This window comes from Mesoplodon mirus (assembly GCF_964341445.2).
Source record: "Mesoplodon mirus genome assembly, chromosome: 9".
NCBI classification, from domain to species: domain Eukaryota; kingdom Metazoa; phylum Chordata; class Mammalia; order Artiodactyla; family Ziphiidae; genus Mesoplodon; species Mesoplodon mirus.
The window spans coordinates 43481657-44635089 of NC_138985.1; the positions used below are offsets into that span (position 1 = coordinate 43481657).

At 36.8% G+C, this 1153433-nt stretch overlaps 3 protein-coding genes across 12 annotated transcripts; 2 read left to right on the top strand and 1 right to left on the bottom strand.

The window, feature by feature from the left end:
- Positions 1–117891: 117891 nt before the first annotated feature.
- Positions 117892–118383, top strand: FERD3L (Fer3 like bHLH transcription factor; the record flags this gene model as incomplete). Its single annotated transcript, XM_082632390.1, has 1 exon — positions 117892–118383. The coding sequence occupies one exon, from the start codon at positions 117892–117894 to the stop codon at positions 118381–118383; it is 492 nt and encodes a 163-aa protein (XP_082488516.1).
- A 35639-nt stretch (positions 118384–154022) lies between these two features.
- On the top strand, positions 154023–155645 carry TWIST1 (twist family bHLH transcription factor 1). Its single transcript, XM_082633133.1, has 2 exons — positions 154023–154781; positions 155313–155645. Exon 1 carries the CDS (start codon positions 154125–154127, stop codon positions 154737–154739), a length of 615 nt encoding a protein of 204 aa, XP_082489259.1. The 5' UTR covers positions 154023–154124; the 3' UTR covers positions 154740–154781; positions 155313–155645.
- Positions 155646–254607: 98962 nt separating this feature from the next.
- HDAC9 (histone deacetylase 9) lies at positions 254608–823150 on the bottom strand. 10 transcript variants are annotated; one of them, XM_082632918.1, is made up of 26 exons: positions 822762–822781; positions 822468–822530; positions 728980–729221; positions 723974–724124; positions 722845–722971; positions 720456–720577; positions 673351–673482; positions 668052–668167; positions 658070–658192; positions 655049–655259; positions 654399–654616; positions 637120–637383; positions 573911–574088; positions 559333–559466; positions 547592–547712; positions 542545–542594; positions 504850–504957; positions 459880–459935; positions 459548–459635; positions 453172–453291; positions 452763–452860; positions 398614–398732; positions 330562–330695; positions 306420–306504; positions 281643–281790; positions 254608–254745 (listed from the first exon to the last, which is right to left on the bottom strand). In XM_082632918.1, the coding sequence occupies exons 2-26, from the start codon at positions 822487–822489 to the stop codon at positions 254706–254708; spliced, it is 3207 nt and encodes a 1068-aa protein (XP_082489044.1). In that variant the 5' UTR covers positions 822490–822530; positions 822762–822781; the 3' UTR covers positions 254608–254705. The 10 variants fall into 10 exon arrangements, with proteins under 10 accessions (XP_082489044.1, XP_082489045.1, XP_082489043.1 ...); XM_082632919.1 differs by lacking the exons at positions 254608–254745; positions 281643–281790; positions 306420–306504; ... (9 more) ...; positions 559333–559466; positions 573911–574088 and adding an exon at positions 643163–643243 and having other exon boundaries at positions 634758–637383; positions 723974–724115; positions 822762–823150; XM_082632917.1 differs by lacking the exons at positions 254608–254745; positions 281643–281790; positions 306420–306504; ... (9 more) ...; positions 559333–559466; positions 573911–574088 and adding an exon at positions 643163–643243 and having other exon boundaries at positions 634758–637383; positions 722851–722971; positions 822762–823150.
- Positions 823151–1153433: the final 330283 nt, after the last annotated feature.

Genomic DNA, 1153433 nt, shown 5'->3' on the forward strand with positions numbered 1-1153433 from the left:
TGATAAACCATAATGGAAAAGAATATAAAAAAGAATATATAGGGCTTCCCTGGTGAAAAAAAAAAAGTAGAAAGGTGAGACTAACATAAATTTAAAATGCTGAGTCTTTTTACTTTCATTTTACTAGTATTCAACACATATTTCACAATTACCATATGATTCACAGGTGACATGTTTGGAGGGGGAAATCCATGCTTAACAGATGAAAAACTTCTATATATATATAATATTACAAAATCTACTTATATATAACATTACTCTTCAAAGTGGCAAGTGTAGTCAAAGTCATCTAAGTCATCAAAACTTCATAGAAGGAAAAGAAAAATAAAAAGAGGAAAGAAGGGAATGATAGTTTTGTTGTAAGGATAAGCCTATGAAATTTTAGTGATTTATCATAATGGAAAGGCAGTAAGTAAAGAGAGGAAAATGAGAGCTTTAGCAGAAAGTACTCAACATAAAACTTCAAAGAAACTTTCCATAATGTCTGTTATCCTACTTATAAAGAAAAAAGAACAGAAAATATCCATCCACTTAAATCTAAAACAAATGGTCATTTATATGGCATAGGTACCCTTCATCCAGGCAGGAGGGTCAAACCTCACAAAAGAAAGAGGATAACAATTTCCTCTTTAGGACGCAAGGAAAACTAGATTTCATGGTTACATTTTCTAATGTTAAAAATATAATATCTGGGCTTCACTATGCTAAATTCTCTGAATTCTCAGTTTTGAGAACTGAACAAGCCAAATCTATACACATCCTTATGATTTACATTTATACATTTGTTTCTATTCCCAACCATAATGTATCGTTGTTTCTTAAAACAATGGGAGGTAGTAAGAAAGGACAATTGTGTTTTCCCTCAATATCTTGATGGGTTTATGACCATGAAAAGCGACCTGTGATGATTTATAAGGAGTTGAATACTATTTTTTAAGAGACACTCACTTTAAAATGTTTACTTGTTATTTATTGTTAGTATATATCTTGATTGAGGTGATGGTTACAAGAGAGTGAATATTTTTTGAAGATCATCAAATCTGTATTTTCACTTTCAGATATGGTAGAATAACATGTTTGTTCATTTGCCCTAAACACTCAATAATTCAGGTAAAATATAAGAAACATAATTTCCAGACTTGGACCAAATGTAGCATAAATTAATGATTACTGAGAAGACAAAATAAATAAGCACAGGAACGCAAATAGAGCCTGGCAGCCTCCCTAAATTGGTAATATACAATTTAAAATTTGAGGTAGCCAAGGCATCTATAATTCATAGGGCAGAGTACTGAAGAGAAGTAAGCTACATAAAGACAGAGATCTGGGGCTTCCCTGATGGCACAGTGGTTAAGAATCTGCCTGCCAGTGCAGGGGACATGGGTTCGAGCCCTGGCCCAGGAAGATCCCACATGCCGCGGAGCAACTAAGCCCGTGCGCCACAACTACTGAGCCTGAGCTCTAGAGCCCACAAGCCACAACTACTGAGCCCAAGTGCCACAACTACTGAAGCTTGCGCGCCTAGAACCCATGCTCCACAACAAGAGAAGCCATGACAATGAGAAGCCCGCGCACCGCAATGAAGAGTAGCCCCTGCTCCCGCTACTAGAGAAAGTCCATGTGCAGCAACGAAGACCCAACACAGCCAATAAATATATTAAAAAAAAAAAGATAGAGATCTGGAAATCCACAGAGCATTTCCCTTGAGTCTTCACCTGTACAGGGATCAATGATGGACACAGGGTAACCATCCAATGTCAGGAAAAGAAGCACAAAACAAAGAGCAGCAGTAAAATCAATAGGGACACCACAGGGCCAACTATAATTTATGTTCTCATTAGCCAGAGTGGAAATACCTTCTCAACATATGGAGTAACAAGTAGAGTGCTTTAAAAGGAACAGCCTCAAAAATGGGGCCACATATATGTGTTGGCATACAGTATTTGTTTTTCTCTTTCTAACTTACTTCCCTCTGTATGACAGACTCTAGGTCCTTCCACCTCACTGCAAATAACTCAATTTCATTTCTTTTTATGGCTGAGTAATATTCCATTGCATCTATGTGCCACAACGTCTTTATCCATTCATCTGTCGATGGACACTTGGGGTGCTTCCATGTCCTGGGTATTGTAAATAGTGCTGCAATGAACTCTGTGGTACACGTCTCTTTTTCAATTATGGTTTTCTCAGGGTAAATGCCCAGTAGTGGGATTGCTGGGTCATATGGTAGTTCTATTTTTAGTTTTTTAAGGAAACTCCATACTGTTCTCCATAGTGGGCAGGACAGGAATAAAGATGCAGATGTAGGGATGGACTTGAGGACACGGGGAGGGGGAAGGGTAAGCTGGGACGAAGTAAGAGAGTGGCATGGACATATATACACCACAAATGGAAAACAGATAGCTAGTGGAAAGCAGCTGCATAGCACAGGGAGATCAGCTCAGTGCTCTGTGACCACCTAAAGGGTGAGGTAGGGAGGGTGGGAGGAAGATGCAAGAGGGAGGGGATATAGGGATATATGTATACATATATCTGATTATAGCTGTACAGCTGATGTATACATATAGCTTTGTTATACAGCAGAAACTAACACAACATTGTAAAGCAATTATACTCCAAAAAAGATGTTAAAAGAAAATAATTAAGCATACCCTTATCATATGACTCAGCCATCCCCCTACTAGATATTTTTACTCAAGGGACATGAAAATATATGTGTATTCTAAACTTGTACACAGATATTTACAGCAGTTTTATTCATAATCATTAAACACTGGAAACAACCCAGATGTCCTTCAACTGGTGAATGTATAAACTGTGGTATATTCATGCAATGGAATACAACTCAGCAATAAAAAGGAACAAACTACTGATGCACATGTTGACCTGAGTGAAAAAAGCCAAATTCAAGAAGCTACATATTATATGGACCATTAATAAGATATTTCAGAAAAGGCAAAACTACAGGACAGAAAACAGAGCAGTAGTTGCCAATGGTTAAGGGTGGGGAGAGGGTTGCCTACAATGCGGTACGAGGGAACTTTCTGGGAGGTAGAAATGTTCTATATCTTGATTGTGGTGGGGGTTACATGACTGTATGTGTTTGTCACGACACAGACCTGTATACTTCAGTGAATGTTAATGTATGTAAATTATATGTCAATAAACCTGACTTTTATATTTAGAAAAATAAAAGGGGCCAAATTCACTATAGAGTAAAGGCTGCTCTGGTCCTGCCTAACAATTCTTAAACTCAATCCTTTGGAATATCAAATTGTTTCTAAGTTCCTTAAATGAATCCCAGAACCAAGCCCATACATATTTAAAGAAATATTAAAAAAACAAAATTAGGCTCCAATATAAAAGTATCAAAAATATAATGACTAGCATCCAATCAAAAATTTCTAAGCATTCTGATAAGCAGAAAAATATGACCAACAATAAGGAGAAAACCGGTCAATAGTGGTAGATCAAGAAATGACAGGGCCTCCCTGGTGGCGCAGTGGTTGAGAGTCCGCCTGCCGATGCAGGGGATACGGGTTTGTGCCCCGGTCTGGGAGGATCCCATATGCCGCGGAGCGGCTGGGCCCGTGAGCCATGGCAGCTGGGCCTGCGCATCCGGAGCCTGTGCTCCGCAACGGGAGAGGCCACAACAGTGAGAGGCCCGCATACCGCAAAAAGAAAAAAAAAAAAAAAAAGAAATGACAGAGATGATGGAATTAGCAGATAAGGATATTAAAACAGATGTTACAAATACATTCCATATATTTAAGAAATTATAGTAGAGGAAAGCAAGAGCCTGATAAGGAAAGGTATGGACAATATAAAAATACCCAAATCAAACGTCTAGAGATAAAAATACAATGCCTCAGAAGAAAAATACACTGGATGGCATTAATAAAAGATTAAGGGCTTCCCTGGTGGCGCAGTGGTTGAGAGTCTGCCTGCCGATGAAGGGGACACGGGTTCGTGCCCTGGTCCGGGAGGATCCCACATGCTGCGGAGCAGCTAGGCCCGTGAGTCATGGCCACTGAGCCTGTGTGTCCAGAGCCTGTGCTCTGCAACGGGAGAGGCCACAACAGTGAGAGGCCCGCATACCACAAAAAAATAAAAAAATAAAAAATAAAAGATTAAGTACTGTGCAAGAAAATGATAGTAAACTTGGAATTACAGTAAAAATACTAGAATCTATCAAGATACATTTTATCTTATTTACTTCTCTTTGTGGGGAGGAATAAATTAGGAATTTGGGATTAATAAATACATACTACTATATATAAAACAGAAAAACAACAAGGACGTACTATAGAACAGGGAACTATACTCAATATCTTGTAATAACCTATAATGGAAAAGAACCTAAAAAAGAATATATATACATACACACACACACACACACACACACATATATATGCATGTATAATTGAATCATTTTGCTGCACAGCTGAAACACTGTAAATCAACTATACTTCAATAAAAATTAAAAAAAGAATTGAATATTATTTTAAATGTGAATTGGGCATTTTATGCATTACTATTGCACCTTATTTTGCCAAAGCATATTATGCATATCAGCTCATTTGATCATCTTGACAATGCAGTGATGTGTTTTGTTATATTACAAATAAAAGCACAATGACAAAAACATTAAATAACTGACCTAAGAACCCAAACATGTCAGAGACAGAGCCTCTTCAATCCTACTGAAGGTCTTCTGTTATTTTAAATCTTTTTTAAGAAATTAACTATGCTGGTTTATGGAAGCTTAAGCTTTTGGAATCAGTAGACCCAAAAGTGTATGGCCATGTGGAAGCCAGAATCTGAGCATCCCCACTTGCCACATTTTGAAAAGGCAATAAAGTGTCTCCCATTACCATCAGGGAGAATTCAGATGAATTCATTCAGACTTTCATTACTAACACAGGAGACTTGCCTTGGGAGGTCACCTCTATCTTCATCTTGTGATTCAGTGTCATGTAACATCCAGGTCAACCTCTTAGTATTTGTGTTCTCCCTCATGCTAGCATCAGATGATCACACAACTACATAAATTATGCAGACAGTACATACTGACTATGGAAAGATGAAAATCAAAATAGATCAATCATGATGCTTAGAATATACAGCTGACCTTTGAACAACATGGGGGTTAGGGGCACTGACCCTCCACACTGTTGAAAAACCGAGTATAACTTTACAATCAGTCCCAACCTTAGATCCTGTCGTCCTGTAATACTGTGGTACGTATCTAATGAAAAAATCCATGTATTAAGTGGACTAGCCAGTTCAGACCTGTGTTGTTCAAGGATCAACTGTACCTTGAAAACTTCACCATAAGCAATGTGGTATAATGTGCAAGTATTACTTAAGCCAACTTCCAAGTGCCCACCAAGAAAGCATTTGTGAAAAGTGGTCAACCGACATGCTAATCAAGAATACCCAGTCAAACTATAAAACTCCTAGAGGAAAACACAGGCAGAACAGTCTATAACATCTATCACAGCAAGATCTTTTTGGACCCACTTACTAGAGAAATGGAAGTAAAAACAATAAACACATGGGACCTAATGAAACTTAAAAGCTTTTGCACAGCAAAGGAAACCATAAACAAGACAAAAAGACAACCCTCAGAATGGGAGAAAATATTTGCAAATGAAGCTACTGACAAAGGATTAATCTCCAAAATATACAAGCAGCTCATGCAGCTCAATATCAAAAAAACAAACAACCCAATCCAAAAATGGGCAGAAGACCTAAATAGACATCTCTCCAAAGAAGATATACAGATTGCCAACAAACACATGAAAGTATGCTCACCATCACTAATCATTACAGAAACGCAAATCAAAACTACAATGAGAGGGCTTCCCTGGTGCTGCAGTGGTAGTGAGTCCCCCTGCCGATGCAGGGGACACGGGTTCATGCCCCGGTCTGGGAAGATCCCACATGCCGTCGAGTGGCTAGGCCCGTGAGCCATGGCCTCTGAGTCAGTGCATCTGGAGCCTGTGCTCTGCAATGGGAGAAGCCCCAACAGTGAGAGGCCCGCGTACGGAAAAAAAAAAAAAAAACAACCTACAATGAGGTATCACCTCACACCAGTCAGAATGGCCATCATCAAAATATCTACAAATAATAAATGCTGGAGAGGGTGTGGAGAAAAGGGAACCCTCTTGCACTGTTGGTGGGAATGTAAATTGGTACAGCTACTATGGAGAACAGTATGGAGGTTCCTTAAAAAACTAAAAATGTAACTACCATACGACCCAGCAATCCCACTACTGGGCATATACCCTGAGAAAACCATAATTCAAAAAGAGTCATGCATCACAATGTTCACTGCAGCTCTATTAACAATAGCCAGGACATGGAAGCAACCTAACTGTCCATCAACAGATGAATGGATAAAGAAGATGTGGCACATATATACAGTGGAATATTACTCAGCCATAAAAAGAAATGAAATTGAGTTATTTGTAGTGAGGTGGATGGACCTAGAGTCTGTCATACAGAGTGAAGTAAGTCAGAAAGAGAAAAACAAATACTGTATTCTAACACATATATATATGGAATCTTAAAAAAAAAATGGTTCTGAAGAACCTAGGGGCAGGACAGGAATAAAGACGCAGACATAGAGAATGGACTTGAGGACACGGTGGGGGGAAGGGTAAGCTGGGACAAAGTGAGAGAGTGGCATGGACATATATACACTACCAAATGTAAAACAGATAGCTAGTGGGAAGCAGCCGCATAGCACAGGGAGATCAGCTCTGTGCTTTGTGACCACCTAGAGGGGTGGGATAGGGAGGGTGGGAGGGAGACGCAAGAGGGGGGGGATATGGGGACATATGTATAGCTGATTCACTTTGTTATAAGGCAGAAACAAATACACCATTGTAAAGCAATTATATTCCAATAAAGATGTTAAAAAAAAAAAAAAGAATACCCAGTCTAAATGCCTCAAAGATGCAGCATACTATCAGAATGGGCTAAACTTGAGAGGTGGCTACACAGCCTTCCTACAATTTCTGTCTCTGATCAATAGCCACCATTTCACTAATTAGGTTACTGGATATTGAAAATGGGGTTTTTTTGTTTTGTTTGTTTGGTTTTTTGCGGTACGCGTGCTTCCCACTGTTGTGGCCTCTCCCGTTGTGGAGCACAGGCTCCGGACGCGCAGGCTCAGCAGCCATGGCTCACGGGCCCAGCCGCTCCGCGGCACGTGGGATCTTCCCAGACCGGGGCACGAACCTGTGTCCCCTGCATCGGCAGGTGTACTCTCAACCACTGCGCCACCAGGGAAGCCCTGAAAATGGGGTTTTATTGTTGAAACTAGTGACATAGCTTATTAATTTGATAAAATGAGCACTCACTGCTAAAATCAGGGGTAATCAAGGTGTGTGAAGGTAAAAAAAAGATGTATGGATACCGTAAAATAATTTACACCTTTGAGTAGCAAAGGTGTAAATTATTTTAGGGTCCAGCAACATCAACATCACCCAGAGGCTTATCAAAAATGTAAAATCAAGAGAGTGGTATGGACATATATACACTACCAAACGTAACATAGATAGCTAGTGGGAAGCAGCCGCATAGCACAGGGAGATCAGCTCGGTGCTTTGTGACCACCTAGCAGGGTGGGATAGGGAGGGTGGGAGGGAGGGAGACCCAAGAGGGAAGAGATATGGGAACATATGTATATGTATAACTGATTCACTTTGTTATAAAGCAGAAACTAACACACCATTGTAAAGCAATTTTACTCCAATAAAGATGTAAAAAAAAAAAAAAAAGTAAAATCTCAGGCTCCACTCCAGGCCTGCCATATCAGAATCTGCATTTTAACAAGATCTTCAGGTGATTCCCATGCACTACTTTAAAAGCATTCCCCACCCTTTATGATCAAGTTAAAAAGAACTCTAGCAAGGCCTGTAATTTATACCTTTAGGAATACTGTCTCAGGCTCAACTCTGTGGGTTCTGTCCAATCACAACTTTGGACTCTGTTGGCCAAAAGAATAACATAACGCTGCTCTGGAATTTTGCCTTTGCCTTAAGTAAATCTTTCATTCAAAATGCTGAACAGAGTATATAACAGGGCAAAAAGTTTTGATTATCCATCCAGGGCAGCCTTACTTTATGTCTACTGTCCCAGTGTAGTTACTAATAATGCACCACTTCACTCTCAAAGGTGATAACTTATATGGTCACTCTAAGAACAGGTCATGTGAATTTTCACTTTTGTGCTTGCTTGCTTGCTAATAATAAACTTCCACATTGATAGTTTTTATAAGGATAAGAGATGGGGAACTTTTCCTTTTGGGAACCTCTAACATCTATGATGTCTCAAGGTTACCAGCTTATTCTGTCATCTTGATATTTCATCCTATCTAAAATAATTATCGAAAACGGTGAAAACAGTATTTGTGGATTAAGAGATACAGGAGAAATCAAATGACTTTCAAACTTACAGTCTGCTACCCATTACTCTTTAAGTCAGTTCCTCTACAAAATGTTTTGTAATTTAAAAAATAAGGTACGACAGAAGATACTCCAGTTCTAAACAAAGTATTGTTGATGTGGAAATAAATCAATATTAAATTTTAGAATGCCTTAATCCAAAAACTTAATCCAAAAAATCTTAATCCCCCAGAATCCAAAACACCTCATCTTTATCCAGTCACATCTATGCAAGTATTAAATCAAACACCAGAATCATATACATTTTAGCCAATATTAAATCTTAATGTTTTGAATCCCATCACAATTTTTTACACAATGAAAGTTAAAATGAGGGAATTTTAATGCTTTCTAAGTGCCAAAAATTGAACCGTATCATCTAAACCAAAATACATTTGTAACAACACAATTCAAGGCCATCATTCAGTTCTAACTTACTGTTTTCTAAAAGTAAATAAAACGGTTTGGAGCTCTCATTTAAATAGCTTCTAGATCTGTGGTACAGTTTTGGCAATGATGAGTTTTCTTGGTACATCAATGTTACTACCGTAATAGTTATGGAACTGATGAACATAGCATTTGTGGTAACCAGTTTACAATTGAGAATTGAAAGATGCATTTTCAGGATCATAAATAAAGCTAAATACCCTCTTATTCAAGAGAAGGAATATCCAAACCTGACCAATTGTACAAGGATTCCAATTAACTAAGACATTTCTTACTAGTGTGCAGGCCAGTGTGTGATTACCCTACAATTATGGAAGAGGGTCACTGTGGACTTACTGTCTTAGACAATACCCTTTAAATCACAGGGAGTTTCAACTATTCGTGCTTTAAACGTGGCAAATCACTTGAACAGTAAGAAATAACACATAAATTTACTTATCAGGCAAGTCCAAGAACAAAATGTTAAACTGATTGAACTATTGGATTGACTGATCACAGAAGTTTATCAAAAAGATGGTAGTTTCTGAGAGGCTAAGTAATTATATTTTTCAATTCTTTATTGTCCATATTCCTTTCTTCCTACATTTTGGTATGACTTCTGAGTTGCTTAGATGGGTTATTTTTGCATTGTTTCATGGCCAAAAGTTTCTTTGCCTTCCCAGGAATTAAAGCACAGTTTAAGAGTTTAAAAATGCAATTATACTCCAATAAAGATGTTAAAAAAAAGAATGACAATTTAATTCTCACCATTCCCATCATAACAGCCATATCAAATATGTTGAAGATTAAGTTGCTAGGTAGGAGTGCCTTCCAAATCCCAAATCTGTGAAGTGCAAATGCTTTTTCTTTCCATTTAGCAAAATGAAAGTAATGGATATCAATAACCTATATGTGGTATCCACAATAAGTTAATACCCTGTAAAGAGCACTGAATCAGGAGTTAGGAGACATCATAGGAGTCTCATCTCTATTTAACTATTCTTGTTTTATTCTTAACCAGTGAGAGCCCAGGATCTGAATATGTTCATATCCTAATTCAGCCACTTACTGGTCATGGTGAACTTGGGCAAGTTACTCACCCTTCCCTCTCCCACAGACTGCTCATCAGTTATATGGACATAACTTGTAATAGTTTTATTTTGAATATTAGGCATGTTCATTCATTCAAAGAGATTTAAAACAGTGTCTGGCACAGAAAGTATCCCATAAATACTTCAAGTGATTTTTTACAAAGATATTAAGGCAAGTGCTTTTATAACAAGTTCTAGACTAAGTTTTCCCTTTCCCCTACATCCTCACTTGAATAGATTTGATGATTTCTAGGGTCCTTAGACTTCTAAGAATGTGTACATTCTCCAAACTTCTAAAAAATATGAATAACATGGCAGTCATCTTCAAACTTTTTATCTTAATATTGCATTGCTCAAGCAATCAAAAAGTACTCTTATCTAAACTTGTATTTTTCAAACAGGATATGTATCTATAAGGAAATACCAAGGGAATATATAAAGCCACAAAATAGCTGTCACACATCTATCTAAAAGTATAATCATAGAAAAAATTGAGGAGAAATGGAAAACCAAATGAATAATTAAACAATTTGAACAGAGTTATGAAGTAGAAAGCAGAAGTCACTACATTTTATTTTTTCAACCTCTTTTTAAAAAATTTTTATTGGAGTATAGTTGCTTTACAATGTTTTTGTTAGTTTCTGCTGTACAGTAAAGTGAATCAGCTATATATATACATACATCCCCTCCTTTTTGGATTTCCTTCCCATTTAGGTCACCACAGAGTATTTAGTAGAGTTCCCTGTGCTATACAGTAGGTTCTCATCAGTTATCTATTTTATACATAGTAGTGTATATATGTCAGTCCCAGTCTCCCAATTCATCACACACACTTCACCGCTTGGTGTCCATACATTTGTTCTCTACATCTGTGTCTCCATTTCTGCTTTGCAAATAGGTTCATCTGTACCATTTTTCTAGATTCTACATATATGTGTTAATATGCTATATTTGTTTTTCTCTTTCTGGCTTAACTTCACTCTGTATGACAGACTCAAGGGTCCATCCACATCTCTGCGAGTGGCACAATTTTGTTCCTTCTTATGGCTGAGTAATATTCCACTGTGTATATATACCACATCTTCTTTATCCATGCATCTGTAGATGGACATTTAGGTTGTTTCCATGTCCTGGCTATTGCAAATAGTGCTGACACTGGGGTGCATGTGTCTTTTTGAATTATGGTTTTCTCAGGGTATATGCCCAGGAGTGGGATTGCTGGGTCATATGGTAGTTCTATTTTTAGTTTTTTAAGGAACCCCCATACTGTTCTCCATAGTGGCTGTATCAATTTACATTCCCACCAACAATGTAAGGGGTTCCCTTTTCTCCACACCCTCTCCAGCATTTATTGTTCATAGATTTTTTGATGATGGCCATTCTGACCAGTGTGAGGTGATACCTCATTGTAGTTTTGATTTGCATTTCTCTAATAATTAGTGATGTTGAGCTTGGCCATCTGTACGTCTTCTTTGGAGAAATGTCTATTTAGGTCTTCCCATTTTTTGACTGGGCTGTTTGGTTTTTTGATACTGAGCTGCATGAGCTGTTTGTATATTTTGGAGATTAACCCCTTGTCAGCTGCCTTGTTTGCAAATATTTTCTCCCATTCTGAGGGTTGTCACTACATTTTAAAGTAAAGCATGAGAGAGATACTTCTGTAGAATAATTTGAGAATCTCTGCTCAAAATGATAAAGAAGTGTGCCTTTTTAAACATTTATATCTCTATAATTTGTGCAAATAAACTTAGACTATGGATTCTACCACTGACATGGCTGTTGACTTGATTTCAGCAACTCTGCCACTGGAGGCTGAGAAATTCCAGCTGTCATTCTTGACAAACTGCTTCTTTTGTTGACAGGTTCTTCTTTAAGGTTGCCTTTAGATACTGAAGACATACCAATTTATTATGACCAAAGACTCAAGCACACAGGTTTCTATAAAGCCATCTGAAAGCTGCATTTATAAGCTTTATTTTTGTGAAAAAATTACTACTAAAACTATGTATTTTTATAAGTGCAGGGTGGTTCAAGGGAAAACACTGTTTTTGTCACCACACTGAAAGCAAAAGTACCTTTAAAAAAACTTGAAACAAAAAGTCATCCATCAAATTCACCTCACTTATACAGAAACCAGAGATAGTTGTCTGGCAGGGTGAAAGCCTGAACACAGATGAGCTTTTCTCATGCTATAACACATAAGAATTTTGTATAAAATATAATCATATTAAAACAAACACATGGTGGGCCTTTAAAAAATAAAGGGAAGGGCTTCCCTGGTGGCGCAGTGGTTGAGAGTCCGCCTGCCGATGCAGGGGACACGGGTTCGTGCCCCAATCCCGGAAGATCCCACGTGCCGCGGAGCGGCTGGGCCCGCGAGCCATGGCCGCGGAGCCTGTGTGTCCGGAGCCTGTGCTCCGCAACGGGAGAGGCCACAGCAGTGAGAGGCCCGCGTACAGCAAAAAAAAAAAAAAAAAAAAAAAAAAGGGAAATCCTGGTTTCCAGAATTATAGCGATAAATCAAACCTAGAGTGGTAAGCAGAAGAGAGAGCTCATGGGAGTTTCAACCCATGTGTAGGTTCAAGGGTGTGATGCTTGGGATCCTACTGCTTATATGGATACAGGAGATGAGAAACATGGCAAGCAGAGCATCTTTAATGGAGTCTGAAAATGTACTTTCTCCTTGAAAAGGAAACACAGTCATTGACCCACAGCTAGGGAGGGATTCTAAAAACTAAACTAAACTAAAATAAAAAACAGGGAAATCAAAATTCCAGGAAGGAGTCGAACAATTATAAAAGAATAGCAAATAACAGGGACAAATACTAAGCCACTTCAAAAGCAAAGACTCTGGAACATGCAGGAGAACAGTTCCACATAAATCAAAAAGAACACTAAAGTCAAGTTAATTTGTTATTTTCTACAAGGTTATTAAGATGACACAAAGCAGACAAAACTTTTCAGCATGATAAATCACTCACGTGATTTTGTTAACAATAAAAGCAAAAAATCCCCCATATATATATATATATATATATACACACATATATATATTTACTTACTTACATTTATGTACACGCATTTGAGTCAGAGTTGGTTTGTTTTAATCACCCTTGTAAACTCAGAGCAGATATGTCTATCATTTGCCTATATGTATTCATAAATATTTGCTGAATGAAAAAATAAATACTTGCTATAACTTTTAAAAATAAGTAAATATAAGGGGGAACTAATATACTTGACAAAAATAATGGGAAAAATAAGATTGAGGAAAGCGAAGTTAAAGCATTCTTGAGTTATTTTACAGTTCCAGAGAAGGATCAAAAGGGTAATTAAATTTAGGCTTCTTAATTCAAATACAAATGCTTAACTCCCATACCACTAGAGAGAAATTAAAGGCAGGAAGACATGATAAGAGGGGCAGGAAAATAGAGACTGCAAAATAAAATGGTTGAAACTATTCCAAATACATCAGTAATTAAAATAAGTATTAAAAAATCAATACATAGTTTCAGCCTGGATTTCAAAAAAAAGTAAAATCCACACATATCATGTTGAACAGAGTATTCCAAAAATGAATAGGAAACACTCATAATTAAATTAGGGCAACGAAATTAAATAGAAACTATAAGAAAATGGAAAAGAGAAAACTATATTGTTACTTTGCATAGAAAATAATTTTCTGAATAAATAATGCATAGCTATCTACACAAAAGAGCAAAGTTAACCAAGAAAGGCAAAAATAGCCAAGAAAAGTTTAAAGAAGTAAAATAAGAGTGACTTGCCCTATCAAGTATCAAATCTCATCGCTAAGAAAAGTAAAATTTAAAAGCATGGTAATAATTCATGTTTTCAACAAACAGGTCAGAACAGGGAATGCAGAAGGATACATATACATTCATAAGAACTTGTTATATCACAGAGGTAGCATTATAAATCAGCCAGGAAATGACAGGATAGAAAATAAATAACAGTGGGGAAGTTAACTAACTATAGGGAAAAAAGCTGGATCCCTACTGCATACCATCCATAAAAGTAAACTCCAGAGGATCTAAATACAAATGTAAATATGAAACATAGAACATTATTTTTAAGAAAATGTAAGAGAATACATTTATTACCTCAGTATGGGAAGTATTTAATGCCACAAAAACTAAAATTCATAAAGAAATATTTTGAAAATTATAACATCTAATATATAGTGGGCACCTTCTCCATACTACTATACCAAAACCTTTGAAGTAGGTGTTATTGTTATCCCCACTGTACAAATGAGGCCCAGGGAGGCTAACTGAGTTGCCCAAGGTCTTAGAACTTACATGTAACCAGGACTTGATCCAAAGCCTATGTTCTTGACAATCATTTTATTTTCCTCATTCAACTCCATAAAATGAACATCTTCAGTGTGTACCACAAACTGAATCTAAACACAAGCCAGAAACTGAGAAAATACTGTCAGCCCCAACCCACGTATGATTATTTTTGAAAAACACTAAAAATCAATTGAAAAAAAAACTCCTGTAAAGGTAGTAAGATAACAGCAACAGTAAACAAAGACACGAGAATTAAAGCTATAACGATATACCCATTTACATCCACTGGATTGGCAAAAATTTTAAAGTATGCAAACCTAAGCATTTGTGAAGAAGTAAAGAAACAGACACTTTTAAAATTCCATTTTCAATGTGTGACTGTGGAATAATGATTTTATCCTTCTCTGAAATAACCTATATGCCTAAATTATTTCATACTTAATTTAGTTTTTTGTTTCTGGGGTGTTTTCAACTTCTTCTTTTATACTGGAGTATAGTTGATTAACAATGTTGTGTGGGGACTTCCCTGGTGGCACAGTGGTTGGGAATCCGCCTGTCGATGCAGGGGACAGAGGTTCGAGCAAAAAAACAAAAACAATGTTGTGTTAGTTTCAGGTGTACAGCAAGTGATTCAGTTATATATATACATGTATCTATTCTTTTTCAAATTCTTTTCCCATTTAGGTTGTTACGTCATATTGAGCAGAGTTCCCAGTGCTATCCAGCAGATCCTTGTTGGTTACCCATTTTAAATATAGCAGTGTGTACATGTCAATCCCAAACTCCCAATTTAGTTTTAAAAGGAAAAGTCAGAAAGAAAAAGAGAAAACAGTAAGCTCCAGTAAGAGGGAATAAAATTGAAGCAACTCTTCTGAAGTAATGTGGCGTGTAGTAACAGTGAAGATCCAGCTATTTACAGCCTTCAGAAATTTAGGGTATTTCTTACTCAAGGAGATGTATACAAGGATTTTTATTAGATCACTAACAATATCAAAAATTTTGTGAGTTAAAAGTCCATCAACACAAGAAAAGATTAAAAAGTTGGTTTATTACACAATGGAATGCTATATACATGACAGTTTAAAAAAATGCATAGGGGCCTCCCAGGTGGCTCAGTGGTTGAGAGTCCGCCTGCCGATGCAGGGGACGCGGGTTTGTGCCCCAGTCCAGGAAGATCCCACATGCCGCGGAGCGGCTAGGCCCATGAGCCATGGCCGCTAAGCCTGCACGTCCGGAGCCTGTGCTCTGCAACGGGAGAGGCCACAACAGTGAGAGGCCCACGTACAGCAAAAAAAAAAAAAAAAAAAAAAAGAATGCATAACTTGTCAACATAAGTTCATCTAGAGCATATAATGTTGAGTGAAAAGACTGCAGGAAAAGAAGTACAGTATATCTGCATTAGTTTTTTGTAAAAATTAAAATACACTAAATATACTCCATATTTGTAAATACACACCTTTACGATAAAAAATATAAAAACTAAAGACACGGTTGGGAGAAAGACAAGCAACTTCAGGATGGTCATTACATCTGGGAGGATAGGGCAAGACATGGGTCCAGGACTCCTACTTTATCTCTGATGCTTCATCCTTTAAGCACAAAAGGTCTGAAGCAAATATGACCCACAATGTTAGCATTTAAGAAATGTCTAGTAGTGGAATAATGATCTTGTCATTCTCTGAAATGTCTAAACTATTTCACAATTAATTAAACTTAGTTTTCAAAAAAAAGAGGTACAGAAGGGAAAAGAGAAAATAGTAAGCTCCAATAAGAGCGCTGTATGAAATGATTTTTAAAAGTCACAAGAGGGCTTCCCTGGTGGCGCAGTGGTTGAGAGTCCGCCTGCCGATGCAGGGGACAGGGGTTCGTGCCCCGGTCCGGGAAGATCCCACATGCCGTGGAGCGGTTAGGCCCGTGAGCCATGGCCGCTGAGCCTGTGCGTCCGGAGCCTGTGCCCCGCAATGGGAGAGGCCACAACAGTGAGAGGCCCGCGTACCGCACAAAATAAAAGACCAAAAACAACAGTCACAAGAAAGAGACATTTAAACCACCTAGGAAGTTAGTAAAGGAGAATGAACAAATGGCATGTCCTTCAGGTAATTCTCCATAAATGTAAGTTTTATTTTTCTTGAAAGGGAGCTTTTGATTAATATTAGACATCAGGAATCCCAAAGTTTTACTTTCTGACAAATAAGTATAGATGTTGCCAGTTAAAGGGAGATTCCTAATCTTTAAAGGAGATCAAGTTGATATTCTCTCATAAAATAAAGACTAAAAGTTATATAGCCTTCCATCCTCATCAAAGATAACACTCTCGGAAAATAATCTGAAGTTAATTTTAAGCCATGGAACAATGGAGAATAAAGTATCCAATGTTTTATCCCACAAAATATAGATACATTAATTTTAGCATATATAATTCCATAACTCCATAGAAATCAATGTTATCAAACTATCATTGTAGCCATTCTTTTAAATTAGCAGTCTTAATAAAATTTCATTAAAGAAATCTGAAAGTAATAATTACTTTAAAATATTTTTAAATATGGGAACAGAATTAGTATTTTATTCTAGAATATCTGCCTTTAAACAATTTTAAGTCCTCAGATACTCCTTCACACAAATTAACTGTAAAAATATGTTCTTAGATATAAAAAATATCTAGTGAGTCTATTAGATAGTAGCCAATTAATTTTTTAAGGATATATACTATGATGGTTTAGGTTTAGGTTTTAGAAAAGCTGATCTTAAGGTATCATTAAAGTAATTTATTTTTTAAGTTACTCCAGGTTCATGTTAATAAATACTTGTTATCACTGAATATTAGGAAAAGTCCCTCTTGGCTTCTAAACAGTGGAAAAGGAAGAGAGGAGGAAAGCTTGCATTCAGTTCAACTCCAAGCTGGAGCAAGTCACTTAGGCAAAAGAGAAGTGCAACTACAACACAGACATGTTTTATCCCACTGGAAAATACTGCCTTGTTCATCAAAGGACCGTTCCAATCTATATTGCCAATCACTGCAGCAGGATGGTGCAGGTTATTTTAAGAATCACTAACCATTGTCTGTAAAGCTCAGAAAGTCTAGCTTAGTGTTTCTCAAAGTGTCCTAGGACCACGAGCACCAGAAAGATCTGGGGAGCTTGTCAAAAATGCTGATTCTTTGGCATAACACCAAATCTATTGAATAAGAATCTCTACAGACCTTGGGGGAATCTGCACTTTTAATATGCCTTTCAAATGAGTGTTATGGGAAAAAAGTCACACCAGAATTTACAAAATTATTCTAATCTGTAATCAGTATCTTTTTTTTTTTTAGCAATTCTATGTTTTATTCTTGTAATTTTTTTTATTAGTCTCTGCTTTACAACAAAGTGAATCAGTCATACATATACATCTGTTCCCACATCCCCTCCCTCCTGCGTCTCCCTCCCTCCCACCCTCCCCATCCCACCCCTCCAGGCGGCCACAAAGCACCGAGCGGATCCCCCCGCTCCACGCGGCCACCCCCCACCAACCATCCACCCCACGCCCGGCAGTGTATACACGTCCATGCCTCTCCCCCGCCCCCTCACAGCCCCCCCTCCCCATATCCCCAAGCCCACCCCCAGTAGGTCTGTGTCTCTATTCCTGTTTTACCCCTAAGTTCTTCATGACATTTTTTTTTCTTAAATTCCATATATATGTGTTAGCTTACGGTATTTGTCTTTCTCTTTCTGACTTACTTCACTCTGTATGAGAGACTCTAGGTCTATCCACCTCATTACAAATAGCTCAGTTTCGTTTCTTTTTATGGTTGAGTAATATTCCATTGTATATATGTGCCACAATAAATGCTGGAGAGGGTGTGGAGAAAAGGGAACACTCTTGCACTGCTGGTGGGAATGTGAATTGGTACAGCCACTATGGAAAACAATATGGAGGTTCCTTAAAAAACTAAAAATCAGTATCTTTTAAAATTCGACATTCACTACATTAATCAAAGTCTTCAAAGTAAAGTAAGACAGAGTCTGTTAGGAGGACAGAGATTTTTCCATTTAAGAAACACTTAATTTATTAAAGTACTGTTGCTTTTGTCTGAGCAATAAAGGTATTTTTCTATGTGTAAATATAAGCATATTTAAAAAAACAAAATTCTTTATATTTGAAACTATGAAACCATTCCTCTAGGGTCCTATAAGATGACTATTTTGTAATTGTGAAGAGTATTTTCTCTAACCACTTCTGTAATAATACAAGATAATTATTTTTACATTATGTGCCCTGACATAATTTATATATTAGCATCACAGGCTTCTAAGAGAAGAAAGAAGTTATTAAGGTCTAGGCCAGTTATCTAAATCAGATTAGTAAAAGCAAAAGAAAAATGAAAGACAAAATTGCAGATCTGGACCCCTAAATTTGACCTGTGTCTTGAAAATACACTTCCCTGGTTGAAAAGTGATTTGGAAGAAGCCTGAATGGCTCAATATAAATACCAAGAAGTAAACTCAAACTGCACACTAGGCTAAAAGAATAATGTAAGTATTAAAATTCAGTCAGCCTAGGAAAGAAAGTTTTCAGAAACAGGACAGAACTTTTTATCAAAATGAGCTAAAAATCATTAGCCTTTAAGATGTGAAGCTGTAGCACATGGAATTGCACATGATCAGAGTGGTATAAAAGTAACGACATTTATTTTCTAAACAAACATTTATTTTCAAAACAAACATTTATTTTCAAACAACAAAACAAACCCTGCATATGTTTTTTGAACTTACTGAAATAATTCAACTACTATTCACAATGCTATTCTTCATATTTTGCATTTAGCAAACAATGGAATTTCATTCAAAGGCAAAGTACCTTCAGATATAGGCAGAAAATAGAAACAGGAAGAGATACTTTTATTAAAAGAAAAAATTTCATGGAACATCTCCCAACCTCATTATAAGAAAAGGGGACAAACATAAAGATGGGAAATATGGAAGGAAATATGTATCCACAGAAAACAGAACAAAGAAAAGAGTAATACATCAAAGTAATGAGTAATAAAAAATTAGTAAATAGGAGGTTATAAAGACACAGCATATCTTCTATCACTTTATATTTAAGGAAGTTTCTCTGGGAAAAGCATATAGTTGTGTCTTGCTATATTATCCAATTTGGCAATCTCTGTCTTAAATGTAGTACTTAGAATATTTACATTTAGTGCGTTTATGGCTTTGTTTGGAATACTACTATTTGTTTTATATTTGTCCCACCAACTCTTTGTTCTTCTTTTCCTTCTTTTCCTGTATTCTTCTGGATTAACTGAAATTTTTAGGTGTGATTCCATTTTATCATCACCATTTGTTTACTATCTAAATTATTTTGTTTTTTTATTGGTTGCTTTAATGATTACATCATGCACATTTAACTTGTCAAAGTCTTTCATTAAAAAATATAACACTTCACAACATTAAAAGAACCTTAAAACAATATACTTCATTTACTTCCTCCCATTCTTTGTGCTATTACTGCTATATATTTCACTTTTACATGTTATAATTTTTAAAATATATTATTACTAGTTTTGCTTTAAGGAGTTATATTTTAAAGACTTTTTCAAATATGTAGCCAAAATCTTTTATATTTAATGACTCATTTATCATTTCCAGTGATCCTTAGTCCTATATGATGATCCAAATTTCAATGTGTTATCATATTTTGTCTGAAGAACTGCCTTAAACATCTCGTATAGTGCAGGACTGCCGACAATGACTTCCCTCTTTTTTTATTTGACTGAGTTTTTATTTTTTCTTATTTTTTGGAAGATATTTTGCTGCATATACAATTCTAAGATAACAGAGGTTTTTTCTTCATTCAATGCCTTGAGATGTTGCTCTACTGTCTTCTCAATTGCATAGTTCATGACAAGAAGTCCGCTGTCATATTGATATATATATATATATTTAACAACTTTATTGGAGTATAATTGCTTTACAATGGTTAGTTTCTGCTTTATAACAAAGTGAATCAGCTATACATATACATATATCCCCATATCTTTTCCCTCTTGCATTTCCCTCCCAAACCCCCTATCCCATGCCTCTAGGGAGTCACAAAGCACCGAGCTGATCTCCCTGTGCTATGCAGCTGCTTCCCACTAGCTATCTATTTGACATTTGGCAGTGTATATATGTCCATGCCGCTCTCTCACTTCATCCCAGCTTACCCTTCTCCCTCCCTGTGTCCTCAAGTCCATTCTCTATGTCTGCATCTTTATTCCTGTCCTGCCCCTAGGTTCTTCAGAACCTTTTTTTTTTTTTAGATTCCATATATATGTGTTAGCATGCGGTATTTGTTTTCTCTTTCTGACTTACTTCACTCTGTATGACAGACTCCAGGTCCATCCACCTCACTACAAATAACTCAATTTTGTTTCTTTTTATGGCTGAGTAATATTCCATTGCATGTATGTGCCACATCATCTTTATCCATTCATCTGTCAATGGACAGGTTGCCTCCATGTCCTGGCTATTTTAAACAGAGCTGCAATGAACATTGTGGTACATGACTCATTTTGAATCCTGGTTTTCTCAGGGTATATGACCAGTAGTAGGATTGCTGGGTTGTATGGCAGTTCTATTTTTAGTTTTTTAAGGAAACTCCATACTGTTCTCCATAGTGGCTGTATCAATTTACATTCCCACCAACACTGCAAGAGGGTTCCCTTTTCTCAACACCCTCTCCAGCATTTACTGTTTGTAGATTTTTTGATGATGGCCATTCTGACCGGTGTGAGATGATATCTCATTGTAGTTTTGATTTGCATTTCTCTAATGATTAGTGATGTTGAGCATCCTTTCATGTGTTTGTTGGCAATCTGTATATCTTCTTTGAAGAAATGTCTATTTACGTCTTCTGCCCATTTTTGGATTGGGTTGTTTGTTAGTTTGATATTGAGCTGCGTGAGCTGCTTGTAAATTCTGGAGATTAATCCTTTATCCATTGATTCATTTGCAAATATTTTCTCCCATTCTGAGGGTTGCCTTTTCGTCTTGTTTATGGTTTCCTTTGCTGTGCAAAAGCTTTTAAGTTTCATTAGGTCCCATGTGTTTATTTTTATTTCCATTTCTCTAGCAGGTGGGTCAAAAAGGATCTTGCTGTGATTTATGTCACAGAGTGTTCTACCTATGTTTTCCTCTAAGAGTTTTATAGTGTCTGACCTTACATTTAAGTCTTTAATCCACTTTGAGTTTATGTTTGTGAATGGTGTTAGGCAGTGTTCTACTTTCATTCTTTTACATGTAGCTGTCCAGTTTTCCCAGCACCACTTACTGAGGAAGCTGTCTTTTCTCCATTGTATATTCTTGCTTCCTTTATCAAAAATAAGGTGACCATATGTGCGTGAGTTTATCTCTGGGCTTTCTATGTGTTCCATTGATCTATATTTCTGTTTTTGCGCCAGTACCATACTGTCTTGATTACTGTAGCTTTGTAGTACAGTCTGAAATCAGGGAGCCTGATTCCTCCAGCTCCGTTTTTCTTTCTCAAGATTGCTTTGGCTATTCGGGGTCTTTTGTGTTTCCATACAAAAATTGTGGAATATTTTCTAGTTCTGTGAAAAATGCCATTGGTAGTTTGATAGGGATTGCATTGAATCTGTAGATTGCTTTGGGTAGTAGAGTCATTTTCACAATGTTGATTCTTCCAATCCAAGAACATGGTATATCTCTCCATCTGTTTCATTCATCTTTAATTTCTTTCATCAATGTCTTACAGTTTTCAGCATACAGGTTTTTGTCTCCTTAGGTAGATTTATTCCTAGGTATTTTATTGTTTTTGTTGCAATGGTAAATGGGAGTGTTTCCTTAACTTCTCTTTCAGAATTTTCATCTTTAGTTTATAGGAATGCAAGAGATTTCTGTGCATTAATTTTGTATCCTGCTACTTTACCAAATTCATTGATTAGCTCTAGTAGTTTGCTGGTAGTATCTTTAGGATTCTCTATCTATAGTATCATGTCATCCGCAAACAGTGACAGCTTTACTTCTTCTTTTCCGATTTGGATTGCTTTTATTTCTTTTTCTTCTCTGATTGCTGTTGCTAAAAGTTCCAATACTTTGTTGAACAACAGTGGTGAGAATGGACCACCTTGTCTTGTTCCTGATTTTAGAGGATATGCTTTCAGTTTTTCACCATTGAGAACGATGCTGGCTGTGGGTTTGTCATATATGGCCTTTATTTTGTTGAGGGAAGTTCCCTCTCTGCCTACTTTCTGGAGTGTTTTTATCATAAATGGGTGTTGAATATTGTCGAAAACTTTTTCTGCATCTATTCAGATGATCATATGGTTTTTCTCCTTCAATTTGTTAATATGGTTTATCACATTGATTTGCATATATTGAAGAATCTTTGCATTCCTGGGATAAACCCCACTTGATCATGCTGTATGAACCTTTTAATGTGCTGTTGGATTCTGTTTGCTACTATTTTGTTGAGGATTTTTGCATCTATGTTCATCAGTGATACTGGCCTGTAGTTTTCTTTCTTTGTGACATCTTCATCTGGTTTTGGTATATGGGTGATGGTAGCCTTGTAGAATGAGTTTGGGAGTGTTCCTCCCTCTGCTATATTTTGGAAGAAGGTGAGAAGGATAGGTGTTAGCACTCCTCTAAATGTTTGACAGGATTTGCCTGTGAAGCCATCTGGTCCTGGGCTTTTGTTTGTTGGAAGATTTTTAATCACAGTCTCAATTTCAGTGCTTGTGATTGGTCTGTGTATATCTTCTATTTATTCCTGGTTCAGTCTCGGAAGGTTGTGCTTTTCTAAGAATTTGTCCATTTCTTCCAACTTGTCCATTTAAATATTGGCATAAAGTTGCTTGTAGTAATCTCTCATAATCCTTTGTATTTCTGCAGTGTCAGTTGTTACTTCTCCCTTTCATTTCTAATTCTATTGATTTGAGTCTTCTCCCCTTTTTTCTTGATGAGTCTGGCTAATGGTTTATCAATTTTGTTTACCTTCTCAAAGAACCAGTTTTTAGTTTTATTGATCTTTGCTATCATTTCCTTCATTTCTTTTTATTTCTGATCTGATCATGATTTCTATCCTTCTGCTAACTTTGGGAGTTTTTTGCTCTTCATTCTCTAATTGCTTTAGGTGTTAGGTTAGGTTGTTTGAGATGTTTCTTGTTTCTTGAGGTAGGCTTGTATTGCTATAAACTTCCCTCTTAGAACTGCTTTTGCTGCATCCCATAGGTTTTGAGTTGTCGTGTTTTCATTGTCATTTGTTTCTAGGTAATTTTTGATTTCCTCTTTGATTTCTTCAGTGATCTCTTGGTTATTAAGTAGTGTATTGTTTAGCCTCCATGTGTTTGTATTTTTTACAGATTTCTTCCTGTAATTGATATCTACTCTCATAGGGCTGTGGTTGGAAAAGATACTTGATATGATTCCAATTTTCTTAAATTTGCCAAGGCTTGATTTGTGACCCAAGATATGATCTATCCTGCAGAATGTTCCATGAGCACTTGAGAATAAAGTGTATTCTTTTGTTTTTGGATGGAATGTCCTATAAATATCAATTAAGTCCATCTTGTTTAATGTATCATTTAAAGCTTGTGTTTCCTTATTTATTTTCATTTTGGATGATCTGTCCATTGGTGAAAGTGGGGTGTTAAAGTCCCCTACTATGATTGTGTTACTATCGATTTTCCCTTTTATGGCTGCTAGCATTTCCCTTATGTACTGAGGTGCTCCTATGTTGGGTATATAAATATTTACAATTATTATATCTTCTTCTTGGATTGATCCCTTGATCATTATGTAGTGTCCTTCTTTATCTCTTGTAATAGTCTTTATTTTAAAGTCTATTTTGTCTAATATGAGAATTGCTACTCCAGCTTTCCTTTGATTTCCATTTGCATGGAATATCTTTTTCCATCCCCTCACTTTCAGTCTGTATGTGTCTCTAGGTCTGAAGTGGGTCTCTTGTAGACAGCATATATACGGGTCTTGTTTCTGTATCCATTCAGCCAGTCTATGTCTTTTGGTGGGAGCATTTAATCCATTTCTATTTAAGGTAATTATTGATATGTATGTTCCTATTACCATTTTCTTAATTGTTTTGGGTTTATTTTTGTAGGTCTTTTCCTTCTCTTGTGTTTCCAACCAGCGAAGTTCCTTTAGCATGTGTTGTAAAGCTGGTTTGGTGGTGCTGAATTCTCTTAGCTTTTGCTTGTCTGTAAAGGTTTTAATTTCTCTGTCGAACCTGAATGAGATCCTTGCTGGGTAGAGTAGTCTTAGTTGTAGGTTTTTCCCTTTCATCACTTTAAATATGTCTTGCCACTCCCTTCTTGCTTGCAGAGTTTCCGCTGAAAGATCAGCTATTAACCTTATGGGGATTCCCTTGTATGTTATTTTTTGTTTTTCCCTTGCAGCTTTTAATATTTTTTGTTTTTAATTTTTGATAGTTTGATTAATATGTGTCTTGATGTGTTTCTCCTTGGATTTATCCTGTATGGGACTCTCTGTGCTTCCTGGACTTGATTAACTATTTCCTTTCCCATATTAGGGAATTTTTCAACTATAATCACTTCAAATATTTTCTCAGTCCCTTTCTTCTCCTCTTCTTCTGGGACTCCTATAATTCGAATGTTAGTGCATTTAATATTGTCCCAGAGGTCTCTAAGACTGTCCTCAATTCTTTTCATTTTTTTTCTTTATTCTGCTCTGCAGTAGTTATTTCCACTATTTTATCTTCCAGTCACTTAACCATTCCTCTGCCACAGTTATTCTGCTACTGATTCCTTCTAGAGAATTTTTAATTTCACTTATTGTGTGGTTCATCATTGTTTGTTTGCTCTTTAGTTCTTCTAGGTCCTTGTTAAAAGTTTCTTGTATTTTCTCCATTCTATTTCCAAGATTTTGGATCATCTTTACTATCATTACTCTGAATTCTTTTTTAGGTAGACTACTTATTTCCTCTTCATTTGTTTGGTGTGGTGGGTCTTTACCTTGTTCCTTCATCTGCTGTGCTTCTCTGTCATCTCATTTTGCTTAACTTACTGTGTTTGGGGTCTCCTTTTCACAGCCTGCAGGTTCATAGTTCCCGTTCTTTTTGGTGTCTGCCCCCAGTGGCTAAGGTTGGTTCAGTGGGTTGCGTAGGCTTCCTGGTGGAGGGGACTCGTGCCTGTGTTCTGGTGGATGAGGCTGGATCTTGTCTTTCTGGTGGGCAGGACCGCGTCTGGTGGTGTGTTTTGGGCTGTCTGTGGCCTTATTATGATTTTAGGCAGGCTCTCTGCTAATGGGTGGGGTTGTGTTCCTGTCTTGCTAGTTGTTTGGTATTGTTTTCCCAGCACTGTAGCTTGCTGGTTGTTGAGTGGAGCTGGGTCTTAGCGTTGAGTTGGAAATCTCTGGGAGAGCTTTCACCATTTGATGTTACATGGAGCCAGGAGGCCTCTGGTGGACCAATGTCCTGAACTCGGCTCTCCCACCTCAGAGGCACAGGCCTGACACCCAGCTGGAGCACCAATACCCTGTCAGCCACACGGCTGTTATATCAAAGGCAACATGGGAGTGCCTCAGAGTCCGATATTTTTTCCGTAAGCTTCTTTGCCATGCCATATTTATATTTGTTTCATGTGTATAACACCTTTTTTTCTTCTGCCTATTCATAAATTTTTATCACTGCTTTTTAGATATGTTTATAATATGATTTGGTGTGATTTTCTTCATATGTTTTCTTCTTGGAGTTCATTGAGCTTTTTGGATCTATGGTTTTATAGTTTTCAACAAGTTTGGAAAATTTTGGGCCATTATTTATTCCATTATCATTTATGTTCCCCTACTACTTCTTTCTGGGCCTTTAATAACACATGTATTAGAACACTTTAATACTACCCCCCAAGTCAATTTGTACTATTTTTTTCAGGTTTTTTCTTCTTGTAATTTATTTTATGTATTTTCCATTCCTATATCTTCAATTTGAAAGGACTTTTCTGCAATGTTGAACCAGTTATTCATTAAGGCATTTGAGGGTATTTTTTTTCAAATATAGTCTTCATCTCTAGAAATTCATTTCAGTCTTTTTCATTTCTTTGCTTCTTAATGTTTATTTTTCCTTCATCTTCTTGAATGTATGGAATATATAATAGCTCTTTTTACATCCTTTTCTGCAATTTCTGTCACCTGGGTCATTTCTGGGTCTATTTCTATTGATCAGCTCTTCTAATTCTTATGGACCATATTTCCCAGTTTATTTGCATACCTATTTTTTATTGGGTTCCAGGAATTATGGATTTTATTTATTGGGAATTTGTTGTATTTCTTTAAATATTATGTGGCTTTATTTGGGGATGCAGCTAACTTCAATAGAATTCTATCTTTTGAGGCTTGCTTTTCATCTTTTTTTAGGAACAAGTACAGTAAAGCCTTTTATTGAGTATAATTTTGTTCTACCACTAAGGCAATATACTTTTGAGGATTCTACTCAATGTCCTATACATTAGATGTTTCCACTTTGGCTGGTGCCAATGTGGATTATACCTAGCCTCATGTGAGCTCCAGAAATTGCTCTACCTACTCTTTTCTGTTGGTTCATTTCTTAGTTTCATATACTTTTCTTATATGTATGTACAGAGCAGTACTCACCTAGGGCCTCAAGTGGATTCCTTGCAGATATTTAGAGCTCCATGTCCGTGCTGTGCCCTCATATCCGGAATTTTGCTCTCAAATCTAGGTGACTTGGTCTCCTCAAACTCTGTCTTCTCAACTTCACAAGGCCTCTGAGCATTGCTGAGGTTTCTCTTAACTACACCACCTCTTGGAAACTCCAGGCCACGAGCTGGGGCAGTTGTAAGAATCACATACTTTGTTTTCCTTCTCTCATGGATAAATGCTCTGTGTTACCTTTTGGCCATTGCCTGAAATCTGGTGTTTCACAAATATCTTGTCTGGTTTTCTAGTTGTTTAATGTGAGACAGTAAATCTGGTTTCACTATTTTTCCATCATAGTGAAAAAAGGAAGTCTACACTGTTTCTTTTTCTATGAAGGTTACTAAAAGTTTGTCAAAAGTTTAACCTTACATTTTAATTACTTTAATTCTATTTTAAGTTCCTTTAATATACAATGAATTTTCAAATAAAATTTGCTAGAAAAATAAGTGTATTTTGAAGGTTGTTGTCATTGTATATTTTCATCTTGTCTTAATATGTAATCAAATTGCTACATAAAATTAGTTTTCTTTTGGAGTCAAAAGTGTTAAGTTCAATCGCATTTTTCATTTCCAATGAAAACGGAAAATTCCAAAGATATTTTCAATAACTTTCTTTTCGTAAAAAGCAAGTAGAATTGGATATCATGCAGACTTTTACAAAAGGACTCCTCCATGTAGAATTACATTTTAAAAATTCCATAACTACTGGGGACTCTTCAAAGGTTTCATATTTGTTATTTCATTAATTATAGGACTTAAATAAACATGCAATGACTCTATGTTGTGTCTCTCTGCTGTTGGTTCTTCATAAATAAGGGATAAAATAGTTTTCCACTCATCTCAGGGCTTGGGAGAAATACAAGTTGAATGCCATGAAACGCAAGCCATAGCTTCAAAGGAGATGCTTTTGTGAAAACAGGTTTATTTCCAAATAAAACTATACATCTGTTTGGGACTTCTCTGTCAATAACCAGTGAGACTAAAGAGACAGCAACAGAATTTCCAATTTCTTTCAACAGAATATAAAATCAAAGCTACTTGTGGTATCCTATTCAAAAGAGGATCATCTAATCATGCTTGCTTATTTCATTTTTTTTGTTTGTTTTCATTTTGGGTTGTTTTTTTTTTTAACAATCATGAAAGATTTTCTTTGTCCAGAAAACTGGAATGAATCCACTGAGTCATCCAAAAAAGAACTGAACTGAGGTAGACCCAAGATGATTGATCCCTGGATTTTAAATCCCCACAGCTCAATCTAGGTCAGCTAAGCCTTAATCTTTCATTTACAGAGTAAGTGCTTTTGAAACACATGTACTAAGAAAAGATTCTCTGGCAAAGAATGGCGTGTTCAGTGGTTGGGTAATATGCTATAATGACATTCTGATTGTGTGCTACACAAAACTGTTATGTCATTATGAAAACACTAAGTAACATTTGTCAAATCTAAGAGAAGCAGAAATTTCAAAGTTGCACCTATAATTAGTGTAGCGTGAATTTTAAAATACTTTCATTTTTACTACCAGAACCAGATTTTAGAAGTGGACAGAGTGTCTCTTCCAAGGTTTTGAATGAAATTACAGGGCACAAACATTTTTTTTCTTCCTCTTTAAATGAGAGAAAAGGGAACAACTTCTCAATTAGGACAGACCTTAGATATCAACTATTGACAACAGCTCCAAAACTGTTATTTATTACTCTCAGTGATTATCAAATCCCTTGATATGGGTCTTAACTAAAATTACAGTATGCTCATGGCATTTGAGTAATTGACATTTTCAATTTAAACTATTACTAAGAAATCTTAAAAACAATTCCTAAAATTCTATGTAACTAAAGTATATTTTTCTGAGTTACAAATTTGAATCATGTGGATTTAGAGGTTGGTATAATAGAGACTTGCTGTCCACCCAAAGTATCCATAGCTCACTTCAATGTGCTAACTTCAAAGTTTTGTTTGTCTCCTTCCCCCAATATTTTAAATAAGTCTTGGGAAGTGAATAAAACATTGTCCCTGTGGAAAATCCCAAAGAATGCCAAGAGCTAGCCTTGTTGATAGAAATGAAAAGAAAATGAAACAGTTTTAAAAAGCAACAGTTCCTCAGTCAGAAAATAAAAGTTATAGATAAATTAGAGCACATAAATCAAATGTGATGGTTGTATAAATGAGTTCATTGTATAAATGAGTTCACCATACATTATGTACAAAAATAAGAAAATTTAATTAAGGAAACTACTTAGGCAATTACTTCTAGTACAAGAAGTGATTATTAAATTAGATAAAATGTTAAAACTCATGGTGTGAGGTTACACATAGGCCACACATAATTCTAAATGTAAATGTAATTGAGGAAAAAGCCAGAAGCCCATATAAGCACCCTATATAATAACAGGTGCCACAGGCACTTCTATATTTCAGAGATAAAGAATTGAAGCCTGTTCAGTAAAGTCAAGATTAGCTGATGTAGAAATAAAATGTCTTTGCCACATGAATCTCTCCAGTGCTTCATCCATGAACCATCAACACCATTCAGAGTTACTGTCTAATTATGCACATTCAGGTACATTCATGGTTAATGTTTCATCATAAATGATGCAGTATGGGGTCTATTTTACTGACATTTATTATAAAAGCATTTATAAATAACTTCAGTACTTTATTTATAGAATCTTTATGCATGTGAGGAGGATCCTTATATTTTTCAGCTTTATTTTGCTACTTTTTATGGAGGCAGTTATATACTAGAGTGATACTTTCAGATTTTTATTTCCTAAGGATGATGGGATAAGTTTTGTAGAAATAGCTGTCTTATGGCACACTTTTCTTAAAGCTTAAAAGTAATTTTTAAATAAAACTGGCAAATAAGATTTGAATATTTACAGCTATGACATACATCATGTATTCAAGTACTAAACTTTATATGGAGAGTAAGAAAAAATAATGTATATCAAGATTTCATTTTTATGATTAAATAAGAAACAGTTTTGAAGAAATATAGTAACAATCAAAATAAAGACAATTCCATTCAAATATGATCAGTTTTACAGAAAGTTGGGGGGAAAATGCTACCTCAGTCTAAATAACCAGGATGCATTAACACCTAGACAGCCATTCACAGTAATGTTAAATAATAGCTTGCTTGTTGATGAGCATCAGTTGTGTAACACATATAGGCCAGATGTCAACGGGCATCCACTTACATCTTAAGATCTCAACTACATTATCTGAACACTCACTCATTCCATGTCCTCTAGATGAGTAATACCTTCCCAAACCTCTGGCCTATCTGAGTAGCTGCTTCCACTAAATGAACTCAGTTTGGCATTATCGAACATTGAGTTCTCTGTCCCTGTCTACACTGCATCAACCCAGATGGGGTATTAGAACATTCTGTAATTTCTAACAAATCAAAACAAAAATGACTCATTAAAAATAACCACTCATGTACTATAGATTTTCCTGAAGACAGTGAAGGAGTTGCCTCAGAGGAGGTAAAAGTTTCTATTACAACCACACAAATAACTTCAAATAGAAGATTAGACACAACTATTTTTCAGATGGCCTATTTCTCAGAAACCATCCCATCAAATGCCTCTCTTCTAAACCATGGGAGATCTTGAAATTTAGAAATGTGGAAAGCGTTCAGCAGAGTGATTCTGACGTGGGCTGTGGTTTCAATCACATAGTAAATAGAATTGCAACAGGTGGGGACTAGCCATACATTTATGTGTCTTCATGTATTCTCAAGAGTTTCTCCATGGGGTCTGTCCACATAGGCTAATTTGGACTTCCTCATAGCACAGCAGCCTCTGGGAAATAGAGCTGCTTACACAGTAGCTCAGGGTTTCTTTGTGAATGTTTGAGGCTGTACCTTTTAGGACTAGCCTCAGAAGTCACAGAGTGTTGCTTCAGTGTAGTCACAAGTCAAGGTAGGTTCAAGGTGAAGGAATATAGACTCACTTCTCAAAATCATAGTGTAAAGCTAGAATATGGAAAGGGAGATGTCATGGCGATCTTTGGAAAATACAATCTGCCACATATGTTTATCATATTTTTACCCAATTTTTCTTAACATAAACATCAGAAAGTAATAGATATAAATGCATTAATTTCACATTTTACTACTATTATGAATACAGTTTTTTAGTCACTAATGGAATGTATAAAGATCTGTAAATCAAACACAGAAATGTATGTGTTTTACAAAATTAATAGCATCATTAACCTGTCTACCAAGTAAAATTCATACAGCTGCTGCAGCTTTAGTTAAAGACATGTCAATGCCACTGAGGGTATAGAATCTAGAAGGGGATCTACTGGAAGAAGATGATGACCTGAGTTCTATTGTGAGCACTGTGTCCTAAGAAAGACATTTAAACCTTCTGGGCCTTTTGGTTTGATCCTCCATAAAATGTCTTTTTTTAATCTTATAATGTTATAACGTTTTCTTTTCCTTTGACTGCATGGTAGGTAGCATTACCTCTTTTATGGATGAGACAATAAAACTCAAAGAGATAAAGTATACATCCAAAGACTAAAATCGGTGTCAAGGTTAAGAACAAAACTCAGCTCCAAGTTCACTACTCTCCACCACAAAAACTATTTTGTCAATACAACAAAATACCAACAGGTGAATGCATTATTTTACCTAGAATACAATAAGAGTGGCTACAAAACTGAATGCAAATTTCCATCTGCTTTATTGATAATCACTGATTACTACATTTCAACCATAAAGAAGATATAATCAATCCAAGGCCTATCCTGCTCACCTGAGTTTGCCAGGACTGTCTGAAGAATACCAGAGGGCCCCTCTAGAAAGTTACATCTGTCTCTGGTTTACACAGCATATGCCAAACTAGACTGACACAGTCCGCCCTATTGTATATTTGGCACACTCCAGTAGGTGTTCTCCCTGCACATTTAATCTGTTCCCCATCACCCTGAAAATAAATGTACATATGGTTAGAGAGTATACTAACTGCACAGTTATTATGCTAACATATTTGGATGATAATATGCCAACAGGGACCTACCTCAATTATTATTGGCATTGTTTGTTAATTTTTTTTTATGGATTTTATGTTGTGTACATTTTACCACAAAGTTTTAAAAGTTGTAAGGATTCCAAAGGATTGTCCACAAACACTGGTCTCCTGATGCTGAAAGGTACTTCCCACCAAACCCAGGGGTTTATCATCTGCATCTTGTGAATGAGGATGTGTTTCAGAGACTATATGCAAAATCACGTATCATTTTTCTGAGAAAGCTTCCATCAGGCTGTCAGAGGGTCTGTGACCCACACGAGTTCAAGACCCATTCTGAGGGCCCCTCCCCTCTGCAGGTGTCACCTCCCCACTTTCCTCCCCTCCCTCTACCCACCCCCAGGACACTTTTCTCTTTCATTCACTCAGATTGTTTAAACATGATGCAGTGTATATTCTTAAATCTTTCTTGAACTCACTAGACAACGTTTAATTTTTTTTAAGACAAGAGAGGCTCTGAAATCAACCAAACTTCAGTGTTTTTTCTATTACCCTTTTTCTCCTGCCTGACAATATTAAACAGGTCCACCTCTGGCTTGGGATGTGGAACAGCAAATTTGCAAACCCATGTGGATGCTTAATCCTCCAAACCGTGTTCTGTGACCTTAAATAATTTCCAGCTAAATTTTCTTGCTGTTTTTTGTTTGTTTGTTTGTTTTGCGGTACGCGGGCCTCTCACTGTTGTGGCCTCTCCGGTTGCGGAGCACAGGCTCCGGACGCGCAGGCTCAGCGGCCATGGCTCACGGGCCCAGCCGCTCCGCAGCATGTGGGATCTTCCCAGACTGGGGCACGAACCCTTGTCCCCTGCATTAGCAGGCGGACTCTCAACCACTGCGCCACCAGGGAAGCCCCCAAACAAAAGTTTTAATGGAACTCTGTTACTCAAGCTCATACTGCTCGCCACAGGACAGGCCAATAATCAAGAGACGAGTTGCTGGGCAAAGAATAACGACTTCCTTCAGAGAGCCCCCAAACCCAGAAGATGGTGGACTCGTGCCCCCAAAGAACCATCTTTCCTGAGTCAGAATTCGGGCTCCTTTTATACTAAAAGGGGCGGGACTAAAGCCAAGCACTTCCTGGTTCCCCTCAGGCTCCGGAGGGGAGGTGTTAATTTCTCCCTCCTGCAGTCATTCACAGGTGGGCCTGCTCAGGAGGTTTCCTGGGAGCTAAACACAGGTATTTTAGCTGAATGCTCATTACCCGAGAGGCCGGGGTCCCAGAGATGGGCTGTTATGGAGAATTTAAGCTTCTAGGAAGCCTCGCTTTAGTGATTAACTAGTAACAGGATACAGAGGTTCTTCCCCATTACCATAACCCACTGTCAACGTCCAGCCCACAATCTTGTGGGAAAAGGGACAAAGACTGCCCTGGCTATTTCCTACTGAACGGGGGCGATGAATATTCTTTAGAATCTTTAGCTGGTGGTAAACATTCCCCATTTTTGCAGACAGAAATTCAAGATAAAACACAAACAGCGCATACAAGTGCTAGCCTTCAGAGAAGCAAACGAACCAGTTCACAAATCGGGTAAAAAGTCCAACAACTCTTTCCTCTCTCCAACAGGGCACACCCCACTCCAATACGAAACAAACTGGCTTATTACAGAGAAAAAGCCCCAAACGGAGAGGAATCAATTTCCCAGCTGTACACACCGGAGCCACTTACCCTACCATACGGAGGCCGTCGGCTCCCAAACGTGGATTCCTTCCTTCCACTGCCAAGCGCTGGGGCGGCCGGTGCTGCTTCAGAGAACTCTGAAGGGCAGACCCTCAGGACACGGGGTCCCGGCAGCTGCTAGGGTCTTACCCCAGAATTCCCCAACCAGGGCTGGCAGGCCACGAGCAGCAAGGCTCCTGGGTGGCTTCTTCAAAATTTGTTACCAAGTCCAAGCTTGTACTGCTCGCCACACGACAGGCTAATAAATTGAGAGGCGAGCTGCTGGGGCAAAGAAGAGTGACTTTATCTGGGAAGCCAGCAGAGCAAGATGGCGGGCTGGACGTCTTGCTGAGTCAGAATTCACGCTCCTTTTACACTAAAAGGGGAGGGCGTAAAACCAAGCACTTCCCGTCAGCCTCCAGAGGGGAGGTGTTAATTTCTCCCTCATGCAGTCACTCACAGGTGGGCCTGCTCAGGAGGTTTCCTGGGAGCTAAACACAGGTATTTTAGCTGAATGCTCATTTACCTTAATCTCTCGGAGGCAGGGGTCCGAGATGGGCCGTTTTGTGCAATTTAAGCTTATAGGCAACATCCCTTTAGTGATTAACTTGTAAGAGAATACAAAATATTCTTCCCTATTACAACCCTATGTTATATTAAAATGTAAAGTAGTACAACTGATGTGGAAAACATGTGTGGTGATTCCTCGAAAAATTAAACAGTTACCATATGATCTAATAATTCCACTTCTGGGTATATCTACAAAAGAATTGAATGTGGGGACATGAAGAGATGTTTACAGACCCACTGAACTATACATCTAAAAATGCTTAAAGTGATGGATTTTATGTTGTGTATATTTTACCACAAAGTTTTAAAAGTTGTAAGGATTCCAAAGGATTGTCCACAAACACTGGTCTCCTGATGCTGGAAGGTACTTCCCACCAAACCCATGTGGATGCTTAATCCTCCAAACCGTGTTCTGTGACCTTAAATAATTTCCAGCTAAATTTTCTTGCTGTTTTTTGTTTGTTTGTTTGTTTTGCGGTACGTGGGCCTCTCACTGTTGTGGCCTCTCCCGTTGTGGAGCACAGGCTCCGGACGCGCAGGCTCAGCGGCCATGGCTCACGGGCCCAGCCGCTCCGCAGCATGTGGGATCTTCCCGGACCGGGACACAAACCCAAATGTACATATGGTTAGAGAGTATACTAACTGCACAGTTATTATGCTAACATATTTGGATGATAATATGCCAACAGGGACCTACCTCAATTATTACTGGCATTGTTTATTTTTTTTTAAAAAATCAAGTTGCAATAACTTGTAATGTAAAACTGTGCTCAAATGCCAAAAAGGTAACAAGGTTTGCACGCAGTTGGCAATTCTTGCATACATTAACCTTCTTAAATCAAGAATTAAAAGGGAAATCCTTTGGCACATGATTTAACAATTGCATACTATTTCCTTTCTTCTCACCTAAAAAGAGAACTTTTGAGATTCATCTGTCACCTACGCACTTCACTCTAAGGGCAGAGCTATCTATTGAATACAGTATCATGGCTCCTTCTTGAAACAGAAATTCAGAAGGACAATTCAATGTAATTACATAATTCTCAATTATATTGAGAATATTGTAGGAGAAAAAAAGCAGTTATCAACATTAACCACCCCAAAAGCATTAGGAAACTTGAATAGGCCATTAACCATGGGGGAGGTTACAAACATAGTTAATTATTTTCACAAAAGACTCCAAAGACAGAGTTTTACCAGTGACCACTTTAGAACAGCAAAAATCATTTGTTCTGTTATAAAACTCTCTTGTTTTCTCAGTATATAACCATACCTTCAAATAATAAACTGGCTTTCCTTTTTTAAAGAAGGTAGTCTAAATGATCATTACAGTAATGATTACTGGAGTCAGATTGACCTGTTTTTGCATGTTAGTTCCACCATTCATGAGATATGTAACCTTGGTCAAGTAATCTGATCTCTCTAAGCTGCAGTTTCTTCTTCAGCAGCAAAATCAGAAAAACAATAACAGTGGATAATTCACACAAATTTCTAATAGCACTTGACACATGGTGTCAGTCAATATCAGTTTTTATTCTTGCTCATAACAACACTCATTAACATAATAATTGCTTTATTGGACATTCTGACTAATACTATAAGACATAAAGTGGAAATAAAAGGTATAATTAGAAGGAAAAAGATTAAATGACTATTATTATTAACAAGTACATAATTAATGTAACTCTAATTCTAAGAAAACTGCAAATTTCTTAGAATACCATAGATTAGAAAAGTGGCCAGGTATAAGACAAAAGAATAAAAATAATAGCTTTCTTTAAGAAGTTAGAATAGTTACTATAAAAATATTTCATTCCCATATGCAACAAAATTTTCCTGGAAAAATAAACGGAAGAATGCATGTATAACAAATTTGAAAAGAAAAAGAAGAAAGGGAAATTTATCTTACCATAAAGAATTGAAACAAAAATTGTTGTAAGAACTGACAAAGAGACCAACATATCAGAAAATCTTACTCCAGAAACATGAACATTCATGCACACATGAGTTTAATACATGACAAAGCAAACATTATAAATCAATAATGAGGCACAGGGCACCAATATTTGTTGTTAGAAAAGCTATTTGGGAAATAATCAAGTTAGGCCTTTATCTCTATAATGACCACTTGCCCTACTGTTCGTCTCCCCAGCTCAAAATATTTCCCCTTCCCTGGTAACTACCCTTCCCCTGATTCTTTGATATGGAATCTGATCCACAGAGAATGGACTCCTAGAAGCCAGAGTTCATCCAACGTGACCTTGTTTCAGGGCAACATGAAGCACCGTATCCAAATTAGAAAAACAGGGTCACTTTCCTGGGAATGTGGGTTGGGAGTGACAGCCAGACTTAGTCTTTCTCTGGATGGTTAGAGGGTTCCCACTGGGACAAGGAAGTAGGGAAAACAAATGAAAAGGATGAGGAAATGCACTGAGAGCAAAGGTGAGAGAAGAAAAACAGAGACACAGAATCCCAATGGCATGCCCACCATAGTTCCCTGTCTCTCCCTGAAGCATGGCAGCATCCTGAATGTCCCACATTTCTTACCCACATTCAGAGTAAGAAACAGCCTACCTTTTAAGAGCTCCAGAATTCTTGTGACTAGCATTCAGAAAATTCCTAAATAAAATTACTTTATCTACCAAAATAAATTTCAAAAAAAGTACATGCTAAATTTTAAAATGAGGTAAAATGCAACTATTAAAATATTCATCTTGGGAAGGTAAAGAACATCCTAAAAGTAAAATCTCTATGACAAAAAAAGAAAACTACATACTTAGCATTTCATACATATGTAGCATTAGTACCTTTCATAAACAAATAACAGAAAATATCCACAACAAATATGACACAAATATACGAAAGTTACTTGTATTTTTAATGCAAAAATGGCTCTAAAAATATGGAGAAATATGCTAACATCCCAAAGTACAGTAAAAGCAGGCAAATCACAGAAGAACAGACAAATCTGAAAAGAAATACATAAGGTCATTAAACGTGTAAAAAATAGTCTAGAAATGTAAAGGAATTTTTCAAATTTAAAATATTGATACATAGTACCTGTCCCAATATTGGTACATAGAAATAGGTACTAAATGGTTGGCAGCACTGTCAGAAATTAATTTTGCAACACATATAAAGACCTTCGTATGTGGCCATACCTTTTTGAGCTACTGTACTAAATCAGCACTTCTGCTTACAAGTGCAGAAACCCAATTCAAAATGCTGTAATGAGAAAAGGAATGGATTGGCTCAGAGAGGTGAAAATTCCAGCTGTGTTCATGTTGGATCCCAGTGCTCTAACTTGCACTTATGTATCTCTCTTTCTCCATATCAGGTCTGCTTTCAACTGTGATGGCTTTTTTTTCCCCTCAGGCAAGCTCTCCCTCAAGGTGCATTTTAGGTTTCTGTTCTACCAACTTTACGAGCCAGCAGAATGACTAATAAGGACCTACTGTATAGCACAGGAAACTCTACTCAATACTCTGTAATGACCTATATGGGAAAAGAATCTAAAAAAGAGTGGATATATGTACATGTATAACTGATTCACTTTGCTGTACAGCAGAAACTAACACAACACTGTAAATCAACTATACTCTAATAAAAATTTTAAAAAGAGGACCTCAAATTCCCAATGGCTTTTCTAAAACCTCAGGATAACACCTCATTGTATCTTACTGGCATGACTTGGGTCACACTTGCTCCTCTCTGAAGCAATCACTATGGTCAAGGAATAGGTTCAGCTTCCTGCGATAGAAACGAGGTGTGGGGTTCATCATGCCTGAATCAGAGCTTAAATCATAGGGATGGAGTTTAGGGTAAGTAGTTAACAAGAAAAAATCCAGGTGCTATTTCCAGAGGAAGGGAAATGGATGTTGTGCACTTAAAGATAACAGATGTCCATCACACCCCTAGACCTAGTAATTTAATTTCTAGGAATCTGGTCTAAAAAAACAATTAGAAGAAAAGAAAAGATTATGGTAAACATTTAAAAACTGTATTTCTCAGAGTACAAAAATGAAAACAATAGTAGGGAAATGACTAAATAAACTATAAATTTATTATCGTAACACTAGACACTGTTATGTATATATTTATATATATAAATAAAATGTGACTATGTGGGTAAACACAATAGTATGTGAAAAAGTAGGATAAACATATAAAGTATAATCCCACTTTTGTACATATTTGTATTTGCCTAGAAAAATAAACTGAAAAAAAAACCAGACCACAATGATAATCTAATGTGGTGGACTTTGGAGAGTTTTCTATAGGCATATGTATTAGTTTTTATCAGGTAAAAACTCTGTTTAAAAGTTACAAGAAGCAGAAATCTGGTAGATGATTATTACAGTGCTCAACACCTACTGTGCCCAGGCAGCCTGAAGTCAGGAAACACCTCCATGCTGGCCGATGCCTTTACTCCATAAACCTGAACATCACTTGAAATCTCTGAACTTTAGTATATACATCAGTAAAGTGGGAATAATAATGTCTGCTCTGCACACCACACATAATTATTCTGAAAATCAAATAGCATAAGTAAAAACACTATTTAAATTATAAAGTGCTATAAAAGCTGATAGCATCTTGAAATAAAGACACCAAAGCAATCCTGTGCACCCTTCCCCACTAGCATATTAAAGACCCAAACATGAGTAACATAATATCACACTAATGCCTCAGTTTCTTAGCTTCCTTTGGGCTTCACTTTTTAAGTTTATAAATGGAGGTAATAATACCTATTTGTTTGGTCCTACGTGAGGTAAATCTTGTTTATATGAGGTGACACTGAATACCTACAAGTGCCTGGCACATAGAAGGCACTTAACAAAGGTAGATTATCTGCTCACTTTTCTTATACCCTACCTATTCCTTCATCTGTAACATATGCATGGTATAAATGCTCAGGGCTGAGGAGAAGCAGGTAGCTGATGTCCAAAAATCCTTCCCACTTTTAAGCTGGATTTTTCAATGAAAGCCGAATCTCTTTCACAGAGCAGGGTATTGAATTATGCAGTACAAATAGCCAAACCAGTAGCCTCACAGATTCAACAGCATCTCTACCTGGAGCCTGCTGGGCAGGTGTGAGAGCACACAGTGCTGCTCCACCTGTGTGTTCAGGGGTAGTTATTTTTACATAAAGGACCAATGTAATTTTAGAGCCTCCAACATACCTCTGCCCAGCTTCCTCCTCTAAGAAAACTCGGAAACTTAAACATACATGGATTTCCTATGGAGTCACAGTGAGGGTATAAGTATCTGCTGCACTCACCCAGTTTGCCCAATATCCAAGTTTAACTCAAAAAAAGAGCGACTCAAGCAATGATAAAGGAAACTACTTGAGAAAGGCATAGGACCTTCTAAATTTAAGAACTGTGACTTTCCCTCTTCTCTCATAAAATTCAGACTAGCCCTACAACCCTGTCCCACTCCTCACCACCTGAACTCTGCCCCCTCCCTTCTCCTGCAGCCCCCAGGGAAAAGTGTGCAGAATGCAAGTTCACCAGTGCCCACACTTCCCTTGCTCTGGCCTTGACCCTTTGGCAATTCTTCAAGACTCAAGACAAGAGCCGGTTTCTTTACCCAAATTACTAGAGCCTGCTTAAAATCTGGGGCAGCTGAGAATGCAGCCTGTCCCCACAGGGTAGGAATGTATTAACCACCCTATAAAAGTTATTTTTAAAGTTTTATTTAAGGAACAGCAGCTGGAGAATAAAGGAAAGAAAGGCAAAACACAATTCTTTTATACCCACGCTGCAATCCCCCTCATACCAATCTCCCATGACTCACTGTGGGAATTGCATCCATGTAAATGTTTTAAGTCTGACCTACAAAGCTGGAAACTGAAATACACAAATAAACAGGAAATACAAAACAACCTTGTTCAATCAGACCCTTCTAGTTGCCTTGCTCAGTTATATTAGGGAAGTTTGACAACAGACTTGGAATTCATTCATTGGATTTTTTTTTTTTGAGGGAATTACTAAAAAAAATTAAAGAGACATTAAAATACCATCACATATAATGAGCTCACTGCCATTTGGAACTTGTTTCCAATCAGCACACTGTAAATGTTAGCAATGGAAGGTTTTCCAGCAGTCCCTATCCTTTGGATGGGAGAGTAATCAGAAAAGAAATTCAGTAAACTACAAAGCCATGACATACATAAATATTAATGTAGTCTACATGTTACTAATCTCTAAGTTATAATGAAAATTAGTTCTGTGTTTCATTGTTATCTTAGTAATACCACATTTGAAATATATGATTGCTATATTTGTTCATTTGTTTTTTTTTTTTTTAAAAAGGCACTGCTCACTTGGAATTCACCTCAATTCAACAAGATTTATTGAGAGCACCTACTGCGTGTGAAAGACAGTTATCTACCTCAAGGAGCTTATACTGTTGTATGAAGAAAACAGATATGTGCACGCAGAAAACTGACTACATGAGATGCAATGTGCTATGAGGCTGGGAAAGGAGAACACATCACATCAGTCAAGGAGTTTCAGGAACGGTCCACCAGAGATCACCTTGAGGAATGTGTAGAATTCTGACAGAACAGGAGGGAACATCATATGCATGGCAGCAAGTGGGAAAGCAGTGTGCATGTTCAGAAAACAGTCAGTAATCTCTCAGCAGCATGAGAAAGTGTGAAAAGATTTCAGAGGATAAGAAGCTCCAAACCTGGATCTATACTTTCTAGCTGTTTGACCTTTGGCAAGTTGCACAACTTCTCTAAGCCTCTCTTTCCTCCTGTTTAAAACTGAGCTACTAACAAGTGTGCAGTGAGAGTATGACCATGCATGTGAAGTACCTATCATGGTGACTAGCATATAGTGAATGCTCAGTGAATGTTTAAAACAAAAGAGAAAAGAAGACAGGGAAGGAGGAAGAGCAGAAAGAAAGGAGGGAGGGAGGGAGAGAAGAATGGAAGGAAAGAGATGGGAAGGGAGGGAGGGAAGTTGGGGGTTTTGACAGGTTTGGGCTTAAGATATATATTTTGGAGCCATTTGCATATAAGCCCAAGACATTGAGGACAAACATCACAAACTAAACAAGGCAGAGGACACAACTTCAGGGACACCAATACTTTGTGAGTGGGAAGAGGAAAAGGCATATGAGGTCACCATACAATGGAATAAAGACAGGACACGGGTTCAGATTTGGGTTCCACCAAAGTCGGTGTGATTTTGAAAAAATTTCTAGAACTTCTTTAGTGGAAAAAATATCTTCCTCACAGAATTATTCTGAAAAGTAAAAGGGATGAGATATATAAAATCACATAACACCACGCCTTGTATATAGGTAACCATCAATAGCTATTAGGCCCCTCCTCACTTTCTTGCTTGTCTCCCTTAGAGAAAGGAAAAGGAGCAGTGAATGTAAAGAAGGGAAAAAAATACCTGATATAAGCACGTGACAGTAGCTATAACAGAATAGAAGAAGATAGAGAATAAGACAGAAATTCTGTGAGGGTTGTTGTTTAGAGTTATCATTCATCTTTTTTTTTTTTTTTTTGCGGTATGCAGGCCTCTCACTGTTGTGGCCTCTCCCGTTGCAGAGCACAGGCTCCGGACGCGCAGGCTCAGCAGCCATAGCTCACGGGCCTAGCCGCTCCGTGGCATGTGGGATCTTCCTGGACCAGGGCACGAACCCGCGTCCCCTGCATCGGCAGGCAGACTCTCAACCACTGCGCCACCAGGGAAGCCCTCATTCATCTTTAAGATTCAGTTTCAGTAGAAGGTTTGGTGGGAAAAGCCATATTATAAATTGAAAATATTGAACGAGTAGTGAGGTTCTGGAGCAACCATTTAGTGTGTTCCTACCTGATATCTGGGCACGAAGCAAAGAATTAAGAAAAAATAGTAATATTCATGGATGGTGTTAAAAAAGGGACAACAGGCCTCAAGTGGAGTCACTTGTGCTAAGTCCATGTCATCAGCCCAAGGCTTAATACCTAACCTAATCACCTACAACCTCCCTCAGGAATGTAGTTTAAACCAGTCAGTCGGGATTTTTTTGGTCAGCACCAATGAGGGAATCTGCCACATAGGTAGGCCCTTTCCATCCCCCAAAGGAAGATGTGGTAATCCTCTCTCTGCCTATAAAAGCCTTCCATTGGGCCTCCCTGGTGGCGCAGTGGTTGAGAGTCCGCCTGCCGATGCAGGGGATACGGGTTCGTGCCCCGGTCTGGGAGGATCCCATATGCCGCGGAGCAGCTGGGCCCGTGAGCCATGGCCGTTGGGCCTGCGCGTCCGGAGCCTGTGCTCCGCAACGGGGGAGGCCACAACAGTGAGAGGCCCGCATACCGCAAAAAAAAAAAAAAAAAAAAAAAAAGCCTTCCATTTTGTACAGTTCCTTGGAGTTCCTTTCTGTTTGCTAGATGGGATGCTGCCCACTTCATGAATCGTTTAATAAAGCCAATTAGATCTTCAAACTTTCTCAGTTAAACTTTTGTTATTCAACAGTGTTAGGGTTAAGTGAGTTTTATTTAAGTTATTTAGGTTATTTATTTTCAGGGCATGGATAACATGAAACGAAAAAGAAAACAAAAGGAAAGAAGAGATTAAGGATGAAGGCAAAAGAAAGGGCATGTCTTGGTAGAGATAAATTGAATCTAGAACCTGGGTAAACTTTAGTAAACAAAGAGATATAACTCCTTTTGAGTCAAAGGTATTTGTGGTTGGTAGAGATACCTAAATATCTTGAGAGGGAGAAGATAATGGCTGAGAGAGGTCATGCCAGAAAGCATCTACCTTCTGAGCAGGGTTCCATAAGCGATTCCTGCTAGTGGGAGTGTTGCCAATAGCTAAGGATTCCCAAGTACTAGTGAAAGCCCTGTGAAAATGGCTGATCATGTCATCTCAACAAAGCACATGGAGACAAAACAAGGGTGATGGACCAGGAGAATTTTAAGTATGTGGAATAAAGCCTTGAAAGATCCATGACTTTAACAGATAAGAACAAACCTGACTCCATATTGGATCTATTCCTTTAACTCTAACCTTTGTGCTCTGTATAGGTAGACTGGCAAGTCAATGGGTCTAGAAAGTAAAAGATCCCACAAGAATACTACTAAAAAACAAGGTTGATGAGTTCTAATCCAATGGCAGAGATCATTTCCCTCTTGATCTGTTTTATCTTGTCATATAACAAGGTGGTGATGTAGCCACAAAGATACCAGAATACACAGGCAAAACCTGGCTCCGATTTGGACATATTTCCAAGTAATATGAAGATATTCCCAGGCACCAACAGAATTCCAATATTCAAATCAGTAGGAGGTCTCTTTTCGGGCCTCTTTCAACTTTAGGGGCACCACTCTCTATATTTCTTCACACTAGTCTGACCTACTTTTCAAATTCTCCTTCCCTGGTTCTTCTACTTTCGGCTCCAATTATACTGATAACCCCTATGTCTTGTCCATATTTTCTCTTTTTATTCATTCAACACATTTATTAAGCTGCCATTATGTGACAGAAATTGGTGAAGGCACAAACATGAACAAAACATATTTAAGCGCTGTTGTCACTGACTTGACATTCTAATGGGGGAAGACTAAAAATTAACCAATAAATAAATTCATACTAAGTTAATGCAGTGGGTCAATACGTGTCCCCAACTCCACAGAAGAAAAAAAGAAAAAAGATATGTCCAAGTCCTAATCCCCAGTATCTATGAATGTGACCTTATTTGAAAAAAAGAAAAAGCCTTTGCAGATATACTTAAGAATATCGAGATGAGGTCATCACAGATTGTAAGGGAAGCTCTCAATCCAGTGACAGGTGTCTTTATAAAAGGGGAAGATACAGAGACACAGAAAGAAGGCCATGTAAAGAGGGAGGCAGAGATCAGAGTTATACAGCCCTAAACCAAGGAATGCCGACAGCTTGGAGGGAGGCTAGGAGAAGCTAGCCACCAAAAGCTAGGAGAGAGGCATGAAACAGATCCTCCCTCAGGGCCTCCAGAGGGAACTAATTCTGGCAATACCTTGATTTTGGACTTACGGCTTTCAGATTTGTGAAAAAATAATTTTCTGTTGTTTCTAGGCATCAAATTTGTGGTAATTTGTTATGGCAGCCTAGAAAACTAATACAGTCAAAAGATGCTGAGAAGTACTACTGGAAGAAGTTAGAGATGTAAGGCTATGTTAAGAGATCACAAATTTAGACATGTGAGTGAGTATATGACATTTGGTCAAAGATCTGAAAGAAGTAGAAATCCATGTAGAAATCTAGGGGAAGACATTTTCAAATACAAAGAACAAGGGTACAGAACATGACTATGCATTAAAGGAGCAGCAAAGACAGTGTGGGCAAGCTAGTACAACTGAGGAAAGACAGAAGAAAATAGGTCAGGAATATAGCCTGAGGCTGCTTCATAGGGTCTCTTGTAGGTAATGTTATATACAATGAAATGTAAGTTATTGGAAGGTTATGTGCAAAGAAGTGATGTGTTATGACTTAGGTGCTGTGTTTTGAATATTCTAGTTTGAAAGGGGGGGCGGTAAATACAGTAGTAGGGAAAATAGTTAAAAGGCTATTACAATCACCTAATGAGAATAATGGTGCCTTGGGACAGAGTGATAGGACCAGGATAGTAGCAGTGGAGGTGATAAGAGGGGTCAATTCTAAGATGTATTTATTGTATTCAGTATTATTAAGGTGTATTTGATAAACAAAGTTGTGATATAAAGCAACGGTCCCCAAACTTTTTGGCACCAGGGACCAGTTTTGTGGAAGACAATTTTTCCACAGACAGGGCCGGGGGGAGATGGTTCAGGCTGTAATGCGAGCGATGGGGAGTGGCAGATGAAGCTTTGCTCGCTCACCTGCCGCTCACCTCCTGCTGTGCAGCCCAGTTCCTAACAGGCCGCAGACCAGTACTGGTCTGTGGACCGGGGGTTGGGGACCCCTGATATAAAGTGTACAACATGATGATTTGATAAACAAATACATTCTGAAAGAATTCCTACAATCAAGTTAATTAAATCCATCACCTCACATATTCACCTATTGTTTTTTCTTTTTGGTGAGAACATTTAAGTTTTACTCTCTTAGCAAATTTCAATTATACAATACAGTGTTATCAACTATAGTCACCATGCTATATACATTAGATCCTAAGACCTATTCACCTTATAAGTGAACGTTTGTATCCTTTTACCAGCCTCTCCCTATTTCCCCCAACCCCTGCCACCGCCATTCTACTCTGTTTCTAGGTCCTCAATTTTTTTTTAGGTTCCACATATAAATGATACCATGTAGTATTTGGTCTTTCTCTGTCTGGCTTATTTCACTTAGCATAATGCCCTCCAGACTCATCTGATTGCTTTTTAAACTGTCCTCATCTCTCTTCATTTTTGATCACTCAAATTGCATATTACAAAAAGTGGCTCTTGACAGACATATATATTTGTTAGGTCGAACGTAATATTTACTAAAATCAATTCTGAGAGCAGAAATTTCAATCCACAATTCTGGTGTACACAAAATGAAATTATTTTATTTCTCTATAATTTTATCATCTATTTTAAGCCCAATTCTGCTTTAAAATATAATTTTGCTCAGTTCCAGATAATCTCAGGTATTTCAAGTTCTTCCATCTCCCTTGCCACCTTCTACAAGGTTTTATATAAATATCAGAGATCTTTAAATACCTGGAGCTGGAGAAGCTTTCTAGTGTAGCACACAGACAATGATGTGACAGCAACCTCGTTAGATCAGTGAGTGAGCTGCCCACTGTCTACCTTCTGTCCAAAGTTGTACTGTGCCTTATCTGGTCTTTACTCTTACGCATCTATCACAAGTTCTCTTCAGGTCCTGATTTCCATCAGATACTTCTGAATCTCTCTTAGGCAAATTAAAAATATTTTTCTCTTCCCATTGTGTATTAGTTTGCTAGGGCTGCCTTAATAAAGTACCACAAACTGGGAGGCTTGAACAATAGAAATTGATTGTCTCAGTTCTGGAGGCTAGACGTCCAAGATCAAGCTGTCAGCAGGGTTGGTCCTTCTGAAGGCTATAAGGAAAAATCTGTTCCATGCATCTCCCCTAGCTTCTGGTGGTTTCTTGGCAATTTTTGGTGTTCTTTGGCTTGTAGACACATCACCCTGATCTCTGTCTTACTGTTCATATGGCATTCTCCCTGTGGGTATGTTTGTTGCCAAATTTCCTCCTCATATAAGGACAGGAGTCATATTGGATTCGGGCCCATCCTAATGACCTCATTTTAACTTGATATCTCTGTAATAACTCTATTTCCAAAGAAAGCAAATTACCCTGCCTGAGTAAGACGCTCAGGTACTTGGCGATTAGGACTTTAACATATGAATTTGGGGAGAAGGATGCACAATTCAACTCATAATACTTTGCCATATTGTACACAGAAAATTAGGAGGTCATTTCATGACCACATACCTAGAAATCCACCCATAACCATATTTACTCTTCCACACCCACCTCATTGCTGGATGTGAGGCTTACTACAGGGCTTGGTTACTCCCTATTGTCACCCGAGCAATTCCTGCTACTTTCAAATCCCAAAATGCTTCTGGAGTTTATATCTCCCAATAGCACTCAATCAGGAAGCAGGTCCCCTTCTCACAGACATACACTGCATCAAATCATTTTGCCCTCCAGGTAAGGAATCTTTATATACTCAGAGGAGGAAAAATTGACTCTTAACAGCAATGTCCAGCCTTTCCAGCCTGCTAGTCATAGTATAAATTAGAAACACTGATGTTTTCAGGACTAAGCACTGCCAACTTAAAAGCTTTAACTTCTAAAACTGAAAAATCTTTGTCTTCATTTTTGACATTATCATCTCTCCCTGGTGGCAATGAATAACTAGTTCAAATACAGGCAAATCCCTGGAATAAAAAGAACTACCAGGAATGAAATACACACCATTTAACATACGAAAATATCATCCAACTGCATCAACATTCCCCAAAGTGTGTTTCTCAAACACTTGATTCTCAGGGTCAATATCAGGTTATCAGAAATTGAAAAAAAAAAAAGAAAAGGAAAAGTTTCATAGTCAAATAAATTTTGGAAATGCTGACTTAAACAAAAAAATAGATGTCTAGAAACATGGAAATGTAGATAGGAAAGGGACTTGAGGTTCAGTTTAATTCAATTTTTGATAGATGAAGAATCTAGTCCCATAGGAGAGAAATAACTTATCCACGACTGCACAGCTACTAATCTCACTCAGTACTTTTTTTTTTTTGCGGTACGCGGGCCTCTCACTGTTGTGGCCTCTCCCATGGCAGAGCACAGGCTCCGGACGCGCAGGCCCAGTGGCCACAGCTCACGGGCCCAGCCGCTCTGCGGCATGTGGGATCTTTCCAGACCGGGGCACGAACCCGTGTCCCCTGCATCGGCAGGCGGACTCTCAACCACTGCGCCACCAGGGAAGCCCTAACTCAGTATTTTGACAACTCAATGAAAAGTGTTTTTCATCTTTCTGTACTAAATTACCTATTTTATACAAGGAGGGTGGGGGAGAGAGAGGAGAAGACAGAAAAGAGGTAATAGAAAAATAATATCGTAAGTAATCCAATTTAATTCCACTAACAACCTTGGGCACCTACCATGTACTGGTAATATCGTACAATAATAGCAAGGAAAAAAACATGATCATTGTCTTTAAGAAACTCAACAAGTGGATGTAGTTTAACCCTACATCCCATTTGGGTGACAACAGTAACTTCTGCATGTTAAAAGAAGGACACAGCTATGTTACAGGATAGAAAGCATTTTCCATTCTCTACACAATATCTATTATGATGAATCGCAACTCAAAACACATAAGTGTATTTAATTTATACACTCTATAATGTGAAAGGAACATAATTCTGGTCAGTGGAAATTATACTTGATTAATCTACTAATGAATTTATAAAAATTCTCAGAAAAGATGTCAATCCAAATGACATTTATAAGAAACTTCGTTCTCACTGATATGGAATTGTTTTAAAAAAGAGGAAAAAAGGTCAGAATAAATAGGCATTTCTCTAGATAAATACATAGAAATAATTTTTCAGACAACTTACAATTCCAATTTTGAGGAAACCATACACTTTCAGGGCTGGATGGCATCTTAGGCATTAACTAGTCCACCCAACTCTTTTATTGAGGATAAAAAGAAGGTGAGAGGAATTAAACTACTTACACATGTTTATAATTTTACTGAGAGCAAGAGTAAATAGTAAGTAGCAAGAGTAAATCTCCAAGTCTGCAGATAAAACTGTATAGTAAAACAGAATAGCAGGAGGATGAGGAATAAACTCAAGGAAGGATTTAGTGATGCTGCAAGTAAGGCGAAGAGTAACAAACGTATTTCAATGTGATCACATTAGTGCATTTAAGACCATTAACCCAAACTATTACTGTAAAGTGTTTGATTCTAAAATACTGCTTGTGACTTGAAATAAAATCTAGAAGACATTCTAGTCTCTTCTTTACAGAAGTTAACAACACATACCATTGTAGAAGAAAAGGCCTATTAAAGCCAATCAACAAGATGGGTGAAAAACAAAAGTTTATCATTCTTACATAATCTTTTATCAACCCATATCAGACATCTTCACCTATATATTGTTTTATGCAATTCTGGGTGAAATTCAAGACAACTCAAAAAAAGATAAAAATCAACCCCAAAATTACATATGAAAAATAGAAGAAAAATCAAGAAAGGAAAAAACTGATAACAAATATCATGTAAGAGTATTTTTTCATTTGTATAATGGATTAGCATGTGTTGACCTGTTTAAATGGTGACATGATGAAAACAAAGAAACTCTGTAACTTGAACAATGTAATTATGAGATAAATAAAAGAAAGTTCTCTGTTCAGCAACTAGCAATATATGAGGTCAATTATTATAAGGTACAATCAATATGATGATGCTCAGACTGACTCAGTAGATTCTTTAGGGGGGAGAGTTAAAACATGATATTTTATGACATGACTATTAAAAAATGTTGACACCTAAATATTTACCACTGTGTCATGGCACTTAAAGCTTTTACCACAAACATGCAGTCCATGAGTAAGACATAGTAAAAAAAAAATCTCATGCTACTTTATAAGATTTCAAAAAAATCTATCATACATAATTCAAAGGTCTAGAATACATGGATCTCTGAAAAGATAATAAAAGGACAAAATTCCAAAAACCTTGTTTTCCCTCATATGTACTAAATGAAGGGGCCAAGGCCTGAAATGGTGGGGCAATCAAGACCACCACAGGATTGGTCTGAAGGCAACTTCTGCCACCATGAAAAGAGGAGGAATGACTTACCCTCTGTGCTGTGGTCTGCTTGGGCACACATCTAGATGTGGTAATAAGAGTCACTATTTCCAGGAACAACAGTCTTTAAAGTTACACCAGAGGTTCTGGTAAATTCATAGTATAGCTAGATTTGTGGACACCATTTCTTTGTAACTGACTGAAAAACAGTGAGAGATTCTCATTTTAAAAATCCGTCTCCTCAGCCAAAATGAAATGAAAATTACATTGATGATATGGAATTAGGCCACAGTCAGATGCCATTATTTTTTAACTGAATAAGAGAAAATGAATATTAAAGAGAAACGAATATAAATCAGAGATACTACTGCCACAAAATCTCACCTTTGGCTCTAAAGCCACTGGCACAGAGTCCAAGACTTTAGAACTTCATCTTTCAGTTTGAGTGCTCTAGTTTATGTCTTCAAGACTTCTATAGCTGAATTTAGTTTTACTCTCAATCTCAAATGTTATTTTAAGAACCGCTGAAATTAAAAATAGTGGAAAGCTGATGGAAACTCTCCATGGATAAAACATGTAGTTTTATTAAGCTACTTTACTCCTGGCAACTGTTTTCGTGGTACGGTGGTGGTAGCATTCTTTAAATGCCAACATTCCACTGGTGCTTAAAGTTGGCACTTTTTGCAAATAACTGAGACCTCTGAAGATTAATCCATGTGAATTTCCCACCTCATGCCTGATAGATGCATAACATCAGGGTAAACTGAATAAAATGATAGGACTTCATAATGAATATTCAGATTTAGACGTAGATTATCCATTTTTAACAAGTTCCAAGGATGACTCTTACACACATCTGTGACTGGGACACTCTAAGATTTGGTTTCTCACAAAAGGCTATGGACATTTTCCCTTTTCTGGAAAATTTGCAAAAGCTGGAACTCTACCAATCTATGCTGATCGAATTTTTGGTAGCTTGCTTGTCAGAGATTAGAGAAAAGAGATATATATTTTGGATTCTAAATAGTAATTGAAAGAACATTAAAAGGCAAAACTAATTATGTCTAAAAATCCCTGATTCATTGTGCCTTGGCATGCAGCAAATCTCAGTTATCACTAATGAGTCATCACCTATGTAATTATATTTCACTAATTATGAAGACTCTCCTTGAAGTTATTGATAATTTAAGACTTTATGAACATAAAATTTATCAAATTCATATACTGACTGGCAAATAAAAGTATCTACTTGCATGCTTGCAGGTAACAGAAGGCTTTAGCAACTTTACCTTAATTTTTGACATACCTGCCTGCACTCACAACTAACTTACACATTTTTTGTCCTTATTCTTCACGCTTCCTCTACCATCATTTTTCAGTATACTAAGCTCTAGTTTAATTATTTACTTTTGACGTGAAAAGCCACCCATCAGCGTGTCTCCCCAGAATTTAGTTGTAATTAGTAATTTAGTGGTAAAAGAAATATTTATTCCTTACTATTTACATTTCCCTAAGGTGAGATTTCCCCCTTCTTTTTTTTTTTTTTTTTTTTTTTTTGAGGTACGCAGGCCTCTCACTGTTGTGGCCTCTCCCATTGCGGAGCACAGGCTCCGGACGCGCAGGCTCAGCGGCCATGGCTCACGGGCCCAGCCGCTCTGCAGCATGTGGGATCCTCCCGGACCGGGGCACAAACCCGTGTCCCCTGCATCGGCAGGCGGACTCTCAACCACTGCGCCACCAGGGAAGCCCTCCCCTGGACACTTCTGATTGACAAGATGTGGAACAAGAAACTGATAGTTCAGTTTACTGAAACATAGTTCAGTTTACTAACTTTTCCTCCTTTTGAGAATCTACTTGCCTGCAGCGAGTACGCACTTTGGTTTGCTCCTCCAAGCTATACATTTTACAAGAACTCCCATGTGGGAACATCTGTGACCATTTAAAGTTGTAATTTGGTGGGTAAGCATAATTCTGAGGTTCAGTACTACGTAACTTATCATTGCCACATCCTGTAATACATCATTTACCTGCATTAATCTTATACTTTGCTATCTATCCACTTGAGTGCTTTTTTTTCCCTCTAAACTGGTTTCAAACTCAGAAGGAAAAGAAGAGCAACATTTACTGTACTCCTTCAAACCCCAAACCCATTATATAAGTTAAGTAAATATATGTCTAATACGTAACATATGGCCACTCTCCTTGGATTTTCTTCATACTCCTCTTTATCAACCTTCAAAGTACACTCTGTGTTTATATTTAAGAAGAGCAACGAGGGGTCTGCAAATAGTACCCAAAATATTCCAGAATAAAAGGAATATAACAAATTGGAAGGTTAAATGAACAACAAGATAAGATTTTTTTTTAATCTTAGTGTAGTATTATTGGTAATAATCGTTAGGAGAGAATTCCCATTCCCCAGTCCTTCTGTTTCTCTGTGAAGGACTTTCCACTAGAGTAAAATCCCTTCCTCTGTCTAGAGGATGGTGCTGTGAGGGGGAACCTGAGACTACATGGCCCAGCCTTCTGAATCCTCTCTTTGGGACATTCCTACCTCAGAGAACATATGTACTGGTGGTTCCCTGATAAGAAGCAGTTTGGGGTGGTTGCCTGTGCCTTTCAAGAACTTCTTGTGCCCATACAAATAATTCGGCTTAAGGTTAAGTACAGTGATATAAAGTCCATCATTTCCACCAAACTGAGCCATATTCTCCAACAGGTTTTGTCGGTAACTTAGGACACATTTTAACCTCGAGTTTTCTTGACTCCTGTGCCTTTCAGTTGTTTTCAAATCAATTAGGGTTGAAGGGGGTGTTATTTATTAAGTGCCCTCAGACCTCAACAATAATATACTTCCCATTTGATGAGGGACTTTATTTTTTTCATTCCTATAGCATCAGCACCTAGAATATTGCTTATTGCATACTGGACACAATAAATACTTGCTGAATTTGTTGAAAGAATTGGAAGTTTATCATTTTCATGCTTTACCTAAGGTAGTAACAGTGATATATGGCTTCAGTTTTTCAGGGAAAGACTCAGAAAATATGAGGAACTGAAATTCTGCTTTAGATATTTATATAACCCCTGCAACTTAAAGCCTTTTGAGGTTCCTTCCATCTCCAAAATCCTGTAAAACATAATGAACACCTATAAGAATGCCTGAAATAAAAATATAATAACCACACTACCACACTAAATGCTAGTGAGGATGCAGAGAAACAAGATTATTCATATATTGCTGGTAAGAATGTAAAATAGTGCAACCTATCTGGAAAATGGCAGTTAAAAAAAAAAAACAGGCAACTAACATACAACCCAAAATTGGACTCCTGGGCATTTATCAGAGAAAAATGAAAATTTGCGTTCACACAGAAACTTACACATGAATGTACACAGATGCTTTACTCACACAGGCATGAACTGGAAACAACCCAGGAGTCCTTCAGTGAGTGAATGGTTAAAAAACTGGCAATATCCATACCATGGAATACGACTCAACAATATAAAGGAAAGAACTATTGACACAATAGACAACTGTGATGAATCTCAAGGGACTAATACTGAGTAAAAAAGGCCAGTCCCAAAAGGTTGCATAATGTGTTATTCCATTTAAACATTCTTAAAATGACAAAACTGCAGAAATAACTGACAGAATATTAGTTGCCATGGATTAGAGGCAAGGTGGAGGAAGAAGGTAGATGTAGATATAAAAGAAGGATCCTTGTGGTGCTGGAACTGTTCTGTATCTTGACTGCATTGGTGGCTACATAAACCTTCATAAGTGATAAAACTGCTTACAGCTAAATATATCCACTCACACAGGAGTACATGTTAAGCTGGGAACTCTGAATAAGATCTGTGGTCTTAATATCTTGGTATAATACTGTACTATAGTTTTTTGTAAGATGTTATCAATGGAAGAAACGGGGTAAAGAGTTCACAGAATTTCTGAATTATTTCTTACAACTGCATGTGGATCTGTATTTATCTCAATTAAAAACTTAATTTAAAAAGTCTAATTCTTGGGCTTCCCTGGTGGCACAGTGGTTGAGAGTCTGCCTGCCGATGCAGGGGACACGGGTTTGTGCCCTGGTCCGGGAGGATACCACATGCCGCGGAGCGGCTGGGCCCGTGAGCCATGGCCGCTGGGCCCGCGCGTCTGGAGTCTGTGCTCCGCAATGGGAGGGGCCACGGCAGTGAGAGGCCCTCGTACCGCAAAAAAAAAAAAAAGTCTAATTCTTGGGGAGGGGTAGTTAACAGCAACAATCAGATAATAATCATTTTTTTCCTAAAATAAGTGATCTACACTAACTTCTTTATCTTTTCTTTACATTTTTTCAAGTTTTTTTCTAATTACACAATCATGCACATACAAGTCAATAAAGAAGTGTGTAAAGACTATGTTTATAATCTCTTTCTCCCTCTCTCCCATCTCACTGTCTGTGAAGTAACAGATGTTAACACTTTTACATATATCCTTCAACACAATATTCTATGCTCATACAAGCATGGATACACATATGTATGTATATGTAGCTTTTTATGTACAGATTATGTTATATAACACTTCATAATAGAACTATATCATATTTTAATCAATCAGTAATAGAAATTCAAGTTTTTCCCATTTTCATGTGGGTTTTGGTATCAAAAATAAGCTGTAATAAATATCGTTTTATATTTATCTTTACATCCTAGATTGTTCAGTCAATATACACACTTTATTTTGATGGATACTGTCCATATTTTGAAAAGCTAGTTACTCAACACTGAACATTACTTAAGGGGATTTACCTCTTCTACTTGAGGTCTTTATAACTATCTAAAGAATTATGAGATGACCAACTACAGACTAGTAACTGTATGTGTAATTTTTCTCCACACAGAGGAAAACAACCAGAATTTCAGCATTTTAACTAGATATTTCTTTAAAAATACTTACACTTACTTTTTATTCTTTGCAAGGTTGCACTTTTTTAAATTACTGGTTTTCTTTACATCTTATATTTCAGGCTTCAATTTTTCTTATGAAAACTTACAAATTTAATATTTTGATAAAATTTAATTTTAAATTATAAGTGCTCCAATAATCTAAGAAATTTGTACATGGTACACTATTTCCATTATTATTATGTTTTCAAATATTATTAACTTGAAATGTCAACCTAAAATATCCTTACTGATAATATCCAGCACTTGTTAAACTGCAAGAAAATTCACTGCTTCATAAATCCTTCTGGAAAATAATTATTAAACATTAACAAATAGCTTACAAATATTCATATACTTTGAGCACCTGCACTTCTGAAAATTTTGATAAGCAAATAATCACAATGTAAAAATAAATTTTCAGAAATAATATTTAATAAGATGGGAAAATGTCAATAATATATTGCTAAATAAAACAGCAGTTTGTAGAAATAATATACTAATTAAGGGTTTTTTTGATATTAAAAAAAAATGGAACACACCTTAGGTCAATTATGCAAAAAAGAAAATGCACCATGAAGACCAAAGACAGGAATTTAGCGAAACCTTGGAAATACACTAATCATGGCCTTCACGGTAATTAGGACCCTCTTTCCGCTTCTGGATTCTGCTCCTTTCTGTTGGCCTGTCTTATTCTCTTATCCTGGTGCCACCTGACTTCCTCTGCCTTCTGGTCTATATGTCAGAAAACATTTGGTTTTCCTCTATTCAATAGACTAAGAAGTATGAGGATGGAATCTGTTCATACCAATTCCAGATCCCTTATAGAAAGATTTTGTTGGCCCTGATTGGGCCATTTACCCACCCTAGTCCAATCAGCTGTGTGATGCTGTTGGTAGTGGAAAGGAGAGGAACAGAGAAAAGTCATGTTATATGAATACAGATGCAGGTAGTCCTGCCTCAAGATTCACGTGAATAGGAAAAATATATGTATATATTTGTATAGTTAGATGTCTAGCAATTTCATATCCGTAATACATATAGACGAAAAGATATATATAAAGCCATGTATATTAATAAGATTACCCTATTTATGAATATATGTAAAACACATCTAAATTCTAACCAAATATTATGTGGTAATTAAAGTGATAAATGATTTTTATTTATTCTTTATTCTTCTATACATTTTTTCATTTTATCAATAAATATTAACTACTTTTATAATAAAGGCAGATATATTAAAATAAATGTGTCAGATAAAATTGAATTAAAAAATCATAGAATATTTGCAATGCTAACCTTCACTTATTGTTTCATCAGTAGATCTTCTTAAGATGTGCATGCAAATTTTAAACTAAACCAATTCAAAATATAGAAGAATTTTTGGAGAAAATATTTGCAAACAAAGTGACCAACAAGAGATTAATCTCCAAAATATACAAACAGCTCATGTAGCTCTACGTCAAAAAAACAAACAACCCAATTAAAAATGGGTGGAAGATCTAAATAGACATTTGTCCAAAGAAGACATACAGATGGCCAAGAGGAACATGAAAAGATGCTCAACATTGCTAATTATTAGGGAAATGCAATTCAAAACTACAGTTGAGGTATCACCTCACACCAGTCAGAATGGCCATCATCAAAAAGTCTACGAACAACAAATGCTGGAGAGGGTGTGGAGAGAAGGGGACCCTCCTACACTGTTGGTGGGAATGTAAATTGGTACAGCCACTCTGGAGAACAGTATGGAGCTGCCTTAAAAAACTGAAAATAGAATGAACATATGATCCAGCAATCCCACTCCTGGGCATATATCCAGAGAAAACCATAATTCGAAAGGATACATGCATCCCAATGTTCACTGCAGCCTGATTTACAATAGCCAAGACAGAGAAGCAACCTAAATGTCCATCGACAGAGGAATGGATAAAGAAGATGTGGTACATATATACAATGGAATATTATTCCACCATAAAAAAGGAATGAAATAATGCCATTTACATGGGTGGACCTAGAGATTATCATACCAAGTGAAGTAAGTTAGACAGAGAAAGACAAATATCATATGATGTCACTGTATGTGGAATCGAAAAATAATTATACAAATGAACTTATTTACAAAACAGAAACAGACTCACAGACTTTGAAAACAAACCTATGGTTACCAAAGGGGAAACGTGGTGGGGAGGGATAAATTAGGAGGTTGCGATTAACATATACACACTACTATATATAAAACAGATAATCAATGGGGATCTACTGTATAGCACAGGGAACTCTACTCAATATTCTGTAATGACCTATATGGGAAGGGAAATCTGATGGAGAATGGATATGTGTATATGTATGACTGAATCACTCTGCTGTACACCTGAAACTAACACAACACTGTATCAACTATACTCCAAAATAAAATAACAACTAAATTAAAAAATATATAGGAGAATTTTTGCAAAGTGAGTGCAAATTCAGTGAAATATTAAGTTTGGTACATATAAAGGATTGATACATATTGCAGAACTAGAATGTTAACATTCACTTTGCTACCTTGTGGTGATAAGACAGAGTTTTAATACTGAGAATAATTACTAAATCATGCTGAAAAAGAAACTTAGTGAATAAAGCATTTTACAGACATAAGTGCTAAATATTTTTCTAGAATTGTAATAATTATAATGTCTAGAAAATTAATGGGATAATCATTTTTAGGCTTATTTTTATCAACATTTTTTAAACAAATCATAATATTGCCTTTAAAATCATTGAAAAGGCCTTAAAAGTCAGTAAACGTAAATATAGACAATTATCTAAAAAATTTGTGCATGGCACTCTGGCTAGTTTTGTGCATTTTTAATGAATCTCCTTTAAGCTTGAACTAAACGTTCTGTGACTGAATATTACTACACAGAATTGAGGCCAGAAGTCTGCTAAAATAAGAAGTCTGATTCCCAGAATGGGAAACTAGTCAGGCTCTTTAGCTCCAGATAATTTCAGCTGTTTAACATTACTTTAATAATCTTTATTGATTTCAATATAAAACATTATTTCATATATCCATACCAACACATTGCAACAAGAAGTATAAATGTAAATTTGATTTCTTCATAGATAGAATCATAATCGAATTACATGCAGTGAATTTGCCATCTTGATACTAGTTATTGTGGCTTCCCTGTCGATAAAATGGAGATTCTACCTCTTGGTCATCCATGTAATTTTAACAATAAGTTGCTCCTAGAGCCTGTGATTGCATCCAGAACCTGTGCCAAGCAGGTTTGATAAGGCTCCCACTATAAAGGGATAGATTATGTTTTGCCAGGTATAACCTGCATCCCAGAGTAAAGAACTGCACAATTAAGTCTTGGAGTCAGCAGGGATCATACAAATGTTTGAACAGTTTTGAGATCATCTAAGGACTGTGATCGTCTCAGAAAAGCACTTCAGTTGTTTTGACTAAAGTAAATCCAATAAAATTTCTCCTGGGATACTTGAAGTTAATGGCAGACTCTGAAAATACAACTCCCCCAATGGAATACCATGTAGAGAATACAGAGAATTCCCCACTCCACCCTCCAGTCCCCATCACAGTGTGTACCCACTCTAGCATTCAAATATAACATCCCAAAGAAATGTGATAGAGCCTGGAGCTGGATAAAATCAGCTATGTACACTATGAAATATATGTCATGGTTCTATTTGTTATGTCTGTGCTATGTTGTTTGGTTTTCTTCAAATTAGAAACCAAAACAAATTACGATCTCTAGCTCATGGAAAGACATACTATTACCACATTCAATTGTTTTTCCAAACTCTACTGCAACCATTTTTTTATGCTATACTATGTCTCTCCCCCAGAGACTTCTTTATTTCTGTAAACTAAAGAGCTGGAGAGCAGGGATGAGATGTGTGATGGTCCTTACACCTTTACACCTCACTAGTGGAGGGACCTAGAAGTGCCAAAAGCTGTCACTTTGAGATGTGAATGACAAGAAAAGCTGGAAAGTTATAGAGGGACATGTGAAGCTAGAGGAAGGGATTACATAGATGTTGAATTCAGATTTTTATTCCCTACTCCAAAAGACAGACTGATGGAAGAGGCCCAGGAATCACTGGCCTTGAGCCCAGAGCTGAGCTTAGTTAAAGGGTCCATCAGTGACCTTGAACACAAATCTAAAATCATGTGGGCTTGGGACTGGGAAAACAAGGAAATCTCCTCACCAAGGCCTTATTTTTTTCACAAACTCCTAATAGTTTCAGTTTCTCTTCCTGTCAGCTGCAAATTTCAGGCAGATGTGATTGTTAGACAATTTCTTTCAAGGAGTCTATCAAAGAAATAACATTATTTTATATGTCAATTTTGGAAAGAGAATAAATATATGCCATTACCCAACATCAGTTTAAAAATTAAAAATAACTCAGTAAGATGGAAATGCTAGAAATATAAAACCCTTCTATGAAGTTTTATGCCTGCCATGTTTAAAATTACACATTAATCCAATTTGCAGAGTTGGTAATCTGATAAAAATAAACAAAGTTCATATTTAGATATGAACTAAACTCCCCTATCTGCCAGAAAGCAACTACCATTTAAGCTGCTTTTTCATTGAAATGTGTCTATTTCAGGTCTTGTAACCACTAATGTGCTTGAATCATAAAATGAAAAAGCTTAACATTTCATGTAAGATAACCTTTCCTCAACATTCAAAATACTTTGCAATGTGATCCTCTTCTTAGTTTAAAAATTAAAATTTGGTCTACATAAAAAGCAGTATGAATAATGAAATTGCTGTATGGTAAGCTTGGAAACAGGTCAGAATAGAAGTGGGGGAAGTGGATGGAGGGGTGCCCTAACTAGACTGCTTCAATCTTCTTTCCCCGAGTTGAGCCTCACTAGTCTTATTATAGTCCAGTGCACCAAGACCACAGAAGGCATCCTTCCCTCCCCGACTCCTGATCTTTACTTCTATCTTTTTCACCCAGATGCGGTAAAAATAACTAAAAATCACTTAGTGATTGTTTCATGCTAATGGTTATGTTAAATACTAATCAACTAATTTGATTTTCACAAAAAACTCATGAGGTAGGTGCAATATCTGGACTTTAAAGATCAGAAAACTGACAGAGCCAGGTTTCCAACAGCATTACTCACAATAGCCAAAAGGTAGAAGCAACCAGAGTCCACTGACAGATGAAATGGATAAACAAAATGTGGTATACACATACAACAGAGTATTATTCAGCTTAAAAAGGAAAGAAATTCTGACACGTGGTACAATGTATATGAGTCTTTAGAATACTCTGGGGAGTGAAATAAGCCAGTCACAAAAGATAAATACTGTATGATTCCACTTATATGAGGTGCCTAAAAGAGTCAAGTTCAAATAGACAGAAAGTAGAATGGTTGTCAGGAACTGGGGAAAGGGGGAGAGGCAGAGTTGTTGTTCAGGGGTATACAGTTTTAGTTTGGCAAGATGAAAAGAGTTCTGGAGATTGGCTGCACAACAACATGAAGGCACTCAACATTATTCAACTGTACACTTAAAATGGTTATGATGGTACGTTTTGTGTGACGTTTATTTTCCCATGATTTTTTAAACATTTTTAAAAGACAAGCAAACTGAGACACAGAGAGGTCAAATATACTCAGAAGTTTTGTTTCTGCAACTGCCATACTAAAATAATTTTAATATTTTAAAACGTTAATTTTTTTTTAAATGTAAAGGAAATATGTTTGAACAAAGAATCACTCCTGCAGGATATATACCCTTCCATTCAGATACCCAAGCCATAATCTGGGTATAATGTCACACATTATTCCCTCTCCTTCTTGTCCAACATCCAGTCAGTCACTAAATCTTACCGATTCAACCAATAAAATATCCCTTATTTCTATCTCTTCCTACCTTATCACGACTGCCACTGCTTTATTCAAGGCTGTCATTACAGGGACCTTGCAATCACTTCCTGCCTTATATCCTTGTATCCAAGAAGACTGTTCATTCTGGACTGATCATTGGTGCCTAGACTAAAATCCTTCAAAACCAAACCCTTCAAAGCTTAAAGTCTTTCACATGACATACATGGTCCTGCCAAGCATTGCTTTGATCTCCTATCTCTGATCCATAAGCTCCAGACATAACCACCGCTTTGGAGGTCCCTAATATGCCAGGTCACTATTAAACTCCTCTGCTCTTAAATATTTTGTTAGCTCTACCTGCAATTCCCTCCTTTCCTTCTCACTGAAAAACATTCCCATTCATCCATGAAGAATTATTTCACAAGTATCTAGTCTGGGAAGGCATTCTTGATACCCAAGGCTGCAAAGGACTCCCTCAAAATGATTTATTAGTATTTAAAGAATGTCATAATTATTAGTTTATGTATTTGTCTCTTGAAATCAGGGCCTCTCTTCACAGTGGTCAAAATATCTTTCTGTCATGACTGCCACCTTCTAGCACAGTGACTGCCTTATTGAAATATTCAGCGAATGTCTGAATGCATGAGTGAATAAGTGATGAATGAATTAGTAAATCAGTGCTTGTTAAGCATGAGTCCCAGCAATACAGCTGCCAAGAGAACCACATCTTGCTGCTTGAAGATGGGTCCCTAATCATGTAGGCTGGTCTATGCATTGCAGAGGAAAGTAGGTGAATTTGAAAAATGCTTTTATGTAATCCATCTCATTAAGGAGACTGAAGACTTGCTAAACAGCACAGAAGAATTACCTAGACAAAAAACATTAAAGAAACAGATTCTAGAAAGAGATAATTCAAAGCCAGTCTCAAGAATTAGTCAACAGAGAAAATAATAGCTTGACACAGACTGGAAAAAGACAAACACTTCTATCCTGTACTGTTGCAGCAGCACAACACATCTGAGACTCTTTCCACAGAAGCTACACTTAGATTTTTTGCAATAGGACAAATGACACCCCATTTTCCAAGAAATGATTAAAAAATGCTGAGCCCTTGAAAACTCTGCGGACCATTATCAGTCTCAAAAAGTAGAGATGTACATTAGCAATTGACAGTTTCCTGCTGAAAAACACAAGGTCAGCATAATGAAGAACTGCTATGGCTAATCAGATATGTTTCTAGACCATGTATACGAGATGTGAATAAAAGTCGATCTTTAGTTAATCAAACCTACCAACTGCTATCAATTGCTGTTGATGCCTGACCCACATAGGAAGGCTGAGCACAAAAGAAATGGGAGACGCATTTCTAATGATTTTAAAGTCCTTGTTTAAAAAACTGGAGCACTTGAGGGCATAAGTGGCATCTTCTTATCTTTCAGTTGAAGGTCATGAATTTAGACAGAAAATAATAATGAGGTTGAGAAGTAGCTTGAGTCAGATCACAGAGCAAAGAATTCTGACAGATTTGGAATATACCCAATAAGCAATTAGGACCCATTGAAGTTCTTTGCAGAGGGAAGTAAATTTACATTCTAACTCATAAGTTAGACTCATGTAAATTGAATTTATGGAATCAATTAAGTGTGACATAAATGCCTCTAGAATATACTAAAACTAAAACATTTTATAAGGCTTGAAAGACAGTACTAAATCTTAAGTGGCAATAACCCTACTAAGCTTTATCAGGCCTTGAAATCACTGGCCAAATATTCTTCAGTCCCCTATACCTAACCTCTTTATTTTTTCAATCTGAAATGTCTAAACGTACTTTTGAACAGTGTACATCAAATTACTTGTGTCTTGCAAGAGTGTGAGAATGGTGCCCACCCCCCATCTATAGAGCTACATCCAAACGTCCAGTCCATTGTTCCTGGCTTCCAGTGCCCATTGAAGCCAAGGAACCAGAGGCCCAGGATTGTGGTATTAAATTAACTGTTTGGGGGACTTCCCTGGTGGTCCAGTGGTTAAGAATCCACCTTACAATGCAGGGGACACGGGTTCGATCCCTTGTTGGGGAACTAAGATTCCACATGCCGTGGGGCAACGAAGCCCGTGTGCCACAACTAGAGAGAAGACTGTGCACCACAACGAAAAACCCTGCATGCCGCAACAAAGATCCCGCATGCCTCAACTAAGACCCCATGCAGCTAAATAAATAAATAAATATTTTTAAAAATAAATGAAAACATTATTAAAATAAACAAACTGTTTGAAAGCAGAAATATTACTGGCCCAACTTTCATCATAATACCTTCTCAAACATATATAGCACTTGCTGTATGCCAGATACTATTCTAATATATATATATATATATATATATATATATATATAAAGAGACAGAGAGAAATAGACATATATTCACTTCATCTCCATTTACAGCAAACACACTCTTCATAACATCCTGTAAACTAGGTACTCATTATCCACGTTTTACAGAAAAGGAAACAGAGATATTAAATAACATAGCCAACATTGCTCAAGGAGGAAATGGCAAAATTGAGATTTAATCCTAGGAAGACTGGCTCCAGAGTCCATTCTCGACCACCAAGCTTTCATACTGTTTCTATAAAGTTTTGATTGCATTTTACCCTCTTCTGTGCTTGTGTAGCACCCTATACATGCCTCTGTCGTGGTGCTTCTCAAATTATGCTAAAACAGTATTTTATTATTTATACATTAATTATTATTATATAATATTTTATACAGAGAGAAATGTTTTATTTATATATTACTATACATAGTAATACTATATTATTATTAATACATAGGAATATATTATATTATTATTACTATATCATTTATAGTAATATAATCCAAAATCCTCTGTGATCCTAGCTTGGGCAGGAAGGAAAATTATTCTATGGTAAACACAATAAATATGTGCTGATGAAAACCCACCAAACACTGTGGCTGCTCACCACTCTTGGATACCCCTGCCTGCTCAACTGGCATTTGTATTGTCTTTATGACAGCTGACTTTCACCTTCAACTTTTGAACCTTGACCCCCGAACTCCTTTCAGATCACTACCCCTAGAACAAAACCAGTAACAATATAAAATCTGCCACTACAAAAACAACAATGATAATAAGAACCACAATAAAGACAGGAGTTAGTATTTATTGAGCATCAGCTAAGATTTTAGTCTTTGTTACCCTGGGCTGTCATAGTGGCTGGGCTCTATGCAATACAGAAAGAATTTTGCACTAAGACTGCTCTGCATGGACCATGCAATTGTCCAAAGAGCACTCTAAAATGGAATACCTATTCAGTAAAAAAAAAAAAAAAAACTAATCAAGAAACATCTGAGGAAAAACTGTAGTTCTTTGCTCTGTGAGGAAACCTACATCAACAACTTTTTTTTTTTAATGAAGCCACAAGTTTTTCTTCTGCATCACAGACTATCAGCTCTAGCCAGAGAATTTATTAAATCACATGCAAAATTCTACTGCTTAGAATTTTAGCTAACGTTTCAACCTACCTTAGGAATGCAATTAGAGGCTGTAACAATGAGTCACAATTTATCTCAGTACAATTTCTGGCTCTTACATAAAATTTTAAAAACTACCAGAGAATGAGAGCAAGAGCCTTCTTCTTCACAATTAATATTTACTAAGTCTCCAGGGCCGCTGGAGATTTGGCCGAAATTACCTCAGTCTTTTTCTTCAAGTCTACAATCACAGCTGCAGTTTTTTTCCCATTACTATAGCAACCACAGGAATGCAAGCATTGTGTTTCCTTCTCTGTCCAAAACATATAAAAGAGGCAAAGTAGCAACAACCACCAGGAGACAGATAAATACCCTAAAAATGGTCATAATTAAGAATTTACATTTATGGGAGTATTTTGAAAGCACATCTGACTTCAGAGTACTTAGATCATTCAACTATGACAAAATACATATTCATTCAAGTTTATTGAATCAAGATTCATTAGTTTCATTTACAGAGACTTTCCACAAAGAAATCCTAAATTTACCAGTTGTCTTTTTGTCTAAACAAATGACAGAAAAAAAAATCTCCCCCATTAAGGTTATAGAGAACTCTGCAAACTACATAAAAACAATGTCTTATTTATACCCAAAAGGGAGCTAGAAAAGGACCAAAATGTAACAATTTAATGGTTTGATCCCCAGTTTTGTTGTTTATACTTCAAAATCATAGTAATAGTAAGGACATTCCTTCATGCCGACAGTTGTATCTTTAATCTAAGTTCATTATAAAGTAACACAAGCATAGTATTTTAAAGAGAACTCAGCGGAACTTTCAAACATCTGACTCCTATTCTGTGTATCTATGGTTAGGTGACTTTAGAAGTCCTCAGCCCAATTTTGCTATAATAGAATGAATTTTAAGGTGAAAGATCTGTGGCATAAATAACAGCATTCTTCATTGTAAATACAGTGACTTAGGTCTTATACACAGACACATCTTCAAGGCTGGCTGATACATACTTATTCGTTGGGGGAAAAGTAGGAGGAAAAAGATTTGAAGTATCTTCATCATCTATTCTGGCCTCTTTTTTCAGAAGAAAGAACTGATATAGAGATAAAATGATGTTAGACAGATAGATAGGCCTCCCAGTTCTCACACAAAAAAGGTTCCTAACACTTAGTAATTTTTCTCTTTTACATTTACAAGGAAGATATGTATCTTAATAATTTTCTAAAGAAATACATATTAAATACTTGCACTAGCCCTGTCAGATTATGTAGAGCTCTTCCTGGGAAGTTGGACTCCTATGCCAATACGTATAATTTGCAGAAATAAGTGCGATAATAGATGCATTTACAAAGCATAATGGAAACTCACAGGATGGGTCCTACTTTTCTTGGAGCAGCTTCACAGAGGTAGGATCATTTTCTGTTGGGTGCTAAACACACTGCACATTCACCAGATGATGGCACGATTTTAGGCACAGGGAGCAACGTAGAGGAAGTGTGCTGGAGGATGGAAGCAGAAGTGAGCACGAGGCCGTTTTGCAAAGGGTCTTGGATGCCATCACAAAGAGTCTAGACTTGATCTTGTGGGGAACAGGAGAACTAGCTTTAAGAAAGTCAATGACAATGGAAAAAGAATAACTGGGGAGATGGGCTACAGTGAGGAGAGACTAAAACAAGAAAGCTGTGCCAGGAAACTAAGGAAGAAGTTAAATAGACATGTTATGGTGAAATAGAGGAGACTGATTAGAAAGAGATTTAGAAGGGAGACTCCACATAACTTAATAACCTTGGATAAATCTAGGAGTCAGTAGAATAGACTAGCTGAAGATAATCATAACTTTTTTATTGAGAAATAACTGATGTATAACATTTTATTAAGTTCAGGTATACAACATAATGATTAGATATTTGTACATACAAGTATACCTCAAAGATATTGCAGGTTCAATTCCCAGCTACTACACTAAAGCAAATATCACAATAAAGTGAGTCACACAAATTTTTTGGTTTTATGTTTACAAAATACTATAGTCTATTCCGTGTGTAGTAGCATTATATCCCCCAAAAGTACTTTAATTGAAAATACTTTATTGCTAAAAAAATGCTAACCATCATCCGAGCCTTCAGAGTCACACTTTTTTGCTGGTAGAGGGTCTTGTTTCAATACTGATGGCTGCTGACTGATCAGCATGGTGGTTGCTGAAGGCTGGGGTGGTTTTGGCAATTTCTTAAAATAAAACAACAATGAAGTTTGCTGCATCGATGGACTCTTCCTTTCACGAATGATTCTCTGTAGCATGCAATGCTGTTTGATAGCATTTTACTCACAGAACTTCTTTCAAAATTGGAGTCAATCCTCTCAAACCCTGCCACTGCTTTATCAACTAAGTTTATGCAATATTCTAAGTACTCTGTTGTCATTTCAACAATCTTCATAGCATGTTCACCAGGAGTAGATTCCACCTCAGGAAACCACATTTTTTACTCAGCCATAAGAAGCAATTCCTCATCTGTTAAAGTTTTATCATGAGATTGCAGGAATTCAGTCACATCTTCAGGCTCCATTTCTAATTCTAGTGCTTCTGCTATTTCTACTACATCTGCAGTTGCTTCTTCCACTGAAATGTAAACCTCTCAAAGTCATCTATGAGGGTTAGAATCAACTTCTTCCAAATTCCTATTAATGTTGATATTCAGCTCTTTCCATGAATCATGAATGTTCTCATTGGCATCTAGAATGTAAATCCTTTTCAGAAGGATTTACTTTCAATTACTTTGCCCAGATCCATCAGAGGAATTACTATGGCAGCAAAAGCCTTACGAAATGTATTTCTTAAACAGTAAGACTTAAAAGTCTAAACTTACTCCTTGATCCATGGGTTGCAGATTGTATGCTGTGTTAGCAGGCATGAAAACACCATTAATCTCACTGTACATCTCCATCAGAGCTCTTGGGTAACCAGGCGCATTGTCAATGAACAGTAATATTCGGAAAGAAATTTTTTTCTCTGAGCTGTAGGTGGGCTCAACATATTCAGTAAACCATTTTGTAAACAGATGTGCTGTCATCCAGGTTTTATTATTCCTTTTATAGAGCACAGGCAGAGCAGATTTAGCATAATTCTTAAGGGCCCTAGGATTTTCAGAATGGTAAATGAGAAGTGGCTTCAACTTAGTCACCAGCTGCACTAGCATCTAACAAGAGAGTCAGCCTTGTCCTTTGAAGCCAGGCATTGACTTCTCTTCTCTAGCTATGAAAGTCACAGATAGCATTTTCTTCCACTACAAAGCTGTTTCGTCTACACTGAAATTCTGTTGTTTAGTGTAGCCACCTTTATTAGTTATCTGAGCTAGATCTTCTAGATAACTTGCTGCAGCTTCTGCATCAGCATTTGCTGCTTCCCCTTGCAATTTTTATATTATGGAGATGGCTTATTTCAATAAATCTCATGAACCAAACTGCTAGCTTCAAACTCTTCTTCTGCAGCTTCCTCAACTCTCTCAGCCTTCACAGAATTGAAGAGAGTTAGGGCCTTGTTCTGGATTAGGCTTTGGCTTAAGAGGATGTCGTAGCTGGTTTGATCTTCTATCCAGACCACTAAAATTTTCTCTGTATCAGCAATAAGGCTGTTTCACTTTCTTATCATTTCTGTGTTCACTGGAGTAGCACTTTTAATTTCCTTCAAGAACTTTTCCTTTGCAGTCACAACTGGCTAATCAGTGCAAGAGGCCTAGCTTTTGATTTGTCTTGGCTTTCAACGGGTCTTCCTCACTAAGCTTAATCATTTCTAGCTTTTGATTTAAAGTGAGACACACGTAACTCTTCCTTCCACTTGAATGCTTAGAGGCCATTATAGGGTTATTAATTGTCCTAATTTCAATACTACTGTTTCTCAGGGAGTAGAGAGGCCCAAGGACAGGCAAAGAGATAAGGGAACAGCCAGTTGGTGAAGCTGTCAGAACACACACATTTATTGATTAACTTTGATTAAGTCTTACATGGCTGTGGTTCATGGTGCCCCAAAATGATTACAATAGAAAATAATACTTTGTTTTATTTTTATTAATTATTAATAAATTTATTATTAAATTAAATAAATAGGGCTTCCCTGGTGGTGCAGTGGTTGAGAGTCCGCCTGCCGATGCAGGGGACACGGGTTCGTGCCCTGGTCCGGGAAGATCCCACATGCCGCAGAGCGGCTGGGCCTGTGAGCCATGGCCACTGAGCCTGCGTGTCCAGAGCCTGTGCTCCGCAACGGGAGAGGCCACAACAGTGAGAGGCCCGCTTACCGCAAAAAAACAAAAAAAAACAAAAAAAATTAAATAAATAATTTATTTAAATAAATTTATTAATAATTTATTTAAATTAGATAAATTATTTATTTGTTTATTAATTGATATTATTTGTTAATAATTATTATTATTTGTTTTATTATTTTAATATGCAGAAAATAATAATAATGGAAATTTTTGAAATATTGTGAGAATTACAAAAAATGTGACACTAAGACACAAAGTGAGCAGATGTTGTTGGGAAAATGATGCCAACAGACTTGCTTGACACAGGGTGCCCTAAACCTTCAATTTGTAAAAAACACATTATCTTCGAAGTGCAATAAAGTGAAGCATAATAAAACAAGGTATGCCTATATTGCAAAATAATCTCCACAGTAAGTCTAGTTAACATCTGTCACCACACATAAATGTATCTTTTTTTTTTTTGGTGAGGAGAACTTTTAAGATATATTCTCTTAGCAACTCTCACATATACAATACAGTATTATTATAGTTGCCATGTTGTTTAGCACATCCCCAGGGCTTATTTATTTATAACTGGACATTTATACCTTATGACCGTGTTCACCTATGATAACTTCCAACTGGAGAAACGTGAAGGGCAGAAACAGTGAATCATATATAAACTTCTAGATTTGTCAACAAAATTAAATGTCAGCTTCTCTGCTTTGCCATCTCCTCTACTCTCTAGGCTCTATCTTTGCCACCCAGTTTACCATTATAATAGTTAAAAACAGTTTAACACCTTCTCTAAATGACATTTTAACAGAAAGTGGAAAACATTTACCAAAGTAATCCATGTAAAAATACCATGAAAAAGAAAAGAATCGATCTCATGGTTTCTTAAATAAATCAAGAAGTTAAAATATTTTATAATTATTTTTCCTTAATGCTTTGCCCTCGATATCTCCTCAGAGAGAAGGAAAATGCTTTAAAAATGTAGCAATCCAACAAATATAGTTTTAACTATTAAGAACGGCTTTTCACAGTCATATACTGTAGGGGGGAAATCTATCTTATTTTCTTTTAATAAACTTATTTTAATATCTAGCTCTTCAAGAAACAACTATAGCTTTGGAACACGTCACATAACAATGTAACACTACTACAGGAGCTTCCACTTTGCTAGCAGGATAATATAAAACTGTAATCATATTACCTCACTGCCATTAAGCATGAGAAAGAAAAGGGCGTATTAGAAAGTGTTAGTATATATTGCATTCTATTTCTTACTTTTTTACTCAATATATGTTTTCATGATTTATTTATGTTGTTGTATGTCATTCAGTCCCTTTGCTTCTAACCGCTGCATTGTAATAATCTGCATACATCCCATTTTTTTTATTTTTTTATTTAACAAATTTAATCAGTTATACATATACATATGTTCCCATATCCCCTCCCTTTTGCGTCTCCCTCCCACCCTCCCTATCCCACCCCTCCAGGCGGTCACAAAGCACCGAGTTGATCTCCCTGTGCTATGCGGCTGCTTCCCACTAGCTATCTACCTTACGTTTGGTAGTGTATATCTGTCCATGCCTCTCTTTCGCTTTGTCACAGCTTACCCTTCCCCCTCCCCGTATCCTCAAGTCCATTCTCTAGTAGATCTGTGTCTTTATTCCTGTCTTACCCCTATGTTCTTCATGACATTTTTTTTTCTTAAATTCCATATATATGTGTCAGCATACAGTATTTGTCTTTCTCTTTCTGACTTACTTCACTCTGTATGACAGACTCTAGGTCCATCCACCTCATTACAAATAGCTCAATTTCATTTCTTTTTATGGTTGAGTAATATTCCATTGTATATATGTGCCACATCTTCTTTATCCATTCATCCGATGATGGACACTTAGGTTGTTTCCAGCTCCGGGCTATTGTAAATAGGGCTGCTATGAACATTTTGGTACATGACTCTTTTTGAATTATGGTTTTCTCAGGGTATATGCCTAGTAGTGGGATTGCTGGGTCATATGGTAGTTCTATTTGTAGTTTTTTAAGGAACCTCCATACCGTTCTCCATAGTGGCTGTACCAATTCACATTCCCACCAGCAGTGCAAGAGTGTTCCCTTTTTTCCACACCCTCTCCAGTATTTATTGTTTCTAGATTTTTTGATGATGGCCATTCTGACTGGTGTGAGATGATATCTCATTGTAGTTTTGATTTGCATTTCTCTAATGAGTAAAGATGTTGAGCATCCTTTCATGTGTTTGTTGGCAGTCTGTATATCTTCTGTGGAGAAATGTCTATTTAGGTCTTCTGACCATTTTTGGATTGGGTTGTTTATTTTTTTGTTATTGAGCTGCATGAGCTGCTTATAAATTTTGGAGATTCATCCTTTGTCAGTTGCTTCATTCGCAAATATTTTCTCCCATTCTGAGGGTTGTCTTTTGGTCTTGTTTATGGTTTCCTTTGCTGTGCAAAAGCTTTTAAGTTTCATTAGGTCCCATGTGTTTATTTTTGTCTTTATTTCCATTACTCTAGGAGGTGGGTCAAAAAGGATCTTGCTGTGATTTATGTCATAGAGTGTTCTGCCTATGTTTTCCTCTAAGAGTTTGATAGTGTCTGGCCTTACATTTAGGTCTTTAATCCATTTTGAGCTTATTTTTGTGTATAGTGTTAGGGAGTGATCTAATCTCATACTTTTACATGTCCCTGTCCAGTTTTCCCAGCACCACTTATTGAAGAGACTGTCCTTTCTCCACTGTACATTCCTGCCTCCTTTATCAAAGATAAGGTGACCATATGTCCGTGGGTTTATCTCTGGGCTTTCTATCCTGTTCCATTGATCTATCTTTCTGTTTTTGTGCCAGTACCACACTGTCTTCATTACTGTAGCTTTGTAGTATAGTCTGAAGTCAGGGAGCCTGATTCGTCCAGCTCCATTTTTCGTTCTCAAGATTGCTTTGGCTATTCAGGGTTTTTTGTGTTTCCATACAAATTGTGAAATTTTTTGTTCTAGTTCTGTGAAAAATGCCAGTGGTAGTTTGAGAGGGATTGCATTGAATCTGTAGATTGCTTTGGGTAGTAGAGTCATTTTCACAATGTTGATTCTTCCAATCCAAGAACATGGTACATCTCTCCATTTGTATCATCTTTAATTTCTTTCATCAGTGTCTTATAATTTTCTGCATACAGGTCTTTTGTCTCCTTCGGTAGGTTTATTCCTAGATATTTTATTCTTTTTGTTGCAATGGTAAATGGGAGTGTTTCCTTGATTTCACTTTCAGATTTTTCATCATTAGTATATAGGAATGCCAGAGATTTCTGTGCATTAATTTTGTATCCTGCAACTTTACCAAATTCATTGATTAGCTCTAGTAGTTTTCTGGTAGCATCTTTAGGATTCTCTATGTATAGTATCATGTCATCTGCAAACAGTGACAGCTTTACTTCTTCTTTTCCGATTTGGATTCCTTTTATTTCCTTTTCTTCTCTGATTGCTGTGGCTAAAACTTCCAAAACTAGGTTGAATAAGAGTGGTGAGAGTGGGCAACCTTGTCTTGTTCCTGATCTTAGTGGAAATGGTTTCAGTTTTTCACCATTGAGGACAATGCTGGCTGTGGGTTTGTCATATATGGCCTTTATTATGTTGAGGAAAGTTCCCTCTATGCCTACTTTCTGCAGGGTTTTTATCATAAGTGGGTGTTGAATTTTGTCCAAAGCTTTCTCTGCATCTATTGAGATTATCATATGGTTTTTCTCCTTCAATTTGTTAATATGGTGTATCACGTTGATTGATTTGCGTATATTGAAGAATCCTTGCATTCCTAGAATAAACCCCACTTGATCATGGTGTATGATCCTTTTAATAAGCTGTTGGATTCTGTTTGCTAGTATTTTGTTGAGAATTTTTGCATCTATGTTCATCAGTGATATTGGCCTGTAGTTTTCTTTCTTTCATCCCATTTCTTATATAGTTTGCTTGCATTAGACATCTAGGCTTCCTTCGCCTCCCTGGTACCACAAATAATACTGTAAGAAGTAGACTTAATTTTACTAAGTACTGTAAGATTTCTTTCCAGAATGACCGCTTTGGTCTACACTTGGACTAGCAGTGCACAAAAATTATGCCCTCCCACGTTTGCCAATAATTAATAATACTCTATTTCTATAGCAGAGGGAACTCTGCTCAGTATTATGTAACAACCTAAATGGGAAAAGAATTTGAAAAAGAATAGATACATGTATACGTATACCTGAATCACTCTGCTGTACACCTGAAGCTATCACAGCACTGTTAATCAACTATACTCCAAAATAAAATAAAAAGTTAAAAAAATACCCTCTTCCTTAATTTTTGCCATTCTGATTGAAGTGAATGATGATTACTGATATAATAATTTGCATCTCTTACTAGTGAGTTTGAGCATTTCTTCACACACTTGAAAGCCACTCATAGTTCCCCTTCTGTGAATTGCCCAGTCATGCTAGTTACCCATTTTGCTATTTTGCTTCCTGTTTTATATACTCATTATATAAATTAAAATCACATATGCACATAAATTTCACGTTTTACATGGATAACTAAGCATTTTAAGTATCTGACTATGTATGTGTGTATACAAAGAACCTGCCTGAAAAATAGGCTTATAAAAGTATTTTTTTCTTTCTAATTTAACCTAACAATTGTAAAGCATTATTTATCAGAAACTCTATTTTTAAATATTCATATTGCCTGAGAATTTACCCTAAGTGAAAAATTCAACTGAAATGAGAATCTATATGTAGAATGATTGGTAATCTCCAAAATTTCCACAATAGGAGAATAGTAAAGCAAATTCTAGCGGAAGAATATGGTAGAATATAATGTTGCCCATGAAATTATAGTTAAAAAGGTTGTATAATAATTCATTCCAGAAACATTTATTGAGTGCTTATGGAGTACCAAGGACCCCATTAGGTGCAAGGAATATAGGCATTACGTTTCAGGCTCCACACAAAGAGCTCATCATCTAGTTAGGAAAAAAACACATGCAAACAATTATTACAGATTACTTGCGTACTGTATAGATATGCTTACAAGCAATGTGCTGTGAGAGCTCAAATAACAGGAAACCTCTGCCAGGTGAAAGGGAAGTGCTTTGAAGAGGAGTCTAATGTTAAGCTGCACAGTAAGGGATAAACATTTGACAAATACCTCAGTGGAGGAGGGAGACTGCCTTCTAGGAAGACAAGGAGAGCATACTCAAAGGCACTGAGGTGTGAAAAAGCATTGGCCATTTGGGAAATACCCCATTGTTCTTTACTACTGCACTCCTGGATATGTGTCCAAGTCTTTCTAGAGTGAGTTTGGAGGCTGGAGAGATATGCAAGAGGCATGTGATAATAGTTTTTTATGCCCTTCTTTGGAGGCCTCCAGATGCTTGATATACAACTACCAAAGGCACAGATATCAGGCACTGGCCTGGGGGTTGGGGATGTGAGGATGAACAAGACAGACAAGCCCCTGTTGAAGGGTGTGAAGTGAAGAACTGACAACCCTATCTTATGTTTTCAGTGGCTTAGTCTAGATGCAGTGTGGAATAAAGAGCAGGAATCGAGGCACATAGAGACTAGTCACCTTGCTATTACAATAACACAGACCTGAACTAAAGCAAAAAGTATTTATGGTATAGTCATGAGAAGTAAAACACAAAGATACAAAGTTATGATAATTAGCATAATCATATTTTGAAGAATACTTCACAGTATAAAAACTTCCAAGAGCTGGTCTAATGAACTCTTTTGGTAGTCTCTAAGAATAATATCACTGCCTCCATTTTATAGATGGATACTCAGTATCATGCCAAAGGAAAACAGTCAGGGAATGGAAGAAATAGGGATACTATCACGGTTCACTTGATTCGAAAGTCATTCGTTTACTCACATTTAATGATTAACTTATATGTACCAGACATCATTCTATGAGCTGGGAGTAAAAATTCCAACAAAATAAAGCCTTCTTCCTGCAAGAGTTTGCAGGCTAGAATGAGAGACCAATAAGCAAATAGCCAATTACAACGCAGTGCAACTGGTATTCTAATAAGGGCTAAGCCAGAACTGCCTGTCCACTCGTTAAGGGTACGAAGTACAATGAAGACAAAAAGTTAAACCAGAAAAAAAGTCCATTGTATGAAGGGTGGAAGGATGGAAATTTATGTGTTTTCTTAGAAGTCAGTTAATGTTATCATGGCACTTTTATAATTTAAAAGGCTAAAGGCAGATAAAGAAAAGAGAATTAGGGTCAAACACAGAGCACACATGACTTCATGGCAGCCATTTCACTTCTTTCTATTAACATAACTCTTTAAACAACATACGTGTTAATTCACAGGCAAATGTTTGAAAGGTATGAGATAGCTAAACAGAATCTCCCCCAATTTAAAGAGCTCAAGTGTTTAATAGTCAATGCCAGCAAACAGAATGAAGAGGTGAAGCCCAGTAAAATATCAAGAACTAAGGAAACTGGATCAGATAACATTGCTTGCACTGAATGATAAACATTGACTCAAATTAGACTTAATTACCAGTGATGCTTACAGTTTTGCCAGCTGTATTATAATTCAAATCACTCCTCCACTTCTTTGCCCAAATGTGTTTGAGAATTTGCTTTGTTACATATGAGAACATCATGTAAAAAAGTACCAATTCTAGACTGAGTTAAAAATAAAAGCCACAAATTCATAATGCATGAGCAAATAAAAATGTTCAAGTAAATTAAGAAGCGTGTTTGCCTATTAAAGATAAATAGAAAGTTTGGGGTTGGGGAAGTGGAGGTAGAGGTGGTTTGGGAAGACTGTCTGGAGATCAAATCATTATTTTATCATTAACTTCACTATGTAGGTTTTGTGTTAGTATAATACATGTTGATCATAAGGCTCATCAGACAGAAGTCTAAGGGATAATGTCTTTTTGTCTTTGATGAAGCTGTGGTGGATTTTGGAAAGGGCACTGGATTTGAAGCTGGAATATTCTGATGTACCTCTTACCAGCTGTGTGTCCTTGGGCAAGACACTTAATCACTCTGAAATCCAAATTCCTCAAGAAATTTCACACAAAGTTTTTGTGATGTTTAAGTGCGATAACACGTGCTAGAATTTGCAAAATAATAAAATGCCACATAAATATCAGTTATGTATGACTCTAGGTATAATTTTAAAGGACATTATTAAACTCTAACCAAAACCAAAACAGAGTTAATGTTAAAAAAATTCTTGACTAGAAGGCTTTATCTGCTTTTATTACCTTGTCACCTCATAATATTCATTTTGAAGTTTTTTTTTTTTTAAGATGTGGCATCATAATTGATGGGGTCCACTAGAACACAATCCAGAACTTTGGAAAACAAGGAAAAGATTAATATTTTTTCAAATACTATAGGGGAAAAAATAAAGAATACATTTTCTGAGAATCTTGACACTCAAAATCCTTATATATCAACATTCCTCTGTCCCTTCTTGGCTTGGTTTAGTAATAGTATCCTCTTCTTTAGGGAGAAGAAACAAAGGTTAAGTGACTGATACAAAGCTCAAGCTAGTAGCAATCCTCAGATCTTCAGACTCTGAATCCAGGCCTGTGTTAGCTGTGTCACTAATAAACCTTTCAAGTTGCCACTGACTCAAATAAAACCTTCACACCATTGTTCCTTTATCTGTTGTACCTACTTGAAATATTACCTTCCTTTATAAAGCAGGCGCATATTCCTTACATTACCATTTCTGTACTTTGAGAGGTACAATACACATCTAAAAAGCCTCAATGAGAAAACTTCCTGTGAAGAAAAATGACAAAGTACTTCTAATCATCATATAGAAGAAAAAATTTAGGTGAAAGTTTTTTTTATAATTATATAGTCTTATAAATAGCAAGTGGAAGTTTTGGCAGTGGAAACACCAATTGCTTCCTTGAGATCTTCTATGACAAGCCTATGGAACTTGGAACTACATCAGTAGTTCCACTATAGCTTCAAAGAGATTAAAAAGAGCAACAGTGATAATACCTGACAATTACACAGCACTTCCTGTGTATCACAGACTGTTCTATGAACTTTATATATTAACTCATTGTCCCTACATATTCCCAAAACTATTTCCAGGGGACAAAAATGTAGCCAATATTTATCCCACTGTTACCCTTTAGGTAACAACAATAATCTTTAGGAAATTCTGAAGCAGTCTGTAATAAACAGCTTCCTGACAGAGATACTCACAAGTCCCACCCTCCTAGCAAAACCGCTGCCTGGAAAGCAAGTGAACAGTTTTAATCCCCTCTGCTGCAGCTTGATGGATTTGGTAACAAGAGGTAGGAAACATTCCAAGAAACGAAAATTTGCAAGGAATATAAGAAAAAAAATTGTCATCCAGGTAACATGCAAGTTAGAACCAAACTTTTCTCTACCTAAATTGAGGGAGGTCAACAAAGTCCCACTTACCCCAAGTGCAGAAGCCCCCTTTTTTTTTTTTTTTTTGAAGAACTGGAGTTATTTATTTATTTATGGCTGCACTGTGTCTTCGTTGATGGCGTGCAGGCTTTCTCTACTTGTGTCGAGCGGGGGCTACTCTTCGTTGCGGTGTACGGGCTTCTCATTGCAGTGGTTTCTCTTGTTGCAGACCACGGGATCTAGGCGCACGGGCTTCAGTAGTTGTGGCACATGGGCTCAGTAGTTGTGACTCGTGGGCTCTAGAGCGCAGGCTCAGTAGTTGTGGTGCATGGGCTTAGTTGCTCCGCGGCATGTGGGATCTTCCCGGACCAGGGATCGAACCCGGGTCCCCTGCACTGGCAGGCGGATTCTTAACCACTCTGCCACCAGGGAAGTCTCAGAAGGCCTTTTGTAGCAAGTAAATTTTTGCTAAGTGTGAGCAAAATCATTCACAATGAAAAAACATCTGTTTCCCAAAAGTTACACATAGAAATAGGAAGAGAAATAACTGGAGCCAGCAGAAATACAGGCACAACAGCTCGATGCTTCACAGATGGCATTTGAGCCAACTGCAGACATAAACAAAGCACTCTGAAATGAGGATATGGGCTGGGGTTCAAGGAAGTGATCAGTAGGATACAGGTCTGTGAGCTGTGTGGGCCAGTACAGATGGTGGAAGTGAAGACCCAAAACCAGGCTGGTGACTGGAGGAGGGTGTGGGACCATGTGTGCCACAAATATTCCAGTGAGGGAGCAGGTAGTCAACACCAGACTATTTGCTGTTTTGTTTGAATACAATTCATCTTAAACTAGTCTTTTTGTTCAATTTATAAAATCTACTATTGAATGTTGCCTTCATGTCTTGTTAGGGAGAAGAATTCCTCAGCCTGTTGTAACCAACCAAAATTGTGGCTGCTATCTTGAGACGCCCACATGGATGGGGCAGAGCAGGCAGCAGCCCTTTTGAAAAAATGCTTTCCTTGAATCAGCACACACCCTGCTTGTTTATATCCTGAGCACAGAGCATGAAGAGAGAGAGGGAAGGATTACTTATACTAACCCCACAACCCTTTACTGAGTAAGCAGCAGAAATTACTGCACAAAAACAAATGCACAATAGCTTGACCTAATTCTGAAGCAGTTTTAATTTTTAAAGTACTTATAAACTAAACTTGAAATAGCACCCAACCTTAACAGAATTATAGCTCAATGCTTTTTTATTCCACAACACTGTGTTAAATCTAGAAATAAAAGGATAGAGGCACAGTTTCTTTTGACTGGCTAAATACTGCTGATAAGAGAGTAAAATCATTCCAAAATAGTAATGATAAGTCTTTTGTAATTATTAAAGGCTATATCAGAGCACAAAAGCCCCAGCTACTTAATCCTATTAAATATTTACTTCATAACGATAAATGCAGGTGAAGCACATTACTGTTGCTGGAAAAAATAAGATGAAATGTTAAGCTCTTTAGAGAATATAAGACAGTGGAGCCAGATTTTCATACTTACAACTCAGTGTAACTATTTCTATAGAATAAGAATCTGGCTTAAGTTGTGTAATCATTTAAGAGGTCCCAAAGTCTCTGGCTCTCTTCTCACCTCTCAAATGTCAAAAACACATTTCCTGACACAGCTGAGATGCGTGCCAGCTCCCTGTCAATGAAAAGTAAGAACGAGAACTTTGACACAATGGCCATCAACAACTCTCCTCGGACCGCCACTGTTTGGAACCTGTATCTCTCTCTGGTGATGAAACATCTTCTTGGTCCAGCACCTCTACTCTCAGTTCTACATTATTTTCAAGGAATAGTTTCTTTGTGGGACTTTTCAAGACTCCAAATAATCCATGCTATTGGTCTCCACTCTTGGCCAAACTTGGCTTTGGAACACAAAATCATTTCTTAAGATGATCAGGCACCAAAATAATCAAACCCTTAATTGTCTAGCATTCCTGTAATTCTCCAGTGACTAGAAACTTAAAAGAAAATACATACCCAAGAAAACAATCCAATGTGTAAATGTTAAGCTTAATGGAAGTTTAGAAATACAATGAAAAATAATGGAAAAGTGTATTAGGAAAAAAATAATGTCAGAGATAAGTAGGGCTGTACCATTTTGCCTTGTCATTTTAGTTCGTGAACTCAACATTTATTTATGTATGATAACTAGCATATACGTATTCAATAAATACTTGCTGTTAGCCTTTATGATAATGCTTGGGGGGGTTGTGTATCTATAAACAAGAGTGAAAACAGAAGCAAAGAAAGGGAAAATATATAATATTAACTTAAATAATGAGGGCAGAATAATAGTTATTCCCAGGAGATATTCCTAAAAAAAAAAATACAGTGTCAATGGAGAACACCATTCTCTTGGAGAACACCATTCTCCAAGAGAATGCCATGGAGAACAGACTCTGCCTTCTTCTTCTCTGCTTAAGTCTGAATAAATGGGAACACTGCTTGCCATACTGAAGACACTAAAAAATATTTCTTGAATGAATGAATGAATGAATGCAATCACTCATACTATAACTCCTTTGTGGGAAACCACAACACACATGAACTAACCAAGGGCCCTGAGAAATCCTGAGGTAAAAGAAACCTACTTACTTTCTTTTTTAACCTAGGATTTTTTAAACTAAAGTTTTTAAAGGGTTTTTAAGTTTAGTCCCAGTTAGTATAGATCCCCACTCAAAAAAGGACAAAAAGCTGGTTAATTATTTTGTGTTTCTTTGCTCATGTTATACACAATATTGTTCCAAAAAATAATTCAGGAAAGCTTACAAAAACACATATTCTCCATCATGAATAGCTGTTCAGAGGTAAAGCTGAGATTAATAGTCGGAGGCATTCTAACTGCCAAGGACTCTTCTCATGCTTATAAAAAGATGTAGCATGTCCAAATCATATGCAATCTCTGAAAGTGTTACTCCATCTTTTTTTTTTAATATCAGTTTTGAAAACCCTAATGGAACAGCATCTCACTCTATAAAAAGGAATCAGGGCTTAGACTTGGCTAGAGGTGTGAAGCCGAATTCTGGGCCTAGAAGAAGTAAACACATGAATGGGTAATAATGAAAAATGCCAATTATGAAGCCCATACAGCTTACAAAATACATCCTGTGTATTACCTCATATTGTCCTCAAAAAGTCCCCTACAAAATAGAAGAAAACTAACATTTGTTCATCTAATAAGCACCTATATTCTAGATGGAATGCTTGAACCTGTACATCCATGATATCATGTAGTCGCCCAACAATATTTAGAAGTCCATATGATATCTTTATTAAAAATATAATCATTGGATGCCTGGAGAACAGGGTGACCATTTCTGAATATCCTCCTCACTCTTCCAAAACAATAAAATCAACAAGAATAAGAATAAACCCACACAGGACCTATGGCTTCAGCATTAGATAGACAAGACTCCAAACTCAAATTATCCATAAGTAGAAGAAAGAAAAAAACATTCCAACAGAGCTTCCACCACTTGTCTACTCAGGCAACCAGCCTGCAGATACAAAGAGCAGTGGAGGGGGAACTGAAAAGGCTCTCTGAAAGAACACAGGGTATACAGTCTAGGGGAAATACAAGCAAAACATTCCCAGAAAAAGAAAGTGAAACAATAAATGCAAAAGTGAGGTCAACAGGTCTGGACTTGGTAGTTCATAGCCCTGGCAATGGGAAAGGAGGCTGGAAAATGTGGGGGACCAGAAGTGGTGAAATTGTTATATAGTGACATTTCTGATAGTCTTTAGGTGGGAGACAAGGATGATATCGAAGGATGCCGAGTTTGAGCTTTGTTGAACTGAATGACATAATTTGTTTCATGAGACCATCATGTAGTTTCTCACCTCTGGCCCCAATCAGGAGAAAGAGAACATTCTGACTCTGGACTCTTTCCAATGACCAGAGGTGTTAAGCAGAGAACACTGATGCTCTGGTTAGAAAGTTGACCTATGGTGCTGAACAAACCGAGCAAAGTAAATGCTGGAGTAATCAATGACTTGGGATATTCTGCAGGATTTTCTGAGGGGAGAACAAAAAAACTTCCATAGTAATGGTATTAATCAATATTTAGAGATCTTAGAGCAATTACAGGGTCGATGAAACAAACAAAAAATACAACCAGGTGTACAAGAACAGAAGATAAGCAAGGTGGGAACACACAGAAAAAGATCATAAATACCTGTGAAAGAGCCAAACTGAACAATTAATTCTTTTATCCATAGTTTCTCTTAGTCATACCCATTTTAACCAGTTACTGAATAAAAGGACATGAGATCTGCAGCATTTCCTCTGTAACTTGTTATATAATAATATTTAGGTTAACTGAATAGAAATCTGTATCACTTATACGTATAATGACAAATGGTCATTCTCACCAATTAAGCATACCACCTTCATCAGTTCTGGATTAAAAAATACTTCCAAGTATTTATGTTCAGATGTCTGGGGTTGTATGAATTCTACCTAATTACTATAATCATACTTTGGAGCCCAAGGTAAGCAAAACCAGTTAATTCACACCCTTTAAAAATATACTTTAGCCACATTTATTAGTTTCCATATGCTACATGTGACACCTTAACTTGTTAAGAATTTTAACTGAAATGGAGAGCAGCTAGTTTTGCAGAAGAACGAGTAATGATGTGAACAAATTCATTTCCCTGTATTTGTTATGTATCCAATTACAGACACCTATATGAAGTTCATGAGATAAAGATATTCCTTTGTTTTCATCCAATAAAGTTTCATGCCAGGGACTGAATGAAGGGTCTCTTTCCAGGAGACTGTTTTTGCCATTGAAAACTCTGTCTTCTTCAGGCATTTGCTGAATGATGCATTAGCAGGAGCTACAAGGATCACATTGTTTCACACCAAATAGCCTCTACACTTTGATTCATATATCACACATGTTCCGTTTCTTACATTTCTGTTTTCTCACCCACTACCTAAGTGTAAAGGGATTTGAAGACAAGTACCACAGTTTTCTAACTTTCAGCTGCTTTGGTTGTATTGATGGAGGAAGTTATGGAACATGTAGAAAACAGAATCAAAATTAAGGAGATCATATTTCTGTTTTACGCCGTTTTACAGTGAAGTTCACTAAGTAACAATTACTCAAAACGTTGATTTCAGATCACTTAGCTTCACTGAAAATCCCTTAAATTGGCTAATACAATTTTAAAAGATTATTTAGTGTAGAGAAGAGAGAGCCAGAAGTGTGAATTCATAGAATGTGAAGAAGGCTATCAATAATAATAAATCGTTGTTATATAAAAGAAATTGACATATAACTCTTCTTATCTTTTGAGAAATTCAAAAAACAAGTGAGTTTAAATGACTCCAAGAAAGTTTGTTTCTTGTAGATACTTAGATATAACAATGAGAATAATTTCATACTTTTCTCAATGGTGTTTAAAAACACATACATTCTATTAATGAGTCCTGGAATTTTCAGTAGTCATATTGCATGGCAATTCCAGGATTCTTAAAAATTAATTAAACAGATATCCTTAGGGAGTCCTGTCTGATAAATCAATTTACAAAATGTGAATTAATAGTAAGTTCCTAATCCACCAAATAATTACATTAGTGGTAGATGTTCAACTCCCTAAGGTTGTCTTCTAAAATAATAGAATAAATTTTACAATGGAAGGGACCTTACTGACCATTTAACTAAACCTTTACATTTTTTTAATGTATTTATTATTATTTTTTTTGGCTGTGTCAGTCTTCGTTGCGGCACGTGGGCTCTTTCGTTGCGGCGCACGGGCTTAGTTGCCCCACAGCATGTGGGATCTTAGTTCCCGGACCAGGGATCGAATAGTCATCCCCTGCATTGCAAGACCAATTCTTCACCACTGGACCGCCAGGGACATCCCAACCTTTACATTTTATAGAGGATGGAAGTGAGGCTAGAAAATATTACAAACTTTTTCAATACCACACAGTGGTAACAAGCAATTCTATACATCTCAGGAATCCCGCTTTCCAAGTCAATGTTTTTGCCATTATATCTCACTGTCACTTTATCTGAAACTCTGCACATTTATTATATAGACATACTTCTATTCCTCAGATCTACCTTCTAGACAACTTTCCTAACCTCCAGATTACCTGAAAAGAGACTTAAGTACCTGTTCTCCCACCACCGCACAAAGTTTCTGCATAATTTCTTAATGACCACTATGGAGCAGGTTGAGTAAAACAACAAAAGCAGTACCATGTCAAAGTTAACAAAATGAGAATGAGGAGAATCGAACAAACGAATCAAGTGCATGAAGGAAGAAGTGAGACAGTGATTGTTGCTGACCAGAGAGCACCATGCCTAAAATATAGGAAGCTATTTTAAATAAATTAAGAGAGAGATACAGAGGTATCCATAAAGGATAGAAGATTCTGTTTTCGTTTCCCCTCCTTAGAAGAAATACTCATGTAATACAGCTTAGCACTATTATCCTTATCTAATTGCATTCGATTTTTCAACTTTATCAAAAGCCTAAAGAACTTCTTAGAAGCACTGTCTAGTAGACCCTAAGACAGTTAAGGTGTCTAATGGAAAAATGTCTTCAAATCATACTTACTACAATGTAGAAAAACATTTACACACACACACACACACACATCTAGCCAAGCAAAGGAGATGGAGAATAAATATAATATTATTTTGCACATAATACCACTTAACATATTTTAACATGTATTAACATAAAACAAAAATTCTAATTTTTCCAAGCAAGGATTTAATTAATATAGAAATTTAGTTTTCAAAAGTCACTAGCAGTATACACCAGGTATTTTGAAGGCTGGAACATATTTCCTTTAAAGAAGTAGAAAGTCTACACAGAAACCTCAGTTTGTCAAAGATCCCACTGTCACGATTCATGAACTCCTCAAAGCTTTTACTAGACTTTACAGGTACAGATACCCCTGGTGCTCTCCTCAAGTAATCACTGACCACTAAGCCACTTGAAAAAGGAGGAAGACAATCACTCTTAAAAAGTAAAAGACCTGGTTGCAAAGGGAAGGCAACTGAGAGCTCCAAAAGAAGGGAAAAGACTTGACATTAGCAAGGCTATGTCTAGAAGGCAACTCCATCAATGTGGACCTGCCTAAGATAATCTGATTCAAATGAGTTACATTGTTGGCACCCTTCTTTAGCCTCTTATATATTATTAAAACAAAATTCTGAAATTGAATTTTAATGTTGTTCAGAAAAACAGAGCACAGAGCAGTGGTCTTTGGCACCTCCCCACAAACAAACTCAGGGTCCAGACCAGCCTCTGCAGTTGTCCAACACAAGAGTCGAACCTAGACATCAGCAACTACCTACAAAGAAAGGGTCTTCAATGTTAGGTCATCTTGGGTAACACATATCTTTGGAGAGAATGAATATACCAATATCTGTATCTTCTCTTGTGAATAGTGACTGAGGAGTCTAAGCAAATCTTAAGTTGTCTAGACTCTTTAGATTTATTTATTTTAATTAAGGAGAGATTTATTGGCTTCTGAGTCATTTGTATTAATTCATATATACCTCTATATATTTATGTTTAACCAAAAAGGCACATAGGTACAAAGAAAATTCATTCCTGTCACTTGAAAAACCTAAAACCATTTGGTTAGGGCCATAAATTTACTTTATATGGGGCTCTATTCAAAATTAACATTTGATGAAGACTTATAAGGAGACATTTAGTCTGAAAGGTAACTTTGCTGTGGTCTTTCCACATTTCATATGTCACCATCATTTTTCCTTATCATAAAATTCTTGTATTGATTTGGGAAAAAATGGTCCAATTCTCATTGAAAAAAAAAAAGCAGTCCAACCTAAAACAATGTAGAGATTCCTTATATTAGAAGCTGTGTGATTCATTAGGTCCAAGTAAATTCCAACAAATACACATACCAGCTGAATATCTGATAGACAACATTACCTAGGCTCTTTATCAAGGGGCTCCTAACTGATTTTTAAAAGGTATGTTCCCAAACCATCTCACAGGTAATCTCCTGCAAAACAGACACAGAAAATCTTGCTAAATCCTACCTTTAAATCAAATATTTGCATTTGGCACACATGTTCTTGTCAATGAATGTTTGGTTCTAAGAAACATAATCTAAATGGCATTCAGACACCTGACGACATATGCTTATGAGGAAACCTGTGTAAATTCAGAGGACTTATAGCAAAGCCTTAGAAACCACCTTAATGTAATCACTGGAATTAATATCTTTTTGCTTTAATAACATATATGAGATTTTTTAAAAATCAGACAGTGGAAGACAATTCATGTACAAGATGTATTCTAATGTCCCTCAGTTGTGTGTGACAGCCAATCCTCAAGAGAGTTGACAAATGAGAAGAACTGACAGAATCAAGAAAATATGAGGTCTTATTTCTTTCACTCTGGAATCTAGGATCTTATTTGGTTCCACATCCTCCAAAGGATGGATTTTCAAAAAAAAAAAAAAGAGGAATATGTATGTTGTCTCTATATCCAGGCAGAAAATTATGATGTTACCATGTGATTTAATTAGGTTTGCCCTTGATTTGAAGATATCTGGAATAAACTGCATAATACTAAAAACGTATATATGCTTTTGAATTTTCTACTGTATTTTTTAATAACAAGAAACTAACATTTTTGTTTTCTTATTCACACGTGAGGAGTTAGCTACAGCTACACAGACCTCACAGTCCCTCATAGCAGCAAACAGTTGAGGCACAAGCTGCACCTTTTAGAAAGAACAAGTGCCTCCTTAATCCAAGATTTCAAAAATCTTGCTTAAAAATATGTAATTACAAATAGGACATGTTTATCCTTTCCTCTTGGTCTGCATTAGTGTGTGAACTCAACAGAGAGGAAAATGAATTTTTTAATAAAATAAAGTAATCTAGATTCTAGCAGATACATAAGAAACTGGTGGGAGGATTGTGACCTAAAGGCAAGAGGGTAACATTTTATCATTGATGAACTCCCTGAAGCCACATCCATTTGTATACGCCTGCTTCTTCTCTACCCACCCTTATTCTATTATCATAATTTTAATACCTTTAGGGAAAGCATATGGCATAGCTCCAACCTTAGCTCAGTAGCCACCTCTCTTTTATTGGGTCTTTTAACCCCATTTTGTATCTCTATCCTGCTTTCTAATCTATTTGTGCTTTCATTCCCTACCTGCTCCCTCTTTACCAGCTTTCATTTATCTTTAAAGTGAATAAAAAGAATTACTCTAGAAAGAATGTGAAAAGTGATACTGATGTAATGTTCATCCCTACTGCAATTTTGAATGTGCTGTTATGGTTTCCTTTATTTTAGCCATTTCACACACAAAGAAATTATAAGTAACTACATGGAAGGATGCAAGGGAAAAAATGAACCCCAAAATATGACACAGAGCAATTTACACAAGAGTTTATGCTAAAGCAAACAGAGAGTTATGTTCTCAACCCTTAAAAAAAATAAAGAGTAATCAGATTCTGATGGAATACATATCTGAATGTGAAGTGCAAATAAAATAAACTGGGAGAATCAACACATGTTGGGAACAGTATAAAATGCAGCTTGAACTAATAAAGGTTTGGATCTATTTAGTTATGCCAAATTGAAATATATCTACAAAGTGAACTCTGGTTTCCTAAGACTATGGTTTACATGCACTGAATTTTAAGCAGATCTCACACTTTAATCACTTTAAATCATGCTTTTGTGGATTAAGGGTACTGATGCTCTTGTGCACATGCACAAAACACTGAAGTTAGGAATAATACATATACATTTAAATTTTAAATCAGTTTAAACTTGTGAGGAGTGATTTTTCTGTTAATTTTTCCTGTAATTGTCTCTCTTTTTCTGTTGTTGTTAGTCTCTCTCTCTCTCTAAATCATGTAAACTTCAGTGCATTTTGTTTGTACAATTCATTGCCAACTTAAGGCATAGAAGCAAACCTGATTATCAGACCAATAGTGTAGACTGAGGTCACCGAAATATTGTTTATAAATATGTATTATCCTAAGAGTGACTGAGTTTGCTTTTGTGCACATCACAACCTGTAACATGCTCACCTTTCTGGAGGCAAGTGTTTGGGGTGGAAAGTCTTAACAGGTTATTTCCCCGAACAATCACTTATATTTTAGTTTAGTTAAGAGCACTAACATTTGTTTTACAGACCTTTACCAGCTCAACTTCAAGCTGAATGTTTTTCTTTTAGAAAATGCTAAATTTCCTCAGAGAGACCCAGTGGTTACATATGAGGTTGTTCCTGCAGCCAGAATGATGCGTGGTGTGATTCTCTCGCATGCCACGTCACAGAACTACACAAGCAACCAGCACTCACTGTTGTCCCTAGAAAACCACAGTACTTGGAAGAACTGCCTTCGTGGCTGTGCCAGAATGAGTTCCTGTTATTGGTTCCTGCCTCAGATATTCATTCATGAGCCGTAGCTTCACTCCTTGAATATAAGCTTCCTTGTAGTGTGATGACTACAAAGAAGAAAGTAAGTGTCCCCAAATAAATGTCATCCTGAGCTTACATACAAACATTTCTCCAGTTATCAGAGCTTGTTATTCACACTGGGATAACTTCTCTTACCCCTAACATTTCACAAGCACTCGCTGAAAGGTTGATAAACTGAAAAGATGGCATCTCCTTCTCTGTGTAGTCCTTTGCCAGCCTCCCCAGAATTGCCATGCTATATTATATAATACTTCCTTAGCCAGATTCCAAGAATTCTATAGGCTGTAATTTAATCCTAGGAAAACCAGAGGATATTAAATGATCTAAACTGTCTTAGCCAGTAATCTCTGATTTGGCTGCCCTTTGAAGTTATATCTGAAACTTTTTGATGTCTTAATATTGTTTTAGAAATTAGGGGGGAGAGTTGACTTTGTAAATCATTTTAGGATTGCAAAAATGACATTATGATGATGAATGGCACAAGGCTTTAAAAAAATGTTTCTCTGAATATTAAATTAATCACAAACCAAGGCTGTCTAACATTAGCTCCTGATAACTTAGAGATCCTGTAGCATTCCAGATGCTCTATGAAACAGAAATATTGTCTTTATTATAAGCACCTTTCCACATCTGCAATTTTGTTATACAATAAAGTCTTGTTCTTTTGTTGCAAGATTGCCCTGGTTCATTTTTTTATTATTAATTTAAACCATGTGGGCAAAGGGTAATCCAGTAAGCCATAGGATTTCAGATCAGAGCTTTCATACAATCACATGTAACATCAAACATCTGGATATGTAGATGAATAGGGATAGGAGGAAAGTTAACAAGACCTAAAGCATTACCTGAATTAATAGATTTTAATTGTATATAATATTATTCACTTTGAATATAATATTTTCTTAACATACCTTCTTTAAACAATGGCCAGGTTAGAATAGAAATAAAAATTCATAACCCAATTGCATCAGTCACATGTAAATGCATAATAACCAAACAGCTTTCAGTAAAAAAGACCTTAAAGTTATTACTATAAATTGCTTGAGTAACCTACAATCGCTCTTATTATATATAAGTTTAACAATCCACTTAAAGAGAACATGATCTGCAAGTTTTCCTGAAGCACTGTCACAATGTTGTCTGTTTAACATAAAATGTGAACCAGAAACATTCTGCCTCTAAGGCACATTACTCAATTATACACAACAATTAATATTTGCCTTCCTCTGTTTTTTGCCAGCCCCTGCACTTTTCTAACCCTACTTCCATTAAACTTCTGGGAGAAAAAAAGTCATAATCGTATACAGTTGGGGAAAAAATCTGTTGGCTTGTTTCAAATTTTTACATTTTTCCAAGGTACCTAAAACTTGCAGACAATAAATAAGGGGAATGTTTAAGTATCTTGCTAATGAATGGTTCTCTCTTGAGTTTTACAAATCTGTTTAAAGCAGAAATGGTACACAGAAACTTAGGCAAAACTCATCATTCTTACTAAATATGCTAGATTAGTATTGTTTAGTACTAAAATGATATTGAGAAGAGTAAAAGATCCTATTCAATACCAAGAAGGGAGACATAATAGGTCCATCCAAAAAAAATGTAAGTTGACCCCCAAATCATATAAAGTGCCTATTGCAGTCCAAATCAATTTATTTCTAATGTGTGAGGCAGATACCAAAGCATATATTCTTAAAGGTTTGCCTGAATGGATGTTATTTGCATTCTGTAATCCAGATGCTGTGTATTTTACTGCAGATGCCAGGTGTGGATATTCAAAAGTAAAAACCTAAAGATCAAAGAAACAAAGGTTGATCCTGTTGAAATATTTAGCCACAAGTCATTCACATGACTGGAGACTTTTTGTTTCATGAGGTGTTTACATCCTTTGTTGTTAAAGCTATTTATTACCTTTGAAAACAGTTCACCTTCCTTTTTGGAATACTATAGAGTGTGACATGGTCTTAATGTGTGTTAAGGGAACATCCATGTTTGAAATGGAAATCACCACCACTATTACTGCAAAAATAAATTCAATCATTTGAAAATATACGAATAGGCTGTGTTAAAATTTTACATATTCTGATAACATACACACAGTCCCAAATAGAGAAAGGAATAAAAATTAATCTCACAAAATAAAAACTTTACAAATCTATAGAGTCCCACAGAGAAATGCTGAATGTTCCCTGTAGGGTGATGACAGAATTTCTGGGAAATATACTCTTTAACATTACAAGAATTAAGTCATTTTCAGGCTTATCAAATTTATCTGCAATTGCAAACACATTTGTCACTTTTTCTTTCTGGTTTTCTTTGATCAATAGATCACTGCAATAATAAGTTTCAAGCTTTGTCCAGTCCTTACACTGAGAAACTACTCATTATCTCCTGCTACTTGTCCTAGTTATCATAGATACAAATATTTTAGTAAAAAGAGCACACATGACCCCACTGACACATTTCATTTTCACACAATTGCCATAACATCCCATAAGCCTGAGCAACAATTTGGAGATCAAGTGTTCCTGTTGTCTAATTCTGCATACCTATCACCTCAAAAATCTAATGGCCTAAAACAGTTATTTATTTTACATTGTTCTGTGTGGGTTGACTGAGCTCAGCTGAAGTCGTTCTTGTTTGGGGTCTCTCACTGGATTACAAAGAGCATCTGAAGGCTTCTTCACCCACGTGTGTGATGCCTGTGCTAAGGTAGCTGGAACAACTAGGGGCAAACTAAACATTCACTGGGCTCTCCATGTGGTCACCTGGGCTTCTTCTAAGCATGGTTCATGAAGCTCAATTAGTCTTCTTACATGGAAGCTGGCTGCCCTCAGAATGAGCATTTCAAGAAATTATAATTGGAAACTGCCAGTTGCTTAAAAGCTAGGCTTGGAAACAGACACAAGGTCACACTGTCACATTCTATTAATCAAAGAAATCACAGAAGTGCAGAAGAGACCTTACATCTCAGTGGGAGAAAGGTCAAGTAATCCACGACCACCTTTAGTCTATAATACTAAGCTCCCGGCTGGAAATAAATCCTTAATCTCTAATTTTATTTTGAAAACAAAAATCTATTTCCCAAATTTCTTAAAAAAGTTAAAAAGCAGTGAAATTCAATATGCTTAATCATGTCCATAGTTAGAAATTATTTTCCATTAGAAATTTAAGTTTTAATTAGCCGATAACTAGAGTACATAATGTTGACCAGTGTTCCAAGTGTACTTATTTATGTTAGCCTCTAGTACGAAAATCTAATGGATGGTGTTATTTATAGATCATAAATTCAACTCAGCCCAGATGAATTGGCAAAGGTGCCCAGATTCAAGATTATAGGGGGAAAAATGGCAATTCTTTCACAGTACTTAAAATTATTTTTTTTTTTTTTTTTTTTTTCTTTTTGCAGTATGCGGGCCTCTCACTGTTGTGGCCTCTCCCGTTGCGGAGCACAGGCTCCGGATGCGCAGGCCCAGCGGCCATGGCTCACGGGCCCAGCCGCTCCGCGGCATATGGGATCCTCCCAGACCGGGGCACGAACCCGTATCCCCTGCATCGGCAGGCGGACTCTCAACCACTGCGCCACCAGGGAGGCCCTTAAAATTATTTTTTAAAGTAAGAAACTATGATAGACTGCATAGCAAAAATATGCTCCTTTCAAATGACTTTATAATGATAAACAATTTTCATACACTTTCATGGGAGAATTTTTCTTTCCATAAGTATTTTTTAATGACTATTTAAACACTACTCAATATTCACACAGAAGTTAGACCACACCATAATAGTTTGATTCACTTCATTAGTAAGTCTGTGGGGAAATCAGTGGCCCCTTAATTTGGGATTAAAAGGTTTCTTCCTATGGCCTGTAATTTAAATTCCCAAGGAGAAGCATAGGATATGAGTCTTTAAAGATACATATATGAATGTAGGCTATCTCAAATGTAGCATTAACAGTGCTGTTTTATGCTGAATAAAATTTATGACCCCATAAGGGAAGTACATGAGGATTGCTTGTGATAAGAAATAGGAGATCTCTGGGTCTGCCACTGGGAAATAAGACAGATAGTGTGTAAATGCATACTATAAACTACTGTGCGGCAACAGGGAAAATACTGAATAGATATAAAAGGAGTAACAGATCTTTTTTTAAGTGCTGAATAGAGAAAAACAAGAAACAAAATTAGATCCATATAACAGTACAATTTATGTAAACTAACAATCCACACAACAATATAGTTTTTAATAAGAATAAATACAAACAGAAGGATACACCTCAAACACGCTCTACGGTTGCCCATAAGGGTGAGGATATAAGAGGGAAACTGCAGGTAAAATGGAATAATTTTTAACAGACAAATAAACAGAGAAACTTTTCACAGACCAATGGCAATAATTTGTCATAAACTGGGTAGTTATGTTTGACTTGGCCCTCTTCACGAAATCTAGAGATTGATAAATACAACAGGTTATTGGTTAAATGACATATTGGACAAATAAAACTATTAGAACATCATTGTACATAAAAATTAATTATATTAGAATAATAATTTTTAGGAGGGAATCAAAAGCGCCTGCTAGCCTTCCATGATTTATTCACCTTTCCAGCTCAAGTTAATGGATTCTTTAAAACATATTTTAAATGTTGGCCTATGTCCAAACAATCACTTCAAGAGACTGATCAAAAAGTCATATTAAGTTGGAGAGGATTCTGAGAAGATGGTGGGGTAGGAAGGCCAAGAAATCTGTTTCCCTATCTAGACAATTGTGTTAGTAGATTCTGTCTGACATAACTACTCTGGCACTCCAGTCTATTGAGGGTTTGTAACTCCTAGGAGTTGGAGAGTAAATCGCAGTTAATTTTGATCAGTTTCAGCTCTTAGCACAATAACAGCTACCCAATCCAACTCCCAGCTCCACAGCAGGCAGCCATGCAGACTTTCCAGGAGCAGCTTGGGCACAATTTGCAGGACCCACAGTGGGTTAAAAGGACCTTTTCCTCCAAATGTTGGGGATCTGTGCTCTGACCACTGGTTACTACTTCTAATCAAAGAGGTGCAAAGAGGTGGGTAGTCATTTTTTTTTCTCCCTTTTTTTTTTATTAGTTTCTGCTTTATAACAAAGTGAATCAGTCATACATATACATCTGTTCCCACATCCCTTCCCTCATGCATCTCCCTCCCTCCCACCCTCCCCATCCCCCCCCCAGGCGGTCACAAAGCACCGAGCTGATCTCCCTGTGGAGGTGGGTAGTCATTTTTATAGTATCTTTGCTCATTATTGCAAGCCCCAGATCTACAAAACTCTTAGAAGAAAACATAGGGCAAGCTTCATGGCACTGGATTTGGCAATAATTTCTTGGATTTGACACCAAAGGCACAGACAACAAAAGAAAAAACAGACAAACTGGACTTCATGAAAATGTTTAAATGGTGTACATCAAAAGAAACTATCATCAGACTAAAAGGGAAATTCACAGAATAGGATAAATTTGCAAATCACATATCTGATAATTTATTAACATCCAGAATATACAGAAAACTCCTAAAACTCAAAAAATACACGCCAATTTGAAAATAGGCAAAGGACTTGAATAGACATTTCACTGAAGAAGATATGCAAATGGTGAATAAACACATAAAAAGATGCTCAACATCACTAATCATTAGGGAAATACAAATCAAAACTACAATGATATACGACCTCATATATGTTAGGATGGCTACATCATAAAAAGAAAAGATAACAAGTATTGGTAAGGATGCAGGGAAATTGGAACCTTTTGTACCGTCAGTGGGAATATAAAATAATATAGCTGCTGTGGGAAACCATATGGTGGTTCCTCAAAAAAACTGAAAATTGAATTACCATTTGATCCAGCAATTCCACTTCTGCATATATACCCAAAAGAACTGAAACCAAGGTCTTGAGGAGATATCCATACACACATGTTCATAGCAGCATTGTTCGCAATAGCTTAAACGAGTATTCATTGGTGGATGAATGGATAAATAAAATGTGGTATATACATACAATGGAATATTATTCAGCCTTAAACGGGAAGGAAATTCTGACATATGCTAAAACATGAATGAACCTTGATTTGAGAACATTAAGTGAAGTGAAATAAGCCAGTCACTAAAGATAAATGCTGTACGATTCCACTTAAATGAAGTACTTAGAGTAGTCAAAATCAAAGAGACACAAAGTAAAATGGTGGTTACCACAGCTTGGGAGAGGAAGGCAATGGGGAATTATTGTTTAACGGGTACAGAGTTTCAGTTTTGCAAGATGGAAAGAGTTCTGGAGATGTTGGTGATGGTTGCACAACAATGTGAACACATTTAATACCATTGAACTGTATATTTAAAATGGTTAAGATGGTAATTTTTATGTTATGTGTTTTTTACCACAGTAAAAAAAAAAATTGAGGAAAAAAAGGGAGGAAAGGTAAAGGAAGGCTCATATCAATCACAGATCTATTACAATTCTGAAATACAGCTAAATGCATATTTCCAATTCCTTGATTAAATCCAGACCAGTTGCCTAAGAGTGATTTACCATGACCACTGGCCCTGCTTTCTGGCTTGAGTTTAGAGCTGAAGAACTTCCTCTGTCTGATTCATGTCTGTAGAAGGTTGAAGACCCAGAGACCTCCTTTCATTATAAAATGACTCTGTTCCTTAAATTCAAGTTAGTATAGGTTCTTTAAAAGCCTAGTGGGTTTCTTGCTTATCAAATTATAATCCATATCACATTGCATATGAATGAATGAGAGCTGAATCACCAAGTAAAGGAAAAGCTTATTTATGACATAACTAGACAGGTATGAGAATTTATGTTTTAAAATTGAAACTGCATAATACAATCACTAATAACGCTTTTATACATTTTTCTATACACAGATTTTAATTGTTTTTGACAGCATTATGTAAATTGGCTGCAAACCTATTAAAATTTTGAAGAAAACTTTGCTCATAGTGATAAAATTCAGTTAATTTTCAATTCCGTAATACCCTTTTGAATTCATATTGATACTGAGTTAACACAACAATTAGCGAACTTACTTAACTTAGACACAGGTTTGAAACTGATATGTGTTCACATCAATTCCTCTAAAACAGATGAGTTTCACAAATGTGAATGTTAAAGGAAAATGATTGGGGTTCTCAACTAAGTTTTTTTGAAAACTTTTAAGTACATCTGGAACAATTTGGTTATATGAATTTTCTTTTTAAGCTGTAAATTTTATGAAATTTAAATATGGATCAAGTTCATCCGATGAAAATTGTGTCCAAACTGAGATGTCCTGTAAGTGCAAAATATACATTTGATTTTGAATACTTAGTACTAAGATAATGTAAAAATCTCATTAATAATTTTTATATTGATTAACTGTTGAAATGGTAATATTTTGATATATCATATTCAATACATTATTAAAATTAATTTCACCTGCTTCTTTTTATATGTGGCGATGTGTCAGTTATCAACTTATTGCCTCTGAGCTCCAAATACACTCTCAGTACTTGCTCCGTGATAACGGACTGCATTCCTAAAGCATTTTGCCTTTACTGTCCACATACTTTTAAGTTGAGGGTGCTAGAGGAACACTGCAAGATGAAGCGGACTCCCCTTGATTCTGACTGCTGAGTTTTTGTCTTTTATCTTGCTCTCGCTGAACAGCCATCAGCAGTGTGGATGTTTGAGGACACCTGGTGACACTCTGCTCTAGATAGATATTCAGAGTGCACAGTCCCTCAGCAACCTCACAGCCCCACCCCAGACCCAGTGATCACCTTCCCTTCAGATAGAGACACTGCATGTTCCATTTCTCACACCCATAAGAGTGCCTCAACTCTTTCTGAGCACCTGCCTACCAACCGTGGCTCCGTAATACTTCCAAGGATTGTTTCTTGCTGCTCAAAGACAATGGACCACCTCTGGCCCAGGAAACCCAGGAAACTTCTTGGCCATCCAGTGAGCTGAAACCACACTTTCTCCAAGGGAGTCTGAAACTCAGCCTTGGAGTAGCACCCCCCCACCGCCAAGGTTATCCTTCCTTGAGTACTCTCCCTCAGCTCTAGAGTACCTTGTAGAGTTCTCTTTATACCTTCATATTTACTCTCCTTTCTTAGCTTAACAATTCTTTATATTAAACATCCCCTGTTTAAATCACTATGTGATGTATGTCTCCCGACTGGACTCAAACTGCTATAGGGTATAGGTATATATGTGCCTTGCGTTATGTTGATTTTATATGCTCTAGAGCATATATCTAGCAAAAACAAGGAGAGAGCAAGTAGTAAAAAAATCTTGAAAACAATAATTAAAATTTTTTAATATTTAAACAAAATTAAGAATTAAAAATCATTTCAAGCTACAGGAGACAGAGTGCTTAAATTGGAAATTCAGAATGATAGTGAAATATGATTTACCTACTGAATGGTAGTGAAATATGATTTACCTACTAAGATTCAAAGATTTTTGTTGGAAAATTCTGGAAAGTCTTACCTGATTGGTTAGAGTTTTTATTCCACTGAAAGATGGTTTACCTACCACACCTGAACTAAAGAGAAGAATAGACATAAAGAGGTAGATATGACCCCCCCAAAAATTGAGAGTAAAACTGGCAAGCTAGTCTTCATACAAAATAAATACGTTTTTAAAGGCCAGTGTGATATTGAAAATGATACCAATTAGTACAAGTAAGCAGTCATGCTCAAAATATGAATATCTGGAGGGAAAAATGGTTTATTTGTTTACTCCTTACAAACTGCTAGCCCAGGATTCAAGTAGCATAAATGAGCACAAGTGAAACCATAAGATAAAATGGTATTTTAACTTTGTAATGTGAATTCAGGTAAGTAACAAATATTCAGATATAAACAATCTCCTGCTTAGAAGTCTATTATACTCCTTAGAAAAAGGATTAATCATTATAGCCTATTAAGAATGGCCCCACCAGGGATGGGATAGGGAGGGTGGGAGGGAGACGCAAGAGGGAGGGGTTATGGGGATATATGTATACATATAGCTGATTCACTTTGTCATACAGCAGAAACTAACATAACACTGTAAAGCAATTATACTCCAATGAAGATGTTAAATTAACAAAATTAAAAAAAAAGAATGGCCCCACCAAATTATTAAAAGTTAGAATCTCATTATTGTTAAGAAGACAACACCTAATACTGCCTATATGAGCAATGTTATAATAATATTGATTTCATGTTTGATGGGAAACATATCTAATACTATTTCTGTCAAAAATACTAATTTATTTTGTTCTATGTGCCTGAAAATACAATTATTTGCATTTTTCAATATAAATAATAATCTTCCTAACATGAAGCAGATTAAAGACCATCATATTAATCATCAACAATACTCATTGAACAGAAAAGGAAGGGACTTTCACAGCAATGTAAATTTCAATGATCTCCAACTATAAATTCAATCATGTAAGGACCAGAATATTAAACCATCAAAAAATAATCCATGAGAAAACTGCTGATTCCATGCTTTGGGGACTGAATATAGCCTGAAAAATATGTTTCAGAAAGTTTATTTAGTATTATATAACTACTTCGGTTATGTGGTTTTCATATTTTTTAGTCTACTTACTAAAACCACTGGTGCTACACTTAATTGCTTTCCACATAGAGAGGCTTTACAAGCTTTAAAAATAATAAAATCAACATTAAATTTCATCAAAGTTTAGGATAAGAATTGCATTAGGTTATATACTGAATATAAATGTAACCAAGACATTTCTAAAAGCATGCTCGGTATGTGTGATCCACTAAAACAGTGATTTAAAATTATGATATGGGGCTTCCCTGGTGGCGCAGTGGTTGAGAGTCCGCCTGCCGATGCAGGGGACACGGGTTCGTGCTCCGGTCTGGGAAGATCCCACATGCCGCGGAGCGGCTGGGCCCGTGAGTCATGGCCGCTGAGCCTGCGCGTCCGGAGCCTGTGCTCCGCAACGGGAGAGGCCACAACAGTGAGAGGCCCGCGTACCGCAAAAATAAATAAATAAATAAATAAATAAATAAATAAATAAATAAATAAATAAATAAATAAAATTATGATATGAAGGCCTTTTCCAGAGTTACTGAAAACAATTAAGGTCATTACAAATTGGATTCCACAACACTCTATCTGCATTAAGTGCTATATATATATATAATCTAAACAACAGGTATAATCTAAACAACAGGGTACAAAGCCATCTCACTGAATCACCAGTGGCACAAAGCAAGGAGACTGAATTCAAAAACTGCCTAACCGGATCATGGACCAGAATTCTAACCTGATAACTTTTAAGGTTTTGAGAATTCCCATATCTGTACCTCAAGAACTCAGATCTACCCTCAAGCCACTAGAAGCCACACTCTTCCAATTCCCTGGTTTGTGATTCTCACTTTTGGCTGTGCACCACAGTCTTCTAAGCAATCACACCTCTCACCAACTCAGGAAAGCTAGAAAAATACCTCAAGGAAAGTTTTGCCTATTAGGAGTACTCTTTTTTTTTTTTTTTGGTAAAGCAGCTTTATTGATGTGTAACTGACATTTAATAAGCTGTACCTATTTAAATACAATTTGGTAACTTTTGACATACGTATACATCTGTAAAAACCATCATGACGATCAAAATAATGAGTATACCCAGCACCATCAAGTTTCTAAATGTCCTTTTGTAATTCCTCCCTCCCAACTACATATTCTCATTCACTGGCAACCAGTTATTTTAGATTAGTTTGCATTTTCTAGAACTGTATATAAATGGAATCATAAAATATGTACTTGCTTTTGCTTGGTCTCCTTTAACCCAGCATAATTATTTTAAGATCCACCTATGTTGTAGCATGTATCAATAGTCCATTCTATTTTATTACTGACTAGTAGTCCATTGTTTGGATATACCACTGTTTATTCTTCTGACGATGCACATTTGGATAGTTTCAGTCTGGGGCTATTAAAGTAAAGGTGCTATGAACATTTATGTGCAATACACATATTTTCATTTCTCTTGGGTAAATACCTAAGAATGAATGGCTAGATCATATGGTAAGTGTTATGTTTAAATTTCTAAGAAGCTGCTAAATTGTTTTCCAAAGTAGACATACCATTTTACATTCCAACTAGCAGAGCATAAGAGTTCTAGTTTCTCCACATATTCACCAAAACTTAGTACTGTCAGTCTTTTTAATTTATCCATTCTGATAGGTATGTAGTACTATCTTTTGGTTTTAATTTGTATCTCCATACTGACTAATGATGTTGAGTTTCTTTTCATGTACTTACTGTCAAGAATACCTTTTCTTTGTTAAAGAGTCCAAGAATTTGCCCAGCTTTTTATTTTTGTTTTCTTATAACTGAGTTTTGAAAGTATTTTTAATATATTCTAAATACATTTCCCATGTATTCAGATATGCAATTTGCAAATATTTTCTCCTAGTCTGCGGCTTCTCTTTTCTTTCTCTTAACAGTATCTTTTGAAATAAAAGTTTTAATTTTGCTGAAGTCCAGCTTATCAATTTAGTAATTTTATGGATCATATCTTTGGAGTCATACCTAAGAAATCTTTGCATAACTCAAGATCACAAAGATTTTCTCTTACGTTTTTATACAGAAATCTTATAGTTTCAGGCTTTATGTTTAAGCCTAAGATCCATTTTGAGTAGCATTTAATTCTGTCTCAATATACATAAAATTAAACTTACTGAAGTGGTATCACTGAAGAAATGCATGGTGGTTAGTTAGGTGGCCAAAGTTACAATCACAGGTTGTATGATACAGAAAGACTTTGAGGATTGTTTTAAAATCCTATCTTTTTCTAGGAGCATTAGCTACACAATCTGTATTTACTTCCTACCTGGAGAACTGGGGAAAAAACCCAGAAGGTGGTATACCACTAGGCGTGCAGAGAATGTCCCATGTCAGAAGGCCTGGAGAGTAGCTGTGGCCTATCCCAGGAATTTTAAAAGCCCAAGCATGTCTAGAACAAGGGAAAAGGTGAGAGATGAAACTGGATAGGTTGACAGAGATCAGATTACTGAAGACCTCATATATCATATCACAGATTTCTAATTCCAGCCTAAGAATGGAATCAGAATGAAATGCAAGGTGTTACAGTGGGTTAAGACATTCAGAGACCAGTTAGGAAATGTGAAACATTTCAGGCAGATGCATGAGATAATGTAAGTCACAGGTGGAGGATGCGAGTTATACCATGACCAAAGGCAAATAATCAGGAATGAGAAAGTATATTCTTGACATGGTTAAGAGAGAGCATGTGAGATTTAACGGTCAGTTAGAAGACAGAGAAAGTTGGGAAGGTTTTTGATGGTAATCAAAGGATTTCACATCATATGAATAACAGAACTAAATATTGAGCAAATTTAAGGTTTTGTGTGCAGAAATATCAGAGAAGTTATTTAGTTTGATAGTAACATGGTCCATGGATTAAAAGAGATGAAGATGAGTTTCAAGAACATTTGGAGATAATTGCTGATACTGAGTCAAAGCAATACAAGACTGTGATAGATTTGTGAAAATGGGAATTGAAATCACAACAAAAATCTCCTTATCTGGTTTTAAAGCTTCAAAATTTATTCACAGGCACTCATTAAACTACCTAATTTCTCAATTCTGCCTTATTTATAGATGATTGTCTCTTATGAGCCTAAAATATTATTTAGCCCTCAGTATGTTTTATATATTTTAAGTACTCTTTGTATAGCATTCTGTAATATTTTCTGTATTATGCAAATAATTTCTGACTACATTTAGCATTATTTCAGCCATATAATTTTGATTAAGCTTAGCATTTTAACTATAAAAACCATATCCAGCCATTGATTTATACACCAGCCTGTTTAAGCATTTAATAGATTAATGGCAATAAAAAGATTAATAGTCAAATTTAACAAATTAACATCTTCATGGTTATCATTATTTATCAATGAAGACAGAATGATAAGACTGATGCATGTACATTTCCCCTTCCCTTTATGGAAAAGATTCTTAGAAAATTGAGCCCTGTGATGAAGAAAATATATTCTATGTGCTATAATTTCAGATTTGGTTTTGGCCACTTGATCCAAAAGTTGTATTATAGAAATTACTATCGATTTTTCCCTCTAAATTATCTAAATTGTCTAAATTATCATTTCTATTGTTTTCAAAACCAAAGGCTAGGGACTTCCCTGGTGGTGCAGTGGTTAAGAATCCGCCTGCCAATGCAGGGGACATGGGTTCGATCCCTGGTCTGGGAAGAAGATCTCACATGCCGCGGAGCAGCTAAGCCGGGGTGCCACAACCACTAGGCCTGTGCTCTAGAGCCCATGGGCCACAACTAATGAAGCCCGCGCGACTAGAGCCCGTGCTCCGCAACAAGAGAAGCCACGCAATGAGAGGCCCACACGCTGCAGCGAAGAGTAGCCCCTACTCACCGCAAGTAGAGAAAGCCGGTGGGCAGCAATGAAGACCCAACGCTGCCAAAATTAATTAATTAATTAATTTTTTAAGGCTACAACACATCAGTGAAATGAATACTCAGGTTCAATGAAATCATCATCACCATAGACTTAAAATTCATAAATGACAGTTCGGTAACTATAATAGATAAATATACATTTTTCAGCACACTGTGTGTGGGAGCGTGTGCATGTGTGTGCATGTGCATATATGCATGTGAGATGACTGAAGCTAGAATCCATTAAGAAATGATGTGGCATACCTAAGAACCCCAGGAAGTCATTTAGGAGATCACCTGATACACAAACTTATTCAATAGAACATTGATCTGAGCACTGATTATGTCCTGGCAATATAAGAGTGATAAGAAAACACCCAACATCAGCTGCAGTAACCAGGACTTTATGCAGCAGATTTCCATCACTGACCACAATATGGATTTCCACAATATGGATAAGATGGCTGGAAAAGATTTTTCTTTTCAACTTAAGTGATACTTTAATCACTTTCTTTCAAAGCTCAGGGGGCAATCTTTGGTGAAATATGTCTAAAAACCTATTCCGTTTTTTAGCATAAAATTTATCTAACTTGACTTTAATATGATTGTATTTTTATTTTTACAAGTTATATAAAACAAAGTTTCACAGGCTAGTAGAGCAACACAAATATTCTAGTTGTGTTATTATTGATTCTAAATGCAGTTCATCTTTCTTCCTGGAAGTGTTTACTGAACTGATTCTTTGGAATGTAAGTTTGATTAAACCATATACCATAAGGTCAGAAAGAAAGGAAAATCAAAGTAAAGACTTCACTATTTAGGCAATACCGCTCTCCTAATCAATAAATTTCAACTGTAATTGCATACTAGAGTCACTTGGGGAATTCAATTTAAATGCTGATTTAGTTTTTCCATAATATTACCCCACTAGCAATACTTTTCAATTCACAGGTGATTCTAATACACAGCCATGATTGAGAACTACTGTTAGACTTTAAGCCATGAATCAAAGTCTTTAACATACACAACAATGTCCCAGATAGGTCAACCTCAGTGTATCCTCAGATATTCTGATTCCATAACTCTAGGATAAGTCCAGGAATCTACCTTTTAGCTAGCAGGTCATTCTGAGATAGGTGGTCTACACGTCAAATGAGAATTGTTGTCCTAAGTTCAAAACCAAACTTTCTATTTTTCCAATTTCAGTTTATTAAGGTCTGTCTAGAGTACACCCCCCACCCCCCAGTACCAGAGGGGAAAAAGGACCCAGAGAGTCAGGAAGGAGAGCAAGATCAGAGGGCAGTTGACATGTGAGGGCTCCAGCACTCTCATAACTTTCATATAACCTAATGAAGAGAAATAAGAGAAGAAAACACTCAGGTGAGCAGAAGTTCCACCTGTGCAAGTTTTACCCACTAGGCCTGTGTCCAATAAAACGTCCTAGAACCTGCACCAGAAATTACTTCTCCTAGGGAATGAAGTAAGGGGAAGACTAAAGAGAGGCCCTGTGCTCTTCCCAAAAGCCAGTGTAATTACTGTTACTACAAAAAATTTCAGTTGATTTGTTCAGGACTGTAGTAGCACATTATCAACTTTAATTCTTCATAACTTTAAATAAATTAAAACCCTAAAGGTGGCATATTTTAGGTTGTAAAATGTAAAACTTCATCCTGTAATGATTATGACATTCATCAAAATCAACCCACTCTCCTTAGAGAACCTTGAAATAGAACATTCCAGGCCAATATTTTACTGAGGTAATAAAAGTAATCCACTGCTTTACTCAGGTATTAACCATAGCCACATCCTATGGGAAAAAAAGAATTGCTCCCTCTGGGTATTCATGATGAAAAGCAAAACTGATTATTTCAATGCAAGAAAATGCCTTGGTCTGGGCCGAGACATACTAAAGGAAATACCTGGTCTGAAATAGATGCCTATAAGGAAAAGAGCGAAGAAGTCAACAGTACTGTATCCCACAGTAACCACGCCTTCCCTGCCCACGGCGGGGGGCTCTCACACTCCGCGGAAGTGGACAGTCCTTCTCCACCTCCTTCCCGCAAGTGCTGCCGCCACCTCCCACGGCCCCACAGAGGCCGAGCTGCACCTCCCTCCGCGCGGCCGACGCGCACGACGCACGACGTAGACCTGTGCCTGGCGCAGCACCTGCGTCCCTCAGCAGCTCCAAAGACAACACTGCCAGGTCCCAGGAGCCGGCCGGTGCTCCGGGGGCCCAGAAGACGACGCCCACGTCCGTCAGCAAGTCCCTACCACCCTGTGCGACTCAGACCCCGGCCGCCTGCCGCCCCCGGCACCGTGGACCCAACCGAAGACGTGGAGGGCTTCGTGGTCCCTCGCCGCGACCCGCTGACAACCCCCTCAAGTCCCACCCGGCGCTCCCGCTGCCATCCCCACCGGGCATGTGCGCGGTTAACACCGATATGTTGCCAGTCCCACCGCCCAACCAGCAGGCCGGGCTAACAGAAGGCCTCGGCCGTACGCGGAAGTCCCAGGCCCACCTCAACCCCGGCGACGCCGCCCCCCAAAGCCACTCCGGAGACTGCGGCCAAAACCAAGGGACTCACCGGTGGGGGGTGAGTCAGCCACTCAGCGCCCTGAGCCAGCCCGGTGACGAGGGACGTCGGGCGCCCCCGTTCTGAAACTCCTCAATCCCGAGACGGCCACTCGAGGCCCATCCTGGTTAGCCTGTAGCGGGCCAGGTGGGTCGGCATCCTGCCCGGCTCCCGCCCGCACCTGCAGCGACCTGGCCTACCTGTTCCGCCGGAGCAGCGCACTCCTGGTGGACGAGGCGCTCTTCCCGTGGGTGCGTGCCTGCGCACGCACTTCTCTCATCTCGGGCCGAGACAAGCGCAAGGAAGTGGGCATGCGCAGGCGCGCGGAACGAGCTTCCGGCCCTCAAGCAGCCGCGGGGCTGTAACCTCCAGGTGACCCTTTTTAAGCTTCGTATTATAGTACCAGTTAGGTTACAGTGCATGTCCTAATGAAAGGGAGCTTATTATGAGATCTGAGGGTCAATGAATAAAACATGCAAGAAGAGGAGAGCAAAATGAGTGAGAAAAAAGGCCCAGTGTGGAACTCCAGAAGAGTCTTAAGGCACCGGAGGCCCACTCTATTCTAATACTGTATGTGTTCGGGATGTTTATTCTAAGATGAGAGAAAGCAAATTGACAATGGCGAACAACATTATGGTATTGCTTTCAATGTGGTTTACTTTATTAATAACAAGGGCAGCACTGAGCCAGCTCATACTTTCCCTACATAGTTTTTCGTTTCCATAGCATGCCAAGTCCAAACCTGATATCCAAACAAGGTCAGAGTCACCAGACTGTGAGCTAGTGTTAGGACAAAACAAATCTTGCAAGTCTTGTTTTACCTATAAAGTACAAATAAATTCACAGTAAATTTAATTTAATGATAAATTCAGAATAGTAAAGACAGAAACTAAAAAACCACTTGACCATTCTTCTTCTCCAGAATCTTAAAAGTATAGTATAGTATAGTATAGTATAGTATCTAATCATTTCTGTATAGTATAATATAATCATTTCTTAATGTATAGTATAGTATCTAATCATTTCTGCTATCTTCAATGCATCTACCATATTGTAACTCCACCTTGTAATGAACTGAAAGAAATTTATCATGTTCTTCCTAGTGGATTCTGACTGAAGATAACCAATCTGGAGGTAATGGTCCCAAGAGCCACTTCAAAGGACCATGGAGAGGAATAACAGATCATATCCACAGAACATAATCATAAATCCAGGTAGGAGTAACAGAGACTACATTTTGAAGCCTGGAGAGATAGAGAAATAAAATGAGACTGCATACGTTTGTGGGAGAAGATGTAAGCAGACTTGAAAATAGTTCTATTGATGTGGCCACTGGTGGGTGTGGCAACTTAGTTTTAAACATCCTTTAAGTTAATGAGTGTGGGTGAGCCAATGTGGCTCTAAAGGACGGAAGCAGGACAGGCTCAAATTTGGATCTGAGAACTATGTGATATCCTGAGGAAATATAGTGAAAGAGGTCTAAGAAGAGAGTAAACAAAAGTGTGTAACAAACCACTTTGCCAAATAAGATGACAGATATGACATAATTGCCACTTGGATGGGGTGAGGGGACGTGTTTGAAAATTAGAATTTTCTCGTGGCATAGAGCGACACTTGTGAGAATGCTCTGGAGGGTCATCATCTTTCAGGACCCACAGAGATAATGACAGTAATGGCTTCCACCAAGATGATGGTTTTCTCCATTCATGATACTAACCAGTATGGAGAGTCCATAATCCTCAAATGATAGCCATAAGCAGCCACAAAAAGGCTAAAGACAGTGGTAGGATAACCAGCAAAGCCTGCCCAAGGAAGGTTGGTGAGTCAAGAAGCAGGAAAATGGTTAGGGAGCCTTTCACTTCAAAGTTGTTAGTTCTGATACAGCCAGCATTTTTAAGCTTAAGTAAATCACTTAAATTTAGAAGAGATAATATAGGACAGAAATAAATCTAAATGATACCCTTGGTATCCTTATTTTAAGAAAGTTATTTAATGAAAATATCTAGTGAGCTCAATACACTATTCTTCATTGAAGAAAAAGGTGACAAAAAGCTTCCAAACAAAATGCAAATAAAATTGAAGGTGTAAATTTCATAGACTCTGAAAATTGTTGAGGAAATATTAAGTTAGACTCTGTGCTAGGTGCTGATATCAGAAAGGTTGCAACATGAGTTAGTGGGAAATACTGTGACTGGATAATCAAACCCCTGGGCTCTGACCTATGTTTGATCTTGATGTGAGCAGTCACACATTTGTGATCACAACCATTTTAAGACTCATTTTGAAAATGGAATAATGAGAGAATCTTCTGCATAAGGTTGTGGTATTAAATGAAATAATGCATGCATAGCACTTCACACATAGTAAGTATTCAACAACATTTATTATTATTATTATTATTATTATTATGGTCTTGAAGAAGCCCACAGTCTAATGAAAAGGGAGATAATTATCATGTGTAATTCAGATTACAACTTTCAAAACCCTGTTTATTTAATGCCTACAACTTGGAAGATACTAGTCAAGGCACTGGGGATTCAGCAAAGAATCAAAAAGATAAAATCCCGTCCTCATGGAATAAGTCAGTTTGGATCCTTCAGGAGCAGATGCTGAGGCCCAATTAAGAATGGAAAGGCTAATGTGTGTGTGTGTGTGAGGATAGGGGGAGTGTGGTGTGATGCCTGTGAAATATTAATATAAAGAGAGAGGAAGCAGAACTGGCAAGAAAGCTTTCAGATTGTGGTAGAGATAGACACTCATGAAAGGAAAGAGGTGAGGAAGCAGAACTGAGTAGAGGGAACATTAGACTGTGATGCCGATGTGACAGTGTCTCAGTCCATAGAGTGGGGAGTTACAGTGCAACGGGAAACTGTCAGCTAACTGCACTCCTCAGAGTTGAATATGTTCTTTCTAGAAGGGAAATCTGAGCACTGCATCTCCATGGATACCACAGTTCACTCTGTGCCACATGGATTCACCTCTCCATACATGTGTTGAGTGGTGGCTCCTCCAGGGTGTCAGTTGAACTCTTTTTGATCAGAAATTTGGAAGAGAGAGATTAATAGAACCAACTATAACCCCATTACTGCAGTTCTTCTTGTGGTTGCAACTGGTACTCCTTTTCTTCCTTTTCCACTCTCCATTCTAAATTCCTCCCACCCTCAGCTACCATCTCTGCTAGTCTTAGAGGCTTATCTAATGATGTAACTCAGACTCTCCTTCCAGGAGTCTGAGTCTGGTAATCTCCTCCTCACTCAAAATTAGATAAGGGATTGCTAAGAGGTACTGTAGTGGATCACCTGAGTTCCATATATTTTCCTCCTGTTCATCAGAGGACAGTGACTGCGCTTCATATCTGCTGATCCCTGAGCACTCCAAAGGTCCACATGGCACCAAAGCTTGTAATTCAGCAAGACCTTTGCTGTCTTTGAAGCTCAACAACTCTAAGAATTGAGTCCTGAATTTGGTTTCCAAATTTTTCTGCTCTCCCACTGATGGAGATAAGAACTTCTTGCCTTCACACTTCATTTTAAGTATCTGTAAGCTGATTGAAATTTTTAATATCCTTTTTTCACTATGATATCATTGTAGCTTATTAACAGCCAGTCAATTTCATTGTCCTTCGATGCATTGCATCCTTCATACTTTTCAAAAGTCTGCATCATTACACTACCCAGGGTAATCCCTTCCACTAGAATATCCTTCCTAGTCTCTACCAGTGAAACTTTTAGCAAATGGACCACCACTTGGTACAGGAACTGTGTCTCATATACCACTCAGGATGGCAAGTGATGCACTCCCCAAGTTCCAACCCCACTTACCACTTGTTCAGAACACTCTTAGTAGCAACCGTCAGTTTAGATCCTCTAGAAAGGAGATACTGAGATTGAGTTTGAAGTGCAAGAGAGTGGTGGTGGTGGTGGTGGTGGTAGTGGTTGGGTTTTGGGGCAGGAGGGTGGTAACTCCTGGGAAAGATAAAGCGGGGAAAACAGAATTATGCTGAGAAAAGCTTGAGACCATAATACTGATCTGACAGCTATGAAAAAAAAATAAGAGGAATGAGGACTGCACAAGAAGAACCTCAAACTATGATGTGGAGCTGACAAAAGTTCAGCAAACACAGTAGGGAGTTCTAGAGCAAATATTCCCTATTGAAGAAGTCCCCCACTGGGCAGAAATGTCCAGGCCCTAGTATGCCTTATCTGCTGAGGCTGGCCAGAAAGAGTATGGCCTCACCTTGTATGCTGCCGTGGATCCCTAAGGCATTGCTTTTGGATAATATTGGCTAATTGCAATCCCTACAGTTAAAAGAGAAATCCAAGCAGTTAATTGCCATGGTTACCACTTGGAGTTCATGTTCTAATGAGGGAAACTGAAAGTAAAACAAGTGAAAAAGTAGATATATACTGTGTCAGGTACTTTTTGTGCAATGGAGAAAGATAAAGCAAGGTGAGAAGGTTAGGGAGTGCAAGGCAGAGGACGGGGAGTACTAGTTTATACAGGGTGATCAGGGAGTGCTTCTCTGATAAGCTGGCCTTATCCAAGGACCAGAGGGAAGAGATGGGGTGAGCTATGTGGATGTCTGAGAGAAGAGCATTGCAGTCAGAGGCAACAGAAATACAAAGGCACTGAGGCAGGTAATGTGCCTGCATGTTTGAGGAGCAGCAAAGAGACCAGCATAGCTAACGCAGTGTGAGGGAGGAGGGAAAATAACAAGAGACGAGTTCTCACAGGTGTTGGGGTGAGACAATAGTGTATCATGTAAAATAGTGCCTTTTAAGACACAGTGATGACTTTTACCCTGAGAGAGGTAGAAAGTTACTCAGTGTCTCCACTTGACTGTCTAATAAATACATTAAATTTAAGATGTTCAAAGCTGATTTCCTGATCTTCACCCTCCCCCAGATCTGCTCTTGCTGGAGTCTTTCTCATTTCAGTTGTCACAGCACTTTCCAATTGCTCAGGCTAAAACCTTGGGATCACCCTGGACTCTCTTCTCTCCTTCATACTCCATGTACAGTTCATCAGCAAATCTTGTTGAATTTTCTTCAGCATATATCCTGAATATAACCACTGCTCATTACAGAGACCACTATTAACCTGGGCTACTGTAAGAATCTCTGGTCAGATCTCCCTGTCTCCCTCTTGTTCCCTGTAGAATTTATCCTCAACACATTATCCAAAGGGGTTCTTTTAAATAGTAAGTAAATCTTCGAAAGGCTCCAGCGGATACCCATCTTACTCAAAGTAGAAACCAAGGTCCTTAAATAGTAGAAGCTAAGGGTCCTTAAACCCTGCCTCATACTACCACACTGACCTCATCTCCTAATTTTCTTCCTTCCCTCAATTCTGTCTAATGGCCTCTGTGATGTTCCTCCAATATCCCAGGCATTCTTCTACTGTATCTTCTCTGAAATGTCAGTTCTCTCACTTGATGTACACTTAACTAGCTCCCTAGTACCTTCAAGTATTTATTCAAATATCACCTTCCAATCAGACTTTTACATGATAACCGTGTTTAAAAGAGCAACCTGTCCCCAACTTTCAGCACTCATGATCCCACTTACACTAAGCAGTTTGTTTCCATAGCACTTACCACCCTCAACGCAATAAAGAATATTTTGTGTTTCCTATCTTGTTCACTGATGTATTCCAAACCCTTAGATCAGTGCTGCAAGGATCAGGCACATCATAGGCATTCAATAAGAATTTGTTGAAAAACATTGTATATAAATTTAGTGTGCATTTGGGACTTCCCTGGTGGTCCATTGGTTAAGAATCCACCTGCCAGTGCAGGGGACACGGGTTTGATCCCTGGCCCAGAAAGATCCCACATGCCGCAGGGCAACTAAGCCCCTAGTCCACAACTACTGAAGCCCACATACGCTGGGGCCCGTGTGCCACAACTACTGAGCCTGCGTGCTGCCACTACTGAAGCCCTCATGCCTAGAGCCCCTGCTCCACAACAAGAGAAGCCACCACAATGACAAGCCCGCGCACCACAACAAAGAATAGCCCTCACTCGCTGGAACTAGAGAAAGCCCGCGTGAAGCAACAAAGACCCAGCATGGCCAAATAAATAAATTAATTAATTTAATTAATTTAGTGTGCAATAAAGTTTAGTATGCAATAGAATAGCAGATTATAATTTGTTTGTATTGATGTGATTAGTACATTCATTATATTAATATATTTAATTTCATTTTCATATTAAGTAGGAGGTCTGAATATATTACATGGAACCAACTTAAATTGCTCACTTTTTTATTTTATTTTATTTTATTTTTGTGTGGTACATGGGCCTCTCACTGTTGTGGCCTCTCCCGTTGCGGAGCACAGGCTCTGGACGCTCAGGCTCAGTGGCCATGGCTCACAGGCCCAGCCGCTCCGCGGCATGTGGGATCTTCCCGGACCAGGGCACGAACCTGTGTCCCCTGCATCGGCAGGCGGACTCCCAACCACTGCGCCACCAGGGAAGCCCTGCTCACTTTTTTAGGTTAAAAATTGTTTGATTTTTGGCAGCTACATATGTTTCAATTTAATACTAATATTTTCCCCATATCATAAATGAATAGTATAATGGCAAAAGCTGAAAAATTACTAAATTGCAAAACTACACATATAGTATTAATCTCCAAACATACAGAGAACTTATGGACTTAAGGATAAGTGTCAAACTCCTAACATTTATTACAAAGGAAAGTTACTATTAAAAATAACATGCAGGGCTTCCCTGGTGGCATAGTGGTTGAGAGTCCGCCTGCCGATGCAGGGGACACGGGTTCGTGCCCCGGTCCGGGAAGATCCCACATGCCGCGGAGCGGCTGGGCCCGTGAGCCATGGCCGCTGAGCCTGCGCATCTGGAGCCTGTGCTCCGCAACGGGAGAGGCCACGGCAGTGAGAGGCCCGCGTACTGCAAAAAAATAAAAATAAATAATAATAATAATAATAACATGCAAAAATATAGTATAGAAAATGAGGAAAGAAAGGAAGTTATTTAGGGGTAGTATTTTATAACATACTGAGGGATATTTTTGCCTTCACACCTCTCTAATTTTCCACGTTTTTCAAAAAGAAGTGAAGAATTTGGAGAGCGTTCAAATGACAACTAATTTAAGAACTAATATATTCAAAAATCTGGAAAATACATTTATTCCAATGGCTAACTGAAATGGAATTATTTCCTATGAAGAGGAAAAACCTGGGGCAAAAAACTAATAACCAATTTTAAGCATTTTTTATGTATATACTTTAAAAATAGATATAAAGTAACATATCTGTCTAATCTTTCAAATCATGGTCTAGTTTTTTAGGTGCCAGCAGAAAACACCACTATAAAAAAGAGATCTGAGATACACTGAAAATATATTTTTTTCTCACATGTTAATCTGTATTTGAGAGGTTCAGCTCTGCTTCATTGAATCATTTCAAGTCCCAGTTTCCTGTTGCTTTGCCATCCTCTAGGGCAGGAGTCAGTGAACTACAGCCTGAGAATCAAATTCTGCCTGGCACCTACTTTTGTAAATAAAATTCTACTGGAATTCAGCTACACCCATTCATTTGTGTATTATCTATGGTTGTTTTCACACTGTAATGGTGGAGTTGAGTAGTTGTGACAGATCAGCAAAACCTAAAATATGTACTATCTGGCCTTCTGCAGAAAAAGTTTTCCAACCCCTGCGATAGGGTGATGTCCTTGTCTATATGGTCAATGCTAGCTCACCACCAAAGCACCCACATTCTAGGCTGTGGGAAAAAGGCAAAGGACAAAGTAGAATGCAAAGGTTTCAAGAGACCAACTTGAACTTGCATATATCACTTCTCATTTAACCCATTGGCATAATTTTAGTGGGGCTCAGCTAAAATATGTGTGGGTGGGTCTATTACTAAAAGGAAAATGGTTAAGTAGATACTGGAGAACAATGAGCAGTTTCTGCCACAAGTTATCTATGGCAAAAAGAGGGTGTATAGGTGGAAATAAGGATGGAAAGGTTAAGCCTCTTGAAACAGCTGCCCTCTTCATTGAATGAATGAACTTTGACAATGAGAAGTGATTCACAAAGTAGAAGCCTGCTCTGTCCAGGAACTTTATCTCTTCCTTACTCATTCCTAGTTAAATGTATTTCACCCAGGGCCTAGCAATACTAATATTTTAAAGAGCAGATCATCAGCAGAGCACTTGTTTTCAGTGACTAGAGATAAGTCATTAATCTCTGCAGTGGTAACTTTAACCTGGTATGTATGCTTCCCATCCAGCCTCTTCTTGTTACTCTATAGCACCTCAGTATAATTTCAAAGACACTAGTTACAGATTCAATTGCTTCAGGAGCATTTTTACACTCCCTGACACACACATATACACACGTAAACAAGATACATGCTCACCAATTTTATATTCACTTATATTTCTGAGTGCCTTATCTTAGCAAGTCTCCATATTAGGAGTCACAGGGAATGTGGAGATAGGCTCATTAACCAGAGTGAGGATCGGCAAACTAAAGTCCGAGGGCTAAATCCAGCCCACTGCCAAATATTGTAAACAAAGTTTTAGAGAACACAACCATTCTTATTCATTTGCGTATTGTCTCTGACTACTTTTATACTAGAAAGGCAAAGTTGACTAGTTCAACAGAGACTGTATGACCTATAAAAAGCCTAAATTGTTTATTATTTTTTCCATTAACAAGAAAGTTTGACAATTTCTGAACTATGGCATTCTGGGGAGCCCTTGCTTTCATTTGAACTCAGGATTTTAATTAGAATGTTAATTAGAGGTGTTAATTTGAATGTTAGTAAGAATTTCTTAACTCTAAATGTATTCAAATCATAGAATTGATTTTCTTTTACATTTCTTGAATTTTTTCCTAGAGCTTCTAAAGACAGCTTCTAAAGACAGGATATATTTTCATATAATGAATAAGTTTAATGTGGAAAGGATGGGCTTTCCAATAACGTTGCTGTGTTAATTGGATATCCAATTGAAAACCAAATAAATCTTGGCCACCACGTCTGTTACTCATACCATAGAAAAATCACTTCTAGGTTGATTAAAGTTCTAAATGTGAGAGGAAAAAAAACAAAGCTTTTAGATGAAAACAAAAAAGAATGTCTCCATCACTTTGGAATAGGTTAAGATTTCTTAAACATGACATAAAGAGTACTATGAAGGAAAAAAATGATAATTTGGACTATATTCAAGCTAAAAACTTCCGACCAAAATCCAGAATACTGACAACACCAAATGCTGGTGAGGATATGGAGCAAAAGGAACTTTCTCATTCATTGCTTTTGGGAATGCAAAATGGTACAGCCACTTAGGAAGACTGTTTAGTAGTTTCTTATAAAACTAAATGTACTTTTAGCATACAGTCCAATAGTCATGCTCCTTGTCATTTATCCAAAGAAGATGAAAACTTAGCTCCACACAAAAACCTGCACATGCATGTTTGTAGCAGCTATATTCATAATTGCCAAGACTTGGAGGCAACCAAGATGTCCTTCAGTAGGTGAATGGATAAATAAATACCCAGACGAGGGAATATTACTCAGTGCAAAAAAGAAATGAGCTATAAAGCCTGAAAGACATGGAGAAAACAAATACATATTACTAAGTGAAAGAAGCCAATATGAAAAAGCTATATACTGTGTGATGCCAACTATATAACATTCTGGAAAAGACAAAACTATGGAGATAATAAAAAGATCAGTGATTGCTGGGGGGTAATGGGGGATAAATGGGCAGAACACAGAGAATTTCTAGGGCAGTGAAAATACTCTGTGTTATAATGTTTGATATATGTTATTATACATTTATCCAAACCCATAAAATGTATAGCATCAAAAGTGAATCCTAAGATAGAAGTATGGACTTTGCTCTAAAAAATTGTCATAATAAAAATAAATAAAAATTTATTTCCATCAAAAGACAATCATTAAGAGTGAAAAAAAAGGCCACAGAGTAGGGAGAATATATTTGTAATACATATATATGACATAGGACTCATAGCTGAATAGATATATAAATAAATAAATAATTATAAAAATTAGCAAAACAGTTGAGCAGACACTTTACTAAGGAGCCAGTACCCAATTAGCCAATAAGAAATGGTTTTCAATTTCACTTGTCATGAGGGAAATGCAAGTCAAACCCACAATGTGATACACATGAACATCTTCAGAATAGCTTGAAAATGCCAGCTGTTGAAAAGGATGTGAAGAAACTGGAATTCTAGTACATCACTGGTGACAGTATAAATTGTTACAACCATTTTGGAAAGTAATTTATCAATAACTACTAAAGCTGAACATATACATAACCTATTCTACTTTAGGTGTATACAAAAACAGGAATGCATAAATGTTCTCACCTAAGTTATGTACAAAAATAACCATAGCACTGCTATTTGTAATAGATAAAAACTGGAAACTACCCAAATGCCCATAAGCAGTAGAAGATATATTCACACAATGAAATACTATTCAGCAATGAGAATAATATACATGAATCCCATTTTAAAATGTTGAGTGAAAGACATGAAAGAGTACACATAGTTTATTTTTATATAATGCTCAAAAATTGGTAAAATTAATCTTGGAAGTCAAGAATAATACTTTGGAGAGTGTTCTGTGACATGATATAGGTACAATGTTGTGGGAGAGGTTGAAATAGTCTCAAGCCATATACTTAATATTTACCTGTTTTTACATAATCTCTAACTTCAATGGTTCATTCTACTCCTCAGTTTGGGCAGAGGTTTCATGAGTATGCTTACTTTATGAAAATTCATTAAGCTGCACATATATGACTGGTGAATTTTTAAGTATATGTATTAAACTTAAAAAAATAGTTTACCTAAAATAGAAAAATAAAAGAGATGCATATACATTCTCCTAACTCTAAAATCAGCCAAGGCCATAAACCATGCATAATTTGAAATGAATTAAGAAGAGAATGCAGGCCCCTTCTCTATGTCAGCTAAGGGAGTGTTTCTTAGCCTTTTCTCCCTGCAATCATGACAAACATTTACCTTTGTTTTATTTTATCGTTTTCCCAAAATTTGCTTAATTATCTGTAAGAATAAGAGAAGGGGCATGAAGAAGGGAAGGAAGGGAAGAGTTTTAATAAATTTGGGAGAGTTAGGTATTTGCTTTACTCGCTGGATACTTTTTTATCTACTTTTCTCTCCTTCCTTAACACTCTTAATCCCATGCTCCAGCCCCCTTAGCAGTTATTGCTCAGGTTATTCCTGGTCATTTGTTTTTTTCCGCTTTGATTCTGAATACAAGATAATAGTACAGCTCTTCTTCAACTTATGATGGGCCTACATCCAGATAAACCCATCATAAATTGAAAATATTGGAAGTCAAAGTGTGTTCAATACACCTAACCTACTGAACATCATAGTTTAGCCTAGCCTACCTTAAACATCCTCAGAATACTTACCTTAGCCTACAGTTGAGTAAAATCATCTAACATGAAGCTCACTTTATAATTAAGTATTGGATATCTCATGTAATTTATTGAATACTGTACTGAAAGTGAAAAACAGAATGGCTGTATGAGTACGGAGTGGTTTTAAGTGTATGGGTTGTATACCCTCGCCATAGCATGGCTGACTTGGGGCTGTGGCTTGCATCCACTGCCCAGCATTGCAAGAGCCATATCATACTGTGTATCACTAGCCAGAGAAAAGATCAAAATTCAAAATTTGAAGTACAGTTCCTACTGAATGTGTATTGCTTTTGCACCATAGTAGTCAAAAAAATCATTTAAGTTGAACCACGGTAAATCAGGGACCATCTGTATACACAGAATGTTTAATGTTTAACTGGGATGGCCAACAAAGATAAAGCAGGTAATAAACTAAGCAAAACTGTCATTTTGTAATCATTTCCTGAAACATCTTGATCAAAATTTGTTGAGGGCTTATCAAACTCTTTCCAAAAGCCTCCATGTAGGTCACTGAATAATTATAAAACATCTATAGGCCTGGAACCCAAAAGAATCAAGTTTGAATTTAATGTCCTTTAATCCTCAGTTGGGTTTTTAAAAAATGTTTCTCTCTTCTTTCAAATCTAGAAATGAAAATAATAGTTCCTTCCAGTGAAATGAACTGTTTTAAACCATATAGTACTTTACAAGTTTACTGCATTTACTATTTATATTTGCTGTGGAACCAAATATCCACAAAAACCTTTTTTAAAATAATGTGGATGTTTCAAAATAAGCAGAGAAAACAATTTCACTTATTTCTGTTCTATAATTAATTATATTTATGAACAAAAAGTAGATTCAATCATGATAACTTAGATTTTAACATTTTTCTCTGATTATGTCACCATGATTAGAACCTTGTAAGATAAACAAATTATTGTGGTACAAACAGAAATGTTTATCTTGGGATTTTATGATAAAATTGAAGAGAAAGTATTTTTAAATAGTTGCTATATGCATGCCTATTAAACATTTTAATAAATTCTCTAATATTTTAATAGAGAATTTCAACCCAATTTCAACCCAATCCTGTGTATTGGTTCCTTTAATTTTTCTACAGTTTCTTTTGTGATGTGATTGTTGAAAAATTCATTCCCTTAGATAAAATCATAAAGAATTTTAGTCCAAGAAAAGTGTCTCTTAGAGTCTCATGATAGCTTCTGACATTTATTTTATTAAATTTTAAATTTAAATTTCTACCATATTTCCCTTCATTAAATGTCCTAATGTATGTTTGATGTAGAACTAGATTCTCACTAGGTGAGGTATTTATTCCGCTTATGTATGCATTTAAAAGGAAAAAATAAGTCATGAGAAACATTCAACAACTGCAAATCAACTATAAAATTTATCCAAACGCTTAACAATGCATTAAGTTAAACAAGAGTTAGAAAGAATGTTACTGCTTGTCAAAACAAAAATTAATCCTCCCATTTACTTTTTCCTTAGCCACTGTTGAAATTCCAATTCTTTTTTTATTTTTCAGTCTTCTCTTTGACAGAAGTTTAGTAAAAACCAAATAGGTAATCATAATCAAAGATCTCATTCTCATTACATCTTTCAGGAACATTAATTTTGATTCTTTTCTGCCTGAGTTATCACAATGCAAATTGGAGAGCGAAGAGTAAACACAAGCAAGAGAAAAGAAAACTAATTAAAGGACAAACGAGCAAGGGGGAACCTAGACACAAATGGGTTAAAAAAAAAGAAGAAGAAGAAGAAGAAGAAAGCAAAAAGAAGACTACAAGATGGTATTGCTTTAATAGTATCTGGGAGTACTCACCGGAAGGCTACGAAAAAGAAAAGGAATTGTGCTTACCTGTTAGAAATAAGAGGTTTCTGGGAGCTGTCCAATGTACTAACTTAACCATCATAGTCACAACTTACCTTGTTAATAGGAATTGATGTCCTAGGTATTTCTCCCTTGAACCAAGGCATCTCTGTACTCATCTTTTTAGGCTATCTCTTTTAACACATCTTTAAAATGATTTTCTACTATGTTGTTCTGCCCCACCGTGTCTTCTTAAAAATCCCTACACAGAATAATTAAATAAATATAGCTACTGGCAAAAAAAAAAAAAAGAAGGAAAAGTAAACCCTTCTTTGTTAGATATATATATATATAATCTGAAATCAGTAAAATTTTATTTTCGCTATCCAAATTTTAAGTCTTTTTTCATCTCAAAAAAAAGATAACCAAAATCTCTCTTAAATAAAATGCAATATAGTTTCCGCTCTTAAATCCTGTAGGCTGGTAATGAGGAAAACAAACCAGATAGAAGTGTCAGGATTTTTCTTTGTTCACAAATACTGATCAGGAATTTAAAATTTGAAAGACTTCTCAACAGAGGGTGAGCTGATCAACCAATTGGTTTATCAAAGGGTGAATCCCAGTTTTGAAAAGAGACTGAAGTTGTTTTGTTTGGGGGGGAGAGTTTGCTTTGCCTCCCATGCTGGGATTATACAGTAAAGCACACTGGGTGGAAATATTCTGAGCTTCCCTTTTTCGTTTTATTGCCATCATAACTTTTTCCCTCTAAGTAAAATCATTTACCTGGGTGGGAGATAGGGTTAGGAAAGGAAAGTCAAGTACCTCAAATGTTAGACTGATTACAGCAAAACAGATTTTAGAAGTCCAGGTTGGTAAAGCGAAAAGAGAGCTGTTTACGACCCAGTGGAAAGAGAAAGCCGGTTCCAACAGCGACTCTGGGGAATGCGCTCTCGGCCCCCCTACCGTGCTTACTTAAGCTAATGGAAGATCTTGCCTTTCAGTAGCCGCTGCACTGGGATACCAGACAAACAGCTCCCCTCGACCCCTGGCAGACAGGGCCCCTCTTCAGGACATCATTAAAAGCACATGCAGTTGTTTCACACCCACTGGCAGCCTAGGGTGGCAAGATTCAGAACTCCTACTCTGAAGCCAAGGAGAAGCCAGAGCGGTGGAAAACATCCTTGCTTTGAAAATCCAAAGCTAAATTAAAGAGCTACATGAGATAAGGAGCCTGAAGAATATTAGTTGACTGCGGGGGTGTGGAGAGACACAAAAAGCACAGCAGGTAAGGGCTGGGAGTTGTTGCCAAGAAGGAACTGTCCCAGGTGGCACAGGAAAAAAGATCGCAGAATTGGAGGCCTGTCCCTTTGAGTCTTCCATGCGTGCTCAAGCTTGTCTTCTCCCATCAGTTTCGAGAGGAGCGACGTTGTCAGAGCCTTCCCTGTCGGTGAAACTAATCCTGTTATCAGCTTGGTTATAAATATTAATGTCCCCTGGTCCTTCGGTGATGGTGACCCATCAGATTCAGGGCTATTAGGAAGCCCATCACCAGCCTCGCCCCTCCCTTCGAGAAACCGATGAGACGCAGGGCCAAGCCGACGCGATGGCAGCCTATCCCGAGAGCTGCGTGGACGCCACCGTGCTGGACTTCGTCGCAGACCTGTCCCTAGCCTCCCCGGGGCACCCTCTTCTCTGCGACTTCGCAGCCGGGGTCCCCTATGGAGACCACCAGGACCTTGTGCTCCGAGAGGAAGGACCCAGGAGTCTGGCGCGTTTTGAGGACGATCCAGAAGAAGAGGAGGGTGAAGTAGAAGAGGGGGGAAACGAGGAGGAAGAGGAGCACGGGAGAGGCGCCTCCCTGCTGGGCCGCCCCAAGAGGAAAAGAGTGATCACGTACGCCCAGCGCCAAGCCGCCAACATCCGAGAGAGGAAGCGGATGTTCAACCTCAACGAGGCCTTCGACCAGCTGCGGAGGAAGGTACCCACTTTTGCTTACGAGAAGAGGCTGTCTCGGATCGAGACCCTACGCCTGGCCATCGTCTACATTTCCTTCATGACCGAGCTCTTGGAGAGCTTCGAGAAGGAAACCGGCTGAGCCAGTGTGGGATGAAAGTGTCTGCCCCCTCCTCGCCTGGGCGCGCGCGGGTTGGGGTGTTTCAGGACCCGGCAGTGGGTGTGGCTGAAAGGCCAGGAGGGACGCTCCAAGACAGAACGTCTGGCCTTCGGGAGCTTGGTTCTGGATTATAAAATTCCCACAGCCCTTGAGAAGCATGGAAGCCGTAGAGTTAATATATACGCGATCGCTCTCAGCGGAGTGTGGGGCAGGAGCGGGCGGGGCACGTTAGGACTGGTTAAGAAGGAGTTGGGGCAGTCGAGGCCCACGCCCCAAAGCAGCTTTTGTCAGGCGGGTGGGAATCTAATCCTTTCCGAAAAGGCAGACTTCGGGGGCTTCTATGGAGTCCCATATCTCCCTCCTTCTTACGTGTGTGTGTGTGTGTGTGTGTGTGTGTGTGTGTGTGTGTGTGTTTTAATGTAAATATAAAAGAGGCATTCCTACTTTTCTTTTCTTTTTTTTTTTTTTTTTTTAAGCCTCAAGAATCGGTGCTCAGCCATCCCAGGCAGGCACTCCGCTCCGGACGTGCTCTTAGGGAGGCCTTGGACCAGAAACCCGCGAGGAGTGCGGTACTGGGTCTTCTGAGAGGCCAAGGGGCTCCGGATCTCTCCTCCGGTCCTCTTAGGCTTGTCGACAGGCAGAATGAAGGAGATGAGAAAGGAAGGGGAGTCGAAGGGACGGGCGACCTCTAAAAAGGAACATTACCCCCCCGCTTCCTTCCCTCCCCCTCCCTTTCCCTCCCCTTAGGCTCAGAACAGCAACCCTGTTATGGACGCTTGAACCCAGAGGTGACTGCTCCGGCCCACGAGCTGGGGATGCACCTGGGTTTACAGGGTGTCTTGGGCGCCCCGAGCCTTACCGCCCGCGGGTGCTTTCCCCTGTCGCCTACAGGGGGGAAAAGGGCTGGGTCCTCCCAGGGGCAGCGACACCTGAGTGCGCACTTTCACATTTTTAGCTGAAGGTAGGGAAAGATAGTTTTTATTCTATTCGCATCTAGGGACAGGAGAGACAAAACGTCAGAGGAGGCGATGCATTCTTCCACTTTGCCAAAATGTGTGCGATGGAGATGAGGTTGAAGTAGGACCATGCTGAGGGGCTCCCTCGAGTTTGGACGGTCTGCCATTCCACAGTTCTTCCTTCTGGGCAACCTGCTAACACCTGAACTGGGGTTCTTCAGACAGGAGTAGGTAAGTGAGGAGAGGAAGCGGAATGAATAATGCCCATCTAACTGTAAAGTCCGTAATCCTAAAAATAAATCCTGTTATTCCAACACTTTATTTTGCTCTCACTTCTCACATCCTTGCGCGGAGGCACACAGACACACACAAGTCTCCCTATCACACTTTTAGAAATATAATTCATTTTATTAAGAAGTAATATATACTCATCCCAAAAAGTTTGGAAAATAAAAGTTTAAAAAAGAAATAAAATTTAAATCACTCCTCATTACCTCACAGTTAGCATTTTTATCTATTTCCTTCTAGTCTTTTTTATACAGAAATAAATTCAATGTGTTTAACAAATTTGGGATAGTTTTAGAATTTATCTTTTTCCACTCAGCCTTATAGAATGAGCACTTTTCCCTTGACTTTAAATATTATTCAACCGTAATTCTAATCATTGTATTTTATTGTTATATCCGTGTATCACAACCTAACTCCAATCCTTTACAAGTGGATAGCTAAGATATTTTTTAAAAAAAATAAACGATGATGCAAGAGCATTCTTATAAATGTCTTCTCTACCTTTGATAATTTCCTGATATTAGGTAACTAGAAGTGAAATTTCTGCATCAAGTGAACATTTAAGTGTGTGGCTACAAATGGCCAGATTGCCTTCCAAGCAGATCTGCCAGTTCACACTCCCTCCCACCAGAATTAACAGCGATTTTCTTGTCTCTCATACACCTTCATTTAAAACTTTTCCTAGTTCTCCTATCTATAGGAACTGAATTAACTCTGAAATGACTACCCTCGCAAAGATGATTTCTTATTTTGAGTATCTTTTCACCAGGATTGTTTCCACCTCTACCATAAGAACATCAGGATAAACAGGTAAAAGGAAAAAAGGTAACCAACTAAACCAAACAACAACAAAACCAGGGAGTGTCTTTTTTTTTTTTTTAATTCTCTAGCACCTTTACTAAAATAAACTGAAGTTTGGACAATGACCTCTGTATCAGTTTTATAAAATAAAATTACTCATTTTCTCCTCTTTTTCTAGACAACTTTTTGACTGCTCAGACTAGCATATGTGTATTTTTAAAGACACATTTAAAATTACTCATTTCAATGTGTCAAAGAAAAATAACTATTTCTCAACTCATCATCAAACAGTATTCTGCTCCCCAACTTCTTCTGTAGTGCAAGTGGCTTCAGTAATCCCTCATGTTTATCCAGTTATTTATTCATTCAATTAAAAAGGTGTGTTGACGTTTTACATATAGGGTGAATGGGTTCAAAATTGAAAGAGCTTATAGAAGCTCCCTTCCTCCTCCCACTTAAAGTTCTCCTGAGAATTAAACATCATTTTTTTAAATCTGCAAGTGATGAATAAGTTTTTCTAAAAAGATTCAACTTTAGGAATCATTAATATTTTGTTGAAAGAACCAATTTTGAAAATAAGAAATTTTTAAAAACTGCATAGACAAAGGACTTCAAAATCATCGGGTCCTGAAGAGTAAATACAACCATCCATCATCCTTAATGCTCTCCCTCATATTCTGAACCATTCTGTTATATTCTTAGTAATCTCATGATATCCTACAGTGAATACTTCTTATTCAGTATAGTAAATAATACCCAAAGAAGCTCTAAATAAAAAGGTTTTTCCCATTATTATTAGAATTATGTCCACGATTCTTAAAACTGTTACGGTTCTTAAATGCTTCATTCTTTGTCTTTTTATATGCTTAGAAGCTGCTCTAAAATGTAAAGTCTCTTAAGATTTCTTCTTAATCATTGTACTAACTGAGTAATTTGAAGCCAAATAAGGATCAGAAATACTGAGAAATGAGGACTTCCCTGGCAGTCCAGTGGTTAAAACTCCACACTCCCAGTGCAGGGGGCATGGGTTCGATCCCTGGTCGGGGAACTAAGATCCCGCATGCTGCACGGAGTGGCCAAAAAAAAAGAAAAAAAAAAAAGAAATACAGAAAAAAATGGATTGACTTATTCCTTATACCAAATCATCCGTAGAGATAAAGCAAAATTATCTGCATTTCGAACATGAATCCACACACCTCGATGTCTTGACACTCAACTTTTCTAAGCAACGTGATAATTTGTTTTCCCATGTTAGATCCATAAATTCAGTGCACTCTTTAATACAAGTGATTTTAGTATTTAACACATCCTCTGTTAAAATTGTCTTATTCTTTATTACCTCCTAAACCAACACTGATAGAAATATCAGCAGACATAGTTTTTTCAATACCTTCCAACAGTTAAAAAAAATCCTAAGGGTATCAATTACTTCTGGAAAATTGTAATAATTGGTTTCTGAAATCTTAAAGTAATTTGGACATTTGGAATGTAAATACCATTTTAGACATTGCTTGGAGGCGATTTATTTATACACTCTTTACTGACTGAAAACTGCCTTTTGGTCTCAAACTAAGTTCCGCATAACTATCAGGTTACTATTAGTATTCAGATATGTAAACCAAAAAAAAGATCTAAATGAAATCATATTTGAAAGATAATCAGGCTTTCCAAGGAAAGTAAAAATAATCAAAAGCCTTTGCCATCAACAGGCAGCCATTCAGGCTGATCATCTTTTACAGTTACCCAATGTGAAAACAGATTTTGGCAAAATTAGCACTGGAAACTGAACCAAATTTTATGCTATTATGCATAATTCCTGCATGAACATAAATTAAGACCCTGGGATTCGTGTTTATTATTGCATTTGTCAGCATTTCCATTATAAAAACACTATTGTGGAAGGTTTATAACAGCTTCAAAAATTTGAAATGAAACTTGATAAAGCACAGTTTAGCATAACTTTTTTTGTAATTATAAATCTTCAAAGAAAATTTCAAAGTTAATGAAGACACTTAGGTATACTTCACGTGTGAGGTTCCCAAATGTAGTGCAACTTTAAAAACCAAAAGATTCTATTTAATACAAAATATAAATTAGATTATTTTTATTTCGATTTATTTTTATCAAAAATAGCTGGCAGATTAATATTGAACTTTAAGTACTAACTCTACTTATTGGGTGATATTACTTGATTAAATTATAGTTTAAATGTGTTAGAAAAGTGTTGGTATATATCTATATCTTGGCCCAAGTTCAGTCAAAGGTTCCTGAACTTTCCCAACATTTTGGGTGAAGTTAGTCCCAGTTTCTGGTCAGTGCCCTCTCTTCCTGTGAATGCCTGACTAAAAAAGTTTACAAAACAAGAGTCAGCAGTTCTGACCATTTTGTTTTGACTTTGGGGTTTCTTTGAATCCAAAGCTCAAAACCAAACCTGGCGAAGGAAGAGAAGGAAAGGAAAGAAGCAATGCAAACTGACAGGAATAAAATACCAGAAAGATGGAAAAACTTCTTCAAGTGTCGATAAACCAAAGCCTATAAATTTCCACAACTTTCTCTGTGATACCAAATTTTAGTTCTGTGCCGAAAACACATTCCGTAAAGAAGTGTAAGGAAATGCAAAGAATAGTATGAATGTATTTTTAAACATTCTTTACAGCTAATACTTGGTAGAATTCCACTCAGTTTTGCAGAAGGCAAAGAACTTTTAATATTCAGTGAAGTCAAGAGTTTGACAAATATGCTGGGAATTATCATAATAAAATGTCATAATTATCATAATAAAATGTTTACTTAGCACATTATTGTTTTCAAAGCACCCTTCACATACTTTCTTTCATTTGATCCTCTGAATGGATTTCAACAAGATCTAGAGTCTCTCAAGTAAATTGAGTCATCAATTTACCATTTAAAAAATTCATTCACCTATGGAAATCAGCATGATACTGAGATTCCTATAAAGGACCAATGGTCACATGTAAACAACACATTTCTTTGAAAGATATTGCCTTCAAGATCAAAAGCACCTTAACACACTCTGTGGATGATAAATTATACAAAAGGCTGGTACAGTCTGGCTCCCTCAAAGGCCAAATTTTACAACCTTCTATTTAAGGCTCTGTGAAGGAGATTTCTACCTGCAGCCAGCAAATGTAGATGATCTCAAAGCAGCTGTTATGGACAGCTTTTTATGATTTCCAGTCTTCAAAAAGGAGGAAAATATCTATGAGAATATGGAAATAGAGCAAACAGTTGGTGAACAATAGAAGACAACAATGTCATGTAAACATATTTGAATGAATGAATGATGAATGTGATTACACAATTATTTTACTGCAGATAATTTTGTAACTTCTTCAAAACTTCACAGGCTGTATTTGTTACTGGTCAGATCTTAAACTGATTGACTGTATTTAGTCCTAGAGTTTAGTAAAATGTTGGCTACATTTAATCCCATAGTTTAGTGAAATGTTGGAGAAACTAGAAATGGTCTAAAGGAGAACAGGAGAATAATTGGATTATTAGGTCTGGATGAAGTAATAATATCTATAATAATTAGTAATGTCTATAATTATCTACTGTATTGCTTACTTACATGACAGCACATGTTGATAACTATTAAAGTTCTCACAATAATTTTAGGCTATAGACATTATTATTACTCTGTTAGTAATGAAAACACTGTGGAATAAAGAAGTTAAATAACTTTCCCAAAGTTAATCAGCTAATAAATAGTGAAGCCACGATTTACACACAGTCAAGGATTTCAGAGACCAAACTCTCAGGGTCTGAGTTTATTTGTGAACTATTATATGATGGTTGTATTTAAGTAGAAATAGTGTGGTAAAAATGAGTAAATGTTCTTCATCTTTACTGATGATCAGAAATGTAGGCATGGGCATATCATGCGGAGGGATTTAGTCGCTGCAGTGGAATGGGGAAGGTGGACTACTGGTGGAATTTTTTTTTTTTACCAGATATTCATTTTTAATTAATTAATTATTTATTTATTTTTGTCTGTGTTGGGTCTCCGTTTCTGTGTGAGGGCTTTCTCCAGTTGTGGCAAGTGGGGGCCACTCTTCATCACGGTGCGCGGGCCTCTCACTATCGCGGCCTCTCTTGTTGCGGAGCACAGGCTCCAGACGCGCAGGCTCAGTAGTTGTGGCTCACGGGCCTAGTTGCTCCGCGGCATGTGGGATCTTCCCAAACCAGGGCTCGAACCCGTGTCCCCTGCATTGGCAGGCAGATTCTTAACCACTGCTCCACCATGGAAGCCCAGGTGGAATTTTTTGAAGTCTCTGAACTAATCTTCTATGGATATTTTAAAGCCACGACTTTCCTCAGGTGGCTTCAGTGCAATCCTGCCAGAAGAGAAGAGAAAAAACTCTTTTGATGAACATAAGCACAAGCTTTGTAATGTGACAGAGGTGGGTTTGAATCACAAGTACATAGCATAATGCTGTGAAAGCCAGTACAACTTACTTAACCTTGTTGACCCTCGGTTTCTTCATCTTTAAAGTAAAGATAATAACATTCGTCTCATAGGGCTTTTATGAGAGTTGACTGAAATATGTATACAGACTAAATGGTGCAGAGTAAGCACTCAGTAAATGGTAACTACTATTAAAATACACGTCATCATCACTATAATTATTATTATATCCCTTCCAATTCTATGGCAATGAAAACTCAAAGAATAAGACATTAACTTCACCACCAATGGTAATACATGAAAGCATAAAATATATAAAGAGCAGCGCTCATTATATAATGCTTTAAAATAAGATGAAAAAAATGAAATGAATTTTTTTATCATCCCAAATTTCTTATTCCCGGAATATTTGTGTCAGCATTTAGTCCTAGTCTATGCATCCTTCTAAGTGGAGCAGTAAACCCCCAATATACCCCCAAAACTTCCAAATTTAATCTGCTCCTGTAATAGAACACATATTAAAAAGGAAGTGACTTTAAATCTGAAAAAAATGAACTAAGTTCATTCAAAGGAGTTCTATTTTGTCAGCAGCCCAGACATTATATTAAATATATGCTTTCCAAATCAGTGTGGATTTATTCAAATCAGCTGATTCCTGATGGAATAGTTCTGTATCTTAATTGCAATGGTGGTTACACTAATACACATGTGATAGAATGACATAGAACTGTATAATTTCATACCAATGTCAATTTCCTGGTTTTGGTATTTTACTGTAGTTATATACGATCTAACTAATGGAGGAAACTGAGTGAAGGGTACACAGAACCTCTGTGCACCATCTTTGTAATGGCCTGTGAGTCTATAAGTACATATTTCAAAATAAAAAGTGAAAAAATGGATAATTATTTTGACATTACTTTGAACCTATAAAGCACCTTATAAATGTAAATTATCATTAATTTCAGGGAGACATTCACATACACTTGATTCACATCATGTTCTACAATTTTTCTTTAAGTATTCCATAAAGTGAAACCAAGTTTGTGCATGGTACTGTGTGGGTCCTGGAATAAAAATCAGTACTGTACCCGTAAAGGTCATAGTCAAGAACTGAGTATCTGATTCTATGTCCCTTGGTCCATGTTGACATTCTTGGCCAGATTACATTCTCAGGTATGGATTTATAGTAGTGAGGAGCTTCACATCCTAATTGTGCTACTTACTTAGATAACTCACTTAAAATTCCTGGGCTTTAATACTTTGATTTGTAAAGTGGAAATAATTAACACAGAGTTATTAAAAGTATCATAAGAGATCATGTAAAGTGCTTAGTACAGTGCCTCATGCAAAATAAATATTTAGCCAATATTGTAATTGTTGTTTATGCCCTTTCAATGTTGAATGTGTATGCAGAGCAAAATGACAATTCAGCCTTTTAAGAAGGACTCATGAGAACACATATAAAAGCAATATTAAATAGTTGTCCTGTCTCTCCTAAATGAATCAAAGTCTTTTAGACTTAGTCTTTTAGCCTGGCATTTTGTGCCCAATTTAAGTTGTTGCCCTAATAAAGTATTTTTGTTTTGTTTTAAAAACATAAAAATTTAAGGGTAAGGCTTCTGGTCCATGACATACATAATTATAATCTTTGGTCTGCCAGGAAGGTCACTGTAAATCCTACATTCCTAAAATAATCTCTGAATTTTGCATAAAAAGCTTTCATATGAAAAAGCGATAGCTCAATTGGTAAATCCTCTAGTAATTTTTTTTCTGAGCAAATTCATCTTGAAAGCTGCTGTATTTGTGAAAGTAATTTAGAAGTAGGACTGCCTCACATACTAAGCATTTATTCATGCCTGATGATGGCTGATGTGAAATCCAAAAACCTGGGACTCACTCAGCCTAGTCAACCGGAATGAGATAGCATGGCCATGCTTTGTGTTAGGTTTTCTGAGGGACATAGGAGTCCTTGTGCACCCAGGAAGGTTAAGTGGCTGCCACCTGCAACAGAGAGGAATCAGGAAGAAAAGAGAAAAGACTCCTCTTTGGAGCAGCAGAGGGGGACGTTGGGTTCCAAAATGCATCCTTGGACATTCTGTGTTACTTCTGCCATTTACAGTCTTTGAAAATTTAGCACCTGGACTTATCTTCTTTATTCGCACGGGTTCCTTTTCACTCTGACACTAGATTTACTTGCAATTTAAACATCAGTTTTTGAAAAGATAAAGTTGGCCTTAACTTGCACATAATTTCTCAACATTTAAAAATAGGTAACTTTTTTCATATCTACTATTTTATATGAAAAATTTGCCTCCTTGCATAGAAAGTTAAAAGTATAATTATTAAATATCTTGTTCCTTTTAAATGCTTTGATTCAACTTCAAGAGTCTTATTTGAAGGGCCCTCTGAACTTTACTAAAACTTTTCTGACTTGGGAGACATACCCAGTTTCAAATATTCTCACCATGGGTTCATATTTTTGACCAGAAAAAATGTGGTGACTGTAGTTAACAAGCATTTGACAAGTAGTGGTTTTGTTAATTGTAGATCTTATTGAACATGCCACACCATTTCTTTCATCACTGTTCATTTGCCTAATCTCACTGAAGCCCATTAAAATCAGAGCAGATGAGCTCAGTTAAAATATATATATTGGGGGCCACTTTGTTTCAAGATGACACGACTACAAATTAAACTTTAGTGTACTATATTTCATCAAATTCAATCAACTACTTCTAAAGTTAACATGAAGCAGGCTGAAAAATGCCCAGAACTCAAAGCATTACACAACAAAACGCAACAAAAATCTTCACAAATTACATCCACATGAAAATATACACCATACTTCAGGGACCTTACCCCGGACAGCCTCAAAGTTTCTACTTCTGTACCTATAACCCCTCTCTCCATTGTATGATTCACATACGTACGAACATGCATACATACAAAATTACTTCCATCAGAATACCTTCACGTGTATATTAGAATGGATGGTACATAAGTAAAAATTTTTTGCTCCCAGATCAAACCTCTAAAAGGTTTTATTTTTCTTTCTTTTCCTCCATATGCTGGTAGCTTTGCTCTTTTTTTACTAACTGGCATCTCTTTCTTGAATACTTCATATGTTATAATATTAATGATTGTTTAATGTTTCCATCACTTGTCACTAAGACAGGTATTTAAGTGAGTATCAATGTCTTTGCATATATTGAAAACAAGCCCAAGAATTACTCCAGGTTTTGACTGAGCATTGGCCCCACATAAGAATATCAGGCCTGAATATAATTACCAAGACCAGCTACCAGCCAATTGTAGAAAACAAAGTGTCTGGAATTGCCATTCAGGAAACCTACTGAACATTCATTGATTAGATGAGGGTCATTGACTCAATGAGAAAAACAGAATTTTCCCTGGAAGCAGAGCTACTTCATCTTGGAGTGATTCAAGAGTATCTGAAGTTCAGGTAATTTACCATATCAAGAAAGGAGTTAGAAAGGATTCAAGAATGCTCTCTGAAACTTGGCTCTGGTTAGGAAGATCTAAGCCATATTTTACAACATTAGGACATTTTGTGGATTCTTATGGCTTGCTTACAGAAATTTCATTGGTAGGAATTTAGCCTAAGGAAATAATCAAAATTATGTACAAAGATTAGACTACCAAGTATGCATCTCAGTATTGTTTTTGATATCAAAATATAGAAAACAGCCTAGATGTCTAAAAATGTGAGTACTTATTTTAAATTGTTGCAGTCATTGAAAGGATGATGTACAAAATAGTTTGTGCCATGGAAAGATTATTAACATAAATAAGTAAAACATTATTTTATAAAGAAAGCAATATGCGAGTCATGATTTCATTTCTGTTTCATATGGGAATGTGTGTAAATATATAAGTTGTATATAGGTATACTTTTATCTATAAATATAAATGTTCTTTTTATACATGCTATAAAAGAACTGGTCATTTTTGTACTTGTTTGTATTTTTCCAGTTTTCTATCATCCTTTTGTAGACAGAAAACAGAAAAACAACAAAATTATTTTAAAACAAGTATGAATACATAAAACTAAAAAGCTTCTGTACAGCAAAAGAAACAATCAACAAAATGAAAAGGCAATCCATGGAATGGGAGAAAATATTTGCAAACTATCTGTCTGAAAAGGGTTAACATCCAAAATATATAAGGAACTCATACAACTCATTAGCAAAAACACAAATAATCCAATTTAAAAATGGGCAAAAGACCTGAATAGATATTTTTCCAAGAAGACACACGGATGGCCAACAGGTACATGAAAAGGTGCTTAACATCACTAATCATCAGAGAAATGCAAATCAAAACTATAATGAGTTATCACCTCCCACCTGTTAAATGGCAAGTGTTGGCAAGGATGTGGAGAAAAGGGAACCCTCATGCACTATTGGTAGAAATGTAAATTGGTGTGACCACTATGGAAGACAGTATGAAGTTTCCTCCAAAAAATCAAAATCAAACTACAATATGATCCAGTAATCCCACTTCTGGGTATATATCTGAAGGAAACGAAATCATTATCTGGAACGGATATTTGCATCCCCCATGTTCGTTGCAGCATTATTCACAATAGCCAAGACATGGAAACAAACAAATTTCCATCAACAGATGAATGGTTGAAGAAGGTGTGAATGGAATGTTATTCAGCCATAAAAAAGAAGGAAATCCTACCTTTTGCAACAAGATGGATGGACTTTGAGGGCATCATGCTAAGTGAAATAAGTCAGACAGAGAAAGGCAAATGTATGTTCTCACTTATACGTGGAATTTTTAAAAAGCCAATCTCATAGAAATAGGGTGGAATGGTGGTTGCCAGGGTTTGTGGGGTGGAGGAAATGGGGGAATGTTGGTCAAAGGGTACAAATTTCCATTTATAAGATGAGTAAGTTCTGAGGATCGAATATGTAGCATGGTGACTATAGTTTAAAATACTGTATTATATATTAGAAACGTTGCTAAGAGAGTAAATCTTAACGGTTATCACCACAAAGAATGAAAAAAGAGAAAAATAATAAAATTATCTTGAATTAAAAATAGCCACACAACAATACAATTTGTAAGTTTTACTCTTAGTTGAAGGGCAGGATGCTGTTACTTATGTAAGAACGCTTGCCTTTCTAACCTTAAAACATTTAGACTAGGTATTTTACATGCTTAGGAGTGATATTCTGTAATACTTTTCTTCAGATACTAGAGAACAAAACATTACTAGCATATTAGAGGTCCCCTCTCATGATTCCTTCCAGTATTGCCCTTCTCTTCCTACAGGAATACCCAGATCCTGATTTCAAACAACCTCAATTTGCTTCCCCATTTTTGTTTTCTTTTATATAAATGAAATCATTGGGTTTGGAGAAATGATTTTCATTTATAAGTCTTTCTTCAATAAAACAAGTATTCCCAGAGTTGCCCCAAAAGAGAAGTTGAAGTTAATTAAATACAAAGTTAAAAGTTAAAAGTACTTAGCAAATATGACTTTAATTTCATTGACACTGAAATGGGAAATTCATTTAAAATGCTGAGGTGTTCCTTTTTTTAAACAGTTGAATTCACCTGTAATTACACACACACACACACAAAGAGACACATCCAACTAAAATAGCTACGGTAAACTATATTAATGATAAGACATTATTGATTAGTCAGGAATACACTTCAAATATGAAATTGCTGGCTTTTAAACAATTAGCATCATAGCTTTGCTCCTATTTAGCCCATGGGAACACAATGTGTGTACGTTTGTATGCATGAATGTGCATGTGATTGTGTGAGTAAAGGAATATGGAGATTGTGTAATATTTAATATTTACTTTATTTTTTTAAAGTGTACATTATCGGGGCTTCCCTGGTGGTGCAGTGGTTGAGAGTCCGCCTGCCGATGCAGGGGACACGGGTTCGTGCCCCGGTCCGGGAAGATCCTACATGCAGCAGAGCGGCTGGGCCCGTGAGCCATGGCCGCTGAGCCTGCGCGTCCGGAGCCTGTGCTCTGCAACGGGAGAGGCCACAACAGTGAGAGGCCCACATACCGAAAAAAAAAAAAAGTGTACATTATAACCTGATAAATGTGATCCATAAAAGCTTTATATGATTATATTTGCATGTTCATACACATATTCATTTTCACATACTTTTAATCCTCATTGTTTGAAATCTCTACCATACATCTAAAGAAAAAAATTATACTTCTAACATAAATAATTTCAAAATATTTAAAACCTGCACTGCTTTTAATAACTTTTATTGTTTTTAACATGTGACATTTTATCCCCATTAGCAATAACAGATGTCTAATGCATTAAAAAGGAAAATCCTGCACGCATGTTGAAATAGAGGACTTTACTGAAAGGAAGGCATGTGCTTTGATTTATATTAGTCAAAATTTAGATACTGTACTTGGTGCTATTTCAGGAAATGAAAAGGTGAGGTAACAGTTATATACCAGTAAACCAGAGAAAAAGTCTCCATAGAAACCAAAACAGTTTTGGTGGGAGCCACTTAAGCTAAATTAATACCTAGAATATGACCGTATTAGCCCCTAGAGAGCTAATTCGAACAAAACAAAACCCTAAACGTTGATTCATGCATGTTACATAGTATTTACAATTTTTCTTTGTTCTCATTTAATTGTCAAAAATTAATCAGTCATCGAGACTGAAAATCTGGGTGAATTCTAAAGAGAAAAGACCACCCAAAACAACAGTGTTTACTTACTCTTTTCCAACTCCATTATCTTCATTACTAGTCAAAAGGAACACAAAGAGCAAATTGAAAAATAATGAGTAATCCAATTTGATTTGTTTGGCTGGTTCTTGGCCTCACCTTTCATAGGCACCTTCTTTCCTGTGGACTGTTCAGCTGAGTTATTGAACGCACTCCCAGGGCTAAGTGAGGAACCGCACACAAAGCCAGCTGAGACAGGAGTGAGTTAATTGAACAACTACTATGCACTAGCTGTTTACATAAGCTATGTCATCCAATCCTTAGAAAATACTACAATGAATATTTATATATCCACTTTACGAATAAAGAAACAATTTAGTTAAAAATATCTTGTCCAAGCTTACACTTAACAATGGAGCCAAATATTGACCCAGTTGCCTCCTTCTCTAGAGGTAACAGTGACAAATGTTGCTATAATGTAGCTCCATGCCCATGTCACTTAGTGGGAGGCTTGCATATTCTCCTTGCAAAGGCAGCCCAGCATTGTTTGGGTAGGCAGCTCAGTAAGGCACTTTTTAAAGCATAAACTGAAGGGCTCCTTTAAGAGTTTCTGTTAGTTCCTATGGTTTCAATTTATACCATCTTTAAAATAAAATAGCTGTTGCTACTGGGATGATTTCTATTTCATGCCATCTGTATATGTTCCTCTAGTGTCATTTTCTGTGTTATTATTGCTTTATGTTCATAGTGTGTGAAAGAAATAATTCCTTGCATCTGAATTGGGCTATTTTTCTAAATGCTTCAGAAATACACATGTGTGTGTGCCTGTGTGTGTGTGTGTGTGAGTGTGTGACATACATATATAGCTTCCTACTGCCTGATACTATAATGAAAAGGCTACCACCTCAAGACTGCATAATCTTTGGTATTTCCTTCAGGTGCTGCATTTCATTAGAGTCTCTGTTTCATAATTAATCATAATGTATTCTGTCAGCTAAAGACCCTATATATGATATTTATCATATTTATGGTGCTTGGAGTGGCAAAAAAAAGTGGGAAGGCAAGAAAAATATATGACTATTAGATAAATCTATCCTGTGTTTTGGCCAGGTCCATCCCACTAGTCAAATTGGATATAACTATCCTTGTGCTACTGGTTAGAATTGCTTTCAGGGTTTTTTCTCCTTTTATTCACTTCATTTTCCTGCTCTTTGACAAAATTAGAATTAAATTGAGATGAACTTCTAAATGTGAAACTTTAACATTAAAGCAGGGCCTCCCTGGTGGCGCAGTGGTTGAGAGTCCGCCTGCCGATGCAGGGGATACGGGTTCGTGCCCCGGTCTGGGAGGATCCCATATGCCGCGGAGCGGCTGGGCCCGTGAGCCATGGCCGCTGGGCCTGCGCGTCCGGAGCCTGTGCTCCGCAATGGGAGAGGCCACAACAGTGAGAGGCCCGCGTACCGCAAAAAAAAAAAAAAAAAAAAAAAACAAAAAAAAACATTAAAGCAGAGAAAAATTGTTTCTAAAGATGTTTATTTCATCATCTCAACAAAAGACAAAACACAACTTCTGGATTGAAAACTAAGGCTGGTTCTTGTCTACATGCAATGCTAGTATAAAAAATAATTTGCTAAAGTTATAATGTCACAGCCACGGAACCCAAAACAACATCAAAAGCAGCATCGAGGTCAGAGATTCTGAGTCTGAGCTTCAAAAGGACAGTGTAGACAAACTCCGAGGAAACATCTTTTAAGAGGAAAGAGTACTACTCACACTAACCTTAAGTATGAATCTGAGGGTAGCTGGAAACTTTTCATGGATGCTTACCATAAATTTATTACCAAACGGATCAAGTGACAAAAATGAACACAATTCTCAGATTTATGGCATTTAATTCAGAAATAGAGGTTCTCTAGAAATAAAATTCCAACCATTGGGAGAATTTCCAAGTCAGAAGATATGATTTATAACATTTTCTTCATCAGCTTAAAGTATAATGCCATTATTATGTCTCTAATTTTGCGGATGTTCTTTAGAGTACGCTTCACTCTTTCATAAATCTAATGTTTTTCCTTCATACTCTGATTTTATACGATTTAGTTATAGTTGCTTTTTAATGCTCCTATATCATTAGTAATTGGCTTTCAATGTATTGTACTGTACTACAGTTGTACTAGTTGCTCATTTATCATTCATGTTGCAAGGATAAGTGGCTTCATATAACAAAATAATAATAATAATCTAAAATCATTACAGATCTCTCCTGCTTCCCTTCTCCTCTCTTTCTTTCCCCCCACACAGTCTTTTTTTCCTTTTGTGCTGTTACTGTCTGTTGGATTTACTGACTGTATTTTATATGCTAGCATATAAAATAAAAGTTTATTTTCTTTTTAAGATTCTTCTGTAAAAATGCATGCAAATTATATGCTTTCTACAGAAATTATAGAGAAAGAAAACATGAATATATATTTTATTACAATTTAGTGAAGTTACTGGGCTGCATAAATATCTCCTTTGGGAGAAAGGGGTTGACAAAGTGATCAAGAAGGTGAACAGTTTCCTGACTCCCCTTCCCCAAGTCAAATGTTCATGGTCATTCTTATGTGTAGCCCTAAACTAAACAAGCACATAAATGGCATAGTGAGGAGAGGGTGAAAAGTAGTGATAATGTAGGCTCAGTTTACATTTAAATTGGGTTGGATCCAATTGAGTTTTCTTTCTCTGATCAGCATCCAGTTCTTGTGCTAACTTTCATTACCAATTCAACAAAAATCTATCAAATATTTATTGGATGCTTACTATGGACTTGGCTCTGTTCTCAACACAATTTTATAGTTTGGTTAAGATATCTTGCCTAATAAAGAGCTCATCGTAGAATGAGGGACATGCACTCAACCAACTTGTGCAGATATTGGATGTGGGAGCATTTGAAATAATAGCTATTGGGATGGAATGGAAGAAATATAGTTAATATATTGCAAGTTCTGTGTTATTTTGTACTTAAATGGCCCTAAGTTGAGGCTGCTGGGAAAAACAGCATTGGCAGGCTGGGTAAAATAGCTGTATACCTAGCGTGCAGACTATGACTACGTCTAGGTCTAAAGGAGGAAATTCTAAGCTCAGAGCCAGGTTGAAGCCAAGGATCATGACTGTTTGGGTCACTACTTCATAAAGGACCTAGTTATCTAACAATATCCATTCTCCCCTTCTTCCTTTAACAGTAGAACCCATGAAGACCTGGCTATCCAGCTAATGACTACATTTCAGTTTCACTTGTAGTTAGTTGTGGCTATGTGACTAAGATCTAGGAATGGAATATGAGCAGAAGTCACACATAATTTCTAGATAGGTCCCTTAAAAGAGGGACATGTCTTCCCCTTGCTTTTCTTCTTTTCCACTGGCTGGAATGCAAAATGGAAGTGAGACCTGGAGTAGCCATTTGGCCCATGAAATGGAAGGTCACATTTTGAGAATAGTAAAGTAAGAAGTTAAATCTCCAATTTGGCTGAGCCACTGAACCGCACCTGTAACATCTAACCAAAATTTTCATGAAACAAACTGCCTTGTTTAATCCACTATATCTTTATTATAGTGCCATATCCCATTTAATATATCTCTTCCTCCCAGGTGCGTTGGGACAGTTCCTGACACATAATAAGGTCTCATTAATATTGTGGACCACAAAGGGACAGAATGACCTCAGATTACACAAAATGTTTTTAAGCCTAAGTCCAGAGTAGATAGGCAGGGGCCAAGTTGAAATTGTTCTGAGCATGTTAGCCTGATATGAGTGCTACACACTATGCCTTCTCCGCACTCCAGTTTAAAACATACCTCAATTCCACATACTCTAGCCTCATCTCACAAGGTACAATTCCAATGTTTCAGAGGGTAAAAACAGTCTAACTATACAAAATGAAAGAGAAAGTGAAATGTGATAGAATAAAAATCAGCTGTCTACATTATGAAACACAGCTCAAAGTTATTTTCATTCTATGACAGTATAAACAGTATAAATTTGAATGCAATAAAAGTTTTCAAAAAACATAGGTCAAATATATCTAATCTAAAATCAAATTTTTAAATTATAAGAAATTTAGCATATTTTTAGTCCATCTGCTGCTGTGACTTTCTCTTTGACAATATAGGGCTAATAGTACTAACATACAAAAGCTGGTAATTATTAATTGCTATACCCTTGCCTCCAACTAGGGATAACAAAGCTTTCAAGTTAAGCAAAAGTCTTCCACTTAGGATTTTACTGGGCTCAATGGTTTTCTCAAGAAAATATCACTTCACTGGTAAACTGTATTACCACATTTTACTACCAAATTTCAGGGAGCACAACCTCAAAATCACTTCTCAATAACTTTCAATATCTCAGCTAAGACAGACAGTATTTACTGAAGTATATGTATTATTCAAGATCTCAAATATCTGTAAGAAGATTAAACCACACAATCAGAAAAACATAAGCCTTTGCAAAAAATTACTTTTAGTAATTGACTTTTGCCACCATAATATCATAAAACCTATATGAAATGACATTTTTTTAAAAAGAACAGCTCTATGAAATTTATTGGGTTTAATGTACAGATGTTGTCAAGGATATTGTCCTTTATGATACCCAATGCTTCCTTCTCCAATGAACTTAAATGGAAGAAACTTTTTTCAGGTCACAGTACCAGGAATAGTTGGACTTCTCCTGGACCGTCTGTGTGTGTATGTGTGTGTGTGTGTGTGTGTGTTTCCTCATGGACCCTGTGGATCTACAATCGTTTGTGATACCTGTTTACATTGTATACTAGTCTTCTTAGAGCCAAGTGTCTAATCCTCCATTAAAAAATACATAGGACAGAAAGATAACTAGCTTCCTAGAGTCCCAGGACTCTTAAATATAAGCTATAAATCCTAAAAAAAAAATACATAGGACAGATATACATTCTTCTGCTAACTTAACTAAGTTTTACTTTATATACCCTGTGTTTTTATTCTTTTTGATTAATTTATCTTACTTATTTTTAATATATGTCTTCTTGCTGGCTTTTTAAAATTTATGTCATCTACCTCAAATATTTTTCTAGAATTAAGTGTATATTTATAAATACATAATATTTTTATATGATGTTTTCCTTTAAAATTTTTTTTGTTTAGTTTGCACTCACTCTTGTTGCCTTTTTTATAACAACTGATTAGGCTTAAATTGCTGTGTTTCCTTATATCATTGTTCACCACAGTTCTTGTGTCATTCTCAGTAAGCTAAGAATATACTTGACCTTTTGTTGTTGTTAAGAAGACAAAATGGTATTTTCTGAGTGCTTCCATCCTTGTTCTTATGTGTAAATGTGACTTTGGCTGGGTATATGAACTTCTTGGACTACAACATACTTTTGGCATGTGTTCTTATGGAGAAGATCTAAGTAGTCCAATTTTCACTCCTTTATAAGTAATCCATGTTCTCTATCTGGATGCCTATAGGATGGTTTCTGTATCTTCAATATTCAAAAATTTTCTAAGAATATTAATGGGTATTAATCTGTTTTTATTCACTTTGCCTGGAATACAATTTTCCATTCCAGTCTATGAACTCTGTTAATTTGTTTTCCTACTCTGGAGAATTATTTTCTTTATGTTTTTTATTATTGATTATTGTGTCTTCTCAATTTGTCCTGGTATCTTCTTAGGAGAATGAATTATCTCTAATTTCACAAATATTACACCCTTCCCATCAATCCCTAAACCCCTTCTCTGATTTATTTTTTCTCCAACACAGTGATCACCATCTTTTTTTCCCCCTTTGGTTTTAGTCCTCATCTCTTCCTCTCACACTGTTACTCCCATAGCGACCTCCTTCAGTTACATACCTTAAAAGGCTGTCTATATGCTGATATATTCCAAATTTTATCTCCATCACAGACCTCTCTCACAAACTCCAGACTTGCATGTCCAACTGCCTACCCAACAGTTCCACTTGGATGTCTAACAAACATCTCAAATTCAACATGTCTGAAATTGAACTCTATATCCTCCCTGAAATGTGCTCCACCACGACCTTCTCCATCTCAGGGGTTGCCAACTCCCCCTTTATCTTTCTCAAATAAAAAGCCTTAGAGTCATTCTTGATTTCTTTTCTACACACCTTATATCTTATCTTTAGTGAATCCTCTTGGCTCTACCTACAAAATATATCTAGAATATAACCGCTCATTGTCCACTTTAAATTCCACTGCCACCACCCCAGGTTAGGTCACAGTCAGCTCTCACCTAGATTACTATAGTAGTCTCCTTACTAGTCTCTCTTTCCCCAAAGAAAAGTCCATATGCCACTGACCTTGGCACATTACTGGGTCAGCACTATTCCTGCTACACAGAGATGTCGTCAAGTGAATACTTTTGAGTTCTGACACTTGTGGTGGAGTGATATCTTCATATGATAACCAGAATGGACCATTCCTTAAATGGTTGTGCCATCCTATGGGATCAAGAAAAGGACAGGGTTGACGTTTCAGCAAAGAACTCACAACCCTTCCTATTCTAATTGCCACAGCCTCAGATTGGGCACTGTCCTTAGTACTTTCTCCCAACTATTTTATTACACATACCTCTGGCTCTTTGAAATTACATAGCTGTAAGGCATTCCTTCTTTTCCAGCTCAGGGTCAACTGCTTCAGCTTCTTAAAGAAAATAAAATGAGAATTTACAGATAATTTTTGCTTTATTATAGTCTTTTCCCCTCCTCACCAATATTTGTGCATGTCCCTCTCGTGCTCCTATACAAAATAAAATGTTGTCCTAACTATTAGCTACAGAATTTGGGTGAGGAAGACCAGATATGTTTACTGAGTAATTTCAGAATCAAGTTAGTAGTAATACTTGATTGAATATTTGTGGGAGGAAACAGTCTCCAAATTAATATTTTCAACATAACTGTTTTAAATCTCTGATCTTTGAGTAATAGATATTACTCCATTTCACTGTCGTTTGAGTTTATTGACTAAAATATACATTCAGGGTAACGTTGAAGTAAATTGAGGAATATTTGACCTATGATAGTACTTGTAATTTTTCTACTTTTTTAAAATAATAACAATCAATAAACAATTATTTATGGAGTACTCATTTTGTACGTTAAGGAGCCCATCAGGAATATGAGGAGAGCTTAGTTTCTTATGGAAATTAGGCTACTTGGGAAGAAAACACTAATACAAATGAAACACACTCCGATTGAGCCACTCAACACCAAACTGTGGTACAGGTAGTCTCAATGCTATGGACTCTGGAAATGCCATCTCTGTTGGAGTTCTGAATGCACCACACCCAAACCAACTTCCTACTATTGCCTGAATACCCAGTCTGTCAGTCTTGGCGGGAGACTGTACTCCTCATGATCACCTGGGTGGAGGAGAGGGTGGGCTGAGGGAAACAGAGGGATTAATGATGGTTCCTAGATTTTTAGGCTAAACAATTAGATAAATTACTGAAATGTACCGATTTGCAGGGGCGTAAGGAATAAGTTATTTGAAAGTGACGAATCAGTTTAACATGTCTGTGAGAAGCCCACATTGTAGCATCAAGTGGAGAATTGAATATGAGAGTCTCTAGCTCAGGCAAGATGCCACCCAATACTGAAACCGAAGGGGTCATACACCTCCTCGTAGCATTTCTTGGCAGCTGGTGCATAGATGAATTATTGAACCTCCTCCAATTAGTGTCCCTGCCCTGACCTTTGAGTCTTTAGGAGTGAGACAAGAATAAAGGAACAGTTGCTCTTCAGACAGAACTGGATCATCAATTCATTTCTTCATTTACCCTTTAAACCATTCCTTTTGTACTTAGAATTGAGTGCAAATGCTTCATCTCAGTCTGCAAGGTACTGCATAACTTAGTCCTCATTTAAAATAATAATATAAAACACATATCAAGTGCCAGGCACCATTTAAAACTGTTAGGAGTGATGGCTTTATCTTATCATCACAACATCAGCCTAATGATGTGCATCTCCCTTTCACGGGAAACGAAGAGGGGTAAGTAACATATCTAAAGTATACAGGTGGTGAGAAGTTGAGCCATATTTGAGCCTAGGCGACTGGCTCCAGAATCTGGGCCATCATTCACTACATTGTTCTCTTTGGCCATGCTATCTTGCCAGAAAAGGAAGAAGTGCTCTGGACTTATAAAACTTCTTTTAGCCCTAGTAGTCTGTGATTTTATTCAAGTGATTGAAGCCATTTCTCCAGTTCAGTAATTGTTATGTTTTAAGAATTTTATAATATTAAATTAAAGTAAAATCATCAACTAATTTAATTTAATCTAGGGAAATTACCTAGATTCCTATTTTTATTCTGCTTTCATTCTATATTACTCGATTATTTCTAATAATATGATCCTCTGCCATACCTATTAACTCACAGAAACGACAAAAACTAAAGCATACTTGTGATTTCAGCTTCCGTCATTGATGTATTCACATATAAAATCCAGTAGTCATTCTGTTTTACCAAAATTTGCCATGAAATTCTCTCTCTACCATTTAAAATGTGTTTAACAATGTACTGTAATGTAAAATATTTTAATAAATTTCTGTAAAATATCTGAATCACTCTAATGAAAATAATTTTCATATAAGAATCAATATAATGAAAATATAGTGAGTAAATGTTACATAAATCTAGAAGTACAGTTTATTTTTCCTAATAATTATATCAGACTGTAGCCTATTTTGGAGAAAGATCCAGTTAGAAAATAAATAGAATTAATTTGCTCTTCAGATAGTCCAAGCCTGCTGATATCTTCAGTATTAACATCTTTGTCTTTCTCTTTAGTGTATTTTTAACAATGTTTCTCCTCAGTCCAAACACTAGTCTGTGAAATTAAAATTGCCATTAAGGGTGCTTATGACGATTACTGGATAATTTGTTTTCTCAGTCACTACGTATACTTCATATTCCCTGGAAATGTTTCTACTCTTGAGCACAACTACATCTAAATAGGGCAATTATATGTAGTTAAAACAAATAGATCATGGTTTATTGTTTGCTCTTAACACATATCTGATAGTGAAATAGAAGAGTTCAAGGCCCTAAGACCTTTGATAGACACATTTCAAGGTTCTAAGAACTTGACAGAAATTGAGATGATGAGTCAAGGCCATTGGGCTCTGGTTTCCTCATTATCTCATTGTGCTCCATCTATCTAGAGTTGAATCCGAAAGACAGAACTGGATAGCTTCAGCCACACTGAATAACAGCCATGGAATGCTCGGACAAGCCCATGGTGTCAGGCCAAGGCCTACACTTGGAAAAATCGCAAAGGCCCTATTACCATAACTTGCCTTTTTTCACAATTTCCCCTGCCTTTCAGTCCATCCTCTTTAATATGTCCCACTGTCCTTCTGCTACCCTGAGCCACTCCCTTCATGAGAAAAACATCATACAATATAATTCACTCGAAAGTGTTAGTGACCTAATGTGTTACCTCACTTTGGGGACTTTGCCATCTAAAAGAGGAGCCTGGAGAGGACAATGCCAGGCCCCAACTTAATGAGTAACCAGCGATCAATTTAAAGCATGACTATGGGAAGTAGAAGGTGGTGTTTGGAGGCAGCCCCTTCTGACCTCCCTGAACCACTTCACCGCCTCTTTTACTCATTTTTGGCACAACAGTTTAGGACCACAGCTGGCCACAAGTGGTTTCCAGAACTAGAAGGAAACTCATTCTCATCACGTTGGAAAATGCTTTCAGGTTCCAGATACTTAGAGTTATAAGCAGTCATAGAGAAAACTTCATCTATAAAACTGACTAGTCAGACAAGATCATTTATAAAATCCTTTCTACATGTTTCAACTTTTTCAAATTATCTATCCAATTACTTAATTTTACAGATGAGGAAACTGATGCCTCCAAATCTCCCTAAATCCAGTCATTTTCTCTCAGCTTTATATTAGCCTGTCCATATCCCCATAGATACTACAATGGTGTAAGTTCTCATAAGTAAAACAATGCTATTTATATTGTGTACATGGTAGGTTATTGCAAGGACTTCCTAAATCTAATCACATTCCCTGCACTGTCTGTCCACAGACCAAAATACACATCTAAAATATACATCTGATCATGTCCTTTCCCTGCTTAACATTCTTCAGTTTTGGTTGCATTTAGCATAACACCCAAATTCCTTAGCATAGCACACAGTGTTACTGTGAGCTAAACTTTGTATCATTTCTGGCTGCTTCCACACCCATTCTACCTCCAACCATACAAAACTCTTTACAGGTCCCTGAAAAGGCCATGCATGCTCATGCCTCCGTGTTTTGCCCATGCCCCTGCCAGTGTCTCTCTTTCCTCCTACCCTTTCTACTCTCCTGGTTCACCCGTAGTTATCCTTCAAGACTAAAGCTGAGATAAAATGCATTTCAGGAAAACTGCAATTTATGCTTGCTGCGTTACTTATGAATACCCAATTCTGCTAAACAGAGTAAGACCAACAAGGAGAATTGATAATATTAACTATCAAAATAAATAACCTGAGAGACTTCTCAGACATCACTAAAGTAAGTAGGAAGGGACAGAAAGACTATGTAAGCATGAAGCTCTTAGGGAACCCCATATTCATGAGGCACCCATATCTATGAGGTCTTAAATAGGCTCCGTTTGGTGACATCCAATATGGTCCTGTTTTATTTCTCATTAGAATGTGACATCCTTGATGTTAGAGACTAAATCTTCTAATTCAGGGCACCTAAAATAATTAGAGAATTTGATGCATTTTGGTTCATTTACAAGAGAATCAATAAATGTGTTGCAAGTAACTAGGGCCATTTGAAACCAGAATTCAGGTCTCCTGAATGGATCATTAGGCAGAACCAGAACCTTATAATTTCTCAAGGTCTTGAGCAGTGGTGAGTGAAAATAAGACTCATCACTTACTGCTATATCTTTCCCTGAGGTATCTGAGGTGGGGAGAGCAAAGGCATTGATCCTAGATAACTACAGGGAAAAACACCCAGTTTGATATTCATCGTGGAGGTCAAATGGAAAACAAACAATGAGCTAGGAGCCTTAGCAACCACATAAGATTTCTGAAATCCAATATTTTTCATGGAATAACAGCATCAATATTCCCCCAAACATCTTCCTGCTGCCACCTTGAGATCCAGTGATCACAATATGTTACTATCTTGACTGTAATTCTAAATAACTATTAGATAAAGATCAACTTTAATTAAAAGTTTCCTGGCCCTCCACCTTGTTCCTTACATTTTGTTATGATTGGGTGAAAATGACAGGGATTTTTTAAAACTAAATGCCTATACAGAGCAACACCCAGCTCTACCCACCACCAGTCCCTCCCAACAGGAAGCTTGCACAAGCCTCTTAGATAGCCTCATATACCAGAGGGCAGACAGGAGAAGCAAGAAGATGTACAATCCTGCAGCCTGTGGAACGAAAACCACATTCACAGAAAGATAGACAAAATAAAGAGGCAGAAGACTGTGTACCAGATGAAGGAAGAAGATAAAACCCCAGAAAAACAACTAAATGAAGTGGAGAGAGGCAACTTTCCAGAAAAAGAATTCAGAGTAATGATAATGAAGATGATCCAGGACCTCAGAAAAAGAATGGAGGCAAAGATTGAGAAGATGCCCAAAATGTTTAACAAAGACCTAGAAGAATTAAAGAACAAACAGAGATGAACAATACAATAACTGAAATGAAAAATACACTAGAAGGAATCAATAGCAGAATAACTGAGGCAGAAGAACGGATAAGTGACCTGGAAGACAGAATAGTGGAAATCACTGCCATGGAACAGAATAAAGAAAAAAGAATGAGAAGAAATGAAGACAGCCTAAGAGACCTCTGGGACAACATTAAACGCACCAACATTCGCATTATAGGGGTCCCAGAAGAAAAGAGAGAGAAAAGACCCAAGAAAATATTTGAAGAGATTATAGTCGAAAACTGCCCTAACATGGGAAAGGAAATAGCCACCCAAGTCCAGGAAGCGCAGAGAGTCCCAGACAGGATAAACCCAAGGAGAAACATGCTGAGACACATAGTAATCAAACTGACAAAAAATAAGACAAAGAAAAATTATTAAAAGCAACAAGGGAAAAACAACAAATAACATACAAGGGAACTCACAAAAGGTTAACAGCTGATTTCTCAGCAGAAACTCTACAAGCCAGAAGGGAGTGGCATAACATATTTAAAGTGATGAAAGGGAAGAACCTACAACCAAGATTACTCTACCCAGCAAGGATCTCATTCAGATTCGATGGAGAAATCAAAAGCTTTACAGAAAAGCAAAAGCTAAGAGAATTCAGCACCACCAAACCAGCTCTACAACAAATGCTAAAGGAACTTCTCTAAGTGGGAAACACAAGAGAAGAAAAGGACCTACAAAAACAAACCCAAAAGAATTAAGAAAATGGTAATAGGAACATACATATCAATAATTACCTTAAACGTGAATGGATTAAATGCTCCAACCAAAAGACACAGGCTCGCTGAATGGATACAAAAACAAGACCCATCTATATGCTGTCTACAAGAGACCCACTTCAGACCTAGGGACACATACAGACTGAAAGTGAGGGGATGGAAAAAGATATTCCATGCAACTGGAAATCAAAAGAAAGGTGGAGTAGCAATACTCATATCAGATAAAATAGACTTTAAAGTAAACAATGTTACAAGATACAAGGAAGGACACTACATAGTGATGAAGGGATCCATCCAAGAAGAAGAGGTAACAATTATAAATATATATGCACCCAACATAGGAGCACCTCAATACCTAGGGCAAATGCTAACTGCTATAAAAGAGGAAATCAACAGTAATATAATAATAGTGGGGGACTTTAACACCTCACTTACACCAATGGACAGATCATCCAGACAGAAAATTAATAAGGAAAAAAAAGCTTTAAATGAAACAATAGACCAAATAGATTTAATTGATATTTATAGAACATTCCATCTGAAAACAGCAGATTACACTTTCTTCTCAAGAACACATGGAACATTCTCCAGGATAGATCACACCTCGGGTCACAAATCAAGCCTCAGTAAATTTAAGAAAACTGAAATCATATCAAGCGTCTTTTCCACCCACCACGCTATGAGACTAGAAATATATTACAGGGGGAAGAAAACGTAAAAAACACAAACACATGGAGGCTAAACAATACGTTAGTAAATAACCAAGAGATCACTGAAGAAATCAAAGAGGAAATCAAAAAATACCTGGAGACAAATGACAATGAAATATGATGACCCAAAACCTATGGGATGCAGCAAAAGCAGTTCTAAGAGGGAAGTTTATAGCAATACAATCCTACCTCAAGAAACAAGAAAAATCTCAAATAAACAATCTAACTTACACCTAAAGAAACTAAAGAAAGAAGAACAAGCAAAACCCAAAGTTAGTACAAGGAAAGAAATCGTAAAGCTCAGAGCAGAAATAAATGAAATAGAAACAAAGAAAACAATAGCAAAGATCAATAAAACTAAAAGCTGGTTCTTTGAGAAGATAAACAAAATTGATAAACCTTTAGCCAGACTCATCCAGAAAAAGAGGGAGCGGACTCAATAAAATTAGAAATGAAAAAGGAAAAGTTACAATGAGCACCGCAGAAATACAAAGCATCCTAAGAGACTACTACAAGCAACTCTGTGCCAATAAAATGGACAACCTGGAAGAAATGGACAAATTCTTAGAAAGGTATAGGCTTCCAAGACTGAACCAGGAAGAAATAGAAAATATGAACAGACCAATCACAAGTAATGAAATTGAAACTGTGATTAAAAATCTTCCAACAAACAAATGTCCAGGACCAGATGGCTTCACAGGTGAATTCTATCAAACATTTAGAGAAGAGCTAATATCCATATTTGTCAAACTCTTCCAAAAAATTGCAGAGGAAGGAACACTCCCAAACTCATTCAACGAGGCTACCATCACCCTGATACCAAAACCAGACAAAGATACTACAAAAAAGAAAAGTACAGATCAATGTCACTGATGAATATAGATGCAAAAATCCTCAACAAAATACTAGCATACAGAATCCAACAACACATTAAAAGGATCATACACCATGATCAAGTGGGATTTATCCCAAGGATGCAAGTATTCTTCAATATATGCAAATCAATCAATATGATACACCATATTAACAAACTGAAGAAGAAAAAACATATGATCATCTCAGTAGGTGCAGAAAAAGCATCTGACAAAATTCAACACCCATCATACATGGAACCTACCTCAACATAAAGAAGGCCATATACAACAAAGCCACAGCAAACATCATTCTCAATGGTGAAAAACTGAAAGCATTTCCTCTAAGATCAGGAACAAGACAAGGATGTCCACTCTCACCACTATTATTCAACATAGTTCTGGAAGTCCTAGCCATGGCACTCAGAGAAGAAAAAGAAATAAAAGAAATACAAGTTGGAAAAGAAGAAGTAAAACTGTCACTGTTTGCAGATGACATGATACTATATATAGAGAATCCTAAAGAAAGCTACTAGAGCTAATCAATGAATTTGGTAAAGTTGCAGGATAAAAAATTAATGCACAGAAATCTTTTGCATTCCTATACACTAATAACGAAAGTTCAGAAAGAGAAATTAGGGAAAAAATCCCATTCACCGTTGCAGCAAAAAGAATAAAATACTTAGGAATAAACCTACCTAAGGAGGTAAAAGACCTGTACTCAGAAAACTGTAAGACACTGTTGAAAGAAATCGAAGATGACACAAACAGATGGAGAGATACACCATGTTCTTGGATTGGAAGAATCAATATTGTGAAAATGACTATACTACCCAAAGCAAACTACAGACTCAGTGCAATCCCTATCAAATTACCAATGGCATTTTTTACAGAACAAGAACAAAAAATCTTAAAATTTGTATGTAGACACAAAAGACCCCAAATAGCCAAAGCAATCTTGAGGGAAAAAAAGGGAGCTAGAGGAATCAGGCTCCCTGACTTCAGACTATACTACAAAGCTACAGTAATCAAGACAATATGGTACTGGCACAAAAACAGAGATAAAGATCAATGGTACAGTATAGAAAGCCCAGAGATAAACCCATGCACCTATGATCAACTAATCTATGACAAAGGAGGCAAGGATATACAATGGAGAAAAGACAGTCTGTTCAATAAGTGGTGGTGGGAAAACTGGACAGCTACATGTCAAAGAATGAAATTAGAACACTCCCTAACACCATACACAAAAATAAACTCAAAATGGATTAGAGACCTTAATGTAAGACCAGACACTATAACTCTTAGAGGAAAACATAGGAAGAACACTCTTTGACATAAATCACATCAAGATCTTTTTTGATCTACCTGCTAGAGAAATGGAAATAAAAACAAAAATAAACAAATGGGATCTAATGAAACTTAAAATCTTCTGCAAAGCAAAGGAAACTACAAACAAGACGAAAAGACACCCCTCACAATGGGAGAAAATATTTGCAAATGAATCAACGGACAAGGGATTAATCTCCAAAATATATAAACAGCTCATGCAGCTCAATATTAAAAAAACAAACAACCCAATCCAAAAATGGGCAGAAGACCTAAATAGACATTTCTCCAAAGAAGACATACCGATGGGCAAGAAGCACGTGAAAAGCTGCTCAACATCCCTAATTATTAGAGAAATGCAAATCAAAACTACAATGAGGTATCACCTCACACCAGTTAGAATGGGCATCATCAGAAAATCTACAAACAACAAATGCTGGAGAGGGTGTGGAGAAAAGGGAACCCTCTTGCATTGTTGGTGGGAATGTAAATTGATATAGCCACTATGGAGAACAGTATGGAAGTTCCTTAGAAAACTAAAAATAAAATTACCATATGACCCAGCAATCCCACTACTGGGCATATACCCAGAGAAAACCATAATTTAAAAAGACACATGCATCCCAATGTTCATTGCAACACTATTTACAATAGCCAGGTCATGGAAGCAACCTAAATGCCCATCGACAGACGAATGGATAAAGAAGATGAGGTATATTTATACAATGGAATATTACTCAGCCATAAAAAGGAATGAAATTGGGTCATTTGTAGAGACGTGAATGGACCTAGAGACTGTCATACAGAGTGAAGTAAGTCAGAAAGAGAAAAACAAATATGGTATATTAACACATATATGTGGAATCTAGAAAAATAGTACAGATGAACTGGTTTGCAAGGCAGAAATAGAGACACAGATGTAGAGAACAAACGTATGGACACCAAGGGGGGAAACCTGCTGGTGGGGGTGGGGGTGGGATGAATTGGGAGATTGGGATTGACATATATACACTAATATGTATAAAATAGATAACTAATAAGAACCTGCTGTATAAAGAAAAAAAAAAACCTAAATGCCTATACCAAGGGACAGGCAACCACTTGCAATGGTCTCTTTGAGCAGAAACTGAGGCCAATAATCCCAGTGCTTTTCTATTTCCCACTAAGTGCATTAACTTCTTTCTTTCTCTTGTCATTTAAGCCTTTTATTCCCCCTACCTTCTAAGCCTCATTCTCTCTTTTTCCATATCAGTCTTCCTCACTTGGTCCAGCTACCTCTTTCACCTCTCTCCACACTCTGCTCTTTCTCTCTTGATCTCCTTATTTTTACTGTTCCTTCTCTCTTGTTTTTTCTTCTTCTTTTTCCAGGTCTTTTGGCCCATTCCTCAGTCCCTCCAGCAGGGTCTCAGAGAATGTGATTAGAAATGTATCTGCAAAGAGACACAAATGCAAAGCAAAAGCATTGAGTTCTAACTGAAGCAGGGATTTCCCAGCCTGGTTGTCATGGCACCCCACCAGAACTAAAAAATTCTTCCAGATAAATATCAAAACATAATTTACTTTAATTTACAAAGTAATCAAATACTCTGAAAACTTTTTTTGAGAAAAAGTAGTAAGAAAGAGGAAGGTGATCTTAAATCAAACATCGTATATCATAATTCTGGGGAAGTGTTAAGAGTCAATACGTTAAAAATATCCTATTTTGCCATATCTTGGAAAAAATAATTTTAGTTCTTATATAATTGACAGACCATAAAATGATTTCCATGTAATTTTTCATGTAAAGACATCCCAAGTGCCCAGGCAGAAAACTCAAACTTTCAAAGGCATTTTGGAATAGCAGTATATTTTTAAAATTGTTTTTCATTGTCAAACATGGCTCTAAAATTTAAATAGTAGAATTCCAGGTCACTGAGAGTTTTGTACAGAATTTGCTAATATAAAAAGAATTTTTTTTCCTTTGAACAAAATGCTGTTTTGTAAAAAAAATTTGTTAATGTAAAATAAATATTTTCTGTTAAAATGGTATTTTCTTAAATGTATGCTTTTCATGTATGCTCTACAATAAAGAAAAAAGATAAAGTCTTCCAAAAAATCTGAAGCCTGAATGCCAATTCATTTTTATGTTTTTAAAAATTAATAAAAGTAACATAAATCAAATAGACATTCCCCAAACGACATTCATTCATTGTGTAGTATTTTTGCTATTTTGTTAGTTTTCCTCTTCTGTGTCTTTTTCAACAAAGTTCTCTGGGAAATTGTGTCCTCTTGTGGTCACTGGCAAAAACAACATGTTTTTGCAGGAAGAATCAATCCAAACAATGGAAATAGGATTTAAGGCTTCAGGAAAAGCCACTTGTGAAAAAAGGAAATCCCTTGAAGTGAAGAGAGATGAAAGCTGTGAGTAATCAGAAAGGGAACTTTAGCTGGAAAAACACAGAATGTAAATCATTCAACTTATATTTAAATTGCTTGATCATCAGATGATTAAAAAGAAGAGAAAAAATGATTACTATGTAGGAAAATTGTGGCCATGATAAAAAGCCTCTATGAATAACTGTGTATTTCTTACATTATTTCTCCAGTCATTCCGGTAACTCTGATATAAGTGAGAGCATATTTCAACAAGGTTAAGTGGCAGCAAAGCTGGGACACAAACTTTCTAGCATGCATACCCAATAAGGTAATAAAGGGGGTGGGGGGGAGACTCTTGAAGACTTTATACTTTTCCACACTCTGATTCTTCTCTCCCTACAAGTTTGGCATATTATGTCTCCTAATCCCATCCTAATTTTTACTGCAGAATGCCAGATACTTTAAAGATTAATATTTATTTGCAAATTCGATTTGCTCATTTGAGGTGCTCTTGGCAACTCAAGTTCTTGTGCTTTATACTTTTCATTTTATTTCTGGATTGAAAGCTTCAAATTTCATAAGTTTAGATCCCTATTCTTAAAGAAATTCAAAAAGAGAAAGGTAGAATCAGTTAAATTCATGAATTAAACTATCATTAAAAGAGAAGGAGAATGACCTCTTTAGGGCAAGGTGCACAAACATCCTTAAAGCTACCTGTGTCACTGAAAAAGAATCTGCTTTCATATAGAGTTATCCAAGTCACTCCTGCTGACAAAAATTTTATATTCCACTTTGATAAAATTCTCTCATTTAAATATCAAATTAAGCAATCCCTGTGAAGTGTTCAAAACAAGATGAAATCTAACATGTACAATCTCAACTGAGATGCACTCAAATGCAGCCTTTTCCAATCTGCGCCCCCTTCTGTGTGAATGTTCCTGTGCTTCATTCATGCAATCCAGAGAAATTATTTCGCAGAACTCTAAGCCAATAAACAGGTGGTAAGTCATCCAAAAACTGAGGAGAAACAGTAGGAACAGATTCAAGTGCTCGCCTTTTGTGCAAATCCCAACTCCAAAATGTACCAGCTTGCTAACATTCTATAGTGTATGTGTTTCTTTTCCTTCTCTAAAAGTATTTATAAATGTTGCTAGGAGAATGCCAGTGCCTATTCATACTGTAGGAATACAGATATGTACATACTTTTTGCATATGCTGAGTATGAGATTCCTAACTCTGTTATTTCTAACAGTATTCTTTTTTTCATATTTTAACACAGCACACATTCCTCAGGAAGGACTGTGAACATGCCAAGTTTGCAGTTTGAAAACAAAGCTCGTTTTGAATTATCCAAGTGCAAAAGAAAGCTGTTTTGTTTTCAGTTAATTTTTTAGGGCATTTATTTTAGAAGTAGATGAAATGATTTAATTCCAATGAATCCAGTATTCCCAAAGAAGGTAGTCTTCCACTGACGTCCTTTAAGTCAGGCTGAGGTCAGCCCCAAAGGAAAATTCCTAAGACCCCTTTTAAAGAGCCTGAAATTAGGATTTTAGAACTAAGTAAGCTTTCATATGTTAAACCAAATATTGTGGAAGGTGCCATTATCATTGCATATACAAAATATCAAGAATTATACTTGGCTCTTCAGCACATTAAAAAGAGAGTTTGCCTTTATTCTTGCCCCAGCAAGTGTGGATAAGAAATTTGTTACATAAAATGTTAGGTAGAATACAGATGGGATAATCAGGCCAGGAAATGTTGAAGTTTGCAAAGTAGGGAGCATCAAGCCTCAGATGTTTTGAGAGGTAATTCATTTGGCAAGCTACAACCTTCTGCTTCAATACTGACTTTTAAATACTCAAAACCCCTCATCCTCATTTTCCACTCCTTCGAAGAGTACAAGAGACATTTTTTTTCCCTCAGAACTAAAGTCATTCATTGTGACTCCATCAAGAAGTTTCCGTGCCCGGGGTAGTTCTGCTTAGTTCATTTAAAACCCTGTTTTAAGCATTCTTGCATCCATAGCATCGCCTCACTCCTGGGGATCCCTGTATTCAGTGACCGGGAGCTCTTTATCCCCTAGAAGTTGAGTGCCCAGAGAAGGGCTGGGCTCACTTTAAACAGAACTAGTCTTAGAGATTGATGACTTTGCAAGTCGGGCTAACTAATGGCTGCTGCGCTGTTGTGGACTCGGTTTCTCCTCCAGCGTCTCCGTCCCGATTTCCATCCTCGAACCCCCGCCCCCAACTCCAATTCCCCTTGGGCAGGTAAGGTTTCCTTTACACTTTGCCCACACTTTCCTGTCTTGCTTACCCATAGCCACAAAGGAAAGAGTCCAATTATTTGATCTCTTTATTTTTGAGTATTCAGCTGAAGGGAAAAAAAACAAAACAAAATAAAGATTTGAGATTGATCTTTAAAAAAAAAAACCCACAGACATAGGTAAAAGGATGACATTTTTCAAGAATCCTGCAGCGACGTGCAAATAAGAATTGTGGAATACTCTGCGATTCAGATTTACAAAAGATAAAAAGATGATTTCTGCCTATTCTCTAACTGCTTCCAAGAGATCAAATCCTATAGGCAGAAGATGCAATCACAGGAGTGAATTATCAGAGGGCGCTTTAAGAAGACCTGACTGTAAAAGATTAAGTGGAGGTCAAGTAGAATCTGATTTTCAGACAGGCATTCATTTTAAAATATGGCAGCGACTCAAAAAGCAGGCAAGTTGGCACGCTGTGGTCATTGTCTATGAATATTTGTAAGAATAGTGATAGACAAACCCTGCAGGTCGCCCCTTCCATGAAAGCTTAGCCTTGTTCGCCCCCCGCGGAAGGGATTCTGCTTGCTGTCACTTCCCCTGGAAGGCTGAGCCCTTCAACCGGCCCCAGGCGCTGCAGACCCCGGGGTTTCCGGGACCGGGACCGAAGCTGCGAGCCTCAGTGGGGCACAGCCACGTGGCCTGCCCGCGCGTCGCCTGAGCTCCCGCCTCCTCCTCTGGACACCGTGGGCCTCGACCCACGGTCGGGCCCAGAAAGGGAAGCTTAGCTAAGTTAATTCCCGGCTTAGAGTCCAAACCGTGGAGAGCGGACCTCGGCCTGAGCAGGGTACCCGAGCACAGGGCACGCAACTTCCGCACCCCCAAATTTGCCCCGAAAACTAACTACTGTGTTTGACCTCTGGTTTGCTTTGCAACTTAAAGAATGAACATGAAACGGTTATTCTCTGCCAACTCGTTCCAAAAAGGGGGGGAAAAAAAGTCTAGCATTGCAAAGATGGGGTTCTCGTCCACGGCAGCGTCCCTTCCTTTCCAGCTCGCCAACTTTTCTTGCTTCCGACTTGACAGAATCTGCATTAACACCCTCTTCGGGGCTCTTCATTGTGACTTATTAGATAGAAACGCTTAAAATGTCAGTGTCCAAACGATTGGAATGCGTTTGGGGCGCGCGGAACAGGCTCACTGGACCTCTTAGGAGTGGGGAGTGGGGTGGGGAAGGGGACTCTCGCAACCATCAGCCCCGTGTGTCCAGGCAATGCTGAGCCCCCGTCTCACTCTCTCAGAGCCGACCTTTAGAGGTCACAATGCAGGGCCTTATCTGGGAGTGGGGTGAGGATGAAACGGCCACAGGGACTCCACCTTGGGCGAGCAGCACAGGCAATCAGGGCCGCGGCGAAGACCCCGCGTTGCCCCACTCCGGCCCTGCTGCCTTCTCCAAGGACAGGACTGCCTTCCGCGGGAGAATGAACGTCTGCCTCTTTCTAGCACCTTCGGAAGTGTAGTCCTTTGGGTGTTGGGAAACGTCAGATCGAGACACTGTGGAGGGAACAGAAAGGCCCAGATGCTTCTCGAGGAAGGGTGAGAGAATAGGCCGGGGCGCAGTTCTGCAGTCCCCTGCGCGGCCACGTCTTCAGAAACGCCCACGACCTCAGGACCAGCCACGGTGGTTTGGCCCTTGGGACTCGAGGGGCCCGTCTACCTGACCATCGGGTGGGCTCCGCCGTTGCCGGTATTCTTGCCAGTCCCCCCCGCCCCAGCAGTCCCAAATCGTGCCACGGACCTAGAGGGTACTGAGGCGAGATGAGACTTCACCCACTGCGTAGAAGCTGTTGCCGCCGCTGCTGTCACAGCCACTCCGGGAGGGGCCGACAAGGCGGCGGGAATGGTACCCTCCGGCCGCTTCCCCGGGCTGCGCTCGGGTGCGGGGGCGCGGCCCGCTCGCTCCGGCGCGGAAGGAAATTGCCCCGCGCCCGCGGGAAGAGGGTAGCGGGGAGGGAAGGGGGAGGGCAGCAAGGAGGCGGGCAGAGGGGCCGGCCGCCTGGGCCAGGTCGTTTTTGAATGGTTTGGGAGGACGAATTGTTAGACCCCGAGGAACGGGGGTGGGGACGGAGAAGGGGGGCTGGAAAGCGGAAACTTTCCTATAAAACTTCGAAAAGTCCCTCCTCCCCACGTCAGGCCAATGACACTGCTGCCCCCAAACTTTCCGCCTGCACGGAGGTATAAGAGCCTCCAAGTCTGCAGCTTTCGCCCAACTCCCAGACACCTCGCGGGCTCGCCGGCACCGGCAGCGTTTCCAGGAGGCCGAGCCGGGTGTGCGTGCGGCCGTTGGGCGCCTTCTTTTTGGACCTCGGGGCCATCCACACCGTCCCCTCCCCCTCCCGCCTCCCTCCCCGCCTCCCCCGCGCGCCCTCCCCGCGGAGATCCTCCCTGTCCCTCCTCCCGCTCCCTCCTCCGCGGTCCGCACCGCCCGGGCCGGCGCCGCGCGCGAGGGAAGCTGGCGGGCTGAGGCGCCAGGCTCTCCTCCTCTTCCCCGGGCCGCCCTTCTGCCCCGGGCCTGCGAGGCCGCGCGTTGCCGCCCAAGAGATGATGCAGGACGTGTCCAGCTCGCCAGTCTCGCCGGCCGACGACAGCCTGAGCAACAGCGAGGAGGAGCCGGACCGGCAGCAGCCGCCGAGCGGCAAGCGCGGGGGGCGCAAGCGGCGCAGCAGCCGGCGCAGCGCTGGGGGCGGCGCGGGGCCCGGTGGGGCCGCGGGCGGGGGCGTCGGAGGCGGCGAGGAGCCTGGCAGCCCAGCCCAAGGCAAGCGCGGCAAGAAGTCTGCGGGCTGCGGCGGCGGCGGCGGCGGCGCCGCTGGCGGCGGCGGCGGCAGCAGCAGCGGCGGCGGGAGTCCGCAATCTTACGAGGAGCTTCAGACGCAGCGGGTCATGGCTAATGTGCGGGAGCGCCAGCGCACTCAGTCGCTGAACGAGGCGTTCGCCGCGCTGCGGAAGATCATCCCCACGCTGCCTTCGGACAAGCTGAGCAAGATCCAGACCCTCAAGTTGGCGGCCAGGTATATCGACTTCCTCTACCAGGTCCTACAGAGCGACGAGCTGGACTCCAAGATGGCAAGCTGCAGCTATGTGGCCCACGAGCGGCTCAGTTACGCCTTCTCGGTCTGGAGGATGGAGGGGGCCTGGTCCATGTCCGCGTCCCACTAGCAGGCGGAGCTCCCCACCCCCTCGGCAGGGCCGGAGACCTAGGTAAGGACCCGGCGCCTCTGCGCCCCTTCGCCGCTCAGGTGGCAGACCGACTGACGGCCGGGCCGCGGCTCCCTGTCCGCCTCGCCTTCCTCCCCGTCTCCTACTCCCCTCTCAGCCTTCCCACCCAACCTGGCACCGCCACCCCATCTCCCGAGCGTCCCTGGAAGGCAGCTTAGTCCCTGCTAGGGAGAGAGGGATGCGCCCTTGTGAGGGGTGTGCGTGTGCGTGAGTGCGCGTGACAGACAGGAGGGAAGACTGAGAAAGAGTCGAGGGTCATGGATAAGGACAGTCTTGCCAGCGCCTCCCTTTCTTTTGGCTTTAAGTTTTCGTTCTCCTTAAAACAAATGTTTCCAAATTCCACCTCCTCCTCCATTCCGCCCACCCACTTCCTCTTGCCCTTGGGCTGAAATCCTTCCAGGTTGTTCAGCGTAATTTCTCCGTGGTGGTGATAAGAACAGTGCTCACTAGACTTAGAAAACAGCCACAGGGACCTAAACAATAACCAACTTTCCCCCCTCTGGGTTTTTGCAGATGTCATTGCTTCCAGAGAAGGAGAAAATGGACAGTCTAGAGACTCTGGAGCTGGATAATTAAAAATAAATATATATGCCAAAGGTTTTCTTGGAAATTAGAAGAGCAGAATCCAAATTCAAAGAAACAGGGCGTGGGGCGCACTTTTAAAAGAGAAAGCGAGACAGGCCCGTGGACAGTGATTCCCGGACGGGCAGCGGCACCATCCTCACACCTCTACATTCTGATAGAAGTCTGAACAGTTTGTTTGTGTTCCTTTTTTTTTTTTTTGACGAAGAATGTTTTTATTTTTATTTTTTCATGCATGCATTCTCAAGAGGTCGTGCCAATCAGCCACTGAAAGGAAAGGCTTCATTATGGACTTTCTCCATTTTAAAATGGTAACAATCAGAGGAATTTTAAGAACACCTTTAGAAATAAAAATACTGGGATCAAACTGACTTGCAAAATCACAGTCAGTTAATTCCTTTTTTCATTCTTCCTCTGAGGGAAAAAAAAACTTAAAATACAAAAACAACATTCTATTTATTTATTGATGACCCATGGTAAAATGCAAATAGATCCGGTGTCTAAATGCATTCATATTTTTATGATTGTTTTGTAAATATCTTTGTATATTATTTTTCTGCAATAAATAAATATGGTTGAAAATTGTCAGAACCTTAAAGTTTGGTCTATATTTTTAAAGGATTAAGTTGGAGGTAAAAACCTGCTTGTTTAACTCTGGAGACACCCAGGAGGGTGAGGGAGCACTAATATAAACAAAGCAGTGAAAAACTCAAAACTAGTTACTGACAGGTACAGGCATGTTATTTAGAAAGACAGCTTTATCGTTATTCCTGTTGGGTGTTCAGTGGACTTAGCATCTCCCCTTCATCTCTTATCAGGTCCCCAGACAGCAAAAACTTAAGAGTTATTCACCTCTCTTCCTTATATTTTGAGAAGGCAGCTGTAAAACAGTTAAATGCAAATAAGCACTATGAATTCAGCACTATTTTCTCTTTGTTTTTGTCATGATTTCTACTCTTTATGAGGATTTTTAAATAATAGGTTTATTTCAGTGAAGGGATGCATAAAGTGTTATCAAAATTACCTATCTATACACACATAAATGAATACAAATATATAGAAAATAAAGTTTAATTTGGCATGACAGAATTCCATTTATAAAGTGATTCGCTTAACTCTTCTTTCATGAATGAGAATGACATTTAATGTCAAGTTTGCTGAGAAGACAAGCCAAAGTTAAGAATATTTTCCCATGTTGATGTTGTCTATTTGGGAAGCATGCTCCTTCTTTATATGTAAAGTACATACAGCTATGCAGGAGAACACAATAAAGAACCTGAACTTTCAGTATCTTCGGTAACTATTGGAACAGTTACAATTTTAAATGCTATAGCTATTCATTTTCTAGTCAGTTCATTAGCAAATATATTTTATCCAAAATTACACAGAATTTTTCCCTGGTTACTTACATGTATACAAAATCTGATTTAGTTAAGTAAAGGAATAACAGGGACAAATGTTGCTTGATTTTTAATTTCATTCTGCTCATTTCTGGGCCAAAAAAAATACTGGCTTTTACAATGAATAACATTAGAAATAATGACCTTGTATCCCTAAGTTCTTAAGTTTTGAATCCAGTTTATTGCCTTCAAGTATAATTAGGGATGCTTTCAAACTGGCAAATAATTTTGCTGCCTAATTCAAATAATGACTGTGGCAAATAAGTGTATGAATCCAAACAGATAGTGTTTGCTCAGCTCAGGTTGAGGTTATTATATTGCCTGAAGGTTTTTTTACCCTTCTCCACACATCATAGAATGCTGACATAACAATATTGTAAATTTATTATTGTGAGTATTTTAGACCATGTTTTACAATAAGGAGCCTGTAGAATTTACTTATATTAAAAGATTAGTGAAAGCTTAGGGAAATAATTTTTTAGATTTTGATAGTCCTCTACAAAATAACAAGACGGAAACTGATTATTTGTGGAGTGTGTGTGTGTGTGTGTGTGTGTGTGTGTGTAGAGCAGAAATGTAAAGAGGGTGCCCTAGAAGGATGAGGGAGATCATCAAGATGGTAATTCTCTCTTTTGTGTGTGTCATTGAACCACCTCCATTTTCTAAGTTGTTCATGGAGGGATCTTGTTACTAGCTTGGCCTGACTATTTGATATTTCAGATTTCTTGATGTACATCAGACTGGAGCTGACCATCCTTGCTGAGAAGGTAATTTCTATCTTAACCTCTGATGATGTAGACACTAGAAGTTTCAAAAAAGGTAGCCTTCCATTTGCCTTTTTTTTTCTTTGTGTGTGTGTGCATGTGTGTGTGTGTGTGTTGTTCTCTCCACTTTTCACATAAGAGAAAAGACTTGGAAGAAAATCAAATGCCACATTTATGTTGAGTAATACTAAATACTAAACTGAAGGTAATATTTTCCCCGAGATTTTCAGATAAATAAATGAATGAAAGAAAGGTGGTGAATAGTTTTACTTTGAATGAGAAGGATTCATGGTGGAAAATATTAACTATTAGAATACAATTTTCAGCTTGCCAGACTATATCTGTATTCCCAACCTTCCCCACCCCATACACACCACAGTGCTGATTCTTTTTTAGACTAGAAATGAAACACCTGTGTTTCTATCAATATTTCCTATTTTCATTTTATTTCATGTTATTTTTACTACCTATTCTTATTTAAAGGACATTTAGGATGAACTACCTCTGTTTCAGAAGTGAGGATTTAATACGATTTCTGGACCCGGGAGTCTTTACCGTTTAGCCAGAGTGTATTCACTGAAGGGAAAGTATTGTATTAAATTGTCTTGGGTGAATTCTAAACAATTGAATGTTTCCTTTACTGTGCACATAATTTTTTAATCTTGCTTTTAATTTTGTTGGATTGACAGCCTTCAGTCATAAGAAAGCAGTAAATTTTTGTTCCCGTTACACACATTTCCCCTCTTTGTGCACACACTTGGTAACAAGCGCATGCACAGATGATAATTCATGCACAGTTGCAGGTACCCTCCCCAAAGTGGAACATATTAATAAAATAACGTCAAAGAGCAGAAACTCACACAACGTGTGTACTTTTCCCCCACACTCAGCAACCGACACAAGCTTCTTGCTCCTTCGGTCCTCAGGCTCATATTCATAATGGAGCTTTTTAAGGGACATTTGGCCTCTTGCAAAAAAGTAGAGCATTTTGCACATTCCACGGTTTGGCAGACTCAGAGCTGGTTATTTTCTCTAGACCGGTATCAAGTTCTTCTCAGGCATATGATTTCACTTGAAGTCCTGCCCAGGAATCCTTCAAAGTGAGCGTTTGTCCCGCTCTCATGATGTCAGGCGGTTTTCCCTGCATCTGTAATTTGAAGAAAAACAAACCAACCTGCGGGGAACAAACGCCACGGAAACCCAAACAGAACTCCGTGGGGAGCGGGAGTCTCACCTGCGGCGAGCGCGGGAGGGGGCGCGGGCCCGGACTCCCCTGCGTGGGTGGCGGGCGGCCGCACGGTGGGCAGAGTGACCGTGTCCGTGGCCTCCTGGGACAGCGCGGACGGCCCCAGCCCCGGGCCCAGCGTCAGGCCGCTGCGCGGAGGAGGCAACTCCAACTGTCAGCGGTAGCAAGGGCAGCAGCAGCAAGAGAGTCAGGCAAAGGCCCAACCTCATATTTCCAGAGACAGGACCGCATTAGCGACAAACAGGGGTCGGGAGAGGGATCCACGCGGGCCACTTTTCCAGAATTTTCTACCGGCGTGTCGTAAAGCGTGTCCCACCCCCAGCACCGGCGACTGTGGAAGGGAAGTGTACCGGCAAAGTGGAAGGAGAAATAGGTTTCCTCATAATTTCTGAAAGCGGATCACCCCACTATTTGCCAGGCACCTCGAAAATGCAAACAGGATTATGAATGATCCTTACTTACTGAAAAGCAAAAGATAGACCTAGTAAACAGGGCATGGGATACATTTTTCCATTCGCTTTTGTCCCAAGGCCCCAGGATGTGAGCCCACTTAATATTCTTAGCAAATCAAAGCACGTGTCCTTTGAAGAAGGTGTGTAATTGGAGTTTAAGGCATGTATGGAATTCCCAGATGTCCATAAAGTAAGAAGGAGCATGTGGCAGGTCACTGGAAGCTGGGGCAGGTTAAAATCACTGGCACAAAATTCCGCCTTTTATATTCTCTTTTATAAGGGCCACGGAGATAAGCCTTGGGGAAAGGATGGGACGGGATCATAATGAATATCCAGCTTCTCGTATCAGAGTCACAGTAACCATGGTAAAAAGCACATGGTCAGAAAACCTCAAAGAAAACACTCAATTATAGCCGGGATTTCGTGGGCGCCCTGCAATGAGATCGTTTGGGGTTTGCTGCAGCGAGGGCCTCCAACTGCCTGCCGTCTTTCTTGTTTACGTGGACTATTTTCTTTTCCTTCTGTTTTTTTTCCCCTCTCAAGTTTGTGGATGTGTCTTCGTACTTATGCGTGCGATTTAGGCTGAAGCCAGAGGAACAAAATTCCAGATTAGGAAATGAAAAAGCAATTCTAAAAACATTCATCCTAGAAGGCAGCCTTCTTGGGGGAGGGGAGATTGCGAGCAAGTGAAATTAGGTTTCTGTAAAAAACATGCCGTTTAAACATCTACCAGAGAGAGCGAAAAGACAATCATCAAAATCAGCTGTTCCCTATTACTCATTCCACTGAGGTATATATGGATGTGTATGAGACGGTCGAATCTAAGCGCGAGTTTGCCTGCTGCTTATTAGGCAGGTTTCTTTTGTTTGTTTGTTTGTTTTGTTTTGTTTGTTTTTGGTCTAAAGCCAGAATCGAAGGAAATAGGAGTTTTCTCCTTGGGTTCAAGATGGTGCCCTCTCTCACCTGCACAGTGGAACCAGAGGCGGGAGACGCAAGGATCGGGGGTTTGCGGAAGAGACTGGCCCTGGCAAAGGTTGGCGCTGGGAAGCGGGCGATGTGGGACCATCTGGGGATGGGGGTCCCAGCGAAAGGGGCTGGAACAAAGCGTGCCACAGACCCCACCAGTGAGGCAGGCGGGGAGGGGGGAAAGGGACGCGCCTGGGGTGACGTGAGTGCAACAAGTGAAAAGTTAAGCAGGTACCTGAAGGAAGTTTATCTCGCCCAGATGTTAGGGCTTTTATGAAATGTCACGTGAAGAGAACAGATGTACAACTTGCAAATGGGGACACGCCTGTAAATACAAGGGAGGCAAATGCTTGGAGGGAAAATCCAGGCATAAATCATCAACCTCCTTCTCTAGATATCTATTTTCTCCTTTAAATATTTGCTTCCGGAAAGGGAAGACACATCCTAAGTGCGTCTTCCAGAAGTCACGATCCAATCTTCTGGGCAGCACTTCCCCCATCCCTCCCCCGCCCCCCGTCCTCTAGGTGTCTTGGGTGTGGATGGTTTGGATGGAGGGCAAATTTCTTTCCTGCTCCTGTTTTCTTTCTTCACATTCCCCATCCCCCACGTTACTCTCTTGGCTTCTCAAAGACGTTTGATCCTGAGAAACATATCGGATCTCGGTTTGGAAAAGCTGAAACTAATCAATTGCCTTTTTGAAGGGGTAGAGAGTGATAAGAAGAGCGAAGGAATGCCAGGCCTGACAGACCCTAAACCTCCAAGATGCTTGGATGGGCTGAAAGATGAGCGGGTGATCCCTCCCTCCTGGGGCGGGATCCAGAGCTCTGGGGATCCCTGCTGCCGACAGGGTAGGGATTTCACCAAGTTAAATTATTGGTTTGGTTGAAAGGATTTTTTTTTTTAATGACTTGTACAGATAGGGTTTTTTTTTTTTACCCTACATGCAAGAAGGAAGTTCAGTTTATAAACAAAATTAAAATGAATTAGCAGTTGCCCAGTGGTGGAACAGTCTAATTCCTTTCTCTGTATTTAAGAGAGATGTTCATAGATATTATTGTGAATATTACCATGTGGCACAGGCTTGGGTCTCTGCCCACGTTAAGGTTTTAAATATTTGTCGACAATAACTTTAAGGTTGTACATTAAATGAACTGTGCTGTGGCTCTTCATTTAAATGCAACACTATTCCTAAGTCTTTGTTAAATTGACATTGCACCTGGCTTACAGTTATTATATAGCCACCCATTCAGCTTTCTTCTTTAAACAAAATTTAAAAGTTGGAGTATTTTTCCACAATATTAAATCTAAATTTACTGTCAGAATTTATCTTATTCCTTTTTGGATTTCCAAAGGTGTGGTCAGAATTGAAATAGATTCAAAGTGATCACATTAGCTTTAAGGGTTGACAGTTTTTAAAACGCACAAGACCAGATAAACAGACATATCTTTTCTCTCTATAGCATTTAATCTAAATACCCATCTAGCCATCCCTGGAGGAACTTAACCTTGACTTACCACCTTTGGGTGCATAACATATCTGGTGATAGCCCCCAAAGTGCCCCGGACAAAGATCTCAGATCCTGACCCTCTGGATTTGCCCAGCCTAGATGAATGTTGGGTTGGACCCCAACTTGCTGACTCTGCTATGTAAAGCTTTCCTCTGAGGCTTCCAGAACTCCATTTCTAAACATAGTACTGGACAAAACAGTCCACATTTCTTTTCCTCTTTTGTTGCTGAAACTTTACACCAATCAAAGAATTGTTACTATTGTTGAAAGCCAACATGCAGCAAACACAGACCTTCTCAGTCCTGCAAGCTTAGCAATGACAATGAATCCTTCAGAGAGGTCTGCTGATGCACCCCTAAATCAGTGTTGCATTCCTGGGGCAGAACCCTACCTTCCAGAGCAGCATTCTTTACAATGTTCTTAAAGCCCTTTTTCACATCATGGAAGAAGGAAATTTCAGTTAGCCTCTTGCTAAGGTTGCCTCTGGCCTCATGCCTCCCTGAGTCCTCTTGCTACCCACCCCATCAACACACACCTTTTAAAACGTCTAACTTTGTAATGTATAAAAGAGACTTGGAGCAGAGAATCCTTCTTCCTCTTCCTTTTCTCCAGGCCCCGACTGAGTGAAACTTAAAACACATCTCACAGATCAGTTTTCCTTCTCTGAAGGCAAGTCCACGACCCGGATTTTCAAATGGCCCAGGCTGGAGTCTGCAATATTTAATCCAGTCAGCTATTAAATGTCCTCCGGCTAAATCAAGAGTATAAGGATCCTTACCGGGATAATGATACCAAGAGCAGTTTGGTGAAGGAAAGGGGGGCTGGGTGGGGGCAGAAGACTCCAGGGATCCTTTGATTTGGAAAATCCTGTTTTTAGAACTCCTGTCAGAGTAATAACAAAGAAACATGAAAGAACAACTCTTTGTTCCAGGATATGGTTTTAATGAAATACTACTACCACGCATGCACACACACACACACACACACACAAATCTACTACTAATAACCGCTTCTGAGACTCCGCTTTTCCTTTACCTATTAGGAAGCAGGAGGCTCTGTAACGTGATACCCTCTCCCCCTTCTCCCGCTGCCTCCTTTCCTCCCCAATTAAGCCAAAGTGGTTGCTCTGGTGAGTCCCGGCCCCCGCAGATAACCGTGGACTGCTGCCCTCTGCATGCCGACTCTGGTCCCTTCTCTTAGCAAAGCCAGGCCCCCGGGGACTTAACTACGAGGGCTTCGCCTTCTCCCTTCTGAAAGCGGGCCGCCGCACTTTGGGAGCAAGTTCTCCTGGTCCCTGGCTGGAAGCCTTGTTAGGACCCCAACACTTGTGGCACCAAGGGGACGGCGTGCCCCAAATCTGCCTGCCTTGGCTCCCAGCTGACCCTGCCCGGAGTTTTTTTGTTGATTTAAAACACCCGGAGGGACTGCAACTAATAGAGCAAATGGGGCTGGGGGTAGGGGAGGGGAGCGAAGAGGCAGGGGGTGAGGAATCGCCAGGGAAAAAGAAACAGCATTTGGGAAGTGGGGGGGGGGCAAACTTTTAGGCAGCTGGGACGAGGCATTTTAGCAGCCGCGTCTGTCGTAAGTAGTGGACAGATAAAACCGAGCCTGATCAAAGTGTTTCGTTCGTAAATCACGCGTAAGAAATGGATTGTGAGGAGTGAAAGACACGTGTCGAATAATCTCAACCCCGGTGTCCGCTCGCAGCCCGCGGGGTTCATGACGCCCCCTCTCGCAGAATCCGCGCGCCCAGCGCGTCTCCCACCAGGGAATGTATGTGGGGGGAGGTCTCTCCTGCCTGGTCCTCCCCACCCCCATCTCCACCCCACCCCCTAGCTTCCGCCGTAGACGCCGGGCCCGGCCATCCGTGCTCCATCCAGACTTGAGATTTCAGTACAATCGGTAGATTTTGGATTGACTAAGGAATTCGTGGGAAAAAGCTGGGGTCTTTTCATTTCCGAGGAGAGAAAATTGCTCTCTCCGAATCGAAGACATCTCCCTTCCAGGTCCCCTCTTTGTGTTCTCGTCCCTCTGACGATCCCTCTTGCGAGATCTCGGAAATTTGCAAAGTGTTAGGTGCGAATGTAACGCAATCCAGGGAGTTCAGCGAGAGCAGAAATTTCCTGGGCGGGTGTTTTCTGTTCGGAGTTTTGTTACGTTTCGAACAACTAGGTTTGCAGCGCTAGAGTTGTATGTAGCGAATGGTTGCTGTCCTCTAAACGAGCACCAAGCGGATTTTTTTTTCCGCCTCCCACGTCCCAAACCCCGGACTCTCCCGCACCTGCTCCTGCTGATTGAAAAAACAAGCGAAAGTGAATGTCCAGTCCCGCGTGCAGAACGCTCCCGCCAGCTGTTCCGAGTACTCCAGAAACGCGTATTGGGCGAGTTTAGAAGCGCTGTGGTTGGCTGTCTCCAAGAAAGCAGTTGACAATGTTAAGAAAAGATAGGTTTGTGAATTTCGTGTGGGGGATTTACAGCGGCAATGTCCCTTACCCCTTTTTGTTTCCCCGGTTTTAGCATCCTCCAGATAAGCAGGATTTTGATTATAATAGGTGTTTATGGTTCCAGGAATTTCACTTTGATCTGGGATTTTGGGGGTGGAGTGTCTAAGGGGTCTCTAGACGCTTGTGTGATTTGAATGCTTTTCAGGATGATTTATGGCGAAAGGCTCCTTTCTGACACTTCCAGATGCCAGAGCTCTTACCTTCCAGGCAGGGGTGAGGGAAACCTGCCTTCAAGAGCCGCGCGGACCGGGAGCCAGCGCGCCTACCGCGCCCGCCTGCCGGCCACGCTAAACTGACAGTGTGCACCAGCCTTCTTCTGGAGCAGCTGATAACCTTTCCCCGCCTTCCAACTAAGGAGGAGGGAGGGCCCTTCTTTTTATGATGACAAAGCTACGGAGGGAAACCAAGTCACCCGCCTGTAAAGTTAGTTTCTTGCAGTTAACTATTTTATGCAATTAACCACCTGCTCCCGCCCCGTTGGTGGTTTGGTGTTAATACGATTTGACCCCAAATGTGAAGCGGGGCGGGAATAAGCCCTCCGTTGGGACCCCTGGTGGTTTCACCCTCCGGCCTCAGCCTCTGGCCGCGGCCGCGAGAATCGCTGTTCTGGTTCCCGCGGGGCGGAGGCCCGGGCGGCGCTCAGAAGCTGCCGGGGCGTCAGGGGGTAGGAGGCGATGTCTTCTCGAAAGCTCCCTGCCGTCTCTGGACGGCGAAGCGAGGCCAGGAAAAATAACCCTCCCGACTCAATTACTGTGAGCTCCACCAGGAAGCTGAAAAGCTGAAATGTGCGCCGCTGCAGGGGGGCAGGTCAGACAGGGCGGACGCTAGCGCGATTTTAGGGGACCCCCTAAGGCCGGCAGAACTGAGAACGCGCTAAAGACATTTGTCAACCTGAAGCTAAAGGTGGGCCCGACCCACAGTAGCCTCCAGCGGACGCTTTTCCCAGAGGAAACGAGAGAGGTTTTCCAGCCATTTCTTCTTTCGAAGTGTAACAGATTGGGGATTGCGGAGGAGAAGCTTTGTTTTCTTTCTTCTTTCCCAAGGTGAAGGCAAATTACGGAAGGAATTAGCCGCGCAGGCTTGAAGACCAGCGGTGAGGAGGGTCGAGGCCAGGGCACCGCTAGCAAATGTCTGCTTACAGAGGAAGGTTTGGGCCTGAGTGATAGTCTGGTTATTTGCTTAGAATCCCACAAGGCTGGGAATCTGTATATTTGGGGAACAGTGTCTGACCATTTCAGTATTTTTTTGATGAACTTTTACCCCCCTTCCTCCCATGTCCCTTCGACGTTAGTAACTTGAAGGTCAGAGGTTTGTTTTCCCAAAGGAAAAGAAGGCTGATTTCCTGGGTGAAAGAGAATGGGTTAACTTGAGAGCCTTTTTAAAAACTTTGTTTCCCAATGCATAAGCTTTCTTCGTTCTTCATTACCGTTACCAAACAAGGAACCAGATCAGTTTATTGGCTTATGTAGAACCGATCCTGATTTGATAAGCTTAATCATATGACAGAAGGTATACTGATTATCCCCTCCTCTCTCTCAAAGGGCAGCTTGAGAGTTTTGGAAAGTCACTGCTTTTTCCTTGAGTTCCCATCACCACATCAAAAGACTCAGGTCACCTCTTGTCTTTTCTGTATGTATATATTCAAGAGCATAAAAATATTAAATAAAAAACTTTCCCAACTTCAATCTTATCAAATGGTTAACAGCTGAAGGATATTCATCTTTAGGAGGCAGGCCAAAATGTCAATAAAATTTTAATTATTTCTGAAACATATGGGAGCAGTTACAAGACCCAAAATGCGATACTAAGTATTGATATTGAGAGGAAACCAAACAATATATTTTCATATTTGCTGGTCAGGACCTTATACCCCCCCCAAAAAAGTTTCACAAGCCACAGAAATTTTTATTTTTTCTGACCAGGTTTCTAAAACTAGCATGAAAGACAGGTTGGTGGTCAAAGGGGTCATGTGCATTCTGTGTAAGGAGAAATTAGTGTTGAACTCCTGTGTGTTTGGCATTTATTTTCTGTAGAAGACTGCCATGTCTACCATAGCAAATGTTATTTCATTGGGGGGAGGAGGGAAGGTGTACACTGGTGTGGCCATTTTAAATTTTTAATAGCTAACACAAATTGCCTTCTGAGATGTTTCATCCAAATATTCTTTCAACCTATAATTCTGCCGTGTTGAGAGATGGCTCTTTACACTGGAAGGTGACATAGGTGGTGTCGGCTCTGTGGTGACATAGGTTGGTTCTGTAGTTGGCTGTGATGAGCAAGACCCACGTGAGACTTGGAATAATCTCTTTTTCCACTTATGAGCTGCAGCTTCTTTTCCACTTATAGCTTACATAGGACTTTTGAGTTCTAAGAAAGGACAGCAAACTTTAACTGCTGAATTGTAGGTTAACCTGCTGGTTGGTTACTGCTTTTAGGCCAATCCTTTGATAAATCCTGATATTGGTACTTGTTTTGACTTCATTGTCATTATTTCCAGTTTTCCCTGTGGTTCATTTCACAGTGTCTTCAAGAGTTGCTTTGGGTACCTGGTTATCTGCTTCCCTAGACAACAGGTTCCCAGGGTCAATTTTAGCCTGATGGTGATTTGCATATCTTCCTTGATTGGTTACCAGTGGGCTCTCGACCATGGCTATGAAGTCTCCATTTCTCTCAAGGTTTAGATTCATTTAATTCAACCGTTTAATTTATGGCAAAGGACTCTGAAGTCCAGAGTGTTTAAGATATTTGTCCAAGACTAATTGGGCCTAGTCCAGTGCTTTTTTTCTCTACTTGGGGGCGTGATTTTAAGATTTTAAGCAGGTTAGTAAACTCCAGAATTGGCCTGTGTACTAGAACTACCCATTACTTCCAGCTGAGCAACTATCCTCCAAGGCTCACTATCTTTCTCTTTTACTACAAAGTCTTGCATAAACAAAGTAGACAAGACCACGACTGATAAATGAGGCTGGACACTACTCTGCATAGACGTAACACCTGGTAAATTGTAAAGGCCAGGATCCTATTTAGCTGTTTTATCTTTTCCTTTCCTAAGAATGAAAATGAGTATGACTTTATCTATACTAAAAATTCCAATAGTAGTATTATGAATATGTGTACCTTTCAGAGTACTTTTTATTTTATTTTGATTTTTACAATTACTGATACAAAGCCTTGTTTGTGGAAAAATGCCCCAAGACCATTATTTTTGCCTTTTATAAGGATAATTACCACTAAGAATACTCTTATGAATTCAAGACTGTTGGAAAAAGAAAGATAATTTAACTAGAATGTGCAGAAACTGTTTGTTGGGTAGAAAAACCAGGAGTACAGTTTGCCCCATGGAGTGATTATGGAATGAGGCAAAACCAAAGGAGAGTGATCATAAGTGGGTTTTCTTACTCTGTACAAATGTTCCCAGAGGCCTTTTGAATCTGTGATCTGCAATGCTATTCTCATGTCTGACATGCTTTCCTGGTGGGCTTTGTTTTCCTGAGTTACTGATGCAAAGAACAACTTGAAATCAGATTATAGGTAGCACAATTCAGAAAAATAACAACCTAGGTAAAGAGTGTGTGAACTTATTCGAATATATGACCACAAGTGACTCTCACTTACTCCTAGAACATATCTACCCAGTTGTCTGATTTTACAGCTAGAGTTAAACATCGGTAGATCTGCAGAAGCAATTTTGAAATGTTCACTCTTTCCCAAGCACTTTTCCCCAAGTGACAGGCTGTGTGGGTGGCCACTATGATACTGCCTTAAACAGATGCATGATTATTCAGTCAACAAACATTTCTTGAAGTTCTCTCTAATGTCTGAAGCTTATGTGGAAGTGACTGTGTCATGCCTATCATAAACAAAGGCGCCTCTAATCACAGAAGGCTGGTCTCACCTGTGGCTATTTGCTGCGTGTGCAGAGGCCCTTACAGTAGTTACTTCACCCCCAGTTTTGTTTGCTATTCTGAAGCGGTGCAGAAAATTAGGACTTCTCCTAAGTGTGGAAGAATAGGAGTGGAGAGGCAAACATGGTCCCTCTCCATCTAGCATTCTAAAATTGGAAACTTGACAAAGAGAGTAGAGTGAGTCCAAGAACACTTTTTTTTTTTGCCTTTGCTATTTTTATTTCTTTTCAATGCCCATTCATCAATCTGTAGCAAAATCCTATAGATTAATAGTTGCTTATTAGACTTTATACTTTTTGTAGACAGGTGCCTATCCAGCTCACTATTATAATCCCAGCACCTTGCTTAGCACCTGTCACATGGCATTTTTGTTGATTTGAACTAACATCACCATTATACTAATAGGGAAACTGAGGGAGAGAAGCAGAATCCACATGTAAAAGAACCAAAAAAATGACAGTATAACAGTCCCATACTCTTATAGCGGAGGAATTCATATACTTGTCTCTCAGGTTTATGTTTAGAATGAAAACCCAAGTAAGCACAAAATAAGACATTTATTAAAACACTGGTATTCAGACATTTATTTCAACTCAATTTTTTGTTTTAGAGTGTCTTTTGTTTTAGAGTGTCTTTCTGTTTGGAGCCCACAGCTGCCATTGTCCTATGTGATTTCTTTGTGTGAATAAGTAAAGGGAAGCTTTTATTTTTTTCCCCTGCGGCATATGGCTTGCCTGTAAAAGCAGTCAGAGTAGGGCTGATTTCAGGCCCCATTTCCCCATGGACAAGTGCCTTTGTTCAATGAACATCCCTCACAACCATATGTAGCAGTCTTGGCACCCCAAAAGCAATCATTGTCAAATTTAATAAGGAATCTGCCTAGCTTATTATCAGTGCATTTTCATGTGTCTGAAATTGATTCCACTTGATTTCTATGAAAGATCCAAACTCAGACTCTCCACATGTGCTTCTTAACCAAACTGGGGCAGTCTACCCAGAAGGGTATCTTCTCCTACTCCAGCCAATTGGGGTTCCAGTTTCCTATATTCCTGTGCCATAAACAGCTCTACATTGCCCTGTTACCTCCTAAAACAGCATAATCACTGATAACTAAATAATACATGTCAATCAGTATCTACTGAAAAACTGAAACTCCAAGTTACTTACTTATTGCATGTATGCACACATATTCCAAACCCAAGAGTGGCAGTTTAGAGATTGAAGTATAATTCATTGTGAATTGAAAAGGGGCATTTGAAAAATATTTAAAATTTCGTATGATTAGTATGAATGGAGAAAGCTGCTTCTCCACCCCCATTTTTCTCCTGCCTTCCCCCCTTCACTCCAGGGATGCGGTGAATTTGTGTAATTTAAGGCAGGTGGTCCACATAGTAGGCTGACCACAGAGGATGAGAGAGTGTGCATTTGATACCCTGACTGCTGCTCTTTAATAGACTTTAAATATACTTTGACTATTATTTGGCTTTTGGCTATTACATTTATTTTCACTTTCTTTCAAAGGCTTCTCTCTTTCATTTCGTCATTTTCCACATACTGAAATGTAACCCAGGTCCAATGGCACCAAATAGAGGATTTATCTATATTGTCATCAAACTAAATGCGAAGGAAATATCAAAGGGGAGCAAAGGGCACCGCTATATTTTGGCTTTTGAACACTGACAGAAAAACGCATGCATTTTTCTTTGCCTAGGTAATAACAATACTTTATTTTTATATAAAGCCTTTCATCTGAGAATCTCAAAGGCCTTCAAGATGTCATTTGGGTCTGGCATTCTTCAATTGGCTGCCCTTTGTCTCTTTCAGTAAGGAAACTTTCCTGTTGGATGTAGTTTCATAACTGAGCTTGCACTTGGGTATGCACATTCAGAGGTCCAAGGGCATTGAGTGTTTCTTAAATAGATCAAACAAATGACCAGTTATGACATTCTCAAAACAACCCTGAGAGGAAGATGGGTGGCAAAGGTGATCATCTAATTTGCAGGTGGAGCAGTTGTGACACCGCAGGTTAAGTGACCTACCTGAGGGCACACAGTGGAGTCTTTGTTACTGCTGGAAATAGTCATAACATCTACCAGACCATTAGCATGGCTGTCTTTGTTTGACATCCCACCTATCTGCTTCTTCTCCTTTCAGAATGAACACCTCTAAGAAATGGCACCCTTGTGCATATTAGACAAGATTCCAGTGCAAGGGAGGAGAGTAGAGTAGCAACTTTGGAAATGTTGAACATGAAGAAGCGTGTGGGTCTTACTTCTCCAGGAAAATCACACAATGTCTAGTCAAATTAGTGAGTCAAAAAAAAAAAAAGGAATATCCCTCGCACATAGAAAGTGGAAGCGTGATCTTTAAGTTCCATTCCTTCTAAATAAGAGAGCATGTGTTGATCTCAGCCAGGAAGCATAGGTATGATGTTTTATGTATTATATATAAATATATATGAATGAATATATATATTCTTTAAGCCATGTGCACATTTTAAAACTTAAAAGCATTTTTCATTTATATCTTATTTATGACTATCTTTTTTCTTTCCTGGAATTTTGTTTTGCCTCATTGTCTCCAAACATAGTCATTTGCTTCAGCATCATAGTTCTTAGTCTGAAGAGCCCTGAAGTCTGGATTATTCCTCTTTGGCCTCACTATGTGATTTACTGTTAACTCAGTGTTTGACAGTTCCGACTGTGATATTCTACTTAACATTAATGTTTTAATATCCTCTTGGGACACCATATCGTAATTTACTTTTAGTTTAAAAACTCATTGTCATGTTTGGAGCAGGGATCCCAACTCTGCTTTTGCAAGTAAAGTAACTTCTGTATTTTATTCCATTAAGAAGAGCTAATAGAAGGAATATGTAAGTATCTTGATAGAGAGGACTTCATAATAAATGAGACTGTAGTTTTCATCTGAGAATAATTATACATCTGAAACAAAATTATTTGTCAAAAAATTATTTGTTTTGTTTTTCTTTTCTTTATTTACTATTCAATTTCAGTTTCTAAAGTGAAACCTATCTTTCATAAAGGTTTATCACAGAGTCAGAGCAACATTCTAGAACAATTCTGATATCATATATCCTAAAGCTGTCATTGGTCCATCTTACTGGTAGCCATATATATATATATATATATATATATATATATATGTAAATTATGGGTGTGTGTCTTCCTATTTTTCTAGGTTTAGAAATTCTCAGATCCAAAATATGTAATTTAGACAGTTTGGAAAAAGCTGTTCTGTATATAACATTGGTTTTACCATATCAGGGGTAAAAATCTCTAAGTGATATGCCCATTTTCTTTATCTGTACATACCATCTAGGTTCTCAGCTTAGTTTTGATCTGGTCCAGAAGAAATATGCAGAAAAAAGCAGGAGCAATGATGGAAAAAAGTAAAAAACTTGATTATGTTACTTTGCCTGAGTTTGAGAGTCTAGAATCTGAACTGCATTTTGTCATTATTGGTCTCTCTCTCCCACAAAATCTCTATTGCTTAGTGCTCTCTCTATGAATGAGGCCAAATTTGAGAAAGAAGGTGAAGGTTTAGCAATATGAAACAAGGAAAGGTGCTCAAAAAATCTTGCTGTTTTATCATGTAATCTAAGCATGCTTTTTTCTCTCCTCTTTCTTGTATAGAATAATGAAACCCCTTATGCTGTTCTTTTCGTTCACTTATGTATCTTTGTTTTGAACTTATAACATCCTCTTGCATTATTAATTTTGCCCCAAATAAAAGTTACACTTGTTAAGTTAGTTTAGAATGTAAATGAAAAAAAGAGCAAGTCTAATCTAAGCTCCGCCACTTATTAGCTGTGTTGTTTGCCAATTAACTGAATTTATCTGAGCATACAGTTCTCTAAAATTGGGGAGCATGGTAAATTATATCACAAGCATTATCATTCTGTCATTCTATGATCTAATATCTCTAACAATGCTTCAATAAATACAGTTTTAAATTACCATTGTTAATTAGCTTGTCAAGAAATTTTCTCCGTCAGTTGCCAAACTTTAAATCTACAAGATCAATTAAAATATATTTTCTAAAAGTATCACTTAAAAATTGTGAAGTGGAAGCATTATTTTAAAAGCCAGAAACTCTTTCTGAACTTCAAATTATTATAATTAAAAACAAAAATAATAATGAGGTCTGGGAGCAAGTACAAAAGCAGTGATAAATCAGTAACATCTCATTGCTTTAAAAACTCATTTGCTACTAGTTTTACTTTCTTGTTAAAAAAACTATTTGTTATAAATCCCTTAAATTGAAGATTGAGTCTATCTTAAATCATAAGATATCTTTACTAGTCAATATTAGTCATGTTCAGCAGCTCATGGCTATGCTATATGCCTATGAGAGACAATGAGTTTGTGTGTTTACCTAACAATTAGCATGCTTATTATTGGTAATGAAAATGATAGACATAGGAATGTATATTAGCTTCAAGCCTTCTTTAACATAGTAGTTCACAATTCTTTATCAAAATTTCCTTTTTCACGTATGACATCAAAGTAAGAGTTTAAAACTTGAAACTTTTCTTAGGATTCGTGCTCTGAAGTATTTCTGTTTCTTGTTTTGTTTTGTGGTCACTAACCACAGAGAAATTTGTCTTTTTTACGTACACTGGAAATAATTTACTGCTTTTAGAAATATTAAACCACAAAAAACCCCAATGTTAAAGAGACATTATGAGTCTGCTGAAGCCCTGAAAGAGCCAGGAAATTGAGAGTTAATGTGGAAGCTCTGATATGGCTCTATGTCCAAGGGACTCTAGGACCTCTGAAGAATGACAGGTAGTGCCTAGTCCACATACATGTAAGAATTTTAAAAAGAAAGTATTGACAGGACTCCCCTGGTGGTGCAGTGGTTAAGACTCTGCACTCCCAATGCAGGGGGCCCGGGTTCGATCCCTGGTCAAGGAACTAGATCCCACATGCATGCCGCAACTAAGACCTGGCAGAGCCAAAAAAAAAAAAAAAAAGAGAGAGAATAAATAAATATTTTAAAAAATAATAAAATAAGAAAGTATTGGCAAGATGGTATGGTAGAGGGTACATATGGTTAGTACAATTCTCAGACACTAATCACATTTCCTTAATATGAAATAAGTTTTTGTAAACATCAATTCTTATCTAACCTTAATACGTAGACAAAAGTCACAAATTCTAAAATGGCAATGTACATTCTGATCTGTAGTGTAGATGTATTCAACCATATGAACTTGACAAAAATGATATTCTCTAATGAGATTTTAGAAGTAATATTCACTTGCACAATCTTTGCTTATAATGCATGGGGGAAGCAATACTTTCAAGTCCTTCTATCTTACTGATCTCACTTCAGAGGCCAGAGATTCAGGCTATTCACACAGATTAGGTCTCAGGAAAAAAGTCTCCTTTATGTACATAACACAGAAGGCAAAAGTTCAATGGTTGTAGTGACATATTTTTATAGTTTTTTTCAAACATTATGTTACATATAATCATCTAAAAACTGAAATTCATAAATCAGTCAAGAGAGCAATTTTTTATTGATGAAAACATTTCATCTGGTTTGTTATGCTATTGTATTAAATTGCATAACATGTTTCCTCAAATGCTTGTTTGCATTTTAAAATTTAATTATCATTTAGTTCAGAAAACATATTTTGAATTTTTAGTAATATCAGTATCAAGAATATCAATATCAATAACTTATTAAATACACAATTTATTATCACAATTAAGCTTAATTTACAGCAAAATATCTTATTGGATTAAGTACAATGCTTTAAGTTTTTAAAAACTACAAATATAGAAAGACTGACAGTTCTTGAATTATAGGTATACCCTTGATGGCATTATCTAAGTGCATCATCATATAATGGTAATAGTGCACTTTTAAAAGTATTTCTGTTGAGTTAGAGCTTTGTCAAAAGAATTAAACAATGATAATTGATTAATATATTGCTTCTTATACAGGCATATTATTTGCCTTCTTTGTAAATGAAAAAGAAAGATGGTGAAAACCAACTGTTATCAGTTCTTTAAAGTAAGCCCATTTGGAATCAAAAAAATAAAGATGAATTTACATAAATTAGAAATCATAGATTACTTCCAATTTTACTTAAGAAAAATAATTTTTACTTTTTGATATAAATATTACCTCCCCCAATACAATTTTTATTTTAGAGATCTGTGCTAAAAGCAAACTGACTGTAAGAATGAGACATAATCAATGATATATTTAAGAAATACTGATTTCTTAGTAAACAATTCAATTCATTGAAAACTGCTAATTTGCCTCCCTATACTAGTGATTTCAGAAAATACTGGTAAAATAGCAAATATTTAGTGAGAAATATTTAACAGCCTACTAAACTAGGAATTAAATTATTTTTATACTTTGGGAAGAATTGTTGCATCCTAAAAATACTTTCTATGTTGATTAAATCTTTATATATTAGTTTAGATCTAAAATCTTATTTTCTCTATTTGAATATGGAAATATTTAAAACACATTATTGAATTAAGATTATACAATAAAATATTTCCAGATTCAGGAGCATAATTATAATTTTTCATATTACATATTCCAAATCATAGGTTTGATTGGGTTGCAGTTCATGTGTAAATAAATGAAATTATTCAACCTGCTTTTTAACATAATTTCCCTCATAAACACAGGAAGCACATCACTAGGGAGAAAAAAGAGTACCTGAACAAAAGTTGTCATAATGCACTTCTAAAAATTAAACTTTGTAGGCTTAAAAAAATCACAGCTTTGCAAGTAAGAGGCATTTTGCTTTTCTAGGTTTAAAGGAGGACATTTGACACATTTACATGGCAAACTTAGTCAATGTTTGGAAATGCTTTGTAGTGGCCAAAAGCTGTGCATTTCCTTCTGTTGACCTGATTTTTTTTTCTTCCAATAAAGTTAATTAATAGAAGATGCATCAAACAGGATTATTGCAGATGTGCACATACTGCAATGCTAATTGCTCTTATTTTTTACAATCCAGTCCTGCACATGCTTTAATTTATATTTGCCTGACTTAGCTTTTTAGTGAATTAGCGGCACTCTGCCACACACTGAATAGTAATGTGCTTGCATCACTCGATTATCTCAGATGCATTATTGTCTAGAATCCATGCTCCTAATTTCCTTACCACCCACACCCATCTCTTTCCTCTGTTTGGAAGGCTGATTTGTGTTAAGAAGGGACCACCAAGCTATTAACTCTAGGACATAACTAGCATTGTTCATAGAGAGTGGGTCTTATGATCATGTCACATTTTAACTCTTCCACCAGCATTATCCTTGTTTCCCCAATGCTTTCAAGAGGCAATAACTCGAAACGCCTCGCATGGAAATGATAAACTGCCTGTTGTGCCTTTTCTTTGAAGGAGTTCTCCTGCAGAGTATCATATTTAAATAAATTGCCATTGAGTTTAGCAAGCAGCACAATCATGCCCATTGAGGTGGAGTCTTTTGATCATATTTTGTAATGCAATCAAGGATCACATGAGGATTCTGGAACAGGCCAGCCTTGCTGTGTGCTAAATAGGCAACAGGAGAAAGAAAACATTAATTGCCCTGAATCCCCCTCACATAACAAAGCACACCTGTGTCCCAGATACTACAGACCCCCCCCCCCAAAGGCAATGGTTTTACATCTACAACCACAGTAACTCTTTTCACTTGATTGATCAGTAATTTCAATCAAACTACCAGATTAAAAAATATTGCTGATATATTCACATTGTCTAAAAAGGTCAAATGTATGCACATAAGCACAGCTCTTATGTACTTTTACATGGTTGAATGCACTAGATGGGGAACAGTATACCTGGGTTCTAGGTGCACCTATTTGTTTATTGAGTCAGTTGACATCTCTGCCATTAGTCTACCCCTCTCTCACACCCTCTTAGAAGTCAGCAAGACCTGGACAATAACTGCCTACTTACTGAAACAGTTGTCTTGAGGATGATATGAGTGAATGGTTAAGAAGTTAGATATATAAAGCACTTTACAAATGTACTACTCTGATAACTATGTATATGTGTGGCACAGACTGTATATGATTAGTGTTCCATTCTCATTACCTCTTTGCAAACATTTTGACAGTATTAATCTTTTTGGCAAAAAGGATTTGCAGGTCTTTCATCTACCAAAAATATGAGGTCACTGGCAGGGAACTGCTAACTGACAGATGAATTGGAGGAAACTTGGGGATACTGTTGAACTTCAGTCAGTGGATTTATTTATTTATTTGTTTTTATTGGAGTATAGTTGCTTTACAATGTTGTGTTAGTTTCTGCTGTACAACAAAGTGAATCAGTTTTTACGTATACATATATCCCCTCTTTTTTTAGATTTCCTTCCCATTTAGGTCACTACAGAGCATTGAGTAGAGTTCCCTGTGCTCAACAGTAGGTTCTCATTAGTTATCTATTTTATACATAGTAGTGTATATATGTCAATCCCAATCTCCGAATTCGTCCCACCCCCTCTTCCTCCCTTGGTAACCATAAGTTTGTTCTCTACAGTCAATGGATTTAAAAAGAGGCAGCACATGTGGAAGTGGGGGCTTGTAAGGAATTTCCTGCTCTGCTGGTCCAGCATTCTCAACTTTCTGTTAAACTCTGAGGTATCCATGAAAAAGTACTAGCCGATACCATCCCAAATCATCACCTGCAGACAGATATTGTTTAGTATCCTGTTACCCTTGTTGCCTGTTTGGTTCGTTTGTTTTTGTGGATAGTACAGGAGAGAGAAATGAAAATTAAGGAATAATTACTGGACAAAGTTTTTTTTCAATCTCCACTAGGATAGTTTTGCAGTTCAGATTTATCTCTTCCTCTGCAAAATAGAATGTAATTTTTATATTGCATTCCAGTAAGACCTCGAAAATCAAAATAGAAATGTCTTTTTTTTCTGAATGATTTTCCTCTTTTATAAAGAAGAAATGTAGAGGCCTAGTCCTAGTCTAATACCTTACCTTTCTGACAAATGGGGAAAAAAAAAAGCAAGGGAGTTGGAGTAGGAAAGCACATCTTTGGTCCTGGAGGGTGAAGACTGAGGCTTTTCATAAATTTTAAACAACACTTATAATTCTGTGTCTTTATTATGAGCTGAAGTCAGATAACCTGAAAAGTAAATGAGTAGGCAAATGAGCTAAATGGCTTTCATATTACTTTGAAACTTGTATTAGTTAGCTAGGGCTTCCATAACAGGGACCACAGACTGAGATTAAACAACAGACATTTTTTTCTCACAAATCTGGAGGCTAAAAGTACAAGATTCACTTGGGGTAGAGTTGGTTTCTTTTGAGGACTCTCTCCTCACCTTATAGATGGCCATCCTCTCCCTGTGTCTTCACATGGTCTCTCTTCTGTGTATTTCTATGTATTTCACTTATATTTGAGGTATAATTGACATATTAGTTTCAGGTACACAACATTATGCTTCGATGTTTGTATACATTGCAAAATGATCACCACGCCATTTCTTGTTAACATCCTTCACCTTACATAGTTATGTTTTTTTGTGTGTGTGATGAGAACTTTTAAGATCTGTTTGCAGCAACTTTCAAATATGCCATACAGTTTTATTAACAATAATCACCATACTGTACATTTATCTCATTGACATTTATTTTGTAACTGGAAGTTTATACCTTTTGACCCCCTTCACCCATTTCTCCCACCCTCCATCCCATGTCGGGCAACGACCAGTCTGTTCTCTGTATCTATGAGCTTGTCTTTTTTTTTTTTTTTTTAAGATTCCACATATAAGTGGAATATATATTTTCTTTCTCTGTCTGACTTATTTCACTTAGCATAATGGCTTTGGGGTCCATCCCTGTTGTTGCAAATGGCAAAATTTCATTCTTTTTTATGGCTGAGTAATTTTCTAATATCTATCTATCTACCTTCCTATCAATCTATATCTATATCTATATCTACCACATTTCCTTTATCCATTTATCCATTGATGGACACTTAGGTCGTTGCTACTCTTCACTTCTTATAAGGACACTAGTTGTATTGGATTAAGCTTCACCCTAGTGACTTCATTTAATTTTACCTCTTTAAAAACCCTGTCTCCAAATAGAGTCACATTCTGAGGTACTGGAGGTTAGGACTTCAGCATATGAATTTTGGGATGACACAACTCAGCCCATCACAGAGCCCTTTTTTTCCCCTAAAGTCTATTGAAAAATTCTGCCTCAAATACCTTGAAGAAGAAATCTCTTCCCTGAACTCCAGCTGGCATTGCAGAAAAGTTAAAATGTATTCAATTTACAATCCTGACAATTACAGATGGGATTCCTAGGGGATATCTTGACAAGACTTTTGGATTAAACAAACTAAGCAAACACTGAAGTAAAATCAGAAGTGGACACCAAAGATGATAAAATGTAAATAACCTAAAAAACATTTTTTTTCATTGTATAAGGGGAGAGTTACTTCAAACATCTGTTCTTTCTTAGATCAAGCCACACAAATAATCCACAACCTCATCTATAACTTTGCCTTATATTTCCCTCTAGCCTTTGTTTCTTGCATCTCCAACCTGCTAGCTCTGACCCTCTCATCCCTATCCATTCCCCATATGTAAATTTTTTTTTTTTTTTTTTTTTTTTTTTTTCGGTACGCGGGCCTCTCACTGTTGTGGCCTCTTCCATTGCGGAGCACAGGCTCCGGACGTGCAGGCTCAGCGGCCATGGCTCACGGACCCAGCCACTCCATGGCATGTGGGATCCTCCCGGACCGGGGCACGAACCCGCGTCCCCTGCCTTGGCAGGCGGACTCTCAACCACTGCGCCACCAGGGAAGCTCCCCCATATGTAAATTTTATGGGGGTAGAGCATTGTCTGCTTTGGTCACCTGTGTAATCCTAGTGTTAGCCATAGAATGAAAGCTAAGTAAATATTTCATGAATAAGTGGCAAGGTTGTTGTTAGACATTAGAGGCTAGAAATTTAGAGCTCTAAGTTACTCTCTATTTCATCATGTATTCCGTGTACTGTAGGAGCAACAAAAAATATCTGGGTCTCTCATAAGTCCATTGTTTAGCTAAAGCAGTTCATGATAAAAAAAACTTAAAACTGATAGCAGCCTCAGTCAGATCAAAGATCATCTTGACTAGCAGACATACCTGTGAGCCAATCAGTTCATCAGATAAATGATCAGTTGTTAATATAAGTTAGAGCATATACTAGGCATATATACATTAATTCTTAAAGTAACTCGCAGTGTGATGTATATAATCCACATTTTACAAATAAGGTAATGTAGTTCCGAGAGATTGAGTAAACTTACCCAGGGTTTCACAGCCATTAACTGACCGAGCCAGGATTTCAATTTAAGTTGGACAGGTTCAAAGCTCCATGACCTCACCTCCACCCAACTTTGTCTCTAGTCTAAATGGCGTTCTATTGGGGTTGAGGACACATGGCTAATTATAACCAAATTATATTTTTAAATATCTTGCTTTTTTGAAAAGGATAAAAAATTTGTCAAAATTCTACTTTCCTTCTCAGTAAAGTCAAACAAAATATTGGCTTGTTGTTGTAAATACAGCATTTGTAATTAAAAGCTGGGTGGTATTTTCTGAAAAGAAAGAGAAATCATCCACCTTTTCTCAACTGATTTTCGCAAAACTTTACTTCAGCTAACCTTATTAATCAGAACAATGAAGAAAAAATTCACAAGGTGCATGAGTCAGCCCATTTCAGATTCTCAGTGTTAGCATATGGCCTCAAAGCCCAAACGCAGTATTTTCACAGGGTGTATCTTTGACTATTTATTACAGGGGAGGTAGGAGAAGAGGAAAACAGTCTGTTTTGTTATCCATCCAAAATCGCAGTTAAGTGTCCTTACCCCCAAAGGCAACTTGGCAGTTTGGGAGTTGGTACCCACATTATGAAAGCTGCATTGTTCTCAAGTCTCTAGAAGGGTTTTTAAATATTTTAAATGTTCCTGTTTCTTCATGTCCCCTTCCCATTCTCTAGAGGAATTGTTTAAATCATATGATTGACCTCATTTTGGGCAGCGATTCTGCTATGACGGTTCTTCAGCAGGAAGACTTGTTTTCTTTTAATTTTGTATAGGACCTGTTAATCATTTTAATGTAATTTCTATCAATCTGCAATTTCAGTCTCATCTGTTTTTTTTAAATGCTTTATAAACTAAATATTGTGTATATGACTGGAAGCCGTTCTTCCCAGCCCAAAGCATAATAAGATCTAAAAGTAAATCAAATAAATTTTTTGCTCTCCATATTTAATTTTAGTGACTGGATTTTATTTAATTATTTTTATTTATTTATTTGTTTATTTGTTTATTTATTTATTTATGGCTGCGTTGGGTCTTCGTTGCTGCCCTTGGGCTTTCTCTAGTTGCCGCGAGCAGGGACTACTCTTTGTTGTGGTGCACGGTCTTCTCATTGCGGTGGCTTCTCTTGTTGCGGAGCGCGGGCTCAAGGCGCGCAGGCTTCAGTAGTTGCAGCACAGGAACTCAGTAGTTGTGGCTCATGGGCTCTAGAGCGCAGGCTCAGTAGTTGTGGCACACTGGCTTAGTTGCTCCACGGCATGTGGGATCTTCTCGGACCAGGGATTGAACCCATGTCTCCTACATTGGCAGGCAGATTCTTAACCACTGCGCCACCAGGGAACTCCCTGACTGGATTTTAATATGGGGTAGAACAAACATATATTCAGGGTTACATGTATGTAATATTGTATAGAGGAGGCTTTCAGTAAGTGGTTGCTGATTTGAACTACTCTGTGGCCATCCATATGTCTTGTTCACTTGCCCCAGATCCCCCTTTCACTGTCACGTACTGGTGAGACCCTTAGCCTCCAAAGTCTGTTCCTTCGATTCAGATCTCCCTTGTGGCTGCTCAGCAAGATGATGTTTTACAAGGCACTCAGTCTCTACATTCAGTTTGTTAAGTGGGCAATAATGGTATGTGTCTCAGGAGGTATTCAAATTAAGTAGGAATATCCATGTAAAGGACTTAAACCAGTGTCTGTCCCATCAAACTGCCTAATCACTATTCCATCTTGTTATTATTGTGGTTATTATTATCATCACAGAAGACATGAAAAAAATACTCTTAGCTTTTGAGGAAAGGAAGAAAAGCCCTATCTTTGAACTTTTCTTCTCTCAGTTCTACACATGTTTGAAGCTGAGACTCTCTCGGCTTTCTAATGACAACATGGATGCAGCACAGTTAACAGTACAAACTTGCTACCCCAAGTCTGAATTCACTATTAGCCTTTCCCACACTTTAAATCCTTTCCCAGCCACACTCACAGATTCAAAAGTGTAAGTGTGTATGTGTATAGTGAGGGTAGGAGGTTGGACCTCCACTCCTAAATAATACTAGGTCACTGGGATGAATGGTTCTCCCCTGTACCTCTTCCCTTTCCCTTGGTAAATCTGATTCACTTGCAGTCCCTCGGGAGCAGGTGAGGTAAGGATGGCTAATCCTCAGCAATGAGAAGGCTTGTAAAACTGTTTCTGACTTAATAATTAACAGGAAGGTTTCTTTCTGTTGGGTCAGAGGGGGAGCTAGGCAAGGTCACCTATCTGACATCTAGGACCAAGCATTATCCTACAACTCTTTTATGTGATTCCTTATTTTCAAATATTTAAAACAAAACAAAAAACAAAAACCACCTTACTGACTACTTAAGATTTTAGGGCTAACAAAATAAAGCCCCTATTTTCTTGGTTACTGACCACACAGTCACTAACAAGTTAGTTTCTAGTTTGATTTAGAAATGAAACTCCTTGGCAAGTTTTTGCAAAGAGTTTTGAAATTGTTGGCATTGGGTATAGACATAGGGGAACAGAAAAATAGGAGGATATGAAATATATCTTGTATACCACTCTTTGCAAGCTGTACTACTTCTTTTGACAATACTCCTGCCTCTTATACACATTCAAACACAATCAACAGGAAAAACCTAGTAAACTTTTCAGGTTGAGGGCAACTAGTACATCATTTTATGTCTTGAGGATAATACCATGCTTGCTACTCCAAGAAATGTTTGGAGGAGTGTGGAACGCTGGGGGATCTGAGGCCACTGGTGGCTCCTAAATACCCCTGAGTCAGTGTCTCTGCTTCACTTCATTTCTACAATTAAACATGAGATTTATAACATCACATTTTTTCTCTTCCCCACTGAGCACCAAAATCACTGTCTCTTCTCCATAGTGCATTTTATTTTTATTACTCTCCCACAGACATAACTCATATAAAGGGGCCAGCGGAGAGTCACTGAGTGAGACTAAGCTAACAGAAGCACACACTATGCCTGTCCCTCTTGCCTTTTCTAGAAAGTACCCATGTGGCATCCCTTCTCACCCCCCACCACTGCCCCAGCTACAGGAAAGAGAACTAGTGCAAAGCATGTTTTGGGTGCTATGTATTACTTTACATATGGCTCAAAACTCCAGGCATTTGAACTTGCTATCTTACTCATCAGTGTCACATGTAATCTTGCTTCATCATTCAAACCAAAGGAAATAACATGTTCCGCATTTTTACCAAATGTAGGACTCCCTTGCAATTCCTGAGATCTGAGTTTGGAACTGGAAGTGAACCTTTCCAGAACTAAGTTAAAACTAATGTCGTCAAGCACAACATCATGGTTCAGAGGGAAAAAAGAAAAGCATCCAACCAAGGTTCACCAAATTAAAAGCTCATCAGTCCCCTTAGACATCAAATGCCTCCTTAGAAACCATGTTGATGAATTACATGTAAATGAGTCAGAACAGAGATATTATTAACTCAAGACTTCAAGGGGAAAAATATTTGGCCATAGATTCTTTCAAATTTTCTAACTATTGTTCAGTTCTACAACTGGTATGTTGAAAAGTAGAATTTTTTTACAGCTTTATTGAGCTATAGTTCACATACCATACAGTTCACCATTTAAAGTGCATACATCAAAGATTTTTAGTATATTCATAAATATATGCAAGGACTACAACAGTCAATTTTAGAATATTTTCATCATTTCAAAAGTAAACCATCTATTATTTAACTACCATCTCCCTATACCCCTATATTCCCCAGCCCTAAGCAACTACCAATCTACTTTGTCTTTATTGATTTGCCTACTCTGGACATTTCATGTAAATGGAATAATGTCATATGTAGTTTTCTGTGACTGGCTTCTTTCATTTAACATAATGTTTTTGGGGTTCATCAATGTCATCAGTGTTCATCAATGTAGCACATAACAGTATTTCACTCTTTTTATGGTCAAATGATATCCCATTGTATGGAAATGCCAGCTTGTGTTTATCAACTTATCACTGATGGAAATCTGGTTTTTTTCCACATTTTAGCTATTATAAGTGACGCTGCTATAGAGATTCATGTACAAGTCTCAGTTTGTAAATATATATGTCTGTGTGTGTGTGTGTGTGTGTGTGTTCACTTCTCTTGGGCAAATTGCTAGGAGTGGGATTGCTGAGTCATATAAAAACTCTGTTTAATCATTTGAAGAACTGCATTTGTTTTCCAAAGTGGCCTCATCATTTTACATTCCCATCTGCAGTGCATGAGGGTTCCAATTTTTCCACATTCTTGCCAATACTTTTTATAATTATGACTTTATGATTCTAGCCATTCTAGTGGGTATGAAGTGGAATCTCATGTGGTCTTGATTTGCATATCCCTGATGGCTAATGATAAGCATCTTTTCGTGTGCTTACTGGCCATTGTAGTATATCTTCTTTGGAGAGCTGTGTATTCAGATCCTTTGCCCATTTTAAAATTAGGTGATTTGTCTTTCTGTTATTGAGTTGTATGAGTTCTTTGTATGTTGTAGATACAAGTCCCTTACCACGTATATGATTTGCAGATATTTTCTTCCATTCTGTGGGATATCTTTTCCTTTCTTGATACTGTCCTCGAGGCACAAGAATTTTGAATTTTGATGAAGTCCAATTTATCTCTTTTTTTTCTTTTGTTGCTCAAGTTTTTACTGTCATATATAAGAAGTCATTGCCAAATTCCAGGTCATGAAGATTTATTCCTGTGTTTTCTTCTAAGAGTTTTATATTTTTAGCTTTTACATGTAGGTCTTTGATCTATTTTGAGTTAATTTTTATATATGTTATGAGTTAAGGGCCCAACTTCATTCTTTTACCTGTGGCTATCAAGTTGTCCTAGTACCGTCTGTCAAAACAACTATTATTTCCCCTCTGAATGATCTTAGAACCCTTGCTGAAAATCAGTTGACCGTAGACACATAGGTTTATTTCTGGACTCTCAGTTCTATTCATTTGATCTGTATGTCTATCCTATGACAGCACCACACTGCCTTGATTAATGTTACTTTGTACTAAGTTTTGAAATTGAGAGATGTGAATCCACCTACTTTGATCTTTTTTTCAAGATTGTTTTACCTATTCTGAATCCCTTGAATTTCCATATGAATTTTAGAATCAGCTTGTCAATTTCTGCAAAGAAGTTAGCTGGGATTCTATTTATTTATTTATTTGGCTGCGTTGGGTCTTCGTTGCTGTGCGTGGGCTTTCTCTAGTTGTGGCGAGAGGGGGCTACTCTTCGTTGTGGTGCGTGGGCTGCTCGCTGAGGTGTCTTCTCTCTCGCGGAGCACGGGCTCTAGGTGTGCAGCCTCAGTAGTTGTGGCACACGGGCTTAGCTGTTCTGCGGCATCTTCCCAGACCAGGGATCAAACCCGTGTCCCCTGCACTGGCAGGCAGATTCTTAACCACTGCGCCACCAGGGAAGTCCCTGGGATTCTGATAGGGAGGGCATAGAATCTATGTATCAATTCGGGGAGTATTGCCACGTTAACTATTAAGTCTTCCAATACCTGAATGTGGACCTCCCCCTTCCCCATTTATGTAGATATTTTAAATTTCTTTCAACAGTGTTTTGTAGTTTTCAGAATAAGTTTTGGACTTTTGTTAAATTTATTCCTAACTGTTTTATTATTTTTGATGCTACTGTAAATTGAATTTTCCTTCATTCCACTTTCAGATTGTTCATTGCAAGTGTATGGAAACACTACTGAATTTTGTGTATTGATCCTGCAGTTTTGCTGAACTCATGTATTAGTTGTATTAGTTTTTTGTCTGTATGTTTATTGTTCTAAATTCCTTAGAATTTTCTACAGACAAGAGCTGGATGCCTTTTATTTCCTTATAGTTCATAGTTTTCCTGGAGCCTCTGCTATAGTTTTAAATAGAAGTGGTGAGAGTAGACATCTTTGTCTTGTCCCTGATCTTAGGGGGGAAAGCATCGTCTTTCAGCATTAAGCATTCCGTTAGCCATGGATTTTTTTGTAGATGCCCTTTATCAGGTTCACAATATTCCCTCCTATTCCTACTTTGTTGAGTGTTTTTATCATGAAAAGGTGTTGGATTTTGTCAGATGCTTTTTCTGAGCCTATTGAGACGATAATGTGGTTTTTGTTTTTTATTCTGTTGACATGGTATATTACATTAATTGATTTTCACATACTAAACCAACCTTGTATTTCTGGGATAAATCCCATATTGTCATGGTGTATAATTCTTTTACATGTTGCTAGATGACTAGTATTTTGTTGATGAGTTTATGTCCATATTCATAAGAGATATTGGTGTACAGTTTTCTTCTGATTGTCTGGTTTTGGTATCAGGATAAAAATAGCCTCACAGACTGAGTTGGGAAGTGTTCTCTCTATTTTTTGGAAGAGTTTGTGAAAATTAATACTAATTCTCCTTTAAATGTTTGGTAGAATTCAGCAGTGAAGACATCTGAGCCTGGACTTTTCATTGTGGGTAAGTTTTTTTTTTTTTTTTTTTTCTTCAGTACACGGGCCTCTCACTGTTGTGGCCTCTCCCGTTGCGTAGCACAGGCTCTGGACACGCAGGCCCAGCGGCCATGGCTCACGGGCCCAGACGCTCCATGGCATGTGGGATCCTCCTGGACCGGGGCACGAAGCCGTGTCCCCTGCATCGGCAGGCGGACTCTCAACCACTGCGCCACCAGGGAAGCCCCATGTGGGTAAGTTTTTGATTACTAATTAAATCTCTTCTTTTTGTTCTATTCAGATTGTGTATTCTGGAGTCAATTTTGGTAGTCTGTGTTTCTTTTAGGAATTTGTCCATTTCATCTATGTTATCTAATATATTTGCATACACCTGTTCATAGTATTCCTTTATAATTATTTTTTTCTTTCTGTAAATTTAGTAGGGATGTCCCTTCTGTCATTTCTGATTTTATAAATTTGAGCCCTCAACATTTTTCTTGGTCAATATGGCTAAAGGTTTGTCAATCTTGTTGATCTTTTCAAAGAACTGGCTTTTGATTTCATTGATTATTTCTTCTCTATCTCACTAATTTCCACTGTAATCTTTATTACTTCCTTTCTTCTTCTTACTTTACATTTAGTTCACTCTTCTTTATCCAGCGTTTTAAAGTGGGAGTTTAGATTGTTAATTTCTTATCTTCCTTCTTTTTTAATACAAGAATTTACAGATATAAATTTCCCTATAGGTACTGCTTTAGATTCAGCCCATAAGTTTTGATATGTGTGTCTTCATTTGCATTCATCTCAGTGTTTTTTAATTTCCCTTTTGATTTTTTCTTTGACCCATTGGTTAATTAAGAGTGTGCTGTTTAATTTTCACATATTTTTGAGTTTTCTAAATTTCTCTCTATAATTGACCTCTGTTTTCTTCCACTGTGGTCAGAACACACATACATATTATTTCTATCTTGTCAAATTTATTGAGGTATGTTCTGTGACCTAACATATAACATATAGTCTATCCTGAAGAATATTTCATATGAACTTGAAAAGAAGGAATATTCTGCTGTTTTTGGGTGGAAGGTTTTATAGATTTCTGTTAGGTCTACAGTGGTCCCTCTGTATCCTCAGGGGACTGGTTCCAGAACCCCCTGAGGATATTGAAATCCGAGGATGCTCAAGTCCCATATATAAAATGGCATCATATTTTCATATAACCTATGCATATCCTCCTGTATACTTTAAATCATCTCTAGATTACTTATAATACCTAATACAACGTGAACATTATGTAAATAGTTGTAATTACAATGTAAATACTATGTAATAAGTTGCCAGTGCATGACAAATCTAAGTTTTACATTTTGGAACTTTATGGAATTAAAAAAAAATATTTTCGATCCATAGTTGGTCTAATCCACGAATCAAAACCCAAGGATATGTAGGTCCAGTGGTGATTGGGTTATAGTTTTGCTCAAGTCTTTTATTTCCTTGTTCTGCCTAGTTGTTCTATCCGTTATTGAAAATGGGGTATTGAAGTCTCTATTATTGTTGAGTTTTCTATTTCTCCCTTCATTTCTGTCAAGTCTTATGTATTTTGCTACAATCTCACTAGGTGCATATATGTTTATAATTATTTCACCTTCCTGGTGATTTTGCCCTCTTGTGATTAAAATTTTTCTCTCATTATCTCTAGTAACATTTTTTGTCTTAATGTATATTTTGCTTGATGTTCTAGCCACTCCGGTTCTCTTGTGGTTGCTGTTGGATGATATACCCTTTTCCATTCTTTTACTTTCCATTTATTTGTATCTTTGAACCTAATGTGTGTATCCTGTAGACACTATGTATTTGGGTTGGGAATTTTTAACAATCTAGTCTGACAATTTCTGCCTTTTGGTTGAGTTGCTTAATCCATTCATATGTAATGTTATTAATGTAGTTGGATTTATATCTGCTGATTTACTTTTTGTTTCTATTATATCTCTTTTCTCTTTTGTTGTACTATTCTTCCTTCACTGCTTTGTTTTACATTGAATATTTTCTAATGTAACATTTTAATTACTTTAAATTTCTTTCCATTATAGTTTTTTTTTTTTTTTTTCTTTTTGCGGTACGCGGGCCTCTCACTGTTGTGGCCTCTCCCGTTGCGGAGCACAGGCTCCGGATGCGCAGGCCCAGCGGCCATGGCTCACGGGCCCAGCCGCTCCGCGGCATATGGGATCCTCCCAGACCGGGGCACGAACCCGCATCCCCTGCATCGGCAGGCGGACTCTCAACCACTGCGCCACCAGGGAGGCCCTCCATTATAGTTTTAATAATTATTTTCTGAGTGGTTGCTTAAGGCTTACCTTATACATCTTAACTCCTCAAAATCAGACTTATACTAACTTAATTTTGGTGAGATATTGAAACATTACTCCTATAGAGCTCTAGTCTCTTTCCCCTTCTTGTGATATTATCATTATAGATATTACATGTATAAATGTTACAAACTGAACAATATATTGTTATAAGTACTGCTTTATATAATTTTATGACTCTAAAGAAGGCTAAGAATGTGATGCTGTGATAATAAGGGTTTTAAAGCCTCTTTAGAGATGACTCTGTCTTCCTTTGATGATGAACTGATTTTCAGGCTGCCATTTTATCCTTTGAGTGGCACTACTATGGTTGCCTCAATGTTGTTACCATGTAATTGCTTCATATCTCATATTGTGTGGCTTCCAATAGCAAAGACTTAGATGCCAAGAAGGACTTAAGCTATTTAAAAGCATCCTCATAACGATGGGTTCAGATCCCTAGTGAACCTAATCATGAAGATTAACTCAGTCACTCAACCAGTTAATTTTTGTGGATAAAAAAATATAATAGAAATTGAAATGTTAGAAGAAGCCTTGGATTTTTATTTATTTTTTACTTTGGATGGAAGGGAATATCATGCAAAGTATGAAATCTACCTTGTGCCTTTATGAAGTAGTGTAAGAAGGTAACTGCATGTTCTGTTTTCTGATTTTACATTTTTCCCACTTAATTACCTATACAATTTATGACACTTTCCAAATATTATTGTCTTGATCTTTCCTAATCTTGAGGGGTTATATCTTGTTTATTTTGGTTCCTCCAGAACCTAATAATCACTAGCACATAGTAGATGCTCAGAAATCGTGTTGAATATTATAAATATTTTAGATATTGATCTTAAAGATGTGGATCTGTTTCCCCTTAACAAGTTTTGTGCACTCCCTAATTTAATGCCAAGGATGGTCTTATTTGAGAAAGTGCAAATACAATGCTTTTATTTCACAGCTTCTAGTAATCTCACTCATATGATGATTATAATCATAAAGAAGCCAATTGTGCCTCCACAAAATTGATTCTGTTTATATTTGGTGTCTACATAAGCATATGGAACTGTCTGCTCAGGTATGAGTTTAGGATACATGATTTAATCAGTACGTAGCATGTGTTTTGAAGACACAGGAGCATAAAGGAATATTTTACATTATAGATATCACAAAATTTTGCTTTTTATATTTCTGATGCTTAATGAAATGATCTTGTTCCATAGTCAGTTTTTTTGGAAGGAGAATGAAAATCGACATTTAGATGCTTCTTCTAGATATGTTTATTAACATATTTAACTCAACAAGCAGAAGGGACTAGTAGTTTAGGTATTTTTATGTCCATTTTACAGGTGAGGAAAAGGAAGTTCAACAAACTTAAATCAAGTGGTCAAAGTCACCTAGCTAGGCAGTAGTAAAATTGGGATTTACACCACTCTGTTACACTGTAGTTGACAGAAAATAGGAAATTCGGGGACTTTAGCTTTTACCATGAAAAAGTAATCAGGCCCAGTTGTGCTTTACTTCTAGAATATAAACAACTACAAAACTGGACAAAATATATGAAACCATAATGTTCAGACGTTGGAGAGCAGACAGTACAGGACTGTGATCTTTAAGAGTAGGGAAACAAAATGAACCTTAGACTGTACCATGTTTCTACCTGAAGAAATTTTCTGGAAGGGAGGAGGAACCCAGGGAAAGTCTTGCTGGGTAGAGGAAAAAGTTCAGAGTTCTAGGACACTGAGGCAACTGAAAGTACAAAATACCAGAGAGGAGGCGGCTAAATAGAAAAGGAGCATAAGAGTCTGCATTGGGGTGTCTGGAGTCTGTGACTGATTACTAAACCATGCATGTATATGATGAAACTTCATGAGGTCAGACTCAAAACTACTGGGAGCTCTAAGCTGAGCAGTTCCTAGAACTCACATGGGAATGGGAGATATTTGAGTTCCAACTAGCCAGAGACCTTGTTGAACACCTGGGACATTACTAGGTATTAAAATACACTGACTTAATAGTAAAACTAAGCTAGATGCAGAGTAAAGGATACACTAGACCTGCCCTAATATAACTTAAGACTAAGCTTTGAGATAATCAAGCTGATCTACAAATAATTTAACTCCCAAACAAAACGAAGTTCAATACTCTTTAAAGGAAGGCAACAAAACTCAGTCAACAACATAATATTTACAATGGGAGGGGATAGTAGAAGCATAAGGCTGTAAAGCTTTTACTTTTTACATGATGTGGTATAATATCATTTGATGGTAGATTGAAATATGTTAAAGATGCATGTTGTAAACTCTTGAGCAACCATTAAAAAAATCAAAACAAAACAAAAACCTTGGCACCAAATTTAAGCAAAAAAACAAAACAAAACAAAACCCTAAACAAAAAATGAAAATAAAAGAAGTATAGCTATTGAGCCAAATGTACAGATTATTTTGAAAACTATAAGATATCACTTAATTTAAAACTAGGTAAGGAAAGAGAAAAAAGTGAATAAATGAAAGATAGGAAAAATAGAAAAGATGGTACACTTAAAATCATATTAGAAAGCACATTAATTGGAAACAGTCTAACCATTCCAATCAGCTTTTGCTTGTCTGTAAAGCTTTTGATCTCTCCATCAAATCTGAACAAGAGCCTTGCTGGGTAGAGGATTCTTGGTTGTAGGCTTTTCCCTTTCATCACTTTAAATATCTTGCCACTCCCTTCCGGCCTGCAGAGTTTCTGCTGAAAAAATCAGCTGATAGCCTTATGGGAGTTACCTTGTATGTTACTTGTGGCTTTTTCTTTGCTGCTTTTAATTTCTCTCTTTATCTTTAATTTTTGTCATTTTAATTACAGTGTGTCTTGGTGCATTCCTCTTTGGGTTCATCCTGTGTGGGACTCTGTGCTTCCTGGACTTGGGTGACTGTTTCCTTTCTCAGGTTAGGGAATTTTTCAGCTATTATGTTTTCAAATATGTTCTCAGCCCCTTTTTCTCTCCCAGTCCCTCTGGGACTCCTATAATGGGAATATTACTGTGCTTGATGCTGTCCCAGAAGTCTCTTAAACTGTCCTCATTTCTTTTCATTCGTTTTTCTATTCAGCAGCAGTGATTTCCACTACTCTATCTTCTAGCTCACTGATCTGTTCCTCTGTATCATTTAGTGAACTGTTGATTCCTTCTAGTATATTTTTCATTTCAGTTATTGCATTCTGCATCTCTGGTTGTTCTTTGTATTTTCTAGCTCTTTGTTAAAAAATTTCTAACTTTTTGCACTGTGCATCCGTTTTTCTCCTGAGTTCTTTCATCATCTTTATGATCATTACTCTGAACTCCTTCTCGGGTAGATTGCCTATCTCCACTTCACTTAGTTCTTCTGGGGTTTTGTCTTGTTCCTTCATCTGAAACATGTTCCTTTGCCTCATTCTGTCTAAGTTGCTGTGTATATTTTTACGAATGTTGTAGGTTAGTTACATTTCTCGACCTTGGAGACGTGGCCTCTGTAGGAGATGTCCTATGAGTACCTGTAGTGTGCTCACCCAAGCAACATGCTTTAGGGGTTCCCCCTAAGAGGGCTGCATGGGTCCTTCTGTTGTAGCAGGCTGAGTATGTGGGTGGTCTGGTAGGCTTGGTTGGCCCCAAGCCCAGTTGGTTGTCAGGCCTTGCCTTGTACAGATGCTGCTGGTGCTGGTTAGCAGGCCCTGGTCATGAGGTGGCTGATGCAGAACCCCAGGGGGCCCCAGGGCTAGCGCTGGCTCACTGGTGGGCGGAGTCAGGGTCCAGAAGACACTGGGGCTTTTAGCCCCGCACTGGTGGGTGAAGCCAGGTTTTGGGGTTAGAGCTGGATTACTGGCAGGCAGAGCTGGGCCCTGGCTGCCAGGCCCAGGGATCCCAGAGCTGGTGTCAGATCACTAGCTGGAGGGGATGGGGGGGCAGTTCCTGACACAGTTGGGTATGGGGTCCGGGGTATCCTGAAGCTTGTGTTGGCCTGCTAGTGGGCAGGGCTGGGGCCCAGCTGGTCTCAGGGTAGGGTCTGGCCAGCTGGTGTGCAGGCTGGGTTCTCAGCGGGCAGGATTGTGGTTTTCTTGGGTCTGGTGTCTGCCCTCTGGTGGATGGAGGCTGGTCTAGAGGCTAGTGCAGCCTTCCTGGAGAGCAGGGCTGTTGTCTGCCCACTGGTGGGTGGAGCTAGTTGGGCCTGTGGTGGGCAGGGCCCTGTGAAGAGGCAGCTATGAGCTCAGGAAGACCTTAGGCAGCCTGCCTTCTGATGGGTGGGGCTCTGTTCCCACCCCGTTAGTTGGCCTCAGGTGTCCCAGCACCAGTGCCTACAGGCTGTTGGGCGGGGCCAGGTCTCGGTCCAATGAGCGAGAGGGAGGGTCTGCTGGTGCAGCCAGCACGGCTTCCCACTTCCACACGCGTGTAGAACAAGCTCCCAAATATGGCTGCTCCCAGCGTCTGCGTCCTCAGCCGCCCACCACAGCCTCTCTGGGAGACTCTCCAACACCAGCAGGTAGGTCTGTCCTAGGTTCCTATCAAATTACTGCTTTTTGCCTTGGGTCCCGGTGCGCGTGAGATTTTGTGTGAGGAAGTCTCTCTTGCCCACAGACTTGTGGGGCTCCTGAAATTAAGCCCCGCCAGACTTCAAAGCCAAATGCTCTGAGGGCTCGTCTTCCCGGTGCAGGACGGCCGGCTGGGGAGCCTGACGTGGGGCTCAGAATTCTCACTCCTGTGGGAGAACCAATGCACCATGATTATTCTCCAGTTTGTGATTTGCCCACCTGAGGGTGTGGGAGTTAAATATATCACGAGTTTGCCTCTCCTGGCTGTCTCGTTGTGGTTTCTCCTCTGTGTTTTTAGTGGTGGAAGATCTTTTCTGGTAGGTTTCGGTCTTTTTCATAGATGGTTGTTCTGCAGAAAGTTGTGATTTTGGTGAGCTCATGAGAGGAAGTGAGCTCAGGTTCTTTTTACTCCACCATCTTGGGCAATCTCCTAACCATTCCAATTACAAGGCAGAGATTATAAGAATGAATTAAGTGCATAAACCCAACTATATTGCAGTCTATAAGAGATGTCTTATAATATGTGAAAATAAAATATATGTATTATTGTAGGTACTATACATTGGATGTTAAAAGTAAACGGATGGAAAAAGAATGCAAACACTAAGAACTGTAGTGATTATATATATCTAACAAAGTAGATTTAATGCCAAGTAATATCAGGGATAAAGAGGGGCTAAAAGAAAAAAAGAGGGGCTAAAGAAAAACGGTCTAAAATCCATGATCCAAGCATTCACCTAAAGAAGACAAGAAAAAGAAGAGCAAATTAACTCCAAATTAAGCAGAAGCAGCTAGGGAAGAACAGGTGTCAACAATATGGAGAAGATCAGTGAACCAAAAAGCATGGTGTTTTTGATTTCTAGTATTTTCTTTTATTCTTTATTAAATGTTCTGTTTGATAATTCAAAATCCATGTCATATCTGATTTGGGTTCTGATGCTTGCTTTGTCGCTTCAGATTATGGATTTTTAGCCTTTTAGCATGCCCTGTGATTTTTTTATTGTTGAAACCTGGGTATAACATATCCAGTAATAGGAACTAAGGTAAATAGGCCTTTAGTGTGAGGTTTTATGTTAACATTAAACAATAAACACATCCCAACTAGGGGTTGGCCTTTTTTTCTTTTCTTCCCTGTTGACTTTGGGCGTCCTGAAGTATTCCTCCTTAGAGAGGCTGTCTTGCAGCTTGTTCAGCTGTAATCTACTTTTATACTGGAGCCCTGTTTTATGGTGGCAAGGTGTAGATGGGAGGAAAGTGTTCTATAATTGTTTGATTAAATCCATCTGTTAGTGGGCCTGTGACCATAAGCTTTGATCTTCACAAGTGTTTCTTAGCTGTTCCCCTCTCCCTTAGGTTAGACAAGAAGTCTAGAGGGGGCTGGAGTGGGAGAAATGCCTTTTCCTCAGGTGAGATCTGGCTCTGCTAAAGTCTTTTCCCCTGGAGAGTATGGACAGCAAATCTTCTTATGGAGAACACTGAGAGGATATTTCACAATGATTATCTTTCACCTTCCCTGCCAGAGCCACAAAGGGATCTTTCTCTGCTCTTCATGAGGATTTAGTGGGGTTCCTGGAGGTAAGCCCATAAAAGTGTGAGAGACCCTCCCTGCCAAGACTGTAGCCCCCAAAGGTTTCTCACTCTCACACTAGTCCTCATTCAGCCTCCAACAATTCATTAAAATTGTCAGTCAGTGTTACCACTAGTTTATGGCTCCACCTGCTTCTGCTTCAGGTAAGTAGATCTTAGCTGTAATGTTCTGGGTTCATCTGATTCTCATCGGATTCAGTATGGTGATTTGCTCTTAGAACTCGTTTCTCTAATAGGTCCAAGAAAACGTATTGATTTTTGATTTGATTAGTTTATTTTTTCCTGGTTTAATGATGGGAGTGATGACTTTCAAATTCATTACATTTTGGACATGAAACCAAATCCATCCATTGAGTTTTTTTTTTTTTTACTTTGGTTATTGTCATTTTTATTTCTAAAATTTCCATTTGCTTCTTTATATATTCTGCTTCTTTTGAGACTTTCTGTATTTCATTTATTTCAAGTGTGTTTGTAATTGCTCATGAAATATTTTAATGGCGGCTGCTTGAAAATTCCTGTCAGATAATTCCAATATTTGTGTCATCTGGTGTTGGCATCTGTTGAATTGTCTTTGCTCGTTCAGTTTGAGATATTCCTGATTCTTTGCATGACTTGAGTTTTGATTAAAATCTGGACAGTTTGGGTACTGTGGTACAAGACACTGTTCCATTTTGTTTAAATCTGGCGTTTTAGCAAGGTTTCTCTGATACCGTTCCATTGAGTGATGAAGGTGCCACATCATTACTGCCAGATGGCAGTGGGAGTCCAGATTCTTCACTTGGCTTCCACTGACCCCAATGATAGGGGTAGGTGCATGCCCACTAGGCCTCCACTTACACCACTCTGGCCATTCCCTGGGTCCTGATGTCACTAGTTGGTGTGCCTTCTCTCCACCTTCTTATGTTTGTTTTATATATAACACCCAGAGTTTTAAATTGTACTTGGTGTGAGGAAAAGTGCATTTATTACATTTTCCTGAAAACAAATGTCTCTAAGTTTTTTATGAGGCCAGTAATATCTTAATACCAGGAACACACAAAGGTATTTTAGGAAAAGATATTTTAGGAAATATTCCTTCTGAACATAGATGGAAAAAGCTTTTAAAAAAATCCTAATCAATTAAGGAAATTGATTCCAGCAATATATAGAAAGTACAATATATACCATGACAGAGGGATGCACAGTTGGTTTACCATTTGAAAAATTAATCAATGTAACTCACTATATTACATATATAACTACAAAAGAAAAAAGATCATCTCAAAATATGCAAAAATAAAAATCCTGGAAAAAATCCTTGAAATCCTTGAAAATCCTTGAAAAAATTCAACACCATTGAAGGTAAAAAGAAAAACTTCAGCAAACTAGAAATGGTCAGGAGCTTCCTCATTCTAATAAAGGGCATCTATTACAAAGTTATAGCTAATATCATACTTGCTGTTCAGTGACTGAATACTATCCCCCTTAAGATCAGGAACTAGAGAAGGATTTCTGTTCTCACCAAGTCTGTTCAGTATTATACTGGATGTCTTAAATATTTACACAAAGCAAGAGAAAGAAATAAAAGACATACCAATTAGAATAAAGAAACACCACCAAGAAAATTAAAAAGCAAGTCACAGACTGAGAGAGAACATTCACTTTATGTATATCTTACAAACCACTTATATTTAGCATATGTTAAAAACTTACACAAATCAATAATAATAAGAAAAGTCAACCTGAAAAAATGGACAAAAGACGTTAAATAAATACTTCAAGAAAGAGTTACCAGTGATAAACAAGTACATGAAAAAGATGCTGAACTTCACAAGTTATCAAGGAAATGCAAATTAAAACCCCAATAAGACACCCTATTTACTCACTAGAATGGCTAAATTTTAAAAGACTGACAGTACAAAGTGCTGGTAAAAATGTGGAGCAACTGCAAGTCTCAAATACTGTAATTGAGAATACAACTGATATAATTACTTTAGGAAATAGTTTGGTAGTTTCTTTCAGAGTTCATTGTTCTCCTGCTATATGACTCATCAATTTTATTCCTAGTTTTTTTTTTCCCCTGAGAGAATGTAAAAGCATATATAAACCCAAAGTTTTAAATGTAAATTTTTATAGCAGCTTTATTCAAAATACTACCCCCACACCCACAAAGAAACAACTTATTTTGGGCATTCCCATCAACAAGGTGGATCTCTCATACAAAATTGGGTTCAGTTGTTGAGACTGCTGATACCACACACACAAAGAAGTTAGAAAAGGTTTATTATTCACATAATGAGGCTTTTTGGGGCACATGAGGCAGGTGCTCCCTGAAAATGATATGTAAACACAGGAAAAATGTTTAGCCTTGCAAATTATAATAGCATTTGATATATATATATAATATATATAGAGAGATAAAACTTAGAAAAAGAGTATGGCTCAAAGTGCTTGGATTTAAATCCTGATGATCACTTTCTAGTTAGATTAAATTGGGCAAATTACTTTATCTCTCTGTACCTCTTTTTCTATTTCAGCAAATGGGTCAAATAACAATCAGTGCCTCAAGAGTTATTGTGAGAACTAAGTGTATGAATATACTACAATACTTAGAACAGTTCCTGGGAAGAAATAAGCCATTGTTAAATATTAGCTTTATTTTTTTTTTTTACAAGAATGTAGGGAGTTACTTTCATGCACAGTTTCTAGAAATATGAATTATTACATTCTTTTTGAGACCACTACATATAAAATGCCTTTAAAGTATGCACAAATTTGGTCAACAATTCCATCTCTGGGAATGCATATGCAAAATTAATTAGGTGTATGTGCAATGAATTCCCTCCAAGAATATATTATCACATCATTGTTTATACAGAAAGAAAAAAATGAAATAACACAAATACCCAAATTTCCAATTATAAGGGATTAAATTATGGGACAATCATATATTATTTCCTTAAATTTCCATGACAACATGTAACAACGTGCAACAAAGCACACTTTAAACAGAATTCTGAGAAAAGGGGGTGGGCAAAAGGATGGCATTAAAATATACCATGAAGCTACAATTATTAAAGCAGTGTGAATTCAGGGAAAAAAATAGATAAGTAGAATGGAAAATTATAACAAACATACGTTTATCTACTCATATTGGTCTTGATATATATATGGACATAAGAGTTTAATATAAAAAGGTAAAATTAAAAACCAATGATGGATTTATTACTAATCATATAATATCAGAAAAAATGAATAGATATTTGAAAAAAAATAGTTCTTTACCTCATACCATAGCTGAAAATTTTTTTCAAGGATTAAGGAAAGAATTAAATGATAAAAAGAAAAGGAATATGAATATCTGATCTCTACCGACTTTCTTAACTCAAAGGAATGGAAGTAATTACAAAAGAAAATATCAACAAACACAAGTATATGTGTTTGATATACAGAAATCAAAAGTAATGCATGTCTGATATACAGAAATGCATGTCTAATATACAGAAATCAAAAGTAAAATTAGGAAACAATTTGGGAAATACCTTTAGCAAATATGACATAAGCTTGAGGGTCTTACTGTGTGTAAATTTTTGCCTTAAAAATGATTCTTTTATAACTCTTCAAGCTGTCTTTATAACACTTTATTCTTTCTTAAACATTTGTAGATTAAAAAAAATAAAATTGTTTGTTTATTTTATGTATTTATTTTTGGCTGCGTTGGGTCTTTGTTGCTGTGTGCAGGCTTTTTCTACTTGCGGAGCATGGGTTCTAGGCATGTAGGCTTCAGTAGTTGTGGCTTGCGGGCTCTAGAGTGCAGGCTCAGTAGTCGTAGCACACGGGCTTAGTTGCTCCACGGCATGTGGGATCTTCCCAGACCAGGGATCTATCACGTGCCCCCTGCATTGACAGGCGGATTCTTAACCACTGTACCACCAGGGAAGTCCCAAACATTTGTAGATTTTGTAACTTTATAAGAACAAATAAATTAATGAACAATTAATAACAAGATTTAGCCTTAGAAACAAGGTGATTTGGGAGAGGTGAAGAAAATCTAAACATATTCTTGACTTGAATAGCAGAACTTCTAAGTAGAGAATCACACATATAGATTGTTCTAAGTTTCTTACTCTGTGTATATAAGTATTTTTAAATTGAGATCAATTGAAAGGAAAAGGGAATCAAGGTCATAAGCAATGAATTGTTGATAAAATAAATACAACTGATAGTGAAAAAAATTCAACCCCACTTGTAATCAAGGGAATGTAAATTTTAAAAAGTTCCAACTCTCATGTCTTAGATTAGCAAAGCTATCCTGATTGTTAAACAGTACTGAAGGGCATGTCAGCGATCTTCACTCTTTCCCTTTTGGGCCAGTAATGATAGTTACGAGACTTTTTTCAGAAAATGTGAATAAGAATTTACACATAACAGTATTTGGTATATAATTAATTATAATATCAAGAATAGAATTATCTTTAATATTCTGTAGTAGAAAATGTTAACATCCAGTCATATGTTGAAATGTTATGTAACAATTAAATTATTTTTTGAAAGAATTTTTAATGACATTGAAAGTGGTTATAATAAGTGAAAAAAGCAGGATGCAAAATTTTTATTATATGTAATCTTAACTATGAATTTTTAAAGTATTCATACAAAAAAGGCTAAAATATATGGGTATGATTATGGGTATTTTTTTTGATAATTTGTTTTTTCCAGCTATCTTACTTTGCATTGCAGTAAAAGTCATTTTTATAGCAATGCAAAATATGCTCTATATAAAATTATTTTCTATGACCATGAAATTTTGAATTAGTATTTTATAAAAATATTTTAGATTTGTATAAATTGTTCTGTTTGAGGCTTATAAAAGGATGAATTTCATGAATATATTAAATACCTGGTTAGTTGAAGAATTCCAATAATTTTTCATGCTACTTTAAAAATTTTTGGTTTGTATTTAGATGTACTTAACATTAAAAAACAAATTCCTGTTTGTCTCTTTTCTCCTACACTAAAAAAAACAAAGTCCTACAAAGTGGAGGAGACAGGAAACTCTGGAATTATCTTCTCAAGATGACAGAATTTGTTGTTTAAAAAAAATTTTTTTTTTAATAAAACATTTTATTGGGTGGATACTGTTTAAATGCTAACACCTTGACAACTGTCAATTTTTGACACTGTTTCTTGTCTTTTTTTATTTGTTTGTTTTATCATTGTACAGTCAGTTTGGATAGCACTTTCTGTTTAGTTTTTCTGTCATAACACGGATTTGCAGCATATTGGGAGCGTTTCCTAAAATGCCCTTAACATGAGTGATTTTAAATAATATTAAATTTTCTAGTTGCTGAAAACATTTAGAACAACTGATAAGAAGGACTTAAAGCATTAGTCTCATAACATCATCTTTAGTTATTATTATAAAAGAAACACAAATTAAAACTAAAGATAATGGTGGGTCCTCTTTCCTTTGAGCCACTCCCATGTCAGAGGCCCATAAATATTATCATCCATATATAAAACATTTAAAAAGCTAATTATCAATTTGCATACCTTTTCATATTCACTAGGGTGGGTACTTAAATCACTCTATGGGATACCTATTACATTCCTCAATATTTTTCTCTACCTAGGTTTCTTCCCCCATTTTATGCTTAATTGGATTTTAGTTCCATGTTCCATGTATTTACCCAAACAGGACAAATACTACCATAATCCTCTTCCTACGGAACAGGGCAGTTTCCAGTGAAAGAGTGAAAGATGCAAAACTAGAAATTAGTAAACAAGAAATCTAGACCAGTAATAATGTATTTATTTAGCATTTATCACTTGCTTGTCACTGTTAACTGATTTATATGCATTCATTTATTTAATCTCAAATCAATTCCATGAAATAGAAAGTTGAAGAAACTGATGACCCACAGAGGTTATGAAATCAGTACAAAGTCATGTGGCCAGTAAATGGAATATCTGAGCCTGGAGTCTGACTCTGCTTGGCCTCAGAGCCCAAACTCTTAATCACTAAACTAAATATGTTAAGAGATTGGGAAGTAAGCTAAAAGCCTAGAAACTGCCCAGTGCTTTGATCTTCTTTTTGTCAGAGGTTGGACTTATCACAGACAGAATCACTTGTTCATTTGATAAGTATACTAGTATCACATTCCAACTGGTAAACAGGATCCCTATAGTGAGGTCTTAGAACACACCCAGTTCCCATGCAGAAGAGGAAGTATTCATCATGTAGAAAACTCCTGAAATTAGCCTGTCTCACTGGCTGTTGAATAGTGTAATTAAGTGGTATCTATCACAAATAACATGTGCAGCAAAATCATATTAAGGACATGTGGACGTGTACAGGTTATATCAGTCAGTGTGGTTGGTGGAATGAGATGGTAGAAAGATAATGGGCTGTGGAGTACAAATCACAGTTGTTCTTTAAAACTCACATTGTTTGACAAGGTACTCTCAACAATCCTTAGTTTTTCATTGTATCGATAACATGGCCTCATAATGCCTGTTGGAGGAGTTATTATGAGGAATAGTGACACTAGTTTGAAAGCACTCATCTGACACAATAAATTTTGGCTAGTATTATTGTGTATACTATGAGTAATAGGTATAATTTACAGAATGAAAAGGGCCTTTGTTCTGTGCGGAGTTCTAGCATTAAGAAAAGATGTTATGCATTATATGAGGCAAAGATGCACAAATGCAAATGCAGATCTAAGCATAAAATGGGAAGCTATGCATCTTGCAATTAAAGGACAGTTTTCTCAGTATGGAAGTGTGTGCTGATAATGTGTATGTGAAAAATGACAGCATTGATTTCATCACTCATTCAACAAATAGTCATCCAGAGCCTAGTCTATTCTATGTGGTAGAGATACATTCAGTCTCTTTACACATAGGACCTACACGTCAGAGTGTCTGAAGAAAAGTAATGTGGGCATATACCCCAATCAGGCCATTTGTAGTTGGCTTGTTCCCATTGCAAAGTGGCAGGCGAGTCCTGCTTGAGAAAATTGAAAACCTTACTTGAGGTCTTAAAAACAGTAAAGTAAAATGTGATATTCACAAATAAGAAAATGTTTAAAATTTAAACTTAATTTACTAAACCCTGACTTTTTTGAAAATGAGATAATCATTAAAAAATAGACAATTGTGGATTATTTCTGATTGAAAATCTTAACATCTAAACATTGCTGTATTATGCACTCCAGTAGTTGAAGCTATTCTAGTTGTTATAATAGATAATCTGCTCAATTTTAGCGATTTAACATAGTAGTAATTTTTATTTTGCACATATAAAGTTCAACATAAGTGTTTATGTGGGTTATTTAAGGAATCTAGGCTCTTTGCCTAACTACATCAACTACATGGCTTCCAAAGTCACTGGATAATGGAGGGAACATGGGAGATTTATGTCTGCAGCCCTGGAAATGATGGACCTTTTCTCCAACCACGATGCAGTGGTTAGAAGTCACTGCGAGGGAGACTATAGTCTAGGTCAGTGGTATTCGATTTGTGGTCCATGTACTGGCTGCCCATCTATAAACTATTCGTTACTGATCTTTGATAAGATCAGAAACGTGTTCTGGATGTGAATTAACTATTTATGTCACTAAAGACACTGCTGAGTACAGTTACAACTTTCTTGGTGAAGTTTGTTGACGTACCTTCTGGTACAAGCTTTTAGTAGTGGACCAGCACTTTGAGTAGCACTGGCTTAGCTGTGTGCTCAGGAGAAAGAGGAAACAGATTTGATGACCAATTAGCCAGTCTTTGCTACATCCAACAGGATAGTTCAGATAGATACACATGTGGGAGTGATAACTGAGTCTGGGTTTTAAGTATCTTTAAGGTCTTTTAATATTAAAATATATTACTTAAATGAAAAATTATTTGCAAGAGATTAGTTTTTATAATGTTCTTTGAAAATATGAAAGCATGGGCAAATTAAGAATGATTTAAGATAAACAATAAGTTAATTGTACTTGTCCTTACTGTAAATTTTCAGAAACAAATCTTACTGTAATTTTAACATGTAGCAGTTATGTTACACACATTCATATAACTTTTGTTAACTGAGATAACTCAGCTAATTCAAATGTAAAGAAGCGTGAATTTTGACACAAAAAGATGCTACAAAAAGCATTACAGATTTGGAATGAGGAGTTTTGCATTCCAGACTTTGTTGTGTAGCTAACCAACTGTGTGTTATCAGATAAGGAGTGAGCATCATTGGGAAAAGCATCATTGACTAGATCAGGAGTGTAAAATCGATTTGAATTCTTGTGTTAGTCCAACACAGCTGTCTGGGAGTTGTGTGTTGAGAAGAATTCTGAAGCAGAATGTAGGCCCATTGGTTAAGAGTACTGTGATCAATAAGACTACTGTGATCATTGGATAAGTACTAAGGGTGAAGGATGAGAAAATAGCTATATTTGAAGTAAATATTTGCTGATATCTTAGCTATGTAATTTATCAAATTCTTCATATTTCTAAAATAAGGATCCTGTTGAATATTTTAGATATAACTATCATAAAGTATAACAAAGGGAGGATATGTGATAGGGTACGGATAATTAAACACCAAAAACAAGAAAAAGGAAAACATTTAGAGAGTGACTTCATTTGTTTGAAGAGAACTTTCAAAAAACAATTATGTCCATATTTAATGTTAGCACAGGGCACATTACAAATTTAAATGTCTTTTGGATTAGTCACCATTTTGAATTATCCACACCCTGTTTCTTTCTTTTATTGTGTAGAATCAAGTGTTTTCTGGATTGCATGTTGTACCATTATTGTGACTTATTAATTGGGGCATGGAAGTGGACTAGCATTATAATACTTGAGAGAGTACTGCCACATCATAAACATGGGTGTATGCAATACATTTAAGGGGAAAAAAAGTGACTTACACTATATAGGAAAAAGCAAAAGTGGCTGCAGATGGAATTAATGAAATAAGATTTAGGCTGCCCATGTAGATGATGTTTGACATTCCTCTCTAAAATATCTCATATGGAAAACCCGGTCTCTTCTGATTAATATAGCTTTGACATACCCAGTGAATTCAAATCTAGATTGCAGAACATTTACATTGCTCAAAGCTATTTGGATGATTTAGGATGAAATGAATCTCTTGGTCTCTTTGGGATAATATTTTTTTTTTTTTTTTTTTTTTTTTTGCGGTATGCGGGCCTCTCACTGTTGTGGCCTCTCCCGCCGCGGAGCACAGGCTCCGGACGCGCAGGCCCAGCAGCCATGGCCCACGGGCCCAGCCGCTCCGCGGCATATGGGATCCTCCCAGACCGGGGCACGAACCCGTATCCCCTGCATCGGCAGGCGGACTCTCAACCACTGCGCCACCAGGGAGGCCCTGGGATAATATTTTAAGGTGTAGTTTTTCTTTATATTCACACAAACTGCAGATTCAAGAGTGAGAAAACCTGGGTTTTAGTCTAACTCTGCTATGATGTAGAAAAGTTATTTCACCGCTCAAGATTTTGGTTTCTTCATCTGTTAAAAAAAAAAAAAAAGTTAAGCAGATGCTCTTTGATATTCATGCTATCCTATGTTTTAATCACAGAACACCAAGGACTTCTTGGTTTGTGATTTATAGGTAGAAATCTTGAGAATCACATGAAGGCAGAGCTTAATGGTAATGTTATAGGGGTTTTTGGGTATCAATAATTCTTATACAATACACTCAGATATTAAGCCAGAAATCTCAGAGCCATCCTTTATATTCCTTCAAATGGAATTTATTTCCTCCTTTGAGTTCACGCCACTCCTAGCTTCAGTTTTATTATCAGGGTTTATTGAGGCTTCACCTGGAACAATAAGACCTCTTATTCCCTTTCCTTCAGGCCTCCCTCCTCTTTTCTATCTCCCACTATTAGTGCTTGCTCTTACTCTATCTCATCAATGCATAATATAATTGCTTGGCTTTTCTCCCTGAAACAACACAAAAGTAGCAAGTTCATCTTCAGCCCCCTCTGCCTCTGAAACATTGGGATCAAAAATAACTCTGACAGAGTTTTAACAACCAGAGAGACAACTATCTCATGAATGGTCCATGTTGACTTCTATCCTTTCTTCTTTTTTATGGTCTTTCTTGGATAGTCAGAATCTCTCTTGAAAACTAGAGTTCTCAAACTCTTAGTCTCAGGAACCCTTTACAATCTTAGAAATTATTGAACTCCCCAAAGAGTTTTTACTTATCTGGGTTATATGTATTAATGTTTACTTTATTAGATAGGAAAACTTAGAACATAGTTTCCTAAAGAATAACTGTATTTTCTAAGAGTAAGAAACGTAGTGAAAAAAGTGACATGGTATGACAAGTTTTGCAAATCTCTTGATATCTGATTTAAGAAAAGACAGCTAAAGTCTGCTTCTACATTCAGTTTGTTGCAATGTGTTGTTTTGATTGGCATATGTGGTAAAAATCTGGCTTCACAAAGAAATGTAGTTGGGCAAAGGAGGAGTATTTTACTAGCCTTTTTAGATAATTGGCAACATTCTTCTTTGGTACTATACCAAAACTGAACAATAGTCATATCTTAAAGATTAGTTTCAGTGTGGAATTTGAAACCACATCAATGTACTTTTCCTTCTCTGTTACTGTACATTAAAATCTATTAGTCTATCTTGTACTTTGAATAGATCTTTTACCAATGTATGATTTTTTAACATTATGCATTGATCATTTGAAAAATATTGGTTCAAGTTATGCAGAACTTCCAAATGTTGACACATTTCATTATACAAAATAAAAAACTCACATTCATTAATATCACCAATCTCATCCAGAAAGTCTGAAGTATTGGAAAGCTATCAAACTCAGAGTGGTTAGTGCAAGTTTTCTAGAATTCAGAATTTTTTTTTGAAAGATTGAATTTTACCATTGGCAAAAAACATTTTCAATTGTTTTGGAGTGACAAGGCCATTTTGGTAAATTTTGGGGAAAATGTCTGCTAAATATCCATGGCCGATGAGCCAGTTTGTCTGGCAGTCGTTCTTTCAAGTAAAAAAAATGGCGCCAACTCACCCTTCCTATTTCCTCTTTTGCCCAGGACACTCATCAGCAAGAGTGTTCTTACACCCATTATCTCACACAGAGGTTGGCACAAAAGGAATGTTGACTATATGGTTTTTAATAAATACTGCATAATGTTGTGATAGCATTGATATACCAGATCAAGTTAGTCAGTTGTCCTTTTGCCTAATGCTAAAGTATCCAATTCGGAAAGTAACCTACCCTCTATTTTAATGTACCTAAATGGATATAGGTGCTTCTGTTTTGTGTACATATTATTGTTTTTAGGCAACATTTATTTAAGAGAGTTAAATTACTCAGAAAAATGTATTTCCTGTAAGAACCTGTATTTGCTCAAGTTCTAAATATATCTCAAGTTTGCTAAGAGATGAAAGCTTAATTATCCCAACCACTAAAAAAAAAGGTAATTACGTGATACAATATAGCTGTGAAATATCATGACAACAGCAATCATATTACAGTATACAAATATATCAAATTAACATATTGTCCACCTCAAATTTACACAATGTTATATGCCAAATATAGTCAATAAAAGAATAAATCCAGGAAAGACCAAGAGGAAACTAATTAAAAATTCTAGTGCCTTCTATTTAAATGTTTTCTAATTTTGGATAAAGAGATTTAACATTGTAATATGACTTTAATGATAATTTGTACTATATTAAAAACTATCATTATAAAAATAAATATATAAATAAGCCTCAAGCATGACCCTGACATAGATATTTATGTTCAGCGTTACAGAAGTTTGCTTCCTAATATTTAAGTCCCATAACTCTAGCAAAATCTTAGGGTTTATTTCATATTTTTTTAATCAGAAAAGAAAAATCAGAAGAAATGATCACTTGGATAATGAGAAACTAAACTAGTCCATTACTTATGAGTTGGGATAATGGATAAATATAATAATTGGAGCCAATTTTTGTCCTTTCTTTGATTTAATTTACAGAAAACTACACTGACTTAGTTTCAAAAAATTTGTAGACGTATAATTACTATTATTGGCTTTATTCTAGATATGTCTGTACAGGTAAAGCAAAATGTAGAACTAAGCACTTAACAAGGGAATTTTATCAATGCAGACAGGCAAACTGAGTTTTGTTTTCCTAAACAGAAGATTTGGAGGTCCAACTTGGAAAATTGCCTCCACTCTTTTTACTTAATTCTGATAAATGGACAAATCATGAATGTCTAATAACAGCTATTTCTTTGGGATAACAGAGTGTGGAGTGGTGTGTGTGTGTGTGTGTGTGTGTGTGTGTGTAATTTCTCTGGAAGCCAACATAAAGACCTCCATTAGCATGGAAGATTTGTAGGTACAACCTAGTGTATTATTTCTTGTGTTCAGAAAGCTAGGCTGGGAGAAAGATTGCTGGCCTCAGTAAAACCTAAAAATACAGTCCAGGTTAGGACTGTGCCTTCAGATCTTAGGTAAATAATATTTTTTACTCTACCCCATCTTTCTTAGAAAATACACTTTTAGTGGCGGCAGCACTATAATTCTCAACCTAATTGTCATATTCTTCCATTTTCACTTTCACCGACCAGAACTGAGTTGAATGTGAGAAAATGTGAACTGTGTCTACAAATAAATGAATCATTAAATAGACTTTGAACTGACAAGAGTGTAGGAATAGCATACAACTTGTTATTCTTCTTTATTCATCATGGGTGTTCAAAAATTATGGATCCTAGATAATACCATATTAACCTTTGTTAAAACCCTAAGAACCCATATGTACAAGGAAGAATCAAATAGATTGAGGCTTGCAGTTCACTAGGACTTTTCTTTTTTTAGTGTGTGTGTGCTATGTAGTCTCAAGCCAGTTAAGTTCTTTGAGCTTCAGATTCTCCTTTTTTTTTTTTTTTTTTTTTGCGGTACGCGGGCCTCTCACTGTTGTGACCTCTCCCGTTGCGGAGCACAGGCTCCGGACGCGCAGGCTCAGCGGCCATGCCTCACGGGCCCAGCCTCTCCGTGGCATGTGGGATCTTCCTGGACCAGGGCACGAACCCGCGTCCCCTGCATCGGCAGGCGGACTCTCAACCACTGCGCCACCAGGGAAGCCCAGAGATTCTCCATTTTAAAAACATGAGTAATAATATCTTGTGAATATCAAAGGAGATATTATATGTTTAAATACTTAATATGGCCCCTGACACAACATAGATATTTGGTCATTTTCATCTTCTTCTCTTATATTTTCCAAGATAATATTCCAAGTAAAAAATGTCTTAATTAAATTGATCGTCCCCTATTCACTGGCATTTCAGAATAGCAGTGGTGCTAAAATACTAGTACCTCAATATCACAGGAATTGAGAGTTTAGAAAAGTAAAAATAATATTCCTGAGCTGATAGGAAATTTATCTTTTTAATGGGAAAGCAAAATCCTTCAATGGTTTGGTTACTTTCAGATGTAGCAGAATCACTCTCCTAATTAAATGGCAGTTACTGCCATTATACATCATTATGTTTAAATGGAGTATCTGGAAGATGTCTCAATTAGACAGTCCTCCCAATTAAGTGTCCTATAGGTTAATAGGAATTACTTCCTCTCCCTCGGATAGGGTGGTTTGGGAAAAATACCTAAGGCCCAGTCTTTAAGAGGTCAAAATTACGTTTCTTAGTTAACACTCCATAAAGTGGAACTGGGAGAATTTGCCATGACTGTCGTGGTTTTTGTCAGTCTGGCTGCAAATCAGTCAAGACAACTACATTCTGAGTTACAGTATGATATACACTTTGAGGTAAAATAATGCATAGAGAAAGATCAACAATACTCTTTAAAAGAGCCAAAATCTGTCAGTTGTTAGAATATTCACCATATTATTATTATTTTTCAGGTTTGGTACAATTTAAAAAATAACTTGTGGTTTTAAAAAATTAGACAAGGTAGAGCACAGAGAACAAATGCTGAGGCTATGAATTCTAGAGACAAGAAAGAACACTTTACAGAAGAATGGTGAGCTCACAAAAAATCACACTATGTGCAGCAGAAAGTATTTTGCCCTGTGGCATCTAGACACTGGAAAATATAATTTGGCCATGGCATAGAAGATACTGAACACTCCTTGACTGCTACTGTGCCACTAACTTCTGCACATACTGGTGACTCTTAAGTCACAGGAATCCTGGGATTTGGTTTACAAAATTTATAGATTACAAATGTCTAAGCTAAACATTTTCGATGAATCTAACACTTGGTATTTCATTCCACTTATCCTATCTCAAGCTATTTATAGTCTGGGAAGAAGTCACAGAAGGCAAACACGTCTTGCTTTTCAGGGCACACACACACAACAAGAAAATATAAAGGGAGAACATTTCCCAGGAACATTTATTAATGTAATCTTGCCATAGTCTAGAAATCATATGATATTTGCATCTTTGAAATATCAGCACACAGCAAGGAGTGGAAAATAGTGCAGAAATTTTAAAAAATATTCATTTATTAGATACTCATAAAACTAGGTTTTACATTATTAAAAGGAATGTACTCAAATTACATGTGACAGTGGCATTCTTAACAATCCTCCTTACTTACCTCTCACAAGCTCAGTCTACTCCTTGGCCTTGTTTATATGCATCCTTAGAATGCTTGTGATAAAACTTCATGTATTTTATGTAATTTTCTTCTCTCAAAAAGCAGGTGTCATTTTTCAGAGTTAAGGAATGTGAGAAAGTCTTTGTTTCCTCATTTGGCAATTTAACCTTTTCTAATTGACTATGTGATGGTGATTCTTTATTTGGCAATTTAACCTTTTCTAATTGACTAGGTGATGGTGATCCTTTATTGGCATTTACTTTCTTTGGCAGAATATACACATGTGTACACTTGATAAGGAGAACCTAAATCATGAATAACACTGCAAAATTTGTCAGTAAGATAGGACCAATTTCCAGGAAACTGGGGATTTCAGTCTCTAGATCAGGGTGAATCTTGGCAATCAAGGTGAATCATTGTAGTGGAAGCTTCAGGGATATTAAAAATTGAACCAAAACTTATGTGCCCATCTTCTTAGACTGACATTCTAAAAAGCATGCCCAAGGGCACCTTTCATGGAGCCTAACATGATGTCAGGAATAAAGATGGAGTGCTGTGGTGGACAAGGACATGTGGGCCCAGACATCATTTCATGAGAGGACATATAACCTGTCTGTCAGCAGGCAAACTTCCACTGTCAGCCCCTTCGGGGTTTTCCTCAGCTACAGAGGATTGTCTGGGCCCTAGTCGCACTTTGCCAGAGGCAACCCACATCTAGTGACTGGTCACGGTGTGACATAAAAGCTTTACCATTTCAGCTCGGTGCTGGATAACTCTGAAGGGCTCTTCTAATTCCAGACCTTGTTATGGAGTTGGCTGAGGCTTTGTAGGAGCTGCATGCCCAGTCTGACTTCCCCTCTGGCCCTTGCTGCTTCCTTCCTCTCCCTTCCACTGGTATTAATTCCCAAAAACTTCATCTCAGCCTGTGCTCTCAGAGAACTTAACCTGCAGTAAGCACAATACAAATTTGTTGCATTTCTGGGTTTCCATATCTCTGTTTGCTCCTTTGTTTGTTTGTTTTGTGTCTAATGGCTTCTGTTAGATAATATCTTAATTCTCAGGGACTGTTTTGCCTGAAGATATCTGTCCTTCCCTTTGAATCGTGTAGCAAATCCTGTGTTCTAAGGCCAGACATTCTTTGGTTCTACAGAGTTATTATCAAAACTGCATGCAGTAGGATCTGTATGTATTTGCACTGATAAAAAAGTTATCCACAGAGTTACTTAACTCACTTTTTAAAGAGAGGGACTTAACTTTAAGGGGTAAATTTTTATGTACCAAAGAGAGCCAAAAATTAATGAGTTAAGCGTTCGGCTAGATAACCCAAGGAAATCACAGAAAACTCCCAAAGAAAGTATAAATAATTAAATAAGAGCAGAAATTAATGAAATAGAACAAAGGTCGGCAAACTGTAACCTGTAGGCCAGTTCGCTGTTTTTGTAAATAAAGTTTTATTGGAACACAGCCACATCAGTTCATTTAGTATTGACCATGCTGCTTTCACGCCACAATGTCAGGGTTGAGTAGCTGTTAGAGAGGCCATATGGTCTCCATAACACACAGTTGAAAATATTTACTATACAGCCATTACAGAAATAGAAAACAACTCTGATTCAGGGAAATAAAAAACATAAAAGTTTAATCTCATAAAAGACTCATAAATGGACAGACTTTTGAAGAGACTAAGAAAATGAAAGAAGGCATAAATAATCATTATTAAAATAATAAAAGGGATGTAAATATCATATAGTAAGAGAAAATTATGAAGAAATGTATATCATTAAATTTGAAAACTTAACAGCAGTGGTCAAATTCCTAGGAAGGTGTAACTAACTAAAAGTAATACTAAAATATATATGAATGGTCTTGATAACCATATAAAAGAAACTAAATTAGTAGTTAAATGTTTTCCCAAATAGAAAACATTAGGTCTAAATGGTTTTCACAGGCAAGTTCTTACAACACTCAAGAAACAAAAAAGCTGAGATTATACAAATTACTCCAGAGAAGAGAGAAATAGAAAACACTCCCTATTCATCATAAGTGGCTTAAATAACTATATTTTCAAATGTAGATAAGGATACAAGAAAGGAAATAATAGGTAAATCTCACTTAGATAAATGCAAAAATGTGATAAAATACAAGTCAAAAAACTGTTGAGTCATGTGTATAAAAATAATTCATGAAGTAGGATTTATCATTAGAAAATCAATTACAGGTCTTCGTACTAACACATGAAAAGAGAAAGTCATGGGGTCATCTCAGTAGATGAATGTGATGGTTAATTTTACATGTTAACTGGGCCATGGGGTGTTCAGATATTTGGTCAAACATTATTCTGGGTATTTCTGTATGGGTATTTTTGGATTAACCAAAATTAACATTAACATTTAAATTGGTAGACTGAATAAAGCAGATTGCCCTTCATAATTTCAGTGGGCTTCATCTAATCTGTTGAAGGCCTGAATAAAACAAAAGGCTGGCCTTACCCTGAATAAGAGAGAATTCTCTGCCTGATCACCTTCAAACTGAGACATAGACTTTTCCTGGTTCTACAGCAATCTGTCAACCTTCAGACTCAGACTTGAAGTGGGACATTGACTGCAGATTTTAGACTTGCCAGCCCCCATAAGTGAGTGAGCCAATTCTTATTTCCAACTAATTTAGTTTCCTCTCAATTATAATCCAAATTTCAACAAAATTTTTGTAGAACTTGACAAGTAGATACTAAAATTTACATGAAAAAACAAATGGCCAAGAAATGCTAAGATAAAACTGAAGGACAAATTGGTACAACTTGCTTCCTAAGATACTGAAAGTTATCATAATGTTATAGTAATTAAGATAGTGTGATATTTGTGCAGGGCTAGAAAGAGACCAATGGAGCAGATATATAGCCAACAGGAGAGATGTACAAAAATGTTCATAACAATATTTTTCACACTAGCAAAATCTGGCAACAGTGCAAGGGTCCATCAATTCAGTAATGGATGAATGGATACAGCAGTCAAAATAAATAACTACTCAAACATAAAACAATGTATATGAAACTCAGCAATATGATAATGAAAAAGCCTCAAAATAGTATACATTTTATCCTTTTTATAAATTAAAGAGAACTAAAATAAAATAAGATATACTTTCAAAGGAATCCTTACATAGGCACTAAATCTATAAAAAAGTAATGCATGGGAAGGATGATAAACCTAAAATTCAAGAGGATGTTTATTTTGGGGAGAAGGGCCAAAAGAATGGAATGGTAGGCAAGCAATATTGTTAGATCAGGTAATTTTCGAGGTCCTAACTTTTGTTTTGGGTGCTGAATTTTAGGTGGGGGCTTATGGGTGATAAATACAAATATATAAATAGCTATATAAATAAAAGCAGACCATGCAGTGCTAAAAGTTTGTTATGAACTAAGGATTATGATTAGTTCAATTTTGTGTGCCCCCAAACATAAAAAAAATGAAAATAAAATTCTGATTTAATAGTGGAATTCCTAATAAAAGATTTCAGATTCTTTTTGGAACTAAACGCAAATCAAGTTAAAATTGCTAAAATAGATGCTATTTCTTGATCATTGTTATAGTAAGTGGGTATTATCTCCAACTAAACATAATTTAATTAGAATATCCTATACGTTTAAATCCTAGATGCCACATACTTTGGGTGAGCAAAAAAGTCATTCTGAAAAAAATGCACCTCAATAAGAAAAGATATTGAATCCGTATTTGATACATTTTCTTCACATAGATTCTAGGACACTACCCTCCCTTAATTTTTGTCCACTTTGTTACTCCTTTTCATTTTCCCTTTATGATCCCTTCTGTTCTCTCCAACCTGAGAGAACTCAAAGGCAAGCAGTAAAAACAGAACTTCTGATCTTTCCCCTGGAGTTTCCTCCACCCTGGGCCTTCTCCATCTAATTCAGGGGCAACGCCATCTTTCTAGTTCTCAGCTCCCAAACTTTGGAGTCATCCTTGACTCTTCTCTTTCTCCAGCACCATACGTGCAATCCATTAGTAAAGTCCGTTAGTTCTACTTTCAAAAGATAACATCACCATCTGGATCAATGGCTTAGCTGCCAAACTGGTCTCCCTCCTTCCAAGTTGTTCTCCTAAAATCTATTCTCAATAAAGCAGCCAAACTGATCCTTTGAAAATGTGATGATGTCACTCTTCTACTCAGCACTCTGCAGTGGATTCTCTTTTCGCACAGGGTGAAAATCAAAGTCCTTGGAAAGCTTACAAGGCCCTACAGAACCTGACCTCTCTCCCTTGTTACTTCTTTCCTGTGCTCCATCATCCAGACCTACTTGATGTTCCTCAAGTCCTCTAGATTCTGCCTTGCTCTAGCTGCTCTCCCGGATGCAAGCTTGGCTCCTTCCCCAGATGTAAGCGAGCACCTTCAATTTCTTCAAGTCTTTGCTCAAATTTTCTTCTAGAGCCAGCTTTTACCAGTTCATAAGTGTGAATAATTAAATATGAAGGAATTTTACAAGCCAGTTTCAAACCTTTGGTAGCTTGAAATTGACCATAGTGGGAGTATTTACACCATGGAAATAAGCCCTCCCTTGATCACCCTATTTAAAATTGCAGTTTTCATATTCTTCTTTGTTAACTCCTGATTCTCCTTGTCCTACTGTACTTTTTCTTTTCCCCATAGTACAGGCCACATAAGATCTTACTGTTTAATGTATATGTATACACACAGACATATGTGTATGTACACCCACTGAAATAATTACATTTATCTAGCTACAAATGGTAAAATGATAAACATATCAAGTTCATGCTCTTTCTTTGTGTTGACACTATGGTGTCTTCTTCAAAGTCAGAAAAACAAATGACATTTTGGCAATATTAAGCATTATATTTGTATATTTTATTTTGGTAAATTATAGTTTATATAAACTAGAAGTTTTACACAAAAATATGTCAAACCAAATGGGAAGAAATTCTTTTAAAAAGACAAATCTCTGTAAATGTACCTTACCCTTGTTTCCAGGCACTTTGAAATTCAATTAAATACCTAACATGCCTTTCAAGAATTTTGAACATGTTTCTCAGAAATTGTTTTATTTTTTAACTTTTCTAAATATAGAGAAGCTCCCCAAATTCTTCTTTATTTGGCTTATTACAATGTCTGTGGGGAAATATTACAGATTAATAAAGTAAACCCTGGTGTGGGAAGGGATTCATGCAAATCAGATTGCGTATCAGAAATAAAACTGAAAATGTTTTGTCATGAAGATACTAAAGTGGTGAACCCTCCCATAAATCTAACATTAAAAAATTTATAATCAGTAAGGGACCTGTCTTCAGTAAGTCTCATGCTTACAGAATTCTACCATTCTAAGTTATTTTTCAGATTTCTCATAGTCATTTCTGCCAACATTAATATGAACTCTTTTCAAAATTCTAGGTATGTATTGTTCTAAACTGTATCATAAAATCTTAAAGCAACCTGCTAGCCTAAAGTCTATGATATTTCATGACTTAAACGAATAACCCAGTGTTGCTAAACGTCATTTCTGCAGCCTCTCTTTCCTCTGAATCCAAAGGCACAGAGTCTAGCTCAGGATGAGAAAGAGCTTGCTGGTACCCAGGGTTAGGATCAGCAAAAGTTTGGGGTCTTGTGATTTTTAGTTTGATAAATATAGCAACAAAGATTGCCTTCCAGTTACATGTTGTAAGGGTCATTTTTTTTTTTTTTTTTTTTTTTTGCGGCACGCGGGCCTCTCACCGCTGTGGCCTCTCCCATTGCGGAGCACAGGCTCCGGACACACAGGCTCAGCGGCCATGGCTCACGGGCCCAGCTGCTCCGCGGCATGTGGGATCTTCCCGGACCGGGGCACGAACCCGTGTCTCCTGCATCGGCAGGCAGACTCCCAACCACTGCGCCACCAGGGAAGCCCGCAAGGGTCATGTTTTGAGACCTTTTATCAGTTCGCAATATATTCTGCTCCAGATAAATGAAAATCTACCTATGACAGCTTAAAAAATTATGGGTGTTTTTTTTCCCTTCTTATAACATGAATGTCAATGTTAAGCTGCTTAAGGCTGATGCAGACACTCAACGATAATTATCAGGAATCTAGGTCTTTCTGCATCCTTTGTGCATTGCTGTGCTTAGCATGTTGTCTTCATTCTCATGTTTGTCATTTCTTGGTCACAACACAACCTACATACCAACAAGCATGTCCACAGTCCAGGCAAGAAGAAAGGAAAAGGAGCAAAGATCTATGCCAGCCATGTCTGTTCCTTTTTTACTGAGAAAGAAAAAAGCCTTTCTAGAAGCTCAGTGCAGTAGACTTCCTCTTATATCTTATTGGCTAGAAGGAAGTCACATGACTACTTCCAGACTAATAATTGACCAAAGGAAATCAGATAACTACAATGGTTTCAGGCAATGGAGATTTACTCCCTGAGCTATGGTAAGAATCAAAATCTCTGAGGTCAAGGCACCACAGGCACCATCTGAACAATCTAAGAGCTCTGTCAGTAGGGAAAGGTTATTGACTCTTGTGTAGACAGTGGACAGATGCTTTCATATCTACAGTGTGCCTCATTCCTCTTCAAATTAAATCATTAGTATTAGTAAATAGCACATAAAGCTAAAGTATAAAGTAGAGCAGTAGTTGGTTGAGAGCATGTTTTGGCCTCCACCTTCATTTGCAACCTAGGTTTTAGGTATGAAGTGTTCTAAATGACATTCAGACTTATTAATAACTTGATTTGTAAGTATACTTCAGTTCCATAGTATAAATGAAGTATAATACTGAAGACTTTGGTTTAGATTCTAGATTCTGGTATTTACTAGCTGTGGGACTCTTCGAGGTATGTTAACTAAACCTCAGTGTTCTCATTTGTAAAACAGGAATATTATCATTTGTCTTGGGGACCTATGCCATAGTGTGGTTGTAAGGGTTAAATACTTGCTTAACACGGAGCATGGCATTTTGTAAGCTCACTATAAATGTTTGCAGTTGAGATTGCTCAGTTATTACTATTCCGATGTCCATGATTTATTGAATGATTAAAGTGACCTCAACTTACTATTCACAGAGTAGTATAAAAGGTGGGAGGAGGGGGAAGAAGCAATAATATGTCCAGTTCAGAAATTCTAACCTCATTTTAGTTAGTAACTAAACTTATTTATGCTTACCTATCATGTAACTACAAAATTTAGGATTAAATAAACACTTCTTCCCAACAAATTGGGGACCTCATAGGAATCAGTGCTGTTCGAGGAGTTTTTGGAAGACTAGAGAGAAGTGGGATTTTCTTGGATACTCCATAAAGGCAATTACAAAGTAACTGCATTTTAAAATTTAATGTAGGGGCTTCCCTGGTGGTGCAGTGGTTAAGAATCTGCCTGCCAATGCAGGGGACACGGGTTCAAGCCCTGGTCTGGGAAGATCCCACATGCCGTGGAGCATCTAGGCCCGTGTGCCACAACTGCTGAGCCTGCGCTCTCGAGCCTGTGAGCCACAACTACTGAGCACACGTGCTGCAGCTACTGAAGCCCACGTGCCTAGAGCCCATGCTCCGCAACAAGAGAAGCCACTGCCATGAGAAGCCCACGCGCTGCAACGAAGAGTAGCCCCCACTCACCGCAACTAGAGAAAGCCGGCATGCAGCAATGAAGACACAATGCAGCCAAAAATAAACTAATAAAATTTAATGTAAAACCAAACTTCTATAAATAAATTACTAATTCTGAGCTATTGTCTATAAAGACAGATTTTTTTAAATTGAAGTATAGTTGATTTGCAATATTGTGTTAGTTTTAGGTATACAGCAGAGTGGTTCAGTTATACATATATATATATTGTTTTCTGATTCTTTTCCATTATAGGTTATTATAAGATATTGAATATAGTTCCCTGTGCTATACAGCAAATCCTTGTTACTTATCTATTTTATATAGAGTGGTGTATAACTGTTAATCCCATACTCCTAATTTATCCCTACCCCCTCTCTTTCTTCTTTGGTAACCATAAGTTTGTTTTCTATGTCTGTGAGTCTGTTTCTGTTTTGTAAATAAGTTCATTTGTATTATTTTTTAGATTCCACATATAAGAGATATCATATAATATTTGTCTTTGTCTGGCTTACTTGACTCAATATGATAATCTCTAGGTCCATCCATGTTGCTACAAACGGCAATATTTCATTCTTTTTTATGACCAAGTAGTATTCCATTGTGTATATATATACCACATCTTCTTTATTTATTAATCTGTTGATGGACACTTAGGTCACCTTCATGTCTTGGCTATTATAAATAATGCTTCTGTGAAAATTGGGGTGCATGTATCTTTTCAAATTAGAGTTTTAATCTTTTCTGGATATATGCCCAGGAGTGGGATTGCTGGGTCATATGGTAACTCTATTTTTAGTTTTTTAAGGAACCTCCATACTGTTTTCCATAGTGGCTGCACCAAGACAGATTCCATTTTTTTTTTTTTTTTTTGGCGGTACGTGGGCCTCTCACTGTTGTGGCCTCTCCTGTTGCGGAGCACAGGCTCTGGACGCGCAGACTCAGCGACCATGGCTCACGGGCCTAACTGCTCCGCGGCATGTGGGATCTTCCCAGACCAGGGACCGAACCCGTGTCCCCTGCATCAGCAGGCGGACTCTCAACCACTACGCCACCAGGGAAGCCCCAGATTCCATTTTTAATGATATTTTAAAGGCAGTCCTGTTAAACGTAGAGCAGACCCCACCCTTGGCCCATTAAAATAAGTCACCTGATAGCTTCATTTCTAAATTTAACACTGCAGAAATTAGGACTGTTCATCCTTCATAAAATCAAATCACATAAACTGACATGTATAAGATAAAAAGAAAAATAAAATTCTTCAAAGAGCAAAAAGACATATGAAGCACAGAGATTCAGAGAGACTTGTAGTGATTTAAAGTGAGTGACCTGGGGTGGTACAAGCATACTCATGGCTCTGTCAGTTTCTCTTAGCCTGATTTTATGTTAAAATAACCCTCCCAACTAAACATGCCATGCCACGCCACAGGGATTTCACTCCATACCACTGAAAGGTCATTAAGTGGAGAGCCTAGGACAACCAAGAGACCATTCATCCAATAAACTTTTTCCAACATCTATTATATATAAGACACTACGCAAATGTTGTGGAGGGTAACTTTTACTTTTGGTCTTTTTTTTTTAAGTTAGTGCTGTAAACTTCTAAGTTATTACCTTCTATTTTTGATGCTAAGATGTAAAATCTGTTATAGTTTTATACAAATTTTCCAAGGGATTAAATCAGGAAAACATTTGAAGCCACAGAACATTCCAAAGCGTGGAAGACAGCTTGCTGGGATTTTCTCTAGAACTTGAAAAATCTAATTACTACATTGGGTAAAGATATGTAGGAATATGACAAGGCCTCGCTACGTCCATTACTTAGACAAAATTTCATATAAAATTTGTTCATTTCATTGTTTTCCCTAAGGTTCATATAACTTCTATGTCCCCAGTCTGAAAATCTTGCAACTTGTCTCCATCATTCTGAATGAGAGTTCTCCAGTTCAGAATCCAGTTCTTTGTATAGTTTTACTAGTGTTTATTATGTCAAGAAAATTTATTACCACTTTATTTTCTGTGATATTGTCCTTCTTCCAACTTGGCCTCTCTAAACCCACAGCTTGCGAATCTTTTTGGGGTAAAGAGTGCCAACAATTTGGGCTTATTCTAGTCAAAAGTTGGTCTTATAAACCCTTCCATATCCAATGGTTATTGCCTTCCCCACACAGCACCCTGAGTAACCAACTAATTCTGGCCACCCATGCCTGTCTACCATCCTGCTTTCTTACCTTCTTATTCTATCATCGTACCACAATATCAATTTTTTTTTTCCTGATCAGTATTAACAACCAAGACCTCAAAAAAAAAAAAAAAATCTCGGGCTTCCCTGGTGGCGCAGTGGTTGAGAGTCCGCCTGCCGACGCAGGGGACACGGGTTCATGCCCTGGTCCGGGAAGATCCCACATGCCGTGGAGCAGCTGGGCCTGTGAGCCATGGCCACCAAGCCTGCGCATCCGGAGCCTGTGCTCCGCAACGGGAGAGGCCACAACGGTGAGAGGCCCATGTACGGCAAAAAAAAAAAAAAATCTGTCTTTTATGCTAATACCCAAGAGCTCTGAGAACCTGAAGGTCTAATGGGGACATATTGGAGAAGGCTTCCCATAGCAGTATAGGCTTTTTCCTCTGAGGTAACACAAAGGATATTTACAGTGGTTGTATAGAGACCTTGTCTCTGCCTTTGTCATCTAACCTGGGGAATAATTCCATATTAGGAAGTACTTAAACCCTATTAAGTAGTACATAATTTGATGAGTTCTTATTGACATATTCATGAACTATAGCTTATTTTTTGTTTTCCATATATGTGGTTTTATATAATTTGTTTTCATTTTCCTTTTATTGATTGGCCATAGCTTAAACATGAATTATCTATGTTCTGGATGCTTAGGAAGACATTCAGTTTTGCAATGGCAGTAGGATAAGTGGTACCCTGTGGCCAAAAGTTATAATCCCACCTCGAAAACCTCTAAAAGAACAGCAAAATCAGCATGCAAGAAAGATGTGAATTATTTAGCTGTTTCCTACTCATATTCTAATTATTTTCAGATACTGTTTTTTGCATTGACATGCATTTAATAAAGGTGTTTTATAACATCAATTCTCACAACTAGGGCTAGACTGACATTGTGGGTGTCCTAGACTAATTTTTTTTAATTAATTTATTTATTTTTGGCTGTGTTGGGTCTTTGTTGCTGCACACGGGCTTTCTCTAGTTGCGGCAAGCGGAGGCTACTCTTCGATGTGGTGTGCGGGCTTCTCATTGTGGTGGCTTCTCTTGTTGCGGAGTACGGGCTCTAGGCACGTGGACTTCAGTAGTTGTGGTGCATGGGCTCAGTAGTTGTGGCTCATGGGCTCTAGAGCACAGGCTCAGTTGTTGTGGTGCACAGGCTTAGTTGCTCCGCGGCATGTGGGAACTTCCCCGACCAGGACTCGAACCCGTGTCCCCTGCATTGGCAGGCGGATTCTTAACCACTGCGCCACCAGGGAAGCCCTAGACTAATTGTTGAGGGCTACTTCAAAATGATTTAAAATATTTCAATATTTTATTCAATTTAATATTTTATGATTTGCTTAATTTTGTATCTTACTTTTAATATTTTTATTTAAATATTTTAAAACATTTCTTTATTAGAGTTAGAGGTAAACAAATTTTCTATTAATACATTTTATCATCGTAATTAGACATTTATTACTTGGACAGAATATGACATATCATTTCAAATTATTTGGGATTATTTTTGTTCCACAAATTTTCCATTACTCATTATCATACAGCGTCAGTCACTCATCATACTCACTAAAGTTAGAGAGAATATTTAAATTTTCTTTCCCACTACCTGCTCTACTTCCAGCTTCCACACAGGCAAGGTATTTCTGATTTTTTTCTTCTTTGCTTTTCTTTTATGATTTTCTGAACTAAATTTATTCTTTGGAGACAAATTAAATGGTTTCCATTTTTAAATGAAAATATAAATCACCTGTCCCTGGTAACCTGCCCTGAGGCTGCCAACTGCTGGAAATTGTGGCTTTGTTGGTCCTGGGAATTAAGCCCTATAGTATCACCGCATAACCTACACATGTCTGTGGCAAAAATGCTCAATAGAGACAGGCTAGTGAGGGTGATGAGTGTATGTTATTTCCACTCTGGGATGCTATCTGTTTCAGGGAAATCAGGGCCAATTGACCTCTTGCCAGTTATGTTAGAAGTCCCATGTGGAAATCTGCATTAGCTGGCATCATATTACTATTTTTTTCCAGTGATATTTTAGTACATTTTATAGTTGGCTTCCAAGGCAGCTGCCCAGTCAGACTACCCCTTGATATGATTTGGCTCACAACAATCATAGTTATTGAATTAACATTCCGGACAGTGCTTCCTTCTAAATGCAGGAAAACCCCACTGTATCAACTGCCAAGGAGAGAAGGTCTTTGTAGAGAAATCCCCAGCTAATATGCAGTGGTGTTGTATCTATCATATATTAATCTGCACAGGCTTCACAACTTCTTAGAGCCTTGAAAAGTAAGACTGCTTCTCTTCAGTGTAGTTGGCTTCAAATGAAATCATTCAATAGACCATAGACATTTTTTCTTTTTTTTCTCTGTGATTAGATGGATATAAGGAAATTTTTTTCTACTAAAAATTCTTGATTCAGTACAGATGAACAGGAAGGAAAGAGATTCCATTTTTTACTAGAAGAAAAATTATTAATCATAGCAAAGGGTACTATGTAGCTCATTTCAAAGATTTTTCTACAGTGATGGTATAAAGCAGAAGTTTATTCTTAGTTCTTTCAGTTTTCTAAAACTGCTGCTCTCCTGTTGCTTTTGCTTCAGATATTTTTAGGTATTTCTACCTTCTAAGTTCTACTTGCACATACTACCCTATAGATAAATGAGTTTAAATTTAATACATGGCTTTCTGTAAGGGTATTTGTACTGTTCCTTATGAAGTTAATAACTTTCCTCAGGTTAAATACATGTCTGCTATATGATTGGGAAGGTGATAATTTGGGGCAGAGGGCTGAATGGCTCTGATGATATAATTTAGGAATTGCTTTGGCACAGAGTCCTATGTAATAGTCTATCAGACTTGCCGAGTAGATTCTCACAATAGCCTCTAATGTAGAAATTGGGTCCAGAGAAATAATGAAGCAAAACAAAAAAATTTTAAATATGGTGATATATTTGAGAATAGAAAACAAATCTTTTAGTCCTTCCTACCAGATATGCAAATGACTTTGAAAAGGATTTTTGTGTGGGTCCTAGACTATGGATAGAGATGCTTTCAGCTAGGAATGCCTGGGACACTACCTCTGGCCACTGTTACTTGTAGCAGGCCCCCAAAGACATTTCTCCTAATGTGTGGCTGAAGGGGCCCTTGTCTTCTTACTATGATCGCAGGATGTACTTAAGCAAAAACCATCAGGGAGGTTTGAGGAACAAGATTTATTACTCACAAGTCCTGGAGGGTACACAGCATGCCAGAGGGCACACAGCAAAGTTGTGAGTAGAATACACAGACCTGGGGCTCTGCCTTTATGAGGGTCTGAGGTTGGGGTGTCTGGGGTTTTACGAGTTCATTCTTTATTGGCTAATTTAAAGCATAAGAGCAGGAATTAGGGTGCAGGAAGGGAGAAGCAGGGTCACTCAAGTAGTCTAGGTGATGCAGGGTTTTCTGAAAGAGGGAACTTTATGGGTGGGGTGGCCTAATTCTTTATCTGGTTGTTTTGTTTGTAGCTGTGTCATACAGCTGGCAATAAGTTTATTCAAGACAGATATCTTTTGAAATGGATGCCTCAGCAATCAAAAGCTCAATGTCAGGCACTTTTTACAACCAAGAAGTTTAATGTCAGGTATTTACTCTACAAGGATATTTGTTGTATTAATTCTCATGCATTATTTATAAAGGCCTTTGTAATGTTTATATATATTGTTTGCAAAATAACAGTGCAATAAACAATAATATTAAAAGTATCTTGTGAATATTGGAAATAAAATATTTGCACTATCACCTTCAGAATGTTTAGTCCAGCATCTTACATTTATTTGGACATTACATTCACTTGGGAGAGTGAAGTCAGAAGTTAACTGAGTGTTATATCAATGAGCTGCTGCCAGCATTCTTTCCAATCTGCCCACCTACAGTTTCTCATTCACCTTGAGTACTCTAACTCTGAACATTTTCCAAAAGTTTTAGGAAAAATTGAGAACTTTTAAAAATTGTGGTAAAATATAGACAATATAAAATTTACCACTTTAACAATTAAGTGTACAGTTCTGTGGCATTAACTATATTCAGATTGTTATGCAACCATCACTACTGTCCATCTGCAAGTGAAACTGTACCCATTAAATGATAACTTCCCACTCCCTCCAGCCCCTGGCAATTACCATTCTACTTTCTGTCTCTAAGAATTTGATTGCTCTAGGAACCTCATATACATGGGATCATGCATTTGTCTTTTTGTGACCGGCTTATTTCACTTAGCATAATGTCTACAAATTTCATCCATATTGTAGCATGTGTCAAAATTTCATTTATTGTTTTTTAAATAAATTTATTTATTTATTTATATTTTTGGCTGCGTTGGGTCTTTGTTGCTGCGCGCGGGCTTTCTCTAGTTGCAGTGAACAGGGGCTACTTTTTGTTGTGGTGCACAGGCTTCTCATTGTGGCGGCTTCTCTTGTTGTGGAACTTGGGCTCTAGGTGTGCAAGCTTCAGTAGTTGTGGCATGTGGGCTCAGTAGTTATGGCACGTGGGCTCAGTAGTTGTGGCTCATGGGCTCTAGAGCGCAGGCTCAGTAGTTGTGGCACCCAGGCTTAGTTGCTTCACAGCAGCTAAGGGCTAGGGCTTAGGGCTAGCGACTAGGGCTTGAACCCGTGTCCCCTGCATTGGCAGGTGGATTCTTAATGACTGCGCCACCAGGGAAGTCCTAAAATTTCATTTATTTTAAAGGCTGAATTATAGTCTATTGTATGTCTACACAACATTTTGCTGATCCATTCATCTGTCAGTGGGTTTCTTCCACCTTTTGGCTATTATGAATAATGCTGCTATGAACATGGGTGTACCGATATCTCTTCAAGACCCTGCTTTCATCATGAAGAACCTAGGGGCAAGACAGGAATAAAGATGCCGACCTACTAGAGAATGGACTTGAGGACACGGGTAGGGGGAAGCATAAGCTGAGAAAAAGTGAGAGAGTGGCATGGATATATATACACTACCAAATGTAAAATAGATAGCCAGTGGGAAGCAGCCACATAACACAGGGAGATCAGCTCAGTGCTTTGTGACCACCTAGACGGGTGGGATAGGGAGGGTGGGAGGGAGGGAGATGCATGAGGGAAGAGATATGGGGATATATGTATATGTATAACTGATTCACTTTGTTATAAAGCGGAAACTAACACACTATTGTAAAGCAATTATACTCCAATAAAGATGTTAAAAAAAAAAAGACCCTGCTTTCAGTCCTTTTGGGTATATATCCAGAAGTGGAATTATTGGATCATACGGTAATTGTATTTTTAATTCTTTGAGGAATCATCATACTCTTTTCCACAGTGGCTGCACCTTTATATTCCCACCAGCAATGCACAAGAGTTCCAGTTTTTTCTCATCCTTGCCAGCACTTGTTATTTTCTGTTTTTTTTGTTTTGTTTTTAATAATAGCCATACTAATGGGTATGAAGTGGTATCTCATTGTAGTTTTGATTTGCATTTCTCTGATGACTAGTGATGTTGAACATCTTTCCATGTGCTTATTGGCCATTTGTATATCTTTGGAGAAATATCTATTCAGGTCTTTTGCCCATTACTAAATTAGTTTCTTTTGGGGACTTCCCTGGCAGTCCAGTGGTTAAAACTCCATGCTTCCAATGCAGGGGGCGCAGGTTTGATCCCTTGTTGGGGAACTTAGATCCTACATGCTGTGCAGCGTGGCCAAAAAAAAAAAAAAAAGGAAAAAAAAAGAGGTACTTTTGTTATTGAGTTGTAAGATTCTTTATATATTCTGAGTATCAGTTCCATTTCAGATATATGATTTGCAAATATTTTCTCTCATTCCATTATTTGTGTTTTCACTCTGTTGGTAGTGCCCTTCAATGCACAAAAGTTTTTAATTTTGATGAAATCTAACTTACCTATTTTTTCTTTTGTTGACTGTGCTTTAAGTACCATGTCCAAGACATCATTGACAAATTCAGTGTCATGGAGTTTTTTCCCGTGTGTTTTCTTGTAAGACTTTTGTAGTTTTAGCTCTTAAGTTTAGGTCTTTATCCATTTTTAGTTCATTTTCACATATGGTGTAAATTAAGGGTACAACTTCAATTTTTTAATTTTTATTTTCTGCATGTGGATATCCAATTTTCCTAACACGATATGTTGGAAAAATTGTCCTTTCCCCATTGAATGGTTTCATACCCTTGTAGAAAATCACTCATCCAAATATGTGAGGATTTATTTCTGGGCTGTCTATTCTTTTCCATTGGTCTCTATGTCTGTACTATGCCTGTACCACACTGTTTTGGTTACCTTAGCTTTGCAGTAAGTTTTGAAATCAGGAAGTGTGAGATCTCTAACTGTTTTCTTTTTTAAGGTTATTTTTGGCTAGTCAGGATCCCTTGAAATTGCATAAGAATTTTAGAATGGCTTTTTCTTTTCTGGAAAAACAAAAAAAATCACTGGGATTTAGATAGAAATTGCATTGAATCTGTAAATTGCTTTGGGTATTATTGACTTCTTAACAATATTAAGTTTTCCAATCCACTGGGTGTTTTTCCTTTTCTGTGTGTGTTCATTACTTTCTTTCAGAAAGTGCAGTTTTCAGTGTACAAGGCTTTCATTTCCTTGGTTAAGTTTATTTCTATTTATTTTTTTCTTTTTGATGCTCCCGTAAGTGAAATTGTTTTAATTTCCTCTTGCATTATTCAGTGTTACTATACAGAACACAACTAATCTTTGTGTATTAATTTGTATCCTGCAGCTGTGCTGAATTCATTCAATTAGGTCTAACAGATTTTGTGGAATCTTTAGTTTTCGGCATATAAGAAAGATCATGTCATCAGTAACCAGAGATAATTTTATGTCTTCCTTTCCAATTTGGATCTCTTTTGTTTCTTTCTTTTGCCTAATCACTCTGGCTAGGTCTTTCAGTACTATGTTGAATCGAAGTGATGAAAGTGGACAGCCTTTTTCCTGATTTTAGAGTAAAAGCTTTCTGACTTTAACCATTGAGTATTGTGATTATTCCTTTTATGTGTCAACTTGACTGGGCCATGGGATGCCCAAACATTGGGTCAGTCATTCTGGGTGTGTTTGTGGGGGTGTTTCTGGACAAGATTACACACAAGTCAGTAGACTGAGGAAAGCAGATTGCCTTCTCTAATGTTGGTGGATATCATCAAATCAGCTGAAGGTGTGAAGAGAACAAAAAGGCTGACCCACCCATGAGCAAGGGGCATTTCTTCTGCCTGAGTGCCTTCAAGTGGGGATATAAGTTTTTTTCCCCCGCCATCAGACTTGAGCTGAAACACTGGCCTTTTCTGGGTCTTGAGCCTACCACCCTTCAGGCTGGAACTACACTATCATCTTTCCTAGAACTCCAGCTTACCAACTACAGATCTTGAGGCTTGTCATCTTCCATAATCATGTCAATTGATAATAATAATAATAATAACAATAAAAATAATACACAAATGTATGTACATATATCTCCAATTGGGTCTGTTTTCTCTGGAGAACCCTGAATAATGCAAGTATGATGTTGGCTGTGGATTTTCATATATGGCCTTATTATGTTGAGGTATTTTCCTTCTGTTCCTAGTTTGTTAAATTTTTGTCATAAGGGTATTGGATTTTGTAAACTGCTTTTTCTGTATTAATGGAGATCATGTAGGTTTTTTCTGTTATTGTGTTAATGTCATACATTACATTGATTCATTTTTGTATGTTGATCCATCCTTGTTTTCTAGGAATAAATCCTGTTTGGTCATGGTGTATAACCCTTTTAATGTTCTGTTGAATTCTGTTTGCTAATATTTTGCTGAAATTTTTTACACCAGTATTCAGAGAGGATTTTTGTCTATAATTTTCTTTCCTTTTAGTGTCTTTGGTTTTGATAGTAGGTTAATGCTGGTCTCATAGAATGAGTTAGGAAGTGCTCCCACCCCTTCAGTTTTTCAGAAGACATGGAGAAGGGTTCTTTAAATATTTGGTTGAATTCATCAGTGTAGCCATTTGTTCTTGGGTAGAAAACCTTTTTGTTAAAAGGTCTTTGATTATTTACTCTCCTTACTAATTATAGGCCTGTTCAGATTTTCTGTTTCTTCATGATTCAGTCTTGGTACCATTTATGTGTTTTTATTTATTTTTTTTTTATTTTTTTAATTTTTAAAAAATTTTTTTATTTTTTGCGGTATGCGGGCCTCTCACTGTTGTGGCCTCTCCCGTTGCGGAGCACAGGCTCCGGACGCGCAGGCTCAGCGGCCATGGCTCACGGGCCCAGCCGCTCCACGGCATGTGGCATCCTCCCGGACCGGGGCACGAACCTGTGTCCCCTGCATCGGCAGGCGGACTCTCAACCACTGCGCCACCAGGGAAGCCCCATTTATGTGTTTTTAAAAGCTCATCCATTACATCCAGGTTATCCAATTTGTTGGAGTATAGTTGTTCACAGTATTATAATCCTTTTTATTTCTATAAAATTTGTAGTAATAGCCCCTCTTTTCATTTCTGATTTTAGTTATTTTGGTCTTCTCTCTTTTTTTCCTTAGTCAGTCTCTCTAAAGGTTCATTAATTTCGTTGACCTTTTCAGAGAACCAACTCTTGGTTATGTTGATTTTCTCTATTTCTTTTCTACTCCCTGTTTTATTTATCTCTCCTCTAATCTTCATTATTTCCTTCCTTCTGGTAGCTTTGGATTTAATGTTCTTTTATTTTTTGTTTCTCAAGATGTAGTTAGATTATTGATTTTAATGAAAGTATTTAAGCTATACATTTCCCTCTTGGCACTGCTTTCACTGTATCCTGTAGTTTTCATATGTTTTGTTGCTTTATATATTTAGGTGCTCTGATGTTCCATGCATGTATATTTATAACTGCTATAACTTCCAGGTGAATTGATCATTTTATCATTATATAGTGTCCTTCTTTGTCTTGTGACAGTTTTTTTTTTTTTTTTTTTTTTTGCGGTACGCGGGCCTCTCACTGTTGTGGCTTCTCCCGTTGTGGAGCACAGGCTCCGGACGCGCAAGCTCAGCGGCCATGGCTCACACGCCCAGGGCTCACACGCCCAGGGCTCACACGCCCAGCCGCTCCGCAGCATGTGGGATCTTCCCGGACCGGGGCACGAACCCGTGTCCCCTGCATCGGCAGGCGGACTCTCAACCACTGCGCCACGAGGGAAGCCCTGTCTTGTGACAGTTTTTGACTTAAAATGTATTTTGTGTGATGTAGGTATAGCCATCTCTGCTCTCTTTAGGTTGCTGTTTGCATGAGATATCTTCCTCTATCATTGCACTTTCAACCTACGAGTGTCCTCAGATCTAAAATATGTCTCATATAGATAGCTCGTAGTTGGATCCTGTTTTTTTTTTTAAACCCATTTTATCAGTCTACATCTTTTGATTGGGGAGTTTAATCCATTTACATTTAAAGTAATTACTAATACGGCAGCACTTTCTTTTGCCATTTCATTTGTTTTCTGTATGTTTTAAAGCTTTTTGTCACTTAATCTATTATTGACTTTATATGGTTGATTTTTTTTAATGACACCTTTTGATTCCTTTCTTACCTCCTTTTATGTATATTCTATAGATATTTTCCTTGTGATTACGATGGGGTTTTCATATAATATCCTAAAATAATGACCATCTGTCATAAATTGTTGGCAACTGAACTTCAAATGCATACAAAACTCTGTTTATAGTAACCCCCAGTTATGTTATTGATGTCACAAATTACATCTATATATTTTGTGTACCCATTAATATAGATTTATCATTTTTTATGCATTTTTCTTTTAAATCCTGCAGGAAACAAAAAGTAGAGTTACAAATCAAATTATAAATACTATTTTTTAATATTTGTACATTTATTTACCTTTACTGGAGAACTTCTTATTTTCATATGATTTCAAGTTACTAATTTCTTTTCATTTCAACTTGAACAAGTCCTTAGCATTTCTTGTAGGTTTAGTGGTAATGAGCTCCTTCAAATTTTCTTCATCTGGGAATGTCTTAGTTTCTCCCTCATTTTTGAAGGATAGTTTTGCCAGACTCTTGGTTGAAAGTTTTTTTTTTTTTCTTTTAGCAATTAACATATATCATTCCACTGCCCTCTGGGTCTATTTGAGTTTATTCTGCTTGGAGTTTATTCTGCTTTTTGGATTAGTGTATTTATGTCTTTCCTCAATTTTGGGATGTTTTCAGCCTTTCTTTCCTGCTTTCTTTCTTTCTTTCAAAATTGAAGTATAATTTACAATGCTGTGTTAGTTTCTGGTGTACAGCAAAGTGATTCAGTTATACATATATATATACATATTCTTTTTTGTATTTTTTTCCATTATAGTTTATTACAGGATAGTGAATATACTTCTCTATGCTATACAGTAGGACCTTGTTGTTTATTTTATATATAGAAGTTTGTATCTGCTAATCCCAAACTCCTTATTTATCCCTCCCCCACCCCCTTTCCCCTTTGGTAACCATACATTTGTTTTCAATGTCTGTAAGTCTGTTACTCTTTCGTAAATAAGTTCATTTGTGTCAGATTTTAGATTCCACATAAAGTGATGTCATATGATAGTCATTATTTCTTCAAATAATCTCTCTGTCCTTTTCTCTCTCTCTTTCCCTTCTGGTACTCCCATAATGCATATATGGGTCCAGTTGATAATGTTCTATAAGTCCTTTAGGCTCTGTTCACTTTTTTTCATTCTTTTTTCTTTTTGTTCCTCAGAACTGATAATTTCAAATGACCTGTTTTCAAGTTTCCTGTTTCTTTTTCTCCCTCTCTGAGTCTGCTGTTGAATCCCTCTAGTGAATTTTTCAATTCATTTTTTTTGTATTTTTCAGCTCCAGAATTTCTTTTTGAATCTTTTATAATTTCTTTCTCTTTATTGATATTCTCATTTTGTTCTAATATCATTTTCCTAATTTCTTTTAGTTCTTTGTTCATGTTTTCGTTTAGCTCTTTGGGCATATTTAAGACATTGTTTTAAAGTCTTTGTCTAGTAACCCTGATGCATGTGTTTCTTCAGAGACTGTTTCTGGAGGTTTATTTTGTACCTTTACATTAGCCATGTTTTCCTCTATGTGCCTTGTAACCATTTAAAAAATTCGGGCATTTGAAAGAATTGCAGTCTCTCTCAGTCTTTGTAGACTGATGTGGAAGACCTTTACTAATTAGAGAACTCCTCACTCTTGAGATTAGCCTGTAGTGAAGGCTTAAGGTCTTCTCAAATCTTTTCTGGACATCTGTTCTGTCTGGGCCTGGGTATATGCTTTTCTCTCCCCTCTCACCACCCTTTATTTCCTGGTTGATTTATTTATTTTATTTTATTTTATTTTTTACAAGTTACAATCTAGTTTTTTATTTTACTTATTTATTTAAACATTTTTTATTTTATATTGGAGCATAGTTGATTAACAATGTTGTTAGTTTCAGGTGTATAGCAAAGTGATTGTTATACATATACATGTATCTATTCTTTTTCAAAATCTTTTCCCATTTAGGTTATTACAGAATATTGAGCAGAGTTTGCTGTGGTATACAGTAGGTCCTTGTTTGTTATGTATTTTATCTATTTTAAATATAGCAGGGTATACATGTCAATCTCAAACTCCCAATCTATCCCCCCCCACCTTTCCCCCTGGTGCCCATAAGTTTGTAGTCTAAGTCTGTGAGTCTGTTTCTGTTTTGTAAATAAGTTCATGTGTTCATTTTTTTTCAGATTGTGCATATAAGTGATATCATATGATATTTGTCTTTCTCTGTCTGACTTACTTCACTTAGTATGATAATCTCCAGGTCCATCCCTGTTGCTGCAAATGGCATGATTTCATTCATTTTAATGGCTGAATAATATTCCATTGTATATATGTACCACATCTTCTTTATCCATTCATCTGCCAATGGACACTTAGGTTCCTTCCATGTCTTGGCTACTGTAAATAGCACTGCAGTCAACATTGGGGTGATGTATCCTTTTGAACCATGTTTTTCTGTGGATATATTACAAAGAGTGGGATTGCTGGGTCTATTTATAGTAGCTCTATTTTTAATTTCTTAAAGAACCTTCATACCGTTCTCTAGAGTGGCTGCACCAGTTTACAATCCCACCAGTAATACAGCAGGATTCCTTTTTCTCCATACACTCTCCAGCATTTGTTTGTACATTCTTTTTATGATGGCCATTCTGACCTGTGTGAGGTGATATCTCATTGTAGTTTTGATTTTCATTTTTCTAATAATTAGTGACTGAGCATTTTTCATGGGCCTCTTGGCCATCTGTATGTGTTCTTTGGAGAAATGTCTATTTATGTCTTCTGCCCATTTTTTGATTGGGTTTTTTTTTTTGATATTGAGTGCATGGGCTGTTTGTAAATTTTGGAGACTAATCCCTTGTTGGTCACATTGTTTGCAAGTATTTTCTCCCATTCTGAGAGGTATCTTCGTTTTGTTTGTGGTTACCTTTGCTGTGCAAAACCTGTTAAGATTAATTAGGTCCCATTTGTTTATTTTTTCTTTTTATTTCCATTACTCTAGGAGACAGCTCAGAAAAGATAATTGATGCCATTTATGTCAAAGAGTGTTCTGCCTATGTTTTCCTCTAAGAGTTTTATAGTATCCTGTCTTCCATTTAGATCTTTAATCCATTTTCAGTTTATTTTTGTGTATGGTGTTAAAGAATGTTCTAATTTCATTTTTTTACATGTAGCTGTCCAGTTTTCCCAGCATCATTTATTGAAGAGACTGTCTTTCCTCCATTGTATATTCTTGCCTTCTTTGTTGTAGATTAATTGACCATAGATGCATGGGTTTATTTCTGAGCTTTCTATCCTGTTCCATTCATCTATATTTCTGTTTTTGTGCCAGAACCATAGTGTTTTTATTTGTTTGTTTGTGTTTTTTGGTTTTTATTCCATGTCTAAAAGAGTGTTTATTTTCTCTTCATTTTTTTTTTTTTTTTGCGGTACGCGGGCCTCTCACTGTTGTGGCCTCTCCCGTTGTGGAGTACAGGCTCCGACGCGCAGGCTCAGTGGCCATGGCTCACAGGCCTAGCCGCTCTGCGGCATGTGGGATCTTCCCAGACTGGGGCATGAACCTGTGTCCCCTGCATCGGCAGGTGGACTCTCAACCACTGCACCACCAGGGAAGCCCTCTCTTCATTTAAAAAAATTTTTTTTCTTGGAGTATAGTTGATTTACAATGTTGTGTTAGTTTCAGATGTACAGCAAAGAGAATCAATTATATATATATACATATATCCACTCGTTTTTAGATTCTTTTCCCATATAGGCCATTACAGAGTATAGAGTTCCCTGTGCTATACAGTAGGTCCTTATTAGTTATCTTTTTTTTTTTTTTTTTTTTGCGGTATGCAGGCCTGTCACTGTTGTGGCCTCTCCCACTGTGGAGCACAGGTTCCAGATGCTCAGGCTCAGCAGCCATGGCTCATGGGCCTAGCTGCTCCACGGCATGTGGGACCTTCCCAGACCGGGGCACGAACCTGTGTCCCCTGCATCGGCAGGTGGACTCTCAACCACTGTGCCACCAGGGAAGCCCTAGTTATCTATTTTATATATAGTAGTGTGTATATGTCAATCCCAATCTCCCAGTTTATCGCTTTCTGCCCCACCCCCTACCCACCTGGTAATCATAAGTTTGTTTTCTACATTTGTAACCCTGTTTCTGTTTTGTAGGCAAGTTCATTCTTTCCCTTATTTAGATTCTACATATAAGTGATATCATATGATATTTGTCTTTCTCTGACTTAACTTTACTCAGTATGACCATCTCTAGGTCCATCCATGTTGCTGCAAATGGCATTATTTCATTCTTTTTTATGGCTGAGTAATATTCCATTGTATATATGTACCACATCTGCTTTATCCATTCCTCTGTTGATGGGCATTTAGTTTGCTTCTATGTCCTGGCTATTGTAAATAGTGCTGCAATAAACACTGGGGTGCATGTATCTTTTCGAATTATAGTTTTCTTCAGATATATGCCCAGGAGTGGGATTGCTGGATCATATGGTAGCTCTATTTTTAGTTTTTTAAGGAACCTCCATACTGTTCTCCAGAGTGACTGTACCAATTTACATTCCCACCAACAGTGTAGGAGGGCTTCCTTTCTCCACACCATCTCCAGCATTTATTGTTTGTAGATTTTTTTGGTGATGGCCATTCTGACTGTGAGGTGATACCTCATTGTAGTTTTGATTTGCATTTCTCTAGTAATTAGTGATGTTCAGTATCTTTTCATGTGCTTTTTAGCCATCTGTATGTCTCCTTTGGAGAAATGTCTGTTTAGATCTTCCACCCATTTTTTGATTTGATTGTTTTTTTTTTTTTTGATATTGAGCTGCATGAGCTCTTTTTATATTTTGGAGACTAATCCCTTGTCATTTGCTTCGTTTGCAAATATTTTCTCCCATTCTGAGGGTTGTCTTTTCATCTTGTTTATGGTTTCCTTGTGAAAAGCCTTTAAGCTTAATTAGGTCCCACTGTTTTATTTTTGTTTTTATTTTCGTTACTCTAGGAGGTGGGTTGAAAAAGATCTTGCTGCAATTTATATCAAAGAGTGTTCTGCTTATGTTTTCCTCTAAGGGTTTTATAGTATCCTGTCTTACATTTAGATCTTTAACCCATTTTGAGTTTATTTTTGTGTATGGTGTCAGGGAGTGTTCTAATTTCATTCTTTTACATGTAGCTGTCCAGTTTTCCCAGCACCACTTATTGAAGAGACTGTCTTTTCTCCATTATATATTCTTGCCTCCTTTGTCATGGATTAGATGACCATAGGTGCATGGATTTATCTCTGGGCTTTCTATCCTGTACCATTGATCTATATTTCTGTTTTTGTGTGAGTGCCATATTGTTTTGATGTCTGTAGCTTTGTATTATAGTCTGAAGTCAGGGAACCTGATTCCTCCAATCTTTCTTTCTCAAGATGGCTTTGGCTCTTCGGGGTCTTTTGTGTTTCCATACAAATTTTACAAATTTTTTGTACTAATTCTGTGAAAAATGCCATTGGTAATTTGATAGGGATTGCACTGAATCTGTAGATTGCTTTGGGTAATATAGTCATTTTCACAATATTGATTCTTCCAATCCAAGAACATGGTATATCTCTCTATGTATTTATGTCGTCTTTCATCAGTATCTTATAGTTTCCTAAGTACAGGTCTTTTGCCTCCTTAGGTAGGTTTATTCCTAGGTATTATTTTTTTGATGCGATGGTAAATGGGGTTGTTTCCTTGATTTCTCTTTCTGATCTTTTCTTCTTAGTGTATAGGAATGCAAGAGATTTCTGTACATTAATTTTGCAGCCTGCAAGTTTATGAAATTCATTGATGAGCTCTAGTAGTTTTCTTGTAGCATCTTCACGATCTTCTATGTATAGTATCATGTCATCTACAAACAGTGACAGTTTTACTTCTTTTTCAATTTGGATTCCTTTTATTTCTATTTTCTTCTCTGATTGCTGTGGCTAGGACTTCTGAAACTATGTTGAATAATAGTGGTGAGAGTGGACATCCTTGTGTTGTTCCTGATCTTAGAGGAAATGCTTTCAGTTTTTCACCATTGAGATGTTTGCTGTGGGTTTGTCATGTATGGCCTTTATTATGTTGAGGTAGCTTCCCTCCATGCCCACTTTCTGGAGAGTTTTTATCATAAATGGATTTTGAATTTTGTCAAAAACCTTTTCTGCATCGATTAAGAGGATAATATGATTTCTGTCTGTTATTTCATTAATGTAGTGTATCACACTGATTGATTTGCAGATATTGAAGAATCCTTGCATCCTTGGGATAAATCCCACTTGATCATGGTGTATGATCCTTTTAACATACTGTTGGATTCGTACTGCTAGTATTATGTTGAGGATTTTTGTGTCTATGTTCATCAGTGATATTGTCTGAATTTGATATCAGGGTGATGGTGGCCTCGTAAAATGACTTTGGGAGTATTCCTTTCTCTGCAATTTTTTGGAATAGTTTCAGAAGAATAGGTGTTAACTCCTCTGTAAATGTTTGATAGAATTCACTTGTGAAGCCATCAGGTCCTGGACTTTTGTTTGTTGGGTGTTTTTTTCATTGTTGTTGTTTTTGTTTTTGGCCATGTGGCACAGCATGCAGGATCGTGGTTCCCCAACCAGGGATTGAACCCCTTCCCCCCTGCAGTGAAAGTGCAGAGTCTTAACCACTGGACTGCCAGGAAAATCCTTGTTGGGAGTTTTTAAATCACAGTTTCAATTTCAGTACTTGTGATGGGTCTGTTCATATTTTCTGTTACTTTTTGGTTCAGTCTTGGAAGATTGTACCTTTCCAAGAATTTGTCCATTTCTTCTAGGTTTTCCATTTTATTGGCCTATAGTTTCTTGTAGTAGTCTGTTATGATCCTTTGTAATTTTGTGGTGCACGTTGTAACTTCTCCTTTTTCATTTCTAATTTTATTGATTTGAGCTGTCTCCCCTTTTTTCCTGATCAGTGTGGCTAAAATTTTATCAATTTTGTTTACTTTTTCAAAGAACCAGTTTTTAGTTTCATTAATCTTTTTTATTTTTTTCTTTGTTTCTATTTCATTTATTTCTGCCCTGATCTTTATGATTTATTTCCTTCTGCTAACTTTGGGTTTTGTTTGTTCTTTCTCTAGTTGCTTTAGGTATTAGATTAGGTTGTTTGAGATTTTTCTTGTTTCCTGAGGTAAGATTGTATTGCTATAAACTTCCCTCTTTTAGAACTGCTTTTGCTGTGTCCCATAGGTTTCGGATCATTGTGCTTTTGTTTTCATTTGTCTTTAGGTATTTTTTGATTTGCTCTTTAATTTCTTTAGTGATCCATTGGTTGTTTAGTAGGATATTGTTTAGCCTGCATGTATTTGTGTTTTTTACATTTTTTTCTTGTAATTTATTTCTAATGTTATAGCATTGTGATCGGAAAAGTTGCTTGATATGATTTCAATTTTCTTAAATTTACTGAGGGTTGCTTTGTGGCCCAGCACATGATTGATCCTGGAGAATGTTACCTGTGCACTTGAGAAGAATGTGTATTCTGTTCCTTTTGGATGGAATGCTCTATAAATAGCAATTAAGTCTATCTGGTCTAATGTGTCATTTAAGGCCTATATTTCCTTATTGATCTTCTGTCTGGATGATCTGTCCACTGATGAAATTTGGGTGTCAACTCATTATTGACCAGGGGATTTTTGCAGAAACTAATGCCTGTGGCCTGCGATTTTTATTTTGGCTGGCCAAAAAATTAATTCTGTTATTTCACTAACACTCTGTGGGTTATTACATTCAATATTCACACCTGACACACCTGTAAAGTCTAATTTTTGTGAAATGTTGTCTTCAATCCACTCTTCTGTAGAAGCAAAGGAGCATTCTCCAGCACCATGAGTTTCATTTTCACTTTCCATATCAGAATCAATCACTAAAGTTTTTTGTCTTTTTATTGGTCTAATATTCACATCATCTGAATCAGCACTATATTCTGAAGAACTATCATCTTCTGAGACCCTAGTATGTATGTTGCTTGGACAATCAGAGCAAGTATCTGCATAAAATTCACCAAAAAATTCTTTTTTACTCAAAATTTTGCAATGCATCGTTTTTGAAAATTTTACATTTATAATATACACAGGCTTGGAACAAAAACGTAATGGAGCAAAATGTGAATGATAATGACTATCATAAGTTGTATAATGAACCCTTCATCAATTTTAAGCTCTAAGAACTTCACAGTGATGTTAATTGTATCGCACTCTAAAAATGTATTGATACGTCTCTGGCCAATAACATTTGGGTAACAAAAGATTTATTAATACGTCTCTGGTCAGTAATGTGTTAAAGTTCCCAGCTACTGTTGTGGTACTGTCTGTTTCTCCTTTTATGGCTATTAGTATTTGCCTTATATATTGGGATGCTTCTATGTTGTTGGGTGCATATATATTTATAATTGTTATATATTCTTCTTGGATTGATCCCTTGATCATTATGTAGTGTCTTTCTTTGTCTCCTGTAAGAGTCTTTATTTTAAAGTCTATTTCATCTGATATGAATATTGCTACTCCAGCTTACTTTTGATTTTCATTTGCATGGAATACCTTTTTCTGTCTCCTCACTTTCAGTCTGTGTGTGTGTTCCTTGGTCTGAAGTGAATCTCTTTTAGACAGCATATACATGGGTTTGTTTTTTTTTCATATCCATTCAGGCGGTCTGTATCTTTTGGTTGGAACATTTAATCTGTTTACATTTAAGGTAATTATCAATTTGTATGTTCTTATTGACATTTTATTTTTTTTAAAGATTTTTTTTTGATGTGGACAATCTTTAACGTCATTATTGAATTTGTTACAATATTGCTTCTGTTTATGTTTTGATTTTTTGGCTGCGAGACATGTGGGATCCCAGCTCCCTGACCAGGGATCAAACCTGTACCCCCTGCATTGGAAGGCAAAGTCTTAACCACTGGACCACCAGGGAAGTCCCCCTATTGTCATTTTCTTAATTGTTTTGGATTTGTTTTTGTAGGTCTCTTTTTCTTCCATTCCTCTTTTGTTCTCTTGTGATTTGATGACTAAAGGAACATCTATAAAAGAAAATTTTGTTTAGTGTTGTGTTTGGATTCCTTTTACTTTTTTGTATGTGTATCTATTGTAGATTTTCAGTTTGTGGTTACCATGAGGTTTTGATATAACAGTCTATATATAAACAAGATTGTTTAAATTGCTGGTCTTTTAATTTCAAATGCATTTCCAATATCCTGCATTTGTGCTGTCCTCTTCTCACAGTTGCTGGCTTGGATATCATATTTGTGTGCAGATGATTTCCCACCTTTATTTTATGTTTGCCTTTACTGGTGAGCTTTTCCATTCATAATTTTCTTATTTCTAGTAGTGGCCTTTTCTTTTCTGCTTAGAGATGTTCCTTTAGCATTTGTTACAAAGCTGGTCAGGTGGAACTTAATTCTTTTATCATCTGCTTGTCTGTAAAACTTTTGATCTCTCTGTAAAATCTGAATGAGAGCTTTGATGGGTAGAGTATTCTTGGTTGTAGTTTTTTCCCTTTCATCATTTTAAATATGTCGTGCCACTCCCTTCTGGCCTATAGAGTTTCTGCTGGGAAATCAGCTGATAACCTTATGGGAGTTCCCTTGTATGTTATTTGTTGCTTTTCTCTTGTTGTTTTTAATATTTTTCCTTTGTCTTTAATTTTTGTCAATTTGATTACTGTGTTTTGGTGTGTTCCTCCTTGGGTTTATCCTGCCTGGGAGACTCTGTGCTTCCTGGACTTGGGTGACTGTTTCCTTTCCCATATTAGGGAAGTTTTCAGCTATTATCTCTTCAAATATTTTCTCAGGCCCTTCCTCTCTCTTTTCGCCCCCTAGGACCCCTAGGGTGGTCCTAGGTAATGTGAATATTGGTGAGTTTAATGTTGTCTGAGAGGTCTCTTAGACTGTCTTCATTTACTTTCATTCTTTTTTCCGTTCCAGGGCAATAATTTCCACCCTTCTGTCTTTTAACTCACTTATCCATTCTTCTGCCTCAGTTACTCTGCTATTGATTCCTTCTAGTGTATTTTTCATTTCAGTTATTGTATTGTTCATCTCTCTTTGTTCTTTAGTTCTTCTCGGTCTTTGTTAAACATCTTTTGTATCTTCTCAATCTGTGCCTCCATTCTTTTTCTGAGATCTTTGATCATCTTCACTATCATTACTCTGAATTCTTTTTCTGGTAGATTGCTTATCTCCACTTCACTTAGTTGTTCTTCTGGGGTTTTATCTTGTTCCTTCATCTGGGATGTATTCCCCTGCTGTCTCATTTTGTCTAACTTTCTGTGATTGCAGTTTCTGTTCTGCAGGCTGCAGGATTTTAATTTTTCTTGCTTCTGCTCTCTGCTCCCTGGTGGATGAGGCTGTCTAAGAGGCTGTGCAGGCTTTCTGGTGGGATGGTCTGGTTCCTGCCCCCTGGTGGATGGAGCTGGGTCTTGTCCCTCTGGTGGGCAGAGCTGTGCTCAGGAAGACATTAAGCAGCCTGTGTGTTGATAGGTGGGGATGTGGTTCCACCCTGTTGGTTATTTAGCCTGAGGCACCCATCACTGGAGCCTACAGGCTGTTAGGTGGGGCTAGGTCTTGGGGAGGAAACTGTGGCCTCCAAGAGGGCTTATACCAATGAGTATTCACCAGAACTGCCGCTGCCAGTGTCTTTGTCCCTGCAGTGAGCCACAGCTGCCCCCACAGGAGACCCTCCAATTCTAGCAGGTAGGTCTGGCCTAGTCTCTTATGAGGTCACTGCTTTTTCCCCCTGGATCCTGGTGTGCACAGGACCTTGTTTGTACCTTCCAAGAGCTGAGTTTCTGTTTCCCCCTGTCCTGTGGAATTCTTGCAATCAAACCCCACTGGCCTTCAAAGCCTTATGCTCTGTAGGCTCCTCCTTCCATTGCCATACCCCCAGGCTGGGAAGCCTAAGGTGGGGCTCATGACTTTCACTCCTGTGGGTGAACTTCTGTGGTATAATTATGTTCAAGTTTGTGGGTCACCCACCCGAAGGGTATGGGATTAGATTTTATCATGATTGAGCCCATTTTACCATCTTCTTGTGGCTTCTTCTCTGTCTTTGGATATAGGGTATCTTTCTTGATAGATTCTAGAGTTATTTTTGTCAGTCGTTGTCCTAGAGTTCTCTTAGACTGTCTTCCTTTTCATTCTCTTTTCTTTACTCTTTTCCAGCAGTTAGTTGTGTTTTTGTAGGAAGGTGTGAGCTCACATCCTTCTACTCCATCTTGATGGCCAGTCACCCCTGGTTGTTTTTAAATGGCTTAGTTTCCCAGTCACACATCAATTTCTTCTTGGGGCCTTAGATATTCTATTGTATTCCTCTACCCATGATCAATCTCTTGTCTGTAGGAATCCACAAGTCTGCAGTCCACCTGCAGTTTTTACACACCATGGTGCCCACCACTGACTTCTGTGGCTTCCAGTCTGATGTCCAAGCTATGCCACCATTTCCTGACTAAGGTTCAAGTCAGGCAAGATAGATTCCAGTTCCTTGGGAATCCCACAGACAGGCCTGAACTTTGCAAGCAAATTTCACTCTGTTCTTTCCAGCCCGAGAGAGGGAACTGGGAATTGGGCCATGCCGTGGACTGAATGTTTATTCCCTCCCACCCAGTTCAAATGTTGAAACCCTAACCCCCTACTGTGATGGTATTAGGAGGTAGGGCCCTTGGAAGGTAATTAGGTTTAGATGATGTCATATTGTGAGTGCCCACAACACGAAAAGTGCCATTATAAGAAGAGGAAGAGACACGAGAGCTTCCTCTATCCACCATGTGAGGATACAGCAGCCACCTTCAAGTCAGGAAGAGGGCCCTCATCAAAGTCCAACCATGCTGACAATCTGATATCAGAGTTCCCAGCCTCCAAAATTATGAGAAATAAATGTCTGTTTTTTTTTTTTTTTTTTTTTTGCTGTACGCGGGCCTCTCACTGTTGTGGCCTCTCCCGTTGCGGAGCACAGGGTCCGGACGCACAGGCTTAGCGGCCATGGCTCACGGGCCCAGCCGCTCCGCGGCATATGGGATCCTCCCAGACCGGGGCACGAACCCGTATCCCCTGCATCGGCAGGCGGACTCTCAACCACTGCGCCACCAGGGAGGCCCTAAATGTCTGTTTTTTGAGTCAACCAGTCCATGGTATATTTTTTTAAATTACTATTTATTTTATTTATTTATTTTTGGCTGTGTTGGGTCTTCGTTGCTACACACGGGCTTTCTCTAGTTGGTGGCAAGTGGGGGCTACTCTTTGTTGTGGTGTGCGTGCTTCTTACTGCGGTGGCTTCTCTTGTTGTGTGGAGCATGGGCTCTAGGCGTGCAGCCTTCAATAGTTGTGGCACGAGGGCTCAGTAGTTGTGGCTCGTGGGCTCTAGAGTGCAGGCTCCGTAGTTGTGTTGCTAGGGCTTAGTTGCTCCGTGGCGTGTGGGATCTTCCCGGAGCAGGGATCGAACCCATGTCCCCTGCATTGGCAGGCGGATTCTTAACCACTGCACCACCAGGGAAGTCCCCATGGTATTTTTTTTTATGGATGCTTGAGCAAACAAAGACAGCCCACTTCCTTCTGTCCTTGCTCCAAGGACGTAGAGGGGATGGGGCAAAGGTGAGTAAAAGCCCCGGGAAATTTCGTATCATCTTGCTTGAATGTGGCTTTTTCTTGATTGGGCATTTTCTTGGCTGCTATAGATTTTTAGCTAGTTCCCAAAGCTCCTATGAAGTTATCTTAATCAGTGTATGGTTGTTTATTTGATAATTCTGTAGGGAAATGAGTGCCTGGAGCTTCCTAGTTTACCATCTTGCTGTCATCAACCGTCCTTCTCATAATTTAGAATGTTTATTTTGGAAAGTAAGGGATAACATATAGTGAATCTAAGTATGATACATTAAAGTGAGTATATTGGTTTACCTGGGTGTTTTGAAAGTTGATATATTTAATGAATATTTAATGAATATTTTAATATCATAATTTTATAAAAATGCTAAATCTCTAGTAATTCACGTATTTGATTCCATAGTTCACTATGTTCACTGTCAAATATCCTGAAGTGTACACGATAAACAGCCAACTTTCATGCCTAAGTATATATACTATACATATATACAGAGACAATCCTGAGCAGTTACAAAATATGGTTTTGTAACAAGCACAGTGTTTTTTCATATATAACATGCATTATTTCCTTGTGCGTGAAATGCAAATTTGCAAATTGCATCCAGGAACTCATCAAATCTGCTAGATGAATTATGTAATTCAATTTGGCAAAATTTTTGCTCACAGCACAAATAGTTTTCTTTGGTTTTCTTGGATTCTGTTCTAAGAAGGAGGTAGCTGGAAAAAAGTGAAAAATTACAGGATATGATTCATAAAAATCCCACATCTTTTTTGTGTGCTTGTACATTCTTTTTTGAGGGAAAATGTTTTTGTCCCACAGCAATGATTCCTCTTCCTTCTCAGTAAGTACTTTTTAGTTGGACAGATACCCACGGACGGTATATCCAAGGTATTCAAAGAATGGTAGCCAAAATGAGAGGAAGATGCATGTCATTTAGCATCTAGAAGAACATGTAGCATACTCATTAAATCCCTTTTTCACCAGAAAGGAATGTGAAGGCTGAACTTTAACATGGCCACAGTATGTACTAGAGAGCAAAGAAATGAAACCTCAGCTATGCATGCTCCTGCCAAGCATTAGCCCAAATCTTTCACTCTCTGACATGTGATGGGTATCTGTTTCCCTGTCATGTTTTGAGAGAAAAGAAAATATTGCCCATGTAACCCTATCCTCATTTCTAAGGTTCAGGCAAGTGGTACTCACTACTATTTCTTCCTCTTTTCACTTGCAGCCAACAGTGAGATTAAGCATACACACCAAAGAAAGGACTACCAGCACTGCATTGTCAGAGGCAGTTTAATAATTAAGAGTAGTCACATCTCTGCTGATGGCCTATGTGCTTCTAACTTTCTTTCTCTCTTGAAGCAGCTGGCAAACCCTTTCATCATTTTAGTTTGTGAAAAACTCTTATGGTAGTAGCTACTCATTGCTCAGAGTGAGGAGTTCTCTTAAGCAATGGAATGACCAGCAGTTTCAGAAACTAAAGTATAAATTTCATGCATATAAATAATTCACACCGTATCAGAGCTAATGGGGACCACACAGATTAGATATCTGATGCTCTCATTTCATAGAAAGAGTCTTGAGACCACTTCTAATGCTGTCAATGTGAAGGACCAGTTAAGCTGCAAGACTTCTGTCATAAAGATCAAGAAATGCTAAATGAAATTTTCTTTTAAATGTATGGATAAGTTCACCAAAACTAAGAAAACCTCCAAGTACCAGGATGAGGAAGGCACAGAAAATAAGAGTGGCAGGTGGGAGAGCTAATGCTGCCATTGGCTTGGGATGGGGTTGTGGGGAGTTGCCAGTACAAGTAACCCAAAGGCTTATGCTTTAATACCTATATAGAGATAGGAGTTGAGTATTTGGAACTTCCTGAGGTAGAGAATTGGAACTGTGAAACCTATTCCTGTACACACATGTTCACAATTAACCTAGGATCCTTGAAAGGCTGCCCCCTAAGTGGTAGGGTAGACTTAAAAAAAAAAAAAAGCCTACTGACAACAGAATGACAAGAAGGAAGCTGGTAGTTTTTTGTGGATACTTGGGAGGAAAGAAAGTTCCTGCTGAGAAGTGGTAAGCCTGCACATAGATTTATTATTTATATTCTTGTTACTCATATGGTCAAAGAACCCATAAGTAGAAAAATAAGCAGAAAAATTGTCCTAAGTGGTAAAAATGCCTGGGATCCCTGCCAGAAGCAAATATAATAATGCTGAAGAGGGATATGTCCTTAATTCAGATAATATGGAATTCCCACAGGTAAAAGCCTACTGAAGATGAATTCACAACAAAATTTTTTCAGAAGAGTAAATAAACTAATATGAGCAATGTCTAAGTACTTGAGGCCATAGAGAACTCTGATAGATACTATAAACTAAATGTGTAGAAGATGATTGAAACGTAAAACAGGAAGTATAAGTAATAAGAAAATAAGACACCAGAATAGTGGAATATTGAAAAAGAAGTGCATACATCTTTTTAAAATGAATAATGCAGTCTTTGAAAGTTAAAATTCATAGTATAGAAATGCATAAAATTAGGCCTGAAAAGATTTGAGGAAATTATGCAGAGGGAAGTATAAGAAGACAATGCAATGGAAAATGTAAAAGGCAAGTTTATGGAGAAAAAGTACAGAGTGAGGCCTATCAATATATGTCTAATAAGAGTTGTATTAAATACTAGAGAAGAAGGGAATAGAAGATAGGGGGAGCTATTACCAATCATAAATAACCTAGAATACCCGGAATAGAGGAAAGAATTTCATTTTCAGATTTAGAAAACTCATTAAGTCCGTTGCAGGATAAACACAAAGATCATACCTGCTCACAGAGAAGATCTTAAAAGATCTAGACAGAAAAAATAGATTACTTTCAAAGGAATGATAATTAGGCAATTGCAGACATCTTGATAGTGAAAGTAGAGTTAGGAGTACAGTAAAATGATGCTATCACAGTGCAACCTACAATTCTATACCCAGCCAACATATCATTTAAGAGTAAGGCCCCCAAAAATACATTTTAGACAGGGAAAATGGAAGCTGATCATCATTCCAAGCCTGAAAGAAGAAAGAAAATGGGTGCAAGCAAAATTGTTGTGCAAAGAAGTTGGCAAACGTGATGAAACAATAATTATTGACTTACTGTTGTTGTTGTAAATGGAAAAATATTAATCACTGATATATAACTATTGTTTTAAATAAATTTAAGGTTTCAAACAAGGTGAAAGTAAATACTAGACAATAATGAGACATAAGATAAAACAGGGTATATAGGAATCAATGTAATTTAAGGCTCTTGTATTCTGAAAAGGGAAAGTAGAGATGTATGACTAAGGTAATTGACTTTAAGTCAATAATATGAGTAATCACTAAAATAATAGAAACATCATGTATAACTTTCCTAAAAGAACAGAAGTAGAATGTTTAACTTTGAAAGCATTAAAGGATGAAAAAATGAAGGAATTAAGACCATGAGAAATTTACCCATTGTCACAAGCTAGTTCTTTGCAGAAGTGGGTCTGGAAGCCAAAAGTGTGTATTTCCAGTTCTGCATTATCTTCTTTGGGAATACTCTGGAAATACATCAACCAAATTTGAATTTTTGTAGAGTAAATAAGATTTATGTATTTGCCTGCTTTTAAAGGTTTGTTTCTTAAAGCTCTAAACGCTTGACTCAACTTGCTCTCAACATAGAGGACAATGATTTTGTAACACAGATTATAGTATAGGGCTCCATATACTTTCCCATTCACTTTCCATTGAGCTTAAAAGGAGTAGTGACAAGAAGGAACTATTTCATAGCATCTAACAGTCCTTTCATAAATATTCAGCAACTGCAAATCTGTGTTTATGGCTGTGTGGGATTGCTGGGTTGAACCTAATAGTCTCTTGCAAGAGATGGACATATATGTAACCATAGAAAGAAGTTAGAATGCATTTAGTTAAGTATGGGCCGAATTTTAAACTGGGGAAACTATAACTTCAAAATGGCAGAATAGTTTTAATGGCACAGAGACTCCTTATAAATACATTCTGTCTGATGAGGGTGTTATAGTCTATCAGGGTTTGGGTTCTGATGAAAGAACTGAAAGTACTGCTTATTAAGGTTAGTGCTTTGAAAAGTAAAAGAGGTTGAAAATTACGTTTCATTAAAGGGCAAATGAAATAAACCAGAAGTGGTTATTGAAGAACTTGATTATCTGGGGCTTGATGTACCAAAAATTATAATTAACTGATTAAAAAAAAAAAGAAATACCGAGAGAAATGCAAATGACTGCAATTTAGAAAGCAATTTCTAAGGGGATTTTTAGGGTGTCTACAAATCTAATCTCCTATCTTTCTAATTCTCAACATTAGATACTTTTAATTTGAATGTTGACATTAAGGATGGTAGACATTAGGGATGAAAGGGACATTAACAAACACCCTAAATTGTATCTACTCTCTTAATAGATCTTTGCCCAAATCTTCCTGTGAATATGATACATAATTTAGACAACAAATATTTCTTGAATGTATTCTATGTCTGCCTCTATGTTATAATTCTATGGAGAAAAAAAACAGGTCACAACTTTTTTTAAAGCCTTAGTATCGTACTATTCTAAACTCAAATCTCTGATTAAATTTCTTTTGCAGTTATAGAAGGGGGAGCTTTAATGAATTTTTCATTTCTTTTATATAGTTATATTACCCATTTTCTTGCTATTCTCCATGCTGTTACAAGAATAATACTGAATACATGTGACATAGTAGGCATTCAGTGAATGTTGACTACATTGGATAAAATATTTTGGGTAGCAGTAAAGTAGATGGGCTTTTTTTTTCCTGGTATTTAAGCCTCAATTTCCTCATCTATTAATTTACTCACCTCACAAGAGTATTTTGAGATTTAAATGGGAACACAGGGTAAGTGTTTAATAAATATTAATTTTTTTTAGAATAAATAAAACAACTAAAACAAACGTTAAGCAAAGAGAAAAATTAAAAATAATGTACTAAAAGTATACATTTTTAAAAGAAACAACTGCATTTAACATGGACATTAAAGTCTTCACATCCAATTAAGAAAAAATAATCATAAATATATAATTTATTATTATAATTATTTTTACGGACTTCCCTTGTGGTGCAGTGGTTAAAAATCTGCCTGCCAATGCAGGGGACATGGGTTCGAGCCCTGGTCCGGGAAGATCCCACATGCCGTGAAGCAACTAAGCCCGTGTGCCACAACTACTGAGCCTACACTCTAGAGCCCGCGAGCCACAACTACTGAGCCCATGTGCCACAACTACTGAAGCCCATGCGCCTAGAACCTGTGCTCTGCAACGAGAAGCCACCACAATGAGAAGCCCGTGCACCGCAACAAAGAGTAGCCCCCACTCGCCACAACTAGAGAAAGCCCATGTGCAACAACGACCCAATGCAGCCAAAAATAAATAACTAAATAAATTTATAAAAAAATTATTTTTACTACATCATTAAATTGATTTACTTTATCACATTTTAAGTCTTAAAATCATTTTTGGGAAAAATTCTTTTGAGGGAAAAGCAAAATATATATGTGGGACTATGTAAAAATTTAAATGTATTGTATAAGCTTTCAATACAGAATTAATAGTGGCTTTTATTTTTATTTTTGGCTGTGTTGGGTCTTCATTGCTGTGCACAGGCTTTCTCTAGTTGCGGCGAGTGGGGGCTACTCTTCGTTGTGGTGTGTGGGCTTCTCATTGCGGTGGCATCTCTTGTTGTGGAGCACGGGCTCTAAGCACGCAGGCTTCAGTAATTGCAGCATGCAGGCTCAGTAGTTGTGGCACGCAGGCCCTAAAGCGTGCAGGCTTCTGAAATTGCGGTGCATGGGCTCTAGGGTGCGTGGGCTTCAGTAGTTGTGGCACGTGGGCTCTAGAGCGCAGGCTCAGTAGTTGTGGCACGTGGGCTTAGTTGCTCTGGGGCACGTGGGATCTTCCCAGACCAGGGATTGAACCCGTGTCCCCTGCATTGGCAGGCGGATTCTTAACCACTGCACCACCAGGGAAGTCCCATATAGTGGCTTTTCTAGATACACTAAGAACTTTAAATTTTACTTGATCTAAGGTAAATGCAATCTTTCTTCTATTTATCTCCAGTTTTTAAAAGATTTTAAAAAGGGAATTCATTCATCTCTTTCCCTGAATCTTGTTTCCTGTTCTTATGACATTTGAAAGAAGAGCAGTTTTTTCCAAAGTACTTATTAGGATATGTGGGGAATTATCCATTTGTGGTCAACTGGGAGAATCACAGCAATTGATATTGATGTTAATATTACAAAGCTGAGAAGTAATTATAATATTTGGAAGTATTTTGACCTAACTCTAAAATTGTTAGGTAGAGGAAGAAATTCTTTATAGACTTCTATTTTTGTTTACAAATCACTTAAAAAAAACCCTACAACATTCATTCTTATTTTTGCTTATACTCCACTTTTGCAATTGCTATCATTTCACCACTAAAACTTAAAAGAAACAAAGAACCATGAAGTAACATTTGCCATTTGACAAATCTGATTAAACCAAAGGTGTTTACCATTGAAACCGACTCTGCTCACCCACTCCATCTCAAGTTTACTTTCTGTTAGACAAAATATTACTGTCTTTTCCCAGAAGGAACCCAAACCATTGTCCATTGGAAACAGTTATGTTTTAGACTGTTAAACATTGCAGGGGGTTATAAAATACAAAAATAAGTATTGGTCATTGGAATAGATTTCAAAAGTGTTTGGAATATGTATTCCAAAGACATCTTAGAGTTCTTGGCTAGATTAAAGAAAGATGTTGAAATAGGGAGAAAAAAAAACGTGTTTTGTAACTTGTACTTAGTGTACAAACCTAGCCACAATTACCAGATCCATTTAAAATGATAATTTAATAAAATCATGAGGTTAGCAGAGAATGAGCACACAGTTTATTCTGAAGGTTAGTCATAGTTTTAAAAAGAATGCTTTTAGTATGCCATCTTTGACATGCCATGTTTGCCATTTGCAGAGAGGAAAGACTGTAGAGCTAAATAGACACAGATAGGGATTTAATCCTCTTACTGTCTGTAACAATGGGCAAGTAAAGGAGTTAGCCTCTTCCTTGCTCCATGCCGTCATCTGTAAATGGGAATAATAATACATGATGTAGAAGTCATGTGATGGATAATATAATTTTGGTACAGTGCTCAGTGGAGTAACAGGCACATAGTTGGTGCTTAATCAGTGTTAGGTCTTATTATTATTTATCCTGACCAGAAACTTACATTCAAAAAGCAACTTGTTGTTTTTTTGTTTTTTTGTCTTGGCCACAACATGCGGCATGCAGCACTTTCCTGACCAGGGATCGAACCCGCACCCCCTGCAGTGTAAGTGCAGAGTCTTAACCACTGGACCACCAGGAAGTCCAAAAAAGCAACTGTTTTACTTTTTCTTCTTTTGTGAATTCTCACATCACCATAAAGGGAGTTTACTTGCAAGTAACCTTTTAATTTTTTGAAAGTGGAACAGTGTCACAGTAATTTATAATTAGTAATATTTATTCAACAAATTTTGTCAAATAACTAGTATTCAGAGTCTAATGGTAGGCACCAAAGAGGTAGAAAAATAAGAACACTTTTATTTCAAATAGCTTTTATTCACACTAGGACTAGAGGAAAGTCTAATTCAGTAGAAAACACAAGACAAAAGGAGATCTTTCACACTCTTAAGGAGAATCATGACATTAACAACATCAGCAATAATTTGGAACACGCCATTGAATTTTCCATTCAGTATTTTCAAATACAAAAAAAGGAATCAGATAGAAGGTGAACAGTCCATGAGCATGTTCAACAATGGTATTGTTATTAGGTATTAATCCTTTATTAGATAATTATTTTTCACATCTGGGAAAACATCACTGGCAGCACAATTTTAAGAAGTTTGGCAACACGTATTTTTCTCAGCAGCTCTGGATGATAGATTTTGGTGAATGCTAGCCAAAAAAATTAAGGGCAAAACCACTGGTGCACAGAGGACAACAAACTGATCTTATTACAGAAACAGATATCAGACCACAATATAAAAAACATTTTAATTTTACACTAAGACAGAAACTCCAGATTATTGGCATACACATCAACAAAGCCAGGTCTAGAGTGTTTAATCACAAGAGTGATAAATATTGGTTTTCTGCCTGCTCTGCCCACCTTACTTAAAAATATCAGTATATTTGCTTTCAAAGTGATACAGACTGCCAAGGCTATAATCTACAAAATGATCACTCACTTTTAACAACATGCCTGTTATACCCAGTCACCACTGAAAGGACAGTTTCATAGAACCCAGCTCTGCTTACCCAGAAAGAGTTTAAGAATCTTACAATTTAGAAAGAGCATATGCAGATTTTTTACCTAAAAACAAATCTTTGCATACATAAGGAAGTGACATTCCTCCTCAGATTTTAGAATTCTTAATTCTTATGTTTTAAAAAATTGTTCCATTTCTACTCAATTTTAAGTTAGTAAAAGCAATAGCCAGATGTTGTTGCAAGATCTCTATCAAATGTCATAAAATGCCAACTCCAAGAAAGGGCACCACAATGAAGCCTAAAGGGCATAGCCACAATGTCCCACAACACATTTGACCCTCCTTATTTTATTTGATGTTGCAACATTTGGCTCTAATGTACCTAAGGCCCAAACAGAAAAATAAAAGCACTTCAATTTTCTTTGAATCGTCTGGAAATATCTTACTTCCAAATTATATTGAATTTAAAATTTCTCTTTTGTCATTTTTTTTATGCTTAGAATTTATGCTTGTGGGTTTGACTCATAAAACATCATCCAGAGGGCAAGAAAAGTCTATATACAATCTTCTATGTGATAACTAGCACAAGACAATTAAGTAGTACCAAGAACGGAGGAAAACTATATTTTAGACAAAAAAAAAATCTGTATTAATGAAACAAATGCCAGGTCTAAAACTGTAGACCAAAACGCATTAACCTGATTTATCTTTTAAGATAAGAATAGCAAAAAGTCAAGTGGTTCTTGAAAGAAAGAGGTAAAAAAGAAGATAAAAAGTATCTACTAGAGTGTTTATATAAAATTGCACAAAGAAAGCATACCTAGTGATGTCTCAGAAAATAAGCTGCCAAGGTTGCTTCAACTTAGGAAACATAGAGATTTAAGAAAGTATTCTGATAGTTTAGATACGGCAATTTTGTATTGGCAGTTGGATAAGGGAAGGAGAGAGGGGTGGAAAGGAAATTATTGGTTAGAAAGATTGGCACTGTACGGTGAATTCACCACATATTTACTAAGTGTTCCAGTTTGAGAATTAAGATGGTTTGAGAAATTGTTTCAACCCTGTTACAACCCTATTACCCTATCATTGAGGTCAAGTCGAAGCAGCCCCAGATCAAGAGTCTAAGGTTCAACTGTCTGACCCAACTATTTCCAGGATATTAATAACTGACTCAGGTGTTGCATAAACTATTACATAAAACCTGCCAGGTGTATCATACAAAAAACAACAAACTGCAGTTGATTTGGAAAAATCAAGTTCTACAGCCCTGTGTGAGTATACCATGTTCATCTAAAAAATTTATACTCTGGTCACATGACAGTCATGCCGTGCTTCATGAAGCATTGATGGAGTAAAAGCAAGTTGGTAGGAGGCAAGGGCTATGATTTTCAATGTAAATATGACCAGGAAAGAAGCCACACATAGGCACTTACATATTTTTTTAGTGAGGGTCTTGATGAAGATGATGTAATACTTACGATACTTCATTAAAAAGGCAGTGAATACTACAAAATACTGCTGGAGACCAAAATATACTTGTGTCCTTTGTGAACACAAGACACATTTGATGATGGTCATGACCATGCTGATGATCAGTTTTGAAGACAACAATAAAATGCCTTCATTTCTTTTGGAGGTGAAAATGCCCTCTTTATGGAATGGTTGAACAGGTGTGTTGTTTCCTACATCTTCTTTTCTTTTTTTTTCTTCTCTTTTCTCAGTAAGTCAAGTGATTTCATTCCTGAAGCAGGAAAAGAATGTTAAGATAGATGCTGCTAGAAGTGACGATGTCCAACTCTTGACAGAGTGATTATTTCAAGCTCAGAATGAATCACTTTTAAGACAGAAAACTTTGGCTTGTTTGTTTTTGTGGTTATTAGGCATTTAATACTTCCACTGAGACAAACTGAGAGTAAACTTTCTAAAGATCAACAGTAAAAAATATTTAAATAAATTGTCTTAAACATAAATGCTAGGATAAAAAATAAGTATAAAAGTGCTGATTGGAGAGAAATTTTCTCCCAGGAGAACTTCCACTGATCATTTTATTTTACTTCCATATGGAATCTGTAAAGAAACCTAGTAAATCCACAAAGCTTTGAGAATGACCTTTGGAAATAGGACAGTACTGAATTGTTGGGCAAGACCAGCCCTATAGTTTCTGAAATGTTCCTGTGAGGAGATGTTGTCCTGCTTTTAAATCTACCATGTTGCCAGTGAGAGGTGTGGGAGAATTTTTGCAAAGGGTTATAGTCAAAACTGAAGGCAAGATTTCAGTTCCTACAATTGATAATGGAAATGCGATTTACAATAGTTTTTCATAAATATCTGTTTTCTCCAAAAGCTGACTTCTATCTCCACTATTGATGTTGTAAATTCGTTAAAATATTAAAAAATGTTTCATCTCAAAAGTGTTCTCATTTACTAAGCAATGATTAAATAGCCTCTATTACCATTTGAGGTCCATTTTACTTATTATTTAATAAAACTGTCTGGTTTTCAATTTAATATAGAACCCCAGATTGTACTATATAATTGAGAAAATTTTCTTACGTTTTCTTTTTGGACTTATTATCAAGTCTTATTAAAGTCCTGGCATTGTTTAGTAATAGATTTCTCAAAAACCTTTATTTTTATTCATCATATGAGTTATAAGATCGTGAGAAAGCCTATGTGATTATCCTTCAAAGCATGGATCAGAAAGAGATATATTATTGGTAATGCTTAAAGAGGAGTTTTTCGAACAGACTCTTACTGGGAACTATTGTGAGCAATAAAAATTAAATGTATAAGTGAAGAAAACTATACCAAGTGAAACTACCCTTTTAAAAAGTACTGTTCTATTTCAAAAGAAGTGTTGATATTCTCCAAAAGCCTCCATTCTGTCCCTGAGGGCTACATTACATCTTGTAACGATATAATCAAAAAGCGCTGGCATTCTGTTCTTACAACTACATTCAGCTGTGATTAATCCTCTCCATAGTTTATCTGTCTCTCTATGTATCCTCAAGACTCTAACTGCAACCAATTGGGTACCATATCACTTGGAAGAATGTGTGATTAACTCATTAATGTGTCATATTTTAAATCTAAATAACCTTGGAGATGTCCTACTGATTTGGCTTTATCAGATTGATGGCTATGCCTAAGTATGTGGTAAAATAACTGCAGGAAACTTCAGTAAATTAGTATGTTTGCATTATACTGTTTCATTTTCTTATTCAAAATCTAAAAACTATCTGGGAGGACTGAGAGGAATAATAGAGATTTGTAATTATGAAGTTGATTTTAAAAAGTCACAATTATGTTTCCACTTACCCTATGTTATAGCTTTCCTTTTTAAAGGGTGGGGGTTGTCTTCTTTTTTTAAGGCTTTGGTTTCTTTAAGTAAAATCTCCTCAAGTAATTACAGCAAAAACAGCAAGAGCTAGCAAATATGATTGGCATGAATTTCTCTAAAAATATCATGGAAAAAATTCATTACTACTGTGAATCTAGATTGACCTTACCCTTATGCAATGAAAGTAATTTTTAACTAATACTGAGTTACATTCCATTTCAGATTTCCTATTTCAAAGGGTGTCTCAAATTTCTAAGATGTTAAACCAAGTATTGAGCCATTTTTGTATATGTAATAAAAGTCTTTAAAATTAAAATGGTAATCCTAAAAAAACCAAATGCATGAAAAATATGGTCTGACTGTATAACAAAAGGGAGTTATATAATTCTACTTGAGTGAAATCTTTCATCTTTGATTTACAGGTTGGAGTCCTCTTTAACTAAAACCATATTGTCCCATATCTTTCATATCATGGCCTTCCCTAAAACCTTGTTTTAATTAAGGTTTCTTTCAGATTTTTGAATAAAAGCATGACAATCTTCACTTATGGCTTTAATATATCCTTTGAGTTAGGAAAATATATAAAAAGAAACATCAACTCTTTTGAAAGCGTTGTCAGATATTAAATACTGCGAGGTATTCTACATCAGTGTCTTTAGGTGTGTGAGTTATACAGTGAAATAGAATTTGGGGAGGTAGGGGGATAACCTACTTATATTTAGTAAGTTGCTTTTAATCTCAGAAATAAATGTCCTATATTTTTAGCCTTTAACACTAAGGCAACATGTGTAAAGGTTAAGTTCGTGTTGTTTTTTTCACATGAAGGCACAACTTCAAGGATAACTCAATTCAAGGTGACTTCAAATAAGCAATGCCTTCATTAACACATTTCAAAGATCTAGAAAATTCAGTAACATTGCTTAAGTCCTCAATGGTTTTACAGCTAAAAAGAACACATCAGACCAAGCAGCTGTGTTAACCTGGGAAGCAAGAAAATAAACTGAGTCCTCAAAGCTCCTGAGTAATTGGGGAGATTATGGGTAATCCTCGTCTTTTTTTATAGGAAGGAAGGATGAAAGGCAAAAAGAAAGGAAGTGATGGAAAGCAGAAAAATAAAAGTGAGAGAATAAGTTCTTGATAGATTTGGAACAAATTAAGATGGCCTTTGAGAAGTTATGCACTTTTCAAAGACACTGAAAATCCTCCATGGAACATATGCTCAGAGCTATGTCACCAGAGCAAGGGATGTATGAGGGAGGAAGGAGGCTTCATCCTAAATCAACTGCAAATCTCCTGTGTGTGAGAACACAGAGAGGGATGTTAGGGAAACAGGGTAATTTTTCTCAAAAAATGTGATATAAAATATTGCACCATTACATAAAATGTGTGAGGTTGCTTTGGCATTGGACTTTGAGATACAGTGTGGTTTATTCCACTGAAAAAAGCCTCATCCTGGTTCCTCCATCTTGGACTCTTCCTAGCAAGAGTTGAACCATATGTTAAAACAAAGGCCAAAAACAAACAAACAAAACAAAACAAAAAAAACCCGTGATCTGTCGGGAATTGCTGTCCTTTCATAGCTGAAAGCAAATCCTGTAAACAATTTAAGACTGTTTGACGAAAAAGTTCCCAATAAAAAACTGATCAGAATGTCAGGAATGAGATTTCTCAGGTTTTGCCCAAAATTTTGTTGGCTGTCATACCATCTGTAATTAACAGTATCTAACGCTGTACTGGATGTTTCTAGTTCATACTTTGGGCCTGGGAGTGGGTCACCCAGTATATTAAAAGCACTCTGGAAGCAGTTTCTTCCAATCGTGGTTTACTGTAACTTTAGAATCATAGCGGTTACTTTTAAGGAATCTTTAATGCCCTTTCAAGTCCATCCAAAGAACAAGTGAAGCTGCTGTTCAGAATTTTGTGCCCAGTGTTTATGTTCCATGGAATCTGTGCCACCCAGGCAGCAGACAAGACATGTCTGAGGGTGCTGGGGTGGCGGGGGGATATGCAATGATGTCACACACAGGAAATATCGGGGGTGGGGAAGGCTGGGGAGGACTTGGCGCTTCACAAGGCTGGCTCCTCTTCCATAGGCTCGCCAGCAGTTCTGTAAAAATAAACAGGCAATCAGAATACAGCATAAGAGTACACAATGACATTGTAGATTTTCATGCATAATCAAAGCTGATTTTTCAGCTCTCTCTGATGTTTATTTGTGTTATTCCGTTATCCATAAATAGAGTTTCTTTCCTAGGAAGTATAAACAAATGTCAAGTGGAAAAACATTTTCGATCCAAGCAATCATTGGAAATGTTCCTGTTTATATTAAAACATGTCAGAATATTTTATAACTCTAGATTCCAAAATGTACATGTTTTGTGTCTAGTACAGTCCAATAATTTATTGAAAAAATTAACTATGATATTTTATTTTAGGAGCAATTACAGTGATTTCCTATGGAACCAGTTTGCTAACGAGAGCAAAGGACCCAGCTAGCTTCTGGAGGAGACTCACCAGGGCTCTGGTTTTTTTGCTTCTGTTCTTTCATAACTGGATTGGCTGCCTGCCGGAGGCATTTCAAATCAAATTCTGAATCTGATTAGCAAATCACTGCTACAGACCCAACGTTTTTACAAGAAACGCACTATGGTAGTGTGTAAATAGTTTTTATTCGGCGTCATCTGAGGGGTGTTCTGCTCTGGCAAAACCAAAACTAATTGCTTGAAAATTTATACTTGAGATTTAGCCTTAATTTAGTAACACTCTGAGGGTGTTTTAAGGCAAACTTTTAGAATGATTTTTAATTTAGTCAAAAGGACAAATTGTAGCAGGAATCCAAATGCATGAGGTAGCTGGATTGCTGAGGGAAGAACGCTGGGGTTTGAGATGCCGGGAGAATTGAGTATGAGTCTGGGCTCTGCGATTTGCTAATGTTGCAACTGCGAATGTTGTAACTATACTTCTGTGAAGCTGCGGTTTCATGTTTAAAACCCGTGAGGAAAAAAGATGTTCCTTACAGAATTAGTGAAGGTTAAAAAAAATAAAGGAGATAAAATGGACTTCTAAACAATACACACTATGAGGCAGTAGTTATTTAACTCTGGATTTGTCCCCTCATCATCTAACATATGTATAAAACTGTGTTGAATGGTACACAGATACAGAGTTATGCCTGTGCTACCATAAGGAAATGCAATATTGGGAAGATAGTCCTCTCTGGGTGGTGGAATAATAGGTAGGTGGTTTAAATTTTCTTTTTCATACTGTTTTTCTACTTGCCAGTATTCTATAATGAATTACTTTTCTATTAGAACAGATTGCTATATTTAGAACACTTCTGAATGAAGAAAAATGAACAATTTAGCCATGTTATTTTATAGATATATAAAGAAAAAACCAAGATTTCTATGTATCTACAAATAAGGTAGTTGCCATTTTAATTTAGCTTTTATTTATTTTTTGGGGGGCGGGTTTCTCTGGTGGCGCAGTGGTTGAGAGTCCGCCTGCCGATGCAGGGGACACGGGTTCGTGCCCCGGTCCGGGAGGATCCCACATGCTGCGGAGCGGCTGGGCCCGTGAGCCATGGCCGCTAAGCCTGCGCGTCTGGAGCCTGTGCTCCGCAATGGGAGAGGTCACAACAGTGAGAGGCCCGCGTACCGCAAAAAAAAAAAAAAAAAAAAAAAAAATTTAGCATTTGTATAATAAATTTAAAACACTGAAAGATTTTATCCATGGAATAGTAATAAAAAAGATTTTAATGCATCCTCTAAAGAATGAGAAATATTAGGTATTCATTATTTAACATTACTAAAAGGAGAGAGTTCCAAATGAGTCCATGTGGAATACTTAAAAAAAAAAAATTCTTAGGAAGTTATGGCCTGTCCAACAGTATACTGGATAAGGAGGTTGTGAGAAAGTGTTTACAGCTGCTATATAAGATAAAAGCTATTTAAATGAGTCATACTCTATTAAAATCTTTTCAAACTAAAATTATCAGCATTCCCACAAGAAAAATTTTAAATTAAGGAAAACATGTAAGTAACTAAACTGATTTATACGTAAACATGCAAACTTATTTACATTTGAGACTACGTGGATTATACAGGTATAGAATCCTCAAACTAGATACTCCAATGGAGACTGAATTCTCCTATTTACTTTTTCCAAACTTTATTGAGATACAATCGGCATATAACATTGTATAGGTTTAAGGCAATGTGATGATATGATACACATATATATTGTGAAATGTTTACCACAATAATATATCCTTCACCTCCCATAACTATCATTTTTGTTGTTATGATGAGAACATTTAAGATTTACTCTCATAGCAAATTTTGAGTATACAATACAGTATTGTTAGCTGTAGTAATCATGCTGTATATCAGATCCCCAGAACTTATTCATCCTATAACTGGAAGCTTGTACCTTTTGACCAACATCGTTCCATCTCCTCTATCTCCCAGCCCCTGTTAACCATCAATCTACTGTTTCTATGAGTTCAACAATTTTTTTTCCAGTTTTATTGTAAATAATTGACAAACCTCACTGTATCAGTTTAAGGTGTACAGCATGATAGTATGACTTACATATATTGTGAAATGATTACAATAGGTTTAGTTAACATCCGTCATCTCATATAGAGAGTTCAATGTTTTTAGATTTCACATATGTGAGATCATATAGTATTTATCTTTCTCTGTTTTAGCATAATGCTCTCAAGTTTCACCCACGTTGAACCTTCTTTTTTATGGCTGAATAATGTTCTGTTGTATGTATATACCACATTTTCTTTGTCGATTCATCTATCACTGGACACTTAGGTTGTTTCCTTGTCTTGGCTATTGTAAATGGTGCTGCAATGAACATGAGAGTGCAGATACCTCTTCAAGATAGTGATTTTGTTTCCTTTGAATATATACCCAGAAGTGGGATTACTGGATCACATGGTAGTTCTGCTTTTACTTTCTTGAGGAACCTCCATACTGTTTTCCATAGCAGCTACACCAATTTACATTCCCATCAACAGTGCAAATAGATCACTTTCTCCATATCCTCACTAATTTGTTATCTCTTTTTGATGCAAGCTGTTTTAGCACATGTGAAGTGATATCTCCGTGTGGTTTTGCTTTGCATTTCCCTGATAATTAGTGATGTTGAGAACCTTCCCATGTACCTGTTGGCTATTTGTATGTCTTCTTTAGAAAAATATCTATTCTGGTCCTTTTCCTATTTTTAAATTGAGTTAATTTATTCACTTATTTATTGCTATCGAATTGTATGAGCTCCATATATATTTTGGATATTAACCCCTTATCAGATATATAGTTTGCAAATATTTTCTTGTATTTCATAGGTTGCCTTTTCACTTTGTTGATTCCTTGGCTGTGCAAAAGTTTTTAGTTTGATGTCATTGCACCTGCTTATATTTTTTAGTAAAGTTATTTATTTATTATTATTTTAAATTTTTGGCCGCGTTGGGTCTTCGTTGCTGCACGCGGGCCTTCTCCAGTTGCGGCGAGCAGGGGCTACTCTCTGCTGCAGTGCACAGGCCTCGTGGTGGCCTCCCCTGTTGTGGAGAGTGGGCTCCAGGCACGCGGGCCTCAGCAGCTGTGGCTCACAGGCTCCAGAGCGCAGGCTCAGCAGTTGTGGCGCACGGGCCCAGTTGCTCCGCGGCATGTGGGATCACCCCGGACCAGGGCTTGAACCTGTGTCCCCTGCATTGGCAGGCGGATTCTTAACCACTGTGCCACCAGGGAAGCCCCTGCACTTGCTTATTTTTGCTTTTGTTGCTTTTTCTTTTGTTGTCATATCCAAAAAATTAATTGTAAAGACCAAAGTCAAGGAGCTTTTTTTCTTTGTTTTCTTCTAAGAGTTGTATAGTTTCAATTCTTACATTTAAGTTTTTAATACATTTTCAGTTAATTTTTGTGAGTGGTATAAGGTAGGGGTCCAGTTTCTTTCTTTTGCATATGAATAAATGTCCAGTTTTCCCAAAAACCATTTATCAAAGAGATTACTGTTAGCCCATGGAGTATTCTTGACTCCCTTGTCAAATATTACTTGACAATATATGTGAGGGGTTATTTCTGGGCTCTCAATTCTGTTCCATTGGTCTATGTGTCTGTTTTTATGCCAATGCCATACTCTTGATTACTACAGCTTTGTAATATTTGAACTCAGGATGTGTGAAGCCTCCAGCTTTGTTCTTGCTCAAGATTGCTATGGCTATTCAGGGTCTTTGGTAATCCCACTGAATTTTAGGATTTTTTTTCTATTTCTGTGAAAAATGCCATTGGAATTCTGAGAGGGATTGCATTGAATATATCAGTGACTTTGAATAGTGTGGATGTTTTAACAATATTAACTCTTCTGATACATGAACGTGGAATATCTTTCCATTTATTTGTGTCTTCTTCAATTTGTTTCATCAGATCTTACTGTTTCTGGTATATAGATCTTAGTTTTTATCCTGAAAGTTTACTGAATTCATTTATTATTACTAACCATTTTTTTTTTGGTGGAGTCTAGGATTTTTTACATACAAGTACAGGATCATGTTAAGAAACCCTTGTCTTGTTTCTGATCTTAGAGGGAAATCTTTCAGCTTTTTACTGTTGAGTATGAATGATGTTAGCTGTGGGTTTGTCATATATGGCTTCTATTATGTTGAAGTATGTTCCTTCTATACCCAATTTGGTTGAGAGTTTTTGTTATGAAAGAATGTTGAATTTTGTCTGCTGCTTTTTATGCATCTATTGAAAAGACAATGATTTTTATCTTTTATTTCATTAATGTGGTGTATCACATGCATTGATTTGCATATGTTGAACCACCCTTGCTCCCAGGGATAAATCCCACTTGCTCATGTTGTATGATCCTTCTAATGTGCTGTTGAAATTGGTTTGCTAGTATTTTGCTGAGGATTATTGTATCTATGTTCATCAGGGATATTGGCCTATAGTTTTCTTGCAGTATCCTTATCTACCTTTGGTATCAGGGTAGTGGCTGCATAAAATGAATTTAGGAGTGATAGTTTCCCTAAATCAGTAAATCAGATATTCAGATACAAATGACGAATCCCTGGTCAGGGAACTAAGATCCCACATACTGCGGGACAACTAAGCCCACGCGCCGCAAGCGCCGCAACTACTGAGCCTTCACGCCACACCTAGAGAGCCCGTGTGCCACAAACTTCAGAGCCCAAGCGCTCTGGAACCCACGTGCCACAACTAGAGAGAAGCCCATGTACTACAACTAGAGAAAAGCCTGCACATCTCAACGAAGAGCCCACATGCCACAACTAAGACCTGACGCAGCCCCAAAAAAAAAAAGAAACAGATGACCAGAAAGGGGGATTGTCACCTACCCCAGGTCCCATGGTGAGTCTGGGAGGTGGGACCTTGTGAAAGGCAGCTGTGACAGGTAATGTCTGTCAGACACCAGTTTTTGGGTGGGGAGGGAGGGCAGGCTTTCAATTTTTTGGATGAGTTTGAGAACTGGTGTTAATTCTTCTTTAAATGTTTGGAAGAATTCACCAGTGAAACCATCTGGGATTGGGCTTTTCTTTTTGGAGAGGTTTTGGTTTACTGATCCAATCTCCTTACTCATTATTGGTATGTTCAGATTTTCTATTTTTTTTCATGATTTAGTCTTGGTAGGTTGTATGCTTCTAGGAACTTACTCATTTCTTATAGGTTGTCCAATTTGTTGGCATATAATTGTTCATAGTAGTCTCTAGTGATGGTTTGTATTCGTGTGGTATCAGCTATAATGTCTCCTCTTTCAGTTATAATTTTATTTATTTGAGTCCTCTTTTTTTCTTGGTAAGTCTAAAGGTTTGTCAATTTTTAAAATCTTAAAAAAAACAACTTAGTTTTGCTGATCTTTTCTATTGCTTTTCTATTATCTATTTCATTTATTTCTGATCTGATTTTTGTTATCCTAACTTTGGGGTTAGTTTGTTGTTCATTTTCTAGTTCCTTAAGCTGTAAAGTTAGGTTGTTTATTTGAGGGTTTTTTTTAATGTATGTATTTATTGCTGTAAATTTGCCTCAGCACTGCTTTTGCTGCATCCCATAAGTTTTGTTATGCTGTGTGTTCATTTTTGTTTGTTTCAAGATAACTTTTGATTTTCTTGGATTTCCTCTTTGATCCATTAGTTATACAGGAATGTGTTGTTTAATTTCCACACATTTGTGAATTTTCCAATTTTCCTTCTCTTACGGATTTCTAGTTTCACACCACTGTGGTCATAAAAGATACTTAGTATGATTTCACTCTTAAAATTTGCTAAGACTTGTCTGTGACCTAACATATGACCTATCCTAGAGAATGTTCTATGTGCACTTGAGAGGAATAGGTATTTTCCTGCTGTTGCATGGAATGTTCTGTATATGTCTGTTAGGTCCATTTGATATAAAGTATAGATCCAGTCCAATGTTTCCTTATTGATTTTCTGCCTGGATAATCTATCCATTGTAGAAAGTGTGGCATTGAATTTCCCATTATTATTGTACTATTGTCTATATTATTCCCTTCAGATCTGTTAGTATTTGCTTAATGTATTTAGATGCTCGCATGTTGGGTGTATATGTATTTAAAATTATCGTATCCTCTTAATGAATTGATCCCTTTATCACCATATAATGACCTTCTTTGTTTCTTGTTACAGTTTAGACTTAAAGTCTATTTTTTTTCCAGATATAAGTATAGCTACTCCTGCTCTATTTTGTTTTCTATTTGCATGGAATATCCGTTTCCATACCTTCACTTTGAGCCATTTACATTTAAAATAATTATTGATAGTTAGAAACTTACTATTGCCATTTTGTTAATTGTTTTCTTGCTGTTTTGTACTTACTTTGTTCATTTCTTCCTCTCTTAATGTCTTCCTTTTAAATTGATGACTTTCCATAGTGGTATGCTTTAATTCCCTTCTCTTTATCTTTACCTATCTACCATAGGTTCTTTTTTAAAAAAAATAAATTTATTTATTTATTTTTGGCTGCACTGGGTCTTTGTTGCTGCGCGTGGGCTTTCTCCAGTTGCAGCGAGTGGGGGCTACTCTCTGTTGCGGGTGCACGGGCTTCTCATCACAGTGGCTTCTCTTGTTGCAGAGCACAGTCTCTAGGCTCACGGGCTTCAGCAGTTGTAGCACGTGGGCTCAGTAGTTGTGGCTTGTGGTCTCTAGAGCCCAGGCTCAGTAGCTGTGGTGCACAGGCTTAGTTGCTCTGCAGCATGTGGGATCTTCCCAGACCAGGGCTTGAACCCGTGTCCCCTGCATTGGCAGGTGGATTCTTAACCACTGTGCCACCAGGGAAGCCCTACCATAGGTTTTTGCTTTGTGGTTACCCCGAGGCTTACTTGAAACATCTAATAGATATAACAGTCTAATTTTAAGCTGACAACAACTTAGCTTTAATCGCATACAAAACTCTACCCTTTTACTCCTCCTGTCTATAGTATTTTTTTTAAACATCTATATTGGAGTATAATTGCTTTACAATGGTGTGTTATAGTTTGTTTTTTTAAAATTTTAATTTATTTATTTATTTTTGGCTGTGTTGGGTCTTCGTTTCTGTGCGTGGGCTTTCTCTAGTTGCGGCAAGCGGGGGCCACTCTTCATCGCGGTGCACAGGCCTCTCACTGTCACGGCCTCTCGTTGCGGAGCACAAGCTCCAGACATGCAGGCTCAGTAGTTGTGGCTCATGGGCCTAGTTGCTCTGCGGCATGTGGGATCTTTCCAGACCAGGGCTCGAACCCGTGTCCCCTGCATTGGTAGGCAGATTCTCAACCACTGTGCTACCAGGGAAGCCCTATAGTTTGTTTCTGATATTTTTTTAAATATTGTGTATCCATGAGCAAATTACTGTAGCTATAGCTATTTAAAATACTTTTGTCCTTTAACCTTTATCCTAAAGTGTTTAACACATCACTATATTATAGTATTAGAGTATTCTGAATCTGACTATATACTTACCTTTACCAGTGTGTTGTACATTTTCATATGTTTTCATGTTAGTAGTTATCGTACTTTCTTTTCAGCTTGAAGGACTCCTTTCATCACTTCTTGTAAGGAAAGTCTTGTGGTGATGAACTACTTCAACTTTTTTTTTTGTTGTTTGGGAAAGTCTTTTTAATCTCACCTTAATTTCTAAAGGAAAACTTTGCCAGGTAAAGTAGTCAGTTGGCAGTTTTTTCCTTTCAGCACTTTGAATATATCATCCTACTCTCTCCTGGCCTGCAAGGTTTCTGCTGAGAAATCCACTAATAGGCTTATGAAAGTTCACTTGTATGAGAGAAAAATTTTCTCTTGTTGCTTTTAAAATTCTCTTTGTCTCTGATTTTTGAGTTTTATTATGAGCCTTGGAGAAGATCATTCTGGATTGAACTTTGGAGCTAACCTATTAGCTTTATGAACTTGTATGTTCACATCTGTCCTCAGGTTTGGGAAGTTCTGAGCCCTGATTTCTTTAAATAAGCTTTCTTTTCCTTTTTTCCTCTCTTCCCCTCTTGGGACTCTAATAATTCATAGGTTGTTTGTCTTAATGGTGTCTCATAAGTCCCACAGGCTTTCTACATCCCCTTTCTTGTTTTTTTTGTTTGTTTGTTTTTGTTTTTCATTTTGCTCCTCTGACTGGATAATTTCAAATCATCTCTTTTCAAGTTCATTGACTCTTCTGCTTGGTTCGGTCTGATGTTTAACTCTATTGAATTCTTTAATTTAGTTATTGTATTCTACAGATCCAAACTTTCTGTTTTGGTACTTGTTTGTTTTCTATCTCTTTCTTGAACTTCTCATTTTGTTCTGGTATTACTTTCCTGATTTTTGTTAAATTGTTTGTTGGTGTTCTCTTGTAATTCAACTCTCTGAGCATCTTTAGAAAAATTATTTCTAATCCTTTTTCAGGCGATTCATATATTTCCATTTCTTTGGGGTCAGTTAGTAGAAGTTTACTGTGATCCTTTGGTGTTGTTATGTTTCCCTGCCTCTTCGTGATCCCTGTGGCTCTGGGTCTGGGGCAGGGGGGCATGATATCTTGTTGGCTCAGGCCTTTCAGGTCCACGACAATGACAACTATGTGGCCCTTGGTGAGTACTATGGTGGGGGGTGGGTCTGGACTAAGGGTTTTGGGGGTCTTCAGCATCTTCTTCAGATACAGCAGCTAGGGACCAGGGCAGGTGCTGTAGTGGCTGGAACCAGTGGTTCACACACTTGACTGCAGGGCCAGCTTCAGGTGCCTGTGTAGTGTCAGGGGCCAGTTTCAGACACACATGCAAGGGCCAGGGCCACCCGCAGGTACAGTATCAGCTGTGGGGGCACTGGCTCTGGGCATGCACTCCTGTGATTGCAGGGTCTTTCCATGGGGCCATGGTAATGGAGTCTGGTGTTGGAACTCAGGCTGGCAGGGTGCAAGCACATAGCTGGAGGAGCTAACTGACATTAAGCCCAGCATTGCAGGCCAGTGACAGGAGTCAGGGCCAGATGTGGGCCCATAGCAGTTTTGGAGGCCTTGTCTGTAGGGGTGCACTGCCATGGAGGAAGGGTCTCACCACAGATGTGAGCATGGTAGTAGAGGTTTGTGATGTGAGTTGGGCCAAGGGGGGTGCAGGCACACAGCTGGAGGAGCTAGCTGAAGTTGAGGTTCAGGCTGGTAATGGGAGAAAGGACTGAATCCTGGCCCACAGGCATTTGTGGGGGCCTTGGCTGTCAGCATGGACTTCCATGATTGCAGCTCTTGCCACAGGAGGGCACAGAGCAGTGGAGGCTGGTGATGGGAGTCAGGCTGGCAGCGTGGAGGTACATAGCTTGGTTTAGGTGGGCATCTTGCACTTGTGCAGCCACAGAGGCTGGGGCTGATCACCAGTATGGGTCCCAAGCTGTGTGTGTGTGGCAGGCAGGGAATGAGGAGGGACTCAGACAGTTGGTGACCATGAACGTGAAAACCAGTGAGGTACAAACTTCAATGGTGAAATCTGCAGGGGGTCAAACGTGGCTGTACTGGCCACTGGTTTCTTCAGTGGTGAAAGCTGCTGGGGTCCTTGAAGAGCAGGTCACTGGAACTATGGTTGCCCCCATGCCCTTCTTCCCTGTTCCTAGCCATCTCTATACATCTCAGCTTTCCTGCTCTCTGGGTGAGGTGAAACTGAAGTGGGTCTTTTCCTGCAGTGTCCCAAAAGGCTGGGGAAGCTGGTTGTTTACCACTGTTCTCCCTTTCCCAGTGAGGGAAACTCCTTCTACCTGGGGAGTTCCCTCTTGGTGCTGAGCAGTGCCAACTTGGAGGATGGGATGACATAGGCAAAATGAAGCTGTTCTTCCTTTTTTGTCCAGTTAGTCTCAGGTTTTTTGTTCCAGTGTGTTGCTGGTGTTTCTAAGGTGGACATCTGAGCTCTCCCAGGGCTGTTTCTGTTCATGGATAGCTGTGTAATTATTGATCTTTGTGTGGGGACAGAGGCTCAGTTCTCCTGTTCTACCGTCTTGGTGATGATACTCCCCTCCATCTGAATTTTCCTACTTCCAACCTAAAGCCACAGCAAGATGATCTTTCCCCCACATCCAGGACTCAATTGTGGCTGGAATTTCAGAGACAGTGGTAAGTGTCTGTGCATTCTCCAGACATCCAGCGTAGGCTTTGAGGAGGTAAGCAAAGTGTCTTCAGCACAAACCATTCACTGCAAGAATGGAACTTCTTCTCTTCAAATATGGGGACTTTCAGGTACAATATAAAGCTTTCCATCAGATGCTTCTCTTCACTTTCCTCCCCTCAAAGTCATTTCATATTAACCACTTTTTTGGAAAATAGTTAATTAACTGCTGCCACATTCTAATGAAACAAATACACATAACCAGCCAAATCTCTCAGTGTCTTGCAACACAGAAGTTTTATTACTAGTATAGCAAGTTGGAAAATATCCTGGATTATTTCAAGGTAGATTTCATAAGGTAGTTGTATTTAGGTCCCAGCTCTGCCATTTTCTAAAATTTAACTTTGAGCAAGGCATCGTCCCTAGATTCTCAGTTTTCTCTTTAAAACTGAAATAATAATCCCTGACCTGCTCTCTGGGTGTTCTCATATCCATAGCTCTCAGTGGATTTAGTATTATCTTTACTTAATCCCTGTCCCTAGGTAACTGTTAACTGTCTACATATATTTTTAAGTTAATTTAAGAAGTCATCTTCATGAAACATTTAGAAAGCGAACTGGTCAGGGATGACCCTTTAATGGCTGTTTTTGGTGACAGAGTGAGAAGCAGTACTCTTGAAATGTGGGGGGCTCCCCACTTCAATCATTTATAGACAGATACCAAGGTTATCTTGATTAACAAAAACACAGTTGTGGAAAGGGCTGGGTGAAGGGGAGAGATAATCTTCAATATTTGGATTTAATTCCTTTTGCAATTAGGTGAGGTAGAGACATAGGAAGGTCAGGAATAAGTGTAAAATAAAACATTCAAAGGTAAATTTTAGTACAATAGTTCAGCTGATTGAAAGACACAAACTTCTACTATAGCAAGTAGAAGTGAACACAGATGGTCCTTTATTGATGAAGGGCAAAGATTTCATACATTAAGGGAAGGATCAGTTAGGTCCAGCAGTCATAGTAGTTTAGATAATTTGCAAAAATAAAAAGCAGAAAGAAAGAATTTGAGATAAGATATAGCATAAAATTATATTCTTGTATTTTCCCTTAAAGGGGTATTTCATTTCCTATGATTTTTAAAGCAGTATTTGTTAATTTATATTAATAATGTTATTTTTAAAGACACATTTCCTCTTGGTTTATTGATTTAATTTACTCCCTATACCTTCCTCTTCCTTCTCCAAGGCAAGCAATCTAATTCCTCTTTTGTTTTGTTTTTTTCAGTTAAAACATTTTAATTTTTACTACTGATTATTTTCTAGTTTCATAGGTTCACAGACAGAGGGGAATTTTTTTTGAATTTTATTTTTTGTATACAGCAGGTTCTTATTAGTTATCCATTTTATACATATTAGGGTATATATGTCAATCCCAATCTCCCAATTCATCCCACCACCACCTCACACCCCCACCACTTCCCACCCTGGTGTCCATACGTTTGTCCTCTACATCTGTGTCTCAATTTCTGGTCTGCAAACCAGTTCATCTGTACCATTTTTCTAGGTTACACATATATACATTAATACACGATATTTGTTTTTCACTTTCTTACTTACTCACTCTGTATGACACTCTCTCAATTCATCCATACCTCTACAAATGACCCAATTTCATTCCTTTTTATGGCTGAGTAATATTCCACTGTATATATGTACCACATCTTCTTTATCCATTCATCTGTCGATGGGCATTTAGGTTGCTTCCATGACCTGGCTATTGTAAATAGTGCTGCAATGAATATTGGGGTGCATGTGTCTTTTTAAATTATGGTTTTCTCTGGATATATGCCCAGGGCTGGGATTGCTGGGCCATATGGTAATTCTATTTTTAATTTTTTAAGGAACCTCCATACTGTTCTCCACAGTGGCTGTATCAATTTACATTCCCACCAACAGTGCAAGAGGGTTCCCTTTTCTCCACACCCTCTCCAGCATTTGTTGTATTAGATTTTCTGATGGTGCCCATTCTAACTGGTGTGAGGTGATACCTCATTGTAGTTTTGATTTACATTTCTCTAATAATTAGTGATGTTGAGCAGCTTTTCATGTGCTTCTTGGCCATCTGTATGTCTTCTTTGGAGAAATGTCTATTTAGGTCCTCTGCCCATTTTTGGATTGGCTTGTTTGTTTTTTTAATATTGAGCTGCATGGTCTATTTATATATTTTGGAGATTAATCCTTTGTCCGTTGATTTGTTTGCAAATATTTTCTCCCATTGTGAGGGTTGTCTTTTTGTTTAGTTTGTAGTTTCCTTTGCTTTGCAAAAGCTTTTAAGTTTCATTAGGTCCCATTTGTTTATTTTTGTGTTTATTTCCATTATTCTAGGATGTGGATCAAAAAAGATCTTGCTGGGATTTATGTCAAAGAGTGTTCTTCCTATGTTTTCCTCTAAGAGTTTTATAGTGTTCTGTCTTACATTTAGGTCTCTAATCCATTTTGAGTTTATTTTTCTGTATGGTGTTGGGGAGTGTTCTAATTTCATTCTTTTACACATAGCTGTCCAGTTTTCCCAGCACCACTTATTGAAGAGCCTGTCTTTTCTCCATTGTATATCCTTGCCTCCTTTGTCATAGATTAATTGACCATAGGTGCGTGGGTTTATCTCTGGGCGTTCTATCCTGTTCCATTGATCTATATTTCTGTTTTTGTGCCAGTACCATATTGTCTTGATTACTGTAGCTTTGTAGTATAGTCTGAAGTCAGGGAGCCTGATTCCTCCAGGTCCGTTGTTTTCCCTCAAGACTGCTTTGGCTATTCGGGGTCTTTTGTGTCTCCATACAAATTTTAAGATTTTTTTGTTCTAGTTCTGTAAAAAATGCCATTGGTAATTTGATAGGGGTTGCATTGAATCTGTAGATTGCTTTGGGTAGTATAGTCATTTTCACAATATTGATTCTTCCAATCTAAGAATATGGTATATCTCTCCATCTGTTCATATCATCTTTAATTTCTTTCATCAGTGTATCACAATCTTCTGCATACAGGTCTTTTGTCTCCCTAGGTTGGTTTATTCCTAGGTATTTTATTTTTGTTGCAGTGGCAAATGGGAGTGTTTCCTTAATTTCTCTTTTAGATTTTTCATCATTAGTGTATAGGAATGCAAGAGATTGCTGTGCATTAATTTTGTATCCTGCAACTTTACCAAATTCATTGATTGGTTCTAGTAGTTTTCTGCTGCCATCTTTAGTATTCTCTATATATAGTATCATGTCATCTGCAAACAGTGACAATTTTGCTTCTTCTTTTCCAGTTTGTATTCCTTTTATTTCTTTTCCTTCTCTGACTGCCGTGGCTAGGACTTCCAAAACTATGTTGAATAATAGTGGTGAGAGTGGACATCCTTGTCTTGTTCCTGATCTTACAGGAAATGTTTTGTTTTTCACCATTGAGAATGATGTTTGCTGTGGTTTTGTTGTATATGGCCTTTATTATGTTGAGGTAGGTTCCCTCTATGGCCACTTTCTGGAGAGTTTTTATCATAAGTGGGTGTTGAATTTTGTCAACAGCTTTTTCTGCATCTATTGAGATGATCATATGGTTTTTCTCCTTCAATTTGTTAATATGGTGTATCACATTGATTTGCATATATTGAATAATCCTTGCATCCCTGGGATAAATCCCACTTGATCATGGTGTATGATCCTTTTAATGTGTTGTTGGATTCTGTTCGCTAGTATTTTGTTGAGGGTTTTTGCGTCTATATTCATCAGTGATACTGGTCTGTAATTTTCTTTTTTTGTAGTATATTTGTCTGGTTTTGGTATCAGGGTGATGGTGGCCTCATAGAATGAGTTTGGGAGTATTTCTTCCTCCACAATTTTTTGGAAGAGTTTGAGAAGGATAGGTGTTAGCTCGTCTCTAAATGTTTGATAGAATTCACCTGTGAAGCCATCTGGTCCTAGACTTTTGTTTGCTGGAAGATTTTTACTCAGTTTCAATTTCATTACTTGTGATTGGTCTGTTCATATTTTCTATTTCCTCCTGGTTCAATCTTGGAAGGTTATACCTTTCTAAGAATTTGTCCATTTCTTCCAGGTTGTCCATTTTATTGGCATAGAGTTGGTTGCAGTAGTCTCTTAGGATGTATTTCTGAGGTGTCTGTTGTAACTTCTTTTTCATTTCTAATTTCATTGATTTGAGTCCTCTCCCTCTTTTTCTTTATGAGTCTGGCTAATGGTTTATCAATTCTGTTTATCTTCTCAAAGAAACAGCTTTTAGTTTTAATGATCTTTGCCATTGTTTTCTTTGTTTCTATTTCATGTATTTCTACTCTGATCTTTATTTCTTTCCTTCCGCTAACATTGGGTTTTGTCTGTTCTTCTTTCTCTAGTTCCTTTAGGTGTAAGGTTAGATTGTTTATTTGAGATTTTTCTTGTTTCTTGAGGTAGGCTTGTATTGCTGTAAACTTCCCACTTAGAACTGCTTTTGCTGCATCCCATAGGTTTTGGACTGTTGTGTTTTTATTGTTATTTGGCTCTAGGTATTTTTTGATTTCCTCTTTGAATTCCTCAGTGATCTCTTGGTTATTTAGTAACGTATTGTTTAGCCTCCATATGTTTGTGTTTTTTACGGTTTTTTTCCTGTGACTGATTTCTAATCTCATAGTGTTGTGGTCAGAAAAGATGCTTGATATGATTTCAATTTTCTTAAATTTACTGAGGCTTGATTTGTGACCCAAGATGTGATCTATCCCAGAGAATGTTCTGTGCGCACTTGAGAAGAAAGTGTAATCTGCTGTTTTTGGATGGAATGTCCTATAAATGTTAATTAAATCTAGCTGACCTATTGTGTCATTTAAAGCTTGTGTTTCCTTACTAATTTTCTGTTTGGATGATCTGTCCATTGGTGTAAGTGAGGTGTTAAAATCCCCCACTATTACTGTGTTACTGTCGATTTCCTCTTTTATCGCTGTTAGCAGTTGCCTTATGGATTTAGGTGCTTCTATGTTGGGTGCATATATATTTATAATTGTTATATCTTCTTCTTGGATTGATCCCTTGATCATTATATAGTGTCCTTCCTTGTCTTTTGTAACATTCTTTATTTTAAAATCTATTTTATCTGATATGAGTATTGCTACTCCAGCTTTCTTTTCATTTCCATTTGCCTAGAATATCTTCTTCTATTCCCTCACTTTGTTTGTATGTGTCCCTAGGTCTGAAGTGGGTCTCTTGTAGACAGCATATATATGGGTCTTGTTTTTGTATCCATTCAGCGAGCCTGTGTCTTTTGATTGGAGCATTTAATCCATTCATGTTTAAGGTAATTATTGATATGTATGTTTGTATGACCATTTTCTTAATTGTTTTGGGTTTGCTTGTGTAGGTCGTTTTCTTCTCTTGTGTTTCCCACTTAGAGAAGTTCCTTTAGCATTTGTTGTAGAGCTGTTTTGGTGGTGCTGAATTCTCTTAGCTTTTGCTTGTCTGTAAAGCTTTTGATTTCTCCATTGAATCTGAATGAGCTCCTTGCCGGGTAGAGTAATCTCGGTTGTAGGTTCTTCCCTTTCATCACTTTAAATATGTCATGCCACTCCCTTCTGGCTTGTAGAGTTTCTGCTGAGAAATCAGCTGTTAACCTTATGGGATTTCCCTTTTATGTTATTGTTTTTCCCTTGCTGCTTTCAGTAATTTTTCCTTGCCTTTGATTTTTGTCAATTTGATTACTGTGTGTCTCAGTGTGTTTCTCCTTGGGTTTATCCTGTATGGGAATCTCTGTGCCTTCTGGACTTGGGTGGCTATTTCCTTTCCCATGTTAGGGAAGTTTTCCAATATAATCTCTTCAAATATTTTCTCAGGTCCTTTCTCTCTCTCTTCTCCTTCTGTGATCTCTATAATGCGAATGTTGTTGCATTTAATGTGGTCCCAGAGGTCTCTTAGCCTTTCTTCATTTCTTTTCATTCTTTTTTCTTTATTCTGTTCCACAGCAGTGAATTCCACCATTCTGTCTTCCAGGTCACTTATCCGTTCTTCTGCCTCAGTTATTCTGCTGTTGATTCCTTGTAGTGTATTTTTCATTTCAGTTATTGTATTCATTTCTGTTTGTTTGTTCTTTAATTCTTCTAGGTCTTCATTAAACACTTCTTGCATCTTTTCGATCTTTGCATCCATTATTTTTCCAAGGTCCTGGATCATCTTCACTATCATTATTCTGAATTTTTTTTCTGGAAGGTTGCCTATCTCCACTTCATTTAGTTGTTTTTCTGGGGTTTTATCTTGTTCCTTCATCTGGTACATAGCCCTCTGCCTTTTCATCTTGTCTATCTTTCTGTGAATGTGGTTTTTGTTCCACAGGCTGCAGGATTATAGTTCTTCTTGCTTCTCCTGTCTGCCCTCTGGTGGATAAGACTATTTAAGAGGCTTGTGCAAGTTTCCTGATGGGAGGGACTGGTGGTGGGTAGAGCTGGCTGTTGCTCTGGTGGGCAGAGCTCAGTAAAACTTTAATCTGCTTGTCTGCTGATGGGTGGAGCTGGGTTCCTTCCCTGTTGGTTGGTTGCCCTGAGGTGACCTAACAGTGGAGCCCACCCGGGCTCCTTGGTGGGGCTTATGGTGGACTCTGGGAGGGCTCATGCCAAGGAGTACTTCCCAGAACTTCTGCTGCCAGTGTCCTTTTCCTCACGGTGAGAGACAGCCACCCCCGGCCTCTGCAGGAGACCTTCCAACTCTAGCAGGTATGTCTGGTTCAGTCTCCTATGAGGTCACTGCTCCTTCCCCTGGGTCCTGATGCACACACTACTTTGTGCCCTCCAAGAGTGTAGTCTCAGTTTCCCCCAGTCCCATTGAAGTGTTGCAGTCAAATCCCACTAGTCTTCAAGGTCTGATTCTCTAGGAATTCCTCCTCCTGTTGCTGGACCCCTAGGTTGGAAAGCCTAACACGTGGGGCTCAGAACCTTCACTCCAGTGGGTGGACTTCTGTGGTACAAGTGATCTCCAGTTTGTGAGTCACCCACCCACCAGTTATGGATTTGATTTTATTGTGATTGTGCCCCTCCTACTGTCTCATTGTGGCTTCTCCTTTGTCTTTGGATGTGGGGTATCTTTTTTGGTGAGTTCCAGTGTATTCCTGTTGATGATTGTTCAGCAGTTAGTTGTGATTCCTGTGCTCTCGCAAGAGGGAGGCGACAGAGAGCTAATTCCTGTTACGTACGTTATCTGTTCATAGGGTGTTCTGTAAAGCTATATGTTATTGTTTTATGAGCGTATATTTTTATTTTATCTTTATACACACATGTATCATTTCTGTTGCTTACTTCTCTCACCCAGTAGTGTAGTTAGTTATTACATAAACATCACTGTAAGCAGTTATGTTTATCTAGTCTGTAGTGGCCAAGTGCTACATGTCATCTCCTCCATGGTGTACCTTCACCACATTTTAACTATTTGTTCTTCCAATAATGCACACTGGGTTTGACTCCTCCTCTCTACCCACCACAAAGAAGAAGCTTAGTGAACTTCTTAGTACATGTCTTCTAATTACCCTAGATGAGAATGTCTTCAATATACATTCCCGGGAGTAAGATTACCAGGTTATGTTTTGTGTATACTAAAAACGGTAGTAAAGTGCTTTTCAGAATGCTGCCATAGTTTACCTTCCCACAGTTATGAGAGCTCCAGGGCCCCACATCTCCACCAATGCTGGCATTCCCCGGATTACTGAAGTTTTCATTGATTGAAGAAATAATTACTTAGTGTCTATGATGCACCCTGGCTGTGTTCTAGGTACTGGAAGTATAGGGAGATGTAATACAGTATAACAGATGGACCTGATCTAATTTTGGGACTGAGGGTCAGTGAAAATTGTCCAAGAAGAGGAAGTGATATTTGATATGAGATCTACAGGGTAAGTTGGAAGACAATGGGAAGGCCAGTGAAGGGTCAGTGAGAAGAGAAGGAAGACAAGCTAAGTATTCCAAACAGAAGGAAGGGAGGTTATGTTCCGAGAAGACCTGATATGGACATAATTTTGGAGAAAATTTGGAAGCACAATGGACTATCACTACATACCCACTAGAAAGGCTAAAACTATAAGGACCAATTATACAAAGTGCAGGTGAGGATACAAAACAGTTGGAACTGTCATTCATTGATGGTGGGAATGAAAACTGGTACGGCCATTTTGGAAAGCAGTTTGGAAGTTTTTTTTTTATAAAGTAAGACATATGACTTTCCTATAATTTGGCAACTCCACTCCTCGGTGTACATTAAAGAAAACTGAGTGCTTGTGTTCACAAAGTAAAAACGTGTATAAAAGAGTTAGGTTCCTCCAAAAATTAAAAATAGAATTACCATATGATCCAGAAATTCCACTTCTGGGTATATATGCAAAATAACTCAAAATAGGATCTTGAAGAGATAATTTCACATTTATAGTCATTGAAGCATCAATAGCCAAGAGGTGGAGGCAACCTAAATGTCCATTGTCAGATGAATGGATAAAGAAAATGCGGTATACACATACAATGAAATATTAGCCATAAAAAAGATAGAAATTTTGTCATATGCTACAACAGGGATAAGCCTTTAGAAAAAACGTTATGCCAAGTGAAGTAAGCCAGTCACAAAAAGGCAAATACTGCATGATTCCACTTATTTGATGTATCTAAAGTAGTCAAATTCTTAGAAAGTAGAATGGTGGTTGCCAGGAGCTGGGGGAAGGGGAAAATGGAAGTTGTTTAATAGCCTTTCAGTTTTGCAAGACAAAGAAGTCCTAGAAATATGTTGCACGACAATGGGCATATAGTTAACACTGCTGTACTGTACACTTAAAAATGGTTCAGATGGTAAATGTTATGTTTTTTTTCCGCAATAACAAAACTTCATAGCAGCTTTATTCGCAATAGCCCTTAATGGCAGAAGATCTGAATAGATAGACATTTTTCTAAAGCAGACATATAGATGACCAAAAGGTACATGGAAAGATGCTCAACATCACTAATCATCAGGGAAATGCAAGTCAGAACTATGTACCTGTGTTCAATTAATCTACAACAAAGGAGGCAAGACTATATAATTAAGGAAAGACAGTCTCTTCAATAAATGGTGCTGGGAAAAGTGCAAAAAAATGAAATTAGAACATTCTTTAACACCATACACAAAAATAAACTGATTAAATGGATTAAAGACCTAAATGTAAGGCCAGACACTATAAAACTCTTACAGGAAAACACAGGCAGAACACTCTGACATAAATCGCAGCAAGATCTTTTTTGATCCACCTACTAGAGTAATGGAAATGAAAACAAAAATAAACAAATGGGACCTAATGAAACTCAAAATCTTTTGCACAGCAAAGGAAACCATAAACAAAATGAAAAGACAACCCAAAGAATGGGAGAAAATATTTTCAAACAATGTGACTGACAAGGGATTAGTCTCCAAAATTTACAAACAGCTCATGAGGCTCAATATCAAAAAAAACCCAAACAACCCAATCAAAAAATGGGCAGAAGACCTAAATAGACACTTCTCCAAAGAATACATACAGATGGCCAAGAGGCCCATGAAAAGATGCTCAACATCACAAATTATTAGAGAAATACAAATCAAAACTACAATAAGATATCACCTCACACCAGTCAGAATGGCAATTATCAAAAAGTCTACAAGGAATAAATGCTGGAGAGGGTGTGGAGAAAAGGGAACCTTCCTACACTGCTGGTGGAAATGTAAATTGGTGCAGCCACTAGGGAGAACAGTATGGAGGTTCCTTAAGAAACCAAAAATAGAGCTACCATGTGATCCAGCAATCCCACTCCTGGGGATGTATCTGGAGAAAACCATACTTCGAAAAGATACATGCACCCCAGTGTTCACTGCAGCACTATTTACAATAGCCAAGACATGGAAGCAACCTAATGTCCATCAACAGAAGAATGTATAAAGCAGATGTGGTACATATATACAATGAAATGTTACTCAGCCATAAAAAAGAATGAAATAGCGCCATTTGCAGCAACATGGATGGACCTGGAGATTATCATAGTAAGTGAAGTAAGTCAGACAGAAAGACAAATATCATATGATATCACTTATAGCAGAATCTAAAAAATGATACAAATGAACTAATTTACAATACAGAAACAGACTCACATACTTCAGGAACGAACTTTTGGTTACTGGGGGGAAGCAGGGGCGGAGGGAGGGATAGACTGGGAATGACATGTACACACTGCTATATTTAAAATAAATAACCAACAAGGGCCTACTGTGTAGCACAGGGAACTCTACTCAATATTCTGTAATCACCTAAATGGGAAAAGAGCTTGAAAAGCAATAGATACATGTATATGTATAACTGAATCACTCTGCTGTGCATCTAAAACTAACACAATATTGTTAATCAACTATACTCCAATATAAAATAAAAATTAAAACAGATCGTTTGCTCAAGCTATTTTTTGTATCTTGGATGCCTTTGTTCTTATTTACTAGTTGAAATCCTCCATTTTTCTACCCTGGGTCAGTGATTTGTTCCCCAGTTCTTGGCCTGTGTTAGGTCTTCTTTTATTCTGGAGCTCGGTCTATCAAATGACCTATCATTTACAATAGTTGGTCGTTCATGTCTGATCCTGTGGTAGGAAGAATGATAGCCCCCAAAGATGTCCATGTCCTAATTCCTGGAAGTTTTGAATGTTACATTGTGTAGCCAAACTGACTTTGTATTTATGATTAAGGTTAAGGACCTTGAGATAGAGAAATGATCCTGGTGAGTCCAATCTAATCATATGAGTCCTTACAAGCAGAGAAACTTTCCTGGTTTTAAGCCAGTTTTCCCAGCTTTTTTCTTTCAGTCAGAGAGAGATGTGATGACTGAAGAAAGGTCAGAGAGATGTAAAGTTGCTGGCTTTAAAGACAGAGGAAGTGGGTCATCAACCAAGGAATGCAGGCAGCCTCTAGAAACTGGGAAAGGCAAGGAAACAGTTTCTTCCCTAGAGCCTCCAGAAAGGAAAAGATCTTGCCAACCTCTATATTTTAGCCCAGAGACTTGTCACCCTTCTGACCTTTTTGTCATTTTGAGCCATGAAGTAATTTTTTGGTTAAGATAGCAATAGAAAACTAATACAATCTCAAAGTATGTGGATATTTTGGAGACTCCACGGAAGCTTTGTGACCTTGACTCCCAACACTTTGTCTGGCACATAAAAACTAAACAGAAAATGTTTAAAGAATAAATGAACCGGATTTTCTCCCTCCTCATTCTGCAAGTCACAGAATAATCCTGTAATCTGTCAGCATCACTCCCATAGCCCCTCCACCTCACCCAAGACAATTCCTTTCTCCATTTAGACACTTCGCTTTCCCTTCCCACCTTTATCATGTCTCCTCAGTCAATCGATCTTTATGATATGAGTACTATGGATTCTGGTTAGCCAACATATCTGAAAATGGACACTGTCAATTAGTACTATGGAAGAAAAAATGTAAAATACACATTTTGAAAACTCTTGTGAAAGATAAAAACACTGATTCCCTCAGAAAAATAGTACATAGAGACGAGGAGACAAAGAAGTTTCAGGTATCATTACAAATTGTTCTGTTAACATTTTAACAATGTCTTGTTGTCTGTCTTGGACTCATTCATTCAATGAGTATTTGTTTATTACCTACAATGTATTAGGCATTGTGAAAGTTCTTTAAGTCAGCTAACCACGGCTTAGTTAACTGAATCAATTTATTGCTTTGCTTAGCGATTATTTATCAATCTCTTATTTTTAATGACTATAGTATTGATTTAACCTATGAACAGTTAAACATATAGATGCTCAGGTACAGCCTCTCTATTTCTAATATTATAGATCCCTGGATGATGAACAATGTATTAATGGAGGGAAAGAACAGAGCAAACTGAGGAAGTGGGAAAAAGATAGAAAAAAAATAACAAAAGCCAACCTTAATATTGAGTACTTACCCTGTGTCAAGTGTTGTGTTAAGTTCTTAAGATGTATTGTCTCATTGCCTCCTCAAAACCCTCTGAAATTTTCCCTTCATTTTAAAGACAAAGAAAGTAATGCCCAGAGAGGTAAGTAACTTGCCACTGATCAACAGTTATTAAGATGGAGATGGGATCTGAACCTCGGCAAGCTGATACCAGAGTCACAACCTACTCTTCCTCTGCAGTGGTAAGAAGACAGGACTGAAAGATGAGGATGATGGGAAGCTAAAGTTATGGTGCATCTCATTTTACTTATGCTTCTAGTCCATTGTGTTTCTTTTTTCAAATTAAACACTTGTTTGTAAACAGTTTAGAAGGGAACCCTGAAATACATCGGGCACTGGTTTTAATCCCTAACATACTAAGAGTTCACACATGCCCCAAGACCACATGTTAGGCACTGAACACAGGGATAAAATGATGGTCCCAGGAGGAAGAGGAAAAGAAGATAAAGGAGCTCCTTTCTTTTACCAGGAGCTTCCAAATCTCAGTCCACTTTTCAACTAAGGTATTGTTGACACTGGATGAAAATTAAGAATAAAATTTATATTGGAATGTTTGCCTGTTTAGATAAACAGGTGCTCACAATAACGGTATCAGAGAGAAAAATCAGAGACCTGAATAATCATTGCAATATTTAGCTTCCAGAAGCCTTGGAGAGACAATCCTAAAGCATGGAAAACAAAGCTGTATTTCTGTTAGACACGAATGTGTATTTAAGACTGGTCTATATTTCTATATAAATCTCCAGACACAGGAAAATGGGGTTATCAATGTCCTTGGCACTACTGATAGACCATTCAAAGTTAAGGCAGATGATACTTGGGATTTTCTAGCTTATTACACTTTTAAAAAATATTCATGAATAAGACAGTTATTCAAAAAACAAGATAGCCAATGGGAATATACTGTACAGCACAAGGAACTCTACCTGATGCACTGTGGTAACCTAAATGGGAGGGCAGTTCAAAAGGAAGGGGATAGCTACATGTGTATGGCTGATTCATTTTGCTGTGCAGTGGAGGCTAACACAACATTGTAAAGCAACCACACTCCAATAAAAATTAATTAAAATATAGCCAGATTCAGAATCATATATTTTTCTCATGCTTTTGTGTCATATAATGACTGAAACCATCTCATTCATGAGAAAAGTTGACAAAAGTTGAAGATGAAATGATTCAGAAATGACCAGATCCTCTTGTATTAAAGAAAATCTAATGTGACTCACACTGTAATCAATAAACTGACATTTGAAAACCTAACTTTCAGTTTTTGTTTTGATTAAAAAATGAGAGAGTCAGAAATTCTAGAGTGTAAATATGCTCCCAGTAACTTAAGAGTCGATCATTCTGAAGTCTTGATTGCCAGAGAAAACTTTTTCTTGATTTTCAGCAGAGCCCGAACTGGTATCCAAGAATAAACCTCAATATTGAACTGACCTTTTCAAAGTAGAAGCATTTGAAATAGATACCTGAACAATGCAAACTATAATCTTTTAAAGGTATAGTCTCCTGACAATCAAGAAAGAAACTAAGATCACAGTTCTGTCTTCTAAACAATATGCTATATGTGACTAGTCCTATCTACTTTTTTTTGAACATATAACTTGATCCCACTTAGTTTTCTGCCCTTTGTTTTTGTTTCGTTTTTTTTACTGACCCACCAGTCATTTTGTTCCTGCTCAAGTCCTCTGCCACCTGAAAATTATGTTTTGAAAACTGTACTTCAATCATCCCCAAAATGAATCCCAAGCCTTTTTCTAATAATTTATTCTTCATGGTCCATCAGTGAGTTATAAAAATGAAATGACTGTTTGCACTGTGTTGTCATCTCCCTCACCCACCCCCCCCGAAAAATGAACAAAAAATACTTACAATGGTTCTTAGCCAGGAGCATTTTATCCCTTATTCACTAGTGGTAAATGAGTCAGATATGAGTTGGCCAGGAAAAGAGCTGCTTTACCCAAAATCTTAGTACAAAATGAGTCATCTCACTCCAAACACCAATATATTCTCCAAAATAACTGGCAAGAATTTCCTATAAAAAGAATCTTGCCTTCACCCTTTTCCATCCATTTAGTTCTCTGATTTTTCTAATTTTTCAATTTCCTGTGTACTTATAACACTACATTCATAACAAAGGCCTAAGAACATTTCTACCTCTTTACCTCATTGTGAAAGCCATCTTTCCTATACTGAGTAGGGGGACAATTCTGATAGCATTCCCCTGAAAAGAATAAATGCTCTATGGCTTTTAAGGGTTCTCCCTGTCTGACTCTCTGTGATGAAATTCATGCATGGTTCAATAGAAATGCAAAAGCCAGTTCTAGAAGAATTTTTCTTTTCCTCTGCTGAAAAAGTGAGTTCAAAGCCACAGAAAATATTTCAAGCAAAACCATTTTCCTTCCCATAAGAAAAATCAATCAAAATAGATACAATCTGTCTAAAACTGATAAAGAAACATGAATCCAGGCCACAAGCTTCAACTCTGTTTCCCTGTACATCAAAACATTCCCATTCCTATTCTTTCTCTGCCGTCAAATGAAGCTTAAAAATCACTGTGAACTGAAGCCAGGGTCAAGTCCCTATAGATTATCAGGAGTCAAGCACACTATGTACCTGAGGATAAACAAGCATGCTTATAGAGCCAACTCCTGCCAAAGTGCTGAGAGTTTTATGTTATGTGGGGCTCACAACAGGACTTATTATTCTTTATTATTCTAAGCCCTGCAATTTAATGGGAAAAATTACTTACAATTCATTTCACTCGGGCTGGAATTTAGCTTCATTTCTCTATACTAAATAATTCTAAAGAATAGCTACGCTCCTTTTATATCCAACACTAACAGATGCTAGTTTCCTTAGTTTTACAGCCCTCATATGACAGACAACTAACTGTATTTGGCCTTGGGAACAACTGCAACACCTTTGGATTATGAACTTGGTTTGGTTCTTAGCTGGGAACAGCAGGGGGTTAGTTCATATTATCAAAGATGTAAAATAAGTTTACCCTTATGCTCCAGATGCCCATATGAAGATGTCTTTTAATACAATATTGTACAACTTTTTTTTTCCTACTGGTAATCTTCTTTTTAAGTGGTTATAGTAAGAAAAAACAATTGCATAAAAATGAAATCTCTTATTCAATGTATCTCCTGGTCTTGACCAAAGCAAGATGTTAAATCCATTAAACTCTGAATACCCAGTAAAAGCAAGAAAAACTAAAACTGTTCAAATTTGTGCATTCTTGGGAAAATTGCCAACCTATGTACTAGTAGCAGGATCTGTGTAATTAATGGTGATGTTATTGACAGAGGGAGTTCGATTTCATTCTCAGAAGCAATTTAAAAGTGCAAGCTGGCAGAGCTTTAGCGAAAGCTCACCTATTCATTTTTAAATTGAAGAAATGTGACTTTGAAGTCATCCACAGAGAGCACCAATGTTACTGTCTGTACATTTGGGGTGGTTTTGGTCATAGTAAACTTAAAAGAAATCCTGTATGTAGCACTGTCTGTTGAACACCAAAATGTACAAACTGACAAACATTTCTTAAAAGGAGAAGAAGCAAACTCAATCTTAGGTTATCTTTATGTTTGTTTTTTTTTTTCCTGAAAGCGATTCATATGAAGACTAATTAAAATCAACTCCTTCTTATCATAAAGTAAAATAAAATCAGACCCAGGTCCACACATTCCTTTATACACACTCCTATCTCCTTGGAAGGTAACTTTCATCTTTATCCAGTAGTTGTACCTCACGGACAGTCATATAAGGCTACCCAACTGACAAGCCATACCTCCAGCTTCTGCTCTCCTTTTCCCCCTTTGTTATATCAGTAACTTCGAAATGATGAGAGAAAGAAAAAGAACATCTTTTTTTTTTTTTTTTTTTTTTTTCGTACGCGGGCCTCTCACTGCTGTGGCCCCTCCCGCTGCGGAGCACAGGCTCCGGACGCGCAGGCTCAGCGGCCATGGCTCACGGGCCCAGCCGCTCCGCGGCATATGGGATCCTCCCAGACCGGGGCACGAACCCGCATCCCCTGCATCGGCAGGCGGACTCTCAACCACTGCGCCACCAGGGAGGCCCGAAAAAGAACATCTTGAAAACTAGAGATAACTAAGGAAAGAAGTTAAGCCCATAAGAAGCTTTCTCCATAATGATCTGTACTAAATTATCCAGCGAGGACCATCTATCTCATCACTCTGTTTCTCTGTGAACTGTAAGAACATGCTCCACCTCTGTGTTTCTCATGAAGAATGAAACACATGAATTCCTGACAGCCGACAGCATGTGCTGTGGCATCTGTGGCTTAGGAGAAGTGGAAGTGGAGGAGACTGGAGAAGGAGAGCCTAGAGAGAGGCTCACAAATGCTAATGATGAGCCTGGATGTTACTGACCCTGATGATTCCCCCCATGTTGCATTCATACCTGTTGTCTTCTCGAGCAAAGGGCTGTTCCACATCCACCGTCAGGGAGGCCAGGGCAGAAACGGTCTCCGTCTCCTCTTGCAACTGCGCCCCAGCCAGAGCGCAGCCCCTCGGCACACTCACCGTCCTTACCGACTTCCAGTACTTGCCTAAAAAACACAAAGACCCATGCATCATATGTTATAGGAATTTTAGTTCAACAGTGTTAATCAGAAACTTGTATAGGTCCAACTCAGTTGTTAGGTTAAAATTCACAATGTTATACACAGTTGTAATTTAATTTCTTAACTGTTATGATTAAGTGTTTTTCTCAATCTGGAATGCCAAGTTGTGAAGTGCTCATATTCCCAAGCCTGAGTCTCTCCCTTGCTCAGAAGTTAATAAAGTGAGGAATAATCCACAGTCTAATGAACTCACTATCAGACTGACAGCTGTCTCTGCAACCAGGTAAGCAAACTCTGGGCATCATGCCCTCTGGGTAATCCTCAAGAGACTGGGAGATAGAAGTCTTATGGAGAAACTGAATGAACCAGTAATGTTAAAAATTGCTACTTGAGCCATTAACTTTTTTTTTTTTAATGAGGTTGGAATATTAAAGGAAAAGAAAAGCCCAGAAATGCCAGCATGAATCGAATGTCAGCTTTGCCAGAACAATCAGGTTTGTTAGTCCTGGATGTTCTTTCTTTCTCAACCCTAGGGTGTGTACTAGAACAATAATTGATTTAAAACTTTAATATATGCATTGGCTGATGTTGGAGCCCTTCCATAAGTTATACGGATCCAATTATACGGATGTTTCTTTTCTTGAGGCAGGGGAGGAGAATGAGAGGAAAATAGGAGGTAATTTCATGAGAACATGCCAGTGGGATAAATAAGAAAGAGCAGAGTCAACAGCCTTTTTGCAGCCCGTAAGCTATTTTTTTGTGAAGCGTTGAATAGCCCCATATCAAAGCAGGAGAGTCTCCCTAGGTGCTGACATGACTCACCAGGTAAGCAGTATCTCGGCAGCCTGACCAGTTAAGAGGGAAGCTGGCATGCAAAGTAGCTTACTTCCACCCCACCCCACCCCAAAATTAAAATAAAATAAAGTTATGCTAGAGTAGAAAAGACAAATGGGTGAATACTGGATTGGGGAGTAAGATAACTCAGTTCTAGACCCAGCTCTGCCACTAACCATCCTATGCTGGCAGGGCTCTTTGGCACTTTATTTCTGCTTCTCAAAAACAGTGGGATGGCCTCAAATTCCTTCCAGCTATAACTAACATTTCGTGATTGGCCTCTCCTTATGTTACTGCTTCACAAAGGAATGGATGTCATGTCATGTTAGGGGAGGAGACCCAGTCTCCCATCCACTCACTGTGTCAACAGAACCTTCTGGCATAGTTATCTATTACTACTACTTTACTTGCTGTGATCACCTAGTCTGACCAAAGTCAGAATCATAAAGCTCTTAATTTGGACCAAATGATACCAGTTCTAACTGAATGAACCCACAAAATAACATTTTTTGAAAGCCAAGGCTGTGCCAGATGTTGAGGACACAAAGATGCTTCCCTGACACCAAGAAATTCATGGTCTAGTTGAGAAAGCCCTTGTAGTTAACAAACAATGACAATTCTGTATGGAAAAGGCCCATGTGATCCTAAGAGGAAATAAGAAGAACATATAGTTTTGATGCCAAGAAGGCAAGAGAACACTTGCCAGCAAAAATAACACCTGACCAAGTATTTGAAAGACCATCAGAAGTTAGTCAAGCTGAAACAGAGGAAGATGGTGGTGACGAGGTATCCCTAGAAGAGGAAATAATGCACACAAATGTGCAGATACTCAAGTCTCTGTTGTTCACTGGGATACAAAGTCCACTGCTAGGCACAAGTGGAATGTAGGCAGTATGGAATGTAATGCAAGAGACTGCTATGGTGTAGGCATGGGCTAATTAACACACAATCTTGAATAACATGCCAGTGATCTTGGCCTTCAACCTGTGGGTGATGAGGGGTCATTTTAAACAGAAGAGGCAGAGAATCAGATTTAAATTTTTCAAGGATCCTTCTGGAGAGATCATGGGTGATGGATTAGCAGGCGGTGAGAGTGGTGGCAGGAAAAGCAATTTCACCTCCTGGCAAAAAATCCAGGCAGGAAGTGATGATGTCTAAACTAAAAGTAAGTGACAGAATAGAAATGAAGAGATGGACTAAAGAGAGGTTTAGGAGGTGAGCAATGGAAATGCGTCTTGTCTTATCCTTTAATGGCCCCCTACCTCTCTCAACTTCGAAAGATAAATCTGGATTGACAGTTCCATTCCAAACCCTCATTTCTCTATATCACAATGTCATTATCATCTTACCCAAGTTGGAAATGTCATATTCTATCTGTAAGTGCCTTCAGATGTAATGAGTTTCACAAAGTATTGTTATTAATTGTTATTTTAGCACATGCTATTCACAAAGCAGGTGATTCTAGAAGTCATCATTTCCTTTTTCTCTAGAGTGACTAATATCAGGCCTCTGACAAATAAACAACAGGTGGTTTTGTGGGTTAAATTATGTTACAAATTACAGGAAAGAGAAACTTGTGTTACTGAGCTCCCAATATGTGCCAAGGACTGTGCTAGGTATTTTCACATTTATAATTTTATTTACTCCTCATGACAACTATGTAGGCAGTGTTAGGTAATTTTTCTCTAAGGTCACATGGCTAAAAAGCAGAGGAGCTGAAATCCTCACCCAGGACTGCTTGACTCCCAAAATGTTTCTTCCTCTGTAATTGTCTGTCCTCCTTTATTTAGTCCCTCTCTACCACCTCCCACTACCCCTAAAAATACAAAAATAGACTCAATATAGGAAAATCGCAACTTAAAAGAATTATGCACATGGCAAAACAATTATATATATATATATATATATATTTTTTTTTTTTTTTTCTTCCCTTTACCAAAGAAATCGTCTTTGGTAACAACAAATTACCTTTGCTCCTTAGATATGAGACTCAGCTGATCTACCTTTTACTGACTTTATGGCATGGGTTTATTGCACCTAGTGAGACAACCATGTTGAGACTAGTTGTTTCTACTCTTCACTTCTCATTACCTTCATTTCTCATAGTCTATTGCAAGTACCTCATTGCTTCACTGATGAAGCTATCATGAAACTGGAGACGAGTGCTCATTGAAGAGTATCCCTTTTTAAAGTGATGTGTTTCTCACCACCTAGCTAAAGGCACCATTAGGCACAGTGCTCTTTGAACCTGTGGAGCCTACCCCAAGTTTCTGAAGCCTGTAGGGTTGTCCATCACAGACTTGTATCGCTAGAGGTCCTATAGCCCACATGGATCGCTTTCTTTAAACCAGGTACCTAACTGAGAAGAGAATCAGAGGCCCGTTTCACACAATTACAGCCAAGAGTTGCCCAGAGTCACCAGAATATCTTTTGACCAAGCTACCCATGCAAAATTTTTCTCTTGAGTATTTTGGGCTCTAAAGGGAGACTGAGAGTCAAGATTTATAAATTGGGACCCCATACTAGTCCCAGAGAAATCATTTGGATCACTCTGGAGCACAGTGTCCACATTTATAAAATGATAGTGGTGGGATTGATGATAAGGAAAGGTCTCTTCCTGCTCTAATTCTCAATGATTGTGATTCTTCTGATGTCGTATATCACTCTTGGATATTAGAATAAATTTGTTATGGCAGAAAATCTTAGTTTTCTGTGAGCCTGTGAACCCTTGAAGAGGTCAGCGGACAACTTACTTTTAGATAATATGGCACATCTAGAATACCAAGAGCTTCAATTTTCAAGAATTGTACTTCTTCCTCAAGAACACAGAGGAACACAGAGGAACACAATCAGGACAGAAGGACAGTCATTAATAAGAACCATTCAGCAGAATGACTGACAATGATTCTTCAAAGTTTAGCCTTTATGCATGTGAGTAGTGAGATGGATTTTAAACAGCTGAGACCTTTTCAATAAAATTTAATGTGTATAAAATATCCTGCTAAGTTAAAGTTAAATGTTACAAGTTGGCTTTTATCCAAATATATGAGGTTCTTCACTCAGAAATAACCCAAAACTTTAAATTCAACATGGCTTTTAGCAAAGCCTATAAAAACAAGGGAAATATTCTACATTAATAATGCATTTATAGGCCACTATCTCTATTTGTAAAGAATAATAATTAAAATGGAAGTAGGTATAGCAAGACTGCAATATGCAGCCAATTCAAACCCTACAATTTATGGGTTACATTTTCATGTGATGGGTATTTTTTTTCCCCCTACAGAAACATTTGTGCAAGAAAAATCCTATCTGTTGGCATGAGAATAATAGCCCCATTAGCAAGTTAGACAAATGAAGTAAGGTGTACTGCCAGAGTTTTCAGGAGCTGCTATTCATAAAGTAGAATACTAGTAACCAGCCACCACTGTGTTGCTCTCCTAAGGCAATAAAACTGGCAGAAGAGAGGGGTTTTCCATTAAAACTGGACACACACACTCCCTCTTTGATTGTATCCTCTATCTTTATTCACTTTTCCCATTGCATAAATCTTCCCACTTCTCAGCACTTTTGGGGGGGAATTATTTGGCTTTCATAGTTCTGCATTTGTGTTTTATCTTGTAGAAGTAAAGCAAAGAATGAATCTAAAATAAAGGTAAAAACTAGATAACGGAATGCAGACAGTCAAGAGTTAGAAGTGGGGGGACACAGATGGAGTGTCGCTGGGTCAGATAGGAGCCATGAGAGGACATGTTGCAGGTACTGTGTAATCAGACTTCAGCATAAACCAGGTTTTTCTTGATAATGATCAATTTAGAAAAAGAGGTACTTGTTGACACATGAAAGTCTGTGTTAGAAATAACCTATCCACCAAACGTTTTCCCAACCAAAGCCCTTTGAGACTCTGAAAACTTCCTGACCCCACAACCTCCCCCTTCCATCATCATTGGGAGCCTTGGAGTCACTTCTCAAGTTTGTTCTTGCCGCTTGAATGATGTCCTCTTTTGTCATTAGGTACCATGTTCCCATAGGAAAAGAAGCTGGTGCTGACCGAAACTTCTTCCTATCCCTTCAACCTTAGAGATTATTAACACCTGTGGGACGTACAAGGGGCCTAGGTTCATGGATTCTCCAGATCTCAGAGCTTGTTAGCTCTTTTTAAAGAGAAATTCTTTTCTGCATTCTTCCTGTCTATTCTCATGCAATCTATCACCCACATTGCTGTAAGAGTCCTTCTAAAACACAGGTCTGGTAATTTTGCTCCCATTTCAGGATACTAAATCCTCAGAGAAGAGTAAATGCTCCCACTGGCAGCCCAGGAGTTCTACAGTGTGGTCTCTGTCTTTCAGGTTCATTAAGATATATTTCTGGAGCTTCCCTGGTGGCACAGTGGTTAAGAATCCGCCTGCCAATGCAGGGGACACGGGTTCGAGCCCTGGCCCCAGAAGATCCCACATGCCGTGGAGCAACTAAGCCCGTGTGCCCCAACTACTGAGCCTGCGCCGTAGAGCCTGTGAGCCACAACTACTGAGCCTGCGAGCCACAACTACTGACGCCCGCGCGCCTAGAGCCTGTGCTCTGCAACAAGAAAAGCCACCACAATGAGAAGCCCACGCACTGCAACAAAGAGTAGCTCCTGCTCGCTGCAACTAGAGAAAGCCCACGTGCAGCAATGAAGACCCAACGCAGCCAAAACTAAATAAATAAACAAACAAATAAATAAATATATTAAAAAAAGAATGTATTTCTTAGCTAAATGGAGAACTTTCTTGGGATCCTAAGCACTGTATATATGCAAAAATAAAGATATATTGGAAACTGGTGTATAAATAGAGTGATCAGGTATATTTTTCATTCATGTTGGGGCAATTTTGAGGCTAAAATGGGGTTAAAAATAAAAATTATATGTTATAGAACTATTTACTTAGTCGACAAATTATATCAGTGGGCCTATAAAATAGTACTATTCAAAAAATGTCACAACTAATTATTAGTTATTCATTCTGAAATATAGAAATAGCACAATTCATGTATGCCAAAGCATAGTAACCAACTTTCAAAATATTATCTAAATATTAGAAAATGACAAACAGTAGTATGATTTTTGGTAAATGTTCACATGTTAATCAGTTTTGTGGTCATATATCTCACTGACAGAGTATCACTGGTATTTTTTGTTTCAACATGGTCTGAATATTTTAGACTGTTTCATAAAATTGCCTGAAATCTTCTTCAAAGCGGAATTTTAGAGTTAATAAATTTTAAATTGTGGCATCTTTAATTTGCTCTTCTTGAGAGACTATAATATTTTTGGTTGACAAATACTGTCTCTACAAGTGCAGTGCTATCTGGTAAGCTCAGAGCAATATCCGCTAAATGTCAAGGATTTTCACTTCCAATTTTCAAAATATTGAAATGAGTATTTCACACCAAATATTTTCATGACTACTGTCTTGTTCCTCCTTTCAGAGTACCCTTGGCAAATATTTTATGTAAGCTGAACTTATCAAAAAAGTTTTCTCCGTTTATAACTTCAAATTTTATTTACCAAATTTAGATGCTGCAAAATCATACGACTTCTTAAATTTCATTGTATTCCAAAACAGAATATAAATTTATCCAGCTAAGAACAGTTTTATCAATGATTCTATCAACAAATATATATCTTTGACAGCCTAGTTACAGATTTTCAAAATCAAATCTTGTACATGGTTTGAGTTCTTATCCTTCAGTTTGTTCATTTATTCCTTTGCTTTTGTAGGGATCAATTTACATGTTTTCCTTTTTGCAAATACTATTTCCTGTAATTGCAATCCTTTAAAAGTTCCAAAGGTTATATTTTTGCTTCATTTCATGACTATTTTTTTAACAGCTTCATTGAGGTATAGTGTATACGGTTAATAAAATTTACCAACTTTAAGGGCAGGTTATGATAACCACTACAACAATCAAAATATGTAATACTTTCTTCAACCCAAAAAGTTACTTTTGGCCCTTTGGAGTTAATTTCTTACCCTCCTTCTTAGCCCCTGACAACCACTAAAATTCTGACACAGTACAACTTTTGCCTTTTCTAGAATTTCATAGAAATGGAACCATATACTATGTAGTCTTTAATATCTTTCACTCAACATAATACTTTTGAGATTCAAAACATTTCTTTATTGGAATTCCCTGGTGGTCCCGTGGTTAGGACTCCACACTTCCACTGCAGGGGGCACAGGTTTGATCCCTGGTCACGGAACTAAGATACTGTGCTGTGCGGCCAAAACAATAAATTTCTTATCATTTTTTTATCTTATCATCTCTATCTTTGTTTCTTTGAATGTAATATGCTTTTTCTTTTGTCTGGTTTCTCTGATGTTCCTCAGTGTGAGTTTATTCATATTTATTCTGCTGGTGAATGGATTTCTTGGATCTGTGGATCTGTAGTTTTCAGCAAATTTATGAAACATTTTCCCATTATTTCTTCAAATATTCCCCCCTTTTGTGAGACTCCATTTATACATATGTCGAACTGACTGATGTTGTCCAATATATAACTAATATACTTTTTTAAAGTATTTTTCTCTCTATTCTTCTCTTTGGATAGTTTCTGTTCTTCAGCTTCACTGTTTTTTTGTTTTTTTTCTTTTGTCTTCTGTAGTTTATAATCTGCCATTAATCCTTTTAGGTTGCAGAATTTTTTAATATCAAATATTTTATTTCTATCTCTAAAACTTCCATTTACATGTTCTGTTTTTCATTTTTTTCTGCAGTATGTTTGCACTTTCCTGTTTACATTGGAAGTAACATTCTCATCTGTTAATTTCATCATACCTTGCATTACTGAGTCAGTTTCTGTTAACTGACTTGTCTTCTGGTTCTAGGTCATAGTTTCCTACTTCCTTGTATGCCTGGTAATTTTCATTTGGATGCTCGACATTGTTAATTTGAACATTTTTGGTTGTTGAATTTTGCTGTGTTCTTTTAAAGCATTGGACTTTGGGCATGCAGTTAAATTGCTTGCACTCAGTATGAACTTTTTGAGGATGCTTGTATTCTTTGTTAGACTAACTTCAGAGCAGGCTTTAGTATAAAGTTACTTTAGCCCTATAACTAAGATGAAACCATTTCAATATCTCTACATGATGCCTTGTATATTACAAGGTCTTTCCACTCTGGCTAGTAGGAATGCAAACTATTCCCAGTTCTGTTTGAACTCCTTGAATCGTTTAACCTACTGTTTTCCACTGGTTAGTTCCCTAGCCTTGTGGAGTTTCACCTCATGTATGGAAAGGTAAGTAAGACAGTGGTTTAAGGAAACTCTTGTACAGATACCCAGAACTCTTTCTTTGTGCAGCAACTTTATTCCAAGTATTCTGCCTCACAAATTCTAGACACTTCAACCCCCCCCAAACTCTGATCACTTCATTTTCTACTCAGAAAAACCACTACACTCTTTGAATTCTCTCTCCCTATGCTGCAGCCTGGAACTTGCCTCTTATCAGTAAGCTCCAGCAATTGTAGGAATCATTTTGTTTCTCTTTCCTTGTTTGTTTGCTGCTAGGATCACAGGCCTTCAATGCCTGCTGTCCAGTGTCCAAAAACAGAGTTCCACACTCCTACATTGTTGGTGGGAATGTAAACTGGTGCAGCCACTATGGAAAACAGTATGAAGGTTCCTCAAAAAACCAGAGTTGCCATATGATCCAGCAATCCCACTCCTGGGCATACATCCCAACAAAGCTATAATTAAAAAAGAAATATGCACCCCTATGTTCATAGCAGCACTATTCACAATAGCCAAGACATGAAAACAACCTAAATGTCCATCAACAAATGAATGGATAAAGAAGATGTGGTACATATATATAATGGAATACTAATCAACCATAAAAAAGAATGAAATAATGCCATTTGCAGCAACATGGATGGATCTAGAGATTATTATACTAACTGAAGTTAAGTCAGAAAGAGAAAGACAAATCCCATATGATATCACTTATATGTGGAATCTAAAATATGACACAAATGAACTTATCTATGAAACAGAAACAGACTCATAAGAAGAGACTTATGGTTGCCAAGGGTGGTGGGGGGAGGAATGGATTGGGAGTTTGGGATTAGCAGATGCAAGCTATTATACATAGGATGGATAAACTACAAGGTCCTACTCTATAGCACAGGGAACTATATTCAATAGCCTGTGATAAACCACAATAGAAAGGAATATGAAAAATAATGTCTATATGTATATAACTGAATCACTTTGCTGTAGAGCAGAAATTAACACAACACTGTAAATCAACTATACATCAATAAAGTAAATGTTTAAAAGTTTCATATGTGTGCTTTTCCTAGTTTACTTTTATTTCTGATCAACAGGCAATTCTTATAGTAGTTATTCCTTCATATGTGAGCTCAGAGGGCCATTTATTGAATATTTTGATTAGTGAATTCTAACTGATTAGAAAGATGTAATCAAAGTTCAGAAAACTCACTTACAAAATAGTTCAATATTATTGCAGAATAGTCATTTCAAACATTTCTAAAGTATGGTTGATAATGGGCAGCAAAGAGAGAAATTTTGTACTGCCCTGCTGAACGTGTTTCTTTGTCATCAGTATCAGTTGTATTTTAAGAACTTTGTATTTCATTTAATTGTATTTTACCCCGTGTTTATAAAAAATTATTTTAAATTTTGAGAGCAATACCATAAACTTTCATTGATAGAATATCAAGCTTACTGGGTTTTGTTTTTAGGGATTTAAAAATACATTTTTATTAAACTTATAATTATACTTTATTATTTATAAAAAGTTAAGGAATTTGATACTATGTAATCAATGCCAAATGCATTTCTGTTCTTTAAGATTAAGCTATGCTCCAGCAAAATTTAAATTTTCATATGAATATGAAATCAAAAGATTGTATTGTCAGTGTTAGATTTTCACTGTAATTTATAACAGCTTTCATAGTAATGCCCTAAGTTTTATTTTTGGCAGATTTATTTCCAAAAACTTTAATTCCATGAATTGAATGAAAAATATCACACCATTATTTGAATTAACTGATTTTTCTGTTTGTAGCATCCTAAGGACACTGCATCTTTAACCAAGATATTCTTCTAGCGGAGTCAACAAATAACAACTATTACCTCACTTTGGAGCTGGAAAAAAAAAATGCTTGAAATTGAAAACTCATTAAAAAATTAAAATGAAAACTAAATGCATAGTCATTTTATCTAAATAAAAATCCATGCTTCATAAGTAATACCTAAATGCACCTTCTGCAACTGCGCTCGTTAAATTGTCCCCGTGGCCTTAGTTTTTATTTTTGTTTTGTTTTTAATAATGACTACATTTTAAAGTAGATACTACTACTGATTCAACATCACTGTGTCTTCAGTGTTCTTGTCACTCATGATATCACTATAACCCCATGACGAAAGATCAGTACTGATAAACATTTTGTGCAAAGTTACATGTTCATTATCAGCTTTCTTGGGAAACAATTGAGCACTAAATTCTGCTCCCTCTCTATTTCTTGAACACATTTTATCCATTCCTAACCTCTGATTCCCCATGTTCCTCCCAACCCCACCTTCTGACAGCTTGGTGGCTTCATGCATGTCACAGGCTGTGGCTACAGCATGCCTGTTTAGTGCATCAGGTGGCAGAAATGTTGAATATTTCTCTCTCCATCTCCCAGGCCAGAAATTTAGGTGTCCTTTACAATTGGTTTTTTGGTTGATGTCTGGTATTTTAATATCCCATCCAGATACCACTTGTTTCAGATTTTTCCTTTTTCAGAATCCAAATTGGTCCCACACCCTTTTTTTTTTAACAAGTATAATTGCTTTACAATGGTGTGTTAGTTTCTGCTTTATAACAAAGTGAATCAGTTATACATATACATATGTTCCCATATCTCTTCCCTCTTGTGTCTCCCTCCCTCCCACCCTCCCTATCCCACCCCTCTAGGTGGTCACAAACCACAGAGCTGATCTCCCTGTGCTATGCGGCTGCTTCCCACTAGCTATTTTACGTTTGGTAGTGTATATATGTCCATGCCACTCTCTCACTTTGTCACAGCTTACCCTTCCCACTCCCCATATCCTCAAGTCCACATATATTATGGAATCTAAGAAAAAACAAAACCAAGAAAGGTCATGAAGAACTTAGGGTTAAGATGGGAATAAAGACACAGACCCACACCGTTTTTTTGTAAATACAGTTTCAGTGAAAACAGCCATGTTCATTACACACTGGCTATGGCCGCTTCCTTGCTACAATGGAAGAGTTAGGCAGCTGAAACACAAAGCCTCATATAATTACTGTCTAGTATTGTACAGAAAAAAATTTGCTGACCTCTGGTTCAAAGCAAGGAGGTAGAGAGACGAATATGCCTTATTTTGTAAAAGATCACTCTGGCATCATGTTAGAGAAACAAAAATGGAGAAACCAAAATTGGATGTCGGAGACCACTTTGTAGGATATAGAAATGGTACGATAGAAAGATGATGGAAACCTGATTTGGGACAGTGGCCATGGGAAGAGAAATAATTGGTTGGATAAATGAAATGTTTAAGGAGTACAACAAACAGGAAGGGGTAATGGATTGGATGTAGACAGAAATGGAAAGAACAACAAGAAGGATAACTCCTAGATTCCTCTCCAGCAAAACTGGAAGGATAGTGGTGCCGTTTACTTGGACCAATAAACGTGGAAGAGGTTGAGGTTTGGGGCAAAAATAATGACTGGCTTTGGGCATGTTGACTAGACGTGCCTTTGTGACATCTAGGGGAAGATGCTGAGCTAGAAGTTTAGGAAACATCTGGAACTCAGGTCTGTGGTCTGAGCTGAAGATAGAAATTTTGGAGTTATTCACATAGAGGTGACTATGAAGCTATGGTCTGGGATGAAAACAATGATAAGTAAAATGATAAGAAATATTTATTAATTGCCTATGAAAATGTGCTCTATATGTAATTTCATATAATTTCAAAACCACCTTGTAAGATAATCTCATTTTCTTTATTTTACAGTTGATAAAACTGAAGTAAAGAGGGTTGAAATAACTTATCCATATAATATACTTAAGAAAAGAATATGTAGGGTGAAAAGCATTTACGTAGAGGATGATGGGCCCACTAAACAGAGATACTTGCATTTAATGCTGCAGCTAGAAGAGTTAAGAAGGGTTCTAACTTCATTTGTTTGGTTGGCTAAAACATGGACCAAAAGGTGGCCCACAGGAAGTGATTTAGAAACGTCAGACCTACCTTGGTTTAATGAAGAGGAAGGGATTCAAAGACTTTGGGAGATTGGAATGTTAAGACTGTATTTGCCTGAAGCCAAGTCAAAAGGACATAGGAGCCATCCTGAAAGAGCTCTGAATAATCAGAGCTTGAACAATTTCAACAACAAAATAAATAATGATAGTATTGGATTATAACCTATAGAATAGATATACATGAGTCCATACTGATATAAATATTATAATGAATAAGTTAGTAAATGGAAGAGAAAGGACAGTTCCTCCTTACATATAACTTCCAAGTAAGAAATGTAGACAGAGTAAAGAAAATAGAAAATAGGCATTGGAACACCAGAGTAATAATTTTTGCAGGCAAGATCTACTGATGGGTGCTAAAATTAATGGGCAAAAATTTGAGGAGAAACAGTATATTTGCATAATCTCAAAGTATCTTCCCAACATATTTATTAATTCCAAAGGGAAATATTCTAACTTTATACTGAAGATCACCTTAATCAAGTGATCCAGGCTAGGGCTAACCTTACCAATAATAAAACATATTGACATTATGTGCTGCAGATCTGATGCACTAAGAATGATACTGAATCACTGCTGTGGTAATCCTGCCAAAAATGCATATCCTCAATCTAATTATGAGGAAACATTAGAGAAACCCAAGCTGAGAGACATTTTTCAAAATAACTGACCAGTACTCTTCAAAAGTGTCAAGGTCATAAAAGGCACAGAAAGACTGAAGAACTGTTGTAGTTGAGAGGAGACTGAGACATGACAACTAAATGCAATGTGTTGATTATAGACTGAATTCTGGAACAGAATAAGGAAATTAGTGAAAAAACTGGTAGAATCCAATGAAAGTCTATAGTTAACAGTACTGTATGACTATTAATTTCTTAGTTCCTGTAATTGTGCTATGGTTTTGCAAGATGTCAACTTAAGGGAAGCCAGAGGAAGGTTATATGAGAATTCTATAGTGTATTGTATTTGCAAGTTTTCTCTAAACTTAAAGTTATTTCAAAATAAAGTTTAATAAAATCACTTTTTAAATCTGGCAGTAGAAATGCCACTGGTGACCACAGTGAGATTGCAACCAGAATAGAGTGGTTCCAATAGGGATTTCTAGCTGTGAAAATGGAGATAACTAGATAGAAACCTTTTTCAGGAATTTGTTCCTGGAGGGTTTGAGAGAAATAGGATAGTAAACTGGGGAAGGAGTGGGTTGTTGGAGTTTGTTTTTTAAGATGAGAGATTTTAGGTTGTTTAATTGTTGATGAGAATGAACAATTCAAAGAAAGCAGTTTGGTAGCTGCAATTTACTCTAAGAAAAGTTTATTGCTGAGATTGCCAGCAAAGGTGAGACAGATGGAGGTTTGAGGACAGTGAAATTTGAAAAAGTAGTTTGAGAGAGGCAGTGAAAATTGACCTGAGAAACACAGCAGGATTATAATGGGCCCACTTGAGTTTGGTGTTCATAAATTTACAGGAAATCAAATTGCTATGATTCATGACAATCTCAAGCAGACCTGTTTATTTACGTCCAGTGTTAGAGAAAGTTCCTTGTAGACTATATTCAGGGTTGAGATTTCATTAGATTGGTAAAGTAAAAGGGCAAGATTTTTAAGGCAGATTAAAGGTAGAAGGGCAAATGGATTTAAGTGTTACTGTTTTTAAGCTGGACATAGAAGTGAAGAAAGGGATAATGAATTAGAAAAAATGACAAATTAAAATAAATGAAATAAAATACAAAGTCTTAGGTGTGTGGGTCAACAATTCTATATGCATCTGATGTATCCTTCTCTGGCAGAGATATGCCTGCTAGTACTGGCTTATAATTCATTTTTTTCGGGTCTGCTAAGACAATAACAGATGGTCATCTGCTCTCCAGGTTCCTATTATTTCCTTTTGCATTCTTCATCCCTATGAGTGTCTGTCTTAAAAACAAAACAACAAAAAAAGATCCTCTTAATTTTTAGTGGAGTTTTATGGAGGAGTGAAAGTAAAATGAATATTTTAAATCTATTATCATTACTTGAAATTATGCCCCTCCACCATTTTAACCCCACAAATAAGGTTAATTATTCTCTGTTTCTCTTTTCTGCTGACTTTCCCTAGTCGCTTGTGTCCTCGTGCATTTTATTTTATTCATTTATTTAAATATGTATGTATTTATTTACTTGAGCTCATATTTTGTTGAATGTGATCTCTGCATATACTAGGGTCTAAATTAGGGATACTTCCCCCAGAAAGGAATTGTATTTGCTTCCTCCAGAACTGAGAAGGAAGACAAAACCTCTTTAGTATCTATCAAATTCATATCCCTAACTTTGATGCAGACTTTAGGCTTTTTTGTGCAGTTATAGCACTGATGTCATCATTTGCCCCAGGGATACTCTCCCATCTTGTGTTACTTATTGATTACTGCTCACTCCCTATTAAATTTCAGCTTATGTTTTCTTTTTCCCTCATATTCCCTTATGTTCTAGGAAGCCCACTAATGGATTAAAAGAGTCTGTTTTAACGTATGCAGAAGCTATTTAGGAGAGGTCTATTCTAGTGTCTATCCTGGGATACTTGGGAACAGGAAGTCTGGTGGAACTCTGTTCTTATCTGTGAAATGAAGTGGGAACAGGAAGGTCATATGCTTTAACAGAAGGAAAGTGGGCTTTGAAAGCACAGCCAGACCAGGGTTCAAATGTTGGTTTTAGTACTATTAGTTGACAGACATCCAACGAGTGACCTAAACTTGTTAAGCCTCAATTTATTAATGAACAAGATGAGGAAACTAATTATGCATTGCAGAATTATGTGAGGACTAGAGATTATATATACATATATACTTTATATATACATACGCATATATATAATCTATGTTTGTGCATGTGTGTATATAATGTATATATAAATACCTAACAAATGATCTTCCCCAAACTTGACCTTCAAGCACACCGTAATGGTATTGCATGTGTGAAGTGCATCTGGGTGCTAACAGCTGAGTATACTCAGAAAGCATTTCTGTCCTTAAAGAGTTTTCAGTCCTAGAAAGATGCATGGTTTTATTTAGACTCTTGGTTTGATTAGTTCTGCCTTAGTAGAAACATGAGTGAAAGAAAACTCATAATTACAGATGTAGTTGGAATTAAAAAAAAATTCCAGACAAGTTAAGTCTCTAAGCAGATGGCAGGTTTTCCTTTTAATTCTGGTATATTCTAGTATTAGTGCTCCACCAAACAATAATCAGAGTCTCAACATTTCAAGAGAATGGTTAATTAGAAGTTCAAAATCAACTTTCAAAAAGCCATGTGTACAAGGTTGACCTGGCTCTGATACAAGCAAGGGTTGGCGGGGTTAATAGTGGGAAAATGTCTTACGCTGCTTTTCTTCAATGAAGGTCGGCCTGGCCCAGGGCTGCAACGTCAAGGCCTCTGTCTAAAGCCAAAAAATCTATGACAAATAGCAGCTCACACCTGACAACAGTCAGGGTTTTAAACTCAGCAGGGCAGGGATTTGAAATTCTGCCAATCCTTGCATTTTTTTGTGATTAGATGTATTTTGCAAGTTTACAAGGGACTCCAGAGTGGATTCATAGCTCCATGACTCCCTGCAATTTGGCACTGCACTTCTAGAAGTGACTGTGGCTAAACCTCAATTAACCAGAATGTCCAAAACTCCAAATCTTCAGTTTAACTGATTTCCCCCCTAAACCTGTCACTTTTGGATGAAATAGAAAAAAATGCATACAAAAAATTGCAAAAGGAATGAATTTCTTTGTGAGCTAGAATAACATAATGGCAAACACCACAGACTCCGGAGCTAGAATGCCTGGTTTATGAGCTTGCTTTTGTCCATTTAGTAATTATGTGTCCTTGCAAAGTATTTAACCTAGATGTGCCTCAGTTTACTTGATTGTAAAAGGGGAATGAAAATGGTACCAACGTCATAGGGTTGTTAAGTAGATTAAATAATTTAACCTATATTAATAAGAGTGCTTAGAACAGTGCCTGGCACACTGAAAACACTCAGTAATTGTTATTTTATTATTTGCTAACAGCTTACAGGGTTTGCATTGTGTAAATAATTTCATCCAATATGCCTCCATAACTTTACTGTGGAGAAAACTTATATTTAAGATTGGGTTCCCCAAATTTTAAGCCTTTCAATCAGCAGTTTCTTTTTCTTAAGTCTAATATTCATCTTTCCTTGCAAACCTTTTCTTCCTCTACTGTTCCCCATCACAGGAGGTGACATCACTACCTACTCTGTTGTCCAAGCCTGAAACTTAGAAACCATTAATCCTCTCCATGCCTATTAATTACATACCAAGCCAACTCTACTTCTGAATTAAACTGCTCACATTTGACAGTAAGTTCTGCTAAATCTCCTGTCCTTACTGCAGGCATAGTGATCTTCTGAAATGCAGGTTTGATCATGTTCCTTCCCTGCTTGAAATAAATCATTAAATCCTTATGAGTTACAAGCCCATTTTCAACATGGTGCATATCTCTTGTTCTTCTCCCCTGGGTCTCAAGAGGATGGAGATGGAGGAGAGAGGGAAAGACAGAGAGATAAGGAGAAAAGGTAGAAAATCAAAACAAGAAGGGACAAAAAGAGAAGAAAAACTGAGTGTGGGTTAGCATTTGGGTGTGGAGTCAAGAAGCTAGAGAGTTAGTGAAATGATTTATGCAGTGCTTGTTGCCATCTGGGGAAACAACCCTTTAATCTATGTGCATAGCCCCATGAGATCAAAATCTTGGACAGTTTCCTCACAACAAGAAATGTACACAAATTCCTTTCAGATTAGAAACAATCTGATTTTCTCCTGGATCGGCTGATGTAAATGCCCTTTCTCCTTGGGAAGGGGGTATGTAGAGGGTATTAAAGTAATGGAAGGAGATGGCTGAGAATGATATTTCACATAAAAGAAGAAAATGAGCAAGTTTTATCTTACTTTAATAGCTTTTCTTCATTAATTACTATCCAGATCTCTTAATCACCAAGAGAACTGGATAGCACCTTCTCTGATTATCCACTCTAATACAACATCAACAGTGTCTGTATTTTATTTTTACCAGCAGTATCTCCATTGGAAATAGAGTGGAAATGAAATCAACAAAATTAACATTCCTTTGTTTGTTTCCAACATCAGCTGTTACTTCTAAGGGTAGTTTCTGGAACAGAGGATGTATAGTAATAATAAGAGAAGCAGATTAAGGAAGAGGGGGAGAAGGAAAAGAATAACAACAAAAAGGAAGAGGAAGAGGAAGTCATTCACTCAATAACACATATAAAAATATAAGTTAAGCAGAATTCTGACAAGGAGTTGGTGTCAACTATACTTGCCTCGGATCTCCCAGAGAAAATTTGATTTCATTTTTTTTTTTTCTCTAGAATGGGTGAAAGGTGTGTTCTGCCCATTGTTGCTGCCTGAACCATGTGGATAACTGTCTGCCTCATAGTCAATTACATAGTTACATGGTATATTCTCCTGCAATGAGATAATCATATCCCTTTTCATATTGGTCTCAAAAGTTGGATAAATTCAGAAGACCATAAATGCAATTCTCATTGCCCTAAATAATAATGTGTGTCCTGTGTGTGGGCGAGTTTTAAAAAATACAGATAAATTTAGCCATAGTGACAAATTTTATATGCAGGAGGCATGGATGTTGTTCCTCCATTGATATACAACAAGTCTGACAAAAACATACGGTGACATTGCAATTACTGTCTCTTCCTCATTCTGGCCTATGTCACCAGTTTTCTGTGGTTGGCATAATAAGGAATTCTAAGAAGACCTCAATCTACTAAAGGGAAGAATTCCTAGAGTGGGAAAAAGATGAAAGTAGGGGTAAAGGGAAAAACTGCCTGCTGTTCTTTTATGACTCTGCTTCTGATCTGCCATCTTGTTGCCACAGTGGCACCACCTTAGAAAATCAGTGTGGTGATATGTCATGTCATTCCTCTGGAAATTCCTTAGGAAAGTTAAGTGGCTAGCTCATCGTCACATGGCTGGTGAGGATTATACTGAAATTCGTATCATTTTAAAACACTCCACACTAGTGTTTTTCAACTTATTAGCTGCAAACCACTGGAGGGTTGCAGCAAAATTTTAAAAGAATACTCAAATCCTTGTGTACACATATATTTTCTTGATCCACAATTCAAAAGATACTATGATTATCGTTATTATCATGCAGGAGGTCTACAAAATTGGTTGACACTTAAAAGGAGTACTCTTCTTACTAAAAAATTTAAATAAATAAAAGGAAACCATGACTATATACTTGTGGTTTTCATATTTTGAGGTTTCATAGATCAATATCAACATCATTCATTATATGTTTTTCAAACTTAAAATTATAGTCTTTCAAACTAAATAAATTTAGTTTTGTGGAAAACTCACTTCATGGTTCTTCCCTTCAAAATCAGTGAAAATGTTATCATGGGCCAGGACTAGTGTAAAACATGACATTTGGGAATCTTGCTTCTCACCATACTATGTAGAAAAAGGTAACAGTTCAACGGACTGTGAGTTGTTAGGACGGGTTTCAGGAAAGCCTATATACATATGAAGGTCCTTTATCCTACTCTGGGCTGACTTTTGCCTGGCATTGCTTGTTGGTGATTACATCTGGCCAGTCAACTCTTAGAACTGCCATCTCCAAGCTTAGTGATGGAAATGGTAGCTCACAAGCAGTTCATGTTCTTTCTAACTTAGAAATGATTCATCATTGTGGGTTGTGAAAGAGAGTGAAGAAATGGGCTCTCATATAGATTTTGCCTGCACTTCTTAATCTCTTGTTCTGTATGAGCTAACCAAGGAGTACAACCTTAGTTAAAAAGTCAGTCTAGGCTAAGGAAAAAGGAGTGTGGCAAATACTGACATACTGGCTGATTCATTCATTCAACAAACATTTGCAGAGCACCTACAACGTTCCAGAACTGTGCAGAGGACACAGCGATTAAAAACAATGAACATCAGCAAAAATAATCTCTGCCATGAAAGCACCCAGGAAATGTACCTAATCTAGAATAGGGATTTATGGGGATTCATAGATGGCTTCCCAAAAGAGATAAGATCTGAGCTAAGTCTTGAAAACTTAATAGGGATGAGGCAGAAGACTTTGTTAGCAGAGTGAACAGCGTGTGCAAACATGAAATTTCTTGTCCATACCTCCCTTTTGTTATTTCAGAGATGGTTGATCTTTGTATACACCCACCATCTGAAGATGAAACCAGACCCTGACCTGTCGGGGGGTGGGGGGGGTGGTCTTTACCTGTCAGGAGAAGTAGGTGCCCTGCTGTTGCCTTGTAAGGCCTTTTCTTCTCAGCTAAATAAGTAATATAAACAAGAACAGGACAACAGGGATGATCCTGCTGCAAAATACTCACATACATGTGGCCAGGCAAAGGGCCAATGCTAATCACAGCCTCCAGCACCTGCATACCCTCAGCTGTGGGGCTCAGTTCTCAAAGAAATTCACATAAGGCCTGTCAGCACCTTGCTGTCTGCCTTGGGACAAGGATATCTAGGAACCTGCCTGAACGTTTCCCACATGCTACAAGGCCTGTTTTTCAACATTTACATACTTTTCTGATACAGTAGTTCCAAACCCTGGCACAAAAGAATCCTTCCGAACCTGGGCTGGGGGGTGAGCTGAAATTCGAACACCTCCTTAAGTTGAAAGGAGGCACCTGGTTGACACTCAGAGACATGTGAAGAGAAGGTTCCTCTGTTAAACAAAGGTGACCTTCAAGGCAGGCTTCATAAACAGGCAACCTGTGCAGTTGCAAAGGACCCCATGTTCAGAAGGGCTCTCAGGCTTGGTTCAATGCTTGGCTGGCATCTTCTTGAAATTATCAATAATTTTTAACAAGGAAGCACTGGGATCCACAAAGTTTTAGTGAGTCCTGACTGCCTTCCCCACCAAAGGCAAAATGGGGAGCCTAATCAAGGGCCTGGAGTTCTACACGAGCATGTGAAATGGAAGTGTGTTATAAAACAGAGAAAAATAAGATTGAGAGTACAATTTTATAGTTTTTAAGGAAATATAGCATTGTTTGTTAAGTCAGGTACCCACAATTTTGATTTTCCAAGCCATCATGAAGTTTGTTACTCTGAAATACCACTTTCTTTTATTGCTTTATAGACTTTATAAAACCCCTTTCTGTTTCTTTAACCTGGAAGAGTAGCCCCAACTAAAAATAGAATCACCATATGACTCAGCAATCCCACTACTGGGCATATACCCTGAGAAAACCATAATTCAAAAACAGTCATGTACCACAATGTCCACTGCAGCTCTATTTACAATAGCCAGGACATGGAAGCAACCTAAATATCCACTGACAGATGCATGGATAAAGAAGATATGGAACATATATACAATGGAATAATACTCAGCCATAAAGAGAAACAAAAGTGAGTTATTTGCAGTGAGGTGGATGGACCTGGAGTCTGTCATACAGCATGAAGTCAGTCAGAAAGAGAAAAACAAATTCCTTATGCTAACACATATATATATATGGAGTATATACAAAACAAAAAAATGGTTCTTAAGACGCTAGGGGCAGGACAGGAATAAAGACGCAGACGTAGAGAATGGACTTGAGTACACGGGGAGGGGGAGGGGGAAGGGTAAGCTGGGACGAAGTGAGAGAGTGGCACTGACATATATACACTACCAAATGTAAAATCGATAGCTAGTGGGAAGCAGCCACTTAGCAAACAGGGAGATCAGCTCCGTGTTTTGTGACCACCTAGAGGGGTGGGATAAGGAGGGTGGGAGGGAGGAGATATGGGGATGTATGTATATATGTATGGCTGATTCACTTTGTTATGAAGCAGAAACTAACACATCATTGTAGAGCAATTATACTCCAATAAAGATGTTAAAAAAAAAAAGAGTAGCCCCAAAGACACACAATTCAGAGAAACACATAAAAATGTACCACACAGTGGTCAAAGCCACAGTACTGAAGCAGTTTCTCTGTACAAATTTTCACTCTATGTCCCAACTGGTGAGAGATCACTGTTATCTTGTGTTTATCTTTCCTTTTACAATCTCAACCCATCATTCAGTTCCTTCTCAACCACAACTTGAGTTCTCCTTGTGTTGATGCTACCCTCAGTGTTTTTTGGTAAATATTTTTTTGCATCACCAGCACCTTGATTTTCATCAGGACTGGCTTCATAATTAGCAAGGCTCAGTGCAAAATGAAATGTGGGCTCCCTGTCACAAAATACAAATTAGTGAGAATTTTAAGGCAGCAAGAGTAAGAGCATTAAACCATGTGTAGGGCCCTTCTAAGTGTGGGGCCTGTGTGACTACACTGGTTGAAAGCCCACAAAGCCAGCCCTGCTTCTCCCTGGCCAGAATTGGGTCAAGTGCCGGCTCCTTAACTAATCACTGGTAAGTGGGTTGACAAGTTTAGCCTTGGACTAAGAACAGCTCCTTTGGAGCTGGGCCTAAGTTCATCTTCCCCTGATCTGTACTGCATCTGGTGGCAAGGATTCATGTGTGAAACCAGGCTTCTTTTAAGTAGATGAGGTACACATAGTCACTGAGTAGCCAACAACAGTACCCACTATACCATATACTGTATCCATGACTCCGAAGGAGGCATTCTTCTTCAGAAGCTCTCTTTGATGCAAGTTTTGGTTCCCTAGGGCCTTGAAGAGTTATTCGAATCAATCCTGCTCAAATCTTCCAACTCTCAATTTCCAGGTTTCCATGCACTTCAAACCTCGTCCCTGGTACCAACCCTGCCTGCAGGTACAAGTGGGGGTGAGAAGACACGGTTCCATCCTCTTGATGATTATCATATAATTAAGGAACCATGACCGAAAGACCATAAAACATACAAAAACTCAAATAATGGAAAAATTTTAAATAAAAATACCACTTAAAATCTACATGTTAGTGCAGAGACTTTACAGAAGTACTGGATTAATAAGCTCTGGGTGGAATCTTCAATATCAGTTTAGGAGGAAATAGATTTTTAAAAAAATTTATTTATTTTATCTTTGGCTGCATTGGGTCTTCGCTGCTGCACGCAGGCTTTCTCTAGTTGCGGCGAGCGGGGGCTACTCTTTGTTGTGGTGTGCGGGCTTCTCATTGCGGTGGCTTCTCTTGTTGCAAGCATAGGCTCTAGGTGTGAGGGCTCCAGTAGTTGTGGCACACAGGCTTCAATAGTTGTGGTGCGCAGGCTCTAGAGTAGTTGTGACACACGGGCTTAGTTGCTTCATGGCATGTGGGATCTTCCCAGACCAGGGCTCGAACCCATGTCCCCTGCCTTGGCAGGTGGATTGTTAACCACTGCACCACCAGAAATAGATTTTTAAATGGGGGAAATGGTCAGTGTTGGGTGTTTGAAATGCACTTTGGAGCAAAAGACAGAGATTCACAATCCACAGGGGCAGAATTCTTATACAGCAAACTTTGATAGTTCAGTGAATCTTTTTCAAGAGTCAAACAGGTTTGTTTGGCTAAAGTAGACTGTACAAGTCACTCAAAAATGTCAGTGGTGAAAGGAAAACCATCATGCAGTGGAAAGTCATTACTGGCAAGTTAGATCCAATGCAACAGACAACAGCATGGTTTCTAAAGACATATATAAACCATGAATTTTTACACCTATGTGAAAATTGAGTCTTTTGCTTCTGTTATTTCCTTCAAAACATTCACTCTTTCTTCATCTGGCCAAAATCCTGTTCAAACTGAGACAAGCTGGGACCTGGGACCCTTTGCTGCACTGCTGTAATGCTTGCACCTGGACACACCTCTCTTCAAGCAACAAAATACAAAGAAACTATACGGAACTAAAAATAACTGCGTGCATGCCCAGTTGGGGCAATTCTGGACAAAAGATACAAAGGGACCAAAAAACCCAAGAGCCACTTTTGAAGAGCCTGGAGCAAAAGCAGGGGGTCAGCAGCAAAAGCAGGGTACTGCGCATGCCCCCTGCACACAACACCACCTAAGGGGTGGGCAAAACACCTAAGCCACCCCTCTGGCCCGACCCCTGGACACACCCCTACCCTCAATCTCATATAAAGAGCAAGCTTATCCCCCCTCCTCAGCGAGCAAGCAAACAAAGGAATCTGTTGTTTGTTCTTGCTCCCGGCTGCTGCAGCAGGGGCCCCAATAAAGCCTAGCCTGAATTCCTTGTCTGGCCTCTGATCAATTTCTATTGATTAAGGAGGCCAAGAACCCTGGTCGGTAACAAGACCTTAAGACCAAGGTCAGGCCCTATCACCGCCAAGGAGCCTTCCTCAAACCTTCCGTGAACCTTCCTCACTTTGCAGTACTTCTCCTTCTGGCTGCAAGGGACTTAAGAAAATGACTGTTTCTTGTCCATGATCTCAGTGCATGTTATGACTTCTAATGAAATGATCTATTTTAGTGCCTCTCACTCACTGGACTGTAAACTCCCTAATGCTAGAAACTGCCTTATTCCTCTTCTGTGCCTTGCCTTGATGAGTGCTCAAGTTATCATGTATCAACATGTAATAAGTATTTAAGAATGCTTATTGAAAGTAATGGGATCATAATATACATAGGAACAATAATTTTAATAGTCTGTGTGTATAATGGAAAAACAATACTCAGAAAAAAAAAGAATTGTATGTGTAAAAAGTAGATATTTTTTATGCTGCTGGTGACCTTAATGAAGTATTAGATTAGACTGCATAAGCACCAGATGAACGGATAACATAGAACCCCAGTCACGACCGTATCTCCAAATTACTACTGAGCAAGCAAAGACAAGGACTCAGAGAGAGATGGAAGGTGGCTTCTCCAGCGGTGTTAAAAAATGCTTCTACAAAAGAGTAGCAAAGCTAAGGGTTTTCTGATCCTCCTTCACACTTAATTTTGCCATTTGCTTTTCCCATTCATGCTGGCTTTCATGTCAATTTGTGCTTGCTTTCAGTATGTCTGTCTGCGTGTGTGTGCGCATGCGCACACTCATGCATGTTATCATCTAAAAAAGAATAATTCCTGAGAAAGTAACAGTGATGTGAAAGGAACTGGGATAGTAAAAAAAGTCTCTGACTTTTCCTTTTTGTTCAGTTAGACTTTCTAGTAGGCTTTCTCGTGAACTTTTTCCTCTATTGACAAACTTAAAACGAGTAAATGGTGAATTCCAATATCACTAGGAGATAACTTACCTCAGTTAAGACTGGACAATATAATCACAATTTCTATGTTAATTTCATAGCTCTGAGTAGATACTTAGTGGCAGTAATGGAAAAAAATCCAAACACTTTTGGAAAACATGAGAAAAACAAGGTTGTAAATCTAGAGTCTCTGAATTTCGTTATCAGTGTGAGATAAGATTGCCACACTAACAGCAAGGCAACAAGACATTTAGGTATGAATACATAATATGTGGAAATTATAATTACTTTAAATATATTCCTTATATTTGAGAAGTTCAACTATATTTTTCATGTGCTCTAATTCTCAATATAAGCTTAATTAGTACCTTATTAGAAATATTAAAAAAATTTAAAGACATACTTTGAATTTCAATGATCTTCTGTAAAGAAGTAACAGCATTCATATTCGGAGTTTGTTGGAGAATATCTTCTGCAAGTGGCTCCAGCTGCAAGAATGGTAAATAATGATATGAGCAGAACATTATGACTTTATAGTAAGTTTCACAGAAGCAAACCAAATTGAAACAACCTAAAAAAAAAGCCTGCTCCAAGAACTACTTAAGATTTTGCTGATACCAGTTCCAAAAGTGTAGCCAGTTTTATTTTCTGTTTTGCAGCAATGTAATTGAATTCCAAGGGGATTTTCTACTGGTCACAAAATTAATCTATGAAGTCCCTGAAGCAGGTGCATGTCTGTGTATTATTCATTAAAAATCCGAGTTATTTGTGTAATTTTTGTGGATTCCTGACAAACCAAATTCCATCATGTCTGTATATGCAGCTGGGCCCTGCAAATGAAACCTCAGGGAAGCTGAAGTAGACAGAAGGTGGGAAGTCTATTATCCATACTTTTGTGGTGTTTTTACACCTAACTACGTTACACTTTTGGACACTTCACAGCAGAACGCCACGAGACATAGCTGCTCTTATTCAACTGCTATTGAATAAGTAGTAGAGAAAATGCTCAAATAAAACCAAAAGTAAAATAACTGTACATTTTCATTTAACTTCCACTGTATTCACATCTATGCAGATAGCCATGTGGAAGCACAGGACAAATTCCTGTCTTGCAAATCTATCCTGATCTTCTGGAATTACACTGATTTTTCATGGGGAAGCTCAGAAAACATTGTTTTGCAAGAAATGAAGAAGAGCTTTAAATAATTTATGGAGTGTTCTGGCAGAACTAAATCTGATGATGCATCCCTGGGAATACCTTGGTGATGTGGCTTGGTGTGGAGCAGGACAAACTGCATAGCAGAGCACTTGCAAACAAAATAGCTGCCCAGCTATGGTGACCCAGAAAGCAAGGAAAGTAATAGTAAAAAGGGATTAACAACAACAAAAAAGTTTTCTTAGAAAATTTAAAGTTAGTAGTCTCAACAGGCCAAACTATTACATGGCAAGAATGGGAAACGATGTCACTAGACACTGTGCCAAAACATGAACCCATCTATGTCTCTTCATCTGTAGAAAAAAAGTAAAAAACTCAGGGATTCCAAGTTTCCACAGCATGTGTGAGTGAATCTTCCCCCCAGGGTCTCTCTGAATTGATTATTCTATACTTTAATCATGGAATCTAAAACAATAGCACCTTTCTTCCAGATGCCATAGGATAACAGACTAGCTCAGGGATATTTATACATGGGTAAATTCACTAAATATAACTTTCCAGAGTGTTTTTCTTAGCTGCCAAAGAAAAACATTTAAAACATCAAAAGGTTTACTTGCAGTACAGTTTGGCGAGAGGAAAAAAAAAAACCCACAGTGTCAGTGAAAGGTTCTGCAATCTTAAACTCTTAAAATTTGTTAAAAATCATTTTTTAAAAATCTGGTATTTCAGACAGTATCTTCAAAAATATGTTATCCTAGTAACACCCTCTTAACTCAGAGGAATTGCTGAATCATAAATGGAAGGTTACTTGGAAAACTCTTATTCAAGAATTAGACAGAGCTGAGCTACCTTGCTCATAAATAATCTTTCCTTTCACTTCTCTCTCAGGGCTTAGAGAAAAATTTTAATAGAAATCAGGTAGACTTTATTAATAAAATGTTCTGAAATATCACTCTATGTTCGAATACTTAAGAATAAAAGCACAACGTAGTATGAGCATATTTAGTTCTTAAGCTTTCCTGCGACTTCAGGGTAAAATGCTGACAAACGGAAAGGTGCTAGCTACTGGAAAGAAAGCTACAGGCAGATCATTAATGTAAAAACCTCACTTCTGGAACGCTCTCACATTAGGTCTGTGGGCTATTTTTAGGACCTGGGTTATGTAGAAAGTAAACTTGATGCAGGGTGTTGAGAGTAAAAATACAAACAACCCTAAACCTCCAATTTGGAATTGTCAGTTAGATACGATAAAGTTGTGTCTACTTATGAAAGCAACCTAGAGAATTAAGGCAATTACATTGATAATTTAAGCCTCCCAAACCATTTCCCTGCATATTTTAGGTGAATGTCATTTGGAGGATTTAACCTTCAGTAAATTGCCCCAATTTGTTTCATTTTGAGTGTATACACACAGACAGAGCTGAATTCAGAAAGTTCTCAATGTAGGTTCTTTATTTTTTCTCTAGTAGCTCTGCTGAGAAGGTAATGGGTAATACTCGCAGTTGGCAAGAAGGCAAGCAGCATTTAGAGTCTGTTTTCATAATATTAAAACCTTGTATAGAGGGACCACAGAATTGAGTTGTCTTTTCTAAACGAGTTTGTTGATTTAATAATTCACAGTTATAAGCACTAAAAACATCTGACTGAAGCATCTATTTAATAAATATTTATGAGTAATGGTCATTATTAATAAAATCTAATAACTAACTGTAATAAAATAATATTAAACAAATAGTCATATTTTATAATTTTGGAGCAAAAAATAAGAATATACAGTAAAGCTGTGTTATATACCTAGTTTGGCCGATAAGATGTTGCAAAAACACTGGCAATGAGGCTAATCAATGTTAGTAAGAGTTATTAAAAGATAAATAAGGAAGTAATTTATGCAAACCAGAGAACTTCTGCATGCAAAAGGTATACTAAGATCAAACAGATGCAGATGTAGGAAATATCACACACCCATCACACTGTCTTTGTTGCACAATTCCATCAAGTAATAACAGAGTTATAAGATACACTAGATGATTTTAACACAACTTCTTGGCATTTGAAGCTCTCATCTAGGTTTCCTATATCTAAAGCTTAAATGCAATCATTACTTACTGCAATTCTTTATATAAATTTTCAGACTCAGTATAGGGATATTTATTTTTCTACATCTTTTACAGAAAGTTGCAATACTCTATTGATACAATTCAGATGTTTGTTAAATTGCACATACCATGTAATTGCTAAGTACTACAGCTATTTTAAAACACCATAAAAGTTGGGGCCATTATCATGTTGTGAATAAATAATTTTCAGATTCTTTAGAATCAGATCATTTAAATCATCAAAAATCACTTTAGTTGGCTAAGATGCACTTATGGAAAAAGGCAAGAAGGGTATCCTTGGAGAAGCTCGAGTAGAAGTTTTAAAACTCACTTTGTACTTATGAGACATGAAAATCATCTCTATTATTTTCATGATTCAGAAAAGAACAGAAAAAAAAAAAGCTAAACAGATTTTGCAAAATATAACAGATACAAGAGGACAGATGCACACATCAACCAAGCAAAGGATCTACTAAGTACTCTTAGCTTTTATATTATGTTTCCCAAATATGCCAAGTATTTTCATACTCTTATACCTTTATTTATTCTCTGAATTTTATTTTCCCTATCCTTCTTTGAATTGGTGAAACCATACTAAATCATTCAAGGACTAACACAAACACTGCCTGCTCTGAAATCTTTTCTAAAATCCTCTGATAGAGCAAACTGCTTCCACTCTTTGTCTCCTTTCCACAAAAATTCTCGTTTACTCTACACATTATATGATAGTCAGCCATGTGTGTCATTCTCTATTTTGTTGTGAGCAATTTAAAGGCAAAGATAGAGCCTGGTATATAATAGGCATTAAAAAAATGTTGAATGAATGGAGGAATGATTAATTGAAAGAAAACATGGGGAGATAGGCTTTATTTGGCTCTCCATAGCTAACAGACCTACATGGAATATGTTCTTTCACTTGGTTGTCTGCCATAGTCAGGGCATGTTTTTAGACTAAAAGAATAGGGAAAACAACAGAGATAATTCATTTTTAAATCAAAATAATTGATTTTTAATTGATGTTTTAATTGATTTTTAAATTAACCATCCATTTTGTGACACTAATTTATTAATTCCAATGATGTATAAACGTAATTTTATATAGACTTTATACAATCATATCTTCTGTGAATAACGAGAGATTTATTTATTCCACCCCAATCTTTATATTTTTAAATTTCTTTTTCTTACCCTATTGCACTGTCTAGGACCACCAGTGTAATGTTAAAATGAAGCACTAAGAGTGAATATCTTTGTCATGTTTTTTATTTCAAAGAAAAATTCTCATGTTTCACTTTTAAATCTGATGCATACTATAAGATGTTTGTAGATATCCTTTATCAAGCTAGTAAATTATTCCCAGTTTATCAAAAGTAGTTCATAATTGAGTGTCTAATTTATCAACAAATTTTTAAACATCTATTGAAATGGTTATATTTCTTCTTCATTCTCTTAACGTGGTGAATTATAACAACTTATTTTGTAATGTTAATATCCTACATTCTTGGCCTAAACACAATTATATTATGGGTTTTTAAGATAATGATGAACTGCTAATATTTTGTTTAGGGTTTTAACTGCTATGCTTATGAGCAGGATTTTCCTGTAATATTCTTTTCTTATAATGTTCTTTTGAGCTTGGGTGTCAATAGTATACTAGCCTCAAAAATCAGTTATGAAGTGTTCTCTTCCCATCTTCCCCTTTACTCTAAAACAGTATAAATTATTAGCAGAATTCACTGCTGAAGCTATATGGGCCTGGTGTTTTCTGTTGGTATATCTGGTATTGAAGATTCAATTTTGTTAATTATGGTAGCATTCATATTTTCTGTCTTTTTGATTCAGTTTATTTTTACAAGAATTTTTCCATTTCAAATAAAATTTCAATTTTCTTTTACACGAAGTTTTTTTTTTAATATTCTCTTGTAATCATTTTAATACATTAAGATCTGTGGTAAAGTCCTTTTTGTTCATTCAGAGTGCTGGTAATGTATGACTTTTCTTTCAATCAGTCTTTCTAGAGTGCTATCAATTTTGTTAATTATTTCAAAGAACTAAAATTTGACATTTTAATTCTTATATATTGTATGCTTATTTTTATTTCATTGTTTCTTTATATTTAAGTCACTCACTTCATGTTTAATTTGTTGCTTTGATCTCCTAATTTCTTGAGTCGTGTGTTCCTATCTGTAATTTTAAACTTTCTTCTATTCTAGTATATACATTTAAAGCTTTACATGTGTTTCTAAATTCAGCTTATACATATTACACTTTTGATATTTCATATTTTCATAATTATTCAGCTCAAAATACAAAATTTACTGTGATTTCTTTGACACATAAGAGATTGTATTTTGAAATCTCCAAATATATGAGATTTTCCAATTATCTTTTTATTTCAAATTATACAAACACTTTTTAAAAGTTTTGTTTTATACTTCATCTTTTTATTTTACATCACTGGTATTTTGTTTTATTTTTAAATTTAACTTTATTGTAGTAAGAACACTGAACATGAGATCTAACTACTTAAACAGATTTTTTAAGTGTATAGTACACTATTAATGACTATAGGTACAATGTTATAGAGCAGTTCTCTAGAGCTTATTCATCTTGCTTGATTGAAACACTATGTCCATTGATTAGTAACTCCCCAATTCTCCCTCTCCTCATCTGCTGACAACGACCATTCCACTCTTTGATTCTATGAATTTGATTATTTTATATAGCTTGTATAAGTGGAATCATACAGTATTTGTCTTTCTGCAACTGGATTATTTCACTTAGCATAATGTCTTCAAGGTTTACCCAAGTTGTTGCATATTGCAGAATTTCCTTCCTTTTAAAGACTGAATACTATTCCATTGTATGTATATATCATTTTCTTAACCATTCATCTGTCAATGAACATTTAGCTGGTGTGCACATCTTGGCTATGGTGAATAGGGCTGCAGTATTCATAGTGCTATTATCTCTTTGAGATCCTGATTTTGATTCTTTTGGATAAATACCCAAAAGTGGGACTGCTGGATCACATGGTAGTTCTATATTTAATTTTCTGAGAGCCCTCTATACTGTTTTCCATAGCAGTTGCACCATTTTGTATCTCCACCAACAGAATGCAAGCATTCTAATTTCTCCATGTCCTTGCCAACACTTGTTGTCTTTGGGTTTTTTGTTTTTTTTAAATAATCGTCATCCTGATATTCTGACAGATGTGAAGTGATATCTCATTGTGGTTTTGATTTACATTTCCCTGATGATTAGTGATGCTAAGCATTTCTCATAGACCTGTTGGCCATTTGTATGTCTTCTTTGGAGAAATGTCTATTTAAGTCCTTAGCCCATTTTAAAATCAGGTTTACTATATTTTACTACTGAGCTGTTAAGAATTCCTTATATATTTTGGAGATGAACACCTTATCAGATATATGGTTTGGACATATTATCTCCCATTCCATAGATTGCCTTTTCACTCTGTTGAATGTCTTGTTGTTCAGAAGCTTATCAGTTTGATGTCGTCCCACTAGTTTATTCTGTTTTGTTGCCAATGCTTTTGGTGTCATATCCATGAAATCAATGCCAAGATCAAAGTCATAAAAGTTTACCCTTATTTTTTTTAAGGATTTTTATAGTTTGAGGTCTTACGTTAAAGTATTTAACTCCTTACCCATTTATTTTTGTGCGTGGTATAAGATAAGGGTCCAGTTTCATTCTTTTACAAGTGGATATCTAGTTTACCTGATACTATTTGTTCAAGACATTATCCCTTCTCTATTTTGTATTCTTAGCACTCTTTTGAAAATCAGTTGACCATATATGTGTGTATTTATTTCTGTACTTTCTATTCTGTTCCCTTGGTCTGTATGTCTGTTTTTATGGCAGTACCCTACTGTTTTGGTTACTGTAGCTCTGTAATATATTTTGAAATCAGGACATATGATGCTTCCAATTTTGTTCTTCTTTCTCAATATTGCTTTTTTATTTGCGGTCCTTTGTGGTTCCATATGAATTTTAGAATTTTTTTTCTATTTCTGTAAAAAATGCTACAGTATTGGGATTTTGATAGGAATTGTAATTGAATCTCTTGATTATTTTGGGTAGTAAAGGCATTTTTACAATATTAAGTCTTCCAATCCATGAACATGGGATATCTTTCCATTTGTTATATAATATAGATTCTAGTTTAGTTTCATTATGATGAGAGATACTCTGTTTGAAATCCTTTAGCTGAAATTTACTGCAACTTGCTTTATACCCCCAAATATGGTCTATTTTTGAAAACGTTACATGTGTCCTTGAAAAGAATGATATTCTGCAGTTACTGGGTAAAGCCTATTATTTATTTCAATTAGGGCAGGTTTATTAAGGTGTTTAAGTCTTATACATCCCCCCCTTTTTTACTGTCTTCTTTCTCTATCAGCTGCTGAAAGAGGTATCTTAAAGTCTGTCACTATGATTGTGGTATTAACTATTTTTTCCATTTGTTTCATTCAACTTTTGCTTGATATGTTTTGAAGCTGTGTTATTAAAACACAATTTTAAGTTGTTTTATCCTACCAGTTAATAGAATATTTTATCTCTATGAAGCATCTCTAACTCTAGTTATTTTTTTGTCTTAACATCCACTTAAGTGATACTGATAGAGCCATGTAAGCTTTCATTCAGTAAGTTAATGTAGTTTAATTTTTTCTTCATTAAAAAGTTTTTTAAATTAATTAATTAATTAATTAATTATTTATTTTATCTTTGGCTGCATTGGGTCATCGTTGCTGTGCATGGGCTTTCTCTAGTTGCAGCAAGCAGGGGCTACTCTTCATTGTGATGCGTGGGCTTCTCACTGCAGGCGCTTCTCTTGTTGTGGAGCATCAGCTCTAGGCACGTGGGCTTCAGTAGTTGTGGCGCACGGGCTTCAGTAGTTGTGGCACAAGGGCTTAGCTGCTCCGTGGCATGTGGTATCCACCCAGGTCATGTGGGATCCTCCCGGACCAGGGATCGAACTTGTGTCCCCTGAACTGGCAGGCGGATTCTTAAGCACTGTGCCACCACGGAAGTCCCTTTTCATTTTTTATATTCAAACTTTATCACTATATAACAGAAAGTGTCCCTTTAAACAGCACTTTTTATTACTATGTGATAATCTTTGCTTTTATTGGTGAACTAAATCCATTTATATGTGTCTTGTGAAATTGCACAAGGTGATTCTAAAATTGTATATGAAAACACAAAGGGGACAAATGTAACCAAGACTGTCTTGAAGAAAAACAAACTGGGAGGTTTGTTTTACTAGATATCAAGATTGCTTATAACACTATGTAAGTGAAGACAATCTGATAATGTCTCAAGGACAGATAATGAGACCTGCAGAAAAGACTAGAGTCTCCATGTATATATGGATAAAGGTACCACTGCTGAGCCATAAGGAATGAATGGCCTTTCAATAAATGGTACTTGATCAACTATATATCCACATTAAAAAAAACTTGACTTCTACATTATGCCATATACATATGCAATTCCTGAAGAACTGCACATCTGAATGTTTAAGTCAAAAATCTTTAAGAATAGAATAGAGAAAATACTTTCATGATTTTGGGTATACAGAAAGAATATTTAAACAGAATACAAAAAGAACTAATCCCAAAGGAAATGACTGATAAATTGTACTACATTGAAAATTATTTTTATTTACCAAAGGACACGATTAAGAGGGTAAAAAGACAGACAAGGTATTTCAACATATGAAACCAACAAGAGGATCTATAAAGAACTGCTCAGGGCTTCCCTGGTGGCGCAGTGGTTAAGAATCCGTTTGCCAATGCAGGGGACAAGGGTTCAAGCCCTGGTCTGGGAAGATCCCACATGCCACAGAGCAACTAAGCCCGTGCGCCACAACTACTGAGCCTGCGCTCTGGAGCCCATGAGCCACAACTACTGAGCCCACGTGCCACAACTACTGAAGCTCGTGTGCCTACAGCACATGCTCTGCAACAAGAGAAGTCACTGCAATAAGAAGACCGGGCACCGCAACGAAGAGTAGCCCCTACACTCCACAACTAAAGAAAGACCGTGCAGCTACGAAGACCCAGCACAGCCAAAAATAAATAAACAAAATAAATAAATTTATTTTAAAAAAAGAACTGCTCAAGTAAGTAAGAAAATGTCCATCTGAAAGTAAACAAAAACTTGAATAGGTGCTTCAAAAATGGTATGTACAAATAATAAATAGATGAAGAGCTGTTTTAGTTAATTAGTATTCTGGAAGAGCAAAGCCATGATGATATACTACTACACACACAACAAAAATGTCTAAAATTTTAAAAGACTGCTAATACCAAGTTTTGGAAGGACATAGAACAATGGAAATAGTCATATGCTGCTGATAAGAGTATGAATTGTGACAATCCCTATGGAAAGCAGTTTGGTATTATCTACAAAGATTAAATGCATGCATACCCCATGACCCAGCAATACTACTTTTAGATATATACTCAACAGAAATGTGTGTACAAATGTACCAAAAAACATTTATAAAATGTCTATCACAGTACTGTTCACAACAGCCCCCAAACTAGAAAAATACCCTCTACTCATTAAAAGTAGAATAGATAAATAAACCATGACATTGTCCTGGAAAGTCTTTTTATGGAATCTAATACTATATAATGATGAAAATGAATAAACTATAGCTTATTGCACAAGTATGGATAAATCTCACAATGTTGAGCAAAAGAAGTTATATATATATATAATCATATATATGTGTGTATATATATATATATATATATATATATGATTTCATGTATACAAAGCTCAAAAACAGGTAAACTAAAATCTTATGTTAGAAACCAGAAAATAGGTTACTTTCAGAAAAGAGAAAGGAAGTGCTGATTGGGAAAGTGTGTATGTGATCTACTGAGGTGCGGACATTATTCTGTTTATTGACCTGGTTGATAGTTATATATGTGCTCTATTTGTGATATTTCATTGCATTGTACATTCATGTCTAATGCAGTGTTCTGGATGAATATTGTATCTTATCATTAAAAGCAGTTTAAAAAGAGAATATGTTTTATGACATAAGGGAATAGGGAAACTAAGTCTGGTTCTTGAGTCCATGCTTTTTCTACTATATTATGGTGCATCTAAGAAAAAAAGTGAGATTATAGGTTTTGCAGCAAGAACAAGTTACATTCTTAGATACAGGCCACAAATTCACTTAATAAAGGGAACTGAAAGTCCCCTGTAACATGCAAAGCAACTCAGAAAAAAAAATGCAGAAAAGGTTCAGTTGTCAGGATCAAAGATCTTGTGGAACATTGGAAGAATATGATGATCAAGACCAAGAGGATAAGGGAAGCAGAGTGCCGTGAAGACCTGACTCTCCACGCTGATGAACTATTCTGGATTCCCTAGTGAGGAGGGATTGGTGGTTAAAACTCAGCTCTCATTGAAATAATTATCTTAGAGATGCCTGCAATTAGTTGTATATGTTTAATTTGATTGCTTAAGTAAACCTGGATATAATTTTATCCATATTGTGATTCATGAGTCATTCTCAAAATAACCCCTTTTACTCATTTGGAGTCATTAAAATTCTTGACCAAATAGATGGGAAACAAAAGTAAATCAGAATAGATTCTACTGATAATCAAGTTATTATACTGACACACTATTGCGATTGTTCAGACTGAGTCTGCCTGCAACCTACCTTCATATAGACAATGGTGATATCACACAGCAATAAAGATACATCTCTGGCCAAGAGAAGTGATATAAACCTAGCAAGTCTTATGAGACTAACAGGAGGACCAAGAGGCAAAGGGTACAGTCATGGCCATTCAGCTCACAGGAGATACTGAAGGAATTCCCTTAATAAAATATGAGGGACAGTGGGGCTAGACTCTGAGATTATTACATGGTTATTATTCTATTAGTTGAGATTTATCCAAACCTACCCCAGCTTAGATAAATGTAGGTTATACAATATATTGGCCAATGAATGGAAGGAGGAAGACTATGAGGAAGTGCCTCTATCCACTATCATATCCAAATAGCATACCACAGTTTCCATGATACTTAACTATGGAAAGTTTGGACATAATGGCATATTTAAGCATCTACGGCAATAACTAGCTAAATAATTAAAAATGAACTTAAAGGTAAAAAGAGGAGGCATAGTGGTCTATTAGAAAGAGGATAATGAATACAATTAGTTGGATAATTCACACTATCAATATTTTGTTTAAACATTGAGGTAAGAGTGTAAATATGCAATATAATGAGAAAATATTCCAAATCACACAGTTGAGTTAGGAAAATACTATATATATTAAAAGGTGCATGTTAAACTGAAGTTTCAATAACATTTAAGAGATGTGCGGTCAGTGCTTTATGTGTAGTTTCCTAATGTAATGTCCATAGTCTAGATATCAATTGTTATAAAAAAAGGCTTAATTCATCCTATAAGCAAATAAGTCGCTGTTTTACAAATAAGTTTAAATCTGATAATTATACTTTGTAACTCCTCATGTTTCACTGTCTTTTATTCTTGTTTGTCTTACCCTCATTTGCTTTTTTGTTTTCTCTATTTCAATCTGCTGATATGCATGTTTTAAACTGTTTTTCCTTAATTTTTTTGTTACGTAAAGAGATTTTTACTATACTGTGTTTGAAATATTGACTTTTCTGCTAAGACCTGTTTCATATCATGCAGGAGTGGTACAGTGGTAAATGTTTAACAGCTGACTGTCAAAAAAAATAGTTGTAATTTGTAGCATTTGCTGATTTCCATAGTGTAAATACTCCCACCATAGCCTATTTCAAGCTAACAATGTTATATCACTGAACTCAGATTTGAGCAGAGATACACACACTTAGCACTCACAAGCCATTAAGAGACAGCTCTAACATATCACTAATAGGCTATTATTTTTTTGTTGATAATCTGGGGGAAATTGTTCCTAACAATTATTTCCTTAATAAACTTTTGTTTTCTTGCATGAGATTGCCTTATTCAAAACGCATACACTATTTTGTTGTTATTTTACCACAAAGGATGGGACTCATTTGTTCAAGTCTTCCATATTGTCCACAGGAATTCTAATTCCTTACAGTATTCCATTCCACTGATCCAATCTCATTATTCACTTTTATTCCACTCAAAGTATCCTCTCCTCTGCCACAAACAAACAAGCCCAAAAAAGAGTCATCCACAATTCCAAGAAGTCTTAATGTCTTTATCTATGTATCTCCACTGCAAGAGAGAAATTCTTTGCTTTGATTTCAGCTTGTCAAATTATCATTTTTATTCAAGATCAAAGTTAAAAGTTACTTGCTCTATTAAAATATTCCTCCATCCTTATAGTTAAAAATAATGGGTCCTACATTACACTCCCAAAGTACTTTGTTTATATTTCTTTTACTTTTACTTGTATCAGAACTTACGGGTATAAAATTGATGTCCAATAAAAGACTACTGAATGAACAGACAGACAAATGAATATCATAACATGTTTACTTCACCACTGAAAAGAAATGCTTTCTCTCTTTTATTGGTAACCAGAACCCTATGAAGTGTCCAGGTTCCCAGCCCACATTCCTTTTAACACCTTCTAAAAACCCTAAAGACAATCAGTACAGATCTGCATGATGGAGTTTTGAGTTATCCAGATAACTTCTAGTTTATTTGGCATTTGCTAAAACAGATAAACAGAAAACTCCACAATCACTTTGGCTCTGCTTCTCATAAGCTTTTAAGAAATGCAAATTCACAGGCTATATCTATCAATACAACAGAGAATATCTTCAAATAATATTTTCCAAAACATCTTAACTCTTTAGATTATCCATACACTTTTTCAGAGTGCGGATATGTTTCAAAGTCTAAGAAAAGACCATGAAAAACATTATTCTGGATTATCACACATTTTCCCTGTAGTCACTTCTCCCTTTCTCAACTCATGACTTGCAACTATTTAGGAGCTTGTAAGCTTTCCCAGATTCACACCAATTCCCCGATGGAGTCAGCCATACATCATCTAAAGGATGAAAAAGATGGTAAAGTGGCTCATCCATTCAAAATCTAATGCAAACAAACCCCTGATGAGCAACTCAGACAACAACATCTCAACAGTTCACCTCAGCGGTGGTTGTCAACACTTAAGTCAATTCAAGAGATTTTTCAGCACCTTTAGAGCAAAAAGTCATCTTGGAAAGATTATAAACATACACAATCACTAAGTGTAGCCACTGTTGCTGAAATCAAGTCAAATAAAAGCAGCTGAACCTAATCAACAGGAGATAGCAGTTATTACAAAAAGAGGAGAAATGAGAGAGAGGAAGGCAAGTAGTGAAAGAAAGAGAGAGACAGAAAGGAGGGAAGGAAGAAAGGCCTAGAAGCCAAACCTTAATAAGAGTGAGGGAGATCAAGAAAAGACATGCTATAGACTCAAATGTTAAGTGCAGAACCTTCAGTACCAGAGGCTGTATCATCATCTCAACAGTTTCCATGTCTATGGCAATTTTTTTTTCTCTAACAAGCTTAAAACAGTCATTTATTCTGTTTTGACAGGTGGTCTTTTAATGGCCATGTTCTCAACTCACTACTCAAGGCTCTTAGTGCTATATGTACTCTCCTTTCTTTTACCTATCTTAAGTTTTTCAATGTTTTTATTTTAAATTCCATAGGAATGCCAACTGCTTAAGCTTTTCTCACCTCCTAAGAAAATTTCTTTCAGAGGAAGCAACCCAGGGTGCTGCTAATTGGCTTTGCATAACAGTAGGCAAATGTGGCCTTAAAGCAACTGTGACATTGTTTGCCAGCAAACGCAAATGCAGATTACCAAAATCAGTGTCTCTGAGAACCTCACAGATGTTTCTATTACTATAACTAACAAACGATGTGACTATTCACATAGGTATCTTTGATGCTAGTCCAAGCAACCTGATTCTTCACATTTAGATAGTCACTTTAATTTCTTACAATCCTCAAGCTGGAGTTTCTAGTGCTTCATTAAAGAAGTTCAAAAATATTCATCATACAGTGATTGGACTGATAAATCTAAGTCCTGAACTTTGCCAACAAAAAGGAAAAAAATGGACTTCTGGTATGTCTTCAAAATCAGTTGCCTCAAGGCATTTCCTGTATCATGCTCAAATTAGTTTTAATCCAATAGTATATTATTTTGACTGACCTTGTGCATATTTCTTAAAAGAATAGTTAAGAGATGTTTTGCTAACTAGATCACTCTCATGATAAAAAAATATTTAAAAAGAAGAAATGCCTATTTTGGGTGTAACACTCAGACAACTTAATTTTTTTTAAAAAATCAAGTTTGTGGTACCCATCTATGTATCTACATTGAGATGCAGAGCCAAGAGTTCCTGCTGATTTTACAATCCCTTTGGGTTATGTAATACATATTATTCTGCTGATAATAAGCCATATGAAGCAGCATTCTGCTGTATTGACATGGCCTGGCCAAGAACAACAAGGAAAAGAAATAGCATTCAAAAAACTGGCAAAATGTTTATGAACTCTAAATCCTCTGCACATGAATAAATACATCTGACAAAGTGCAGAGTCTCTCAAAAAAGCCCTTCTTGACCTTCCTAATTTGAGTTCAATTGCATGTTCAGTGTTGAGAAGCCAGTGTATGTTCTGCCAATGTTTTAAGCTCAAGCTTTACTACACTTTGTTATTTGTAAAAGTGAAATCCCAGATAATAAGTTATAATTGCCCTATTAATCACTTGAAAAGGGAGTTTGGAGGGAAAATGGGATTTGAAATTGCAATAATTGGTATCCTGAAAGACATCCTTTTTTATTTTCTTACCTAGAGCCTACCACATACTACTATGAAAACGACATGTATGCACTTTTTTTCAATGGTGAGGTACAAGCACTATGCCTTATATATTAGTTTTTCTAAGGGAATGAAACTTAAAACTTCAGTGTAGTGATGCTGTTAGTCATGATGACCTTTGAACTGGAAAAAAATACAGAAACCCAGGCCATGGATTATAAATTATATTGTCAATGAAAGAGAGGAGAACTTTTTGTTTCATAAGTTGTTTCAAGTATTACATTTTCATTTCCTTTTTTCAAATGAATTATAATGTACAACACATAGGTATTTTTCTTCCATTTTTCATTTAAAAAATCATTCTTTCTCTTTGCTTCGTTTCTCTGTGTATTGATAGACCTGACACACCAAAATTTACCTTTCAAAGTTCAATATACCAAATCCATCTGTTACCCTTAAAGTATTTTGTGAAAAATCTATATTTTTGCTTATATCCCTAAGATATCTCAATTAAAAAAGAAAGACATAGATTACTTAAATCTCTCTTGTTTAGTTCATAATGAACAAATCTTAGATCGTGCTTGTGTAATTGAAGACAGCCAATGAAAAGGAACAGGTAGTATTTAGGGTATTATAATAACTAAATCAAATTTACTATAAGATATCCAGATAATTGAAGTTGATTAAATAGTCAATGTAGCCAAAAAAAATCATTTAGTTTATCACTTACTGGGATTTTTAGCATTTATACACACACGTGGGCATGTTTAAGATTGGCCAATGGTACTTTTATCCCTTCCTCTATTTCAAGCCTGGTCTTTCTAAAAACAGAGAGAAAAGGCAAAGGTCTCAAACTTTAAATTAGGTGACATCCCTCTAATGTCAGTAACTGTTCTATGAAAACAGTGTCTTTGATCTCTAGATATAGCTGATATAATAAAATGATCAAAGACATCCTAGTCAAATGAGCATACAAGGGAAGGAAGGTACAAAACACATCCATTTTGCTTTTTTAGTAAATTCAGATAAATTAAGAAAAACATGTAACTCCATACAACTGACTTGCATCTGTTCTGAAATACAATCATCTTTTAAAGAAAGAGACCACAGGACAAATTATTCCATCTTCATTGGAAATCCTCCCTTGGAAGAAGGGAGTGGGCCAAGTGCAGAGATTACAAGAGCACAGAGATTGAATGTCATTTGAATGAGTGTGTTCAAATAGAGCCAGTGAAATCCATAATTTCTTTTCACATAGTTGGAAAAGTGGTTGGCTTTTGCAACTGGGTAACATTTCTTTCTGGGCAGGTCAATCATCCATGGAGCCACAATCCACACCATACTGTGATTTTCTGCACATCTGGTGTAAGCCTTTGCATGCAAATATTAAAACCAGTCTACTTCCTTAAAATGTTTCTATATTTAAAATGAAATAAGTAATTTGAGAATATAGGTGAATATGCAAAATACGTTATCTGGTAGGCAAATAGAACAGCCCAACATTAACTGATAAGGTAGAAGTAGTATTCATTTTTTGCACTCCCTTATTTCAATGAAAAACAAAAAAAAAACAAAAAATAAAACCTCAACATTCTGTTTGATGTTATTTGTTCATAGGAATCTCAGAAATATTCTAATATTTAGAAAATCTTAAGACACCATGACCTATGTGTGATATGAATTAGCAGTCCACTAATAACATTAATCACCAGATAGTTACATCCTTTGAGTTACTGTGCTAATATTACACAACAGAGTAAAGACTTGAGCAGTGCTCAAGTCTTCTGTCTCATATTTTCCTTCAAATTAAAAATGTACATATTTACTTAAATAAACATAGCACAATAATCATATTGAAGCATCATAGGTTTGTAAGATAATGACAATAAAACTTATGTGTTCAGTGTGCAGAAGAAAATATACTTTTTCCCCTTCATAAATACTGTAGGTGAAAACATGAGTTACTTTTAAAGAACAGTATGAATTATAGATTTTTTAAATGATTTTGTGTATGTTTATTTTATAAGCAAAGTAATACTTTGAGTTTGTGAAAAAAGGCAAAATATATAAAGTAGCTGTAACATTCTGTACATTCACTATAAAAGTAAATGAATTGATATGATAATATTAATGAATGCATATGAACTTTGAAATATTTGTGAATTGCTATTAATTTGTCCAAAAGCTTTCCATGGTCTGGAAGTGAACCTAATGGTAATTTGATCTGAAGTCTTCTCCAGAGTAGTCAGAAAAATATGTTGCAATTTAGTTATGTGATGTGAAAGAAAAAAGAATGACCTTTGGCAATGTAAATTCAAGTTCAGGTCTTGGATCTATTGCATTCTGGCTGCATGACTTTGAATGGATTTCTCAAACCTCTTTGAGTCTCACTATCACCATCTGTAACATGGAAATAGTATGTATCTCTCAGCCTAAAGAATTTATAAATGGTGACCGAAAAAAAGAGTTTATAAATATTTTTAAGACTCCAGACCAAGATGGTGACACAGGAGGCTCTTGAATTTTCTTCCTCCCATGGATGCACTGAATGTATAGCTACAAACAGAGCAATTCCCTTGAAAGAAACTAGCTGAGTGACTACTACACATTGAGCAAATGAGAAAATACCCATATCAAAATGGGTGGGAAATTCTTAGATACACTTTTGCCATGAACACTCATTCCCCAGCTTCTCCCTGAGGAGTGAAGGGTTTGGACTATACATCTAGCACCCCAACTTTTAGGCTCCCACCAGAAGAATGGGCTCCCAAAACACTTAGCTCTGAAAGCCAACAGGGCTTGGTTTCTTGAGTCCCATAGGACCAGAGCAAACAAAAAAGCAGTTCTTAAGTATGTGAGCACTTACTATCAATACTATAGCTATCCTCCCAAGGATCAGTGCAGAGGGAGCAGGCAAACATGCTCATCTCCCAGTCTTTCTCTGCAAGGGATCTGACTACATACTTTACAAGCTGCTGCCTGAGGGGTCTGGCTTCTAATTAGTTCACATCAAGATGCTGACTGTGATTCTCCCCAGAGCATTCAATAGCTGGTGGGCACTTCTCCTGCCTTCTTCTTCTGCTTCCCTCCAACAATAAAACCAGGTCACCAAGTGTCTCCATGGAAGGAGCTTGTTCACATATCTAGCACCACAAGTTTTATGGTTGCGACCTGAAGGATGGGACCCCAAATCACCTAGCTCTGATAGCTAATAGAGCATGTGTTTATTAGTCCCATAGGATTGTAGCAAACAAAGAAGTAAGTTTTAAATGGGCACAGGAGTACCCCTCATGTCAACACACGTGAGCTCAGTGTAGAAGGAAAGGCAAAAATTCCCATCTCACAGTTTCTCTTTGGGAGGGGTTTGACTGCATACTTTCCACCCAGCTTCTAATCAGCCTACTTCTAGGTGCTGACTGTGATTCTTGCCTTATGGACACTTATAGGTCTGGGCACACCCTCAACTACTGGGAGCCACTAACAACGAAGACTGTGGCTTGGACAATCACAAAGGTTTGAGAGGTAACCAGGAGCTTGGGCTGGGCTGATAGACAAAGTTCATCTCCTAATGAGACCAGCCTATCAAGACTGGGAGAGGTGGGTGTTTTTATAATGTGCAGAAACCAACAAAGAAAGTCAAGGAAAGTGAAGAAACAGGGGAATATATTCCAAACAAAAGAAGATAAATCTCCAGAAACTAATCTTAGTGAAATGGAGATAAGTGATTTACCCCACAGAGTATTCAAAATAACAGTCCTAAATATGGTCACCAAGGTCAGGGAGCAATGCATGAACAAAGTGAGAATTTCAACAAAGGGAAAGAAAATATTAAAAAATACCAAGCAGAAATCACAGAAGTGAAGAATACAATAAATGAACTGAAAGATTCAATAAAGGAGTTTAACAGCAGACCAGATCAAGTAAAAGAAAAGATCAGGTAACTCAGACAAGGTAGTGAAACTCATCAAATCAAAGCAGCAAAAGAAAAAAGAATGAAAAACAATGAAGATAGCTTAAAGGACTTAATGAACACCATTAAGCAGACCACCATACACATTTTAGGTTTCCCAGAAGGAGAAGAGAGAGAAAGGGCCAGAAAGTGTATTTGAAGAAATAGTGGCTAAAAACTATCCTAACCTGGGGAAAGAAACAGACATCCAGATCCAGGAAGCCCAAAGAATACCAAATAAGATGGATCTAAAGAGACACACACCAAGGTATATTATAATTAAATTGTCAAAGTTAAAGACAAAGAGAGAATCTCAAAAGCATCAAGAGAAAATATGGGAATCTCATTAAGATTATGAGTGGATTTTTCAACAGAAAACTTGCAGACCATAAGCAAATGGGATAATATATTCAAAGTGTAGTAAGAAAAAACTGCCAACCAAGAATACTTCACCCAGCAAAGCTGTCCTTAAGAATTCAAGGAGAGATAAAGTTTTGAAGACAAACAAAAGCTAAAGGGTTCATCACCAGTAGATTTGCCTTATAAGATATGTTAAAGGGAGTTCTTCAAGCTGAACTAAAGGATGCTAACTAGTAACATGAGAACATAAAAGCATATAAAACTCACTGGTAAAGTATATATATATATATATATATATATATATATAATATATCTATATATACATACACACATACATGTATGTATATACATACACGTATATATACATACATACATATATATATTTTTTTATACTTAAATTCAGAATACTCATATTGTAATGGTGGTGGGTAAATCACTTATAACTCTAGTGTAAAGGTTAAAAGACTGAAGTATTAAAAATAATCCATAACTACAATAATTTTTAATGATTACACAATATAAAAAATGTATATTTTGACATCAAAAGGATAAATTGTGGGAGGAAAGTATAAAAATGTAGCGCTTTTCTAAGCATTAAAAATTAAAATGTTATTGGCCTAAAATATTATACACTATTAAAACTATAGGAGTTATATGTAAGCCTAATGGTAACCACAAAGCAAAAACCTATAGTAGATATGCAAAAGATAAAGAGAAGGGAATCAAAACATACCACTACACAAAATCATCAACTCACAAATGGAAGACAGCAAGAGAGGAAAAACAGAACTACAAAACAGCCAGGAAACAAAAAGATGGCAACAGTAAGCCCATATGTATCAATAACTTCTTTAAATTTAATGGACTAAATTCTCCAGTCAAAAGATATAGAGTTGCTGAATGATTTAAAAAACAAGGCTGAACTACATGCTGTCTACAAGAGAATCACTTCAGGTTTAAGGACACACAGGCTGAAAGTGAAGGGATGGAATATGCCATGCCAATGGAAACAAAAAGCAGGGCAGATATACTTATATCAGAAAAAATAAACTTTAACCCCCAAACCGTAATATAAGACAAAGAAGATCATTATAAAATGATAAAGGGGTCAATTCACCAAGAGGATATAACACAATGGATAGCTTAGATAGAAAATCAATAACTAAACACTGGACTTAAACTACATTAGATGGCATAGACCTAACAGACATATACAGATCATTCCATCCAACAGCAGCAGAATATACATTCTTCTTAAGCACACATGGAACATTCTCCTGGAGAGATAATACAGTAGGCCACAAAACCAGTCTTAGCAAATTTTAAAAAACTGAAATCATCCCAATTATTTTTTCTGACCACAATAGCATGAAACTAGAAATCAATTACAAGAAAACACTGGAAAATTCACAAATAGATAGTAATTTAACAACATGCTACTGAACAATCAATATGTCAATGAAGAAATCAAAAGAAATAAAATAAATCTTGAGACAAATGAAAATGGAAACACAAAATACCAAAACGTATGGCATGCAGCAAAAGCCATTCTAAGAAGAGTTTATAGTGATAAATGCTTACATTAAGAAAAAAGAAAGATCTCAACCAAACAACCTAACTTTAAACCTCAAGAAACTAAAAAGTGAAGAATAAACTAAGGCCAAATTAGTAGAAAGAAGGAAACAACAAAGATCGGAGTGGAAATAAATAAAATAGAGATTAAAAAGACAATAGAAAAAATCAATAAAACTAAGCTTGTTTTATGAAAAGATAAACAAAATTGATAAACTTTTACCTAGACTAAGAAAAAATGAGAAAGGCCTCAATTAATAATGCATGAGGAGACATTACAATTCATAACAGAAATACAAGGGAACATAAGAAACTACTATGAACAATTACATGCCAACAAATTAAATAACTTAGAAGAAATGGATAAACTTCTAGAAACAAAAAACGCATCAAGATTGAATAATGAAGAAATAGAAAATCTGAACAAACAAATTACTAGTAAGGAGATTGAATTAATAATTAAAAACCTCCCAACCAAGGAAAGTCCAGAATCAGATGGCTTCACTGATGAATTCCATCAAAAATTAAAGAAGAAGTAATACCAATCTTTCTCAAACTCATCCAAAAAATTGAAGAGGAGGTAAGATGCCCAAACTCATTTTTGGAGGTCAGCATTTCCTTGATACCAAAGCCAGTAAAGAACACTACAAGGAGAGAAATTACAGGCCAATATCCCTGATGAACAGAGATCAAATATCCTCAACAAAATACTAGCAAACTGAATTCAACAGTACATTAAAAGGATCATATGCCATGATTAAGTGGGGTTTATTCCTGGGATGCAAGCGTAGTTCATCATCTGTAAATAAATAAATGCAATAAGCTACATCAACAAAATGAAGGATAAAGATTATATATAATCATCTTAATAGATGCAGACAAAGCATTTGACAAAATTCAACATCCTTTCATGAAAAAAACTCTCAATAAATTTGGTATAGAAGGAAGGTACCTCAACATAATAAGTCCCGTATATGAGAAACTCACAGCTAACATCATACTCAATGTTGAAAAGCTGAAAACTTTTCCTCTAAGATTAGAAACAAGATAAGGATACCCACTCCTGTCACTGTTATTCAATATAGTACTGTAAGTAAATAGTATCTAAAGCAATCAGGCAAGAAAAAGAAATAAAAGACATCCAAATCAGAAAACAAGAAGTAAAACTGTTACTATTACAGATGACATGATACATGTAGAAAACCCTAAAGATGCCACCAAAAAGCTGTTAAAACTAAATGAATTCAGCAAAGTTGCAGGATAAAAAAATCAACACAGAAAAATCAGTCGTGATTCTGTACACTAAAAATTAACTATCTGAAAAAGAAATAAAGAAAACAAAATCTCATTTACAATGGCACCAAAAACAAACTACTCAGGAATAAATTTATCTAAGGAAGTGAGAGATCTATACACAAAAATCTTTAAGACACTGATAAAGGAAATTGAAGACATAAATAAATGGAAAGATATCCTAAGTTCATGGAACAGGAAGGTTAATATAATTAAAATGTCCATAATACCCAAGGTGAGCTATAAATTCAATGCAATACTTACCAAAAGGCATTTTTCACAGCAATAGAAAAAAAATCCTAAAACTCATATGAAACCATAGAAGAACCACAAATAGCCAATGCAATCTTGAGAAGGAAGAATAATGCTGGAGTTATCACATTTCCTGATTTCAAACTATATTAAAATTAATCAACACAGTATGATATTGTCATTAAAAACAGACATATAGATTAATAGAACAGAAGAGAGATCCCAGCCATTAATTAATCTTCAGGAAAGGAACCAGGAATATACAATGGGGAAAGAATAGTCTCTTCAATAAATGTTGTTGGTAAAACTGGATAGCCATATGCAAAAAATGAAACTGGATCCCTATCTTATACACAAAAATCAATTCAAAATTGATTAAAGATGTAAATGTAAGACTTGAAATCCTAAAACTCTTAGAAGAAAACATAGGGGGTAAGCTCCTTGACATAGCTGTTGGCAATGGTTATTTGGATTTGAGAACAAAAGAAAAGACAACAAAAGCAAAAATAAACAAGTGGGACTACCTCAAACTAAAAATCTTCTGCACAGCAATGGTAATCACAATAAAATGAAAAGGCAACCCATGGAATGGGAAAAAGTATTTACCACATATCCAATAAGTAGTTAGTATCCAAAATATACAAGGAATTCATACAACTCAATAGCAAAACAAACAAACAAACAAAACCAAATACCATAATTCAAAATGGGCAAAGGACCTGGATATGTGTTTTTCCAAAGAAGACATACAAATGGCCAATATGTACACGAAAAGATATTCAACATCATTAATGACCAGGAAAATGCAAATCAAACCATAATGAGATACTTCCTCACATATTGTTAGGATATGTATTATCAAAAAGGGAAGAGATAAATGCTGGTAAGGATGTTGGGAAAAGGGAACCCTTGTGCATTCTTGGTAGTATAGTCACTATGGAAAACAGTAGGAGGTCCCTCAAGAAATTAAAAATAGAACTACCATATGACCCAGGGATCTCACTTCTAGGTAAATATCCAAAGGAAATGAAATCACTATTTGGACATCATTGGACACATTGGAAACAATGTAGGTGTCCATCCACAGATGAATGGATAAAGAAAATGTAATACACACACATCCACATACACAGACACAATGGAATATTTTGCAATCTTAAAAAAAAAGAATGAAATTCTGACTTTTGTGACAACATGGATGAACATGGAAGGTATTATGCCAAGTGAAATAAGCCAGACAGAGAAAAAAAAAACTACATGGTATCACTTATGTAGAACCAAAAACAAACAAACAAAATAGTTGAACTCATAGAAACAGAGGGTAGAATGAATGGTGGTTGCCAGGAGCTGAGTGGTGGGGGGAATAAGGAGAGGTTGGTAAAAGTTTTTAAACTTTCACTTATAAGATGAATAAGGCTTGAGGATGTAATGTATAACATGGTGAATATAACTGATAATACTGTCTTGTATAATTAAATTTTCTAAGAGAGTAGAACTTAAGTATTTTCATCAAAAAAAATGTAACTGTGAGGTGATGAATGTGTTAAATGAACTCAATGGAGGGAATCATTTTACAATGTATATGCATATCAAATCATAACTGTATATGTTAGATATATGTATTATAATTTTATTTGCCAATTATACCTTAATAAAGCTGAAAAAATATTTTTCAAAAGCTTTTTTCCCCCCGAACTGACATAATCCTACAGAAAATATTAAGAGAACTTTTCTTTGAGTTATTTCTCTTTCAATGTTTCATTGCTCATTAGCCGGATCAATATACAAACCATTTCCTCCCAAGGGTTATCTTTACTTATTTATTGAGGTCTGCCAATAACCTGATCGAGGGGAGTACTATATGGATTTCATAACTGGGCAAAAGTTATAGCATATACCATGAGAACATGTAAACTTTTCTTATCTAAGGCTTGCCTTCTTCCTTAAAATTGTAAGAGCTCCATTGTGTTTTCTGAGTTCATGTGATTTTAAAAAAGACAAAAAATATGCATGCATACATTCCTGGTCCTTTACCCCTACTCTTTTGTACTTTTAGTTTTTTACCTCATTTCCTAGAAGGGCATTAACACAGGCTTCTGATGCATCGCAGATGGCTGTGAGATCATGTCCTCCTTCTAGAGCCAACACCACATGTCCATCAGCCAGTGTCATCAATTGCTTCGTCAAATGACCAAAGCCTAACATAATGCAAACAGAACATTTCAAAGTATAAATTAAAAGTTAACTGACCACTAGAATCTAATATTGATTGAGCATTTATTCTGCATATGTCCTTTCTCGGCACTTCCCATGTGCTAACTTGTTTAATACTCACAATAACTTGATAAATTAGGTCCTATTAGTATCTCTATTTAACAAATGAGGGCACCAAAACCCAAGATCCCACAGCTAAGAAGTATCACAACTAAGATTTGCAACAGTCATTTTGGTTCTTCACCAGTGCACATTACTGCCTTTCACAACACACTCTATGTGTACCTGGATGAAAAACTTGAATAGTGTTTGTTTGACAATAAGGTAAACAATTCCGTTTGCTTAATATTTCTTTCCTGTTTCCATCATCTGCCTTCATTATAAAAGGAGGTTTTCTATATGACAGCTCAAAGTACTTAACTATCACATTAGATTTTACAGACATTCTTTTACTATAACATAGTTGCTAAATGCAAAAAATAATATCTATTTATGTTATAAAGTATAATATGACAAACACCTGGTCACTCACCTTCCAATTTAAGGAAAATACTTTTGAAGCCCCCTGTATGCTTCTCTCTAATAACATAATTCCTCCTCACTATGGGAAATCAGGATCCTGAGTTTATGTTTATAACTCCTTTGCTTTCCATTGTTAATTTGCTTATTTTGGAACTTTATAAAAATGGTTTTATACTTTTGCACCTTGCTCTTTTCACACATTTTGTTAGCTCATCTCTGTTGACACATGTAGCTACAGTTCTATGCTGTCTAGTAGGCCATTTAACGAGTACAGAAGAATTTATTTACCCATTCTCCTGTTGACAAATATTTAGGTTTTGTGTTATTACAAAAATTGCCCCTATGGGACTTCCCTCGAGGCCCAGTGGTTAGGACTCTGCACTTTCACTGCCGTGGGCCCGGGGTTCCATCCCTGGTCAGGGGAACTAAGATCCCACAAGCCATGTAGTGCAGCCAAAAAAAAAAAAAAGCCCCATGAACATTCTTATACTAGTCTTCTGGTGTACATGTGCAAGAGCGGAGTGAAATTGTCATGACTTAAAACCTGCTAAATAATACCAGATCATTTCCAAAGGACTATTATCAATCCCCACTCTGAGAAGCAGTACATATTAGAATCCCAGTTTAGTCACATCCTTGCCACCATTTGGTATGATTTGCCAACTGGGTGGATGAATGATAGCATCTTACTGTGGTTTCATTCAGTATAAGGAGGAACCTTTCTATTTCTACTCCAAATTAGAGTTTTCATTATAAACAGATGTTGAATTTAATTATTTTACTATACCAAATGAGACGGTTTTTCTCCTATAATTTCATAGTGTTGTGAGTTACATTAATATTTCAAATATTTAGCCATCATTGAATTTATGAAATAAGTTTGGTTGTGATATATTATCTTTTTTATACAAAGCTGGATTTGTTTCACTAATGTTTTGTTTAGAATTTTTTTTCACCTATGTTTATGAAAGGGGTTAATCTATGAATTTCCATTCTTTTATTGAGCATGTTGAACATGTTGAATTTTATTATGGTCAGACCCTCTTTTTCTATTATTTGACCCTAGAATGTTGGGTAGAAATCTTCTGTAAAACCATTTGGCTCTTGTGTTGTCTTTGAGGAAGATTTTTTTTTTTTTTTTTTTTTTTTTTGCGGGGGAGGTACGCGGGCCTCCCACTGTTGCAACCTCTCCTGTTGTGGAGCACAGGCTCCAGACGCGCAGGCTCAGCGGCCACGGCTCACGGGCCCAGCCGCTCCGCGGCATGTGGGATCTTCCCAGACCGGGGCACGAACCCGTATCCCCTGCATCGGCAGGCGGACTCTCAACCACTGCGCCACCAGGGAAGCCCCTGAGGAAGATTTTTATCTATTGAGAATTTCTTTAGGGATTAGAGGACTATTTGTGTTTTCAATATCTTCCTAAGTTATATTTTTCTAGAAGTTTCTATCTTTTGTGTTCAAACTTATTCATTAAAGTTATTTATTACCTTTATTATCATATGATGGAACTCAATTAGATGTAGTCATTGTTACTGTATCCTCAACATCTCTGAAGTTTTCTTTCATATTTTCTTTCTGTCCTGCATTATGTGTACTTTTATTTCGTATCTATCTTCCAGACTTTCTCTCTCCAGATGTATCTAATCTGCTATTTATACTTCTACAGATATTTTCATTTCAGTGATTACATTGTTCAATTCCAGATGTTCTATTTGGTTATATTTCATAACTTCCTAGTCATTTTTATATTTTCTTACTTTTGGTTTATGTTTTTATTTCTTTCTTTTATTTCTTTAGGCATAATTATTTTATTTTTTGTATCTGCTATTTGAAGTCTTTGTGGCTTAGTTTTACTATATTTTGTTTCTGATGATTCAGCCTCATGATGTCTTAATTCTCCTTTGTTTTTTGAATTTTTTTGAGCTCATATTAAGCAGAACTTTATATGTGAGAAAGCTTGGAAGCCTGAGTTGAATGTGATATTTATCTTTGAAACCTGAGTTGAGTGTGATTTTGTTTGCTTCTGCTGGATGGCTGAAACATTACCAACCAAGATCAATTTTAAATTCTTAGACTCAAGGGTTTTTTTTTTTTTAATGCACAGATAATGTAAATATAGACCCCAAAACGATTACAAATTGACATAGAAAAAAATATAGTTTTTTTTTTCCCTTTCCATTCCCTTTAAAATTCCCTCTACTGATAGCCATAGCTAAGATCAATTTGTTGTTTTATTCAGCTGTATTTCCTTTTCTCCTATTTATCCTTTTCTTTAGAGTTGGCCCTTTGACATTCCCTTTTCTATTCTGGTCTCCAATCAAAACCCTTCCCTTCACAGACCCAAAGCTTTGACTCCCCTTTCTAGTATGCAGTAGTCTATTAATGTTCAAACTTTCGCCAACTGAACACTTTGGGATAGCCCAGGGTGGCCAACAGCTATAGTATTTGCTCACTTTTCTTCATCTTTTTGGAAGTCATCCATAAATTTAAAAGAGCAGTCTTGATATTTTCATGTAGGAGTATTTCAGGATATGCAGTCATTCATATTGCCAAATGTAAATGTCTCTCAATATTTAAAAAATTTTAACATTTCATAAACCTGCTCAATTTCAGGCACTACTGAAAAAAAAAGGATAAATGAAAATATATAAAACCATGTGTTCGGGCTTCCCTGGTGGCGCAGTGGTTGAGAATCTGCCTGCCAATGCTGGAGACACGGGTTCGAGCCCTGGTCTGGGAAAATCCCACATGCCGCGGAGCAACTAGGCCCGTGAGCCACAACTACTGAGCCTGTGCGTCTGGAGCCTGTGCTCCGCAACAAGAGAGGCCGCGACAGTGAGAGGCCCGCGCACCGCGATGAAGAGTGGCCCCCGCTCGCCGCAACTAGAGAAAGCCCTCACACAGAAATGAAGATCCAACACAGCCAAAAATAAATACATAAACTAATTAATTAATTATTTTTAAAAAACCAACCATGTGTTCAATATGGCATTTCATTTTTTAAATAGGCTTTAAGAACATGCAGGACATAAACATTTAATTTTTAAAACAATTATATTTTTAAAGCAGTTAACAGATGTGTTGCTACAGCATAACACACCTGGACTAGGCTCCCAGATCCTCAGATGCTCAGCGGCCCACAAGTTCCTGAATCGACTTGTTGAAAACAAGTGGCCAAGATTGCGGAGTAGGAAGACCCTGAGCTCACCTTCTCCCATGGGCACACAGAAATTACAACTATTTACAGAGCACCTATTGAGGAGAAAGACTAGAAGGATATCAGAAAAGATCTACAACTAAAGATATAAAGAAGGAACCACAATGAGATGGGTAGGAAGGGCAAAGATGTAGTATAGTCAAGAGCCATATTCCTAGGTGGGCACCCACAGACAGGAGGATAATTACAATTACAGAGGTTCTCCCCAAGGAGCGAGGGGTCCAAGCCCCACATCGAGCTCTCCAGCCTGGGGGTCCTGCACTGGGAAGCCAAGATCCCAGAAAGTTCAGCTCTGAAGGACAGTGGGGCTTACTTTGGGGAGAGCCAGAGGGCTGTGGGAAATAGACTCCACTCTTTTAAATTAATTAATTAATTAATTAATTTATCTATTTTAGGCTGCATTGGGTCTTCATTGCTGCACGTGGGCTTTCTCTAGTTGTGGCGAGTGGGGGCTACTCTTTGTTGCAGTGCATGGGCTTCTCACTGCGGTGGCTTCTTTTGTGGAGCATGGGCTCTAGGCACACAGGCTTCAGTAGTTGTGGCTCACGGGCTTAGCTGCTCCTCGGCACGTGGGATCTTCCCGGACCAGGGCTCGAACCCATGTCCCCTGCATTGGCAGGCGGATTCTTATCCACTGAGCCACCAGGGAAGTCCCTAGACTCCACTCTTAAAGGCACACACAAAATCTTACACTCTCCAGGACCCAGGGCAGAAACAGTAATTTGAAAGGAGCCTGAGTCAGACACACCTGCTGATCCTGGAGTAATAAAAGGGAGAAACCTACAAACAAGAATACTTTACCCAGCAAGGCTTTCATTCAGATTTGATGGAGAGATCAAAAGTTTTATAGACACGAAGCTAAAAGAGTTCAGCACCACCAAACCAGCTTTACAAGAAATGTTAAAAGGACTTCTCTATGTGAAAAAGAAAGGGCCATAACTAGAAATATGAAAATTATGAAAAGAAAAGTTTCATTGGTAAAGGCAAATATATAGAAAAGGTAGTAAATTAGCCACGTATAAAGCTAGTAGGAAAGTTTAAAGACCAAAGAAGTAAAATCATCTATATCCACAATAAGTACTTAAGGGATGCACAAAACAAAAAGATGTAAAATATTATGTCAAAAACAGTAAACATGGAAAGGGGAGTTAAAATTCAGGGTTGTTAAAATGTGTTTGGACTTAAGAGAGCAGCAACTTAAAATAATCATATTTATATTTAGATTGCTATATATAAACCTCATGGTAACCACAAACCAAAAATCTACAATAGATACGCACACAAAAAAGAGAAAGGAATTCAAACATAATTCTAAAGATAGTCTTTTGGCTTTAAAAGACACATGCGACCCAATGCACTCAACAGATTTATAGAGAAAAAGATATCAGGCTTGTGGTTATCAGAGGTGGGGTTTAGGGGGAGGGGGAATTGCATGAAGGCAGTCAAAAGGTACATATTTCCAGTTATAAGATAAATAAGTACTACGGATGTAATGTACAGCATGACAAATCTAATTAACACTGCTGTGTGGCATATATGAAAATTGTTAAGAGAGTAAATCCTAAAAGTTCTCATTGCAAGGAAAATATTTTTTTCTATCTCTTTAATTTTATATCTACATATATGGGATGATGGATGTTCACTAAACTTACTGTGATAATCATTTCATGATTTATATAAGTCAATTTATTATGCTATACACTTAAACTTATACAATACTTGTATATCAATTATATCTCAAAAAAACTGGAAGGAAAAAAACCAAAACATTAACAAAATTAATAGACTTTTTAAGAGCAGTTTTGGGTTTATCGAAAATTTAAGCAGAAAGCACAGAGAGTTCCAATATACTACCCTACCCCCTTGCTGACTCCTATTAATAATATCTTGCATTAGTGTAGTACATTTGTTACAGTTGATGAACCAGTATTGATACATTATTGTTAACAAACGTCTATGACCAGGATTTACTCTTTGTGTTGTATAGTTCTATGGGCTTTGCCAAAGACATAAAGTCATGTATCCACCATTATAGCATCATACAGATTAGTTTCAAGGTCCTAAAATTCCCTGTGCTCCACCTATTCATCCCTCCTCTCTGCCCCCCAATCGCTACAAACCAATGATCTTTTTTGTCTCTGTAGTTTTGTTACACATTTTTTCAGTGTTTACATTAATTCAAATTTTTAGCTTCTTGTATTAACCATTCTAAGTACAAAACTATTTCATTCTCCCTCATTTATATAATACTTATAATATTTATAATACTTCTATATCCATGAAAACTTGAAAGAATTATCACAAATGTGGAAATGCATGGTCTGCAAGCCTACCTAGGCTGCTCTCAAGCCTGACCTTGTTCTTCTCTTAGGTATTGTGGGTTTTTGTTTGAAAAGAAAGTAAATTTTCAGGATAAGGTTGGTAGAAGTAATGCAAGTCCATAAAATTGTCAAGCAGTGAGACCCCAAAACCACACTAAGTTGCTTCCATTTTAGAACAATGAAATAGTATCATCTTAATCCCTGGAATGCATTGAGATATCCACTCAATAAACCAGAGCTGTCCAGAATTTCAGCTCTGGTCTAGCACTTGAGGTTAACTACGAACAAGGTGAGTTCATTTCCCCATTACCGTGCAGCACTTCAATGTTGATTCTATCCACTTAGCTACTATTTTGATGGAAGTCAAAATATTCACTTTATAATTACCCTATGTTTCTAAATACTTGGCAAAAACTATTCTAAAAAAGATTTTAAAATTAGGTGAAAACTGTTTTTAAGCATTATTGTGTTTTTCACTTCTATGGACCTCATGATGATACCAATAAGATCTTTTCCACAGGCCATTTAGGAATGAGGCTGAACACATTAAGCTCCACCTTCTTACCTGACTGCTATAAAAAGAACGGTAAGCTTACAGAAAATGTATAATGCAGAGTTCTGATCCTAATGCTTAGAAACGTTCTTGGCCTAAGTCAGGGTTAATAGCACATAGTAAGTAATTCCATTCTAGAAGATAAATGAGCAAGAAATACTCATAATATTCATAGACAGATATTTCTGCTAATCATATTGTTAAATATTCTGAACAGCTTTTCCTGTAACCTAAACCATGGCTACAGTGATAACTTAAAAAGAGATAATAATAAATCAAGCCTGTATGCCACATCTTTCATAATGAAGGTTCCTAGCAATTGAGAATTCAATTATCTAAAGTTACTACTGAGCGGATCAAATCACATGGATTAAAAAAAAGGAGGTGGGGGGAGGGATAAAGTCTCAAATCTGATTTAAGTTCACTCTTTCCTTTGGGAATAAAAAAAAAAAGTCCCGTAAAATACCAAATTTAGATGGGATAGTAAAAAGTGGAAGGAAAGAATGGAATGAAGCTAATCTTTGATCTCTATCCAAATTCCTCTTTCTTTTACCTACAAGGTTTATTTCCATTCACATGTTACCCATGTGATCTCTGGAGCCACAGATTGAGGCAGCTGAACTCTGAGTTATCCTTGCACAAAACATTCAAGTGAAGTAAAGAAATAAAATTTCTACGAGGCCTAAGCTCTCTCTTCCCATCAAAGTAAGAAATTTAAGAACAACGTTTTACTTCTATTAACCTGAGTTCTACTGTGTCCATTACTGCTGTACATATATAAGAGGGATTAGAAAAGCTAAGTGTGGCTACCAATGTCAAGGTATTATTTTTCTGGACATGAGAAAAAGAAGATTCAGTGGTGTGTGCGTGCGTGCGTGTATGTGTGTTCATTTGAGAGGTTTTGTAACATAATTTTAATGGGCATAATTACAAGTTTCATTTAATAGCTTTCACTTCCAGCTTCACAAAAGCACAAAAGCTCATCCTACTTGTCACAACAAACCGAACCTGTACAGCTGAAAAATTATAGCAGAGAGCATAGCGCCAGCAAGGTTTTCCTCAAGGAGGTTCGAGTGTCTGCAGTGTGAGGGTTGATGGGAAAGAAGCGATCAAGTGAGACAGTAAGTCTGCATAACACAGTGCATGTTGAGCTCAAGCAATTACAGATATGAAATGGGGTGGAACTGGGTTCTTAAGGTCCACATATACCTTTTGTTTCTGAATTTTTTTTAGAGGGTGGGGTACTTAGGGAGGAGCCTCGTTGCCTGGGGCAGCAAGATGGGCAGGATCAGGTTAGTGACTGGAAATGATACATATTCAGTGAAAATCAGCCTCAGAAGTTGTCCCTACCATGTGCATTGGCTGTGACAGAATACTCTAAGAAATATTTTTCAAAGTGAAAGTTGGCACCTTCAGCTCTTCTGAGAAAATCTTCTAGAGTGAGGCGTTAACAAAATACTGCCACTACTACTTACTGTACTACTGCTACTGCCACTACGCTAAAGAATACTATATATAACCTGGTTGTTTCAAAAAGCATTACGTTAATTTAATTAAATCAGCATTATTATAAGCATAAGAAGGAAGGTACACTGTAACAAATCTTTTTTTTTTTTTTTTGATGACCAAACATACTGAACTGGTAACTACCAAGACTGAGACACCACTGAGGAAGAGAATTGCAAGGGCATCTTTAGCTAGAAATCCTCTGATTCACTGGAAGCAAACTTAATTTTGTTGCTTCTGAAAAGAATATTAAATAAGCAGTAAATATGGTAGTGCTTCAAATGACCAATTTCACTGTGATTTCCCAAAATTCTATGAGGGTTCATTTCTGCTAAAGAAGTCATATCGTGTCAGCATTTTTATTAAGTTTGGAGAAATTGTTTGAAATGAAAAGTTGCTCTAGGAAGCCTCAAAGATTAAACTTCGGATATATATTTCATAACTAAGCCATAGGACACAAAAGGATTCACCCTTCCAAATGTCATGTCTCATATGCTTCTCCCTAATGTTTCCCAAATAGTTCCCAGAATATTGGTAGTGCAAGGAAACAACCCTAATTTTATTTTAATTTCCATCTGAAAACAACTATTTTCAAAACAAAAATTAACACATGTTTATTGTGGAAAATGTGGAAATAGAAAATAGAAAAAAAAGGCAAATAAAATTATGTAATATATAACAAATGTGATATATGTTGTTATACATTATATATTTTTAAATAAATAATAAATATTAATAAAATAATTATAATTTATATAGTTATAAATCCAGTCCTACCGACCAGAAATAGCCAGTCCCACTTTTGTGGTATTTCATTCTTATAGTTTTTGTGTATTTTGAAAATAAAACAGGATCATATTGTAATTTTTAAATTTACATTTACAAATACAAATATAGTAGAAAACATGTTTCATATACTCTGCAATATCATTTTAAATGTATTAATATACCAACTAATTCCCTGTTTTTAGATATTAAATTATTACTAGTTTTCAGCTTTATATATAAGGTTGCAAATAATATCCTCCTGTATGGTTGAAGCACTTATCTGATTCTAGTGTTATTACGTATTATTATAGGATGAAAAGAGGCTTGCTTTTTTTTACTGCTAACTTTTATTTTTTACCAGAGTATGAGATAGAACATAAATAGTAAAGCACATGATGGCAAGACGGGAATGAAGTTCCTAAACTTTATAAACTTCATTCATGTGCATTCAGCAATGCCTGTTGTGGATAACTGAAACATTCTTATAGAAGCTTAGAGAAATGAGATACTCTTAGAAAGTCTGTTTTCATTATGAAATTGAAAATATGTAGTATATCAGAACTCTCTAGGGAGGCCAACACTGAGGGACTTCTGCTGTAGGTTGAAGAGGGACTTCTCTCCAACTTAGAGTGTAGTTAACCATTGCTATTTTGCCATCCTATAAAAATCACACCCTAGAATCAGCAGCCAACCCCCAAGAAAGGTAGGTACTTGGGTCATGATTCACTTGATTAATAAAGAAATAGTGACACAAAATGACTGATTAGAAATCATTTCACTTCTACTTGTAAATCTCCTAACTTTTCTGATATCAGTCTCCCATTCACTACAGTGCTTCTTCACTATTATTTCCTATGTCTGCCTAGGAAAGCTTCAAGTAAACAAAGCAAGAATGATAGAGGCAATCCCCCACCCCATGGTGCCATTTAGCAGAGGCAGTGGAGTGAGAGTCAGCAGCAATGACAGTCTCTTTAGAAATATTGACACCTAATACGTTACTGATTTATGTAATTTTTGTAACTCTTTCTGATATGGTAAAAAAGCCTCAATAACAGTTTTACTCATTTTTTAACAGGTTAGTTTCATTTGGTCCTAAAATATTTGTGAAGACTTCATTGCAAATTCAATATAGTAGGGATCAATGGAGTCAGACACTTTTGTCCTGTTTTCATTTGCAATTTAATTTTGCACATCCACTGGCAAAATGTCCGTAATTATGTCCAGGAAAGATCAACTGAAGAATGAACATACGGTAAAGTGTAATTACAAAAATTGTAGTCATTTTCCTCTCTAAACCCCTTAGTCATTAAGTTACCATGTTGTTCTTTAGGAAAATGCAGTCAAACTCAAGTTGAGAGAGAAGTTTGGGTAGCATGTGGCTGGCTCATGTACTGTGAGGCTCCCTAGCAGGACTTCAAAGCAGAAGCTGATTGTTGCAGATGGGAAGAATGGTCTCCACAGAAATACCTTTTTAAGAATTATGATGCTGTAATTCATATGGTAGGCACTTGTGATTCGTTCCTGATGATGTTGGGATCATTTAACTCACAAAACCATTGTCGCTACCATAAAATCCTTTCATCTGTAGCCAAAAAAGGTTTATTTCATGCAAATGAAAATTTTTCATTAAAGCATCACCTTAATAATGGGAAAGGTATATATTTTCTGGTCATGTTTAAAATGTAAATTTATGAATATATTTTGAAGATTCATTTCACATTAAGATCTTTATTTATTTGATGTTCTAGGACTCTTTTCAAGTTCATTGAAACTGGAAATCAATTTTAGAAGAACTAAGGAGATTATTATCATTAAATCTTTCAGTTGGCTTATTCCAAGCAGCCCTATAAATACTGCATATGTTTTAAAGAAGGCACTTTCAAGTACAGTAAAAATCCTTTTACTGTTCCAGTCAGTGATGCTCCAGGAAGTAATTTTATATTCTCAGCACCTTTTGAAAACAAATGAATAGTTGGTTTGTATCCTAAACAAAATCTGAGACAAGAGAATACTTCAATGCGAGTATTTTGGAAAAATGAAATTAAAAAATATTTATCCTCAGGAATTCCTGAGAATAAAATGGCAAGAAAGGTTGACTGGCATTTTGACCATCCATCCATCCATCCGTCTGTCCATCCATGATCCATCTATCTAGAAATCAACAGTTTATTTACTAAATGCCTACTATGTGCCACAGTTTTATATATAAATCTTATACTTCAAATACATGAACCTCAGTTTTCTCATCTGTAAATACAACTACGGATTATTTATTCTACCTCACAGATTTGAAAGAAGTATCTAATCATAAAAAGCCACCTCAATATATATATAAATACAGTACATTGAACAGAACCTGGCACATAGCAGGTATTCAGTTTTTATATTTTTGAATACAAGAGTTTAACCGTAGAGCTTAAGATCTAGAAATGAATTTTAAGATTAAATACTCCAATCCTTTCGTTTTAAGGTTGAGGAAACTAAGACTCAAAGGTCAATTATCAAGGCAAATAGTTAACTACAGAGTTGGGGTGAGAATCCAAAGCATTTCCCACTATTCAGCCAACCCAATAGATATTAAGACTGCCCATTTTTTTTAGACATGATTTCCAGTTCAAAAGGAACTTTAAAAAGAGTTCCTAGACACCAAATGGCTTTTACAAATCATTGCTTTGGTGTGTTAAGTGTAAATGATCCAGAAACATGTGAATTAAATTTCCCTTAAAATACACAAATATAAAACCAGTGAGGAGATAAAAATCCCTAGAAAATGCTTTTGGATATCATAGGACCATTCCTTCCCACCCCTCAACAAAATTGTTTTTGCCAAACCCCAACTGCAATTTGATTTGCCAATCACTAGCTTTTACTGCTGTTTTCAATAATGCATTAAACACATGGGATCTATTCTCTCATCGATGCTCATGCAAAACTGGCCAAGTGGGATGGAACAAGAGCAGGACAGACTCATGCTAAGCAATGATGATCCCATTACAGTACTTTGCACTACTCAAATTCAACCAGTATTTACTGAGTACACACTCTAACAATAACTAGGGAAATACGTGGATGAATAAGATATAGTTCCTGCTTCCAGAGAAATTACATATAAGGGGCACATACACGGATAAATAAAATTTGACATAGAGAAAGATAATTGTTATAAAATAAACACATTTTTTATAAAGCTTAATAGATGGAAGATATACATCTGTTTAGAAGAAACTCAGAAGATAATAGAGGACATATTCAAACATTTGCAGTGCTATGCATTTGTATATCTTTGCCTCAGCTTCCCACTTCTGATACAGGAACAGTCATGTTGGTTAGTTTCAGTAAAATATATGTAAAATGCACCCACCCAGCACTTCACACATAGGCAATATCAATAACTATTACTTCCTCACCAGCCCATCAGCCCTCTTCGTGATTCAAAAGCTCTCTTAGGTAAACAGGCAAAGTATTCTAAATGGTATCATTTTTTTCATTCATTTGGTTTTTCTACTAGTAAACTTAGTTGTAGAATTACTCCGTTATGCTCACATAGGACCACATATATTACAGTTCCAGACAGCAAAATGGGGAATGGAAAAATAAGTTTGGAGAACAGGAACCCATATTTCCAGATAATCCTACTCTTTAAAATTTTTTCTAAAAAATAAATTGTCAGAATTAATACGTTCAAATCTAGCACCTAGCTTGGTACATAGTAGATGCTCAGTACATGCTACTGAAAGAATGAATGAATATGGAATGAATGTATTCTATTTAAGTTTACTTAATTCCATTTCAATTAGATAGTATGGTAGGCAGAAATCTCAGAATGACCCCCAATAACTTTTGCTCTTGTATAATACAGTCTCCCTCTGAGTGTGGATGAAATCTGTGCATATAATGTATACTCCTGTGGTATGGCAAAAAGGTGTTTCAGTTGACTTTGAGTAACTCAAAGGGAAGATTTCAGGCACTGTCGGAGGGAACTGGAGGGGGTTGGCTAAGATAATCTAATTGCATGAGCCCTTCAATTTTTTTTTTAATTAAAAAAAATGTCTTTTGGGGCTTCCCTGGTGGCGCAGTGGTGGAGAGTCTGCCTGCCGATGCAGGGGACACGGGTTCATGCCCCGGTCCGGAAAGATCCCACATGCCGCGGGGTGGCTGGGCCCGTGAGCCATGGCCGCTGAGCCTGCACGTCCGGAGCCTGTGCTCCGCAACAGGAGAGGCCACAACAGTGAGAGGCCCGCGTACCGCAAAAAAAAAAAAAAAAAAAAAATGTTTTTTGGCCATGCCACGCAGCATGTAGGATCCTAGTTCCCAGATCAGGGATCAAACCCACATCCCCTCCAGTGGAAGCGCAGAGTCTCAACCACTGGACCACCAGGGAAGTCCCGCATGAGCCCTTTAAAAGCAGAGTTTTTCTCTAGTTGGTATTATAAGAAAAGTTAGGGAGATTTGAAGCATGAGAAGGACTTGATGCACCACTGATGGTTTGAAAATGTAAGGGACCATGTGAGGAGGAATGTTGGTAGCTTCTAGCCAACAAGGAAATGGGGACCTCAGTTCTACAACTGCAAGGGACTAAAGAAACTCAGAAGAGGATTGTTCCTTACAACCTCTAGCATAAGGAGCCAGCCTGGCTGATATTTTGATATCAACCGTGTAAGACCAGAAGCAGAGAACCCAGTTCTTGTGATCTAACAGAACCGTGAGGAAATAAATGGATGGTGGGGCTTCCCTGGTGGAACAGTGGTTAAGAATCCACCTGCCAATGCAGAAGACACTGGTTCGAGCCCTGGCCTGGGAAGATACCACATGCCGCGGAGCAACTAAGTCCATGAGCCACAACTACTGAGCCTGCACTCTAGAGCCCACGAGACACAACTACTGAAACCTGTGTACCCAGAGCCTAAGATCCGCAACAAGACAAGCTACCACAATGAGAAGCTCGTGCATCACAACAAAGAGTAGCCCCCGCTCACTGCAACTAGAGAAAGCCTGCAGGCAGCAACGAAGACCCAACACAGCCAAATAAATAAATAAATAAATAAATAAATAAATAAATAAATAAATAAAATTTTAAAAAAGGATGGTGTTTTGAGTTAATAAATTTTCACATATCCCTGAATATGCTATAGGCGTAAGATAAATCGATAGCAGAATAACAGTTCATGAGGTAAAATTGAAAGTGTAAGGAAAGCTGGAATAGTAATGGTAACTACAACAATGAACAATTCTAAAATATTTATCCTGTGCTAGGTCCTGGGGTTCATACAGATGTTTCACTCAGTCCTCACACCAACATTATGAGGTAGCTACAGACAGTATCCAACTTTCTAGAGGGGCAAACAAAGAGAAGTTGAGTAACTTTCCCAAGGTCACACAACTAGAATATAGTAATGTCAGGACTCAGGCTCTAGACTCTGAGGCCTTAACCACTGACCCTACTGCCTGTTTAAAATAAGTGAGAAGAGCCCCAAATAATTTTTTTAAAAACCCACACACATAAAGCATGTTTACTTTTCACTTAGAATAACATGAAGTAACCAATGCATGTCACCATGTGCCCAAAGGGTTCATCTGTCCTCGCTATTCTCCACCCATTTCCCCCACTAAGTGCCAACTGCCAGTATGCTGAGGAATAAGACATATACCTTGACAATGCCTGAACAAAGTGTCTGCTGGATCTGGAAGAAGTGGGTTGTTAGAAGAAAATAAGGTTATGATGAATTTTCAGTCATGATGAGATACTTCAAATAGAGTCAGTGCTGCTAACTTCTCTGTTACGCTGAACCAAAGCCAAAATCTGTGGGTCACTTTGTTTAAAAGAACAGGAGAATCCCAGTCCTGGATGAACCCAGGTTTATGTAAATTAGGTGACCTTTTCCAGGCAGAGAGATTTCAAGAACTGTGAACTCTTCTGAAGAACCAAGGGCTCTGTATGATCACTAGCCATGTCAAATTGGACACTGCAAGCCTTTTCTAACTAACGCATCTTGTGCTCAAGGAACTATGGGAGGGCTTATACAGCTGAAAGAGTGTACAAGTTAGGAGAAGACCCTGGGCCTGGAGATGGGCAAGCATCCCAGCAGAAAACTCTAGGCTCACTTTCAGAGAGCAGTGACCTCCATACACCAGCCACCCAACCACTTGTCGTTGGCTTCTCACATTTTTCAGGATTAAATTCAAAGCCTTCAAGACATGGTCTCTCTCTCCAGCCCCATCTTCTGTCATGTCCCCACATTTACTCTTCCCTTGACGTAACTAGTTATACAATTTGATGAACACAGCAACCAAACAATGCCCACAGTTCTGAGCTTCCACTGATGAAATGTCCTGTCCACATCCAGCTAACTCCTACTCACCTGTTAAATTTAGTGTAAGCAACATCCTGAGCCCCCTGGGCAATGCAGAATTGTTCCTATGTGCCCCCTTCACACTGATTTCTCTCTATAGTCCTTAATTTGTGAGTTCACCCTATGAGGTTATAAACTTCTAGACAACAGGGACCACATCTTGCCTGGCTTTGTATATCCAATGCCTAGTACAGTGCTTGGCATTCTCAGTATGTTAATTAAATGACTGATGTATAAGTAGTAGAGAGACCTGAAGCTGACTTTATAGACTTGGATGAATGTGTGTTAATAGCTAAAGTGTATGTGGAACTTATTGCAGGGTAGGCTCTTTACAACTTATTTAATGTTCAACACAGCTAACACACACACACACACACACACACAGAGGTATGAAAGAGGTATTACCATTATTCTCAATTTAGAGATGGGAAGTAAACACAGAGAGGTTAAAGCACATTGTCCAAGGTAAAACAGCTCTGGAGTCCACACTCTTAAATTACAATACCCAACTTTCTGGATTCAGGGCCCATGGTGATACTGGAGAGCAATTTTTGAAGAAAAGTAAAGAAAAGCAAAGCCCTGAAAAATGTCATGCTCTTGGGGCTTCCCTGGTGGTGCAGTGGTTGAGAGTCCACCTGCCGATGCAGGGGACACGGGTTTGTGCCCCGGTCCGGGAAGATCCCACATGCCGCGGAGCGGCTGGGCCCATGAGCCATGGCCACTGAGACTGCACGTCCGGAGCCTGTGCTCCGCAATGGGAGAGGCCACAACAGTGACAGGCCCGAGTACTGCAAAAAAAACAAAACAAAACAAAAATGTCATGCTCTTACACCTACTACAGAATAACTATTTTCCTTTCTTAATGTTTTTAAAAAAATACTGTGGCCAGTACACGTAAAAAATCTTTCTCAAAGATTGGCTGGGGGAGCAGCCAGGGAAAAAGTTTAGGCCCAAAGAAATACAACAAGCCACAAAGAAAACTCAAGTCCCTGTCACAGACTGTTTCTTACACAGTTCTATGAAACTTGTAAAGAATTTCATTAATTTAGTTTTACAGAGTGAAAGAATACAGGAACTGTGCTGGCCAATGAGGATATAGTTTTGAGCGTAACAAAGACAGTCCCTTTCCTTACATCACTTAGAAACTAATGTTAGTGAGAGCTACCATCACCAGGTACCATGCTATGTGTTTGAAACATTATCTTATTTAATCATCACAACTGCCCAAGTGGGAGAATGAGTTAAAAAGAAATTAACTTGCCCAAGCAACACAGATAATGGCAAAGCTGTAATAAGGAAGTGGCTTGTTGATTCCAGCACGCGTCCTTCAAACCTCTCAGCTGTGTTTGAATCCACATACTGAAGTACTAGTTCAATGTATTAATGCTACAGTCACGGCACCAACTGTGCCTGAATAACACTCCTCAAATGTTAATGACTGTTACCCATTCTTCTTAATCAAGCTTTAACTTACATTCATAAAAACTGATTTTCAGGAAAAAAAAATCTACTTTGATTTTCTGATATTATCACTTCGAAAAGGAATATATTACTTGCCCCCCTGCTAAAACCCCTAATTTCTTTTCGAATTAACCCTTGGAACTAAGCTTGCTTTTCAACGTTGGTATAGCATTAATTCATGACGGCACTCCCCAAATCCAGCTCAGATAATGATGGTCATGGCAATTCTTGTAGTGACCACTGCCAAAAAGTTTATCTACTATATTTGTCCTTGTGGTTACTTCATGACTAATTGCTTTTTTAAAAAAAATAAATTTATTTATTTGTTTATTGGCTGTGTTGGGTCTTCCTTGCTGCGCGCAGGCTTTTCTCTAGCTGTGGCGAGCGGGGGCTTCATTGCGGTGCGTGGGCTTCTCATTGAGGTGGCTTCTTTTGTTGCAGAGCACAGACTCTAGGCACACAGGCTTCAGAGGTTGCAGTACACAGGCTCAGTAGTTGTGGTGCACGGGCTTAGTTGCTCCATGGCATGGGGGATCTTCCCGGACCAGGGCTTAAACCCATGTCTCAATGGACATAAGTCTCATTGCCAAAAACATTTCCTTGGAATTCCATTTCCCAAATGACCCGGGTTTTTAATTTCAAGACAAAAATACCTGATTTTAAAAGAAAAGTTTCTACCCTCAGGGCAAAACTGATGATTTCTTATTTTTCTTGCCATAAAAGGAGGTTCAGGAAGCCTCTGAATTATAGGTTTCAAGCAACCATTTAATTTAGATTAAATTAGACAGCAATTGTATGTTAAACAAATATGAAATGGCTCTGAATGTATTTGTCAAAGATTAAGCATTCTGTAATACCTGGCTTCTATTACACATTTGTTATTGCTGATTTTTAAAATAAATCACCATTTAATTGAAATATTTAAAGAACATTTACAAAGGAAAGTATAGTATTTAGCAAAACCCATGAGAATCTAGTAAGACCAGTAAGGTAGCTCTTTTAAAAAAAAGTAGCCTATTCTCCAACATTGTGGTAGAAAATCTGTAGTGCAATTGTGGCCAGAATCCTATACAATCTTTACAAATGCCATGATTCAAATTGCCAACGTGCCAACATGAAACCAAAAAGTGTTTATTTTAAATATTTATTATCAAAGTAGTTTTGGTCTGTTATAGGCTCTTCCCACCTGCTATTAAAAAAAAATCATTAACTGAATTAAAGGTAGATGAAAATAGAAACTTCCTCACATATCCATCAGTATATGAGTATAACTATCATTTTGGGGCGGGGGGGGGGAGGAATGAAATATTCCAGAGTACACTGCATCGTGATTTTTATCCTGTACTTTTTTCCTGCTTTCCCGAGCTGGAGATGTGGAACATGAAAAAGGAGTCTTCCCTAGATCATGCTAGAGGTCTTGCATCTTAAGGTACAACGAGGCCCAATATCCAAGATACTCTAAAATGTGGCAAAAACAGAGCATTTCAGGGAGCGTGGTGGCTTTTTAGGTGAAATACTTCAAGGCACTTAAGAGATCTGAAAGATGACAAGAGTGTAGCATTGAATGTTGACAGAGTGAACTAAGCAGAGGCCAGTGTCAGAATGGGTAGATCAAAGATAAAGAAGAGTTTTCAGGACTTTGGGGACTAGCTGGGAGTCCAGCTAGTCCAAAGTCTGGACTACGTATCAGAATAAATGAAGGAGCATAATCTGCTGGTAATTCCAGAATCATTAGAACTGGGAGGTCATGGATGTCTTTCAATAAGAGTCTGTAATGAGGGACTTCCCTGGTGGTCCAGTGGTAAAGAATCTGCCTCACAGTGCAGGGGATGCGGGTTCGATCTCTGGTTGGGGAACTAAGATCCCATGTGCCGCGGGGCGACTAAGCCCGCACCCCATAACTACTGAGCTCATCCACCTCAACTAGAGAGCCTGTGTTCCTCAAACTGCAGAGCCCACAGGTCCTGGGGCTTGCACGCCGCAACTAGAGAGAAAAAACCCACATGCCACAACTAGAGAGAAACCCGAGTGTGTCACAATGAAGAGCCTGTGCACCGCATCAAAGACCTCGCAAGCTGCAACCAAGACCCGATGCAGCCAAAAATAAATAAAATAAATAATAAATTTAAAAAAAAAGAGTCTGTAATGAAATTAGGCAACCGATTTTCAAACTAAAGACCATTACAGATACACTAGGCTGGGAGTCAAGCTGGAATACACTTCAGATATGCACCTGTCTAGTCTATTGCTCCTCCCTTAAAGTGTCAGTATAGATTTACCAAAAATAGTTAAAATTGCAGAATCTGGATATTAACAGACTGATCCATAACTGAAAAATGTGGGAATTTTATTAAGGTATGACCACTGGCATTCTTCTTATCCCAATGAAAAGCGTCATAGCTTCAAGAAAAAAAAGAACTGAGTGACCAAAATTACCTAACTAATACCAGATGACAAAAGAAATTTAAAATGACTGTTAAAGGAATGTGCCTTTTATCATAACTATTATGTCTCAAAGGAGTTGTGTAACTCATCATAAAAACTTTCAACCTCAAGTTCATTAAGGAAAAATGACTTCTCTTGAGAGACACCCAGATGTTCTCTGCCAGCTCCTTAAATCCACCGAAGACATCTGTTGAGTCTTACTGCCTAAGGAATGTTAGTTTCTAGAAAAGATTATCTAGTCTATCTTGTGAAACATCAGTGACAGAGCCAGTGTGGCACTACTGATTCTGAGTTTGGGTAACATTAATCAACAGTAAAAACTAATGTTATCGGGGCTTCCCTGGTGGTGCAGTGGATAAGAATCTGCCTGCCACCGCAGGGGATACAGGTTCGATCCCTGGTCCAGGAAGATCCCACATGCCGCAGAGCAACTAAGCCCGTGAGCCACAATTACTGAGCCTGCGAGCCACAACTACTGAAGCCCATGTGCCTAGAGCCCGTGCTCTGCAACAAGAGAAGCCACTGCAATGAGAAGCCCACATACCGCAACGAAGAGTAGCCCCCGCTTCCCGCAACTAGAGAAAAGCCCGCGTGCATCAACAAAGACCCAACGCAGCCAAAAAAAAAAAAAAGAACATTACCAACTAAATTCCAGTTCTGCTGGATAAAGCTAATTCTCATCTCTAGGTTTTAATTTCTCTATGGGTCAATTAAAGGGGTTGGATTAAGTATTTCTTAAAGTGAGGTTAACCTCTGGCTAATCTGAATCATGTAGGTGTTTATTAAAATGCAGATTCCTGAGACTCATTCCTGAACAAGTTAAAATCCAAATCTCTGGGGTGAGACCCAGACTCTGCATTTAAATTTATTTATTTATTTATTTTTGACTGTGTTGCGTCTTCGTTGCTGTGTGTGGGCTTTCTCTAGTTGCAGCGAGCGGGGGCTACTCTTCATTGCGGTGAGTGGGCTTTTCATTGCAGTGTCTTCTCTTGTGGAGCAGGGGCTCTAGGCACGTGGGCTTCAGTAGTTGTGGCACTCGGGCTCAGCAGTTGTGGCTCGCGGGCTCTACAGTGCAGGCTCAGTAGCTGTGGCACACGGGCTTAGTTGCCCCGTGGCATGTGGGATCCTCTCGGACCAGGGATTGAGCCCATGTCCCCTGCACTGGCAGGAGGATTCTTAACCACTGCACCACCAGGGAAATCCCCCAGACTCTGCATTTAAAATAAGGCCCTCGAATTACGTTTCAGAGCCATGTGACTACAAGATCATGAAGGGTCCTTCCAGCTCTGCCATTTGGGTTGATCCTTTGATATCTGTAGTAGTCAACAATATAAGCATACCAAGAAACAAGCAAAATAGATCCAGTTTTATTTTGCTTGTCAACAAGACAGACATCGAAATAAAGATAATAGACTTCATTGTTACTCCAGGTTTGGGCTGTCATGAGATGGTATACAAAGTAGAATTTCAACCTGGTATTTTCACCCTTTCCCTGCCCTGTGTTGTATCCCAGTCTCCCTTTTAAGTGCAATTCTCCTCTTCCTTCTGGTCTCCATGAAATATACTTTTAAGAAGGGTTCTTACATGGTGAATTTATGTCAGTGGGTTATCTTTATCAGGAAAGTTTAGGCATGGGAGCCTCATCTCAATAATTAAATGTTAACTTTTACAAAATTCATAAAAAGGTGACCCATTATAATAAGAGTTATATAACTTGTTAATTCTGGAATGATAAACGCCTTTTTCTTCTATTAGGAAGCCTTCTCAAGTGAAACTGTGTCCTGGCTCTCCCCCAAAATATAGTCTTAAAGGAAATTATTAACTCACATTTAAGACCAAACCTTGTTACCATCATTTTGGTTACTCTTACAATAAATTATAAAGTGTGAAATGCCAACATGAGGAAGACATTCCACTAATGATAAATAAATAGTTTAGGTTATAATAATAATAGGCAGCTCTTTGGAAACAATAATTTGCAAAACAACACATTAGTGCGCTTTTGATTTCATATTTCTAAAGATAATAAAATTTTCCTTAAGCACACTGAATTTTCTGTTGATTAGGCCTTTAAGTTAATCATGACTATTTATTACCTCAAGTATTTATTGAGGAAAGTTTTCTATGTTGTACTTGTCTCTTTATTACCTACTACTTCAAAGTGCAAGGCTTGATTTGAATAGAGGATCTGAGACATGCAATACTATTAAACAAAAAGACTTGGCCTATGTTCAACCAACCAGACAACTACATTTGAGGAGCCATGATTCTTAATGGAAAACAATTTTTCAGGCCCATAAATTAAATTAAGTTAAAACTAAGTTTATTAACAAGAGAACTCTGGTGAATCCCAACTGCCATCATTGAGCATAAAAGGAAAAGCAGGTTCTTAGGATATTTCATCATTTCAATTGGTTGATTCAGTCAAATAATTGGATCTAGTGAAGTTTTGTTTCTGGTTGAAACAACTGAGGTTGCAGCATTTGTAGGACTATATGGTCAAACTGACTGTGTGTGAATCTATCACCCAAGGATATACTAAGTTTTTAGTGAGGAGAGACAGACAATAAACAAGGAAAGGTAATAAAAGCATGGTTATTTTGGTGGCTTAATGTAGGGTCAATTTTTAATGATCACCCGAAGAAGGCCTGGAATTCTTACATCTATTCTTAGCATAAATAAGTGGGGAAAATTGTAAATCATTTATATAAATATCTCATTTAATTACATTAGTCCACAGAATGTGTCTTTTTTTTTTTTTTTTTTTGCCGTACGCGGGCCTCTCACTGTTGTGGCCTCTTCCGTTGCAGAACACAGGCTCCGGACGCGCAGGCTCAGTGGCCATGGCTCACGGGCCCAGCCGCTCCGCGGCATGTGGGATCTTCCCAGACCGGGGCACGAACCCGTGTCCCCTGCATCGGCAGGCGGACTCTCAACCACTGCGCCACCAGGGAAGCCCTACAGAATGTCTCTTGAACAATACTGACTTTCTGTATCAACATTTTCTCTCCCCTGCTTTATGAAACACTCTTCTCAACTGGCCTTACGGATCATACTCTCAGGTTTCCCTCCTTCCTTTCCTGTTCCGAGTCTAGCTGCTGGCTCCTCTACCGCCTTCCTCCTGAGAAGTGTGGGTACTCCCAGAGTTCTGCCCTCAGTACTCCACTCCTCCTCTGCAAACGGTGTCTAATCAGTGAATCCTTTCACTGCTACATCATTTACATCCATAATCACTAAGTCAAAGACTGAAATCTCCATCTCTCCTTACCCTCCTTTTCTAGATTTAATTCTCATTCACAAATTGCCCAGTAGGGCATTTCTTTATACATCCACACTTGACTCTAACTGACCATGTCTAAATATTATCCATGATCCATCTTCCACAGCTTCTCCTCCTAAAATCCCCTTAACATCTGCCAATGACAATGCTCAAACTACCTGGTTTGGTAATCCAGGCCCCAATATGCCATATTGTTAAACTGACGATCCTAAAGATGCTTTCTTTCTGGAGATTGCTTTGGGTAAGAGCCACCAGTGACATCTCAGGCATGTTCTTTAATTTTCCTGGGTCTCTATTTCTTCTTCTGTGAATTCGGCGTAAATAACACTTGAGATTATGGTGAATACATGGAAGACTGCACATTTCTGCTTAAGCACAATGTGAGGACACAGCAAAGTGCAACAAATGGTTGCCGGAGAGAGCAAATGTGATGTGTTTACTTATATCTTTCTTTCCATCTGCTTTCCCTTCTCCTCTTATTTATACTTAATTCATCATCCAAGAGCCAGCTCTGCTTCCCCCTGTCACTACTCTTAGAGAAATTTCCCTGATCACTATACATTTTCCCTGCAGAATTCACTTAACCAGGTACTGTCTTTTCTTGCATGTCTTTTTTATTTTCAGCTTAATTGTGAAATTCTGAAAGAGTTGTTCAACACCCCAATTTTTGACATGTCATCCAAACCAAAACAGTAGTATTTACTGAATAAATTAAAAGCCAGTGTTCCTCATTCTCATGTCCAAAGGGACATTTAGATTGAGCAGTGCCTATGCTTGGATCTGAGTTCTCAGTCCTGACTGACTGCAAACATTGTGACAGTCGAGCCAGGGAGATCAGTGCTTTGGCATTCTCTGTACTTTTCCCCAAGGAATGTAGGAAGATTTCATATTTGTGAACTTTGAAAGCATTTCAGCTCACCTTTACTGGCTCTTTTCTTTCCATCACGTGTGCTTGCAGAACTTGAAATGTAATGTGAATACTGAAGTGGATCGTCTCCTTCCTCTGGAGATGTAACTTAACATGAACAAAATGTGGACTCTACCCGAGCAATGCTCAGGAAAGCCTCTCAGGTCCGGAAATAAACATTCTGGGATACTCTGCAGGCCAGATGTGCAGACTGTGAGATGGCATGTGAGAGTTGAGAGAAAGAACCCAAGCGCATTAAATCTAGCATATTCCCAGGGTGGCTTGCTTTTCTTTGCAAAGATGTGGCAGGGAAGCCCTTTGCTCCTGGCTGCTGTTTGCCCACATTTCCTGGCTGTTTGCTGATATCTATTAAAAGGTAGGTTTGAGAATAATGGTTCTCATAGGGAGGTAGGAAGCACCACCTAAACCCAAAATGTTTATGTGCCCCTTTCTCTCTAAAGCCCAAGAGCCACCTCATTAGACATATGATATAGAATTCACCAAAATTCGACAGCAGTTTACTGTGTTACCTTGAGCAAATCATGTTGCCACACTGAGATGCAGCTTCGTCACTTTCTCATTTGTAAAGGAAGTAAAACCTAGTTCCTTTACATCTATGATTCTTCCCGAGTAAAAGATTCATCTTTACCCCCATGCAGCAGAGCTCTCCAGGTCAAACTCTAATTACTCTCTTCGGAACTCCAAGAAATGGCTGCCAAATCTCTGGCTGCTGACTGACGTTTCATATCCACGCTAGTGCACTTTCAAACACAAACCATCCTGAGCCTGTCTTTGTTCTTTGGGATGTCTGTTTCCGTCATCCCAAGAAAATGTAAGAACAGTCAAACACAGGTGTTTGGGCATGGCCTAACAACTACGGTTCTTTGTCTTTTTTTTTTTTTTTTTTGAGGAGGGAATCTGTTTTAACGTATAGAAAAAGTCACAAAGGCTGATCCCAAAGTCTTGACATCCCCTCTGGTTGTCTGAAAATTCCCTCTGAAGTCCATGAGAATGCTGCACTCCATGGACCCAGGCCCGTAATTGACAAATGAGGACATATCTGAGGGGACAGAATTTTAAAGTTAGCAAAGAAAAAAAAAAACTCAGTACAGAAAAGGTGATTTTGTTGTTGTTGTTGTTGGAAAAAATGGGAGTTTAAACAGCACATTTATTTCCTTTTAATTTCTGGGCTGTCAGACATCAGCTCTGAAGCCCTGATTCGGAACACATGCAGAGTCCCTTTGAAGTTCTGGCTGCTTTTTTTTTTTAACAATGGCAGAAAGATATAAAGAAATTAAACTGCAACATAATCATGAAACAGAACTTCGGGACTCCTGATTTACAAATTGTCATTCTTTCATTTTTTTAGGGCTCTGTTTTCAAAGCTTCATTGTAGCACATAGTTTTTTGTAATTTTTTTCCCTTTAAGCTCGATCTTCAGTTATTCTTTTCTCCTCCAAGATGAAGCTTTCTACTTTTATTTTAATCAACTAAAAAATAGTTTATTGTGGTTTTCTGAAGACAAGAAAGGAACTAGAAAATCCAGGGTAATACATTAACGGAAACTTTTTGATAAAAGCCATAGCAATATAGGGTTTAGCTCTTAAAGTACCCAATTCTCTTGGCAGAAAGACAAAATTGTACCTTAAATTTTCAGGCAGTCTAGAGAAAATGTCTACTTCGTTTTCATGCTCTAATTGCAAAAGATCATTACTAAAGGTTTCAAGGACTCTTAATAAAAACTGCATTTCAAATTTTGTCTGGTAGATGCCAAATTTGAAAACACACACACACACACACACACACTCACATACACATACACACACACCACACACAAACTGATTTAATGTTGTCATTCAGAGGTCATACATATTTACTTGAACAAGGTGCACATGAATTGTGTAATCCAACAGCCCCTTTAAAATCTACATGCAAATATGAATAGGCTAAAAGATTCTTGGTACCCCCAATCATTTTTCTCCTTCTATATTTTTTCTGTAAATCTTGTATTGGTTTTATCATATAAAGTATTGTAATATTTATACTCTTTCTTAATACTGCTATAGTTTATTCTACCTCTTTCCATTGTTAGAGTGAAATTTCTCCTGCAGGGTTTCTCCTCTGCTATATTTTTAATGGTCAAAATTTCAAAAACGATGATTTCATCCAAAGTACTGACCTTCAGTGACTACTCATCATTTTTTATGTCAAGTTCCAACTCCATAGAGCAAAGTAATGTGGGAAGTTGGAAGAACTATCCCCATCACTAGTCAGCTTATACTCACTTCTGAGAACTGGTGGCTAAATTTTCAGAGACGCTGCAAGCACAGCCATTATTAAATATTATATAAACTTACAATTTAAAACTTATATTAAAAACAAAGGTATTAAATACTCAAAACTCATCATTTCCTAATTTTTCAGCACAGTTGCTACTGTATATGTGCCTAGGGTTATTTGTATCTATTGTATTCCTCTGGTGGAAATACTATGTTAATAGTTTGCTACTGCATATCTCTTCTCAACTTGTGTTAGTGACTTCACTTTAGCTGAAATTGGCCACGTGGGAGTATTACACCACAGGCCTGTTTGTTTGTCTGTTTTAGAGAGCTACCTTTCAAACATTTACCTGCACCACTAATTGACCTCTGTACCTAAATTATTCAAAATACCTAATTTACAACTTACAGTGATCACTTTATATTTTATCTTGGGTTAATTCAAGTAAGAATTGGAAGCTGGAATTTATTTTTGTCAGACTTCCTTTTGGGGGGAGCACTGAAGGGGAGAATGAGAATACGTGTAATTATTTCTACTATTTCCACTTGCCTACAGACTGAAACTCCTCAAACCTCCTTAACTGCATGCTATTTTTCAATCCCTTCACTGTTATTCAACATACTGACTTTCCTTTTACGTTCCCAGCTTCCAGGGTTTTAACTTCTTTTCTGCCTAGAATAAAACTGCATTTTCACATCTACTGAACCACCTCTCAAGGCTTTAATGAAAATTTACATACTCTGTGATGTCAGTAGTAATTAGGAAGGTTGGTATAAGATTCCTCTTATTTTCTGGCACAGGATCAGGCACACGTGGTCCAAATGAAACAGAAAGAAAACTGTTCATAATTTCTTTTTTTTAAAGGAGAGGGGAGTAAAGTGTCTATTGCTATGTCATTACCTTAGAATCCTGGACTGTTAAGTGTCTGGAAGGGGGGTACCAAGTATGTCAAGTAGCCTAATCCCTTAAGTATTAAATAATCATCAGATGGGCTGCCAAACTTCCTCTCATTCTACTTTGACAGCAGCCTCCATCTACAAATGAAAAACATTTCTCTGTCAAGTAGTTTAAATTCTATTATTCTGATATGAATGACTGTCTTGAATACAAACAGATTTTAGACAGAAAATTAAGATCTCTTTCTCCAGAAGGGATGTGGAAGAGATTTGGATAAGAACTGGAGAAAGTCTGACCATGGAAATTAGCCATGTGTTGAAAAGACTGCATTATTTATATACACTTACATAGCCTTTGGTCTAGTTCTCAAGAATGCTAGATTCCCCTCAATGCCCAAAAGAGGAATAGAAAATTTCTAAGCAGAGAAAATTTCATTTGTATGTGCTACAACTAAATAGAACTTTTTCACTGAAAATTCCTCTTTAGGTAGTTTTCTAATATTTAAGACTAGTATTATTTGTAGTACAGGGATGAGAACATCAGTATAAACACACCGCCTAAGCTCTTGTGTAACATCATTTTTAGAGAGCATGAGCACGCCCTTAGTGAAACTGAAATACCTAAATCTCAGGCCTACCTAGGTTCAGCACAAATCTGTCTTATCCCAAATTCTAGCAAGGAGATTATTCTAATTTTTATTAGAATCATTACAATTAATGACACATACAAGTTTTTTATAATTAAAAATTAGACCAATATTTCTCAGCCTCCACACTACTGATATTTTGGATCAGATAATACTTTGTTGCACGGAACTGTCCTGTGCCTTACAGGATCTTTAGCAACATCCCTGGGCTCTCCCCACTAGATGCTAGTAGCACCATCTAGTTGTATCAGCTGCAATGTTTCCAGACACTGCCAAACATCCTCTGGAGTACAAAATCACCTCTGGTTGAGAATCATTGAATTAGACTGATTTCCAGTGAAAATGTTAACTTGACACATAACACACTTTTAGAGGTTTCTTACCTACTGATGAAGAAGAAAACCGCATCATAACAATAATACTTTTGCCCACTTTTAAGATACTTTCGTAGTTTTTAAAAAGCTTTAAAACAGGGCTTCCCTGGTGGTGCAGTGGTTGAGAGTCCACCTGCCGATGCAGGGGACACGGGTTCATGCCCCGGTCCGGGAAGATCCCATATGCCGCGGAGTGGCTGGGCCCGTGAGCCATGGCCGCTGGGCCTGCGCGTCCGGAGCCTGTGCTCCGCAACGGGAGGGGCCGCGGTGGTGAGAGGCCCGCGTACCGCAAAAAAAAAAAAAAAAAAAGCTTTAAAACATTATCTCATTTAATTCTCATAACCTAAACATGTGGGTTTTTACGACAATTTTCATAGATGAGGAAACTGAAAACAGAAAAGGAAATACCTTCCCAAAGATCACTCAGCTATTGTGCTAGATCCAAATATATTCTAACGTTCATATCTATATAGTCAATGAAAAATTACCAAGCACTGACTATATAAAAACAGTGTAACTGGTGTGGCTCTTAGCTTTTATATTATGCTTACTTCTAGAATATTAATCTTTTTAAAAAATATACATACGTTTGTGAAGTACCAATAATTCCATGCAACATTTAAAAATGGGCTCCATATGAGGATATTTGTCTTCCATATGTTAAGAGACAGTGTAAGACAGTATGTCTTTTCCTTTAGAATAAAATAAACTATCATGGAAAATATTGTAAAAATATCTAAAATATATTAGATATGTATACCACATATAAAAAGTAAAATATACTGTGACTATGGCATACATTATAGGTACAAATTTGATCAGAACCAATTCTATGAAAGTCACCTTTAACCTTCATTTTCAAGGTTATTCTGTATCTGGATGATGCTGAAAATGACCTTAAATACTTATACCTATTCTCAGGATATCACTATTCTACCAATAGTTACTACACTACCAAGAGTAAAGTAAACTCTAAATGCCTCATATACCATGCATGTTGCCCTTTGGTGCATTTTGTTTTCTTTCCAGGATTATCTGGTTTCACATCACGGGGGTGCATGACAGAGGATCACTGGTCTACTCTTCTCCAAGGAATAAACTAGCTATGGCTCCAAAGATCTATGGCCTTTCTCTTAACGATGGACCACAATGACATCATTGCTGGATTCTACTTTGCTCCTCGAGGTTGCAGTATGACCCACCTGTAATCAAATTTGGCTGTCATATAATATGACACCACAACATCTGTGGGGAATTCTTACACTAGCAGCATGACTCAACTGGGAATAACATGAGTGATGTACTCTTGATATGCATCATAGCATCTTATGATGTGTCACTCTTTAAAAATCTTCTTAAACAAAACTTCATCACTTGCAAATTAACTAATATTAAATTCCTATTATTCCTCACCTAGTGACAAACGTTTTTAATAGACAGTTAATCTGTGAATTGTCTATTTTACCTGGGAAACATTTAACGAATCAGAGTGTTCTAGTGATGTGTGGGAGAACCTCCTTGCTTCTCTACCTTTTCCATCTGCTGAATAGAACTACATCCTGCAGGATGGATTCTACACCCTTGGGATCATTTGGTTTTTTTATTGGAGCTTGTTTTCATAGCATCTGCCTGCAGTTTCTAAGTCTTTGGATGCACATGGAGTTGGTTTCTTCTTTCCTGTGAGGATGATCCTGATGTGAAGATGAAAGAGAGATCTTTCTTTCATCCCACATTCTCTCATTCCCCAGGTTTATACCTAAACTCTCCCATCTCTAGGGCAAGAGTTCTGGTATTCACTGATCCAAATGAGAGCTTTCCAGAGCTTAAAACCTTTAAGACATCCGTGAAACTATAAATATCCCACTATCCTCACCAGCACAAACCTAGATACTTCATAATCTTGGGGAGAGAAATGGGCTTTCCAAATTCTATGGAAAGGAGCTTTGAATACATCTTATCTATCTTTTAAGAGTCAAGGTATTCTTGGTGTACATTTACCTACTCTAAGATGCTGTATTAGATTCCCAAGTGCTTTTAGGCCAATAGAGAGACATAAGGCAAGGTCATGGACTACAACAAGAAAAGATAAGGGGATGAACAAGAGAAGAGATGCCAACAGTATCATGAGCAGTTAACAAGAGCAAGTTCTTCCAGCTGGGAAATAAGGAGGCTCTTCAAGGAGGTGAGGACATTTCTGCTGAAGCTCAAGGATCAGATGATTTGGCCAAAGTGGGAGGAAGGGCAGAGAATCCACTGAGCACGTTACAGAGAAAGGAAAGGCTGAGGATTTGAGGTCGTTCTGCTAAACAAAAAGGAGAACTTTATGTAGAAGAGGGCAAACACCACTGTAAGGCAAGTCTATGACAACCCATGGAGTCTCTGGAATGTCATTTCTTCATAAAACCTGTCCTATTCCTGACCATCTTGACTTGAAGTGATCTTCTGAAAGCCTAGAGCACTTATTTTTGTTGCTCACTTATCACACAAAAACCATAAATTCATAGAATTTTAGCACTGGAATAAATCCAAATATATATGATAAAGCAAGAGTTAGTAAGGTTTAGTTATCCTGTCTACTATTAGTTTAAATTTTCTTGCAGATGTATATGGAAAAACAATCTATTAAGATGTTAATTAGTGAGTGCCTTTTCTTCCTTTTGGGAAAACGACAGTATTTGCTTTCCAGCACCTGCCCCCCATCTCCCACCCCTGCTCCACACACACACATACACGCAGCCCACTTCTATTCACAGAGAAGTCCCAGGCCTTTGGGTTCTGAGTGCTATAGGTTCTTTGGTTTTCAGAGGCTATTGATGGCTTTTATGGTTCAGAGGAAATGAGAAGCTGCCAGATACCAGAAGACAAACTCCGCCAGATTTTTGTTTAGAAGTCCAGCCTTACAAGATAATTTAATATAGACCATCATGAGAGGGAGGGAATTAGGGATTGGAGCCTGAGTTGACAGGAGAGAAACTGGCCCAATTCCAGGCATGGTTTCTTAGACATGAAAGGGAGAATCCTAAACCTAAGGTAGCCATCGTGTCACTCTGTCATGTCGCCTGATTTTATTTTTCATTTAGCACTTAATGCTACTAATACTATCCACGTTTAACTTTTTGTTTGCTAATTGACTCCCACACCCTCACCACTCCCAGGAAGTAAGTTCCATGAGGACAGTGAATTTATCTTTCTCATTCTCACCACTGCATCCTCAGGAAGCAGATGGCACCTCAAAGGGTGTGAGAACAGAGTTTAAAACAAAGGGACGGGGCTTCCCTGGTGGCGCAGTGGTTGAGAGTCTGCCTGCCGATGCAGGGGACGCGGGTTCGTGCCCCGGTCTGGGAAGATCCCACATGCCGCGGAGCGGCTGGGCCCGTGAGCCATGGCCGCTGAGCCTGCGCATCCAGAGCCTGTGCTCTGCAACAGGAGAGGCCACAACAGTGAGAGGCCCGCGTACCGCAAAAAGAAAAACAAAAAAAAAACAAAAAAAAAACAAAAAAAACCAAAGGGACGTTTTACTGAGGCTAGAGTGATACTTGCACGAGTGGGAAGCCATTGCAACGTTTAGGCCTGGGGGGCAAGGAGACAGAGTGAGACAATCTGGAGCTGTGGGGAAAAGGCCCCCTGAGAGAAGCTGAGATCTGAGGCAGAAGAACGTTGCGCTTGCCCAAGGCCGGGTGGGTAGGAGGAGCTGTCAGGGAATAGACACTCCAGTCTCTCTCTCCTCTTGCCGTCTGAGCTCCTGCCAGTACCGGCATGGGCTCCATGCATCTAGCATCAAGGGGCCCTGAGGCTGAGGACTGTAAAGGTTGATCTCCGTGGGCACAGAGCAGGTTGGAGAGGTGAAGTAGGGAGCAAACAGAGAATAATGCACGCATTTAAAATTCCCTAAATGAGGGACTTCCCTGGTGGTGCAGTGGTTAAGAATCTGCCTGCCAGTGCAGGGGACACGGGTTCGAGCCCTGTTCCGGGAAGATCCCACATGCCGCAGAGCAACTAAGCCCATGCACCACGACTACTGAGCCTGTGCTTTACAGCCTGTGAGCCACAACTACTGAGCCCACATGCCACAACTACTGAAGCCCGTGGGCCTAGAGCCCATGTTCCACAACAAGAGAAGCCAACGCAATGAGAAGCCCGCGCACCACAACAAAGAATAGCCCCCGCTCGCCACAACTAGAGAAAGCCCGCGTGCAGCAACAAAGACCCAACACAGCCAAAAATAAACGAATTAATTAATTAAAAAAATAAAATAAAATTCCCTAAATGAAAGACTAGGTTCTTGAAATGATAGGGAATTTTACCTTCCCATGACAGTTTTTCTGGAAGTGGCAGGAGTGCTGATGGGGCAGCATACGCATATTGACAGCAACAGAACACTCCAAGAGCTTGTGAAATTAGGAGCCAAAGGAAAACAAAAAACATCCCTGTGCCCTAGCTTGGCACAGAGTGAGTGAAAATACATGCCTTCAAATGGATCACATCAGCCTGGACAGTGGACAACAGCAACCGTGATGGACTGAAGGCTACAGCCCCCTGTGAAACTCTTTAACTACAGAAGCCCCCTTTACCCTCTCACTCAGGTCTCAGCATGACTTTGGGGATGGTTAGAGGGATCCCCATTGACCTTTGTTGAGGATCTAGCAAATGGGAAACTCAAAGCCAGATCAAATTTGATTTAGAACAATAAATCAGCGCAATATTTTATGAATCCAAGGGTGTACAACAAATTCATCCCTGCTATATACTGCTTATTCTTCCAAATAGACATTAATCTCCATGAGGATATTATGGGCTGAACTGTGTCCCCCATCAAATTCATATGTTGAAGTCCCAATCCCAGTACCTCAAAATGTAACCATTTTTGGAGATAATATCCTTAAAAGGTGATTAAGTTGAAATGATGCCATTAGGTGGGGACTTAATAATATGAATGGTGTCCTTATAAGAAAGAGAAACATCTGCAAGCCAAGGAGAGAGGCTCGTTCTCCTTTTGTAATATATTGGGAGTGTGAAGAACAGTGTGTCTTTCATAATTATCTTCTACTTACATGGTAGGCACATATGAAGTAGAAAACAAACCTGACCATTTCAGTCAAGTTCTACTTCTTACTACATTAGAAAATAACTTTCATCTATTTTAAAAAATAGGGAAAATAATATTTTTTATTCAAGGAATTTTTTTTTTATTTTAATTGGTAGGATTCTTTTCTTCATCTTCTTTTTTACTGAAGTATAGTTGATTTACAAATTATTCAAGGTATTTTAAAGCTTGTACATGTTCCAATTGTTGGGTGTTTTTGGAAAGACAGGAATCATGCTTATTGTAATTATGAGTATTTCAGTCTCGGACATTCAGCAGAATCTCTGTTCCCAGTCGTAGCCAGTACTATACTGATTCTAGATCCTTTGCCAGTTGTGTAAAGGTCATGTGGAGGTGAGCAGAATATGAGGTATCTGGCTCCAATTCCACTTGAAACATTAAAGTGACTCCAGATTGATAAAATAGAGAGAGGAACAGCGTGCTGGACTACAAAGATTGCAAACCAGAGTGAGTCAACTGGTACATTCTTGACTAATGGTGACTGACAATGAAAGGGAGAAGAGACCTTAGGAAGGAATAAAAGCTCCATTTTAGTTTAAGGTGTAGGTAAGATGTACGAGAGTATTTCATAGAAAGATGACTGAAGACATGAGAGTGAACGGCTGGCAAGGACAAGAAAACAATGTTTCCTGCAAGGATATGAAAAATCACCCTTTTCATGGTCAAATACTGGCACTCAGTGAGATAAGGATAAAAAAGGAAATTAAGAAAGTTCAAAACAGAAACTCTATGCCTATCTTCAGAAAGTGGAAGAGAGGAAATTCTACTGGAGATCTGTTTGTAAGACTGGCAAGAGGAAGACCATGGAGTAAAGAAGTTAAGAAAAATGAAAATGGATTAAAGCTCGAGAGGAGCATTATCGATTCAGTAATTCTGGTCTAACTTACCACTGCTTAGGGGCCCTATGCAAGTGTTTTACACGAACTATGAGTATAGTGTTATTTCTGTTTAGTAAATGAGGAAACTGAAGTTTAGAGAGGTTAACAACTAGCCTAAAGTCATGTAGCTTAGACAAAGCTGAGTCAGGACACAAATCCAGGTTTGCCTAGTTTCACAGACCTTGCTGTAATTAACCCCCAGGCTGAAAGTCCATTAATTCTCAAAGTGTTCCCTTTCTCCTACTGTGATCAATAAACTTATTCTCTGGCCTAAACATGTAAATTGTTTGCAAATGCTCATGCAAGCAAACTGCCGAGTATATTTGCTCCTTTCCCCCTGAATAACTCTGTATCACGCTTTATTATGTCAGACTGACCTTTCCTACAAGCAGGGGTTATCTGTGCACAACTTGTTTTGTTCATCCCTTGCACAATACCATAGGTAAATAAGTGCCCTCACTGTAGATGATTATTCTCGCTAGAGAACACTCCAAGGAACGAGATCAGTGAGACTCCTGAATTTAGAACGCTAACACATTTAGGGTAGAGAAGTGCTTCACTGACAGTGTGAAATTTCTTTCTCCCAACCTTTCCTATTCCTCGGGTACTAAAATCAACTGTTCTTTTGTTATGTGCTAATTTGATTACTCAGCAAAATTATTACATTCTAGGAAATCCAACAAGATGTCTAACTGAGGTAAGTATATTTTTATTTATTTCGGCGATGTAATTTATTCAATAAATATCTTCCCCTGCCCTTGTTTCAGCTGCTCACAGGCAATTCTATTAGGAATGAAATATTATTAGAGGGGGTTCTCAAAAAGTGCTTTATCTTCATTATATTGAAAATTCTATTCCAAACGAATCTTTGGGGAAATCTTTTTTACTGACATACTTTCTTTCATAGTTTTGTTTCAAACATGAGGAGCTTTTCCTGCCAAAGCCTCATTTTTCTCCTTTTTGGCTAAAAGCTGTTTTCTGGAGACTGTTCCTCTCCCCCATCCCTTGGTGGCTCTCCCCATGATGACTCTCCGCAAGACACATTAGAGCGCTTTGCCCTAATCCATATTTTACTAAATAGCCCCAGAAGTGAGAAGGACCTCCACGAGGATTTGATTAAACAAATTCTTAAAACTAATAAAACGTTTTCAAGTTGTAAGAGAAAGCAGCATAGTGCACATGCCCAAGGAGAGCAGATGTCTCACTTTTCAGTCATCCTTAAGGAATATGGTTTGGGATGGAGTATATTCTCTTTGAGATCAGTTCCAGAGGCTTCAGCCTCAAGGGGCAGTCTCTCATGAAGGTAGCTTTATTGAACAGTGCAACACAGTTGTGACTTAAGCTATTTCTATACTTTTCAGAGCAATTTTATGTTTTTATTGAAAAGGTAGAAGAAAATAAATAGGTAAGAGCAGGCAAAGCTTCTGATTAAGCTGAGTCTGACGTAAAATCATATGACTTACCCCTGGGAGAAATGGAAAAGAAAGCTACTTGTTAAATACAATAGATCAGAAATGTATACATGTAGGTCTGAGGATGAAAAAGATTAGATTAAGCATATTAGACTGATACATGGAGCCTATTTTTATAATTAAATAAGCTTGGTTATGAAAACAATCCTATTGAATGTTCAGGAAATGGTTAAAATGAACCAAGTTGGTTGAAACATAGGTAATGGTCATATTTATATATGCTAAAATACCTACATTATCCAGTGGGGAGAAGTCTAGCAACTAAGTGGTTAATTTGGTCCCTATCCATAGTCACAGAGATTCATTTATTTAAGGGGAAAGGAAAATCCTGTATAGGCATAGGATTCTCCCAGCTGACTGATAATAACAAACAGGCTCACCAGAAACAAATGGTTCTAAAATCTCCACTATATTATGTGTTCAATAGACATAGTTTAAATATCAAGTCTAGCTTTTCTTTTTCCTAATGTCAGCAATGCAGACAAATAACAGGCCTTTAGAGAAGAATTTTTAAACTTTGAGATATTTTAATTCTGCCCCAGCAGAGAAACAAAGAACCACAGAAAAAAAAATATTATTCACATGCACACACACATACACATATGTAATAATGAGCGTCTGATCTGTTGCAGTATGGGAGCCCTGGGAATAAAACATCTTGTTGAGAATCACTGTAGTATTTTATTAGACAATCATGATTAATGTCACAGAATTTAAGCAATCTTTGAAAAGAAGTCAAAATGTGCCACAAAAATTCACTTGATTGTGCCAGTGGGAATATTTCCTAACATCGTCCCAAACTTCAAAAATAGTATAAAGCATGCAAATGGAGAAAGGGGCAGGGTCCATCTATTTCTTCCCAAGTATATTTAATTTATTTAACAGAAAAATGTTGGGAAAACTGTGGCTCTCATTAGCATGAGAAAAGAGCATCCAGTGGTATCTATACACTGGGCTGTTTGCATTTTGTTTTTCCCAGGGCAAGGGAGGTATTTGAATTTCTTATTGCTTTATGTCACCAGTCTGTAACCCAGACTGTAACTTTAAGATGTTATCTCCTGGCTGCTCAGATAAACAGCCCATTATGTTTTTATGGTGGGCAGTTCCGAATCCTCAGGGGATTAGAAGATATTGGCTGGAGTTTGTGGTTCCCTGCTAGATTATCAAGGGGTCCATGGGATCTTGTTCAGACTATATCTTTAAGCAAACACCTCTCTCATAATGGTGTCTCACGCTGCCTTCTTGGCCATGGACTTCAAAAGCTGATTGCAGGGAGGGCCAAGAAGGCAATAACCCCTAATATAACAGAACCAGCCTAGAAGGGACAGACAGGGCAAAGGTAAGGCGTCTCGGAGGTTGGCATTTGTGTGTTTAGCCACATGGGGTGAATAGGGGCCATCTGTTCTTGAATCAGCTAACTCATCGTTTTCACACCATCCCAGGATCAAGTACATTTCATGGCTACAGCTGTCACCAATAAGAGCTTTCCCAATCCTAATGATACATATTTTACATAGTTTATTTACCTTAATGCTCTAAATAATGATAGTATGTATAGACGTGAGAGAGAGAGAGAGAGAGAGAGAGAGAGAGAGAGAGAGTGTGTGTGTGTGTGTGTGTGTGTTGGGGGATTTGAGTTGTTCTTTGTAGATTTAAAAGTAAGACTATCACAATTAAAACAAAACTCAAGTATGTATTCATAAAACTCATACAGCCTTTTGGCAAGGGAAACACCCTGGAACGCTGTGCTGCTGGAATTCTTTGCTTTCTTTTGAGTGTATTGTGTGAATTTTTTTTTTTTTTAATTAGAGAAACTCCCTGTTTGAGATCTATATGCAAAGAAATCCCTCCTCTGTCATCTTTCAAGTAGTTATGTATGCTATGAACATTTCAAAGAATGCTTCATTTCAGAAAACACACGAAACAGTCTCAATTTTAGAGATCTGGAAATAAGAAACAAACTTGAATTTTTTGTTAATATTTCAAACTCAATAAAAAATTGTTTATTACATGGGTGTGTAGCTTATTAAATATTAAATGTTATTAATGTGGATATGTGTCTTTATCCACACAACTTGGTAGGTGACAAATTACATTGAATAATTCAAGGCTTATACAATGATTTTAAATATTTTTAACCCATTGTATTCATATTCATTATTTTGTAAGTTAAGTTAGCCACCGCATCTTCTAAAGTATATATTAAAATGCTACCAATTTTAAGCTTGGACCAAAACAATTAAAATTTGTATCTTCCGGGGCCTATAAAATTTTAAAACTATGATTTATTTAATCAATACAAGGTCAGTTGAAATTTGCTACTAGTGGATGACAGTCTCCCTTTATTAATATCTTTAACACAACTAGCCTATGCTGTCAGATTCTTCATGAATCTCAGTAAAGATAACAAAAAAGAAGAAATCAAGTTCATATTCAGGTATAGAAGAGTGAGTTACTTTCAGGATAAGTGATGCCAGTGGTAACACCAGGACTTTGAGTGAACTCAATCATACTGGTTGCTGTTTACCAGAGTTCAGTTCAAATCTAAACACAACAAAGAAAGTGCCCTCTATTGATAGGACAATGAATTAGAATTTTGATTCTGGGAAAGAACAGTCTAGATAGCTCATCCAAAAGTTATGTTTTCAATCAGTGAAACCATAGCAAATACATCCTAAGATTAAAACATGATTTCTCATTAATAACAGTTTGCTTGGTGGAGATTCCAAAACCTAAGTCCATACTTTGGAAACTTTCCCCATGCAATAACTTTCTAACTCAGCAATCTTTATACTTTTTGGTAGCATAATCTTAACAGAATTTTAAAATCTCTATACTCTCTTACATATTTTAAGAGCATGTCTAATATTTTTAAGAGCTAGTAATTTTTAAAGGATGTATTTTCAACATATTGTATAAGCAGTTTAAAAATATTTCTTCAAAATATTAGACCTCTTGATCCAGCTTATTCAATTTTTGGAAAATGTCCACCATACAATAGAATTGGCAATACCAGTCCTATTTGTCACACCAATTAACTAAATCAGAGTCACTTTTTTTTTTCCAGGAAAAAGTATTATTCCATTTTTCAATTCAAATATTGTATAAGTGAATTCCAACACAGGTAGAATGATGACAGATGGATGGACGAATGGATGAATAGATAAGATAGGTAGGTACATACATACATATGTACATACATACACATATATATAGAGTCACAGAGTCTTTTTGTGAGTTTGTAACCTAAATAAAATAAGATACTGTTTCCCTCAATATTGCTTACCAAAACTCACTTTGTTTTGTGATCACAAAGAAAAATCCCTCAGAGATAATGCATTTTCTTAATCATTCTTGTTCACATACTCCAAACATTATCTATATGAGGCCACTCATTATTTTCATGAAAATATTAGAATTTTTTTTCATTTATGTGAAATTTCCTTAGCTGTCTGCCATTTGGCCAAGTACCACTCAACATTTCATGCCATACTTAAGTTACCTTGTCAGCAAGATCTTTCTTTCCTCAAACAGGTAAACTGATCTACTACTTCATCTGTTTTCCCATAGGTTATTGTAAGTATTTATTTTACATCTATATTACCATAGTTGTATACATATCTCTCTTAATATCGTTACTTTTTGTATTTAAAGACTTACTAAATGGTTTTAAACGAAACAAAAGAATCAACAAATGATTCAATAATTAAGAAATAGTTCCCTGGTGGCACAGTGGATAAGACTCTGTGCTCCCAATGCAGGGGGCCCAGGTTTGATCCCTGGTCAGGGAACTAGATCCCACATGCATGCCACAAGTAAGAGTTCACATGCCACAACTAAGGAGCTGGTGAGCCGCAACTAAGGAGCCTGCCTGCTGTAACTAAGAAGCCCGCCTGCCACAACTAAGGAGCCGGTGAGCCACAACTAAGGAGCCCGCCTGCCACAACTAAGACCCGGTGCAACCAAATAAATAAAATATATTTTTTTAAAAAGTAGTAGCTCCACCAAGAAATGTCTGAAACAGTGCTTCATAAGGACAGTAGTCACGTCTAAGTTCATGCTCCAGAAGAGGTGATTTCTCTAAATGCATAAAATATGCTTTGCTAATTTCTACACATACAAAAATTTACATGGTATTATCATTCTTCTTTATTCCTAAAGAGATTAATTCAGAGGAGACATTTCGAGAATGACAGTAAAAAGCAGCAATCTAGGAAGACCATACGTGGACATGGCCTTTTAATATTTAGCTTTAGGTCCATGCCATTGTTCACTGGTGGCAAAGACTTATTAGCTGGAATGGGGGGACAATGTTTTGTTAAAAAAATTTTTTTAAAGGATATTTGAGTGGGGAAAAATGACATTTGTCTTATCATTTCTAAAATTTAATTATATCGATTTAACATATGTAACAAATTGCAAATACAATTTTAAATGGAAAATAATTCAAAAAATATTATATGGAGAATTATAGCCCATTATTCATTCTTTTTGGTTGCTCAATCAAGACCTTCTCCAGTAGAACATGGTCAAATTGCATGTGACCTACAACTTTGATCATTTGATATTCTGCAAGTGAAGGTAGCAGAAGGTAGCAGAAGCCCTCACACAGCATCCTTTAAACAACTTGTGGAAAACTGTAACACTGGATTTTAGGAGTCATGTGATATTATCTATTCTCTTATAGATATATCCTAAGAAAACAAACAGAAAATGTGTAAAGTCCCAGAGTTTTGATAAACCATGAATTCTCCCAAGTCTGAACACTGTTTAGGTTTCAGAAATTACTCAATAAGTGATCAGTTAAGAAATATTATTAATTTCTCTCCAAATGGCAGCCAAGTTTCAATAGACATCTAACATATAACAGGACTTATATTTTCATATTTATTTATCACCCTCTGTTATAAATATGTAGAAAAATATCACTAAAACCATTTCTGAAAAATTCAGTCAGACCAGATTTTGTTCAGCCAGCACTTTTTTCCATGATTTAAATTTTAAAAATAGGAAATGTTAATGAAAACAAGCTTTGAGACATTCAATGAAGTCACAGGTCATGATTTTATACTAGAAAAAAATGAGCATCTGAATTTTGTGCATTGAATGAACATATGTTGCTAAATCTTTTAGAATGTCACTGAATGTAGAGGTAGTTTAAATCACTTTATTTTTCTTTGTTCATGTTTATGGTCTCAGGAACTGAGAATGAATTTCTTCGTTGGACACATTAGAGCTTAATTCACCTACCTTCATTGTTTCTCAATAGGCATCCTGTGTACTGAAAATTTCAATAATAGAATTTGCACTTTGAATGTACTGGGTCAGAACTGGTAACTCTGAAGCAATGTTCTTTCTTCTCTAACAAGCCACAGGTCCTCAGGAGTGGTATGTGACCTGTTTTCACCATCACTAACAAAAAGTCATTTTACACAAAAGGAAAAACCTTTATAACTAAAAATAAAATCTTGTGACGCATTGTGAAAATTATTTGGTCTGACATTGGGTTTTATTATGCTTTGTGTTATTCGTGAGGAACAAAGAAGATCATGCTCAAGATTGAAAAAGAAAACACTTAAGGAGGTCTGGGCAGTTTTAACAGCATGAGTGAAATACAACACCAAACAGGATGTCTCTATTCCCTTTGAACTTGAGGCATCCCATGGACCCTAAGCTACTGAATTCTCTGGTTAGTTATGTGGTGCCAGACATTCAGTGGCACTTAATGAAGATAAGTTTCTACCTCGTACTTTTCAAGGTAATGGTGGATGAATCCTGCCTGACCAAATTGAGTGTTTTATCAAAGTCTTTGTGAAGTTGGAGAAAATGTACACATTTTTCTTAGGTCTTAAAGCAACTGTCCACTTTCTATTTTTTTTCACTGACTGCCAACAAATCTTCAAATCAATAGGCAGAAATATGTCCACATTTATGTCTCAAGAATAAATGTATTTGCTTGTTCATTTATTTTATTTATTTTAAGATTTTTTTTAATGTGGACCATTTTTTTTTAAGTCTTTATTGAATTTGTTACAATATTTCTTCTGTTTTCTGTTTTGGTTTTCTGCCCACAAGGCATGTGTGATCTCAGCTCCCCAAACAGGGATTGAACCCACACCCGCTGCATTGGAAAGTGAAGTCTTTAACCACTGGACCACCAGGAAAGTCCCTGTTCATTTATTTTAAAATGTAAATAAGACTCTAATGGAAAATAAAATTTAAATTTAAGCATCAACTGATTGTATCTCATTATATTTTCCTTTTTTTTATAAATAACACTTAGAACTTCCTACATATTAGGAAAAGTGTCTTCTTGATTTTTCCCTTTTGCATTAATGAAACAGGTACCTGGTTCTTTTTTGAGGTTTCCCTGATTACACAAATAGATCCATAGTTTCTTTATAGTTGTACAGTCAAGGAGTACAGAATCCACACTAGGACACTGCCATTCCTCTCTTTTAGAAACTTACTCATAAAGAAAGTAGCTAAGAATAATTAAATTATGCTTATTATTACTTGGCTTGTATTTGAAGTTTCTGTTCTGAAAACTCTTGGAAATTGAGTGGAACAAGAAGCTTATTCTGATCAAATGCAAACCCCAACATTGCACTGTCTTGCTTCACAACAGAACAGGCCAGAGACCCATCTGATGCTACCTAAGGGGAACATGCCACCCTATTATTTTTTATTTTTATTTTTTTATTTTTTATTTTTTATTTTTTTATTTTTTTGCGGTATGCGGGCCTCTCACTGCTGTGGCCTCTCCCGTTGCGGAGCACAGGCTCCGGATGCGCAGGCCCAGCGGCCATGGCTCACGGGCCCAGCCGCTCCGCGGCACATGGGATCCTCCCAGACCGGGGCACGAACCCGTATCCCCTGCATCGGCAGGCGGACTCTCAACCACTGCGCCACCAGGGAGGCCCTATTTTTGATTTTTAAACGTAAGCATCAACTGACTACATCTTATCAAAATTTTCTTCTTTCATAAAGAGATTAACATTCTAATTTAGACAAAGTGTGCACTGAACTAATAAAAATTTAAAGTAACTCTCTACGTGAACTGATCTTTAGAACAGGATTTAGTGAAATCACTCAGGATCATGCCTGGACCCTCTTATTCAGCAATAATTAGAAGCCTTCCATAATATCAGTTCTAAGCACTCTCGTCTCTCACCATCACTGCCCATCTTTTCAGTCTACTCCTACTACTACAGCAACTGCCATAATTCTGAGATCGGCAATTCATTGATCCTATCTATTTTTCATTCGTCTTATACTCATTTCCCTCCTTTAACCGGTTTAGAATTCATAGTACATAAGATAGTCACTGCCTTGCCTCTTTCACTCTAACTCAGCCTTTGTTAAACTCTATTGCTCAACAGGGCTGGTGAAAGTGACACAGCTATGCTGAACTGTCTCACTTTGAAGCAATGCCCATGAAAATTATGTGGGCCCTCAAAGTTGCTCTATGTCACCTACTGCTAGTAGATGCCTTTTTACTCTCCTAGCTACTTCCGTCATTATCTTCTCTTCAGTTTTCAAACCTCCAAAATTTCCTCCCTGCTCTCATTCTCACTGATGACCTTGGTTCCTATTTCACTGAGGAAGAAGTCAATCAGAAGCACACTTCATCAATCTCCTACCACTACATTCAAGCACCTGCCAACATCTGGACCCATGTGCTCTGCTTTTCCTACTGTTACCATGGACAAGCTGTCCATGTATCTAAGATCTCATTCCCTTCTTAAATTCAAGGAAATTTCCCCAGAAATTAATTCTTTCCTCTCGCTATAACACTATCAATTTTTCACCTTGTACTAGATCATCCCCAGCATCACATAAATATACTGTTATTTTACTAATATTATGTTTTTAAGTGCTCATTTATTTCCTCTCTCCACCTACTGCTCCATTATTCTGATCCCCTTTAGAGCAAAATTCCTCAAAAGATGAGAAATCTATACATGCAGTCTTCAATCTCTCCTCCAATTCTTTCCGATCAGGATCTAACTCATCAAACCCCTTGGTGACAAGGTCAGCAGTGTCCTCCCTGTTACTGAGTTTAGTGACCAGTTCTCATCTTACTTGCCCCATCAACAACACTTCACAGGGCTGATAATGCTTTCCTCTTTGAACCGCTTGCTTCAGTTGGGTTCCAGGACACTAGCTAGTGAAAATCAACCAATCCTCACCTGGCTCCTCCTAACGACTCTGATGTTATAATGCTGGAGCATTCTAGGTCTCAGTCTTTAGATATCTTCTCTACCTACCTATACTGGCCCCCGAGGTGATCTCATCTGGGCTCATGGCTTTAAATACCATCTACATGCTGATAACAACTACATTTATATCTTTAGCTGACTTCTACCCTGAACTCACAGCACATACATCCAACTGCCTTGTAGACAGCTCCACTCAGATGTCTAGGAGACTCTTACAAGTCTGTGTGCAGAGCTGAACACCTGATCATCAGCTCTAGCCTGCTTCCATGACCTTTCCCATTTCACTTACCATCAATTCCTTTCTATCTGGTGTCCACACCCAAGACCTTGGAGCTATGCTTCCTCCCCTACCCTCACCCACTCTGTCCAGAGCCAGTCTGTCAGCAAGTCCCGTTCACTTACCTTTACAATAAATCAGAGCATAACCACTCCTCATCACTTCTACCTTCCTCTCTCTTGATCACTCTACCTCAGTCCCCCTTGCTTCTTCGCTCTTTGAGAACTCCAGTGAACCTCTGCCTCCGGGCCTTTGCCCTGTCTATTCGCAGGACTAGAATGCTCTCACAGCTTGCTTCCTCATTACCTTTGGGTTTTCATGCAAACATCATTTATGAGCGAGGCCATCTCTGACCATCCTTTTTAAAATCGCGTCTCACTTCTCCCAGCATAACTGGATCCTTCCCCTACTTTAATTCTGTTAATAGCATATCAACTCCTAATGTACTGTATGTTTGCTTATTTATTTGGTTTAGTCTTTAGTAAATGCTCTATGAAAGAACTTTCCACGATGATGCAAATGTTCTGAATCAGTGCTGTCCAGTGTGGCAGCAGCCAGCTATGTGTGGCTACTGAGCACTTAAAATATATAGTTTAATTAATTTAAATAAAAATGATCACATGTGGCCACTGGGTACCCTTTTAGACAGCACAGCTTGGATATATAAGCTGCATGAGCTCAGGGAGTTCTGATTTTTTTAGACTGATGTAACCCCAGGACATAGTCAATGCCCAACATATATCTGTTGAATGAACTAAGCAATTTTTCCATTCTGGTTTCATTTTCCTGATTAAACAATGATGCAGGCCATGGTATTTGGTTGATGGAGGGAGCACAGGTTACATGGTTTAGCTCCCACTCACCCTGCAGCCCTTTGTGCAAATCCTAAACTGTGCAACAACAGGTGGTCATCCTGAATGACTTGGTTTTGCAGATAAACACCAGTTGTTTAGAGTCTGTAGCTTTCCCTCTCCTTTCTGACACAGCTATCACCAATAATGTGAAAAGAAGGGCAAGGACACAGTGAGAGAGCCCTAAATACGCCTGTCTCTGTCTACTACTGTCACTGCCTTGATGAAAAAGATACCTTGGGTTCCTTTTTTCCCTTCAATGTTTCTACCTACTTGAAACCCTATGTAGGTTCTAAATTCTCTCAGGTGAGAGAGAGTCTCAACTCTGAGTTGGAAAATGGCCAAATATGAGAAGCACTAAGTAATAGGCTGGGAGAAAAAAAATAAAAGATCAGACATAAATTTAATCTTCTTAAACTCAATAGCAATTATCCTTAGAATGTAAATTTCATCTCTCTACCAAGAAGGAAGCTCCATCAATCTTACGTGTGGAAAATTTAACATCATTATATGTCTGGGACAAAATCAAATACACTTTCCCTAGCCCTCTGAATTTGTTTCTGCGCAATAAATCTCCTTTTCCCACTTTGTATTGCTCCTTTACTTATCTTTTACTAAAGCATCATGAGAGAATAGATACACAGGGACCCAGGTTCACCTCTTTCTGTCCTAGCAGGGAAGGGCCCAAATCCTTCATGTTGGAGAGTTTTATGCTTTCAACACCCAAAATCACTTTCCAGGAGAGAAAGGAAAACAATAGGAAAATAAGAGGGGGAGTGGTGGGGGGAGAGGGGAGACGGGAGGAGAGGGGGAGACAGGGGGAGAGAGAGAGATGTAGCCAAAGGGGTGAACTTAATAAACTTGGATCCCTACAGTGATGCAAGTCCTAAGCATGTCCTGGCCCTGCCTCTCCTTGTTTTCAAGGTCAATTTCTGATATAAACATATATAGAAAAATACATTTGACCAGCTCTGAAGCTAGACCACCTGTGAATCCCGACTGTAGCTCTTTTACAAATCTGGCATTTCTTATCTTTTTTATGCTTTAGTGTCCTCATCTATAAAATGGGGATCATAGCAATATTGCTTATCTTGCAGTGTTGTTATAAAGATTAAAAAAGTAAATGTGGGCTTCCCTGGTGTCAGAGTGGTTGAGAGTCCGCCTGCCGATGCAGGGGACACGGGTTCGTGCCCCGGTCCGGGAAGATCCCACATGCCGTGGAGCGGCTGGGCCCGTAAGCCATGGCCGCTGAGCCTGCGCGTCCGGAGCCTGTGCTCCGCAACGGGAGAGGCCACAACAGTGAGAGGCCTGCGTACCGCAAAAAAAAAAAAAAAAAAAAAAAAAAAAAGTAAATGTAATGTGCTTACTATAGACTGAAAGTGCTTATTAAATGCTTGCAGCTCTTGTTATTCTAGATAGAGAACTTTAAAGCATTCTATTGGTTGGTCCAAATACTTCATTTTACAGGTGAGGACTGGAAACATCAATTCTTTAAACAGATACTTAGTGTCTGAATAAGGATGAGAACATCGGTCACCTAACTTCCTAGTTAGTGTACTTTCCAATATACCACTCTAATATTCACTGTGTCCCCTTATTCCTTTCCCTCTTTTTCTTGATTGTTACATGGAAGTAAAAGGAGTCATCAGACTCCTTAGGAAAATTGGAGGTGGAAATGGTGGCTTTGGTTGAAAGCAAAAAGTTACTTAACATTGCTCTCTTCACATTTTTCCTTCTCTGATGTGGGAGTCATCAAAATCAAAGCAGACCAGTGGGAAGTTCTCTGCCTCCTAACCCCAGAGAGAACAGATCCATTCACAGATCTGCCAGGTTGCTACAGCACCAATGCCTCTGTTCCATGTGGAAGGTGGCTCTAGGGCTGCCTCTAGATGGATAGATGAGGCGGGCCCACTGGAAAGAGTGAGCAGATGGACTCTTGAACAACCTTGGGCTATTCTTTGGCCAGGCACTTATCAGTTATTAAGGCTGGTACTCAACGATTTACAGAACCTGCAGTGGTGTCTTCTCCTAATTGCTGAGATCCCATTTTGCACCCTAGTGCCAAACAGTCCCCCTGAGACTACTGAGTAAAACAACAGGAACAGTCCCAATAACCAGCACAGTGCTTAATAAAATGCAGCTCTTAAAGTAGATGACCTTCCAGGAACCGACCCAAGTAGCCTGACACTCCTCTGTGTTCTTTAGGCCCTTCATGAGCCTCTCAGTTACTGAAATTAGCTACATTTAATAAACGTTTCCCTCTGCTGGCTACTTGGAAAATAAAGTGATTTTAGGAACTCTTATGTGTGCCTTATTTAGATGATTACCCTAAAACAGGAAGGAAATATTGTGCATAAGGACAGTGCTGTGGGGAAAAGTCTTTGAAAGAAATAAAAACATCTGAGGAAACTGTTTATATCCAGAAAACTGCAAATAAATGAACAGAGCTGGCAACACATTTTGAATTTGAGATAAGTGATTGTAAATGAGATGACTGGATTTTATACAGTGCTCAAATATGTGCTATGAAACCCAGATCAGACAGACTTGCTAAAATACCTACACTGCTACAGTTAAGTAATGGCTGGCCAAATAAATTAAATCTCGAGTGCACTGCTAAATTAAGTCCGGTCTCTCTAGGCTTACCTTTGTCTTTTCATCTCGACCTCTATCTATGCTTTTATCTTTCTATTTTCTGTCTTACTTTAAAATATATATCATAGTATTATCAAAGATAAATTTCCATAGTATTGTTCAAAAATAAATATTTTCTCTTATACTGTAGTAAATTTCCTTACTTTATAAAGAAAACCTGCTTCTGAAAAGATAATCAGTCACAATGGATGTGGTATAAACAATCATCACTAGAAAAGTACCCTGTTTTTTAATTTAAAAATATTTTTTTAATATTTAAATTTAATTTTATTTATCTTTTTATATAGCAGGTTCTTTTTTTTTAACATCTTTATTGCAGTATAATTGCTTTACAATGGTGTGTTAGTTTCTGCTTTATAACAAAGTGAATCAGTTATACATATACATATGTTCCCACATCCCTTCCCTCTTGCGTCTCCCTCCCTCCCACCCTCCCCATCCCACCCCTCCAGGCGGTCACAAAGCACAGAGCTGATCTCCCTGTGCTATGCAGCTGCTTCCCACTAGCTATCTATTTTACGTTTGGTAGTGTATATATGTCCATGCCACTCTCTCACTTTGTCACAGCTTACCCTTCCCACTCCCATATCCTCAAGTCCATTCTCTAGTAAGTCTGTGTCTTTATTCCTGACTTACCCATAGGTTCTTCATGACCATTTTTTGTTTTTGTTTTGTTTTTCTTAGATTCCATATATATGTGTTAGCATATGGTATTTGTTTTTCTCTTTCTGACTTACTTCACTTTGTATGACAGACTCTAGGTCCATCCACCTCACTACAAATAACTCAATTTCATTTCTTTTTATGGCTGAGTAATATTCCACTGTATATATGTGCCACATCTTCTTTATCCATTCATCTGTCAGTGGACACTTAGGTTGCTTCCATGTCCTGGCTATTGTAAATAGAGCCGCAATGAACATTTTGGTACATGACTCTTCTTGAATTATGGTTTTCTCATGGTATATGCCCAGTAGTGGGATTGCTGGGTCGTATGGTAGTTTTATTTGTAGTTTTTTAAGGATCCTCCATACTGTTCTCCATAGTGGCTGTACCAATTCACATTCCCACCAGCAGTGCAAGAGTGTTCCCTTTTCTCCACACCCTCTCCAGCATTTATTGTTTCTAGATTTTTTGATGATGGCCATTCTGACAATGTGAGATATCTCACTGTAGTTTTGATTTGCATTTCTCTAATAATTAATGTTGTTGAGCATTCTTTCATGTGTTTGTTGGCAAACTGTATATCTTCTTTGGAAAAATGTCTATTTAGGTCTTCTGCCCATTTTTGGATTGGGTTGTTTGTTTTTTTGTTATTGAGTTGCATGAGCTGCTTGTAATTTTGGAGATTAATCCCTTTTCAGTTGCTTTATTTGCAAATACTTTCTCCCATTCTGAGGGTTGTCTTTTGGTCTTGTTTATGGTTTCCTTTGCTGTGCAAAAGCTTTTAAGGTTCATTAGGTCCCATTTGTTTATTTTTGTTTTTATTTCCATTTCTCTAGGAGGTGGATCAAAAAGGATCTTGCTGTGATTGATGTCATGGAGTGTTCTGCCTATGTTTTCCTCTAAGAGTTTGATAGTTTCTGGCCTTACATTTAGGTCTTTAATCCATTTTGAGCTTATTTTTGTGTATGGTGTTAGGGAGTGTTCTAATCTCATACTTTTACATGTACCTGTCTAGTTATCCCAGCACCACTTATTGAAGAGGCTGTCTTTTCTCCACTGTATATTCTTGCCTCCTTTATCGAAGATAAGGTGACCATATGTCCGTGGGTTTATCTCTGGGCTTTCTATCCTGTTCCATTGATCTATGTTTCTGTTTCTGTACCAGTATCATACTATGTTGATTAGTGTAGCTTTGTAGTATAGTCTGAAGTCAGGGAGCCTGATTCCTCCAGCTCCATTTTTTGTTCTCAAGATTGCTTTGGATATTCGGGGTCTTTTGTGTTTCCATACAAATTGTGAAATTTTTTTGTTCTAATTCTGTGAAAAATGCCAGTGGTAGTTTGATAGGGATTGCACTGAATCTGTAGATTGCGTTGGGTAGTAGAGTCATTTTCACAATGTTGATTCTTCCAATCCAAGAACATGGTATATCTCTCCAACTATTTGTATCATCTTTAATTTCCTTCATCAGTGTCTTATAATTTTCTGCATACAGGTCTTCTGTCTCCTTAGGTAGGTTTATTCCTAGATATTTTATTCTTTTTGATGCAGTGGTAAATGGGAGTGTTTTCTTAATTTCACTTTCAGATTTTTCATCAATAGTGTATAGGAATGCCAGAGATTTCTGTGCATTAATTTTGTATCCTTCTACTTTATCAAATTCATTGATTAGCTCTAGCAGTTTTCTGGTGGCATCTTTGGGATTCTCTATGTATAGTATCATGTCATCTGCAAACAGTGACAGCTTTACTTCTTCTTTCCCGATTTGGATTCCTTTTATTTCTTTTTCTTCTCTAATTGCTGTGGCTAAAACTTCCAAAACTCTGTTGAATAAGAGTTGTGAGAGTGGACATCCTTGTCTTGCTCCTGATCTTAGTAAATGGTTTCAGTTTTTCACCACTGAGGACAATGTTGGCTGTGGGTTTGTCATATATGGCCTTTATTATATTGAGGAAAGTTCCCTCTATGCCTACTTTCTGCAGGGTTTTTATCATAAATGGGTGTTGAATTTTGTCAAAAGCTTTCTCTGCATCTACTGAGATGATCATATGGTTTTTCTCCTTCAATTTGTTAGTATGGTGTATCACGTTGATTGATTTGCGTACATTGAAGAATCCTTGCATTCCTGGAATAAACCCCACTTGATCATGGTGTATGACCCTTTTAATGTATTGCTAGATTCTCTTTGCTCTTATTTTGTTGAGGATTTTTGCATCTATATTCATCAGTGATATTGGTCTCTAATTTTCTTTTTTTGTAGTATCTTTGTCTGGTTTTGGTATCAGGGTGATGGTGGCCTCATAGAATGAGTTTGGGAGTGTTCCTCCCTCTGCTATATTTTAGAAGAGTTTGAGAAGGATGAGTGTTAACTCTTCTCTAAATGTTTGATAGAATTCACCTGTGAAGCCATCTGGTCCTGGACTTTTGTTTGTTGGAAGATTTTTCATCACAGTTTCAATTTCATTACTTGTGATTGGTCTGTTCATATTTTCTGTTTCATTCTGGTTCAGTCTTGGAAGGTTAGATCTTTCTAAGAATTTATCCATTTCTTCCAGGTTGTCCATTTTATTGGCATAGAGTTGCTTGTAGTAGTCTCTTAGGATGCTTTGTATTTCTGCGGTGTCTGTTGTAACTTCTCCTTTTTCATTTCTAATTTTACTGATTTGAGTCCTCTCCCTCTTTTTCTTGATGAGTCTGGCTAATGGTTTATCAATTTTGTTTATCTTCTCAAAGAACCAGCTTTTAGTTTTATTGATCTTTGCTATTGTTTTCTTTGTTTCTGTTGCATTTATTTCTGCTCTGATTTTTATGATTTCTTTCCTCTGGTAACTTTGGGTTTTGTTTCTTCTTCTTTCTCTAGTTCCTCTAGGTGTAAGGTTAGATTGTTTATTTGAGATTCTTCTTGCTTCTCCAGGTAGGATCGTATTGCTATAAACTTCCCTCTTAGAACTACTTTTGCTGCATCCCATAGGTTTTGGATTGTCGTGTTTTCATTGTCATTTGTCTCTAGGTATTTTTTGATTTCCTCTTTGATTTCTTCAGTGGACCTCTTGGTTATTTAGTAACATACTGTTTAGCCTCCATGTGTTTGTGTTTTTTATGTTTTTTTCCCTGTAATTCATTTCTAATCTCACAGCATTGTAGTCAGAAAAGATGCTTGATGCTTGATATGCTTTCAATTTTCTTAAATTACTGAGGCTTGATTTGTGACCCAAGATGTGATCTATCCTGGAGAATGTTCTGTGCACACTTGAGAAGAAAGTGTAATCTGCTGGTTTTGGCTGGAATTTCCTATAAATATGAATTAAATCTATCTGGTCTATTGGGTCATTTAAAGCTTGTGTTTCCTTATTAATTTTCTGTTTGGATGATCTGTGCATTTGTGTAAGTGAGGTGCTAAAGTCCCCCACTATTATTGTGTTACTGTCAATTTCCTCTTCTATACTGGTTAGCAGTTGCCTTAGATAATGAGGTGCTCCTATGTTGGGTGCATATATATTTATAATTGTTATATCTTCTTTCTGGATTGATTCCTTAATCATTATGTATTGTCCTTCTTGTCTCTTGTAACATTCTTTATTTTAAAGTCTATTTTATCTGATATGAGTATTGCTACTCCAGCTTTCTTTTGATTTCCAGTTGCATGGAATATCTTTTTCCATCCTCTCACTTTCAGTCTGGATGTATCCCTAGGTCTGAAGTGGGTCTCTTGTAGACAACATATATATGGGTCTTGTTTTTGTATCCATTCAGCATGCCTGTGTCTTCTGGTTGGAGCAGTTAATCCATTCACGTTTAAGGTAATTATCGATATGTATGTTCCTATGACCATTTTCTTAATTCTTTTGGGTTTGTTTTTGTAGGTTCTTTTCTTCTCTTGTGTTTCCCACTTAGAAAAGTTCCTTTAGCATTTGTTGTAGAGCTGGTTTGGTGGTGCTGAATTCTCTTAGCTTTTGTTTGTCTGTAAAGCTTTTGATTTCTCCTTCGAATCTGAATGAGATCCTGGCTGGGTAGAGTAATCTTGCTTGTAAGTTCTTCCCTTTCATCACTTTAAATATGTCATGCCATTCCCTTCTGGCTTGTAGAGTTTCTGCTGAGAAATCAGCTGTTAATCTTATGGGAGTTCCCTTGTATGTTATTTGTCGTTTTTCCCTTGCTGCTTTCTATAATTTTTCTTTGTCTTTAATTTTTGCCAATTTGATTACTATGTGTCTCAGCGTGTTTCTCCTTGGATTTTTCCTGTATGGGACTCTTTGTGCTTCCTGGACTTGGGTGGCTATTTCCTTTCCCATATTAGGGAAGTTTTCAACTATAATCTCTTCAAATATTTTCTCTGGTCCTTTCTTTCTCTCTTCTCCTCCTGGGACCCCTATAATGCGAATGTTGGTGTGTTTAATGTTTTTCCAGAGATCTCTTAGGCTCTCTTCATTTCTTTTCATTCTTTTTTCTTTATTCTGTTCCACAGCACTGAATTCCACCATTCTGTCTTCCAGGTCACTTATCCGTTCTTCTGCCTCAGTTATTCGGCTATTGATTCCTTCTAGTGCATTTTTCATTTCAGTTATTGTATTTTTCATCTCTGTTTGTTTGTTCTTTAATTCTTCTAGGTCTTTGTTAAACAGTTCTTGCATCTTCTCGATCTTTTCCTCCATTGTTTTTCTGAAGTCCTGGATCATCTTCACTATCATTATTCTGAATTCTTTTTCTGGAAGGTTGCCTATCTCCACTTCATTTAATTATTTTTCTGGGGTTTTATCTTGTTCCTTCATCTGGTACATAGCCCTCTGCCTTTTCATCTTGTCTATCTTTCTGTGAATGTGGTTTTTGTTCCATAGGCTGCAGGACTGTAGTTCTTCTTGCTTCTGTTGTCTTCCCTCTGGTGAATGAGGCTATCTAAGAGGCTTGTGCAAGTTTCCTGATGGGAGGGACTGGTGGTGGGTAGAGCTGGCTGTTGCTCTGGTGGGCAGAGCTCAGTAAAACTTTAACCCGCTTGTCTGCTGATGGGTGGGGCTGTGTTCCCTCCCTGTTGGTTTTTGGCCTGAGGCGACCCAACACTGGAGCCTACCCGGGCTCTTTAGTGGGGCTAATGGTGGACTCTGGGAGCACTCACGCCAAGGAGTACTTCCCAGAACTTCTGCTGCCAGTGCTCTTATCCTCACAGTGAGCCACGCCCACCACTGCCCCACCCCCTGCAGGAGACCCTCCAACACTAGCAGGTAGGTCTGATTCAGTCTCCTATGGGGTCACAGCTCCTTCCCCTGGGTCCTGATGCACACACTACTTTGTGTGCCCTCCAAGAGTGGAGTCTCTGTTTCCCCCAGTCCTGTAGAAGTCCTGCAATCAAGTTCCGCTAGCCTTCAAAGTCTGATTCTCTAGGAATTCCTCCTCCCATTGCCAGACCCCCAGGTTTGGAAGCCTGACGTCGGGCTCAGAACCTTCACCCCAGTGGGTGGACTTCTGTGGTATAAGTGTTCGCCAGTCTGTGAGTCACCCACCCAGCAGTTATGGGATTTGATTTTATTGTGATTGCGCCACTTCTACCATCTCATTGTGGCTTCTCCTTTGTCTTTCGATGTGGGGTATCTTTTTTGCTGAGTTCCAGCATCTTCCTGTTGATGACTGTTCAGCAGTTAGTTGTGATTCTGGTGCTTTCACAAGAGGGAGTGAGAGCACATCCTTCTACTCCACCACCTTTAACCAATCTCCAGTTTTTTTTATTTTTGGCTGCGTTGGGTCTTCATCGCTGTGCGTGGGCTTTCTCTAGTTGGGGCCAGTGGGGGCTACTGTTCCTTGCTGTGCGCAGGCTTCTCATTGTGGTGGCTTCTCTTGTTGCAGAGAACGGGCTGTAGGCATGCGGACTTAAGTAGTTGCTGCACGCGGGCTCTAGATTGCAGGCTCAATAGTTGTGGTGCACTGGCTTAGTTACTCCGTGGCATGTGGTATCTTCCTGGACCAGGGCTCGACCCGTGTCCCCTGCATTGGCAGGTGGATTCTTAACCACTGTGCCACCAGGGAAGTCCCTTCCCTCAGTTTTATTCCTTGTTTTTATCTTAAGCAACATGAAGAGTCTTTTTTTTTTTGCACATAAAAATCTTTTAGGTGTTTATGGAAATTCTTACTAAATGAAGAAGTTTGCTGTTTGTCCCAGATATCATTAGCCTGTACTACCTATATGAGCTTGTCTAGCTAGACTGACTCCTTGTTATGTAGGTGTCTTGGAGATTTGTTCCACCAACAGATGTGATCCCCCAAAATCTACAGACTCATGCATTTTGTTAACAATTGCTAATTATTGCTTTTTTCAAATGTAAATTAGTTTGAAGTATTTAAAAGCCATATAGTTATATTTTGTTATCAAGACACAGATCCAGAATTGTTCAATTCCAACAAGCGTAGCTTTCTATGAATGTATTAAACTTGTAATCCAAAGCACTTTCAAGGCACATGAAAATTTTAACAGTATATAATTCTGGCTAAGATTTGTTGAGGGCCTACTAAATGTTAGTTTTTAGGGTGAAAATGGGCTGTTTTTATTTAATCTTCACAAACCTATGAAATAGTCCCATTTGCAGAAGAGAAAATTGAGTGTCACTAAGGTAAAATAAGTTATCCAACGTCACACAATTAGAAAAGTGTCACAACCAAGTGTCGATCCTAGAGAGGTACACTTCAGAGCCTGCTTTTTTGAACCACTATCTCATACTGCCTGCTAGTCTGGTTATTGCTTCTTTTCTTTCTTTTTTTTAATAGCAACAAACATGGTTCAACTTGGATGCTTATGAAAATACCTTGAATATACACCCATTTACCATACTTTTCAAGTAAAAGAAAAAAAATAGATTGACTTTGCAGAATTAAAATACATTTTTAAATGAGGTCATTTGATTTTTTTAAGAGAAAAAGCATCCAATAAATGAAAGTCAATAAATATCTTTTGAGTCTGGACAGTGAGTGAGGAGATGTTTTAGGCCTGGGGATAAAGAGTTAACAATACAAAGTAGCCTCAAATTGCATAGATTTGGCAAATAGCAATTAGGGCAAGCAGTAGAGGATGATGGGGGGGTGGGGGGGGCACGTGGTTAGGGAAGAACTCTCTGGGAGGATAATATCTGAGCTGAGAAAACAGCCAGGGAACACTGAAGGAGAGAGGGTTGCAGACAAAAGGAATATGCTATACACAGACCTGACAGGAGTCTGGCCAGTTTGAGAGGTGGAAAGATTTGCAAGTCTGGAGCATAATGAACAAAGGGGAGGACCAAGGAGAACAGGGTCACACAGAGAGAGGAAAGAGGTCATGTATGGTAGGAAGTGAAAATTATATTGTAGTTGCAGGAAAATAATATTAAGCATAGGGATGACCTGCAATAGATGGTCAATGATTTGGTAAAATAATTTCTGAAGCAGACAGCTCCTCCAGTTACAGACACATTCTATCAAGGCAGAGAAAAGAGGAAAACAGTATGGAATGAAGACCTTACCTATCCATTTATATTGTTATATATGACTCCACCTAAATCATTCCTGAATAAAGGCTGAACATTAGAGAAATATGCAGTAGTTGAAGCAGAGATTTACAAACTGATGTTCCTAACCCTAGGCATTTCTCTTTTGCTTCCAACGTGAAAATAAACATCAAATTATTTTATGCAGGTGACTCATTTAGATTGAAAAATTCTACACATTAAAAATCTGAAGAAATGATAGGAAGAGATAAATAAGAGCTTACAATCTGGTTAGATCCATACAATTTCTTATGGAACAAGCTGGTACTAAGATTTAGAGGTAGGTTGGGGAGGGGATGAAGAAACTTCTTTAAAATAAGTATGGCATTTAAAAAACAACTTGGAAGAAAAGTCTCTATCTCTATCTCATCATCTATCTATCATCATCATCTCTATCTCCTCACATTTCATATTGTTTGATTGAAAATACATCAAATTCTGGGGGCTTCCCTGGTGGCGAAGTGGTTAAGAATCCACCTGCCAATGCAGGACACACGCGTTTGAGCCCTGGTCTGGGAAGATCCCACATGCCGTGGAGCAACTAAGCCCGTGCGCCACAACTACTGAGCCTGTGCTCTAGAGCCCACGAGCCACAACTACAGAGCCCGCATGCTACAACTACTGAAGCCTGCATGCCACAACTACTGAAGCCCGCACACCTAGAGCCCGTGTTCTGCAACAAAAGAAGACACCACAACGAGAAGCCCATGCACTGCAAAGAAGAGCAGCCCCCACTTGCCGCAAGTAGAGAAAGCATGCACACAGCAACAAAGACCGAACACAGCCAAAAATAAATAAATAAAATAAATAAATATATTTAAAAAATAAAGAAAAGAAAATACATCAAATTCTGAGATCAGGAGAAATCTTCTTTCTTTTTTTTTTTTAAACCACTTCTTTTTTATTGAAATATAGTTGACATACAACGTTATGTTAATTTCAGGTGTACTACATAATGATTTGACATTTGCATACATTACAAAATGACCAGGATAAATCTAGTAACCATCCGTCCCCATACAAAGTTATTACAATATAATTAATCATATTTCTTATGATTACATAAGAATCATAAGATTCTTGCATTCTGTGTATTACGTCCCCATGACTTATTTATTATAGAACTGGAGGCTTGTACCTCTTAATCCCCTTCACTATTTCACCTACATTCCCATCCCTGCCCTTCTGGCAACCACCTCTTTGTTCTCTGTATCTATGACTCTGTTTTCATTTTGTTTTGTTTGTTTGTTTTGTTTTTTAGATTCCATATATAAGTGAGATCATACAGTATTTGTCTTTCTCTATCTGACTTCTTTCACTTAGCATAACACCCTCTAGGTCCGTCTATATTGTCGCAAATGGAAAAATTATTGATACTTTTTCTATGACTAAAGTATTTCATTATACATATACCCCACATCTTCTTTATCCACTCGTCTATCATCGAACTCTTGGGCTGCTTCCATATCTTTGCTATTGTAAATAATGCTGCAATGAACATTGAGTGCATATATCTTTTCGAATTAATTTTTTTGTTTTTTTCAGGCAAATACGATACATACAAGTGAAATCGTTAGGTCACATGGCAGTTCTATTGTTAATTTTTTGAGGAACCTCCACACTGTTTTCCATAGTGGCTGCACCAGTTGACAATCCCACCAACAATGTTTGAAAGTTCCCTTTTCTCCACATCCTCACCAACACTTGTTATTTGTTTAGGAGAAAGCTGATTTCTAAAGTACTCTTTCTACCAAGGGACCTGGTAGAGTTCATTGTACTCTACTGAGTAACAATTATGTTATTTAGGTGAAGAGATAAGGGGAAGTCCACGGAAGTGACTGAGGGAAATACTGGGCAGAGGAGGCTCATTAACTGTAATGCTCCGGAATCATGAGAATTTGTGTTAAGACAGTTGCCACAATTCCTGGTGACTTATCTGTGGCCATGAGCCCCAGTGTCACCTGGGACAAGTCTGGAGGTTCTGTTGAAAAAGATTCAGGGAGAAAACAGATATGTGGGACTCCAGCCATCTCCCTATAAAAAGCAACAATAGCTACCTATTTCAGATATTTTAAAATATCTTTAAATATTTAAATATGTTAAACATTTTAAAATAACTAAATATTTAGAATATATTTTCATCTAAGAATGCAAAGTTGTTTTGCCTTAGAATTCTGAACCCAGCTTACTTGTATGAAAACAATATCCCCAAATTTAATGGGTACAATATCACTGATATCTTCTCATATTTACAGTATCGTATATTACAAAGCATCTTTTCAAGTTCATTACCTCATTTGATTCTCATAATAGCCCCATGCTTAGCCAAAACAAATATAATTTGTACTATTTCTGTTTGAGAGACAAGAATATTAAGTCACAGAAAAGTGAGTTGGTTGCCAATGAGACTCAAAATACAGATCAACTAATTCCAAGTCCTGTGTCCTTTCTTTATATAACTAGCCCCGTGGTTCTCCAAGTGTGATCCCTAGACCAGGAGTATCAGCAGTCACCTGGGAACTTGTAGGAAATGCAAATTGCAGGTCCTACTCCAGACATAATGAATCAGAAATTCTAACAGTGGGGCCCAGCACACCTAACAAGTCCCCCAGGTGACGCTGATGCCTGTGAGTTCAGAAACCGTGGTACTAGATGGTAGTGATTCTCCAGCCCATGAGAGCAGTGTGAGGAAAACTTCCTGTAAGAGGAAAGTACACATTCATTCCCCATAATTTCCATGATAACTTCATCAGCCTCACATGTGCTGGTAGATGATTATCAGTCATGTAGCTGTGGCCCAGACCCTTATACTACTGTCTCCGACCTATGACATTACTTAATAAATCGTTTGACTACCTGACTCTTCATTGTATTGATTTCATTTGATAAAATGAGTTGGAAACCAGTTTTACTTAGTGTGATCATCACGATAAAGGGTCAGAGCCCATGGTCATATAGATTTCAGGCCAAGGAAAAACAAATTTTTGTCTGAATTAAAAGCAAACCCATTAAGAGAATCCACTATCTGAAATTTCTCCTTGATAGTACTTTTGGTTGTTTTATATTATATTATTATTTTAATTTTTACTTTCTCAAGACTCTATTCAATCATTGGAAGTCTGTAAAGCAAATATAAAATGCAAATCTAAGCTATAATTTTAGTATGGCCTTTGGCTGGGATTTTTAAAACAACATCTCAAAAAGTAAAATACTACATATTTCATTTAATCTAAGGTGTCATCAATTACAGCACAAAATAATTGTGACCGTGTTTTTACAAACCACTATGTAAATTAAAAAAAAACATTGCCCATCCAACAATTAAATGCCATCAAATGTAAGAGGTAGTCTGATTCAGACATGTTAAAGTATGAAAAAGTATCAATGAAATATAGCATGTATTTTACTGTACAGTTGCAGCTGTCATCCTCCTTCAGGATGTATGTATTTTATTTTCAAAAGCAATGTTGACCTGGCCCCAGTTATGGTACAGTTACAGTAATTTTGCTCTTCAAAGTTAAGCAGTAGTCATCGTAGCCTAAGGATTGTTTCATGACCTCAGTAACTAAGCACTGCAGATGGAAAATATTCTTCTATAATTTGGTATCTGAGCTGTCATGTGGTATAAGGAAACAGGCAATTGAGTGAGAAAATGAAGGCAGGGTAACAGTAAAACATGGAGCACTCACTGAATAAATCTTTTCGTTGTCATTTAAAAATAAAATCATTCCCAAATCTAAGATTTGTAATTTTTTACATGCTGACATTTTCCCTTCTTAATTAACTATGCTGCTTCTTTATACTGACTGTTAGTTACATATAAGGAAGCCATGTTGCATAAGACATTTCTGAATATAAATGTCGTGTAAATCCACTTCCCCCTGTCTTTGCAGGGGGCAATGTACTTGCTTAAGAGCACAACAAAGAGAGGTACTGGTATGCAGAAATTTTGAGCCAAAGACAAAATGAGTCCCTAACTAGATCTTGCACAGAAAGCTACATGAAAAACAGTGCACACGGTCTGCAAAATGGTTAAGTTCCCATATGTTAAAAGAGCTCTGGTTACTTTTTTGACTTGGAGAATTTTATTTAAATAAGAACATTTTTGTTGTGAAAATTTCCTTTTATTTTTTCTGTATTTTCTCAATTTGGAATAAGCTTCTACAGTAATTAAAAACTCTACTTACTTATCTGGGATATTTTTTTTTTTTTTTTTTTTTTTTTTTTGCTGTACGCGGGCCTCTCACTGTTGTGGCCTCTCCCATTGCGGAGCACAGGCTCCGGACACCAGGCTCAGTGGCCATGGCTCACGGGCCCAGCTGCTCTGCGGCATGTGGGATCTTCCCGGACCGGGGCACGAACCCATGTCCCCTGCATCGGCAGGCGGACTCTCAACCACTGCGCCACCAGGGAAGCCCTATCTGGGATATTTTTAATAACCCATTGAGCCAAGTGGAAAATATGCTGAGCTGGAAGTTAAAAGACATGAGATCAAGTTGTGGTTTTGTTATTCCTCAGCTCTGTGAGCAAGTCACTTAATTTTTCTGTCACTTTTTTTTGAATTTGGAAGTTACGTGACTGTTAAATCCATGATTGCAGGGTACAAAAAAAAAAAGAGTGCTTCATATATATTATCTCATTTAATCATAAAAATGAAATGAGAAAATTCAGGGAAGTACTGTGTACAGTGCCTAGCACAGAGTAAACACTCAACGATTTCCAGTAGGTATTATTATTACTGTACCATCAATAAAAACAACACTGCCAGAACGAAATTAATGTTCCCTTTCCAGGTAAGAAAACAATCTTCAAGATATTGAAATGACATTCCTGTGGTCTTTCTAAGGGCCCAGGCCAGGATTATGACTTGTCTACTGGATGACCAGCCTGTGCTTTCAACCTCAGAGCCATGGTGCCCTCCACAGTCATTCAAAGCATAGCCATTCAGATGGGCTTTGAATAGCCCATCTTTTCAATTTAAATTTAATTCCCAAAGAGACTTGAAGAATTTTAGTACCCAATAGCCTCTCTGCCAATTTTAACTTGAAAGGAAGGGGTGTATATACAAAGTGTAAAATGGTAAAGAGAAGAGGAAAGAGCAGATTTGTGGGTGTATGTGGTTGTGAGACAAGGGACATGGACTGCAGTTTGAGGAATAGTTATGGAAGGTAGAAGGCATTCTTTCCTTCTTCAGCTGCCTCCCTCCATGTTTGTAAGTGCTTCATACTGAAAAAGAGACAGAAGCCCAAACTGACTAGAAAAGTCAGGTAAGGTAACACCCAGGCAACAGGAGACTTGTGAAGGGATGTTCACTTCCACACTATTCACAATAGTGAGAACCTGGAAACAACGTAAAGGTCCATTGATAGGAGGATAGATAATGTACACTATGGTGTCTGTCCATAATGGCCCAGTACAGAGAAATTAAAAGGATATATAAACATTCATGAGCATATGTCAAAACAAAGATATTAAAAGTGAAAAAAAGCAACTTCCTTAAACTATATGTACAGAATAACATAAATACTTACCTTTCGCTATATATGGTAAATTAAAAACCATACTCACTAAAATAATACTGTAGAGTGTGTGTTTGCGTGCGAGTGTGTGTGTGTGTGTGTGTGTATGTACTGGAAAGTACACAAATTATGACAGTGGCTATGAGGGGAATGGGAATAAGACTTAGAGACTGTGATTCAGTGATTAAAGGGAAGTCCTCACTCATCTGCAATTTTTATTTCTTTTATAAACAAAAGATTTGGAGTAAACATAATAAAAATATTTAGCTGCTGCCAATTCTGAATAGTGGAAGTAATAAAGTTGTTATATAATTCTCTGTATTATACATCTTTTATATCACCCAAAATAAAAAAAATTTAGAATGGATGCATGATTTTAGAAAAAATTTCTGATTTCCCAAATTACACTAGTTTATTCTCTCTAAAATGATGACATAGCAATGTGCAAATCCTTGATATGATGTTTATAATGTCCGTGTGACTCCCAGTTATGAGATATGAAGATTAGCTTGCCCTGCAACACATATCTGAAGTTTGTTTTACAGATAAGAAATCTTTGGAAAAACTGAACACTCATTTTTTTATTGTCTACTTCAAAGTTCAGTAATATATAACAAAATAATTATGCCAGGCATAATGGGAGAAGCAAATCAGCAAGTAGAGAGACAAACTATTCTCAGCTTCAAGGTAAAGATCGTGGGTATGTGTGTGCGTGTGTATTTGAAGTGAAGCCTATGGATCCCTTCTCAGAATGTTTTAAAATGTGCACAATAAAGTACACAGAAAACAAAATAAACTACTATAGAAAGGAGCTACCAAAATATGGAGGAAAGCCATGGTGCAATACATCTAATTCTATATTACTGCATCAAAGAACTAATTGAGCAGCCGGTCTGACATATATCATCACTTCAAAGTAATGGTGAGAATAACTGATCATTGGAAATATCTACACAACAGTAAAGTGATATGAAAATAGCTGCCATTTCTATTGGTGACAAGGCTACCTATTTTACTGATAAAGCTATGGTTTGTTGCCTATATTTATAATGGGAGAAAATACATTCCTAAATTCATACAGCTAATAAGGGGCAGGATTAGTAAAAATAATGTAGTTTTTTCCCATCCAAGTTCATGAGCCCCATGAATTCTATCCATGGATTCCCAGGAGGCCTGCAGACTCAAATTTAAGAACGTCTGAGACAGAAATATGCCCACCATCCATTCTTCTACCTCTACTTCCAAACTATTGCTTAAATTTACGGCAGTTGGAAAATTAGATAATCAAGTATGCTAGTTATATATGTAAAGAATTAAGCAGAATCTCAGTAAGGGCAAGAAGGCATATCTATACATTTATAAGTGGACCTTCTGCATCAATTTTTGCATTTCAGAAGTTCTTCTGTTTGTTTTTTGATTCTTAACTGTGTTTCAGATAGTTCAGTTGCTAAAAATGCACCACTGGATAATTTCTTCTGCATCAGCATATTAATAATGTCAAGATCCAAGCACACCTCAATATACCAAGACAAACTGCAGAGTTCTTAGGCAGGCAGTGCCTGAGTTATCCTCACTACAAAATAATGATGTCTCATTTCTTTAAAAAGCATTGTAATTTATTCCAATTGCCCCCAGACTAATTACAATGTGAGAATGCATGTGGATATGAAAATGTGAGACAAAGGTACTTCTCCTCCTAACCTGACTTTTAACTGAATGGACATATGCTTTTTATTCACCTAGAACCCTGAATAGCTTCCTAGGACCATTCTGACCATTTTGTTCAAATAAGAGTATAAAATTCTTCTTACATTTGCATTGTGTATTTTGTGTCCAAATACATCATCTAAAATCTCAGACTTCTGTTGAATGTTTAGAATTGTTGAAATGATATCCACAATAAAATTCAAAACTATTACCTCACAATGCTTAATCATTTATTCCTTATGTTGTAGGTATAATTATTATTTCCCTACTCTCCTACTTTTTTTTGTCTGATTAAGAAACTAACTTGATTACAAAATTAATTAGGAACAAAGTTGAGATTTAAACATAGATCTTCTGACCCCCCCCCCCCAAACGAGCTCTTCTGCACTCTCCCATATTTTTTCACACTTATTTCAGGTATATTATTTAAAGGAGTCACTCTCCCCATCCTGTTTTTCTGAGGAGAGATGAAATGAGTTTTCTCACCATCTAGATTCTAGCAGTTGTTAATACTCAGTGCTTCTGCCCAAGGCCCATTATTAAGGAAATCATTACTTCCCATTTAATATTTACATTACTTTCAATAATATTTCTATTAAAGGAAATACTGAATAAGTGACCATTGTCAGAAACACAGGTTTGTGTTCATTAAAATATTATAGGAGTTATAAATATGTAGTCTAAGACCTGGAAATAAGTAGCAGTGATAGAGGGATAGCAATACCAAAACCAAAAATAATCATGAACTCCCAATTCAAGTAGCATCAAATATACTGGAAGAAAGGGTCTGACTTAGCTAAGAAATCATGGGTTCATTTTACCTTTACTCATTAAAAAAAAATAATAAAGTTACTTAGACTATGTGCCAGGTGCTGGTCCAGCGTCTGAGGACACAGCACAGAAGTATATAACAGAGGTTAATCTGATGGTAGATGGATGGGAGGATACTTTGAACAATCAACCAGCATGATATTCCCCCAATTTCCACCCTAATATAAAAGAACAGAAGCAGTTCAAGTTTAAGGTTGATCTTTCATGAAGTGACATTTGGTAGGTGTCTTCCAGACACTTCTTTTCTCCACACCTGTTTGCTGTGGCCTGAAATTCTATTATGAGAAGACAAAGCATTGTTGCCACAATTGCAGAAAAATAATAAAAGATTCAACTGCCAAACAGAACTAACACACTAGCTGGAATGTACTCATTTTAAAAAGTATCATCAGGTAATAAAACACACAGTGAATATGATCAAGTCCTTTACAGGTTTTGATAATGGGGAGAAAATTAGAGACCTCGGACAGCCATGGACATTTTAAGGTAAAAGTAGAATCATTAGTGAGGGAAGAACAAGTAAAAATGAAAATCTACTTATAGTTCTGGCTCAGTCTGCCTTCAACTCTATGGACAAATAAAATGTGTAGGCAAAAAAAAAAAAAAAAAAAAAATGGGTAGGCAGAGGACACTGTGAACCAGACCCTCCTGAATATGCACAAGAGAAGCACAAACATCCATCATTAGCAGATGAAGTAGATTAGAATAGCCTCATATGTTTAACGAACTTGTTTCCTGGCACTTATTTGTTGACTGGCTTAGCACTCAACTTCTTAGAGACTTATTTCTGGAGAATTAACCAATGAAGGAATTTTTGTCCTTCCCTAAGATTAACTCACAGCTAAGTACCAATTCATTTAGACAGGTATCTGCCCCACAATAGTGTATCTCCCTGACAGACATTCCACAAGGGAAAAAGGAATGAGAGGATCACTAAAAAGGATGAAACATTCTATCAAGGAGAAGATGGTAATTCAAAACTCTAAGACATGTTATTTGATTTTTTCCCCGACTATTATCTATTCTTCGTTTGTCAAAATAACACTTGTGTATTGGCTGAGGGAAGTGGTTTCTATCTCAAGGACTATAAAACTACTCTCTGTTTATAAAAAGAGCATGTGTTTTTTTTTTTTTTTTTTTAATCACACATGGCTATCATCTCACAGTGATTTTTGCATTATTCCAAAGAAAGGAAAGTTCTTACATGATAAAAGCAATTTGCACATAGGAGTTCACTACCTGAAGCCATGGAAAACAGAAAATATACAGATGTACTGAAAAGAAAGAAAAAATATGTTTTGTTGTAAAATGAATTTGAACTAAAGAAACTTTTTTTTTTTTTTTTTTGCAGTACGCGGGCCTCTCACTGTTGTGGCCTCTCCCATTGCGGAGCACAGGCTCCAGACGCGCAGGCTCAGCGGCCATGGCTCACGTGCCCAGCCGCTCCGCGGCATGTGGGATCCTCCCGGACCGGGGCACGAACCCGTGTCCCCTGCATCGACAGGCGGACCCTCAACCACTGTGCCACCAGGGAAGCCCAAGAAACTTTTTTTTTTTAATGGTGACAACACTGTTAAGCCAGGGGGTGCTGCAATATGGTGAATCAATTTTACTGTTTGAAGATGGCACTTAGTTGTTATGCCAAACTTCTTAAACTGTAACCTGAAGACAATAAGATCCAAACAAGAGTATTTAAAAAAGATAAGCTGATAACTTTAAGGTAAAGTTTGATGTAAGGTTTAGGGTAGGACACAAAGATACTCATTCCATTCAGCTTGGGCCTTAATCCTGGTGGTTAATTGAAAGAACAGCATAGATTTCAAATAATTAATTCAGCTAATTTATTTAAAACTTCGGCACAAACAAATCTGAATATTTGTATTCTACTCTCACAGCAAAGAATGTTCAATATGTGAAGAGATGAGAGGAGAAAAGAGGAAGAAAAATACTACTAGCCAAGAATCAACTGTAATTTTAAATTACCTCTATATGTGAGCTGAGACTTTTGTCAAAGTATCAACCAATACTTAAAAAAAAAAAAAATCAGGGAATTAATTAGATGTTTAAAAACAAAAACACTTTTATTTTGACTTATCTTTTCCTTTCAGGATTATCAAACAAAAGGTTTTTTAGAGGGTTTATTCAATGTGCTAAGACAAAATTTTGGCATCTCTGACAAGACAGTATCCTCCAAACTACTCTCTAAAATCCTTAAACATTCTACTTCGGGCAAGGGTGGGTTTTGCAGGAATGGGAAAGACATGTGTTTCTTTAATTTCTACCTGCTTTTTACTTTAGGTTTTAGCCCATTTCTAGCCTCATTTTGGGACTCCCCTCAAATGGAGAATGACTTCTGGCATGGGACAGTGAAGGACCAATATTAATTGTCTGTCCAGACCAAAGCAATATAAATGCATTTGACAGGTGGTTAGAAAGGAAAAAAGGAGACCAGGTGTGCACTATTTGGGGAATAACTGTACAGTGGTCCAGTAATCCTAACCTCTACCCAGTTAGGATGGCAGCATCTGTAGAAAATATAGCTGGCAAACTGAGACCTGCATGAGATGATCTATACAAAAAGTTGCTCATACACGATGCCCTGCTGTTTTTTCATTTAAGTAGCATGGGACTATTCGGTGTCTGTCACAGACTGCTTGTGGTTCAGGGTCTTGGGCACCAAAGTGGCCTCTGTAGTGCGCACACAAGTTCTCTATTCTCATGCATTTTATGAAACGTGTTTCTTTGTGGAAAACATCCAGTTAAAGCTTATGCAATTTCATCTAACTACAAATTCAGGATAAGCACTTGGGTTTTAACCCCAAGTATTTCAGATGGTAAAATAAATTCATTTTCTCATTTATGAAATACGTGAACTGTTTTAGATAGCCTTTACCACAGCCTCTTTGGTTTCTAAGATTGCCTCTCCTCATTGTGTATCTTTTCCTTATTAAACAGTATATACTCAACAAAGGGTCAATTTTTAAAATTTGTATCTGTGTTTTTCTTAGGAAACAAGTCAGCTAGTAAGGAAGCAATGTTCTGTTGAATAGAAAAGACAAAGAAGAGAAGAAATAGATGAGGGGTGGGGGGGGGGACTGGAGAAATTATAGATAAACTTATCCTGGGATAGAAAACAACGAAGAGCATCCCCCCAAATGATAAAGGAAACACAACATAAAGAAGGTCTTGGTGCACTGTATTAAAGCTAACAAGAGGTAGAAACTTCCAAGATGACATTTGAGATTTGAATTTGAATTTGACTTGGCAAAACATGAACAAATAAACAAGCAAACAAAAAGATTAGTTCCTTCCAGCTAGTTCAGACTTGTTACAACTTTTCCCCTTGGCAGGGAGAAAGACCCAAATATAGACATTCCTCCCTCTGAGGGAGATTCTTGGATTTAATGGCAAAGGACACCTTTTCTAGATTTCCATCTTTGCACCATGTGTTTTCTATTGTTTGGGTTTTTCTCAATTTAGGGTACAAGCATTTTTTTCCCCTTTATTTAGACTAAACTATTCACCAGTCTTGACCCAAATGAGGTTTATCTGCAGTGAAAAGACTGACTTCCATGTGAGGGGGATTCCACAAAGAAAAAGGTTAATAAAGATATGTGATGTGAACAAACACCTCTCTATTCAATTTTACCAAAATTGTGAATTATGCTTTGTTTTTGTTTGTAGAGCTGCCTCTTTCAATGTATTTTCAATAGACAATAAGGCACCAAGAATGCGGAGTAAATAACAGATGTTAAAAATAGCTACTACCTAACAATGTTACTGGAAGAATTAAAGTGCAGAAAACTCTGTCACATGTAAAGCCAATTTAAAACAAAGGCTGGCATAATACTGGTTCTTTGGTTCTTTTCAAATTAATAAAACACATTTGCTCCAAACACATCTCTCTCACTTAAAACTATTTGGGTTGTTTTCAGTTTGTTTCTTTTCAACCCCCACTAAAATACACAATAGTGGATACTATTCTTGGTGTAATTTTGCTTTTTTCCTTCATCTTTTTAAAAAAATATATATCCAGAGTGCCAGCATACATCTGCATGTGTGGACTATACACATGCCTTGTTTTCATACTGGGAGAGCACGGAAATTCTTCTTAAAGAAAGACTCTTTATACCAGATTCCATTAGGTCATGTTATTCAAATACAATATGACACAAAATTCATTTGTTCATTTGGTGTCTACCTGCTAAGGGATACAGCCAAAAAGTTAACCTTTGCAGAACAACAGAATACCAGTAGAGATCCTGATCATTGCCCATAGGCATGTACAGAACCTCTGAGCAAGGGGAACTACACTTTTGTATTAAAACCTAGAAGAGCATAGCATTATTGGGAAACAGCTATTTCTACCCCATATACAATGAAATAAATGCAGTGACTTCCATTCTACTTGCAAAAGCCCAGTAGCTTTTCTAGACCTCTCAAGTCATGTAACATATTTTAAACAGAAGCCCTATCACTTCTGCCTTTAAATAGCAAAACACAACTTCTGAAAAACCAAAGGTTCTGAAATGTCCCTTCAAGCCCACCAAAGGCAATGATTTAACTTTGTTTTTCTTAAAGGCCAACTTCTACAGAGGAATGAATCTGACAAAGCAGTAAACACCATCTAAAATCATTTTTGAAAGTCTCACCTAAGTTACTATTCACATGTAAAAAATGCTATTACTTACATTTTGCTGTCACTTTGTAGCCCCCCAGAGGAGGGGCGTGGCCTTCTAATGCATCAAATCCAGCAGAAACCAGGACCATGTCTGGATCAAACTCTTTGGCCACAGGCTTCACTATAGTCCTGCACGGTAAAAAGGCAACCAGTTACCCATGGGAATGGCAAATCCTTTAAAAATTGTGCAGTGAAAATGACTTGGTACAACCTCAAGAACATCCCAAGAATAAAGAAAAGGGGAAAAGAAAACACTGTTTGAATGGACCAAAAATTTATCATTTTCTTAATACTGAATCACTGTTATTTTAGCATCCCAATTCAGTCTTTTTTTCTCCAAATTAAAAAAAAATGCTTTGCAGGTACATTCTAAAGCCCATCATATTATATGAACATCTGTGGCTGTTTTATCCCACTGCCTATAAAAAATTGCTTCTTCCAAGGGAGTGACTAATGTTTTACAGAGGAAAGTCGAAGCTTTAGTGAAAACCCGGCTTGCTCCAGTTAGTGAGAACTTGGTGTAAATTTGAACTATAAATTTCTTTTGGGAAAAAGTTGCTTTTCCAACTTTTTTAAAGAAACATTTTAAAATGTTTGTCGTGGTAGGGGGTGACTCTTGCAAAGGAAAAACACGAAATTCCTTTAATAGAATCCAGATTATAATGCTAAGTGAGTCCAAGGTCAGAGACACCAGGAATGTGGCAGTCTCATCCCTGACAGCAGCCCCTGCTGGTCCCACTCAGACACTTCAGCACTTACCTCCTCAGCCTTCTCAGCCTTCCCTAACCCCTTCCTCCTCAGAGCTGGATTTGAGAGAGAATGACTAGTGGATGCTAGTGGGCTTTATAAAACCAAATGTTTTTTTGGTGCAGGCTTCAAGACCAGTGTGCCATCATTTAAATACAAAATTTCAAAGACTAATGAAATGGGAATAGTTCACACTACCGTGAATTTAAAAATTAGTAAGTTCTCTTTTGTGTGTTTGGGAGAAACAACTAGACCAAATATTAAAATAGCTATCCTTGAATGATGACATAATTAAGTTCTTCTAACTTTTGAATATTTGCAAATTTCCCAGATTTTTTACAATGACCACATATTAATTTTATACTTAAATCTTTTTGCATGTAAACAAGTTGTTCACATTATAAAATAAAAAAATACTTATTTGAAACTTACCTAGAGATAAAAATGAATTAAATATCTTTCATAACTGTACTATTGTCATAAAAGTATAAAAGTTCAATCCTTCAAAATCATAAATGTACATGTAAGTGACTTCCACGGTAGCCTTGCCAACATTTAGAAAGCTACTTATACCTGAATTGGCCCATCTGTGAAAGTGAAAATTTAATTTTGTTTACCATGTACCACTTCATTATTTTACTATTCAGTAAAATTAAGAATCTCTAATACAGCTACATTATCAGGAGAGATATTCAATACTTTTCCTTCCTAATAATACCAATAATTTTTTACAAAAGTGTCACATGTTATGAAGTCACTACTTTTATATGTGTGAAATAGCCATGTTATGTATGTTGCTGGAATATTAGATATTGGAATAAATTGTCTCAAAGAATCAAGAGTGTTTTACCAAGGTACTCCATCTATTTATAGCTTGATTAATCCTATGTACAATCTTAGAGAACAAACACTACTCTTAGGAAAATATGGAGGTAGATGATTAAGCAATGCTGTCCCTTCAGTCATATGCATTACAGTAACCATGCATTATAGTTTTCCATCTCCTTTCCCTCTCTTTGGAAGATTTCTCCCCCTACTCTTCTTTCTCCCCAGTCAATCTATACTTGTAAGATTAATTGAAGGATAGACATCCTTCAAGGCACAGCTCACTTACTACCTTCTCCATAAAGGCTTCTCTCTACATATGGATATAAAATATATATGTATATATTTTTGGAAGACAAAGATAGAACAGGAGACAAGGTCTGCCAACATAATTTTAGAATATGGGAAACTTACAGATGATCTACGGAGGGGAAAGCTGAAGCATAAGTGTAAATCTACAGAGAGGAAGCCACAAAAAGCAAGCTGACTTTTCTCTGTCTTCCTGGAGGAACAAACTGGCCAAAGAGAAAATAACTAGAGAGACTGATATTTCTGAGTCACTCAGATCAACAGTCAGGTTTTTTCCTCTATTTTCCTATAGTGAATTCACCAGTCAAAAAGGCCCCCTCAGTTATACAGAGCTCTCAGTTATCTTTTCAATGCCCCTTTCTCAAATATGATGGACTGTGTGAAGAAAGTTTCTAGCATGAAAGACAAGTAACATGCAAACAAATGAATAAATGAAAGGGAACTCTGCAAACAAGAGAAAATGCAGGGAAGAGACTATAATTACAGAAATTTGGATTATCCTCAAAGACATAAGATAGTACATCTATGAAATGAAAAGAGGGTGCTGTTAAGAAAAAGAAGAAACAGCAAACAAAATGTGTAATAGACTGTTTAGAAGATAAAGTTGACAAATTCTGTCAGAAAGTACAACACAAAACGGAGATGTGAAAAATAGGCAAGAAACTTGAAGGACCCATTTAGTAAATTATGTTATGAAGGAAAGTCTAAGGAAAATATTTAAAAAATTATAAACTCATATACATCCAAGCTGCAAAACTGAGCAGATAACAGAGTTTCAGATATTTAAAATATCAAACAAAAAGATATTATCTCCCACAAACATTATCAAAGGAAGGTATTGGATGCCTCCATCAAAATGAAGGCATAAACTAAAAAAGAGAATGAGACACAAACCATTCCCTCCAACAAAACATTTTTATAAATGTCCATTTTTGCCAAAATTAAAAAAAAAAAGATCTAACCTTAGAGCAAAACAGAAATTTGGTCTGCAATTGGAAATTTGGTATGGACTGGAGTAGGTTTTCATTCCAATGCAACTATTTTGTTAATAAAGACCTTACCCACTTACAGAGGAAATATGTTTATCTGGAGATATGCCACGTATCTCCAAATATACAGAATCCACTAGTTTCTGTCTGAAGTAAATACCACATTTGTTATGTATGTTATTCCTGAATATACAAACATGGATTTTACAATTTCACACAGGCTTTCAAAATGCTCTGTTTCACAAGACTAATCCTATACACTTGAATTCACTCCAAAAAATAAAGAAAAATGGAAAATTTGAAAAAAAATACATCACTTGATAAACTTCTTCCATTTAAAAATATACATGCTTAGAATTGTGTCCGAGTAGTAGCTGTTTGTTGAATGAGTTAGTGATGCACGATTATAAAAGTTGTGTAACGCTGTGCTACAATAGATTCTGGGTATTGAAGAACTCTATAATAACAGGTGCTTATTGGTGGTGATATTGATAAGGTTCATTCAGGCATTTTAACAAGTATGGATTCAGTGTCTACCATGTTGTAAATACTGTTTGGATTAAAGATGTGCTAAATTTTGAACTGAAACTTATTTATTTTCCCATTGTTAGTATTAAACTCTTTAATACTCAGTTCTCTGATAAACTGATGAGACTAAGACTCCACAGATCTCCTTATTGTGGCAAATATTTTAGCAATGTACAAGGAAGTGTCTGTACTCTTCTTTTTATGTTAGTCTAGATTGATTTTTATTCAAAAGATCTATCATGTTTGAAAGACTGAAAACATATTGGGAGTACTGACTGGGGAAAATAATATAATTTTTCTTAAATAGAACAAATCCTCAAAGGCATTTATTTAAAATTTTATCTGAATTATTGGATTCTCTGGTAAAAGACAGCAAACAAAGCATATGTGTTAGTCCCTCATTATTTCCCAATATCCCACTGAAAGAAAATTATAAAAATATACCTATGAACTCATGGTTTTAAATATATATCAGGTAAACAGACTCAGAAAAACCTTTAGATATGTGTGTATGTATGGGTTACTATGTATTTCCTAAAAGCAATGACAGCGCAGTAGCAAACAGCACAGTTAGCATCAATCTTCAGAAAAAGGATCCAGGGGAGGAGCTTCATGATGGCAGAAGAGTAAGACATGGAGATCTCCTTCCTCCAAACAAATACATCAGAAATACATCACCATGTGGAACAACTCCTACAGAAAACCTACTGAAGGCTGGCAGAAGACCTCAGACCTCCCAGAAGTCTGAGCTGTGTGGACAACAGGTTCTTTGTGCTCCAGCCAGGTGCCTCTGAGGTGGGAGAGTGGAGTTCAGGACACTGGTCCACCAGAGACCTCCCAGATCCATATAATATCAAACGGTAAAAATCTCCCAGAGATCTCCAACTCAACGCCATGACTCAGCTCCACACAACGACCAGCAAGCGATAGTGCTGGACACCCTATGCCAAACAACTAGCAAGACAGGAATAGAACCCCATCCATTAGCAGAGAGGCTGCCTAAAATCAAAATAAGGTCACAGACACCCCAAAACAAACCACCAGACATGGGCCTGCCCAACACAAAGACAAGATCCAGCCTCATGTGCCAGAACAAAGACACTAGTACCCTCCACCAGGAAGCCTACAAAACCCACTAAACCAACCTCAGCCACTGGGGACAGACACACAAAAAAGGAAACTACGAACCTGCAGCCTGCAAAAAGGAGACCCCAAATACAGTAAGTTAAGCAAAATGAGAAGACAAAGAAACACAAAACAGATGAAGAAGCAAGGTAAAAACACACCAGAACTAACAAATGAACAGGAAATAGGCAGTCTACCTGAAAAAGAATTCAGAATAATGATAGTAAAGATGATCCAAAATCTTGGAAATAGAATGGAGAAAATACAAGAAACATTAAACAAAGACCTACAAGAACGAAAGAGCAAACAAACAATGATGAACAACACAATAAATGAAATTAAAAATTCTCTAGAAGGGATCAATAGCAGAATAACTGAGGCAGAAAAACGGATAAGTGACCTGGAAGATAAAATAGTGGAAATAACTACTGCAGAGCAGAATAAAGAAAAAAGAACGAAAAGAATTGAGGACAGTCTCAGAGACCTCTGGGACAACATTAAACACACCAACATTCAAATTATAGGGGTCCCAGAAGAAGAAGAGAAAAAGAAAGGGACTGAGAAAATGTTTGAAGAGATTATAGTTGAAAACTTCCCTAATATTGGAAAGGAAATAGTTAATCAAGTCCAGGAAGCACAGAGAGTCCCATATAGGATAAATCCAAGGAGAAACACAACAAGACAAATATTAATCAAACTATCAAAAAGTAAATAGAAAGAAAAAATATTAAAGGCAGCAAGGGAAGAAGAACAAATAACATACAAGGGAATCCCCATAAGGTTAACAGCTGATCTTTCAGCAGAAACTCTGCAAGCAAGAAGGGAGTAGCAGGACAGATTTCAAGTGATGAAAGAGAAAAACCGACAACTAAGATTACTCTACCCAGCAAGGATCTCATTCAGATTTGATGGAGAAATTGAAACCTTTACAGACAAGCAAAAGCTAAGAGAATTCAGCACAACCAGACCAGCTTTACAACGAATGCTAAAGGAACTTCTCTAGGCAGGAAACACAAGAGAGGAAAACACCTACAATAACAAACCCAAAACAATTAAGAAAATGGTAATAGGAACATACATATCGATAATTACCTTAAATGTGAATGGATTAAATGCTCCAACCAAGAGACATAGACTGGCTGAATGGATACAAAACAACACCCGTATGTATATATGCTGTCTACAAAAGACCCACTTCAGACTTAGGGACAAATACAGACTGAAAGTGAAGGGATGGAAGAAGATATTCCATGCAAATGGAAATCAAAAGAAAGCTGGAGTAGCAATTCTCATATCAGACAAAATAGACTTTAAAATAAAGACTATTAGAAGAGACAAAGAAGGACACTACATAATGATCAAGGGATCAGCCTGAGAAGAAGATATAAAAATTGTAAATATTTATGCACACAATGTAGGAGCACCTCAAAATATAAGGCAAATACTAACAGCCATAAAAGGGGAAATCGACAGTAACACAATCATAGTAGGGGACTTTAACACCCCACTTTCACCAATGGACAGATCATCCAAAAGGAAAATAAATAAGGAAACACAAGCTTTAAATGGTACATTAAACAAGATGAACTTAATTGATATTTATAAGACATTCCATCCAAAAACAACAGAATACACACATTCTTCTCAAGTGCTCATGGAATATTCTCCAGGATAGACCATATCTTGGGTCACAAATCAAGCCTTGGTAAATTAAAGAAAACTGAAATTGTGTCAAGTATCTTTTCGGACCACAACACTATGAGACTAGATATCAATTACAGGAAAAAATGTGTAAAAAATACAAACACATGGAGGCTAAACAATACATTACTTAATAACCAAGAGATCACTGAAGAAATCAAAAAGGAAATAAAAAAATACCTAGAAACAAATGACAATGAAAACAAGATGACCCAAAACTTATGGGATGCAGTAAAAGCAGTTCTAAGAGGGAAGTGTATAGCAATACAATCCTACCTTAAGAAACAAGTAACATCTCAAATAAACAACCTAACCTTACCTCTAAAGCAATTAGAGAAAGAAGAACAAAAGACCCCTGAAGTTAGCAGAAGAAATCATAAAGATCAGATCAGAAATAAATGAAAAAGAAATGAAGGAAACAAAAGCAAAGATCAATAAAACTAAAAGTTGGTTCTTTGAGAAGATAAACAAAATTGATAAACCATTAACCAGACTCATCAAGAAAAAGAGAGAGAGGACTCAGAGCAATAGAAGTAGAAATGAAAACGGAAAAGTAACAAGTGACACTGCAGAAATACAAAGGATCATGAGAGATTACTACAAGCAACTATATTGCAAAAAAATGGACAACCTGGAAGAAACGGACAAATTCTTAGAAATGCACAACCTTCCAAGACTGAAGGAAGAAATACAATATATAAACAGACAAATCACAAGCACTGAAATTGAGACTGTGATTAAAAATCTTCCAGCAAACAAAAGCCCAGGACCAGATGGCTTCACAGGCGAATTCTATCAAACATTTAGGGAAGAGCTAACACCCATCCTTCTCAAACTCTTCCAAACAATATCAGAGGGAGGAACACTCCCAAACTCATTCTACAAGGCCACCATCACCCTGATACCAAATCCAGACAAAGATGTCACAGAGAAAGAAAACTACAGGCCAATATCACTGACGAACATAGATGCAAAAATCCTCAACAAAATACTAGCAAACAGATTCCAACAGCACATTAAAAGGATCATACAACATGATCAAATGGGGTTTATCCCAGGAATACAAGGATTCTTCAATACACGCAAATCAAACAATGTGATATGCCATATTAACAAATTGAAGTAGAAAAACCATAAGATCATCTCAATAGATGCAGAGAAGGCTTTTGACAAAATTCAACACCCACTTATGATAAAAACCCTACAGAAAGTAGGCAGAGACGGAACTTTCCTCAACATAATAAAGGCCGTATATGACAAACCCACAGCCAACATCATCCTCAATGGTGAAAAACTGAAACCATTTCCACTAAGATCAGGAACAAGACAAGGTTGCCCACTCTCACCAGTATTATTCAACATAGTTTTGGAAGGTTTAGCCACAGCAATCAGAGAAGAAAAAGAAATAAATGGAATCCAAATCAGAAAAGAAGAAGTAAAGCTGTCACTGTTTGCAGATGACATGATACTATACATAGAGAATCCTGAAGATGCCACCAGAAAACTACTAGAGATAATCAATGAACCTGGTAAAGCAGCAGGATACAAAATTAATTCACAGAAATCTCTTGCATTCCTATACACTAATGATGAAAAATCTGAAAGTGAAATTAAGAAAATATTCCCATTTACCACTGCAACAAAACGAATAAAATACCTAGGAATCAACCTACCTAAGGAGAAAAAAGACCTGTATGCAGAAAACTATTAAGACACTGATGAAAGAAATTAAAGATGATACAAACAGATGGAGAGATATACCATGTTCTTGGACTGGAAGAATCAACATTATGAAAATGACTACACTACCCAAAGCAATCTACAGATTCAATGCAATCCTTGATAGGGCCTTCTTCACAGAACTAGAACAAAAATCTTCAAAATTTGTATGGAAACACAAAAGACCCCAAATAGCTAAAGCAGTCTTGAGAAAGAAAAACGGAGTTGGAGGAATCAGGTTCCTGGTCTTCAGACTATACTACAAAGCTACAGTAACCAAGACAGTATGGTACTGGCACAGAAACAGAAATATAGATCAAACAGAAATATAGATCAATAGAAAGCCAGAGATAAACCCACATATATATGGTCACCTTATCTTTGATAAAGGAGGCAAGAATATACAATGGAGAAAAGACAGATTCTTCAATAAGTGGTGCTGGGAAAGCTGGACAGCTACATGTAAAAGAATGAAATTAGAACATTCCCTAACACCATACACAAAAATAAACTCAAAATGGATTAAAGACCTAAATGTAAGGTCAGACACTGTCAAACTCTTAGAGGAAAACATAGGCAGAACACTCTATGACATAAATCATAGCAAGATCCTTTTTGATCCACCTCCTAGAGAAATGGAAATAAAAACAAAAATAAACAAATGAGACCTAATGAAACTTCAAAGCTTTTGCACAGCAAAGGAAACCATAAACAAGATGAAAAGACAATGCTCAGAATGGGAGAAAATATTTGCAAATGAAGCAACTGACAAAGGATTAATCTCCAAAATTTACAAGCAGCTCATGCAGCTCAATACCAAAAAAACAAACAACCCAATCCAAAAATGGGCAGAAGACCTAAATAGACATTTCTCCAAAGGTATACAGATTGCCAACAAACACATGAAAGAATGCTCAATATCACTAATCATTAGAGAAATGGAAATCAAAATTACAATGCGCTATCATCTCACACCAGTCCGAGGGCCCATCATCAAAAAATCTAGAAACAATAAATGCTGGAGAGGGTGTGGAGAAAAGGGAACCCTCATACACTGTTGGTGGGAATGTAAATTGATACAGCCACTATGGAGAACCGTATGGAGGTTCCTTAAAAAACTACAAATAGAACTACCATATGAATGAGCAATCCCACTACTGGGCATATACCTTGAGAAAACCATAATTGAAAAAGAGTCATGTACCACAATGTTCATTGCAGCTCTATTTACAATAGCCAGGAGATGGAACCAACCTAAGTGTCCATCAACAGATGAATGGATATAGAAGATGTGGCAGATATACAGAATGGAATATTACTCCGCCATAAAAAGAAACGAAATTGAGTTATTTGTAGTGAGGTGGATGGACCTCGAGTTTGTCATACAGAGTGAAGTCAGAGAGAGAAAAACAAATACCGTATGCTAACACATATATATGGAATCCAAAAAAAAAGGTCATGAAGAACCTAGGGGTAAGATGAGAATAAAGACGCAGACCTACTAGAGAATGGACTTGAGGACACGTGGAGTGGGACAGATAAGCTGGGACAAAGTGAGAGAGTGCTAGTGTATATATGGACATATATACACTACCAAATGTAAAATAGATAGCTAGTGGGAAGCAGTCACATAGCACAGGGAGATCAGCTCAGTGCTTTGTGACCTGCTAGAAAGGTGGGATATGGAGGGTGGGAGGGAGGGAGATGCAAGAGGGAAGAGATATGGGGATATATGTATATGTATAACTGAATCACTTTGTTATAAAGCAGAAACTAACACACCACTGTAAAGCAATTATACTCCAATAAAAATGTTAAAAACAACAACAAAAAAGGATCCAGGGATCCCTGGAGAAGTGGTTGATTCCAGGCCTGTGTCAGGGAAAATACAAGGTATTTCTGGAATATCTTCTGGTGACAGAAAACAATGAAAGGCTCAGAGAGATAGGGGCATGTCAGTAGGGCATATAAGGCAAGGTGAAAGAGCTCCCAATGGCCAAAGCTGTGACAATCTGAGGAACAAAATAAACAATGATAGTACTGGATTATAAGCCATAGAGTCAAGTAAGTATCCAGAAATCCTTATAGAGATTAAAAAATAATAGAATAAATACAGAAAAGAAGAAATAGCTCTGCCTAAGGAAAACTTTCAACTCTTAAGTATAGAAGAAATGAGGGAAATAGAAAATAATCACTTGACCAAGATATTGTAATAAAGTGATCAAGGTTTACATCTCCAGTGATAAGACATATTAACATCACTACTCCCTGAGATAGGCAGATCAGTTCTATAGTATTCTGGCTAAAAACATACAACCTCAAATCTAATAATGAGAAAATATCAAACAAACCCAAATTTGGGATATTTACAAAATAAACTGACCAGTACACTTTAAAAGTCATGGTCAGGAAAGACTAAGGATTTGCTACAGGTTGTAGGAGACTAAGGAGACATGACATCTAAGTGCAATGTGAGGCTCTGGATTGGATACTGGAACAGGAAAAGGACAATCATGGGAAAACTTTGGTTCCACATAAAATCTGTAGCTTAGCTAACAGTATTATACAAATATTAATTTCTTAATTTTGATAATTGTGCTGTGGTTATGTAAGTATTAACATTAGGGGAAGCTGGGTGTAGGGCATACAGGAACTCTGTGCTATTCTTATAACTTTTCTGTAAGTCCAATAGTATTTTAAAATAAAATGCTACCAAGTATCAGAATCCAAAAAAGTGAATAGATGTATAACAAAAAGTGAGGATGTGAGAGTTGTCAACAAACAGATATTTTAAGTAAATTTCCAGAAAAGGGAAATTCCAGAAAAGGTGCATATTAAAAGAATGAAACAAAAAGAAGCCTACCACAGAAGAGACGGGAGACACTCTACCCAATGGAACCCCACTGAAGAAACGGGTACGGTGAAGGAAAAAGAGGCAGGACTGAAAACAAGAAATTTTAAAATGTTAGCTGGTTTAGAAGACCAGGACTATAGCTCAACACCTTAATTACGTTTCCTCTATGCCAGCAACCCAGGGAAAACATTCAGATGATTCTTCCTTAAGAAAAGGATGTGTCTGGAGAAAGCCAAGCCCGCTAATGTGGATACTGTCCCCCACGTACAGTCATTTAAGAAGATACAGAAACCATGAGCCATCTTCTGGAATGCTAACCCTAAGTGGGATTTGGTGGTTCATACACTCTAACCCACAGTGGCTGACACAGAGCTCCCAGTTGACCCATTTACACAATCACAGGGAAAACTGATACCAGTTACTACTTTCATAAATATCAATGGCAAATTAGGGATATCCCAGCATATATAAGGAGACACAATATTATGAAGAAAAACAAGTTTAAAATAAACATAAACAACTCTGGACAAAACAGAGATAGTTCAGGAACAGAAATAATAATCTCAAAGAGATTCAAGAAAACATTTTATCTAAAATGCAGATATGTTGTTATGAAAAAGAACAATTAAAGAACAAGGGAAGCACTTAAAGATAAAACTGCAATTGCATAAATTAGTAAGGTATCTGAAAAAGTAAAAATTGAAGTAGTCCCTTATAAAAGGAAGCAGATAAAATATATAATGATAAATGGGAAAACAGATATAAATGATCAATATAGAAGTCCTGTATTTGAATAATAGGGTCCGTGAGAATGCTGAGAAAGAGAGAGGAGAAAATTTTCAACTAGTAGCAGGAGATAATTTTAGGAACTGAAGAATGACTCAAGTCTCCAGATTTGATAAGTCTAACCACTGCCAAGCTCTACGTATAACAACATACACACACTTAGACATATTCTCATGAAACTTCAAATCCCCAGAGATCCTTTAAAAAAAAAGTTATCCTCAAAAAGAGATGAAGAATGAGATTGGCATTAAACTCCTAATCAGCAACACTGAATGTCCTTACATTCTGAGGGAAAATTATTATTATTATTATTATTATTATTATTATTGTGGTAAGCGGGCCTCTCACTGTTGTGGCCTCTCCCGTTGCGGAGCACAGGCTCCAGACATGCAGGCTCAGCGGCCATGGCTCATGGGCCCAGCCGCTCCACGGCATGTGGGATCTCCGGACCGGGGCACGAACCCGTGTCCCCTGCATCGGCAGGTGGACTCTCAACCACTGCGCCACCAGGGAAGCCCGGGAAAAGTATTTTTAATCTTTAATTCTACTTCCAGCCATTAAATACTAGGATTAAAGTACGTTAAACATACTTTAAGACATGTAAGGACTCAGAAGTTTAATTTCAACGTACTCTTTCTGAATAATTCACTTGAGAATGTACTTCTACATAGCAAGGAAGTAAATCAAAGAAATAGACAGGCATAGGACCAAAGCAGTATATATATCATAGGAGAATGATAAAGAGGGCCCACTCAGGACTTGTGCATGTATTTCTTTGCTAGAAAACAAATGACTGCACAATCACAACTAGCTGCTGGACAATCATCGACAGGAAGACACTGGAACTCACCAAAAAAGATACCTCACATCCAAAGACAAAGAAGCCACAATGAGACGGTAGGAGGGGTGCAATCACAGTAAAATCAAATCCCATAACTGGTGGGTGGGTGACTCACAGGCTGGCAACACTTATACCACAGAAGTCCACCCACTGGAGTGAAGGTTCTGAGCCGCACGTCAGGCTTCCCAACCTGGGGGTCTGGCAACAGGAGGAGGAATTCCTAGAGAATCAGACTTTGAAGCCTAGTGGGAATTGATTGCAGGATCGCAACAAGACTGGGGGAAACAGAGACTCCACTCTTGGAGGGCACACACTAAGTAGTGTGTGCACTGGGACCCAGGGGAAGGAGCAGTGACGCCAGGGGAGACTGAACAAGACCTACCTGCTAGTGTTGGAGGGTCTCCTGCAGAGGTGGGGAGTGGCTCTGTCTAACCATGGGTACAAGGACATGGGCAGCAGAAGTTCTGGGAAGTACTCCTTGGTGAGAGCCCTCCCAGGGTCCATCATTAGACCCACTAAAGAGCCCAGGGAGGCTCCAGTGTTGGGTTGCCTCAGGCCAAACAATCAACAGGGAGGGAACCCAGCCCCACCCATCAACAGTGAGGTGGATTAAAGTTTTACTGACCTCTGCCCAGCAGAGCAACAGCCAGCTCTACCCACCACCAGTCCCTCCCATCAAGCCTCTTATCCACCAGAGGGCAGACAGCAGAAGCAAGAAGAACTATAATCCTGCAGGCTGTGGAACAAAAACCACATTCACAGAATAAAAGACAAGATGAAAAGGCAGAGGGCTATATACCAGATGAAGGAACAAGATAAAACCCGAGAAAAACAACTAAAGGAAGTGGAGATAGGCAACCTTCCAGAAAAATAATTCAGAATAATGACAGTGAAGATGATCCAGGACCTCAGAAAAAGAATGGAGGCAAAGATCGAGAAGATGCAAGAAATGTTTAACAAAGACCTAGAAGAATTAAAGAACAAACAAACAGAGATGAACAATACAATAACTGAAATGAAAACTACACTAGAAGGAATCAACAGCAGAATAACTGAGGCAGAAGAACGGATAAGTGACCTGGAAGACAGAATGGTGGAATTCACTGCTGTGGAACAGAATAAAGAAAAAAGAATGAAAAGAAATGAAGACACCCTAAGAGACCTCTGGGACAACATTAAACGCAACAACATTTGCATTATATGGGTCCCAGAAGGAGAAGAGAGAGAGAAAGGACCAGAGAAAATATTTGAAGAGATTATAGTCAGAAACTTCCCTAACATGGGAAAGGAAATAGCCAGTCAAGTACAGGAAGTGCAGCAAGTCCCATACAGGATAAACCCAAGGAGAAACACGCTGAGACACAGAATAATCAAATTGGCAAAAATTAAAGACAAAGAAAAATTATTGAAAGCAGCAAGGGAAAAACGACAAATAACATACAAGGGAACTCCCATAAGGTTAACAGCTGATTTCTCAGCAGAAACTCTACAAGCCAGAAGGGAGTGGCATGATAGACTTAAAGTGAAGAAAGGGAAGAACCTACAACCAAGATTACTCTACCCAGCAAGGATCTCATTCAGATTCGATGGAGAAATCAAAAGCTTTACAGACAAGCAAAACCTAAGAGAATTGAGAACCACCAAACCAGCTCTACAACAAATGCTAAAGGGACTTCTCTAAGTGGGAAACACAAGAGAAGAAAAGGACCAACAAAAACAAACCCAAAAGAATTAAGAAAATGGTCATAGGAACATACATATCAATAATTACCTTAAACGTGAATGGATTAACTGCTCCAACCAAAAGACACAGGCTTGCTGAATGGATAAAAAAACAAGACCCATATATATGCTGTCTACAAAAGACCCACCTCAGACCTAGGCACATATTCAGACTGAAAGTGAGGGGATGGAAAAAGATATTCCATGCAACAGGAAATCAAAAGAAAGCTGGAGTAGCTATACTCATATCCGAGAAAATAGACTTTAAAATAAAGAACGTTACAAAAGACAAGGAAGGACACTACATAATGATCAAGGGATCAATCCATGAAGAAGATATAACAATTATAAATATATATGCACCATAGGAGCACCTCAATACATAAAGCAACTGCTAACAGCTCTAAAAGAGGAAATCGACAGTAATACAATAATGGTGTGGGACTTTAACACCACACTTACACCAATGGACAGATCATCCAAAACAAAAATAAATAAGGAAACACAAGCTTTAAATGACGTTATAGACCAGATAGATTTAATTGATATTTATAGGACATTCCATCCAAAAACAGCAGATTACACTTTCTTCTCAAGTGTGCATGGAACATTCTCCAGGATAGATCACATCTTGGGTCACAAATCAAGCCTCACTAAATTTAAGAAAATTGAAATCATATGAAGCATCTTTTCTGACCACAACGCTATGAGTTTAGAAATGAATTACAGGGAAAAAAACATAAAAAACACAAACACATGGAGGCTAAACAATATGTTACTAAGTAACCAAGAGGTCACTGAAGAAATCAAAGAGGAAATCAAAAAATACCTAGAGACAAATGACAATGAAAACACGACAATCCAAAACCTATGGGATGCAGCAAAAGCATTTCTAAGAGGGAGTTTAAAGCTATACAAGCCTACCTCAAGAAACAAAAAAATCTCAAGTAAATAATCTCACCTTAAACCTAAAGGAACTAGCAAAAGAACAAACAAACCCAAGGTTAGCAGAAGGAAAGAAATAAAGATCAGCGCAGAAATAAAAGAAATAGAAACAAAGAAAACGATAGCAAAGATCAATAAAACTAAAAGCTGTTTCTTTAAGAAGATAAACAAAATTGATAAACCATTAGCCAGACTCATCAAGAAAAAGAGGGAGAGGACTCAAATCAGTAAAATTAGAAATGAAAAAGGAGAAGTTACAACAGACACCGCAGAAATACAAATCATCCTAGGAGACTACTACAAGCAACTCTATGCCAATAAAACGGACAACCTGGAAGAAATGGACAAATTCTTAGAAAGGTATAACATGACTGAACCAGGAAAAAACAGAAAATATGAACAGACCAATCACAAGTAATGATATTGAAACTGTGATTAAAAATCTTCCAACAAACAAAAGTCCAGGACCAGATGGTTTCACAGGTGTATTCTATGAAACATTTAGAGAAGAGCTAACACCCATCCTTCTCAAAGTCTTCCAAAAAATTGCAGAGGAAGGAATACTCCCAAACTCATTCTATGAGGCCATCATCATACTGATGCCAAAACCAGACAAAGACACTACAAAAAAAGAAAATTAAGGATCAATGTCACTGATGAATATAAATGTAAAAATCCTCAACAAAATACTACCAAACAGAATCCAACAACATATTAAAAGGATCATGCACCATGATCAAGTGGGATTTATCTCAGGGATGCAAGGATTCTTCAATATACACAAATCAATCAATGTGATACACCATAGTAACAAATTGAAGAATAAAAACCATATGATCATCTCAATAGACGCAGAAAAAGCTTTTGACAAAATTCAACACCCATTTATGATAAAAACTCTCCAGAAAGTGGGCAGAGAGGGACCCTACCTCAACATAATAAAGGCTGCATACGACAAACCCAGAGCAAACATCATACTCAATGGTGAAAAACTGAAAGCATTTCCTCCAAGATCAGGAATGAGACAAGGATGTCTACTCTCACCACTATTATTCAACATAGTTTTGGAAGTCCTAGCCACGGCAATCAGAGAAGAAAAAGAAATAAAAGGAATACAAATTGGAAAAGAAGAAGTAAAACTGTCACCGTTTGCAGATGACATGATGCTATACAGAGAGAATCCTAAAGATGCCACCAGAAAACTACTAGAGCTAATCAATGAATTTGGTAAATTTGCAGGATACAAAATTAATGCACAGAAATCTCTTGCATTCCTATACACTAATGATGAAAAATCTGAAAGAGAAATTATGGAAACACTCCCATTTACCACTGCAACAAAAAGAATAAAATACCTAGGAATAAACCTACCTAGGGAGACAAAAAGACCTGTATGCAGAAAACTATAAGACACTGATGAAACAAATAAAGATGATACCAACAGATGGAGAGATCTACTATGTTCTTGGATTGGAAGAATCAATATTGTGAAAATGAGTATACTACCCAAAGCAATCTACAGATTCAATGCAATCCCTATCAAACTACCAATGGTATTTTTTACAGAACTAGAACAAATCATCTTAAAATTTGTATGGAGACACAAAAGATCCCAAATAGCCAAAGTAGTCTTGAGGGAAAAAAACAAGAGCTGGAGGAATCAGACTCCCTGACTTCAGACTATACTACAAAGCTACAGTAATCAAGACAATATGGTACTGGCACAAAAACAGAAATATAGATCAGTGGAACAAGATAGAAAGCCCAGAGATAAACCCATGCACATATGGTCAACTAATCTATGATAAAGGATGCAAGGATATACAATAGCAAAAAGACAGTCTCTTCAATAAGTGGTGCTGGGAAAACATGTAAAAGAATGAAATTAGAACACTCCCTAACATCATACACAAAAATAAACACAAAATGGATTTGAGACCTAAATGTAAGACTGGACACTATAAAACCCTTAGAGGAAAACATGAAGAACACTCTTTGACATAAATCACAGCAAGATCTTTTGTGATTCACCTCCTAGAATAATGGAAATAAAAACAAAAATAAACAAATGGGACCTAATGAAACTTCAAAGCTTTTGCACAGCAAAGTAAACCATAAACAAGATGAAAAGACAACCCTCAGAATGGGAGAAAATATTTGCAAACGAATCAACGGACAAAGGATTAATCTCCTAAATATATAAACAGCTCATGCAGCTCAATATTAAAGAAACAAACAACTCAATCCACAAATGGGCAGAAGACCTAAATAGACATTTCTCCAAAGAAGACATACAGATAGCCAAGAAGCACATGAAAAGCTGCTCAACATCACTAATTATTAGAGAAATGCAAATCAAAACTACAATGAGGTATCAACTCACACCAGTTAGAATGGGCATCATCAGAAAATCTACAAACAACAAATGCTGGAGAGGGTGCGGAGAAAAGGGAACCCTGTTGCGCTGTTGGTGGGAATGTAAATTGATACAGCCACTATGGAGAACAGTATGGAGGGTCCTTAAAAAACTAAAAATAGAATTACCATATGACCCAGCAATCCCACTACTGAGCATATACCCAGAGAAAACCACAATTCAAAAATACACATGCATCCCAATGTTCAGTGCACCACTATTTACAATAGCCAGGTCATGGAAGCAATGTAAATGCTCATCGACAGACTAACAGATAAAGAAGTTTGGTACATATATACAATGGAATATTACTTGGCCATAAAAAGGAATGAAATTGAGTCATTTTTTGAGACGTGGATGGATCTAGAGACTGTCATACAGAGTGAAATAAGTCAGAAAGAGAAAAACAAATATCATATATTAATGCATGTATGTTGAACCTAGAAAATAGTACAGATGAACCGGTTTGCAGGGCAGAAGTTGAGGAACAGATGTAGAGAAGAAACGTACGGACACCAAGGGAGGAAAACCATGGTGTGGTGGCGATGCTGGTGTGATGAATTGGGCGATTGGGATTGACATGTATACACCTATGTGTATAAAACTGATGACTAATAAGAACATGCCGTATAAAAAAACAAACAAAAAAAACAACTAATACTAAACTTTGTTTGGGTTATTTGTATGGAAATATGTTAATATAAATGTTTCAGACATTACATGAAATTTCTAAAAATCTTATATGTTCTGGTATAATGTTATGTCATAATTTTAGTTATTACTTTAAAATGTATATCTCAGAAATAACTAAATTTCCTTGTCAATTGCATTATTATGAACTTTCATCAAATCTTTAACCATGGTCATTTGTAAAAGTCTTTTGTCATTTACTGAAAGTTCTGGGTGAACTGTGATGCTTTTGCAAATATGCTCCTATAACAGGGTTTCATCTTCAAGGAATTCAAGGAAAAGACTCTGACAAGTTCAGGTTTCTGGTAACTGACTATACTGTTGAACTGAATGAATAAGCATTTTCAGAACTCTAATGGAAAACTGATGAAATCATAAAAGTGCTAACAAAAGATCAAGATAAAAAAAAATTAATTACATGGGACTGAGTGAACTGATGAGGATGATTATAACTTTTGCGACTTTCTGTTTGAATTAAAAAAAAAATCCCACAAGGACTCAGAGGCAAAAAATATAGAAATCAATTTTCACTGCACAGTGAAAGGAGCTGTTACCGTGGAGGATTCCTGGACCGAATGTCAATATTATGACACAGTATGAGTGTGTTTCGTGTTTGGTAATTGCAATCGTTGTTGCTTTTGTTGTGGTCATCCATTTACAATGCTTGGCGTCAGTCTATCCCCTGTAAAAATAAAATATAGTGTGTGTGTGTGAAAAAAAAAAAAGAGGGAGGAGATATGGAGATATATGTATATGTAGAGCTGATTCACTTTGTTCTAAAGCAGAAACTAACACACCATGGGAAAGCAATTATACTCTAATAAAAATGTTTAAGAAAAAAAAGAAAACAAATGACTGAAGCAATAATAATGGCATCTATGCTTTTTCATTTTCACCTGACCACTGGAGATTGTCATGCTCTCCTTGGAGGCAACCTTCCTTCTCTGTTACTGCATGTCCTCTCCCCAGGTAAGACTCATGCTATAGAGAGTACGCTGAGCTTATAAAAACAAATGGAGATAAGGATACTCCTCCTCCTCCTCCTCCTCCTCCTCCTCCTCCTCCTCCTCCTAGTACTACTACTACTACTAATCAAGGGAGACACAGATCATGTGATCAGACACTAAACACAGTAAGGAGAAAAGAATCCCATTCTGGATTTCTTTCCATGAAATGTGATTTGAATTCAAAACCTCCTCAGCTAGAATCAGATCTCTGGATGTATTTCATCTCTAGTCAATGGCCAAAGAACTGGTAGCACTGACGCTGAGTCATGTGCTGTGCCTAAGCAGAACTCCACTAGTGATTTCCCATGATTCACCTTGGCGTGTGCTGAGTCAGCAGTATGCTATGCTACCCAATCCTTCGGCATGCTCTGTGCAGGGGAGCATGCTTTGCTCTGGCTTTAAGGAAAACAAAAAGCTCGGTTCCACAGCCTTCAACTCAAAATTTAAAGCATTTCAAAGCATTTTACCTTATAGAGTTACTCAACAATATTTTTATATTCGTTCAGACGTCATTTATTGAGCCCCTATTATGTGAGAGGCCCTGGGTTTGTGCCCAGATTCAAATATATGAATAAGTTGAAGCTCTGCTCTCAAGGAGTTCATAACTTAGGAGGAAATGCAGAGGGGAAACATGTCTTTGCAGTATAGCACGCTACGAATTCAGGCACAAACAATGTACCAAGAGACATAAGGGAGTGGGTAGCCAATAGGGAGGAACGCAGCATGAAGAAAGTTCACCCAAAGAAGGGACATGAAAAGTGAATTCGGACACCAGTGTAAGAGGTTGCCAGGAAGAAAAATTAGGGAGGACAGTTGAGGCAGATGGATTAGCAAGCACAAAGGCACGGACATCTGAAAGGACATGGAGGCTTGTGAAAATAGTGTGATATTTCTGGAGCATGTGGTGTATATAAGGTAGAGATAGCAGAGGAGTGTGTATCCCAGATCCCAGGCCCTACATGTCTGAAACAGAACCAGAAAAGCCTGATGTTGAGGAAACCAGGGGCTGAGGGAGGGTGGTGTCCAGTGTTTCCAGAACTGGAGTAGACCACAGTATAAAAGCATGACAAAGGTCACCCCATTCACTTTCCTCACTCAACAAATCTTAACCAACCACCTGCAATGTGCCAGGCACTGTTGCAAGGCTAGGGTTAAGAGCAAACAAAGTCTCTGCTCTCTTGCCTTCAAGGAGTTTGCATACTACTGGAGAAGAACGTGTACAGATAACAGATAAGCAAGCGTGTAGTAAGAATTCAGATGGAAAATAACATAGACAAAGTCATGGGAGGTGGTGCACATTTAGATGTGGGTATACAGAGAAGGATGCTCTCAGGTGGGGACAGTGAACAGAGCACTGCACTGTACGAAGTGAGGAAGAAGGGCAAGCGAATCCCAGGGGAAGAGTACTGCCCTGTGGGAATAGTGAGTGCACAGGACCTGAAGTGGGAGGGTCTTCAGTGTCTTCAAGTCAGCATAAGGAGGTCACTGGGACTGACGCAAAGTGAATAAAAGGAAAGATGGTTGGAAGTGAGGCCAGAAAAGTGGCATAAAGCTAGTTCGTGTAGGGCCTTATAGGCCATTTTAAGGACTTTGGATTTTGTTTTGAATGAGAAGGGAAACTGGAAAGTTTTGAGCAGGACAGTGACATGATCCGATTTATATTATTTCTGTCCTCATCCATTAAGCAAAGTATTTAAAAGTGTCCTTTAGAATGATGAGGTCTTTTTGACCTCTGAGATGGCAGATTCTGATCCCCTGTATAATTTATAATGGCACATTATAATCATGCAAATATGAATTATAGGTGAAAATCCAAGCCTACATTTTTCTTTATAGTTTAATTGTAGGTCATTGCTTAAAAGCATCAGATTATAAAATTAAACATTTTCAAATGCTACAAAGACTTCTTTTAGATTTTTCTTACAAAATTAAAATGCACATTATAGCATGCATGCTTTTTCATCCATCTGTACATGTTTGTGTACAAAGTGCAGGAGAAGGATCCTCCCAAGGAAAACGCCTCATGACAGTTCACGCTTAGAGAAGTGGTGAAGGCAGCACATCAAAGACAAGCTGCTAAAAAGATCTCGGGCAGCGGTTGTGGATGCTGGGCTTCAGGATGGCCCCCAGCACCTCACTCACCACTGGACCAGTGCCCTTCTGGGAAGGCACCAAAGGAAGGGATTATCATGGGCATTTGTGGAAGAGGGTCAGTGCTGGGAGCTCTAAACACACCAAGTATAACTGGTGTTCTCCACCAGCACCAACCAGAGTAAGCCCTGCTCTTCTTCCTTAACCTTCACCCTCCATCTCCTCACACAGTCAACACACACACACACAAAGAGACACACACACACAAACACACACACACACTTTGTTCCTTTCTCTCTTGCACCATCTTCCTTTTTCTTTATTGATTCGGTTTTCCATTTTTGGCAGCTCCCTTTCTCTCTTTCAGACCTATGTCCAACCCATCAGGACATCCTGTTGTCTACACTTTCAAACTATTCAGAAACTTACCACACCTGAACACCTCCATTATCATTACCCTGGTCTAGGTCTACATTTCTTACCTGGATTACAGCTACCGCCTCCTAAGAGGTACCCTATTACCTCTTTTTACCATCCACGTCCCCCAACCCACTGTCTATTCTTTCAACACAGCAGCCACGTTGACATAATTAGGTCCTCATCATATTTCTCAGGGTAAAAGTTTTTTTTTTTTTTTTTTTTTTTGCGGTACGCGGGCCTCTCACTGTTGTGGCCTCTCCCGTTGCGGAGCACAGGCTCCGGACGCGCAGGCTCAGCGGCCATGGCTCATGGGCCCAGACGCTCCGTGGCATGTGGGATCTTCCCGGACTGGGGCACGAACCCGTGTCCCCTACATCGGCAGGCGGACTCCCAACCACTGCGCCTCCAGGGAAGCCCCAGGGTAAAAGTATTTTTAAATGACCTACGCCTCTGCACAAGGAGGCTGACTAGCATCTCTCTGAGCCCATCTCTTACCACTCTCTGCCAGAACTGTATTCACAAATATGCTAGACGCATTCCAGCCATCGGGGTTAACAATAGCTCTTCCCTCTACCTGGAGTGCTCTTTCCTCAGATGACTAACTCCCCCACCTCAATCAAATCTTTGCTCATGTATAATTTTCTCATTAAGACATTCCCCAGCTCTGTCACTCCTAACTCTTTTATTCTGTTTTTTTCCCCCATAACACTTATTATCTTCTAAAGTGATATATGAGTTACTTATTATGTTTACTGTTTATTTTATTGTCTAATTCTCTCTACTAGACGCACGCTCCCCAAGGGAAGAAACTGTTTGCCTCTTTGTTCACAGATGTACTCCAGGGACATAGAAGAGTGCCTACGTGTGTTAGATATTCAATAAATAGGTGTTAAATGAAATGTCCAATGATAGTTCCTGTGATTTTTTTGTGCTTTCAGCTCAGGTTTTCTTGGTCTCTCATTCTTCCTGAAGTTTCTGTACATTTCACAAATAGATATTGAAATGAGGTTTCTCCAAAAGACTTCAAAGAAGGGGACCAAACTCTGCAATGTTTTCTACTGCCTGCCATCTTGAAATTGAATTCTTTGGCTTCAACTGTAGTGCACAGAAAGATTCCAACTCAAGACATCCAGTTTCTATTCTTGGCACTGCTCTTAACTGTATGACCTTAGTAAACTTTCTTCAACTATTATTTTCCTCAACTGTAAAATGACAGGGGCGGGGGGAGGGGTGGGCAGGGAGAGGAGATTCACTTAAATGGTCTCTAAAGTCAAATGCAGCTCTCACATGATTTGTTATGTCTCAGAGGTATTACATCAAAGTGATGCTTTTTACCCTTCTTAATTTCTTTCTCTAGCATTTGATAAGAAAAACCACTGCCTGGGTTGGGGGAGCGGGGGTGAGGTATTTGGGTGAAGGTGGTCCAAAGGTATAAACTTCCAGTTATAAGATAAATAAGTTCTGAGGATATAATGTACAGCATGGTGTCTATATTGTATTGAATATTTGATAGCTGCTAAGAGAATAGATCTCAAAGGTTCACATCACAAGGGGGAAAAATTGTTACTATGTGAGGTGATGGATGTGAACTAATCTTATTGTGGTTATCATTTTGCAATTTATATATATATCAAAACATTATGCTATACACCTTAAATTTATACAATGTTACATGTCAATTGTATCTCAATAAAACTGAAAGAAAAGAAAAACCATTTTCTCAAGCTCAACATCCTTTCTGATCAAAATCTTTGCTACATATCAACCTATCTGCCCTTATCTTTTCAGGTCAACTCTGAGGTGTGTCTTTCCTTTGATGACTCTGGACTCTACAGTCGAGAGCAAACTACTTCACAGCAAGAATAAAGTATCTATGAGCTAAATTCCTAGAGCGGAATTTTTAAAATTTCGTAAAAGTAGTACTTTTAAAGAGATTAGAGTTCTAAATATGCCATCTAATGAGTTTATATTATTATTTTGCTACATTAAGATGTTAATTACAGTATGCTGTGTTTTTAAAAGACTGAATCCTTGGATGAGAACAAGGCAACTATTTAAAAACAGCACATTTCAAAAGTTAGCGTAATAGGTCTAAATCTTATTATATTACTTCATTTAAATGTGTGTGTGTATATCATACTACCACACAATACATCCTAACTAGGAAAATATAAGTATATATATTCTAACTAAATATATATGTGCATGTATATATACACATATATGTATATAATATCTAATTATATATATATATTCCTAGTTCATAAAGTTAATTCTTTTAATTACAGTTTTAAATGTGACATTTAGTAAGTTTATATTGCTTTAGTACATTAAAATGTCAATGTTAATTTTAGAATTCTGTTAAAAAAAAGAGTATTTTAAGGGACTAAGGGACTTTCCTTGCTTAAGATGTGTCATAGAACCAGTAATAGTTCTGACTAATTCAGAGATATTACTCAATGTTTCTCTGAGCTGAGAGTTCAGAGAAAAATCCTTCTCAATGGTAGCTCTTCCTGGTTTGGGACATTGTCAGTAAGTGTCATGTTATTACATTTATACCATTATATTTAGTATTTATCTGAATGTGGAGAGTTGCTAGCTTCCCAGGCAAAATCCTATACTCAAGTATAGCAAGCTGGGAAAAATTATAAGATTGCTAGTCTATCAAAATGGATAAAGTGAATCTTATCTAATTACCATATAAAAACACAGTGGTAATAGAATTAACAGAATTGCTTTTGTTGAACTCTATATTGAAATTTGGTTTAGAAAAATTAACAAACCAGAATTAGGAGACATAATTAGTTTGGAGTTTTTAGATGTCATTTAAGAGTTAATATTTAAATTTTATTAAAATGAACATTCTTTTGCTTTGAAATATAGAAAGAAATGTATATATGTTTATATGTGTCCCTTTCTAGTCATTATTTTATGAAAGTATATAAATACCATGTATTTTAATATGCCAAAATGTGGCTATAATTTTGCAAGAGTGATTTTCAAGAAATATTTTATTATGATGCCAAATGTGGGTCTAGTAACTTACAGATGGTCTTATGTCTTTAGTTTTATAAGTATTGCTAAATCAGTTCTTCCTAATTTGTAAAAGCTAGGGCTGGAAAGGAACAGTTGCTGTGCCACTATCCAATTAACAAAGTACCCACTCACAGGTAACCAATGCTGAGCCCAAACAGAAAGAACTAGGATCTTCCCTAGGGTAATGTACTGCAATAACTGATTCCTTCATGAATCCCTTCAAAACTGTCTGTGGCTATCCAGGTAGAATGTGGTTTTTCCTTATGGTTAAGTGGGCACCTACAAAGATGCTAATTCCACAGCAGACTTTACGCTCTCTCTCACATCTGCCTACCTTATTACTCCTTTACTCTCTCCCCTCCTTTCTTCCTCTCCTCCCTTCTTTCCTCTCTTCCTTCTTTCTTTTCTTTCCTTTCTTTCCTTTTTCTAATCTGTCTTTTTTAGACCGATTTATTCTTAAAAGACATGAAAATAATTTTAAAAGAATTTGGAAAAACTTACCGGAACACAAATTTTTCACTTTTGTTCCTTAGGTAAAGACCAACTGAATAACTGAGGAAGGAAGTCCATTCAGAGAGAACACAGTCCACATACGCAGGCAAGAGAGGCAGAACAAGCCCCTGCAACATGTATCTTTCCAAACCTTTGTTTATTTTCATTTCTATAGCAACCTGGTGGTTGTAAAATATTGCCATAATGAAAATAGAACACAAATGACAGTAAAATGTTCTTATAACTCAAATAGCAGAGAATTGTTTAGAGAACTCGGAAATGCTGATTTTTTTTTAAAAAAAATGGGCTCATAGCAGGAAAAATGTCTACCTAAGTCAATAGTAAATTTCCCCTCCAGAGGGACAATGAGATGCTCGTGACACGTGCACTTTGGAAACTTAATTATGTGCCCATTTATTGCTATTACTTTCTTTAACCAAAAAAATCCCTAAAGAGATTTTACTACCATCAAATCAGTCATAGGGATTTCTCTGCTTTCAGTGGGGTGCAATGTGGAGCTTAGTATACATACTGCATTTCCCGTCACCCTATGAGCACAGAATACTCTTTTTTGTAAAGTTTTAAATGAGCCTTTCTTTGGTCTTTGCACAAGTGATTGCATTCCATAAAATATTATTACATAAAGCCAAAGCACCCTGGCTAGACATTAAACTCAGTATTCTAATAAAATCCAATTAAGCACACACACACACACACACCACGCACTTTGAAGAGAATTTTAGCCCTTACATTTCTTCTCAAAAGAAGAGAAAACAGGGCTTCCCTGGTGGCGCAGTGGTTGAGAGTCCGCCTGCCGATGCAGAGGACACGGGTTCGTGCCCTGGTCCGGGAAGATCCCACGTGCCGCGGAGCGGCTGGGCCTGTGAGTCATGGCCGCTGAGCCTGCGCGTCTGGAGCCTGTGCTCCGCAACGGGAGAGGCCACAACCAAGTACCGAAAAAAAAAAAAAAAGAGCTTTGTAGGCAGAAAAAGAAAGAAAAAGAAAGGTCAAACTTTACTGTAAGTAAATGTTCTGTGGTTTGTAGAATTCACAAAACAAATTACAGCATGACATACTTTTCAAGGAACTGTTTGTGTCTTCGGAAAAAGTGTGTATTATTTTTGGTGAACTCTACCTTTTGATGTGGCCTTTCTGAGGGAAGCAGCATCGTCAAGATTTTTTCTTTTAATTGCGTAACAATACGAGATGAACAAGACAAAAGGCAAGTTCATTTAGTAATTTAAATCCCTGAGGCACAGCCAGAAAGTGACTGAGAAGGAAGGAAGGACCTGGGAGCTGAATGGAGCTCTGAAGTGCAAGTCATCTCCTCAGTTAGAAGACCAGTCCAAGATCAAGGAGTTCTAATTTTATTCATATCTAAAATGACAGGAAGGTAGGATTTACCCCAAAGATAAAGAAATAGCTCATTTATGTTGCAGGCAAGCTAACTTTTTTTTTTGTTTTTTTCTGTGTTTTTTTGTTTTTTTGTTTGCGGTACGCTGGCCTCTCACTGTTGTGGCCTCTCCCGTTGCGGAGCACAGGCTCCGGACGCGCAGGCCCAGCGGCCATGGCTCACGGGCCCAGCCGCTCCGCGGCACGTGGGATCTTCCCGGACCGGGGCATGAACCCGTGTCCCCTGCATCGGCAGGCAGACTCTCAACCACTGCGCCACCAGGGAAGCCCCTAGGCAAGCTAACTCTTTACTTCTAGCAACAACAATAAAATTATCAGCCATTTTGACAATGTACCATATGCCAGGCATGGAGTTAAGTTTATACATTATCTAATGCTATAATGCCTACAACATATCTGAAATTATGTATTTTGATTCCTCATTTTATAGATAGTGGAAGCTCAATGAAGTTAAAAAAGTTTTATCCAAGGTGACTGAGCAGGTAACAGCATGAATTGGGGTTCAAACCAAGATCTGTCTGATTCCAAAGACCATATTCTCAGGAACTTGACAATTTCACTTCTTTTAACTTCATTATTAGATGAAAAATTAATGTTTCTAAATGCCATGATTCTATGAGGAGATAAAGGCATATCATGTGTATCAAACTAATCACTTCAATGTTTCTGTGAATTAGAAGTAAAGCAGGTAGGCCATGCCCCATTTTACAGGAGACGATAGAACCAAGGCTGGCTGTGAACATTCAATCAGCAGCAACTTATTTCCAGGCACATCCAACCACAGTGTTCATTCCATCAATAAGTATGGACTTTCCATGGTGGTCTGAGAGATTAATTGACATTTACTGTTTTATTAGTTATGACAAAAGTATAACATACCACTGATGAGTTAAACTACGGATTTTCATTTGAGTTAGTAGAAAACAATCTGTAAGTACACTCAAAAATTCCATATAAGAAGTGAAAAAATATCTGATCATCCACTTTTCCAAATAACCAGACATCTGGCTCCGTATACACAAATAGCTAGTTATCTGACTGATTATTTTAATTAAAAAAAAAAAAACTGGTTGTTATGGTGGCTCATGGATGCTACTATAGTGATAAAGAGACATACTAAAGGAGCTGCTGAATACCTGGCAGAACCCCAGATTCCAATGGATAAAAAGCTTGAAGACTGGGCTTCCCTGGTGGCGCAGTGGTTGAGAGTCCACCTGCCAATGCAGGGGACACGGGTTCGTGCCCCGGTCCGGGAAGATCCCACATGCCGCGGAGCGGCTGGGCTTGTGAGCCATGGCCTCTGAGCCTGTGCGTCTGGAGCCTGTGCTCCGCAGCGGGAGAGGCCACAACAGTGAGAGGCCCGCGTACCACAAAAAAAAAAAAAAAAAAGCTTGAAGACTAATCTTCTTTTGTGCATGTATATTTGTCTTACAACCAAATAATCCTCTACAGTCATCTGTACAGCAATTCTGCACCCTCATATCAAACAGGATTTAATTTACTTTTAAAAATCTTCCCAAGTAGCAGATATCTAAAAATATTTCAAACTGGTTTTACATTTCACATTCCCATTTGAAAACAAAGCTGAAGCTAACTCTGACAAGGTCGTCTATTCTTCAGTTTGTTCATTTGTTTATTCATTCATTTATCTGGCCAAGCATGCATTGAGGATCTACACTGAATCTCTTTGCATAGGGCTGTATTCCATACTATTAAGACAGGTTCTTATACTTAAGAAGCTCACATGGCACGTGTGAAACAGATCTGTAAACAAATTTCCCCCAGTTCAAAGTGATAAGTTCTTTTATACAGATATAGATTTTTTTCTCCCATTCAAAATGATAAGTACTCTAAAAAACATAGCTATGTATGTAGATTAAAAAAAGGAAGTTATTAATTGTCCCTTGGGAATAGAGGAACGGCTTTATAGATAAAATAATATGAGATGGGTGCTTAAACAGTGGCTCAGTAGATTTCAAAATCCTCAAAAAACAACCAGCAGCAAAAAACACATTTCACTTTATAAACCAATACACACACACAGCTAAAACATAAGTTTCACAAAATAATACTTACACTCTTATGTTTTCTACTATATTCCATTCCATTCCCAGAATGCCAGCCTTGACCCACTAAATTGACTTTATAACCTTTTAATGAGCTGCAACTCACAGTATAAAAAATACAAGTTCAAAGGAAGAAAAGCAGTTATCCATTTGAAGAAACCATATCCAAAGGGAACAGCATGTGTAAGTCATGGAATTACAGAAGCCATGATGTAGAGAAAATGGTAAAAATTTCAGTGGAGTTCAATCATGACTGGCATGGGGGTGAAGAGTTGAAAACTGGATTGGAAGAATCAAAGAGAGAAAGGAAAAGATAAGGCTGAGAGGTAGGAGAAGAATGTAGGACCAGACTGTGAATAATCAGACTGTTATTTACTTTTAAGGAATATAGGCTTTATGGTGTGACAACAGTGATAGAGCAGAGATCATTAAAGTGGGAAACAGCATGCTACCCTTGCTTTAGGGAAAGATAGTCATGGCAAGAAAAGACCAGACTGCAATCAGACAGGTGGCAGAGAAAATAATAAACGTCTCAGCCAAGGTAGTGGCAGTGGGGATGGATAGCAAGGAGCAATTTTAAGAGTTATTACTAAGAAGGGATTTGAGTTAAAAAAAAAACAAAACAAAAAACCAAAAAAATAACTGGCATTACAGCACACAGTCCTAGTAAAACTGGAACAAAATATATAGGATAGTTAAGATGAAATACAAAATAAAATTGTTCTCATTTGAAAAATTTAAAGCAACCATTCATACGAATTTATGTATTCAACAAAATATTCTTAAAAATGCAAACAGTTCTTTAAAACTACTATTCAGAATTGACATGGAATGAATTCATATGAATGGCCATTAAATATCTGAAAAAATATCCACCTTATTAGTAATCAGAGAAATGTAAATTAACAAAAAATATGCCATTTCCTGCTTATCAGTTGGTAAAGTAGTTTTTAAAAACACGAATATTTTATATTGGTAAAGGTGAGTTGAAATTGGGACTTGCATGTGTTACTGATGGGGTTATAAATTTTTAAGATGTCTTCTGGAAATCAATTGGGCAGTCTGTATCAAGAAACAAAAAAATTATCATATCTGTTAACTCATAATTCAACTTCTACAATTTTTTCTTTAAGGAAAAAGTCAGATTTAATGAAGACAAACAAGTCTGATCGATATTTAAAATAATGAGAAATTGAAAATGGGCTAAATGTCCATCATTAGGGAAGTGATTAAATAATATTACGTAGCTCTTAGAAATTACGTTGTGATTTGACCTAAATAATAGAAGGGTTTATTCATAATCTGAATTTAATTATGTTTTAAAGAATAATTAATGACATGTGGAAAATGCTTGTAGTGCTGATGTTAAAATGCAGGCGTCAAAATACATGTGAAAGATAATGAAAATACACAAAATTATTAGAGATTACACCTATACTCTGGGATTCCAAGAAATATTTTTATTTTATTCTTTACACTTTCCTTTATTTTCCACATTTTCTGTAATGAACAAGTATTACTTTTATAATCAGATAGTATAAAAGATTTGTCAGTATTATTAGGAATTAAAAATTACAATCACTTTACACATTTACTAATAAGCAGAGATTTTTTATTATATTTTCTCTTTCATTAAATGGGGATGAAAAAATACTACTTCCCAGAGTTTGGGAGATTAAATGTGATCATATAAGAGAAAATGCTATTTTAAAAGTCCTATACATTTCTATAAAAACATTATATACATATTTTTCTACTATTACATCTTTTAGCTGAGACATTAGATTAGCATGACTAAGATGGCTTCTGAACAACAAAGAATTTCTCCAACGGGCATTTGCAACCAGAATCAAAGTCAAAATTCTAGAAATCTTACAAGGATTCCAATTTAATTTCCTCAAAAGGAACATAATTTAAATGAAGGTTTAATATTTACTCAAAATATAATTATATTGTTAATTAAATGCCAGAATTTTTATATTGTCATATTCATCCTAAAATCATTACACTATCTTTTGTGAAAAGGATTATGGGTGATGATCCTTTTGTATCTCCATTTTCCAACTTTTCTCTAACATAATTATATTCTCGGTACCAGCCCAAATCATGAATATAAGCCCTTCTATTATTTGGGTCAAATTCCTAGACATACAGGAACTTGAAACAAAACGTTGGGCACTCTACCTTTTGGGGAGCAGAAGGAAGAAGTCAGATAAGAAAAAACAAAAGAGAAAAAGCCTTTAAAATTATAGGAAGAGATCCAGGAGACCACAGCGTTATAAAAAGCAGGAGGAATACAAATTTCAAGACAGATATTATCAAGTTACCGTGAGCTTGAGAAAGATGATAATAGGCCAAAAAAAGTCATTGGTACTTTGCATTTGATAAACAGGTACTATCCTAAAGAATAGTTTTCATATAGAATGGAAGCAATTTGAATGAATGATGATGATATCTAAATAACTAGACATAGGGAGCTATTTTCAAAACAAACACACTTTGGCCTAAAACAATTCTACAACGACATTCACTTATAGTCCATGATACATGTATATTATGTATATATCGGTGTGCATCCTCATGGATTCTAAAGAAGCCCTAGAAGCCCATTATAAGGTATGGCTGGAGCAGGGAGAAAATGTCCTGGAGAAGAGAAATCTCTGGTAACAGCCCCTTTCAGGCAGTCTTTTCTGAGGCTTCTGACCCTCACAGTGTATTTTTCACCTAATTTCTGGAAGATTTACACTTTATGTGACTGAGAATTGTGATACCCTAATGTGATGTGTAATTCTTAGAATATATTATACTGCATAATATAATATCCAGGTATAGCTTTTAAAAATGTATTTGTGGTGATTTCCATTAAAAGTTGGAGATTAAATCTTTAATCAATTAGCATATTCTTTCTTGAAGGAAAAAAAAAAAAAACTCTTTAGAATCTTTTCCAAGAACAAAACATCCTGAAAGATAGGAAAAGAACAGAAAATCTGTATTTTGCTAGTGTCCTGATAAAAATAAACCATAATTCTTACACAGAGGCAAAGCACTTAGTTGATTAGATCCTTAGATGTATGTTGATATTTACTATTAAAGATTAGAAGCAATATAAAAGCAGAGTACAAGATAATCTAAATTCTTCTCTAGGTATTTATTGTAATTATAGTGTGGCCTTAACACTTTAGAAAGCCTATTTCAAAATAGTAATAAGAATAGCAAATGGCACTTAGTTTGTGTCAGGCCCTATTCTGAGTGCCTCACGTATATAAATTCATCTATTCCACACAGAATCCTGGAAAGTATTTCTATTAATTTTTTCATTTTGCAGATGTGAAAAATTGAGGCACAGATGGCTTAACTAACTTGCCCAAGGTCGCACAGGCAGTAAGTAGAGGGGCTGAGGTTTGAAACCAGGCCGTCTGGTTCCTAAGCTCAGGATCTCAATAATTTAGGTAATTAGGTAACCTGTTCTACAATACTGTGGCAAACTAGAAAATGGTTCCCCAAATAGAAATAGTTTGAACCCAAATTGACGTTACACTTGATTATACTGTTCACATTAACCAGAAAAATGTTAATGGAAAACAATCGATTAAATTGCTGTGGTATCTCCAAAGGAAAAGGCACATGAAATTCTTTGTTTCCTATCGTTTATATTACAAACTAACAAACTGAAATTAAGGGAAGATGCTAATGCTTTGTAGAAAACAGACTTTTTCTTACCCGCGCAGAGTTCAGGAGAAAAAAGAAAAATAGAGGTTTGTATCTACATAGTTTCTAAAATCAATCACATTGACACCCTTTGGAAGCCGTTTCTGTGTAGTGGCCGGGAGTGGTGAGAAGACTGCCACCTGGTCAACTCTGACTGCTCATCATAATGTCCAAAATAGCAAAATGCATTCTGATTTTTAAGGTTTATTTAGGGGAAGGATTCTGATCTTTAGGGTTAGTTTATGGGTTAGATTCAAAATCTAACCAGTTACTCAGTTTCTTGGGGGCTACAAGTCTTTTGCCTGAACCTATGATGCAATAGCTCTCAAGACCAAAATGTTATAAGAGCACCTTCTGTTTAAAACATGCATTTTAAGAGAACAGCAGGATTCAGCTCCCCTAACCAACAGCCCTTACTACAAAGATACAACAGATGTTGGTCTGTGTGCAAAGCAAACATCAGCCTTGCTAATGTGGTCTGTGCTGAATTCTTGGTAATTAGACATTTATCCCAGTGCAGAGTCAAGGTCATTAGAGTGAAAGGCTGTAATGCTTACAATTATTTTGCCCCTCATGTTTCTCTGCATGAAGTCAGGGACGGCAGTGCACAGGAGTGAAAGAAGAAATGTTTCCATTACTGCAAAGGTCTCTTGGTACTACAGAGGCTGGGAAACAGAGACTGAGTCAGTAGTAGAATCAGCTACCGGTTGGTTAGACAGCTTGACCTGAATCTGGCCACCCTTTCCCCATTTTCCCCCCTCCCCCTATGCCTTCTGACCTATACAAGGGAAACATTAACCGACAGAATGGCAAGCAAAAAAGCAAGGGGCTAGCAACCACAGCCTAATTAAATTTAACATATTAAGAAGTGGTGAAACCACAGGCAGCTGAAAAGGAGTGCTCAAGTTCAGCACAGCCACCATTTCTAAACACAGTGGGTGCAGTGAACTATCAACAGTATCCGCAGAGGGCAAGCAGGAAAGGAGTGCTCACGGCGAAGTCTTAAAGCACAACGGTCTCTTCAAATGATAGGAGTAAGGAGACTAGGGCTACTGACAATGGCTGGATTAAAAAACATATATATTGCAACTTTTTTCTCTACATAGAGAACATGTACGATTATGTCAGAGTCACAGAAGATAGCCACTAATCAATTAGTCAAGCTTTCAAACTCCCTTCTTTACAAAAACAATGCTGGGGAATGACAGATCTTTTGGGGATGCACATTTAGAAAAATGTGCTGTATGTAATCTAGTTTAAAGAGCCCTGGGCTTGAAGTCAGACAGCTGTGTTTGAAACCAGGCTCTGCCATTCACTGGTTGTGTGATGGAGGCATGTACTTTTACTTCTCTAGTTTCAGACTCTGCCTTCGGAGAGAAGAGTGTGGTGGGATTAAAGGATCCCTTCTAGCTAATTCCACCCATCTCTGAAATCTGACATCAATCACTTTAGCAACCAATTGCATCTGTTTTCCCATTATGTTATAAAAGCATTATTTTAAACGTTGATGATATTCAAAATATTTAACAATCACAACATAAGACTTGACTAATTTGTACAGACACTGACCACATTGCCTTCTTTGGAGGGTTTAGATGCACTGACAAAATATACAGACCATAAAAGCTATGATGTCAATGACCATGATAACTGTCAATGACCAATTTTTATAAAATGTAGCAGTAGCAACTGAAAATAATGGTATTTAATATTTTTGCTTTTTCTTTGCTGTAGTGGGTCCTTACTCTCGCTCATTTTTAAAAATTACCCCTGATTTGACTATTTACTCCCCTATTATGCTTTTTACATCTTCCTCCATTAATTTGCTTTTATTTTAGCATTTCATTCTTAAGTGTTTGTACTCTGTTCTCACTTCCTTTTGTCTCTTTCCTTTTATTGGTCTTCGCTTAGCCATTTCTATCCTTTCTTTACTCACCTACTGATGTCCTTTTCTGTCTAAATGATAATGTTCTTGAAGTGTCATAGACTTATATTCTACGCTATAAGATACAATAACAGTCTCAGGACACATTAAATGACCATCACCAACATCATTACAATCACCATCACTACCACAAGTCCCACAAGAATATCATTCACTTAACACCTATATCCAAGACATCAAAAATGAAAATATAATATTTCAGTTGCTAATGGATGGCAGTGTAATGACACATCAACCAGCAGCTAGAACTAGGCATTTCTCAGAAATGTGTTGTAAAAGTTCCTTTTCATTTTATTTTCTGGTCCTGCATATTGGTAGGTAGCTGCTACCTTACATGCTTACCAAACAGCCAGAGATAAATCACATTAGGCACATTTCTGGTACATATCTGGTGAAATCTGCCCACATCAATGGGCAAAAAGATATTTAAAAATAAAAATATTATTCAGTTTTACTCCCTTAATCTTTACTTCAAAAAGTCTTTCAAAAATAGATTACTGTTTACTCATACTAGTGGATTAAAACTATGTCAATATGCTCCTAGCGAGTAAACTTTTTCCTTGGCTAAGTCCGTTTTTTCTAAATGTCACAATCAGCTGGATAAATTACAATTCAATCAGCAGTTAAGATAACCAGACATGTGAATTATTCTTTAATGTTTTTTCAGTTCCATAACTTCTGAGAAAAATTCCAATCAACTGATTTTTTTAAAAAATCTATTCATTTGACTAATTTGATTTCCATGGAATTACTTACTTAATAGTGTTATAGAGGAAGAGGTAAATACACGCTATTGAAATCTAAGAGTTGAGAAGAGTCTTTCTGCTGCTTTATAAGTTCTATTAAAATGACTAGTTCTGGGCTTCCCTGCTTGCGCAGTGGTTAAGAATCTGCCTGCCAATGCAGGGGACACAGGTTCGAGCCCTGGTTCCGGAAAGATCCCACATGTCCCGGAGCAACTAAGCCTGTGCACCACAACTACTGAGCCTGTGCTCTAGAGCCCATGAGCCACAACTACTGAGCCCACATGCCACAATTACTGAAGCCCAAGCGCCTAGAGCCCATGCTCCGCAACAAAAGAAGCCACAGCAGTGAGAAGCCCGCACACCCCCAACGAAGGGTGGCCCCCGCTCGCCACAACTAGAGGAAGCCTGTGTGCAGCAATGAAGACCCAATGCAGCCAAAAATAAATGATAATAAATAAAATAAATTTAAAAAGTCTTAAAAATGATTAGTTCTATATTAGTAATAACAAACACTAGAAACTAAACTCTTAAATTGTAACATTTCCAAAGAGATCCTTTAAAGGTAAATATGACACTACTTAATTTCCAAACAGGCAGTTAAGGAGGCTTAGTATCAGATTTATAAAGATGCTCTGAATATATTTTGTGAATCATGATTTGGGGACTAAATTTGCATAATCCACACAAAAGAATATACAAAATTACAGAATAAATTACCTTAAACCTGATGCTCATTGTCTGATCTTAATGGCTGTTTAGAATTTTCAGAATCAGTAAGGAACCCCCAAACTCATTTTTTTTTCTAATGGATTTAACCCTACCCAGGGTCACCTACAAATTTATTCTGGAGTTTATTGAAGTCTTCCATTTGTTTTAATAAATATAATTATACAACAGTCCTGGACATATTTATTTAATATTTTTAAAAGGAGACTAGGATGTCAAGGGTATTTTCTCTGTTTCATTTCATTAACATAAATCACTCTGGTTAAGATGAAACTCCCTACACATGCACTGCATTAAAGCAACTCTATGCCTTTGGAGGAAAGTCGGAGTCAGGCCAGCTCAGGGACTTGCCTCAGTCCCGGTTTTGAACACGTTCACAAACAGGTGCAGACCCTTCACACCAAAACCAGTAGAAAAGTGTGTGCTCCCCATGCAAACACTGATTGCTCGCCCCACCTGCACTTTGATTTGTTTTGTTTGAATTGACTATATTTCCCCTTGATGAATCCCGTTTATTTAGAAAAAAAAGTCTGCCTTAACGTACACTGGAAAGAGAGAAAAAAATCCTTTACTTTGATCTCCTTGGCATGTGCCCTAGGATGAAAAAGATATCCCAGATATTGAATTTTTATGTCAAGATCATCCTCTGTCAGTGCAGTTTCTCTAAGAAATTCTCTACCTTTGTAGAGTTTCTCTGCTTCCCATCCCTAGCTAGAGTAGCCACTAAATTTATCTGAGGCTCATTACATGATATGTTGTACATTCTTTCATTCTAAATAATGGCAATACAAGGCATTAGGGTTAAATAAACCAAGGCATATTTACCATCAAACTAAGAAGATTAATTTTCAGAGTCCCTCTTTCACATGAACCCTTTCCAAGGCCTTGTACCTATTTAAATTTTTTTTCCTTGGTATTCTTTCTCTGAAAGAGAGTACTCATAATCATAGAAGATTGAATGAGACCCATAAACTGAGGTCTGACTCTGAGTAGAAATGATAGCATGCCTGTGTTGTGTGAAATCATCCTTCCCTGGATACCTGCAGAAGCGGGGGGGTACTTATAAGGCTTGGAGTAGCATCTCTTTCCCTTATCTGTGTTCTCCTACTGCATGGTCAATATTTTATCCTTTGTTGATTCTCTGTCTCACAGTAACTTTCACTCCCAACTAGGACTGTATACTTCTCCAAGGAAAATGCTGGATACTTCTGCATTTTCCTCCGACAGCAACTAGCCCAGAGTGGAGCCCACAGTAGGTCAGTTACTTGTAAGGCAGCTTTATGCACATCCATACCTATGACAGATACCTCAAGCCCCAAAGTCTGAATTAAGAAACTGATCAGTCTGTCAGAACACAGTTGTGCCATTTTTGCACCCCTCAGCAGCCATGTCAGGAGAGTTGTATCTGGGAATAAGTTTCCAATAAACCTCAGTTTCTATGGTATTTTCCCCACAGGCATATACCTGCCTGCCAGAAGGGAAGAAGGCATTGTTGAGTGGCTGGTATATTTCTAAAGATATATATATTTCTAAAATAAGTATATTTCTAAATCCATTCATGTTTGTCTTGGGAATACACTTAGGTTCCCATTTTGAATGAATGGTGAGCGAACATCCAAGCTTTTGTTCTAGCCCTGACACTAGCTTCCTGTGTGATCTTCATAAGTACCTTGTCCAATTCATAAGGATGTCTGAGGACAAAACATTACAATAGATGCAGGGCTTTTGAGCTTTGGGAAGAAAGATACTCCTTTAACATTGGGCCCAGGAAATATCTATTGACAATTCATGGAGGAAAGCATTCTGTAGGTTTATTCTAGGGAAAAATTCTTCCCTCAACTGTCATTTTGGGAAGAGAAGTGTCATACTTCTGCCTCTCCCAGAACAAGAAGTACAAGATTCTGTGTTACATGGAACACTGCACATTCCAGCCACACCGTAGTTTCCCAAACACATCCCATACTTGGCATATTGGAATCAGGGTCAATTCAGCTAAGGAAAGCTGCATTCTTTTGTTATTCAAGAAAATCATTTTCTCCTTTTTTTGAATCTATTAAATGCCACAAAGGTTTGTGTGTCATAATGTTATTAGTGACTTCTGAATGTTTTGATATAAGTAATTTTTTGGTTTATTCTTGTGTTTTTATTCAGGTGTTTTTCTTTCACTTATATAATTCAACCTACATGGAGATCCTAAAGACAATGGTTGAGTACTTAAACATCCAGTAAAACAAAAGAGCATTTTAAGCAAACAACTAAGGACTTTGCTGATTTATTGCTCTGATAGCCATAATTATCTTTTGAATAAATATGTGATAACCATAGCTGTGGTTTGATAAAGTTCAGGACATATGTACATCTAGAAATATTATCTTTGGAAACAAAATGACATTACCACACCATGATATCCCAGGATCCACTCCCAAAGCCACTTTCTTTTTTAACCAGGAAAAGTAATATAGTTTAACTCTTACTGTCTTATTTCAGGGTGTGCTTTCTTATCATGAAAGGTACTTACTTAATTGAAACTCTTCTCTTATTGACATAAAGACAAACTAATTTATCCTCTTCTCCCTCAGCAAAATGTAGTCATGAATAACAAATGAGGCTTTAATATTTCTTAAGTCCATAAATGGATTTACCCATAAAACCAATTATATGTTCACACTGCAATTAGTTGCTAATTTTAAGAGTTAAAAAAAAACAAATCCATGTTTTTAATGTGTCATATCTGATCTAATAAGTTTGGGAGATATGTGCACATATTTAAACTGAAACAAAATACACACAATGACTGTAAAATATCACCAATTTGCTATAATTCTGAATGGCAGTAATGTTACCCTAAGAAAATTCACTGGATGATTTAATAGTGATATCAAAGGAAACTGACCCTCTTTTCCCTTTTCCCTCTTGTTGCTTCTCTGTTTCTCATTCCTTCTTTCTTTGTCTTTATGACCATGTGTTATCTAAGAACCATCTAGATGCAACCAGTGAGAAATGGAGAAGACAGTCTGTAGAATATGGCTCACCCAAGTGCTCAGTTTATCTGATAATGAAATATTATATATTGCACTTATTTATATTAGATTGATTGCTGGAATCTAAAGGGTAGATATATTTTACTTACTTTTATATTATCATGTTTATTTAATTAATAATGAACTGTCTAAAGTGCCAACTAACTTTGCTCCCTGTATATCAGAATTTCCCAAACTATGTTCTATGGAATGCTAGTTTCTGTGGTATCTGCAGTTCTTTTGGGGGAAAGAAACTGGGGAAATGGAGAGTTCCATGTTCAAGTAATTTGAGGAAATAATGTGTTAAATAATCTAAGATTTCCTTACTACTGGAATTCTAAAACTCTTTCATATGCTTTTACAAATTATCAAGAGGAGATTTTTCACCAAAGGATATTTCTTATTGGTGAGAAATGCATATTATTATCCCCTGTATCTCGTGTTTAGCAGAACATAGTGTGGAAGATACTTCTACTGGTATCTCAAATTTAGAGCTATTATTGAACTGTCTTGCTCTCCCAGATCTTTGTGTTGCCTGTCTTACTCTACTTAGGCCACCATAACAAAATACCATAGACTGAGTGGTTGAAACAATAGAAACTTATTTTCTCACAATTCTGGAGCCTGAAAGTCTTAGGTGAAGGTGCCATTCTGGTTGCATCCTGTAGAGGGCTCTCCTTCTGGCTTGCAGATGGCCACCATCTCGCCATGTGCTCACAGGGCCTTTCCTTGGTACATGCATTCAGGGAGAGAGAGAGAGAAAGCTCTCTGGTGTCTCTTAATAAAGACACTAATCTTGTCAGACCAGGGCCCTGCCCTCATGACCTCATTTAACCCTAATTACGTCCCAAAGGGCCAATCTCTAAATACCATCACATTGGGGGTTAGAGCATCAACATATGAATTTGGGGGGGACAAAAGCATTCAGTCAATAACCGTGCCTAATAAAAAAATATATTTTGAATTAGCTGAGTACTCTAAGACTTTTTTTTCTTTTGATCTGAGCTGACATCATGTTCATCACTGACAAAAAAATCTGTCAAGGCCTCCTTAATTTCTCTTAGGAGGTTAGGAAGTGGACGCTCATTCTTGTTTTCTCAATACTGCTTTCCCTGGGTTCTCCATATGCTTACTTAGGCCCAGACGCATCATCCTTGTGGAAAGCTAATGCCCAGTCCAGCCTGTGCATAAGAATACTCAGATAGGAGTACTGGATGAATGGTCCCCAGGATCGTGCATGAGATCAGAACACACTAATGTCAAATTAACATAAATAAGGCAAAAATAGTTGTTTTTATTTCAAAAAGAGCTAAGTCAGATGGTATCACTCAATGACTTTCCTACCCAAGACGTGATAAGTAGGGCAGGAAATAGGCCTGAACTCCATGTCCCTTGGCTTTCATAGCATGACCAGCTCTCCTTGTCCGAGAGGGCTAAGGCTTGAATAATTATTAATTTGCTGAAATGCATAATCCATCTTTACCAAATGGACCAAAAGCAACAGAGCAGCAGCAAGCTTGCAGAGGACAGAATGCTTGGTGACACTGCAGCCAACCCCTAAGAGGGAGACTTCCTCATTTCTGCTTCTTGGCTTTGAACTGGATTGAGAGCACTTTTGTATAACCCCTTTGTGAAAGACTCTAGAAGCTGGGATTTAATTTTGTAGAGTCTCCTGAGGGGTCTTTATTCCTCAGGGTGTCAGGACAACTCTCACACCACAGGAGGGTTCCTCACTTATTTCCACTTCAAAGGAGCATTAATAATAATCCTCCTTATTACAGAATCCAACCAGACCTTTCTGGTGTGATGATTAATTGGGAGGTGTTACTTTTTTTTTTTTCCTCCAATATATCAGGTGCAATCATTTCAGCCCCTAAAAATAAATGTTCTCTCTGCAAAAAAACAGGAACAAACAAAAATGTTTTGAAAAGTAATCACTTGTTTAAAAAATGGAAATTGGGCTTCTGTGTTGTAAGGAATGTATGGGCATAACGGTGAAATCCAACACTGGTAAATGATCTGACTACCTCAAAGTGAAGTTTTTGCCTTCCTACAGTGGCCTTTAACCCTGCCCTTTCCTCCAATCTGAGAAGAGCTGATGTTGATGGAACATATAATGGCCCCTTTCCTGTGTAGTAAAGTCAGCAATAAAGCTTAGTAATTAAGGGTACCAGGGAGGCCCAGCCCAGCAGGCTAGTGGTGTGGCGAACACTTTTAGAACTTCAAACAATATCAAAGTCACTAAGAAGCGGGCCTAGCTCCGTTCTGGTTTGAATTAAGCCTCACTTCCACACGCACTTTTCAAATCCAAGCTCAAACAAGAAAGCCAAGGCCTTCTGGATTTCATTAGAGCCAATTATCTTATCTGTTTCATCTCAGACCTGACCCTAAGGCTGGCAAACAGCTATTCAGTGCATTTGTGTGGTTGTTTGAGAAAGCCTCCAGTCAGCCAATGGCCCGAGGACCTGCTAATTAAAACACCGTTGCCCCCTGCCTCTAGTGATTAAATATTTTCAAGCTTTTGTAAATAATTTTTCCATTCTTTGCCCCAAGCCTCAAAGGTCCAATACATGCAGTAATTTATTTAGTTTGTCAGAGAAGACTGTTGGAAATAGGGTCATAATGGAACCTTTGGAGACTTTTATATGTCTTGGTACTTCTGAAAGTGACAGTTTATAAACCAGCCAAATGTGTATACTGTTCTGATGTAATTATGGCCTAATGGCCTTTCTCCTTTTGAAGTGATATAGTGTATAACAGGCTTACATTTTGTCAATAATCATATTTCCTCAAAGGTCAACATGATATCTAGCATTGGAATTTAATGAGATCATTTAAGCCCTAGAAATTGTATCAAGGTACATCGTCTTCAAGCTTCTTGCCTGAGGGTGGGTCACAGTCAGGAAGACTAGCTTGGGAAGAAGACTAATCGAATTCCTGCTTGCTCTTTGTGGGAAGGACCTGCTAGAGAACACTGAATTCTTTCCAGAGCCAACTTCTGAGAAATCAGTGAGTGATATGGTGATGCCACTTCAGAGAAGAAAATATTCAGGGAGAACATTTAGAATTAAAATCATTAGATTAATAACTTTTTCCAGACCTAATTTATATTCAGAGTGATCTGAGAACTTCAGAATGATACTTATCTTACAACCAGATTGTGGGGAGGGGGAGGACATTAAGAACTTTCTTTGTAGCTGCGACGTACACTACAGCATACATGGGTTTGCTGAACACCCCAGGAAGCCCACCACGGCCCTCCTAACACATGGACTTCCCTGCCCCACAAGCTCCTTGGGCATGACCTGGCCATGCACACCAAGGTGCATGTAACGCCAGACTAGCTCCTCCTGGACCAAGACACAGACAGAGCAGTGGGTAAGCACACACAGCAGACAAACACCTCTCTTCCCTACTGCCCTGGGCACAGCCATTCAAACTCACAGCTCTTCTGGCCAGTGCAGTCATGTTTTATGGGAGGAAAATTAAAATCCGGGGTTTTGTTTGTTGTTCTCGCTGCTCTTTTTGAAGTATTACAAGAAAAAATGTTGGCAGGCTCTTTAGCTGCATCTAGTGTTCACTAACACACCTATGAAAAAGAGCTATGGGACGGAGCAGCTCTGCTTCTGCTGTTCTTAAAATGACACTTTGGTCTTATCCTAAAGAATAGGCTTTTAATAAAAACATCCACCAAAGGCAAACAATTAAACAATATATAAAGCACCAGGGGGCAACCTCGTGGTTCAGTTACAGTCTGGAGCCATTCCCAAGGAGAATATGTGGGTATTTTACAAGGAACAATACACTTTTCCAAAGGTATTATAAAACAACAACATTTTAAAGTGGGCCTTCAAACTTGGTACAGGATTTCATGCTCAGCTCTGACAATGGGATGATCTTTTTACATTCTAATTTCTTCAAAAGCATGTTTAGAGAACTGTGTCAAACGTTATGTCTATATATCTATATAGAGATATCACTGCTTTTTTAGAAGACACAAAATAGTAATTTGTTTACTTTAAAAAAATTGACACTAGTAAACAAGTGAGTGATCCTTCTTTCATAATTATTATTTTTCATTTGGATCCTGTATTTGATTTTTATCAATTGTCATATCCTCAAATAACTAAACTAAGGGCAATATATTAAGCTTCTGACAGACTTCAGTCTTCCGAGTAATTTAGAATTTAATCAGATAACTAAACTGAATCAATAAAATATGACACACCCCAGATTTTATTATTTCTGTCCCTGCCTTTTTCACCTGCTGAGTCACTTGGAAAAATTATGTTTATTGCAGAAAAAGGCATCACTAAATAATTTCTGCAAATGTATTTTCAATTTAGAAGTCCTGCAATATGAAAGGGAAGTGATAGTATCAGAAACTTATACAAGGGAGAGGACTTGGGTACACAAAGCAAAGTCAGAGGCCCAGTGCGGCAACTTTAACATTTAAGAGACTTTTTCTGAAACTGAAAGCACAGAAGATCAAGCTTTCTTTGGGCTATAAAACTTTTAAATTATAAATCTGTGCCAGCTCCATTCTATTTTTTTTTTTTTTTTTTTTGCGGTACGCGGGCCTCTCACCGCCGCGGCCCCTCCCATTGTGGAGCACAGGCTCCGGACGCGCAGGCTCAGCGGCCATGGCTCACAGGCCCAGCAGCTCCGCAGCATGTGGGATCTTCCTGGACCGGGGCACGAACCCGTGTCCCCTGCATCGGCAGGCGGACTCTCAACCACTGCGCCACCAGGGAAACCCCAGCTCCATTCTTAATCTGGAGTGTAAACAAACTCCCCTTCACACCTTAGCTTTCACTATTATTTGAGTAAAAATGCTCATTTGTTTCTGAAATTCAGTCCATTTCAGTAACTCCAATATTGCTTTAATTTCAAGAAGTTATGAAACAACAAAAAATATACATCCTAGGTGAACCAATATTTTGTTTTCAACTACAACAATATATATCTTTAATATATAAGATAATATGTAGAGGCTATTTTTTGACGGCCATTTCTGCAATTATTTTGGGATGCAAAATATGCCCAAATTGAGATGCAGATGGATTTAAAATTCTGCTGAGATTGAAAGGTGACTCACTCATCCATCTCCCCCTTCTCCCACCCACCTTTTTTTTCTTTTGGATAAAATGTCTTATTTTCTCTCCAGAGGCTCAGACTGTGTATTCTGAAAACTTTTTTTGGGGCTGCCCTGCATGGCTTGTGGGATCTTAGTTCCCCAACTAGGAATCAAACCCAAGCCCCCTGCAGTGGAAGCATGGAGTCCTAACCACTGGACTGCCAGGGAATTCCCCCTCCCACCCACTTTTTAAATAGCAAAATATGAATTATAATGGCAAGAATGTTACTTTGCTGAGCCTTTCCCATTAGGAGTTACGCAGTCTGTAAGCCTGCTGATTTCCCTATGGCTTCACAACAACAGGGCTGCTCTTTGGAGTAGATGTTTAGACAACAAATACCCAGAACTGGGGCGCCCATAAGAAAGATGGACAGATTTATAAGAGTTACAAGGACAAGTCCTCACCCTTCTATAAAAGTGCCAGAGGAGTTTAAATGTCTATATAAATGGGAACAAATGTTGACAAGTTTCATCTACATAACATCAAATCATTGGGATGAAATATGGAAAACTGAATCTATCATTCAGATATCTCAATGTCATGCAAAGACCTGGACTACTATCTGAAAGTCCTGCCTACCAGAAAATGGTGTAAGCTTTAGCCCTGAACCTCAGAAGTAATATCTGAACAGACTTCCTATTGAACACAAGTTTCCCAAAGTGGACACTTTTACTTGGAGAAGTTAATAAGTAAATTTCTATTAGTAAACATTATATTTATCTAGTTCAGAAAAAAGATTACAAATTTACATTTATGGTATATTAAAACAAAGTTCTATCTATTTTTTCACATTATTTGTCATCTCAAACTTAGTTATAGTAAACTTTAGGTGTGAAATCATGGAAATAGAGGGGAACTATTCAGTTTCAAGAAAACACGTGAAGAACAAAAGGCATTGAAATTTGATTAATAAATAGTTGTTTAATGAAATACAGGATAAGTGACTTTTATTTGGCTTTATCTTACCAGTAAATGAAGCATAATCTTAAAATATTCACTAAAACTGTGAAAAAAGTGTGACTCCATAGTTTATTAATTATATTTATCTTCCATTCTGGCTATGTCATATCATAATTAACTGCACACCAATTCCATTATTACTAGATGAGATGATTTAAGTTGATGAATTGATCTGAGCTGCTTGACAGTCCAAAAGATCTGCTATTTCTGGCCTAAAAAGCTTCACAATAATATTTCGTAGAAAGCTTTCATTTCCTGATATCTCTGAGTATTACACATATGTTGGGAGGATTTTGTGCAAGGCAAGGGTTTTGTAATCCACTGTTCCATCTTGAAAATAAAAACAAATCGTTTCTAGTCACGCAAACTGCTTTCTTTCTTACAGAGAAGCGCTAAGGAAAAGTTAATAGAACATAGCTACTCTTTTAATTAGTCCTTATTATTTGGAAAACTGTATAATTGCTACACAAATTCCTGGAAATTTCTGGCTTTAAAACTGTTCTAAGTCAGAAGGGAAAAGTGTTGTCTTAAAATTTTTACAGTTGATCTGACCTTTTAAAATAATAATAAAAACTATGCCTTGCATTTGAACTATTTTAAATAGTTCTTCACAGAAGATAATATAATTCACATTTCAAAACTTCAAGCACTTCAAGATACTTCCTGGACTTTTTACCTGAGTTCTATACTGTCTAATAATATCATATCTCTTTGATGCTCAGCTCAAAAATGAAGTTTGCAAGTTTCCCAAGGAAGACAGGTGTGCATAAGATCAATTTACTCCCAGGGTCAAAGAGCAAAATTCTAAGGGTATCTAGAGACACACACCTATAGAAATTGTAATTTTTTGATGAAAATTGGTACAATATGTTGCACAGATGAAAGAGAAAAAATTATTCTGAAACTATACTTATTGCTGAAACTAAAGAGCAGATAGAGCTGACAGCTTTCTAAAATTTATTCCTATGGAGCTTTTTCTTCTGACCTATTCTGATAAAACTTCTTGAAACATCTCTACATGCTGAATATAAAGAACAGAATCTGGACAATGAATAAAATTGTAGATCACTTCAGCAGTAATTTCATATGTATTGCTCCTCATTGAAATAAAATATCAATAGATGAAAATCATTACTGCTTTGTTCCCAAGATTGATTGACAAGTTTGGATTTGAAGCCCACATCTTCTTTATTAGCCAAGTCTTTCAGAAAGAGAAAATGTGGGCTTGATTTGTGAGCTATGATAAATGGTCTGAGAAAGATGGTAGTAGGGCCAATTTGATATGTACAGTATTTCATATTGGCAAATTGCTTCAAGAAATTCCACCCTCTTTCCCAAAATGTCTTCAACATCCTTGGGAAAATACATACTATCATGAGCATAATATATTTGGTTGTCATTAACAATTGAAAATCCATTTCAAGACTGGGAAGCGTCAACCACAGTTCTTATAGACAAAACAAGACCCCACATCATTTTGCAGTATTGAGTATGATTTTTAGATGACAACAAATCATTCTTTATTTCAAAATTGGATCTAAGCATTCATTTATCAGTCTATGTTCTATTAAAATTTAATTTGGGTTTTCTCAAGTTCAATCCCATACCCATTCCAAAAAAATTTAAATGTGTACATAATGAAAAAAAAATTATTTTAACAAAAAAGGAAAAAATATATTTTCCATTGTAAACAGTCTCGTTATCAAAAGGAAGAAAAATTATAGGGGTGTTATTTGATAGGCTTAGTGTGCCACATGAGGAAAGGCACAAAGAGAAGTGGCTTGGAATTATTATATGATACAAGGGTAGTGAGAATCAGGGAGTAATTTTCAATTTTAAAATAGTATTACCAATTTAGATGTCGAAGATAAATGCTGGATAGACCAAAATGCACTGGCAAAGAATTTCTCACTTTATTATTGTTTTGTTACCCCTACTCTTGACAGAGCAACTATAGTTTATAGCTTAGGGCCAAAGGACTACTGTCTCTACACTCACACTTTTTGCCACCCAGTCCCTGATCACCGTTAACCAGCTATGTGACATCAGGTAACCAACCTACTGAACTCAAGGGGGGCTTGGTATCCTCATCTGGAAACTGGGAGCACTTAATTCAACAACTTGTAAAGATGAAAAGAAATGAGCAACTAGCAAGTCCTCAATGAATTTCTATATTACTATGATATTATCACTATATTATGTTATTATTTTTATAATAGTTTTACTTTACATTCTCTTACCATGAAATTTCACTAAAATATGATAAAAATAAGAATAACCATAAAAATGTGTACTTAGTTGTCATTACCAATGAGAGAACATAAATATTTACTATGATCCCATCTCATTTCTCAGACAGAATTAAGCAACCTCTAAATTTCAGTCTCTGCATATGACAAGACTATTTAGAAGTCAGTGCTCTAAAATTAGTTATAACAACAATGATATGTTTGATAAAACAAGAGAAAATAAAATATTGTACTTATTTATGTTCACTGCCCAAAATTATCTACTATCATTCCATGGTAAATTCAACCACTCTAAGAAAACTCCAAGCTAACCACTACTGACTAGTTGTCTGAGGAATACCTGCTCTATGAATATGACAATTAAGGGCTCTATTCTCTGCTTTCAAGTTAAATGCATGTTTCTATTTTTGCCGCAAACAGGAGAAATCATAGGAAGCTCTATTTTAAAGATGCTGTATCTACAATAGAATTGATAGTGTGACAGATGAACTGAGAATAGATGTTATCTAGTCAAGTTTCCAGTCACAGTTTTGTATCAATGGATTTTAAATTTGCTTATATCATTAAAGCAAACAGGTATAAACCAAAGACAACGGAAAGAGATATAGGCTGTTTGGGCTCTTTGTATATGTCCAACTGATTCAGCTGCTTTGACTTCGTAACAAATATGCTAATTTTTAAACATTCTATCGGTTATATGGTCAAAGTATTTTAGCAAAGGCTACATTTGCAAGCACAAAAACATTTTGATTAAAGAGATACTTCATAAATCAATGAAAAGAAAAAACAACTAGTTTACAATAGAAATAACAACACATATTTTGACTAGATATTTATTTTCTAGATTAGATAACTCGCTCACATCTTCTTTTTTCAGTTGGCATACTGGCAACCTTGGTGAAACAGAATCATTCTGTTTAGGAGTTTCCCCCCAGAAGTGAACATGCCCGAAGACCTGATATTTACAGACCCTTTGTATTTGGAAATCCTTACCATTAACAAATATTAATTATGGTAGCTACAGACTATAAACACATTGGCCTGGAGAGCAGTAATTTTTTAAAAATCACAACTTGTTTGCATCTAAGGAACCCAGATCAACACCTCTAAGCCACTCTCTTAGCTTGTTTTCAGTGTATGCCAAATGAGTCATTTATTATTTCATCCATACCTTCCAAATGTAAAGGGCTTATACCTGGTTTTTGAAATTAAAAATCCACAGAGATCGTCATTCATTCACTCATTCATTCATTCATTTATCTATCCAATAAAATATGCATAATTTGAAGGACTACTAATATTTTATTTCTACATTGGAAATTGCTACTCTTTTTTTTAAACACGTGATGTTTTCCTCATTAGATTCAATTAGAAGCATGAGATACATATTATCTTGCCCACTATGAACAAACTACTAATACTGTTAAAATTACCATACTACCCAAGGTAATCTATAGATTCAGTACAATTCCTATCAAAATACCAATGGCATTTTTCACAGAACTAGAAAAAATAATCTCAAAATTTGTATGGAAACCCAAAAGAGGCTGAACAGCCTAAAAAATTTGGAGAAAGAAGAACAGAGCTTGAGGAATCACTCTCCTTGACTTCAGACTATTATAAAAGCTACAGCAATTAAAACATTATGGCACTGGCACAAAAACAGACACATAGATAAATGGAACAGAATAGAGAGCCCAGAAATAAACTCAAACACTTACGGTCAATTAACCTATGACAAAGGAAGCAAGAATATACAATGGAGAAAAGACAGTCTCTTCAATAAGTGGTGCTGGGAAAACTGGACAGCTACATATAAAAGAACGAGATTAGAACATTCTCTAATATCATATACAAAAATAAACTCAAAATGGATTAAAGACCTAAATGTAAGACCATAAAACTCCTAGAGGAAAACATAGGCAGAATACGCTTTCACAGAAATCATAGCAATATTTTTTTTTTGGATCTGTCTCCCAAAGCAAAGGAAATAAAAGCAAAAGGGACCTAATTAAACTTAAAAACTTTTGCAAAGCAAAGGAAACCATTGACAAAATGAAAAGACAACTAACTGAATGGGAAGAAAATATTTGCAAATGATATGACCAATAAGGAGTTAATATCCAACATATATAAATAGTTCATACAACTCAACATCAGAAAACCAAATAACCTGATTAAAAAATGGACAGAAGAACTGAATAGACATTTTTCCAAACAGGACATGCAGATGGCCAACAAACACATGCAAAGATGATCAACATTGCTAATCATCAGAGAAATACAAATGAAAACCACAATGAGATATCACCTCACACCGGTCAGAATGGCTATCATCAGAAAGAACACAAATAACAAATGTTGGCAAGGATGTGGAGAAAAGGGGACTCGTACACACTGTTGGTGGGAATGTAAATTAGTGCACCCAATGTGGAAAACAGCATGAAGGTTTCTCAGAAAATTAAAAATACAACTACCATATGACCCAGCAATTTCACTCTTGGGTACACATCCAAAAAAACCCAAAAACACTAATTTGAAAAGATATAGGCATCCCAATGTTCACAGCAGCATTATTTACAGCTGCCAAGATACAGAAGCAACCTAAGGGTCCATCAACAGATGAATGGATAAAGAAGATGTAGGGTGTGTGTGTGTGTGTGTATGCACACAATGGAATACTACTGAGCCATAGAAAAGAGTAAAGTTTTGTCATTTGCAGCAACATGGATGGACTTGGAGGGCATTATGCTAGGTGAAATAAGACAGACAGAGAAAGGCAAATATTGTATGACATCACTTATATGAAAAAGCTAAAAAAATACAAGTTAGTGAATATAACAAAAAAGAAGCAGACTCACAGATACAGAGAACAAACTAGTACTTACCAGTGGAGAGAGGGAAGGGGGGCAATTTAGAGGTAGGGGATTAAGAGGTACAGACTATTATGTACAAAATAAGCTACAATGATATATTGTATAACATAGGGAATATAGTCAACATTTTATAATAACTATAAATAGAGTATAACCTTTAAAAATTGCGAATCACTATACTGTACACCTGTAACATATAATATTGTACAAAAAATAAACTCTCTTATATAAATAACCACTTTAACATCTATAGAACTCTTAAAGAATTCATCTTTAGAAAAAATGTGTCCAGCGCTCATCTAGGGATTATGGATAAGACAGAACCATTGGAACAATATTTTGAAGTGACTGGAACAGAAGCTGCTAAGCAGGCATTTAGCAAATTTGTTGAATGAAGAGAAGACATTTGAAATTGTTATAAGCAAATGAATGGGTGTTCAGAGTTCTTTGTGAAGCATGCTCCTTGAGGGACCAAGAGATAGGATTCATGCAGGTCCCTCAGGGGTTTCCAATGCTTCTACTGTAGTATATTACTCCCCCTTTCTTCTCTGATTTATTTATTTATTAATTGATTCATTCAGCCAGTATTACTTAGTAGCTCTTCTCTGCCATGCTGTGTACTAGGCATTTGTGATTTCGGTTTGGGGTAGAAGGCCTTATGTTTCAGTATAAGTTCACTATGCTTTATCACACCTTAGTCTTTTAAGTCATGAACAGTAGAAAAGTGTAGCAGTGTGGTGGTACAGAGAGAGCATAGATTTTAGAGCCACATCATGGCCCTTCCATATAGTAGTTCTGTGGCTTATACAAACCACTTAAGAAATAGCCATGATGTCTATAAAATTTATAATCTAGAACCTGGCATGTAAGACCTTAATACTAATACCCATAATTATTTAATAAAATGATAACCTTAGAAATATATTTTAGGTGAACATAGAAGATATTTTAAATTATTTGAAGATTTTAAAAACTCTTGAGAAAAATCTGAATCATAACCTTCAATTATTTCAGAGATGAATGATAACTACAAGGAAGAAACAATTAATTATCTGAACTAACTTAGATATTCTATTATAGTTTTTAAACTATCTTTAAAACTTATAGCAAACATGAAAATGTTTGGTTTGCTTGCAATTTTCTCTTTGCCACAGAAAAAAACACATAATAGAGACCACAAAGGCAATATATATGCAAATTTAAAATTAGCAGCCATCTTATACCCTATTATAAATGGAGTTTCAGAGAGGCTTTCCTCACAAAGATACTTATCATAGTCCAGAAACAATTAAAAATTAAGAAAAAAGGAAAGGTACCATTTACTTTTCTCCCAACCTCTGTATTCCACACCCACGCACAGATGCCAGAAAGAGCTTTAGTTTCAATACTTAGAAAAAGGATTATATTAAGAAGGATATGCTTATAAAATAATACTACATTAAAAATTATTTGGGAGTCTATCACACTAGAACCCAAAATTAGAAAGAAATTTATATATTTAGATGGGCATTCTTTGCCTGCAGAAGACTTTATGAAGTATGATCTGTATACCTGCCACGCAATCCCACCCTCACGCTCTTGAGCCCACAGAGCAAGATCATTTTATGGCGCCATGCTGAATTTTCACAGTCTATTCTCTCTGCCTAGTATGAATCCCCCTACTCCAATTCTTCTACCCCTTGAAAACTCCCACTCATCTTTGAAAGCACAGGTTGAACAATACTTGATGAAGCCTTTCCCGAAACCCTTCAGGAAGAATTCATCATTTTATCCTCTCTATGTCTAAGGACATCTGTTCACTAGAACAATAAGTATCACTTCTATTATGTTCCCCGAGAGCAAACTGGCTCTAAATTCCAAGTGCTCGCCATTGTTCCTGGCATATACTAGGTGTTCAGTGAATATTTTTTGAATGAAGGACTTACTTTCTTGATTCCTCCTTAAAAAGTTTACAAGTATTTCTAGTTATACACATTGAGCAGCAAGCAGACATGGTATAGTATAGTTAAAAACTAACAGAATTATTATACTTTAAATCTGGTTCTTAAATAATTATGAACATTAAAAGTCACAATTTTACATTTCTGCAGCCTAGCTAAATAATGCTGCTTCTCCTCTAATTAAGCCTGGATATGGCGACCACACTGGGAAGTTTAAAAGTTTTCTAAAATAAAGTGTCCACATTCCAGGCAAAGAGAAGGTGCCATTCTTGGGGACATTCAAACACTTTCAGGCGCACTTGATTCACTTAACCATTTCAGTAAAAAATCAATAGTATACACTTAATATCTGTTTTCACATTATTTAATGTAATTGTTGTGTTCAAAGGGGTTCTTTTAAAAAAATCTCATCTACCATTAACTTTGTCATGAGAGAACAAGGACATACAAAGTATTGATTATCCTTCCCTGCTGTGAATGCATAATGCATTCTTATGTAAAGCTACAGTACCACAAATAGTATTATGATAATAAAAAACTAGTAATTCTATGTTGCAGACCAATGACTATGATCACATACTATAGTAAAGTTGAGAACTTAATGTGTGTATCATGTAAGTTACTAGGTCAACTTGGTAAACAGACAAATAAATTCATATGTGAGATAATATAAAAATCTATTATCCCATTAGAGTTCCTTTAAAACATTAATAATGTTTTGTTAAGTTGCAAAAAGAATTCATAATATTGAAACCCCTATAGTTTCTTAATATAATTGTTGACTTTTACTGCTAATTAACACAAGATATCTTCATAGACAACCCAAGTCAAAATAAATAAACTTATTTCACCTATTTTTTCTATAAATAGTAAAGATACATGTACTATTTATAGAACATGTACTTTTTTCAAACTACAAATCTGAAATATGAGTAGAATTTTCCTCAAATATCAAGACAATATATTTATTTTAATGTATATTCTTAAAAATAGCAATTTTCTATCATTTTTCCTGGGCCTGTTTTCAAATGAGAAATGACTCTCAAAGGAGAAATTGAAGTATGAATGATACACAGGACAACAGAAACCCATCAAAACTTTACTGATTAAAAAATTTTCTTATCTATTTCAGATGTGTTGTCAACAGGATTTTTCCCTTGGGAATTTATAATTCGTAAATTAGCCAAAGAAAAGAATGCTTCAAAAATTTCTTATCATGCAGTTGTTTGCTTTTGCTTCAAATAAACAAAACATCCAAAATTCATGCAGTACCAATAGGTTAAAATCTCCTAAAATCTTGCAAGTGAGGCACATACTGACATAATCTGCTATTTCCCTTCAAACAGAGACCTTTCCAAACACTGAACAAAATTTTAATTCCAGAGAATAAATGCCTTAAAAAACTATATCCAAAACAAAAACTTTTAATTTATTGTATTTCTTGTTTCAACTAATTTTTAAAGCTCTTTAGAAAAAAAGTAGCAATGTGTATATATTAATATACACTTTAATTACTGCCTACATTTTCTAAAGAAACTGGAAACAACCAATTAATCAGTTGGTGTTTTAATGTGAGAGGGAAAATACACATATTATGATAGGGAAAAGCCATTTACTTAACCATAAAATGAGACTGCCTAGGCCAATGTTCCTTGGAACTAAGAATGCCAAGTGGTGCTATGTGTAAAGATATGTGCAAAAAATTCTTTAGTCCAGTGGTGTTTGCGAAATGTCTGTTCAAAAAAGTTAAATAGGTAGTGAAGGAATTCCCAGAGCGGTTAATATGCTAATGTCCATTCTAAATCACATCATATGTCATAACAGGCAGAATTTTCCAGACTACTTAATAATAAAGTCTTTTTTTCCCTTTTTTTTTTTTTGCAGAAAGAGGGGGACATTCCTGGCCATTGACTACAACTAGGTCTTAATGTACCTTTTTTTTGGTACACATACTCCTTAAGTGGCTTTGTAGCAATATTCAGGTCCCTCAAACCAAACATTTTTTGGAGCTTTAATAGAATGACTCCTTTAGCTACTTTACCTTAGTTAGAAATTTACATTTCTCTTTTACATTTGGTGTTGTTTCATTTGTTTTCTAATTTTCCACTTTCAGAGAAAGAAGTACCAACCTGAACGCTTCAAGGTACTCAGTATCTCCCATGGGGGGATCAAGGCCACCTGTCCAGGCAATATTTATATTGTATCCTTCTCCAAGGCCTGTTCCAACCTAGGAAGAGAAAAACCACACCACAGTGGGTAGAGAAGAGCACAGGGAAGAAGCAAGAAGAGAGGAAAACAAACACATGTGAGCTCTTGAAATAAACATCAAACAACATGTCAAATCAGCCCAACTTTGCTTGACAACCAGTGCTCTGGGTTATGCACTTGTTCTGCACTGGTTCTTGGTCCCGTGGGACAATTCAGTAATCTCGTGTAATTTAAAACACCAGCAAAGGACAAGAAAATTAGGGGTAATCATGCAATGCAATTACCTGAAAGATACAAATAAAAGTGGGGCTCTAAAGAAATAAACCGAACCTCATTTGGGGCTCCACTGCCAGGGAAAAAGTTCCCTTCATCATAGCGATGGAGTGAAATATACAGGATGCTGGGGTCAGCATAAAAGGCCTGCTGTGTACCATTTCCATGGTGAACATCCTACAGGGGGGAAAAAAAAACAGATGACAAATACAGTCGTGTCTCACTCTGTGTGGAGACAACTTTTCTAATTTCTAGTTCCCTGTCTTTCTACCCCACCCTCCTTCTCATTTGCTGTCTTGTATGTCCCTCTTTCTTTCTCCTGTTCAGCTTGCTTCCACACCACCCCCTTTACTTCCTGAACTTTCAGGCAAATTACCCTTTAATGCACTCATTTTTTAAACTGGCTTCTAAAAATCAGGAAACCACAGCAAACATGCCCTGGAGACTCCAGATGAGCAGTCATTGAGAAAGCCCAGTCCTTTGGTACAATTAGATATTTATACACCGGCCCTTTGTACTCTTTGCTTCAGTGATGGAATCTCGCATCCTGTTTTATGGAGGAATTTTATGACTTATTAACTGCCAACAGTTCATAACCCCTTAGGCTTAATTAACTAGCCTCATTGGCCTCTGAAGAAAGACTAATGTTTAAACTACAAACTAGTATTTTGCAGAAGGATCTATGGCTTACAGAGCATTTTCGCAATTCTTGACGGAACACTAAACATACGTGTATGCATTGATTTGCCAAGTCCCACCATTAAGGTCAAAGGCTTTGCAACCAGCTGAGTAAATTGGCTTTCTTGAAGCGTTCAATTCAGTTAGCAGTCCCTCAGCAGTTAGAATGACTTCAAAAGAGATGCCAGATGCAAAAAGGACTTCATACTTTGTTTTGGTAAAATCGTGAAGGCAAGAGTCGAAGACACAGGAGCGTGAGCTCATTAGCTATTAAATCATTTGGGCCAAAGCAGAAAGATGGCATGGGCCTTTATGCAATCTTGTCCAATCTGCCTAATTTTAATATTATATTATGGCTCTCTTCCCAGCCTCCTTCTTCCTATTTTTTCTTTCTGCACACCACTCCCCCTTCCCACAGGAAAAATAAAGGGCCTGTTTCATTAAAATGAAAGAAAAAAAATTCTTAGGACATTTGTATTTGATAATGATTCAAGACTTAATAGTTCTTTTTTTCTAATTGTTTTATGATATAAATATGCTGGAAATGATAAAAGATATAGGAAAAATAAAACCAATAGCATTTTTAAAAACATCCTTAATAAAAGACCCCAACTGTCAAGAGTCTCAGTTAATATGGTTCCTAATAGCTTCTGAACAAGATAAAATAAATGACTCATAAAAGTGAATATAACCTGTCTGTCATACAGAGTGAAGTAAGTCAGAAAGAGAAAGACAAATACCGTATGCTAACACATATATATGGAATTTAAGAAAAAAAACGTCATGAAGAACCTAGGGGTAAAACAGGAATAAAGACACAGACCTACTTGAGAATGGACTTGAGGATATGGGGAGGGGGAAGGGTAAGCTGTGACAAAGCGAAAGAGAGGCATGCACATATATACACTACCAAACGTAAGGTAGATAGATAGTGGGAAGCAGCCGCATAGCACAGGGCGATCAGCTCAGTGCTTTGTGACAGCCTGGAGGGGTGGGATAGGGAGGGTGGGAGGGAGGGAGACGCAAGAGGGAAGGGATATGGGAACAGATGTATATGTATGACTGATTCACTTTGTTATAAAGCAGAAACTAATAAAAAATAAAAAAAATACAAGAAGTGAATAACCTATATATTTGTATTTAATATAGTATTACTGCTACATGTGTAACATTTATAGTTTCAGGTTCTGTTATAAAAAAGTATTGGTCACTTGTAACTACTTACTTACACTGTACTTTATTTTATATCAGTAAGAATCACACTATTTTCAACAATGATTCCTACAATTTTTGAGTCAGGTACCATATTAAATATCTTGCATAGATTATTTAACATTTATATGAGGTATATGATATTATCACTGATTTAAAAGGTAAGTAGACTGAGACTTGGAGAGCTTCAGTTATTTTTCAAGACAGGGTCTTGAATCCACTTCTCAGTCCAAAGGCCAAACTCATAACCATTATGCTATTAACTTATACTTACATTCGTATCTCTTTGATCTTCTTAGCAAATCTATGAAGTGAGACTGGTGGTCATTATTGTTCCTTATTGAGGTTTATATGACTTGTCTCCACTTCAACCTCCAGCCCAGAACTCCCTCACTAGACACCACCCAAACCTCCTTTTGGTGGGTTCTAAAAGCAGTGAGCTTGCTATCCACAGTGTAGACATACACTAATCTTCCCCCCTTTTATATAGTACACATATCCAAAATCAATTAAGGAATCATAAAATATTTGGAAAGAAAGGCATCTTTCCAGAAACTTGTCCTGACTAAAGGCATACACACACATCAGGAAAAAAAATAGCTTACTGAAAAATATATATATTAATTCCTGGATTTCTGAACGTTCAAAGGAAAGGAAGGAGGAAATAGCAAAACTTGTCCTTTATGAGAACAAAAATGATACAATTTAACCCACAATGTCTTGAATTTGCTACTGGATACCTAGAGAATGGACAAACAAAATATTTTGAAAAATAACGGTGATAGAATATTTGCATTGCTACTACAGGATATAATTTTTAGTCAGCGTTGTAAGAAAAATTTTGCTCTGGGCCTAGATACATCCACAGTTTGAAAACCAGAAAAATATTGCCTTGATGTTGTAAAGGTTTATCTAAGAAGGTCAAATAAAAGATAATTTGTCTTAGATATAAAATAATGTGTTCTTCAAAAATGTGTTGGGGGCCTCCCTGGTGGCGCAGTGGTTGAGAGTCCGCCTGCCGATGCAGGGGATGCGGGTTCGTGCCCCGGTCTGGGAGGATCCCATATGCCGCGGAGCGGCTGGGCCCGTGAGCCATGGCTGCTGGGCCTGCGCGTCCGGAGCCTGTGCTCCGCAACGGGAGAGGCCACAACAGTGAGAGGCCCGCATACCGCAAAAAGAAAAAAAAAAAAAAAAAAAAAATGTGTTGGGTGCTTATTGTTGCACAAATTTCAGAATAAGAAATATACTCTTGCCCACAGCACAATAAGGTTTCAACAGACATTATTCATTAAAATTCACAAACCCATTCTAAAATACTTGGATAATTCTTGATTCCATATTTATATTCACAAAGCATTTAGAGATAAAGGTAAGTCCAAATGTGCCTTTTGTTTTGGGCAACAACTTATAATCTTGAGAGTATTTTTCCAGTTTCTCTGAAAATATAAATACAAAATACTTCCTGGTCAGATATGATCTGAGGATTTTTTCTCCATAGCAACAAATATATACTAGATCAATATAAGACAATTATTGGTGATTATGAGGACTTACTATAGTAAGGAAATGAACCAAATCATGAACAGCCTCAAAATAGATCTTGTATCTAAGATTTGCTGGGAAATACTGAAAAATCATTTCGCTATTTTACTGATTAAAGATATACTGTGAAAATTTATTCTATACAAGGATTTAGAGCCAACATGTTTTCACTACAATGTTAAAATAGCTCTGAATAAATTATATATTCTATCAACTAATGTTATCACTTATAATTATTTAGTACAGGCACTTGCGACAATCCTTTGGTCAAGTCTGGTGCTTGACCAAAAATGGAACTGCCTAAGATCTATGGACATTTGAAGTGTCTTTTTTTTTTTTCAATGAAAATAGCCTAAAACATATTATTTTCGACTGAAAGTCACATTACATAAAAGCTACCTAAGTCATTCAGGTAAATCCTACTTCTAGGACAGGTTCACACCCTGAACACAATGGCCAGTCTCTTGCAAGCTGAAAAGCAAGTGCACCTGCTCTCTCTCCTCACCAATCTGCATATCTTTGGAATCTTCCCCAGAAGGAGAACTGGAATGAATAAGCTCCACAGATCAACTAGAATCATTCCTGCCTAAAATACTCAACGCCTCTGATATTTGGCTGTGGCTTCAAATAGGGGGTGAATTAGAGCTCTGTTATTAGGCATCTAAAAAATGTGGAATCTAGCTGCTGAAACAATGGAGTAGCTCTGCTTTCTGTTGGCCTAGGAATTGATGGAGCTGGTTCATATCATTTAGCTAAAGTTAGTGACTTTGTATATGCAGGAATGAAGTTCTTCTGCCACTGAAGAACCTTCACTTTTCCTCTGCTAACTTGCAGAACAGACCTGTCAGCCAGGGAGAACGGATGTCTCAGCGCCACGTGGCACTTTAAAACTTCCTTCTCGGCAGCTGGAAGAAACAGGGGAATTTCCTCAAAGTATCCCTGCAGCTGCAGAATTTGGAAGACTTGAAAGTAAGAATATGCGGGCTGGTGGTGATCTCAGAGGTAACCCTTTGGACAGAACTTCATATGTTTAGAGAATATAAAACAAAAACTTCTCTTTTACTATAGCCTGTTGGGAAATCAGTATCCTTTACGTGGGATAATGGAGCAAATTCATAATCAAAGGCCAGTAAGCTTACAGGACACTCCTTATAGCTACCAAGCAACTTAATTTATAAATCATATCAAATTACATCCAACAAACTTTTATTCTTATATTCATGTACAAAAACAAAACCTTACACACAAATCCTCTGAGGTACAAAATATTCATCTATCACAAGCCAGGCATTTTAGCCTTCAAGTCTCTTGTACAATTCATTGCTTTAGAGTTTGGATGTCACAAATGTGCTTTCAAAGAGCCTCTTAACAGTTATTATCTTCATAGTAGAGGAGATTCCTCAGAAAGTAATACTAAAAAATTCTTAAGGATAGGTGACAGTTTAACAATCTCCTTCCTGAATAATTGTGACAAATTTAGAAAGCATAGAAAAATTTTCCCACAATCCTTGGTCTTCGTCTGCTATCCTTTCTTCAAGTTTTTCACTTATCTTTCGAGCAAAACTTAAGAGTTCTAGAAACATATTAAATATTTTTAAAATTTACCATCTTATAAATCATGCAAGCCAATGATTATTATTTAAAACATCATTTTGTATATACATGGGAAAATAGGTACTGATGTCCTCATTTTTGTAAAATTTTAAGACCTTGCTGCTGTAGTATATCTAGGCCTTCAACACATTTCTTTAATGTTGAACTATGACCTATACTGAAACTTAAGCATGTTTGGAAAATACATGGGAAATTGGGTTTCAATACTCTCAGCACCAAAGAACTTGCAGAAAGGCTACACTACAGGATGTGGAAAATAACCATTCCTACCAAACAGTACAAATGGTTATCAGTCTTTCATTCCTTTTATCTTCATTTTAACTTGACTAAGTATTTCTTCACATGGCTTGGTTTGTGCTCTCTCAACCCTTTGGTGTGCCTGCTTAACTGAATCAGAGGGCGGGACAGGGAGGCCACGACTTCCCAATAAGATTTAATTATGAGTGCAGATACGAACAAGATTTAGACTATTAAGCCTTGCACTTCAAAAAAAACTTTTAACATATTTTGCCTTTAAATCTTTTATCACCTGCAAAAATTAATTAAGTGCAGATGTAGCAGGTTAGCTTTGGATGCCAGGGTTCATTTCCTGTCTATGCTTTGTCAGACAACCTATTACACCTCCTCGTGAACTGGAGGCAAACTGAAAACGGGGCTCATAAATCACCAGTCAGCTCTCTTTCGCCCTTTCCTGGGTTGGTCCCTTTGTATGGGGCAGATCTCCAGCTCATTATTCACAAATATACTATAGACAACCTGCCAAGTGTCATCTGCATTTAAACAAACCATTTGTTAAACAAATTATAACTCCATTGTGTAAGAATGCATCATGTTAAAATGCAAGACTAATCTAATGCCTCTGACTTTTAATCACTCAGGGTTCCTGCCGGGAGTCATCCCAAACTGGCATACATGATCTGAGATCTTTTCAGAAAAAAATGACATGCTGACTTGTTTTAATAATACCACTGTTGCACAACAAGCAACATGATTGCTAACCAGGGGAAGTGGCCAATTGGTTACCAAAGCAACAGCATTCTTTCCAGCACATCTGACTATTTAAAGTCTATATTCTGCAGGGAAAAGTAAATTCAGGTTCTGTTGGGTTATTTTAACTGTGGAAGTATCAATTCATTTAAGCATCATAAAAGTTGCCCTGATCTGCGCCTTCTTCTCATTAAATTGCAGTTAACACCATGAAAGTGAAACGTGAATGTTTATGGTTTCAGAACTGCAATCCTGAATTTAATGAGTTTCCACATTCAAAGGAAACACACCCTTCAGTTGTTTGCAAGTGCGAAAAGCAAGGCAACCTAACAGAGAAATACAAATTCACTCCCTTTTATCTAGAGTCACTGAAAATGCAGCTCTGGCCAGGAATACATACCAGATCTACAATCAATATCTTGCTTATATTTAGTTGGTCTCTCAAGTATTTGGCGGTAATTGCAACTGAATTAAAAAAGCAGAACCCCCTGCGGAATAGAGAAGAACAGAGAAATAAGAAAGCAAATCAGCCAGGAAAACCATTATAAATAATGTTCAGAGCATTTTTTAAAATGCTATATGATCTCTGAAGCCATAAATCTGCTTCTGGGAGTACCTCGCAAGATTTCTCAGTCCATCTGCTAACAATTAGAGGCTTCAGAGACATGCACAGGGCAGGTGACCGCCAGGAACCGTGGCGCTTGGAGATGGGCAACAGTCCCTGGTACTTACATGGCTGTGGATTCTTCAGCGTGATGGCCTGGGGGCCTCACAACAGCAAATCCATTCTGTAAGAACAAGACAGATTTTCATTGATCAGATAGGAGAGGATTGCTTGGATCTCCATGTACTACAGAGCATCAGGCACACACAAAAAGACTGAAATCTGTAAGAGGCTTCAGAGCTTGTTTTCTTGCCCCCATTACCGTTTCACAAAATGAACAGAAACAATACATATGATCACATTTTCTCAGATCATGTCTCAAAAAGAAGGCTCCCACAGAGCCAGGGGAAGAACGGGGATTTGGGAGTTGTACCTAGCTGGCAAATGTGTACATCAGCTGTTATACTAGCATGATTCATTTTCAAGAACAACTTCTTATTTTATGACACCAGCATCCTAGAGAGGGAGAACAAATTCACTCTTGGTGCAGGTTTGGGTCAAAGTTCGGAAAGACCACGGAGGATCCAAAGTGAAAATTCTTTAGCTGGATTTCCTCAATGATTATTTCCACTCCAACGTCAGCAAAATGATAAATTTACACTCACACACTCACATACACACAAAAGAAACCCCAGAAAGGTGAAAAAGAGAACAATGGAAAGCCCATATTTCTTCCAGTCTATAAATTTAGCTTGGATGACTGCCAAGACTTGCAACTTTATTGGATTCCCTAAGTCAATTTCTAGCCCACGTTCTGGAATTTTATAAAGAATTCCAGGGCTGAGTAGCAATCAGATCTATCCATGATCAAGGAATGCCTTAACCTCCAGATTAGTTGGAATGCATCACGGAAAGCTGAAGTAACTCCAGCATGAAGGCAGGGAACTATAAATCCTTGCAAAGCCAGCATGCTCAGAAAAGCTGGGCTGCTTGATGTGAAAAAAGAAATCATTTATCAGATGGCTCACACCACCTTTCACTTAACTATGATACAAGTAACATGCTCATGACAGAATGTTTCTTTAATATACAATCCTAAAACTTTTGAAATAATTTTAATATACCCCAGGGATATTTTTTCCCAGATCTTACTACAAGCATAAAGATAGTCTCAAGAAAAATAACCTATTCCCAACGGCTCTAAATATACATAAATTTTTCTAGAACATAATGGTAATTAACACATGAGTTAATTTGCTATATATTTTCATGAGAATATACATAATGATAATCCCAGAAGCAAATTAGAAGTCAATAACACAATACCAATTACAAATCTAGAAATAATGATAAACATATTCCCTATTCTTGTTCTTAAGCAAGTTACTATCTCTGTGGCTATAAAAGATTAATATAAAAGAAACTATTAATGAACAACACAAGACAGTAGAGAGTGCAATTTTAAGACTGGAGTGAAACTCTAGAGTGCTACATGACTTCTGAGAATGGAGAATTCTGTAAAGATTAGATATGTGCGATATGTTTTACTGCAAAAACAGTAGTTAGGGTGAAAATAACAACCAATATAATACAAGGCAAGATAATTAGCATGTAATAAAATTTTACAATTAGATTAACAATACTAATGATCTTTTATAATTCAATTAAAAATACTACGCTTTGTGTATTAAAGGACATGACTAGACAATACAAAGAAGAAAACATCCAGTAATCAATAACTATAAGAAAAAATATTCACCTTAATTAGTAATCAAATACAAGCAGATGAAAATCCCAATGGGAAGCCATTTTTCCACTTAGGAAATTAAAACTTTAAAAAATACTCCATGCTGACAATGGAGGGGTGCCTATATACTGATAAATGATGTCTGCAGGAGGATAAGTTATTATAGTCTTTCTGGAAAATAATCTACCTCTATACATTTAGAGCCTTTATAAAACATTTACCCTTTGAACTAGTTATCTACTTAAAGGATTTCTGCTCTAAAGGTGTTATTAATTGTATAGACAAGTATTTATGTAAAAGATAATGTTTTATTTACAATAGGAAAAATGGGAATTATCTAAGTTGGTTAATATTAGGAGAATGGTTAAATGAAATATGGTACATCTATACCACAGAATATTAGAGAGCCATTAAAATTTTGTTATAAATATTTAGTGGAACAGTAAAGACTTAGCAATTTACAAGTACTAGTGTTGAAAATAATACATATAGCATGATATATCTGAGTGATAGTATTATGTGGATTATATTTAATTTATAATTTCAAGTATTTTCCAAATGGTTTTACAACAAACGTCAATTATTTCAGAGTGAAAAAATACTATAAAACAAAGAGAAAGTTGAGAGGTAAATTTTAAAGGGTCTTACAAGAAGAGTTGTGTTCATAAAGGTGAAAAAGGACTTAAATAGTATTCTGGGCAGGGGGAAAAGCATAAACATGGCTCAGAGAAAAAGGATTTTAGAAAGTATTATGTACAGAAAATGAACCTGAATAGAGTTCATGTTAAGGAAAAAAAATGGAAGTGAAATCGCACAGGTAACTAGCTAGATTATAGAAGACAAAAAGCCAAATAGAATTTAATTCCATCTTCTTTTCTCTTATAGCCAAATTCCTTGAACAAAAGGTCTGCCTTTCACTTTACAGTTTTCTTCAGTTACCTCTATCATTTTGCTTAACTACTTGATTTTAGATCGAAAATTATCTTCTTGACAATAATAAATATTTTCTTAGTTATCATGATCCACCCAAACTTTCCAATGTGTTCTCAGGAATGGTAAACTCCCCTACATTTTCCAAGTCTTCTCTGAGGGGTCCCTGCCTCTCCTTAGTTGAAACCTGGCAAGGCTGCTTCTCCCATAATATGCTCAGGTGGTAGCTATTTCCTCTCTCACATCTCACCAACCTGCCCGCAGCAGAAGATGGAGCTTGTGTTCTGCTTTCTCATGGCTGCTTTGAGACCATGAAGCCCACTGCACCAACCCTCCACAACACTTTCTTGTAAAAAAGGATTAGATCACCCAGAAAGAGAGAAGATAGAACACAATTAAGATGACTGAGTCCTGGGGTAGTCCAGCTCTCTTTCCCTCCTGTTGCACTAGAGGAGTTGTTAGTCCTCTTAGAATCTATCACCTGCGGTTAGGATACCATCCCCTCCTACTTTTCCACTATCATTTATGTTTTCCTCACTAACATATTAAATTCATATTAAAATTCCCAATTATATACATTCCATCAAGATTTAAATAGGCTCAAGTTCCTGCCATCTTGAAAATAAAATTATATATATGTTAACTAAGACAATACAAATATACACACCCACACTATATATATATACATACATATATATAGATATAGATATAGATATAGATATCTCCATCCTTACTTTGATTTACCCTTCTAACCGCCACATGTCTTTTCTTCCCCTTTAAAAATCTTGAAAACGTGGGCTTCCCTGGTGGCGCGGTGGTTGAGAGTCCGCCTGCTGATGCAGGGGACGTGGGTTCGTGCCCTGGTCCGGGAAGATCCCACATGCCGTGGAGCGGCTGGGCCCGTGAGCCATGGCCGCTGAGCCTGCGCGTCAGAAGCCTGTGCTCCGCAATGGGAGAGGCCACAACAGTGAGAGGCCCACATAAAAAAAAAAAAATCTTGAAAACGTGGTCTAACGTGCTTTCTCTTTTTGCCTTTTCCTCACCTCTGCCTCAGTCACCTATCTCTAACTTATCTTCCACCTCCATTAGTCCATTAATGAACCTTTTACTAAGGTCACCAATAGGCTCCATGTCATTAAATCTAATGAGATTTTTATGCTCTCAGGCTACTTGGTCTCATTAGCTTTCAACACTACTGGCTACACCTTCCTTTTTAAAAGATTCTCTTCCCTTGGCTTCTGTGACTTCATACTCTCCTGGTTTCTTTATCTCTCTTTCAACTTCCTAATCAGTCTCCCTTAAGGCTCATACTCCTCAATCTGCTCATTAAATACTGAAGTTACTCAAGGCCCAGTCTTAGGCTTCTCCTCTCCTCTTTCTATACTTACTTCATAGGCAATGGCACAACTGTCACGGAATTCAATTACCACCCATCATCAGATACTTCTCAGATTTTTATTTCCAGGATGAACCCTGCTCTGAGCACCAAAATACCAGCCCACTTCTTTGATATCTTCGCTGGGATATCCCAAGGTCACTTCAAATTCAGAATATCCAAGATCAAACTCCTGATCTTCTTGCAGCCTTCCCTAACTTACCAATGATACCATGATTCAACCAGTAGCTCAAGTCAGGGACCAGTGAGTTATCCTTAATGGCTCCCTCTCCCTATTATTCTTCTATCTCATTTTAATTCATGAGCAATTCCTGTTGATTTTGCTTTTAAATATCACTCAAATCTATGTATTTATATCTATATCCATTCTTTGAATATTTTGCCTTTGGAATTTCTGCCTTTGTCTCCATCACTCAGTTAATTTCTTAGCAATTTCAATAACCACACAGAATATCTATTCAATATCTTGATTTCTTAGTTCTCTGACTCTTTGCCTTCCATAAATCTGTCTTCTATTTACAGCCATACTCCTAGACCTTGCCATTACCAATAAATAACGACATCTCCTCCAAAATCTCAATGTCAAATATCCTACTCTCCTACTCTCCTATTTTCCAGTTGAGGCTTCAGCAGCACTGGGACTTCCAATCCTTTGACGTTACTTAACTTAAAAAAAAATTTTTTTTTGATGTGGACCATTTTTGAAGTCTTTATTGAATTTGTTACAAGATTGCTTCTGTTTTCTGTTTTGGTTTTCTGGCCACGAGGCATGTGGGATCTTAGCTCCCCGACCAGGGATTGAACCCGCACCTCCTGCATTGGAAGGTGAAGTCTTAAGCACTGGACTGCCAGGGAAGTCCTGACCTTACTTAACTTTTGATGTACATCATTCAATCCCCAACACTATGTTCCCTTCCCTCCTTATCTGACTTAGACTTCAGAGCCCATTATTATATTTACTTCCTTGCATATATTTTTAGACAACTTGTCCTCTTCTCCCTCCAACATACTCCCCTGGTGTGTTGGTCTGCTAGGCTCCCAAAATAAAATGCCACAGGCTGGGTGCCTTAAACAACATAAGTTTATTTCTCTTAGTTCTAGGGGCTGGAAGTTGAGATTAAGGTTTGTCAGGGTTCGGTTTCTGTTGAGAGCTTTCTTCCTGGCTTGCAGATCCATCTCCTTTGTCCCTGGAGTCCTCACTCAAGGTCATTCTCTGAGTCCATGTATACAAGCACAGAGAGAACTATGGTGTCTCTTCCACTTCTTATAAGAACACCAACCCTATTGCATTAAGGTCCCACACTCATGAAATCATGCAACCTTTATCATTCCCTCACAGACCCTTTCTCTAAATTTGGTCACATGGGGAGTTAGGGCTTCAACATATAAATCTTGGGGGACACAGATATTCATTCCACAACATACTTTTAGTCACTTTGTCCTTTTCTTCCTTCAACATACTCCCCTGGTAAAACTGTAACTCTGATTAAACACAACTTGCATCTGCTCTGTTCCTGCACCTAAGCATATATAAAACCCACACGCCTGGTCTTCCTTTAAATTCATGATTAGAAACCTCAGTAGGCTCTTCATGATGCCTAGCAATCATACTATATTCCTTAGTCGATTAACTCTCCGAGCCTTTCGTATGGTATTTCTACCCTCTTCTCCTTCTTCAAATCTCCACTAACCCCTACTCACCCTTTAGCCTTTGTGATGACTTTGCTTCTTATTCCACTTATAAAATGGAAGCAAGTAGAATAAAATTTCCTCATGCTTCCATAATAAACTCTACCCATTTACTAGTCCCCAATAAGATCTAAGGGCAATTAATCTCCCTGTGCTGCTTCTCTTACCTATTCAAGGACATAGTACCTATAGTTTCCCCTTCTCTCTACAATATCATTAAGTATTTCATCTGTTAATTATTGCCACCACAATAAAAAACATTTACTTTTCCTCTTAATATATACAAAAACAAAATGACAAGAGTATTATATTATAATGCTATAATGTAATACATAACACAAAAACAATATAATGCAAATAATAATATGATAAATAATAAACTCCAATATTTGATATTCATTTAATCCAAAAATATCTGAGGGCAGATAATATTATTATTCCTATATCACAACTGAGGAAATGAAGGCACAGAAAGATTAAAGAACTTGCTTTAGATTCATGTCTAGCAAGTGACAGCTGGGATTCCATCTCACACACTCTGACACCTAAGCACAAGCATTTAAGACCAACCACATTGCACAAAGGATCTAGCCTCTGCCCACCTTTTTTTTTTTTTGCATTTTAAAAATTTATTTATTTTTTAACATCTTTATTGGAGTATAATTGCGTTACAATGTTGTGTTAGTTTCTGCTGTACAACAAAGTGAATCAGCTATATGTATACACATATCCCCATATCGCCTCCCTCTAATGTCTCCACCAACCCTCCCTATCGAACCTCTCTAGGTGGTCACAAAGCACCGAGCTGATCTCCCTGTGCTATGCAGCTGCTTCCCACTAGCTATCTGTTTTACATTTGGTAGTGTATATATGTCAATGCTACTCTTTCACTTCTTCCCAGTTTACACCGCCCCCTCCCAGTGTCCTCAAGTCCATTCTCTACATCTGTGTCTTTATTTCTGTCCTGCCCTTAGGTTCATCAGAAGCAGTTTCTGTTTTTTTTTTTTTTTTTAGATTCCATACATAAGAGTTAGCATACGGTATTTGTTTTTCTCTTTCTGACTTACATCACTCTGTATGACACACTCGAGGTCCATCAACCTCACTACAAATAACTCAATTCTGTTTCCTTTTATGGCTGAGTAACATTCCACTGTATATATGTGCCACATCTTCTTTATCCATTCATGTGTCCATGGACACCTAGGTTGCTTCCATGTCCTGGCTATTGTAAATAGGGCTGCAAAGAACATTGTGGTACATGACTATTTTGAATTATGGTTTTCTCGGGGTATATACCCATCAGTGGGATTGCTGAGTCATATGGTAGGTCTATTTTTAGGTTTTTAAGGAACCTCCACACTGTTCTCCATAGTGACTGTATCAATTTACATTCCCACCAACAGTGCAAGAGGGTTCCCTTTTCTCCAACCCACTCCAGCATTTATTGCTTGTAGATTTTTTTGATGATGGTCATTCTGACCAGTGTGAGGTGGTACCTCATTGTACTTTTGATTTGTATTTCGCTAATGATTAGTGATGTTGAGCATCCTTTCATGTGTTTCTTGGCAATCTGTATATCTTCTTTCGAGAAAGGTCAATTTAGATCTTCTGCCCATTTTTTGATTTGGTTGTTTTTTTGATATTGAGCTGCATGAACTGTTTATAGACTTTGCAGATTAATCATTTGTCAGTTGCTTCATTTGCAAATCTTTTCTCCCATTCTGAAGGTTGTCTTTTTGTCTTGTTTATGGTTTCCTTTGCTGTGCAAAAGCTTTGAAGTTTCATTAGGTCCCATTTGTTTATTTTTGTTTTTATTTCCATTTCTCTAGGAGGTAGGTCAAAAAGGATCTTGCTGTGATTTATGTCAAACAGTGTTCTGCCTATGTTTTCCTCTAAGAGTTTTAGAGTGGCCTTACATTTAGGTCTTTATCCATTTTGAGTTTATTTTTGTGTATGGTGTTCTAATTTCATCCTTTTACATGAACCTGTCCAGTTTTCCCGGCACCACTTATTGAAGAGGCTGTCTTTTCTCTGTTGTATATTCTTGTCTCCTTTATCAAAGATAAGGTGATCATAGGTGCGTTGGTTTATCTCTGGGTTTTCCATCCTATTCCATTGATCTATATTTCTGTTTTTGTGCCAGTACCATACTGTCTTGATTACTGTAGTTTTGTAGTACAGTCTGAAATCAGGGAGCTTGTTTCCTCCAGCTCTGTTTTTCTTTCTCAAGATTGCTTTGGCTATTCGGGGTCTTTTGTGTTTCCATACAAAAATTGTGGAATTTTTTCTAGTTCTGTGAAAAATGCCATTGGTAGTTTGATGGGGATTGCATTGAATCTGTAGATTGCTTTGGGTAATATAGTCATTTTCACAATGTAGATTCTTCCAATCCAAGAACATGGTAAATCTCTCCATCTGTTTGTATCATGTTTAATTTCTGTCATCAGTGCCTTACAGTTTTTTGCATATATGTCTTCTGTCTCCTTAGACAGGTTTATTCCTAGGTATTCTTTTTGTTGCAATGGTAAATGGGACTGTTTCCTTCTCTTTCAGATTTTTCATTATTAGTGTACAGGAATGAAAGAAATTTCTGTGTATTTATTTTCTATCCTGCTACTCTACCAAATTCATTTGTTAGCTCTGGTAGTGTTCTGGTAGCATATTTAAGATTCTCTATGTACAGTATCATGTCATCTGCAAACAGAGACAGCTTTACTTCTTCTTTTCCAATTTGAATTCCTTTTATCTCTTTTTCTTCTCTTTTTGCTGTGGCTAAAACTTTCAAAACTATGTTGAATAACAGCAGTGAGAATGGGTAACCTTGTCGTGTTCCTGATCTTAGTGGAAATGGTTTAAGTTTTTCACCACTGAGAACGATGTTGGCTGTGGGTTTATCATACTTGGCCTTTATTATGTTGAGGTGAATTCCCTCTATGCCTACTTTCTAAATGGTTTTTATCATAAATTGGTGTTGAATTTTGTGATAAGCTTTTTCTGCATCTATTGAGATGATCATATGGTTTTACCCCTCAGTTTGTTAATATGGTGTATCACATTGTTTGATTTGCATATATTGAAGAATCCTTGCATTCCTGGGATAAACCCCCCATGACCATGGTGTATGATCCTTTTAATGTGCTGTTGGACTTTCTTTGCTAGTATTTTGTTGAGGATTTTGCATCTATGCTCATCAGTGATATTTGTCTATCGTTTTCTTTTTTTGTGAAATCTTTGGTTTTGGTATCACGGTGATGGTGGTCTCATAGAATGAGTTTGGGAGTGTTCCTCCCTCTGCTATATTTTGGAAGAGTTTGAGAAGGATACGTGTTAGCTCTTCTCTAAATGTTTGATAGAATTCGCCTGTGAAGCCATCTGGACCTGGGCTTTTGTTTGTTGGAAGATTTTTAATCACAGTCTCAATTTCAGTGCTTGTGATTGGTGTGTTTATATTTTCTATTTCTTCCTGGTTCAGTCTCGGAAGGTTGTGCTTTTCTAACAATTGGTCCATTTCTTCTTGGTTGTCCATTTTATTGGCATAGAGTTGCTTGTAGTAATTCCACATGATTCTTTTTATTTCTGCAGGGTCAATTTTTACTTCTCCTTTTTCATTTTTAATTCTATTGATTTGAATCTTCTACCTTATTTTCTTGATGAGACTGGCTAATGGTTTATCAATCTTGTTTATCTTCTCAAAGAACCAGCTTTTAGTATTATTGATCTTTGCTATTGTTTCCTTCATTTGTTTTTCATTTATTTCTGATCTGATCATTATGATTTCTTTCCTTCTGCTAACTTTGGGTTTTTTTGTTCTTCTTTCTCTAATTGCTTTAGTTGTAAGGTTAGGTTGTTTATTCGAGATGTTTCCTGTTTCTTAAGGTAGGCTTGTATTGCTATAAACTTCCCTCTTAGAACTGCTTTTGCTGCACCCCATAGGTTTTGGGTCATCGTGTTTTCATTGTCATTTGTTTATAGGTATTTTTTGACTTCCTCCTTGATTTCTTCAGTGATCTCTTGGTTAATTAGTAGGGTATTGTTTAGCCTCCATGTGTTTGTATTTTTTACAGATTTTTTCCCTCTAATTGATATCTAGTCTCATAGTGTTGTGGTCAGAAAAGATATCTGATATGATTTCAATTTTCTTAAATTGACCAAGGCTTGGTTTGTGACCCAGGATATGATCTACCCTGGAGAATGTTCCATGAGCACTTGAGAAGAGAGTGTATTCTGTTTTTGGATGGAATGTCCTACAAATATCAATTAAGTCCAACTTGTTTAATGTATCATTTGAAGCCTGTGTTTCCTTATTTATTTTCATTCTGGATGATTTGTCCATTAGCGAAAGTGAGGTTTCCCCTACTATGATTGTGTTACTGTCAATTTTCCCTTTTATGGCTGTTAGCATTTGCCTTATGTATTGAGGTGCTCCTATGTTGGATGCATAAATATTTACAATTGTTATTTCTTCTTCTTGGATTGATCCATTGATCATTGGGTAGTATCCTTCTTTGTCTCTTGTAATAATCTTTATTTTAAAGTCTATTTTGTCTGATATGAGAATTGCTATCCAGCTTTCTTTTGATTTCATTTGCATGGAATATCTTTTTCCGTCCCCTCACTTTAAGTCTGTTTATCTGTCTCTAGGTCTGAAGTGGGTCTCTTGTAGACAGCATATATATGGGTCTTGTTTTTGTATCTATTCAGCCAGTCTATGTCTTTTGGTTGGAGCATTTCATCCATTTAAATGTAAGGAAATTATCAATATGTATGTTCCTATTACCATTTTCTTAATTGTCTTGGGTTTGTTTTTGTAGGTCTTTTCCTTCTCTTGTGTTTCCTGCCTAGAGAAGCTCCTTTAGCATTTGTTGTAAAGCTGGTTTGGTGGTGCTGAATTCCCTTAACTTTTGCTTGTCTGTAACGGTGTTAATTACTTGGTTGAATCTGAATGAGATCCTTGCTGGGTAGAGTAATGTTGGCTGTAGGGTTCTCCCTTCTGGCTTGCAGAGTTTCTGCTGAAAGATCAGCTGCTAACCTTATGGGGATTCCCTTGTATGTTATTTGTTGCTTTTCCCTTGCTGCTTTTAATATTTTTTCTTTGTATTTAATTTTTGATAGTTTGATTAATATGTGTCTTGGAGTATTTCTCCTTGGATTTATCCTGTATGGGACTCTCTGCCCTTCCTGGACTTGATTGACTATTTCCTTTCCCATGTTAGGGAAGTTTCCAACTATAATCTCTTCAAATATTTTCTCAGACCCTTCTTCTTTTCTCTTCTTCTTCTAGAACTCCTATAATTCAAATGTTGGTGTGTTTAATGTGGTCCCAGAGGTCTCTGAGACTGTCCTCAATTCTTTTCATTCTTTTTTCTTTATTCTTCTCTGTGGTAATTATTTCCACTATTTTATCTTCCAGGTCATTTATCCGTTCTTCTGCATCAGTTATTCTGCTATTGATTTGTTCTAGAAAATTTTTAATTTCATTTATTTTGTGGTTCATCATTGTTTGCTCTTTAGTTCTTCTAGGTCCTTGTTAAACGTTTCTTGTATTTGCTCCATTCTATTTTAAAGATTTTGGATCATGTTTACTATGATTACTTTGAATTCTTTTTTCAGGTAGACTGCCTATTTCCTCTTCATTTTTTTGGTATGGTTGGTTTTTACCTTGTTCCTTCATATGCTGCATATTTCTCTGTCTTCCCATTTTGCTTAACTTATTGTGTTTGGGGTCTCCTTTTCATAGACCGCAGGTTCATACTTCCTGTTGTTTTTGTTGTCTGCCCCCAGTGGGTAAGGGTGGTTCAGTGGTTTGTGTAGGCTTCTTGGTGGAGTGGACTGGTGCCTGTGTTCTGGTGGGTGGGGCTGGATCTTGTCTTTCTGGTGGGCAGGGCTGCATCCAGTGGTGTGTTTTGGGATGTCTGTGACCTTATTATGATTTCAGGCAGCCTCTCTGCTAACGGGTGGGGTTGTGTTCCTGTCCTGCTAGTTGTTTGGCATGGGATGTCCAGCACTGGAGCTTGCTGGCCTTTGGGTGGAGCTGGGTCTTAGTCTTGAGACGGATATCTCTGGGAGAGCTCTCACCAATTGATATTACATGGGGCCGGGAGGTCTCTGGTGATTCAATTGTTCTGAACTTGGCTCTCCTACCTCAGAGGCTCAAGCCTGACACTCGGCCAGAGCACCAAGACCCTGTCAGCCACATGGCACAGAAAAAAAGGGAGGAAAAAAAAAAGAAAAAAGAAAGAAAGAAAAAAATAATAAAGTAAAATATAATAAAGTTATTAAAATAAAAAATATAGTATTAAAAAAATAAAAAGTAAAAAAAATAACAATAAAGAAAGAAAGAAGAGAGCAATGAAACCAAAAAACAAATCCACCAGTGATAACAAGTGGTAAAAAATATACAAAAAAAAGAAAAAAATGGACAGACAGAACCCTAGGAAAAATGGCAAAAGCAAAGCTATACAGACAAAATCACACAAAGAAGCATACACATACACACTCACAAAAACAGATAAAGGAAAAATATATATATATATTTTAAAAAAATGACGAGAGCAACGAAATCAATAAACAAATCTACCAATGATAATAATCCCTAAATACTAAACGAAGATAAACATAAAACAGAACACAAATTAGATGAAGAAAGCAAACCCCAAGTCTACAGTTGCTCCCAAAGTCCACCACTTCAATTTTGCGAGGATTTATTGTCTATTCAGGTATTCCGCAGATACAGGGTACATCAAGTTGATTGTGGAGATTTAATCCGCTGCTCCTGTGGCTGCTGGGGGAGATTTCCCTTTCTCTTCTTTGTTCGCACAGCTCCTGGGGTTCAGCTTTGGTTTTGGCCCCACCTCTGCATGTAGTTTGCCCTCAGGCTTCTGTTCCCGCCCAGAGAGGACGAGGTTAAAGCAGAGGCTGATTAGGGGGCTCTGGCTCAGTCATGCCAGGGGGGAGGTAGGGTTACGGCAGTTATAATTAGAATACAGGGCAAGCCTGCAGTGGCAGAGGCCGGCGTGACGTTGCACCAGCCTGAGGCACTGTGTTTTCTCCCGGGGAAGTTGTCCCTGGATCATGGGACCCAGCCAGTGGCGGGCTGTACAGGCTCCCAGGGTGGGGGGGAGGTGTGGATAGTGATCTGTGCTTGCACACAGGCTTCTTGATGCCTGCACCAGCAACGTTAGCACTTCATGCTCATCTGTGGTGTCTGAGCTGATAGCCATGGCTCGTGCTGGTCTCTGGAGCTCGTTTAGGCGGTGCTCTGCCTTCTGTGGGTAGACAGGGGAGGAATCCCCTCTCCTCACGCACCCCGAAACAATGACCTCTTGACTCTTACGCAGGTCCAGACTTTTTCCCGGACTCCGTCCCGGCTAGCGGTGGCACACTAGCCCTCTTCAGGCTGTCTTCATGCAGCCAACCCCAGTCCTCTCCCTGGGGTCTGAACTCCAAAGCCTGAGCCTCAGCTCCCACCCCCCAACCCGCCCTGGCAAGCGAACAGACAGGCTCTCAGGCTGGTGAGTGCTGGTCGGCACCAATCCTCTGTGCAGGAATCTCTCCACTTTGCCCTCTGCACCCCTATTGCTGCACTCTCCTCCATGGCTCTGAAGCTCCCCCGCCTGCCAACCCCCTGTCTCTGCCAATGAAGGGGCTTCTAGTGTGTGGAAACTTTTCCTCCTTCACAGCTCCCTCCCAGAGGTGCAGGTCCTATTCCTATTCTTTTTTCTGTTTTTTCTTTTGCCTTACCCATGTATGTGGGGATTTTCTTGACTTTTGGCAAATCTGAGATCTTCTGCCAGCGTTCAGTAGGTGTTCTGTAGGAGTTGTTCCACATGTAGATGTATTTTTAATGTATTTGTGGGGAGGAAGGTGACCTCCATGTCTTACTCCTCCACCATCTTGAAGGTACTCCTCTCTGCCACCTCTTCAACTTCATCTTATACCACCATCCACTTTGGTTTCTCTACTCCAGCTACACTGACCTTCAGATTCTTCCAGCATGCCTTGTTTCCTCTAGCCATAAGCCCTTGCACATGCTCCTAGTTCTGTGTGGAATGTCTTCCACTTACCTACCCTCTCTTTTATCTGGATAATGCCTCCTGATCTGCACACTTCAACTCCAACATCACTGCCCCAGGAAAACCATCTCCGAACCTCCATAGGTCACCAACAGTTTCCTGTATGAAGTGCTCTTAGAGATCTGCCAACCCTTGTTTGTGAGAACTCATCTTAGTTTGTAACAATACACTCATTAGTATGATTATCCGATTTATTATTTTTGATTAATGGGATTTATACGGTCAGTATCCACACCCCTACTCCCCATAGTGGGGTCACCACTTTATGACTTGGCTCACCTTTTTATCTTCTAGACTTACATAGTGCCTGTAGACTTACACAGTGACTACTGGTCAATAAAGAAACATAAAACAATTTGTGAATACATATTACCCTAGTTTTTATCCCTCGGGTCCTTTGTTCTCACCTCAGCAACAAGTACTTCCTTCTCTCAAGGTTCCAGCTTTTGCATCCCAGCTTTCTATGGGAGGCTGCCTATTAGACTACATAACATCTTCTTAGAAGCACATAAAATATTTTGTTCCTTACACTTAATGGAGTCTTTGATTTGATGAACTATTGTGGAAAGTGCTTTAAAATGACTTTTTTATTCTTATGGAAATATTTGATTTTCACACTGGATGCTGAGTCTCTTGACAAGGAGTTTTTAAAATATTTTTCTATGTTATTTCCATTTGTTTTGCCTTATTGTCTGGCACAGATATTTGTTCTACATGATACCGCCTGACTGAGGGTTTTCCGTAGCTCAAGAACATATATCTTCAGGAAGAAACAGCAACTATAAATATACCAATCACAAGTACTGAAATTGAAATTGTGATTAAAAAACTTCCAACACACAAAAGTCCAGGACCAGATGGCTTCACAGGTGAATTCTATTAAACATTTAGAGAAGAGCTAACACCTATCCTTCTGAAATTCTTCCAAAAAACTGCAGAGGAAGGAACGCTCTCAAGCTCATTCTATGAGGCCACCATCACGTGCATACCAAAACCATACAAAGATACCACACACACAAAAATACAGGCCAGTATCACTGATGAACACAGATGCAAAATTCCTCAACAAAATACTAGCACACAGAATCCAACAACACATTAAAAGGATCATACACCATGATCAAGTGGGATTTATCCCAGGGATGCAAGGATTCCTCCATACATGCATATCAATCAATATGATATACCACATTAACAAACTGAAGAATAAAAACCATATGATCATCTCAACAGATGTAGAAAAAGCTTTGGACAAAATTTAACACCCATTTATGACAAAAACCCTCCAGAAAGTGGGCATAGAGGGAATCTAGTACATAACAAAGGTCATAACAAAGGTCATATATGACAAAAAGTCACAGCTAACATCATTCTCAACAGTGAAAAACTGAAAGCACTTCCTCTGGGATCAGCTACAAGACAAGGATGTCCATTCTCACCACTATTATTCAACATAGTTTTGGAAGTTCTAGTCATGGCAATCAGAGAAAGAAAAGAAATAAAAAGAGTCCAAATTGGAAAAGAAGTAAAACTGTCACTGTTTGCAGATGACACGATACTATACATAGAAAATCCTAAAGATGTTACCAGAAAACTACTAAGAGCTCATCAATGAATTTGGTAAAGTTGCAAGATACAAAATTAATACACAGAAATCTCTTGTATTCCTATACACTAAAGATGAAAAATCTGAAAGAGAAATTAAGGAAACACTCCCATTTACCATGGTATCAAAAAGAATAAAATGCCTAGGAATAAACCTACCTAAGGAGGCAAAATACCTGTATTCAGAAAAGTATAAGATGCTGATGAAAGAAATCAAAGAGGACACAAACAGATGGAGAGATACACCATAATCTTAGATTGAAAGAATCAGTATTGTCAAATGACTATTCTACCCAAAGCAATCTATAGATTCAATGCAATCCCAACCAAATTACCAATGGCATTTTTCACAGAATTAGAACAAATATTCTACAATTTGTATGAAACACAAAAGACCCCAAATAGCCAAAGCAATCTTAAGGAAAATGGAGCTGGAGGAATCAGGCTTCCTGACTGCAGATTATACTACAAAGCTACAGTCATCAAAACAGTATGGTACTGGCACAAAAACAGAATGGAACAGGATAAAATGTACAGAGATAAACACACGCACCTATGGTCAACTAATCTATGACAAAAGAGGCAAGAATATAATGGAGAAAAGACAGTCTCTTCAATAAGTGGTGCTGGGAAAACTGGACAGCTACATGTAAACAAATAAAATTAGAACACTCTCTAATAGTATATACAGAAATAAACTCAAAATGGATTAAAGGCCTAAGTGTAAGACCAGATACTATAAAACTCTTAGAGGAGAACATAAGCAGAACACTCACATAAATCACAGCAAGATCTTTTTTGACCCACACCCTAGAGAAATAAAAATAAAAACAACAATAGACAAATGGGACCTAATGAAACTTAAAAGCTTTTGCACAGCAAAGGAAACCATAAAGAAAACAAAAAGACAACCCTCAGAATCGGAGAAAATATTTGCAAATGAAGTGACCGACAAGGGATTAATCTCCAAAACATACAAACAGCTCATGCAGCTCAATATCAAAAAAAACCAAACAACCCAATCAAAAAATGACTGGAAGATCTAAATAGATATTTCTCCAAAGAAGACATACAGATGGTCAAAAAGCACATTAACAGATGCTCAATACTGATAATTATTAGAGAAATGCAAATCAAAACTACAATGAGGTATCACCTCACACCAGTCAGAATGGCCATCTTCAAAAAATCTGCAAACAATAAATGCTGGATAGGATGTGGAGAAAAGGGAACTCTCCTACACTGTTTGGTGGGAATGTAAATTGGCACAACCATTATGGAGAACAGTATAGAGGTTCCTTAAAAAAGTAAATATAGGGGCTTCCCTGGTGGCACAGTGGTTGAGAGTCCACCTGCCGATGCAGGGAACATGGGTTCGTGCCCCAGTCTGGGAAGATCCCACATGCTGCAGAGAGGCTAGGCCTGTGAGCCACGGCTGCTGGGCCTGCGCGTCCGGAGCCTGCACATCCGGAGCCTGTGCTCCGCAAAGGGAGAGGCCACAACAGTGAGAGGCCCACGTACCACAAAAAAACAAAACAAAAAGTAAATATAGGGCTACAATATGATCCAGCAATCCCACTCTTGGGTATATATCTGGAGAAAACCATAATTCAAAAAAATACATGCACCCCAATGTTCACTGCAGCATTATTTACAATAGCCAGGACATGGAGACACCCTAAATGTCCAGTGACAGATGAAAGGATAAAGAAGATGTGGTACATATATATATAATGGAATATTACACAGCCATAAAAACGAACAAAATAATGCCATTTGAAGCAACATGGATGGACCTAGAGATTAACATACTGAGTGAAGTAAGTCAGACAAAGACAGATACTATATATCACTCATATGTGGAATCTAATTTTAAAAATGACACTAATGGGGCTTCCCTGGTGGCGCAGTGGTTGAGAGTCCGCCTGCCGATGCAGGGGACACGGGTTCATGCCCCAGTCTGGGAAGATCCCACATGCTGTGGAGCGGCTGGGCCTGTGAGCCATGGCCACTGAGCCTGCGCGTCCAGAGCCTGTGCCCCGCAATGGGAGAGGCCACAACAGTGAGAGGCCTGCGTACCGCACACACACACAAAAAAAAGATACTAATGAACTTATTTATAAGACAGAAACGAAGTCACAAATGTAGAAAACAAAACGGTTACCAGGGTGGAAAGGGGGAGGGATAAACTGGGGAATCGGGATTGATATATACACACTGCTATATGTAAAACAGATAACCAATAAAGACCTACTGTATAGCACAGGGAACTCTACTCAATACTCTGTAATGACCTATACAGGAAAAGAATGTAAAAAAATCAAAGTGGATATATGTATATGTATAACTGATTCGCTTTGTTGTACACCTGAAACTAATGCAACATTGTAAATCAACTATATTCCAATAGTTGATTTTTTTATATTCCAATAAAATAAAGAACATATATCTTCAGTGAATATTTTTCAGTATTTTCAATGAGCCTTTTAAATAATAGACTGTATTTTCCAAGACCTCAATAATCTATAAGTATAACTTATAGATTATAACAATATAATATATATAATATAAAAATAATCACAAACTATAACTGAGAAAATCTGTACATAATAAAGAATTCAGGGGCTCGGTTTATTATTTTCTCATCTAATGCTAATAATATAGATAGCCATTTTCATGTTTTGAAGAAATATTCTGTTTTCTCAAAATTTGGAGTGTGTATGATGTTCTTAATCTCTTTTATTTTGTGAGCATCTCAGAGTATAGTAGTAAAACCTACAAATGCCGTATTATTCCATACAATTGTGAATATTTTTCTTTACTCAATGAAAAAATTATTTGCCCTATATTTTACTCAAAATTATGCAGACCAAGCAGTTAATCTAAGAAAAAGCATGCCAAAGCACTTTTCTGTGGATTTTAACAATTTAATGGTGATGTAATTTTTATCTTAAGAATCTAATTTTTAAAATGTCTTTTCAAGTTTTACATTCTCTTCAGTCATGAACACGAATAATCATAGAGCTTTGGCAGTGTTTGAACAACACTAACACTAACAATTAACATTTCAAATACTGAGTGTGCTCACATCCCTATTTTGTTGTTGTTTAGATGAGTGTTGCCGATGCTTCTCTTTCGTTAAAGAAGAATGTGTTCTCTGGTGTTATCCTATGGGGATATGCAGGAGACTATTTGCTCACCATAGATAGACATGTGACATCCAGGAAAGGGAATCAATGACACTGTCTATATGTAAAATGGATCTGAATGAGATGGAAAGGAATCCAATCATTTAAAACTAGTCTATTTTCGTAACAGATGTAATCTGTACTTTCTGTTCAAATTTCTTAAAATGTCAAACTTATTTGTGTATTCCTTATATGCATAGTGAATATGCAGGCAGGTAAAGGGCAGGCAGTAAGCAAATCACTGGAACCATTTTAAAGGTTCTTTTTTTTTTTTCTACTCAGCGTGACCAAAGTTCAAATTCCTCTACATAGCACAGTTCATTCCCATGGAACTGATGGGAACTGAAAATTTGCGAAATACAAAATAATCTGATCATTTTACTTGTTGTATTTATTAAGATGGCCTCATGGACAGCAGAAATATATTTTTTCATTTCTCTGACAACCCCATGGCCTAGCAGATATTCAATGGATAGTAAGAACCATTACTAATTCCAACCTATATAGAGTAATTTAGGTTTCAGAAATCATGGAAAATGAAGGCCTAATCACCACTGATAAGAATGAAGTAGAAAGTTAATAACTTGTTATATAGCAGAATTAGCCAATCCAAAAGAGAAAAGCAAAGATTATTTATACACTTCCAAAGATATTAAGCTATGAACCAGAGCTTAAACTAATACTACCTGTAATACCCAGTAGTCCTGTTAGCCACTTACTAGTTTTGACTTATATTCTTTATAAAAGCATAACTGCAAAGCAGAGTACAGAATGTCTATGTGATATTCATAAACTGACAAGAGATGAGATGATTGTGTTTCTTTGTTAGAAGTAGTTGATCAAATATTGTATTTTTACTTAGTATTTCGAATGTAACTCTATTTTGGGAACAAAATCAAAGAAACCTGTCCTGCTGAGAAAAATGTTTCATGTATAATATAACTGCCTACTATCCAAAGATTAATTGAGCATGTCAGACCAGTTGATTGCGATTCTATTTTTTAAATTTCTCTTTAAGTGCATTACTAATTTGGAGCTCAGTAATTACCTCCCAATGCCTAAGTATTACCACCAAAATATTTCTAAATGTACTAAAGTATCAATCCTCAGTGAAATAATATGTATCAAAACCAAGCAGAGCATGGAAAAACTCTGTGATGGTTGAATTATTACTTCCAATATATTTGCTGAGTTGGAAATTCATATGCAATGATTTATGTGCTTGAAATATTTCACTGGAAACCAAAATCCCAGCTATCCCAGATTTGTACTGATGCATTATCAATTTTGAAACTGACTTTAAGAAATATTTCTTTACCTATATGTAGGCTGATTTTTTTAAGAATAGTTGGAGATAGTTTTGAATATCAAAGTAGATTAAAATAACTATAATTATCAAATATATCAGAGCATAAGCTATTTGGCTCTAGTAAAATGAAGAGCTAAAAGCAGCTAGAATCTGCAATTTACATGACAATACTTGGATAGCATAATTTATCTCCTAACAAATCAATCTGCTTGAAAGTGCCCTTTCTAACTTCTCAATAAATGTGTCTGCCAAGTGTTCAAGTCTTTTACCTGACGACAGATCAAATGAGTAATGAAAATAAGCATGCATTAGCTGGTTTCACACATTTAATAAAATTATGTATAGTAAGAAGCTTCTGGTTCTTTATATTAAGCTGCACAAAGATCACAAAATCACAAACATGGTAAAGACATAATGCTTTTAAAAGATTTAATTGGATAGACGATCCTAAGTTCTCCTATTATACTAAAACTTTGTTACTAAAGAATCATTACTTGAAGTATTTGTGTTGTCTGTTGTATGTGTTTGGGGTTTTCAGTTGTTTTGTTTTGTTTGTTGTTCTTTTGTTTTGGCAGAGGGAGGTGGCTAATGCTGTCTGTTGTAACAGGGATTTAAAACATAAATAATACTGCTCATCTTGCTATAGTAAGCACTTCATTTATAAGGATTCCTCATCCCCCACCCCCTGCCCCCTGTTAGGTAGAGTTGAATAAGGCAAAAGCATCCATCAGAATTCCCTAGCACCTTGTGGGTCACCTATGATGGTTCATTTGAATTTGCCTCAACTCTGCTTCCTCATCCAAAATGGTGCTGGTTACACTCAACATTGTTGTATGAGAGTCCATTTCTTTAGGCTAAAGAAACTGAAAATTGTTCAGTGGAAATTGTTCACAGTGTCTTTGTTGATATCACTGAATGTTAAAATTTTAGGTGAAGGTCATACATGAAAGTTGAATTAATACTACCTTCCCTGCCTATCACTCTCTGGTAATGGATATGGGGATTTAGAAGATCAGAAACCAACTCAAGAGCAGAGAAAGGAAAAACAGATAATCACTCTCCTGCCTTGCTTCCCCCACTTCTGTTTACCTTGTAGGAACTTATGCAACAATTGGCTCAGAGTCCACTTTTCAGGAGCAGCTCAGGGACAGCAATGTTGCTAATGAGCTGTTAAATAACCTGCAATCTTGAGCTGACTGACAGGGATATGATACAGTTCATCATTTGTTCAACATGCATTATACCAGGTCCTATTCAAAGTTGCTACTGAATAGCAACTGTGAATCTTTGGTGTATTCTGAGGTCTTTTTCTTCAGCTACACTAATTATCTGCAATGAAATAGTTCCACATGATTTATAGTATGGCAACAATAGTGTGAAAGTAGAATATTTCCCCTTCCCAGCTTTAAGTTCTTGGAATAAAATCTTATTTAGAAGTAAAAAAAATTATGTCTATTAAATGTCATAAATAGTTGGTTTGCCACACTCTGTCTTTATCAGAAAGAGAGAGGGGATCGAATTATATCATCCTAGAGACGTATTACTAACAAATGCTACACTTTATCCACTTCTGCTTAATTTCACAAGTCTCTAATAAGTACTGTATAATACTTTATTATTAATTCTCTACATAAAAATTAGAAATCTAGTGTTGTGGTTCTTTTTGAAAAGAAGGAATTTAACAGGAATATGAGGATAAAACACTATATTGCAAAATGCCTGAACTCTCAGTTAATGGGTACCTCCTAATAATAACTGAACCAACTCTAAAATCTGACATTCAAATTAGTAAATCATTTTGGGTTGCCTTTAACTACAGTTCACCGGGATGCATATTTTTGGAATACACTATTATAGTCCTTAAAACTAGTCAACTTCAGCCTCAAAAAAGACTTTCTAAAAAGACAGTTTGCTTTAGAATCAATGTTATTATAGTCTACAGCATCTGAGGGAAGGAAGTTTGACAAAGAAAGTTTGTCTCTTACATACTAGAATCTGGGAGGTTAAAGGAGGTAGGGAGATTTGCCAAGAAAACAATAAGGGACATATGGGAATACCATTTTGTTTCTTTGAGTGAACTCAAGGGAGCCAGGAAAACAGGAGCTTAGCATTGGCAGTTTAACTGAATGGTAGACCCCAAAGCATACGCACAGCTGCCAGCCCTGTTCCCTGAAGGAAGGAGCTTGATGACAGCACTGGAAAACAGTTCTGAGGAAGCCTGGCATCTGTGGCCCATAATGCCTACAGCCTTGAGCCTGGCAAAGATGTGGCTATAGACAGGAATAAATACATTCATGAAAAACCAGTCTCCTGGTGGAAAGGAGACAGGGCATTTGATGGTGCTTATATTACACATAATTTAAGTTGAGCCCCGTATGAAGATAATAACAGTGGATCCACTATGAAGAAGTTTTTGTTGGGGAGTGGGAATCATCAGAATGTGGGTCTTGGTAAGGCAATAATAACCTATGAAAAGCAATTTGTTTAGTTTATCAATCAGTGGTTTCAGTTCATACAAGACCCAACAATTCAATTCCCTGAACTTTTTGAAACATGCCTGGTTTTTGTACCACAGTGACCAAAAACAAAAACAAAAAACAGGTATTTTTTTCATCATGTAAATAGAACCTCAGTATGAAAAATTTCTGAAAAAAACAGAATTAGGGCAAAAGAACTTTTGTTTCTAAGAACTGGGAAAAAAAAATTAAGACAGATGATCACAGCCTTCTAAGAAGATAATAGCACAAAATAATATTATGACATTATAATAATAGTAATTAAAACAGTATGATATTATAATAATAGTAACATAATAGTAATGACCAAGACCTGAGCACAGATAACACTGGAGGACAAAGACTGTATCAACAAATGCCCCATGATAATACCACTTTTATCATTATACTCACATCTTACTACAGCAGATTTGCATTCAATCAACAGCGGATCTAATATTCCTGGTGTCTTTTGGTGTATACATACATTTATTCAATTATATATATGAAGTTTCAAAAATTTTAGAGTAGCAATGTACATTTAATAACTATTATTAAAATGTCTAGGTTCTTTACATAGATGATTTTTAACTTTGGCCATATTATTCTTCCTCTAACTGTAAAGTTTCTTCTTGTATTAAATTCTAATTCTCCATGGCCATACACTATAACAAGAATAGTTACCAACAAGTAAATTGGTCAATTCAGTCAAAACTACACAACTGAATCAAAATTTCAAGCAGAGAAATTAAATTATATAGCATTATGTACTAAGAACACCAACTCAATTGACCAGGCTTTTCATTTTATAAGTTCATATGTGTGTGTGTGTATTTGTGTGTGTATGAAATTTACTGCCATATAAAATTACAAAGGTGTAAAAGACTTATGTTCACCAAGTATGTATGATACGTGTGATTTGAACACTGGTATCAAAAAGCCAAACAATGTCTTTTGCAGAGATTGAAACAAAAAAGGAAAACATCTGCATTATACATAAACCAGCAGGTATCAAATTTAATATTATTAAAGATAAAAACAAACATAAATTAGTTGGAAGATTTTTTTCCCTTACATATTATTTGTTCTATACTTTAAACATTGAGGTAAATATACAGCAGTAAAAAACCTTGCAAGCAAATGCTAAGTGTGAGACTGGAATTTACTTCAGGAAGCTTTCTTTCCCATCTAAGTTATTTTTAAAATATCATCAGGACTTTGACTAAAATTATAAAGTTAGTGTCAGGGATAGAGAAGAGCTCAGCATGGTTTAGAGGGGAGAGAGATGTAGATAGAGTCTGAAGGAATATGTAGCAATTTTTAGTCAGTATGAGCTAAACCACATACAAGTAATGAAATCTGGACAGTCCAAAACCAAGAACCAGATGGAAAGACTGGAAATAGGCAGATTCAATTACTATGGGGCAGGCAATTAAAACTGCAAACTAGAAATTGAAATATTATCCATCATAAAGCAGATAGGCAGAATAAGAGCCTAGGAAGAAGCAAATTGTGCAGTGGGAACACTACAGGTAGGCCAACTAGACAACAAGTCTTGGTTCCTGAGCAAAGAATATGAGTAATAGGTAGGCTCACATTTTACTTAATCTAAGAGCTTTTAACTATTTCTATGTTTGTCATTATTCAGAGGTATAAATGAGTCCAAAGTTGGCTAATTTAAGACCTTTCAGAAAAAGTTGGAGCACTTGTTGCAATAGGAGGTGAGAAGGTCAAGAACAAGGCAGTTTTCCACAAAGTAAACGTTTAACTGCCAAGGTTTCTCCCTTTCTGTGATGTTTAGAAAGCCATTTTCAGTGGATGTACATAGAGTACATATTAGTAACATACTTGTCCTTTCCTTCATTAATGTTGAAAAACCAAATGGAGAAATAAGTCAATATGATCCCATCCTAATCATCTGCATTTGTCCCTTATGAGTGTGAGAGAGAAAATTTGCAACAGGAGAGAATTTCAACATCCTCTCAAAAATATATTTGTTTTGGGCTTCCCTGGTGGTGCAGTGGTTGAGAGTCCACCAGCCAATGCAAGGGACACGGGTTCGTGCCCCGGTCTGGGAGGATCCCACATGCCGCAGAGTGGCTCGGCCCGTGAGCCATGGCCGCTGAGCCTGCACGTCCAGAGCCTGTGCTCCGCAACGGGAGAGGCCACAACAGTGAGAGGACTGCATACCGCAAAAAAAAAAAAAAATATATATATATATATATATATATATATATTTGTTTTGGGGGTCCACATCTGATTAGAAGGAAAAAGGATGTGTAAAACTCCAGTCCTGAAAAAGGAAAAATAAATCAGTGAATAGACCAAAAAAAAAAAAATGATTTTCTTTACCACTGAAGAGCTTTGAACACAAATAAATTTTTAAAAGAATTAAACTCCAGAGAAACGAGCCCTGTGTAGCCTCTACTGGACTTTAAACACAATGCCTAGCATATAATCAAATATCACAAGACATACAAAGAAGCAAACTAACAAGACTTATAATCAAGTAAAAAAATAAGGTAATAGAAACATACTCACAAGCGACTCATAAATTAGAATTTCTAAAAAAAGATTTTAAAATAATTATGTTAGATATATTAAAGAATCTATGGGAAAAGATGATGAAGAGAGATATAATGGTAAAGAAGAGAATTTCAAAAGAGATCTAGAAGCTGTGAAAAAGAACTAAATGGGAAATGAAGAAGTATTTGAATGGGATTAGTGGCAGCTTAGACACAACAGAAGACAAGGACACTGAACTTAAAAATAGGTCAAGAGAAATTATCCAAATAGACATACAGAGAAGGAAAAAAGACTGAAGAAAATGAACAGACCCTCAATATCCAGTGGGACAGTGTGAACTGATCAAGTAAACATATAATAGGACTCTAAGAAACAGAGGGTATAGAGAATGCGGTAGAATACAATATTTTAAGAAATACTAACTAAAAGTTCTCCAAATTTTATCAAAAACAGCTAATACAGGAAGCTCAGTGAACTCCATCCAGGATAAAAACAGAGAAATCTATATGTAATCACAAAACTACTAAAAAACAAAGGTAAATAAAAGTCTTGAAGACAGAGAGAAAAAAAGATGCATTACATCATTAAATTATAGAGGTCAATGATAAGAATGACAACAGATTTCTCATTATCAAGAAGGAGAAAAAATACCAGAAGGATATCTTTAAAGTGTGACATAACTGTCAATACAGAATTTTATATCAAATGATATTATCATTCCAAGATTAAAGGAAAAGAAAAACATTTTCTTATAAACCAAAGATGAGTGAATCAGTTGCCAGTAGAACTGCAATACAAGGAATGTTGAAGGAAATTCTTCAGCCTGAAAGGAAATGATACCAGATGGAAGCCTGGATCTGCCCAAATGAATACAGAACACCAGAAATATTAAATATGTGGGCAAATATAAAAGGCATTTTATAAGTTATCTTTATATCATATATGTATACCATATTCTCTTTCTCTCCCGTTCTCTCCCTCTCTCTCTCTCACACACACACACACACACACATAAACACACACAAACACTTTAAATTTGTTTAAAAACTGTCAACTATTAAAGCAAAAATAATGATAATTTACTGTGGAGATATCTAATATGTGTAAAAGTAAAATATATGATAAAATAATGCAGAGGTAAGGGGAAGATAAAGAGAACTACACTGTTATGAGTCTCAATAAATATAAAATGATTCAAGTCATACAAAGTATATTTTCTGGCTCCAGTAGAATTAAATCACACATCAATTAGAGAAAGATATCTGGAAAAGTCCCCAAAGAGTCATTCACTAAGAAACACACTTCCAAATAATTCATATGTCAAAGAAGTAGTCAAATGGGAAATTAGAAGATATTTTGAACATAATGAAAATGAAAACACAACATGCCAAAATGTATAGTATGCAGCTGAAGTAGTATTTAAAAAGAAATTTTAAATAGTTAATAGTACTGTTCTGAATACTGGAAACTTGCTTAGAAAGTACATTTCAAGTGTTCTCACCATTAAAAAAAAAAAACCCAAAATCAATGTTAATTAGCTTAACTGTATGGACTGTAGTAATCATTTCACTGTGTATATGTATATCAAATCATCATGTAGTATACCTTAAATATATACAATTTTTATTAAAGCAATAACAAAGGAATTTCTAGCACGAAATGCCTATATTGGGAAAAAAAGAAAAGTCTCAAGTCTGTGAACTCAGCTTCCACCTTAAAAAACTAGAAAAAGAAAAGCAAATGAAACCCCATGTAAGCAGAAAAAAGGAAATAATAAAGGTCAAATCAGTGAAATAGAAAATAAGGAATATGAATGAAACCAAAGGCTGGCTCTTTGAGAAACTCAATAAAATTGATAAACTTCTAGCCATGCTGATCAGAAATAAAGAAGACACAAATTTCCACTCTCAGGAATGAAAGTGATGACAAAACTACAGATTCTATAGATAAAATAGTAATTACTTTGGAGAACAGTTTATCATTTTCTTATAAAGCTACACGTACACTTACCCTATAACAATTATTTCTGTCCTAGGCATTTAACAATGAGAAATGAAAACATACGCCTAAAAAGAGACTTTGAAAAATATCTGCATTGCAGTTTTATTCATAATAGTCCAAAACTGGAATGAATTAACAAATTGCATAATATTCATAAAACAGAATACTGCTTATTAATCATCAGAGAAATGCAAATTAAAACTACAATGAGATATCACCTCACACCTGTCAGAATGGCTATCATCAAAAACACCACAAATAAGAAATGTTGGCGAGGATGTGAAGAAAAGGGAACCCTTGCCTCCTACACTACTGATGGGAACATAAACTGGTGCAACCTCTATGGAAAACGGTATGGAAGTTTCTCAAAAACCTAAAAATAGAACTACCATATGATCCAGCAACTTCACTCCTGGGTATATATCTGAAAAAATGAAAACACTAATTTGAAAAAGTATATGCACCCCAATGTTCGTATGTTCATAGCAGCATTATTTACAATTGCCAAGATATGGAAGCAACCTTAGTGTCCAGCAACAGATGAATGGATAAAGAAAATGTGGAATACACACACACACACACACACACACAATGGAATATTATTCAGCCATAAAAAATGAAATTATGCCATTTGCAGCAACATACATGGACTTGGAGGGTATTAGGCTAAGTGAAATAAGTCATACAGAGAAAGACAAATACCGTATGTTTTCACTGTATGTTTAGGTTTCACTTGTATGGGAAATCTAAAAAATACAACAAACTAGTGAATATAACAAAAAGAAGCAGACTCACAGAAAGAGAGGACAAATTAGTAGTTACCAGTGGGGAGAGGGAAGGAGAGAGGGACATGACAGGAGCAGGGGATTAAGAGGTACAAACTACTATGTACAAAATAAATAAGCTACAAGGATATATAGTACAACACGGGGAATATAGCCAATATTTTATAATAACTATAAATGGAATATAACCTTTAAAAATTGTGACTCACTATGTTGTACACCTGAAACTTATATAATATTGTACATCAACTATACCTCAATAAAAAAATTAATTTACAATTTGGCAGATTAACTTTTAATGAGGTAAGTCAGCAATTACCAAATTGGGAGTTAATAGCTCCTACCATTTAAAATAATCACTAGTTTATTTAAGACTGTAGAAACTTTAATTTTTAAACTAAGGGGAAATGATATTGTTTGTATCTTAAAGAAAATAAAGAAAATTTAAATAAAAATAGATTACTGCTAAGCAATAAAAGTTAATAAGCTAAATGATGCATGCAATAGAATGGATATATCTCAAAAACACTATATTAAGTGAAAGAAGCCACAAAGAAATTTCTACATACTATACACTGCCATGGATATAAAGTTCCATAACAGGAAAAATTAGGTGACTATCAGAAAAATCAGATCAGTGTTTGCCTGAGCAGGAAAATGACCAAAGGGCATGAGCAAACTTTCTGGGGTGATTTAAATATCAGATAATTTGTGGTGGTAGTCAGGTATAGACATTTGTCAAACGACCTCATACGCTTGAAAATCTGTACACTCAATTCAATGTACACTATACATTGATTAAAAAATAAATTATATTATCTATTTTTGAAGAATCTCAAGTGATTACTAAATAGCTTACAGCCATATACAGTGAGAACATTAAAGAAGGAATCTACTTTGAATTCTGAGTAACTGTTTGTGGAACACATAAGTCACCCAAAAATGTCTACCTCCTAATTCCCAGAATCTGCGAATATTACCTTCAATGACAAAAGATATGACTGCAGATATGATTACCATGACAGACTTTGAGATGGAAAAGGTATCAGCATTATATAGATGGTCCCATTCAAATTATATGCGTTCTTAAAGGGTTAGAGAGAGTTGCAATGATAGAAAAAGTTCACAAAAATGACAGCGTGAGAAGGGTTCTAGGCCCTCTTGCTGGCTTTGACACATAGGGGCTATGTGCAAAGAATGGAGAGAGGCCTGTAGAAGCTGACAGCAGCCCCCAGCTGATAGCTAGTCAGCAAGTGGGGACCACACGGTCTCCACAACCAGATGGAAATGAATTCAGCCAAAACCTGATTAAGCTGGAGAAGTGCACAGGCCTCACTGGGCTAAAATCAAGGTGTTAGCAGGGCTGCAGTGAGACCTGTAGAGTTCTTCTGACCTCTAGGACTGAAAATAATAAATTAGTGTTGTCTTAAGCCAATAAATTTGTGGTAATGTGTTACAGCAGCAATAGAAAACTAATACACCCATATATTAGGGTTAAATTAGGAATGGTATAGAAAGGAAATGGCATTATTTCTCTCCCAGCACTAACCTTTCTTTAGTTTTTATCTGATATACTCCAAAGCTTTTCAGATCACTTTCAGCTATAGGAACACTCTCATCTTTAGATATTAAAACGTCCAGTTCAGTCTAAACTCTTTAATGTTAAACTCTTTAATGTCACACCTAATTGAGAGTGTTTCCCCACTGACCTGCTGACCCACAGAATCAGGGACCAGCAGTGGGTGAAAATCTGTGTGCTGGGGGAGGAGGCCATACGGTTTATATTTTTTCCTTTCTTGCTCTACTACCTTCATGCTGTGCTTACGGATCTTCCAGCTGTGGAGAGTGGGGAGAATAAAAAGGATGAAGACTTTGGATTAGCAGTGCAATTTGGAGATCTCTATGGATTCTTGAAATGCCCTCTGTCATGGCAGATCCAATGCTGTCCCTCTTCCAATGGGAGCACTCACAAGTTCTTCAGAGACACTGTCAGCGACCTCCAGTCTGCAAAGTTCACTAATGTGGGCAATGCACTCATTGGTTGACCTTACAAGCCCTCATCAGCTTTTTCAAACATCTCCAGTCATATTCTCCCGAGGGCCTTTTGTCTTGAAAGGTAGACCTCTTTAGTGAGATACTTCCGAGATGATTCAGATCTGGCTTCCATCCAAAGTGTCCACTGGTCCACAAGGAAAATAAGTCCTTAAAGTCCTTGCCCTACCAACGGTGTGCGTTTCACTACAGCTGCTCAACCCCTCTCTTCAACCTACCCACATGGCAGTTTCAGCCAGCTCTCTACTTTGCCCTCTCTAGGTGACAAGCTTGGACATTCTTCTATCTTTATACAGCTCCCAAACTCCTGATACATATACCAGTCCCCCGGTGAACTCTTTCATGCCCCACCCTGGTAGTAGTCTAGAATGGTCCTACAGATTTCTGTAACTCACCATGTATCAAGCTAAGGACTGAAAAACCACTCCTCCCATTTTCAGACATAAGCAATTTCCTTGGACTCCTACACCATTTGGCTTATGTTGGGGAAAGCAAAGAAGGGAACAGAGCAAAACAGCCAAAATACTTAAATTCCTTTTAAAGAATCTTCCATCAATCACATCTCTCTTATCTAGTCTTCCAGTATATAAACTAGATTAGGTAAGATAACTGCAGGCCTATTTGACTCTCTTTTAATGAATCCATTGAAGAGGTGTCTATCATACATAATTAACATCGATTGTCCTCAGCTTGGGACCTTGGTCAAAATTGGGGTCAACAAATATTCCATTTCATACCTTATTTGATGTACAATTTTAGGTTAGAAAATAGTATAAAATTTTAAGGAAGGCCAAATTCATGGCAAAATGTATTTGAAATGGCAATTCAGTTTCTTTATCTATAATCAGAAGTTTAAAAATGTAATCGCTATCCTTATTCTCTAAGCTAGAAATACACTCTTAGTTTTTAATGGTACCTACATATGCATATATACGTATGCTAAATAATAGTGTGTGTGTGTGTGTGTGTGTGTGTGTGTGCGCGTGCACATGCATGCAACCCCTTATCTGGCTCTTGACTATCTCTCTAACATCATCTCTTGCTAGCCCCTCTGCAGATAACTCCAGACACACAGGCCTCCTCGCAGTTCCTTACACATGTCAAGACTTGTTTAGTCCACTCTACAAGAGAGATTCTGTATTTGCTTTATCCCTTGTCTGGACTACTCTTTCCCACTTCTCTATATGATTCTTCCCTTACTTCATTTACCTCAAATCTCTCCTTAACAATCTTTAAGGCCTTCTTGACAACAAAAACTAACAGAGGTAGCCCTCTCCCTCAGTCTCACTCTAATTCTTTTTCATGCTTTGTTCTTTCTCCATAGTACTAATTTTCACCTGAAAATATGCTCTACATATATTTGTTTTATAAATGAATAATTAATGACTGAAATTAGCAAGGTTACTTTTACTCTGATGCAGGTGACTTATCACAGTGTATCCTTACAGGGATAATATAAGGATTTATATGTATAAATGTAAGGATAATGTAAGGATTTATATGTAATGTATCCAAAAGTTACATTAAACTTTAGTTTTGTTAATATATATTTTAAACAATTTTGAATCAGTAAAATCCACTATTAGACACATGGAAAGCAAAATACAAATATCAAAGTCGAAAGAAGACATTAGGAGCAATCAGAGAGAAAAGACACTATATCTATAAGAAATAATAATTAGATTGGTAACTGTTATTTTACACATTAAAACTGGAAGCCAGAAAAGCATGGAGGATCTTCAAAGTGCTGAGAGAAACTGTCAACTCTGTGTACTTAACAGAACTATCTTTCAAGAATGGGGGCAAAAAGATATCATAGATAAACAGAAACTGAAAAACTGTCACTAAAGAAACTTCTAAAAATGTGCTGGAAGAAAGAAAACAAGAAATGGAAGTTTCAGATACAAAGATAAATGTTGAATAAGGAAAATGGTAAATATGTGGGAAAGTAAAATGAAACACTGATGATATAAACAGTTTAATAATGTCTCACTGCTGATACTACTTTTACAAAAGAGATAAAGCTAAAGTACTATACCATAATAGCATAAAATTAGGACAGGATAATTGCCTTTACAACATTTAAAGTTCCTGTGTTGTTAGTGAAGAGAATAAAGTAATTAAGTTTAAGATTTCTTAAATAGGTTAAATTTTTAAATAATTACTAAATAATACAAATAATTTGTGTGAGCTTTAAAAATTAGAGGTAACACAGAATGAGATATTTCAATGGAAAAGAAAGCAAGGGGTGAGTGAAAGAAAGGATGCACACAATGGTAGGACAAAGAAAAAACAAATTGTGATAGAAATACATTTATGTATACTACTGACCATAATAAATGGAAATAAATTCAACTCCTCAGTTAAAATATACAGTCAGATTAGAAAGCAAAATCCAGCCTTAAACTATTTATAAGAGATAGACCTAGTGTATAGCAAAGACAAACTCTGCAAGTAAAGGGATGGTAAGTAATGAACTAGGCAAATACTAGGAAAGAAAAAAACCTAAAAATGCTATATTAATATCATACAAATATAACTGAGGACAAAAGGCTTTACTTGAGATAAGGCATAAATATTAATAAAAGGTTTAAGGATATAATGATCTTATTTTGTCCATATCTAATAACAGAGGTTCATTATAAGGTGACATTTTATACCTACAAGGTTGGCAAACATTTTATTTTAAAATATTTATTATTTATTTCAAATTTATAAATACATAAAATATATGTTTAAAATATTTTTATTTTTATTTTTTGAAGTATATTTGATTCACAATACTATATTAGTTTCAAGTGTACAACATAGTGATTCAAGATTTTATAGATTACACTCCATTTAAAGTTATCATAGAGGTGGAGTCAAGATGGCGGCATGGGAAGATGTGGAGTTTGTGTCTTCCCACAGCTAGGGCACCTGTCGGACACTGTTGGGGGACCTCGACGCCCAAGGAGACGGGAGGAACCCCAGAGTGACCGCGTAGGATGTGGGGGGGAGTGAGGGGGTAGAGAAGTGGAGAATGGACACAACTGGTGTCCCTGAGGGGTGGCTGGGAGAGGGGAGGGGTTCCCACACCTCGAGGGAACCTGTGGAGGTTTGCAGGATCAGGGGGCGGTGCACCTAGTATTTCCCCAGTCCAGTCGCCCCGGGAAGCCTGCTGGGCTCCCGGGCCTGGTCCTCCGATCTCCAGGGCCCGCTCTGGCCTCATGGGTCCTAGGGGCATGGGAGGTAGGAGGGAGGAAAAGGAGGAGAGGCAGATGGTTGGGGGGGACCCTCCAGGACCGGAAGATCAGGAGAGGCGTGGCAGGCGTTTCCCCTACCCACTTGGCCCCGGTAAGCTTGCTGGGCTCCCGGGCCAGAACCCCAGCCCTCCGAGGCCCCCTCTGGGCCACAATGATACTAGGGGCATAAGAGGGAGGCGGGAGGAGAAGAGGAGAGGCAGACGGTGGCGGGGGGGACCCTCCAGAACCGAGGGATCAGGGGAAGTGCCCTGGGTATTTCCCCTGCCTACTCGACCCTGGAAAGCCTGTTGGGCTTGAGGGTCTGGTCCCCTGCCTTCTGGGGCCCCCTCCAGCCACAGGGGTCCTAGGGGCATAGGAGGGAGGGTGGGGAAGAAGAAGAGAGGCCAATGGGAGGGACCCTCCCAGATCAGAGGATGCAGGGTGGGGGGAATGTGCCTAGAATTTCCCCTGACCACTTTGGCTGAGGGAGCCTGCTGGGATCCAGGACCTGGTCCTCCACCCTCCAAAGCCAGAGGCACTCCTGAGCCCCTCCTGCTGTGCTGAGCCTAAGCCCCATGCCCCCCTCCCCCAACCCAGGGATTTTTCCGGCCCTGTGGGTCCTAAACATAGGCCCTGCCCACAGCCAAAACCCAGCCCCTGACTAAACCCCACCCCCCACAGCCAAGGCCTTTTCTAGCTTTTCTTTTTTTATTCTTTTCTCTTTTATGCTATTGTGGTTCTGTTTTACCTTCTGGTTGTTGTTTCATCTATATTTTAATCTTTTCTACCATATCTGTTAGTTTTCTACTCTTATTTTATTTTTTACTCTTTGTTATTGTTCTGCTCCTTTTTTATTTTCTGCCGCCCTGCACAGCTTGCAGGATCTTGGTTCACAAGCCGGGGGTCCAACCTGATCTCCTGCTGTAGGAGGTCCGAGTCGCAACTACTGGACTAACAGAGAACCACAGACCCCAGGGAATATGCGTCAGAGTGAGGTCTCCTGGAGGTCCTCATCTTAGCACCAAGACCCAGCAAAAGCAGTTCTAAGAGGGAATTTTATAGCAATTGAAGCTCACCTCAAGAAACAAGAAAAATCTCAAGTAAACAATCTAACCTTACATGTAAAGAAACTAGAGAAAGAAGAACAAAGAAAACCTAAACTCAGTAGAAAGAAAGAAATCATAAAGATCAGAGCAGAAATGAAATAGAAATGAAGAAAATAACAAAGATCAATAAAACTGAAAGTTGGTTCTTTGAGAAGATAAACAAAATTGATAAAACTTTAGCCAGACTCATCCAAAAAAAAAAAAATGGCAGAGGGAGATGATGCAAATCAATAAAATTAGAAATGAAAAAGGAGAAATCACAACTGACACTGCAGAAATACAAAGGATTAAAAGAGACTACTACAAACAAGTATATGCCAATAAAATAGACAACCATGAAGAAATAAACAAATTCTTGGTAAGGTACAATTTTCCAAGACTGAACCAGGAAGAATTAGAAAATAAAGCAGACTTATCGTAAGTAATGAAATTGAAACTGTAATTAAAAATCTTCCAACAAAAGAAGTCCTGGGCCAGATAGCATCACAGGCGAATTCTATCAAACATTTAGAGAAGAGCTAACACCTATCCTTCTCAAACTCTTCCAAAAAACTGCAGAGGGAGGAACACTCCCAAATTTGTTCTACGAGGCCACCATCACTCTGATACCAAAATCTGACAAAGATATCACAAGAAATGAAAATTATAGACCAATATCACTGATGAACATAGATGCAAAAATCCTGAACAAATTACTAGCAAACAGAATCCAACAACATATTAAAAGGATCATACATCATGATCAAGTAGGATTTATCCTATGAATGCAAGGATTCTTCAATATATGCAAATCAATCAACGTGATAAACAACACTAACAAACTGAAGAATAAAAACCATATGATCATCTCAATAGATGCAGAGAAAGCTTTTGACAAAATTCAATACCCATTTATGATAAAAACTCTCCAGAAAATGGGCACAGAGGGAACCTAGCTCAACATAATAAAGGCCATATATGACAAACCCACAGCAAACATCCTTCTCAATGGTGAAAAACTGAAAGCATTTCCTCAAAGATCAGGAACAAGACAAAGATGTCCACTCTTGCTACTCCTATTCAACAAAGTTTGGAAGTCCTAGCCACAACAGTCAGAGAAGAAAAAGAAATAAAAAGAATCCAAATTGGAAAAGAAGAAGTAAAACTGTCACTGCAGATGACATGATACTATACATTAAAAATCCTGAATATGCCACCACAAAACTACTAGAGCTCATCAATGAATCTGGTACAGTAGTAGGATACAAAATTAATGCACAGAAATCTCTTGCATTTCTATACACTAACAACAAAAAATCAGAAGGAGAAATTAAGGAAACAATCCCATTTACCATCGCAACAAAAAGAAAAAAATACCTAGGAATAAACCTGCCTAAGGAGGCAAAAAACTTGTACTCATAAAACTATAAAACTGATGAAAGAAATCAAAGATGACATAAGCAGATGGAAAAATATACCATATTATTGGATTGGAAGAATCAATATTGTGAAAATAACTATAGTACTCAAAGCAATCTACAGATTCAATGCAATCCCTATCTAACTACCAATGGCATTCTTCACGAAATTAGAACACAAAATTTTACAATCTGTATGGAAACACAAAAGACCCCGGATAGCCAAATCAGTCTTGAGAAAGAAAAACAGAGCTGGAGTAATCAGGCTCCCAGAGTTCAGACTATACTACAAAGCTACAGTAATCAAGACAGTATGGTACTGGCACAAAAACAGAAATATAGATCAATGGTACAGGTTAGAAAGCCCAGAGATAAACCCACACACATATGGTCATGTAATTTACGACAAAGGAGGCAAGAACTTACAATGGAGAAAAGACAGCCTTTTCAATAAGTGGTGCTGGGAAAACTGGACAGCTACACGTAAAAGAATGAAATTAGAACACTCCCTAACACCATACACAAAAATAAACTCAATGGATAAAAGACCTAAATGTAAGACCAGACACCATAAAGCTCTTAAGAGGAAAACACAGGAAAAACACTCTTTGACATAAATCACAGCAAGTTCTTTTTTGACCCACCGCCAACAGTAATGAAAATAAAAACAGAAATAAACAAAGGGGACTTAATTAAACTTAAAAGCTTTTGCACAGCAAAGGAAACCATAAACAAGACGAAAAGACAACCCTCAAAAGGAGAGAAAATATTTGCAAATGAAGCAATGGAGAAAGAATTAATCTCCAAAATATACAAACAGCTCATGGAGCTCAATATCAAAAAAACAAACAACCCAATTAAAAAATGGGCAGAAGGGCCTCCCTGGTGGCGCAGTGGTTGAGAGTCCGCCTGCCGATGCAGGGGATACGGGTTCGTGCCCCGGTCTGGGAGGATCCCATATGCCGCGGAGCGGCTGGGCCCGTGAGCCATGGCCGCTGAGCCTGCGCATCCGGAACCTGTGCTCCGCAACGGGAGAGGCCACAACAGTGAGAGGCCCGCGTACGGAAAAAAAAAAAAAAAAAAAAAAAAAAAAGGGCAGAAGACCTAAACAGACATTTCACCAAAGAAGACATACAGATGGCCAAGAGGCACATGAAAAGATGCCCAATAGTACTAATTATTAAAGAAATGCAAATCAAAACTACAATGAGGTATCACCTCACACCAGTCAAATGGCCATCATCAAAAAAGCTACAAACAATAAATGCTGGAGAAGGTGTGGAGAAAAGAGAACCCTTTTGCACTGTTGGTTGGAATGTAAATTGATACAGTCACTATGGAGAACAGTATGGAGGTCCCTTAAAAATCTAAAAATAGAAGTACCACATGACCCAGCAATCTCACTACTGGGCATACACCCTGAGAAAACCATAATTCAAAAGGACATATGTACCCAAATGTTCACTGCAGTACTATTTACAATAGCCAGGACATGGAAACAACCTAAATGTTCAATGACAAATGAATGGATAATGAAGATGTGGTACATATATACAATGGAATATTACTCAGCCATGAAAAGGAACAAGTGTGGTGTGAACACAGCCCTGAGTATGCACACAGCCCTATCAGACACATGGCCTTCTAGATTCTTAGGAGTCTGATAGGGATTGCCATAGCACTTATGTACATCTCATTCCCCAGTTGTTTCTGGAAGCTTTTGGTTAGTTTGTTGTTTTCTCTACTGTTGTCCACCACTTCAGGCAGCCATAAGTTAATTAATTACCTTTAATTTTTTTCAACAAGTGCTTCTGAGGAAAGGCTTTTCACTCTAAATCCAGACAAATAAAGACAACTTTGTAACTGGGGACTTGCACTGAAGAACCAGACAGGCCAAATAATGAAAATTTTCTGGGAATGAGGCTTTGAAGAAGCTTCAGCCCCATTCTGCCCTGTCTGGAGACTGCTAACTTATTGGTTTTCATTGGGAATAAGACTACTGGGGAACTGGAAAGGGTTAAATGAGAAAGGGTGAATTAAAACACCACAAAGTTCACTGTTCTCATGAAGATTTAGCCAGTTTTCTTTTGAATACATACTTCCTGAGATGTTACAAGCTTTTGGTTAATTTCCTGGGTTTTTTAAATAATTAATTCTAATTCTGCGAAAAATGCCATTGGTAATTTGATAGGGATTTGCACTGAATCTGTAGATTGCTTTGGGTAGTATAGCCATTTTCACATATTGATTTTTTCTATCGAAGAACATGGCAAATCTCTCCATCTGTTTGTGTTGTCTTTGATTTCTTTCATCAGTATCTTTAGTCTTCTGAGTACAGGTCATTTTCCTCTCTAGGTAGGTTTATTCCTAGGTAGTTTATTCTTTTTGTTGCAATGGCAAATGGAACTATTTCCTTAATTTCTCTTTCTGATTTTTCATTGTTAGTGTATAGGAATGCAAGAGATTGTATCCTGCAACTTTACCAAATTCACTGATGAGCTCTACTAGTTTTGTGGTGGCATCTTTACGATTTTCTATGTACAGTATCATGCCATCTACAAACAGTGACAGTTTTACTTCTTCTTTTCCAATTTGGATTCCTTTTATTTCTTTTTCTTCTCTGCCATGACTAGGACTTCCAAAACTGTGCTGAATAACAGTGGCGAGAGTGGACATCCTTGTCTTGTTCCTGATCTTAGAGGAAATGCTTTGTTTTTCACCATTGAGAATGATGCTTGCTACAGGTTTGTCACGTATGGCCTTTATTATGTTGAGGTAGGTTCCCTCTATGCCCACTTTCTGGAGAGTTTTTGTCATAAATGGGTGTTGAGTATTGTCAAAAGCTTTTTCTGCATCTATTGAGATGATCATATGGGGTTTTTTTGTTGTTTTTTTTTTGTTTGCTTGTTTTTTGCAGTACGCGGGCCTCTCACTGTTGTGGCCTCTCCTGTTGCGGAACACAGGCTCTGGACGCGCAGGCTCAGTGGCCATGGCTCATGGGCCCAGCCGCTCTGTGGCATGTGGGATCTTCCTGGACCGGGGCACGAACCCATGTCCCCTGCATCGGCAGGCGGACTCTCAACCACTGCGCCACCAGGGAAGCCCGATCATATGGTTTTTTATTCTTCAATTTGTTAGTGTGGTGTGTCTCGCTGATTGATTTGCGTATATTGAAGAGTACTTGCGTCCCTGGGATAAATCCCACTTGATAATGATGTATGATCCTTTTAATATGTTGTTGGATTCTGTTTGCTAGTACTTTGTTGAGGATTTTTTTGTCTATGTTCATCAGTGATATTCGTCTGTAATTTCCTTTTTTTCCTATCAAATTACCAATGGCATTTTTCACAGAATTAGAACAAAAAATTTTTACAATTTGTATGGAAACACAAAAGACTCCAAATAGCCAAAGCAATCTTAAGAAAGAAAAATGGAGCTGGAGGAATCAGGCTCCCTGACTTCAGGCTATACTGCAAAGCTACAGTCAAGACACTATAGTTGATGGCACAAAAGAAGAAATATAGATCAATGGAACAGGATAGAAAGCCCAGAGATAAATCCACACACCTATGGTAACCTAATCTATGATAAATGAGGCAAGAATATAGAATGGAGAAAAGGCAATCTCTTCAATAAGTGGTGCTGGGAAAACTGGAGAACTACATGTAAAATAATGAAATTAGAACACTCCCTAACACCATACACAAAAATAAACTCAAAATGGATTAAAGACCTAAATGTAAGGCTAGACACTATAAAGCTCCTAGAGGAAAACATAGGCAGAACACCCTTTGACGTAAATCACAGCAAGATCTTTTTTGACCCACCGCCTAGAGTAATGAAAATAAAAACAAAAATAAATGGGACCTAATGAAACTTAAAAGCTTTTGCACAGCAAAGGGAACCATAAACAAGAAGAAAAGACAACGCTCAGAATGGGAGAAAATAGTTGCAAATGAAGCAACTGACAAGGGATTAATCTCCAAAATATACAAACAGCTCATGCAGCTCAGTATTAAAAAAAACAAACAACCCAATTAAAAAATGGGCAGAAGACCTAAATAGACATTTCTCCAAAGAAGACATACAGATGGCCAACAAACACATGAAAAGATGCTCAACATCACTAATTATTAGAGAAATACAAATCAAAAGTACAATGAGATATCACCTCACACCAGTCAGAATGGCCATCCCCCCAAAATCTACAAACAATAAATGCTGGAGAGGCTGTGGAGAAAAGGGAACCCTCTAACACTGTTGGTGGGAATGTAAATTGGTACAGCCACTATGGAGAACAGTATGGAGGTTCCTTAAAAAACTAAAAATAGAACTACCATATGACCCAACAATCCCACTCCTGGGCATATACCCAGAGAAAACAATAATTCAAAAGATACATGCACCCCAATGTTCACTGCAGCAATATTTACAATAGCCAGGATATGGAAGCAACCTAAATATCCATCAACAGAGGAATGGATAAAGAAGATGTGGTACATATATACAATGGAATACTACTCAGCCATAAAAAGGAACGAAATTGGGTCATGTGTAGAGACGTGGATGGACCTAGAGACTGTCATACAGAGTGAATTAAGTCAGAATAACAAATACCATATATTAATGCATATATGTGGAATCTAGAAAAATGGTATAGATGAACTTATGTGCAAAGCAGAAATAGAGACACAGACATAGAGAACAAACATATGGATACCAAGGGGGGGAAGGGAGGTGGGAGGGATTGGGAGATTGGGATTGACATATATACACTACTATGTATAAAACAGATAACTACTGATGAGAACAGACTGTATAGCACAGGGAACTTTACTCAGTGCTCTGTGTTGACCTAAATGGGAAGGAAATCCAAGGAAGAGGGGATACACATATATGTGTGGCCGATTCACTTTGCTGTACAGCAGAAACTTACACAACATTGTAAAGCAACTATACTCCAACAAAAGATTTTAAAAAATTAATTCTGATAAATTTTGCCAGTTTCGTCACTGACTTCATGGAGTGAAGAATTTTCAGAGGTTTAAACTGTTATTTTTGCTGATGTCATTGTGGCAAAATGACTTCGGAATTCTACCTTGCATTACTCTCTGAAATTTGTTATGTTTCTATCCTAGGAGCTTACCATTTTACTCTTAGTTATGTCATAGTTCAAGAGTGTTCACAGCAGCACTGATCAAAAGAGCAAAAACCTGGAAACAACTATACTGTCCAACAGAAGAATGAATAAACAAATTATGATGTACAAGGAAAATGAATAAATCACAGCTATGTAAATAGGATAAATCCTCATAACATGATTTTAAGTTGAGGGAGAGAAATCTGAGAAATAACACATTCAATAAGATTCTATTTTTTATAAAGATCTATAACATATGGTTAACACTATTAAAGGGAAAGGAATAATTTAAAAAATACAACAGATTAATAATTACTCCTGGGTCAAAAGATAGGAATGAGATAAGTACTGAAAGAACTTTAATACTGTTAGCACAGTACTATTTCTTTAGTTGGATGAAGGGCTCACATCCAACCATATTATTATGATTTATAAGTTATTAGTGTAACTCTTTATTTTTTTTGTATGTATTAAATGTTTTAGAGTAATAAAAAGGGAAGAATCTAGACTATTTTAAAAAGATAGCTTTAACCCCTTTTTTCTTACATATTTGTGCTACCTCTACAAGAAATTCCTTATAAAGTGTTGAAAGAGAAGAGAGGATTGTGACACTTACAGGCTTTGCCATTTATTAAACTGTGTGCAGGGTCTTAAAAAGTTACTTGATGTCTCTGAGCTGGTATCCTATTGGTGGTACTTACTTTTGGTGGACATTGTGAGAATAATGACAAATTACATGTACACTGTCCAACCTATAGTAGATACTTAATGAATGGCAGGTATTATTAGCAACATGATGTCACAATATCCATTCAAACAGTAAAGTAATCCATATATTTTTCAGATAATCAGATGGGAATTTTCTTGACAAAAATTTCCAGACAACTAAAGCAATTTTTACTTTTTTTATGAAATACAGCATTGCCAAAATAGCATCAAAGGGCATTCTTACAGTAAAACTAGATAACTGCTGAATCATTTTTTCCCAGATATATTGAAGCATAACTGAAATAAAAATTATATACTTTAAGGTGTACAACATATGTGACACCATTTTTTGAATGAAATATTGAATATTTATAACTTGAAAAATGCTCATCTTTTAAAGATATTTCTATTTCTAGACATACTTCCTTAAATGACCTTTAGAACAATAAAACCATTTTGAGGTAACTATTCTTCCAATTATAGTTTCCAATACAACAAACATGTCAGCATTTCCAGAATAGTTATGTTCCCTAGTTCTAGATTCTGAGAAATAGCCAACTTGGGTATTTGTAGGTTTGAGAAATTTCCACTTGCATGGGTTTTTTTAAAATACCTTATTAAAAACCTGGAAAACTTGAAAGTCCCCATAATTTCCACTGAACTCCACTGAGCATGTCCGTGCTGTGCAAAAAAATACACCCACTTACTGCTGTAGTTTGCTGCACAGGCTCAGTTTAAGGATCAACATGAGACCCACTCCCTGTGCCTGGATTATACCTCTAATTCCTTTAGCCCATTAGTATCTGCAGGTGAAGAAAGGACAGAACCTGTCAAATGTTAGGGGAACAATCATGATCAAGCTCAGTATCAAGGAAAAACTCCAGGTAATGAAATTTGCCTTTGGCATTTTCCTTGTTTGGGCGCCCTTCTTATCTCCTAGGTCCCCATCCCCTATGAGTTTGGTGACCTCCCTCCAGCTATCTCGAACCTCTCAGTTCAGCACCCCATACAGGCCCACCATATTTGAAATAAAGCTCTTAATTCTTCTCTAATTTCCAAGCAAAATGAGTGCAGACTCACAAAATGCAGTCTTTCAATATGTCAAAGTTGTTTCAAGTTATAGATTTACTGGAGAAAGAGGCAGAACATGTGAGAATGTAGATGTGAGAATGTAGATGCAGAAAATGATAAACAAAACACTGAAGTTTTCTTTGTTCACATCTCTTATCAGAGGATAACTTACCAGTGTCCTCAAATAAGCTTCCCTATTTTCTTCCTAGATCTGAATGAAGTGACTCCACAGTCAAGAGTGTTAATGCTCCTGGCCAGAAGGTGTACCTGCCCAGTCATACTGGAGTCTGGAACAGGTAGACACTGAGTAACATTTTTGGTTAGCTAGAGGTCCTTGAACATGGCTATCTACCACAATTCTTGGCTATCTACAGTGGCATTCCCATAGGCCTCATCAAATTATTAGCAACAAAAGGATTCAGTCTCTTGGTCTGTCAGCACTAGTCCGTTTGTTATGGTCCTACCTGTCTTGGACTTTTACTTTGGGCTAACAATCAGAAAGATAAACCAGCTACACTGCCTGGAATATTCAACAAAGGAAGGTGAAATCAGTTGTGGAATATCTACTATTTGGTATGTCATGGTGTATATAACTGATAACCAGATCCACTTCTCATTTGCAAATAGCTCAGAATGTCAAAACCAGGTACCACCTTCAACATTATCAATTCTACCCTACTGATTTTGTGGAACGAGATACTGAGGCCCAGAGATATTAAGTGATCTCCCACAAGTGACACAGCATTTAAGTGGCAGAGCCTGAATCAATGTTTCTTGATTTTTATGCTGGCTCCTTTTCCCTATTCTTCTCTTTTTTAATCATACTTGCTGATTTCTCAACCAAGGGGAGGAAAAGCATTTGTATGAATCCTTGATCTTAACATAAACAGCCAATGCTAGTTAGTACAGCTGGTAGTCAGCATGTCCATACTATATATTGTTGACACTCTGTTTGTAATTGGCTATTTTAAATGACTACCTCCTAAAAAATATAATTAGGTTTTTGTTCAACACTCTTTACACATACATTTGGCAATTCTGCACTCTGTGAGGTTAATAGCAATGATGATTTTGAGTGTAATATGTGGGCATTCTACTTGAGAAGGTCTCAGAATTACTGATTAAACTTCAACAAAATCAAAACAATTAGAAACTGTGAAACGCTAACAGTCATTTTTGGTTTTTATTAAGTGGGTCTGTGCCAGCATAATCTTTTAAAAATTATAATATTGTGGCCTGGCTGTTGTCTGTCATTTGAATTCTTTTGAAAATAAGACTCTCAAATACTTCTTTTAAAATGTCAATTGATTCTAGTGCTACAAGTGACATATTCAAACAGGAAGAATTATTCCTCAAGTGCTACTGGGAGAGAGCCAAAACCTCTCCATAAGGCTGATTCCTTTCTTCTTTCCAATAGCTCGTTATCAAAGGTAAAGACTGAGTATTAAGCACCACATTAATGGCCTAAGAAATCTCCTGAGATGAGCAATTAATATACTAATGCTGATCATGTCAACTTAACATGAGACGCATATATACATATATATATATATATATATATATATATATATTTTTTTTAATATAGCCCACCTTATCATAATGCTATTTCTGTAGGTTTTGACTTAAAGAGTTAGAGCAAAGACTTCTGGGGCAGACAATGCGTTGTAAAGTGCACATTCCTACCCTGCATTTTTAATCACAAGTGAAATAGTCAGGTGTAACTGAATAAAAATTCATTAGGCATAAAGAAAAATAATCCTAATTAGATTTTATTTTAGATGAACAAAACTCACAGTGCCTATATTGTTGGTTACAATATATTTCCCCTAAGCCCCACAATTGCTAAAAATACCAAATCAATCACTGCCCAGATTTCATTATGAAGTGTGTGAACCAGTGCATTAAAAAGCTATGTTAGCACCAACAAAGTTTATTGGGGCAACTGCATTCAAGATGCACATGGTATACCTTTAAATAGCACTGTTAAAATACCAAATAAAATGTCAACGTCTGTCAGGTCTCTGGCTTTTATAAATTGTTTAGACTGGGAAACGTTGGGGTTTGGACATTGTTCTTTTCACATGATGTAGAAAAGAAGAGACCGTAAAAAGAAAAGAACAATAAAGCGTAGTTCATTTCTGAAGTTCTTTCATGGAAAAACATACTCTGGATCATTACCCTTCTAGTCAACAATTTCCTTCTTCCTCCCAATCCTTCCCATCTGATATTTACCTTTCTCCCCACCCCCACCCCCTTCTCTCTGGGTGGTATTCTGAGCTTATACACAGTACTCAGTAATCATATGTTTTATGTCGCTTCAAAAGAGAATCCCAGGAGGGCATGACTGGTATGTATATACTGGGTATTTTTAACCTGGACCATAGCTTTACTCACCATTTCTATGCTCTTAAAAATACAACAGAGTGCCCTAACCGCAGAGTTTCCCCAAGGAGAGGAAGGCCCTGGGAGCACGATCAGCTACTACCTACCTACGCACTAGTTATTATCACACCTTAGTGGCCATCTCCTTGCCCTCTTCCCTCTGCCCTTTTCCTTTTATTACCACACCACACTCCCCACAATTCCCAAACAACAACATCTCTGTTTCAGCGTCTTCTCTGGATTTCCCACACTTAATGCAATCCAGACCTCACCTTCAGCTCTCCTGAGGCCACTTTGGAAGCCAGCTCGATGACACAGCCAACAGCCATGCGTGCAGCACCGGACGAGTGCAGCTCATTCCAAATGGTGTCACTGTCCACCTGAGCAAACAGTGAGCAGAGCCCGCAGAAGAGAGGGAGAGAAAGAGAAGGAGAAGGAGTAGATGAAAGAGGGAGGGGGGAGGAAGGGAGTTCAAGAGAGGGGAGAGAGAGAGAAAGCAAATTTGTGAGGAAGGGCTGGCACAGTAACAGTCTATGTACAATAACATTAGTCTTCCATCCTGGCCAGCTGAATAGGCCTTCTGCACACGGCTTTGCTTATACTTTTTCTCTACACTGACTTCTCCAATGGAAACACATTCCTGCCATGCCTCACTGCCATTCCCTGTTTAGATTTCTCATTACAAACAGCATTACATAGGCCAGATTTGGCGTAGCTACAGGCTTGCTAGAAACCAGGCCCCAGTAGTAGATAGAGTAAAAGCTAAGAGCACTTAGCTATACATAAAAATCGGATTTGCAAGTGCTAGAGGGGGAAAATTCAAATACCTTTCTGGCTGCAGGTTTACGTGGAGCCAAAAACAATTATTAGGCAGGTAGCAGTAGCAGTCAGTGAGTGGGAAGGAGCAACCGCAGTTCAGGTTCTCCAACTAAATGGAGGGAGTGTGTGGTCCTCACACTTAAAATATTCTCAATACTCAACTGCAAGGAGAGATGTGACTTTCAAAGTAGGAGCTTAACATTTAGTACAGTTTGGCAGCTAGTCTTAGAGCAAACTAGTATTATTAAAATTAGATAGGCCATTAAAATATATGGTTGCTCCTATACTAGAGAACATTATTATCCAAACAAAGCATGAACCAATATTTTGGATTTACCTTTATAAAATGCTGTTTACTCTTTTTTGTGCACTCATTAAGAGAACATTTACAACAAGGACAAGAAAAGTGCAATAGTAGTGGTTTATAATTGTCATATATGTTACATATTTTTAATGTATAAATATGTCATAATATAAAAAAATAACAGTATCAAGCTGTAGAAGTCTTATTTTAGGACACAGTTGGAGCACTGGGAAACGCAATAAAAAAATTTGTGACTGTGCAAATATCAAGACTTCTCAAGTGGCTCAAAGAAGGGAACTCTGACACAAAATACAGAATTTTTTTAAAAAGAAGAACTAAAGTGAAGAGGCCTAATGACAGGGAACAAACACAATAAATAATAACTCATTCACAATGCACTAAGCAGTTTCCTAAGCATTTTCACATGCTTTTTCTCATGAGAGCCTTAACAACTTAAATTCTGTTAAGAACAATGAGTAAATACATAATAAATGAGAACACTAAATAAATAAATAGAATATTAAGATTCTCCCAACAACAGCAAAGTGTTAAAGAGAGAAGATTCTGTAATTAAACTGTCCAGGTGAAATTATGACTTCACCACTAAAAGATGAATGACAATGGGCAATCAATTAATTAACAACTCTGTGCTTTGACTCTCTTACCAATGAAATAGCAGCTTTTTAAAGTGCCATCTGCATATGAGGTTGGGGAGGATTAAATGAGTACGTGATATGCAACTGTTAGCTACTACTATTTCAGCTATTACACTCATTTTTGTAATGCCTAACACATAGTTGAGGCCTAATAAGTGGTTATTGAATGAACATATTGTGGCTTAGAGAGGCTACCCAGCAGGTCTGAGGACCCTCACACAGAGCTCTGACCCTGACAACACATGCCTTTCTACCATACTACTGAAATAACACTTACTTTCTAAGAACATTCAGCCCATGTCATAGTCAACACCATCATGGTCAACACTATCAACTAAAAAGCAAAGGAATCATCAAATGAACCCTAGAACCTAATCATTTACCCTCTAAATTGAAACTTTTATTTTTTTACTAAACCACTGTAAGTAAGTAGTTATTTGAGCTTCATGAGGATACAGCCTTCAGGAAAATGGTTGTTCAAGCTAAAAAATAAAAACCAACATTTACATTGTGTTGGATACTTTTAAACCAATTTTCAACCATTACATAGCTACAGGTACCGTAGAAAGTCCTCATTCTTCAGATTTAAAATTATTGGGGGGGGGCAAGCAAACATAAAACAAATCAATAAACCCCAAAAGAAAACTAGAAGCTGGTTCTTTGAGAAGAAAAACAAAATTGATAAACCATTAGACAGACTCATCAAGAAAAGGAGGGAGAGAACTCAAATCAATAAAATTAGAAATGAAAACGGAGAAGTTACAACTGACATCACAGAAATACAAAGCATCATAAGACACTACTACAAACAACTATACACCAATAAAATGGACAACCTAGAAGAAATGCACAAATTCTTAGAAAGGTACAACCTTCCAAGACTGAACCAGGAAGAAATAGACAATATGAAAAGACCAATCACGAGTACTGAAATTGAAACTATGATTTTAAAACTTCCAACAAACAGAAGTCCAGGACCAGATGACTTCACAGGAGAATTCTATCAAACATTTAGAGAAGAGTTAACACCTATCCTCCTGACACTCTTCCAAAAAAACTGCAGGGGAAAGAACACTGCCAACCTCATTCTACGAGGCCACCATCACCCGGATATCAAAACCATACAAAGATATCACACAAAAAAACTACAGGCCAATATCTCTGATGAAGAAAGACGTAAAAATCCTCAACAAATTACTAGCAAACAGAATCCAACAACACATTAAAAGGATAATAAACCATGATCAAGTGGGATTTATTGCAGGGATGCAAGGATTCTTCCATATATGCAAATCAATCAATGTGATACACCACATTAACAAACTGAAGAATAAAAACAATATGGTCATCTCAACAGATGCAAAAAAAGCTTTTGACAAAATTCAACACCCATTTATGATAAAAACTCTCCAGAAAGTGGGATTAGAGGGAACCTACCTCAACATAATAAAGGCCATATATGACAAACCCACAGCAAATAACATTCCCAATAGTGAAAAACTGAAAGCATTTCCTCTAAGACCAGGAATGAGCCAAGGATGTCCACCCTCACCACTATTATTCAACATAGATTTGGAAGTCCTAGCTGTGGCACAGAGAAGGAGAAATAGAAGGAATTCAAATTGGAAAAGAAGAAGTAAAACTGTCACTGTTTGCAAATGACATGATACTATACATAGAAAATCCTAAAGATGTTACCAGAAAACTACTAGAGCTCATCAATGAATTTGGTAAAGCTGCAGGATACAAAACTAATACACAAAAATCTCTTGCATTCCTACACACTGACAATGAAAGATCAGAAAGAGAAAACAAGGAAACAATCTCAGTTACCATTACATCAAAGAGAATAAAATACCTAGGAATAAACCTATCTAAGGAGAAAGAAGATCTGTACTCAGTAAACTATAAGACACTGATGAAAGAAATAAAGATGACACAGACAGATGGAAAGATATACCATATTCTTCGATTAGAAGAATCAATATTGTCAAAATGACTAAACTACTCAAAGCAATCTACAGATTCAATGTAATCCCTATCAAATTACCAATGGCATTTTCCCCAGAATTGGAAGAAAAAATTTTACAATGTGTATGGAAACACAAAAGACCCTGAAAGGCTAAAGCAATCTTGAGAAAGAAAAATGGAGCTGGAGGCATCAGGCTCCCTGACTTCAGACTATACTACAAAGCTATGGTCATCAAAACAGTTTGGTACTGGCACAAAACAGAAATACAGAAGAGTGGAACAGGATAGAAAGCCCAGAGATAAACCCACACACCTATGGTCACCTAATCTATGACAAAGGAGGCAAGAATATACAATGGAGAAAAGACAATCTCTTCAGTAAGTGGTGCTGGGAAAACTGGACAATGACATGTAAAAGAATGAAATCAGAACACTCCCTAACACCATATACAAAAATAAACTCAAAATGGATTAATAACCTAAATGTAAGGCCAGACACTATAATACTCTTAAAGGAAAACATAGGCAGAACAGTGTTTCACGTAAATTTCAGCAAGATCTTTTTTGATCCACCCCCAGAAGTAATGAAAAAAAAAATAAACAAATGGGATCTAAAAATTTTTGCACAGCAAAGTAAACCATAAACAAAAAAAAAGATAGCCCTCAGAATGGAAGAAAATATTTGCAAATAAAGTGACGGACAAGGGATTAATCTCCAAAATATACAAGCAGCTCATGCAGCTCAATATCAAAAAAAAAAAACCAATCAAAAAATGGGTGTAAGATCTAAATAGACATTTCTCCAAAGAAGACAGACAGATGGCCAAGAGGCACATAAAATGATGCTCAACATCACTAACTATTGGAGAAATGCAAATCAAAACAACAGTGAGGTATCACCTCACACCGATCAGAAAAATAAATAAAAGGAATCTAAATTGGAGAAAAAGAAGTAAAGCTGTCACTGTTTGCAGATGACATGATACTATACATAAAGAATCCTAAAGATGCTACCAGAAAACTACTAGAGCTAATCAATGAATTTGGTAAAGTAGAAGGAAACAAAATTCATGCACAGAAATCTCTTGCATTCCTATACACAAATGATGAAAAATCTGAAAGAGAACTTAAGGAAACACTCCCATTTACCACTGCAACAAAAAGAATTAAATACCTAGGAATAAACCTACCTAAGGAGACAAAAGACGTGTATGCAGAAAATTAAAAGACACTGATGAAAGAAATTAAGAATGATACAAAGAGATGGAGAGATATACCATGTTCTTGGATTGGAAGAATCAACATTGTGAAAATGACTCTACTATCCAAAGCAATCTACAGATTCAATGCAATCCCTATCAAACTACCAATGGCATTTTTCACAGAACTACAACAAAAAACTTCACAATTTGTATGGAAACACAAAAGACCCCGAATAGCCAAAGCAATCTTGAGAAAGGAAAACAGAGCTAGAGGAATCAGGCTCCCGGACTTCAGACTATACTACAAAGCTACAGTAATCAAGATAGTATGGTACTGGCACAAAAACAGAAATATAGATCAATGGAACAGGACTGAAATAAACCCAGAGATAAACCCACGCAAATATGGTCACCTTATCTTTGATAAAGGAGGCAAGAATATACCTTGGAGAAAAGACAGCCTCTTCAATAAGTGGTGCTGGGAAAACTGGACAGGTACATGTAAAAGAATGAATTAGGACACTCCCTAATACCATACACAAAAAAACCCCTCAAAATGAATTAAAGACCTAAATGTAAGGCCAGACACCATAAAACTCTTAGAGGAAAACACAGGCAGAACACTTAGCAAGAAGATCCTTTTTGACCCACTGCTAGAGAAACTGAAATGAAAACAAAAATAAACAAATAGTACCTAATGAAACTTAAAAGCTTTTGCACAGCAAAGGAAAACATAAAGAAGATGAAAAAAAACCCCTCAGAATGGGAGAAAATATTTGCAAATGAAGCAACTGACAAGGGATTACTCTCCAAAATTAACAAGGCAGCTCATGCAGCTGAGTATCAAAAAAAACAAACAACCCAATCCAAAAATGGGCAGAAGAACGAAACAGACATTTCTCCAAAGAAGATATACTGATTGCCAACAAACACATGAAAGGATGCTCAACATCACTGATCATTAGAGAAATGCAAATCAAAACTACAATGAGGTATCACCTCACACCAGTCAGAATGGCCATCATCGGAAATCTACAAACAATAAATGCTGGAGAGGGTGTGGAGAAAAGGGAACCCTCTTGCACTGTTGGTGGGAATGTAAATTGATACAGCCACTATAGAGAACAGTATGGAGGTTCCTTAAAAAACTAAAAATAGAACTACCATACGACCCAGCAATCCCACTACTGGGCATATACCCTGAGAAAACCATAATTGAAAAAGAGTCATGTACCACAATGTTCACTGCAGCTCTATTTACAATAGCCAGGACATGGTAGCAACCTAAGTGTCCATAAACATATGAATGGATAAAGAAGATGTGGCACATATATACAATGGAATATTACTCAGCCATAAAAAGAAATGAAATTGAGTTATCTGTGGTGAGGTGGATGGACCTAGAGTCTGTCATACAGAGTGAAGTAAGTCAGAAAGAGAAAAACAAATACCGTATGCTAACACATATATATGGAATCTAACAAAAAAGAAAATGGTTCTGAAGAACCTAGGGGCAGGACAGAAATAAAGAGGAAGATGTAGAGAATGGACTTGAGGACATGGGGAGGGGGAAGGGTAAGGTGGGAAGAAGTGAGAGAGTGGCATGGACATATATACACTACCAAATGTAAAACAGATAGCTAGTGGGAAGAAGCCACATAGCACAGGGAGATTAGCTCAGTGCTTTGTGATGACCTAGAGGGGTGGGACGGGGAGGGTGGGAGGGAGGCTCAAGAGGGAGGGGATATATGTATACATATAGCTGATTCACTTTGTTGTACAGAAGAAACTAACACAACATTGTAAAGCAATTATAATACAATAAAGATGTAAAAAAAATAATAATAAGGATATGGTTATTAATTAGTGCCAGGCACACAGATGCTCAATGGATGCTTGAAGTTCTGACCACATCCAAAATTTAGGCTTATCCCTAAACAGGTTCTCTTTAGGAATCTATGGGATTTATCATTCATTTATTTGCTTGTATTTAAACATAAAAAACATTTCTCTAAATACTACTTTAACCTATATTTTATGTACATTTAACTTATAACTAAGTAGTAATAGTGGTAAGTTTTGTAGATATAATCTATTCATAAATGAGTAATTGTATTTAATTCTGAATGTATGAACAAGGTTGTCTTAGCTTGAGCTGCCACAACAAAATACATACACTGGGTGGCTTAGACAACAGAAATTTATTTCTTACAGTTCTGGAGGCTAGAAATCCAAGATAAAGGTGCCAGCCAATCTAATGTCTGGTTTATTTCTCTTCCCAGCTTGCAGATGGTTGCCTTCTCACTATGTCCTGACATGGCCTTTCCTCAGTGAGTACACATGGAGAGAGACTGATCTCTCTCTTCTTCTTCTTAGGATGCCACCAACCCTACTGAATTAGAAACCCACCCTTACGACCTCATTTAACCTCAATTGCCTCCTAAAAGCCCTATCAAATTCAATCACGTAATGGTTAGGGCTTCAACATATTCATTTTGGGGGAACACAGTTCAGCCTATAGCAAGGTTACACCCCCAAAGCTTGTTTATAAGTCAATTTATAAGCATATTTCCCTACGACATTGTGTTCCAAGTCGTGTTTCAGGGACATCAGCCGCCAAAATCAGCTACAAAAACCTATCCACATGTATTTGGCATATTATAGTTTAATAAGAGTTCCAATGGTAAAAAAGGATGCATGACTCATGAACTCTCCCTACATAATCCCTGCCATTAGAAGTGATGTCCAAATCCACTTCCTGCCATTCTCAATGGCAAAAAGTTATTTCTTCTCCCCCTATGTCCCTCTTGTTGGTTGGAGAGATTGCCAAAAACCTTTCCCTATATTTGTGATACTATCAAGAAGATCTCCTTCATATGAGAGCTGATTTCAACTGTGCAAGGCTTCCTGACAGTAGGAAAAAACTCTAGTTAAGAAAGGATGGTTGACTCCATCAAATGATGGTGGTTCCTGGCATGGAATGGGATATTGAGTGGCTGGACAGGAAAGGAAAAGAACAAGAAAAACTCACCTCAGGTGGATATACATAAACAGGATTAAGAAGCTGCACTGGCAATACAATAATGGTGGAAGTAGAGACCAGAAGGGGTTAGAACTGTAAGAAGACAGGTGCTCTAGCATTTGGAAGTTGAAGGTAGGGCTATTAGAAAAGTGGGATAGAGTTGGATCTGGACACGTAAAATAATGTAAATTATAATAGATTAGGCCAGGAAAAGGGAAAGAAATGGCAGTGGAGCAGAAAGCAATCCTGCTGACCACAATAGCTGGTTACTAAGATCTTGCTAAAGTTCTTAAGGGATGTAAGGCAAATTTTTAAAACCAGAACTATTATAATCTGAAAAAAATCAATGTGTTTTATCTTTGTTTTTTCCATGCACTACATTTACTTCCCCTTGGTCTGCCCACCAATTCATTCTTCTGCCTGAAGTGTGTGTGTGTGCATGTACAAATTCACCTCCACACACACAGACACATACACACACACATACATGTGCATTATTTTTTTTAATTTAGTTTTTTTTATACAGAAGGTTCTTAGTAACTCTTCTATACATATTACATGTGCATTATTATGGGGCAGTGGTACATGAGATCAAAGGGAGATTAGTATTGATATAAAAGGAATATAAAGAAATTGACATTAAAAACAAAGATTTTTCATAAATACACATAAAAATCCAGATTTTGTCATAAAAGATTTTTTTTCCAAACTCCTTTACATATTAAAAACTAAGCTTGGTGCTCTCAGATTATAATCCTATGTTAGTGATAGCATCAGGACAATGCTATCACTGCTTCTCTGAATGACAGTTCAGAGAAGAGAGTCTTTCTACCTATGACACCCAGGCAGAGGGCTTGCTGACCTAGGCTATATATAGGATATGATGACAGGAAGAAAAAGCTGGACGCTATCCTTTATGGTGATGAGATATTGGAGAAAGGCAAACTGAAGAGTTGTGACAGAAGCAGGGGAGGTAAAGAATGATAAGTGAGCACATCTTAGAGAGAGGAAAATGTGTTAGGTAAATTGACAAGATAATAAGTAAATCTTTGGTGTCATTTACACTTAGGACTTTTGCAGTCCATGTCTATACCAAAGTGTGGGCACCACATTAAAAAGGCTAGGAAGTAGTGTGAAAAGTAAATGGAAGTTTAGACTGAAGCATTCCTAAGATGCTCTTGGGTCCTGTGTGGTAGCAATGGAAGCCTCAAGTTCCCAGTCTTCCAAGTGTATGCTATGGGAGAGCCCCTGAAATGGAGTAACTATGGCTGGAGTCAAATGAAGTCTACAGCAGAAGCTCAGGAAGATCCCAGCACAGGGAGAGCTGAGGTGAGGCTGTTGGAGCCTGCAAACCCCATCAAGCTCTATTTCGCAGTGAAATCAGAAACCAGGAGAAATTCAGCTGCTGACCTCAGTTTTAAATGCTGGGAAATCAGCAACAATCAGCTATATTAATGAGGTTGCCCTGGAAACCTGAATATCCAGAGGACAGTGAGTATCCAAGGACCCCATCAGGTCTCTCTCTTTCCCTCAGACACCCAAATGCCATCTTGAGAGAGGAAGCTGACAGACAGAGCAAATACCTAAAGAGACTGCGTCTAATAATAAGTTGATCATGAAGAGACAGAATTTTAAAACTGAAAGGAGGCTATTCAAACTCAAAGAGACTGATATATTATTAATTGTAGAGAAGATCACCATAATTAGGAGAACAGAGAAAGAGCCTATTGGGCTTCCCTGGTGGCGCAGTGGTTGAGAGTCTGCCTGCCGATGCAGGGGACACGGGTTCATGCCCCGGTCCGGGAAGATCCCACATGCCGCAGAGCGGCTGGGCCTGTGAGCCATGGCCACTGAGCCTGCGCGTCCAGAGCCTGTGCTCTGCAATGGGAGAGGCCACAACAGTGAGAGGCCCATGTACCGAAGGAAAAAAAAAAAGAAAAGAAAGAGCCTATTTATCACATATATGAGTAAGCACGGATCATTCTGTGTCCCATTTTCAAGGTCAGGAATGTACTCTGTTGGATGACAGGGAAAAAGAGTCTAGCCAGGATCCTGGGCAGAATTCTCCAAGGATATGCTGCATACATGGCTGGTGGTGTATAACAGTATTTCAGAATTAACGTAGCAAAATGCAACTTATTGCCCCCCTCAGAATTCACCTGGAATGTGCACCAAGCTTTTCCTTATGTACTATTCTAAAAAACAATATGCTTTCAACTTTCAAATATTTCTGACAATGTAACTAGTGTACAAAACACAAAGGCAGCTTTAGTAGTCTGCTGAGTAACTGTCCACAGAGGTCTTATTTTACTGCCAGAATTAAAATCTTTCAATCTGGAAACAGTTCCCCAAAAGTTCAAATCACTTTATAAATATGTAGGAGGGTCTGGACCTAACATGTGTCCAAAACTGAGGTTCAGAAACATTAGTTGAAGGTGACCCACAAAAAGTCTTACTGTGTGAGAAACTGAGCAAATGTGGTGAGATAAGGTGGTAATATGCTTTAGGGTAGAGAATCATACAAGCTTGGCCCATAAGCAAGATTAGTTAAAAGAGGAAGAGACACAATTCTGAAAACAGTATAGAATCCAGCACTGAGATCCTCCTGCCTCTTACTCCCAGCCACTCACGTCTATTTAGCAGGGTAGAAAAGGGTAAAGTGATAGAGAAAGCTGTAAGGAAAAACTGAAATAGGCAATACATTTTAAATTCTGTAAAAAAAAAAAATGAGATTGGGGCTTCCCTGGTGGCGCAGTGGTTGGGAGCCCGCCTGCCGATGCAGGGGACACGGGTTCGTGCCCCGGTCCGGGAAGATCCCACATGCCACAGAGCGGCTGGGCCCATGAGCCACGGCCGCTGGGCCTGCGCGTCCGGAGCCTGCGCTCTGCAACGGGAGAGGCCACAGCAGTGAGAGGCCCGCATACCGCAAAAAAAAAAAAAAAAAAAAGAAAATGAGATTGAAGTAAAACAGTTCGGTATCACCTTGGAAAATTATAATGTTAAAAGAAGGTAATATACACATTTTCCACTTCATTATGGACCTCAGAAAATCCAGAGCAACTAGCAGTGTGAAAACCTTGGAATAATCAGCAGAGGCCAACAGACCTCACTGATTAAAAAAAAAAAAGAAAGAAAAGAAAAGAACAGGATATGGGGGGAAAATCAGCAATTCAGAAGTAGACAGCGATTATTCATATTAGCCATTTCTGAAGCTCCTAAAAGAATTAGGAAGGTGCTCTCTCTAAGGAGACATGTAGGAAGTGTAGAGGGAGAGTAAGGGCCAAAAAAGCACTAGTTACACACCTCTTTATAAAAATGTAGCCACTAGATAACACTATACACATCTGAAAGAAGAACATCATGTTGTAACCTCTCTCAGTAGTAGTGAAAAAGGATGAGGGGGTGATAAGAAGGACTGCTGACTCAAACATGACTTACAGAAGAGGAATGGTAGATATGTGATCTCATTCACTTGAAGTCAAAGCAGAAACACAATTCAGGAAATATACAGAGAAAGCAATAGAAAACTAATATGGACATTTCACGTTTTCAGTTTTATTATTCTTATTTATTCCCTTACTCTATAAAGTTCTGGTCTTTATTATTTATAAATAATAATGACAACAATAATAAGAGTTGTCATCTCATAGAGTACTTATTAAGATCTAGCCACTGTGCAAAGAGCGCTTTGCCTGTATTAACTCATACAATCCTCACAACAACTACTGACATAGATGCTATTATTAAGCAGTTTTGTATATGAAATTCAAAGAGGTTATTCAGCTAGTAATTAGTGGAGCAGAAATAAGAAGCCAGAAAAAAAGAGGATAAGCTCTTAACTCATATTGATTTTTATGCTAGTCAAATCAAAATCTAAAAACTAAATAAATAATAAGTTTAAAAAAAACAAATATATTTGTAGAGTTAAAGATTTTCCTAATGAAATAAATCAGCTAAGACCTACATGAATGTTTTATCTTTAAAGGTATTGAACTTCTGTCATGTAAAGTTGCTAAAATATTCAAGAAATTTAAATACCCCAAGTTGTATCTGGAATAGCTGGGCTTTTCCTGAGTGTTGTGATTTGCTTGCCATTTTTCTGAAGCAGTGTCCCAATGGGGATGGTTTTGCCCCCCATGGGCCAGTTGGTGGTTTCTGGAGACATTTTTGGTTGTCAAAAATGAAGGGGCAGGTGTGCTTCTGGCGTCTGTTGGGTAGAAATTAGGAATTCTGCTAAACATCTTACAGTGCAACAGGACAGTACAACAAAGAATTATCTGGCCAAAATGTCAATAATGCCAAAGTTGGGAAATCCTGCCCTAGAAACATTGAGGACCTTATAAACAACAGTGCTGTTTTCTTCACACTGGCTTCTAGAAATCTCAAAGCCAGATCTGTGGTCCCTCTTTCGTAAAAGCAGTAGATACCACAGTGCACACTTAATATGCTAACCTCATTCCTGGTTCATGGTATTTTCACCTTTGAATGATTACCATACCTACTTTAAAACACACACACACACACACACACACACACACACAGAGTTCATGTTTGTTTTAAAAGCTGCTTCAAATCTTTTATGAAATATGGCAGGAATAAAAGGAAAAGAAAGGAAGGGAAGAAGGAAGGAGGGAGGGAGGGAGGAAGGGAAGGAAGAAAGAAGGACAAGCAAAATGAGAAAGCAGAGACAAAGCCCAGAGACAACAGAGAAGGATAGGTGAGAGAGGGAACAGGGAGGTAAACACTTCATATTCTCACTGTTACTTTCTAAAGTTGTGCTTTGTCTCTTGCTTTTTTATTTGGAATACAACCAAGAATAATTTTTATCAATGTTATCCTTTTCCTGAATTTACCCAAATAATTCTGTCCACCGAATAGAATCAACACTAATATAAACTTATTTTTAAGGACTGTTCTGCTCTTTTCAGTTTCTTAAGTTTCACAAATGTTAGTGACAGAGCCAGTAAAAACTTTTCACGGTTCTCCCCATTCTTTTGCTCCAAGTTCAACTTATCTTTCCTTAATATATCAAAGAAAGCGACTACAATTTCTTTAAAGGTTTCAAAAAGTAAATAAGTATATAGTATCAGTGGCAAAATAAAACATCAAGGGAAATGTGATTATTGGCATCTATACCAAAAATAAGAATGGAAGGGAGGGAAGGAGGAAGGAAGGAAGGAAGGGAAAGAAAGGGACAATTTCTACTTGTTAAAAGCCAGATCCTTGATGAATGGTTGTTCATAAGGATGCTGGGTTTGTCCCTGCACATATGGCAGGATGGGAGTACACAGATAGCCTGAGGCCTTTGAGAGACCATGATTCGTTTTGTTGAGTACACATATGGAAGTGCTGTTTCCGAGTATATCCACCCTTCCAAACGTTCACTTCCTTTGGAATAGATTCTGAGCTTCTGAGAACTAGGTATAACATTTCAAAAACCACTGTTTTCACAGTTTCTTTATGTCAGTATTAATTAGAAACATGAATTAAAATGACCAAAAATCCACGGTCAGGATTTTCCAAGAAATGAAGATGTTTCCTGAGTGCCCTGTCTTATTCAGAAGTCTCTGTACTTCTGCAAACCTTTTGGATAAGCACCTAATGGCTTTCAGGTTTTTCCTTTTCTTTTTTTTTTTTTATTGTTTGCTCTGAGAATGGCCATATAAAAATGGACATAAAAATAGAAGTGACACATGGTTCACCAAATAATCAGAGTCCCAAGTAAGTGAATTATCCATAGATAGGTCTGTCACTGGATAATATATACTGTCATGTAATTTATGATTTTAAAAATAGCAATAACAGCAGCAATTTTTTCCCTAAAATACTTCCTCAGATCTGCAGCATGTATAATTTAAATATTAACTAGGGTATAAAGAATTTTCTTGGTGTTAAAGGGATTGATAACCAACATATAGGTAAGTCGAGTCCATAAACAAGGACAAAGTACCAAAAACGAGCCTGGAGAAACTTGCATATAGAAGTGATGCAGAGTAGGACTAAAGCAGTAGCTATATATTCTAATGACTCCCAGGGCCAGACTAGTAATGTAGACATAACATAATATAAGGTAAATGGGGAAAGGGTGGGAGGGTCAGGTACAATTTTTCAATCTTAAATATTGACAAGAATTCACTTTAAAAAAATTCACAGCCAGGCCAAAAGAAACCTATTAGTGTGCTGAATTTGGCTACTGGGCTGCCAGTGCATAACTCCTGCTGTCCAGGGTGACTTACGTTTTACACAGTTTGAAATTTCTAAGGCAGAAAAGGCAAAAATGTATCTCCAAGGAACTAGCTGGGTTATTTCTTGTGCACAAAGATCATGGCCTAACTCAAGGAGATTTCTTAGGGTGGGGCAGTTGGAGAGTATACTACACCTGGTGTGTTTATAAAGGACTCTTGCCTCTGCCTGAGAAAAAGACTAGAGTAAGGATGCTCAGGTTAACACTTGAAGTAAATGTTCAAAATATTCACAGCACTACAGAAGAGTTTTATTGCACTATTAAATTTTGTTATTTGAGCAATGTTTCATGGTGAAAGTTATCTATAATTCAGCAATGATTTTAAATTAATTTCAAGCATATTAATTGCAGCAATACCTACATGCATTTGTAAATGTAGCCCCATATTTTTGACACATAATATTTATTCAGTCCATGGACAATGTTGGGTGTGTATATGAATTCACAGGCTTCTTGTAATAAATAACTCATGGCCCTTCAGCAGTTTATGAACACAAGTTAAGAACAACTGGTTTAAATTTAATCTACTGTTTAGAATAAAGAAAGCTACAAAAAATGATACACCCAACCTAAAATCAATAAAAAGAAAAATGCTGATAAATATTAATTTGGGAGGTATTTGGGAGCTGAGGTCACAAGACAATCAAGTAACCTCAAATGTCTAACTCAGGTATAACTGGATGCATGGAAGGAGGAAAGAGAGAGAAAATGAGACAGAAGAAATACTGAAGGGATAGTGACTGAGAATTTCTCAACAATAATGAAACCACAGATCCAAAAAATTCAAAGCATAACTAGAAAAAAAACCCACCAGGAAATCAATTACACAAACAAAAAAACCCATACTTAGACACATCACAAACTGTTAAAAACTCAACAAAAAAATCTTAAAGGCAGCCAAAGAAAATAAACACATTATATAAAATTCAACAAAGATAGGAATTATAACAGATTTCTTAGCAGAAAGTATTTAAGATAGAAGACAATGGAATGACATCAAAGATTTCAAACAAAAAATGTCAACCCAGAATTATATACTAGCAAAAATATCTTTTAAAAATATCTTTAAAAGATAAAATAAAGCTTTTTCATAAAGATAACAGCTGAGGTACTGTACTGCCATCAGACCTCAGTTACAAAAAATGGTAAAGGAAATCACTTAGGAAAAACAGTATAACACCAGATGGAAACTTAGAATAACACATTATCACAAAGAAATAAGGAGTGCTGAAAGTGATAATAATGAAGGCACATATAAGGGACTTTTCTTTTATTTTCTTTCCCTTGAAAAAGATAATCGACTATCCCAAGCAAAAATAATAAAAATTTCTTGTGGAGTTCATGGCACATGTAAAAGTCAAATGTATGACAACAAAGGCACACTGAATAGGAGGAGAGGGTTGCAAATAAACTGCTGTTAAGATTCTTCATAATACATGAAGTAGTGTGATATTACTTGAAAGCACACTGTGATAAGTGTTAATAAGTGTAAATGCTACTAAAAAAATAAAGAGGTACAACTACTAAGCCAATAGTGGAAATAAAATGAAACAATTAAAAAATATTCAACCCCAAGGAAGGCAGGAAAAGAGAGAAAAAGGAAAGAACAAACCATAACAAAAAAACCCAAAAAAACAAAAAACAAAAACCAAGATGGAACAAATATAAAACAACTAACAAGACGGTAGATTTAAATTCAACCATATCAAGAACGACTGGTCTAGAATACTGCTACTCAAAGTATGGCGCGGGGAACCACAGTGGTCCACAGACTATTCCCAGTCTGCAAGATAAACACAAGCAAGCATCTAGAAACTTTTGTAGCAATCCATTTGGAATAATTTTATACTTGTTGAATCTAATAAAAAATAACTGAATTTTTTATTTTGCATATTTTTGTATCTCAATTTTAGTAATTCTATTCTAATGCATCTTATAAAAACATTACTCTATGACAGGTAGGAAATAAAGCATAAGCAAACAAAAATCTTTCTTCACCATATAATTTGAGAAGTATTGATTTCATAGAGAAAGGAATTTCCTGCCAAATTATACAAAGAAAGAGCTCTATTTGGGAAAGAGAGGAAGAAAGAAAAGCTGAAGCCAGAGGTAAAACTAGGAATGTGTTAGAAGTTTTATTAATAAATTAGCCCTATCAAGATAAGTTGTCCCAAGAGAGAATGATTACCAACAACTGTCTGAGCATTACACTAGTAGTTTGTACCTACAGGATTCCATAACCGAAGGATTTGGAGAAATTGTCAGAATTTATAATAAGCTTTTTTTTTTCTAACATCTTTATTGGAGTATAATTCCTTTACAATGGTGTGTTACTTTCTGCTTTATGACAAAGTGAATCAGTTATACATATACATATATCCCCATATCTCCTCCCTCTTGAGTCTCCCTTCCACCCTCCCTATCCCACCCCTCTAGGTGGTCACAAAGTGCCGAGCTGATCTCCTTGTGCTATGCGGCTGCTTCCCACTAGCTACCTATTTTACATTTGGTAGTGTATATATGTCCATGCCACTCTCTCACTTCATCCCAGCTTACCCTTCCCCCTCCCCATGTCCTCAAGTCCATTCTCTACGTCCGCATCTTTATTTCTGTCCTACTCCTAGGATCTTCATAACCCTTTTTTTTTTTAGATTCCATATTTATGTGTTAGCATATGATGTTTGTTTTTCTCCTTCTGACTTACTTCACTTTGTATGACAGTCTCTAGGTCCATCCACCTCACCACAAATAACTCAATTTCGTTTCTTTTTATGGCTGAGTAATATTCCATTGTATATATGTGCCACATCTTCTTTATCCATTCATCTGTTGATGGACACTTAGGTTGCTTCCATGTCCTGGTTATTGTACATAGAGCTGCAATAAACATTGTGGTGCATGTGTATTTTGATTTATGGTTTTCTCAGGGTATATGCCCAGTGGTGGGATTGCTGGGTCGTATGGTAGTTCTCTTTTTAGTTTTTTAAGGAACCTCCATACTGTTCTCCATAGTGGCTGTATCAATTTACATTCCCAACAACAGCGCAAGAGGGTTCCCTTTTCTCCACACCCTCTCCAGCATTCATCGTTTGTAGATTTCCGACAATGGCCATTCCGACTGCTGTGAGGTGATACCTCATTGTAGTTTTGATTTCCATTTCTCTAATGATTAGTGATGTTGAGCATCCTTTCATGTGTTTGTTGGCAATTGGTGCATATTCTTTGGAGAAATGTCTATTTAGGTCTTCTGCCCATTTTTGGATTGGGTTGTTTGGTTTTTTTGGGTACTGAGCTGCATGAGCTGCTTGTAAATTTTGGAGATTAATCCCTTGTCAGTTGCTTCATTTGCAAATATTTTCTCCCATTCTGAGAGCTGTCTTTTCGACTTCTTTATGTGTTCCTTTGCTGTGCAAAAGCTTTGAAGTTTCATTAGTTCCCATTTGTTTATTTTTGTTTTTATTTCCATTTCTCTAGGAGGTGGGTCAAAAAGGATCTTCTTGCTGAGTGTTCTGCCTATGTTTTCTGCTAAGAGTTTTATTGTTTCTGGTTTTACATTTAGGTCTTTAATCCATTTTGAGTTTATTACTGTGCATGGTGTTAGGGAGTGTTCTAATTTCATTCTTTTAGATGTAGCTGTCCAGTTTTCCCAGCACCACTTATTGAAGAGGCTGTCTTTTCTCCATTGTATATTCTTGCCTCCTTTAGCAAAGATAAGGTGACCACAGGTGCGTGGGTTTATCACTGGGCTTTCTATCCGGTTCCATTGATCTATATTTCTGTTTTTGTGCCAGTACCATACTGTCTTGATTACTGTAGCTCTGTAGTATAGTCTGAAGTCCAGGAGCCTGATTCCTCCAGCTCCGTTTTCCTTTCTCAAGACTGTTTTGGCTATTAGGGGTCTTTAGTGTTTCCATACAAATTGTGAAACTTTTTGTTCTAGTTCTGTGAAAAAGGCCATTGGTAGTTTGATAGGGAATGCATTGAATCTGTAGATTGCTTTGGGTACTAGAGTCATTTTCACAATGTTGATTCTTCCAATCCAAGAACATGGTATATCTCTCCAGCGGTGTGTATCATTCTTAATTTCTTTCATCAGTGTCTTTTAATTTTCTGCATACACGTCTTTTGCCTCCTTAGGTAGGTTTATTCCTACGTATTTAATTCTTTTTGTTGCAGTGGTAAATGGGAGTGTTTCATTAATTTCTCTTTCAGATTTTTCATCATTAGTGTATAGGAATGCAAGAGATTTCTGTGCATTAATTTTGTATCCTGCTACTTTACCAAATTCATTGATTAGCTCTAGTAGTTTTCTGGTAGCATCTTTAGGATTCTCTATGTATAGTATCATGTCATCTGCATATAGTGACAGCTTTACTTCTTCTTTTCTGATTTGGATTCCTTTTTTTTCTTTTTCTTCTCTGATTACTGTGGTTAACACTTCCATAACTATGTCGAATAATAGTGGTGAGAGTGGACATCCTTGTCTTGTTCCTGATCTTAGACGAAATGGTTACAGTTTTTCACCATTGAGGATGATGTTGGTTGTGGGTTTGTCATATACGGCCTTTACTACATTGAGGTAAGTTCTCTCTGTGTCTATTTTCTAGAGTGTTTTTATCATAAATGGGTGATGAATTCTGTCAAAAGCTTTTTCTGTATCTATGGAGATAATCATATAGTTTTTCCCCTTCAATCTGTTAATATGGTTTATCACATTGATTTGCGTATACTGTAGAATCCTTGCATTCCTGGGAGAAACCCCACTTGATCATGGTGTATGATCCTTTTAATGTGCTATTGGATTTTCCTTGCTAGTATTTCCTTGAGGACTTTTGCATCTATGTTCATCAGTGATAGTGGCCTGTAGTTTTCTTTCTTTATGACATCTTTGTCTGGTTTTGGGTTCAGGGTGATGGTGGCCTCATAGAATGAGTTTGGGTGTGTTCCTCCCTCTGCTATATTTTGGAAGAGTTTGAGAAAGGTAAGTGTTACCTCTTCTCTAAATGTTTGATAGAATTCACCTGTGAAGCCATCTGGTCCTGGGCTTTTGTCTGTTGGAAGATTTTTAATCACAGTCTCAATTTCAGTGCTTGTGATTGGTCTGTTTATATTTTCTATTTCTTCCTGGTTCAGTCTTGGAAGGTTGTGTTTTTCTAAGAATTTGTCCATTTCTTCCAGGTTGTCCATTTTATTGGCATAGAGTTGCTTGTAGTAATCTCTCATGATCCTTTGTATTTCTGCAGTGTCAGTTGTTACTTCTCCTTTTTCATTTCTAATTCTGTTGATTTGAGTCTTCTCCCTCTTTTTCTTGATGAGTCTGGCTAATGGTTTATCTATTTTGTTTATCTTCTCAAAGAACCAGCTTTTAGTTTTATTGATCTTTGCTACTCTTTCCTTCATTTTTTTTTTCCATTTATTTCTGACCTGATCTTTATGATTTCTTTCCTTCTGCTAACTTTGGGGTGTTTTTTTTCCTTCTTTTTCTTATTGCTTTAACTGTAAGGTTAGGTTGTTTATTTGAGATGTTTGTCTCTTGAGGTAGGATTGTATTGCTATACACTTCACTCTTAGAACTGCTTTTGCTGCATCCCATAGGTTTTGGGTCATTGTGTTCATTGTCGTTTGCTTCTAGGTATTTTCTGATTTCCTCTTTGACTTCTTCAGTGATCCTTTGGTTATTTAGTAGTGTATTGTTTAGCCTCTATGTGTTTGTATGTTTTACAGATCTTTTCCTGTAATTGATATCTAGTCTCCTAGCATTGTGGTTGAAAAGATACTTGATACGATTTCAATCTTCTTAAATTTACTGAGGCTTGATTTGTGCCCCAAGATATGATCTATCCTGGAGAATGTTCCATGAGCACTTGAGAAGAAAGTGTATACTGTTGTTTTTGGATGGAATGTCCTATAAACATCAATTAAGTCCATCTTGTTTAATATATCATTTAAAGCTTGTATTTCCTTATTTATTTTCATTTTGGATGATCTGTCCATTGGTGAAAGTGGGGTGTTAAAGTCCCCTAATATGATTGTGTTACTGTCGATTTCACCTTTTATGTCTGTTAGCATTTGCCTTATGTACTGAGTTGCTCCTGTGTTGGGTGCATAAATATTTACAATTGCTATACCTTCTTCTTGGATTGATCCCTTGATCATTATGTAGTGTCCCTATTTCTTGTAATAGTCTTTATTTTAAAGTCTACTTTGTCTGATATGAGAATTTCTACTCCAGCTTTCTTGTGATTTCCATTTGAATGGAATATATTTTTCCTTCCCCTCACTTTCTGTCTTTATGTGCCCCTAGGTCTGAGGTGGGTCTCTTGTAGACAGCATATATATGGGTCTTGTTCTTGTATCCATTCAGCCAGTCTATGTCTTTTGGTTGGGGTATTTAATCCATTTACATTTAAGGTAGTTATTGACATGTATGTTCCTATTACCATTTTCTTGTTTTGGTTTTATTGTAGGCCTTTTCCTTCTCTGATGTTTCCTGCCTAGAGAAGTTCCTTTAGCCTTTGTTGTAAAGCTGCTTTGGTGGTGCTGAATTCTCTTAGCTTTTGCTTGTCTGTAAAGGTTTAATTTCTCCATTGAATCTGAATGAGATCCTTGCTGGGTAGAGTAATCTTGCTTGTAGGTTTTTCCCTTTCATCATTTTAAATATGTCCTGCCACTCCCTTCTGGCTTGCAGAGTTTCTGCTGAAAGATCAGCTGTTAACTTCATGGGGATTCCCTTGTATGTTATTTGTTGCTTTTCCCTTGCTGCTTTTAATATTTTTTCTTTGTATTTAACTTTTGATGGTTTGATTAATATGTGTCTTGACATGTTTCTCCTTGGATTTATCCTTTATGGAACTCTCTGTGCTTCCTCATTTGATTGACTATTTCCTTTCCCATATTAGGGAAGTTTTCAACTACAATCTCTTCAAATATTTTCTCAGTCCCTTTCTTTTTCTCTTCTTTTTCTGGTTCCCCTATGATTTGGATGTTGGTGCATTTAATGTTGTTGCAAGGTCTCCGAGACTGTCCTCAATTCTTTTCATTCTTTTTTCTTTATTCTGCTCTGTGGTAGTTATTTCCACTATTTTGTCTTCCAGGTCACTTATCCGTTCTTCTGCCTCAGTTATTCTCCTATTGATTCCTTCTAGAGAATTTTAAATTTCATTTATTGTGCTGTTCATTATTGTTTGTTTGCTCTTAAGTTCTTCTAGGTCCTTATTAAATGTTTCTTGTATTTTCTCCATTCTGTTTCCAAGATTTTGGATCATCTTTACTATCATTATTCTGAATTCTTTTTCAGGTAGACTCCGTATCTCCTCTTCATTTGTTTGGTCTGGGGGTTTTTACCTTGATCCGTTATCTGCTGTGTGTTTCTCTGTCTTCTCATTTTGCTTAACTTACTGTGTTTGGGGTCTCCTTTTCACAGGTTGCAGGTTCATAGTTACCACTGTTTTTGGTGTCTGCCCGCAGTGGCTAAGGTTGGTTCAGTGGGCTGTGTAGGCTTCCTGGTGGAGGGGACTGGTGTTCTGGTGGATGAGGCTGGTTCTTGTCTCTGGCGGGCAGGACTGCCTCTGGTGGTGTGTTTTGGAGTGTCTGTGACCTTATTATGATTTTAGGCAGCCTGTCTGCTAATGGGTGGGGTTATGTTCCTGTCTTGCTAGTTGTTTGACATAGGGGGTCCAGCACTGTAGCTTGCTGGTCGTTCAGTGGAGCTGGGTCTTAGCGTTCAGATGGACATCTCTGGGAGAGCTTTTGCTGTTTGATGTTAGGTTGAGCCGGGAGGTCTCTGGTGGACCAATGTCCTGAACTTGGCTCTCCCACCTCTGAGGCTCAGGGCTGACATGTGGCCGGAGCACCAACATGCTGTCAGCCACATGGCTCAGGAGAAAAGTGGGAAAAAAGAAAGAAAAAAATAAAAATAAAATAAAATAAAACAAATTTATAAAATAAAAAATAGAAATTTTTAAAAATTAAAAAAATTAAAAAGTAATAAAAAAAGACAAAATTAAAGGAAGAAGAGAGCAACAAAATCAAAAAAGAAATCCATCAATGATAGCAAGTGCTAAAACTATACTAAAAAACAAAAACAGAAAAAAAAAAACCCAAAACGGACAGACAGAACCCTAGGACCGATGGTAAAACAAAGGTATACAGACACAATCACAGAAAGAAGCATACACATACACACTCACAAAAAGAGAAGAAGTAAAAAAATATATATATATTTTGGGAAGTCTGAAGTCTCCTGTCAGCGTTCAGTAGGTGTTCTGTAGCAATTGTTCCACATGTAGATGTGTTTTTAATGTATTTGTGGGGAGGAAGGTGATCTCCACGTCTTACTCCTCCGCCATCTTGAGAGTCTCCCCAACAATGCACGTATAATTATAGCTTACTGAACCATCTTACCTGTTGTGTACTTCTGCCCTCAATGTCATTATGATATTGCTCATTTTTAAGGGAAATCTGCACCAGATCACATGGCCGACCAATTGGAGAACAGCATCTGAAACTGGGGCGTGGTACTGACCCTTCTAATTCACACTGAGCACAAGGAGAGTGGAGACGGGAGAGGATGGATGGTCTGTTTCCAGTCTGTTCCCAGACTGTCCCATGGACTGACTTCCCGGGGCTCCCTCCTTGGGGGGCACTGTAGGAACCCACACTCAGAAGACGTGGTTAGCTGTGGCATTAAAACCTGGCAGCCCAGAGATAATATTTCTTTCTTTTTTCCGCACCACGATCATTAGTCCATGCCCACAGCATGCTGGCTTAACAGAAACTAAGGCAGATGTCACAGAAACAAAACCACAGAATCTGTGGAGCCAGAAGGGCCTGAGAGGGCAACAGTCTTCTAATAAGCTTTTTAACAGAGTTTCCAAGGAACCAATCTTCAGACAATGTCTCCTCTACCTTATCCCATTCTTTTGGGTGGTAGCTTTTGCTTAGGCCACCATCAATGTTTAGTACAATAACACCTTACTTATTTTTGTTGACCTAAGAGTTAGAGACCTTGAAAACTACCATTTCCACTTAAAAGCTGTTCAAACTTGGACAAGTTCATTAACCATTCCAAGCCTTAAGAAAAATGGAGATAATACCACTTTCCACCTTTATTAGCATTAAATTAGCCAAGGCATGTAAAGTGCTTACCACAGTACAACACAATGGTGAAAGTATAGTACAGTAAGCTCTGAGTAAATGCTAATAACTAATAAAAAAAAAATCCAGAGTTTTTTTCCAAAATTACTTTCTATTCTGCAGTACACCAAAAACAAAAATCATATGTGATAATGCTGGAAGTCAGAAACTACCTCCAATCACAAAGCTACATTTTTTTTTAGCTACATATGGATCTAGTTCAACTAGAGTTTCCTGAATGAATGTGGGCCTTTTCCAAGCACATCCAGCATAGCTCAACCATTGGCACCCGAAACAAAGCTCAGGCTCTGAAAAGCTGCACATGATAGAAATTAAGCTACCTGTACTGAAAGTATTTAAAAGGGAAAGAGAATGACTTAGAAGAAAAGGAATTTAGGCACAGTCTCCTTTATATAATCTAAATGCAGCTTGTTGATTCCTTTCGGAAATATTCCCAGAGTTAAATGTAATACTATTGTGCCCATTAACAGAACAAGTTTCATATGCACTGTGCATGGTTAATGTGGTACACGACTGCTCCTTGGATTCCTTGAATATTTCCCCTTGAAAGTTGGGAATCAAAACTCCTTGGCTACTACTAAGCAGTTTAGTAAGCTCTTGCTGCTATGCTATGCTGCTTCTAGGGCCACAGGGCATTTCTGAATAATTGAGTTTAAACTTTAAATAATGATCAGATGCCCCTAGAAACCTCCTGACAGACACCAGACTCAACAAAGAAACTGAGGTTTTTCATCATCGTACTTATTCTGTACCATTTTAGGCATGTTGTATAAAAGTTTAACTGTAAAAGAAATTCAATATCTTTTCAACTTTTGCATTGCATCAGGTAAAGTGTAATTTTTAAATGAATCATCTATTGTGGACCAGACATTTCTGCATACAGCATTTTAGTAACTTAGAAATTATCAAATATTTTAAAATCACTGAAATTATTTTAGCGTGGTTTGATTTCTAAGATATTTTAGCATTAATATATCTACATAGCTTAGTCCGTTTTAAACTCCACATTACATATAATGGAATCTGCAAGCCAAATTTCTTATTTGTCCGTTTTGGGAATAGAATAACTACCTTTTAGCTACTTAAGAGATATTTGAAAAGTTCAATATTTTCCTATCATCAAGCCTCCACTCTTACAGCTAGAACTGAAGATTCCAGTAGATATTTTCTTTCTGGGAATACTGATAGTGGGGGTGGGAGTAGGAAAGATTCGAGAGAGAAAAACCGAATTTATTAGTAGATTCAGTGCAAGAGGAAGTAAAATCAAATTTATTACCCAAAGAAAGGAAAAAGGAAATATCTTTGGTCAGCATCTAAAGAAAGAGATATGGCGCAGTAAGGATACCTAGTAAGTGTTGGACACTGTGTTAAACATTTTACAAACATAACTCAACTTATTCCCCATGATAGCTTAAAAAATATATTATAGTCACTTTTACAAAAGAGGAAACTGAGTTTAGGAGGTTAAGTAACTTGACTAAAGTTACATAGTTGATAAGGCACAGAGCTGGGATTTTAATCAAAGTCAACCCTAGACATGGATATTGTTATGGATTGAATTGTATCCCCCCCACCCCACCCCCAATTCAAATGTTGAAGCTCAATGTGACTATATTTGTAGAAAGGGCCTTTACAAAGGTAATTTATGTTAAATGAGGTCACCAGGGTAGGTTCCTAATCCAATAGGACTGGTGTCTTTATAAGAAGAGGAAGAGACACCAGGGATGTGTACACACGGAGAAAAGGCAGCCACCTGCAAGCCAAGGAGAGAGGCCTCAGGAGAAACCAATCCTTCCAGCACCTTGAACTTAGAGTTCTAGTTTCCAGAACTGTGATCAAATAAATTTCTGTTGCTTGAGCCACCCAGTCTGTGGTATTTTTTTATGGCAGCTCCAGTGGACTGACACAGATATGAACTTTAAAAGATATTCTTTAGAAAACCATAATTCATAAAGAGTCATATACCACAATGTTCATTGCAGCTCTATTTACAATAGCCAGGACATGGAAGCAACCTAAGTGTCCATCGACAGATGAATGGATAAAGATGTGGCACATATATACAATGGAATATTACTCAGCCATAAAAATAAACGAAATTGAGTTATTTGTAGTGAGGTGGATGGACCTCGAGTCTGTCATACAGAGTGAAGTAAGTCAAAAAGAGAAAAACAAATACCGTATGCTAACACACATATATGGAATCTAAAAAAAAAAAAAGTCATGAAGAACCTAGGGGCAAGACGGAAATAAAGATGCAGACTTACTAGAGAATGGACTTGAGGACATGGGGAGGGGGAAGGGTAAGCTGGGACAAAGTGAGAGAGTGGTAGTGTACATATGGACATATATACACTACCAAAGGTAAAACAGATAGCTAGTGGGAAGCAGTCGCATAGCACAGGGAGATCAGCTCAGTGCTTTGTGACCACCTAGAGGGGTGGGATAGGGAGGGTGGGAGGGAGACACAAGAGGGAGGAGATATGGGGATAAATGTATATACATAGCTGATTCACTTTGTTATACAGCAGAAACTAACACACCATTGTAAAGCAATTATACTCCAATAAAACTGTTTAAAAAAAAGATATTCTTTATTGTTTGTTCTGTAGATCTCTTCTTAACGATATACCATGAAAGCTAGTGTTAAGCACCGTGAGTGCAGGGCTACGGGTGTCTATATCTTCAGGGTCTGACACATAATAGATGCTTAATAAATTTTTGTAAAGGGAATAAATTAATGAATGAAAACAAATTCATTCCATAGTGATATATTTCTTGACAGTGTTCTACTGTGGCTAAATAAAGATGAAATGTGACATAAAAATCCCTCTTCCATTTAGGTCTTGTATTACATACACAACTGAGTGAAGAACCATTCTTTTTTCCTCAGTCAGTGTCACACCTAGCCCTGAAGCTTTCATTTGCCAGAATCAGGTGCCTCCTTTCCCTAGCTTGGCATCCAGCATCACCTGGAGCTCCCCCTAGCACCCTGGACCTCTGCTGTCATGGTTCACCCCTGCCCCTCATAGAAACTTCCTTGCCCTGTGACTATTTGCCCAAAGGAGACAGACTGCTTATCTACGTCTTAGTCAACCAGATCCCCAAGCATGTCACATTTGTCCCCAAGGAGAAAGATAAAGCACATTTCATTAATCACCTCTACTTAGAAGAAGTAAAGAAACTGAAGAACAGAAAAATTAAATGATTTGTCCATTCACGGTCATACAGGATCTTGTCACTCAAACTGTGGTCCATGGATCAGCAGCATTGACATCATGTGGGTGTTTGTTAAAAATGCAGAACCTCAGGCCCCATCCGGTACTGTTGAATCCGATTCTACACTTCACAGTCAGAGAAACACTTTTCAAGTTGTGACAGTGTGGAGATTTGAATCCAAATATTCCAATTCCTAAATCAAGGTTCTTTGCCCATGTGCTTCATCATAGGGGCTTCTAAAAACAATGGCCTCCCCCTCCTTATTAGTCTCCTAACAGTGCCAGGATTCTAATGGTAGAACATCACTTGGGTAGGTGCATCCTATGAGACCCCAGGGTTTCAGAGCTTTGAAGCTTTTAAATCACACCCTTGAGACAGCAGCCTATTTATTCTCTGCAAAAGGAGAAAAAATTAGGGCCACCCGTCAAAGTGGGGAAGTGGCCATTCTATAGACACAGCTGTCATTGATAACCTACATCATTACATTTGATCTTCACAATAACACAATGAGAGAGGCTTCATTATTCCTATTATACAGATGAAGAAACTGAGACTCACATGAATGAAATAATTATTAACAGAGACTTTTCATCGCTGGTTTCTCTGACTCTAGGGCTGGGCAGAAGGACATATCCCCTAAAATCATAAAACCTCTCAGGGATAGTTCTGCAGTCATCTAGGTAGCAACACTTCAGAACCTCTTGAGAGGCCACTATAACTCTGGGTTATCATCACTTTTCTCCTCTGTAGTATAATGATGAGAAACCTACTTCTGGGCTGAGGAGCCATGGCATTCTTTATTGGATTCTTCTTCATTTGGCTCTGTAGCCTGAAACAATGGGTGTTCTCCCATCTCCCATGTGATACAACATGCCAGCTCTTCGAATATATGTATTCATTTCATGTTAGATGTTCTGCTGAAACCCTGAGACCTTTGAAATGGAGCTGGGATGGATTTATGATGACAATGGGTGGGTGAAACCACATGCCTTCTCTCTTTTGTTCAACACTGCGAGGAACACATGAATGACAGCCCATTCCCTTGGGATCACTTGTAGGTTATAATGCCCACACCTTAGCTTCTTTAGTCATGGTGAGATGAAAAAGAAACAGAGCAACTACAGGGAGGACCTTCAGATTCCAAGGAAAACCATGGATATGATGAATGAACACTGTGACCAACATTCCATATGGAAAGAAGGCGTGAACTATTAATGCAGCAGCTGGAGGAGACAAGGGGCAGGCCATGTACGTTAATGCTCTACTACAAACCCCCTCCCAGTATGATCGACTGCTTTCTGGCAGCTCTACTGACCTTACATGTGCAATTTTTAGTCACTCTTCATCTTCAGAAAAATATCCCTTTGCTATTTGCGTGCCAATAACAAGAATAAATGAAGTAACATGTTTGTTGTGGCAAAGTGCTACAGCTTGAGACTCAGGATCTTTAGTTAAGATACTGGTGGACTAAAGGATTTGACAAATAATATATGGATTCCTGTGGGTTATGTGGTCAGTGAAGGAACGTGAGAGTTCCCATTGTTGCTATTCACAATTTCAGTGACCTGCTGATCAGTCCTACCAAGACTGAGTTAGAGCTACAGCCAAGTAATATCATGTCAGTATTTTCCTACTGCTTCTTTATTTAATCTGATGCACATACTGTGTAAAGGGTATTTCATAATAAGCTGATCTTCTTATTCACTAAACAATGCATGTTAGAGCCCCATTCCCACCAAAAGCAACTTAATAAAATTAACTCTGACTCAGTCGGTGTATGAAATGAGATTCTCTCTAACCCACTCCACAGTGGTTTCCTCCAAGGCCAGAGATTCTTCAGGGGTCCAGTTAGAGTTGAAATGCTGTATACAGCTACATAATTTTTTACCTCAAATTAATGATGTCTGAGTTCATGGATTTAATACTTTATAGGAATTTCAATTAAAAAGAGAATGTTCTTGGCAAAAGAAACAATTTTGCTTTTCTTACGGTTAGGGTTATTTTCATTTGGGAAAGGAGTGCTGACAATCATGTGAGGTTGAAATTATGGTGAGTTGTGTGTACACAGAACTGTGGTTAAGAGCTTGGGAATCAGGAGACTTCTATTATACTTCACCACCTACTAACTATGAGACTTGAACAAGTTACTCTCCTCTCTGAGCCTCAGTTTCCTTTTCTGTAGACTACAAAGCCTCAGTTACACAGTTAGTAGTAAGTCTCCTGGGATTGAATGATTACACTTCGGAATGGTATAGAATCACTTTGAGAAGTCTTTAAAGATTGTTATAAAGGATAACAATGTATCCACAGTACATATTAGTTATAGACCATATAAATCATATTGTTTAGAATATGATAAAAGCATAAATAAACCAAATGGTTTTGGATGCATATCATTCTCAAATATATTAGCCCTTCAATAGTCTTATTAGCCTCAATAAAAACAATGAATCAGTGTATATGCTTCATTGCTAAGGTGCGTCATTGCTCTGTATTTCAAGTCCTTTATTTTACTTATTATTTTATATTTAAAAATAAAACACGACCCAGTGATAATGATGCTGCTGGCCTAGGCGATGGGAGCTATGGATTCTACTTGGGGGTTTGGAATAATTAAGTCCTAGGAACTCTGCTGTGAACTGCCTACTATGGCTCAAGCATTCAGTAAACTAATTTATTTTAGTTTTGGATTTTGTAAGAAAAACTGTGTGTATTGTTTGAGAATCGTAATAGTTATACTTTATTAAACTTTCTGCCAAAATACTTGGCAGAGACAAACCCAGTAATGATATATCAATACTATGTATTAGATATTAGTTACAGGATGAGTATCTGGACCCGAAACTATCCAGGGTAGAAATGTGACAAAGGGAAAATATAAGTGTAGTTTTTTCACATCAAAATGAAAGTCTGAGGTGAGCCTGGATTTATCTGCATTTCAGGCTGCACAGCACAGAAGCTGTCCCAAAGATTCCTTTTTCCTAGGTAGTCTCATTTCCTTTGTCAACTCTAAATTTTTGTTGGACCTAAGGTTTTATGTTTTCTTGACAATCAGAAGTGACAATCAGTGATGTATATTCAAATTTATTCTAGAATGTTTTAATTTCTGAATTTTTGTTTCATAGAAGCACAGATTTCCTGAGTTAGATAGAAGCCTGAAGTTCATCAAATCCATTTACCTTCAGCAACTGCAGGCTCTAAGGTGCAATTTTTCTTGTCTGAATGTTTATAATCAAGAACCATAGGCCAGTAAAGAAAAGGAACAGAGAAAAATGACAGAAAAAGGAATTCCAGAAATGAATATGTTTTCTTCTTCTCTACTACTGACACTACTTTGGTTGACATAGTTGTGTATGTCATTTTTTACAGGTGTTGTAGCCCCGAGTGTAAAAAACACATGTGTAAAGCTTTGATGATAGCATTTCTAAGCTATCTCATTTTGACAACAGAAGAATTTTAATAGTTTTGTTATATTCATTTGTACTTTAAATAAGAAAATGAAAATGAAATTTCAAAATGCATGCTGTTGTCAGGACTTCCGTGGGGGTGCAGTGAATAAGAATCCGCCTGCCAATGCAGGGGACACGGGTTCGATCCCTGCTGCGGGAAGATCCCACATGCCGCGGAGCAATTAAGCCCGTGCGCCACAACTACTGAGCCTGCGCTCTAGAGCCCACATGCCACGATTACTGAGCCCGCATGCCGCAACTACTGAGGCCCACGTGCCTAGAACCCGTGCTCCGCAACAAGAGAAGCCACTGCAATGAGAAGCCCACGCACTGCAACGAAGAGTAGCCCCCACTCTTCACAACTAGAGAAAGCCCGTGCGCAGCAACGAAGACCCAACGCAGCCAAAAAAAAAAAAAATTAAATTAAATCTTAAAAAAAAAGAAAAATTAAAAAAAAAAACCCAAAACCCCCAAAATGCATCCTGTTGTGTTTAGCCATAATGTCAAAGCAATCGAAAGAATTTAATCACTGATGGCATGCTACAGTTAAGTGAATGAATTAAGGAGGAAGTTAAGGTTTTCATTTCTAATTTTCCTCTTCCCTGCAATGGACATCATGCATTTAAAGATTCTATAAAATTTTACAGTTCGCAGTAAACACAGAGTAATGTATGTATGTCTATCTCTGTGGGGAATGTTGTCTATTTCCCTGCAACTATCATTGAGTATACACAATTAGCATAATTTATGCAATACTGGAAACTTCCTTTGTTATTTAGAAAGAATTTCCTGGCTTGCATAATATTTTGTACTATATTTTCCAAGTCTGGGGCAATATGATCTTTTTGTGGAATCCACAGCATGAAACAAAATTCTCAAAACAATTTCATTAAGGCCGCTTATCTGTTTTACTTTTTCCAGGTGCCCTGGGGTGTTCCTGCTAGTATCATTTGCGTCAAGTTTAAAACTAATGAAAATCCAAATACAATTAGAAAGGGAGATGAGGAAAAGAGAGATTCCAAATCAGGGTGGATCCTCTTATTGTGCTGGAGGGAAGAGGACTGTGATGCATCTTTGATAGCAGCAGTGGAGGAAATGAAACACTGATTGCAAGCCAGGTCTGAGCTGACCATTAATATGAGAGAAATCAACATTATCCTGATTACGTGAGAAACAGATGCCATTCCCTCCTCTTTCTGCAGATGTAACAAAAAGCATCGTGTTTGCTTGGGATAACTGGGTGAGAATAACACATGATGCATATACCTAAGATAAGAGTAAGGGGTTCCTGAATCATTATCAAAACTTCAGGAATATCCAAATTTTGGCATAAGCATTAGGGTTTGGTTCTGTTTTTATCTGAGGAAAAAAATTTCCTACTAATCGACAACTGCTTGGTGCATTTGTCAAAAATATGGTGTGTTATGAGAGCCTAAACAGTTAATGCCTGGATGCCTCCCTGCTACTCCACAGTCATAACCCACCCCGAACACACACACACACACACGTTCATTCCTAATTGTTCTTGAATATTCAGCTTACAACTGCTGGAGTTAACCTCCACACCCCTCTTCTTTCTTTTCTGTTCTGGAAGCTCCCTCCTCTGTGCTCCCACAGCACAACGTTTACCCAGATCAGCCCACTGAAAAGGCTATGAGCAATGGGAAAAGTAGTCTTGTCTCATTAGTCTTTGCATTCCTGCTCCTTGTCTAATCACTGGCAAGGAGCCTTATCTTACTTTTTCCGGCCCTTCACCCCTCTTATGAGGCACATGTTATGCCTTCTAAAATACTGATTTTTTTTGTTTCAAAGAAGACCACTGTAAACAGCAGAAAAATGTATTAACCAAAACTTTCTGTTATGTTGAATTTAACCATATGTCCATAGATTTGGTCATAAAATAAATCATTCCTTGATATTATAATACAAGAGAGAAAGCTGTCTTTGAAAGGCTTGCCACTGGAACTTTTTAAATTGTCATTGGGGGAATGAATGCGGAGGACCAATGTGGTATATAATAAATGGGGAAATAATATGAAGTTATAAATGTAGTGAAAGAATAGCATTTGCTTCTGAAAATATGTGTGTGTGTATATACATATATCATATATATATATATATGTACATTTCATACATCAGAGGGGAGAGCTTACATTTTTAATTTGACGAAATTCAAGAAAATTTGACACATTTCATCCAAACCTGCCTCCTCTATAGGGAGTATAGTTAGTATATAACTAAAATGTCTCCTGAAAACCTCTGAGCAATTGAAATGAGCCTCAAATTACCGCCACACAATCACCTAATCCTTCTCCCTATTTCCCCCTCCCAAAAAATCACAAAAAATGACATCCATAAGCCTCACAGGGTGCCAGATCTAGGTGTAATCAAAGAGAATATGGACAGAGTAAAAGTTTGTAATAAGAAGCCAGTGTCATGTTCACGGACTGACTAGGCTGCTGCTGGAGAAGGTGCCTTGATTCAACCTCCCAGAGCCTCATTTCTGGCACATCTTTGACCAGTTAGGCAGGCCCAGATTCTGCCCATGCTCTGCAATTCCTCATTCCTCCCAGGGAATTGTTCTGCCTCTTCCACAGCTCCTCCTCCTCCAATCAAGGGTCTGACACTGCCCATTGACCACGTTTATTTTTCTGCCTTTTGGCACTAGGAGCTTGTCTGTTGAAGGATAAAAGTGGAATTCTCTGCTGTCTGCACGGCTTTCCCCAGGGAACAGAGCATGAAACCCAAACTTATATATAAAATCATATCCTGTTTGCAAACATCATATTCCCTTTGCTTCTCACTAATCTGGTCCTGTAAACCCCAGCACAGCTTGAGAGCCCATTCCTCATCTAAACAAATGCCATAAGCCCCTTTATACTTTTACAACCATGTCAAAAAATAATATTGCCTGCCAATAGTGATGTGATTGGAGTTGCCTCCTCCGAGCCATAAAAGAAGTGCAGAGTCTGTTATCAATTTCTCTAAGTGTATCAGGGGAATTATGGGTCGATTCAGTTCCAAGTTATAAATGACAACTCAAAAGCCGCAGAAGCGTTTGAAGCTGGGAGCTGATGACGACATTATCATAAAAGCCTGCTCGTCCTTGCTTTTGTGGGTTTTTTTGTGGCCTATCAAGTGAAGAGGGAAAAATAAGGCTGAGAAATGACTTCAAGATTTCTTCACACAGCAGCAGGTCAGATGGCCAGGAAAATGATCACTATTTTTAGTGATATACCCTGAGGAGTGAGAACTAAAGTGGTTCGGCACTGGCTTTTGTTTCCAGAGTCCCTTAATTATCTGTTTCACTATATGACTACCAAGGCCCAGGATTTGGTAAAATGCTCTTTTCAGTTGGTGCATTTTCTTGCAGTGCAATCACACAGTAATCAGAAATGAGTCATGCCATAGTAACGAAACAAAATGAGAACCAAACACAAAGGAATTTGGAAACCTTGAGATTGTTGTCCAAAATGCAATTCTGGAGAGCACACTTTAAGGCAACTTATTACCATTCACCCATTGAGCTGCTTGACCAAATTATCACCTGCAATTTTACAGGAAGATCTAATAAGAGGCAGAGATTTTTTAAATTTCATAATGTCCCAGGCAGACCCCTCAAAAGCCAATTAATCCATCAGCATTCAGTAGGTATAAATTAAACCCATCTGGTAGGAAGGTATATATTCTAGGCAACTGGGGTTTATCCCAACGACTGGGGAGCATTAGGTGTTTTGGCATTTAAACCAATGGGTTCATCTTAGACAATATGAACCGGAAGAAATGCCTTAAGACAAAAGCGATTTTAGTGGTTTCCAAGCTTGCTGGTGTGCCCCCATGTTGCCAAGCTGGGCCACTCCATGTTCATACTGGGTATCTTTTGTATACTTAGTATGTCTTGGACTGTCCTGGAGGTAAAATTTTAGATGGATACAAATCCACAGGACCCAGAGTTTCTCTTAGGACTTATATCAAAACCAAATATCTTAGGAGTCAAGATGGTTCCTGAATGTCTAAGAACACAATCCGATTCCTAAAAAAAAAACCCAAAACACTGAATCAAGCTAGTTCTCTAGAGCATCAACAAGCGTAGGTATACACAACACATACACACTCACCTAGACCTACATAAACACCACCAGGAGACCTATAGGCCAATTTGAAAAACAGAGGTGCCTCTCTCCAGAGCTTTCCAGCAGTGATGGAGTCAAACTAATCCAGTCTTACTCTTCCTGCTTCTGCTTGTGCAAGCTAGATTTATCCACCACCTTTGATGCCACCATATTGATTAGGTGTTATTCTATGACACCCACTGTGCCAGAAGCAGCAGTCACTATTCATCCCCTGGGTACTTCTGAGAGTTTACTAGAGCAGTTCTTGCTAAAGAATAAGAAGTTTACTTGGTATGTGTTTAGCACAGTTGAGTACATGTATTTTATGTTCAAGGCATAGTGAGTCATAGGCACAGCAGAGGTCAGACTTGGGAAGTGGGTCCTAGTAAACTGTCCTCATTTCAACTCTGGATCATGAATTAAATGTACTTGTAAGTGAGTGGGAGTTTGATGATCACCACTCTTTTCACAGCTTTGATTTCCTCCCCATTACCATACCCACTAAGTAGTCATTAACTTTGCTTCATTCTTTGCCTCATTTGTAGGTAATGAGCCATTCTCTAAAAATGGCCAGTTGGGATGTCAGAAAATAAGTGCAAAAACCAATGAAACCCATTTTAAAAGTCAGTAAATTCTCTGCTTTCTAGAATGACTCTGTAAGCTCCTGGCTTCACTGGAGGTTTGCAAAAAATGAGCATGGATTAATGTGGGATGGTGACTGTCCTGTCCTAGGAGTCAAAAAGCAAAGTTCACTGGTGAGCTGCCATCAAGGGGACCACACTACATTAGCCACACAGATGCACTGCTAGGCTCCAGGGGCTGCGGTTGGTCTGTTGAAGATGAGAGCATTGGAAGGACCTAAAATGCTCTTTTGGAACTCCTCCACATGGACGTGCATGTCAACCTCATACCTTCAGCCTTTCAGCCTTTACTAAGTAACTTCAGCAAAATAACCTCACTTCTCTGAGCCTTCAGGTTCTCATCGGCAAAATGGTGTTAATAATTATGACTATGTTATAATGTTATTACAAACCTCAGGTACATGTTGGTAAACTGTAAAGTCCAAATGGATATTGGTTGTAGTTGCCATTTTTATTTCTAGAAGGCAGAGTCACAGGTGAAGGAATAGAAAGATTATCCCTGCAAAATCTAGCATCACTAAAATGACAGAATTAGCTGAAAATGTATGGGATTTCCCTGTATAAAATTTAGTTATAGCAAAATATTACCTAAAACGTACTCAGGACTAGCTGTGTTCTTTCCTTCAATATCTAAGAAACTTAACTGACTTAAATCCCTTAGTCCTTGGAAACCTGATCTAGAATTACTTTGTCCTAACATGATTTAGCACTCAGTTCTACAGGATGATGGCTTCTTACTGGTAAGGGTTAACTTTAAATAGATTGCAGGTTATAGGGTATGTTCTAATCATCCACAAAAATGTAGACATTTTTCTTCATACGTTGTTGGATTTGAACAAATTTGTCCTTGAAATATGGTATAAATATCCTGGGTCAAAAAGGCTTTGTTAATTATTGAAGACAAAAATGGCCTCAGGAGGTTCACAAACAAAATGTCCCACAATTCAAAGTGCTTTGTGAAGTTTATGCCATTTTCACCAGGAATATAATGCATATGCATACTCAGCATGACTCTACTGAAAACTGAATTCTGCTATGAAACTACGTTATGAACCCTCTCATATTACCTTTAGTCTAGCAAAGTGGCTTCACACAGGAACCTATAGTTAGCAGGGCCCCATATTTGGATTACTTTGGTATTTTTGCCATCTTGAAATTCTTAATAATTTCTGAACAAAGGGATCTCTATTTTCATTTGGCATTGAGCCCTACAAATTATGTAGCCATAATAACCTGAAGTCCAGCATAACTTCTACTGAGAAACAGTCTTAAACACAACTGACCAGATAAATCAAAGGATATATTTTTGGAAGTTTATGTTATTTAAAAGCAGTAAACAGAAACAATCCCATTTACCATCACATCAAAAAGAATAAAATACCTAGGAATAAACTTACCTAAGGAAGCAAGTACAGGTTTTCTGTACTCAGAAAACCATAAGATGCTGATGAAAGAAACTGGAGATGACACAAACTGATGGAGAGATATACCATGTTCTTGGATTGGAAGAATCAATATTGTGAAAATGACTATACTGCCCAAAGCAATCTACAGGTTAAATGTAATCCCTATCAAATTACCAATGGCATTTTTCACAGAATTAGAACAAAAAACTTTACAATTTGTATGGAAACACAAAAGACCATGAATAGCCAAAGCAATCTTGAGAAAGAAAAACAGAGCTGGAGGAATCAGGCTGCCTGACTTTGGATTATACTACAAAGCTACAGTCATCAAAACAGTATGGTACTGGCACAAAAAGAAATATAGGTCAATGGAACAGGATAGAAAGTCCAGAGATAAACCCACGCACCTGTAGTTACCTAATCTATGACAAAGGAGGCAAGAATATACAATGGAGAAAAGAGTCTCTTCAATAAGTGATGCTGGGAAAACTGGACAGCTACATGTAAACGAATGAAATTAGAACACTCAAAGTGGATTAAAGACCTAAATGTAAGACCAGATACTATAAAACTCTTAGAGGAAAACAGGCAGAAGAGTCTTTCACATAAATTGCAGCAAGACCTTTTTGGATCCACCTCCTAGAATAATGAAAATACAAACAAAAATAAACAAATGGGACCTAACTAAACTTAAAAGCTTTTGCACAGCAAAGGAAACCATAAACAAAACAAAAAGACAAATGACAGAATGGGAGAAAATATTTGCAAACGAAGCAACCAACAAGGGATTCATCTCCAAAATATACAAACAGCTCATGCAGCTCAATACCAAAAAAACAAACAACCCAATGGAAAAACTGGCAGAATATCTAAATAGACATTTCTTCAAAGAAGGCATACAGATGGTCAAAAAGCACTCAAAACTACAATGAGGTATCACCTCACACCAGTCAGAATGGCCATCATCAAAACATCTACAAACAATAAATGCTGGAGAGGGTGTGGAGAAAAGGGAACCCTCCTACTCTGTTGGTGGGAATGTAAATCGGTACAACCATTATGGAGAACAGTATGGTGGTTCCTTAAAAAACTAAACATATGACTACCATATGATCCAGCAATCCCATCCCTGGGCATATATCTGGAGAACACCATAATTCGAAAAGATACATGCACCCCAATGTTCATTGCAGTGTTATTTACAATAGCCAGGACATGGAGGCACCCTAAATGCCCATTGACAGACGAATGGATAAAGAAGGTGTGGTACATATATACAATGGAATATTACTCAGCCATACAAAAGAACAAAATAATACCATTTGCAGCAACATGGATGGACCCAGAGATTGTCATACTGAGTGAAGTAAGTGAGACAGAGAAAGACAAATACCATATGATATCGCTTGTATGTACAATCTAAAAAAAATGGTACAAATGAACTTATTTACAGAACAGAGTCACAGGTGTAGAAAACAAAGTTACGGTTACCAGGTGGAAAAGGGGGCGGGGATAATTTGAGTGACCTGGATTGACATATACACACTACTATATATAAAATAGATAACTAATAAGGACCTACTGTATAGCACAGGGAACTCTACTCAGTACTCTGTAATGACCTATATGGGAAAAGAATCTAAAAGAGTGGATATATGTATAACTGATTTACTTTACTGTACACATGAAACTAACACAACATTATAAATCAACTATACTCCAATAAAAAAAATTTTTTAAAAAGCAGTAAACAAACTCATACTTACCCCAAGTCCACCACAAGGTAATGAAGAAAAAAACTTTTGAGAAGAGTCACCTACACAGTAAGAAGACATGAAAAAATATATAAATTGGAATATAATTATAGTTTTAACATTTTGGTGTTTATTAACACATAATATGTCACATGGTATTTATCATTTGACTCAGAAGGAAACTGATCAAATTTTAGAGAGTTAAGAACTCAAAGCAAATTAATGCATATATTATTACACGTAGAGTCTTTTACCCCACATGAACAAACACATACCTATGAAAGTTGAGTCTCAAGATTTTTTTCAACTGCCCTACAGGATGTTTATCACAATACCTTTTTTGTTTATAACTTATCATAAATAACTCAGCTGTTCATTATGTGTATCCTTCCAGTGTAATGTTTTGAGTTTATGAAATACACTGTCATTTTTTACATGCTCCAAATATTAAAGCATTTATTCAAGTATACAGACTTATCTTTAAGTTCTACTTCAGATATAGCTAAGACCAAGTATACTATAAACCTCTCTAACATTCACAATTTTTTAAACAAATAAGTCACAAATCACTATAAAAAGGGTAACCTTTTGGGGATCTATATAATATACATATAAATGTATCTTTAAAGTAAATGCCAAAATCTTACTTGTAACTATCTTTTGGAATTGAGATTTTATGAAAGTTTTAATCATTTTTGTTTACCTGCACTTTGATTTTCTACATTATCTACTACATGTATAGAGAAAACAAAAAATTACTACTCCTAAACCTCTAAGACTAAAATCTGTCTTGCAAAGTAATTAAAGGAAAGGCAGTGGGCATTTCTATATCATAGTTAAACAGCTCTGAAGTGACTCATATGGGTCACTCAGGAAATTAGTGGTAGAACCAGGTACAAACCTCCATTTCACTTATCCTAATTCATTTGTTCTATTGATGATCAATGAAATAAATAATGAAAATTGAAAACAGGTTTGTGATGGAATTCACATCATGTCAGTAAAAGTCTAAATAGATTTTACTGTCACAGAAGAAAGCTTATTTTGAAAACAATAAATTGTATGAGTTCAGTTTTCAAATGCAATTGCTAACAGATGGAAAATGATAAAGAAAAATGTAAGTGCAAATGAAAAAATAAGATATCTCGTTATATATAAGGAGCCTCATGGAAAAAAGATGAAAAGTCAACAACAAAAAAAACAAATCATGAAAAAATATTAAAACTGGAATACTGACATCAGTAAAAGATACATAAAAAATTGTATGGACAGCTTGGGGAGGGGTAAAAAGTTTTCTTAAGTTGTTCCTCATAACAAAGATATTTCAGTATCACTGAATATTTTGCAAGGATGTATTCATATGTCATATGTGAAATTAAAATATATAATAATGTATATTTTAATGTCTGAACTCTTCATTCCATAGTGAAAAAGGTTAAAGATAATATTACAGTGTACTGAAGTAATTTTTAAAGTAATTTAAAAAATTCTTAAACTCTAAGCAAATACAGAAAATAAATGATTTAATACTTGAGGAGAATCTAGTTTAGTACTGTTTAAAATAATATTAAACAACCAAATTAATCAATAATTTAAATTTGGTAGTATGCAAAAAATGTTTATTTCACTGAATTGACTCAATTTATTTTTTAATAATGTTATACTGCCTCACCCATGGACTGAGCTCTGGCTAGCCACAAGATAACGAAAACTGGTAGTAAGAATGACAGGAATATTAATGCTAAGGAAAAACCTCTCACCAGAAATGACTAAAGAGAATGTTTGAAAAGTGTCACCTTACAGGGTCTCGAGTATTTAAAGAGATAAATACTGCCCATTTTCAAATCTAATTATTGTATAAGCTATAGATGTCTTTCAACATACGAAGACTGATGGGTCCGGTCATAATGAACTTTTGTTTAAATCCTTCCTCCTAACTCCAGAACATAACTATCAAAAGTAGTAGTATCGGGCCTCCCTGGTGGCGCAGTGGTTGAGAGTCCGCCTGCCGATGCAGGGGATACGGGTTCGTGCCCCGGTCTGGGAGGATCCCATATGCCGCGGAGCGGCTGGGCCCGTGAGCCATGGCCGCTGGGCCTGCGCATCCGGAGCCTGTGCTCCGCAACGGGAGAGGCCACAACAGTGAGAGGCCCGCATACCGCAAAAAGGAAAAAAAAAAAAAAAAAAAAAGTAGTAGTATCAATTAAATTCAGAGAATTCATAGAATTGAATAAATTTTAATTTACTGTGTGTGTGCATTGACAACCCCTCCCTCACCATCTGTGTTGGGAGGGATCAGAGGAAGAAGAGGATGTGTGGGAGAAAAAGAAAGGGATAAAGAGAGAGAAAATATCTTGATGGCTATGAATTTCTACACGTTCATACATGGCAGCTTCAACCTGGTCTTTTAGATACAAAAAACAAGCCACAAGAATTCAAGTTTCACAAAGAACAAAAAATTATGAAAAGTTAACTTTTAAAAGAATGGGATTTTTAACTGAGACCCTGAATTGAGGAAAATCGGCCAAGTTTCTGGATTCATGAGAGAAACTGATACAGTTCAGAAGCATCATCAAAGTGGAATTTAGTGCTCAATATCAAGACCTAGCAATGCAACATCCTTGGTTACCTTTACCCCTGTAGCTTGCACTCAACGGTGACATCGTTGCACTGATCCCTGAGAGGTGCCTATGGAACTCCACATGTGTATCTAAAGTTAACTCTAAAATCATCAACTGTATGAATTTTATCTCACATTGTATATTCAGAAATAATGAGATACACGGCCATTTGGATTAAAACTGTAAAAATTAAATAATTGGTACTTGGTGTTTTCATTGCATACATATTTGAAAAGGACCTCTGTCCAAGTTCTAAATTATGTATTAGAATTCATTTCTAAATCATCAAATCTTTAAATGATATGTGTGTTTTGAGAAAATCAGTTTTTCTCAAAAGTGTCAAATTTCATTTTAAAAAAAGTGGTATTGCCATGTTTCATAAGTAAAACAGTTCAAAGTTGCCGGAGTTTAAATTTCATTTCTTTTACAAATATGTCCTTTCTCTTAAAATGTGGAATAACGGTGGTCTTGGAACATCTAAACATCTATGTGTAAATTTATCCTAACTAAATCCCAAGTACCTAGTCCTATGCTCAGGTTGAATAATAGTTTGAGACCTAGCTTTTCTACTTGTTTTCTCTTAACTAAATTAACTATAATCAAAATGGACATAGCTTCCCATCTTTAAAATGCATCAGTATTTCGACCACAAAAGACCATGAAAGTTATTGTTTGGTTTACTTCATCATTTTGGTAAACTGGGTGGGATTATTAATTCATGTTAAAATAAGGACATATTTTGACAGTATCCACAGCAAAAGAAGTACTTTATGTAAAGATCTACATGTGCAGAAATGGATTCCTTCAACAGAAAGAAGAAAAAAACACACAGATTATATATGTTTAGATTGACTCACTGTCCTTTATGTTACTATATAACTTTAATTCTTTTTTTAAAGACATTTAAATATTTATTTTATTTATTTATTATTTTTTAAATAAATTTATTTTATTTATTTATTGGCTGAATTGGGGCTTTGTTGCTGCATGCGTGCTTTCTCTAGTTGCAGTGAGCGGGGGCTACTCTTCATTGCAGTGTGTGGGCTTCTCAGTGTGGTGGCTTCTCGCTGCAGAGCACAGGCTCAGTAACTGTGGCGCACGGGCTTAGTTGCTCCGTGGCATGTGGGATCTTCCGACCAGGGCTTGAACCCATGTCCCCTGCACTGGCAAGTGGATTCTTAACCACTGCGCCACCAGGGAAGTCCATATATAACTTTAATTCTACTATACAAATTGATTTTCATCATCAAATTTTCATAATATGCTTTCTAAAAATTGAGTAATTTTTCTGTGTTCCCCTTTCTGTCAATTTCTCCCTAACTTGCATGCATGTACATGCACACACACACTCAACCATATACCTTTACTTCATAAATTTAGGGATGCCTGTCACTTGTTTTAAAAGGGCAGATTTTTAGCATTAAAATTGGTAACTGTTAATTTCCCCTTATAATTGCTTTCCAAGATACCTGCCTACTACATGTCATACACTTGCTTTTGAATTGTTTAGGACCAGTTAACATAAAATCATTTTGAAATAATACTGAATTGCGTGAAAGAGTCCAATAATTTGGAACTGATGCAATAGGTTTATTTGAAAGAAAGGGACAAGAAAAAGTCCTCAAATGCCTTTTTAGCTAAAAAACTTAAAACATGATCTTTTTGTCATACATTGCCATGTCATGTATTGTTATTCCATTGTAAAAGATTATGAATAAATGTAATTAATAGATTGTTTCAGTTAAAATAAGGTTTTGTCATGAACTTTCTTCAAAATCTGTTGTTTCTATCATTCATATAAAGTCTATATAAAGCTGTGAAACATAAATTTGATTTTAAACTCTGATAATAAAGTTTTGCAAAATCATAACTTAAAGATTATGTTTATTAGTTTTCTACTTCTGTCAACTACTATTTAATTCCATAATTAAAACATGCATTAAATAGACTGCATTAAATTTAAAATGCAATCTTACTATAAAATACAGTGTTCTAGGTGTAGCAGTACCGAGTTTTCACTTAAAGTAAGTTGTATTATACCCTCTGTTAAAGTCATAGAAAAAAGAACTGAAAGACACAAAATAAATGTGAAAGGTGAAGATAAATTTGCATAAAGAATGTAAAACTATTTTTTTTAGTTTAAAAATGTAAGCAAGAAAACTCCACAGTGCATTTATTCCTGTCAGCTAAAACACAGTGAACAAATGCTATTCAAATAAAAGTAAACATCATGAAACTTGCAGTGTCATTTTTTCTAATGGAGGATTTTCTTCATCTACATTGGCTTCTATTGTAAACGACTCATTCCACAGAGCAGTGCTGTTGGAAAAGCTGATTTTTTGTCTCACTGCATGCCAAGTATTTTGAACTGACAGCAGCACTGACTAATGATAGCGCTGGAATGTGCTGTTCTCAGTAGAATAGAGGCCCATACAGACCTAGTAGTGTCCTGGGGTCCAGCTTCTGTCCATCCAGGGGGTTGGTGCCATACAACAGTGAGTGATGTTCAGAATGAACAAGCTGTATTTCCTCCAGGCTGGCTTTTCGACCTTGAATTCGCTGAAAGAAAACAGCAGAAACCTACAGTACTTCACTGACAACATTTAGGAGAAAATAAGACCCCAAGTCACATTTAAGATGATTAATAATGGTCGGAGTTTCATCATGTAGGAGTGTGACACGGATTTGCATTAACAAGGTACCATAATAATATTTGAAAAATAAGTGTATGCAAGGTTCAGATCCAATGGATTGCTTATGCCTAAGTGGGCAATTGACATTAAGCATATTCTTCTTTGGCATAAAAAAAATCTATAAAAAAGATTGGGATTGACACATATACACTATTGATACTATGTATAAAATAGATAACTAATGAGAACATACTGTGCAGCACAGGGAACTCTACTTAATGCACTGTGGTGACCTGAATGGGAAGGAAGTCCAAAAGGGACGGGATATATGTATATATATGGCTGATTCATTTTGCTGAACAGTAGAAACTAACACATTGTAAAGCAACTATACTCCAGTAAAAATTAATTTATTAAAAAAAAGAAGATAACGTCTACCTTATAGTATTACTGTGAGGAACAAATGAAATAAAATAATTATGTAAAGCATCAAACAAAAAAGGTAATAATAATTAATTAAAATTTAATAATAATTAATAGTTAACTCCTTTGTAAAAGTACCAATTTAAAAACAAACAGGAGCTATTGCTTAGCTAACAAGTAAATTCAACTCTTACTTTACACTCACCCAAAGAACTTGCTGAAACAAATTCCTTATTGTTTCTTAAAGGACATAAGTAAATACCAACACATTTTAATGTATTTGATTATTACCCATATGCTGATCACTTCATGTGTGTGCACCTCACAGCAGTGATCATCTAGAACAATGTCACTCAAAATATGTAACATTGGGATCAGTAAAAGTTCAGGAAGTGTTTATGAATGGTCTGTGATGAGGTCTGCATAAAGCTTGAGAATAAATATTTAGAAACATTTATAGTAATCTGACAGAGTATTTTTATGTCTGTTGAATGAAATATAATCTTGTATGTCTTCAGTTTTTATTCCACTATTGCAGTATCTCATTTTTAATGTATTTTATAGAAGCATTAGTCTGTGACAGAATGGAAATTAAACAAAAACAATAACTGCTGTTTAATCAGAGACAGTTTGAGACAATCTATAGACTCAGTCAATATTTTTACACCCATGCTAGGCAGAAACTTTCACTTCAGCTAACAAAGAATGGTCCTTCAACATAGACAAAACAGTACATAAATTAAATCTCAGTCAGTCAATGGACCAAGTGTTCTTCCTGGTCACATTTCTCAGCTGGCACATCTTTGAGACCAATAAACGTGCTGGTGTATGAAGTTAATCAGCCTTATTTTAAAAATTGCTGTGCTTTCCTAAAATTACCCAAACCGTATTAATATTTTACTTAAAATATCTATCACAACAAGACAATTGTAAGGTAATATATTAGCAGAGAACTACAGTAAAATTCAGAGAGAATCTGTTCAGGGAATCCTGTCCTTTCATGCTCCTGACCATGAATTACCAGTTGACGTGGAAACATAAGGTGACAACGACACCTCTCAGGACCAAGGCAATTCCATGCTCAATCTCCCTAGTTTAAGGTGATGTGGCTGCTGCTGTGTGGTTCCCTGAGGGGGCAGGTAGGGAGAACCTCGATACACTGACACTTCCTAGAGCTTTACTGGGTAGAGGTGCTTGTTACTGAAAATAAATCATCATGTCACAGTGAGAAAGGAATGGTGAGGGACCCAAGGGGTAAGAAGAAGGTAACAGGAGTGATGTAAAACAGAAACTTCTTGATACTGTGCCATTATGTGCTGAATAAACAAATGCTTATGGAATTTCTTTGTGATGGCACTGAAGTTCCCTGTGTTTGACACCCCACTTACATTTCCAGAAAAATAAAAATACGCTTTAGAGAAATTATTCCCAGGTAGGTGTTGAATGTTAAAATTAAACCAGGTAGGTAATGCTGAAGACTAGGGCAAATTTATGATGGCCATCTGGTCAGCCATTGCTCTGATCAATAAACAAACACGTTATTGACCTAGATGACTTGCTGGTAAACATTAAATTTGGAGACATTTATGGAAGACCAGAACAACCAAAGAAACAGAATGACAAGTAATGAGAAAGAGAAAGTTCTAAGTCACTATTAAAGGGAAACATTTTAACTGGGAGATTTCAGCTGGTGGAAAATCCCCCAAGATAAGTAGTAGTAACTCCATGGTCTGAGTCATCTAATGTTGGAATGAGCAGCACACTGGAAACCAGACTGTGGCAACCGGTCCTAGTCTGGCAGAATAGTGAACACCGTGAAATAACAGGGCTTCCAGCTCTCACTTCTATGAGTCTATGAAATCCATAGCCACTAACATCTTAGACGCTGATACAGTGAAACATCTTTATCTTAAACAATGCCAGCTCTGTAACTATCAGACCCATGTTTGGACTACTATCATAAAGCTCCATCATTTTTTCCCTTTCTCCTTTTCTATAAAGATATTTTTCAGCTCTACATTGAATTTTTGCCTCTGGTGTAACATTAAATACCATTAGTAATAAATATATCTTTATGTTTTCACAAACTAGTCATATATATTTACATAGCATACATTCCATGCTTGTCCTAACTCCTTTCTCATTCTCCCACAATCCCACTAGTATTCAGGCTGAATGTTCAATCACACATTTGAAAAATAATCTGCCAACAAGATTCAATTATTGACAGTAGCTCAAGAACTGATAAATCTTAAGAGAACACCTGCTGAATCTCAGTCATTCCCTTGTGTAATATCAGTTAACTAACAGTAAGGATAGAGCATCTGGCCCAGCCTATTTAGCTTTCACTTATTCTAAGAGTATTACTTTTTAGTATACCCAAGTCCTCCCCCTCACTACTAAAATGAACAAAGTATTCAAGTATTTCCTTTGATTTCTTGCCCCCCCACACACACACACTTCTTTTTGATTCCCAGGAAGTATTTTACAATGACTCTTTTTATTATTATAGAATATGTTTATTTAAAAAATATTTACGCTAAATATAAGCAATAATTCTGGACAATCACTTTCTGCATTTAAGGCTGCTGGAGAACAAGACCCACAAACAGGGTGTACATGTTTCTACAGAAAGAGGGCAGTGAAAACCAGTTCAATATGAAAAAATGTTTCTACCTGGAGAAAGGACCTGGAGAAAGCATGCTCTGAGATTTATACCTCCCCAAGAGGCACTGCTGTGGGAACTCGGTGGATGTCTAAGCTAAAACTTCTGAAACAGCACCAGCTCTCCTTCTTTCTTATCACGGAGGATCTCCAGTAGTTCGTTTTGCCTCAGATGTCTTAAATTTGTCACGTTCTACTTTTCCTCTCAAATTGAGGTCTCCAACAGTTTTCATTTTCTGGTATCATCGTCAGTAATTTATTAAGTTATGCGTTTATGCTTAAATATAGATAGTTCCGTTTAATCCCTTCCCATATTTTCTATTTCCTGTGTACCCTTTATTCCTTCAATTTTCTCTCATGATGCACTTTTGAGCCAAAGGTCAAGAGCACAATGAGTCACAAAATAGGATAAAGTGCTCTGATAACTGTAATTTACGGAGATACTGATTTCCGTTCTCAGAGATATTTAGCCTGCAGGATGCCTAGCTAAAGTCATCTATGAGTCTGACCAAAAGAATTTTTGAGAATTCTGAGTATATTTGGACACTCAATGCATATAAAGGATGGCATGGGTCTCCACCTGTGGATTTCTCACTTGAGATCCAAATATAGGTCTTAAGTAACTTGCCAATATAAGTCTAAGAAAGAAAGCTTATAGCTCTTCTTTCAATTTCGTAGTAAAGAAACGCTGCCATGTAGGAGGTATTCATTATTCTATTTCCATTCTCTGTGACTTGCACTCAAGTAGTTTCTTCCTTGAAAGGAGGAAAGGAACTCATGTGCCCTGAGCACCTACACTGTGCTAAGCACCCGAGGAATATGATCTTATTTATTAGATCAGAGCCCCAAACAGTATACATTCACGTTTGAAGTTTGACTAAAGTTGTTCAAAATGACCATATCATTGAGTATCACAACACACCGTGGTTTTTTCCTAAAGAAGTAGTCTTTCTGAATTAAAGCCTGTTAATGCAACCTGATTATAGAAGGAATGTTCTGAACATGATCTACAAAGTCATACTGTGACAGGATAAAATGCAGCCTACCCACACACAGAGCACACACACGGTATAGATTCATATTTTTTTCTGCCAAGGAGCAGGGAAAAAAGGAAATAGTTCTATTCCTTCCCCTCCTCTGTTCAAAGCCTGGATTGAGGCCAGTGTCCTAATCAGTTCTCATTGGCCCTGGAGGAATCAGAACCTTTTGTAAAATATAATAAAGGGCATAAAATCATGATAAAATGCATGAAAAAGCAGTGCCTTTGGTTAGGGAACTAGAAATAATTTAGCAGAACAGATGGATTGCATTGGTTTGGTATTATTGAGGACATGAAAGGGCTTATTTTGTGGCAGTTCCAAACTAAGAGAAAATGTCCAACTTAAATTTGACAAGTCAAAGTACCTGCCTCTGCTGGGGGAGACCCCATTTTCTTTAATCATTTTCAAAGTGGTGACATATTAGGCAAGAATTTCCACTGAAATATCTCATTTTCTGAAAATATTTCATCCAGTGTCCCTAAATATAGGGATACGTTTTTATTTTTTTCTACAAAGATCTGCAGGGCTGCAGACTTACAGAGTTAAAGTAAAGAATCATAAATGACTTATGACTGTCAAAGTTACCCTCTGTTACAAATCCCATTCTTAATATTTAACAAATCAGTTCACACCTATTCATTATTGTCGATACTCTTTCCTCTCTTAAACAAACACAAAAAATCCAGTCTCATTGCTCATGCCCAAGCTTACCAACTGGAGTTTTTAAATGCTACAACCAACTGCTTCTTTAAATGTTACAAAGAAGATAGTTTCTATCCCCTCCTGGCACTGCATTCTCTCCTTCCATAGATCCCTCATCATCTAATAACCTGTTCTCCTCAGAGGCTTTCTTATAAGGAAAGGGGAATGAAAGAAGGAAGGCGGCTACTAAGCCGGCAGGCAGTCTAACAAGCTCCTTTCTGTCAGTCATATGAAAAGAAAGTGAATTGCAAGTCAGGAGCCCTGAGTTCTGGGTTCTGACTGTCACATGTCCTTAACGTGCCCATAGCCTGCTATGAGGTAACTTTCTGGAGCTTTGTTTCTTCATCTATAAACATAAGGAGATTTAACCAAATTACTTTTAGCCCTAGAATGGTAAGTGAAAATGGTAAGCCCTAAAATGGCTATGAGAAATTACCTTATACACAACACTCAATAAAATATCCTTTATTTTGATTTATAGATTTGCCTTGGGCAAGCAAATATCATAATTGAAATGATAAATTACTATGGTTGAAGCAAGAGAGGAGACCTCACTATGAAGGTTTTCAAAAAGATGCTAGGTTTTCCTTGAAGCCCATTTTTTAAAAATGCTTAATTATATTTGAAAAATAAGAGTAGTTTTTAGAACTCATTTTCCTATCCCATGACAACTTCAAAATAAAGAACAATTTTCCCAATTTAAAAAAAATTTTGTGCGTGAAGCTTCTGAGTTAATACCACCTTTGTTTCTCAGGTAAATGTCTACTTTTGTTACTCTCCCATCTCCAAATACTTGACTCCATTCACCTGTTTGTCTCTACCTCATTAAGCTTATGTTAAGAAATTGAGTTTCTGTTGATTTTTTTTTTTTCCTTTTTTTTTTTTTTTTTTTTTTTTTTTTTTTTTTTTTTTTTTTTGCGGTACGCGGGCCTCTCACTGTTGTGGCCTCTCCCGTTGCGGAGCACAGGCTCCGGACGTGCAGGCTCAGCGGCCATGGCTCACGGGCCCAGCCGCTCCGCGGCATATGGGATCCTCCCAGACCGGGGCACGAACCCGTATCCCCTGCATCGGCAGGCGGACTCTCAACCACTGCGCCACCAGGGAGGCCCTCTGTTGATTTTTAACATTGGTGAACCTTGGAATCAGCTGCAGAAGTATAAAAGGTATTAATGTCTGGGTCATACCTTCAGAGATCCTGGTTAACTTTGTCTGGTTACAACCTAGGCATCTAGAAACTGAGAACCACCCAGTGGATTTTAATGGGCAACCTATTAAACCTATTAAAGAACCACATCTTAGAGGGAGCTGTCCATTCTTCCTGCTCATAAGTGAATTCAAGATACTGACCCCTGTACTAACCAACATTTGGGACTATGGAATAGTTAAAATAAATGGCTGGCAGAGAGAAGGTTGGAGAGTAAAAGAAAAAAAAGTTTATCTGATCTTCAAAATGACAAGTGCCATCTACTTGCATGTAATACTGCTTGATTCAGTCATTACAATTTATTTAAAAATATTTCAGGGCATAGAATAATTTCAAAAGTACTTCAGAAAACAGCAAGTCCATTCAATAACAAATGTCTGGGTGGTAAAAAGCGTATGTACTATGTATTTTTTTTCCCAGTTTTATGTCCACTCATTTCAAACCATTATGCTCATCAGAAAGTAAGAAAAAAATGTTATGCCTTAGTGTACTGGCTCAATTTTCACAATTTTTATGCAACTGAATCTCCTGTGTTGTAATTATTTTTTTAAACATTGTAATGAACATTTTACTGATTTGGGTTGAAGCATTTTTTATAATCATCATGTATGAAACAAATTTGTCAAAATAAATATTTTGTTACTTTTAGCACAACAACTTTCAGACAGTTCAAGTCCATATAACTAGTCATTTTTTGCTAATAAGCTTTAATGCTGCTGTTTAAAAAAAAAATCCTGTATCACTTTCCAAATGGACTTAGAAGGGCAGCCTGTCTTACTTCCTTTTATTGGTTGTTTTCTACATTAATTTTTTTTTTCAGAAATCAAAATCAAAGCAAAAAATTCCAGATCATCTTAATTCTGATTATGGGCTGCACAGGTATTTTTCATGTTATTTATCTGCCAGGGTCCACTCTACTGGGTTATACAAATTTCTCTCAGAATAATAACACCTTGGTTTACTCATCACATCTAGATCATTTGTACTTCTTTCTATAACTGCCATATCCTTTAGAGACAATTCACCAGATTCCCTGTTTGAGTTTCTTATTGCTTTGTGGTTAGATTCTAAGACACAAGCACACACACAAAAGTTTTTTGCAAACTAAACAAAACAGTAAGCTGTTATGTGCTGCCATCTAGTTAGATTAGTCCATAAAACAAATGTTTAATTGAATTTCCATTAACTTGTAATATTTAGTACTTTGTAACCTTCAAGTCAGAAAACTTGCACACTTCAAAACTAAGTTTCTCAAAAGAGTATTATATTTCTTTATTTAGATTTACAAAAGGTATTTTAAAAATCACTTGTGTGTGCGGGAAAGTGTGCTGGAGACCCTATCCCTGAGCTCCCTGGCATCTTAAGATTTTACACTAAACCTGCTCTCCACTTTTTTCATTGGAATGGCTGAGAAGTCCCAGAAGGGGCAACAGTAGCTTGGTTCTGTGTCCCAGAATTGTTTGTAATTACTTTGTGTTGGCACTTGAATAAAGGAGTTAAACATTTCAGCACAGTATGTTGCTTACGGTTTTTACTTATGAATTAAGCGAAACAAAGTTACTCAATATTAGTCACAAAGAGGCAATGCAAATTCCATATAATGTGTAATCCAACAAAAGCATTATAAAATGTTATTATTCTCAAATGTGAGAGCAAGCAAATGTCTGTGGGGGGCGTGGTGGGGCTGAGAGTCATGAGCACTTCTGGAAAAACAACTGCAAGTGCATTTCTAACAGATGATGGGTCAACCTCTGCAATTTTTTAAGCACAGAAGAGCACATCTTTTTCCTCAGGGGCACACACACTTCAGAAACCTGGCTACCTAATCCAAGAGCTTATTCCCAAAGAGGACACCAAATGACCCCTCCAGACCCATTTCTTATGGTGACAAGAAAGCTGCTGGTTTTGCTTTTTACTCCCAACAGAATCACTAAACTCAGTGTGAATGATTCAATAAGGGAAACAACTAAATGGTACTGGCATGAGGGACAATTAACTACTTCAATTTTTTTTTTTAAACAGTGCCACGTCATGCCAAGAGAAGTTAACCCATGTAACCACTGGAATCTAATATAATAAGGACTAATGTTTTCTCTGGCTGCCAATCAGGACTGTAAGCACAGCCAATTTACACTATAGCTTACAAACTAAAAGCAGTATGTTTACTAAAACATCCTAAAAATTGTGTCTACTCTTAACCAAAGAAAGTGTTATGCTCCAAATTAACTTCTTAGGCATCTAATTTCATATGATATTAGAGCTGAAAGGTCCTAGCAAATATCCTGCTTAGCACCCTCATCTTACAGATGGGAAAACTAAAGATCACTAAGGTTAAATGATCTGACAAAAGTACACAGATAATTAATGGCAGGACTAAGGTCAACTCTAACACTGAACAATAACCTTTGAAGGAATCCATTTTGATTAATTTTCTACATTGTAAATGAATTGAAACGATACATAAGTTTGATTTGTGGATCAGACTATTGTTTAAAAACAAAGAAGCCCTTTTAACATTTTAAAATTGCCATCTTTTCTATCATAATCATTGTTGAATTGCAACATTGGCTACTCCATTGGCTGAGGAAAGCACTTTTTTCTCTGTACGCCACCAGAATTGAGACTCCTTACCTCCTGTCCCAGTGAAATACTATGGCATGTTTTGGATTAGGTCAGCATAAGTCATAGATGTTTTGATAACACAGGAGCAAATAAATAATATGGGCAACAATTCCATCACTTAGGAAAGCAAACACCTGCTGAACTGTTCTTAAACTATGTTAGGAAAAAGAGTGTTCTGTCTGCATTTTTAAAGTTTTGGATCAGACTTTTGTGCTTGGTCTTCATTAAGAGCCCATCTGCCAATCTGGGCTTTCAAGTGCATTATTTGTTAATTGTGTGACTGTTTGCTAGAGAGACTCGTATTTGCTGACTGGACTGGAATAGACTCACTCATTCTCACTCAACTGTGGGGTGCCCACCATTCTTCTAACATTTCATCCTGGGTCTGATGTCACATCAGCAGTGCTGTTGTATAAACTGAATTTCATGGTTTCAAATAATACAAGACTAAAATAATGTGATGTACCAGGAACTGAAAAAGAAGACTGATCACAAAGGGATAATAGACTTCTAAATTTTAAGACCAGTGTGAACCATATTACATTCCATTTACTTCTGCACTTTGCTCCTTTCATAAATAGTGTTCCTTCAGGTAACAGATTTAAGGGATATCACAAACTAACAATGCATTTCAGGCTGTGATCAAGCACTGCTAATTTGGAGCAGTTGGGGCAGGGCTTCAGGATATAACAAAGACTTGAAAGTGAAAAAAAGGTAAACAGCAATGCCTCAGCTTGCAAAAGTAAAGAGAGATAGCCAAGCTAGGAAACATCTCTAGTAGATGCAAAGGTGAGACAGGAACACTCTCATGAATAAATATCCATTAAGGCTAGTCTACCACAAGTAAGTCTCCTTGATGGTTTACTTTACCGGCTCCATATAGGATTGTGCAGACAATAGAGAGGTTTGGCTTCCAAACTGCGTTATCAAAAACATGAAAACCTTGAAGATAACTCTAAAATTTACCAAAGAATATGAAAGCCTTCTGCTGTATAATATGGATGCTACTGGCAAAATATGAATAATAGACTTTCACTCAGGAAAAAACCAGAGAAATAAATCTAGCTGAAATTCCTTCACTTTGGGGTTTCTAGGTAAAGGATACATTTAATCAAAAGCAGAACTCTACATATGAAAAACATTTGATAATTCTATTATCAACACATAATAAAACTTGTGAAACTAAGTCTGTAAACACTGCTTTGACGTATTCATTCACAATCCCAACGGCTGAATGACCCATCGACATTATCTATATTTTGATGTAAAGAAAATAACCATTTAATTCCCCTGTAAGATGAGATACATAGTTCATCTTCAAAAGAGAATAAATAAAGAAAATAATTTATCCTTAGAAATGAACACAATGAATGAATGAGTCTGCATCTTTGAAAGTCAGTTATTTTCAGTACTTTGCAGAGAAGAAAGATCACACTGAATTAACTCCTGCTATCAAACAGAGGCAAGTGCACTTGACTCTAAGAAATAGTCTGTCTGCTTTGGCACCTCTATTTCAACTGAAATATTTTACAGGTTCACTTTAAAGTAAATTGGCTTTGAATAGAATTTAGTTGACTACATTTTCGATTGTCAAAATCAGTTAACTCAAAAGTAGTCACAAGGGCCTCCCTGGTGGCGCAGTGGTTGAGAGTCCGCCTGCCGATGCAGGGGATACGGGTTCGTGCCCCGGTCTGGGAGGATCCCATATGCCGCGGAGCGGCTGGGCCCGTGAGCCATGGCCGCTGGGCCTGCGCATCCGGAGCCTGTGCTCCGCAACGGGGGAGGCCACAACAGTGAGAGGCCCGCATACCGCAAAAAAAAAAAAAAAAAAAAAAAAAAAAAAGTAGTCACAAAAGATTGTCTTTATTTTACCCAAGTACAGTGAATTTAGTATGATTTCAATGTATTAGTTTCCTTCTGACATTACTATGGTCAAAATATCAATATTATCTGTTTACTTTTTTCCCAAACTGGTAAGAACTAGTTAGATTCCCTTCATTGCCCTATAAAGAAGGATAACAGGACCAAATATGTTCCGCAACATGTTAAATTATCAGTCTATAAGAATAGGGACCATGTTTGGCTTGTGAAATTCCATAATTCTAGTCCCTAGAACACATCTGGAACAGAATATAGACCCAAGAAAAAGTGCTTTTGATCAATAAATGTTAAGGTAATGTAAGAAAACACATGGGAGATATTTTTCTTTTAAAAAAGTTTTAGACTCAAATATAGACTGTTACTGGATCTTAAGCAACTTTGGACATTTACAGCAACTAAATCAAACAACTGCTGGTTGTTATATATTTTGCAGATTTGACAATGGGAGTCTTTTTGACCTGATAACATTTTTACTTTTAACTTTTGAAAGCCTAAAGAAACTAATTTTTCTAAATAAAAAAATAAGACTCACCAAGAATCTACAGAAATGAATCTAAACATCAGTAAAAAGAAGTGACTTTTCTTGGTAAGAAGACACTTAACCTTTTTAAACTATTCATTTCCATGAGGCAAAATCGGCATATGTCAGTTCAGAATATCGCTTATAACAAGAAATAACAACTACTGATCACTTAACGGTTTGCGAAGAGTTTCTCAGAAAACTAACTCAATAAATGATACCTAGAATACTACCGTGTGTACAGAAAAACGCTGCAGTAATAGCACATACATCAGGCAGCTGCTCAGTCCATCAACACAAACTGAGTACCCACTGTGTGCCCAGCCCAGTGTCAGGTTATAAGTTCTATGCTACTAATGTCTACGATGGTTCATCAATCATGGTGTTTGTACTACAGAGTTAACATTTTTCTACACCTACCCAATTGAATACTGGCCTCTTTACATGATTTATTTAAGTAAGTAAAAGAGTGTGGCCAATTCAGGATTACCTCACATTTATTTAGCAACCCAGTTTCTTGCAGCCGTGACCAGATGCTCTGTATGCGTCCAGCGTGCTCAGGGTGGGTGGTGGAATTGCCACAAATGCACTGGTGTTTCAGCATCAGAGGATCATAGGCAATTCCTTCAGGACAAAGAAAACACAGCACAAGATGAGTAATGATACAGAGGAATGATACAAGTTACATGACAATATGATTACTCCAAAAAAGGCATTCTTTTTCAAATAAATTTACAAATGGAGAAATAATACATATCCACAAATTCCCAGGAAGCACATAGACCTATTTAGTTCTATGGATCTGGATATATATGCAAAGAAGTCAACTCATGGATTAATCAGTACTCAGACCCTAGCTTACTTAGTAGTAAAGTAATAAAGATGGTGATACTTAAGAAACTTCAGGTTTAAAAAAAACTGTAATTTTACCATTATCTTAAATCATTATGAAGCATTTTTAGACAGATAATTCAATTCAGTAGAGGTTTCAATTTTATCAGTGAAGCCATAAAATGAACTGACTCTTTAAATTGTGAATTTATTTCAAGAGTAATTCTAGCCTTACTTTAGGTCATGTTACAACTGTAATAAACTGGAAGAGTTTCCAACTGCTTGCCTATTCTGCTTATCAATTTCTTCAAAGTTATGCAGAAAGAGGTTCTTCTTATTTTATAATAAAATAAAATCTATAATTTAGATTGTGGAACACTGAAGTGTTTCTTTTTAAAAATGAGTAAGTCAGCTGCAATACCTTTAGTAGAGATCACATAGATACTTAACAAACTCTGCTTTTAAATTATCATGAGTTAACACATTGCATATTTCAGTTAGACCCTTTGATGGGGAAGATTTTATAAACATTTGATGAAATGAACTATGAGGGATATATAAAGTAAGGCTCTTTAAAGCAACAAATTAGATAATAATTACTATAAAAACGTTTCCACCCTTAACCCGATTCCTTGGGGGGAAAACATGTTATTTACAAAGTTGCCTGACATAAGAAATTATTTAACCAATCAAATATTCCAATATATTACCATCAAAATACATTCTCTGGGGGCATGGAGTGAGGGCAGAAGAATCCATTATAAGAAATTTCTAAATGTCTATTCAAGAACAGATACTATACAAGCAATTAGTGTTATAAAGTAGGTTCAATTAATGCACTTTATTCTCCCTTACATTATTGTGTTAGAGGAATGTTACTCAAGAGGGGAACATACTTGTCCCTGTTACTCAAGAGGGGAAAATACTTGTCCCTGACTGTATTAAAATCATGCAGCAGAATGACATGTGTTATTTGGAACCATGTGGCAAAAATTATGTCTAGGAAAAAATATCACTTTGCTGGCCCAAATAACATCCACTATTTTCTATTAATTGAAATATAGCTGATATACAATATTATGTTAGTTTAAGGTGTACTGCATAGTGATTTGACATTTGCATACATTACAAAATGATCACCACAATAAGTCTAGTAACCATCTGTCCCCATACAAAGTAATTACAATATTTTTGACCATATCCTTTAGGCTGTGTATTATACCCCTGTGGCTTATTTATAACTGGAGGTTTGTACCTCTTAATCCCCTTCACCTATTTGGCCCAACTCTCCAGCCCCCTTCCCTCTGGCAACTACACATTTGAGGCTGTTTTCATTTTGTTTTGTTTCTTAAGATTCCACATCTAAACATACAGATTTTAGATTATAGGGTATCTGTCTTTCTCTGTCTAACGTGTTTCACTCGGCATGATACTCTCTGGATGCGTAACATCGACACAATGGCTTCAAACTCCCTCCTTGCGCCCCTAACTCTCACATTTTCATCTTCAGCACTGATCTCCCTTCGGAGCGGTACACTTGCACACTTGTCCAAATTGCCCCTCCAAAATCTGCATTTGTTTTCATAAAGTGAGACTATCAGAGATTTGAGCTCATAATCTTAAACTTCACACACTGTTCCTCATTTCAGTAAAGGATATCATAATCCACCATTGCTCATATAAGAAATCTTACAGTCCTCTTGACACTCCCTCTCCAATGAACCAACAAGTATTGTCTATCTTCCCTGGTAGATACATACTGAATCACTCTCTTAACTCCAATGCCAAAACCACACAAAATCCAAGGTACTATTATCTTTAATCTGAACTCCTGAGATAGCCTTGTAACTGGCTATCTGACTTTTGCTCTATTCTATTTGCCACTTAACAGTAGCCACCTTTGCTTAAACCCTTTGGTGACTTCAAAGATGAGGTTAAAATTTCTCAAGGCTGCATACATAGGCCCTTCCCCACCTCTCCAGCTTCATCTCATACTCTTCCCTCACTTGATCTCTATTTCTCCCACAAAGGTTTACCTTCCACTCCTCAAAAGACTCAAAATCATACCAGCCTTAGGATCGTCATACATGCTATCCCATCTATGCCAAAAATTCTTCCTTCTTGCCCCCGTAACTCTAGGCTTCATTTGGCTTATACCTATTCATTCTTCAAAATTGTTTTAATGTCACTTCCTCAATAAAGCATTCCCTGGGATCTCTAAATTAGATCTCCCACTCTATACTCTACTAGTTCTTCTAGGTCTTCCTCGGAACATTTAGCACAATTCTGTAATTGTTGTATAATATTGTTAATTGTATATTTTCTTTACTATCTGGTAAGATCTATGAAAACACAGACTAGAGTTGTATTGTTTACCTCTGAACTTTTCATGTTTGTAAACCATGCTTGGAATATAGTAGATCCTCAAAAGTACTTTTAGTAAATGAATGAAAAACATAAATCTATGAATTGATGCAAGAACTAAGTCAGATATCTCCATTATAAAGACCTCCTTGATGAACCTAGTTGGTGGACCTCATTGGACTACTGAAGTTTTTATAGCCTTATTTCTTTAATGTTCTACCTTTTATTTGCCTTATCTTCCAACTGGCAAGTGCCTCTAATACAGGCATTTATTTTACTCATTATATTTCTACATGGCATTTTGCATAAAAAAGAGATGAATAAATATTTTTAAATAAAGTCAAAAGGGAGACAAGAGGGAAGGCGGGAAAAAAAAGGAAGCAGGCATAAAAAGAAACATTAAAAATACAATGATAGGGACTTCCCTGGTTGCGCAGTGGTTAAGAATCCGCCTGCCAATGCAGGGGACATGGGTTCAAACCCTAGTCCAGGAAGATCCCACATGCCGTGGAGCAACTAAGCCTGTGAGCCACAACTACTGAGCCTGCGCTCTAAAGCCCATGAGCCACAGCTACTGAAGCCCGTGTGCCACAAATACTGAAGTCCGCACACCTAGAGCCCGCGCTCCGCAACAAGAGAAGCCACCACAATGAGAAGACCGCCGCGCACCGCAACGAAGAGTAGCCCCCGCTCGCCACAACTAGAGAAAGCCCGCGCATAGCAAGAAAGACCCAATGCAGCCAAAAATAAATAAATAAATAAATAAATAAATTTGTTTAAAAAAATACAATGATATATAAGACATGTCTCCACAGTTCAGATATATCAAGTATTTATTTATGAGTTGCTACTACATAACAGGAACTGTTTAACATATTTTCAACCACAGTTTTGCACTGCATGAAGGATATATTAATGATTAACATGGAAACATAAAATACAGTATTTCCCCCATTTTGAAAACATATTCTTTATGAGTAGAGATTCTAATCATTAAGTTGCTTATTTTTTTTCACTATTTCACCTCTTGACATATCTAACTTCACCTCCATAGTAATTATTCTTTTAACAAAATTTCCTCCATAAGCCACTGCCAAAAAAAAATTATTAAACAGGTTATGGTAGCTGAAATTTATTGCTAAGTATCTGGAGATTATAATACAAAGTCCAGGAACTCTTGGAAAGACATTTGAATTTAAGAGAAAATAAATAAAGTCTGGAACCCCAAACCTCCACTTACTCATCTTAATGACCTAGCAATGAGGTGTTAACACGCAGACTGCAAGGTGAGACTTAACCTCAACCTTCATCTCCATTCTTTTCCTCTCTCTTTTTTCCTTTTTTTTTTTTTTTTTTCCAGTAACAAAAACTTATAGGGTGAGAAACAAGCCTGCTCTTCTCTTTGGGATTCATATGGAATGCTACTTTTCTTTGACCCTTTCTGCCCCACTGGTTACCACTTACAACATAAGCCAATGGATCAATCTCTCTCAATCTATAGGACAAGAGTTAAAATTAGGTTTTGAGAAAACACACAAAGGAGTCTTAACATAAAGCCTTTACCTTAATTTTAAACTCTAGTAGTTTATTTTCTACCAAAAAAAATCTCTTAAAATTTTTTGATATGTTTTTTTAGATAAGCTTGGACTTTGTGCTTTCTCTGGCTTTCAGTTTTATTAAATGAGGAAGCACAAAGTGCAGCATCTTTCCCTTTCCTTAATCACTGCATGTAGTTAAGTCATTATTTAGCCATAGAAGCCATTCATATCTTCAGGTTTATGCCCAATCTTATATGATTGTGAGGCTGAGTTCTATTTGAAAAGTTGAGTCTAAATCTTTAGACCTAAAACTCCTGATCCTGATCACAAGTTCTTAACATTCAGCTTCATATTGCTTTTCTGGTTAATGCCTGAGGTTTCACAGCTTCCTAAGGATTTGCTCAACAACACATATTAAACACTTTTCAGGGCCAAAGAACTGAACTAAGCACAACACAAATATATATAACATAATATCTTTCCTAAAAGACGCAGGTTCAGTAAACAGTCATTGAATGCTCACAATGATCCAGGTACCAGCAACTTCATTTTATTACATTTAACTTATGATCTAGCAGTAAAGGTGAAGTACTCACGAATATACTTTTACGACATGTTTTTTTAAGACTCTGTATGGTAAGGAAGAAACAAAAATATGGGGCGGGGAGGTCAAAGACGGCCTTTTAAAAATAAAAAAACAAATCTTTAAAAAAATGGCCTGAAATTGGTAGAATTACTAAAATGGATACAAGGAGCTATTTTGAAGTAAGGGTCATTTCTAATAACCTCTAAATCGTACCCACAGCAGCTGTTATACTTTCTAACCATAATTCTAATCTATCCATAAGGTTTATCTTGCCTAATTTTTTCTATTTCTACTATACTCTTTACATTCTAATACCTGAATTATTTGCTATAATATCTTTTAACAGGAACACCTAAATCAAAGTACCAGATAGTACAAATTTTTTTTTAACATTTTTATTGGAGTATAATTGCTTTACAATGGTGTGTTAGTTTCTGCTTTAGAACAAAGTGAATCAGCTATACATATACATATATCACTATTTCTCCTCCCTCTTGCGTCTCCCTCCCACCCTCCCTATCCCACCCCTCTAGGTGGTCACAAAGCACCGAGCTGATCTCCCTGTGCTATGTGGCTACTTTCCACTAGCTATCTATTTTACATTTGGTAGTGTATATATGTCCATATCACTCTCTCACTGCAGCCCAGCTTACCCTTCCCCTTTCCTGTGTCCTCAGGTCCATTCTCTACATCTGCGTCTTTTTTCCCGTCCTGCCCCTAGGTTCTTCATAACCTTTTTTTTTTTTATTCCATATATATGTGTTAGCATATGATATTTGTTTTTCTCTGACTTACTTCACTTCATATGACAGACTCTTCCACCTCACTACAAATAACTCAATTGTTTCTTTTTATGGCTGAGTAATATTCCATTGTATATATGTGCCACATCTTCTTTATCCATTCATCTGTTTATGGACACTTAGGTTGCTTCCATGTCCTGGCTATTGTAAACAGAGCTGCAATGAACATTGTGGTACATGAGTCTTTTTCAATTATGGTTTTCTCGGGGTATATGCCCAGTAGTGGGATTGCTGGGTTGTATGGTAGTTCTATTTTTAGTTTAAGGAACCTCCATACTGTTCTCCATAGTGGCTGTATCAATTTACATTCCCACCAACAGTGCAAGAGGGTTCCCTTTTCTCCACACCCTCTCCAGCATTTATCGTTTGTAGATTTCTGATGATGGCCATTCTGACTGGTGTGAGGTGATACCTCATTGTAGTTTTGATTTGCATTTCTCTAATGATCAGTGATGCTGAGCATCCTTTCATGTGTCTGTTGGCAATCTGTATATCTTCTTTGGAGAAATGTCTATTTAGGTCTTCTGCCCATTTTTGGATTGGGTGGTTTGTTTTTTTGATGTTGAGCTGCATGAGCTGTTTGTAAACTTTGGAGACTGATCCTTTGTCTGCTGATTCATTTGCAAATATTTTCTCCCATTCTGAGGGTTGTCTTTTCGTCTTGCTTATGGTTTCCTTTGCTGTGCAAAAGCTTTTAAGTTTCATTAGGTCCCATTTGTTTATTTTTGTTTTTATTTCCATTTCTCTAGGAGGTGGGTCAAAAAGGATCTTGCCATGATTTATGTCATAGAGTGTTCTGTCTATGTTTTCCTCCAAGAGTTTTATAGTGTCTGGCCTTACATTTAGGCCTTTAATCTATTTTGAGTTTATTTTTGTGCATGGTGTTGGGGAGTGTTCTAATTTCATTCTTTTACATGTAGCTGTCCAGTTTTCCCAGCACCACTTATTGAAGAGGCTGTCTTTTCTCCATTGTATATTCTTGCCTCCTTTAGCAAAAATAAGGTGACCATATGTGTGTGGGTTTATCTCTGGGCTTTCTATCCTGTACCATTGACCTGTATTTCTGTTTTTGTGCCAGTACCATACTGTCTTGATTACTGTAGCTCTGTAGTATAGTCTGAAGTCCAGGAGCCTGATTCCTCCAGCTCCATTTTTCTTTCTCAAGATTGCTTTGGCTATTCGGGGTCTTTTGTGTTTCCATACAGATTGTGAAATTTTTTGTTCTAGTTCTGTGAAAAATGCCAGTGGTAGTTTGATAGGGATTGCACTGAATCTGTAGATTGTTTTGGGTAGTAGAGTCATTTTCACAATGTTGATTCTTCCAATCCAAGAACATGGTGTATCTCTCCAGCGGTTTGTATCATCTTTAATTTGTTTCATCAGTGTCTTATAGTTTTCTGCATACAGGTCTTTTGTCTCCTTAGGTAGGTTTATTCCTAGGTATTTTATTCTTTTTGTTGCAGTGGTAAATGGGAGTGTTTCCTTAATTTCTCTTTCAGATCTTTCATCATTAGTGTATAAGAATGCAAGAGATTTCTGTGCATTAATTTTGTATACTGCTACTTTACTAAATTTATTGATTAGCTCTAGTAGTTTTCTGGTAGCATATTGAGGATCCTCTATGTATAGTATCATGTCATCTGCAAACAGCAACAGCTTTACTTCTTCTTTTCCAAATTGTATTCCTTTTGTTTATTTTTCTTCTCTGACTGTTGTGGCTATAACTTCCAAAACTATGTTGAATAACAGTGGTGAGAGTGGACAACCTTGTCTTGTTCCTGATCTTAGAGGAAATGGTTTCAGTTTTTCACCACTGAGAACGATGTTGACTGTGGGCTTGTCATATATGGCCTTTATTATGTTGAGTTAAGTTCCCTCCAGATAGTACACTTTTTAGTTATGTGTGAAACTTGATTTGTCTAGCAGGCAAATGAAGTATCCAAAAATAATTGTTTAAAACTTGCTAAATTGTGCCTCTGAGTACATAAGGAGCATTTTCTAAGACTCAGATTTGTTTGTTTATGTAAATCATCATATCAGCAGCTAAAAAGGAAGTGGGTGGAAGAAATTCCATCCTAGGGCTTCCAACTAACACTATATGAAAGTCTGTTAGAACCTGGGAATTAGATTAAGTGTTGCCATTCAACTAGATAACCGAGAAGGAGATTCAACCAGTATATAAGTTGGCAAAAAGTGAAGTCAAACACAATTCACTACGTATTTACTGGCAAATATCTGGAAAGATCACTCTACATTCAAGCTTTCAAGAACGAGTGAGCACAGCAAAGGAAACCATAAACTGAACGAAAAGATAAACCATAGAATGGGATAAAATATTGGCAAGTGAAGTGACCAACAAGGGATTAATGTCCAAAATATACAAACAGCTCATGGGGCTCAATATCAAAAAAACAAACAACCAAATCGAAAAATGAGTGGAAGGTCTAAACAGACATTTCTCCAGAGAAGACACAGCAGATGGCCAAAAAGCACATGAAAAGATGCTCAACATCACTAATTATTAGAGAAATGCAAATCAAAACTACAATGAGGTATCTATCTATCTCACACCGGTCAGAATTGCGGTCATCAAAAGGTCTACAAATAATAAATGCTGGAGAGGGTGTGGAGAAAAGGGAACTCTCCTGCACTACTGGTGGGAATGTAAATTGGTGCAGCCCCTATAGAGAACAGTATGGAGGTTCCTCAAACAACTAAAAATAGAGTTACCATACAATCCAGCAATCCCACTCCTGGGCATATATCTGGATAAAACTTTAATTCCAAAAGATATATGCACCCCAATGTTCATAGCAGCACTATTTACAACAGCGAAGACATGGCAGCAACCTAAACGTCCATCAACAGGTGAATGGAGAAAGAAGATGTAGTGTATATATGCACAATGGAATATTACTCAGCCATAAAAAAGAATGAAATGCCACTCGCAGCAACATGGATAGACCTAGAGATTATCATACTAACTGAAGTAAGTCAAAGACAAATATCTTATGATATCACTTATATGTGGAATCTAAAAAATGATACAAATGAACTTATTTACAAAACAGAAACAGACTCACAGACATAGAAAACAAACTTATGATTACCAAAAGGGAAATGTGGGGGGAGGGATAAATTAGGAGTTTGGGATTAGTAGATACAAACTACTATATGTAAAATAGATAAACAACAAGGTCCTACTTTATAGCACAGAAAACTACATTCAATATCTTATAATAAACTATAATGAAATGAAAGTTGGAAAATATATATCTGAATCATTTTGCTCTACAGCAGAAATTAACACCAAAATGTAAATCAACTATACTTCAAAAAAAATTTTTTTTAAAGATTGAGTGAGCTGAAGAAAATAAAAAACAAAAAACTGGGCCTATGAGAATATGCTACAGAAACTGTAAAGGAAACATCATTCCTACTGCTTAGCTCAGTGAATTTGATTTACTGTAGGAACAAAAATTAGATTTTAGAAACTTTTTGAGATCCTCGAATGTCAAAAGACACTGATCCTATAAAATAGGAGCCAACAGCTAAAAGGAGAAATCAAGCTAAATTAACGAGTAAAAAGAAAGATGAATAAGGTAAATGAGGATGGCAAGAAAACTAAATGCATAGTGGCAAAATTAAAATCTACACTGGAGGGCTTCCCTGGTGGCGCAGTGGTTGAGAGTCCGACTGCTGATGCAGGGGACATGGGTTCGTGCCCCGGTCCGGGAAGATCCCACATGCCACAGAGCGGCTGGGCCCATGAGCCATGGCCGCTGAGCCTGCGCGTCCGGAGCCTGTGCTCCGCAATGGGAGAGGCCACAACAGTGAGAGGCCCACGTACCGCAAAAAAAAAAAAAAAAAAATATATATATATATATACACACACATATATATGTATAACTTATATTAATATATACTTTTAAAATATATGCTATAACTTATGTTAATAAATGTTATAATATATATGTGACCAAGTGCATTTAATCTCCTAAATAAAAAAGATAGCTATTTTATCATCTTCAGTGAGAATTAAGAGAAACAAATTTTGGAGGAATTTTTCAGGAGAAATTTCAAGCACATATATTTGAGGACAGTAACTTCAAAACTGATTTTCTACCCAAATGAAATTAATCTCTCCATTCTGATACAGGTGGTAACATTAGTTACTCTGAGAGGTCTTAAAACACACACATAAACACATGCACATACAAATATACATACACACACACGATTACACACGCACACATATACATATTTACAGATATCCACGTGCGCACAGACATGAACACAAACACACATATAACTTTTTTTTACTCTGTTAAAGAGAGGCACATAGGAAGAGGAAAAAAGACTGGAATAAATAAATGTATATTTTACTTATGGTTACCTCTGAGTGATAGAAGAATAGGTGATTCTCCTTTACAGTCTTTCAAATTTACCAAATTACTTTCAATGAACATTTTTCTGAATTAAAAAAATATAAGTGTTACTCCCAAATTTCACTTAACACACCAATAATCTTTTTTGTGTGTAGCTGCATGTAATTCATGTCTATTTACTCTCATTTCATTCGGATATTCATTTGTTTATTATACAGTAAGTACATACACTGAGTACCCTCCTTGGGCTAGCCATATACCTATGTGCTAGGGTTAGAGAGAAGAGAAAACACAATCTCTTCCCGCACAGAGAGCCCATCTGAACATAATCCCCAAAATAAATAACTACAATCTTTCAGGGAAAAATCCAGTTTGTTATGAGGGACTATAATTGATTTAATTTGGACTTAGCTGACCGAACAAGGCTTCATGAAGGAAATAACACATAAACTAAAACCTGAAGGATTAATGGGAGTTTGCCTGACTTGGGAAAATATCTTTAATTAAAAAACAAAAACCAAAAACCAAAAAAACAGGAAAAAAGGCCAGTTTTGCTATTCTCACACTGAAATATTCAAATGTATTTCACTTTCTGTCATGATGTGCCACCCACTAAACATCGATTTAAAAATTCTTTTAACTAAACTATTTGTAATGGCTTTCATAAACATTGGTTTAGTTTGAGCACTATAATTCTACTTCACATTAGACACTGACTTAAAAAGATAATGTTACAAAGAAAGAATTTACTCACAGAATATATAAAGGAACCTAGTGTTGGGAGAAAGAAGACCTTAAATGGTACTGGGTGATGGGGAAGATAAAGCCAATCAAATTTATTTGCCATTAAATTCTTGCGTCAATGAATCCCATTTGGTATAAACTTAGCACAATTATTACATCATCTACTCTCAATGGTCTGTTGTGAGCCATGACCAAGCCTCATCTCTGTTAGGAACAGCTGAGTAGAAAGGAAGACTATGGCAGAGAAAATGACATACATTGCCCTTTCCTTAGTCATCAGAACTCATACAAACACCATGCCTTGGCTTCACATAGAATGAAAAAAGCACCTCTTAAATTCAACTTGATATAAAAGTTGAATATTATTATTCATATTCCAATATAACAGAATTCATTTGAATATGTGGCAACCTGGCTCTACAATACGCATTCTTCATTAGCACTACAGCAGGTGTGTCATCTTCTTGTCCATCCAGAAATATCCTCAACCAGGCTCTCTGTAGGGCCACCAGGGAGTGGCTGCATCTTAGTCTGCTTCTTGGTCCATTCAAGTTCTCACAGGAAATGGACTAGAGACATCATCTTTCAACAACTGAGTGAGTTCAGACCACATTTTTCCCTTGGACCACTGCTTTGTTCTTTACAAAAAGGGGATGGTGTGGCTACTCTAGTTGACTGTTGAGGATCATATGGAAGGTAAAGGTTTGAATGTTGTGCCTTGAAAATTATGTGAGTTTAGTATTGAGTAACTTTTTAGTTGTTTCAAAAGGTATAGCTCTTAGAGAATGAAATTAAGCAAATCGCCTACACTTACAACTTGTTTTCTCTTCCTTACTTTTTAGTGGAACAACCACTGAGTATTGAAGATTTATGACTTTCTTTTGGAAAAAAAAAGCTAAATATTCTCAAATAACATGTGACTTCAAAGTGACTTAAATGTCACTTGATTTTTCTTGATGTGTCTACACCAGATATTAAAAAGCCAAAAGAAAGGCATTTAATGCTTAAAAAATTTGTCGTCAAACATACCACAAATGAAAGCCTTAAGAGTTCTCCTCTAAAATAAATATCGTTAGAAATACTAAAATGAATTTTTAGGTCATGTGGATTGTAAGAGTATGTAGCTTACAGGGGAAATTTAAGTTTGGATTAAAGGCAGAATAATATGTGGAGGAGCAGAGTGAAGACAGTGCATTTCATTTCCTTTGGATTTGGAAAAGCACTAAATGAAAGTCACCAATCAAATATATATTTTTAGTCCCAATGACAGTGGAGGGGCTATTAACAGATACATAAATTATATACTTTGCATGTTTTTTTAAAAATATGTAATATTTTTACTTTAAGAATTTAAGTGTTAGGATGCAACATTCTTAAGGTAAATAATACAATAAGAAGGTTCTTCTCTACTGAAGTATGTAACTTTGAAATTACTTAGTCATTCTTTACAGAACAATAATTACAAAGTAACTTTCATTTTCAATGTTTTCAAATTTGAACTAGTAAATTCCTAAGTGTTTACAATTTATATGTACATATATCATGTACATATACTACAAATTAGTATTTGTTCATTCAACTAAAATTTATTGAATACCTACTAAGTATAAAATCCTGTATTTTTTAAAATATAAGTTTATATAATCTCTCATTTAGGCAAGAAATGTGCCTCATCACGTACATTAAAAATGAAAATAGGGCTTCCCCGGTGGCGCAGTGGTTGAGAGTCCACCTGCTGATGCAGGGGACGCGGGTTCGTGCCCCGGTCCAGGAAGATCCCACATGCCGTGGAGCGTCTGGGCCTGTGAGCCATGGCCGCTGAGCCTGCGCGTCCGGAGCCTGTGCTCCGCAATGAGAGAGGCCACAACAGTGAGAGGCCCGCGTACCGCAAAAAAAAAAAAAAAAAGAAAATACACTCAAGCTGATTTCCCTATTTGTGTTTGGAATATAAACTCTGATAAATACTAGGATGTTGACATTATGAGAAAGAAACTAATCATGTGAAATGACCCAGTCTTCAGTCTGAAGGATTAGGTTATGTTTATGTCATGCTTATGTTATTTGGTTTGCAGTCCACCCTTTCACCTGATTCTTTTAAGGCCTACAAACCCTGTTCAACATGTTTTCTCAAACTAGTAGGATCATTCTAATATTCAGAGATCTTGCTTCATTCATATGGAAGGAACATATAAAAGTAGAGGAAACCACAGCATGTCAGGAAAGGGTCACCCCTCTTAACCAAGAAAAGAAACTATCAGTAGGATTACAATAGTAGACAGCAGCGCACATGGAAACAGCACCACAAAACTTTATAATCAAGCTCACTTTTAAACTAAGGAAATGGTTTTGAGTGAATGTAACCTGCATTACAATAGGGTGTCTGTGTCTCTGAAAGCTTATGGCTGAATAAAAAACACTCTCAGTAAAAAGAATTGAGAAGTATCTAATTCTTAAAGGCTGCTGCTCTCACTACCTACAAAAAGTATTTCTCTACATCACGTATCTGGCTTTGAGCAAAAATTCTCAGAAGACCAGGGATAGAACCAGGCCTGACTGATCCAAGCGGCTTCCGCTGACAGTGGGCTGCAGTCCTGGGTCGTCTGGGATACCAGGACAGGTCTGCTTTGCTCCAAGTTATAGAGGGATCAGAGGCAGTGGCTAATGTGGTGAAGGAAATATATCCAAATATAACGACTGCAGCTCCTAGTATGGAATGTTGGCTTGTGGTGTAACACATTATAAAAAGTAGCTCCTATGCATACTTATTAAGATGTCTGTCAAAGTTAAATAACGTGGCCATTTCATTTATTGATTTTTAAATAAACGATGATATCAAGGCTTGGGAACGTGATTTCAGAAAAAGCATTTTAACTTTTCCAAGCACAAAGGGTTGCTTGAGGTCACAGAAGCCACAAAAACAAACTCTGAATCCTAAAAACTGCTTCAAAAATAAATCAGATAACCTGTGAAAGACTTTGGGGGAAGGTACATCTGAACTCTCCCCTTGCTGCATCCAAGTTATGAGCCCTTAGGGCTAGAATATCTTTCATTTGATGAGCCACAGTTTGAGTGCATGGAATAAGAACAGGGGCCAGCAGCCTTAAGGGAATATTTATCCACATGGATATTTATGGTACAGCTCCTTTGTGAGAGAATAGCACCCTTTTTTTGTGTGTGTTCCGGACTTGACCTTCCTTTGGCCTTGGAATTATCTGGTTTGTTTTCCTCTGTAGCCAGGTTCTGAAATACCAAACACAGCTGTAGGCAAACGAAGAGGGTAGTCAAATAGCCCACCCATTGGTGCCATAATAAATGGAAATGGAACTCATGTATGTAGAATTAAACAAGGTTTGCCTTGGCACCACTGTCTCCTATGAGTCATGCAAAGTCAGAAGAAAACAGGGACACCAACAAAACAGCAAGAAAGACAAACTGGAAGAGGGGCACTCTTTAGACTCAAATGAAGCCAGCATCATAAATTTCCTAGTGGCCAGGACTACTAGAAGGAAGAGATTGAGGAACACTGCTAAAGAATGTTGTAGGGATTTTTGTTTCCAAAAGGGACCCATGCACCTGTTGATGTGTTTTCCAGGCCCTTGAATGGTAACAATTTATGAGGCTATTAATACTAAGCCCAAGATTTATCAGATGTGCTGTTTGTCTTGTGGCCTATATAATCTCATAAAATTTGGGTTGCACTGGGTTAAAATGGAGTGTTCTGCTCTTGGAGTTATTCAGAGCATTTAAATTGCTTAATCCTACAAGAACGGTGTATTTAGCCTGCCTATTAGGGAGAGTCTTTAAGGATTCTCACCAGTTGCAGAGCCAGGCAGGAGGTGGCAGTCCATTGCTGGGTGAGGTAAAATGCAGGCAGCAGGGGAGGAATGAGTCCTGGAGACAAGACGATGCTTCTCTAATCCATCCATGCCATCCGCGGCCAGCTGAGCTGGGCGCACCGAGAGCACACGTGCGTGCTGTGGCTCCAGGAAGGGCTGTTGCCAAGAGAAGAGCACAGTAGAAAGAAACATGAGACAAGCACTAAGGGAGACACTGAGAGCGACGTGGCAACCAATTAAGTTCATCAGGTCAGAGACATAATAAACGGTGTGAAGGAAAAAAATAGAGAAAGGGAGAAACAAAACACGATCTAGTCAATAAATCCATTCAACAGATGTTTTCACACTGACGGCCAGGGCCTGTCTGCCTGGCTAAGGAGGAGGTGATGGCAGGAGGCCTGTCAGTTTGAACTGATAGAAAGAAACAGACCTTTAACCTCAAGAGGAACATTGACTTAGACTCATTTCCTACCTTGATACCAACGTTTTGAATACAGCCCCAGAATTGTTACAACGCAAAGTGGGAGAACAATTCAACTGCTTTCAAACCGCCAACAAAGCTCAATTCTGAAAACCCTACCTTGAATTTATTTCAGTAATATTGTCAATGACATTTATGAGAGCCTAAAAATTGCCAATTAAATGACTATATTTGACAACTTTCAGTCTTCATATAATGGTACAGAATAAGGAAGTTTTCATAGGTTGCATGGTGTAATCTCAATACTATGAAAAGTTTTAGTTTCTTTATAAAGTATTAAATATAATCTCAGTGATTTAACAACATTATCAATCTTCATACTTCTCAAGTTATGAAATCAAAGAGCCAGAATTTGGAAGCTCCTGAAAGATTCACTTGGTCTATTCCTCTGTCTCCAAAAAAGACAATCTCTAAAATAGAGACAGGCGGTTAATTTAATTATCAGTGTTACACACCGAATATTTCCTCTCTTCAACATCACGGGATTCATAAACTTTGTGTTGATTTTTATGTTTGTTTCCTTTTCCATGTTCCCAACAAACGTGAAAAGTAGCTGAACAGTGACACAAAGGATGATCATCACATTCCATGGATAAGGAAACTAATACTCCAAAAGGTTAACAAAGCCTTTTAAATACAAGCCTAATTGCTATAATTCTTAAAATGTACATGGTCTTCTGCTTTGGTCTACCTGCCAGGCATGTACTGTTTTAAGACTGAATGCAAACATCACCTCTCCTTAGTAAGGCCCTGCCTTAACCTTCTTGTCAGGGTGGTGCTCCTCTAGCACAAGGCTTGGTACATCCTTAGTGTACAAATTATTTACTTAGTGAGAATGCTAACAAATCTACATACAACACAACTGTATTCAATGCATATTACATGGTTTTATGTCAGTATGACTTTATCTGTATGAGTTAATGCTGTATATAAAAATGAGTAATGATTATGAATATGTATTTAGTTATAGACCATAGACAGAGATTCCCCAATTTAGAAAAAAGTTAAGAATCCTTTAAAATTAAAAGTTATAACTAATGTATGTGTATATGGTGTTACTTCAGTTTTGCTCTGCAGAATAACTGAACCATCAATCAACTGGAAGGCATTTGTCACATCATTGAGCTCTGGGCATTTGCTTTGATGATTAGAATGACTTGGCCAGGATGTAGATCTAGTTCTAATAGTTTTAACACATCTACAGGAGTCTAAATCTCTTGTTTTCTTGAGCATCTCAATGTTCAATTCCCTAAGGTACAGCAGTAGGATTGACATGGTTCCTCCTCTCATGAAACTTATATAGGGAATGTAAATGTGCAATTATGACTTTGGGAGTTTTCTATGGAGAAAATGAGCTATTCTGCATATGATCTAAAATGCCTGGGTAAATATATACCTGGATGTTTGTAATATCTATCCCTTCTGTCTCTTTCTATTATAATCCAAGCTAATGCAAAGGCCCTTGATTGATCACCCTACCTCTAAAATCAACCCATCCAATTCTTTCCTGCAAGAATTCTCTTCCTAAAGCTCTCCTGTAAGTAAAAAGCTGGTAGAAAGTCTGTGAAGGTAAAGCAAAGTTTGAAGAACCTCGCCAGCCTGTCATCTGGAATCTCCCTAAGTGAGGCCAACTTGAATTTCAGTGTTAGATCTTCTATTCCTTTTTCAGATTCCAGCTCAAATCCTATCTACTGTATAACAAATACCATCTCCAGGGCTGCATTCATGGGCTCTTTCCTGTATAAAAAATATTAAAAATTAAAATTTATGCTAATATTGGCATACACTGGAATCATTATCATAATATTCATTTTTTCTGATTAAAAATTAACATTTAAGACATTTTTGGGGCCCCTTAGAGTATCATGGGTTCTGGGCACAGTGTCTACTGTGTCTAACAGATATGTTGGCTCTGATCATTCGTGCTTCCAATCTATCTTTTCTGTATCACCCCCTCTAGGTGTGTCCATGAAGCTTCACATTCAGCAACCATTCACTACCTCTAAAGTCCTCTTCAAATTTTACATGGAACCTTTTCAAGCCCATATATTACATGCACTTTCCCTCTCCACTACATTCCCATCACATTTTGTTTTTCTCTCTCCATTTCCCTGCCACCATCTTTTATATTTTAGAGTTTCTGCATGCAGTAACTACTTATTGAGGTCACACTCTGAGCCAGACACTTTGCAGGTGTGTTGAGCCTTTTTTATGTTTATTGTCTAGTGAGGAGACAGATACTAAATATTTCTAAGTATAATGTAATTATAATGAGTGCTATATGGGGAAAATGCAGAGTATCATGAAAAACTGTCAAGAAGAACCTAATTTAGAGGTTGAGGGAACTTTAAGAAAGTGACATTTAACTTGAGCTGTAAAAGATAAATTCCATTAGCCAGATGCAAAGTGGGGAGAAGGCTCTAGATAGGTTGTGTGTGTGTGTGTGTGTGTGTGGTGTGTGTGAAATCATCTTTCCATGTATAATATTGAAAGCTCTTTGAACCAGGGACTGGATCTATATCATCTGTGAACTTATATTGTGCTGCATTTTGTATTTCTTATGCTTTCTCGAAGTTAAATATTTATTTGCGCATTAAGAATATGTAACATGGGACTTGCAGTACTTAAGAATCCGCCTGCCAATGCAGGGGACACAGGTTCAATCCCTGGTCCGGGAAGACCCCACATGTCACGGAGCAACAAAGCCCGTGTGCCACAACTACTGAGCCTGCTCTCTAGAACCCGTGAGCCACAATTACTGAGCCCATGTGCCACAACTACTGAAGCCCACGTGCCTAGAGCCCGTGCTCTACAACAAAAGAAACCACTGCAATGAGAAGCCTGTGCACTGCAACGAAGAGTAGCCCCCTCTCACTGCAACTAGAGAAGGCCCACACGCAGCAACAAAGGGCCAATGCAACCAAGATAGATAAATAAATTAATTAATTTTTTAAAAAAGCATATGTAACAGATATTTGAGAGTTAAAGGCCATGTTTTTTTCAAATAACATAACCATGTTTTAGATGACTGGGGTTACTACATGTTTTCCCTCTTAATGAATAACTCAATACTGTAAGAGCTCCATGTTAATACCACCGCCACCTTCTTTCTTTCTTTGCTAATAAAGCATATTTATTGCTTTACTTGGACTTCACAGGAACCTTTGAGATAATGGAATTACAGTTTGCTACCTCATAACCAAGATACAAATGTTACACCTCAACACAGACCTTTACAAACAGGCAAGCAAATTCTACTTATTCAATTCTACTTATCTAATCTCCTTATCCATACTATTAGGAATACGGCAATATAGGTAAGAGACAAACAACTACTTGTTCAATAGTAGTTATTTATTCATCACATGTAAGTGTCCTTCCAATATCTACTGTGCATGCAGATAGAAAATACTGATAGATGCCATGCTGGGTTGTATAGATAGGAAAGTGAGTTAAGCATCGCTCCTGATCTTATAGGTTGACACCCAAATTCAAGCACTTTGTCCATAAATAGTAAGTTCCATAAAGATATGAGCTTTGCCTACTGAATCATATATTCCCATGCAGTGTTTCACACATATAGTAGGTGTTAACAAATATATGTTGAATAAATACATGAATAGAAAGGAGATACATGGCCATCTTTAAGATCTCACTACGAGGATAAAACAAGAAAGCAGCTTATAAGCAATCATTATATAAAGAACCAAGGAATGGCTAATGAAAATATAAGAAAATAGAGAACAGACAAAACAACTATCAAAGTACAATACTCTGAAGTTATTTAGTGATGGAGCCAAGAGCTGAGGGAAACGAGTGATTTGAGAATTATTTTTTTCCTTTGTGCTTTTATGTGGTTTCCAAACTTTCTGCATATCACAATTAAGAAAAATGGCAAATGTTACTTAAAATAAATAGTTGAACCTTTCAAACACTTCACTGGGACAGATTCATAATTATTGGTTCTAAGGGCAGACATGGATCAAATATTTTTGAACCTTCTACTGAAAAAGGACTATAAAAGAGAGAAAAGTTTATTCACTTTCAAAAGAGTTGACTACAATTATATGCCTTTACAAATGAAGTATAGCTTTTAATGTATAGGGCAAATCTTGACAATCTAGTAAGGCACTGATTATTATGGTACATATTAGTGACGAAAGTATCACAAAACAGTAGGCCACTTTTATTTCAGATGGATATTACTCCTCAGCAATAAAAAGCTTCCTTCATGAGGCTGAAAATTGAGATAGTATTTTTATAGCTAAAAAAAGTGTTTCATTAAACATTTTTTTCTATTAGCAATTTTAACGAGAGAGAATTTTGTTCGTGGTTATTTCCCATACTTCGAAGTAAGGACAAAAATGCATGTTTCTCTCTTGCATCATCAGAAAAATAAAATGTCTAACAGTTCAGAACCTACTGCTACTAAAAATTGCATGCATACCCAAATTAACCTGTCATCTATTGAGTGCCTTTGGAAAATGTGTCATGCCCAATAAATGAATAATAAACATGCCCTCATCCCCCAAAAGCATTCTTATTTAAAATACTTTTTAAATACATGTAGTATTTTGAGCCTGTTTCTTATGCATACATGGCCTTTCTTTTTTCAGGTGATTTAACTAGGGACTTGGTTTTGATTGTTTACTTTGCCAGATTGTTATTCAGGGACATTCTGTCAGGCTACTGAGATGTGTACGACAACCTTTTCTATATGAAATGGCCTAAGGCCACTACACCTGAACATCATCTGTCTCCTCCTACTGATAAAAGTTGCAAAGTACTTTCAGTGAAGAGTTATTATGCCCCTACTTTATAAATTCTTCAATGATACCTAGCAGGACATCAATGTCATTGGGGCCTGGGCCTTCCTAAGCTGTGGGGCATAGGCACTGCCATCTATTTGGAAAGTGGGTCTCCGTATATAGGTCTCTGTATGGCAGGCACAATGTTCTTGCTGTTAAATATTTGGGAGTGGCTTGCTAATGGAGATTATGAAATGATAAAGCCCCTGGGTTGAGGAGACTTCAAGGTTCTATTTTTTTGTGATAGCAGTGATTTTTTATTTTGCTTCTGTTTGGTTTTATGTTGTTTTCTTGTTGCCACTGCTCAGGGACCTATTTTATGGCTTCTGGGTTTTCACTTTGTTCTGGATGGTTACCTTTGCTTCCAGACATATTACTCATTGTGTGCTATAATCAATATCATCATGCAATTTCAGCAAAAGCAAATACAGAAATCATAAATTATAGCGTTTAATCTTTGAAATAATCAAAATTATTTGGATTAGTTTAATAAAAGATATGACCTAAAAATAAAGGAAAAAGGATCATGGGAAAATAATTAGAAAAAATATTAAAATTCTGTTTCTAAATCCATTTCTTTAAAGAATATGTTCCTCCTTGTTTGGCATTATGAGAAAATTGAATTTTCTTTTTGGTTTGCAGTGCTTTGAATTTAAGAAGTTTTGCTTTTACAGAAAAGTAGAATCATAAATATCCCTAGGGGTTATCTTATAAGATGCCAAGGACTAGAGGGAATTTACACGTTCTAAAGTGTTTGTATTATTCAGTATGGGTGTAGAAATAGTGGTTAACTTTACTTTTTAAAGCTAAACATGCATATTAATAATTTAAAAGTAGCTATCAAATAAATAGAAATAACATATATAACTTTAAAGTAGACAAACATTTTTAGAAGGAGACAAAACAAAGAAGCCATCAGTCTAAAAATAAATGGAGAAAAAAATGAAGCACTGAAAAAGCTGTACAAACATAATTCACAAAATAAGATGCTACAAATTCCTACATATCACTAAACACAGTTGATGTCAATGTACTCAATTTGCCAGTTAAAAGATGAAGACAGTCAAATTGAATTTCAAAAATACAAAGGCTATATTCTTTGGCAGACCAAGATTAAATTAAAAGGTTCCATGATATAAGAAAATACTAACAACACAACAACAAAAAGATGTAAAAGCCTTGTGCAGCCCTGTTAAAACCAGATGAAATAGACTTTATGGGGAAAATATTAGAGACCATAATAAAGGTATATATAAAATAATACGGAAGTTCAATTAACCAAAAAAAAATTCTAAAACTAATAACAGGAACTCAAAATATAAATTGGCAAAACTATAAAGAAAAATCAACATCATGGAAGGAGATTATAACAAACGTATAACAAAATGAGTGAGGTTACAAAAGATTTGAATTAACACAATTCCTTGGTGATATATTGAAACTTGCAGCCAAACATATTCTTTCAAGCACACATGTAACAATTGCAAAATTGACCAATACAATAAAGGAGGTGTCAACAAACTTTAAAGAATTAATATTGAAAATGGAATATTATTCAGCCTTAAAAAGGAAGGAAATTCTGACATATGCTACAACATGGATAAACCTTGACGACACCATGCTAAGTGAAATATGCCAGTTACAAAGGACAAATACTGTGTGACTCCACTTATATAATACACCTAGAGTAACTAAATTCATATAGACAGAAAGTAGGATGGTGGTTACCAGGGGCTGGCAAAAAGGGGAAATGGAGAGTTATTGTTCAGTGGCTACAGAGTTTCAATTTGGGAAGAGGAAAAATGTTCTGGAGATGGTTCGTGGTGATGGTTGCACAACAGTGAATATACTTGATTGCCACTGAACTGTACACTTAAAAACAGTTAAACAGTAAATTTTCTGTTACATATATTTTACTGAAAAAAAGAAATTAATATTATTCAAATCATATATGAGGACCACATTATAGTCAGAGATGTAAACTAGGTAGATGAAAAGATACACTATATTCTGTGATAGAATCACTATCATAAAGATAACAGTTCTTCCCAAAAGAATCTATAATTTCTGGAATGTTTCAGCTGATTCTAAATTTTGCATAGGAGAGCAAAGGCAGAGAATACCCAAGTGAATTGTGAAAATAAAGAATAAGTTGGGGAGATATGACCAACCAGATATCTATACATACTAAAAACTAAATTATTTCAGACATATTAGCACAATAGATTAATGGAAGAGAACAGAGAGCCTAGAAGCAGACCCATGAGTATACGGAAACTTGTGATATATAACAGAGATGATCTACACAGTAGCAGGTAAACAAAGAATAGTCAATAAACGATGTTGGGAACACTGGTTATCCGTAAGGAAACAACAAATTTAGATACCTACCTAACACTACATGCAAAAAACAACTGAAAGTGGATGAAAAACTTAAATGTAAATGCACAATTTTTAAAGTTTTATGGAAGTAGATGGAGAATATCATTCTAAACTTGAGGAAGGAAAGAAATTCAAATACTTCTGTTTATCATAAGCCAGAAAAACACAAGCCAGAAACTGGGTAGAAATATTTGCAAAACATAAAATAAGGCAACGTTTAATGTCTACGTTACCTATATAACTCCTAAAAATAAATAGGAACAGGAAATGGACAGAAAGTATGAACAGGAAATTCCCAGATTAAATAATAAAATATTTCAATAAATCAACAAATACATGAATAGAAAACCCTCACTAGTAATCAGAAAAATGCAAATTAAAACCAACATGAGGGCTTCCCTGGTGGCGCAGTGGTTGAGAGTCCGCCTGCCGATGCAGGGGACACGGGTTCATGCCCCCGTCTGGGAAGATCCCACATGCCGCGGAGCGGCTAGGCCTGTGAGCCATGGCCGCTGAGCCTGCGTGTCCGGAGCCTGTGCTCCGCAACGGGAGAGGCCACAACAGTGAGAGGCCCACGTAACGCAAAAAAAAAAAAAAAAAAAAAAAAAAACCAACATGAGATATCAATTTATACTCACAAGATTGACCAGAAATTTAAAAGTCTCATGATACCAAGCATTACAGAAAACATAGAGCAAGAGAAACTCATAGACTGCTTGTAGGAGAATAAATCATTATAACTACCTTAAAGAACAATGGACTAATATTTAGTAACAGTGAAGATGGACAGTAAACCTACAGCATAAATGGTGAATGAGTGAAAAAAGCAAGCAAAAAACGTATATGAAGTCAATTATTTAAGTTTAAAAATATGCAATATACATTGTTTTAATTAATAATTAATATACATTGTTTAAGTATATATGAATATAATAAAAATATAAAGAAATGCACAGGAAAAATAAAAAGCAAATTCAGAAAAGAAGGAATGGGAGGAGGATGAAATATGAAAGAGATACATAGTAAACTTTATATATATTACGTTTTATCTCTCAAGCTGGATGTTATGGATGTTCATTATATAATCTTTATTATTTTTTCTGTATATTAATACATTTAAAATAAGTGTAAAATGTCAATAAATTGGCACATATAAAACACCAATATTATTATAACATAAAATTGGTTTTATTGAAAAGACTAAGTTTTTGTAGGGAGGGAACAAAGATTCACTGGAAAATACAAAAAAGAAAAAATAAGAGAAAAAAGAAATAAAGAAAAAGTAAAAGTAGGTGAGAAAAAAAATAAGTATGAAAAATTATTTTTTAGTAAGTTTAAGTATGCTAATTTACTTTTAGGTCATATATTCATAAGATATCAATTAATTTGTACTATATTGTACTGATTGATAAATGAGTACAATAAAATGTACAATTAAGTATATTCTGTCTTTAGAATTTCAACATATTATCATGAAATTCATCTCAATGAGAAAACAATGATACTTAAAGGACTGAGAAATTAGTGCAGAAAAATGTAAACTGGAAACTTGAAATGATGATTTGGAAGAGAAGAAAAAACAAATTTAAGTGTGCAAACTTTAAGAAACTAAAGAAACATAAAGACACTTAAAAGCAATCATTTCTAAGTACTGATAATATGACTGATTTATTGTTATTTTCTTAATATTTTGGCTGACCTGTATTTTCCAAATTGCCTAATAAACAGCATTTTTAACTCTATTTTTAAAGTTATTTTCAAATGTTACACTTTATTGTGATATCAATATCTTAAGTGGTTAAATATGCTAAGGGGATTAGCATGGATATTAATTTGGACTTGGAAAAAGAGAGACTACTAGATACCTGTGAACAGAAATCTGACTGCATTTTCATACTCTCAGTCCTAAACCTAGAGCCCAGAACACAAGGGCTCACTAAATGTTGAGAATGTATATATTATAACATAGAAATATAACTGCTTCTAGTCTAAGATTAGGGGAAAAATCTGACTCTCTAATGTATTTGACTGAGCTGATAAATCTACCTAATTTTTTTCAATGTAATTTAAATTTCTTGTTTTCTTCTTCACATTGTGTCAGAAAACACTTTGGTAAACCCAAACCCATCAGCAACTCTAGGTCACTAAGATTTTCTCTAGTATTTTGTTTTTAACTCACCAGTGTATTGGAATAATCATTTTATGCAATTAGAACCACAGTTAGAACAGAGTGATTGAGATGAAGTTTCAGAGAAAGTCTACTCTCCTGGAGATGTTACTGGGTGTGTACAAGTAATTCAGTATTACCCTGGGGCCTGAAGTAGGGGTGGGCCGCTGGTTGATGACATTTGGCTAAAAACTGGTATAGTGCCGAATAGAACCCGGATATGGTACCTGAGAGCAGTGGTCTCCGAAGTTGGGAGTACACATACATCCAGTGAGTGCAGAAGAAAATAGCAGAGGTGCTACTTGTGTTTAATTTTTAAATAAAAACACAAGAAAGCAAATTAACTATATTAATATTTGATATATGGATAGACAGTAGCATTTACACCCAGTCCCTGCATCAAGGGTCATACAGCACAAACTCTCTGAGATATCCTAAGTTAGGGAGGAGAGTCCAATTTCAAACCTTAATACACAGCTACAGTAATCAAAACAGTGTGCATAAGGATAGACATATAGAATTGGAATTGAACTGAAAACCCAGAAATAAACCCTTCCATTTACGGTCAACTGATTTTCACCAAAGGTGCCAAGACAATTCAAAAGGGAAAGAACAGTCTTTCAACAAATGGAGCTGGGACAACTGCATACCCACAGGCAAATGAAACTGAACCACATCCTCACACCAAACACAAAACTTAACTCCAAATGGATCACAGAATAAATACAAGAGCTAAAACTATAAAATTATTAGAAGAAATATAGAAGTAAAGCTTCTTAGATATAAGGCCCCAAACCAACAGTGCCTCCCCAAAATACAGATATAATCAGAAGTAAAAACTTTTATGCTTCAAAGGACACCATCAAGTAAATAGTTAATACACAAATCAGAGAGAATCTCTGCAAACCATATACCTGATCAGAGACTTGTACCCAGCATGTCTGAAGTATTCTTATGCATTAATAATAAAAAGACAACCCAATTTAAAAATGAGTAAAGGGGCTTCCCTGGTGGCGCAGTGGTTGAGAGTCCGCCTGCCGATGCAGGGGACACGGGTTCGTGCCCCGATCCCGGAAGATCCCACATGCCGCGGAGCGGCTGGGCCCGCGAGCCATGGCCGCGGAGCCTGTGTGTCCGGGGCCTGTGCTCCACAACGGGAGAGGCCACAGCAGTGAGAGGCCCGCGTACAGCAAAAAAAAAAAAAAAAAAAAAAAAAAAAGAGTAAAGTTTCTGAATAAACATTTCTCTAAAAGACATCTACAAATGGCCAATAGCACATGAAAAGATGTTCAACATCATTAGCCGTCAGGGATTTGCAAATCAAAACCACGATAAGATGCAGCTTCATTCCAACTAGAAAGGTTTACCATAAAAAAGATAGCTAAGGGCCTCTCTGGTGGCGCAGTGGTTGAGAGTCCGCCTGCCGATGCAGGGGACACGGGCTCGTGCCCCGGTCCGGGAAGATCCCACGTGCCGCGGAGCGGCTGGGCCCGTGAGCCATGGCCGCTGAGCCTGCGCGTCCGGAGCCTGTGCCCCGCAACGGGAGAGGCCACAACAGTGAGAGGCCCACGTACCGCAAAAAAAAAAAAAAAAGGTAGCTAATAACAATCGTTGGTGAGGATGTGGAGGAATTGGAACTGTCATACACTGTTGGAGGGAAGATAAAATGATGCAGCCGATTTGAAAAACAGTTCTGCAGTTCCTTGAAAAGCTAAACTTAGAGCTACCATATGACCCAGCAATTTCAGTAATATGTATATACCTAAGAGAAATGAAAATATCTCACAAAAACTCATACATGAATGTTCATATCAGCACTATTCATAATAGACCAAAGTAGAAACAACCCAAATATCCATCAACTGATGAATGGATAAATAAAATACGGTATATCTAATGCAATGGAATGTTATCCAGCCATACAAACTTTGTTTTGTTTTTTCCTCATTTGCAAAACCACAAACCATGGTTGCTATTTTCAGGGGAAAACTTAGGTATTAAACTGCAAGCTCATAAAATAAAAATACCTAAAAAAGTATAAATATCCTCCTAGAATAAATTTTATTGCATTAACTCTTAATATCTTCAGACCTTAAAAAAGACAAGCCGGGCTTCCCTGGTGGCGCAGTGGTTGAGGGTCCGCCTGCCGATGCAGGGGACACGGGTTCGTGCCCCGGTCTGGGAGGATCCCACATGCCGCGGAGCGGCTGGGCCCGTGAGCCATGGCCGCTGGGCCTGCGCGTCCGGAGCCTGTGCTCCGCAACGGGGGAGGCCACAACAGTGAGAGGCCCACATACCGCAAAAAAAAAAAAAAAAAAAAAAAAAGACAAGCCTATGTATTATGCCAGGGTCGGAGATCAAACAAGGGCAAAAAGTGGCCGGCAGCTCCCCACAGGGGACACCCCAAAGCCAACCCTCCTCCTGGGGCTCCACGGGGGAGAACTGGTCTGCTGGTGTTTCAATGTGTCCTATAGAAAAGCATGTTATAAAATGTTGAGGCCAAACATTCATCATACAACAGACCTTACAAAGAGGAGGACTTAAGTCCTAGGTTCTGAAGAACTTGGTTAATCAGGTTTGGGGGGATGGAAAAGAAAAAGGGGCACAGGCAGAAGTCTCCAGAAGCATTTGAAACTAGACGGGTCACAACCTCTGACCTACCTGCAGGCCGCCAGGGTGATCAGTGTGCACAGCTCCCCTGGGAAGCCAGAGGTCAAGAAGCAAAGAGCCACTCATCTGGGCCAGGTCCCCCAGGCTCTTGACAGTCCCCACGACCCGGCGAGCCGTCTGTTCTCAAAGCAGGCATACACAAGCTTTTCTAGGAATCCAGATGCCCCTGCCCCGACTTCCATCCCAGGCCAGACAGAGGCATATCGACAGGGCTACCAGCTCCCCCAGGAGCCTGTGGGTGGGAGAGACGGGGGCAAACTTCCGCCTCCCTTTCCATGATGTAACAGATCATTCCAAAACGGCGCAACACTTGCAGGCATTTCTAAAAAGTGCAAACACTCTGTAGTCTATGGACCCTGGGAAAGAAGGATGCAAAGGTCTCTTGCCAGGAAAATACACAACTGAGAAGGCTTGACGGTGATTCCAGGCCTGGGTCCCCGTGGAGGAGCCTGGTTCTGAAGGAGCCCCAGAGCAAAGGCCGGGTAGTAGCGAAGGCGGAGGCTGCCTCTGTGAGGAACGGCTCACAGAGGCCGGGCGAAACCTGGGAGCCTGACCGCGGACCAGGCCTCAGTCCCCGGAGCCACGGTGCTGCGGCTACTGCCTACCAGGGAGGCCCACGCTGCATGACGGACTGCAAGAACGTCGCCTTTCATGAACTTCGGTGATTTGGAAGCTTCAGGCCCGGGCTGCACTTGGAAAAACCGAGGGAGGGCCCTCAAAGGACGCCCACCGCCAAGCAGGCCTCCTGTGCAAGGGCGCATGCGGCCTCGGACGGCTGGTCCCGTGACTCAGCACCAATTTGAGAGGCAGAAAAGGACTCACACCTGGATCTCCAGGTAAATCGTCAAACGCAGGTCTCTTCCCACGGCCAAACTTCCTGAGAAGGTGGTTCGCTGCATCTTGGGAAAAGATAAAAGACTTCTTCGGCAGTTAGCCCTGTGCTTCTTACCTCCTTCTTGCAAAAATCCTGCCTTTCTCGCTGGGCTCACTGTGGTGCCGAGTCTTGCAGCTCTTTAGAGGGCACGCAGAGGAACTCGGCCTGGTCTCCACTCCCCCAGTTGCAGGAAGAGCTAATGCTGCCCAGGTGTTCTAACTTCCCGTCCTCATACGTGGTGGGCGCCACCTGCGTGAGCGCCTCTTCAACTGAAGCCGGAGGTACGCCTGCTTCACCCGCACCTGGGATGGTCCGCTGTCCCATTCTCTCCGTCCTTTACAAGTGTCACTAGTGAGGTGATGTGGTAAAATTCCGCTTCCTCCTACACTGCTTCCTCCGCGAGGTTTTTGTTAATGACCAGCTTTCGGAGTCTCAGAGAGTTTTCAGCACGGGCCCCAAAGAGGTGCGCTCGCTGTGGGCTAAACAGGCACCGGTTGCATCCTTGTCCGAGTCCAGGTCGGCGTCAGCCTGGCACGAACGGTACAGGAAGGATTTCAGGTCCCGACTGTGCATCTGGGAGGTGGTGAGGAAGTAGGTGCCGCCTACGTTCGACGCAACGCGAGACGCTGGGGCGGGGGCGGGGCGGGAAGCCGGGCGCTGCTGCGACTGCGCATCTTCTCCCCACCAGCGCCCCCAGGAGGCCTCTGGAGGCCCGGAGTGATTCTCCGTCAGGATCCCAGCAAGCCCCGCAGAGCGCTACAGAGTACACGTTTGGTGGGTGGAGGGGAGGAGGCAAAGGTGGTCAAAAGGTACAAACTTACAGTTATAAAATAAATAAGTCCTGGGAATATAATTAATATACAGCATGGGGCCTACAGTTAATTATTATCAAGAAAGAAAAAGTAAGTAATGAAGCACTGGTGCATGCTACAGCATGGATGCACTCTTGAAAACATTATGCTAAATGAAAGAAGACAGTCACAGAAGACCATGTGTTGTACAATTCTATTTACGTAAGTGTCCAGAATAGACAAATTTATGGAGACAGTAGATGACTGGTTCCCTAGAGTTGAGGCGGGGGCATTGGGGAATTATTGCTAATGGGCACAGAATTTCTTTTGGGGGTGGTGAAATTGTTCTAAAATTGACTGTGTTGATGGTTGCACAACTGTGTGAATATACTAAAAGCCACTGAACTGTACACTGAAATGAGTCAACCATATGGTCTGTGAATTACATCTCAACAAAAAAGTTGTTAAAAATAACACTGTTGGGCTTCCCGAGCCATGGCCGCTGAGCCTGCGCGTCCGGAGCCTGTGCTCCGCAACAGAAGACGCCACAACAGTGAGAGGCCCGCGTACCGGAAAAAAAAAACAACACTATTTTCATCATAGTATAAAAGGTTACCTCATAAGATAACATTTATTTACAGATCATGTTTATTTAATTTTTATCACACCTTTCTTTATTTCCGTTTTTGTGCACGCTTTGTAATATATATAATATACTGATGTAGTGGTTCACTTATATAATTTGTGAAAATGTATTTTATATTTATTTGTATATCTATATAATGATTATGTGTACAAGTACATGCTAAAATATTTTTTATTGCTTGTGATAAAAAAAATTTAGGCCTATGCATAAGAGTTGAAAGGTGGAGGGCTCCTTTTTTGTTAAGTAAAAATTTGATAAGATAGAGGGTGCCTTTAACAAACATGTAAGACTTTTATTATGCCGCCTCTCCCCTAGCAATGGGCAGTATTTCTGAATTCTAGTATGCAAGAGTGGCACACAATCCAGGAGAAGGTGGATTAATAGCTGGATTAATAGTGAGGTTACTGCTCACTATTTCTCTATGAACCTTCCTTCCAGTGCCAAGTGGTGGCCCCTTGTAGCAGAGGTCAGGCTCAAGGTAGCTGACTTATTGCTCCCATGTACTCACTGGTTATTTCCAGTGAGGTCAGGTCAGTCCCACTCCCTTCTTCTTAGGTTCTTCTCATTCCAAACAAGAGTCTTCGTCTAGCATATTTTTTCATGCCAGCAAACAATTATACAAAAAAGCACAAAGGAAGGGTACAATTTTTGTATATTAAATAATATCCTCATTTTCAAATCATGAGGAATCAATAAACAATAATATGACTCACAAGGCAGTGCTGTGGGTATCCAAATACTACAAAGCTTTCAGCCAAAGCATCAGCAGCAGAACCAGGGAACTGATTTCAGGTGTAACCAGTGTTTATATATATGCACAGTGGGAATGTGTGTGGTGTGTAGTTAACCTGTGATTCTGGATTGAGGCTTAAAGGTTTATTCTAATACTGCTATTGACCTGCTGTGAAGCTGAACCTATTGTTCCTCAGCTGGGTAGAATGTTGGTAAAACTTACTATCTATGTACAGAGTATATAAATTGCTTCAGATTCACTTACAGATACCCTCAGCTATGAGTTCCAGGAGAAAATAAATTACTAATTCAGTTGCACTATATCTGCATTTATATATGCATTATATCTATTTTCACAGATATAAATGCACTATATATGCATTTATATCTGTGAAAGGCTGGTTGCTTTAGAAATGTTTAAGACCCAGCCACTTTAGTACAATCTTGGAAAATGACCATTTTAAACCAATGGGGATTTTACTGCACTACAGAAAACAAAAGAAACCACATTTGAATTTTGAAATTAAATAAGTAACAAGTCCATAACGAGTAATTTATTTCACAATAAAAAGTAAATAAAACAAGTTACATTTTTGTTCTTTTATTTGCTTTTCAGCTTCTACATTTTTTCAATTGCCTCTAGGAAAAAAAATGTTCAAGAGAGTGGGTTGAAATTATTTTAATTACGTAACAGCCCAGAGGAAGATGAAATTGTGCAATGGCCTAGACTAGTATCATCTGTCTGGTTGGTAGCCAGTGAACAGTACAGCATGAACAATAGAGCTCTGGTCTAGAAATAATAGCCTGAAGATAAAGAAAAGGGAGGAAGAGGTTTCTTTTGACCATGATGAATCTCTTGAGCATTTCCTTTCTTCTTCCCCTTTGATTATTAGAGTCCAGATATAAAACAGCTCATAAGGAGAGAGATGACAAGCAATATAAATCATTGCTACTTAAGACACGTGAAATAGATGGATTTATGTTGGATAGGTGTTCTCAGTCTAAGATCTCTGGAAGAATTCTAGTGGAAATAAACCCCTGAAATTGTGTGCAAAATTGTATGAGTATGTGCATGTGTGAATTTTCTGGAGACACAGTCATAGCTTTCATCAGAAAGGTCCTTAATTTTTTAAAACAATGTTGTGAATCACAGCTCTAAGAAAAAAAAATGCAGTAAGTGCCAAAATAATATCCCACTAACTACAACTTCTGGGTGTCTCTATTAATAAGCCAGTTTTAACAATATGTTGTGAATGGATTTTTTGGAAACCCTTGGATTCAAACATATCACTAGTTTGGTCAAGTCAGTAGGCTCAGAACTCTTGCAGAATGAATCAGGCTTTAAAGTTTTATACCCTCATCTCTCAGCCTGAGAAAGTATCTTATTGAACTCAACATTAAGAGAATCACCATATTTCACCACTCGTCTCCAGATCCAATTGCTTGTGTGCAAATTACCAAAAATGTCAAATTCCAGAATATGTGTAGCATTATGTCCATTTCACTCTTTCTCCTAAAGCATGCATGAGTCAAAGGCAAGGTATTCCAAGTCTCAAGTCAACTGAACTAGAGCCAATTACTGGTAGCTCCCTGCTAAAATATTTGGCTAACAAAAAGAGAAGGAGAAAGAATACTGTTTAACCTGTATTCCTTCTGGTATTTTACCACATGCATCCTCTTAAAGCAGAAACTTTTCTGCTTAAAATAGACAAGTGTTTAAGGAAGCACACAGCTCAACCTGTAGCATGTAAAAAAGCATCTTAAATAGAATAAACACTTGCCACTGTAGGTTTAGAGCTGAAAATTGCTGTTTCCTCCACAACTAGACCTTTAACAATAATCCTAGGGTAAATTTGCTAAGATGAATAAAACATAGCACACCTCCAAATTTGATGTTTAATTTTTGAACGGAATGCCTTTGTAAATATTTGCTCAAACCTAAAAATAAATATCACAAAAAAGGCACCGGAATTTAAAACAACTCTGTAATCATTTCTTGACTTCAGTGGAATTTAATTAATTTGTACATTCATTCACTGTACTAAGAGTCTACTAGATGTTAGGCACTGTGTCAGATACTAGAAGAAACAATGGTGAACAAGACAGATACAGTCACTCCCCTGTGGAGTTTACAGTCTAGTGAGGGAGACAAATAGTCATCAAAGTTCTGCACAAAGAGATATAAAGGAGCAACCAAGGGAAGGCCTGAGGAAGGGTGGTATAGAGTCCTAATTTAAGAGAGTCAAGAAAGGCTTCTCCAAGGAAGGGATATTTGAGCCAAAGGATGAAGGATGAGAAGGATTTAAGTTGACAAAGAGAGGAAGAAGAATGTTCCATGTGGAGGGAACAGCATGTTCAGAGTGGCCCTGACGGTAGGGTACCTGGTAAGTACCATGGAACAGGTGCAGGTCAGCGTGGCTATTCATAATGAGAGGAGGCCGCTGAGGCTGAAGGAGGCATTCTATCTAAAGAGGCTGAATGTTAATCCTAAGAGCAATGGCAAGTCAATGAATAGTTTTAAGCTCCCAAGGATTTGGGCCTGGGGATTGGGCATTTAGTGGAGCTGGTTGATAAGAACAGCTTTGTATTTTGGAATGATCATTCCAGCAGAATAATAACCTGTATTTTATTTAGGGTAGATGACTTAATTTTCGAGCACCTTCTTTAGCAAACTAAAGTTCATTAAAAGAGCATGGGATTCAGAGTAAATGTACAAATTTCCTAATGGTGCCTCACATATATTGAACACTACGTAATGTTAGCTGTAGTTATAATGGTTTGGTCAGCTTCACCAGAGCATATCCACAATATTAGACATCATTTGGAATTAATCCCTTAACCTTTTAATGTGAAACTAATAAGTAGGGCAATGTTTGTTAATAACATTCTAATGGTATATAAGAAGGCCTTCCGGTTTGCAGCTTGAGATAACAAATGAGTACTTAAGCAGGTACAATCATCTTATTGCCTGTTGTAAGAATTTTTTGTTTATATCAGAAATGACTATTTTCATACAATTTAAAAGCAAAATGATAATACTTCTCAATTCCAAAATGTTTTCCCAGTTTTCTGTTTACTCTAGATCTTCAATGATTCTATATTCCCTGAGATTGTCCCATTTGTTACACTTAACTCATTTAAAATGTTAATTGATCAGCATTTATCCATTCCTACTTCTATGAATATAGACCAATAGATTTCTTTTTAAAATTCAAAAGGGCATACAGTTATAAGTATCAGCAAAAAACCTTAAAATGCCTACAAAGAACAAATGGATAATATAATATTAGACAATGCTTAACAATTTAGTTTAAAATCTTGTCTGGTAATTTGGCTTTAGTATAATGGAATCAGTTCTAAATAGAATGAGCAGAGACAAAGTACATTCACTAATATAAATTCCTGGCTTACATGAATAAACTCTTCAATTTAAAAGTTATTTCATCTCTCTGAAAACTTTAAGTAATGTTATGATTATTCACATTTATGCACATATTATACATTCAGAATATTAAAAATTGCTATTGAAAAATTATATTTATAATACAAACCTGAAAATATGCAATAAATATGAATGACATATTAAAATTAGTTATATTCAATTATCACCAAAGTTATTATATTTGATTTATGTCAATGAACCTGCAATACCCAGTGTTATTTTTCATCTGCTCGATTCTTTACTTTTTGGCTTGATTCTTCAGCCAAAAAGTAAATAATAATAATATTTGTTCACAAGGCTGAAAGAGTTCTTATCACTATTAGATGGTAAATTTGTTATTATACCCAAGAGAGATTTAAAATCATGCTTTTGGTAAACAGTAGTTATTTCTAAATTGACAAAAAAAGAGGCATTATTGTAAATTTGCAGAATTGGTAAATATGGCATTCTACAATAGCTCCATGGACTGCTATTAGCCTGTCCTACCATGATTCCACCTGCCATAGTCCAGTCCTTCTCTAGAACATGGGGTTTGAGTAAGGTTGTTGGAGGAGGTTGCAACAGATGAGGGAGGAGAAGAAAACTGAAAGTGTCTGGTTAATGCAAAACCTTGTTAACCATTTTTAGGAATTTTAACTTCATTCTGAAGACAATGAGCGCTCATTGGTACGTTTTAATCAGTGGAAGAGCATGATTATATTTGCATGTAAGGAGGACTTAGGGGATTCAAAGACTGGCCGTTGGCAGAGCTGATGAGCCATGACCAGTGGGTCAGTGGGTAAACCACATAGCCTTCGCCTGCCCATTGTCCCCTGTATCCAGTGGACCTTTGCACTGGTTGATATGAATTTGCTTTGTGTTTGTTTGGTGAAGGAAGAAGGAGGAATTCTGGTGAGATCTGAGAGAAGAGATGGGAAAAGATGAGGAATAGAGAGAAGCAAACCAGTCTGCTCTTTGGCCCTCGTGAGTGGTTATTTGAGCTCCAGGAGGCCAGGCTTTCAGGTAGAGATTGAATAAGCTGTTTCCCTGTGAGATTTAGGTCACAAATGCTGTTCTTTTGTGCCTCCTGCGGCAAAATGGGGCATAGAATTTGGAAGAGGCCACTGTCCTCATTTCTGGCTGAAGATAAAATGGAGGGGCTAAAGGCAATGAAGAGCCATTTTGCACTCTGAGGACTGTAAGGCTTTGAGGACCTGGGAGGCAGCAACCAAAGTGTGGGTGGTGGGTGTAGACATGGCAGATCATGGCAGGTGTTGGTGGTTCTCAAATGAGCAAAGACTCATTCCTGAACACATGCGAGACTCCCTCAAGGAAAACCCAGAAGTACTTGAGAGGCAGTGAGTCAGGCTCTTTTTCCAGAATGATGGTGCTAGGGACTATCATGATAGCAGAAGCTGGGTACTTGATGCTAATGTGACCTAATTTGTAACCACTGGCCAGACACATGGGTCACAGATGAACCCAAGGAGTCAGACTACCAAAGATAGGCGTAATCTTTTTGAACGTGGTCAGAGCCAGGATTGCAACAGTGGGTCGAAGAGATGAAAATGGACCCATGAAATATTTAGAAGACAGAATCCACAAAATCTGATGAATTGGGAAGATGATTACGTGGGGGAGATGGGGAGCAATGATGAAGAGCATGGGCTCTGAAATCAGACTGTTTTGGGTTTATCACTCACCAGATGTACAATGTTAGGTAAATTACTTAACTTTTTGAAACCTCAATTGTCCCATTTTTTCAACTTGTAAATTTTGAATAATAACAGTATCTACCTCTTAGAGATTTTTGTCACAGTTAAATGAGATGATCCACTAAAAATATTTAACACAGTGCTTGGCACATTCTGGGTACTCAGAACATATTAACAATTATTACTATACCTGCAGAGAGTAATCGAATTACAAGTAAATAAAATTGTTAACATTAGAAAGTCCAATTTGTATACCAATTTGAAGTGTATGTTATTTACAAGCATTCGTTTTAAACTCATATGTATTTATGTGAACAAATAAACACATGTACATACATATGTATAACTGGCTAACTTTACCACTGAATAGTTAAGCAATAAAATGTGCTGCATGGACTATTCTCTCTATTCTGTGTGCTCTGTGTTGCTAATTAAACTCAGTGGTTTTGTTAGAGGCATGCCTTATAATTTTTCACTTTTCTTAGCTCATCAAAGAGCATTTGACGTACTTTCAACTCCTAGGTATGAAGCTAGTAATCTATTAGATGGACAGATGTATTTAGACGCTATCTCTAATATGCTGACTACTGATAGGCTAATATTCTGAATACTTACAATCTTTTAGGCTTTGATTATACATGAAGTGTTTCCTCCCAGAATATGTATGTGTATATATGTATGCGTGCATGCATATGCATGTTTATATGTGTGTGTTTGTATACATTTGTGCATGTGCCTGTGTGTATAGGCATGTGAAAATAGCAGTTTGGAAGTGAGATTATAAACTTGCATTCAAGATTTCAAATAATCAAATAGATATAAAAGTAATATAAGAGGAAACATTAACAAATTGTGATCACAAATATTCAAAATCCTTTCTCCCTGATATATCTCAGGAGACATATCTGTGTCTAGGAGGGCCCTGGCAGTACCCCAACATAAGTCTTGGGATGTGGTAGGGAACAGAATCACAGGACAAGGAAGGTGTCCTATTATTTGTACAATAATCTTTTAAACTCCCCCATTTGCTTCTAAACCTGTGAGGGAGAGGAGTCCATTTGTTTCGTTCTCTGTTAGATTCTCCAATCACATATTGTAGTGCTCAAGAAATATACAATGAATTAAACTATAGTATTTGGAATTTCTAAAACTGAGGTATATTTTAAACTTCTGATCTAGTTCTTTAAAGAAAACTTGTGAAATCGATCTAATTTAACCCATTTTACCAATGAGATAATTGTTTTCTAATGTGAACGTGACTTGTTCAAGATACAGAGCAATTAAGTGTATGGAACTGAAACAAGATCCAGTGTTCTTTTTGCTCGGTGTGCAGTCTGTTTTAACGTCTATGCTATTTTCTTAATAATATTTCAAATTATATGCATACGTGTGTGTGTGTGTGTGTGTGTGTCTGTGTCTGTGTGTCTGTGTGTAAAGAGATTGACAGAGGGAGAGAGAGAGGCAGAGAGGGAGGGAGACAGTATTTTAATCTACATGAAATTTTTGTTTGATTGTATAAGCGTTTCTGCATTTTGCATATGACCAGGAGCTGTGTTTTCACTGTCCCGTGAGCATCCTAGCAGGGAGAGTCCGTGGAGACACCAGCTGACCTCCACTCTCACCTCCACGTAGTAATCCTTCATCCCTAGAATCTTACCTCCCAATACCCCATTCTTAGCCCAACATCCCATTATTCAAATTCTCTCCCTCCCTGTCTCCCCCTCCTTCCGTTTGTAGGCTTCATTGCGACCTCCATTCCCTTCAGCTCTCTTCTGGCTTGATTTCTTTCTCTTTATTTCCAGCGTAAATTCCACTGTTTATCATGCCAAGCACTCAAAATAATGTTGTTTCTGCAGGGCCTCCCCCTAAATCGACAACCTTCTGATCAGTCTCACTATTTACTTTCTTAATTTTTAGATTAATGTTACAGAGTGCTGCTAGAGAAAGCCACATGGTTACAAAAGTAGGTGCCCTGTGTTCCAAACTCAGTCTTCAGCCTCAGCTGGTCTTTCAAGTTAGCTGGACAATCTGTCTGTGTGTCCCAAGTCCCCTACCTCCCTCTTTCCCCTGAGCAGCCCTTCCAAATCCCCATCATTCTCCATAAACCCTTGACCCCACTCAGCAAATGACCTCACCTTCTACTTCACAAAGGAAATAGAGGCCAACAGACAGCAACTCCCTCAACTTCCTGCCCCCTCCTCTACATTCTTATCAGCACCCACATCCATCCTTACCCCTCTTCCTCATTTTTCAGTTGAAGTGATGTCTCTCCTCTTAGCCAAGACTAATCCCACCACCTGTGATCTGGATTCCATCCCCTCCCACTCCCTCAGGGACGTGCTCCATCAATCATCCATGCTCCTGTATCTACAACCTCTCAAGGTGCACGGGCTCTCTCCTCTCCCCTCAACAGACAAAAATGCTCTCATTGCTTCCAACTCAAACACAGACACACACACACACACACACACACACACACACACACACACTCCTTAACCCTCCCTGTATTCTCTTCAAGTTACTGCAAAACTTTTTCTTTCTCAGCCAAGTTTCTTAAAACATGTCTTCCCTCTGATTTTAAAGGTAATAAACACTCATTTTATAATATTCGGAGAATAAAGATTTTCAAAGAAAATAAAGAAAATTACCTATAATATACACCACCCAGGGATGACAACTAATATTGTTAGTTGTCAATATATTGCTAATATTGTGGTTTTGTTTCTTTCGCTTTATTTTTCACTACCCGTAAAAAAAAATGGGCATCATACTGCACAAAGGTTCACATCTTGGGTTTTTTTTTTTCACTTTTGTGACCATTTTTCCATAGTCTTAAATACTCACAAACATGTCTGTTAGTGGTTGTATATTATTGCATTATATTTGTAACCATTTAAATGCCTTCTTTATTAGACTGTTAGATTGTTTTCAATTTTTCTTTTCTATAAATAATCATAAACATGCTTCCTGAAGACAAATCCATACTTCTTCTCTCCTCCCATTCACGTCTCTGCCTAAGACAATCTATCTTCTACCTCCTTCCCTTGAGATTTCTCTCATTAAAGTTAACAATGACTCTTCACCAATGTTAAAGAGACTTTTCTGGTTTATCTCACTCAGCCTCTCTGAGGTACTTGACATTGTTAGCAATGATTCCCTTCTCGAAACCATCTTCTATCTGGCTTCTATTTCCCTTGGAAAGAAACCATCTTCCTGCTTTCCACCCTTCTAGTTCCTCACCATCATCCCCTTTGCACGTTATTCTTCCTGGTCTTGCCTGCGAAAGTTTGCTTCCCTGGAGCGCCATCCCTACTTCTTGGCTCTATCTCTATACTTTCTTCCTGGGGGTAACCAATGCCTCATCCTTCATTCTCATATGCTGCTGGTTTCAAACCTGCACATCCAACCTTTGCTTATCTCCTCTAGGGAGACTTTTCTCCCTCTCAGTCATGCACTCTGAATTATTTCCCTTTTCTAAGCTCTTATGGCACCCCATACCTAACTGTATCATGGCATGTATCACTTTTAATTTAAACTGTTGGTGACTTGCCCTCCTCTTTTCTGGGTTTCTCAACCTCAGCACTATTGACATTTGGGGCCAGATAATTCCTTGTTGTGGGCCTCTGTCCTGTGTATTGCAGGATGTTTGGCAGCATCCTTCACCTCTACCAGCTAGATGTCAGTAGCAACCTCCCGGCTGCTGTGAGAATGCAAAATGTCTGAAGACATTGTCAAGGTACCCTGGATACAAAATCCCCCCCAGGTTGAGAACCATTGTGCTAGACTGTGAGTTTTGCAAGTGTAGGACCTGTATATTCATCACTTTTTGCCATCACCCAGCCCAGTGTCCAGCATATAAATGATTCAATTTTTATTCACCCACCAAGCAGATATCATATTATTAACAAGTTTCTTTAATCCATGGTGGACATTAAAAATTGGCAATGTCCTTAACCTCAAGGAGCTTACAATTTTGGAGGAAAGAAATGAGTCTAACATGCAGTCAGCATGCATATGGAAACTAACTATACAAACGCAATGTTTAGGTTTTCTGCAGCAATTTGGAAATTTATTACAGTTCAGGGAGAGGAAAGCAAAAAAGGAAAACTTTCAGGAGAGCTAGATCTTTTACCATATGTGAACAAAAGACCTGGTTGGCACGGACGCAAGAGGGATAGGATGTTTTCCAATCATATGGGAAAGACTGGGGAAAGGTTTCAAACAGATGGATTAGGGTCTAGGTCTTCAAGGACACAAGACTGCCCAGACATCAATGAGATTATTCCTTTCAACTACAGGATTAATTTAGCTACTAAGTGTCGGTTCATGTTTTGCTCCAGTGAAATACATTATAATGCCTAGCGGTATAAAATGCTTTAAATTAATTCAATTCAATTAATAAGCATGGATATATAAGTTCAGTTAATCATTGGAATACAAGATGCAGACCTATTTAGATAAGCAGATGTGAGCAAATGAGAGGAATCATACTCCACACACTCCAGTTGTTCTCAATAGGGGAGTGAATTTTGCAACCCAAAGAACATTTAACAATGCGTAGAAATAGTTTTGGTCGTCCCAGCTGGTGAGGCGATAGGGAAGAGGTGCTACTGGCATCTAGTAGGTAGAAGTGAGAGATGCTGCTAAATACTATAATGTGCAGGAGAGCCAACAAAGAATTACTGGGCTGACATTTTGGAATGTCAGTAGTGCCTAGGTTGGGAAACCCTGTTCTACCCTATGCTTATGGATCCACAACACCAATTAGCATGTTAAAGGACCTGGACTCCTGTAGTTAAATAAATAAATAGTTAAATAAATAAATAGATACGTAGGTAGATAGATAGATAGATAGATAGATATAGTAAATATTGATTTAATGTCTTTAAACACAGGATCTCACCAGGTTATTCTATCATGAAACCTGACAATATATTAGATATATTGGGTAAAATATATTGAGTAAAATAAAAATACACTATTTAAAATAATTTTACCTGCTTTTTGTTTTTTAATGTGACTACTAGAAAATATAAAATCACATATGTGGCTTCCATTACATTTCTATTGGATAGCACAGATCTGTCCATTTCTTCATAGTAATTAAAAGGTATTCCAGTAAGAACCTGCTGTATAAAAAAAATAAGTAAAATTCTAAAAATCAAAAAAAAAAGTATTCCATTGTCTATAAAATGTTGAAAGCCTTTTAACCAATGGAAATTGATCTTTTGCTCCTCAGATCCCTCTATCTTAATTTATTATACTGTAGTTTAGTAATTAACTGCTAGTCATAGGTAGGCTATATAGACTGTTAAAAAATTATTATCTAATCTGTGTATATGCAAGAGAATACCACTCCTACTGCTGAGATATATAAAGTCAGGTTTAGAGTGTTTCATCAGCTATTGAAATCACTGATGTGTTTAGATTTCAGGCAAACTCTTGACTTTCTACTTGTTCCAAATTCTATTTTTGTCTTACTTTTGAAGTACCTAAAAGGAATAGAAAATCATGGTTGAAGCAGAGGAGAATGTCATTTGTGAATATCCAATTGTCACCCAAGGATGTGGCTGTCATTGAGAATGTGTCAACCATTCAAGGAGAATCTGGACCTACAAATGCAGTTAAGTAGTGAGAATCCCTTCTTAAAATTTTGGACGAAAACATGGATTGCAATAAGGCTTTATGTAGTACATGGAAAAATGCTAACTCTTTAAAGTCACAAAAGGTAAGGAGACCCCACAATATTCCTAGTATTTTTAAACAAGGAAAGTCCCAAATCTTCCAAAGTCAACAAGTCATGGAGGAAGAAGAGTATGAGCAAAAGTAGGGGCAGCTTAAGAGCTTTGCCTTTGCGCTCCTAAGACTCCCTTTTTCCCATGTGTGGCAAGTTAGATCTTGCTAAGGCTGTGCTTGCAGGTAGGCCAGGAAGAGCTCGCAGGTGCCACTGGGTCCTAATGACAGCATGGACACTCATGGGCTCTCGAGAGGATGTAACGGATGCTACATGCATGGAAGCAGGGTATGCTTCTTGTTTTAAAGGGCTGTTTTTGATATTGTTTCTCTCTGGCTGCCCTCCTGCCCCAGCCCGGGAGTGGCAGGGTTGCCACATTAGTCAAGGCAGGACAAGGTCAGGGTGTGGCCGGGGTATATGTAAAGGAAGTGGCTAAAATTAGTAATGGACTGAATGTGTGCCTGTGTTGTAGAGAAAGGGGAAACAGTGGAGGAGCAACTCCAGATCACCTCTGGATTTTTCTGTCTGGAGGAAGAAGTAGAAATATAACTGCCAGAGGAGAGGGAGAGGTCTGGGGGGTTGACGTCACAGTCTTCCCCCCTTTTGTGTTCAGACCCGTCTGCTAATCTCATTGCAGTGTTTTCTCTCCAACGCTTACACTCTGGAATCCTTTGTAAATATGCTAGAGTATTTTATGCCTTAGCTCATTAAGTCTTGAAAAATTGGATGATAGTAAAAAGATGGAATTGCGAACATACCAGTGTGTGCCTCTGTGTAGAAAAGTGGGCAAGAACTTCAGACAAAGCAATGCCAACATAGATTTGTTCTACCGTGTCTTTATCTTCTTAAAGATCTCTTATTAGTTTGCACAGTTGGACATCTAACAATGGCCTTTTACCCTCATTGTAACTTTTGATGTATTTTATTTAATTTCAAAATTAATTATTTGTGCACCCTGATATATGAATATCTATTACAATGTGATGAAAACAGGAAGTCAGGGATATAATTACATTACAGCTTACAAAATATCAAAATACCTTACAAATATCACAATTTGTTGGTGTCCTCTGAGCTTTGTTCAGAAACAAAACATCTAAAGTATTGTTTTATAGTGAATGAACATTAGAAAATCAGAATTGTGTTTTTTTAACTAAGAAAAAATATATAATATAGTCAGAGTATCTGGTTCTCTTTCATTCAATTTAGAGAGTTTTAAGGCAAAAATAAAATGAAAAAGGTTTTGAAGAAGAGGTCATTGAAACAGATGTTATCTACCATAAAATAATATTTTCTTGAATTCTTAAAGCATTCGTGATTCAAATGGAATAAGTGTAGGATTCAGACAGTATGTATATACTTCAAAATATGTAATTGTCATTCAAATGGAATGAGTGCAGTATTCAAATGGGAGGTAAGGATTTCAAAAGATGTAACTTTACTCTTGTAGCAGGCAGTGCCTATCTTACAAATGGATGTTTATAGTTAGGCAACAGCTTACTAAATGTTAGGACAAAACCACAGTTTTTGTTGCAAAGAGTAAAATATGGGCAGAGATTTTTGATAAATGTCAGAGTGAAATGTTAATTCTAATTGTTCCATCGAGTTGTCCTTGATTTGTGACAGGTTTGTTACTATGCAGATTTCCGAGCTGCCACCGCCCATGTGGGGATTTCACCTTGTGAAGTAACCCAGATACACACTCTTCTCCATCTCACCTCTTTATTCCTAATTAGCTTGTCCCTGGGTTCTCTCAGGGTAGCATTATGGTTGTCCTGAAGTGTTTTTGATGCCGACGCACTGACAAATTAAGCCAGCTAATGTTTAGCGAAAACACAAATTTAAGCCACAGGAACGGTAAGGCCTTATAGGCGGCATCCCAGACTGTCGCCGGCTCTCATCCTGTTCACCCCGTCCACTTTCTGGAGGCGCTGCAAGCACTGCTGCATCCATAAGCTCCCTTAAGGCTTTTGCTGATGCGTTTTAAGTTCTCGTTATAGCCCCGAGTGCCTTTTCCTTGAAGTAATAATAGCACTAGGGGCAGGCAGAGCAAGCTGGTTATCAGTATGCAACAAAATTTAGCAGTCTCTGAAAAAGCAGACACAGGAAAATTGGAAGGAGGAGGAAACAGCCATGGAAAGATGGGTCTGGCACTGGCGCCAACAGCCCGTCCCTTGACTCAGGCCAGGAACGTTCAGACTAACCCACAGTCACCCTCCCGGTCTCCTTCTTTGCTCCCCAAAAGCCTGATGTGCAACTTATCAGGAAGTTTTCAACTGCTTTCAGTAGACGAAGTCAATAAATAGTAAAAAGAAAGAGTGAAAAAAGGAGGAGGAAAGGCAACTAACACTGAAAATTTCTACAAACCCTTCGAGTTGCCGCCTATTTAACTCCACATCAGCCCTGTGGAAACACAGAAAATTAGAGGATTTTGCTCAAGGTTACAACAGTAATTAACAGAATTTTAACCCAAGTCTGTCTCCAGTACACATGCTCCTCCTCTTCATATGGGTGTAGGGAAGTCGTATTGACAGGATATCACGGATCTGTGGGAATCTAGAATGTCTCCAGACATCTAATGGATGTTCCCTATCAATTTCATATATGAACTTGGCATGTTATCGAGAGGTGCCTTTATCTACAAATTACCCAGGGTTCTGTCTTCCCAGGATGAGAAGACCATTTGTTTTTTTTTTTTTTTTGCTGTACGAGGGCCTCTCACTGTTGTGGCCTCTCCCGTTGCGGAGCACAGGCTCCGGACGCGCAGGCTCAGCGGCCATGGCTCACGGGCCCAGCCGCTCCGCGGCATATGGGATCCCCCCAGACCGGGGCACGAACCCGTATCCCCTGCATCGGCAGGCGGACTCTCAACCACTGCGCCACCAGGGAGGCCCGAGAAGACTATTTGTAATTGACTCTAATAAGGGAAAAATGACAACTTTGAAACAGCATAGCATTTTCTGTTAGGAAAAACATATATATATATACATATATTTAAGACATGCTAATAAAATCATTTATCCTTAAGAAACTGCCTTCATCTAAAACTACATGTAATCAGTGGAGTTTCATAGCAGTAGTGTACCGTAAATTGTATTTTTTTAAACACATGGCATAACAGGGTAATTTCTGTTTATTTAAGAGATTTTAAAATGTCTTTCTGCTATGCCAGATCACAGTTGTGTTAAAACACATGCATTCATTATTCTCCTAAGAAGCTCAAATGACTAGAATGATAGGGCAAAGCTGGGAGAAAGTCTAATTCTCTCACAGTGTTGGGATTTTTGTTTTGTTTTGTTTTTGCTTGAAGAGAAAAAAAACACTATGCCATGTTTCTTTTCAAAAACAAGTTTCTATATATTCAGGTGTATTGACTCTCATGTGAATTTTTCAGAAACATAAATGAAACAACTATTAAAAACTTAAAATTAGGTCCTGTATTTGTCTAATTGAAACGGATTTCGGAAATTAAGGAGACGGTGCTGGTATAACGTTGCAGTAAAGGCCCCAGTGAATCACCCTTTCTATATACATGCCGTGAAATAGCCCCCTCCCATGGTGACTCTGAGCTTGGCCATGCGACGCGCTCTGACCAATGAGACAATACAAAGCAAGTGTGATAGAAGCACACACTTGTAAAGTGCTTGCCCACTGGGGCATGCCGCTTCTGGGTGCTGAGAACCCTTGTGCCACACTGTATGAGCAGGCCAGGGCTAGCCCCCCAGAAGCTAAGAGACCATGAGGAGAGAGACCCCAGCATTCCCAGCCATGGCTGTTTTCCCAGAGGGACAGTGAGGGAGGCCATCCAAGACCACTCCATCCTAGCCGAGCTGGCTTAGAACAGAAGAACCACCAGCTGATCAGCAGATTTATGAGAAATAATACGTGTTAACTGTTTTAAGGCACTGTGTTTTAAGCTAGTTACAGAGCAAAATGTAACCAACTCAATACTGTTCCGCCAAAAATGTAAATATAAATCCAGCTAAGGCTTAGAGTGTTTGAAAACTGTTCCTACCTCACAGAGCTAAGAGACGACCTCACTCATCATCTTGATAAATACATTAACTATCTCAGTTAATTTCAGGAAACTAAATTCTAGAAAGACAACCCCACAGTCACCAATCTTTATGCCAAAGGCTACAGGGGATGCGGAGAGGTTTCAGAGAGTGTCAAGTTAAGATAGTAAGGACAAGGCAGTTCATTCATAAGACTCCGTGTGTTTCACATAAATTCAAAGACTTCAAAAATACTCTCTCTCTCTCTGTTTCTCTCTCTCTCCTGTCTGTCATCTGTCTCTCTCTCTCTAACATACACACATGGCTGAGCAAGTAAAGGAAATATCCAAATTCCCTAATTGCTCTAAGACCTCAAAACGTTCAGAATTGGTACTTCTTCATAAAGGAGACACTTTTTCTTCTTCTTGTAGCTTCCAATGCCAGGACAAGCTTGCCTGTTACTCTATCACCATCATCTGTGAGACTTATTTTTTTAAATAGGTATTCTGGCTATTCCAGAAAAACATGGTTTTAAAGAATATTTAGTAACATGAAACAATGCTAAATAAAGTGGATACAGAAAAAAACCCACTTTATAAGATTGTACGTTTAATATGAATTCAATTTTGTAAGGATTCTATGTATTTTATATATAAAATAAGAAAAAATAAAGACTTTAAAGAAAACACAACCAAATAGTAAAGGACTTCGTGGAATTATAGGAGTTTTTTTTCTAGTTTTAATCCTCAGTAATATTAATATATATAAAATATAAAGTAAATTAGCATAAACTGGAAATCAGTGGGAGACTATCTATAAAATGATATTCTAAGAACCATTTAGGGAAACAAATCAAGAAATTTAGATAAAATTATAGATCGTGGACATTCCCAGGGGTGAGCAGATGTTCATTACATTAGTAAAAGCATGTACAGATTTTGTATAAATAAATAGACTGATAGATGAAATTGCATGCCATACAAGTACTTCTAAATTTGTAATCATGTTCTTCTACACACTGATTGTTTTAAATACACATTTCTTACTTGTGTTAAGAATCCCTCATTGGTGACTTCCCTGGCAGTCCAGTAGTTAAGACTCCGTACTTGCAATGCCGGGGGCACGGGTTTGATCTCTGGTTGGGGAACTAAGACCCCACATGCCACATGATGCAGCCAAAATTTTTTTTTAATTTAAAAAATAAATAAGAAGCTCTCATTAAAAAAGAAAAAAAAACTAACAACAAAAATCCCTCATTGGAAACATATCAAATCGCTTCACTGCCCTTACTGGTATTCTATATTATTTCTGTCCCCCCTCACTGCATTTCTCTCTCTTTTAAGATTCTCATGCACAGAGAAAGTAAGAAATTATTTGAGAACAACTCAATTATTGGAACGTTCGGAAATGTTATCCGTTTCCCAGACTTCAGTGTAAGCCGGTAGTCTAGAAATACATTCATGAAGTCCCCCACTACCGACTACACAGAAGACTTAAAACATAATGGTGTTGAGGAATTCAGTTTTAAAATAAGGCATGAATCAGAAGTCCTGCATCGCAATGGTTGGCCCACTTGACAGAGTTACAGGACAGAATCTGCAGATTTGCGATTCCTCAGTTACTGCAGTACCACGCATTTGTGTGTGCTTTTCAGATCTTGTAGGGTAATATATCCTGAAGATGAATTCATGTGCACCATCAAAAAGTAATCTTCCCCAAAGGTGCAAATGGGGAATTTACTTTTTTCCCAACAGATAGGATGACTTTATGAAACTTGTTGCTAATCCTTTCAGCCTTCCTACGTGACAGAGTGGACCCTTCCTTGCTGAAATATTTTGCAAATGAAATGCAACTTGGATTTTTAACAGCTAATGTGATACAAGAAGAGTGAATATTGTAACACAAACCCAGAGAAATCAGAGTTGCCTCCTCCCTGAATATCCACCTATTACTGACCACTGTGACCTTTCTGGGAAAAGTCACTTCCATTGGACAGGGCAGTGGCCGCAAGGCAGCAAAACACCACTCGGAGTAATTCTTTACAGATGCTAGGAACCGGAAGTTTCAAGGGGAAAAATGAAAGCCATTCACTCTTCCAATGACATAGGCCTTTGATACCACGAAGCCGTTTGGGCTGAGAGCTGCAAGGTCAGGAAGGCACGTAAAGATTGGTGATTAGAGAAATACTATATCGGCAAAGTGTGGCAAGCTATTAAAAGAAACTATAGCTTTTATGATTGTGTCGCTGAAGCTCCCCAGGGCTATTTGTATTAGATATTGAGTTAAGCATAACTTATTTAGTCCCAGCATTCCAGAAAACATTTTGATGTCAGCTACTGCAGGAAAGTAAACACAAAGTGAAGGAGGAAACAGAGCTGATCTCGAACAGATAAAAATGGCGTAATTTAATTTTCTGAACCCGGGCATTTTAGAGCATTAAGAATGAGGAATTTTAGAAGGTCCTTTCAACTTGCAAAATAAAGTTTATTTAGGCATTCACTGGAGAGGAAGAGGGGGAGCATAGGGCTTACATTATCAACTTGCTGAGCATATATTAACTTCTGATCAAAACATACTTTTGATGTATTTAGTGAAATGTTCCCAGGGCTGTAATCTGTATTTATGATAATGGATGAGTTTCTCTCCCGCTTCAATGATTTAATAATCACATAATTTTTGTTTGTGCATCTTTTCCTAGTGGCTCTCATTTTAGCATTATTCATGATATCACCGGTTCACGAGGTGTTTAGGGTTCACCAGACATTTCCACGACTATCATTAAAATTCTTTTTTTTAAGACAAGGCTTTAACACTGGCCACACTCGCCATGTGCTATCCAATCATAAAATGGAAATGTTGGCAGTGATGAGCATACCAAAAAAAAAAAATCTGTTTACTTGCATTTTGAACCAGAGAAAGGAATGCTTGAACTCTGAACCTTGGCTCATGCTAAGATCCCTGAGAGGAATTTCCTCACAGGTCCTATGAAGACTGAGCAAAACTGGTGACTCAGGGGATAGATAATAGACATCTGAACACATTAGGAACATCAGCGTCTAAAAGATTACCCACTTTAAACAGTCTTACTGTAGGTGGCATTGCAGTTGAAAGGAGTTGGAAGGGGACAATATTTTTACCGAAAACTTTAGATGTGACTCAAAGAAAGAAATATTTCCCATTTTTGCAAAACAATGAGGTAATGAGACAGAGAAAGAGAGAGAAAGAGAAACATGAAAAATGTTAACAGTGCTTGCCTCTGGGTAGTGGGATTATAGGTGATTTTTCACCAGTTTATACTTGTCTGTTTTTGACAATTTTTTTTTTTTTTTTTTTTTTTTTTTTCCTTTTTGCTATATGCGGGCCTCTCACTGTTGTGGCCTCTCCCGTTGCGGAGCACAGGCTCCGGATGCGCAGGCCCAGCAGCCATGGCTCACGGGCCCAGCCGCTCCGCGGCATATGGGATCCTCCCAGACCGGGGCACGAACCCGCATCCCCTGCATCGGCAGGCGGACTCTCAACCACTGCGCCACCAGGGAGGCCCTGTTTTTGACAATTTTTCTGCAAAGATTATGTGCTCCTTCTGAATAAAAAATAAAAGAGGAGGAAAATACACAAACGAGTAGGAAGGCACATAGGCCTTTTGAATGTAAAAGGCATGCCAATGATCCCATCTCTTATAGGCTAGGCCTTGCCATGATGAACAACTGCCTTGACATACTTGACAAAATCTCAGAGAAGCTGCTCCAGGACTTACTGGCGGCTGAAGAGAAACTGCCAGACCATTTCGAGGAGAATATTATTCCAAGTTCAGTATTTGGGATTTGAATGAAAGCATATCTCAGGCAGTCTTTTACTCTTAGTCCAACTATAAGACCTTGCATTTGTGTCTTCATTAGCAAAAGAACTCTCTTGATTTCTGTTATTTCTCCTCACAAAGTTGTTTTTGTTTGTTTGTGGGAAGAATGATAACTCCGTCAATATTTTGTAGTCATATCTCTTGCCCAAGGCTCATGATGTTCAGTGAGCATGTGAGATTGTTACTGCTCCTGTCCGTTTAGTTTGATCACTGCCCATGCCAAATGGTTGTTAAATATTGTGAATACCACCTGGAATTGTACAGCCTTGTAATTCCTCATTCAGGTAGTAATAAGAATGACCTTGGGTTAATCATCATAGTGGTTATATAGCTATAAGATAACCATATAATATATACTATGTTCTAGTCTACTATGTAATAATTACAACATATAATTATAATATAGTTATATAAATATGCAACTATAATACAGTTTTATATTTTGTGGTGCTTTAAGATAATTTAATTATAATTTCACAGCCAATCTATTTCAGCGATTAGTTTGAAATAAAAGTCAGTTTGGGCTTCCCTGGTGGCACAGTGGTTGAGACTCCGCCTGCTGATGCAGGGGACATGGGTTCGTGCCCCGGTCCAGGAGGATCCCACATGCCACAGAGCGGCTGGGCCCGTGAGCCATGGCCGCTGAGCCTGCGCATCCGGAGCCTGTGCTCTGCAACGGGAGAGGCCATGACAGTGAGAGGCCCGCGTACCACAAAAAAAAAAAAAAAAAAAAAAAGTCTGTTTGGTTGAAAGAAGTTATCATTTTGGAATACTGTGTAAACATATCCAGGGAATGATCACTACCTGGTTGAAAAGACAAAAAAGATATTAAAAGCAAAAGCATTCTATCACATTTTAACTATATATTTCTTAAAGCAGTATAGTGTTGGTAGAAAAGATATTAAAGATTCTAACTTTCAAAAATAAAGTAACAGTTTGAGCGCATTCAGCAAAATAGCTGTCTGTGAAATATTCAGAGGAAAATTTTACCACTTAGGTACAATATATGCGAAATACTAGCAAGAAAATAAATACAAATGCAAGAGAAAACTGAGACATTATTCTTTAGATAAGTGATTTTTCTCAAGAAAAGGAACAATTCTTAAGGCTGTGCTTTTCTTTCTTTCCTTTTTTTTTTTTTTTTGTTGTTGTTAAAGTTCAGGTGAGGATAAGCTTCTGTTACACAGTCATAAACCACCCATTCATTCCAAATTCAGAATACTAAAGAACATGGACCTGACATCAAGGTAAAAATAAATCTTGTATCTCTAATGTTGGCAACATTTTGAAAACACCAGAGAGATTATTGAGCAAACTCTATTCATTCTTTCACCATTGCTCTCAAAGTCCCATTCTGGTTATTGAAAGTGTCACTAGGCTGTGTAACAGGCTCTTTCTGTGTATCTCGAGGGAAACATACACTCAAAATCAATCTGCTGAAACATCGAATAAACATGGACTGAGTCAGGTAAACACAATCCTCATCTATTGTCAACATTTTTATGTTGATGTTATTTGGTAAATGGCATGGCAGAAAAGATAGGGAAACACAAAGCTCCCCCATGATTCCAATATTTCCCCCGTGTACATTATCTCACGTTCCTTCCCCAAAGAGTCCCTGTACAGACATAACATGATTCATTTCTAATTAGGGTGGTAGCCCAAGGTACATCTGCGGGTGTAATTGCTAATGGCGCAATCATTTTTGCCCTCTCACCCTAAGAACGCCTGTTCAAGTGCAAAACTCAATTTCCTCCAGTCACCTTGGTTCAAGAGACCCAGTCCCAAGTCACTAAAGGGCGTGACTTCTTTTGTTTAGAATAAATACTTATGCCTCATTTATGTCCTTGCTAATTCCATACAGCAATCTTCAAACTAAATACGATTTGACTTTCTTAGATAAAACATCAAGAAAGCTTTGGGTTTAAAAAATAAATAAAAACAAAAGCTCACCCCCATGCCTATGTAAATTAGTGAAAACGAGTAGAACGGAGAAAATATTGAACACATTTTATTAATACTTTTAAATAGCAAAGAAACTCTTCCAAGGATATGGTCTCTTTGAAGATAAAGTTCCATTTGCATAAACTGGATGGGCCTCTTTAATGCAGTTTTCATTATCTTGACTCCAAAGTGACTGATGTCAAGATCAAGGGAGTCATCAGGGCAGATACACTCCAGGACACCAGGGAGAAATAAATCAGCCCATCATCTCCACCCAGGAGAGTACCTCTCCACCAAGGGGATTTTCCAATCTCCTTTCTGAAGCAGGAGGCCAAGTTCCATTATTGTGAGGACTGACCCTCATCCCTTAGAAGTCTCTCATTCCTTACGTTAATTGGGGTCCCCTGCATCGGTTATCTAATAGGCTAATGAAGTTTGGAGATAAACCAGTTCTTGACCACTTCTTGCCCTCTGAACACTCCCGGGACACTAACCCCATTCAGCCTTTTATCTCATTATGTTAAAGAGAGAAAATTAAGTCTGAAGAAAATGAGATAACAGCCCCTTGGGTGTTAGGTGAAGTGGCTTGGGTCTTCTTGTGAGGAGAAGAAATCATCACATTCATTAGATTCTATGTGACAATTAACTCTTTGCCTACCTCACCCATTTTCTTCCATCTACAGTTGCATTTTGGCCACAGAGGGTCTGTCCCTTGGCCTTTTCTTTACTCAACCTCGGTTATCCAATTTATTGCATGATGCCTCAGGTCTCCCCAGTCATCATAGGTGCGGGTGAATTTAAAATACCATCATTGGGTCTTTATTTCACAAGTTTGACTTAGTGCTGTTTTCACTTGCAAAGTACAAATGTGAAAACTATAATTTATTATGGTACTAGCAATTCAAGATGTTTTGCTTGGATCCTGTGTCCACAATCGGTTACCAACATTCCAGCCTGTTTTGCTTTAGTTGGCTACTAGTTTACTACCCCCCATTTCATTCTCTAAATCTGTGTTTAAAAACAATTTAACAACACTTTGATTCTTTTTGGAAATGCAGTTATGTGGTGTGTAACATGGCATTTTAAGGCAGATGACAAGATGCAAATGACTCATTTAATCATTCTTTAATTTTATACATACTGTTTTATTCGAGTAGTTATCAGAGGCTGGGTCACTTCAGGAGTATGTGAAGAGGTTATTTCAAGTACAGACATTGGAGTGGCCTTGAAATCCCAGCCTCCTTGAAGTTGTGAAACATGTAGCTAGAAGAATCAGCCTTCCTGCTCTATGAGCAGCCCCTACTGGACAACGGATTGATGTGTGCTGCTGCTAGGCTACAATCATCTATTCTTCCTCCTTTTTTTCTTCTCTCTCCTTCCAATGAGGGTGAGGGGGTGGTACTTTTTACTTTTCTCTTTAAAAGTAAATTATGTCACTTGCTTTTCTAATATTGAATATTTGGTTGAGACAAGTACACCACATAATCCTATAAAGACATACTGACCTTCTTGATATGAATGGTATTATATTTACTCAATAATTCAATTAAAAGTCTTAATTTAATCTATTCTCTCATTCAAGGGTATTTTCTGTACACAATAATCAAAGAATGTTGTTGGTTTTTATAGGTGTACCTTAGAATTCTAATAACATTAGGAAAATGTTGCAATAGAGTAAATAGAAAAATAGAAATAAAGATATCTTTGTTTGATTTGGTTGTCTCTCCTTCTAACCAATAAGTCTCAGACATGACCCTTATCACAATTTATTGTTTCCTATGGGTCCCAAGACTTTAATAATATCTAAGTTGATCTAGTTTTCATTCTCAGTTACCATTTAAAAATAAATTACTTTATATGTTTTGTATATTTTGCCACAATAACAAATTAAAAAGCCAAACAAATTAGCAGACAAGATATCACATTGAAAATGTGTTTATCACCAGCTAGTGAATATGGTTATTTTCTTCCATTGCAAACATCTAACTATAAAGTACGATTTTTTTCTCCAAATATGGTAGGGCAAAAACAATTCATTATTTACTAGTACCCAAATGGTGCACTTCCTTTTTTCAAGATAAAGTATAAATAGGTACTTTTATAAATTGCTTGCAAAAGGTACCAGACTGTTAGCTCTGGATGCTTTAAGTGCCCTTTTTATACAGAAAATCAGCAAACAACCAAACTTAGCCATACCATGCTGAGAAAGTATTATATACTAACCAGATCTCCATTTGTTTTTTTTTTGTGGCCCACAAAGTCTCTTTAAAGAGAGATTAACGAGGAATGCCAAATGTGGTCTAAGATAAATGGACTTAGACCCAAATCTTTTTTCCCACATGCCACAAGAAAGTTAAGAGAGGTGGTTTGTTGTAGGTTACATTTCATTTCAATTACAGGTTACCTAAAGACTGGGATGGGAGGAGCTAATGTCCTAGGTCAGTGTTTCAAAAAGTATGTTCAGTGGAACAGTAACTTTGAAAAATGTCATGGTCATATATTTCAATGTCAGATTAAACAACATGAATAAATTGCTTTGTTGCAGGACTTATCAGAGCCATTAATTTCCTAAAGTATATTGGGTGTCTTCAAAAAGCTTACATCAAATGCAGAGTTTCCAAAATTCTCTCTGGAATGATGTTTCAAAAAACACAGTTTGGAAAATTATCTCTGAAGTCATCCAGCCTTTCTACATCCGTGTGCTCTTAAGGAAAGTGATAGTTCATTCATTTCCAACCTAGACTTACCACACGGAGCACCAGTGTGGTAAGTCAGTGTGGTAAGTTGAGGTAAGTGTGGTAACCTGAGTTCATTCTGTGAATGAGCCTGAAATATGCTGCCTCATCTAAAGCTCACATCGACCTCAGGAGGATAGATGTTATCAACTCCATCTCATAGAGGAGGAACTTGAGATTGAGAGTTTAAGATTTCTGAGGACAAGGGAGTGACGGAGCCAGGATTCATACAGAAGGTGTGCTCACTGCAAAGGCCTCCCTCCTTCCCTTAAACTGTGTTGCAAAAAAACTGTTCTTTTTTGGTGAAACTCTTTAGTGGCTTCTCCGATGTGCCTAGGTCATGTAAAGTCATTGGGATCGAGATGGTTTACCCTGCATTTGCAATCTTAATGGTCTGACCTTTTACCACTGCAGACTATGCTAATTTGAATTCTCTCTAGCATGGACAAATCAGTACAATCAATGATAATTTTACTTATAACTCTACCCATTCTCAAGGACTGCCATTTATAACACACAGAGTAAGATGGGGAATGCATACATGTTAAGATACTAATCAAAGGCAAATCTGGAAACAACCAAAAGAAATTTATGTTAAACAGCAGTTGGAAATCAGCATTCATGTCAGAGGTGGTCGGTGTTTTCCTCCTGTTCACCTATAAGCCAAATACTACCAAGCGAGAAACCACCAAGCAACTCCTTCCATCTCAAAGTAACAACATATTAATATCCCATGGAAAAATCAACATATAATTTAGTTTCTGTTCACTTCAGTCCCTCTACTCTTTGGTACTAAAATGGATATAAAATCAAAAAGAGCAATGCAAAGTGACTAACCCCTCAGAAAAGTTTTGGGAAAACGTATTCAAACTTCTGGATCATCTTCTCAGCATTAATTGGGACATGTTAAATTCTTACATTGCAGATTTTTTTTTATATTAGGATACAAAAGAGAACCCTCACATGCAGAAAGTTGAGTTTGAGTCCACAAATTGATCTGAACAGTTTGCCATTTCTCAAAACCTATCTCAGTCACTTTTTCTCCACCACTTATTATGTAGGTCCCATTCACAGGTAAGAAAAGACTTTCTACACATGTATTATAAATTAAATAAAATTAGCATTTTTTTCCCTCAGGATTCTCCAAGATAGGAAAATTTCACATGAATCATTCAGAAATAAATATGGATTAAACAAATATCTTTTAATATCAGTAATTTTAAAAACATTTCCCCTATAACTCCTTAGTGGAAAACTATAATCACACAGTACCAGATAATGTGGAAATATGCCTTTTTCATGAGTGAGAACAGGCAAATTTCCAAAAGGACATTAATCAACTTAATTATCAAAGCTGATATATCTTTTAATAGGAAAAAAAGGCACAACGCTGAAATATGCTAGCTATTTACACTATGTCTTGTTTGCAAAATTATTTACATTACCCTATCTTTGTTCAACTTTAAAGATCAGTTTTTCAGGGGGGTGGGGTGGTGGTGGGATGAATTAGGAGATTGGGATTGACATATATACACTAATATGTATAAAATAGCTAGCTAATAAAAATAAATAAATTTAAAAAGATCAGTTTCTCTCCAAATAATTACAATTGTCTTTTCTCTAGGAAGAAATTAATGCATAATATATATTATAGAAACATTTTTTTTTGCACGAGTGGTACTTTAGCAATTTGACTTTGGAGAAAACAGAAAGAGAGCTTCTCACTTTCTGAACAGCAGCAGAAATCCAAAACAATCTCTAAGTGAGGAAGAGAACATGGACATAGCCTTCAAAACAAAAATAAAATATCCCAATAGTCCTATCGTACAATCTATGAACAGTTGTGGGCTATGATTTGCAAATACTTGAGTTTCATAACATTGCAAATTGCAGCCAATGCATCTTGGCATATTATTGCCAGTAATGTCTCCGTACTACATATATTCAAAAGCTAAAATGCACTTCAGTTCACATCTAGCCTTCCTGAATATGAAATATGAATAAAATCTTCCTCCTTTACCATCAGATAAGGGGGCTCTTGCAGAAAGAGATGACAAACAGGCAGCAATGTGCTGGAAATGAACTCGCAGGGCTGTTTATCAAGCGGTGCCTCATTCCAGTCATTGCCTCTATGCCTTTCTCAAGGATGTTCAGGCCATATGATGAAATACTACTGTTTGATGTCAATAAATCTTGATTTAAGGTGATAAAATTAACCATGGAAGAATGCCTTAAACACATCATGATGGAATTCTTATTCTCCTTTACACAATATATCCAAGATGTGATTCCTTTTCTTAATAACATTTGGACAATTTGGATTATTCCCTCTCCCTAGAGATAGAGCTGGCAAGTACCTTAAAAATGCTTATTTGAAGTCAGCCATAGCCACAGAAAAACATACCACTAACCAAACCAACGATATCCTGTTTAAATCAAAGGAAACTAGACTGCTCATGATCCTAATGGCCATAAACAAAACACTGACCATAAATCCATCATGCTAAGCACTAGTCTTTATTGCTACCATGGTTGCACACAATTGGCTAGAACCAACATTGCTGTAAACCCATAAACCAACAAAAGCTTTACCCTTAGTGTGAAAATCTCTCCAAGAATATCAAGCACTGTCCTTTGGTTAGAGCATTTTCAGTGCATTTCTAAAATGCTCTGATGGGATCCTTTGGTATAACTATTTTTCTTCCTCTCTGAATTTGAATCATTCCACTCTGACCATTTAGATTTTCTGCAGCAATTACCATTGACCCCTGTGAAACTGCTTCTCAGCCATACCCTATCAGAAAAGCCTAATTGAAAATTCAAAATGTTCGGATTTTGAAAATTGTAATGGAGGCCATAGTACTTGGAATCTCTCTGCTGCCTCCCATGTCTTAATTTAGCTCATTATTTATTCCACAGTGAAAGAGGAAAATATATTTATTGGGAACTTGTTACAATGTTTAGAAAAGAAAATTCCCCAAATCCAAATTAAGGATTCCTTCCTAGAGGTTCAGGCAGGCTCTAGCAACAAATGTTTATGTATTAATTGTGTTTATGTTTATGACAAGTTATTTTTCAATGTAAAATATGGTTTGTGAACCCTATTTTTAATTTAGCTGCTCCTACATATTAGTTTTAAACTATGTGAGAGAATGCAGGTTTAGAAGCAATAAAATGAAATCAATTTTGAAGTAGACTGTAATTGAGACTTCCATTAAGTTAGACTACCTTTCCCTTACTTTTTCTAAGTCAGTGATATTTTAATTTATTTCAATAGAAAATGGTCTGTGCCAGGTAGCTAACAACAGTCCAAGAGTCTCATGGAAAGATATTTACTTGTCTTAACTTTTCTTTGCAACTGTTAGGGTCCTTGTCATTTTGACTTCCTTTCAGCTAGTGACCTCTGCCCTGCTCCAATTTAAAGATAAACGAAAAGACATTTCCCCTGGATGTGTGCTTCTTCTAGTTTTTTGGTGGAAGCAGTTGGATCTAGTTGTCTAACCAATTACCTCCTATTTGAAAGCACTTGCAGGGTGTGTAATTGTGTATTGGAAGAAGGAAATTTACAAAGAGGTAAATATAAAAAAATGATGTGCCATCTCTAAGAAGTGAGCCCAGGATTCAATATCAAAATAAGAAAAGGAAAACTATGAGATAATATCAGCAATATATATAGGCATGTGCTAATATTTCTAAAACAATTGATTTAAATATGTGACTGGAATTGGAGTTAAGCTAATCATCTTTTGTACACGTACATATTATTCATAAAATCTGTCTATAAATACACTAGAAATGGAGCCTTTATTATTTAGGTTGCAGGAAAGCATTTCCTGTGTCACTGGTAGTTTTATACAACAGCATTTTCCCTCCATTTTTCTTGCTCTCTGAGAATATTATACTTCTTGGTATTGCTTTTGAAATCGTATTGTTTATTCCCCTTTTTGATAACAAACTTAAGGGAATTAATAATAGAATAATATCAAAGTGACGAATGGAAAAAGAGAATTACTCTATATGGTATATACACATATATACACATAATGTGTGTGTGTGTAGATGTATATATACATAACCTCAAACATATTATTACTTTTATTCAATTTTCAAGTTATATAGGCTGTTTGTGGGGTTTCCGTGTTTTTAGTTAGCTTAAAGAGAAATCTGATAGCCACCTCATTCCTTCACACATTACACTATGGAAAAACTCTATAAAGTACAGAGTAGCTAGCCAGACTTTATAGTAGATAATGGGGAAAATTTATTGGGTAAAGACTAAAACGATCTTTATTACAAGAGACCACACCTCAACGTGCAATGGAGGAAAATGTCTCCCTTGTGAGAAAACATAATAAAATATGTCCATCTAACTAGCTGTGAAACCCTGAAGAAATACACAGCTTCCCCACTCCCTCCCTTTCTGAATTCCTTTTTATTTTGAGTCAGGCTATCTTAGGCCATTAATTAACCTTTGGGCCCTTGAGGTCAACTCTTTGGATCTGTTCTCCATATCCTGAAAAGTTTTATTTCTCAGTGAATATTAAAGATACGTGAATATTGACTAAGTTGCCAAAATAATGATTTATTACATCTGCTAAAATGCCTGGAGTTGTAAAAAGGAAAGAATACAAAATTCACTAAAGTAATTTTGAGTAGCACAGGTGTTATTTACCCCAATATAGAAATTTCTCATCAATGGGAGTTCTATGATAGGATCAATTATAACTTAAAGATATTGTCATAATTAAATCTTACATCTTTGAATATCTGTTGTTTCAAGAATCTTAAACTAGTCTGTGGTTTTGCATGCAAATATGTATAAAGGGAACCAGCATGTCGGGTGACGTGAGTGGAAGGTTTATGTAAATTATATTTACTTAAAGCAATTGAGCTAAGACTACTTACTAGCTCATACACTGAATAGCTTACTGCCTGTGCTGGAAAGTGTGTTGACCTAGGAAATGCATACACATACAAATAACATTGACAAAGCTAAATTAAGACTTTTGATGGTGCTTTTGGTAACTCATTATAGCTTTGATGAAAGTTCTTAGTTGGCAATAAAATTGATCACAATTGCTTTTCTGATCTACATGAGTGAGTTATTGCTACTCTCATTTTAGAGTAAATAAAACTTAAAAAAATATTTAAAAGTTCCACAATCACAGGCAATAAATGTAAAAAATACTCATACTGGACTATATCAAACTTAAAAACTTCTAGGCAGCAAAGGAAATAATCAACAGAATGTAAAGGCAATCGATGGGAGAAAATATTTGCAAATCATATATCCAACAAGGCATTAACATCTAAAATATATGAAGAACTCCTACAACTCAACAACAATAAAACAACCTGATTAAAAAATTGGCAAAGAACTTGAATAGACATATCTCCAAAGAAATATACAAATGGCCAAGAAGCACATGAAAAGATGCTCAACATTTCTATCACCAGGGTAATGCAAATCAAAGCCACATGAGACACCACCTCATACCCAACAAAACAGCCACTATCAAAACAAACAAACAAACATAAAGTAACAAATGCTGACAAGGATGTGGAGAAATTGGAACCCTGTGCACTATAAGTAGAAATGTAAAATGTTGCATCCCCTGTGGAAAACAATATGAGCTTTCCTCAAAAAAAAAAAAAAAAGAGTAATCATGATGTGATCCAGCAATACCACTTCTTGGTAGATATCCCAAAGAACTGGAAATAGGATCTCAAAGAGACAATTGCACACTCATGTTCACTGCAGCATTTTTCACAATAGCCGAGAGGTGGAAGCACCCTAAATGGCCACAAATGAATGAATGCATAAAGAAAAAAAAATGCAATGGAATATTATTAAACTCTAAAAAAGATGGAAATTCTGTCACATGCTACAGTATGGATGAACCTTGAGGATATTATGTTAAGTAAAATAAGCTAGTCACAAAAGATAAATACTGTGTGATACCATATATGCGGCACCTGAAATAGTCAAACTTATAGAAACAAAGTAGAGTGTGGTTGTCAGGGGCTAGCGGGTAGGGGAAGCTGGAGAGTTCTTCAATGGGTATAGAGTTTCAATTTTGAAGAATAAAAAATTCTAGAGAGCTGTTGTACAACAATATGCATATCATTAACACTACTGTACTGCACACTTAAAAATGGTTAAGAGGTTAAATTTTATGTTTTTTTTTACCACAATAAAAAAGTTCCATAAATGGAAGCATATTTACATATGCTTATACTTAATTACACTTAGAAAACTCAACCCCCATGTCTTGGCTCAAATTTTGATAACTATACCTTATAACAAATAGAGTTGAAATATAACAATTAAAAATGTGATTTCTTACTGTATGTTAACACATATATATGGAATCTAAAAAAAAAAAAAAAGGTTCTGATGAACCTAGGGGCAGGACAGGAATAAAGACAGAAAAAAATATCTATTTGAAATCTCATAATTACTTTCACCGTGGTTATTCAGGGTTTTTTTGCAAAAAATACCAGAATTTTACAAGGGTTACATTTTCTAGATGAAACCAAGTTGTACCAGGTTGTGCCTATATTCAAGAATCTTTGTTTAAGTTAATAACAAATACTCTTTCCTTAGAAAATCTTAAAAAGATCTCTATTTCTGAGTTGACTGTCACCTCATTGCTAATTTCATTTCAAACCTCAATCATGTTATAGTCTATAACATTTTCAACAAAACATCAATACTGAAAAACAGAGCTTTATGAAAAATGACTCTATTTCTGCCATAAGTTTATTTTCTGTAGAGAATATGAGTGTTTCTTGATACTAAAAATATATTCATTCTTAAAAAGTTACCAGCAATGTGGATTCTCTTGAATGGATACTACTTCATTCTAAAATCAATGTGTGGTGGTGTGCGTGTGTGCCCTCAGAAAAATCACACTCTTAACATAGATTTAAAAGAAAATTAAGTGAAAAATTAGTCATACATAAAGAACGATAGAATACAATAATGAATCTGAAAATAGATACAATATTGAATATTTAAGTACAATTACATTGAAGAACTGATCATGAAAAGCATTAGAAGATAAAAAGCACAGCTTTCACTTTGTTGTTGAAGTTTTCTTGCCCTTAAACAAAACTCAAAATCTATGTAGCTCATAATATGGGACCCATATTAAGTATGAGGCCATTATAAATGTCTGTATTGTAAATGTAAATTATGTTGTAAGAATCATGTTGGTTAAGAGGATTTACCTATTGAGGTTTTAATTCCCTTTTTCTTTACCACTTAACTTTTTTTAAATTAAAAAATGATCAAAGGTAAAGATTTTATTTGCAAATTCTATCTAAGTGAAATCTGCAATAAACTTTCTCAAAAATTCCTCATCTACTCAAATGTAATAGATCTATTAGCTTTAGAACAAAGATATTTCCTTAGAGACTGACTGTCATGTATTCAGTATACGTCCTAAGCATTGCTCCAAAGGCCAAGCAATGTCAGAGGGTAGGTAGGGGCTATACCTTGACACCTAGGATAGTAGTACACCCTGACTAAATGCTCAGTGTAATTGAACTGACTCTTTCAGTGCATTATTAAGCATGCAAATCCTCTTGAAGTTCTGAACTGTGCATGTATCTAAATTAATTAATAATCTCAAATCTGGGACACCTAATTTTAAAATGTGGATATTCAGATATGTTTATTACCTTGGACAAGTCACTTTGACTCATGGAAGTTGCTGTTAATTCAGCTGGGAATTTAGGCAAAAGTCCTCATTGCAAATCAGTTGCAGAATGTAATTTTTATTCTTCTGTTTCTTTTCAAATATTCTTCACTAATTTTAAAGCTTGAAAAATATTAGGAATAGTGACTTAAATATAATTAAAGATAATTGTTAAAATTTGAACCCATCAATTAAAGAAATTAAAAATATCTTTGACCTTGAAAGAAAGACTAAAATATTGGGAACAAGTCTTGAAGTAATTGAATGTTTTAACCACTGTCCTTTCTGTGAAGCCAAAACTAAACTAAAATATTCTCGTTCAAAATATCAAATGAAATATTTTCTTCTTCAACAACAAATTCACAATGAAAGATTTAGAGATTTTGCAAGATGAAAAAAATCACATTAAATATATTCATGAACAAAAAAAGGGAAAAAACGCTTGATTTAAAATCAATTTGTCAGCCAAGTTAGGGTTAAAATAATTCAATAATAATTGTCTTGAGTTTCTACTAACAAGGTAGTAACAAACTAACTAAAAATTTCTGATTAGAAAATGATAACATTCTCAACCCAATATTAAACCATGAGGAGCAGCAGCTCTTCTTCGTATCCTCAATATTTTTTTTCACCTTCCCAAGGCCAAAATGTCATCATTTTTTTTTAAAGAAAATCAAAGCCAAATGGTAAAAATGCAAAGATTTGGTTAAACAAACAGTCAGAATTTCAGTGGTTTTATCTGCAGCATGCGGAGCAACCAAACAAAGCCAAGATATTGTCCATCTCTTTGACAGACAAAGAGCCTCAGAGGTCCAGAGTGACATGCCCGAAGGCTGGCACGTGATTTGGCTAATTAAATTAAATAGCAGGAAACAGCTTTTCCATATGCCATGGCCTGGCCACACACAAACTGTAACAGTAAATCTTTTATACTAGTCAAGGAAAATGTAACCATTAAAAAATATACAGTATCAACACACCATCCAAGAATCAGAAGTTGCATATCCACATAAACTCCCTGGGCCTAGACTTTAACGCCAAATGCCTAAGAACTTCCTAATTCACTTTAGGAGCTATCGAAAAGCCCATGGTAATTAAAAAGGATGAAAAAGAAACCCCCTTAAGGTTTACCAACATTTTTACTTTAGCCAATATTCTGATTGCTTTAAGGACACATTTCTATACAAAATTAAATCAAAACCTCAATACTTCTGAATCAGAGTTAAAATTAAATCTCTTGCTCATTTTCCACCAATTTTATATCCTCCCTCCCCATTACACAACTGAAATTAGGAGATCTATTGAAAAAGGAGTAGAGCCTTTGGAGTCTCTTCAGAAAACTCTTCTTCCATGCTTCCCACAATTTCTCACCCAATACCATAATTTTCTCTAAGTTTGCCATTGAGTTCTAGGCTTTTGTTCAAGACAATGATCTAATAAGATTATAGTATAATCTTTAACTATAAAAACACACTCAATTTATTGGGATTCAATATTATGCAGAAAAAAAAGAAGGGGGGTCAGTTGGGGAAAGGGAGGCAAGGAGGGAGGGAGGGAGGGAGGGTGAAAGGGGTGGAACTAACTCTTTAAACTGAGGTTTGAAAGGTTTTTGAAACTCAGTTGGTATTATTATTTTTAGTTGGTTTATTCTACGTAATTGTAGGATGCCAAAACTCATCTAATATACATGGGTTAGCAATGCCCATTCAAACTATGTTTGTGTATATACGCCAGAAATCGATAAGAAATTAACAATTGTTCCCTCATGTATGCCTTCAAAATTAAGAATTGAGTGTAAAGATAGCTGAAATTCAAGAAATTCAAAGCCTAAGAGAAAATAGTCAAGCCACATAGAAGAACTGACTTGACAGAAGCCAGTTAGTGACCAGCTTCTAAAGTGAAGCCAAGGCCTAAGAGTGAGCTAAAGCAGCTCTTTCCCCCTCCCCAAGATAGTTGTATTTATCTCTTCATACCCTTACTGAGTCCCATTCTCCCTTTTCCATCCTCATCCCTGCCCCAGGGCCCTAGGCTAAGATTGATAACTCCCTAGGGTCATTCATCCCTGTAAACATCTAGGACTGTTCACTAGAGGCCCAGAGTTCACCAATTAGTGAGAGAGAAAAACCAGGATTAGAGTCAAGGCTACTATAGACCTGCTCCAACAAAACTTAAAAACAAGTCTTGAAAAGGTTTAAGTGATCAATATTGTTTAAAGAAAGACAAATTTAAATTATCTGACATCTAATGAAAATTTACTACACAGTAAATGGAGTAGGATGACAAGAACAATATTCAAGAGAAAAATTAAGCAGTAGTAGCAGACACAGAAATGGCAGAGAAAAGAATGAGCAGAAACAGACTTTAAAACAAATACATATAAATATGCTCAAGGATTTAAAAGAAAACATAAATATAATGAGGAGGTAAATGGAAAGTATATACAAGAAACAAATGAAACTTCTAGATCTGAAGAACGCAATGTCTTAAATGAACAATTTACTGGGTGTGACTAAAAGAAGTTTATTTACCAGGAGGAAAAGATGAGTACAGCAACAGAAACTAAACAAACAAATACAGAGAGAATAAAGAATAAGAAAAAATGTACCGAGACTTAGAGACCTGTGAGACAGTGTCAAGCAGTTATCCTGGGTGTAACTGGAGTCCCAAAAGAAAGTGAGTGAAAATAATATTATAAAAAATAATGCCTGATATTTTCCAAAATTAAAAAATAATGCAAATCCACAGATACAAGCTCAGTGAACAATAGCAGGATACAAACAAAGAAAACAGCATTGAGGCAAATTATAATCAAGTTGTGGAAAACCAGTGATAACAAGAAAATCTTAAAAACAAGCAGAAGAAAAATACACTATCTGATTTCAAGACTTGTATAAAGCAACATTAATCCAGATTCTGTGATCTTGGTGTAGAGTTAGACATATAGATATATATAGTGGAATAAAGCAAAGAGTTCAGAAGTTTGCTCACATATATATGTTCAGTTGATTTCTAAAAAAGGCATGAGAATAATTCAAAGGAACATGATAATCCTTACAAAAACTGGTGTGGAAAACTTTGGTTACCTATGTAATATAATGAATCTCAACCTTTCTTTAGTTCATACACAAAGTTGTATGGCTCTTTGCCCTACATGTAAAAACTAAACTAGAAGGAGAAAATATAAAAGCAAATCTTTCTCGGATAGGACATAAAGCACTAACCATAGAAGAAAAAATTGACAGAATGGGACATACCAAAGTTAAAACACTCTACTCTTCAAAATAAAAGACAAGCTATAGGTTTAGGTAAAAATATTTGCAACATATACATCTATAAATGGATTGTATCCTGAATATATGTTACTCCCATACCCAATAACAAAAAGACAGATGCTCCAAGCAAAAATCATGCAACATAGCTGAATTGACAGTTTACCAAAGAAGCTCTGCAAATGGCCAATAAACACATGAAAAGATGGTCAACATCATTAGACATCAGGAAAACACAAATTAAAACCACAGTGAGAATACATTACACATCCACTAGAACATATAAAGTTAAAAAAAAATATCTGACAATATCAAGTGGTGGCAACAGGAACTCTCATACATAGCTGATGACACTGTAAAATACCCCATCAAAAAATTCTTTGGCAGTTTTTTATAAAGCTAAACATATACTTAACATACAAATCAGTTATTCTACTCCTAGGTATTTACCCAAAAGAAATAAAGCAACTGTTTACCAAACCTTGAATATAATATTCATAGCAGCTTTATTTATAATTGTCTATACCCGGAAATAACTAAATTCCTGTCAATGAATGAACAAATCGTGTCATGTCCAAACAATGGAACACTACTCAGCAATTTAAAAAAGACTGTATTACTGATACACACATGCATGGATGTCAGAAGCATTTTCTGACTGAAAAAAAAAATTGAAAATATCACAGACCATTTTTATATAATTCATTTACATGAAATTCTAGAAAAATCAAAATTAATGCACAGTGACAGAGAACAGATGAAGGATTGCTTGGCTGAGTGGAGAGTGGGGGTGGAGGGTTGAGTAAAAAGGAGCAAGAGAGAACTCTTTAGTGTGCTATAAATATTCTATACCTAGATCGTGGTGTACACATTTGTCAAAATTCATCAAATGTACATATATAAGTAGATTTTTGTATGTAAATTATACTTCAAAAAAAGTAGATTAAAAAACCAATATGGTTTAGGCAGTTAAAGTAACCAAAGTAAAATCTCATTTCAAAAATTTAATCCAAATTATGATGGAAAAAAATCCAGACCTTTAGAAATGGAACATTTTTTAAACCTCCAGGAAAGCCTCTTTCTGGGGGGGGGGGGAAGAACCCCAGCTTTTTAAATCTGCTTCCCTATCTAAAAGAGTATTATATTGATCTATGACAAAGGAGGCAAGGATATACAATGGAGAAAAGACAGTCTCTTCAATAAGTGGTGCTGGGAAAACTGGACAGCTACATGTAAAAGAATGAAATTAGAACACTCAACACCATACACAAAAATAAACTCAAAATGGATTAGAGACCTAAATGTAAGACTGGACACTATAAAACTCTTAAAGGAAAATGTAGGAAGAACACTCTTTGACATAAATCCCAGCAAGATCTTTTTGGATCCACCTCCTAGAGTAATGGAAATAAAAACAAAAATAAACAAATGGGACCTAATGAAACTTAAAAGCTTTTGCACAACATAGGAAACTCTAAACAAGATGAAAAGACAACCCTCAGAATGGGAGAAAATATTTGCAAACAAATAAATGGAAAAAGGATTAATCTCAAAAATATATAAACAGTTCATGCAGCTCAATATTAAAAAAACAAACAACCCAATCCAAAAATGGGCAGAAGACCTAAACAGACATTTCTCCAAAGGAGACATACAGATGGCCAAGAAGCACATGAAAAGCTGCTCAACATCACTAATTATTAGAGAAATGCAAATCAAATCTACAATGAGGTATCACCTCACACCAGTTAGAATGGGCATCATCAGAAAATCTACAAACAACAAATGCTGGAGAGGGTGTGGAGAAAAGGGAACCCTCTTGCACTGTTGGTGGGAATGTAAATTGATACAGCCACTATGGAGAACAGTATGGAGGTTCCTTAGAAAACTAAAAATAGAATTACCATATGACCCAGCAATCCCACTACTGGGCATATACCCAGAGAAAACCATAATTCAAAAAACACATGCACCCCAGTGTTCATTGCAGCACTATTTACAATAGCCAGGTCATGGAAGCAACCTAAATGCCCATCGACAGACGAATGGATAAAGAAGATGTGGTATATATATATACAATGGAATATTACTCAGCCATAAAAAGGAACGAAATTGGGTCATTTGTAGAGATGTGGATGGATCGAGAGACTGGCATACACAGTGAAGTAAGTCAGAAAAAGAAAAACAAATATCGTACATTAATGCATAAATGTGGAACCTAGAAAAATGGTACAGATGAACTGGTTTGCAGGGCAGAAATTGAGACACAGATGTAGAGAACAAACATATGGACACCAAGGGGGGAAAGTGGCGGGGGGTGGTGGTGGTGGTGGGATGAATTGGCAGATTGGGATTGACATGTATACACTGATATGTATAAAATAGATAACTAATAAGAACCTGCTGTATAAAAAATAAATAAAATAGAATTCAAAAATTTAAGAAAAAAGAGTATTATATTGAAGTACAACTAACCACTGTACATAAAGCTGTAAGATACATAAAAATACTTAAAATGTGTATGAGGTAAAGAAAATAAAAAATAAAGGAATCAAGTTGGATATTTTCACGAGTTTGTCAGGCCATTCAAGCAATAAAATAAAAATCAAATCATTTAAAATATGCACCAGAAAACTAAATGTTACATTTACTTGAATTCATAAAGTATAAATAAAGAAATAAAGGGATTTACTAGCACCACCATCATGACCAAAACATATCTAAGCTACTAAAAACATAGTGTTAAGTCATCTTTATCATGTTAAATGAAAGTAATAGAGAGAACTAATGACTATTCAAAGTTAGCAAGCAATTCACTTAAGATCAAGAAATCATTGCAGGATTTCTTGTTCCAAGATGGAATGAATTTAGCATTCAGCAAACTGGAGACAATAGAAACCCCCTCTTGCCCCCTCCCACACCAAAGGAAAATGTTATCAGAGCATTTTGTTAAAAAGCAAAGACACAGAAATTTCACTACTCTTGTTTATTTCATGCTGCCTTGAAAAAGACACAGCCCAGTGAAAATGTGAGAAGAGAATCTGTCCTGTAGGCTACTAGCAAGGCAGACTTTCAGAGTTTTGTTTCCTGGTGCTGATAATGGGGTGGGAATTAACGGTAGAGGAGAGCTGGGCATAGACAACTTATCCGAAGACCCTCCCTTGATCAATACATTTTCTTAATACACTCTTTGGCACGAAGATCATGTGGATCATTTATATCTAGAGTTGATTTAAATTTGATGAATCCTTCGTTGAAATCTGAAGAAAAAAATCTGGGGTTCTTTTTATGGGAGATAAAAGGAGATAGACTGAAAGGGGATGAGAGGAAGAAGAGAAGTCATGTACTCACAGGGTCTCCCAAAGAACAATCCAACCTGGGTATTGCCCGACGAGTCATGAAAGGGTTGCAGTTCAATCACTTAAATTCTGGACTGTTTACTTGCAGTCCTTGGGACAGGGAAGGGCAATCCAAGCAGCCTCCTGCAGGGACCTACGCTATATATTTATTGCCATTTTCTGAGTGTGCTGGGACATGGAAAAGGTGGGGAAGTATTGTTCTCTGGTTTTTTATTTACTGAAGAGAAAGTTATGCATTACTAAAAAGTGAAACTGAGTGTGAGGTAGGTTCCAGCCAAGGAGAATAAAGTAACTAAAGTTCCAAGAAGTTCTTAGTAATGTTATTAATAGTGATATTACTAGCTTTTGCTAATTTTTACTCTGCTTCAATTTTGCTAGCACACATTGGTATTTACACAGACTAACCCATTTAAACCTCGTAACATCCTAATAAATATTACAATTGTTAATCACGTTTAACAAACCAGTAAACTGAGGCTTGGCAAAATTAAATAATTTGGAGGTGGAGTTGCTGGTAGATGAAGTTAGAGTTGGAACTCCTTCAGTCAGTCTATAGAATCAGCATTGTCACCACTAGGCAGTTACACCTATAATGCAATTTCACACATGGATCTCGAAGACAACGAGAAATGCCACTGTTCAAGTTTTTTGTATACATAGTCAAAACAACACAATTTTCAGGTTCAGAAATAGTTTTCCTTAATTAAATATGCATAAAGATGAGGTTGATTTACTAAGATTAGTACGAATCATTTTGTTTTCTTTCCATGTTCCAACTTTCAAAAATTATATAGATTACATGGATATAGAAAAAATAATGCAGGTATACCTCATTTTATTGTGCTTCACTTTGCTCACTTAAAGATACTGTATTTTTTACAGATTGAAGGTTTGTGGCAACTGTGCCTCAAGCAAGTCTACTGGCGCCATTTTTTCTTGACAGCTTTATTTTTAAGTTAAGGTATGCACATTTTTTTGACATAATGCTATTGCACACTTAATAGACTATAGTGTAAACATAACTTTTACATGCACTGGGAAACCAAAAAATTCACGTGACTCACTTTATTGTGATACTTGCTTTATAGCAGTGGTCTGGAATTGAAGCCACAATATCTCTCATATGCCTGGATTATAAAGAGCCCATGAAAATTGAGATACTGTATTTTTATCTAAAAATGTGTGTCAGATATTATAATAGAATAATTATTGATATAGAATACAAATTATGAAAAATCAACTAGTAAGTTTTGTGTAATATCAAATAATAAATTCATCAAGAAAAAAATTTCCATTTACCCCTAGCTGAAAATGAAAATTAAACAGTAATGATTATTACTAGAGCCACCTTAAAGAAAATGTTACTAATGGAGACATTCAGCACAAGAAATAGTCCAACAAGTAAAAAATGAGTCTACATTTCACATTAGAAAACAAAAGTGAACCTGTAATCATAATAGGGAAGAAAATGTCCTTTAGCCATTAAGGAATCTGAATAAGAGAAATGTAAAACAAAAATCATTCAAATGGCATTTAATTGAGAACTTCATAGGTTCCTTGTGTGGTTCCAGGAACCCCGATATTTTCCCTAGCTTCAAAAGGCAAAAGGTAATAATGAAAGAAAAAACTACATGGTAAATTGTATGGAATTGATTCTAAGTTGATTGAATAATTCAGGCGGGTTAGAGAAATCAGAGATGGCATAAAGGAGAAAGCAAAGAAAGGTTTGAAAAAGGAAGTTAAGCGCTTTCCAGATAGTGAAAAAAGCTTGATGAAACTCATGCAATTGGAATCCCAAGTTGGAAATTTGCTTTGCATGGAAAGTGATTAAGTTAGATTGGGAGGGATAAGTGCCTGGTCAGAATATAAAGGTCGAATTATGAGGACTGAAGTTCCATGATAACATTTAGATAAAGATATTAGGAAGATATTACTGTATGTTCTGCCATAGAGAATGGGAAAGTGGTATTGGAATTTCACAGTAAGTTAACTGAATTAGTGTAAAGAGGACACTGATGTGGAAGGAAGCTCTTGCAATGGTAAAAAAAAATTGTTTTAGTATTAATTATGTTAGTGACTAGGGAAAGCAGAGCCAAAGAGAGAGTGAAGAGATATGATGGCTGGAAATCAGAAATAGGAATACCAACTGCTTATAAGAGATAAAGAGGAGATGATCAAAAGTGACTTCATGATAATCCATCCCAGAGACTAAATGGTAGTTCCAAAGACAGAAATGGAAGAGTGAGAAAAAACAGCACATTTTACAGAGGATGAACTTTTACTAACTTTGAGATGAGAGTGGAGCAATCAGTGTACTGTCTTTAAGACTGACAGTATTAATAAAGCACGTGATAGACTTTGAGTTGTCTTTAAGGTAAAAAAAGAAAGAGATCTTTAAACCTTTAAACCATTAACATGCCATAGATCTCTTCTAACACAACATTTTATACCTTTATGTTAGACTAAATTATAGCAATAGAAAGATACTGGCAAGAGCAAATACTCATTTGTTCAGATTTTATAGCCTACCTATTTCCGAAATGATGTAGTGAGATCTGTCTATTAACATGAGAGGAAGATGATCTTAAAGCAGTGTTGTACAACATTAATTTAATGTGAGCCCCAAATGTAAGCTACATATACAATCTTAAATTTTCTAATAGCCACATTAAAGAGGTAAAAGAAAGCAAGTAAGATTAATTTTAATAATGTTATATAACATAATATATTTAAAATATACTATCTTTTAATATGTAATGAATATATGTCATCATTACTTAAGTATTAATATATTTCTATACTATGTCTTTGAAATCTGGTGTTTATTTTACACTAAAGCATACCTCAATTCATACCAGTCACATTTTAAATTCTCACTAGCTAAATGTGGCTATCAGTTTGAAAGTACAAATACACAGTTCTTTGCAGAAATTCTGTCAACAGAGGAACAAAGATCAAAGACTTGAACATAATAACTTCAACATACAATTTAAGTGCAAGGTAGACATAAGTAAAAATGAGTAACCAGGGCAGAATTTTAAAGCCACATAAATGAAGAAAAATAACTTTGATTTTAGCTTTTAAAGATCACCAGAAAAAAAAAAAAAGCATTTCTTAACGGAAAAATAAACTTAGGATTTTCCTCAGTTTATATTAGCTATATTAAACATCAAGATTGTAGCATTTAATTGAGAAGAAAAAAAAAGAAGCACCATCAAAAGCTAGAAGGCAACAAGAGACAACACCAGGAATGATGGAAAAGCAAGACCAAAATCAACTAGGAATGAGGAAAATGAAGATGATGGATGAGCAAGTGGAGTTCATTAATCAGTAAGTTCTTATCACTTTAAAAATAACACAAAAGCATGGAAGAATATTTAAAAATGTACATAACTCAAAGCAGATCAGAGACCTAAAAGTAAGTTATAAAATTATAAAATACTTGGAAGGAAACATAGGTGCAAATCTCTGTGACATTGGATTAAGCAACATATTCATAACAAAAGAAAAAATAGATGAATAGACTTCAACAAAGTTAAAAATGTTTGTGCATCAAAGGACACTATCAAGAAGATGAAAAGACAACCCACGGAATGGGAGAAGATACTTGCAACTCATATAGCTGATAACGGTTTAGTATCCAGAATATATTTAAAATCTCTTACAACTCAACAGTAAAAAAGACAAACAAGCCAATTAAAAAATGGGCAAGAGACCTGAATAGACAGTTCTCTAAAGAAGATAAGCAAATGTCAGCAAATATCCAATAAATAAATGAAAAAAATGTTAAACATCATTAGTCATTAGCGAAACAGAAATCAAAACAACAGTGATCATTTCACATCCACTAGGATGGCAACAATTTAAGAAAAAAAAAGAAAATAACAAGTGTTAGAGAAGATGTGGAGAAACTGGAACGCCTCATAGATTGCTGGTGGCAATATAAAATAGTTCAGCCACCGTGGAAAACAATTAAGCAGTTCCTCAAAACTTAAACAGAGTTACCAGATAACCCAGCAATTTCACTCCTAGCTATATACCCCAAAACACTGAAAACATGTTAAAATAAAAATCTGTACACGAATTTGCAGAGCAGCATTATTCATAATACACAAAAAGTGAAAACCACCCAAATGTCCATCAACTGATGAACGATAAACAAAACATAGTATATTCATACAACAGAATATTATCCAGTCATAAGAAGTACTAATACACGCTGTAATGTGGAGGAACCTGAAAATATTATGCAAAGTCAAAGAAGCCAGACACAGACACATAAAAGGCCACATAATGTATGATTTCATTTATATGAAAATGTCCACAAAAGGAAAATCCATAGGAATATAAAGTAGATTAGTGGTTGCCAGGGGTTGGAGGAGTGGGGGATGAAGAGTGTCCACTTAACTGGTACAGAATTTCTTTGAGTTGATGAAAATGTTGTGGAATTAGGAAGTAGTGATGGCTGCGCATCATCATGAATATACTAAAAACCACTGAATTGTACACTTTAAAATGGATAAAATGGTGCATTTTATGTTATATGAGTTTTATCTCAATAAAAAACACAAAAAGAAAAAACAACATATCACAGTAGCTCAGAAATTCTGAGGAAAAATAATTTGCCACGTCTTGGCAAACTCCATAATAGACTAGGAAATTATTCTATTAGAAGAGAGAAGCAAAACGGACAAACACTATCAAAGAAGTAATAGCAGTAAATACAGTAACCTATAGTTATACTACAACTATACTTGACCTATAATTAACATGCAGGTGAAATAGAACAATATGCAAGACAGTCTTATGAAAACAATGAATCAGAGAATCCAAGAATCTTAGGTAAAAGCTATTAAAAATCAAGACATATTTTAAGAAGTGGTTTAGGGCCCTTGGCCATCTCCAGAGCACTGTTTCTGAATCAGACTCTCCCAAAGGGCTTGAAAAATGTAGATTCCTGGGCTTCTAGTCAGTACAACAGGATCAGAACCTCTGCAGGGTGTGGTCAGGAATCTCAATTGTCAACATCTTCCCTCAAGACAATTTTTATGCACCTTTCAATAGGAAAACCACTTAGGAGGTCTAGAACTCAAGACGAACATCCTTTTTTTTTACAATACTATACACAGACTATTTTATGTCAAAGTGACTATCAAGTGCATCCTTGATACGTCAAAAAAGTTTTTAAAGGCAGTGTCCTGACTGCTTAGAAACTGAAGTCTCCTCCCTTTTGCTGGGGAATGAACGTAAGGAGTGGCAAGGGAAAGCTGTGAGCTGATTGAAATCTTGTCTCTTTCACTATCCCAAAAAGTTAATTCCAAGTGCAGTCACTGTTTCACCCCATCTCAGGACTAGCTCTGGTCAGAAAAAAAGAGACTCACAAATTTTCATGATTCTAAACAGTTGAACATAATGTACAAGAGTTAGATTGCTCATCTGTGAATTAGAATAAAAAAAGAGTCCTGACCTCCTAACTCACAGCAATGACTGAAAGAGAAAATGGGTTCAAAACAGTTTGGAAATGCTGATGGGCAAAGAGAGAGAGAGAACGAGAGAGAGAGGGAGCGAGACTTGGACATGTAAGAACTGTTGCACAAATACAGCTCAGTGGTAGAGGCTGAGAACAAGGGCTGGTGTGGGAATGTCTGGGTTCAAACTGGAGCTAGACTGTCACTAACTGGGTGACCTTGACCTGATTTGACTTCTCTGGGCCCCAGCGCCCTCATCTCTACAATGGGACAATAATATCTACCCTGTAAGGTTGCTGTGAGGACTAATGCTTTAAAGGATGTAAAGTGCTTATAACAATACCTAGTACATTGTATATCTGCACTAGTTAAAAGTCTTTTTGTAAATCAGGATGGTCCCCCAAAGTTGCATTGTCTAAACCCTACAGTTTATAAGCCTTAAAGAAGTTACTTTAAATGAGAATAGAGACCTTTTAAAACCTAGATAGATTAGTTCTGTAAAGTCATATTCCCAATATCCTGCTTCATTTGCCGGAGTTCTTTGATTGCCTGCACACAACCACCCATTACTTTCCCTTTAAAATCCAGTTGGAGGAATGACCAATAATAAAGGGAATGGTAATCTACCTCTCAAACTCCTTCTCTAGTATCTCTAAGTCCCTGATTATAAATGCTTATAATTTGTACACCTGGATTACTTATCATTGTTCACCCATAATTATACAGCCACAATTGTATATTTACATTAGTGGAAAAAAATCACAAATTAAAAAAAATGCTGTTGTCCTCCTGTATATCCGTTGAGTACCGGGCTTCAAGAAAATGTTTAGTGTCTGAATTCCTTTTTAACATACTTTAGAAAAAAAGAAGTATGAAACAACATAAAAATTTCTTAAAAACTGTCTTTCTTAGAACTATGAAAAGCAGCAGTCTCCATGTCAGCAGCCACCTTCACCAGGGAGAAGGCAGCTCTTGACTATCAGAAGAGGAAATCTAATGGTTATTCATTGCAGGTCCTGGCAAAAACTATTTTTCTGAAGAAGTTTCTAATATTGATGCAGTTATCAGTCCCTGTACATCTTGGAAATCAGATACACAGTATAAAATCATTATCTAATTGATTCTTCCAACTCTTTTTTGAGGATCTCTAGTACCAAGTTAATTTTGTAATTTTACCATCCAAAGGCAATTTTCAGGAAATTATGCCTAGCATCAATGGTATTTCCACAATTCTGACCAAATTATCTACTTTACAGCATTATGGAATGATAATCCATTTCATAATACTCATAATATTAGCTCCAGAATTAGAGTAGCTTTACCTCATGTGACACTATTGAAGTTTAAAGAGAATCAAAGAATATAAAACAAATATTTTTAACCTATTGAACCAAATACACAGTAACACATTATGAAGTACTGACTAGTAAGTTTTGCTTGCAACTGACAAGAAAAGGAAAAGGAACCCTTGGATGTATATGGTCCGGTTCCCTTCACTTGAGTCAGGCTCCTTGGTCTTCACACTACTATTATAATTGTTTCCATATAAGGGGAGGTCATTTAATTACTCTTTTCTCTTTAAATTTATGTACTGTCACTTTATACTTGTAGGTCAGGTCCTTACTCTAATAGATATAACTATTATGATACACAGAAAATTATTCATTTTTATATTTTATTGAGTGCTTGATATATTCAAGGGATTATATTAACCTTTTTAAAAATAATTTTTTAAGTTGAGCAAAGTTAGGAACTGATATCTATTTATATAAAATTTTATATTTAGAAGTTGACATCAAAGATGATAACATACGAAAAAGGCCACACAGGGAAAATAAAACTGCAACAAATTTTACATGTGTTTGCTATGTGATAATGGCTGATGTAAACAGGTTAAAGTCACTATTGCTGAATTTATTATTTTTAATGGCATTAGAAGTAACTGTTTGCAAGATCTTTATTTTCTTGTTTCAACAAAGAATGGCAATATATTTTGGTATATGAGACCTAGTGCATGAGCTTCAAATTCGATTAAATATATCAAGTTTACACAAAGCCATATGTATGAAAGGGGATCTTTTAAAAAAAACTTTATTTGAGAAAGGAAGAGACTTATAACAGAAGGCAAGAAGAGAAACATACAAACAATATATTTACAACACAAAACAAGAGATCACCTTCAAGGGTGTAAATTATAATAAATACAGTAGATTTTAAAAGAGACATTTATCAATTAGCTCTAAGATTATTTAAGTCCAGCTTTCCTTTTCACTGGTTCCAGGTAGTTTCTTGATTAAATTCAAAGACTATCAAATTCAAACAATTAACGTCCACCAACTGTACTGATGAAGCTCTCTCAAATGACATTATAAAAAATAGGTTTTTTTGTTTGTGATTACATATCTTTGCAGTAATATTATACAAAAGCCTGCTCAGCCACATGTTCCTCCCCAAATAAAATGTATTTTAAAAGATGCACTATCCCTTTTTTATGAGACTGAAAAAAGACTTTAAAGAAAATGTATATTTATGAGATGGGAAAAATAAACAATTTTATCTTAGGAATGTCATATTTTTAATGCAAAACAACTGACAAAAAGTCATTTTAACCTGAAGGAATATACTAACCAAAATATGTTGGTAGTAGGAAGTGTTGCCTATTACAGCTATTTGTCAAAATGATCAGGACTTGCATTATATGGAAATGTTTTAAACTTTCTAACTTCTAGTTATGTTAATTTAATTTGAATGGAGACTTTTTAAAAAAGGATAATGTATCTTTAGCAGTAACCTTTTTTAAGAAATATTTTAAAATGTCACAGCAAAATGTAAACAACACGTGCCAGTAACATACAGTTGTACAAGGTCTACATTTGGCAAAACTGCTATATCTCCTTTGAAACAGGATACTACACCTTAAAATGCCTCGGATTTAGAAATATAAATATTTTAATAGAAAAAAACCTCACAAAGATTCTAGGTCAATTTGGATTATCCATATTAAAGGGGTCTTAATACAACGAATCTTTAACTAGCTTAACAAAAGTAAACCTATAAAACAAGGTAAACATATCAAAAGGGAGTATGAAGGAAATGTTCCAGTGAAAAGCTTCCTTAACAATTTCCCTACTTGTGGTGTTATTTTCTTAGACAATAAATCAATTCATAGAGTGCCCTTTAAAAACAGAGAGAGTAAAACACTATCCTCCGTTTTTTTTTTCTTTCCCTACATTCCTCAGTACATGAATCACTTGGACTTCCTGTTTCCACAAGGCATTTCCTGTTCAGCCTCATAGAATCAGTTTTCTGTAGAACAGCAGGAACCTGACAAAGAACTGACTTAAATAAACAGTCTACTGTTGCCTTCAAAGTTGTTTGCATTTCATAACATCAAAGGACATAGTCCTTCTGAAGGTGCATTATGTACAAGTAGATTCTTTTGTTAAACCTAACTTTCCTAATTTTTATTTGCCAAAATAGTATGGTATATGCCATGTCATTATGGAATTATATTAAAGAGATCCTAGTGACAATGATTATCAAACATGATACACCTTCTTCTTTTAAACATGATTTTGACTTCATATCAGATAATAATCACACCATTACTATGTTTTCCACAACTGTAGATACAATACAGTATCTGATTGGACCATAATGCTGCACATTACTTCTTGCCAACATTTGCATCTGCTTCATTTGATCTTTTTCAATAAACAATGTCATCAAATAACACAGGATAAAAATGAAATGAGCAGTACTAGGTGAGACATAATGTAATATTTAAAATAGTGCTGTGCTGTACTTTGCATCTATATATTTAAAACCACCTCTATTCCTAAAATTTTCAGTTGCAATCTATACAATAACCTAGGACTACTGGCATAGTAACCAGAACATTTCACTTAACAAAAAAGAGAGAGGAAGAAAGGGCTGACTACCTTTAACAGGGTTCAAGACTGTAGTATGATACATTATGTACAACAATGTGAAAATTGAATTCTGCATATCAAAAAAATCAAGAACTAATAGAATGTTTCATTGATCAGACTGGGAAACTATATCCAGCAGTCACTGATCTCAACAGATAAACTAAAAACAACAGTGATTTCGTTTTCCTTAGAAGTAATTGGTGGGGCAGGCTTTGGGATGAATTAAAACCCTATTACTTGGATACTGATGTAGTATAATTTTAGTGTAACAGGTATTTCCTTACCGGTAGAGTTTCAATGAAACCTTGATATCTATATAGAGATCAGTATATAGAAAGATCTATATATAGATATATCTGCATTAGAATCCTTAAACACTAAAGTCAAATCATTCAGAGATATAATCGGATAGGAAATTATATCCATTTACCAAAACCTGCAATGCATTTCATATTCAGATAATGACTTTAATTACAAATCCTGGAGCTAAATCTTTGCCTATTACCTGTTGCATAAAAGCAGCCTGCTCCCCAGATTCCATTTCCTGGATCTGAGCATCTTCATCACTGTCCACTGGTTCCTCCTTGACCTTCACAGCCCCAACTTGTCCCAATGTGTCATCCACACAAGCACTGCTGTCACTCCTAGTGCTGTTGCCACTAGAGGGCGCTCTGTCTTCCTGCATCGCCTGGTCCCCCTGAAGCTCTTCCTCCGCTTCCTCGAGGTGACTGCCTGGTTGCTTCAGTTGTTCAATAGATTTCGAAAGCAGCTAGAAGAGAGTGTTCAGGGGTTCAAAATTCAATAGTTCTTGGTGGTAACAGAGCAGCAATATACACTTTGATTTCTTAATACTCTACTTCAGTACACTCTGATGTCTAATCTCTGAACATTCGTTTCAGAATGAATTTGTATGCAACAAACTTCCTCAGTAGTACTAAATCTGAAGCAGTCCCATCAATTCCATATTGTATTGGTGTCCTAGACAGGGAGTGAAGTCTTTAGGTGGTTTTTAAAGATACATCACTCTTTTGGAAAAAAGTAAAAAACTTTTTATATGGAAACCATGAAACTTTCACAGTCTCATTTTCCAACAAATGGCAACCACTGTAAAAGACAGAAGCACAAATGCTAAGAGTTCTTCTTGCCTATTAATTTTCCTATACCTAAATGGTCAAATGATAAAAGACCTTCATATATACTTCTAAAACATGGATATACTGATTTTGAAATCCTGAACTTTAAAAAGATGTGGAATTAAAAAAAAATTGACAGCACTAAAAATGTTTTATAAACATATCCAATTGTAAATTAAATAACAGGAAAGAAACAAGGAATTCTTTTTAATTTGAAAATTGTTATTTAGATCTTTTATTTTATAAATTAAATCATACTTAATCTTCAGAAGTGTATGAATTATAATTTTAAAAAATAATTGACAACACACCTAACTTAAACAACAGCGAAATGCCATAGTATAAAAGCTCAGTATATGGGGAAAAATTCTCAAGATGATTCCATCTCGTGTAGGCTTTTTGTTTTATTTGACAAGGACCCTATTGACTGATCATCTGCAGATCTTGAACTGTGTTTTCAAGAGTGGTTAGAATTTTCTGCTGAGTCAATGCCCATGTAAGCAACACACCAATTATTATAATGAGCAGCACGGTTAGAATACCACCACAAAAATCATGAATACAGATTTTTCTATGAAAAATTCAAATTTACCTCCCACTCACACCTAACTATGTTTTTAAAACTAAACACATAGAGTGTTTAGTAGAGTTAGAATACATAAGAACTCAAACTTTGCAGGGTGTCTTAACCTCTTAGATGTTCCTCCAATCCTCACAACCTCAAATGGCCCTGCATATGCTGACAAAGCCTTTCAATTTCACTGTAGTAGAATTATCCTGGGAGTTTTCATTCATTTGCTCAACAAATATTTACTGAGTGCCAACTATGTTCAAGACACCCTGCTAGGCACTGGGAAAACAGCCACTGCCCTGCCCTCATGGAGCTTATAGTTTAGAGTGTTAGAAAGGCACCAAATAGATACATAAATCTGTTCTTCTTTTCAAGTGTGGTAAATGAAAAAAAAAAGAAACACAGGGTGTTATAAGAAAACACACTAGTTGGTGTCGAGGGGAAGTGTGGACTATTAAGGAAGGTTTCACTGAGGAAGGGCTATGTTTAGGCTGAGACATGAAAGATGAAGCATGGACAGGAGTCATTTTGTGTGTGTCAGGAGTGGAAATCAGGGGAGGGAGCACTTCTGGCAGAAGGCACAGTGTGTGGACTGAAAGAGGAGTCCCGTGCATTTGAGCCATTGAAAGCCCAGTGGGGTTTGAGCACAGGAAGACAGGGAGAGAAAGCTGGAAGACGATTTTGGAGAGGGTAACACAGTTTACAATATATTTGGGTTGTGAATAAGCTTCTAGAGAAATAAAATATAACTTAGGATAAACCATATATAAGACCTAAACATCACTAATCCTAATCTAGACATGATCAAGCAAAGAGAATACATACCAATCAAAACTCATATCAAAATGAAGAAGGTAAACTTAAATATTAATTTCCTTCATGCCTACAATCTAACGTCTATTCCTGGACAGTATAAGGAGAACATTCATCCCACCATGCTTTAAATGTTTTTAAGTACTTTTTAGGAAACTATCTGCAGGACTTTTGTACCAATCGTGAACACTTATCAGCTCTTCTTGTCTTAAATACATAATAACTTGAACACTGCTGAGATTTTGGAGGAAAGAGACAATGTAATATTCCTGGACTCTGACTACACAATTGTAAAATTCCATTTAATTGGCTAGGGAAAAAAACATCTAACACCACAGAAAACAAGCAGGGTTTTAATTGAAAAGCTCCAGTTTTAGCTGGGACACCAGGGATAAGAACACTGGGTGACAAACACCCACTCATTTTTCAGAGAGAGAGAGAGAGACAGAGAAAGAGAGAGAGAAAGAAAGAGAGAGAGACAGAGAGCTCATCAGCCAGGCCTGCAACTTTGACCTCCATCACTCACCTAGGATGACATACAAGAGCAGGTTAGAGAATTTTGTGGGGAGAAGAGATTTACTTAGAAAAAGTACTAGTCAGGTGAAGGAGGCTGCAAGAGCCCCTCAGAGAGACTATCTGCCAGAAGACTGCTGCAATTCATCTTACGGATGGATGTACTGAGTTGTAGAAAGTCCCCCTCTTGCTACCAAAGCTTTGCTGGAAAGGTTCACGGGAGCTAGTTCATCAGAGCTGATGGGCCAAGGATACCGGTGGGTCAAAGAGACGCCTCCACAAGGTGGTCAAACGATCCTGCCCATAAGAGCCTCTGTGAGGGCAAAAGAAAAAAAAAACTCTATGGGATGTGTGGCCACAGGACAGGAAATAAAGGCCATTCATGAAAGGTCAGCCAGAGAGCACATGACCAGTGTCCAGGAAATGCCACGTCAAAAGTTCCTGCTTCCTGTGGGTGACTCTGCATCTTATCCAGCTTCTGGATGTTTGACTACAGGGAGTATTTAATAACCAAGTTACAGATGCCACCCGCTAAGTAAAAAGACTTTCCTGTTGCTATTTCTCTCCTCAGCTTCAGTTCCAGCATGGCCTCTCACTGCCTTGACCTCCTAACCTCCAATGGTCTTGTCCTCCACCCTACCTCAGCTCCCAATGACCTGGTCTTCGCTGGTAACTGTACACTCTCCTAAACCTTAATTTCAAACATCATTTCTTTCTTCTGGCTCACCCTCAGAGTATTCTGGCCCCAATCATTCCTCACCTCTGGAGCGTCTTCCAAGCTACTGAGCCTACCACATCCTCACTGCCCATCACCGCACCGCCCTCGTTCCCCGACTTCCTTCCTTGCTGGACTAGGTTCCATTCTCCATCAATAAAAATCCCTCGCTTATTATCTTCAACTCCTCTGCCCTTTTCAATATGGATTTTACTGTATAAGTAAGACTTCTAACCTTGGTTAATACTAAATCCCTGCCAAACCCAAGCAGCTGAATAAGCTAGGAAACAAATAAACAGATTACAGTCATGCTGAGTGTTTTTCTTCAAATTTGTGATCATAACCCTCAAATGGACCCTCAGTCCTGCCTGGAAATCCTAGTACATTTCTCTAGTTAATTTTCTCCCACTCTTTCAATGACTATTTCAAATTACTTCCTCTTTCCTCAAACCTCTAATATCCAGACCTCTTCCTCACTCCTGCTACCTTTGCTTCTTATTTCGGTGAGCAAATAGAAGCATCACAGAGAAACTCAACATTCTTCTACCAAGCTGTCCCACTCACTCTTCCTCCTGTTACAGTGAAAGAAAGGTCTGCAGCCCTATGTTAGTCAACCCCTCAGCTTAATGCCCTGGGTCCTATCCATTCCTGCAGGTATCCACTCTGTCCTCCAGCACTCATTTCCCTCCTCTGCTGCAGTCCTTCCACTTGGACACCTTTAGTCTTATCATCCATTTTAAATGAAACCTCCCTTGACCACCACCCCCCCAAACCCATTATGTACCTTCCTTCACAGTAAAACTTCTTGAGTTATTTCTCTTCATTGTCTTCATTTCTCTTGTCCCATTCTCTTTAGAATTCTCGCCAACTAGGCTTTCATCCACACTATTTGACTGAAATCTCTCTCGTTAAAGTCAGTAAAGACTGTGTAAATACCAAATCCAGTGGCACTTGAAATAGGATATTAACAGGTGCAGTCAGGATGAAGCATTTTAGAAAAGAAAACATGACAAAATCATAGCATCTTTTGTGTGTGTGTGTGTGTGTGTGTGTATGGTACCGGGCCTCTCACTGTTGTGGCCTCTCCTGTTATGGAGCACAGGCTCCGGACGCGCAGGCTCAGCGGCCATGGCTCACGGGCCTAACCGCTCTGCGGCATGTGGGATCTTCCTGGACCGGGGCACGAACCCGTGTCCCCTGCATCGGCAGGTGGACTCTCAACCACTGCACCACCAGGGAAGCCCCAATCATAGCATCTTTGAAAGTAAGAGATTGATATTACTAACAGTGGTGCAGCCAAACCAGACAAGATGTATGTGAATTTACTGAAATATAATTTCCTACAGATAGCAAATACATCAAAGAAAATCTTTAATACTGACAAAATGCTGAGTGGTTACAGAATAAATCATATGCACATTTTTAACAGAAAACCTTTAACAGAAAATCCGATCTGTTAATGTATTTCTGAGGTCAACGGAGTGCCCAGAAATCATATCATTTAGTCCATGAATCACATTTGGTATTTACCACCGCACTGACATAGCGACATACATGAAAGTGTGTATAACAATTTCCAGTGTACAACACAGAAACAATACTGTTTGTTCCGGTGCCTCTGGCTTCATCTACACTTCTGCTGGACTAAAGGAAACACGAGGGAGAAAAGTGCCAGAATGGATAATGCTGTGATAACTGGACAAGAAGGCCAGATGGCAAAATGATCTCTTCCAAGGGCAGAATTCCTTACGGGTTTGTAAAAGAAATGCTTCTTGACACAAAACAGTGACTTATGAGTGGAGATCATATAGATATAAAATGTTGGAATTGGAAATTTTCTAATAACATTCTTCAAATCCTTATTTTACAGAGAAGAAATTTCATCCCCAAGTAAAAGCCGAGTCATCTCCAGAGAAGAGAAGACACCTAGAACTTTTTATACCCTTCCGCTGCATTCTCCTCTCAAACGGCTATATTCCAATGACAACTGAATTCATATAAACAATTCCAATGTCTCCCCTGAGCTCCAAACTTGCATATTCAGCTGCTTACCATACGTCATCACTTAGATCTAAAATATCCAATAGGCATCAGAAACTTTAAGTAGCTCAAAGATAACCTTTATTCCCATTGCACCCAAATGGATTGATCATCTAATTTTTCTCATCTGAGTAAACAGCATTACCCAGTTGCACGAGTCCAAAACCTAGGATTTATCCTTGTTTCTCTCTCACTTGTCTTCATAAATATCTGAAAACTTAGCAACAAAGCTTTGACATGTTTTTTTCCCCAGGTTATGAGGCGAATGCCAGTATCCACGTGAATAATAACTACTACTTTTTCACCATTTATGGAATAAAACATGCTCTTTGTGAAGTTTCAAAAAATACAAAAGAAGTAAATGGGATCTCCTGGAGACGGTTTTGCAAAATATAAATGCACAGAGGGAGTTAACCTACACTTATTTTTTTTTAGATATTTGACTCAAGCTGTTTTTTTTTAAACAGTCAAATTTGCCGGAGTGGAAAAATCAGCAATAAACATCAAGAAAATCTGCAAACAAAAGTCACAGAAAACCGGCCTGCCAGGTTTGACTTATTTCAGATTTTTAAAGTGAAAAGTTACTTGCTGTTATTTGTAAGTTTCTGACTATTTACTAGGAAATCCAGTGTTTGGACTATGTTGTGTTCTATGGGTTTTTGAACTACAAATGTGACCATTACAAAGAAGGTATGAGCAAACCCTTTTCTAATTTGTACTGTTGCTGAGTGGCCCCAGCTGCAGGGAGGAGCTGTCTGCTTACTCTCAGTGGGGTGGCAGGGTCTCTCTTTGGTTGAACATCTGGAGGTGATCCCCCAGCAAAGCTGAGCTGTTGCCTTGCTGGCTAGAAAACACAAGAAGAAACATCTGTGTGACAGATAAATGTGTAAGCCTGCGTGAGTCTCGGCTGAGGCCCCATCTGTAAAACACACTGTGTGTCATTCGTCTGACACCAGGTGAGTTACTTTGGTGGGGAACCCAGCTGAGATAAAGAAGATGATGGCTGAGCAGCTTCTTCTCCTCCTTTTATCTGTGCTTTTCCTCATCTGTCAGCATGTCTCTGTATTCTCCATGCTACTGTACAGCAATTGTACCAAACACTAAGAATGCTGCAGGCGGTCCATCACCATTCTGGGTTTGTAACACACACACTATACACACTTACACTGGAGAGTTTATAGACCAGATAGCATGATAATTTATCCAAACTGCTCACAGCTTCAAGTATTATAACTCGACTCTTGAATTCTTATCAATCCCTGCTAGGGTCATAACTATAGCAAGTCCACAATTTCAACGTTTGGACTTTGTTATATTATATGATGTTCAACATAATTTCCATGTTGAACATCATGTAATCTATTGGCAAATGGTGTAAAATTCATTAAATAATATTTAAAGGCTGTGCTGCTAAGCTTTACACATTGACCTGTTTAAGTCCATCTCTGTGTAAGTTACATTGTTTGATAAAATTCTAGAAACCAACATAAGCATAGTGCTTTTGAGTAAAATATCTTTAAATTTTATATTTTGAACTTTAGCCACAGAAATCCTTCATGTCCCCACAAATATCTTTAGATATGGAATATCAAACTAAGAACAGGAGTATATAAGGAGTAAATCTGTTTCTGATAGACATCTGATTTTCTGAAATTGCCAACAAACCATTCAGCACAAGTGTTTGAATTAAACCATGCAAAATGACCTTCAACCCTATTCATCACTTTCTTATTTTGCCTCAGATTTTAAGACAGATTTTACTTCGGGAATGGTAATAGCATAAGTTTTTTTTTCCTTTTAAATAAATGTAAAATACTTCTTTTGGAAAATAAAACCCTTCCCTTAAGCTCCAAGGAAACTAGATTTAAAAATAATGATAAAATTCTGCCTCAATTCACAAATAGATTAGGTATGTACCAACTGTTCTCAAAAACAACCAGAGCTTGGAGGGCTTTCAAATCAAGAGGTCTACTTAGAGAAGAACTCCGACTCAAGCCAAAATACTACATGTCATTTTGCTTCTGTGCATTTTAGGGAAATAACCAGCAGAACCAAAGTTAAATAACAAGAGAGAAAGATTCTCTAAGTATTGGTCCATTATTCACATAAGTTAAAAGTCTAAACTGAAAAACACCCTTTCTTGCCAATATTGAAGAGATATAAAATTAATCTAGGGATCAAATGAATTCTTAATAAAAATGCGTTTATTTTTATAATGCTAAATGACTATCCAAAACAATGCCAGCAATTAAAATATCCTTTCTTCGGCTCTCAAAACATCCTAATATTCCAATAACTCAATTATGTGTTCACTTCCAGAAAGGAGACTGAAAATTTCCTCCTCCCGGTTCTTTAGAGAAAGTTACCCACTTTCATTCATTCAATAAATTTTTACTGAGCACTTGCTATATGCCAGGACCTTGGAAGAGAGCAGTCAATCAGGCAAGATTCTGTCTCTCAGGGGGAAATAAAAAATAAGTAACTGAAGAGTAGAACTAAATGTGATAGGGAATAATGGGGGAAGGAGTGGGTGTCTGTGTCCAATTTGGATGGGCAAGGAAGGCCACTCTGAAGAGCTGAGGTTTGAGCTGAGAGAGACTCCAATACCAAGGTCGAATCACAAGAACACCTGGAGGTCGAACATTCCACACAGAACTGTGACTCGCAGTTCATTCCAGGAGATGGAAGGAGACTCCTCACAGACTGGAGAGAAGGCCAAGGTGGTGGGAGCTCAGCGAGTAAGGGTAGGGAGTCGGAGATAAGGTCAGTGAGGGGGCAAGAGCCTGTGGGCCATGAAAAGATACTTGGATTTTATCCAACAAACAATAAGGAGCAACTGGGGAGTTTTTAGGAAGCCCTTGACATGATTTGATTTGCATTTGTAAATGATCTCTCTGGCTGCTACAGGAGATTGGATTTAGGTGGGGAAAAGTGGAAACAGGAAGACTGGCCTTTCAGAACATAAAATCCTCAGCAAGAGAGTGTAACAAGAACTATTAGGGGCTTTTCTTAACTAGAACACAAATGAGCTATTTTTCCTTCTTTTAGAGCACCGTGTAATTTTACGTCCTTTTATATTACATAATAGGATTTTTCCCTGATAATCTCCTTCCTGATCTTCAGTTGACAGTACATTTTCTTTTAAAGTTTTCTTTTTTCCTTCTTTAAGGGTAATGAATAGAGGCAGAGTGAGGTAAGGCATGCTTATGTTCTTTGCTAACTCTTGGTGATTTCGGACTGCGTCTCAGAATAGACAAGATCTCAAAGCCAGGGAGCTCCTGATCACTTGACTCATAAACATCTCCCTTTCTCCCCTCAATCCCTTGCTTGGGTAAACTGGATAGCAGTGCAAGCGCTACTTAAAAAAGACAACCAAGAGTAAACCCCAGACAATAATTGCCACATGGAAAAGTGGGCCCAGTGTAGCCAGACTTTTCAATTTTTCAAGCAATGCCAGAAATCCAGATTTGTATTTAAAATGATTGACCAAAAACTTGAATGCTTTTTAAGACACCAGGCAGGCCAAAGACATCAGTTCAATGGAATGGATCCAGTCCATAGACTATCAGCTTGTGACCTCGGCAAAGAATCCCTTATGTCTCTTCTTGCTTGAACATTTTATGGTTTAAATCATTTAGGGCTGATGTCTGCATGCTCTTAAAATACACCATCCTTCATACTTGTGATTCGTTTTATGTTCCCTACATGGTCAAAAATTCAAGTACTTTGCCAGGGGTTGGAGGTAGGAGTATGGATTGACTACAAAAGAGCAACACAGGGGAATTTTGGAAGTTGAGGGAATTGTTCTATATCTTGATTGCAGTAATTATATGACAATATACATTTGTCAAAACTCATTCAACTGTGCAGCAAAAGGAATAAATTTTACAGTGTGTGAATTATACCTCAATAAAAAATTCAATAACTAACCATAATATTGTTCCAAAGAGAAAACAAGGTCAGCTTCATGATGAATACAAAGATGCAAGGAAGAGCTGGAACAAAATTTAGTGGTTTGGTTTACAACGAAGTAGCTTGATGCAATATTGAGACAAGTGAAAAATGTGTGTCTTAGAAATATTCTACACTTCCAGAAAGCCATTTGCATTAACATAACTGGGAAGATATAACTCTTAGTGCTATATAAGAACATAAATACTGTGTTAAATGGAAGGATTTCTTACTATGTTTACAAAGCACTTTCAGTACATCCTCTCATGTAATTCTCACTATAAACCTCTAAAGTGTGCAGATTAGAGCATTAGTGGACAAAGAGGTTTGACACTCTGGCCAAAATCGCAAAACAAATAAATAAGTGTGCAGGGCATCAGAAATTTCTCTTGGAAAGGCTACCCAGCATTCTAGATTTTGAACTATGCATTCTGTAGAACTATCTTTGATTAAAATTATCTATTTGCAGGTCTATGAGCCATTCAAGGGGAAAAACATGCCTTCTCTGTTTTCACTTCCAGGATGCAGCAAAATAGTTGCTAATAAATCTTTGTGGAACACCAATTATTCCATGCCAGGAAATTATTTTTTAGAAGTGAGTTTTTATTGCTGGCTGATACAACGAAGTTGATAGCAAGAGAGTAATGGTATACTTAGGACATGGGAGAAGAGCCCTGGATGCAATTCTGCCTGAAGGAATGGGAATACTCCAGACTGTATGACATTTCAGGGTCACTATAATCCCTCAGTCTTCATAAACATTTAGAGAAAGAGCAGAAAGATACAGAGGAAAAAAACCCCTAAAATCAGGAACTTATAAGCAACCAAAATCTGTAACAAAGAGACTGCTACACATCGGTGGTTTTCATGTCCACAAGTCATTTAGTTATATTAAAAATTCCTTAGTAAGACTTAATTGTTTCATTCTGTCAAATGAAACTATTTGTCAAGGTTGGGAAACAATCAAATTATTTAGCTTCCCTCTCCTTTTGAACTCCTGGAATCAACATCAGTCAAACCACTCACATGGCCTAATTCCCCAGATACTTTTCTTTCCCCTATTTTCTTACCTCATAGTCATGTCCAACTATTGTTTTTCTCATTCAATAAAAGCGTCTCTGACTAGATTAACAGTGCAGAGTGAAAGGGAAAGGTCGAGGTCCTTCCCTTGGTCTTCAAGTTATGAAAGCAGCCCTGGGAACGTTTATGAATGTTACACATTAATCCACTGAAATGGTCATTTAGTTTCTTTTCCAAACATAGGATTTCATCACATCTAATAATAAAGCAACAAGCCATTTTCTGTATATTATAAACCATCAACTTGTAATTATATAGTGAAATGCTTCGATATGAATTCTCTATGATGATGTAAGCCAGTATTGCAGCATAAGTAGTTTTTTTTTTTTTTTTTTGAAGCCCAATACATACCTACAAGGATCTATTTACATTGGGCTAATCATGTCGAAATAGCATCTATTTAAGGGTAAAGTCAAAGTACCTTTTATAAACCTCTATAGATAGATAAATAATCTAGGAGGCTTTTTACTGTTATAAAATTAAGACTGCCTTTCAATGCTTGCTGAAGTTTTTGGACATACTATCCATCTAATGGGCAAAATGTAATCCTAAATTGGTGATTAAAGACTCTGCATGGAAACAAGTTGTCAAATGGATAGAGAGAAATTAAACCTGACAACAGTAATGCCTACTTTCCTAAATGAAAGCCCAGTTCAAGTTTCTACTCATCCATTTTTCAAAACTTAAAACAAGGCATTTTCCAAACCACCCATAGATGAGATGCCAACATTTGCATTTCAGTTGAACTTGATGAAGTCAGTTGACTTTCAGCTTCAGGCTTGCTCAGAACTCCTGTGAGAAGATGTTTGCCCAGTCTAAAAAATATGGCAATGTTACAACACAGAAGAAAGGAATGAAGTGTGGCCTGGCTGTAGTTGGCTCTGAACTGCATTCACACTGCATTGCTGGAAAGTCAACAGGATTTCTGAAAGTCCCACCATTGGGTCCATATAAAAAGACATCCAAATGAGTAACTGGATGGAGGGCAATGAGTGGAGAACTGGGAAGCAAGGTCAGGAAATGGGATTTCTCCTTCCTGGCAAATCCAAACAAATACCTAAAAAATAAGATAACCCTCCTTTTTTTGTTTGTCTGCCTTATTTTTTATTGTAAGTTTCCTACTTTTTGGCAAAAATAAAATTAGGAAAATCTTGTCTCCTGCTTAGTGATAAAAGCAACATTGAAATAATAAGCCTAAGTTTACGTTAAGGACAGGCTTTTGTGTCATACAACCTATGTCGGAATCCCAGCTCTGTTAACTACTAACCTAGCCACCTCAGTCAGCTTACTTAAGCCCTTTTAAATTAACTTTCTTGATAGTAAAAAAAAAAAAGTGTGCTTATAGTTTGAGGAGATGATACACATAAGAATGCTAGCATGGTGTCCCAGCTCATAGAAGATCCTACACATAAAAGAGAGCTGGCATCATTTAAATGATCCTATCCCTAAGGTCCCTATGGGAAAGGTTCTGGAAAGATGCATGCTGTATAAAAGATGGGGAGGAAAAGATACACTAGGAGAAACAGGTGTAGCAAAAAAGCAGAAATTGGTACCTGGTCCTTATCTAATTATCCTTAAAATATTAATCTTCTTACAAGTAAGGCATGGATAGAAAAATACCCTTATTAAAATAAACTAATATGAAGTGTGACCTCAAAATATGTAAACTCTTGGGATTGTAGCTGTCTGTATAATTGTTGTTCAAATTAATTTCCTTGGGAAAATATACACTTTGCTTAATAGTGCACAAAACAGTTATATTTTAGTGCTGCCTTCAGGGATACTTTATAAGGAAAAATACACACACACACACAACCAAGCTATGTTTGTATGTGACCGCAGGCATGAAAGAATATTCTCCCCTGAGTTGCTCTGGATGGATTGCTGGGGACAAGGAGTGGGTATGAATCATGAGGGGTTATGGAGAAAATGTAACATTTATGTTAGAAAATTGTGTCAAGAAAAGGAATACAATAGATACTACTCAAATAAAGGGTCAAATTCTCTTCTAAAACTGATGAAAGCTCCCCATTAGCTCCAGCATTTGAACTTAACTATATTCATGCCTTGCTCGTCAGACATAAAATCTACCTGTTTTAATAAGAGCAATGTAGGACATCTGCCCACCCTCCCCTTTACTGCTCTTGTCTTAGATATACTTTTTATTATGATAAAACAGCACTCATGTCAAAATGCCTATGTATCATAGTAATAAATATATAATAAATACTTATATCTAGAGTGAACCTTGACACGTATAAGATATCATCTCATGATTTATGTGGGTTTTTTTTAAGTGTTGGCTGATATCCAGTCATAGGAATGCATAAGGTATTTATCACAGAGTATTTTACAAAGAAAGAAAGAGAGGGAGAGAGGGAGGGAGAGAAACAGAGAAAGAGGCAGGGAAGGAAAGAGAGAGAGAGAGAAAAAGAGAAAGAGAGAGAGAGAGAGACAGACAGACAGACAGACAGACAGAAGGGAGAGGAAAAGATGTAAAAAGGACAAGATAATCCTGAGAAGAACTAAACAAGTCTCAAATCTTGTTTCCTCAAAGAAAACAATTTCCTTCCTCATGTCCTCTATCCTAATACTTAAAACATTGTATTGCATTACTGTTTACTGGAATATTTCAGTCCCCTGCTCCCCATATGGTAAGCTCCATGAGGATAATGAATGTTGTTTTCTTAGTGCCTAAAATAGTGTCTGGTACGAAGTAAGAATTCAGTAATGATTTGCTAAATGGATACTTGCATAGATTATTTCATTCAAATAAGTATTGAATGAAGAAATAATTTTCTTAAAATTTCTTCTCATATGGATTTGATGGAATGAATATGAAAAATATAGGTATTAGAAAAGTTATTAAAATTCTAGTTAAAACAGAAACAATTAGTCATCAACTAATGCTATTCTATTAATACTATAACTGAGAAATAATTCAAAGAATAATGTTGTCATTTGGAAGGGGGCAGAGATCTATGTCAAATTATCTCACAACAAAAATGCCTGAATATACTATGGAAAATTTCTGTATATCATTCAGAGAGTGATGTGACTAGAGGTCTACCCTTCTAGTAATTAGGCAGTGGTCAGAATACTCCTTCAAAAATCATAAAAACGTCCAAGTAACTGTGGTATTTTGTTTTCATCATAGTTTTCACCAGAAAATCTGTGGCAATATTTAAACTTGAAAAGGGTTCAGAAGAAAATTATCAATACCCTCCTATATTTTTGTTTGTTATTTTGTATTTACAAGGAAAATTCTGTTTTAGGAACATTTTTTTCTCATAAAAAAATCAAAAGATACTGGCAAAAGCAACAGTTTTCTTTTGAAATCCTCGTATTAAAAAACTCTTATTTTTTTTGAAACATGAAGGTACTATATATTAGTAATATAAATTGTTTAAATGCATTTCTGAATTTTTAAAATGTCTCAAAAAAAAAAAAAAACCAAAGAACAAATGTTGTAAGCCATGATTTTCTTATGGTTAAGCTTCTCAAAACTCTTTCAGTGAAAACAGAATATACAAACAGATAAGCAGAGATAAATCATTCTGACATTTTTCATTCATTTTTCAAGCTTGCCCCATTATTTACTGGTAGATACAGCAATACAAATGCTACATAAACCCATTCCTGGGGTATTTCTGCTAAGCTATTAAGCACTTACAACATAATTACATGAGGCTTAACATCTTACCACACACAAATTTCCCATGTAAATGTCATTAAAGTATCAGGTAACAGGTAGGTAAATTGTTTAGTATGATTAATAACATTTACATTGTGTAGTTATAACAAGCATGAATGACTGCTTTCATAAATGCAGTCAAATAATAGCAAGATATGAGAAAGTCTTTAGAATTTAATAAGTCAATCATTGTATAAACTGTTCTGAAAACTGTTCTTTGCTTCTAATTCTTCTAAAGATTATTAGCAATTCAAATAAATCATTAAAAATTTCATACCAGGAAGGCCAATCATATTTAATATGATGTAAGTTTAGAGATAAACCTACTTATTTTTTCTTTCTTCTCACTCCTTTTTTCCTCAAAATTCCTAAATTCCTCAAAAAGGAACCATAAAGAAAAGCTGAGGGAATAAAAGGAAAAGACATTTTAAAATGTGTCATCTGCACACCTATGTCTTCATGTGTGCCTATATTTCCTGCTGGAATAAGTATCTCAAGAGTAAGGACCATGCTTTTATGATGCCAACTATTTGGCTCCAATTTGAATGGATTCAGTAAAGGTTCTTCCATGATAATAGGAAAAAAATGACATATATTAAAGTTTCTGTGGTTATTTCTCATTAATGGTTATTCTAAATGGTTAGAGTACACATAAATATTTTATTATATAGAAACTTGTTATCTTTTGGCATCTAAGTTTGGCCTCCTCCTAATGTGAACTAAATGTTTTCATTACCTCATGGGGGAGGGTGAACAGTAGCAATTCATTTATTAATGGTTCTATTGTGAATACCATGGAACAGGATGGAGTTCAAGATTTATTTAATAAGATTCTTCTCTACTTCCTTAGACAATTGAGGGCAAGTGAAATATTTTCAAATCTGGAAAATACCCAGTGTGCATATGCCATCTTGATTAAACATATGGAATATATACATGGAGAAAAGCCAAGTAGAGACCTGCTTGAGTAATCTAAACACCCAAGTTGAGAGAGGTTAATATATAAAGATCAGCTTTGTACTTTGAAGTTTTCTGGGCTTCATTTTGCCTAATTAAGACAAGATTTAATAATCAAACCACTGTACAAACATGTACCTAAAAGTATAGGTTTGTTTCTAATTTTGGGAAGAATTCTTAACAGATTCCAAGGAATCAGCTCCACATGGGAGAAGGTCTCTGATAAGATTTGCTTTTCTCATTGCTAAAATGCAAATGCCTGCTTTCCATCTTAGTTTCTTCCATGTGACTGAGGTTAGCATCTGCCTGTCAAAATCTCGACTGTGATAACTAATATACAAAGATTCTGATATTAACAAACCATCTGAGTGTGAAGCAGTGGCAACTCTAGGTCATAAAAAATGTATTCCAAAGTATTCTTTTTTTTTTTTTTTTTTTTTTTTTCTTTTTGCAGTATGCGGGCCTCTCACTGCTGTGGCCTCTCCCGTTGCGGAACACAGGCTCCGGATGCGCAGGCCCAGCGGCCATGGCTCACGGGCCCAGCCGCTCCGCGGCATATGGGATCCTCCCAGACCGGGGCACGAACCCGTATCCCCTGCATCGGCAGGCGGACTCTCAACCACTGCGCCACCAGGGAGGCCCCCCAAAGTATTCTTAAAGGTATTCATAGAAATCATCTGTAGATGATGATTTGAAAAGGATCAATTTACCTAATTTATCTATAATAGAATATGCACATCCACATATTTCTAGGAAATAGAACCGAGTAGCAGAAAGTAAACTTACAATCCAATACTACTTTTCTACATGAACTTAATTCCAGATCAAAATATTGTGAGGTGAAAAGTAGAATTCCCAGTCTTTCCTCTCACACTGGACAATGTTTCAAGAATACCTGGTAGTTTTAAGTAGTGCTAAGATACCACAAAACAAACAAACCAACATAACTCCACCATAAGATAGTAAACATGCAGAATAACATTCAAGACAAGGAGTATTATACACCATTATACAAGAAGGAAGTTGAGTCTCCTCTGACAAGACTGATTTTACCCAAAACAATTTGATAAATTTAGAGAAATGCTGTAGCAATAAAACAGGCATTAATGTGATGACATAGAAAGAGTCTGAAATATAGTGAAATATAATCTGCAGTACAGCAAACGATAACAGGAGAGGCAGCTGGCACAGCCAACCACCCTGAACCCCGATATACGCACATACACGTCATTGAATACTGCAAAGGGTTGGGCTGGGAGAATTTGTGTTCAGTATTGGGGTCTTCAGCCCATGCGCCCTCCATGGCTCTGCCTTGTTAAGATGGAGGCCAAAGAGGAGAGAAAATCTCTAATCCCACCTGCAATAAGGTGAGCACATGATAAAGACCCCCTTCTCTTGCTATTAGAAAGATGATTAGATCTTCTCCCATGAGATTTTGTTTTGTTTATATCACAATACAATAAAGCATTTAAATACTATTTCAATTTTTAGCTATCCATTTATCAGTAAACAGGAGATTGTTTCTCAATATAATATCTCTACAAGATATCTGGAGGTGATATAGTAACAAAGGACAAGAGAAAGAATTTTGAAATTCAGGACCTTTCATTTACCAGAAATGAGAGGATGCTGCTACTTTGTAAGGCTACCACAGCAGAGAGTAGTGGCAAAACTGTACGGACCAGTTTTGCTTACAAGTTCATTGAAAATGCTTTGCTGGCCCACCTGATACCATTATTTTAGAATGACTGTGGTTGCCTCAGCAGGAGGGCTGAGGATGTGCTGTGATTCAGGCATTTGCTGTCCATTTCAGCCACAATAAGGCTGCCAGAAAGAAACTACCACAAGTTTCTGAGAAACTGCTTCAACACTGACTGGAATAAAGTAGGGCATATTAAAAAATAAATATAACATGCATACATAGAAGTTGCTGAGAAATACCTAACTGGCCGACCTTGGCATAGCTGCTAGCACCTGTGCAAACTTCAACTCTGCCTCACACCTTTACTACAATAACAAAAAATGGGGCTCTGCACACATGTGCCTGTGTGTGCTTCTGTATTAAGACAGGTACCCAATCATAAAAGACTTTCTAATCTAGGACCTCAATTTTGCTACAAATGTCCTACGCATGTAGTGAGGGAGAAAACAGTGATAATGTGATGGTGTCCTTGAACCCTGACAGCAGGGCCAGGAGGGCAGTCTCCGTTTGGCTGTGATGGATACCAACATTCTCTCTTGTATGCACACATCAGTGAAGAAAACCCCAATTTCCACACCAGTGGTTATGGCATGTTGACGTGGCTTGGGGACTTACCTTGTTCATGTGGATCTGCTGCTGGTATTGCTTCTGCTTCTCCAAGAATTGCTGGTGTTGCTGCTGAATGACCAGCTGAGCCAATGTGCTCTGAGGCAAAGGTGCAGACTGAGTTCGATTCAAGGGTCTGTGACGGGGTAATTTGTGGGTACCTCTAATGCCAGGTGAAATTCTCTCTTTTGTTGCCAAGGGAGATTGAGGATGTAAGGGAACTCCACCTGAAAAAAATATATATGTACATGTATATATGTACACACACACAGACACATACACAATTTAAGAAAGAAGCTACAGAAAATAGCTATGGGATAAGTTTTACGAAAAGTAGTATACTACCGGGCAAATATCAGAAGGCTAGGTTGGGTGGGGTGAAGGCAAAAGTGCCAAAGCATTGGGCAGATATGCATCTGATCAATAACTCACCAATAGTCCACTCTGGTATGTACGAAGGTTAAATAAGGTGAGTTTTTTTTTCATGGATCTAGAGGAATAAATAAAGACAACAGTCTTTCCACAGTAGTAGGTATCAGGGAGACCTATGTATGACACTGTGAATCTTTACTAGGTCTTGAGTTAAAGAGACAGTACACTGAATTGCTGATAAAATGAAAGCCCTAAAATAACCTGCAAATGGTGCCATTATGAATTACCAGCCACAAGAAGCTTTTGCTGTCGCATTTGTTCTTTCAATAATAAATGCTGCAGGAGAGCTTGGTGGCTGCTGTTGGGCTTTCCCTCCAAAGTGACATGGGGATGGCTTGAAGATGCCGGGATGCTGCCCCCATACTGCCCAGGCAGAGGAACACCTTGCCTGAGTGTCTGGGTCTCACACTTCTGTTTTTCTTTGAGTGAATTTGAAGCCTGTGTCAAGAAATAATACAGATGTTAATCCGCTTTCATCCATATGGGTCATTAGGTCTGTAAATCATTAGATTAGTTTCTTATTCCATAATTCCCACACCCCCTAACCCCCGACCAAAAAGCCCTACCTTACCCAATGGCTGAGTAGGGAAAATGGATAACACCATGTCTTGTGAACTAAGTGAACTAACAAAGGAGAAACAAAAATAGAGCTGAAGCACTGGAGACAATTTAGTATTGGGTATCATTATACTGAACCCAAAATAAAACTTTTTTTAACATTAAAAATCATGCTAATTTCAGGCTTAATAACTGGGAAAGTTATTTCTAAAATAGTTTAATATACTGCTGTAATAAAAGGTATATTAGAAAAGTAAAATTTATTCAAATCGCTGAGCTAATGGCTGTACGATAGGGATTAAGAAGCTAGAGATAAAATGATCCGTAATTTTGGGGTTTCAAGCAGAAGGAACAATCTACCCTTTCTCTATACGTCCTCTAATACGTTCACAGAGCTGTGGGTTTCCAGTATTTAATTTTTAAAATAAAATTCTTGAGATAAGTCAATGAAAGGTTATATAAAATATGCAGGAATTTGATTTAAACATGTATTTTATATTAATTCATAACAGATTCCCAAATCTTTAAATATTGAAAATGACACTCCAGATACTTTTGTTTAATAAAATAAACTACAAGTGAAATTAGATATCAAATAAAAATGCTATTAAGAACTTGAAATATATGATAACACAGTAATAAGGCAATAATATTTATATCATCAACAGTAATAATGAATTCTCCTATTCAAAGAACTTAATGAATGGTGGTCATTTTGGTATTACAAAAGCAGAGGTCTAATACCTCAAAATTATGTGGCATGTTTCTTTTCAAAACTCATGTTCCATCTTTCAAAATTGCTGTGTACCAGGGAAGCAAAGCAATTTTCAGTGACGGAGAAATTGAAGGACAAAGAGGTAAATGGTTTGTCTTAGTCACACAGTGAGTCAATGCAATGTTTAATCTAGAAGTGATTCCTTCTCCTGGCCTCTTTTCCTTAAAATTTACCACTACTCAGTGGGGAACTAGAATATTAGAGATCCCTTTGCCAAAGCAATGCTAAGCTTGAAAAATTAATTGTGATGGCCTCATCCACACCAAAATGGAAGCAAAGAAAAATGAAACTTCAATCCAAACCACACTGGTTTATTCATCCAAAGGTACCAAATTGTATTACCATTGAAACATTAAATGGTCTGGTTTTTAGTACTTGGTCCTTTGGGAAAAAATTCTCGCCGACCACATTAAAAGTGGTGTATGTTTGTGTTAGCTGGTAGGAGTGACTTAGAACATGGAAAAAAAAGAGTAGGAAGAAAAAAAAGCCTATTCACGTGTCATAAGTTTTTGTGTTAGTATTTGCTTATCATCAGAAGAGGTAGGAAAAAATAGGAACAGAAGAAAATAATTTTTAATAAGTGAAGATTTGAAAATATCATCCATAAATATGTATGTTTTATTTCATCCCTAATTTCTTTCTTCTTTTCACTAGAGCCAACTGTTTACAAATGTTTCATGTGGAATTTCAGGGGCATAGCTGAATTCAGTGTTTTTAAGCCTGTCTTCTTTAATCTCCAAATACAAAACAACATCCAAGTTTTGCTTTCTCCTCACTGGTATAAGATTACTATATCACATAAGATAACGTTCTACTCTATTAAAAATACCAAATACAATAAGGTACCTCTTAGATTGGTTTTATAATATGTATTGAACACAATCATAAAATTTATCATTAAAAAATGTCACCTGTAGGTGTGCTTGTGCGTAAACTAGTAGCATACCATAGATAGGGTTCATATTTTGAAAATAAATTAGTCACAAAATGGTCAACTCTTTATGATTTCTTAATGTTAGCGTACTTTAAAAGATGTGAATTTGACAAGATGGACTCAGTGGAAGACCTGCATCTAAAAATTGGCAAAATTGGTGCCAAGGGTTGGAACAAATTTCTCTTTAAACCAAATGTATCATATGACCTCTGCATAAGTACAATTTAATTTACTAACTTTTCACAGATAAATTAGTCTAGGTAAAGTTTACAAATCTTTTACAATGACTGAAATTTATATTATTTTAGGGAATATGCATAAAATAATTATTGCTGTCTTCTGTTAGTAGGACAATTACCTCCAAAAGATCCTATTTCAGTTGTCAGGACTTTTAAAGTAATTGATTCACTTTGAATCTCCAGGCAAGAGTTTAATATTGTTCTTAGAGAGGTTTTCCAGATATGTATGCTTCAGTACCTCAGAGTCAGTAACCTAAATTCTCAAAATAAAGTCATTCACAAAATAAATTCTTTAAACATATGCTGCTGTGCTTCAGACGCTGCACCTCTCAGCAATGGCCTGAGTTGAGGTTCAGGTCTGCTACTTGCTGGGTCCGTGATCTTGGGCTTTTATGCATTCCAAGTCTCAGCTGCTTCTTCTGTAAAAATGTGTCCTGTAATCTCTGTTTCATAGAATGGTTGCGTGGAGCTACCAAAATAATATACCTGGAGAGTGCTATCTTTTTTAAAAGCTATAAAGCATTATATAAATGTTAGTTATTATTTTTATATATTATGATATGAACCAGCATGATTCTTTAATATGAAATTAAACTGAACATCTTTGAACAACTCAGCAAACAGTGAAGGAGAAGTAGACTACCAAGTTTCCCTGAAGTTTAAATATACAAGAAAAGAACGAGAATTCCCCTATGAAAATATCCCTTGGGCTGGTTTAGGCTGTTGCAGGGTAATAACTTACATTCAGCTGGGCTGGCACTGCTGGAAGTCCCAGGGTAATGTTGGGCAAAGAGGGAGAGGTATAAAGACTGAGCAGGTTCATGGAATCTTCGTGAATTAGAATGCGTTGCTGTGAAACCATTTTCTGGTTTTAAAAAAAAAAAAAAGGTGAAAGGGAACTCTCAAAATATTACACAATATCACATATTTTACTGTAACGTTCTCATTTCAGAAAACAGATTTTACATTATCATAATCTGTCAAAACATTTAAGTATCTTAATTAAGAACTTATAAGTATTTTATGACTTTTGTATCCAAAAATGTTATATGTAATAAATTAAAATTTTCTTCATCAGTTGTAACTGTAAAATCTGAAGAGCGAGCTTCTATGTTCATTTGGAAAAAATTCATTTTTAAAATTCTACCTTTATGGAATATAATCAGTGTGTTTGTCATCAATTGGTAAAGTACAACAATTAAGTTGACTAATTCTTATGAGTACAGATTTTTGTATTAATGCGTGATGAATATGTATGTAATGTTGCTATAATCATTATCCTCATATGGATTAAACATCATTTTGCTGATGGGAAAACTCACACAAGAAAATCTTAAATATCACCATACAGGACTTCTATAACAACTAATTATATCTTTTTTTAAATATAAAATTTGTGAAAAGACAACTCTGTATGGTGTTTTTTAAATCATACATATTCAGAAACTAAAGTAAATGTTAAAATGTTGTGAGTTCCCTGGGCCACCACAGTCTTCACTTACACTGAAATACCCTGAAAATTTTGGCATCAGAGTCCTTTTTACAACAAATAACCTTTTTTTTAATCCAATACTAAGAGTCATGTTTTCCCACATGTGGCCTAATATAGTTGCTTGAATTACATTTTCTGTTTAACTCTTGCTTCCCTCCCAGAACTCTTATACAATAAGAGTTACAAAGGTCTTATTAGACTAAGGAACTCTGGCCTGATATGGTCCCCAAGGGAACAACATCCCTGAAAAAGAATACTCCATGTAACAGTATGACACAGTGACTGCTTTCTTCCCAAACAAAAAGCATATGGGACTCCAATAATAGACCACCTCCAAGAGGGATATTGCACACACGGGCTTTGACTAAAGTAAATATAATAACTTGTCAAGTATGTTTGGGGGAGCGGTAGATTTTCCCCTGGACAAACCTGGGATATCAATTAACTGGGGAAAATATCATGTGCTAATACAATGCAACCTCAGAATGTCACTGAAGAGTGATGCGCCACCAAAACACAGGATGTTATTCCAAAACATCACCTCAATCATACGTTTGTTTGGAGATGAGTCGTAGCCTTAACATAATAAGAGCAGAAAGCTAAAGGTGGACTTTTCTCATTGCAACTTGGAATTCCAAACCAACTCAGAGTTTGTTTTTTCTCAGAAGAACAAGTCAGATATTTGTACAGCAAGAAAGCAAGAAATTTTTAACATTACATTGAGTTTATATGAAACCCTTTACAAAATTAAAGTTGTCAAAAACCCATGAAGATTGTTGGAAAAGATTTTATCATCAGAATGTATGAGAGTGCAATTTTATTTAAGGAGTATCAACAACAGCTGCATATTTGCTCTAATTTAAAAAGACGAGTTATTTTGCTTATACTGATATGTTTTTACCATGATTTTTAAATATAGAATATATACCTGAACAAGAACAAAAGAACGTATGAGGAAGTAAAAATGTTTTAACTAGCTTATTGGCAGCAAGCAGCCATTTATAATAAAAGGATATTTCATCTGCTTATCTGTATTTATGGAAGAGAAATAAGTGTGGAAAAATAATTACTTTAAATCATGTACAATACTCATTCAAGGTTGTATCTGCTTCCCACAGCACGGAGACTTGACAGGCACTGTGGGAATGACACCAAAAGTTACCCCAACCCCACAAAAGAGGTTATCTTTGTTTTCCAGTCAGAACTTGGGCGATATCCTCCTACCTCATCGTAGGAAGCAAACCTATACTAAAGTGAAAAAAAGGTTTCTTCTCAGGTGTAATAATTGCAGTAGCACACTGGCTGCTCACAGGAGCTTTGACAAAAGTGAAGGGACTTGGGAATGTTCTTACTATGGGACTTCAGGCCCCTGTAGCTTCATAGCAAAATCGAGTGGTGCCATTTCCTAGGATAGCACCGACCACGTGCCAAGCCCTATGCCAGGGAGTGTTGGGACATTAACCTAATTCCTAGTTCCTAATTCCAGGCACTCTCCAGCAATCTTATGCTCTTGTTATGGATGAAGGAACTGAGAGATTTCCCTAATTCTGGTTCCCAGTGGGATCAGCAATCAAACTTTTAAACCGATCAAGGCTGGATGATTTGTTGTCAGGTACTGCTGCAGAAGCTACACACCACTCTGCAGCCATTACTGAAGGATAAGGGAACCATAAAAAAGTATGAAGAAGGAGGAAGCTTGAGAGAAAAACAGGAAGCACAATCAGGCCCTGGGGCTTATGGAAAAGAATAAAAGTGTACAACTGGGAGCCAGCTAGCCTGGCGTGAGAAGAAAGCAAAAGCCCTGGTGACTTTATAGACATGAGGATCTTCAAGTCATGGACATAATTCCTGAGGAAGTAAGGAAAGTCCAAAGTCCCCCAAGTTGGGGGGTATAGTTGGTTCTTCCCACAGAGGCTAACTGGTATATATCATATCACGGAAGCTTCAGAGACTTGGACATAATTTATTTCCTTCAATTTACAGATAAGGAAATAAGCACAGCATTTACATAAACTTCCAATGGATAAAATCACAAATGACTTAGCTGAAATAATGTTTTTCTCAAATTATCTTCTTTAAATATAACTTTCCTCAATTTGACTTCTTTTTTTTTTTAATTTATTTGGTTGCATTGGGTCTTAGTTGTGGCAGGTGGGCTCCTTAGTTGTAGCCCGCTGGCTCTTTAGTTGTGGCATGCAAACTCTTAGTTGTGGCATGCATGTAGGGTCTAGTTCCTGGACCAGGGATCGAACCCAGGCCCCCTGCATTGGGAGCGTGGAGTCTTAACCACTGGGCCAGTAGGGAAGTCCCCTCAATTTGACTTCTTGATAGAAGCAGGCTCTCTGTTCCAGGTTAATGTTTCTTAATAAGAAACCGGAGCTGTATGGTACACTGCTAAAAGGGTGCAGACACACTTGAAAAGTCAGATGAATGGATGGTGAGAGGGACCATTGCACTGAGACAGTGAAGGATCCTGACCAGCATTCTTGCAAGGCTGGAAGGTTACCCCACCTTAGCACTGTGGTGAGCTTACAAGTATTTCCAGGCAAGGCCAGGATTTTTCCAGGAAGCTGTTCTGAAACCGATGCAGCCCTTAAATCAGTGCTGTGCTAAGTTGCCAATGTTTCATACCTTAGAACATGCGGAAAATGGTTTTAATCTAAAAATTTCTCAGAACCAGAAATGACTGCTGTAGTCAGATAAAATGAAAATATTAAATGTACAATGGCTATTGCTTAACATTCACAAAACAATTAATTAATTACAATTAAGTTAGATTAATTGGGTGGGAGGGGTACAAAGATGTCCTAGGCCACATAAGTTCACATGCTACTCGAGTGCACAGAAAAGTAGAGAACTAGCTCTAATGACCCATCATAATTACTATAATTAGAGTATGGTCAAAACACTTCAATGGCACAGAGCAGGTTGTCGATTTTAAACGAGGCTTTGATGGGTAACTAGCATTTCACCAGAAAGAGCATGATGTTGGGAAGAGGGATATGACTGAGCCAGGTGTTGGGGCAGGGAGGCCTATCCATAATTTAATAATGACCTTCAAATTTTAATTACTTTTCTCACCATCATGGTAATTGAAACCCTAAATTATGGATAATATTTGAAATTCAGGTGAATAAAATACACATAAACTGAAAATTACATATCTCAATAGAGCTATTTCTTTAGCCATTGACATCAAGAAGACCTTAGTTTCAGTCAAAAGATTCAAATTCTCTTACGAAATGGACACTGGCAAAAATTACAAAAATGGACAATGTTAAATGTCACAGGGATTTAGGAAAGTAAAATCATCACACATTACTGGTGAGACTGTGGACTGGTATAGCAATTCTGGTGAATATTTCAGCACTGCACACCATGACCCAGAGGTTCTCCTGCTGCTCAAGAAATTCTCATTTAGCTACAGAGTGATGAGTGTGGATATACACTAAAGCATTTTCTGGTGGTGGGTGAGAACTGGAGGTCACTGGGGAATCCAACTGGAGAACAGGTAGGTAAAATGGAGGAGTACCCGCCATGGATTATTACAGTGATTAAAAGCAATTAGGTATATGCATCCATTATGATGGGACTAGCTCTAAAAAGAGCTAGTCTTATTTTTATCACATGCTTAGTGATAACAATAAGAAATGGAATGAGATTGATAACACCATGCCATTTATATCCCCTAAAATTCATGAGCACAAAGCAAAAAATACATGTATGACGTAAGAACCCATGCAAACAAAAATACAGGAGAAAATGACTGCATATAGGGGCAAGGAAAATGCATGTGGGGATAGAAGATACTGAGGAAGGAAGGAAGGAAGGGGGGGAGGGAAGAAGGGAGGGAGAATTCCTTTCTTGCTCTTAAGAAGACAAAGAAGTCAACAGATGACCCTTGACAGAATACTAACTATGTAATCACCCACTTTTTAAGAGGCTCATAGAAAAAGTGAATGTAGAATTTTCAAGTTATTGCATGCTCAAAATTATCTACAATATTCATGAGCATTAGAAACATTAGAAAAAGAATATCAGTACCTAAAGGTTTTGGTGGGCAGCAGTCTGGACTGGTGTAAAGGAGAGTGGTCTAAGCATCTTACACTTGAGCTCTACCACTCACTGGCTTATGACTCTGGGTAGCTGCCTACCTTCCCTGGACATCAGATCCTTCAGCCTAAGACTGGAGGACCTCTGACTAGATCTATCAGGAAATATCTGTTCTATTAGAGCAGCATCTAGGAAGACATGCTTGTAAGCCTCAATCTGTTTTGGCTTTAAAAGGTTCCAAATTCCCAAATCTAGATTATCTAAATAAAAAGAAGAACCACATTAAAAACAAACAAGTAAACAAAGAAAAAAAAATCTCTTAATCATTTAATGTTTGCCTACGGCTTTCATGGTATTTTTCAGTATAGTATTTATTTTCCATTCTCCTTTCAGACAGCTGATAGAAAATTAAAATCTCCATGTGATGAATAAATTTTTTTAGGCAGTAAAAATCTCTAAGTTTTCATTTTTACTGGACACCCAAGAATGTATTACTAAAATGGTTTGGAGGAAAAAAAATTATCATTTGACAGGGCTTCCTTTGCATTTAAAAGTCACTGATGTTTTGTTAAAGGTCTTGGTTTACATTATTGACTCATGTTATTCCTAGTAAATGATTCTTGTGTCATAACAACCTCCTTTCCCCTGGGGGGGTGGGGGGAGGAGGGTCTTATTTGCAGCTATCTAAAACCATAGCTCTACACCCACTCAGAAGGGAGCATAACATTTACAGCAAACGTCACAACAACTATTATGAAACAACAGGCAGATGAGTCATGTGAGATTGGGGCAAAACAAGTGACATTTCAGATGATTTTAGAGTACTTAACCTTATTATTAGAATCCATTTTTAAAATCGTTTGTATCTGCTGGAAAAAATTATTTAAAAAATAGCATAGCAGAGCCAGCCACTAATGTTCAACTAGAAATAAACCAGCGGCTTGGCTATTGTTAAAATAGCTATCAAATAAATCTACCAAATCTAAAATAATGGTGTTGATATTCATGGAAACATATTTGAACCCACAGGCCCACAGTATTAACAATAAAGTAACTAGATAGGTAAAGACATCTCTGACTGGAGTTGGAAATAGAAACTCCTGAGGTTTCAGCTCCCCAACCAAGTTTACAAATGAGTAAAGCAAGTAGCTCCAGTGATCCGAGTTCGGGACTGAGCATATGTAAGAAATTGAAGAAATGGAACAGAAGTGGCCAGAGCAGATGGAGGCTCACTCTCACGTGAGATTTGCTGGCTTGATGACAAACATACTAATGAGTTTTCCCTACTAGAAGTCAGTATTGATACCAAAAACAAAAAATGAACTTGTTCTGCACTTCACAATTTACCACCTGCCTTCCAAACACTGATTCCCCACCACAAAGCTGCTGGGGTAGTTATTACCACCTTTCACTAGATAAAGAATCTGAGGTTCAGGGCAAGTTCAGCAACTTAACCAATGATGACAGAGTAGTTGGTTTTGCAGTCAGGTTCCTTGGGAGCCTTCTGAATGGAAGACCCATACATCTGAATGCAACGTGCGGTTTCCTTAGCCTGGACTTACAAATAAATTCTCCTCTTACTTCTGTCTTAACTTTATTTAAATTATGCAGAACACATGAATTATGAGAGAGGAAATTTTCTTTTTACCTAAGCCACAAGATCAGCCTGAAATACAGCCTTACTTTCCTATTTCCTAAGCAGCAAAAAGGGAGTAGAATCCCATTCATTTACATGGGATCTGAAAGAATTAGGTGACATGCTTTTCTACTTCCAGGTCACAGAAAAGAGAGTTGATTCAAATGTACACTGTTACACTATTTTAAGCAAAGATGGTAGAATAAGCCTATTTTATGAAGGGTAAAGTATGCAACTAATTTGATTTTTGAAAGTGTAATGATGTAAATTTTTCATACCCCCAAATATTTCTGTTGATATGACATCACATGCTATTATTAATCTTAGATGTCTGTAAACATCATACTAAATTCAAAATGATTAATACAAAATTGGCTGAAAAACATTGTTTTTTCCTCTTTTCTCTAGTTTAGGTGGAAATATTTGGTGTTACAAGATGAGGATATTAATTTGCTGACAGTTCCAGTCTGAATTCTGCTGTCTCCTCACCTCTCCAGTATGAATTATGCCACAGACCTCTGTAAATGCAATGCAGCAGAAAACCACATGTTAGCCATCAGGGTTGAATTTTTTGTTCTGGGCCACGGAGAGGCTACCCATCAGTGCATAAAGGTCTGCCCACCTGGCCTTTTGGATCATAGTTCAGGCACACAATTAATTCATTATGAGGTAAGTCACTGCTTGCTTTTGAACTAGTCTTTCCAGCTTTGGAGGTGAACATCCTGTCACTGACCTGAAGAAATACCTCTACTCTTTCAAACTCCATTCAATCACATTTCCTTCTGTTTTTTTTTTTTTTTTAACTGGTGGGGGTGGAAGGAAAGAATATGTCAACAATTAGCTGAAAAGCTGGGGCATATAAACAGATATTTGTGTTTAGGTATCAGCAAAAGGTTTTAGGAATATAAAACAGATTAAAATAGTAAAAGCAAATTCCTTTAATTTACATTCTCCACTGTATCTATTTTGAAATCTAATGATAGGGTCACACAATCTGGGACACTCAATTTAATTTAACAGGTTTTAAAAAGCTTGAAGTAAAGACAAAATCTCACCTTTTCCCATTTATATCCAGTCTCATGAATATGTATCTCTTGGTTGTTTCTTAATGTTGTACTAAGTGCTATATGCATATGTTTGTATTTATAATGAAGTATAATTTATAATATGTATCTTCATCTTTAGTAACAAACCATGTCCCCCACTGCCTTCCTCCCCCTTGAGAGGTAACCACCATGCTAAATTTTGTGTTCATCACTCCCTCGCTTTTTTAAAATATACTTTTATTACATACGTTTTTCCGATCAAAATACTGCATTGCCTGTTTCTGAACTTAACAAAATACTATCAAGCTGTAAGTGGTCTTCTGCACTTTTTGTACTAACAATGTTTTTCTAAGAATCATAAATGCTGTTGAACGAATGTGGTTTAGTGTGTTTTCATTTTCCAAGGATACAGAATTCATCCAGAACCTATTTAGAACCCAGATCTTTTAGTGTTTCTGCAACTGAAATGCATTCTTCAAACTGAGAGGAAATGGAAATCTAAAGTTTTTTAGAAATATTTGTGACCAAGTTGTTCTTTTTCTGGAAATTGATTAAAGGGTTGCAGAAAACTGACTGATATTGAGATATAACTGCACTAACAGAAATACAATACCTGTAACCAATAGTCCAAGAATCCCACTTACATCTATGGCCACAAATACATGTGAAATATTTATTCCACCTGGTATCATGTTTTAGAAAGAAAAATGAAGATGAGAAAGGGACAATAGGATGGTAAGAAACAAGAAATAGATGGAGGACAGGAGAAAATATAGAGGCCTGAATTGTATTCTTCACATAGCTGAAAGATGGTCATAAGCAAAAGAGCATCTATCTATTCTGCTCATTTTCCTTGGAAAATTGAGGGAAAAATTTGAAATCTAAAATGAATGTGTATTCCTCTAGAAAGAATTTACTTTTGCTTTTTCCAGATACCTAGGGAACTAAAAATCTGGGGCATTTTAAATTAAATTAACAGTTTGAGGCTATGAAAATTCGGACTACAACTAGCTTCTGGTTACAACTTCAGGAAAGACTCTGCCCCTGCTCTGGTCTACATCAAGACACCTCTGTAGGTGGGGATGAGGGACTCACCAATGTAGCACAGATATGTGTCTTTGGGTTTGAATGGTTTCCTGTTAGATTATCCTCTTTGGTCAGTACTGGGCTTTGCCTTCTCTCTCCCTTCAGAGTTATGTGAGGTTCTGAAAACCAAAACTCAAGACTCAAGTATACAAATGTCCTCAGAGAAGAAGTGACTTCACTGGCTCCAGTCCTTTCCTTATCAGGGACAACCTTCCCTTATATTTTGGCCAGATAATTTATAACATAAATAATTTATTATACGTGCATGTGTGAATGTATGAAGCTACGGACACAGATGTTGGCATAATGTACAGAAGACATTTCTATCAGTCAAGCTAACCATCCAAAATCAAGTAGGATGCCCCAGGAGACAGTGAAGCGAGTTCCCTTTGAATAAAGAGTGCTCTGGTGGCAGTCTGATAACCACATTATCAAGAGAGCTACACAGATGGTTCAGGAATCAGAGATTTGATCAGTCCCTTTCAACCCCAAAGGATCATGACTCTATAAAACACAACGAAAGAAGCACGTCACAGTTATATATGAGAAGTTACTACACCAGCTTCCCCTGCATAGAGCAATGCATGGTAAGGAGGCATTATGATGACAGAAAAGAAATATGGAGAATTTCAGTTGACTGATGGTGACTCCAAAACAGCTGATTCCACAGGAGTGGCTGTTGCCTTTGCTTAGCCTACTACAGAAACTACATAGACAAATTCTTGCTGACTCATAAATTTACTTTCCTCTATTGTTGTATCACTGGTTTCAAGAAATCATGTGCCAAAAAACCAATGTTATTAAAGTTGATAGCATACAGCCAGAAAAAAAATCATGTGTTATTTCAGACCAGTTTCCTTTAATCTTTCATTTTTCAAGGACAGAGTTCATGTATCATTTATCTTTATATCCCCACTGCCAGGCAAAATGACTGGCACATAGTAGGTCCTCAATACATGTTTGCTTAGCGGAGCTCTGTGTTCCTCAACTATGATACTTCAACAATTTTCTCATTACTCTTCAGGTCAATTGGATAAAACACTTAACTTGTTTTGGGCAACTGTTCTTCTGAGAGATTTGCATGATGTTGTTTTACTTACTGATGGGTCTATTCCCATCAGGATAACCAAGAACCATGCAGAAGGATTTTTGAGTTGCACAACTGCTGGGCAGTATATACTCAGCATCACTAAGAGTGGTTTCTTTGAGGATTATACTTCAGTATTTTCAAACCATGACTGTCATCCAAACTTTGTAAATCAGATTGAGTTTACTCAATTCCACACATTATAAACCTATCAGAAAAATAACTAAGAACGGGTGGCTTTAAACTTCAATTCAGAAATATCACTGCATTTTAGGGGGCTAATCAAGGATTAACTTTTAAAAGAACCAAAATAATGAGTCTTACCTCAGCCTGAGGAGTAGGGGGCAAAACCGAAGTCTCATTTTCAGTAACATTACCAGTTGGCCCATTGTTTGGCGAACTGGGACCAGACCCTGGAGAACTGCTACTGACTGAGGATTCTGAAAAACATTGTGAAGTACGAATACACTAATGAAAAACATACAAAGATGAACTGCAGTTATACTCTAAGTAATATATAGAAGCGAACATTGTTTTTCTGCCCCTACGTGAACGACTAAATAAAAAGAACTGTGAAAAATTTTGGAACATTTCTGAATTTCCATACCACGTTTCTTCCTTTGTTTTCACTGCTAAAAATACAACATAGTATTCATTAATTTTAGAGAAGTAGAGATATCCAGTTAGAGAGGATTGTAGGAGCTTTCGATTAGGGGGAAAAAAAAGAATGTAATCTTCTCTTACTTGCTCCTGTGCTACCGTAAAAAATAAGAGTAACAGAGATAATGGACTTGCATAATTCATAAAAACATGCCATCAACAAATGAGGCCTGGAGTCATTCCTGTTGTGTGTGGAAAAATTGCTTATAAGCTATGTTATAAATGGCTCTTTATTTAATTTACTAAGGCTGTACCTTATTACAGCACATCTTAGTCAAAGTTGTATGAAGAAAATACAATAGAAGATAAAATCTCAATATTGTATTGATGGCCTTGTACAACATTGGCTAACCTTAACTCTACCCAACTTGTTTCCAGAAGATGAGAAGTTACCTAAACTTAATATGTTCAATTTTAAACATCAATATAACAAGAAACTCATTTTAGCAAGAGTTGGATAACAATATAGATCATCTCTGTCATCTTCAGATATAAAATTTACACACATTTCAAGTTACAAAGGAAGTAATGCTCTTACTAAAATATCTAATTAATGAAATAGAAACTTTCAGTTCCTAGAAATATAGCTAAGAGAGGCCATCTTATCAAGCCTTGGCAAATTATCTGTTGAGCTCTAATCAATCCCCTATCACCTTCCATAGTTCATTCATTTGAACATTTTTCTAGGTGCCTCATCCTATACCTTGTCTACTCAGCTCTGCACAGATGATCTTGGCCTCACACTTCTCAGAGACTGACAACTTCTGACATGATTTCTATCAGTGACTTTTCTTTCTACCTCATGATTTTGTTATCCACACTCTCCTTGCCCGTGTCAAAGTGAAAGCATTTCTCTTCTGCTTCCCGCTCCAATGCGGGCACAATCACCCTCACCCATGACCCAGTCCCCTTAACACTTGCTTTAGAATTCTGCTCCAGCAATTATTTTGAATCTTCAGGTCCTCCTTTTCCACTGGAATTGTCCCTCTAGTCTGAAAGCATGCTAATAACTTGTGAGAAGTAGTGTGCGTGTTCTTCGAGACCAGGCAATCTAGCTTGCTCATTGTGGACTGCAATTGTTCTCTTGAACACCCCAAAATTTGAAGGCCTTTGACAAAACGGTTCTCATTCTCCTCATCCTTTCTACAAGAAGATTCTCCACTTCCATATTTGTTTTTCCATCTCTCTGGCTTTTCCTCCTTCGACCAATTCCTAAATGTAGATATTCACCGAAGTTTGTAGCCTTATCCTATTTCTCTTTCCCTTGTCAAAATCACTCAAAATTATGATGTCATACTATCATTTTTAGGCAAAATACTCCCATAAAACTTTTATTTCTTGTCTTTCCTTCTCATAATTTCTAGCCTGAATCCCTTTGGAATACTGGACATTTTTCATCTCTTTTTATATGTGTATCAAACTCAGTGTATTTCAATATTAAATGTGCTCTGCTTACCTCTGTTTATCATTATCCTTACAGTCATTCTCATTCCCTTCCCTACTCCAAATCTAATCAATTACTAGATTATTTCATTTTGTTCTTTACATCATTTCTCATCTATTTCTGACTGCAGTGATTTCAGCTTTATCCCTCAGCCCTCATTATTCTCTCATGGACTATAGCAAAAGTCTCCTGTATTTCTAAGTTGCTACAGCAGTCAGTCTCTCCAAACTTTCCTTAAACTATTGCCAGATGGATCATAGCAAGACAACTTTCACTACGTTCCTCTGCTCCAAAATGGAGCCTAACATTATTTCCTATTATTGCCCTTTCTGAACTCTGCACTCAGTCAAATTTAAATCGCCTACTCTCCGTATGTGCCGCTTTCCCATTTCCTGCTTTGTTATCCTCCTTTTCCTCCACCTACTTCATTTAAGGTCCAATCCCACCTCTATGCTCAAAGCCTGGCTCACATACCATCTGTCACCCGTGAATGGAAGCTCCCAATTTTCAGGCTATAGTTGCTTGCCCTTCCTTGGAACCCCTATTACTTTCAACTTTCTATCATAACTATTTCTCTACTCAGAAGTGCAGTACCAATGGAAAGAATGTGAGACTGGTGACAGAATTCTGATCCTGTCACCTACCGACTGTGGGATTTCATCAAGTCAATGATATCATAAAATTCTTAAATACATACTGCTCACTACCTTCCGGTCTATATATCTTGCTTACATTTGATTAGTCTACTTTTATATTGGCCTATTTCTTGTTTACTTTTCTTTTAACAAAGAAGATGTACATTAAAAAAAATACTTCAAGAGTTTCTTTCCCCTGGACTCCTAACTCTTGTCTTTCCTGTATGACTACACACTGACTTCTCATTAAAGTCCCATTTCTGTATTCTGTCTTTAAAAGAACAAAAATAAAAATGAAAACTATTTTTAAACATTCTGTCTTGTCAATTTAAAATTATGTTATTTATATTATTTTATGTGATACGTAGACAGAAGTATTTCCTTATGTAGAAATCACTATGATAGCCACTAGAATTCAAGACAACAAATCCTACAACAGGATTCTACAGCTTCACGCTGGATAGGGTCTGGGAGGGGAGGTGGCAACTGATTTTCTGGGAACACTGACAAAAATCTCTGAGAAAAAATAATATCACAACTGGGGCTTGAATAAGAGCAACTCATGAAATGGGGTCAGTGGAGAAGGGAAGAGTGGAGGAGAAGATGTTGCAGGCACAGGGATGTTAGAATTTTAAATTAACATGGCTTTGGGGGTGGAGAGGGGCAGAAAACTCTTGGCTTTGAAAAAGAGGAAGATGATAAGTGGTTCCCATGTCAATTACTGGGAAGAGAGAGGTGGCATGGGTTTGGAAAAAGCAAACACTTGAACCTATGAGACAGGGAAGAGAGAGGTAGAGGTGAAAAAAGAAAAGCAGTGGTAATTCAACTGCTATGATGCTATGGTGGTCTCTGACTCGATAGCAAAAATAATTAGTATTAAGATCCAAACAGAGATCATCCTAATTACATGAAAGGTGGCAAAGAAAGGGGAAGGAGTACAGGTAAAGAAAGCTGTGTGTCCAGTAGTTCAGATCCTCCAAAGATATTTAGAATAACTGCAACACAGCAGTTAAAAATATCTACCAAAGCATCCATGAGTCCTAGCTTATTGATCAGAAATGTGTGTCTAATAAATGTACAAGTCTCTTCAAATTCATGTTTTTTTCCTCAGTTGAAAAGGGGAGTTATTATATCACAAAATTAGAAAGAGAAAATTATGATATTTCACAAGTAAAGAAATCTTAGTAGAACTCTAGCAAATCATAACCCTTACAAATGAGAATTAACTGTTACTCAGATAAGCATTGAGCTAAATTCCACTAAAATTTGGTAAGGACGAGTAAGTGACCATGGGAAAAAAGTTATGATCAAGAAAATGATTAATAGGAAAATAGAAAAGAAATTGGGATAAATAAATATGACCTTAAACAATAAGATTCTAAAAAAACAACAAAAAAGCAATATATATGTTTTTCCATTTTCAAGTTTTTCTGTTATGAGAGAACCTACTCTCTCCCTTTAGAAAAATCACCTATATTTCATTACATTAGACAATTGATATGTTCATTATTGTTTACATTCATTAAAACAGATTCACTCCCCAAATCCCCAACCCCACCAAGGACCTCTATTATGAAAACTTACTTAAGACTTTTACTCACTAAAATACATATAAGTTTCTTGGCATAAAAAGTCTATAACTCTAAATTTAGAATTCAATTGGTCAAAATTAGTGATTATATTTGATACTGGAAAATAAACTTTAGTAAAGTAATTGTTTATTTAATATTTCTTATCCCTCAAGAAAAAATTTTCCCACCAATACTTTCCCTCAGATAAACATATTAATCTGTCAGGACTGAAGAGAAGACTAAACATTTTTTTGCCCTAGTAGCCTGTCAAAGCACTGTGTCATTAGTATTCTGTACTTTTCCACCTCTGCCTCTACTTCTGCAATCTTCTCCATACTGTCTCCCTAAACTAGACACTATCATGACCAAAGAAGATATAGAAAACAAATAATTTGTTAAAACTTGCTAAGAATAAGATCTGATATTGAAGAAATAATGCCAACTGACTATATTGGTATAAGCACAATTTTCCTTGGGGATGGAGACAAATGGTTGTAGATTACCATTTTTTTTTATTGATGCAACTAAAGGAAATGACCAGATACAATGTATAGCTCTAAGTAGGTACTCGATAAACAGTAGTTAGTATTGTTATTCTGGCTAGCCTTTTTGGTTCTGGTATCCCTATGTCTTCTCCAATTTCATACCAGGTACAAATGGGACTAGCGGGCTTTGTAAGACATCAGGTTGAATTTCCTAACCTGTTCACCCCACTACTAACCAGGCAGCTAAAAAAATAAGAACTCTTCCATTTGAGACTAGTGAAAAATGACAGTTTTTTTCCCTTCATAAAAGGCAATATATCCCCCTCCTGCCATAAGTCCCTGTTCACTAGTAAACACATAAAGTCATTTATGAGTTCTGTAAATTTGTTGAAAAGTCAAGGTTTTGCTGTTCCACGTAGTTTAATTTTCCCAGATGTATTTTGTACATTCATGTCTGAGTATGGGGGAAGTGTTCTTCTTGGACCTCCCTCTGCTCATTTCTGATCAAATTTCATTAAAAGTTATATTCTCCTGGCTGGCATTCCCAAAATGGACTGCTTGTTTCTGAAAAGATTAAGGTGAGCTTTGGCATTCCCTAGTTATGCCTATTGACACACAGTTCTGTTTTTCATTCATTTCCTGTTTAACACGGTGAATGCATGGCAAGGTTTACTGAACTACTTGTGAGTTTTCAATATAATTTCCTTTCAAGAAATGTTTCTCCTCAAAATAACTTTTAATATACAACAGGTATATTTTTCTAAACTTTTTTTTGTTCATTCCTACTAGGAGCATTTTTTAGTGTATATCTGCCCAGTCCTCAATTACCTGTCACCTCAAACATTCGCTTCTTGAATGAAGTGACAACATTTCCATCCTTCCGCCTGAGTAAGGGGCTGCTTCTCCTCTCTGCCACTTTCTGTTTTAACCTGGACCGCACCTTCAAGTTGGGCTCAGAGGCTGGGGATTGAGACAAAGAAAATAGATAAAAATTAAAAAATGGAGAGCCAATCGCTCCTGTGTATAAAAAACGGCTCACCCTTTTCATAGTCCCTTCTCATCTCAAAGTAAAACCCCAAGCATGTAAATAAGGCATTGACTATAAATTAATTAAACAGACAAATGTCATAATTATTTTTATGAAATATGTGAAATGTTCTTCAACTTCTCTAAATGTAAAGTGAAAAAGGAGAAAAAATATGTTTCGACTTATTTTACGTAGCAGAATTGGGATTGTTAACGGGAAGTTAAATGACTGAGTATGTCTGGGTCAGAGTAAGATTTATTACACTTCATTGTCAGTCCTTTCAATTCTCTCAAGGGTGAAACTCAATAACCACAAAAACAGTACCTTAATGTGATTTTAGAGACTCTAGGCTGACTTCTGGTAATAAGAAGACACCTCTGCAGCATATAATTTATGTCTGATTCTGACTCCTGAAATATTTCATTGTCAGTAGTTTCGAACCTGAAATCCTGGGAAAATATACTCGGTATAATAACACAAAACCAAGTAGAATCACTATGAATAAATCTTTGTATACAGTGAGTACACAATCAATTAGAAAGGAAGGGTGGCCAAGTCTTATTACTAAAGTTCTGAGTTAGGTTATATGTTCCAAAATACAAATGCACATTATTCATACATACGTTACTATTTCTTTGGTTGAACTATCCTAAATAGCGATGCTCTAAAATTAGTCATTATTTATTAGGTTTTTAAGTGATTATACTTTGGAAGAATGAAAACATTGGATTGCGTCTGTAGTAGAAATCGGTGATTATGATGGTGCTGGTGGAGATGATAATGATGATGATGATTAGGGAAACAATGTTTCTGATGACAACTAACGTTCACATAGTGATTATTACGTTCCACTACTGTCCTAAAAGCTTTGTCAATAATAACTTCTTGAATCATAAAAATCCATATGGGATAGATTTTACTTACACCTTGAATATATCAATGAAGAAACCAAAACCCAGACAGGGAAAGTAACTTGCCAAGGTCACAAAGGTAAAAAGGGATGAAGCCAGAATCTGTACCCAGGTAACCTAGCTCAACTTCAATCTTCTAAATACTGAAAATACTGCTCTTCCACCCTTCTTTATGTATGAACAGTATAACAATTATACAACTGCTTTTCCAAAGCATTACTAATCATCTACATCAGATACAATGTTATAATGTAGCTATAATTCTGGATCAGATAAAATGATTTCTTTGAAGGAATTTTATAATTCTGCCAAACTACAGAGAGTATCAAAAGTAGAACTTACAATCTTTTATTACTCATTTATTTATTTTTTGTTTTTGACTTCAAAATCCTATACTTTACTTTCCTCTTTGTTCTTCTCTTTTTCCCTTTTCTTTAGCTCTACCTTGGACTGAGAACCCTAGATTTTCTTGGAACTGGCTAGGTAAAATAAAAAAGTTAATTTTTTTTGTGTTTTACACCTGATTTTATCCTGAAAATACTGAAAAAGTAAAAATAAAGGGGCAGTGCTAAAAATATTGTAAAAGTAGAAAATGCGCAGGAGAGGTGGGCAGAGATCAGGACTGAGTACAAGGAGCTCAGTGACTAGAGACCTGAAATGTCTTACTTCCTGGGCCTCCCACCTTGAGGCAAAGAAGGGAAACAGTCTGGGGGAAGGATTAAGGTTCTTGCCAGACCTTCCAGGAGTCCAGAGCTTCCTTCAACTCACTTTATCTTAGTAGAGAAGGCTGAGTCTGAATTACTAGCATCCAACCTACCCATGAATAAGGGGAAAAAATGGAACTGTATTAATTTACTTAGAATCCACCCCACCCCCACCCGTTGGTATATATTTATTTTTAAGTGCCTTTAAAACACCAATTTTGTCTCTGAAAAGCTGCAGGTTAATAAATATATTCCATCTAAAACCCAGAAAGAAAAAAATGTGCAATCCCTATGTGCTAACTAGATTGGTATCTGCTGTCACCTTGCTTATAACCCTAGGACAAAAATCACAGTCTCAGACTTTAATGTAGACATGACTTTATGATGAAGCCTAACAGATTCAACACTACAGACTGGCTCTCCAGAGGAAGTACACCAACTGATTCATCACTTCAAAGATGGAGGAGAAAAGGCACTGTGTTTTCAGCGGGAATATGTGCAGTTGGGACCACACTTCCCATCTATGCGATTTTCAGCGAGACTTTAGTACTATCTGAGCCTGACTCCTCGTTTGTGAAACATGAAACTCTAATACCTTCCTTACTTCACAGAACTGTGGCCACTGGATTAGATACCTGAGAGTAACTGCAAAGATCTGGGTGAACGCAAAAGGGAAGAAAAGGTTTACCCAATTTTTATTATTGCTGCTACTGCTGGTGGTGGGGGTGTTACACTAGGGATGGCAGAGCCAGGACTGGGCCCTGGATCCCCTGATTCACAGTCCAGTCCTCCTGCTCCTAACACATTGCACCAGCTGGGCCCGAGTTTCTGCAATCAAGATGAAAATGTGCCAACAGCTTGGAAACTCGGCATATGCCATTTAAACATTCTACATGAAACCTAGAATTCCATAAGCTTTTCAGAAAAGACTTTACAGGCGGGCAGATAGCTTTTGTTCCTGCACGTCTATGAGAATGGGCTGGATATACAGCTCTTAAATATCTTTCAATGACAACATAAAAAAAAGTGAACATTAGAATAGGAATGAAAACTGGGTCCTGGTTTTGCATCTTTCAGCTACTATCAGTCCCCTCATTCATGCAAATAAGGAATGAAGATACCTTTGTAGTGCATGGAGTGAAATAGATGTGCTTTAAATGCCTGCTTCACACATTAGGTATTTGGCTTTGGATGAATTATTTTATATCTCTAAATCTCAGTTTCTTGTGTTAAAATGGAGATAGGTTTGTTTTTGTTTTGTTTTTCCCTCCATATGCTCCAACAGATTCCATTTTCCTTCTTTCTCTGAGTTCATGGGACCGAATCCTGGGACTGCATCACTCCAGTCCTTTGCTGGTTGGATTTCATCTGGACTCAACCTATTGGTAGGACTGGCTAGTGATCAAAGAATTAAGGAGTTAGAGGCCAGGTATCCTATGCTCTCTCTGCTACAGAGCTGCATCACCAGGTGTAGCTTTGTCTCTTCCTGATTTCATCTCCCTCTTGAGGGCTCTGCTCCACAGCTTCAGCTTTCCCAGCACTCCAGCAACATTATTTCCTCTCCTTGCTTCTTTAGCTCTGGCTTCTCACTGTTGCTATTTTCTGGGTGCCTCAACATCCCTAAGCAGTTGTAAGCAGTCCCTTCATAAATGTCTATGACCCATATTGTGTAGGTTCTGTTTCCTGCCAAGACTCTGATTAACACAGTCCTTCATATTTTACAAGGTTATTGTAGACTCAAACAAAATAATGCTTAGTAGAAGATAAACCAGTGGTTCTCAACCAGCAAAGATTTTGACACCAAGGGACATGTGGCTATGTCTGGAGATATTCTGATTGTCAGTATGGGGAGTTGCTGCTGGAATGTAGTGGGCAGAGGCCAGGGATGCTGCTAAACATCCTACAATGTACAGGATAGGCCCCCACAGCAAAGAATTATCTGGACCCAAACATCAGTATCATCAAGTGTGAAAAACCTTGGGGTAAGCAATCAGTAAATGCAAGTTGTTAATAACTGTACTACACTGGGATGATCAAAGGAGATAATAATATCTGTTGGAGATTCTCAAAGAGGATGTAAAAGAGTATGGGAAGAAAAGAAATATTATCAGAAATCAAGGAGTGCTGGGCCTCCCTGGTGGCGCAGTGGTTGAGAGTCTGCCTGCCGATGCAGGGGATACGGGTTCGTGCCCCGGTCTGGGAGGATCCCATATGCCGCGGAGCGGCTGGGCCCGTGAGCCATGGCTGCTGAGCCTGTGCGTCCGGAGCCTGTGCTCCGCAACGGGAGAGGCCACAGCAGTGAGAGGCCCGCGTACAGAAAAAAAAAAAAAAAAAAAAAAAAAAAGAAATCAAGGAGTGCTATAAGTGGCTTAAAATATTAAATTTTTCAATACACTTTATACTTAGAAATTTATTTTAAAACATTCAAAGCAAAGCTAGTCAACTTCTACTGGTTATGAAGATATGCAGAAAGATTCTCAAATTGGGATAGGATAATATTTGAGGCACTGTGATATCTTTATCAACTGAGGACACACCTTTGTGAAAACTAAGAATCACATATTCTATAAAGTGCAACATAAATTTATTTTCTCAAAATATACAATATACAACTTTTCTAAGTAAAGGTCCAAATCCATTGGTTTTAGCAAAAGCTTCTGCCTGCATTTCAATTCTGATTTTGAGTCACCAGAGATATTAGTATCTAAGTGGTGAAGGCAAAGGTTGGAATGATAGATAACCATCATTTAGTCCTTGCAATGCTTTATAAACTCACTCCTAACATTTCAGAAGCCCACACACCAAAGCTCAGTGTGATATATACCCAAGCAGTAGAATTAATGACCTATTGAGCTGACTCAGTTTGCAGTTAAGAGTTAATTCCATGTTTAATGCTCTGGTCTCCCCAAAGGCTGAAGATTTCCATTCCAGTGACTTACTAATGGGAGGAAAATCCTCAAGAGCCCACAAAGAGACCACTAACTGGGGAGACATTCTGCTTGTATTTGAATGTATTTCATGCCTAGCTGCACTAATTGCATTTCTATTTTTACCCCACACCCATCACTCTCTACATCTCAATTAATCACAAAAACAGAAGGCAAGCTTTTAGTGCATGTGTGCCCAACTGAATGCATTTGTTTGCTGAGATGAAAACACTGCATGAAAAATTGATTATAATTATTTAAATGAAAACAATGGCAAAGAGGAGAGAACTAAAACCTTTTTCTCTTTTCACTTAAAAAAAAGTGAAAGAAGGAAACAGAAAACATGTGAAGAATGCCTTATGAGTTAAATATATTTGAATCTTTCTTCTCATACTGATCTCCATGGTGCAGAATGAACCTAGGTGTCAGTGGGTATGAAAACAATGGGAAAGAAATAGAAAAGTTAGGTAGGAGAAGCACAAGTTAAAAAATTAGGATGCTAAGGCACAGTAAGTGACAAGGCCCAGACTTGTCATTTCACTAAGAGATTGGTGTGCTGAGCATGTATTTGAGTGTGGAGGTGTCATTTTTGCACATGTACACACATACAAACATGGAAACTATCTTTTGCAGGAGCAAATGGGTCTCTGACACAAACAGACTAGACTCAGCTTTCAATGCTAACTTTTTCATGTACTAACACCCAGCAAACCTGGGTGAGTTTTTTGATCTCCATGAATCATTTTGTCATCTACAGTAGATGATATATATGGATACATCACGGTGGAAGATTAAAGGGGTAGAATGAAGTTCCTAGCTCAATGGCCATCACAAAAAATTTGTTCAATAGAGAGATGTTGAATAAACGAACGTTTAATTGTGTCCACATATAAGAATATGAAACTTATATTAAAATAAAACAATGAATAAAATTAAAATGTAAGCAGAGGGACAGAAGGCTAAAAGTGGTTTACTCCTATTGCTTTGGGCAATAGTATCTATAACAACAAAAATAATGATGGTCCTTTTCTGATCTTTCACTTAGTGTGTTTAAAATACTTTATGGTTAATAACTGACTTTCCATACTTTCCGCACTTTTTTTACTTGCCTGTTTATAATTTCTACTCTATTTACTCTATGTCTAAAATACATCACCTTTTACTAAGAATGATTACCTACTTTGTGCATTTTGTTTCTGTTCATTTTTAATCTTAACTTATGAATATTCTTTACATCAGTAATTTAGACGAAAATTCAATAACTACGTATCATGGTATAAAGCAGTTCTTCATTCTCATTGGATATGATCATAAGGAGAAAAGAAAGATGTTTCCATTGAGTAATGATTAATGATATTATTAATTAAGATCATTAATGATCTATCAAGATTAAGTACTAGATTAAGAAATGTATCTTAATATTAATGAATATTTAAGATACTCAACAATTCCACCTCCATGTTTAGCACTACAGTCATAGGTGAAGGTCAAGCTTCCATAGCCAGTGTCAGATCCCTTCTCTGGCATTGTCTATTCTTCTCTACTGGACTAGATATCTATCAGTTTATCAACCTAGCCTCCCTCTCTCCTGGATTTCTCCTGCTATTTCCCACGCACAGGGATACCTTGGAGCTGCCATATTCTGACACTTTGTCACTTAAACCAAGCAGGTATAACCTATGACCCATTCACTCTATTTTGAATGTACTTTCTGAATATTATGTTTCCTGGAGTAGTTCCTACCCAAGTCACTTTTACACTAACACTGTAGTATTCCCTGTCATGTGTGAACTGTTCAATCAAATGATCATTACAATTATGAAAAGACACTTTGGGAACACAAGTAAATTCTCTTATCTAGTTGATCTAAAGATATAGTGAGGGAGACCTTCAAGATGGCGGAGGAGTAAGACGTGGAGATCACCTTCCTCCCCACAAATACATCAGAAATACATCTACACGTGTAACAACTCCTACAGAACACCCACTGAACGCTGGCAGAAGACCTCAGATTTCCCAAAAGGCAAGAAACTCCCCACATACCTGGGTAGGGCAAAAGAAAAAAGAAAAAACACACACAAAAGAATAGGGACGGGACCTGTACCTCTGGGAGGGAGCCGTGAAGGAGGAAAGGTTTCCACACACTAGGAAGCCCCTTCGCGGGCGGAGACTGCGGGTGGCAGAGGGGGCGGGGAAGCTTCGGAGCCACGGAGGAGAGCGCAGCAACAGGGGTGCGGAGGGCAAAGCGGAGAGATTCCAGCACAGAGGATCGGTGCCGACCGGCACTCACCAGCCCGAGAGGCTTGTCTGCTCACCTGCCGGGGAGGGCGGGGCTGGGAGCTGAAGCTCGGGCTTAGGTCAGAGCGCAGGGAGAGGACTGGGGGTGGCTGCGTGAACACAGCCTGAAGGGGTTAGTGCGCTACAGCTAGCCGGGAGGGAGTCCGGGAAAAGGTCTAGACCTGTCTAACAGGCAAGAGACCATTGTTCCGGGGTGCGCAACGAGAGTGGATTCAGAGCACCACCTTAAACGAGCTCCAGAGAAAGGCACAAGCCGCGGCTATCAGCGCGGACCCCAGAGACGGGTCTGAGACACTAAGGCTGCTGCTGCTGCCACCAAGAAGCCTGTGTGCAAGCACAGGTCACTCTCCACACCCTGCTTCCGGGGAGCCTGTGCAGCCCGCCACTGCCAGGGTCCCGGGATCCAGGGACAACTTCCCCAGGAGAGCGCACGACGCGCCTCAGGCTGGTGCAACGTCACGCCGGCCTCTGCCGCCGCAGGCTCGCCCTGCATCGTGCCCCTCCATCCCCCCGGCCTGAGTGAAACAGAGCCCCCGAATCAGCTGCTCCTTTAACCCCGTCCGGTCTGAGAGAAAAACAGATGCCCTCAGGCGACCTACACGCAGAGGCAGGGCCAAATCCAAAGCTGAGCCCCGGGAGCTGTGCGAACAAAGAAAAGAAAGGGAAATCTCTCCCAGCAGCCTCAGGAGCAGCGGATTAAATCTCCACCATCAACTTGATGTACCCTGCATCTGTGGAATACCTGAATAGACAACGAATCACCCCAAATTGAGGAGGTGGACTTTGGGAACAAAGATATATATATTTTTTTCCTTTTTCTCTTTTTGTGAGTGTGTATGTGTATGCTTCTGTGTGTGACTTTGTCTGTATAGCTTTGCTTTTGCCATTTGTTCTAGGATTCTGTCTGTCCGTTTTTTTTTTGTTTTTTTTTTACTATAGTTTTTAGCACTTGTTATAATTGGTGGATTTGGTTTTTGGTTTGGTTGATCCATTCTTTTTTAAATTACTTTTTAATTATTTTTATTTTTAATGTTTTTTTCATTTTAATAACTTTATTTTATTTTATTTTTAAAAATTTGTTTGTTTCTTTCTTTCTCCCTTTTCTTCTGAGCCGTGTGGCTGACAGGGTCTTGGTGCTCTGGCCGGGTGTCAGGCCTATGCCTCTGATGTGGGAGAGTAGAGTTCAGTACATTGGTCCACCAGAGACCTCTCGGCTCCATGTAACATCAAACGGAGAAAGCGCTCCGAGAGATTTCCATCTCAAAGCTAAGACTCAGCTCCACTCAACAACCAGCAAGCTCCAGTGCTGGACACCCTAGGCCAAACAACTAGCAAGACAGGAACACAACCCCACATTTTAGCAGACAGGACTAAAATCATAGGAAGATCACACAACCCCAAAACACACCACCGGACGGGAACCTGCCCACCAGAAAGACAAGATCCAGCCTCATCCACCAGAAAACAGGCACTACTCCCCTCCACCAGGAAGCCTACATGACCCACTGAACCAACTGTAGCCACTGGGGGCAGACATCAAAAACAACAGGGACTACAAACCTGCATCCCACGAAAAGGAGACCCCAAACACAGTAAGTGAAGCAAAATGAGAAGACAGAGAAACACACAGCAGATGAAGAAGCAAGGTAAAAACCCACCAGACCAAACAAATGAAGAGGAAATAGGCAGTCTACCTGAAAAACAATTCAGAGTAATGATAGTAAAGAAGATCCAAAATCTTGGAAATAGAATGGAGAAAACACAAGAAACGTTTAACAAGGACCTAGAAGAACTAAAGAGCAAACAAACAGTGATGAACAACACAATAAATGAAATGAAAAATTCTCTAGAAGGAATCAATAGCAGAATAACTGAGGCAGAAGAATGGACAAATGACCTGGAAGATAAAATAGTGGAAATAACTACTGCAGCGCAGAATAAAGATAAAAGAATGAAAAGAATTGAGGACAGTCTCAGAGACCTCTGGGACAACATTAAACACACCAACATTCGAATTATAGGGGTCCCAGAAGAAGAAGAGAAAAAGAAAGGGACTGAGAAGATACTTGAAGAGATTATAGTTGAAAACTTCCCTAATATGGGAAAGGTAATAGTCAATTAAGTCCAGGAAGTGCAGAGAGTCACATACAGGATAAATCAAAGGAGAAACACCCCAAGACACATATTAATCAAATTAACAAAAATTAAATACAAAGAAAAAATATTAAAAGCAGCAAGGGAAGAACAACAAATAACATACAAAGGAATCCCCATAAGGTTAACAGCTGATCTTTCAGCAGAAACCTTGCAAGCCAGAAGGGAGTGGCAGGACATATTTAAAGTGATGAAAGGGAAGAACCTACAACCAAGTTTACTCTAACCAGAAAGGATCTCATTCGGATTCAACCGAGTTATTAAAACCTTTACAGAAAAGCAAAAGCTAAGAGAATTCAGCACCACCAAACCAGCTTTACAACAAATCCTAAAGGAACTTCTCTAAGCAGGAAACACAAGAGAAGGAAAAGACCCACAATAAGAAACCCAAAACAATTAAGAAAATGGTAATAGGAACATACATATTGATAATTACCTTAAATATAAATGGATTAAATGCTCGACCCCAAAGACACCGACTGGCTAAATAGATACAAAAACAAGACCTATATATATGCTGTCTACAAGAGACCCACTTCAGACCTAGGGACACATCCAGACTGAAAGTGAGGGGATGGAAAAAGATATTCCATGCAAGTGGAAATCAAAAGAAAGCTGGAGTAGCAATTCTCATATCAGACAAAATAGACTTTAAAATAAAGACTATTACAAGAGACAAAGAAGGACACTACATAATGATCAAGGGATCAATCCAATTAGAAGATATAACAATTGTAAATATTTATGAACCCAACATAGGAGCACCTCAATATGTAAGGCAAATGCTAACAGACATAAAATGGGCAATCGACAGTAACACAATCATAGTAGGGGACTTACCCCACTTTCACCAATGGACAGATCATCCAAAATGAAAATAAATAAGGAAATACAAGCTTTAAATGATACATTAAACAATATGGACTTAATTGATATTTATAAGACCTTCCATCCAAAACCAACAGAATACACTTTCTTCTCAAGTGCTCATGGAACATTCTCCAGGATAGATCATATCTTGGGTCACAAATCAAGCCTTGGTAAATTTAAGAAAATTGAAATTGTATCAAGTATCTTTTCTGACCCAGTGCTATGAGACTAGATATCAATTACAGGAAAAAAATGTGTAAAAAATACAAACACATGGGGGCTAAACAATACACTACTAAATAACCAAGAGATCACTTTAAAAAACAAAAAATACCTAGAAACAAATGACAATGAAAACACGATGACCCAAAACCTATGGGATGCAGCAAAAGCAGTTCTAAGAGGGAAGTTTGGAGTAATACATTCCTACCTCAGGAAACAAGAAACATCTCAAATAAACAACCTAAACTTACACCTAAAAAAATTAGAGAAAGAAGAACAAAAAAACCCCAAAGTTAGCAGAAGGAAAGAAATCATAAAGATCAGAGCAGAAATAAATGAAAAAGAAATGAAGGAAACAATAGCAAAGATCAATAAAACTAAAAGCTGGTTCTTTGAGAAGACAAACAAATTGATAAACCATTAGCCAGACTCATGAAGAAAAAAAGGGAGAAGACTCAAATCCACAGAGTTAGAAATGAAAAAGGAGAAGTAACAACTGACACTGCAGAAATGCAAAGGATCATGAGAGATTACTACAAGCAACTCTATGCCAATAAAATGGACAACCTGGAAGAAATGGACAAATTCTTAGAAAAGCACAACCTTCCAAGACTCAACCAGGAAGAAATAGAAAATAAAAACAGACCAGTCACAAGCACTGAAATTGAGACTGTGATTAAAAATCTTCCAACAAACAAAAGCCCAGGACCAGATGGCTTCACAGGCAAATTCTATCAAACACTTACAGAAGAGCTAACAACTATCCTTCTCAAACTCTTCCAAAATATAGAAGAGGGAAGAACACTCCCAAACTCATTCTACGAGGCCACCATCACCCTGATACCAAAGCCAGACAAAGATGTCACAAAGAAAGAAAATTACAGGCCAATATCACTGATGAACATAGATGGAAAAATCCTCAACAAAATCCTAGCAAACAGAATCCAACAGCACATTAAAAGGATCATACACCATGATCAAGCGGGATTTATCCCAGGAATGCAAGGCTTCTTCAATATATGCAAATGAATCAATGTGATACACCATATTAACAAACTGAAGGATAAAAACCATATGATCATCTCAATAGATGCAGAGAAAGCTTTTGACAAAATTCAACACCCATTTATGATAAAAACTCTCCAGAAAGTAGGCATAGAGGGAAGTTACCTCAACATAATAAAGGCCATATATGACAAACCCACAGCCAACATCATCCTCAATGGTGAAAAACTGAAACCATTTCCACTAAGATCAGGAACAAGACAAGGCTGCCCACTCTCACCACTGTTATTGAACATAGTTGTAGACATTTTAGCCACAGCAATCAGAGAAGAAAAAGAAATAAAAGGAATTCAAATCGGAAAAGAAGAAGTAAAGCTGTCACTGTTTGCAGATGACATGATACTATACATAGAGAATCCTAAAGACGCTACAAGAAAACTACTAAAGCTAATCAATGAATCTGGTAAAGTAGCAGGATACAAAATTAATGCACAGAAATCTTGCATTCCTATACACTAATGATGAAAAATCTGAAAGAGAAATTAAGGAAACACTCCCATTTACCATTGCAAGAAAAAGAATAAAATACCTAGCAATAAACCTACTTAAGGAGACAAAAGATCTGTATGCAGAAAGCTACAAGACACTGATGAAAGAAATTAAAGATGATACAAACAGATGGAGAGATATACCATGTTCTTGGATTGGAAGAATCAACATTGTGAAAATGACTATACTACCCAAAGCAATCTACAGATTCAATGCAATCCCTATCAAACTACCAATGGCATTTTTCACATCTCTAGAATAAAAAAGTTCACCATTTGTATGGAAACACAAAAGACCCCGAATAGCCAAAGCAATCTTGAGAAAGAAAAACGGACCTTCAGGAATCAGGCTCCCTGAATTCAGACTATACTACAAAGATAGAGACATCAAGACAGTATGGTACTGGCACAAAAAAAGAAATATAGATCAATGTAACAGGATAGAAAGCCCAGAGATAAACCCACGCACATATGGTCACCTTATCTTTGATAAAGGAGGCAAGAATATACAGTGTAGAAAAGACAGACTCTTCAATAAGTGGTGCTGGGAAAACTGGACAACTACATGTAAAAGAATGAAATTAGAACACTCCCTAACACCATACACAAAAGTAAACTAAAAATGGATTAAAGACCTAAAATGTAAGGCCAGACACTGTAAAACTCTTAGAGGAATATATAGGCAGAACACTCTATGACATAAATCACAGCAAGATCCTTTTTAACCCACCTCGTAGAGAAATGGAAATAAAAACAAAAATAAACAAATGGGACCTAATGAAACTTAAAAGCTTTTGCACAACAAAGGAAACCATAAACAAGAGAAAAAGAAAGACAACCCTCAGAATGGGAGAAAAGATTTAGAAATGAAGCAACTGACAAAGGATTAATCTCCAAAATTTACAAGCAGCTCATGCAGCTCAATATAAAAAAAAAACCCAATCCAAAAATGGGCAGAAAACCGAAATAGACATTTCTCCAAAGAAGATATACAGATTGCCAACAAACACATGAAAGGAAGCTCAACATCACTAATCATTAGAGAAATGCAAATCAAAACTACGATGAGGTATCACCTCACACCAGTCAGAACGGCCATGATCAAAAAATCTACAAACAATAAATGCTGGAGAGGGTGTGGAGAAAAGGGAACCCTCTTGCACTGTTGGTGGGAATGTAAGTTGATACAGCCACTAAGGAGAACAGTATGGAGGTTCCTTAAGAAACTAAAAATAGAACTACCATACGACCCACCAATCCTACTATTGGGCATATACCCTGAGAAAACCATAATTCAAAAAGAGTCATGTACCACAATGTTCACTGCAGGTCTATTTACAATAGCCAGGACATGGAAGCAACCTAAGTGTCCATTGACTGATGAATAGATAAAAAAGATGTGGCACATATATACAATGGAATATTACTCAGCCATAAAAAGAAATGAAATTGAGTAATTTGTAGTGAGGTGGATGGACCTAGAGTCTGTCATACAGAGTGAAGTAAGTCAGAAAGAGAAAAATAAATACCATATGCTAACACATATATATGGAATCTAAAAATAAAGTTCTGAAGAACCTAGGGGCAGGACAGGAATAAAGACGCAGACATAGAGAATGGACTTGAGGACATGGGGAGGGGGAAGGGTAAGCTGAGACGAAGTGAGAGAGTGCATGGACTTTTATATACTACCAAACGTAGAAGAGAAAGCCAGTGGGAAGCAGCCTCATGGCACAGGGAGATCAGCTCAGTGCTTTGTGACCACCTAGAGAGGTGGGATAGGGAGGGTGGGAGGGAGACGCAAGAGGGAGGAGAAATGGGGATATATGAATATGTATAGCTGATTAACTTTGTTATAAAGCAGAAACTAACACACCATTGTAAAGCAGTTATACTCCAATAAAGATGTTAAAAAATAATAAAAATAAGGATGTAGCTTACTCTAATTTAAAAATCTCATAACTAGACAAAGGCCATGTATTTTCAAATTAGCATTCAGAAAAATATAGTAAATCTAATACAACTTATGCTTTTTTGGGGGCTTGGATAATATGAATCTTCAATGTTATGAGTCAGGTTTTATACATTTTGATATTGAGAAGCAAAATGTCTAGTCTAACTCTTTATAATTACAATCATTTAATGATATGTAATTCATATAAAACAGCTTTTTTAGAAACCATTTATTGTGAAATTTTAGCTTCTAATAGCTAGCCACATTTATGTTAATATATAAATGCAATTTCCTGGACAAATTATAATACTCTTCTTTTAGTTTCAGAAATATTAATGTAGAAAACCATCCATCTTCTTATTTAGAACATGCTAATTATGTCTATTTGTTCAAAGAGAATTACTCTTCTTCAAAAAGCACATTGGTAAATGTTACTCAATTTATAGTGTGATCTTCTGAAAAGTGTTTTGTAATTACATTTATTGCTTTCTTCTGATTATGTGAATCATGCATGTTTGAAATTTTTGGAAACAGGACAAATGAATATATACCCTACTCATGTATCCTTTACGTTTTATTTATAAAAGTATTTGAAAATAAGAATCACATTACATTTATAATAATATCCTGTTTGTTCACTTAATAAGGTACTATGCAATTATCCCAGTAATTATCTATTCCTTGAAATGATTACATTTATTCTGTTTTTCATTTAAAAATCTATCATGAATCTTTTCCCAAGCAATTACATATTCTTTTAAAAATGCATTATGTGGATATGCCATATATTATTCAGCCACATTTACATGTGAATATGCAATATTTTATTTAAGCATTTGAAAACATTTGGGCATTTAGGTGATCTACAATGCTTTGCTTTCAAAGCACAGTAGCACACAGTACTGTGAATCTACATGTCCATTTGTATTTCCTTCCATCAATGTAAACAGAAATTTAATTCATATGAAAACAACAATGACAACAACTTTCTTGTGAAAAAAAAAATCAGTGGGTATAAAGGGCAGAGAGTATTACGGAGTCCTAGGAAGTAGCTCAGAGCAGTATGGGAAAACAAAATGGAGGTCCTGGTTAACAGAAGCTTGGTCTAGAATGGAAGGGTTGCTAGCTTTGGGTTGGCATTCTCCCTTAGCATCTGTGGATGCTTCATCTTGTGAGCCAGAGCAGGCACCTCTAAAGCTCAAAAGCCTACGACAGGGCACTGAGTTTCCTCGGCCCAACAGCAGGACTCTATGCTGAATCCTGCTTCCTTTTCCTCAGTGTTTCTCCACAGTGCCTGGTACTCAGCTGGCTTAGTCAGCACTCAGAAAACGTCTACTGAGTGAATGAATACACAAATTGCTACTCAATGCTGGGTTTTTGGTTTTGTTTTTAATACTAGGACAGAAGAATAAATAACTATTTAAAAAATTTTTTATGACATTTAAAGTACAAATTGCCATTTTTAACAGATAAGATACTTTAATCAAACAATGTGATTCTGGACAGAAACAAATAATAGTAAGTGATAATAAGCAAATAATAATAAGGAGATATATTTCATCACTTTTTATAATTTAAATGAAACTTTCTATTCAGTTGGTTCCATTGTTTAATTAAGTTTAAGAGCTATTAAATAATACTGAGAACCAAAGTTGCAAGTTCCATGAGGAGTCGGAACATGTCCAGTTATGTTTCCACTGTTTATTCGGCACGTATACAGTACCTACCACATAGATAAAACCCATTAGTTATTTACTGAATGAATGAATCAATGAATGGGAAAAGGGGTGTGTTAACTGCTGAGGCAACTGTCTCAGAGATAGACCAGAGAGCCTTTTTCTCCTAGGCATTCCTGGTCTAGCAAGACCGAATGACACACTGTCATCAATGCCATGTGATAGGTGTAAGCAGAGCTTTGGGGCTGGGAGGCAGAGATTCATTTGCCTTTAGGGGAAATCCTGGGGACAGAGAGATCCTGACAGGCAGAAGTGGCAGGGAAGTGCAGTTCTAGGCAGAGGAAACAACCCTGTCCAGGGGAAGATGCTGGCAAATTTAAGGGATGGGTATTAAATATTCTAGCAGGGTGGGGAAAGGATACTAAGTGGAAGACAAAGCTTCAAAAATAAATGTCAGGGCTTGCCTGGTGGTGCAGTGGTTGAGAATCCGCCTGCCAATGCAGGGGACACGGAGTCAAGCCCTGGTCCGGGAATATCTCATGTGCCGCACAGCAACTAAGCCCGTGTGCCACAACTACTGAGCCTGCGCTCTAGAGCCCATGAGCCACAACTACTGAAGCCCATATGCCACATCTACTGAAGCCCTTGTGCCTAGAGCCCGTGCTCCACAACAAGAGAAGCCACTGCAATGAGAAGCCCACACGCTGCAACGAAGAGTAGCCACCGCTTGCCGCAACTAGAGAAAGCCTGCGCACAGCAACAAAGACCCAATGCAGCCAAAAATAAATTAAAAATAAACTTAAAAAAAATTAAATGCCAAGCAAAATTTAGCTAAATTATGTAATACTAACAGAGGCTACTCAATCTGTAACTTCAGACTCCCTCTCTCTGCTGGCTTTCTTCTCAGCATGTAGACATGCTCAGATTTTTCCCATTCAAATAAAAATAAGCCTTCCTGAGATACAGATATTATTAGCTACTGTCTGCATTTATACTTTAATTCACAGTCAAGTTTTTTTTTTTTTAAGTAGCTTTACACTTGCCACCACTGCTTCCTAACCTCAAACCACTGCAATATGGCTCTAACCCTCACTGTTTCACTGAAATTACCATACATAGCACTCGGAATAGTAAATGCAACAATTACTCCTGTGTCTACTCTCAGGACTGAACAACTACATAGACTTATGGTGGGTCTCAATAAACAGCTGTTGAATGAAAAAAATGAATGCTCGCATATAGCCAAGCATGAAAGGAAACTTACAGTAAAAGATCAGGTTTCAAATGTTGCTGAGAAGAGAACTAGCTGAACTTCAACTTCTTTAATTTCTAAGAATTTCTTGATGCTGAACTCTATGGCAAGAGGTCTTATAGATCAGGTGTGGAATGCAGACGGAATTTCATTTTTCTGGCAAGCATCGAAAATACCAGGTTTTGGAGTCAAGGAAATCCACATCCTATACAGTCTAGAATACCTTCAAAGTTAATTCCTTTATACACTTTAATTTTTTCAAATATAAAATATTTTACTTACCTAAGCAAAAATAAATTTTGAAAATAGAGCAAAATTTTGAATTATGACTTCAATACAACAAACTTGATTAGGAGCACGTTTCAGTCTTCTTCAAAACAGTTTCTAAAATAATGGTTTTTAACCTAGAGCCTGAGGGTTTATAATAACGTCTTATTTCTGAACAAGTATTTCACAGTTTAAATAATGTAGTACTCTGGGGGGAGTCTGTATTTATAGATATATTCATATCTTTTTTTCTAAAAGTCCTCTTGAGTTCTAAAATTTCATACTGAAAAATAGAATTGAAAATTAATTACATTATTAATCTTCTTTAAGTAATGAACTAATCTGGTCTATGTACACATACACAAAAATTACACTGTGCACTCTATAGTTTTATTCACCTCCTCTACTAGATGTATCTTTTATATACTCTTTTGAATAGAAATGTCATGAAAAGTAGTTTTATTTGTGGATGTAAAACTTGTAACATACTTTCTACCCACACACTTTATAAGAGCTACATGTATACACATAGGCGTGAACTGCTTTCATGGCAGGGCAAGGACCATCTTAGCAGGTAAGATCTGCACTGGGGCAGCCCTGTTATTTTATAGGGGTACATGCTGAAACAGCACACAATTTTTCCCAGAAAACAACCTTATAGTCGGGATGGTATGGTCCAGAAAACTGACACCTATCTTCTAATAACTCCCTGAGTATACCATAAACCTAAGGTTTATTGTATGCATTTGTGCTCTCAGCATGAACTTACCTGGTTATATTCATAAGAGTCTGGAGTTGTTTTCCAGTCTTGACTGTGCCACTAACTGTGTGATTTGGGTAAAGCATTATTTAATGTCGCTGTGCCTCAGTATTTATGCCTGCAAATATGGACAATATCATCCATTCTCCTGACCTTAAAGAGTTCAGGAATATTCATTAAAATGAAAAATAGTAAACAGAGTAAATCACAGTCTACTTTTAAATGCCATACAACTTACTTTCTTCAACTGTATGACTTTTAATTGTTTTGTCTCTGATGTTTATCTGAAAATTTTCAGTTCATTCCCGTAAAAATATAACATCATTCTCTAACCTGTTATTTTGTTTACTTTCTTGTGACTTGCCTAGTGATAGCCATCCAAAAGCAGTCAATCTCTTCACTACAAAATATTACTGCAAATTGAGTTCTTAAAAATTATTTCATGAAGAATCTTCCCATATTTTTAAATACCTAAAGAGATGTATATTAGCTCCTATCTTATTCTATATATTTATTTATTGCTATAAGGGAAGTTTATTCAGTGTGTAATATGAGCTCTCTGAAGATGCTGGGGATACAATACAAAACAAGCTATAGATATTAACCTTAAGAAACTTCTCAGCTAAGTAGAGAATTTTAATTTCAATATAGACATATATGCACAGAGAATTGTCCAGGTATATTTGGGCATATATACTGGCATAAAGAATGTAGTGAGTATTTAGGGTAGCCAGGTGGGTGATGGGAAGGCACCAAGTAAAGCTTAACAAAGGGAAGCATGTATCAGCTGAGCACTGATAGATGAGTATGAATTACTCAAGCATACATTTTAGCAAGGACCTTGTGGAAAACCAGGTATAAATGGCTTGTGTGAGTATGCAACAGAAATACTTATTCATGGAACTGCAAACTGTTAGGTACTGTTAGGACAAAGGAGAATGAGGTGGTGGAGGGGGGAAGGTGAGGAGAGAGGGTGAGAGAAGAGAGTTTGTGCTTGCCATGGAAGGACTTTAGCCTTGTACATAATAGAAGAGGTATGAATTGACATGAAAGTAGGAGGATAGGAAGACTAGATTTAAATTTTAAAAAGACAGAGGGTTGACTGGACAAGGCTGTGCTGAAATCAGAGAATGGTCAATACTTGGAATGTGGATATGACTAAATGGGTATTGAACTACAACAGAAGACATGATGAGAAAGAGGGAGTCTAAGAGCAAGTAATGACGGAAGCTTGTATCTGATGAGATGAAGGGGAACCAGTAGCTCAGTGTGACTGCCAGGTTTCTGGATTAGGTCATATGTAGAAGTGGTTCCATTAGTCTCTTTAGGGAATCACATTGTTCAGTTTAGTTTTTACTGGCTTTCTGGTCAGTCTAGTCATGTACATATATTTTAATGCTTAATTACTGCTGCTTAGAACTGTTATCAGCTTCAATATAATTTCAAGTCTTTAGGTGCAACCACTAGTCTTTTGGGCCCTTCAGAACCCACTGAGATACATCTAGTTGCCATGGCTCAACATCACTGACTTCTGGTCAATGGGAGTTTGTCCTCCACCCAGCTCAAATGCCAACTTGCTTCCTGCTCTTCTTTTCCTGTTTCAAAACTTTCCAAATCATTTGGGCAGGTCTTGTTATTGTTTATTTTCTTTTGCAAGTTTGACTTTGTAAACTTCATGGTTCTGGAAGGTTCTTGGTAATTCACTTCTGCCTTGATGGAATTCACAGCTTTATTATCTTTATCATAAATTTTCTTTATAATACATATTTATAAGGAAACACTATTATCTACTTGAGAATGATGTAAAAGGTAATAGTTTGCCTTTGGATTTATTAAGGTCACCCAGAGACCTTCTCTAGACAGACCTTCAGCTAAATACCTTCTATTTAGCCAATTTTCTCTGGGTGATTGTCTGGATAAATAAACCTCAAACAAACTTCAAATAAAAAGGTAAAGAGGGAATTCCCTGGTGGTCCAGTGGTTAGGACTCCACACATTCACTGCCAAGGGTATGGGTTCAATCTCTGGTTGGGGAGCTAAGATCCTACAAGCCGTACAGCGCGGCACCCCCCCCCCAAAAAAAGGTAAAGAGGTAGTAAATCAAAGTATGCTTTAGCAAATATCATCCTATAAAATTCTTAAGTAGTTGTGGTAGGCAGAATAATACTTCCAGGACAAAGATGTCTATGTCCCACTCCCCAGAACTTGTGACTGTCACTTTACATGGTAAAAAAGATATTAAGGTTGCAAATGGATTTAAGATTGCTAATTGGCTGATTTAAAGATGAGGCGATTATCCTGGATGATGCAGGTGGGCTCAATATAATCACAAGGGTCCTTTGAACATATGGAAGAAAGAGGCAGAATAGTGAGTATGCAATGCAACAAAGACTCACCTAGTCATTTCTGGCTTTGAAGATGGAAGGGGGGTACAAGCCAGAGAGTGTGGATGGCCCTCAGAAGCTGACAAAAGTGGATAGACTTGCTCCTAGGGCTTTCAGAAGGGAACACAGCCCTGCTAACACCTCAATTTTAGCCAAGTGAGACTCATTTTGGATTTCTGATCTCCAGTATAGTAAGATAATAAATATGGGTTGTTTTAAGTAACTAAGTTTGTGCTAATTTAGTATAGGAGCCATAAGAAGTCAATAGAGCAGTCTAATAAATTCCTAAGTTGGCACTGCTTTGGAAGTCTGAATATCCTGAAATACTGGTTCTGACTAGATCAGATTTCACTGTGCTATATTTTTTTGTGTTGTTTTTAGGTAAGGAAGTAGGATATTAAAGAAAACTATTAATGACATATGCCCATCGCTTAGTAAAAATACCAAGACAATAATTTCCTTAAAATTAATATTTAACACTTGATCAGATATAACTTTTTATAAAAAGTAAAGCTTTTATTAATATATTTACTTATTTGTAAAAATATCCAAAAAAGAAAAAAATACAAAAATGTAGTTTTCTCTTTTAAATTTTTCTGTTAACGTTCCATAAGTGTGTAAATTAAGGATCATTTACTTTAACCCCCAAATGCTGAGTACTTTGTACATTCTAAATAGCGTCAAAAGCAAGCAATTTCCAAAACTCACTGAAGTGGGAACATTTTACTTTTTTTTAAAAAAACAGATTCCATTTGAGATATTAAGTTATTAAGCCAAATAACAACTGTATGATAAGGCCCATTTCTAAGAACAATTTCCCCTTTTGGTGCAATGCAACTAAAATGAGTGAATAAAAACAGTTTAGACCTCTAATTAGTCACTTTCAAAATGTAATTAATTAAAATATTTTTACCTTTACATATGATCTTTATGGTATGAGATACAATTCTACTCTCCTACAACTTAATCAGCTAAATATAAAATGTAACCTTCCATCTGGTAAATCAATTTAACAGACATAATTGTGCCTTACCATAACTCAGTAAGACACTAAGGAAAACCACTGAAATGCTATTTCCTTTTCTTTAGAAGAGAATTATGTACAAATTCAGCATGCTTTGCATTTCTAAAAGTTAAAGTCAACAGGGAGGTATCACTCTCCTTTACATGAGTTTCCCATGAGAAAATCAACAGCAAAGTATAAAGCTTGTGCTGTTATTCATGAAACACTCCTTAATACTAACTTGGCTTTAACCAGAACGTATTATTTGGCAGCTAAAACCTTTAATTAGAGTTTGCTTTTGAGCAGATTTTCACTGAATTTATGTTACATAAGGGCTCGAAGAACAGCATTGTTTTTCTAACCAGTTGATTCGAATTCAGGTGGTTTAAATGTTGTACTTAAGCTATGGGTAGAAAAAAGGAGAATGTTGCTCTGATTCTCATTTTATTGGCTTAAATTATGACTCAACATTTCTGAACAAGTATTGACAGCAGCTGGGCAAGAAAGAGAATGAGATGCTCCTTTTAATGAAAATTTCCTGAGCACCTGCTCTGTGCAAGGTTGTATACTAGGTATTAAGAAGGGCGGGAAATTTATCCAAAAAGATGAGTCCTACTGTAAAAAAGAGAAAGAGCTGGTAGGGGAAAAGGTCTTAACCTGGTGATGGATTGGACAAGAGAGAGAAGATGATGGAGCCAAAGTGGAATCCAATGGTCTAACCTGAATGATTCAGGGAGGCGTATTAGCAGAACTAAGGAAATCAGGAAGAGGAGCAAGCCTTGAGGTAGAAGATAGGAGGGTCAACATTTAAACCTGGTAGGTTAAACCAACTGCAGGACATCTTGGAAATGTCAGCCTGGAATCTATGAAAGGGTTGAGAATTAGAGATCATAAAAGAAAGAACTTAAAGGAAAAATGTGAAGATGGTCCTGATCAGTCTGCTCACTGTAGGAATGAGAAAGCTGGGTTAAGCCCTACCATCAGAGATACCTACTGATTAGAATGAACAGAAACTAGAATTAAAGAAGAGGGTGATGATAATTAAAACATGGGAAAATTAAAACATGCATCTTTCATGACTACATCCTTTACATTTGCATCCTATGAAACATAGGATTTCTAGAGTCATTGTCTCTTCTCCCATGTTTCATGGGCTGCAGATGTAAAGGATATAGTCATGAAAATAGAGACGGGACTCAGATGAATGGAAGTACAGCACATGAAGTTAAAATCTGAAGGATTAAGAGTTGGTCAATGGGGTCAAAAGCAGCAAAAGATAAAAAGGAAACCTGAGAAAAATCCATTGACTTGGGGATTCGCAAATTACTGGTGTTCTTTAATACTGATACAGAAGAGAAAAAGAGCTGAATCAGATGATACACACATTTCTATAACACCATAACCTAGCAGAATAACTAATATAGAATAGATGCTCAGTAAATGTTATACTGATCTCATTCATATAGGTGATGATGAAATAAGCTCAAATTTTGACAAGAAAAGAAGGTTAGAACAAACTAGAAGAATTTAAAATATTCTTCCTTTTTAATTCTTTTTTTTAGGAGAAGGATTGATTTTGAGTGTTGGAACATCATAGAAGAAGCTTGTTAATCAGAAGACTTAGAAGATGTTTGCATTAGGTGGGTATTTGAGCAAAGTCACTTAGCTCCTGGAAAGCAACCATGGTCTCTTAATCAGAGTGAGCACAGTTTCTGTCCCAGATTAAGTGCTAAATACAAATTTGCTCTCATTTCTCCCTTCTCCCGTCTCATTAAGCAAAATTGAAAGGGGAAGCTTTGAAAATTACCTCTTTCTTTGGAACAGATTAAATTAGAAGATTGCTATTGAAACTGAGAAGAATGACAAAACTTAAGAACTGATCTTCCCAGTATTTTTCATCCTTTGCAATCTCCATTCTGTGACGTAGCAAAGCAGACTACATTCAGTGTCAGAGGAAGATGACTCCCTGACCATTCATCTCGACCACTAAACACCTATTCAACCCTTACTCATCTTTAATTTCCTTCTAACTTTATTATTATTATTATTTTTAGTTTTCCCCAATATTTTCTATTTTTTACTTTTTTTTACTTTGTTTTTTGTACAGCAGGTTCTTATTAGTCATCCATTTTATACCCATCAGTGTATACATGTCAATCCCAATCTCCCAATTCATCACACCACCATCCCCACCCCACCACGGTTTTCCCCACTTGGTGTCCATTCGTTTGTTCTCTACATCTGTGTCTCAATTTCTGCCCTGCAAACTGGTTCATCTGTACCATTTTTCTAGGTTCCACATTTATGCATTAATATACGATATTTGTTTTTCTCTTTCTCACTTACTTCACTCTGTATGCCAGTCTCTCGATCCATCCACGTCTCTACAAATGCCCCAATTTCGTTCTTTTTATGGCTGAGTAATATTCCATTGTATATATGTACCACATCTTCTTTATCCATTCGTCTGTCGATGGGCATTTAGGTTGCTTCCATGACCTGGCTATTGTAAATAGTGCTGCAATGAACACTGGGGTGCATGTGTCTTTTTGAATTATGTTTTTCTCAGGGTATAGGCCCAGTAGTGGGATTGCTGGGTCATATGGTAATTCTATTTTTAGTTTTTTAAGGACCCTCCATACTGTTCTCCATAGTGGCTGTATTAATTTACATTCCCACCAACAGTGCAAGAGGGTTCCCTTTTCTCCACAACGTCTCCAGCATTTGTCTTTCGTAGATTTTCTGATGATGACCATTCTGATTGATGTGAGGTAATACCTCACTGTAGTTTGGATTTGCATTTCTCCAATAATTAGTGATGTTGAGCAGCTTTTCATGTGCTTTTTGGCCATCTGAATGTCTTCTTTGGAGAAATGTCTATTTAGTTTCTGCACATTTTTGGATTGGGTTGTTTGTTTTTTTAATATTCAGCTGCATGAACTATTTATATATTTTGGAGATTAATCGTTTGTCAGTTGCTTCATTTCTAAATCTTTTCTCCCATTCTGAGGGTTGTCTTTCTTTTTCTCTTGTTTATGGTTTCCTTTGTTGTGCAAAAGCTTTTAAGTTTCATTAGGTCCCATTTGTTTATTTTTGTTTTTATTTCCATTACTCTAGGAGGTGGATCAAAAAAGATCTTGCTGGGATTTATGTCAAAGAGTGTTCTTCCTATGTTTTCCTCTAAGAGATTTATAGTATCCGGTCTTACATTTAGGTCTCTAATCCATTTTGAGTTTATTTTTGTGTATGGTGTTAGGGAGTGTTCTAATTCCATTCTTTTATATGTAGCTGTCCAGTTTTCCCAGCACCACTTATTGAAGAGACTGTCTTTTCTCCATTGTATATCTTTGCCTCCTTTGTCATAGATTAGTTGACCATAGGTGTGGGGGTTTATCTCTGGGTTTTCTATCCTATTCCATTGACCTTTACTTCTTTTTTTGTGCCAGAACCATATTGTCTTGATTACTGTAGCTTTGTAGTATAGTCTGAAGTCTGGGAGTCTTATTCCTCAAGCTACATTTTTTCCCTCAAGAATGCTTTGGCTATTCGGGGTCTTTTGTGTCCCCATAGAAATTTTAAGATTTTTTATTTTAGTTCTGTAAAAAATGCCATTGGTAATTTGATAGGGATTGCACTGAATCTGTAGATTGCTTTGGGTAGTATAGTCATTTTCACAATACTGATTCTACCAATTCGAGAACATGGTATATCTCTCCATCTGTTGGTATCTTTTTTTTTTTTTTTTTTGAGGTACCCAGGACTCTCACTGTTGTGGCCTCTCCCGTTGCGGAGCACAGGCTCTGGATGCGCAGGCTCAGCGGCCATGGCTCACGGGCCCAGCCACTCCACGGCATGTGGGATCTTCCTGGACCAGGGCATGAACCCATGTCCCCTGCATCGGCCAGCGGATTCTCAACCACTGCGCCACCAGGGAAGCCCTGTTCGTAACATTTTTAATTTCTTTCATCAGTGTCTTATAGTTTTCTGCATACAGGTCTTTTGTCTCCCTAGGTAGGTTTATTCCTAGGTATTTTATTCTTTTTGTTGCAATGGTAAATGGGAGTGTTTCCTTAATTTCTCTTTCAGATTTTTCATCATTAGTGTATAGGAATGCAAGAGATTTCTGTGCATTAATTTTGTATCCTGCAACTTCACCAACTTCATTGATTAGCTCTGGTAGTTTTCTGGTGGAATCTTTATGATTCTCTATGTTTAGTATCATGTCATCTGCAAACAGTGACAGTTTAACTTCTTCTTTTCCAATTTGTATTACTTTTATTTCTTCTTATTCTCTGATTGCTATGGCTAGGACTTCCAAAACTATGTTGAATAATAGTGGTGAGAGTGGACATCCTTGTCTTGTTCCTGATCTTAGAGGAAATGCTTTCAGTTTTTCACCATTGAGAATGATGTTTGCTGTGGGTTTGTCATATATGGCCTTTATTATGTTGAGGTAAGTTCCCTCTGTGACTACCTTCTGGAGAGTTTTTGTCATAAATGGGTGTTGAATTTTGTCAAAAGCTTTTTCGGCATCTATTGAGATGATCATATGGTTTTTCCTCTTCAGTTTATTAATATGGTGTATCACACTGATTGATTTGCATATATTGAAGAATCCTTGCATCCCTGGAATAAATCCCACTTGATCATGGTGTATGATCCTTTTAATGTGTTGTTGGATTCTGTTTGCTAGTATTTTGTTGAGGATTTTTGCATCAATATTCATTGGTGATATTGGTCTGTAATTTTTTTTTGTAGTATCTTTGTCTGGTTTTGGTATCAGGGTGATGGTGGCCTCATAGAATGAGTTTGAGAGTGTTCCTTCCTCTGCAATTTTCTGGAAGAGTTTAAGAAGGATGGGTATTAGCTCTTCTCTAAATGAAGCCATCTGGTGCTCGACTTTTGTTTGTTGGAAGATTTTTAATAACAGTTTCGATTTCATTACTTGTGATTGGTCTGTTCATGTTTTCTATTTCCTCCCAGTTCAGTCTTGGAAGGTTATACCTTTCTAAGAATTTGTCCATTTCTTCCAGGTTGTCCATTTTTTTGGAATAGAGTTGCTTGTAGTAGTCTCTTAGGATGCTTTGTATTTCTGCGGTGTATGTTGTAACTTCTCCTTTTTCATTTTTAATTTTATTGATTTGAGTCCTCTCCCTCTTTTTCTTGATGAGTCTGGCTAATGGTTTATCAATTTTTTTTATCTTCTCAAAGAACCAGCTTTTAGTTTTATTGATCTTTGCTATTGTTTTCTTTGCTTCTATTTCATTTATTTCTGCTGTGATTTTTATAATTTCTTTCCTTCTGCTAATTTTGGGTTTTGTTTGTTCTTCTTTCTCTAGTTCCTTTAGGTGTAAGGTTAGATTGTTTATTTGAGATTTTTCTTGCATCTTGAGGTAGGCTTGTATAGCTATAAACTTCCCTCTTAGAACTGCCTTTACTGCATCCCATAGGTTGTGGATCATCGTGTTTTCATTGTCATTTGTTTCTTGGTATTTTTTAAATTTCCTCTTTGATTTCTTCAGTTAACTCTTGGTTATTTAGTAAAGTACTGTTTAGCCTCCATGTGTTTGTGTTTTTTACGTCTTTTTCCCTGTAACTGATTTCTAATCTCATAGCTATGTGGTCAGAAAAGATGCTTGATATGATTTCAATTTTCTTAAATTTATTGAGGCTTGATTTGTGACCCAAGATGTGATCTATCCTGGAGAATGTTCTGTGCACACTTGAGAAGAAAGTGTAATCTGCTATTTTTGGATGGAATGTCCTACAAATATCGATTAAACTTATCTGGTCTATTGTGTCTTTTAAAGCTTGTGTTTCCTTATTAATTTTCTGTTTGAAAGATCTGTCCATTGGTGTAAGTGAGGTGTTAATGTCCCCCACTATTATTGCGTTACTGTCAATTTCCTCTTTTATAGCTGTTAGCTGTTGCCTTACTGATTTAGGTGCTCGTATGTTGTGTGCATATATATTTATAATTGTTATATCTCCTTCTTGGATTGATCCCTTGATCATTATGTAGTGTCCTGCCTTGTCTCTTGTAACATTCCTTATTTTAAAGTCTATTTTATCTGATATGAGTATTGCTACTCCAGCTTTCTTTGGATTTCCATTTGCATGGAATATTTTTTCCATCCCCTCATTTTCAGTCTGGATGTGTCCCTAGGTCTGAAGTGGGTCTCTTGTAGATAGCATATATATGAGTCTTGCCTTTGTATCCATTCAGCGAGCCTGTGTCTTTTGGTTGGAGCATTTAATCCATTCACGTTTAAGGTGATTATCGATATGTATGTTCCTATGACCATTTTCTTAATTGTTTTGTTTTTGTTTTTGTAGGTCCTTTTCTCTCTTGTGTTTCCCACTTTGAGAAGTTCCTTTAGCATTTGTTGTAGAGCTGGTTTGGTGGTGCTTAATTCTCTTAGCTTTTGCTTGTTTGTGAAGCTTTTGATCTCTCCATCAAATCTGAATGAGATGTTTGCTGGGTAGAGTAATCTTGGTTGTACGTTCTTCCCTTTCATCACTTTAAGTATATCATGCCACTCCCTTCTGGCTTGTAGAGTTTGTGCTGAGAAATCAGCTGTTAACCTTATGGGAGTTCCCTTGTATGTTATTTGTCGTTTTCCCCTTGCTGCTTTCAATAATTTTTCTCTGTCTTTAATGTTTGCCAATTTGATTACTATGTCTCTCATTGTGTTTCTCCTTGGGTTTATCCTGTATGGGACTCTCTGTGCTTCCTGGACTTGGGTGGCTACTTCTTTTCCCATGTTAGGGAAGTTTTTGACTATAATCTCTTTATATCTTGGGTCCTTTCTCTTCCTCTTCTCCTTCTGTGACCCCTCTAATGCAAATGCTGTTGCCTTTAATGTTGTCCCAGAGGTCTCTTAAGCTGTCTTCATTTCTTTTCATTCTTTTTTCTTTATTTTGTTCTGCAGCAGTGAATCCCACCATTCTGTCTTCCGGGTCTCTTATCCATTCTGCTGTCTCTCTTATTCTGCTACTGATTCCTTCTAGTGTATTTTTTGTTTCAGTTATTGTATTGTTCATCTCTGTTTGTTTGTTCTTTCATTCTCCTAGATCTTTGTTAAACATTTTTTGCATCGTCTTGATCTTTGCCTCCATTCTTTTGCTGAGGTCCTGGATCATCTTCACTATCATCATTCTGAATTCTTTTTCTGGAAGGTTGCCTATCTCCAGTTCATTTAGTTGTTTTTCTGGGGTTTTGTCTTGTTCCTTCATCTGGTATGTAGCCCTCTGCCTTTTCATCTTGTCTATCTTTTGGTGAATGTGGTTTTTGTTTCACAGGCTGCAGGATTGTAGTTCTTCTTGCTTCTGCTGTCTGCCCTCTGGTGGATGAAGCTATCTAAGAGGCCTGTGCCCTAACTTTAAATTAAGCATATAAACCTTTTAGACTATATATTTTAATGTAATTTCTACCAACAAGTTTCAAAAATACTTCCTTCTAATCAACCTAAAGTTTCAACCTTTAACATACTGCAATTTTTTAAAATTCAAAAGTTCACTGTAACCATAAACTTCCTGAATTTTTTGTCTTTTACATTTTCCTTAAGAGCGAAGAGACCTCAATAGTCATGGTCCTCCCTCATGTGGCAGCATCTTCATTCCTTTCTCTGACGGAATATTTTCCCGTGTTCTCACTTCATTCATCTCTAGGATTAACCCAATACCGCCTCTGGATTATATGATTTACTTACTTATTTCTAAACAAATGAAAGTTATTTCCAATACCTTTCCTTGAAATAACCAAAATTTCATTGCTCTTCTTACCTTCTGTACCAGAGCTCTTCATCATTGAATTCTCCACCTCCTTACCTTCTTTCCTACCCTGCAGCTTTCCCTGAGGCTTTTCCATGCTCTATTCTCTAAACGTTCATATTCATATCCTCCCTCCTTTCCTCTCGGCTTCTTCTCTGCTTCTCTCTCTCTCTCTCTCTATCTCACACACATACCTTTTCTCTTCTAAAGAGGTCAAAAATTCCCAAACTTTACTAAGTTTTCTACATAATTGATCCAGGTAAACTCCAATTTTCAGTCAGTGATCTTTAATTCTATTTTGTATGTTTTATTCCCACCTTTCATCAGTATAATAAAAAAATCCATTCAACTTTCCTATCAAGCCAGAAGGAATTACCTTCTGCAACACCTTTACCTTTACACTGATTGTTTTTATCATCCTTTCCATCTCTAGTGAAATCTACAGTGCTATGCTAATACCTACACTTTTTGGTGTTGGGAAGATTGGAATTAGAATTCTACCTTTTTTGTTTACTAGCCGTGTGAACTTGCATACATTTAGAAGTTCTGTGAATGTTAATTTTTATAAAAGCTAATTAGCTACCCTCTCTGTTTTCCATTCTCTCTTTTTATTCAGATTGGCACACAATAACCAATACATATCTCTCTCAAGCTTTTATTGTTTCAAGTTAATCTCATACATACAAATGCATTGCACTGACTTCTTTGCTCCTCTTCTTTCACTAGGCTTCAAGACAAAGTGAATTCCTGCAAACTGGGTCTTGCGTGGGCTTCCATGATCTGGCACTACACTATCTAGCAAAAGTTTCTCTCCTTCCTGTATAAAATAGGTCCTCCACCTTAAGATGCTCAATCCTCAGCACTCTGCCTTTTTTGCTTTTCCCTAACTCTCCACCTAACCATTATTGAGGTAATATTGTGAACCCGTTCTCTCCACTAAGACTTCCCTATCTGCTTCTAAAACTCTCAAGAACTTTAAAAACTTTAAACATGTTATGATCTTAATCATATAATATTCTATATCCATAATGAAATCTTTTGGGGGAATAAAATTGGTAATGATTAAAAAAAAACAAATAAATACATAAACAGACATGTCTTCCATTTGTATTTATTCTATGTGTTTTCAAAAATAGACTACTTATCTTGAAGGCAGAAATTAGTTTAATGTGTCACCTGAATCAAAAAAAGCATCATACTGAGCTATAAAAGCAACGGAGAAAACATTTCTGGAGTTTTTTAAGTATAAATTTTATATGTTTACAAATTATAAAATCTGTGAATTCCACAATTAGGAACATTTCTTTATTAACATTTGTCCACTCAAGAAATGTCATATATGCCCATTATTTCAGATTTTTTCCCTGTTTCTGCTAAAACTGCAATGGCAATCTTGTAACTTATTTATGTTATGCCAGTGTTAAAGGAATTTTAAGATGCTCTCAATAAATGGTATACATTAAACAGGCAATTAAAAAAATAATGTCACTCAGGATAGCTTAGGGTCCAAGGATATAGACATTTTCATTCACTGTAGTTAGGGGTGGGAGGTTAAACAAATCTTATTTAGTAGATTTGAGGCAGGAGACAGATGGGCCCTCAGGGCAAATGGTTTGAGTTCATTCCTGTGGACCGATATTCCAAGATGGGAATTACAGAACAATTGAGAGAGGAGGCTGGGCCCTGCCCACATAGAAGATAAGAGACCACATATTCCTCATTCTCGAAGTCAGGAGATCTTCCCGACTACACATGTGCAGAAAGTCTCCTTGGAGGTCAAAACGGGAGTGATACCAAGTGGCCAACCTACCTAGGCCTCTTTGGCAGAATCCATCTTGGCTAAGAGATGCGTACACACATGGAAAAATCCTGAGATACACCAGATATGGACTCTGAACCAGGCAAATCAAAATGATTGGTCAAAGGAAACCCAGAAGAAATGCCCCATAAAAGTGACTCAAATTGCCACAAAGGCATGACTCTCTCTCTCTGAGCCTGCCATGTATCTATCCACATGTACTGTACTCTTTTCTCCTAATAAATACTTTACTTGTTTCACTGCTTTCTGTCTTTGTGGGAATTCTTTTTCTGCAAAGCCACAGGGCCAGGGCCTTGTCACTGACCACTGGTCTAGTGGCTAGGATTCGGTGCTCTCACTGCTGCGACCTGACCTCAGTCACTGGCTGGGAACTGAAACCCTGCTTCAAGGCACTGCAGGCTGAGGCCACCTGAGATCAGATAGAGTTTGAATCAGAAAATATACTGTTAGAAATCTATCCTGTAGAGATAATAATCAATTTGCCCAAAGAAGAACTTGTATAATGTTAATTGCAAAATTATTTCCAATAGTACTGGAAATACTTTAAATGTCCAACATGAGAGAACTGTAAATAAATCTACTTCAACTGAACAAGTTGAATAGCTTAGTTTCTGACAGAGCAAAAGGAAAAGTACAAATAATTATATAGTTGCAGTAAGTATATTTCTTCAATAAACACAAACATGATCCTAGTAATAAATCCAAAAGAAAGTTATTATATATATATATGTAACGGCAATGGAAAATATAATAGATATGTCTTCAAGAAACATTTTAAAAGCTGGAAAAATATTCTTCATATCTTTTTTCTTATAACTATTATAAATGAATAACATGACAAGTTTAAAAAGTAAAATTGCTTCTATGTAGAATATTCAAATTCATATAAGTTAATGTCTATTAGTTCATCTGTATCCACAAGCTTATCTATTCCCCTAAAGAAATCTAGCAGATACCATTTTCTTGTATAGTGACTGCAAAGTATCATACTTTGGTACTAACTTTATATTTTCAGTTTCTCAGAATTCTGTCATTGATCAATAAATTAGCTCTTGTATTTGTGGCAAAAACATTTGGAAGATCCAACTTAAAATGATATTTAACTTCTGGAATAGTTTATCTTTTAAAAATGTTTAAATATTTAGATGCAGAAAGAACACATCAATTTATGGTTTTAAATAATTTGCTTTTAATGAAAAATGCCTTAGTAGTTGAAATTATGAAGAATAATCAAAACATATTATTTCTAAAATATTTGGAATGTTATTCATCATTGGACTGAAGTTAAATTATAAATGGTACAGTCTAGGGCTTCCCTGGTGGCGCAGTGGTTGGGAGTCCGCCTGCCGATGCAGGGGACGCGGGTTCGTGCCCCTGTCCGGGAGGATCCCGCGTGCCGCGGAGCGGCTGGGCCCGTGAGCCATGGCCGCTGGGCCTGCGCGTCCGGAGCCTGTGCTCCGCAACGGGAGAGGCCACAGCAGTGAGAGGCCCGCGTAATGCAAAAAAAAAAAAAAAAAAAAAAAAAAAAAAAAAATAAATGGTACAGTCTAAATTGTTATAATTCACTACATTAAGATGAATCAACGTGGTGTTTTAACTTTAGCAAAACTGCCTTTTTCAATGATACTAGATACCACTTATTTATGTACAAAACACAGGGGCTGAAAGACCAGGTTCTGAAATAAAACTTCCTTTCTTTGAGCTGGCACTACACTTCCTGCTCATATAAATAAAATGAGAACTGAGGAAAATTACTAACCTCTCTGTGATTGTTCCCTTGCCTATAAAACTGGTGAGAAATAATAAGATGTATTTCAAGAGTTATTGTATGGAAACCAGTATGATATATAGATAAGATACTTAAAATGGTATCTAGCACATGAAACCAATATTACTATTACTACCATATAATTTTAACTTTTTTTAAAATTAAGCAATTATTTTTAAAATACTTTTATTGGAGTTAAATTTAACTATTACAATAATATATTATAGAAGGGCAGTGTTTATGCAGGGCATAGGTAGCAAGGGCACTTTAAGGGAGATGAACTGTAAAAAGTTTCAGCATCAGGGCTTCAGGGCAGGGAAGGTAAAGGATTTGGAAAAAACTTCCTATAAATTTCAGTGTTTAAAATGACTTTTGAAGAACAGGTAGTTATCCCAGATCTGAAGAGTACACTGAGGCATTTGTGAAAATCCACACATAATTTTGAAGAAGGGAGTTAATAGGATCAGAGCCGCCCTTTAGAAGGATGAATGCTGGTTAGAGGTTCATTCTCAGTCCAGGCCATCTGAGAGCTGCTGTATACTCCATCCAAACTTCCAGGGTGGGCAAGTAAGGCAGGCTCCCCACCTGCTCTCCTCAGTATAATTTCTCTGTCTCTGAGAGAGACTGACTCAGGGCTGGTACATGACCCAAGCTATTCAGGTGAGTTAGTCCTGGGAATTATCAGAATTACAATAGCAAGACATGGACACAACCTAAATGTCCATCGACAGATGAATGGATAAAGAAGACGTGTGTGTGTGTGTGTGTGTGTGTGTGTATACATATATGTATATGTATACACACACACACACACACACACACAGTAGAATACTAGTCAGCCATTAGAAAAGAATGAGATAACGCCAATTGCAACAACGTGGAGGGACCTAAAGATAATCATACTAAGTCAGAAAGAGAAAGGCAAATACCATATATTATTTATATGTGGAATCTAAAATATGACACAAATGAACTTATCCATGAAACAGAAACAGATTCACAGACATAAGAGCAGACTTGTGGTTGCCAAGGGGGAAGTGGGGTGGAGAAGGGATGGATTGGGAGTTTGGGATTAGCAGATGCAAACTATTATATATAGAATGATAAACAATAAGGTCCTACTGTATAGCACAGAGAAGCATATTCAATATCCCGTGATAAACCATAATGGAAAAGAATATGAAAAAGAAGGTATATATATGTATTACTGAATCACTTTGCTGTACAGTAGAAATTAACACAACATTGTAAATCAACTACACTTCAATAACAATTTTTTTTTAAAAAAGGAATTACTTGGGAGGAAAGTGCTTGTTTTTCCTGTTCTTTCTAAGCAGGGAAGAGGTAAGCCTAGGGTTGTACTGGGTTTTCCTTGTCACCATTAGGAGAGAGCATTACTGTATGTAAAGTCAAGCAGAAGCAGGATAGGAACTCATATGTCTAATAACAACATGTGAAAACACTGAACTAACATCATCTAAGCACCTAGACACTAAGAAAATTCAGTTAAGTGAATCCTCCAAATCCTCTCTTATTTTTTAAACTAAGCTTTTTTGTACTAGTTTCTTGCTTCTTAAAAACTGAGTCCTGAAAATACAGTTCTGCTCAGACATTATATCTTTTTTGCATGATATGATTTAGAATGCTTCTAAGTCTATGTCCAAACTTCTAGGGAAGAGTTTGCTGTGACTGGGATGTCTGCCTTGGACATTGAAGGGATTTTGTAGGGACACTCAGGCCATATGTGTGCCTGCCTTGGTCTATACCTGTAGTGTCCTATATGATAGTCACTAGCTAGCTACATGTGAATATTTACATTTAAATTTAAAATTTATCAATGAAAATTTATCTCCTCAGCCACACTAGCCACATTTTGTGTTCAATTTCAAGTGGCTACATTTGCCTAGTGGCTACTGGACAGTGCAGACAGAGAACTTTTTCCATTATTACAGAATAATCTATTTAGCAGGACTAGTCTATTCTATTTTCAAAAAACCACATATAGGGACTTCCCTGGTGGCGCAGTGGTTAAGAATCCGCCTGCCAATGCAGGGGACACAGGTTCAAGCCCTGGTCCAGGAAGATCCCACATGCTGTGGGGCAACTAAGCCCGTGTGCCACAACTACTGAGCCTGCGCACTAGAGCCTGCCACAACTACTGAAGCCCATGTGCCACAACTACTGAAGCCCTCATGCCTAGAGCTCACGCTCTGCAACAAGAGAAGCCACCGCAATGAGAAGCCTGCACACCGCAATGAAGAGTAGCCCCCGCTCGCCACAGCTAGAGAAAGCCCGCATGCAGCAACAAAGACCCAATAGAGCCAAAAATAAAGCAAACAAACAAAAAAACACATATGTACAGTTGTAGCAGGCTAATAAATTCTCTCTGAGAATTTCTTTTGTGTTACCTACTTCAAAATGTGATAATAAAATTAATACAGATAATTCCAATTAAATACACTGAAAGCTTAAAACTAAAAAAACTAATATATCAATGTCTTCTCTTACCTACATTCTTCAGGTGGTTTGGATCTTTGCTTTCACTCAAGAATGTTTATAATGTGGAAATATGAAACAGTAGTTTCTTAAGAAGTAAGGTGGTTCAAAAGCTAAATTAAACTAATTGTCAATCAACATGCCTCTCACTATGAGGAGTGTGAGCTCCTTAATGGCAAAAATCCTGTTACTCAGATTAATTTCTTTAATACCCCCCAATAGGCCCAGCACAAAGTGTGGTTTGTCAGATAAGGAATGAAGATGTGACAAACACTCTCTTCAAGGACATTTTTACCATCCAATTGGGAAGAACAAGATAAAAACAAGAGGATGAAATATGATACATAATAATTGACATATGATTGCCAGCTTTTATAGCAAAAATTACAGCAAAAAGTGACTACAGATAAGGAAACTGTCAGAATGAAAGGTTTATGAAAAATGACTTTTGAATTTATCTTGTATATGGATATGTAGGTAAAGAATGGAGGGATCAGTATAAACATTAAAATAAATATAAGCTCAAAAGCAAACAGTTTTATAAAAGAAGAAATTGGTAGACAGAAATAGAGATAACTCTGGGCAAATTAAGGTCACGTGATGAAAAATCTAGCATGCAAGGGTAAAACTGTTATTATGTGCTACCTTAAATACTAAGAAGGTTTTTGAACAAACAGATAATGGTTTCTAGCAGATTTCTTTACCATAAAGGATACTTGCATTTCAAAGTAGCTCACCGGGAGGCTGAAAATTTAAAGAAAATATAACCACCAATATTTTATCATTTATTTTTTCATCTTTTAATTTATTTCATTAGATGTATCTAGAGATATAAGTGCATATATTTGCAGAGAATATTTTCCCAGTGTTTCAAGTTATATAACTGTGAATATTACAAATTAGGAGTCATTTTTCAATCATTCTCATGATTATACAACAGATGGCTAAATGCTTTTGAAGTCTTAATTATTATTTTTTGCCAATTTCTCATTCCAATCTTATCTAAAATGTCCTGCCTGTTTCTAATTGACCATTTTATGGGGAGTGAAAAATATGTCATTAGACTTTGTTACAGTTAATTATAATGAATTTGAGATACAATTCTGCAAAAGCACCATCATTTATTTCTTATTTATATGTTCTTCAAATCATTAACGTTTTCTTATCTTACTCTTCATGAAACATGGTGATATAGTTCCTTTTTAGACTTATACACAATATTAGGAATCATTTGGTCCAAATCTGTCATTTAACCGAGAAATCTGATGATCCAAAATCATAAATATGTTCAAGGTCATATATTAGTGGCATAAGACTACAACTCTAGACTCCTTTTGCCATTCCAATTATTTTACAATTATACTATGTGGCTACTACTAATGCCACATCATTCTTCTTGGTAACTCGCACTGGCAATATGTACAGAGACTCTGCTATGTCAGACACTGTGCTGAGCAGGTTCATGAAGTATCTTTATTGCTTATGATAATCCATCAAGCCAAATATTTTCCATTCTTGACACTTTAAAAATCGAGGCTCAAAGAAGTCCTGTAACTTGCCCGCAGTCATAAAGCTCTAACTGGTAGCACCATGCTGGAATTCTCAGCCACATCTAACTCCAAACCATGCGATTATTTTCCAAGCTTTGTTTTTCTAGGCTCTATTAGCTTTTTCACACTAGTTTCCACCGTAAGCAAATAATTTTAGTTAGATGTTCAAAGTTCTTACAAGGTTGATTATCAAACAGTTCTCAACTGACACTTGCTCATAGCTCTAACTAGTCACCATACATACCACATATACAATCTGTGAGACCAGCTTCTCTTTTATCGAACTGTGAAACTTAAACCATTTGTCCCTTGTTTCTAACATAACCACACATCTAACTCTTGAATCAAAAATTCTTAGGAACATTAATTTCTATTATGCTTTAAAGTGAAAAATCACGTTATAAATTTGTATTTTTTCTATCACAAGGATTCTTACTACTGTACACCATTTAATTCTACTACAGTAATTTATCAATTGTAACAGGCACAATTACCTTGTGTACCACTAAGGAAAAAATGCAGAAGTAAAAAACAGTGCTAGTTAAACTATAAAATATTATATCCATTAGATCCATTCAGATATGTTTGTTTAAAAAATGAGCAAGTAAGTCAAAGCATTCTGCTGTACACCTTAAACTACTACAGTGCTGTATGTGAGGTATATTTTAATAAAACTGGAGAAAATGTGTATCAATGAAATAATGGTAGTTGAAAATGGCTAACTTTTCATAATCTAAATAATTAAACCTATCAAAAAGCCTTCTTTTAAAAAGTAATTTTTCTATGTAAAAAATTAAATCTTATTTTAAAAAGGAGTTGATTTTTCTAAATTTTGGAGGGCCAAAAAGTGGTTACCTCATCAAACCTCTAGGTGTTTGATATGAAGAGAATAGTAAGAAAAACACAGGGAAAAAAGTCCTTATAATTCCCAAATCTTGCTTACACAGTAGCTTATACTCTGTTCCAACCCAATATTTCATCAAACTTATTCTCAAAGTAGCAAAAATCAATGCAGTGTTTGATTCCTATTAAGGAGAAGAGAAAGAGGACATATAGAAGAGGGCACAGAATAAAATACCATAGACTGAATCATTAGGCAAAGACTTTAACACAAAGTATTGCCTTCCTTCCAAAATGTGATTTAAAATTATTTTAGTCTATCCTCTCTCTGTCATAGTATTTTTAGCACATGGATTTGTTAGTCATGATCACACTGAGCAGAAGGAGAGTCAATTGTTGATGACTTATAATCTTATAAGAATCGATTATAATTAATTGGTAAGAATTATATTGCTTAAATATGAATCTGTCACTTCAAAAAGTTGTAAAGTTGTGTTTTTAAAATTTTTTGAAAGTATTTTACCAGTTTAAAAGTCAATGGCTGACCTTTGGTATCAATTCCAACACATAAAAAGCTTGGAAATCTTCACTGCCATCCTCACCACAAGAAGAAAGCTGAGCAAATTAAAAACCAAAGCGATTTTCTTAGATTCATCAGAGAATTGAGGTCTCAGAGCAAACCGCCACTCCAAAATCTGGAGAGACAGAAAAATACTGAAAATCACAGCTGAGATCAACTTACTGAGAACAGAAGCCACCGAAGCCAGTAACTGGTAGGAACACTTAGATGTTAATTTTTTTTTTTTTTTTTTTTTTTTTTTTTGCGGTATGCGGGCCTCTCACTGCTGTGGCCTCTCACGTTGTGGAGCACAGGCTCCGGACGTGCAGGCTCAGTGGCCATGGCTCACGGGCCCAGCCACTCTGCGGCATGTGGGATCTTCCCGGACCAGGGCACGAACCCGTGTCCCCTGCATTGGCAGGCGGACTCTCAACCACTGCGCCACCAGGGAAGCCCCTAGATGTTAATTTTGATGAGTTGCTGGAGCCTGAGTGTGGACTAGGTTGAGAGTTAAAAATTCCAGGGGCCCAGTCTCACGGGGAGGACTGTACACATTCATAGGTTTGACTTACAAGAACCCAACCAGGTTCTCTTAGTGAAGATCAGTGAAGAATCCCCTCCTGTGTAAGTGATGGTAGGGAGTAAAGGTGTAGGAAGAGAGAAAAGCAGTCATTCTGAAATACACCAGGAGAAAAGTACAATTTTCAAATATACCTAAAGCATTCTACATAACAAAACCTGCCTTCCAAAGGAAAATATTTTACCAGAACTTTATTTGACCTGGAGGGTAGGGCAATTAGCCAACCGCAGCCTCTCCTACCTTTCCTATCTCACTTATTAAGGGAAAGATTGAAAAAAAGAAGCTAAGAAACAGCTCTGGAGGTCACAGACCACAAACTCAGGTTCCACTAAAAAAACCCTGAGATTTAATTATAAGATTATAGAACACTGTCCCTCCCCAATGTCTTACCACCATTTTAACAGGGTTCCAGTATAATAACAGTGGATTGCAAATGCGAGAGCTGCAAGACACTACTTATGAAGAAGTTCTTAGGGAAACCCCAAAACAGGGGAAGAAAAAAACAAAAACAAAACAAACAAACAGTAACCAAGGAAACTAGAGGGAACTAAAGCCTCTGGTACCTACATCTATGCAAATGTTAAACACAGCCCAGTTCCAGCCACATTAACGTAAAATCTCACACCACAAGTTTAATCCATCAATCTCTGTTTTCTAATATACCATGTCCAGCTTTCAACAAAAAGTGGGAAAGCATGCTAAAAAGCAAGAGAAAACAGTCTGAAGAGACAAAGTAAGCGTCAGACTAGATTCAGTTACGACAAAGATTTCAGAATTGTCAGACAGAGAACTTAAAATAACTATGAGTAAAATGTTAAGGGCTCTAATGGAAAAAGTTGACAACATGCAAGAACACATGAGTAACTGTAAGCAGAGAGGTGGAAACACTAAGAAAGTACCAAAAGGAAATGCCTGAAATCAAAAGCACAGGATGAAGAATGTCTTTGATGGGCTCATTAATAGACTGGACAAGACTGAGGAAAGAACCAGTGACCTTGAAAACCTGTCAACAGAAACTCCTGAAGCTGAAGGGCAAAGAATAAAAGAATGACACAAAGAACAAAATGCCCCCTAATCTGGGACAGTTACAAAAGATGTTAACACTTGCATAAAGGGATACCCAGAATAACAAGGAAGAATGAAGCAGAAGACTATTTGAATAATGACTGGAATCCACAGATACAAGAATCTCAGGGAACATGAAACAGGATAAATACCAAAACTGGACACCTGGCACATCATATTCAAACAGCAGAAAACCAAAGACAAAGAATATCTTAAAAGAAACCAGAAGATATGAGAAAGCATCTTGCCTATAGAGTAACAATGATACAAACTGAAGCAAATTTCTTGTCAGAAACCATGCAAGCAAGAAGCCAGTGAAGTGTTTAAAGTGTTGCAAGAAATAACACCAGCAACCTAGAATTCTGTATTCAGTGCAATTATCTGTTAAACATGAAGGAGAAATAAAAACTCTCAAACAAAAACTAAGGAAATTTGTTGCCAGTAGACCTGCCTTGCAAGTAATATTAAAAAAAGTTCTTTAGCAAGAAAAAAAAGGATATAGATCAGAAACTCAGAGCTGTATAAAGGAAGAAATAAATGAAGGTAAAATGAAATTTTTCTTATTTTTAATTGACTAATTGACTATTCGAAATAAGAATATCACTATGGGGGCTTCCCTGGTGGCGCAGTGGTTGAGAGTCTGCCTGCCGATGCAGGGGACATGGGTTCGTGCCCCGGTCCGGGAAGATCCCACATGCCGCAGAGCAGCTGGGCCCGTGAGCCATGGCCACTGAGCCTGGTGTCCGGAGCCTGTGCTCCGCAATGGGAGAGGCCACAACAGTGAGAGGCCCGTGTACAGCAAAAAAAAAAAAAAAAAAAAAAAAAAAAAAAAAAAAAGAATATCACTATGGGAAAGTGAAGTTAATGACAGCAAAATTATAAAAGATGGAAGAGAGGAATTGGGAATACTCTGTTATAAAGTACCTATACCCATTAAGCAGTATAGTGTGATTTGAAAGTGGGTATAGATTTGCTACAGATGTGCACTTCAAACTCTAAGGAAACCACCGCAGAAATTTTTTTAAAAGAGGTACAGGGCTTCCCTGGTGGCGCAGTGTTTGAGAGTCTGCCTGCTGATGCAGGGGACACAGGTTTGTGCCCCGGTCTGGAAAGATCCCACATGCTGCGGAGCGGCTGGGCCCGTGATCCATGGCCGCTGAGCCTGCGCGTCCAGAGCCTGTGCTCCGCAATGGGAGAGGCCACAATAGTGAGAGGCCCGCGTACCGCAAAAAACAAAAACAAACAAACAACTGGTATGCTAAGACAGTAGAGAACATGGAATCATATACAATGCTCAGTTAAAACCAGAGAAGGCAGAAAAAGAAGGGAAGATTAAAAAAAAAAAAAAAGAGTAAGTACAATGATGAGAAAACAGTTACAAACAAGGTAGACATTGATCTAACTATATCCATTACCACTTTAAATGTGACGGGTCTAATACACTAATTAAAAGAGACTGTCAAAGTGGGTTAAGAAAAAAAAGATACAACTATATGTTGTCTATGAGAAAACCATTTAAAATATAAAGACACAGATTAAAAGTAAAGGGATGAAGAAAGATATACCATGCTAACACTGGGAAATTACAAATTAAAACCATTATGAGAAACCATTATATACCTAGTAGAATGGTTAAAATCCAGAACACTAAACTGAAAATACCAAGTGCTGGTGAGAATGTGGAGCAACAGGAACTCTGATCCACTGCTGGTGGGCATTTAAAATAGTACAGCTGCTTTGGAAGAGAGTTTGGCAGTGTCTTACAAAACTGAACACAGTCTCACCATAAAATCCAGCTATTGCACTCCTAGGCTTTTACGTAATTGAGCTGAAAACCTACATCCACACAAAAACCTACATGTGAATGTTTAGGGCCACTTTATTCATAATTGTCAAAACCTGGAAGGAACCAAGATACCTTTCAATAGGTAAACGGTTACATAAGCTGTGGCCTCTCCCATATAATGCAGTATTATTCAGTGCTAAAAAGAGCTTTCAAGCCACAGAAAGACATGGAAGGATCTTAAAAGCATAGTGCCAAGTGAAAGAATCTAGTCTGAAAAGGCTACATACTATATGATTCCAAATATATGACATTCTGCAGAAGGCAAAACCAGAGAGACAGTAAAAATATAAGTGGTTACCAGGGGTTGATGGAAGGAAGGATGAACAGATGGAGCACAGAGGATTTTTAGGGCAATGAAACTATTCTGCATTATATTGTAATGGTGGGTACATGGTATGACATATACATTTGTCAAAATCAATAGAATGTTACAACACAAAGAGTAAACCTTAATGTAAATTATGGGTTACATTCATAATAATGTATTGATAGTCATTCATTAATTGTACCAAATGTACCACACTAATGCAAGATGTTAACAAGAGCAGAGACTACAGGAGAGAGGGAAGAGTAATACGGGAACCGTCTATACTATGGGTCAGTTTTTCTGGAAATCTAAAACTGTTCTAAAAATTAAAGTCTATTGATTTTAAAATGAAGTCAATGGCAGAAATTAAAACTCTGTTTGGCTCTAGTGAGGACGGAGCATTAATAAGAGCTCCTCCTATGGTGAAGGAAAGAAACAAATCTGCTGCTACTTTTTGACACCATACTATGCTCCCAAATGCCAGCAAATATGCAAAATTAACAAAGCCCTTTATTCCCATCTTGAGATTAGCATCGCAAGCAGCAGATAGCTTAAACTGAAAATGTTTATCACTTGCTCCTCAGTTTTCTCTTTTTATCAATAAGGTGGCAGAATACCAGTCCTTGAAAAGACTTTCCACAACAATAAGCAATTTAGTTTTCACTGATGAAAATAAATGAAACTCAATTTCTTATCAACTAGAAACGCAAAGTTAAGATTTACTAAGCCCTTCCTAAGTCCTAATTATGATCCTAAGTGCATGGCATGCATTACTTAACTGAATCCTCAAAATAACTGTATGAACCAAGTACAAAAATTATTCCCATTTTACAGATGAGAGAATCACAACCTAAAGAGTTAAGTAAATTTCCCAAGATTGAGGATCCAGATTTCAAGCTGGTAGGTAGATTCAAAGCCTGTGTTACTGTGCCACATTGCTTCTCAATTCTGGGAAAACTAGTGTAAGACTTATCACAAAGATTACATTTCAATAATTTTAAGCAAGAAGAGCCACTACAATGGAACTAAGATCGAGTACTAAGATATATAAAAATACTCCAGTTTTGGTCAATCTGGAATAAGATTCTGAGTGAATACTTTTATAAACGCAAGTGCTATCTTAGTGCTAGCTGTGCAGAAATGTGTGTGCATGTCCACGTGTACACACGCATGTGTGACTGTGTATTATGAGAAAGACACAGAGCTAGAGAGAGAGAGAGAGAGAGAGAGAGAGAGCAAGAGAGCAAGAGAGATTTTAAAACCTTGTTTAAAAACCTCCTTGTACTAATTCTGGATTATAGTAACTTGAAAAGGTCACCAAGGTATCACAACATAACTTCTAACTGCTATACTGAGGGAGATGTATAAAGTTATATATCTCATCTCTGCCTTCCTTCCAATTACTCAGTGTGGAAAAGGACGTTGGCCTTCTAAAACCTTAACTTATGTTTGGACCCCTTCCATCTTTGAGTCCTATTCTAGGGCTGCTGACCATTAAAATGAATATTTCAGTGGGGCGGGAACAATCCTATTAGCCCAAGCCAAGCTGTAGCTTTACATGGCTTGTGCTCTTTAAGAGGTAAATCTAGCCAGCCAGCTCACTTTGTTCAGAAGTATTAAATGGAAAGACTGTAACACTCAAAGAAAGGCAAAGTTCACTGGGTAAGACCCCAATAATACAATGGAGCATAAAACCTCTAGAATGTTTTACCATAATATTTTATAAAACATATGCACACACTCATTGTAACAGAATCAAATGGTTTTGGAGGTCAGTTCAAAGTCACCACATACGCAGCATCTTTGTGAGAAATATGTACTATTTCAAAAGTATCCGGATCCAGAAACTTCCTTTCCCTATTTTATAGTTTATTATCAGTCCCGCAGAGCATTATATTAGAGAAAAAAAAAATCACCTACTACAGTATGATATAATTTGCAGCCAAAACCTAAAGTTCAGTAAAATAATCCAAATTTCAGAAACAACAAATTCTTGTGTTATGGAACAAAAGCAATCACAGAGGGTAATTCTAAAAGGAAGTGCTACTTTAAGTGTGGGCAATAAATATAAAAATTTAAAAAATTATTTTATTCTTAACTTCAGAACCAATTATGAAAGCCTTTGACGTTCAATCATTGTTATGAAAGGAGCAAAAGACTCTCAATTCTTACATTTAAAAGAAAAGTGAATTCGGAATGGGCCTGATTAGAGCTAACTATTCATATTATTCTGAGGTTTCCAAAGAGCCCAAATGCTATGAGCAACTATGATTCTCCTTAGGGGAAGGAAGTAAAGGTCCACTTTGCATGACAAAGGTCAGATTTCTGCAGGCAAATGAGACTTCTATGGTTGAATATTCCTAGGTTGTCACTGTCTGAGTCCTAAGAGGTCAAGAGAGGTTCCAAATTCTGCTCACTGCTTAGGGAACACCCCTGGGGCCACTTTAATCATTTTAAGGTCATTAGAACTTTTCTTACTTTGGTTCCAGCTTTACTCCCGTAAATCTTGCTAATGCATATTGGCAATTCAGTACTGACATAGGTTAAAAAGAAATTGAAAGTATTTAGTATTATATGCAGATCAAAAGATAGAATCCACTTAAAACCTTTTAAATCTAAGATTGAATTCAATGAAATTCAAGTAGACCTCAGAGAGTGATAATCAGGGCCCAATAGAAAAGCTACACTCTATTACGGCTGTACTGGTATTTATACTATACGATCAATGCCACTCCTCTAGATTTCATTTAATATGATAAAGCTTTACTTGAAAATTATCTTATACAGTCTCCCTAATCATCACATAAGTTTAACTATGATAGTATTTTATTGTTTACTTTTTTGTAATAACTATTGAGTCACTAAAGTACAACAAATGCTGAAGTAAAAATTATTTGACTATATTTCAGTGCTCTTCTATTTAGTGCAAATATACACCTAAACTTTCTCAAAGTGCACTGGAAATATACCAAATGGATTATATTTATAAAAGTTGGAAGAGTTTCACCTATTTGTAATTAATGAGGGGTATCTCTATTTAGATGTGTAGAAAACATCTGTATTTAATTACATCATACTTTTCTTAGACAATAGGAATTGAATTAAGGAATATTTTGAAACCCCTATAGAGATTTAAAAGTATTAATGGCTGTTCAAGAACTTTATTGGTACAATGATTGAAAATGTTTGGTTTTACAGATCAGCAGCCTGACACTTCATAAATATCAGATATTCGATATAAAGGGAAGAAACTTAACGTAATGGGCAAATACAGAAAATATACCACTAGAAAAGACAAGGGCTGTACCTTTTCACTACTATTACATATCACATAAAGAGATACAGAAGATGAGTTTCATATTAGTACAGATTTGAATTAAATTTTGTAAGGTATATAATAAGCAGGATTTCTCTTTGAATTGTGTTGTGGACTGAGAAATTCTACAAGAATAAATTAACAGCTTGCTATTCATTCTTCAGAGGAAAAATCCTAAGCCGTTCTCAGGGAAACAGTGGGACACAAATGTATGGGTTTTTAGTACTTGTCCTTAAGTATTGAAAAAGATCATATTTGCTTTCTGGATGCTTACTGGTTCCAAATGCCACTACTTTTCAAACTCAGTGTCACTTCTGCAGTCAGTTTTCAATCTCCCAGTGGTAAGAATATATTCAAAGGCTATGTGCACAGCAGGGTAGAAGTCTTTCTCCCTAAATGTAACTATATCACTCATCAGTAACCTCCTGCCATAAGGGGACTTGTGTTTTCTTTCCTTTCAGTGACTCCTTAGGCTCTTGAATGCCAGTCACTGCCCTAAGACCTGGGGCAATATTCACATAATCTCTGTCAATAGTTCCTACACATGCCATTGGTGCAAGTAAATGTCAAGGCTGCAGATCAAAGTCCCCACATTCTAAAATCCATGTCCTTTATGGATCAATTTTCATAAACTATATGCCATGTTTTAGAAATATGTGGAGACTCACTCTTTGCTTTGTTCCTTTTATCCCAGAGAAGTTTATTTACATGAAAGGCAATCTGATTTGTAGATAAGAGTGTGAAATTCTCATGCAATACATAAAACTCACTCTTTCCTTTGCATAGCCTTCCACTGAAGTACTTTACTATATCTGATATCTTATAGTAGAAATGTGAACATCTTTCGGCTATTAAAATAAAAAAGCACAAATTGCTTTACAATACTTGGCCATCCTTCCTCAGTGCCTGGTACAATACGGGCTAGATGATAGAATAAATTCTTACTCATGATTGATTTTATTTTGAAATCTTCATTATGCTAGAAGTAAATTATAAGACAGAAAATAGCTTCAGCACGTGTTTTTACAATCTATATCTATTTTAATTATTCAAAATTGCTTGGGAAAATGAATATAATTATTGGAAATAATTTTCACTCTGTAGATTTTATATACAAATTACACAGATCTATAGTTCTTCAAGTAGATCTCAGTAAAATACAATGGACCAAACTCTCTGCTCTGAATATCTTTTCACATCAATTGTGGTTATAAATTTTTTTTTTAAATTTACAACTTCCTCTAAAGAACTAGATTTAGAAAATCTCCAAAGATTTAGAACATAATGTATACAACTGCTATTTATGCTTCTACCCAGCTAAAATTTAAATATATTTATTATAGAGGTAAGAGCATGTAACACACTAAATATGCACATACCAGAGGGCTAAAAAGGAATATGGGAAAACAAACACAGACTGTAAAGCCATAGAGCTGCTTACTAAATTCCAAATTTATTACAGATTCATTGTCCCAGTTCCCCTAAGCAAATTTTAGTACAATTACATGAGATTATTAGCTACAAAGCTTCACTATGAGTTCTCCTATAATCTGTGAGACACTAGGCAAGTCACTTACTCAGGAGCTAGGCTTGACCTTATCTGTTTTAGTAAACAATTAAAATTTAAGGTTTTTAAAAGTGGGAGGAAAAGATTATTTCCATTTTTGTAGTAAATGGCTGAGGCTCAACAGAAAATCAGAGAAATGGAGGAAATTACAGAGGTCCTCATTAACAGAGAAGATTTAAATTTTCTGAGAAATCAAATTTCTATTTTCTTTAATTCTTCTCTTTATTGTTAATAAGAAAATAATTTGTCTAAAACCCAAATGTGACTAACCTTTAAATTAAAAAAGCTACTTTGATAATATACTGAATGAACTGATATAGAAATAGGAGAGTGTGTGCGCGCGTCTGCTTATGCTGAGGGCAGAGGTGGAGAGAGCCTGACAGCTATGATTCAAATCCTTTGACGCTCCCCTAGAGGTATGGCAAAATAAAGCTGCAGGAAGGTCATGGAAGAGTAAGTGGAGCCTTCTTGTGGAACTGACTTACCAGTTTTTCGAAGAGGGAAATCATCCTTTGCATCTTGCGCTCCTGGTAATGTGTATTTGTAGGATGGAGACGTTCCGCTCAGGGGTGGAGAGCTTTGATCCAATGACGTGTGGTGGGCAGCCCTACAAAAGAAAAAGAGGGTTCACCATTTCCCCTTGAGTTTTTACTGCACATTGGTCAGCAATAATCGGTTGCACATGCTGTAACACGTGTCTCAGCTGTGTTTATGTTCTTTCGTTTTTAGTGTGTACAAACCACAGCCTCATGTAACCAAGTTCAATTTAGCAGTATGTTATGGAATGATGCAGGATGCCCAAGAATGCCCACTGTGTGTTTGGTCACACAGTCACATAGAAAAGTTTGCTTCACTAAAGGAGAGAATTTACCCAGAGCCTGAGATTTGACATCTGAGATTATTGTGTATGTTTTCTTAAGAGCCATATTAGTGGAAAAGTCATCATCCGAATCCTTTTTAGTCAACAATGTAGAACAACCAAGGTAAAAGTAAACATACAGAAGGACTTCATTTAAAAAAAACTGCTAGGTAGTACATGAGAGTACATGAGGGTGCCTTTATACTGGAGAGACAGTACTGTGCGACTAGGCTCAGGTCTCCAAACTTCTATAGCAGTTTCAAGGTAAAGACTGGAGACACATCCTTCGTCAATATGAACCTGACCTTTTAAAATCTTCTGTCTTTCCTGCATTAATACAGTAAAAGAGATGCAATTGTGCTACTGGAGAATAGCTTAGGACTGAACATAGATTACCCAGTGGATATAAACATCTATAATCATTCTATATGGAGAAAACATAGATAGGGCGTAGTACCACCACCATGATGATTCTACCAATATTATTTATTTGAATCAACATTCTCAAGAATTACCTGGTGTAAATATATTTTATCTAGCCATAACTGGCAAAAAGTATTAAGTTCAGATTTCATAAATTAATGACTTATGGCTGTCCAGGAGTTGGACCCTACTGAAGTTCAGTTCAGTACAAAAAAAAGGATTCCTAAATAACATTTGAGAGCCATGTTGAATATACCCAAGGGAACAGCTAAAGAATTTTCAGCTGACAAGTTGTTTGCATGTAGTTGTTTCCACTTAAGAAAAAAAAAAAGATATTATCTTTTCTTAAAACAGGTTTTAACTTAGAAGGAACATGAGTTAGTTATAAATTATGTATGTAATTTTAGGTAATAAAACAGAATTTCTTTTTCAATACTTTTTGATGTTGATTGAACACGTGAAAATTTTCTTCAGGGATTGGTTTCTCAAGTCAATTGACATGCATGGTAGAAATTACGTAAACCATTAAAAAATATTTATATAGCATTCTAGAATCTGCCTCATCTTTTTTCCTGGATGCAGAGAAGGGAAGATACTTATAAGATAGAATTATAAGAACAATAACTCTTTTAATAGAACTCCTGGCATGCTTGAAATGTCAATGTAACAGAGTATCAAATAATGAGGTTTTTACTCCCTTATCCTTATGATGGGAATAAAAAATGTGTAAGTGTAAAATCCTAAACATATTTTTTAAATATGAGAGAGATGAAACTATGATCTATTAGTCTATTATCCAAATATGCTTTGCCTATCAGTTCTTCTCCTGATTTTTTAAAAATATCACCTCCTTCATACTTTACAGAAGGAAGAATTGTGTGTTGCACAGTATCTCTTTACTAGACTTGGAGAAAGATGGTTGCATAAAAAACTGTAATACTGCAGTATGTTACGTTGTCAGCGTGTGTGTTAAAAGCCAATCTACTCTCATTTTACAGGGTGAGAAGAAATGAGATGAGGTGGGCACGGGTAAACTAGTCACTGAAGACTTAGATATATCAGTTACTTTTCTTTCTTTCTTTCTTTTTTAATTAAGTCAGAAATCTTCTGGACTTTTAAAAATAATTCAGATCTCCACCTTATTTCAAGCCAAGTAAAATAAAATTTCAACGAGCCAAATCTTCAGAAATTATTGTAAAGATATCAGATGCACCATCTGAGAATAGAAAAATGCAAAATATGAATTAATTTCTATGCCCCACCCTACATTTGTCAGTTATTCATTTGGCAAAGAACATGTATAATACTTTCTAGCCCTCAAGATGATACTTGCTAACATTTATTTAAGAGCTGGTCTCTGTTATATACTTTACCACATTGTTTCACAGGACCTTCCCAGAAACCCTAGAGGGCAGGTACTATTATCGTCCTCTTTTTACAGAATAAAAACCTGAGCTTTGGAGAATTTGAGGAGCTTGCCCACGGCTTTATAGCTGAGAATTGGCAGGCCAGGGATTTGTGCCCAGGTTGGCTGAATTGAGAACTTGTGATCTTTACCCCTGGGAATGAAAAAAGCCAAACACTGAACATACGTGTACCAGAGCTTGGGATGGCGGCTCACGGAATGATTTTTTCCATTAGTTGGAGTGTCTTTTGTTGCTGATTTACTCAACAGGAATTCTTGAAGCTTCTGCTTTACTTCTGTACTTGCCACTGCCCCTGAAACACACACATACAGAAACAGATGGCGATTTGCGGTTCTGTCCTTTCAAGCCTCTGGAATATTTAGCAAAAATTAAGAAGTAACACCACTCGTCACAGCATATGAAGTTTTCCTATTAAAAGAAGAAACCAGAGTCTAAATAGGCTTTAGAAAATGACATGGTAATATTTTGTAACTACTGCTTCAACTGCCAATTTTCAAAAGACCTTCGATGATTTCTTTAATTGCTTTTGCAGAAAGGGGATTCCCAGAATTAATACTAATTTTTTCCTAAGCTTTAAAAAATACTGCTGAGGAACAGAACACTGCTTTTTAAAAGTCAAGAATCTTGGGGGACCATATAAGTGATTAAGCGAATTAAAATGAGCTCTTCTGAATTGCTAGTTTGAAAAACTTTTTAAAAAAGCACTTTTGAGCATTAAACAAATAAATATTGCTGACAATTCCAGTTTAAGTCATCACATTTTAAACCTTGCTACGACCTGATTTTGAACTGACCTCATACAGGGGAATTATTTGGATCTGTCTCCCTCTTGTGGATAGTTGCTTCTTTAAAAAAAAAAAAAAAAGTTCTACCTTAAATCTTCTCAAAGTTTGGGTACTTGAAAACTAAATGAGACAAGCCTTGACTTATTAAAGAGCAATTATTACTTGAGCAGGAGGAAGGTATGGTGGAGTAATGTGGAAGTAAGCTTATTATTAAACACAATGGCATAGCTATATTGCCTTAGTATAACATTATTTTTAAGGCTCAAAACAACAGAAATTAATATCTTTGTCAAACAATGCTATGTTTACTTCTGGAGATGCTTGTAGACTGAATGCAGAGAGCTGATACGTGAATGTCAAAGCCTTACATTTGGGTCCATAATGTATTCTTTTACTTAAACACAGACAATTTTGACAAGTTTAATTCCACTCTTAATCAGGCTCCTTTCTGAATGACCATCAGCTAAATAGGAGGGAAGAGATCCGTCTTTTACCCTGGTGCCTCTTACTTTCTCGTCCTCTATCTTTGCCTCTGAGAGGAGGAAGCTGCTGTTCTCTGCGATGCCTCTCTACTTCCTGTTCTTGCCTCTGCTGCTCCAGTTTCTGCTCCTTTTCTAGCAGTTCTTGTTGCTGTTTTATGGCTAGAAGTTCCTGTTGCAACTTGCGAGAAGAGAAAGACATGAGAGTGTGCAATTTCTTTAGACTTCATAGTCATCAATGACCAAAATCGAAATGTTATGAGCTTTTGGAAATTATTTGTATTTACTTTACATTTTACCCATTTTTTGGTATATTATTGAAATCTAACGACAAGCAACTAATGCCATAAATGGTCTTAAGGTCATTAACAAGAAAGTTTTTAGGTAGTTTCAACAGCTACGCCGTCCTATCACAATATTACCAAATTCAGTCAGATCTTCAGTTCCTTGAGTAACTTTCCTTTGTGCATCTGAAATACATGATATAGGCAAAGAAAGGCAGGAACTTCCCAGAAGTCTGTTTTACCAATTCCCTTGCAATATAAACAATTGAAATCTTCACTTCTTACCCTGAGAAATTGTGTGAACATAATCAAACTGAATAGAATAGTGAGATATGAGTTAACTTTGGGGAAATCTGAAATAAAATGAAGGCTAAAAATTTCAAAACCTTCCAAGAAGGTTTTCAAAAGATGAATGTAATCTGTATATCCATAACAAGCTCTTCTCTCAAAATAGCAAAGTCTAATTAGTTCACTCAGCACACAAACCCTTCAGATTAGAGACTGGTCAAGAAGAAATCACTTCCATCAGACTACACTTTGATGCACTGTTGTTTAGCTGCCTGAATCCCTTGAATTCACTTCCAAATAAGGTACATCATGAATATAAAGCATTCTTAATAACCATTTTGAGGGCTTCCCTGGTGGCACAGTGGTTGAGAATCTGCCTGCCAATGCAGGGGACACAGGTTTGAGCCCTGGTCTGGGAAGATCCCACATGCCGTGGAGCAACTAGGCCCATGAGCCACAACTACTGAGCCTGCGTGTCTGGAGCTTGTGCTCCGCAACAAGAGAGGCCGCGACAGTGAGAGGCCCGCGCATCCCGATGAAGAGTGGCCCCCGCTCGCCGCAACTAGAGAAAGCCCACGCACAGAAACGAAGACCCAACACAGCCAAAAATAAATTAAAAAAGAAACATTTTGAGATGTCAATTTTCTCTCAGACCGAGAAATAGACATGGAATAATCGTAAATGTGCCCACTGAGGAATAACTCAAAACTGAGTTCTACTAGGCTCTGACATGACTAGACATGAGATCTAGACAACACTAAGCCACTCAGAGCACTGGTTCCTCATATATAAGACAGAGGAATAATCTCTGCCATGCATCATGTTCATAATGCATATGAAATTTAACTTGTAAGTTTGAACAATACTAATTTTGCTTATTATTACTATTTTAAACTCTAAATACTAATGAAGTTAGTGTAATTTGCTGTTTGTATGAGATACATGCCTAAAATTCTGAAATTTACACTGCACAGTAACAGAACAAAAATTAAAAGTTACATGGAATGGCATCAGAGTCACTGTGGAGCAACAGGAAGCCAACTCTGCATGTCAAGCATCATAGCTTTACTCTTCCCAGAAGGACATGGCTAGAAGCATTTCTGGTTACTTTTCACATTACAATCTTTGACATTTTGGATTTGATCCACCAGTCTCTTTTTTTTTTTTTTTTTTGCGGTACGCGGGCCTCTCACTGCTGTGGCCTCTCCCGTTGCGAAGCACAGGCTCCGGATGCGCAGGCCCAGCGGCCATGGCTCACGGGCCCAGCCGCTCCGCGGCATGTGGGATCCTCCCAGACCGGGGCACGAACCCGCATCCCCTGCATCGGCAGGCGGACTCTCAACCACTGCGCCACCAGGGAGGCCCGATCCACCAGTCTCTTAATAAGTGTTTTTAGATACTCCATTCTAACCAAAAATTTCATAATTCTGCTTAAACTTTGCCTTAAATGTTAATTCTATATAGATATTGGGGTTGATCAAGTTGATTTATTGCTTCACCCAAAGCCCCAATGGAATTGAATATTAATCTCTCTTAGGAATTAGAAAAGCACAAGATTTAATTTCCACAGCTACTATTCATTATCAAAGATTGCAGGAATGAGGTTAAAAAAAAAAAAAAAGGAACAAAACATCACTCCTCCACTTTCATGTTCCAGTCCAAGACAGAGGCAGAATGAAGTAGTAGCTTTGGAGGTAGATGAGGCAAGAGTACAAATCCTGGAGCACCCACTTACTGAATGTGTAGCCTTGGGCAAGTTACAGTGTCTCTGCCTGAGATTACTAGCTGGAAAAATGGGATAACAGCATCTAACTCAACAGATGATTATAGAAGCCAAAGATTCAAAACACTAATATAAGTAAAGCATCATGCTGTGTCTTCCTCATAAAAGTAAAATCTATATGAATGTTAAAAGCATCAACTTTTAGTCCTATGCATAAAAAATATAAAACAATAAAATTTAAAAAATTTTAAAGCAAAGAAACTTCCTAAACTTAAAGGGAAATTTTAAGTATGACTTTAGTTTCTGAAAAAGCAACTTATTACTTTAGAAAATAATTCCAAACACTGTTTTCCTTAGCTACCTCAGAATCATTTTTCTCCCTCCCCTTTTCCAATATTTTCTAGGTGTCAGTAAACCTGCTATATACTACCTTGTTTGGGGTAAAGTAACAATTACCTACTTGCTACTATTAACTTTTGAGTAAAATCAAACAATTAATTACTTAAAAAAATTTTATGTTGATCTTTACAACTACAAAAGGCATCAAACATAAATGAAAAGAATTATCTAAAGCTGTAACTTATTAGTATCGCCCTATATTCAGGGCAACACGACTTGCATACCACAGCAAAATGAAACAAACCTTCAAGTATGGGGAAGAATATAAATTTTACTCATTCATCATTGCCATTTTAACATGCCTAGAATGAATGAAGCAGGAAATCTGGACATTATCGTTACTATTATTGTTTCAAAGGTCAAACTGAAGTAAAATGTTCCAGAATCACTCAAAAATAAGTCTATAAACTAAATGAAGGTTTCCTTTACTGCAAAATACAACCAGGATTCCATATGAAACTTAAAACAAAATCCTCACTCTTATTTTTAAGGTATCTTATGGGTCAATATATTGTAAGCGTCTTTTAGTAAAGTTCACTAGTTAAAGGAAAAAAATACCACATTTTATATCAGGTATCAAAGAGCCTTTTTCTGAAAATAAGTTAAAATAGGTCTTCCAGGCTAAGGAAATATAAAACAAGGAATATAAGAAAGAAAAAGCATTTTTACCCTCTCAGACACTGTAATATCAATGTGGTAAAATTGTATAATATTAACATAGATTAGTTATCTATATTAACTCCACATAAATGTGCTTGCATTTTATTTGCAAGTGAGTAAAAGATCAATTTCTGCAGGGCAGAAATTGAGACACAGATGTAGAGGACAAACGTATGGACACCAAGGGGGGAAAGTGGCGGGGGGTGTGGTGGTGGTGTGATGAATTGGGAGACAGGGATTGACATGTATACACTGATGTGTATAAAATGGGGATGACTAAGAAGAACCTGCTGTATAAAAAAATAAATTAAAAAATGCAAAAGGAAAAAAAAATCAAGTGTCTATAATACAATATAATAAAAATGAAATAATATAACATACTTTATTATATTAATAAGTTAACATAGGTTATTTTTGAAGGAGTTGGACATAAAAGTAGACTTTTTTATTACAAATATTTGCTACTTTATATTACTGTCATAATAAATTCAAATTAAACATCTACTAAGTCAGACCAAAATAGCTTTGTTTTAATTATTTTTGACAAGAAGTTGAAAGACATTTTACAAATAAAGCTGAAGTAATATTTATCTCTGAGGATACAAGAGAATAAACAGATACACAGACACTGCTAATAAAATACTCCATCATACATAATTGTGGGATATGGACATATTTCTCCTAGAATAATTTAAACAACTTGGGTCTCAAATTGTCAACTACTCCCAAAACTGTTTCAATAAATTCTTATCTACAGTATATTAGGCTTATATAAAAACACTGAAAATATATGTATCAGTTTCTTTATATAAAATTTTGTTGAGCTTTTCATTATGTTATTATTTTGAATGTATACATTATGAGGTCTTTTCCATAAGGAAGATTAGGGCATACTCAGAACACCTACTTATAGAGCACTCAGAATATCTACTTATAGACCAAAGACAAAAATAAAAAAAGGCTCTCTCTTCACTTAAAGGGATTAATTTATCCTCTCTGGTAAATAGTATATGCAGATTCTTTTTTTAAAATTAATTTTTGTTGGAGTATAGTTGCTTTACAATGTCGTGTTAGTTTCTACTGTACAGCAAAACGAATCAGCTATATGTATACATACATACATATATATATGGGTCTTTTTTGGATTTCCTTCCCATTTAGGTCACCACAGTGCATTAGGTAGAGTTCCCTGTGCTATATAGTATGTTCTCATTAGTTACCTATTTATACATAGTAACAGTAGTGTATATGTGTCAACCCCAATCTCCCAATTCCCCCCCTCCCCCTCCCTTTCCCCCTTGGTATCCATAGATTTGCTATTAGAAATATAAAATGGGTCTTTCCAGGCTCGTGTTTCTTCTTGGTGGAGAGTAGATGGGGCAAATGGACAAAAGCATGTAGAAGAGAATCTTAAAAAGGGTGGGAAGTTACTATTCCTTACTATTGATGCTGTAAACTAACAGAAAAAAGAGTGGTAGAGGCTCCTCTCCAAGAAGCAAAGCAGGTTTTTGCCAGGATTCCTTTTACTTACCCAGGTTTTTCACTAGTACAATCAAAGTTTCCTCCCAGCCATGCATCCGTATCTTTTCATAGTGAAATATCCCTCCACTGCTCCCTCTTATGCCCATGTTATGGTGCAGGCTCCCTGAGTCAACGGTCAGAGACAAAGAAACGTTTGCTACCTTGATGTGCTCCTGAAGCTGAGCCTGGTGCTGCCGTGTCAAGTTCTCATGCTGTTTCTGAAACTCTGCGATCAAGAGCTGCTTCTGGATTTGCTGCTGTTGCTGGATGAGGAGTAACTCCTGCTGCAGTTGCTTCTCACGGACTACAGGGTCCACCACGGGCATCATCATCCTGAGGTCTGTCCTTAGGTCTAAAGGCGAGATGGGCTCCAGGCCCACAGGAACCTCTGACTTTACATCAACTGGAGAGACAGAAAAAAAGGATGGATGATAGAGGATAGAAAATTAGCACACTGACTTGGAAACAAATGAAAAGTGAAAGACACTATACCCCATTAGACAAATTTTACATCAACAAATCTAGTCTTTTTTTTCACAAGGATAGTAAAAGGTATTCTGTATATCAGTTTTGATAAAATGAACCACAGGCTAATTTTCAGCCAGCAATTTGTACTCTGCTGTGAAATCTTCCACATTTCCCTTTTTGAAAGAGATGACTCCAAAGATTCACGGATATCAAAGTTGTTCATAAAACTTATTCTACTGGACCACTTACCGAATTCAAGTCAACTTAGGACAAAAAACTGCAACTCTATCGGGGAAAAGATGTCACGTTGTATTAGAGAACTTCTAACACAACTAAATTTGTACACCTGCAAACATTTTTTTTTTTTTTTTTTTTTTTTTTTGCTGTACGCGGGCCTCTCACTGTTGTGGCCTCTCCCGTTGCGGAGCACAGGCTCCGGACGCACAGGCTCCGGACGCACAGGCTCAGCGGCCATGGCTCATGGGCCCAGCCGCTCCGCGGCATATGGGATCCTCCCAGACCGGGGCACGAACCCGTATCCCCTGCATCGGCAGGCGGACTCTCAACCACTGCGCCACCAGGGAGGCCCTGCAAACATTTTTGCTTGTAATCAGAGTCAGAAAATATATTCTAACATATATTCCTTATGAAGTAAACCTTTTAAAATAATGTATTTGTAGGGCTACTGGACCTACCAAAGAAAAAGTAAAAATATGCATGCTAAAATGTGGGAAATGGTGAGTAGAAAGAAAATACAGACCCAGGGTAGACAGAAGTCACCTAATTTTCAATTTCAAATCATTGTAAAAATTTCAAAACTATTGGAACCAAAAAAAAAAAAAAAAAAAAAAGCTTCTATAAATCGACTTTGATATTCAGGCTGCCAGTTTTCAACTTCTGCTCTAAATCTAAATGCCTAGGACTTCCCTGGTGGTCCAGTGGTAAAGAATCCGCCTTACAATGCAGGGGTCGCAGGTTCGATCCTTGGTCACGGAACTAAGATCCCACATGCTGTGGGGCAACCCGCGCGCCACAGCTACTGAGCTCGTGTGCCTCAACTAGAGCCCGTGTGCTGCAAACTACAGAGCCCATGCACCCTGGAGCCTGGGCGCCACAACTAGAGAAGAGAAAACCCACACGCCACAACTAGAGAGAAGCCCACGCACCACAACGAAGAACTCACGTGCCGCAACGAAAGATCCCGCATGCCTCAACAAAGATCCCGCATGCCACAACTAAGACCCGATGCAGCCAAAAATAAATAAATAAAATAAATAAATAATAAATAAAATCTTTAAAAAAATATATAAATGCCTGTTCCCATAACTTTTAAAAGGATGTGTCACCCTCAGGGTAACTGTGTTATCCTGAGTGTGTTATTTAAGTTCTCTAGGTCTCAGTTCCCTCATATGCAAAATGAGATAATTACCACTAACAATAACAACACAGAGTTGTTAAAAGGATTAAATGTGATAATCCATTCAAAGACTGACAACATATATAGCACATCTCTCAATAAATGTTTTTTCTAAAAAATTATGTAAAAACAGAAATTTCCTGTGTATTAAAATAAATCATCAACACTGTGGGGCTAACCAAACAAAAATATGGAGCCAGTATGAAAATAAAATTGTTTATGATTTCTATTAAATATTAGAAAGTAGAAACACTAAAACATCTAGAAAAATTATAAAACAAGAAAACAAAGAAATATAGCCAAACAACTAAAAAAAAAATCCACCTTCACTAGTAAAGATATGCAAAATTTTAAATAAAAATAAGGCATTTTCTGATGATTAAATATCATATATATGATTCACATGTATGCATATGTGTATGTACAACATCCCCTTGTATAGGGTAAACATATGACCAAGTAGACAATTAATTATATGTTGCAAGTGGCACCGCCAGTTGGTTTAAAACTTCTGAAAAAGTGATACGTGATATCACAATTTGGTAACATCTGTCAAGAGGCATTAAGTATTTCTACCATTTGATTCAGGTTTGCCAACTCTTGGAATATATCTTAAGGAGATAATACTAACAGGAAGAAACAGTTCAATGTCATACTGTTTACTGAAGTATTATCATTTTAATTGAAATCACCAACTACAAGGAAATGTCTAGTAAAATATGTCACATCCATTTCATGGAAAAATATGCAATCATTAAAAATAATGTTTATGGGAACATGAAAAATGTTGTTGTAACATTAAGTGAAAGAAAAATAATAAAAATGATATATACCCTATGATGACTCTTTAAAAATAAGTTAATTTAGTCAATGTACATTTACCGAGAACCTTAAATTCCCAAGGTGATTCTTGATGTTTGGGTTCAGTAGTAAAACAAAAAGACAAAAAAATTCTAGCCCTCATAGAGCATATACTCTACTGGAGATTTAATGGTATTAGTCTCTGAATTCTACCAGCAAAGACTGGTGAGATAGAGAACAAAAGAAAGTTGTATTTTGGGTGGAAATATCAATAATTTTCCCCCTTCTACTTTTCCATATTTTTACAAATTGTATCTAATGCTGTGACTCCTACTCTGAGTAACTTAAATTTGAAGAGTCCAGGCTGGAAACTACAAAGTTAATATTCCATGCAAATTTAAGAGATACTTTCAGGAAGTCAATCAAGCTTAACATAAATTCTGTCTATAGAAGTTAAGGCTTCAAACACTAAATGAAATGTTAATGTCTTGCTTATCATCTGAATTGTGTGTACACACAGGCATGTGTGGGTACAGGCACGTGTGTGTGTCAGCTTGTAGGGGTGGAGTGGGGGAACTGGTATCAATCTTGGTTGTTGACACTGGTGATTTTTCAACGTACAGATCAGAAGAGCTTGCACTGATAGTGCTGTATATGTCAGTTTAGTGAAAATGGGAAAACGATTTATTAATAAACCATAGTTTGGGGGACAATGTCTTCTAAAATATGATATTTACAAAAGGAAAAATAATAATTGTAACAAGTTTGGAACTGATGAAGATGGCCTGTAAGATCTCTTGGTCAGAAGGTCCAATGTAGGACTTTCAGTTAAGGCTCTGGAGTAACGTGAGATTTTGAGCGTTAATTTATAGAGTTGGCGTTATTCCAACCAAAAGCAATGGCTGTTAAGCATATATTTCACTTTTACATTAAAAAGGCCAAACTAAAGCCTTAGTTTTTACATGGACATCTCAATAAACAAATTTAACCCTATAAAGGCAAAATGTAAGGTTTCAAGAGATCCTGGGGTCTCTTGTTGCTGGCATTCTTATTATCCATAAACTATAACCGTCAACCCCCCGCCCAAAAAAAGGACAAAACCCAAAAGAGATAAGGAAAAAAGAGCCCCAGAACTCTCCAAAACAGCTAGTGTAAGCCTCAAAGGGTAATTTGACTTCTTAACCTGCTATCCCAACAGAAATGATTGTGTCTAACTGCTTGCCTTTGTTCAGAGACTAATCACTAAATTGTGAAAAATCACCCTCGACTTACAAAAACTGCTCTTGATTATAAATAATTGCCCAAGACTGAGAGAAAGAGGCAGGCAAGATCCCAGTCTTTCATCCAATTTATTCAGCAGCAATCCACATTCCATTTGTCTAGACTAAATATAGCAGCATTTACACAAGAAATCAATAGTGCTTGCAGAGAGGAGAGCGAAGGCATGAATATTTCATCAAACTCAGAGAGAAATGGCAATCAGCAAACTGACGGTTCTGTGTAGGTCATCTCTGGCCTGCTCGATTAGTTCCTGTTACTTGGACAATAGCTCATCTCTGGTTAATCATAATCATATCACAGCCATTCTTTCTATTTTTAAAATTAATTGCATTGTGGGTGACAAAGGCTCATCGTATTCCAAAAAGAATGACGGGTTTTTCTTCCATCTTCTGTGACAAGCTAATAAGCCTCCCCAGGAGCAATAATAGTAACACAATACCAGGGCTGAGTTTCAACAAGTTACAGTCACTTACACATCACAGAATGTGAAAGAAAGGGCATTGTCCACAGCTGCTGTATTATCATAATTAGAAATAATCAACTAACAAGGAAAAATTAACAACCAATTTTAACAGTGGGGAAATGGAATCATCACTGTTCACAACATTTCTTGTCTAGGAACATGCAAATTACTTAGAACAGGTGGCCAGTGATACATAAGTTAGAAGGAAGTTGATGATAACAGTAGCATTAGCATTACTTATAAACAAATCCTGTTTTCTTAACAGATCTCATAACTTTATTTAGACTCACCCTATTTGTCTGAGATTTCAAATACATGTGACATATATATGTATATTATATGTTTATTGTTATTCTAATAGCAAATACCCAGTCAGAACATTTCCACATATATTTAGTCTTATTATCACTTTACAGAGTTCTGCTCGTTCTTTCCTCAGTGTCTTTTCTTACTAACTCTTTGATAGTTATTCCCTCCTCTACTTAGGACTTAACAACTCATGCAATTTTTTAGAAATAGTTTTTACTTTAAGGAACATGGAAACAAAAAAGCTCCCATTTCAAAATAAAAATCTCAGCTCATATAGATGCTTATGATAATTACATTTATTTCAGCAACATATACACCTGTTCAGCTGTAACTAAATTTCTTTGATAAATACATTTTTTAAATACCAAAACCATTAAAGAGTTAAATCGAAGTACTAAGGATACCCTAAGTAGTCACGGCATGTTTCTTTTTCTTTTTCTTTTTTTTTTTGCGGTTGTGGCCTCTCCCGTTGCAGAGCACAGGCTCCGGACGCGCAGGCTCAGCGGCCATGGCTCACGGGGCCCAGCCGCTCCGCGGCACGTGGGATCTTCCCGGACCGGGGCACCAACCCGTGTCCCCTGCATGGGCAGGCGGACTCTCAACCACTGCGCCACCAGGGAAGCCCCACGGCATGTTTCTTAATTTTTCACTTTAGATGCTATTATTTACAGCACAGGTATGTAGGGAGAATTGTTGTATGTTCAAAAACAGGAATCTTTGGTTGCTTCTTTATCAGCTGGGTTACAAACAAGAAGCCATCCATTTTAAGAATGTTTTCAGTGAATAACTTGCAAACCTCATGGATGGAAAAATTCTAAGAATGCAAATTTTGACCATTTACAACCATCACAACAACGGTGAAGACTGTTCACGCTGTTCCTCTGAATGAGATCCCGAAGCAGTGCAGTGTAAAGCACAGGCTTTCACACACAGAAAAAAGGCACAGGCACAATCTCGCCACCAATGTGTATGTGTCAATTCAGTTACAAGTTGAAACTTGAAAAAATGTGACAAAAAATGGAACCATGTTTAACTATCTCAGTTAATATGCACAATTACAGCAGCTACAGTACTATTCAGGATACAGCATCACCAGTGCTGCCCACAGCCAGTTTAGATGGAAAATAAGTTCTTACACCAAGAAATGGTTGACCACAACCACTGGCAGGTGGATGTATGAATAACGATTTCCAGATCTGGGAGAAACAAATGTTGCTCTGATCATCTGCTCAGCTTCTTTTGTTCCTCCTTTCCTGCACAGAAATCTTTGGGCCTGCAGACTCCGCCCATGGGAAAAGGCTGCCTGTTGTGCTGTTTTGTGTTTTAACATCATCCTGTCAAATATGTGGGCCTGTCATTAGTTCAGGGCTCAGAAAAGAATGTGGATATGGAGGACAGTATGGAGGAGTTTTTTTTCCTTAAAAACCCGAAAATAGAACTACCATGTGACCCAGCAATCCCACTACTGGGCATATACCCAGAGAAAACCATAATTCAAAAAGATACCTGCACCCCAATGTTCACTGCAGCACTATTTTCAATAGCCAGGACACCGAAGCAACCTAAGTGTCCATCAACAGAGGAATGGATAAAGAAGATGTGGTATATATATACAATGGAATATATTACTCAGCCATAAAAAGGAACGAAATTGGGTCATTTGTAGAGACGTGGATGGACCTAAAGGCTGTCATACAGAGTGAAGTTAAGTCAAAAAGAGAAAAACAAATATCGTATATTAACACATGTATGTGGAATCTATAAAGATGGTATAGATGATCTTATCTGCACAACAGAAATAGAGACACACACGTAGAGAACAAACATATGGACACCAATGGGGAGAAAGGGGTGGTGGTGGGATGAACTGGGAGAAAGCGATTGACATATATATACTGTTGATACTATGTATAAAATAGATAACTAATGAGAACCTATTGTATAGCTCAGGGAACTCTACTCAGTGCTCCGTGGTGACTTAAATGGGAAGGAAATCCAAAAAGAGGGGATATATGTATACGTATAGCTGATTCACTTTGCTGTACAACAGAAACTAACACAAAATTGTAAAGCAACTATACTCCAATAAAAATTAATTACAAAAAAAAGAATGTGGAATATCTGTCTCGGATACATGTAATCCAGACTTTCTCAAAGTATAGCCTTTAATAATAGTTTAAGTACATGGGAAACTCTGAAGGAATTTATATGAAACTTCATCAGGAATAGACACCTTTCACTAATCTTTTCCTACTTGTTTCTTTTTTTTTTTTTTTTTTTGCGGTACACAGGCCTCCCACTGTGTGGCCTCTCCCGCTGCAGAGCACAGGCTCCGGACGTGCAGGCCCAGCGGCCATGGCTCACGGGCCCAGCCACTCCACGGCACGTGGGATCTTCCCGGACCGGGGCACAAACCCGTGTCCCCTGCATCGGCAGGCGGACTCTCAACCACTGCGCCACCAGGGAAGCCCCCTACTTGTTTCTTTATTGCAGCCTTTGCCAGGAGAGGCTGGTTCTATTAACATATGTGGACATGTATCCTAATGATACCCTGTCATCTATGAAACTCTGCTCAATACCAAGATGTTCACTTATGCTGGTTTGACAGGTAGCGTCAGAGAGATTATTACCTGCTCTGTAGAGTACGTACTGCCTTGTCCTGTCATTTCTGTACTTTCTGGCCAAACCGAAATCAATATGGAATAAAAACAGTGACACCCACTACCAATTAGAAAGTTATCTGGTTTACTGTGTCTTAAACTGTTCATATGCACATACGCAATTCTACTGATCATCTTGGTCAGCTAACGCTAGTACAGTTTTCACTGTGAGCCTTCTTGAACAGAAACTGGAGAGGTCTTGGAGAATGGATGGAAGAAGATCCATAAGTATCACTTACAGTCTTTGTACTATTGATACAACTTTATGTGTGGGATGTCAATCCCACCATGAAGAATCTTAAAGTTTGCTCTGGTACAGCAACGGGGAATACCTAGCTTTTGTGATTCTAGATTCACTGCCACTTCCTCATCATTGGTTATGTTGATCACCAGAAAGAGTTCTTCGGGTAGAATCCATGGGCTTTGGGAAAGAAACAGAACTTAAATGTTTTTCTTCCTTCAACTCCATGAAATTGATTTACATTCATTTAAACCACCTTGATATTTCCTTTTCTGAAATCCTGCTACCACCTCTCACCCCCTTTCTTTTAACACTGATGTGGAACAAAAGAAGTCCAATTTTGTAATTTTATTTACACTTTTATCCATTATATCTTATTATATCACAGCATAAAGCTAACTGAGGGCTGGCCCATGCCTGATGGCTGTTTGTATTTTGTTCCTCTAGCTCTTTGCCTCAATAACTACATTGCAGCATAAATTCTTAAGTATAATATAATTAATACTATCTAAAGAAAGTATTAGACTGTTTAGGGCTGTGTATATCTAAAATAACATTGAAATCACTGTTTTTAAAGTATCATAGGTTGACATATCACTTTTCATTTACACCTTTATTCAGCAAATATTTGTAAAGCCATATTAATTGCCAAAACAGCTTTTAGTCAACAAGAGAAGGAACTGCCTTCAAGGAACTCATGTGTTGATGCACATCAAGCCATAAACTGATGTAGAAAACATCAAGGGCAATGATGTTGGTGTTCTAGAATCCCACCTGGGCCCTCTTCTGTTTTCCCTCCAGGACTCTCAATGGTGATACTTTCCATTCCCAGGACTTTATTTGCTTCCGCTATGGTCACAATTTTGTCTCCAGCCTAAACATCTATTCTAAACTTGCCATCCATATGTATAACTAGTACTGGTACTCTTCATTTACCTGTCTTACTCTGCTCTTTCTCCAGTACCTCTGGTCTCAGTTTGTGCAGCCAGAGGAGAACATGAAAGTGATATTTGACTCCTCTTTCCCTTTATTATCCATACCCAATCAACATAAACAATCTTCTCTACTCTTAAGTATTTTTTGAATTCATCAAGCTCTCTCCACTACCACTGCCTATTTTACTAAAGCAGCCCTCTGTCACTTTCCTGGGTAACACCCATCAGTGGAACCCCAATCTTTAACATGATGGCCTATCCTTCTATGATGTGCTTTCTGCCCGTGTTTTCAGCTTCAACACCCCCTATTCTCCTCCCTTCATTTGAGTCACACCGATCTTCTTTCAGTCCGTAAACACACCATGCTCTCCGAAATCTCAGAGATTTCTTATATACATTATCTCTTTCTAAATTCCAATCTCATCCCATTTTTCTATACTGATTCTTACTTATCCTTCATAGCTTAGCTAAAAATGATTTGATGTAGGATGTCTTTCTGTATCTTGTATTTTCTCATTAAATTTTTCAATTCACTTTCATAATATTTTTTAATTGACTCCCTTCACCATTATTCTAAGTTCCTTGAGAAGAGGGACCACATTTTCAGTGCCTGGCACAGCATAAAATCATAGTAATGCCTCAGTGCATACCTGAAATGAATGAAGGAATAAATGAATGAGTGATAGTGATGAATCATATGGTAATAAAATTAGAAATACATATGTACATATCCAATTAAAATCCTAAAACAATTATTTATTAGTTCTTTTTGACTGTCTGAATCCAGGTAAACATTGACTGTTTATTGATAAGTGAATGAGTTTCTGGCAAAAGTGATTAAGTATTTGAAAAAAGCAATCCCCCAAATTTTTCCACCTAAGATGTCATTTCACATTTCCTAGACCCCAAGTTATCTCTTAAAACTCAGTGTGCTGACAGGTGACAACCACCAAAGTGCAGTAAGGGAGCACTGAGTAAAATAAAGCTTACCCATCATGCTGTTTGCCTCAGTAGAGATCACCAAGAATAAGCCACAATCCTGAGTTATCTAAACAGTAAGGCCTAATTCATGAATGATTACCCCGTGTAATATGAGAAAATTAGAACAGAACCGATAAACTATAAGCTAAGAATTTTTTTCCAATCTCCAATTTGAAAAGTGAAGAATTACTAAATGTTAATAGAAAAGAATAAATCGTCTTAAGGTTATTTAATATTTTCTCTAAAATAACCAATAACTGATTAAAAAAAATATTGAAGTGCCTTTTATTGAAGGCTCTTCACTGAAACGTGTAGAATCATTGCAGACTTGGAAGGCATATTTTTTTCTGAAAAAGTAAATTACTCAATTTAAATGTGGCTAACATCAAAAATTGGAAATGCAAAAACAAGCAATACAACCTCAGTTTGATGACAATGTTGCCCAAATTTCACTTTAGTAATACAAATAAATATTCTTAGCTTATTTTCCACTGTTAATATTTATATCATAATGAAATAAAGAATAAATTAATCAAACTTGAAAAAATAATTTCTAGAACAAGAATTACTTAAATTGATTAGTCCAGAAATACAATTCTCCCTGATAGTGATTCTGTTCAAGTTACACGTGTTTACAGTTTCTTTAAGGTGCACTAATACATGGCATAAATGAAAAGAAAATAAATGCAAGAAGCACTCTGAGCTTTTATTTACTATTCTCTTATTCCCAGGGGTCTGAACAGGAAACAAAAATAACCACAAATGACTAAAATATCAGTAGGCCTTGAAATATCAACATTTAAGCTAAAGAAAGCTAACTTTTTAATCAAACCCTTACTATTTTGATTTACTTGATTCAAATTCCCTCTCTGCAAATATGCTTTTGAATTAAGCAGTCATAACAAACCAAAATACCAACATGAACTGCCAACTCACTTGTAATACCCACTTAGTTCTAAAGTATCGCAGTGTTTGCTAGTTCTTTACTATTTGAGAACCAAGTAGAAGCTTCATTGAGCTTCCTGCAGTATGGGAACAAAATCAAACCAATTTACGTGACTTCAAGGTAATAGGAGCTAAGAACCTAATCCATATCATTTTGTAATTTGAGACAAAAATTTAATCAGATATAATGATACCTGTAAATGAAACATTCAGTAGATGAGAAATGTTAGTGCTGTGAAGTAGGGAATACAGGTATTGATCTAAAAAGTGTCATTTATTCAGCCATCTATACCACTCATCATCTGGAATGTACAGCAAACTGACTTCTGTAAGAACTAAGATGAAGGTGGGACAAACTGTCTCCTCCATATTTTTCTCTACAACTTATATTTTTTTCTAGGTTACAGACAAGTACTAAATTATTACTATTTGCAAATAGCTAACACAACTTCCTTCTCATTATGAAAACTTAATATGTGAGGCAGGGGATTCCCCTCTGACTCCAGAACTTAGTTCATCACCTGACATGTAACATAAGTTTAATAAATATTGGTTGAATAAATGATTCTCTCAGCAGATACCCCACTCTAATAACACTTTTTTGGAACAAATTACATTTGTTTATTTGGCAAATAGACTTTTTTCAAAGAATATGTTCCCACTCCTCTATCAGGAACCCTTGTGTGCCGAAGGATGTAACTGTATTCTGTTTTGAGAGAAAAGAAGAGCTTTTATTGGTTTTGTGTACTGCCAGCAAGAAACAATTGCCTTTAACCTAAAAAAATATTCCAATATTTTCTGAAAGCTTCAATGCTTAGTATATTTAAGACAAGAGCATATATTAAAAGTTGCAGGAAGGTATGAAAGAAAAACAGCAGAAATGCCATGCATGAGGCTTCTCTCATTTTCCTCTTCGATTTAAACCATGTCTTTTCCTTTTCTACTCTCTAATCTTCAGTCTTACATAATGGGACTAGGACTTCAACCTTTTTTCCACCCTCCCCTTCTCCAGATCTCAGTTGTTTTCTAAGTTCTGAGGAAATCTTTATTACAAAACAAAAGGCTTATAGTCCCACTAAAACGTTCTAATATAGGATTGCACTCACTTTTAAAAAGCAAAAACATTTCTTTAAACAGCTGGACACTTTCTTCAAATAAAAACTTATGAATAGTCCCAACGTATAAAACCAGCACGAGTGCAACTATTAAGTAGGAGCCAATGTCCCACCCACTCACTTCCTCCTTGGCCTGTTCCCCTGGGAATCCAGACTCCACGGAATTCAACTGAAAAACACTGTTCTAACAGCATTATTTCTTTATTTGCTAAATTCAAATCAGAGGCAAATTACATTAGTTCTCTTTCAAAGAAAAATGCATTACTGTTTCATGGAATTGTAAGAATTTGGAATGTATGATTTGGAAATAATAAAGTTTCACTTTGTACATACAATTTGGGGGTGAAAGTTAATGTTAAAACATAAAAATTCGGGACTTCCCTGGTGGTGCAGTGATTAAGAATCTGCCTGCCAATGCAGGGGACACGGGTTCGAGCCCTGGTCCGGGAGGATCCCACATGCCGCGGAGCAACTAGGCCCGTGAGCCACAACTACTGAGCCTGTGCTCTAGAGCGCGCGAGCCACAACTACTGAGCCTGCGCCTGGAGCCCATGCTCTGCAACAAGAGAAGCCACCGCAATGAGAAGCCTGCGTACCGCAGTGAAGAGTAGCCCCCTCTCGCCACAACTAGAGAAAGCCCAGGTGCAGCAACAAAGACCCAACGCAGCCAAAAAAGAAAAAAGTCATCCAAAATTGCATAATTTCAAACCTAGCCAGATAAGTGCATTGGCACCCGTGTTTATGTTATTGCCACATGGTGGCACCACTCTTGTTCATAAGTAGAAATACCCACTATCCTTTGTCAGAAGTGCTTCGGATATGAGTTTTAAAATAATTATGCAGGCTTGGAATTATGCAAAGTTTTCAGGCCTTGAGCATTTTAATGAAATGTGACTTCCCTATGCTGATTCCAAATTTAGCTTTCTAAACTTGGGTAAGAACAAAGACTAATACCATATTGTTGGTTGGTCTGGAGAGTTGTTTTGCTTTAATTTAAATTATGGAGCCAACACCAATATAGCACTTACTATGTGCCACACACCGTTCTGAATGCTTTAAAAGAAATGTTAACTCATTTATCCTTCTTCACAACACTATAAGGTTGTGCTATCTGGTAACCCACGGGGTAGACACAATTATGAGCCTCATTTCACCAATGAGGAAAATGTAGGCCACAGAGGAAATTGGCCAAGGTCACACGGCTACTTAGTGGTGCAACAGGAATTAGAACATACACCAACCAGCTGCAGAGTCTATGGTCTTGGCCACTCCACTATTATTCTTCTTGACTTCTACAAAACAGGTATCCAATTTAATTTCTACACAGTTCACCTTGAAGTTTGCCTTGATGTAAATGAGAATGAAAAGTTTTTTGTTAAAATAATATTACATATTTTTTAGAGGTAAAAGGAAAGCATTTGCTTGTAATGGCCAATATATACCATAGAGAAATGTGTAATGGAACACATTTCTGCATATTTTAACACATTGGTGAATTTTCAGGTGTTTCAATGCTCTCTTTAGAAACAATTCTGTATTTAGGAATTGCAAATTTAGTATTTCACCCTTTTCTTTTAGCTACAGAAATTTCTGTTGAGTCTAGACAATTTTTAAAAATTCATCTTACTCTCTAATCTGAAATCCACTAACTCACAGGTAAAGACAACCTAATAATGAAGTTATTATTAGTACTTGATTAACTAAATCACATTGGATTGTTTCAGAAAGAGATACTGAATCATATTAACTGTAAACTGTTAATGAGACTTGAATGTATTGTTCATAAATTTTTAGATTACTTTTTTAATTGAAGAAAGAAAGCAGTAACAAAAAGGAAGAGGCAGCTGTTTTTTGACAGTATGAGAAAAGATTTGACAGGATAGACTGTGGTGGTTTATCTTTTTCTTATTTCAGAGTTTTTTTTGGTTCATGATTCCTTGTGCATTATAAAAGATGATCACTAGCCATTAAGGCACAACTTGTTAGGTAAGTGAAAGGGTCTACCTAAAAGAAGAGCCTAAAATTGTCAGAAGAATCTAATTTTAAAAAATATATAAAGATAAATCAATGTGACAGTATATGTGCCTTAAAGATATTCATAATTTGGCATAAGAAAATGTAATAATTTTTCTCTTCTGTTTAATTAGACTGTGATTAAAATTTCTATTCCTGGTAGAACTCATAGTATCTGTTTATAGAAGTAGGGTGTATTCAGAGAACTGTCAGCATTACAGAATGCTTCTCAATATTTTAAGCACAGCTTTGAGATAATCAGTCTACAATTTGAAGTGGTATATACAATTTGTACAAACAAAAGTATAAGAAATAATTTAAAGCATTAAAAATGAACATAACTGTGTAGAGCCGGGGTAAGCAAACTATGGCTCACGGGCCAATTCCAGCCTGCCTCCTGTTTTTTTACTGCCTGCTACATATGAATGCTTTTCATATTCTTAAATGGTGAAAAAGTAAAGAGAAAAACCTTTCGTGACATGTGAAAATTACGTGAAATTCTAATTTCAGTGCTCACAAATAAAGTTTTATTAGAACACAGTCACACCCATTCACTTATTTATTGTCTATGGCTGCTTTCACACCACAAAAGCAGAGTTGAGTGTGACAGAGGCAGTACAGGCTGCGAAGCCTAAAATAGTTACTATCTGCCCTGACTGAAAAAGTCTGCCAAACCTTGTGGCAGAGAATCTACATCTACTTTTTATTCTCATACAGTGATACCTCCCATTGACAATCCAATGCCTAAGCTACCTCTCTACTCTCTACCCTACTGGTATAATGTAGAAGGATAAAAATTACCATAGTTTATTTCATCTAAAATAAAACATAATTAGGAAGCAGATTACGCTGACAAGGAAAATTCCATGTAAAAGTAGCTCTAAGTATTTTTATTGGACTAATATATTAGTTTTAGGCTTTGTTGCTTGCTCTTCACATTAAGCAGTTAACTAGAAAACAAAAATATAAGTAAGAACGATGACATTTTAAAGTGAGGAATGTACGCTGAGCACTAGCTACAATTTTTGCATGGAGTTTTTTCATTTAATATAGCAATCATTATTCCCATTTTACAGGTGATGATAATGAGCAATAGACAGGCTAGAGTGAAAACTTCCAAGGTCACATACACAACATTCTTTTAAGTGCTACTTTTTTATCTTGCTTACTTAAAATCATGGTAAATGACACTAAATGAAAGTCACTGTATCATACTCCATATTAAAGATTCAGGTGGCTTCTCCTTCTAACTTATCTCTTTTCTATGAGGCAAAGATAACAGACTCTGCATGTTAGAAGCTAGATCTAGAACAAATATTTGTTCAATTAAAATTTCTTTTACTAAAAAGAAAATGACACAGACTGCTCCCATCTGTGTAGCAGTTGATATATGATTCCTCATACTACACACACACACACACACACACACACACACACACACACACACACGGCCAGTACATCTTACAGAAATCAACATGTGAACATTTGAATGAGTTTAGGAAAGGAATGTTTAGAAATTACAGGATATTGTGTTTATTTGATGTTAAAATTTTTGTTAATAATGTGTGGGTTGATTTAGTTTGTACTGAATATTTTAAAATCTTGAGGTTTTAAAGAAACAGCACATGTACCTCAAAGCTACAATAATACCTACTACAAGGTTGGCTATTATATCCTAGTGATAGATCTGCAGCCAAACCACTAAAGAAATGTGGTGCCTCAAATAAAATAGACCTACTAGTTAGGCATTGTAAAAAAAAAAAAAACCTATGGAAAAAAATAGTTACCCAAATGTCCTTCCAGATATTAATGTAATTTTAAATTAATGTAACCCAAGATTATAGGAAATATATTGCTAATCACAGAGTTTACCACAGCCATTCTGAATCCAATGGTTTCATTTTATTTTCCACAGAATTCATAATATAACTTAGATCAGATGAGTTGAGATTCAACAACTTGAGAACTCATTTATTACACAGAATTTTAAGTTCTAGTTGTTTTTTAATGCTTTAACTCAGCAGTTTGGTATCTATAATCCTTCAAATTAAAAAAAAAAGTAAATATTACCTTGGTTAAACAAAAAGAAACAAAAGAGAACAAAAACACATGAAAATTTTCTTTATCCTAAGAGAAAAGCCACTTTTATAGTGGTTATTCAGGGTTCCTTTCCCTGCTGGGGTAGAGGGAGAGATAAGGAGACAGAATCCCATGTGATTCCTTAGGTCAGTGAGGAAATTCAACCTGCCACGTTAGGCATGCTTCTCTAAGATTTATGTAGGTCATTCAGTTGGGTTTATTCCTCTCACAGTAAATTTGGCAGGATGCAGGATTTAGTCAAAGTCAAGGTTCAGAAATTTCTGGGCATGTCTGGAGAGCAGGTGGGGCTGGCACAACAGATGTCCATTTGCATAAATGACTAAGGCACCTCCTAAGAAAAACTCATCTTCAGCAAAGAGGAAGCCAGGCCTGACACACGTGACCTGATAACCAAGCCTCAGGTCCTGAGTGATTCTGATTCTCAACACAAGGTGCATCCCTCCTCTGTCTACTCTCACCTCCAGGTCCCAGGGTGCAAACCTAGATCCCACCTTCTATGCTGCTCTGAAAATGCTTTCACCAAACTCATCAGTAACATCAAATTGTTAAAACCAAGGCTTGGTGTTACTTGATTCTCACAATCATGGGACACAGTTGTTTTAGAGAATAGATAAATGAATCGATCTATCAGTCCATCTTCTTTCAATCACTGGCTAATACCCAAGATCTTGCCAAAGGAGAGAAGCAGAACATGGCAGAAAGAAAACTGAGTCCTTGGTTCTAATCTTCATCACTCTACTTCTATGGGCCTTGGGTTCTTCATGTATAAGACAAATAAAAACTAAGAGGCTGAAGTAATGATCTCAAGGCTTGTTTTAGGGCCAAGGTTATTCTTTATTCTTTCCCAACCTTCAAATATATAGAATATATATTAGTCTCTATTAGAAAGTCTGTCTCATGAGATAGGCAATTCCTGTTGCCTTCATTGACTTTTTGGGTAAATCAACAACCAGAAGGGCAGGGTCTGACCATAGAGAAAGCAAGGGGTCCTAGGAGGAAAGAGAGGGATGCCTACCAAATAGAAGAAAATGACAGAGAATGGAAAGCAGGAACTCCTTTAGAAAAGCTTTATCTAATTAAAAATTATCCTAGGGCATGCTTTGCCTGAGATATAAAACTCAATTATGGTCAAAATTATTCTATTCCCTGATTGTGGTATATGGAAACTTCTCAAACCTTCCATTATAAACAGCAAAACACACTTTCCATTTTCTATTTCAAAGAACATATTTATTTTCCTACAAGAATTGTTTCTCAGTGAGGTATAGTGAACACAGTATTTACATTTTGTTTTATTAATTACTCATGAAAATAAGAATAAACATTTTCCTCAGAAGTGCTACTACAGAGCAATACAGTACTCAATTTGACAAAAATCAGAAATATTCTGATCCCATGAAATGTAATCGATAGTCAAAGGTACCCACATTGCTTAATAAGGTAACAGAAAATTGCCAGTAATTAGGAAGAAGAAAACCAACTAAAGTTGAAAAGTAAAACTGAAAAAAAAAAATTACCCACAATTTAAATATCTTAGAATTCCTTTTTTTGGTTAAGGTATAAAAATAACATTACCTGCAAAGGTTTATACAAGTAAAATTACCATCACACATCAATACTTATTTTAATTATTTCAGTGCATTTAGATATGAACTAAGCTTTGGGTTTCTTTTTTTTCTTTTTCCCTAAAAGAATCGTCCATTTTTTTTTCCTCTACAGAAGTACCCTAACTGTCCAAAGCATTTGGTCCTGTTCAATAGCTAAAGAACTCTTTTTTTTCTCCTCTCTCTAATTTGGCTTCAAGTCAATGCTGTTTTTCTCATTCCAACTGTTTTGGACATATGCTGGCCCAACTAACAATGGTAAACACAGCAAGCTGTCTCTGATATGGTGCTGATTAAGTCATCTTGTGAGCAAGCAGAGTTTGGATGTTAAGATGCTAAGAAAAAAACTTTCAGAAATTCTCCTCCCTTTGAAAAATATTTGGATTTTCAATTTTAAATTATATGATAAACAAACCATGGGATACTTTGAAAATACATTCACTCAATGCTGGCCTAGGCATTTAAGAAAAATAGAAAACGAAAACATGGTTCTTATATTCATGGATTTTACAGTTTAAAAGTATAAGGGAAAGCATAGGGAAGAATGGAGCCCAAACATGGGCTTAAAAATAACTTTCTAAAGAATGGCACTTGCATGTCTTGCAAGAAAAAAGGTATAAAATTGAAATCATGAATACTTTGAATTGCATTTTTATATGCTATTAGTAAAATATTAGTACAAAACTAGTACCTTAAACCAAAAGATTTAGGAATAGAGATCCAATGAATACCATAAGCATGTGGTACAAAATAATTGGAAGGAATACAAATATTGTAGAGTACATAATTGTTATTCAGAATGAAAAAATTATTTTTAAATATTGGCTCAGATTCTGTTTTTGTACATGTGAATCGAGCACTTATTTTTTACTTAGCTTAGATAGCTAAGTGCCAGCTTCCTCTCATTATGCAAACAGATAAAACCAAATTGTTAAATAAAGCCAGAAATACAATTCTTCTCTTAAAATACATATATATTTGGAAACCTAAGAGGAAAAAGCAACTCAAAAACGGGACCATCTCAAACTTAAGAAAACTGTAATATTTTATTTATCACCAAAGCTCTCACCAGGTTAATACTATCCATTATTTGACAGATGTGAAAGCAAGACAGATTAATTTATAATCATGGACAATTTTTTTTTCAGTTTTACTCTTAAAACTTAACTCAGTTTTCTTACCTCTAAACAATGCAGGCCCCAAAAATAGAAAGGTGAGGAGTAATAACTAGTTGTTGTTATCAAAAGATTTACAATCTAAGCAGGGTGGGTATCTGAGGGAAGAAATGGTGAGAAAACATACAAAAGATATAGAATATGATAAAGTCTACACTTAACGATCTGAATAGATAATTAGGGATGTTGATGGGTGCAAATTTTTGAGAGTTTTCTCTATGAAATGTATTGTGCTAAGCACCTTAAATACATTATGAAATCACAGAAATAGTAACATTTTTTTCTATAGGGGTCATAAGAAATGCTCCTGAGTACAATGTATTAAGAGGATGGTAGATGGAGAAATAACTAAAAAGCTAACAGCAACAACAAAAGCAGACAAGAAGATAACCATTGAATAGCTAAGGTACCGAACACAGAATAGAAAGGGATGAATTTAAGAGATGTCTTCAAGGTACAGTCAGCAAGACTGGAAGACCAACTGAATGAAACAACTAGGAATTCTTTAAAAAAAAAAATCACTGATATATTTAGATTATGGTAGCATTGTTACAGCAACACTGAACATTTTTGTTAATTTTAAAATTATAGGGCAAAAGAACATATAATTTTATTTTCTTTAAAAAGGCAAAATCTGTCGATGGCAAAAAGTGGGGAGCACATAAATGGCAATAAAGTATTTTGTAGTCATCAATATGTTTTCTAACTGTACAAAACCATATTATAATATATTTAGAAATTCTGGGAAACTTTTGATCAGTAAATATATTCAAACTAAGTAAAAGGTCAATAAAAATGACCTACACATCAAGAAGGAATAAAATTCTTAGGCAGAAATTAAACAAAATAACTGCAACACTTGTACACTGAAATTATAAATCATTTTGGAAAGAAATTAAATGAGATGTAAATAAATGGAAATACATCCCATGTTCATAGATCAGATGACTTAATATTACTAAGGTAGCAATACCCCCCAAATTTATCCGCAGATTCAATACAATCCCTGTCAAATTCCTACTTTTGCTTTGTTTATTTGCAGAAATTGACAAGCTGATCTTAAAATTCATATGAAAATGGAAGGGACCCACAATAGCCAAAAGACTCTTGAAAAGAAAAAACAATATGGAGGACACACTTCCTGGTTTTAGAACTTACTACAGAACTATAATAATCAAGACACTGGCATAGAACATGTGTATATATCAATGAAATAGAACTAAGTGTCTAAAAACAAAGCTTTACACTTATGGTCAATTGTTTTTTGACAAGAGTGTTAAGACAGTTCATGGAAAAAGAACAGTATTTTCAACAAATTGTGCTAGGACAACTAGATATCGAGATGCAAAAATAATGAAGTTGGGACACAGACATAGAGAATGGACCTGAGGACACAGCAGGGTAAGGGGAAGCTGGGACAAAGTGAGAGAGTGGCATGGACATATATACACTACCAAATGTAAAATGGATGGCTAGTGGGAAGCTGCTGCGCAGCCCAGGGAGATCAGCTTGGTGCTTTGTGATCACCTAGCGGGGTGGGATACGGAGGGTGGGAGGGTGATGCAAGAGGGAGGAGATATGGGGATATAGGTATACGTACAGCTGATGCACTTTGTTATACAGCAGCAACTAACACAACGTTGTAAAGCAATTATACTCCAATACAATTTTAAAAAAATGAAATTGGAACCCTACCTTCCACCACACACAAAAAATTAACTCAAAATTGATCACAGACGTAAGTATACAGCTAAAACTATAAAACTCTTAGGAGAAAAAACAGGAGTAAATCTTTGTGGCCTTGGATCCTGGCAATGGTTTCTTAAATAACAAAATCAAAAGCACAAGCAAAGGAAAAAAAAAGATAGATTTACATTAAAATTAAAACATTTGTGCTGAAAATGATAAAACATCTGTACAAAGAATGGGGGAAGATATTCACAAATTATAAATCTGATAAGGATCTAGTATCCAGAATAAATAAATTTGTAAGAGTTAAACTGAACAACAAAAATACAAACAACCCAATTAAAAAATGGGCAAAGAACTTGAAAAGATATTTCTTAAAAGAAGATATACAAATGACCAATAAGCACTTGAAAAGATTCTCAGCAACATTAGTCTTCAGGGCAATGCAAATCAAAACCACAATGAGACACCACTTCACACCCACTAGAATGGCTGTAATAAAATAGACAGATTATACCAAGTATTGACAAGCACTTATGACCCAGCTATTCCACTCCCAGGTATATACAACAAGAGAAATGAAAAACACATCCAACAGAAAAACTTGTACAGAAATGTTCACGGCAATATTATTCATAGTAACCAAAAGACAGAACAACCCAAATGTCGATCAGTGGATGAACTGATAAATAAAATGTGGCATATCCATACAAGGGAGCATTTATTCAGTAATACTAGATAGTAAAAATAAGTGAAGTACTGATACATGCCAACATGGATAAACCTTAACAACACTATGCTGAACAAAGTAAGCTAGCCACGTAAGACTAGATATTGTGTGATTCCATTTATACCACATGTCCAAAATAGGCAAATTTACAGAGACAAAAAATAGATTAATGATTGTTTATGGCTGGGAGAGGGAAAGTGGGAATGAGAAATGATTGCTAGTGGGTATGAGTTTTTTTAGGGTAGACAAAAGTATTCAAAGTTAGATTGTGGTGAGGGTTACATAACCCTGTGAATATACTTAAAAACACTGAATTATACATGTTAAATGAGTGAATTTTTATGATATATCTCAATTATGCTGTTAAAATAATTGAATAAAAAATTTTAAATATACTGAGATCTAGAAATAACAAAAAGTTAATATATAGAACAAAATATTTCTTCATTTCGGAACTATAAAAGACAATCACTTGGGAACTGTTATATTTCCAGAAATATAACATACAGAAATTTTAAAGTATGCAAAGTGAAAGTTGCCAATGCCTTATTAATATTTTCCCTTAAGCTATTAAGATTATATTTTTAATTCAATACATACTATCGCCAGCTTCTTTGGAGCAGAATGTGTGAAAACACAGACTTAAAATGCTACCACAGTATTGACTCCATCCTTTTAATCAAGGAATCAGACCTTTCACGTGATCGAGAAAAATGATTCATTTTCTTGTTCCTTTCCCCCCCTGACACTTTAGGTTTTCTGGGGCTAACTGATACAGTATGAAGGAACATATGTGGTCTGCTTCAAGCCTCCAATTTCTTAACTGAAAAGCCACTTTCTTTCTAATACCTGAACGGGAGGATAAATCAAGGTTAAGGTCCAAGCAAAACTCCTAAATGTATACTCGGACGTTCATGACCTTCCCCCTTGCCCCCTACCTTCTCCTTAACAAGCCTTTTCTTCCCACCCCCTTGATATTTCCTCTGTGACACTAGGTGAGCTAAGTCCCATGGTCCCCACAATACTCATGTCATCAATGTAAATATTTCACCTTTGTCCATTTCCCCACTAGCAAAACAGAACAGGCCCTCAGCAAGGTTGCTTTATTTGTGCATCCACTCATTCCACAAATACATTGTTTATTAAGTGGCAATCAATGCACCGAGTGACAAAACACTGAACAAAGCACTAAGGTGGGGAGAAAAATAAACAGTATTCAATTACACTACAGTGAGGAAGCATGATATCAGAGATACACACAGGGCACCATGGGCACGCTTTACACAACAAAGTTTTGGAGCTGGGTATATGCAGGAAACTTCAAGTAATCATTGTCACAGAGGCACACAAAGGATGTGGATGGCAGAGTGTTGAGTGTTGAGAGGAGGAAGTGGAAGCTAATATTACATGACAAAGAGTTTGAGACTCAAAAAATTAATATTTATTGAGTGAATACTCTGTTAGAGAAACTGTACTACTGCCTTTAAATCTATTTTGCTCAGTTAATTCTCCACAACTCGGTAAGGTCTTTAGTATTACGATTTCCATTTTACAGACGGAATACCAAGATTTAGCACAGTTATGTTCCATACTCAACATTTCTCAGCTGAGAGGTAACATGGAAAGCTAAGTCAAATCAGTCTGAGCACAATTAGGACATTATTTTCTATAAATTATCCACATGACCTTTAAGATTTCTGCAAATGTTAGGCAAATTAATTTTTAAGTAACTAATAAATAAAATATTTGCCTCTTGGTAAGGCAGAGTGATTGGGATATTCAAGCACAAGGAAAATGCACTTGTCATTATATATTCTTCTATGTATTTCAGATGTCATATCATGTTATGTATTATCTATTCAAGTAAATGAATAATCAATCAAAACAAATACAGGACAGTACAATTTGGATCACCTCTGCTAACCTCTGGTGTCTAAGCTTATATTTAAGTAGGGCAGCTAGCATTACTGGCTCCGACAAGCACGTACGAAACAAACAGACTTTAGACTGAGATATTTGATTGAAAAAGTATCTCACAGACTACATTAAAGTTTTTCAAAAGTTATATTCCCAAAGCTGTTACTAAATAGTTGTCTCTACTTTGGCTGAGACCCCAGGAAAATGAGTATCAACTACTCCCACATTCTAGATCACCCATGCAGTAAGGCAAAGGTATAAACAAAACCAGTGTGGGAACCCATGGCTCCTCAACACTCAAAGGTATAAAAGAGCTGCAGTAAAACTAGCCAAGACATTGGAGAAAAGAGATGGAGAGTTTCTTGAGGAAGAGTGTCGACGTATGTATTCCCCAGCCCACTCCCTCCTCCTTAGTGATGTAGGGCTTGCCTGTCCCTCCCCTTAAGATTAATGAGAAGGGCTTGAAAGAACACACTTGGAGAACTTGATATGCTTCCTGAAATTTTGGAGACAGGGTGGACTGGTTTCTGACTCAAGTCTGAGAAATCTAAAGAATAAGAAGGTAACTGAGTCCACTTGGAGAAAGAAGGCACACCTGATGAGCAGGTCTAAGGTGTATATTGTGTAGAGCAGATTTAGGCTAGGAGAGAAAGAGGATGACAAGACTGGCTTGGGATTGTCTTACAATCTGCCTGTGAGGGACACCTAACTGATCGAGGACACTTCAGCAAGAATACTCCAGAGGTGTACAGGCTGGTACCCAAAGAATGAGGGAGCATGTAATTGGCCAATTGTGGGGTGTTTCACTTAGTTCAGGGAACTGGGTGAGTGAACCCTAATAAGCACCTGTAAGGGAAACAGGCAACTTTAATCATCTGTCCTAAGCAGGGATGTCAGTTCACAGGAGAATCCAACACAGAAGACCATTCCTGCGTCCTTACCTCTCCTCCTGGCTCCCATATCAAGCTGACAGAAGAGGAATAAAAGCAAAAAGCTGAAGAAAACAGGGAAGGTGACCATGCCTTTCGTTTCTATTTCAGGCTTATCGATGCAGCTAATCTAAGCTGAGTTGAGAAACTTTTACTTTGAATAAAGTTTGATTGTTACCATACATTGATAATTATTGAACTGAAACAATCTAAGGCTAAAGTGTGTTGAGTACCTTTAATTATCTGATAATGAACAGAAAAGTCATGGGGCCTATAGTTCATTCCCAGTGTTGGGTCAGACATCTCCTCCAGTTCTAGTTTGAATGGGCAGAGCGGAAAGAAATTTAAGTTGGTTTTCTGTTGGTACCCTACAAATCCCAAGTGTTTAATGTAAAAGTTACAATAGTTGTGAGGAAAAAAAATTAGCCCATATGATCTTGGCATTATTAGAACCAAGTGTTAGTGTGTTAGGTAAGGCACAAACCTCAGTTTCCACATCTGTAGAGTATAGTGTATAAATTCAGGGGACTAGTCCTGAAATAGTCTTGAAATGAGCCCTGATATATAGCTGTTAGGTGACCTTGGCAAAACAAAGTTTCAGGATATCATTCTTGGCACCTTTTACCCCACTATCTCTCCAGTTCCTTCACTTACCATAGCCTGTGAAAGAAACACCAATAACTGGAAATACACTATACTTAGGAATAAATTGTTATGTTTGTTTATTTTTAGTAGTAGGAAAATGAGTGTGTTTTCTGAGGATCCTGAAAATGAAATACATAAAACATGAGAAGAATAACCATTAATGACTGGGTCAGAAAAGATGACTGATTACATGAAATTCTACATGGCAAAGATTATATCCAGTAATTTTGGTTTATTATGAAAAGAAATGCTTTCAGTATCTGGGGGCCAAAGTTGAACAAACATGAGAATATTCTTTAAACAGCTTTTTAAAATGTCTAAAGTATTTGTGCTTGTTTATTCCAGGTCTCATATATTGTTAAAAACTTTTTCATGCTAGATCCTTTCAAGTTCAGCAGATGGTAGGCACACTTGTAAAAATAAAAATAAATGCAAATAAATGCCGAAATTTAATTATTTATTGAGCTCATAACATGCCAAAAGCCAAATATAAACTTATAATTTGTATATAAATAAATAAATAAAATTTTGTCTTTGTTTTAAATTATAAAATTAATAGTATATTCATGGCATAATATGTCAACAGTACAAGAAATATAGTAGAAGGTCCAAATCCCTCTTTCTCACTCCTCACCTCCCACTACCACTCCTAGAAGAAATCCCTATTAACAGTTTCTTGTCTATGCTTCATGAGGTCTATCTTTCATGAAATGTTAAGTTTCTGTCTCTACATATTAGGGACAAAACACATAACCATTGCTGAAATAAAGACCAGGCATAATAATTAGATTTTTATTTTCACTTGTAATAGAGAAAATTTAGAAAGAGATGACTTTAAAATTTACCAGGAGTATTTAGGTTAGATATTAAAAAGACTCATCATCTTGCCATTGCTTTAAAGTTGTCAAAGCCCCAGGATAAAACACTGAAAGTGTTTGCAGAATCTCCTTTGACCTACATCTGCTTTTTAAATTTTAAGTATATATCACATGGAGAATAGATCTAGAATGTTGAACTAACAAGGACTCCAAAATAGCTTCTTCTAGGTTTAAAAATAACCATAATCATACTATTCCTAAAGTAGCTGGGAAATGAGCACAGAATATTCTCTCAACTTAAAACTCAAATGTTAATGAGATCCATTAAAAATTCCTCCTGAATCTACTGGATTCCATAATTTTCTACTATTCCTAGATAGATTTTTCTCATTAAAAGATATTCAGAAGCCCTCTGAATAAATAGTAATATTAGTAGGTTTCTGAATTTACCATATGGGAAGTAAATAAAGGTGGTTAAACCAACAAGAAATCAAATGGTACTTATTCGATGTATTTAATTACTCCAAAGAATGATCTATCACTTTACCCTTAAAACCATTCTAAATGAGGTAGAATCCATTTAGTTTTCTGCTGAATTATGTAGCATTACCAACAATTTAACAGACACATGAAAATCTGTAGAGCAACACTGAGAAACAGAAGTTTTCTTGAGTTAAATATTAAGATAAGTGACAGTAAATTTAAAAATATTCAATTTACTTCCAGAGGAACGTTTTTCCATATGTGGCATTTGGCTGCTGACTTCAACACTGGAATGAGACAGAAACCAGGGAACCTAATTAAAGAGCTAGGAGAACATCTGGAAATTCAGTAAATATTACTCACATATAGTAAAGGTGTTTTGGACTTTTGATCACATACAGTATTGCTGTCCTAAGAAAATTTAACCTTTCAATTCTGGGGCAAAAGGTAAGACGATTCAATTTTATGTCTCCTCTTAACATTTCTTATTTCTGAATACCCAGTACTAAAATCCATGTTCTATGAGCAATTGCTGAATGAATGAGTGAATGAATGATTTAATGAAAAGTAGTATTAAGGAACCTGCCTTTATGCTGAATTTATACAAATCTTTGTAACCATTTTGCCTATAAAAAGTTTGTAGATTCTTACCCTATCCTTACAAAAGACATAATTCCCTCCTATATATAGTTTTAGTATGAAATGTTATTTTTATTTAAATACAGTCATGATTTGCAACTAAAACTTTTTTGAACTTCTTAAGACAATATCCTAAAACTTTTGAAACACATACTAGAGCTCTTCTAATAGAATTTTTGATTATATATATTTTTTCTCCAAATAAAAATATTATATATTATAAAAAATTAAAAATACAAGAAAAGAAAACTCCATTTTACCATCTAGAAACAATAACTGTGAGATCTACTTTTGTAGTATGTACATAATGAGACCAAAATGCATAAAAACTTTTTCACCTTGCTCTTTTCACTGTACATTATGATAGAAAGATTTTTATCATGCTGCTAAAGCTTCTCATAAATGCTGTCTTTAAATATAATGAAATAATCGAGAACATAGAGCTATAATAATTAATTTAACCATTGTGAAGCTATTGTACTATTATTTGTTTTCAGTTCCTTGTTTTTTAAAAAATATCCTTTTATTATTATACCTGTGTAATGGGTATTGTAGAAAATTACAAAACACACAAAAAAATCAGAAAACATAAACATCAATTTCTAACACCCAGAGGTTACTATGGTTAAGATCTTAATATATCCTATTGAATCTTTTATGTATATACGTATCTGTATGCATTTGTGTATGTAGATGTATATTAAATGAGATAATGTATGCATATTATTTTATAGCTATATTATTTTTATGGATTAACAATCTCCATCTTACTTTTTCAGAATAATTTCATCTCATCTAAAAGCCAGATCATATTCACACATAATTCCCCCAAATTGTCCACTAGAATTGTTTTTTTGAAAATTAGCAAAGTCCCATTTTTATTACCCAGACTTCTTAAAGACTTCCCAATTTTTTGCTATTAGTAACAGTGCTGAAATGGAGACTTTTGTGCATAAGGCTTTTTCTATAATTAGAATTGTTTCCTTAGGAGAGGTTCCCAGAAATGGAATTAATAAATCAAATGCCATGAACTTGTAAATCTCTTGATACCTACTGCCAAATGACTTTCCGAAAGCACTGTACCAAATTACATTTCCAACAGCAAGGCATGAAAATTTTCTTAAAATGAGCATAGTTAAACATTAAGGAGACTCTGAAACACAATTTAAATTTGATGTCAAGAAACAATGAAACTACCCAACTTTATGTGCTTCCATCATTTACCTGTCAAGTTCAAGTCAGCTCATTAAACATGTACTCACCACAGAATTTAAATCGGTAGGAAGGATGTATACCATAGTTCCTGCCCACAATAAGCATACAAGCTATTGAGCCACCAGAACTGACTGATCCATGAGAGATGATGTCAACATAATGACAAAGACAATGGTAGAGATATGCTTAAGGATTTGTAAGAATAAAGGTAGGAATCACCCAACCCCATATCTGAGAAAAGAGAAAGTTACCAAAGGCTTCTAGGAAGCTATAACAATGCAGTTTATCTTGATGATTAAGTAGGAATTTGCCAGGAGAATAAAAACTAAGGACCAAAAAAAGAGGATAGTCATAGCAGAAGGATCATCATGGACTTCGAGAGTAATCTGTAATATAACTTGGTATAAATAGGTGCAGCCTTTTTCCCTGTTTTTTCTAAACTTTTATGGTATGTATCATTCCTTTAACATAGTTTCAACAACAGAGTTCTATAATCACGTTCTATCCATATAGGGTATACTTCAGCGCCTCCAACTGTTCTCAGGAGGAAGAGGTGTAGTTAACAGCTTCTTTAGGGGGCATTTGATAAATATACGAATATATTTTTCGCTGTCACCATAAATAATGGTACCACTGACATTCACTTGTCAGGGTCCAGGGAGGCTTAACTTGTGAGGAACACTCCCACAAAAGAAAGAATTGTTCCACCTAAAATGCCAGGAGTGCTCCACCCTCCCTTCTTAAGACATGCTGAGTCAGACAGGAAGTTCCTTGAGGACAAAAATGGTATTTTACATGTTACCTTCATCACACCTAGAACACATGGATTCTAGATATGTAATAAGTGTAAATACCTTTTGACAGATTAACATGAAAAGTAGTAAGATTTCAAAAACAATTAAAAGGTTCAAAGCACTTCACTGTCTCATTATTTACTACTTATGCATCACCATGAGGGGCACTACCAGAAAATGATGAGGCTGTAAGCTGCCAGCCTGCAATAAAATCAATGACAGCCACCTAACTGTTTACATCGGCAGAGAAAGCAAATCAGTATAATTCCCTCTGTCACGTGCCACAGGTAGAAAATTCCTAGAGACATTCAAGATCTGCGAAAACTTATTTTTAACTAATTGTGGCTCTAATCCTCTACCAATGGTCACCTGGAATTGAAGCATAATCTTCTGAAGCTTAAGACTTAACACATTATGGAAAGTGCAGAATAAAACGATTCGTTCACACAAGTAGTTTGTTCTTAATTGTTTCATTGGACTTTTTGAAGTCTGCAGCATGTATGACCTTTAAAAATTTCTTCTTAAAACAAAATTGCCTTGATTTGTCTTTCACTGAATCTTTACACACTGTTAAAACACAATCATTTAGCCTTTAAGACAACCGTACTGTTCTTGGGAAAAAAACACCCTAAAACATAGGGTTCTTAAGATTTTTATTTCACAATAAAACAGGCCACAGGCAAATAAACACAATTCTGAGTTAAAAGTGGCAGGAGCATTAGGTTTCAGAATTATCGTAAAACAGGAAGGTTGTGAGGGTATAACATAGGATGAAAGCAGCCTCAACCCTGGAGCCTTCCTGCTGACTTGGGCCATGCCAAAATATACAAGGGCTTATACACAACACAAATACACACAAAGGGACACACATACATACAATACTCAAAAAATAACTTATTTGGTAGAGCTATTATCTTTCCAAAAGTCCAGTTCAAAAGTAGAAAATAATAAAATAAAAGGTTCAAACAGTTAATTCAACCATGTCTGAAAATAATATGCTGCCAGTAGACTTGGATTAGAAATGGTTTTCAAGCATGTGCATATTAGCAGTTTCTATTAAGGTAATGCCATCTGGGAGAATAATCTTTTCTCCTTGATGATAATTCTACAAGCACACATACACACACTTAAATGACTGGAAATGGTTGTACCTCCAGCTTTAGTGTCGAATTTCTTTCTGAACAATTGCTTCAAGACTACACCTCAGACAAAAATTATATAGCTTGCATCGGTAAATATGGTTCAAAATATACACTGTGGTAAAGAAAATATACATTGTGGTAGAGAGTGCCATACCTACAGTTATGCCACATTCCAATAAAAGGAGTGGGAGAATACACCAAACGGAGGTAGCAGTTAAACTGCTCACCAGAAAAATAAAGAAAACCGGGTCATTATTTTCCCTTCCCTGAAAAAAAGCAGCAGCTTCTGCTTAGTTTGGAACAGTCACTGCAAAAAGGGAAGCTTGTGTTTATTCAGCTCTGTTCTTCTCAGCAGTCCAGTTCATTAGGTTTGTAGGTTTTAAAAAATTTTAACTTTGTTACAGTAATTTGTGGGGAGCGTAAAGCCTACTCATGAGGTGGCAACTCAGAAGCCTGAACTGCAGAATACAAGCCAAAGGCAACATAAATATACACAAAATGCATGCAAATTAATTGTAAAATATTCTGCAGGCTCAAAAAAATTTTTTTTTAAGCCTGAGAATCTAGCTGTTTTCTTAGATAGCAAAATTGCATTACTAATAATTTCTATTTTCACCTATCATCCTTCATGTACTTGGTATATAAATACTTGATATCCTTGATAAAATCTATGGAAAATGCAATAAGAATGTAAACTTCCATATATTAGTCACTGCTTGAAATAAATTCCCGTATAATTTTAATTCACAGTTATTACAAAGAATTATTTGATAATTCCAAGTCAAATGCTTAATCTTTTAACATGTACAGGCACAAGAGAAAATGAAACACAAAAAAACTGTTATTTATAAAAGATGCTAACAATAACAAAAATGACCATAATAAAGAAAAGAAGCTTAATTTTTTTTTCCTCAAATAATTACACAAAGAGTACATTTCAATTTAGCCTCCTAAAATAAGTGTAATGGGCTTCTTATCAAGACATCACACCATCATTTACTGTAAATATCGGGTCAAATAAACACAGAATCACTATAGAGAAACTACTAACACCAAACCCAGTTCTTAAAGCAATTTAAATTAATGTTGATTCTGTGTTTGAAACTTGAGCAATAAAAGAATAAGAATTTAGCATGATAAATTTTCACAACCATCTTGTTTCCCAGGATAAAAACAGAATTTTTAAAAAGTAGGGGTACAGCCAAACTGAATCACATCCTGCCCATTTACACTGATGGTAACAGATATACATTAGTATTTGAAAGCCTTTTGATACACATACTTCAATTGGCCTAGAGGACACTGTACCCTCAGGTTTCCTCCTATTGGACTGGCTGCTTCTTCTTGGTCCCATTTACTGTTTCCTTTTCTCCCCCCGACCTCTTAATTCTGAAGTTTCCCAGGGTTTAGTCCTTGATTCTTTTCTCAATCTATGGCAACCCCTTGATAAACTCATCTAGTCTCATCATAAATATCACTTTGTGTTGGCAACTCTAAATTACATATTTCCGTCTGGACCTCACTCCTGAACTCTAGGCTCATATACCCACCTGCTGACAAGCAATGTCTTCTTGTATCAATATGTTTAAAATATACTTCAGAGTTACCATATTTAAAAGTGAACTCCTGATATTCCCCTCAGACCACCCCGTTGCTATTGTTCTCCACATTTGTTGACAACTCTATCCTTCCAGGTGAAAGAAGGATAGAGTTCCTTCTTTCCATTCTCTCATGCTCTCTACATCACATTAATCAGGAAATTCTATTGGCTCTATCTTCAAAATACCCTTATTTTTTGTGAGGGGGTGGGTGTCAATAATATGACCACTTCCGTAACTCCACTGCTAACAGTAGGGTGTAAGCCAGTGTCTTTCTCAGTGAGATTACCATGGTCCTAAACTATTCAGATCACGTGATCCTCTGCTGAAAACCCTACACTGGCTGGCCATTTTGTTCAGAGTAAAAGCCATGACTCACACAAGCCCTGTGTGATCAGATCTTACTTTTCCTCTCTGACTCCGCCTCCAATTTATCTCATCACCCTGACTCTGCTCCAGCCACAACAGCTTCCCTGCTGTTCCTTAAACATACCAGACACCTCCCATCCTACATCCCAGAAAACTCTTCCCTCAGTTCAATTTATGGCTAAATCCTTTACCTCTCACACAATTTCTCGTAACTTATCCTGTTTGGAAATTTTAACCTTCCCTCCCAACCCTATACCTCCCATCGGCTTAGCTTTTTCTTTTTCTCCATAGCACCTACTAACTTATAACATATTACAAAGTTTATTTATGTATTATGTGTATTTTATTTCTGACTCCCCTTCTTGGGATATAAGCTTTAGGAGAGCATTTTTTTGTTTGCGCTGTTCACTGCTATATGCCAGGCCACCTAGAATAATACCTGGCACATACCAGATGCTTAATAAACATTTATAGAATAGAATGAATGGAACAGAATAGGCTGGGAAATCGGAGAATGGAATGGAATGGAATGGATCAGAATAGGGTGGTATGGCAACTGTCTATTCTGTTTTGCTATCTACTCCAGTTAATATCACTGACTCTGCTTTTGTTTCTAATCTGTGAAAAAAACAAATGAAACAACAAAGAAAATCCAGCTGAGTACCCAAAGAACAATGAGATACCTCTGAAATGGTCTAGAGTTTTCAAAGGAGCCATATATCCAAATTCTAATCACAATAAAATTAATTAACTAATGGTAAAAAATGTTGCCTTTCTAAAAGCAAAGGCACTAGTCAGAAGGCCAGAACCAGTGAGGGCATATTCCTGAATGAGAAAAGGAAGAACTCTCAAAATCCTACACAGAAACAGACAAACAATTTTGGCCAGAATAAGTGAAATAACTACACTCCCCATTTACTTCAAAGTAACCCTTTTCCAACAAACAACAGTGTGTGTGCAAAGAATGGCTTTAAAATAAAACTTTTTATTTTGAAATAACTTTAGAGTCAAAGAGAATTGCAAAAATACTAGAGAGGATTCCTGTGCACCTTTCACCCCGTTTTCCCCAGTGATTATATCTTACATAGTTACCTCAAAAGCAGGAAATTAACCCTGATATAATGTTATATAAATGGAATCATACAGTGTGTTGTTTTGACCTTTCAGGATTGCTTTCTATACTCAGCATAATGCCCTTAAGATAAATCCAAGATGTTGCCTGTATCAATAGTTCATTCTTTTTCGTTGCAGTGTAGTATTCCATGGTATGAACATACCACACAGTTTATTTAATCACTCACCTGTCAAGGGACATTGTGTATGTTTACTCTTTTGAGCACTTACAAATAAAGCTGTCATGATCAATTGTGTACAGTTTTTATTGTGTAAACATGAGTTTTAATGTCTCTAGGATAAATTCCCAGAAGGGCAATTGCTGCGTCATGCAGTAAGTGTATTTTCATAATTTTTAGGAAAATGTCAAACTGGTTTTTAGAGTGGCAGTATCATTTACATTCCCATCAGCAATATCTGAGTGATCCAATTTCCCTGTATCCTTGTCAGCATTTGGCATTGTCACTATTTTTAAGTTTAGCTGTCCTAATAAGTGTATATTGGTATTTCACTGTGGTTTTAATTTCATTTTGCTAATGGTTAATGATGTTTAGCATCTTTTCATGTGCCTATTTACTCTTTGTATATTCTCCTCAGTGAAACGCTTCTTCATGTCTTTTGCCTGTTTTCTAATTGAACTTTTTTTTTTTTACTGTTGAGTTTTGAGAATTATTTATACATTCTATCTAGAATCCTTTGTCATACATGTAGTTGCAAAAGTGTTGTTTTTTTAATATAGTGAGCATTTTGTACACATTCTCATATTATACACATTTATTAATAAACACAAGGTCTCATTACACAACAGGTAACAACTATACTGAAATGACTAATAAAAATCCCTCTTTTTTGTTGTTTTTGCCTTTAGTCTGTCATCCACTTATTTTATCTCTTAAACCTTTCTCTGCTTCATCAGAAAAACATTTAAGTAAAAACAATTTGAAATAAAAAGTATACATAAATGTACATCCTACTTTCGTTCATGCACATTTATTCTGTAGATGCATGTAGTACCTATTATTATAAAATTATATCCACCTACCCCCAACACACACACACACACACCCCACACACCATTCTGGCTTTTAGATCCAAGGAACAAAAAAGCTTCAGGGGCAAATCGTCTCCTTTTGTCACTTGGTAGAACATGGACCAATGGATTCTCTGTTAATATATTTATAAGGTTCAACAGTAGTTTCTATTTTACTGAAAATCAAAGTTACTTTCTCACTGTGGCAAATACCTCACATTCTTTTTGACAATTGAAAAGCTTTTTATTTACATGAATCCTTTGTCACAAAATTAAAACCCATCTATTTTAGCAAGTTAAACATGTGTTTGTGAATAAGGTTCCAGTCTCTGTGTTTTTCCTAAATTTCTTTTGAATGTTAGGTCTTCTCATCCTTCAATCACACTGCTCATTATCAGCAATTGCAGAAACATCATCATCATCATCATTGTATTAGTTAGGGACCACTCAGGGAAACAGAACCCATGCGAGGTAATTCAATAGAGTAACATGGCAGAATTACTTGAAAAATGTTGGAAGAGACAAAAGAGAAAACAGAGGAAGGTGAGGTAACCCAGAGATTTAACAAGTGCTACTGCCTCAAAGGATCAAAGTGACAAAGAGAAGGCATGTTATGCTAGAGCCCAGAAGCTGGGTTTGGCATAAGGGAACCAGAAACCCAGGCGGCCACCATGGTGCCACCCTTAGTGGGGACAAGGCCACAGCTGTGAGATTAGATCTGGGACCATGGAGAAAATGCAGCCATTTGGATAGATATGGAGCCATGGAGGGAAGAGCTTCTTGGAGAGAGAGAAGGGGTCAAGGTGGGAGCTCTTCCATCTGTCCTTCTCCACCCAGTACTGCCACCCAGTACTGTCCATCTCCACCCAGTACTTCCCACTGGCTGAACCTAAGAAGGAAACAGGTGGCAAAGGAGCCTGGGAAATGATGTTTGCCAGCATCAGCCCAAAGAAAAACAGCAGAGCAGGGGAAGGGCAGTGGAATTGTCACCAGGGCTAACACATGGTAAACTCTTCTGAGGAAGTTAAGTAAGCCAGATTTCAGTCAGGCTGCATTTTAGCAACTCTGTAAAAAGATCTGGTAGAAGTTAGACCTACTATATAAACTTAGCTTTACTGATGATTTTGGAATATTATTATCCATGGGGTCTATGATTCTTACAGACTAGCTATAACAACTGAGCAAGACCAAGGAACAGAGAAATAGGCAGAAGTTTCACTGTGAACGCTCTCAGGTGGGGAAAACTGGAATGAGTCCCTGGTGACACAGCCATTCTCCAGCTCTGCTCCTGCTGGAGGACCTTCTGTGGATGTGTCTACATTTTCTAATGCACTACTGTTTCACTCCGTTAAGGGGAAACATACCATCAACCACCACCAAATATCAAGAAAATTAAAATCTTGTCTATTCTAAAATGGTAACATGTTCTATTGGCTTCATCGTAGATTAAGTCAAACAAAAGAAAGGAGAAGGAAGGTGCCAGGATGGGTCAGGTTGAAGGACAGAGAGAAGTTACAGTCTATTCAGTATCTCCTCTGGGGTCAGGCTATGCGCTGGTACTTGCCATTGGCTAACTTGTTTAATCCTTACAACAACTTTGAGAGGTAAGAATTTTTGTTCCAAGTTTACAGATGGCAAAACTATGAAACAAAGAGGCTGAGCATCTTAAGATGTCCCTCAGTGAGTGTGGGATGCAGAGGACTGTTGATACTCCTTTCTAAAAGCCAACTTCTTTCTGCTACACCAAGGATGTTTCTGTAATTTTATAGTCTTTAATCTTTTTCTTATACTAAAAAGATTCTTTTTTACTTCAAACAAAATAAAATTACTAAGTCTAAGGAGAACATCTCTTCCAGCATCTATGTAATCACTAGGCAAGGGCATGTAGTGCTTGGCAAAAAGGGACAGGAAGAAAAGCAGCCAAAAATTTAGGAGATATTCAAATTGTTCCCTCTTACATATTCTTACAGAATAAGATCACAGTTGTGTCAATATGCATAATGAAAGTGAGAATAGAAATCTGTAGTGATAAGAAAAAAAAATTCAATGTAATCTGAGGAAGTAAACTTACAAGTACTAAAATCAAGAAATTATAATCTAGAGATTCACAGGCCAAAGAGTAAGTAAGCCAAGTGTTCTTTCCCTCTATGTTTTTGACTAAATATAAAAATAGGGATATTTAGTATATCTATATCTTAGCATACAGTGAACCAGTAGGTAGAATTTCACTAGTTACCATATCCTTACCTTGACATTACAGTGCACACGTGCCCCCTTTATTCATTTATTCCATGCCCGCCAATCTATATTTATTAAATTTCCTACAACCTCCACTGGATGTCCACTTGGCATCTCACACAACACACTTGAACCATGACTGTGCTACGTGGTGGGGGATATAAAGTACTAATATAGGTATCTATTCCCAAGGAACTTTCAATCTAGCACAACAGTTCCCAACTTTCTCCTTCGTGGTGCTCTTAGCATCTCAGTAATTTTTTTTAAACTATACTCCTAAGCCAAAAGAAATACCTATTGATTGAGTTTACTGAGTTGCCAGCTCCAAACAACTTAATAACTATTTATGCCCTAACAACCTAACACATTTTGGGCTCTGCACAACTTCTCAAACCTTAGATTAGATTCTGTACTCCCTTCAGCTGGTAGTGCACGTGGTGTTTGGCAGATGTCTTTGTGTGTTCATTCAAAATTGGAAATGTTGATTGACTCACTTATTCCATCCATCAAACCCCTGAATTTCAAACAGGGGTAATTTTGCACTCTAAGGGACATTTGGCAATGTCTGGACACATTTTTGATTGTCACAACTGAGAGCAGTGTATCCTACTGTCTTCTATTGGGTGCATCGCTGCTAAACATTCTGCAATGTACAGAGCAACCCCTAGAACAAGAAATCTCCAGCTCCAAAGGTCTGCAGGGCCAAAGTTGAGAACCTCTGCACTAAACCTACAGTTCCCAAACTTACAGTTTCCCGTGTGGACCCACAGGGTGCTATGGTATATTTCAAATTTTGAATAGCGGAACAGGGGAATGCATGAATGAATGAACAGGTCTGCATGCTGTGCCACACGAGTACAGAGGGAAAAAAACACATAAGTCTGAATGGGGTGGTGGCTTAGAGAAAGCTTCCTACAGCAGCTGATGCTTTACGTCGGTCTTGAGGAGAAGACAAAAGGAGAAAGGGAAGAAGAGCTCTCCAAGTTAGGAAAATGGGTTGGCGGGTCAAAGCTCAGCAGGGTGAATGAAGCAGCAAGGTTTGTTCGGGAAACTGTAAGCAGGCCAGCAGAGCTGGGGTACTGGGCAGCAGTCCTCAGTCCTTTCGTGTCTCCACTCATGCAAATTCACTGTTCATACGTCCAAGAGAATCTTGCCTGTGGTTCTCAAATACAGATAATGCCCCTCTATTTATGGTGTATCAGGATTTCATAATGCGTGGGTGTTGGGAAACTGGGAAGGAAACCTAGGGAGAATAAATGGCTAGATAAGTAGGCAGAGGGGTTGCCAAAAAAGTAACTTTAAAAGGTAAGTGTTTAATGTGTGCATGCTACTGCACACCTAAAGATTTTTTAATGTCTATCTTTTTTTTTTATAGCTTTTTTTTTTTTTTTTTTTGGCTGTATGTGGGCCTTTCACTGTTGTGGCCTCTCGAGTTGCGGAGCACAGGCTCCGGACGCACAGGCTCAGCAGCCACGGCTCACGGGCCCAGCCGCTCCATGGCATGTGGGATCTTCCCGGACTGGGGCACGAACCCATGTCCCCTGCATCGGCAGGCGGACTCTCAACCACTGCGCCACCAGGGAAGCCCTCTATCTTGAAAGCGATGGAGGCATTCTGAACCAGGAATTGCCCTACAGCATTTGTCCAGTTTTATAAATATTATTTGAAAATGTGATACCTACTTAATACATGACACGATGAGTTATTTCGTCATTCTCCTATTATTGAGTTTTTAGAGTTGCTTCTAATTTTTGCCATCATAAATAACAGAGTAATCAACATACTTCTTTATTAATTTTTGAGCACATTACTCCCACAGGGTAAATTTCTAGAACTAGATTTACTGTTAAAGCCTATAAATATTTTAAAGCTCTAATATGTGTTGCCAGGTGATCCTCCAGAAAGAATATAGCCGCACATTCTCCCAACAGTTTATAGGCGTCTTTCTGCTATACAATTACCGATAGAGTATTTTTTAAAGCTTTCCAACTTTAATAGATTTAAATAGTACATCAGGATGCCTCTTAAAATTTTTCTGGATTATTAATGATGTTGAACATTATTTCATCTATTTATTGTCACTTCAGTATCTCCCTTTTGAAATTGTCTGCACACATCCTTTGGAAAGAAGAATCAAGAGTTTCCTGTATGGTACAAATATTGCTAACATTTAACACTGTTCATTTGTTACTGCAAACACTTATTAACTTAAGCATACTATGTGTCAGGAAGTGTTCTAAATGTTTTACATGTATTGATATTAATTCATTTAATCATCACAACAGTTATATGACGGGGGTTTTATGACTATATTTACAGATGGAGAAAGTAAGGTGTACAGAAATTAGTACCTTGATCAAGTTAACACAGTTGTATTAAAGGAGAGAGCTAAGATTTGCCTCACATATATATATATATATATTTTTTTTGCGGTACGCAGGCCTCTCACTGTTGTGGCCTCTCCTGTTGCGGAGCACAGGCTCTGGACGCGCAGGCTCAGCGGCCATGGCTCACGGGCCTAGCCGCTCTTGGCATGTGGGACCTTCCCGGACCGGGGCACAAACCCATGTCCCCTGCATCGGCAGGCGGACTCTCAACCACTGCGCCACCAGGGAAGCCCATCACATATGCTATTAATTCCTCTGGAGGAGAAGATCTGAGGGAGAAAATGTGTTGAATTTGTATGTGTTTACTTTCATAAGTAAGTTGCTGGTTCTCAACTGGGGATGATATTGTTCCCTAGGAGACATCTGGCCATTTCTGGAGACATTTTTGATGATCACAATTGAGGAGGTAGGGGTGATACTTGCATCTAATGGACAGAGGCCCAGAATACTGTTAAACACCCTGCAATGTAGAGGACAGCCCACCCACAACAAAAACTGCCCAACCCAAAATGTCAGTAGTACTGAGGCTGGGAACCTCCATCTAAATGGATATATTTAATATGGAGTCTGGAACTCAGAAAAGTGGTCTAGGTCAGAGAGAAAGATTTGGCATAAACAATATAGAGGCACACCATAAAACGGTTATATTTTCATGGATCATTGTGAACGTATGCCGTTATCTACATCTCTGTTCACTGGTAGCTTGCATCAAAATTGTTATTAAGCTTTCAGAATTAAATAGACTAGAAAAATTGAACATTTAGCCACATATAATTCATTTATAGAGCACCCTTGTTTTGCAGTAATTGTACGGAGAAATTAGAATTCCTGTTTTTGTTCCAACAAAAATAATGCAAAACAAAATCCCATATAATTAATTGTTATGTTTGTCACCAAAATGCTTGCAAGCAAATGGGTCATTGCTGAGTAACACAAAATGGAATTATTTCAGACAAATTAGGCAATTCCAACAATAAGAAACACAAAATTAAGGAAATAATGTATTAGAACTACAAGCACATCGTGAGCAAACTAAGAGACAATTAAGCCACACTTAGAACCATTAGCTAATGAGCCACCTCGTAAAAGGACTATTGCCGTATCTATGAATGTGTCTATGGACAAGGCAAGGCATGCTTAGTGGTTCAAAGAGTTTCTTCAGGAACTTAATCAGGAACTTAACTGCTACTTTTGCTATTTGGAATCTTGGCTGGCATGCCAGGCTGCCAAGGTCATGTTCTGCTGGCAGGAAGCAAAGTAACAGGCCCTCATCCATGCACGTTAGCAACGAGCAGGGTGCCAAACGGAGGGCATGGCAAAGGCTATTTGCTTCCAGAAAAAAAAAAGTGTGTTCTAAGTAGTTGTATTTTAAAGTAGTTTTTTTCACAAAAATCAGGGTTTCTTGGATAGCTGAAACATTTCATGCTTATTTCCAGCTTAAAAAAAAAAAAGAAACATACCATGACTATCAACGCCATGTATTTTAGTGGGGTGGGGTGTATGCTCTGGCATGAGGCACCTGGATTCAAATCCTGGTTCTACTACTTACCAGCTGTACGATCTTAGGCATGTTATTTCATTGTCAGACAACTCAGTTTCTTTCTCTCTAAATTGAGGGAAATAATAGTACCTATCTCCTAGGGTTCCTGTAAGGATCATGTTGTTAATACATGTAAAGTCTTTATAAGAGTTTTACTATACTAAATGCTCATTAATATTGGTTATTTTAATACAATTTTTGTCTTAGTCTGCCTGGACTGCTATAACAAAATACCACAGACTGGGTGACTTAAACAACAAACATTTATTTCTTATAGTTATGAAGGATGAGAAGTCCAAGATCAAGGTCCCAGTGTCTGGTGACAGCTCTCTCCCTGGTTTGCAGACAGCTGCTTTCTTGTTTTACCCTTACGTGGTGGAGAGAAAAAGAGCAGGATCCCTGCTCTCCTTTTACAAGGGCACTAATCCTTTCATGAGGACCTACACTCATGACCTCTTCTAGACCTAATTACCTCACAAGGCCCCACCTTCTAATAAGATTACCTTGCAGGTTTTTAGGCCTTCAACATATAAATTTAGGGAGACAAAAATATGTACTATAATTTTTTGAAACAAAAAAATATTATGGTGTTTAAATGTTCCTTTCCTAAATATAATATAGTCTGAAACCACAGACAAGGAATCTCTTTTCAAAGTTCTATGTACCTCCTTTGTCAAAATTCCCTATTCATCTAAGGATGTTGACATCTCCTCTGAACTTAGGTCATGATAATTCACTTTGCTTAATATAGTACATTATCTTGAAATATTTTGTAAATATTTATGCCATTTAACTCCTTGTAAGCATATGCCCTGATTCCTCACAAGAATTTTTTTATAATGTATATTGGCCTATCTTGGAATAAGGACCTGTTTTAATACCTAGAACATGTCCAGTTCTTGTGTACCTCCAAGCCTCAGCACAGTGTCCAACACAGCACTGAGATTCAATGAATATTTGTTAAATGAAAGAACAAAAATATTTAATAAGGTTTTGTCACTTTGATGATGCTCATGTTATAGAATAAGAAACAAGGCTCTAACTTTATAATCTATAATTTTTTTCTTGTACTCTACAGTATATCCTTCCCATTCAATTTTCTTTCTTTCTTTCTTTCTGTTTTATTTTTTAAATTGACATGTGGTAAAATTGACTCCTTTGGTATGTAGGTCTAAGAATTTTAGCACATGTATAGATTAATATAACTATAGGAGATTGGGATTGACATATACACACTACTATGTATAAGACAGATAACTAATAAGAACCTGCTGTATAAAAAATAAATAAATGAAATTGAAGCTTCTAATAAATGTTTAAAAAAAAAAAGAACCTACTGTATAGCACAGGGAACTATACTCAATACTCTGTAATGGCCTATATGGGAAAAGAATCTAAAAATGAGTGGATATATGTATAACTGATTCACTTTGCTGTACAGCAGAAACTAACACGACATAGTAAATCAACTATACTCCAATAAAAAATTAATTAAAAAATCTTAAATGCATATTTCTAAATGAAAAAAAAAAAACTAGAATCACAATCAGGATACAAAATAGGTGCATTACCCCAAAAAACTCTCTTATGCTCCACTTACACCAACCACTGGCAACCACTGATCTGTCCTCTGTCACTGAAGTTTTACTTTTTAATGTTAAAAAATTTTTTTTTAACTTTTTATTTTGGAATAATTTCAGATGTGCAGAAAAGTTGTCAAGATAATACACTGAGTTCCCATATATGCTTCTCCCAGCTTCCCCTAATGTTAACATCTTACATAACCATAGGATGTTTGTCAAAACTAAGAAATTAATATTGCTACAATACTATGAACTAAACTACAGATTTTATTTGGATTTCATCAGTTTCCCATTAACATTCTTTTAACTGTTCAAGATCCAGTCCAGGTCCCAAGTTACATTTAGTGGCTGGGTCTATTTAATCTCTGTGCCATTGTCCAGTCTTCCCTGGTTTTTCATGATCTTCATGCTTTTTAAAGATTACTGCTCAAGTATTTTGTAGACTGTTCCTCACATTGAGTTTGTCTGATTTTTTATTTTTTTTTTTGCATTATTAGAATGAGGATATGAATTTTGGGGAAGAACATGAAGAGGTGAAATACCCTATTCATCACATCCACCTAAGTATAGGAGACCCTCATACTTATCACTAGTGAGGTCCACCTTGATCACTTGGGTAAGGAGGTTTCTGCCTGGTTTCTCCACTGTAACATTACTCTTTTCCACTTTCTGTACTCCATTCACTGAGACAGCCATTGAGTCACTAATTTAACATTCGTATTATGACTAACTATTGCAAACCTAATTTATCCACAACCCTATCATGCGAAAGGTGCTTTCCATTTCACCACATACACCAGACAAGTACTATCATCCTGATTTTATATGAGAATTGAGGCTTGCTGGAATTAAATAGTGCTTAATTAGTAAGAGGTAGAAGTAAAATTCAAGTCCATGAATATCTGATTCTGAAACACGTGCTCTGACCTTACCAGACTGTCCTTTCATCTACCCCAAAATAAGTGTCAACAAAAGTGAAGCAAATTATTCCTTTCACTAAGTATGCAAGTCTTATATTTTACCTTTCCAACTCAACATACCAACATACTTGAACTAGCGTGTTTATTTCATAAGGCTGTGGCTGAGCTATGTGGTGATTAGCAAACTGATAGGACCTGTCATCCATGGGGATACCAGACAACAAAGATAAACATCACCAAACCTGGGAGAGGATGACTATGGGGAAAGAGAGATCCCATGGGAGAATGAAAGTGAATGGAAGACCAGAAGAGAAATTCAGAGGGTGAATGCCAGAGAAGTACAGAAAATAATAGCAGAGAACTGTCAGGTGAAAAGATATTATAGTTCTTTTCTCTCCGTACAATCAAGGCTATAGGGGAATGAGTGGCCTGATAGCTTGCAGAGCACAGCACAGAGCAGAGATCATTCCAGGCACTGAAAGCACAGCCTTAGAGTTACAGAGGGACTAGAGGTGTCACCCGCCCATCAGCTGAGGCCTTAAGAAAGATGACAGTCCACCTCTTCAACCTGTGGCTGAAACTGAAATGCTCAATTTCAGGATTTGGGCATTTTCAAGACTTGTAAAGTCTGTGGACACTGAATGGTTAAACACTCAGATATTAGCCATGGCTCCCAAACCCTTAACTTTTCCCCCCTATGACTTTTAGGTCAGATTGGATTGGACTTGTATTCCCCTCTACACGCAAAGTCCAATGATGTTCCCTCCTATTTAAGGGAATTCCCAGGGCCATCTGGCTTTAACTTCCTGTCGCCACTAAATTATTGTTTTCTGCTGCATTTTTCACTTTCATCCATGCCCTGGCATTGATCCTGTTGTTAACATAAATTTTTAAAAAACCATTTATCCTTTTGATCCCTATAAAAACAAACCCACTCACTCGTGGACTTTTTGTGGGCATCTGATTTTCTTGTAGAGTTGGGGATAAAGAGTGAAGAAAAACCCTGTGAAATATGAATATGCAACACGTCTATTTTTAGTTCATTGGCTTCGCTCTCCCATTACTTCTCTATGCCTTCTCTGCCTTTTTCTCTCCTTTTCATTCATTTACATTCCTCTAGAAATAACAACAACAAATAAATATCCTCCATTCTCCTGGCAGAGAGAACTGGCTCTCTCCTCTACTTGCCCCAAAAGTCTATTCCTCAATCTCTTCCAACCTTTTTCAGTTAAAAGATGAGATATCAGGAAAAAGAAGCACAGAGGATAACTTATTCAGGTTACACTTAAAATGTCTGCCCTACAATTATTCATGTTAATTTCTGTAGTTGAGCGAAAGTATGTTTTGTCCCATATTTCAGATAATCCCAGGAGGATTAGGAGAATGTAGAAACATGTTGGCAATAATGATATTTTAGGAAACTAACTTCCAGGAGAAGCTGAGGAAGAGTGCACACAGATATACTCACAGTGTTTCATGTCAGCATTTATTTCATAATAGGTGTACGACTTTAAAAACACTTTTTTTTGAAGCTTCTGTAGCGAGTAGCAACTATATGATTAACTTCATTAATACCTTCACTAGCATATTTCCATGAATTTTTGGAGGCTTAGGTAGGCTTTTTACTGAGCACTATTAAGTTAACGATCCCCAATTATTAAAATACTTTAACATTCACACGTTTTTTTTTTGTTTTTTGTTTTTTGCGGTACACGGGCCTCTCACTGTTGTGGCCTCTCCCGTTGCGGAGCACAGGCTCTGGACGCGCAGGCTCAGCAGCCATGGCTCACGGGCCCAGCCGCTCCGCGACATGTGGGATCTTCCCGGACCGGGGCACGAACCCGTGTCCCCTTCATCGGCAGGCGGACTCTCAACCACTGCGCCACCAGGGAAGCCCCACACATGTTTTAATTAGCACAATAACATCTTGGATATCTAGAATTCTAATCAAATGAATCATTCAGGATGATTTAAATTTCTGTATAGATAAAAGTCAAACACTGGACCTGAAATAGATTAGCTATTTTAAATGGGAAATCTTTCTTAAATATACACATAATTCTCATGTTCTTAAACAAAACATATTGAATATAACTGATTACTTCCTCAGTGACTGTGCATCATCTGAAAATTAGATATTTTATTTTTCGTACATATCACACTGTCCTACTGAAGAATATATCATTGTTCCCCAACTCTAAAAGGTTCTTAGTCAGTTCGGGTTCTCCTAACCTAAGTCAAAAATTGTAGTGCAGGGCTTCCCTGGTGACGCAGTGGTTGAGAGTCCGCCTGCTGATGCAGGGGACGCGGGTTCGTGCCCCGGTCCAGGAAGATCCCACATGTCGCTGAGCGGCTGGGCCCGTGAGCCATGGCTGCTGAGCCTGCGCGTCTGGAGCCTGTGCTCCGCAACGGGAGAGGCCACAGCAGTGAGAGGCCTGCGTACCGAAAAAAAAAAAAAAAAAAAATTGTAGTGCAAGTAGTTTATTTGGGAGATGATTCTACAAAACGCCAGTAGGAGAGAAGGGAAATGAGACAATAAAGGCGGGCAGCAAAGAAATAAGTAAATCACCACGGTGGACAAATGGAGCTTCATCTCTCTGGGGGCCTCTGGTTGCCAGTGCACAACACATTCTTTAGACTTACTCAACCAAGGGGCAAGGAAGCTAGGATATTTACACATCAACTCTTGTCAGTCATTGGTTGTGAGCTAGTTCCTGGTGGCATTAATTCTCTGGCACTTCTGACCTGTCATGCACCTGTAATAGGCATGTGATGTAGGCTCAAGCTACCAGAGAAAGAATTTAGGCAGAGAGAGATCTATGCTGGCAAGAGCCCCACCAGTAAACATAAAATGGTAGAGCCCTGGTAGATTTGGGCGGGGCACCAAGAGCTTCAATTACAAGCTCCTAATAGGAATTTGAGTTCCTCTGGTTATCAGTTCTAGTTCTCCTGTCTCTTTGTGGTTGAGCATTTCATAGATCATTTCTTGCCTTCTGCCTTCTGGAATGCTTTCCTCTCATTTTCTTGTATTTTGTTTTCTAACTCCTGTGTATTTGGAATGTACATTTCAAAAGCTATTATAACGGGTTATGAAATAGAAGTAAATGCTTTTTTGCTTAAGGCCCTTATAGGCTATCCCCAGAGGAACATTTGCAGACTCAAATGCAAACTTGTGCCGTTTCAAAGCCATTTCTGATACTTTCTTTGTTCTGGCATTTGTTACCAATAAAATGAGATTGCTGGAGAGCTGAGTTCTGGGTGGATGAGCTTTTATAAAGAAATGAATGTATGGAGATATGAATGCATCATTGATAGATATCACAGATGTCCACCACAAACTTTAATCTTAGGACATCCTCCTTAAAATTATAGATGTTGATAAGGTCCATGGCTGTAACAGGCTTCTTCAGTAATCGATTTTAGAAGATTTATTAGAAACGTTCTAGTATTATTATCTTAAAATACCTCGTGCTTCAAATAATCATAGGAAGAAGAACATCAACTATAATATCAATAATGTTAATTTTGGGTGATTTAAAACTGCGTGACCTCTGAATAAAAGTCACAGATTGACCAAATACATTTATTTCTGTTCCTTTCAGAAATGCCATAAAATGACAGTGGAAGAATTAAAATTCTTTAAACCTATAGTGGAAAAGAAAATGGCAGAGATAACAAAAATGAGCAGGAGAGTTCAATGAAATGTGGAAAGGGGAAAGTGAATTGAAAGGTGATTGATTAAGAGCTCTGCTGAATAGTGCCAGCACCACTGAAGGAACCGCAGGAGGGAGCAGCCGGCAGCCCCAGGCCAGAGAATTCCCAGAGGCTCAGAGCTCGCAGGCATGGGCAGCAAGGAAGCTGAGTGGTCACGTGCAGGGTCAAATGCAGAGGGACTGGTTTCAGGTCTGATTACAGAGCACTTAAACTGCCATGTCCTCTCTCTCTCACAGCCAAGAGATTTCTCCTCTCCATGCCTCTTTCTACCCTCCACATGCACCAGGCCCATTACCGCTACAAGACTAGAGAGTTATTCTCCGGATGAACTGAACTGGGCTGGGGCCCCACAGCCCTAACAGAAAACAGAGGACACAGGTAGAGCTGAAAAGCTGCAGACCGAGTGAGTGCAAGTCTGCCTAGTCTACTTGCCAATCTACTCCCTGAGCTCTGGTAGCCAGGCATATTCCCCTGAAACAGAAGCCTGGAAGATTCTTTCCTGGGGACACTGAACAACTCAGGAGAAGAAAACTAAAGATACCTGCATGCCAGTATTTCCCCCTAACTACATGTACACAGACACATGCACACCCAATCAAAGGACTGCTAACCACTCAGGCCTCCTGTACAGAAAGCCCTCTAGTCCAAAAATGCCTGCATTATACAAATGCTCACTCATAGATATGAAAGTTCCCAATGTGCAGGAGAGAGCAAAACAAATGTGAAGTTGGGCGCTGGGGGAGCCAGAGGCAGGGGTGGGAAGCACAAAGTACAGGTAGAAAAATAAACATTTGATTGATTATAATATCTTCTATCTAATAAAGGAAGTTACTTCATGCATTAAAATTAGAACAGGACACTTGGAAAAAGGATGATTCTCAAAAAAAAAAGACAGAGAGAGAACTCTGAAGAAAATGAGCCTCCAAACTGAAAGGGTCCACAGAATTACCCAGCAAAATGAATAAAATAAGACTAAGGCTAATGCTTAAAATTTATATACTAAGAATTTTCTATGTGAAATTTTAGAACAGAGATAAGGAGAAGACTGTAAAAAGCTTCCAGAGAGGGTGGGGGAAGCCACATATAAAGGAAATAGAATCAACTTGGGATCAGAATTCACAATGATTTTCGACTAGTATTCTATGCCCAGCCACACAAATCTATCACTTATAAAGAGAGAAAAATGACATTTTCAGACAAGTAAGAATTCAATAAATATAAGATACCTTAAGATGTTCTTCCAAAAATAAAAACAATGGGGAAACCAATAAAGAAGCCATAAGGATCCAAGAAAGAGGGGATCACTGAAACAAACAGCCAAAGAAAAGACCCAGGATAGGTGCAACGCCTAGAGAACAAACAGTTCGCAATAGTGACAAAAGGTAGGAAACTCTAGGAAGAGACAGAGTGGAAATGTTGCAGGTATGGCAAATATCTTTTATAAGCACATAGCAGAGGTATTCATGCACAGAAAATCTGACAAATGGGGGTAAATTTACAATGAACTCCACGGAAAAGGCGCAACTGAAAAAGAAAACAGGCACAGCTGGCTCAGCAATAAGCAACATTTTACTAGTCATTTAAACACTAGTTGATTTTACTTAACACTTTGATACAACTGCTGGGGAGGGTGGAGAAGAAATGTGCGTGTGTGCGCACGTGTGTGTGCATATGTGCATGGACATGTGGCGTGCGGACACTCGTGGGTGTATATATAAATGGGTATTGGAAGGAACTTCCTCATATCCCTGGGCAAGGAAACAATAATACATAATGCTTAAAATGTATACCCTAAGAATTTTCTATGTGAGCACATTATGTAGAAATTTTAAGGTAGACGACCAGAAGAAGGAACAACTGCTGAAGGTAATTACCCCTGTAAACTGGAGAAAGAAACGAAGAGAGGCAGAGGAGAGGACAGCTATTTTCATTATAAGAGTTTTTTTTTTTACTTTTTAAACTAAATATATGCCTTATTTTGATTTTTAAAAACTATATAGAATTAATATATTACATTCTAATAATCGTACTCAATTCATGGAGAACTTGAAATTCAAGTTGGTGTTAAGGCCTGGACAGCTCTCACTATGGTTAACATCAGAGCTGAGAGAGAGGAGGGATAAAATGAACGTTTATGATATTCCATGAAAGCTGTATTATTTAACTTAAAAGTACAAATTAATTTTGAGAATCGGTATATTTTAAATAATTAAACCATTTCTCTTCCCATCCCTATACTCTGAACTCACCAAAAATTTTAATCTAGCTTTAGAAATATATATTTAGGAGAACTCATGATATCATTGTAGACAACAGAATTTCTGATATAGTAGCTGAAATGTGATCATTCAGTATGGAAATACTTTAATTCTTCAAATACAAAAACACAATAGCAAATAAAGTGCTTTGGACCAAAAAAGAATCTATTTTACAAAATTTTCTTTCAGAATCACCAACATTTTGACAAAACAGAGTTCATTCTTTATCACGAATCAACTTTTGGAACATTTCCCTTACTTGTTTGTATTGAAGTTGAGTTCAATATAATTCAGAGAGCACAAGGGCAGTTTCCGGGAGGTTAAATGTATTGAGTTGTGCTTACACAAGCACATAAAGACAGAATTACATGTGCAGAGTTGATGCATCAGAAGAAAAGTAGGAAGGAAAGAGAGGATTTAATTTTTCTCCTCCCCATTTTCTTACTTACATGAAATGAATCAGTTTGGCTACTAAAGACTGTCAAAAAGCAACATATAGCCCATGCATTAACTTTAGGGGTGTTTGCTATTTTTTCAATCATAGAAAAAAAGGTGACTTTCTTTTAAGTTTATAAAGTTTTTTTTAAGAGTCCATTTCTTATTTGGTTCTCAATTACATGCACATCAGAGGAAAGAATTTGAAGAAATTAAGATAAATCATTTAACAATTTCCTCTAGTTTATGTCAAGTGGTTTAAATTCTTTTATCTAAAATAGTAATTTGAGTGAAACCACATTCCTTAAGAAAGCACATTTATATGGTGTTTACAGTTTGCTAGTCTACCACATTGTAGTTTTCCTTACATTCCAAATCATTCAAATCTGCTTATAACCTCAGCCAACTGAAGACCTGAGAAGAACCTATTGTTCCTGGGTTTACGAAGCATCAGTAAAAAATTAAAATAGTAATAATAAGCAGAAGAAGTAAGAACATCGATATAACTATATTATGAAGTGGGGTAGGGAAGAGGAAAATTAGTGAGTTATTCTCATGACCATCAATAAGTCAACAGACATGTTTAAAGTAAATAAATCAAGTACATTATTTAAGAATATAGAGGTCATGCAAAGCATAAAAGTCAGAAATTGCTAAAATTGACCAATATAGACTAGGAGTAAGGTGAAACTGGACAGAGAACAGTTTCTTTTTATTATAAGCCTTTCAATACTGATTGATTTGATTTCTTAAAACTATATATATATACATCTACATATATCAATACATACGTATACATCTTTAAACTCTCAATATTTATGCAAGTATTCTGTACATACATTTTATTTTATATACACACACACAAAAATGCCCATTATATATATAAAATTAAGCACCCAATACCTTTACAAACATGAAATACATCTTCAGAAGTTTGTGACATTAGGGAAAATCCCTCAGAAAGCTGGGTGGACCCAGGTGGTAAGTTTATGATGCATGACCAATGGCCTATTTCTGAACTTTGAATAAAATAAAAAGTTAACGAGTGTAAAATAAGAAACTTCACACCCTTTCAGACACTTCTCAACCAGAGTTTTTTTTTTTTTCCTAGATTTTACATTAGCTGAAAAAAATCCCTGAAAAAAATCTCACTAAATGTACAAATCATTTGTTGGAGCCATACAAGCAGTAGAAGTGGCTTTCGGTAAGGTTATCATTTTTCATTCAACACTACTAGTATGTAAAATGTTATTTATGTTCTGAAGCAGTCATGGCACTGGCTAACCTTACATGAACCAGTCTCCCTCAATTCCAGGAGCAGCTTCCATAGGACGTTAACAATGTTGTTTTCAGGAAGAATATATACTATTATATAATTGGACCATTCTGAAAGCACTAAGTGTGTATTTTTTAAAAAGTAATTAGAAGTTAGACTAAAATTTATGGATAAGTAATGTGACGAATGGAGCAAAATGCTGAATTTATAGTTCATTTTAAAAGGATGGATGTCATGGCAAATCATGTACCACATCAGATCAATGGAAACCAGGTAAGGATTTTAAAAACTGGTCAATCCAACTAGTACAAGTCTCTTTCCTCAAAAATATATGAATGGATTTTCTTCCAAGCTCTAAAAACAACTAAAGAAATAACTGAGAAAAAATAGGCCTATTTATGAAATAAATACATGATGGGTATGAGCAAAAATACACAAAATGCACAATCATCGGTTCTTTTTCTGTTAAGTTAAAGGCATCAGTGGAAGATTCTCAAATTCCTTTAACAAATCCTAGGGACTGGTCCACTAAGTTTCTCAATCTGCTTTGGTTTCTATGTTGGAAATCTAGAGGAGCATTCACGTGTTAACCACTGATTCCTCCAAACTAAGTGTCTGATGGAAACTAAACTCAGACTCAACTAAAGTAGTATCTCTGTCCTCATTCTGATCTGGACCATCCCTCCCCTTCTTTACTTTCTGATTTCCTACCACCTTCTGATTTGCTTTTATGTCCTACATCAACTGAAGGCCTTCAGAGGGTGATGAAGGTAAAAAAAGAGGAGGAGGTGAGAGGTATCTCTCCCTGCAGGGTTACCTCAAAGACATTTCAACACCACTCAAACATTTTTTTTCCTCTCTGGTTATTTCCTGCCTCCTATTATTAATTTTCTTCTTGGCTACAGACATTTTTCAGTCATTGTTATTTTGTTTAGCTGTTTAAAGCCCTCTTATATCGAGTCATGTAAGGAAAAAGGCTTTACAGCCAGACAAATGTTTGGGATTCAAGAGATTCAGAGAATGGAAGGACAAAAGACATCAAATAAGAAAATAGAAAAGTCATATAAGTACCCTAGTAAAACTCTGATGACTGAAATAGCTATTTTACCACAGGTTTTTTACTGATGTGGTTCCTTTGGCAATATCTATCATTCCAAACATACATGCTCTAGACTGGGCAGGAAATTGTTGAAGTTGAAGGGAAGAGCAGAGGAGATGGAAAAATATCATCTTTTAATGCTTCATATGCTGAAAGATGATAAGCTATATTCCATATTAAACTCCCAGTAAACTGATTCCTATCTTCTGTGTATCTATCACTACCATAAAATTTACTGTTATTATTAATATTAGTGCAAAATTACTTATATATTGGAAACATTGTACCACTTTTAAAGGTGACTTCCTAGAATGAAACTCCTCCCAAAGAGAATGCTCCTAGTATATAAGTATGAGTTCATTAAGTCATTTTTAGTGCTCAATTGGAGACTATTACAAAGCAAGTAAAGGGCCAAAGAAGAATAAGCATTAATCTTACAGATCGTGTCTCAGAATTTTCAGTAAAAAAACAGGATGTCCATATGGTCTGAAGAACCAGAAGAGAATTTATTCCATTTCCTCCATTAAGGTTATGAATATATTGGTTTACCTTAATTATTTTTGTTTCTACTTATATATAAGATGCTTCACTAATATGCTACAAAACACTTCTACTATGCTACACTGGTATTTATCATTTTTACTTATCGGCTCCAAAAATCTACTTTCTGAAAAAAATTTTTGACTTAAAATTATTTTAGAGAATAAGTCATGAAAACTATAATCTGTATAGAAGGCAGTTTCCATGAACTATTATTGGAATACCATTTTTAGTCAAAATTATTTTTTATTATCATCTATATAGAGACATATATAAGATAAATATCCCAGTAAGTTCAGAACTCAAAAAATAATATATTACATTTTTTACCATTTAAATTTTACATAAATATATCAATACAAAAAATCATACATTGGCTCCCTAAAGATTTTTATTTTAATTTGGTGGAACATTTTCTGTAAAAATCATTTACCAAAAATAATTACCAAATTCTGTGTAAAATATCAGACTTTTTAAATGCTAATTACAATTCTCAGAATGACTTTTGTATTGTGAAACTTAATTTAGAGAAAACCAAACTACAGATTTTTTTCAGTATTATCACAAACCTAACAACTTCCTTATTGAGCCACAATACTACTTTCAGTGACTTTCAAATCTAATTTTGTGACATCACCCAGAGATTCCCCCAAATTTTCTCAATGCTTAAAGTTTTTTCAAAAATGTTAATTTACTTAATTAGACATGGTCTATAAAGCAGAAGGAGAGGGAAGAAAAACGGGAAGAACAAAAATGACAAAATTTAGATAATTCAGCTTTAACTAAAATTATGCAAAAGACATGCAAGTCTCCAACAAATTTTTCTGAAAAATTAGTGTAAGCTATAGCTTCAAAGAGTAAAAGATGAGAACCACTACCACGCTCTAATTCTTTCTCTTAATGTTCCTCCATTATTTTAATTGTAGTCCTAGAAACAGAATCAGACTCAGAATCAAAAGCAAATGATCTCTCACTATCAAATCCATGTGATTTTCTATGTATAACCTCAAGAATTCTTCTACCCCCATTCTTCTAAAAGTTCATCTTTTTCTCTACTAAATTATTGTATATTACTATTGCTGACTTTTACTGTTATAATCTCTAAAATGTAGAATGTTGCTCTACATTCTGGCTTACCTTTTTTCAAACAAAATTTCACTGAATTTCTTATTGACTAGATAGAACATTTCTGTTTTTCTTTTTTTTTTTTTTTTTGCAGTACGCGAGCCTCTCACCAATGTGGCCTCTCCCGTTGCGGAGCACAGGCTCAGTGGCCATGGCTCACGGGCCCAGCCACTCTGCGGCATGTGGGATCCTCCCGGACCGGGGCACGAACCCACATCCCCTGAATCGGCAGGTGGACTCTCAACCACTGTGCCACCAGAGAAATCCAAGATAGAACCTTTTTTAAAGCTCCACCTAAGAGCTCTTTGCCTTTGAGTTAGTTACTATACCCCATGTTCCTGACTGACCCCCTGTATCTTTTTCTCTCAGGCTGTACTTCAGGATACTGTTAAGATCTAGTTGAGTTTTTTTCTGTTTAAGTTATGTAGGCTATCCTAAGCCACAGATCCTTTGTACTACAAATAGAACTGATGCAGTTAATTGAAGGCTTCCTGCTGCTGTATGTAGTCAGCTACTGAGGGTAGTTTGATATTTCAGTCAGTTCTTATAACATGGAGCCAAAGGCAACTTTAATTTGTCTGACACCTTTAAGAGATTAGCTTTGATAATGTTTGGTGCCACATTGACAAGAATTGGCTTTTCCCCACCTTTTACACGTATTGTATTACAACTACATGAGTCTAGGTCTTCAGATGTAGATACAGAATAGTAATAAAGACAGTGTCAGTTGAAATTTCTATGACAAAATTTTCCACTGCTCACAAAACACCATCTTTTTAATATTTCAGTACCTTTACATAATGGCCAATGAACTCTAGTAGTTTACTTTGCAGTGTTCACAACATGCTTCTTTTCAGTGTTAGGAGTGGTCAGTGGGAGGAATTATGCATCAGTCCAGGAGAAAGATGATTCAGGACACAATAATTCTCAAATAGTAACTTTAAAAGATTGCTATATAATTCCAATGAAATTTTATGTAAAATCATATAATAATGATCCATTATATACTTTGTGAACCTTTCCCGTGAAGATTGCAGCTTCCTGAGGGAAGTGATTCTTCACGTGCCCCTTAAATAGTGCCTAAAACAGTGAGTTTCATCTGGTACAGAACAATTTTGAATGATATGCAAAGAGACAAAATGGAGCAACCACAGAACTTTATGTCTTAGGTGGCAAGGCAGAATGGATTGCAGGAGAGGCAGGCCTGGCAGTTAGGACTGAGGCAAACCAGAAATCATATGCAGAAAGTCAAAGACACCTGCAGAGAAACAGTCCAGGAGCTATACGTTCTCAAAGTGACATGGAACCAAGACCAAAGAATCCAAACTTTAGAGAATAGGCAGTAAGCATCCAACTGTGCTCTCCAAGGCCAGACTCAGTTTACAGGAAACAAAGAGTCCTATATTCAAAGAGTGATCCTATTTTCATCACACCATTAATATATTCTGCAAAACAATTCAGTGTTCACAAAAACATGAACTAAGCAAAATGGCTAAGAAGGAACATTATTTAATATCCATAAGAATTATTTTACCAAAGACTGCAAATGAATTAAAGGATTACAGTTTTTTGGACAGAATTAGATTTATTTTCTAAATAATCAAACTCAGTAATTTAAAGATATATCTTCTGTGATCACCAAAGTGATTACAAAATTTCAAGTAGGGAAAGGACCAAAGAAACAAAGGCTTTGGTATTTTTGTCACTTTAAAATATCTGCCCCAATGACATTTTTTTAATCAGTGGTTTTTAAGGCCCCAATATTATTTGCTATAGGGTTACATCTGGTCTCCGTCCAAGTCATTACATGTCCTTTCAAGCTGTCAACACCTTTTTTATGAGCTTAAGTTTATCAAATAATTAGTAATTTTTCTCCTATAAGAACAATTGAGGAAGCATACTATGGCATGCAAACCTACGACGCTTTACTGATTCAGGCTGATTTATTAAGCTTTTCTAGTTTGTAATGAATGACACATTAAAAACGTACATGTGTCACTATCATTAAATCTCAAAATGATTTTGGAGTCTCCTAAGATTTCTTGGGTAGTGTATTACATAATATTTAGAAAAGCAACCTTCTGTCTGTATACATACTTTTCTATCTTTATTTCATATATATTTAAACCTCTATTTTATCACAATCTCCTTTTACTCAAAATCTTTTACTAGAACTCTTCATGCACACTTTAAGCCAGGGGTTGAGGTGGTAATATTCTATTAAGCAGTGGTATAATTCATGTCTATTCACTCCAGTTCACTCTCTAAATATCTCCCTCTGCCTCTCAATCACAAGAGAGACACACAGAGAGAATACACATGCCTACTCTCTTCCTCCTCCCCCAAGCTTGAATTTTATCTTCAACTGCATTAATACTTAAAAAAAAATTTGTCCTATTAGTTTGAGGCCGAAATATCTTGAAACCACAAAACATAATAACCTGTTTTCCTGAATCCAACCTGTGTACAAGTTGTGTACTTGCCTTAACTTGGACAAACTACTAATAATAGTAGAGAGTGAGCCCCACTCAACTACAGCTCTGATAGCAGGCCTCATCACAAAGTAGCTGGATGGCTGAAGCAATTTCACTTCCCTTCAATGAGAAAAGCAATAGTCTGCATCTGAAATTTACAACTGACTAGTAATTCTGAGTTAAAAATCCCTGCAATTCTTAAAGACTACAGTTAGTTTTCTTCAAGTATAAAAAAACTGTTAACTTTCAGTCCTCAAAGAAATACAGCAGTTAATTATATATGTATTAGCTTTCTCATATTCACTATACATGTAAATATATGTATACATGTAGATATAAGTGTGCATGCCAAAACCCGATTTCCACACAGCTTTCATATTTGACTACTCTGAGATGCTGAACCCAGCCAGATGCTGCAGTTTCCACAGCGCTTCTTTCCCCTGTATGATTTCACTGCTTAAGGTTTTTCTGCTCTCATTCTTCCCCAACCCTCATTCAGTGAAAATCGGTCAATTTTTCCCACCAGCCTCCACTGTACATCTGTCAGTCCAGATGGGTTGCAAGACAAGCAGTGGGAACATACACACACACACACACACACACACACACACGTAGATTTCAAGTTCCATGGGGGCAAGCATACATACAAGTCTGTTTTGTTCCCTTGTCTACCTTAGGCACCGAGACAATGTCTGGCACATAAAAAGCACTCAAAAAACGCTTGTCAAATAAATGAATAATGGCTCCACATCTACCCAGTCACGAATGTTAGAAATCTAAGAGTCATTCTAGATTTGTTCTTCTACCTTTTGCATCAATTCCCAATTTCTTGATATCTGTTCCTTCCAGTTCCCTTTCATTATTCATTCACTATTTCTGCCTGGACACTTATAGTTAATAGTTAACAGGCTGAGTGAAATTTACACAACCCATTTTAAGGGGTGTCCTACACATTACACTGCAGCCAAAGTTACATTTCCAGGAAGAATTTCTTATTGTGCAGCTCTACTGCTTAAAATCCTTTAGAGGTTCACAGTCACCATCTTTGCATGGAATTAAAGGTCTTTAATCATCTTTTTCCTGCCTGTTTTACAGCTTCATCTCCTACCACAGCAACAGTATAGATCAAGGCCTCCAGCCATCCTCAAACACACAGAACTTCCCTTCAGTGATCTTCTTTGTAAGGTTTTCCAGGTCTTCTCAATCTTGCATATTCTAGTTTGGGCACCTATTGCATTCTGTTTACTTTGCCTTTTTTCTCCATTCTAGACAGTGTGCTCCAGAAGCAAGACATTGCATCATTCACTTAAAAAATTCAGTGGGCATCCATAAGTGCTTCTTTTTTTCTTATGGTTTTGTTAAGAAATAATTGACATACATCACTGTATAAGTTTAAGGTGTACAGCATGATGGTTTGATCTATACATGTTGTGAAATGATTACCACAATAGGTTTAGTTAACATCCATCATCTCATAGAGATACATTAAAAGAAAAAGAAAGAAGAAAAAAATTATCCTTGTAATGAGAACTCTTAGGATCTACTCTCTTATCAACTTTCCTATATACCATACGTCAGTGTTAACTACAGTCATCATGTTGTACATTACATCCCTAGTATTTATCTTATAACTGGAAGTTTGTACCTTTTAACCACCTTCCTCCAGTTCCCTGCCTCCTGCAACCCCATAAATACTTCTTAATTTAAGTTGCGCAGCCTCTATGAGCTTAGTTTCCTCACTTTTTTTTTTTTTTACCACCAACTAAAAGGATCCTAGGGAGAAACAAAAGAAATACCATACATTTAAAGTTCAAAGCGCTTAACTGATATTCATGGAATGTTATTATTACTTTTTAAGATACATCCTTGGGCCTCCCTGGTGGCGCAGTGGTTGAGAGTCCGCCTGCCGATGCAGGGGATACGGGTTCGTGCCCCGGTCTGGGAGGATCCCATATACCGTGGAGCGGCTGGGCCCGTGAGCCATGGCCGCTGGGCCTGCGCGTCCGGAGCCTGTGCTCCGCAACGGGAGAGGCCACAACAGTGAGAGGCCCGCATACCGCAAAAAAAAAAAAAAAAAAAAAAAAAAAAAAAAAAAAAGAAAAAAGATACATCCTTGTCCTCATTCCAACTGCTTCACCAGAAGGTCTAAATAAAAATTAGATGGGGCAAGAAATGACAGACATATGTTGTTTGTTTGTATATCACCTGTTTCTCCTTTCAATATTAGCAAATGAAGTTTATGATTCATCTGAGTGAAAGCTAAGATACTATGGCCTGTCCTGTTGTAGGCCTGGGAAGAATCTGACTAAGGTGATCAATCCTCAGGATCAAGAGAAGAAATGAAAATGTGGCCAGACGGCTGGGAATGAGCTCTGAGTGCATTGTTAGAAGGTTCTGGATCCTCAGAATTTCTCAGCCTGGAGCTTTACCCCTGAAGTTTTTCACCTTCCTACCATTTCTTTGTTAAAATTTCCATCTTTGTATTTAAAGATGGACTTACTTATCAGACTTTTTATGATTTAAAATCTTTAAGTGTGTGGCTGTTACTTCTGAATGGCCCTAAGTGTTTCTTTGTGCTTGGAGGAGCCAACTTAGCCATTCACAGAGAGGCAGTCTCTCTATAAACGAACAGATTTCCACACGTGGGCTGTAATATATGCATAACACATTTCTCTTGGTGTTAATTTTGGTCTAACATCCTCCTGATGGTCTTGATTACCTTGGAGACTTACATCCTGTCTTCTGTATGTATGTAGTTGTTAGTCACTTCTACTAAGTTGTCGCACCACCATTTCTCAAGAATGATAACAGAAGACACAATATTTCAATAACTGATTTTTCCTTTAACAAATGTTTATTCAACCTCCTGTTTCAAGGCACTTTGCTAAGGCTTAGCTGAATCTGAATCTCATGTAAAATGGAAAAATTCTGTGACGGTCCAACTAACTTTGTAGTAAAAATAACAGGAACCATTTCAAGATATTAATCAGAAGTTTTATTAATCTTATGTTTTTCTTTTAATTTATAAGTAAAAAGAAAATATCTTAATATAGCTTTCTTTAACTTGTTTTATTGTCCTTTTCCTTAAAATTGGAAATCCTAGAATACTGTTTATGGTCATTCATATTATTGATATGGCTACAACTCAATCGAAAGCAATGGGCATACAAATATACATGGTGAGGCAGTGTGGCGATAAATGCCATTGGGGATAGCATATTAAGAGTGAAAAGTAATAGTGATAATTGTTTGAAAAACTGCAGTTGTTAAAGGTTTTATCCACTTTGCTTATTTTATTCATGGTGTGCTAATCAAATAGATGGAGGACTGGGCACTGAATCCATGTAAAAAATCTCATGTTGTGACAAATCTCAAGGCATCTGGTTAAGTCAGATATCTCCCTTTGTGAATTAAAATGAAACAAGAAGTGCTTTGCTCCTAAAATCTGTGCCCTAGTAGATAGGCTCCAACACAGAATCAAACATCCCATCTAACTTTTCCAATGCCATGTTTCCAAAAGGAAATTACATTAAATTCCTCCATTCAAAATGCAAAAAGCAAGACATCCAAGAATGAGATTTCTAGCAGAATGTAACTTTAAATATATGTTTTTTTTTTTTCCATTACTGGAGATATCAAACATTTTAAAAGCCTGTTCTTTCATACTTGGATTCCAGATCATTATTTTTTTGGCCAAAAAGAAAGGTTTTCTGCATTCCTAAAATAATTAGGCAAGATTTCAAATCAAATTATCCAATTTCAAAGCTCTATTTTTCTCTCTAAAATGCCTGTTAGAGAAGGACTGCTGATGACTAAGCTTTGTGTCATTCTCATGGCTTTATTAGGAGAATGTTCTAAGTCCTTCACTTTCTATGTAATCAGAACTATAATTTCTTCAGGTTATTTTAAGACCCAGCTATGGCTAAAGCAGGAAACTCAATTTTATTCTGAGCTCTAGACATGTCAACACAGCAGAGCAGGGCTCCAGCTATCCGGGCTATCTTCTTTAATAAACTGCCTAGTGCTTGGTGTCCAACCAAGCTGTACTCCACATTCTGGGTATCAAGTAACTCTTTCCAAGACATTGAGGGTAGTTGGACCGTTATTTTGGAAAATGTGTGTTGACATATTATCACTATACAAGTGAAGATCTTATTTGTCCAAAGAGTACTACTTACGCTTCCTAGCATCAATTTGAAAACCATATTCAACAGAAGGGCAGTTGAGAAAAAAAGCAGAACAGAAAGCACTAACTACATATGTCTACTTAGTTCATCACACTCCCTTAGAATTTTATAACTTAACCAATTCTATTTAAGCAGGCTGGTTGCCTCTAATTATGCTAAAATCCTTTCGGTGCTGGAAAGTGATATTAATAATGAGTGACATTTCTGCAAGTAACAGGTAACCCACTTCTATAATTGTGAGATCTATCTAAAGTAAAGAAGGGAGAATAAGATAGTATAATAAACTGTAAGTAAAAATCTGTAAGAGGTGGTTCTTCAGAATGAAAATTAAAACATAGCATCATTACTTTAGTATTTTGATGTACATCAAAAAGGCTCTCATAGGTATATATAAATCTATTACTGAGGTAATTTTATTAATACTTTCAATTTTAAGTTAACATACTGACATAAAAATAATTTCTTACTTTAAATTTATATATCATGGATTTTAAAAATTTCTCTTTAACTGGTAATTTTTATTCAGATTAAAATACTCTTACTACTTTTCTATGCTCCTACAACAACAAAGATTAGTTGAGCTTACAATCCTATATGTATATGGTTATACATTTTGAAGTTTTTCCCACTCAACAATAGTCCTTTCTTCCAATTCTTCCATTCTTAATATATTCAGACATTACTTATTAATTTTAACAACATCTAACATTTCAGAGTATGGATTAAGGCAACTGATTTTTGTATTATGCAATACTTAACCCACTTTCAATATTTCATTACTTTAAATAACACTGCACATAAATACCCTAGTACATATATTCTTGTGCATTTGGACAAGTATTTCAGTACAGCATTTAAAGTGGAATTATTGGATTGCAGAGTATGTACATTTTTTACGTTGACAGTACTGCAATTTATGTACCTCCAAAATTTCACCAGTATGCTCTTCCACTAATATGAGGATGCCCTTTTCCTCTAAACCCTAATTAATAGATATTATGAGTCTTTTTATTTTTACTAGTATAATGAAAACAAAAGTGGCACCTCATTGATGTATTAATCAAGACTTAGACTGATCATCTACTCATTTATTTATTGGCCATTTTTTATTCTTTTTCTGTGACTGTGTTCTTCACACATTTGACCATCTTTCTGCTGAGTTATTGATATTTTTAAGTTTATTTATAGTTTGTATTGGTACCTTACAGTTTAACCTCTTGAGTTTTAGATACATGGTAACTCTTTTCCATCTGTCTGTCATTTAGTGAAACGTAGTGGCATCATTTGTCATATAAGTTGTTTCTGACTTAATGCCAAGTCAAACATCACTCTTTTTTTTAAACTCTCTATAGATAGGATTACACTGGAAGAGATATTTCCTAGAACGAGTTGTGATAACCTCACTCATAAGCTCATTAATATAGATAGAAATATTTTCCCCAACGCATAATATCTAAACTATAGTTTCTGTTAGCACCTTTTTCATTTTGGTCTATGAAGTAGGACCTCAAAACTAAGCTTGAGATTCATCCTACACAAAGTGTTTCTCAGTCACTTAACAGAGCCCACAAATGTGTATAAAACTAACAAACCAGGCACTGGGCTTCTGGCCGTAAAGGTTCATCTTCCATCAGGTGGCAAGTGACACATTCCTCAACCTCATATACCTATCTCAATTCATATGGGAATAGCATTCCGGATGGCTGAAAGGTTTCTCTCAAAGTATTGGGTTGGCCAAAAGGTTCATTCATTTTTTTCCCATAAGATGACTCTAGTAGCACTTAGTTGTCTTTAGCTTCATTCTAAACATTTTTGTTAGATTGTATGTGACAGCTGTCATATCAGTGTGCATTTAAAAAAAAGACATCAAAATTGGTGATTTTTTTTGTAGTCACCTTAATATTGAAGATGGAAGAAAAAAAGCAACATTTTCAGCATGTTATGCTTTATTATTTCAAGAAAGGTAAAAATGCAACTGAAATGCAAAAAAAGATTTGTGCAGTGTATGGAGAAGGTGCTGTGACTGATCAAAGTGGTTTGCAAAGTTTTGTTCTGGAGATTTCTTGCTGGATGATGCTCCAGGTCAGGTAGACCAGTTGAAGTTGATAGCGATCAAGACATTAATTGAGAAAAATCAATGTTATACCACTCAGAAGATAGCTGACATACTCAAGATACCCAAATCAAGCACTGAAAGTCATTTGTACCAGCGTGCTTATGTTCATCACTTTGATGTTTGGGTTCCACATAAGTTAAGCGAAAAAAAGCTTCTTGATCGTATTTCCACATGTGAATCCCTACTTAAACATAACAAAAACGTTCCATTTTTTTTTTTTTTTTTTTTTTTTTGCGGTACGCGGGCCTCTCACTGTTGTGGCCTCTCCCGTTGCGGAGCACAGGCTCCGGATGCGCAGGCCCAGCGGCCATGGCTCACGGGCCCAGCCGCTCCGCGGCATATGGGATCCTCCCAGACCGGGGCACGAACCCGTATCCCCTGCATCGGCAGGCGGACTCTCAACCACTGCGCCACCAGGGAGGCCCAAAACGTTCCATTTTTAAAACAAATTGTGACAGGCGATGACAAATGGATACTGTACAATAATGTGGAATGGAAGAGATCGTGGGGCAAGCGAAATGAACTACCACCAACCACGCCAAAGGCTGGTCTTCATCCAAAGAGGGTGATGTTGTGTATATGGTGGGATTGGAAGGGAGTCTTCTATTATGAGCTCCTTCCGGAAAACCAAACGATTTATTTCCACAAGTACTGCTCCCAACTAGACCAACTGAAAGCAGCACTAGACAAAAAGCATCCAGAATTAGTCAATAGAAAATGCATCATCTTCCATCAGGATAACGCAAGACCGCATGTTTCTTTGATGACAAGGCAAAAACTGTTACAGCTTGGCTGGCAAGTTCTGATTCATCTGCCGTATTCACCAGACACTGCACCTTCAGATTTCCATTTATTTAGGTCTTTACAAAATTCTCTTAATGGAAAAAATTGCAATTCCTTGGAAGACTGTAAAAGACACCTGGGGCTTCCCTGGTGGTGCAGTGGTTGAGAGTCTGCCTGCCAATGCAGGGGACACAGGTTCGTGCCCCAGTACAGGAGGATCCCACATGCCGCGGAGCAGCTGGGCCTGTGAGCCATGGCAGCTGAGCCTGTGCATCCGGAGTCTGTGCTCCGCAAGGGTAGAGGCCACAGCAGTGAGAGGCCGCGTACTGCAAAAAAAAAAAAAAAAAAAAAAAGACACCTGGAACAGTTCTTTGCTCAAAAAGATAAAAAGTTTGGGGAAGATGGAAGTATGAAGTTGCCTGAAAAATGGCAGAAGGTAGTGGAACAAAAGGGTGAATACGTTGTTCAATGAAGTTCTTGGTGAAAATGAAAAATGTGTCTTTTATTTTTACTTAAAACCTGAAGACACTTTTTGGCCAACCCAATAGTTTTTAAAATTCCATTTTACAGTTTTACTCTCTTCAAAATAGATCAGATATATTCCTGCTTTTAAAAATGCCCACAGTTTGGAAGACACAGGGTCATCCTTGAGCCCATTGGTTACAGCACTGTGACACAGTGGTTCCATTAGGACTTATTAGGCACAATGGTTGGCCTTCATGGAATGAGGCTTAATTCTACCTCTTCTTTCTCAATATTTGGGTTGGGGGTGGGTTCTTCTTGCTTGCTATTGTGCCTTGTGGCTGTGGGTAAGCCCCCTAGCTCTAGGACCCTACCCTGCCTTTTAATCTGTGTCTTCTGATCTCGGGTTTGAGAATCCAAACAGCCAAATTTGTTATCACCCTTTCTAAAAATGATTACTTACATTTACTGGGGTAACAAATTTCTTTGAGAATTACACAAGAATGGACAGTCTCCCAAGAAAAATGCACATGTACACGAATGTATTAGTGTTTGTACAATTTCACAGGATTCAGGGACTGCCTAAAGCCCATTTATGGAAACTTGGGCTCTCCAGATCCTTTTTCAATTCACCTCAAATCCCTGATTTTGGTTCAGATAGAAAAGTTCCCAAATAAGTGAGTCATTTATAAAAGTCAGTGTGGTTAGAGATGATAGATTCCAATAAAATGAGAGATTATGTGAAATCATAAGGAATAATGCCCTTTTAAATGCTCAATTAACACATACAAAATATGTGACTATTTGTCTATGGTTAAATTTTCTCATGTTATTTCAAAAGGGAAAACGATGGAAAATATATGTATACCATAATGGAAAATGTACTGTATAACACTGTAAATGTGAGCATGTGAGTATAAGAACTGAGAAAAGAAAATGAAGAGAATCACTTGTATTTTTAAAACAAAAAAATTGCATTTCAGCCAGAAGAGCTGTCATTCCAACGTCTACTTCAGAAGTATAGTCAGGAGTTCCTTAGCATGTGAAAGAAGATTCTTGTCCTCACTGCCCTGCTTCTTGTCAAATCGGCTTTAAAAACCCACTTTCCACCCTGCTGTCATAATCCTTGCAGGAAACAGATGGGTAAGAATGGAAGAAGAGAGGAATAAAGGCCTTTTCTTTAATTAATCCTGGTTTCACTTGTACTCCTCAACCTGCAAGGTCTTGTCCCTAGGGGTTGACAATTGATCAAATTAGCAGTAAGATAAGCCTGGTTGACAACAAGAGAACATCAAAGGCAGAACACAATGTCTAATGGATAATAGCTAATTCTTTAGAATAAATGTATAGAAGAACAATAAGAGCAGTTGTGCTAGACTCTGCGAGTGGGAGAGAGGAGGCATGGATGGTAGGAAATCACTCAAAGCAGTCACTGAATCTACAGAGCTGGCCCTTTCATTCATTTCCAGAGTTCTGGGTTCTTACCAAGTGCAAGTGATTGTGCTTTTACATGAACCTCTAAGTAGAGAGTAGCAAGGAAATAAAACATCCTCAGAACTCATTTTCATAATGCGTTCTTTGAGTTTTTATCATGCACAGAAACAAAGGCAGGTAGCTCATTTTCCAATCTCTAAAATACTGTATTGGGGCCTCCAAATGGACAGTGGGAGTTGTTGTTAGCCTTTAGATCTAAAGGCTAAGGTATGAGGCTGGGGCTTGAGCTAGAGATTTGTGAGTTATCAGCATAGAGGTGATAGCTGAAACTGAGTAGAAGGAAGAGATCACTCCAGAAGAATGTATATGACAATAATAATTTTTAAAAAACTTACTGTGGAAGGCATAATTGTAAGATGGTTCACATGACATTCCCTACCTGGTGTTATTCCCATGATTATGTTAGGTTACCAGTAGATGTAATTAAGGTTAGTAATCAGTTGACTTTAAGATGGACTACCCAAGTGGGCCTAAACTAATCATATTGGACTTTTTATAAGATGAGAGTTTTCTCCTGCTGGTAGAAGAATAAATCAGAGAGATTTGATGCTTAAGAGGGATTCAACAAGAGGGAATTTCTTCATTGCTAAGGTAGAGGGGGCCACATGGAAGCACCTGAGAGTAGCCTCTAGTAGGTGAGAATGAACCCAACTGACAGCCAACAAAAAGCCAGGGGTCTCAGTCCTACAACCACAAGGAACTCAATCCTTCCAACAACCTGAACGAGCAAGAAGAGGGTCTTGAACTCCGGATGATAATGCAGCCCCGGGGAACATGCAGATTTCAGCCTTGGGTGCTCTGAGGATGCAGCTAACCTGTGCTTAGACTCCTGACCTATAGAAATTGAGAGGTAGTAAATTGATGCTGTGGAAGGAAGGAAGGAAGGAGAAAGGGAGGGAAGAAGGGAAGGGAGAAAGAGAGAGAAAGAAAGAGAGAGAGAGAGAAGGAAGAGAGGGAGAGAGGGAGGGAGGAAGGGAAGGAAGGAAGGAAGGAAAGAAGGAAGACAGAGGGAGGGAGGAAGGGCGAGCAGAAGGAAGATAGTCAGTCAGAAAGCAGTGAAATGAAGCAGTCATGAAGGCAAAGCCTATCAATGCTCATAAGCACTTGGTGCTCTTCACATCATAACCTTTCCAAATATGTTTGTCTTTAAACATTAGAAAGTGAATTTTTGCATGTGTGAAGTCATCAATTTTGAGCCAAGAAATTAGGAATCAGACTGTATATTCATGTTTATTTAAAGAGAAATCAAAATTATAGAGAACGCTGGCTGATATTTTTTCAGAGAAAGAAGCCTGAAATCTGATGTTGGTCTTTTAAAATTATCTTTCTATGTAATTTTTTACTATTATGCCAGAAGATGTTTCATTTTTCAGCTATGCCAGATCAGATGCTCAATTTACTATTCTAGAATTTCAACTTGACACACAAAGCACTCTCTAGGGCTCTTTTCTGAAGGGGTAGAGGAAGGTTGAGTTGGGCTTCTGTTAGTGTTTTCAGGTAAGTAGGTTACTGAGTAGGACTGTGAGGTAATATTCTCTTTTCTGGAAAGATACTACTCTAATAACTTCAGCTACCCAGAACATACTAAAGACTCAAGCATTTGGCCTCTTATGGGCCAAACTACATTTTCTATGGATATGAACTTAACTGAATATATTTCACACAAAAGAAATCCTTCCAAAGGATCTTTTAACCCTTGCTTTAGAAGCTAACGTAACAAGCATGATCATCTGATTTTTTATTCACTAACTATATTATAAATAATAAATTTGGATAACATAATGTGGCCCACTAGAAGGAGACCTGCAGGAGGACAAAGATTTTAAATCACAGCTGCAAATGCCACTTTTCTCTGAAAGAAACAGCCCCCCAAAACCTTATGTGTTATTGAAGGATCTCCACATTTGAAGTATAACATAGTTAATATTCATAAAAATAATAATGTATCCTTAATAAAAAGATCATGGAAAAGGAAGAGAAGCTCTTCCTTATTTCATTTAAATTAAAGATTGACTCTTAAAATACATTCTTTGTATATCTTTATGCTTAGATAACGCAGTATAATGGGCTGAGAAACATATTCAATACAAAATTCAAAGGTTTGTGTGCAGTTTAAATATCAGCTGCTGTAAATGGATAATTTTCAATTCATTCATTCATTTACTCATTCCACAAACATTCATTGAGTAATTTTTATTTGTGAAGCATTCTTCTAAGTCTTAGGTTTTCTTACTTGAATTTCCATGTCAGTTAATTCAGGGATTCTATTTTTATCTTATAGATATTTTCTTCAAATGTTAATGAATGTGTTCAGGGATGGAACCAATTTTGTTCTCCAAAATTATAATGAATTTTTATCTCATCCACAAAATAGAAGACTGATTAACATCATTCTATTAACCGGCTACAAATTTTGGTCTAGAATATCACAGCCTGCAGGGTCCAACATATCTAGAATGTTACCTCACACACCGGATGCTAATACTTAGTCCTAGATTCCAAATAATACATCTAACACTGTGGCTTTAGAAATCTTTGCAAACTGGCTTTCACCAACTACACAAGTAGCTAAATAAATTTTCATTCTCAGAGTACTGAATATTTGTGAATGACTGATGTGTTTTTGGCAAAGAAGTGAATACTTCAGTGAGGAACACTATATTCAGCAATGAGATACACTTAACATATGAAAAAAAAATTCCATGCATTACATTTCAAAAGATTGGAATGAGAAAGAAAGAAAAAATACTGTTGTTATCTTGAGTGCAACATGTAGCTTTGGCATCATTTAAATATCACCCAGAGTAGGTGTAAAACTCAATAAAATATGACTTTAGAACCAATAACCAATGTAATCTCTCTCTCTTTTTAAAGTCTACCCACTATGAACTATAAAGTGGGGTTAGAAAAAATTATGAGTAAAACAATTCCTAAGGACTCTGTAGCACTTAGTCCAAAATACTGTTTTTTACTAAGAAAATTATTTTGATTTAATGAATGTGCAAAAAAGACAGCTGGAAATGATTCCTTAGCTTTTTAGCAGCTGATGTGCAGCAATAATAGGTAATAATTATTGAGGTATTTAACAAACTTTCTGCTTATTTATAATAATTTTTGTGATGGTGTTATTTAAACTGAAGTTTGTGCTCTATTTATTAATCCAAAATAAGATCTAATTTTAAAAAGTGAAATGCAATTATAAGTGAGATCTAGAAAATTCAAATGTAGTCACTGGGTGTATATAGAAAGAAAAAAATGAAGACTGATGATAAAACCTTACATTTCTAACAGTAAAATGATAATCTTCATTACTAAAAGAGAAATAATAACTGGTTCTAAGCTACAAAGAGTTTAGTACAGAGTCATATTTTTCCTTCTCTTCTATTTCTATTAGAAGAATGCCATGACTCTCGCTACAGGAAAATAAAAAAATTATTTAAATGCTTTAAACTATCAAATTAAGCTAGATAAATCATAACAATTAATGAATAATTCTTTGTAAACAGGTCTTTGTAAACAGGACCACAACGCTTTTGTGAAAAGGTAAGACGTTCAAAACCTGTCAGACGCAGCACAAGATTCAGAATAAAGTTAAAATAAGCTAGAACAGAATGAGTTTCTAAGCCTAAATATCAAGTATTATAAACTGACAGTATCAGACCAACACATTACTGTGGCAATTTGCCTGCTGAATCAAAATTACTTTTGGTATACAAGAAAGACATAGTCTGTGGTCTGATCTGTTTCACGGAATTAAAAAGGCAAATCTCTGACATTTTTAGAACTAGTGGAGACCCTAACAGTAATCTAGGCAACCCCCTCATGGTTTATATATGCCAAGAGCAGTCAACTAAATAACCTACCTTCACACAAAGAATGGCAGACCCTGAGCTAAAACACCCAGAAAGTATATGCTCCTGAGACCAGACACTGGTGTTTCTTCATCAGTTTTACTATTCCTGAAATCTTTTAGTACCTTTACTAGGTTCATAAGAATATGAATGAACAGGGCTTCCCTGGTGGCGCAGTGCTTGAGAGTCCGCCTGCCGATGCAGGGGACACGGGTTCGTGCCCCAGTCCGGGAAGATCCCATGTGCCGCGGAGCGGCTAGGCCCGTGAGCCATAGCCGCTGAGCCTGCGCGTCCAGAGCCTGTGCTCCGCAACAGGAGAGGCCACAACAGTGAGAGGCCCGCATACCGCAAAAAAAAAAAAAAAAAAAAAAAAAAAATATGAATGAACAGATAGACCAGTCTTCCCGATTTCATATCTACTATGTCATGCAATACTTAAATTGTTCCTGCATGCACTGGCACTAGAATTAGATTCAGTATGTTTCTAGTATGCATGGAAAAATAAAAAGATAAAGAACCTTCTGTTCCTTCAGCATGCAAATGGTGCTTTCTGAAGACAAACTGTCAGATATTGGTGTAGGACACTGAAGCACTTACGGAATTCTGAATTAAGAATATGAAAAATAGGTCATTTTATGGCTATTGCAAAAGACAGTTTGGATGCACTATTCAAGTGGCCCCTGCCTAACCATTCATCCTTCCTCTCTGTTTTGTTGAAAATGCAGTGGCTATGCTAGCCTTCATTCTGAAAAGAGCCAAATATATATTTTAAACTTGGGCCCTTTGCACTGGCTTCCTTCTGCCTGGAATGCCTTTTCTTAGATCTTTGTATGGTTGGGCTCTTCTAGTTATTCATGCCTCACCTTAAAAGTCACTTCCCTGGGGAGAGTTATGGTTACCAAGACGGTGTCATAAGTCATTCCTGACTCCTCTCCTAGTCAGAAGGAAAAATACTTAACATCTATTCAAGAAGACAGCACCAAGAGAATTCTAGAGCACAGGAGTGAGGCTGAAACACCCTCTGCACCTCAGAGACCAAGACAGACTGCATGAGAAGATAAGAGAAGCAGCTACATGTTGACCGCATTGCCCCTCCCACAGGCTAGCACAGCACCAGGCAGAGAAATCTCCCCTGAGCCTCCTGAGCCTCCAGTAAGAAAAGAGAATGCAGGGAGGACAAGGAGCCTCCCTTAACATTGTGAGTCACTTTGTGGGAGCCCCTACTCTGATCTCACACCATGACAACTGCAGGGAAATCTATGGGGCTCAATCACTGGGAATCTCAATGTGATGGAGAATGGGGGAGGGGCTTGCACCAACCAGCACAGGAGTCTTGAAAGACTGAGTTTGTCCCTGCAGTGCCAAAGTGTTAATCTCAACCAGCAGCTCTGCTCATCTGCAGAACCAAGTCAGTGGTGCCATCTGACCAGGTATTTGGTGGGGTACAGATCTGCCTCATTCAGGCCCTTAAACAAAGAGATGTGCAGGCCCTAGAGCTTGGTTTGCCAACTTCCAGGCAAGGTGCTAAGTCACAGCTCCATCCACTGTGACGAGTGCCTTCCAGCTCCATCTGACCATAAGGGCTGGTAACAACTTCTGGAAGCTCCAGTGGCACTCCAGCTGAGAGGCAGGCAAGCAGAGCTGATCTCCCCCATGGCAAAGGCAGTAGTAGGCATGAAGGGTTTCTGTGTGCTAAGCACAGGCAGGGGGATTAATTCATACAAAGGCTCCATCCCAACTGGAGAAACCATTTGGGAAACTGAAAGTAGCCTGCAGTGTCCCCTCCCACCCACACGGAGGCAAGGGGGCTGAGACATAGCCCCCCCTGCTGTGGAGTCAGTCTTCTGGCCCCATCCGACCAGAAGAGCTGGTGAAAACACTTGAAAGCTGTGCAGTTCACTGGCACTCAAACCAAGAGGAAGGTGGACAGAAGTGATAGTTTGCACAGCAAAGCCAGTGGACCTGTTCCACTAGGGAACTTGGGGTGAAGGTCATCTTGAGTTAAGACAACAAACAGCTTTACAGGTTTTAGAGCTGCTTCTTCCACTGCTCCCTGGCAGGAAATCTAGTTCACAGCCCCACTCATTGCTGAATACAGTCTTCAGCCTGTCCAACAAAAGCACATGGGAAACTTCCTAGCCCATTCAATAGCCTTACATACAGTGTAGCCCATTCAATAGCCTTACCTACAGTGGCACTTGAACAGAGAGCATGATCTGTGGCAGAGCAAAACTAGTGGCCTCACCTGAACAGGGAATTCAGTATATACTCAGGCATGATACAGGCCCCAAAGCTGTACAGCCCCTGGACCCTGGCCTGCTGCCCTGCCAGGGCAGGAAAGCTAATTCATAGTCCCATCTCCTACTGAATATAGAACCCAACTTCAAACATCTAGCAAGCCTGATGAGAACCCATGCCACCTTGGAGCCCATCCTACAGACTCACTTGGGTAGGAAACCAAGTCAGCAGTCCTATCCAACTGTTCTTAGCCCCCATCCCCAACCTCAGAGCTGAAACAGTTGCCTTGCCCCAAAATAGACCATAATAGCAGGACCCACTTGCCCAAAGACACTACCAGCAGACACACCCAGAATCCAAACTGAGCTGACTGGTGAAAAACTGACTGCCAAAGCAAACTTGTTAAGTCTGGGGGATGAGCCCTATTACTCAAATGTGCAAATCCCAACATAAGGAATCAAGGATTATAAAAACTCAGGTAAATATGACACCACCAAAGGAAACTAAGACATCTCCAATAACTGAATCTAAAGAAATGGAGATCTATGAACTGTCAGACAATGAAATCAAAATCATTCTCTTAAGGAAGTTTTGTGAACTGTAGGAAAGCACAGATAGACAACTAAATGAAATTATGAAAATAATGCATGAACAAAATGAGCAGTTTGATTAAAACAACAAAACCCCCAGAAATCCTAGAGTTGAAAAATACAATCACTGAAGAATTCAATCATTTCAAAAGTAGACTTGACCATTTAGAAGAATCAGTGTCCTGAAAAATAGGACTGGAAATTACCCAGTCAGAAAAGCAAAAAGAAAAAAAATGAAAAAGAATGAAGAAAGCCTACGGGAATTATGCAACACAATGAAAAGAAACAATATTCACATTATGGGAATTCCAGAAGAAGAGAAAGAGAAAGTGACAGAAAATATATTTAAACTAATAATGGCTGAAAATTCCTGAACCTGGGGAGAGAAATGGACATCCAGATCCATGAATTCTAAAGGATCCCAAATAGATCAAACCTGAATAGGGCTATACCGAGACACATTATAACTAAATTTGTGAAAGTCTAAGACAAAGAATTTTAAAAGCAGCAGAGAAAGGAGAGAAGTTACATACAAGAAAACCCCTGTAAGACTATCATAAGATCTCTCAACAGTCTTTTCATGCCAGGAGGGAATGGAATGACATATTAAAAATACTGAAAGAAAATAACTCTCAACCAGGAATTCTATACCCAGCAAAGGTGTCCTTCAGAAATGAATAAGGGATAAAGACTTTCTTGAACACACAAAAGCTGAGGGAGTACACTGCCACCAGACCTTGCTTATAAGAAATGCGTAAGGGAGTTCTTTGAGAAGAAGTAAAAGAATGCTAATTAACATGATACAAAAAAAAAGGTAGGGTAAATTTTACTGGTAATGGTAAATATAGAGTCATAGTTAAATTCTGCAATGTGGTAAAAATGGTGCATAACTCACAACTCTAGTTTAAAAGTTTAAAAAAGAATGTTACAAAAATAACCATAAACAATAATCTGTCTTCAGACAATTAAAAAAATGTAAATTGTAAGAGAAATAACCTAAAATGTGAGGGAGAGAATAAGTAAAAGTATATGAATTCTATTAAAGTTAAGTTGTTGTAAGTTTAAAATTAGTTGTTATAAGTTTAAGATGTTTAATGTAAGCCTCATGGTAACCACAAGGGAAAATACTGTAGTAACTACACAAAAGAACAGGATAAAAAACCTAAAGAACACTGATACCAAAAGACATCAAAACACAAAAAAAGACAGAAGGGTAAGAAACAAGGAACAATAGATCTACAAAACAACCAGAAAACAGTAGTCTTTACCCATCAATAATAAAACGGAAACAGTAGTCTTTACCCATCAATAATTACTTTAAATGTAAACAGATTACATTCTTCAATCAAAAGACAGAGAGTGGCTGAATGGATAAAAACACAAGATCCAACAATATACTGCCTACAAGAGATTCAATTTAGCTTTGAAAGCACACATAGACTGAGTGTGAAGAGATGCAAAAAGACATTTCGATCAAATGGTAACCAAAAAAAACTCAGAGGCAGCTATACTCATATCAGGCAAAATAGACTTCAAACTACAAATGATAAAAAGAGAAAAAGAAGGTCATTATATAATGATAAAGGAGTCAATACATCAAGAAGACAAACCGATTGTAAATATTTATTTGCCCAACATCTGAGCACCTAAAAATATAAAGCAAAAACTAACAGAGCTAAAAGGAGAAATAAACAACAAGACAATAATAGTTGGAGACTTTAATACTCCACTCTAAACAATGGAAAGATCATTCAGACAGAGAATCAGTAAGCAAACAGTGGATTTGAACAGCATTACAGATCAAATGAACCTAACAGACACATGCAGCACAGTCTATCCAAGAAAAGCAGAATACACATACTTCTTAAGTGCACATGGAACATTTTCTAGGATAGATCATATGTTAGCCCACAAAACAAGTCTTAGCAAATTCAGGAAGACTGGAATCACAACAAATATCTTCTCTGAGCACAATAGCATCAAACTAGAAATAATAAAAGGAGGATACCTGGAAAATTCATGAACACATGGAAATTAAACAACACTGCTGAAAAACCACTGGATCAAAGAAAAAATTGAAGAGTACACTAAAAAGTTTCTAAAGACACATGAAAATGGAAACACAACATATCAGAACTTATGGGATGCAGCAAAAGCACTTCTACGAGGGAAGGGCATAGCAATAAAGCCTACATTAAGAAGCAAGAAAGATCCCAAATAAATAACCTAACTACATGCCTTAAGGAACTAGAAAAAAAGAATAAACTGAGCCCAATGTTAACAGAAGAAAGGAAATAATAAACATCGGAGCAGACATAAATGAAATAGAGAACAGAAAAACAATAGAAAAGATTAACCAAACTAAGAGTTGGTTCTTTGAAAAGTTAAACAAAATTGCAAACCCTTGGCTGGACTAAGCAAGGAAAAAAAAGAAAAGACCTAAATCAATAATATTATAAATGAAAAAGAAAACATTACAATTGATATCACAGAACTTCAAAGAAGAATAAGAGCCTACAATGAACAACGATATGCAAACAAACTCTACAACCTAGAAGAAATGGAAATAGTTTTAGAAACACACGACTCATCAAGACCAAATCAGGAAGAAATAGAAAATCTGACTAATTTAAATAGACTAATTACTAGTAAGGAGATTTAATCAGTAACAAAAAATCTCCTAACAAAGAAAAGTACAGGACCAAATGGCTTCACTGGCTAATTTCACCAAACATTTAAAGAAGAATTAAAACCAATCCTTCTCAAACTCTTCCAAAAAAAATCAGAGGATTTTTTGGGAGGGAACATTTCGAAACTCATTTTGAGAGGCCAGCATTATCCTGATACCAAAACCAGAAAAGTACACTACCAAAAATGAAAACTATAGGCTCATATTCCTGATGAATATAGATGCAGATATTCTCAATAAAATACTAGCAAACTGAATTCAACAGCACATTAAGAGGATCATTCACCATGATTAAATTGGTTCTATCCCTGGGATGCAAGAATAGGGCAACATATGCAATGTTGATGAATCACATTGATTGAACAGAGGACGAATCATGATCATCTCAACAGATGCAAAAATCATTCAACAAAATCCAACATCCATTTGGATGATAAAAGCACTTAACAAATCAGGCACAGAAGGAACATATCCCAACATAATAAAGGCCATATATGACTAATCTATGGGTAACATCATAATCAAGTGATGAAAGGTTGAACGTTTTCCCTCTAAGATCAGGAACAAGGAAAGGGTGCCCACTCTTGTAGCTTCTATTCAACAGTACTGGAAGTCCTACTAAAACACTCAGGCAAGAAAAAGAAATAAAAGGTATAAGAATTGAAAAGAAAGAAGTAAAATTTGTCTCTATTTGCAGATGAAATGATTTTATGTATAGGAAATCTTAAACTCAACAACAACAAAAAAACTGTTAGATCACTGAATTCAGTAAAGTTGAAGGATACACAATAAATGTACAAAAATCACTATCATTTCTATACATTAACAAAAAATTTTTGTTAAAGAATATAAAGAAATTGATCCATTTATAATAGCATCAAAGAGAATAAAATACTTAGGAATAAATTTAACTAAGTAGGTAAAAGATGATTGTGCTGAAACTACAAGACATTGATGAAATAAACTGTAAAAGACACAAATTAATGGAAAGGTATCCCATATTTATGAATTGAAATTAATATTTTTAAAATGTGAATACTACTGAAAGCCATCTACAGATTCAATGCAATCTTTATCAAGATTCCAATGGCATTATTTTTACAGAAGTAGAAAAAAGTCAAAATTTATGTGGAAGCACAAAAGACCCTAAATAGCCAAGGAAATCCTGAGAAAGAACAAAGCAGGAGGTATCACAATTCTTGATTTCAAGCTATAATCTAAGACTACTAATAGTATGGTACTGGCATTAACAAAAAAGACAAGCCAATGCAACAGAGTCTGGAGGCCAGAAATAAACCCAAGCATACACAGTCAACAAATATTTGACAAGAGAGCAAAGAATACTTGATGAAGAAAAGTCTCTCCATGGTGCTGGGATAATTGGATATTCACACGTAAAACAATGAAACTATACCCATATCTTATACCTTTCACAAAAATTAACTTGAAAGGGATTAAAGACTTAAATGTAAGACCTGAATCCATGAAACTCCTAGAAGAAAACATAGGAACAAAGTTCCTTGACATGGGTTTTGGTAATAATTTTTTTGGATATGACACCTAAAGCATAAGCAACAAAATAAAAAATAAACAAGTTGGACTACATCAAACTAAAAAGCGTCTGCACAATGAAAGAAACCATCATCAAAGTGAAAAGACAACCTGTGACAGAAGAAAAGCTATTAGCAAACTATATATCTGATAAGGGGTTAATATCCAAAACATATAAAGAACTCAAACAGGGCTTCCCTGGTGGCGCAGTGGTTGAGAGTCCACCTGCCGATGCAGGGGACACAGGTTCGTGCCCCGGTCCGGGAAGATCCCACATGCCGCGGAGCGGCTGGGCCCGTGAGCCATGGCCGCTGAGCCTGTGCGTCCAGAGCCTGTGCTCCACAACGGGAGAGGCCACAAGAGTGAGAGGCCCACGTACCGCAAAAAAAAAAAAAAAAAAAAAAGAACTCAAACAACTCAACAGCAAAAAAACAAATAACAATTAAAAATGAGCAAGGGACATAAACAGACATTCCTCCAAAAGAGATATATGAAAGCACAAAAGGTACACGAAAAGACATCCAACAACACCAGTCATTAGGAACTGCAAATTAAAACCACCATGGAACATCACCTCACACTTGTTAGCATGGTTATTATCAAAAAGACAAGCAATAACAAATGCCAGCAAGGATATGGAGAAAAGCAAACCCTCCTGCACTGTTGTTGGTGGGATTGTAAGTTGTGGAATACAGTGCAGAAGATCCTGAAAAAATTAAAAATAGAACAACCACATGTCCAGCAATTCCACTTCTGGGAATACACTCAAAGATAACAAAAACACTACCTCAAAAATATATCTGCACCCTCATGTTCAGAACAGCATTATTTACGATGGCCAAGACATGGAAACAACCTAAGTGTCCACAGACAATGAATGGACAAAAAAGTTGCACATACATACATTGGGGTGGCGAAAAAGTTCATTTGGGTTTTTCTGTAAGATGTTACAGAAAAACCCGAACAAACTTTTTGGCCAACCCAATTCAATGGAATATTATTCAGCCATAAGAAATGAGGAAATCCTACCATTTGCAACAACATAGATGGACCTTGAAGGCATTATGCTAAGTGAATAAGTCAGACAGAGAAAGACAAATAATGTATGATCTCACTTTTATATGTGAAATTTTAAAAAACTCATAGAAAAAGAGATCAGACCTGTGGTTACCAGAGATGGTGGTGGCATGGGTGGGGGAGAGTGTTCTGGAGGAAGAGCGGGAATTGCAGGAAGGTGGTCAAAAGGTACAAACTTCAGTTATAAGTAAGTACTAGGGATGTGATGTACAATGTGATGGCTTCAGCTATCACTGCTGTGTGACACACAGGAAAGTTGTTAAGAGTAGATCGTTAAGAGTTCTCATCACAAGGAGAAAAAATTGTTTTCCTTTATTCTTTCCTTTTTTCTTTTTTTGTATCTATATGAGAAGGTGAATGTTAGCTGAACCTATTGTGGTAATCATGTCACAATAGATATAAATCAAACCATCCTGCTATATGCCTTAAACTTATACAGTGATGTATGTCAATTATTTCTCAGTAAAACTAGGAAAAAAATCACTTCCTCATGGGTCTTCTTAGGCACTACTCAGCAGCTGCTGTATGATGAGGCCTCAGGACAGTGCTGCTCTCTACCTTTTTTACTTGACTGAATTATCATCCCTCTATTTCACTCAATGGTACTCTTAAATCTGAATTTTTTATTTAATTTAATCTTAAATTATCTTTTGAAACTTGGGGAGCTATATAAATAAACACTGAGTACTTCTCTCACCTAATTTAGTTAAATTAACTAAAACTCTTCCCATATCTTCATAAAATTACTTCTCATCTCTCCATAAAATGCAAGACCCTACACACATTACACAATACATTGGCTTTACAGAAGTTTAAGTTGTAAGCTGTCCAACAGGACAGGATAACAATGGTATTATAAAAATAGAATACTGAATATAACATCATTTGACTGTAATTTTACAAGTTAAATATATTAATTGTTCCCAAAACATTTAATTAATAGTCTGTCCTCTGACATTGATCTGTGATGCAAACTCTGCCTGCCATACACCAAGATATTAAAAATAATTCTGTATTCTTGTCCTTTGATCTATACAACTGTGTCCCTGGCCAAACCAAACAATCGTAATTAATACAACTTTGTATGACTTGGTAGCTACCCTTCTTCTCCTAATCTGTTGTTTTACAAAATTGCCACACTTACTCTTACATTAGCATTTTAGAATTTAGTATGCCATGTTCTCTGACAGACCCTGTTAGGATATTATCTGAATTTGTACTAACATACAAAAAACAGAAGAAATTGACATCAGGCTATCTGAAGCATGGAACTGAATGGCTGCTGGAAATGGAAAAGAAGTGAGAATTACAGACTATATGATAACACATAGGTTACTTACTATATAATCATATTAAGTACATTTGACTTTTGAATTATGAATGGTCTATATTTTTTTAAGTTAGCTGTTTTAAAAACAAAGAGATTTATAGATGAATTTTGGAATAACTAATTTTTTTTTTTTTCCTGCGGTACGCGGGCCTCTCACTCTTGTGGCCTCTCCCATTGCGGAGCACAGGCTCCGGACACGCAGGCTCAGCGGCCATGGCTCACGGGCCTAGCCGCTCCGCGGCATGTGGGGTCTTCCCGGACCGGGGCACGAACCTGTGTCCCCTTCATCGGCAGGCGGACTCTCAACCACTGCGCCACCAGGGAAGCCCTGGAATAACTAATTTTTAAAAGTAGACTTCCTATTCATGGTCACGGAATAACTCAATTTTTTTCTAGTTTTCTTATATGCCCCCAATAATTTTATCAATTTCTCCATAAAAATTTCAGTTGGTATTTATAAATGCTATCATTTTTATTACATTTTGTGCTTGGTTATTTCTGGCATAAAACAATCTTTTCAATTTTTTATGTTGTATTGAACTTGTACTGAGCAATCTAAACTGAGCTCTTTATCAGTTCAATTAGTTTCTTTCCCTTTAAAAATCTTATATCTCTTGTTGAATGTTTATGTTTTAGAACATCGACTAGGACCTCCAAAGACAAAGTTCTTGACATAAAAGAGAACGTGGTTTAATTTTACCATTAAATATAAAGTTTCAGATAGGGTTTTGATTTATAACACTTACTTTTTTCTTCTATTCTTAGTTTAATAGAGTTTCTATTCTGCAAAGGTACTGCATTTTATCAAATGTTTTTCTGCATCTAATGAAATGATCATATTGGTTTTTCCTTTAGTCTCTTAGCAGGTGACATTCATTGATAGACTTTTTCCCTTTAAGCATTCTGGTGAAATTATTTCTCCATAAAAGAAAATCCAAATGGCTAATAACATATGAGAACCATTCAGCTCCACCAGTAATCAGTGAAATTCACATAAAAAAGTAATGTTGTGCCATTTTTCATCTCTCAATTTGGTAAAAATATCTAAAATCTGATAATATTCAGTGATGGCAGGGATGTGGGAAAAATGGTTCTCACATATATGATTGGTGAAGCATAAAAATAATCTCTACCCCATTTTGGTTCAGTGCCCAAGGAACATGACTGGGCAGTAGATAACGAAATAGAAAGATGTTCTCTTCCTTTGTCTACAAAGCAATTTAATATATTTTCCAGTCATCTAAAAATGAACTCATAAGGTTTTCTAAAGTTATAACCATATTCAGGTTTAGCACTATCTGCTGAAAAAAATTTTTTTTTCAAGAATCATTAATCTTTCCAGGATAATGATGTGGAGGTAATTTCCATTTAATTATTGGGATAATGAATAGTGAGAGTTGACGCTTGATTAAAATCTGAAGGAAGTGATTTTAAACTAGGGGCATTGCTTTTATTATGTTTAATCATCAGTTGCCTGAGATTGTTTATACTGTTTTCCTTCTTACAATATACAAGTTAGGTTAAGTTGATAACAAGGTAATTTTTTTTAACATTTTTTGTTCATCTTCAGAAAAGAAAACAAATGAGTGTTTTCAATTTACTGTGTTTATAGCTTTAAAATTATATTCCTTTGGAATTTTGCTTGAACTAATCCTTATTTCTTGGTAATGGTTAATATAAGAATGAGAAACTTCTGAATCCAAGATCAACCAACCTTGATTTGTTCCATCTCAAAATGATTATTACAGCACTTAGAAACTTAACTTGGATTCCTAATGATGAGAAAATACAATTGGCAGCATTTGCAAAGTCACTGAAAGAACATGGGCATGCATTCATTCCCTGTGCTCTACTAAGCTGAGTTCAATGGCTAGGTTGCAAAATTTTGTTTTATTATCCAACTCCTTTTTTGGCTCATACTTATATTTTTAACCAACTCAATTAATTTTCTGAGCCTTAATGCCCTTAATTTATCCTAACGTGCTGAGTTCAAGCCTAAACCAGGGCAAAAGGACTACCACAAAAAATTATGTGTCTTTTCCCCACATATGTTATATCTATTCTTTTCATCATTCCTCTCCCACTAAGACATAAATATATTTATTTCATTCTTCTCCTTGAATAGCTCTGTATACAGATTGATTCATTCCGTCCATCTGTTTTTCCTTAGTATCTCACTCTGTGAATTCCCTGTTCTGACATTTTACTTCAGATAATTTTTTAAATTACTGATACCTTTGGCATTCAAAATTTGATCAGTGAAGTGTTTATCAAAAAAAAAATCTTCTTTCATTGCTCCCTTCTCAAAGAACATAGCCAATTAAATACTGACTGAAGAAATGAAGATGAGTTCTAAATAGCAATGCAAGGTGCAGAACTGTTTCAAATTGATACTGTTGTTAACCCAAAAATCCATTCATTTTTGTCCTTTATCTAAGAAAACTGTCTTTACATAAAAAATATCACAAAGAGAAAAATAGGATTAAATGTGAAATGGTGTTTGAATAATATAAAAGTACACCTGTAATCATCTGCACAACCAAATTTACTCTTCTCCTTGGATAAAAAAGAGTGCATTTACATTCAGGCAGTCTCAAATTAGCTATTTCACACAGCATTTTGAATGCAGACACATATCTTATGAAATTTCTATTGGTATTATTCATTGAAAAATCAACTCAAGTAAGAATATTCCAAAATCCCCTTTGTTAAGAATAACTGAAACATTTAAAGGTTCATATACATATCGTCGAAGCACTGGGGATCATTCTTGACTTACATTCTATAATGAATAATTTAAATTTTTGAGTCAAAGTTTCTAACATCCTCAAAAGTCTGTATTTTTCAAATTTACAAATAACTGAGGACTTATTTTCTACATAAAAGGAAACATTTCAAAAAATCAAAAACAGACTGTGTACAATACCACTGTACTATTTAATCATTCATTCATTCATTTAAAAATAGTCTCAGGGATCAATTATGTGCTAGGCACTGCAGGGAACAAAAATAGAAGTAAAACATGATCCTTTTCCTCTTGGAGCACATAACTAATTGGGGGGGATGGAGACACACGTACATAAATAACCACAGTATAAGACAGAAAATGGGCATGTTCTACGGGAGTAATAAAGGATTATTGGGGATGGAGAGGAGAGAGAAGACAGAGAGGAGAGAAGAGAGATTAATATTATGACTGGGGAAGTATTGCAGGGGATTGGGGAAAATTTAGAGACATAGAAACATTTGAACTGGGCTTTGCAAGAGAGTTAAAATTTCTCCAGTGAATACTAGGTGGAATAAAGCAGAAGGGTATTTCAGAAAAAGGAAATAGCTGATTAAATATATAAACAATAATAACAGATAAACAAGAAATCTAGCTTAAAAATATAGCTGTCAAGTACTCAATAAATATTGATTGAATAAGACAATCCTTGGAGGAAAAAAAGAAGGTAGCTATTAACTATTTTTCACAGCTACACTGTGAATCCAACAAAGCATGTTGGCCAGGAGTCTGGCTCAGTCCCAGTCTTCTTGAGGCTAGAGAAAAATTGTAGCTGACACCCTTCCCCTGGCTCTCTCACCTACCCGCTAATAAAGGTTTCCCCATCCCTTCCACAAGGCATGTCAGTGGAGTTTAAAATAGCCTCAGAACACTTCCTGCTCTATTCTAATTGTGCTTTCATTCCATTTGACTTAGACCAATTGGAATGTTGAGGGAAAACCCCATGAGGCATCAAGCATGTGAGATAATGTGTCAGTCTCTCAAAAATGTTTGTGCATTCTACTGTGTGTAACCATCATTGTTCCCTATCCATGAGAGAGCAGAACATGTGGGGAAAACAACTCCTAGCACACTGCTGTTCCTTCTTTTTTAAAAATAGGTCTATCACCTCCATGAAGTACTTTCTTGCTCAACTATTGCAACAATTTGTCACAAATCTATTCACTAGCCAACACAAGGAAGATTATGTATTCCAAATATTTTGTTTGTAAGTTACAGTTCTACAGCCACCTAACAAGGTTGCTATTTGACCCATGATTTCCCTGAATTAAGTACCTGACATACTGTAGGTGCTCAATAAATACTGTAATTTATACTGTATTTTATACCCCTTAAAAATGTGCAATATTGTGTTCATGAGAAAACGTTCTCAGACTTCTTTTCTTCCCTATGAGGACATACTGTTCCCCTTCTTTTTGGCCCCCAGGGAAGAGGAATTATTCACTAAACTACTAGGATGGTTCATACTGCTTGGGTAAGAAGTTTCAGCACAGTTGAGGTAAGAGTTTGAATAGGGGCGAAGATGAATCTTTAGGAAGGAGCAAAGGTAAGGAGTTCTACAAGGCCCTTAATTTCCAGTCAACAGCATTAATCCTAAGAAGAGCTCAGCTGATTCCACAGTTCTCTTTGGAAACTAGAGAGAATCATAGCCAACAGCCTTTCCCTGGGGCTTTCTCATTGATATGCTGATAAAAGTTCCCCCATTCTTCACATAAAGCAAGTGGAAGCTACAATAGCTCCATAATATTTTCTGTTCTTTTCTAACTGTGTTTTCATTCTATTTGACTTAGCCCAAATGCAATGTTGATGGAAAACCTACTTTCATTGGGAAGATGTTCTTCATATCTTAGCATCCTCAAAAGGCTTTACTTGACTACCATAGCTAATACCACCCCTGTTACCAGTCACTTTCTATCCCATTTTTCTATTTTGTTTCCCCTTAGTACTTATTACTATTTGAAGTAGCCTTATCCATCTGTCATTCAATTGAACAGTCTACCATGTGTCTCCTTGTGCTGTTTCATAGGTAGAGCCTCCCTTCCTAGAACAGTACCTGGCTCATGGATGACTCTCAAATATTTTTGAGTGAAAAGATGGACAGATGAATGACTATTTTGCCTCAGCTTCCAAAGCTTCAAACAATTACATCACCCTCCCCAAACCTTCAACCTGCTAATTAAGAGTGGTTGGGATGCAACTGGTTCCTATAATTGCTTCTACTTCCACCCGTCTGAATTTATTTACATCTTGGCTTCTTTGAGAATACACCTGAATTGCTGTGTGTTTCCTGTTTTTGTCCATCATTTTGCAAATTCTTAATGATCAGTGGATTCCTTATATTGAGCACAAGCACAAAAATATTTATATTTTAAAAAGATAATATGTTTTTTCAGTAAATAATTGGTAACAAAATTATGAATATTCCTACAGAGCTCTAAATTATTCATTCTAAAGCATTTTGACTAAGGTGTAATATGAAACATACCACTTTAACATTTTCATCATCTAATGATGAGTTAATAATCAGGAAACACGAAATGTAAATTTAACAGATTAAAATCACAATTCTAAGTTTAAAGCAAAATATCAATTACTAAGTTCTGAATTAAGTGCACAGTTTAAGTAAGATAAGAGAATAGTTCTCAAATGTGAAACTGTACATTTTACTGTACATGAAATCTGTTGGGCTCATCAAGAGTTAGGTATACGAAAACAACTAACAGAGGCTTGTATCAACTTTTTAAAAAATATATTAAGATTTTATTTCATCTATTTAAAATCAGTAACGTACATGAATGCATCATAATTATAATCTTTTATAGCTTTATTTTATATATTGCCACAATGAAGCCAGAAGCACAGATGATATATTTTACAGGCATTGTAATGTATTATTAAAAGTCATTTAGGATGTATATTCACCTATTTTTCCACACCTTACAGCCAACCGGTATATTCACTGTACTTAAAACATTCAATTGTCTTTCATAAACCATCTCTTAAACCCAATCTTCATGGGATTTTAAAAATAATCTATATCTACTAGAGGAATTTAATAGAATTTAGACTTATTAGCTTTAAAAATTTCTAATATTTTTCCTAATAACAGAGTCATTCTTGCAAAGTAAAAAAAGAAAAAAAAAAGGTTGTGCGTGTGTGTGTATGGGTGTATAAAATGCCATTTTCACTGGAAGGGTCAACAGCAAGGAGCCCTGTTTATGAGCCATATTAACACCAAACAGAGAGCTTAGCAATGTCTGTTTCTAAAAATAAACCCTGAGTGTCTCATGTTGTCATCATCAACCAGAGTCTTCTGTGCTCTGTGACAGAAAGCATCAAGGCTGCCTCTCTGCCTTTCCATAAGCATTATACATCACTATCCGAAGGCCTCCCCTTTCTGTCAGTGGCAGTGATAAAAAGAATTCTGCAATCACCCTAAGCACACATTTAAACATTATTGCCCCTTAAGCAGACAGTTATCATGTTGTTTTGGCAGCAGGAAGGAATCTGTGGTTTCACTTGAATGTTATTCTTCTTTATTTAAACTACTAGAAATAACCCAAAAATGACAGAATGCTCTTTCTATAAATAATCATTCCAGTGTAGAGTTATATTAGGAGGTAACTCAGATGGTATGATAACGCCTAACAAGCTAATCTTAGACCTGCGATGCCATAAGATAGAAATACGGAGCTAAGAATAACTGACCCAAAGGAGTCAGCCTGCTAAAGAGAGCCACAGACATGTGGGCATTTGCAGATTTTAATGCCTTTAATGATCTTCTGAAAGCTTCTTTCCCTTAGGAAGGCAATAAATTATGTTGGTCATTAACATGACAATCAATAATGCTTTTACAATGTATTGAGTCATAAAGATGGCTTGAGATTCTCAGAGCAAATAGAATTATAAAAATCAGTTGATAGAAACCAAAGAGTTGGGTCTTGAATAACTGGATTAGCATCTAATTGGTGAATTTTATGCATAAGCCACCTATAGAACATACAATATTCATCCAAAGAAATAAAATTTAACTCAAGATAAAGAAAAATGTAATATCAAATTGGACACTTCCAATTTTCACCCAAAATGTCCAAATTGGACCCAAATTGGACCAATATATATTCAAAATAGGCAGAATCTAAATTTTGTTAGATCATTCTTTAGCTCAAAAGTTTGACATTGCATGTTGAAAGCAGGACTTGAGTGGAGACGCAAACTTTATTAACCTCTCCTTTCCCCCATTTCTAGGTAAAGACCAGGGTGGGTATAATTCAAATACTTTGGTTGAAAGAAACTGAGCCCCACGGTGCTAACATTTGAAAAAAAAACTTTCTCCAGCTAAAATACATTAATAATTGTGTTCTTTTGAAGAGGTATAAACCTTACCTTTATGCTTTGTGAGATGTTACTGTGAGCAATGGCAAACTGCATGGGGAATATTGGTTCTGCCCACAGTGTCTGCTCATTACTCCATGTATTATCAATCTCATGGAATTCTGGAGGTTGCCTTAAGTTGGTCTCAGCTCGGAATCTTGTTAACTTACTCCAGTTTAATTTTCAAGCTCTGGAACTGTGAAGTAAGGCTGTTCCAGAAAGCTTTCCAACAGATTTGCTTATGTGGGCTATAAACATCCCAGGACTAAGAAGTGTACCTAGATGTTTGTCTAAAAGTACAGTTGACTCCACATTTTTAGCACCAAACAGATGTGAAAAACATTATCCTATGCTAAATATTTTTCTCTTTGAGAAAAAGTGGCAGGGACATGGTAAACAAGCACAAGTTCATACCTGACCTTGCCAGCTCCTAGCCATGATGACCATCAGTAAGTTCACTGAAACTATGTCCTTATGTGCAAAATATGCTACAACTATTGTATACCTCTTCAAGCTGTGGAGAGTATTAAATGATAAAACAATGCCTGGTACAGAAAAAGCTTTGAAACATTAGCTCATTATATCAATAATAAGAATGACAATAATTTTTTTAAAAAGGTGAGAATATATACGTCCAATCACTGACCTCCTAAACTGAGACTAAACAACTGGATCAGAGTGGAATATGGCAGAAAAACCATAAAAATGTTAACTAATACTGATAATTGTTATTTCGAATCTAAAATGAGTAGTTCCTGATATAAAATCACAGACTCAAAATACATACTTGAATTCTGTTTGTAAGCAGATTCAAAAAACATCACCACAAATAAAACTTAAAATCGAGTTCAATTCACCAAGAGCTTTTCTAGTTCACCCTATGTGGGGTTCCCTGAAAACTTTCTGGGTAAACATGTTTCTACTAAAGCAAGAACTCCCAGGCCACAATGTAATTTAATGGAAATTCAGTGAAATTTTCCCAGGTTTCTTTTTTTGCTTGCTTTTAATTTCAAATTTTGAAAAAACGACATGACATTCTCATATTTTAACCGAGTTTGGAAATGTCGTGCCTTAGCCACCCACCAAAACTTACCTCGAATAATTGAAAATGACATCCACATGGCTACAATTGTGTCAATATTGCATATAAATTACGAATTGAACATCTCAAACACAAGTGGTAGACCATGAGGGGAAGAAGCAAAAAAGTGAAGTTCTGGGGTATTTCCAACCTTATCAACATGCAAAGAGTTTAATCATAAGTAAATGACTAGTTACACTCTGTGGTTTGGTAAATTTCCTTCTTCCTTAAATGTAGTTTTCATTGGATTTAATTATTGGGTATTTTTAAAACACCATATATAAAAGGCCCATCACTATGGAAAATTTAACATGGAAATAATGAATAGAACTGATATTTTTATAAAACATAAGAATGACTTAGTTTTGTATTCATGAAGCACCTAAACAAAATGTTCTCTGATAACACTTAAAAGTATACGTCGTTTAGTATTGTAAAAACACTTGTTTAAATTAAATTTGTTTTTTGCAACTGACTTAGTGGAAGAAGAATGGAACTAGTGGGAACAAGGTATTTTCTTGTCGTTTCATATCCCAACTGTCAATCTCCCAAGATTACAAAAGGGAAAACTGTCCGTTGTAAGGGCATTTCGCCTCCCAAGCTAATAACCACTAGAACCTCAACTTCCTTTGAAGAATGGGACAGACCATGGCACTGACACACTGTTTTGAAGCACATGCCAAAATATCTTTGAATTTCATCTAAAGAAGGCTTGTTTTAAAAGTCATTTTCATGGGCTTTTATTCCAATTAAATTGTTTTCAAAGTATTCCAATTCAGGAAAAAAAATGTTATAATGTAGTTACCATTCCAGATTGTTAAAATTGTTCATTACTCTGAAAATGTAATAACTGTAACAACATACTGGCAAAGAAACTGCATTCTGAATATTTTAAAGAAAACCCTCCTTAATATACCGAAAAGTTTATATGAGATAAATTTCTGTTAATGTTTTCTGTATCCCTCAAAGCCAACAAGAAATGAATATTTTACTCAAATTTCTAATAAATGCTTTTTTCCTCCTTTCTAAAAAAATGACTTGCAACCTAGAGGCATCCAGTCTTCTTCCACAATTAATTTCTATTCAATACTATTAAAATTTTTATTGGTGTTTAAATGGATGCATATCTTCATGAAAATGAAGTAACACAATTCAATTGAAAGAGAAATTACATAGCCCACTTCCTTCACTTATTTGTATCTTGAGAAATTACAAACTAAAGAAAATTACAAAGAAGAAAATTCCAACCACCAACAAACACTGTAGCAAATACTGTGGTGCCTAGCCAACATCTATTCTGCTCACCCTTTCTTCTTCCTTATAGAAACTAGATTATTAGCTGTGGCCTCCACCCTCCCTGGCTCAGTCATGGTCCTAAGGAGCTATCGTAGGAGTCTCATTCTTCTTCTCAATGACTTGCTAATATATGGGCAGGTGATGCTCTTTTGGTCAATTAGTTATGAAGGAAAACCTGCTAGAGAAATTTTGGGTAAAAAACTTCCTTCCTTAAGAAAACATCCAAGAAAGCAAAGTTTTCTCATCTATGTCTCTGGAATTTACCGTGCATGTAGACAACGTCTGGAACTGCTACAATCAATTTGAGACTATTGGAGGAAACAGACTTAGGACGATACAAACTCTCAGGCCAGCAGAGAACAGTTTGAAGAACCTGTTGATATTACTGACCTCCCTGGTGCTGCCTGAGTACCATGCTATTTCACTAAATGATAAATTCCCTTGTCATTGTTACTTCGAATACGATTTTCTATTACTTGCGATGGGAGACAACCTAGCTTATGTACCTACTACTTACAGTTAATCACTGTTAGTATTTTGGCATAGTAGCTTCACGTGTGGGTGTGTAAGAAACACTGTAGAAAATATATGCATATTATAAAAATTCATACACAAGGCAAAAACTCATGACAATGGAAACCAAAGCTCCCCTCCGACCACCTCCACACAGTTTTTCCTGATTTCCTTCTATTTATATATGAATTATTCTGGGAGATTGATAAATAAAATATACTCATAAAATGAGATCATATCACCAAAGTTATTTTTATTTAAAAAACATTAAATTTAAATGAATTTAATAATGAAAAACTGTAACTGAAGGGACTATAAACATACTAAATGCTTCCTTCCTATATGAGGTACTATTTCCAAAAAGATATCTCTAAGATTAAATGAAGACACTACTAAAAAGAAATCAGTATTTAGATCTTTTTTTTTTAACCACGTGTTTCTATTTTAAGCAGCAGGGAGTCTGTCCCTGCTCAGAAAGGAGAAGATATTAGCACTTTCACACATCCTTGCATTTCACCTCTCCCCAGTGCCTCATATGGATGAGAGCTTTATGAATATTTTTTCATTGCCCTACTTCATAAAATTTGCTTTCTCTCCTACAAACACAATCTCATAGTTGTTTAAAAAGGATTCAATTTTCGCCCCATTAACCTTACTATGCTTTCTCTACTTCCGACTGAATTTCATTTTTTGCTTTTGATTCAAGCTCATTTTTTCATCGAGTGGGTTCCCCTGTCAAGCAGTCTAGGTCATGTTTGAGAATGTCGAACTTGCCTACCTATTTTCTCTATACTTTAATAACATCTGCCCTGGGTGGAACATAGTGTTGTACTTCTTTTTCAGCTTCAGAGATTTTTCTCCATTATCTTCTGGCACTGAGTGCTGGATAAGTTTGATAAGCCTTCTAGAGTTTCACACATTCCCTTCCTCCCCCCTCTCCCTCACTGTAGATCTTTGCCTTACCTGCCTGAACCCCTGAGGAATTATTTATCATTTGAAATTCAATAGCCCAGTTAGGCTATGTCTCTGTGATGAGCACTTGCAGCAAATTTTCCTAAAAGACGGGAGTTCTTTCAATCTGCAGATTTCTTTTTTTTCCCTTTTCACTGAAATAATCTTTCTTCATTTTTACAAAGTGATCTTCTATTTCAACGTTTTGGAATATCAACTTCAAGGACATAAATAATCTTTTTGTTACATTGTCTTTGTCTTTCTTACTATTGACTTCTCTCCAATTGCTTTAATCCATTTTCCTTTTTCATCCCTCTGTCTCCAGCCTTTCCTCTTTGTTGGTAAAGATTGTCACTGGTGCCTATTGTTTCCCGCTATTTCTAATGAGTATTTCTCTTCTATAATCATCATGTTTTCATTCTAAATTTGTTTCCCTAGACCTAAAATATCCTTTTCATCCCATTCTACTGTTTTATCAATATCATCTCATCTCTGAGCTCTTATGTTATGGAATTAATTTTCCTATTAAGGTGCTCTATTTGTGGGGAGCAATTATTACACAGTTCCATGGATTCAGTGAAGTTGATTTTTTTTTTCTTGGTGGGATCTATAAGATTAGCTGGGGAAGGGTATTTCATTGCAAAGAGCTATGGGTCATTTTTCCAATTTAGAGCGTCGCTCTGAAGTCTTCATTTCTCCAGAGACGCAGCGTTTGTTCACCTTCCTCCATTTCACCAGTTTCTCTTCCAGAATCCTTTCTACTATTCCTCAGTTACAAGAAAAAACAGCACCGCCATCAAAAGCTGAGGATATCCACTCAGTTTGCTTCTCTCCAGATACGGGAACGTTAGTGAGAATTTTCAGGAAGTTGTCCTCTTGTCAGTAAAATTCTAAGGAGGAACAGGATTCAGGCCCTGTTACGTCTCTCTGTTCTGATCAAAGATCCCTGTTTCCCTTTTTCCCTTGACTACCAATTTCTGAGTTATGTTGCATTAGGCCATATCATTTTCTTTGCTCAGTCAGTGCTGAGTATTATGTATAGGGTTGGGGGTGGGTTGCTGGCTTATACTATTTTAGGGTCACTTCATCATCTATCTGTGGTGAGACATTATGTTGTACATTTACAAATTTCTCATCTTCAAAATCAAAACTCACCACTTTAAATTCAGAATTTGGGCTTATTATATTCTTGTGAGGGGTTTTATTGAATTTTCTTACTTAAAGCACATAGCAACAATTATGCCACCTGTGTCACCCACAGGAAAAGAAAATACTCATTCTTGTCCCCATCCTCAATGGGCCTACTTATATCTAGCTTTTTGATTGCTACGTATCAAATATTTCAATTGATAACAGCCTTGTAAGTGAAGATAACCTGAGTTAGAGAACAGCAAAAATAGTAATTATGGGGAATACCAGAAGTGATTCTTGACATGACAGGAGCATTTCACAGACTTACATTTTCATAATTAGATTCTGCTTTCCAAGTAGACATAAATGACTACTGAATCTAAAATGTTCCTTTTCCCTCGACAATACACACCACGGAGATAAAAGGATTCTGAAAGGGTGAAGAAACATTTTCCTTAAAAGAAATTCAGATTTTAGATTTAAATGTTTTTCTTTTGTACCCAAAAATAAGAAAGCATAGTGAAAACACGACTTTTCCTTATTGTAAACGTATTTTACACTGATGCTGTACAAACTCTAGGAAATTCTTTCATAATAATCATTCCAATATTGTCTGGAAAGCTCTCCTGTCCAACGCATTAAGCAACATGCCTGGCAACAGAACACCCCAAATTCTGCCAGCTACTGCTGAGTGACCTGAGTCAATGTTTGCACATGCTTCAGCTTCTGCCAGTTATCACTTATATTGGCCCACACAAGCCACAAAAGTGGAGACTGACCTGGCAAAATGTGTCACTCGTACCAAATTCCGAGATTCAATATTATAAAGCTTTTTATTAAAAAGATATTAACAGACTACATTGTAGAACCTAATTCTACTTTAGATGTCTAGCCTGGCTGGATCAGTATTTGGAAAAAAATGGAACCATATAAAACACTTGCAATTTAATAGTATATAAAGAGTTCTGAAGAAAAAAGTCATCTAGCTTAATGCATAGTATCCAACACAACTAGAAAAACAAATGGGAACTCTAAAGCAACGACTAACAACAAAACAAAGCCTTTTAAACAATTAATCTCAAGAAATCTGCTGTTGTGGTCTCACTGTTCAATTACATATTCTGCAGCTTCTTTGCCTTTGACTATTAAAAAGACATTTCACAGAAAATACACACGTACCCATGCTACTCTGATTTAAAGTCACCATTTGCCCAAGGAAAGAATTTAATTCTTATCAGCGCAGGGAAACAAAACAAAAAGCTGATTTATAAGATAGTTAAAGAAAATTTATCAAAACTTAAAGTTATTCCCCCATGTGACATGAAATCTAGCTCATCTGGCTCATTCAGCAAGCTAGACCTTGGTATTGAAGAGCCAGAAACCCAGGTTCATTCATTAAAAATAGCAATAATAACAGTGAGTGCCCACGTTAATGACATGTTACCTTTGAACTTCACAGAAATGCCAAGAGGTAAGCAGGAAGACATCATTATTCTTCAGTTCACAGGTGAGTAAACCAGTTTCACAACTGGTTAGCAGCAGAGCTCTAGCTAGAACACAGAGCTTTCCACTCCTCGAGCAGTGCCCCCTCCACCCAGCACTGCTACAATATATCTTTTTCTCTTTCAGATCCAAAGACTCCATCCATTTCTAAGCCTATCAATCACATCCCTGCCACTGGTCCAAAAGCGAGTTGAACAAGATTTGTAGCTAAATGTGGACAACCACCCCTAATTTAGCAATTAACTTAAAGGGCAAACCCTATTGATATGGGTCACCAGCATCACCATCACCTCCCCCTTCCCCTGTATCAGTGATACCCAAAGTTTGCTGCATATTAGAATTGCTCAGGATTTTTAAAATCCCAATGTCCAGGATGTTTCTAATACCGTTTAAATCAGAAACTCTAAGGGTGGACCCAGACATCGGTATTTTGCAAAATACTCCTGGTGACAGCACCTTTGAGAGCCACTGTCTCAGAAGTATACAATAAAAACTAGGGGAATTAAATTTAAGGGCAAATAATAATATATTAAACAAAATCAAATGTTACAGGACATGGTGGGAAGAATGCAAATGTTCTTATGTTTCAAATTTTAAAAATAAATGGAACTTGGAGTTTTTCCTTATTTATATCAGACAGATTTGGGAGTTGATGTCAATTGACATCACTTTTCGTTTAATAGCTGGTGCTTAAATGTTGCTTCCTGTAAAACTGACAATAGCACAGACAGTCTCAAGCGCTTCCCTGCTTGAAAATACTGTTGCTTAGTATAAAAATCATTAAATGTCAGGAAAATGACAATCTCAACTGAAATTGGAGTAAATTTATGTATGATTATCAAAGACGCTGAGAAACAGTGAAGCTTGCAAACACCTGTAGCAAGGTTCAATGCCAGCAGACAGTATCTGCTTGAAAGGCACAGCTTTGTTTCTACCACGTGAAAGAAATAGTAAACTTGTAACACAGAGGTAAGGACTAAAAGGATAAAGTGTAGTACTGAAAAGACATCTAAAATAGTAATTTTAATAGAGTTGGTGGATATTTAAAAAATAAAATGCTAAATGACCAGTTCCATCAGAGACATGATGGCTGACCCCTCCGCAAGCTTTTGTCAACTTTACAGCCACAAAGATAATAAACCATAATGAAATTCTGGTACGTTTGCTTTCGATAAGCAGGCACTACTAATTAATGTAAGTCCTGTTACTTAAGTGTAAACACACCAAATTACACAAAATTGATATTTTATTCTGATTCATTGAAAAATTGGGGTCAACAGAAAGACCTTAAAATCGTCCTAAGTAACCAAGGTTTAAGAAAACTTGCTTCAAACATAGATCCAGAGATGAGAAGGTGTTCAGTACTAAAACAGACATTATGCCTACCTGTGGAATATTTCTTTCCATTCTATCTCTACCAAGTAGACGCTGCTTTATGCCGCATTCTTATCATGGAAATCTAGGTGGTGATCTATAATTACGATTAACTGCACATGGGAACACAGAAGATGTGAGGGAGAACTTTTAAGCCAATTTAGATGGAAGCACTCAAAAGAGAAACAAAACAAAAAGTCCCCCAAGCTTTAGGAACTAGCTGTAGGGAATAAATATGAAAAGCAACAATTACAAGTATGTGCCATCGCCTGGACAGTCTGCTCTTTTAACAAACAAAAATTGATAAAGTTGACAAGCTTCATCTTCCATCAGCACAGCTCCTTGAAGGCACAAGCACATACACGGGGAAACTAAAAATCGGAATCTGTTACTGTTATTCTTTAAAACGTTGCACCTGCATATAACACCTTTATATGTGTGTTATGCCCTCGCATCTGCCTGACAATGCTAGACTCCCCAAATGTTTTGAAGAAAATTAAAATAACCATCTGCTAATAATAATTTTATTTCATCCTTAAGCAGTTTCATTTTGGGCTTAGGAGAAAAAACCACATGAAAACTACCTTCACAACTCCTGTAGCAAACACATTTCAGAAGGTAGGTCTATAAATAGATGTGCTTCTGTAGGCACACTGTAAATATAAAATCATCCGGCTAGAGGAGACTGCAATGTACGCTGCAGCCCCAATATGAACTTACCTGATTATTTTAAAGTCCCAATAGAATACTCTTACAATCAGTACAGATCTCCTTTTTCTAGTGGCACAGTCAGGCAAAACACCCCCAAGTACATTTTACTTATCTCAGTCCCATCCTTCATCAGAAGCTTAGAGATTTCATTCAGAAGCAGTCTGTCCCTGAGCAGACTGAATATTCACAGAAACAGTAATGGAAGGGATCTAAAACCCTCCAGATGCCAAGAAAATAGCAACATCAACACCAAAAAGCAGCAAACCCTTAACAGAGGTGCTTTCCGGAGCTTCATTTCCCAAGTCAGCCCCTTTTCACACGTAAAAGATCTCAGTTATGAAAAAAGGGTCTTACCTGAGCTGATCATACTGTGCATTCTCTGCTGAGCCAAGAGCTGCTCTCGTCCAGCCACCCCATCTGAAGAAAAACACGAGTCAGTCTCGTAAATTGTCTGCAGCATATTCCAATCACTCTTACTTCAGCTACTGAAAGATTCATCGCTGCTCAGTATACGGGCCCCAGGAGTTACCCTGGCTGGTCCTCCCTCCACCCCGAGGAAAAGAAGCGGAGTATCAGCTTCAACAATGGTTTCCTCTCTGTTAACACACACTTTTCAAAAGACCTGGACACTTTCCCCACGTTACCAACCTGTGTACAAAGCAGAAAGGACCGAGTGGATGCTAAGGCTCTCTGGAGTTTAGGTTACACCGGAAACTAAAAGCAGGTGGGAACTAGGAATGTGCTTCGGGGTTATTGCTTTGTCAAAATAAGTAGAAAAATATTAACTCTACCCACGAGAAAAAGAAACCAATTAAACCTGGCTTTTAGTTCCTCACGCTGCTAGAGTTTCGTTGTGAGAACCGTCAGTCAGTCCTGCAAGTGGCTTCAGCTGGTGCCCTTCTCCTATCTGTTTGTGTGTGTCTCTTCCCCCTCTCTGGTCTCTCTCAGCTCAAGTTGGCTAAAGCTAGTGATAATGCATTTGCATATGAATCAACAACAGCATGGCCCACAGGCACAGAAATAGAACAATGGTCGGCCTGAGCCAAAAATAGGTCAAGCATGGCCGAGTGATTGGAGCCTGCATTAATGCATTTAAAAATACCCCAGCAAACCCAGCTGTCCAGCCTCTATCTTTCAAACCATAATTCTCTATTGCAGGGCCTTAAAAGCAATTAACTCTTTCCTCCCTCCAAGCTTGCTTTTACACACTGTTTCCATACTGGCGATTCGCTTCCAAAGAAAGGAAGGGGAAAAAAAAATTAAGAATCATAGTTCTAAGAGGGCAAATGCACATACATTTCATTTCATTTTATTTTTGTAGTATGTGTTTTTGGAAGAGAGAGGAGAGAAGTGCAGAGCTCTGTATTGGTTCTAAAATAATACTGGAAGCTTTTGCTCATAATGTGGTTTCTGCCTCACCCACGCTCAGCAATCCTGGTGTTCTATTTTTGTTGCCTGTTTCTCTGGCTACACTGCAGTTGGCTGTAGCACTAGAAGCTTTTCTGCCTTCTAGTTTTAAGACTGACAGGAGATTTAGTAGAGGTAGTTTCAGAAAACAAGCACACCCCAGAATAAAATGTTTCTGAAGGACTAGCTTGATTTTTTACTTGCTATTTTTGTAAGGCAATTGTCCTGTTTCACAAATCTTAATGTAATCTTACTACCACCTATCAATTTTATTGCATTCAGTTTCTATTATATCTAAAATATATATATATGCACACAGCTTAGACCTAAAAACGTTCCCTCTATTTCAGCCTCTCAGGCTAAATTCAATTCACCTGCAAAAGTGAAAGAAAATGTTGGTACTTCATTATGGATGGTGCAGAATTACAGATTATATGTACCTGTGGATCAATAAATAAATATGGTCAGTCCCCAACTATGAATGTTCTGCATTCATTTCTACATTGATTGCCTGAAACACAGACCTCACTTTTCTATAGAAATAGCATTTATAATGGTTGATAGATTCCCAGACCAACACACATTGTGGAATTCACCTGTAAACGAGCTATACAGTATTTAGTACTAAAAATTCTATGGCCTCTGGTGTACAGTTAACAGCATTTCTATCTGAGACATAAATTCGGCATCACAACTTGGGTTGCTATCATCTAGCCACTCCCAAGAGCAAACCCCAAAATGAAAAATCCACTGGTCATGGGAGCTCTTCTCCTCTTTCTAAACTAGATCAGCAAGAAAAAATAAAACTCCTAAAGCATTAGTAGCAACAGAAAAGCAAGGGGAAACAGCAGAGCATTTCAAGGTTCCCGGGATGACCAGGTGAAGGAGAGATCTTGATCAAGCAGAGTGTGGGGCAGAAGAAACAGAACATGGAGACAGACTTTTGGTGAAAAGGAGGAAGCATGTTAAGTCATTAGGCAGATAACTCACTGCTGAAGAAAATGGCACTGAATTTTCCTACTTTCATAGATTAACTCCTACTTACTGCGCAATTATATTTGAACAGATAAATTATAAGAATTTTTATAAAAAAGTTATTCCAAATTACATTTGACTTAAGCTAAACATGAAAATCTTATGTTCCTGTCAATGGGAAAAACTGTTTAATTCCACTTGCTTTTGCAAGTAAACTTTCACTCAATTAAGAAACTGGTGTATAAAATTCCAGGGATGGAAATACTGTGGATCTGGCAATTTATCTCAGAGATTATGTAAGCAACCACAGCATTTTAGACCTGGGAGGAAATTTAGAGATTGTCTGTAATGATGTCCAAACTCTCTGTCCCCCAGGATGCCAAGGTACCTGGGAGCTGACTCAGTGTTCTCCAGAAGACGTTCTTCCCTGAACCAGGGCAGCCTCATTTTCATCTATTTACATTTGGGTGTGTAAGATTTGTTTTGAATAATGACTTCTTATATTAAGAAAAGAAAATATGGTGTATGGTGACAGATGGTAACTAGACTTATCATCGCTATCATTTCGTAATGTATAGAAATATCCAATCATTATGTTGTGCACCAGGAACTAACAGTGTTGTAGGTCAATCATACTTCCAAGACAAACTCATAAAGAAAAAAAGAGATCAGATTTGTGATAACCAGAGGTGAGGGGTAGGGGGATGGGAATTGGATGAAGGTGGTTAAAAAGTATAAAGTTCCAGTTATAAGATAAATAAGTACTAGGAATGTAATGTACAACATAATAGTTATATTATTATTATATAAAACATAATTACTATATGATTAATATAATTAACACTGCTATGTGTTATATGAAAGCTGTTAACAGAGTATACCCCAAGAGTTCTCATCACAAGAAAAAAAATTTTTTTCTTTTCAATTTATCTTGTACCTATATTAGATGATATATTAGATGAATGCTCACTAAACTTATTGTGGTAGTCATTGATGATGTATGTAAGTCAAATCATTATGCCCTACATCTTAAACATACAGTGCTGTATGTCAACTATATCTCAGTAAAGCTGAGAAAGGAAAGGAGGGAAAAAAATAACTGAAATCCACTCTTCTAGTACAAATGATCTCCCTATTTTACACATGAAGAAAGTAAAGAGACTTTTTAGAGGGTTATGAAAGATGCAAAAGCACTCATTAATGGAGTTATGACTGAAGAGACTTGCTTAGTTTCTAACAGGTACTCTAGCCAAGTAGGTCTAGCATTCATGTTCTCCAGTCCACCATCTTGTCCCTTACAATGCAAATAATTATCTGAGATATTGAGAATAAATTTTAATATTATCTACTTATGAAAAATAGAATCACTCTTAATTGTCTCAGAGTGGTTTTAAACAGAATATATAAAACTAGTGATAAACATAAGAGGAGCAGCAAAAATCCTAGTACAGATCTTCCTTGACTTAAGATGGGGTTGCTTCCTGATAAACCTCTAAATGAAAAACATCATTAAGTCAAAATGCATTTAATATACCTAACATCATAGCTACCATACATCATAGCTACCTACCAAACATCATAGCTAATCCTAGCCTACTGTAAACATGCTCAGAACACTTAAAGAAGCCTACAGGAGGACTAAAGCATCTAACACAAAGCATATTTTATAATAAAGTATTGAATATCTCATGTAATTGAATGCTGTGCTGAAAGTGAAAGACAGAATGGTTTTAAGTGTATCAGTTATCTACCCAGTGATCACTGTGGCGGACTAGGATATGTGGCTCACTACTGCTGCCCAGCATCTTCATAGAATATCGAAATTTCAACTGTGGTTTCTCCTGAATGCATATTGTTTTCACACCATAGTAAAGTTGAAAAATCGTAAATGGAACTGAAACTCTGTGTAATGATTAGCCAAATCCATTTCACCTGCCTGGACTAATCAAGGTGTTTTAAGATTTGCATGTCCTCCAAGAGCAGGTGGTCTACACAATAAGATGTTTGCCTGAGTAGTTTTCCAGGAACTTGGAGTCAGCTGCATGTGGTTTGAGCTGAGGTGGTTAAGACTGGGTAAGACCACGGACTCTTCAAATGGGCATGCCAAGGGCCCGTGAGGTGACCTTTTGAACTTGCAGAGACCTGTAGCTTTGTTATACCAGCACCTAAAGACAATTCCCGCACCTTTTTCCAATCACCTTTTCCATGCTCCCCACGCTCCTGAGGCTCCCCATGCCTCCCATGCCTCAGACCACCCTGTTCCTTTATTCTTTATCCCATCGATACCCCTAGCCCTTAGCCTTTGAGATTTGTTTTCCTGTCTCCTCGCGGGGCTGCCTTTCGAATAAGCCCTCTCTTTGCTGCAAATCTCCAGTGTTTCAGCGTTCTGGCTTGCTGTGAGTTGGGCAGGACGAACTCGGTTCGGTAACAGAACCATTGACATTGGGGACCATCTGCATTGACGTAATATACATCTCTTGTCGTTTTACATTTAAATTATGCCCTCAATTTACAAAAAATAGTCTCAAAGCTTTTATAATAATAAAAAATAAAATAAAATAAAACTCAAAACAGTTAGTAATTCTCCATTCTCAGAGGTACCAGGAGAGGGCAACCCACATAGAACAGTATAAATAATGGGTCTTCTTCATTTTGACCAAGTTATGTAATTTGAGGTTTATTCATATTTCATCCCTGTATTCTTTCAGCATTTTTTGCCATTAGCAGTCTTGTCTTTCAACTCTTGATAATGAAAACTTAGAGTGAAAAGACATTGGTCGCTTATAAAATAGACACCACTTGTTTCTGGGAGGAAAAGATAGAATTATTAAAACCTACCACCAAGTATATTGATTATGTCTATTATCCAAGAACTTAAATATTAAGAATGTTGAGGTAATGCTTCTCATATCATCTCAACAATGTTGGTAAAGAAACGTGACTAAGTTTCTTTCTAGGTTTTTTTGTTTGTTTGTTTGTTTTTTGCAGTACGTGGGCCCCTCACTGCTGTGGCCTCTCCCGTTGTGGCGCACAGGCTCTGGACGCGCAGGCTCAGCGGCCATGGCTCATGGGCCCAGCCGCTCCGCGGCATGTGGGATCTTTCCAGACCGGGGCACGAACCTGCGTCCCCTGCATCGGCAGGCGGACTCTCAACCACTGCGCCACCAGGGAAGTCCCTTTCTAGGTATTTATAAAACCAATTTTACTGACTAGGAAAAAAGATAATAAATTTTATATTATAAGAACAGTAAGAAGCTAATACAAATGTCAGCCTAGAATAGCTAGGCAGTTTTTGAAATTGTAATATAATAAATTTTAATTCAATTTAATAAACATTTTGGAAATTGATCTAATTATATTTTACATTTATTTAAATAATAAGTCAAAAAGAATAGAGCAAAAAAACAGGTTCCCAATTTAATAAAAAATGTGAATGGGCATCGAATCCTAATGCAACATGTCATTCAAGAATAATTATGATAATTCCAATTCTTTTTATGGGTATATAGGCAAAACAAAAAAAATTAAACATGTAAATTCAATTTTAATTAAAAATTTAAATTATAGATTAAAAAAATCTACATGTCATCAAAATATTTCCACAAATAACCTGACTGAAGACTCCACTGGAAAAAAGCAAAGGAGGTAGTATAACCTAATTTATTCTACCACAATAATACATCCTCTGTTCATCTGTAATCAAGCGCAGACTTTTCATGCAGTACCAAATCTTATGGTTCTAGAATCCAGGTGCAGTAAGATTTAAAACTTGTTTGCCTGAAGTACTGAATTGTGCTTTACAAGAAAGCTACAAATTACTCACCAAGAGCTGTAAGTCCTCCGCTCACTCTTTCACACTCATGTTGTTGTTGCTCCCATCCTCACATTTCTCAAAGTATTGTCACATCAGTAAAGTTATACATACTTGCCTGCAGGCAACTGACTTGATTCCTAGACCCCCGAGGAACAGGAAGGAGAGGGAAAGTATAATGTACTAATTTTTACTCTGAACTAAGTAGGTTATTTTTCTGAATTTTCTGTCTCTTATTAAATAGTGGACACTAAATTTACGAGTGATTCCTCTGTACTATAACAAGCTAATTGGTTACCAAATGATCTTCAGATAAGGAAATCTTGCCTGGACCCAAAGGGTCTGCGAAAACACATCAGCAGTGAAATTCCAGGAGACTGTCCCATAAGAAAACAAAACAACTTCAACAAACCTCTAGAACTGTTGGCCTTGCTTTGATTGAAAATCATTTGTTCTCTAACTCTTCCCTTCAAATTGGATGTGCTGATCCATGATTTATTCTATCTTTAGCAGATTAAGAGCATCAGTATCATCAGGGAACTTGTTAGAAACGCAATTTATTGGGCGAGAACTACTAAATGAAAATCTCTGGTGGGAATCTGAATTTTACAAGCCCTCTCAGTGATTCTGATGAACAGTAAAGTTTGAGAACCAGTAGATAAGACCATCCTTTCCAAAGCAATGATTAGATGGCTAAAGGTATAAATAAATTATCTATTTTGGGTCCAACTTCAAATTAAACATTATTATTACAGGATACTTTTTCAAAATGAAAATAATTAAACTTGCTAATAGACTGAAGAAGACCACTTAATATTCAAGGTATGAAAAGACCATTTTCTCTTTTTTACCAGCATCTACTTTGAAATACTGGTTTGTATTTCAAATTGTATAAGCTTGGCTAACCTATGCTATGTTTACCAAACTCTGTATGTACAAGGTATTTATAAGACCATAAACTATTAGTAGAAATCTTAGTTTCAAGACAAAAACACTATTTTTGGCTATAGGGCTATGAAAATAAAAATTCTGGGAGAATTCCAATTAAGTAAAATTAGCATTCTAATCTTTGCTCTTTGGTATGCCTCAAATTTTTAATTTTATATTATACTACAAAGTGTGTTTCATTATTATGAAGCTGTACCTTTAATATTTATCATCTTGGAAATAAATGGGATTCTGATCACCTAAAATTAATAGTCATAGTTAGCATTTGGATGGATACTACATTTCAGAGCTGTGATAAGACTAATTTCCAAATGCTAATAAAAGTATAGCAGACATCAGAAAATAAAACCAGAAATGTCATTTCTTGCCACAAAGATCAAGTGGTACTTACCATACCAAACTATTACCTATCACCAACTTAAATCAAGAGAATGTTGGGATGCTTGTTTCCGAAAATAGCAACAACATTTTCTTTTAATGTTGCAACTAAATTCTGACTTCATAATTCGATCTAGTTGGGTGCCAACTACCAAATTTTAGAAATAGCAAGCACCCAAAATATACTGTACTTATTTTTTGACTGATCAAAACTGTTTATAGCAATGGCATATAATTAAGGTACAAACATTTGCAATTGGCTGTATCACTAAGTTCATCAGACATCCCATGGTTATGGAATATTTCCTATTTCAGGACCCTTAAATCAGTGCCAAGAACAAAGAACCATGGCCTCCAAGGCCATTCAGGTTCTGACCACAACGTGACTTAGTAACTTGATCCTTTACTTTCTTTTTCAAAATTCACGAACATACAATTTCTTGGTATTACCCACACAAATCCTTTATTCTTCCATGCCTTTGCACATGCTGTTCTTGTAATCCTGAATGCTTTTCCACTCTTTCCCATCTGGGAAACTCCTTTCCATTTTTTTTTTTTAAATGACCATGGTTAAAGATTTGATGAAAGTTCATAATAATGCAATTGACAAGGAAATTTAGTTATTTCTGAGATACACACTTTAAAGTAATAACTAGAATTATGACTTATAACATTATACCAGAACATATAAGATTTTTAGAAATTTCATGAAATGTCTGAAACATTTATATTAACGTATTTCCATACAGATAACCCAAAGAAAGTTTAGTATTAGTTGTTTTGTTTGTTTTTTTATACTGTAGGTTCTTATTAGGCATCATTTTTTTTTTTTTAATTTTATTTTATTTTTTTTTGCTTTATAACAAATTTAATCAGTTATACATATACATATGTTTCCATATCCCCTCCCTTTTGCGTCTCCCTCCCACCCTCCCTATCCCACCCCTCCAGGCGGTCACAAAGTACCGAGCTGATCTCCCTGTGCTATGCGGCTGCTTCCCACTAGCTATCTACCTCACGTTTGGTAGTGTATATATGTCCATGCCGCTCTTTCACTTTGTCACAGCTTACCCTTCCCCCTCCCCATATCCTCAAGTCCATTCTCTAGTAGGTCTGTGTCTTTATTCCTGTCTTACCCCTATGTTCTTCATGACATTTTTTTTTTCTTAAATTCCATATATATGTGTTAGCATACAGTATTTGTCTTTCTCTTTCTGACTTACTTCACTCTGTATGACAGACTCTAGGTCTATCCACCTCATTACAAATAGCTCAATTTCATTTCTTTTTATGGCTGAGTAATATTCCATTGTATATATGTGCCACATCTTCTTTATCCATTCATCCGATGATGGACACTTAGGTTGTTTCCATCTCCGGGCTATTGTAAATAGGGCTGCTATGAACATTTTGGTACATGTCTCTTTTTGAATTATGGTTTTCTCAGGGTATATGCCCAGTAGTGGGATTGCTGGGTCATATGGTAGTTCTATTTGTAGTTTTTTAAGGAACCTCCATACCGTTCTCCATAGCGGCTGTACCAATTCACATTCCCACCAGCAGTGCAAGAGTGTTCCCTTTTCTCCACACCCTCTCCAGCATTTATTGTTTCTAGATTTTTTGATGATGGCCATTCTGACTGGTGTGAGATGATATCTCATTGTAGTTTTGATTTGCATTTCTCTAATGAGTAAAGATGTTGAGCATCCTTTCATGTGTTTGTTGGCAGTCTGTATATCTTCTGTGGAGAAATGTCTATTTAGGTCTTCTGCCCATTTTTGGATTGGGTTGTTTGTTTTTTTGCTATTGAGCTGCATGAGCTGCTTATAAATTTTGGAGATTAATCCTTTGTCAGTTGCTTCATTTGCAAATATTTTCTCCCACTCTGAGGGTTGTCTTTTGGTCTTGTTTATAGTTTCCTTTGCTGTGCAAAAGCTTTTAAGTTTCATTAGGTCCCATGTGTTTATTTTTGTCTTTATTTCCATTTCTCTAGGAGGTGGGTCAAAAAGGATCTTGCTGTGATTTATGTCATAGAGTGTTCTGCCTATGTTTTCCTCTAAGAGTTTGATAGTGTCTGGCCTTACATTTAGGTCTTTAATCCATTTTGAGCTTATTTTTGTGTATGGTGTTAGGGAGTGATCTAATCTCATACTTTTACATGTCCCTATCCAGTTTTCCCAGCACCACTTATTGAAGAGACTGTCCTTTCTCCACTGTACATTCCTGCCTCCTTTATCAAAGATAAGGTGACCATATGTCCGTGGGTTTAGCTCTGGGCTTTCTATCCTGTTCCATTGATCTATCTTTCTGTTTTTGTGCCAGTACCATACTGTCTTGATTACTGTAGCTTTGTAGTATAGTCTGAAGTCAGGGAGCCTGATTCCTCCAGCTCCATTTTTCGTTCTCAAGATTGCTTTGGCTATTCAGGGTCTTTTGTGTTTCCATACAAATTGTGAAATTTTTTGTTCTAGTTCTGTGAAAAATGCCAGTGGTAGTTTGATAGGGATTGCATTGAACCTGTAGATTGCTTTGGGTAGTAGAGTCATTTTCACAATGTTGATTCTTCCAATCCAAGAACATGGTACATCTCTCCATCTATTTGTATCATCTTTAATTTCTTTCATCAGTGTCTTATAATTTTCTGCATACAGGTCTTTTGTCTCCTTAGGTAGGTTTATTCCTAGATATTTTATTCTTTTTGTTGCAATGGTAAATGGGAGTGTTTCCTTGATTTCACTTTCAGATTTTTCATCATCAGTATATACCAAACATAGGAGCACCTCAATACATAAGGCAAATACTAACAGCCATAAAAGGAGAAATCGACAGTAACACAATCATAGTAGGGGACTTTAACACCCCACTTTCACCAATGGACAGATCATCCAAAATGAAAATAAATAAGGAAACACAAGCTTTAAATGATACATTAAACAAGATGGACTTAATTGATATTTATAGGACATTCCATCCAAAAACAACAGAATACACTTTTTTCTCAAGCGCTCATGGAACATTCTCCAGGATAGATCATATCTTGGGTCACAAATCAAGCCTTGGTAAATTTAAGAAAATTGAAATTGTATCAAGTATCTTTTCCGACCACAATGCTATGAGACTAGACATCAATTACAGGAAAAGATCTGTAAAAAATACAAACACATGGAGGCTAAACAATACACTACTTAATAACGAAGTGATCACTGAAGAAATCAAAGAGGAAATTAAAAAATACCTAGAAACAAATGACAATGGAGACACGACGACCCAAAACCTATGGGATGCAGCAAAAGCAGTTCTAAGAGGGAAGTTTATAGCAATACAATCCCACCTTAAGAAACAGGAAACATCTCGAATAAACAACCTAACCTTGCACCTAAAGCAATTAGAGAAAGAAGAACAAAAACATCCCAAAGTTAGCAGAAGGAAAGAAATCATAAAAATCAGATCAGAAATAAATGAAAAAGAAATGAAGGAAACGATAGCAAAGATCAATAAAACTAAAAGCTGGTTCTTTGAGAAGATAAACAAAATTGATAAACCATTAGCCAGACTCATCAAGAAAAAAAAGGGAGAAGACTCAAATCAATAGGCATCATTTTTATACACATCAGTGTATACATGTCAATCCCAATCGCCCAATTCAGCACACCACCATCCCCACCCCACAGTGGTTTTCCCCCTTGGTGTCCATACGTGTGTTCTCTACATCTGTGTCTCAACTTCGGCCCGGCAAACCAGTTCATCTGTACCATTTTTCTAGGTTCCACATACATGTGTTAATATATGATATTTGTTTTTCTCTTTCTGACTTATTTCACTCTGTATGACAGTCTTTAGATCCATCCATGTCTCAACAAATGACTCAATTTCATTCCTTTTTATGGCCGAGTAATACTCCATTATATATATGTACCAAAACTTCTTTATCTGTTCGTCTGTCGATGGGCATTTAGGTTGCTTCCATGACCTGGCTATTGTAAATACTGCTGCAATGAACATTGGGGTGCATGTGTCTTTTTGAATTATAGTTTTCTCTGGATATACGCCCAGTAGTGGGATTGCTGGATCATATGGTAATTCTATTTTCAGTTTTTTAAGGAACTTCCATACTGTTCTCCATAGTGGCTGAATCAATTTACAGTTGCACCAACAGTACAAGAGGGTTCTCTTTTCTCCACACTCTCTCCAGCATTTGTTGTTTGTAGATTTTCTGATGATGCCAATTCTAACTGGTGTGAGTTGATACCTCATTGTAGTTTTGATTTGCATTTCTCTAATAATTAGTGATGTTGAGCAGCTTTTCATGTGCTTCTTGGCCATCTGTATGTCTTCTTTGGAGAAATGTCTATTTAGGTCTTCTGCCCATTTTTCGACTGGCTTCTTTGTTTCTTTAATATTGAGCTGCATGAGCTGTTTATATATTTGGAGATTAATTCTTTGTCCATTGATTGATTTGCAAATATTTTCTCCCATTTTGAGGGTTGTCTTTTCGTCTTGTTTATGATTTCATTTGCTGTGCAAAAGCTTTGTAGTTTCATTAGGTCACAATTGTTTATTTTTGTTTTTATTTCCATTACTCTAGGAGGTGGATCTAAAAAGATCTTGTTGGGATTTATGTCAAAGAGTGTTCTTCCTATGTTTTCCTCTAAGAGTTTTATAGTGTCTGGTCTTACATTTAGGTCTCGAATACATTTTGAGTTTATTTTTGTGTATGGTGTTAGGGAGTGTTCTAGTTTCATTCTTTTACATGTAGCTGTCCAGTTTTCCCAGCACCACTTATTGAAGAGACTGTCTTTTCTCCATTGTATATCTTTGCCTCCTTTGTCATAGATTAGTTGACCATAGGTGTGTGGCTTTATCTCTGCAATTTCTATCTTGTTCCATTGATCTATGTTTCTGTTTTTGTGCCAGTACCACATTGTCTTGTTTACTGTTGCTTTGTAGTATAGTCTGAAGTATGGGAGTCTGATTCCTCCAGCTCCGTTTTTTTCCCACAAGACGGCTCTGGCTCTTCGGGGTCTTTTTTGCCTCCATACAAATTGTAAGATGATTTGTTCTAGTTCCATAAAAAATGCCATTGGTAATTTGATAGGGATTGCATTGAATCTGTAGATTGCTTTGGGTAATATAGTCATTTTCACAATGTTGATTCTTCCAATCCAAGAACATGGTATATCTCTCCAACTGTTGGTATCATTTTTAATTTCTTTCATCAGTGTCTTATAGTTTTCTGCATACAGGTCTTTTGTCCCCCTTGGTAGGTTTATTCCTAGGTATTTTATTCTTTTTGTTGCAGTGGTAAATGTGAGCGTTTCCATAATTTCTCTTTCAGATTATTAATCATTAGTGTATAGGAATGCAAGAGATTTCTGTGCATTAATTTTGTATCCTGCAACTTTACTAAATTCACTGATTAGCTCTAGTAGTTTTCTGGTGGCATTTTTAGGATTCTCTATGAATAGTATCATGTCATCTGCAAACAGTGACAGTTTAACTTCTTCTTTTCCAACTTGTATTCCTTTTATTTCTTCTTGTTCTCTGATTGCCATGGCTAGGACTTCCAAAACTATGTTGAATAATAGTGGTGAGAGTGGGCATACTTGTCTCGTTCCTGATATTAGAGGAAATGCTTTCAGTTTTTCCACCATTGAGAATGATGTTTGCTGTGGGTTTGTCGTATATGGCCTTTATTATGTTGAGGTAGGTTCCCTCTATGCCCACTTTCTGGAGAGTTTTTATCATAAATGGGTGTTGAATTTTGTCAAAACCTTTTTCTGCATCTATTGAGATGATCATATGGTTTTTATTCTTCAATTTGTTAATATGGTGTATCACATTGATTGATTTGCATATACTGAAGAATCCTTATATTGAAGAATCCTTGCATCCCTGGGATAAATCCCACTTGATCGTGGTGTATGATCCTTTTAATGTGTTGTTGGATTCTGTTTGCTAGTTTGTTTTTTTTTTTTTTTTTTTTTTTGCAGTATGCAGGCCTCTCACTGTCGTGGCCTTTCCAGTTGTGGAGCACAGGCTCCAGATGCGCAGGCTCAGCGGCCATGGCTCACGGGCCCAGCCGCTCCGTGGCATGTGGGATCTTCCCGGACCGGGGCACAATCCCATGTCCCCTGCATTGGCAGGCGGACTCCCAACCACTGCACCACCACGGAAGCCCCCTGTTTGCTAGTATTTTCTTGAGGATTTTTGCATCTATATTCATCAAAGATATTTTCCTGTAGTTATGTCTAGTAGTGTCTTTGCCTGGTTTTGGTATCAGCGTAATGGTGGGCTCATAGAATGAGTTTTGGAGTGTTGTATCCTCTTCAATTTTTTGGAATAGTTGGAGAAGGATAGGTATTAGATCTTCTTTATATGTTTGGTAGAATTCCCCCGTGAAGCTGTTCAGACCTGGAGTTTTGTTTGCTTGGAGTATTTTTAATTACAAAATCAATTTCACTACCAGTGATTGGTCTATTCAAACTCTCTATTTCTTCCAGATTCCTTGATTGGTCTCCTCAACTACTATGATAGACCGTTTTCTATCCCTTTATTTTTACTCTTTGAATCCTTTTAAGTATGGCTTTAATAGACACCATATTTCTGAATTGTTTTCCCACTCATCCCATAAAATCTCATATTTGCTAAGTTCATGGAAAGGAGATAGTGGCCCTTGCTGGTTCACCATCTTCTCAAGAGCAAAAAAGTAGTAGATCCATTCCATCCTTCAGAACTCTGCCCAAAGCTTATCTCCTTAGAAAAGCCTTCCCTGACTTGAGCTGCCATGAACGAGAGGATCTAACTCTGTCCTTACTTCTACCATAACATAAGTCATTGGATATTTTAACATTGGTCACATGTCTGTTCCCCACACTAGACCTCAGAAAGTCAAGAATAGAGATCTGTCATTCATCTACATGCCTAAGCCACTGCCCAACCTAATGATAAGCACTCTATGTGTGTTGATTAAATGGATATATGTGAAATGAAATTTCAGAAATTTTAGCAATTTTTCCTATGCTCTTAAGGCTCTCCTTGGCTCTAATGGCCAGCCTGGATCCTGTTGCAATTATTCTATAGGACACAGTGAAATGACTCTTCTAAAAACATCAAAGCGGGACTTCCCTGGTGGTCCAGTGGTAAAGAATCTGCCTTACAGTGCAGGGGATGAGGGTTCGATCCCTGGTCAGGGAACTAAGATCCCACATTCTGCGGGGCAACTAAGCCCACATGCCACAACTACTGAGCTCATGCACCTCAACTAGAGAGCCTGTGTGCCGCAAACTACAGAGCCCACGCACTCTGGGACCCATACACCACAGCTACAGAGCCCACGTGCCCTGGAATCTGCACACCACGACTAGAGAGAAACCTGCAAAGAAGCCGTGCGCCACAATGAAAGATCCTGCATGCCTCAGTGAAGATCCTGCGTGCCGCAACTAAGACCAGACGCAGCCAAAAATAAATAAAATAAACAAATAAATAATAAAAGCATCAAAGCTCTAGTCAAAAGAAGTTCCACTTTATATTCTCATTGACTTGAAGGGTTCCTTTTTAGTTTTAAAGAGATCCTACATGGTCTAAATCTTCTTAAGGAGAGGCTTTATGTTCACATATTTTCTAAATGAAAGAGAGATATATTCTGTAAACTGGACACTTAGGCTTCAGATATTAATTTATATTTGATTCATGAGGACCATGGAATCTCTTTTACATGAAGGGCAACTACATAACATTCTAAATCATGTGACTTATTAAACAGAGAAGAAGCTCTGGATTCAGACAGAATTTGACTTGAATTCTAGTTCTGTCACTTATTAGGCAGTCATGAGCTGTATAGCTTGTATAAGTTACTTAACATTTCTGAGTCACAATTCCATCATCTTAAAAATGGGAGTATTAACATCTGCCTTGCAATTTTGCTTTAATATTTAGAAATAGTGAATATAAAATTCCTACCATTATGACAAGAACATAATAGGTACCCGGTACACTGTACTTATTATTATTGCACATTATTAATATTGCACACTATTATTATATAAATAAAGAAGTGAATAATTGAGGGCCTACTTAGATTTCTATATTCTGAACTAAGATAATTCCTATTTCTCAAGATCAGCTGTAACATTGTAAAACAGAATATAAACATCATTAGTTTCTGCTGTTTCCTAAAGGAAAAAAAATGAGTATATATAAGCTAGATAAGAAAAATTAGAATGGAATTTCTCATTAACTCTCTAGACTAAACAAACCATGTGTATTCAAAAACTCACTGATTCCTAACTGCAAAATAAGAAATGGAAATAATGAACAAGAGGGTGATTGGTATATGCCAGGCTATTTTCTATGTTTACTTTGTAAGGTCAAATCAGATACTTTAATATAAGGAACAGAGATTAATAACAAAACTCAAATGGAACACAGACCCTTCACTGGGTACACTGAATTACATCTGTGCTTGTCATTTAATCGAAACCTAGAAATATCTTCAATCCACAATGCATTCCCCCCAGCTAATGGTTTTGTTCCAGATGGCAGTAACTGTGTATTTTAAAATCAATAAGCTAATATTAGTAATTTCATCTGAAGCTATAAGAATCTGTTTTTGGTAATGAAGTGGGAACGGTTGTCTTCTTATTTTGGCTATATCTGAAGGAAATTTTCAAAAGTACTTCTGATAAGCAGAAGGGACCATTTGGAAGCCAAACTGAATTATTTTGAAGTCAATATCTTACTTGGATTAAAATTTACTACTTTTTGATTATGTGAGTTATTAATAATTAAGTACTGACTTGATGGAGCCCAAACCTAGTTAAAGGAAACTAAAGTCTAGGAGCAATTAATGTTCTGAGAACAAAATGATAGGGAATTCTCCAACATAAGTTAGTGTTTCCCCTTTATAAGCTAGGAGAAAACATTAGTAGGAAATGTCATTTAAAACCCTCAGGCATTTCATTTAAAATATGTACATCACTCAAAACAGGATCAACCACAGGAGACTGGTTCAAGATGGCGGAGTACAAGGATGTGCTTTCACTCCCTCTTGTGAGAGTAATGGAATCACAAATAACTGCTGAACAATCATGGACAGGAAGACACTGGAAATCACCAAAAAGATACCCCACAACCAAAGGCAAAGGAGAAGCCACAATGAGATGGTAGGAGGGGTGCAGTCACAATAAAATCAAATCCCATAACTGCTGGGTGCGTGACTCACAAACTGAAGAACACTAATACCACAGAAGTCCCCCCACTGGAGTGAAGGTTCTGAGCCCCATGTCAGGCCTCCCAACCTGGGGGTCTGGCAACAGGAGGAGGAATTCCTAGAGAATCAGACCTTGAATGCTAGCGGAATTTGATTGCAGGACTTCTACAGGACTGGAGGAAACAGAGACTCCACTCTTGGAGGGCACACACAAAGTAGTGTGTGCAAAAGGACTCAGGGGAAGGAGCAGTCACCCCATAGGAGACTGAACTAGACCTATCTGCTAGTCTTGGAGGGTCTCCTGTAGAGGTGGGGGATGGCTGTGTCTCACCGTGAGGACAAGGACACTGACAACAGAAGTTCTGGGAAGTACTCCTTGGGGTGAGCCCTCCCAGAGTCTGTCAATAGCCCCACCAAAGAGCCTGGGTGGGATCCAGTGTTGGGTAGCCTCAGGCCAAACAACCAACAAGGAGGGAACCCAGCCACACCTATCAGCAGACGAGCAGATTAAAGTTTTCCTGAGCTCTGCCCACCAGAGCAACAGCCAGCTCTACCCACCACCAGTCCCTCCCATCAGGAAACTTGCACAAGCCTTTAAGATAGCCTCATCCACCAGAGGGCAGACAGCAGAAGCAAGAAGAACTACAATCCTGCAGCGTATGGAACAAAAACCACATTCACAGAAAGATAGATAATATGAAAAGGCAGAAAGCTATGTACCAGATGAAGGAACAAGATAAACCCCCAGAAAAACAACTAAATGAAGTGGAGATAGGCAACCTTCCAGAAAAAGAATTCAGAATAATGATAGTGAAGATGATCCAGGACCTCTGAAAAAGAATGGAGGCAAAGATCGAGAAGATGCAAGAAATGTTTAACAAAGACCTAGAAGAATTAAAGAACAAACAAGCAGAGACGAATAATACAATAACTGAAATGAAAAATACACTGGAAAGAATCAATAGCAGAATAACTGAGGCAGAAGAAAATAAGTGACCTGGAAGACAGAGTGGTGGAATTCACTGCTGTGGAACAGAGTAAAGAAAAAGAATGAAAAGAAATGAAGACAGCATAAGAGACCTCGGGGACAACATTAAACGCAATAACATTCTCATTATAGGGGTCCCAGAAGGAGAAGAGAGAAAGGACCTGAGAAAATATTTGAAGAGATTATAGTCGAAAACTTCCCTAACATGGGAAAGGAAATAGCCACCCAAGTCCAGGAAGCACAGACAGTCCCATACAGGATAAACCAAGGAGAAACACGCTGAGACACATAGTAATCAAACTGGCAAAAGTTAAAACAAAGAAAAATTACTGAAAGCAGCAAGGGAAAAACAACAAATAACATACAGGGGAACTCCCATAAGGTTAACAGCTGATTTCTCAGCAGAAACTCTACAAGCCAGAAGGGAGTGGCATGACATATTTAAAGTGATGAAAGGGAAGAACCTACAACCAAGATTACTCTACCCAGCAAGGATCTCATTCAGATTTGATGGAGAAACCAAAAGCTTTAGAGAGAAGCAAAAGCTAAGAGAATTCAGCACCACCAAACCAGCTCTACAACAAATGCTAAAGTAACTTCCCTAAGTCGGAAACACAAGAGAAGAAAAAGAACTACAAAAACAATCCCAAAACAATTAAGAAAATGGTCATAGGAACATACATATCTATAATTACCTTAAACATGAATGGATTAAATGCTCCACTCAAAAGACACAGGCTTGCTGAATGGATACAAAAACAAGACCCATATATATGCTGTCTACAAGAGACCCACTTCAGACCTAGGGACACATACAGACTGAAAGTGAGGGGATGGAAAAAGATATTCCATGCAAATGGAAATCAAAAGAAAGCTGGAGTAGCAATACTCGTATCAGATAAAATGGATTTTAAAATAAAGAATGTTACAAGAGAGAAGGAAGGACACTATGTAATGATCAAGGGATCAATCCAAGAAGGAGATATATGCACCCAACATAGGAGCACCTCAATACATAAGGCAACTGCTAACAGCTATAAGAGAGGAAACTGACAGTAACACAATAATAGTGGGGGACTTTAACACCTCACTTACACCAATGGGCAGATAATCCAAACAGAAAATTAATAAGGCAACACAAGCTTTAAATGACACAATAGACCAAATAGATTTAATTGATATTTATAGGACATTCCATCCAAAAACAGCAGATTACAGTTTCTTCTGAAGTGCACAAGGAACATTCTCCAGGATAGATCACATCTTGGGTCACAATCAAGCCTCAGTAAATTTAAGAAATTGAATCATATAAAGCATCTTTTCTGACCACAATGCTATGAGACTAGAAATCATTTAGAGGGAAAAAAAACCATAAAAAACACAAACACATGGAGGTTAAACAGTACGTTACTAAATAACCAGGAGATCACTGAAGAAATCAAAGAGGAAATAAAAAAACACCTAGAGACAAATGACAATGAAAATACGATGACCCAAAACCTATGGGATGCAGCAAAAGCAGTTCTAAGAGGGAAGCAATACAATCTTACCTCAAGAAACAGAAAACATCTCAAACAATCTAACCTCACACCCTAAGGAACTAGAGAAAGAAGAACAAACAAAACCCAAAGTTAGTAGAAGGAAAGAAATCATAAAGATAAGAGCAGAAATAAATGAAATAGAAACAAAGAAAACAATAGCAAAGATCAATAAAACTAAAAGCTGTTTCCTTGAGAAGATAAACAAAATTGATAAACCATTAGCCAGACTCATCAAGAAAAAGAGGGAGAGGACTCAAATCAATAAAATTAGAAATGAAAACGGAGAAGTTACAACAGACACCGCAAAAATACAAAGCATCCTAAGAGACTAGTACAAGCAACTCTATGCCAATAAAATGGACAACCCGGAAAAAATGGACAAATTCTTAGAAAGGTATAACCTTCCAGGACTGAACCAGGAACAAATAGAAAACATGAACAGACCAATCACAAGTAATGAAATTGAAACTGTGATTAAACATCTTCCAACAAACTGAAGTCCAGGGCCAGGTGGTTTCACAGGTGAATTCTATCAAACATTTAGAGAAGAGCTAACACCCATCTTTCTCAAACTCTTCCAAAAAAAGCAGAGGAAGGAACACTCCCAAACTCATTCTATGAGGCCACCATCACCCTGATACCAAAACCAGACAAAGATGTCACAAAGAAAGAAAATTACAGACCAATAGCACCGATGAAAATAGATGCAAAAATCCTCAACAAAATACTAGCAAACAGAATCCAACAATACATTAAAAGGATCATACACCACGATCAAGTGGGATTTATCCCAGGGATGCAAGGCTTCTTCAATATACACAAATCAATGTGATACACCATATTAAAAAATTGAAGAAGAAAAAACATATGATTATCTCACTAGATGCAGAAAAAGCTTTTGACAAAATTCAACACCCATTTATGATAAAAACTCTCCAGAAAGTAGGCATAGAGGGAACCTACCTCAACATAATAAAGGTCATATACGACAAACCCACAGCAAACATCATTCTCAATGGCAAAAAACTGAAAGCATTTCCTCTAAGATTAGGAACAAGACAAGGATGTCCACTCTCACCACTATTATTCAACATAGTTTTGGAAGTCCTAGCCATAGCAATCAGAGAACAAGAAGAAATAAAAGGAATACAAGTTGGAAAAGAAGAAGTAAAACTCACTGTTTGCAGATGACATGATACTATACATAGAGAATCCTAATGATGCCACCAGAAAACTACTAGAGCTAATCAATGAATTTAGTAAAGTTGCAGGATACAAAATTAATGCACAGAAATCTCTTGCATTCCTATACACTAATGATGAAAAATCTGAAAGAGAAATTAAGGAAACACTCCCATTTACCATTGCAACAAAACGAATAATATACCTAGGAATAAATGTACCTAGGGAGCCAAAAGACCTGTATGCAGAAAACTATAAGACACTGATGAAAGAAATTAAAGATGATACCAACAGATGGAGAGATGTACCATGTTCTTGGATTGGAAGAATCAACTTTGTGAAAATGACTATATTACCCAAAGCAATCTACAGATTCAAAGCAATCCCTATCAAACTACCAATGGCATTTTTTACAGAACCAGAACAAAAACCTTAAAATTTGTATGAAGACACAGAAGACCCCGAATAGCCAAAGCAGTCCTGAGGGAAAAAAATGGAGCTGGAGGAATCAGACTCCCATACTTCAGACTATACTACAAAGCTAAAGTAATCAAGACAATATGGTACTGGCACAAAAACAGAAATATAGATCAATGGAACAGGATAGAAAGCCCAGAGATAAAGCCATGCACCTATGGTCAACTAATCTATGACAAAGGAGGCAAAGATATACAATGGAGAAAAGACAGTCTCTTCAATAAGTGGTGCTGGGAAAACTGGACAGCTACATGTGAAAGAATGAAATTAGAACACTCCCTAACACCATATACAAAAATAAACTCAAAATGGATTTGAGACCTAAATGTAAGACCAGACACTATAAAACTCTTAGAGGAAAGCATAGGAAGAACACTCTTTGACATAAATCCTGGCAAGATCTTTTTAAATCCACCTCCTAGAGTAATGGAAATAAAAACAAAAATAAAGAAATGGGACTTAATGAAGCTTAAAAGTTTTTGCACAGCAAAGGAAACTATAAACAAGATGAAAAGACAACCCTCAAAATGGGAGAAAACATTTGCAAATGAATCAGTGGACGAAGGATTAATCTCCAAAATATATAAACAGCATATGCAGCTCAATATTAAAAGAACAAACAAGCCAATCCAAAAATGGGCAGAAGACCTAAATAGACATTTGTCCAAAGAAGACATACAGATGGCCAAGAAGCACATGAAAAGCTGCTTAACATCACTAATTGTTAGAGAAATGTAAATCAATACTACAATGAGGTATCACCTCACACCAGTTAGAATGGGCATCATCAGAAAATCTACAAAAGACAAATGCTGGAGAGGGTGTGGAGAAAAGGGAACCCTCTTGCACTGTTGGTGGGAATGTAAATTGATACAGCCACTATGGAGAACAGTATGGAGGTTCCTTAAAAAACTAAAAATAGAACTACCATATGACCCAGCAATCCCACTACTGGGCATATACCTTGAGAAGACCATAATTCAAAAAGAGTCATGTACCACAGTGTTCACTACACCTCTATTTACAGTAGCCAGGACATGGAAGCAACCTAAATGCGCATCGACAGACGAATGGATAAAGAAGATGTGGTATATATATATACAATGGAATATTACTCAGCCATAAAAGGGGAGAAAATTGGGTCATCTGTAGAGACGTGGATGTATCTAGAGACTGTTATACAGAGTGAACTAAGTCAGAAAGAGAAAAACGAATATCGTACAGTAACGCATATATGTGGAACCTAGAAAAATGGTACAGATGAACCGGTTTGCAGGGCAGAAATTGAAACACAGATGTAGAGAACAAGCATATGGACACCAAGGGGGGAAGGTGACCATCGGAGTGGTGGTGTGAAGATTGGGTGATTGGGAATGACATATATACACTAATATGTATAAAATGGATAACTAATAAGAATCTGCTGTATATAAAAATAAATAAAATTAAATTAAAAAAGAAAAAAAAATTTAAAAACCAACAAATAAACAGGATCAACCATATGTAGAGCATTACATAAAAAAAAAAGAAAAAAAACCACCTTAAACCAATATAAGGGATGAGAAATGAGAACCCATAGTTAATCTCAACAGCTATGGTAACATGGCTACCTTTGCATCTTATGGTATGACACCTATAGTCATATTTTTTAATATCCAGTCTAGGGTAAACCTTAAGTAGTCTTTTTGCTATTTTCAAATGAATCATGGATTATCATGACATCTCAAGAATGTTTAACTAGAACAATTATTAAACAGTGGATTATATTGGCTTTCAGACATCCAAATGTATATGATCAAATCAGCTGATAAGAAACAGCAAGATTAAGATGATACTCAAAACTTTGAATCTGTGCCCTTGAGTATAATGTATAGGCATTCATGATATATCTTCTTTTCTAATAATAAAATCTATTAACTTTGAACTTTTAAGAGATAGCAATGTAGCATCAGTCTTAGAAAATTTGATGGAAAAGACAGAAAGAAGTTCACTTGTAAAAATTTTAAATTTTATTTCTAGAAAAATAAAATCTCCCAGACGTTGCTATGTATATCCAAGAGCAATTTTGATTTTCCAGGATAAAGCTTCTTAACATGGGGGTAAATTGGATATGACACATTAGGTAACATGGACACTCTTACTTCCAAGCACACTCTTCCCAGGATTTTCCTAGGATCACAACAACGATGATGTCTATTGACACATTTCATAAATCAGAACACATCCACTTTCAAATATATCTTTTTAACATTCATCTTCCTGTTTTTTTTAAACCTGCCACATATTTCATTAGGTTCTTCAAAACCACTGTGTCCCAACAGTGATTATATCAATGCTTTTTTATTTGAATTTTATTTTATTTATTTTTTATATAGCAGGTTCTTATTAGTTATCTGTTTTATACATATTAGTGTATATATGTCAATCCCAATCTCCCAGTTCATCACACCACCACCATCCCCCCAGCCACTTTCCCCCTTGGTGTCCATACGTTTGTTCTCTACATCTGTGTCTCTATTTCTGCCCTGTAAACCAGTTTATATCAGTGCTTCTTAAAATGTCCTTTCTAGTTGCATAGAATGATCTCTCCCTCACTTCAGGAATCTTAGCCTGCTCTTTGGGACATTCATTCACACACCGCCCTCTGATGCCTTTGTTTTCTCACATAGAAATCAGAAGTCAGTTTTTTTCTTGCCTCAAACCTAAGCACATATATCTCACCCATTAGCATCCATACTCTTTCCCCCTTCTTTCATCTTTCTTTGTAGCATATATCAAACACATAATTCAGTGTCTTTTTTTTGGATAATTTTCTTAATGGGAAAACTGCATCAGTAGCAAAAGTAACACTTCTGATCAATACCTTAAAAAATATATTAGCCTTTGTTCTGTTTTTAATTTTAAGAGTTTCCTATATTTATACAATAAATATTGTTTCCTTTGACAAATATTCGTTCTGTCAAAGGCTTCTCGGAAGTAGGGCCTTAGGTGTTCAAGCGAACGGAGCATGACCAGAAGTGAGAACAGGGAAAGTTCATGAGGTGCAGAGCCAAGCAGACCTGGGTGTCAATGTTCCCTCCGGAACACTTTGATCTTGTGGCCCAGGAATGGAAATCATGTCCTTTGAATCCTAAAACTATGTCCTTAAAAATGTGTCATGTAGCCCCAGGAAAAAAATTAAGGTAAAATAAATAAATAGGGGTTCAACATGAATTATGAAGGGGTACTATTCCTTCATAATTATGGAGGAAAAGTATTCCTTCATAATTCATGTTTTTAATCCCCTAATACTATTTTTTTGTCCTTCTGTCACATTAACTTCTAATATTTGAAAAGTAGAATAGCATCTTAAGTATTTAGTGCTGGAAGATAGCTGAGATCAAGATACAAATACATACGATATCCATATAGAGGGGAAATAGTTAAAAATATATCCCCGAAATGTGGCAGCCAGGGAGACCCTTTAACAGTGTGGTAGGGCATGCTGGCATTCATTACAAAAGATCAGGGGCCATGGTTTCGCCCCTGTTTTCAATTCAGACTCTTTCTCTTCTTGCCAGAGAGAACAGAATGTGATCTTTTTCGTTGCCCCAACTTTACAAAGAAAATGCAGAGCACAGTCAGAACTATACAGGCTCCTGGCTGCGTGACCATGCCTCAGGAATACTCAACTTGCAATCAGGCATTTGATGAACATATTGGAGGAAAACAAAACCCTTTTAGAAATGCTAGTGGTGGAGAGTTGGCAATTAAAGTGACCCACAGGCAATTACAGACACAGAGACTAATCATTTTTCTGCAAATAAAAGCAAGGGTCTTGAACGTGGGGAAGCAACAACCAGACAAAAATCATCAGGCCATAATGTGGCCCACCCAGCCGAGAAACACCAGCCTTCAGACTGTGCAAGACAAGAAATCTAACCTGGATTTGGCTCCACATGGTAAAGGTGAGATAGGAACTGAAGATTCCTATAGGAATCATCATTTGTCCCATATAATTTTCCTTCCTTTATGTAGTAAAATAAATCGCTGTGCAGTTTATCAATTCACATTCAAGGATTTTATGATTTTTCTAAAGCCCTGAATTAAAAAGAGATTTTCTAGGTTTTGTAATGGATGCTGGGGATAAAATCTGACTACTGGAGACAAAAACTCTGGTACTGTAAGTAAACAGAACCAAGTACAAACCTTAGATGTAAAACTGTCCCATAGAGTTCAGTAGTTCACAGCGGTGTTTGGTTAAGGATATGCATTTGATTAACCCAAGAGTAATATCCAAGTAAATTAAGCCTTGTATTTATAAGTTTTGAACAACAGGCCCATAACCATGCATGCATCAGCTATAACACAATAATTGAATTCGAGAGAAAATTCATATTCTGTTAAATAGGCACCCTTGATAACAAGTTTATGAGATGATAGGGTTATCAGGAAATTGTTCAAAGCCTATGTTATTTTGTAAACGTACCACTAACTTCATCATCATCATTGTCATCATGTAATACTATTATTGATATTTTCATTAGTAATTGGGGAAATAAGTTGGACCCTCTCACCCTATCCCCCTGAAAACACCAAAACCACAGCTCAGCTTGGCCAGAAGCTGCTACAATGTGGACAAGTGCACAAAACAATAGACGGGGATGTGCGTGGAGGGGTGGTGGGAGCTGAACCAGCACTGAGGGAAGCAGAGCACCTGGGGAAGAGCCTCCTGCCATGAGCTGCCAACTGAATGAAGCTCGGCAAGTGCATCTGCGGTGAGGGACGCAGGCACTAGTTTTCATTTTCTTAAACAGAGTCACGATGGCTCCTGTTGGCAACGTAGCCCCCAATCAATAGCTTTTTCCTTTCCTTTTCTTACTGCAAGTTATTATTCTATTTCTACTCTTCCAGTTCCCTATGCCTGGAAAGAAAATCTCATATGAACCAACATCCACTTTATATTCTTATTATCCCCTATTTACCAATCAAATTTGATTTAATTTTTGTTACAGGAACATGAGTTGTAGCAGAACAGACTGAGCATCTTAAAACTCCCTTTATTTTCTCCCCTTCAGTCCACTGCTCTGATGGGGGTGCCATCCCCAGCCCACCACAACCACCTGTGAGAGACTCCTCCAGATCTAGCCCCAGGGTACCTCTTTCCTTCCTACTCACCCACCCTTCCTAGAAATTGTCTAGCAAATCAGGAACTCCATGGTCACAGGACAGGGGAAGGTACTGATCCCTCCTCAGGATCAGGCTGTCTGGCTTTAGAAATATTTCATCACAATGTCTCTGATTAAACTTCAATTTCAACACCTTGTTATGCATTAGAGGCAGGTTGGCGCAGGGAGAAAAGCAAAGACACAGATTCAACCCTGACTACAGGGAATTTTGACTTTGTGACCTGGGGCAAATTGTCCTCCGTTTTACTGACACATTGGCTATTACCATAGGTCTCTAACAGGAGTGTTGCTGTGATGACACATGAAATGTCTAACACAAATGCTGGTACGTAATAGTTAATTAATGAATAGTAACTAATTACTTATTATGTCTTAAACCCTTACTCAAAATCAATTTACTTTCAGACAGAATGCTAACAAGTGGTTGACAAGAGATCAAAAGAAAAAAAGAAAACAACAGAAAGAGGAAAAGGGTGCGCTGCTAGAAACAGATAATTTCCAATTTAAAAAAAGTCAGAGATGAATTCATAAAATAAAGGATAAGAAATACCTTTATAAATATAATGAAGATTTATAATAATAAATTAGAAGATTTAAAACTTCTCTAAGTCTTGCAACTCTGTATAACTGAGTGTTGTCACATACAGGCCTACTTACCCAACTCAAGATTGTGTAATATAATAATCCATTAGCATATTACATAACATTAAAATATTAATAATAATGTTAATAAGTACCCTTAGTGATGGTTAAATTAGATAAAGTGCCCTTCACTTAAAAGTTGTAGATGAAAGACAAGAAATAAAAAAATTAATAGTGAGAGTATGTTCAAGGAGAGAAAAAAATAAATAGAATAGTAATATCAATTTTAACTCAACAAGCTAATTCTAAAATTTATATGAAATAGCAAAGCTCCAAGGAGAGTCATGAAAATTTTGAAGGAGATCAAAATGAGAACATGTGCCTTATCACTCTTCAAGACTTATCTGTTAAGTTATGATAAAGAGACTATATTATTGCTTCATAAACAAATAGGTAAGATAATAGACCAACAAAAATTAGGCCTGCATATACATGATAACTTTACACGTGTCAGTGCAAGCACCATAGATAAGTGGAGATCCTCAATAACTGGTGCTTAGATAACTTGTTCTCTATGTTAAACTATTAGATCCCTTGAAATTAGAACCCTGTGAAATTAAACTATACACACACACTCACAAAATCAACTCCAAGTAGATTAACAATCTATACACAAAGAGCAAACTTTAAAAGTTTTAGAAGAAAAAAAATATAAAAGAGTATTGTTCACATCCTCAGATTAGGAATACATTTGTTCCAAAAAGACCCAGAAAATCACAAATCATAAAAGATTCATAAATATGACACAAGAATACAATTGTTATGCAGACACACTATTAAAAAAGAAAAAAAATTATGACACATTGGGAGAAAACATTGTGCATTTAATCAACCAATGATTAGTATTTAGAATATAATGACAATATTTACAAATCAGTTAGAAAACACAAAACCCAATAATAAAGTAGGCAAAACATAAAAAGATGCATTCACTGAAAAGGAAACTCTGATGTCCAATCTAAGTATGAAATATGTTCAAGGTTACTAATAATCAGAAAATAAATTAATCCACAATGAGATACAATTATAAATCTGGCAGATAGGTAAAAAATTGAGTATAATAATACCAAGTATTGGTAAGAATACTGAGTAATAAGAACTTTTACACATTGACAGCAAAAGTTTACATTTGTTACAAACACTAATGAAGGCTAGATTTTCTGAAGAAAGTTCCATTCGAAGTGGCAAAACTTTGTATTTTCTAAGGCAACTAAATATTCTGGGTAAAATCCTAAATTGACTCTTGTCTAAGCTTACCTTTCTCTTTTCTCTTTTGCTTAATTTAAACTAAATATGTTCTTTTCAAGATTTTCTTATTGTAATTCTGTCAACAATGAGAAATTACTATGGCACCTGAAATAAAAGTTGATTCCCAAATTAAATAATGTAACATAAAAGGAAAGAGCTAATGTGCAGCCCATCATCTTGAGAATGCGGCACAGAATTAGTAAATGCATAAACTGCACTTAAAAGTACAATTTCTTTGCCAAAGATGATTACTACTTTAAGGAAAGCTTCATGTCTGTCGATAGCCTTCAGGCAATTAAAGTATTGACTGATCTTTGTCTCTAGTGTCAAAAGCAAGAATTATTAAATGCAGGTACAGCCATGATAGGCAAACACATTTTAACTTAATAAAATAAAAACAACTGGCACTACTATTTTAAATATCTGAATAAATATACCACTAGCAGAAAGGGCAGAAGGTAGCAACATGATGTGAAAGATTATTAATAGATCAAAGAAAATTTATAATTATTCTAAAGTGCCTTGATTTTCATGAATGTCTGAGATAAACACAATTTGAAAATAATGGCAAATAGTAAGACTCAATATAACATTAAATTCTGGAAATCTCACCTCTGTAATCTGTCAAGTGATAAGCTCCTCACCAGTTTTCAGAGATTCATGACTGCTAGGAAGTGTAACCGGAAAAGAATTTTGAGACCATCTAAAAGCTCTTAAATTATAAAAATGTATTTTACTAGTAAAAAAGTATTTTCTCCGCAGGTACACAGTTTGACCTTAATAACTACCCCATCTCAACTATATTTTGTAAATATAGTCTTCTGGTTCCTGAAATAAATATGTATGTATGTGTTTGTTTGCTTGTTAATATGTATGGAGAACTAATTACCTCCTCTGCCAGCCTTAATTTAGAAATTTTGACATTGAATATCAGGCTTCCCTGGACAGCTTTTAGCCATCTATTGTCCATTGTTAAATTGTCAGTTCATGGGGGCCAAGTTAGCTCTGGGAGGCTAGTATTCTCTCTTATATTCAAGTTCTTAGTGAGCTAACTCAAACATGATAATATATAATATACTCTTCAGGTTAGTATCAGTTGACTGTAATATAATTAATTACTTTAATCTACTGAATGAAAGATCCATTAGAAGGGATGTTATCTTTGGAGTCAGAGAAAACATAGAACACAGAGGTGAACATTGTCTGGGCCCACCTAAGCTCAGCTCTGGTGTGGGGTGTTCAGTCCCAGAGACTGGTAAATTCTTAAAGTTAGAAATAGGAAGTCCTATTTTTCTTAGCAGCAGAATGTTTTCCTAGGAATTATTAGGTGACTACTTTGAAAAGTGATTTGGCGTGGAAGATGAACTCTCCAGGTGGCAAACTTAAACAGCAAAACTCTGAAAACAAAAGGAGGATTTAGCTAACTGCAGGCTTTGCTTTTCTGGGTGGGAATACAAAACTGGAGCCAGAGCTTAATTGCTTAGGACAATACAATATATTCCAGGGGCTGTGTGGATAGAGAATGGAAAAAAAAAAAGACATAAAAGAAGAGATAATGTTACTGGCTGCTAATATTAGAGGGGAATATTAGGGAAAGAAAGATATTTAATAAGGATTTTTAAATGAAGTTTTATTGTGTGGTATTCATTAGGCTCTTCTTTCACACTCTGTAGCATTCTGAAATACTCATGAATGCTTTAAAGTGTAAGAAGTTAAATTTGCCTTTTTGGGGAATGCAGGGAAGTTTGGAAACAGTTATATTGAGTTTGGGGCCAGATCCGAGGCTCTCTGTGGTGGTCTTGCCACATCTGGGCTCCACAGAGGCAGATCCATCTCATCATCTTAGCTTCATGCTATTAAACATTCAAACCATATAACTAAAAGGCATGGGTTTCAGTCAAAATTCTTCCATCATCCTTCTAATTATAATCCGGTTTCCCAGAATTTGCTGGTCAGAGGTCATGAGGGTACTGTTCCCTGGTGTAATACTTTATACTGGGATTATTTATTTGACATTCTGGTTGAATCCATTTGTCTTTGTGGGGATTGCTGACGTGAATCTGCTAGGGTAATGCTACCCTATGGGGATACCCTCAGACACTTGTAGTTGATAGTGCTACCATGGCAAACAATCTTTGATCATTGTTTTCTAAAAACATTACCCCTGCAGAGTGACATAGTTGAAATATACCTGCTTCTAGTTAAATAAAATAGCATTCAAAATCAAAAGTTTACGTTTGGGACTATAATAGAGAGAATTCTTGATTTCAAAGAATTGGCCTATCACCCATAATGGGGACCAAATAATCAATGAGAGTTTGCCTTATAAATACATAGTTGGGTTTCAAGAGACGAGACCTGAACTGTGCTATAGAAAACACACACATAACAGGGCTCCATTGCATATCATTGTACCGGAACATTCCTAAGTAGGATAGTTTCATTTTAAGACTACATAGAGCTACATGTAGAGTAAATAATGCTGAAGTCACAATGGGATGCTCTGAAATATTAGTGATCTTAGTGAATTTTGCTGATATTTTGCTGTTTATGACTGACATTCACAGAAGCTAGAGCCTAACACAGTCATTCCAGAAGAAAATTTCCCTGCAACGAACAAAGCCCTTTTGTGCTTCTGGTAAAACATGACTCCACTAAGGCAATTAGCTGTTTTAAAAATAAACTAATTCATTTTGGAGATCTGATGTATAATTATGCAGCTGCATGGACTGGGGAGGCATGGTGACTGGCTAGAGTGTTAGTAAGATTAGAAAAAAAATGAATCTCCATGCTGACAGCTAAGGCATTGATTTAATGTCCAATTGCCACCTTTGCCTTGTGTGGAGCTACAAAATGAAGCTCTTTATAAAATAATCCAAAAAATTTCTTATAATGATAGTAGGATATCTCCAGAGACAGAGGGGATGGTAACTAAAAATATTTATCCAGAGCCTTGCTTCTAAGAAGCATGGTACCTTCTGTAAAATTAATTCTTACATCTCCATTAAAAATATGACTCAGAGGGCTTCCCTGGTGGCACAGTGGTTGAGAGTCCGCCTGCCGATGCAGGGGACACGGGTTCGTGCCCCGGTCTGGGAAGATCCCACATGCTGCGGAGCGGCTGGGCCTGTGAGCCATGGCTGCTGAGCCTGCGCGTCCGGAGCCTGTGCTCCGCAACGAGAGAGGCCACAACAGCGAGAGGCCCGAGTACCACACACAAAAAAAAGACTCAGAGAATTTAACTCACTCATTCCAAATACAGAGCTGTTCCACACTAGTTTCAGAAGCAGAACATTTGGTGACATGACACTCTGTGTGGGTTCAAGGGTACTTCCAGACGAGGAAAGGGATCTTGGTCCATTTTCAGAGATTTGTTACTAAGGCAGCAGCTTCCTTGGGTGGGAAGATGAAGGCCTGGCTATTAACCAAAGCAGGATCCTTCCAAGCTTGGCTAGGCAAAGGGCTCTAACTGATCCTGACACTGTCCCTGGCTTTGCTAGCAGCCTGAGCTTCCATAAACCTGCAGGGTAAATTCACAGCATATGATGAACATTATTTAAAAATTCTATTAACACTTATTTGATTGCCTTTCAATTACATTATATACTTCCTACTAAGTGAAGACAGCAATATTTGCACACTGTGTCTTTATGGATTTCTCTTTCTTGTGATCATTTCTTCTTTCTTTCCTCTTTTTCCTCCTTCTCGCTCTCCTTAGTTCCTTCCTTCCGTGCTTCTCTCCCCCCACCTCCCCTCCTCTCTCCATCCCTTCTCTCTCCTTTCTCCCTCCCTCCTTTCCCCCAGTAGCAATTCTCATTCACTTTTCTTCCTTTGGGTATTCCAGATTCTTGTTATGCATCATTTCAAATCTCATTGTTTTTGTGTCTCTGACTTTCAGGTTTCTAGTGTTGCCTTTATTAAGAAGTAGTTCTCTAATATCCTGAAACTAGAAAATAGGAATTTCAGCTCAAAATAAACATATAAAATAATCATTACCTATTTCCAACTTGCTTTTAAATTATTTGAGAATGTAACAGCTTATTAAAATTTGGTAATAAATCTGCCTACCTCCCCCAAAAGAAAAAACTGTAGGTCAAAAATAATAAAATGTATACAAATAGAGGAATATATTAAAATCCTATTGTTAAAAAATTTTACTTCCTCTGCATCATTTTGATGCATTCTAAAAATTAGATGCAAACGTTTGTTTCTTTAAATTTCATTTCCATAGGTCTCTGATTTCATCAGCTTAGCAGAGCCTTCTCGAGAGATTATTGTGGCTGGGGATCTCCCAGGGAAAAACAGATGCTGCAGGGGCTGCTACAGGTGGATACCTGAGATAGGAAAGCTCAACCCTGACTGCCCTGAAGATTGCTGACATTTTGTTTAACATCTTATCTAGATCATTTAAAACTTATAGAAAAGGTACAAGAATAATACAAAGAACTTCATACTCCTTATATGCAGATTCACCAATTTTTAACATTGTGCCTCATTTTATTGCTGTTTTTTTCATTTAATTTAGCTTACTTAGAATATTTCCATACATGTATACACAAAAAAGTTGTGAGATATAGCCAAGCCTCATATCAGTATTGGGAAAAAAGACAGAAATAGTCTTCTCAGGACAAATAATTGGGATGCCATCAGAAGGTCTAAAATAATACAGGATAAGAAGCTGAGAAGCACTTGGGCCTGGCAAGTTAAGATCTAGTTGTTTTATTTCTGCATTTTAAGTGATGTGTATGGAACACCATAAACTCATACACGAGCCTTATTATTTACTCTACATTATTTATTGTGCAGCTAATACAGCATAAGGTCCCCCTTAGACTCTTTCCAAACAGGCCAAAGAGTTTGATTTCTGAAGTATTTTAAACCCATTTAAAGCTATTTAAAATAATTTCACCAACAGGTTGATCCATCAGCATGAAGCTCTAAGGAAAACATTATAACAAGGCTCTAGTCAGTGAGAAGTAAACGAATTATGCATTGAAATAGCTTTGAATAATTAAGTATGCTGCCCAAGAATAGCTATTGGGGGAGGAAAATCAAGGTTACTAAAGAAAACTCAACATATCTTTTGTCCTTACCTTTAGCTCAAATTTTTCCAACATAATTCCCCCTTACAAGGTCAGAGGTCATTTTAGTGGCTTAAGCCATGGCTAGGCTTGTGCAACACTTTTCAAAGGTACAGTTGCTGGTCTGTGTGTGCACTCACACGTGCACCTATACATGAGTGGAAAAAATATTGTCCCATAGAGACCTGTGAGGCTGCTGTGTAATAGGTACTGTCAACTGAGCAGAAAATAGAAATGTTTGGATCTTATGAGAGGATGCACCAAAAATAAGTGCTCTTAGTCAGAGGTATGCCTTGTGCATACCTACCACATTTTACTTCTTCCCAGCCTGGTAAAATTCTCTGGTGAGCTCAGCAAACACAGAGCTGGCACAAATGATGAGAAGGGTGACCCAAGAGCATAGGTATAAAAGTTGCTGCAGATGCCCAACATCTTTCTTTGAATGGATGTTTGTTTCTGGGACCAGAGATTCAGTCAGTCCAGTGATCTCAGCTCCCCACAATCTAAAAGGTGCTGGTTGCTTAACTTTGCTCTCCCTGGCTTTGATACATTCCATATGCACATGGATTGTTTTGCATCAGAGATTATTTGGAAATTGCAAATTGGCCTTAATTTGTTCTTTTGATCAATGAGCACTTACTATATACCAGGCACTGTTGTAAACACCTGAGATAGACCAGAGATGAAATTCACACCTTCAGGGGGCTTATATTCTACTGGGGGGAAGCAAACAATGAATATGTTCACAAAGAAGTGGGATTCCAGATAGTGATCACTGAAACATTGAAATAAAAGAGTGTAATGGGATATAGAGTGACTTAGGAGGCAGGGACCATTCAGAAAGGGTGGTGGAGAGGGCATCTCTCCCTAAAGTAGGTGACGAACTGAGATTGGAAAAATATTAATGAGCCAGCCTTGTAAATATGTGGGAAAGGCACATTCCAGGCAGAGAGAATAGACCTCCGTGTATCTGCAACAGAAAGCAGCCCAGTGGAACTACAGCACAGAAAGGAGTGGGGAGGGGTAAAGAAGATGCTTTTGGAGGGGAGAGCAGTCAGAACCTGTCAATCCTTGCAGATTACAACAACAGAATAGCGAGAGGTTGAGAGGTTGGGTATGGGGCAGACAGGGCTATAAGTGGGAAAGGACTTTGTTCTAAGAGCCCTCATGCTGTAGAGCAGTCCAGTACCATGATGGGGCAGTGCCTGTCTGGGTGGCCGCTAATCAGGGACAGAACCTGAGATGAATAGATTGGAGGGAGTGGTCTGAATATTATCTGTGCCATTTCTTACCAAGGAATTTGATTTGAGACCTGCCAGTAACAGTCTTTTCTTGTAAGTAAGCAGGGATAGATACTATAAATAAATATAATCTAAAAGCAAAAACAGGACTGAACATCAAAATTTCCAGCTACAGGCAGCTAAAGTAGGGCTCCAAATTAAATCTTCAGGTCTAGAGGAAATCCACAGCAATTACAGAAGAACACCGTCCACAGCAGAGCAGCAGAATAGAGAGAATACTGGCAGGGACCTCTCACAGGTCTGCAGCCTGGTTTGTGTTAGTAGCAGAATTTAACAGGCGTTAGAAAACCAGAGTCCAAATAGTCATTTACAGGTTTTTCTAAAAAGGCACCAAAATTAGCCTGTCTAAGCTAGCTGAGTCTTCCTAGCAACTCTTTATCCCACTCCCACATCCTTTTGGTAATAGTCTTTGATTTTCTCTCCACAGAGGTGATTACTTAATGGTACCCCTGATCCAGTGGCTGAGTAATTAAACTAAATAACAGGTACCTGACCTTAGCTGGGTCAATCCCGATCTCTCTCCAGGAATTTAAAACTGGCTTAGAGCACAGCGTGTGCAAAGACCCAGAAGTGGGAAAAAGGTGGGAGCTGAATTATGTTGGGTGGCATTCTAGAGAGAAGGTCCACAGACCCCCTGTTGCTGAGATCTCACCGAACTCATTTTCCTAACAGATACCTTTTCAGTTAAGTTGGCCATATTGATTTCTATTGATTACAGCCAAAAGATCTTTAATATACTTATCACTGCTTATAAGTGTCATCCTGCTTTGGAATCATGAATGTTGGAAAAACACTATATTGGAGGGCAAGATTCATAAACCCCAGATTACTCAAAAGAGATGGAATATTGGATAAGAACTAGAATTATGGTGTAAAAAGAAGGAAAGGTATGGCTAGAACTCGACTGCCTGGATATCAAATACAGGGACAGTCAAATCACTTGGATGTAGGGCATCATTGTGTGCTGAGAGTGAAGCAAAAGGAAAGTGCATTCAGTTCAATCTGCAAATATATATTTACCAACACCTCCCTCACACACACCCGGCACCGACCCTACAGCAGGAAATGGGAGGAAAGATCTTTGTTCTCTTAGAGTTTCCATTTTTAGGCTTTAACTCAACAGAAATTTTCCCTGCATATTTTCTCTGTCAATTATTTAAAATAGAGGTTCCACCTGATAAACATATGCTCCACAAACTTCAAAGTAGTCAAGCTAAACAGAAGTCCCTCAGGGATACTGCAGAGATACATTGCTGTCTCAGGTATCCCAGGAAGTAAAGGAGATGAAAGTTCTCAAACTTAAGTGTAAATAGTAAACAATAATAATATTGGCAACTGGGTAAACGTGCAGGTTCCAAGGGCTTATCTCTCTGGAAGCTGATTCAGGGAGGTATGAGAACTAGGTCTTTGCATTTTTGACAAATGCCATTAAGTCAGGGGATTGGCAAACTGTAGCACATCTACACCTCTGCCAGTTTTTCTAAGTAAAGTATTACTGAAACACAGCTACACTCATTCATTTACATATTCTCTATGGTTGTTTTCCTGCTAAAAAGCAGAGCTGAATAGTTGTGACAGAAACTGTACAGATCACAAAGCCTGAAATATGCCCTATCTGGCCCTTTATAGATAAAGTTTGTCAACCCCTGTCTTTCTTTTTTTTAAAAGATTTATTTATTTATTATCTATCTATTTATTTATTTAATTTATTTTTGGCTGCATCGGCTCTTCTTTGCGGCACACAGGTTTCTCTCTAGTTGTGGCATGCAGGTTTTCTCTTCTCTAGTGGAGGTGCGCGGGCTCAGTAGTTGTGGTGTGTGGGCTTAGGTGCCCTGCGGCATGTGGGATCTTAGCTCCCTGACCAGGGATTGAACCCACATCCCCTGCATTGTAAGGCGGATTCTTTACCACTGGACCACCAGGGAAGTCCCCTGTCAACCTCTGTCTTAAGAGACTCTCATGCGGGCTATCTAATGTCTGTTGTGAAAGTTTCTTCTACCTCTGCATTATAATGATTTTTCAAAAAAAATAAAAATCAATTTAAATGTAATACAAAGAAACAGAAAATCCATAATTAGCTAAGCACAGTGAAAGTAAATTCAAGGAAACATAAAGATATCCTCGCAAATTTTAGAAACTTAAATGACTCTTTGTTTTGTTTTTTTATTTCTCAAATTAAAATAAATATATACTTGTTTTAGACATCACAGAACACATAAAATCACTACTAATTAGCAAGACAGGAAATCAGCTCTATTAAGTTTCTGACATATCTCCTTGCAGTCCTCTTTGTAAGTGGTTTATTAAATACAAGAAGACACATTATCTAGGTGACATGACTTCATTCTCAAAGTTAATCTTACCTACAGCTCATTAGTTTTAAAATAAACAATATGAGTGATACACCTATAAGAGCTGAGTTCTCCCCATTAAACTCAGCCACACACAGGAAGGAATTGTACCATACTTTTATTTTCACAGCAAACAGGATCCTACCTGGTACTTAGTAGGGACTTGTACAGTGTTGGTAGAATGAATGATAAAGAAAGCTACTAGACACTTATGTCCTTGCACTAGGTCCTATTTGTGGGAACTTTGTGAATTGCTCTCATTCATGAAATACAATGTGGTACCACTAGGTTGTTACTATTGAACACCTACACAATTTCTCTTGCTCTTTTAAGCCCACTGTTAGATGTGTCACTGTTTAAAATGTGCTTTTTTCCTTGTTAATGTGAGTTTTGCAAGGTCAACCCACAGTTTCCCAAAATAACACTGTATCTGGTGTTTCCCAGAAATAGCATATACAAATATGACATTTAAAACTGCTCTTTGATTTATGAGATCTGTACTTGATGGTGAATAATAGAAGTTCCCAAATTTGAACATGAAAATGTACTGCTCTTTCCTGACGGGGAAGTAGCAGAACATTGTAAATAAGATAAGACTATTCCTCTGTCAACACATAGCCAACTATGGATATATATATTGCTCCACAAAGAAATATCTTCTCAGCTTCTTCTCAAAGTCACCAACCAATGAAGTGACCAATTTTGTCACACCGGCCAATTAAGTAAAACTAAAAGTTACCAAACCATCTATAGAAGAACACTGAGGCTACCACAATTATACTTGGGTGTGAATCAATATAGAGTAGGTGACTATAAAACTTGAAGGAATGGCAGGATGACTAAGAAGTACAAATAAAAGTCTGAAATGAGACATACCCAAGAAAACAATGATCTTATCCTTCTAAACGTGTCTGGTCTGACAATACAGAGATTTACTTGTTTTTAAAATTTTTGTATCATCTAACTTTCCCCTATACAGTAGCCTGGAAGCTCAGAGGAATTGAAAAATAACCGAGCACTTAGAAAATGAAGATAACTCAGGAAACATTGAACACTAGATAAGTTTAATGGGGTTTTTTTTTCATTTTTATGGGTTCCATTCATTCATCAGTCATGAACTGAGTTTGTGAGAAATAAATACTGATTTCTACTAGGCGCCAGGCTCTTTGCTAACCTTTTTGGATAAAGTGGACATCATACCTATCCTCACAGAGTTTATATTCTAACCAGGAAAAGAGATATTTAAAAATTTACACCTCCCAATGACTAAAGCTATAACAATTTGAGCAAGAAAATAAGTAGGGTAGTATTGGGTTGTAACACAAAGAATAGAATAGGAATAAAAAAGAAGATAGCTAAATATTCAAACATACTGCAAAAGGATTTCTGGTAAACAGAAAAAAAATGGAAAATTTAAATAAAATGGGAAAATTACTAGAAAAGCAAAACATAGAAAACTGACACACGAATAACTAAGAAAATCTCAATAGTCATATAACTACTAAAAAAACTGAACCCACAATTTAAAATCTTCCCACAGAGAAAATTCCAGGCTTCACCAATTAACTGTACCAAAGTATTAAGGAAGAAATAACACTAAACTCCTCTAGAAATAGAAAATTCTGAAAACACTGATCAACTTATTATGCAGATATATCCTGACACTAAATCTAACAAGAGGATTTCAAGACAGGAAATTATAAACTAGCCTCATTCATGAACATAATAGCAAAAATCCTATAAAAATATATGAACTGAAATCCAGACATAAATAAAGAGACTTGAGCATCAGATTTTGGTATCTGATGGGGGTCCTGGAACCAACTCCATGGATACTGAGGGAGAACTGTATGTTTTTTCCTATACTAGTGGGAGGGTGGGGAATACAGGCAGGGCGTATATGTCAGACAAAGGGATGATTTATCTCCTGAGTGGGACAGATAGGATCAGGGAGGGATTTCATCACGCTACTCAGAAGGGCTTGCAATTTAAGACTTATAAATTGTTTATTTCTGTAATTTTCCATTTAATATTTTTGGACTGGGGTTGGCTACAGGTAACTGAAACTGTGGAAAGCAAAACGGTAGATAAGGAGAGACTACTGCATCAGGGTAATATGCAGTTACATAAAGAATGGATAAGAAGGAAGTCTAGACACAAGAAAGATGATATCAGAGATTAAATTCGGGGGGGGGGGATGATTGTGTAAATGGAATTTCTATAACATCATTACTTCAAAGGTTAAGATAGATTTCTATATGACAGATTTATAATTTCCAGCCCATTCTTTTTTAGATGTTAAGAATAGAAGTCTCAAACTCTGAGGTTTCTGATTTAATACCAGGAGAGAGACAGTATTAAATGATAATAAGAGGTACTTAGTAAAGCATGACCACTTGCTAATACAGTGACCATGAGCACATTACTCAATTTCTCCAGGCCTCAGTTTTCTCGCTCCAATATAACACTTGGGAGGAATAAATGAGATAATCTATGTAAGATGTTTAGCACAATGCCTGGCACATAATAAGCATGCCTATTGTGAGCCATTATCATCATCATCATATAAAACTGACTAAAGTCATATTAGTTTAAACATATAGTATCATAAATAATATTTTTTAATCAAGTAACCCAATATATTCAAAATTTATTACTTTGTTTGTTATACAAAACAAAAAAGGTCCCATGCATCCTAACCACAGTTGAGTAAACCCTTTACCCAGCCATATGCACTTTATAAACAACAAATGGGTAAGGAGAGACAGTTATTTCCCCTAAAAGACTGTTCTTGCTAAAATTGCTTAAATTCCACTTAATCCTACGGTTAGACAGTACTGATAAGCTTCCCAAATAAAGCAAAACAAGTCACAGAAGTTTTGAGTTTGGCTTGATTGAAGAACAAAAATCAAACAAGGAAATATATTTCTTCCAAAAGTTTATGAAAAAAAATCTTTTAACAGTAATGCAGTAAAAGTGATCTTAAAATAATTGAGAGAGCTCTTCAGATGCTGCCCTGGAGATACAAGTAGGCAATGTAACTGTTAACAAAGTGACAATTTCATTACAAATTTGCCAATAAACATAAGATGATAGAAAAAGCAGTTGCTTTGCCTAGTACCAATTTAAGTGTTATTTTTATATAATAAAAAATAGGAATCCTATTATCAGATAGCAGATAGCATAATACTGCTGCTAACAAAACCATGTGCAAATGTTATATTACTAGGTTACAATTCTGTAAACATGTTAGGAAATATCAAATTTAAAACTTTTTGAGTTCTTTTGTCTTTCTAAAAAATTATAAGCAAAATATTTTTAATTCCTTTAATTTTAGAAGAAACAACTTTCATTCAAAGTCCTCCTTTTATCACTTAAACTTATCTAAAATTACCAATATCCACTTCAGCACTGACTGCATAACAAATTTTTATTTTTAAATTGCCTGAATTTTATAACTTCATAATAGGATCAATCTGTGTCCAAAAAAATGTTAATTTACATTCTATAAATCAATTTGGTATTAGTTTCCAGCATTTAATCAAATACTTAGGACTCCAAATTTATTCTGACTGCAAAATCCATGTATGTCTGAGAGAAGTATGTATATGTATGTACGTAGACACACACACACACACACACACACGTGAGACTTTTTGCTAGACTTTATCTGACTTTTGTTATTCTTTTCCACAGTTAATAGGGTTCCCCACAGATAGAGTGCCACTAATTAGATTTTCTCTTTCTGGCTTTTTCACTCTTCTTTAGAAACCATTGTTTATTTTCCAGAGTCTATTAAACATTTTGAGTTGCAAATGTTAGTCACAGTAGAGCATTAGGTTGTTTTTATAATTTTTCTGCTGAATCTCCCTTACAGGAAAATAGTAGTCTTTCTCTCTAAATATTTTCTATTAGGATTCAGGAAAATCCACTCTTGATACCATAGAATAAAGTTGAAAACTATAAAATATAGAAACCTATGAATTTTGCCCTCCAAATGTGGTTGTTATATACCATAATTCCACAAAATTTTATGTAATTCAAGAAATAATTGTTTATTTTGCCCTGGAACCAAGCCTGGACACTGTCCAAAGCTTTGTTTCCTTTTTATCGTTCCTTAAAAGTTAAACTACAAGCACAAGTGCAAGTAATACTCTAAAGTATCATCTGTATGGTGATGGACTAGATTTATACATTGTACTCATGAACAACTGAGATTATCAGAAGCAAACATACTGTTGACCTTCTCAATCATTTTAAGTTAACTTCATCCATAAGCACTGTGCAAACTGAAGATCTGAAATATTTTGATACAGGAATATCTATGAGGTTTGAAGATTCTAGAGGTTAGAAGGCTGCCTTTCTCAAATATGAGGACTTGATATGCTATAAGAAAACTAAAAGGCAATTTCCTTTCACTTTAATAAGGAAGTTATATGATGTGGCCCAAGGGGGCACACCATCCTCAGAGAACTTTATTAGGCTTCAGCACAATCCCCCAAATCTACACTTGCAAATGTTAATTTGTAATTTGAACACCATGAAAATTAAATCGTCACCCTAGGCAGACTGATTCACTGGCAAGGGAGCAAAAATTGGAGGCCAAGGGCCATTTTCCATGGTTACCATTAGTCAATTATAGTCAGTAAAGAAGCTTATCCTACCTGTTTAAAAAATTGCCTCTCCAGAAAACAGTCCCCACAAAAAAACAGGGAAAATATTTGAGCTCAAACATTTGAGCATGTATATTGCCAAAAAGCAATTTTACTTATTTGTTCATCTTTTTCTTAGAAATTTATTTTATCTCACTCTTACTATTTTACTATAACTTTTTGTTTTCCTACCCAATTCCTACCCCTCTACAGTATCTTTTTAAAATCATCTTAGCAGTTTTACCTCTGTCTGACTTATTTGTTTAAATTTAGTAGGAAGTAACAGATTTCAAGCACTTGGGACTAAGGGTAAGAAGGAATCTAAGGGCCTGATGTAAGAGATAAATAAAGAAAGAGAAAGAGTAAAGAGAGGTGAAAAGACCCTTAAATACACCTAACCAACCTGAGAGTTTTGCCCAGCTGGTAACCCTGCTTCTCAGATTCATGCCAGCTTCCAACAACAACCCCTTGGCAGAACTGGGTCAGGCATGTCTTGGCCAAAGTTGGTACTGACCACAGCTTTGACCAATAGCCTGGGAAAGAAAATCACCCATTAATGCTCAGTTCAACTCCCAACCAACCAATGAAACAGGGTGAGGTCTGCATCTACCAGGGAAGAAATTACAACAGAGAGAAGAGAACCCATAGGAGGTGTTTTTTTAAAAAAATGTTAAATTTACATAGAACACCATTTTAATGATTGATCAAAAGTGCTGTCAAACTGATTCACTATGCTTGAAATCCCAGATTTTCAGGTGATAAGAACTTCTAAGTTGATTTTTCTTGCCACTGAACAGGTCTTACTCTGACAGATAGGAGCTAGATCCTGGAATAATATGTTATTTCTTACTTGAATTTATGGAACAGGTTACTGGTGAAGCCTGGAATTTTCTTTGTGGGAAGACTTTAAATTATGGGGTAGGACAGTCAGGTTTAATAAGGAAACACCCTCCATGGGAGAGGCAGCCCAGAGACAATATCCTTAGTTCTTTCTTTGTTACTGCTTCAGGTAGAGGTCAAGAGCTTAACATAATTCGAAGTCTTGGCCAACTAAACAACCAACACTTATTTTTATGTCAAGATATTCTTTTGCTACCTTTAGAAGACTGCAATAGGACACCAAAATTCAGTCAATAGCATTGGTTATGAACTTTGAGTTAAATCCAGTCTTTTCGAATTGCTATCTAATCCTTAAAAGGACAGTAAATCTCACTTGCTGCAGAAACAAACCTCAAGAGTATTAAGAATATTAGCAGGTTACTTAGTACTGGTTTTAGCACAAAGTGATCTGAATTCTCTATTTATTGGTATAGCCTGGAGATAACATAATTAGAGGTCTTTTCATAGTTTCCTAGTAACCATTTTCTTTTAGAAACATTAGCCATATATTTCACATATGCTCATCTAAGTTACCAGGCCTAAAAGAGCTTCCCTCTTATTCGTTAGAGATGACTCTGCCTAGTTAAGGTTTTCACTTCAGTGTATTCTTTTGATCATTTTCTCCTGAAAATAATGGTCAAATGTCCACATTTTAATTGCCAGCAAACTGGCACTGCTTCTTTTGATAACGTAACACTTCCCTGGGGCAAAATGCCAAGGAGTTGTCAGTGCAACTGCACCTACTCTTTGAAGGTGAGGCAGCAAATGTCACAACAAAACAAAAGTGATTCATCTGTAACATTTTTATAAAACCCAACCCCATTTGAGGCATACGTGCCCATACCCAACCTCAAAGTGGGAGAGAGAAAGAACACATGCACTTATTCCTCAGTGTCAGTATTTGCATTTGCATTTGTGTATACACGTGTCCTGTTCAGCTAGACATGTAGGATCTCTTCCAATATCAGAGATCTAGCTCCTATATGGCAGAATAAGACCCATTCAGGGGCAAAGAAAAAACAATTTAAAAATTCTTATCACCTGAAAATTTGTGAGTTCAAACACTGTGAAGCCAGTTTAGTAATACTCTTGACCAATCAACAAAATGGTGCTCTTTGTAAACTTAATAATTTTTAGAATTCACTAATGTCTTAACAAAGATGTCAAATTCAGTTGGTATATGAGAAAGTCAATTAGAGCAGATTTTTATCTCATATAGTTATGAGACTATTAAGGTCCATATGCAAAAGTCAACCAATTGGTAAATATGATGGGTCACCTACCCAGAGGCAGGCAGTAACTATTCAGAAAGAAACAATTAAAAGCCAAAGAAAAGTGAGATTATTCTTTTTAAAACCATACATCACAATTAATTTGAAAAGTTAAGTTAAAAACTCAAAAGCGGGCTTCCCTGGTGGTGCAGTGGTTGAGAGTCCGCCTGCTGATGCAGGGGACACGGGTTTGTGCCCCGGTCCGGTAAGATCCCACATGCCGCAGAGTGGCTGGGCCCGTGAGCCATGGCCGCTGAGCCTGCGCGTCCGGAGCCTGTGCTCCGCAACGGGAGAGGCCACAACAGTGAGAGGCCCGCGTACCGCAAAAAAAAAAAAAAAAAAAAAAAAAAAAAAGCAAAAGCAAATACCTTCCTACTGTCTCATAAATTTTATTCTTTAACTCATACATTCTCTGAGAAGCCTTTTCCCTTTCATTTAATGACAGTTCTTTCTATTTTACCCTAAATTACAAGAGTAAGGTGGTAGAAAATGATGGGATGAACATTAAATAATTCACTCAAAACACTGTAGAAAAAATGAAAGCAGAACTGCATACACATTTTCCAAGATCTGAAAAAACTATTTTTTTCTTGCTCATTAGAAAAGGGTTGAGGAGTGGACATGTGAGCTAATCAGAACCTCTGAGACTCAGGAGCATCTGCAAGGAATCCTGGGAAAGGGATTCTTATTTTTCCTACTAGTTTAGGATCTCAGAAAGTGTAGGCACTTGAGTTGTACTGCATCCTTACTATAACATAAAACTTGAGTGTGAAGCCAACACCACAGGTAGCAAAACTGAGCATGGAAACAACCATTTTGTGAGCCCTGAATATAGCTATATGTGAAGCAATTTCCACGTCCAGGGCTTTTGGTCAGGTGAGCCAATAAATATCCTTTTAACCTTAGCCAGTTTGAGTTGGACACTTTTTGTCTGTTCGTTTTTTCTTTTTTTAAAATTGAACCAAAATTGACTTACAATATTATATTAGTTTCAGGTATACAGCATAGTACTCGGTATTTTACATATTACAAAATGATCACCATGGTAAGTCTAGTTTCCATCTGTCACCAAAGTTATTACAGTATTATTGACTATATTCCATATACTGTACATTACATCCCTGTGACTTATTTTATAGCTGGAAGTTTGTACTTCAGTCTCCCCTACGTATTTCACTCATCCACCCTTCTCCCTCCCCTCAGGCAACCACCAGTTTGTTTTCTGTATCTCTGAGTCTGTCTTTGTTTTTGTTTTCTAGATTCCACATACAAATGAAATCATGTGGTATTTGTCCTTCTCCTTCTGACTTATTTCACTTAGTATAATACCCTTTAGGTCCATCCATACTGTCACAAATGGCAAGATTTCATTCTTTTTTATGGCTGAATAAGATTCCATTATATATTATATATATATGTATATATATATATATATATATATATATATATGTACACACACACATACATACCACATCTTCTTTATCCATTCATTTATAGATAGACACTTAGGTTGCTTCCATGTCTTGGCTATTGTAAATAATGCTGCAATGAACATAGGAGTGCAAATATGTTTTCAATTATTTTTTTCTGTTTTCTTCAGAAAGAGAAAGAAGTAGAATTGCTGGATTGTATGGTAGTTCTATTTTTAAATTTTTAAAGTATCTCCACACTGTTTTCCATAATGGCTGCATCAATTTACATTCCTACCAACAGTGTACGAGGGTTCCCTCTTCTCCACACCCTCACCAACACTTCTTATATGTGGTCTTTTTGATGATAGCCATTCTGACAAGTGTGAGATGATGTCTCATTGTGGCTCTGATTTGCCTTTCCCTGATGATGAATGACGTTTTCATATGTCTGTTGGCCATCTATATGTCTTTTCTGGAAAAATGCCTATTCAGGTCCTCTGCCCATTTTTAAATTTTGTTGTTTTGTTGTTGTTGTTGTTGAGTTGTATATTTTGGATATTAGCCCTTATCAGATATAACATTTGCAAATATGTTCTCCCATTTAGTAGGCTGCCTTTTCATTTTCTTGATAGCTTCCTCTGCTGTGTGAAAGCTTCTTAGTTTGATGTAGTCCCACTTGTTTATTTTTGCTTTTGTTTCCCTTGCCTGAGGAGACAGATCCAAAAAACTATTACTAAGACTGATGTCAAAAAGCATACTGCTTATGTTTTCTTCTAGAAGTTTTATGGATGGTTTCAGGTCTTACATTTAAGTCTTTAATCTATTTTGAATTTATTTTTGCATACGGTATGAGAAAGTAGTCTAGTTTGATTCTTTTGCAAGTAGCTGTCTTGTTTTCCCAACACCATTTATTGAAGAAACTGTCTTTTCCCCATTGCATATTCTTGCCTCCTTTATCATAGATTGACTGTACAAGCTTTATTTCTGTTCCATTGATCTATGTGTCTGTATTTGTGCCAGCACTATAGTGTTTTGATGACTTAGCTTTGTAGCATAATTTGAAATCAGGGTTCTTAATACCTCCAGATTGTTCTTCTTTCTCAAGATTGTTTTGGCTACTCAGGGTCTTTTGTGTTTCCATACAAATTTTAGAATTATTCGTTCTAGTCCTGTAAAAAATGCCATTAGTATTTTGATAGGGATTGCACTGAATCTGTAGATTGCCTTGGGTTATATGGTCATTTTAACAATATTAATTCTAATCCATGAGCACAGCATGTCATTGGACATTTTTAAACTTGCAATCAAAGAGACCTTAAATGGCACATTGCTCTATATTCAATTTAGAATCTGAAAAACAATTTTGACTGATCTCGCAGCTTACTGATCATCTCATTTAAAGTAAGTAAAGTAGCTGTTATTCCCATTTTTATAGACACAGAAAAAGAGAGGGCATGAAGAAAATCATAAGCTAAGCAGAGTGGCCAAACCTTAAATTTAGTGTAGTGTCATTCATAATCTTATTTTGTAATATCTTCTACCAACTCCATTGCAGATTCATGAATCTTATTAATGAAAGTGAATATATATAGCTCAAAAGCTAAATGTAGAGTGATAATGCAAGTTGGTTAATTTATGTTATAGAATGAATTGTCTTCACAAAACTTACTCTAGTTCAACTATGCTTATTTCACAACAGATGTCAACATGGAGATGAAATCTGGGGACTATATTTATGTAATATGTTATTACATTTCTATCCTAAGGAAGTTTGGGATATAGAAACACACAAATATTTCATTAGTAAGTTAACTCTCCCTAGCAGGTTAAACAATATGCTTCTGCTTCTTTTAGGAATAATATCCTTGCTTCTTTATTTTATCTTTTGATTTCATGTTTTCTGGTTATAGCCGATGTTTTCAAAGTTGACACTAATTGATGATGAAGGAAAATTTTAAAACAGAAAGGAAAATACTTTCTAAAGATGCTTTACAGCTCTCAGTAATCTAATTTGTGGGGAATGGAGAGTGGAGCACCACAGAGTGCTTTTCAATAATTTATGGTGGAGATTCATCTCCTAAGTTTAGAAACACAGTTTGTGACCCAACTGTGCTGTGAACCTATTAGTGTAATTAGGCGGCTGGCTACATCCCCAACCTGGCCCTTTCTTCTCGCACTCTCTTCTGGGTCTACATAGATTCTGTGCTCAGATCCATCCCTTGGAAAATAAGTACATGAAAACATTTATTTATAATATTTTTTATTCTGATTGTTGCCAAAGCACAGAGCTGGCTGGCAGATCCTCATTGTCAGAATTTTTCCTTCTGAGTTTAGAGAAGTAGAGACAAACACCAATCCAAAATTCTTTGGTTTGTTTTCATTTCGTTTACATGCTTTAATAGACCAGGAATTTTTGATTGTGCAATGAAATCAATGACCTGGCTAAAATTTCATATTAAATGGGAAAAAGGACTCAGGATATCACAGTTATAAGTATTTCTAGTTCAAGTTTTACAGGAGTCATTGAGTTAGACTTAATATTTTAAAAAATATTTTAAATATCAACTTGAACTTGAAAAAGCAGGAGTTATTTTGTTTTTATTTTCTTTACATGACTCTACTTGAAGTACAGAATATTAAGTTTCTTACAATAGAGTTCTCATCTTTTTCCTATACTCACTTCCATATCCCTGACTCCATTTTATTATCCAAATATTGGGCTTTGAATGAAGCAAACAGACACTCAGATTTAGAAGAAGAAATAGAAAGACAAAACCTTCAGACAACAGAAGGCCGTGAATTATGTATAACCTGTGTACTCAAGGACAACTAATTAGCAATCAGTTAAGAAGAAAGTAAATTCTGATGCCATCCTCCTCCATTTTTAGGTTAAAGAAACCTTTTATTTTGACTATTTGTTGTCAGCAAGAACCAAGATCCACAATGAAAATTAATTTGTTCTGTTCTACCTCATACAGTTAAAGAAAAATGATTATATTTAACCCAGTAATGAGATCAACAGAATTGTTAAATAAAACTTGTATAATTAGTTAATTATCAAATGGCACTTTTTTAGGATAAATGCTGAAAATAACATCTGCATAATAAGGTGGAAGACAATTTTGTTTAATTAGAAAATTAAGCAAGTTTCCTGTTATCCACAGGTTCTCAATAGAGTAATTAGTAAAGTGTATATTTTTAACTGTTTTCAAGAATGTATTATGTTGGACTTAATGTAACATAAAGAAAGAATTTTAAAGTAAAAGTCCAAATACTTGGGTCTGACTTCCAACTCTACTGGCTTTGTGAACTTGAGTAACTAATTTAAACTTTCTAAGGCACAGTTGCCTAAAATGGAAAGTGGAGGCAATACTCAACCTATTTATATTACCAAGTATCTGAAAGCAGAACACTTTGCAAATTGTAAAGCATTAGGCAAACATAAAATACTGCTATTATAAAAAGTTTCCAAAGCTTTAATCTAAAAATTATAGTGACCCACCTAAATTAGGAGGTTAATTACATTGCCCAAGAAGAACTGCAATTCATCAAATTATTAATTCAAAGGCTTTTTTTTGGCTCAAAAATTTTTAAAAACCTCTGATTTTGTAAATCTCTGGTATTTTCATATCTGTTATATTCATAAGTATTAATACACATAATACTTTTTGTTGTACACTTTATGTTTTTTCACATATTTATTGGAGTATAATTGCTTTACAATGTTGTGTTAGTTTCTGCTGTATAACAAAGTGAATCAGCTATACGTATACATATATCCCCATATCTCCTCCCTCTTGCGTCTCCCTCCCATCCTCCCTACCCCACCCCTCTAGGTGGTCACAAAGCACCGAGCTGATCTTCCTGTGCTATGTGGCTGTTTCCCACTAGCTATCTATTTGACATGTGGTTGTGTATATATGTCCATGCCACTCTCTCACTTCGTCCCAGCTTACCCTTCCCCCTCCCCGTGTCCTCAAGTCCATTCTCTATATCTGCATCTTTATTCCTGTCCTGCCCTAGGTTCTTCACAACCATTTTTTTTTCAAGATTCCATACAGAAACACATAATACTTTTGTGCAACATCTCTTTCAGTTCCACACAGACCTTAACATCTAGGGATATGCATCTACCATAAGGACTGCTGGACTGGGGCAGATTCAGTGAAACCACCATACTGATTCCAAGTTCAAAATTCCCTCCAGTGGCCCAGCTCCCACCCTGAACCCAGGTTTCTGACCCAGACTTCTTCCTTTGGATGAATTCTTTCCTGGGGCCACAAAGTCCTTCCTAAAATTTGCCTTATGTTCTCTAAGCCACTCCGTATCACACAGTTGACCAAATACACCAACAGGTGTGAATGGCAGACATTTTTTCCCAAGAAGTATAGCTATATCCAGATAAATCAGTGGTTACAAATAATGTGAAAATGTGTAATGTGTTCTGTCTGGGAACTCCACATGTGGATGTGTACACTCTTTACTCCGGTCAGCTGGGATTCCCCATTATTTATGCATGTCTACCTACCTGTCTGTCTATATGTGTATACACTCAAACATACACATATACATATACAAGTATGCATAGCTCACATGTTAACATATATGCACAGGGAAACACATATTTAACCTCGACTGCTTTCTTTCTCCTTCTTGATACCTTCCCCTTTATTGTGTATGTCTCGCTGCACTGCACGCAAAGGGATATGTAATCAAAACCCTCCTTTCCTTCTCATTGAGACACTGACCCATTGGACTATAATCTCTGGAGCTTTACTTCTTCTCAAAAATATAAAGAAAAGAAGTATAGAATAAAAAGTTCTGTATTAAATAATAGTATTAGTTATGTTGTAAATATGAAGAAACAATGAAAGTACAGTTGAGTGTTGGACCTCCATGTTCAGTAAAACAGAAAAAAAAAACACTCTTGAAATAAGAAAGCACTTACTTCTTAAAGTCTTAAGTTCATTCACACATGGCTAAGTGAAGAATGACAATAATGATGGAACCATAGCTTACTCTTACAAAATACTTGGGTCATACAAGGAAGGTTACTAAAAGTATCTACCTTGTAACTAGTACTATGCAAGGGTGATGGAGAGTAAAAATAAAGTGTACAAGCTCTGTTAAACATTCTTCTGCCACTGAGATAGAGCTATTTTTGAGACAACTTATCTACCATTTGCCAAAAGCAAAGGCTCCCAGCAATATTAACGGTGCTGATCTTCTATCTCTAAAACAAAGGCAAAATTGAAGAATAAATATCAAAGCACTGGAGTTGAATCAGGAATCATAGATGTGGATGTCATAACTACAATCAGGCACCATCATACTCCAATTAGCCTCAGTTAGTGAATATTTCACAATATTTTTGTTGATTTTGCTTGCTCACATATCCTAGGCAATCAGAGTTGGAAGGACTTCCAAAAACATTAATTCATTCCACAGACATTTTTGAAAAGCTTAATATTTGTTAGGCACTGGAGTGTCAGTCTGATTCCCCGTACTTTTCCAATAAGTGGCCACTAGCCTCAGCTTGAACATCTCCAATAAAGGGACCACACTCTTCCGAGATACCTGTTTCATTTGTTAACATCTTTGTTAAAAAGTATTTCTTCAACTGGAAATAATTTGTTTCCCAAAATAAGGAAATGGTAAATACATTTTGGTACTTTCAGTCAATGAAATATTTAATATCATGGAAAATGGCAATAGCAGAATGACAGGTGAAACTTATATGTAAAAAGTATGATATTTGATATATTGGCAGAATAAATTGGAGATTTTAATTATCTGAGATACCAGAGGTGATTAGTGAACACAAATTTCAATAAGATGGGGAGGAGGAACGGGGAAGGACCTTCTCTCAAAAGTAAACAAATACACAAATAAGTTGATTTTAATATATGGTCATTAAAATTTAGTTATAACTCTGAGCACCTTTTTTTTTAACATCTTTATTGCAGTACAATTGCTTTACAGTGTTGTATTAGTTTCTGCTTTGAAACAAAGTGAATCAGCTATACATATACATATATCCCTATATCCCTTCCCTCTTGCGTCTCTCTCCCACCTTCCCTATCCCACCCCTGTAGGTAGTCACAAAGCACCGAGCTGATCTCCTTGTGCTATGTGGCTGCTTCCCACTAGCTATCTATCTTACATTTGGTAGTGTATATATGTCCATGCCACTCTCTCACTTCATCTCAGCTTACCCTTCCCCCTCCCCATGTCCTCAAGTCCATTCTCTACGTCTGCATCTTTACTCCTGTCCTGCCCCTAGGTTCTTTAGAACCTTTTTTTTTTTTTTTTTTTAGATTCCATATATATCTTTTAGCATATAGTATTTGTTTTTCTCTTTCTGACTTACTTCACTCTAGGTCCATCCACCTCACTACAAATAGTTCAATTTTGTTTCTTTTTATGTCTGAGTAATATTCCATTGTAATATGTGAACACCTTCTTATAACGAACAATAAGTGACTAAATGTTGTGATTTTTCTGGAGGGGATGTGATGAAGCTTTTTAAATATAAACTCTCTTATTCTAATGCTACATACATACAGAAAAGTGAATAAACCATACCTGTAGATCTCAGTGAATTAACACAAAGCAAACACACTCAAGAAACCAGCCAGATCAAGAAATAAAACAGTTTGAAAACCACAGTAGCCCTCCTCATGGCCCTCTCTGTCTCTAACCCTCTCTAAGTAACTACTAGCTGGACTTTTAACACCGTAGATCGGGTTTGCCTGGTTTTTAACACTGTAAAAATTAAATCATATACTAGACACTTTTGTGTTTTGCTTCTTTTTTCAACATTATATTTGTAAGGTTCATCAAATATTATTGTATGTGATAATAGCTCATGCATTTTCATTGCTGCATGATGTTTCACTACATGAATATATCACAATTTATCCATTCTAATTTTGAGGAGCATTGATTTGTTTCTGCTTGTTGGCTATTAGTAATATAATGTGTATAAATATACTGTACACATATTTTTGGTAAACACATCTTGGTGTACACAATTCTACTGGGTATGTAGCTAAAGGTGTAATGCTGGGTCATAAGGTATGCATATGTTCTGATTTAGTATAAACTGTTTTGAGCTCAACTGTATCAGAAAAAATGGTGAGTTCCATAACAAAGTTTTCAGTTTTGCCAAAATACTCTAGGGCTCTATCAACTTCCCCTAGAGTTTTCTTACTCCTCTTACAAGCAAATTATTCCCCCTGCCCCTCACTTTTCTTTTTAAGCATCTACTATGCCACAAATATTGCAGGTGTCCTCTTATTGGACTATCAACAGGTTAAGTTCAACCAGAATTTCAGAAGCTTTGCTGTTCAAACTGTTTTCCAACATCATTCTCGCGAGTTAAGAAAATCCTTAATCTTTTCCAAAAACCATAATTTGACTTTGCACCTATTTGCATTATATTTTTGAAAACAGTCCTTTCTAACTTGTATACAAAAATCAGCAGAACACTGACTAAGAAGGAAACTGACTGAATGGGTGAGTTCTAAAAAAAAGTGATGCTAAGTAGGGATTTTTGAGTGGAAATAAATGTTACAAATATTCAATTTGCTGAGAAACAATATCTTCCTTTTCTTCCCTATGCAACTAATAACTGTTAGAAGTCTAATAATGACCACTTAATTTGAATACTGTACACAAATAAAATCTTGAAAGAAAATATAACAAACTATTTCTTAGTGGTGGGATCAAAAATAATACTGTTTTATTTTAGTACTTTCTTGCATTTTGTACAATAAATACATATTATTTATATAAGCAGAAAATATCCATACGGATTAGACTAAAGGTGAAATTTGCTCCTCTTTCAACATCTACTCATTGGTCTTTTTTTCTGCTTTATGCATCTACACAGAATAAATTTAGCTTATTTTCCACATGAGAGCTCTTGAAATAGTTTATAACAGTTATGGTTGTTTCTTCTTCATCGGATCAATACCTCCAGATCATTCTACAGTTCTTTCTATGACATAGTTTCAGGACCCTCTGTAATGTAACTACTCTCCTTTGGACATACTCTAGTTGTGTTTTTCCAGTTATATATTGTAATAGAAATATGTACATAATAGAAGCCAATGGAGACTTTTAAACAACCAAACTTACGGATTTCCTAAAATGTGTGGTAGTAGTTTTTTTAGTTGTGTATGGTTATTAACAATAAAATTCCTGCTACAATATTCAGTCTGGATAATAAAATATAGTCTATAAGCACTGAAAATATAAAAATTTCTCCTATTTATGAAAATAATTTGAACTTTATAATTTAAATTTGCAAGACTAATAAAGTCATTACTTTGATGTTTGCTTTAATGTATGTCAAATTCTATGCTACACATGAATGAAAGGAGTGGTGGGCATAGCTGCATTTGTTTTTCTCCCAAATGGACTAATAACACAAATGATTCTACAATGATTAAATTCAATACATCTTATTCTCTTGTTTTATAAGCAGCATAAGCTTATCAGTATTTATTTTTACCTCCAAAACAAAAAATCTAGTTAAAAAAATAGGGTAATATTATAGACCATGATTTTGGCAAGGGATAGAAATGTTTCTGTGAAATATAATAATATTAAAATAAACAGCACGATGAAGTATTTCTTCACGTAAGGTTATTTCAGGTGTCAATATATTTTATCACAAATCATTTTAAACTCTCTCCTATTTTTATTTTCATACCACTGACTCATATCTAGATTTGGATTTTCAAAAGGTCAACAATGCCGTAGATACACTAAGGTCAATAAACATTTTCATTATTTTAAATACATCAGTAATCCTACACTATTTTTAGGGTTGCAAGAAAGAATCTATCAACATGGGAATTCAACATTTATCCAAACATTTGGGAATTTTTTTTTTAATGTAAAGCTCACGTGCTCATAAGCATTCACTGATTAATATTCACTGGGGCAATTTTTTGTGTGTAATAGAGAAAAACTGGAGACAGACTAAAACCCAACATTAGGAAAAAATTTAATCACATAGATAACATGCAATTGTTAAAATAAACTGAGAGTATTTACAGCTTTCAACATATAAGGTTGCCCTTGATATTTCACTGAGTTAAAAAAAAAAAGCATCTTGCAGGAAAATATACACATCACACACACACACAAACACACACAAGCACAAATGTATATTTGTAAATGAATAGCAAAAAATTTGAAAGAACCATATTATTAACTTCCTCAAGGAAGTAGAAGTACAGACAGAAAGAGAGCTTTAATTTAGTTTTGTTTTTACTCATAACATGATTTTTTGTAATACACATCTATTATTTTTGTAATTTAAATGCCCCAAATATTAAAATATAGTTTACATGAAGAGCAGGCTTAGAGTAAAGGAGAAGATTTGACTCCAAAATGTATCCCTAACCTTTTTCTTTTTTCAAGTCTTGTCAAATCTGTGCTAAACACATTCTTTTTTAATCTCTTTATTAAACCCACCCCCAACCTTGGCATGTGAAGGAATAGTGACCAATGCTGATGAATGGCTGGCTTTAGAGAAGTGATGTTATACACACCAACCTAGAAAGCCATGAATAAAATCTGAATATGACAATAAACTATTTTTGGCCATCTTCTGAATTCCAAATTAGATACAGTGCTCTAACTTTAGTGGAAGCTCTGTGTATGTGTCTGAGTGTGGGAGCCAACAAAGGGTAGTGTTTGTCCCACCGAATTTAAATGTCTCTGCATATTATCCTCTTGGCTGGCCCAATGACAGACCCTTGCCAGACCTACTCTCTTTAAGTAGAGAGCTACACATTTTAAATAGAGCTTACTTGTACCAGGGAATGGTTCTCTTTCCTTGCGCTCAAATTTTGTTCTTTAAGGAGCAAATGAGCCTTTATGCCATCAGTAGCTCATGCACAAACCCAAGATGTGTATGACTTGTAAGCAGGTTTTTGTTCAAAAGGTTAAATAAAAGTCTTCTTTTTATTCTCTCTTTTTATTTCCAGCACCTAATGAAAAGGTCAAATCACTTTGTCAGGATATTTCCACATATTGCTGTCAACTATCTTTTTTACCCATTTAACTATCCATGCATAAAAGGAGTATTTGATTCAGGCAGGCTGAAGTTTCAAAACAATGCCTTCATTTCTAACTCTCTGTAAACAGCTCTGCCTCCAGGCATTTGGGAAGCGATAGGCCTGGTTATAACACACACACAAAAACAATTGCTGGCACTGATGAACAGTACTGAGTTTAAATTTTCATTAGAAAAAGGCTCAGAAAGCTCTGTGAACATCAACTCATATTATCACAGGTACTTCTTTTTTTAATAATGTTAATATGCAATGTTAACACAATTATAGGGGTCACCCAGCATTATATATTTTAGCATTAATTATACCCATAACAACATAGGGAACTCATTTAATGAGCAGAAAATGTCAAATATGTAAAGTCGATTAACACCACCATATAGAACATAATGTAAATATATAAACAAATTACACAACTCATTCAAAATAGCTTGCAGTGAAAACAATGGAGTAATCACCAAAAAAAGTTAAAGTAACTCAATATAATTGGATTTATATTACTACTTAAAGCAAGTTGTGACTTGAACTAATAGAGCTAATTTTACCTTCCATGATTAGTGAAAGCTGATTATAGTTAAGGATGTAATCCGTTGCCATGATATGATTATTGTCTTAAGAAAATGCATAATTCATTTTTCTGCAGCTGTGAATTCTTATACAGTTGATATGGCGAATGCAACTGCCTGCTTTTCTGTAATACAAATACAGCTTTTCCCAGCTGTCTGAAAGTGGAGAGTTCCTATGAAACCATTAGTAAGATGTAATGGCGTAAAGCAAAAAAACAATCACCTTAGAACACATCTTGCTAACTGATGGACAAATTAAGTGGAGATCAAGCACAGACACTCACAGACACAGTTCAAAGCGATAACGGATTGAGGCTGACACTTGAGTGTGGTTCCCTGGGAAGGAGCTTGGTGGCGCCACTCTCACTGCTCCTGCACTACTGAGACTCACTGCAAAACAAATGCTGAACGCTGTTTGTTTTTAGCTTTTCGCCTTTTTTCACAAATGTGAAAATCCTCTTCAAATTTCTTTTGGTTAGTGAAAACAGGTATGTAAGTTTTTTTGTAATAACGAAGTGGAATAAAGTGAACTTTGGAAAAGTGGTGTATTGTATTGGTAATGGGGGGGGCATATCCTTCTTAGGTCATAGAATGATTAAGCTCTTGCACAATTTGAGAAACTCACATTTAACTAACATTTTCAGTCCTGAATCTGACATTGGTTGTATATTCTAGGGAAATTTAATCATTAAATGAAGGAGATGAGAAAGATAATATGTTCTATTCTCAGTACCTACAAATTAAATGGATGAAAGTCTTATTATGACAAAAATGATAAACAGTACTTGATTCTAATGAACAACAGGAGGGGTTAGTAAAACCCCACTTTCTGAACAATGACAACAGAATTGTGGTATCATTCACAGCTTATATTTTGGTACCAAACATTTATCTTAAAATCACAGTTGGCACTATTTTATTTATTCACTAGTGCTTCCTTTGGGCATGGCATAGAGTGAAGAACTATTAACATGCAAGGAAAAAAAGAAGTTCCAACAAAGTCAAATAACCAGACTCTACTGTATCTAGGAAACCATCATCTCATCCCATATGCTTAAAAATAATAAATATATTTGGAAATAGCTATTTAAATACTAAAATAAGTATGGGATATACAGTGCTTGGAGGATAAACATATAGTGATCTAGTTTCCCCTTTTATTTACAAGATATGCTATTTAGTATGTAGAAAATATATACTGAGATGTCTATTCAGAGACTTATTTCTTTATTGATGTTGATAGTAAATCACTATCTTCATTAGTAACTGCCATAGCCAGAATGAAGCTTTTCTCCTCCTGCTAGCTAGCTAGATACATACATACATACAAACATACATACATACATTTGCATATATATGTGTGTGTGGGTATATACGTGTGTGCATAAATATGTATATATATATGGATTGTAACATTTGTGTGTGTGTGTGTACAAATTCACACTGGATTCTATTGTAATACAAAGCATTTTTAAGTTCCTACATTCTATTTTATAAATGAAGGGTGGTGTTCTGCTAGTTGACACAAGAGTTAAACATTTGGTCTTAATATATATATCTATATCTATCTATCTACACATATATCTTGAGAGCTTCGCTAATATTCACTTCCAGGGCTAATATTATTATTATTAAAGCATAACATGTTTTTTTTAGAATGGACCACAACTAACACCTGAAAAGCCAAAACTTAAAAAAAAATGCATCCTCAATGTATCACTAGTGCTTACTTCCTGTTTATTTAACTCTATTTCCTTCTGTGAAGTATATGTGTGTGCTCCCTGTAATATAACAGTTTCCAACCTGGTTTTATGAGAGAAATGAGACTATTTACCCATTAGTCTTTTTCACTTAAATTTTGTGTTAGAGAAAATAGTTACATTAAATTACTAAATAATTTTCCCTAATGTCATAGTACACAAAATTAATGCTGAAATATAACATCTGATCCCTGTGGAAATTATAATCAAAAGCAATGAGAGGAGTTTCCTTCAGAAAAATGTCAAGTCAATAAACCACTTTAAGTGAAGTTGGGCTTTATCATCCCTGGCTAGTCAGTGATTACTGAGATTCTACCTCAATTCTATGGATGTGAGTTTGTATCAGGGCAGGGACTATTGTGAATTCTTTATCTGTGGTACCCTGGCAAATCGGGGTTCCCATTGAGTTGTACTGGTTCAGGAGAATAATTCAGATATTAGGAGTCAATCAGCCATCAGCCTGGGTGCCTGGGGCATACACTGTAGCTGAATCCTCAAATATGCCCCCTTGAGAATCATATCAGCCCCACATCAAAGTCACCTTCCCTGGTTTGAAGGTGTACATTTGTGTCTGGGCTGGGATTGAATGAGCCTCTGGGGATGTGGACAAACCAGATGCTAATTAACCAGGCACTGTCTTGACTACCCAACCATTGAAAACCCTAGAGAGAAGGAAAAAATATAGATTTCCCATGGTGCTACAGCATAAAAAAATATAAATAGATATTTCAAAGTAGTAGTATGATGTAAACTTCCACTCAAAAGGATAAAACCTATTATAGACATAGTTTAGTTTTATTACTCTGAGAATTGCAGTATTTCAGATAATGCAGGCTTTTACAAACCCACTGAAAATCCAAGGTATTTAACTGACTGTGGACACCCCCTAATGAAGATAAAGATGAATACAGGAATATATTAGGGGAAGTAGGGGTGGGAGGGCAGAGAGGAGGATGTACCACAATCACTTGTGTGTAAGTTTCAGCTTTGCAGGAAAGTGAGTCTAGCAATTGGGGAGGGGTGTGTGTGTGTTTGGGGGTGTATTTGGCCTTTTCTATTGTTTCATATTTCTTATTTCCAAGCATCAATGTGAATCTTAATCTGCATGAAGTAATGTATCTTGTAAGAGAAATGAGTGTGACAGACTGAAAAAAAATAGTTCTTCCCACCCAATCACGACAACTAACACAGGGGTGGAAAATGCTAAATGTTGACAGGAAAGAAATCCTGTGTATAATATCAATGTACATAAGGATAGTCATTGGTCATCTATTACCTTGAATTTGCTCTCACTTTGAAGAGTGAGAGTTTCCTGCATTGGGAAACGAAAATTTGTGTGAAAACTAACTTCCCCTGGGTAACTCTGCTGCCCTTTCAAACTTACAAATGCCTCTCTGGATAGAAGATGGATAAAAGAGGAGGGCTCTTATATAGTTTGTTTTCTTTTGTTTTAGATTTCTAAAATGTAAGTCTCCTGAGAGGCTCACCTCAAAACAGGTGAATACTGAAAAATGTCTTTGGAATGTAAGACAATTTGCAAACTATATTATGCATGTGTGAAAGTAAAAGCTGAAATAAATCACAACGCATTATTTCCAAGGAAGTGTCATACTACGTTAAAAAATAGATTTTATATGTGCATATACGTGTGCATTTGTGTACTTTTAAATCCTTCTAAATATATTTATTTAAGAATTTAACATTTTGCACACAAGTGTTAAATTATATTAAAAAAACTCACAAAAGATAAGAGTAACTTCAAAATTGAGAGAAAGAAAAATGACAAATGTCCAAGTAAAATATTACAGTAAGAGCTGACAGATGATATGGGTGAAGTGATCTAACAGTTTAAAAAGAAAACTGGCCAAATGTCTACACAGCACTGGATATGAAAGAGCTTATGATATTTTCATGTGCAATAGAATGACATGGTCTTAGACACACAATCGTTAGACCTAGAAAGGACTTTGATTCACTATCTGGGTTACTCCTTCAGTTTTTACTTTGATTCATTATCTGGGTTACTCCTTCAATTTTTATTAACATTTGATATTACTCTATCCATTCTATATATGAAGAACAAGGTCCAGAGAAGTTCATCGCGTTGCCAAAGTCTCCAAGAGCAAAGAGAGGTTAAGTTGGAACTAGAAGCCAGATCTCTCTCCTAAGGCATTGCTTATATCATTAACTCTTATTATGGAATTGGCTTCCAAAACATTAATAAGGAAGCCCAAAGGTCAAGCAGCTTTCATAAAAGATGGTACTTATATATACGAGTATCAGGGCTCATAAAAGATACATATGAGGCTGTAGTAAGAAAAAGGATCAAGTAGATTCTAGCTTTACATATTTTATTTCTGTTTATTATGGAAAATGTAGTTGTTATGGCTTTTGAGAATCATCAGCATCAGAGAGAAAAAGAGTGAGAGAGAGAAAATAAAGTTTTATAAATAATACTTCCCTTACAACATGTTGTGTGCACTCTGTTACTTTCGATCCTGTGTTTAAAAATGATGGTCTCAACCCACTAAATTGATTTCTCAAACTATAATACTAATAGGTCTCCTCATCAGTGAGAAGACAATAGTAATGAAGGCCAGGACCTCTCAGGTTGTTGGACCAAGAAATGCCCAGGGTTTCTTAGAGGACTGAAGAGGAAACAGTGGTAGTGGGCATATTAGCATCTTCACTGCAGAGGCTCTTAGGAAACTGATGGAGTAGAAATGAACTGGGCAAAAGCTCTTGAGTCTTTATATAAGTGAGAGACTATAATAAGATTGACAGTCAGGGTTTAATTTGTTGCCTTGATTTAACCGATTTTAAACATTTCAAAGTTTAACATTACTGTTAGGAAGTCAAATTACAATTTTCTTCCAGTATTTATATAAGACTATCAATATTTTTAGAATTTAAGAGAATGAGAGAAGAGATGAAGAAAGAGGCAGAATGGAGGAAACAGAGCGCACAGAGTTACAGAGAAAGTGAGAGAGAAAGAGAATGAAAAAGACAGAGAGATTGACTGAAAACTCCTATATGTGGCAACTTTCCCATTTTAATTCTCTGGGATTACCAGAAGAGAAATTTTAGCATTATTCAAAACCAACAGATCCAATTAGTAGTGAACTATGCAGTATAAATTAAGTGCTTGTCAAGTGGGGGCTATTCAGATTCATCCAAAATTACATGATGCACATTCTACATAAGTCCAGATAGTAAAGATGAAGTCATACCATGACATGCATACACTTTATATCTACTATTTGGTAACTGCAGTGTTCAAAAATAAATTTACATTCAGTAATTCCCTTTGACCTTAATAGCATATAGGCAGGGATATAGGCAGGGATAACATAGAACTTCTTTGGTTTTTAAAATATTATTAAAAGTTTAGCCCTGTAAAGTTAAAGCAGTTTAGAAGTTTAGGGAATAAAAAGAGAAATTACCCCCCCTCCCAAGGTTAACAACTGTTAAGTTTGCTGTGTATGCTTCCCAATGCCCCTTTCAACTAAGTATTTATGTGCATACACACACACTAGATAAATAGACAGATAGATTGATAGATAGATAGACAAGTAATAGACATAGCATATAATTTCTGTTCACTTCTGCAATGTCTTGGACATTTCCATGTCTAGATACACATCTCTATCACATCCTAATTTACAGATATGTCATAATTTAACCCTTCTCCAACCGCTTTGTGATTGTAAATAAAAAGTCTATGTGCATGAGTTTGCACAAATGTATAAATATGTAGATGTATAAGTAGAGTCTAAAAAGTCCAATTGCTTGCAAAGTATTATATTTAAATTTTTAAATGACAAATTGGCCTGCAAAATGTTTCCAATAATATATCAGAGTGCCTAGTTCCCCATACCATTACCAACACTGTGTAATACCAATCTTTTAAAAACTTTACCAATGCTCAGGGTGAAGAAAGTATCTCATAGTAATGTTTTCTTCTTAAGTGTATGTCATATGGCCATTTGCATATCTCCTTCTATGAATTTTGTTTGCATAACCACTGTCCATGTTTGCATTGAGTTTGTCTAGTGATCTGTAGGAACAATTTATATGTTATTTATAGATTTATGGTATATATTTACCCAGCATCTAACATATATGTTACATATATTCTCTGTCAGTCTACAACATGTCAAATTTGTAATCTTTTTCTATATGGCTTTTGAAGTATATATTTTGATGGTAGGAATTAAAAAAAAAACAGATTACAGATGAGCACAGAGGAACTCAAGGGTTTAAGTGATTTGTCCATGGTCACATGGGTATACACTGGTGACTCAGAGGGTCTGACTTCAGTTGGCTGGAGTTCCTTTGGTTGGAGCTCAAACGAACTACAGTAACAAAAAAGCTGTATGATATTTTTGGTTGGCTTTATCTTAGTGTTCTCGAATATATTATACATATATAAACATGCACACATACCCACATACCACACACACACATACCCATATAACTCTTTTAAAATTCTTCTTTTACCCTCATACATAAAAGACTACTTTCCACAGACCATTTTAGCTTCACATGAAGTGACATTGAGCCTAAAATCAACTTTAATTAAAATCAGCTCAAAAAATCTGATACTGAATTGCCAGTGCTAGGAAGAGATTTACAGAGTTTTAACTAGTAAATAAAACCTCCAGCCCCATTGGAAGAGAGCCTTAGAAATCCCTCTTGCTCACATTAGCCTGATCCTATAGAGAATCATCAGTTAATAATATGTATGTAAGTGGTATTAGTATAGTTAGATTTATTCATCAGTAAATGATATGTACAAGAGTTTGGATTTCAGGACCATCAATCCTATTATTTGCATCATATCAAATCTATTCCTTATGCATCTACTTCTTGCCTCAATAAATAAACAATGCTAAACCATCATCTACATTTCATTATCTGGCTACTGCTAACACATGGATGATTTGGAACTATAAATTGTATATAAAAATAAAGCCTCATTTAGCAATGCAAATTTTTATGAAAACATAATATGTTGAACTTACAATTTACAAGGTACAACCATTTGTAGCAGATGTTAAATGTTTTATACCCCTTTCCTTGCAAAGAAGTTAAATGAAATATTTATTGTATATGTGAAACATCAAACAGTCCCTCATGATAGTTCCACAACTTAAAATTAAGACAGATGGATTTCTAAAGATCAGTCTATCTTGAAATCAGTATGAAAATGAAACAACTACATATGAATTTTTAAATGAAAAATGAATGGAATTGAGGAATCTTTTCCCATTTACTGTACCATCATTCACAAGAGTTTCTGATAGATTTACACCAACTTCCAACAACTACAGACTTTTTCCATTAAGATCACTACCTAAACATTTGAGATAGGTGACCAAAAAATAATCTTTGCACAGTTTCATTTGGAGTAGAAATCTCCTAAAAAATATCATTTCAATCAAATTGTGACTGAATAATAATAACAGACTTCAGCAGTAATAGATTTTTAAAAATTTACTTTTTCTCATATATCACTTCAATATATTCAAAGAAAATATGTAATAGCCATCAAAATAAATATTGTATATTTATTAGTAGTAATACTTCTAGTATAGCACAAATATTATTTATTTAAATCTTGTTGACATGATTGTGCAGAAACCTTCCTTCTAGATGTTTCAAGCACAAAAAATGAACATTCACATTTCCAACATAATCCTCAGAGTTTACTATGTGGAAAGTAGCATTATTCCCAATTCTAGGTGAAGATGCAAACAGAAGTAAATCAGAAAGTCCCAAATCTGAGAGGCTGGGGATAGCTTGTATCACCAGGCTTGTGATGAGCAATCTATGCCAATTTTCACAAAAGTTTTTCCATTCATTAATTTAGGATTTACTGGTTGTCTACCACGTGCAAGACCCCTTACTAGGCACTGGAAATTCGCCCCCCCCAGATAAGTTTAAGTATATGCCCTCATGGGAGTTCATAATCTATCAGAAGAAACAGATAAGTATAATGGTTACAAAACAACATGCTCAACAGAGGAATGGAAGAGGGAGCTGGCAGTGGGAGCAGAGAGCAAGAAGGTGCTTCCCCAGAGCAGAGACTCTGTCATGATGGCCGCTGTAACACCACTACCCAGCTCAGAGGTGGAGTCTAGTGGGTGATCAATAAGCATTTGTTAAGTGGCTAGATGGACAGATGAATGGAAGCTTGACACTCCCTTGGAGAAAGAAAGCAACAATTGATAGATATGCATTTTGAAAGACATAATTAGATTTGTCAGACAAATAGGGCTAAACAGTTGGGCTTAGGCCCAAAGGCCTGGATGCATGTTTTATTCAGAACCCTTCAAATAGCACTTGTCCAGCAAGAATGTGAGCAGAAATGCACAGGAGATAAGACTGAAGAGGTAAAAAGGACACACTAAGGAATTCTGATTTTATGATGAAGGCAGTGGAGATGGAATTCAGCACAGTGTTCTTTCTATACCTACCAAGTTCTCAATAAATCTTTGTTGAATAAACTGAATAAATGATTTTCTCACAATAGATAAAGAAATTAATGCTGAAATATGGAGAAATTGATATGTAATTCACAGTCACTCACCATTAAATGTATCATACAGTATTGAAACCAGTATATAATTCCTTCATTCATCAATACAGCAGGCAGTGATTTAACATTTACTTTTTAAGACATCATAGGGGTAGAAGAGAATAATAATAATGCTAGCAGCAATGATTATACATCAGCAAGGATTCACTGCATGTATTTAGCCTTCTGTTTTCAAAACCCATTCACAGTTAGTATCTCATTTGGTCATTCCTTGATTTGGAGTTCACAGTGTTACTGGGGATATAATGCATAGGTATCAAAAATACCCACAAAATTAAAGCATAACAGCTTTTGATTAGGTATCAAAATGAGTGTCACGGACTTGGAAGAAATAAATGGCAAAGTTGCATAGCCATGGTATGACCATATTATGGGAGTCATTTCCCCAATTCTCCTGGCTTTATCAGGCTGGGACCCTTAAAAATATGAGAGGAGACAGGACTTCCCTGGTGGCACAGTGGTTAAGACTCTGCGATCCCAATGCAGGGGGCCCAGGTTGGATCCCTGGACCAGGAACTAGATCCCACATGCATGCCACAACTAAGAGTTCACATGCCACAAGTAAGGAGCCAGTGAGCCACAACTAAGGAGCCCCCCTGCTGCAACTAAGACCCAACACAACCAAATAAATATTTTTTAAAAAATATGAGAGGAGAAATCCAAGGAATCTCTCCTACTTTTGTAACCTCAAAGAAGTAAAAAAGTCAAAGGCTTTTGAAATTTAATATATTATTTTACATGATTACTATATCTAACCATTAATTTCTTTCCATCCTCTTACAGGTTCCTTAAGGTTTCATTTTGTTGCGTTTTGTATCCACAGTGCTTCATGAATATAGAAGCAGTTTCTAGAACAGTGTGTGCATCCTAACACTGATACAGTGGGTTGTGGGACAGGATGAAATGGGGTGGGATGTGATAATAAGGGATGGAAGGGAAGGAAGAGAAGGAAGTGGGAGGAGATGGAAGGGACAGAAAAAGAGAAGAGAGAAAAGGAGAGGCAAGGCATGGCATGACTTGGGGAAGCTAGGCTAAGCTAGAACAGAATAGAAAATATCAGAGTCCATTACATATGGTGAGGGTATTATATTAATGAAACTTATGCTGCAATTATAGGTATGTGTGCAAATAAACAGAATTTAAAATTAGTTTATTATTGTATGTTGTGGTCACAACTTTGAGAAACACTAGTTTAGGAGAAGAAGCTTTAAATTCAGACTCAGACAACTTCCAGCTTTTGCATTCTTGGCTCTTGGACTTTGACAAACTAACTGCTCAGAAGCCTCAGTTTCCTAATGTGAAATAAGGATGATATTCTTTACATTTTAGAACTGTTATAACTTTTAAAATTTAAATGAACTAATGTGTGAAATGCCTATAAGAGTTCCTAACACCCCAGAAGCAGTCATAAATTATCGGTATTATTTTACATAGTAATCTCTTGGGAAATTTTACTTGAATGCAACTGAAATGAGTTCTTCAAATATTTTAATTAACTGCTGAAAATATAATTTAAAGAAGAATCTAGTGTATTTAGAAGAGTCTATATTTGATGTCAGCTCTCAGACTCAATGGGAAATGCATCTATCAACAAATAGCATAGGAATTCCATGATTTGGTTCAAAGAAATTTTGAATTTTTGCCTCTCCAAGTTTAAACTATATGCCTTGCATTCATTCTTGAATTTCTTGCAACAATATGGGGAAATTATATCAAAGACATATAATCTATATTCCTCTTTGTTTTTATTACAAACATTACAGTGTAAAGAAAGTTTAAAACACACACAAACTCAAACTTCCACTGGCCATCTGTAATTGAGAACATGAAAAGAAGTATCAACATCCAATGAAAAGTAACTTTTTGGGACTTCCCTGGTGGAGCAGTGGTTAAGAATCTGCCTGCCAATGCAGGGGACGCAGGTTCGAGCCCTGGTCCGGGAAGATCTCACATGCCGGGAGCAACTAAGTCCGTGCACCACAACTACTGAGCCTGTGCTCTAGAGCCCACGAGCCCCAACTATTGAGCCCGTATGCCACAACTACTAAAGCCCATGCGCCGAGAGCCTGTGCTCCACAACAAGAGAAGCCACCACAATGAGAAGGCCGCGCACCGCAACGAAGAGTAGCTCCCGCTTGCTGCAACTAGAGAAAACTCATGTGCAGCAACAAAGACCCAACACAGCCAAAAATAAATAAATAAATTTAATTTAAAAAAAAATTAAAAAAAGAGAAAAGTAACTTTTCTACAGGCGTGGAAGGATGGGTAATGCATTTGTAACTAAAGAGAAACAAAATACCATGTTCTTGAGCCATGAGCACCGGCTGAATTAAAGAAGGTGGTGGTGGGAGGCATAAGACGAAGAAAAGAAAATGAGGAGAAAGTAGACTAATTCTTATCAATTATTCATTTTTTCATGGCAGATATTTTTCTAGGTATAGGGGATACAGTAGTTCCAAAACAAAGTCTCTGCCTCTGTGAAGTTTATGTTCTACTCAGGGGTGACAGACTATAAACAACCAAATAAATACATACCCTGTTGGTTGGTGATGAGCACAAGCACTGTGGAGAAACCAGGGTATGGGGAAAAGGAGTATGGGGTGGGGTAGGGTGTGGTAGGGGTAGCATTGCTATTTTATACAGCGCAGTCAGCAAAAGTCTCTCTAAGAAGGTGACAACTGAGCACAGCTCTGAAGATGTATGCAGAGAGCCACACAGATATCTGGGATATAAGGTCTATCTATCTGACCAGCAGGAGTAGCACGTACAAAGGCATCAAAGTGGGTTGCGCTTGGAGTTTTGGCAGTATGGCAAGGAAGCCCGTGTGGTAGGAAACAGTGGCAGGAGATGAATTAGAATGAGGGGAGGCACAGATTCTTATAGGCTCTGGGATACATGTTTGCTTTTTACTCTGAGAAAGATGAGAAGCTACTAGAGAGCTCTGAGCAGAGGACAGACATGGTATGACTTCTGAAAGTGCACTTGGGCTGCCAGATTTAGAATAAACCAGGGCAAGGTGGGAGGCCACGGAATTTAGAATAGAAGCAAAGAGATCAATTAGAGTATTGCAGTAATACAAGAGACATGGTAGAGACCAGGATCAGGATCAGGATTATAGAGGTGGAGCTAATAGGATTCAATGACAGATTGGCTGTGGAATGGGAAAACTGTCCCAGTTAAGGTAGATACAGGAAAGTGAAATTCTAAAATGAATAAAAGAATGAATGAGTAAATTATTAAGTAGAGAAGGGAGGCAGGAAGACAGGAAGAAGGAAGATTTAGCATGCAAATATTTACATTGAGAGAACTCAGAATAAATCCTATCCCTGATAATGATTAAGTATTCACCGGCAGCTGTGGCTGGGCGGCTAGGCAAGGATGAGACTCTAGGCATGAACAAGCACCTATGTTTCTTTAAGGGCTTGACTTAACTACAACAGGAATTTATGAATAGAACAGAGCCTTCAATTTGAAATAATCAGTCAGTTACTAGAGGGAGAGCATATTAGGATGTTGTAGTGCCTGCAACAATTGGTTGTTACTCTCCACCCGGCAAATACCAGCCAGGTAATGGAGATAATTGTACTAAGGATCAGAGTTGAGCTCCTACAGAGAAGCAAGTGCATACATTGCCAATATTTCATCATTCAGAGCTACTTTTCTTCTTTTCCTAATATGAAAGCTATGAAAGGAAAAAAAAAAAGGCCCCTGAAAGTGCTATTGTTAAGACCAAAAACTAATTAGTCATTGCTTCCCAAAGTGTTATGTGAAATGTCTCCAGAAATAATGGTCTGCTTTCTCAGATTTTATAGGTTTGCTGAGTCTAGCGTTCTCTGGAATTTCCTGTTTCCCTTGCTAGGGAGGATTGAGTAAACTTTACAAGTCATCTTGAATAACACAAGCCCTTCAATAAAGGCAATCATTTGTGGATTCATAAAGTATACAACTAGACTTGAAATAAGGATGAGAATGGTAAATAAAAGTAATTCCAAGATTGTGTATATGAGTGTGAATAAACTGTATGATTATTATAGACCTGTGGTAGTCATTTTGTACTCTTTGAAGATGCTGGATGAAAAATTCACATTTCCTTTCAGGGTGTTCAAATGTCAAATAAATTATGGTCTAAATATGGTAACCCAATGCCCCAGTGCTTGTAAATAATTTGGGCCAATTCAATTTTAAATTCTATAGATATCCCTGGATAAAAGCTGCTGCTTGATATTAAGTACCATTGTCACTGAACTTTAGTAAAATGTTCAGATTCTATGCTTCTCAGTAAGATTAAAAAAACTGTACTAGAATTTGTGTAAATGCTGCCACTGATGTGGAAACTCACTTGGCAAACTACAACTTAGAGAGAAAGAATGACAAATGACTTTGGCACAGCAGCTGTCTTCAGAGGGTCCCATGAACAAAAGATAATAAATATAAACCACTGACAGTTCTTTTCTAAAACTCTCGATGTATGCCAATCAATTCCCTGAAATCACTCTTCCTGATTTAGTCACATGTGGCTCTTAATTATGCCTGACTTATTCAGAAGAAATATTATACATGTTTTAATACCTAAAATAAAATGCAAAAAATGAATCTGCATGTCAGCAATTGTGTATCCACATATCACCATGCTAATTATATGGGGTCTATTCCCCACTGAGAGCCAGCAACTATTCAGTCATGTCCAAAGTGCAAAAGTATTTCTCTTTTGTTGTCTCTTCCCAAAGTTGAAAAATATATGCTGGCCTGGTAGAAGGCAAGTTGATGTGAATTCATTACGAGGGGATATAATTACTAATGTACAAAAAGGACCCATTATAAGACATATGATGATTCAACCTATATGCAGAGATCACAAGGACAGTGTTAAAGAGACTCGCAGTAGATTCTAGAAAGACAACCTTGGATGGAGCTTGCCAGGGAGAAACTTCCTCTTAATATATTCTATAAATTTAATGTATAATGAGTATTTAAATGTTCAGTCTCCAGGATCATAACCCACAGAGCACTTTATTCTTCCTGCCAAAGCACTGATAATTTAGTATTAACTGGAAAAGGTAGAGCCTCCTCTGGAGCCATGTGTAAGACTTAGTTAAATGTTAAAATATGCCAAAGAGGTCATCCACTTTGATATTTTCAAAATCTAAAATTCAATTTAGTTGACAAGCTTTATCAGGAAAATCAGAAAGCAGCTCTCTCTCTAACATGTGTCACCTGCCCACTCAGCTGTGAATGGAGAAATGTGTCACGCCACCTTCAACTCAGCATTTTTCTTTCATGATGAGATGAGAACTTGCTGGATAATCTTAGCTCCTATCCAATTTCAAAATAGAGTGCTTGTGGTACATCTCAGATGCAAACTGTCATTTTACAACTATTTCTATATTTGCTTGAACAAAATTTTCTGCAAAAATAATTTTGTCGATAATAATTTTGCCTGTTTCTGAAATTTTTTAATCTACCTGGACACAATCCTGCAAGCTGTCTACAAATTCCTGTCCAATAAATTTTACTAAAAGCAAAAAGGTTCAACTTCCTGAAGGTTGTCTTATGACAAGAAATGAGAGGGTTTACTATCCATAGAGACTAAAATTCATAATAATATTTTCAGTAAGTCTTTCTTAAGTAAACCACAGATAACTTTGTCACATAACATATGAGTAATCTGAATACAGAGTAAAACATTCTTAATTGGAAAATCACAAAATATTTTACTATCATTGCTATCATTTCATTTAACTATTAAAGCCTAATGGGGGGGAATACAACACTAGATTTTTTGATGACCTCTTTGTAAAACTCATATAATCATACAACATCTGTAAAGGCAAAATGAAATAATGCTAAATGCTTTCCTCTTCTGAGGAATGTTGTCATTATAAAAGAAAAAGAAAAACAACTCTGAAAAATGAAACCTCCCATATAAGCACTATATATCAGTAAGCATAAAAAACTAAAACCTCTAGAATTTATATCAAACTTTACATTTTTCCTATTCATTTTGTCCTCCAAATATTTAAAGCAAAACATAAACAGACTCACAGATATAGAAACAACTAATTACCAGTGGGGAGAGGGTAGGGGGAGCGACAGGATAGGAATATGGGATTAAGAGATATAAACTATTATATATAAAATAGATAAGAAACAAGGATATATTGTATAGCACAGGAAATTATAGAAATTATTTTGTAATAATTTTTAATGGAGTATAATCTATAAAAATACTGAATCACTATGTTGTACACCTTAAACTAATATTGTAAATCAACTATACTTCAATAAAAAATAAATTTATAAATGAGAAAAAAGAAAACAAATATTTAAAGAAAAACTATTATTACTTGTGCCTTGTAAAATGAAACTAGAAAAACCAAATCCAAAATGGAGGAAAGCTCTATTTCTCCAAAATAATCAAAAAAAAAATTTTACATAGGAAATTTAATTACTACATTGAAGGAAAGTAGGGAAAGGGAAAGTCTACTATACCCCAGCATAGTGTCCCAGTAACTGTAATATATGAAAATGAAAATAGTGGTTAATTAAGTCTGTTCTTTAAAGCAACTGCTTTAAGCATCTTATACTATTTCATGAATAAAGCCTTCTCCTGATGGGACATCTAGTACCTAGAAAGTAAACTCTCTCAATACTGTCAGAGAAGAAATAAATTCAGATTACTGATTTTCTAAAATTCTTTACATAGATAGATAAATATAAATACATAGGTAGAATATATAAATATATATGATAGAGTATATATATATATATAGTGTGTATATATAGTGTATATATATATATATATATATATATATATATATAGAGAGAGAGAGAGAGAGAGAGAGAGAGAGAGAGAGAGAAATATGTAGAATAGAAATTTTCTATGGTACAAATGAAGCACAGCAACTTACCCAAAAAAGAAAAAAAAAATCAAGACTACTTGTTGAAATTTTCACTCGGCAAAACCATACAAAGCTGTTAAAAGTTTTAAACATTCATAAAAATGATCAATGTCTTTTTTGAAATAAAAAGATACCAGTTCGGAATAAACTGTAGTATTCTGGGTAATTGGATCATAAAAAACAAAAACAAGTATTAATAAAAACCACTAGTTTAAACCTGTTATAATTTTAGTAAAGTGTATCTCAGTTATCCAAATAGCAGTCTGCTATAAAGTAACTTTTGATAGAAAACTGATGTATTCGTAGCTATTAGCTCAGTAGAAATCTTTCCACATTACACTTTGGGGTCATATACAGTACTATTAGATTGAAAGTTTTAAGACCTAGCCCCTCCTTCCTCAAACTCAGGACTGTAGAGAAGCAGTGAAATTATTAACATAAACTCCAGATAGGAAATGAGTCTAGAGAGGGGAAAGAATAACCTTCAACTCAATCCATTCTGAGGTTAGTGGCAGTTTTTTGTTTTTGTTTTTGTTTTTTTTTTTAGCTAATGACAGGTTGGGCTGTGGACTGCTGCTACTTCTTTCTCCAAGTCCAAACCCCACGGTGATTCCTTCCTTTCCCATGACCTCTTGCCAGACTTTTGCTGTCCTTCCCCACAGGCTTGGTTTCCCCCTCCTTTGAAGATTCTGTTTTATAAAATCAATGCCTCATTCTTGCCTATTAGAATGCTCTTTGGAGACCACCACTAGAAGTCAATTGACGGAAACTGGGTAAAGTGGAGTCGATTCAGATTTTCCTCATGTGTATAATAAGTATTTGTTTATAATCTATTCACAATTTGCATATGCATTCCAACCAGGCTATCTTACCTGCCAATATTAAATCTCTTGTTGTGATTACTTGGCTGACTGTTAGTTGTCAATGGCTTCTCCTTAATATCCTTTCTTCCCAACAATCACTCCTCATATTTCCTTTACTAAAATGGCATAGGATTGAAAAAAGTGGCAAAATAGGGAAAAACAGAGGAGAATGGGAAGAGTTTTCAGATTCTTTTCTCACCATTTTATTGTCCATTAGAAGACCGACACTGGGGAAGAAAAAGTCTTTAGTGTACTTGGAGGGAGAATATACCAGAACTAAAGCATGCACTTCCAAATGTGCGAATGTGTCCTCTTTCTATCATCTGGGAAAATAAGTGGAGTAAAAGTAGATTGATAAGATCTACATTTAGATACACTGAGAAAATGCAAGAATATGTTGTGACTCCTAAAAATAGATTACAAAGAAGAATGACATTATGCCAGCCACAGAAAAACAGGGTCAAGGCATTAAAGATAATACCCAAACCAGGACCCACCACCACCATGATCCCTTCTGGGGTTGGTCCAGGATTCAGCCTCCACAAACAATAACAACCAGACTTTCAAGATTTAGTGCCGTCCTTACAAGAGACTGTTTTCACTCAGGGCCCTCATTAATCTTTTGCATTCACTCTGAGTTTAATCACGTGGCAAGCTAAGGTTAAGAGTCTGTTCTTGGGGAGCTAACTGCTTACTTGTGAGGTAAACTCACTCATCCATGACACTGAGCTACCAAGAGGGCAGTGAAAGAAATAATTTAGGAAATTATGTCCTGGGAGTTTCATGTTATGAATGTGTGAATCTGTCTCCCAGCTTCCAAGTTACCTCATTTGGGAAAAAGTTCCCTTTATCTTTCCAGATAGAAAAAGCATTGCATTTTTTTCTTTGTTTGTGTTTTTAAGAGACATTACATTTGCCAATTTTAATGAAAGTTTGGAGATCAAAGATTTGGGGGGAATTGTTTTGAAATCTACGTGTTTCTTATGTAGCTACTTTTAAATTAAATCATTTTGTAAAATTATTCTAAATGTGGAGTAATTTCCTGAAAACACTACAGAATCAATTAGCTAAAGCAGTATTTTTCCAGTCCCCTAATAATATAGTTTTTATTAAGAATACACAAATTTGAAGGGGGAGAGGGAACGGACAGAGTGCAGAAGGGACATCTGAACAGTAAAAGTGAAAGCAAACCAGAGTAAGAAGTCAAGGTAGCCACTAGCCACATGTGGCTTCTGATCAAATTGAGAAGTGCTGTAAGTGTAAAACACACACCAGAGTTTGAAAACTTAGTATGAAAAATGATGTAGAAATCTCATTAATAATTTTATATTGATTAACCACTTAATATTTTGGACATTATCACAATAGTTTCTACATTGACTATATGTTGAAATCATATTTTAAATAGTAGGTTAAATAAAATATATTACAAATTAAAAACAAAAAAAAGAAGTCAAGGTGACATGATGTGTGTCTCACCATGTCCACAGTATAGCTATATCCTTATACTCGCTGTTACATCTGGCTGGGATGCTCCTCCATCAAATCTTTGCACAGCAGTCTGTTTCTCATTCAGGCATTACCTTAAATGCCACCTCCTTGGAGGGGCCATCCTTGATTGCCTGATTGAAAGCAGGCTTCTGGGCACACTTGATTTCTTCACTTTGTTGTAATTTCTCCTGAGCAACATTCCTACCTGATATTTTCTTGTTCATTTTATTCCCCTCCACTCTACCCCTCAATCAAAACATGAGCTTTACAAGAGCAGTACTCATCTTTCTTTTTCACCACTGAGTCCCCATGATCCACAAAAATGTCTGGCAGAGATTAGACATATTATAAAAATTTGTGAAGTCAAAGAATAAACAAATAAATGAATGAGTACTCCAAAGAGTTTACTTATCCTGCAGCATAAATTTTACAAGTTATCATGAAACTATATGAAAAAGCTATATGAAGAAGAAACTGAAGTATCACTGATACAAGGTTGTAGATGAAACCATAAATAAAGCAGGAACTCTGTTCATTGTGGATTATTATGCCATGACCTAAACTTCAAATCCAGAGTGATTTACTATGATTTTACTATTACAGATGATATAGCACAGTATAAACTTCAATACTGTTAGCTCCAGCAATCACAAAAAGTAACACGAGAAAAGTCAGTGATTTCTGCAAACAAAATAACAACAGGAAGTACACCTATTCCCGGGCCTGAATTCAGACTTCATGTCAACAGTCTAGAAAGATAAATAAATCATCCTGGGTAATCAGATAGTATGCTTGTCCCAAGTGCAGGGAAACTACATTTAGGAAGAGAATGTTTGTTCCTGCCTGGCCTTCTAAACAACTCCAGCAATTTATCTAATCTCAGTGGTTTATGGGTTTTGTGTATCTCATTGAGGTTCGCTTCTCTGTCCTAAACATTTCTGTAGAACAGCAGACCTTTTCGTTTTTACAGAATGGGGGCTGTTCTCACAGTGCCTGCTTGTGCCTGTGGCTGGAATGTGCAGGTGCAGGTGTCCAAGATTCATGGGCAGCCATCACTGGAAAGCTGCACCCTTCCCCAAGTGCAGGAAACAGGCTGCAGAAACTTTTCACAGTAATGGTGAACACTCGTAATTCTTAATGAAACTACCCAGTGACATATCCTTGCAGCTATTTTCACAAAGAAACCAGAATGCGTTTATAAAAATGGAAATATTTTTAAGAGATCTTAGTGAAAGTAAAGATTAATTTTTTAAAAAAACCACAACAACAGGGTTTCCCTGGTGGCGCAGTGGTTGAGAATCTGCCTGCTAATGCAGGGGACAGGGGGTCGAGCCCTGGTCTGGGAGGATCCCACATGCCGCGGAGCAACTAGACCCGTGAGCCACAACTACTGAGCCTGCGCATCTGGACCCTGTGATCTACAACAAGAGAGGCCGCGATAGTGAGAGGCCCGCACACCACGATGGAAGAGTGGCCCCCGCTTGCCAGAACTAGAGAAAGCCCTTGCACAGAAACGAAGACCCAACACAGCAAAAATAAATAAAAAAATAAACTCCTACCCCCAACATCTTCTTAAAAAAAAAAAACAAAAAAAAACCAGGTCGTGGTCATGCTTCTTTTGGAATGTCTGTTTTCTTTGTTTTTCAAGCCTTTTCAGGATATATGTATATGTATTGCTGAGTCATTTTGCTGTGTACCTGAAACTATCACAACATTGTTAATCGGCTATACTCCAATATAAAATTAAAAGTTAAAAAAAATTAAAAAGTAAATGAAAGGTTTATTTCATCAACTGTATAATTTATCATTAGCAACATTCTCCTCTTTAAATAAAAAGCTCTGTATAATAACAGAAGCAATAAATAGTGCATAGAATAGAGTCATTTGCTCCTCTTTGGAGATTCTGAATAGTGTCTGGAGAGGAACATATTGCCACAATTTGGAAAACACTGAAACTCATCTCCTCACTTGAAGGCAGTGGGGCACTGCCTTTTCCCAACACAGAGCTGGAGTCTTATCTAGAGCTTTACCTTAGCTGTGACATCTTGAGCAGTTACTTACCTTCCTTAAGACTTAATTTCTTTATTTGTAAAATAAGAATAATGATGGCCACCTCACAAAGTTGTTTATTATTATTATCATCATCGAAATAGTATTATCATTACTGTTATCATTGAGAAGATATTTTTCTCACCGGCTGTGATGATTAATTTTATGTGTTAACTTGATGGGGCTAAGGGTTGCTCAGATAACTGGTAAAGCATTATTTCTGGGTGTGCCTATGAGGATGTTTCTGGAAGAAAGTAGCATTTGAATCAGTATACTGAATAAATAAATACTAGTGGGCATTATCCAATCTGTTGAGAGCCCAAGTACAGCAAAAAGGCAGAGAACAGGTGAATTTGTCCTTTTTAGCTTTAGCTAGGGCATCCATTTTCTGCCTTCAGACATCCTGGTTCTCAGACCTTTAGACCCAGGCTCATCCTACAAAATAGGATATATATAGGATATATATGGATATAGATATATGTATATATCTCTCTATATATATTTGTATGTATCCTATTTGTTCTCTTTTTCCAGAGAATTCTAACATACTGGCCGTATGTTGATATCAGACAGGGAAGAAACCAAGTCAGTTCCTGGTTTCTTGTCATATAATAAAGAGAAACAATACTGGGAAACAATGAAAATCAATCATAAGTCTCTAAATACTGCTTATAAGTACTGAGGAAAGAATTGAGTTGCATAGCCATTATGGAGTAAAGAAAAACAAGGAAATATAAAGATGACCCAGGTTGGCCATTCAAATATGTCCCCTTGTCCACAAAGATTCTGTGAGCTGTACATAGCAAAACATACTATCTTCAAGTAAGAGGACACTCAAAAAGAGAAACTTTACCAGCTTTCCTGAATAAAGTTTTATGGTAATCACTATTAGTATAAAAATGAGTAGAGCTAAAGTATTTGCACATAGCCAAACAGGTATTTCCAGACTATTGGAGTACCCAGAGCAGTAAAATGAAAATTTTATGGGGAGTGAACACAGGATGGCCCACTTGTACTTTTGCCAAGTAATTACTTTAAAAACAAAACAAAATACCTTACCATCCATCTGCTATCATAATAAATTCAATAAAGCATGAAACTTTATCACAAAAAAGGTAGGAAGGACATAGTCAAAAATAGTCTTTGAAATGGAATAAATTTAGTTTTATGAAAAACTCTCTACATTTTTCTTATTCTTCTATGGTCTGGTAAAAACATCCTTAAAGATAAGTACTCACCCATGAATATGACTTCGGGAACCACCGACATCATTTTTTAGATTGCCCACAATCACTTTATTTCATTAATTTATTGAAGAAAACTTTAGATGTTCATGTGTCTGTTGTTTTTTGGTTTGTATGTTTCTATAATTTTTTAATGAACAACTTTTTATTTTCTGAAAAAAATTAATATATATACTTATCCTACAGTCAAAATACTAGGATTTATTCTCCTTAGTTTTACGTTCTGAGGCTGAAACTTTGGTATCCAGTCCCAAAGTTTTCCTACTTCAGCTCTGCACCAAGTGTCAAAGAACTTCAATTTAGATGAATTAACAGGAACTGAATTTATCCTTTTGCCTGGAACAACTAAAACCCTGAAACAAACAAAATCAAAAACTGAAACAATGGTTTTCAAGATCCTGAGCTCAAGGCAACAAAGGATAGTAATCCTAAGAGATGGAAAACAAGTGAGGCGAGACCTATAACTGTCCAAGTTTGTTGCCATGAAAGAGTTTCTGGGCAACAGCACAGAGAGGGAAAGCCCAGGAGGAGCCTGATGGACTACCAGACTTGAGAAGACAGATCAGAGATTCCATGGAGAATAAAGCAACTAGACTTTTCAGGACAGAGTACCAGAGGGAAGAGGGCTACACAGAGATGGAACTCTGAAAATCAACAAAGGGTTTCCATTAAGTATTCAACAGAGTTCCAATCACTACACATGTGTGAAGAAACTGATTGAGTCAAGGAAAGAACACTTGAAAACCTAGAGGTAACAGTGACTAGCACACACAGGCTAGGAATAGTGCCTGATCCCATCATCCAGGCCAAAAAACCTCATAATATAAAGAGCACTGGGAGGAGTACCCAAAATGATGTTGTGTCAGTATTGTGAAATAATTAGTCCAAAACTAAACACTGATCCATCTCTACCAAAAAAACCTTAAAAGTAATACTTGAAAGGATAAAACTGTTTACAAGTAACAGTTTATTGTATCCCAGAACAAAGCAAGATTTATAGAAATACAAAAATATTCAGCATCCAACAAGTTAAAATTCACAATGACTGGCTTCCAATAAAAAATTTATAAGCAATCAAAAAAGCAGAAAAGTATGACCTATAGTGAGGAGAAAACCCAATCAGTTGGAACTGACCCAAGCACTGAAACAGATGTTAAAATTGGCAGACAAGTGATTAAGACAGTCGCTAAAACTGTAATCTACATGTTAAAAAAATTAAGTGGAAATATGGAAGATATAATAAAGACAAAAATTGAACATCTAGAGGTGAAAATTACAAAGTGTGAGATGAAAAATACACTGGATGGAATAAATGGCAGAGTAGACAGTGCAGAAGAAAAGATTAGCAAACTTGAAGGCACAGCAATTGCAATTATCCAAAAGGAAACACAGAGAGAAAAGAAATAAAATAATAATAATAATAATAAATCAATTAGCTATGGGGCAACTTAAAGCAGTCTAATACAATATATGTGTAATTGGAATCCCCAAAGGAAATGGGAAGGGGACAGAAAAATATGTGAAGGAAATTATCAAAATCTGATGAAATCTGTAAGCCCATAGATCCAAGAAGCTCACTGAACTCCACGTGTAAGAAACATGAAGAAAACTACACCTAAATACATCATAATCAAATTACTCAAAATCAATTATAAAGAGAAAATATTTTATAAGTCCAGAGGAAAAGACACACAACATACAGAGTAACTAAGATAAGAATGAAAGCAGACAGCTCACTGGAAACAATATGAACAAGAAGATAGTGGAACAACTTGTTTAAATTTGGAAAAAGAAGATACAAAAGTGACATCACTATAGATTCCATAACTATTACAAAGACAATAAGGCAATATTTTGAACAACCTTTTTCAAATAAATTGGACACCTTAAAGGAAATTCCTTGAAACACTAACAAAATTCACTCAAAAAGAAATGAGTAACCTATGTCTATTACAGAAATTGAATATTTAGTTTAAAACATTCCCACAAAGGAAACTCCAGGCCTAAAGGGCTTCACTTGTGAATGCTATCAAACATTTAAAGAAAATATAATATCAATTCTACATAACTCCTCCATAAAATTAAAGAGGAGGTAATACTTTCCAACTCCTTCTATGAGGCCAGCATTACTTTGATACTAAAACTTAACAAGCACGTTACAAGAAAAGTATAGATTAATATCCCTTATGAATTTAACGGTAAACATTCTAAATAAAATTTTAGCAAATTGAATTAAAGAATATATAAAAAATAATATATCATGATCAAGTAGGGTTTATACTAAAAATGCAAGGATGGTTTAATATTTGAAAATCTATCAATATAATTCCCCTATTGACAAACTAAATAAAAACAAAGCAAAAAAAACCCCACCAATAACACATTAAAGAGACAAAAATATTTTGACACTGAGAATCATATATATATATATATATATATATATATATATATACACACTTTGAGTTACTTCAGAATCAAAACATTTAAATGATCTTTGAAGGGAACACATTTGCAAAACTTTAAGTAGATATAGCTGCTAAAATGATCTAGCATGATAAGTCTCTGGACACTGCTTTCACATCTCTCACTGCAAAAAAAGAAGGAAAGAAAAGAAGAAGGAGGAGGAGGAAGCAAAACAAGCAAAACCTGGAATCAGCATTCTTTTAGCAGATTAAATTTTCCCTCTCATCATTATAAGAATGAAACAAACCTAAAAGACAAATATGTTAGCGAGTGTAGCTCTGTACACCTGAAGTGCCTCAGTAGTCATTTTATCTAACTGTCAGCAGCTAAATGCCTCACTTTGATTGCTATTGGGCCAAAGTATAAGGGTCTTGCAGATTGGGGAGTGGTCCCTAAAGGATATTCAGGGGCGGCTGAAGGAAAATGAGGTACAATTGAGACGCTCCTTGCAGCAGCTTCTTTACTTATTAGCCAGTGTGAAAATATTTCAATATTTTAACAACTGGTACAATTGTGCCCATGTGAACTGGCTGAAATTAGCTCTATGGAATTCTAGTTTAGACAGGAAAACTCATACACAGTAAGCAATTGGGAAAACACCACAATCTATCAGCATCATCTTCTGATCTAAGCAATAACTCCATTAGAAAGTCAAGAAAAGCAGTACCAGGAGACAGGAGATCAGAGTTCTTGCCCTAGCTTGGACCAATTAACAGCTGTGTAAACTCTGTCAAGCTACTTAATGCCTCTAAGCATCAGTTTTCTCATCTGTAAAATTAGAGGAAAGAGATGGGAAAACAAAGAGAAGGATGGGAAACTACAAAGCAAGGAGAAAAGAAAGGCACACAGGTCATAGGATGAAGAGGCAAGGTAGAAAGGCATGAAAAACACAGAATTAGGATCAAATATAAAGGATTCAAATAAGATTATTCTCTAAAATGATGATGGAGCAAGCAAGAAGCTTAGATAAAAAGCATTAATATCAACTATCCTCTACATCTCCATTAAAAATAAATTCAACCAGGATGGTCTCCAGAAATAACAAATAGCCTTTCTTCTTTATTTGTTATATTTTTTTCTTGATTTCTTCTAAGAAATGTTTGTATCCACTGTAATAATGTTTTTCAGTATATAAAAGTAAATGTTGATATTGTTAATATACTGCCCAAATAACTTGTTTACTCATTACAGACTATTTAACTAAGAAAAAAAACATGCAAAAATCTGATATCTCAGAGATCATTTCTTTACTTACAATTCATTCCTTACACATATATAAAAGATATTTTAGGTAGCTTATACAATCAATTCTAGGTAGTTTATACAAACCATTTTTGGCCAAGACAAAAAAATGGAGAGTAAGGATGCAGAAGACATATCTCCCACTATTTGACAAGAAAAAACTACAAAAGTTACTTTTCTTTCCTTTTTTTTTTTTTAGTTCCTTTAATAGAACAAATCCTCCCATCCTGAATTTAAGAATTTATCCTGCGAATATTACAAAAGGGACACCATGTAATGTAACAGTCAATATCCTTGCTACATCTTTATGAAAGTACAATGAAATTAAATTTCTTTCTTTAACAAATTAAGGAAATATGAAAGCTCTGCTTAACTTAAATATTTTTCAAGTTTTCACTTCAATACATTTAAAAAATAAAAGCAAATAACCATGTTTCTAAAATGCCTAAGTATTTTAATATCTTAGCAGCATTCTAGTTATGATAACTCATTAATTTACTCCTAATTTCTTCCCTCTGGCCTTCTAATTTCCTTTGAGCTGAAATTTCTCATGTGTGATCTTAGTCTGAAGTGAGTTTATTAGCACTGTCACTTAAATCTCATCACAAGTGGCTTATACAATATTGAAGATAAAGTGCAGAATATTAAAGTATGCTTAGCTTAATAGTAAGACACAGCATCTACTATAGAGTTAATGATTATTAACCAATAACCCAAATGCTAAATATCTGGAGTTTTATGCAGCATAAACACCAGCCTCGGTTCTACAGAAACATGAGATGTTATTTTACTCATTTAAAGTCTAAGCGTCCAGAAGAGTGATTCCCCAGCCTTTTCATTATACCCTTTATTATTATCTACCCCTCTATGTATACATTTATTTTGAAGATTTTGCTTAGCAAGCAAATTTTGTAGAGTAAGAACTAATACAGTTTTATGTGTTTTATAAATAAAGACACATGTAACAGCCTATCAGAGCTTCTACCATTTATGAGAGAGGTTATCATACTTTGTTAATGTAACAATAAAGAGTAAAAAAGCTCAACTAGTTAAGTCCTGTGTAGCCCTAACTGGAGTAAAATAACTAATGTTAGGACTTTTTAAACATTAATAAGCACACAAAAAATCTTAAGTTGGTGGACACTTAGGGATCCAGAGATGAACTCCAGGTGGCAATCATTAGTTCCAGGAATTCTGCTCTTTTTTCCTATAGTTTTTAAATTAAACCTAGAGAACTAGTAGTATATTGTACTTATCATATACTTTTTCCTCAAGTTAGTTTGATATGCTTATACTTCCTCCTGCTCTACTTTCCTTTTGTGATATCATTGCATGAAATATCAAGTCATAATGGAAACTGGGTATTATTATTTTGCATGTCCTTCAAATAATGGTGATAAAATTAATAGTTAAGTTGATAGTTAAACCTAATAAATGCTTTCAGATAGATACAGTAGCAGATATATATTACTGATTCATAAGTTTTACAATTTGCTTCTTAAGCTAAATCATATTTGTCATTAGTTAATCTGACGATGGCCATATTTTATAACCTTGAAGTGACATTTGTTATTGACATACTTTAAATTGTTTCATATTATGCTAGTTTCTAAAGGTTTTCAAATCAATACTTTTTTAGGGACTCCCCTGGTGGTCCAGTGGCTAAGACTCTGTGCTCCCAATGCAGGGGGCCCAGGTTTGATCCCTGGTCAGGGAACTAGATCCCACATGCCGCAACTAAAAAGGTCCCGCGTGCCGCAACTGAGACCCGGCACAGCCAAATAAATAAATAGATATTTTTAAAAATCAATACTCTTTTAAATACAGATAAAAATTATCCATATCATTCTATTGTTTTAACTTTTTTCAAGTTTTCACTAGATGAAGAGTCTTCATTTGTCAGACTGCCATTTCTTCTAATTTGTATATAATTTTGAATCTCACAGTTGAACAATGAAAACACAGGATATGTGTCCCTATCACATGTGGCATATATTTTTTATTTTGCATAACATTAGCTTTGTTTTCTGCCACATAGTAAAGAGCTCAGGCTTTGAAGCAAGTCAGCCATGAGAATGAGTCTCTTCGGGATGCAATGCCCAGCAGGCTACTTCACTCAACTGAACTTCAGGGTCCTCATCCAACAGGACAAGCATTTCTCCATCACAGGTTTCCTATAAGACTAAGTGGTGAAAATAAGCCATTATAAGGCACACAGCACAAAGCCTGCCAAAAAAGCTGCAAGCAATCACCACCACTATCCTTTAGAGCCCCGGGGAAGTCATCTTTCGGTGAAAACCGTGCCTCAGCCTCCTCCTCTGACTGGTATACTCCAGCTGTATTTCTTTTATATTTATTACAGTTTTCTCATTGAGTTATTTTTTTGTTTTTTAGTTTTCCTGGCTAGGAAATAAAGAATATATAATGTAAGATGAGACATATCCCTATCAGCTATTTTTAAATAAATTTTTCTCCCAGACAGGCACCCAGTGAAAAACATACGTATATTGAAAGTAGGTCCCCAGTAACTTTTGTGGACTGACATGGATCTTTGCCAAAGGTGAGGTATCCACCACCGTTCTCTGGATACACCAAATACCCTGAGCTGGAACTCTTGGCTTATTAGCTTATCAGCACTTCCCAAACGTTGACAGACAAGCCTCTGCTGCAAACTGCTTCTGGCTGAGCAGCTTAGCACCTTTTCTCTTGGCAAGAGATGGATTTCCAAAACTAGGCTTTGATTCGCAAATACTTCCTTGACTAAATTCTAATTCTCTGAAGCTGACTTTTTTTACATCTTTCCCACAAAAGGGAGTTTGCTTCCCATACCTCTCACCAAAAAGAGGGCACTTTTTGTAAAGCTTATATTTACCATTGTTCTAAGACTATCAACTTGATAAGAATATAATTTGGACTATTTTTTCATTAAAAAAATTTTTAGATAGAAGTCTTGAAATGCAACCCTGTTCTCATCCTCTTGCATTTCATCAGGTCAAAAGAACCTGTAATTCTTCCTTCCTGAAGCGAAATATCCTTAAACAAAAAATAAAAGTAAGTAAAAGTGAAGGGAACAAGTATTTAAAAGAGTTATATTCCTTTCAATTTTAGTGTGTCCTCTATTGTCACACATTTGAAAATGAGGTTTTAAAAACTAATTTAAAGAAAGCCATAAAGTTGATGCTCAAGTCCTTATAAAAATATATTATCTTAACAGTGTTACGTGTGTGTATGTGTGTATATGTGTGTGACTGTGTGTATATTTAACTGCCATGCTCAGCAAGCATTCTTTGTCAAAACAAACTACAAAGCTTTGGCACACAGAGTTTTGGAAACAGGGTTCTTATGACTGATATCAGAACTAAAAGCCCCAACAGGAGTGTCCATCCAGCACAAGTTTCTTTCTTCATTAACACTTCCCAATGCCCTACTGCAGTCCTGGTCCTCAGCGTCTCCACAGCGTGCCTCCCTGTCTTACATCTCCATCCCCTGCCCCTGCCCAATCTTACCATCCTTGCCTGTTTTTCTTTCTCAGCAACACATACAAATGGATGTAGCACGTTCAAATTAAAACATTATATTGATATATTCACCAACAGAATGAAAAAACTCAATGATAATCTAATGTTCCAAAAGAGTTATTTTTAGATGATGATTTAACCCTAGAGAAACAAACAGAATCCACCCTTGGCCACAATGGGTAAAGAGAAATGTGGAATTAAAAATGAAAAATAAAACAAATATCTTCTGTTGTTCATTTTTCTACCCTTTTCTTAACTAAAATTAATTCATTTCACTATTTCCCCATGCTAAAACAAGCTATAACCTTAATTACAAAGAGCTACTTCTAAGTTTTGGGGGGAAATGCTTAACTTAGCAAATATTTGAGGGCTTTCCCCCTAAAACCACATGTAAAACATAAGACAGTATAGCTTTCAAAAAACTACAATCACATTACTTTTTCCAAAATTTAGTTTATTGTGTGGAATCATGTCGCTCACCACAGTTACTGATGAAAAAGTGGAGTCAAAAAAGGAAGTATGCTAACATTTAAATATAACACAAGTGTAATTAGGCAAACACTGTCTTCTGAGGAGAAAAATCAAAGCATGAGATTTACAGCACTTCATGTAGTAGAATCAACTTCAGAAACAAGGGCAGTTTCCAAGGGTTGAGAGGTGAATGCAGAGGGTGTCACTAAGCTTTTAGTTAGTCTCAAAGAGGTACCATTGTGGCTAATTATTTTCTTCTATGCTTCTGTCTATAAGCATTACACTTTTCACTTTTCTATGAAAAAAGACCCATAGAGTTAATGAGAACCATAAAGATTCCTTAATCAGCTTATATTGTAAAAGAGTATTAAAGTCTCCAATTTCACAACAGGCACATGAAATACACACTTTTATGATATATTACTAGCACAGGAACTTACATCTTTCTCCCCTTAAACCACCTGCAAATTTTAATAGTCATGTATTGCCAGGGTACCAGAAACTCATAAAAGTTTAACCTGCTAATTAACAAGGAGGTAAAGTTCCAGCCCTGTACCATAATTCGTTTGCTTCCAAGGTTTAGTCAGCAAAACCTAGAAAATATTCCCTTGGATTTTTTTCCCAAGGCAACTATATTCCAAGCCCGAATCCTTACCCAGGTCATCAAGAAGTAAAAGCACACAAATATATCAAAAATCATTTCCTTACGGAGGGCAAAAAGTTAGTGAAAATGTGCAGGTCTAAAAACAGATCTGATTATCTCCAAAAAGCTGCTATCCGAAGGATAGTACTTGGATTAGGTCACTCTTGTTTCAAACTCAATCTGTACCTTTCCTAGAGTTACTGCACTAAAGGTCTGTGCCTTGTTTCATTCTCTTTACCTAGGGGCTGCATTAGAAATTGTTATATACGTGTTAGGACTGTTTGTTCTTACATAATTATCCAAACCATGGTCTCAAATGTGGTGCCCACAAAATACAGAAATCTAAAGAAAGCACTGCAAGAAAGAAACAGCCTCCCAATTTTTGCCCGTAACAATGGGGATGGCTACTAACGACATTCCAGTAAGATGACTTCAGGCTATGTAAGTTTTGTAAAAGGCCCATTAGTGTCAGGGCCCTTGGTTTCAGTCCCAGCCCAGCCAGTCATACCAGGAATTACTACCGTATTAAGAAATTAGTTATTTTTCTGAACTTACAATACCAGGCAGAACCATTTTCTTTTTTTGGTGTTTTATTTATGTGAACTAGCCTCATAAGAGGGTAATTAAAAGACTTATGCCAGAAAGCTAGTAGAGGTATTATATGATACCTGATTTTTCTATGGCTGAGAGAATATCTGCTTATGTGAAAGCCAACAGACAGACACTAGTTAAGAAGTAGTTCTTTCATTTACTCTTATTTTATTGAGTGCCTTCTGTAACTCAAGAACTAGGTACTGTAGGTACAGTGATAAAAAAGACAACACAACCTGGCTCTCGTGTATCTGATAATCTAGTGAGGACAAACCAGTAGTCTAGTTTTCAGTATCTGCTGATTTTAAGAGAATTCACTTCTTTCTAGCATTAAATTCACACACACTACACACACACACACACACAAATAATAATAACTCATTATATATAATTAGATTATATATATAATACATTATACATATATATAATCTCATATAATCCTCACAATAATTTCATGATGCAAATACTAGGTAAGTATGAAGTTGAGTAACTTGACCATCGATACATAATTGAATATGGTAGAATTCAAACCCACTTCTGTTAAACTCCAAAGCATTTGTTCTTGTGACTTCACTATCTCTGTCTGAAAAATAATTTAGGGTCTAATCTTAGAGGATCTCAATCTACCTAAATAAAGAAATTTTCTGCAGAATTTATTTATCTAGACAAAAGGAAACACAATCAGATTTCCTTTAACAACTGAGGATAGCATTATCCTTTTCCTTAACCATCTCTAGAGCACCGTCCCAGGTGAAATCTGAAAAGTACTTTTGCCAGTTTTACTATTGTTCTGTGGAATTGATGCATCCCCAATATTCTTACATTTAACTCATGAGTGCTTCATAGAGTTTCAAGAATTTGAACCCCATGTAATTTACTAAATGCCTAGACACACTGTGCTAGGACTGTGTGAGCGATGGTTTTTTCAAAAATTTTTGGGGGGTCAGAGTATTACTCCCTGAACTGACCAATCACAGAAGGCTGGGCACTGCCTTTGAATCTCCTGTTCCTGTTTGTTAGTCACATATTTTGGGGTTCTTTTTTGCCTAAATATATGTCACCCTTTTAGATTTGTTACAGTAGCTTAAGACCTCAGAATGGAATCAATAGAAAAGCAAAAATTTAACATACAATGTTATTTGTCCCTAGTAAACAAAGGATACCTACTGCAGGGGATATTCAAAGTATACTTTCCTTCTGCAGAGAAGAAATGATTCTTGGGTCACAAAAAGAGATGATCAAGTAAAACTCAGAGGTTATTCTAGAAATAGAGCAAAGAACCCAATATATAAGTCAATAAAATCTGAAAATTAGGAAAGCTGTGTCTTCTCCAACAGATTTAGATGGAAGTGAGATCTAAAATAAAAGAAACAAGAATCAGATCTTGGACTTTGGGAGATTTAGACAGAAATATTGGGCTGGCCAAAAAGTTCATTTGGGTTTTTTGGTAAGATGTTATGGACAAACCCGAATGAACCTTTTGGCCAACCCAGTATACACAGTGATCAGAGATTTCAATAAGAGACTTATCTAAGCTGTGTCCTACATTTATTGATGTACCTTTAATTGTTTACAGGCATATCGTTTATATAGTTGCATGACTATTTTTAAGGCATGTAACCAAGCTGTTTCTTTCGATTCATCTAAGAAGATTTATGTAGTATTCCTGGGAGCCTATTCTGGTGAATAATTTGAAACCATTAATATTTATGTATTTGCAGATAGTCATTCTTGATGTATTATTTCTAACAGCCAAAGAAAGAGATTGAGATATAATGAGGGAGAGGGAGAGAAAATCGTATGCACATACCATGCCTCGCCCTTATTATTTTCTGATCAAGCTCCATTCCCTTTGTTTTCTGTATCAGCCTTTCCATTTCCCTAACATACCACATTCCTACAGTCCTCAACCTTCAAAAAAATTTTCCTCTGCCTGAAAGGTGTCTCCGTTCTTCATTTAACCAACACTTACTCATTCTTCAGGTTTCAGCTCGAACGCTACTTCTTCAAAAATGCTTACCTGACCTCCTTAGGGTGGGTCAAGTCTCTGTTAAGTACCCTCATAGCAAGCTCTTCTTTTCCTTCACAACATTTATGGGATGTCTTAATTACATAGTTTCTTCTATAATTATTTGATGTGTTGCTCATGAAAGCAAGAACTCTAAAGGTAAGAACCATTGGTGCATCAGTTCAGAGCCTGGGACACAGTAGGTACTCAATAAATGTTTATGAGTGAAGCCAATTCATATACAGTTCATTTACCTATTCACTTATTCATTTATTTATATGTATTTACTCAATTCATTTTGCCATTCACTTTTAACAACTATATAGAGAGCAATTACTTGATGAGACACCGTGCTAAACTCTGGGGTTAAAAGCAAATATATAGCAGACCCTGCCTTCACAGTACTCACAATCTAGATGAAAGATACAGGAAAATAATGAGTGTAATAAGGTACTTAAGCTTTATGATAGAAACATGGGAACACGTGGAAAGAAATACTTAAAAAATAGTTGTCTGTTCTTCTTCCCACAAATAAATTATTACTGATCAAATCATAAGACCTAATATGCCATTCTACAGTAATGACGATTTAACTAACCATAAGAGTAAATGAATTTCGTTATTGTATCTTGCATATGTTTCTATTTGAAATTAAATGGCAAATTAGCAATATCTTACCATGTAAGGATATTCCTCACTGGATTTACATACCTAACTGGGAAACTTAAGTCTGTATGCACACACAGTCAATATAATTCCTTACTCCAAATTTGTAAATAAAGAAATTTTGTATCCAACTCTCAAAACATGCAATCAGATGTACAATAAGAAATGAAATGTAAATATATTTCCCTAAGCCACTAATTTGCTATCAAGCAAGGACTTTAAGGACCAAGCCGACTCTGACTCATAGCTGTGCAATTCTATGATTGCGTTTGCTTAAGCCACAAGCCAGCATTTTATATAATCACTGTGTTTAGAACATCAGATTTCCCGTGGATTTTATTTTAGACTAGCTATGCCACCCCAAATTTTCTCTGTGAAGGTTAACATAATCTATATGGTGCTTTACTGAGTTTGTTCTTGAAAGAGATGCCTAACCAATGAAGAAGGGCAGAAAAACAACTTTCCATTCAACTTTTTTAGGTGCTGTTATACCTACAAATTCATTCCAACCATCAGCAATCACAAATATGAACCAGTCCCCCCATCTCCAGATCCATTATCAACCTTGCTGCAAGAGTGAGTTCTCTAAACCAACAATCTTATCATGCCTCTCACATGTCTGAAACCTTCTGATGGTTCTCCAACACATTCAGAATAAAATTCAAGTTCCTTGGCTAGGCAAACAAAAGCCTGCATGAACTGGCCCCTGTCTTCCACTCAGGCTCACCCACTACCTCACCCAACCTTGCATTTTATACTCTGCTGATTCCGAAAAGTTCATGGCTGCCTTTACACACTATAATGTCTCATGCCTTTGTGCCTTTGCCCATGCTCTTTCCTCAGCCCAGAACTTGCTCCTGTCCTGACTGGTATTCCTATTTAACCTTTAAGATTTACTTCAAGAGTTCTCTCCTGTAGGAGGCATTTTCTGAGCTTCCTACCCAAGTTAGGTGACTTAGTTTCTTAGGACAATTTGAGATGCCTATCTTGTTATACTTATTATAATACATTATATTGATATGATCTGCTTACCTGTCATACTTCTGGCTAGACTACAAGATCCTTGAGAACTGAAGAACAGGAAAGCATGTCATTTTTCTGTATCTTCCAACCCACATCAGCCATGGTGTTTCATACAAGATTGGTGTTTAATAAATATTAGTCATTTCCTTTCTTAAAAAGATACTTAGGACTTCCGGGTAAGATGGCGGAAGAGTAAGACGCGGAGATCACCTTCCTCCCCACGGATACACCAGAAATACAGCTACACGTGGAACAACTCCTACAGAACACCTACTGAACGCTGGCATAAGACCCCAGACCTCCCCAAAGACAAGAAACTCCCCACATACCTGGGTAGGGCAAAGCGGAGAGATCCCCACACAGAGGATCGGTGCCGAGCGGCACTCACCAGCCCGAGAGGCTTGTCTGCTCGCCCGCCGGGGCGCGCAGCGCTGGAAGCTGAGGCTCGGGCTTCGGTCAGAGCGCAGAGAGAGGACTGGGGCTGGCGGCGAAAACTCAGCGTGAAGGGGGCTAATGTGCCACAGCTAGCCGGCAGGGAGTCCGGGAAAACTCTGGAGCTGCCGAAGAGGCAAGAGACTTTTTCTTCCCTCTTGGTTTCCTGGTGCGCGAGGAGAGGGGATTAAGAGCGCTGCTTAAAGGGGCTCCACAGACGGGCGCGAGTCGCGACTGAAAGCGCGGAGCCCAGTGACGGGCGTGGGACGCTGGGGCTGCTGCTGCTGCCGCCAAGAAGCCTGTGTGCGAGCGCAGGTCACTGCCCACACCGCCCTTCCGGGAGCCTGTGCAGCCCGCCACTGCCGGGGTCCCGGGATCCAGGGGCGGCTTCCCTGGGAGAAAGCAAGGCGCGCCTTGGGCTGGTGCAACGTCACGCCGACCTCTGCCGCTGCAGGCTCGCCCCGCACTCCATGCCCCTCCCTCCCGCCCGGCCTGAGTGAGCAAGAGTCCCCGAAGAGGCTGCTCCTTTAACCTTGTCCTGTCTGAGCGAAGAACAGACGCCCTCCGGCGACCTACACGCAGAGGCGGGGCCAAATCCAAAGCTGAGACCCAGGAGCTGTGAGAACAAAGAAGAGAAAGGGAAACCTCTCCCAGCAGCCTCAGAAGCAGCGGATTAAAGCTCCACAATCAACTTGATGTACCCTGCATCTGTGGAATACATGAATAGACAACACATCATCCCAAATTGAGGAGCCCGGAGTCAGTGCTGTGCCTCTGAGGTGGGAGAGCCAACTTCAGGACACTGGTCCACAAGAGACCTCCCAGCTCCACATAATATCAAACGGCAAAAATCTTCCAGAGATCTCCATGTCAACACCAGCACCCAGCTTCACTCAACGACCAGCAAGCTACAGTGCTGGACACCCTATGCCAAACAACTAGCAAGACAGGAACACAACGCCACCCATTAGCAGAGAGGTGGCCTAAACTCATAAAAAGTCCGCAGACACCCCAAAACACACCACCAGACGTGGACCTGCCCACCAGAAAGACAAGATCCAGCCTCATCCACCAGAACACAGGCACTAGTCCCCTCCACCAGGAAGCCTACACAACCCACTAAACCAACCTTAGCCACTGGGGACAGACACCAAAAACAACGGGAACTACGAACCGGCAGCCTGCAAAAAGGAGACCCCAAACACAGTAACATAAGCAAAATGAGAAGACAGAAAAACACACAGCAGGAGAAGGAGCAAGATAAAAACCCACCAGATCTAACAAATGAAGAGATAATAGGCAGTCTACCTGAAAAAGAATTCAGAATAATGATGGTAAAGATGATCCAAGATTCTATTTCCCAGATCCAAAATCTTGGAAATAGAATAGACAAAATGCAAGAAACAGTTAACAAGGACCTAGAAGAGCTAAAGATGAATCAAGCATCGATTAAAAACACAATACATGAAATAAAAAATACTCTAGACGGGATCAATAGCAGAATAACTGAGGCAGAAGAACGGATAAGTGAGGTGGAAGATAAAATAGTGGAAATAACTGCTGCAGAGCAAAATAAAGAAAAAAGAATGAAAAGAACAGAGGACAGTCTCAGAGACCTCTGGGACAACATTAAACGCACCAACATTCGAATTATAGGGGTTCCAGAAGAAGAAGAGAAAAAGAAAGGGACTGAGAAAATATTTGAAGAGATTATAGTTGAAAACTTCCCTAATATGGGAAAGGAAATAGTTAATCAAGTCCAGGAGGCACAGAGAGTCCCATACAGAATAAATCCAAGGAGAAATACGCCAAGACACATATTAATCAAACTGTCAAAAATTAAACACAAAGAAATCATATTAAAAGCAGCAAGGCAAAAACAACAAATAACACACAAGGGAATCCCCATCAGGATAACAGCTGATCTCTCAGCAGAAACTCTACAAGCCAGAAGGGAGTGGCAGGACATAATTAAAGTGATGAAGGAGAAAAACCTTCAACCAAGATTACTCTACCCAGCAAGGATCTCATTCAGATTTGATGGAGAAATTAAAACGTTTACAGACAAGCAAAAGCTGAGAGAGTTCAGCACCACCAAACCAGCTTTACAACAAATGCTAAAGGAACTTCTCTAGGCAAGAAACACAACAGAAGGAAAAGACCTACAATAATGAACCCCAAACAATTAAGAAAATGGGAATAGGAACATACATATCGATAATTACCTTAAATGTAAATGGACTAAATGCTCCCACCAAAAGACACAGAGTGGCTGAATGGATACAAAAACAAGACCCATATATATGCTGTCTACAAGAGACCCACTTCAGACCTAGAGACACATACAGACTGAAAGTAAGGGGATGGAAAAAGATATTCCATGCAAATGGAAATCAAAAGAAAGCTGGAGTAGCAATTCTCATATCAGACAAAATAGACTTTAAAATAAAGACTACTAGAAGAGACAAAGAAGGACACTACCTAATGATCAAGGGATCGATCCAAGAAGAAGATATAACAATTGTAAATATTTATGCACCCAACATAGGAGCACCTCAATACATAAGGCAAATACTAACAGCCATAAAAGGAGAAATCGACAGTAACACAATCATAGTAGGGGACTTTAACACCCCACTTTCACCAATGGACAGATCATCCAAAATGAAAATAAATAAGGAAACACAAGCTTTAAATGATACATTAAACAAGATGGACTTAATTGATATTTATAGGACATTCCATCCAAAAACAACAGAATACACATTTTTCTCAAGTGCTCATGGAACATTCTCCAGGATAGATCATATCTTGGGTCACAAATCAAGCCTTGGTAAATTTAAGAAAATTGAAATTGTATCAAGTATCTTTTCTGGCCACAGTGCTATGAGACTAGATATCAATTACAGGAAAAGAGCTGTAAAAAATACAAACACATGGAGGCTAAACAATACACTACTGAATAATGAAGTGATCACTGAAGAAATCAAAGAGGAAATTAAAAAATACCTAGAAACAAATGACAATGGAGACACGACGACCCAAAACCTATGGGATGCAGCAAAAGCAGTTCTAAGAGGGAAGTTTATAGCAATACAATCCCACCTTAAGAAACAGGAAACATCTCGAATAAACAACCTAACCTTGCACCTAAAGCAATTAGAGAAAGAAGAACAAAAACATCCCAAAGTTAGCAGAAGGAAAGAAATCATAAAAATCAGATCAGAAATAAATGAAAAAGAAATGAAGGAAACGATAGCAAAGATCAATAAAACTAAAAGCTGGTTCTTTGAGAAGATAAACAAAATTGATAAACCATTAGCCAGACTCATCAAGAAAAAAAGGGAGAAGACTCAAATCAATAGAATTAGAAATGAAAAAGGAGAAGTAACAACTGACACTGCAGAAATACAAAGGATCATGAGAGATTACTATAAGCAACTCTATGCCAATAAAATGGATAACCTGGAAGAAATGGACAAATTCTTAGAAATGCACAACCTGCCGAGACTGAACCAGGAAGAAATAGAAAATATGAACAGACCAATCACAAGCACTGAAATTGAAACTGTGATAAAAAATCTTCCAACAAACAAAAGCCCAGGACCAGATGGCTTCACAGGCGAATTCTATCAAGCATTTAGAGAAGAGCTAACACCTATCCTTCTCAAACTCTTCCAAAATATAGCAGAGGGAGGAACACTCCCAAACTCATTCTACGAGGCCACCATCACCTTGATACCAAAACCAGACAAGGATGTCACAAAGAAAGAAAACTACAGGCCAATATCACTGATGGACATAGATGCAAAAATCCTCAACAAAATACTAGCAAACAGAATCCAACAGCACATTAAAAGGATCATACACCAAGATCAAGTGGGGTTTATCCTAGGAATGCAAGGATTCTTCAATATATGCAAATCAATCAACGTGATACACCATATTAACAAATTGAAGGAGAAAAACCATATGATCATCTCAATAGATGCAGAGAAAGCTTTCGACAAAATTCAACACCCATTTATGATAAAAACCCTGCAGAAAGTAGGCATAGAGGGAACTTTCCTCAACTTAATAAAGGCCATATATGACAAAGCCACAGCCAGCATCGTCCTCAATGGTGAAAAACTGAAACCATTTCCACTAAGATCAGGAACAAGACAAGGTTGCCCACTCTCACCACTCTTATTCAACCTAGTTTTGGAAGTTTTAGCCACAGCAATCAGAGAAGAAAAGGAAATAAAAGGAATCCAAATTGGAAAAGAAGAAGTAAAGCTGTCACTGTTTGCAGATGACATGATACTATACATAGAGAATCCTAAAGATGCTACCAGAAAACTACTAGAGCTAATCAATGAATTTGGTAAAGTTGCAGGATACAAAATTAATGCACAGAAATCTCTGGCATTCCTATATACTAATGATGAAAAATCTGAAAGTGAAATTAAGGAAACACTCCCATTTACCACTGCAACAAAAAGAATAAAATATCTAGGAATAAACCTACCTAAGGAGACAAAAGACCTGTATGCAGAAAATTATAAGACACTGATGAAAGAAATTAAAGATGATACAAATAGATGGAGAGATGTACCATGTTCTTGGATTGGAAGAATCAACATTGTGAAAATGACTCTACTACCCAAAGCAATCTACAGATTCAATGCAATCCCTATCAAACTACCACTGGCATTTTTCACAGAACTAGAGCAAAAAATTTCACAATTTGTATGGAAACACAAAAGACCCCGAATAGCCAAAGCAATCTTGAGAACGAAAAATGGAGCTGGAGGAATCAGGCTCCCTGACTTCAGACTATACTACAAAGCTACAGTAATCAAGACAGTATGGTACTGGCACAAAAACAGAAAGAGATCAATAGAACAGGATAGAAAGCCCAGAGATAAACCCACGGACATATGGTCACCTTATCTTTGATAAAGGAGGCAGGAATGTACAGTGGAGAAAGGACAGTCTCTTCAATAAATGGTGCTGGGAAAACTGGATAGGGACATGTAAAAGTATGAGATTAGATCACTCCCTAACACCATACACAAAAATAAGCTCAAAATGGATTAAAGACCTAAATGTAAGGCCAGACACTATCAAACTCTTAGAGGAAAACATAGGCAGAACACTCTATGACATAAATCACAGCAAGATCCTTTTTGACCCACCTCCTAGAGAAATGGAAATAAAGACAAAAATAAACACATGGGACCTAAGGAAACTTAAAAGCTTTTGCACAGCAAAGGAAATAAACAAGACCAAAAGACAACCCTCAGAGTGGGAGAAAATATTTGCAAATGAAGCAACTGACAAAGGATTAATCTCCAAAATTTATAAGCAGCTCATGCAGCTCAATAGCAAAAAAACAAACAACCCAATCCAAAAATGGGCAGAAGACCTAAATAGACATTTCTCCACAGAAGATATACAGACTGCCAACAAACACATGAAAGGATGCTCAACATCTTTACTCATTAGAGAAATGCAAATCAAAACTACAATGAGATATCATCTCACACCAGTCAGAATGGCCATCATCAAAAAATCTAGAAACAATAAATGCTGGAGAGGGTGTGGAGAAAAGGGAACACTCTTGCACTGCTGGTGGGAATGTGAATTGGTACAGCCGCTATGGAGAACGGTATGGAGGTTCCTTAAAAAACTACAAATAGAACTACCATATGACCCAGCAATCCCACTACTGGGCATATACCCTGAGAAAACCATAATTCAAAAAGAGACATGTACCAAAATGTTCATAGCAGTCCTATTTACAATAGCCCGGAGATGGAAACAACCTAAGTGTCCATCATCGGATGAATGGATAAAGAAGATGTGGCACATATATACAATGGAATATTACTCAGCCATAAAAAGAAATGAAATTGAGCTATTTGTAATGAGGTGGATAGACCTAGAGTCTGTCATACAGAGTGAAGTAAGTCAGAAAGAGAAAGACAAATACTGTATGCTAACACATATATATGGAATTTAAGGAAAAAAATGTCATGAAGAACATAGGGGTAAGACAGGAATAAAGACACAGACCTACTAGAGAATGGACTTGAGGATATGGGGAGGGGGAAGGGTAAGCTGTGACAAAGTGAAAGAGCGGCATGGACATATATACAGTACCAAACGTAAAACAGATAGCTAGTGGGAAGCAGCCGCATAGCACAGGGAGATCAGCTCGGTGCTTTGTGACCGCCTGGAGGGGTGGGATAGGGAGGGTGGGTGGGAGACGCAAAAGGGAGGGGATATGGAAACATATGTATATGTATAACTGATTAAATTTGTTATAAAGCAAAAAATTAAAAACAAAAAAACAAAAAAACAAAAAACAAACAAACAAACAAAAAAGATACTTAGGAATTTACAAAAGAGATTGGCAGGTGAGGAATTAGACAACTATATAGTCATAAATTGGGAAATAAATATGAGAAGTGCCACAAAGGAGTGTATGGATAAAGGCTGATAGGAGTTGAAAGAAGAAACTGATTGAGAAAACCAAGGAAGCCTTCCTACACAAAAGTTCTCTTGAATTGGGCCTCTCAGAATGGGTAAAATCTTGATAGGATGCAAAATGGAAAGAGGGTCAGAGGAAACACCTGTATAAATAAATCCTAGAAGCAGGTAATGACAGACTGTGAACTATGAGCAGTAACTCTGGCCAAGAGAAGTACAGGGAGCTGGATGGCGTGGAACAAAAATGAAAAGGAGGATAGGATAGGGTTAGAGCAATGGGGTTCTTTGAAGGCTCATGCATTTAATGAGTTTAGTTTCTAAGATGCAAGTAAGGGGGCTTCCCTGGTGGCGCAGTGGTTGGGAGTCTGCCTGCCGATGCAGGGGACATGGGTTCGTGCCCCGGTCCAGGAAGATCCCACATGCCGCGGAGTGGCTGGGCCCGTGAGCCATGGCCGCTGAGCCTGCACTTCTGGAGCCTGTGCTCCGCAACGGGAGAGGCCACAACAGTGAGAGGCCCGCGTACCGCAAAAAAATAAAAAAAAAATAAGATGCAAGTAAGGCAAAACCATTGCACATTGTTGAGCATGGTTGTGACAAGAGGACAGAGCATTGTTCATTGCCTTTGTAATACTTGCTGAGGCATTAGAGCTATTTCCTGTCACCATCACGACCACGTCAGCTCTATCACTTTAAATATGCCTAAACAAGAGACACTAAGTATTATTATGCAAAGCACAAAGATCCCAGGTTAGAGAAGGTCCAGAAGAGCTGGGTCTTTTACAGAACAAGGCCATCCAAACCCCCAGCAATTTGCTCCCACCTCTTCTCCCCAGCTACATCTCCAATTGAGGTAAACAGCTGTAGAATCCTTCAAAGCAACTATGCAAAGGTGAAAAGGCAGGCCCAGTAGATGCATAAAGATTAGGGAGGAGCTGTCCTTTCTTTGAGTACAAATCCCTTTCAGGGATTCATCCCTGGAAGAGACCATCAGGTCATTTTGTTTCAGCCTGTAAAATCATAACTGTGTCATACTTTAAATAAATGCACAATATTTCATAAAAATTCCAATCCCAAGTAGTTTTCAAAGAGCAAATATTTGACATGCCACAACCAAAAGGACTAAAAGTAACTAAAGCTGGGCAAAATATAGGAAGACTTATTTCCCCCAAAACAGCCACAAACAGCCTAAAAATGATTAAGTTTAGATTTAAGCATTTCCCATCATTTTCGTACCACAACTAAGGTTTCTCAGCCTAGCTTACACAAATTGGACTGCTGTGTTTATTTAACATCTGATCATTTAAACTAAACACTCATGCCCCACTCCATTAGGGAAAGAAAACCTAAGGGCAAAGTTATTTTTGCAAAATGCAGACTTGATTTACGTGACACGATCTCCAGTTCTTGAAGGAGCTGATCAATGAAGGCTACTCTTCCTTTTCCAGGCCTAATTATTTCCATCACATTTCTAAGTTCTCCTTCCTCTGCCTCACCTATCCAGCAGAGCCCTAATTCATCTCCATCCTGCTCTACTTGACTCACATTATTCCATGTATAAATTGATTCAGGGTTCTTGATTCTTCTATGTCTCACTGTCAGCATCCTTCCTCATTGCAGAAACTGTCCACTAAACTCATCCACTAACTTTCAAGTTCCCATTCACACCTCTTGGACAACCTCTCAGTGAATGTCCACATGTCTATTTCACAGAGAAACTAAGAGGTCATCTGATGGGAGGGAACACCGCCAACCTCGGGCTCCCACAACAATACACTTGTCTGACTCCACACCCATCCTTACCACTTGTCTCCCATATCAGTAGAAGGATGTGTCCTTCTCCCTGCCAATCACTATCCCAATCAATTCTATAGCTATTAGACAGCAGTGTTTCAGAAGTTTATGTTTCTAACATGATGATCAAAAGTCCTTCTCGGGCTTCCCTGGTAGCGCAGTGGTTGAGAGTCTACCTGTCGATGCAGGGGACATGGGTTCATGCCCCAGTCCAGGAAGATCCCACGTGCCGCGGAGCGGCTAGGCCCGTGAGCCATGGCCACTGAGCCTGCGCGTCTGGAGCCTGTGCTCCGCAATGGGAGAGGCCACAACAGTGAGAGGCCCGCATACCGCAAAAAAAAAAAAAAAAAAAAAGTCCTTCTCACAATTGCACACCACATGTCTATACTTTTTTATTGTAAAATTGAATTTTAGAGCGGGAAATAAGTTCTTTACATTCCACCAAAGACCTTATAATTGTTTTTGCTTTTTCACCTTCATCCAAGACATGGCTTCACAGTAGCATGTTACTTCTTCTATCGAATACTGTCATTTCCCAATATCCACAGTAGCCATCGAAATAAAAATAATCCAAGAAAGACTCACCTACAACCTCTCCAAATCCCTGCAGTTTCTAATTCTTCCTTTGGGCTCTGAGGGGAATAAGCCAGTGTAAGGATGCCCTGGGTGCTTTTACACAAGGATGGTAAAAAAGGGGATCCATTACCCCCTAAGCAACATTGCTGCTGCTCATTCTTATGATTCCCCAGCCTGAAGAAGTAGAGAAAGAAATGTGACTTCAAACTTACTGGGATCAGAGCTGCCTGCTATACAGGTGCCTGGGTGTGTTACGCAGCCCTGCTCCCAGCTTCTTTCCTGGAAAGTGGCCTGTAAATATCCTGGAGAGACAGAAGGGGTATGAAGTATCTTGCTGTCATACTTTGCAAGACACACAGCAAACACTCTGCTGAACCTAAAGGGAAGAAGCCTGATTTTTGTTGATTAGAATGTTCTCATGATGCTCCTCTGGGAAAATGTGATGCTTGGGGAAAAGGAGCCTTGTGGATGAGAGAGATGAATGACAACCACTTTCTGGGTTGCTATGATATGCGTTGCCTCACTCACGTTTACTACTATGAAGTTCCCTTGTCAACAAACAAGTGAAAGCTGAGTTTTATTGTGTCTCAAACAATGAGTGCCATTTGTGTCAGATCTTAAAATCTATATTTAGCTGAAATTTTCCATACACTTTAGTTTTTCCTTCTGTACTCTTTATATCTCAGAATTTTTTTGTGGTTGTAGTAGAAATCTGGAAGAGAAAAGTGTCGTTTCCCCCCCTTTCTGTGACACTGGGAATAACTCTCACCCTTGTAAATTTAGTACAGAAGCATGGGTTTTTTGGTTTCCCCATATTGTTTTACTCAGTACCACCTGATAAAAGGCTTATAGAAATTAGCTTTCCCACACACCACTGACCTGGGGAGTTATTTTTCAGCTTCATGAACAAGTCCAAAGGAGAGGAAATTATTTTTTATTAACCAGGTACTAAAAACTAAAGCCTTTTTGCTTGCTTCTTTCCACTGAGACCAGTAGGCAAAGGAAAAGAAATCCAACTGCAATAACTTTGCCCATAGACAGCTTTATTAAAATCTATAAGGTGAAAATTTTTAATAGAATCAAATAATCATAAAATATGTTAGGTATTTATGGTAAATACAACCATTATTATACACCTTCCTCCTGTGACACCACCCTTGGGAGAAAAGGATTTTGTGTGTTTCAAAAAGTGTGCTATTGTAAGGTGCACTTGGGCTCCTGTATTTAAGGTCAAGTTGCATTTTCCATTATAAACCCGTTTCCAGGGGTTCATTACTTTGTCATAAAAATCTGCTTGAGGCTGAAATATGACATATAGAGTCTTAGCTCAGCAGCACATTCTTCTTAAAAATGTATCAGAATTGGCTAACTCAGTGCAGTCACACTTAAATGATAAAATTATGGCTGAAATATATCCTAAAGAATCCAGTGGGCTAACAGAGCTCAACCATTGAGTTGAGCAAAGGATCACACCCTCAATCTTATATCTTTCCACTTGTCAAATCTAAGGATCTATAAAGTCCACCACAGTGCTTCTAAGCAAGGAAGCTGGCAAATATTTTAAGCTGTTAAAAGACAAAAGAAAAAAAAAACAAGAAAAATAAACTCAACTCTAAGGCAGTGTTTTACTTTCTGAGGTTTAAAGTAGGAGTCTTCCAAGAACAAAATCTTGTTTTGTTTCATCAAAGTTTACATTGAAAATACTTTCTTCTCTACAGGGAAAATTAGAAGACAATTGAAAATGCAAAAAATACTGAATCAATCAAAAACCTGATGAGTTCCTTATTAAATAATGCTCATCTGTGATATGCCTTTTTTGAATAGTGTTCTGAATAGTTTTTGCTTACTTTAAAATACTGTTAGTTGAAGGGCGTGGTTCTTTGAATCAGTTGTGGAAAACAGTAATAAATTGAAGCCACAAGGGATATCTTCTAGGATTACGGCTCAAAAATACAAATTTACTTTGGAGTAAACTTGGAATTTAACATTTTGTATTGTAACCTTAGACAATCACTTAATCTCAGTAGGCTTCAGATTCCTTACCTGTAAGATAATGGATTGGGATTCATTATTATTGAAACCCCTTCCAGTTTCCTCATCCTAGGATGAAAAATTTTACACTATACCTGGTTTGGAGGCTTGCTATTTTGTGACTTTGTGAAAATTACAACTCAGGAAGCTCCCTCTCTGGCCCTCCTGATTGATTTAGTACTACATATGGAGTCAATAATAATTGGGCACATGGAATTTTTTGTCATTTCTTTTCTGATGTAAACCTCATGACAACTAACTTTTGTTATCAAGTAATAAAGGGGGGAATGTCAGAGAGAATGTATGTCCATAAAGCAGAATGTTTAAAAATCACTTATATTTTAATTTTTCCATATATTTCATGAATTTTTAAAAGGGTATTGCATTTCTTAATGATGTCTGGCTTAGGTTAACATTAAAAGAATCTCGCATTCTCAAAGACATTGATTAACATAGAGAGGAGGGAAACCTGGATGTATTCTCAGGAGGTGATGGTATTTAAATTTTCCTAAAACACTAAATAAAATGAATGATCCACCTGCCCAAAATCCACCTAGGGAATCATCTCTATGGTGATCATACTTAGTGAGAAGCTTTATTGATTTCAGACTGCCACTTCGAGATTCTGTGACATGTTTTCCTTTCTGTAATAAACAAGTATTTGCTTGCCTCTCAGTGCACTCTGAGTTGAAAATACACTGGTGTTTTCACCAACTTCTTAATCAGCTTAGTGCTAATCTTTCAGTATCATTTTTCCTTTCTTGAGAAATGAAAACTATATGAACAATAAAATACAATGACTACCCCTTCTGCCCTTATTCTCTTTCACACACCTTCAACAATTTATACCTGAATGCTTCTATCTCCATTCATATCCATTATCTCCCTTAATTACCTACTTTCCTGCATCCCAAATCTATTCCCTCTGTTCCCTTCTTGTTTCTGCCCAAAGATAGGAAACAAAAATGCTTTTTTTCCCCAACATAACATTGACTTCTCTCCTTAGAAAAGGGAAGGGGGAGTCAATGAGGGAGGGCAGGCATTACATCATAAGATTAAAAAAAAGAAACCAAAGGAATTTGTTTTAGGAGAAGATGACAACCATCAGCCCAAGTTAATTCTACCATCAAAGTAAGCAAAAATGAATCAGGAGAGCTTGTATTTCCAAGGAGAACATGGTAACTGAAGTACTTTTCCCAGGTAAAATTCCAGTATTTAGCTGTCTTTACTGTATTGGCTGAGCACAATTATCACCATTAATCAGACACCTGGAACTTTTAAGCCTGGTCTCCATAAAGGAGTGTGAAAGTTAAGGGCATCATCTCTGAATAGTGCCAGTCAGGGGTAAAAATTAACACCTTGACCTCCATCCTTTAAAACAACTTACAGGGACAGAATCAAGTTCAACTAAAAAGGCAAGGGAAGCCTCAAAGGATAAATAAAGTTACAGAGGAGAATGTATGGGGAGGGTATGAGAGAGGGAAATATCAAATCCTCTTTGATTCTAAGCTGTTCGGGATATTAAGCTGTTCGGGATATGTGCACATCCCGTGTCTCATGCAATGGCATGAGCTCATCTATACTATTCCTGTTCCCTCTATAACAGCACCCTGCTAGGACCTGCCTAGTCCTTACCATTTCTGCAATCATCTTATACATAATTTTAACCGATTTATTGTTAGTCTCCCTCATGAGAATGTAAGTTCTATATGAGCAGGACTTTGTGGTTTAATTTGTATGTACTCCCAGTGCACGGTATAGTGCCTGGCACACAGTGTCCCTCAAGAAACATTTGTGTTAGGAAGGGAGGGTGGGGAATGAGAGGGAGATTTGGGGAAATGACAATTTGACAGTCATTGTCAGGAAAATCTACTTAGCTAGTAATAGTACTAAAAGATTGCCTTTTCCCTACATTCTTCCCAACAGAATATAAAGTATAATTCAAAACATTGTAATTCATCATGTGAGAAAACATAATCTAAGGTAGAATCAACTACTAGGCCAAAATATAAATTTTCAAAAGAAGGTCTCTCTCAAGGTTTTCTCACTAAAAAAATTTTTATTAAATATTATGGTGTCAACACAAAATTCTACAATTCTAGAATTGTGAAGCAAATTAGAAGATCCAGTCTTCTCTGAAATATTATAATGGCCTTGGGGAAGCAGTGGTTGAAAGATACATGTTTAAAAAGTCTGATATGTGGGGCTTCCCTGGTGGCGCAGTGGTTGAGAGTCCCCCTGCTGATGCAGGGGACACGGGTTCATGCCCCGGTCCGGGAAGATCCCACATGCCGCCGAGCGGCTGGGCCCATGAGCCGTGGCCACTGAGCCTGCGCGTCCGGAGCCTGTGCTCCGCAATGGGAGAGGCCACAACAGTGAGAGGCCCGCGTACCACAAAACAAACAAACAAACAAACAAACAAAAGTCTGATATGTGTTGGCAATGTCAAGTTTCCAACACATAGAATACACCTCTTATGTAATCATAAGTAATATTGAAGAAATCCAATCTCAGAGAACCACACCTGAGAATGTTCTAACAAAGAATGCTCTCCTTCCCAAAAGAGTGCAGAGATATTTACAACAATTCCCTTTTGGAAGGCTTAGGTTGCTAAAAATGTAAATGTGAAAATGTCTGGTATAATTAATTTCTTCTGCAATTCCACAACCTACATACACACATGATACACCCAATACACATGTACATCATCTTCCAATATGGAAAATGTACAAAATGAGTCTCAGTCCAAATAATTAATGATATTATGTAGCATTTCATACATTATCTCATTTAATCTTTAAAATAACTTTGTAAGGTTGATAAAATTACCCCTATTTTAAGGTTAAATTACTTGCCCGGTCACACAGCTAGTGGTAGGACCTTGATTCAAAGCCTGAACTTACTTCAACTATCACGTTTGTCCAGTTTATTGTAACTGCCTCTATACCCCACAGTATTTTAACTAAAATAATCCTCTCTTGATAGGATGTCAAACATAGTACAATTATCCATTTAAATCCACATTGTAAAATTACTATCATTTTTACAGAAATTTTCCTTGTAAATCATGTCAACTATCACGTTAATCAGAATATTACTAAATTTCCCAGTATTTGTATATTTAACTCAGGGATGGTTTTTTTATTTTGTTAAATTATGGTAAATAAAAATTTAAAAACTAAAATACATAAATATTTAAAAATACATATATAAGTTACTGATGGATTTTTAAAGTGTCCTTCGATGTAAGAAGCAACACACTCATACATTTAACAGTTCTGCTAAACCTTTACTTTGCAGTCTCATAAGTAGTAGTCCTATTACAACTTGGCATGCATGAAATCTACAGAGTGTAGCTCTGAAACAATGAATTTCCACAGAGAAGGAATTTAGTATATTGGTAAACTTTGATCCTTGGATCTGCTTCAGAATAAGCTGTGGAATTTTCCACACATAGATACAGACAGATACACACACACATGCATGTGCACACACACCCGGGCCCCATCCCCTTGAACTACTAAATTGGAATTTCCAAAACCCAGCCCCAATATACATATTTTTAAGAACTTCACAGGGGATTCTGATTAAGAATCAAGATTGAGAACCAGTGCTATGAAGTATAACATTAATTTCCTCCGACAATTTTTCAAAATAATATTTATGGCATTACAGAAAAATGATGCTGAGCAGTATCTTTAAGGATTCCAGCCTTTGCTGCCTCTCAGCATTTCACAATCACACCACTCCCAATATGCACACTTTCCCAGCCTTCATTTTAACTTGTTAAAATCAACAAGACACCTACAGAATTTTAGTAATAAAATTAAGACAGCCCCCACCTCTCAGCGTCCCCTTCACAAACAAGGTATGATTGGAAAGGATAGCCTCTTCCTAAATATTTAAGGCCCCTTGTAGAAAAGCTAAGTGGAGATTATTTAAAGACTTAAGTACACAGAAACCTGACACACTCATTTTTAATGGGGAGGTAGACTGTTGTTTATTTAGCTTTTGAAATCTATCCTAAATTTGGCTTTATGGAACCAAAAACGTCTAGCTTTAAATTAACAGACTGCCTTCTACTGTCCAAGGGATAATTTGAACTTCACTGAGACATGTCTATGAATGGAAGTAAAAATAACTCACATTAAGTGCTAAGCACTTCCCCACATGCATTTCACTTCCCACAAGGCCCATTGTTCCACGCATTGCTTTTAAGCAGCCTGTAGGAAATTTTCACTGAAACAATTTCCCATAACCGAGGAAAGCAAGGCCAAAATGATTTCACTTAAAAAAAAAAAAAACAGAAAAAAACTTTGCAAGCTTTCAGCATCTAGGGTATTAAGAGCAGCTCTGTCAGAGTAGCAGGAATGGGAAATGGAAGGCTCACACAATACTCAAAGATTCGGCCGCTTTAATTTTAGCTTACTCTCCTCCTGCCCTTCTAAACAAAAATCTACCCCAGATGAAGTGTTCTGCTTCCCATTCCCACCCCACTTCATCCATTCTTTTAAAAGCTTAGTTTTAAACTTAGAAATATTTCAAATATCCAGAAAGGTAACAAAAATAATATAAGAAGCATTCCTGATTTTAAAGAGGTTAGTATCTTTGCCTATTTTCTTCAAATCTCTGTTATCCACCCTTCTCCTTTACTATCCAGGTCGAATCTATCTTATGGAAACGTCCCTAATCACTTCACGCCAGAATGATCTCTTCTCCAAAACTCTTTTTTCTCCTAATTCTAATTTTCACCAATTCTACATTTAATCTTTCATCCAGGATAGGTCTTATGAACTTTACTAGTTTAATTCACTCTCTACCTTGCCTGAATTAATTTCTTTACTGCTTGCTGATTCACAGGTTTTCTCTTTCATCTTGAATCAATTTATGTTTTTCTTTTTAAAAAATCAATTTTATCTGTTCTTAAAATTATTGACACATAGCTTTTCTTATGTCCCTATGATTTTAATATCCTTACCAAAGTATTATTATGCCCATCCCCTTTCCTAATGCCATTTACATGTATCTCCACACATTTTAAAAAATAAATCTTGGCAGAATTTTGTCTATTTTACTACTCTTTTCAATTATTTTTTGTCAGTCATGTCTAAACCTACATTCAGCACTTACCGTCTTTCATGCCTTTTGAGCCTTCTACTGGACCGTTTACCCTGAATGTCACAGTCCAGCAAACAAAGAGGGTCAGCAGGAAAGTATATTCAACTGTTTCCCTTGGCCCTCCTCTGGCTCTTTTTGAGGTTAAACTACATGCAGTTGAGCCCTCCTATGTGAAAAGTGAAATGCCATGTCCTCTAACAAAATAAAAAGCATGAAATGTAGGTCCCTAACTTCAAAGCCTTTGCTGATAATAGGGCAGAATATTAAAAATGCCAATAATAAAATGATGCAGATGTGCGACACACAGAAGTTAAGCTCTTACAGTTCTGAGAAAAATCACATTACTTGGACAACAGTGGTCAGGGAAAGTGACAACATGAGACTAGGATTTAAATTAATAATATAAAAATTACAATAATAGCAACAGTTTTCATTTACCAAACACCTATATGTGCCAGTTACTGAGATTAGTGCTACCTACACAGAACACATATTCTGTGTGTGTGTAAGTGTGTGTATATATAATGGAGGATTCACAGCAAACTTGTAGGTCGTGAAAATAATCCCAGTTTGCAGGGAATCTACAGTCAAGGTAGACTGAGAAACTCGCGCAGGAGACACTACTTGTAAATTGTGGTGCTGGGATGAGAACATACATCTGACAACCGCTCTCTTTTCACTCTGTCTTGCTTACCTCATTCAAGAAGGTGTCAGCTAAATTATGAGGATGAGAAAGTCATTTACTGTAAGGGAAAATACATAAGTGAAGGTAAAAGTATGGGAAAGGAAAAGTTACATGGAGGAAATAGTGACTAATAATAAATAACAGGCAACATTTACGAACGGCTTAGTTCATGCTGGTCTTCATGCTTAGCTCTGAGCATTAACTTGGATAAATTCACGTAATCCAGAAAACAACCTGATGAGGTACTATTCCCCTCATTTTACAAAGTGGAGACATTTTGGGAAAGTTCTTAATGCCATCAAATGTAGTTCACTAGTGTGTCTTCTGGGGATGCTAATTTGCTTGTAGTATCGATAGTGATGTGTGAATAAAAGGATTTGATGCTCAATCAGTGAGGAGGATGCAGGGTTAAATCCAGGTAAACAGGTTGCTTTGTGGCAGGGCTTTTCAGAACCTTTAAAATATACTATCATGCAATCTTATATTACTAAGAAAAAGACAGTGCGCAATGTTTTCTAACTTCTTTGACCAATAAATAGTTAGTTTTACAGAGTGGCTGGTGACACTTAGAGTCTCCTAAGTGACTTCTCCATGGTCATGCAGCTGATTGCCATGAACTTGAAGCCACAATTGAAGATCTCTGGCTGCTAGGCCATGCCTTGTCTAGGCACAGATAGTGAAAAATCTTGTAAGGTATCCTATGGAAAATGTACAGTAATTTCAGCTTTTATGAGCAGGAAAAAGCAGGGTACAGAATATACTGAAGTGGAGACACATTAACTGCCATTACAAAACTACTGCTGGAATTCAGAAATGACATGCCAAGTTGCCTAGACTAGGAGGAGGCAGAAAGAAAAAGCAAGAAGCAAGAATAAAATCAAACATTCAAGAACAGAAGTAAGTAAACCTTCAGAGTTGCTATGAACTGGTAGTTCCGTGAGAGACATAACCTGCTGACCTGCTAGGATCATAGACAAAATTCTGCAGAAACCTAAGACCTCCTCTCCAGTTCTGTCAGCTTATTCCAGGTAGTAGTCAGCTGCCGAGAGCCACACAAACATCATCTTATCATTATTTAAGAATTACTTTTAAATATAGCTATATTCTTTCCCCACAAAAGCCAGGAAAGTCATGGTCAAACCTTTGAACAAATTTTTCATTCTCATGCTTGCCTCATGCCCCACTGCCTTCCTCCTCAATCATTCGTGTGTGTGTGTGTGTGTGTGTGTGTGTGTGTGTTGTCTTTCTTTCTCCAGGGGCAAGCACAATTGAGACCTAAAAATACCTTATATTTTCAAAACAACTACACTAATGGATGTGTGTAGAGAACATGTTAGTCATATTCACAAAATGCCAAAATAAATAAAACATTACATCCTCAGGAAGTCACACACTCTTTAAAGCATATAAACATAGAGACTAACTTTTATTAACCACCCTTTTCTTTGCTAGATTAAAAAAATCAGAATAGTTATATCTTCCAGAATATCACATGATAGTAATCATTACTTCACAGTTTCTTTTTTGTCTTTTGGTCCTTTATCATCTAGTCACTAAGTCCAACTGCCATTCCAGTAGTCGTATTCTTCTTTCTTACACATATCCTTGACACACTTAAATTCTTTCCCAGAATCTTGTGGCAGAGACTACCAGCTAATTACTAAAAGCTTCTCTCCTCCTACTATACACATCCCAGCCTCCCTTGCAGTTACATGAAACAACAATATTTTCTCCAATGGAACGTAAGCAGAAGTGACCTGTGCTACTCCAAATCTAGCCTCTACAGAATGACCATGAGTGATGCTCCATATGCGGTCTCTCTCCCAGTGCTTTGGTAACACTGGAAGCTATGTGTGAAAGATTTGAAAACTACCATCACTATGGGTCCATAGGAGAGGAAAGATGTTGTACTGATTTAATATCCTATAACCCAAAGATTCTGATGTCAATGAGAAATAAAATCTTATTGAAATAATCCACTGACATTTTCAGGTCTCTCTGTTATCACACCCAGCCTAGCTTCACAAAGAAATTAATTGACCACTGGAAATGGAATGGGACCATAACAAAGGCCCAAGACTTTAATATTGGCTTAGTGGTCAGAATCAAACAGCAAGAAAACAGATATAACAACTGGAAAGCTGGTGGTTCATGCTACCAAAAAAACATTTAGTAAGACTGAAGCCCACAGTTTCTCAAAAGGCAATGCAACTGCCTAGTGAACTTGAAGCTCTAGAGAAAGAAGCTGCAAAAGGCCATCGGCGTCTATTATTTGTTCCTTGATGCTTAGTGCAAGGTATGACAAGGAAGAGATGAGCTCAGACAACACTTAACTACTTTGGAGACAGAAATGAAAAGGAGTAGAGAGTTCAGAAATTTAGGACTATACAGGATTGAAAAATAAGACTGCTTCTGATCCCCAAATACCAAAAATAAATATAACTGTACAAGGCTTTAAACAAAAAAATCAATTAAAAGTTCCCAATTAAACAAAAATACTTAACCCTGTAACGAAAATAAGACTGTAGCTAGTGCCACCCCTGCCACTTTCCCCAGCCTTTGTTTCAGGTGGATTCATGATGGCCACCATTGAATTAAGAAAGATGCATAGAGGACCTTCAGGATGGCAGAGGAGTAAGATGTGGAGATCACCTTCCTCCCCATAAATACATCAGAAATACATCTACATGGGGAACAACTCCTAGAGAACACCTCCTGAGCACTGACAGAAGACCTCAGACTTCCCAAAAGGCAAGAAACTCCCCACGTACCTGGGTAGGGCAAAAGAAAAAAGAAAAAACACAGACAAAAGAATAGGGATGGGACCTGTACCTCTGGGAGGGAGCTGTGAAGAAGGAAAAGTTTCCACACACTAGGAAGCCCCTTCACTGGTGGAAACAGGAGGTGGGTGGGAGGAAAACTTCGGAGCCACGGAGGAGAGCGCAGCAACAGCGGTGCAGAGGGCAAAGCAGAGAGATTCCCGCACAGAGGATCAGTGCCGACCAGCACTCACCAGCCTGAGAGGCTTGTCTGCTCACCTGCCGGGGTGGGTGGGGGCAGGGACCTGAGGCTCGGGCTTCGGAGGTTGGATCCCAAGGAGAGGACTGCGGTTGGCTGCGTGAACACAGCCTGAAGGGGGCTACTGTGCCACAGCTAGCCGGGAGGGAGTCCGGGAAAAAGTCTGGAACTGCCTAAGAGCCAAGAGACCATTGTTTCCGGGTGTGTGAGGAGAAGAGATTCAGAAGACTGCCTAAACGAGCTTCAGAGATGGGTGCAAGCTGAGGCTATCAGCGTGGACACCAGACATGGGCATGAAACGCTAAGGCTGCTGCTGCAGCCACCAAGAATCCTGTGTGCATTCCATAATGGAAGCGGTGGACTTTGGGAGCAACTGTAGGCTTGGAGTCTGCTGTATGTGACTGACTACTTTCTGATTTTTATGTTTATCTTAGCATACTTTTTAGCTCTTGTTATCATTGGGGGATTTGTTTACTGCTTGGTTGCTTTCTTTTTTGTTGTTACTTTAAAATTTTTTTATTTTAATAATCTTTTTAATTTTAATAACTTAATTTTTTTACTTCCCTCTTCCTCCCTCCCTCCTTTGCTTCCTTCTGTTTCTCCTTCTTTCTTTCTTTCATTCATTCTTTCTTTTTCTTTCGTCTTTCTTTTTCCCGCTTTCTTTCTTTCCTCCCTTCCTTCGATGCTTCCTTCCTTCCTTCTTTCTTTCTCCCTTTCCTTCTGAGCAATGTGGCTGACAGGGTCTTGGTGCTCTGGCTGGCTGTCAGGTCTGTGTGTCTGAGGGGGGAGAGCCAAGTTCAGGACATTGGACCACCAGAGACCTCCTAGCCTCACGTAAAATCAATCGGCGAGAGCTCTCCCAGAGATCCCTGTCTCAACTATAAGACTCACCTCCACCCAATGGCCAGCAAGCTCCAGTGCTGGACACCCTATGCCAAACAACTAGCAAGACAGGAACACAACCCCACCCATTAGCAGAGAGGCTGCCTAAAATCATAATAAGGACACAGATACCCCAAAACACACCACCGGACTTGATCCTGCCCACCAGAAGGACAAGATCCAGCCTCATCCACCAGAATATAGGCACCAGTCCCCTCCACCAGGAAGCCTACACAACCCACTGAACCTACCTTACCCACTGAGGACAGACACCTAAAAACAACAGGAACTACGAACCTGCAGCCTGTGAAAATGAGACCCCAAACACAGTAAGTTAAGCAAAATGAGAAGACAGAGAAATATGCAGCAGATGAAAGAGCAAAATAAAAACCCACCAGACCAAACAAATGAAGAGGAAATAGGCAGTCTACCTGAAAAACAATTCAGAGTAATGATAGTAAAGATGATCCAAAATCTTGGAAATACAATGGATCAAATATAAGAAATGTCTAACAAGGACCTAGAAGAACTAAAGAGCAAACAAACAATGATGAACAACACAATAAATGAAATTAAAAATTCTCTAGAAGGAATCAATAGCAGAATAACTGAGGCAGAAGAATGGATAAGTGACCTGGAAGATAAAATAGTGGAAATAACTACTGCAGAGCAGAATAAAGAGAAAAGAATGAAAAGAATGGAGGACAATCTCAGAGACCTCTGGGGCAACATTAACACACCAACATTCGAATTATATGGGTCCCAGAAGAAGAAGAGAAAAAGAAAGGGGCTGAGAAAATATCTGAAGAGATTATAGTTGAAAACTTCCCTAATATGGGAAAGGAAATAGTCAATCAAATCCAGGAAGCACGGAGAGTCCCATACAGGATAACTACAAGGAGAAACATGCCAAAACACATATTAATCAAACTATCAAAAATTAAATACCAAGAGAAAATATTAAAAGCAGCAAGGGAAGAGCAACAAACAACATACAAGGGAATCCCCTAAGGTTAACAGCTGATCTTTCAGCAGAAACTCTGCAAGCCAGAAGGGAATGGCAAGACATGTTTAAAGTGATGGAAGGGAAAATCCTACAACCAAGATGATGCTACCCAGCAAGGATCTCATTCAGATTCGACGGAGAAATTAAAACCATACAGACAAGCAAAAGCTAAGAGAATTCAGCACCACCAAACCATCTTTACAACAAATGCTAAAGGAACTTCTCTAGGCATGAAACACAAGGGAAAGACCTACAATAACAAACCCAAAACAATTAAGAAAATGGTAATAGGAACATACATATCAATAACTACCTTAAATGTAACTAGATTAAATGCTCCCACCAAAAGACATAGACTGGCTGAATGGATACAAAAACAAGATCCGTATATATGCTGTCTACAAGAGACCCACTTCAGACCTAGGGACATGCCCAGACTGAAAGTGAGGGGATGGAAAAAGATATTCCATGCAAGTGGAAATCAAAAGAACGCTGGAGTAGCAATTCTCATATCAGACAAAATAGACTTTAAAATAAAGACTACTACAAGAGACAAAGAAGGACACTACATAATGATCAAGGGATCAATCCAAGAAGAAGATATAACAATTGTAAATATTTATGCACCCAACATAGGAGCACCTCAATACATAAGGCAAATGTTAACAGCCCTAAGGGGAAATTGACAGTAACACAATCATAGTAGGGTACTTTAACACCCTACTTTCACCAAGGGACAGATCATCAAAAATGAAAATAAATAAGGAAACACAAGCTTTAAATGATACATTAAACAAGATGGACTTAATTGATATTTATAGGACATTCCATCCAAAAATGGCAGATTACACTTTCTTCTCAAGTGTGCAAGGAACATTCTCCAGGATAGATCATATCTTGGGTCACACATCAAGCCCAGGTAAATTTAAGAAAATTGAAATCATATCAAGTATCTTTTCTGACCACGATGCTATGAAACTAGATATCACTTACAGGAAAAAAACTGTAAAAAATACAAATACATGGAGGCTAAACAATACACTCCTAAATAACCAAGAGATCACTGACGAAATCAAAGAGGAAATCAAAAAATACCTAGAAACAAATGATAATGAAAACACGAAGACCCAAAACCTAAAAAGCAAAAGCAGTTCTAAGAAGGAAGTTTATAGGAATACAATCCTACCTCAGGAAACAAGTAACATCTCAAATAAACAACCTAACCTTACAACTAAAGGAATTAAAGAAAGAAGAACAAAAATCCCTAAAGTTAGCAGAAGGAAAGAAATCATAAAGATCAGATCATAAATAAATGAAAAAGAAATGAAGGAAACAATAGCAAAGATCAATAAAACTAAAAGCTGTTTCTAAGAGAAGATAAACAAAATTAATAAAGCATTAGCCAGACTCATCAAGAAAAAAAGGGAGAAGACTCAAATCAACAGAATTAGAAGAAAAAAGGAGAAGTAATAACTGACGCTGGAGAAATACAAAGGATCATGAGAGATTACTACAAGCAACTATATGCCAATAAAATGGACAACCTGGAGGAAATGGACAAATTCTTAGAAAAGCACAACCTTCTGAGACTGAACCAGGAGGCAATAGAAAATATAAACAGACCAATCACAAGTAATGAAATTGAAACTGTGATTAAAAATCTTCCAACAAACTAAAGTCCAGCACCAGATAGCTTCAAAGGTGAATTCTATCAAACATTTAGAGAAGAGCTAACATCCATACTTCTCAAACTCTTCCAAAAAATTGCAGAGGAAGGAATACTCCCAAACTCATTCTATGAGGCCACCATCACCCTGATACCAAAACCAGACAAAGATACTACACAAAAGAAAATTACAGACCAATATCACTGATGAATATAGATGTAAAAATCCTCAACAAAATACTAGCAAACAGACTCCAACAGTACATTAAAAGGATCATACACCATAATCAAGTGGGGTTTATCCTAGGAATGCAAGGATTCTTCAATATACACAAAGCAATCAATGTGATACACCATATTAACAAGCTGAAGGATAAAAAACATATGATAATCTCAATAGAAGCAGAAAAAGCTTTCAACAAAATTCAACAACCATTTATGACAAAAACCCTCCAGAAAGTAGGCATAGAGGGAACTTACGTCAACATAATAAAGGCCATATATGACAAACCCACAGCCAACATCATTCTCAACAGTGAAAAGCTGAAACCATTTCCACTAAGATCAGTGCCCACCCTCACCACTAATGTTCAACATAGTTTTGGATGTTTTAGCCACAGCAATCCGAGAAGAAAAATAAATAAAAGGAATCCAAATCAGAAGAGAAGTAAAACTGTCACTGTTTGCAGATTACATGATACTGTACATACAGAATCCTAAAGATGCTCCCAGAAAACTACTAGGATTAATCAATGAATTTGGTAAAGTAGCAGGATACAAAATAATGCACAGAAATCTCTTGCATTCCTATACACAAATGATGAAAAATCTGATAGAGAAATTAAGGAAACACTCCCATTTATCATTGAAACAAAAGAATGAAATACCCAGGAACAAACCTACCCAAGGAGACAAAAGACCTGTATGCAGAAAACTATAAGATGCTCATGAAAGAAATTAAAGATGATACAAACAGATGGAGAGATATACCATGTCCTTGGATTGGAAGAATCAACATTGTGAAAATGACTATACTACCCAAAGCAATCTACAGATTCAGTGCAATCCCTATCAAACTACCAATGGCATTTTTCACAGAGTTAGAACAAAAAATTTCACAATTTGTATGGAAACACAAAAGACCCCGAATAGCCAAAGCACTCTTGAGAAAGAAAAACTGAGCTGGAGGAATCAGGTTCCCTGACTTCAGACTATACTAAAAAACTACAGTAATCCAGACAGTATGGTACTGGCACAAAAACAGAAATATACCTCAGTGGAGCAGGAAGAAAGCCCAAAGATAAACCCATGCACATATGGTCACCTTATCTTTGATAAAGGAGGCAAGAATATACAATGGAGGAAAGACAGCCTCCTCAATAATGGTGCTGGGAAAACTGGACAGCTACATGTAAAAGAGTGAAATTAGAACACTCCTTAATACCACACACAAAAATAAACTCAAAATGGATTATAAACCTAAATATAAGGCCAGACACTATAAAATTCTTAGAGGAAAACATAGGCAGAACACTCTATGACATAAATCACAGCAAGATCCTTTTTTGACCCACCTCCTAGAGAAATGGAAATAAAAACAAAAATAAACAAATGGGACCTAATGAAACTACTTTTGCACAGCAAAGGAAACCATAAACAAGATGAAAAGACAACCCTCAGAATGGGAGAAAATATTTGCAAATGAAGAAACTGACAGAGGATTAATCGCCAAAATATACAAGCAGCTGATGCAGCTCAATATCAAAAAAACATACAACCCAATCCAAAAATGGGCAGAAGACCTAAAAGGACATTTCTCCAAAGAAGATATACAGATTGCCAACAAACACATGAAAGGATGCTCAACATCACTAATCATTAGAGAAATGCAAATCCAAACTACAATGCGGTATCACCTCACACCGGTCAGAATGGTCATCATCAAAAAACCTACAAACAATAAATGCTGGAGAAGATGTGGGAAAAAGGGAACCCTCTTGCACTGTTAGTGGGAATTTAAGTTTATACAGTCACTATAGAGAACAGTATGGAGGTTCCTTAAAAAACTAAAAATAGAACTACCATATGACCCAGCAATCCCACTGCTGGGCATATACCCAGAGAAAACCATAATTCAAAAAGAGTCATGTACCACAATGTTCATTGCAGCACTATTTACAATAGCCAGGACCTGGAAGCAACCTAAGTGTCCATCAACAGATGAACGGATAAAGAAGATGTGGTACATATATACAACGGAATATTACTCAGCCATAAAAAGGAATGAAATTGGGTCATTTGTAGAGATGTGGATGGATCTAGAGCCTGTCATACAGAGTGAAGTAAGGGAAAGAGAAAAACAGAAAGAGCAAAACAAATACTGTATGCTAAGACATATATATGGAATCTAAAAAAAAAAAAGGTTCTGAAGAACCTAGGGGCAGGACAGGAATAAAGATGCATATGTAGAGAATGGACTTGAGGACACGGGGAGGGGGAAGGGTAAGCTGGGACGAAGTGAGAGAGTGGCATGCACATATATATACTATCAAGTGTGAAATAGATAGCTAGTGGGAAGCAGCCACGTAGCACAGGGAGATCAGCTCGGTGCTTTGTGACCTCCTAGAGGTGTGGGATAGGGAGGGTGGGAGGGAGATGCAAGAGGGAGGGGATATGGGGATATATGTATATGTATAGCTGATTCACTTTGTTATACAGCAGAAACTAATACAACAATGTAAAGCAATTGTACTCCAATAAAGATGTTTTTTTTAAAAAAAACCCAAATATTTGTTACTGGTTTGCAACGAGAAGGGGATAGCACCTAAGAGCAAGAGACAGAAACACTGATAAAAATTTGACACAGTCCTTTTATATCTGTTGAATCTAACCCAAAAAATCAAGGCTTGAAAAAAAAAGACGCATATAAGATAGAAGGAAAGATAAAAAGCAGAGTTCACTGTGTTTAAAAAAACGTTGAGAGTGGCCATGGAACTGACTGGAAGCAATATATCAGAAGTCGATTAAATTTCTGAGAGAACTGCTAAAGAAACTAGGAGCCTCTAGTAAAAGAAGTAGCTATCTGAATTTCTACAAGGCACTCTGAGGCTAGTCATCAAAAACTTTTCTTCCTTCATTTCTCTTCTATCCTCGGAAGCTGTGTGAAACAATACTGGGACTCCAAACTTACGTTAATGGGAAGTGGGCTGGGAAAGCTACGTAGCCCTGACACTGGGCACCTTCCTCTTTGCCCACTGCAGATGTTTTTGTGGAGGCTCATGACCAGGCAGAACTTTCCAGAGGATTGTAGCAGAAGCCATTGAGAACATAAATAAAATACGCTGGGTACAATTTGAGGAGAAGTATCATTTGATTACCTTAGCCACATAGACAAACACACCAGGGTGTTTTTGGGTCAGAATATTTATATTGTTTTCATAAAACAATCCCACATGGTTAAGTTGGTTAAGTGAAACAGATTCTTCTCTCCTGGATAAGATGAACTCCCACACCTCCTATGTATACTTTAAAATATTCTTACTAGAATTTAAAACTAAAATTTCAGTAACCACAGAAATAATTCAGAAATCACTAAGTTACTTCAATCTAGTGAATGGAAAGATTTTTATTTTCTTTTTCCCCAGTAACGTAATTTTAAAAGCAAAAAAATATTAAGTTTTTTTTTCAAATAATGCGTTGATATAATTTGTTATATTACTCACATACACACAATCCCTATAACAAAGCATATAACCACATCATACTATTGGGATTAGTATCAAAAATGCCAAGACAGGAGACGCTTTTATCAATAATTTATCCTATACACCAACTACCATTATTATCATTTCATCATTTTCTTTTGCCACTGATAGGAAAGGTTTTTAAAAATTCACACTGCCTTAGTTATTTCTAAAATTCTAAAGAGAAGCAATGTTCCTACACCACTGATTTGGCTAGAAGTACTAATTTCAGTTGGAATTTCTCTCTGTTCAGCCTACCTCCTTCCTCATTTTCTATGAGTAGTCAAAATAGCAGAGTATCACTTTTGGAGTGACATGGCATTTCAGGAAAAGCCCACACGACAACTGTTTAAAATATTTTTTGCAAGCTTCTGACTGAGAAATACAACACAGACAATTTGGAGAAGGATTTAATTATACTCAGATTCTATAATAGCAGGAGAGAATAAGATGTGGGAATTAAAAAAAATGGATAAGATTATGAATCCAGCATTTAATTGAGCACCTTCTACGTGCAAGACTTCTCATTGGGAACCAGCTGGGAATATAAACATGAATAGAGCAAGACTAGTTATGAACAGAAACGATGTGACAGGGCAGGCTTCCCCCTTGACCCATCCCATGCTGAAATATAGAAAAGGTTAAGGTTACAAAAAGGGAGCTTTTTAAAGCAAAGGTAGAGACAGACACTCTTTTGAGCAAGAGATACTCTTCCTCTTTAGGTCTCCTTTTATCCTCAGAAGCTGAAGGTCACCACTCCTTATCTATCAGCAGAGACAAATCTGGGACTAACAATCTCCCTAAAAGGCCAGACACAAGAAGGGTACAAAGACATAAAAAAATTGATGGCTGCTGGGTTGAGGGAAGGGAGGAAAATGGAGAGAGAGCTAAAGGGAGAGGACCCGGGAGGGATGTCTCTGCCAAAAGCAAAGAATGGATTTGGCCACGTGGTGTGTCTCAAGAGACTAAGACTAAATTCCACGAGAAGAACTCAGTAAAAGAGCTGAAAAGGCTAAAGAAGGAAGTCTAGAATCTTCTTCACCCTGGGGACTGAATAGGAGTGGGAACAGATTGCTTGAAGCTGAAGAGACTGAACACTCTCCTTTCCAGCTGGGAATTCATTAGAAAAGGGCACTTCTATTATCCTAATGAGGCTCCACAAAGAGGACTGGGGAAGCACTTCAAATACCGCAATGGCAATGTTAAGTGGGATTTTCTCGTAGATGTTTAATTCCCCTCCTCTGGTAGGTGGGGCCATGTGCAGGGCAGGTTCAAGGTGAGAGTTACCTGGGTCTCAAGTTATGGTTTGGTCCCAAGGTCCTTCTGGCCTCAAAAGGCATAAATGACATGCACAGGGCCAAAGACGTCCTGGAGAGACCACTTCTAAATAAGAATTACAAAATGAGATCTCCAATGAAAATAAGACCTCATTTAAAGATGTAAAACTGGAGTGAATGGAAAATACAAACCAAATGAGGTAAGGAAGGAGGAATTATCTTATGAAATGAAAAAGAGAAAGAAGTGGGAGAACTGGAGATACTCAATGGAGGGGCCCAGGGTGTACAGCATGGGGCTGTCACAGGCTTAGCTGGGCCAGAAAGAGAACTTACAAAGAGTCTGAACCTGGCATATGGTATCAGAGGTACAAATAGGCCATGAATGGGAATTCAGAACTGGGAATGACAGGAAGCTTCATGATGAGTTAAGCCAGGCCAGTAAGGCAGGTAAGATCTCACCAGAGAGAGATGGAGGAAGAAGATACACCAGGAAATCAAAATCATAATGACCAAAGGAAACAGAAAATGAGTACATCTTATCAGCTGAAGATTGAATAGTACAATTTTGCTGGAACAAAGGGCACATTAAATAATAAAAGTGGTTTGAAAGGTAGCCTTAGGCTACATGAATTGTGACCTTTTTTTGACAAGCAGTGGGGAAGTTGTTAAAAATTTGGAAGGAAAGAAAGAGCTTAGCAAAAGGCTCTGTAATGTCAATAATGGCTGCAATGTTATAAACTGTACTTAAAAATAAAAGGATCAGAAGCTTCAGTGCATTGGGTTTGTTTGTGCAGGTTGGGAGGCTGTAAAATACAGTGGTCACAATCATGCTATTTAGAAATATTTTCTAAAGCCAATTTAGAAGAAAACTGCCATCAGCAAATAGTTCCAGAAAAACAATATCCTAAATATAACTATGATCCTTTTTTAAAGCAGTTTGAAATTTGTAATATCTAGTTAGATGTTTTCAAATAATGTTCCCCCGTGAACAGAAGAACAGAAAAGGCCCTAAACTCAGGCCAGAGAACAATAAAACATATCAATCATGAAATACACAAAATTATTTCCAAAATATATGCAAATTTACCTTAGTAGACTAACATATCCTAGACTCAAACTGTAAACTGGCTACATTCACTAGCATACTATAACATAAATATATTCACTTCTTTATTCTCCAAAAAGAAAATGATGGGATTTGAGAAGTATTCATGCTGAGAGAAGAAAGATTTACTGAAGATACACCCATCTAGTAAAATTAACTATATATAATACCTCTGCATTTGACAGTGCTTATTTTTACCTGGAGCTGTAATGCATGCATTTGGTTCCATCACTTTGCCGCTTTTTGCAGCAAGGTGACTATAACATAGAATTAAAGGCTCCAGAATGTCTGTAATAAGGAAATAAACTTTATCTTTTTCAATACTAACACTCTTGCAACCACAAGAACTCAAATACAAGATTTACAAGTTCATGAGCCAGAAAAAGAAGAATCGAAGGATCATCTTCAAGCATAGACTCATATTTGCAAATGGTAGATAAGAACAGAAAGAGCTCACTTTTTACCAAACTGTGATATTTTGTTTCCAAAAGCCTAACACCATCTATAGGAGACAAGCATCTACCTTACACCCCCTTGAAGGACTAAATGGAGGTATGTGGAAGAAATTAGGAAAAGGCACTGAAAGTAGGATAAAGTAAGTCCCTTTCTGCTGTTGAAAGATCAGGCCTGAATTTCAGTTTAACCGTTTTTTCCTTCTATCTAATTTTGACACCAAGCAGAACAGAGATCCATAACTGATGCTGGGTAATGGCTTATGAGATCAGATAAACATTTGCTTCAGACCACAACTCTGCTTCTTCCTACCTGAGTTATCTTGGGGCATTTATTTAATCCCACTGAACCTCAGGTCCCTGAAGTTTAAAAGTGGAATATTACTACATACTTCAAGAGGTTGTTAAGGGAATTCAGAAATGATGTATGTAAAAATTACTGAATATTAGATTTCTTAAAATATGAATTTCCTACATTTCCCTTCACAAATTTGATACATACTCCTTTTTAGGATAACATATTTATTGTAGAAATTTTTAAAAAATTATCCATAATTTCGCTACCTTAAATGAATGGCTGAAAATATTTTTGTATGTTTCAATCTAATCTCTTCAGCATGTATGTGTTTGAGTATATATACATATTTTCAAATAATATTTTACAAAATATGGTAAAATATTCCAAGTATGTTTTGTAAATAGTACATATAAGGCTTACAGAAATGAAACATTTTGGAGTACTTTCATCTCTCCATCCGTTCTTTTATTGATTTCTTCCTTCGCTTTCATGCTAAAGAGACCTACATTACTTTGATGTTAGATAAATATCTATGTTATCGTCAAGCTCTTTCCTGCTTTCTTTTTTACATTCAATCCTTTGATCCATCTGGAATTTATTTTTATAATGTGAAGTAAAGGCCTAAATATTCTTTCCAAAGACAGCCAGTTTTTCCAGAATCATTTCCGAAATAATCCTTCCTTTGTTTACTAATTTAAATGCCACTTTCATCACATACTTGAACAAGAACAAGGTGCCAATATGTTTTAACTCATGTACCAACTTTGATAGCCTAACAGTGCCTGCCTGGAGTATTCTGAGACCATGTCCAGGCCCAGCAGGGAAGGGCGCCCAGGTAACTTATAATGGAATGATTGCCATGGGGAGGAAGATAGGAGAAGATGGTAACTATGCCACAAATGTGCCATCCTTGCACTAGTTAACATCTCAAGATGGTCTGGTTTCTGCCTTTTCCAGCTCAATTCCCTTGCAGCTTTTTGATATATTTTAACATCTTGTAGCCCAGGTGCCCTTTTATATTCCTTCTTAATCAAATTATTTATGGCTGGTCTTTAATGTTCATTATTCCAGATGATTGTCATATTCTCTTTAAAAGTGTACTAAAGAATTTTTTTAGGATTATAGTAGCAGTGAATTTATTTTAAAAAATGAAGATTATCTTTACAACAATGAGCCCTTCTAGCCAGAAACATAAGTTGTTCCATTTATTTAGTCAAGCATTCTCTTAATTAAAAAAAGTGTGTATTCATACATGATATACATATACATACACATTCATATCTAGATTTTTTCATTATATGTCCAGTACTTTTTTGTTAAGTTAGTTCCTATATATTTTATATTATTTGTTGCTATCATGAATGGAGACATTTTTCATTACATTTTTTATATGATTATTTAAAACTATCACTTTTACACATGTTACATCCTTCTAACTTACTATTCCCTAATGTTATTTCTAATAATTTTCTGCTGACACATTTTGACTTTCTAGGTAGGCAATGACATCATAGCTGAAATCATTAAATCTCTATCTGGAATCTTCTCACGTGTTTCCTTCTTTACTGCCATCTTCCACTTACCCACTTTAAACTACACACTCCATGGAAGGGGACCTTTCCCGTCCTGTGCATGACTTGCTCTCCAGTGCCTAGAACGGTGCTTGCCACAGAGCAGAGGTTCAATAAATATCTGCTGAATGACTGTTGTTTGAAATAAAATAATCTTCCAAAAAAAACAGCAATGTCCTCTTCATATTTCTAAGAGTTATACCTCAAAATTTTGATTCCTGATTTAATACAGAGACTAGAACCTCATGAATACCATGGTGGAGGTGGCTACTTTTTCTTGTTCTTTACCAAGAATGTCAATGGTATTTCTCTATTACATACGACTGATGCTTAAATATTGGCTTGGGAATAACCTGTTACTGTTAAGAAAGCATCTTTCTGTAACTAACTAACGAATTTGTTTCTTGTTTTTTGTTTTTTGTTTTTTAAATAGAGATTTAACATGGACTCCATTTTGGAGATTTCCTAAAAGAAGATCACCATGTAGGTTTTCTCTTTTCATTTACCAAGGTGATTTACTGTTTCAATGAAAACAATTTGGGAGGGAGGGGTTTCCAGACCATCTTGAGATGTTAATATTGATTCTACCCAGAAAAACATCACCCACACACAAATTTGTATTTAACCTTAGAGATCCACAAGTTTGTATAAAATTTGTATAAAAACAAGTTTAATGTCTTTTAATGAAAAGGCATTAAATATTTTCATAAACTATCCAAGAGTCCATATACCAGAGTCAAAAAACCATGAAACAGGGGACTTCCCTGGCAGTCCCCTGTTTAAGGCTCCACATTCCCAATGCAGGGGGCACTAGTTCGATCCCTGGTCGGGGAACTAAGATCCCATCTTCCACGTGGCCAAAAAGAGGAAAAAAGAAAAAAAAAAGAAGAAAAGAAAAAAAAAGAGAAGAAAAAAAAAAACCCCATGAAACAAGCAACCTAAAAGCATGTAAAACATTAAAATATTTTCTAATATTAAATATACTGCCAAAAATCCTCAAATAAGACACATAGTATCAGGATGTATTTTTCCTAAAATGTACTCTTCAACTTATTTGTCTTCTGTATTTGTCTCTAATCAACATTTATTTTGAAAATGATTTCCTTCATATTTTTTCCATAGCATTATTCATCTAAATTTTAGTATTTAGTGTATAGTTTACTTTGTCTTTCTTACCTTTTAAGAATAAGTCTGAAATGTGCCTATTAATTGTAGTTTTATCCCATCCCAACATTTTGATACATGATCTCATCATTGCCACTATTTTTTTTGGCCATGCTGTGTGGCTTGTGGAATCCTAGTTCCCTGACCAGGACCAGGGATCGAACCCAGGCTCTCGGCAGTGAGAGCGCAGAGTCCTAACCACTGAACTGCTAGGGAATTCCCAACACTATTTTCTTAATTGTCAGTAGTTACAGTTTTGATTTCCATTTTGATCCAAAAATTTAGAAAAGAAGTTTTCTTTTCATGTCTCCATGATTTTTTATTTAAACCTTCATTTTAATTTCTACTTTATTGCTTTGTGTTAAGATAATGTAAACTGTGCTCTTTCTAGTTTGAAATATTTATTCAACCACATTAATTACATCCTCCAAGCTTTTCCTAAACCATTTGTCAAAGACCCAGAATAATTGTGCTTGCAACACAATTAATCTACTTTTTCAAAAGTTTTACTTTATAAATATGAAGAGACAGCTTTCTAGAACTCCAGAGAGCTGGAAGTAAAGATATTTGGTGGGGGGACCCCAGGATACTAGGTGTTCTTTCCCCCCAGATGAGGATGCAGTTTTGTAAATAAAATGCTTGTTTAAAGAACAAAAGCCCCTTTAAGAGAAGCTTATAGAGTGTCAGTGTGTGTTCTTCTGGAATGGTGACGGAAGCCCGTGTGCAAACGGATTCCAACATAGCAAGAATTCAGCCTCCCTTTGGTCTCTGTGAGGACTGTATCTATGCCAGGAGAGTCAAGGGCAACTGCGTTGGGGGCAAAGGAAAAACCAGGCACAAATTTGCTGCATCCTTCCTCTCTGTTCGGCCAACTATGTTCTGCTTAAGCATGAACCCTTGGCAAACTTACAACTACCGTTTGGGTCTCTTCCTAGCTTTTCTGAATCACTGAACTGCAGCAATGCAACTTAATCAATGCAATTTAATTTGCTGCTCTTTGTATTTTTAGTATATAAAGTGTCATAGTTGTGTTTTCATTGTGGATGTTTCTTTAAATTATATAAAATAAGTCCATTTATTTCTCATTTAATGTCTTTTTGACTTACATTCTATGAGTTATTATATCATTTTCCCTATTTGCACTTAGCTTATATATTTTCACCTATTATTTGATTTTCAACTTACTGTGTCATTTTGTTTTAGACCTTTTGGAAACAGGCTATTTTTAAGCCTAATCTGAGAGATCCCCTTTGTCTTTTAAAGCGGAAATCTGATGCATTTGTATTAATTGGCATAATTATATGTCTCATTTTACCTAGGGATCAAACACTTTATTTTAGGAACTCAACTGGTTTGAGAGCAATACTAAAATGAGTTACGTCATTCATTCTACTCCAGGTAGGGAAAAGCATGAAGGACATCAATTCTACTTTTTGGTGACTTTCTTGGATAAGAGTTAGTCACAAGATACAAATCCAAGGGTGTCCAGGCAGTTCAAACTAATCCTCTCCATTCCCCAGAGTCTATATGGAATGGAGATCCCTTAGATCTGTTCAAAAAAACCACAGGTGAGAGTCAGGAAACAGAGACACTGTAATTATTTACCAATAATGCACTGTGAGTCCCAAAGAAACAACTACACAATGAAAAAATACAGTCCTCCCACTAAAATAGAAAAATAAATGTTAAAAAAAAATCTGTAACCTTGTGACAGATTCTGAAACTAAAGACAGAAAAGAGTTGCATACTTAAGGTTAATCTTAAAATTTAAAAACTGATTGTGAAGTTAGATTTGTGTGTGTGTCTGAGTTCAACAAAACATAATTGGTGGGGTACCCAATTTCTTACCTAATTCAGTTCAATTTCTGATATAGAGCAGAAAGCCATTTAGAGCTAGGATACTGCCATATGTTCAAGGATCCATGAAAAAATGATTTCCCTAAGAAGATGTTCACAAGATAAACAGGTTTCTTGTAAGACAGAACAGTTATTTCTCTAGTATATATGAATTTTGGACCTCTTTGCTACATTGCAAATTTAAATGTTTGCTCTACTGAAAGAAATACTAAGAACCAAACAGCAACTACTAACAGAAGATAATATAGTTACAATTTCAATCTATACTTATCTAAGAATCAATATAAACTGATCAATGACATACTAAACACAACGTAGCTCTTATATTCATTCCCTTAAGGGCATCTTCTATTATTCAGAGACCCAAATTTCTGAGTGGTGATTTTCAAAAAAGTATTACTAAAAAGAGAAGTCATTTGTGAGTTATAAAATTATAAATTTCAATAACTGTACGTCAAGTAAAAACATAGATCCCTATGTGTAGTAAGAATAATGATTTTTAGATATAAATCTTTCAAAAAGCAAGTTTTGGTTTCACTTTGGCATTTGAAAAAAACTAATGTGACCTTAGCTCAAATAACCAATTACAGCTTTAGATAAAATTGAATTAAGAGAAGGCTTTCCATATTTAGTTCTACTAAAAACAATACAGATGTCATTTAATAAAATCAAGATCTCTTTGCTATCTGCTTTATCACTTCAATTGCTCAGACATATTGAAGTGAAGACATTTTGTTTTGTTTTCATATGAGCTCTGCTTTTATAAAATTTATGTTTTCTCCAAAATAGAGACTATACATTTACAAAAACATATTTATATGTATATAAACACATGTGCATAAATAAATATATATCTATGTTAGATATGGATGTATATAAAATTCACTTTATTCTGGTAAACATCCACAGGGAAAAAATTAGATTACTAAAATTCAACTACTTATGGTTAGGCTCCTTTCCTCCCTAATTCTTCTTCTTCTTCTTCTTTTTTTTTTAAATAAATTTATTTATTTTTGGCAGCATTGGGTCTTCGTTGCTGTGCATGGGCTTTCCCCAGTTGCGGTGGGCGGGGGCCACTCCTCACTGGGTGCACGGGCCTCTCACTGAGGTGGACTCTCTTGTTGCCGAGCACAGGCTCTAGGTGTGTAGGCTTAGTAGTTGTGGTGCACAGGCCCAGCTGCTCTGCGGCATGTGGAATCTTCCCGGACCAGGGCTCGAACCCGTGTCCCCTGCATTGGCAGGCGGACTCTTAACCACTGCACCACCAGGGAAGCCCCCTAATTATTCTTAATGTGAATATAATCCATTCTTAGCTATTTTTATCTGGCATTATTATAAAAGCACTATATTATAATATGATCAACAATGAAATAAAATATATATTTTCTAAACATAAATGAATACATAATATAAATACAAAATATGTATACACAAATATATATCTATCTGCACACTAAATGATTTACTCTCTCAGAAATTCAGCTGTGGCATTTTTTAAACTAAAAAGAACATTTATATTTGCTTTGACATTCATACAGTTGAAACTCCTTTGACCTGTCACCTGCTAGTTACCTTAATAATCTCTTTTATATTTTCCTAAACCTGCACTAAATCATCCAGTCATATTTGCTAGTCCCTAGGTGATACCAGTAAGGGCTCAGTAGACAAAGAGTGGCACCTAATTTAGCTATTATGTCCCTCTGTTTTTTCAAGTCTCTAGATTTACTAGTTTTGTTCCAGCTACTGAGGAATCTGAGAACTTCTTTAGGTTTTCTGGAATTAAAGTTACGTATTTTTCAACGTGTAAAATTGAACCACTTTCATGTTCCCTTGTCTATTTAAAGGACCAAGTTTCTACTTTAAATCTAGAGCACAATAGGAGAAATAATAAAAAACAAAATCCTTCTCGTTATTTGAATAACTGTAGATTTTAAAATGCTTAACGTATTGACATCTTTAACAATGAATCATTAATTATTACTATCCTTGGAGGATGAAACATAAAGACTGATCAGAATATCTGTTCAATATATATCTACAGCCTGCCTGATTTACTAAAAGAATAAAATACACCTGAAATCTGGAGGCTGATATTTAAATTTCAAATCATACTAAACACCTTTACCACATTCACTCTGATAAGAGGATTTAAGACTTGAAATTATTATCTTTACTATACTTAAGCTTTGACTAAAACAATTATCATGCATATTTGTGGACATTGAGTATATTTTCCATTCTTAAAGAAAAAAATAGAAGAAATTTTCCTAATAAGGAATTAATGTAATTAATAAATATTACTGACAAGTAAAACAGCTGCAGCATTTTGTAGGTAAAACTACTGCTCATTTTAAAGGAAACCTCCAGAAAATCAAGATACCAATTTTTTAAAGAGGGAAAGCATTATTGATGAATTAGAGTGCCTGTAAAGTAGGAGTTCTAGGCTAGAGATGACCAAAGCGTTGGCCCATAAGAAATTTCCAGGCTATTGATTGGATCTTAGCCTCAGCAACTCTGATAGTTCTTTCTTAATTCAAGCAAAAGGAAGGGAACATTACATTAGCATTATGGTTAATAGCTAGAAGCTACTGTCAGTGTGGTGCCAGAATTAGTTAATGATTTCCAGGATCCCGCAGCAACAGAAATATACAATAATTTGTTCAATAATTTAATGGTAAAAATGGAAATATGTGTCAATTTAGGGTGCCAGAGTGTGCAATATGGCAAATATAATGAATCAAAGCATTCTGCATGTGAAACACGAGGGAAAATATTCATTTATTCTATGGAATAATTATGGCATGAAAGCAAGTTTAGTCTTATTTTTTATAATACTTATGTCTCAGATACAGAATTATTATGAATGTACACATTTCACATATTTAGAAGAGAAACTATAATTCTACTTATAGACTAAATTTATTTTGATAAAATTTGTAACTGAGCAGAGTACCTCTTCCTTCACAGTGTCTTTTGGCCCAAGCAACATCCATGTCATGTTCTCTAATCATTGCCCTTCATGTTGACCTCTCATGTCTCTCACTCCCTCGAGGGCCTTACTTCTTAGGCCACCTCCTCCTTAGGCTCGTTCCCAATCCTGGCTTAATCTTCGCACACAGCAGCTCTGTCCCAGAAGAGTCACCAAGATCTCTTGGCCTCTTTTTAAAAATTACCCAGCTAACTAAACAATAATTCTCCATACCAGTAATTGAAACATTTGTATGATCTTGCCTATTCTTCATAAAAAATAACCTGTGTTACACAGGAATTTGCATAAAACATTGCTTTTATATTTTTTTCATAGATATTATGCTATTTCATCTTCAAAAAATGACATCAGGATTAGCATTAGAGGACAGATACTAATGCCTTCTCTATATATTGAAGGAATGGATACAAAGTTGTGAAGTGACATGACTAGGGTCATGTAGCTGGGTAGAACCAAGCAGGATTCAGTCCTGGATTCAGATGCCCGTCTCAGAGCTTTAAGGGGCAGGGCCACCACCAGCCCATGCTAGTGTGAATGCAGTTCTACACAGGGTTTGAGGCTGATTAAAAAGAGGGCAGGCTGGATTTCAGCATCCACTCAACCCTTAGCCAGGTGCCAATGTGCAGGGTCCCATCTGTACCACCTATGTGGTGGCTCAACTAAGGGGAAAGGAAAAGGACAATTTATTAAAAGCCTGATATATACCAAGTCCATTATATAAATTATCTACTTGATTCTCACAAACGACCTTACATAGTAGGTGTTATCCCACACATTTTATAGAGGAGGAAAATAAACTTCTATGCGGTTAAGTGATCCTGTTCAAGGCCACACAGCTAATAAATCATGGAAAAGTAAAACTCATAACCAGGTAAGCCTGACTGCTTAACTTTGATGCCCATCCTCTTTCCTTGGAACACTGCTGCCTCCTATTACATACGCCACAGGGGTGAGAAATATATATATATATATATATATATATATATATATATATATATATATAGTGATTTAGTGTATAATATACATGCAATATATAGATAGACAGAGGTAGAGAGACAGAGACATAGTTTAGTGAATAAACATTCATTCAGACTAAAAGAAACATATCTAACAGAGAACTAATCACATTCTAACTCCATTTTATGATTTAAATAATGCATATATTCTAAAAATTTTTACAGCACCAATAATTTAATATCTGCCATTATTAGATGTACTCAGCTCAAATACCTAATTATAGAGTGCTTTTCATATTTCTAAAAATATCAAGTATCAACTACAAAAAAGTAATTCAAAGGCTCACAAGTGTTAAGTCTAGTATTTCTCTTTAATAGTTAGCATGTCTTAAATGCCAGAGAAAATACGTAAGTTTTTTTCCAAAACAAATGAATTTTCAAGGCAGAGCTGAAAAATGTCAATGATCTGTAAAGAAGGGTTACCTCAAGAGTTCAGGTTTTGGTGTGTTCCTTTCAAAGCTCCATCAGTTTCACCTGGATTTCAAGGGAAGTAGCATTGCAAATGTGGCACTTACACCTCATTTCCTGCATGGAATCTCTAAGCTACTATGAAATCCCATTAAAGTAGAAAAATATCTTCAAATAAAAGAAAGTGCATCAGAATTTCTGAATTACTTGGACACAAAATTCAACAGAATAGTTGTTAATATCAGCATTATGACCCTCCAAATATATAAATTCATGTATCATAATAACCTCATAAGGTAGACACTGTTATTATTCCTGTTTTAGAGATGAGAATAATAAACTGAGAAAGAGAGACACTTAAATGATCCTTTTATCTTTCTCATATTAGAAAAAATTTACTATAGGTTCTCATTAAAGTTTTCTGAAACAAGATGGACTTTGCATAAATGATAACTTTAAATAAGTAAACAAACACACCCACCTTTTCTCACTATACTATAAAAGTAACATGTTCAGTAGAGCTCAACTACAACTGCAGATAAAAAACTCAATACTTTTGGCTCCAATTTATTTATGTTTTGAACCAAAGTAAACAAATGACTACTCAGATATAAAATTTCTAGTTTGTTAAAATACACAGCTTTGGACAGAATAATTAGTTATATGGCTACCTGTACAAGATGCCTTACCCTTCTTATAGTCCATAATATCTAGCCACTATCGTAGCATTGCCAACATAATCACCAGAGCCATCCAACGAAACCAAGTTGGCCAGAAGCTATTCAGCTGCTCAAGAAAGATTTTTCTATTACTGGTAAGTCACAGGCTAGACTAGGTCTGATCTGAGTCCAGGTTGTGTCATCTTTAAAATTTTGCAGGAAATAATTACAGCTCTGTCCCTCTTACCCTTCTATAAAAACGTTTTCAACCATTCAAGAATGACCCTAAGAGTGTCTTTAGGACCTATAGGAAGGGGTGCCTATACTGATCAAAGCCTTTAAAGGATCAAAACTTTTATTTAACTCCTGAATTGATCTTGAGCTAAGTCTAAACCCAGACCTGGCAAGCAGATCACTCTTGCCTCATAAGCTCTCTGCTGTCGGTTCAGCCACTGCTCTGTCATGCCTGTCCTGGGTCTCCGGATTGAAAAGCCCTCTGAAGATCAGCAGGGCAAGCTACTGCTCTGTGCGGCTCACTGGTGTCCATGTAATTCATTCTTGCTGGACAGTCTGATATTCCCACAGCTGCAACCACTGTGTTGAATCTTCGTAGCCCAGTGGTTCTCAAATCCGTCTGCATATTGGAATCACCAGGAAAGCTTTCAGAAATACTAATGATGGGCCTCACCAAAGACCAAACCTGAATTTGTTAGGCATGTGTTACTTTGGGCTGGCTGAGTTCATTCAGATTACATGAATGCCTCATCTGCAGTGAAAACTGATTCAAGGAGATAATCAGTGTCATTGGAGGGTCCCATTCAATTTCATTTCAAAAGGTTCCAAAAGTTGGCATAAGATCTGCTCCTACTTCAAGAATCTCATAACAACAGCACCAGTATTTCAGTGTCCAAATTAAGCAAAGACATATGACGGCTGTCAAAAGATCTCTGAATTGTTTTTGCCCATCAAAAGGTAAGTTAGTCTGGGAAATGGAACCAATACATATTTTCTTGACCATAGCATCATGTCAGTGGAAACTGATTCAGAGTTTTTAAACCAATTGAGACACAATAAGGAGGAAAAAACAACTTTCATTCCATAATTATTAAAAAGATATGAGAGAAGAGAGAAAGGATCGCTGTGAAAGGATACAGCAATTAACAATTCACCCATTTATTCTGCTTTTGTGCCTGTATAGTATTTTCAACATAATTAGTTCCTAATTTTGTTTGTTTGTGATTCTGTTGTAGAATTCCTAGTGTGTCCTAACATATATATTATAATAGACATAATAGATACTAAGATAGTATCTATTTATCTTACTATCTTATACTAGAATACAGCATAAATAATATACTGTATACTTAAATAGTATCTTACTATCTTATACTAGATACTAGTATCTTACTATCTTACCTTATACTGGAATACAGAAGTCAATGAGATAAAATACACACTCAAAAAGACAATTCATCCCAAGCATTCATTTAGTTAACTCCTTTCATCAGAATTTTAGAAAAAAATTTCATTAAAAAATTTATTAATCTTCCTTCTTAACATTAAGTTTAACAGTTAATAAAGGTGCTAGATGCATTCTACAGAATAAGCAAATAAAACAAAATCTTCTGCACCTAAACATCTACATTAAAGTTGTTTTTGAAGGTAAAAAATGTATACCTACGTATTGTTAAACTGAAATCCACACCTCGATTATTGCTGCAGAGCAACTGGCAAGGTTTGTTTAGCAAATTTCATGCCAAGTTTCTGAAGTATGCACCCTACCCCCTTTCCACACATAATTCAATATAAACACTTTTCTTCTGACAGACATCTTGAAAGATCAAAGTGCAGAACAAAGGCAAAGAGTGACATGAAGCGCGAGTTCTGGACCTTTGAGATGAATGGATGGATTAGCCAGAAAATTCACGATGACACCTCAGACCTGCAGAAGTGGTTCTGTTTATGTGATTACAGTTTCAATGCTTAGGAGACCCAAAGCTCTAAACAGCAATTTTCCTCTATGCCCCTACAGGAAACCCTGCAATATTTCAACAAGCTCATCCATCAATGCCAATCAGTGCAATTCACCTGACATCTCATTATAGGTTTTAAGCAACTGGCTGTCATCTAGAAGAGGACAAATAGTTCATTACACCAACCATTATGGACCAAATAGAACCCTTATGCAAAATGCATCACACAAAATCCAGTATATTGCCAGCAAGGGCTAGATAAAAGTTAAATAAAAAAACTGACTATAGTGGAATATGCTTCTTATAGAGCAGAATGATCCAATTGCCTCACACTTATGATTTACAGACTTATAAGAAGCAGTGTTGAGCTTGCTAAACAAAAAAATATGGTTTTATGCATATCTACGTGAAATAGAGAATTAGATTAGCAGTGAAGTTTTAACTACATAGACTCCTCTGATCTAGGGGTAGGAAAAAAAGGAGACTGTTTGGGTTCACGAGCTGGAGTTCAATATTTTCAGCAATTTCCAGCCACCCTCTAAATTAATGTTTTCAGCAGTGTCGTATACCATCATGCTGATTTCAGAATATGGAAACACATCAAAATCCTGGCCCGTGTTACTCCTTTCACTGCTAGCTTGAAAGGATATGCAATTAATTATATTGCAGATTTATGGGATTCTAACTAGAACCACACTGACTGGCTTGCTAGTGAGTACAGGAAGAAGGTAACCCACTTGGGGCTTGAAGAACCTACAGGACTACATGCACAATGGTTTGCAGGAATAAATTACTGTCTTGATAGTTTGTGCTCCAGTCTATTAAAATTCACACTTTTTTATCCATTTCAGTATCATTATCTCTGCAGACAAGTTATATTGTAGATACAAAAAAAAAAGGGAACTGAAAAAGCAAGTCTTGATCTTAAAAAAAAAAAAACACCTCTTCTTGAATATGCTTTGAACCTACAAAAAAAATTATTGCATTGGCAGGTGGTGGGAAAGTTGACCTTATAATTCCTTCTACCCTAGAATGATTTAAAGATTCTCTATAAACCTTGTTTTCCCCTCAGAGCAACAGTTACACTAATGCAAACAATCCCATTTTGGGATAATGGAGGGACAGACTCAGTGAGAGGCACACTTCCTCAATCATTCCTCTGAGTCTCTCCTTGACTGACCATGAAACACTTTTCAAGACCTGCTCTGCAGCATTCTAAAAAAATTTTTTAGAATAACATACTAGCTATCTTGAGTTAATCGGTCTAGTGTATAACTTCCTTTAGTGCAAAGCCCACAGCATTTAGGGGATATTTATTCCACTCATAATTAGAAATTCCACTGAAGGATTCATTATAGTTGTAAAGACTGGATATGAAGCTTGAGATAAAGTATTCTCAAGATTTCAAGGTAAGGACGCAAACTCAAAGATATTTTAAAAAGAAAAAAAAAGGAAAGGAAAGAGAAAAGGGAAAGGAAAAAAAAAGAGAGGCTAGATCTGTAATCTAACCCTCTTGGTTAATTTTCAGATAACATGATAAGCATATCATTACAATAGTCTAAATACTCCTACAGAATATAATGTCATAGGTTGTTAATTATTTTTCCTGAATTTGTGCTCACTAAAAGGGAATTTTTTTAAGTGCAAAAAAAATAGTTTAGGTAAGCATCTCAATATTCTACTGTTCCATGAGACAGAACAGACTCTTAAAATAGTTCACTAACAGGATTTCACTTCTTTTTTAATTCAGAAAAGTAGAGGACACGTAGCATGATCTAGTCAATTTTTTTTATAGTCTGAGATATGGGAAATATTGGAGTACTTTTCACTTTGAACACATAAAGGATGCTAAAGTAGGACAAAGGAAAACAATTAGGAAAACGCTAAATATCACATATATAAGTAGTGTGAAAGCACTTAGCCAGGTGATAGATTTTCAGGGGTGAAAAATGGGTCTAGTAGATTTTTAAACTCATAGTAGATGGAAAAAAAGATAATTGATAATCACTGTGTCTAGGTATTTATAAGGATTTGTGCCAGCAATATATTCAAGCATAAGGCTGTGCCTGCAGAGTGAATTCAACAATTGGAAGCCCGGTTCCTGCTTACAGGAACCACAGAGAGGCACATCTCTCCTTGGCATGGGCACTGGATATGTGAAGGCTTCCATGTTCAGTTTTCTTGCCTTGAATACAAGTCTGAAACCTGGATATGTTCTTTCTTCCTCAACAGAACTCAAGTGTATCATCATGAAGTTCAGACAGTGAAAAGAGTGAATCCTTATAACCAAAAAACAAAGGGGAAAGAAGAGAACAGGTGTGGGATTAAACTGAAGGCCATTTTTTCCCTAAAATTAATTAAAACTTATTTTTCAGAAAATAAAACACATTTTAACAAAACAGTATGTTTTGCTTTATAAACAAAGAGTGTATGTTCTCATCAATGAAACCAAATGGAGTTCAGAAACAGAACCATGTGATTGATGTGTGACAAATTTGATATATGGCAATGGTAGCACTGCAGATCCCTAATTAGTCTGGGACACTCATTTAACCTATGCAACACAAAAAAGAAATGGGATCGCTACCTCATACCAAACAAAAAAATCCCAGGTGGATTTAAAGGTAAAATATAATAGGTAACTTAAATTTTAGAGTAAAATACATGAAGATATCTTTATGACCTTTCAAATCGAAGAATGTTTAAACAAGACATAAAAGACTATTAACCATTAAATAAAAAATAATAAGTTTGAATTCATTAAAATTAAAAACTTCTGTTTACCAAAGGAAATGATAAAGGGAAAAGACAACCTACAATCTGGGAAGAGATATTGGCAGCATAAAAGTGACACAGGATTAATATCAGACTGTTCTAATGACTTCAATAAGTCACTGAGAGATGGAAACAACCCAAAAGAAATGTAGACAAAAGAGGCATTTTTCACAAAAAGAAACGCTATGTTATATAAACACATCCAAAGATGCTCAATCCCATACTAATCAGGGAAGTGTAAATTAAAATCACATTAACAACCTCCAGACAACAAAAATTAAGAAATCTGAATATATAAGTTTTTGGGGAAAGTATGAAGCAACAGGAACTCTCAGTCACTGATGAGTGTATAAACTGGTTCCAACCATTTTTGAAAATGATTTGGAATCATCTGATAAAATTTGATGTACCCATTAATTTTGTATCCTGCTACTTTACCAAATTCATTGGTTAGCTCTAGTAGTTTTCTGGTAGCATCTTTAGGATTCTCTATGTATAGTAACATGTCATCTGCAAACAGTGACAGCTTTACTTCTTTTCTGATTTGGATTACTTTTATTTCTTTTTCTTCTCTGATTGCTGTGGCTAAAAATTCCAAAACTATGTTGAATAACAGTGGTGAGAGTGGGCAACCTTGTCTTGCTCCTGATCTTAGAAGAAATGGTTTCAGTTTTTCACCACTGAGAATGATGTTGGCTGTGGGTTTGTCATATATGGCCTTTATTATGTTGACGTAAGTTCCTTCTATGCCTACTTTCTGGAGGGTTTTTATCATAAATGTGTGTTGAATTTTGTTGAAAGCTTTTTCTGCATCTATTGAGATGATCATATGGTTTTTCTCCTTCAATTTGTTAATATGGTGTATCACATTGATTGATTTGCATATATTGAAGAATCCTTGCATTACTGGGATAAACCCCACTTGATCATGGTGTATGATCCTTGTAATGTGTTGTTGGATTCTGTTTGCTAGTATTTTGTTGAGGATTTTTGCATCTATGTTCATCAGTGATATTGGCCTGTAGTTTCCTTTTTTTGTGACACCTTTGTCTGGTTTTGGTATCAGGGTGATGGTGGCCTAGTAGAATGAGTTTGGGCGTGTTCCTCCCTCTGCTATATTTTGGAAGAGTTTAAGAAGGACAGGTGTTAGCTCTTCTCTAAATGGTTGATAGAATTCGCCTGTGAAGCCATCTGGTCCTGGGCTTTTGTTTGTTGGAAGATTTTTAATCACAGTCTCAATTTCAGTGCTTGTGATTGGTCTGTTTATATTTTCTATTTCTTCCTGGTTCAGTCTCGGAAGGTTGTGCTTTTCTAAGAATTTGCCCAGCTCTAATTACAATAGCCAGGACATGGAAGCAACCTAAGTGTCCCTCAACAGATGAATGGATAAAGAAGATGGGGCACATATATACAATGGAATATTGCTCAGCCATAAAAAGAAATGAAATTGAGCTATTTGTAGTGAGGTGGATGGACCTAGAGTCTGTCATACAGAGTGAAGTAAGTCAGAAAGAGAAAAACAAATACCATATACTAACACATATATATGGAATCTTAAAAAAAAAAAAAAAGGTTCTGAAGAACCTAGGGGCAGGACAGGAATAAAGATGAAGACGTAGAGAATGGATTTGAGGACACCGGGGTCAGGGAAGGGTAAGCTGGGACGAAGTGAGAGAGGCATGGACATATACACACTACCGAACGTAAAATAGATAGCTAGTGGGAAGCAGCCACATAGCACAGGGAGATCAGCTCGGTGGTTTGTGACCACCTAGAGCGGTGGGATAGGGAGGGTGAGAGTGAGACAGCAGAGGGAGGAGATATGGGGCTATATGTATATGTACAGCTGATTCTCTTTGTTATAAAGCAGAAACTAACACACCATTGTAAAGCAATTATACTCCAATAAAGACATTTAAAAAAATTTGATGTACCCATCTATGACTCAGCAATTCCACTTCTAGGTACATCCTAAGAAAAAGCTACATGTGTACCAGGAAACATGCATTGGCAGCATGTTCAGAAAGTACTGACTATAATTGCAAATACCTAAAACAACATAAATGCCTATTAAGAGGAAAACAGATAAGCAAATGTGGTGTAATAAAATATTGAAGTACAGTAAAAATTTAATAAATTCCAGCTATAGCTAATAACCTTAGAATGAGTTTTAAAACATAATATACAGTGAAAGTTAAAGAAGACTGCATTCATTTTCATGCTATGCTTACGAAGCTCCAAAACAAACAAAAGTAAAGATTGTTTTGGCGTATATGCAGATATAGCACCTTTTTATAAAAAAAAAATGGGAATGAGAAGTTAGAACGATGGGTAGTGGTTAACATGGAATTGGATTGGTATAAAACCCAAGAGTAGTGCATGTATTGATAATGTTCTTAAGTGTAGTGGTGGTATTCATTTTATTATAAATTACACATTGTATATTCACAAAGTATGTATAATACCTTACACTAAAAACTTAAAAACATAACTACAATTTCTAACATTAGATTTTATACATACAAAAGAAAGAATGAAAAATGTCTGCATACCTGCTCTGTTTGGTTTGAATATGGTCTTTACTAATTTTTATGTCATTCAAACTTCGAGATGAGAAATCTTATTAAAAAAAAACCTGGTAGTCTTCTCTCGAAACATGGTAAGAACTGGTGACCCTGGGCCCACGTTCTCGCATGGTGTGAAAGCAGTGGAGCTATATGTAAAAACTGCCCCATCTAGTCCCAGCGTCCCTATCCAGCTTGATTTGCTCCTTTGTTATCACCCTGGCCCTTCTAAGTATCTGAGTTTGCAGTCCCTTAGAATGCACTAGAATTAACAATGGCTCTCTCAGAACGATGCAATTAAGTATGGTTTTATTTTTTTTTTGCTTATCTGTGCTTATTTGTCTGCAGTGATATCTATTACTTATGAAAAAGAAACACAAGCCTTATTTCGATGGATATTCCAAGAGAAAAATGAAGAAATCTTATACAGATGGGAAGAGAATGTGAAACAAGTTATCTAGAAAAGTAGTCAATTCTACATGTTAAGAATTGCATGTTAACAAAACTAGCCAAGTTTATGACATTTTAATAAACATCTTTAATCCAAAACATTTTCTATAGTTTTTTTCTTATTAAACTAAGCAAAGTAAACAAAATATAGACGATATGACTATTTAACTAAAAGCATCACCTGTACATAAAAATAAGAGAGTCATTTCATTGGAATTTCAAACTGAGAATGGAATATGAGCTAGGTGAATAGCTATGAGCATTTCTTTTGGAAACCAAGTTATAACTTTGCAATTGCAAAGATGGAAAGCTGCCTTGTAGCAAGGGCCTAACAGCCCTGCCAAAAATGTCATCATCTGTCAGTATCATATGTTCTTAAATTTTCTTGAAGAATAAAAAGAAAAAGGTAGTTGTGGAATTTATGCATACTACCCTTTAGCTCTCAGCCCTGCTCCTTTGGAGTGTACGCATGTGAAAGTTCATCAGCCAAGGAGGTCCTTAGCCAAGTGTAACTGAAAGATCCGATCCCATGGAAGAGCAAGTACAAATCTTGATTGGCACTGTAGCAAGTTATTTGGGGGCACAGATCTTCCACTGGAGCAAATTCTAGATTTTACATCCAAGCCAGCTGCCATGCTCTAGAAACCTTTATTCTCAAGGTCCAAGGCTAAGTCAGCCATTATTTTCTTCTCAACACTTATAAGATACTGACCCCATGTTCTGTGATGGAACTTCTACTTCTAAGAGGCACTTGGTAAAGAATTTACTAGTTTCTGAAGGAGCCTTGCTCACAACTATTCTGCAAAGCAATGTCACCCATGATTGATTTTCCTCCAGTTTATCTCCATATAACACATGAAGCAATGAAAGTTAAGGAGATTAAGAATTAAATTACAGTAGTGGAGAATGATCATGGGAATACCAGTCTACCACTTTATTATTCAATCCTAATTCATGATTCTTGGTTCTCTTGGATGCTCACAGAAAATCAGAAGAAACAGAGGAGAAACTGACAGAAAAAACAAACAACCGAAAACACAAAAGGGGAAAAAGAACTAACATGAGATAATGCATCAGGCATTATATTACATTCATTTGACTTCTCTTGAACTCTATTTGGAAATTAATATTATTATTCCCATGTTAAAGTTGAGGAAACTGAGTTTTTCATTTTAGCAATAGGTTAACTATAATTTACCAATGACACAGCTAATAGGTAGTTGATCTGGTGTTCAAATTCCATAGTATGTGTTTTTCCCATTAGGCCACAATTTCTTGAGTGTGGAATTGTGCAAATTCAGGGTTTATTTGTCTCTGCATGAAATATGGAACTCATAGTCAGGCATTTCAAAAATAAACTCATTATTGCTTTATTCCTTTGACTGCATTTCCTATTCCTAGGCTAAGTGTTATTGGAGAAAGATCAAATAATACTGCACAAATGATTTACCATAAATTAGTGTTAGAGTTATTCCTTCATTTCTACCTAATAATTTTCATACAATGCCAGGAGATCCTCTATACCAGGATTGGCATATGTGTGGAGCATACACTGCTACTTCTCCCTGATTATGAATGCCAGGAACCACTCATCAAGCACAGCTCTCTTAACTCTTTTTTTTTTTTTTTTCTTTTTGCGGTATGCGGGCCTCTCACTGTTGTGGCCTCTCCCGTTGCGGAGCACAGGCTCCGGACGCGCAGGCCCAGCGGCCGTGGCTCACGGGCCCAGCCGCTCCGCGGCATATGGGATCCTCCCAGACCGGGGCACGAACCCGTATCCCCTGCATCGGCAGGCGGACTCTCAACCACTGCGCCACCAGGGAGGCCCCTCTCTTAACTCTTTATACTATATCGGCTTTAGAATCCTTCTCAAGAGGATATTCCATGTAGCCACTACCTATCAATCAGAGCTAGCACTGAATCTAAAATTTATGTAACACTCTAGTTCTATCTCACTTACCACAATGGTTCCAAACCCATCGATTGTATTCCTGCCACACTTGCCCTTAGCAAATAGCCTTGAATCCTTGAAGACATCTAATTAGAACACATATGTCTTTCCTCTTTTTTTTTTTTTTTTTTTTTTTGCGGTACGCGGGCCCCTCACTGTTGTGGCCTCTCCTGTTGCGGAGCACAGGCTCCAGATGCGCAGGCTCAGCGGCCATGGCTCATGGGCCCAGACGCTCCACGGCATGTGGGATCTTCCCAGACCGGGGCAAGAACCTGTGTCCCCTGCATCGGCAGGCGGACTCCCAACCACTGCGCCACCAGGGAAGCCCTGTCTTTCCTCTTTTTGACCTCAAACTCTTTCTACTGTTGCAAATGCCTAAGAAGAGGCACTTTTCTCAAATTTGCCAGTCATCAAAGTTTTTCCTCCTTGTCGCATCTCTTAGTTGTCTTTGCCTTCATTCATTCATTCCTTTTCAAATCTTTCGCCCACTACGTGATACTCTAACTCCATGTGTAAACACTGCTCAACCTTTTCTTGCTCATAAAAATAGACAAATTTGCCCTCAACTCTGTTGCATTTTAAAAGTTTCATTTAACTTTTTTCCAACCCTGATTAATTTCTAATCTCCTTGAAAGAATTATCAATAACTCTCTCTTTTATTGCTACCTATTCTTTCTTTCCTCTTTTCCACTTAAGGTCTAGCAGACAAATTCAATGGTTTGTTTAGTCTAAATCCCACTCAATCCCAATCTGCTTCTTTTCAAGTGCATTCCCTCTGGAATCTTGTTAAAGTGCAGAGTTAGATTCCTTGGGCCTTGCTGGGGCCTGAAATTCTGAATTTCTAGCAAGTTTCCAGGCAAAGTCAATGTTGCTGGTCCATGGACCACACTCTGAGTGGCAAGGCTATATACAACTCTCTCATTTTTGAATAATTCTATTTTTTACTTCCAAGACACACACCAGGCTGGTTCTCCCCACTTTCTAATTGCCCTTTTTCTGCCTCCTTACTGACTTCTTTTATTTTTCCTTGTGCCTAATTTTTTAAAATTTCTAATATTAATACAAATAGTAATATTATTTTGAGCATTTATTATGTGCCAGTCACTATGCTACAAACTTTATGAATTATCTTAATTAATCCTCAGAAGAATCCATGAGGAATTTTTTCATTTAAAGACGGTAAATTGAAGTCGCATCACAAACACTGTACAGCCAGCTTGGAGCAGGAATTCAGCTCCAAGCAATTTAACTTGAAAGCCTGGGATCTTTACTTTGGCAATCCTGCCTCATGCCAGTGTTGTTCAAGAGGCCATGAGCAAGCCAGTGATGCCAACTTGCATCTTGAAAATAAGTGACTGAAGGTGCCAAAAGAGGGATTATATACTCTTGCAGGAAATCTGATAGAACAACATGAGAGGGGGAATGGATTGCTATTGCAAAGAAATCTGATATAGCCCATCCATTCAGAATTAAATTTCTGAACCTGAAGAATCTTTATGAAAAGTAGGACTCAACAAAATATTCATGATAAGGCATTTCACCAGGAAAATAAACTCTCGGGAAGTTCATATCTTTACAATGCAAATCTTTGAACTAACTGACACAGTGTGATGTCCTTTATATAAAAATGCAAAAGCAAGACTCTCAGAATTGTGATCAACCACATACAAAGAAGAGGAGACACCTGGTGATGTGGCCTTTGTCTGTATTTATGCCTTCCTCAAGGCTCAGTCTACTGGCCTTCTCTAATTAATCCTTACAACACTGCACTTCTGAGGGGCAAATTAGAAGCAGAAAACATCTCCATTTTGTAAATAGAAAGCAGACGCAGTGACTTAGTGGTACTTAGTGAATCAATAACAGAACTTCAAAATCAAGCCTTACTTAGATTCCACTGATTTATCTACATAGCATAGCACCAAATGTAAACTTTAAAACACAAAAACAAAAAACGATGCTTCCTTTCTTAAGAAATTGAACAACCAGGAGTCTCCAAAAATTCTTTTTTTTTCCACTAGTGTAAACCAAAACCTGAAAAATTGGAAAAAAATGTATCAGTTCTTTCTCTAGGATTAACATGTTTCTTCTAAAAGACAAAATTACTAGACAGAAGTCTTGCCCATTAATCCTCACAATTAGCTTTAGAAGTATCTGAGATCAGACACCAGGAAGTTACAAAAGATATATGTACCTCATTTGACATTAAGAAAAAGTAGCTAAGGAAATTATATGAAAATCCACTGTGCCTAAAATAAAAGCCATGGATTAAAGGCTTTATGAAAAACCACCTTATTAAATCCTATCCTTCCTTAAGAAAGATAAAGAGAATTAGTATAATTAATAGTTGTAATTACTTTCATAATGTACTTTTCTTAACATAAACATTCTTTAAATCAATCCAAAATGCAAAAATGCTATTAGTGAGCTTACTATTTTAATACATTTCATCAACACATGTCAGAAATTGGCACCTTTGTGTACTTTAATCAATCTACGATAAAATTTTTTCCCCATAAATTTAACACTTTTGGTAATTGTCAGGCATAGATTTTTACTAAAAGAAAGATATAAACTAAACATAACAATGCATATTTTTCTGACATTTAAAAACATAAGCCAGAACTCTCACTATTCAGGATTGCTCTACATTTGAATATGAGACTCACAAATAATTTTTGCTAAGAGATAAATGCAGCATGAGAAATGGTACGTGAAATTTAAAATCATCAGCATGATAAGTTGATATATGATCTGAAAAAGCGTTGTGAACAAAAAAAATTTCACCATTCATGGGTCACTTTTTAATCATTTTGTAAAAGAAATATCACTGCTTTTAAACTTAATACTTGTACTCATAGTAATTCCAAGCTATATATCAGTATATACATATAGGTGTGTGTGTGTGTATATATATATACACTCACATACTGCTTTTTCATGCCTCTATGAATGATAAATATTCAAATTCCTCAACGTTTAGAATCTATACCATGATTTTGATGACTAGGCCACATTCTACCTAAGTTACTAAGATTTATGTTTTTAAAAACCAAGCAAAAATTAAATTCACAGAAAGAATATTAAAAGCAGCAAGGGAAAAGTAACAAATAACATACAGAGGAATCCCCATAAGGTTAGCTGATTTTTCAGCAGAAACTCTGCAGGCCAGAAGGGAGTGGCAGGATATATTTCCAGTGATGGAAGGGAAAAACCTACAACCAAGATTACTCTACCCAGCAAGGATCTCACTCAGATTTGATGGAGAAATCAAAAGCTTTTCAGACAAGCAAAAGCTAATAGAATTCAGCACCACCAAACCAGCTTTACACCAAATGCTAAAGAACCTTCTCTAGGTGGGAAACACAAGAGAATGAAAAGACCCACAAAAAACAAACCCAAAATAATTAAGAAAATGGTAATAGGAACATACATATCGATAATAACCTTGAATGTAAATGGATTAAATGCCACAACCAAAAGACACAGACTAGCTGAATAGATACAAAAACAAGACCCATTATATGCTGTCTACAAGAGACCCACTTCAGACCTAGGGGCACATACAGACTGAAGGTGAAGGATGGAAAAAGATATTCCATGCAAATTGAAATCAAAAGAAAGCTTGAGTAGCAATTCTCCTGTCAGACAAAATAGACTTTAAAATAAAGAATGTTACAAGAGATAAGGAAGGACACTACATAATGATCAGGGATCAATCCAAGAAGAAGATATAACAATTATAAATATTTATGTACCCAACACAGGAACACCCCAATATATAAGGCAAATGCTAACAGCTGTAATAATACCTCACTTACACCAATGGACAGATCATCCAGACAGAAAATTAATAAGGAAACACAAGCTTCAAATGACACAACAGACCAGATAGATTTAATTGATATTTATAGGACATTCCACCTGAAAGTGGCAGAATACACTTTCTTCTCAAGTGCACACAGAATGTTCTTCAGGATAAATCATATCTTGGGTCACAAATCAAGCCTCAGAATATTTAAAACTGAAAACGTATCAAGTATCTTTTCTGACCACAATGCTATGACATTAGAAATCAATTACAGGAAAACAACTGTAAAAAACACAAACACATAGAGGCTAAACAATACGTTAATAAATAACCAAGAGATCACTGAAGAAATCAAAGAGGAAATAAAAAAATGCATAGAAAAAAATGACAACAAAAACATGACGACCCAAAACCTATGGGACACAGCAAAAGCAGTTCTAAGAGGGAAGTTTAGAGCAATTCAATCTCACCACAAGAAACAAGAAAAATCTCAAATAAACAATCTAAACTTACACCTAAAGCAACTAGAGAAATGAGAACAAAAAACCCCCACAGTTAGTAGAAGGAAAGAAATCATAAAGATCAGAGCAGAAATAAATGAAATAGAAATGAAGAAAACAGTACCAAAGATCAATAAAACTAAAGATGGTTCTTTGAGAAGACAAACAAAATTGATAAACCTTTAGCCAGACTTATCAAGAAAAAAAGGGAGAGGACTCAAATCAATAAAATTAGAAAAGGAGAAGTAACAACTGACACCAAAGAAATACAAAGGATCATAAGAGACTACTACAAGACAACCATATACCAATAAAATGAACAACCTGGAAGAAATGGACAAATTCTTGGAAAGGTACAACTTTCCAAGACTGAACCAGGAAGAATTAGAAAATAGAAACACACCAAGCACAAGTGACAAAATTGCAACTGTGATTAAAAAATTTCCAACAAATGAAAGTTCAGGACCAGATGGCTTCACAGGTGAATTCTATCAAACATTTAAAGAAGAGTTAATACATACTTCTCAAACTCTTCCAAAAAATTACAGAGGGAGGAATACTCCCAAACTTGTCCTATGAGGCCACTGTCACCCTGATACCAAAACCAGACAGAGATATCACACAAAAAGAAAATTGCAGACCAATATCACTGATGAACATAGATGCAAGAATCCTCAACAAAATACTAGCAAACAGAATCCAACAACACATTACAAGGATCATACACCATGATCAAGTGGGGTTTATCCTAGGAATGCAAGAATTCTTCAATATATGCAAATCAATCAATGTGATAGACCATATTAACAAATTAAAGAATAAAAACCATATGATCATCTCAACAGATGTAGAAAAAGCTTTTGACAAAATTCAACACACATTTATGATAAAAATTCTCCAGAAAGTGGGCACAGAGGGAACCTACCTCAACATAATAAAGGCCATAAATGACAACCCACAGCAAACATTATTTTCAATGGTGAAAAACTGGAAGCAGTTCCTCTAAGATCAGGAACAAGACAAGGATGTCCACTCTCGCCACTGTTATTCAACATAGGTTTGGAAGACCTAGCCACGACAATCAGAGAAGAAAAAGAAACAAAAGGAATATAGATGGGAAAAGAAGAAGTAAAACTGTCACTGTTTGCCAATGGCATGATACTATACATAGAAAATCTTAAAAGATGCCACTAGAAAACTACTAGAACTAATCAATGAATTTGGTAAGGTTGCAGGATACAAAATTAATGCACAGAAATCTCTGGCATTTCTATACACCAAAATGAAAAATCAGAAGGAGAAATTAGGAAACACTCCCATTTACCATCACAACAAAAAGGATAAAATACCTAGGAATAAACCTACCTAAGGAGGCAAAAGACCTGTATGAAGAAAACTATAAAACACTGATGAAAGAAATAAAAGATGACACAAACAGATGGAGAGATATACCATGTTCTTGGATTGGAAGAATCAACATTGTGATAATGACTATACTACCCAAAGCAATCTACAGAGTCAATGCAATCCCTATCAAATTACCAATGGCATTTTTCAAAGAATTAGAACAAAAACATTTACAATTTGTATGGAAACACAAAAGACCCCAAATAGCCAAAGCACTCTTGAGAAAGGAAAACAGAGCTGGAGAAATCAGGCTCCCCCACTTCAGACTATACTACAAAGTTACAGAAATCAAGACAGTATGGTACTGGCACAAAAACAGAAACATAGATCAATGGTACAGGACAGAAAGCCCAGAGATAAACCCACACACCTATTGTCACCTAATCTATGACAAAGGAGGCAAGAAAATACAATGGAGAAAAGCCAGTCTCTTCAATAAGTGGTGCTGGGAAAACTGGACATCTACATGTAAAAGAATGAAATTAGAACACTCCCTAACACCATACACAAAAATAAACTCAAAATGGATTAAAGAACTAAACGTAAGACTGGACGCTATAAAACTCTTAGAAGAAAACATAAAAAGAACACTCTTTGACATAAATCACAGCAAGATCTTTTATGACCCACCTGCTAGGGGAAGGAAAATGAAAACAAAAATAAACAAATGGGACCTAATGAAACTACTTTTGCACAGCAAAGGAAATCATAAACAAGATGAAAAGACAACCCTCAGAATGGGAGAAAGTATTTGCAAATGAAGCAATTAACAAAGGATTAATCTCCAAAATATACAAACAGCTCATGGAGCTCAATATCAGAAAAGCAAACAACACAATCAAAAAATGGGCAAAAGACCTAAATAGACATTTCACCAAAGAAGACATACAGATGGCCTAGAGGCACTTGAAAAGATGCTCAACATCACTAATTATTCACTAATTATTAGAGAAATGCAAATCAAAACTACAGTGAGGTATCACCTCATACTGGTCAGAATGGCCATCAAGAAAAAATTTACAAACAATAAATGCTGGAAGGGGCGTTGAGAAAAGGGAATCCTCTTGCACCGTTGGTGGGAATGTAAATTGATACAGCCACTATGGAGAACACTATGGAGGTTCCTTAGAAAACTAAAAATAGAACTATCATATGATCCAGCAATACCACTACTGGGCTTATACCCTGAGAAAACCATAATTCAAAAAGATACATGTACCCCAATGTTCACTGCAGCACTGTTTACAATAGCCAGGACATGGAAACAACCTAAATGTCCGCTGACAGATGAATGGATAAAGAAGATGTGGTACATATATGCAATGGAATATTACTCAGCCATAAAAAGGAACGAAACTGAGTTATTTGTAATGAGGTAGATGGACCTAGAGTCTATCATACAGAGTGAAGTAAGTCAGAAGGAGAAAAACAATTACCATATATTAACGTATATATGTGGAACCTAGAAAACCAGTACAGGTGATCCTATTTGCAGGGCATGAATAGAGACGCAGACATAGAAAACAGATGTGTGGACATGCGGGGGAAGGGGAGGGTGGGATGAATTGGGATATTAGGTTTGACATAAATACACTACCATGTGTAAAATAGATAGCTAGTGGGTACCTGCTGTATAGCACAGGGAGCTCAGGTCGGTGCTCTGTGATGACGTAGTTAGGTGGGAAGGGGTGAGGGAAGGGAGGTCCAAGAGGGAGGGGATATAGGTATACATATAGCTGAGTCACTTCATTGTACAGCAGAAACTAACACAACATTGTAAAGCAATTATACTCCAGTAAAAAAAAAACCAAAAAAACTCAAGGTTCTTCTACATACATAGTATAAACACTTATCACTTGCCTCTAACACAGATATATAGGGAAACTAGGGTTGAACACATAAACATCACAGATTTCTATTCTGTGACAACAGAATCTAATTTCTGCAATTCTGTAGTAAAATTTGGAAAGGAGTACTGAACATCATAAATACTGAAAGTCCACATGGCCAAGTATTAAAGGTTAGCTCATTTGCAGCCTAACAGCTCATTCTATTCTCACAGAAACAATTCATAATCAGTGAGGAGAGCTACGACTCCTAAGAGAATTGGGGAATTTGCTGGTGCTCCATTTGCTCCCCACAAAGCGACACCTCAGGAGCAGCACAAAGCACTAAGTTAGTTCAAGACGGTGGCCCATGCTGAGTCAGCACTTGTCCTTGAACCAAGAAATTCCAGAAGGGTGGGGAGCTGGAAAGGAGAGCAAGGAAGAAATAAGGAGGACTTGGAGGAAAAGAGCATATCATGTACTGCCAATGAGTCTCCCAAGTATATCAGTAATAAATTGGCTTTCTGCCAAAATGTCTTTCTCTCTCTCTCTCTCTCTCTCTCTCTGCAATAAAGGAAACAGTACATTAAAGTGTTTCACAGACTATGAACAATTTGGAAAATTACACATTTGCAGCAGTATTGCTCTATGAATTAAAGTCCAGGTCTTTTCCTTAAGCAGAAGTAGTATTAACTATATATTCAACAGAAATCTAACCCTCAGTAAAATTTTATGCCTATTGAGGCAGTTAAAGTGTTTCCAAAATAGAGAAATGAATGTTTCTTTTGGTTTCCCTGGTGTAATATAACTGACTGTAATTATTTACCAAGTGTACAAAATGAGAATGTTTAAATTGAAATTTAATTTAAAGGTTTAAGTTCTTCTTGGGGGGGAAAAATGCTACACAAACAAGAAATCAACATGCAATAGACTAGATGTTTCAAAGGGGTAGAAAGCACTGGTCTGGGTAAGTTCAGGAGAGAGGGCTGGAGTAAAGGTGATCAGCCATTGTCTACTTGCACCTGCCTATGCATTGAGATTTTTTTTTTTTCAACTAGCACTTATAATTTTAGTAAGTTAGTATTTTAGGAGAAGAAAACCCAGTTTCTCTCCTTGCTTCTCTTGACCAGAGAAAAGAATAAATCCCTCCAGCTTTCAGAAACCTTAGTATATTCTATAAATTATGCTATTGTTAATAGTTAGAAGATACAGAGATAAAGAATCAGCTAGAGGGAAAAAACAACTTTGCTAACTAAAACTTTCTTACAATTCTCTGAAGAGAAGAAACATCATTTTACTCCTAGTAACTAGGTTATCTGGGAATAAACCTAATGAACTGAGCAACTGCTTGAAACTGTGACACGTTACAAAACTGACATCAGACAAATATAATTCTTCTGCCACTTTTCAGGTGTGAGAGTCAATCCGTCCATCAATCAATCAAGAATTATGTACAAAGAAATGGCTAGACACTGTGGGAGTAACTAAGCAAGTAGAAAGTAATCATCTGGGCCCTTGGAAAGTATATGCTTTTATTGGTAAAGCAAGACAAATAACTAAAAAATGTAGTGTGAAATAACTTTGAAATGAGTGGGACCAAGAGTGCTGTACTAACTAAAGAAAAGGACAAAATTATTGTTTGAGAGAAGAACATGGGAATCTTCAGGAAGGAGATGAGATTAAAGTGGACTTTGGAAGAAGTGCAGAATGTAATACACTGAAGTGACTAGGAGAAGGGCATTGGAGAGAGGACAGAGAAGGGGAAATGGCGATTCTGAAACTTTTCCTTTTTCCACAGCAAAAGGGGAGGCTCTAGAAACTTTTGGCTAACACAATGTTTTAGGAATTGTAGGGGAAATGATTAAAGCAGGGATAACAATCAAGAGGTTAATAGTAACATAATAGTTTAATAGTCCAGTCATGATGTTCATACATGTTTCTAGATAGAGCAGGGAAATAAATAAGGAGAAGATGCTAAAAACTGTTACCAATGAAGACTGGGACCGAACGACTGATGAAATATGAAAGCAGAGAGAAAGAACTTAAAACTTTCACTATGGGAAATGAGGAGAATAATGACACAAAGGAAGTCCACTTGGTGAGAGAGGTGATGAGTTTGTTCAGAAATGTTTAAAAGTTATTGAAAATGTAGAAATATATTCAGGGTAGGAGGCCAGGACTGGAGATAAGAGTAGTCTCCCCATCTAAATTGGAATTACAGTTGAGTCCAAGAAAGTAGAAGAATGTTCTTAGAAAAATCTAGAAAAAGAAGAGCAGAGGGACAAAGTACGTAAAAAGTTGATAGAAGAGGGAGGATCTGAGGAAAGTGACAGGATAGCACAGTGCTGCTACAGCAGGAGAAGGGAGTGCTGGACAGCAGGACCCTCAACTGGAGAGGAAAATGAGACTGAGAAAATGCTCTTGGGTTTCCGAGTAAACCACCAAACCTACCTTGGTAGATCACTAAAAACAGAAAGCAGGTAGTGGGGGTTATGGCTACATGGAGGGTCATCGTACTATTGTCTATTTGTGATTTTGTAAAGTTCTTTCTTAAGTTTTAGAAAATGTGAATAAGAGTCAAGGAAATGAAAGTGAAAGGAAGAAGAGAAGTAGAATGATAGTTCAGGAATAACAGTAAATATCTCTTCTTCCATCTCCCCTCACCACCCCAATATAAGGAAGAAGTATAGCTACAGTGTAATCTTTAAGGTGCAAGCTTTGGTGCCATTGTGGGTTCACATATTAGCCCTGCCACCTGTTAGCCGATGTTCTGGGGCAAATCACGTGATCTTGAATACTATGAGACAGGTCCTTTGCATATATCAGTTCATTTAATCTTCACATTCTTATAACATGGAGGATCCGTGAGAGTTATGTGTCTGAAGTTATAGATAGTAAGTGGTGAAGCCAAGAAGCAAACCTAGCTCTGTCAATCTGAGAGCCTGTGTTCGTAACTCTAAATGATCCAGAGAGGTAACAACTGAGAGTAGAATGTATTACACGGTACTCTTTGTTGGGTTCCTGAGCATCAGTACCATACCCAAGATGAGAATGCCTTCTGGATCTTTGCGTCTACAGCTCTTATTAACATGCACTCAATCGACAGCTGTCCCAAAGTGGAAGTCACATGCCTGCAAGAGCCAGGTAGGTAACACATGAGTATAGGGGGCTGAAGAGCTCACCCCAACTGTGAGACAGTGTTTGAGAAGTAGTCACTGCTCAGTACCAGTCAATGCAGCCATGTGGAGAAGTGGGTCCATATTTACAGATCTTTAATTTTTTTGATTTTTGTTTTGTTAATTGAAGTATAGTTGATTTACAATGTTGTGTTAGTTTCTGGTGTATAGCAAAGTGATTCCGTTATACATATGTATATACATTCTTTTTCAGATTCTTTCCCATTATGGTTTATTACATGATATTGAACACAGTTCTCTGTGCTATACAGTACGACCTTGGTGTTTATCTATCTTATATATAGTGGTTTATATACAGATCTTTAATTTTTCAAAAGAGTATGGAAATGAGGATTTTTACTCTGACAACGAATTCAAAGTATTCTAAAACTAGTATGTAGAGTAAACAAAATATGCATGTCCTCAGGGCTGGGTCACAACCTCGGCAGGACCAGGCAAAGGTCCACTTTTACTCTAGTGGTCATTAAGAGAGCAATACTATTCATAACTCCTGCAGTTTCCGGCAAAGGGAAAAGATGCCCAGAAAATGGCATGTCCAAGGATGGTGCCTAAAACAGTAAATCGAAAAAAAAAAACAGTAAATCGTATGTTCCCTAAGAAATAACCTGTAGCACCTGGTGACACATTTTGGGTTGTATTCAGCTCAACAAATAGCCTTGAGTGACTAACTGATGCCACTGGGATACTACCAACATACAGTGCTTCAAATGTGCCAGATACTGTTCTAAGTGCTTTTCATTTAACAACTCTTTTAGTCATCCCAAGGACTGTATGAGATAGGTGAATTTATTATTCCCATTGTACAGAGGAGAAAACTGAGACACAGACAGGTTAAATAACTTGCTCAAGGTCACAAAGTAAGCTTCAGAGGCAGGATTTGGACCTAAGTATCCCACCTCCAGAATCTGAGCCCTTCAGCTCTGTTAGCACTATATTGCTGATTTTGAATGGGGGGAGGTGGGGAGTGATGATGTTGGATGATGCTGGATGGAGTTTGTCCTTTGGTCCTCAGGAGGGGTGCTGCAATGGAGATATGTGATACTTTTATTTTTAGCATTACATGTCACATTAACCACCTCAGCAGAAAGTAATCTTGTGTGGTAAGTACAAAATATCACATATGTTGTTTCCCATATCATTTCTTTAAAATAAATAAATAAATAAATAAATTTATTTATTTATTTACATACATATGTATGTATGTATGTATGTATGTATGTATGTCTGAGTTGGGTCTTTGTTGCTGTGCACAGGCGCTCTCTAGCTGGGGTGAGTGGGGCCCACTCTTCGTTGCAGCGTACAGGCCTCTCATTGTGGTGGCTTCTCCCATGGCGAAACATGGGCTCTAGGCGTGTGGGCTCAGTAGTTGTGGCTCACGGGCTCTAGAGCACAGGCTCAGTAGTTGTGGTGCACGGGCTTAGTTGCTCCACGGCATGTGGGATCCTCCCGGACCAGGGCTCAAACCCGTGTCCCCTGTATTGGCAGGCAGATTCTTAACCACTGCGTCACCAGGGAAGACCTCCCATATCATTTCTGTTCATGTCAAGACCACCAAAATATACTTATACAACAGCTAAGCAGTATTCACAAAGGTACTTTAGGCATTTACGAATATAAGTATATACATATTTGTAGATGCACATGCATAAAGTCTTGGAGTTTTTAGTTTTATTCACAGGGTTGGCTTTTTTTGACATTTTAAATCTCAGCAATCTATTAGTGTATTTGATTAAAAGAGAAGTTCCTAACAAAATAATATTAAGGGGCATGTAAACATACTTACCAAGTTCTTAGTGTTCTCATCTGTTCCCATATTTCATCAGCAATTTTTAAAAATTCTAGCCCTCAGAGAGAAAACACTCATTTGAGGATATTGGATTGCCTCAGCTTTTTACAATCAATGTCATTTTGCATGAAACTAGAATACGAGGTATTAATGTTTCCAAGAGTACTTTTAAATATCCCACTAATCGTTACTCTCTCAATGTAGCCACGCTTAACAAGCTGAAAACTATACCTTTAAAGAAACAAAAAAGAGCTTTCTCCTCTACTTCCAACATGCAAGTGAAAGTCAGTTACAAAATCATTTGTGTCTAGATTTCTGCAACCACCTACTAACTTCTCCCACATTCACTTGAGCCCGTCTCCAATCCTTTCTCCATAGAGTAGCCAGAATGAGCCTTTCAAAAGCTCAGTCAGATGATGATGCCACTGGTTTTTCCTTTCGCCCTTTAAAAACCATCACTGCACCTAGAAACAAATCCAGGCTCTTCACAGAGACCTTTCTGACCTGGCCCATCAACCCTCCAGCTGCATCTCAGCCCCCTTCCTCATTCACAGTGAGATACCTAGACACCTGTTCAGCTCCTAGAACAAGCCGAGCTCTTTCCTGACTCAGGGCCTCTCATCCTCTGATCCCCTTCCTGAAGAGCTTGTCCCCCAATCCTTTATGTGGCTGGGGCTGCCTAGCCTCCGCTCCTCAGAAACAGCTTTCCTGACTACTTAGCCTGAAGTTGATCCCAAGAGTTATTCTCACTGTTACTTTTCCTTCTCAGAACTGATTTCAATCCATAACGACACATTTACTTTTTGTTTGTATATAGTTTTGTCTGCCTTTTCCACTGGTTATAATTCCACGAGGGCAGGAACTATGCTTGTGCTTTCTCCATTGTATAGGTGGAACTTAACAGAAGGCCTAGCACACAATTATCATGCAATCAAAGTTTACTGAGAGAAATGAAGACAGGAGGAGGGAAAGGAGAAAAGGAGGAATGGAAGAAGAAAAAATTAACTGCTAGTTTCACTCAAATCTAATGTTTTATCATGGGACTGTGAGGTTTATTCAGACAATGTGAATGTCTGTTCAGACAATTCTCAAGTTTCTTTCTTTCTTTCTTTCTTTGTTTATTCTTTTTCACATATAAACTGGGTTGGATATGTAGGAAGAATTTCAGAACCAAAGTAAAGTTAAGACACAGTGAGGGGAGCCTAAAATTGTTTCAGATCCCTACACCAAAATCAATGCTTATAAATCCTGTGTGTTGACGGGATCCTACAATGGTGTAACTTTGTAGCTATTTTTTAAATTAAATTACCATAGGAAAAATGCCATCAAGTGGCAAAAGAGGAGTTTAGTCATTTCGTAAAATGACCTGAAGTTTATAACTCAATGCTAACTGATTTACCCTTTCAATCATTATTTGTTGATTTCTACTGTACATAGTTAAATGAAAAGAACAGGGGAAAAAACCCAGAATGCTTATGTCTCACAATACAAAAAATTCTTACAGATTTTTAAGCCCCGCATTCCTAACCATTCATACATTGATGAGAATACCGGCATTGCTTTTGCCTTGCTTTTGTCATAGCTCATTCTTCTAATGTAACCTTATAAATTTATAAGGTTCAGGGATTTGTATCACAATTTCCTGGATCTTCCCACTCCCCTTATGTGCAAATACTGAGTTTGTTCTTTGTTGTCGTTACCTAAAAACCAAGCCTTACAATGGAAAAATGTTGTGAAAGTCTCAAGTGAAATGTCTCCTACGTGCCCCTGTAGATTGGGCCAAAAGATATTTCTAGGGCATAAATACTGAGAGGTGGAAAGGACAGCTGACAAGGAAGAGGGAATGACTCATTCCAGCAAGCCGCTGAACGAAGACTCTCAACTGTCCAGGTCCTTAGGATAAACTCCTGAAATCAGAAGGTTCATCTAAAGCAATCTGGCTCTCCTACTGCTTGCAAGTTACTACTGTTTGCTTGAGGAAGTTAAGACTTCTGAGAAGACATTGTTCTTTCAAATAAAAACACATGTGCTGCCCTCTAGAGGCTACAAGGGAAATGATTCAACTTGAAAATACCAAAATGGAAAAAGTTGAAAGGAAAGAAGGCAGAAGGCACTGATGTTTATCTTTACTGGTTTTTGACCTAATATATTACATTTAGTGTCAGACTTTAAATTGAGAAGTAAATTAATATTATACGGAGGAAGTTCTGAATCCGATGCAAATAATAGTTCTCTCCGGAAACAATTCTGGATCTTCTTTCTTTTTTTCTTGATTTCTACCTGAATTTTTAAAGGATTTTATCAAGGTTACATACAATAAATTTACCCATTTTAAGAGGACAATTCAGTGATTCTTTTTTAGTAATTTTAAACCAGGTTGTACAACTATCAGCATAATCCAGTTTCAGAACATTTCCATCATCCCCAATAATATCCCTCCTGTCAATTTACAGCTAATACCCATTCTCCGCCCAGCTCTTGGAAACCACTAACCAACTTTGTATCTCTATGGATTTGCCTCTTTTTTCATTTTTGAAATATGAAAGTCTTGAATTAAATACTCCATAACATAACTATCAAGACAAGTCTTCCTTTTTGTAACGCTTCTCCTTCAAACCCTCCTGCTTTGATCAGTGTCATGAAAAGGGGGTTAAATCCCTTACCAAAACAAACTTTTGAGAAGTAAATATGCACTTTTAAATGTCTCCCACAGTGTATATTTAACCTTCCACAGTTTTGAGAGTGATGCTAAATCTGTCTCTAATATCTATGGGAAAATTGACCATGGATATACTTTTAACACATGAGTCAACAGTCCATTTCAAAACAAGGTTTCACATCCCAAGGTTTTATAAAGGATTAATAGTTTTTAGATTTGCCTTCATTGGGTGTGAGCAATCAATTTTCAATTGACTATACAAAAATCCTAAATTATTCCCTAAGTATTCTTTGCTAATGAGGTTTTTAAAAAAATCTCCATTTTGAGTCTGTCAAGACATTTTAATCCTAGTGGTGCAACACAGACCCCATGCTGAAAATAAAGATTCTCTCAAGAACTCAGATTCTCTGGAGATTAGGTCCTGGAGCTCCAGTCTGTCCTTTGGAGCAGGCATGCTGCTCTCAAATTTATCAGATTGCACTGGGAAAAGCACTTAAGTTTCTGAACCTCAGTTTCCTCACCCATACAATGGTGATAATAAGAGTTTATTTCAGGGGCTTCCCTGGTGGCGCAGTGGTTGAGAGTCCGCCTGCTGATGCAGGGGACACGGGTTCGTGCCCCGGTCCGGAAGATCCCACATGCCGCGGAGCGGCTGGGCCCGTGAGCCATGGCCGCTGAGCCTGCGCGTCCGGAGCCTGTGCTCCGCAACGGGAGAGGCCACAACAGTGAGAGGTCCGCGTACCGCAAAAAAAAAAAAAAAAAAAAAAAAAAAGAGTTTATTTCAGATGTAAAAGTTCTGAGATGTGTGCCTGGAACATAGTTCACAGTGACTGCAATCAGTATTATCTGAAAGTTATTTTACCAAGGATAATTATCATCACTTCTATTTAAGAGTAAAGAAAGCACTTGTGGTTGGTAATATTATGACTGGCAATAGGCAGACTGAGGATTTTTAACCATTAATTTATAATTACTTATATCATATGCTTTGTGGATCTTCAAGGTCAAGCTGTGGTTTCAGTTCATTTCCAAGCCTAAGGACCAAACCAGGAGAAATTCAAAGGCTGATCTCAAAGAAGGTAACAATTCATTTTGGGGCCTATGTGCCAAGAACGTGCTTACCTCCTCTAACACTTCTTGTATTCTCTGTTTTTTATTGCCTTCCTAAGAGCTTTTCCTTCACCTCATCCAAATGGTAAGTTGCCTATTTCACAAAGGTCAGATTATGGGATCATAGCAAGGCGGAAGTAGAATAAACTAAGGTCCGGATAAGTAAAATAAAATAAATCAAACCAAACAAGAAAACAAAGATGGGTAATAATAGTTTGATTTTTAGGTTCCTTTTTTTCTAAGCAATTTATACTTTAAGGCATTAAGTTAGGAACAGTACGTATCTTTGTGAATCAAGACCAGTGGAGAATCAAACCACTATAATTAATATAACAACGCCTGCTGACTCACCTCCACTAAACACAGTTTCTAAAAGCCCAAATCTGCACATTAATTGCGATTAATGCTTCTCTCCTCTTTTAAGCACCGTGGAGCAGAGTTGTATAAACAGCAAAGTGTTTTAGTTTAAACAAAATATAAAAAACTAGTTCTTTCTAGGTGGTAAAGCTCGGTCTGCATATTTTCATTATTGCATAATGGTTACCTTTAGCCCATAAACTGCAAGGTCACAGTAAGGTCACAATGAAGTGGCAAATGCAATAACTGAGAAGAAAAATAACTAGAGACCATATTTAAGATGATTTTTTTCCCTAGCTAAGTAAATGAGCATTCTTTTAGTGTCACTCATTCAGTAGTGCTGATTTAAAATAGCATTTCTATTTAAATCATTCACCTATACTCTGTATTATAATAAAATTTCTAAAAAATTTCTTTTTAGTGCTCCCCCCCCCCTTAAAACACACAATCCAGAATTTGCTGTGGCCCAAATGGTGAGATTTAACTTAAACGTTAAAGCCATCATTGGCTTAGAATGTGCATATACTAACAGTCAAAATAAAATAATATGAAACTGGTCACTGTTCTGAATGTGAATACATTAAAATAAACAAAGAGGAACAAAATAAAAAGAATAAGTCCAGGGTCTTTGTGTTTCTAAAACGCTTATCCCTTACACTGGGTGATGGTAAACTAATACTAGATATTAGTAATTTTAAAAGTTTTGTACCTGCTACTTCACATAAAATGCAAAAGTGTAAAGTCTGCTTAGGCAGGAAACAGCTTGAGACCTTTCTATCCAAATGTGTTGGTCAGTGTGATAACTGTGTTTTCATTTATATGCTGTTGATACCCAAGATACAGAAAATAATGTCATCAATTTCCTTCAATTACCTCATAAAGGATTCATTTGCACTCAGGGAATAAAAAGGTTGTGACAGTAGCTTCAGGATCACTCAGCAGCAAGAATCGACATTAATAACTATCCTCAGAGGCACAGAGGGAGGGAAAAAAGTCATTTACTTAACATTCTTTAATTCTTTGTGGTATCACAAGACTGTGTCATAATTTAGGGTTGAAAAGCACATTTGTTGTGCTCACGAGGAAAGTCATAATCTACATATTTTTTGTGACACTTGAAGTTATGAGATCTTAGGCAACCTTTAAATGCAGTATCCCCCTGCTGAAAGCTCTCAAATCGCCTTCAGAGGAAAAAGAAAATCCTGATATTACTTTACTCCTGAGACTTCAAATAGCCCAGGCTTTATTGTATAAAGACATTTCTTTATACAATAGTTAGACAGTGCTGAAGAAAATAACTTTTGTATGCTTATATTGTAACATAGGGTCACGTATAGCTAATTAAGCATTCTTCCTTTAGTTTGATTACATAAAGAGTTGGTTTTGTAATTTAATAGCACGTGAAGGTCAGTATAGTTATGAGAGAAACCTTAGATGCTGTGACAAATCCAATAACTACCAGGGTATTTTGTTCATAAAAGTAAAGCATTTCTCAAAATATTTTGCTGATTTGTTAAGGTACTGGGAGATATTTTGATGCCTGTGGGGCTGACCTTCTCCAGGACACTATATAGTGTCAACAGATTTGACAACTAAGCAGTGTCATCTGTCTTGGCTGTCAACAGATTTCCACAGAAGGTCAGATTTGTATTTCTGAGTAAGGAAGAGACCAAAAAAGGATAATTAAGTTGAGGTTCACAGGTATTTGAACCAAGCAGAAAAAAAGACAAATATCAGTTGGCCCCTTATTTATACACCCAGCTTTACCAGTTTGGTGTAAACAATGCTGAAACACTTTTCATATGGGATTTTAAAGTCCTTTTTCAGGTAACGTCCCCTCCCGCAATCTAACAGGCTAACCATCTTAGCAGAAAAGACTTTACTTTCACGTTTATGTCTCCTTTGCGTGTTTAAAAGAGAGAGTGATTCGGGTCTTACAAGGCCAGGAATCTTTGAAATGAACTTCAGGAAAAGTTTTAAACTACCTGAAGCTCCTGAAACAAATATAAGACTGCACTGCCCTCCAGAGGTAACTCTTTGGCAAATACTTTTAATCAGTTAATGTGAGGACCAAATGCTGAGGTAATCCGCATTATAATTTTACTCCTGTCGTCTCAAATATTTTTAAAAATATACATCTAAAAATCAACTTACTGTTTTCTCCTAAGAAGAATATTACATTTTCTTGGCGCTTCCATCTTACCTCATTTCCTTTTGTCCTGTTCAAAAGTAATATTTGCCTCAGCTTTTGCTAAATGTTAAATATTAATTTTGTTGTTATTGTTTAGCAGAGCCTATTTATTCAAGTATATATTTTCAGAGAAATCAGATTAAATAGGTAGCCTAAGGAAACCTTAACAAAACTGAGAAGCCTCAGAGATGACAAAGGAACACTTGAATATTTTACAGTCTAATTATATTGTCATCACTTAACTAAGACTTGAAGGGTACTCACAGCTATTGTGAGAAAAACATAAATTTATTCTGAACTCTTTTCTTCTTGAGCTTTTGTTCTCCAAAGGTATGTAAACTCTTTCTGCCCCACATGCCACCTCAAATAAGGAACAATTTTGTGGATTGTCACTTTCCCTTTATTCCCTATCAATTCAAAATTTTCAAGATTTAAGACAAAGCTAATAACTTCATAATAAAATTGTGATAACCAGTACGAATGACTCAAAACACATTAATGAAAAGTATCAAATCACAAGTATCTAGTTGGGAAATTTAAACTTTACTTCTCTACATAACAAATTTATGTAGGGCCTTGAAAATATTAACTTTTTTAGTTATCATAACACCTAAGAGATCAGTATTATTATTACCATCTAACTTTTACAGATAAGACACAGAAAAGTTAACTAACTGCTCAAGATCATGAGCTGGGACGTGATGGAGCTGAGATTCAAGCTCAAGTACTTTGCCTCCAGAGTCCTGATTCTTAATTTCTTGAATTTAACTTAATTTAAATGGTAACTTACATATATACATTTTCCCTCACATCATAAAAAGCATTAATAAGATTTAAAATAAAGGTAATACTTTTTAGGTTTTTAAAAATCTAAGGCACATAAAAAGCTTTAAAAATATTAAAACCCTAGTAGGTGGAAATACTGGAAGGTAGAACGAAATTGTAAATCATTTTTTTGTGATGACTTGCAAATATTTACTAAGTCATTAATCTTAGGGGGAAGGTAAGAAATGAAGAAAATACTGAAATATTATGGAAAAAATAACTATCTTCTCACAGTAAAAATAAATTATATAAGTAAATCAGCCATTGACTTATCACTCAATATCAAAGATACATTTTATCCTATAAATATCAAGCAACTGCTTACTATTTTTCAAAATAAGTAACTGTGATTATTTTCTGCATTATAACGAGAAAGAAATGTAGAAAACACATTATTTATAAGCAAATACTAAACTCATTTTTTAAAAAAGTGAGTGTTAATATGAGACTTTAGACTCAATCACATAGCCAGCATCACAAACCGACAGTCATTTAACGCAGACAGGGATCATAAAATATACTTCAGATTGCACTTAAAAACAGTGTTCTTGTACCAAGCACGAGCTGGCCAGCTAGCTACCCAGCAGCTGGGTTCAGAAACTTAAAGGCCTCTGGGAAAGCAGCTTGGTAACAACAAAGCAAATGTGGTCAATGCCCAGTGTCTTTATGGGGATTAGACCAGGGTCACGGCTTCGCTGCGCCACCTGCACAGCTATAACATAAGCTTATATCCTACATAAATCATAACCCCTATGTTTTGAAAGCAAATAATAAAAGAGTTGTTCCATGTCTCTTGACCTTTATTTCTGGGAAACTTGGATTTTTCCCTTACAGCTATGGTATGCACTAACCATCCCCAGTGGGACAGACTTAGAAACCCCTGTCACCAAACACATGTATAAATTTACACCTTCTCATTTCCAAAGTGATTTGCATCTTAAGTATCACTAAATTATTATTTTTTAAAGTAGCTTAAAGTGAGGAGAAAAGGGAGAGTGAGAAGGAAAGAAAAACAAAAAGATACCTGAAAGAAGAAATTAAAATACCAGTATCGATGAAGACACATAACTGACCAGGTAGGGGTAAAGGGAAGCCAGATGGATGTTGCCACTGACAGTTGCTAAACATTGCTTTGCACAGATGCCAATGAACCTGGTGCACAGTTAGCTCCTGAGTTCTCTTTTTTGTTTGTTTCATGGAATTCAAATACTCAAAACTACTGCCTCCCAAAATAAATTATTTTTCAAAAATTAGCATTAAGACTACATGAGGTATCAATGAAATGATGTTGTTAGAACTAGAGAAAAGACAAGGTCACTAATTACCCTTAAATCACTAAGTTACATGTACAATAATTCTGGACACCTATACATCCAGTTTGTCATAGGGCAAAAAGTAAGGACAGTAAAAAAACACCCTAGAAAGCTATTGAATTAGTGTTACCACACATATACGATAATGCTACTAATAATAATGAATAATGACCCAAGCTAGCAGATAGGAACTTTCCCTCAGCACGTAGAGTACCTCCTAATACTGGATAATGCTTAATCCTCACATAAACTCTAATGCTCTAGCTTCTAAAGGAAAGAGTAAGGAAAATGTACTGAGTATTAATACTGAAGAGCGACTAAGTTAGAGTAGGAAGTCTTATAAGAAAACTCTTTCATTGCAGATATTCTATCTAGAAAAATATATTTTATTTTCTTCATAGTGATATTCCTGTTGGTACAAAAAGTGTATTTTTTGGTCAGGAACTCTGTTATGAAAAGTAAAGCTAATACAGATGATGTTAGGATAATTACCAAGACATCATCTATGAAGCTGTAATGCTGTGAAAATTATAAAATTACTAATATAATGAATATCAAATACATCCTCCAATTCAATGTTCAATATTCAGATATTTCCCTGCTATATGCTAGGCACTGGGGATGCAGCAGTGAACATAAAGCCACTGTTCTTGAGGACTTACACTGAGGAGAAATACAAAATAAATTTTAAAGTGCATAGCACGTATTAGCTATTGATTCCCGCTGCAGAGCAAAAATCAGCCAGCAAGGAGAAGGGGCAATAGCTGTGTGTGTATGTCAGCAGAAGCTCTCTTATGTAAGGTGATCTGGGAAGGCATCTTTGGTGAGATTAGGCAGAGCTGTGCGGTCTATCTAGGGGAAATTAGCTCCAGACAAAGGAAGTGCAGAGGTTCTTGAACACATAAGGCATATCGTTTAGTGCTTTGTGGGCCCCCGTAAGAACTCTGAATTTCATTCTGAGTGAAAAGAAAGCCAACGAGAAGCCAATGTGAGAACTGTATGCTCCGATCTTGGGGAAAAGTAATTGTACTCAACTTACAGAAATAGTTTATATGGCTTAGTAGCCAGAACTTGAGCTTGAAGACAGATGTATCTGGATTAAAATAATTTCTCTTTTTCAATGTCATAGCTATAAGATTCTGTCTTAATTACTGCATTTCTCAGCCTCCATTTAAATGGTCATAATACCTATATTGCTGTACTATTGTGAAGATTAAACTACACATCTAGAAAAATTACACATCTAGTAAAGTGTGCTCAAACCCAGTCCATAGTAAGCGCTCAATGAATGTTTCTTAAATGAATATATGAATCTTTACTACAAATCTCAGGTCTAAATTCCTGATATTGCTGCTACAATTCATTAAACCAGGTAAAAGTTTCCCAAATTCTCCTGATTATAAGAATCATCTGGGGTGCTTGTGTTTCTTCCTATGTCCCACTGCAGAACCCAGAATCTTCTGTGGAACAGCCAAGAAATAGATATTTTAAACAAGCAATCCAGAGGATTCGTATGACTAAGGAATTTTGAGAATCACTGGATAGTTACTGTACCACGCCCCATTCAATTCCATTACTGCTACCCAGACTTTCTTTTAGAAAGGGGGAGAGAGGGATAAATTGGGAGATTAGGATTGACATATACCCACTACTATATATAAAACAGATTACTAATAAGGACCTACTGTAGAGCACAGGGAACTCTACTCAATACTCTGCAAGACCTATGTGGGAAAAGAATCTAAAAAAGAGCAGATATATGTAAATATATGTATAACTTATCTACTTTGCTGTATACCTGAAACTAACAACATTGTAAATCAACTATATTCCAATAAAAATTTTTAAAAATTAAAAAAAATAATAAAAAGGGGAAGTAAGAATACATGCCCCTTTCAACTCTCTACCCATTTCAAAACCCAATACTTATCTTCCTACTTCGTAAAGTTACAGGGGTCTGATATACAGATTTTAAAAATGTTGTGATGTATCAACTATGTCAAAGATCCCTTTGTTGATTTTAACTGAATAGCAATAAAACAACGTACATGGGATTTCTTTTGAGTTTTGTTTTCCCTTTATGAGCTACAAATCCAAGCAAATGTCTAAGAAACTATTTTCTAATACTGGAAGTTTTTATATAGAGTTCATTATAAACAGCATCCCCTCCTAACCCCCTGCAGGGGGTTGTGATCAAGGTCTCACAATATTTAGAAACTTTTCTTCATGTTTTATTTCTTGGTAACATAATTAAGAGTGTTGCTGATGAAGTGCTTATTTTCCTTTCCACTTTCTGGTAAGAGTGGGAAAAACAGACTTCATTTGGAAAGTTTTTAATATGTTTTAAAAATACACATTGCTGGACTTCCCTGGTGGCGCAGCGGTTGAGAGTCCGCCTGCCGATGCAGGGGACACGGGTTCGTGCCCAGGTCTGGGAAGATCCCACATGCTGTGGAGCATCTGGGCCCGTGAGCCATGGCCGCTGGGCCTGCGTGTCCAGAGCCTGTGCTCCGCAACGGGAGAGGCCACAACAGTGAGAGGCCCGCGAACCACACACACACAAAAAAATACACATTGCTGTATATTTGGCAACTGCTGAGTGGTACGTATTTTGCAGTGCTGGTAACCAGGAGTGGATGTCATTATATTAAAATGGTGAATTAGTACTTTTTTCCTACAAAGTTTTGTGTTCTAAAAAGAAGTGCTATAAAATATTCATTCGGCATGATGCAGAGAACAAACAAGAGAAGTTTTTAAAACTCTCAATCCATTGTATGATGTAAAAAAATTGACTGATAGGTACCATATTATCTTTGTGTGCCACCAGACCCTCCTATGAATGCCACACCCATGAATTAGGAAAAACTTTAGACATAGGAAACAAAGTAAAGTGGCTATTTTACTTTGACTGGCTATTTAATTCTCTTTGGACCAAGAAAAATGATCTGAACTGTCATCCTCTGGCTCCCAAGCAACTAGTGGGATATGCCTATCTTCTCCTGCTTTGAGATTTCAGTGACTATTAATGATAGAGTCACTAATCAAACATATGGATGTCTATTATAAATGTACAAGATAAAAGTATCTTCCAATCCTATTGACCATTACCTATCAAAAGCAGCAACATCCTACATATTTCAAGATGGGAAGAAGATTCTGAGAGTATTTTTCCTAAAAAAATATGATTTCCTGGTCAGATGATTTTTTTTTCTTTTAATAACAACAAAAGAATGATGTGAAAAGTGCAGCTCTTCTCTTCAACCTAAAAGAAATATCTCTCAGGAAATATTCATATTCATCTTTTAGTCCAACAAAAATAAAAGGAAAAAAAGTAAGTTGTGTAATGGAGGTTGAGGCATCCAACAAAAGCAAAACTACAGAGGCTACAATAGCATGTAACAATGTTTGAGATTTAGATTATCCAAATTCTCTCATAAAGAAATAGTCATAAAGATTTAATGACAGTGGGTGGTACTTGTTTCAAAGCATTGTCAAAGTAAATGTACTTTGAAATCATCTAGCTCCATTTACTCATATCAAGCTATCTATTTCAAAGGTTTTATGAATCTTTTAAAGTGCAAACAGTTTTCTTTTTTGCAGCACAATTACTGCTATCTTAAAAGGAAGAAACTTTATTCATTATGAACAAAAACATAACCTTTCTTTAGCAAAAGACTTTTAATTAAATCAATTACATCTTGCAATCGGAAATTCAGAATCTCTTTTCTATATTTTCTAAATTAGCATCAATGTACTCTAGTCTCTCTAGGATATTTTTAAGAAAAAACGGTGCCTAAAAACTTTAAAATCTACCGTTAAACTTCTGTGGTTGCTGCTGTGTTTGGAACATAAATATAACTATACATAAGACATGAAAAGAAACAGGAACAACTTAACTAGATTCCTTGGAAAGGATTCAAAACTAATGCATGCCAGGGGCCAGCAGGGGGAGTAAAATCCCCAAAATATAGGTAAAATAAAAGAAATATGCTGAATGAAGGTAGAGACAGCACCAACCTGGAAAGAATCAGTCACCCAATCAAATAAGAATAATAAATAGGCTCTTTAGCGCCTTAGCCTAGAGATAAAATAAAGTTGAATTATACCTCAACTATATATTATGGGGAGCAAAATAAGCTAATCGGAATTTCTTCATTAGTCTACTAATACTCAAACAATTGTCTTTTTTTTCATCTTCTGTTGACTAATAAAGATAATAATCTACTAGAGGACAGTCAGGTACTTTTTCTATTATGACAATTTTAGAGCAGTTTTAGGTTCACCTATCATACACTTTTATTAAATAAGAATTTATTAAATGAACAATTTATTGAATTCCACTGTGTGATTAGCTAGGAGCATCATAAATTCCTATTATCAATGATCTTTTAATCAGACATTTTTCTAGCACATGAGTGAAAATGATGCTTAACATGATCTGTATGAATTAACAACTCCTGAAGCACAGAGGAGGGAGAAATTTCTAAAACCTATGAAGAAATAAGCCAGGAGAAAATTTTCAGCAATAGGTTAAAATATATTCCATTGTTCATAATGTTTCATTGGAAGTCATTTTATCCATAGGGACACAACATTATCTAGAAGAAAGGAAACCCTGGCCTTTGGAAACAATAACCCTTTCAGGTTACAGAATTACTAGTGCATCTGATTAAAATACTACCTGTCAAACCTCTCAGGAGCACCTACTACCATCTGACAGGTGTTTGCTGGCTGGTTATTTCACTCACTAAGGCGGTGAAGGACTATAAACTCCATCCTCTCTTATTCCCATTAAGATGTGAGGGCATGTGGTTTTAGGAGAGATGCCAGATCATCCAAACTCCGATTACACAAACTCTCTGTGGAATGACCTCACTGATTATCCTTTAATAAAAGACTTTGTTCATCAAACATCATAGCTCCTTATGGATTTTACTTATCAACCCTCAGAAGTTGGTGAAAGAATTTTTTAAGTTAAAAAGAGAAAGAGTTTTGCTAGAAAATCGTCAACTGTGCAGTTAACACTGAATTTGATAAACAGTACATTCCCAGTAACAGCCACCAAAATTCCAAGTTAAATCTGTGCCCTTGGAACATTGCCAAAATGCCACAGCATATTTGCACTTTGAACAAATTGCACATTTTTAACTCCTATTTTTTTCTGCCAAAACAAAAGCTCAAAATATGCAGATTCTGTCTTCCTTGAAAACTTTACAATGGTAATTTTGGATGCAAAGAAAAATGCTTTTAAGACCAACAGAATGATAGATTAATTTGACTTGTTATTTTAGTACCTAAAACTACCTGAACTATTTCTGGAGGTCACATGTGCACATAGATATCCTGAAATTGTCACTACCATCATCTGGCTTGAAACTAGACAACTTTACTAGAATTCTTTCTTTGCTACTTGGTCAATATCCATAATCTTTCAGCCTCAATTTCTTTATCTGTCAGATGGGGATATTAATACTTTATAGGCCTGTTGGAAGGAGTTAATGATATAATAAATGTAAAGTACGTAACCTAGCTGCTAATAGTAGCTAATCAATAAATGATGTCCCTACTCTGATATCTGATTAGACATTTGCACCTATGGGTTCAAGACACTAATCATGGACTTGTAAAAGGAAAACAGTTTTTTAAAAGGTATTTCTAGCTTTCACTTATAATCTGAAACACCCTTATTTTGGACAGTGTCTTAATAAGAGAACTCTGTAAGAAACTGAATACTTTCTGTCAAGTATACCATTCCCTCCCCCTCAAACAATTACTCATTAAGACCTTGCTAAAGGACCTTCCTACTGAATTGCCCACTACAAAAGAAATTCTAGTAAAAGTAGATATAATTTGGTTAGGACCCAATAGAGGTGAGTTTCCCCAAACTATTTTGAGATTATATTAGACTATTACTTTAGTGATAAATATTATCTGTTCCTACTTTTTGATAAAAGAACACCATGATTCCTTTTGGTGGAAATAAATACACGTATAAAGGTGAATTTACTAAAATGGAAATAATTCTTTTGAGGAAATGCAGATTAGTATAGATTAAATCTATGCTAAAATCATCTTTATTTTACTGAATCCAAGAAAAGTGGAGAAAACAAAAGAGTCTTCTAGCTAGGACCAAAACAGAAATTTATATTTTGTGTTTTATATTTTGCTGTCTTTTAAACTATATTCTATTTAAAAACAAAAACATCAAAGTATGAATTTGATTTTTTGTTTTAATTTTGATATAAGGAATACCTCCTTCTCCTCGTGGTCCACATTCTGCAGATACATCCGAGCTGCACACACCATACACATAGGCAACTTTTTCTGTAGATAATCTGAATGCTACAATGATTTGAACTGTGCCTAAAACTATTTCCATTAAATTATGTCTAATATATTATAACTGTTTATTAATAATTTATATATCATAAATTCCCTTGGAGGTTTTTTGTTGTTGTTGTTTTTGTTTTTGCTGTACACGGGCCTCTCACTGCTGTGGCCTCTCCCGTCGCGGAGCACAGGCTCCGGACGCACAGGCTCAGTGGCCATGGCTCACGGGCCCAGCCGCTCCACGGCACGTGGGATCCCCCCGGACCGGGGCACGAACCCGTGTCCCCTGCACCGGCAGGCGGACTCCCAACCACTGCACCACCAGGGAAGCCCTCCCTTGGAGGTTTTTAATAGCAAGTTACTAATTACCTCTCTTGCCAAAAGTTCATGAGACATGAAGTATTTACTATTAAATATCTTCTATATTTCACCTTTGGGAATGCTGAAACGTTTCCCAATGAGGTAAGCATAAAAAAACCTGATGAGTAAGATACCATAGAGATACATTAAAAATCCCATGACACTGAGTTTGTTTTGGTTAAAGAGCCCAGCTTTAATTGAGAAAGATAGGATTAAATGTACATCTTTACAGGAGGAGATTTTATGCAAGTAGGGTACAGAGATGATCCAAATCACAAATAAATGACTTGGTGAATTGTTACTGAGAATCTTTTGTCTGCATTGAGACTTTCACTCTCATAAGAATATTCTGAGCACCATATTAAGGGTTCTTGACAACATTTCTCCCAAGAAACTTTACCCAACTGATTATATTAACAGTTCCCACCTGTCTTTCAAGACAGGATTCTTCTCTCTCATTCAGTAGATTCATTTAACCCTTGCTTGTGTATAATATAAATATTAAGCTTGTTTAACACAAATCGAAAATGAATCAAATTAAGTGGACATGCATTTGAAATTGAGAGATTGTTTCATGTGATTTGTAACAAAAATAATGATAACAATAAAATAAGTAAGTTATTGGGGGCTTTCCATGTATTTATCAAATGTTTTACAATGCTCTCTCATTTAAACCTCTCAACAAGCCTGAAAGTAGGCAAAACTATAATTCTAATTTTATGGATTAGGAAAGTGAGGCATATAGAAGTTAAGAAAATAGGCTTCTTAATAAAAAGGAGGAAAATAAGTGACATAAAAATACTATGCATCAGAAACTTCCATTTCCTGTCAAGATGCAGTAATGGACTAGATTTACTCTCTCACCTGAAACAACCAAAAGTAGACAAAACATTTGGAGCAATTGTTTTAAGACACTGGACATCAGGCAACAAAGTATAGTGATTCCTGAGAGATGTGAAATATACAAGGTAAGCCTAAAAATTACTCTAGTTTATTGACTTGAAAGATTTGCTAGTGATGGTACAGCGAGTGAAAACCCAGGAATAACTCAGCCAGCTCACATATTTGAAGAGAAAAAGCTGAAAGTCTGGGAACACCAAAGTATTCACAGGAGAGGGTACTAGAGAGAAGAAGGCAGCATGAAGTGATAAAAAGAACTCCAGAGCTATATACAGAAGGAGTGATCGGCAGAGTACTCATCAGTATATGTATAAGGAAACCACAACATTAGAGGTAATAGTGTGCAACGGTCACAAAGGGCTGGAAATAGTGCTTATTTCCACCAACCAGAGTGGTATATTTCATGAATCATTGGAGACATTGGATACAGAAAATGGAAGGGGCTTCTCACAATAGTGAGAAATACTAAGGCCTAGAGAGCATTACTCCAGTCATGCCTAACTGGAACCAAAAGAATAAAACTGCTTTCAATAACTTAACTGTGTCCTTGAATAAAGCTCAAGAATGTTTATAGAAAAACAAAGAATATTCATCACTCAAGAAGGTAAAATTTACAATGTTTGGCACATAATAAAAATTACCAGGCATGCAAAGGACAAAAATATGACCCCAGCTAAGGAGAAAAATCAATCAATCAAAACAGATCCAAAACTGATAGACTCTACAGTTAACAAAGAAAGAAAAGTAAAACAGTTATGAAACTGTATCCCATATGTTCAAAAAGTTAAGTAGTGACATTAAAGATATTATTTTTAAAAACCAAATGAAAGTTTTAGAGATAGAAACTACAATGTTTCAGATGAAAAATACATTGGGCTAAGACTAACAGCCCATTAGACATTTCAGAAAAAGAGATTAGTGGACTTGAAGAAACAGCAGCAGAAACTATGGAAATAAACACACAGAGAAAAAAGAATTAAAAAAAAAAGCAGAGCACTGTCAACATATAGGACCATTTCAAGTGGCCTAAAATACATATATTTGAAGCCTCAAAAGGGTGGGGAATATTTGAAGAAATAATGGCTCCAAAATTTACAAATTTAATGGAAAGAATATGCTCTGAGATCCAACAAGCTCAACAGAACAGAAATAAGGTAGGGGGGGATATTAAAAGCAGCCCAAGGGGTGGGAGTGGGGGAAGACAAACTTTAAGTATAGAGAAACACAGATAAAGAATGATAGCGTATTTTATGTCAGAAACAGATAGTGGAGTAATATCTTTAAAGTACTGATAGAAAAAAATGTCAATATGGAATGCTATACCCAGCCAAAATATATTTCAATAATGAAAGTGAAACAAAGATTTCTTTAGACATAGAGAAGCCAGAAGAATTCATCACCAGCAGATCTGTACTTCAAGAAATGTTAAAAAATCTCCTTCAAACAGATGGAAAATAATATCACATGGAAAAATCTGATGAATCTACACAAAGAAATGAAAAGCACCTGAAATAACTCTGTGGGAAAACAGAAATTTTTCTTATTATGTAAATCTCTTTTAAAAACTTTCTAATGTTTAAACAAAACTCATCACAATACAGTGTAGGGTTTATCAATCAATAATGTAAAAAAATAAATCTATGACAATAACAATCAATGGTCAGGAAGGGGAAATTGCAAGTATACTTTTGGTAACCTTCTCATACTATATACATGAAGCAGTATAGTATCACTTGAAGACAGTCTATGACAAATTAAAGATGTATCTATAAACCCTAACATAACAACTAAATAAAACAAAAAGTTGTAGATGGTAGGCTAATAAAATGAGATAAAATGGAATCATTTTGTAAAAATCAATTAATCAAAAAGAAGGTACAAAAGGAAAAAAGGAGACAAAGAACAGATAGGAAAAGTAGGAAATAAATAGCAAGGTGATAGATTTAACCTAAACATATCAACAGCCACGCTAAACGTAAAAGGTCCAGTACTCCAATTAAAAGGCAGAGATAGCCAGATTTGATACCAAAGCACGATTCAACTCTATGCTGCCTTCAATATACTCACTATAAATATAATGACACAAATGGTTTAAAGTAAAAGAATTGAAAACTACATACCCTGCTAACACTAATAGAAAGAGACCTTGAGAAAAAAGTAGATTCCAGAGCAAAGAATATTATTAAACAAAAAGATCACCATTTCATAATGATAAAAGGATCATTTTATCAATATGATATACCAATCCTAAATATTTATATACCTAATAAAAGAGCTTTCAAATATATGAACCAAAAAGTAATAAAATTACAAGGAGAAATACATAAATACACAGTTGTAGGAGATTGTAATATTCTTCCTTCAATAATTGGTAGAAAAAGTAGATAGAAAACCAGTAAGGATATACAACAATTGACAGAAAAAGCAGACAGGAAATCAGTAAGTTGAATAGCATTATTAACAAACTTGATCTTGTTAACATTTATAGGAAACAACAGCAGAATGCACATTTTTAAAGTGCACATGGGACATTTATCTAGGAATGTGGTACCATATTCTGTGTTATAAAACAAGTCTCAGTAATTTTAAAAGGATTCAGTTCATACAAGTTAGGTTTTCTGACCCAATTGTAATAAACTAGAAGTCACTAACTGGAAAATATCTAGGAAAATCCTCAAGTATTTCAAAAACAAATAACATATTTCTAAATGGTCCATGGGTAAAAGAACAAATCAAAAGGGAAATTAGAAAGTATTTTATGATACGAAATCAAAGACAACAAAAGCAAAAATAAACAAGTGGGACTACATCAAACTAATCTAAAAAGCTTCTGGTCAACAAGGGAAATCATCAAAAAAATAAAAGAAAAGGCAACCTATCTGCTTTGTGACCGCCTGGAGGGGTGGGATGGGGAGGGTGGGAGGGAGGGAGATGCATGAGGGAAGGGATGTGGGAACAGATGTATATGTATGACTGATTCACTTTGTTATAAAGCAGAAACTAATAAAAAATAAAAATTAAAATTAAAAAAAAAGGCAACCTATCAAACAGAAGAAAATATTTGCAAACCACATATCTGATAAAGGGTTAATATCCAAAATATATATGGAGCTCATACAACTCAATAGCAAAACAAACAAACAAAAACTACTTAATTAAAAAATTGGCAAATAACCTGAATAGACATTTTTCCAAAGAAGACATGCAAATGGCCAACAGGTACATAAAAAGGTGCTCAGCATCACTAATGATCAGGGAAATTCAAATCCAAACTACAATGAGGCATCGCCTCACATCTGTTTGGGTAGTTATCAAAAAGACAAGAGAGAACACATTCTGTAAAAAATATTTAGAAAAGGCATGTCTTGTACACTGTTGGTGGGAATATAAACTGGTATAGCCACTATGAAAAACAGTATGTAGGCTCTTCAAATAATTAAAAATAGAACTACCATAGGATCCAGCAATCTCATTTCTGGGTATATATCCAAGAAACCATTATCTTGAAGAGATATCTGTACTCCATGTTCATTGCAGCATTATTTACAGTAGTCAAGGTATGGAAACAACCTGTCTGCCAACTGGTGAATGGATCACTAATATGTGATGTGTGTGTGTGTGTGTGCAAGTGTATGTGTGTGTGTATGGAATATTATTCAGCACTAAGAAAAAGAAAATCCTGTCATTTGTGACAATATGGATGAACTTGAACCTGAAGGGCATGATGCTAAGTGAAATAAGCCAGACATAGAAAGGCAAATAATGCATGGTATCACTTATATGTGGAATCTATTTTAAGAAGTTGGACTCATAGAAACAGAGAGTAGAAAAGTAGTCACCAAGAGCTGGGGGATGGGGGGGATAGGAAGAGGTTGGTAATAGGGTACAAACTATAAGATGAATAAGGTCTGAGGATCTAATGTATAACATGGTGATAACAGTTGGTAACACTGTATAGTTGAAATTTGCCTAGAGAATAGAACTTAACTGTACATACATACACACACACACACAAAGCGTAAATGTGTGAGGTGATAGATGTTTTAATTACTTTGATGGGGAATTCCTTTCATAATGTATACATATCAGAGCATAACATTATACACGTTTTTTAAAAAAGACACTATTCTAAACTGAATGAAAATAAAAACAATGTCAAAATCTGTGAGACGTAACTAAAGCAGTATTTAAGGGAAATTTTACAGTACTAAATAAATGTATTAGAAAAGAAGGAAGGTCTCAAATCAATTAGCTTCCACCTTAAGAACTAGAAATAGGGGAGCAAATGAAACCCAAAACAAATACAAGAAAGGCAATAATGAAGATCAGAGTGGAAATCAATGAAATACAAAACAGAAAGATAATCAGAAAACTAAAGTTATTTAAGAAAATCTATAATACTGGTAAAGTTCTAGTCAAACTGATCATAGAGAATAGAGAATAGATAATAATTACTAATATCAGGAATCAAATTTGTGACATCACTACAATTTTACAGATATTCCAAGGATTATAAGAGAATATTACCAAACACTTTCTGCCTATACATGTGAAAATTTAGATTAAATGGACAAATTCCTTGAAAAATACAAATGAGCAAATTCAAGAAGAAATGGGTAGTATGAATAGTACTATACCTATTAAAGAATTTGCATTTGTAATAAAAAAATCTCCCCACAAAGGAAGCTCCAGGCCAGATGGAGTTCACTATTGAATTCTACCGAATATTTAAGGAGAAAAATAATGCAAACTCTTTCAGAAAATTGAAGGCAAGTGACTCCTTCCCAATGCATTATATGAGACCAACATTACCCTGATACTAAAATCTGATATTACAAGAAAAAAAGCTATAAACCAATGTTCCTCAAACAGAACCCATCAATGTATAAAAAGTATTATATACCTCAACCAAGTGGAGTTTATCCCAGTAATGATAGATTGGTTTACCATCAGAAAATCAATTATGAAAGACAACATATTAACAAAATAAATGACAAAAAATACATGATTATCTCATAGAAGCAGAAAAACACTAAATAAATTTTTCATGAGCTACATGGAAACAAGTGCAAGTTTTAGTTGTATCTAATAGTAAACGTTATTCATTCAGTAATATCATCAAATATTCATTAATACCTACTAGGTACCTGAGCCTAATTCTTGGCTCAGAAAACAACAGGAAAAAATAGATAAAAACCTTCTCTCATATCTTTGTTGCTTATATCTTTTTTTAAACAATTTTATTGGAGTATAACTGCTTTAAAATGGTGTGTTAGTTTCTGCTTTATAACAAAGTGAATCAGCTGTATGTATACACATATCCCCATGTCCCCTCCCTCTTGAGTCTCCCTCTCACACTCCCTATCCGACCCCTCTAGGTGGTGACAAAGCACTGAGTTGATCTCCCTGTGCTATGTAGCTGCTTCCCACTAGCTATCTATTTTACATCTGGTAGTGTGTATATGTCCATGCCACTCTCTCACTTCGAACCAGCTTACCCTCCCCGATCCCCGTGTCCTCAAGTCCATTCTCTATGTCTGCATCTTTATTCTTGTCCAGCCCCTAGGTTCTTCATGACCTTTTTTTTTTTTTTTTTAGATTCCATATATATGTGTTAGCATACAGTATTTGCTTTTCTCTTCCTGACTTACTTCACTCTGTAAGACAGTCTCTAGGTCCATCCACCTCACTACAAATAACTCAATTTCGTTTCTTTTTATGGCTGAGTAATAGTCCATTGTATATATGTGCCACATCTTCTTTATCTATTCATCTGTCGACACACACTTAGGTTGCTTCCATTTCCTGGCTATTGTTAATAGAGCTGCAATGAACATTGTGGTACATGACTCTTTTTGAATTATGGTTTTCTCAGGGTATATGCCCAGTACTGGGATTGCTGAGTCATATGGTAGTTCTATTTTTAGTTTTTTAAGGAACCTCCATACTGTTCTCCATAGTGGCTGTATCAATTTACATTCCCACCAACAGTGCAAGAGGGTTCCCTTTTCTCCACACACACTCCAGCATTTATCGTTTGTAGATTTTTTGATGATGGCCATTCTAACCGGTGTGAGGTGATACCTCATTGTAGTTTTGATTTGCATTTCTCTAATGATGTTGAGAATCCTTTCATGTGCTTGTTGGCAATCTGTATATCTTCTTTGGAGAAATGTCTATTTAGGTCAACTGGCCAAGTTTGATTGGGTTGTTTGTTTTTTTGATATTGACCTGCATGAGCAGCTTGTAAATTCTGGAGATTAATCCTTTGTCCGTTACTTCATTTGCAAATATTTTCTCCCATTCTGAGGGTTATCTTTTCGTCTTGTTTATGGTTTCCTTTGCTATGCCAAAGGTTTTAAGTTTCATTAGGTCCCACTTGTCTCTTTTTGTTTTTACTTCCATTTCTCTAGGAGGTGGGTCAAAATGGATCTTGCTGTGATTTAGGTCAAAAGTGTTCTTCCTATGTTTTGTTCTAAGACTTTAATAGTGTCCAGTCTTACGTTTAGTTCTTAAACCCATTTTGAGTTTATTTTTGTGTATGGTGTTAGGGAGTGCTCTAATTCCATAATTTTACATGTAGCTGTCCAGTTTTACCACCACCACTTATTGAAGAGGCTGTCTTTTCTCCATTGTACATTCTTGCCTCCTTTATTAAAACTAAGGTGACCATATCTGCATGGGTTTATCTCTGGGATTTCTATCCTGTTCCATTGATCTATATTTCTCTTTTTGTGCCAGTACCATACTGTCTTCATTATTGTAGCTTTGTAGTATAGTCTAAAGTCAGGGAGCCTGATTCCTCCAGCTCTGTTTTTCTTTCTCAAGATTGCTGTGTCTATTTGGGCCTTTTGTATTTCCAGACAAATTGTGAAACTTTTTGTTCTACTTCTCTGAAAAATGCCATTGGTAGTTTGACAGGGATTACACTGAATGTGTAGATTGCTTTGGGTAGTATAGTCATTTTCACAATGTTGATTCTTCCAATCCAAGAACAGGGTATATCTCTCCATCTGTTTGTATCATCTTTAATTTCTTTCATCAGTGTCTTATAGTTTTCTGCATACAGGTCTTTTGTCTCCTTAGGTAGGTTGATTCCTAGGTATATTATTCTTTTTGTTGCAATGGTAAATGGGAGTGTTTCCTTAATTTCTCTTTCAGATTTTTCATCATTAGTGTATAGGAATGCAAGAGATTTCTGTGCATTAATTTTGTACCCTGCTACTTCACCAACTTCATTGATTAGTCCTAATAGTTTTCTGGTAGCATCTTTAGGATTCTCTATGTATAGTATCATGTAATCTGAAAACAGTGACAGCTTTACTTCTTTTCCAATTTGGATTCCTTTTATTTCTTTTTCTTCTCTGATTGCTGTGGCTAAAACTTCCAAAACTATGTTGAATAATAGTGGTGAGAATGGACAACCTTGTCTTGCTCCTGATCTTAGAAGAAATGGTATCAGTTTTTCACCATTGAGAATGATGTTGCCTGTGGGTTTGTCATATATGGCCTTTATTATGTTGAGGTAAGTTCCCTCTTTGCCTACCTTCTGGAAGATTTTTATCATAAATGGGTGTTGAATATTGTCAAAAGCTTTTTCTGCACCTATTGAGATGATCATATGTTTTTCTCCTTCAATTTGTTAATATGGTATATCACATTGCTTGATTTGCATATATTGAAGAATCCTTGCATTCCTGGGATAAACCCCACTTAATCATGGTGTACAATCCATTTAATGTGCTCTTGGATTCTGTTTGCTAGCATTTTGCTGAGGATTTTGCATCTACGTTCATCAGTGATATTGGCCTGCAGTTTTCTTTCTTTATGACATCTTTGTCTGGTTTTGGTATCAGGGTGATGGTGGCCTCATAGAATGAGTTTGGGAGTGTTCCTCCCTCTGCTATATTTTGGAAGAGTTTGAGAAGGATATGTGTTACCTCTTCTCTAAATGCTTGATAGACTTAGCATGGGAAGCCATCTGGACCTGGGCTTTTGTTTGTTGGAAGATTTTTAATCACAGTCTCAATTCCAGTGCTTCTGATTGGTCTGTTTATATTTTCTATTTCTTCCTGGTTCAGTCTCAGAAGGTTGTGCTTTTCTAAGACTTTGTCCATTTCTTCCAGGTTGTCCATTTTATTGGTATATCGTTGCTTGTAGTAATTTCTCATGATCCTTTGTATTTCTGCAGTACAGTTGTTACTTCTCCCTTTTCATTTCTAATTCTAATGATGTGAGTCTTCTCCCTTTTTTTCTTGATGAGTCTGGCTAATGGTTTATTAATTTTGTTTATCTTTCCAAAGAACCAGCCTTTAGTTTTAGTGATCTTTGCTATTGTTTCCTTCATTTCTTTTTCATTTATTTCTGATCTGATCTTTATGATCCTTCCTTCTTCTAATTTTGGGGGTTTTTTGTTCTTAATCTACCTGATTTAGGTGTAAGGTTAGTACGTTTATTTGAGATGTTTCTTGTTTCTTGAGGTAGGATTGTATTGCTATAAACTTCCTCTTAAAACTGCTTTTGTTGCATCCCATAGATTTTGGGTCATTGTTTTTCACGGTCATTTGTTTCTAGGAATTTTTTGATTTCTGCTTTGATTTCTAATCTCTTGGTTATTTAGTATTGTTTAGCCACCCTGTATTTGTATTATTTACAGATTTTTTCCTGTAATTGATAGCTAGCCTCATGGCATTGTGGTCAGAAAATATACTTGATACAATTTCAATTTTCTTAAATTTACCAATGCTTGATTGTGACCGAAGATATGATCTATCCTGGAGAATGTTCCATGAGCACTTGAGAAGAAAGTGTTTTCTGTTGTTTTTGAATGGAATGGCCTATAAATATCAATTAAGTTCATCTTATTTAATGTATCATTTAAAGCTTGTGTTTCCTTATTTATTTTCATTTTGGATGATTTGTCCATTAGTGAAAGTGGGGTGTTAAAGTCCCCTACTATCAGTGTGTTACTGTTGATTTCCCTTTTATGGCTGTTAGCATTTGCCTTATGTATTGAGGTGCTCCTATGCTGGGTGCATATATATTTATAATTGTTATATCTTCTTCTTGGATTGATCCCTTGATCATTATGTAGTGTCCTTCTTTGTCTCTTGTAATAGTCTTTATTTTAAAGTCTATTTTGTCTGGTATGAGAATTGCTACTCCAGCTTTCTTTTGATTTCCATTTGCATGGAATATCTTTTTCCATCCCCTCACTTTCAGTCTGTATGTGTCCCTCAGTCTGAAGTCCGTCTCTTGTAGACAGCATATATACAGGTCTTGTTTTTTGTATCCATTCAGCGAGTCTATGTCTTTTGGTTGGAGCACTTAATCCATTTACATTTAAGATAATTATCAATACGTATGTTCCTATTACCATTTTCTTAATTGTTTTGGTTTTGTTTTTGTAGGTCTTTTCCTTCTCTTGTGTTTCCTATGTACAGAAGTTCCTTTAGCATTCGTTGGTTTGGTGGTGTTGAATTCTGTTAGCTTTTGCTTGTCTGTAAAGGTTTTAATTTCTCCGTCGAATCTGAATGAGATCCTTGCTGGGTAGAATAATCTTGGTTGTAGGTTTTTCCCTTTCATCACTTTAAATATGTCCTGCCCCTCCCTTCTGGCTTGTAGAGTTTCTGCTGAAAGATCAGCTGCTAACCTTAGGGGGATTTCCTTGTATGTTATTTGTTGTTTTTCCTTTGCTGCTTTTAAATTTTTTCTTTGTATTTAATTTTTGATAGTTTGATTAATATGGCATGTTTCTCCTTGGATTTATCCTGTATGGGACTGTCTGCATTTCCTGGACTTGACTGACTATTTCCTATCCCGTATTAGTGAAGTTTTAAACTATAATCTCTTTAACTATTTTCTCAGTCCCTTTCTTTTTCTTTTTTTCTTCTGGGACCCCTATAATTCAAATGTTGGTGTGCTTAATGTTGTCCCAGAGGTCTCTGAGACTGCCCTCATTTCTTTTCATTCTTTTTTCTTTATTCTGCTCTGCAGTAGTTATTTCCACTATTTTATCTTCCAGGTCACTTATCCGTTTTTCTGCCTCAGTTATTCTGTTACTGATTCCTTCTAGAGAATTTTAAATTTCATTTATTATGTCATTCACCATTGTTTGTTTGCTCTTTAGTTCTTCTAGGTCCTTGTTAAACGTTTTTTGTATTTTCTCCATTCTACTTCCAAGATTTTGGATCCTCTTTACTATCATTACTCTGAATTGTTTTTCAGGTAAACTGCCTTTTTCCTTTTCATTTGTTTGGTCTGGTGGGTTTTTACCTTGCTCCTTTACCTGCTGTGTGTTTCTCTGCCTTCTCATTTCGCTTAACTTACTGTGTTTGGGGCCTCCTTTTCACAGGCTGCAGGTACATAATTCCCGTTGTTTTTGGTGTCTGCCTCCAGTGGTTAAGGTTGGTTCAGTGGGTTGTGTAGGCTTCCTGGTGGAGGGAACTGGTGCCTGTGTTCTGGTGGATGAGGCTGGATCTTGTCTTTCTGGTGGGCAGGACTGTGTCCGGTGGTGTGCTTTGGGGTGTCTGTGACCTTATTATGATTTTAGGCAGCTTCTCTGCTAACAGGTGGGGTTGTGTTCCTGTCTTGCTAGTTGTTTGGCATAGGGTATCCAGCACTGTAGCCTGCTGGTCGTTGAGTGGGCTGGGTCTTAGCATTGAGATGGTGATCTGTGGAAGAGCTTTCGCTGTTTAATATTACGTGGAGTCGGGAGATCTGTGGTGGACCACTGTCCTGAATTCGGCTCTCCCCCCTCAGAGGCACAGGCCTGACACCCAGCCGGAGCCAAGGACCCTGTCAGCCACACGGCTCAGAAGAAAAGGGAGAAAAAAAGAAAGAATGAAAGAAAAATGAATAAATAAAATAAAATAAAATTAAGCTATAAAATAAATTTTTTTAATTATTAAAAATAAAAAAATTAAAGAGTAATAAAAAAAAAGAAAGAAGAAAAGAAGAAAGCAAACATACCAAAGAACAAATCCACCAGAACACAGGCACCAGTGAGTGTCTGTGAGTGCTGGTCGGCACCGATCCTCTGTGCGGGGATCTCTCCGCTTTGCCCTCCACACCCCTGTTGCTGTGCTCTCCTCCGTGGTTCTGAAGTTCGCCCCCTCCACCACCCGCAGTCTCCGCCTGTGAAGGGGCTTCCTAGTGTGTGGAAACCTTTCCTCCTTCACAGCTCCCTCCCACTGGTGCAGGTCCCGTCCCTATTCTTTGTCTCTGTTTTTGTTTTTTTTTCTTTTGCCCTACCCAGGTATGTGGGAGTTTCTTGCCTTTTGGGAAGTCTGAGGTCTTCTGTCAGTGTCAGTAGGTGTTCTGTAGGAGTTGTTCCACATGTAGATGTATTTCTGACGTATTTGTGGGGAGGAAGGTGCTCTCTGCGTCCTACTCCTCCGCCACCTTGAAGGTCTCCCCTGTTGCTTATATCTTTATTGTCATTATCACTGCAATGTTATTGTCATTACTTTTACATTATCGGGTTATCTTTCTTTGAACAGCAATGGCACTCTACCACCCATTTTGACTTGCCACATAGTAAGCTGCATATCCAGTTGATTATGTAGAGCTTACCTTGTCTCAGTACAGACCTGTGCACATTGTATTTTTAATTTCTTAAACCTGAACTACCTTAAACACAATAATTTTCTATTTTCCTTCTTATTTAGCAGAATAAAATAAAGGAACTTAACTCTAGTGTAGTTCTAGATAACAAAACAATAATGAAAAATCATAAACCCTTATACTTGCAAAATGCTTTATACTTTTCCAAGCATTTCACATTGATTTTACCATGGTCTGATTTGGAAAACTCTGTGAGCTCACTAGAGAGGGTAATAGTATCTTCATTCTATAAATTAGAAAACTGAGATCCAGAGAAGTTAAGTGATTTATCCAACACTTATAGCTATATAATTTCTACACAAACATAGATGGTATTTTTCCATCTCCTTTAAGTTTCAGAAAGAGATGATTTCATAAATATACACCATCTTTCTTGAATGTAGTTGCACATGCCCAATTATTTCCTAAATAGTCTCCTTCAAATACACCCAATAATGAAACACTTCTAATATGGTTACTAAGCTTTCTGCCCCGTAGTAATAAAGTCCATCATAGAATGTACACACTCCTAAAGTCTTACACTGCTACATGATCAGACCATGTAAAGAGTGAGCAAGTACCCATGTGAGTAAAACTCTAGATCAGAGAACTGAGAATTCACAGTATTATTAGAATCCAAAATATAAATAATACTCATTGCACTTCCACAAAATTATTCCATTAAAATAAATTCCCTTTACTAAAGGAATTTTTAAAGTTTTATTTAGGAGTGCTTCAAAAAATAAGCTGCTCCATATCATCTTAGCTAGAAAAATATTCATCTTAATTTATTTACCAGAGACTTACTCAAAGTGCTAAAAAGTGTTCTGGATATTCTTTTACCCAATTTCAGTAAAACTGCCTCTGCACAGCTGACAGGAACAAATGAAGAAAGTTTTTCCTCTGCTATAAATAAAATACAGAAGTATGAGAAGGAGAGGGGCATTTGAATTTGGTTGATTTGCTCTTCCTCTTTTAAAAGTCACTGAATTACATGTGAAAATAATTCATCATAGTAAGTTGTTCATTAATTTCTCCAAATGGTTGCATATCTCTGGAAAACAACCTTACTCTGCCACTATTTCTGAAATAAATTATATATATATATATATATATATATATATATATAATATATATATATTACAAGTAATATCATTGGAGAAAACTAACAAAAGCATTAAGAGATTATGTTTCTAGGCTCATGCAGAGCTCATTTTACTTTAATTATACAGTTCTTTAATTTGGTAATTATAAAATATTCTCTTACTAATTAGTTTTAGTTACAAACTTAGGCATGTAAATTTCATACAGCTACCACTCTTTCTGACACACTGTCAGAATGTCACAGTTTTTAAATAATGACAGTATGTGGTATGGCACCACTATTTTTTAAAGAAATACATCCACAAGAACTTAATGTTTCATTGGCTTCCTCAAAAGAAAATAGATGAGGAATAAATAGTGGAATCGTTTGCCAGCTTATGAAACATGAAATTACCATGGTAAAATTTCAGATTTCACTCATCATCAGTCTTACCATCTACATCCATACCATTCTCAACTTGGAGAGAGACTTTCTACAAATCTTTAGCATGAGATTAACCTAGCAATAATAATTAAATCTCTCCCAAATGGCTAGGATTGCAACCAAATTTCTACCAGTGTAATTCCTTAAAATACAGCAAGAAGAATTTTAGATATATTCATAGTGAATATTACCTATGCTGAAATGAAGATATTATTTACTATATATAGGATGATATGTTAACAAGCTTCTGTTTACAGAATTCATCTCATAGTGCCTTGTCTGCTGGTATATAGTTATATACAGGGACTGCATTCACATCAATGTTTGAATATTAAAACATGAGAAGTAAAAAGAGAGGATAAGATACAACAAATGAATAATCAGAACTAGGCAACACCTCAAGGGGGAGATAAAATGAGGAGACCAAAATGTTTATTATAAAAATAATAATATTTTATCCTGATACCACATGTGCTATGTACTATTATTATCTCAATTTTACAGGTGAGGAAACTGAGGCACAAGCGGTTAAAACACTATCCAAGGTCCAGTAGTTAGCAAGTAGTTGGGTGAAAATGCCATCCCAGGCACTCTGACTAGAGAAGGTGAATTCCCAACTTTCCTAAAAAAACTTGAAACTGTTTTGAGCTACATATTTTTAAAATTATATAATTTATATCATTTGTATGACATCATGAACAATAAAATAAACAAGTGAAAAAATTGCAAACCCAAAACGTTTGTGTGGCTGAACAGCTTTTTGAATTATACTAATTCACGACTGACCAACACTTGCCCCTTACGTTTGGATTAGCTTCCCAAACATAAAAAATTCCCTCCCCCGTCATTGCATCTGCCATGATCCCTTCCCCACTCATCACTTCTGCTGATAGATAGGAATGTGGTGAATTGGAATCATTCTATATACAGCATGGCTTGTAGTCCTGCCCTATTCTCTTGACCTCCTTCTAGGAGAATGATGTTCTAAGCATTCATAGAAAGATAAACAGCTCAGCATTTATCCCCACCCCTTACCTGAGAATGTCTACTTTCCCCATTAATCTCTTCCATAATGTTTTTCCTACATTTTTGAAATTAGAAATGTCTAATTCTTACCCTTTTCTTCTCCCAGTCTCCAGTAATATCTTAGATGCTAAGGCAATCAAAAACAGCCATTCTCCATTGGACTAGGGTTTTCAGCAAATCCATCTAAATCAAGACTATCTTGTGCCTGATCTACTCTTAGAACACATCCTTGAACAATCCAGGACTCAGAAGATGGGAATCTCTCAGTCTCAGTCCTCCCAGCTGAAGAAGCCACAAGACTGGAACCTAGGATTGTTGGTGGCATAAAGACTATGTAGTACTAAGAAGTGGAAAGATCTGAAAAGAGTCAAAGAAAGAAAGAAAAAGAAAAAAGGATCTATGTTAGGACAAAAATAGCATCCTTTTCTTGTTTAATGAATGAATTTCTTATCTCTCTGAGACTACTATTAAATTGTTTTAATTTTCTTCTGTTCCCTACATTAAATATATTTTTGAGTTTTTTTTTCTTTCCTGTTTGTGAGGTTTTCTTTCTTTCTTTAAAGTTCAAAGTTCTTTTGAAAGATCAGACCTTCTGGCCAGCAGGTGGAAAGTAGGTGGACAATTCTCACACTTAGTATATAGAGTTTCAATTAATCCCCTATTTATCAATGCCTTTCCTCTCCCCAGCTTTCCATAACCCTGGTGTCCCAAAGTCTCAAGACTCTATGGATTAATTTCTTCAAATAATCAACTTCCCCAAACCCTGCTGGGCAAGTAGATGGGTAGTTTCCTGACTACGTAGGATGGTGAGGCCAAGAAGAATGAGGAGTGAACTGGTGACCTGCTACTTAAATATTAACTTTCAACCAACCATTATATTCACCCTTTTGCCTTATCTCCCACTTATAATCCTTGATCCTTTAGGGAAACAAAATATCTTTCTTCTTAATGTCACCCTCCCTGTAGACACTGAGTTTGGGTTTCCTCCATGGTTCTAAGTTAGTCACCACTCCTCTACTATCCTCCTATCTTCCAAAATTTGTTGGCCTCCCTTCTCCACAATTACTCCTCTCCTATTCTCTCCCTTCTGTGGGTTTATACTTTTAGATTTTTATTGCTACTTTAATCGGGTTTCTGGAAATAATGGAGACAGATGTTTTCATTTATACACTGGAAAAAAACCTATTCGATATTTTGAAAAAGTAACTATCACCAATAATCTTTAATATGTCATCAAATATAGAAATACCCTGATTTTGGCAAGAATGCCTCTGGCATTTCCCTCTATGATGCTGTCTGATTTAGATACATTTTCTTACATCATGAAGGTTATTTTATTTCTAGTTTATTAATATTTTCACCTAGGAATAGGTATTGACTTTTTTTCATGCTTTTTACTCATCTCTAGTGAGATTTTTTTCTTTTGATATATTTCTGTAATTAATTATTAGAACCATGGAGGAAACCCAAACTCAGTGTCTACAGGGAGGGTGACATTAATTAATATATATATTAATATATATTTTTGTGATAATTTCTGTTAGGTTTTAGATTCAGGATTATGTGACCTTCAAATTTTTAATTGGAATACTTTCTATCAATTTCTATTCACACAAACAAGAATTTACTTTTTAAAAAATTTGAAAAACTTACTGGTAAAAACACTTTGAGGAGTAACTCTTTTTTTTTTTTTTTTTTTTTTCTTTTTGCGGTATGCGGGCCTCTCACCGTTGTGGCCTCTCCCGCTGCGGAGCACAGGCTCCAGACGCGCAGGCCCAGCGGCCATGGCTCACGGGCCCAGCCGCTCCGCGGCATATGGGATCCTCCCAGACCGGGGCACGAACCCGTATCCCCTGCATCGGCAGGCGGACTCTCAACCACTGCGCCACCAGGGAGGCCCGAGGAGTAACTCTTAAATAAGGTTTTAAAAAATGTCTTCCACTTCAGATATTACCCATTTTTACTCCAAAATTATAAGTGGCCATCCACTGAATTTTTCTTGCTATCAAGTGTCACAGAGAATTAGCTTATAATTTCTATTTTTATTAAAATTTATATTTTATTTCAACCTCTTCATTCATTTAAAAAATAACCGTGGTTCATATTTTCCCTTAGTTTTATTTCCAAAGTTTTTAAAGTATTATTTTTAAGAACCAGCTCTTGTATATATGAACTCAACCTTTCACTGTTTTTTCAAATTTTGTTTTTTATCTCATCCAATTTCCCTTTATATTTCATGTTAAGTTTCATATTTTTTAAAAGTTCCTAAAATATTTATTGTTTATAGTTTAAAGTGAAATTATTTAGCACTATATATTTGCCTGTGAGTACAGTTTTCTTGTATTTCAGGAGGGTTTTTTTCCCCTGAATAGTGTTATTATTTTCTAAATGACTCACGATTGCAGTTTGAATTGCATCTGACCCAATAGGTTTTAACGGCGTATTTCTTCCAAGTAACTGTTTATTTTTGTGTTATAGCTTGTTAATAATTTTTGGTTTTATGACACTGTGATCAGAGAAAACTGTGGTAGTATCTTTTGGCACATAACTTAATACCTAACAATATAAGCAACTAAATTTGACATCATAAACAGACTTCTCACTCTACAGTAAACATTTTGTGTCAGGATCTTTGTGTAAGTTTATCTCCTCACATTGGATGTTCTGTTAAAGGGTCCTCCACTTCTGAAATAAAGAGCAGGTCTCTACTTTCTCAGTGTTACAAGTTACATGTTGATTTCTCTGCCCATAACAAAATTATTAGCTCACGGTCTACTGTACATGAAAAGGGATAACTTCCTTTAGCTTCGACATAAAAAGCAGCCAAAATGAGAAGTGTTATTTTTCAACTACTTAAATAACCATCATCTTAACTTTTTAAAAAGTATTTTACAGATGCATTAATTGAAATCTACATATGTTCAATGATTTGCATACCGTCTCACTCCCTGGACGGGGTAGCCGAGGCAGAAATTTTTTTTTGGATTCTGCCGCCATAGTCCCCTTCCAACATTCTCCCAGGTTTAATTGGCTCAGTTATGGAATGTATTCACTGATTTTAAGTATTTTTCATTAATTTGCTTAGAAAAATTATATGCCAGAAGAAAAGCAACAATCAAGTTTAAGTGACAAGGGAGGGGATTTTTAGAAAAATCATACATACACACACAGCTATAAATTACAGACTTCTGAAAAAATGGAACATTGTCTTTTAGCCGGGAAGAGGAAGTCTCTCAGGGGAACTCTGGTCACTCAGGCCATGTTATAATATTTACTGGTCAGCTTTGTTTCCACGAGAATACTGTGGTTGTTAGTTTGAAAATGTTTAAGTAAGGGAATAATCAGGAAAATTATTTAGTATCTGTATAAAGTCCTTACTCTTCTCCCAGAAAGAATTTTAGTGATAACTTTAAAGAAAATAAATGCACCATTTTTAAATAAGCTTAAACTTTTGAATGCATGGAAAATGTGGTCACGAAAGGTATACTGAGGCTGACAGAACTCTGTTATGTGTGTTCCAGTCCTGGCTCTCTGACCTTAGTTAGCATCTAACTCTAGAGGTTTCTCTAGACCCCCCTTTCCTGAGACACTTTGCAATGACGGTCCCCACCACACTGCTGAACTCAATTTTTGTGAGCCTACTAAATTTGCAAATGATATTGTTCTTTATTTCAGGTGATATTTATTAAGAGTTAAGTGCCAGACAACAGAGCTAGGTAGTGGAATATGGTATGATAAAGGGTAGTTATGGTGCCATCTCCAATGAACTTGTACTAAGTCAACCACTATGTCTTCACCTTGAATAGGATGATTAACTTATAATCATTATTCTAATGGGTTTTTCTTGTGCACACAACAGACATTTTGTACGATTAACTTATAATCATTATTCTAATGGGTTTTTCTTGTGCACACAACAGCCATTTTGTACTTCTTTGGGAGTTACTTAAAGGTGATAAAAACAAAAAGGAGAAAAAGTTAAATATTTCCTTTACATCCTACAAGCCATAGTACAGGTCCAAAAGGTTACATTTTACCACACACCTAACAAAAGGTATAGTCCTCAGCTCCACTTCTGTCTGTGATTATTAGAGCGATTTTAAATTTTAATTGAAAATGTGTATTTCCTAAAAATAAGTTAACTGAACATGTTGCCTTTTCTTTTTATTAAAAATAAAAAACTTTCCATTATGACAAAAGTATCAGCGATTAATAACAAAAGTAAAAGATAATTAAGCAGGGATATTTAAAATAAATGGGATTCAAAATGTATCACATGCTTGATTATTTGACTAAAATTAAACAACTAATCTGAATATGACTGATAGGCATGATGCTGAAGGAACAATTAAAGCAAAGCAACTTTGATAACTTCAATCAGGTTAGGTCTCTTTTTATTTTCCATTTGCCTTTTGTTATTTATACCTGCAATGTGAAACTTTATGGTCATTTTCTCATTTCTGTTTATGGTTGTGGTAATAGGGAAATCAATTGTTAATTGGTCAGCTTAAGCTGTACTCATTTACTTATTATGTCCATATCTCTCCCTCCTTGATCTTAAATTTCCCTGTGATTCTCCTCAGAGTGATTTGCTCTGTGTTAGTAAAACAGGATGCCACAGTGCTAAACTTACTCTTCTGCATTTATTTCAGATTATTCTTCCTACATGCTCCAATTTGCATAACTTTATTGTTTTGTGGATTCTAAGCTTGTGAATTTATTACCAAGTCACCTGCCAGTGTTACTGTATTTAAGGAACTGTCAGCAGTTTCTATTTTGGGGTTCTAAGTTGGCTACAAAAATTCATTCAGGGCTGAATTTTGGCACATGTTATATAGGGTAAAAAACCAAAAGTGAATTATTTTCAGAAAGTGGGGAGAGGGTGGAGAGGAAATAGCTTTTTGGTTGGTTTTTCTTGAGGTACAGAAAAATAAAATAGAAAATGGAAGTTGATGGTTTCAGAAGAATTTTGAAAGATTAATTCTCTTGGGTTTTTCTGAAGCGGGTATCTTTTTCAACCCATTAGTCTACACTGCCAACTCATGCCTTAAGGGATTATGGCAAAATACTAAAATTATCGGTTCTATTTACATGTCAGATATCTTGTATATGCATTAATTTCAATAATTGGACAGTGGTTTTAGGAGAAAAAAATCATCCATTTAGTGAAGATTAAACTAGGATCAACAATAAGTTTCAGGTCCCTGAAAAATGACTAAGAATCTGAAGTATGACTTTCAAGAGTTCAAATGTAGTTTCTCTCTACCTACCTCCGCAAAACACACATACTCACTATCATCATAAAGAGCTTCACTAAACTGGGATGACTTAGGGATACTCTGAGTTTCATTTAGTTTTGAAGCTATGTCTCTAGAAAGAAACTTCATGATCTAAATCTTTATTCGGAAAGTAAAAAAAAAAGCATAAGCATATCCACAACTTTTGCAAAATAATAAAATCAGAAAACTTTTCTTTTCTCAAAGCATCAAGGCATGGAAGGTATCATGCCCTTCCCATTAGACGCATGTACACACACACACACACACACACACACACGCACACACCCCTTAGAATGAAGTGATAAACTATACCCAAAGTAGCTCAGAAGTAAAATATGTACTATTCCTAAAGTAAAAATAATAAGAATCTTATAGGTAGCTAAATGGTAGTATCAATTTATTAAACTTGATGTGCTTTTTGGGGCCAGGTACTAGGTCTTAGGTTAGTCAGCTTATATAAAATACTGAGGCAGGGAGGAAAGTGTAATGTGAAATTGAGAAAAGTAAGGGAATTCTTCTAAAGAAGTAATCTGCATGCAAGTGCTGTTTATGGGAAGCATAATCTGGTCCAAAATCTTGAGCAATCTGGTCCCTCTGGCAGGTGCATCACTATGGTAGAATTGGAGGCATCAGAATGTCAGAGACCAATATCAAACACTGAATCATGCAATTCATTCCATTCCCTCTTAGGGCCTTACTACCAAGCAGCCTTCTGGTAATAAGTTGATTTTCCCTGTAGAGTAACTTTCAGTGAGACAGTGCTGAGTAGGTTCACATGTGCATTCTAAATCATACGTAGCAAAGACCCACTGTTTGTAAATCAATATATTTGCATTTTGGTTTATACCTTAACATCTTGTGAGTTTGGTTAATGCAAGACTGTCCCTGCATGAGTGCTCTAGTCCAACTCTACTAACCAACTAAGTGTCTAGATCTCCACTGCTAAGGTCCATATCCTAGAATCTGTGAGACCAGCCATGACACGTAACAGGCACTTAATAAATGAACCAGTAAAGGCAGTGAGACACATTGTGAAAGCCCTGGAGGGTAGCCAACCTCTCCTAGTAGCATGCGTAAATTACAATGTGGTTTTCTCTCCAATTTCAACAGGAACAAAAGTTCAAAATGAAAAATAGTCATGGTTTAAGTTTTTACAATTTCATTTTAATGAACTCCAGAAAAAAGCAAAAGGGCTTCTAAACCATACCCTATTTCCACTCTGATGTTTTTCAGTCATAATTACTGCTTAAATAAATAGTCCTTAAACCATGTTAGATTTTTTTCCTATTTCTTTGACATCCTATTGCTGAAAGGCATCTTAGAATTCTTCTAACACAACCTCCTCTTTTACAAAGCAGCAAAAAATTATTTCATCTAATCCTGTAACAATTAAAAAAAGGAAATAAGTACCAAAGTAGATTAAAATAACCAGTAAGTTATTCCACACTAATTAAAATCAGGAAGTTTAGTTAGCTTGATGTTAGCTAGGAAACAAAAAATTATTTGAGAGAAACTCATATGTATTTTTTTACATGTAGCCAACTTTTGTTGATACAGGCTTTTCAACTTTACCTTCAATTTTCTGGTTATTAATAGTTTTGATTAGCCTTTTCACATTTAGGTGATGATAATAAAAACAGCAATTTCCTCAGAAATATGTTTTTCCTTTAGCTTTTGTTTTTTAAGCATAAAAATGTGTACCCGAAGAGTGAGGTGTTGCCCATTCGATGTTTTGTTATTATTTTAATTAGTGTAACATCCTAAGTTTTGGCTTTTAGTATTAGATTGAACCGTATGCAACTGCCATCTCTGTAAGTCAAAAATGGTCAAATATCAGACATTTCATATGGCTCAAACTAATATTTACTGAAAAAACATAGCTTTCACTGCAGATTATCTATATGATTAGCATAATATTTTTACCAATTATATCTAGGGTCTCATACACAAATCAAAAATAGTAAAATTTAATTACCAGATTAAATTTAATTTATAGCAAATAACTCTGTTGTCCTAAGAAATAAGTGTATTTTCCTAAAAACAACTATTTGTAATCATATAAGAGCTTCATGTACTAATCAAAAATGAAAGAGATGTTTCTTTACTAAAGTCAGTCTAATAAATAACAAGTCAAATGTAAAATGAGTTAAAATAAACATAGATATATTGTGACATATCTATATTAACAGGTCATCAACACATGGGAAATATGGGGAAGAAAAGTCCCTCAACTTTTAATTGTTTTTATAGATGTCTTGAGGTATCCAAAATCATAAGAATGTGGTGAAATGATGAAAAATAGGACATTGAAGGGAAAGATCTGTTTACCTGAATATCTTGCATGACTTAAGCATTCAATTAACTACCTAACCTCAGCTCTCCTCTAGATTCCAACTGTGAAGACCTCAGCATTCCACAAAATGTCCATATTCGACAAAAGTTTAGAAAGAAATGCCTTGCCAAGATGAACTTCAATCAAAAAACGTGGTCTACACTTATACAACTTTTAACTAGCCCTTCTAACAGAGTTTTTAAAAATCTAAACAATTTAATAAAAGTGCTGAAAAATCCAAAATATATATTCATTTTGGCGGTGACACATGGACCACATGCATTATGAACATGCTCCTCTTCCTAATTAGACCCTTTGTTCCAGGTACCAAAAACATACCAGCATGTTTTATTGCTTGATACAAAGTCAGAAATATATAAGAGGTGAAGAGGAATTGAGAATCTGTAATTCCTAAGGAGAAAGTGAAGCATCCACTGAATATGCATAAAATAGCCAAGAAAATAATATACTTTTCAATATCTGTTATCAAGCTTCCCTTAATCAAATAATTTGTAAAAAAAAAAAATTCTAAGAATGTTGTTATCTCTAAGACAAATATATTATTTCAGGAAATTTGATTCAAATATACATTATTTGAAGAATGTAAGTGGGAAATTTCAATTTGAAATAAGTTCCGGAAAGTAAAACCATTACCAGACAAAAATGAAATTTGAAATAAGACAATAACAGGTCTTTACGTTTACTAATAACAAAAATAATATTAAATAAAATTAACCATGAACATTTTCACTCCCGCTATATCAGAAGTCCATTGATCTAACGTGTCACCTGAAAATTACTTTCACTATTTACAACATCTCTGTATTGAGAACAAAACCCAGCTGAATTGATTCACTTTCATCAAACACCATTAATTACAGTTGACCATTGAACATCACAAGTTTGAGCTGCATGAGTCCACTCATACTCAGATTTTTTCCAATAGTAGGTAAAATAGTACTACATGATCCATGCTTGGTGGAATCCATGGATACAGAACTCTACATACGGAGGAGGCACCTATACAAAGGGCCAACTGTAAATTATGCACAGATTTTCCACTGCAGGGAGGGTCAGTGCCTCTAAACTATCCCGCATTGTTCAAGGGTCAACTGTTAGCCAGTGACAAAAAGTTAAACAGTTATTTCAAATTATTATTTCTGCTTTATATTATACTAGGCCATGTGGTTTCACCACAAATTGAAGTGAAATATTCCCAGACTTTAAAATTTTATACGCTCACTTAAAGAAGCAAAACATATGTGCTGTAAATTCAATAAAACGTAATGATATAGTTAATATTACTGAAATAGCCTTCAAATTCAAAGATATCTGCTTCTGCATAAACTCAATTTCCATTTCATCAGGGGAAGGGGCTGAATCATTCCAAGTGATGGAAATTATTTTTTCTGTCTTAACTTAGCCTGTGTCTCCTTTAGGTTTTTTTTGGAGGTGACAAGAGTAGGATTATCACTGCAGTTTTTCTTAAATCCCACACATAACACATCTCTGCCTCAGATATACTAAACGATGCCCATCTCCTTCTATATTTTGATAATCACTCTAATTCATTTTGCTAATACTTTCAATAATAAGTACATTGTAGTGATTATACAGAGTTTAATTACATTCTTTCACTAAATTTCTTTATTTCTGACTGTTCTGGTAACTTGCAATGGTAAACTTGACGAGATGAAATCAGTACTATCAAAAGGAGAATAATTAATAAATCAATGTTTTGTTCTTCATGTCAACAGGGGAAATTATAGGCCAGTTTTGCTGTTTTATCTATTGCTCTTGAATTCAAAAAGTAGGGTTTTATTTTCAAAAGCACTGAGCATCAAAAATTAAGGTAACTGTACTATTTCCATTCACCTGCTTTGTCTTAACCTTGATCTCTCTCTGGGGAATCTATTTCAGCTCTGAGACTTAATATTAGAGGGTCATTTTTATTACCTTTTGGCATTTTTGTTCCTTTCCTCTCAGGCAATGACTCAACTTGTAGGTCAAATGTCCTAACAAGCATAAACAAACGTAGCTTTCTACTTACATATATGTTAAGCTTTCCAGTTTATAGCATTTGGAGGATGGCAGAAAAGGAAAAGGGCTCATTGTAACTTTAAGAACTTTCAGGCTTTATCAGTAAGAAAAGGAACTTTATACTATTTTCAATTTGAGCTGCAACAATCTGTGGTATTTTAGCATTTGGCGTGGATGCCTCATGTCACTTATCACATTATACCCTGCATTATAATTATTTCTGTAAATACTAAAGTTGTTTTAGGGACCTCTAAGCTCCATAAGGGCAAGAGCTATTTCTTATTCATCTTTTTATGCTTTACAAAAATGCTCCTCAAATTTGAGGTGCACACAGATCACCTGGGGTTCTTACTAGCATGCAGACTCGGTTCAGTTGTTCTGGGATGAGGCCTGAAGTCTTGCAGTTGTGACCAGTTGCAAGCTTATGCTGACCCTGCTATTCTGAAAACCACCCTGTGAGTAGCAAGGGTATACAGCCCCCTACACAACCATGAACCACCTAAAGGTTAGCTTTGGTAGGAAGTTAACATTACTGAGCACCAACAATGTACCAAATACAGTTGGTAATTCTCATCCTTATGAGGTGGGTATCTCCATTTTATAGACATAGAAATTGAGTACTAAGAGGTGAAGTAATTTGCCTAACTAATTGAACACAGTTTTGCCTGATTCAAAGACCTCAGGTTTTTATCACATCAACACATTTTCTCTTAGCATCTCAGAGCCATAATAAAGGAGATTGTCCTGGGCACACTTTCTCCCCTTCTCTCTCAGGGAAAATCTTCCATCCTCCTAGGCCCAGCAGGATGCCACTTCTTTGACATCCTTCCACTGTGTGTAATTTTCTGGCTTCCTCTGGGCCTCCCCATATATTTGTTCATCTTATAAGTGTAGCACTTGCCTCAGGGTGGGGTACTCTGGTCTTCCCTGTCAGGTGTCAAAAGCTTGAGAGTTGAACCATGGTCTTACTCATTGTTGGTACCCAAAAACTTGGAGCATGAGAGCTTTTGTAAGATACAAGGCCCAGGCACCACTCCCAGGGATTCAAATTTGTCTGGTCTGGGTTACAGCCTAGGTATCAGCATTTTGGTAGTTCTTGCAATATTTCCAATGTTTTCATTATTATTATATTTGTTACGGTGACCTTTGATCAATGATCTATGATGTTACTACTGTAATTGTTTTGGGTCACCATGAACCACACTCACATAAGACATCAAATTCAATAAAGGTTCTGTTTGTTTTGACTGTTTCACTGTTTGTCTGTTCCCCTGTCTTTCTCCCTCTCCCCTGGCCTCCCTACTCCCTGACACAAAACAATTTTGAAATTAGGCCAATTTATTATGGCTTCTAAGTGTTCAAGCAAAAGGAAGAGTCACACATCTCTCCATTTAAGTCAAAAGCTAAAAATGATTAAGCTTAGTGACGAAGGTACATCAAAAGCCAAGACAGGCCAAAAGCTAGGCCTCATGAAAAGCTTAGCCAAGTCGTGAATGTAAAGGAGAAGTTCTTGAAGGAAATTAAAAGTGCTGCTCCAGTGAACATACAAATGATAAGAAATCAAAACAGCCTTATTGCTGACATGGAGAAAGTTATAGTGGTCTGGAGAGAAGATCAAACAAGACACAACATTCCCGTATCAAAAGCCTAATCCAGAGCAAGGCCCTAACTCTTCAATTCTGTGAAGGCTGACAGAGGTGAGGAAGCTGTAGAAAAAATGCCCAAAGGTAGCAGGAGTTGGTTTATAAGATTTAAGGAAAGAAACCATCTCCATAACATAAAAGTGCAAGGTGAAACAGCAAGTGTTGATATAGAAGCTACAGCAAGTTACAAGAAGATCTAGCTAAGATAATTAATAAAGGTAGTTATGCTAAACAACAGATTTTCAGCGTAGACAAAACAGCCTTATATTGGAAGAAGATGCCATCTAGGAGTTTCATAGCTAGAGAGGAGAAGTCAATGTCTGGCTTCAAAGCTTCAAAGGATAGGCTGACTCTCTCTTATTAGGGGCTAATGCAGCTGGTGACTTTAAGTTGAAGTCAATGCTCATTTACCATTCTAAAAATCCTAGGGCCCTTAAGAATTATGCTAAATCTAATCTGCCTGTGCTCTATAAAAGGAAAAACAAAGCTTGGATGACAGCACATCTGTTTACAACATAGTTTACTGAATATTTTAATCCCACAGTTGAGACCTACTGCTCAGTAAAAAAGAATCCTTTAAAAATATGACTGCTGGGCTTCCCTGGTGGCGCAGTGGTTGAGAGTCCGCCTGCCGATGCAGGGGATGCGGGTTTGTGTCCCAGTCCGGGAAGATCCCACATGCCGCGGAGTGGCTGGGCCCGTGAGCCATGGCCGCTGAGCCTGCACGTCCAGAGCCTGTGCTCCACAACGGGAGAGGCCACAACAGTGAGAGGCCTGCATACCGCAAAAAAAAAAAAAAATGACTGCTCACTGACAATGCATCTGATCACCCAAGTGCTCTGATGAAAATGTACAATGAGATTAATGTTCTCTTCATGCTTACTAACAAAACATCCATTCTGCAGCCCATGGATCAAAGAGTAATTTTGACTTTCAAGTCTTATTATTTAAGACATACATTTCATAAGGCTATAGCTGCCACAGACAGTGAGTGATTCCTCTGATGAATCTGGGCAAAGTAAATTGAAAACATTCTGGAAATGATTCACCATTCTAGATGTCATTAAGAACATTTGTGATTCCTGGGAAGAGGTCAAAATATCAATATTAACAGGAGTTTGGAAGAAGTTGATTCCAACCCTCCTGGATGACTTTGAGGGGTTCAAGACTTCAGTGGAGGAACAACTGCAGATGTTGTGGAAATAGCAAGAAAACTAGAATTAGAAGTGGAGCCTGAAGATGTGCCTGAATTGCTGCAATCTCATGATAAAACTTTCACAGATGAAGAGTTGCTTCTGGTGGATGAGCAAGGAATGTAGTTTCTTAAAATGGAATCTATCCCTGGTGAAGATGCCATGAAGATTGTTGAAATGATAACAAAGAACTTAGAAAATTACATAAACTTAGTTGATAAAGCAGCAGCAGTACTGGAGAGGGCTGACTCCAAGTTTGAAAGAAATTTTACTGTAGATAGATGTTACCTAACAGCATTGCATGCTACAGAGAAATTATTCATGAATGGAACAGTCCATCGATTCAGCAAACTCCACTGTTGTCTTATTTTAAGAAACTGCCACAGCCTCCCCACCCTTCAGCAGCCACCACCCTGATCAGTCAGCAGCCATCAACAGGGAGGCAAGACCCTCCACCAGCAAAAAGATTACAGTTCACTAAAGGCTCAGATAGTTTTTAGCAACACAGTATTTTTTACTTAAGGTATGTACATTGTTTATTAGACATAATGCTACTACACTCTTAATAGACTACAGTATAATGTAAACATAACTTTTATATGCACTGGGAAACAAAAAAATTTGTGTGACTCATTTTCTTGCCATATTTGCTTTATAGTGGTGATCTGGAACTGAACCAACAATATCTCCGAGGTACGCCTGTATCCATACCTGTCTGTTTTCTTCTCCTTGTGCCCCTAACTAGAAAAGCAGCTTTGCCCCTGTGGAATCAGCAATCAGCAGATTCCACACCAGCACACTGTCAAGGTAAAAACAAACAAAAACCACTCTGCCTCTGTTTAAAGAATTAAACCTTTTCAATATGAAAATATAATCTCTTATTAAGTCGGAGATAAGACGTGCTGTGTATACAAAGTGATACGCTCACATTAAGTACACCCTGAAAATTATTTTCCTTGACAACCAAACATGTCTCTAACCACACTCCTGGAAGGAAATTGGACTCTGTGGTATGTAATGTGGTAATCCACAAAAATTAGCTACTCTGTGATAATTTATGTTCATGAAAATTACACTCCATACCCCCTCCTCAATATCCAAAAACACTTTTTCCTATACCCAAAACCTGTGATTATGATAAACAAGCTAAGTAATCCAAATTATAATGCTTATATATTCAAATCCTGAAGAACTGGAATACAAAAAAATAATTTTTTTTGATTATTCAACTTTACAGAACAGTTTAATGCTGCTAAATCTACACAAAAGAAGGGATGATTTTCTGTTAGTTTTACTTATAGATGAGTTTTTTTTTTTACATGCCATTGTTAGAAGATGTTTCAAATAAAAGAGAAAGGACCTTGGGAGGCTTAGTGATGTGGAAGATATACATTTCTTCCACTAGAAATCTCAAAGGAATTCTCACCTAAAAGAAGAGTGAAATAAATTTAACTAGTTTGAAATGTTAAGTATCCCTTTGAAATTGAGGGTAATACATAATGGAACGTAGAAATACTTCCATTTTTGCCCTACTTTTGATATAAATTCTAAATGAAATATTCAAAGCTGCAAAAAAGTTACAGCTCTCCAATTTAAAAAAAAATGGATACCAACATTTATATGGTTCTATTGTAATCAGGGTGCATCTCACCTGAGGCTCACCACACAATTTGATTGGAACTTGGCTTAGTTCAGGAAGAAGTTAATAAGGCAATTATTCATGTGCTACCTAAAATCAGACAGGAATGTGAACCTTGAAAAAAGCCACAGTATATAAAGTTACTCTCAGAAGGACTCTCTGTTCTAGAACTCACCAATACCTGCCATTTTAAGAGTGCTCTCTGAACCAAATCAAGCAACCACTTTCCATTTAATTTCCTTCACCCTGTAATTCCACAATCACACACACACATAGTCTTTAAAAGCTTACAAAGTGATTCTGTGGTTAAACTGGAATTCTCTTTAGCAACATTAAGGCAAACCACCTATTTCATATGGCCTGTTATTGAGTTTATCATCAGTTTTGAGCTCTTCTTGTTGTATCTCACATAGTGCATGGAATATGATAAATGTTGAAAACAGATGTGAAACACGTAAGGAGATGAATGAGGTAGATGGACTGATGATGAATGGATAAGATGGGAAGATCATGAAGGTTGTGAAGGCCTGGATTTAACCTGGGAAAAAAGAAAATAATATGAAAGGGAAGAAACGTAAACAAATAGTTGTAGATACTAAGAACTATTTCCATCTGGTTCACAATGTAGACTCAAGTCAGATCTGACTGTGACAGTAGGAAAATCACTAAGAAATCTGTAGAACTTGTTATATATATATATATATATATATATATATATATATATATATATATATGCCTTGAAGTGTGGATAGTAGAATCTATTACAGTTGACCCCTGAACAACATGGGTTTGAACTGAACGGGTCCACTTATACATGGATTTTTTTCCAGTAAATATATCCTATAGTACTACACGATCCTAGCCTGGTTGAATCCTAGGATGTGGAACCGCAGATATAAAGCACCTATTGTAAATTTACAGGTGGATTTTCAGCTGTGCCCCTCACCCCCACATTGTTCAAGGGTCAACTGTAGTTTAAACCATATGAAACTGTCTGACCTACAAAAATGGCCATTGCATATGGTTCAACCTAAGATAAATATTTTTATACTCAATGCTAATTACCTATCCTCTCTCCTCCTCCCAACCATGACTTAGATAAATATGCCAGGAATTGGGAAATTGGAAAGTTCCTCTAAAGAGGTTATGGGACTGCTTGAGATCACACTGCTAGCTACAGGCAGAGCAGGGACCAACAATCAGGGTTTACCTCCAGCCCAGTGCTCCTTCCACAACACCATTTTGACAGTGAGAAGGTCCAAAGAGAGAAACAAAGTGAAATGAAGAGCAAATGTCACACTTATCTGCCACTCAGAATTTCACTGAGGGACAAAATTACAGCTATCAAAATAGAGCACCCTTCCTCCTCATGCACCAGAGAACAATGAGGGAATAAAAATGAGTCAGCAGAAGGAATGACAGTCCCCTTAATTTCCATGACTTAGTGGAAAAGTCATTTTTTAGAGTAAATTCCAAGTTTGCCAAATTCAAGAGTCCTCTATTGGTGATTAGTCAAAGTGACTGACAATAAGGGATGCTTTAAAGAGTTATGGTCCTGCCATGACACATCTTTCAGGTTTGGATAGGAGAGCCAGTGCAAAGAATTTTATATTCTCAGCCATTATTGCTGTCTGGAAAAATTTTACATTCTCAGCCATTATTGCTGTCCTGAAAAATAAGAGTTCATAACATTCACAATACAGCTCCTCTTTTACCTGGGAGTTAAAGACAGATTTCCAAGTTCCATGGAAGTGTCACTAGCAGATTTAATAAGAGATGAACCATGGAGCATATGGAGGAGAGAAGATAAAGTATATAGTCAAGTATCTGATCAACCCAAACTACTCACAGAAGCACATAATATGGGCTGGGGGTGGGGTGGGGGTGGGGGTGTGTTCAAAGCTGATTTGAAAGATCTTCACAGATCTCTCTCTCTTTTTTCTTTTTTAATAGATCTTTATTGGAGTATAATTGCTTCACAATACTGTGTTAGTTTCTGTTGCAAAACAAAGTGCATCAGTCATATGCATACACATGTCTCCATATCCCCTCCCTCTGGAGCCTCCTCCCATCCTCCCTATCCCACCCCGCTAGGTCATTGCAAAGCACCGAGCTTATCTCCCTGTGCTATGCTGCTACTTCCCACCAGCCAACTATTTCACATTCGCTAGTGTATATCTGTCGATGCTACTCTCACTTCGCCCCAGCTTCGCCTTCCTCACTTGTCCTTGAGTCCATTTTCTATGTCTACCTCTTTATTCCTGCCCTGCAACTAGGTTCATCAGTACCTTTTTTTTTTTTTTTAAGATTCCATATATATGTGTTAGCATATGGTATTTGTTTTTCTCTTTCTGACTTACTTCACTCCGTATGACAGACTCTAGGTCCATCCACCTCACTACAAATAACTCAATTTCGTTTCCTTTTATGGCTGAGTAATATTCCGTTGTATATATGTGCCACATCTTCTTCATCCATTCATCTGTCGATGGGCATTTAGGTTGGTTCCATGTCCTGGCTATTGTAAATAGTGTTGCAATGAGCTTTATGGTACATGACTCTTTTTGAATTATGGTTTTCTCAGGGTATATGCCCAGGAGTGGGATTGCTGGGTCATATGGTAGTTCTATTTTTAGTTTTTTAAGGAACCTCCATACTCTTTTCCATAGTGGTTGTATCAACTTACATTCCCACCAACAGTGCAGGAGGGTTGCCTTTTCACCACACCCTCTCCAGCATTTATTGTTTCTAGATTTTTTGATAATGGCAATTCTGACAGGCATGAGGTGATACCTCATTGTAGTTTTGCTTTGCATTTCTCTAATAATTAGTGATGTTGAGCATCTTTTCATGTGCCTAATGGCCATCTGTATGTCTTCCTGGGTGAAATGTCTATATAGGTCTTCAGGGCACTTTTTAACTAGATTGTTCTTTTGATATTGAGTTTCATGAGATGTTTGTATATTTTGGAGATTAATCCTTTGTCAATTGGTTCCTTTGCAAGTATTTTCTCCCATTTTGAGCATTGTCTTTTCGTCTTGTTTATGGTTTCCTTTGCTGTGCAAAAGCTTTTAAGTTTAAGTCCCATTTGTTTATTTTTGTTTTTATTTCCATTAATCTAGGAGATGAGTCAAAGAAAATCTTGCTGTGGTTTATGTCAAAGAACGTTTTTCCTGTGTTTTCCTCTAAGAGTTTTATAGCGGCTGGTCTTACAGTTAGGTCTTTAATCCATTTTGAGTTTATTTTTGTGTATGGTGTTAGGAAGTGTTCAAATTTCATTCTTTTACATGTTGCTGTCCAGTTTTCCCAGCACCACTTATTGAAGAGGCTGTCTTTTCTCCATTGTATGTTCTTGCCTCCTTTGTTGTAAATTAGGTGCCCATATGTGCATGGGTTTATCTCTGGGCATTCTATCTTGTACCATTGATCTATATTTCTGTTTTTGTGCCAGTACCATACTCTTTTGATTACTGTAGCTTTGTGGTATAGTTGAAATCAGGGAGCCTCATTCCTCCAGCTCCATTTTTCTTTCTCAAGATTGCTTTGGCTATTCGGGGTCTTTTGTGTTTCCATACAAATTGAAAACTTTTTTGTTCTAATTCTGTGAAGAATGCCAATGATAGTTTGATAGGGATTGCATTGAATCTGTAGATTGCTTTGGGTAGTATAGTCATTTTCACAACATTGATTCTTCCAATCCAAGAACATGGTATATTTCTTCATCTGTTTATGTCATCTAGGTTTAATCTGTAGATTGCTTTGGGTAGTATAGTCATTTTCACAACATTGATTCTTCCAATCCAAGAACATGGTATATTTCTTCATCTGTTTATGTCATCTAGGTTTCTTTCATCGGTGTTTTATAGTTTTCTGAGTACAAGTCTTTCATCTCCTTAGGCAGGTTTATTCCTAGGTATTTTTTTTGTTGTTGTTGCAATGGTAAATGGGAGTGTTTCCTTAATTTCTCTTTCTGATTTTTCGTTGTTGGTGTATAGGAATGCCAGAGATTTCCGTGCATTACTTTTTTTTTAAAATAAATTTATTTATTTTTGCTGTGTTGGGTCTTCATTTCTGTGAGAGGGCTTTCTCCAGTTGCAGCGAGTGGGGGCCACTCTTCATCATGGTGCGTGGGCCACTCACTGTCGCGGCCTCTCTTGTTGCCGAGCACAGGCTCCAGACGCGCAGGCTCAGTAACTGTGGCTCACAGGCCCAGTTGCTCTGCGGCATGTGGGATCTTCCCAGACCAGGGCTTGAACCCATGTCCCCTGCATCAGCAGGCAGATTCTCAACCACTGCGCCACCAGGGAAGCCCCGTGCCATTACTTTTGAATCCTGCAACCTAAGCAAATTCATTGATAAGTTCTAGTAGTTTTCTGGTGGCATCTTTAGGACCTTCTATATATAGTATCATGTCATTGGCAAACAGTGACAGCTTTACTTCTTCTTTTCCAATTTGTATTCCTTTTATTTCTTTTTCTTCTCTGATTGCTGTGGCAAGGACTTCCAAAACTATGTTGAATAAGAGTAGTGAGAGTGGACATCCTTGTCTTGTTCCTAATCTTAGTGGAAATGCTTTCAGTTTTTCACCATTGAGTATGATGCTTGCTCTGGGTCTGTCATATACGGCCTTTATTATGTTGAGGTAGGTTCCCTCTGTGCCCATTTTCTGGAGAGTTTTTATCATAAATGGGTGTTCAATTTTGTCAAAACCTTTTTCTGCATCTATTGAGATGATCATATGGTTTTTATTCCTTAATTTGTTAATGTGGTGTATCACATTGATTGATTTGCGTATACTGAAGAAACCTTGCATCCCTGTGGTAAATCCCACTTGATCATGGTGTATGATCCTTTTAATGTGCTATTGGATTCTGTGTGCTATTATTTTGTTCAGAATTTTTGCATCTATGTTCATCAGTGATATTGGTCTATAATTTTCTTTTTTTGTGAAATCTTTTTCTGGTTTTGGTATCAGGGTGATGATGGCTTTGTAGATTGAATTTGGGAATGTTTCTCCTTCTGCAATTTTTTGGAAGAGTTTGAGAAGGACTGGTGTTAGCCCTTCTCTAAATGTTTGATAGAATTCGCCTGTGAAGCCATCTGGTCCTGGACTTTTGTTTGTTGGAAGATTTTTAATCACAGTTTCAATTTCAGTGCTTGTGGTTGGTCTGTTCATATTTTCTATTTCTTCCTGGTTCAGTCTCAGCAGGCTGTGCATTTCTAAGAATTTGTCCATTTCCTCATGGTTGTCCATTATACTGGCATATAGTTGTTTGTAGTAGTCTCATAATCCTTTGTATTTCTGCTGTGTCAGCTGTGATTTCTCCTTTTTCATTTCTAATTTTATTGATTTGCATCCTCTCCCTTTTTTCTTCATGAGTGCTGCTAAGGGTATATCAATTTTGTTTATCTTCTCAAAGAACCAGCTTTTAGTTTTATTGATCTTTGCTATTGTTTTCTTCATTTCTATTTCATTTATTTCTGCTCTCATCTTTATGACTTCTTTCCTTCTACTGATCTCGGGTTTTCTTTGTTCTTCTTTCTCTAGTTGTTTTAAGTGTAGGGCTAGATTGCTTATTTGAGATTTTTCTTGTTTCTTGAGGTAGGATTGTATTGCTATAAACTTCCCTCTTAGAACTGCTTTTGCTGCATCCCATAGGTTTTGGGTTATCATGTTTATGTTGTTATTTGTTTCTATGTACTTTTTATTTCTTCTTTGATTTCTTCAGTGCTCTCTTGGTTATTTAGTAGTGCACTGTTTAGCCTCAATATATTTGTGTTTTTCACAGTTTTTTTTTTTCCTGTAATTGGTTTCCAATCTCATAACACTGTGGTCAGAATGATGCTTGATACAATTTCAATTTTCTTAAATTTTCTGAGGCTTGATTTGTGACCCAAGATGTGATCTATCCTTGAGAATGTTCCATGTGCACTTGAGAAGAAAGTGTATTCTGCAACTTTTGGGTGGAATGTTCTATAAATATCAATTAGATCTATCTGATCTATTGTGTCATTTAGAGCTTGTGTTTCCTTATTTATTTTCTGTTTGGATGACCTGTCCATTGGTGTAAGTGGGGTGCTAAAGTCTCCTACTATTATTGTGTTACTGTTGATTTATGCTTCCATGGTTGTTAGCATTTGCCTTATGTATTGAGGTGCTCCTATGTTGGGTGCATAAACATTTGTAATTGTTATATCTTCTTCTTGGATTGATCCCTTGACCATTATGTAGTATCCTTCTTTGTCTCATACAATAGTCTTTATTTTAAAGTCTATTTCGTCGGATACGAGAATTGTTACTCCAGCTTTCTTTTGATTTCCATTTGCATGGAGTATCTTTTTCCATCCCATCACTTTCAGTCTGTATGTGTCCCTACGTCTGAAGTGGGTCTCTTGTAGACAGGATATTTATGGATCTTGCTTTTGTATCCATTCAGCCAGTCTATGTCTTTTGGTTGGGGCATTTAATCCATTTACATTTAAGGTAATTACTGATATGTATGTTCCTATTACCATTTTCTTAATTGTTTTTGGTTTGTTATTGTAGGTCTTTCCCTTCTCTTGAGTTTTGTGCCTAGAGAAGTTCCTTTAGCATTTGTTGTAAAGCTGGTTTGGTGGTGCTGAATTCCCTTAGCTTCTGCTTGTCTGAAAAGCTTTTTTTTGTGTGTGTGTGTGGTACATGGGCCTTTTTTTTGTGGCCTCTCCTGTTGTGGAGCACAGGCTCCGGACACGCAGGTCCAGTGGCCATGGCTCATGGGCCCAGCCACTCCGTGGCATGTGGGATCTTCCCGTACTGGGGCACGAACCCGTGTCCCCTTCATCGGCAGGTGGACTCTCAACCACTGCGCCACCATGGAAGCTCTGAAAAGCTTTTGACTTCTCCATCGAATCTGAATGAGACCCTCGATGGGTAGAGTAATCTTGGTTGTAGGTTTATCTCTTTCAGCACTTTAAGTATATCCTGCTACTCCCTTCTGGCCTGCAGAGTTTCCACTGAAAAATCAGCTGATAACCTTATGGGGATTTCTTTGTATGTTATTTTTTGTTTTACCCTTGATGCTTTTAATATTTTTTCTTTGAATTTAACTTTGTTAGTTTGATTAATATGTGTCTTGGTGTGTTTTTCCTAGGGTTTATCCTGTATGAGAACTCTCTGTGTCTTGGACTTGGGTGACAATTTCCTTTCCCATGTTAGGGAAGTTTTCAACTATAATCTCTTCAAATATTTTCTCAGACCCTTTCTTTTTCTCTTCTTCTTCTGGGACCAGTGTAATTCGAATGTTGGTGTGTTTAGTGTTGTCCCAGAGGTCTCTGAGATTGTCTTCAATTCTTTTCATTCTTTTTTCCTTATTCTGATCCTCGGCAGTTATTTCCACCATTTTGTCTTCCAGCTCACATATTCGTTCTTCTGACTCAGTTATTCTGTTATTCATTCCTTCTAGTGTATTTTTCATTTCAGTTATTCTGTTTTTCATCTCTGTAGTTTGTTCTTTAGTTCTTCTGGATCTTTGTTAAACATTTATTGAATTTTCTCCTTCTGTGCCTCCATTCTATTTCCAAGATTCTGGATTATCTTTACTATCATTACTCTGAATTCTTTTTCAGGTAGATTGCCTATTTCCTCTTCATTTATTTGTTCTTGTAGGTTTTTACCTTGCTCCTTCATCTGTGACATATTTTTTTGTTGTCTCACTTTTTCTTTTTTTTAATGAGTGGTATTATATTCCTGACTTACTGGTTGTTTGGCTTGAGACTTCCAACACTGGGGTTTGTAGGCTATTGGGTAGAGCTGGGTCTTGGTGCTGAGATGAGGAACTCCATGAGACCTCACTCTGATGAATATTCCCTGGGGTCTGAGGTTCCCTGTTAGTCCAGTGGTTTGGACTCAGAGCTCCCACCACAAGAGCTTTGGCCTGACCCCTGGCTCGTGAACCAAGATCCCACAAGCTGCCAGTTCACTTTGGGGTTCCTCCAAACTCCTTGGGCCCCCACCAGCGGCCGACTGGTGCCCTAGTTGCGGGGAGACACTAACTCTGCATCTTCCCACACCACCATCTTGACTGCACCCTTCACAGTTCTTTTAATAGACTCAAACTTGCTAATTAAACATAATAGGCTGTTACTGTAAGTATCCTTGATGATCAGTGGGCACCTCAGTGTGGTTGAATGTCCTCAAGACTTTTCTCCCCCAGCTTTGCTGATGAGCCTGTTAAAAGCTGATGAAAAGCCGGGCTGCCTGTGGTGAGCAGCAGGTGCTGAAATAACTTTGGCTGTAGAACGAGAGAAAATCTTTTGTTCCCACCACCATGAGTTGTTAAGGTTATAAAATTTGGAGCTGAAAATCAGTCAACAACAACAAAAACCTGCTGCAATAACTAAAATAGATTCTATATGTGAAAAAGAAAATTACTTTTCTCACTCAGTTTGTGTTCCAAGATAAAAAACACAAAATACTGGGTGAATGTTGCAACTTTCTGCTGTTAATGGCAATGCTAAATGGCAATGTTATTATTTTAAATAATTGCAAAGATTTTTAAAAGCCTTCAATAATCATTTCAATAATTTTTAACCCTAGCTCTAGATTGCAAATACATCTTTACCTTTTTTTTCAAAGTTGGATGACTAAAAACTTTTCTGAGGAACACAACAGAAGTGCCTCTTAAATTTAGTCTTTTCTATGTTTTTGCCAGGGGTAAACTGCAAGTACTATATTGGTGACTTGTAAAAGTCAAATAAAGAAATTCAATTTAGCACAGTGTTTACAATGGTGATTTCTCATTCCATAATATTGGGAAGCCATAAAAATTTAAGCTGTGAAAATATAGCACATTTGTTAGATTTATTTTTAAATTTATGGACATCAACAAATAGCATAATTTGCAAATATTTTATTTGATCTGATTTTTTAAAATCTTCCTGGCAATTTGCTTAAAACATTCACAAATTTCCATTTTATTGGTTGCTACATGAGCTTTTATTTGTAAATACACTGTGTCTACTTTTAAACTGCTTCTTTGGCTTTAGAGTTTATGTTTAAATGCACAAACATAAAAATGAAATAACTAAATGTTATTTTAAGATCTGAGAGGCAATTCTGAAAGTGTCACTGAGCCCCAAACTAATCTTCACCAGCAACAGAAACTCTTGTTAGTAAAAAATAATAAAGAGAAAGTATCAAAAAAAAACCCATAAAATATTTTTGTTTCAACCATCAAGTGTTTTTAAGGTTATTAGCTTAGAACTGTAAAGCACCCAACAATCACGACAACCACTACAAACATTTAATGTTCGTCTATTATGAGCACATGTCATACTTGAACAACGGAATCTCTCCCTCTTCTCCCTGAATGAGAAGGTGTAGGAAGGGCCTGAGATTCTGCATTTCCAGCATCTTCCTGGTGTGATGCGGTTGCTTCTGATCCAAAGGCCAGACTTTGAGTTTCAAAAGTCCATTACTGGGGGGACCTTCAAGATGGCGGAGGACTAAGACATGGAGATCACCTTCCTCCCCACAAATACATCAAAAATACATCTACATGTGGAACAACTCCTATAGAACACCTACTGAACACTGACAGAGGACCTCAGACTTCCCAAAAGCTTTGCTTTTACCATTTGCCCTAGGGTTCTGTCTGTCCGTTTTTTTTCTTTGTTTTTACTATAGTTTTTAGTGCTTGTTATCATTGGTGGATTGGTTTTTTGGTTTGGTTGCTCTCTTCTTTCCTTCTTTTTTGTTTTTGCTTTTTTAAAATAATTTTTTATTTTTTATAATAAATTTTTTACTGTAATAACTTTATTTTCTCATCATTCCTTCCTTCCCCCTCGCTTCCTTCCTTCCTTTCCTTTCTTCCTTTTCTTATGAGCCATGTGGCTGACAGGGTCTTGGCGCACCAGCCGGGTTTCAGGCCTGACCATCTCAGGTGGGAGAGACAAGATCAGGACATTGGTCCACCAGAGCCCTCCCAGCCCACCATAAAATCAAATGTTGAAAGCTCTCCCAGAGATCCCCATCTCAACTCTATGACCCAGCTCCACTCAATGACCAGCAAGCTACAGTGCTGGACAACCTAGGCCAAACAACTAGCAAGACAGGAACACAACCCCACCCATGGCACAGAGGCTGCCTAAAATCATAACAACGTCACAGACACCGCAAAACACACCACCGGACTCAGTCCTGCCCACCAGAACGACAAGATCCAGCCTCATCCACCAGAACACAGGCACTAGTTCCCTCCACCAGGAAGCCTAAACAACCCACTGAAGCAGCCTCAGCCACTGGGGGCAGACACCAAAAACAACGGGAACTACGAAACTGCAGCCTGTGAAAAGGAGTCCCCAAACACAGCAAAAGCAAGTTAAGCAAAATGAGAAGACAGAGAAATACACAGCAGATGAAGGAGCAAGGTAAAAACCCACCAGACCAAACAAATGAAGAGGAAATAAGCAGTCTACCTGAAAAAGAATTCAGAATAATGATAGTAAAGATGACTCAAATATTGGAAATAGAATGGAGAAATACAAGAAACATTTAACAAGGACCTAGAAGAACCAGAGAGCAAACAAATAATGATGAACAACACAATAAATGAAATTAAAAATTCTCTAAAAGGAATCAATAGCAGAATAACTGAGGCAGAAGAATGGGTAAGTGACTTTGAAGGTAAAATAGTGGAAATAACTACCACAGAGCAGAATAAAGAACAAAGAATGAAAAGAATTGAGGACACTCTCAGACACCTCTGGGACAACATTACACGCAACAACATTCGAATTATAGGGGTCCCAGAAGAAGAAGAGAAAAAGAAAGGGATGAGAAAATATTTGAAGAGATTATAGTTTAAAACCTCGCTAATATGGGAAAGGAAATAGTCAATCAAGTCCAGGAAGTGCAGAGAGTCCCATACAGAATAAATACAAGAAGAAACATGGCAAGGCACATGTTAATCAAACTATCAAAAACTAAATTCAAAGAAAAAATGTTAAAAGTAGCAAGGGAAAAGCAACAAATAATATACAAGGGAATCCCCATAAGGTTAACAGCTGATCTTTCAGCAGAAACTCTACAAGCCAGAAGGGAGGGGCAGGACATATTTAAAGTGATGAAAGAGATAAAACTACAACCAAGATTACTCTACCCAGCAAGGATCTCATTCAGATTCGACAGAGAATTTAAAACCTTGGCAGAAAAGCAAAAGCTAAGGGAATTCAGCACCACCAAACCAGCTGTACAACAAATGCCAAAGGAACACAGAGAGAAGGAAAAGACCTACAATAACAAACCCAAAACAACTAAGAAAATGGTAATAGGAACATACATATCAATAATAACTACCTTAAATGTAAATGGATTAAATGCTCCAACCAAAAGACATAGACTGGGTGAATGGATACCAAAATAAGACCCATAAATATCCTGTCTACAAGAAACCCACTTCAGACGTAGGGAGACACACAGACTGAAAGTAAGGGGATAGAAAAAGATATTCCAGGCAAATGGAAATCAAAAGAAAGCTGGAGTAGCAATTCTCATATCAGACAAAATAGACTTTAAAATAAAGACTACTACAAGAGACAAAGAAGGACACTACATAATGATCAAGGGATCAATCCAAGAAGAAGATATAACAATTGTAAATATTTATGCACCCAACATAGGAGCACCTCAATACATAAGGCAAATGTTAACAGCCCTAAGGGGAAATCGACAGTAACACAATCATAGTAGGGTACTTTAACACCCTACTTTCACCAAGGGACAGATCATCCAAAATGAAAATAAATAAGGAAACACAAGCTTTAAATGATACATTAAACAATATGGACTTAGTTGATATTTACAGGACCTTCCATCCAAAAACAACGGAATACACGTTCTTCTCAAGTGCGCATGGAACATTCTCCAGGATATGTCATATCACGGGTCACAAATCAAGCCTTGGTAAATTAAGAAAAATTGAAATCGTAACAAGTATCTCTTCCGACCACAGCTCTACGAAACTAGATATCAATTACAGGAAAAAATCTGTAAATAATAGAAACACATGGAGGCTAAACAATACACTACTAAATAACCAAGAGATTACTGAGGAAATCAAAAAATCCCTAGAAACAAATGACCATGAAAAACAATGACCCAAAATCTATGATATGCAACAAAAGCAGTTTAAGAGGAAGTTTATAGCAAAACAATCCTACCTCAAGAAACAAGAAACATCTCAAATAAACAACTTAGCCTTACACTTAAAGCAATTAGAGAAAGAAGAACAAAAAACCCACAAAATTAGCAGAAGGAAAGAAATCATAAAGATCAGATAAGAAATAAATAAAAGAGAAATGAAGGAAACTATAGCAAAATCAATAAAACTAAAAGCTGGTTCTTGTTGACAAGATGAACAAAATTGATAGAACATTAGCCAGACTCATCAAGAAAAAAGGAAGAAGACTCAAATCAATAGAATTAGAAATGAACAAGAAATAACAACTGACACTGCAGAAATACAAAGGATCTTAAGAGATTACTACAAGCAACTATATGCCAATAAAATGGACAACCTGGAGAAATGGACAAATTCTTAGAAATGCACAACCTGCCAAGACTGAATCAGGAATAAATAGAAAATATAAACAGACCAATCACAAACACTGAAATTGAAACTGTGATTAAAAATCTTCCAACAAACAAAGGCCCAGGACCAGATGGCTTCACAGGTGAAATCTATCAAACATTTAGAGAACAGCTAACACCTATCCTTCTCAAACTCTTCCAAAGTAGAGCAGAGGGAGGAACACTCCCCGACTCATTCTACAAAGCCACCATCCCATCACCCTGATACCAAAACCAGACAAAGATGTCACAAAAAAGGAAAACTACAGGCCAATATCACTGATGAACATAGATGCAAAAATCCTCAACAAAATACTAGCAAACAGAATCCAACAGCACATCAAAAGGATCATACATCATGAGCAAGTGGGGTTTATCCCAAGAATGCAAGGATTCTTCAATATACTCAAATCAATCAATGTGATACACCATATTAACAAATTGAAGGATAAAAACCATATGATCATCTCAACAGATGCAGAAAAAGGTTTTGACAAAATTGAACACCCATTTTTGATAAAAAACCCTCCAGAAAGTGCACATAGAGGGAACTTCCCTCAACATAATAAAGGCCATATATGACAAACCCACAGCCAACATCATTCTCAATGGTTAAAAACTGAAAACATTTCCACTAAGATCAGGAACAAGACATCGTTGCCCACTCTCACCACTATTACTCAACATAGTTCGGAAGTTTTAGCCACAGCAATCAGAAAAGAAAAAGAAATAAAAGGAATCCAAATTGGATAAAAAGCAGTAAAGCTGTTACTGTTTGCAGATGACATGATACTATACATAGGGAATCCTAAAGATGCTCCCAGAAAACTATTAGGACTAATCAATGAAGTTGGTAAAGTAGCAGGATACAAAATTAATGCACAGAAATCTCTGGCATTCCTATACCTTAATGATGAAAAATCTGAAAGGGAAATTAAGGAAACACTCCCATTTACCACTGCAACAAAAAGAATAAAATACCCAGGAATCAACCTACCTAAGGAGACAAAAGACCTGTATGCAGAAAACTATAAGACACTGATGAAAGAAATTAAAGATGATACATATAGATGGAGAGATATACCATATTCTTGGATTGGAAGAATCAACATTGTGAAAATGACTATACTACTCAAAGCAATCTACAGATTCAATGCAATCCCTATCAAACTACCAATGGCATTTTTCACAGAACTAGAACAAAAAATTTCACAATTTGTATGGAAACACAAAAGACCCCAAATAGCCAAAGCAATCTTGAGAAAGAAAAATGGAGCTGTAAGAATCAGGCTCCCAGACTTCAGACTATATAACAAAGCTACAGCATTCCGGACAGTATGGTACTGGCACAAAAACAGAAATATTGATCAATGGAACACATAGAAAGCCCAGAGATGAACCCATGCACATATGGTCACCCTATCTTTGACAAAGGAGGCAAGAATATACAATGGAGAAAAGACAGCCTCTTCAATTAGCGGTGCTGGAAAACTGGACAGCTACATGTAAAAGAATGAAATTAGAACACTCCCTAACACCATACACAAAAGTAAACTCAAAATGGATTAAAAGCCTAAATGTAAGGTCAGACACTATCAAACTCTTAGAGGAAAATATAGGCAGAACACTCTATGACATAAATCACAGCAAGATCCTTTTTGACTCACCTCCTAAAGAAATGGAAATAAAAGCAAAAATAAACAAACGGGCCCTAATGAAACTTTAAAGCTTTTGCACAGCAAAGGAAAACATAAACAAGATGCAAAGATAACCCTCAAAATGGGAGAAAATATTTGCAAATGAAGCAACTGACAAAGTATTAATCTTCAAAATATACAAGCAGCGTATGCAGCTCAACATCAAAAAAACAAACAACCCAATCCAAAAATGCACAGAAGACCTAAATAGACATTTCTCCAGAGAAGATATACAGATTGCCAAGCAACACATTAAAGGATGCTTAACATCACTAATCATTAGAGAAATGCAAATCAAAACTACAATGAGTATCACCTCACACTGGTCAGAATGGCCATCATCAAAAAATCTACAAACATTAAATGCTGGAGAGGGTGTGGAGAAAAGGGAACCCTCTTGCACTGTTGGTGGGAATGTAAATTGATACAGCCACTATGGAGAACAATATGGAGGTTCCTTATAGAAGTAAAAATAGAACTATCATACGACCCAGCAACCCCAGTACTGGGCATATACCCTGAGAAAACCATAATTCAAAAAGAGTCATGTGCCACAATATTCATTGCAGTTCTATTTACAATAGCCAGGACATGGAAGCAACCTAAATGTCCACTGACAGATGAATGGATAAAGTAGACGTAGTACATATATACAATGGAATATTACTCAGCCATAAAAAGAAATGAAATTGAGTTATTTGTAGTGAGGTGGATGGACCTAGAGTCTGTCATACAGAGTGAAGTAAGTCAGAGAGAGAAAAACAAATACCATATGCTAACACATATATATGGAATGTAAAAAAAAAATGGTTCTGAAGAACCTAGGGGCAGGACAGGAATAAAGACAGAGACGTAGAGAATGGACTTGGGGACACGGGGAGGGGGAAGGGTAAGCTGGGATGAAGTGAGACAGTGGCATGGACATATATACACTACCAGATGTAAAACAGATAGCTAGTGGGAAGCAGCTGCATAGCACATGTAGATCAGCTCAGTGCTTTGTGTCCACCTAGAGCGGTGGGATAGGGAGGGTGGGAGGGAGACACAAAAGGGGGAGATATGGGGATAATATGTAAAGTATAGCTGATTTCACTTGGCTATAAAGCAGAAACTAACACACCATTGTAAAGCAATTATACTTCAATAAAGATGTTTAAAAAAAAGTCTACTACCTACTAAGCACTATGTTAGGCATATGTTTTTACATTTGACCTTCTTAACCACCCTGTGATACAGGTAGTATTATTTCCAACTATCACACGAGGAGACTGAGTAAAAAAGAGACTTCGGACCACCAGTAGGTGACAGAAGCAAAATATGAACCGAGGTCTCTTTGAAGTCAAAGCCCCTGGTCTATAATACCAATATTTCACTGCCTTCTTTCTCAAGAAAAGAATTTCTAATTATTATTAGTTAATGCTATCTACAAACAACCTTCTAATTCAGAATGAATTTTTTCAAATCAATGGTAGAGCAGTTTAAAAGTCCACATGCTTAGGCTCCATGGCAATATACTTCTTTTTCAATAAATGTGGTGAGAATTGAGAAGTCTAAATCTCTTTGCATCTCCACAGGTGACTCTTGGAATCGCTGAAGTTATTCATTATTCCGTCTGAATAAGAAAACTCACTGCAATAAATGCCATCTACATTCCAGTTGTTACTAAAAATGGCAAGTATAAGGTGTGGATATAGATCAAGTATGTTGGCTTGGGGGAAAACATTTCACCTTTAGAAAAGGTTAGATGTTTATTTAGCATTTTATATCGGATGACAAAGTATAATCTTTCAATTAATCCCTAGACCTGCACTACAGTCCTTTCAAATTCTCCCTTATTTCATGAAAGGCTCTGATCCAAAAGATGCTGGCACATCAGTGCTGTATGTAGACAACCATTCTATTCTAAAAACTCCCAAGGAGGCCAGGACATTGGAATGAAGCTGGCTAGGATACGGTTCTTTTCCTAGTTTCATGCTATTTTGAAGGCAGGCACATTCCGTCAGAAAACACATGATTTGTGACAGCCCCTGCTGATGACCATTATCATATTTTCTAGAATTAAATAGGACAGCAGTCTTCTCTCTCCATTTCCACTTTTACAGGCAAATTTTTCAGTAGAACCAATCATTTTAAAGGACTTTTACACTAAGCCATTTGTGCAAGGTGGAACAATAACATTTATGAAGAAATCTCAGAAACACAAAAGTATAGTTTAATGGAAAGAAATGAAACACCGAGTGGGGCCTTACACCATAGATTTTCCCTAAAGTAGAAAGTTCTTAGCTAACACATCATTGTTAATCAACTATACTCCAATATAAAATAAAAATTAAAAAACTAAAGTTCTGCCAGACTTCACAATTCCCCAGGTTGCCGGAAGCTTTTCATCTGTCTCATCATTACTTTTAGGCAGTGGTTGATTCAGTAGTTATCAGAGAAAACAGACTCAGCAGCAGGGTTGCATGTCATTAGTGATAAACTGTAACCAGCTAGCAAACACATGCTTGGAAAAGATACATGTAAGCCAGAGATTCTACTATTTTGTTAATGTTAGATATTCATATATAGTCTTTCTTTTTGTGTCTTCAAAAGTCTGCTTTAAAACTCAACTTTACCAGACAGAAATCAAGCATATGTAATGTTAGCAGTTCCTGATTCAAAGTATATAAAGAGCAATGCTCTTGAGAGAAGATAATAAACTTATTTTTTTAGAATAATCATAAATTCATGGTAAATTATTGCTGTACTCAAAAAAAATCTAGCTGTCAGAAGGGAATACATGACACAAAGGCCTCCAATCACATCTTTGATTCACTCTTACACACACAGAAATATTTTAACATGGGTAAATTTTAAAGGGACTCTTATTCCAAAGAGGACTCCATATTGATTTTGGGGGTACAATGCAGCACAATACCAGTCCACAATGCATTACCTCCCAATGAGAATATTCCAAATGTCATAATTCTCAATATATATGTATTTTATGTACATATTTTAGCAGGTAACCCCAAACTGAGCTCAAAGTTATCAATGAAAATATTCTGTTAGTATGACACACCTAAGAGTACTTATTAATAGAAACATCTCTGCATATTTTGTAGAGAAAATATTCAAAGTGTGGCCCCTGGAGAGCTTGTTAGAAATGCAAAATTTCAGGCCTCACCTCAGACCTACTGAATCAGTGTCTGCGTTTTAACAAGATCCCCAGGTGACTCATGGGCACCTTAAAGCTTGAGAAACACTGGTGTAGCAGTTATCCAGCTAGGCATTTTATATTAGCTAGATATTATTCTTTTTATCATTACCATTTTATGGATGAAGAAACAAGACTCAGTAATAACTTTCCAAAGGTCACATAAATAGGAAGGGACGGAAGCAAACCCAGGGCCACCAGATACAAAAGCCCAACTTGTTTCTCTGCTGTGCTCTCTTCAAGGTAAATATCTTCACACAGAGCCTACAGATAGATGTTGGATAGTATGCAAAGTTTAGTGCACCTTTCTCAGGAGAAGGCTCAGAGTTTTCAACTGACCTTCAAAGGAGTCTATATTCCCCAAAAGTTTAATACTCTTCTTGAAATTCTTGTAAATAGGCATAGAAGCAAACAAACAACTGAAAGGCAAACTGCAAAAATTTATTTTCTTAACATTAATCCTTTAGTCCTGGAAATTTGAAGAGAACCACTACAAATGATAAAGTCATATCCCAAGCAGCAATTTTCATTTTTACATTTCCTCTGAAAAATCTGTGGTCATGTAATTTTTTCTCCTGCTGATTTAAGGATGCTTAAGAACTTAAATAAAAGGAGAAACGAGAATGAAGGACGCTTTGTGCTGAAACTTTAAGCCTAACTGAAATTCAGCTCATCACTACGGGTTTTAAAAAACATGGTAGTCAAAAGCATAGCTTTTAGAATTCATCCATTATTTGAGTTGCAATTTCAGCTCTACCTCATGTTGCATATGTAATCTTGAGAAAGTCAGGTGGTTTTCTATACCTTAGTTTCCAAATGCAAAATGAAGATAAGAATAGTACTGATCCCTATGCTTGCTGTTTTATTACATGAGACAACATTGACAGTGGGCCCTAGTGAAGTGCCTGGCAATGTGTAGTGGGCACTCACTAAATGCAGTCAGTTATTATTAAAAGTGCTATATCTTATCAATGATTATTATATTATTAAGAGACTTACCAGAATTTTTCTAGGGTCCATGAAAGCTGTTCATGAGGTTTTCTAACCTTTGTAAATAAAAGGTTGGGCATTTAAGGAGTGAGCACTGGCCTAAAAGCAAAGAGAAGGAAGGGGAGGAGGATCCTAGACTCCTTTCAGTTACAATTTTAGGGTGAATCAGTAGCTCTCAAAGTCTGTTCTCCAGACCAACAGCTTCACCTTGACTGGGTACTTCTTAGAAATCCAATTCTCTGGTCCCTCCTCAAACCTACTAAACCAGAACTCTGGAGGCAGGACCAGTAATCTGGGTCATTTTGCAAGTCCTTCAGCTGACTCTGATGCATGCTGAAGTTGGAGATTCACTGGTACAGATGAAAAGGAGCACTGGGCAAGGACCATCGCTGAAAGCAAATATACCTCCATGCAGTCTCTAAACGTCCCTGTTTAGTGTGTGGACACCCAAGGCTGTGATTAAATCTCTTGTGATCTGTGACACATGTAATCATAAAGATCTTCCCAGGAAGAGACAAGATGGAGGAGGCAGAGGAAATGCACATTTGCATAAATACACATCTCTCAACTTCCTAAAGTTAGGGGGTTATCCTCCTAGAACTTCCCCCACATCACCAAAGGGGATTAATTTAATCACTAAATTATTCAGTGCTGTGAACACTGGCATCAAAATCACATATCATCATTTTCTACAGAAATAAATTTCAAGCATCTGATCCTAGCTTAAGGCCTGTATTTTACTAGGGCAAACTGAACACCTATTTAAGCTTAAAGTAGAGGGGTATCAACTAATAAGAAGCAAAATGAGAGACAGTATAAAGCATGGAGGTGAAGTGTTGATTGTTAACTCCTGCTGCCTGTTTCCTAACCCAGCTCCCTCAGTTACCAGCTCTGTGACCTTGAGCAACTAATGAATCATCGTTTGCCCCAGCTCCTTTATCTACTCCAAGGGGATAATAATAGGAGTACCCATGTCATAAGATGTCGAAGATTAAAGGAATTCATACATGTAGAATTCATACATGTAGAACACATAAAACAGTGCCCGATAGCTGGTAAATGCTCAGTAAATGTTCATTTTAAGAAGGTACATGAAACAGAACAAAAATGTTGGTTTCTTCTATCTTTGTTAGTCTTATAAAAAGGAATCCATTTCCTTTAACACAGGGGTTTAGACAAATACCTTATATTTGATATTCTGCGTGACAACTACAATAAGACCACAACCTTTATATGGTTATTGTTACTTAATCATTTCATGTACTTTTGCCAGGTTTTTTTCAACCAGATTTCTGAGAACCATTGAGGACAAAGGCCTTTCTTATGTTTCCTTGAATCCTCCACTGTGCCTTCCTCATAATAGCTGCCTAACCCATATTTATCTGTGATGATACGACATGAACAGTAAAAATATGAATTACAAAATGCAGGTGTCACAATTCATTTATTTTTAAAAAGAAAGCCACAAAATTAGAAATATATTCATGTAACTTAAATATTACTAAACTTATTTTAAATTTATTGCTAAAAAGGCATCTACCCATCAAGTAATTTCTATAGTATCAACCGTAACAACTCAACTCAGTTGTTTCATGAATCTAGAGTCAAATCACCTTCTTTAAACATTGTAAACAACCTACTTCTCAATGACATAAAAACCCGTTGATGGCATTGAACATAAAGACTGATGAAGGTTATACCATCTAGCCCTTCTAAAACTCCTTTAGGTTGTTTTACTCATGCTCCAACAGAGATAAAAAGCAAGTTATTACCTGAAATAAAACCTCAGCTTCAATTTATTGCCACATTTCCAGGCATCCCTTATCAAACATAACTATAAATAGTATCCTCAAACTGCAAGTCCATTCTAATTTATGATTCATTTCCCTACTATTCCTGTCTCTCTGTCCTGGAATGCTTCAGCCTGAAAGAAGCACCATATCATCATTTACAAGTTTGGTTTAGAAACAGTCACTGCAGATCCACGGCAAATGGGACATTGTTCCCTTGGCTGGGCTGTGATGTGGAGATAGGGCAGGCATATTACTGTCTCCAGAATACAATGGCTTCCTTGCCCACATTCCCTTCCCCTCTGTCTCATCTGCTAACAGCACAGCTACGAGTTTCTATAGTACCTGTCACCAGGGAACTGTCCAACATAATTTGGCAAAGGAGTTACTTCACCCTGTGAGAAAAGAGGATAGAAAGATACTAAAAAGAATAATCTCTTGCTTGGATGCTGGCCATCTAATTAAATTCAGAAGGGTATTGATTCTGATTAACTTTACTTTTGTATACAACCAAACTATAGGTTTAAATTAACCAATATAGGTCCCTGGAACATCTCCAAAAATGTATCAAATATCTCTAAATCAAACTTTGCATGTGAAGGTGATTGCAGTCCAATCTGGATTGTTGATTATTTTCTATTTTAACATGAAATTCCTAGCACAAAAAGGATAAACTGAGGCAGTGTATTAAGTATAGTGGAGGCCGTATGATTTAGCAAACAAAGAAAGCAGAAACTTTCTAATGCTCATTAAGGGTATGTTATTATTCCAGAGATTTATAAAATATTCAGGAGTAGCATTTTAGATTGTTGGCATGTGTAATAATTTTTCACCTAACGCATAACACATTATAAAATCATTTGCGTATATTAAAATCCAAATATTCCAAAGTTCACACATGGTGACAAGGATATCAAATCTTGAATCACAAGCTTGGCTAACCAATATCTGGTTAGTGTGTTCTACATCTTTACTAAATGCTGAGCAAGAGGAAATGAACTAAGTATTTGGATATGAGCCTTAATAATTTTCAGTGTCAGGTCATAAATCTCCTGACAGGAAAATATTAAGTTCTGAAATCACTTCTCAAAGAATTTGCAGCATTGTTTTCTTCACAGTATGTGCTACATAGCACCAATTTTGTTATCTGTGTTAGTGTGAATATAATCGAGTCAGAAAAATGTAGGATGGACCAAATCACTCATGCATACATTTCTACTAACTTTCCATTTTATTGCCTTGCTGGCCTATTTCTCATATAATTATCACTAATATTGAATATTCTTTGTCTGAAACTGGCTAAAACATTCTTAAAATACACAGATGACAGAAAACTCAGAGAGTGAAGACACGTTTTCTTTGCAAACTTGAGCAGTTCACGGAACTGTCTTCAAAGAGTAGGACAAAGCAATAGGTAATCATGCATTTAAGAAAATACATATCTTCCACATAATTTTCCAAATGTCCATGAATAATAAGAAAATAAATCTGAAAAAGTTTCAGTGGTTGTGAAGAATAAAGCAGATAGAACTTTCAGTGCACAAACATTTTGTCCTTTTAGAAATAAACACACAACCTCCCTAATCAACCCACTAAACTGTTAACAAATTGTGTTCCTTGAACCCTTTCACAGGGACCACTTTATCTTCCAAGAAAAAATTGTCCAGGGCAAGATACTAAGATTTCTTACCACTATTACTGTTTAGAAGCTAAAAATAGATAGTGAAGAAAACTGAGATCAAGCAACTTCCCGACACAAACCTGACCTTATTCAACAGTCTGAAATTTATCAGTCCCTGTTGAAGATGCAGAGGGCTGTGAATCTTCTTCTAGGAATAAAAGATCACAAAGAGGACTCTGAGCCCTAAGGGCAATTTGCATGTAAAATAATGAGGCTTGCAAAAGCTTAGAAATTACCTAATGTCTGTTCATAGGAAACCTGTTAAATTTTAGAAAATCCATTCAAGGAAATACGATGCAGCTGTGAAAAAGGAGAAGGCAGGGCGGCACTTCTACACATGGAACAAACTCTGAGAAGTACTATAAGGGGAATAAAAGCAAGGCACAGAAAATGTGTTAAAATATGTTTGCATTTAATGCACACACACACACACACACACACAGCACAAGATTCTGAAGGACCCATACAAGAAACAGGTAGCACTGACTGATTCAGGAGAGAGAAGAGGAACAACCAAGGAAAAAGGGGGAGAGACACAGACTTTTCACTCTATGGCTTTTCTATCTTTGCATTTTGTACCTGGATATCTAATACATATTTTAAAATCATATCTAGTAACACTTGGGAAAGAATAATGTCTGTGTCCAAGAATATTCAGCCAAGTTAGCAGTCTTTCACATTTAACTATATGCCCTAGGAGGAGTCAGGACAAAAAGCCTGACAACTATGCAAATAATTTCCATTTCATCTTCTCTTCACTCCCCAGGAAACTCCACATACCAAAGACTGTTTTAACTTTGAGTAAACATTTTTTCTACCAACTGTTTCTTGAATTATTTAAATTTCCCGAGGTAGCACAAAGAAGGTGGTTTGGTGGCAATAGCCACTTCCCTTCCATATTAATCTCCATCAGCCTCTTTACAAAAGCTTCCCCAAACAAGCACATATTCTAAGTTTTAAAAAGGTGTCTTCAGGAGAGGGAGGGTGGGAGGCAGATGCAAGAGGGAGGAGATATGGGGATATATGTATATGTATAGCTGATTCACTTTTATATAACTCATCATTGTAAAGCAACTGTACTCCAATAAAGATGTTAAAAAAAAAAGTGTCTTCAATGGAAAGGCGGCTCCAAAGCCACTCCCCCTAGCCAATGTTTACCCTTCCGCTCTAAGCCCTTCTACTTTGGTAGTCTTCCTTGATTGTACCACAATCTAAAGGTTCTTAGTAGGTAAGACAGACGTAGTGTTATGACTAAGGGCTTTGAAGACAGACTGTCCAAGTTTGAACTCTGGATTTGCTACTTAGTAAATTTGGGTAATTTACATAAACTCTGTTATGTTTATCTCCTCATACGTAAAATAGGGATTAATAATACTACCTAATCTGATAGCACAGTTTTTCATTCTGCAGGTTGCAACCCATTAGTGTGAGTAATAAAATCAATTTGCTGGGTCACAACTGGCATTTCTTTAAGTGAACAAGACAGAATAAAATAAAATAGAATAGAAAAAAATGAGTTTTAAACATACTAAAAGTTTATCATGAATTTTTCCATTCATATACAATATACACATAGAGGGATCACATACTACTAAGTCTCAATTTCTCACCGGGGGTCATGTTCAAAAGTTTAAAAGCCTCCGTTATACATTGACTATGAGGGAAAAAATGTATTAATAAATACCAAGTATTTAGTACACTGCCTAGCACTTAGTAAGCACTCTGTTACCTTCTGTGATCTTTGTTGTAATAATGATAACCTATTTTGTCATCATCATCATTATCATCTGAGAACTCAGAAAAGTAAACAAGTAAAATCATAATATAATTGATGGTAGCAAAAAATTACATAGAAACATAGATCTTATTAAAGTTTAATTAGTAATATTAAAATATTTATAGAAATAATTGTAAGCAATAATTTGGAAAATGTTTAAAAACAGAAAATAGACAGAAATAATATAGTAAGTTTATATAACATGGCTTCAAGTAAGAGAGATACTGAATTTAGGGGCCCTCAGCAATCTAGTAAATAATAAGTGTGTGTGTGTGTGTATGTGTGTGTGTGTGAGAGAGAGAGAGAGAGAGAGAGAGAGAGAGAAGGAGATTTATACAGGTTCATGATGAGAAAATATCATCATGGAGATGATATTTCTCCAGATGAAATCTGGAGAAAATATCAGATTTTCTTGCCTTTGATTCTGTGTTTCAAAGGAACAATCCGTTATTAATTCTACATCTCACCTGGAGCACTCTGCAGAAGGTAGGGGAGTGAATCAGTTTCACCAATCACTGGACAAGTATATCCCCAACTCTAAATGTTAACTTGTGCACAGTAAGAATAAACTAGAGGAGTTAAACATGAGTATTGTATAATTTTTATTTTTATGCTCCTCATTGTAATTTGAAAAATAAAACTGGCATTCTGATTTGCACATATGTTCCTTAGGAGTCTGGTGAGCATGAAGCTATTGCTGAGACACACAGCAATTCTTTCTTTACTAGCCAAACCCAGTTTCAAGACCACATGGATAGAATAATATGAGCACAGTAAAGAGATACTATCACCCTGAGAAGTCTTTCTGGGCCACCAAATACTGGCCTCCAAAGAAAGATGTATCCCAGTGGTTTTCAAGACATCGTTTAGTGGCAGAACCCATCTAAAACCTTGTGATAGAAAACCAAGACTCTGAGGTGACACAGGTCAGGAGCTGGAAGGAGCCTGGAAAACTTCCCTCATCATTTCCCACCAATTCCTTCTCTTTCCAAATCGCAGACGTTGAAGAAGCTCCGTGGGATCATTTGAAGAAGACCTAAAATAGCTCCTCTATTCTATCTCTGTAGTTCTCAAATTACAGTGTGCATCAGAACCATCAGGAAGGCTTGATAGAACCCAGATGGCTGGACTCCACCATTGTCTGATTCCAAAGGCCTGGTGTGAAGCCTAACGATCTGCATTTCTTCCAAGTTTTCCAGGTGATGCTGATGCTACTGGTCCAGCAACTACATTTTGAGAACCACCGCCTTATCATATCTCTTTAACATATTTGCTTAAAATAATGAAAATATCACTTGTATTTTATTCCTTTGCAACTGATTTGAGAAATTTAAATATTTTTATTACCTTAGCATTCTAAAAATTCAAGATATAAAAGTAATTGGATTTGAGGATTTTTTTCAACCAGTTTTTAAATCCTAGTGATTCAGCATCATTAATTAAGAGCACACTCTCCAGAGCATGAGAAAGCTCTAATAGAGTGCTATAGCAACAAACCTTCCTAAAAGTTCTTTAGGTGCTGTTTGCTTACAGAACAATAAATGTTCCCTGTTTGGAAATAATCCCCAAATGTTCCCTCTTGTTTTAACTGCCTGAATTCTTAACATACGTGGTACACATATTGTAATCTATGACTGAATGGAGCCCTTTCTTTTCTCAGGGAGAATGGAAGGATGTTATTTTCGGGAACATTAAGGCTACCTTTACCATTTTTTTTCCTAACTGGCAAAATACTGCAATAAAGTATTGCTCAACTCAGACTGAAACAATTTTCCCATCTGTCAAAATATTTTAAATAGTATCAGGCTGGTATCACTTTGTCAAAACATTTCATCAGAAACAGTATCTAAATTTAAACAAGCAGTTCCTCGAACTATGCAAGTAAGGTGAATAAACTGTCACTGACACAATATATTTTTTGGAAAATCCACAAATTCTCATTAGAAAGATCTTGAAGGAAATGGGTGTTTAAACCAAGGATAAATGTCCAGTGGGTAGAAAAAAATGTATACTGCCTAAAGGACTGAACATTTCATTGTCCTAGAAATGACACACTTCAATTCTTCCCAAACAGTATAAAACAAGCCCAGCCTTACAGTCTTACAAATAACTCTGGTCAGTCTCAGTAAACTTAAAATTGTGCAATAAAATACAGGCAATGTGGATTGATGTAGAGACATCAACAAGCATAAACAAGAGCATGGGATTTGGAGTTGATGCTAATTCTCCCCTCGTCAGACATGTGACTTTGGACAGGTTTCCTGAGGTTTCTGGACCTCAGTTTCTACATCTGCACACAGAGGTAAAACCTGCCTTATGAAGTGGCCTTAAGATACGGCCAAGAAGGTATTTGATGGGCTCTGTTTTCTTGTCTTCATGTTCATCCATAAAAACTCACATTAATCCCCAGAATTTGAGTTTAAATTGGGGACCAGTATGAATAAGAGGGAAAATAATGGCTAGCAACTTTTCATATCAACAATATACATAACGTATTCTGGCTTTAGATGGTCTCTACTTTTTGTTATAAATCTAGCACAAGAAAAAGATTAACAGAACATCTCTCCAGGTCAGACCTAACACATTTTCCTCACAAAGTAGTATATCTTCAATCATCTACAGAGGCTACCAAAACTTTTAAATCTTCAGAATGTTTAAAATCCACTGTCAAGTACTAAATGCAAATCAAATGTCACTTTAGGGGGAAGTAGGTTGTATTCATAGCCAACAATAAGGCTGTGAACTTTCCACAGGTTAAATAATTACAGATCAGAGCTCAAGTTTATTTTTTTCCTTACGGGAAAAGTTTTCGTTTCTTGTATGTGTTCAAACAAACCCACACGACTATGAAGAAAAAAGGGCTAAAACAGTGGATTTTTTCCTCTTTAATGTTTACGATATTCTATGTAGGCTTGCTTTTGCAAATTTCACATTCTAAGTAATCTAGTTGACCAGAACCAAGTTCATTAGAAGTCCTTAACAACCCAAACTGGTTTACAACACTGTTAAAATGTTAAGCTGGTCAGGAATGTAAACATAAACTAAGACAACGCGCTGAATTTTTATTTAAATTGAAGAAGTTGTCTATGCATACATAAAGAATTTGTTCATTACTCTTCAGAATCATAGGATAACTTTTAACAAAGAATCTAACTTGTTTGTAACATTTTCATATATACGTACTTTGCTAGTTTCTGAAATATTTCTCTTCTGCTTTTTGTAGGACTTCAAGTATTTTCATTACCTAGAAAGTGTATCTGGTGAGATGGAGAATCACAGATGCATAGCTTTCTTTTCACACAATGATCTTTGGTGTTCAAGATCATTGTGGGAAAAGATATATATTTTTAATATATCTTTTATATATCAATAAACAATGATATATATTGCTCTTATGTATGTGATTACTGTTTTTAAAATATCACTATGATTTTGATTGCTATGATTTTATAATATTAGAAAATATTTTTAGAATCTAAGGATGGCTAAGCACTTAATTTGAGAAGATGATATAATATAATAAGAAGGACTTTGGCTTTCTTTTAATGGCCCTAAATAATAACCTTCATTCCACAAAAGTCAACGTTCAAGACAATTCTCACAATAAGAGACTTTTCTAATACGTATCAGGCAGATGCTTCACCTATGTGCATTTTTTATACTCCCGGATTGATCACTGTAAATGCCCATGCTTTTGAGGCATCAATTACTTGCCCACAGACACAAAATTCATAAATGGTGGAACCTGGATTTGAACCCAGGCAGTACGGTTTCAAAGCAAAACTCTTCCACCCCAAAAAGGATAGAACTATCTCTCTCAAAGAGTATACAATCCAGCTGGGGAGCCAAGACATAAGCACACAAATAAATTGAATAATAAAGGTGAGAAATAACAATTCAAGTTAATAAACAGAAGACATGTCACAATGTGAACTGTGCAGTAGGGATAAGTAGTGAGGCCACTGCTGGCTCATATGGCCATGACAGATGGCTATGAAAGAGGACTGCTGAAATGGATAAGGAGAAGGGGAAGAATATTAGTAAGTGGGAGGTGTTTCCCATGTCCATAATAACAGGAGGAAGGTGAGTAAACAATCTGATTGGAGTGAAGAATTTATACTGAAAAATGTGGGTGAGGCAGATGAAAAGATTGTGGAAGTCTTGAATTTAAGTCTAGAGTTAAGACTTAATCGTACCGGCATTGGTATCCATCCAAGGATTGTGAGCAGGAAAGTGCCATGATTAAAGGCATATGGGAGAAGTATTCAGCAGTAGCAATGATTAGAACAGTATATGAGGAGCCACCAAAGCTGTGTGTGGAAGGATTGATCTGCTGGTCAATTTCAAACTACTCCCACATTACTCAGTGTTAGGTTAACTTGTCTTACTATCATCTTTTATTTCTTTACAAATGCTGCTACCTCAGAACCACATAAACACAGTTTGGGAACATGTCTAAAGCTACTTCACTCAGATTTGCTTCTGAAAACGTGCTGTAGCAGATGCTGTTGATGTTCCCTCCATACCTATTTGCCTTTACCGTTACAGTATACACTGGCTAGACTTTGATTTCCAACTGCCTGCACCTGTATTTCTTTTCCAGTGGCCAGAAGCGCTGGGGACATAACACTCCCACATTCACCCGAAGTTCTGATCGGCAGCCCTCAACCAATGACTAGGGTCATGAGTTGGCATATAAATACCTCTGCTCCCTTACCCCTGGGTGGAATATCTCTGGCGAGCATGTACACTGTTGTACACTGTTTCCCTCAGTTCCCCAAGTAGAATTAAGCCTTAGTTATTCAGGGTAGCAACTTACTTGATATCATATTACCTTGGGGGCTGATTTCCATTCCCTTGCTCATTTCCCTTATTAAGAATTTCCTGGAATCTCCTCCCTAATAAAGGACTTAAACTTGATTCCTTGCCTCAGGGCCTGCTTAGGGTTGGGATGAACCCAAACTAAAACACATCCTGGTCTTTCAGCCCACTCACCTTGGCTCAAGTTACTTTCCTTGCTCTAATAGTCTCTCAAGACCCAGAAAATACCTCCCTCCACCCCTACTCCAAGCCTCCCTGATCAGCCCTGCCCATTGTGCCAGTTCCCTTTCCTGAACTTCTAAGCAATTATTGTCATTGCCTTTTTTTTTTTTTTTTTTTTTTTTTGCGGTTCGCGGGCCTCTCACTGTTGTCGCCCCTCCCGTTGCGGAGCACAGGCTTCGGACGCACAGGCTCAGCGGCCATGGCTCACGGGCCTAGCCGCTCCGCGGCATGTGGGATCTTCCCAGACCGGGGCACGAACCCGCGTCCCCCCCTGCATCGGCAGGCGGACTCTCAACCACTGCGCCACCAGGGAAGCCCTGTCATTGCCTTTTATTTGTTCTACATCACATGGTGTGTTATGTGTATATGTATGTCTTATCCTCTCATTGAGTAGACCTCCACCTAAAGATCAGAAACTTTGCTTCTCTGCACCCTCCACGGGGTAAAGCAGAGCTTTATGTCATTCAAATGACTGTTGATAACTACTTCTCTCTGTTGGCTTACAGATCAGAAAACCTACTGATAAAAGGGGAGTCACACTTTCTCTAGCTTAGAGTTTAGATATGGTTCTCTGGAAATATATGGCTTGGAAGACTAAGAGCACTTTTGTCAACATATGGTTAAAGCCGGCTCAAAACCATTTGAGGCTCCAGCCACCAGGATAGAGAAAGAGCATGGAGAGTGACAAACACAAGTCTTAAAGCACAGATCCAGAAGTGACACACATCACTCACATTCTGTTCATAAGAACTTAGTCACATGGCCATACCTACCTCAAATAGGGAATGAGAATTGTAGTGCCTAGTTGGTCAGTCATGTGCTCAACTACAATTTTATTTCCATGGAACAAGGGGGAAAGAATTTTGAAAAAACAAAAAGGATTTAGAAAGCTAACATTTTCTGCAATAGATTCCAACACCTATGCTTTTCAACGAAAAGAATCTAAGGTCTCACTCCACAGCTACCCTTTGCCATCTCTGAAAACTTAAGAGTTTATTATGCTAGTTACTTGACTATGTTACAGTGGGGATAAATTTACCACACACTTAATTACATTAACTCATGTTCTGCCCTTTCTATGAAAAATTATCAACCTCTTAGTGGCTAATTTTTGCCACTGCATCCAGTGAAATCATATGCCTTTAGGAAAAGCCATGAAAAGACCAACTGACAAAATCACACTTAATACTGTATTATGTGGGAAATTAGGACCCCCACCGCCAAAAAAAGTTACTGAACTGAAGTCTTTGACTATTGTTAGCTAGTAAATTGAGATACAGAACTCTGAAAACAGAAAAGCATGGAACTAATATTTCTTCAACACCTACTGTTCTAAGTGCCTTAATTAATTCAAACAAAGAATTACTGAGTACTTATCAATGCCCCAAACACTGTACTAGAGACTAGACACTGTCTATGCCTTCCAGAAGGTTAGTTTCTAGTTTTACATAATTATTTCATTTTACCTTTACTATCATCTTATAGAGTGGACAATGTAGATGAGGGAACTGATACTCATAAAGTCAATTTACCTATGTCTTCTGGAACATTAGGCTCCAGCTTTACATAAAGTATTTCATTTTACCTTCACTACTACCTTACAAAGTAGACATTATAGATGAGGAAACTGAGACTCAGAACGGTAAACTCAATTTGCAAATGTCACTGAGCTAGTCAATGATATTGTTTATGTTAAAACCCAGATCATCTTGGCTTTAAGACCAATGCCCTTTCCATGATGTCTCAACCTCCAGTTCCGATCACACCACACATTAGCAATGACTTAACCAAAAAAAAAAAAAAAAAAAAATCACATACTTGTTATCATCATCTGGATTTTTTCTCATGTGCTGACTGAAATGATGCATAAAAATTACATATGCCAAGTGAGTCCCCATCGGAACCATTATTAGTGAACTGTGCACATGGGCATACGTCACAAGTGGCAATTAAGTGCATAAAATCAGCAACACTGATTGCTGACCCAAGAGTGTAAACAAACAAGGAGACTGGGGAGTATTATTAATCACATGCACATTGTCTACTTAATTGCAACTTGAGCTCTTAAAGTTAGAAATTTCCACTTAAGGAAACTGCCAAATGATGGTGACACCTGTTCTTAATATCTGAGTACTGTAGATTTCAGAGACCTACACATATGACTTCAGAGTCATCAAAACATTAAAGTGAATCACTTAATCAAATGAACATGCACAAAAATACTAAAGTAGAAGATTTATACAAAATCCATCTTCTTAAGTACTGAACTCTGTGGCAGTTGAGAGGGAATAGGAAAACATACATGTGCTAAGACCTTATCACCTGAGAACACCTAAATAACAAGGTAGACTTCTCCTATTGCATCATTCTCTCACCCTCATTATTGAACAAGAGTACCTGGTAGAGAAATGTGAGAAGGGGATGGCACTCCTCACTTGCGAGCAGATAATTTTGATTTCTTTATTTTGTATTTCATGAGTTACAAATAAAAATAATATGGTGATGCATTCTATACACGTTTATTGTTGTATATTTATACACACGTATATACAAATTCATATATTCAAATGCAGTAGGAGTCAAAGTTTTGGTCTCTTTCTTCATTTAAATGCTTAGATAGTAATATGAAAGAAAGTATTAAGCTATTTACTATCTCAGTGGGATACTAAATGAAAACTAATGTCTCTGGAATAAAATAGAGGATTAAAGCAATTCATGCGAAAAAAAAAATCTAATGTGTCTGGATTGTTTTTTTCCTATAATTATATTTAGTGTAAATTCAAAATAAAGACAATTTCATGTTCTATCATAAAACATAATTTCAACTACCACACTTAAATTAACTTGTTCCATTTGAGTATACAGACATTGTATCTATCCACTTAGACAATAGCTCATGATAGTATGACCTTAAAACATTCTGATACCTTATGTTGAGAAGCTGGCAAGTTCCAACTGAACATTTAACTTGAGGTAATATTTCTTTAAGCAATTTTACAGAAAATGAGTATGATGTGGTCTTCAGATGCATATGCAATAAACAGTTTATTTTTTAAAAACTGATTGCAGGGAAAGTGTTTTTACCTAAAGGACAAAAATGTTTGCATTTCTTAACTTCAGTTTTAAAAACCAAATTAAACTATTTAACTGTACTGAATTCTTTCTTGACAGTATTTTTCTCAGCATGGTTCATGAAGAACTGTGCAAGCAATTCTTTATTATTATTACCTAGAATCCATGATTTCAGAGTTTTCAACTGCTGTTTCATAACCATTAGTAAAATGATTGTGTTTCTCCTAAAAGTAATTTTTTGTTAATTACATATATGAAATCATGTTTGTCTTCCAAAATATGAAGGAATTTTTTTTTTCCTGGCACGTATAGCCAAGATAAGGCTTTGCCTAACTTTAACCTACATGTTTACTTGGAATACTTTGTGTTGTATATAGTTCAAGAGCTTTAAAATATGTATTTATTAAAATATTTACTTAAGATGATATTTGCAAACTAAAAAACTAAATCAGTTTGTTCTTGTGGATGTCTTAATTTTATTTTGGAAAAAAATCCTCCATATATAATTAATATATTGCTTTATAATCTGATTTATTCTACTTAGCACAGAAAAATATTTTATATACTATTAAATATATTTTTGTAGTGGCTTACCCAAGCTGCTTTTAAATCATCCTTCAGTTCATTGTGTTTCTTCATTAAGGTATATGTAAGTCAAAGCAAATCTGACATTTACAGAAGGACACTTTCCACTTGTTAAAATCAGATCCTATTTTTGACATTCCTTGGAAAAGTCAGTATAGCATCTAGAGAGAGACAGCAGTAGAAGGAAGAAGACTCAAATTTTAGGGTGGTGATATCTGAGTTCCTGGGAAAGTTGCTTAATATCTCTCAGGACCTGAAGTATTTTATCTGTAAAAGTTTACATAATAAAGACTACTTTACTTGTCAAGAGAGTCTCTTGAGAAGCCTTCAAAATTTAACACCTATGACTAAAACATGCAGCTCACTGGAATCCAGCAGGGAAAAGTGTTTGCTAAGGTGAAGGTGAACTGGTATTATTTCCTCTCCATTACAAAGCCCCACATGACTGATCCTGGAGATTTTCCTTTACTACCAGATCAATCGTACTTATCAACCAAGTAAGAGTTCCTTCCAGCTTTCTCTAGCTGGCACCAACCCATTTTTCGAATTGTGTCAGGCCATGCATTTTATTCAGTGACAATCTTTCTTTCTCTAATCTCTCAACATGAACAAATACTTTTTTTTCTGACTGTAAAAAATCAAATTATGTCACCTCATTTCAAGGAAAAGATCTGCAATGACAGCCAGACCAAAACACCATTTGTATGCAAAGAGAGTTAAACTACTTGGAAAAGTACCCTTACCAGTAGAGTGTGGTATCATTAAACACAGGACTAAATTTGAAGCAGAAGTAGTAGAAAAAAATATATCTTGAAATTCGATAGGGTCCATTACGCTTCTTGATGAGATTACTTGCCTCTCCAATACATTACCCAAGGCGTTTACAAAACTGAGGGAATACATTACATTGGAATTATCAGAACTTTTCTAAGTAGGTCAAATTTTGAAGCAAAACACGCTTTAAATTTTATGCAGTGTTACAAAAAAAAAATCTTAGGAGCTGTACATCCAAGGTGCTAATCACTTTTTAAAATAAATTAAAAAAAAAAACTCTCACTCTTGCATAAACATTAAATGTACCACTTTAAAATGCAGAGTCACATACCTGAGGGTGTTCTTTCACTGTCATCTTATTTCAGTTTTTAATAATAAAGTGATTTTAATTATTTAAATATCTTTATTCTTTTGGAAACTTAAGAAATGTTAGGCTCCAAACAAGTTTAAAAATCTAACTCTTATCATTTTGAACCGAACAGATTCAGTTCTAACTGTAAATATAAAATACTATTTCTCCTATCTATGGGTTTTCACTCATGGTGTTTCTGCAAAACCACAAAATTCTGGTATAATATTTTAAATAAAATTTTAGTTTTCTTATAGATAAATCTAAAATGGCAGGTTTACTATTTGTTTGTATAACTTTTTTGTGTGTGTGTGGTACATGGGCCTCTCACTGCTGTGGCCTCTCCCGTTGCGGAGCACAGGCTCCGGACGCGCAGGCCCAGCAGCCACGGCTCACGGGCCCAGCCACTCCGCGGCATGTGGGATCCTCCCGGACCGGGGCACAAACCCGTGTCCCCTGCATCGGCAGGCGGACTCTCAACCACTGCGCCACCAGGGAAGCCCTGTATAACTTTTCATATGGGAATAGTTAAAACACCCAGCAGCTGTAGCATATGCCTAAGCCTGTCCTATGTGGGAACATAATAAACATAAAAAGTGACTTAATAATCTAGTTCATTAATTCAAGTGTAAGTTGAATAAAAGAAAGTTAACCACTTTCAAAGTAAAAATTTCTTCTGAGAAGCATGTCAGGTAAGAAAGATGTAAAAATTTAGGTCTTTCTTAAATTTCTATCATTATGTTGATAAAGGTTAGATAAATATGGACCAAAAAGGTACTTGTACAAATAAATAATACTAATATAGACCTGTTTGGCTTACATCTGCCGCAGTTCCTGAATAGTCCTCCATTAAGCTCCACTTTAGGTGCAGACATGAAGACCCCAGTGAAGATGCCATCTGGGAGTGAATGAATACATTAGGCCAATAATAGCGTATTGTGAATTACTGTGAATAATACAGACTTGACACATTAGCATTAGTAACTAGCAGACCTCTGAGAAAAGGGAATGTAGCACTGCAGCATTTAAATTGGGTGTGAACGAGCAAAGAGCAGAGTGAACCACTTAGGCTTAGGCCCTAACAGGTAGGACAAAGGTTCATAAAACGAGAAAAGCTCAAAAGGTAGAAAAACTGTCTTTAAATGATTTTACACATTATTTAGATCAACTTCTTATTTTGAAGAGGTAAAAATTTAGGATCAAAGAAACCAATAAAAATGGGAATGGCAGCCCCAGAAACAAACATTGCTGATGTCACAATTTTACCTAGCACTGATGCCACTTCTGGTTCTTCCGATAAATTACACTCCTTTTCGAACAGGATTAAAAACTTGTTCCAAGTAATGTAAGAATTCCAAATCAAACCATATCATATTTCTCGTCACAAGAATCCAACCTAGTTTTGAATGTTAATCCACTACAAGAATGCACATTGTGAAGAGAGAAAGACAGAGGAAGCATATGGAATAGAAATAAATTGATAAAGGATTTTAAAACAAAAATAAGCAAAAAACAATAGAAAAAGCTCATAGTTTTTGTTTTTTTTAATCCCACCATTACCTATGGGCATTCACCAAGCGTAAAATCCCTTCTGTCCCTACTTTTCCTTTCATATGGCTTCAACTTGCACCCCACACTGAAGACTCTCAAATATCTGGCTCCAGTTCTGCCATCTCAACAACGACTATATCCCTATCTGGAATTGCTCTGAGAGAGCAAACTCTTAGATGTCCTGTTGCCATGGCAAAGAGAGGTCCAGATAATGAACATGGTACTTCGATCTTCTTGAAGGAAGGCAAAGAGTACAAAATCAATCTCACTCTATATGTTTCTTGTCCCTTGTCTCTTTCTGTACTTCTGTTAATAAAACCTCCATTCTACCACCATGTTTAAAACAGTCATTTTGATCTTAGGCTCATCCTTTTCCCATGGATACAGTCACAAAAGATGTCTAATCCTTTCTAACAGTGCCACTGTTCTCACCCTTGGTACAAAGCCTCACAGCCACGTGTCTACATTTCTAAGACAGTCCTTGACCATGTTTTATTCTTTCCACTCTTCCCCTTGCCAATCCATCCTACAGGCATAGACCGTTTTTTAAATTGTGGAAAAAACACTTAACATGGGATCTACTCTCTTAACAATTTTTTAAGTGTAATACTACACTGCAGTATTTCAGTTCTTCTGGATAAATACCCAGAAATGGGATTGCTGAATCACATGTTAGTTCTATTTTTTAACTTTTGAGAAACCTCCATATTGTTTTAGATAGTGCTGTACCATTTTACATTCTCACCAATAGTGTGTAAGGGTTCCAATCTCTCCACAACACCATCAACACTTGTTATTTTGTTTCTTTTTTTTTTTCTTTTCTTTTTTTTTTTTTTTTTTGCGGTATGCGGGTCTCTCACTGTTGTGGCCTCTCCCGTGTGGAGCACAGGCTCCGGACGCGCAGGCTCAGCGGTCATGGCTCACGGGCCCAGCCGCTCCGCAGCATGTGGGATCTTCCCGGACTGGGGCACAAACCCATGTCCCCTGCATCGGCAGGCGGACTCTCAACCACTGCGCCACCAGGGAAGCCCGTTATTTTGTTTCTTTAGTGTCCATCTAACAAGTGTGAGGTGATATATTATTGTTTTGATTTGTATTTTCCCGATAATTAGCAAGAGTGAGCATCTTTTCATATACCTGCTAGCCATTTGTATGTTTTCTTTAGAGAAATATCTATTTAAGTCCTTTGCCCATTTTAATCAGGTTACTTGGCTTTTTTGCTATTGAGTTGTAGGAGGTCCTTATATTTTTTGGATATTAACTCCTTATCAGAGCTTGCAAATATTTTCTCCCATTCCATAAGCTGCCTTTTTACTCTGTTGATGGTTTTCTTTGCTGTTTAGTTTGATGTAGTCCCATTTGCCTATTTTTGCTTTTGTTGCCTGTGCTTTTGGTGTCATATCCAACAAATCATTGCCAAGGCCGATAATATGAAACTTTCCCCCTATATTATTTCTTTAGAGCTTTATAGTTTTAGGTATTATGCCTAAGTCTTTAGTCCATTTTGAGTTGATTTTTGTGTATGGTGTAAGATAATGTTCTAATTTCATAGACATAAGCATTTTAAAAACTCTAATTTCATACCTTGTTTATATATATGTACATATACATATAGTAAAACTTTAATATGAATTAAAGAAACAATAAACAAAAATTCAGAATTGTGTTTACCTTTGGGTGAGTGAAGAGGATGAGGAGTCACACAGGAAGCTTCATTGGTAATGGTCATATTCAACTTCCTAAATTGGTTATGTGTCCCTAGTAGTTTGTTATATATATATATATATATATATACTTCCACACAATTTTACATATATGAACTATTTTATAATAAACTAAAAGCAAAAATGTTTATTTTTAAAGAAAGGGATGGGACCTTTTAGGGTTTTTAAAAATGGATCTAATAACTTTCAAGATTATTTTTTAACATTAAGACTTCCTTAATATACACTTTAGCATTGGAACTAACTCTACTTAAAGGTTCCAGCTCTGATGTAAAATTCTAACATCCATTGGGTGGAGCACTGTCTTCTACTTCTAACCACACAGACAAATTCTGTTAAAAATTAATTCTGCAGAGGCAGTTCATACAAATGTACTTTACTTTTATTGATTCACTTCTTTCTACCAAGTCTCAGGATAAAAATGAAATTCAAAGATTACTTACTATACAAACTTACTGGTAGACCATGAAAAACACAGTAAGAGATCCCTACTCTTTTGCAGAAAAACTCAAGTCAAGAACTATGATTGCCAACACCTCATGGCACCTCATAGGCACTGAGCAGGTCTGCATCATAGTCAATGTCAGGTTTCTCAACCTCAGCACTATTGACATTTTGGACCAAATAATTCCTTGTTTTGTGAGGGTGCCCTGTGTATTGTAGGATATTTAGCAGCATCCCTGGTCTCTTCCCACTAAAAGCTAGTAGCATATTTGGCCCCAAATGTGACATTCAAAAATGTCTCCAGACTTTGCCAAATATCCCCAGAAGATAAAACTGTCCACAGTTGAGAACCACCTGATTATGTGAATGGTACCCCCTAGAGGTGCCCTCCACAACAGTACCTAGCTGCCCTGATATTGAAAATATAAATATGAAGAAAGTGCTGAGTTCAAGCAATTTACACTTTGGGGGAAATAAATTTAGACTGGCATATATACTTTATTATTATTCCCTGAATACTGTACAGTTACATGAAAATAAAATAAGGAAACATAAATATATTGCCACTTAGGGAAATAACATGACTCTTAAATAGAATTAATCTTATGTATTTATTGAATTAGTCAATAGTAAAATTGATTAGTCAGTATGTCAAAATGTAATAACATCTTAAATAAATTAAATGTTCTGTCTACTTATTGTATGCCAATGAGCTTCACATTACCAAATCCCATGATGTTTTTTGATAATTTATTAGCTCTTTAATTAGCACTGGATATGGCTAACCATTCAATTCTCCTGAATATTCTATGCTTTCTGGTTTTCGCTTTTCTCTGGCTACTACTTATTCATTCCTTTACTGTTTACTTCTCCTCTACATGTCTTCTAAATTTCGGAGTTTTCCATGGTTGAGTACTGAGCCCTCAGCTTTTCTCACTTCATACCATCTCCCTAGGTGATCACATCTATTTCTATGGCTTCACATACCATCTACATGCCACTTGACATATTCCCTTGACTCTTTCGAAAGCATTTCAATTGAGATGTCCAAGACTACTCTTCTTCCAGTTTGCCCCATCTTCATATATGACAACTCCCTTGACCCAGCTGCTCATGCCAGAATCATAATTGCCATTTTCCTCACTCTTAGTTTCACATCCAATTCCTTACCAAATCCTATTGATTATACTGGATCCCTCAGCTCTGTCCACTGGCACTACTTATTCCAGGCTACTATCATCTCTAGACTAGGCTACTCTAAGGGTCTTCTAACCTGTTTTCATGTGTCTTAATCTTGCTTCTTGAGAATGTGTTCTCCACTCTGTAACTAATTTAAAAATAATATTCAGATCATGCAACTTCCTGCATAAACCTTCAATCACTTCTGATTGCACTTAGAATAATGTGCAACCTCCCTGTCGTGATGTACTAGGCCCTGAACAATCTGGGCTCCTTACACCTCCAAGCAACTTTCCCCCTTTTACATGTTTCAACCACACTGGCCTTTACTCTCTTTCTCAGAGCAGCCAAATTCTTTACCATTTTGCCACATGTAGCTCCCCTGTGATTAGAAGGATGTTTCTATGTCATTCAGACTCATCTTAAAGTAAACCGCTTTTAAGAGAGAATCTCCCTGAACCCCCAAATTATATATGACATGTTATATAAATATTTAACATGTATCATATCATATGATTCATACAACACTCCTAGGAGCTCGGTATCATTTTGCAGGTAAAGAAATCAAGGCTTAGTAAGGTTAGTAAGATACCCAAAATCACAGAGTAACAGGATTTGAACCGTGGCTCTCTTCTCTCTTATCCACACACGCACTGCCTTCCTAGCATAGTGGTCCAAGGAAGATAGAAAATATTTTATGAACTATAGCTTCACTCACTTCATACAACTTTGTTTCGCCTACTGGTCTGTAAGCTTTCTGAGGGTAAGAGCTGTGATTATTGATCTCTGAAACTGCAGGGCAGGTGACACTAAAAAATTGTGACTAAATGGCTGAAAGAACAAAAAAGAGAGAACTCATCTCAAGGAAGAACAATGCTTTAGTTATTTAAGACTTTTAATAAAACTTTTAATCCCCAAACAGCAGTAACATAAAAGCAGGACAAATGTTAAATATTAGGACAGAAATGGAGGATTTGGGAGCATGAGGCACTGGTATTGTCACCCAGTGGGGGTGACCAAGCCCATCAGAAATCACATTAGTGCATACAGACTGAGGGCACCCTGACAAGCTAAATGGTACTTCTGAACCTGTTTCTAACCATAGATGGACACGGAAATTTCCAACCCAGAATCCTACTTTCCTCACTGTGAATCACGTGTTCTTATGAGATAAAGATATTAGAGGAAAAAAAAACACACACACAGTTAATGGAATAATTCTGGAAACAGTGGTTTGCAGTCACCAGTACTAAACTGCGTCTTTGCTTTCTTCAAGGTTTAAGAATCCAAGGATGCTTTATAACAATGATCCTTCCCACTTCACTCCCTCCCCCACCGGCAGCCTCAATTCCATTTATTCCCCCACTTCTCTGCAAAAAGATAGCAGGATTTCAAATCTCTTCCAATGTTTCTATAAGGAAAGCTTGGCTGATTCTATCAAGATAACAAAAGTACTGCAGTCAATGAAGGAAAGATAAACGTAAAGATGAAAGATTGCTCAATGTATCCAATTGCTGATAAGAGAAGTCAGTCATTTTATATCTGATGTCTTCATTTTTAGCTGGAAATTCCAGACAGTGTCCCTTTCAGTGAAGGAAATTTTCTTTAAACACCATTACTCCACTGAAGGGAAAAAAAAAATTCTCCCAAGTTGTGAAATTAACCTCTCCCTTCATTCACACATTTGGTTCTATTTTTACAGTTGTACCAGTAATCTAAAAGAAAAAGCACTGAAAGTTAATTCCAGGTTTCTAAAATGTCTGACTGTGCATGTCCCAGTTCTCTGCAGCACCTCCCAAAAGATTTGGCCAATTTTTATTTCTGCAGCACATCAGTGTTTATCATTTGTTTTACAACAGCACTGAATGTTCTAGAAAATTGACTTAGATTAATTTCACCCATCATTTACAAAAACTCAAGAGAGACAAATGGCGACCTTATAAACAAAATCCACCACTGAGGTATGGTTAATTTACTAAAAGAGCATTTCTTTTTTTACCCTCTCAGTTCAATATTTACTTCATTACAGTGGTAATTCCACCCCCACCTCCACTAGCCTCTGTATTTGTTAAGATTTCTGACAAATTTCCAGCTTATAATTAGGCATTATGAAAATTCACTGTGGGAAAAAATTTTGTCTATTGCCAGACAAAAGCTTTTCCATTCAAATTGCTTTAAAGGATTATTGATGACTTTCACCTTCAGGAAGGCTACGAGCAAAATCGTGGATGCATTTTGATTGCACACGTATGAGTAAACTGATTCTTATGGACAAATGCTCTAAGAAGTGGTTAAGTCAGACAGAACTGGAATAAAATCCTGGTTGTCTCTTATTAGCTGGGTAATCAAAGTAAATTGCTTAATCTCTCCGTGCCTCAGTTCCCTTATCTATATTATATATGTTATCTATGAAAACATCACCCAGTGCAGTACCAAGCACATAGTAAATGCTCAATAAATAGCAGCCATTGGAGGCTTCGCTGGTGGCACAGTGGTTAAGAATCCACCTGCCAATGCAGGGGACACAGGTTTGAGCCCTGGTCTGGGAAGATCCCACATGTCGCGGAGCAACTAAGCCTGTGTGCCACAACTACTGAGCCTGCGCACTAGAGCCCGCGAGCCACAACTACTGAAGCCCGCATGCCCAGGGCCCATGCTCCGCAACAAGAGAAGCCATCTCAATGAGAAGCCTGCGCGTCGCAACGAAGAGTAGCCCCTACTCACTGCAACTAGAGAAAGGCCACACTCAGCAACAAAGACCCAATGCAGCCAAAAATAAATAAAAGCAGCCATTAGTATCTGTATTAATATTATGGAGAAGGAACAGAGTAGGGAAGGTCCTCACTTCCCATTTGTTGCCATCTTTAGAATTTTTCCATCTTCATTACTAATGAAAACAGTATCTGGGCAGCTTGTGGCCTTGGAAGGTGGAGTCAAGCATGGAGAACTCTGTCTCTGAGAGGAAAGGACATGAGCTCAGATGTGAGGCAGCCTCCCAGGCTCAGCAGGGCTGCCTAAACCGAACTACAGCACACCCCCTTTCAGGGATTAGAGAAGCCCATGACTCTTCCCTCAGATCGACTACTCCTTGCTCTGTGAGCTTAGACAAATTTCTACTCCCTCATCTTCAAAGTGAGAGGATGGACAAGACCAGCTTTGACATTCTTTTCAGACAGAACTAATTCAGAGTTGGTGGGGAAGAGTTTTCTGGACGCAGGAGCTAGAAAGACATCTCAGTGGAGATTTTTCTTAGCCTCACATCATCAAATAACCAGGAGAAAAACAATGGTCAGAAGACAACCAAGTATACTCAAGCATGCATTTGCTTCCTATTTGAATGAATCTCATTCCTACTATCCCTCTAATAATTTCAGCAAACAGCTGTGGGACTAACCTACACTGAGCACTCTCCACTCTCAGCAAGTTGCAAAGTCTTTAGAGGCACTGTCTCATTGTTTTCTAACCTGAAAAGATCAGTTCTACTATTATCTTCATTTATCAGGTGAGGAAACCAACCGGGGCATTAAGAACATTGTGAAACTTCCACAAGGACACTGAATTGCAATGGAACCAAAATTTGAACCCCAAACAGTCTAGCTCCAGAGTCCATGATCTGAACTACTATCCTCTACTCCCAATCCCACTGGTAAAGCAGCCACTGGAAAATTGGTTTTGCTTTCTCTGACTCATAATTGAATTTTCTATAAAAATATTTCTCTAAAACTTACATTACTGAACTGGTATAAGCCTTCAGGAGATTCTTGGCCTCTTTCATTTAATGTTCACAATGGCACATTTCAAATATTGCAATTCAGCTAGACTAAAGTGCCACAGAGGTGTGGATGAAACAGCATGGGTGCTGACTTCATAACTCTTGAAGCTGTGTGATAGGTGCATGGGGTATCTATATACTGTTCACTCTACTTTTGTCTTCGCTTGAGATTTACCAAAATAAAAAGTTAAAAGCAATAAACGTTTCAACCACAGAGAAGATAAGCTAAGATCTTAGGCTGTTACAGGATCCAGAAGGACATTTGAGCTCAGTAAGTCAATGCCTCTGCTGACAATTCCAAAGTCTGGATTTCAAGAACTGAGGGTGCAGGAACTTACTTGTCAAAAATTTTATGAATACAAGAATCCTCCCCTCAGAATATTTTAGTCTTGTCTATCTGGAACAATAAAGACATTCCTGGAGGTGAATCTTTTGCTCACTCGAATGTCTGTTGTTGTTAGAGCTACGGCTGCTGATTGGAAAACCTTTTGCTTCCCTCCTCCTAACAGGTTTATCTTTCCACAGCAATTACTAAAGACTATTTGTGTAATCAAACATTAAAACTTCCACCCCAATATCCTTTTCACCATTCTCTTAAAAGATTAAAAGAAAGAAACTTACCCATTCTGTTGTGCATTTCCTCTTTGCCAAAGTGTGCTGTGGTTTCGAAAACTAGCCCAGTCCTTCTGAACTTTTCTGTATCCGTTATAATATTAAAGAACCACAAGGAAGGGAAGTGGTTAGTCAACTTACTAATTTTATCAGTCCCTCCCACTGGTTAAATAGTACCTGATGCTACAGACACAAAATCAGTTTTCCAGCTCACTTCCCTGCTACAGCACGACTTCATAAAAACAGCATAACTTGAGGGGAAAGACAGTGATGATATCTAGTTCATAGACATGAGACAGTTAATGAATGAACATTTTATGAGTATTAATAAGAAACCTAACAGATGACAGAAACCAGTGATTCAACAAAATGAAGAGGAGGAGAAGAGAGAATGTATGTCAGCTCCATACTCTACGCAAACTCCATCAGTTGGGTGGGAAAGGGAGTGATTTTTAATGCAATCAGAGGACTTGTGGGAAGTAGCTGGTGTTTCATTTGTTGATAAATTATTCTGTCTGGAATGGAGCCAGTTTACCGGATATAGATACTTCCACAATGTGAGGCCCTGGCCCGGATGATTCTCTTCCTCTGGAGTTTAGCAATTACAACACATGACAAAGTGGTAGATATGTGCCTCTGGATGAGGGAAAATTTAATGTCCTCTGAGGAAGCTATAAACAGTTTTCTAGGTGAAAATATCTGCAATAAATGAGAAGAAAATGCAGGATGTAAGACACGTTTTAATGAAATAAAATACTTTTTATCTGTTGATCCAACTCCAAAAGATTGCAACGTACAAAATGCTGTCACCCAAGAACCATCAGCAGCCCTATCTGGCTCCCACTAGCTTTGGGCAAGCAGATTTTGAGCACTGCAGGGCTTCCCATTTTTCAAGAGAAAATAAATAACTGGATTTTTATGTGAAATCTCCTTTTTCAAAAGACTGGCAAACACCCTTCAGATTACATTAAATTTGTCTGCAGGCTGACATGATCTCTGCCTTAGGTATTAGCTGCTCAATAAAAAACACTATAATGACATTTACAAAATATATATTATCAAAGATATGATATTCAGTATAACATGCAGGTGACCAAGACTTTGGTCTCATCTTGTAAAAACACTCATAGATAAATGATATAGAATAGACTCTGGAGTAGCTGCCAATATGTTAACAGGAATTCTCCATGAATATGGGTTTTTTTCCTATTTTACTCTTCAGTATTCTCTAATTTTCCCAAAATGAACTAAGGTTTTACAGTAAGAAACAAGGGCTAGAGAGTTTTTAATTTTTAAAAAGATCAGAGGAAAGTAACTATGAAAACTCTTTGAAGATATTCAGAAAGGACCACAGTTGAAATGCATAAACAAATGAGGTATCTCTCAAATACTCAATTCTGCTCCATCTCGAGCACTGGCTAAAGATCAGATGTAAAAATTAAGCTGTCTGCAAATCAGAAGAGGGATGTACCCAAGTAATAGGATTCATTACCTTGTGTTCCAGATATATAGGTCATTATTTTATCTCCTTTATTAGATAGCCAGAGCTCACACAGGCAGGATTTAAGACTGAATGAATAACACAGAAAGCACTTAAATAATTGTGTGTAGATCTAGGGCTTTAAAAGAGGTAAAAAATAAATTTCCCTATGAGCTAAATAATAATTTAACCTTTAAAATGGTCTTTAATAATTTAATTAGCTTTTCCCTATTTAAAAAATTAATATTAGAAGCTGAGTCATGTTTGAATTCAATAAAATTATTTTATTAATTTCCTCTAAGGCTTAAGAAATACCTTATAAGACCTCTCTTCTTTATAAGCCAGTCTTATCCTTCAGTCTGCTGAAGACTTGGATCACATTTTATTCCTTTAAAGATTTATTTTCCCCCAAATTAGACTTATTTAATTAGAAATGTTTCAAAGCTGATCCTCCTGGGCATCAAGATTGACATCCTGGAAAAATAAGCTAACGTCTTTTTAAAAATCATACCTAATAAGACTATTTAAAGCATGCTCTATACACCCTAAGAATTCTGCAATTACTAATGATTTTTCGCAAATTATAAAAATGTATCAGTGACTGCATAGAAAGTAACTGTTAGAATCATAGTAATTGGTGTGGAAGTGATGATATAATTTTGGAGATGTTACCTCATTTTTTGTTAGGGAGCACAGTCCTGCTGGTGCTTACTGTGAAAGCAAATTCACCCTTTCTCCAGTCTCAAGCTCTATGTTTACTGAAGCTTCAGTCCTTAAACATGTTTTCAAGTTTATTCATTTCAATTCTGCAGGATCAGAAGACTATACAGTTTGTGAAGTAAATCTTTCCTTTCAGTTATATCTCTCAATTTCGATGACAAAAGCAGATGTCTGCAGGTTCAAAAGTTGCTAGTTCAACACTTTTGGGGAACCCAGGGTAAACACAACAAAATTACCAATTGGCCAGCATAAAAGGAGATATGAAAAGCTATCTCATAAGTCTAGTATCATGCAACACAGCTTTCTGAGGGAAGCATCCCAAATGTAGTCTCTTTTAAATGCTTTAAGAATTTGATTAAACTTGCTGCTAAAGTGATTACTTTTAGCCAAGATTTTGCTTATTGACATATATTCAAATAATTTTTATAATTGCCATAAGAATAAACATATCTAATACTTGCTAAAAAGAAAGGGAAACCATCCTCGGGTCTGTGTGTTTTACCTATCAATTGATGCTAATGCATGATGATGACAGCATATGATGTGAAAAGGACTCTCATATACTACTGATGACAGTGTAAATTGGTATACCTTTCCTGGATAAAAAAACTGTCACAGTATAGCAAGAATCTTTTTAAAAGTCACACTCTTTGAGAGTGACTGTATTTCTAGGAATCATTTCTGAAGAAAAAAAATTAAAGATGTGGATTTATGTAAGTGAATGTCTATCACACTTACTTTAAAATTTGAACAACTGCCAACCGTCTATATCCTGAATTTAAGGGGAATAATAAAGGAAATCATAGTATAATTATAGGTTGGATTATGATACAACTTCTATAAATCATGACATTAAAAATATTTAATGACACTAAAAACATTCATAATACAATGTTAAGTAAGGAAAAAAGATACAAAAACATGTATGTATTATTATCCATATCTTGGAACACAAACACACACACCACTCACACCTTCAGACTTCACATGTAAAATGTATCCACATATTAGATAGAAAACAGAATTTTTTTAAAAGCCCAAAATGTGAAGAAGGATTATCTCTGAATGGTATGATTATAGATAAATTTTATATTCTTCTTTTTTTTTTTTTTTTTTTTTCTTTTTGCGGTACGCGGGCCTCTCACTGTTGTGGCCTCTCCCGTTGCGGAGCACAGGCTCCGGATGCGCAGGCCCAGCGGCCATGGCTCACGGGCCCAGCCGCTCCGCGGCATATGGGATCCTCCCAGACCGGGGCACGAACCCGTATCCCCTGCATCGGCAGGCGGACTCTCAACCACTGCGCCACCAGGGAGGCCCTATATTCTTCTTTTTACTTTTTTTTAAAAGCAATTTTTCTACTTTGAACACCAGGGCAAAAAATAAATAAATAAATCTGAAGACATCAAAAATATTTGTACTTTTCATGAGTGCTAGAATCTTATGTATCACAGTGCCCTTTAATTGATCTTTTGGACCAATTTTATTTCATTGTTACTTTAGCTTTGTGGATTTTTATTTTCTCCCTTGATAAAGTGAAGGCCGCCTGACAACCCAGAATATTTAGGCTGAAATCAGCCTCATGTTAATGAAGAAAAGATTGTCAGCTGGTCATCTGTTTAGTTACTCCACAAGATATTCAATTACTCTTAAAATTAGCAGACTGCTAAAATTCACATCCAATTCATCACAAAACTAATATGCAAAATTTTACCTGGGACAACAGCAACACTGAGTACTAGATTTAAACCAAGTGAAGGAGAAAGTAATTTATCTTTATCTAGTCTCCATAATACCAGATGCTTGAAATTTTTAGCTCATTTAATTATCACAACAATCCTGAGGGTTCAGTTTTCTTACATTTATTTTACAGTTGAAGAGACTAATGTACCCAAAGACTAAGTAAATTGACTAAGTCTTCATATTTGTTAAATGGAGGACCAGAATTGACTACAGATAATTCCGTAGTGCCAATGCCCAGCTCTATAGAGAGAGGTTTCTTTTGGAATCCAGACAGTTCACCTACTGTGGTAGTCTTAAAATTACAGACAACTTAAAAGAACAAAATCCTTGAGGATCATGAAATTAAGGAGATTAAAAATGGGAAATAAACATGCTTTACTCCTCTACAGTGACTATAGTGAAAGATTAAATAAGAGCTAATAAATAATTGGAAAAACTATGCAATTGAATATATAACGGTGGCCATCTTTTCCAAACCAGGAGTCAGGACACAAGATCTAAACATACGAAATAGGAGTAATATGTGTGTGTGTGTGTGTGTGTGTGTGTGTGTGTAAACTGACATCTTAACATATTATTTCTAAATACTAAATAAAATTCAAAATTATTTTTGACTTTAAATCGGGAAAGTTTTAACTGTTCTACAAATAACAATTTGATCACAAAATCAAATAATACAAAAAGTATATGAGGACAAAAGAATTGCCTCATAATCCTACACTGCAAAAATATTTAATAGCTAAGTGGCAGCTTCCCAGAATTCTTTCTATTCGTGTTCATAAGATCGTAGTAGCACTTAAGAAAACAAAGGTTGGGTAAATTGGCCAAGCTGTATAGTGAGTGACATGAGGCAGAGTTTGAACAGATATCTGTCTAACTCCCACAGTAATGGTTTTCTGCCTCCTCATTTTACCTGGGATGGTGGAGGGGTAGGTGGAATACTCCACAAATGTGGGAATTGAGAGATTTGTTTGGATTTGTTTTTATTACTTTTCCAAAATTCAAAGTATTATATGGCTGATCCTGCCATTTACTACTGTTTCCCTTTGAATAAATCATTTAATCCCCCAGGTTGAATGTTCCCATCAATAAATAATGGTGATAACCTCCAAAAGTTCTGAAAAAAGTCTGACTCAGTGACTAAATGGAATTATATCTTAGTACTTAAAAATCTCTGTTTTAGAGCAATACAACATACTTCACATAAAAATTTAGTGCTATCCTTTGGAACTGTAAATAAAGAATTAAGATATCATTTAGGTGATGTGTACTGACAATCCATTCTGCAAAGAAGAAAGATAATCATTTCACCAAATAACAGTCAGCTGTTATACTTTCTGATACACAAACTTGGTATTCCACCCAGTTTAAAAATAAATCTCTAACTCACCTTTGATTTACTCTCTCACTCTCCTTACTATGCCCTACTATGAAATGTCTCCCTATGCTGGGTTGAAATGTATTTTGAGCATTTGGACACCAAGGATCAGAAAAAGGTCAAAGCGTTTCACATGTTCTTTATTCCTTTCTAAAAGTAGTGCCTAAAAATTATCCAGAATTTCCAACAATTCTTTCAGCTCTAATTCCAAGGGTGAGAAAATTTGATCATTTAAACAGTCCTGGTGCTGTTCACAAGGAGACTGGGCTACACTAAGTGAAGACATGCCCTCAACCAGGCAACAAAGAAGAGGGAGTGCCCAGGCCGATTTATAGACCCACTGCGCAATGCGGTTACAACAGCCTTTTGCCTTGTGGGATATAAAGGGATAAGTTTCTCATCAAGTCACATACAATCCAAGTGAATTGAATTCTTCAAGAAGTTTTCACCGTGATAATCCCTTTCCCTCAGTGCAAATATGTGACTTCCCTTTTTGGAAGTGGTCCTGGCACCTTGCAATGTCTTGTTTAAGAAAAATAATCATGATGTATCACTCTCATCTATTCCCATAAGAAGTGAAATATTTTCATTTCTCAACACTAGGGAGCCTTGGCCACCATTTCGGGATTTTCCTGAGAAATATCCATAACATACTGTGACTCACTAACTATATTGTCTTAGGAATGTTATGAAACACTCTGGCTTTTATTTTCTCATTTATAAAATGGGGCTTATAATGTCTATTTCATAGAATTGCTGTGAATATTCAATAAGGTCAATTACATAAAAGGCCTTCAGGCCATGACTAGCACATTGTAAATGGCCAAAAATTGAAACCTACAATTACTATAACTAGTCAAAAACAATATTTAAATAGTTTTCTCCTCCCCATTCTGAGAGGGATATTATAATGCCTCTTCATTGTGTGTGTATGTGTGTGTTCTTTCAATATTTTTAAGGTGGCTATAGGCTCATGTTGGCCCTTTTTCTAGAAGCTTTACTACAGAGTTTTTAAAAGCCTTTTAGGATTCATAATCCTATTGAATCAGGAATAAAACATGTACTTAGATTCAGGGAAACAATTGTTCAACAGTAGCCCCTTCAATTTTTAATTACTGCTTCTTCCCCCTCCAAGTTCACTGTTATTCTCTGATTTTTTTAACCTTGAAAGCCAGTCAGGGTACATTATTTATATTATATTCAATAGGGAGAAAAAGAAGAAAAGGAATTTTATTCAGGACACTAACTCTAACCTTGAAATGTTATTTTCTGAACATTTGTTCTGCTCACTGAGCAAATTTTAGTCTTCAAGTCAGATGTCTAAATACAGTGCTTGAGCTCTGCTTAAAGGCTAAAAATATAGACTTCTGCACAAGGTGATGGTTACAAAGGAAGGTGTTTAGAATATAGTTCAATAGAAGCTAAGGTAATTGAACATTAGCTATACAGTTCAGCCAGAAGAATTTCTCATCTCCACTGAAGCTTTGGAGTCAAATCTTAGCCTATTATCCTTTGAAATACATTTTACTTGAAAAGAGAGTCAATTCAGTAAGTGGTTTCCTGAAATCCTTCACCAGGTGCTCAGTTTTCATCATTTGAAGACTGGAAGTCATGGAAGCCTTTGTCAGCCTCTCTCTCAAATAGAGTACCAATAAAAGCATGCTCCACAAAGCGTTAAGTCTGAACAAGAAGAATGGCCACAAAACCCATGTAATATTTTACTCATCTTAAGAAAAATCTATTAATAGAAGTCAGTGAATAGTTATGATGCTTTCTAATAACACAAAACGCACGGCCACCATTTAAAAAGTTCATTATCCTTCATGAAACATATATCATTGCCTGATCCTGTTTCAGACTCACAGACAAAGCTCTGTTTCATCTAGAACCTCAAATTTGGTCTTCCTCAGGCATATCTTCCTGAAAGTAAAGTATCAAGAAGGTCCAGATGGGAATGGCAAAATAAAACAAAGGCCTAAAATGGATAATCCTGACTCTGTTTTCAAGTGACATGTGAAGTCCACTTAATTTTTAAAATGTTATTCCTTTTGAGAAACTGGAAAAGATAAAATTGGATGAAGAAAGGGAGATTAGAGTACATAACAAAATTTTTGATCTGCTATGAGCAAATACTGCATGAATGAATGATTGAATGGAACGAGTCATAACAGTATTAGAAAATCCCAATAGGTTATTTTATTATCCAAATCCCTTCTTTAAATATTTATTATACGTAATTTTCATAAGGCTAGTCTGTCTTTTTCAATACTTTATCTCCAGTGCCTAGAAACATATCTGACAGAGGTAGTTCCTTAACAAATATTTGCTGAATGGATGAATACATTTTCATTTTATTTTTATTTCCCTTCTAACCTTTCAATCATTTTTTTGTTTTGTTTTGTTTTGTTTTTGTTTTGCGGTACGCGGGCCTCTCACTGTTGTGGCCTCTCCCGTTGGGGAGCACAGGCTCCGGACGCACAGGCTCAGCGGCCATGGCTCACGGGCCCAGCCGCTCCGCGGCATGTGGGATCTTCCCGGACCGGGGCACGAACCCGTGTCCCCTGCATCGGCAGGCGGACTCCCAACCACTGCGCCACCAGGGAAGCCCCCTTTCAATCATTTTTAAGGCTGATTCACAATTATTCTCCTGAACCTCTAAGAATTCCCCTTTCAACACTCAGAATTCCCCTTTCAACACTAGGCGGAAGAGATAAGTGAAAAATGAAGTCATAATTCCTTAATAAAAGTTTCATGCAAGAAATAATATTTGACCAATTTACACATAGTACATGAATTAAGCCTTTGAGAAAACTAGTTTCTAGGCAACAACTGTCCTTATTAAATGGGTGAAATGTGAACATACACACATATTGGATATACATTTGGCAGCAACCTCATGATGAAGTAACTGGGTAGAAAAGATCAGAGTATGAAAATTTCTCTCATCATTTCATTTATAATTATAACAATCAAAATTGTCTACACGCCTACTTTTTAGTAAGAACAAGGGTAAAATTGGTGGTGTGAAAGCCAGGCAGGCAGGCAGCAAGGCAAAGTAACTAACAAAGGAGAACAAAATTTTTAAGTCCAAAGAAGGTCTCTATCTAGACTATGCTGGGTCAAATACGTTTAGGAAAAAGTATGTTATGTTTTTACGTTGACAATTTCTCTCTTTTTTGTTGTTGTTGCAGTTTAGTTGTGCTTTATTGAATGGTGAGTTAAATTTGATACATGCCTGAGATTGGAGTTCAATATTTTTCTAATTTATTTCTAAAATAACAAAGTTTATTTTAAAACTCCCAAAATTCCACATCCATGTCTTTGAGTTCCAGATTTGGACTTTCAGAATAGAATATCTACTTCTATAGCAGAGGCAGCTCTTGTTACAGTGGTTAAACGTTCAATAGAAAAAAAAATCAGTTTTCTTTCTTGAATTACCAAACACCTCTTTCATACCTTTCAAAGTGACCTTTTAAAATAGAATGTGAAATGCACAAAAGATTATGTCTCTCTCCATAAGCACATATTCACAATGCCCAAGGAAAATTCCTGATGTTCTAAAGTCAATTTTAAAAAATGCTAAAGAAATAACTGCATCATATAGAATTTAAGTACTTCTCTTTTACCATATTACATAAAGGGCATATCTAAATTTAGACATATGTAGATAAACATTCCAATCCTTGAAAAACCCTAGACCACAGAGGTTCTAGGGAAAGGTCTGTATTATATTAAACATGAGACTCCATTTCCTTGTTTTGAATTATTGGTGTTGCTGTGGCAACAGCACAATAGAGAACTTTGTTGCATTCTCAGCAGAGCTATTTATATTATTTAACCTCTTCCCTGGGAGTTCTTCCTCTACCAAGTTCTTCCATTATTTTAATAAAGCAGTCCATTCAAAGTTTTTTTTAAAAAAATGTTGCTAAATGTGAACAAACAAAACTAGCTTTGAACTGTTAGGACAAACATTCTGGACATAAAACTAACAACTTGAAGTGTTTTAAGCGACTGAATACCCATTTCACAGATCACAGAATTCTGAAATAAAAGGATAATTTCCTGAAACTGAAAGAAATGGTGTATGATTTCTAAATGCTCTGAAAATTTACCAAAATATCCAGAAATGGGAAATGGCTGGTTAAGTGATCATTAGAATCCTTCAAAGGAGAACTTTTCAAAGAAAAGTTCAAGATGATGTTCCTTCCTGATTGTAGGATGAAGCAAGTGCAGTGACATAGACCTGGAAAAGGACTAAAGTCAACTAGTTCCATGAATTTACACATCACAAAATTTTCTTTACTAAACTCCCCTCTGGAATGGTTAAATTAACCAAGCAAGAAGATGAATTAATCAATTTGATTTAAATTGTTAACATGTTGAACTATATAAAAAGTTTCCTTTTAATTAGTAAATTGGCTAACCATTTAGTTGAACCAAAGGTAAGATGTTTTAATAAAACATTCTTTTGAATTAAGTAACTGAAATGAATTCCCATATTTGGAAACGACCAAGACAGTCGAAAGGAGTTCTTAGGAAAGGAGAAAATGAAGTAGGAAGATTAACCACCAGTGAGTCTGTTCAAATGACTGAGAAATGTTTGGGGGTGAGCGGTGGTGTAAGACAAGATATTAGAACCAGGCAGAAATGATCAAAATGGAAGAAAAGAACTATAAATCCTATGTACTAATGAAAATTCCGCTTCTCCAGTTTCATCTGTCATCTTCTCCCAACACCCACTACTCACTACTCCACGTACATGGCACTTCTCATTTTTCTTTCAACTGGCCAAGACCTTTCACTCTTCTACTCCTCTGCACTTGATGCTCCACCTATCAACCACTTCTCCCATCCTTTTTTGCTAGCAAGCTCATACTCACTTTTTTGGATCAGCTGTCTTTGGCCCCTGCCTACTGTCTCCCACTCAAGCAGAGCTTGCTGCTGTTTCTTCAACGCCACATGCCATCATTCCTACTTCTGCCTGAGTGCTCACATCTTGCCATTATGAAGTGTTTTATCTAGTTCTCACACTAAACTGGGCCTCCTCTAGGGCAGAATCTATAGAAAATGCATTCATTCATCTTTGTACCTCCATTTATTTTAGAACTGTGCTATAATTACTGAATAACTAGGAATAATGGTATCAAAATGAATTGAAAATGAGTAATAAAAAACTACATGTTTTAAAAAATTACAACATGTTTCAAAATGTAGGTTTGCTCATACAACTGAATGCAAGAAGAAAGTTAGAGTATGAAGAAAAGTGGAAAGGATACAGAAAGAAAAATTTAGATGAAAAAGACAAAGAAGCCACTTTTGTTACTGTTTACTATGACTACAAGCAAACTTATTCAGTAAATATTCTCCTATTAGAATTCATCTTGAAGTGAGTATTATAAAGCCTAAACTAATAAGCATTATTTCTAGTTTTATATTTGGCTTATTAAAAAAGTAAGGTGATAAGCTGTCATTTCAACTATTCATTATTTCATTATAAAATGTAACACCACCCACTTTCTATGGAAGAAAAAAATAATATATTCTCTCTTATTAAAACCTATGCCCTCTAGATGTGCTTTGTCAAGCTGAGAAATGGCATGTCAGTAGACATAATATGCTGCATAGACAAATGTGCCTATTCAAAATGCATGTACAGTGATCAATTACAACTCAGAACAGTCCTGAAAACTCAAGTGCCACACTTAAAAAACAATTACAGAAAGATATGTTAAAATAATATGAAGAAGCGGATATAGGCTGAATGCATCACCCAAGAAATTCAAAAGAGTATTTGCAGAATGAGAGGATTTTGTGCTTTGCTAAGGGTCCATGTAGAAATTTAAAATGTATTGTTATAAATGCTGGAGAGGGTGTGGAGAAAAGGGAACCCTCTTGCGCTGTTGGTGGGAATGTAAATTGATACAGCCACTATGGAGAACAGTAGGGAGGTTCCTTAAAAAACTAAAAATAGAACTACCATACGACCCAGCAATCCCACTACTGGGCACATACCCTGAGAAAACCATGGTTCAAAAAGAGTCGTACCACAATGTTCATTGCAGCTCTATTTACAATAGCCAGGACGTGGAGGCAACCGAAGTGTCCGTCAACAGATGAATGGATAAAGAAGATGTGGCACATACATACAATGGAATATTACTCAGCCATAAAAGGAAACGAAATTGAGTTATTTGTAGTGAGGTGGATGGACCTAGAGTCTGTCATACAGAGTGAAGTAAGTCAGAAAGAGAAAAACAAATACCGTATGCTAACACATATATATGGAATCTAGAAAAAAAAGTTTATGAAGAACCTAGGGGCAGGACGGGAATAAAGACGCAGATGTAGAGAATGGACTTGAGGACATGCGGAGGGGGAAGGGGAAGCTGGGACAAAGTGAGAGAGTGGCATGGACATATATACACTACCGAATGTAAAATCGATAGCTAGTAGGAAGCAGCCACATAGCACAGGGAGATTAGCTCAGTTCTTTGTGACCACCTGGAGGGGTGGGATAGGGAGGGTGGGAGACACAAGAGGGAAGAGATATGGGGATATATGTATATGTATAGCTGATTCACTTTGTTATACAGCAGAAACTAACACACCATTGTAAAGCAATTATACTCCAATAAAGATGTTTAAAAAATAAAATAAATAAATAAAATAAAACATATTATTAGAGGAATTATTGTGCCAAGGTTCATACTTGCTATTGGGTGAGCTCCCCCTTGCCTTACCCTACTTTGTTCTGAGCTATCCATTCAATATACACACCTTACCTATCATTAATTCCATTTCTAGTTTCATAAAGCATTTAGTATTTATTACTCTTAAGCATGTCTTTATTTCATATGTATGTAACCCTAAACAATACAGAGCAGTCTAAACATATTTTTGAGACTCATCTGTGATTATGAATGCATATATGCATGTATATAATATGCCTAGTTCATTCATTATTAAAGCCACATAATATTCCATTGCATGAAAATACCTTATTTATCCAATTTCCTATTGATGGATATTTAGTTTGATTCCAGTTTTTCAGTATTATAAACAATGATGAAATAAACACTCCTGTACATGTATCTTTGTGTACAAAATGAAAGTGTATCTCTATGGGATTATACTTCCCACTGGAATTGCTGGGCCCTTATGAAATACACAACTTGAATATGTATGTACAAATAAATGACTCTCTTAAGTGGTACTAACTTATACTCTCCAGTATTGTGAAATTTTATACTGCTCCATATCCTCACCAACACTTGGTGTTGGTAAACTTTTTTTTGTCAGTCTGATGAGTGTATGAAATTGAACAGTATTTAGTTTTAATTTGCATTTCCCTGATCCGTATTTTGGCTTTTAGTGGCCATTTGAACTTCACTTTATCAGAACTGAATAGAATTGAATTCTTGTCTTGTTTTCCAGTGGGTTTTTGTCATTTTTTTTTGTTATCCTGAATGCTAGCCCTTTGTCATATTTATGTGACACATATCTTTCCCTGGTCTTTGATTAATTTCTTTTCTCTTTCATTGTACACATTTTAAATTTAATATTTATAATTATTGCTCATAATTATCAACCTCTTCCTTTGAGATTAGTGTGTTTTTTTTTATTTTGTTTAGAAAATTCTCTCATTCTCTACACCATAAAGATATTCTCCAATTTGCATTTCAAATGTAAATCCTTAATTAATCTGGAATTGCTTTTGTGCTTTTATGAGGTAGGAATACAATTTCAACTTTTTGTCCCAGTGCCATTTATTAAATAACTCATCCCTTTGATGATCAATGATGTCACCTCTGTCATATATCTAGTTTCCATGTATAAATTGGTGCTTTCTGGGCTATCCAGTCTTGTCCAATTGGCCTTGTACATTTGGTCCAACGTACAATATTATGATTTCATAAGACGTCTAGGTATGTTATAATGCCATTCTTCCTACTTTGTCCTTTTTATTCAACATTATTTTTTCTCTCCTTAGCCCTTTACTCTTCCACATAAATTTGAGAATTAGCTTGTCGAATTCCATTAAAACTTCCATTAGGGTCTTGATTAGAATTTGATTGAATCCATAGCTCATTTTGGGGAGAATTAACAACTTAACAACACTGAGTATTCCAATCCATGAGAACAGTATCTCTTTCCATTTACTTAAATCTTCTCAAATGACTTTCATTAAAGATCATTTTCATACATGAAGATATTTTGTACGTTTTATTACATTTATTCCTAGTTCCTTTTATTTCTGTGGCTAACATTAGAATTATCTTCAATTGTATTTTCTGATTATGGAAATACATCTTCTTGATACCTGTATCCATATCTCATTATATATTTAGTGCTCCTTATATGTGTATGGATTATGAATAAATGAATGGCAAACTAACCCCCTTCTCTATAAAATGTTGTGACATTTAAGTGAGAAGTAAAATTCTATAATAATGGTGAACTATAAACATACTATTGGGTATAATTTTGTTTTAACTTCAATTGATCCAAGATTAACATATGAAAAAAATTCAGCCAAGAATTACCCAAAATTTTAGAGATGATTTCAAAACAAACTAAGAGGGGAAGAAAATGTTGCAGAAGGCTGCCTTTCAGACAATACAAAGAAGAGAAAGCTAAAACCAAGGGAGAAAAAATTCAAACATTTTTAAAATCTGACCATAATAAAGGGTCTAGTATTATTTATCAGAGAAAAAAAATTACTCTTACTCCTTGAAGGTGTTTTAGTATAACACACAGAGACACACAATATATGTATATGTATATATATGTGTGTGTGTATATATGTATGTATGTATGTATTTTAATCTTAACTATGTCCCTGTCAAGAAAGAATTAATACGTTTAGATGGTTAAAATATAATCAGGAGACTTAAAGATGTGTTACTTTCCAGATGAGGAAAAGCATTCATCCAACACTGTTAAGATTTTAAAATAATGTTTCTTTTAACAGAGAATTTTTGATCTGGACGTGAAAACTACAATTCTTAGTATAGCTAGAATTCATCTTACAAAAAAATAATAAATAAACATTTGGAATATTACTATTCTATAACAATATATTGTGCAACTAAAATTTACACGTTTCCAAAGTTCCATATAATCCAAATCAAAACTCTTGGTAGTAAAAGAAAAACTGAGCATTTGATGCCCTCTCATTGTTGAGCAAATGTTGTACTACTCTACATTATTTGGGAATTGCCTCTGATGCATCTTACTCTTTCCTCTTAAAGAGGCTGGAATTATGATTTCTTCATTCAGGCATGCACTGATTCATCAAACACTTATTAAATTTTACCTATGTGCTGGGCACTTTCTTAGATGCTAAAGTGGTGAATGGAATGTTCCTGATTTCTACTTTCACAGAAGCTTACAGGCTCCTGGAGAAGACAGACATTAAAAATGATACGCATCACCCTGTATTAAAGTGCTATGACAAGGGACATACGGGGTGCTATGAGCACAGTTAGGGTTCCAAGAGAGAATCTTGAGGAAGTGCTGTTCAAACTAAGGCTTGAAGTAAGCTTAAGAATTAGAGAGAAAAAAGTGTTCAGGCTGAGAGAAAGGCATGGGGTGCACGAAATGTGAGATCACAGCACCTCTAGGATCCAAACTTAGTCTATACAGTTGGGTAGAGGAAAGCAAGAGGGAAACTAGTGCCAAATGTTTGATTTTTGACTTCTTATTCAAACATATGGCAGCCTGAAATACATGAACTTTCAGGTTCAACATGATGAGGAGTCAGAACTGGGAACTCCGAATGTTCTAAGCTGTGGATCTTTCTAAGAAATATGCAAATACCTAAAAGGTCCTTCGACAAGAGAGCTTGGATTAATTCACAAATATCTCCAGTACAATCTCACTTAAATGTACACATCTATACATACAGTATACGTGCAGCTAGACTGCCACATAAATGAATCTCTCTAATAACTGAGAATGTGTAATTCTTTTAAAAGTCACACATTGTATACTTGCAGCGTCTACATTTCCTCCCCTAATTATAGTTTCTACAAGAATATTTTACTGTAAAATACTGACAGGAATAATGGTAAGAGATGATCAATATCACACAGGAATGTTTGCAATTCAGACAAACTATGTAGAAATTGTTTCTTCTACATTTTAAGGAACTTCTATACAATAGTTATGAAATACACTGGGTATTTTTTCCCAGTTATGTTTAGTATGCCAAATCAATTTTAATGCTACATGTGTTCTTGCCAAATAACAATGTTACAACAAAAATCAAATAATATAATTATAGGAAAATTTGGGTAACAATTTCAGAAATAGTAAGTAGAGCTTGCAATTCATTCTTAGCTTTTCATTAAAAAATGAAGAAAATGCCATTTCAAATGACTACATAAAATCCACTCAGACTTAGCTGGTTTTCTATTCCTTTCATTTGGATTTTCTAAAGACCAAAGAAAAAGAAGGCATCTTGTCAATAATGACTCAGAAGGTGTACAGAAAATCTAATCATAATGCCAGAAGCAACCAAGACTAATAATTTAGCATTTATCCTCCTGTTGTTTTTTCACCTAAAAATAAGATAGATATATATAGATATATAGATAGATAGATATACAAAAATCATTCTTTAACTTTGTAACCTACTTTTTACAAAAATAATATTATTTAAAAGGTTTGCTAGTAACCTATTTTATGAATGTGTAATATTCCACAGCAGAAATGCACTATATTAACTTGGCCATTTTCTACATTAGTAGGCATTCAGATATTTTTCTGATTTTTTCTTTTTGCTCTTTATAAATAATGCAGCACTGAGCCTTTTTATTCTATGCTATTCTACTAATAATGTGGGAAATCAATGGCAGAGGAGGTGATAGTAAAATAAGTTACCTTTCTTCTCTAAGTTATCTTTTTTTAAATTTATGCAAACCTTTACTGAGGTCCAACTCTATGCCAGGCACCTTGATAAGTACTGAGGATACAGAGATGAGTTAAGAACCAATATCACTTGCCAGGAGCCCTCTATCTAGCACAGTCGTTCTCAACTGGGATGACTTTGCTCCACAGGGGACATCTGGCAATGCTTGGAGACAGTTTTGGTTGTCACAACATGTGGGGAGGGCACTATTGGCATTTAGTGGGTAGATGGCAGACATGCTGCTAAACATCCTGCAGTGCACAGGATAGGCCCCCACAGCAAGGAATTATCCAATCCAAAAGGTCAATAAAAAAGGTGCTGAGGTTGAGAAACCCTGACCTACCCTTTCCTGTAGTCTGCCCACCTCTATCAAACTCAAGATACCTTCTCAACTCCAACAGTAATATTTAATAAGTTATAAAAATCAATGAGTACACCAAAAAAACCTCCAAGAAACTACATATTTAGGTTAACAGAATGGCACAGTTCCCGTACTCACACTTCAAACACAATGACTCCATATACTGATCAATGAACTCTGGAGACTGGCAAGTGTGAGGATTTCACGTCTGGAGCATACGCTTCAGGCTCTTTTCAGTATAACTTCTTCCACTCTCTTCTAAACCTTTAGACTTTAGGATTTTCTCAGGCAAGGAAATGAAAACAAGGTATTTTTAACTACCTGCTCAATTGCTTGGAAAATTACCTCTTATAACATTTAAACACCCACTTCTCATTTTTTCCAAAGCCCTAGAGTAGCCAAGTGATATTAATCACTGGAATTCCTTGATTAGGAAATGTGATTTTTCAAAGTAGTTAGGACAATCTGTTTTGTTTTCAAGCTGTTTACTTTGGGATAGATACAGCTATAGATACAGATGCCCATCTGCAAGACAAATAATCATGAATTTGCTGCAAACCCTGCAGCAGCACCTTCTCAAATTCTACAAGACTCAATTTTGATAGACCTACATGAGCTTTCAAAGGGCAGCAAACTCATTACAGCAATGGAAATCTAAGTAATTATAAGTTTTTCAACTACAAATGCAATATTTAATAGGCAAAAGATCCTGATTTTGTATAATGCTGTATATAAAGAGATTGTACAATTCTTTTAGTCTTCTATTTGTTCAAATAGCACAGCTGGTGGCAGTAAAAGCTACTCAATTGTCTTCTCACTGTCCAAACTTGGAATAAACGGTACAGCTCTAGAAAAGAAGTTGTTCTTTTGTCTGATAAATTCCTTTCAAGTGGTTGTCAATTTAAGGAAGAAGTCAAAGCAGACCATCAGTAAATACCTCATCACATAAAACATCAAATGCCAACCACCCCATCCCCCCATCACTGAAAACACTGGTTGGGAAAATAAGGGCAAAATGGCTCACTGCTTTTAATTAGTGTAATGAATACCATTAACTCAAACTGCAAACTCCCTATTCACCAGAAGTGAATTATTTAGTTCCAATATCTTTCCAATGGTTTCTTTTTCTCTTTAAACTTTAATTAAAATCAACTACATTTAAAAATTGAAGAGCCTAAACCTAACAAAGATTTTCAGCAACAAAAAATTTTTTTAACTTTAGTTCTGACAACCTCTCTGACATGTGAAAATTCTTCAACTCAGTTGGAAACACAATTTTTATAACTCAAACATCCATAAAGGAAGATACAAAATTCAAGCTATGGAACAAACTTTTGTGGAGAAAATTCAATGCGCTGAGTACTACAGGTACATGACAAATAACATATAGTCATCAAAGAAAGTATCAGCTCAAGCAATTTATACATCAATTATATGTTTGTTAATGAAACATGGAAATTGATAACAAGTTCTTAAAAAATAACTCTAAAGTACAAAACATAATTGATATTTCGTAAGAATATTTTAAAAGATTTTCTACTGTTCTCTTTGATTTCTAAATAGTCTAATAGGTTTAGTGTTTTTATTAGCTCTTTTAAATATCCAAGTTCTCATGAAAATATTAATTGATCAAGAAATATACGTTTTAAATTACTGCAGTAGCCGTGAGTAGCACCAACATCAATTAAGACTGACTGTGTTCATTCATGGTGCTCAACATTCTATCAAGTTCTAAGAGAAGAATAGTAAAATTGGAAATACACTATAAGACTGTCTTCATAGGTTTTTTTTTGAGGTTTTCATAGTATTTATGTATCCACCTAATACTTATTGTCTACCAGGTACACAGCTATGTAAAGACAGAACCAGAAGCACAAAATATTTCCAGTTGAGGAAACAAATGACAAAAGAGCTTTTAATAGGAATATGGTGGAGATCATGAGGGAAACAAGCCCCCAGACTAAAGAAATATGCATAGACTCTCTTTCTGACCCAACTAAAACTTCTGGGTGTTTATCAGCCATACCACAATAGTTTTGTCAAAAAACAAAACTATTTGTAAATGGATACAATATTCCTCTTGGATGATTATTTAGATTTTTAAAAAAAATAATGTCTCATCTCCAAACTTAAAATTCTTTGAAAGAAAATATCATGGACAGATAGCTCATAAAATATTGCTTCCAGAAACATTTTTGTGCATATTGTGATTTATGCTTTGGTCTCCTGTTTCAACAATCACAGAGATTATTAATTGAAAGTAAAATACCATTCAACTCAAACACCCAATATTGATTTCTCCTTGTTCTGAAGAAAGAGTAAGTTTTCTCTGAATAATTCTGCAGGATGCATTTTTTCACCACCTGACACAGACTGAAATTAAATCAAACTCACTATTTATAAAAGTGAATCAGCTATGTATACGTATAGCTGATTCACTTTGCTATAAAGCAGAAACTAACACACCATTGTAAAGCAATTATATTCCAATAAAGATGTTAAAAAAAAAAAGTTCTTGCTGTTCTTCAATAAGCATCAAGACTCAAACACATGTGCTTGGAACTTAATGATGCATTATAATGGACATGCATAGACACTACTGTGTGCAATGTTTGAATATCTCTAGAGTAACTAGTTTTCCCTTAATGGCACTAAAGTATACAGCAAAAAGTAAATGTAAAAGATGTGGCCTAACACCATTTAGATGAAGTCAACATTTTTTAAGGACACATAACCAAAAACAATTTTTAAATCATACTTAACTAAATTTGTAAATTCACTTACATCAACAGCTTTCTCTTACAACTTAAAATTTTGTCTAATTAAAGCCAAGATTTGAAGCAAAGGCTTTGAGATGTCAGTGAAAGAGTAAATTATTCTTCCCCATAAGAACTAAGTCATATATCAGGCATACATGGGTAAGACTGTCTTAAAATAAATCATCTTTTCTAAAATAGAAGTAGGTTAATCCTTCAAAATGAATTGCCGGCCTCTACATTCATGCCCCTCTTACATGAGTATATGTACAGTCATTTTTAGCAAGCTAAAATCTCTCATACCTAATTTTACCATGGCTGTAAATAAAGTACTTTGCTAGTACAATAACACAATACATTTTTTAAAAACCCTGATATGTCTACAGCTTCTTTAAAATTAATTCATTAATATTTGTATATATAGTTTATCCCTTTTTGTTCTTCTTTGACCCACTGGTTATTTAGGAATGTGTTGTTTAATTCCCACCTATTTGTGAAGTCACCAAATTTCTTTCTGTTTTTGATTTCTAATTTTATTCTTTTGTGGTTGGAGAATATACCTTGCATTTCAATCTTTTAAAATTTGTTGAAACTTGTTTTATGGCCTAGCATATATTGTCTACCCTAGAGAATGGTCCTTGTCCACTTGAGAAGAAAGTATACCCTGCTGCTCTTGGGTGGAATGTTTTATGGATGTTTGTGCTATTAAAATCTGCTATTTTCTTGTAGATCATCTGTCTAATTCCTCTATCTATTATTAAAAATGGAATGGCAATGTCTCCAACTACTATTGTTGAATTTTCTATTTCTCACTTTACTTCTGTCAGTTTTTGCTTCACATATCTGGAGGCTCATTATTTGGAACATAAATGTTTATAATCGCTATGTCTTCTTCATGGATTGACCGTTTTTTCATTATGAGAAGTCCTTTTTTGTTTCTAGGAACAATTTTTGTTTTAAAGTCTAGTGTGCCTGATATTAGTATCGCTACTTCAGCTCTCTCTTGGTTATTGTTTGCATGGTATATCTTTTTCCGTCCTTTTACTTTCAACCAATTTGTCTTTGTATCTAACTTATATTTCTTATATACAGGATATAGATAGATGATGATTTCTTATCCATTCTGCCGACATCTCCCTTTTGATTAGATTATTTAATCCATTTACACTGAATAAATTACTGATAAGATTTATGTCTACCATTTTGTTATTTGTTTTCTATGTCATGTCTCTTTTATTCTTCTCTGCTTCCATTACTGGCTTCTTTTATGTTAGATAGATATTTTATAGTGTACCATTTTAATTCCATTGTTGTTTCTTTTAATATATTTTTTGTTTCCTTAATCTCTGGGGATTAAAATTATCTTATTTTACAATCTAATTCAGACTAATACTAACTTAATTTCAACAGCATATGGAATTTCTGCTACTATATAGCTTTGTTCCTTCCCCTCTTTTTTGTGTTAACATTGTCAAAGAAATTATTTCTTTATAGACAATAAGCCCATTAACTTGATTTTATAGTCTATGCAGTTGTCTTTCAAATCAGGAGAAAAAAAGGGGTTATAAACAAAAATAAATTTATACTGTCTTTTATTTTTACTTATATAGTTACCTTTATTAGTGTTCTTTATTACATTAGGCAGATTTGAATTGTGGTCTAGCATTCTTTCATTTCAGCCTGAAGGAATTTTTTTTTAGTATGTCTTATAGGGCAGGTCTACTAGTGACAAGTTTTCCCAGTTTTTGTTTATCTTGGAATATCTTAATTTCTCCTTCACTTTTGAAGGACAGTTTTGCTGGATATAAAATTTTTGGCTGGTCTTCCCTGGTGGCGCAGTGGTTGAGAGTCCGCCTGCCGATGCAGGGGACGTGGGTTTGCGCCCCCCATCTGGGAGGATCCCACATGCCGCGGAGCGCCTAGGCCCGTGAGCCATGGCCGCTGAGCCTGAGCGTCCGGAGCCTGTGCCCCGCAATGGGAGAGGCCACAGCAGTGAGAGGCCTGCGTACCGAAAAAAAAAAAAAAATTTTTTTTTGGCTAATTTGTCTTTCAGTACTTTGAATATGTAACCCACTGTCTTCTGGTTTCCATGGTTTCTGAAGTGAAATCAGTTGTCAATTTTATTGAGGATTCCTTGATTTGATGAGTCACTTACCTTTCGCTGCTTACAAGATTCTGTTTTTTGCTTCATTAGTTTGATTATGAGGTGTCTAAGTGTGGTACTCTTCAAGTATGTACTATGTGGTTTTTTTGAGCTTCTTGGATGTGTACATTAATGTTTATTATCAAATCTGGGGGAGTTTTCAGCCATTATTTCTTAAAATAGTCTTTCTGCTCCTTTCTTTCTCTCCTGTCCTTTTAGGACTTACATCATGCACGTTTGTACAGTTGATGGGGTTCCACAGCTCTCTGAGGCTCTGTTCATTTTTCCTCATTCTTTTACTTCTCTGTTCCTCAGAATGAGTAATCTCAATTGACATATCTTCAAGTACACTATTTTTTCCCTCTGCCAGCTCAAATGTGATGTTAAGCTCCTTTAGTAAATTCTTCATTTCTGTTATTATACTTTTCAACTCCAGAATTTCTACTTTTTAATAATGTCTAGCTGTTTATTGATATTCTCTATTTGGTGACAAATAGTTGTCATACTTTAATTCTTTAAACATGATTTCCATTATTTTTTAAACATATTTATAAATATATGATTTAATTTCTTTGTCTAGCAACTCCAATGTCTGGGCTACCTCAAGGTCAGTTTTTACTGACTTTTTTCCCTGTGTATGGGCCATACTTTTCTTTTTTTTCTTTTTTTTTTTTTTTTTACACATCTTATACTTCTTTTGCTGAAAACTAGACATGTTAAATAATAGAATGTGGTAACACTGGAAATCAGATTTCTCTCTCACCCCCAGGGTTTGTTGTTTTGGTTGTTTGTTGTTGCCACTGCTGCTGCTCCTTCTGCTGTTGTTTGCTTAGTGACTTTTCTGAATTCTCTGAAGTTTGTATTTTGTCATGTGTGGCCACTGAAGTCACTACTCAGTTAGATTTGTGATCACCTAATGATTAGAAGAAGATTTATTTAAATAACTTGAACCAATATGTCTCCCAGCCTTAACCAAGGGGCTCTGTGTGCATTTTGGGGCATGGATTCCCTGCTTTGGCAGACAGTTTACAACTCTGCCTTAGCCTTCACTTCCTGCTTGTACAGAAGCTCAAGGTCAGGCAGATGTGAGAGATTAAGTCCATCTCAGGCCTTTCCTGAACATGTGTACAGCTCTACACATTCTCCTAAAGTAGGCCCTGACAAAAGTTCCATTTTTATATAAAGCAAGACACTGAAGTATACACAATATGAATTCTTATTAAATGACACAGAACTCAATTTACTGTGGATCTGTCCTTTTTCGAGTAGCTAATATTTTTCTGGCTGGCTCTGAATGAATCATGGTCCTATGCTCATCAGAACAAATTTCTCTCTGCATATTTTATAGATGATTTAAAAAACACAGAACCCAGTCCAAGCACTAAAAGTCAGAATGTTACAAAGTTTGCATATTTCAACAAAACCTTGAAGGTGACAGTGTCCAGAAAATGCCAAAGTGCCTCTTTCTTCAAATTAAAATTCTAAAGCTCCCAAGATCAGAATCTCCTCCTGTAGCCTGCTCCCCCACCATAAGTTTTGTGGTTTTCACACATGCTTAGCACACACAGCTTATTTAGAAAAGGTGTTATATTACCAAAGTCTTTGACTTCACAGGCTTGTTCAGTGACCTTCCTGTGAAATGATAACTTAATCTTTCCAGTGCTGCTTTCTTATTCACACACCATCTTAAGAGTGCTCTCCATGAGGATGAGAAAGAGCACAGAGGTACACCAAACACACCCAATTCTTTTGCTAAAAGTCATCAGAGACTCTGTACTAGGATATTTCTGGGATGTTTCAGTCATCGTTCCATTTTGTCCCCAGATATAGCTAGGTAAGAAGGGGTCAGCCAAATAAGAAAATTATTATGTTTGGAGATTGACATATCAAAATCAATTTACACATTTCAGAACCTCCACTTGACTAAATTCCTATAAAATGAGAGTCTGGGGCTTCCCTGGTGGCGCAGTGGTTGCGAGTCCGCCTGCTGATGCACGGGACACAGGTTTGTGCCCCGGTCCAGGAAGATCCCATATACTGCGGAGCGGCTGGGCCCGTGAGCCATGGCCGCTGGGCCTGCGCGTCCGGAGCCTGTGCTCCACAATGGGAGAGGCCACAACAGTGAGAGGCCCGTGTACCTCAAAAAGAAAAATAAATAAAAATAAAAAATAAATTAAAAAAATAAAATGAGAGTCTGCTTTTAAGACGAGTCATTGGATTTCATGTTATGCTGATGAAAATTAATGTGTGGTATTTTTCATATGAAAGCTTTTAGTTAATAAATAATATCTGGCTTAAAATTAGCTGACTGGTGATCAAAGTTGGAGACAATAGGTCTCTAAATTTTATTAAACCTCAACAGGTTTAACTTCCTGAAATAAAATTAATTTTATTTTTTAATTAAAATTTTTAATTTTCTGAAATAAGTAAATTGACTCATCAAATGATACATAGTTTAAGCAAGAGATCATTACAATACTACTCTATTTTTAACTCTTTGGAAAGGAAAAAAGTTTCATAAGTGAGAAAATCTACTAATGAAATGTAAAGTGCAAATTTATAAACAAAAGAGCCAAGATAGGGAAAAGTTAAGGGCTTCAGGTTAACAACCATTCAGTTATGTTAAACTTAGTACATGTTTAATTAGACTATTAAATATGCATTTTAATGTACCACAGGTGAAATGCAGAGGGGTTAACGTTTTCTATGAGAATTTAACTTTTCCACTTCCTCACTCTCCCATGTTTAAAAATGCAACCTTTGAGTTGGGTTAATATAGCCCTTTACAGTTAATTGCTTTGTCTTAGTTTTATTTTAAGAAGAAAAGAATATAGCAACTGACAATATTTAGTATTATTTACTATTAAAACTGACAGTATTTAGTATTATTCATGTCGGTCCTTGTTGGTTTTAAAAATAATACTTCAGTAAAGGGAATACACTAGAGGATGTGTTTATATCTTTGCTAGTGCCAACCTGCTTGCCTAGAGATCATTTCGGGGTTTTTGTCAGATTGTATTAATAAGCAGCAAATCACTATGTTAAAGTGAATCAAAAGAAATAATCGCTTAGTTTGTATTATTTTATTTTTAGAATAAGTAGCCACAGTGCACACATGAAATCCTTAGTGTCCCCACTCATTTACTTCAGCAAGAAGAACAAAAAAACTAAGGGAGTACACCTTTGACTTCACTGCCTTCACTCCACAAAACTTCTAAACACCAGCAGAAAAAGAACAAAGTTCCCTCCCTGGTGTTTATGAAAAGAGTATGCCCTAGGAAACCGATCTTAATCCCATGCTTGCATTCTCATGCTTGTTTTCTTTACAGGCCAGCAATCTTTTTGTTTGTGCTCTCTATTGCATCTTAGATACCAAGGGTATACCTTATTTTATCGGGGGAATGAAGATGAGAATCCTACCCATTAGTCCTATGGAGTTACAGCCTGATAGTTCCGGGACTTATGTGATTATCCTGTGAGAGACTGACCCAGTGGACTGGACTGTGATGCCTACATTGTGATCCTTTAGAATCTATTCCTAAATAAGTAGGAGAGAATGTCAGTGCCAGATTCAGAGAACTGGAGTAGGGTTCCCATTAGCATACATTTTGTTCGGTCAGAAACAGCTATGAAGTTTTCCAACATGTCCACTTATGTTTTAGAGCCATAAAGTGCCCATCCTAAGGCTGATTCAGTTTATTTAATGGACTGACTCTTACCTTCTCTGTACACAGATGTTGATCTAGCTCTGGATGACGATGATTTCCCAAGCATAAGCCTAGCCAAAGTCAATTTCTAGGAAGACAGGACTATAATGTCCCAAATCAGCCTATTTTGTATATTTATGCTCTTTGAGAATAAATGGACTGGTCATTCGTTACCTCCTAGTCACTCCTTTACTCCCACCCTTGTACAGTAAGCAGAGCTTTAAAAGCAAATCTAAATCCCAGCTCCACCACTTACTAGCTCCATGACTTTGCATAAATTGTTAATTCCATATAAACCTCAGTTTTCTTATCTCCAAAGAAGACAAAATAAGAATTTCTCCTCAGATTGTTGTACTGATCAATTGAGATATAATGTTTTTAAAGCTCTAACATATAAACGCTACTATATATAAGATAGATAACCAACAAGGACCCTACTGTCGAGCACAGGGAACTCTACTCAACATTCTGTGATAACCTATATGAGAAAAGAATATAAAAAAGAATAAATAGGGCCTCCCTGGTGGCGCAGTGGTTGAGAGTCCGCCTGCCGATGCAGGGGATACGGGTTCGTGCCCCGGTCTGGGAGGATCCCATATACCGCGGAGCGGCTGGGCCCGTGAGCCATGGCCGCTGGGCCTGCGCATCCGGAGCCTGTGCTCCGCAACGGGAGAGGCCACAACAGTGAGAGGCCCGCATACCGCAAAAAAAAAAAAAAAAAAAGAATAAATATATGTATATGTATAACTGAATCACTTAGCTGTACACCTGAAACTAACACAACACTGTAAATCAACTAGACTCCAATAAAATTAAAATTTAAAAGAAAAAGCTTTAAAAATCGTACCTGAGAAAGAATAAGCACCCAATAAATGCTAGCCTTCTCAACAGCAGTACTGTAAATACTCAAAAACACTGTCAAAGAACACCTTCTATTAGCAAGGCTTTGACCAGCTTTAAAAGGCAGCTATTGGGAACTGATTAGAGGCATAGGTTGCTAGAATAGATTTGACTAGTAATTATTGTAGTGATCATCATTCACTGTTCATTCAAATATTTACTAAGTGCCTCCTGAGAACTAACAAGATTCTACACAGGAAAGAAAAATATGACAAATTCTCTGAAAGGCTTACATTACTGCAGGAATATAAGACAAATACACACATCAGTATAACATGGGGGAAATTATAGCCAATGTCAACTGAAATATAAAGTGCTTAGAGGTGGGGAGCTCATATCTGGTAAAAAGGATTATGGAACTATGAAATATTTCTAAAGAAGGTAAGATTTTAAAACTTATGAATATATTCCTTTGATTCCACTTGCCTGGTAAAATTGGGCTCCAAAGAAGATTTCAAGGGTAAATATTAAATTCTTTTATTTAATCAATATATATCGAGGACATACTATCTGCTAAATACTTCAATCCACTAAATCTCACACAGCACTCAGGGATAAAAATAGCTTGTCTTCCTATATCAATAAAATCTATGTTTATTTCAGGGAAAAAAACCCTGCAATCATGACACTCTCTTTATTTTGGCAAAATTTTAATTCCTACTTGAGGAAAACTGCAGGATTCACTTCAGTTTACATTAACTAAAAACAGCACTTGCTCTTAAAGATGTGAATCAAAATTATTACATTGTGTGAATAGTGAACCTGAATGTAGAAGCCTACTGATTTATGACTATTTTCTCACTTTTAAAATGGGTTTCCCTTCTTTTTTTCTTTTCTTTAAGAAGCTGTATTTTAAAAGTGTAAACTGCATTTAAGATCACACAGAGCTTGAGTTCAATTGTTAGCTAAGACAAATTATTTCTCTGAGCCAAGTTTCCTCATCTGTAAAAATTTGTAGAATAGGAATAACTATCACAGCACCTTGTTTGTACCTTGTGATTCTTATTTCATTAGGTCAACTTGTTTACAACTAAGTCTCCCTGCTAGATTGCTTCTTAGAAACAGTTACCATGTCTTGTTCATCTTTACAACTCTAAAGTACCTAAACATAGTGCTTCACACATATTAGGCAATAACTAATTATCTAAATGTCTAAAACCTCTCCCCCTACTTGGATGGTGTAAAAAAATCAGATCTACCCTTAACCAGTAAAATAATATATTTTTATTCCATGAATTTTGCCAGGGAGGCAATCTCCAAATCCACTGCTATATAAGGTCTAACTAAAACTTGTTTAAGAGAATATTTTTTAATTTTCTTACTTCTTAGGTTTCGACAAAAATTGTATATATTTAAGGTGTACAACATGATGGGTTGATATACATATACACTGTAAAATAATTACGACAATCAAATTAATTAACATATCTATCACCTCCCATAGTTACCATTTTATATGTGTGTGAGTGTTGAGAACACCTGAGATCTACTCTCTTAGCAAATTTCAAGTATACACTACATTATTACTAACTATGCTTACCATGGTGTACATTAGATCTCCAGAATTTATTCATCTTATAGCTGAAAGTTTGTGCCCTTTGATCCACAAAAGATTATCTAAACATCCAGTAAGTCACCTGAGATACCTGAAATCAGTATTCCTCAATAACCCCCTGAAGATTCTCAGTAGATCTGAGATGTCTGAAAGTCTGCATATCTAACAAGCCCCCAGGTGATGCTGAAGCTGCTGGTCAGCAAATCACACTCTTATTGCCCTGGCTCAAAATTACCCCCAGTCTGTGCCTGGTGTTCATACTTTGGACTCGATAGAAGTGTTTTCCCACACACTATTTAAGGCATTAAACAATTAGCCAAAATCATTATAAAAGCATACTTTTAAAAGTCTTAAGACAACCTTTGTCCTATTTACTTGTAAGGATGTTTAAGAGGACATTCAGTATTTATTACTTCTGTGGAGCTTCTCCTGGAGGACCAGTCACAAACTATGGTCTTTCCCCTTTTCTGTGGCTGCTAGAAAACTCAGAGACAGCTATGTGGGTTCTTTATTTATAGAAAATGGGTAGTACCTTAACACCTGGATTTTATGTATAACCTCATCTTAAATAATTCATCCATCTTTTTTTTCCCTATTTTTTACTGGCCCTTATTTCCCTAAATTTTGTTTTTTGTATTGTTATTTTTATATATTTTAAACAGACTTAAAATCCTATTCAAAATGAGAGAGGAATGGAAGTAGAAAGGGGAAAAAGGACATATTTTAAGAAGCAGAAAACACATGCATCACAGTTCTTAAACATTCTGCTATTGTCTATTATAAAAACTATAAATCAGCTAACTAAAATTTTTATTAGCTGACTTAAAATTACTTTTAAGAAAATCAGGGTCCCAAAAGTCATCACTATCATTCCCATTACTGATGGCAATGGATTATCTTAGAGCGATAAGACAGAATGCTGGTTGGAAAGGTAGAAGTGGCTCGTCATTGGCTGCCTGATTTACTTGAAACTATCTGATGATATACCGTCAATCTCATCACTCAGTCTGGGGGTTAAGAGCCCTTGCAATTCTCCCACCTGTCTTCTCTGAAATCTAATCACAACTCTGAACTCCTAAAGAATATATTTTCTATACTATTCTTTTGCTATCTCCCAAATGCTATGCAGTGTTGTTATTTTAACATCATATTTTTATATTTTTGTGTGTGCCTCACTTCACCTAGCACCCTACTTTCCATGCAGTCAGAATCAATATTACTTTCTGCTTATTAAGTAACACATTACTGTTTCTATATAGGAACCTTACAATAGGTGGCACTGCATAAGAATCTCGGACACTCAACACAGTAGTAAGAAATAAAAATCCAAAAATCTGGGGCAAAAAAAATAGCCCTTCAAGTTATTAAGAGAAAAAAAGCCTTCTATTTGCTAAGATGACAAGGTTTCTGAAGAGTCAAGTATAATTTTGAAGTCACCTAGGGAATTAAGAGTTTTTAAATAATGCTTTCAAAGCTCTCTTAATCACTTCACATCATTGTAGAAACTCATCAATGTCTCATCAAAGCTGTCCATAAAGCTGCCTGGCTTTTAAAGCTATCTAGGGTATGGCTACAACCTGTTTCCAAGCTGAATGATTTCCCCGAATTCTTTTATGTGTCTAATTCTCCAGCCAAATCAATCATTTTACTATTGCCAATGGCTCCTCTATCATCCCCTTGACTTGCTCATGCCATATTCCCTGCCTGAAGTACTACTCATGCCTGTCACACAGCTAAATCTTATCCATCCTCCAAGAACCAATGAAAACGTTCCTTCCTCCTGACGTTGTCTTTCCCTGTTCTCCAACCTGAAAGGAATCTCACTCTGCCACATTTATACCACTTATAATCTGTCTCCTGACTCCTTAAAAAAAAATACTGCCTTTGACTACATTTTTTTTTCTGTATATAATATCTGCAAACCCAGAAGAGACTTACAGCTACTTTTTGTTAATATCCTGAAAACACTTACCTTAATCCCTACAACTTAAGTCTTCAAATGTCTATTGAATGAACCCATCAACGAACTCCTGGTAGACATGCATCAGCAGGTCATCATAAAGCAAAGAGAGGACTGTCTATTTGTTTGATTTATGAAACAAGCCTCTTTTAATCACAGCTATCATTTATGTGTATGTGTGTGTGTGTGTGTAAGCATACATTCATAACTTTTCAAAATCCATGTTAAATATATAAATTGTTTCATCTGTGTATTCCAGTTTTGATTATTCATGGCACAGTTTCCTTCACAGAGGTTGGTAAGAGCTACTCATAAAATGCAACTCTACATAATAGTACTTGCCTTGGTACTACTGCAGTTAATAAAGCACTTCAAAATTCATATCAAAGTACAGAGTGCTCTGAACTACAGGATTCAAATTATTTTAGACGTGTGATTAAATATGCTATAAAATTATTCTTCAGAACACTTATTTTATTTGTTGAAGAACATATTTTCTTCCTCAAAATAACAAGCTATTTTTGAACTATTACTCAGCCACATACTTCCTAAAAGCAGCAACGGTTACCTCAGATAAACCTAGATTTTACAATATTTGAAAGACTTTCCTCTGCTACTCTATGCCAACTGAAAATTCATGAGTCACAGGTGAATGACAGGAGCAGTCTTGGAGGTAATTTTTCCTTAATGCAAGTAGCCTGAAATAAAACTTGTTTAACAATTAATATTTTATAAACCCCCTCATATACATGATTTTGTTTGCTTCAAAGCAAGGATGAAAACAAATGTCAGTATCATCTCCATTTTTCAGAGGATGCAATCAAGTCAGATTGCAATTAAGTGAATGGCCCAGGATGCATGTCCAGTTAGTGATACCCATATATCTACCTCTTTACAGTATCACACTTAGTTTAAGAGTTGAGGCACTGAATTCGTCACCTTTCATTTCCATTTGAACTATCTTTGGATAGTCATTTCTTTAAATATAGCTGCTTCCAAATTGGCCAATTAACTTGATATGTCTTCCTTCTTGTTACGTTTTTGGTCACTCCTCTTTTATACGATCCACTGACTTCATGTTAAGTTGGAAAATTCTGAAGTATTTCAACTGATCAGAAAGTTTTGTTTTGTTTTCTAATTAAATAATTAATTAGTTTTTTACAGTAGGTCCTTGTTGGTTATTGGTTATCACTTTCAAACATAGCAGTGTGTACAGAAAGTTTTAAATCAGTGCAGCATGTTTAAACACTATGGCCGAGACCATGCTATGTTTCCAAACCCTGTTTCCTTTTCTTCCAGGGCATAGCACTAGGTTACATATCCCAGGCTCCCCTAAGTTTGGTGGAACCATGCGCTTAAATTATGGCCAGGAAAGGTAGTTAAAAGTGATGGCTAGCACTTCCACGTCTGGACTAAAAAGGTATTCCCTTCAATGCAATGCTCCACATTCTCCTCTCTTGTTTACAGGCCAGATACAGATGATCCACTGGGGACTCCAAGGCCCCTTCCTTGACACCAAAGCCACTCAGTGGAAGAAGCCAGATTTCCTAAATGACTGAGGACAGTAAAGGCTCCCGATAACTGCCCCACTACCACCAACACTAACTTGAATTGGATGATGACATGGTGAGAAATAATCCTTTATTGTATTAAACCATCAAGATTTGGGACTTCTTAGCTATACCCACCTACCCTAATTTAAACATGAATAATTTAATTTCTCTTTTAATAAATATTTTATAAACCAAGCATGTGATTTCTGGTACAAATTCCCCAGATATTATTACCTTTCATAATAAGTTAAGTGCTTTTATGAGTGTGTTTTGGTATTAAGCAGGCTTGAGACAAATAAGTTCAAAGTGTTAAGTAGTGGATTATACAGCACCTTCAAAACATGGCAATAGTAAATTATTCTTAATTTTGGTATTTTTAAAGTCATTCCTGACTATGTTTCATGAACCTTAGGATATATACATATGAATAAATGTCCTATACATAGGATAGAGTAGGTTCATTTCATAGGACATACAGTTAAACTGCTCTTGGATCATTATATTGAATCTAATATTTAGATGTATGCTGTTCACGTTTTAATGACACAGCAAATACTATCTGTCACCCATGAAGAGAAGGTTGACATCATCCTCAGCTTTCAGATAGCTGATCTATGACTCTCCAAACCACTTTTGGACTCAGCGACTGCACTGCCTGAAGCCACCCCTCTGGATTTGAGGATCACTGCAACTGGTTGTAGTTACACATTTCTCTTGTTGATGACCTCATATGTTTCACAATTTGGGGGGATCCAACTTCTTTATTGAAACATTAACTTCATGAAGGCAGAGACTATTTTTTACTTATTTTATACTGCTCTGTGCTGGTAAATACTGAGTGTTTGGCAAGACCAGCTCACTGGCATATAAAACAATTTGTAGATATTTTCCTATATGACCGTGATAGAAATGAAAATCTAGAGGAATATAAAAATGCAATGAATCATTTTTGGAAAGTGTACTCTCAAGGGACATAAATATATACAATGTACATAATTTCTTTTAACTCATACCTCAACTATAACAAAATATGTTTCTGATGCTAACTTCATAGTAGTTTGCAGAATTGGTAAATATCTAAACCTGCAAGGCACAAACACATAAATACAAAGTCATTCACCTGTTATCACTCAAATTGTTAAAGCACATACATTAAATGGAAATTTCATGAATGAAGGTGACAGCACTGACTTGACACAATATTAAAAGCTGTCCATCATTTTTTTTACTTGCAAGTAAAGTCCTATCAGAAAAGGTTCGAAGTATCAATTGCTAATATAGCTTCCATTTGTTTATACTAGTATCACAAAAATTTGTTCTTAGAACCTTCTGCCCCCTACCTGCCCCAAATTCTGCCCTAGAGCTTAATATGTAAAGGCTTTGATATCTGGGTGGTAATTCATTCACTAAAAGATATTTATTGAGCACTGACTATATGCCAGGCCCTCAGCTAAGTGCTAAAGGTACAGAGTAGTCTACTGATCTTGCCTTCCAGTTGGAGACAAATTATCAAGGAAGGTGCATATTAAGCTCATAATTAGCAGTGAGGAAAGTGAGATGATGGAAATGCAAGTGTTAACCACAAATAGCAACTGAAGGTTTCAAGTACATAAAAGCTGAGAGGTTGCTGAGTGAGAATCATCCTCTTTGCCTTTTGCTGAGGATTCAGACTGTACTGGAAGAACATGCAAAGTGTGTTTTTAGTCACCCAGGAAATGTATTCTCTTTTACTAAGAAACTAGTTGGGAGCAAATAATTACTTCCTTCTAGATGCTGCCTCTAAACTCAATGCTGTTTTCTCTTATGATCCTTCTTATTTATCTTATACAGGTCCATCCCAACTTCAATAATATGATAATTCAGAGAAATAAAAGCATTTTCACAACTTTACAGAAGTATCATATCTAAACACTGAATGAATTTTCCTCCCTATTTCAACAGTCCATCGCTGCTCCCATTTTTAAAATCTTATTGGCAATTCCACCTAAATAACGTGTGCTTCTACGTTCCCACTAGATTATTACCTCCTTCAGAGCTGGAAAAACATTAGTTTTCTTTGGATTTCTTCAGCTCCTAGGGCAAAATTTTGCCTAAAATTAGCAGGCATATTTATAATGGATTAAATCCTTATTTTAAAAATATTTACATCTCATCTGCACAGGGGGTATAACCTATTTTTTAAAAGAAAGATTACATGTATTAAAAAGAAATCATAAAGACACTAGTACCTAATTACCTACTTAACTGGTGTTTCCTCTCAGAAAAATAGAAAGATTATTCATCAATAAGGAAGAGTTAATTTAGGTGTGGGAGGGTAGATGGTTTAAGTAGCTGCAAACACTGACAGGTTTGCCCACTTCAAGGAACTTTAAGAAATAACCCCTCACCTGTAAAACTACCCACTTAAAAAACAGATAATTTAGAAAGATTTTATGAAAATATTGTTTTCTATTTAAAATCTATTAAATTTTTGCCTGTTTTAAAAAATATATCCTGAAATAGGGAAATATAAAGAACATGAAATATTAAAAATAAATTAAGATTTTTCTTCTGAGTTTCATGAAAACAGATGTAATAGCTTTTTCCCCAACTGTAATCACTAAGATTCCAGCTGCAATAAGTTTGAATCTTAGATTAAAACTAGAAATGTAAGTGATATCGGGTAGCATGGCAGTTTATTTGACTAAATTACAATGCAAAAAATGTCTTATTTCTATTTTCAATTGCTGCAGAATTACTGCCTTTAGATAGTTGTTTGAATAATCCAAATGATGCTGAATATATGTTGACTGAATGAATAAATAATTACTGAATGAATAAATCTAGCTCTCATCTTTGCATCACAACATTGAATACGATGCTCGGCACATAACTACTTGTACCCAATAAATGTTCAATAAAATGGACTCTCCCTCCCACAGCCTGGTGAGAAGACTTTTGCAGAACCATTTCTCTAAGACTTCTCTTGAATCTCATATTTTGGCCTCCTCCATCTCACCTAGTGGATTAAAGAAATTGACCTTCATTTGGAAATATTCAGGTTAGAAAACAATTATCAAATGAAAGAGTAGAGTAGCATTCCTCAATCCAGTAAAATCCTCAGTTCCCAAGCACCCATTAAATTATCCGTTAGCATTTATAAATACTCATTGGGCACTTAAGTGGGTAAATGAACAAGCTTGGCATGAAACAATGCACCAGAGGATACTGTGGAAGGTTGAACTGCAAACAGTTCAACCAAGTTGCATGTCAAAATAGCAAGTCCAGTGAATGTAAGGGTTCCCTCCCCTTTATTGTATAGCTACTTTTCAGAAAACTAAAAAATTTTAACTTCATAAGAGGAAGAAACTAGTTAAAACAGCACGAGTTTTTGTAGTACTAGTGTTGATGGTTATCCAGGGTTCATCTGCTTTTCAGTTACTAGAACATATAAGAAAAGTTAAATTATTTTAACCTCAGCAACTTTAGAACCCTATTTATGATTTTAAAAAATTAGAAACATCAAATAGCAAATTCAATTAATAAATTTGCAATTGCTTTCTTAATCTACCATATTTTAAAAATTTAGTTATCCCAGACAAAACTTTATTAACTAAGTTATAAATAAATTTAGCATTGTAAAGGCCTTAAAATAAGCATTGCATATAATTTCCTTTTTCCCCAAGGGGCTTGGAGGAAAGACTATTCAGTTTTTCTCCATGACTTTTACATTTTCCAAATTTTCTTATTTTTTCTGGAAATATTTACAAACTACCTATAAGACGTACATGAACAAAATCTTTACTGGATAGTTTTTTTTAAGGATTTTATTCTGTAAAACACTAGGTAATTCAGAAAAAGATTGGTGATTCAGAAAGAGAATCTTTCTCTTCCCTCAGATCTGTTTCTTACCCCTCACTAGCTGCTCATAAACTTATGTTTCTTTTTAAATGATAGGGATTGTCCTGAGGATCTGTGAGGAAGAAAATGAAATGATACTTTGCAAAGAAAAGTATCACTCCCATGAATTAACTATATAATTATGTTATATATAAAATAAGAGATGATGATTTCTTGTAAAAGTGAGGAGCTGAAAAAGGGGGTACACCTCCATTTCCTTCAGCCCTTTTCCAAGAAAATCCTCCAAATATTTGTCTCTATTCACTATTCCAGTTCCTCTTTTCCCATTTTCCCTTAAACCCATTCCAATCTGACTTACAAGCTACTCACACAACTGAAAAGGCCTCACAAACTGCTAGATCCAATAGTCAGTCAGCATTTCATTCAGTTAACGACTCTCTACTTGGTTCACTTTCTTCCACAACACTACCTACCCACGATTTTCCTCCTATCTTGGTTCCTCCTTTCTGGTTCCTTCTGTATCCCTCATCATTTAAGGAGGATGCACCCCAGTGCTCAGCAATTGGTTTCTTCTCATTATCTGTTCACATTCAGTTCCCCGGTGACTTCTTCCACTCTCATGGCATTAAATACCATGTCTGTGCTAATGACTCCCCAGTTTTTATCTCCACTGCAGGCCACTTTCCAGAACTCCAGACACACGCATCTAACCATCTATTTGACTTTTTCATTTGGATGAACAGACATCTCAGACTCACTCCACCATAACTGTTTCCCTGATACCCCCCACCCCTGAAACCTGCTCCAGCTGGAGCTTCCCCATCTCAGTTGATAGCAACTTCATCCTTCTAATCACAAAGGTCAGACTCACTGGAGCAATCCTTGATGTCACTCTTCTATCACACCCCAAATCCAGTTCATCAGCAAGTCCTATTGGCGTTAGCTTCAGAATATTTCTAATATTCTGAATCCCCTCCTAATCCCCTCCAACCTTGCCAGAGCCATTATCTTCTCTCACCCTTTAGTCAATCTTCTTCCTTCCAACCTTGCCACACACACACACTCCCCTCAATCTACTCTCCCATGGAGCTTTTTTACCCCTCAGTCTAAAATTCTGGAATGGTTCTCTCTTTTATTCAGAGTAAAAAATCATATACTTAAAATGGCTGAAAGGGGATTCAGCTCTTCATTACTCAACTGACTTTCTCCCCTCCTAAGCTCCCTTCCACTTACTATGCTCCAGCCCACGTTAGCTTCTCGGTCTTCTTCAAAATGCCAACATGCACATCAACAGAAGCAGAAAGCAGATTAGTGGTTGTCAGAGACTGGTCGGAGGGGAGGATGGGGGTGACTGCTTAATGTGTATTGAGTCTCCTTCTGGGGTGATGAAAACATTCTTGAACTACATAGTTCAAGGATGGTTGCACACTGTGAATGTACAATGCCACTGAATTATAAACTTAAAATGGTGAATTTTATGATATATTCATTTTGCCACAATTTTCAAAAATACCAAACACACTTCCAACCTTTGCTCTAGTTGTTTTTCCTCTGCCCAGAGAGTGTTCTTGCTCCAAATACCCACTCAACTAACTACCTTCCGCCTATACGTGGTTGTTCAATACCGCGTGCTCAATGAGGCCAACTCTGACCACCCTATTTAATACAGCAAACTGCTCTTTACTCTGTTATCTCCCTCACCCCACTCAAACCTTTTATTTTTTTCCCACAACACCTAGTCTCTAACACACTTGATAACTTTTCAATACATGTACTGGTTATCGTCCCCTTTTCTCAAACAAAAGCTCAATGAGGGCTGGGGTCCTTGTCTGTTGTGTTCAGTGATACATTCCAAGTGCCCAGATAGTGCCTGGTACACATAAGTACTCTGTAAATATTTTTTTGCATCTTCACATCTCCCAGAAGGTAACCATAAAAGCAACCTCAGTATCCTTGAAATTGGTTATTTTGAATTAGTCTGAAAAGATGGTCCAGATGGGTGGTTGCCCCCAAGACAAATTCCAATTGGGCCTCTGCATTGTAAGGCAAAAGCTACTGAGCTAGAGTTTTGTGTGAAAATGGAGGAGCAGATAAGGCTCAGTGTTAGAAGTGGCCTCGTCCCTTGGGGAGGTCTCATAGTTTCCAGGTACTTAGAAAAGATAGGGATTGCAGTTCTACAGGGTGTAAGATGCATGAGCCCATCTGATACTATGGCTTCTGAGGTGACAGTACCACAGGAGGATGCCTGCTGGCAGCCTATGAGGGAGAAATAATTTGTACTAAACACTAAAGTTTTGGGAGCTAAAGCAACATTTTCCCAGCTGTCCCAGAGTGAAGCCAGCTGCCAGTGGAGCCACCCAAATTGAACTGAAACCACATGCCTAAGTGAAGAGCCCAGGAGGAATGACCAACATGGACTGAGGATTGAATCCCATCCCTCCTCTAGAACCAAACAAGCCTTAACATGCTTATATACATGTAGGAAGCAGGAGGAATCAAGACAGAGTGAGATTTTTTTTCTGGTCTATCTTGGCTACAAGAGAAAAACTGACTTTTGTATAAAATAGATAACTAATGAAAACCTACTGTACAGTACAGGGAACTCTGCTCAGTGCTCTATGGTGACCTAAACGGGAAGGAAATCCAAAAGAGAGGGGATATATGTATACGTATAGCTGATTCACTTCACTGCACAGCAAAAACTAACACAACATTATAAAGCAACTATACCCCAATAAAAAATAAAAATTAAAAAAAGAGAGAAAAACTGAAGATTAAGCTCTTTCAACATCTTATTAAGCAGTACTGATCTGTAAGCTCATAGAAACCAAGGATAACATCCCATTTGTCTATAACTGCTGTTTTAACTAATGTAGCCCCTTCCATATAGCAACTGCCAAGCCACGAATGAACAATGACTTAAAATAAGATGAATGGGAATCTGTTTGCATTTTGCAGTAGTTTAATACTTCTCTAGAAGAATAACACTTCAATTCAGCTGCCAATATGTATGGTAGTGAGGTTTTTGTTTTTGTTTTTATTTTGGTTCCTGGAAATTTTGTCTCCTATTACTAGAACTCTAGTTTTCATTGCATAAAAAGAATCCCACCTCCACCCCCTTAGCCCCCCACTCTCCTGCACAATTTGCTTTTTTTTTACTGTTGCTCAGTTGTTCACTTGATCATATTTGGGAAGTTACTCATTTTATTTTAAAACTTACTTTTAAGACCTTGCTTCAAAAAATAAAAGCCTTACTGTCATGCTGGGTTATTCAGCAAGAATCTATTGCCCTCCATGGGATAAACTCAGCCTTCACCCCCATAGCTTAGCTGCTTTGGGAGCTGGATTTACTGCCTCATAAAACAGTACAACAGTACTATTATCACATAATCATTATCATTACCTCACTTTCAGCCATACAGATTCTTCTAATTCTGAACGTCTCGCCTCTCTAGTCTTGCTGTATCTATCCTCTCCTGCTGTGAAACTGGCGTGTTCCATTTTCACGGAAGCTTAATGTAATCACAAACGGAAAAATAAAATATATTTTTTAACCAAGCTGCATTTTATTGATACCATTGTGTTATATAGGAAGTTAAAATAGCTCCATATTTCATTCAAGTAAACAAAACAAATATGTGGGTAGCAGTGAGGGTTGATCTTACCCTAGCTCTATGTTTTCTTCCCCAATCTCATCTTTCTGGCTTTTGTCATATTATTTAGGACAGATTCAATATGACACTCCCAAGTGGGGACCCCTCAGTCAGCAACAGAATTGTCCCCAGCCTGAGTGGAGTTTGGAAGAGGCACTGCCATTCTACTGAGATTTACTCAGAGGCTAGAAGTCATCACTGTTTAATTATGCCTTCTCCAGGCCCATGTAAAGTCACAATTGATATCCAAAGTGAATTCCTTCCTTGATCACTTTGGCAAAAAATGGGCCATTCTAACTTTATGAAAATGATATAATCCATGCCCTCCAAAGTTTAAAAGAAGTAGGCGTTAGACTCTTAGTCCTCACAACCAAAGAAAAGAAAGTTAAGAAAATTTTATAGCCCCATCAATCAAATAAAATAATCAGAGTTCACATTTATTTATGTCCATAGAACTTTTTTTATATGCTTTCCACTTAGTGTTTGTTTTTAACACAAATAATACAGAAAATTCAAAAATAAAAATAAACATTTAAAGGATGAATTAATGAAATAGTGGGGAAAAAAAAGAAAACTATAATCACCAAAATTCCAACTATTCTCAAACAATCACAGTTAATATTTTGGTATCTAACCTTCTACATCTTTTCATACTTAAACAAAATATTTATTTTCCAAAAAATTGAATCACCCAACATGTATTTTTGTGTGCTCCTTTACTCCACTTAACAATAAAGCATGAAGGTCTTCTCTGTCAATAAATATGAAACAGACAAATTTATGTTTTCTAATGAGACTCATATTCTAAAGGTACATAACAGACCAAGAGAATCATAGGAACTGTGCTATATAGACTTTGCAGCCAACAGAAACATCTAAGGAAAATGTGAGAAAAGAATCTGAAGTGAGAATATAGGGAAAAAGTAGAAGGCAAAAAAGAAAAATATAAAAAGTTATTATTAGCACACAAATTAAGAAAATTTTACTCTGATGTTACTCTGAAACACAGATTAAAGAGAAAATAATTATAAGGGAGGCACTTTTTCAGTAGGGGAAAATGCAGTATAGAATGGGAAATCATCAGACAACGCAAGTCCAGCACAACAAAAGATAAGACCCAAATCACAACTGAAATCTAAGAGTATAACTTAGCCACTTCTGCTTAAGGCTTTCATCAATATTCAAGTGGGAAGAATCATGAGGAATACCATGGTAGTTTTAATTGTATAGTATTTGCAGGTACAAACCTACAAATAACTTGACGTTTTTAAAATAATTTACTCTAAAGTGCTTGCATTTAGATCCCAAATAGTATTTTCTATTACCTTTATAAATTTCCAAGTTAAAAGATCTCTTCTGACATTGTCAAGGAGATGAGAATGACCACATGCATAAGGAACACTGGAATTTGCTGTCTTGGATGAAGTCCAAATTATCCAGAGAAAACATGCAGCACATGTCATAGAAAAGGCAAGCCGTATAAGGAAGGATTACATCCATTTAAATATGTTGCCTCTTACATATCATGCAATATTCCTTTAAATGTTATTTGTCTTTATTTACCTTGGAACTTTTACCCTGTATTATGATAAAAGTAGATTAAAATTCTGGGAACTATTAACTGTTCCCAAAAGGCACTCCCATTCTCCTGTGGCAACTTAATATATTTGAAGCTGAGCCCGTTTTGATTAAACTATAAGAAGACTCTGCCAGGTCTCTGCTAAAATTTATCACTCTACTTCTCTTTCCTATCATCTGAAATGTTTTTGAAGAAAATCAAAGGTACATCTAAAATAGAACTTTATTTTTAACTTCTTTTACCACTTGAAAAGAACAGGGTCGTCAATGACGCTGATCTATGGGTGAAGGAAAGAAACCAAGGTGGTCAGGAAGGCAGCTCAAAGTTTTCACAAAGTCCTTGGTCAGCTTTTATGTACATCAAAATGAAACCTATGGCCCCTGGTGACTGAAAGCCTTCATCCACTCACAGCCTCTCTCGAACCTCCCCTTCACGCTGTGTGGTTGCAGGGCCTCTTCCTTTCCAAGACAGAATTCATATTCCTCCTTTGTGAGAGTAAGGCCTGTTCAAAGCAATCCACATAAAATGGGGTTCCTTCTACTTCTCATGGCAGTTTAAACTATTTTAAAACGATGTGTCCTTCTGTCTGCACATGATCCTAATTTTTCTCCAGCCTGCTGGGGATATTCTGTCACCTTTTATTTTGGGCTTTGTCTTTCAGGAAAAAAAAAAAAAAAAAAAAAAAAGCCAAATTTGACACTTGAAAGTACTGTGGTAAACTAGGCAATTTCCAACTGTGAGTGACAAACCAGTGAAAAATCTTTAAGATACACTTAAAATACCCATTAGTAGGAGAAGGACTGTACCCACGGTTAAAAATTAACAGGGAAAACAACTTGTAAGCATTACCATTACAAAGCTGAATGCCTAAGGCAATATTCCTGACCACCACAAAAGCTGGTGATTTGCTTCTGGAGTCTGTTCCATACCTCCCTAATAGGCCTGGAAGTTACAGACAATTAATTATTAGATTATGTAACTCCCACTGCTTGAAGTTAGCAGAACATTCTATGGTTTTACTGCAAGTGAGCTGCTTCTCAGTGAGGGTTGCAATTTCATCAGCTCACTCATCTGCATCTTTGTGCTACTTAATCCAGGCTTCCCAGTGTTTTTCTCTAATTGGCTCAGCCTTCTTCTGCCCTCAGTCAGCCTGATTTTATTCATGGGTTCCCAGTGAAGATGACTGAATCTGAAAATTATGGTGCCAAGGTCTTACAGCAGTGTTAGATAGAGGTATTCATCTAAAATCTCTACAATCAGAGGGTCTTTCTGTGATTAATGAAGGCACATTTCTGCAAGCTTCTGAAGTCTACCATGTGCTAATGAAAAACTGGAAGAAACACTCACTACACCAGAGTTATGTAGCTATGATCAGCAGCGTTCATATCTGGCTCTGTGGAAAGCAGACTGGCCAAGGAACCACAAGATCTGCCTTGGGTGCAGTTTATTTCACCATATGTCTTCGCAGGCAATGCCATCACTCTCAGCGTCAGTTTACTCACCTGTAAATCGGGGATAAAACCACCTATCTCAACAGGTTTTGGTCAAAGATAAATGAAATAATAAATGGTCAAATGCTTTGCCAATTATGAATGCTATAGAAACTAAGGGACTAAACTATTATTGGTATTCTCAAAGCCTAATTTCCTTATCATTGTGGCAGTTAAATAGCTCTTGAGAACTTGATGATGTTTTTATTATTAAAAAGTTAATTTAAAAGACCTTCATTAGTATGTGCAAACAAGTTCACTATTCTAATTGCTTCACTAAAATTTCTACTCCTGATTCTGGGAGACCTTCAAGATGGCGGAGGAGTAAGACGTGGAGATCACCTTCCTCCCCACAAATACATCAGAAATACATCTACATGTGGAACAACACCTACTGAACGCTGGCAGAAGAACTCAGACCACCCAAAAGGCAAGAAACTCCCCACGTACCTGGGTAGGGTAAAAGAAAAAAGAAAAAACAGAGACAAAAGAATAGGGACCGGACCTGCAACTATGGGAAGGAGCTGTGAAGGAAGAAAAGTTTCCACACACCAGGAAGCCCATTCACTGGTGGAGACGGAGGATGGCGGGGCGGTGGGGGCAGCTTCGGAGCCACAGAGGAGAGTGCAGCAACAGGGGTGCAGAAGGCAAAGTGGAGAGGTTCCCGCACAAAGGATCAGCGCCGACCAGCACTCACCAGCCTGAGAGGCTTGTCTGCTCACCTGCCGGGGTAGGTGAGGGCTGGGAGCTGAGGCTTGGGCTTCCAAGGTCATATCCCAGGGAGAGGACTGGGGTTGGCTGCGTGAACACAGCCTGAAGGGGGTTAGTGCACCACAGCTGGCAGGGAGGGAGTCTGGGAAAAAGTCTGGACCTGCCCAAGAGGCAAGCGACCATTGTGCGCAAGGAGAGAGGATTAAGAGTGCCGCCTAAATGAGCTCCAGAGATGGGCACGAGCCTCAGCTATCAGCGCGAACACCAGAGATGGGCATGAAACGCTAAGGCTGCTTCTGCAGCCACCAAGAAGTCTGTGTGCAAGCACAGGTCACTATCCACACCTCCACTGCAGCCCGCCACTGCCAGGGTCCCGTGATCCAGGGACAACTTCCCTGGGAGAACACATGGCATGCCTCAGGCTGGTGCAACGTCAAGTCGGCTGCTGCCGTGACAGGCTCACCCTGCATTCCGTACCCTTCCCTCCCCCCGGCCTGAGTGAGCCAGAGCCCCCAAATCAGCTGCTCCTTTAACCCCGTCCTGGCTGAATAAAGAACAGATGCCCTCAGGCGACCTACAAGCAGAGGCGGGGCCAAATCCAAAGCTGAACCCCAGGAGCTGTGCAAACAAAGAAGAGAAAAGGAAATTTCTCCCAGCAGTGGATTATATCTCCACAATCAACTTGATGTACCCTGAACCTCTGGAATACCTGAATAGACAACAAATCATCCCAAAATTGAGGCGATAAACTTTGGGAGCAACTGTAGACTTGGGGTTTGCTTTCTGCATCTAATTTCTTTCTGGTTTTATGTTTATCTTAGTTTAGTATCTACAGTTTATTATCATTGGGAGATTTCTTTATTGATTTGGTTGCTCTTCCTTTTTAAAAAAAATATATATAGATACATACTTTTTTTCCTTTTTCTCTTTTTGTGAGTGTGTATGTATATGCTTCTTTGTAGGATTTTGTCTGTACAGTTTTGCTTTTACCATTTGTCCTAGGGTTCTGTCTGTCTGTTTCCTTTTTTTTTTTTTTTTTTTGGTATAGTTTTTAGCTCTTGTTTTCATTGGTGGATTTGTTTTTTGGTTTGGTTGCTCTCTTTCTTCTTTTCTTTTTTTTTTATTACTTTTCAATTTTTAATAATTTTTTTATTTTTTATTTTAATAACTTTTAAAATTTTATTTATTTATTTATTTTCTTTCTTTCTTCTTACTTTCTCCCTTTTCTTCTGAGCTGTGTGGCTGACAGGGTCTTGGTTCTTTGGCCAGGTATCAGGCCTGTGCCTCTGAGGTGAGAAAGCCGAGTTCAGGACATTGGTCCACCACAGACCTCCTGGCTCCACGTTAATACCAAATGGTGAAAGCTCTCCATCTCAACGCTAAGACCCAGCTTCACTCAACGACCAGCAATCTACAGTGCTGGACATCCTATGCCAAACAACTACCAAGACAGGAACACAACCCCACCCATCATCAGAGAGGCTGCCTAAAATCATAATAAGGTCATAGGCACCCCCAAAACACACCACCGGACGTGGTCCTGCCAACCAGAAAGACAAGATCCAGCCTCATCCACCAGAACACAGGCACCAATCCTCTCCACCAGGAACCCTACAAAATGCACTAAACCAACCTTAGCCACTGGGGACAGACAGCAAAAACAAGGGGAACTATGAACCTGCAGCCTGTGAAAATGAGGCCCCAAACACAGTAAGTTAAGCAAAATGAGAAGACAGAGAGACACACAGCAGATGAAGGAGCAAGGTAAACACCCACTAGACCAAACAAATGAAGAGGAAATAGGCAGTCTACCTGAAAAAGAATTCAGAGTAATGACAGTAAAGATGATCCGAAATCTTGGAAATAGAATGGAGAAAATTTAAGAAACATTTAACAAGAACCTAGAAGAACTAAAGAGCAAACAAACAATGATGAGCAACACAATTAATGAAATTTAAAATTCTTTAGAAAGAATCAATAACAGAATAACTGAGGCAGAAGAACAAAGATAAAATATCTTATCTTCCAGAAGACCTGGAAGATAAAAGAGTGGAAATAACTACCATAGAGCAGAATAAAGCAAAAAGAATGAAAAGACTTGAGGACAGTCTCAGAGACCTCTGGGATGACATTAAATGTACCAATATTCGAATTGTAGGGGTCCCAGAAGAAGAGAAAAAGAAAGGGACTGAGAAAATATTTGAAGACATTATAGTCAAAAACTTCACTAATATGGGAAAAGAAATAGTCAATCAAGTCAAGGAAGCCCAGAGATGGCCATACAGGATAAATCCAAGGACAAACATGCCAAGACACATATTAATCAAACTATCAAAAATTAAATACATAGAAACAATATTAAAAGCAGCAAGGGAAAAGCAACAAATAACATACAAGGGAATCCCCATAAGGTTAACAGCTGATTTTTCAGCAGAAACTCTGCAAGCCAGAAGAGACTGGCAGGACACATTTAAAGTGATGAAAGGGAAAAACCTACAACCTAGATTACTCTCCCCAGCAAGGATCTCATTCAGATTCAGTGAAGAAATTAAAAACCTTTACAGACAAGCAAAAGCTAAGAGAATTCAGCACCACCAAACCAGCTTTACAACAAATGCTAAATGAACTTCTCTAGGCAGGAAACACAAGAGAAGGAAAAGACCTACAATAACAAACCCAAAACAGTTAAGAAAATGGGAATAGGAACATACATATCGATAACTACCTTAAATGTAAATGGATTAAATGCTCCCACCAAAAGACACAGACTGGCTGAATGGATACAAAATCAAGACCCATATATATGCGGTCTACAAGAGACCCACTTCAGACCTAGGGACACATACAGACTGAAAGTAAGGGGATGGAAAAAGATATTCCATGCAAATGGAAACCAAAAGAAAGCTGGAGTAGCAATTCTCATATCAGACAAAATAGACTTTAAAATAAAGACTATTACAAGAGACAAAGAAGGAAACTACATAATGATCAAGGGATCAATCCAAGAAGATATAACAATTGTAAATATTTATGCACCCAACATAGGAGCACCTCAATACATAAGGCAAATACTAACAGTCATAAAACGGGAAATCGACAGTAACACAATCATAGTAGGGGACTTAACACCCCACTTTCACCAATGGACAAATCATCCAAAATGAAAATAAATAGGGAAACACAAGCTTTAAATGATACATTAAACAAGATGGACTTAATTGATATTTATAGGACATTCCATCCAAAAACAACAGAATACACTTTCTTCTCAAGTGCTCATGGGACATTCTCCAGGATAGATCATATCTTGGGTCACAAATCAAGCCTTGGTAAATTTAAGAAGATTGAAATCGTATCAAGTATCTTTTCTGACCACAACGCTATGAGATTAGATAGAAATTACAGGAAAAAATCTTTAAAAAATACAAACACATGGAAGCTAAAAAATACACTACTAAATAACCAAGAGATCACTGAAGAAATCAAAGAGGAAATCAAAAAATTCCTAGAAACAAATGACAATGAAAGCACGATGACCCAAAACCTATGGGATGCAGCAAAAGCAGTTCTAAGAAGGAATTTTATAGCAATACAACCCTATATTAAGAGACAAGAAACATCTCAAATAAACAACCTAACCTTACACTTAAGGCAATTAGAGAAAGAACAAGAAAACCCAAAAATTAGCAGAAGGAAAGAAATCATAAAGATCAGATCAGAAATAAATGAAAAAGAAATGAAGGAAACAATAGCAAAGATGAATAAAATTAAAAGCTGGTTCTTTGAGAGGATAAACAAAATTGATAAACTATTAGCCCGACTCATCAAGAAAAAGAGGGAGAAGACTCAAATCAATATAGAATTAGTAATGAAAAAGGAGAAGTAACAGCTGACACTGCAGAAATACAAAGGATCACAAGAGATGACTACAAGCAACTCTATGAAAATAAAATGAACAACCTGGAAGAAATGGACAAATTATTTGAAAAGCACCACCTTCCAAGACTCAACTAGGAAGAAACAGAAAATATAAACAGACCAATCACAAGCACTGAAATGGAAACTGTGATTAAAAATCTTCCAACAAACAAAAGCCCAGAACTAGATGGCTTCACAGGTGAATTCTATCAAACATTTGGGGAAGAGCTAACACCTATACTTCTCAAACTCTTCCAAAATATAGCAGAGGGAGGAACACTCCCAAACGCATTCTATGAGGCCACCATCACCCTGATACCAAAACCAAAGGTGTCACAAAGAAAGAAAACTACAAGCCAATATCACTGATGAACATAGATGCAAAAATCCTCAACAAAATACTAGCAAACAGAATCCAACAGCACATTAAAAGGATCATACACCATGATCAAGTGGGGTTTATCCCAGGAATGCAAGGATTCTTCAATATACGCAAATCAATCAATGTGATACACCATATTAACAAATTGAAGGAGAAAAACCATATGATCTTCTCAACAGACGCAGAAAAAGCTTTTGACAATATTCAACACCTATATATGATAAAAACCCTCCAGAAAGTAGGCAAAGAGGGAACTTACCTCACCATAATAAAGATCATATATGACAAACCCACAGCCAACATCTTTCTCAATGGTGCAAAACTGAAACCATTTCCCCTAAGATGAGGAACAAGACAAGGTTGTCCACTCTCACCACTATTATTCAGCATAATTTTAGAAGTTTTAGCCACAGCAATCAGAGAAGAAAAAGAAATAAAAGGAATCCAAATCAGAAGAGAAGTAAAGCTGTCACTGTTTGCAGATGACATGATACTATACATAGAGAGTCCTAAAGATGTTAGCAGAAAACTACTAGCGCTAATCAGAAATCTCTTGCATTCCTATACAATAATGATGAAGAATCTGAAAGAGAAATTACGGAAACACTCCCATTTACCACTGCGACAAAAGGAATAAAAAACCTAGGAATCAACCTACCTAAGGAGACAAAAGTCCTGTATGCAGAAAACTATAAGACGCTGATGAAAGAAATTAAAGATGATACATACAGATGGAGAGATATACCATGTTCTTGGATTGGAAGAATCAACATTGTGAAAATGACTATACTACCCAAAGCAATCTACTGGTTCAGTACAATCCCTATCAAACTACCAATGGCATTTTTCACAGAACTAGAACAAAAAAATTCACAATTTGTATGGAAACACAAAAGACCCCAAATAGCCAAAGCAATCTTGAGAAAGAAAAACAGAGCTGGAGGAATCAGGCCCCCGGACTTCAGACTATACAACAAAGCTACAGTAATCCAGACAGTATGGCAGTATGGTACTGGTACAAAACAGAAATATAGATCAATGGAACAGGATAGAAAGCCCAGAGATAAATCCACACACATATGGTCGCCTTATCTTTGATAAAGGAGGCAAGAATATACAATGGAGAAAAGACAGCCTTTTCAATAAGCGGTGCTGGGAAAACTGGACAACTACATGTAAAAGAATGAAATTAGAACATTCCCTAACACCATACACAAAAATAAACTCAAAATGAATTAAAGACCTAAATTTAAGACCGGACACTATAAAACTTTTAGAGGAAAACATAGGCAGAACACTCTATGACATAAATCACTGCAAGATCCTTTTTGACCCACCTCCTAGAGAAATGGAAATAAATACAAAAATAAACAAATGGGACCTAATGAAACTTAGAAGCTTTTGCACAGCAAAGGAAACCATAAACAAGACGAAAAGACAACCCTCAGAATGGGAAGAAATATTTGCAAATGAAGCAACTGACAAAGGATTCGTCTCCAAATTTACAAGCAGCTCATGCAGCTCAATATGAAAAAAATAAACAACCCAATCCAAAAATGGGCAGAAGTCCTAAATAGACATTTCTCCAAAGAATATACACAGATTGCCAACAAACACATTAAAGGAAGCTCAACATCACTAATCATTAGAGAAATGCAAATCAAAACTACAATGAGGTTTCATATCACATCATTCAGAATGGCCATCATCAAAAAATCTACAAACATAAATGCTGGAGAGGGTGGTGGAGAAAAGGGAACCCTCTTGCACTGCTGGTGGGAATGTAAATTGATAAAGCCACTATGGAGAACTATATGGAGGTTCCTTTAAAAACTAGAACTACCATATGACCCAACAATCCCAGTACTGGGCATATACCCTGAGAAAACCATAATTCAAAAAGAGTCACATACCACAATGTTCATTGCAGCTCTGTTTACAATAGCCAGGATATGGCAGCAACCTAAGTGTCCACCGATAGATGAATGGATAAAGAAGATGTGGCACATATATACAATGGAATATTACTCAGCTATAAAAAGAAGTGAAATTGAGTTATTTGTAGTGAGGTGGATAGACCTAGAGTCTGTCATACAGAGTGAAGTAAGTCAGAAAGAGAAAAACAAATACCGTATGCTAACACATATATATGGAATCTAAAAAAAAAAAAAAAAAGGTTATGAAGAACCTAGGGGCAAGACAGGAATAAAGATGCAGACATAGAGAATGGGCTTGAGGACATGGGGAGGGGAAAGGGTAAGCTGGGATGAAGCGAGAGAGGGGCATGGACTTATATATACTACCAAATGTAAAATAGATAGCTAGTCGGAAGCAGCTGCATAGCACAGGGAGATCAGCCTAGTGCTTTGTGGCCACCTAGAGGGGTGGGATAGGGAGGGTGGGAGAGAGACGCAAGAGGGAGGAGATATGGGGATATATGTATAGCTGATTCACTTTGTTATAAAGCAGAAACTAAGACACCATTTTAAAGAAATTATACTCCAGTAAAGATGTTAAAAGGAAAAAAAAATTTCTGCTCCTAAAATAACATGGATGGGGGACTTTCTTGGTGGTCCAATGGTTAAGAATCCAAGCTTCCACTGCAGGGGGGCACGGGTTCGATCACTGGTTGGGGAAATAATATCCCAAATGCCACACAGTGCGGCCAGAAAATAAAATAAAATAATATGGAAGGAACAACAATAAAACCCTGAATAGATGTTAATTACATAGCATCAAAATATATTGAGGAATAAACAAAAGATTTACGGCCATTGACATGACTCATCTCAGCTGCCTGCTCTTGATACTATGATACCTCCAAGGCTTCAACCATTACCTTTGTTAGATGAACACAAAGGGGCATATGCAGCCCACTCTTCCCTGAGGCCTTAACCCCAAACCTCGAACTGCTTGGAATAATCTGAGTTCCTGACAGTTACCAATACAAAAACTGAGTTCAGTTCAATTGTCTAAATTTAGACTTGCCTCTTTTGTTCAATCAATGGCATCATCAATGTCTCAAACACCCAGGTTAGTACTTCATGCATTCTTTATCCAAAATATATTTCCATAATTATTTTCTTTTATTCTGATCATTAACTCCCTATTGTGCCTTTATCATCTCGGTCCTGACATAACAGATATGTTTCCTTATATGCCTCTTCACCTCAGAACCCCTGTATTCTACTCCACAAATGGCAGGATTAATTTTCTTAAAATCCCACTTTCAGGTATCACCCAAACAATCAATACCCCAGTGCCAGGCCAAGCTTTTAAATTCCAGTCTTAGTGATTTTCCTTAACTGAAGTCACTCAACAGCAAGAAGATGTTTCCAAGCTTTAATACATTGCAGTTAGTAACCTAGCTGTGTCAGTAATATATGACTAGATATCTTCAAAACAGTAAGAGATATTTCACATGGAGCTAAAAGTAACTACTACTCATGTCCTGTACAAATATTAGTTACGAGTTCAAGAAGTAAGTGACTGTTTCACAGGGAGCCTCAATAGCCAGTTGCCCTGTAGTTCTCCAAGAGCAGCAAAACCTGGTATCACCAGCCTGTCAGAGACATGGGATCAACCTGCACCAGGGAAAAAAGCAAAGGAAATGCCCAGTCGTGGTCTTAAATTAAGAGGGTTAAGATTAGGGTGACCAAATGTCCCAGTTTGGCCAGGACTAGGAGGTTCCAGGGACATGGGACTTTCTATTTCAAAACTGAGAAAAATCTCACGCACTCTGGGATGAGTTGGTCACTCTAGTTAAGACCGTGGTGAGATGCCACGCTGAAGGAGAAGCACAAAGCACAATCAGGTCAGGGAAGTCAAAGCCAGGGGGCTGGGGGCAGAGTCACAGTGCAAAGGCCAAGGAAAAGTGACATGGATCATATTTTGCCATGGCTTACTGTTTCATATGCTTTACCTCCCCACCCCACAGCTGTATATAATGAGTCTTAATTCAGTATGAACTGCAATCTGACACTATATGATGTACCAAGGTCTGTATGTTCACTTCAACTGTTTGGTTCATTCCAGCACAAAATTCCAAGCGCATCCAAAGTGTAGATAGAAAACTCGATTTTAAAAGCCACAAACCCAGGTGTGTATGCAGTTTAATTTAATTTCCCTTAAACTAAACTTAATTTCTATCTTAAATCCCCAATTCCAGCTAAGAGCAGATAACTTAATTGAGTAACTTCAAGTAAATGAAATCATATTAGTGATTACTCAGTTATCTCTGATTTAAACTCTGTCAGCTTGGAATGAGACAACCAGGTCTTCTTTTCTTTAAGATCCTCCAACCTCTCTAGGGTTCCTGGGTCTGGGGAGGGGGATAGACCTAGGGCTCCTGTCAAATTTCAGCAAGCATGAGAATCACCAGGAGGGCTTGTTGATTACAGATCACTGACATCAGCCCCAGTTTCAGATTCAGTAGGTCTGTGGTGGGATGCCCAAGAATTTGCATTGCCTACAAGTTTCCTGGTGATGCTGATGCTGCTGGTCTCAGGCACCACACTTTGAGAGCTACTGGCATATGTTTAGAGTTCTTCTAGGTGACTTTAGTGCCTCATTAGTTTTCTTCCACTCTCTGAATAGTTTTCCTTGAGCTTTTGATCTTTCTTTGTGGCTAGAAAACAATTGTTAGTGAGGGTAGAATGAATGCTTTACCTGTCTATTCTTGGGACACTTTGGGTTGTAGAAGTATCTCAACTAATATCTCAGAATTATCCTTTTGTTACATCCATAGTATCATTCTGTCAGCATTTACATGTAGCCACCCTTGGATTGCATCCTGTAGCTTAAGTAGTAGACACGCAGAGTACAGGAAAATGATTTGAGCAGTACTCCAAAACTTCTAAATCAGGCTTTGCATTTTAATAGCCATGTAACCTTGGAAAAGTCTTTACATTTACCAGCTCTCAGTTTTCTCAACTATAGAATAAAGCTGATATTATCTTCCCTTCCATGGCAATCTCACAGAATATTTGCAGGACTCAAAGGTAATGTTTGAGAACATGCTTGGAAAATAATTAATGGTTATATTTAAGGTAAGATATCTGTTATCGTGTACATAACTTCCCATCAGTCTATACAGTTACCTTTATAAACACTGGATCGTCATCCCTCGGTATCCGTACGGGATTGGTACCAGGACCCTCTTCCCCATACCAAAATCTGCAGATGCTCAAGTCCCTTATACAATATGTTTTAGTCCACCCTCTGTGTCCATGGGCTCCACATCTGTGCATTCAACCAACCACGGATAGACATTCTTGTTTCCAACTCCATGTTTGGACTTGCGTGCAGTTGGGTTGTTTACTTTCAGAGAGCTAGTTCTTAAACATTTACCTGCATATCATTGTTTATAGGACATACTGGGCCTTTGATAGGTATCTTTCCAGTGTTAGTTTTTGATAAAGTGATAAAAATATACTTTCTTTTCTCCTTTATACCACACAAAAATTTTATAATCTAAACAAAACATATTAAAATATATACAAATATGGTGTGTTACCAAATTCTCTCCTTTACCTGAAATTTTCAACCTAAAGTGGGATAAGAATCATCTAGGGCACTTGTTTAAAATGCAGATTTCAGGGCCCTACCCCTAAGAATCTGAACAAGAGTCTGAGGAAGGATCCTGAAGGGGTATTTTTTTTCCAAGCTCTAGGGGCATCCCAAACAGGTGGTCTTAAGATGACATGTAGAGCTGTTGATGAAACATAAACCCCACATTCTGGCTTTTAAATCCTCTACCACCTGGTCACAAAATCCCTTCTCCCCATCTCCAACTGCTCCCCAATGTACGCCTATCCTGAACTGAGAAGATACCATCACTCTCCTGCAACAGAATCCTTGCAATTTTGTTGGACCTATTTGCCAAGTTCCCCACAATATGGCTTGAGAGCCCACCACTGTGGAGCCTGTGTTGAGAAGATAAAATAGATTTCATAGTCTTTTATATTAGCAAACTTCGTAACTGTTTCAAGGGCACATGCTGGCAATGAGTCAGGACCAACTGAAATCTTGTAAAAAAAATGGCAAGAAAAGGGGATCAAGAGAGAAGGATGAAGGTCTGTGTATGCATTCCCCCACAGACTACAGAACAATGCTGAGCATTTTTGTCAAAGCAATTTTACTTTAGTCACAGAAGTCTTACTATATAAAAATAACTTGTTTTATAAATTAGCTGTCAAATCCTTGGAGAAGCCAACCATGAACAATTGGTTGTTGGTTATATTTCCATTATTGTCACTATTTAATCCACAGTTTAGTGATTAATGATTTTCTAAGAAAACTTGTTTGAGGTATAAAGAATGAAATCTGCTACCAGAGTAAGACCCAACAAGATTCATTTGTCTCACTGTCTCATCAGCAGTGAAACTACCATCGCATAATTAATGGTACAAGAGATGAAACAGGACTCCTATTCTATCATGTCTCCTCTATTTAAGTCTTTAAGGATGAAAAATAATGAGTAAAGGTGTAAAACAAATTGCTTGATATGCCAAGAAGCAAAATAATCCCATTGAAATAATTAGAATTTCACCTCGAATTATTAGGCACTGCTGTTTCACTGGAGAAAAATCCCAGTCTGGGGTGATCTCCTGATATATGTGGCCATAATTTATGATACTGCCATTAGAAAGGCTTGAAAGGATGTACTTTCTGAAGCTTGATAAGCCTCTATGCATGCTTCTACTAGAATTAAAAGGCTGATTTGGGGCAACAATCTCAAAACTTTTTTTTTTTTTTTTTTTTTGCAGTACACGGGCCTCTCACTGTTGTGGCCTCTCCTGTTGCGGAGCACAGGCTCTGGACGCGCAGGCTCAGCAGCCATGGCTCACGGGCCCAGCCACTCCGTGGCATGTGGGATCTCTCTGGACCAGGGCACGAACCCGTGTCCCCTGCATCGGCAGGTGGACTCTTAACCACTGCGCCACCAGGGAAGTCCTCTCAAAACTTTTATACTTATTGACCAAAAGTCCTTGTTTCTTTAGTTTAATTAAGTCTCCTACATATCTGAAAGAATACAGAACTCAAAACTGAATATATATTATGAGCCTATGCTCATAGATTCATAGAAATTATGTTTACAAACATACAAGACTGGAAAAGGCAACCGAAAATGATGATAATAGTTTATTTGTTCAGGAATAGGAGATTGGGCATTAAATTTTCCACTGCACAATGAAAACAAATTAAGAATGCTGACAAGAATTCAACTTGGCTCTACAGCATATATCTGTGTCCCTGAACAGTTCAGATAAAACATTATTTTAATCCAATCTGATTTCATGTTATAAACTTTTTTTGAGCACCAACTATGAGAAAGGCATTTTGCTAACATCATGAGGAATAGAGAGCTGAGGATTCATTTGAATCCATGACATCAGAGAACTTGAAATCTAGTGGGGAATAAACACATGAATAGAAATAACTGTGATAGAAAAGTAAAATATGAAGTTCCCTGGAAAACACTTGGGATGAAGTAATTAGCTCCAAATAGGGGAATGGGCAAAGATTTTACAGAAAAGATAGCAAAAGAGAGAAGCCCATGATTTTCCCAAGATATGGAGCCTTGCAACAGTGGTTGAAAGGTGCATCTTGGAAAGTATTGAGGACTGCAGTAACAAAGGGAGAAAAATCGAGGACAGGCTTTAATCATACCATGTACTAATTATACTGCAACCCTGGGGTTTTTTGGTTGCATATCTTCTAGCACCATGCTGGGCACACAGCAAACACTTCACATATTTTGTGGAGAGGCAGTCAAGCCCAATAGTGTCAAGGAGGAAGAATACTCCAGCTAGTACAGCCATGCAAGCGTAAGATTCTACCTAGACAATAACTAGTGTTCTAAATGTGAAAGTGCAGGCTAAGTCTCATTTTATATGTGCTTAAATGTCATGGCTCATAATTATGATGAGCAAGCAGCACAAATCACAAATGTGCTCATTATTTTATCTTCAATGGAAATTAACTTGTTCTCATTTTGCTATAACATTTTGCTATAATTGTTATCTAATTTATCAGTGTGTATTTTTCCATGTGTTCATATATGATTTTACATGTTTTTATCCGTTTTAACAAGGAAATACAAATATACTTTCTTTGATACCTAAAGGATAAGAAAAACTCAGAGAATATTACTCTCAAATCAAATAGTACTTCAATTAACATATACGAGTAATATTTCTTTTTTATTTTATTTTATTTTATGTTTTTTGGCTGTACCACATGGCTAGTGGGATCCTAGTTCCCCGACCAGGGATTGAACCCAGGCCCTCAGCAGTGGAGTCCTAACCACTGGACCTTCAGGGAATTCTATACAAGTAATATTTCGATTAACAAATACCCCTAGAAGATGGTACCTAAATTGAAGTCAAAGTGGTGAAAAACACTGTATCTATTTCATTTTGCATCCACTTCTCCCATTCCCTGGTCTCCAACTCATATAAAGGCTCTGGCTCTTCACACACCACAATCTTATCAAAAAGTGAAGAATCACTACTCTTACCATTCTACTTTAACCAGTACTCATTCATGCTGAAATTAACTCAAAATGTTTTTATTTTTAGAGCTAATTGGAAATAATTTTTTTTCCAATAAGAAAAGGCATTTTCTCACTTTAAAGGACTTAGATTCTCTACTATGTCTACTTAGCTGGTTCTTAGGTTGTCCTAAACACCAGCTCGTAAGGTGCCCCTTCTTGCAGGGGGCACAGCCCCATGTGAGGGGATACAGCTTGGTCATCATAAAGTGGGGAGGAATTCAGATGCCACTTGCCTATCACCCAGCGGATCTGTGCAGTGAAAAACCTTGCACAACTGAACATAGCAACCCTGCTTGAAGGACAATCCAGTTTAATTCTTGTGGGATGACTTAGGGAGGGAGGTCCAAAGCACAGTCTCCATAACTGGTTCCTTGCTCTTCTGGAATCCTGGCTGAGGCTGCAGGAAACTTTAGGGAATAGAAGAGCATATGTTATGTCTGAAGGGAACCTGTATCACCCCAGCAAAGGGCTGTCTGACAGCAGATCCCTTCCCTCTAAGCATGTCCCCAATGGATTTGCCTTGCCCAAGAATAAACCAAGCCCCAGCCTTTACCTCCTTTAACCTTAACTGCTTAAGCTTTTGCTTAAGACTAAGAAATTTTTATTGCTATTTAAAATTGCTGATGTGTACTCTTACTTATATGAAATGCATCCTCTGCTTCCCAGATCATTTCTGCCTGAGACTGTGAAGTCTCTAACCAATAATTATGTTGTTGGAAAACATTAATTTCATTAATAGAGCTATTACTGCACCCAGTAGATAATGTTGATGATGACAGGCTTTTTAAATCAACTTTTGAAACCACTTTTAAGAGTGTTGCTCATTTATGCTTTTAACCTACTTCCAAGAGAGGATTTGAGGTGGCTTCCAACACAAAAGACCAAAACCTATTAACACTGCATACAAAACCAAAGTCAAATAATAAAGAAGAAATGACATCAGAAAATCGAAACTGAGGAACCCCATTTGAGCACAACACTGAACTCTGTCATTCAAAGGAAACTTACAGGTCATTTAGGGTGACAAACGTTATTCTGGTACTGTGATCAAAGAGGAGTTTATCACATGAACCTTTCTGTATAATTGACCAGGCAACATAGTGAGTAAGGTCTTTAACAGCAGCTTTCACAAATCACGCAAAGGCACCTTGCTCGGTCAGCTTCATGGGTGTGTGATCCATGCAGCTGCACAGCACAGCACCTCAAGCTTAAAAGAGCCCCACACTTGGTTTAACATTCTGCCGTTGTTGTCTTGAAATTCTTAATTATTTTTTAGTAAGGGTTCCCACATCTTCATTTTGCACTGGGCATGGCAAACTACATGGCCAGTCCTGTCACCTTTCATACAACTAGGTGTTATATCAGCCCTTAAATTTGTTGTTTTAGGATGTTTCTCCTTTGGTAATATAAATTACAGTATTTGCAGAATTTATCCTACATTTTTCTGAATATAAAAAATAATTCACCACGGATATATAACATCCCCCTACCAAACCTGCCAATCTTAAATCCTGTAAATGCTAAACACAAGCAATAGCATTCTTTTATTTTAGGAAAAGAAGAGAAGCCATTATTTTTTCTCCTTTCATGTATGTTAAGCTCAAGACACCTTTCATCAGAAATAAGATATTTATTATGATGTTTTAGATATAGTTAGATGTCTTAGCTATAAAATCTGTAAATAGACTTCTGGTTTAAAATCAGTTACCCAGTTAGATGAAGTACAACTTCATCAAATGGAAGAATTTGATCTCTGAATTATGCCTTCCATGTTTATTCCCTTGAACTGATTGTCTTAAGAAATAAATTTTTAAATGTTTTCAAAGAGAAGTAAAATATGGCCATTTTGTACCTTACTCCTCCTTCAGATGTGTTATAGTTACTCCTTCATACCAGAGGGATGAACTCCTAGCCTGTTCTTTATAAATTTTTGTGCATAGTTGAACGACATCTTTCCCATATGTAACACATCAAGTAAAACAGAACTCATCAGCTGCTGTCCATATGATTGATGAGAACTGTTTCTGCATGTAATAGCACTAGAGGCCTCTGTTAGCACATCCAGTACAACACCAGAGCTGCTGTTGGAACTTGCTTGAAGGTACCATGATCCCAGCAACACTCCATTCTAGTTTAAACAACTACAATCTTCCAAACACAGTGCTAGGCATGAGAGATATATCACTGGGCAAGACATCTCAGCCTGCCTGTAGCTTAGAATCTCACGGGCAACACAGACAAACAAGTGTACAATTACTACACAGTGTATATGTGACATAGTGGAATTACAAACGAAGGAATCAGGGAAGGTTTCCCTAAGAATGTGACATTAAAACTTATTTTAAAATATTTAGCTTTATTATCAGTTCAGAATTTAACTTAATAAATGAAGTTTTATTACCAATTCAGAATAGAACTTAATATGTATGAGGTTAGAGGTGGATTTACTGTGAATTAATGACGGTTAAGTTCAGGGCCCTTTACTTGCACAGGCACCTTCCAAGACTTTTTCACTAATTTTTTATTTGTAATTCTGTATTTTTTTCTTAAAGAGAGCCCCCAAACTATGTAAGATCCACAATCTACAAAACCTGGGTCCTCCTCTGCATGGGTCATACTGACTTTTGACCTCCCAATGGAGTCCCTTTCAGAATGACAGGCTCACACAGCTGTATGCTGTAGGCTAATGGTAGTTCCATTTTACTACCTCATGGACTCATGAAGAGAACAGGACTAGTTTAGTTTTAGTTTGCAAACATTTTCACGTTTGGCTAAATTTTCTCAGACTAAACTCTTCCTGAGCTCGAAGTCACAGTGCTAATTCAAGCCTTTCTCCTACTGAAAGCATACAAGAGCAGGAGGGCATGCATTTTCATGTTGATCCTAGAACCAAAGAGAGGGAAACGGTAAAAGGAGAAAAAGGCGTGCAGGGAAAGAAAAAGTCATTAGACTGTAGCTCCTCTCTTGAACTTCTCACTTCTTGGTCCCACCCCACAGCTCAAGATTGCTTGAGCTTTCAAGACAACCTCCCTGGAGGGAAGGAAATATAATTTGCCTATTCTTCTCTAGAAATATTTCCCTCTAATATCACAGGTTTCCTTTATAACAGTGACAGAGAACAACAGGATTGCTGTATAGGTGAAACTGTGTTTTAGGGGATGTGGTGTAATAAAATGCTTTTTAATCAAAGGAGTACGTACTGATAACAAAAATGATTTCAAGCATCATTTTTAGTAAGCTCATCTGCTTTATTTAATGATGAAGTGATCTATAAATAACAATGAAATTTATAAATAAAATTTCTCTTTATAAAAACAATTGGAAACAATAAAAATAACAAAAATAGAACAGGAAGAGTAAATTCTTGGAGCATTCAGCAACCACCTTTATTCTATGAAAGTTCACGTAACTAAAGGTGGCTTTAAAGATGCCTGGAATTCTTCTGCCATCAAACGCTAACATTTCCACCAGATAAAGCAGTGTTTAGGAACTGCAAGTTAAAGAAATTCAATTCACATGATGCCATGTCCAGCAAAATTTATTTTGATTTATTCTGAATAGACACGCAAATAAATCTTTTCATCACATATAGACTAAAGAAGACTGCCATGAGACTTAAATATAATTATTATAACACAAGGTAAGGTAAATTTTAAAATGTATTAGCACAATGGCTTAGAAAAAGTCACTTCAAAGCTATACAATTCATCTGGTAACCACTAACAGGTCACACTGTCCCAAATCAAGAGCACAAAGTTCTCAAACTACTAGGAAAAAATTCTTTGGAAGCTATTATGACATGACACAAAAGCTGTAAAAATAATAATATGATAATATTCTCATAGAGGAAAAATGATAGCAGGCAGCAGGCTGCATTCTTAGCTGATGCTGAGGGACCTTTAGCTAGGTAGCATAAAATTATCTTTGCAAAGGACTTTCTCATATAAATTTGGAAGTTTTATCAGATATAGTTCCGGGCTCTTTATCTGCACCTAGGCAGAATGCAGATAATAAATTTTCATCTTTTGAAATAGTGCAGCCTTTAAATAGTTGTATTTTTGTAGCATCTAAGAAAAACTGTCTGGACAACACATTTCGGGTATGATTATGCACTTTTAGCATGTTCAGTTTCAATGGAAATGTGCCTTCTCAAAAACTTAAACTTTCCTTTGTTCTCCCATAAACCGGAACACTTACAAGACGTCAACAGCACCTTGTAGTAAACAGTGAAATTGTGTACATTCTTTCAAAAACTGTCTTAAGAAACTTTATTCAAATAATTGGATTCTAAAGAAAACCAAAGAAAATATTCAAAAGTATTAGAAGGTTTCTATCAGAAGGTGAGAAATCTAATTAAATTCACGGCTGCCCTAGATTAACATAAATTCACTGATCGATATTTTGAATATAAAGCATTCATAACAGATTTATATGTATGCACTCTACTAACCTTCTCTCTCTACTTGAATGCCTGGCCCTTCAAAGGCAAAATGTACAAAATTATCCTAACCTTCTACACATCTCCTGCCAGAAACCTCCTTTCCTTGCATATCACTAACAGGTCTCCCTCTTTCCACCTTTACTTCCCTCCAAGCTATAGCCAGAATGAACTTCCCTCAAACACAAATCTGATTATGTCATTGCTCTATTTGAAACTCCCCAAATGTTTCCAGTTGCCCTTCATTCACCTGCATTTGGCTCACAATGAACTTTGAGATTTGGGCACAGGTTACACACCCGCTGCGTCACTCTCCACTTCTTGTCCCATAGTCTAGGCTGTGACCAGCCAAGCTGAATTGCTCTGAATTCCACAGATGTATCCAGATGTCTCTCACCTTGTCCAAAAAAATCTTTCCCCAATACAACCCCCTTCTCCTTCTGCTTAAATCTCACTTGCACTGAAGTCCTAGACTAGCTTAGGTTCCCACAGTAGTCCATATTTCCTTTCTCATCAACCCTACCTTACCAAACATTATTACTGTTCTATCGTTGCGGGGAGTGGGCGAAATGCTTCTTCTCTACTCCTGAAGTTTCTCTCACATGGAAGGAGGACTACCAGTGTGACACTCTAACTCTTTCCCCATAGAAGAAGGAAAGACTGACCTGGGCAACACAGGTCAGTGTTTTAAAGGGGCAACACAGACTCTCTTTCCTTTTTCTTCCTGGGAGCCATTTTACCTACAGGGAACATATGCTTTGCTTCTCAGTGCTGTATGCCTCACAGGGGCCAGGGGCTCCTCTTTGTGGAGGGGCCTGCAGGTGCCCACCCCTCCAGGAACACTATGAGTAAATCTCTCATAGTATTAGAAAGCCCACTTGCTCCTTGATACAAGCTGCACACGCTAACACCAGCTTTATCAGTATAAAGGTGATATTTTTGTTTCTCATCCTCCATACTCTCTTCTTTCATTTCTCACTTCATTTAGAAATCAGGCAGGGACAGTGAGTGATTTTATTGGGAACACTCAAACCCCCAAATCATAATTAATTATGTGCTATCTTTGGTAATAATCTATAAATTCTAGAAAGACAAGCATTATATGTCTGGTTTGTTGTTATAGTCCTACATAACCCAGCAAGTGCCTGGCCAGCAGTAGGCGCTTCATAAATTGTTGTTTATTGAATAAATAAATAAATAAACAGATGCCATTCTTCCCTATTATCCACTATTCTGGCACTGCTATTACTACCAATTAAGTCGTAGCTACTCTTAACATATTTCTTACTTCCAAACCCATCCAACATTTTCTATCTAATAAATTTTAGACTCTTGACATCAATCTGATATACTTTTTTAAATTCCTATTAATAGCATTCTATTTAAATAAACCCTAAATTGGAAACCAATCAGCTAGCACACTAAAGATTCACTAATTTGAAGATCAATTTCATCCATTCGTTCACTGTAGAAAAATCACATGCTATACATATATATAATCAGTTATACATATATATGTATAACTGAATCACTGTACTGTATACCTGAAACTAACACAACATTGTAAGTCAATTATACTTAAATTTTAAAAAATCTATAATTTTATGATGAAATCTAACAGGAAAATACAAATTATATAATAAAAATATCTGTCAGGAAATGTTTTTTCTTGTAAAGTATTTGTTATTTTAAGTGGAGAATGCCTGCATAAACTAATTTGTGGCAACTTCATTTTTATTCATTCAATTATATTTAAAAGTCCATGTATATGCATGAATACATAATTAAACATTCTTGTAAGATTTTTCTCTACACTTGAAGAAAATGTATATATATTCTCAAAATTTCAGAATTATGATGCTACTGCATAAAACATAGTAAAGGATTATATGTCAATATCTTCCTTTTGTATTTATGACAAAAGGAAAAGCATTCCACAAAGAATTGTAAATGAAGATCTAACTCATACAGGATAGGAACAAAATGTGCAATAAGCAGAAGTCTTTTGGGATGTATTTTTAAGCAGGAGGTTTTGAAAACTCCAAATTTAGCTTCATAAAAAGAGGTAGTGCAAGTGTGAAGCATGTGGTCATTTTGGCATACTCTGTGTATAACTTCTCTCTTTACCTATATAAGGATATAATAAAGCTGCAGAAATGTGCAAAGCAGAAATCCTCCAGTTCTGTTTATTCACTTTCAGTCAGGTAGTAAAATATCCTAGTGTTCCATGAAGAAATCTTCAAAATACAATACCAAAATAGGCTGCTAAAGAGAAATCAACAACTTCTCTATTTAGATACAGAGCACTTTAAAGGAAAGGGTTGGTGGGGTTTTTGTTCTTCAGTTTGTTTTTTTTTTAAGCCAACTATATCTGCAAGGGTCAGTAAGTTTTACTAAATTTTCATCATCTTTGCTGCAGTTTTTTCCTACTGTCATGCCCCTCTCTTCCTCTTCTATTCCCCATACCCTCCAACTTCCTCTCAAGCATTCTGTGGGGGGTTGGCGTGAGGGGGGGCATTCAATGTCCTTCATCTTTCTCCATTTCATTTCTTCTTCATTATCATTTCTCCTCTTTCTGGCTCCCTTTGGCCTTCTTTCACTACTATAATTACTTTCCAGCCTCATATTTCTTTTTGAAATTCAATTTCTAAGACACTCTCCATTCACTTCTAATTCTACAGTCTTTGGTAATGCTTTGTGAAGAAAATGTAAACTAAGGCCTCCTTTCTCTTGGTTTTCTGAGACACAGCAGCAATGGAAAGAATAGCAAAGAGTTTCCAGGTGTGATGTGTGTGTGTTACTGTGGTCCTCAATCCCAAGGGAATCCTGAATTCTTCCTATAACCTACATATATGGCAAAAGCATCCACAACTTGGAGAAAAAAAGTCAAACCTGTTCACGTAGAACTACTTGTGCTGACAATTTAAATGTGAAATTCTGACTATTTTAATGGTTCTATGTGACTTTCAGGTGGATTTTGAAGAATTTTGGTTCCTAGAGACCACTGTGGTTTCAAATATAATTTTCAATGGCTATGCAGAATCCAAATCAACCCATAACTGTGAGCATATGAATGAATCATACAATCTACAGGAAAACTAAATTTTCAGATGCTAGTAGCTCATTAAGTAGAGTCTTCGGCCATCAAGATACTGAAACCATTCCTCACTCTCTGACACAGTATACAAAAAAAGGACATGAACTACTATAATAATCACAAGATGGAAATCAAATTAGTGAACATTAAGGATAAGTAACATACACCCACTGTCAAAATGGCAACAGTTATAACTTTGAACAAGAACCAGCACAATCAAGATCTAACCCAGGAATATACTTAAAAGAAAACGTCCAAAACTTAAATGAAGACAATCATACAACTTTACTAAAAGTGTTAATTAAAAGATAAAAGATATACTATTTTCCTGAATAGAATGATCAATATTGTAAAGATGCTAATTGTTCAATTAGAATTATTACAATTACAAACTATTGTAAAGGGAGAATTTGCAAACTGAATTTAACATACTGATTCTGGAAGAAAAGTATATAAGAATAGTCAAGAGGATTTTTAGAGAGAAAAATGATAATGGAGACTTTCCCTTACATATGAAAATTACTCTACAATGAGAGTAATTTAAACAGTATAATACTAGCAAAGAAATAATATGATTATTACAATAAAAAAGAGAGTCTACAAACACGTGTATATATATAAATTTAGTATAAGATGAAAATGAAATTAAACAGATTCTTACCTCACAGTATTAAAAAAGATTAATTCCATAGCAATTATTATATTTAAAAATTTATAAATAAAATCAAAAGTAGAAACAACAAAGGAAGTTTTGTTGTTTGTTTGTTTCATTAATCTTGGGGTTAGGGAGGTATCTGACTGCCTGTATTTGAATTGTGGTGCTATCGTTTAAAACTCTATAACCTTGAATAAGTAAGTTACTTACCCAAGTTACTTACCCATCACCTATAAAAGGAAGATTAACAGTATCCTATTCATAGATTTGCTGTGAGGGTTCAGTGAGAATGTGCACATGAAGTGCTGAGGTGCCCAACAAAATTAGTTGTGATTTTTATTCTTAGCATGGAAACAAAAGCCAGAAACCATAAGCAAAAAGAATGACATATGTGCATATGTCAAGTTTTAAAGTATTTTTTTGCAGCAAATATCACAATAAAAGTATAAGAAAAAAGTATGTAAATACAGTCAGCCCTCTGCATCCGCGGATGCAGAATTCCCAGATACCAAGGGCCCACTGTAGCAGGCCAATTTACATAAGGGACTTGAGCATCCACGGATTTTGGTAGCCACAGGAGTCCTGGAACCAGTCCACCTCAGATACCAAGGCACAACCATATTTACAACATATTTCAAGAATATATTAAAAGTTCCTTAAATCAATATGAAAAATAAGTACCTTAGGAAAAACGTGGCAAATGTCATAAGCTGTTCCCAAGAGAAATATAAAGGCTCACAACGTGACATTTTTTCAACCTCACTAATAATCAAAGAAACTCATTTCTTTTTTCTCTTGTGATTAGCAAAAATTGATTATTCACAGTACTGTAAAAGAGTAAGTCAAAAAAACTTTCTTATACAATACTGATGGGAGAATAAATTGGTGAAACCTTTTAGAGGAGCAGTTACCTTTCCATTAACAATTCTATTAGTATGAACTTAGCCTAAAGAAATAAAGAAGTGTGCAAAAACATACAAAACAGGTATTTCTTCACACTGCTGTTAAAACAGCAAAACAAATCAATAACCTAAGAGGTAAATCTGTAATTAAGGAAGCAGGAAGTAGATCAATATTCAATAATAGATCAATAGATCAATATTCAATAAGAAAAAGCAAATTAAAGAATAGTATATGTAGTATGTAAATCAATCCTATTTAAAAGATGTATAGATAGCAATATAGATTTATGATTGCAAAGAAAAAGTTCTGGAAGAATATATATTAAACTGTAATCAGTGGTCATCTTGGTAGGGTAAGATTATAGGAAGCTTTCACTTTTCAATTTATTCCATTCAGTATTGTTTGAATACTTTTTAACATTTAAGAATTGCTTTTGTAATAATAAAAAGGGACATTTCCAATTTGTAAAAAAACAAAAGATTAAGAAACTCATATAATAATTACTCTCCTAGTTTCAGATTCTCACATAATGCTAACAGCTACCTGCCTTTTTAAGAAACCTTTTACTTAGGTTCAATAAGGTCCTTGTCAAGAATTAATATATACTTAAGTGTAAACTTCCTTTTCAAAAGAACTGCAATTAAAAGAGACACTTATAAAGGAATTCACAAGCATGTTTCTCAGTTCTGAGTTTAATATGCAAGTAACATCTCCATTAGTACTTGAAACCAAGAATTATAACCCATAGCAGGCAGAGCATTTAAAGAAATCTTAGTAACAATAATAGGTTCAATTTAATTCAACTTTCAAGATGTTTTTTATACTTTAGAAGTTAAGAAGTTTCCTACAGCTTACAAAACCTGTACTTTTCACCGTAATTTTTAGGAGAGTCATTTCTTATCATTAATAGTAAACTAACCTGTTTTTTCAGAAACTACAGTTATGTGGAAAATTCATGATTATTACAGTAGAAATAAAACTTGATAGTCTTTTTCATCAATGAAGAGCATTAGAATCTTCTTAAGATCAAATGTTTTGCATTTTCCATGGTTTTTAACATTTTTACTAAAGCACGCTATTACTATATTTAAATATGGAAGGCCACCACCAAATTTAGTGAAGAATTTCACTTCCTCAGGAAGCAGAGGAACAGCCCTATGACCAGATACTATACCTCACAGTAAGAATTAAGTCGGACTCCTCCAAGGGAGACTAACTTCCTTATCTCTATGGCACAAAAAATGAACAATACCATTCTTAGTTTAGGGTTCATTCCTCCTGCCAAAAGTTGTGCAGCTCCATATTCTCTTAGGAAGCATCATGTTACAAAGCAGAGCATTCTGCACCAACACTCACTAGATGTCTAATTTTGAGAAAGGTTAGTGTATACATCAGTAAATGGGAATAATATCACCTGCTTTATAAGGATGTGTGGAGACTAAATGGGATGCTGAGGCTAACATGCATAATACAACACAGGGGCTCAAAAATTGCTATTTCCTTTCCAGCTTATCTGCAGTCATGGTAATTCACAGTGAGCACACCAAGAAAGAAAACAAATTGTGAAATATTACAGTAATTATAACTGTATAATTACATAATTGTCAAAGCATACTTTTTCCTGGCCTACTTGAAAAATAAAGTGCTAAAAAAAAAGTGCAGTCAACCAAAGGTAAATAACCATTAACCAACCATCTCACATTTTAATTTCCTTTTTTTTTTCCTTTTAAACAATATATTCATAAGGGAATAACAAGAGAACACCACTGGAAGCCTCTTGAGCAGAAGAGAAGTAATGGTTCCAGTGTTTGGAATCTGATCACCGCATCCCTGGGCTGCTGAGCTGACTTTCAGCATGCATCTTCATATTTGGATTATGACAGAGACACTGCATCACTTCTCCCCAAGTCCCTCAAACACTAGTATCATCACTTCTTCTCCTGTTCCAGAAGTTTCAAGTGATGGTCTATGTCTGCTTAATCTCTTCTGCCTGACGATCAAGGTTCTCAGTATTCTGATTACACCTTCCCTATCCATACTGAATCCCAAACACAGATTCTCTACTCGAGGTTAGGTCAATTTACCTGCGGCAGAACAAGACATGGATATCAGTTTCTGTGCAGGTGTCCAGACCATCCCCACACTTAGGACACCCCTTTTCCCTTACTCTTGTGCAAGCCAATTCATTCTTCAAATACAGTTCAAAACTTGTCTTGCCCTCAGCGAAATCATGAATGTAGATGTATTTATACTTTAGAGCCAGTGCCACAGAATTTATCACACCTATCAGTTTCATTTTCATGTTCATAGTCTTAGTCTATGGTTTGCTTTCCCTGGCATCATCCTCAATTCAGAATAGAGATCATGGCAACTATGATTCTATTCTGAATCACGAAGAAAACTTTTATAATAAGTATAATAATAGCAAAATTCTTCACTAGTACAAAAATAATATTTGCCCATGCCCTCCTCTATCACATAAATTCTTGGTCAGAATTATGGCATATATTCAATATTTACATACAAATCCCTGAATTTTTCATTTTGTTTAGGTCTGACTGCTTTCCAAGAATAGCATACATTTCTGTAGTTATTCTTGTTGCTTCAAACACATATCATGCACTTGTGTGTGCCAGGCACTATGTGTATATTACATACTTTTGAAAACAATGCAGCAAAGTAGGCATTTTTACTCCTTTTTTACTGGTAAGAAAACAGAGGCAGAAAGGGCCAAGGCAACAAAGCAAGTAAGCAAGTGCTGACAGTCAACTAAGGACCTTCAGATTCCAAGGTCCCTCTGCTATTCTTCCGCCCCCCCAGCCAGTGTGTTCTTATATTACACTCCTGCTTAATGCCTCAGCCTCGTAATGACGTTTAAGTTTAAAATCAATTGTTATCAAAATATCAAATTAACATTTTTTGAGATCCAGAAAACTGTTGAGCAGGTTAATTTTTTTGGTACAACACTGGGAACACCAGTGATAATTAAAGTGCTGGACAGGAAATTTTTTCAAGTACTAACAGTCATTCTATCACATGGAAATACTGAGTGCTTTTTTCTTTTTTTCCTGACTAGACAACTCTCAGTCATGCTTTAGCCCTGGATGAATGCTCTTCAACACTCACCAAATTTTGACAGATGGATGATTACCACAACAAAAAAGCATCTTCTCACTTTTAACCCATTATTCTAGAAAATGTTCAAACAATAAAATATAAGTTTGGGAAAATTTACTAAACATCAAACTGATGAGCACTTTGAAAGTGCCTCAGTTATCCAATTATTTTCCAATATTTCCAGGTTCACTGCAGAACACTCTTATAGTGTAGGCCTAATGGAAAACTCCAATGATATATATTTTCAAAGAAAACAAAGCATAACATTTTTCAAAGAGAACTATTTACACCTTTGAAAGTAATTATGAGGATGACATACTTTTAAAAATCAAGAAAAAATACAATATAGGTTCAGGAATAAGACTTTTAAAATGATTCCCCTACCTTATTGGTAATCCAAAAATAAAAATTATAACTGCAGTTAGACACTATGTTTCCTATCAGGCTCTTATTATTTTTCTTTTTTTTTTTTTTTTTGCGGTACGCGGGCCTCTCACTGTTGTGGCCTCTCCCGTTGCGGAGCACAGGCTCCGGACGCGCAGGCTCAGCGGCCATGGCTCACGGGCCCAGCCGCTCCGTGGCATGTGGGATCCTCCCGGACCGGGGCACAAACCCGTGTCCCCTGCATCGGCAGACGGACTCTCAACCACTGCGCCACCAGGGAAGCCCCAGGCTCTTATTATTTTTCAAATACAATACCTAGTATTAATAAACACAGAAGAAGCCATGTACTCTTTATTATATCAATGGGAACATAAATTTGGTACAAATTTCCAGAGAATATTTTGGTAGTATATGTATAAAGTCTTAAAACATTTATATGCCTTGACCCAGCAGTAATATTTCTAACAGTTTATTTTAGGTAAATGGTAGAAGATGTGTTCAAGGATTTATGGGCAAAAATATTTAATAAACAATTTATAATAGTCAAATACTCAAAAAAAAAACTAACTATAAAACAACATTAGTAGATTAGTAAAAATAAATTATGGCATGCCCACACAATGGATGCTAAGCAAACAGATAAAGATCCTATTTTAGAACAATATTTCATAACATAAAAAATGTTTATGATCTGCTGTTTTGTGAGAAAAGATTATATGCCCTAATTTGTTTTTTTTTTAATGTTCAAGATCATATCTGCATTGGAAGGGGGAAGAAAAACCTGGAAGATCCACTGTGTGTGGATGCTGGACTTAAGGTAATTTTTTTTTATTATTATATAAGTTTCAAGCACTGTAGTTTAACATCTGTACACATGCATAGTGATCACCACCACAAGTCTAGTTACCATACATCATCACACAGTTGGCCCCCATTAACAATTTTGCCCACCCCCAACTCCCTTCTCCTCTGGTAACCACTAATCTGTTCTCTGTTTCATGAGTTTGTTTTTTGTTATATTTTGCTTGTTTCTTTGCTTTGTTTTTTAGATTCTGCATATGAGTGAAGACATACAGTATTTGTCCTTCTCCTTCTGACTTATTTCACTTAGCATAATATCCTGAAGGTCCATCCATACTGTCACAAATGGCAGGATTTCATTCTTTTTTGTAACTTAGTATATTCCTGTCTCTGTGTGTGTGTGTGTGTGTGTCACATCTTCTTTATCCATATATCCATGAAGGCACTTAGGTTGTTTCCATATCTTGGCTATTCTAAATAATGCTACAATAAATACAGGGGTGAATAGATCTTTTCTAATTAGTGTTTTGGGGTTCTTTGGATAAATACCCAGAAGGAATAGCTGGGTCATATGGTAGTTCTATCTTAATTTTTTGAGAAATCTCCATACTGTTTCCCATAATAACTACACTAATTTACAGTCCCACCAACATTGTACAAGGGTTCCCTTTTCTCCACATCCTCTCCAATATTAGTTATTCCATTTATTGAAAAGACTGTCTTTTCTCCATTGTATGTTCTTTGCTCCTCTGTCCTAGATTAATTGTCCATATATTGTCCATATATGTGTGGGTTTATTTCTGGGCTCTCAATTATGTTCCATCGATCCATGTGTGTTTTTGTGCCAGTACTGTATTGTTTTGATTACTACAGATTTGTAGTATAATTTGAAATCAGGGAGTGTGATACCTCCAGCTTTGTTTTTTCCCAAGATTATTTTGGCTATTTGGGGTCTTTTGTGATTCCATACAAATTTTAGAATTAATTGTTCTAGTACTGTGAAATATGCCATTGGCATTTTGATAGGGCTTGCATTGAATCTGTAGATGGCTTTGGGTTAGAATGGAACTTTATTTTTTTTTAATTTTTTTAAGAGCAATTTTTAAATTTTATTAAAAAAAATTTTTGGCCGTGCCACATGGCATGTGGGATCTTAGTTCCCTGACCAGGGATTGAACCCGGTCCTGCTGCATTGGAAGCACAGAGTCCTAACCACTGGACCACCAGGGAAATCCCTAAAATGGACCTTTTAACAACATTAATATTCCAATTCATGAGCTTGAAATATCGTTCCACTTTTTGGTGTCTTCTTCAATTTTTTTCACCAGTGCCAGAGTTTTCAGTGTAAAGGTCTTTCACCTCCTTGGTTAAATTTATTCCTAGGTATTTTCTTCTTTTTTGATGCAATTACAAATGGGGTTGTTTTCTTAATTTATCTTTCTGATAGTTCATTATGAGTGTATAGAAATGCAACAGGTTTCTGTAGACTGATTTTGCATCCTGCAACTTTGTTAAATTCACTTATTAGTCCTAATAGTTTTTTGGTGGCATCTTTAGGGTTTTCTATATACAGTGTCATGTCATTTGCAAATAATGACTGTTTTACTTCTTCATTTCTGATTTAGATGTCTTTTATTTATTTTCCTTAACCTAATTGCTGTGGCTAGAACTTTTAATACTATGTTGGATAAAAGCAGTGAGGGTAGGCATCCTTGTCTCATTCCTGATCTTGGAGGAAAAGCTTTCAGCTTTTTGCCACTGAGTATGATGTTAGCTATGAGTTTGTCATATATAGCCTTTGTTATGTTGAGGTATGTTCTCTCCATACCAACTTTGTTGAGAGTTTTTATCATAAACTGATGTTGAATTTTGCCAAATACTTTTTCTGCATCTATTGAGATGACCATATGATTTTTACCCTTCATTCTCTTAATGTGATGTATCACATTAATTGATTTGCAGATGTTGAACCATCTTTGCATCATTTGAATAAATCCCACTTGATAATGGTGTACAATCCTTTTATATATCATTAGATTTGGTTTGTTAATATCTTGTTGAGAATTTTTGCATCTATTCTTCTCAGGGGTAATGGCCTGTAATTTTCCTTTTTTGCAGTGTTCTTCTCCGATTTTGGTATCAGGGTAATGCTGGCTTTGTAAAATGCATTTGGAAGATTTCCTTCTCCTTCGAATTTTTGGAAGAGTTTGAGAAAAACAGATAATAAATCTTTTTTTAATGTTTTGTAGAATTTGCCAATGAAGGCATCTGGTCATGGGCTTTTGTTTGTTGGCTCTTGTTTTTTATACATTCAGCTACTTTATCTCTTTTGATTGGTGAATTTAGACCATTTACATTTAAATTAATTATTGATAGGTATGTACTTAACTGCCATTTTGTCATTGTTTTCTGGCTATTTTGTGGTTCCTCTCTGTTCCTTTCTTTTTCTCTTTCTCTCTTCCTTTGCATTTTGGTGATTTTCTCTAGCGTTTTGTTTAGATTCCTTTCTCATTTTCTTTTTTGTGCATTTATTAGAAGTTTTTTCCTTGTGGTTACTGTGAGGTTCACGTATAATATCCTTTGTCTTATTCTTTTGACTGGAACATATTACTCTACCTCTTCATTTTGCCTAATTCTCTGTGTTTGTGTCTATGTATTAGGTAAATCAGCTACCTGTCCCAGTATTGAAGGAGAGATTTATGTAGGAGATGTCCTATGGAGCTCAAAAGCTCAATCTCGCTTGGCCACCAGAGCCAGGCATTCAAGGGGTGTCTTCTATGTGGACTATGTGAGCCTTCCTGTTGTGGTGAGGCATGTCTGCTGCCAAGCACTGGTGGATGAAGCTGGCTCCCAGAAATAGTTGCAGGGTCCAGCCATGGCGACTGCTGGGTGTTGATGCATGGGGCTTGCAAGCAGAACGGCTGTGGGGTGGGTCTTCAGCTGCTGCTGCCAGGTGCTGGTGGGTGGGCTTAAGGCCTTGCAGGCCCTGCCAAGGCACAGGGGTGGGCACGGCTCTTAGTGGGGTGTGCCTACTGGCATTAATAGGTTAGACAGATAATTCCAAAATGGTGCCCACCAGTGCTGGTATTAGCAGGATAGCCTGAGATCACAAAAATGGCCCCCACCAGGGTCTCAGACCTCATCCAAACTGGCTCCAGTATCTCCAGCAGACACTTCAAGATTAGTGAGTCCTCTTCACCTAAGGCCCATGCACTTTTCAATCTGATGTTCTTGTGCTGGTTTTCATGTTGAATAAGTCTGCACTTGAGCCCTTTAAGAGCAGATTTTCTGTTCCCTGTAGTTCTATAGTTGTCCTGGATATATTCTCTGTTGGTTTTCAAAGCCAGATATTTTGGGGGCTCATCTCTCCTGTGCAGGATCTACGAACTTGGGTGCATGATGTGGAGCTTGAATTCCTCAATCTGCGTGGAAAATAACCACGCCTTCATGATCCTTCCTGATGTGGATTACTATAGCTGGGGTGTGGTCTTCCCCTGGCAAGTTCTATCTGTTTCTTTTACCTGTCTCGATGCTGTCCTTTTATCCTTTGTTGTGAGACTATGTTCATCCAATTTTCAAAGAGAATTATCCCATATGCAGCTGTAGATGTGTTGTGTCCGTGGGAGCAGATGAGTTCAGGATTTTCCTACACCACCATCTATGATTGGTAGTTTCTCTAAAGAGTTCCATAAGGTAATTTAATATCCTTAGGTATGTGTGGTAACCAGCTTTCAAGGTGACTCAATGATCCCCACTTTCTGGCATTCATTCTTATGTATCATAACCTCCTACATTGTATCAAGGTTGGTAAGTGGGATCAATAGAATACAGGACAAGGGATAATACATCACTTCTGAGGGTAGTTCATGAAAGACACTCTCTGTCACACATTCTACCTCACTCTCTCTTGGATCACTCACTCTGGAGGAAGCAAGCAACCCTGTGAAGAGGGCTGCATGGCAAGAATCTGAGACCGCCTGCCAACAGCCAGTGAGGAACTGAGGCTTCCAACCAATAGCTATGAGTGGACTGTATTGGAAATGGGTCCTCCAGCCCTGCTCAAGCCTTCAGATTACAACAGCCCCAGCCAACAGCCTGAATGCAACTTAATGAGACACAGAGCCAGAAGAGCCCAGCAAAGCCACTGCCAGATTCCTAACTTTCAGGAGCTGTGTACAAAAATAAATGTTTGTTGCTTTAAGTTACTAAACTTAAGGGCAATTTGTTACACAGCCATGACAACTAACAAAGTATGTTTCTCTATATATTGCAAATTTCTATGGATAATGTGTACTGCTTTTAAAATTATAGAGAGAACAAAATGTCATTTTAAAACACTAAACATTGTTTGTCAGTGTAATCCTGATGCAGACTTTTAAGATTAAATCCACGGTCAATTTTTCAAGCTAAATTCTTCCAAAGAATTCTAACACAGGTAACATACATGTGCTAATCCAGCAGCAGAGAGGCCCTATGTTAACAATTAAATTCTTCAGTTACAGTAAATTAGAAAGCCTAAAAAGTACCTGGAATGGCCATTTGCAAATAAAGAATAAAAATAAATTAACTAAATAGTCAATGCAGATATGCAAATAGTTTTCTTTTTTAAAAAATAGATTAAACTGTATCTAAAAAAAGCAGGAAGAATTACCAAAGATAAAAAAATTATTTTTGAAAATAGTAAAACATGTATATTCTAGTAAATAAAGCCAAAGGTATTTGGAGAGGGAAAGAAGAAGAAAAGAAAAGGCAAACCTCCATACTCAAGAAAAAGACCAAAAAGTAAAATAAGAAAATTAGAAATAGATAAAATCACTAACACAGAAGAGATTAAAAAATTTTTAAGAGTGCTATGTATACTTGGTTGTTAAAAAAAAAAAAATTTATTTCAATGAACTTAACAGATTCTCCCAGAAGAGTAGAACATATACCTAAACAGACCAAAAGTTTTGAAGAAACTGAAGTAAGGAACTATTGCCAAATAAAGTTTCCAGACCAGAATGATTTTATGTTAGTTCTTTTAAACACTGAATGAATAGAGAAATATGGAGATATTTTTTTAAAATCTATTTTAGGATGTTAAAGTAACCCTCACTCTTCTGCAAGCTGCTATGGTAAGTCTATGTTAGAAAAAGTCCCTTCCTCAAGATGCTTTACTGCCTTCATCAGGAAAACTGTCAGAGCTATACAAATTACGATACAGTAGGTGACAGTGTGCAAGCTGTACAATCAGAAGTGATGGGCCTAGTAATAACCCTTACACTAAAACCTGAAAAAGAGCTGAGAAAACAGAAGACTACAGGTCAGTATTATTTATGAACACAGAGGCAAAGAGTTAGATGAAATACACATCAAACCCAGCAGCATATTATAATAATAATAAAACACATCCAGTTGAGTTTATTTCAGTAACCCCTGAATGATTTACTATTGGGAAATCTACTAATAAACTTATGACATCAATAGGTCAAGAGCAATTAAAACAGAACCACCTCCTCAAAAAAAATATGTAGTCATCTGTTTACATGTCCATACACTAGTAAGCCAGAATAGTTCAATAATATAATAAAGACTCCCTGTCTTTAACCTAGAGTCAGCACACTATTAAACATTTAGCAAAGTCATTTTCAATAAAGCCAGATGTACATATGCCCTTCACTAACATTAGGATGAAATTCTGACAATCTTACCAACACAACAGAAAAATCTTACCAACACAACACTAAGAGTTATAAATATTGGAATGGCAGATTATATGTGCATATAATATTGCTGCTTATCCTTAAAAAAACAAGAGACTTAACTGAAATCCATGAAAAGTAATGAGATTTTGGTAACCTTTTCAATATGCCAACCACAGCTGTAAAGTTTTCAGGAAAAAGCCCCATTCACATACAACCAACCAACCATTCAATCATTCAGTCAATCTTCTTTCTTTCTCCTCTTCTCTTTTTCTCTCCCTCTACACACACACACACACACACACACACACACACACACACTCACTCACTCACTCATACATCTCATACTGCTACATACCTAGAAACAGAATTATGGTCATCTAATGAAAAAAGAAAGGGGGAATAGGCCTTTGGAAGAAGTGCAGGACAAAAGAAGTCATGGTGAAGAAATGACACAACTCTGGAAAGCCACTTTATATATTAATCTGATGTACCAAGATGAGTGACACCTCTCTTTGCAAAGAACAGGAAGTGTTTCTGAAATTGCCTAAATGTGTATGTATATGATTGACAATAACAGCTTGGAATACACCAATGGAGCCCAAGGGTATGTAACATACATTTTCAGGCCAATACTTGTCTTTTCTTCAGGAAGACAAAGGCAACAAGTCTCCCATACGATGAAGAAAATAAAAGGTTTCCCTTCATCTACCTTATTTTCTTTGGAGTCACTAACCTCCAAAAGTCACAATATTCTGGGACCATATTTTAAGTCACATAGAAACAAAGCTTCCTTTTGTTGACGAATGCCAAAAGCTCTTTGAGGACAAGGAAACAGTCACTTCATTAGATGCTCAGTACTTCCTTTTTAAATCATTTAAACAAAGCGTACTAATTCTTAAGCTACTAAACCTTCATATAGTGAAAAAGGAACAATCCACACACATAAGCGTAAATGTGGATGCATTTGGCAGTGAATGATTATCCTTTTCCTTCCACTGCACCGACGACAGCACCTCACACATTAACAGAAAACTGATATATGTTGACTCAATCAGCCTTGTTGGGTCACTCCAAGCTACACCTCTCCACGTAAAGAAAGAGCTGAGACTTTCTCCTGGCCATTTATAATGTCTCTCATCGAATGATGTTAAAAAGCTTTTTCAATTGAGCCAAACAAGTATCAGATTTCATATTTAAATCCATATCTTAATTGACTACAACTGTGTGAGATATGAAAAAAAGGGGCTAAGTAATTATTTAAATATAATTTTGTATAATAAATAGAATAGAAATAATTATTTTATTAGAAAATAATATTTTTGATCCATTTCTCCCTTTCATTTCCAGGCAAAAACAAATAACATCAACTATTCACTAAGAAACAGTATATGCCCATTATTAAACCATAGTGACTTAAGTACAAGCTTTTCTACTATTTTGTATTATCTTTCAAGAAGTTCCATATGTAAATAATCACAACAATATAATCTCCCCAAACAGTCAGGAATAATAAAATCTTTTCCATGACCCATCCGTTTGCTTTGTGTGGACAGAGCCACAACTAAGATGTTTCTATAAATAATGCTTTGCTTTATTTCCTGCTGCATGTGACATGGTGTATAGGTATGACCTGCTGCATTCATTACTGAATTTCTTTATCTTATTACTTTGTTAGATAAAGTCATAAAAGTAGGATTTAGCTTTGGTAAATTTCACAAACATTCACCTCCTATGCTGTTTCATGTCACACAAGTGCTTACAAGTTTCTCCAAGAACTACATATCAGTATAATCCTTATGTACGTATTGGAAAAGCACCAAAATGAGATTTTCCTCATTGATATGACTTTTAAAGTGCATCAGTTATAGTGTATCTAATGAGGTGGAGTGAGAGAGATTAGATCCTTTCACATATTAATCGGGGCTTAAAATAAATTCCAAGAAGCATCACCATGATACAAGGATGGGCAGAGGCATGTGTTTATCTCTGAGAAAAAACAGCTCTGGCTAAGTCAAATGCCACTTTTCATAGCTAAATGGGTGGAATTAAAGAGCATGAGTCAGATAGACCACTGAAACAACAGTAGCTTCAAATCCTGACTCTGACACTTTCTGTATGATGTTGAATAATTATACTCCAGAGCCACTGCTTCCTTATCTGTAAAACAGGATAAAAATATGCACCGTGTAATGTTATACTGCTGTGAGGTAATGTATAAAGTGATTAGCAAAGTTCCAGAAACTATAGGAAGAGTAAATAAACCTGTCGCTATTATTATAGTGAAGTTTATGTTCTAACACCACTAATCCCATACATGAAATATCCTCTCTTCTTTAAACTGGGTAAGAAGGAAAAAAAAAAAAAAACACTGCTGGGAGACTGCTAAATGACAATGCTGGTAAGCTTGGAACTATGGAAAATTTATGACACAGAGACCTTTCAGAGGTACTTAACAATCTTTTATTTGCTGCCTGGTAGATGTCTCAAGAAATAAAGTAGAGAATACTTCATCACATGTAATGGGAGAGGAGGGCTTCAGAATGCTTTTCCAAGAAGTGGTGTCACCAGTGAAAACAGAACTGCTAGCTTCACAAGTCTTAAAAGCAGGCTGAATCCAAGCTTAGGTCTTAAGAGTGTGAACAGCCCCAAACACTTAACTGGGCTGTTTTACCTGAGCTGATTGAGAGCTGGATGAAATTAAAAAGCTAATATCAATGACTATGTTTGCAATCATCTTCAGTAAATGAAAATCAGGCATGGTTACATCCAGCTAATAAATAAAATCCCTTCTCAAAGAACATGGTAATAAAAGTAAAATCCCCAGAAATACCACATTAATAATGGTCTGTGGACAAACAATAATTCAATAATTATTATCAGAGTTTATAGTAAATAGATCTCTGTAGAAGAAAATTGAAAACTAATCTAACCATCTTTCTACAGTTAAAGCAAACATAATTATAAAATATGGAAAATCATGGTCTCTCGATCAGCAACTAGATTTTAATAAGGAAAGTAGATGGGGTAGGTCATGAATACTCCTCATCATTACTTAAACGCCAAAACTAAAAGTTAACCACTGGCATATAATAACTCGAACAGTGCTCTCTCCGGTGAACAGATAATTTCTGTAGTCTGTTAAAGTATTCTTTGTCTCACCCTAGAGGAAAAAATTATTAAAATAAATTAACATTTTACTGGGTCTCTAATTGGAAGTGGCTGTTCTCAACAAATATGTTTATCAAACACTGTGACTGGCAAAATGTATTACTGTTGCTGTAGTTATCCAAATTATATGCTGTCTAAAGCAAAAAGGGCAAAAGCCATCTGGCTCATATAACTTGCATTTTCTAGACAGCTTGCAGCTGGTTCTGATTAAGCAGCATCTCAAAACTCTGAAGAGATCTATTTTTATCCCTGGAAGTGTATTTTTAGGGCTCACACATCCAAGGCACAAGGCATTTGCATTAATAAGTGAACAACTACCTTGGATTAGGAAGAGGTTTATGTGAAATTGTAGTTTGGTCTTCAGCGGTACAAGATGGACTGTGCGTTGAATACGACAGTCTGAAACCTGATTTTGAGAACCTGCCCCTCTCTAAATGTTTCAGTGTTCCAAAGGAGGGACACAGAAAAGACGCCTCCTATGTCTTATGAAATAATCAAAAGAAGACAGCTCAGCAAGAAACTTGACTGGATTATTTTATCCATCTTAGGAGGCTAGCACAATTATTATCCCATTATGCAGATGAGGTAACAACGATGCAGAGAGGCTAAATAACATGCTCAATGTGGAAAAGGCAGTGAATGATGCAACCAGGATTCATATCCTTATCTTCTGGCTCTAAAGCCTGGGCTCTTAACCACAAAATTATGATTTCTTACCATTGACGGGGTTAATAATGAACTTTAATAATTAATTTTATCATAATAAAATTTAATAATATCGTTCAAAGAAGTAATCATAAATTTGATGGAAGAAACATATTAGAACACTCTAGATCTGAATCTTACAATAATAAAGAAGGTTTTTTTATTCTAATTTAAATCTCCAGAGTGGTATTACTTATCATCCTATTCATCATCATCCTACTCATCAAATTAAGATGAAGTCAGACTTGGGAGCTAGATAGAAACATGCAAAACACAGAGTATTAAAAGACAGAGGCAATCTAACTGTTATAAACCTCTGCCCAGAGAAAAACAGGCAATGAACCACTGATCCCAGTGAACAGCTTGATCCTTTAGTAACTAAGGAATTCTCTCCCAAGAGAATTTTGTCCCTCAAACACCCACTCTCCCACTTTGCTCCATAGTTCCTTCCACTCTTCCAAGTCTCCTCCTCGTCCTCGGCTCAATGAGCTCTCCTCACTTTTCTCACTCCTTCCCCATTATATACTCACACAATACTGTACTCAACATAATAGAAAAAAATCACAATGGCCATAATTTACATGAACAAATCTAGGCTATGTATTACTTTAAACATTATTTATATTTTTCCAGCTAGACTGCGATGTCTACCGTTACAGGGGCCAGGTCTTCACTGCACATTTTTCATCCCCAGAGCTTAGCACATAATAACCAGCACTCAGAAGTGTTTGCTGAATTCATGACCACAGAAGTTATTCTTTCCGGGTACAGATTTAGAATACCAAGTCTCCCCAGTTCTCTCCAGATTTCAGCTTTCTTCCTGTTCATCACCAATTTAAGAGACACCAGTGAACACCTACATAACTTTGTCATAAGGACCAAGTCAAAAAACAGCCATAGAATACTACGACCAAATCAGAAAAAAATCAACAGAATATCAGCACTTTCATAGAAGTTCATTATTCTCACAAACAAGGGCAAATGTCAAATCATTTCAGATGACCTGATACTGGCCTTCCCTCAGTACACCACCATGCTGTCAGGCTCAAAACATCAGAGACTCACTTAATGCTATATTTATATGTAAGATATTGTATCAGGGTCTGAAATTCTAATTTTTTTTTTAAAGCTCTTAGACTTAAAATGTTGGGACTGTGGCTTAGTGGGCTATTCCAGTGAGTGGATTTTTACAAAAGCATGAAGATGTGGAAGCACAGCCCAACAAGAGCTTTGTAAGCTGCTTTAGAAGGTAGATGAAATGCTGTTGAGTAGATGGTCACTGATGGGATTCCCGAATCACTAATCCAAGACTGACGTTTTCTCCTTTCGTTATTAGACATTCTCCTTCCACAGCTACAATTACACACTACTGCGTTTCCACGGGACCCTGCATGCATTTTAAGTAATTATGGTCATATTTACCTTCACGACTCCAAAGGAAAGGCCACCCTGTATAAAAATGTCAGGGAGTATTTCATTCCTATCCTTGATGTCATTGCCACACTCTCCTTACAAATAAATACCTTCTGATGGTAAAAACAGATAATAATGAATGGTTGCCAAGTTTCCTCTCCTCCAGACTGTCATGGAGGATTAAGTGTTAAAATGATGAACTTGGCTATAAATAAAAAAGGATTATTTCATTACAAATAAAGAAAAATTGTCAATTTATAACATGAGAAACTACTTCACGCCCAAATTTAGAAGGGCAAACAAGCAAATTTCAATATAATTCACTACCATGAGCTGAACATTACTCATATTAACTTAGTTTTGGTTCCACATAATGTAGCAACTCCCTAAAAACAAAAACAATACTTCCCTGATTCTGGGAGTCTGTGTGTCACAGGGTGCAAAGAAAGAAAAGGAAGCCACTGGTTTAAAATAGGCCTGGTAAGTGACTCAATTACATGATAAAGAACTCTTTTCAACATACTTTAGTTCTAAAGCTAAAATGTGAGTTTTTTTGAAAAAGGCTTAAAATCATGGTACAAGCTGATTTACCTTACATTGTCTAAAATAAGAAACTCTCTTAGCTGAAACTTACATTCTTTATTAGATAAGTGATAAATTCCCAAAGCTGATGATTCTAGTAAGCAATTTACTGAATTTGAACTTTTTTTAAATCTAGCAATCTTACTATAAATTCAAAGTTTCTCCACTAGACTGTAAGTTTCCTGAGAGTCAGATCTAACTGCTATTTAAGGTTGTATCACTGAATGCAGCAGACTATCTGCATTATACTAGGGGCTCAATAAATTTCTGATGAACACAACTAAATATGAAAATATTCCTATTATGTGTCTCAGTTTCCTCATTATATCAGATAAAAAGTTTATGGTATATACTGTTTGTACTAGTGGCCCTTAATAGTCAAAACGAGCACTAACATCAATGTCAAAAAATTACATACTCTTTTTCCTTAAGCTCCAACCCCTCTGATTTCAACCAAGGGAAATTTGATCCCACTCTTCTGATTGTTGTACAGTCAACAACAATCAGATCTGCATCTCAATGTTTCAGTTCCACAATCTGACCCAGAGAATAATAGCAGCCTTAGATTCAGCTTACTTAAGTGATTACATTTAACACAAACATAATTAATAAACAGAGCAAAAGTGTACCTTAGGTAAAAGTCGTAAGTGCTTAGCAAGAGACATGGCTATGGAATTTCAAGGTCAAAGACTTAGGTTTGAGCCAAAATTTAGCACTTATTAGTAATGTGACCTTGAGCTAATCTCTCCCCAAAATTAGTAGTCTCCCATATTAAATGCTGCCCATAGAGTACTTACCTTGTGTAGGTATTATGGGAAGTAATGTGTGATAAGATATGAAAAAGCTCCTAGCATTGTGCTCTTACATAAATAGCTGATCAATAAAGTTTTGTTCAATCAGAATGTAAAAGGTCACAAAACCAGAAAAATTACTAGCCCTTTCCATTAAAACATCCATGCCGACAATAGTATTGGGGTGGTAACAGACCAAAAGAACTAAAAGAGCTTAGCGATAATGACATAATAAAGAAAATAAGATATAAGGAAAGGGAAAGCTGCTAAATAAGGTATGTTGACAGTTACTTTTCTTTATTCAGTGGATTAGAACTTAACCAATAGGCAATTAAGTGGTATGTAATAAAAACCAAATGCAGGGTTCCCTGGTGGCACAAGGGCTAGAAGTCCGCCTGCCAGTGCAGGGGACGCAGGTTTGAGCCCTGGTCCGGGAGGATTCCGCATGCAGTGGAGCAGCTGAGCCCCTGCGCCATAGCTGCTGAGCCTGTGCTCTGGAGCCCGCGAAACACAACTACTGAGGCCGGCGTGCCTGGAGCCCGCAAAACACAACTACTGAGGCCGGCGTGCCTAGAGTCCGTGCTCCGCAGCGGGAGAGGCTATTGCAGTGAGAGGCCCGCGCACAGCGGCGAGGAGTGGGCCCCGCTCACCGCAACCAGAGAGAACCCGTGCGCAGCAACAAAGACCCAACGCAGACAAAAATAAAACAAATAAATAAATAAATTTCTTTTTTTAAATGCAGAAGACGCACATCTGAGTAAGGCAGGGGTCCTTTTCTGACTCAATAAATATCATTTCAAGACTCTTACTCAGGATTTACATGCCACATAATTTATATGGTATCTTCCAGTCTCTCATTGTTTTTCACTTCCTCATGCTAGTTTATTCAGCTTTCTTTCCCTTCTCATTGACAGCTAGATCAACTTCTTTTTGGTTAAATTTTCTTCCTATATGCATGCTACCAATGATGACTTTGCTGTAATTTAGAATGGGCATCAGAACACTTTGGATACAAGTGACTAAGCCCAATCCACAAGTTAAAAATGGTTTCAGATTAGGGGAGTTATTTTTGTTTTGTTTGCTGCAGCTAATGTTTAGGTAGAAGAGGGAGCTAGATACTGAGACAGAAAAAGTGAAAGGTTGTGATCTGGGTAACTGATAAGAAACATTTGAAGTTATCTCTCAATAGAAGATTCAGTAACTTTTCTACATCACGTTTATCATGTCTGCTCTTCTCTCCCAAACACTTCTTATGCCTCCACTCTTAAATTAGGTACCTAATAGATTGATCTGAAATCACCCATAGGTAAACCAGTTCTTTTAAAGGGAATCATTTAACTTTCCTACTAAGTACCTCACTTGGTACACACTTTATAAAGGTCTGTATAAGAATATCTTTTAGAAATTAGAGATTCACATAGTAGAGCTTCTCCCAAGGCTCATGAATGCAATTTGTTTTTTTTTTAAATAACACAAATATAGAGATTTAATATACATAAAACAAATAATTGTAATAAATAAATGTATGTGTGTGTGTGGTAAGAGACATGACATGTAATAAACTTTAAAAATACTTATTTTCTATTTTGTAATTAGGACTTCCTACTTATTCATGTTTTCCTGATAATGAGTCTTTTCTTCTCTATACTTTTGCCATTATTAAGTTGAGTATGTTCTTATAAGATGTCTTAAATGATTTTTTTTGAATGAGGCAGTGCATATATTAAATAAACACCTGAACTTAAATTTATTATCAAATGCCTGCCACTCTGCTTCCTGCACATGAACTTACTCTGAAGTCACAGAATTTGAACCACTAAAACAATTTCACCATGCTCCCCCTGCAAACTGTGCTCCCCCAAAAGAGAACTGTTTAAGGGCCATCGATTTAGTCAAGTCAATGGCCCTGTGTATACCCATTTTGTATATACGATTCATATAGGAAATGAACTTCTCATTATTCTTTCAGCTCCCATAGCCACAAGAATAATCAAGGAATTTTAAGGCTGAAATTCGAAGAGTCTCTCTGGGAATATTCAGCCCCCCACATGCCCACCTTTCTTTTCTTTTTTATAATGGGATTCTGGCCAAGAGAAGTGTCCTCGTATATAAAAAGAATTACACACAGAGAAAGTCCTAAGACAGGCTTCGACTGGGATTTGTTTATTTACGTCACTGAGGTCCTGCTTACTCCTAACCTAATTTGCAAATACAAAAATATTTTTAAATAAAGCACAGATTAGCAAACTGAAATAATGAAATAAACTTTACTCTGCATCTGAAAGGTAGGATTTAAACAACTGATATAAACAGAATTCCAGAAATGATTACCATTTGATGTGTTTATTTTCCAAAACTCCTTAACACCTTTTATCCCCTCCTTGTCATCAATTAACAGCTGCAATGATAGAAACTATAATTCACATGCCAAAGATGAGAAATCTGAAGTTTCCATGGCAATAGAATACAGATTGTTTCCCACAATTTCAATCAGGTTTTCATAAGAATATGGTTTTCTTGGCATAAGAATTTCTCATTGGCCTACTGTTGGTTTCAAAAATTAATTATTAGTAAACATCAATGACACTTCTATGCTTGCGTCTTATGTATATGCTAAACCCTTTCAAGTCCCAGAAGTATTATCAGTGAATGTGTGAGTGCTTCCCAATAAAAAAAAGAAAGATCAAGCACGTGCTCCGATTTTCAGTGAGAGTGCTAAATCCAAAATAAAGGCTTTTTTTTAAAGAAATAAATCAAATACAGAATTACCTAGAGACTGTCACAAACAATATTCATAACATGTACATGTTTAACTTAAAATTTTTCTAACAAGAATTTCACATTAAAGAAAACTATCTTAATTGGGAAATAAATAACACAGACATTAATCCTGAGTGAGAAGATTACAAAATTTAAAAAAACAAAAGTTATTTTGTAGACATAATAAAGTAGCAATTATAATTAAAATAGAACTGTCTTTAGAACAAGAAAATATAAACATATGAAAATATACTATTCTCTGTGCTACCACAGTTCTGTATTCACCACTCTTTCATGGTTTTGATCACATTATAGTACAAATACCTTTTTACATGTCTGTTTTCCTGGAAGGAATTTGATTATCAGGAGTGGGGAAACTGGGTAATTTTAATTTCTATGTCCACACGTTTTCTGAAACACAGGAGAAGCTCAATGATTTTTGAGAAGAGCTGAATCTATTAGATTTTAAAACACATTGCAAAACAATAATAATTTAAATAATGTGGTTTTGATATCTAATCTGAAATAGTTCAATGAATATGAACAGAAAGTCCAGGAAGATATCTATATGTAAGAATGCAATAATATGACAGAAAAGGAAATTCAAACCAATGGGGGTAGGGGAAGAAAGCTATTTAATAAATAATATTGAGATAAATGGTTGGTAATTTGAGGAGATAATGACTCAAAATTTACACCATATAATATAATTATAATACTAATCTGTTCTCATTCTATATATATATGTATATATATATTATATATAATTTAGTTGATAAAATATTAGCATGAAATAAAATTGAGTATTTCTGAAAGAATGATAGCTGTCTAAACTTTGAGTGAATAAAAGAAACAAAAAGATGTAAATTTAGTGTAGTGGTTTAATCTTTAATACTAATAAAGTAGTAGTCATGGTAAAAGGAAAACAGCATATTGCAAAAATATGTTTAATGAGTACAAGGGATAAAAGGTCTTCTATGTTATGGTGGGGTGTGTGGTTAACAATGTGACAGAAAAACATAAAATCCAGAAGAAAAACAAGTTGATAACATGGACACGTGCAAGGGGAAATCAAATTATTAAGCACGCATTAAAAAAAAGAACATTCAAACATTTTATTTATCAAAGCAATGCAAATTAAAACAACAATGAAGTGCTATTTTTCACTTAACTAATAAATGCAAAAATTCTAAGAAACAATATCCAACACCGTTCAGGTTCTTGGGAAAGTAAAACTGATAAACCCATACATTACTGTTGGCAATTTATATTAGAAAGCAATTTAACAAAGCACTTCAAAAGCCATGTTTTAAAAATCACATTCTTTGATCCATAAAAAATTCAAAAGCTTTAACCTAATAATATCAGACCAGAAAGTTTAAAATGAGTAAATAACTCCAAAAAGGAAGGAAGGAAGGGAGGGAGGGAGGGAGGGAGGGAGGGAGGAAAGGCAATTTCAAATAGATTTTTGTGGTGATATAATTTATAGTAGCAAACATTGTAAGTCTAAATCTTTAACATCAGAGGAATGATTAAGTAAACTAGATGATCAAACAACTGCTCTTTAAAAATCACTCATTAAAGAGCATAATACATGTAAAGGGCAATATAAATTGAAACTGAATATGATCTGAAGCTGAAAGGAAACAGACAAATTGTACAAGTTACTATGTTAAGGCACAGTTTCTTTCTAGTTGTAATATTGTTTATTCTATAATTAAAAATTGAGAGAGGGCTTCCCTGGTGGCGCAGTGGTTGAGAGTCCACCTGCCGATGCAGGGGACATGGGTTCGTGCCCCGGTCCGGGAAGATCCCACATGCCGCAGAGCGGCTGGGCCCGTGAGCCATGGCTGCTGAGCCTGCGCTTCCGGAGCCTGTACTCCGCAATGGGAGAGGCCACAACAGTGGGAGGCCCGCGTACCGCAAAAAAAAAAAAAAAAAAAAATTGAGAGAAAAATTATTAAATAAATTATTAGATTTTCAAAATTAGGGATATACAGAAGAATCATAAATGAGGCCAAAGGTAAAAACAAAATTAGTTCCTTTGAAAGAAATTACAATTTCTGGGATGTAATACTTACTCTGGCATTTAAATTGAGAAAAGGCTAAGAATAATAAGAAAATTAGTACAGTAAATAAATGAAAAACAAAATTAAAATGCCTACGGAAAGTATTTTCTCCATGGAAATCAAGAATTAAAGCTAGTTTTAAGCTAAAAAACAGCAAGTTAATTGGCCTATTCAAATAAGCTTGAAAATAGTAAAAGGAATATTATTTAGAAACCTTTCCCTGTGACTAATTTTTTTTCCAATTTTCCCCACCAATCATCCCTCTTCATTCCTGTGCCTCAAAGTAGCCCTTTGGTGTCTAACTATGAAAAACAAGATTACAATCAGCTTTTGTGTACATTCACCACATGGACACAAACTTCAATATCAGCTTAAAAAAAAAAAGAACATTGATGTAGAGGTTTGCAGAAAGGGCAGGCTACCCCTTATATCTGTATAACAATATCTGCAAAATAGTGCTCCTTCTACATATCGTTTCATTAATGTAACCAAAATGAGAAAATTTATTTTGCCACAATCACGGGTGTTCATACAACTCTACCTGGATCAGCCACTGTGTTGAGACACATCTGGTGTGCCAGAAACAAACTAGGAAGTGGCGTGTGGGAGGAAAGAAAAATTAAAGTTGTCAAACATATTTCTTTAGGCATTCAACATAATCTGTGATTCTAATTATTTCCCTAGTATTTATATAGTCAAGTTAATTATCATACAAACTAAAGTAAAACTTTCAGGTTCCCCCAACACTTCTCCTTCAATATTCCTGAAATTGGCATACCCACTTAATACCCCCCCCCAAACACATATACATTACATTAGGGAATGTTCTGCTTAGGGTATTATGGCCCCAAGTATCAGATTATCCTACATTCCTCTAAAATACCCAACTATTTTATGCCTATTGAGATCTGTCAATAATTGGAGAACTGATTTCTCAATATTTCCCTTCTAATGTGAGCAACTGTGAATATAGGACAATTTTAGTGCCAAAATCAATGCCAACGATGAAGACAATACACATATATAGTTTGACAGCGGGAAATATATTGCCTGACATCATCAAATAATTTCACACAACCAAAAAGCCCAGGTTAATTATTAATGTTAAATTATATAAAATTAAGGCTCATAATCGTTTGATGCACAGTTCACTTTTAAAAATACAAGCCAGGAACACCTCAGAAAAGTCAAGTTTTCCTAAATAATAGTGTACTAAGAAAAACACTTGGAAATACAGATGAACCTTGATCCATTAACCCAATTAGGAATGGGAAGACTGTTTAACAGCTAACATTTATAGAGCACGTATGATATTTTAGACACTGTCCTAAAATGCTTTCCATGTATTAATTCATTTAATTCCTTAGAAGAACTTTTGAGGCAGATACCATTAGTCAGTATGCCCATTGTGCAGATGAGCAAACTGAAAAAGAGAGATTACAAAAGTTGGTGTTGGAACTGAGTTTCCACCCAGGTACACAGCTCCGGAGCCCATGGTCTCTACCATACTCTACTGCCTAGGCACCTTCTGCTGTGTACCATGACTTTCTCTGTGCTATGTCCTGTGCGTTATCTCCCAGTTTCCACTATAACAGATAACTTGACATGCCCATTAAAAAAAACAATGTGATGATTCAAGAGACATCAACTACACCACTTCTTCAGAAACAATTCATCTTAAACATGATTTTGATTCCAAGAATGGTACTGAAACATCTTAAATTTTAACATCTTACAACATAAAACCTTAGATTTACACTTCTGCAATTCAGTATCTTTTTATCTAAATGCGCTTGAACCTACTAAAAGGAAGTAAATGCTCAGTAAGCATAAGAATAACAGTTGGGAGAGAAGGCATGAGTATCCAGAATATTCAAATTTTAAATTACATTCAATTTACCTCTGAATCAAGAACAAGTATCTGTACAAAGGTGCAACATGCTTCACAGGGCAAGAAATCCTAAGGAAAAAAATCCCCTTTTAGGAAGGAAACTGTTAGATGTTCTCTGGGGTGTCATAGGTAACTATCTTAAAGACCTAGCGTAGAAGGTAAAGAAACAAGATACTCATTAAAAACTATCCTGAAAAAAAATAACGTAGTGAAACCTACCTACATAAAATGAAAAAACCAACTAAAAATTCCAGGAGAGTTCTATGACCTGAAATTTTACTTACTTCGGTCCCAAAGGAACACAAAAGCAAAACAAACAAAACAAAATTATTTGAATCTTCCGTTAAAATATAATGGTGGGTGCTGGCAGGGGTCTAGAGCTTCAACAAATATGGCAAATAGAGAGGTAAATGTCTTCCCCAGATTTCTCTCCTTAAAACTGTCAGAAGAAGAGAAAGGGCCTGGTGATGAGAGAGTAGAGAAGTTATTCATTTCTCACTACTGTGAAGTATTCTGAGTACGTGTACAGGGTCTCATTACCAGCTGCTTAATTCTCATTTATTTTCCTCAATTGTAAATAATCAATTGCCTAAGATGACTTCACTACCCTTGCTTTTTCAACTCTATTCAGGAGAATAATGGGAAAATAACTCATTTTTCAGGGGAAAAAGTGTAAATGACAGTGGTGTCAAGACATTGGTGGTAAAGCAAGAGAAAAAAAAAAAAGGCACATAGTTCCGCACTTGTCCATCTATGACCCAGTGGCTAAGTTCAATAGGCGCTTGGGGGAGGCAGAGGAAGCCAGGTTCAGCCTTGGGTCCATGATATGTTCTAAAACCCAGCATTATTTGTAATTAAGCAGTTATTCTGAACCCGTTCTCTTTCCTATATTCGTTTCTTTGTGGCTCGGAACACAAGAAGAAAGGAATAGTACATAATACTCTGGAATCCCAACCAAATACAAAACAAAAATTTTGGCTGGTTTTCCAAATTAATATGAAGTATGGGGAACTAAATTTAAAAAGCATTAAGGAAAACTACAAACTACAAAATCTGAGACAGGGAATGGGGGCACATTTTTAAGCAGTCCCTGGGGGCTTCTGTAGACTGGTTCTGCTGCAAGGTGGTCAAGAGTTCCAGCCTAACAGTGCCATAGCTTCTTGTGACAATTAAGAAACTGGGCATGGTCCCCCATGATTAAAATGAGGGTTGGACCAAACTATCTGTAGGGCGCCTAAGGCACCAACATTCTATGATGTTATAACTAAAATTAACTAGCTTTGGCAGCACCTTTAAAGGAAAAAATGAAAACCTGTATAAGTCCCACATCACAAGTCAGCCAACAGCCAGAGCAATCTCCCTTTAAGAAAGAAGAAAAAGCTGTATATCTGCAGTAGCTTTAAAAACTGCTAAGGAGAAAAAATTATAATAAGAAATTAAAATAGGACATTGACCTCTGAAAAGATCAGATACAAGAAGAATAAGTGCCAGGCCAAAGGAAAAGTCGTCCCTTTTTGTATTATTTTTAAAGTAAATATGTCCTTAGAAATATTCTTAAAAAATACTGAATCCTCAACTGCCCAATGGTGTTAGTCCATTACCAAAACTCAATAAAATCCCAAATTAGCTTGCAGATGAATTACGGCTTTTACAGTTTATACCAAATCCAATGTGATCCTATAGATGGGATGGGCCAAACCCCTCAGGAAATGCCAAGAAACATTTGAACGAGGCCAAAAAGTGCTAAAAAGTTCCACTGACATAGAACCACAAGTCAACATGAAGTTTTCACTGCAAGATACTGCCTTTGAAGTGCAGTTTTCCAGGGATCCAGCCAAAAAAGCTAGATTATTGAAAAAAGCTCTCAAACCCAAAATGGTTCCAAAGAGAGGTGTGTATGAGAGAGGGATTCTGTATAGGAATTTATCACTCACAACCAATGGATTCAACCACCAATCCCATTACACCAGAGGATTTTAATTCTTCCTGGAAATTCCTTACAAATTACAGGTAACCACAATCTGAGCAGAACTAGAACTTCTGTGTATTTTTAAACAAGTGAGTTGTTTCAATGAGATAAGTACATTATTTCCACCAGACAGAGAATTGTTTTCGTGTTCAACTGCATTACATTTGTGTATCCAGGTATAAAATGTTACAAATGGAAAATTACTGAGAAGCAAAGCAGTCATTAGTGTGACTAATAAATGGAGCAAAGATGTCACAAAAGTTTTACTAATGCTTTTTTAAGTTACTGAATAAGTAGATTTTATTTTTTTAATCTCCTATAAATCTGATCACAGAGCAAACAGTAAAAGTAGATCCTCGTGTGTAATATACAATACAAACCGATCTAAGATGCCACCTGACCAACATGAATGACTAAATGACTGGGATATAAATAGACACAAAAGTAAAAATCAATTCAAGGATAAATTACTCGCCTTCACAAGAAATCCAGAAATTTGGGATCTGTGTGAAGTAAAAATAAATAATTTTTAAAGTATTACTATTGGAAATACATAACATTTCTAGATTTTACTTTGTAGATAGAGGAATTGTATCAGAAAAGTACATATCTGATTACTGTTATGACGCTGTCTATTTTCTGAGAGAATTCTTAACTGTTAATTGTCCTTAATTAAGGAGACTTAAAGCAAATAAAAGAGACATATAAAATACAACATCAGCACTTTGTTAGTTTAAGACAGATTATTTCCAGATGGAAGTTGCACATTGTAGATGGTCACTGAGCAAGACTGGTCACAGTGTCTTTGCAGACAATTAGAATGATAAACAATATCTAACACACAACACACAAACTGGGGACTCGAGAAGTTTCATTTAATAAAGAAAATGTTGATTTTTAATGCCTTCAGATTAAAGTTTATGCCATTTATTCCCTAACTATTCAATAGTTTCTGTGTGAAATATATCAGTTTTCACGTTGTACATTTTTTGAATAGAGACGTCATATTTTTTCCAAACTACTTTTAGAAATTCACCATATTTCAAATTGTACAGTCAGAAAAAATTGTTAAAGGGTATAGACTACAATTTAAATATCACACATTGATCAAATACCTAAAACTGATATTGGATATGCCTTATCTGAATGTGCCATTCAGAACAGAAAGTATTCTTCCAAAGTAAATTAAAAATGGGTATTGTGAGATTGTCTGATGTTAATATAGATCAAGAAACATATGAGGAGGTGCAATATAATTTTGAATAAAATACAGTAAACACATAGGATCATTTTAACCAGTGATTCCTCTTTTTTAAAATTTCATAAGTTGATTCCATAAGAAAATTTTAACAGTGAAAAGTCTTTCAGGGCAGGAATAGAGATGCAGACGTTGAGAATGGACATGTGGACACAGGGAGAGGGGGGCAGCTGGAATGAATTGTGAGACTGGGATTGATGTATGTGCACCGCCATTTGTAAAACAGATAGCTAGTGGGAACCTGCTGTATAGCGCAGGGAGCTCAGTGTGGTGCTCTATGGTGACCTCGATGGGAGTGGGGATGGGAGGGAGCTCCAAGAGGGAGGGGATATATGTATACATATCGCTGATTCACTCTGTTGTACAACACAAACTAACACAACATTGTAAAGCCACTATACCCCAATAAAAAATTTTTAAAAAGAGTAAAAAGCGTTTGTAATAGAACAAAAACTCCATAAGAAAGAAATTTTCTTTTGTTTTAAAGATTTTTTTTTGATATGGACCATTTTTAAAGTCTTTATTGAATTTGTTACAATATTGCTTGTGTTTTATGTTTTGGTTTTTTGGCCGAGAGGCATGTGGGATCTTAGCTCCCCGACCAGGGATGGAACCCACACTCCCTGCATTGGAAGGCAAAGTCTTAACCACTGGACCACCAGGGAAGTCCCATAAGAACTAAAATTTCTCTACAGTATTTGGAATTTAAGGAAAAATGCTGCTTATATTTTTTCCTGGGTTTTTCTTTAACATCTTTATTAATTTTAACCATATAAAGTCGGGTTAGGCCCCCTGTAAAAAAAATTTTTTTTAATCACACCTTCAGTATTTAGGAAGAAATTATTTTGATCCAAAGTTGCTTTTAGACAAGGTTATAGAAAAGCTTTGATTTATAGAGGAGCTTCAAGATGGCGGAAGAGTAAGATGTGGAGATGAGCTTCCTCTCCAAAAATACATCAGAAATACTTCTACATGTGGAACAGCTCCTACAGAACACCTACTGAACACTGGCAGAAGACCTCAGACTTCCAAAAAGGCAAGAAACTCCCCCACATACCTGGGTAGGGCAAAAGAAAAAGAAAAAACAGAGACAAAAGAATAGGGACAGGACCTGCAACTCTGGGAAGGAGCTGTGAAGGAGGAAAAGTTTCCACACACTAGGAAGCCCCTTCACTGGTGGAGATGGGGGGTGGCGCGGGGGCAGCTTCGGAGCCATGGAGGAGAGTGCAGCTACAGGGGTGCAGAGGGCAAAGCAGAGAGATTCCCGCACAGAGGATCGGTGCTGACCAGCACTCACCAGCCCGAGAGGCTTGTCTGCTCACCCGCTGGGGCGGGTGGGGGCTGGGAGCTGAGGCTCGGGATTCGGTAGGATCCCAGGGAGAGGACTGAGGTTGGTTGCGTGAACACAGCCTGAAGGGTCTAGTGTGCCACAGCCAGCCGGGAAGGAGTCCGGGAAAAAATCTGAAGTGCCGAAGAGGCAAGAGACTATTTCTTGCCTCTTTGGTTCCTGGTGCGTGAGGAGAGGGGATTAAGAGTGCTGCTTAAAGGAGCTCCAGAGACGGCAGCGAGCCGCAGCTATCAGCGCGGACCCCAGAGATGGG

Excerpts from the sequence above, each read along its gene's own strand:
- TWIST1 (XM_082633133.1), top strand. The coding sequence starts at position 154,125 with ATGATGCAGGACGTGTCCAGCTCGCCAGTCTCGCCGGCCGACGACAGC.
- HDAC9 (XM_082632918.1), bottom strand. The coding sequence starts at position 822,489 with ATGCACAGTATGATCAGCTCAG. Across the intron at positions 637,384-654,398 it reads AGCAGATCCACATGAACAAG|CTGCTTTCGAAATCTATTGA; the intron begins GTAAGTCCCCAA and ends ACTCTCTTCTAG. Across the intron at positions 459,636-459,879 it reads GCTGAAGAATCCACAGCCAT|GGGGTTCTGCTTTTTTAATT; the intron begins GTAAGTACCAGG and ends TCTATTCCGCAG.